Source organism: Lynx rufus, unplaced genomic scaffold (assembly GCF_022079265.1).
Source record: "Lynx rufus isolate CCGP_SWC_20201006 ecotype Redwood Valley unplaced genomic scaffold, mLynRuf1.p SCAF_8, whole genome shotgun sequence".
NCBI lineage: Eukaryota > Metazoa > Chordata > Mammalia > Carnivora > Felidae > Lynx > Lynx rufus.
Genome location: NW_025814896.1, coordinates 116,758,569 through 117,912,001, shown reverse-complemented (window position 1 = coordinate 117,912,001; position 1,153,433 = coordinate 116,758,569). Strand labels below are relative to the sequence as shown.

Genomic DNA, 1,153,433 nt, shown 5'->3' with positions numbered 1-1,153,433 from the left:
TGACATTGGCCTTGGCAAGGAGTTTTTGGATTTGACACCAAAAGCAAAGTCAACAAAAGCAAAAACATCAATCTAGAAAGCATCTACATGCAGAGGAAACCATCAACAAAAGGCAACCTATGGAATAGGAGAAAATATTTGCAAACCACATATACAGTAAAGGGTTAATATCCAAAACATATAAGGAACCTCCACAACTCAAGAGCAAAACCCCCAAATGACCCAATATAAAAATGAGCAAAGAACCCAAATAGACATTCTTCCTAAGACCTACAAATGGCCAACAGGTACAGGAAAAGGTAGTCAACATCACTAATCATCAAAGACATGCAAATCAAAACCACAGTGAGCTATCACCTCCTACCTGTTAAAATGGCTCTGACCAAAAAAGACAAGAGCTAATGAATGCTGGTTAGAACGTGGAGAAGAGAGACCCCTTGCACACGTTGGTAGGAGTGTAAACTGGTTCAGTCACTATGAAAGACAATACGGAGATTCCTCAAGAAATTAAAAATAGAACCACTGTATGACCCAGTAATCCCATTTCTGGGTAGATTTCCAAAGGAAACAAAACCATCATCTCAAAGAGAGATCTACACCTCCCATGTTCAGTGCAGTATTATTTCCGTACCTTGGCTACTGTGAATAACTTAAGTGTTTATTGACAGATTAATGGATCAAGAAAATGGGATACACGCATATATGCACACATAATTGAATATTATTCAGCCCTAAAAAAGGAAGGAAATCCTGTCATTTACAACAATATGGATGGATCTAGATGGCATTATGCTAAGTGAAATCAAAGAAAATCATGGTATTACTTACATGTAGAATCTAAAAGTTTTTTAAAGGTCAAACTCACAAAGTATAAAAGTGATTGCCTGGAGGTGGAGGAAACAGAAGTTGGTAAAAGGGTAAAAATTTTCAGCTAGAAGATGAATAAGGTCTGGGGATTTAATGCATAACATAGTGACTATAGTTGATAACACTGTACTGTGAAACTGAAATTTGCGAAGAGACTAGAACTTAGGTGTTCTTAATAATAAAATATGTGAGGTGATGCATGTGTTAATTAACTCCATGGGGGGAATCCTTTCACAACGTATACATAAAGCAAACCGTCCCATTGTGCACTCTAAACACAATTTTGTCAGTTACATCCCAATAAATCTGAAAAAAAAATGCTGTAACTATAAACCAACCGACTGTTCCCACAGATAGGTTCTCATTTAGTTTTCTATAGATCAAGTAGTTTATGTGTGTTTTGTGTCTGCAAAATCTCAAAGAGGAGAAATGCAAAATAACTCACCAGGGAGCCTAACATAGGATTTCCCTTGTTTATTTCCTGGAACAATCCAGAATCTTACTGACATAAGCTAAATGTAGTTTTTTGTTCTTTTTGCCCTTTGTCAACTGAGGATATATTTCTAAGTCCTTTTAGCCAGCAGGGACTTAAAAACTCCATGGTGGATCAGAGATTGTCTCAGTTTCAACCCTGACAATGAATTTGAGTCTTTGTGTAATTCACATGCAAGGGGGTAGAGATGGAGAGAAGAGTGAAGATCAGAGCACAAAAGTCCAGGTGATACCAAACTTACAGGGCATTGAGTTACCTGTAGAGGGACGCGGTAAGCCCAGGTTTACACTGTGAGTATGAACACTCTCCCAAAGAGAAGAGGGAGCCAGCAAGACAAGCAAGGTTAAGCAGGATAGCCCAGATCAAGAAGAGAAGGGTAGCTTATTGGCTGTGTAATCCGGAACAATCCTATATAATCCTTTAACCTTCTTGAGCCTCATTTTCTCAGCTGTAAAATAGAGATTTAAAAAACCCAGTTTTATACCCTAACTCTTGACATGTACTACTATGGAGATGTTTTAACCTTTTCCAGAGTTTCGTGTAAGTGGAGTCATAGAGTAGGCGTTCTTTGAGGTCTGGTTTCTTTAACTTTTTTTTTTTTTTGATCCATCTGTGTTGTGATTCTTTTTCATGGTGTTCTTTTCATTGCTAAGGAGAGTTTCATTATATGGATAGAACAGGATTTATTCCATTCACCTATTGTTGAGCATTTCAGTAGTTTCCACTTTGAGACCATTGTAAACAAAACTGCTATCAACACTGTGTAGAAGTCTTTGTGTATAGGTTTCCTTTTTATTGGGTAAATACCTAGGAATGAGATTGCTAGGTCATATAATAAGGGTACATTTAACTTTAGGAGAAACTACCAAGCTTCTTTCCAAACTGATGGTACCATTTTGTATGCCTATCAGCCACGTATGAATGAGGGTTCCATTTTTTCCACACCCTCACCAACACTTGTTATTGTTAGTCTTCTTAATCTGAAGAGCACAGGTTTCAAAGTCAGACCTCAAATTCTAGTCCTGCCACTTGCTAACCCCATAACTTTGGATAAATCATCTGATCTTATGGAGTCTAGTTTCCCCATTTAAAAAACGAGAATATTCCTACAATGGAGTTTTATGTGGAAGGCAGAGATGTGTTCAATTATTTAGCATGCCTAATTACACCCAGTCCATATTTATTCATTCTCGATTCTTTTTTTTTTTTTTAAACGTTTTTTATTTATTTTTGGGACAGAGCGAGACAGAGCATGAACGGGGGAGGGGCAGAGAGAGAGGGAGACACAGAATCGGAAACAGGCTCCAGGCTCTGGGCCATCAGCCCAGAGCCCGACGCGGGGCTCGAACCCACGGACCGTGAGATCGTGACCTGGCTGAAGTCGGACGCTTAACCGACTGCGCCACCCAGGCGCCACTTATTCATTCTCGATTCTGCAGACCAATATGTCTGAAGTTCTAATTTAAGGGCCCTATTAAGATGTCTTTTTATATAAATTACTTGAGATTAGGTGCAGCCTGATGCCCATGGACTCACCACAGTGGTGCCCAAGATCAGGAAGAAACATTAGTTCTGCCTGGGTACCTACTCCCAGGTAGAGAAGGGAGGAGCCTACCCTCCACTACCCTCCTAGTGTCTACAAGCACCTAGAGCTTTCTCTCCAGCACTGGATAATGGGGAAGTTATGGGACTTAGAGTCATTAGCCAATTTTTGAAAACTTCTGAGTCTTTTCTTATGTAAAAGGATACTCTCTCCATAGGATGATTGTTGAAGATCAATATGCCATGTAATGAGAGTTTTACTTCCATGGAGAGGTTAAAAAAAGATAGCATGTATATTCAGATAAGGACCTTCTAAAAACTAATCAAATGGCAAATACCAGTCCCTGTTCTCAACTTCCCTAGCCACATTAGAGGTGATGAGCTTCTGTGGCAATAGGGAGTTGAGAAAGTTCACTACAGAAGGGGCCAACATCCCAGTATCCCTATGTAGTGCAGAAGAGAGGGAAGCAGGACATCAGAGGCCAAGTCAGAAAGGCAGACAAAACATTGAGCCCTGGCAATCCCAATTCAGTAGATCTGAGGTAAGCTCCAAGAATCTCCATGTACCCAGGCTTCCCAAGCTGACTGATACACAGGTGTAGGAACTATAGACCAGCAGGTTCTCAAAGTGTGGCCATCTGACCAACAACATCAGCATCACATGTAAACTAAATAGAAATGCCAGTTCTTGGAGAGCGTTATGCTAAGTGAATTAAGTCATACAGAGAAAGACAGATACCATATGTTTTCACTCTTATGTGGGTCCTGAGAAACTTAACAGAAGACCATGGGGGAGGGGAAGGAAAAAAAAAAAAAGGTTAGAAAGGGAGGGAGCCAAAACATAGGAGACTCTTAAAAACTGAGAACTGAGGGTTGATGGGGGGTAGGAGGGACAGAAGGGTGGGTGATGAGTATTGAGGAGGGCACCTGTTGGGATGAGCACTGGGTGTTGTATGGAAACCAATTTGACAATAAGTTTCATATTAAAGAAAAAAACAGAAATGCCAGTTCTCAGGCTCCATCTCAGACCTATTCAATCAGAAATCCTGGAGGTGGGACCTAGCAATTGGTGTTTCTAAAAGCTGTTCAGTGAATTCCGATGAATGTCCACGTTGGAGAACCACCATAGCAGGCCAGTGACCATTAAGGACCTTCCCAATACCGGAGGGCTGACACCAGTGGGAGAAACAGGAAGGGAACAGATTCCAGAGAGAAAATCAGAGAGCACTGCCAGGTCCAAGCCAGATGGCCATGGTCACACATGGGATGAAGACTGATCCAAAAGGGACAGTAGCGTCTGGCTGCCCCTACTCCACTCTTTCCCTCTGGTTCCTGCTCATTTGGGTGAATAAGGCGGGCAGCTTCTATCCTGGTGGTCAGAAACAGGTTGAGCTCCCTGGGCTTTGTTGATGTTTTATTTTGAATTTCAGTATAGTTTAGCACATTGGTTGGAACTGGCTGCCAAACCCAGTATACAAGACACCAAACACAAGTCTGAAATGTATTAGGGGGCTCCGGGGTGGCTCAGTCAGTTGACCATTTCAGCTCAGGTCATGAGCTCATGGTCGTGGGATCGAGCCCCAAGTTGAGCTCTATGCTAGACATGGAGCCTGCTTAAGATTCTCTCTCCCTCTCCTTCTCCCTTTCCCTCTGCCCCTCTTCCCTGCTCATGCACACTCTCTCTAAAAAAATAAATAAATAAAATGTATTAGACTGTGCTAACCAAGCTTTAAAAAGGCATAGGAAAAAAAAAAAAAAAGGACCAGAAGAAAACATGCCAAGTTAGAGAGGAAAAGGTGGGAAAATTTTAAAATCACAATGCTGTTTTGTCTGGACTCGTAATCCTAACCTCTCCTTCCAGCACACTTATGAGGAAGGAGTTGGGTGAGGGTCCCAGTGTGGGAAGTAGGAAGTGTTGCAGGTATGGCCACTGGCCCAACTAAAGGAGGACAGGACAGAGTTTTCCAAACTGTGTCCCAGGAGATATAACAGGTGTATCGAGGCCAAAAAATAAATAAATAAAAGGAAGGGGCGGTGGTCAAAAATGTCTGGAAAAATTGCTTTCAACAGCTCTCACCTGGAAATTCACATTGCATATTTGTATGCAATTAGCTCACATTGCACATTTGTTAAAGGTGCTGAGAACTCACGTAATAAGGGAACCTGTTTAACTTCATTTGATACGGTATTTCCCATCTTTATTGGGCACAGACCCTTCCTTCTTGGAAGCATCACACGGAAGAGTGTCCTGCAGAATGTCAGCTTGGAAAACAGAGCGCTAGGAGAATTGTCTGATGGGACTTCCTTGCTGTTCACCTCCTGGTTCTTCCACTGCAGTCCACCAGCCCACTTGCCTTTCCCCTATGGATCCAGACCAACCTAAACACTTAATTAAACCTAGTTCCATCTTGAACAGGAAGTCTAAAAACAGCCTCTGCTTTATGCAACCCTAGTAAGTGTCAGGCTCTATTCTTGGTCTCTTGCCTAGGCACATTTATTTTTCATCCAGACTCTGTTGCCAGACATTTGTCCTTGACATTCTTCCTCCAGAGTTCTGGACCGGGGCTCTTAAAACCCAGACACTAGCCTGACCTGCCTTCTGCCCCGGGCTCTTCCAGACTGGAGCCCGGCCTGCTGGGTGGCACGCCCTTGCCTATTGGTCCCCACATCAGCTATCTCTGGGCGTGACCTCGGGTGTCCTGGTTCCCAGTACCCATGCCCTTTCCTCTAGAAGCATTCCTGCTCCTCCCCTGGGTGTTCCATGTTCTGTTCCCACTCAGATGCCAACTCAGCAATCAGAGCACTTGCTTAGTAATTTTCAGATGTTTTTCACAAGAGTGGGGTGTTTTGGTAATAGGGAATGATCTGCTATTAATAGATCTGCCAGGGCTCAGACTGCGTGTCCCATCTGAACTCTCTGCTGGATGGTGACAGTGTATCCAAGTCAGGTAACCATGGCATGTGCAGGTGACCAAAAGAGCACCAGAATTGGGAGTAATTTGCATTTAGGACCTACATCTGGGACCTTAAACAAGTCCTTGACCTCTTTGAGCCTCTGCTTTCCCATCTATAAAATGAGAATAATACCTGTCCTGCCTACCTTAAAAGGAGGCATGAGGAGGATTGAGATGAAATAAAGTACCACAGGCTCTTTGAAAATGTACATTGCCTTAACAATGCAACGCATTTATCATCAGTATTTTATGACTTAGCGTCTTTCTTCCCACATCAGAGACTCGGGACAGGGGCGGGGTAAGGGTTTGTTTTTTTTTTTTTTCCCTCTTCTTCTTTTTAAAGATATAAATAGCTTTCAAAGGTGGACTCTACAAACTTAAATTATAAAGGGATAGGGACATTGCTGACCACTTCCCCCAGCCACCCCACTGAATTAAGAGTTTAAGTGAAGGGACCCACTCAGCCCGTTGCTTTGGCACAGAAGCACAGCCATAAACCCAATGGGGTGGCCGCTGGACCCAGGGAGATCTGAAGCACCTCTATGGCTGAATTAGCACCGTGCCCAGGGTAGGATGAATCTTCACTTCTCCACAGAGCAGGATCTCCCCACCAGAGTAAAAGCCACGGGCCTATTGATGTAACGGAAATCGAAGAGGGATGTGGGACCCGTTGGAGGAGACACGGTAACAGTGGGTGACAACAACTGCTCTGGAATCAGAGGACATGGAGTCCCAGCCTTGCCCCTTACTAGGAGGCCTCAGACATAAAACTATTTCTCTAGCCCTTATACTTCTAACTGGAGAGAATGGTGCCTGCTCCATGGGTTGACAGGGCAGCAGGTAAAAGCCACCAGTGCACAGTGGGAAGGCAAGCTAGAGGTGGGGTCATGGCGCTGACGGGGCAGCAGTGGTAGTAAAATGGTGGTGGAGACAGAGGGGATGGTAGTTGTGAATCCAGCTCAACTGGATTCTGGAAGGGAATAATGGGGTCTGTCCAAAGTCACCAGAAGCCATGTCCAAGCTGGAAAGAGAACCATGTACCTCCAAGGATCCAGACCACAGCAAAGATGCCTAACAAAATGGCCCCTGGTGCCCATGAGATCTCAGTGACCACCCTTCTAGAGTCCAGGAAGGCTTTGGTCACCAGGGGCACTCAGTGGAGGCTCAGACCTCTCGGCTATGGTTAGGACCCAGGGTGCCAGCAGGGGGAGGAGCAGAAATGCCTGCTTTCTCTTTCTGGGTGGTCCTGGGTCACTGGACCACGGAGCTCAGTGGGCTGCAGACAAGGCTGGCAACTCGATCCTTTTTGAGTCTCAACCTATAATCTTCCACTTTCTGGTGAAGCAGGCTTTAGCCATTGTAACAACCATCCAGTGAGGCCCATGTGGGAGCCATTACTTCTGACCTCAGGAATGCTAGGTCAGATCAGGAGAGGATGACTGGCCAGCTCTTAGGATAAATGAAGAGCTCTGCTGCTCCAAGTGTGGCCCTAGGACCAGCACCATCTGGGGGCTGGTTAGAAATGCAGACTCCCAGGCCCATCCCACCCCATACCTACTGAGTCAGAGTCCGCATTTGAACAACATATTTGGGGGTATCAGCAGGGCTGGAGGCTTCCTTCTGGAGGCTCCACAGGAAAAAATCCCTTTCCTTGCTTTTTCCAATCTTAAAGGCCACCTAAATTCCTTGGCTCTAGACTCCTTGCTCTACCTTCAAAGACAGCAGCAGAACAGTCAAGAAAATTTAAGAGTGCTAATACAGGGAGGTTCATCTGGACTTACAGTCTTTCAGTCTCTGGTGTTGTCTTTCCCAGTATTAAATATTCATTCCTGTTCATTCAGTAGATATTCTGTAGGCACCTACCTCGTGCCAGGCATTGTGGACTCAGGAGACAATCTGGCACAGTCTAGGTCCTAAAGAGCTTTGGAACAATGTATGTTCCAAAGAAATGGAAGCCAAGGCCATGGTCATAGCCAGTCTTCTGGGGCAGATGCTTCCCTGGCTGCATTCAGAGAGATGCCCAGCGCTCCCTTCCCTCGTAGATACCTCTTCCCTTGCTGTTGATGGCGGAGTCCAATGTAGGTGCTGGAAACAGTACCTTGCATACTATAGGGATATACTGTACACACACAGAACTGAATTGCTCAGCTGTGGCTAACTGCCTTGCCTTCCTCTCCTCCCTTCTTTCTCTACAATCATCTTACCCTGAAGAGGTCTCCTTTATTCTTTCCTACCCTTTTCCCCCCTAGGTCTTCCAAAAATCTCCATGTGCATTTTCCCAGTCTATGTAGCAAAAAGAACTGGGGATTCAACAGCTCTCAACAGTTTGTTTTAAGCTGGAATGACAAACATACATCATACACCCCTGACGCACAGCACTTAGAAACGTCTATAGCTTTGTAATGCGATTCTTTCTTTTGAAGACTCTTTGGCTCAAATGCATAGTTGGGGCAAGGCAATCACCCGCCCACAGGCGCCAGGACGCTGGGACGCCTCCAGCAGCCCCGCTCCCAAAAGATTAAATGCAGCTGTAATGCTCTGACGTGCCAGGCAGCCCAGCAGCTGGAGGAGGTTTTGAAGGTCCAAGGGACCTCCCCTTTCCTGCTATTAGCAGCAAACACAGCTCAAACTCCAGGGGGGACAGAAGGAGCAAGAATCAAGCAGGGCTATTTGAAGCAGTATAATCCAAACTCACATCCAGGCTAGGAGGCAGGGATTTGAGAAATGCATTCCTACAGAAGAGAATAAACCATTGGGTTGTTCCAACGTGGTGGCGCACAACAGATGGCCTGTCCGAGAGCCTGAGCCCCACACCCCACCCTGGTTCTCCCCAGCCTGCAACCAGAGCGAGGCTCCTTGTCCACGATCAGTGGGTCAGTGTTGTGGACGAGGCTGCGACTCCAACCTCCCCTGTGATCATGATGGATATTATGTGACACCCTCCCGAGAGCACTGAACCTGATCTCTAGGATGGAATGTCTGGCATAGATTCCGTCTTACTAAAAGGAAAAGAAAGAAAACTGCCTCTGGCTTTCCAAGTAAAAAATAGAGAGACAAACTCCCTCTCCCCAAGTCCTTTGTTTACAACAAAGCGGACGTAGATGAGCTCGTGTGTGTTTACTTAAGGCACTTGGGTTTTCAAAATACAGAGGAGCTTGAGGACTCTGGGTGCGCGCCAGCTGGGAGTGGGGAGCAGGGAGGAGAAAGGGAGGGAGTTGGCGTTGCTTCAGAAGCTCCATGAAAAGGTAGATTCTCCACCTCCTTCATCCTCATGACTGCAACGATATTTACGAGGAAGGCATCGCGGGTCCCATTTTCGAGACAGGAAACCCGAGCTCAGCAAGATGAGAAGCAGCTCCCTTGGGAAACCCACATTCATACAGTGGAACCAGGATTCAGAGCCTGCTTGGCCGGACTCCGGATGCTTCCCTCTACAACCCGCTGTGTGCAGAAAGCCAACAAATACTCCAGAAACCTCCCCGAGGGAGGGCAAAGATGGAAACAGACAGGTGGAAGGTAGACTTGTAATTAAAGCTTGGAAAATCCATGACGTCCTCAGGAAACTGATAACTCACACCACATTTCCAGGCGGTCCCGCCTCCTGAAAGCCCTGACACCTCTCGCTGTCTGGGGCCGCTCCTGGCAGGTGCGCACCTCTCCTCCACCGGCCACGGAGCGGTCCTTCCAGCTACATCTGCTGCGACAGAAACCCACACATCCTCCAGCCTCCTTCAAGCCACCCAGCCACCACCCTGGTTCTTACGTGGCTTTCGTTTCTAGGCCTGGAGCCCCTGTCTACCTGGCTGTCCTAGATGTGAAGCCTTGCCCTCGCCCAGCTCCAAACCTGATGGACTGCCAGGTGGCCACCCACCTACCTTTGCTTCTCACCAACACAGAGATTCCCCTTTGTGTGTCCCACACTTGGACCCTGGTGAACCTTCGTCATTTATTTGCCAAATGTAGTTGCTAAGGTGGACCCAGCAAGTTTTCGGCCACCTCCCTCAGAATCCAGCTCCACAAGTGGGTCGCTCTCCTCCCCTTGGTGCCCACCTCCGCCACAAGGTTTCGGTATGCCGCCCAGTCCAGCTCACCAGAGCCAGAACCATTCGCAGGCAGAGCAGACACCGTTAGTGGGACGGCCGTGAGGACTAAGGCATGACTTAGCACGGATGTGTAAAACGTGTAGCACGGAGCTTTCGCCGCCCGACGGTAAACACAGTTATGGGATTTAATCACAGCACTGGAGCAATTAATGGTTTTTCACCAATAACTTTTAATGAAATGACTTATTGATTTTAGCATGACACATCTAACTGGGACACCCCAGTCCCTGAACACGTGTCATATTGACGTCCTACTCCTCATCACTGTAATAACCAAGCCCTGAATGGCAGAGACGCAAAACTAAAGCCCAAAAGCCCAGTCAAGCAGACCGTGCCAAGGGAGGTGATGCCCCACTTGGCCACCGTGGGGAGCAGGGGAAAGAGGGGTAATGAGAAGTAATAAGAGGTGCCATTCTGTGAAATATGGAGAACTCAAGCTGCTCACTGACGGGGTTTGCTCAGGCAAGGCAGCGGCCAAGGACACTACCGGGTAACAGGGCAGGAAACAGGAACACTGACAGCCGGGCAGCCCAGAACCTCTGGTCTACGTTCAAGAGCACAAGTGCGAGCTTGTGCATCCGCTCTGGCCCGGCCTGCACATTAGGTGTTGGCATGCCTAACCAGGCCTGGCCGTCCCAACTGGCTGGTCTCCCCTCCTCCCCGGTGGGGCCCCACCAGTTCCTTTACCTGGTGCCCCTTGATGGCCATGGCCCCTTCTTTGGGATAGGCCTTCTCCTCCCAGGAATCAGCATGAAGCAGAGGAACACCTCCAGGGCCTCTTCAAAGCCGACACCGCAGACAAGCCAGGACATGCCTCACCAGCCTCCCCCACGACTCTCCCCACAACCCACAGAGACCGCCAGCGCTTGCTTACTGGCCTTTTCAACTCTCACCTGAGCCGCCTTTCACAGAATCACCTGGAGAGCTTGTTAACTCACAGATGGCTGGGATCCAGTTTAATTTAATTAGTGAGCCTGGAAAGAGTGTGAGAATTTGCCTTTCTAGAGAGTTCCCAAGGGATGCTGATGCTGTTGGCCCCAGGACCACCTGTGGAGAACAAGTGTGCCAGAGAATGCCGGAGAATGCCCGAGTGGTCAGAATCAGTGCAAGGCACGGCCAGCTTTCAACCATCCTACAAAACCTGCCTGTCCTGACCCCAAGATGCAACTAGACAGGAAAACACATAAACAGCCCTGCACTCCCGTCCAATACAAGACAGTGTTCACCCCAAGCAGAGATCTGGCTGCCATATTGTCTTTGAGGTCCTGTTTTGGGGCAATCAACAATCAGATGAGATCTTTATGGCACTCTAAGAACACAGCATGCGAGCCGTGCCCCAAGACCAACTTCCCCAAGACCAACTTCTGTCTCTTTATTTTTATTTTTTTGTCTTTGGATTGATTTCATTTATGTTATTTTAAATCCCACTGTAGCTAACATGCAGTGTTCTATTAGTTTCAGGTGTAAAATATAGTGATTCAACAGTTCCACACATCCCAGTGCTCATCACAACAAGTACACTCCTTAATCCCCATCACCCACTTCACCCATCCCCCTACCCACGTCCCTTCTGGGAGGTTTGTTCTCTAAGAGTCTGTTTCTTGGTTTCTCTCTCTCTCTCTCTCTCTCTCTCTCTCTCTCTCACTCTCTTTCGTTTGCTTGTTTTTATTTGTTTCTTTCTTTCTTAAATTCTACATATAAGTGGAATTATTCTCACCAGCTCACTTCACTTAGCATTACACCCTTTGCTCCATCCATGTCATTGAAAATGGCAGGATCTCATATATGAAAAACCCTCAGCTAACATTATCCTCGATGAGGAAAAACTTCGAGCTTTTCCCCTAAGTTCAGGAACAAGACAGGAACGTCCACTCTTACCACGTTTTTTCAACATAGTACTGGAAGTCCTAGCCACAGCAATCAGACAAAAGGAAAAAAAAAATGCATCCAAATTTGTAAGGAAGAAGTAAAACTTTCACTGTGTACAGACAACATGACACTATATACAGAAAATCTGAAAGACTCCACCAGAAAACTACTAGAACTGATCAATGAATTCAGTAAAGTCACAGGATACAAAATCAATGTGCAGAAATCTGTTGCACTTCTATACCCTAATAATGAAGTAACAGGAAGAGAAATTAAGAAAACAGTCCCATTTGGGGGCGCCTGGGTGGCTCAGTCAGTTAAGCAGCCAACTTCAGCTCAGGTCGTGATCTTGCGGTTTGTGAGTTCGGGTCCCGCATGGGGCTCGTGCTGACAGCTCGGAGCCTGGAGCCTGCTTTGGATTGTTGTCTCCCTCTCTCGGCCCCTGCCCTGGTCATCTGCGCGCTCTCTCTCTCTCTCTCTCTCTCTCTCTCTCTGTCTCAAAAATAAATAAACATTAAAAAAATTTTAATAAAAAATTATTAAAATTATTAAAAAATGTTTTTAAAAAGAAAACAATCCCATTTGCAATGGCACCAAAAATAATACATAGGCATAAACCTAACCAAGGAAGTGAAAGGCCTGTACTCTGAAAACTATAAAACATGGTTGCAAGACAGACTTCTTACTGAAGTCCTGACAGCCATGGTTTCCAGGTTCTTAGCCTCCCTTGTATTTACAAGGCTGCAAGTGACAGGGGCAAGGCAGCCTGAGGGGGCAGCCCCAACCCCAGGGAGGCATTCTCCGGAGCTCCTCTTTGGGCCCCCTCCAGAGCTGCTCCTTCTGGCTGAAGTGCCCGTCAGTATTTCCTTCATTTACAAACCATGGAGTTTCGTGCACCGGAGATAGTGTGATTCTGCAGCCTTCGCACATCTGGGGAAGAGAACACGGGGCTTCAAGTGAAGGAAAACAAGTCCCTAACTGGGCATGTGACCTCAAACAGTGTCTCAGCATCACTGAATCTGTTGCTTCTTCTGTTAAGGGGAAAAACAAAGCTGTCCTAATTCATAAGGTTATCACAAATGCCATGATGATGTGTTGTGACATTATTTATTTTATGACATTGTTCATTAGCATTTGCTGTTACTTTTTCTGGGACGGGATTATTCACCCACAAGTAGCCCTCGCCTTACTCTAGGACACTTTCCTGAGCCCCTCTTTCCTCCTTTATTTTTTTCCACTGGCAGCTATATTCATTAAACACTTGTTGAGCCCCTTTACCTTGCCAAACACTGCACCAAATACCATAGTCCAAAAATGAAGCAGACAAGATACTCAGCCTTAAAGAGCTCTCAGCCTAGTGGGAGTGATAGCAAGTGTCCAATAATCCCACTCGAGCAGAACACGTTGATACAGGAGTATACAGAGGGCACTCGGAAGCAGACGTGAGGCCTGTGGCAGTCTGTTCCTACTCAATTATTTAGCCTTCCTTCTTCCTTAGTAACAGAACTCCCAATTTCTAGTTTGATATAGGGCTACACAGAATAAAGATTGTGTATATTTTCCACCCTCCCAGGAAGTTAGTTGTGACCATGTGACTAAGTTCTAGCTAATGGAATATAATTGGAAATGGTATAAAGATACTTCTAGAGGGGCGCCTGGGTGGCGCAGTCGGTTAAGCGTACGACTTCAGCCAGGTCACGATCTCGCGGTCCGTGAGTTCGAGCCCCGCGTCGGGCTCTGGGCTGATGGCTCAGAGCCTGGAGCCTGCTTCCGGTTCTGTGTCTCCCTCTCTCTCTGCCCCTCCCCCGTTCATGCTCTGTCTCTCTCTGTCCCAAAAATAAATAAACGTTGAAAAAAAAAAATTTAAAGATACTTCTAGAAAACCTCCTTAAACAGCAATTGGCATGGAGAGCTGGGTGGCTCAGTCGGTTAAGTGTCTGACTTCAGCTCAGGTCATGAGCTCACGGTTTGTGGGTTTGAGCCCCGTATTGGGCTCTGTGCTGACTGGAGCCTGGAACCTGCTTCTCCCTCTCTCTCTGCCCGTCCCCTGCTCACACTCTGTCTCTCCCTAAAAGAAATAAACATTAAAATTTTTTTAAAAAAGCAACAAGTGGCATGTGCCTTTTATCCTTACCCTTGCCTCAATCTTGTGGCCTGGAATGCAGATGGGATGGCTGGAGCCCCAGCTGCATCTTAAACCATGAGGATAGGATGTCCCTGGGATGACAGAGCAGTGAACTGTAAGGGGTCTGCATCTCTGACAGCTTTGTATACCAGTCCTGGGCTGCCTATCTCCAGAATTTATTCACATGAGAGAAAATAAACTTCTATCTCTTTTTAAGCCACTATTATTTTGGGATTTCTGACACATACAACTGAACCTAATTGCAACAAATGTGAAGCCAGACCATGAGTGGCCTGAGGACTTTGGACTTCATTATGTGGGCAGTAAGGAGCTATAAACAGTTTACTTTGGAGTAACTTGATGTGAGGAAGTAGAGGAAGAAGCAATAGAAATGACCCAAGATGTAAGGAGACTGTCAAAACTTATTTCTATCAGTAGAAATGAGGAGTTCTGATTTGAAGAAAAGGCAGATGAGCATGGTTTTAGACATGTGGACTCTGAGTTGTCTGCAATGATGGGAAGGCCCAAAAGGGAGCTGGAGATATAGAAGTGAATCTTGAGAGTGAGGTAAGGCCTGAAGCTATAGTTTTGGAATCACTCGTGTTAAAGTAATAGCTGACATGCTACAGCATGGATGAACTTTGAGGACAATAGGTTCAGAAACCTCTCCGGAACTTTTCTGGTGGAATCTGAAACTGATCCCCGTGTACAGAGGGCAGGGAGAGACCAAAGAAAGAGGCCACTCCATGTTGCTAGGTGGCAATTCTAGAAACAGCAAAGAGAACTTAAATACAAGGCTTGTCTTGGGCAGCAGCAAAATGAACAGATCCCTGGACCCACTCTCCAAATTTTAAAAGTTTATAAATAGGCTCTAACTGGGCTCAGTCACATATACCGTGCAGGTGTTTTCAACACCACATCACCATGTCAAGGCTGTGTCCTTGGAGCAGGCTCTGGGTGTGAGAAAGTCAAGTGGAATCCACATTCTAAGGACAGAGAAGGTATAAGGAGCCTCCAGGTGCCTGGGTCCAGCTCATGGGTCATTTTCTTGATAATGTTCCCCAACAAAGACATTATGCTAAGTGAGATAAGCCGGTAACAAAAGGATAAAAACTACCTGATTCCACATATGTGAGGGACCTAGAGGAGTCAAATTTATAGAAACTCAAATTAAAATAGTGGTTGCAGGGCTGGAGAAGGGGAGAATGTGGAGTTAGTATTTAATGGGGAGACAGTTTCCATTTTATAAGATGAGAAGTTCTGTAGATGGATGGTGGAGACAGTTGCACAACAACATGAGTGTTCTCAATACCACTGCCCTGTACACACACAAATGGTTAGGATGGAAAAAACCACATATGTGCATAAATGCAGGAAGGAAGGAAGGAAGGAAGGAAGGAAGGAAGGAAGGAAGGAAGGAAAGGGAGGAAAGGGAGGAAAGAAGGGAGGGAGGGAGGGAGGAAGGAAGGAAGGAATGAAGGAAGGAAGGAAGAAAAAAATATCTAATAACTTCTAAAGTAATAGCTAAGGAGCACCTGGGTGGCTCAGTCAGTTAAGCGTCTGACTCTTGATTTTGGCTCAGGTCACAATCTCACGGTTCATGAGATTGAGCCCCACATTGGGCTCTGCGCTGACAGCACAGAGCCTGCTTGGGATTCTCTCTCCCTCTCTCTCTGTCACTCCCCTGCTCTTTCTCTCTCTCTCTCTCTCAAAATAAATAAACATTAAAAAAAAAAGCAATAGCTGAAACCCCAAAAGTAGGTAAGGTTTCCTGAGAAAAAAGGAAAAAGTGAGCCAAAAGGGCTCACCTTTGAGGAACAGAAGAAAGAAGTTGGTCTAAAGAAAGAGAGACCGTTGGCTTGAGTGGTGGGAAGAGAAGGAAAGACTTTATGTCACAAAAGGGAAAGAGGGAGAGAATAGGCAACATGATCGGGACTTCTGGAGAGTAGCAGTGCCAGAGAGAGAGACTGTTCAACAGTGTCTAGCTGGATTATTATTATTTTTTAATGTTTATTTATTTTTGAGAGAAAGAGACAGAGCATGAAGGGGCAGAGAGAGAGGGAGACACAGAATCCAAAGCAGGCTCCAGGCTCCGAGATGTTAACACAGAGCTCGACGTGGGGCTCGAACTCACGGATCGCCAGATCATGACCTAGGCCAAAGCCAGACGCATAACCCGCTGAGCCACCCAGGCGCCCGACAGCTGGATTATTTTGATAACAAAGGAGTCTCTGCATTAGCACTGAGTTCAAGACCAAGTGCAGGTGATGACCATCTAAATTGGATTTTTCAAAGCCGCTCAAAGCAAACGTCACATACAGCAAGCGCAGGCCTGCACGGAGAACAACCCTAGCGCCTATTCCATCATAACCGTTTTCAAAGTAAAAGGTGCAGTGGAGAATCCATCAAATCAGAAGTGGTTTCTAGGCTCTTGTGGAAACTCAGAAATAGAGAGTAAAAAGTGCCTACAGCATGCTGGGGTGGGGGAGCGGGGGGGATGCCAAGGAAAAGGGAGACAAATGGTCCCAGAGAGAAGAGAATTCTAGAAAAGAATCTTCACTCTGTCAAAACTGCTCCCCTCTACTTTGAGTCAGTCTGGGAGGTAACCTTTAACGTTTGATTCATCTGTGGTCACTTCAAGAACTAACTGAGGCACATGAAGAAAAACAAAACAAAACAAAACCAAAACCCGTAGCTTACTGTCTGGGAATGGAATTCCTCATGGTGGGGGAGGAAAGTACATTTTCCACAGGAAAGTACATTTATAAACCCTCAGGTGGCGGGTATGACTGGAGGCATAGGTTGGCAGGAGACAAGCTAACAATAGAGAAAGTTAAAAACGCAGTGCCTCAGTGCTGGGGGAGACAACAGAGCCAGAGGACCAGTAGGACTGCAGAATCACCAAAGAACTTCTAAGAATCGAGGGCTCTCCTAGTCCATTGTTTGCTACTCTGTAAGGAAAATGCACTCCTTCTGTCTCCTCAAACTTTACTAAAGTAGGGAGGTTTGAATAAAAAGTGAGGACCAGTGGATGGATTCCACGTTGGCACATCAGGGTGGCGATAAAGGGAGAGCCCCAAAGCCGGAGCAGAGAACAAGGACTCACTGGACAGAGGAGGTTGGAACCAGAGGTGACCGTGAGGATGAGAGCAGGAAGCCCCAGGCAACATCTGGGGTGAATCACCATAGAGGACCGGCTCCGGGAACAGCCATGCCGGGGCTTGGGTTGGTTGTAATGGCCAATCAATCTCTTTGGCAATAAACCACCTGTATCCTTGTTCTGTCTGGTCCTGTCTCCTTCAAGCCTACGTAACAAGTTGCAAGGATGCGGGAGTGGCTCACAGGTGTCACGGAAGACTGAGAGATGATTAAAGAAAAGGAGAACTCAGGACAGGTCATCAGATTTGCAAAACTGCAAGGCACAGGTGACATGGGAAAGAGGATGTTCAGCAGGAGCAGGGCCAGGGTCATGCAGCCTGTGCACTGCACAAGGACAGCCCGTCTGCAGGGTACCACTCCCTCCCCAGGCACCACAGAGTGGATGTTCACCACAATCCTCCAGCCAAAGGGAGAAAAGTGTCTTGAGGAATGGGTCCCTCTTCTTACCTGGCACAAAGGTGGCTGATGGGCTAGCAGCAGCTTTGGTGGGGACAGAGGCAGATGGCAAGAAGGTTATGAATGAGTCGCTGGTGAAGAAATGAAAGCCATGTGGGGCGCCTGTGTGGCTCAATCAGTTATGCGTCTGACTCTTAATTTCGGCTCAGGTCATGATCTCAAGGTTGTGGGATCGAGTCCCATATCAGGCTCTGTGCTGACAGCATGGAGCCTGCTTGGGATTCTCTCTCTCTCTCTCTCTCTCTCTCTCTCTCTCTCTCCCTCTGTGTCCCTCTCCCACTCTCTCTCTCTCTCTCTCTCTCTCTCAAAATAAATAAACATTAAAAAAAAAGAAGAAATGAAAGCCATGTATTCGGAGCTCCTATACAGGAATGCATATTATTTATCTATTGCTGCAAAACAAATCACTCCAAAATTTGGCAGCTTAAAACAACAAACATTTCTTATCTCATTGTTCTGTGAATCAGGAAACCAGGAGCAACTTAGCTGAGTGATTCTGGCTCAGCCTCATTCATAACGCTGCAGTAAAGCTCTCAGCTGGGGCTGAAGGACCCACTTCTAAGCTTACTCATGGGGAAGTTGGCAGCCTTCAGTTCCTCACAGCTGCTGGGCTGAGGGTCTCAGGTCTTTGCCACACCACGTGGGCTTTTCCACAGAGTTGCTCATAGCCTGGCGGTTTGCTTCCCCCAATGTAAATGATCCAAGAGTGGTGGGGGGGCGGGGAGGGCGGGAGAGAGTAGAGATGGAGAGGGGAGAGAATGAGAGGGAAGGGGAGGGACAGGAAGGGAAGGGAAAACAAGAGGAGAAAAGTGGGTGTTCAATACAGAAGCCAAATGTTTTATAACCTAATCTCAGAAGTGACATCCATCCCTTTTGCTGAATCTGATTCTTTCAATAGGTCAATAAGGCCAGTCCTCAGGGCGCCTGGGTGGCTCAGGCGGTTAAGCGTCCAACTCTTGATTTCGGCTCAGGTCATGATCTCACAGTTCATGGGATCGAGCCCCATGCTGGGCTCTGCGCTGACAGCACAAAGCCTGCTTGGGATTCTGTCTCTCCCACTCTCTCTGCCAATCTCTCTCTCTCTCTCTCTCTCTCTCTGTCAAAATAAATTAAAAAATAAGTAAGCTTTAAAAATAAATAAATTAGTCCTTATTCAAAGTGAGGGGATTACATAAGAGTATTAATACTGGGAGATGGGGATCATTGGAGGCCATCTTAGAGGCTATCAGGATATAAAGGCTCAACCACTATTTCACAAAAAAAAGGTAAAACCTTTCTCTCACCCTGGGGGGTAAAATCAAAAAAAGACATACAGAATTTGAGAAAAGTTCCAAGCTCACTTAATGCAGGGACTAGATTGTGCTCCGGTTAGTGACACAGTGGCCGAACTGAGCGGGGTGGCAAAAATAATGGCCAGTGGTGGCCACTCAGCAGGGGTCTGGTCGTTTGCCTCATAGGCCTTTAACTTTGGTGCTCACGCAAGTTGTCTGCATCTACCTTGTGTGGGTGTGAAGAAAGTTCATGGATGCCAACAAAGGTTTCTAATCCAGAGAAACAGCCCATGCAAAAATCTAAAAAGGCATTCAGAGAAAACAAAGCACCTCCCGGGTCAGCTTTGTTTCTGCTGTGTGGGCAGATCTGTTCTGAGGAAGTGTGGAAGGAAGAAAATACTCCCCAGATCAGCCAGTAACAGGCAGCACCTGTGTCCCACACCGCCCCTCCCTGGGGCTGTCCAGGCCCCCCAGGTGGCTGGGCTTGAGAAGTTTTATGTGAAGAGTTTCTCATCTCAGCCTGCCTCACACCCACCATGAGACTCTCTTTGCTTTCTTTTCAACTTCTGGAGCACAGAGAAGCACAGGAATGAAAGAGGGAGATTCTCAACTCAGAACATACGATTAGCCAACTCTTCTGGATTCTTTCGGAGGCTCCTGACATTTCTGAACCACTCTGGAATTGCTTTAATTCATAAATGTATATCAAGGGTCTGTTAGGATGGGTCGGCTCCGGGCCACGGGTTGCCTGAGATGAAGTGAGCCAAGGAGGGACGGAACTAGAAGGTAGGCCAAGCTGGTAGGCGTGACGGCAGGAAGTTGTCACGCGTGAGATTATAGCTGGGGGTCAGCTCATCGGTGAAGGAGATGCACGGTTACCGTGAACCCGAACATCAAAGTCAAGGGCAGAGACTGACATGAGATCAAAGGGAGGACGTACATAAACACAAGGTAGAATCTGTGTAATAGAGTCAAGGCTAATGCTCAGCAGTTCCAAGTGAACAGGGAAAACATCGATAGCTCCGGCCAGAGAGTAGAGGCCAAGAACCAGAAGCCATTCCTACAAACGGGAGCCAAGTCTGACTTGTTTAGCATCCTATCCCCAATAACTGGCACAGAGACAAATTCAGGTGCTCAGGCCAAGCAGGAGAACACAGTGGTATCCACATAGATACCCATAAATCAAGGCATAGGGTCCAACCAAGATGGGCATCGGGAAACTAGTGGGAATACTACAGATCCAGAGGCTGGGGAAGGCAGCTCAGGATCCAGAACATGAGCCCAACCAAGTTGTGAATGCTGATTGCAAGGCGTTCTCAGGATTAATTATGGATTTAAGTAACTCCAGGATTAATCATTTGAAGCAGACTTTCTGCTTCTGCTAGACTGAGGACTAGAACCATGTCTGTCTTGCTTATTGGGTCTCCCCTGGTCTAGCACAAGGCCTTGTATGAAATAAGTGCTCTGTAAATGTGTGTTGAGAAAACAACTTTTCCCCCAAAAAGGTGGGACCCTGAAGGGAATCCTGGGGTGCAGGTCTCGGACCCAAAAAGCATGGGTCAGTACAAAAGTAGACACTTTTTTTTCCAAGTGAAAGGGAATCAGGGCAAGCCAACTGAGCCCAGATTTCAGAGTTAAAGCAAGGAATAAGATGCCAACCTTCCAGTCCGTGGTCTTCACCCTGTCTCTCCCAGGTCTCCTTTAAATGACAACAGCCATTCATCTTTCCCAGGGCCTAATCTCCAGATTGTGGGTATGTGTAGACAGAAACCAAGCTAGCAACTTCCACATGAGACTGAAATGTTTCCTGTACCTAGAGCTAGGGGTGGCCCTGAGCAAGTCACTTACCCTGTCTCAATTATAACCTCAAATTATTTTCTCATCTGTACTGGGCAGAAGCTTTTCAGTTTGATGTAGTCCCCCTTTCGATTTTTGCTTTTGTTGCCTTTGCTTTTGGTGTCAAACACAAAAAGTCATCTCCAAGACCGATGTCAAGGAACTTACCCCCGATGTTTTCTTCCTGGGGTGTTACAGTCTTACATTCAAGTTTGAACCCATTTTGAGTTGATTTGTGTGTAGAGTATAAGATACAGATACAGTTTTATTCTTTTGCATGTGGCTGTCCAGTTTTCTCAACACCATGTATTGAAGAAACTATCCTTTCCGCATTCTGTCTTCTTGGCTCCTTTGTTGAAAATTAACTGACCATCTATTCATGGACTTATTTCTGAGCTCTGTTCTGTTCCACTGGTCTACATGCCTGTTTGGTTGTTTTTTTTTTTAATTTTTTAAATGTTTATTTTTGAAAGAGAGCAAGAGAGTGGGGGAGGGGTAGTGAGAGAGGGAGACATAGAGTCTGAAGCAGGCTCCAGGCTCTGAGCTGTCAGCACAGAGCCCAACATGGGGCTCGAACTCACGAACCGCGAGGTCATGACCTGAGCCGAAGTCTGACACTCAACTGACTGAGCCACCTAGGCGCCCCATACATGCCTGTTTTTATGTGAGCGCTATACTGTTTCAATTACTATGGGTTTGAAATGTAGTTTGAAATCAGGAAGTGTGATGCCTCCAACTTTACTCTTCTTCCTCAAGATTGCTTTGGGTACTTGGGAGCTTTCATGGTTTCATACATATTTTAGGATTCCTTTTTCTATTCCTGTGAAAAATGTCATTGGAATTTTGATTAAAATTGCATTGAGGGGTGGCTGCATGGCTCAGTCAGGTAAGCGTCCAACTTCGACTCAGGTCATGATCTCACAGTTTGTGAGATCCAGCCCCCCTCAAGCTCTGCACGGACAGCGTGGAGCCTGCTTGGGATTACCTCTCTCCCTCTCTCTCTACCCCTTCCCTGCTCCTTCTCTAAATAAACAAACAAACAAGCAAACTTAACAAAAAGATTGCATTGAATCTATAGATTGCTTCGAGTCCTATGGACATTTTAACAATATTAATTCTTCCTGTCCATGAACATAGAATAACGTCAACAAAATGAAAAGACAACCTATAATATAGGAGAAACTATTTTCAAACCACATAGCTGATGAAGGGTTCCTATCCTAAGTATACTAGGAACTCACAACTCAATAGCAAAAAAAAACCAACCCAACTTAAAAATGGGGGAAAGATCTGAACACACGACTTCCCAAAGATGATATATAAATGGCCAACAGGTGCATGAAAATGTGCTCGACATCATTAATCATCAAAGAAATGCAAATCAAAACCACAGGGAGATAAACATCTCACACCCGTCAGAATGGCTAGTATCAAAAACAGATAACGAATGCTGGTTTGGATATAGAGAAAAGGGAACCCTTATCCACTGTTGTTGGGAATCTCAACTGGTGCAGCCACTATGGAAAACAGTGTGGAAGTTCTTCAAGAAGTTACAAATAGAACCACCGTACGATGCCCGCTTCTGGGCATATACCTGGAGGAAATGAAAGTATTATCTCGAAGGGCCATCTGCATCCCGTGTTCACTGCAGCATTATTCACAATAGCCAAGTTATGGAAACAACCTAAGTGTCTGTCAGTGGATAAATGGATCAAGAAAGATGTGGTTTAGATGTACAGTGGAATATTATTCAGCCTTAAAAGAGAAGGAAATTATGTCATTTGCAACAACCTGGACAGACTGAGAGGGAATTACGCTACGTGAGACAAAGCAGACAGAGAAAGACAAATACTGCATGGTATCATTTAACGTGTGAGACCTAAGGAGAGAAAAAAAAATTTTTTTTAAGGCTGAACTCATGGAACGGGAGAATAGAGAAGTAGCTGGCGGGATTGGGGTGGGAGAAATAAGGAGAGGCTGGTGAAAGGGTAAAAATATCCAGCTAGATGATGGATAAGGTCTGAGGATCTAATGTATGACATGGTGACTGTAGTTGATAACACCATACCGTACGACCGGAATTTGCTGAGAGAGTAAAACTTAAAAGTTCGCTAAAAAATAATAATAAATAAATATCCACATATCAAGTCATCACATCGTAACTTTAAATATCTTACAATTCTCATATTGCCAGCAAAGCTGAAAAACAAAACCAAAAAAACCTGCCTCCTCGTCTGCAGAAGGAAGGGGCATTAGACCAGAAAGAAGATTCTGTGGTTCCCTTTCTTCTCCGATACCCTGTGATTCAATTATCCTGGTCTGTTTTGAAGAAGGGTACAAGGGGCGCCTGGGTGGCTCAGTCGGTTGAGCGTCCGACTTCCGCTCAGGTCATGATCTCGAGGTTCGTGAGTTCGAGCCCCGCGTCGGGCTCTGTGCTGACAGCTCAGAGCCTGGAGCCTGCTTCGGATTCTGTGTCCCCCTCTCTCTCTCTCTGCCCCACCCCTGCTTGTGCTCGGTCTCTCTCTGTCTTTCAAAAATGAATAAACATAAAAAAAAAAAAAACTGAAGAAGGGTACAAACAGGGACCGACCCACCAGGAAAATATGTGCTGGCTCCCCAGCCTCTCTCATGAGAAGTGGGTGGGCCCGGAAGAAAGGTCGCGGACACACCCTCTCCATTCTGTTTCCATGGAGTTTGGTTCTCTGGGAACGCGGTGTCTGTGGGGAAGGGAAGGGAAGCATATTTCCTGTAGGCAGTTACTTATGCTTCCTTAGCCCCCCGGGGAAGAGGCAGCGTGACAAAGCCGAAGGCTCACTGGGTTTGAAAATGAGAGGAACTGGATGTTGGTGACAAGCCGGGCATGTGAGCTTGGCAATTCACCCCACTCCCTTTGCCCATCTGTAAGGCACAGAAAACCTACCCTGCCCGCCTCAGAGACAGCTAGGGGGAAAATAAGCCACTGCAAACAGTAAACACTCAACAGGTGTGCAGTATTGTTGGGACAATCCAGTCAGAATGTCTGGCAGGACGTGAGAAAACGTGGAGGCAAATGGGCCATGGTCTGGAGACATAAAGGACTTCTGAAATACCTTTACATTCTAGAAAATTAAAATGAAAACTGGACTTTGTGAGTCTGCCTGCTAAGAGACAACATGACAAGGCTGTTGAACCGGTAAAACCGGAGGATCATTGTTCCACCTTTGCCATTTATTTGGCACATCACTTCACCTCCCTGGAGTCTCAGTTTTCTCATCTATAACACGGGTACAGGGGCCACCTGGGTGGCTTCGTCAGTTGAGCGTCCGACTTCAGCTCAGGTCGTGATCTCACAGTTTGTGGATTCAAGCCCCACGTTGGGCTCTGTGCTGTCAGAGCAGAGCCTGCTTTTTCTTTAGCTCCTCTGTCCCCCTCTGCCGCTCACACTCTGTCTCTCAAAAATAGAAAAATAAACATTTCGTTTTTACAAATGGGCATAAGATTCTTGCCCTTCCTTCTTCCCAAAGTTGTCATTGGATCAAATAAGGTCATGCTCCTGAGAACGCGGCCCGCCGTGAAGGCACACACACTCTGCTTCTGCGAGTGCTGGGTTCTCAGTAGGGGCTCCTTGCTGAGCCGGTGAGATACATCCAGCCTCCAGCATCAGAGTAGATGAAATAGCTTCCTGAGATGGTCTGTGGGCAACTACAAGGCTTCATTTGCCACCAAAACTTTCCTCCCGAGCCTGGAATCTTTCCCATGAGTATCTCTCTTGTGGGGTGCATTCAGTTAAGAGATAACTCAGAGCATAGGGGTGTCCAGGCAAGGGGTAAATAAGGGCTAGAACCCCACCTCAACTCCACCCAACAGGTCCTGTGCCTGCCTGGAGTATTCTCGAATCCTCTTGCACAGCCTGCCACATGGACCAGCATAGACCTCACCTGGAGGTTGGGAAAACAAGCGATCAGGGTTTAAATGAACAGTTGTGCCCCAGAATGGGAGGTCACTCTTCCCCTGCTTCCCGTTAGTAAATAGGACTCTGGGAAGATGCAATGCCAACCAGTGAATTTTGCATGTGTGTCTGTGTAAACCTTAGTCCTCGAGGGTGTAAACCATAGCCCAGGAAAGGGTAGTATGATGGAACCCATGCAGGAAGCCCAGCATTAGCCCTGGGAGCTGAGAGGCACGGGCAAATGATGGATGGGAGACCAGAGCAGCAAGGCGCCCCCGTGGGTTCTAGGGGGAAGAAGCAATGAAGAGTAGCTTAACCAACACCAACTTGCCTGACCTCATGCTCTTGCTGAAGGTCAACCCTTCCAGCTTAGGCTATGGGGGAATAACTACAGTGTGGGATACTACACGAGGGGTCACTGGGCTCCACCTCTGACCTCTGAGCCCTCAGCCTTCCCCCAAGTGCTCATTAGAGCACTTCCTGTCCCCTAATTTTGGCAACACGGTCAGACCCTGAGCACTGCTGGCTAGCTTCAGTCAATGGGAATAAGCAGGTACAGCCACTCCAAGGTCAAAGTGTCCACGTGGACCCTGGTGACTTCCATGCCCCTCCTTTCTCTCCACATGAGACACCTCATTGTCTGAGGCTTGTGAATTCTCCAGAGAGTTCTGGGAACTGGATGCTGGCAATAAACAGAGACGGTGAACGTGCCATCAGGGGAGGGAAGGAGGTTTTCCTTCAGGGATGGCAGCACAATAGCCTGGGGTGTAGCTTCCTATAAACCTTGGCAGTACAGCCTCACAGCCAAGGGCACGCTCACCTCGCAGCAAGAGGGCGGGTCTGCAGCCGGGCTGCTTCTCCAGCTTTCTAGACAAGCCGACGGACACAGAAAAGGGCTTATTTTTGGTGGAATGAAGGCTCTAACCTCACCCTGTCCCGTAGTGTCCATCCCCTCACCTTTGAGTCTGAGAAACTGACCCATGGAGAGAAGGCTGAGGAAGGAGACATGTATAGAGAAACTGCACACCCTCCCTGAACCCCTGGTTTTGAGGAATGGGGAATAAAGGGCTATTGATTATAAGAGGCCTTGTTGGTCTGGATGATGTCTTGGAAGTGAACCCTTTACAGCCTTGTCAAAGTTTCCTTCAATTTTTTTTTTATTTTTAAAAAAAATTTTTTTTTCAACGTTTATTTATTTTTGGGACAGAGAGAGACAGAGCATGAACGGGGGAGGGGCAGAGAGAGAGGGAGACACAGAATCGGAAACAGGCTCCAGGCTCTGAGCCATCAGCCCAGAACCCGACACGGGGCTCGAACTCACGGACCGCGAGATCGTGACCTGGCTGAAGTCGGACACTTAACCGACTGCGCCACCCAGGCGCCCCAAAGTTTCCTTCAATTTTAAAGCAAAATTGATCTGAAGACCAGAGTCAGCTCTTTTCAAGAACAGATATTATATTAACAGAACAGTACAGATGATTCTTCCAGTCCTACTTACAACCTGTTCAGATTTCTCATACAACTAGCTGTGCTTCTTGATAGGCTTGGACAGGCCGTTAGGGAAAAGAAACACTCAGCCGTGTTGTCCCAGTCATCTCATCGAGTGATTCTCTAGCTTTTTAATCGGGGCTCCCCTTTGGGCTCTCCCAACAGATCACCATGGTGCAGGCCACTCCTAACATTTGTAGGGTGCAGCACAAGAGTGCAAATGAAGGCCCATACACAGAGGTCTAATATTTAAGAGTTGCAGATCAAGCTAACAAATAAAATACATTATACCATCCTATCTTGACAACTACATATTCACCATGACTTAGAAGTCCAGGTTCAAATGCAGAACTCTTTTTTTCTTTTAATGTTTATTTGTTTGTTTGTTTGTTTGTTTTTGAGAGAGAGAGAGAGAACACCATATGCAATCAGGGGAGGGGCAGAGAGAGAGGGAGACAGAGAATCTCAAGCAGGTTCCGCACTGTCAGTACAGAGCCCGACACAGGGCTCAGTCTCATGACTGTGAGATCATGACCTGAGGCGAAATCAAGAGTCAGAAGCTTAACCAACTGAGCCACCCAAGCACTCCTCAAATGTAGAACTCTTGTCCTCCTTAGAATTCTGCTATACAGGGGCACCTGGGTGGCTCAGTTGGTTAAGCGTCCCACTTCAGTGCAGGTCATGATCCTGCAGATTGTAAGTTTTAGTTCCATATTGGGCTCTGTGCTGACAGTTCAGGTCTGGAACCTGCTTCAGATTCTGTGTCTCCTTCTCTCTCTGCCCCTCGCCCACTCACACACACACTCTCTCTCTCTCAGAAATAAATAAACACTTAAAGAATTAAAAAAAAAATTCTGCTGTACAGACAGAGCCTGCCCACAAATGCCCAGCCCTGGACTCATGGATTCCACTTCCTATCCCCACTCTCCTTGCCCATGTCCCAAACCACATGTCCAAACTCCATCCATGCACCACTAACAGCCACCCAATTTGCCACTCTTTGAGCCTAGGGGTGCACAGACTGGCCATACTGGCTTTGATCTCTGCCTTTGGTAGGACAGATGTGGAAAAGAGGCCTGAAGAAGATTGGAAGAGGCCTGAAGAAGACTGGAAGAGGTCATTTGGGCAGGAAATTCTAGGTTCCCTAAAGATTACCTAGGTAGCCAGAGAATGTTCTAGAATTCTCTAGGTATATAGAGAATGATCTCAAAGAGGGGCATAGACTCTAGGCAGTCACATCTTCCTGGCCCTGTGAACTCCTTACTCAAAAGAGGGGCATGGCTGGAGGAGGGTTGTAATGGGGGCTGGGGGGCAGTCCTCTACATTCCAGAGCCAAGAATAGGACAGGGCATCTAAGGATATCATTGCATCATTAAAATGCCCATACCACCAAAAGCAATCTACAGATTCAATCGATCCCTATCAAAATTCCAATGGCATTTTTCGCAGAAATAGAAAGATTGTTTCTAAAATTTGTATGGAACCACAAAAACAAACAAACAAATAAACAAAACAAAAAAAAACACCAAAGAGCCAAAGCAATCTTGAGAAAGAAGAACAAAGCTGGAGGCCTCATGATCCCTGATTTAAAACTATATTATAAAGCTATAGTATTTAAAACAGTATAGTATTGGCATAAAAACAGACACATAGAGAAATGGAAAAGAATAGAGAGCCCAGAAGTAAACCCACACATATATGGCCAACTATTTTATGACAAAGGAGCCAAGAATAGACATTGGGAAAGGACAGTCTCTTCAATAAATGGTGTTGGGAGACCTGGACAGCAACATGCAAAAGAATGAGAATGGGCCACTTTCTTACACCATACACAAAACCTAACTCAAAATGGATTAGACTTGAACACAAACCTGAAACAACAAAACTCCTAGAAGAAAACATAGGCAGGAAGCTCCTTGACATCAGTCTTGGTGATGAATTTTTAGATTTGACACCAAAAGCAAAAATCAACAAGTGGGACTACATCAAACCAAAAGCTTCTGCGCAGCAAAAGGAACCATCAAGAAAATGAAAAGGCAACCTGATGAATGGGAGGAAACATTTGTAAATTATATATCAGATAAGGGGGTAATGTTCAAAACATATAAAGAACTCATACAAATCAATGGCAAAAAAAAATCCAATTAAAAAAATGGGCAGAGGATCTGAATATATCTTTTTCAAAGACATAAAGATGGCCAACAGGGATATGAAAACATCACTAATCATCAGAAAAATGCAAATCAAAACTGCAATGAGATATCACCTCACACTTGTTAGAATGGCTATCATCAAAAAGATAAGAGATAACAAGTATTGACTGGCAAGAATGTGCAGAAAAGAGAATCCTTGTGCACTGTTGGTAGGAATGTAAATTGGTACAGCCACTACTGGAAACAGTGTGGAAGTTCCTCAAAAATATAAATATAGAACTACCATATGATCCAGCAATCCCACTTCTTGGTATTTATCTGAAGAAAGTAAAAACATTAGCTCAAAAAGATACATGCATCCCTATGTTTATTGCAGCATTGTTTACAATAGTTAAGCTATGGAAACAACTTAAGTGTCTATCAACAGACGAATGGATAAAGAAGATGTTATGTATACACATACACATAAATACATGCACACACACACACATATACAGAGTGGAATAGTAGTCAGCAATAATAAAGAAGGCAATCTTGCCATTTGTGACAACATGGACGGACCTGGAAGGTATTATGCTAAGTGAAATAAGTCAGACACAGAAAGTCAAATACCCTATGATCTCACCTATAAGTGGAATCTAAAAAAAGACAACAATAACAAAAACAAGCTCAAAGACACAGAGAACAGATTGATGGCTGCCAGAGGCAGGGGTATGAGGTGGGTGAAATGGGTGAAGGGAGTCAGAAGGTGCAAACTTCCAATCATAAAATAAATAAGTCATGGGGATATAATGTACAGCATGGTGACCATAGGGAAATTAACACTGTGTTGCATATCTGAAAGTTGCTATGAGAATAAATCTTAAAAGTTCTCATCACAAGGGAAAAAAATTCTGTAATTATATATGGTGACAGATGCTAACTAGAGTGATTATGATGATCATTTAGGAATATATGCAAATATCTAATCATTATGTTATACACCTGAAACTAATATAATGTATGTTGATTATACCTCAATTTAAAAAGAAGGGGGTGCCTGGGTGGCTCAGTCGGTTAAGCATCCTATTGATTTGAGCTCAAGGCATGATCTCACAGTTCGTGGGTTCAAGCTCCCCATTGGGCTCTGAGCTGACAGCACAGAGCCTGCTTGGAATTCTCTCTCCCTCTCTCTCTGCCCCTCCCCTGCTCACACTTGCATTTTCTCTCTCAAAAATAAACAAATAAACTTAAAAAAAATTAAAAGGAGGGCATTATTGTTACTATCCGGGCATTCAGAGTGCTCACCCAGGTCACTCCTCTTATGAATTTGGGCAAGCCACTAACCGTCTGGGGTCTAATCTCTTCATCTGTAAAGATGTGGAGGCTGAGTCAAGAACTTTTAAGTTCCTTTACAGAACTAAAATCCTATGCTTCCACTCTAAAGTGAATTCCAATAACACGGATGGAGTACCTACAACGGGAACTCACTGCGGTGAGTGCTTCTGCACCCGTGATCCTGTTGAATCTGTGATTCCATCACTCCACACCCCTTTCTAGCAGACAAGTGCTGTGCCCAGGAGGGAGGTCCCAAAGATGGCCAGGGAGGAACACCAAACATGATGCAATGCTAAGTGGAAGGGTATCCAAGAGGCCACACCCAAGATCCAAGCAGACACAAGTCCACCTGCCGCAGAAGTCCTGAGGGGCAAGGCAGAGAGGCAGACACTTCGTTAACAGACCCAGGGGACAGGGATAGCTCCAGCCTAGTCTACAGGTGGGAAGGAGCTGCTTGGGGGTGCAGGTCAGACACTATTCCAAGCTCACAAAAACCAGCTGAAAACTCCTGGGTCATATTTGCTCCTGAAGGGAAAGATCTGGGCCAGGCAAAGAGCAGTAGTGAGGAAAGGGAAGCTAAAATTTTGAAGGAAGCATAAAGGCCGATCCCATAATCCTTGTGTGAAGACCGAGGCAGGCCTGCAGTTGTTTGGGAACGAGGCTTCTCATCCCTTTTTCTGTTTCCCTCGGCTTCTCTCGCCCTTCATAGCCCCCGTCGTGTGAAAGTGCCTCTTCTGTAAGGCCTACTTCTGTAAGGCCAACTTAAGGGTCTATCAACAGACGAAGGCCCCTGTTCTTGAGGTTGAGTTGACCCCTATACTGCTTCTCCTCGGTTAGCTGGCCCTTCTCAGTCACAACTCACGACTTGACCTTGAGCAAGTGTCTTACTTGTCAAAGCCTCAGTTTTCTCAACTGTAAAATGAGCCTCCTGAGGACTAAGGGAGATAAGGCCCAGGATAAGCGGTCAGTAATATCATTTCCCTCTTGAAAGGGAGAGAAAGAAAATGAGAGTAGCCGGTTTGGAGCCAGATCAGCCCTGCTGTCTTTCCTAAAGGACAAATGTGCCACTCCTTCCCTTAGGACGTGGGTCTTGGGCATGTCACATCAGGTACAGGACACCTTGTAGTCACAGAGCAATCAGCCGGCCAAGCCCACGGCACCTCCCGGGACCTCATCAAATATTGACACAGTGTATAATGTCTTCTGAACACAATACGCTGCTTCTCAAACAGAAGCCTGACCTTCTCTGACCCCAGAGGAGGGTGAGGACTTTTTACATCCCTCGAGTGGCTGCAGATTAGTAAATTGTTAGGGGCAAACATCACGTGAGCCGTCCCTTTCATGGCAGGATGAAAGCTCCACTGCCTGCTTTTAGGTTTTTCCTGCTAACCCAGCTCCCCAGGAAGGGAAGAGGAGACGAAAAGTAATGTTGGAAGCACCTCTTCTGTGCCGAGCACCGGACAAAGGGCCAGGCATGCGTGATCCAATTCAATCCCCGCAGGAACCCCATAAAGTGGGCCATGCTGGCTACAGTTTATAGATGAAGGCACTGGGATGCAAGGGGGTTAAGTAAGCAGCTGAAGCAAGCATTTGTCCAGGGGGGGAGTTGAGGTTTAGGATACGAGACTCAGGATAAGGGAACCGAGGAAGGGGAGAAATCCCCACAGCCCCACTGGGTTCGTGGGACCACTGCCTGAGGTCAGGCCCACTTAGAAAGCCAGCCACGGCACTGAGCAAAGTCAAAACTCTAAGTTCTAGTGGCCCCTGTGAAGCAATCCCTGACCAGATCCTCTCTCCTGACCCTCAGAACCAAACCCTGTGTTCACCTCCTTTGTAAGTAACACTACATCTATTTCTTAAGAATCCCCATTCATAATAGATATCTGCTGAGCTGCCCTGTGATGGGGCCCTGAGCTAGGCTGGGGCAGGATAAGACAGAAGGGTGGCACCTCCATTTCTCAGCACAGGTGAAAATCAGTATTGCCCTTGATTTATTTATAATCTACTTACAATTCGCAGGAATCATCATCATAATCGACATTTATTTAAAAAACGCATTACAGTTCAGAAATTAACTCCACAATAGTGCGCCATCAAAGGAATACCAAACAACTCGTGTGACCTTCATGACAACCCTGTAAGTTCAGTAGGGATAACTCTGAGGAAGCTTGGTCACAAAGTAGGTAAGTGACTATGCCAGAGTCACATAGCTAGTTAGTGGCTGAGTCAGGATTGGAACCTGGGTCTGTCTGACAAATTATATGAACCACCATTTTAGAGATGAAAAAATAAAACACTGAGGCACAGAGAAATTAAGAGGAATGGCTTGCCTAAGGTCACACAGCTACCTGGGATTTGAACCCAAACAGTCTGATTCAAGAGTCCGAGTGCTTAGCCCCTATTCTCTTCCTCTGTAAGAACTTAATTTTTATACCACGTCTCCTCACTGGGGAAGCAGAAGCCTCAGTTCTGTCATGTTATAACTCCTCTTACCTTTCTCTGAGGTGTCTGTAAGTTCTGGGGGGCTTGAGGCATGCCGCGGACACCTCAACCTCAGGTCTTTCTGGGGTTCACTGACACATCTAGGCCTCAGTCGACATGCCCATGCGGGTTGCCCAGACGGTTTTCTGCTCCTGACCTCCTTCAGGGTGTTCTGTGCTTAGGGCAGGGGACTCATTCCCCTATTCTGTGCCACGCTGGGCATAGGAAGTTCTGTGAGGATATTCAAGGCCTCACTGGCCAAGGTTCACCACTAGGCCATCCCTGAGAAGGCCTTGCCACCTGCCCAGGGTTCCCTTTCTCTGTACCCACTCTCAACTCCCCTTTCTCGCCCCCCAGCTCCATGCTCTTAAACTTACACAGGTGTTTCCCCCCAAACTTTCTGTGTCCAGAGTCCCCTCTGGTCTCCTAAAGATAAATATCATGGTGCCCCCAAAACAAGAAGATGCTTCTGTTTCTTCCTTTGCCCTGCCACATCCTTCCCTGAGGTGACAGGTTCAGAAAGGCCTGGCTGCTTATGGAGGGATGGGTGTTAGAGCAGGAGAGGGAAACCATTGGAGACAGGAAAAGCAAAAACAAAAAACTTTGATTGATACACAAAAAACATATATACATATTGAGGGAGATCTGCGAGAGTGATCTTAGTAAGGCTTCACAGAGTAAATGTTTTGGAGAGCAGTCTTACAGCAAGCAAGCATCCATCACTGGAGAGGAGAAGAAAGAGAAATATTTCTCCCTGGCAAGTCAAGGGATACCAGCCCTCACAGAGCCAGAGAAACTGAGGGGTTTTGTCCTACATGCTCAAATTGGAGCAGACAAGACACCTAACATTAGCCATTCCTGAGCACCTACTATGTGCCGAGATGTGCAGCAGGCCGAGGACTGGTGACAGGCCAACAGGGCCAGCATTCCAGGTGGAGGCCACGGCCATGTCCTCAAAGCCACCAGCCCCAGAGTGAGGGGTGGCCGTGAGGTCACACATGGAGAGCTCCAGGCAGCGTGCCTGCTTACGGTGAGCGCTCAACGAACAGCAGCTGCCATAATGATTATCCCCATTTTGAGTCTTCCCTACTCAGGAGACACATCACTGTTTGGAGTCACATGGGCACCTCCACTGTAGGCATAGACCAGGCAGAGGAAGCCCAGGCCTCTACATCATGCTCAGTGACCCCAGGGACCTGTGTCTCCCTGTGTCTGTGGCCCCAGGGCCCCAGACATTAACATTGGCTCAAGCACTCCAGGCCCTGGAGCCTAGAGAGAAACCTGCTTTCCAGCACATTCCTTCTGGGTGGAATGCCTTTATATGGCCAAGTCCCCATGGGCAGAGATTTAATTAACTCTTTACATACCTTTACAAAACCCCACAAGGGCAAACAATTCCTCCACTATCCTCAGAAAGTGCTGATGCCAAGAGAATGTTTTTGTTTGATTATTATCCTGTCTTCTCTTGATGAGATCCTGTGGTGCCAGTTAACCAAGGGTGAGGATCTGTCTAAGCCTCTTGGGGACAGGGCTGAATAATTCGGGGGGAGTTACGGAGAGTTTGTTTCATTGGGTTTGTAGTTGGCGAGAATGTTGCGTGCCTGCTGTGTACAAAGCAAGGAGTGAGGTATACAAGGTTAGAAAAGATGAAGTTCCTGATTTCAGGGGAGTTCCTAGTACAAGAAAGTAAACACTGGTGAATAAAAAGGAACAAGTTACCCCGTAAACATCATGAGCTTTAAAAGAAAAAAAAAGGAACAAGGAGTCTGAAAGGAGGGTGACCCCCCTTGACCATCAGGCACTCATAAAAAGCCCAAGTTTGGAAGCAGAGGGCTGACTAGAAAGGGACAAGCCAGGTGCAGCTATCTGATCCTCTCCCACCCCCACTCAAAGTGACTGGATAAGGTCAGGGTGTGAGGGAGGATCCTGCTTATCTGTGACACATCTACCAAGCCTCGGTCGCTGCCTGACCAGCCTATGTAACCTGGCCACCTTATCAGGAGCCCTGTCTGGCATTGCAAGGGCAGGACAGCACAGCAAGAAGGGTGACAAGGTGGCTCCAGGTCCTTCTCAGGAAAATGACAAAGCTCAGGTTATCACTAGACTGTAGCAACAGCCTTCTAGAAGGCCTCTCTGGTGCCAGGCACCGCCTACTCCGATCCACGCTAGGTAGGACTTCCATTCTGAACTCTGAAAGCCAGTTTGACTCATGTCGTTGTCAGTGTGTCGCCTGCCCTCAACCGTCAGTGGCTGCTTCCTGGAACCAAGCTGTTATTTGAACTCCTCAGCCCCGCATCTGGTACCTTTTACCATTGGACTGCAGCTTACCCTTCCGGCCCCGCCCCCTCTTCACGCCAGTCCCCCACCTACAACACCCTCCCGTCCCCTTTCTCAGGGCTGTCTGAAATGCCCTCACCCTCACAGGGCATCCCTGGCCCACCACAACCTCCTCCCCACCCCCAAACAACCCAATATGTTATACCTGCCCGGTGTCACCTGCCCCATTCCACCTGGTATAGGGCCTCTCTTACTCCATCCACTTGGAAGTTCCCTGAGGTCAGTCTCTAATGTGTCCTTCTCTTTCTCCTCACATATTAAAGGTGCCCACTGTGCTTTTATGCCCTCCGAGTCTCTCGTTGTCTGTGTTCCCCTCCACGATCCACACCTGCTCCCTCTCACAAGGCAGGGGGTCAGGGCCACGGGAGGACCCACTGGAAGACCCTGGGAGATTCTTTATTGGTGGTGTTGCTGTTGGTCCATTTCAACATTAGCACAGAATTAAAAAAATTTTTTTAAGTTTATTTTTGAGAGAGAGAAAGTGGGAGGGGGCAGAGAGAGAGAGAGAGAGAGAGAGAGAATCCCAAGCAGGCTCTGCTCTGTCAGCACAGAGCCTGATAAGGGGCTCAAACTCCTGAACTGTGAGGTCATGACCTGAGTTGAACTCAGAGGCTTAACCAACTGAGCCTCCCCAGTGTCCCCACGGGCATAGAATTAAATTGCTATGGAGTCCTAATGGGCCCCACCCCTTCTCCTGACCTTGAAAAGCTTGTTTTATCCTTTGGCGTAAAGTGAATTGAGGAGGGAACCTGCGAGGGCATTCCTCCAATACTGACTTCTTGCTCAGATCTTCCACGGGAAACAGGCCCACTCCTGAATCAAGGAAGCTTTGTCTAAACCCTGGCTTTTCTTTTGAGGCACCTCGTCTGCTTCTCATCCTACCACACTGACTTCTCTCTGGGCACCTGCTCCTCCAGCCCCCAAGTCCCTTTGGTCCTCAGCCCTCTTCCCTCCCCGATGGTCTCTCCCTCACAAGATGGACCCACTACTTCAGCGTCAACCACCTCTTCAAAGTTGTTGACCCCAAAACCTCCAAAACTCAAGTTCCTATCTCCCAACAGCCCCCTGGGCATTGGTGTTTGTACATGCAAATAGCATCTGAGACTCGGCATGCTATAGCCCCCAAATATCCCAGTCCAGAGCAAACCCTTTCTCCTCTTCCTGTACTTCCCTGTTTCTGCCAATAAAACTGCCCAGTGTGAGCGGGGCCTTCCAGACCCCTCAAGGGCCTGCCCTCGAGTGCCCAGAGCGCTCTCAGAAGTGAGCGCTCTCAGAATCCATCCCCGAGCTACCCTTTCACCCTGCTGTGCATGTTTCCCCTCTGGCCTGGCTGCTCCCACCCATCCCTGCCTTCAGGCCGACCTCCTCCACTACCAGGCACAGATGGACTCCTTCCCTGGTTGTCAGTCTCCTTGCGGTGTCCCAGCCTCAGGCTCCCTTACCAAGTATGTCTGCAGGCCAAAGATGGAGTAACAGATGTCCCTTCAGCCAGGCCCCGTGTCCTCACACGTTCCCTACTCATGGCAGCCCTGGCCAGGCTCGGGCACTTCTCAGACAGACACCATTGGTATTCCAGGCTGGAAAGCCCAGTATCAGGCTTAACCTCTCCCTGTCCTTCAGTGCCCAGATCCACGCTGTCTTCTTGTATAATGACTCGAGAATCTCCCTCTTCAGTTCTGTCACCCTTGTTCATCATCACCCTCAAACACCCATTCCACAATTACTCCCTCCCTCTGCAGGCTCCCCAGCTTGAGCTGTGGTCCCACTTTCGTTCCAGTGCTGAGCACTTGGCTGTAAGTCTGTGTCTCCTTCCACACGGTAAGGCTTTAGCTAGCTTTTATTGAGCACCTACTAGATACTGAATACTAATCTCTGCTTTGTTCATGAATTATCTCATTTATTCCTTACAAACTTCTGGGGTAATTTCTGTGATTATACCCCTTAGACAAATGAGGAAACTAAGGCACAGAATGGTTGCAATACTTGCCAGGGTTACACAGTGATTAAATGGTAGAGCAGGAATTCAAGCCCAGAAAGTTTGATGCCAGATCTCACACTCATATCCATTACCCTCAACAGCCTCTCAGGATGACAAGACTTGGTCTTTATCCTGATGGAAGCATGGAGATATTAACAATGGGTGGGCAGGAAGAGGAGAGAAAGAAGGGTGTCATATACCCCTCAGAGGTTTGGAGTAATCCTCTGCAAGCACTCTATAATATAGATTTGAAGAGGAAAACCGAAGACTATCGGGTTAAGTCAGAAGCAAAGGGCAAAACAATGCTGAGAAAGAGCCCTGGACTTCAGAGGGAAGCCTGGGTTTGAATTCTACATCGGTACTGATTAAGACAACCCAATCCTTTCTCGGGGACTCAGTTTTCCCATCTGTACATTGACAGAACTGGAGTCCCTTCCAGCTCTGAAGTTCTACAGTTTTATGAGAATTTTGTGATGTGTGAAGATGGTTGCCCAAATTAATCCATGGCATTGGATCAACCAAACCCCGGCTCCAGCCTCACACCCTTTATGGAGTCTGCCTGATACAGCCTCTAACTCCCGTGTCCTTGTTTGCATCACACACTGGTCACTTGGCATACACTACTTCATAATATTGTGGGGCTTTTGTGTCCTCAACTAAACCCACGGCCTCTGGAGCCCAATACAGTCTTGTCTCATACGTCTCTGGGTTTCTCTCTCAGCATCTAGCTTCGTACATGTGCACAACAGATCTTTACTAAAGACGTTGACTTTTGAACAACCTACATGGTGTGCAAGGCTAAGGTTACCTTGCCTATATTTTTAGATCTGTCGTTTACACCATACATCAGTTAACCAGGGCATACCCCCGTGACAGAGTTCCAACCTGCACGAGCTTTGTACCCTTGTTGCAGACCCCTTCCCTGGATTCAAGGCTGAGCAACTTCTTGGCTGAGTGATTCTTAATCCCTCTAAGTGTCCTTCATCTGTAAAATCAGACTCGTAACGCCCACTCTTAATATGGTTGTGAGAATCCAATAAGACAATACGTGTAAATGCATTTTGTATTTTATGAAATGCCATCTAAATATAAAGCAATGTAAACTCTGCAAGGCACTGAACCACGTTCAAGTTCTGCCTCCAAAGCTGTATGACTTTGGACTAGCCATTTAATCTCTAGTCTCGTCCATCCTCATATGCATGATATCCCGGTAAAACTTCTGTGGTCCAACTTGACCAGCTCTTTCCCACCCCTTCCCACCCTGAGGCTCCAAGGATCAATTTCCTTCTCAGCCTTCAAAGCCTGGCTTAAAAATCCTTATACCTACCCAAGTCAGAATTGATTCTTTCTTTTTCAGGAGCATCAATTGATATTTTTTTGAAAGTTTATTTCTTTTGAGAGAGAGAGCGAGAAAAAGCACAAGTCGGGGAGGCACAGGGAGGGAGAGAGAGAGAGAGAAAGAGAGAGAGAGAGAGAGAGAGAGAGAGAGAGAATCCCAAGCAGGCTCCACACTGTCCTTGCAGAGCCTGACACGGGGCTCAAACCCACAAACCATGAGATCACAACCTAAGCCAAAGTTGGATGCTTAACCAACTGAGCCACCCCGGTGCCCCTGGGCCATCAATTTACATGATTCACACATTTCCTGCAACTGTCTTCATCCTGATTACATATCTATCTTCTCCTCCAGACCAAGAGTCAACTAACTTTTTCTATAAAGGTCCAGATAGTAACTATTTTGGGCTTTGTGGGTCATATGGTCCCTGTTGCAATTACTTGCTTCCACTGTTGTAGCATGACAGCAGTCACGGACAATATGCGAATGAATGCAATGGCTGTGTTCTAATTACACTTCATTTACAAAAACAGACACTAGGCCAGAATTGACTCACAGGCCATAGTTTGCCCATCCCTACTGTCAGCTTCCTACAGTACTGACGAGATCCTAGTCATCTCTGACCCTTCACTTGTGGCCTTGAGGCCAAGCTCAGGGTCCCCAAGAGGTCCCAAATAATTAATAAACTAATAAATAGGAGTTATAATAATAGTGTCCTTTTATTGAAGTCTTATCAGATGCAAAATACTCAGAACTCTTATAAGGTAGGTATTTCTCATTCTATTTCACAGATGAGAAAAAAATGAGTGATTAAGTAATTGGTCTACATGGCAGGAGAGCTACTATGGAGCATATAAGAGAGCAGAAATTCACACCCAGGTCTGTGCAAAGCAAAACCGCCATGCTGCACTACATGCACTTGAAAACATTAATTGGATTGAATTTGAGTGGTGTGGTTGAACTAGATGCTTCTAGCTCTCCCAGCAAAGTCAGCAAAAGATCTTTAAGTCCCAGTGTGACTTCCCGTGCAGTCACAAGCTACCCACCTGGTCGTGGGGAAGCACATTGTGCTCATCTGTCTTTGGCTCACTTGTCCAGAGCCAGCCCTCACATCTGCTCTGGCACACACAGCTTGGCAGCAGGCATCCTGAGACCTCTCTGAGCATGAGCTAAGCCTGCCGGGGCGTGGGGTGGGGGTGCTGGTCCCTTCTGTGCATTCTCTCTCAGGAGCCCAGAGAGTCGGAACCACGATGAGTGACCTCCAGGCTGCTGGCTTGGGGCCACCATTCCAGACTTTTGAAGAGCCAAAAGGAATCTGTAGGAGGAGGAAGACCAGTAGGGTCAAGGGTCAGACCTGAGTTCAGTTACCCAGCTTTTCTTTCTCCAGCCCTGTCTCAGATCACGGTTGGATCCCAGGCCTTAAAAGGACAAAAACAGAAACCGAGGAAGCGGGTTGAGGGAACAGGACTGAGGGTAAGGACCATCCCTGATAGATCTCCCTAGGAGTGGGGAGGAGTCCAGGCTGAAAGTGGGTACTAGGAAGTGAGGCTTGGAAGTATACAGCAGCAGACTTTCATCGCTGCCCGTCTAAAAGCCACCAAGGCATTTTGACTCAAGCAACTGAGATAGTGATTTTGGAAAAGTCCCCTGAAGCAGTGGACAGGAAGACCAGAGGCCAGGATACCAGTTGGGAGGCTGTTCTCAGAGGGGAGTTATCTGGAAGCCCTGAAGCAAGGTGCCAGCTGTGGGAATGGAGACAACGTTCCGAAGATCTCTGCCTGTTCTTCCACTTCCTCTATTCTTTCATTCATTCAACAAGCATCAGTTGAGCCCTACTGTGTAAAGACTCTGTGCTAAACACAAATGCACCTGTTCCACGCTCTCTTCCCCATCTTTCCCTTTCCTTTCCTCCTTTCTCCATGCCTGTCATTCTTGTACCAGCTCCTTGCCTCCCCTTTGTGATACTTTTCCAAAGATATCTCAGGAGCTAAGGCCCTTCCCCCGTCTTCTCCCCATGAGGCAGGGGGCTGGAGACAAGTGTCCTCCACAGTCACTGAAGCCCAAGGGCCTGTTACCTATATGGGACTTGTACCGGGGACCCTCAGAGCTCAAACTGAGCGGCAATGGGGCTGGCACACCAGACAAATGTACTCAACTCTCCCCATCTGGTTTAAACATACACGCCATACAACCTTACCCTGTAATCAACTAGAAAAAGACAAAAATAAATACACCATCTCCTCCAAGGTAATATCAGTGACCTTACCCCCTACAGTGGGACACTAAACTGAACTTGTATATTGGTCAGGGTCCAAACAAACTGAATATTTACAAGGGGGGTTAATACAGGGAGCTGGTTACATGAATGACAGAGGAGCCCAGGATCTCCCAGGGGATGATGAAGCATCCCCCAGCAGCTGGAAGCAACTATCATCCCTGAGGGCCAGAGGGACAAACAGAAGGAGAGGCAGTTACCTGAGCCCAGGGTCAGGGAATAGTGACAGGCCTATCTGGCAGAAACCAGAGACCCAAAACTCCCAGCAAGAAATACCATGAGGCTAAGAGAGACAGAGAAGCATACCCTCACTTGCCTTCCTCTCACCCTCCAGTTTCCCACCAACATGTACAGTGGTCAAACCCAGCCGGAAGCCACTGACATGAAACCTCCGTGGTCAGCCTCCCTGTGGTTCAGAGCAGAGCAAGAGACAGGCAAGGAATAGATCTGGGAGCAAATGGGCTGGTTTGGCTTTTCATTTTCTCCTACCATGTTCCGGAGCCAGGCCTCCAGAAGCCCACCTTGCTTTGCCTTTGATCCACAAGATTGGGGACTGGGAATCAAAGAGAAGCCACCTCATGGCTTCTTCATCCTAGTGGCCAGATGCTACCCTGGGCTTCATTCCTCCACCCCCTTGGATGGTGCTTCTGGATCCTCATTCATTTGTTTCCATCATATAGCCCTTCTTCCCCCCTTCCTTCTTTCCTTCCTTCCGACATTACTCACTCATTTGATCATATATGGATAACCGGCTTTATGTCAGGCCCTGTGCTGGGCACTGGGGACATGTTGGATGATGAGAAATACTCCCTGCCATCCAGGAGCCTAGCCCAGCGTCTAGTGACAATTCCACATAAACAGACATTTTTAGTGCAGGTCCATACCTTACCCACAAAAGTAGAGGGAGGAATGGTCAGTTCTGCCTGGGGGTTGACCAGAGAAGGCTCACAGAGGAGCCCATGTTTAAGCTGAATCCTGAACATCTCACAGCTAAGTAAGCCCGCATACGGCTCTCCAGGCAGATGGAACAGCCTAGGCAAAGATATGGAGGCAAGAAAGAGAATTCTAATCGGGTGGGGCACAGGGTATGACAGTGAGGTGATGGGGTGACAACAAATAGAGCTGGTGGCTGGAGGGCCATGAGGGAATATTTCTCTTGGGAGCTATTGAAGGCTTTTAAGTAATAGAGGAAGCTCATCAGAACTGAGCTCTACATCAATCTGGCTGTCTTGTGAAGGGAGGGGGTGAGGCCTGAGGTTGGAGGGTGGGGCAAAAGCCGGTGCCCATGAGAGAGTCCATGCAAAAACAATTTTTTTTTTTTTGGAGGAATTCACAAGAACATTTTTATAGTCAAGGTTTTGATTATTCGGAAAAAAAAAAGAACGAAGGAAGGAAGGAAAGAAGAGGGAGGCAAGGAGGAAAAGACAGGAGAGGGGAGGAGAGAGGAAGAGAAGAGAAAAGAGAAAACCTGCCCCAAGAAAGTCGAGCTGTTTTTCAGTAAATCAGTTGTCAGAGGCTCAGGTTGCTAAGCTACAGGGAAACTGGAACAGCCCGCGCTAAAAGGAGCTTTGGGAGAGGTGGGTGTGATCAGGCAGGTCGCTCCTCTCCTCCCGCCTTGCAGGGCTGCTGCGGGGAGAGGCGGGGAGGGGCGCTGCTCCACCTCCAGGAAGGCCCCGGGGGTCACAGCGCTGCAGCGCAGCGGCGGCGAGGGGAGGCTTCAGGGCCCCGGCCGCGTCTGACGCGGAGCTGGGTGTGCACCTGTCGTTACTCACCGCGGCTGCGCGCAGGGCGCCTGTGCCCGCGCTCCCAGGCCGAGAAGCGCCGCGCTGCTTCACCAGGCAGAACCCCGAGCTCCAATCCCTCTTTCACCTGTCCTAAAGCCGTGACGTGGGGGCTTTCTGGATCTCTGTTCTTTCAGGTTTGCCCTGTGTAACCAAAGTGGCTTTTTTTTTTTTTTAACTCCATCATCCAATGACTTGACTACCACCACCTGTAGCTTCTTAAATTCCGGGACAGGGCAGGGGTGGAGCGCACACGGCTGCATTGCAGCAAGAAGGCCAGTAGTGCGGGCTCAGTTTCCTTTCCAAGGCCTTGAATTAAGTTTTGTCCCTAGAATTCAAACTTGAAGCCACACGCGTTATTTGGGTCTGGGGTCGAGTGTGGCCAAGAGCTCCAGATACACATTCCTTCCACTCTGCTTCCCTGTAACCAAGCACTGCACATACCAGCTCTGGGTTTGCTTTATAATAACAGCTGCTCGGAGGCAGAGTACTCTTGAAAGTCGGTCACAGCCGACCTCCCTCTTCTACTCTGGCATGCACATGTCCCTAGAGTGAGGAGGAGGCCGGGTTGCCGGCCGGATGCTCCTGGAGGTAAACGTGTAGGGAGCAGAAGCCAGTGTAAGTTGCATCCCAGGATCAGTCTCTGAGAAGTGAGTATAGGCAAGTGATGGGGTGCCTGGAACTAGAGAAACCAGAGGAGCAAAAGACAGGAGACTGCGAGTTCTGCAAGGATGGGAATTAGTGAGGGGTGATGGAGTCAAGACCTGATTGAGGACAGAAAGCCTAACAGGAGAGGTAAACTGAGTCACAAGAGCTGCAGCGGAAAACAGCAGAGAGGAAATCAAGGCTGGAGATAAGAGTCACCACTGGGGGAAATGACCAAGGTGGGGAGCACCTGGAAGAAGAAACTGATCACTGACAACATTACCCCTGAACTCCTGCTTGAGCCTGTGGGGGGCACCGAGGTGGTACGAAGAGGGGCCAGCTCTTCCCCGGTCCTCACAGATCTCTGTACCCCCCAATCCCAGGGGTTTATCTGTACCCTTCTTACTGAACTCTTGTACTTACTCCTATGGGGCCTTCTGCAACTTAGCGTCTATGTGCATCAGTTTCCTCATCTGTGAAATGGGTACCAAGGTGACCTCTATCTCACAGAGTTGCGGGAAGGATTAAAGAAGTTAATATATGGATCATGCTTACAACAGTGTCTGGTACATAGTAATTACTCAATGTGTGAACTACTATGATTTTCATCATCATCTGAATTTTCTTTTCAGCATGAGATGAATAGGGCACTAAAAATGTCAGAGGCAGGGGGCGCCTGGGTGGCTCAGTCGGTTAAGTGTCCAACTTTGGTTCAGGTCATGATCTCACAGTTCGTGGGTTCGGGCCTCATGTCAGCCTCTGCACTGGCAGTGCGGAGCCTGCTTGGGATTCTCTGTCTCTCTCTCTCTCTCTCTCTCCTCTCTCTGCCCTTCCCCCGCTGGTGCTGTCTCTCTCAAAATTAATAAATAAACTTAAAAAATAAATAAAAATAAATAAATAATAATGTCAGAGGCAGGGGCGCCTGGGTGGCTCAGTCAGTTAAGTGTCTAACTTTGGCTCAGGCCATGATCTCACAGTTCGTGAGTTTGAGCCCCACGTCGGGGCTCTGAGCTGACAGCTCAGAGCCTGGAGCCTGCTTTGGATTCTGTCTCCCCCTCTCTCGCTATGCCTCCCCGACTCATGCTCTGTCTCTCTCTCTCTTTCAAAAATAAATAAATATTAAAAATGTTTTTAAAAAGTCAGAGGTAGGAGCTCTCAGCCCATTCAATAACTAGGGAAGATGAGGCAGAGAAAGTCAAATACTTGCTAAGGCTGCACAGCAAATGAGTGTTGGAGCCAACGTGCAAAGTCAGGTGTGCTGGCTCCACAGCTCGAGTTCTTTCCACTGTGTCCGTTCTTGTCCCTTCGTTACTCGCGTCCTTGTTAATGACATATGGTGGGACCTGGAACACATTACTTCCCCTCTCTGGACCTCAGCTTCCCCGTGTAAATGGATCACGGCACTATCTCTGAGGGATGTGGTGAGGGGGCTAAAGCTATCACGGCAAACACGCCAACACAGAGCATTTTCTGTGTCTTGTCCTACACAATCAAAAAGCATACCATGGTTCTAAATCTTCTTCCCACCACATGTGGATCTTTCGTTGCTTTTTCTCGGTCCTTGTCTTCACCCCCTGCCCAGGGAAATCTGGGCCTCAATTCTGAATTCTCAATTCTGAACCTCAATTTCTGAAATACCTTTCTGCCCTTTGTTCATTCTTTGTGCTCATATTTTCTTTCTCTGGAAGTTTCCAAGTACTTCTGAGATTCTAATAATTGTTAGTGCCTAAACCTGTTCATGTACCCAGGCCCTTAACTAGAAAATTAAGATATGGCCTCATGCCAAGGACCAACCCCAGGCAAAGTTCAGGATTGAGTAGAGCTGGTCTTTGACTTCGTTTTCATCTGCCCAGCTGGCTGAAACCTTCCTCCTTCCAGCCCTCTGATATGGGGTCCCTGGGTTTTCTCTCCTTCGAACCTAACCTAATCTCTAGACAGAATCTGAAATTCCTTCCCACTCAGGTGAAAGTAACAGATAACCACTAATACCTCCCAAAGAGCATTTATATTTTAACAAGGGTCAGAACCCTCTGTCCAAACGCTGAAATTCTCCCTGCAGAATTTTATTTCTCTCCAAAGGGAAGATGTTTCATTCCAAGTATAGGGCTTTTTCCATACCATGCAGGTCACTAGAACACACATAGGCACCTGCCCGGCCCTGGCGATGTCTCTAGAATGTTTCCTTGCTTTGAGGGCAGTATTATAGTCATACTAGTCACATCTATGACATCTCTTATCTCTGTACCTTAAAGAGCTCTGGGAAGGTTAATTAATGCAAGACACAGTCTAAAAAAGCAGACCTGAAGGCGGCAACCTCCAACTACAACTATAGTTTCTTTTATAGTCACAAGACTCCATTAAGAAAGAAATTCAAAGTTTCTAGGGGCACCAGGGTGGCTCAGTCAGTTAAGGGTCCAACTTGGGCTCAGGTCATGAACTCACAGTTCGTGGGTTCAAGCCCCGCATTGGTCTCTCTGCTGTCAGCACAGAACCTGCTTTAGATCTCCTGTCCCTCCATCTCTGCCCCTCCCCCCCTCATGCTCTCTCTCAAGAAAAAATAAACACTGAAAAAAAAAAAAGGAAAGAAATTCAAGGTTCTAAAACCCATGTCAGCCCTCGTTCTAGCAACAAGATAACGTGCCTCCAGTGTTTCGGACTATGGTTTTAGTTACATTTTCAGCTGATTTTTTTTTTAATGTTGATTCATTTTTGAGAGACAGAGAGAGATAGAGCATAAGTGGGGAAGGGGCAGAGAGAGGGAGACACAGAATCTTAAACAAGCTCCAGGCTCTGAGCTGTCAACGCAGAGCCCGACACGGGGCTCGAACTCACAAACTGTGAGATCCTGACCTGAGCCGAAGTCGGATGCTCAACCAACTGAGCCACCCAGGCGCCCCTCAGCTGATTTCCAAAACAATATTTTATCATTACTCCTCTTGTGTTAGGGCACGTACATCAATATATGGGTTCCAGCTCTCAATCCCAAGTGCGCAACCTCAGGCAAGGCTTATGAGCTTTCTGCCTCTATTTCCTTCTCTATAAAATGAGATAATAGTGCCTATCTCTGGAGATTGTTGTGACCTTGAGTCAGACAACATCAACAAAGTACCTACCTCCGTGCCTGGTACTTAGAGTCACTCAGTAAAAATCAGTTCCCCTCTCCCTCCCTCCCCATGTTCCCCCCCCCCCACCTTGCCACATAGGCTGCAGAAAAATAAACGGAAAGATACATTCAGAACCACATGTTCTAAAAGGAGGTACAGTTTGGTTATTAAAAAACCTCAGACACACATTCCTTTTGTTTAAAGACTTCAAATGTTCACCTTCACCCTTTCCTGCCCTTTGCTAAGAAAGAGAAGAAAGAGTAAAGCAGGAACAGAAGATAAAGTTGGGGAAAGCTGTATGTGGTGGTCATTGTGTTAGACACACCAAAATAAACAGATTGCCTTGAACAAAGCGATCATTGACTGCCTACAAAGTGGAGCTATTAACCTGAGCTAAGCTGTAATGCATAAGGAAGAAGCAGCCAAGTAAGTGTTCCCTCCTTGGCGAGCACCGTGACAATTTAACTGTCAGTTTGTGTAGCTGGCATTCATCTCAAGATCACAATAACATAGAAATCTTGTTCAGTTTGTTTTGGCCTTCTTTAACCTGCTCTGGGTGCCCCACCGTCCTAGATCCAGGCAGGTGGGGCAGGCCAATAACTATAAATTACTAACACCCTTCCGATTCAGGGTCAGAATCAGGAGGGCAAGAGCAGTCACTTAATCCAAAGACAGAATGTGAAGTTACTTTCAGGAGGTGAAGCAGGATGTGAGGAGACCAGGCCAGAAAATAGAATCACAAACGGTGGGTCGGCGATGGTACGCTGGCTGGATAGGGCAGTCGGGATCATCTGATCCACAAGGGCCAGGCTGGGCCAGGCATACAGCAGGCTGAGTACCAACCCTCGAAAGGCAAAGGAGACGATGGAAGAGGAGAAGGGACCAGGAAATAGCAGAGGCTGAAAACAAGTAGAACAACGAGAGGTTAAGGTCGGAACCCAATATCTACAACCCCACTGCCAAACCCAAGTGTGAGCCACAGAGCCCAAGACCCAGGCCCAGGGCTGGTGCAATTCCACCAGACTGGGAACTCTGCAAGAATGGGGGTCCTGCCTGCCTGGCTCACGGCCTTGAGCTCAGAGCCTTTGGCAGGCCGACGGTAAGGGCTACATAAATAGTACTTGTCCTTGCCGTTGCCAAAATTGGCAGAAGCTCATGAATGAACAAGGGGACAGAGGTTGGAGATGGAGTCAAGTGAGACCACAGCATCTAACAACGGGCCTCTCTCCAGGAGTGCCTCTGTTCCCCGGGTGCCAGTGCTCAATGCCTGTAGCCTGACTTGCCTCAGACCTTCCCTCTGTGTTTCCCTGCGCCTCCCACATCCTGGCTCAGTTTCCTGCAGTTACCATAATGAATTTCAAGGTATTTGGTGGCTTCGAACAGTTGAAGTTTATTCGTCCACGGTTCTGGAAGCCAGAAGTCCGAAATCAGTGTCCCTGGGCTGAAATCACGGTGTAGGCTACAGAGGCTCTAGGGGACAATCCTTCCTTGCCTCTTCCAGCTTCTGTGCCCCTGACATTCCTTGCTTTGTGGCTGCGTCACTCCAATCTTTGCCTCTGGCTTCACATGGCCGATCTCTCTTTCTGTGTGTGTGTGTGTGAAATCTCCCTCTGCTTCTCTCTCACAGGAACACTGCGGGGGCACTTGGGGCCCACCTGGAGAATCCAGGGTCATCTCCCCATCTCTAGAGCCTTAATTTAAGCACACCTGCAAAGACCCTTCTTTTTCTTAGAAGGTAACCTTACGCTCTAGGGATTATTCTGCCTCCACGGAGCCTAACACACCAGTGGCTGGGCAAAGATCCCAGCTTGCCTTTCTTTGGAGTGAGGTGGCAGGGACAGGAGTGTGATGAGGAGGGGAGGAGAGCTGCCACCAGGGCAGAGGCAAGACAAAGCAGGGCAGAGCAGGGGTGTGGGAGAGGCTGGTGGGGATCACATGGCCACGGGCAGGCTGACATCAGCGAAGCCATGGGGCAGAGTGGAGCTCCGCACCAGCATCTGGGCAGGGGCATGTTAATGGCCTCCAGGAAAAGGCATGAGTCACTTGGACACCCGGCCAGGAGAAGGAGGAGGCCAAGGCCGCTTGACCGAGGGCCCTTGCCCAACCTCCCTCTACTGAGTCCAGCTGGGCCACACTGACTAGGACACAGTCCCTGTCCTTGATGAGCTTATCCTAGTGCAGGAGGCAGGCATATCTTCATTTTCACAGGGTGTTCCCTCTTTCTTCTTCTGTGCATATCTCTTAAAGGACACTTCTTGGACTCAGAGCCCCCTCAAATAATCCAGGGTGGTCTCATCTCTAGATCCTTGACTTGATTACATTTGCAGGGACTCCTTTTCAAAGTGAAGTCAGTCGTATTCACAGGTTCTGGATGTGGCCTACCTTTTGGAGGTCATCTTTCCACCCACTATACCTCCCCTGTCAAAGTTTTCCTGCCCTCTGCTTCCTTCCTTCAGGTTCCAGGAAGATGTTAAATATTTTGAGCTACAATGTTAATGACTTCATTTGTTACTTCTCTGATGTAGCAGATGATGCCTAGAGATTTAACCCCTTTGTCAAGAGAATGACTTTCTGGGAGCTAGAATATCAGGCTCCGCTTGGGCCACTGGAAAAAATGGCTCTGGGAGGAGGCTCTTGTGCACTGCCTTCCCAGAAGATCACAGCTCACTGGATTTGCTGCCCCTCTGCCCGAATCACAGGAAATCATGGGACAATGGGAAGCACTGTTTAACCATCCCGGCTCTTCCTGGGTTTCTTTTTTGATTTTTTTGTTTTTCTAAGACTTTATACAGCATAGGTTTACTGATTAATTTGATGTAATAAAAATGGGGTCAAATAAAAATTACAACAAAGTAAATAATATTAATGATGTGATGTCTATTTTTTCAGATGAACAAACTATGTTTTTTTAAATATAATTTATTGTCAAATTGGTTTCCGTACAACAACCAGTGCTCATCCCAACAAGTGCCCTCCTCCCTACCCACCACCCACTTTCCCGTCTCCCCCACCCCCCCATCTACTCTTAGTTTTGTTCTCAGTCCTTAAGGGTCTCTTATGGTTTGCCCCCCTCCCTCTCTGTAACTTTTTTCGGCGCTTCCCCTCCCCCATGGTCTTCTGTTAAGTTTCTCAAGATCCACATGAGTGAAAACATATGGTATCTGTCTTTCTCTGCCTGGCTTATTTCACTTAGCATAATACCCTCCAGTTCCATCCATGTTGCTGCAAATGGCCAGATTTCATTCTTTCTCATTGCCAAGTAGTAGTCCATCGTGTATATAAACCACATCTTCTCCATCCATTCTTCAGTTGCTGGACATTTTAGGCCTGGGTTTCTATACAACTTTTCCTTCTTTCTGTTCCTAACCCTTCCCTTCCAGCCCAGTTAATAGTAGCCCTACACTGTGCTGAGTAATTTACAATATCTTATTTAATCCTTAAGACATTCCTGTCAGTATTTCTATCAGTATCGCACTTTGTGGAAGAAGACACTGAGGCTTCCAGGTTCAAGGGCAGAGCAAAGACTTAAACCCAGACTATCTCTTGTCCCAAATCCCATGCTCTTAGCTACTCTCCTGAGGAAACCCCTACAGACCTTATAATGGTGTCGCTCTTGGAACTGAGCTGTCAGAAGCATGATGGGAGTGGTCAAGGGAGCCATGGTGGAGGGCACTGGCCCTGCTTCCAGAAAGTCAGGGTGACAGAGTGTGATAGTTGATCCTTGAGGTCAAGAGTGTATGTGTGTGTTTTTTATTAATGCCACTATGACTGAGAGACCCCCTTCTTTTTAGGAGTGAACAGTCTCAGAGCATCTGGGTGGCTCAGTCAGTTAAGTGTCCAATTTCAGCTCAGGTCACGATCTTGCAGTCCATGGGTTTGAGCCCCAAGTCGAGCTCTGTGCTGACAGCTCAGAGCCTGGAGCCTGCTTCAGATTCTGTCTCCCTCTCTCCTACCCCTCCCCGACTCACACTCTGTCTCTCTCTGTCTCTGAAAAATGAATAAATGTTTAAAAAGAAAAAGGAGTGAACAGTCTCAAATCAGCAACACTGAGAGGGATGAATGTGAAGCAGAATCCCTCCCAGTGTTTTCCTGTGAGCATGGGTAAAGGCAAGAATGAGGCAAAAATGACCATTGAGAAAACCAGCCTGAGTTTATGGTTAAGGTAGGATGCCTGTGATGCCCATAAAGGTATTAAGTAACATCATTGTCACAGCCCAACCAGGAAGAACATTTGCCCCAGTGATGATCTGTCAGACTTAACTGCCTTACTTCTCAGGAGGGAAGGAAACTGACATGTATTTGATTTTCAGACTATTTCCCTTACATTATTGTACTTACTCCCGAAATGATCCCCTGAGGAAGATATTACCGCCCTCGTTTTATAGAGAGGACGATGGGGCTCAGAGAGTGTTTGTGGTTTGCCCAAGGTCAGTCAACGAGTCAATGGCAAAGCCACGATTTGAGCTCGTGTATTCTCACTGTAATTTCAGGGTTTTTTTTTTTATATTTCAGCTCCACAGTGATTATAAAACCCCGGCAATGTTCGATGGCCTGATTAGATGTACAGAAGGAGCCACTTGTCTTATAGCAAGGTGAAATCTGGAGACACGCCAAGTCACGACTGGTTTCCACAACTGCCCTGTGCCTCCTTATCACCCTGCTGGACTTTGTCCACCTCTGCCTAGAAGACTCCTTCTTGAACTTTAAGATCCATCTGAAATGTCTCACCTCTTTGAAGCTTTCTAGATCCACCACTCTCTGGCCCCAAGTAGAATAGCATTCTTTTTTTTTTTTTTAATTTTCATTTATTTATTTTGAGAAAGGGAGAGAGAAAGAATCCCAAGCAGGCTGGACACTGTCGGCCCGGAGCCTGATGCGGGGTCAATCATATGAACTGTGATATCATGACCTGAGCCCAAACCAAGAGTAGGACGCTTAACCAGCTGAGCCACCCAGATGCCCCAGTGTTCTTTTTATACACATTCCCTCAGATCCATATAGATAGGTATGCTTTACTAATAGAGCACTTTGAATATGCCTGCCTCCTGCACAGGATGTGAGCTCATTAAGGACAGGGACTGTGTCCTAGTCAGTGTGGCCCAGCTGGACTCAGTAGAGGGAGGTTGGGCAAGGGCCCTCGGTCTGAGGCTCCCAATGCAGTCCACCATGGCTCTGAACCCACCAGTGCAATCAGGCAAGCCTTGGCCTCCTCCTTCTCCTGGCCGGGTGTCCAAGTGACTCATGCCTTTTCCTGGAGGCCATTAACATGCCCCTGCCCAGATGCTGGTGCGGAGCTCCACTCTGCCCCATGGCTTCGCTGATGTCAGCCTGCCCGTGGCCATGTGATCCCCACCAGCCTCTCCCACACCCCTGCTCTGCCCTGCTTTGTCTTGCCTCTGCCCTGGTGGCAGCTCTCCTCCCCTCCTCATCACACTCCTGTCCCTGCCACCTCACTCCAAAGAAAGGCAAGCTGGGATCTTCGCCCAGCCACTGGTGTGTTAGGCTCCGTGGAGGCAGAATAATCCCTAGAGCGTAAGGTTACCTTCTAAGAAAAAGAAGGGTCTTTGCAGGTGTGCTTAAATTAAGGCTCTAGAGATGGGGAGATGACCCTGGATTCTCCAGGTGGGCCCCAAGTGCCCCCGCAGTGTTCCTGTGAGAGAGAAGCAGAGGGAGATTTCACACACACACACACAGAAAGAGAGATCGGCCATGTGAAGCCAGAGGCAAAGATTGGAGTGATGCAGCCACAAAGCAAGGAATGTCAGGGGCACAGAAGCTGGAAGAGGCAAGGAAGGATTGTCCCCTAGAGCCTCTGTAGCCTACACCATGCTTTCAGCCCAGGACACTGATTTCGGACTTCTGGCTTCCAGAACCGTGGACGAATAAACTTCAACTGTTCGAAGCCACCAACTTCATGGTAATTTGTTACAGCAGCCCAGGAGACTAATATAAGCTCCAAAGAGGTTAATCTTGCTCTCCTAGTTTCTTCAAACTCCTCCCCCACTCTCAGTTTAACAACTCTCTTATCTGCCTCACACCTTCCTGTTTCTTATGGCCCCTTTCTCTCAGAACCTAGAACAATAACTGCCATTTACTGAGCATCTACCATGTGCAAGGCACTGAGGCAGCAGCTTCACATGGGCTCATCACTAATCCAGGCAGGAATGCCATGAGATGGGTCGTGAGGCCCAAAGAAGTGAGGTAACTTATCCAGGACAACACAGCTGGAAAATTCTGGAGCTGAAGTCTAAACCCAGCTAACTTCCAAGCCTTTAGCCGTAGGCCTGGTGCCTCACTGCCCAAGTGGAGGCCTTCTCTAGTTGACTGTTAGTTGCCCAGAAACCTATTGACACGTCATACAAATAAATGTTTCTTATGTGCCAGGCGTTGGGCTCAGCATTTTGCATACATTATTATATTTTTATTGTCAAAGGAACTTCATGAGGTGAGAACTATTATTATCCCTTTTCATAGACCAGGAAACTAGTGCTAGTGGTAGAACCAGCACCTGGGTCTGTGGGGGAGGGGGTGGGGTCCCGGACCAGTGTCATTTCCTCTGATCTGCTCTGCCTCCCATTTGCCCAAGTACACTGGGCTGTAATTTGACTTGGACTTGGGTCAGACTTCTGAAAGGCTCCTGTGTTATCCGAAGCCTGGAGGACTTCCATCAAGTGTATGTGTGGAGCTAGCTTGTTAGTTTCCAGAGAGTTCAAAACACCCACCAGGCCGCAAAAATATTCCACTGCCCAGACATTCACAAACACCCTGCCCACATTTTCAAAGTCTCTCTACCTAGTCCTATCTGCACCCTCCTCCTCATTAGAAAAGTTAAGAGTTATACTGCAAATTAATATACTAAAAAATTCTACAAAATATAAATCATTATAACATTGGTCATTATTAACGATGGTAATATAAAGATTGGGATAGAAGAAAGCTGTTAAAATATGTATCCCAAGTAAAGCCTTAAAAAAAGAAAGCATCTTAACGGAGGCGAGTGTAGGGAATAAATCCAGGGAAAAGAGAAATAAGAGGAAAGCGAGATTGTCCATATTTATAAACCCTGAATAAACTCTGATTTATTTAAAGTCAGTGGTAATTTGCATAATTTCATGTGAAATGTTGAAAAACTTAATTGAAACAGCAAGCTGCACAGCATGGCCAAGAGACAACAAAGTGTCTTTGGAAGTGAGTTAGGATTTCCTGGATCATCTTGGTTTTTTGGGGGGCTTAGGAAGGAAGAACAGTCTGACAAAAGGAGAAAAGAACTCTCCCTAGTTGTCAACAGAAGGAGAATAATGAAAAGAGAAGAGAACCATCGGCTGAGAACCTGGGTTTCAGGCTTTGCTCTTGACTCCTTTGCTGTGTGACCTTGAAGAAGACACTTCCCTTCTCTGGGCTTTGGCTTTTCCCATCTACAGATGACTTCTGTGATGCCTTCAAATTCCATAAGGATATTTTTAACTACTATAGAGTCATGACCATGGTGGTTGTTTTTTTTTGTTTGTTTTTTTTGTTTTTTTTTTTTTTTGAGAGAGAGAGAGGGAAGAGCATGAGCAGGGGAGGGGCAGAGAGAGAGAGGGAGAGAGAGAATCCCAGGCGGGCTCCACACTGTCAGCTCAGAGCCCAACCTTGGGCTCAAACCCACGAACCATGAGATCATGACCTGAACTAAAACCAAGAGTCAGACACCTAACCGCCTGAGCCATCCAGACACCCCACAACCATGTTTTATATTTTGTTTTGACTTTCTTCTCACAGTCTCATAAACAACTAAGAGAATGAGTCCAGGAGATATGGTTGCTGCTGAACACACCCATTTCTCCGGGAGGCAGAATCACGCAGGTATTTGGCTAAAAATCTTCAGAAAAGAGTTCTGTCTCACAACCAAATCCTAAACTCAGTGGAACTACCTTCACGGTGCTGGTTGGAGCAGATTTACTAACAAGGAGGTCCATGGACGCCTCTGTCTGAGTCTCTTTGTTTCAACACTCCCAGGAAGCCAGCCCTGTCCTTAAGCCTGCAAAGTAAACATTATCCTCTGCAAAGACTGGAGTTAGCAGTCACTAAAGTCAACGGTACTCCTTGAAAGGGAGTGTTCACCATTCATCACTCCACCAGTCCCTGCTTTCAAAGTGTAAACATACACTCGGGTCCCCTAGCAGATCACTGTGGCCTTTTATCCCAAATCACCAAAACCCGTGGGCAAGATTCAGAATTGTATTTCACGGCTGGTCCAGACCATAGTTTGGGGGCAGGAACAGACACAGGGAACAAAGAGGCAAGATTCTGGGGGTGGAGGGCAGGAAGAAAAGGGTGTCTCTGCTGTGCTTTCCACAGAGCTTTAGGTGATATTAACATGCTCAGAAAATTTTACCTGTAAGTCCAGAATTTAGACTCATCAGTAAGCATTTCTTGCCTTAAACATTTATTGTAGGTACCATATCATTTTGTTCTTGTTAATTAAGATGCTGCTTCATTATTGTGTTAAATCTGCATCTTGTATGTATGTCCTGGGTCCACACCGGACTGGCAAATTCTTCAAAGGTAGAGGAAGTTCCACCTGTTTGGTTTCCAAGCCCAGCAAAACGCCCAGCACAGAACTGAGCCAAGACAGGCAGATCGCCTTCGCCAGGAAGTCAACAACAGCTCCTCACTGTGCCCCCAAGGCCCCTTTCCCACCAGTCCAACCCCATCCATTTCTGTGACCGACAAGGCAATACCTCCTCTCCCAGGTCTGGGAAGAGTAAGAAGGGCACTGAGGAAAGTGCTATTAGGTTCCTACATTGCTCAGACCAGTCTATACCCCATCTTGGACGTTCTGAATAATGATAACATTTATTGAGTACTTACTATGTGCAGGCATTGCTAAGTGCTTTATCTTGCAACACAACTCTCATGACAATACTATGGGATAACCACTTTTATCATCATTTTGCAGATGAAAAAGCGGAGACCCTAAATACACAGCTATGAAATGGTAGACCTGAGACTCAGATCGGGGCTGGCTGATTTGAATCCTGTGTTTTAAGATCTAGGATATTCTGCTTCCTGAATTAGTTTGTGAGTTTCTTAAGAGCAGAGATCCTGTCTTTTTCTTTTCTGTACTCTCACAGAGAGTAGAGGAATCCTGGGCAATAGTAGACTTTTGGCATCTACCTGTTAACTGACTGATGGTTGAGAGATCCACACCCAGCGCAGTCAAACACCAGAGATAAGAGTGACAGGAGGACACGGAATGATCTTACAAGGATTGTTTTGGGAACTGCTTAGAGTCAGGCCAATTTTGGGGGAAGAAGTATAGACATAGAGACACCACCCCACCCCAGGAAATCTCAGAAACTTCCAGAAAGCCTGGGAAAGGAAGGTGGTCCTCTCTGAGGAAGACTCTCGAAAGAATAATGAGTCATCCAGATACAGGAGGGCACAATGGGTGGCTATGAGATCAAACCTAATTCAATGTCCCCATCACTGGTGGTCACTAAGGAGCCACAGTTGTTCTTTGCAAGAAACTGCTCATCTACTGTCCTGTCTAAATTCCAGTTTAGAAAAATGCACAATGTTCAATTGTTCCTACATTTTGGGTGGCCTACAGAATTTTCCTTCCTTTTCCTGTACTAAAGATGTGCAAGATTGCAGCCCCATTTTCCTAACAGTGGATGTTTCTATATTTTATTTGTAAATCAGTTATTTGGAACTGAAAACACATTTGCCATAGGGAAGCATGCTATTTAAAGAGGTTAGAATCTCAGGTAGGTCCTGAAGATCTTTTTTTTTTCTTTTACCCATTATTAATAGCACGAGTCTGATAGTACACGTCACCTACAAATGATCACGTGTCATAGGAAAATGAATTCCCAATTCTAACTCAGCATGCTAGGACAGGACTCCCTCTCACCCTTGAAACAGGGATTCCTGAGAATGAGAAGTTTGGTGGAAATGTGGTATCTGATGGTTTTCTAAGTGGGTTTGGAGAGGAAATCAAGATTTGAGGGCATAAAGTCATGCCATAGTGTCATCAAGGAGGACACATCTGTTGAAACAGAGTTTACCAACATCCCTGATATCTGTTGGCTCAGGATAGTACATATGAGAAATAGAAGTCACACTCTTGATCTCCTTTAGAGTGTCTTAAACTTCAAAAGGATTTCTACCACACTCAACCTATTAAGTCCCTGAAGTAAAAAAATCAATCATCCCCTAGTTCCAGCTCCAACCCAATAACCCAACATATTATTCCATTATTTCATGTTAAAGGACAAGGCGTTGAAGAAGGAATGACTCCAAAAAGTCCTCATTTATGTAAAAAAAGTAATAATAATAACAGCTATCATATTTTAGTATTCACTTTATGCCAAAGGCCTTATAATTTACTATGTTTTAATTTATCAAATTCTCACAACAACCCTGTGTGTAGATTTAATATTGGCCTCACAGGGAATATGAGGAAACTGAGGGTTAGCATGATCAAGTAACTTGCCTTAGATCACATGGCTAGTTCGTGGAAGAAGAATCAGGATTCAGACCCTAGATTTCAGGCTATTCACTGCTATGCTGTACTTGTTTTTCCAGAAAAAAAAAAAATCCAAAGAAAGATACCACAAAGCAAAACTTGCTGTAAGTATGTTAAAAATACATATTTATATTTAAATGATAATCTTAAAAAGTGATATAAACATATGCTGGATCACTAAGCAACCCAGTTATAACTGAGTCCTGTCACACAATTTAATGACTCCCTTTTCTTTTTGTTTATGATGGATTTCAAGTCAAGGGGAGGCCAAATACTATTCTGGCACACTGAATGAATGGGGGGGGGGTTGCAGTAGATTCAACAAAGACAAATCATGGGAAAACTGTTTCTCCATGCAGTCAAGCAGCATATAGCACAGACACATCACACTCTCAAGGACCTCCCCTTAGCTACCATCCTCACAGTGGAAGCAGAGACATTACACAAATTCCATTTTTCTGTATCCAGCGTTACACTCTATGCTGACTCATCATTTTGAGAACCAGCTACTTGGCTGTTAAAGTGTTTTAGTCCTCACTGAGAATTCTTAACAAATAAAGTTTGTCTCCAAGTCTTCTCTTAGCTATTCTTCTTTTTTGATAATACAATGAGTAGTCATAAATATCCTTTAGAATTTTCTCATTTACCTAGTTAAAAGAAGAAGTTCTAAGAAACAGGAAGGCAGAAACCTGCTAGTTCAATCCTCCCATACAAGGAGAACATCCAGCCTGTTTACAAAAAGGAAAGAATCACAAAGTTGAAGTTTATTACAACGTCAGAAAAAGTGGGAGAGCAGGAAGCAGAGAAAAAGCAGTACAAATAGAAAGCACAAAATATGAGATTATAGCAATAAATCCAAGTAATCAATTATCAGTAATCACAGTAAATGTAAATGGATAAAACTGTCCTATTAAAAATACAGAAAATATTAGATTGAAAAATATTATAAATCCTGATATACTTTTCATAAGAGACTTGCTGAGTTCTAAGGATGCAGAAGGACAGAAAATAGAAGTAATGTAAAAAGACAGAGCTGGCAAATATTAACCAAAAAAAGCCAATGTGGCTATTAGTAATATCAGACAAATGAGCTTAAGGCAAAAAAGGATTAGAGATAAAGCGAGTCACTAAATTTTGGTAAAAGTCTTTTTTTTTTTTTTTTTAATTTTTTTTTTCAACGTTTGTTTATTTTTGGGACAGAGAGAGACAGAGCATGAACGGGGGAGGGGCAGAGAGAAAGGGAGACACAGAATGGGAAACAGGCTCCAGGCTCTGAGCCATCAGCCCAGAGCCCGACGCGGGGCTCGAACTCACGGAGCGCGAGATCGTGACCTGGCTGAAGTCAGACGCTTAACCGACTGCGCCACCCAGGCGCCCCGGTAAAAGTCTTAATTCATCAGGGATATGTAACAACTCTAAATATATATATTTAAAATTCACATAGAAGGAAGGGTGCCTGGCTGGCTCAGTCAGTGGAGCAGGTGACTCTTAATCTCAGGGTTGTGAGTTCAAGCCCCACGTTGGATGTAGAGATTACTTTAAAATAAAATAAAATAAAATAAAATAAAATAAAATAAAATAAAAATAAAAACAAATAAAGAAAATTCACATAGGAGGAGTCACTTGAAATGGTCTTAAAGGTTGAGTAGGAGTTCACTAGATAGACAAGGGGACAAAGCCAGGGAGAGGGGCACGCGAGACAGAGGAAACATCCCACACCAAAATCCAGAGATGTGGGAAAACGTAGCACGTACAGAGGTCTAAAGCATTGGATAATTACATTAGGAAAGAAAAACTAAAACATTTGAAGTGGCAATGATTGCACATCCACAAAGCCTTAGTTTCTGTGACACTTTTAGGTACTAGAAAGAAAAACCAGACCAAGTTCCTCTTCAGCATAAAATGAAAGCCACTAGAAAAAGAATACTACATCCATAAGGGGGGATGGGAGGAGTAAAAAGAGCTGATGGTTTCATTTTCCCGGGGCAAATCCTCCATTGCAGATTTGCAAAGCCCCAGAGTAATTCACTCCGGTGATGTCATTTTAGCCTTGGTTGGTTGCACATCCTAAACAATCATGTGACCAACACCCTTTGGCTCTCACCGAGAGTCCTAAACAAGACAGGCAGCATTGCTCAGCCTGTGTGCTAGCAAGCTGCTTGAGTTCCTCACTTTCATAATTACAATCTGACTTGTTACATGTAACACAAAGGCGGTAAGAAAGGAGAAAGACAAACAAGCGTGGAAACTATTTCATATTAATGCCATGACCTAACACATCCATTTGATTTCAGTTGGCAAAGGAAGCAGAAGATCCAGTTGGACAAAAAAAAGATCAAGAAAAGTTGCACAATGGGGTTCTGAGTTGGGAACATCCTTTATACATTGTCAGTTTCTACAATGACAGGTACTTCGCTCAGTCGTGAACAAAAGTACTTCAGTGAGTGGCCAAAAGTCTTAGGAAGTAATGTCACTTCAGAAGAAACTGCTTTTAAAATTTTCAGACAAGTTAGACAATTTATGTCCTTTGAATCTGGATCCCATTTTTGTTGATATTTTTAACTAGGGAATCACCAAATAACTAGGCAGTGGGAATTGACACCCACCTGCCCATTTTTTATTTTGATGGTGAAACCTGGAAACTGAGGAGGAGTGGCTGGAGGGATGGGGGAGAGATTGTCTCCTTTTCTGGTGTTTTCAGAAATGTCCTTTTCTGCAAGTGAAACCTGGATTTGGCTTTAATCACAACAGAGATTATTTTCCACATCAGGGAGAGTGGAAAACAGGTCTCAAACCCTGTGCCCTATTTTGCCTCTAGCTATCTATATTTGTCCCTTGCCCCGAAAGAGCTCGTATCCCCTCTTCTCTTGTCTGCTCCTCCTTTCTTTGTTCATTCCTCCATTCTTTTCTAGCCCACAGAATGGCAGAACTTACGCAACCCAGTACTTTTTGTAGAAGCTGCTTTGTTCCAGTAATTGAGCAGGTATGTATCTGCTGCCTGCCACATGCCAGCACTGTTATAGGTGCTAGGAAGACAGCAGTGAACAAAGCAGATAACAAAGAGAACAGAAATCCTCTGCCACTGAGCTGCATTGGAGGGCTGTCAGGGAAGGGGCTCAGAGGAATTGTGCCGTGGGCTGAGATCTGAGCAATGGAAGGAGTGAGCCCAGGAGAAAATACCTGGAAAGGTGTTCTCCAGCCACAGGGAACAGCCCAATGCAAAGGCTATGAGCAGAGCATTAGCTCTGCGCATTCCAGGAAAAGGAAGGAATTTGCTGAGCCATTCCTAGGGTCTAGTCACCCACACATGAAGGCCACTTGTAGCTGCTAGGTCGCTGGGCTGGAACCATGTCAAGGAATGCCCCTGCCAAAGGTAAGGTCAGATTATAAAAAGCCTCTAATTCCGTTCCAAGCTGGAGGGGTGGGGAGGGAGGGTCTGTGATTCCAGAAAATCAGTGTGGCAGCCATGGCATAGAGTAGTAAGAGACTAGAACCTGAAGAGAGGAGAGGAGAGGCCTGCACAGCAGTGCAGACTCCAAAGGTGGTGGCAGAGAGCAAGAGAAAGATGGGGTCTCCCTAAGAAAGAGGGAATGGGGTGGGGAGGGTATGGGACAAGTGTCTTCAGGAGGCGGTGATCAGTGTGGATGAGGATGTGTGGGGGTTTGGAAGTATGAGATGGGAGAAATGAAAACATTTTGTCCACAGAGTTCCAGAGTTTGAGGAGAAGGAGGACAGAGAACCCTTGCAAGAGGTCTGACAAGGGAGAACATAGAACTGGACAGGAAGTGGAGCGGGAGCTTCAGGTTCACGGAGGGGTGGAGGAGACGGGTGGACCGGTGCTCACATGCACACAGGCACAGGCCCTAGCCCAGCCTCACACACACACACACACACACACACACACACACACACACACACGGCAACGGCAGGTGCCTTTTCAAAGTGTGCCAGGTTGAGGGAAATGAGCTAACCGTGTCTTTCTTAGCCTTAGAGGATGGCCAAGCCTCTGTTTTTATAGACTGCGTTCGAATACCTTCTTAACATTTGTTCTCTTTCAGTAAACATAAAATCCACATACTCTCTTTTGAAATAATTTGGAATTTCAAAACCAATACAGTAACTAAAAACAAAGCAAGGTGATTTCTCAGGTCTCTTCAGGTCTCTTATGCATCCTCTTCCCATGTGGTCTGTACCCTCTGACCTGTGGGACTTTCCTGGAGAACACTTGCTGAGTTGCTACAGCCTGGCAATGTGGCCTAGTCTGCATCCCAGCCTCAGGCTGCATTCATTAACTCAAAAGGGAAAGGAAACAAGGTAACAACTTAGTGGACTGCAGACACTTGTCCTTACAAATACGTAGAGGGATTTAGTCCAGTAAAGGAGAAGGGTGCTGGGATGAAGACAAAAGCTTGCCTTGCTTCAGAGAGCAAAGCTAGACTCAGTGACTAAGTCTCAGTGACTCAGTTTCAGATTTAAGAAAAATAGTTCTCAGTGACTCAGTTTCAGATTTAAAAAAAGCAGTTCTCATTAGAGATCAGGACTTTCTGACAGTGGAAGTAGTAAACATTCAGCACAGCAGGTGAGCTGTGTTGTAAAGCAGGAGCCTGCCCTGGGTCGAAGGTCCCTTCTAACACATTTGTCCTATGAGCTGATTTCTATCTAACTACCATGAGCAAGGCACTGAGTGATGGCGTTCACAAAGACTTCCGTTCTTTCTCATCAGGAAAAGCCACTTAAAAAGAACTATCAATGTCATTAGCCATTAGAGAAATATAAATCAAAGTCACATTGAGATACCACTTTCCACCAACTAGGATGGCCAAAATCCTAAAAAAGACAGACAGTAAAAAATGTTAGCAAGGACATGGAGAACTTGGAACCTTCATGCATGGCCAGTGGGAACGTAAAATGGTGCAGCCTCTTTGGAAAACAGTCTGGCAATTCCTCAAAAGTTAAACATAGAGTCACCATATGACCCAGCAATTCCACTCCTAGGTACACACCAAAGAGAAATGAAAATTTATGTCCACACAAAAAACTTGTATGCAAATGTTCGTAGCAGTCTGACCCATCATAGCCAAAAAGTGGAAACAATTCAAATGTCCATCAACTGATGAATGGACAAATAAAATATGGTCTATCCATACAATGGAATATTATTCAACAACAAAAAGGAATGAAATCCTGACTGACAGCTGCTATAACATGGGTGGACCTTGAAAACATTATAAGTGAAAGAAGCTAGTCACAAAGATCATATATGGTAAGATGCCAATTATACGAAATGGCTATAATAGGCAAATCTATAAAGACAAAAGTAGATTAGTGATTGTCTGGGGTCAAGGAGTGAAGGGAAAAGAGGGGGGAAATAAGGAGTGTCTACAAGTGGCAATGGAGTTTTCTTTTGGGATAATGAAAATGTCCTAAAGTTGATTGCGATGATGGTTGCACAACTCTGTGAACGTACAGAAATAATTGATGTGTATACTTGAAATGGATAAAGTGTACAGTATGTGAATTATATCTCAATAAGACTGGTAACTAAAAAGAAGAAAGGAAGGAGGGAGGGAGGGAGGGAGGGAGGAAGGAAGGAAGGAAGGAAGGAAGGAAGGAAGGAAGGAATCTGATACAAAGCTCAGAATGCAAATTGATTGGTAGATCCCAGACCTGTTTAGATTCAGGCTGGCAATGCGTTGTGGAGGGAGGGGGAGGGGAGTTGAGTGGAGAGAGAAAAGAAAAGGAGAGAATGAAAAGGAAAGGGGAAAGGAAGAGAAGAGAAGTTAAAAAAGAAGGAGAAAAGATAAGGAAAAAGAAAAAAAAAGAACTACTCTCCCCAAAATGGGAAGTAAAGTTTGAGCACAACTGTTATTTGTAATTTGCTTGTTATAGCAGGATCTCTACCATATAAATTCATCTGCTTCTGAATTCTGACGCTGGAAGTATTTTTTAAGATGATTTCTCCCAACCCTCCAGACAGCACCATCCTGATACCCAGACAACAGAGCCCCCTCACTTGTACCGCATGTCTACCCCACACACACCAGATTGATTAGAAGGAATAGGGGAATAGGGGTGCCTCTGACCCTTGAGATCCAGCACGCCACACTGGCCCAGGGAGCTCCCTGACCCTAAACATTTGTTCTTGAGATAACACCATCCAGGACTCCCAGAAACACTGCTGGACCTCTCTTGCCCTCTGTCTTCAAAACAAAAGAAGGTTCATGGGCTGTGTTGCTCGTGATCTTAGAAATAAAAATTGCTTTGGAAAGATTTGAGCAGTGGAAGCTCCTAGGTAAGAAAAGACAAATTAATTAAGTTGTCAAATCCTTTCTCTCAAAGAGTATGAATGCAATAGACTCTTGCATAACGAAGTATCATTACCCAGCAATGCTGAGCATCCCTATTCTTGCTTCCCTTTATCTCACAGTCCTGGTGGTACTTTGAGAATTACATCGTACTCGCAACAGTTGTACACAGGGACTGAGGACATTTTGCAACAGCAAACAGTTCGTATTACTCCTCAAATATAAATATGTAAATGTAGCTGTAGCACGCATGAAACAGAATGCTGATTCTTTATATTGACAACTGGGTATTAAACACTAGGATGGCAATAATTTAACATGTATATAAATGTATTTAGTAAGATTTAACAACTCTTCAGAGTTAAATTGAAAAGTTCAACTCTAGGGGCACCTGGGTGGCGCAGTCGGTTAAGCGTCCAACTTCAGCCAGGTCACGATCTTGCGGTCCGTGAGTTCGAGCCCCGCATCAGGCTCTGGGCTGATGGCTCAGAGCCTGGAGCCTGTTTCCGATTCTGTGTCTCCCTCTCTCTCTGCCCCTCCCCCGTTCATGTTCTGTCTCTCTCTGTCTCAAAAATAAATAAACGTTGAAAAATAAATAAAATAAAATAAAATAAAATAAAATAAAATAAAATAAAATAAAATAAAAGTTCAACTCTAGGGGCACCTGGGTGGCGCAGTCGGTTAAGCGTCCGACTTCAGCCAGGTCACGATCTTGCGGTCCGTGAGTTCGAGCCCCGCGTCAGGCTCTGGGCTGATGGCTCAGAGCCTGGAGCCTGTTTCCGATTCTGTGTCTCCCTCTCTCTCGGACCCTCCCCCGTTCATGCTCTGTCTCTCTCTGTCTCAAAAATAAATAAACGTTAAAAAAAAATTTTTTTTAAGTTCAACTCTATTTAAACAATTTTTACTTAAAATGTGGTTGTTTTCATGTATTTTTATTTTGCCTTTTAATTTTAATAGATAATATGAATATTTTAAAATAATAACTTTTGAAAATATACAAAGGAATTACAACTTCAAAATTTCCATTCACTTTAATTTACACTTTGGTAAAAGTATACTCGAATTTTTAAACATTTTGAGAACAATTGCACTTTGTTTTTCATCTGTTATGACTGTCAATGGAACACAAATGACATGAAAATCTTTATGTAACAGCACAATTAATGGTTTTGCTGAAATGAAGAAAATAAAACAGATGTAGAATAAGTGAATGATTTGTGAATTATTTATGTCTTTTGTTACTCATACAAAATGTCGCTAGCTCATCCAAACATGTGCAAAATAACTGAATGTACTCATCTTTGGTATATTGCCAATTTTCATCATACAAAGACCAAAGCTTTGTTTTTTTGTTTTTTGTTTGTTTGTTTGTTTGTTTGTTTGTTTTAAAGACCAGAGCTTTGTAAACATTTCGGATTTCATCATTGATTTATCAAGACAGAAAGCTACGACACCTTTTACTTAACATCATTTAGCTTTCTTTACAACTTTTAAATGTATGGACATAGGGTATGTGGACCTCTGTCTGTGCCCTGACCTGGCCTGCTTCTTGAGTGGTCCAAGTTACCCAGGCAAATATAAAGGATGCATTGGGGACTTCAAAGGAACGCTTGAATCTATGCCTTTCTCTCCGAAAATAAAAATAAAAATTTCAGGAATTCCATTGGGTGGTCATAATTCTTTGAGCACACTTAAAATTCACCAGAGAGGGAAAATGAAACATGCCCCCACAACCTTGGAGATGAGGAAGGTTTATGACTCTTCCTTTGGGGTGAAGGAGTGGCGAGAAGGGAGGAAGAGGGAGAGGAAAAGCAGGAACTCACTCACGCTTCCCAGTGCTGGTGGCAGGGGCCATTAGGAGCCTCCCACCCCACTTCACAGTGGAGGTGAGGCGGGGGCGGGGGGGGGGTGCGGAATCAGGACTAAGAGATAGCCTCCTGCTCAGGACTTGATTCTCAGGGAGATACCCCTCTTTGGTGCTGATCTGGGGACTCCTCACCCTAGTGGGGGTACTACAGCCCCAAGGACACACAGGCCAGAAAGATCAAGACAGGAGTGGGATCAGAAGCTCTTTCTAGAACATGCTCAGCCTTGGGCCTGGGCCTTGCCAGCTCCTAAGACTTTTGTGCTAGGAAGAAAACCGAATCCCCTTCAGGCAAATGAAACATGAAAAGAGCCCTTTCCTCCTTGCAGAAGCAGCCCTGAGCCAGGGAGTTGAATTTGGCAAGGGGAGCCAGGCCTGGATTTTAGCCCTCCGCAGCTCCCTTGTCTGGGCACCAAACACAGGCACAACTTGTCCCACCACACATGTGGCTCTGGCCTGGGCAGTGGCGGCCACATAGAGCAGGGAAGGTGACCTGACTTCTGGTGGCAGCACACTGGAGCAGTAATTCCAAAATTCCATTCCATGCATCCCTTGGTTCCATTGAGCTGTGTCTGACCCCCACTCCCCAAAACACACATCAGCCACAGCAGCTCATTGTCGCCTGATATCTAGTGTAGGTTGTGTTCTTGGCTTTGGCTTTGTTTTTGTTTGAAAGAAGGGATTGTACAACTTAAAAAAATTTTTTTTCTTTACTCCAGATCTAGACCAGCCACATCATGGTCTCTGGAGGCAATGTGAGAGGAGGGACAGTGAGAGAGTGCAATGGTGCGTTTCAGGGACATCAACAGCCACTGGTTTTGGGCCCCTATAGCAATAGACGGGCTCCTCTCTTTGACCCCACCAGGCACTGTCCTTTGCAGTGCCTGCAACTCAGAATTTTTTTTGGACCTTGGATGGGGAGTCTCTCTGTAAATCCAAATTACCACTTTGTTAAACCTTTCACATGCCAAAGTAGGCAAATTTTATACATATATATATATATATATTTTTTAACGTTTATTTATTTTTGAGAGAGAGAGAAAGAGACAGTGTGTGAGCAGGGGAGGGGTAAAGAGACAGGGAGACACAGAACCCAAGGCAGTCTCTAGGCTCTGAGCTGTCAGCACAGAGTGCAACGTGGGACTCGAACCCACGAACCATGAGATCATGACCTGAGCTGAAGTGGGACGATCAACCAACTGAGCCACCCAGGCACCCCAACAATATGTATTTTTTAAACTTCCACATTTGAAAACCCTTCTAGGTATAATCCACAGTAATATACAGCCAACACAGCAATCATGACAGTCCCTCATTTTCCTGACTAAATTTAGAAACAAACATTTTCGGAGTATGAAATTAAATAACAAAGGTCATAGGACAATGAATAATATGCCATGTGTGGTTAATTACACTTGGTTCTAAAAAAAGTCATCGTAGCCTGTACATAAAAATTGCATGTGTAGTTATTTCAGCTTGAAATGTCATAGGGTTACTTGGTTTCAAAGAGAAAATGGAAAAGCACAAAGATATTTACATAATACTGATAAAAAATACTTCTTAAGAGAATGTAATATTTAATTCTTTATTGCTTCCCTTTGTCCTGTGGCTGACTTATAAATATGCAATGCCCAATTCTTTGTGTCATTGAAATTAAGGGTTCATAGTATTTTCAGTCTTTTCAGAGAAAAGAACCAAATAATTTAGATACAGAAAAGATATGATTGTTTCCCAGCAGTTACCAAATCTGATGAACCATTGTAATCATTAAGTAGATAGAATTACATTTAATCTTTTTCCACGAGGAGATAACCTGTACTTTTAACTTCCAACAATGCTGTTTTGATGTTCCCTTAATACCTCAGGTTTCAAAAGTGAAACATGTCTGAGATCCTTGAATGAAAATCACTTGTCTGCCCAATTTTTATCTTTGCCATAATTAAAGCAGGAGACTTAATTGTGAATGAACTCATTCTAATACTCGAATAAGATAAAATAAGCAAGCCACATTGTTAGTAGCAACGATAGAAGTGATAGCTCTGGGCAGTCTAGCAAATGCTAATGTGACTTGGGGTGTTCACCTAAAAAAAGACACACACTGAGGTCAAGATCACCGTTTCTTTTTTGGGTGATTTTGCCCCACCGTTGCCTAAGAGATCAGAGAAGGATTTTCCCTCTCTATTTGTGTTTCCTATCGCCCTAGGATTTACACTTTTGCTCCTTCTGATTGGTTTAGCAAACATTATTGAATACTTATGAAGTGCTACACACTGAATTCCTAAGCATTAGGAATTCAAAGATGAAAAAAAAAAAAAAAATACAGTCCCTGTGGTCAAGGAGCCCAGTTTAGAGGATTCAGTGGGGATACTGGGGATACTCAGTGGGAATACTTTGAGATCAGAGGAGGGATTCAGTTTCTCCATCCGGATAACTTCTCTAGGGTCCATTCAAACTCTAAAATGTACATGATTCTACTTGATGACTCCGGGTTTCATATTATTTCAGATAAGGTGTTTAATAGCTATACTGATACAGCCACAGTACTTCTAGAATGCTGACGCCAGGATCAGCCCTAGTGTTTTCCAGGTTCCTCTTAAAGTTTTCCTGGTGTTATTACCCTACCTAAAGCCCCACAGTTACCTTTTGTTCCTGGCAGGAGGGGTGTTGATACGAGCATGTTTTGCAGGTGCAATGCACCTTCAATTCACCCTCATTTGGTGGAGAATAGTTTTGTCATCTTATTCAAGTTACTTACTTGCCACAGATTGAAATTCTAAACGAATTTACTTGTCTTCATTCCTTTCGGAATAAATACAAGTCTGACACACTCCCCTCTCCTATTTTAGAAGAGAGAGGCCTTAAAATGGTTCTATCTTGTGATTTATCGGGCGGCTTCTTGCCAGTGAATGAGACTGATCCCAGCCACAGTCTCTTGGTTTTGCATCATCCAAACTTGTGGGGTTTGCTGATTCAGGAATCATTCTGTTCTTTATAGCTCTTCTGTTGGCTGCTTCTAAATAAGGAGAACCATTCTCCAGCTTGAGTTATAAAACTCATGTTTGTTTTGGTTTGGTTCGGCTTTTTAAATTTTATTTGAAGAGGTGTCAAGAAGATCCAAAGCAACAGAAGATGAATTGTAGATCATTGGATGTCAACTGGGGGTAAGGAGGGGTAAGAGTTTTTTCAAACTACATAGCTTGAAAATCTGCTTCCACTCATCCTATCCATTGCAGCATTTGAGAATCACGGCAGTAGAGGGACAACAGATTAGAACCCGGAACCCAGGTTCCATTTACGTTTCTGCCACCAACTCCCCAAATGCTCTGTGATCCTGGTTTACCCTCTGGTCAATTACACTTATATGTTCATCTGCATATTTTGAATTTGATAAATCACCTACCTACCTCTTCTTACTCAGATTTCATGCTCTAAATGCAGAATTTATTTATAGATTCCAGAGGGGAGGTGGGTAGGGAAATGGGCAAAAGGGTGAAAGGAAGTAGGAGGTACAGGCTTCCAGTTATGGAATGAATAAGTCACAGGGATAAAAAGTACAGCATAGAGAATTAAAAAAAAAAAAGTGATTTAAGTTCCCAAGAATAAAATATACAATGAAAAAGCTATCATGGAAAAAAATATATTTAGACTGTCCCTATACTTAACCCCAAACAGAAAAGTTGGTTAATTAAATCTTGTCCCCCCCTCCCCATCAAGGAAACAGATATTCTATCGTGGTTTTTTTTTTTAATGTTTATCTTACGTTTGAGAGAGAGGGAGAAAGTGTGTGCATGAGCAGGGGAGGGGCAGAGAGAGAGAGGGTGAGAGAGAATCCCAAGCAGGCTCATTGCCACCAGTGCAGAGCTTGACATAGAGTTCGATCTCATGACCCAAGCTGAAATCAAGAGTTGGACGGTTAACCGACTGAGCCACCCAGGCACGCAGTATAGATATTCAATTGTAGCTAGAGGATTGTGTTTCAACATGATGTCCATTCATTCACTGGGGTGCAATTGAGGTATGTTATCCAAGCTGGGGGGGGGGCAGATCCCTTTACCCAGATAAATAGTAGAGAACTGACAGAACCCAGCAGAACCAATCAGTTACAGATCCACAAAAGGGTGAGTGTGTAGCTTTGAGACCTTTATAAGATGTCTCAGAGATCCCTTGGATTTGGTATTTTCCACCAATTAATTACCTGAGCTCATCACATTCCTGGCCAAGGGCACTTTCTCCCTAGTTTTCTCTAGAAAACCTCATCTTGCTCTTACCCACCCCCGCCTTTAGTTCTGGTAACCCTAGTTCTCCCAAGTGTTCTAGGAGGCAACAGTTCTTGTCTGGCCCCTCCAGTCCACGTTCCCTTTCTGGGCTCACTTGTCTCCTCAATGAGCAAAGTCTAATGTGTTCATTATCTGGTCCTTTACAGGAAAAGTTTGTCACCCCAGGAACCAGAATGTGGCACTTGTGGCTCCTCTGCTAAAGCCTTGCAGTTCTTGAGGATGTGTCCAGCTGGAATACACTCCTGGCCTCTCATCTTTCTGTCACTCAATATCTCCTCGGAACATGAGTTATAGCACTGGTGAATTTGAGAGAAAGAACCGAGCTTAGGTCAGCCCTTGTCTTCTCAGAGCCAGCCTGTCACGGGCAGTATAAACTCTGGTCCATTCTCTGCCATGCGGTAGGGAGCCAACATAAGTCACTCTGCACTCAAACTTTATCTGAGGGGTAGACTCACACTAATCCAAGTTCACAGAGACTGCTGTATAGCCAGAATTAAAGTGTATTCCACTTTGGGGGTGCCTGGCAGGCTCAGTCGGTAGAGCGTAGGACCCTTGATCTCAAGGTTGTGAGTTCAAGACCCACATTGGGCCTGGAGCTTACTTTAAAAAATAATAATAATGAATAAAGTGTATTCCATTTTAATGATAAATGCAACCAGCTATCAGATGGACCCTCATATCAGCAGATCCCTGTGGACAGGGAGCAAACTCATTTAAATTTTGTACTTAGAGCATGAACTCTGAATAAGGAGAGGTAGGTAGATGATTTATCATTTGCCACAGACACCTGAGAGCTCAAGTCCTTGGGCCAAGGCTCCTTTTCCCCTATCCCCTGAACAGAATTTGGGAAGGTACTCTCAACTTCTGGCTTCTTAGGCTTAGATTTTCCATGATTGGCTGATAGCATCTCTGCTCACCATCTCTATTCATCCAGGCTTTCTCCAAACAGGTGATTAGCTTTATACTTTTTAAATTAACAGTTACATTCTGGTGCTTGCCATCCTTGAGATTATTCCCATGTCACCTTGGCTGTAGTTATAGGTGTTTCCAAAGTCTCCAGTTACACACTGGTTACCTATCATTTACTCCTTCAGCTAATTTATAATCTGTGAGTGTGTGTGTGTGTGTGTGTGTGTGTGTGTGTGTGTGTGTGTATTACTGATTTAAATTTAAAAAAAAATTTAATGTTTATTTTTGAGAAAGAGACAGACAGAGCATGCATGGGGGAGGGGCAGAGAGAGAGGGAGACACAGAATCCGAAGCAGGCTCAAGGCTCTGAGGTGTCAGCACAGAGCCCAACGCAGGGCTCAAACCCACAAATAGAGAGATCATGACCTGAGCCGAAACCAAATGCTTAACCAACTGAGCCACCCAGGCGCCCCATATGTTTTACTGATTTAACTTTTAGAAGGCACCCTCATTTCCTATTTATATGGGAAGATACTTTACTATTCCCCAATTGATTGCCAACAAGGTATCTTTGAGCTCTTGGGAAAGAAAGCCTTTTAGTATAACTTTTTATTATACTTTGAAACTTAACCTCCTGAATTCAAGCACCGAAGCAGTTTTTTCTGATTTCATATTGTAATAACCACTGAGACTGAGCTAATGATGACAAATATCTAGCGAAGACTCTCAGGGTAACTCATCTGTTTTTTTTAAATCTGTTAAATAGTCTTATACAATAAAGTCAACACATCTTTAAGATCTCTAGTTTATTTCTAAAGGAAGTAGATAAAAATATTTCACTCTTAAGCAAAGAAATAGCCAAGTGGACACCCCTGACAATCAGAATCAGCCTCAGATCAGACATGGCTCTCCCCACTGTCTTCCTTTTTTTCCTCCCAAAACATCTCTCCTGTGTTAGGCATAGTTTTGAGCACTGTGGATATAAAAGTGAAAATATGATCTAATAGAAGATTCTTGACCCAATGGGGCTTACATCTAGTTGAGGGAGACAGACTATAAAAAAACAAATAAACAAGAAAAATATCAACAACCGATAAGTGCTGTACAGAGAATAGGACCAAGTAATGTAATAGTGACTGCTTTAGAGGGGTTAGCAGTGAAGGCCTCTCTGAAGGGCCATGTTAAAGCTGAGACCTGAGAGACAGAGGAGCCAATCATAGCAAGAAGTGGGTAAAGAACATCACAGGTAAGGGACAAAGGGGGTGGAACAAGTTTGGTGAGTGTGGGAAGAGAAAGGTAGTAGAGCTGGAGTGTGGCCAGCAAGGAGGCGGGTGGCAATAAGTCTTATCCAGAGCATAGGATGTGGAAAGTATGCAGGAGCAAATACCTTGATGATTTCCTGATGGAGAGGGACCATGGAAACTATAACTGCTTTACACTGCCTCATGTTTTTGCTCTATTTTAAAAACATATCATAAAGAAAAGTGGGTGTATAATATGGGTTGGTTCAGTCTCCACAGTATTGTCTCTGGCCAAGCTCATTTGTGTGTCTTTTCCAGATTTCCCAGGTGATACGTGTTCCAAATCTGAAAAATGACATTTGAGCAGAGCGAAAGGACAAGGATGTAGAAAATTCATCACCATGCCCTTCAGTATCTCAGAGGTCATGCATGCTTAAAAGCCAAGGATAGAAGAGTATATGAATGATTTCTGAGTAATTGCAAGATGAAAGCCATATGAATGACTTTTTGTGAATTGTTTTGTTAAACTTGATAAACTTACCCTTCTGAAGAGTTGGATGTGTCAATATTCTCAGTCTCAAAATGAATCTTCCAGCTGAGTGATGTGTGCGTGTTAAGGAAAGGATAAATAAGGCTTCAAAAGGTATGTTGGCCCTGAGGTTTACAGATTCATAAACTATTATTCTCAGTTCATTCAGGAGAGAATTGATTCACATTAATTAGAGTTATAATAGGTCGATTAAAAAAGTACAACCAAAGAAAGAGAGAGGGAGAGAGAGAGAGAGAAGCAAACCATGAGATGATAGAGAACAAACAGAAGGTTGATGGGAGGGAGGTGGGTGGGGGATGGGCTAGATGGGTGATGAGTATTAAGGAGGGCACTTGTGATGAGCACTGGATATTATATGTAAGTGATGAACTCTACTCCTGAAACTAGTATTACACTGTATGTTAACTAACTGGAATTTAAATAAAAATTTGAAAGTAAAATTAAAAAATAAATTACAACACCATTTATTTATTAACTGTGAGAGTTAGAAATCCATGTCTGTTGGTCAACACATACTCTTCCTGGTAGGAAAATCTGTTAAGAAATCAAATTAAAGTCAGAAAGGTTAAATGTCAAATATGGAAAATGAACGAATCAAGTTGGATGTTTTGAAAGGCTATTTTCATTAAGCAATGGCAGCCTGATACAGTCTTTTTTCACTATAAGGACATATAGTCCCAGCTGGGCAAATGATCTACTATTCAGCTAGATGGGGAAGGCCAGGACTGGAGAAACACTGGAAAAGGCTGACTCCCAGCCTCTCATTTTTCTAAGCCTGGGCCACTATTTCAAAGGATGCTCAAAAGGCCACCTACAGTAAATTTGCGTTGGGAGTTTATTAGAAATGTATTTTTCCAGGCCCCATTCCACACTTCTGAATCAAAATCTCTGGTCTTGGGTTGGGAATATTCATTTTAACTAGCTTTCCAGGGAACTGTAAGCACACTGATTTTTTGTTTTTTTTTTATTTTTTTTTATTTTTTCAACATTTATTTATTTTTGGGACAGAGAGAGACAGAGCATGAACAGGGGAGGGGCAGAGAGAGAGGGAGACACAGAATCGGAAACAGGCTCCAGGCTCTGAGCCATCAGCCCAGAGCCCGACGTGGGGCTCGAACTCACGGACCGCGAGATCGTGACCTGGCTGAAGTCGGACGCTTAACCGACTGCGCCACCCAGGCGCCCCTGATTTTTTGTTTTTGTTTTTGTTTTTGTTTTTTAGCACACTGATGTTTTGGAAACACTGCTAGCTGCAAAGCTATATAACCTTAGGCAAGTTAGTTACTTAACTTCACCAAGCCTCAGTTTATTTGTCTGTAAAATAGAGGTGATAACAGGTCTTATCTTCTAGGACTATTGCCCAGATCAAGTGAGTCAAGACAGGCAAAGCTCTTAGAACAGTGTCTGGCACCTAGTAAGCCCTCAATACATGCTTGCTGTTATTATTACCACCATCAGTTACCATCTTCACTGTCATTATTCAGCCTACTACATTCCTGTTTGATCACAGACTTAAGTTTTTTAATCAAGCAAAGCCAAGTTTACTGGCTATGGTTTTAAGGACGAGTGTGCTCTTGACAGAGTCTTAGTAGTATCTCCCAGATTGTTTTTCATAGATGAGATTTCAGGGTTTCTGCTTCTTAAGGATGGAAAAGATAGTATCCTAAGCCATTTCAAATCATGCAGCAGGATGGATTCTTTTGGGGGAAGGTTTCTTATGGCATCCACAGTGTTTGACTTAAAGCCTGTATTTGATCTCAGAGTTTGGCATATCCTAGCCCTGTCTTAAAAGTTCAATTCCATCTTCCTTTGGGGCTAACATTTCTGTCGACTGGTAACAGCAACATCCCAACTTGTTTCAAGTCATCTCCCTAAATGGGGTCACTTGTTATGAATTACTGTCATATTTACACTGTCCTTTAACAAATCAACAAAATGTAGAAAGAGATTCCTCCTGAGTCATATGGGCTGAGTGACAGCGATTGCAATCAGGCGAGGTAGAATCTTGGAGACACCACGCTGGCACCTTGGAAGCCCAGTACCACGTACTACTTTTGCAACTTGTCATAGTTTGTAAATGAAACCTAGCATGGCACCATTCCTATCAACTCTCTCTTCATCTGAATACTTCAGAGCCGGTTATAAACATTAATTAAGCTGCAAAACATCCCTGTGACACGGATAATTACTAGTCGTTCCTGCATTTGAGATGGGCACATTAAAGGAAGAGGTTAAACGAAGTCAATTCTTCAGGTTAAGCTGATTCAGCAGCAAAACCATTCAGGGAGCTTCTCACCATTACAATCTCAATAGCTCTACAACTGATTTCCTCAAACTTAAGCCTAACATTTAACACTGAGCTGTACACAGGGCGCGTGGGTGGCTCAGTTGGTTAAGCGTCCTACTTCTGCTCAGGTCATGATCTCACGGTTCCGTTCGTGGGTTGGTGGGTTCATGGGTTCGAGCCCTGTGTTGGGTTCTGTGCTGACAGCTCAGAGCCTGGAGCCTGCTTTGGATTGTGTCTCTCTCTTTCTCTGCCCCTCCCTAGCTCTCTCTCTCTCTCTCTCTCTCTCTCTCAAAAATAAATAAACATTAAAAAAATTGTTTTAAAAAACTGAGTTGTAGGCAGATGAATACATCTTTTCCAAAACAAAAATTAAAAGTCTAACCTGGTGAAGAGCAAAGGAAGGCACACCCTGGTTTAGCTACTCTGACTTCCTTTATGTGCAATCTGCTTACAGCGCTGGACCTCTCCCCCTTCTAATCAGGATGGGTTCTTGTTCCTCCCTTTCATTTCCACTCCGCAGTAAACTGAGCCTACACTCTGCTGTTGGTCTGCAGCGGAAGAAACAGCCAGTTGCTGATGACAAATAAGGCCTAAACAGCCTGCTAGGAGAGCCACGCCTACCACACCCTGGAGGCTCCACTTGACTCCACCCCATTTCACTCGCGTGCTGGGTCTGCTAAACATTGTCCAGCTCCCGGGTCACAGGCTGGCAAGACCCTGAGCTATTTTTAGCTGGGTCCAGGGCTCAAGGCACTAAATCTGGATAGGTAGCTGAGATTCAGCTCTAGCTTTTTAAAAATAACTTCTATTTTTCCTCTCCTTACAATGTATCATGACTTCACTTTAGACTTTTTGGAAAATATAGCCGACAAAAAGGTGAGAACATTTAGAACACATAGCAAAAAGAAGAAAATTAAAATGTCCTGTAATACTCTTTATTGAAGTGTAATATATACATAAAGAGTAAGGCATACTGATCTTTCATATGCATACTGATACATTTTTCTCTCTTTTTTAAAGTTTATTTATTTTGAGAGAGAGAAAGCACGCAAGCAGGGAAAGGGCAGAGAGAGAGGGAGAGAGAGGATCCCAAGCAGGCTCCAAGCTGCCAAAGCAGAGCCCAACTCAGAGCTCCAACTCACCAACTGAGAGATCATGACCTGAGCAGAAAACAAGAATCGGTTGCTTAACCGCTTAACCGACTGAGCCACCCAGGTGCCCTGGTACGTTTTTACGTAAGTTCATACTTGTTTCACCACCACCTCGGCATCATAAAGGACACTCCAGCACTCCAGAAAATTCTTAACTTGCCACTTACCAGTCAGTGTCCCTGAACCCCATAGGTAAACTATATTGACTTGTATTACTTTTGATTAGCTTTACCTGTTTTTGAATTCCATATAAATGGAATCATACAGTAAATACTTTTTGTCTTCCTTTTTTCATTCATTATAATATCTTTGAGGTGCATCTGTATTACTACATATAGCAGTGGATTGACTTTTTGTTTGTTTTTACTGTATAAAATTCCACCATGTTAGTATACTATAATTTATCAGTTCCCTTGTTGAAAGTTATTTAGCTTGTTTCCAAATTTTTATTATTAAAAATAAAACTGCCGTGGACACTTTGTCCATATATTTTAGAAATCACACATACTCACTTCTGTTGGGTATAATCCAGGAATGGAATTACTAAGTCATTGGATAGCCAGATCTGGCTTTTGTAGATGTGCCAGTTTTCTAAACTGATTGTACCATTTTATGGTCCCATCAGCAACGTGTGAGAGTTCCAATATATACCCTCACCAGCACTTGATAGTCTTAGTTTTTTTTAATTTTAGCCATTCTGAAGAGTGTGACTTGATACCTTATTATGGTTTTCATTTGCATTTCTCCAATGACTGATGAAGTTGAGCACTTTCTCAGAAAGTTATGTGACATCCTCTTTTGTGAAATGCTTGTTCAAATCTTTTGCCCATTTTTAAATTGGGTTGTTTGCCTTTTTCTTCTTTTCCTCCTCCTCCTCCTCCTCCTCCTCCTCTTCTTCTTCTTCTTCTTTTATTCAGAGAGAGAGAGTGCAAGTGGCAAAGAGAGGCAGCGGGAGAGAGAATCTTAAGCAGTCTCCATGTTCAGTACAGAGTCCAACACAGGACTTGATCCGACAACCCTGGGATCATGACCTGAGCTGAAATCAAGAGTCAGATGCTCAACTGACTGAGCCACCAAGGTGCCCCTTGTTTGCCTTTTTCTTATTGGTTTATAGAATTCAAGTTCTTTGTTGGATTTATGTATACTATATATGTTCATATGTATATATAATTTATCATTTCTCTTTATATATTTTCTCTATATATGTATATTCTCTCTCTCTATATATATATATACACACATATATATGTATACATATATACACATATACACATAAGATATATATATATCTTCTCTCAGTCTATGACTTGCCCTTTCACAGAAATTTTTAATTTTAATGATGTCCTACTTAATCAATCTTTCATTTTATGGTTAATGTTTTCTGTATCCTGTTTAAGAAGTCTTTGACTGCCCCAAGGTCTTGAAGAAAGTCCCCTATGCTTTCTTCAGAAGCTTTGTTGTTTTAGCATTTAGGTCTCTGATCCATCTCCAGTTAACTCTTTGTGTATAGTGTGAAGTAGAAGTCAAAGCTCATTTTTTTCCAATTAAAATATCCAATTGCTCCAGAATCATTTATTGAAAAGACCATTCTCCCCCCACCATATACATGTAAGTCTGTTCCTGGGCTCTGTACTCTCTTCTACTAGTTTGTCTATTCTCACACCAATACCACATTATCTTAATGACTGTAATTTTATATTGCATCTTTCAATCTGATAGTAAAACCCACCAAATTTGTTCTTTCTCTTCAAGATTTTCTTATCTATTTTAAATTCTTTTCATTTCCATATACATTTTAGGGACAGCTTGTCAACTTTGACCACCACCTCCCCACTCCCAAGAAAAAAGTAGTTGAGATTTTCATTAGGAATCCATTAGATCTATAGGTTAATTTGGAAAAGACTGATATTTTAATACTGAGTTTTCCAATTCATGAGCATTCTATAAAACTCTATTTAGACCTTTTAAAATTATTGTTCACTTTTCAAAATTTTACCAATAGATTATGTATATCTAAGTATGTCATTAAATATTCTTTTACAGTGTGATTTATAATGCTTTGTAGTGTTCCACTCTATGGAAGCACCATAAAACTAACTCCTAATCATTAGGCATTTAAGTTATTTCTAATTTTTCACTGTATGAGAAGCCTTGTGATAATTATCATTGTAGATACATAGCAGAGCAAATGGGCTGCTATTTAGAAGGACTTTTGAGGGGCGCTTGGGTGGCTCAGTTGGTTAAGTATCCGACTCTTGGTTTCGGCGCAGGTCACGATCTCATGGTTCATGTGTTGGAGCCCCGCATCTGGCTCTGTGCTGACAGTGTGAAGCCTCCTTGGGATTCTGTCTCTCCTTCTCTCTCTCTCTACCCCTCCCCTGCTCATGCTCTCCCTCTCTCTCTTTCTCTCTCAAAATAGACAAATCAACATTTAAAAAAAAAAAAAGAAGGACTTTTGAGGAGAGGAGTGAAAGGTTCTCTCTCTTTCTCTGTCTGTCTTTTGCTTTTCTTCGTACCAGTCACCCATCACATTCAGAGTATAATACATAGATGACAGAAGGTGTTAAACAAACAGTGCTCATGCTCTGAGCAGTTTAACATTACATATACATGTCTCATGGCCCAAACAAATCCCATCCTATACAGGAGTATCTGGGATTTAAAAAAAAAAAAAAAAAAAACAGAAAACATTCTATTCACCCCAACTACAGGAGAAAATTTGGTTTCAGCTACTAAAAAATGACAATTTTGTGGCATTAATTAAGTCAGATTCTGGGACCCTCCAAATCCTCATCCATCAAAAGATTCATGACATCAAAAGAATCATGACAGTAAAGGTCCTCCAAGCCCTAACATTCTACTGTTTTACTTAATGGATGCCATTGATAGCGACAAAATAGATGAAGTTAAACAAACAAAATACAGCAGAACATAAAATATATAGTTATTTTTTAAGGTTATTTATTTACTTTTGAGAGAGAGAGAGAGAATGGGGAAGGACAAAGAAAGAGAGGGAGACACAGAATCCGAAGCAGGCTCCAGGCTCTGAGCTGTCAGCACAGAGCCCAGCGTGGGGCTTGAACTCACAAACCGGAAGATCATGACCTGAAACTGGGAGATCATGACCTGAGCCAAAGTCAGATGTCTAACCGACTGAGCCACCCAGGCGCCCCATAAAATATATATTTAATACCTATGCTAAATATAAACAATAGGATCTTCCTGTCCAAAATATATTGATAGTAATTGATACAAATATATAGATTCAAATATGTATGACCAGTATCTAATTATATGCCATAAGCAATCTAGGGGAATGAGTCAAACGTTTGCACATTTTATAATAAATGTAGTAAATCGCCATCTGCAAAAGTGGCGAGGCTCATTAAAAATGCAAATTAAAATGACATTAATGTATCACTACCCACCTATTCAACTAGCAAAACCAAATGGACACGATAAAAGCCCAGCAAGGCTGTTGTGGAGAAATATGGTATTTAGTGACTGCATAATGTTCTGCTGCACAAAAATAAAACCATAATCTCACCAGTTGCCTGTTTAAGTTGTTAATGCACAAGTCTTCCTGAAGAACATTCTGTAAATATGTATACAAGCTATGGAATTGTTCCTTTCGTTAACAGATAATTCCACTTTGGGAAATATATTACAAGGAAGTAACAGAAATGAAGATAAAAGGTTTACAGAAATATTAATAACAGCATTTTTTATTAACAAAGGTTTGGACATAGCCCAAATGTTGCAGTCAAAAAAGAGCTCAGTAAAGAGGGGGAACAAAGTCTTTCAAAGAAGATTTGCTTATATCTTTGTTCAACAAACATCTGAGTGACTATTAGGAGGAGATAGAAGAATTTTTAAGAAGAGAATTACATCTAGTGTCATCCTTCATGGAACTCAAGCTCAGGAAGATAGATGTAATAATTACAGGCAATGTGTCTTAAGGGCTTACAATGTAGGAGGTACTATTTAAGTGCTTTAGCTGTATTAACTCTTACCATTCACAACAACCTGTGAGGTGGGTATTGTTATTATCCTTGAAGCACAATGATGAAATAACTTGCTCGACTATTCCAGTATAGAGAAATATCATTGTCTTTTAAATTAATCCCTACTCATTAGGCTCAGCTGGTAAGTAACAGGGCTGGGGTTGAAATGGAGAGTGGGTAGCTGCAGAGAAAGAACTCTGAACCCCTGCACAAAAGACCATAGCCCTTTTGTACAGAAATAACGGAGAGATAAGTGGCAGTAGGTGCAAAGTACCACAAGAGCACTAAGAATGAAGCTGTGCACTTGGCGGGGGTGGAGGATGGAGGGCAGACCAAAGGTGGTGGGGGGGAGATCAGGGAGGTCAGAATATGGGAAAGTGGGCAGAGGCAGGTGGACTGTGCAAGGGGCTGCTCACTGTTTAGATTTTACCCTGCAAGAGATATGCAGGGTCTGAAGGATGAGAGAGTGGGAGTGGGAGGGTGAGACCAGGGAGGTTTCTGCAGCCGCCCAAGGGAAAGGAAAGGCAGATTTGCACAGAGGCAGTATCAGTGAGGATGAAGAAGAGGGACCAAGTGATGACCGGCCGGGCCCTGCCACTACACAGAAATGTGTTTATGGAATAAGTGGGCTGGGGAGAGGGAAGGGAGCAAAGAGCATGGAATGGCATATAAGATACTGATCTCTTCTGAAAGTGTGTAGGCATACATACTGAACTCCAAGGGTGCAACCAGGGGGAGAGGATGAACCCAGATTGAGGGCTCGCCATGTCCTGAACTAGGTTCTTCATGGGTGTGACCTCATTCAGTGCTTCCAACCCTGCCAGCAGGCATCATTATTCCCATTTTACCAGCAGGTACACTGAGGCCCCCAGAACTTCGATGAGCTGCCTTAGATGTGGCTTGTCTGTGGTGGAGCTGAGGTGTGAGCCTTGGTCTGTATGATCCCAAGTTCCTGCTCTTGCTACAGTATCACGGAACCTTCCTCGTTCTAGTAGAAAAGAGTATACCACATTCTTTTCCATGAAGTTTAGATCTGGACAACCCGAGGGAGAAATTCAAACCTGGAACACTAGCCTGGGAAAGATTAGCTAGGAATCATCTTTGATTCCTTCAAAGGAATCTCCTTAATCTCCCTTGTAAATCTTGCCCCACCAACTTCTGCCAAGTCCATCTCCAAAACAACTCTAGATGCTTCCTCCTCTTCATACCTGGTGCCATCACTGCAGGGTAGCCTGGGTCAGCCCAATCCTGCCCAGCCCGGTCTGATAGCAGGCTAATTTACTTGAATGGCACTGTATCCTGCTCTTTCTCTGACCAAACATTTTGAGAGGAAACTCTTCAAGACTTCTGAATGAAATTGCTTCCTAAGTGCTCCTCCTGCTTCCACTCTTATTCCCCCACCTTCTGACTAATTAGGTCATGCCTCTGTTCTCAACCCTCCAGTGGCTCCCATCACATTTGGAATATGATCCTGGGTCCTCAATGTGGCTCGCTCTATCTGGCCCTTCTCTGCTTCTGTCCCCTCTTCTCAACCTCTCCACCAACTTGCTGTTCCCCATGTATGCCCATCATGTTTCCACCACAGGGCCCTTAGGTGGTGCTTCCATCGGCTAGAAATAGTCACCCCTCTGCAACCCACCATGAGATATGTACACGGTTCTCTCTCTCATTTTATTCAGATTGCTGCAGAGAAATCCTCCCTGACTGCCCTCTCTAAAGTAACATTCTTCTTTATCCCTCTTACCCTGCTTTATTTTTAATCATGACCCTTAGCCACGCACACCCCCACCCCCCGCCCCAACACACACACACTCCATCTCCTAAGGAACCAACTATCTTGGTTTGCCTAGGGGATTCCTGGGCCGAGGGACTTTCGGTGCTGAAATCCAGAAAGTCCCAGGCAAACTAGGATTGACTGATCACTCTATACTACCCCTACCAGAATCTAAGCTTGATAAGGAAAGGACTTTTTGTTCTCTGCTCTACAGCCAGCACATAACACAGTGCCTGGCACACAGTAGGTGCTCAATAGATATTTATTGAACAGGTGAATACATAAATAGTTTCCTTTTTCAAACAGCTTCAGGTTTAAAGTCTCCAGCCCAGCATTCCAGCTCCTTCTTGATGGCCCATTTTAATTACCCCATGCTGTTTCCGACTGCCACCTTGCTGCAACCCTTGCCACCAGTCTCCCCACACTTTTGCAAACTTCACCAGAAATGAGCCCTCCACTGGCTCTTCTACCTGAGTCAGTCTCTTGGGTTATGTTTTATTTTTTGACTCCATACCAATGAAAAGTGGATGAGGGATGCATGGGACCCTATCAGAATTCCCCAGGGCATTGTTTCAAAATATGTACCCCTCCACTCCCAATCCTGAGGATTAAATTGGACTTCCTTGGTCGGAGGAGAGGAATCACACAGTGGTGTTTTGAAAAAGCTGCCCAGATGATCCTGACACCAAGAACACACCCACTTTATTGGAAGGGGGCTGAACCAAACCCCATAATGCTTCCCGTCTGTTAACGTCCCTCAATTGCATCACCTCTGTAAAGGCCTTCCCTGACCTCATTGCCCTCTCCCTCTTTGGAATTCTAAAAGGCTTGGGATCTGGACCACACTCCTGAGCCCTAGCCTGCAGGCCTGGCAGAAGAATATGGACATGTCAGTGTTGCTCATGGGAGCCCTCTCAGGTGTGTGAGGCAGGCGTTCCAACCTTCCCCTGGCTCTGGCTGTGAATGACCCCTCCTTCCTTTTCGTCCCTGAAGACTCCCACCCACAGTGAAATCACCCACCTTCTGCTCACTCCTAGCCTGCTGCGAGCTAATGGGCCCTGCCATCACAGCGGATCTAGGTCACTGACCCAGCCCATCCCTTCATTCACGTCTTCCTACTTCTCCCACAACAGTGTCCCAGAGCTGGTCGGTAACTAGCTCTGACCTTTACATCTCGCCAGCTGGGTATTCCAAGCCTCTGAATCTTCATCCCCACATCTGTCACAGAAAATACTTACTTCACAGGATTTTCAGGGGGCTCAAATATAATGCCAGTAAAAATTCCCAGCACTAGGTACACTTAGACACTGCATCCAAAAGCCTTCTTTCTGACAAAGGAGCCATGCCTGTCTCCTGGGCATTGGGACCCTGGCTCTCCCAGCCAGTATGGGTTCTGTCTTAACAGAAGCATCACTATTAGAAGTATCCTAATGTTACCAGAATTTAGGATTTAGGCTTACTCAGTCACATTCTCTGGACTGGAATATAAGGGGTCAGAGCAACCCTTTTTCTTTTTAGCAACTAGAAAGTCATTCTTTGAGCTGGTGGCGCTGTTTAAAACACATTGGGGCAGAAAACAGAAAACTGCTGTACTTATTCTTGACCAGGCTGCCCTGGAAGATGAGAGAATGAAAACTAAAATGAGAATTGGTGTGGAGGTACAGGGTTCTAGGTGATTCATGCACAGGAAAGCAGGGATGAAAAGAGTAGGTCCCTGCACATTGCAACTGCTTCCAACTGAAAATAAGAGCGAGAGAGAAAGGAGGGAGGGAAAGAAAGAAAGGAAGGGAGGCAGGGAGAGATAGGTAGCTCACCAGGCTAAGAACTGTAAGTTCCAGATTCAAGTTTTAGTTTTGTTATTAAGACAATGCAATCTAACCTTCCCAGATCTCAACTTCCTCAACCACAAAGTGAGCGAGATCAAAAGTAATAGTATCTTTTTTTTAAAAGTTCCCAGCACGTATGTTCACTCCCTTTTTCCCTTCTGCCCTTTCATTCCCTATCCTTTTGTTTGGAGCCAACTCCTTCCTGGCAACCAAACCCCCAGACTCCATGAACAGTCCTCAGTGTCCCCCCTGCTTATGGGATCAGAGGTGTCCCAGCCTCCTTCACTCTCCATACTGCCAGTCCCACATTTAGGGCCCAGGTCTGCCTGTGAATTACAACTCAAACTGTCTTCATGCCTATTGCACAGGGGAGTGGAAAACACAGATAGATGTTTTCTGCCATGCCAAATTAGAATCCTCAATGGCTCTTCCCCATAAACTTTGTTATAATTGGTGGTTAGAGTCCGTATTACCATGGATACTTTCCTACGGTTACATTAAGGATTAAATTGATTTTGCAGACTGATCTGGGAATTTAACCACCATTTGTACCACAGTCTCTGTGGGAAAATATATTCTGTGTTCCAAACAATTGACCTTTTGGAGTTGATCCAGTTTCTACGTTGGGGACGGCCTGTACAATATTGTGTTACATTTTGGGTTTCGTTTTTGTGTCCTAGAATCAAAGACTTGTTAGAGCTGGAAGAAAGTTTTGCAGATCATTTATTAATGAACTAATTTTGTAGGTAATAAAGCCACGGTTCAGCGAGAGAGAGATTTGTCCCAGGTTATTCAGCTACTTTGGTCTCCACCTCCAAGCCAACGTCCAAATCATTTGGTGGTCATTCCCCCCACTTGTCAGTAAACCATTTCAAAGTTGGGAAGATCACGTCTTCAGCACAAAATCAAATATACTAAATGTTTCATAAATACTTAATTCGTTCATTATTCACTTTGCTTTCGGGGTCCATTCACTGTAAGATTTCCTTAAATAACAAGTACCATTATGACATTTTAATTAAGTATTTACAGTATTTGTAATAGACCGGATTTGGTTTCAATCAAGATTTGAATAAGAATTCATAAATATTCTATTTAACCAGTGTTTCCTGCATAAAAGGACCTATCAGTGCTGCATCAATAAATATTTTTCACAGCTCAGAGACACATTTGGGTTTAGTTTTAGGAGACACATGCCATTAATTTTAACAGTCTTAGGAGAGAGCTACTCATTTTGTAACTACAGTAGAAAGCTTAATAATGCTTTGTTTTATTTACCAAAACCAACTGACACAGACTTGTGAAATCATTCAGAAGTAAACCTTCTCCAACTGAAAAGGTGACTCATACATAATTTGGATTTGCTGTATGAGGAGAGCAGCCATCATTAGAAATAAAACATTTAAATTGTTTTATTTGGAAACAAATTTTCACATGTTGTATACTCTCCTTCACCGACAGACACATTTAGTTATTTCCTCATATATTGTTTCAATGAGCAGGACGGGAGAGCACCTAAAGAGAAACAATTTCATATATGCAGATGACATGGTTTTATTGTAACAAACTAGGAGTGACCTAAATAGACAGCTGGCCCTGTAATCTAATTACGAGAAAAATAAGGACCACAGGATCAACCCTTAAAAAATTAAATCATCATCCTTTGTGGTATCTGCCCATCCAACTGTCACTGCCTTATAGTTAACAGTTCTATATAGCCTTTATTATTATTAATACTAATACTAATAATAATAATAGTAATAAATTACTAGGCATTTATTTTTAATTATTTTACCACGAAGATTCTACCAGAAATTTCTCCTAAAAGACAATGCTCCACTGAGAGTTTGTATGTGTGTGTTAGGTGGTCAGAATTGGGAGGTGGGGCAGTTACTGGCCAAGGGCAGGGGAAGAGGCATTTGGTTATATCTGGCTTTATAATTTGGGGGGCTAAAATTCCTGAGGACATGCCTTATGACTTAGCTGGTAACTTTGGCACTTGGTTATTCTCTCATATGTGTATTGAAATGAAACCAAAACTAAATCTCAAAAAACAGTCTTGGCTCTGACCTGGTGTACCACTTCAGCCTGGCCGTGGATTGCAAGGGGCAGCTTCTGTGTCCTTGTGTGGTTTCTCAATATCCTTGAATTGAGCTGACCACAAAAGCCTATAGCATTTGATATACAGATGGCTGCCCTCAAGCTGTATCTAGTAAAATTTAGAACTTGCTGCCACTGTAGACTTATTAAAGACTTGATTAAGAGGAATTACATTTATGGAAGGACAGACCAATGAATGCCGATTCATTCATGTAGAAGCTATTTTGGATTAGTCAGGGCACAAAGAGTTGTACATCACTACCATAGCCTCCACATTTTGCCACCTAAACCTACTTAATTTCACATCTTATTGGCTATTGGCCAATATTGAATAGTATATAGAACATCTTTTTTTAAAAGATGCTGTGTTTACTAAAAGGAGTAATGAGGCTTCTGTTCACTATGTTCCAAAGTGCCTTGTTTGAGAACAAGCCACAGGGACATCTCAGCATAGTGATGGTTGGGGTCCTCTGAGCACTGGTCTGTCTTTATCTAATGGGCACTGATGGACACCAGGCATTTTCTGTTTGGAAGAAACAGATAATACATGTATCATGATGTTATTAATACCCCAAACTATGATTCCCCACGTCCCTTGATATCAGGAAGTCCAAGTCCCCTCCACAGACATTTCTGGAATTACCCAAGGATATTGGCACGTGTAACCCAAACGTCTCCCTAAGCCCAGTGGTGTACTGGTAAAGGTTTAACAACCAGCAATATGGCAGGGGGAAAAAAACCCCTACAGATTCATAGCATTTGCTAATTTCCTTGCTGTAAATATTTCTGTGATGGCCAGTGTGATGTCACTGAACATGGAGTTGGAAAAGAGATGCATAGTAGCTTATCATTGTATGGTGTTTCCATCATATAGATACAGTAGATGTAAACAACCTCTAGAATATACATAATAGTAAAATGCAGCGAAATAAACAGGACATGATGAGTTTTGAGTAATAGTTACCTTTGTTTCTAGTATAATTTATTCATTTGTAAGTCTATATAATTTAATTTTTAAATCATGGCTCTGTTTAACAACTGGCTTGCAGAATTCCTGAAAGTTTAACAACTGACTCTCATGAGCCAGTATAAGATGGCTACAGCACACCATTATCTAAAGCCCCCACTGGGTTAGGAATCCCAGCTAATAGTTTGCCCTTTGGTCTGTGAGATTAACAATCCTGGTCTAACAAGAAGCAGGACCTCACCATGGTCCCTTTCCCGAGTCTTGCCACATGTTCAGAAAGACTGAGAGGCAATTCCCTATAGGCAGCCAGGACCACTATCGGCCAGTCCTCTGCTCTGAAGTTTTCTGGTCTCCAGGTGTGGGTTCTCTACAGGGCTGCTATCCCCCCACAGTGCCTGGCCCAACGAACGTCTGTTACACCCTTGGCAGCGTCCTCGTGTCTTGCTTCTGAGCTGCTGACTTCCCTAACTGATGACCCCTACTCCACCAACAGGACAGACCTCGAGTCTCCTCAGTGCCCATATCTGCCAAGTGGGGCTTCTCTCTATTTGGTCCTCACCTACCTCTGAACTTCATGGTGGTTCCAACTGCCTCTGCTGTTACTGCCTGTAGGATTGTCTCCAGCAGCCTCCAGGTCTCCCCCTCCTACCTCTTCTTCTGTCCTCAATCTCTTATACACATTTTAAAGTTCAAATAAACTTTGCAAGCAGAGTTTCATGTAAATATGAAACTCATTTAACAAAGTAGGATATAATGGAAGTGAAGCATGATCCCAATTTCATAAAATAGGATATAGTCAGGTATATGATAGGAAAGATGTTATCTATAGCTGGTGAAATCATAGATGATTTTTATATTTTATCTTTGTTTTCAAAATTTCCTTCAATAAATACATTTTATTCCGGGGACAAAAGAGGGGACTACTTTAATGGCAAATCTAACCTGTACTGATATGAAGCATAATGTCATCTTATTTATCTTATGTGATGTGAATATTCATATGATTTTCTTTTAAAAAAATACAATGTTTCAGATTATAGTGAGCTGCCTGTGAGTGAGCTTCTGGGGTGCTAAATAATATGTAGTATATGTACCAGTTAAACTTCAAAATCTGAGGAATTCTGAATCTGAATTCTTATGTAATTTTTTTGGAAGGAGATTCCACAGAAAAGTTGACTGGGCCCCTAGTGATATATAGCTCTTTCATTTTTATAATGGCCTTTTCTTTCCCAGGATTCCAAAGCACTAGAAAACCTAGAGAAGGGGATATCTGCAGGCAGTACTCAGGATCACTTTCCAATCCCTTCTGCCTCCCACAACTCTGTTGAGACTGGCCTCTCGCTGCCCCACTTGTGGTGATTTCTCTATAGAAGCTTACTTTCTCCCTGTGCAATACAGTTTCCTTTGGGTGTCCCTTGTCTATTAAACATGTCTGCATGTATTTAAACCCTAATTGTGGACAGGGTTCAAAGCTTCATGGGATTCACGGGTCCCATGAAAGTTGGAAGATAAGCAGTCACTTACTTAATTGTTCCCAAGCATTCTGTTATTCTCAAAGAGTTTCATGGGAGAGATGTGGGGAAGTGGCATCCAAAACCACAGCTGTTGTATTTGAGTCCTAGTTCCAGCTCAGCTAGAACACCTACTCCACTTGCAACTGATCTTTTCCCTGGTTGCTAAAAAGCTGAGAATCACATTTGTGGCCTATCCCTAGCAAACCAATAGTATCTTGCACCATGCATTTTGCATACAAAACTGCTGGCTTTATCTTATCTTTCCCACTTTTTTTTTTTTGGTCCTATTTTTCTCTTTACTTACTTTTAATTTATCCTACTGCATGTATTTTCATAAGCTACCTTAAATCCCTTCTTTTGGAATAAAACAGGGTATAAATAAATGTTCTTTAACAGAACAAGAGTGTGATGAAGAGCCATTTCTTCACCCTAAAAGCCCCAACATGAACTGGCAATGAGCCTGTGAAAACTATTCAGGATCACCATTATTGCTGGTCACCTGTTCTATGCCCACTGTCGATATACAAGCTAAATCCTGAAATGGAGAAAAAGCTAGGGGGGGAAAAAGGCACTAGGAAATCCCAGCTCTGTCAGTCATCTGGGCCATTATAAAGCACTCAATTGGACAATCGAGTTTCTACTCGATTGGTTTCTACTTTCCAAGTTTGTGAGATAGCACATGCATATTTAAGTCTCAGCTTAACATGTACTGTGATAACATTTCACAATTGCTAAGAATGCAGACACTGGCACTAGATTCCTGGGTTTGAATCCCAGATATGCTAGTTACTTGTGTGATTTGGGCCAACATAATTAATCATTCTGTACCTCAGTTAATGCCATCTGCAAAGTAGAGGTTATAATAGTTCTTACCTCATAGGGCTGGTTTAAGGATTAAATAAGATAATGTAGAAATCTTACAACAGTGCCAGAGTACATCCAGAAATCTCAATGTTGGCTAGTATTAGTGATAGGTCAGTGGAAGAAGCACTGCCTTGACCTCAGGACAGCACCTTGCCTGGGTTTCTGGACTAACACCTGAGGAATGAGTAGAGACCTTTGGTCTGACCACTTTCTTAGAACAGGCCAAAAACTCTGGCTTGCCAGAGTATCTTTTTCGTGGCTACTCTCCCTGAAATTATGTGGAAAGAACAGCTGGGCAACCAATCTTTCTGAACTTCCGTCTTTCTCTGTCTCTTCTACGTGCCAGACACTGGGTGGGTCTACCCTGTAGAAGCTTACAGTCGAGTGTAGGAGACAAATGCATGAACAATCACAAGGCAGGATGATTAATATAACGGAGGTCTGGACAAAAAAAAGCACTGGGATAAAATAGTATGCACAGAGTGAATAAAGATGTAAGATGTGTGGATGTACTACACAGAAGGCAGAGAGCGGTACCCACGTTGAGATATTATTGCTGACCTTTCCAGAGCCCACTTTAACGTATTTCATCCAGGGACACTTGGGCAACTAGCCTTGTGGAATGATGGGGTAGAAAATCCCTCGTCTGCAATGTCAAACTTTTCCATCAAAGTAACTCAACCCCTTCCAGCTTCCCAAACGCGCAAACCTGGTTTTCAAACGTGGATAATGTAGTCCACGTTTCCCGATTAATGGAAACATGAGGAATTGCTTGCAAAACTAGGAAAGGAAGACAAGAAAAGAAAAAAGAGGCGGGAAGGGCACAACAACGCGGTGTGCACAGGGCCCCTGCCAGGGCAGCTGAACAGCGGGAAGGTCAGCCACTGCCCACGCTCGTTCTGCCTAATGGGAGCTTCCCCAGCGCGGCGAGCCCCGCGAGCCTCGGGGCGCCTGCGCCGCCGTGGCGATTCGGCGCAGTGGAAGTGGCGAGTGAGGGCGACGCACCTGCGCGAAAGCAGCAGCGGCGGCAGCGGCGGGAGAACGGAGTCCAGTGCGATTGCGCAAAAGCCACAGCTGTGGTGGGGGCCGCGGAGGCGTGCGCCGTGCGCCTGCGCGGAGGGTTGCGTGGCGCGGTGGCGGGGAAGGGTGGTGTGCTGTAAGTGGAGCTGCGGGTGGGGCCGTCGGCGGCGCTGGTGAGCTTTGCGGAGTTGGGCGGTGCCGAGGAGGAGGAGGTGGCGGCTGGGTCTGACGCGGCCCGGTTCTTGGGGGCTCCACTTGTTTATTTATTTATTTATCGTGTGGGCCTCCGAGTGTACGCGCGCTCCACTACTTGGTGGGGAGGGGGTGGGGGGAGGGCCCGGGGAAAAGAGGGAGTTGGAACCGGGGTCGAAACGCCGCGTGACTTGTAGGTGAGGGAGCGCCGAGCCGTCGCCGCAGCCTCCGCCGCCGTGAAGCCCTTGTTCCCGCTGCTGGGAAGGAGCGTCTGGTGCCGACAAGATGGCGGACGGGGAGCTGAACGTGGACAGTCTCATCACCCGACTGCTGGAGGGTGAGTGCGGGGCCCGGCCTGCCGCAAGGAGGGGGCGCCCCCTTCAGCCCTCATTCCCCCTCGCCGCCGAACCCGAGGGGACCCCCGTTTCCGCCCCGCGGCGGCTGCGGAGGCGGGGGGCGAAGAGGCTGGTTGGCCCGGGGGGAGCGGCCTCCAGGAACACGGTCGGCCGGAGGCAATTCGAGAGGGGCTGTCCCCGCGGGCTGCCCGGCGGGCAATGTCCCCGCGAACCCTCGGGGACCGTCATGGCATCGCGCTGGCCGGGGGCTACGAGGAGCCCAAGGGTGCTGGGTGACCCTTCCCAAGGAGGGTGCGAGGATGCGAGTTTCTGTGCATTGTATGTCCGTGGAACGTGTATTTCTTCTCTGTTCTCTTTGTGCATTGCCCTTGGCTGCCTCCGATTCTTGTTCCGGGAGTGAATTTTATAAAAATCTTCTCATTGAGACAGTTGTTGGACCTCTTCTGCATTTTTGCATGATGCTGTAGGACGAACTCTGTTTAAGGAGGGGGTAACATTAGCGGGAGTTGAGTACCTCCTATTTATTATTTAGGTTAAAAAAATAGTAAAACAGAAGTCTTTGACTCGAGCTGAAGATGCACTCAAGAATATGTAGACACGTTTGCTGACGGGATCGGCTTTCGGGTTTGAGAATTTAACAGGCTTGAGCAGGATTTAATTTCTGCACAAACTTAGAAAGGTCTACTTTATTGTAAAAGCCTCTCGTGTGTGAAAGGTATTTACAAGTCTTCGCTGCTTTTGAAGTTTCCTGGTCCTTCTGTTTTTACTGAACAATTTTATGTTGGGGTGGGGGATAGAGGGAATGGGAAGAGATGGAGAGACCAGGGTATTATTCACACTTAATCGCAGTCTTGTGCCAGTGAATCCCTTTACCCTAAAATTTGCCTCACCACTAATTGCTTTGTGAGTGTGTAGAAAAGATACTAAGCCTTCAAAAAAATTTAGCCTTTTCTGTTGGAAATCGTTAGAGTGCATATGCACTAACTTACTTGCTTTCAGGTTACCTGAAGGTAACTTGACAACAGCGAAGCGCAGTATATTCTTATATTTGGAAAATCATCAAAGAAAATTGTATTCCTGGGGGTGAGGGGCCGGCTAGTTCCTTTTTTCAGTCTGTGTGTTGGTTTCTCGTCAGTTCTGTATGTGCCCGTTGTGTAACAAACTACAGTTTATTTGCTCCAGATGTGAAAGCCTTCCAGCAGTCTTAAGACTGGATAGGAAAGTTTTACCAGGAACTCTTACTTACCTTTTCTTTTACTATCGAGTTATTCTTGGGAGGCCCCCTGGTGCCTGTAGTCCGTGTTCACTGCTTAAGTCTTGGTGGACTTTTAACAGATGTGGACATCTTGCTGGGTCTACGAGATACTTGCTTTGGAAAAAATTTTGTTTTGTGATTGTGCATTGTTCTAAGAGGGAAGTATAGCTACTTAAACATTTTAATGTCTTGATAACTTTTGGGGGAATCTGGGCCCCGCTTTCTTACACATTTTAAACTTGAGTTTGTACATTTAAGTATTTTAAAAATCTGATGTTTGTATTTCAACTTCTTCACTTCTATTTTTCATGTACTTACATACTTGTATACTTTGTAGGCATAAAACAGTAGATTTTGTGTTTTAAAACGTTTGATCTGGGACCTTTTAAATCAGATGCACTTTTTTAGGATACTTAAGAAACTTCACTAGTGGATTGTTCGAGTTTATTGGAAAAAAGATTTGGAGGGAAAAATAGGCTGAGGGATTCCATTAGTTTTGTGAATTCAGATTTAATATTTGGTGCTGGCTTTGAACAACCTCCCCCTCCCCCCGCCTGTGTGTGTGTGTGTGTGTGTGTGTCTGTGTGTGTGCGCGTGCGTGTGTGTGTGTGTGTGTGTGTGTGAGAGAGAGAGAGAGAGAGAAATAGTCTAGACATTTTCCCCTTTTAATATTGATCTCCTTTATGCCAATCACCAGGAATCCAAAGATAAAACACAATCTCTTCACCCAGGGAGCTTCCAGGCTAAAGTGATTTCTGGGCTTTTGCGACCTCTGTCTATATTCTGTCTACATTCAACACACTACCATCAGTAAAAGAGTTTCATTACTTGCTTCTCAATCCTGGGAAGTATATTTAGTTTGACAGTCCCTCCTTGGAATTCTTAAATTCTGCAGGCTCCTTCTCTTTTCCTCTTCCAAAATCTATACCTGTTCAAAGACATCCAGCACAGACGTATTTTTTTTTCTTGTCTGCCTTTGTTTTCAGTGATGTTACTTGCTCATTAAAGTTCATTTAGATTCAAGTGATGGTGTTTTGTAAAGCTGCCTAGCAAAATAGCTGCAGTAGGTGTTTTTGGTTTTTTTTAGTATTAAAAGAACATGTAAGTGGGACGCCCGGGTGGCTCAGTCACTTGGGCGTCCAACTTTGGATCAGGTCATGATCTTGCGGTTGGTGAGTTCGAGCCCCACGTCAGGCTCTGTGCTGACAGCTTGGAGCCTGGAGTCTGTTTAAGATTCTGTGTCTACCTCTCTCTCTGCCCCTCCCCCACTTGTACTCTGTCTCTCTCTCTCAAAAATAAATAAACATTTAAAAAAATTAAAAAAAATAAATGAATATATAAGATAAAACTTAGAATGTCTCCACATGGGAAAAATCAGCAGAACTTCATCTTATTTTAAAACGTTGATTGTTGGGGCGCCCGGGTGGCTTGGTCGGTTGGGCGTCCGACTTCGGCTCAGGTCATGATCTCACGGTCCGTGAGTTCGAGCCCCGCGTCGGGCTCTGTGCTGACCGCTCAGAGCCTGGAGCCTGTTTCAGATTCTGTGTCTCCCTCTCTCTCTGTCCCTTCCCTGTTCATGCTCTGTCTCTCTCTGTCTCAAAAATAAATAAACGTTAAAAAAAAAAATTAAAAAAAAAATAAAACGTTGATTGTAATTCCAAGGCATGCTCTTGATTTCTTTTTTATTATATCAAATTGCCAGTGGGCTGTAACACGTTTGGTAACCATATTTTATAAGTTGCTTTTGTGTTTTTTTTTTCTTTTTTGAGTGGGCATATCATTGATGTAATATTTTCAAAGTGCCTTCAGAACAATTTAAAATTTTCTGTTATTTAATGCAAACCATATACTAATTTCTTATTTGAATAGTGCATATTCCTCCAGTATATTGGGTTAAGTTTTACTTAGAACTAAAAGCCAAGGACGCCTGTGATTCTATCCCCTGTAGTGAGCCCTGTTATCACATTCTCGTGGCTTATAATAATGCTCTTGACTGATTGTTTAAATCTAGTTCCTGTGGGTGTCCTGGAAAACCCAGTGAAAGCTTTTTACTTTGATCATTAGTTCCAAAAGGAGTTAGGGTGGCCGTAGGAATATAGCATAATCACCTTGCAAACGTTGTTCAAATTATAAATGTTGAGTTTATTTTGGGAGGAGGTGAAATAGAATGAGTAGATGGATCTGTTTGGAAAGAGGATAGGGTGAAAAACTGCTTCCCACTAGCTGTTCCCAACCAGACTTTATCCAAGTGTCTAAAAACTGGGCTGTACCGGATGATAATTAACACATGCCTATTATGTAGATCCTATATTTTGTTATGTTTATCATATATATCTGTGTGTATGTATATATCTCTGAATTTGTGGAACTTCTGTGATCATTTCCGTTCTTGTGGGTTATGTATTCTAAAGATTTAGTCAGGCTGAGACAGACTAAGCAAATAGGAAGCTTTGTTTGTGTCCTTTTGAAAGTTAAAAAAATGAACGGACTTGAAAAATTAAATAGATTAATAAAAGCACATTAAAATCTTCTTTAAATAAAAGTTTTATTGAGATATAATTCACATACTGTGTATTTCACTTACTTCAAGTGTATAATTAGATGATTTTTAGTATATTTACAGAGTTGCCCACGCATCACCACAATTTTAGAACATTTTCACCAACACAGCCCTGTTCCCATTAGCCAACACACTCCCTTTTTCCTTTCAGCCCTCCCCCAGCATTAGGCAACGACTAATCTGTGTATCTCTATGGATTTTGCCTGTGCTGGACATTTCATGTAAATGGAAACGTAATATATGGCCTCTTGTGATTGGCTTCTTCTAATGTTTAAAAATTCATCTATATTGTGTCATGTCTTAGTATTTCATTCCTTTTATAGGTGAATAATATTCCATTGTATGAGTAGACCACATTTTATTATTCATTACTTGTTGGGCATTAGAGTTGTTTCCCCTTTTTGGCTGTTGAGAATAATACTGCTATAAACATTGGTGTACAAGTTTTTGTGTGGGCATGGTTTTACTTCTCTTGAGTCTACAGCTAGGAATGGAATTGTTGGGTCATATGGTAAGTCTATATATGTTTGACCTTTTGAGGAACTGCCAGACTGTTTAAAGCCTTTTTTTCTCTGATTTAAATTGTTTAGTTGTGATCCAGAAGTCTAAAGGTTAGGCAGTTTGAAGGAAGTGCTAGTCTGCTTGTTCCTGGCAACCCCAACTTCTGTAGGAAAGTGTTGTTTATATATAGATCCAAGGCCAGGTTTGTTAGAAATGAGCAGGTTGAGGAGTAGGAAAGATCATTTGAGGGATACTTTTGCTCTTCCCTTGCTGCTTCCTAGATGAGAAGCCAGAGGATGCATAAAGGTGGTACATTTTTTTTTTCAACGTTTTTTTTTTTTATTTATTTTTGGGACAGAGAGAGACAGAGCATGAACGGGGGAGGGGCAGAGAGAGAGGGAGACACAGAATCGGAAACAGGCTCCAGGCTCTGAGCCATCAGCCCAGAGCCCGACGCGGGGCTCGAACTCACGGACCGCGAGATCGTGACCTGGCTGAAGTCGGACGCTTAGCCAACTGCGCCACCCAGGCGCCCCAAAGGTGGTACATTTTTTAACTGATTCAGAGATTAGGTTTGTTTTCCCGTTAATTCGTTGTTCCAACAAGTGAGGGAAACATTGAAAGTTTAAAGTAGTGCAGAAGTGGTTTTATTTTGTTATTTAAATGCAAAGCTGAAGCTTTTCTGGTAAATATCTAAATCCAAGATTAAAATTCATTGGGATTTAGAAATCTATTTACATTTGAGTCTAGAGACAGGATTATATTTTAAGATTTAGGGTTAACAGGAAGATAACAAATTATATCTAGCAGGCTTTTTTCTCTATTGCTTTCCATATTTACCATTTTAACAGTATTCATTCCAATGGCACGTATTCTCAGTTCTAACGGAGGTAAAATAATATAAGTATATAAGAATGTCAAAATATTTAGAAATAATAATTGAAATCTCATTAAGTATTTCTGAAACAAAAGTTATTCTGGAAGAGTTGGGATATGGGGATGCAAAGAGAAGAAATGGTTTGTAAATGAGGTAGGTTTAGGAGTGATGTGGTGGAGGATGGGAATTCCCAGTTGAGTTTTCTAGGATTTAATTTTATTGGATGCAAATTTATACCCTCAAGCAGCAATCCCTGCCCTTCTAGCAGCTGTATATAGCCATTCCAAGGCTTATTTTTCCTGGAAAGATAGAGGGTCAGTGAATATAGGAAGGAGAAAGTGATCAGGGACACATCTCTTTCTTGTACACCCTCTATGTCTCCCCAAGATTGAATTGGATTACCTTCGAAGTCTTGGTTACTGGTAGGTGAAATGCAGTTTTTTACACTCTATTCTCTGAAATACACCATACGACATCTGTTAGATAAAATTGAAAATGCCTTAATGGAAATAGTCTTCATTACATAGTTAGAGGTAAAGGACTAAAAATGCAGAAACTCATTCTGAAGTTTAGCAAGTATAAAAAACCACTAGCCAGTCTTTTCCTAGTGTTGGAGGAATTCAGTCCCTGGTCTAGGTGGGTTCTTGTAATACAGTAGAAAAAGTAGTAGAAGGACAGTGGCAGTTGTCCTTTATCCTGCTTCTGCTCTACTCATGTAGCAGAGTGATTTATGAGGGTGTATATACATAACTTTCCTGAAAATTCCTGGCCTCTCTCTCCCTTCCCAAATTTACCTGCAAGAACAAGTAAGAGTTACTTATGTAATAGTGGAAACATGGCCTTTGGGTCCTGATAATGTGCCCACACTGTGTAATTTGGAGGTGACACAGTTTATTTCACCATAAAAGAATTTTATCCCCAGAATCTTCATCAGAATATCGCTAAGTTCCAGTCTAGTCAATTACAGATTCAGAGAAGCATTTTCTTGCTTTGAGTATTTGTTTAATAACACCATTTTAACTTTTCCTCTAATTTTACCTCCTGTATTTTTAAGATTTAGAGAAACCAAAAGTTACTTTTCATAATAAAAGGAGTTTAATAAGGACATCTATTATGTAGCTTTCTTTAATATTATAATTCATGGTTATAATGACTTCTGTAAATTGGGAAGGAATCTTCATAGGTGTTTGTTCGTAGGTTATCTCTGTTGTTTGAATATTTGTCAAATAATTGAACCAAAGTAGTGAGAGAAAATGACCAGCCTTCTGAGGAGATCTAAGTTTACACAGTGATAGAAAGGAATGTGTTTTTTGAACTTAACTGCAGTAGTTATGCTAATCAGATGTTTACTCAGTTGTGTATTTACTCAAGATATATCTGTAAGTATTGTTACAGTGGGAGGCCATGTTTATGCTGGTTTAGGATACAGGTTCTGCATGTATTTTAATTTCAGCTCTGCCTCTGTTCTGCATATTGGGGATGATAGTGTCTATTTCATAATGTATCTGTAAAGACTAAACAGATAAAACCCTTTGATACATAACAAAAGCTCAGAAAATGTTAGCTGTTGTTACTCTTTCTGTTTGGTATAAACCTGAACTGAGAAATAGGCAATAGAAGACTTTTTATGCTGCTGAGCTCTGAACCCTTCCTGTAGTAATTATTGAGAAGGCCATTCCTTATGAGGATCTAACATGTATTGTGTCCTCCACATTGTGTTATTGCATGCAACCACTCTTTTCATATATGTGTATATATGTGTAAAACATTTTGTTCCTATTTCCATCATCCGGAGTTTGTAATCTGGTTTGAAATAGTGTTGGTGCTGAAGGGCAGAGACAATTTTAGGCAGAATAAGATGGTGAAAAGTAAGTTAAAGAAATTTGTTGTATGCCTTCTTTTGGCTGGGGACTAGAGCAGTGGATTTCAAACTTTTTGACTCTTGGGACCACTTTATATACTCCTAAAAAGAACAGAGGACAAGAGCTTTTATTTATGTGATTTATTAGTACTGTGTTAGAGATTAAAACAGAATTTTAAAATATCTTTTTTAATTCATTTAAAATAATGGTCCATTGCATGCCAGCATAAATAATGTTTTCTAAAACAAGAAATATAGTGATAAGTAAACCTCTTTAATGTCTGGTTTTGTAGAAGTTAACCATGTAACATATAGCTAGAAAGTGAAGGAGTATTTTATTAGTCTTTTTAGATAATTGTGGATATTCTTTAATGTTGTGTTTATTCTTTAATGATATTCTTTAATGTTGTACTAATCAACAAGTGGTAATTTCTTAAAGGTTAGTTGTAATGTGGAATCAGAAATATCTGAGTTTTTTTGTTCCTTTACATTAAAATCCATTGATCCGTCTTACACTTAAAAAAAAATTTATTTTAGCACTTACTCATTTTTGAGAGACAGAGACAGAGTGCAAGCAGGGGAGAACAGAGAGAGAGAGAGAGAGAGAATCTGTAGCAGTCTCCCGGCTCTGAGCTGTCAGCACAGAGCCCGATGGGGGGCTTGAACTCACGAGCTGTGAGGTCATGACCTGAGCCGAAGTCGGACGCTTAACTGACTGAGCCACCCAGGCGCCCCTGTCTTACACTTAAATGGTTCTTATACGTTCTTTATAACATGCATTGGTCATATGGAAAATATCAGTTACATCGAGTTATGCAGATGTTCTAATGTTCATACATCTTACACAATATCAAAAAATAATATTTGTTGATATAACAAGGTATCAGAAGAGTCTTTAAGTATGGAAGAAGCTGTCAGATTCGTGGTGCTGGATACAAAGTTTCCAAAATTTTAATTTTCACTTGAAAGGTTGATTTTTATCATTAGCAACAAATGCTGTCAGTTGTTTTCTTTGAAACGACACAGCCTCACTTTGTTCATTTTCAAGAGTATCTGTTAAATCTAAGTGTAGATAGCTATAGTTTGTCAGCTACACTTTCCAGTAAAAAAGATGTTCTGTGAAAAATGTGGCTAGATCGCTTGGAGCTAAAACTGTCACACGAGTGCTTTTCTTGAACACAGCCATTGTGCTTTGGTATGTAGCAGAAATGCCTAATGGATACTTTTCATTTCATTATACAGAATATTAAAAAGATGTATATTCAATGGTGGAGATGTAATAAAATTGATAATTTTTACTACTTGAGGGCATTCTTAAGTGAAACTGGACTTCTTTGTGTTTCACTATAAATGCATGGCAGTGAATACCACCAGTACATTTTGGCACCACTGATTTTGTTTTGTGCTAAGGTGCTAGCAGTTTTGCCCACCATTGGCTTCTGTGTCATGCAGATGTCAACATAGTGAAAAAGGGGATCCCGCTTGGAGAACCATAGAGCTAGGGCACTCTTCCTCTGTTCTGAAACATCTGGCTCTCAGCTATATCTGCTATTCTTTATTCTTTGCTTATCATTTGTTTACTGGTATATCTGGAATCACTTTTTAATTTATGACTCTTCACAGGCCCCTTTGAGAATTCATGAAAGCCATAGGCCTTTTCAGAAAAATATGTATGTTCATATATATACACAGTATTACAGTTTGAGGTATTATACAGAGCTTCTGAAGGCCACATTAATCATTCCTATCAGGCAGACTTAAGATAAATTGAAATTGTGACAGCTGCCTAATTCTTTCACTTGAAACCAAAATTCCACATTTTAACCACTTGTAAAAATTTTACCGTTTTTACTTTTTGTGGCTTAAAGGGAGACTTACATGCTAAATAGGGAGAAATAGCCACTTCATCCTACAGAAAAAACCAGGAAATTTAGCAAGTGTGGATTGAAGTTAACTTTGCTATTGATTAATGTGTAACCATGAGTGAATTTTGGGGGGGTGTAGAGTGAATTAAGATACTAAAGGTTATGGAAGATTCCTAAGATTTCATGGGGCAGATATGATAGATAGTAATGGGGTTGGTTCTTTTTTCTTGACATCCTTTCTGTTTTAGAGAAGGCAGTTATTGTGAGAACTTGCCGGAGAAAATAGCAGATGGTTATTGAAAGATAAAATTTAATATACACACAATACACATAAAACACATATATTACACACCATTTGTATTTTTTTTAAGTGTATTTATTTTGAGAGAGAGCACAAGCAGAGGAGGGGCAGAGAGAGAGGGAGAGAGAGAATCCCAAGCAGGCTCCGCACTGTCAGTGCAGAGCCCAACATGGGGCTTGAACCCACGAACCATGAGATCATGATCCGCGCCAAAGTCAAGAGTTGGCTGCTTCATTGACTGAGGCACCCTGGCGCCCAACACCATTTGTGATTTAAAAGACAAACCTGCATTGAAAAGGTTTTTTACATGAATATGAAATTTGAAATATAATGATTAAGTGCAATTTGTGTATCTTCTTTTGGCATCAGATAACATTTTGTTTAATTGAGGTTCAGAGTTAGTGTTCTGTGTCATCAAAATTGATTGCAAGTGTTCATCTGTTAATGCTGATCTGTAATGAGATCTGTATTTCATCTTGGAAGGTATCTTTTAACATGGATAGGTACCAGTCCACGAGAATGTGATTTTAGTTAATGATTTTAGTTATCATTTGGAAGGTATTTATAGACTTCTTCTAGTCCTCTCCTAATATTTGCCTTTTATTATGTTATCACAGCACACAAATCAATTCCAATCAAGGGCAAAGTGGAAGCTCTTCACCTACACAGTTAAGTGGATTTTGGTATAGTGTGCACTAGCACTGACGTCTGAAGAGTTCTGTTGGAACTGTGATTTGAGCTTAGAAAATATATTTAATGCAAATCTGTGAGGAAATGAAGATCTTGTTTTAACTTTGACAGCACTGGGAGTGTGTAAAGCAGCTTTGACATTTGCTTGTGAATTCAAGCATCATTAGTTGTCATAATGACTTACCACAGTATACGTTTCACAAATAAATGTTTTTTTGCCTTACAGTTTTAGATTCAATCATTAAGAAACATTATCAGGTTTGCAACAAAATCTAGTTTATCAAACTACCCATAATAGTGATAGTGATTGTTGTCATTCAGAAAAATTGCAGTATTGGCCCTGAGCTCAAAAAAATCACAATAAAACTATCACTACTAGGCCATTGAACTGCTGTGTAGTAGAGCAATTTGAGATATTCAGCTTTTATTTCTGACAAATGCTCACGGAACTAACAATAGTTCACGAGTGCTAATGATGTGCACTATTGATTACCGCTGAGCCAACAATACATGGTAAAGTATCTTTCTACTGAGTAATTGCACCATACACTATAAACACCTTAAATGTTCACAAGTTTGTAAAATTGTCCAACTAGGGTTTTTTTGTGCTCCATGTATATTTTTACCACCATTTTTTTTGTTTTTCTCAGCTTCTTGAAAATATTTTTGATAGCTAATTCAAGGCTCACTCTTCAGTCACTCAATTTAGTATTGGCTCCTTAAATAAGGCAACAGTTAGGTATTGGTAGTATCTGTGAAGTCACGAAGAGCCAAGGAAAACCACTTGAAATCATTTGTTTTTGTTTTATTTTTTAAAACATTTATTCATTTTTGAGAGAGATAGCATTAAAGGGGGAGGGGCTGAGCGAGAGGGACATAGAATCTGAAGCAGGCTCCAGGCTGTGAGCTGTCTGCACAGAGCCCTGATACAGGGCTCAAACTCACAGGCCACTAGATAATGACCTGAGCTGAAGTCGGAAGCTTAACTGACAGAGCCATCCAGATGCCCTCATTTTTTATTGCTTTTTTTTTTATTGTTGTTGTTTTAATGTTTATTTATTTATTTTGAGAGAGCGAGAGCACTCGTGCACGAGTGCAAGCTGGGAGGGGCAGAGAGAGAGAGGGAGAGAGAGAATCTCAGGCGGGCTCCACACTGTCAGTTCACCGAGCCCAGTGTGGGGCTCTCACTCGCAAACTGAGTGAGATCATGACCTGAGCAAAAGCTGGATACTTAAACAGCTGAGCCACCTAGGTGTTCCTCATTTGTTTTTTTAACTGATGATTGGTTAATACTGCTCCCGTTGTCTTCGATGCTTCAAGAACTGTTTTTACAGAAAGGGTAATAGTCTTAAACAAGAATATTGTTTCAGGACCTATTTGGCTTTTCCAATCAAACATGATTTCAGGAACTCACCATTAGTACATGGCTTTCCTTGCTTGCTAACACAGTAGCCAGTTGGAAATTTAATTTTGGTTGCAGTCTCATTTTTATTTGTGTGAAGAAATTCTGCTGTGATGAGATTCCATTTAAAATGTTTAAATTGTCTTTGCTTTTGAGTGAAATAGGAATGTTGTGATGATAGTGCTTAGCCTGGTAATGTGAACATATATTGTATTTTTTTAAGCATAGCTATAATGTTATAAATACAATCCTTAGCTGTCTAGTTCAGTAACAGAATAATCCACAACCCACTGTGCTTTAAAAGTGCAACATTTGCATTCCATTTTTCCTGCGTGATGAGTATGCACTGTAATAAAAGTAAAAAAATGTTTTTAAATGTTGCAGAACAGCAACAAGCAGGAACTCAAGACACTGTTGAGTTATAACTGTATTTCTGTAATTCGTAGTACCATGAGAAGCAGTGTGAAATGATAGAGTGCCCTGTGTCTCTGTCACAATGAATCTGCTCTGCCATTGTATGGTGAAAGTGCCCATAGATGATACTTAATGGGGGTTGGGGGTGGGAGAAGAAAAGAAAAACATAACAAGTAAGAGTAGTTGTGTTTCCGTAAAACATTTTATTTATGGATGCTGAAAATTTATATAATTTTTATGTGTCTCTTCTTCCCCCCCCCCATCATTTTTTAAAAAGTAAAAACTCACAAAACCAGGCATTGGGCCAAATTTGATTCATGTTTTCCCCCTTTTCTGATGTGGACATGCTTGCACAGAAAGATTCTCTTATCAGGAGTAGAAGACCTTTACCAGTCAGGACTGGTAAAAAAATATGGGGTTAGGGCCCATAGTGTTTAGTCCTTGCAAGGTATTCCTCTAGTTTCTGTATGTAATCATCCAATTTTCTCCTCTGTGACCAGTAATCATATTTTGTGTCCTTTTCTGTATGTACTTGAGCAATGAACACAGGAAATTTTTGAGGGTTTTGATCCTTGAGGAAAAGGAAGCAGCAGTGAGCTCACCAATCACTCTGGCTTTTTTCCTGGAGGTATAGGGGAATAGATCCCAAACAAAAAGTGGCAGTCTTCCTGGACTCAAGAGGAGAGATGGAAGTCTGAGGTCATTAAAGCGTTGAAACTTAAATCCAAAAGAGGAGAGAACCACATAGATTCTAACCCCAAAATCTGCAGTCATGTCACCCTTAAGTCATTGACTTCTAAAGTATACATATACAAGAGAAGATTCTAAGAAACTCAGAAGAAAACAGTATCTGGAAAGCTAAAGATCTGAGCAGAGATTCCAGTATCACCCTAGTGCCAGAGAGGCAAAAGTTGAAGTTCAGACTGCCAAATTAGGGGGACTGTATTATAGTCTAAATTTTCCATTGATACTCCATCATGACCACTCCCTAAGAGTGAGGGCAAAACTGAAGTAGACCAGCCCTCAAGAAAATGTAAGTCATTATTACTCTTACAACTGAAAGGAAACAATGCTGTCTGGAAGATGTCGTCTAGAGCTCATACAATTTCCATCCATAATCAGATATTTCATTCAGTGAAATGACCACAGGACATGCTAATAGACTTAACTGACCAGAAATCAGAGGAAAAAAGGGAACAAATCCCCAGATTATTCAGATATTAGAGTTATCACTGAGAGACTTTAAAATAACTGATTTAATGTGCGCAGGATAAATAAGAAATGATGGGAAATTTTATCAGAGTCCTGGAAACTTTACAACTAAATAAGTACATTCACTAACAATGAGAATTTGAGAGTTGGGCTTACTAGCACAGTAGAAACAGCGGCGTAGTAAAAGCTAGGAAAAAAGTGTCGTGTAGAAATTACGCAGTGCTGAGAAAAAAACGGGAAATAAAGAAAGCAGGAGACAGTGGAAAGGTTTAACATACATAATGGGAGTCCCAGAAAGAGAGGAGATACAGGATAGAGGAAATACTGACCAAGACTTCTCCAAAGGGAGAAAGATACCAAAAGATTAAAGAAGCTCCATGGATTCCAGGAAGGAAAAATACAAATAAAACTATATTGAAACCCATCGTAGACTTAACTGCTAAAAATGAAGAAAAAGAAAATCTTTATGTTTTAATCTTTTTAATGTTTGTTTATTTTTGAGAGAGAGATAGCACGCGAGTTGGGGAGGGACAGAGGGGGGGGGGCATGGAATTGAGCTGTCAGCGCAGAGCCCGATATAGGGCTCAAACTCATGAACCATGAGATGATGACCTGAGTTGAAGTTGGCCTCTTAACTGACTTAGCCAACCAGGCACCCCAAAAGAGAAAATCTTAAAAGCTACCAGAGGAAACAAGTCATTACATGACCTTCAAGAGAACATTGATGGTTGATATATCACCTGAAACTACAGATGCCAGAAAACAATAGACTGTCCTTTTAAGGTGCTGAAAGAAAAGGAAGAATGCTAATCTAGAATTCTAAATTCAGTGAGCATATCCTTCAGAAGAGAAGGCAACGGATGCCTTCATGATCTTGCGGTTCCTGAGTTCGAGCCACATGTCGGGCTCAGTGCTGACAGCTTGGAGCCTGGAGCGTGCCTGAGGCTCCAGGCTCCAATTTAGACTATAATACAGTCCCCCTAACTTGTCTCTGTCTGTCTGTCTCTCTCTCTCTCTCTCTCTCTGCCCCTCCCCCACTCACGCTCTTGTCCGTGTCTCTCTCTCTCTCTCTCTCTCTCTCAAAAATATACATTAAAAAACATTTAAGTGAAACAAAATAAAAACACAAACAAGCTGAGAAAATTTACTGATACAGACTGGTACTGGAATTTTCTAGTAAAGTTCGTATTGAAAGAAAATGATTCCAGATAAAAGCACAGAACTGCAGAAGTAAATGAACAACAATAAGGATAAATGTGTGTAATTATAAATTAATGCTTTTTAAAACAATTATGGGGGGGCGCCTGGGTGGCGCAGTCGGTTAAACGTCCGACTTCAGCCAGGTCACGATCTCGCGGTCCGGGAGTTCGAGCCCCGCATCAGGCTCTGGGCTGATGGCTCAGAGCCTGGAGCCTGTTTCCGATTCTGTGTCTCCCTCTCTCTCTGCCCCTCCCCCGTTCATGCTCTGTCTCTCTCTGTCCCAAAAATAAATAAACGTTGAAAAAAAAAAATTAAAAAAAAAAAACAATTATGGTTTGTAGGGTTTGTGGAAGCAGTATATGACAACTGTAGAACAAAAGGCTAAAAAGTGCATTTGTTATTTCTAGAGTAACTACCAAAAGAAAAAGAATATATAACTAAAAAGATAACAGAGGAGAAAATGGAGTAATAAAAGATAATTGTTCCAAAGAAACGCAAGAAAAGAGAAATAAAGGAATGAGGAACATGTGATACAAACAAAGCAAATGACAGGATTTGTCCATAATTATAGTAAATGTGAAAGGAGTAAACACTCAAGACAAAGTTCAGAAGACCTAACTATACTGTATACAGGGAACATATTTTAAATTTAAGGGCAAAGATAGAGGAGTAAGCACCAGAATGGGAGAACTGCATCATATGCACATTAACCAGAAGAAACCTGGTTGGCTGTATACATCAGAAATAGTATATAAGGCAGGAAGTATCACTAGAGGTAAAGAAGGGCATTGCATAATGTTAAAAGGATGAATGCCACAGGAAGAGACAATAATCTTAAAATTTTTAGGTATCTAATATTATAGGTCTAAAACACAAAAAGGAAAACTTGATAGAACCAAAAGGTTAAAATAGACAAAACCACACTATATAGATTAACGTACCTTTCTCAGTAACTAATAGAACAAAGAAAAAATCAAGGATCTAGAAGATTTAAACAACACAGTAAATTTGACCTAAGTGACACACACAACACTTTACTCAACAACTACAGGATATACACACTTTTCAAATATGTATGGAACATTTACTAAAGTATGCAATGTGCAGTACCAAAAAGCAATTCTCAGTAAATTTAAAAGAAATGAGATCTCAGGTTCTCTGATTTCAGTAATGATAAACTAGAAATCAATAGCATGTAAATAGAAAATTCTCAAATACTTAGAAATAAGCAGTGTACTTTTACATATTTTACTGCTACTGAAGAAATAGCAGTGAAAATTATAAAATGTGTTGACCTGAATAATAATAAAAATACATGTCAAACTTGTGCAATTGCAGCAAGAAGCAATGCTTACAGGGATATGTATAGCTTTAAAAATACATATAATAATATATATTGGTGGGGAGGGGGGAAGGCTGAACATTAAATTTTTATTTCAGGACAGTAGAAGAATAAGGAAAGATATAATAAAGATGAGAGCCGAAATCAAATAGAAATCAAATGTATGATTTTTTAAAATGAAAATGTTGAAGCTTCTTCTCTGGGAAGACTCCAAATAACAGACGACACCAGTGCTGTGGGAGGGCCCAGGGGCCCTGGAATGGGAGGCCATGGCGGCTTCCACAGAGGTTTCAGCAGCAGCATCTGGGGCCAGGGCCATAGCCGGGGTCAGGACAGGAGCTGTGGAGCTCACGGAGGCAAAGCCAAGGACAAGGCTGCCACTAGGCTGGGCCGCCTGGTGGTCAGCGACATGAAGATCAAGTCTAGAGGACACCTGTCTCCTCCCTGCCCATAAAAAGAATCTGAGATCATTGACTTCTTCCTGGGTCATCCTTCAAGAATGAGGTTTTGAAGATTATACCTGTGCAAGAAGCAGATTCATGCTGGCCAGTGGACCAGGTTCAAAGCATTTGTTGCCATCAGAGATTACAGTGGGCACATCGGTCTGGGTGTTAAGTGCTCCAAGGAGGTAGCCACTGCCATCCATGGAGCCATCATTCTGGCCAAGTTTCTCGTTGTCCCCAGGCAGTGAGTCTACTGGGGAAACAAGATTGGCAAGCCCATACTGTCCCATGCAAGGTGACTGGCTGTTGTGGCTTTGTGCTGGTGCTCCTCATCCCTGCTTCCAGAGGCACTGGCATTGTCTCAGCCCGTGCCCAAGAAGCTACTGGTGATGGCTGGTATTGATGATTGCTACACCTTGGCCAGGGGCTGCACTGCCACCCTGGGCAACTTCGCCAAGGCCACTTCTGATGCCATTTCCAAGATTTAACAGTTATCTCATCCCTGACCTTTGGAAAGAGACTGTGTTCACCAAATCTCCTATCAAGAATTCACTGACCATTTCGTAAAGACCCACACCACAGTTTCCATGCAGAGGGCTCAGGCTCCAGCTACGGCCACAATATAGTTTTATACAAGAAAAATAAAGTGAATTAAAATTGTTTAAAAAAGAAATTGTTGGTAAGATTAATAAAATTGATAATCCCCAGAAAGACTGATAATGTAAGAAATAGAAAACAAATCATCAAAAAAGATACAGGAGATGTGACTAGTAATGGAGACTAACAAGATGGAACAAACAAAAGCAATAATGTAATCCTGGCTGGGATTCTGTACTAGAGGAGAAGAATGTGCTATAAAGGACATAATTGAGACAATTATTAAAATTGTAGTATATTCTTCACATTAAAGATTTATATCTGTTAAATTCCCTGGATCTGATAATTTATACTGTGCTATCTTTTTTTTTTTAAGTTTATTTATTTTGAGGGTGGGGAAGGGCAGAGAGAAAGAGAGAGAGAGAGAATCCCAAGCAGGCTCCATGCTGTCAACACAGAACCCGATGCGGAGCTCTGTCTCACAACTACGAAATCGTGACCTGAGCTGAAATGAAGAGTTGAACACTTAACCAACTAAGCCACCCAGAATACAGTCTGTTCTTAAATGGGTCAGAGAAAAGTTATGTATATGTATTTTAAAGGAAGTTAAGATTTTATAAATAACTTAGTGCTAATAACTTTTATAATTTAGATGAAAAACTAATCTTGACAATACTGATAAAAAGGAATAGAAAATCTGAATAGTTTTATGTATGTTAAAGAAAATGAATTTGTAGTTGGAATACTTCTCAAAAAAAATTCCAAGCCCATTTGGTTTTGCTGGTGACTTAAATATTTAAAAAAGAAGAAATTAGGCCAATTTTGTTGAAAGCAGAAAAAGAGAGAACACTTCCCAACTTGTTCTTTGAAGCCAGCACAACCCTAATACTTAAATCTGACAACTATCAAAGAAAGGCAATTACCGACCAGTATCGCTCATGAATATAGCCACAGAAATCATGAGCAAATTATTAACAAATTGAATAAGAAAGATAAATGTCATAATGTGGTGGGGTTTATTCTAGGAATCCAAGGAACACTCAATCGATATAAATCATATTAACAGAATAAGGTGGAGGGGGATTATTATCTCAATGGATGAGATACAGTATTTGATTAATTTTAACATCCTTCATGATAAAAATTCTTAGCAAACTGAGTATGTACAAAACTATAGCTATCATAATGGTGAGAAATATTGAATGCTTTTTTTTCTCTTAGTTCAGGAACAGGACAAGGAAAACCTTTAGCACACTTTTCTTCAGCATTGTCTTGGAGGTCCTAGTCAATTCAATGAAGAAGAAAAATAAAAGATACAACGATTGGGAAAGAAGTAGTAAAAGTCTTCACAGATGATATGGTTGTATACTTGGTAAATCCGAAGGGATCTTCAAACTGTTAGACTAGGAATCAAAGTCACTATTCATAAATCAATTACGCTTAACATCAAATAATTAGAAAATGAAATAAAACACATTTACAAAGCAGCACCCCTTCAATTCAGTTTAATGAAAATGTGCAGGACTGCCCCTTAAACACTACAAAACATTGGTGAGAGAAACACATGACAACTGAAAGAGATACCATGTTTATGGAAGACTCAAAATTACTAAGGTAAATTCTCCCTGGATATATTAATTCCCAGTTAAAACTCCCACAAGCTGAGGGTGAGGAGAAATAGACAAGCCAATTTTAAAACATATTTGAAAATGCAAAAAGACCTAGGTTAGCAAAGGCAATCTTAACAAAGTTGGAATGCTTATATTATGAGATAACTTTATAAAAAAAACAACGGTAGGGGCGTCTGGGTGACTCAGTCCGTTAAACATCCAAATCTTGATATGGGTTCAGGTCAACTCAGGTGATCTCATGGTGGTGAAGTTGAGCCCCCACCACCACCATCACCATGCTGAGCGTGGAGCCTGCTTGGGATTCTCTCTCTCTTCACCCTCTCCCAGTTGTTCACACGCACACATATGGTGCGTGCACGCTCTCTCTCAAAATAAAGTTTCTTTTAAAAAGCTACAGTAATTAAGACAATGTAGTACTGCTGTAAAAATAAACAGATTAATGGACTATATGGAGTGTCCATAAATGGATCCACTCATGTATGGTCAACCTGATTTTTCTACACATCTCCCCCTGCAGTTCTGTGGAGAAAGGATGGTCTTTACAATAAATAGTGCTAAATCAATGGATTATTGAATGAGATAGGCTAAAATAGTAAAGCGTCTAGAAGGAAACATAAGGAAATATGTTTAGAGGAGATAAACATTGCTGAACACAGTAACATGGATAGATTTCACAGAAGAATGAGCAAAAGAGTATGTATACTGTATATTTCTATTTATCCAGAATTCAATAACGAGTCAGATTAATCATACTGAAAGAAATAAAAATAGTAACCTCCGGCATTATTATTGAATGGTTAAGGGTATAAGGGAGCCTTCAGGGTTGCTGGAAGTATTCTGTATCTTGATGTGAATGTGATTACTTAGGTGTATACATAGTTAAAATTTGGGGCACCTGGGTGGCTCAGTCGGTTAAGCCTCACACTTTGGCTCAGGTCATGATCTCACAGCTGGTGAGTTCAAGCCCTGCATCTGGTCTCTGTGCTGACACCTCAGAGCCTAGAGTCTGCTTTGGATTCTGTGACTCCCTCTCTCTGCCCCTCCCCCCCACCTCAATAAGAAATAAACATTAAAATTTTTAAATTTATTGAGTAAATGCCCATAATGTTAGTGTACTTTATATGTATGATACCTCAAAATATTTTCTAAACAGCAACAGCATGGTAGATATTTCCTATAATGGCATATTTACCTGGTTTACAATTATTGGCTGCTAAATTTTTTTCTGGGAAACTTTTGACTAAGAATTTTTTTGTGGTAGTAGAGGGGGGAGTGTGTTGAGTTAGAAGACTGGTTCTAAATTCTTCTCTGCTGCTTTTTACTCATTCTAGTTTTATAAACCTGGGCTCCCTGATTTTCAAGTTTTTAAATTTTTCTGTTGTATAGTGTGGATAATAGCTTCCCTTTCTAATTCTTGGGACATCAAAAGGATTAAATGAGATGATTGATGTGAAATTGCTTTGCACCTAATGAGTTATAAATTGTGCAGATTTTTAGTATCTTCATAATCTAGCTAGGTGCTTGTATCTAAGCTCATATACCCAAATTCTGGAACCCCTCATGGATATTGTGGCAGTGAACTAGTTCCTCTTTGTTAACAGGTTGCCTTGTTTTACTCCCTGTTTTCAGATGACTGAGAAGTTTGAAATGCTCTTGGATATTTGGGTGTACATACTGGCGGGAGTACATGAGGGAGCAGGACTTTTGAATTGACAAGACAGCTGGAATTGCCCTGAGCCATCTGTCATTTTTTTCCAAATATTTGGATAATTTATTCCTAAGATTTGGTCATTTGTCAAATGCTTAACCTTTAGAAGAACGTTTAGTTTCTCTAACTGCATTTCATCAACTTTTAGAAGTGATTTGATTACGCAATGCTCCATTGTTTTATATGCCAGTAAGAGGCAAAAAGCAACTGCCAATTAAAATTGTAAGAAATTATTGATTGCAAAGTATTTCTGAACTTAAAAATTAATTGGGGAAAACCATGCACCTTAAAAATCAACGAAATTTCATGTGTGTTTTTGTTTTGGTAAATTTTTAGTTTTATGGATTAGCATGACTTATAAATTGAAGCGTTTTTAGCTTTGTAAAAATATTAGTCAAAGTACACCGTAGTGTAACCTAAATTACTTGGGAGGTCAAAATTAAACAGATAATTTACAGAGAAAATAAAACAAATATGAGATAAAATATTCACCACTGTAATTTAGACGCTTTAAATTGACATGTCAGAGTGACACACACGAGTTTTAATGATTGTCATCAAGTTACAACCAAGTGTTGGTAACTTAAAGTGTTTTATTACTACAGAATCATAACAAAAAATTGTAGAACTTTTCTAAGAGCCAACTTTTGTTTGTGTTGTCCATTGCTGTTATCTTTAAATAATTATTTTTAGGTGAGTATTTGTCATCTGAAAGCAACAAGAGATCTTTAATCCTTCAAGAAAAATAACTTTTTCCCTTCAAGAAAGTAGACAGGTACTTGATGCACTGATGGTAAAACTGTATTTTGCAAATATCATTTCCCATACAGTTAAGACTTAATGCCAAGATTAAGAATTTTACAGAGAATTGCATCTAAGCTAGTATTGTAGATACTTACTGGAAAGTACAAGTAAGATGCCCTTTTTGGTCTTAGAAAAATCCACATATCCATGGGAAGTAGGTAATTGATGATTATGAGCTAGTACTAATGTAGAAGCTATGATAAAGTTCCTATAATAAAAGCAGTTCTGATGATGTTTTGAATTTCAGGGGTGATCTTATTAACAGTCATATTTACTAAAGCACATTTCAACAGAGTCTGTCTTTTCTGTTACTTAGATATTACTATATTAATGTTATGTATACATGGATTGACTTTTGCATGTGGGGGCCTTTTTTTTTTTTTAACCTCTGAACCTGACAAAAGAAACATAGTCTTTAACAAGAAATGTGTGGACTTAATTGTAAATGGGAAATAGTAGGGATATGTAGAGATACAGTCTGCTTTCTTTTTTTAAATACCTTCTCAGCCTTTGCTCTGTTGATGGGAATGCAAACTGGTGCAGCCACTCTGGAAAACAGTGTGGAGATTCCTCAAAAAATTAAAAATAGAACTTCCCTACAACCCAGCAATAACACTACTAGCAATTTATCCGAAGGCCAGAGGAGTGCTGATTCATAAGGGCACTTGTACCCCAATTTTTATAGCAGCTCTTTCAACAGTAGACAAATCATGGAAAGAGCCCAAATGTACATCAACTGATGAATGGATAAAGAAGATGTGGTTTGTATATACAGAATGAATACTTGGCAAAAAAAAAAAAAAAAAAAAAAGGAATGAAATCCTGCCATTTGCAACAACATGGATGGAATTGGAGGGTATTCTGCTAAGTGAAATAAGTCAGTCAGAGAAAGACACATACGATGTTTTCACTCAGGTGGAATTTGAGAAACTTAATAGAAGACCATAAGGGGAAGGGAGGGGGAAAATTAGTTTTAAGCAGAGAGGGAGGCAAACCCATAAGAGACTCTTAAATACAGAGAACAAACTGAGGGTTGATAGGGGAGGGGGCAGGAGAGAGGAGAAAATGGGTGACAGGCATTGAGGAGGGCACTTGTTGGGATGAGCACTGGGTGCTGTATGTAAGTGATGAATCACAGGAATCTACCCCCCGAAACCAAGAGTATACTATATACGCTGTATGTTAGCTAACTTGACAATAAATAATATTTTTTAAAAAATAAAAAATAAATGTTTTTTCAGTTAAGATTAAATGGGAGCAAGCAGTATATTTAGAGAGAAAGAGCCAATGGAGAAGGTAATGAGAGGAAATGATTTCAAGTTCAGTTCGATAGGGCAAATAAGAACTCCTCATGTACCATTCCTCCCTACTCTGTTCCAGAAGTTACTTATTAGTTGATAGATTTTATTGTTCATTCATAGGAAAAATGCTTTCCTCCATCTAAATAGCTTTTAGAGTTTTTCATATAGTGCCCTTGTGTGACATAATAACGCATTAAAATTTAATAGCTATCTGGAACCTTTTAAATTTTGTTTTGATTAGACGTTGGAGGGTGGGGATTGTTAAAATTCTTAAGACTGTACATAATTTTCCAAGGACGTGTGTGAAACTAAATCACCTACTGACAGCCATTTTTTGTTTCATTTCCCTTTCTTCATAGCCACTGGTTCTTAATGATGCTATTTTGGCCTTTTCCTAAATGCAAGACTTTACTGAGAGAGTAGGCTATCCTCAAAGGTGCTGTTCCTAAAATTGTTCAGGTCTCTTGGGCTGCAAGGTTGGCCACTGGAAAGCACAAGGGACTGCATTTCTGTGGCAGCAGCCTTGAGGAGCATCATTAGAAACCAGCAACATTAAGATAGAAAGGCAAAGATCACTGGAATAACCTTACTGTTAGCCATAGAACACTACAGGATATCTGGTAGTTTGCTGTCTGTGTGACTTTCTGGACCTTCAAAATATGGGCATGACTTTTTTTTTTTTAAGGATTATTTATTTTATAGATACATTTTTAAAAACTGACCATTTTATTCATTGTCTAACAGTACGAGGATGTCGTCCAGGAAAGATTGTGCAGATGACTGAAGCAGAAGTTCGAGGCTTATGTATTAAGTCTCGGGAGATCTTTCTCAGCCAGCCTATTCTTTTGGAATTGGAAGCACCGCTGAAAATTTGTGGTATGTAATCGGGTAAAGTTGGAAACAGTCTATTTTGAATACCAGTTTTCCTCCCCTAATTAAATTGAAGGTGATCTAGAGAAAACATTTAAAAATTTTTGTATAAGAGAGATTGATAGGTTTGATAACATAAAATATAAAAATTAAAACTTTCATAAAATAGTAAGTTACAGACAATATTTTTAATATACATCAGATAACAAGATTGCTATTCACAGGTTTTAGTTCTTAGAAACAAGACAGACAATACAATAGAAAGATCTTTTTTTTAAGGCAGATTTTAGAAGAAATTCAAAGGGTCAATAAATGTAAGATCCTCAGCCTCACTAGTAATCAGTGAAATACAATTTAAAAACAAATCCTAAACTCTAGACATGTCGGAAAAAAAGTCAAAAACTGATAATCCAGTGTTGTCAAGGATGTAGAGAAATGGGCATTTTGGTGTACCAGTTACAAACTAAAGTTTGGGTGGCAATATGGCAATATCCATGGTGTTATAGTGGCTTCTGGCCAAAAACAAAAATTTACAACCTTAGGTTGAGTGATCACATTGTTTTAGCCAGAAAAATTGTTGTACAAAAAGCGTTTTTTATAGTTCACGTAACAGTGGGAAGTGGTATAATTATCATTGGCTTTTGGTTTGATAACTGGTAGTGGCTGTTTGTGTCTATGACATAGCTTTACATGGACTTCGATGATGGACTTAATCATCATCTTTTGCTCAGTCAAGGACTATTTTTATATGTAAAAATTTTCACTGTCCTGCATGTTTCTTAGTGATCCACATTCATACCTTGTAATCTGCAGATGCTTAGTGTGTTCTTAACTTTTTTTTCCTCTTTCTTGTGTTTATTAAGTCGTGTGCTTGGTGCTTCTTGGTACAGTATCTAGCAAATAAAAGATATTAGCTAAGTAAATGTTTGTTGAATAAATTAATTTGCTTAGAATATCACCTTTCAGTAAGAGGTAATATGATATTTTGTGGAGTAGAGCCTGGCTGGCTCAGTTGGTAGAGCATGCAACTCTTAATCTCAGAGTTGTGAGTTCGAGTCCCAAGTTGGGTGTAGAGAGGACTTAAAATCTGAAAAAGAAGAATTTTGTGGAAATGATCAGTCTCTTCTATGAATTTAAATGAAGCAAATGTAGTTACTTGTAACATTTTAAAATGATTCCAATTCTCTGCAAGATACTCTTTAAAATGCTTTGATACAGAAATAATTGGAGGGTAATAGAAATTAATTATACTAAATATTTCTAAATTTTGGCTGTCTCACTCTTGGGTATAACAAAGTAATGTTAAACTACCAGATAATAAGAGTAACTGTAGTAGTTATCTGTTATATAACAGATTACTCCAAAACTTTATGGCTTAAAACAGTATGAATTTATCACCGCACTGTTTCTATGAGTCAGGAATCCAGGCACAGCTTAGCTGGATCCTCTGGTTTTGGGTCTCTCACAAGGTTGCGATCTAGGTGTGATCTGGGACTACATTCATCTCAAGGCTCAATGATGAAAGGATTCAGTTCCTTAAGGGCCGATGGACTGAGAGCTCGGTTCCTAATAAGTGTTTGGCCAGAGGCCTCCTTCAGTTCTTTGCCATGTGTGCTTCTCCATAAGGCAGCTGGCTTCAGCATCAAGAATGAGAGATGGAAAGAGAGTACAAGCAGATTGGAACTCGTGATCTTTTGTAACCTAATTTCAGAAGTGACAGCCCATCCCACTTTTTCTGTCTCCTGTTTGTTAGAAGCGAGTCACCAGCTCCAGCCCACATTCAAGGGGAGAGGATTACACACGGGTGTAAACATTGGGAATCATTTGAAGCTGCTTCCCACAGTAACCAAATGCTCTAAAATTGTCTTTTTCTATTTTCAGGAGATATTCATGGACAGTATACAGATTTACTGCGATTATTTGAATATGGAGGTTTCCCACCAGAAGCCAACTATCTTTTCTTAGGAGATTATGTGGATAGAGGAAAGCAGTCTTTGGAAACCATTTGTTTGCTATTGGCTTATAAAATAAAATATCCAGAGAACTTCTTTCTCTTAAGAGGAAACCATGAGTGTGCTAGCATCAATCGCATTTATGGATTCTATGATGAATGTAAGTAAAAATAAAAATTTATCTTTTATTAATGGGAAAATTCCCTAATACTCCCTAATATAATTTTCCAGTTCAAAAGATTTCTTTTGATTCATTTTTTTTTTTAATATAATTTATCAGGCATAGGACCAAGAATAATCTTTCATGGAAGAAAAACCTGAAACCAGGAAACATGTTACCAATTAAACTAGTTCTTTGGGATCTCTTAAGATCATGGTATTTCAGGTTGACTGCACCTTACTCAGCTGAAAGGGCCTCTTGTAATTAATCAGTTCATTTGGCAAAATATCCACGTGAAACAGAGGTCACTATAGATAATAGCCTCTGTTTTTCTATATCTATTAAGATTTTAGCTCTCAGCATTCTTGCGATAAGATGGAAATTTTCATTGGCCCTGTGTCACAAGAAATATTCACAAGTAGTAGGGCGCCTGGGTGGCTCAGTTGGTTAAGCTGCCAACTCAGTGTCTGCTCAGATCATGATCTCACCTTTCGGGAATTTGAGCCCCACATCCATGCTGTTAGTGCAGAACCCACTTGGGATTCTGTCCCTCCCCAGCACACGTGCAGTGCTCTCTTTCTCCCTCTCTCTCTTCCTCAAAATAAATAAACTTTGAGATAAAGAAGGAAAAATATTGAGAAGTTCTATGAAATTTTTTCAAAGTTTAAGTTTATTATTAGAATTTTAATTTGTGCCTATAAAATGAAAGATGAGGATAGCAACTACTCAGGTATATTTTACTGTACTCTTTTTCTTCGGTAAGAAATCACTGATTTCCTGTTTTGTAGTAATGTTTCCAAGTGTAATTACTAAATTACTACATTTGAATTGGTCTTTTGCTTTTGTTAGAGTATGGGAAAGAACACGTTTGGTTAATTACAATTTAGAACCAAATACAACGATTTTCAAATTGAATTTATTGTTTTTTGGTGGTGAATTCTCCATTGGAATCTATTTTTGGTTTTTTCCTTCCTTAAATATGGTAGACTCCTATTCAAACTCCTATCTTCTTGGTTTGTATAATTTGACAGAGGAAGTGTGTATACCAGGCACTACTCTACACACTAGGAATGCGGCAGCGCACAAGACAGATCATCTCTAGTCTCGTGGAGCTGCGTTCTACTAGGAATGATTCTACATCTGATTTTACGTGGCATTTTTACTTCTAAGGTGTAATGTATGGTTTCAACTGTTCAAATCAGACCAGTAGACAGGAAGCAGATTGTAGTACGTCTAACTATAACCACTTTTCTAAAGCTATATGAGGAATAGAGGTGTGTTTTTAAAGAATAAAATATGGGCTTGAGTATCCTCAAGGTTTATAGAAATGACATCAGTTGAGCTAATGTACATGAGAGCAGCTTGTAAAAACTGCTTTGAGTTATACTTTTAAACAGAGAGGCAGGTTATGGCATAAAAGCATAGGAAATTAGTGCTGTGTCTTTCATCGCTCCCCAGCGTTAGTTCTTGCAACTTCTTGCCAAATTCAGGAAGATCAAGTAACTCTAAAAAGGTGAACATACACTTGAGATTTCTCTTGTCGTAGCTCTTTATGCTAGACTATAGGAAAATTATAGCCTTCGTGTCTCTGTTTATACTTTATGTAGTGCCAAGTTGTAATTCACTCAAAAGTGAATACCATTGAAGCATTTGGAAATTGTCCTTTCTTGGCAGTAAATTTATGCTGTGTTACTCAATGCATTAGAGTTAAAATGGACAATCTCCAGAGGTACCCCTTTCACTTTTGCTTACTTATTTGGCTAGGTATTCAACTAATGTACACATTGAATGGAACAGATAAACTAGTAGTCTGTTAGACTATTTCAAAGTGACTATATTATAGTGATCTTAAAAGACAAAAGGATTTGATATATGTGTTCCGTAAAATACCTAGCACAATCTTTCAAGTTTTTTTAACTTTATGGAAGGTGTTGAATGTTCATTAAATTTATTACCTTTTTAAAAATACACAAGAAGCACTCATTACAGAAAAAACAAAGTGCGGTATAAAGAATAAAGTTGAAATTATAATCCTGTGGCTATGAGATAACAAATGAAAACAGTTTTAGATTTATTTCTTCTATTTGCTTGTTCTTTTTATAGGCAAACGAAGGTTTAATATTAAATTGTGGAAGACCTTCACCGATTGTTTTAACTGTCTGCCTATAGCTGCCATTGTGGATGAGAAGATCTTCTGTTGTCATGGAGGTAGACTAGTAAATTTGCTTTATGGGTTTTTCTCACTGTCATTCCATTGTTTGGAAAAGACCTACAGTAACTAGGATGAACACTGTGGAAAAATATAGCTGTGCTTGTGTAAAAGGTCAAATTATTAAAACTGTTCTGAACATGGCTAAAATCTCTTTTAATAACTAGAAATTTATGAAGGTTTATACAAAATGAATGTTTAGTTGAGTACTTATCTTTAAAGAATTTCACATGTGAGGAGGATAACCAGAGTTTTATTTGAAATAACGTATTCCCTTTGCTTCATTTTTGATAGAAAGATACCACTACTGTCAGTCAAAATGAGAGGATCATGATTACTTTCCTGCCAATATTAAATACCTTTCATTAGAATCCAAATGAAATTGGGTTTATTAGTCCCACATATCAGGAGTTCTAGGCTGTATGTAATATGTCCATTTTCATCCTAAAGATAATTTTTGATAGAATAATTTATTCTGTATAACTTTTAAAATAAGCAGGAATAGGTGCCATGAAAATATATAGATTGTATATTATCTGGCTGTCTTAAGAAATTAAAAACCTATTGATAAAATACATGTTTCCAAAAAGTTAAGATAAAATAAAGTATATTTCAAAACAGATACTGACTAATGAAAAGGACTTAATTATGTCAAAGCACTTGTAGAAGCAATAGTTTTTATGCAGTCTGGAAAGGGAGAGAATTGTTGGACACATGTTTATGGAAGCCTGAGTTAGAAGGATGGAGTAGACTTTGAAAAGGTGTAAAGAATTTGAGATGGTCTTTTTTATTTGTCTAGTTAAAGGAATGTGTGAGCACTAGCCTAACTAGAATGTCAAGCACATAGGGAATAATGAGTATCAGATTATAGAGATTTGAATACTGAGCAAAGTAGTTTGTTGAATGGTTTAATAACCATATTGGGTTTTTGTACATGGAAATAATATAGTAAAAATACTGTAAGAAAATTAGTGTTTTATATAGTTATATAAATATTATTTATAATTATTATTTATTAATATGCAGGAAGAATTAAAGTGAAAAATGCTGAAAAGATAGATGTACTTGTCTAGGCCTGAGGTAAAAAGCGATTTATTCTTGGAGCGCCTGGGTGGCTCAGTCAGTTAAGCATCCCGATTCTTGATTTCGGCTCAGGTAATGATCTCATGGTCTGTGAGTTTGAGCCCTGCATCAGGCTCCATGACGACAGTGTGAAGCTTGCTTGGAATTCTCTCTCTCTGTCCCTCCCCAACATGTGGGAACACATGGGCTCCCTCTCTCTCTCTCAAAATAAATAAACATTAAAAAAGGATTTATTCTCTGATAGAACATGTTACTATATTAATTGAAGTATTTTATAGTAGATCCTAAACATTTAGGAAATTGTAGTTCTTGCACATTAGTATACTTAAAAGTAGAAATTAAGAAGTTATGTGTTGGTACTTGGATTATCCATAAAAGAAAAATAATAGTTTATGTACTAAAGATTGTGAAGTGTTTTCATGTGCTTTTTCTTATCCTTGTGATCAACAATTACACTTTACGAAGATAATGAGCATGTTGCAGAGAGATGTAGGAAGGTCTTACAGGACAGTGAGGCACTTAAACTTGGAAGTAAACATCTTTAAGATTAGGTGGTGAGAAGTGACAAAAGTGGTCAGAAGGATTGGAATTGGGTATATTCCTGGAGAAAGGCAGAGAATGGTTGGAAAGAAAGAATGGTAAGATTTCTAAATCTGTATATTGAAGATAACATTAAAAGGAACACATTACATATTTTTAATTTCAGATAGTGAATCTACTTTGATTAAATGTTGCTTTATTTAAGTGAAAATTGTTTAGATGTCATTACTCTGACCATCTTTTATTTATAGGACTGTCACCAGACCTGCAGTCTATGGAGCAGATTCGGAGAATTATGAGACCCACTGATGTCCCTGATACAGGTTGAGTATATAGAGAAGTTTAATTAGTTGTTTTATGTAAAATGTTGACATATTTGAACTTAACTATATATTTAGTTGAAGATTGGTTTATGTAATAAATAATAGAGCTTTTTCAATAGTAAGCTAACTACAGGTTACTTGCAGTAATATATTTTATTTCCCACTACTTACTTCCAAAGGTGCAATACTTTTAAGTTTCATATTTAACTGTAGTATGGTTCTTTCAAACTTATTTATCACAGAAGATCTTGTTAACTGATTCCCTTTATCTTCCTGTCATTCTAAATTCCTTCATTCATATCAACATTGATTATGTCCTTCAAGGACTTGTTAAAAATTAGTCAAACAGAGGTGTCTAGCTGGCTCAGTTGTTAGGGCATGCGACTCTTGATGTTAGAGTCATGAGTTCAAGTCCAATGTTGGGAGTGGAGCCTAGTTAAAAATAAATAAATAAATTGGCCGGGGGGGGGGGGGATGGGGGGAGGGGGGCATGCCTGAGTAGCTCATTCGTTGAGTGTCTGACTTCTGCTGAGGTCCTGATCTCACGGTTCCTGAGTTCAAGCTCCACATCATGCACCCTGCTGTCAGCGCAGAGCCCATTTCAGATCCTCTGTCCCCCTCTCTCTCTGCTCCTCCCCCAGTCTTGTTCCCTCTCTCAAGAATGAATAAACATTTATTTTTGTTAAAAAAAAAAAAAAGTTTTTTTAGGATTTTTAAAAAATTAATCAAAAGTTTTAAAAAATTTTTTAATATTTATTTTTTGAAAGAAACAACACAAGCTGGGGAGGGGCAGAGAGAGAGGGAGACACAGAATCCAGTGCAGGCTCCAGATTCAGGGCTGTCAGCACAGAGCTTGACGTGGAGCTCGAACTCACAAACTGTGAGATCATGATCTGAGCCGAAGTCAGAAGCTTAAACTGACTGAGCCACCCAGGTGCTCCAAAAGTTTTTTAATTAAAATAGTTTTTCTTGGGGTGCCTAGCTGGCTCAGTCCATGGAGTATGTGACGCTTGGTCTTGGGTTGTGAGTTTGAACCCCACTTTGGGCGTAGAGATTGCTTAAATAAAATCTTTAAAAAATAATAATTTTTCTTAGCTAAGGATACAGTTGCCTTTTAAAAATTACCATTTAGTTTTCTGGTATTTTTTTGCATCTTCTATATTTCACATTTGTAGAGCTTAGAAAGCTGTAGAGATACATGGTGAGTTTGTGAAAAATTTGTGAAAGAATAATGAAAGTTAACTGTTCAGATGTTCAGAATAACTCTTAGGTAAGTGAAGCAAGTCAAAACAAAAGCAAATTAAGTTCCACTTGAGGATAAATTGCTCTGTTGATTAACAAATGAGCCTCATGTAATTTTATAAATAAATTCTGGACACAGTGGCCTAACTTTTCTGTTGGCTTTTAGTGGTAATTATTCATAGTTGAGTGCCAGTGTATGTACTAAGATGTGTACTAATCATGGCATTTATATTCTTAAAATGCTATGATGGGGCACCTGGGTGCCTCACTCGGTTAAGTGTCCGACTTCAGCTCGAGTCATGATCTTGCAGTTTGTGACTCTGAGCTCCATGTTGGGCTCTGTGCTGACAGCTCAGAGCCTGGAACCTGCTTCAGATTCTGTGTCTCCCCCTGTCTTTGCCACTCCCCCCACTCACACTCTGTCTCTCTCCCTCCCTCTCTCTCAAAAATAAACATTAAAAAAATTTTTTTAACAAAAAAATAAAATGCTGTGATAATCTGTGAATTGAATGCAGTAAAATTCTCCTTTTCTGTTCACTGTTTGCTTAAAACATCAATACCTTTTTTGGTGGCATTTTCTGACACAGTGTTCATGGTTTTTCCACATCACAACCCATTCTCCAACACTTACGTGTCTAACATTTAATTACACTAATTCCTGAAGTTAGCCATGACTCCACAGGTTAAGGGCTTCATTTCACAAGACTGCCCCCACACTACTGCCCAGCCACAATTCTGGGATTCCCACAACCACTTCCTCAGATGCTTTACTTGTATTTATCAGCTTATCATAAAGGGATACAGCTCAGGAACTAGGAGATACCGGTTGGGGAACAACTTCCACACCCTTTGTCATCAGTGTGTTCAACAACTGTAAGCTTCCCAAGTCCAGTTGTTCAAGAGTTTTTATAGAGCTCAATTTCCAGCCCACCTCTCCAGAGAGAGGGGACAGCTGAAAGTTCCAGTCGTCTAATCATATGTTTAGTCTTGCTGTTGACTTGCCTCATTGTGAAGTGCTTTAGGGGATCTGGATCACTTCATTAGCATACACTCAGGTGTGATGGAAAGGGGCTCCTTATGAATAATAAAAGATACTCCTGTCCGGTCGTCTGGGTGGCTCTGTTGGTTAAGCATCCGACTGGCTCAGGTCACGATCTCATGGTTTGTGAGTTCAAGTCCTGCTTCAGGCTGTGCGCTGACAACTCAGAGCCTGCTTCACATTCTGTCTCCCTCTCTCTGCCTCTTCTCCACGCGTGCATGCCTGTGGTCTCTCTCTCTCTCAAAAATAACTAAACATTAAAAAATAAAAAGATACCTCTGTCACTCAGGAAATTCCAAAGGTTTTAGGAGCTGTATGCTGGGAATAGGAACAAAAACTAAATGTATTTTTATGATATCACACTGTCTTACCATTAAAAGCATTAACATAAGCAAAACTGTCCTTTCTCAGTTTCTACCAGACTTTTTTTTTTTTTAATGAATTTATGTTGTTGGATTCGTTGTCCCATCATTTGTGTAATCAGACCCACCCTTTATATGTTGTATTCATCAGTTCTCAACAACTTGAATATTTTCGAAATGAGGATTGCCTAGAGTGCCACAGGGGTCTAGAAAATCTTGATATATTAAGTATGTCATGTAAATAAAAAAAGATGTTTTAGCTTACTGATGAGAGGATTGTTTATTGGTAATTTTTTTCTTCTCAAATTTTTATTTAAATTCCAGTTACAGTACAGTATTGGTTTCAGAATTAGAATTCAGTGATTCATCACTTACATACAGCATCCAGTGCTCATCACAGCAAGTGCCCTCCTTAATACCCATCACCCATCTAGTCCATCACCTATCCACTTGTCTCTGAATTCCACATATGAGTGGAATCATATGGTATTTGTCTTTCTCTGACTTACTTCACCTTAGCATGTATACTCTAACTCAATCCATGTCATTGCAAATGGCAAGGTTCTGGTTTTTTCTGTGGTTGAGTAATATTCGTGTATGTGTATGTGTATACACACCACATCTTTATCCATTCATCAATTGATGGATATTTGGGCTCTTTCCATACTTTGGCTATTATTGATAATGCTGCTTTAAACACTGGGATGCATGTATCCTTTTGAATCTGTATTTTTGTGTCCTTTGGGTAAATCGTAGTGCAACTGCTGGATCTTAGGGTAGTTCTATTTCTGACTTTCTGAGGAACCTTCATACTGTTTTCCAGAGTGGCTCCACCAGTTTGCATTCCCACCAGCAGTGCAAAAGAGATCCTCTTTCTCCACATCTTCGCCAACACCTGTTGTTTCCAGTATTGTTAATGTTAGCCATTCTGACAGGCGTGAGGTGGTATCTCATTGTGGTTTTAATTTGTATTTCCCTCACGATAAGTGATGTTGAACATCTTTTCATGTGTCCGCCATCTGTATGTCTTTGGAAAAATGTCGATTCATGTCTTCTGCCCATTTCTTAACTGGATTGTTGTTTTGGTGTTTGATAAGTTCTTTATAGGTTTTGGATACTGGCCCTTTATCTGATACGTCATTTTCATGTATCTTCTCCCATTCTGAAGGTTGCCTTTTACTTTCGTTGATTGTTTATTTGCTGTGCTTTTTATGTTGATGAAGTCCAGTGGTTCATTTTTGCTTTTGTTCCCTTTGCCTCTGGTGACGTGTTTAGTAAGAAGTTGCTGCAGCTGAGGTCAGAGAGGTTGCTTGCCTGTGTTCTCTAGGATTTTGGTGGTTTCCTGTCTCACATTTAGGTCTTTCATCCATTTTGAATTTATTTTTGTGTATGGTAAAAGAAAGTGGTCCAGTTTCATTCTTCTGCATACTGTTTTCCAGTTTTCCGAACACTGTTGAAGAGACTGTCTTTTTCCATATTGGTAATTTTGTAAAGGGGAGTTGTTTATTCATCAAGTAGGGTTGGACAAGATGGTTACTAAGTACATTTCCTACTCTTAAGATCCAAAGAGTCTATAAAAAGGTAGGCATTTTTTGGTTTTTATCCTGCTCTACTTGTTCATTGTACTTGAATCTTAACCATTTCCTACTTCTAGATAATTCTTACACCTTTCAGGAGATCTCTACTGTTCTAATCTCTTCCTTTTATTTTGACTATTCCTTCTCAGTACTTTTTGCTCATTCCCCTTTCTCCTTTCTCTGCCTGCGTATTAAATGTTTGCTTCCTCAGAGTTCATTTACTGGTCTTCTCACTTGACATTCCCAAGGTGGTTTGAGTCCCTCCTAAGATTTATACTACTATGAGTGTGATGAAGATACTCAAATATTTTTAGCTCTGACTTATTTTCTTATGCCTGACACTGAAGCCAAGGATCCGTTCTCATTTTGTTCATCCATATTTGATTTAAATCCTCCAGGCTTTTATAGAAAATGTTTTCTTCCCTCAAATTGATCATTAGATCAGGTACAATTCCAGTGAAATCTCAGTTGGGTTCATAGAATTATACTAACTGATTCAGAAATATATATGTGAAAGTAACCAAGTTAATCCTGGAGAAAAGCATTAAGTGGGGATACTACCCCTACCAAATATAAAGATTTTTTTGAAAGCTTTAGTGTGTTATTGGCTTAGGGATAAATAAAATGGATTAATTTAATAGATTGGCCCCCAGAAATAGTGTAAGTAGCCTCTCTATTCAGGAAATGCTGCTGGGTCAATTGCTTGTTCATATGGAGTAACTATAGAAGGAACGGCCTTTTCCATATATTGTGTGCTGAGAGTGTGCCATGCACATATTTCTTGTATGTGGGAAGAGTTGGGAAGTGCTACTTTCAGCCAGGCAAAATTATATGGGTGGGATAGCAAAGAGTGGCTAAATTCAATAGGCTGGGGTACTAGGAAGCAAGTGATTGTTACTCTTTATTAGAGGGTAAGAGGGCATGAGAAGAAACGTGATACAGATATACTTTATAAACTTTGTTTTATTTTTTTCATTGTTGTGTTTTTATTCTTTAAAGGTTTGCTCTGTGATTTGCTGTGGTCTGACCCAGATAAGGATGTGCAAGGCTGGGGAGAAAATGATCGTGGTGTTTCCTTCACTTTTGGAGCTGATGTAGTCAGTAAATTTCTGAATCGTCATGATTTAGATTTGATTTGTCGAGCTCATCAGGTATGAAATCTAAAACTTTTGAACATTTTAATATTTATTTACACAGGTCTGCTTTTTTTGTTTTTGAGGAAACGAAGATCTAAAACTAATTATATAAGGAAAGTAGTGTAGGAGAGATGAAGCCTATATACCTTGATCTCACAATTAACAATCTAATGATTTGTTAACCCTTTCTCACCCTCTAGGAGGGTGTTTCAAACTGATTTATATTTTGCAGTATACTACAATGCTGGCAGAATTTTTGGCACTTGTCTGAAGCTTTCTAGAAATACTTGATCCCATTTTAATATGTTTATATGTATTTTAGATAACAATCAAATGACCATAGTATTAAAGGATACTTTTGAGACACTTGGAAAAATTCAGTTATAGACTGGGTGTTAGATATCAAGGAGTCATTGTTCATTGTTTAAATCTTAGGATAATAACGTTACTATGTAAGAAGGATGTCCATTTTTTAGAAATACATACCCAAGTATATAGAAGCAAGATGACATGTCTAGGATTGGCTTGAAAATACATCAGCATTGGGGTGCCTGGCTGGCTCGGTCAAAGGAGCGTGCACCTCTATCTTGGTTGTGAGTTCAAGCCCCACGTTGGGTGTAGAGATTACTAAAAAAAAAGTAAAATACATCAGAGAAAAAAGGGAGAGTAAATGAAACAAATGTAGCAGAATCTTGGTAATTATTGAATAAGGATGGTGAGAATGAGAGTTTATTGAACTCTATCTCCTTTTGTGTGTCTTTGAGCTTTCATTATAAAAATACATACTTATTTTTAAAATATAAAGTTTATTTAGGTTTACTTTTTTTTTTTTTTTTAATGTCCACCACCACTACTATATTCTGTACTCTTCAAGGAGGGGATTGTGATTTGTTGACTTTTAAATACCCATTGCTTTGTTGTTGTTGTTTTAATGTTTATTTTGAGAGTGCGTGCGCACGCATGCAGGGGAGGCACAGGTGGGGTGGGGGGAGAGAGAGAGAGAGAGAAAGAGAGAGAAAGAAAGAATATCCCAAGCACAGAGCCTGACACAGGGCTCAAACTCACGAACCATGAGATCATGACCTGAGCCAAAGTCTAGAGTGAGACCCTTAATTGACTAAGCCACCCAGGAGCCCCAAATATCCATTGCCTTATAAACTTACATACTGCAGTGTGCACTTAGTGTTTGAATAAATGAATTAATTAGCAAAAGCTTATTTTAATGATTTGATATGTCAAGTCCTCATGCTCTTTAAAATATGACTGGTAAATACATTCAGTGAAAGACATTTTTATAAATCTTTTCTGTTTACTTTTGAAAGTACTAAAAGTATTTGAAATTTCTAAGTGTAATACTTTTAAAGATTCCTTTTTTCTTTGTCTGTTAAAAGAAAGTTTGTTAAGTAGATGCAGTGCCACAGTACTTCCCTTTTTGGGAGGGCTTTGCTCCCTATGACACTTGACTACTTTTCTATGTGATCTGTGGATAAACAAAGATGATTGGTTTCTCATTTTCTGCATATGTTGTATATGACAGGTCTTCTTCCTACCAGAATTTCCTAACTCAGTTGAAATGAAGTCAAGTCCCCAAATCCTTTGCTTTTGCAAAGATTTGGTAAATACTGTGTTTATGATTTAGCTAATTAATAGAAGTTTTCTACTAGATAACAGTGCAGAGTTGCTAAGTTTCCTAATAAGATACCCACTAATAATCAATTTTTTTAGCAATATATTTCCCTTCATAGATCTTTTCAAAAATAGATGATGGGGGCACCTGGGTGGCTCAGTCAGTTAAGCACCCAACGTCAGCTCAGGTCATGATCTCACGGTTCATGAGTCTGAGCCTCATATCAGGCTCTGTGCTTGGTGGTGGAGAGCCTACATGGGATATTCTCTCTCTCTCTCTCTCTCTCTCTCTCTCTCTCTCTCTCTCTCTCTCTCAATAAATGAATAAAACTTTTAAATGATTTTTTAAAGAAGTCAGATTCTTGAACTACCTTGGTTTGGACAGTCTTTTTCCAGACACTTCCAAAATCCTGTTCTGCTTATTTTCAAACCTATCTCTAAAATTAAGAGACTTCTGATGGGAAACACCACAAACTACACATATGTCCTTTTACAATAAACCTGTTTATTTAGTAAATGTATGAATGAACAAGTGAATAAGACTAGGAACTAAAAGGATACACTGAGTTCCAAACACTGTGGCCGAGCTGGAATAGATAAGGTGACCAAGATCTTAACAGAAAAGGTTAATATCTAAATTCTACCATGAGGTAATTACAATAGGAACATGTACCTGATACTATATAGTAGGAATTCTTTTAAAATGTAAATTGTTTTGGAGGTACTTCTTATGAGCAAGTATTGTAGGATAATTTTGCTTAATCAAAGGTTGCCTAAAAGACTTCAAAAATTATTCTTGCCTACTGTAAATAAATATAAAATATTTATGTGTTATTGACTTGACTTCTCATAATTGTAGAGCTGAGAAATATAAATTGTTTAAATCGTTCAAATTGACAACAGATTCTAGAAATCATGTTAAATCATTAAAGATTAAGGATTCTGTAGTTGTGATATAATGTCATCAACAAAGAAGTACTAGGTTTGTAAGGTTCCTGTAGACACTATACCTATCAGCATACGGAGAGCCTTAGAAATGGTATGATTTTTAAACATTTTATTTATCATAAGTGTACTATTTCATTTAAGCTAAATCCTTGCCATTATAGAAAAGGCATACTAAATATTTTAATATTCTAAGACAAGTTTAGAAATAAAAATCAAGCTTCCAAAACAAAACAGTGTTTATTTTTAGGTCTTTGTCACATTAATCTCAGTAATATAGACAGTTGAGAATCAGCTATAAATAAATGTGGTTTTTCTTTTGACCTTTCCTTTCACAGGTGGTGGAAGATGGATATGAATTTTTTGCTAAACGACAATTGGTAACCCTATTTTCAGCCCCAAATTACTGTGGCGAGTTTGATAATGCTGGTGGAATGATGAGTGTGGATGAAACTTTGATGTGTTCATTTCAGGTATAGTATAAATACATATAAATCAGTTTTATTCAGAAGTGATTATCACTCATAGACTTGTTAGAGATTTCTGTTTTCATTCACAAATGCTCTGGACTTTTTGGTGTATATCAAGTATTAGAGTTTTAGAGACCCTAAGTTATGTCAGTCATTCTTGATGCAAATGTTTAAGTTGTTAAATTCCTGTATGACTTCTTGAATAGGGGCTTAACCTACTAAAAGAATGTGAATTCAATTAATAACTTAGATTTTGTTTCCTTTTGCTAGAAATAGACCAACTCTGGCTTCATAGTGTGCTACTTATAAATCATTCTTGTTCACAGGCTAAAACAACTTCAGTGCTTTATTTTTGCAAAGGGTATTTTATGTGCCTCTCCTGCATATACTATATGTCTCTTTCTTTAAATGTGGACGGGCTTTTCTATCCCTCTTTCCCTTTATTTTATTACTATTTCTGTCAGCTAGTCCACCTGAATATAAACACGTGACTTCTCATTTATAATTTAAGGATAGGAACTAGACCTTATCTTTCAGCATTTGCCGTAGTGGAATTGGATTTCTTCAGTGAGACACTGTGATGCTCTGAATAGTTCTAAGAAATGCTTCTTAAATCATTTCTACACACTTGTATGTAAATACTGAAATTTCTATCTATAATGTAGGTTAAAGCTCTGTTTACATCCACCAGAATAAATACAATTAAAAAATCAGATAATAACAAGAATTAATGAGGATGCAGAAAAGTTGGAAACTTCATATAGCGATGGTGGGAATGGAAAATGATGCAGCTGCTTTTGGAAACAGTGTGGTGGGGCGCCTGGGTGGCTCAGTCGGTTAAGCGTCCGACTTCAGCCAGGTCACGATCTCGCGGTCCGTGAGTTCGAGCCCCACGTCAGGCTCTGGGCTGATGGCTCAGAGCCTGGAGCCTGTTTCCGATTCTGTGTCTCCCTCTCTCTCTGCCCCTCCCCCGTTCATGCTCTGTCTCTCTCTGTCTCAAAAAAAATAAATAAACGTTGGAAAAGAAAAAAAGAAACAGTGTGGCATCTCCCTAAAAAGTGAAACATAGAGTTTCTTTATGGCCCAGCAATTCCACTCATAGGTATACCGAAAAGAACTGAAGGCAGGTACTCAAATACAGGTATATGCATATTCATAGGAGCATTCTTTATAATTGCCAAAAAATGGAAACAACCCAGATGTCCATCAAGTAAAGAACGAAAACAAAATGTGGACTATCCATAAAATGGCATATTGTTTGATAATTAAAAGTAATGAAGTACTGATACATGCTACAGCATAAATGAACCTCAAAAACATGATTTCAGTGAAAGGAGCCAGTCACAGAAGACCACATATTGTATGATTTCATTTATGTGAAATAGCCAGAAAAGACAGGTCAGAGAAGAATTAGTTTTTCCTCAGAATTGAAGGGAGTTAGAGTAGTGGAGAATGATTGCTTATGGGAGCAAGATTTCTTTTTGGACTGACAAAAACTCTAAAATTAGATTACAGCAATGGTTGTACAACTGTAAATACTTTTAAATCATCGACATGTACATTGTAACTGATATGATACATAAAATATGTAAATAATTTTAAGATCTACACATAAAAATTAAAGGGTTTGTGACTATCCTGTAAATAGTGGCAGAATTATTATTATTTTATTGTTTCAAGTTTTTATTTAAATTCTAGTTAGTTAACATATAATGTATTCTTAGTTTCAGGAGTAGAATTTAGTGATCCATCACTTACATATAACACCCAGTGCTTGTACAAGTGTCCTCCTTAATACCCATCACCCATTTATTTTTTTGCTCCTAATATTTTATAATGTAATAAAATATTAGCATTTAATACTAATAACCAAATGTCAATAGCTTTAAAATATGAAAACCACAAGCAGTTAGAAGATATAATGGAAAATACAATTCTGTTTACAACTGATACTAGATGAGCAAATATACTATGGAATAAACATTGTGACTGATCCATCACCCGTTTAACTCATCCCCCTGCCCACCTCCTGTCCGGCAACCCTCAGTTTGTTCTCTATAGCTAAGAGTCTGTTTTATGGTTTGCCTCCCTTTTTTTTTTCTTTCCCCTGTGTTCATCTGTTTTGTTTCTTAAATTCTACACAAGTGAAATCACGTGGTATTTGTCTTCCTCTGACGTATTTCGCTTAGCATAATACACTATAGCTCCATCCACATCATTGCAAATGGCAGGATTTCATTCTTTGGATTGGCTGAGTCATATTCCATTGTATGTTCCATTCATCAGTCAGTGGACATTTGGGCTCTTTGCATAAATTGGCTATTATTGATAGCACTGCTATAAACATTAGGGTGCACGTGTACTCCATTTGTTCCTTTGGGTAAATACCTAGTAGTGCAATTGCTGGATCATAGGGTAGTTCTATTTTTACCTTTGTGAGGAACCTTCGTACTGTTTTCCAGAGTGACTGCACCAGTTTGCATTCCCATCCACAGTGTAAGAGGGATCCCCTTTCTCCACATCTTCGCCAACACCTGTTGTTTCCTGTGTTGTTAAATTTAGCCATTCTGACAGGTGTGAGGTGGTATCTCATCATAGTTTTGATTTGTATTTCCCCAGTGAGTGACATTGAGTATATTTTCTTGTGTCTGTTAGTCAACCTTGGTCTTTTGACTCATAAACTAAATGTTCTTTCCTCACCACAGAGATACATTAATTTAAAAAAATTTTTTTACTTAAATCTAAGGATTGGGTAGTTGATAGGATTTGTGTGTTTAAGGTTTTGAATTACCAGTGGCTTGACAGATGATAAGAATATTCAAATATTTAGTCATCTGCACACTTTAAATGTGAGAGCTGTCCATGGAACTTTCTTGTTTTCCATACTTTCATTGAACCTTTAAAATTTATGTCATTTTTTGAAAAGCCCGCTATTATAACAATAATTTTCTTAAACTTATTGCACTTTAAAGAGTAACACTGTTAATAAATTATTTATTTTAAGATATTGAAACCATCTGAAAAGAAAGCTAAGTACCAGTATGGTGGACTGAATTCAGGACGTCCTGTCACTCCACCTCGAACAGCTAATCCACCGAAGAAAAGGTGAAGAAAGGAACTCTCTAAAGAAACCATCAGATTTGTTAAGGACATACTTCATAATATATAAGTGTGCACTGTAAAACCATCCAGCCATTTGACACCCTTTATGATGTCACACCTTTAACTTAAGGAGACGGGTAAAGGATCTTAAATTTTTTTCTAATAGAAAGATGTGCTACACTGTATTGTAATAAGTATACTCTGTTATAATATTCAGCAAAGTTAAATTCAAATTCAAAATTACCCATTAAAGTTACATCTTCACGTATCACAGTTTTTAAAGTTGAAAAGCATCCCAGTTAAACTAGATGTGATAGTTAAACCAGATGAAAGCATGATGATCCATCAGTGTAATGTGGTTTTAGTGTTGCTTGGTCGTTTAATTATTTTGGGCTTGTTTTGTTTGTTTTGTTTTGTTTTTGCTAGAATAATGGCAAATATTAATTTTTTTTTCCCTGAACATTTTTACAAGTGAAATGTGGGAAGAGCTTTAAAGACATTCACCAACTATTATTTTCCCTGCTTATTTACTTATGTACCTGTTTAATCTTACTAAGAAAACTTATGCCTCATTACAGTAAAAAGGAATTTTAAAGATTGATATTTTTCAAAAAAAATAGACCAACTATCCAATCCAGTGATTGAATCAAACAGTTTGACTGGGCAAACTTCACAGCTGATAGTGAATATTTTGCTTTATACAGAAATTGCCACTGATTTGGATTTGTGCACTCTAATTTTTAACTTATTGATGCTCTATTGTGCAGTAGCATTTCATTTAACTTTAAGATAAGGCTCATATAGTATTACCCAACTAGTTGGTAATGTGATTATGTGGTACCTTGGTTTTAGGTTTTAATTCGCACGAAACACCTTTTGGCATGCTTAACTTTCTGGTAACACCCTCACCTGCATTGGTTTTGTTTTTTTTTTTTTGGGTTTTTTGTTGTTGCTGTTGTTGTTGTTGTTGTTGTTGTTGTTGTTGCTATTTGTTTTTAGATCCACAGAACATGAGAATCCTTTTTTGACAAGCCTTGGAAAGCTGACACTATCTCTTTTTTCCTCCCTCTGTACGAAGGATGTATTTAAATGAATGCTGGTCAGTGGGACATTTTGTCAACGATGGTTATTGGGTGCTTAACTGTCTAATATTGCCATGTGAATGTTGTATACGATTGTAAGGCTTATGTCACTAAAGATTTTTATTCTGATTTTTCATGATCAAAATTCATCCAATATTGTATAGACATGCTTTGTAGTGAGCTATAGTAGCAATAATTTCTGTACATGATCAAGGGTTTATTGCAGCATTTCTTTTCCTGTTCTCTTTTTTTAAAGGGTTAGTATTAACAAGGAGTAGAAAAGTCAACATAAGGATTTTAGAAGGAGAACTTACAGGACACAGATTTGAGATACTTTGGATGCGACCCTTTTGGATGTGATTCTAAAAGCTTTTATTGAGTATTGTCAAATTTGTAAGCTTCATAGGGATGGACATCATATTTATAATGCCCTTCTTCTATATGTGCTACCATTGATGTGAAATTCTTGACCTTAATATTGTCTTTGAAAATGTTAAATTGAGAATTCTGTTAACTTACATTTTATGAATTGGCATATTGTATTTCTGCAAGAGATTTGATTTTCAGCACAGTGCAAAGTTCTTTCAAATGCATATGTCTTTTTTTCTAATTCCATTTTGTTTTAAAGCACATTTTAAATGTAGTTTTCTCATTTAGTAAAAGTTGTCTAATTGATATGAAGCCTGACTGGTCATTTTATTCCTTTTTTTTTTTTTTTTTTCCCTTTACAATGAGACATTTAAACACACATTCTATTCAAACAGATTTCAATATCTTTCGCATATACTGAGTTGATTTCTTTTCTGAAAGTGTTCTTGTATTGCATGTGTTCTATTAGGTTAGATCATATAGGCTTTTATGTAATGTGATTTAAATATCCTAATTGAAATGTAAGGTGAGCAGTTTCTAATAGAATTTTAAAGTAATCATAGTGAAGGAAGTCTAGAAAAATAAACCTTTGGCAGGAGACAAGGCAGTCTTTTATTAATCTCTATTAGTCAAAACACATAAATTTGAATTTGACTTACTATGTTTTTAAAATAATAATTCATCCTGGTCAGTATTGAATATGAAAAAATAGTAAATTAAGGAAAGTAATATTGGTCACTGAATGAAAGGATGGAAATTTATCATGTTTTAAAAATTACTCGAGCAGTAGGATGCCTGGCTGGCTCAGTCAGAGGAGCATATGACTCTTGATCTCAGGGTCATGCATTCAAGCCCCACATTGAGTATAGAGATTACTCAAAAAAATAAATTCAGGTTATTTGAGGAGTCTTAAAACCACATTACAAGTTTCTGTCATATAATGTGTTACAAAGATTACTTACTTGGTAACAGTGCCACTTCAAATAAATAAAACTTCATTTCTTAGGAGAAAAATACCCGGATTCTAGTGTCACTGATTTATAGCATTCTTCCTCTCAGATTTTTAATGATTTCCATATTCAAATTTATCTTTAATCCAAATGTCATGACATTTAAAATCAAACATGCTAATGTGATGGATCACATGGATTAGGTTAAATTTTTGCTAGTTCTTGAGTGGAAAGAATCATTTGCAATGTACTACCCCTTGTGTTTGAAGTTTTAACAAATTCATTGTTTTAATTTTGTTTGTGGACAAATTTTAATCATGATCATCCAGACTGGTTTGTACAAAGTGTTGAGTCAAAATGCCAGCAAGAAGAATTTTAAAGCTTAAAAGGTGGTTGGTAATTGGAAGTGTTAACAGTGTTCAGAGGATATATATGTCATTCAAAAAGAAAACTCATATGGGGGAAAGCCAGGAACATCTTGAGATGTGTCCCTAAGGAATATAAAAAGTGCATTATATTGAGCCAAGGAACTGAAGTAACATCTTAATTTATAAGTGCAGTTCTATTCCTTTGTCTCCTTGGCAACCATAACTCTTGAACCAAAAGAACCAATTATTTTCTGTCACATCTTTACGCTGAAAATGTGTTCAGAGAAGGAAATGGTCAAGTTTACTCTGCTCCTGGTGCATTAACCTCATTAACCTCATTTCCTTATGAATCCAGCCCTGAATCAGAGCTGTGCCTGAGAAGACCCTACCTGACTAGACCAGGGGCATCCACTTAGAAATACTGTATTTCTTTGCTGGTAGTTTTCAGTGTTTCATAATTTCCTTAAACAGCTAAAAAGCAGTTAAAAATATTTTAAAGTGACAGCATACCTTGCAAAATGAACAGTAGTTAAATAAGACATAAACTGATTCCATGCAAGTATACATGTAGAGTTTTATCTATAGTCTCTTTAAAATTTACTTCAACAAAAGTGAAGTTTAGATATAGTGTAACAATTTTGATTTGTTGAGATTGGATTTTACCTGTATATTTGAATTCCAGAATTTTTTTTTTTAATGTTTATTTTTGAGAGGGGGAGAGAGACAGAGCGTTGAGTCGGGGAGGGACAGAGCCAGAGAGAGACACAGAATCCAAAGCAGGCTCCAGGCTCTGAGCTGTCAGCACAGAGCCCAATGTGGGGCTTGAACCCACGAACCGTGAGATCATGACCTGAGCTGAAACCAGATGCTCAACCGACTGAGCCACCCAGGGGCCCCGAATTCCAGAATTTCTAAATAAATTCCCTAATTAGGAAAATTATAAAAGTCAAAACTTAGTTACTCAGCCACCACCTCCTATATTGGTTGACTTATAAACTTCTTTAATTTCTCACTGTGATTTACTTTCCTGTTCAGGTTGCAAGTTTTATTAAACCGTATTTTTATAAAAGTGGCCATAAGCCTTTGCTTTTCTCCTCTTAGGGCCTTTGCCAGCTAATGCGGTTATAAAATCTTGTTACCCATGTTTTGAATGTCAGTAGGGTGGAAGATAACAAGTGGAATGGGGGAGGAGAATAAGCTAACTGCCTGAGGCTTACAGATTCAGCATTTCTTTGATACGACATGCAAAAAGTTGGGAGCCTTGGTCTATTTCTGGAGACAGGCCTGGGATCACCAAGTAAGAGGGTGTGCTCAGTTTGCAGCTGCCTAATTTGAGCAATGCAGCAGATTTACAGGCCAAAATTCTTCCTCAGAAAGCAGTGACACCACAACTCAACATGTGAAACTATCATAGATTATTCATATATAAACACTGATTATTGACAGAGTCACAAAGACAAAATACAGTACACCAGGAAAGGAGTAGTCCAGAGGAATCCTGTATGTGTTTACTTTCAACTAACTTCAAAGTAAGTCTTAAGCCTTCTAGTATATTTATCGGAAAAAAGAGCTCGGAAACAAAAGCAAAGTGTTGCGACTTTTTATATCCGGCTACCTCACCTATATCATTTTCAAGCTGGTGTTGGCACAGTTTCTGAAAATGCTGCCACTTCCCGACAGGTTATTGACAGACACACCTGTTCTGTCTACTGTTGTGGGGTAACTGTGAGCTTTGTTGCTTTAGCTCTCTCAAGTGTGGTAAGGATTCCTAAGAAGGCAGGGGTGAGGGGTAGAATCACTTTAGAAATCATTTTCTGGTAGATCTTGTAAAACTACTGAAATGTATGAAATTGAAAATTAATAACCTACTTTCTTACCTTAGAAAAACGTGAGAAGCCCAAGACCCAACTCTCAACATGGAACTGTTATGTAGTGTACAACTAAAGTGAGAAGTTTTAAAAACAGGTCCCTACCTTCCAGGATAATGGCCTCAGGTTTTGTAGCTCATGCCTGGGTGGAGACTGGTAACTCCACTGAAGAGAATTTGTACAGTAACACCTGTTTTGAGTGTGGTACCTTAATCTTTAATCAACTGAGTTCCCTAAACTCCGTATGCTCACTGACATATTGAAACGAATTGTGGTCTATTCTATTTTTTGAAGAAAATCAGTTCTTCTGTAATTGTACAGATCCATTTAGTACAGTGGGCATTCCTTGAAGACTGTTGTATTTGGCCCTTAGAAGCCTTTGGGTTTCAATCAGTTTAATTGTATGTGACTAGAATGTAAGCTCATACAGGCAGAAATTTTTGTCTCTTTTTTTTTTCTGTGGATGTGTCTCCAGCTTCTAGAGTGGAGCCTGGCACGTAGTAAGCACTCAAATGTTTTTTTTAATGAATGCAAGTGAGTTTCAAAACTTACTGTTTAAACACCTTGACCTTTTGGAGAAATTAGCAAAAAAAAAAAAAAAGTTCCAGTTTTCATTTATCCTCCTCGAACTGCTTTTTGTCTTTCACAAGAATGCTGGAGTAATTTCAGGAGAAAATTGATCTGGGTCTGTGGGACCAAAATAGTTTATGGTCAAAACTAATCTTCATTTGGTAATATATTGGTAAGTGCTAGAAGTTGTGTCTAGTTACTTGAAGAAACGCAGCTAGCACCTGACAGGCACGTAGAGAAAGTTGCGTCTTGTTCGGAATCAAACTTTCCAAGATCTTTATGGTTATTTTCTTGCCCCTCCCCCTTTCTATCCTCTAGGTTCTCTGTGTAATTGACCTTCAAGTCACCTTTGTTGTGAGCCACTTCAAACATTTTTAGAAAAGTGGTGTAGTGTAACATTTTGTCTTGCAAAAGTCACCTAGTATTTGTGAATACTTAAAACTAGGAATCAAAACTTGAAAGTGGTGAGCTGTTGCCTCAATTTAACAAATAAGGATTATGTCATAGGCAGAAGCAAGTATGGGGAAAGATCAAGAAAGTTATTTTCAGGGGCGCCTGGGTGGCTCAGTGGGTTAAGCATCCAACTTCAGCTTCAGGTCATGATTTCATGGTTCGTGGGTTCGAGCCCCACATCCAGCTGTATGCTGATGGCTTGGAGCCTGGAGCCTGCTTTGGATTCTGTCTCCCTCTCTCTCCTCCCCTTCCCCCGCTCACGCTCTGTCTCACTCTCAAAAATAAACATTAAAAAAATTTTTTTTAGGTTATTTTCAGTAAGGAACAAAATACAGTGAAGAAAACTAATACAGTGCTTATACCTTGTTAGATTGATTATTGTTCTATCCTCATACTTCTCAGTTTTTATTGCCTCCATATAAAAGAGCAGTCAGCCACGCTGAATTCTGGGTCTTAGTGCAACATTCCAGGAAGAGAATTTGGCTCAACTTGGGTCAAGTGCCCTTAGGACTCCCAGCAGGTGAAGAAGAGAGATGATAATGTATGAATATAGCTGCTATCCCTGCACCCAAGTGGTTTGGGAGGTTGAGTAGAAAATTTACCAGAAAAGGGATGCTAAAAAGAAAATCCCAAGGTATTCTCTATGACATACTTTAAAAGATGATAATCTAGTCACAAAAAGTCCGAAAATACAAACTTGGCAAGATGTAGACTAATGGGACTCTTACTTAAAATTGGTACAACTAGGGGCACTTTGCTGGCTCAGTCGGAGGAACATTCAACTTTTGACCACAGGGTCATGAGTTTGAGCTCCACTTTGGGCATATAGATAATTAATTTGGTACAAGTACTTGGGAAATAAATTTAGCATTCATAATTTTGTAAAATGCATATCCTAAAATCCATCATTTTCACTTTAAAGCCTTTATAAGAGAAGTACATATAAAAAAGTGTGCACCATGGGGCATATACAAGCAGAAGTAGTATTTGAATATTTGAAACATGGGCACTGACCAATCCAACACCAACTAATCAGAACCTATGCCCACTATAACTAACACGGTTTTACAGAGAGAGGCACAGCAGCTGATAACCAACCAAGTCTGTGTACAAGAAGACTCATGGCATTCATAGTGAAAAATGACCAGTGAGAGGAGCATGGTGATACGTTACAGTATATTCATAGAACAGAATTCCATACAACAATGAAAATGCTGTACAGTGTCCTGCATTTGCATGTTAAAATCTTAAACTATAAATAATACAAAGTACTAAGTTTACAAACAATCTGTATTTAAGGATACAGTGAATCTTAAGGGAATGGGAAAGACAAAAGTCACCTCTTCAGGAAAGTATGCTCTTCCACCGAAGAGCATACAGGATCTCAACAGTATTGTTTATGTTCTATTTCTTGGATGGTGGGTTCATGCTTTTTTGGTTAGTAGTGGCTTCTTGAAGTTTTTGCTTTATTATGCTCTGCCTGCATATATGTTACGATATATTCTTTTGTACATATCAAATATTCCATTTTTTAAACCATGTATGCAACCCCATTTATGTAAAATTGTATCTATATGTACACATAATAAAAAATTTTGTATAAAAAAATAGCTGGTTAATAAGATTGCAAAAATTAGAACTTCAGAAAGTGCTGCAGGGGGCACCTGGGTGGCTCAGTCGGTTAAGTGTCCTACTTCGGCTCAGGTCATGATTTCAGGGTTCGTGAGCGAGCCCCGAGTTGGACTCCGTGCTGACAGTTCAGAGCCTGGAGCCTGCTTCACTTCGGATTCTCTCTCTCTCTCTCTCTGCCCCTCCCCTGCTTGCTTGCTCTCTCTCTCTCTCCAAAGTAAACATTTTTTTTAAACCTTTAAAAAAGAAAATGCTGCAGGAATTCAAGAATGGCAGAGTCCTGCACTTATTAAGTACTCAGATGATGGACTGATGCCTTGAGCTGGGTCTTAAAGGATGGATATCATGTAGAAAATTTAAATGAAGTTTAAAAAAGAGCACATTATATGCCAGCTCAAAGAAGAAAGTTTTTGTTTTTTTAAAAAGGGTCTTTATTTATTTTTACTTTTTAAAAATATTTATGTATTTATTTTGAGAGAGTGTGTGTGAGGGACAGAGAGAGACAGAATCCAAATTGGGCTCCAGGCTCTAAGCTGTCAGCACAGAGCCTGACGTGGGGCTTGAACTCCCGAACCACGAGATCATGACCTGAGCCAAAGTCGACACTTAACCGACTGAGCCACGCAGGTGCCCCTCAAAAAAGGAAGTTTAAGACATACTCAGAAAAAAAGTATGTCACTAAGAATGGAGTAAAGAATCACTAGATAATAGTGGGGAGATACAAGGTAGAATGCGGACAAACTAGAGGCGATGCACGCGGTACAGGGAATGGTCAGGCTGTGGGCAATCAGTAATATTTTAGTGAGGAGATAGCAAAGCCATGCATTAGGATGGATGAAAAGAGGAAAAGGACTGTCGGCAATAATGCAAAGGCTCTTTAGATAAATGTGTATTCAGTTCTTATCAGCCAGTTGCCAGGTCAAATGAAGGAGGCAAGAAGGTAACACACCTCCTGTGTGCCAGTCCACTGCTGAACAACTTACCACAATATCAAATTTGTCCCATACGCTTACAAAGCAGAGGGTATCATCCCACCTTTACACTTACCTGAGGCATACAGAGTTAAATAATTTGCCCACGTTCATATAGCCAGTAAAGTGAAAGAGCTTCAATTCAAACCAGGCCTGTGACTCTAAAGTACATTTTCTTTCCTCTGTGTCGTGGGCCCAACATAGTTAAAAACCCAAGAATGAGAAGGCTCATGAAGACCTTGCTGGTCATAACCCTTAACTTGAAGCCAAAACTTAAGTGGTAAGCTTCTTCCCCAATAGCTTGCTTTGTTAACATCTATGTATATTTGCTGACTTTTGTGTACAAATTTTACTTAAGTGAAGACAAATTCCTGTGTGGAGACTTGGGGATCCTAAGGAGTACCCTCTCCTAACTGTACTTTGCCTTTGCGTTATATATGCATCTCTGGTGCCACAACTCGTTTTAGTTATTCGTGTCTGTTATCTGTCTAGAAAGTTCTAGAAGGATAGCGCTGCTATTCATTATTGTGCTACTTTCCTTGCTTCACATTTGTAACAGTGATTTCCATATAGTGGACATACGTGGGCTTTGTAAACATTATGCAAGGCTGGAAACTAGTTATCACAGTAAACTCTGCTATTTTGGGGAAAAAAAGAACAACCAGGGAAACCAGAGGAATGAGGTTTAAAGCAGTCATTTTCCTAGGAGAGGAAATATTACAGGTTTTCACAACTAGTTGATGCTTCTTGGTCCATTCCCCCATTTAAAGGCCAAGGGGGAAAGGTGAAGGCATTTGTAAGGAAAAATGAGTTCCCAGACTGCACCGTCTTCCTACCTGAAGGTGATTTTGCCCTCATCTTGCTGTGGTGATAGCCCAAGAAAGAAGGAAACTAGCTTACTCATTCTTCAGGGTTGCTGAGTAATTAATTGCTGGGAAGTTCCACAAACAGGCAAGGCCACATTCTTTTTAGGTGTAATAATTGTGGTTGCTGAAAAATCTGGAAGCAACCCAAATATCAGAGTGCCAGGTCAAATGAAGGAGGAAAGAAGGGAACCGTCAGGAAAGAAGGGTCCATCCACCCTGGAGTATTATGCATTCAATAAAAATTTAGAAAGATTGTAGCAACATGAAAAAAAAAAAGGCCATGAGATGTTAACGGGGGAAGAAAGCAGGTTATACACTAGGTAGAAGGGAAGTGAAGAGGAAAGGATATCAGGGAAAACATTTTAAAGCTATGATGAATCCTTTTATTTACTCAATTCAACATTTACTAATCACCTACTACATCTCAGGCACATGGCCAAGGGCTAGGAGGAGGCCAAAATCAAAAGGTTCCTGTAGAACTTACAGCTTAAAACAGTAGATTAAACGGAAGAGTGCAATATGACCCCTTGTCACAAAGAGCCACACGGTATTCACACCTTTCTTTTTTAGTTTAAGGGGTGTCCCTCTGTTTAGTTATTTTAGCCTAGCAGTCACTGTATGGGCATAATAATTCCTGCTGCAAAGTTCACCTCTGATTCTTTCTCTTCCTACTATTGACATCTCTCTTTGTCGAGTACCTGCTGGTGTTTGTGTGCAGGCATCGCGCTTGGTGCTGTGAAGTGGAAGTGAGTTAAGGAAGGCCTGTAGTCCCAGCCCCCCAGGGCTTCTCCATCTAACTGGAGACGAGGTACAGGGCTCGGATACAAGCCAGACTTCAATGAGCGTCCAAGGGAAAGGGGATCAATTCGGAGGCCAGAAGAGATCTGGGAGGGTGGTGGCTTCTGCCAGGGTCCGGCCCCGAGGGTTAGCAAGGCCCGGTAGAAGGCTGGCAGGGCTGCGGGCAGGTGCAGCGGGAGCTCGAGCTGGAACGCTCCAGCTAGAGTCGGGGGCGCGGCGCGCGCAACCTGGCCCCGCCCCCGGCGGCGGCTCTGTGCGCTGATTGGCCCGCGCCGGCCGCGCTCGCGGTTGGCGGGAGGTCTCTGAGCGGGTAGTGCCGCTGCGGAGCGAGTGGCGAGCAACCGCCTGAGGCCTCGAGGCGTGCCGTGGGAGGCTGTCCGGCGCCCCGGCCCCAGGTTTTGGCAGGTATCTTCCGCTCGCGCTCCGGCTTCGGGCCTCGCCGGCCACCCTCCAGTTTCGGCTGCGCCCGGTCTTTCCATCCCTCTCGCCCCCGGCCCCGCCGCCCACCGGGTGTGAGGATGGGACGGCGTCCCGGCCCCCTTCCCCCACACGCTTCGGCCCGCGAGTCTCCTCAGGTGTCCTCGCCGCGACGGGAGCACACCCTCCCAGCGCCTCGGGTCTGGGCTCGGGCGGGGGGCGTACGAGGTCGGAGTCCGCGAGGCTGCCCCTTCCTCGGTCGCTCTGTGGGGACCGCGGAGCGGCGTCGCGCTCCCCGGGTCGCCGGCGGGCCCTTCCCTGGCGCGCTCGCGGGGAGGAGAGGCCCCGGGGGACGCCGCCCGCCGCCGGTCCTGATCCTCTGGGGAGGAGCCCGCCCCGGTCCGCTTGGGTCCCCGTCAGCGCGTCCTCTTCCAGGAGCCGTGGGGTCACAGCCGCTGTCCGTCCGTGCCCTGGCCCCGAGCCACCTCCCACAGTTTCCAGCCGCAGGTTTCTTACCCGTCGGCACGGCTCGGGGCCAGCGGGCTTCGATTTTTTTTTTTTTTTTTTTTTAAAGAACCTTTTGAAGGAATTGAACACTTCGACACGGATAAACCCCATGCTATGTGAAAATCGAGGTCCCGCTTGTTTAACAAATTTTGTTCTCGAACACAAGCATGTTTAAAAATACCTCTGGTCTCTGTTACCAGTACCATCTTAACATTTCAGTTATATCGCCGGAGGTGAAATGTGGCTCTCCGGGCACCGTCTGACTCTTCTTCCCTCGAAAGACACGCCTCCCTGCAAAAAAGACACAGTAACGCTGCTGCCACGTAGTGAGTTTGGGCCACGGATTCAGCACTACGCTCGGCAGATCCGTATACTTCCTTCGCTCATGAACCGTCCTAAATATGTACTATGAACAACGTCTAAGAATAGAATACGTAATTTTTACTGAATGCTTCTGTGTACCAGGATCTAAGAGCACCTAGGTGTGTCTCGTGTCTTAACATCCGGAATGAGGAAATGGGTGCTCCCAGGAGTGGTGCTCCCAGGAGTGGTGGTCCCAGGAGTGCGGTCACAACTCACTCCTACGGTTCTGTCCAGCCCAGCTTCTATTTATTCCGACCACCTCATCATCAAAGTGTCTGGTTTTCTCCACCTAATTGCCTGGATTTCTAATCAGGCTTGAACTTCTTATTGAAACAGCTCTGCCGTGCAATTTTACAAGTGCTGTAGCACCTAGCACTTGGCTGAGGCCAAAAGTATTCAATAGCCATTTAGATGTTGGGGCGCCTGGGTGGCTCAGTCGGTTGAGCGTCCGACTTCGCTCAGGTCACGATCTCACGGTCCGTGAGTTCGAGCCCCGCATCAGGCTCTGTGCCGACAGCTCAGAGCCTGGAGCCTGCTTCAGATTCTGTGTCTCCCTCTCTCTCTGGCCCTCCCCCCCTTCATGCTCTGTCTCTCTCTGTCTCAAAAATAAATAAATGTTAAAAAAAATTAGATGTTAAATTAGAAAAAAAAAACCCATATTTAAAAATCAAAATTGTGGAGTTGTGATAATAGCCCCAGCAAAGCTTCCAGCAGTTTTGCCAAGAATATTTTTTCTTAAATTTGCTGTGTTGTTTTTTTTAACAGTTTACAGTGTGTGGTTATGATGGAGAAAAAATGCTGTGGTCATTTCCATAAGGATTCTGTTTTTTAAGAGTTATTTTATTTTAGCAAAACAGTGGTAAGCCCATCTTTCTTCCCTAAAGCAATGGCTAATATTTGACCACTAAGTCACAATTTATTTTGCGTATTGACAATGCAAATGCTTGACTTAAATTTTTATAAAGTGTAAGCTTATAAGCTGGGTTTGTTTTCCTGGCAGGGTGACAGTAAGTAATATCGGGCTGCATACCATGATGTTTTACACATGATTTCATTTAATTTTGAAACCACTTCTTTGGTGGTTAAAGGATATGGGCCTTTGGTGTCAGACATTCCTGGATTCAAATCCTAGGTTTATCACTCGTGAATTATGTGACCATGGGCAAATTTCTTCTTCCCCAAGCCTCAAATTTCTCATCTAGAAAATAAGGATAAAATAATAACCCATTTTATAGAAATGTTCTGAGGATTAAATGAGATAATGCATGTGAAACTTTTCACACAGTGCCTGGCACATATTAAGTGTTCAGTGTAAGGCTGCAATTATAAGGAAGTTAAGGTTTCCCTGCCTGCCCTGAATCGCCACCAGATGTTGCTATTAGATTTTTCATATAAGGCAGCTGAGTCTCCCATTACTGATTCTGTCGTATGATTCTGTGCGCCACACCCTAACACTCTTTATATTACCCACAGAGAAAACAAATTATTTTAGATACCTATAAATTAGCTGTGGTATATTTACCAAAGGGGGGAAAAAAACCCCAGACATCCTATTCAAGTGTGAATTCTGGTACAATTTTTTTTCAGATTGGTGGAGTCCACATAAAAACCCACTACAGGGTTTTGCCATTTGAGTGTAGTTTCTTCTGGTTCCTTCCTTCTTCCCTGTCTCTTACCCTTTCTCATATTTTTAGTTGCCTTGCATTCTTTTCCTCTTGCGTCCATGAGAACTCTATTTTCAGTATATCTAAATGAAGAGCATAATTTAAAACTACCTCAAGGTGGAATACGAGTAAGAATGTAGCATTGATCGCTTCTCTCCTTAGTGTCTCCATAACTTTTCTGCCAGTGTTTGCTGATTAACTTCAATGAATCTCTGTTTGGGGAATTTCACAGTTCTTTCTCTATTTCCTCAAATTTCATATGAAGTATCCCAACGCATATATAGAATTTAACGGAATAGTGTAAAGCTATACTATGAACATATTTATCTATTTGATTGACAAAATTTGCCTTCTGGTTTCGTGATATGTCCGTGGTTATCTTAGTATAACAACACTTTTAAAGTTACCTAACATTGAGTAAAACTTACCTTCTGGGAGATATGCCATAGTTATTCTATATTCTGGCACATTCCACCCCCAAGCCTAGCTCCCAGTTTGGGAAGCCTGACTTTAATTTTTTCCATCTAGATTGTAAGGCTGCTCTTACTTCGGGGGGAAAAAAAAAAAAAAGATGCAGATGAGACCTCCAGCTGTCTTCCAGACGAGGTGGGTAGGAAAGAGCAGAAAGTTCTGAAGTCTCAAGGTTCAATTTATCACCCATTCCTTTTTCTATGGAGTTTGTAGCACCCATCCCCAACTCCATAATTGCCTTAAATTTGGTTGGACCTTAGATATAAGAAGAAAGATGAGCGGATGGGAGGGAAGTGAAACAGAGGGAGGAGAGCAATTATAGAATCAATTGAATATAATTTCCTCTGCTTAGTTTTTCATAATCTAGCCCTCTGCTATCTAATATGATAGCTGCTAGCTACATGTGGCTGTTGGGCACCTGAAATGTGGATGGTGCAACTGAAAATTTTTTATTTTAATTTAAAATTAAGTACTGAAGGAGTGTAAAATATTTGTCCCTTACACACTAGTTTACTGTATTGGTAGGACTACTTTTCACTCTCACTATTGGACATTTAGCATCTGAATTGAGACCTACTATAAGTGTAAAATACACACCAGATTTCAAAGACTCAGTATGAAAAATAAAGTATGTAAAATATCTCATTAATTTTTATGTTGATTATACACTAAAATGATATTTTGGGTATACCAGATTACATAAAACATATTACGAAGATTCATTTGCTTGTTAGTACTTCTTTAATGTGGCTTTAAAAATATAAAATTACAAATGTGGCTCACATTACAGTGGACATTGCTGATCTAGCCCTACTATATCCAATCTTATTTTCCATTCCTTCCTTCAGCAGGGAAGTTTCTGAGGGTCAGGAAGGAGAATCTGTACCTAACTCCTTGAACACCAAGGGAGGCATGGCTGCCTGGGTCACTGTGAGTTATGGATTGCCATGCTTGGGTCACTGTGAGTTATGGGTTCAGAAGTTCTCATTAGGATCTCAGAGTAGTTTCCTGCTTTGCCTATGCATATGTCCATTTCCTACCACCGTATAAAAAAGGTATTACAAAAGTAATACAAACTGTTGTAATAATTATGTGAACTAATTACCACCAAACATGGTAGTGATTATGCATATTGTTAAATATTGATGAATTAACTTTGTTTCTAATTTTATTACAACACTGTACATTCATATACACTTAAAATCAATCACTCAAATTAACAGTTTGTGGTTATGATAGAGAAAAATGCTGTAGTCATTTCAATAAGGATACTGTTTTTTAAGAGTTATTTTATTTTAGCGAAACAGTGATAAGCCCATCTTTCTTCCCTAAAGCAATGGCTCATTTAACCACTAAGTCATACACTCACAAATTTAAAAATTAGAGTGATCAATTTATGAGAATCCCTCACGTATACCCTACATTTCTTTGCTAGAATTGTTTTTAACTTTTTAATAAATACCAGTAAATGCTTGTTGAATAAGTGATTTTTGTAGCATATCAAAGAATTACCAGTAAGAAAATATTTTGTGTGGGGAGGTGGATTACTTTCAATGTAAGATTTGATATGATAATAATTTATTTCTGGAAATAGCTTGCCTTGTTCTATAAAAAGTTTGAAGTGTCATATAACAACTATATGATAAAAGTATGTCAGTAGAAGCAGAATTTAAAACTTTAGGAAAAAAGAATACCACAAATAGATTATAAGTGCAGCATAGTTTCTCTAATTAACTTTCAAATTTGGTTTTGGGTTCCCTAGTAGTCAAAGCAAAATGGTGTACAGGATCTTACTGAGAAGAGAAGGTGTTATCAGTTACCCAAAGGAAACATAGCATTTCTTAGCAATGAATGATAAAAGCAATTTCTTATGTGAGTTACTATCACAAATAGTATTTTAGTAGCAAGTTCAATAACATTTTATATGACTGCATCTGGTAATGTCATCTGATTAGTTGTTTTTATATAGAAATGAACAAGAGTGTGGTAAATTATTATGTTTTATTTTTACAGGAATCTTGGGAAACCAAAATGAGACATAATCAGCTGTGTTGTGAGACACCGCCTACTGTCACTGTTCATGTAAAATCAGGGTCAAATAGATCACATCAGCCTAAAAAACCCATTAATCTGAAGCGTCCTATTTTTAAAGATAGTTGGCCAGCATCTGAAAAAAATGCACATAATAGCAACAAGTCTAAACGCCCCAAAGGACCCTGTCTAGTTATACAGCGACAGGAAATGACTGCTTTCTTTAAATTATTTGGTACGTTTAAAATGTTGTAATAGCAGTAATTGTAAGGTACTTAAAAATGAGAGAATCTAAAGATCTACTTTATTATTTTCATAATAATCAAAGAAGATGTTGTTATTTTCTATGTCAGATTTTCTGTCTCCAATCAATTTGTTTTTGTTTTACTTAGGGTTTGTCTCTTTTTTTTTTTTTTTTAATGTTGGATTTTTGTTGTTTTGGATTGCTTTTGGATTTGAAGTTCAGATTCATCTTGCTTCTAGACTACTTAAATCCAAGTGTCAAATGTGAATTCTGAGCAATTCACATTCATAGCATGAGTTTTGTGTGACCTAAGTAAAATACTACATAAAGTCTCAGGTGAGCCAACCAGCCCAGTTTGACTGGGCCTGAGGTGTTTCCCAGGATTTTCAGTGCTGAAACTGAGCAAACTGGGAAGGTTGGCCAACCTCGAGAAGTTTCAGTATTATATGTAGGGATTTTTTTTTTCTTTGAGAGAGAGAAAGAGAGAGAAAGAGCACATGTGCACATGGGGAAGTGGCAGAGGGAGAGGGAGAGAGAGAATCTTAAGCAGGCTCCGTGCTCCTTGCTTAGTGGAGCTTGATTCCATGACTCTGAGATCATGACCTGAGGCAAAATCAAGAGTTGGATGCTTAACTGACTGAGCTACCCAGGCGCCCCAGGAATTATTTTTTAATATTTTATTTTTATTTAAGTAATCTCTACACCAAGTGTGGGGCTCCAGCTCATGACCCCCAGATCAAGAGTCCCATGCTCTTCCTACTGAGCCAGCCAGGGAGAGAGAGAATCCCAAGCAGGTTCTGCACTGTCAGCACAGGGCTCAAACTCAGGAACCATGAGATCATGACCTGAGCCAAAATTGAGTTGGACACTTAACCAACTGAGCCACCCAGGGATCCCAGGGGAATATTTTTAAAAATTATGCTTTATCATCATGCTCATGAAATGAGTTTAAATTTATCTGTTCAGATCATGAGACAATGCTACTTTGCTGACAAATTTCTTAAAACAAGAAACTTTTTTATATTCTAGTAGCCAAGGAAGGGACAAATTTTTTTTTTAAGGTAAGGTAGTAAGGTAGACAGATTAGACTAAAGGGTAGGATAGATGGATTCTGGTAAATATCTGTAGGAGTGAATCAAGTCATGTAGGTACCACAGTCTCTTAGATCCAGGTAACACGCAGAAGTCAGTTGGGGACAAGAGTGTTCGCCCTGCTCAGAAGACAAAAATCTTAAAAAAAAATATATATGAAAAAAGAAGGAGGAGGAGGAGAAGGAGGAGAAGAAGGAGGAGGAGAAGGAGGAGAAGAAGGAGGAGGAGAAGGAGAAGAAGGAGGCGGAGGAGGAGGAAAGGAAGGAAGGGAGGAGGAGAAGGAGGAGAAAAGGAAGGAAGAGAAAGAGAGGCAGGCAGGTGCCTGGGTGGCTAAGTTGGTAAGAGTCCAACTTCAGCTCAGGTCAAGATCTCATGGTTTGTGAGTTTGAGCCCCGTATCAGGTTCTGCACTGACAGTGTAGAGCCTGCTTAGGATTCTCTCTCTCTCCCTCTCTCTGCTCCTCTCCCACTCGCACTTTCTCTCTCACACAAAATAAATAAACCTTAAGAAAGAAAGAAAGAAAGAAAGAAAGAAAGAAAGAAAGAAAGAAAGAAAGAAAGAAAGAAAGAAAAAAGCAAGAAAAAAAAGAAAGAAAAAAAGAAATAAAAAAAGAAAGGGCAAGCTGGTTAAGATTTAAAGTAAAATCAGAAGATGAGCTAAAAAGAAAAAATGTAAGTAGTGTAAGTATAATACTCTTAATATAAGTTCCCCCTTCTCTTTATTAAGACTAGTGCAAAACTATTACCAACAAACTTTTCTACTATTCATAGCTGATCCTGAGAAATAGAAAATACCTGGTTCTACCATAAGTAATTTAAGAAATAGCTGGATGCCTGGATGGCTCAGTAGAGCATGAGACTCTTGATCTTGGGGTTGTGTGTTAGAACCCCATGTTGGGTGTAGAGTTTACTTTTTAAAAAATGGAATTAACAAGGCAGAAATTAATTCTAAGAAAATGTGTACTTATTCTTGGAATTTTCCATGTATTTGACCATATTGATATTTCTAGGATGTAAAAATTAGTGTAAAGAAGTATGTTTTGTTTGTTATTTAACTTAAAATGAAGGGGGGAATAGAAAAAGCAGATTTTCTCAGATTGTATTCAGACAACTACTCATATATTTGGGGATTATATATTTTGACCTTTTAAAATTGAAGTAAGTACTTTTGACCTACTTTTTGCATATTTTAAAAGTATTTTTGTTAATCTTTTGTCATAATACTCAGTTTTTCCAGAATTAAGTATTAATTGTAAATAGCTAATAAACTATGAATCTTTATATAGACATTTTCATTATTATTTGTATAATAGATAGTTGGACAGAGATAAATAGGTGAAAAGAAGAATTCAAAACTGAAAATACCCTGAGACCTAACAGGGGAAAGTAGTAGGAAGAGTAAAAACAGTTTGAAAATCAGTAATATTCATTTAGTCATTATTTCTTAAAGACTGAGTTATCTTTTATCAGACTCCATTTCTACCAGTAAAGATTGATTTTTGAAAGTAATAAAGAGCTAATCTACAGTTACCCAAGACATCTTTCTCAAAGAGCTATTGGGATAGTCAGGAAACCAAACACTTCTACCATACCCTCTCTGGCCCGAGCAAATCAGATGGGAAAGCCAAGAGTAAAAGCCGTAACTTTTTGTACAGTGCTTGCAATGGTAAATGCACCAAAGAAGTGAAAATTACATTTTAGACAGTACTTGTCCAGGCATTTTTGTTTGATTTCTAAGCATCATTTATAATCCCCTATCTTGAAATTAATTCTTCAAAAGGAAACATTCTGTTTTTAAAAGACAAGTCATAGCTATCTTTTGTTCTAGATGACGATTTAATTCAAGATTTCTTGTGGATGGACTGCTGCTGTAAAATTGCAGACAAGGTAAATTTGGTAAAGATGTAATTATTATGTTACTAAACCGTCAGAACTTTAACAAAACCTTATAAGAATTTTCTATCCTATTAATTATTGTTAGGAAAAGGACTAGCCTGCATTGCTCCTTCTAAGGGTAATCCTTATGCATTAATTTTTGAAATTAGCATACATCATAGACTCATTTTATACTTGAGGAATTGCAGAATATTATTAATTATATTTAAGTGACCTTAAGTCTGTTATCTGATTGAAAACAAGAATCAGTATAGACTTAACATGTTTTGATCAGAATTATCACCTTTTATCAGGCTATGGAGTAATTCTGAATTACTGAATATTCTGAGATTAATTTCACTAAGGCGGTCTGTTATACAGTTAATATTTTATAGGTAAAACAAATCCCAATAATTTTATAGATAAAATTAGGTCCTTGTGTTTTTTATTTCAGAATCTTTGTTTCTAAAAGATCGTCATGATGCTGACTTACATACTAGGGACCATATTTCTGTACTTTTTAGATTTAGCAGAACAGTTATGATCTCAGCTTTATAAATGGTATCTTAGACCAGGTAGTCATATCAGAAAATTCAGCATGACTTCATTTCACACTTAAATTTAATGTCCCATTTAATGTGGGAAAGGTATGAATGGAAGCCTGGCTTATGATTAAATATACATTAAGTTAATATTGATGTGAACTTTTTTATTTCAAGCTTAAGATAACACAGATAAAATCGAAGTTTGGTCTTTTTAATCTCTAATTTTGGAAACTTAATTTTAGAAAATTTCAAACATGTATACCTTGAGGTAGAGAAAATAGAATTAAAAAACCTCTATGTGCCTATCATGGAGCTACAGTAATCATCAGCTCATGGCTCTGCTTGTTTCTTCTAATCCTTCTTCCCAAAACTAGACTATTTTATCCATGAATATTTCAAGATGTATTTCTAAAAGATGAGATCTTTTTAAACATAACAATTTTTCTAACACTTCTAAAAATTAATATTAATGCCTTCATATAAAATAGCTGTGTAATAATGTGCATGTGGAGTTGTAAGTTTCCTACTTTACAGTTTTAAATGCATTACAGTAATTAAAGTTGCTGGACAGCAGGGGGCAGTGCTTTTAAAGTAACTAACCATGCATACCGTATTTAAGAGTTCTCTACTGAAAAGTTATCTTGAAATCTTGGAGTCACCTTTGTAGTGAATCCTGTGAAGGTAGGATAAAAAGGCATTTTAGGAGAGAGAATCTAATACATCAGTACTTTAATTGTTTTTAGTTTTAACATATAGAACCTGGACAGTGCCCTAATACCAGGAAAGATATGTCTTTCTAATAACACATTTAAAACACTTTTTTTCTGAAGAAAATAGAGCCATTAGAATAAATTATTCTAATTTCTGATTTGAAGTTATTTTTAAAAGTGAGTACGTGAAATTGCTAAGAGAGTAGACCCTAGGTGTTCTTAACAAAAAGGGAAAAAAGATAATTATGTGAGGTGAAGGATATGTTGATTAACCTGTTTTTGCTATTCACTTCACAATGTATATAACAAATCATCACATCGTAAACTTTAAATATATACATCTGTGTCAATTATACCTCAATTTAAAAATCCCCCCCACAATGAATGAATGAATGAATGAATGAATGAATGAATGAAAAATGAGTATAGGTGTCTGCAATTAACTGGAAGGAGTCAGGAAAAAATTTTTGTATAGATACATATGTCAAGCCAATGTGGCAACACACTAACAATTGATGAATCTAGGTGAAGGATGTATGGTTATTTGTTTTATTATTATTTCAACTTCTCTATGTATTTGAAATTTAAGATAGAAAAAAATTAGGGTTTTGATTCAAAAAATATTGGCAATAATAAAATTTAGGAGTTCTTCCTAATCTTAATCATGATAAATGGTTCAGAACTATTTCTTACCATTCACATGGATTACAGGAAGCCAGCAAATAAGGACCCAAATAAATAGGTAATTCTGTAATAAAGATAGATAATGCTTTATTGTTTTTAGCTTATTATTCATCTTAAAGATAACTATCTTAAAGCAGTTTTACGTATGAACGTAAAACATTAATATTAACTTTTACTTTTTTCCCTATAGTATCTTTTGGCTATGACCTTTGTTTATTTCAAGAGAGCTAAATTTACCATAAATGAGCATACCAGGATAAATTTCTTTATTGCTCTGTAAGTATGCTTTCTACTAAGTGATTTTTGTGGTCCTTATTTATAATACATATGATAACTTATTTAACAGTCTGTTTTGGGACTCTTGGCTGGCTCATTAGGTAGAACTTGCGACTCTTGATCTCTGTGTTGTAAGTTCTGGCCTCACATTGGGTATGAGCTTACTTAAAAAAATAAGTAAATGAAGTTAACATTGCAACCCATAAAAAAATAAAACAGAGGCTTTTAAAAACCTGATGTATATCCTTGAATAGGCTTTATATATAGAAGTTATATATTTTTTTACTAATAGAATATTTTTATGTTCTTTTTACTGATCTTATCCTGCCATATGCGTAAGATTTATTTTTCAGTATTCCACTTGGGTTTGTATTGTATCTTTTACATATTTCAGAGTGCTCCATATAAATTATCCCAAATTCTCCTCTTTTGGACTCAGATATGTTTTAAAATCCAGAATATTTGGTTTGAAATTTCCAGTAAATTTATAGCAAAAATCATCGTCATTGGGGCACCTGTGTGGTTCAGTCAGTTAAGCGTCTGACTCTTGTTTTCGGTTCAGATCATGATCTTGCAGATGATCTTATGGTTTGTGGGATCGAGCACCCTGTTGGGATCCACCACACAGTGTGGAGCCTGCTTGGGATTCTCTCTTCCTCTCTCTCTCTGCCCCTACCCCACTCATGCACATGCGCATGCTCTCCCTCTCAAAATAAACTTAAAGTCATCATCATTTTCCTTTTACATGAAACAACTTGTGGAAAATGCTACAAACATATTAATTATAGATTTTTGTCTGTAACCTAAAAGTTATTCATATCTGGGGTGCCTGGGTGCCTCTGTGTTGACAGCTTGGAGCCTGAAGCCTGCTTCGGATTCTTTGTCTCCCTCTCTCTCTGCCCCTCCCCCACTCGTGCTCTGTCTGCCTCTCTCTCTCTTTCAAAAGTAAACATCAAAAAACATTTTAAAAAAAGAAGTTATTCATATCTGACACCTTTCTTTAGTAACCACTGACTCTTTTACTTAACACACTGAACTTTGACCAAGGAATATAGCTGTTTTTTCCAATTCTTCTATTGACTTTATATTGGATTGTTCATACTAGCTTTGATACTAACCATTTCTGTTAAATGGTTTTAATAACATGGCTTTCCAGCCTATAGGTCAGAATTATACTAGAAGCAATGTTTAAGAAAATGTATCTCAATCTCGAAACTTTTTATACCCAGTACCTGGATATAATACTGCAGTTGGGAATGTATGAATATAATTTTAAGTACTTAACTAGGGAACTACATATAAAAAATACTTAAGTTGAATACCTCAACAACTGTTTGCACTGATGAGTGAGTTTTTACTCAAAGTCTATTTAATTCAGACTCAAAGTGTGATTCAAGAAATAGGACTAGAAGAAACTGATCTCTCCTTGTATTTAGAAGACATATTTCCCCATGCATAAGGGATAATGAACCTTATAAAATTTAGTGATGATTGATAAACTGTGGGAATATAATAGTACTAACTAATACTGAGTGTTATGTGCAGGACACCACAAAAATTGTTTTTTTATAAGCTTGAATCTTCTCTGTGAGATACATTATTAAATTCTCTTCATTCTACATATGGGGAAATTGAGACTTAGGAAGGGAAGTACTTCCAAGTCTCACAAAAGTTAGTAAGTGGCAGGGCTGGGGTGCACAGTCAGGTGTGACTTGCCTGTGGCCAAATTTAGTGATTAACCACTAAGCTACATTGCTGTTAACATGTCTCCTTAGTATTATATTATACCTCTATGTTGATACAATATCTATTTTGTAGTTTTTTCTACCTGCAAATTAAAAACAAACCAAAAGAAGCTTTCTTTTTAATTCTTACAAATGCCTGAAATTGGATTTGTTTGACATTTTGGTAATGTTATTACCAGTAAAGTAAAGCAGCACGAGTTTACCGTGTAGTAGTCTGTATAACATGGATTATAATTTCCATTTTATATCTAATCATACTTTTTTATATATCCTGACTCAATAATTCTCAGTAAATATTTTCTTAGCGACAGTTCTTTTTTTTTTTTTTTAAGTTTATTTATTTATTTTGAGAGGTAGAGGGAGAATCCCAAGCAGGCTCCACACTTACAGCATGAAGTGCAGCACAGGACCTGACGCAGGGCTCGGTCTCACAGTTCCTGAGATCTTGACCTGAGCTGAAATCAAGAGTCAGATGTGTAACTGACTGAGTCACCCAAATGTCCCAGTTAGCCACAGTTCTAACTCAAGTTCTTTTCCTTCCTATATGTTCTTACAACACTCAGGACTTTTATTGTCATTATTCCATATTCTCTTGTACAGTTATTTGTTTCATACTTAGTTACTTCTTCTACTTGACTATAGGCTGCTTAAAGGGAAGGAACATGTATCTAAATTGTTTTTTTTTTGCATCCTTTAACGTGTGGTTGTTCTTAATTCTTTATTTGGATAAGCATAATTAGCTATTATACAAAAGAAATGAACTCTGCTCCAAGAAAATCTATTTCAAATTAGAAGACAACTTACATGCATACAATACAAATATTTTTATAACATTGAGCCTGAAAAATTGTTAATCTAGAGTAGAATTACAATGTAGTTCTGATAGCATAGTACCACAGTATGTTATAGATTTTGTTTTATTTGGTTAACAAGCGTGAAAGGAGCCAACCTCTGGCTTCTGTCTACCCTTTACTAAGAACTATCAAGGATACTAAAGTAAGAAATTATGTAATTTCACAGAGGACATGATTGGATTCATATAACTGAATGGGTTTCATAATAAGATGCTTTTATATTATGGTAATTTAAAAATATGTACAGTTATTTTAAGGGAAGGTAAAGTAATAGGTAGGTGCTATTTTTATATTAATGTAACTAAATTGAATATGCATGTAGTTTTTTAAAAGGACATAAGTAGGTATACAATTAAAAGTAAGTATTCGTGTCTCAAGACGTTGGCATCCTTCCTCAAGAACAATGACCATTTCATGTGTATCTGTCTAGAAATAATTTTCTATACATGAACCAGTGTATATATTATATGAATAGAAGTATACTATACATTTCTGTGCCTTTTGAATTTTTCTAATGTGACATATCTATAAAAGGAGTATATGGAATGTGTATATGTTTATGTTAAAGAAAAAGCAGAACAAATACTCATATACCCATGACTCAACTTTAGAATAGAACATTGCCAGAATCTTAGAGGCTCACAGTGCACAATTTCCCAGTTAGAGCCCCCTCCCTTCCACAGATAGTAATTTTCTTGATTTTATTTATTCTGTATATAACCCTCTAAATAATATATCGTTTGGTTTTTCCTGTTTTTAAGCTATATGTAAAAGAATAATGTGCACTGTTGTTCTGTAACTTCCTTCTGTTTCTTTATAATATGATTTGAGATTCACTTATATTGATATGTGTAGCTCTAGTTCATTCATTTTCACTGCAGAATAATAATATTCTATATTATTGCTTATATATTTGAATTTTTTACTATCTTGTTGTCTTTACGTCCCACTTTTTCTGTGAGATCTTTTTAATTTTTATTTTTTGATACCTTTTATTCCTCTGCTTTTTAGGAAATTATGCAGTCTATATCCTTTCAGCAGTTATCCTAGTTACCTATTTTTTTAACTTACTAGATTACTGGTTTCTTATAAAAGGATATAACTCAGGAACAGCCAGATGGAAGATTTGCATAGGGCAAGGTATGAGGAAAAGGCATGGAGCTTCCATAACCCTTCAGCACCCCTTGATCTCTGCATGTTCACCAACCAGGAAGCTCTATCCCAGTTATTTTTAATCAAGAGCTGTAAACATTTTAACTCCAGTCACCCCTTTCTCAACTTATATTCTCTTGTTTTGCAATTCTGTGGTTCTACATGAAGCCCTCCAAAAACTTTGAGACATTATTATTGTTGTTTTTACACTGAACATTTGTTTAAGGACTTACTCACATATTTATATCTTTGCTTACTATTCCTTCTTGCATCTCAAACCTTCCACTTGGGATCATTTGCCTTCCTGTCTTATTGCTTTTAGGATTTATTTCTTTCGTGTTGGACTATTAATTTCAGTATCTTCAGACCTCAGGGTCTGTTTATGTTTATGGTACACTGTTCCCTTACATGTTTTACACTTTTTTTATTGGAAGTTGCTTGTTTTTCTTAGAAAATCATCTATGGTGCTTTCATTGTTTCCAGTGGGAAATCTCTGTCATTACCTCTGTTTCTGTGTTATCTAACGTCTCGTTTTTTGTCTGGACTGCCTTTATGATTTTCTCTTTATCACCTGTTCTGAATAATTTGATTATGTTGTATGTTGATGTAATTTTCTTCATATTTTGTGCTTTGGAGTTCATCCAGCTTCTTTGTATGTTTATAGTTTTCATAAAATTTCAAAAACTTTCAGCGATTATTTCTTCAAATATTTTTTCTGTCCACCCAACTCTTGTTAGGGACTCCAGTTTCGCCTTCATTAGACCACTTGAAGTTGTCTCACAGCTCATTGATGGCTCTATTATTTTTGTTTCTTTTTTTCTATATGTTTCAGTTTAGATAGTTTATATTGCTGTCTTCAGTGCACAAATCTTTTCTTCTGTAGTATTTAGTATATTAATCCTACTCCATGTATTTTTCATTGTACAGATAGTTTTCATCTCTAGAAGTACACTTTGTGTCTCCTGTTCTTTTTGAACATCTGGAGTAAATATAACAGTTTTAATGTCCTTGTCTGTTTAATGTCTGTTACTTCTAACGTGTCAATTTTGGTTGATGATTCTTTTTATTATGAGTCATGTGTACCTGTTTCTGTGCATGCCTGATCCCCTCTCATGTATTTAGGAGGATTCTGATTTCCATATGTATATAAGGAAACTACTTGGGTGTGGGGAAAGATTAGAGGGAACAGTGCCTAACATTCACCCAGAGGTGGGAATTTTGCCTGTTCCCACCAGCCAGACTGAAAAAACTCATAATTAACAGAATATTGAGTAGAGTACTCAAGAATGTCTTGCTTCAGTAGTGGGGAATAATTACCCCAGACTGAACATTGCTCTAGATCCACCTAACAAATCATTAAAGCAAGGCCTGAAAGGATCAGACTGTTTCTAAGTAACTTAACTGCATCCTGGAACAAAGTTCAAATTTTATAGGAATACAAAAATATCCAGAACTTGGGTCGCCTGGGTGGGTGGTTCAGTTGGTTAAGCTCTGACTCTTATTTCAGCTCAGGTCATGATCTCATGGTTGTGGAATCAAGCCCCATGTTGGGCTCCATGCTAAGTGTTGAGCCTGATTGGGATTCTCTCTCTCCCTCTCTCTCTGCCCCTTCTGTCTCTCAAAATAAATAAACATTAAAAAACAAACAAAATATCCAGAACTCAACAAGGTAAAATTCACTGTATTTCTATTTTTGGTCTACATTTTTTAATTATGAGTGAGGTTGAACATCTTTATGTGTTTGTAAGTAATTTATATATATTTTTGTGAACTGCCTGTTCTTGTCCTTTTCCCATTTCTTTTTTGAGTTGTTGGTCTTTTTTGTTAGGTATCTGGCTAATACAGTTGAAGAAGATGAAGAAGAATCCAAATATGAAATTTTTCCATGGGCTTTAGGGAAAAACTGGAGAAAATTGTTCCCTAATTTCTTAAAATTAAGGGACCAACTCTGGGATAGAATTGACTATAGGGCTATTGTAAGCAGGCGATGCTGTGAGGAGGTAAGGTTTTTAAAAAACTTTATATATGTAATCTGTTTTCTCTTTATGTAATTTCCCTTGTCTTGTTTTTAAATGTGCCTCTAATACATTTTTTGTATATGTAAGGGTAGGCTATTAACCTTGATGGTTACCATGAATACATCTTGTATATTACAATGTTGATATTTTAATTTTTTACCACAATAATTAAAAATTGTCATTTCTGTTTTTCAGAGCAGCCTACTTCTGTAGTAAGTATTTTTGTTTTAGTGTGTTTCTTTAGTCTAAAAGATGACCAGTATATTGGGAAAGGACAGTGTGCAGATTGCAAAATATGTTAATAACATTTGGAGGTGAAAATTTCCATCAAATAAAGTATGTGAAATTTCAAGTTCCCAAGATTAAAATGCAAACTACATGGTGTAAAATTTAAATAAATTTAAATATGTTAAAAATCATACCTCTTTTCACATAGAATAATACATAAAGTAAGTTTCCTTGATGCCAGATTCTATTAAGTCAAACAGAAAAACACTAAAAATTAGAAAATGGGTTATTTTACCTAATGTTCTAGGTTTTCAATAAAGAAAAAAGTTAATGTTTCAAACTAAAGAAATATTCTAAAATAGAAAATTAATGGTGGGCAGTGATCATTGTAGGCCAGTACTAGTAAAGTTTGGTAAATGTGAATTAGTTAATGCTGTAATGAAATGAAGTTATATCCAGTTAAATGATGATAGGCAAAAGAACCAATTAATGGATTAGTGTCAAACTTCAGGCAAGACTTTGGAGGTGTGTCACAGAACTCTGCCTGGAATTAACCTTGTTAATTATATTTATTAATGAGATGAAAGTATTAGCAAGTATGGATAATTGTGTATTAAATTAAGAGGATTGTTGAATGTTGGGGGAAATTAAAGGATTCAGAAATAACTTAGAAGATTGAAATAGCAAGGCCAAGTTTTTTCAAGGTTAAATTCAGTGGGGGTGCCTGGGTGGCTCAGTTGGTTAAGCATCCAACTTCAGCTCAGGTGATGATCTCACAGTTTGTGAACTCGAGCCCTACTCTGGGCTCCATACTCTCTCTCCCTCTTTCTCTGCATTTCATGGGATTCTCTCTCTCTCTCCTCTCTCTCTGCCCCTTGCTCACTCGCTCACTCTTTCTCAAAAAAAAAAAGATGAAATTCAACAGAAAAATATGGAAAATTGAGTGTATATCTCCCCTCCCCCAAATTAATAGATCCTCATTAAAGGATTTAAACAATTCATTCCAATTAGAGGACATTGAAAGAGTCATGTATTGCTATGTTTTATCTCTATGTCCCCAGGTCAGGAGTGGATAATTGGTGCCCCTGTGCCATCCTTGGACATGATAGTAGATCTTACTTGAACACTCTGATTTTTTTCAAAGTAAACACTTTAAGCCCCATGGTACACTCAGCTAAGAGCATGGAATGGGCACCAGAGGCAAGAGGCTGGGATAGGCAATGCTCACCTCATGGCAGATTGCCCACCCACTCCTAAGATAGAACAACTAGCATTATAACTGCAACAACTTAATTTACACAATTGGAGATGGAATTACTTCAGTTGCTGGCATAAGACTATTAAAGAGCCAGAGTATGATGTACCTTAATGGTGTATGTGTAAAAGACTAAAAAGTTTTAGATAACTGTAAACTCAGTTGTGTAATGGGATTTACAGAAAAGTTTAGTATCTCAAGGCTTCGACATTGACAATAGATCTCTCCCCTAATTCTAGATGTGCATATTAAATTTCCTATTCATATTTCATTATCTAGTAAATACCTCATACTTAACATGCTGACAATCCAGTTTCTGATTCCCCTACACAGACCTCCAAAACTTCTCCTTCTATATATAGTCTTCCACATCTTAATAAATGGTAACTTCATCATTCTAGTTGTTCAGACCAAAAAACTGTTGCCCTACACTTTTGTCACATCCATACCTTAAAAAAATGTCCAGCATTCTACCATTTCTCATGACCTCTACCACTAAATCCTACTGTGATTGTCTCCTCATGTCTCAGTCATTGCCATAATCTTCCAAGTAGTCTCTCTTATAATCTTTCTCTCCTGTAGTATATTTTCATACACCAGCCAGAGTAAATCTTTTAGAAAGTAAGTCAAATCATTGGTCCTCTACTCAAAAGCCTCCAGAGGCTTCCCATCTTACATAGAGTAAAAGGCAAAACCCTTATCATGGCTCTACCTGGTCTGCCAACTCTCTTCTCATCTCTTCATCTCTCTTCCCTCCAACTACACTGGCCTCCTTGCTCGTCTTCAAAAACACCAAGGACATTCCCACCTCAGGATTTTTTTTTTTTTTTTTGGCCTGGAATGTTTTTCCCCCAGATATCCGTGTGCTTCACTTCCTCACTTCATTTAGGATTCTACTTAAATAGCACCTCAGAGAAACCTTTCCTTAGCACTGCATCAAGTAGTATCTCCCTGAATGGAATAAAATTGAAGAGTCCAGAAATAAACCTTCATATTTATGTTCAATTGAATTTTGACAAAAGTACCAAGAAAATTCAATGGGGAAAGAATAGTCTTTTCAACAAATGATGCTGGGACAAGTGGATATCTACATGCAAATGAATGCATTTGGACCCCAACTTTCATATCAGATATAAAAACTAATTCAAAATGGATCAAAGACTGAAATGTAAGAGCTAAAAACTACAAAATTCTTAAAAGGAAACACAGGTGTAAATCTTCATTACCTTGGATTAGGATTCTCAGAGATCATACGAGCACAAGCTTGAACTCAAAAGCACAAGCAACAAAAGAAAATAGAGATTATCATTGACATTGAAAACTTTTGTCCTTCAAAAGACACCATGAAGAAAGTGAGAAGCCCACAAAGTGGATGAAAATTTTGGCCAATTTTCTGTCCAATAAGGGAGTTGTGTCTAGAATATATAAAGAGTTCTTACAACTCAACAATAAAAAGACAACTTTTAAAAGGGCAAGGATCTGAAAAGGCTTTTCCAAAGAAGATCTACAAATGGGCAAAAACCACATGGAAAGATGCTCGACATCATTAGCCATCAGAGAAATGAAAAATCAAAACCACGAGTAGATATTACTTCACACCCACGAGAATAGCTATTGTGAAAAAGACAAATATAACAAGTGTTGATAAAGATATGGAGAAAATGGAACCCTCATACACTTTGGTTGGGAATGTAAAATAGTGTAGTTGTTTTGGAAAACTGTAGCAGTTCCTCAAAGGACTAAACAGGGTTACCATACAACCCAGCAGTTCCAGTTCTAGTTGTATATACAAAAGAAAGGAAAGGTATGTCCACACAATAACTTGTACATGAGTATTCATAGCAGCATTATTTGTAATAGTCAAAAAATGAAAACGCAAATGTCCTTCAGTGAATGGATGGATAAACCATATAGTATATTTATACAGTGATATATTACTTGGCAGTTAAGAGGAATCAAGTACTGATACAGGCTGCAACATGGATGAACCCTGAAAACATTATGCTAAGCGAAAGAAGCCAGTCACAAAGGACCACATATTGTATGATTCCATTAAGTGAACTGTCCAAAATAGACAAATCCAAAGAGATAGAAAGTAGCTTAGTCGTTGCCAGAGGCCAAGGGGAAGGAGAAATTGGGTGTGATTACTTTTTTTATGGAGTGATGAAAATGTTCTAAAATTGACTATAATAATGGTTGTGCAACTCTGAACATACTGAAAGCCATTCTACACTTTAAGTGGGTAAATTGTATGGTATTTTGAGATATAGCTCAATAAAGCTGCTGAAATAACAAGTACTACTTCCCACTGTCCCTCTGTATTTCTTTTCGTAGTTTCCTCCATAGCACTTAACCATCATATAACATACTCTGTTTTAATTATCTTACAAATACGATTTCCCCCTACTAGAATATAAATTCCAAGAGGGTATGGTCTTTATTTTCTTATTGTACCTCCAGTGCCTAGAACAGTGCATGTCACATAGTAGGTACTCAGTAAATAGTACTGGCTGACAGAGTGAATGGGATTTAAAGCTTCTGATTCTTTTTCATACCTTCTTATCCATGTAGTAGAAAAACAATAAACTATAAAACTTGCTGACTTAGCACTGCCTCTTACAACAGGGGCACATAGATAAGCTTTTTTATGGCTGTTCCGACCAGGTACATTTGAATCATTGTAGTACATAGGAAAAGAAATTACGTAGACTTTATCCTGTTCTCTTAACTATTCATTCAATAGCTACCTAATGAGTAAGACACTTAAGTTCAGTATTATGGGGGTTTGTTGTAAAAAAGTGTTACATCATCTTTGCCCTGAAGTTTGATGCATTAAAGTGCAAAACATGGCGTTAGAAATTTAGCTAAGTATTCTATACATTTGTTATTGAGAGCCTGGTATTGACATACTGCCAACTCATTTCTTGAGTCTCACCCTAAAGTATACCCAAGTTATGATAGTACTTATAAACTGGCTTACAATGATAATACTTTACATTTGCATTGTGCTTCATAAATTCATAAATATTTTCATATGTAGATTATCTTCTTATCCTCACAAAAATGCCTGTGAGAGTTGCAGCATTCTTATTTTACATCTGATGAAATTGAGGACCAAGGAGTTTGAGGTTTACTCAAGATCATACATCAATTAAATGGTAAACTCAGGATGTGATTTCATATCTAATGACTTCTCAGTGCTCTGTTTTCTCTGACATCTAGCTTCTACTGCTCATACTGGTTAATTTGAAAGGCACACATATATCTATTATGTTATTTTATCTCAGGAACTAAATAGTATATTCTGTCCATTTTTCTGATGAAGAAACTGGAGCTTAGAAAGGTTGTAACTTGTCCATGGTCATTTATTTAATAAGTGGTAGGGCCAGCTAGTACTTAAACTTGGCACTCTTTATGTATATATACCACTGTCAACTTAATTCTCTCCTTCCAGGTTATATGAATTTTGTAATTTGTCTCTTTTTTTAACCTTAGTTGCTGCAAAGAAGCTAAGAGCCAAGTTTTCTCCCTACCTACCTCAATTCTATTACTCATTACTACTGGCAAATCTATTTTCTTCTTTTTTTTTTTTAATTTTTTTTAACGTTTATTTATTTTTGAGACAGAGAGACAGAGCATGAGCGGGGGAGGGGCAGAGAGAGAGGGAGACACAGAATCGGAAGCAGGCTTCAGGCTCTGAGCCATCAGCCCAGAGCCCGACGCAGGGCTCAAACTCACGGACCACGAGATTGTGACCTGAGCTGAAGTCGGACGCCTAACCGACTGAGCCACCCAGGCGCCCCTCTATTTTCTTCCTGTAGCCAAATTTTTCCCTTTTGGGTGCTAGTTTAATGAAAAATTTATTTGCTGTTTTTGTCAGCTGCCAATAATCCTTTTTTGGAAAGAGAAGAGGTATGATTTAATTGAAAAATATATGTAGGCCTTTCCAGAAAAGAGTAAAGACTATTTCCCTACTCATTCTGATATTATTATCTTCTTAGTTACAGTTAGTTTACTTTTTTGGATAGCAGCTCCTCTGAGGTGGAATTTATTTAGGTTGATGATAGCTTGATTTCTAGATTGGCTCACAAATTATGGAATATGCCAGTCTGATGAGAGTTAGACTCCAATTCCAGTCCCTTTATGCATCATGGAGGGTAGCAATTTTATCTAAAGGAATCTTTTCTCTGAGCTTGTTATGTACTCTGGCCTAGATGGCACAGTATCATCATAGCTGATTTGTCTATCAGCTACTACTTGATTCAAGATTAGAATTTAGAAATCAGAGATGTGATATAAACAGAGTTTTAAACAAAATAATCCAATGACCATATGCAGCAGAGACCCAATATAGGGAGGGTACTGAAAACTGCTAAACTTGGTATAGGTCAGAAAGGAAGGTATCAACCTAGTGCTGAATATAATGATGCCAAAGAAAAATCAATGTTATGAAATTATAATTGTCATAACTTGCTGACCATTTGGATATAGATTATATGGGAAAGTCCACTTTCAGGGTTTCAAATCTGTAGAACAGAAGGAGTAATGGGTTCCATAATGAAAATAGGGAATGCTAAAGAAACAAACTGGTTTATTGAGAAAATAAGGAATTTTATATCACACATATGAATTTAAGGTGATACTTGGATAATTAAGTGCATGGTCAACAGGTATGAATAAAGTATGAGTCAACACATATAAGTGATGTTGAAAGCTTGGTAGAGTAGATAAGAGATCCATGGTGAAAGTGATGTTAGTACTTTTTGGGTACTTGTCAGGCACTGTTCTAAGTACTGCATATGTGTTAACTCTCATAACTGTTCTTACAGCTAGCTAGATAATCCCAGAAGAGGAAATTGAGGCACAGAGAGAATAAATGATTTCTCTAAGGTCACACAGTTAGTCAAGCAGCATACCAGTATTCAAACCTAGGCAGTCTGATTCCAGAGTTGGTGTTTGTTTGTTTATTTTGAGAAAGAGCAGAGGAGAGGCAGAAAAAGAGGAGGGGAGAGAGAGAGAGAGAGAGAGAGAGAGAGAGAGAGAATCCCATGTAGGCTCTGTGCTGTCAGCATGGAGCCCAAGGCGGGGCTTGATCCCACGAACCATGAGATCATGACCTGCGCTGAAATCGAGAGCCAGACACTTGACCAATTGAGCCACCCAGGCACACGCAGAGTTGGGTTTTTTTTTTTTTTAACACCTATACTATACTATCTCTTGAGATCATAACCAGTAAAATATATAGAGAAAAACAGAGGTCCAGGTATTAAATTTTGTAACACCCACCAAAGGAACAACAACAACAAAATCACTAAAAATGACAGAAGAGTAAGATAAAGTAAAAACTAGGATAACATTCCCAGTAGATCAAGTGCTACCAATGCTTTAAAGAAGTTACTTTCATAAATCATAGAATTTGAGGCCTGTAAGTGACCTGTTTGCTCATATACAAAAGTCACCCTGTAGCCCAGAAAATTACGTAATTTGCCTAAGGTCATAGAACTAAATCCTGCTTTCCTGACCCTGTTACAATTTTCTTTTTAATTAACTGTTATCACAATAATATTCTAATTATATTTGTGTGTATAAAATATGTGCAAACATATTTAAAAGCACACAAATGGGGCACCTGGGTGCTCAGTCAGTTAAGCAACTGACTTCGGCTCAGGTCACGATCCCATGGTTGGTGAGTTTGAGCCCCGTGTCGAGCTCCGTGTGGACAGCTCAGAGCCTGGAGCCTGCTTCAGATTCTATGTCTCCCTCTCTCTCTCTCTGCCTCTCTCTCTCTCTCTCTCAAAAATAAAATAGATATTAAAAAATGTGGGGCACCTGGGTGGCTCGGTCAGTTGAATGACCGATTTCGGCTCAGGTCATGATCTCATGGTTTGTGAGTTCAAGCCCCATGTCAGGCTCTGTGCTGACGGCTCAGAGCCTGGAGCCTGCTTCTGATTCTGTGTCTCCCTCTCTCTCTGCCCCTCCGCCACTCATGCTCTGTCTCTCTCTGTCTCAGAAATAAATAAACATTAAAAAACATTTTTAAAAAATGTATTTAGAAAAGCACACAAATATGTGTGCATGCATTTTTCTAGCTGGTTTAGCATGTGGAGAGACTGATGCCTAGCTTGTTGTAGAAAGAATGGTTTACCAAACTTACTGTGTGCCCTTTGCTTCCTATGTTTCTCTGCTCTTCTCACTAGAGTTTGTGACAGAATTCTTATAAAAATCATGCTGTTGAAAGTTTATAATGTCAGTGGCCTCTAATTCCTATTTTCATCTATCAATAAAAAATATATGACTAAATAATATTGTGTGGAGGGCCTTTGATAGGTGTATGAGAGACTCTTCCTGCCCAGAGTTCTTCCGTAGATTGGTTACATTCATAAAAAGATAGATAGATAGATAGACAGATAGATATCTGAGTACTAGACACGTTAAAAGTCCTAATATCAGATTAACAATGAAACAATACAATCTAAAAGCTGGAGTATTTAAAATGTGGGACTTATGCTCAGCATTGAAGGAAAAGCGATACTAAGACAAATAAAGGGAGAGGACATTCCAGAAATAGGAAATAAAGATGTACAAGTGTTAAGGAAGAAATACTAAATATGGAAGGAATAAGAAATTCTGATATTCTACTTCCTCACTTTAGGTAGCTCTGAACCTAATTTTACATTGTTATGGAAACGTTTATAGTTAGAATCAACATCTTTATTTACTTCTACTTTAAAAAACTTTTTTAATGGTTATTTTCGAGAGAGAGAGAGAGAGAGACAAAGCAGGGTAGGGGCATAAAAAGAGGGAGACACAGAATCCAAAGCAGCCTCCAGGCTCTGTGCTGACAGCTCAGAGGTAGGGCTTGACCCCATGAACCATGAGGTCATGATCTATGCTGAAGTCAGATGCTTAAGCGACTAAGCCACCCAGGCAGCCCTATTTACCTCTATTTTTTAAAAGCTAATGTAATGAAAATGAAAACATGACAGTCCAAAACCTTTGAGATGCAGCAAAAACAGTGATAAGAGGGAGGTATGTAGAAATACAGGTCTACATCAAGAAGCAAGAAAAGTCTCAAATACACAACCTAACCTACACCTAAAGGAACTAGAAAAGGAACTGCAAATAAAGCCTAAAGCCATCAGGAGGAGGTAAATAATAAACATTAGAGCAGAAATAAATGATATAGAAACAAAAACCCAGAACAGATCAATAAAATTAGGAGCTGGCTAACTTCCTAGCCAGACTTATCAAAAAGAAAAAAGAAAGGACCCAAATAGATAAAATCATGAATGAAAGAGGAGAGATCACCACCAACACCACAGAAATACAATTATGAAAGAATATTATGAAAAATTATATGCCAATAAATTGGGCAATTTGGAAGAAATGGATAAATTCCTAGAAACATATAAACTACCAAAACTTCAACAGGAAGAAATTTGAGCAGACCTATAACCAGCAAAGAAATTGAGTCAGTAAGCAAAAATCTTCTAATAAAAGTCCAGGACCAGATGGCTTCCCAGGGGAATTCTACCAAACATTTAAGAAGAGTTAATACCTATTCTTCTCAAACTATTGAAAGAAAGAAAGAAAGAAAGAAAGAAAGAAAGAAAGAAAGAAAAGGAATACTTCTATAAGGCCAGCATTACTTTGATTCCAAAACCAGACAAAACCAGACAAAGACCCCACCAAAAAGGAGAATTACAGGCCAATATCCCTGATGAACATAATGCAAAAGTTCTCAAGATTCTAGCAAGTTGAATCCAACAGTATATTAAAAGAATTATTCACTGTGATCAAGTGGGATTTATTCTTGGGCTGCAAGGGTGGTTCAATATTCATAAAGCAGTCAATGTGATACACCACATTTATAGAAGAAAAGATAAAAACCATTTGATCTTCTCAATAGATGCAGAAAAGCATTTGATAAAGTATAGCATCCATTCTTGATGAAAACCCTCAACAAATTAGGGATAGAAGGATCATACCTCAACATCATAAAGGCCAAATATGAAAGACCCACAGCTAATATCCTCAATGGGGAAAACGAGAGCTTTTCCTATACGGTCAGGGACAAGATGGGATGTCCACTCTCACCATTGTCATTTAACATAGTACTAGAAGTCTTAGCCTAAGCAATCAGACAACAAAAAGAAATAAAAGGCATCCAAATTGGCAGAAGTCAAACTTTCACTATTTGCAAACAACATGATACTCTATATAGAAAACCTGAAAGACTCCACCAAAAAAAATTGTTAGAGCTGATACACAAATTCAGCAAAATTGCAAGATACAAAAATCAATGTACAGAAATCTGTTGCATTTCTATACGCTAATAATGAAGCAGCAGAAAGAGAAATCAAAGAGTCAATCCCATTTACAATTGCACCAAAAACCATAAGATACCTAGGAATAAACCTAACCATAGAGGTAAAATATCTGTACTTTGAAAACTATACAACACTGATGAAAGAAATTGAAGATAACACAATGAAATGGAAAAACATTCCATGCTCATGGATTGGAAGAACAAATATTGTTAAAATGTCTATACTACCCAAAGCAGTCTACACATTTAATGCAATTCCTATCAAAATACTGCCAACAGGAGCACCTGGGTGGCTCAATAGGTTAAGTATTTGACTTAAGCTCAGGTCATGATTTTGCAGTTCATGAGTTTGAGCCCCACATTACACTCTCTGCTGTTAGCATAGAGCCTGCTTCAGATCCTGTGTCCTGCTCTCTCTGCCTCTCCCTGGCTCATTTTATCTCTCTCCCCCTATCTCTCTCTCTCTCTCTCTCTCTCAAAAAAAAAAAAATACTATGAGTATGTTTCACAGAGCTAGAACAAACGATCCTAAAATTTGTATGGAACCACAAAAGACCATGAATAGCCAAAGCAATCTTGAAAAGCAAAACTGGAAGCATCATGATTCCCAACTTCAAGTTATGTTACAAAGCTTTAGTCATTAAGACAATATGGTACTGGCACAAAAATAGATACAGATCAGTGGAACAGAATAGAAAACTCAGAAATGGACCCACAACTATATAGTCAACTGATCTTAGACAAAGTAGAAAAGAATATCCATTGAAAAAAGTCTCTTCAACAAATGGTGTTGGAAAAACTGGATGGTGACATGCAGAAGAATGAAACTGGACCACTTTCTTTCACCATACATAAAAATACGAAATGGATGTGAGACAGGAAACTATCAAAATCCTAGAAGAGAACACAGGCAGCGACCTCTGACATCAGTTGTAGCCACTTCTTACTAGACATGTCTCTGGAGGCTAGGGAAACAAAAGCAAAAATGAACTGTGTGGACTTCATAAGATAAAGATCTTCTACAAAGCAAAGGAAACAATCATCAAAACTAAAAGGCAACCTATGAAATGGGAGAAGATATTTGCAAATGACGTAGCAGATAAAGGGTTGGCATCCAAAATCTATACTTATCAAACCCAATGCCCCAAAAACAAATAATCCAGTTAAGAAATGGGCAGAAGACATGAATAGACATTTTTCCAAAGAAGACATCCAGATGGCTAATAGACACATGAAAAGATGTTCAACGTCACTCATAAGGGAAATAAAGTGCGCATGTGCGCACACACACACACAATGAGATACCATCTCACACCTGTCAGAATGGCTAAAATCAACAACACAGGAAACAACAGATGTTGGCGAGGATGCAGAGAAAAAGGAACCCTATTACACTGTTTGTAGGAATGCAAATTGGGGCAGCCACTCTGGAAAACAGTATGGAGGTGCTTTAAAAAGCTAGAAATAGAACTACCCTAAGATCTAGCAGTTGCACTACGAGGTATTTACCCAGAGGATACAAAAATATTGATTTGAAGGGGCACATGCACCCCAATGTTAATAGCAACATTATCAACAATAGCCAAATTATGGAAAGAGCCCAAATCAGTCCATCAAGTGATGAATAGATAAAGATATACAGTGGAATATTACTCAGCTATTAAAAAGAATGAAATCTTACCATTTGCAATAATATGGATGGAGCTACAGTGTATTATGCTAAGTGAAATAAGTCAGTCAGGAAAAGACAAATACCATATTATTTCACTTATATGTGGAATATAAGAAACAAAACAAATGTAACATAGGGGATGGAAAAAAAAAGAGAGGAAGGCAAACCGTAAGAGACTCTTTATAGAGAACAAATTGAGGGTTGATGTAGGGGAAGTAGGTAGGGGATGGGCTAAATGGGTGATGGATATTAAGGAGGGCACTTGTGATGAGCACTGGGTGTTATATGTAAGTGATGAATCACTAAATTCTACTCCTGATACCAATATTACACTGTATGTTAACCAACTAGAATTTAAATAAAAACTTGAGTGGGGGGGAACCTGGGTGGCTCAGTCAGTTAAGCTTCTGACTTTGGCTCAGGTCATGATCTCATGGTTCATGGGTTCGAGCCCCACATTGGGCTCTGTGCTGATGATGCAGAGCCTCCTTGGGATTCTCTCTCTTTCCCTCTCTCTCTGCCCCTCCCCTTCTCTCACTCTCTCTCTCTCTCTCAAAATAAACTTAAAAAATTTTTGAACTTGGTAAACATTTTTAAAAATAAAAGATATGTAACTGTTACATGTTTGTTGAAAACTTCTTTGAAGGATTTAAGTAGATTATAAAATAATTCACTAAAGAAATTAGCCTAGCTAGCATTCTTTAGCAATTATTTTGGAGGAGGCCACCGGTACCCTGTTTAATAAGCAGACTGGTTTTAATCAGGGGGGGTTTTAAGGTTTTCTTTTCATTTCTAAGTTTATTTATTTTGAGAGAGAGAGAGAGTGCGCAAGTGGGGCAGAGGCAGAGAGAGAGGGAAAAAGAATTCCAAGTGCAAAATTATCAGTGCAGAGCCTGACATGGAGCTCAGTCTCACAAACTACAAGATCATGACCCAAGCCAAGGTCAAGAGTTGGACACTTAACCAACTGACCCACTAAAACAAAACCTAAGGTTTTCATTTTTAACAGCAGAAGCCTTTCTTTCTTTCCAAGCAAAATTTTCAAGAGTCCCCACAATTCCCTTCATATGTTGGGAAAGTACCTATATATGACTATCATTTGCCAGCTTCTTACTATGTGATAAGGATTTTACACATATCTAACCCGCCGAAAGGTCCTGTGAGGCAGATAGTATCCTCATTTTAAATATATAGAAACTGAGCCTCAGAAAGTTTAAGTAACTTGCTCAGTATCATACAGCTAGCAATTGGCAGAGTCAGGATAAGGAAATAGGTCTATCCAGACTCCAAAGGCAGGATTTTATTTAACCTTAGAGAACAATGCCCAACATGTAGTGAAGAATTATAAGAGTTTTATAATTAATTGTTCATCTAATCCTTGCAACAATCCTCTAATGTAGACAATATTATTCTCTCCATATTATGGATAAGGAAACTGAGGAACAGAGAGGTTATGTAAATTACCTGTGTTATTTACCATTTCCCTTGCCACAATTGCAAACATGTTAAGATTAGCCTAACGTATAGTTAGAAACCTCAACAATGTTATTTTTGACCCAGTATATTCCAGTTAAAAATTATGTGTCATTTTGGACTAACTGTATTATCTATCCCAAACTTAGAATACTCAGAATTGAAAAACCTGGAAGGTTGCTTCAGTCTTATTTCATATTTGAAATAAGTACTTTGTCAGTTATTGTCTTTAGGATCTAAGCAGTGAATCACTTTATAGGTAGTGCTGTCTTATCTGGAGATGCCTTTTTTTTTTTTTTCTTAACATCAGTAACTTAGATTTTTAGATCTAGTTATAGAGCTAGCTTTGAGTTTTAATTTTTGTATTTAATTTTACCAAATTTTCAAATCTTATTAAAATTCTAAAAGGAAGCTTTCCACCGTAGGTTATGGCTATTGCCCCAACCCATTATATATGGCAGCGGGAACGCTCTGTGCATCACAGTGGAGCTGTTAGAAACTACAACAGAGATGAAGTTCAACTGCCCCGAGGACCTAGTGCCACCCCAGTAGATTGTTCACTCTGTGGTAAAAAAGGAAGATATGTTAGACTGGGATTGTCTTCATCATCTTCATCCAGTGATACAGTAGAGGTGATGGAGAAACATTCTCAGGAGTCACACAAGTCAATGGACATAGTAGTCAATCCTTCTCAAGCTTATAGCTATTCTCAAGGTATGATTTAGTAATATGTCAGAATTAGATTTATGCAAGTTATTAACAAACCTCGTTTATTGACCTGTAGTCAGTTCTTACAGGCAGGGGTACATAGTAATTTATATATCACAACATTATGAGTGAATTAGTATTGAAAGTTTTCTCCTTTTCAGTTACTATTTGTCTTGTGTCAGTATCTGTTTTTGTGGTAGTGTACCTAAGCTAAAAGATTTTTAATGTGACTTATGTTACACTGAAACCTAACACACCATGGGTCTCAAGTATTTTAAAGTATTAAGTATTTGAAGAGCCTGAAGCATTTTCTATGAAATGTTTTATTGAAAAGAAGTTTCAAGAAGAAAATAAATTTACTTGAAATCTCACCAGATTTATCAGTGATTAACTACTGGTTTTCTTTTATATACTTTTTAAAATTGAGATATAATTGACACAAAATATTGTATTAACTTTAGGTGTACAATATAATGATTTGATATATTGCAAAATGATTACCACATTAGGTTAACATTCATCACCACATATAGTTTTTTTTGTGTGTGTGATGGGAACTTTTAAGATATACTCTCTTAGCAACTTTCAAATACACAACACATATTGTGAACTATAGTCACCCTGTTCATTGCATTCCAGGATTTATTTATCTTGTAACTGGAAGTTTGTATCTTTTGACCACCTTCACCAATTTTGCCCACCCTGCATCCCTGCTTCTGGCAAACACCAATCTGTTCTCTGTATCTAGTTCATTTTTTGGTTTAGTTTTGTTTTTAGATTCCACATGTGAGATCACATGTTATTTTCTTTTTCTGAAGTATTTCACTTAGCATAATGCCCTCAAAGTCATCCATGTTGTCACAGATGGTAGGATTTCCTTACTTTTTATGGCTGAATGATATTCCATTGCATATATGTGCATGGGAGTGTGTGTATCCTTGTGATTTTTTTTACATACAGCACAAATGCTTTATTAATCACAAATCTCATTGTGGTTTTGATTTGCATTTCCCTGACAATTGGTGATGCTGAACACCTTCTTACGTACCTGTTGGCTATTTGTATGACTTCTTTGGAAAAATGTCTATTCATTTTCTCTGTCCATTTTATTTGGATACTTTTCTATTGAGTTGTAAGAGTTCTTTATATTTTTTTGGATTTGAACCCTTTATCAGAACAGAATGGTTTGCAGATATTTTGCAGATATTTTCTCCCATTCCATAAGGTTGCCTTTTCATTTTCTTGGCTTTCTTTGCTGCGCAGAAACTTTTTAATTTGATGTAATCCCACTGTTTATTTTTGCTTTGTTACCTTTGCTTTTGGTGTCAAATCCAAAAACCATTGGCAAGATGAGTATCCTTCCATTTTGTTCCAGTTTTATCGTTTCAGGTCTTACATTCAAGTCTTTAACCTATTTTGAGTTGATTTTTGTGCATGGCATAAAATAGTGGTCTTCATTTCTTTTGCATGTGACTGTCCAGTTTTTCCAACACCATTTATTGGAGAGACTGTTTCCACTTCTTGGCACGTCTTGTCATAAATTAATTGACCATATGTGTGGGTTTATTTCTGGGCTCTCTATGCCATTCCATTTCTCTCTTTGTCAGTTTTATGTGAAAATCATAGTTTTGATTACTATAGTGTAATATTATACACTTTTCTACTATTTAAAAAAAATTAGAAACATACTATATCTAGGCCTGCTTTTTTTCACTTACTATAAAGCATTTCCCCATGTCATTAGTCTTTGAAAACCTGACTTTTAATCATGACATGGTATAAGTATCATAATTTATTTGACATTTCATTTTTGTTGGTATTTAAATGGCTTTGCACAATGATATATTAATTAGAAAATAATCATATGAACTGGAAATACTTTTAGTCGACCACACCGTAATTTTCATTCAAATTATGTTTACAGAGTATTTCTGACATTTGAAACCGAGCCAGAATAATATTCTACCAGCAGTGATCCTTTTTACTTCTTATAAAGCCTTTTTCTAGATTTTCATCCAAGATAGGACTGACAGATTTCTTATAGTTCTGCCTAAATTCTATAATGAACCTCCATTATTTCAGAATATCACGTATTTATTTTTGCTATATCCTTATGAGATTAATAGTGGCTACTGAAGTTTTAGTAAAAGAGAAACCAAACTCTTAAGACTCTTCAGGGTAGGGATCACACCTCAATCATTGTTTCATTCTCTGGCCATAGTAAATCACTAAACAAATTTGACAGTATAGTCTCTTCCCTTGCAACACCTCCAAGCATAATTTTCACTTGTTCACTTGTATCTTAAGGTAAGTTGGATCTACCATAGGCTAAAGTATAAAATAAAAATTGCCTTTTAACATCTTTCCCTTCTATACCAGCAACTTTTACCTACACTTTTTGGTTCTTATAATAGGTAAGATTTACTAGATGTTTAAAATGTTCCAGGCAATATGTTAAACATTGTACACTGATAATTGCAATGTTCACAGCCAACCCTATGATAAATACTATTATCTCTACTTTGCAGATAAGGAAACTGAGACTTAGAGAGGTTAAATCATTTGCCCAAAGTGGAGCGACATTTGAACCCAGGTCTGACTCTAGACTACAGCCTGAATTTGTAACTATTATGCTCTGCTGCCCCCTTTGATGAAATCTTACCTTTGATGATGAAAATAAGCTGCCACAGAAGTCTTTTAGCAAACTAAGGACTAAGGAAGTGGTGAAAGCGTTAAGAACCAGCCCTAATGAAAGGTTGTATGGAGTGAATTGGGAGAGAATTCCAACCACAATTTGAACAAATATTTATAGAAAGCAGAACACAAGCAGTTATGGTTTACTCAAGCTAATCCCTGTAGATATCAAAGAATAGTAACACTCTCTGGGGCGCCTGGGTGGCTCAGTTGGTTGGGCGTCCAACTTCAGCTCAGGTCATGATCTCGCAGTTTGTGGGTCCATGCCACATGTTAGGCTCTGTGCTGATAGCTGAGAGCCCGGAGCCTGCTTCGGATTCTGTGTCTCCCTCTCTGTGCCCCTCCCCTGCTCGCAGTCTGTCTCTCTCAAAAATAAATAAACATTAAACAAAAAAAAAAAGTAGAAACCACAGTGCACCCAGGGAGGAAGGGGCTCTGCCAGTTGGCTTGCTTTGAAGCAAAAGCACAACTTTGACAGATGGTGGGTGAAAACTGGAGCACTTGACTTAAGGGAGTTGTAAGTGGAACTGTGCTTTCATTCTGTCCCTGGAGGAAAGTCCTGAAGCCCTGGTTTAGGATATATACAGATCCTATACAGGAAAGAACAAGTATTTACTCATTACTGTTTTATTCAGAATATTAAAGTTAAATGTAAAAGTTTTTGTTTCAGGATGGCATTTTCAATGTAAATTTTCGATGTAAAGAAAAATTATTAATCATACACTTGACCAGGAAACATATACATTCATTTTCCCTCAATAGGCTTAACTGGGAGTGAGCTCAGTAGGGGTGTGGGGGCATTCAAGGGTAACACAATGTTATCAGGAGCAGTGGTCAGTGTCTTACTGCCTCAGCAGCTGATTTTTAGTGATGAAAAAACAAACTCAGAAAAGTCACAATTGTAAGGTAAAACAACAAAAGCAGCAAGATGGGACCCAATTCTATCTGAATATGGCCTATTTTAATACTAAATGACACTGTTTACCTTAGGCATTTTTAAGCCTTGTGACACCTAAGTTAATCCCTCTGAAACATGAATACGCAGAGGACTCCTCAGATTTTAGAGTGAAGCCAGAGGAAAAAAGCAATATATCAAACCTTATTCCTGGATCACAGAGGCACGCATGGAACAGTACAACTGTTATATAATCTAAAATCGAGTAATTTTTCCTCAAAAAACAAATCCTTATTTAGTTGAGTCACTACAACTGTTCTAGTCATACTGGTTTAAAATCCTAATACCTAATAAAGGCATAATCAGTGTTTGTAAATTAATGATGTAATAGGGCAATGCTAATTATATAACATTTAAGAGTACAAAAGACTCTAGGGTGAGAGACTTTTTAGAGGCTGTTGAAGGCTTTTTAGAGGAAGTAATATGTGAACTGAACACCGACTAAGTCCTGTTTTGCCCAGCAAAGTAAGGGGAAGGGCTTCTGAATAGCAGATAAAAGTTTGAAAGCATATACTCTCACTGTCTCTATAGCCAATGAATAGCTTATCTAGTTATTCCTTCACAATGTTTTTTAAATCTACCCCTTTTCCTTACCTCATGGTTATATACTACAACCAATCACATAATGTATACCACGTGGTACTGTGAAATTGCTGATTCAATTGTTTTTTCCTTCCTTCAAATACTCATAGACACTACTAACAGACTAACTTAAAACAGAAAAATCTCCTTTTACATGACCAGAGAACCCTCAGGAGTTCCCTACTGCCTCTGAAGTAGAGTTCAAACTCCCAAGTCCCCCACAGTCCAAGAGCTGTATGCCTAAATTTCCCCCAGAACAACCAAGTCAACAGATAAAAACAATACATGATCAAATGTAGGTTTACAGCCATCAGCACATTTTTATTGACCATTAGTGGGTGGAAAAGGTGGGATCTCTGGAAGGTACTAGGAAGACAACGGAATCAGTCACAAATCTGTAGGAGTTTACAGTATGAGAGATGACAGCCAGACACGAATTTAAGAAAGGTTAACTTTAAAAGAACACATCTGTAGGCGGTGCGTGTGGCTGGGTCAGTCAGTGGAACATGCGACTCTTGATCTCGGAGTTGTGAGTTCAAGCCCCACAATGGGTAAAGAGCTTACTTTAAATATAAAAAAAATAAAAAAGAACACATCTGTCCCATAAGCAAGATTGTTAACATGCTTAATGTTCAATGGAGACATGGAGAAAGGGCTTAAGCTGGACTTTAACCATATAAATAAATGCTTATTTGCTTATGTAGTTTGGTTTTCAATTCATCTTAATATTTATTAGAATGGACACCGTTAAAGACATCTTGTTCAATTCAACGTCAATAGTTGAATTGAGTGCAGTGTACTGAACAGAAACTAATTATTCTACGTGAAATAGGAGTAGAGGCACAACTTTTCTTTGCTGTTAAGCCAGCCCCTTCTCCATGTAGTACAATTAGAACTTGCATTTAAAATAATACATGAAGAATTTCACTACTGGTTAAACACAGGACAGAAGAAAAAGGCATGTTCCATGACAGAACTTAAAATTGTACTTCAGGGGTGCCTGGGTGGTTCAGTCAGTTAAGTGACTTCGGCTCAGGTCATGATCTCATGGTTTGTGAGTTCGAGCCCCACGTTGGGCTCTGTGCTGCCAGCTCAGAGCCTGGGACCTGCTTCAGATTCTATGTCTCCCTCTCTCTCTGCCCCTCCCCTGCTCACACTGTGTCTCTCTCTGTCTCTCAATAATAAATAAACTTCCAAAAAAAAAAAATACTTCAGAGCTTCTATGTATCTGAAGTGTTATGAAAACTATAAAGCCATTATTACTGTATGAGTGTTTAGATAGTTACCATAAAGAAATATGACATCAGAAGACTAATCTGCTTATATGATTCAGTCTGTTCCCCAAATACAACGAGTGATTTTTTTCCAAAACACAGATCTAAGCATGTTACCCCTCACTTCACTAAATCCTTCAATGAGACCCTATTTTTCTTAGGATAGACAAGCTTAAGAGGTCTAGAAGATCCTGCATGACCTGACCCCTACTTATTTTTCGGGTCTCTTTCACTCAACCCCAGCATCACTGGCCTTTTTTGTTCTCATTTTCCCTGCTATAGTTAACTTGTACTTACCATTCAGGTCTCAGCTCACTTGTCACTTGCATAGGTAATTACTTGGCCAGAGCAAAACCTCTATTATAGTACTCTGTACTTCTTTGGAGCATATAACAATTTTCTATTTGTGTGACTATTTAATGCCTAGTTAAACTTTATGGTCTAAAAAAGCAGAGATGTTAAAATTTTCCAAAAAATGAAAAATATGTAAAATGTTATTTAGAATATTTATTATTTTAAATAGCCTAAGGGATAAATCCAGGAATAGCAGCATTTATCCTCCCAGGTACTACCCTTTAAAAACTATAAAACATTGGGGCACCTGGGTAGCTCAATTGGTTAAGCGTCCGACTTCGGCTCAGGTCATGATCTCACAGTTTGTGAGTTTGAGCCCGCATCAGGCTCTGTGCTGACAGCTCAGAGCCTGGAGTCCGCTGGAGCCTGGATTCTGTGTCTCCTTCTCTCTCTGCCCCTCCCCAACTCGTGCTCTGTCTCTCAAAAAATAAACAAACATAAAAACTATAAAAACCCGTATCTAAACAATAACCTAGCCACTCTACGTTTTTGTTTATCTGTAGAATATAGATAACCTTAAAGATAAGCTACCTCTATTAAATGAAAAAACATTATATAAAGTTTAAAACAATGTAGGGTACCTGGTAAATGCTAAATAACTGATGCCTATGAATAATAAACCCCTAATTAATTCTGATGTTCTTTCAAACAAGTTAAAATGATTCTGATAAAAGAGTCAATTGTTACATCTTCTATTACAGTTTTTAAGATGGTTATATGATTCTTATCAGTTTTCCTATTATTTACTATAACCCAGATTTCGCTACTTTTTAAGATACAGACAAGCCATTAAAATATGTACTTAAGGGGCGCCTGGGTGGCGCAGTCGGTTAAGCGTCCGACTTCAGCCAGGTCACGATCTCGCGGTCTGGGAGTTCGAGCCCCGCGTCAGGCTCTGGGCTGATGGCTCAGAGCCTGGAGCCTGTTTCCGATTCTGTGTCTCCCTCTCTCTCTGCTCCTCCCCCGTTCATGCTCTGTCTCTCTCTGTCCCAAAAATAAATAAACGTTGAAAAAAAAAATTAAAAAAAAAAATATGTACTTAAAATACACAAATACATTAAAATTTATCTTAAAATGCGTATTTTATTTTGGTAGCCAACGACCATCAATCAGACAAAGAAAAGAAAACTAATTTTATGAAGAAAGACAAATCTATGGAGTGGTTTACAGGAAGTGAAGAATGAAATGGCTCAACTAAACCAACCTGGAATCATTAACTACAAAATGTCAAACTACAAGACAAGTGTCAAAATGGGACATTTAAATTGTTTTGAAATGTTACACATCTTCCTTCAGCTTTTGTTATTTTTTGAAATTATATATAAAAGTTATACAAATCATATAGCAAAAAATTTCAATCTATGAAAGTAGTGTTTTGCAATATAAAGTTCTATTTTGATACCTTTCCTTCTTCACATCAGTTGCTACCCTCTGAGGTACTCAGTTAAGTTGTGGTTTAAACTTCCTCAGCTTGACAAGAAATGCTAATTTAAGGAGAGAGAAAAAAAGTAAGGTCATTACAATAATTAGAAGAAAACACCATTTAATATGACCTGAAAACATCACTCACCTGTATGACCAGTTTGCCAGTGTATAGGTCTAGCAATATAGGGAAATGATCCATATGGAAAATCCGAATGTGATTCTTCTGTTGTAGAACAAAATATATATTATAAGCTACATAAAATATGTTATAATTTGCTCACAAAACTGTTAAAATACAAATTACTGTTTCTTTAAGTTTTTTCTCTCAGACATTTTTTTCAGCATTTGTTTTGGAGCTACTCTGCCAGTTATCTTACAAAACAATTTGAAAAGGATTAAATGATAAACTTGTATATGGTTTTATAACCAAATGGGTAAGCTTATATATCATAAATCAATGGATATTTGAAAACTTGTTCAAGACCTAAATAATGTGTACATACAACAAGGACTTAAATTTAGTTCTTTGACAAATTCTAGCAGTGTCCAGAAGTTGCTTTTTGGAATATTAGCCATTTGCATATTAGGTCCTATTCTTTGCCTTCAGTAATAATCACTGATCTAAATTAAAAACATCCTTTAGTATATTTAAAGTATTTCATAAGCCAACCTCCTTGATACAAGTAAAATACAAATATTATAAGAAGTTCAATTCTTCAAAGGTATCAGAGTTTTACATAAAAGGCAAAAAAACATTACTCTGTCCCTTAAGAGATTTTAATTTAACAAAGAAATAGTACATTTCATCTTCTCTAGGGGAAAAAAAACCCAAATCCCTGAGAAACAGCTCTGATTATTGGTCAATACACTCAGGAGCCTATTCTCGATTTATTATTGCAAACACATATGAAATAAAATTGAAGCTTACCATGGTCATCCTCTTGAAACACCTCATCTTCAATACTAACTTTCTTTTGAGAATGTAATTGTAAATCTGTATTGATTTTAGGTTCTACTTTTTGAGGTAAAGTTCCATTTTTCTGTTTTGCAAGGCAAACCAACCAATCTCTGACAATAACTTCACTTATCTTTTCACATGTGAGAGCAAGTTCACAGATGCGAATTCCATCTAAAAGTTCAATAACCTGTGTGATGCTTTTAGAAAAGTGGAAAAAATGTACTTTAAATTTCTACAAAAATAGTAACTTTATACTTAAGTTCACTATATCTCTTGACCCAAATTCAAAGGCTATAGTTAAATGAAGGGGGAAAAACAAATACACAAATTAGAGCACACAACAAGCACTTTCATAGAAAGTAAAAAAATACAGAGACCATAATTTAACATTATTGTTCACAATACACTTTTAAAAATTTTCTTCTAAATTGTCAGAAGAAATACACATCTTATATTACCATTTAGGTAAAGGATGATTTAAACAGCAATATAAATTAATTGGGACATATGTCATTTCATAAGTTTTATGAGATGACCTATATACCTAATTCTAATTCAGTTACAAAATGAACACTTTAACCAAATACTTAAGACAAAATAAAAGTGTATTTAAAATCACATTACAGGGGCACCTGGGTGGCTCAGTCGGTTAAGTGTCCGACTTCAGCTCAGGTCATGATCTCGTGGTTCTCAAGTTTGACCCCCATGTTGGGCTCTGTGCTGACAGCATGGAGTCTGCAGCCTGCTTCAGATTCTGTGTATCCCTCTCTCTGCCCTCCCCTACTCAGGCTCTGTCTCTCTCTCTCTCTCTAACATGAAAAAAAATTTTTTAAAATCACATTACAAAGAAGAATAGCCACACTACTCACTTTGCTAGATATACAGCACATATACCACCCTGTTTAAGATTTGGGTATAAAACAGGCAAAGCAACTTGAGGATTCAACATATCCAAAGCAACCTGTTGAGAGGAAAGCAAATCAGACTGAGTTTTTTTTAAACAAAGCACAAGTTTTCTTTCCTTACTGTGGTATAATGATACACTTTAGAAAACGATTACCCAGTTACAGTTTTCATTTTTTAAAATATAATACTATTAACTATCATTTTGCTGCTCCCCCCCCAAAAAGCATATTTACTGTTACACAATTTGTCATAGTACTTGACTATATGAAAATCATAATGGCATGTCTTACGCTTGGCAATACTGATAATACAGGAATCTTTATTTAGCTGTATTTCATACACACATATGTATACAAATACATACTTTATAAAGTTTCACTCAATACTTTAATTCAGCTTTTGGCAATAGGAATTCACATGATCTCAAATATGTATTTTTATGCTCAACAGGAAAGTTATGAATATTAATTTCAGAGATTCTAAAATGTAAGAATCATGTCCCTTGTTTGTTTATTCTTTTTTTTTTTTTTTTTTTTTTAAATTTTTTTTTCAACGTTTATTTATTTTGGGGACAGAGAGAGACAGAGCATGAACGGGGGAGGGGCAGAGAGAGAGGGAGACACAGAATCGGAAACAGGCTCCAGGCTCTGAGCCATCAGCCCAGAGCCCGACGCGGGGCTCGAACTCACGGACCGCGAGATCGTGACCTGGCTGAAGTCGGACGCTTAGCCGACTGCGCCACCCAGGCGCCCCTGTTTATTCTTTATTCAACTGCAGACTATAAGGCTATAACTCACAAAAGCTGTTAAATGAATTCAATGAATAAACAAAATTTTTAAAAATCACTTAAAATAAAATAGGGTCAAAATAGAAAATACAGTGGCTTTCATTGATGGATAACTCTGAAAGCTAAGGGTAGTTGGTACAACAACATTTATTAAATTAGAAATTATTCCATTATTTGTCTTTTTTAAATGGCATTAATGGTTCATCATTCATTCACCAAATATTTACTGAGAACCTTCCATGTGCCAAGCATTTTGCTAAGTAGTAATTAGAAACTCTGTTTCAAGAGAACATATATCCTAATAAAGGGATAGACATTAAACAAAAATCCAATAGATATGTAAATCAGAGGAGGATAAGTGACAAGAAGAACTATAGAATTATAAAGCAAAGTAAGAAGGATACAGAGTAACAAGGAAAGGAAATGCCATTTTATATATAGGTTGGTCAGTAAAGAGACCTGAAGAAAATCATTAAGCTTACCCTGTGGAAATTTAGGGGGTAAGTATGCTCCAGATGGAAAGAACAGCAAATACAAATGTTCTGAGGCTGTAGGATACTTGGTGAATCTGAGAAGGCCACTGTCACTGCAGTGGAGACAAAAGGGGGAAATGGTAAGAGATGAATTCACTCACAATTCAGTGGCATGAAGTACATTCAGACTTATTAAATCCATACATAGAGAAGATTGAGAGAGGGCAAGGAAGGATGAGGACTTGCAACAAGCAAACAGCATTGTATGCCATGAGCGGTATACATTTTGAAAAGGTAGAGCCAGTTGCAATTAGGATTGGTTGTGGGATGTGAGACAAAGAGGAATCAGGATGAATCCAGTGTTTTCAGCCTAAGCCACAGAAAGAATAGAGATGTCCTTTTCCAATGAGGAAAATGATGAAGACTATGGGAGGAGCAGGCCTGGCAGAAATAATCAAGAATTCAGGTTTGGACATGAGTTTAAAATGCCTATTAGATTCCAAGGAAAGATCCCAGTGACTGAATCAAAGGGTCAAGACGATGAACATTAATGGGTTTCTTTGGGTGTAGTTTGTCTATGTTATTGACGGGACCAAAAATCAGACAACCAAGAAAACTGCCAAACCTGTTGAATACTTTCTTCTCAGTGAACATTTCCATCTAGTCACTCAAACCAGAAACTTGTTGGAGTCATCATTTTCTTTACCGTGAACTCTCTTTCGAGGATCTGTGGAGTTTGACACTTCTGTTTGGATTAAAATTATCCAGCCCCACAAATATACCTCTGAAGTATTGTTCCAAGTCATCCTACTGCTAATGCCTTAGACCAGGACCTCATTGTATCTTGTTGAAACATTACAATAGCTTTCTACATAGACTCACAGCTTCCGTCATTGCACCACAATTACTCTAAAATAGAAGAGCACACTTATCTTGATGAGTACTAATACATGGAACTGCTGAACCACTATATTGTACACCTGAAACAGATCACTGTATGTTAACTACACTGGAATAAAAAAAAAAAAAAAAAAGAATTACTCTAAAATGGGAATTTGGACATTCTGCTTCTCCATTAGGAACTCATCAGTAGTGGGGCGCCTGGGTGGCTCAGTTGATTAAGTGTCTGATTTGATTTCGGTTCAGGTCATGATCTCGTGGCTCGTGAGTTTGAGACCCACATCAGGCTCTGTGCTGACACCTCAGAGCCTGCTTGAGATTCTCTCTCCTTTTCCCTCTCTTTCTGGCGCTCCCCCCACCCTCTCCAAAATAAATAAACTTAAAAATAAATTTAAAATAAAATTTTAAAATTTAAATTTTAAAATTTAAAATTACCTATAAGATAATGTCCATATGCCCTAGCTTGAAATATACATAAGTGTTCTTCATTATCTAGCCCCTGATGACTACATTTGCAATTTCATCTCATGACACCTAATTTCTACAGTCGTGGTATTCCACACTTGTGAGTCTTTCCAGTAATTGTATGTCTATCTTCTAGAATGAAAGCTCCTTTAAATGCATACTTCATTTCTGTCTTAGCATAGTACATTGCAGTACAAAACAGATCTTTAATAAATGCTTATTGTATCAAGAAACAGTGGTTCAATAATTCAGAGAATGATGATAATCCCCCAGTTAGATGAGTAAGGTATATTCCAGTGAAGAAGGTGACCTTTGATCTAAACTCTGAAGGAAAAGTAGAATTTAAACAGGTGAGGAAAAGGAGAGAAATAAGATGAAAATCATAGCTAATATTTCTTTAATGCTTACTATACATGAGGCACTGTTCTATGCACTTTATATGAAGTATCTTATCTAATCCTCAACAACTCTATGAAATAGGAAATATTGTTATCATTCCTGTTAATATGTGAAGGGACTGAGGTACAGAAAGATTGAAGTAACTTACCCAACGTCATCTTGGCTATTATGGGAGCCCAAGAGTGAACCAGGCTGAGTGGACTCTGAAACTTATTTCCCTCTTCCCCGTTCCCTTTCTCTCCTCAGAGATAATCATTGTCCTGAAGTTGGTAATGTTCCCAAATAATTTTCTACTTTTACAACGTATGTATATTGCTACAAACGATACATGGTACCGTTTTACGTAGTTTTAAATTTTACATATACACACATTTTTTATAATGCTTTTTTCACTAAACATCATGTCTTTGAGATTTACTGATGTAGATATAATACACTATTTCATTATGTTAAATAATACTATTTTCAGTATCCCATTGTGTGCATTCCCCTTCTGGTGGTTAGGCTTTTTAAAATTTGTCAAAAATATTTTATTAGCCATTTTTTCTCCTTTTGTTCTCTTTGTGGTTTTCCACCTTTTTTGTTCAGTTTAGCATCATTTCAGATGGCAGGAGTATGACTCCTCCTATATTTCTCATACTGATAAACATCTGGCACTATGCTCAAGAGTCCGCTGAATAAATCTAGTAAGGAATATTCTTTTAGATCAAGGATGGTTCGGCAGGTTTCTAAAAAGCTTCAATGATATCATTAGAATCCTTGTGTGTCATGATCATCAAACAAACTTCTGATGACCAATTAACCTCTCAGGTATCTATGACATTCTTATGGATAGCCTAGGTAGAGAAAAAAAAATTGGGGGGGGGGAACCCTTACTGAGCTGTAATATGCAAAACAAACAAGGATAAAGAAAAAAAACTGTATGGGGCACCTGGGTGGCTCAGTCGATTAAGTGTCTGACTACGACTCAGGTCATGATCTCATAGTTCAGAGTTCAAGCCCCGCGTTGGGCTCTGTGCTGATAGCTCAGGACCTAGAGCCTGCTGCAGATTCTATGTCTCCTTCTCTCTCTGCCCCTCCCCCATTTGCACTCTGTCTCTCTCAAAAACATTAAGGGGAAGAAAAAAAAAACGGAATTGTGGTCCTTGTGTCCAGGATCTGTGTCACCAAAACTATAGACTTTAAGAACGCTAGAGATAGGAACCAGTCTTGATAAAAATCTCATTTTTCAACCAGTTTCCCTCATAAATGTCCTAAAGTAATCCAACTTTCCAAAAGCCAATTAAGAAAAGCAAAGAAGACTCCTTACCTAGACCTCAGTCTGTTAGTGTCAAGCTATGAAATGATAATGGAATCATCAAGGATAAGGTAACTTATTCGAATTCTGAGGGGCACCTGGGTGGCTCAGCTAGTTGAGCATCTGACTTTGGCTCAGGTCATGATCTCATAGTTCATGAGTTTGAGCCCCATGTCGGGCTCTTTGCTGACAGTTCAGAGCCTGGAGCCTGCTTTGGATTCTGTGTCCCTCTCTCTCTCTGCTCCCCCCAGAGCTTTCTCTCTCACAAAAATAAACATTAAAAAAATTTTTTTTTAATAAATAAAGAATTCTGAAACTCTGAGGCCACCTAATACCTCCACGTCCCACATCTCCACCATCACTGGTCACAGCCTAAAATATCATCCTGTCATCAACTATCCTTCTCCCCTAACTGAACCTCCCAGTGCTCCTCCTCCTTACAAATCCATCCACTCCACTTTCTGGAGCTGTGTTCATAACAAATGCCTCTGTCCTCAACATCTTTAATGAGTGCTCATCTACATCCTGACCTTAACTGTCCAAAGATTCCTCTTGGCTATTCTCTCACAAATGGAGGCTATTTATTCCCCCAAATCTTACAACGTGAAGTCAGGCACTAGGATCAATATGCTTCCAATGCTGCTTCCAAATTATTATTCCTTTATCCTGGAAATGCTGAAGTTAGTCACTCCTCTTCGTATTTGGTTTGGTTATTACTCCACATTTATTAACAACTTTGACATCTGATTCAGTATGTCTTTCTACTCTAAATCCTATCATGATATTAAAGGAAAATATTCCTCCTACAGATAGAAATGGTGCAAATAATGAAGGAAGAGCCTTCCGTATAAAGTATGATGCCTGTTTTCTTTGTAGTCAGTATTAGATAATATCATAGCACCCACTTTAGAAAACTTACCGCATCAAATGTTAAAGATTTTAGATCTTCAGTTGCTCCTGAAATATCCTTATGAATAAAATTCACATTGTCTGGCCACTCTTCTACATGACTTATTTTCCATGAATCACACCAGTTTTTATAATTCTTCTTAGCCAATTCAAGGTGGTCTTTTCGTATTTCAAAACTGAGGACTTGTCCTTGTGATCCCACTTAATTAAAAAAACAACTTATGATATTTCATTGTATTTATTAGGTCATAAAAGATTATAAAAAATTATTTTGCAAAGGTAGTATATGGATGTGAAAAAATAATACAAATAGTGCATGGTGTAATAAAAATAATACAAAACTCTATCGCATCGCAGAGCCTTAATCAATCTTCTTCTGAGGCCACCATGTTACTTTGGTTACCTACTTTACCATGTAAAGTGTCTCTCCCTGTTTTTAACACACATTAAAACATACATGTATTATATATACTGTCCCATGCTTACCTTCTTACTTACCAGTGATATTTCAGTGATTAATGATCTACTACATTCTTTTTAAGAGCTACTATGTTCCATCGTATGGCTATTCCATAGTTTATTTAACCAATCACCTACTGATGAACATTTAGCTTGTTTCTAGTCTTACGCTATAACAAACAATACTGCAATGAAAATTATTTTCCCTAAATCTTTGTATTCATGAAATGACAGTCCTAAAAATGAAATTGCTAGCTCAAGAGGTATGTGAATTTTTTATTTTGAAAATCATTACAAAATTATCCTCCAGAAAAATGATACCAATTTACACTCTACCAACAATGTAGTAGAGTGCTTATTTCTCCATACTTTCTTCAAGAAAGAGTTTTCAAACTTTTTATCTGTGTCAATCTAAAAACTGAATATAGGGGTGTCTGGATGGCTCAGTGCATTAAGTGTCTGACTTTGGCTCAGGTCATGATCTCGCAATCTGTAAGGTCAAGTCCTGCACGGGGCTCTGTTCTGACAGGTCAGAGCCTGGAGGCTGCTTTGGATTCTGGTCTCCCTCTCTCTCTGCCCCTTCCCTGCTCATGCTCTGTCTCTTTCTCTCAAAATAAACATTAACAAAATTTTAAAAAAGGAAAACAAGAAAATATAAGTAAGTAAAAACTGAATAACTTATCACTGAAGTTATAATTTACATTTCTTTAGTTATGGATGAAGTTAGGCCTTTTATTTTTGTTTTAGTACAAGCTTTTTTTTTTTTAACGTTTATTTTTTAGAGAGTGAGAGTTAAAGAGCAAGCAGGGGAGGGGCAAAGAGAGAGCAAGACAGAATCCCAAGCAGGCACCACGCTGTCAGCACAGAGCCCAACACAGGGCTCGAACTCACAAACTTTGAGATCAAGCCCTGAACCAAAACTAAGAGTTGGATGCTTAACCCACTGAGCCACCCAGGTACCCTAGCCATTCATACATTTAAAAGAGATTTGTATTTTTGTGTGTGTCTGAAAAACTTTTAAACTGTTTACCATGGTAATAGTGGAGTTTCTGCAAAAGACTAATATATATTTTAATTTACAGCAAAAATTTTCCACCCACCTCTGTTTGAGGTGATTTGAATATCATTTGGAAGCTGTCCCACATCAGTCTGTAGTTTATTAATGGAAAGTTTAAATTTATTTATTTATTTATTTGTAATGTTTATTTATTTTTGAGAGAGAGACAGAGTATGAGTGGGGGAGGTGCAGCGAGAGAGGGAGACACAGAATCCGAGGCAGGCTCCAGGTCTGAGCGTCAGCACAGAGACAATGTGGGGCTCAAACTCACAAGCTGTGAGATCATGAGCTGAGCTGAAGTCGGACGCTTAACCAACTGAGCCACCCAGGCGCCATGAAAACTTTAAATTTAAAAAAGAAAAATTTTTTAATGTTTACTTATTTTTGAAAGAATGTGAGAGACAGAGAGAGAGAGAGAGAGAGAGCACGTGCACGCGCGAGCGAGTGGGGGAGGGGCAGAGAGAGAGAGAGGCAGACACAGAATCCTAAGCAGGCTCCAGGCTCTGAGCTGTCAGCACAGAGCCTGATACGGGGCTTGAACCCACAAACTGTGAGATCATGACCTGAGCTGAAGCTGTATGTTCAACAGACTGAGCCACCCGGGGGACCTCTCTAATGAAAAGTTTAAATTCAAGGATGTCTTTTGAAATGTAACTCCAGCTGCAATGCATCATGTTCTCAAAAGATAAAAATGAGTGATAACAATAGCATAAGCTAAACAATTAGAAAAGAAAATTATGGAGAAAAAAATCCATCCCAAAAGTAAATAGCAATAATTTGATCACTCATAGTTTGGGATTATTCATGCCATGACACTCCTCTGATACTATACATGTTAGAAATATGGGCACTCCTCTCACAAATTTTTTATAAATTCACTCTATCAAATGCCTTTAGGAATCAGTCACTGTGAAGAAATTACTGCCTTTAACTATGTACAGAAAAGAATCAAACAAAAGATTTGAGGAGGCCAGAATGAATTTCCTGACCTTGTATAAACTGGATTATGTTTGTATGTGATGGCATTAGGTCAAAGAACAAAAGGTTTAATTCAGTGTATTTCTATCTGTACTCTTTATAAAATCTACCCATATACACCTTCAACAGCTGTAACAAAGTTTATTATTTAAAAAAGAATGCAGGAGGATTATGAGCAAGAGGAGACATGAGGAGGTTTCTGTGATGCAGCAACATTCCTTGTCTCGATCTGGGTGATGAGTACTTGATATGGTTACTACATTAAAAATTCTTTGAAGTCTACACACTTATGATCAGTGCACTATGGCTACGTTACATCCCAATAAAAAGTTTAGGGGGCGCCTGGGTGGCGCAGTCAGTTAAGCGTCCGACTTCAGCCAGGTCATGATCTCGCGGTCTGGGAGTTCGAGCCCCGCGTCAGGCTCTGGGCTGATGGCTCAGAGCCTGGAGCCTGTTTCCGATTCTGTGTCTCCCTCTCTCTGCCCCTCCCCTGTTCATGCTCTGTCTCTCTCTGTCCCAAAAATAAATAAACGTTGAAAAAAAAAAAAGAAAAAAAAAAGTTTAGTTTAAAAAAAAAAAAAAGGAAGAAGCCCTAAAATACATGGAGGGAGCAAGAGAAAACACAGAAAATGGAGAGAGGGTTACAAAGAGAATGACTAGAATGAACGTACAATATGGAAAGAAAAATAGTTGCCTGCATTTAGTTTCAAGGAGAATGCTCTTGATCACAAAGTTATGTGAATATTTTCTAAAACATCTTCATTTTACTTTCTGTTATTAGGAAAGATCGAACATTTTCTTTGCCCATCTAAACCCTGCTCATTTATCTCAATCTCTTACCTGCTTTGGATAAAAATAAGCTCATTCCACCAGAGCCTGAGCCAGCTTCCAAAACAGTATCACCTGGGTGGATATCCATCATCGACAGTATCATATTCATATCCTATGATTGAAACACAGTATAGGTGACTCAGTGATCAATAAATATGTACTAAGTACACACTCTTACCAAACACTGTGTTGGACTCAGAGAAGAAAGGTGTGAAAAAAAAGGATTAAACTCTGGTCCAGTCTACCAAGAGCTTATATTTTACTTGATGAAATAAGAGATTCAAGAAGTGGTTAGTAAATAAAGCAGCACTTTAGCATAATACCAAAATTACAGACATTAAGTAACAATAGGAGTTCAAAAAACAGAGAAATCAGCAGAAGGCCCTCACTTAAAAGGCGTAGAGAATTTAAGGAAACAATCATGAAGTAGAACCGGTATGACCATGATTAAAAACTGAAATAAACCACTAGCAATGGACGATTATGATAAAACTGTAACAAGGAACCTTAGGAAGTTCATTTATTTATAAAGAATATCTTTTATGTTTAGTGTTCAGTGTCAAATGTTTTAATACAAAATTTTTTTCTCTAAAGAGAAAAAGCATTACCCCTAGTAACATGGCTTATTTTTTTTTTTAATTTTTTTTTCAACGTTTATTTATTTTTGGGACAGAGAGAGACAGAGCATGAACGGGGGAGGGGCAGAGAGAGAGGGAGACACAGAATCGGAAACAGGCTCCAGGCTCTGAGCCATCAGCCCAGAGCCCGACGCGGGGCTCGAACTCCCGGACCGCGAGATCGTGACCTGGCTGAAGTCGGACGCCTAACCGACTGCGCCACCCAGGCGCCCCTAACATGGCTTATTAAATGATGATTAAAATATCTCCATATGGTACTAAAAGAGTTGAACATTCTCGAGTCCTGAATTTGCAAACTTAATGGTTATGGGAAACAAATGTATGTACTTATTAGTGCCTCGTTAGTCCACATTACTCTGTATAGTAAGTCAATATTCTTTTCACTTTGCAGATGACAGAACTGACACTCCGAAATTAAAATTAAAGGTGACGGTTTCCTCCTAAAATTAGCAATCATAAGATATGCAAAGTTCATATGCATTGTTTTATTTTATTATTTTTTTTTAAGTCTGAGAACAATTTAAATGTTCTGAGATGTGCTTTTTTTTTTTTTTTTAATGTTTATTTTTGAGAGAGAGAGAGCATGAGCAGGGAAGGGGCAAAGAGAGGGAGACACAGAATCCAAAGCTGGCTCCAGGCTCTGAGCTATGAGCACAGAGCCCCACGCGGGGCTCAAACCCACTACCCCTAAGATCACGACCTGAGCCAAAGTCGGAGGCTTCAACCGACTGGGCCACCCAGGCGCCCCTGAGATGTGCTTTAAGTACATGAATCAGGACTGCAGTTCCGCATCCGTTTTGTTCTTTCTGGACCCAGTACACACTTAATTCCCACCGCATTACCTTCGGATATGTTATGGCAGGCCCTCTTTTCATCAGTAATACATAGTCTTCCAACGCCGGCCTCCTCAGCATGAAGTGCTTCCCAGAGGAACTCCTCAGTATCTGGCCGGGAAACTTCCCCACGATCTCGCTGAACGGGACTGTCCCCCAGCTACTATTTAAGTGTCCGGCGTTACTCAACCTAAATAATTTTTTAAATTGTGTTTCTCTCTTCCCCGTCTCGGCTAAGATCAGCTCCCCAGCGCGAAAGGGCCCCTCTCTGGAAGTCGACCGGGAAGAGGAGCCATGAAGCTCTTCTACCTCGGTCCCGGACTGGGCCAGGGAGGGCGGCAAGGGACCCCCAGCTCCCCAGTGGGCGGGACCGGGTTGGCCCTGGTCTCCGCTCGAGTCCTCGCGCTCTTGAGGGGGTGACTCCTCTCGTGGCGTCGGCAGTCTGAGGCTTTCCAGCGACGAAAGACGTCTGGTCCCAGTGCCTCGGACGCGCGGAGGGAGAGACGGGGGCGACTCTGTGCCGGGGGCTTTCCTCCGTGCCGCTTCGCGCCGTCCCTCTCCATCCCGTGCGTCTCTAGGGGAGGATTCGCAACACAGTGACCGGGCTGTCTCCAAAGGCTCTGGCCCAAGGCCGCGCAGGAAGGAGAAGGTCGTGAGCCCAGGCCACCCCCGAAGGAGCCGCAGCCGTACGAGGCCCAGACCTCGCCGCGCGGCTGGCAGCATGCTCTCCGGCGCAGGCGCCGTCGCACACAGTGACGTGAGGCCGTTCGAGGCCCTCTCGCGGCCACACGCGCTGACGCAGCCGCCGCTGAGTATCCGCAGCTTCTTCGCAGGAAGAGCTCTGCGACTGCGCGTGCGTGCAGAGGGGCCGAGGAGGCCGAACTGGGGGTGTCGGGGCCCCCGGGTGTCGCTGAGTTAACTGTCTCTGGAGCGAGTCGCACTCCCGCGCGGGGGCCCATTTTCCTCCTCGGAATGTGGGCCGAGTAAACAGTTGACCGCTGACCCATTCCGCCAGCCTCACCCCGGGGACAGGAGGCTTAAGAGAGACAAAAGCTGTCAAAGCGCTGTGTAAACTGAAGTCCTGCACCAGCGTAGGCTCACTAGCCTTCAGGAACACTAACGTCACCTGGTCACCCCCAAGATGTCGGAGGAAAAAGCCCAGAGATGCGTTTGGCTGGCGGCGTTTGGACGGGCCATCCGCTGACCCGCGTTCTTTCCCTGACCGCGAAGTCCTTCCCCACCCCCTCACCCCCAACCCTAGCAAGTCCCTTGGACCGGGCTCTGACCCTCTGCATGCCTGCCCCAGGCCCAGGGAGTCCCGAAGGGCCGATTAAAGTGATAGTTGTCACTGTGTGCTTATTTAGCAGAATTGTTTTTGATAATTAAAATATAACAGTTAATTATGTTACCACCCCTAAAACTAAATAGAATCATCTTTAAGGGTGGAAAAGGTCATTGCTAAAATAGGGTTGTAGGGTACAGGGGTATTACAGGCTGAATTTAATCCCTTCAGGATTCATATAGCGCGGTCCTAATCCCCAGTACCTCAGAATGTGACTGTATTTGGAGATAAGGTTAAAGAAACAATTAAGTTAAAATGAAGTCACTAGTGTGGGACCTAATTCACTATGAGTGGTGTCCTTACAAGAAAAGGAGATTAGAACACAGGAACTCAGGGAAGACCAGCTAGACAGGCAGCAGAGGTCCATCTACAAGCCCAGGAGAGTCCTCAGAAGAAACCAAACCTACCCACAATTTGACCTATGTGTTCCAGAACTGTGAGAAAATAAATTTCTGTTGTATAAGCAAAAAAAAAAAAAAAAAAAAAAAAAATGCATCGACTGGATTTTTGGATTCTTTTTTATTGGATCTCTTTAAAAATCATTTATTCAGGTTTTGGCACCCTACCCCAAAAGAATGAAATAAAAATAAATTTATTTAATCCTAAAACCAAAACAAAACCAGGAAAAGGTTATCTTTGGAGTCCAAGGTCTAATTTGACATTAAATGTCACTAACTTGTTTATTAATTCAGTTGGTAAAAGTTTACTGAGGGTTTGACAATACCAAGCATGTTGGATATTTTACTGATTTAACTTTACAACAACACTGTGTTAGAAATAAGTATTCCTCCTTTATGCATAAGAAAACTGACCCAGGGAGGTTAAATTATTTGGGCAAGGTCCCAAAGCTGACAAGCGGCATGACAGGGTTTCTGACCTAGGTCAGTCTGCTCTAGCAGTCCACGCTCTTTGTACTGTAACACCCCTTCCCAAAAACTGGTCAACAGTACATTTGAATTTAGAATTCAAGTCAAAATATGCTCAAAAGGCTATGAATTCAGTTTCAGTTTGATAAAAGAAGTCTTTTTGTTGCTTTTGAAGACAAATTAAAACTTTCTAAACTGTGCTTTCTAAAACATCAGCCACCACAAACTCCATTATCAGGTTTCTCTCTTTCAGTCCTAAAAATGAATAAAGAAACTGCTCTGACCCTCCACCCAACTGTTCATCTCACTTCTGTTTTTGATTGTTTGTTTTGATTTGGTTTTAAGGAAGTTTTCTTGTTTTGTTTGTTTGTTGAGAGAGAGAGAGAGAGAGAGAGAGAGAGTAGGGGGGTGGGGAGGGAGAAGGGCAGAGGGAGAGAGAGAATCCCAAGCAGGCCCCACACTCAGTGCAGAGCCCCACTTACCGCTCTCCATCCCATGACCCTGGGATCATGACCTGAGCCAAAATCAAGAGTTGGACGCTCAAGTGACTGAGCCGCCCAGGCACCCACCTATGTTTTTTAAGAAAGTTTCTATGATTTTAAGAAATCTTTTTATTATTACTCCCAAATGAGGGCCTGGGTTGGAAGTGTCTGAATCCTAAGCCCTACTAATGGTTTTAAAATTTATCATTCCTGCTTTATTATCTCTTAAAGATGATTAAATTGTATTTGGCTGTTATTTCAGAAGGAGTAGGGCTTGGAAAGAAGAAGATATAATGACAGAATATGGGAAATAAGTTTACATATCTTTGATTTCTAACATAAACTGTAAAGAGCAAATAGCACCCCTTTTTATTATTTGAATAAGACACGATGTTATAAATCTTTGTCCTACACACATCTAATGAAATACATTAACATATGTTGAAAAATACAATTAATCCTTATTAATTGATGATCTTTCAGAGCATTTAAGCTCTCAAAAAGTCACTATGCGTGCCTTTCTATTTTTGACTGTCCTTTTCCCTTTCCTTCAGTCTTCCCTAGGAAACTGTCAGCCTGTACTCTGAAACTATTCTCTGATAATATGAGGCATCATCAACTCATATTTATAAGGCCAGTGTCATTTAGTCAAGCAATTACTTTAAAGTCCAAAGAGCTTTCAAGAAGTACTGTGGCTGATGGCTAACATCTTAAAATCTCAAGTCGAATTAGACCATCAGTTCTAATTCCACCAATGTTCTCCTCTACCTCTTTGAGTGTGCTTCTTTCCTCTCTTTTGTATGATTTTCCCTCATCCTTCAGGTATCAACCTCACCAGAATGGTGGCTTATAATAACTCCAAAACACTGGGAGAAGTGACTCTCCTATGTGTTCCTGGTATATATCCTGTCTTTAGACCAAACCCTGCATGGTGCATGTCAGATTAAATAAAATCACTGTTTATTTACCATTTCTGAAGTTATAGGATAAGATTGTGGAGAGGGTTGTGTCTAACTCATCATTATAATTCCATTGCCTGGCATAGTGCCTGGAACCCAATGTGCCCTCAATAAATATTTGTTGAATAAATGATTGAAGAAAGTAGGAAATGAGAAAAACAGCAGCCCTGATACCTAGGTGCCTATACTAAATAATTCAGCATGTAAATATGGTCCAAATATATTTAATAGTTGTATGTTTTATTCTGTATCTTTACATGTACTTAGCTTTTACTAGAACTGCTGAAGTTCATGATTTTTTTTAAACTGATTTTTAGCAAAACATAAAGTATCTAAATCTGAGAATATAACTGCTTTTCTCTTGCTTTTTCATGTGTTTCCCCCTGTTGCTGCTGAACTTGAATCTGGATTCTGTAAAACTCCTCTAGGATATACTGTTGTGTATTAGAAATTGAAGGAGTCAATTGAAGGAGGTCAAAAGATACAAACGTCTAGATATAAAATAAATAAATCCTGAGGATGTAATGTACAACATGGTGACAATAGTTAATATTACGTTGCATATTTGTAAGTTGCTAAGAGAGTACATCTTAAAAGTTCTTACACTGTCTCGATATTGTAGCTTTATTGTAAATTTTGAAATCAGGTAGTAGGAGTACGCCAATTTGTTTTTCTTTTAGATAATTGCTTCACTTTGCATTTCCATATAAGGATTAATTTACCAATTTCTACAAAAAGTCCAGCTAAGGAGCACCTGGGCAGCTCAGTCGGTTAAGTGTCCAACTCTCGGGTTCAGCTCAGGTCATGATCTAGTGGTTGTGAGTTCAAGCCCTGTGTCAGGCTCTGTGCTGGCGGTGTGGAGCCTGCTAGGATTCCCTCTCTCTCTCTCTCTCTCTCTCTCTCTCTCTCACACACACACACACACACACACACACCCTCTCTCTCTCTGCTCCTTCTGCATGCACACTCTCTCAAAATAAATAAATAAACATTAAAATATTCCTGATAAGATTTTTGTAGGGATTATTGAATTTACAGAGCGAATTGAGTACAATTACTATCTGGACAATATTGAGTTTATCAGTTCATGAATATGCAACGTCCTTCCCTTTATTTAGGTCTCCTTTAAGTTTTCTCAGCAATGTTTTATACTTTTTAGAATACAAGTCTTGAACTTTTGTTCATTTTTCCCCCAGGTATTTTTTCTGTTGCTATTGCAAATAGAGTCATTCTCAATTTAATATTGATTGTCTATTGATAGAATGTAGACATACAATTGATTTTTATATGGATCTTGTACCTTGAGACCTTGCTACATTGATTTATTAGTTTTAGAATTTTTTGAGGATTCTTCAAAATTTTCTATAAGTCATCTGTGAATAAAAATACTTTTATTCTTTCCTCTCCAATTTGGATGGTATTATTAGTAGTAGTAGTAACTTTATTGCAATAGGTGGAACCTTCAGTAAATATTGAATAGAATTGGTCAGAATGGACAGAATTAACTTGTTTTCAATCTTAGGAGGAAAGCATCAATCTTTCATCATTAAGTATGAAGTGAGCTGTAGGTTTTTTGTAGATTCCCTTTATCAGATTGAGGATATTCCCTTCTGTCCCTACTTTGTTAAAAGTTTTTTTTTTTTAATTATCAATCGGTGTGGGATCCTGTTAAAATCTTTTTTTTATCAAAAAATGTTTTTCTTTATCTTTCAAGATTATCATGCATTTTTAATCCTTTATTCTGTTAACATGGTATATTACAGTTATTGATTTTTGAATGTTAAGCCAACCTTACATTCCTGGGATAAATCCCATTTGATCATGGTCTTTAATCTTTTTTATATATTGCTGACTAGATTTGCAAATATTCTGTTAAGGATTAGAGACTGATAGGATCTATCACTTTGTAGGATAAAAAGAATTAGTTAAAAGTTGAATTGTTAGTAAGTTCAATGAAGGCCTGGAATTGGGGCAGAGAGAGGATTAGAAGAGCTTAAATTACAGGCAGAGCAAAAGAGCAGGACCTATAACAAGAATGATAAGGGCAGGAAACCGGAAGCAGGTCAGGGTTTAGTGATGTTTGAGATCATCCACAGTGAATGATGATATTGGGGAGGGTGACAGGGACCAGATTACAGATTGTCTTGTAATCCACATATATTAAACAGCATAGAGTTTCTTCTGTAGGTGCCAGCAAGCTTGTGGAGGGTTTCAAGTGGAGAAGTGGAATGGCCAGGTTAATAATCTACAAAAATCGTACCACTGAGACCAGCGTGGAGAAAGGGAGTCTAATACAAGCAGTGGTGGCAGTTCCAGTGGGAGATATAAGGCTCAGATAAGAACAGAAGTGGTAGAATTGGATGGAGATGAGGAAATTGAATGGAGAATTATTTAAGAGATAAAATAGAATCTGATGATTGATCAGATATGTATATGTGTTTGGGTAGAAGTGAGATGTGGGATTGGGTAACAGGTGGCTTTCTGACTTTCTCCAGTGGCTAACTGGATAGTTGATGGTATCATCAGCTGAGGCAAAGGATATAACAGAATGAGCACAATTAGGTTCAGCTGCATATGACATAACCCAAAATACTGTAGTTTAAACAGCAGGGTAGTTTAATTTTCTCTTGTGTAAAAGAAGTCCAGGCAAGGTGGCCCAGAGCGTATATCATGCTTCAGGGTTTCTAGATCCTTCTATCTTGCTGCTCTGCTATTCTTAGCATGTCGTTTTCTCCTCAAACTCCATCATGGATGCTCTAACTTTTGGCCATCATATTTGAGTTCCAGGAATTAAGAAGGGAAAAAAGCAATGAATAATAGCAACCCCTGTCACTTTAAGGACATTTTGTGCTGGCCTATCGTCACATGGTCTCACAGTTTGCAAAGAAAGCTGGGAAATGTACTCTTTATTCTGGAAAGTCACATGCCCAGGTAAAGAAGTGCCCCAAGGCACCCTGATGTTAGAGAGTGGGAGATAAGGAAGATCCAGGAGAGAAGACAGAGAAGGGGAGCCAGAGAAGCAAGAGGAAGCCAGGAGGGTGTGATGCCACGGAAGACAAGCGTGCTGATAAGTCATATGAGATTCAGACTCACAATGGACACATATTTAGCAATGTAGAGGTTACTGTGCCCTTACTGAGAATTTTGGCATAGTGATGGGTTGGAATGAAAATCCCGTTAGAGGAGAGAAATCAGAGGAGAGAGATTAAGAAAATTAGATTACTTTTTTTTTTTTTTTTAAGGAAAGAAAAGATTGGGACGGTGCCTTTGGGGGAAGTGAGGTAAAGGGAATTTTATTTTTTAGGAAGAAAGAAATAACAGCATGTTTATATGTTGATGAGAAGGATTAAGTTGAGAAGTAAGATTAATGCTGGTAGAGAGAGGAAAGACGTTTTGGAATAATGAGATCTATAACTTATGTGGAGGGGTAGCCTCTGCTAGGAGCATGGACAATTCATCCATAGTGCCAGGAGTGACAGAGCACAGGTCAGTTAGAGTTTGTGGTACTGGAAGCTTGTGGAAGTTCTCTCGTGATTGCTTCTATTTTCTCAAAAAATAGAAGCAAAGTCATCCACTGAGAGCAAGGAGGATGGAGTTTTGAGATGGTAGGAGAAGATAAGAATTAGTGTCTAGGAGAGTGGAAGTGTGAATGGACTCGGGAACAATTGATAACCTGGCAGCATTGACTTCCCATGTGAAGCTTGTGACCATGAATTTAAAGTGCATAAGAGTCATAATAGGTGGCTGTGACTTTTCTCTAGTTACTTTCAGCTGCTTTGGGGGGAAGAGTTAGGTTTTACCAGGTGTGCAGTTTTACCACGGAAGGACTATGATGTGGGAAAGAGGCAAGGGATTTGAGGGTTGTAATCGTAGACTTTAAGATAAATTAAGGGGACAACTGGGTGGCTCAGTTGGTTAAGCATCTGACTTCTGCTCAGGTCATGATCTTATGGTTCATGGGTTTGAGCCCCATGTCAGGCTCTGTTCTGACAGCTCGGAGCCTAGAGCCTGCTTTTGGAGCTTGGAGCCTGTTTCAGATTCTGTGTCTCCTCTCTCTGCCCCTACCCTGCTCGCACTCTGTCTCTCTCTCTCTCTCTCAAAAATAAACATTTAAAAACTTTTTAAAAATTTGGGGCGCCTGGGTGGCGCAGTCGGTTAAGCGTCCGACTTCAGCCAGGTCATGATCTCGCGGTCCGTGAGTTCGAGCCCCGCGTCAGGCTCTGGGCTGATGGCTCGGAGCCTGGAGCCTGTTTCCGATTCTGTGTCTCCCTCTCTCTCTGCCCCTCCCCCGTTCATGCTCTGTCTCTCTCTGTCCCAAAAATAAATAAACGTTAAAAAAAATTAAAAAAAAATTAAAAATATATAAAAATATAAATTAAGAGGAAGGAGCAGCCATTAAGGAGCTGGAGGGAGCAAGCCTTCCGGAAAGATAGGAGTTAATGGTTAGAGAGTGGTGTGGGAAAATTGAGATTAGGAAGGGGTTGCAGCTATTGTAATGATAAGGTCTGAGACGTGACCATGAGAGTAAGTAAGGTAGAGGCCAAGATCATTGAAAAGGAGGAGGTCAATGAATGATATTTTGGGTATTGAAGGGTCATCGACCTGAGTTTTATATAGTCTCATTGGGTCAAATTGTTTATACTCAAAGATGGCTTAGTTAGAAATCCAACTCCTCCTTTACTGCTCAGCTCTATACCTCAGTTTTGTTACCTGAAAAATGGAGATATTCATAGTTTCTACTTCCTAGGGTTGTTGTGAGGACTGAATGGATTAATGCACACAAAATACTTAGCATAGTACCTGACATATGGTGAGTGCACAACAAGCTTTTATTTTTACTTGTATATTTGTGACTAACTAATCTATAACTCTAGCTCAGACTTTTCTTCATACAGATTCATATATGCTCCTTTACAACAAAGTCCTTGAAAACGTTTCTGAAAATCCCTTTTCTGCACTTTCTCACCTCCTTTTTTCTTTCTCACCCTCTACACTAAGTCTCCCACCCCAAATGCTTTTGTTTTGTTTTGTTTTTTTTTTTCAACGTTTATTTATTTTTGGGACAGAGAGAGACAGAGCATTAACGGGGGAGGGGCAGAGAGAGAGGGAGACACAGAATCGGAAACAGGCTCCAGGCTCTGAGCCATCAGCCCAGAGCCTGACGCGGGGCTCGAACTCCCGGACCGCGAGATCGTGACCTGGCTGAAGTCGGACGCTTAACCGACTGCGCCACCCAGGCGCCCCGCTTTTGTTTTGTTTTTGAGAGAGAGAGAGAGGGAGGGAGGGCGCAAGTGAGAGAGGGGCAGAGAGACGGGGAGAGAGAGAATTCCACAAGGGGCTGAGAGGGAGAGAGAGAGAAGCGGGGCTCACCCAAGTGGGACTTGTGCTCACCAGATGCAGGGCTCAAACTCACTTAAAGTGGGGCTCTAACTCACGAACCGTGAGATCATGACCCTAGCCCCCAAGTCTGATGCTTAACCGACTGAGCTACCCAGGCGCCCCTATTGGATTTTTTTTTTTTTTAAAGATTTTATTTTAAAGTAGTTTTCACACCCAACGTGGGGCTTGCACTCATAACCCTGAGATCAAGAGTTGCATGCTCTACCTTCTGGGCCAGGCACCCCTCAACTGTTTTTGAAAAGTCACCAACACCCTTGATCTTGCCAAATCCTGGTTCGTTTTCAGTCTTCATCTTACAATCTTTGACATGTTTTTGATCAGTTTTGCTTCCTAAATCCTTATAAAGATTTGGTTTCCAGGGCATTTCACACTTCCAGGGCATTTCATTCTCTTGGGCTTTCATCCTACCTGTTACCCATTCTTCATCTTCTTTGCTGGATCTTCCTCCTCTTCCTGACCTCTGAAGGTTGGCACATTTTGGGGCTAAGTTTTCTTTTCTATCTGCACTTATACCCAAAATGCTCTGACTAGTCCCACAGTTTCAAAAAGCATTTGTATGCTAATGCATCCAAACTTCTATCTCTGTGATCTTCTCTTATAGCCAGCTCCTCCTGAACAACTCTATTTGGAGGTACAATAGGCATATCATACTTAACTGTCCAAAACAGAACTCTTGATTTCCACTCCAACCAAACCCGTTTCCCCAATCCAGCTGATGGAATCACCATTTAGTAGTTTGTTCAGGCCTTAGAATCATCTTTCACCTGTCTTTTTCTTACCCTTTGCAATCATTTAGCAAACCTGGTTGGCTCTAATTTCAGATTACATGTGGAATTTGGTCATTCTCCCCACCTTTACTGCTTTCATCTGAGTCCAGCCCACCAGTGTCCTTCTGTATTGTGTGTCTGCTTTCATTCTTGCCCCTCTAACATCTCCATCCAGAGGCCAGGAGGCCTTTTAAGAAATGTAGATCTGTTTGTTATTCCAAATAATCTAAAACGCAAATGTTACCTTGGCACTCCCTGTTTGTAAAGCTTCAGAGTCTCCCTATATCCCTGAAGGTGGTGTTTTTTGTCTTTACCGCTAGGCAATAAGCTGTGTGGGCTGAATAATATCTGGCATTTCTTGAATTAGAATGCATTGATTTGTTGAAACATTCTGGAGTCATTACAAATTGTCTATTTGATGTAGTAACATGGGATTAATCCTGACGAAATAAGCAGCTCCTACCATTACTTTTACACTATGATGTCTGAATAAATTACGTGTGTTATGTGTGCACATGATTATAGCGTGGAAGTGGATAAGAAAAAATGAAAACAAGTGTCACAATCATGGAGTTATGTGATTATTTCTTCTAAACATTGAGTTCAATCATGTTATAATTTAAAAAAAACAACAAACCCAAACCTTTTTCTTTCTTTCTTTTTTTTTTGAAAAGAAATGTCCCGCTCTCCAGTCTGCGGTCACGTCCCTCCACAGTCCCCTCCCCCGCAGTATAAGTTAGCCTTGGGCCCTCTGGGCCACCGTCCACAGGCTGGGTCCGCCCAACGCTTGCTCAAGACGCGAGGAGCCGCTCCCTCGGCTGTCTACGCTCCCTCCTCCCGACTTCCTCCCTCCAGGCCCCGCCCCGCGCCGGTGCGCATGCGCACAGACGAACACGTGGCTGCCGCGGAGCCAGGGCAGCAATGGCGGCGGGCGGCCGTGGTGTTGCAGACCCCCTGTCCCCGGCAGGGGTTCCTTGCGCCTTCTCCCCGCTGAACCAGGCCTACTTCGCTTTGGCGTCTGCCGACGGTCAGTTGCGAGTGTGGGAGACAGCCAACAATAGGCTGCACCAAGAGTACGTGCCTTCCGCGCACCTCAGCGGTACCTGCACCTGCCTGGCCTGGGCGCCAGCGCGGCTGCAGGCCAAGGTAAAGCAGGCGGGACGGCGGGGGGCGGGCGTCCGCCCGGGCTCGGCCTCAGTGCACCCTCGGCCCCACGGCGCGTGGCCCGGCAGCTCGCGCGGCCCTGCGAGGCCCGGGGCGAGGAGGCACAGAGCGTGGCGGCGGCGGCGCGGACTCCATCCACTTCTCCAGTCCCGTGTGCGGCCTGTCCGCAGGGTAGCGAAAGAGGGCGCGGCTGGATCCGATGGGCCGTTGACTGGAGTCCCACCGACTGACTCCATGCGGTCTGTGCCCCGCGCCCCGCTGTCGTCGGGGCCGCCATGTTCGCATAGGCCCCCGGTCCCCCAGGGCGGCTTGCTTCTGCCAAGCCTCTCGCATCAACATGTGCTCTTCAGTGTCTTGGCTTTTGACAGAGTCCCTCCTTGGGACTGTACTGTTCTTTTCCGATTCCTCTAGTTCATCGGCTTTGCCTTAGGCGATTGGAATGAGTGAGTCTGTTTCCTTGCTTCCGGACACCCCCCCTTCCCCCCCCCCCCCGCCCCAACCCTTGGGTGCAGCTCACCACGTGTTCTCTTCCACGTCCAGTGTGTGGGACTCTCACTCTTGAAACTCTTGACTTTCCCAGGTTTGTTTCCATTCTCAGTATTTTGAAACTATATGCTTTTTTATTTTTTAACATCTCAATTTCCCCTTTATACACCCTTTTTAAACCAAGTCTGAAGTCTGCTATAGGATGTGGAGGTAAAGTGAAGTGGCCGGTTTAATTTAATGAATGTCAATCCAGGTGAAGTTTTTTTAGATGGGACACTGCCGAGTTAGGGAAGGCTTTTCACTGTTAGGGCCCCATCTCAGGTAAGATGCCACTCACTGTTTAGTCACTAGACTACGTCTGCTCTAACTCACATGCACGTGGGTACTACAGGTATAGAGTAGTCAAACGGAATCATTCTAACGTGATTTGGAAGCCTCAGGTATCGTGTTTAGCTGACACTATGGGTAAAACTTCAAAAGCTAGTATTTAAGACAGAGTTTTAACTCCATCTGACTACCGTGGGGAGCTTTCTGCTAAATTTTTAGGTTGAAAGTAGGGGTACATCTAACTATGCTTTGGATGAGTATATTTAGGTATTTTTCAGATCTTAAGATAGCTTTTTATAGTTTCTAGATGAAGTGACTTTAGTTGATTATTAAAAGAAACCTTTTTGGGGCTCTTAAGGTGAACTCAGACTCTTAAAAAAATCATAGGCGTCATTGTTAAAGTTAGAGCAATCTGCATAATTTTCCTTTTCAAAATTATTTTCTATGTTTCTATCTTAACAGTCCTATAAACAGATGACAATATTGATGCTGAGGGAAAATCTGGAACAATGATTGGATGCATGGATCCAAGCTCTACTGCTTACATTTAATCTAGGTTTGGCTTCATAGTAATTCAGTAGTTTTTATACCTCTGATTCATCATTGGTAAAACAGGGGTGATAATACCCACCTCATAGAATGGTTGTGAAGGTGAACATGTTTAATAACACATAAGTATTTAGAATAATGTAAGTGCTACAACCACTGGTCATTATTGATATCTCATGTTTGTATGGTTAGTCCTGGCAGGGAAAGATTAACTTTTTGTCTTGTGAAGAAGAAACTGATGCTCTTGAAAATTAAGCAACTTGCAAAAAACCAAAAACAGAAGTAGAACTCAGGTATTTAGGGCTTAGTTCTCCATTATCTACAACAAATAGTTAATATTAGGTTGGCAGAAGTTTGTTGCCTGCCCCCATCCCTCTTTGCCTCGCCCCCCTTTGATTTTCTGTTGACTTAAGTCACATTCTGTGCCTCAGGAATAAAACTTTGGCCTAGTTACAAATTTCCTGTTGAAAGTCATAGTTTTAGGTTATGTATACCAGTCTGATATAGAAAAATATCTGAATTTGGTTTCATACCCAGGACTCAACTCAAATTTGGCCTTTGTCATGTTGAGCAAGTCACTAGTTTGGAAGGCTTAATTGAAAAATGAGAGTTTGGCTACTGAAAAGTTTTTGTAGGCTTCAGTATCCTTTTATCTGTATGCTCTTGTTTTAGCCACATAACTTTGTGAAATGTTTTGAAATAAGATTTTTAAGAACAGAATCAGAACTAAGAAAATTCAAGTGACTTCACTGAAGCTTTAATAACCAAAGAAGAGATTGTGGCCACTAGAGTTGAGGTACTCTGACTCCTTGTCCACTTTTCTCACGCGGTAACCCTAGATCTTGAGTCACAGAATTGAGAACTTGGAGGAGTGTAGAGACATCCAGTCTTTGTCATATTGGAGATGTATCCTTCTAGAACATCAATTTTACTTGAAGATGAGAGGGGAGAAGCAGTTTTCTTGAATGCGCACACATACTTTGGGGTAAAATAAAGTCACATAATTTTTTAAAGCTAGAAAATGATTAGTGATTTATAGCAGCTGCTTCAGTCTCTGCTCCCAGGCCCCTGGGTTATGATCTTTGTCACTTAAGTTTTAAGATGTTCTCATCTTAAACCCTTCCATTTCCCATCTTTGAGGATTAGAGTATGAGGCTTGAAATGGATGTTATCCTGAAGCCAGTGTTCCCAGCATGTTAACGTTTTTGGCACTCAAACCTGAAGTGGAGATTATGCCACACACCTTTCAGAGTCTTCAGAGAATTATATGACTGCTGTAGTAAGTGCTCAGTAAATGTTAATTGTTATTGAATGCTTCAGTTAGCATTCTCTATGGGCTCATTTTACTATTTACTGCTAACATTCCTCTGTAAATCATTTTGTAATGGTATCTTGTATCTGGTTCAGTGATTGGCAATTTGCCACCCAAAGACAAAGTTTGGTGGCATTACTACTGAGTGGAGAAAAATGAGTTGGTGCTGGGTTGCTTGGGTAACAAGAATTAAAGCAGTACTTCGTAAATGTTTAGAAAAATCGGATTGCTGTTTCTTGTTCTTGGTCACAGAATGATTCTAATACTTCACATGCCACAGTAGTGTTTGGAAGGTTTTTGTACATGTTAATATAGCTGAGCATTTCATTTGGTTGATGGGGCCTGGGGGAAGAGGACCTCTAATGAGGATAAGCAAAGTGCAAGAAGACAGACTGATGGACTATCGACAGATGGCTGTTTTTACAGCTCCTCAGGTGTATGTGTGTAAACTGAGGCGGAGATGTTATGCCAAAGCCACGGAGGAAGTGGCTGAGCCACCTAGTAACTGACCCTGGTATTTCATTGCCCCCTTAAATCTCTCAAACTTATCTACTTTTCCTTCCCTAGCTGATGTACAGCTCTGAAGAAACAGACCTTGTCGACTGTTAGCTACCACAGGAAATGTGTTTATGCTCCTTTGCTGTCACTGCAGTTAAAATGGTCTCACGCAGCTTAGTACTTGTTGAACGAAACACATGGATTTCAGCCGTGAGACAGGGCAAGCACAGTAGCATTAAGAATGTTTTTAGCAAGAATCTGAGCTGAGTATTCCCATTCTCATCCCTTGGAGATGTAGTACAGTCTGGTTGTGTTCCTGCATGATGCTCTATCTTAGGGTCTTTCCAGTATTTGAACTTGAAAACAAGGTAAAGTTTGCAGATTAGATCCTGTTGACAGGAATAGAAGTTCCTGTGTATTAGAATTTAAGTGTTTTTGATATAAAGACTGTATGTAATTATATGTAAAATGCACACATTTTGTTCACTGTTATCTATGAAACCTAAACATTTGCCAGAGAAATGATGATAAGATAGGCCAAGAAAAGGCGTAGGAGACTAATTGCAGAATGAAACTTGAAACTTCGGCATAATTTTTGGTGTCTGGAGGTCAGAATTTTTCAAAAGTAGTTTTGATCCATTAGTGGATTGTGAGACAGATTAGTGGGTTGTGATAGTGTTAAATGAAATAGACCATCAGAGTGTGTTTTGCTTGGGAAAGGATATGGTTTTTATGGAACTTGTTTCGCTTATATGTATGTATTTTTATGAGTGTGTGTACTGGCTGTCCATGTAAACTCTTCTTACTCTGGGATCTCAGTCTAAAAAGTCATTGCTTAATTGGTCAAATTCAGACTTCTCATCAATGGATGTGCTTTTTTCCTCTGTTTTTCACATCTGCCCTGTCTTGATTTTGTAAATCCTGCGCATATGTTGGTGACACTCTCACCCAGCCTTTTGATTGCCTTTTGGATCAAATGCTGATAAACTTTTTTTTTTTTTTTAATTTTTTTTTTTCAACGTTTTTATTTATTTTTGGGACAGAGAGAGACAGAGCATGAACGGGGGAGGGGCAGAGAGAGAGGGAGACACAGAATCGGAAACAGGCTCCAGGCTCCGAGCCATCAGCCCAGAGCCTGACGCGGGGCTCGAACTCACGGACCGCGAGATCGTGACCTGGCTGAAGTCGGAAGCTTAACCGACTGCGCCACCCAGGCTCCCCGATAAACTTTTTCAGATTGGTGCTGCTCTTTATTGTTTAGCTCAGTCAGACTTTCAACATTGAAAAAGACTCTGTAAGAAATCACATTTTTTTGGGCTTCACTCCTGGTACCCCCAGGAACTCCCAATTTTCCAATCACAAATATGAATTAAAGTAGCCTACTCTTTTCATTACTTTATATAATTATATGTAAATAATGAGTGTGCACATGACATTGTGTTAGGCACTTTAGAGGAAGTAAAACTGAGTATGACTGAGACATCAGGGAAGAAATGGACAATTCAGATGTACGGTGTCTGTAATGCAGAGCACAGTATGATGTGTGCCTTAAGGGAAAGAAGAGATTTTTGTGGAGAGATGAGAGTTGAGGTGGACCTTGAAGCATGGATAGATTTTTAACCAGGTAAAAATTGAGGTGAGCAGGAAAAGACCCCTCCAGGTTCAGGGAAAAGCAGAAGCAAAATGGGAAAGTGTTAGTGATTGGTGTAATGTAAAGATGGAATTAGAAATAAGGTTGGAAAAGGTGGGTTGGAGGCAAATTGCAGATGCTTTTGAATACAAGTTGTTTATATTGATTTACTGTTCTCTGGGGAATCATTGAAGTTTTTGATCACAGGAGCAACAGGTTCAGAAAGAAAATGCTGACAAAGGTCTATCATAATCTATAAATATTAGCTTTAAATTCTTGGTTTCAGAAATATTTGGTAATGGGGTAGTATTTAAAATAGTAGATTTCACTAAAATGCACATTGCTTACATAAGCTTATCTGGTTGACTTGTTCAGACATGCTCATCCTGCTAACTTGGAAGTGATTTTTAAAAAGATCGTCCAACTCAGAGAAAATATGCATGAGTCAGTAGTTCTTTGAGATGTGTTACTTGTGTTATTATTTAGGTTTAGACCAGTAATCCTCAAAATTGGGCATAGGCTCTGTGGATGCTCCTCCACTTGTCTCTGCTTGCTTCTCCCCAAAATACAGATTTTGTTGATGGGGAAATTAGGGCTTTGAATATGTTAATGTTTAATTTCTAAAATTTCTTTGTGCTTTTTAGTGCAAATTCGTATTTCCAAAAACACATATACATATTTGGACCAGCATATGTTTCACACATTAGAAACCTCAGTGTGGATAATTTTGATTTGATTTGGGAAAACCAAGAGTTGGAGAAATAAGTTCTAGAATCTTTCAGAGAAGAGTTTTCTGATGAAGTGTAGTAGGAGGTTGGTATACTTTCCCCCACTGCCCTTGCCTGAAATAGGTATTTGTGTTTATAACCTTGTGCAGAAACCACATCTGCCTTGTGGGATCATTCAGACTTGGCTTTAGACATTTGTTTAACTGAAGGTGGGACATCGGACATTGCTTGTGCTAAGGTTTCAATGTTTTAAGCAAATTAAATTACTGATAAGACCATCAGACTTTTAATAGTTTGGCTTTTAATTGTAACTTCTCTTTGGGGTTTATTAACGTAGATACATTTCCTCAGGACTTGCAAAATGTGTATTTTTTTCTATATATAAAAATTTATTTTTTGTTAAATCTTTTTACTTTTTGTGACCTAAGTGTTCAAATGAATAAAATTCTTCAAATGTAACAGCCCCATAAGAAAACTCAAAAAAATGGAAAATGCTGTATAAATCTCCTCCTTGATATTTTTTATGTATTTGTAACATCATAGTTTATGTTGGTGGCTTTTGGGGCAAATTTTCTGTTGTTTTTGCTCTAGAGCAAAGATCTTGCACTATTGAGAATATGTTCTTTTTCCAGGGTTAGTGGTTTATATTAAAACAATGTTTTATATTAAAAGAATGGCTTTCTCAGCACTTTATGCTAAAGTACAGGCTGGCAAGCTTTAATTTAAAAAAACATATGGAAGAGAAGTTCTGAAATGGTAAATTTTCAGCATTATAAATATACTTTGATGTGACGTGATCATTGTTTTTGGCATATGGGAGCCGTTAGTATTATTTTTGAAGTAAATCAAAGAAGTCTTGTGGCATTAGACATTAGATTGAAACTTGTGCCTCTTAAGTCATTAGGATCACCAAGACTGCATGGCACTTTTCTGACTAACCCTAATTCTCACACACTAGGGCAACTTCTAGTGTGAGCTATTAGTTACAATGATTTTTTTTTTTTGACTGAAACCGAAATAAATGTGTGTTTATAAAAACACTAGAGTCCCCTCCTGGGAATGAAGGTAGAACTCAAAGGAAAGATGAGAGGAAAAGGGAAAGTGTTGGTTGCTTGGGTCTATAATCTCTGCTTGGGAGTGGAGGCTTCCCTTGGACCTATCAGGAGTGGTTCATTTCTGAGAAGTGGAAGCAGCAGTGAGGCTGCATGGATCTTTTAAGAGAATACCAAGAGCATACCATGTTGTCTTTGCTCCCTCCCTTCCAGAGAGGTAGGAGGCAGGGACTGAGACTTACAAGCTCTTCTTTTCATTGGAGTAGTTTTTTTTTTTTTTTTTTTCCTAAATAGAAAGAAAGCATTTGAGAGTGAATTCCCCCACCCCTGTCTTTAAAGTGTCTTTTGGTAGCAGTCATTTCATTTGTTGTCTAGTGGGCATTTGCATTTATGCATTAATGATGTCTTGTATTGAAATACATAATTGTTTTTTCTTTTTTTCTCCCCCCCTCCCCCCCAGGAAAGTCCCCAGAGGAAAAAAAGGAAATCAGAAGCTATAGGACCGAGTAACCAGATTGACTTGTTGGCTCTTGGTACAGCAGTTGGTAGTATTTTATTATACAGTACAGTAAAAGGAGAATTACACAGTAAATTGATAGTAAGTATAGATATTTGTATGTGCACAGACATATATTGTATATAAAAGGTGGTGGGGAAACTATTAGAGATTTATTAAAAACAACAGTTCAGGATAATGCTATAGGATCTGTACTATAGGCACATATTTCTGCTCCCACATTTAAAATTGTGTATAGTGATATTTGCTAGTAGCTGTGACAGGTAACGTAATCTTCATTATATGTCAGAATACGAAGAACTTTTGATGAGGTTTAAAATAGAGGTAATAAGTTCAAGGTATCACAAACAGTGACTGCAGGAAAGAGCTCACCACTTCCAGGGCCAGAGAACAAAGGAGGCAGTGGGATTATTGCTGCAACTCAGACCTTTAAGGAACAGGTATTGCTTTCTATGCTGCTGTCTCTTGAGGAGGAGTGGCCCCATGGACTTGAGGTCCAGACCTCTGAAGACAGAGCTCTAGCTGACTGCTAGTGTCTCTGAAAGGAGGGGAGGAGACTATTCCAGGGGTTGGAAAAATTGCATATTGGGTTCAGCTGCTGCCAGAAGCGTTGCCCTGTTGGGGTAAAGATAGTCTGGGCTGATATACACTAGAAGACAGGAAGGAACAGGTCCCTTGTTCTTCCTCCAGCCTTGTCTCCCTCTAGCACCCCTTATTGGTGGAGCCTACTGGCCATGCAGCTGGCAAAGCAAGAATGTGGTTTGGAGTCCTAGCCCCAGTATCACAGAGCAAATATATACTATAGGACAGTGATTTAACTTAGAATGATTTGTTTCAGACATTATCTACTACATTATGTTTTTGGTGTTTGCTGAACTTTTTCTTTAGGAATGCTTTCTGTATATGTGAATCAAGCAGTGTTTTTTCTTTTTTTAATCTAAGTTTTTTTTTCTAAAGTTTAATTATTTTGAGAGAGTATGAGAGTGTGTGTGCATGTGGGGGAGGGGCAGAGACCGAGGGAGAGAGAATCCCAAGCAGGCTCCCTGCTGTTAGTCCAGAACCTGACTTGAGCTTCAGATGCTTAACGGACTTAGCCACCCAGACACCCCTGTTTTCTCTTTTATTTTATTTTATTTTAGTTTTTTTTTTTTTTTAAGAGAGAGAGAGAGAAAGCGAATGAGAATCTCTTAACCAGGCTCCATGCTCAGCATGGAGCCCAACGAGGGGCTTGAACTCATGACCATGAATGATCATGACCTGAGCTGAAATCAAGAGTTGGACGCTTAACAGACTGAGCCACCCAGGCACCCTCCTGTTTTCTCTTTTTAAAATTTTTTTAAATGTTTATTTATTTTTGAGAGAGAGAGAGAGAGACAACGCGATCAGAGAGAGAGGGAGACACAAAATCTGAGGCAGGCTCCAGGCTTTGAGCTGTCAGCACAGAGCCTGACGTGGGGCTCAAACCCACAAACTGTGAGATCATGACCTGAGCCGAAGTCAGATGCTTAACCAACTGAGCTACTCAGGCGCCCCTCCTGTTTTCTCTTTTAAGTAACATGCTCCATAGATAATTTGGAACTACATTACGTCGAAAAGAGAAAAAAAAATTACTCTTATATCTACCACTGAGAGAGATTTAATAGATTGTGCATTTCTTTATGTACATGTTTAAGAAATACAGTTCTTATTTCGTATCCTGATATTTTCCATTAAATTACAACATGAGCAGGGCTTAGTCGGTTAAGTGTCTGACTTCAGCTCAGGTTAATGGTCTCACAGTTCCTGAGTTCCAGCCCTGCATTGGGCTCTTCACTGACAGCTCAGAGCCTGGAGCCTGCTTTAGATTCTGTGTCTCCCTCTCTCTCTGCCCCTCCCCTGCTTGTCCTCTCTTCTCTCAAAAAAATTAATGAACATTAAAAAATTTTAAATCAATTACAACATTTTCGTATTTTTCAAGAACTAGTTATAAACATTTTCAGTGACTGCCTAAAATCCCACTAAATTGGATAGTCCCTTGGCACTTTAGCTATTACTGTTAAGGTGGCTTCTAATTTTTTGTTGTTACACATTTTTTTATCTGTTTACATGGATTCCATTCCCAAAATTACCTGTAAGTAATGAGTCAGAGTGTTTTAATGTTAAGGCATTTTAGGCATAGTATACAAATACTTTTCTGGAAGCATTCTTCTAATTTTACTTATGTCAGCAATGAAAAGACTGTACCTGTATTCCAGTAGCATTATTTCCACCATTGAATATTCCCATTAAAACAGCAATAACAATGGGCCACCTGGGGCGGCTCAGTTAAGTGTCTCACTTGTGGTTTCAGCTTAGGTTATGATCTCATGGTTTCATGAGTTTAGACCCCACATCTGGGCTCTGCACTGGCAGCATGGAGCCTGCTTGAGATCCTCTCTCACACTCTCTACCCCTCCCCAACTTGTGCTGTCTGTCTCTCTCAAAATAAATAATTAAAACATTAAAAAAAACCCAGCAATAACATTAACAGAAACCTAGCTGATTTGATAGATAAAACGTTTTGTCTGATTTTAAGTCTGCATTTAAAAGTATGTTACTTATTTTCATATTAAAGATTATAAAAACACAACTGTAAAACAAATTATTTAGAGGTATAATTAGTAAGAAGGGAATCTCCCTTATTTCCTCCCTCCTCTCCAAGTCAAGTGTGATCTTCGTGTAGGCTTTTACCCCACTGTAGTTGGGAGCCCATCCTTTGATTTTATCAGTCTTGTGATGAGCAGGTACCTAGCCATCTGTGCAGTGTGATAGTTGCTTTACTCAGTTACTGTGGTTGTGGACATAATGCTGATGGAGCCTAGAACTCCTTTTTAGATCATTTTGGTATTTCATGGGATTATACATAAATCTTTTTTTTAAACTTTATTTTTCAGAGAGAGAGTGTATGCGTGTGTAGTGGAGGGAGGGGCAGAGAGAGAGGGAGACAGAGAATCCCAGGCAGGCTCCATGCTGTCAGTGCAGAGCCTGATGGCAGGGCTCGATCCCGTGAACCGTGAGATCATGACCTGAGCCAAAATCAAGAGTCAGAAGTTAAACTGACCGAGTCACCCAGGAGTCTCTATACATAAATCTTTAATAGGGAATGAGTTTATTAAATAGTAACCAAGGAGGTCAGAGTAAAGAGTGTTGGGATGATATGGTGAAATAGAAAGGGATCAGGCTTTGGACCTAGTCTGTCCTGAGGTTGAATCCTTCTAGTTATGTGGTCATGGATAAGTAGTTTGTCTTCTCATTTCTTAAATGGGTATTCTATAACCTATCTTGCATGCTTTTATTGGGATTTAGATGTAATAGTATATTGTATTGGCCTAGTGGAGTGCCTGGCATATAATTGGTATTGTGTAAATGTTTATTGAATATGTAAGTGAATGAACAAATGTACAGTTGCTAGATTGTTTTTCAAAAGGGCATACTAGCTCCTATCAATGTATGATAGTGGTATTTTTTTCTGCAACCCTACCACTATGGGTATTACAATGCTAATAAGCAAATTGCTAGATGGACAGACTGAAAATGTTACTTTGTTTTGCTTTATATCTCTTGGATTACTACTTTTGAAAATTTTATTTTCTTTAAAAAATTTTTTTTGATGTTTATTTATTTTGAGGGAGAGAGAGAACAAGCGGGGGATAGGCAGAGAGAAGGAGAGACAATCCCAAGCAGGCTCCGTTCATCAGCACAGAGCCCAAAGTGGGGCTTGAACTCATGAAATGTGATATTATGATCTGAGACGAGATCAAGAGTCAGACACTTAACTGAGTGCACCACCCAGGTGTCCCTGAAAATTTTATTTTCTTACTAAATTCTTTCAGTGGAATTTATCTGTGCATGTTTTTTTATTCAGTTCTTTGTGTATGTGTCTATGATATAGGATCCTATGATACAGGATTTAGTTCTTTGAGTGGATAGCTCATATTAGCGAAGGGAAGTATCTGAACTTAACATTTATTTATTTAAAGTTTATTTATTTTGAGAGAGAAGGTTTGTGTGCATGAGCAGGGGAAGGGCAGAAAGAGAAGGAGAGAATCCCAAGCAGGCTCTGTCTGTGCTGTCAGCGTAGAGCCTGTGGAGCCTGACGTGGGGCTCGATCCCACAAACTGAGATCATGACCTGAGCCAAAATCAAGAGTCAGCCACTTAACCGACTAGGCCACCCAGATGCCTTTGAACTTAACATTTAAAACTATTTTTCTTTTGAGGTAGGAAGAATCTATGTAATAGAAGTAGTGATTTTGAGTTTTATCCTTAGCTTACATATGTACGTGATGTTGATTCATGTATTCGTTTAATTGATGTGAATTCGAGTAGAGTGAAAGTCACAATTGCTTACAGTGTAGATGATTTCGCAGCTTATTCTGCCGAATAAGTTTGTCCCAGAATGTGTGTGAGGTGGGTGGGAGAGTTGAACTTGCTCTTCCCCAGTTGATGTCTCCATTCCTGTGTGCCTCTAAGTGAATGAGCATCTTGCTATGCTGAGTATGTTAAAGTCTTGTTTATATCGTATTTTCCTTAACACAAGGAGATATTTTGTGTTTACTTGAAGAAACAGTGATTTCTTTATTGAGATGGTTTTGATAGTTTTTAAAAAAGGGATTTTCAAGGATAGTTTTGATTAGATGTGGTTTTTACCTGAAGTACTGACTTTAAACTCCAAGATTTGACTTTACTAGTTCACTCAAGTGTCACAAACTTTCTGCCACTGTACATGAAGTATTTTATCTTGCCTTAGTGCTGGCATTCTTGTGAAAAGCAAGTGGCATTTAGGACTAGCATTCTTTGACTTATGATGTGGAAGTGTGTAAAAACATAGAAGGGAAGCAGAGAAGGGAAAATTAACATTTGATGCATTTATAGCTGATTTATCTCATTTTTGATGTTGGAAATGGATAGATGCAGGGTAGGGTGTTTTTGGTTAGGTTAACGCCTGTCTTTTTTGTTAACTCTTTGTAATGATTCCAGGGTGTAATTATGTTCTATAAGACGAGTTTCTTCTTTTAATTTTTTTTTTTTGACCTTTAGAGTGGTGGACATGACAACAAGGTCAATTGCATACAGTGGCATCAAGACAATGGCTGTTTATATAGTTGTTCAGATGATAAACACATTGTGGAATGGAATACACAGACATGCAAAGTAAAGTGGTGAGTAACATTGATGGTTCTATGGTATTGGGTAACTTGGTTACTGTTGGAAATTCATTAGAGTTTGATAAATCAAGACTATTCTTGGCTGTAGGTAAAGTCTGATATTGGACACAGGGAATGTAGATACTAATGAGGGTATAGACTTTTCAAGGAACTTTAAATCAAATCAGGCATGCAAGATTTTAGTACATAAACATTAAATGAATGATGCAAGAGTCAAATAACTGCACAAGAGAAAACATAAGGTAGCAAGTAATTACTGGTCAAATGAGGTGGATAGTGTTGGCAAGGCCTGGTGGAAGAGAAGGGATTTCAGTTGGGCGTTCTGGGAGAGGTATTATTTGGATAGAAGAGGATGGGGGAAGGAATGTGGGGAAATGGCAAGACCAAAGTCTGGGGAAAAAGGAAGTGAAAGATTGGAAGATTTATGTACTAGGGAATAATGACTGGTAGAGGATGTGGGCCAAAGTATATTAAGAATCTGGCATTAACTGTCATAGATAAAAAATCTCAACCAACTCTTCAGTTTCAAGCACGTAATCCTGTGATAGGCTTTATAGTAAGTGTTCAGTAAGTGTTGAATTAGTTCAACTTGTGTAGATAAGGACCCTAAGAAGGATAATGGTGCCTGTGGTCTTATCACTAATAAATGGCAGGGAAGGAGTTCATATCCTGCTGTCTTGAATTCTGGTACAGTGCTTTTCTATATTAAAACTACTTAGAGGTTTGGATTCTATGTCGTAAGCAGGAGAGAGCCACTGAAGGTCATGTCTTGGGAATAAAGTCACCAAGATAACGCTTTAGGAAAAGGTGATCTGCCAGCACTGTGTAGAGTATATGGAAAGGAGCAGGTTCAAAGGCAGAGAAGCCAGATTCTAGGTGGTTGTGGTAGTTTAAATGTAGGATGGTAAGAGTGGAAAGTGAGAATGAAGAAGATAGCAACAAGTACATTTGGGGAGCCTGAAAAGGGGAATTAAATGACAAAAGAAGTTAAATGTAACCATTTTCAGTTTTGTGAACTTACTAGGCAAGTGGTGTGGCACAGTTCATAGAAATTATAGCCAGAAGAGGGAAATGGATGTTGAGTTTTAAACAAGTTGAATTTGAAATAATACATGAAAGTCAAGAGCCAGCAGATGGGGTGGTGAATAGAGGCTTAGAATTTGAATGAGGGTTTGGGGTGGGAGGTGCAGATGAATAGGTCATCTCCCTAGAGGTTCAGTAAGTTTTTGTCTCCATTTATCTGTTGCATCAGTTTCCACACCGATGACTGTCAGAAACACCTGTGGAGATTCCCACCCACTGGGTCTGGGGTGGGGGCCACACAACTGTATTTTTAAAATGCTGCATGGGTGAAAGTTCACAATGTTAGGTGCTTCACATAGGGACTAATGTTTAAGGCTCTGTTCAGTGCATTCTACACAGTATTGTATTTAACCATAGCACTGTGAGTGGGCTCTGTTCCTGTTTTACAGTTGAGAAATGGTTGGGTCAGAGCCTGAGCTCTCATGCACACTACTATCTCATAGTGTTGTGTTCCCAGCTCCATTCTTGGCATTCCTATGCTGCTGTCAGTGGATTGTGTACCATTTTAGGTACTATATATTGACTTCTATGGAAGATGAGGATTTAGTTCTCACCCTCTCCATTCTCCCAACATCACAGTTTTTTTTGTTTTTTTTTTTTTTTAAGTTTATTTTTGAGAGAGCATGAACCAGGGAGGGGCAGAGAGAGAGGGAGACACAGAATCCCAAGCAGGCTCCAGGCTCTGAACTGTCAGCACAGAGCCCGACGTGGGGCTTGAACTCACGAACTGTTAGATCATGACCTAAGCCTAAGTTGGACGCTCAACTGACTGAGCTACCCAGGCGCCCCATCACAATTTTTTGATGAAGGGCTATTTGTTTGCATTATGACTGCTTAAATATTATTACAGATAAGCCTTGTACTCTACTAGGTTTATATTTTTTGGCACAAAACTCTGCTTTTCTTGGGGTTTATAATTTCCTTGTTGTTCATTTGCTTAGTTTTCTATATACTTGTCGTTAGCTCGTTTTCACCCTCACAGTTGCATGTTATTTTGGAGCACATCAGTTATTCAGTTAATTATATTATATTTCTTGGAGGACTTCTCAGTCACCTTTCAAGGTCTGCTAAACAGTGAGGATCCTGGGATTTTCTTACATTATCATCCTGAAAATTCTCTTGTCAAATGGAACCTCTATTTCCTAGATCCCATTTTTCTCTTTGTTGGGTTACTCTCTTTTTTGTGAAACACATGAATTGGTGGCTTCATAAGAAAAGTGTGTTGATGGTAAATTTACTGAGATTTTGCTTGTCCACCAGCGCCTTTATTGTACCCTCACAGTTAATTCTAGTTTGAAGATATGGAATTTTAGGTTGGAAGTAATTCTCCTTCAGGATTTTGAAGCATTGGTTCGTTGGTTATTTTTTCTTCATTTTTGAAGAAAATTGCTCTTCATTTTTCTTTCTTTTTTTTAGTGTTAATTTATTTTGAGAGAGTGAGTGTGAGCAGGGGAGGGGCAGAGAGAGAGACAGAAACCTCAAGCAGCCTCCCTGCCCTCAGTGCAAAGCCCTGGGCTGGAGAGGGGAGTGGGGCTCTGTCATGAACCGTGAGATCATCATGACCTGAGCCAAAATCAAGAGTTGATGCTTAACCAACTGAGCTACTCAGGCACTCCTTCATTTTTCTTGTAGCATGTATTTGATAATTTCATCTTCTCTGTTTTTTTGATCTTTCTCTAGTACAGTCTGTTGTAACTTAGATATTGCATCTCCTGGACTGATCCTTTAGGTTTCTTTGTTCTCTCTTAGTTTCCCTTTTGCCTTTTTCTTCTGTTACCAGGGAGATTGCCTCAGTTTTACCTTCCAAATTTTCTGTTGAAATTTTACATTTCTCTAACCATATTTTTAATTTCTGGGAGATTTGTTTTTTGTTCTCTTAATGTTTCTTTTTGTTGCATCATGTTTCTTTCATGGATATAATATTTTCTAACTCTCTGAAGATAATAATTACGGGATTTTAAAGTATTTTTCTTTTGTTCCTAACATCATTTCCCTCTTGAGGATGTGTTGATTTTTGTTTGATTTTAGCCTCTGTCTTTTATGTTAGTTAAAGGCATTCTTGAAATGACGGGGGATCCTTGGCTGCCTGTTGCTATTTGAAAATGAAACATGAAGAAACTGATTGGAAGGCTTGTGTAGGTGGCAGCTCAATTGCTGGGCTTCATTTGTGGAGTGAGGGGGAAGCCTTTGAATGTCAGTATATGTGGGTTATTACCTTGGCACCGGTCACATTTCCTAGAGAGGAATCTTCTGATTAGTGCTTTTCAAGCTCTGATGTGCACGTGAGTTACATACGCAGATAGAACTGATTTAGGAGGTCTAGGTCGGGTTTGGGAGTCCATTCTTAGTTCCCAGGTGATGCTGGTGTAGGAGGTTACACTTTGAGTTGCAGAGCTCTTAATGGAGGCTGGGGAGGGAGCTCAGCAGTGGTGTTAGCTCTTTGCTAGCATTTTCAGTGCCGGGTGAGGAGATAGATTCAGGGACACTTGTCCGGGTGGTGATCATGTCTTTTTTTTATATGTATATTAAGTGAATAGGGGTTGAATAATGAATATAAAATGTTGAAGCTGTGGGAATTGTTGAGAAATTATCAAAAATGTTAGCAACTGAAAAAAGGGTGAAGGAAAAAGTGTCCTGTATTATTGCTGCATTTCCTTGATTACTAGTGAGGGTGAGTGTTTTCATGTTTATTGACAATTTGTATTTCTTCTATGAATTGCCTCTTTATATCTTTTGTGTATTTTTGAGTTTTTTTTTTAATCTGATCTAGTTCTTGAATATAAAGAGCTGTTTATGTATTCTGAGTATTAATCTTTTTCCTGTAGTATATATTTTTGATATTTTCTAGCTTTTTGGTTTTAAATTTATGACTTATTTTGTGGTACAGAAGTTTTACTTATTTAAATCAGGTTATTTTTACCATTATGATTTCTGGTTTGTAATTGCTTTGGAAGGCCTTTCCTAAAACAGGATTATAAAAACACTCTCCTGTGCACTTTTTAATACTTATTTTTAATCTGTTAGCTTTAGTCAAGTTTTTTGTGTGTGTAGTAGAAGAGAGGAATCTACTTTTGTTTTTCCAAATGAGTAGTTTGACATACTCCAATGTGATTGGCAGAGCAGTGTGTTTTCTTTTACTTTATAATTCATGTCTTTGGTAAGAGGATTGCTACTATTATTTCTTGATTTTATAAGTGAATAACCAAGCTCCTTGTTTATAAAAATATTAATGTGTGCAACAAAGTACAAAGACTCATGCCAATCATATTTCAGGTATTAGAAGGGGATCATCTATACTTGACTTATTTTACTCTGTCAGATGGGAGTGCACCTATGTTGATTTGAGGTAGAAATAACCTTTTTGGACTGTAGCTTGAGAAGTAATTTGTGCTGCTAAGTAAATTAAAGGCCAGGCTTCCACATAGTGTGGGAACCATGGTGGGGATAGGATGGACTTGTGGAGGTCCAGCCAGCCAGGTAGTTTCCTGGGCATTAACAAAATCCACCTCATACACAGGATACACAGCTACCCATTTTTGTATTCTTAAATCTCTTACTCATCCATTTTCTGGTACCTCTTGAAAATCTTTGGGTAGGCTTTACCTTAGTGTTAGATTCAAGGTTAGTCACCTTACACAGGCTTTTAGGGAATAATTGCATGGAACCTTAAGTGATATTTTTAATACCTTATTTGTTTTTTGTTACTTTTTTGCTCTGAATAAAGTTTTCTCCCCATTCATGGAGATGTTTCTGTTTCTCTTCACTTTACAGCAAATGGAAAGGTGACAACAGCAGCGTCAGTTCCCTGTGTATTAGCCCAGATGGAAAGATGTTGCTTTCAGCTGGTCGAACAATCAAACTATGGGTTTTGGAGACCAAAGAAATCTACAGAGTGAGTGAATCAAATTAGTTGTAAGCCTAACATTTGTCTAGAGTAAGTATGGAGAAGGGCAGAAAGTCTGAGCCATAGAATGTCATTTTAAGAGTACAGATTTGTTATTTTCAGGCATATCAAATAGTAGAATCAGAAGATGAAAGTTAGCTTCCAAATCCGGTGTGTAGATATTTAATAGGTTAGATGTGTCCGTTTCACATGCATTTGAGAAATGAATAGAACAAATAAGTAGAATTTGAATTAAAAATCTTTTACTCTGCTGTATAATGATATAGTAGGTTTGATTTCTTCCTTGCATCTTGTGTTTACTACATTTGCAGTATTTGACTATGGGGACATGTAGTATTATATTTTTGAGTGTGCTACGGGGTGTATATTTGGTGCTGTGATGATGCCTTAAAATTGTGGTTTCGACTCACTGAGAGTAAAATGAAGACCTACAATTCCTTGGCTGTGTCTGAGCACCCAGGCGCCCCTTAAACATGGATAGAATTAAGCGGGTCTTTAATGCAGGATGGAAAAAATAAAGATTGTGGGTAGGGCCATGGGAGTTGTTAGGGCATGGTGATTTTCAGATGGAGTTTTAATTATTTTTTTTATTAAAATTTTTTTTAATGTTTATTTTTGAGAGAGAGAGAGAGAGTATGAGCAGGGCAGGGGCAGAGAGAGAGAGACAGGGAGACACAGAATCTGAAGCAAGTTCCAGGCTCTGAGCTGTCAGCACAGAGCCTGACGTGGGGCTCGAACCCATGAACCACAAGATCGTGACCTGAGCTGAAGTCAGAGCCTTAACTGACTGAGCCACCCAGGCACCCCTCAGGTGGAGTTTTTGAAAGTACATGGAATGTAGCACAAATAATCTCAGTTGCTTAGAATTAAATTTAGCTGTTATCTTTAGTCTGGACTTCTGATTTCATATATGGATCATCTGTATTGTTTATGGTCCATAAGGACTCTTCACTTTTGTCACTGTTCTGTGTCCTCTCCTAAACGAGACTGAACTCTCTCTAGCACTTCACAGGACATGCAACGCCTGTTTCCTCACTCGTCTTCACTACTGTCAGACCTCCTAGTGAGAGCCAGCCATTTGATGGGGTCACAGGCCTTTATTTCCTGTCAGGAGCAGTGCATGACCGGCTACTTAACGTCTGGTATGTAGTCTTGGGCCTGGGAGGTAGTGTTGCCTTGAAGGAATCTGTCACAGCTTGTATGGGTAATATAAATGATGAATGTGAGACTTGCTTTATTGTATTTAACGTTATATTTACCTTGACTTGTAATGAAGAATTGAGCCTGCCTAAAAAACCGACTTTATGAGAAAAATTTAAGAGCATTGTATCATAGTACCACATCCTTGCTTGCTTAGAGGTAGAGGGGTCTGAATATTTTTGTGACCGGGCACGTTATAAATAACATTCTTAAAAAATTTTAGGATAATGTCTAATTTTCTTGAAAAAGGACCATTGGGTTAGTGCAGTAATGTCTATTTACTGATGTTTTACTGAGGACATTTAATTTCTTGGATATGTCTGAGAATGCCCAGTAGTGCCCCCCTTTTTTCTTCTTCCCTTTTTTGCAGTAATTGCTGTTACTATTTTTCCTTGGAACTACTTTTTTTTTTTTTTTTTTTTTTGAGATTTTATTTTATTTTTATTTTAGAGCACAAGTGAGGGAAAGAGAATCTTAAGCAGGCTCCATGCTCAATGCAGAGCCTGACTTGGGGTTTGATTTCATAACCCTGGGATCATGACCTGAGCTGAAATTAAGAGTCGCATGCTTAATTGACTGAGCCACCCAGGCGCCCCTTTAAAATTTTATTTTTAAGTAGTCTCTACAACCAATGTGGGGCTTGAACTTAACCCTAAGACCAAGAGTTTCATGCTCTACCGATTGAGCCAGCCAAGCACCCCTGGAACTACTTTTAAAAGTAAAAATTAATTTGGTATTAAACGGCCATCATAAAGTTTTTAAATTTAAGAAAATAAGGGTTTTCTTGGATTTTATGAGAACTGATGGTGAAGCTAACTTTTTTTAAACACCTGCTGTTCAGATAGAATAAGTGGAGATTTAAACAAGTAGTTTCTCATCCTAGTAATCAGTTAGTTGAGCATGTTCTTGATCATATAAAGTTACTATGAATTTATACCAAATAACTCAGAAGTGGGAATCATCAAATACATAAACCTTGTAGTTGGGTGGGGAAAGGTTCATAAGATCTAATGTGGACTTCTGTTCACCTTCAAACCATCAACTGAGCCATAGTCCTAATTATCCTTTCATAATCACATTGTGTTGGTTTTCTGTCCTGTGTCTGTTTTTTGAGGCATGCCTTCTGGGATAATTTAGTTTTATAATGTTTAACACTTACGTAAGAAATTAGTAATGCCAGAAAGTTAAAATCTGCCACCAAATCCTCCTGACACTATTTAGATGTTCCAGTCTTAAAAATGCTTCACCTGTTTGGCTTCCTAGACCTAGGGGTCTCCAGCTACAAAATTTCTCCTTTTAAAAAAATATTTTTTTAATGTTTATTTTTGAGAGAGACAGAGTGTACGCGGGGGAGGGGCAGAGAGAGAGAGAGAGAGAGAGAGAGAGAGAGAGAGAGACAGAGACAGACACAGAATCTGAAGTAGGCTCCAGGCTCCGAGCTCTCAGCACAGAGCCCAGTGCAGGGCTTGAACCCACAAGACGTGAGATCATGACCTGAGCCAAAGTTGGATGCTCAATTGACTGAGCCACCCAGATGCCCCTACAAAATTTCTTCTGTAAAAGAGAAATTGATTTCTGTTGTCTTAACATCCCCCAAATAGTATGTGTATGCCTGTGGGCTTCCTACTAACAGAGGAATAAACTTGAAAAATTAAAAACCCATATTAAAAGGCTGCCTCCAAAGACCATTTATGGAAAACTTTGTGTTTTGTAGGTAGAGGAAGCCTAAGGTTCCCTGATGATTACCTTTGAAAGACACATTTCTGTTAGGAAATAACATTTGAAGGCTTCTTGCTGCTGAGTGAAAATTAAGCAAAAAAACACTTTCATATTACTGTAAGGACAGTACTATCCTGTTGTTGAGCTAAGATACCAGTTTCTTTTGTATAAAGTAGTCTTATGGCAGTGATTTTGAACAATGTATAGTATAAATGGCTTCAAGTTAGAATGAGTATTGTTTTATGAAGAATTCATAAATGGGAATACTTAGAAGTGATCCAATAAAATTCTTAGTTTTCTTCTATACACAAAAATATTGAAAGATTGCTTACTGGTGAATATATATATTTTTTTAATGTTTATTTTTGAAGGAGAGAGCATGCGCGTGAGTGAGTGGGGGAGGGGCAGAGAGAGAGAGAGAGGGAGACCCAGAATCTGAAGCAGCATAGAGCCCGACATGGGGCTCGAACTCAAAAGAGCTCACAAGCCGTGAGATTATGACCTGAGCCAAAGTCAGTTGGACACTTAACCAACTGAGCCACCTAGGTGCCCTTGTTTACTGGTGAATGTATAAAGTCTCACTAGTTGATAAAAACAAACTGATTGTGAATTGTGTTTGCAAATCATGTTTTTTTACTGTTAGTCTTTTTCTTTTTTTAATTTGTGCCTTAAATTTTTAAAATACCTTTATTGGGGTATAATTGATGTATAATAAACTGCACATGTTCTTCCTTTTATTTTAATGTTTATTTATTTTTGAAGGAGAGAGAGAGACAGAATGTGAGTGGGGGAGGGGCAAAGGGAGAGGGAGACACAGAATCTGAAACAGGCTCCAGGCTCTGAGCCGTCAGCACAGAGCCTGACGCGGGGCTCAAACTCACGGACCACGAGATCATGACCTGAGCTGAAGTCGGATGCTTAACCAACTGAGCCACCCAGGCGCCCCAGGATGTAAATTTTAAAAAATAAAAAATAAAATTAAGGAAAAAAAAACGTTAAAAATAAATAAATAAATAAATAAATAAATAAATAAAACCTGTTGTGTAAAACATTAAAACAAAGTTATTACAGACATTTGTGTATAAATCTTTGTATGGACATATGATTCATTTCTTTTGTGTAAATACCTTGAGTGCATGGTTAGATCATATGATATATATTTAACTTTTTAAGAAATTGCCAAGTTTGGGCCCCTGGCTGGCTTAGTCAGTAGAGCATGTGACTCTTGATGTCAGGGTCATGAGTTCAAGCCCATGTTGGGGCTACTGAAAAAAATTGTCAAGTTTTTTCTTTTTTTTTTTTTTTTTTTTTTAAATTTTTTTTTTTCAACGTTTATTTATTTTTGGGACAGAGAGAGACAGAGCATGAACGGGGGAGGGGCAGAGAGAGGGAGACACAGAATCGGAAACAGGCTCCAGGCTCTGAGCCATCAGCCCAGAGCCTGACGCGGGGCTCGAACTCCCGGACCGCGAGATCGTGACCTGGCTGAAGTCGGACGCCCAACCGACTGCGCCACCCAGGCGCCCCAAGTTTTTTCAAAGTGATAGTACCATTTTTACATTTTACATTCTGACCAGCTATGTATAAGAGTGCAAATTCTTTCATATCCTCACCAATGCTTGATATAATCATTTAACCTTAGCCATTTTAGTAGGTATGTAATGGTACCTCCCTGTGGTTTTAGTTTGCATTTCCCTAATGCCACTCACGTTGAGAATCTTGTCCTGTTTGCTATCTGGATATGTTTCTTGATGAAGTATCTGTTCATATGTTTGGCCTATTTTTTAGTGGGTTTGTTTTCTTACTGAGTTTTGAGAATTCTATATATATTATCAATATAAACCCATTATCAAGTATATGCTTTGCAGATATTTTCTCCTAGTTTGTGCATTGTCTTTTCGAAGAGAAGTTTTTAATTTTGATGTAGTCCGGATCATGTTTCGGGATCTTTGCTTAATTAATCCAAGGTCACAAAGGTTTTCTTCTGAAAGATTTAGTTTTAAGGCTTGCATTTTGAGCTAATATGTGTATATGGTACAAGGAATGATTGACAGTTTTTTAAAAATTTTTATTTAAATTCCAGTTAACATACAGTGTAATATTAAAAAAAAATTTTTTTAATGTTTATTCATTTTTGAGAAACAGAGTTAGAGTGGGGGAGGGACAGAGAAAAGAGGGAGACACAACCTGAAGCAGGCTCCAGGCTCCAAGCTGTCAGCACAGAGCATGACGCGGGGCTCAACTCACAAACTGCAAGATCGTGACCTGAGCTGAAGGCGCCCCGACATACAGTGTGATATTAATTTCAGGTGTACAGTATAGTGATTTAGCACTACCATAAATACCCAGTGCTCATCACAAGTGTACACCTTAATCTCCATCACCTATTTAGCCCATCCCCCACACCCCCAACCACTAGTTGTGTATAGTTAAGGGTCTGTTTCTTGGTTTGCCTTTTTCTCCTCTTTGTTTGGTTTCTTAAATTCCACATATGCGTGAAATCATACAGCATTTGTCTTTCGCTGACTTACTTCACTAAGCATAATACCTTCTAGTTTCACCCATGTCACTGCAAATGGCAAGATTTCATTTTTTATGCCAGTGTGTGTGTGTGTGTGTGTGTGTGTGAGAGAGAGAGAGAGAGAGGTGTATATCACATCTTTATCCATTCATCAATGGGCTGTTTCCATAATTTGGCTATTGTAGATATTTGGTATTGTAGAAATATCAGGTGCACGTATCCCTTTGAGTTAGTATTTTTTTTTTTTTTGAATAAATACCTAGTAGTGCTGCTCTTGCTGGGTTATAGGACAGTTGTGTTTTTTACATTTATTTATTTATTTAGAGCGAGCGAGTGAGAGGCGGAGAGAGAATTCCCAGCATGCTCTGTGCTGCCAGTGAAGAGCTTGATGTGTGGGGCTTGATGCCACGGACTGCAAGATCATACCTAAGCCAAAATCAAGAGTCAGATGCCCAGTGACTGAGCCACTCAGGCACCCCTACTTTTAACTTTTTTTTTTTTTTGCAAATGTCTATTTAGGGGAAAGTGGGGGGATCTGAAGCGGGTTCTGCACTAACAGCAGTGAGCCCGATTTGGGGCTTGCACTCAACGAACTGGGAGATCGTGACCTGAGCCCAAGCTCAACTGACTGAACCATCCAGGCACCCCCTATTTTTAACTTTTTGAGGGAACTTCATAAGTTTTGCAGAATGGCTACACCAGTTTGCATTCCTAAATGGATGGAAATTTATGTTCTTGTGTTAGGAATATCCATTGGTCTCAGTACCATTGGTTGAAAAGACTGTTTCCAGTGAACTGTTTTTGCATATATACATGGATATACATATACAGTTGGTTCTTACTTGCAGTTGTTATGTTGTATAAAGTCCTCATGAGCGCAGAGTTAGTGATACTGAACTGTGATTCCTCCGGGAAATATAAGGTTAGGTTTCTGCAAGTTTTGTTGGTTACGTTTTTGTCATTTAATCAATATATAGTCTCATTTTATGTGTGTTTCTGTTTGAAAATACATCATGTATATAGTTAATTAACCCCTGTCAGAACAGAGTTTACCTAACAAATATTTTTTCCCTTAAGGCATATTACAGCTTCTTTTGCTCTTAGATACATGAGACAGCACTTGAGCACTATACTTAGGGCACTGTTTATTTTTTTATTTTTTTTGAGAGGGCACAAGTGAGCGAGGGGCAGAGAGAGGGAGGGAGAGAGAAGAGGGGCTCACTCAAATTGGGGCTTGAGCTCACCTGAAGTGTGGTGTGGGGCTCGTGTTAACCTGATGGAGGGCTTGAACTTACAAACTGTGAGATCATGACCTGAGCCAAAGTCTGGTGCTTAACCTACTGAGCCATCCAGGCGCCTCCTTAAGGGACATTTTAAAAGTGAAATCACCAACAAAAACATGAAAACAAAATGAAAATACTTTTTAGCATTCTAAATAATACTAATGATACTAAATAATACTAATAACACTTCTGTAGTATGAGAGCTGAAGGAAGAAGTCAGAGCATAGCCTTGTTGAACATTGTGGGCAACTCTTACTATTTTTCACTGCTTTGAGCATTTTTATTGCTCTGTTCAAGACTATGGAAGTTCCACAAATTCTGATTCGGAGGCTAACAAATTTTAGCAAGTAAGCAAATTCTCAAAGAAGGAATCCACAAATAATGAGGGTCATTTGGGTTAAATATACGCATGGGTCTATTTCTGGACTCTATTTTCTTTACATTGCTATTGTGTGAATTCTCAGATTAATCTATAGAATCAGTGTAAACCCAGTCAAAATCTCAGCAAACTCTCTTGTAGAAATTGACCATCTGATTTTAAAATTCAAAGAGAAATGCAAAGGATGTAGAATAGCCAAAACAATGTTGAAAAAGCAGAAAAAAGTTGGAGGACTCACATTGCCTGATTTTTGGACTTGTCAAGCTACAATAATCAAAACAGTATGGTATTGGCATCAAGATAAACAGATTAGTGGAAAAGAATAGAGAATGTTACTTGTTGTTTAAATCTGCATAAGGGCATTAGTGCTTTCTCTTTTCCCTGCAACCATGTTAAGTGGCAGTGACACAAATGGGTCTAAGTTTGATCTGTAGTCTCTTTATTTAGCTTTCAAAAGATGCAAAAACTATTGGGAATCTAATGCTGTTACTCCCATTAGGTGCTCATCTTTTTTTGTTGTTAAATTTCTTACTACCTAATCATGGGTTTTGTTATCTAGGCAGGTCCGGTCAGAAAACAAAGAAAAGAATGCAGTGATGTCTTTTACAGTTACAGATGAACCTGTCTATATTGACTTGACGTTGTCAGAAAATAAAGAAGAGGTAAATGGCTCAATTTTTGAGAATTTGTTTTTGGATTTCACAAATTATATTTTTAAAGTTAGTGTTTTGATGATTTAATGATTTGGGAAAGTAGGGGACATGAGGGAAGAAAGAACAAAATGTAACAAAAATCTTCTTGGACTGTCCAGAGTAACCATTAAATAAATGACTGTGGTGTGCACTTCCGAGCAGGGGGACCGTGTCCATGGTGTTTTCAGGGATCTTTTTTTTTTTCCAAAATTTTTTAACATTTATTTATTTTTGAGAGACAGAGCATGAGTGGGGGAGGGGCAGAGAGAGAGGGAGACACAGAATCTGAAGCAGGCTCCAGGCTCTGAGCTATCAGCATAGAGCCCGATGCGGGGCTTGAACCCACAGACTGCGAGATCATGACCTGAGCTGAAGTTGGATGCTTAACCACCTGAGCCACCCAGCCACCCCCCGTGTTCAAGGATCTGACTGCTCTGACATGCGGGGCCTGCCAGTTTCTTTTGTCAGTGACTTTGCACTTGGTAGTGACTTTGCTCCTATAACTTCCAGGCTGCATTCTTCTTGTTATCTTCTTGGCTTAAACTTTTATTTCTATGCTTGGCAACAACTCCAGTTGTTTAGATGACAGTAATGAATTTTAAATGCAAGAGTTGTGCCACCTTGGTGTTCTGACTTTTTCTCTGGTTATTTAAAGGGGTGGGGAGGACAGTTGAAGTTTTATAAGTATATTATGAAGGCCATTCTCCATTAGAGTAATCAGTTTAATTTTTCTTTTAGCCTGTCAAGTTAGCTGTTGTTTGCAAAGATGGTCAAGTTCATCTTTTTGAACACATATTAAATGGGTAAGTACGAAATTTCTCAAGTCAAATTTGTTTTCTTTCCCTGACTTGTTACTCTTTTTTATTCCTACCTCAGTATTCTTTGCCTTACATTACTTTTCAGTTAGGTTGTTTTGAAAGAATTATTAATTATCCATATGACTATATACATTTCCAGTGAGGATTCAAGTTTTTGGATTGTGGACCGTTTCTTCATATTTGTGGGTAGTAAAGTAGTTTTATGATATATGCTTAGTAAATGTTGGCAGTTCTAATGATACATTTTGTTGGTTTACCTTAAAGTTTATACTTATTTTGAGAGAGAGAGAGAGAGTATGCATGCATGCATGAGAGGTAGTGGGGCAGAGAGAGGGGGAGAGAGAGAATCCCAAGCAGGCTCCGGTCAGCTTAGAGCCTGACATGGGGCTTGATTTCATGAACCGTGAGATCATGACCTGAGCCGAAATCAAGAGTTGGATGCTTAGGGTGCCTGTGTGGCTTAGTCGGTTAAGCATCCGACTTCACCTCAGGTCATGATCTCCCGGTTTGTGAGTTCAAGCCCCATGTCGGGCTCTGTGCTGACAGCTCAGAGCCTGGAGCCTGCTTTGGAATCTGTGTCTCCCCCTCTCTCTGCCCCTTCCCTGCTCATGCTCTGTGTCTCTCTGTCTCCCAATAATAAAAAAATGTTTAAAAAAATTTAAAAGAGTTGGATGCTTAGCCAACTTAGCCACCTAGGTGCCCCTCTAGTGATACATTAAAAATTTTTTTTTACCGTTGATTTATTTTTGAGAGACAGAGACAGAATGAGCAGGGGAGGGGCAGAGAGAGAGGGAGACACAGAATCTGGGGCAGACTCCAGGCTCTGAGCTGTCAGCACAGAGCCCGATGCGGGGCTTGAACCCACAAACGATGAGATCATGACCTGAGCTGAAGTTGCATGCTTAATAGACTGAACCACCCAGGCATCCCTCTAGTGATACATTTTAACTGAAAGTGGTTCAGTTGGAAAAGTTTGCTTGTGAACTTGGTAAAGCCTTGATTTCTAACTTTGATAATAGTTTCCCTTGCCATATATATGTGGATCAATGAAGCATGGCAATGCTATTGTTTTGGTGGACAGAGGGGGGTGTTGCTGTTAGCATGTGTAGTAGTCATAGATCTAGGATCAGTAAATTATGACCTGTGGGTCAAATCCAGTATGACCATACGTGGCCCCCCAAAACTAAAATATTTACTATCTGCTCTTTATAGAAAGCTTGGCAACCTTTGCCATTCTCTGTAAACGTGGTCTGAGACTCAATCATGTGAACTTTAAGATGGTTTCAACTTTTTGTCAGTTGGTATTCTTCCTTTTACAATCCTAATGTAGGAATTTATTTAAGTATAAAATCGTTATGAAGGCATAAAACATTGAAAAACATTTAGGATGTGTAGACAATAGGTTATAAAGCCTAATTCTCCCTGCATTGAGTTCTACTCCCTAGAGGTAACTCTTAACATTTTGGTGTGTAACACTTGAGGCCTTTATTGATATAGTCATACACGTATGTGGAACATATAACTAAGGGCCCAGAGATGGTGGGCTGCTGTGAGGAATTGAGCACCTCTCCATGGGCAATAGTAAGCTGTTGCTTTTATGCAGAAGACTGATAAGGTTTGACCTCATCAGGTATTAAGTGTTAAGACATTATTAAGCCTTTGAGTCATTCTGTTGGATGTGTTGAGAATAGACTACAGAGGGGTAGAAGACCAGAAATCCTGGATGGAGATGGTTGTGGAGTCAGGATAACTAGGAGGCATGAGCTAGAAGGATGGTGTGGTGCACCTGTTGGGAGTAAGATGTCTGTGGTGTGAGGAGTGAGAGGCTGAGACACAGTGAAGGGCGGGGCTGTTGGAGGCGGGAGGGTATGGAGCTGGGAGGACAGTGTATCAGAAGCATCATCAGCCTGCACGGTGGATGCAGAGACCAGACTGCTAAGAAAGGAATTCCTCAGGAGTAGTGTTAGAATGACAGCCACTAGAATCTTCAAGAAATCTGGGGGAGTGGCCCAGAAATCATTGGATGACAGCAGGAGAGGGAGGTAGCTGGTATCTGGTAACAACACTTACCCAGGTTTTAGAAGGGAAAGAGACAGACTATTCATCTTGAAATGTTTGTGAAGAACACGGAACACTCTTAAAATCATCTCATGCCTAGGCTTCTGACATAAAGGCTATGGAGAGAAAACAGCTACAGCTTGGGAGATCTGCCCTGATGTGCCACCGTAGAGCAAGAAGCTGATGAAAGCCCTTGGATAAGCAGTAGACAATGGAATTTTTTATATTAGACGATGGAATTTTGTTGTTTATATTTTGCTGATAATTTTGCTCTTGGAACTGCATTGCGGAGGTCATGGTGAGGCTTTTGCGGGTTGGAAACAATTGGAAATGGGACTGATTGGAACAGGGCATGTACAGAGAGTCCTCTGGGACTGAAGCACAAGGCAGCGAGAGAGTACCTGGGATCTTGTCGCCCTTTATGGGGCTTGACAATGGGATGGAAGGGCACTTGGTGTCCAGGCAGATTTGGTGGTGAGGTCTTGCTAGATGAGGTCTTGACAGCAACACTAGTGGTGTGGGGATCCTGGTCACTCTGGTGATAGTGTGGGGGCCGCAGGAGGTTACATTTCTTGACTTGATGCCAGCTTCAAAGCATTCATATGAGACGTTTCAAATTTTCTAATCTATTTTTTTTTTCATTTCTAGATACTGCAAAAAGCCTTTGACTTCAAATTGCACAATTCAGATAGTGACACCTGGGAAAGGCAAGAAATCAACACCAAAACCCATTCCTATTCTAGCAGCTGGGTTTTGCTCAGACAAAATGTCATTGTTGCTTGTATATGGCAATTGGTTTCAGCCCACCATTGAGCGAGTGGTACGTAGATACTACTCTGGAGTAAAGCAAAATAGCATCAACGTGGACATGAAAAAAAAAAGATGACCGTGGAGTGATTCATTGGTCTGCTTATTTGAATACTTAAAAAGAAGTCGTGTATTTTCCTGTAACTGAAGGATCTTTCACTGGGTAGTTTATTTTAGTTTGTGAGAGCTATGTATATAATTTTACTTCACCTAGCATATCAAATATTTTTTTTTCAATATATGAAATTTATTGTCAAATTGGTTTCCATACAACACCCAGTGCTCATCCCAAAAGGTGCCCTCCTCAATACCCATCACCCACCCTTCCCTCCCTCCCACCCCCCATCACCCCCTCAGTTTAGCATATCAAATATTTTAATCCTTAGTATGAAAAATTATTTCAGATATTTTATTCGCCTTTTTTTTTGGTATTCTGTCTTTGAAATCTGGTATATATTTTCACTTACGCACATACCTCAGTTTGGAATAGCCACATTTCAAGTGCTCAATAGCCCCCACATTTACTAACATTTTGGTCAGCACAGGGTATGAATGAATTTTACCCAAGTACCCAAAAGATACATCTTAATAAAAGAGCCTTTAGTAACAGTACTCATTGAGTTTTCTAAGTGGAAATGTAATGGGTGGTGCAATTACTTAACTTTTTTGAAAGTTTCTTTGGAGACTTTTGGTGAGTTATGGGCGTGTCCAATAGGTGATTTCTTTAGCTTTCATTTATACTGCTTTTATTCAGTAAGGCCTTCTGGGAGATGATGAGTGAAATATTATGTGCCCAAGCAAACTCTTGTGGAGTTTATTTTACTTTTTAAGAATTGAACACATGGATATGGTTTAATGAAAAAGGGAGAAAGGTATTAAGCTATAAACGTAACTCTCCGTGCTGTACCTGGACCCCCTAACCGTCCTCTGAAGATGCTGCCATTGTTTCCTGCTTGTTTTGTGTCCTACCAGATGCTGATTAATTATATGGGCACAGAACAGAGAATTACATAAAACCTTACAGGCTTATGGGTAACATGTACTTTGCTGCATCTGATTGTCCCCCTTGTAATGGCACATCAGGATTTAGAGATCCACCTTACAGCAATTTGTTCAGCAGTGCTGTCTTTGACTTGCTTGTGGAAAGTATAGTGGGGGGACCCTAAATAGCCCAGATTATTTTTTTACAAGGGTGACAAACAGGAATCTTTAAAAATCTGTTATAGTTTAAAAACCTCTTCATCTTTTAAAACTATACATGTGAAAAATTTGAGCAGTTCATAACCGAAAAAAGTACACATTATGCTTAATATCTTCAGAGTTGACCCACTTTTCTCTGCTGCCATCAGTCCGAGTAGTGGTCAGTCTGAGTGGCTGAGTTTTGTGGGGAAGCTTTCTATACTTTTTTGTATTTTTATGAAAATGCACAAGTACACATTGGCTTTTCATGTTATTCTTATTCCCAATTGCTTTGTTTGACATTTCCGCCCCCTTTCTTCCCCTCTCCTTAAAATTATATTCCCAGGCTTTAAGTTCCAAAGAACCTCACATGTGTTTAGTAAGAGACATTTCAAACTGCTGGGCCCCCAAAGTAGAGACGGCTATAACAAAGGTGAGTGCATTTCGTATTAGAAGTTGAGAAAAAAGAGATTTGGGTGAATTGAATTGTTATATAATATTATGTTTAGACTCTTTAATACCCTCCTTATGATCTTAACAAATTGGTGAGATTAAGTTTTAGGTAACAAGATTATACAACTTCTTTCCTGTGCTTTTGATTTGTTGAATGAATGAGTGAATAGACAACTAAAAGTTAAAGACTTGGGAGTTAGTCCTTTACCTCGTGTATGATCATTAAATAAATACAACATTTGTCAATAACTTATTTTGCTGATTTCAGCATTTAAAGGAGGAATCCTGTATTTAAGGATATAAAGCCCTAAATGATGGGTTTGGAATTAAATACCATATTTAAGCTTATCATCATGATTTTTTATTTTGAATATAACATGGCATCTACATGTAGATACATGTTTGGCAGTTTAATGAGGAATAAAAAAAAGCCAAGACCTGCTATGATGACATCCATATATGGTTTCGCTTCTGGCTGAGTTTCAGAGATGACACCTTTCTCTTGGCTGTCTGAGCATTTCTGGCAAAGCTGGATTACTGGAGGTGGTAGTAAAATGTACAACTTCACTCTCTAATGTTTCTAAGTAATCTTTAAATGTTGTTTTTCCTGGTTTTTACTCATGTGCTATTGAAAACCTTAAAACTATAAACTTTCAAATTATAATTTGGAAACTTATTTACTAACATTCAGTTAAAATTTGTGTGTAGTTCTTATCCTATTAAGTTAATTATGTTAAGATTTTCCAGTAGAAAAACCAATTAAAAGCTGTTAGTTTTCTTTGGGGCTAAATCTTACAAGGACTAAGGCATAATTCCCTTTGTCACATGCCGGCTATTCCTGTTTAACAGGTGAGAACACCAGTGATGAATTCTGAAGCAAAAGTTTTGGTGCCTGGGGTACCTGGTCATCATGCAGCTATCAAACCTCCTCCTTCACAAACTGAGGAGGTAGAGAGCAAGAGGAAATTAGGGGAAAATGAGGTAATAAAATCACTGACCATTTTTGAGTTTGAAATGTAAGATTACTCATGAGACTAACAAATTATTGGGTAGAGCCAAACTTGAAACTTTAGGAACTTAACTAAGATTGCTGCTGGTTCCCTCTCTCATCCCGAGCAGCACAGGTTCAGAAATTCCAAATTGTAACCCGAGGCTTCTACTTGGCCACTGTTAATGGAGAAGACAGACTCTTACTAACTAAAGAGGGTGCTGTTTTGACCATTGTTAGCAGTCAGCTGGGTCACATAATTGAATACAGTACCTTAAGCCAGGACTTGCTGTGATGATTTCCATTGGGTTTCGCATGTTGCTGAGTTCCAGTGATGCCTTTTCTCTTGGCTGTCTGAGCAGTTCTGGCTAGTTTAGTGAGTGTTGGCCTTTAAAAGTGGTCATCACTATAACCTCTTCAAGTGCTTACAAACTTCATTTTTTCTCAGCTCCCTGGACCTTCCTGTGGTTACTGTACTTGTCTCTGTAGACCTTTTTCTTATGTGTCACCCTAAATGATGTGAAATTTTAATTGTTTTATCATTAGAGAAAGATTATGTTTCTTTACCTGATTTTAAATGTCTTCCTTTGTAGGGTGTGTGGGGGGATGGGGCTGAGTAGTTGTTCATTAAAATTATTCCTTAGTAACATGGTATATGTATTTAAAAATAACATGCCAACTTTCTTTAACTTGGCCTAGATCCAATTATTTAATTTCCTTCTGCCTTTTTTGATTTTTATGTTAACCTAAATAGGAGGCTTTGCCAGAGCCTATTTGCCATAGTAGTCACAGAGTATTTGTATTTTGATTTAGTTACTAAGAGGCAGGCAGAACATGGTTGTTAGACTTGTTTTAATAAGAGATAAGTTCTCTACAATTGAGTTTTTGTGTAGCAAATTGCATCCTGTTTATTTACACTTAAATTTTAGATTCTTTTATCAAGGGAACTTGATTTAGTAGAGCATAGCATCTTCTAGAAAATCATCATTTGGAACTACTAAAACGAAAAATAGGAAAAGACATTTTAAAAATTGTTTTGGGAACATAGTTGTCTTTATTTTTCATTTTCTTTTGATAATTTTCCTTTTTTACAGATCTGAGGCTGATAACCAGGGGTAGTTCTAGAAGGGAAAGTTCTTTTGATAATAGGTCTTTTCTTGTGCTTTAGTAATAAGATACCAGATCTGTGTATTTTTTGAATCTTCTTTAGAGAGATGTTTTTAGGAATTACATTTTCAAATCATGACTTCTCATGCACTTCCAGATCACTAGGATCTGGAACCTTGGATTGCAGATAATACATTGGTCTCCATCATTGGCTTTATGGTAGTAAGATCTTGTTGGAATGAGAAAGAGCTTGTTTGTGTTTTTCATTGTGAACCAGTCAGTGCTTTTGTTTTTTGAGACATAGGAAGGAACAAAGTAATTCGACCAAACTACTTTAGGCCTTGTCTAGATTAACATTAATAGATCATTTCTGTTCTGCAGATTAGCATTGAAGAGCGCCTGGGAGCACTGGATATAGATACAAAGAAAGAGAAGGATGACCTTCCACAGACAAATAGCTTTCCAGTTCTTCTCACACAAGGATTAGAAAGTAATGATTTCGAAATGTTAAATGTAAGTATTATAGCAGTTTTTAAAATGAATTAGGACAGTTAATTTTTCTTAGAAAGTGATTGACATAGCACATTCAGACTGAAGAGTCATGTGATAAAGCTGTTTTGAATTTAATATTTTGTGAGTTTAGTCAAATACGTATCACTTGGTGGCACTATACAGACAGTCACCAACCTACAAAGGCATTGTATTAAATTATTTTGAACCTGGAATGCATTTTCTCATAGAAATATTGTTCTGAATTGTTATTAGGTTTTAGGCTTTAGTTCACAAAAGCCTTTATAAACATAGTATAGCTGAATTATAATACTCAGCATTCTAGATCACAATTTATATTTTTTTCTGTAGGAAAATGCGTTCCTGAGTTTTTACTCTGGATTCCAGAAACTTATTTCCCCCTGGCCGTGAGAGGGGGCGGTGAGGTGGAACCTTGGCAATGGGTAGGAGGTTTGGGGGAAAAATTGAAGAGGGTTGGGGGTTATCTTGTGAAGTATTTAGAGGTAAAATACTAGAAATTTATATAAGGGAAGCATTTATTATTTGTGTGTTTGTAAGTTGGTGACTGCTTGTATGAAGTGACTTAATTAGGTCCTCTTAAATTCCAGAATGTAACAGTGATCTGTACAGAAAATTGAAGTGTAAAAATTGGATTTAAGCACTGCCTAATTAGATTAAAGCAGTTTACATTTTCTTAAGTGCAGTTATTCTTAGTGACTCAGCAATATTATGGTGCCACTTAGTATTGATATGCCTTTTAATATGTAACCTGTGAATAGCATCTTTCTGATTTATATTTTGATCTAAATGGGAATATCTTATATTTGTGTTTAAGGTGACTTTTGCATAAAGGGGAAACTACATCCTAAAACTTAAAATTGCTTGTAAAATAGTTTGTAAGTGTATGTAATTTGGAAGGTGGATTTTAGTTTAATATGGCATAGAAATCTAGGTGAAAAATAAGCTGTAGAAAACAGCTGACAGTTTTTAAAATACACTGTTAACTTACCTGTCATTATTGCCTCCTTAATTGTGCTTTGAAACCTTCCTCAGTAGTATAACTAAATCAGTTCCCAATTTTTTTTTTAAAGAAACATTTCAAAACATTTAAAAAATTATTACAGTGGACCACCATGGACTAATCACTCAGTTTCAGAAGTGATCAAATCTAGCCAGTCTGTCTATGATGGTTTCATTTATCTGCCCACATGTCTCCCCACATTATAGTGAAGATATTTTTTAGAGACATCATTTTATGCATAACTAAATCCCTGTTCCACTGACAATAGCAAGTCCTTTTAAAAATAATCACAATCCATTGTGCCTGGGTGGCTCAGTTGGTTAAGCGTCTGACTTCAGCTCAGGTCATGATCTCGCGGTTTGTGAGTTCAAGTCCTGCGTCGGGCTCTGTGCTGGCAGCTTTCTCAGAGCCTGGAGCCTGCTCTGGATTCTGTCTCCCTTTCTCTCTGCCCCTCCTCTGCTCATACTGTTCTGTCTCTCTCAAAAATAAATAAACGCTAAAAAAAAAAAAAACCCACTGTCTATTATCACACCTAATAAATAGTAATTACTTAAAACCATCAAATATTCATCAGAGACCATCAAATATCCCTGATTCTCTCATAAACTTCTTTAGTTTTTATTTTTGCTTCCTTTAAAACAGGATCCCTGTGAAGTCCACACAGTATTGGGTATGCCTCTTCTGTCTCTTGCAGTTAATTTTTTTTTTTAGAGGAGCTGAGTAATTAGCTGCATAGAGACCTCATAGTCTGTATTTTGTCTCCTGCAAAACTCCATTTTATTGGGTCATTTAATCCAATAAATGTTGTCATTAAATTTTGTTTTTAACGTTTATTTTTGAGAGAATGGGACAGAGCACGGATGGGGGAGGGGGGCAGAGAGCGGGAGGGGGGTCGGGGTGGGTGCACACAGAATCTAAAGCAGACTCCAGGCTCTGAGATGTCAGCATAGAGCCCGACCTGGGGCTCGAACTCATGGACCCCGAGATCATGACCTGAGCTGAAGTCGGATGCTTAACCGACTGAGCCACCCAGGCGCCCCAATAAATGGTATCATTTAACATGTTCCTCTGTCATATTTTCTATACACTGGTAGTTGTATCTCAAAGCTTGTAGAGATTCAGGTTAGAATCTTTTGGTACTTCAAAGTTGACAGTGTGTCCTCTTATTAGGTGTCACAGTTTTTGGGACAAATGAAATGATGTTTGTGGAAGCACTTCTTAAATTATAAAGCATTGTACACATAAGACTTTCTCATTGTTGTATTACTTAAGTAGAAGTAATTGGAAACTAGAATCCTGAAAAATTGGGTGCTGGAAAAGACCTGTAAATTTTATAGTGAGGGCTTAAAATAACCCTTAAAAAAAAAAGTATAGAGATTTTCCCATACTGTATTGCCTGGGAGATGCATTCATATATTCTGTACTTCACTCTAAAATAAAAAGCGAGACAAGTTAAACAAAACTTTTTTCTCCTAAAAATAGTCTTCCCCATTCCCCAAAGTGACCTTATGAGGACACATGAAATATAGTAGGAGGACTTAAAGAATGAAAGAAGGGAGGTAGCAATGGCAGGGATACATCATGTGAGTAAAACTGAGGTTAAGAATCCCCACCTTAGAGGGGTATCTGAGTAGCTCAGTCGGTTAAACACCAGCTTCGGCTCAGGTCATGATCTCACAGTTCGTGAGTGCAAGCCCTGTGTCAGGGCTCTGTGCTGACAGCTCAGAGCCTGGAGCCTGCTTTGAATCCTGTGTCTCCGTGCCATAGAAAACTTGACGTTAAACTTGTGGCTTTAGGAAGGTGAAATTTGACTCAAGAGGCTATAGCTTATGAAAAGAGAAGAGAAGCCAAGTTATTGGCACCAGAAAAGATAGAGATTTTAAGATTTTTAAAAATTTACTTAATTTTTGAAAGTGCCATTTATAGTAGTACCAAAAAGTTAAATGTATAAAAGATGACTCTCCCTCTACATTGAAAATTACAAAAATTGAGAGAAATTAACAAAGATTCAAATATATAGATATCTAAACCATGTTGGTAGGTTGAAAGATTTAATATTGTTAAAATGAGGAATTTCCCCCACATTTGTGTTTTTAGTGCATTCCCAATTAAATTTCAACATCTCCAAGTAAAATTGGAGGACTTACCCTACTTGATTTCAAGATAAAGTTACAGTAATCAAGATAGTTTGGTATTGGTGAAAAATAAGTATAAATTAAGAAACCACAATAGTCCAGAAAAAGACTACACACAATTGATTTTCAGTAAACATACTAACTTGAGTTAATTGAGAAAGTAAACTGTTCCCAACAATTGGTCCTGAATCAACCAGATATCCATATGGGAAGAAACGCATCTCAACTCTTACTTCATGAAAGTCGACCCAAAATACATAAATGTAAAACCAAAACCTGCAAAACTTCTAGAAAAAAACAGGATAAAATCTACACAAACGTTTGTGGATGAAGTCTTAGATGGCTTCCCAGCAAGCCATCTACAGGAAAAAATGGTCATTTGGACTTCATGAAAGTTGAAATCTTTTGCTCTTGAAATGACACTGTTAAGAGAGTGTGGGAAGGCAAGCTGCAGGCTGGGAAAAAATGTTTGCAACTCCTTCATCAGACAAAGGATTCATATCCAGAATACACAAACATCTGGATAATGAGACTCAGGTCAAAAAACCATTGGTAAAGGTGTGAACAGATCCTTCACAAAAAAATTCAAATGGCCAATCAGTGCATGTAAACGTGTTCTGTGTCATTAGTCATCACAGATGAGCAAACTGAAGTGACAGTGACGTGATGCTGCACACCCATTATGGACCCATAAAAGACAGTTCCTCTGTTGGGGAGGATGTGGTGCAGCTGAAATGTCCTGTCATGGTGGTGGGGATATAAAATGGTACAGCTACTTTGGAAAACAATTTGGTGACTTCTTAAAAGTTAAGGATTTATTTACCTTAAGACCCAGTCATTCTACTGCTAGGTATTTACCTGGAGAATCAAAAATATGTTCATATAAAGACTTGTACATGAATGGTCATAGCAACTTTATATTTTAATAGCCAGAAACTAGAAAGAACCTATCTTTTGATTGGCTTAAAATCTTACCAGAAAGTTGATAATTGTAAAAGTTTTGTTGCTAAGTGTGATTTTAGTGTGTTTTGCTCACTCTTAATGTGGTTATAACTCTAATTTTATGTAATGATGGTTTGGGAGCTTCTCTAAAGTGGTATATATCTGTATTTAAATGTATAGAGGTGTTCTGTATTATATAAAAATTTGTTCATAAAGTTTAAAATTTGTAGAGAAGAAATCTGTTTATCAAATGCCCTGATTCCTGAAGATTATACTTGCCTGATAGCCATGGACATTAACATAACATTTTTTAGTCAGTCCCTCCAGCAGCCGTCATTCACTAAAATTCAGTTTGTAGTTTGTTTGGTTTTTAAAATCATTTTTACTGATAGTTTCTCCTGTAGTGTCCTTACCTTCTGAATATGCTTATCTTTATTTTTATTTTCTCACAGAAAGTACTTCAGACTAGGAATTTAAACCTAATTAAGAGGACTGTATTAAGGATGCCCCTGCATGCTGTTATTCCATTGTTGCAAGAGGTAACTGAATATTCTTTTCATTTTAAGGTCCTTACACTGTGAATTAAAGAGAATCTGTATAGAGAAATGGATTTGCAGTATATAAGCAAGCAGAGTGTTTATAGAGTAGATGATAGATCTACTTAAATAAGATGGACCTAATCCATATTTTTTCTGTGTATTTTTTTATTGAGATATAATTCACATATCATAAGATTCACCCCTTTGACGTGTACAATTCAGTGTTTTTTTTAACATATTCACAGATTGTGTAATTCTTACCAAAAAAAAAAAAAAAAAAAAAATCCTGTACCAGTTAGCCACTCCTCATTCTCCCTTACCCTCAATTTCTGGCAACCACAAATTATTTTCTCGCCCTGGATTTGCCACTTCTGAACATTCATATAAATCCTAGCCAGATTTTTTATCAGGTACTCTTATTGTGGGAAGTATTCCTAGATTATGTTTGTTGAACATTGAAGAATTAGGAAATTTAGGAATTGTTTAGGAATAGTGATTTCCTAATAGTCTTTTCTATATTTTCTTTGTTCTTCTGGATGTTATGTGTTGTGGGAATTGGTGCAGATTTGCTGCCTCTGACGTACTGTTGCTAATACTGTTTTTCTCCCCCTCAGCTTACAAAAAGATTGCAGGGACATCCTAATAGGTAAGATACTTAGGTGACTTAAATTGCTTTGATTTTATAAACATTTTAAAGGTGACTGTTAAAAACAGCAATTTCTGACAGCATGAAATTACATAGTGGGTAGCCCCAAATTCTAAGTAGGAAGACTCTTTAAGGGTCAGACATTGCTCTTCCTACTTACTTGAAGGATTCTTATTCCTAAGATTTTAGTATAGTTTTCTCCTTTCTTTTAGGAAACTCGTGTTTGGTGTTTTGTTTTATTATCAGGTCATTTAATGAATTAGTCTTAAGATTTCATCCTAATCATATATAAAACTGCCATTTGTAGAATTCTCCCAACCTAAGATATTATAAGGAAGTATTTTATATGACTGAATTTTGTGGGTCTTGTTAATAATCTGATGATTAAGTATATAAATAGGAAGTTGGTATGTCAAAGATCCTAAGCTTTAAGTGTAGTATTTTCAGTGCTATAGTATATAATATAGTTTTTCTTTTAGTTTTCTTCTCCCTCATAGACTCCAGTAGTGTTTGGAGCTCACAAAGAAAAGCCAAATAATTCATCGATTAGGCTGAGCTTATACATTTTTTTTGGTCTGTATTTGTCTGTTAATGTGGCATGGGAATCTTTTGCTATTTGTACCTGATAGTGAGTAGATGTTCGGGGTAAAATGCAAATTCAGTTAAGCCCAGTTTACTGAGCCCATAATTACTGTCTGTTAATTATGAAGTAAAGTATGGGCTTTATTCTTGAATTGTTTTAGAGGGAAGGGAGTTTTGTCCTCTTCCAGTCCATGTAACTCCCCCCTCACAATCCCTCCAGAGATGGGTATATTTCAGATCTCTGATAGAGTCTGAAGGGATGAGAAGTCAGTGGTTTATTTCGTAGTGTTGTTTTCACAGGACACAATTTATGGATCTTCACTTGGCCTAAATTCTTCTAATATTACAACTCAGTTGTATTTAATTTTGAATTTGTGAATATTTGTTTACTTGGGTTTAATTTCTTTTTTTCAGTGCTGTTTTAATGGTTCAGTGGCTAAAATGTGTGTTAACAGTCCATGCATCCTACCTATCCACAGTAAGTCGTCAGCTGTAGTTGGCTTTGATAAAGATTATAAACTGAGGGGTTAATAGAACCATCCTCTCTCCAACTGCTCTTCAGCCATCAGCTGCTGCTTTTAAAGATTTTATTTTTCCCCAGGTGTGTGGTGTAGTAATGTCCATTGTTGCCTTTTGTAAATTGGCCTCTTTTTTTTTTGCCCTGGGTTTTAAAAGTAATATATATTCTGTAGAGAACTTTGAAAAAATACAGAAAGGAGAAAAGTAACATACTGACTTATTATATTAGCCTTTAGATGTAGTTTTCTATGTATGTAACCTGTTTCACAAAATTATTTTTTACATTGTATGTATCTCTCCCCTGTCTTACCTTGTCCCAGGACAATAACAAATAGCTTGTGGTAAAAATGAAATTAAATATTTAATACACGTCATTTTGTAGGACTGCTGTAAGCTCTTGATTATCTATGCAAATGGGAAGCATGGAACATAAAATCTTAAAGCAACACCAGAAAAAAACAATTTTATGTCATAATATGAATTGTGTTCTTTGCCACATCATCAAATCAGTTATGTTTTAAGCTAGAAATAAAATTATCCAATTTACTTTTTTCTTTAATTTTATTATTTAGTGCCATGTAATAGGTTTTCTTAAGAAAATTCTTAATTTTACTCTTCCTTTAAACAATTTTTTTCAATGTTTGTTTATTTTTGTGTGTGAGAGAGCACGAATGAGTAGGGGAGGGGCAGAGAGAGTGAGAGAGAATCTGAAGCAGTCTCCAGGCTCCTAGCTGTCAGTGCAGAGCCCAGCGCAAGGCTCGAACTCATGAACTGTGACATCATGACCTGAGCCAAAGTTGGACACTTAGCTGAGCCACCCAGGCGCCCCTGTTCTTACTTTCTTAACACAGTTTCATCCAACTTTGCCTGGTCCCTTGTCCCTTGTCCCTTGTTCTGTCTCAGGCTCCTTTCCCCCTTCATTAGTTTGAAATCGGAGAAACAATTGGATAATCAGCAGTGTGTTGTTCTTTGTGTCTGGGGAGAATTCGCCAGGATGTTAGAATGTGGGGAGGTACGCTGTTGGGTTTCCCAGGTTGCAGAATCTTGGGAGGGCAGTTGAGGGCAGTGGTGAGTGGAGTGGCTGATTGGCATCTGATGGGCAGGCACAGAGTCCCACAAGCTTCAAGACTTGGGACTGTGGCTGGTAAACCGGGCAGCACTTATTTTGTGACCTCATTTACTTGTTTAGAAGTGAAAAGAGCCCTAGGAGGCCTTGTAGTGAAATTCATTCCCGAATCAACTCCTAAGGTTGAACTGCTGGAGTAGTAGTTGTGTAATGTTCACAGTCATGGCAAAACAGACCAGAGAAGCGTGGTATAGAGAGGACTCGACTGCCAAGAGTTCTCTCACCTCAGAAAACAGTGGTTTTCCTTCTACATTTCCTTCCTTTCCTCCTTCCTTATCAGGTATCTTTACCTTCTTTAAGCCGAGGGACTGTGCTAGGCATGGGGCTTAAGTAATGGACAAGACACTCAGATACCCATATTCCTGGAACTTACCTTCTGAATAGGGACAAATAAGAGATGATGGTAATTGGAATGTGATCATGTTAAACTTTGTTTTATTCTTTTTGTGTCTGTTTGCTATTTAACATGGAAATACTCTTATTTATGCTAAATTGTCAGTGATAGGAGGACAAGTAAAGGCTAATTAACGGGCAGAGCAGGGTCCATTTTTTTGTTCCTATGGAGGGACAATTTAATCCGTGCTTTAATTCCTTAAGCATGGTTCATAGGATTCATTAATAGGGAGTATGTTTGAAATACGATAAGGTCAGCTTCGTACTGTGTTGCTCTGTTGTGCTGGTCTCTGGTCTCTGGAAACTGGGAAGAGCTTCCTTCAACTTACTCTGAGGATTTATGGTAGAAGTAGATAATGTGATACTGTCAGAGTAAGTTTCAGAGGAAAGTCCTCTTTATCCCGGAGATATATGGTGGGGATGTATATATTTTTTAATGTTTGTTTATTTTTGAGAGAGACAGAGTGCAAGCAGGGGAGGGGCAGAGAGAGAGGGAGACACAGAATCTGAAGCGGCGTCTAGGCTCTGAGCTATCAGCACAGAGCCCGATGCGAGGCTCGAACTCCTGAACCATGAGATCATGACCTGAGCTGAAGTCTGATGCCCAATCTACTGAGCCACCCAGGCACCCCAGGGATATATCTATTTTTTATTCAGTGTCTCATTTGTATTGACCTTCTCTAAAACCTCATGATCAGCACAAAGAACAGCACCCTCCCCTGCTTTTTCTTGAACTACCTTGCAGTTTCTTCTCACCCTGTATCATTACTTAACAAAATCCATTGTTTTTTTTGCCATTAGGACATTGAAGGCCTACAAAAATCTGAGATGTTGTTAGGCTGTGTCCCAAGCAGACACTGCCACTGGATGTGCAAGCAGATACTTGGGGGGCAGTGGCTGAATACTTGGGTGTGTCTGAGCATGATTTGTATGTTTGTTATTTATACTTTGTCATGATGGTATGACATCATCTTTTTTCCCTCCCTAGTTGCCTGATCTGGTACCCCAGCTGGGGACACTATACCAGTTAATGGAAAGCAGAGTAAAAACTTTTCAGAAACTCTCCCACCTTCATGGAAAGCTTATTCTTCTGATTACTCAAGTGAGTAAATCAAATTGTTTTGTGCTAAACTTTGGATGTGATAGGAATACAGGGAGGAATTGAAAGCCATGTGTTTCAGCAAGAAATTGATAAATGTTAATAACTCGGAAATGTTATGTATTCGATCGTAAGTAAACCTAATTGTGCCTGTTTTCCGGAGGGGTTCTCACTATCCTATTTCAGTTGTTAATATGCTTAGGACAGTTGTGCTATGAACAACAGGTTCCAGGCATAGAAAGAAATTCTGATCACCTTACAGGGTGATCAACTTTTACAGAGTAATTCTTTATCGTATTTGGCAAATTTGCTCTTTGCTCTGTATTTGACCTGTATTGTATTAAGGCCATCCACTGTAGTGGTTGAGGGCAAGTTTACTGTGAGGAAGGTGGAGTGTGGTGGGGGTTGCGATACTTGAAATAACCGTGTACTCTGTTTCATGATAAAACCGTATTGTCCTTCAGGTCACAGCTTCAGAGAAATCAAAGGGAATGACTTGTCCTGAGCAAAAGGCAAAATTGGTATATGAGGAAGGTAAGGTTTGGGGGCAGTGTAGAATTTAGAATTAGAACATTCATCTTTTAACTTTGAATTCTGTTATCTTATTTTAAAGAACATGAATGTGAATAAGATCATGCTTGGCACACCTTCTGTGGCAAAATACGATCAAATAAGAAAAGAGAAGGCACAAATACAATAGAGTAACAAAAAAGGGCATTAGGTATGGAAGAGATGAACAGATGTAGGAGAACACTGTGAACAAACTTTAGGCCAGCACATTATGACCCTAGATGACAATAGGTAATTTCTTAGGAAACATTAATGACCAAAGTTGACTAAATAAAAAGAACTAGAAACCTTGAATAAGCTGATGGCCCTAAAATTGGTTTAATCAAAACATTTGCTCAAAGATGCCAGGCATAGAGTTTTTATAGGTGAATTTTGATCAGTCTTTTAAGGAATAAGTCATTTTTGTTACAATTTTGGCATTTTATGAGTCAAAACCAGATAAGGATATTAAGAAAACAACATTTTAGACCATCTTCAAATATCCTGAGTAGCAGATTATAGAAGTGCTTAACTAAAATACCAAGTAGAATTTATTTGAAGATTGTAAGACAATTTAGCATCAAGGATTTATTAATGTAGTTACTACATTAACTGATTAATAGAACACTATATACGAATAGATCTAGAAAAAGAATTCCATAAAATTCAGTCTTTATGTCATTATTGATAATCTAAGCAATCTACAGATTTAAAGGAATTCTCTTAATCTGTATCAAGGCAGAGTTTGGAAGCATTCCCATAAAGTCAGGAACTAGACAATAATGTACTTTTTATTGCTTCTGGATATCCTGCCTAGTACTGTATGAAAGAAGTGAATTCTAGAACATTGGACTTAGCAGTTGTTAACCATCACAACTTAGGAAATGCAGCAGAATCTACAGTTATACCATCATGAATGAGATAAGGAAGTAAGTTTACTGGATATCAAGATCAGCAAAAAGGAATCGGAATCAGTAGCATTATTATGTTCCAGTAACATATTGTGTGTCTACTAACATGTGTCCCAGTCAGGAAATTTATTAGGAAAAAGATCTCATTCATAGCAGCAATCAAAACTATGAAGTCCCTAGAAATATATGTAAAAAATGAAACAAACCTTTATATAGAGAAAATTATAGAACATAACTGAAGGACATAAAAGCATACCTGAATTAATTAGACTTCATGTACATTTTTCCAAATTTTATTGAGATACAATTTACCCATGACATTATATTTTTTTAGGCGTGCAACATAATGATTTGATACATGTATGTATTGCGAAATGGCCACCATAATATGTTTAATTAACATCCATCACCATACATAGTTGCATTTTTCCCCCCAACAATGAGAACTTTTTTTATTCTCTTAGCAGCTTTCAAATAAACCGTACAGTATCGTTAACTGTGATCACCATGCTGTACATTATATCCGCAGGACTTCTTTATCTTATAACTGGAAGCTTGTATCTTTTAATTTTCACTCATTTCTCCCTACCCTCCATTCCCCATGTCTGGCAACCACCAGTCTCTTCTCTGTAAGTTTTGTGTTGTTTAGATTGCACACGTAAGTGAGATCATACAGTATTTATCTTTCTCTGTCAGACTTACTGCACTTAGCTTAGTACCCTCAAGGTCTATCCATGTTGTCATAAATGGGATGATTTCCTTTTTTAAAAAGCTGAATGATATTTAATAGCTGAGTTCAGTGGCTGAATGTATACCACATTTTTTTTAAACATCCATCCATTCCATCAGTGGACTCTTAGGTTGTGTCCGTGTCTTGGCTGTTGTAAATAATGCTGCAGTGAACATGGGGGTGCAGGTATCTCTTTGAGATCCTGACTTTGTTTCCTTCGACATCTACCCAGCAGCATAATTGATGGGTCATCCGGTAGTTTTATTGTTAATTTCTTGGAGAGCCTCCATACTGTTTTCAGTAATGCCAGTACCAATTTACATTTCTACCAATAGTGCATGAGGGTTTCCTTTTCTCCACATCCTTGGCTTACGTTTTTAAGGATGGATTTTGTTAAGGTTTTGGTACTTTGTCCTCCTCAGTGAGATCTTGGTGGAATAAAACAATAAATGTACTTTTATGCAAAGAAGAGTATTAACTTAATGTTACTTCTTAGGTGGATGATAGCTGAATATATTTCTAAAAGTACATTCAGGAATCTGATTCTATTTAGTTTTTAGGGCTCTGCCCTCTGCTTGTCGATTACAAACTTAAGGCTGGGTTTTCTCCTTGTAGAGTCTTCTGAAGAGGAGTCAGATGATGAAATAGAGAAGGATTCTGATGTGAGTGATTTGTTTCCTGTTACATAATCTGCTTTTATATCCTTGTGTTCTGTAAGAATGAGGACTTAATGAATGCTTTCCTTTTTTAATATATTTCTACCAGGATAATTGGGATGAAGATGAGGAAGATAAAGAAAGTGAAAAAGATGAGGATGTTGATGAAGAGGAGGAAGAGGAAGAGGAAGATGCTGAAGAAAAAGACGAGGAAAATGGTGAGGACAGAGATGTGGCAAGTGAGAAGGAACTAAATGGAGATTCTGACTTAGATCCTGAAAATGAAAGTGAAGAAGAATGAAGATGGAAAAGAAGCCAATGGAACTATGTAATCTCTGGCTCACCTTGCCCAGTGCTGCCGAGTTCTCCTGGGAGGGTTGTCTCTGGGACGGATGCCAAGGACCGTTGCACATTTCCAAGTTCCTCATGGTGGTTCCCATGCCATCTTGCTGTCCTGAGCACCCCAGACTTAGCTGTGTAAATAAGAGTGTTTCATTCAAATGTTAATAAACTTTACACAGTAAATAGACACATTTTCTGCAATGTACTGACATGAGTGTCCAATATATGGTATATTTTTATAATATAATATCCTAGTATGGTTGGTTATACCAAGAATTGACAGGAGTGAAGATGAAGACCTTTCCCTTGTAGGGTTTCAAGAACTGGACTTTGTGAAGGAGTCAGCTCTTATCTCAGGTCGGTATCTCTCGTCAAATCCAGATATGAAGCAGCACTAGTGAAAACAATTTTTAATTTGGTACATTTTCATAAAATATGAAGGGATGACTAAAGATTCGTAGTAAAAACGGTTGCGATTTTAAAAATTAAATATCAATTTCCCTAGCTTGTCTGTGAATGGTGGTGATCTGATTTGAGTCAGGCTGAATATTTGGAGTGCTTCCCCTAAACAGCCATTTATTTTTTAATCTGTCATGTGGAATATTTTTTTAAAACACACAAAAAATTATGGTAATTAAAAAAACTAAAGAATTAGCCATATTAAGGATTTTTCTTGACTGCAAGTTGCCTGTAAAGAATCATCAGTGTATAGATTTAGAAGTATCCATTACTTGCAACTTTTTAAAAAATTCAGTTATAGCTGCTTTTGAGGAGGTTTTCACTTTTATTTAAATTACTAATGGATCAAAGAACAATTGTTTATTTTTTTCTCTTTGGTTTTAGATATTAATGATAACCTTGTTGGAATTTTTTTCCAAAGAAAATATTTTTATAATTCAGTAATTTAATGTTTTCCTTCCTTTTCATTACCCACTCTTGGCAGTGTTAGGGTATCTGTTTACCTTTAAAATAATAAATCTGACTCAAGATTTTTTTATGTATGTATAAATAAGTATTTTGGTGTGCAACAAAAGCCTTTTCAAATTATCAGTACTTTTTTTTTTTCTTTTTTTTTTTTTAATTTTAAAGAATGAGCCAGTATTTGTTTAGTGCTCTCTAGGGAACATGCAGATGGGAGCTCAACTCTAAGGGAGGGCTGGGGAGATGGGTTTATTTTTACCACCTGTGAATATGTAAAACACAAAACCATGATCTCTGAGGGACTTTTTAACACCAGTGGCAGGACAAGAGATTTCTGTGCTCAACTAATGGAGCCGGAGCCATATAGGCGTCTTGGGAAACAAGTTTGAGCCAGCTACTGGTGTAATGTACAGTTATATTTGTCTATAAATGGAACTGTTTATGGCAATTTAATACCATTCTCTTTGTAAAGTGAATAAATATTCATCTTTACCCAGTCTTGTCTTGTGGTGTATGTAGAGGAACACAGCCACCTATTTGGGCTTGTGTGAAGGTTTCAAGAAAGTGATCCTACTCCGCTAGCGTTAATAGGTACACTCTCAGGGTTTGTTGGAAAACCTGGAATTTGTAACGAAGTGAAAGAACCAGGAACTTTGAATTGGGATGCAGCCCCGCTGGCTGAGTCGTGCTCCCACAGCTCGAGGCTGCAGTGGTGGTCATGGTTTCCCTGCACCTGACTCTCCCGAGAGAAGTAAAGGACCGCGTGTGTAGTGATTGCTTACTAATTGTTGGGGTTAGACAAATCCGGGGCTTAATTAGGCTTGTTTCAAAGACGTTTCTAGTTTCAGGGTGTTTTTCACCATTGTCGTTTCACTCCTAATCCAGGGCAACCGCGCTTTGTGTGTGTGGTGTTGTCTTTTCTGAGAATAATTTTTCCTCCCAACCTTTTATTTTGAAAAGTTAACCCTACATTCATGATCAAGGATTAACACATTGTATTTGGTTGTGGTTACTGCTCTGTTAATCCAGAATATCCCCCTTTGTGTGTGTGTGTCATGATTTTGATATTTAAATGATTCCCATAAACAAGTGTGTTGGAGAAATGTTTTACCATCTGGATTCGTCTGATTGTTTCCTTGTGGTTAGATTCTGGTTTAAATGTTTTTGGCAAGAATACTAAATAGGTAGGGGTATCAGATTAATTTGTAAAGAAGTCTTTGGGTGTAGATGAATATACAGAGTATATGTTTTGATGTAAGTAGGTATCAAACTTAGGTTTGGGACTTTTGAAGTTTTAGTGCAGCGGAGCTCTTGGGGCGCAGAAGTGGAATCGTGGTAGTGAGAACACTGGGTATATTGATATAAGGCTGTTCCCCATGGAAATTAACTCTCAGCATTGTACATTCGTTCATTCAACAAATACTGATTGATTGTACCTACTCTGTGCCAGGGATTATGTAGTTGCTTGGCATACATCACTGAATTCTGTCCTGAGAAGCTGCGTTCTACCAGAGAGATAGGCAAACACAATGTATAAGAGCAAGTAAATTCTATGTAGTACGTTAGATGGTGACTTAATGGGGGGGAGTTGGGGGTGGGAGAGTGTAGGCTGCAGAATTAAATACATGATCAGTGTAGGGTTTGTTGAGAAGGTGAGGTTTGAACATAGACTAGGAGGGGTGAGGGAGTTAGCAAGTGGGTATCTGGGGAAGAGTGTTGTAGGTGAGGAAACTGCCTGAGCAAAAGCCCTGTGGCCAGCACCTGCCTGTGATTGTGTTGCAGCAAGATGGTCAATGAGACAAACAGGGAGAGTACATCAAGAGGTTAGCAGAGGTAACGAGCAGTCAGGTTTCATAGGGCCTTGCAGGCCATTGTTGGCACTGGTTGTGCTCTCACTGATAAAGTTGCAGTGTTTGGGCAGAGGAGTGCTATCTGGCTTATGTGTTGAGAATTTTGTATCATTCTGGTGCTATGTTGAGAAATCGAAAAATTGTATTCTAATAGGCAGAGACCAGGAGGATGCTTTGGCAGTAATCCAAGTGAGAGATGATGGTGACTTAGACCATTGTGGTAGTCTGGGTTTGGTTGGCTTCTGGGATTGTTTTAAAATCAGAGCTAATTGGATTTCTTGTGAGGTATGAGAGAGGATGAGTCATGGAAGACTCCCCAGTGTTTTTTTGCTGGAGCACCTGGATGATGCTATGGGCAGAGCAAGTTTAGAAAAGTAAATCAGGAATTGAGTTTTGGACACGTTGAGTTCTAGATGTGTAATTAGGAAGGCACATACCTACCCAGTTGACTTGGCGAAAGTGAGATGGAGGTGGAGGTTTGGTATTGACATGTATGTGACAGTTAAGCCACAAGACTGCGTGAGCTTCCCATAGAGCGCTTGTACATAGGAAGAGCACCCAGGCCTGGGGCTTCAGCATCCGAGTACGAGAAGAGAAACTTCAAGGAACGCATCCAAGAAAGCGTGACCATGGAGTAGGAGGGGCTGATGTTTATTTACTCTTCATTCTCTTGAAATCTGAATTCATGACAACCTTCAGCTGTGATTCTTTCAACTGTAGGTGATATTACTGGTGTGTCCTCCCAGGCCACGGTGTTTTTTATGATGCCCTTCATGACCATTTGTTGATCCCTTCTTTGAAGGCAACTCAGGTGTACAATTTTTTTTAATGAAGGAAATACATTTTGTTTTTAAGTTTGTTGATTTATTTTGAGAGAGCATGAATGGGGCTGGGTGGAGAGAAAATCCCAAGCAGGCTCCACACTGCCAGGACAGAGCCCCACAGTAGGCAGGGAGGGGCTCAAACTCACAAACTGTGAGATCATCATCTGAGCCAAAATTGAGTTGGACGCTTAACCAACTGAGCCACCCAGGTGCCCCTAAGATTTTATTTATTTATTAAAAAAAATTTTTTTTTACATTTATTCATTTTTGAGAGACTGAGCACAAGCCGGGGAGGGGCAGAGACAGAGGGAGACACAGAATCCAAAGCAGTCTCCAGGCTCTGAACCGTTAACACAGAGCCCAACGCGGGGCTTGAACCCATGAACCCTGAGATCATGACCTGAGCTGAAGTCGAACGCTTAACTGACTGAGCCACTCAGGCGCCCCCTCGGCCCCACCGCCCCCCCCCCCCGCAAACTTGTTTTTTAATATAATGTGTTCTTTACCTTTACGGCACCTCAGCACTGTCCTTTGTGCTAACCCATTTTGTGTCCACAATTTGTATACTGGATCAGAAAATGTAGAATGAGAGTCTGTAGCCGTGTAGACAGATTAGCAGGCACGGTCTGGCACAAGTGCGGGATAGATGGTATTCTGTCTCTTCTGTACAATGCTGGCTGACTGGCTGTGAGAAAACCAGATTGAGCATACTTCGCAAGTACTTTGTGGATAGTTTTTGATAGGAAGGTAGTTCTGAGAAGAACAAGGCAATTATAAATGCACGTGAGGAATGTCAAATGAAAAACCCCGAAGTTGAAAATCACCACTTTAAAAGTTGCCTGGCATATTCTTTGTAGGTAATGATCACTCAAAGGGGGAGGAAATAACTATACTTAACTGGCCGCTGAAGTGAAGGGATTTCCTGATGGAAGTAAGTAGGTATGAAAGCATTTTGTTAGACCCTTGGCCCCACCGTAGCGTGTTTTGTTCCAGTTAGAAAGAGGCGAAGGGGCATGGTGGTGCCTGGCCTTCTGCAATCCCTGAAGACTGAGGCCATGTGGCAGCTAGCTGCCTTAGCTGGCCCTGTGTGGTCACGATGTTGCAAAACTGGGCCAAAGCTTCCAGGTTCAGAAACTAATTGCCTTTGTCCTTAGAAGTGATGCAATTTCGTGAAGTGAAAGAGTTAACAAGGCTTCTAGGAAAGATTGGTATTTAAATGGTGTATTTACAGTGAGAAGCATATCTCTCAAGTGGAGTAGCGTGTTCAAGTTTGGTGAAGACCTGTCTTTCTGCACAGGAAAGCCACAGAGTAAACTGGCTTTATAATGGGAAGATTGTCTTTGAACCAGAGTGTGAAATTGGAATAAGCAATGAATTGGATGGTTTTACTAGCTGGTGTAACGGGCAGTGTGTAGTCTACATTGTGAAGGGGTTGGAATTCTAGGCTTTCCTCACCTTGCTCTGGGCCCTTCACTTCATACTGATCCTGCTTTTAATGGGACAGTTACTGTGGTTGGAACGCAGGTGTTCTGGGCCTCCTCAGGCACCCACCCACTTAGGACGGCTGGTTAGGGTACATTCTAATAATTTAGTGGACAGCTTCCTCCTGACCATGGGCACCATCACCATGCAGTTACACCTAAGAAATAAACTTGCCATTTTCAGCCAAACTTTGACCTTGTTAAGTATTTTCAACCTAGCAAAGTCTGCCTCCCCTTCTTTATTGTGGTAAAATATATGTGGACGATTTTAACCGATTTGTTTTTCCTTTTCCCTTTTGTTCGTTTTTTGAGAGAAAGAGCGAGCGCACGAGTAGGGGAGCGGGGCAGAGGGAGAGAGAATCCCAAGCAGGCTCTGCACTGTCAGTGCACAGTGAGATCATGAGATCAGGAACCATGAGATCATGACCTGAGCTGAGATTAAGAGTCACTTAACAGACTGAGTCACCCAGGCACCCCTCCCACCCCCTTTTCTTTAATGTATTTTTAAACCCTATTGTTTTAAAAACAATGGCATCCATTGAGTAAATTTTGGAAAATACCAAAATGCATAAGGAAGGAAAATAAAATTATATTAACAGATAACCGTTTATACTGTTTGGAGTATCTCCTTTAAATCTTTTTCTCTTTAAAAAAAATAAAAATAAAAAAAATAAATCTTTTTCTCTTTGCATGAGTGCGCACACATTTTTCTTAAGAAATTGGAATCCTAACATTTGTTCATTTTATTCTTTGTCACATTAATATTATTAATTACCCTTTGAAATGATGCTATCTGTGGTTTTTAGTATTCCATCATGTTCTACTTTAAATTTGTTGTAAGTAACGCTACAGTGAACATTTTGCCCACGTTTTGTATTTCTTTTTAAATGTATCCTTATGAGGTATTCTTAGGAATAGCGTTAGTTAATAAAATACATGAATATTCTCTTCAGACATGAAATTTGCTAAATCCTTTTCCAGAAAGGTTGTATTGATTTTTTTTTTTTTTTTAAGACTCTTTCTTTCTTTAGACTTGCAAGTTCAGGTCCTTGTCTTTGCTTAAAGGGATTGTCTTATTTATCTGTAAAGACTTTTTATTTATTAAAGATATTCATCCCTTGCCAAACATGCCACAGATATTTTCCCCTGACTTGCCTTTTCATTTTTTGTATGATACTATTTTCCTTTATGGTTTTCTTATTTTTAAGCTTAAAAAACCTTTCCCCTAGGAAGATACTCCTTGTATTTTGTTTTAGTCCTCTTCATCTTCCCTGCCCCCCCACATTTACCTTTCTAGTAACTGGTTGTGATTTATCAATCCACGTGAAATAAAGTTGGTTGCAACCACTATTTTTCCAAGTAGAAAAAATAATTGCTATAAAACATCAATACGTTGCATGTAGATGAGAGTGATTGTTTTAGAGGGGCATATATATGTTAGGTTGCAATCTAAAACATGTTTCTGTGGGTAAGACACTTGAAAGCTGCTGCTGTAATCCATTTTGAATTCTTTTCCGTGTATCTGTGAGACGGGGGAGGCTCTAATTTAGTTTTCCCTCCACACACACCAGTTTTCTCCACACTGTTGAATACTGTTAGCACTGGACTGAATTTGTGTCCTCCCCAAATTCGTATGTTGATCCCCTAATCCCCGATGTGATGGTATTTGGAGATGCAACGTTTGGGAGGTGATCAAGTCAGGAGAGTGCAGTTCTCATGGTGGGGTTCTTGCCTTTATATAGAAAACCCGAGAGAGCTTACTTCCTGTCTCTGCTCTCTCCATGTGAGCGTCCAACGAGAGGATGGCCATCCACCAACCAACCAGGAAGCAGGTTCTCACCAGGCACCAGATCTGCCGGCACCTTGATCTTGGGCTTCCCAGGCTTCAGAACTGTGAGAGAGAAATGTTTGCTGTCTAAGGCTCCCAGTCTGTGGTATTTGTCCAGCGGCCTGAGCAGACTAAGACTCTTTTTCTGGCCTGTAGACGTATGCTCATATGGCAGGTCTGGTTCATTGCCAACCATTTTATTTACTGTTCTCTCCTTTGTATCACTGCTACATTGGTGTGAACCAGTGTTGCTTTGCAATTAATTCATTTTTGTTGTTGGTATCTCTATACCTATAAATATTCCCTAAATATTTTTTCATTCTTCCGTATTGTTAAGTAAATATTCTTTGGTTGTAAGAAAAAAACTTGACTGGAGGCAGCTTGAGCAAAACAAACGTATTACAACTTCAGAGAATCTCAGTGCACAGGCAGAACCAGCTGGCCCTCAGGAAGGGATTACAGACGGGAGGGGGAAGAACCGGCAAGGGCTCCGAGCAGTCCCTTATCTTCTGCCCTCTGTCGCCTCTGTCCCCAAGTTTATGATGTTATAATCCAGGCACTGCTGACTCTCAGGAGAGCTGGATATTCTCTGCGTCTCCAGATCCACTGTCCCGCTTTCTCCATCTGCTCCATGGCTAGGAGGCTGGGTTTTATAAACTGCATCAGCCCAGCTTCTGGGCTGGCAGCTGGTTGGGATCAGCCAATGGGCGGGACTGGCAGGGGTGGGAGGACAGGAGGGTCTTGTTTATTGGCCTGGGGTAGCTCTCCGACTAGCCAGCTGGCCTTGGGGTGGCAGGGACTTAGCTCTGGCTAGAGTCCAGGAACAATTCCCCCTTTGCTCTTCTGTGGCTGCAGTTTGAAGTTCACTTTGCTTTCTTGCCTATCTTTCTCAATGCCTTACCCTCTCCGGCCAATTTCCGCTAACTCTGCCCACACCTTTGCAAGTAGCCCCTTTATGAAATTCTTCAAACACCATCAAAGTGTGTTACCTGTTTTCCCCTGGGAGCTTGAGCCAGTCCAAATTGCCGGTTCCTGGGAGAGCGTGGCTTCGTTTTGGTTCAGGTATCACCACATCAATCACCCAGGCCTGGGCATGTCACATCACGGTAGTGAAGGGGGCAGTCAGGTTCATTGTGAACTGAGCTGTTGTATACCTCACAGAGAGCTAAAGCATTAACAAATTAAAAAATGTTTAAGTTGTGGTAAAATATACATAATATAAAATTTACCATTTTAACCAGTTCAGTGGCATTAGTAAGTACATTCATGTTGTGCGCCCATCACCACCACCCATCTCCAGAACCTTTTCATCCTCTCAAATTGACACTCTTTACCCTCTGAACCCTAACTCCTCTCCCCTTCACCATAGCCCCTGGCAACCACTGTTGTCCCTTTTGCCTCTGAATCTGATCACTCCAGGTACTTCATTGAAAAAATAAATCTTAGACAAGTAATACAGAAATACATTCTTGTCAGAAAGGATGAAAACATTATGTATAAGGCTGAACTAAATCTGCCCCCCACCTCGGATCCCCTTCCTCACCACCCAGGACGGTCACACACAGAGGTGAGCATGGTTATTTTAGAGGCTGGGTTCTTCTGAAGCTTTTCCTATGCCTTTCTTTGCCTACATACATGTGCTCTTAGAAAATAAGTCATTTCTCCGTTTCTCACGTAAATGGTATACTGTATGTAGCATTCCGCAACTAGAACTCACTTTTTATTACCTGGCGCATGTTGGAAGACTTTCCAAGTTTGTAAGACAGAACTTCCTCATTCCTTAAAACTGCCTCAGGACCAGTTGGCCTGGCTTGGGGTAGAGCAATAGAGTAAAATAATTGATTCCATCATGGAATGTTATAACATTAAAATTTAGTTTTCCCGTTGGATAGGAATATCATATGATGATGATTTTTTTTTTAATTGGGAAATGGTGGCTCTTGCTACTACCTCTGCAGGTTGGGGTAATCGCATTGGAAGAAATGATCTAATTGTAGTTTAGGAGTGTGTGTGGCTGAACATTCCAGTTTGGGCAAAGTAAATAATTCGCTTGTTCTGGCACATCATATTCCTCAGGCTCTTACCTCATGACGGAATGATTTTGTGTGTTTGTTTAGGACTCCAGTAGGATAGGGGAGGCACTGGGGTTCTGCATAGGTGGGAATCTTTTCATCGAGAAGGGTTTTTTCTGCCTTTCTTGTTTCACAGCTGGGTGCTCAGTGCTTTGCACACAGTTGATTGCATTTGACACACAGCGTTGGAATGTCCCTGGGATTGTGACTTATGGCACTTACAATTTAGGGGTGGGGATGAGTGGGGAGATACAGTTGAACAAGTACTTAGAAAACAAGGTAGAATGAAGTAAATGTCATTTATTTTTACAAGACAGGTGCCGTGGAAGCCATGAGAAAGGGAGACCAATCTACTCCCAACCAGAGATCAGAATGTCGAAGAACAAAAGTGAGGAGCAAAATAGATGCTTAAGAGGTGCGTTCTAGAAACATAACATGAACACCTTAGAACTGAGATCCTTGATCAGTGAAGTGTGGGAGACTGTCTAGCTTCAAGAAACCAAAATGAGTTTTGATGAATGGGGAGAGCCTATGGCAACATTTTCTCAGGTAGTCCCAGATGGTCCTCTCACCCTCACTGGACATTCAGTGTCTAGTTTAGAGTGCACACGTGTGTTGCTTTCTGCCCTTGCTTGAGTTTTCTCAGGGCGTTGAATTTTCTCCCATCCTCCCCAGGTTGCCCTGGTTACTTTCTCAGGCTGGAAGGACAGCATCCATATAAAACAACCACTAGGTGCCATCCTTGCTTTGTGCAAATTTCTGCTTTCGGGAGTCTTGAGGAAAAGCTGCTAGTTCTGACCTCTCTGTGGGGCTGTGCCTTCTGCACACCCTACTTTCTGGGGTTGCCCCAGAGAAACCATGAGGCGCTCCCAGTTCTGTTTTCTGGTATCCAGGTCCTAAAACAGAGCCTGGGTGTCTCAAGCCCAGCAACACGCATTGTGAGAAGGACCTAGAAGTGAACTCCTATTTAGAGGAGGTTGAGTCTTCAGGTGGTTGGCCCATTTGGACAGAGTGGGCCGCTGGCCTGTCTGCACCCTTCCCGGACCCACTGCCAGCACCAGTCCCCTTCCCCACTGGAAGCCAAGCACCTACCTGACAAAATGCCCAGCCGACAGGAGAAGCAGCCGTCTGTGAGTCGCCCAGGACAGGAAGCTTGATTGGATGCTCCCTTTTCTGCATTTCCTTCAAAAGTGAAGTCATAATAATAAAGCCAAAATCAGAGAAAGGTCACACATACCATACATCAGTTGCATCAGTTTCCCCTGTAAAGCCTGGTCTGTGGAGACCATGATTCTATGCTATGGCAATAATGGGAGGGACGTAGAATTTTTTTCCACTTTTCCCAACTTATAAAAATTTCAAATATACAGAAAAGTTAGAAGAATAGTGTAATTATCTGTATGCATACCACTTACATTAATCCACTGCTAATATTTCATTTTGCTTCATCTATATTTGTGTGCATGTTTATTTTTGCTGATCTTTTAGAAAGTGCACTGGAGATGTCACCAAACTTTACTTCTAAATACTTCATTGTGAAGTTCCTGAAAATTGTGACCTCCAACATAATCACAGTGCCAATATTATGCTAAAAAGATCAAATAGTAATTCCCGTTTGTCCAGTTCATATTCAATTTTTTCCAACTGTCCCCCAAATGTATTTTATTTTTTATAGCTGTCATTTTTCAAGCCAGGATCTAGTCAAGGTTCACTCACTGGATCTGCTTAAGTCTTCTTTTGCTACTTTTGCTCTAAAACAGTATCTCCCATTTTCCTTCCTTAGTTTTTTTCTATGACATTAACACATTGAAGAGACCATGACAGTTGTCTTAGAGAATGAGCCACATGCTGGATTTGGTTGTTTCCCTGTCAAGGATACAACTTATTCTATCCTCTGTGTTTTCTATAATCTGGATGTTACAACTCAGTACTATCCAATAGAATATTTTCTGTGATGATGGAAATGTTCTCTGAGATGTCCAATATGGTAGTCAACAGCTACATGTGGTCACTGAGCACTTAGAATGTAGACAGCATGGCTGCATAACTGAATTTTAAATTTTATTTAATTTTCATTCATTAATATACATTGAAATAGCTGCATGTGGCTAGTGGCTATGGTACGGAGCAGCACGGATCTTAAGGCTTAATTAGATTTAGGTTTAATGGTTTCGATAAGACTTCAAAGATGACACTGTATACTTCATATTGTAACACCTCAGGAGGTGAGATAATGATACATTGTCCCACTATTAGTGATGCTAGTTTAAAAACAAGCTTTATTGAGGTATAATTTACAATCAGTAGCATACATTTTAAGTATATAGGTAAATGGGTTTCAACAAATCTTTTGTTTCTTAACGTTTATTTTGAGAGAGAGAGTGCAAGTGGGGGAGGAGCAGAGAGAGAGGAAGACACAGAATCTGAAACAGGCTCCAGGTTCTGAGCTGTCAGCACAGAGCCCGACACAGGGCTCAAACTGAATTTTATGAGATCGAAGTGTGAGATCATGATCTGAGCTGAAGTCAGATGCTCAACCAACTGAGCCACCCATGTGCCCCTCTGGTTTTAGCATTTAAAGCTAAGTTTTCCCTTTGCTACAACCCACAAATTTTGACAGGCTGTATTTTCATTTTCATTCAGCACAAAACATTCTCTAATTTCTCTTTTCTCTTGTGAGTTCTCCTGCGACTCATGGATTATTTAGAAGTGTGATTTTTCATTTCCAAATATTTGGGGATTTCCTGAGGATCTCTCTATTATTACTTTCTAATTTAATTCTGTTATGGTAAGAGAATAGCCTCTGTATGACTTAATTCTTTACACTTACTGAGGCTTGTTTTATGGCCCAGTGCATAATCTACCTCAGTGAATGTTTCTCTTGCACTCGAAAAGAATGGGTGTTTGCTATTGTTCAGTAGAAGGTTCTATAAATATCAATTAAGTCAAGTTGTTGGATGGTGTTGTTCAGGTTTTCTACTTTTTGTGTCTACTTATCCTACCCATTATTGAAAGAGGTCTACTGAAGTATTCAACTGTAAATATGAGTTTGTCTGTTTTTCCTTGCGTTCTGCCAGTTTTTGGTTCTGTATATTAAGCTTCATTATTGGGCACGTCCACATTTAGGATTGTTGTGTCTTCTTGATGAATTGGCCTCTTTGTCATTGTGGAATGTCCCTCTTTATACCTGGTGGAAGCTCTTGTTCTAATGTCTGCATTGTCTGATATTAACGCAGCATTGCCACTTCCCTTATGTGTATTGTTTGCACAATATATTAAATCTCTTTCCATCCTTTTACTTTTTGCCTGTGTTTAAAATTTTATTTCATTTATTTATTTTAATTTTTTTAATGTTTATTTATTTTTGAGAGAGAGACAGAGTGCGAGTGGGGGAGGGGCAGAGAGAGAGGGAGACACAGAATCCGAAGCAAGCTCCAGGCTCAGCATCATTGGATGCTTAACCGACTGAGCCACCCAGGTGCCCCTGTGTTTTAAAATTTAAAGTGATGTCTTGTAAGCAGCATATAGTTGGGATTTGTTTTTTCCCAGTCTGACTCTTTCTTCCTTGAATGTTTAGACCATGTTCATTTACTGTAGTTATCAGAATGATTGGGATTAAATGTACCATCTTGCTATTAGTTTTCTATTTGTCTCTTCTGGTCTTTGTTCCCTCTGTCTTCTTTTGTTTAAATAAACACTTGGAGGCTTCTTTTTTTTTTTAACATTTATTTATTTTTGAGAGAGAGAGAGAAAGGGAGAGAGAGAACAAGCACACAAGCGGGGGAGGGGCAGAGAGAGAGAGGGAGACACAGAATCTAAGGTAGGTTCCAGGCTCAGAGCTGTCAGTGCAGAGCCTGATGTGGGGCTTGAACCCATGAACCACGAGATCATGACCTGAGCCAAAGTCCAATGCTTAACCGACTAAGCCACCCAGGGCACCCCTTCCCCTTCTTTTCGTGACTTTTGGATAAATAGTTTTAAAAATTCCACTTTAGTGGCACCTGGGTGGCTCAGTTGGTTAAACAAGTCTCTTGATTTAGGCTCAGGTCATGTCTCATGGTGGGTTGTGAGATCGAGACCCACTTTGGGCTCAGTGCTGGGCATGGAGGCTGCTTAAGATTCTCTCTGTCCTCTTCTGTCTCTCCTTCTGCCACTCCTCTGCTCACACCCTCTCTCTCAAAATAATTCCACTTTGTCTTCACCATTGTCTTATTCGCTCTACTTCTTTGTTTTATTACTTTACTGATGGCTCTAGGTTTCCACATGCATCACAATATGCATGACCCTATGGGTCCCTAGTGAATGCCCTGAGTTATCAACAAGGACTCTCCATTCTGGTTAGTCGGAATGCTGGTTAAATGCTGTGTGAGTTCTGGGAACTCCTCCGCTCACTGTTTCTTGGTAGCTCTTTGTCTGACCTCCTGGAATTTCACTTTACACACGAGCATCTTGGTATTTGTAAAGACTCAAGGGCACACCTAGGCAGAGTTGTTTGGAGCCATTTTTCCACCCACCTCCTTCTCCACCAGAACTCTGTCTTGTGACTTCCAGCTGCATCAGCTCCTCTGAACCCCCCTCTCTGTCTCCTCAACACAGCCGGATTGGGGGTCCCCTTCCCTGCTCTGTGGTCTGGAATGTGCCTCCAAGCAGATTCCTTCAGGCCTCACTACATCCGTTTCCTTTCCCTCAGGAATCGCTAGTGCTGCCTGTTGTCCAGTGTCTGAAAATAATGGTTTCATATATTTTGTCTGTTTTTCTAATTGTCTATCGTGGGAGGGTAAATCCGGTCTATGTTATTCCATCATGTCAGAAGGAGACGTCTCATTTAACTTTTGATTATTGATCTTTTTTATGTGGCTACATAGTCTTTATTACAGTAATTTAAAAATGCATATAAATAATCTACGTTCATAGTGGAAAACCTTGAAATACCAATTGAAGTAAAAATCATCCATAATCCCTCCATCATGAAGTAAGCAGAAATAATGTTTTAGCATATATCCTTCCAGACTTTTCTATGAGCATATGTATCTATAAATATAAAAATAAGACCATACTATCCCCACCAGGACGATGGTTTATAACAGCTGCCTACTCCCCAAGAACGCAGGAGAAATGGTGCCCATTTTTCCTCTGTGTTATGACAGCTCATGAGTTTCTCAGGAGAGCGTACTGCATTTCAGAGACATTTGCAAGACTCTGGACTTGAGAACTTTCATGTGTACAAGAAAATCATATTTGTTTTTTGTTTCTTAAAGTCTGCAAGTTTGCAAATGTAAAACCTTTATAAGAGAAAGATTTTTATTTAATGAGAGAGAGAGAAAGAGAAGCAGTGGGTTTGACATTGTATTCTTAGGCCCCCCCAAGGAGCTTGTCCTCAAGTGTATTGTTTGAGGGGGCAAAGACAGAGAATATTTTTTTTATGGATTGTCAGAGTTCAAGAAATTTGTTCAAGTCTGGACTGTTTATTGGTTTGGATCTTTTAAAGTTAAGAAAGAAAAAAACCCAAATAGGCCACTCTGCTTAAAAATTGTACACATTAAAGCTCTGTAACTCTTGTCTTATCTTAGGGCCTTCATGGGCCCTATCAGAGGGGGCCAGGCCTGGTGTGCCTTTTCCTATGAAGAAATTGAGTATGGCAAAAGCTTTGGAGCAGAGTGCTGAGGGTCCAGACCCCAGCACTTCCTCTGTGAGCTTTGGCAAGCCCTTACCTTCCCTGAGTACCAGCGTCCTCATCCACAAAATCAAAGTACGTAACGTCTCCGAAAGGTGGCTGTAAAGATGCATTAAAATAAGGTTTCTAGTGTATCCAGTGGCCAGCAGCACACGAAGGTTCAGTAAAAAGCCTCAGAGATGTTACAAAACTAGCTGAAGACCACAGAGCCAGCAGAACATCAAGTACAAAACCACTGCTCCCAACCGGAAGTGTGTTCATTCCCCCGTCTTCATCTATTTTCCAGTTAAGGCCTCTCTTTTTAAACAGCTTAAATTGGGGCGCCTGGGTGGCGCAGTCGGTTAAGCGTCCGACTTCAGCCAGGTCACGATCTCGCGGTCCGGGAGTTCGAGCCCCGCGTCAGGCTCTGGGCTGATGGCTCAGAGCCTGGAGCCTGTTTCCGATTCTGTGTCTCCCTCTCTCTCTGCCCCTCCCCCGTTCATGCTCTGTCTCTCTCTGTCCCAAAAATAAATAAACGTTGAAAAAAAAAATTTTTAAGCAGCTTAAATTGTTGCTTTCCCCCCATAACACTGCAAATTCTCCATGTGACCACCTTGGCTTCTATATTCAGAGACGTGCTGTGCTGTCGTAGATGTTCTCTTTTTGGCTCTGTTTGTCCTCTCTCACGCTGTCTCCCCCACGCCCCACCCCACCGGGTCTGCCCTCTTTCTCAGTGTGTCTCTTTGGAGGAGATGAGGCCATCTTCATTCTTTATACATTTGCCCTCCTCCTCCAACCTACACACATCCCAAGGATGTGTTTCTGGGGAAGCACTCCCCTGTCACTCACAGGATCCTTAGAGAGTCATTGCTTCTGCCGTGGTCATGGTATTTCAGAGGGTCCCCCAAGCAGGCTCACCCTGCCTCTGGCAAGGGGAGGCTATCTCTCTGCCGTCGTGTGGGCTCTGATAACACCAGCAAGAGAGAAATGCAGGCTATTTGCCCTTTGGTGTCGCCGGGAGGATGTGCCATTTCTGTTTGCAGCAACAATGACAAATGTCCATCTGTGTTTTATGGTGAAGCGTCAGGCTACTTTGTGCACGGAGAGGTTTTAGGAAGATTCTGGCTGGGCTTTAGGAGTTCTGCAAGGTTTGCATTGCACTGCGTGCTACCTCTAGGGGCTGAGACTTGCCATGCCACCTTCAGTTCTGGTTTTCGCCCCATTGAAAGGTGAGTATGTTGGGTCTGGACTTGCCTGGCAGGATGTGGGGCACAGTAGTGGGTGCTACAGATGACTCAGAGGCCGGGGGTCTTGGGCTAGGGTGGCCACCTTTCCCACCTGCAGAAGTTGGAGGCCACAGCCTTTCTGTGTCCAGTGAGGCAGGACATGCTCACACTGGTGGGGCAAATGAGGATTCTAGAAGACTAGAGTCCTAAAGGCACTTGGGTTATTAATGCTAGTGGGTTCTTTTTGTAACCATGTTGGTATACAAAAACCAGGGGTGCCTGGACAGTTGAGTGTCCGACTTCAGCTCAAGTCATGATCTCATGGTTCATGAGTTTGAGCCCCGCATCGGGCTCTGTGCTGACAGTTCAGAGCCTGGAGCCTGCTTCGGATTCTGTGTCTCCCTCCCTCTCTGTCCCTCCCATGTTGGCACGTGCTCTCTCAAGAATAAACATTAACAAAATTTAAAAAACATTTTTCAAAAACAAACCAATGGAAAACATAAAAAACAAAAGTTTTGGAACCAGATAGACCCCTTTTGAATTCAGACTCTTGAGCTTCCTGACTATGAGGTCTTTGACACATGGTTTTCCTTATCTCTCTTGCAGAATTAGAGACAAGCCATTATGTAAGAACCAATGTAACTTCTCTGACACATAGTAGGTGATTAGTGAATGTTAATTTACTTTCTTTTTCTCTTCCCTAAATTTGGATTAGCTTTGACATGATTCGTATAACGGTGCTAGGACGTAATCAGGGGAAATATTTTTATTCCTGTTTTAGAGATGAGAAAATGGGGTACAGAGACATTTACTGATCTGCACAAGGCCACCGGGACAAGCTCGGTCCCTGACGTCCTGACAGTACAGGAGAACTGCTAGGAAACTAGATAAGTTGGTTTTTGATCCTGGCCCTACCGCTGCTGTCTGGATGATGCGCTGTGCCTCAGTTTCTTCATCTGCAAAGTGGAGGTAGTTAGAGTATGTACCCCCAAGGATTGTTGTGGGGATAAATGAGCTAGTGTCTATAAAGTGCTTAGACTGGCAACTAAGGGTGGCTCTGATTATTAAATGCCCCATTACCAGGCCTGCCCCCATGGGCTTGTTTTCAGATATTTGGGTATTCCTGGAGGGTGTCCTTTAGAATTCTGGTTTCCTGCATATTAATTAGGGGTAGAGGGAGTTAGCATCCATCTACGTCACACTGCTTCTCTGTGAGAGCGTGTGTACTGTGAGGGCCCCGTGTGCTCACGTGAGTGCCACATTAGGACCTACCGTGAGCTCACAGCTGGCGTCCACTCCATCAGCAGACCTGGGCTGGCGTTAGGCTGTCTGCCTATGCGTCCCTACATGACTGTGGTTCAGGGCGAGTTTGCTCTTTATTTTCAATTGGCAACTGACAAGCACCCAAAATTGATTCATATCCATGGTAACTGTCACCCAGAGGAACAGTGAGAAACAAGTCTTTTCTTTCCATACTCATCAGACAGAGCTGGGTACCCAGAGACCATCAGGCCTGGTTAGTCTCTTTGGAGAGGATGTGGGTGTCTCCTCCTGCTTGTCTCTCTCTCCCCCCGGGGAGTCCTGGCTGACTACTCGAGGCTGCTGGAGAACAGCAGGCCTGGAAACTATAGAACTGGGCCTGGGACTTCTCACCTTTGAAAACGCCCTTGAAGCCTGGCGCCTCAGGTAATGGGTGGGTGGTTTGGGGAAGTGTTTGTCGGTTGTAGTCTGGAGGGGGCCGAAATTACTCAGAAAAGCTTGCATTTGTGGTAGTTGATAATTTTTAGAGAGAAGATTGGTGGTGGTAGTTGTCAGGGAGATCCTCAATCGACTGTGTGATGGTAGGAAGACATGTTCTGTCTCTCTTTTATATCTTCTCTGGGGTATTTTTTTCTCTGAAGGGCTTTTCCTTCTCTTCTGCTTCTGATGACTTTTCAGGAGGGAAGTAACGGTGTCCTGGTACCAGCTGGTGAGGGAGATACACACCTTGACTCATCTGAACAACTTTCTTGAGATCTGATTTGTTCTTGATGGTCCCAAGAGGTAAAATATGATTTATAAAAATTTGAATTACAAATTTGTTATTCACTTGGGCTCAAGTTCTGGGCTAGTTGCCCTGCAAACTTTAAGAGAGATTGGAACATTGATTTGTAACATGTGTTCCTCAAAACTCTGGTCCTAAGACATATTTCATGAACAAACAGGTCTTCTATGTCACACAGATACAGAAATTGCTTCATATGGGTCTATGGTCATACGTATTTGGAAACCACTTCATCCTCTACCCCTTATTAAAGCATTACAATACATAGAACCTATTAAGGGTCCTGAGACATCATCTAGTGAAGAAACTAGTTCAACATTAGTTGAGTTTATGTTTCCCAAACTACTTTTACTGGAATTTTTTTTTTGTATTCATATTTATTCCACAAAATACAACTGGAGGATAGCTGGGCTGACATTCCCTATATAGTCCAGATTCATTCTACGTTCCAGAATGCAGCTGGAATGAAACAGAATTCACTTGGAATGCAGGGGACTGCATCTCCATTTTCCCCACGTTCCAGAGCTGTGGAGTGATAAATGTTCTTAGTGGGGGGCTGGGGAATGGAAGGCTGAATGGGGGGAGGCTGGATCCCTAGTAAGCATCCTGGAAGGATGCTGTCTGGCTGCCATCTCCTCACACATCCCTAAGGATAGAGAGTTCACTGCTTCCTGGGGAAGCCATTTGTTAGCATGCCAGAAAGCACAGCGTCCTGCACGTATGTTAAGTGGTGCCCTGACCTGTGGAGTTGTGCAGCCGAGCCCAGTTGCACTGTGGCTTATTATCCCTTCAGTGGCTCAATGGAGCCCTCACATTCCCCTCTGAGTCCATCTTTTCTATGTCTTCACACTTCCTTATGTGATGTTATGGCCTTGTAGTCACATTCTCGTTCCTCTGGATGGGCTTTGGTTTGCTGATATCCTTCCCGCAGTGCAGTAAGTAGAAGCAGATCTGAATGCAGACTGAACATTTCCTTTCAGTCCCTAGAGCAGCTCCTGCTACCAGTCCCTGGTGGAGAAGGGGTCAAGCTCTCACTGCTTGCCTTTCTCCTAGGGCAGCAACTTTTATGTGTAGGTTCTTTGATTGGACTGTCCATGCCACACAGGTCCACACCAAAGATGTGATTTGTATTCACATGGGCTAAATTAGGTGTCACCCCTAGTGAGGAGGATTTGTCAAGACTTTCCATTTTAGTCGTTTTGTTCTCAGCACAAGGGTCTTTGGATAGAAAGTTCCAGTACACAAATTGCCTTGTGATTTAGGAAACTGTCACCTTTAAGTAATAGAAAACCCTCCTCAAAATGTCTTAAATAATAAAGAAACTTTGCAAACACACTAGTTGGCATTTGATAGTAAGTTTTGCAGCTTGCTTGACCCAGTGTCTCAAAGTGCCTCAAACATACCTCTTCACTTTGTCCCTTTATTGTTTCCAATTGTGTGATCTGTGTGTGAAGGTTTTTAAGCCTTTGGAACATTCTCTTTCACTCTACGTGCCTGCCCTGCTCCAGGGAGAATGGCCTATTACCTTTACCCATATTTTCACTCTTTCCTTATTCTTTCTTCATTCCTGATGTCTCCAATTTCCTTCTTTTGTTTCCATTTTGTTTGAAGAACTTCCCTTAGCCATTCTTTTAGGGTAGTTCTGATGGTGACAGATTCTCTTCATTTCTTTTGTGTAAGGATGTCTTGATTTCAGTTTCATTCCTGAAGGATATTTTTGCTGGGTATAGAATTCTGAGCTAACAGGTTTTTTTTTTTTTCTTTCAAGATTTTTTTTTTCTCTTTGTCTACTTTTCTGAACTTTGGTTGTGATATTTCCTGGAGTAGATTTCTTTATTTAGAGTTTTCTCAATTCTTGAATCTGTAGATTAAAGTCTTTTACTATATTTGGGGAACTTTCAGGCATTATTTCTTTGAATACTTTTTAGCTTCACACTCTTTAGCCCCCATACTCACTCTAGTAGTACAAAGGTTAGAGCTTTGGTTATAGTCCCACGAGTCCCTGATGCTCTGTTCCTTTCTTGTCAGTCTGTTTTCTCTGTTATTCATATTGGGTAACTTCCATGTTCTCCCTTCAAGTTTATTGATTCTGCCCTATGGCATAGTCATATTCACATTGCGTTTTTTTTAATCTCAGTTGTATTTTTCAGTTCTAAAATTTCCAATTGGTTCTTCTTTATATCTTCTATTTCCTCGCTGAGACTTTCTACTTTTTTATGTGTTTCGAGTATATTCATCAAAACATTTTATGATGGCTGCTTTAAAATCCTCATTTTCTGTATCATTTTGGTGTTGTATCACTGATTATCTTTTATTATTTAAGTTGATATTATCTTTATTCCTGGTATGAAGAGTAATTTTCAGTTGTATCTTGAGTATTTGAGTGTTATGTGGTAAGACTAGAGATCATATTCAGGCTCCTTTTCTGTAGATAGTCATGCTGTCTAGGTGTAGCCCATAGATCTGGATAGGGATGGATGTTCAGTTTCCCACTGGGCCCCACTGGCACCATCCCAGCAAGAGCAGGGCACTGCCTCCCACTGTCATGCCTTGCCTCACTGCCAAAGGGTGGGGGTGGAAGTTCCATTCCCACTGCACCCTGCTGTGTGGCACCTTAAAAAGAAAAACAAACATACAGAAATGTACACATATCCTAAGAATGTGATCATAAGCTTGATGAATTTTCACAAACCAGAAATGTGGGGGCATTTTAAGAATTTTCTTATTTCTTTGCATGTTCTTATAAAAATCTATCAAACTCTTTTTCTCTAGTAGCTCCCAGAATTATTTGCTCACTTATTGATTCTTTCTCTCCTTCTACCCTTTATCTCTCTCTCTTTTTAAAAAAATTTTAAATGTTTTTTAATTTATTTTGAGAGAGACAGAGACAGAATGAGAAAGAGAATCTCAAGCTGGCTTCACACAGTGTGGAGCCTGATGTGGGGCTTGATCCCATTAACCACAAGATCATGACCTAAGCTGAAATGAAAAGTTGGATGCTTAACTGGCTGAGCCACCCAGGTGCCCCATTTCTCTTTCTTTAGATTCGTTCTTTCATTTATTTATTCATTTATTCCCATATTAATTTTCCTTCCTCCCATCCCTTCTCCCTCCCATCCATCCATCCATCCATCCATCCATCCATCCATCCATTATTGAAGGAACAAGTATCTTCCCTCATCTTCTTTCCTGTGACTGTGGAGCAGCAAGCTTCTCTCCCCTAACATTCTGTGTTCTCTCTTTCTGTGGGGGGAAAGGCTGGAGGGGACATGCCCCATGTGGGGTAAGGGGCTGGCTTATCTTGGGAGAAGTTCCTGAGGGGCTGGGCCAGAAGCAGCATAATCAGAAAGCCTCAGTCCATGCCCTGTTACTATCACTGATTTCCTTTGAGACCCTCTGGGCCTCAGTTTCCCTCATCTGTAATATGAAGGGTTTGACTTGGTCCTCTATTTGACCCTGTGGCTCAGGTTGCCTATATTATTTTGGAGTTTCTCAGGAACTTCCCAGGAATGAGACAGGCCACAGGGGGATGCCAGTTGAGTGGGGCCTATTCTGTGCCTTTGAGAGTGTCTGAGCACCTGCACCCAGCCTGTACTGCAGTCAGTACCTCCCCGGCTCTCATAGGCTGGGCTCTGAGGTCTGGGCTGGAGTAAGAAGGAACATGAGTGATATTTTGGGAGGATGAGTCAGTCCAAGTGTCAGTCTAGAAACGGGCCAGCTTGGCTCCACTGTTCTACTTCTCCGTGTGGGGGTGTGTGGCATGTGGAAGGAAGGGAGAACTCCAGCCTTTCTCCTCAGCCTGGGGTGGGACACAGGATACAGGGCATCTGGCCTCCAGGATGACCTAGAGGTCATCCAGTGCCTGATCCCCTTGTTTCATAATGAAAGAAGCCCAGGGAAGACAGGGGCTTGCCAGAAGTCACACAGTAAAGTTGATGACAGGCTCAGGACTGGGACCAATCCCATTGCCTCCTTGTCTTGAACCCTTGGTCTGGTCATGTGCTAATCATCAGTAAATTGGACTTGCTTTATCCTGAGAGGTGGGAACACAAGGCCTAGCCTGGGCCTTCAGCCCCACAGGGTCTCCACCAGGAGGGACTTGCCCCACCTGCTGCCTGTGAGGTAACCTCTCCTTATGGCTAGGACAGTGCTGTTTTTTTTTTTTTTTAATTTTAAATGTTTATTTATTTCTGAGAGAGAGAGAGAGAGAGAGAGAGAGAGAAAGACAGACAGACAGACAGACAGACATGGAGTGCAAGCAGGGGAGGGGCAGAGAGAGAGGGAGACACAGGATCCAAAGCAGGCTCCAGGCTGTGTGCTGTCACCTAAGCAGAGGTTGATGCTCAACCAACCAAGCCACCCAGATGCCCCATTGCTGGTTTTTAATGGGGCAGTACTGGTCAAGGGGTGGCTCCAGACCCCCTTCCCCTCTTTCATATAATGTATGGTGCTCAGACTCTGGTCTATAGCCTGGAGGTAACATTCCCAATGTCTGCTCCTGGGAAAAGCAGTGAATGTTGCAGGGAAAGGGAGCTCCATGTCACTAACTGTCCCGTCTTCCACATCACCAGGGTTCATGTCACTTCCATCACATGACTGAGGGTCTACTGGGCACTCTGGCTGGGGCTAGCGTCTAGGGAGCTTACGGCCTAGGGTGCGTGTGGAGTTGGGTGGGGGCAGGGGCAGGTGGACGATCCAAGCTCAGTGTGCTGAGTGGAGTCGTGACAGGTCCATGCAGGGGCTGGAGAAGCAGGGGAGATCCTGGGGGTGTCAAGGAGGGCTCCTCGAAGGGAAATGGGACTCGGCCAGAGGCAACATGTATATGTGTAGGGGTAGGAGAGAGGCTTTTTCTCAGTTGTGTATTTAGATGCTTATTTGCATATTTTAATCAGACCTCCAGATATTTTGCAATGGGAAGTGTGTTCAGGGTATCTGGTCTTTTACATTGCTGGGAATAGAAGCAATTTAATTTATTAAGGGCCAGGAGGACCCTCAGTGACATTTTCATTGAGGAAATAGGGTCAAAATGTAATCGTCCATTCACCAAATCATGTGTTGAAAGTTTTAGGATATCAGTTTTTGAGATCTTGAGCTGCTTGCTGGGTAGACAAGGGCTGTCCTCTGTGGCTGTGGAGGGGACTACTTATCTGCTCTGTACAAGAGCCCTTTTCCCAGCTTGTGATTGTGCACAGTCCGTCAGTCCATTTAATTCATTCATTTCAAGTATTTATTCAGTGCCTTCTAGGGTGGGCTGAGCCTCATGCCCTGTGTCGAGTGTAGGGAGACAATCACTCATGGTCCTTGTGTTCGGGAAACTCACAGAACGGTGGGGGACACCCCTATGGAGTCATAAGCTCACCAGAGATTCAGTGAGATGACAGGAAACATAGGGAGCGGCCGGAGACAGCCTCCTGCTCAAATTGGGTGGTTGGAGGGGTTCACACAGGGGTGGGCAGGATGCTGAGAAACGGGGGAAGCTCTGGGGCTGACTGGTCATTCTGGGCACCTGGACCACCCCTGGGCTTGAAAGGATTAGTTATAGGACTGCAGAAACGTAGCCGGCTGCCTGTCAGGAGCCGTGACCTTCCAGTGAGGGGCACAGCCAGCCCAGCACGACTGCGTAGGGCCGAAGCAGGGGGAATAGAACCCTGGCGCCCCCTCCCGTCTCCCACTGGCCAAACCCAAGGGAGCCAGAAGGCAGGGAGCCTGGAGTGAAGGGAGAGACAGGACCCTAGGGGAGTGGGAGATATCCTGCACACAGACTTGCTGCAGGAGGGGAAGCTTCTCCCAGGAAGGGTGCTGGAACTCTTTAGCAGTTTCCTGGTCCTTATGTAAAAAGTCCTGCACACCGGGAAGCTGAGAAGAGTGACAATTTATCGGCTCATCGTGCTGGAGCCCAGAAGTCCAAAATCAAGCTGTTGGCAGGGCCAGGTCCCCCCTGAAGGTGCTGGGGAAGGATGTTCCAGGCTTGCTTCCGGCTTTTGGTAGTTGGTTGGTTGTGGCAGCCTAACTCCAAACTTCCCATGGCATTCTCCCTGTGTGTGTGTGTGTGTGTGTGTGCATGCGTGCATGCCTGCGAGCATGTGTGTATATATACATGTGTGTGCATGTGTGTATGTGCTCCTGCATGCATGTGTGTATATATACGCGTGTGCATGCATGTGTGTATGCGTGTGTATATGTGTGTATGCACATGTGTATGTGTGTGAGTGTGTGCATACATGTGTGTATGTGTGTGTGCACATGTGTGGGCGCCTGTGTGGGCATGTGTGTGCTATGCAGGGGGAGCTATTAAACAGAACCAAGAGTCCTGAGAGCCACGTGTTTGGGGATCTTTCAGGTGGCTTAGATGACGTGGAGATCTGGGGTCTCCTCCCTCACCCCCTTCACCTGTGCCCCATAGGTTCCCACCCCTGGAACTCCTCTGCCTGTGCCCTGGAGACTCTTCTATCAGGAGTCCATCCAGGCTTTGTGGGGCTTGGTGCTTAAACAATTTGGGAGCTTCATTAAGAAAGAAGGCAAAATTAGATCTGAAAGTATTTATTAAGGATGATAAAATAAATCACAACAAAGTACTGGGGCAGGGGATTCAAGTCCCTTTCTTCTGGGATCTCTTCAGACGAGTGACCAGAAAGCTTCCACAGGGCAGCCTGCCACCATGCCTCCACTCGCCCATCGGGGCAACTCTCCTGGCTCCTAGGGCCCCAGGCTGGGAGTCCAGCAGCTTCAGTAGCTCCCACCCCTGCTGGCGCCTGGCCAGCTCCTTACCCTTTGGCTTCAGGTTGACACCACATCTCATGGCCCCCAGGCTCACTCTCATCACGTGGTCATAGTAACCGTGAGCGTGTGACTCACCGAGTGCCTGTTCCTTGCCAACCAGTGCGAGTGCTTTCCGAGGGTCAAACACACCAGGAGGGCAGAGCTGTGCTCCTCCCTGCTTGGCACATGGGGAAACTGGGGCTCTGAGAGCTTGTTTCTTGTCCAAGGTGACGCGGTGGCTGGGGTCAGATCCAGTCTGCCTTCAGGGCTCTGTTTCTCAAGGGCTGAGCCAACTGTACCTCCCTTATTATGGGTAATGTAGGCATGCAGTGGGGGTCTCTCTCCATCACTCGGCTCCCAAGGGCAAACTGTAGTCTCCCCTATTTCCAACATCTGGCAGAGAGCGGGGCGAAGCAGTCCTCAGGAGATACTTATGCTCAACTGTCCAGCGGGGTCAGGTTGGAGAGCAAGAGGCACAGGAAGAGACATGGTGGAAGGAAGACAGGATGGGGGCCAGGTTGGAGGAGCTTGTCGGAGGCGGTGCTAGGTGTGACCTTTTCCCAAGGACACTGGGAGCCACGAGGGGTGTCCAGCTGGGGTGTCCAATAGGGTGACCATTGGATCTGTATTTTGGAAGGTCTGACTCTCACGCTGTGATGTGAGGATGGGTTTGCGGGGAGGCGCCCACCTGCCCTCTCCCAGCAGAGCTCAGGGACGTGGAGGCCAGGCTTGTCCCGTCCCCACCCTGTCTGGCATCGCCACTGATGATTCACTCTCACTTACACGTTATGAAACATGGGCCAGGGCTTGCCTTGCTGGGCTTCAGTTTTCCCATCTGTAAACTCGGGTTTCTTCACGCCTACCTCGCAGGGGGAATCCACTGCAAAGCACCCAGGAGCCTCTTCCTGCTGCTGGCTGCCACTGGTCCTGGTTGGGAGGAAAAACCTCCTTCCTGGGGCCTCTGCTAAAGGGAGCTCAGGAGCTCAGCTCACCATGCCAGCTTGCCCCCTGAGGGGCCGTGGATGGGAGCAGCCTCCCCGTGGAGCCCAGTGGGCCTGTGGGGTTCTGGCACGGGGCTGGTGCCTGCCATGGGGGATCTCCTCAGTGCTTATGGGCTGGCCCTCCTGGGCCCCTCGTGAAGCGTGGTTAATGAAAGCTGCTCCTTCCAGGGCCTCAGGAGAGGCCCCCACGGGCCTGCCCTCAGTGGTGTCTCAGAGAAGAGGAAAGAACCCAGGAAAGTGCTAGAAAGGCCAGGAGAGGTTTCAATCAGTAAACCCCGGACACGTTTGATTCAGTCAGCAGGGCCTCTGGATGTGTGAACAGCCTCCCGCCAGCTCTCCTGCCCTGTGTTACGTACGCCTGCCTGTTTTCTCCGTAAAGACCCTCGGGAATCTGCCTAGAAAACATCTTGGGTGAGTGGTTCTTTGCAGGGCTGCGTGAAGTCAATGAAGCCTCTGGCTCCCTCTGCCCCCACCCTGTGCCCCTTGGATGGTGAGGGTTAGAAGTGGGTAGGGTGAGGGGAGGGAGCAATTTTCATTCAAGGTAGGGCAATGTGAGCCTGGTGTTTCCGTCCAAGGGCAAGGGCCCAGTGAGGAAGCATGCATGGGCTACTCAAGTTCACATTTTCCGAAAGCTGGGGCGGTGAGATCTGGCTTGAAGAGGAGGCCACAGGCTTCCTGGTATGCGTGTGTTTCTGGGGAAGGGCGCTAACTGAGGTGGGGGGCCTATGATGGGCTGGACATAATCATAGTCTGTTACATGCCCATTGTGGCTACCCTATCAAGTCAGTATTGTTACCCCCATTTTATAGATGAGGAGACAGGAGGTGAGGAAGGTTACGGACTGGCCAGAGGTCACACAGCTGGAAGAAGCAGGATCAGGATTCACAGCCAGTTCTGCCTCTTGCCAAGGCCTGGATGCTCACACGACCTGCCCTTCTGCGCCTAGAAATAGCTTGAGAGCTGAACCGGATTGGGCCCACAGGCCACTACAGCAAAACCAGGGGTTCCTTGCCAGCGGTGTCCCAGCCCCAAGCCTGCCATGCATTCCCCTGCTGTGGTCACTACCCAGCGGGGCCCGGCTCTCTCTCTCCGGCAGCCCCCACAGGACAGGTTGGCCACTTGGGAGTGCCCAGTGCCCGGCTGGGCCCCAGGGGAAATGAGGCCAAGGGGAAATGTCTCCTGGCTCCTTCTCTCCCTCTTGCAGGAGCTGCGGGCTCCTTCAGAGCAGCGGTTGCTATGCAGCCTTGTTTATTCAAGGAGAGCGTGGTAGAGGCCGGCAGCGCACCAGCAGCAGGGCCAGGGGCCTGTCCTCTAGCCCAGGGCTGGCCAGGCGTGGGGCCGCCTCATCCTTGCACCCCTGGACTCCTGGGCCACATCGTCCGTGGAGAGACCACAGAGCCTGGGCTTCTTCAGTGACAGGGGTTGGCCTCTGCGTGGAAAGGTGAGGAGGGGATGTGCAGGGGAAGGGGGTGGGGGATGGGTCAGCCCACCGGGAGTCCTTGGAGGGGTGTTGAGGACCCGACCTGGAGCCAGGACAAAGGGCACCGATGGATAGAGGCTGTGGGACTGTGGGGGCAGTCCCTTCCTCTCTCTGGAGCCTGCTGCTCTCTGAGCCTGTGAGCCAAGAAACAGGCTGCCCTTTCCTGCTGGCCATGGCCGCTGGCAGAGCTCCCCGTTTGGGGGTAAGCCCCACTCCCTGGGGCTGCCGAGAGCGAAGGTGCCAGAGGGGTAAGGAAGGCTCTGTGTTAGGGGCCACCTCTCCAGGACAAAGGCCCACATTGGCTGGGGACCTTGAGGAGCACAAGAAGGGACTGTATGGCCAGTGCTCTGTGGGTGCAGTGCTAAGGGGGTCACAGAGCACAGGGGCACCCAGTCCCACCAGCAGGGATGTGTAGGGCTGTAACCAAACCGGTCCTTTTTGTTTTTTAAAGTTTATTTATTCCGAGAGAGAGAGAGACTGTGTGTGTGAGTACACAAGCAGGGGAAGGGCAGAGAAAGAGGGAGAGAGAGAGAATCCCAAGCAGGCTCTGTACTGCAGAGCCCAAAGCGGGGCTTGATCTCATGAACCCTGAGATCATGACCTGAGCCAAAGTGAAGAGTCAGAGGCTTGGGGTGCCTGGGGGGCTCACTTGGTTGAGATCTGACTCTTGATTTCAGCTCAGGTCATGATCCCAGGACTGTGGGATCAAGCCCTCCTTGGGCTCCACACTGAGCGTGGAGCCTGCTTGGGAATCTCTCTCTTCCTCTGCCCCTCTCCCCTGCTTGTGCTGCCTCTCTCTTTAAAATGAAAAATAAGGGGCGCTTGGGTGGCGCAGTCGGTTAAGCGTCCGACTTCAGCCAGGTCGCGATCTCGCGGTCCGGGAGTTCGAGCCCCGCGTCAGGCTCTGGGCTGATGGCTCAGAGCCTGGAGCCTGTTTCCGATTCTGTGTCTCCCTCTCTCTCTGCCCCTCCCCCGTTCATGCTCTGTCTCTCTCTGTCCCAAAAATAAATAAACGTTGAAAAAAAAAATTAAAAAAAAAAATAAATAAAATGAAAAAAAAAGTAAAAAAGGACCTACCTCAGGGTCGCCTGTTGTCCTCAGGGCCACCTCACAGGCACCTGACTCTGCTCACCTGCATGGATGCTTGGAAATTTATTGCTTGTTGCATACTCAACCTCTTGTCAACAGAAAGATGTATAAAACTCATGAATTGTTTAAGGTAGAATTATAGGGGAGGCAGCGTGGCTCAGTCAGTTGAGGGTCTGACTCTTGATTACGACTCAGGTCATGATCTCATGGTCGTAGGATTGAGCCCCGTGTTGGGCTCCGTGCTGAGTGTGGATCCTGCTTAGGATTCTCTCTGTCACTCTCTGCTCCTGCCCCACTCGTGCTCTCTCTCTCTCTCTCTCTCTCTCTCTCTCTCAAAAAAAAAAAAAAAAAAAAAAAGAAAAGAAAATGTTTTTTAAGTACAATTTGTGAATGTGTAGCCACTACTGCCCAGGTCAGGAAATAGATGCCCACTTAGGCAGCCTCCCGAAGCCTCCCCCACAGGCCCCTTCCTTATGGAAGCCACCTCCCTTCCCCTTCTGCTAGGGTTAACTGTATTCTCATTTCCCCTGGCTTTTCCATAAAGTTTCACCATCTTTGTGTGCATGTCTAGGGTGTTTAATTTGGTCTTCTTTTGAACTTCATAGAAACAGAATGGCACCCTATGGAATCTTCTGTGCCTGGCTGGCTTCTTTCAGTAAACATGACACCGTGGGGCCACCCAGGGCGTTGAGGGGAGTAGTAGTTTGTTCATTTTCATTGCCGTGGAATATTCCACGGCATGAATACCCATAACTCTTTTCTCCAGTTTCCTGTTGGGCATTGGGATTGTTTCCACATTTTGGCCATTGCCAAATCAGAGCTGCTGTGGACGTTCTCATACTTCTTTCTTGGTTCACACATGTGAGGTTTTCTCCAGGGCAGGTGCCGAGGAGCAGACTTGCGGGGTATAGATAGGGCTTGCACATCTTTAGTACCTAAGCCAGGCTGCTTCTCTCCGTGCCCGTGCTCGTGTCCCCCTCGCCAGCTGTGCGTTGGAGCTCCGGCCACTCTTGGTCTCACCAACACTTGGTGTCGTCCATCCAGAGGCTTAGTTGTTGGCGATCTTGGCCGACTGACACTGACTAGCACTTCTCTGGTCAGGATTTGGGACTTGCCTTGCCGCTTTCTTACTCCCCACTTTCCTCTCTCTGGGGGAGACCCCTTTCCCCTGGTCTCCTTGCTCAGCATCGTGCTGTTTCCCAGCCTCCTCCGTTGTTCTCTCTGCTCTCCAGGCCCATCTGTCCCTAGACTAGACCGGGCTCCAGGGCAGCGATCTGGAAGTCTGATATTTCCACCGTGTCTGTGCTTCAAAACCTCTGGTTTTGGGCCCAACTTGCATCCCTTCTTGGGCCTTGGCTTTCCTTTCAATAAAAAGGACAGAAGAACAGGGCCCTCCACAGAATCCATCTCAGTTTGCCAGGCAAAACCTGGCACACGTTCTGGAGAGGCACCTGTAAGATTCGAGCTTTTGGTCAAGCAGAGTCCGCTTTCTCCCGGGGCCGTTGGAAAAGGACAGAGCTGGTGGTCTGAAGCCGGCTGAGCTTCTTACGGGGAGACCTTTGTCAAGAGCCACTTCCTGGAATGTGACAGACATTTAGACACTGGGCACGGCCAACACAAGCTTGCCGAGATGCTGAGTGGAAGAGGTGTTTATTTCTTCTCAGCCCTTTCTGGTCCTCTCGTACCTGTAAGTGCTCACAGACTGTGGTTTGATGACTGGAGCTCCAACTACTGGGCGGGGGTCCCTGAGCCGGGAAACCTTGCAGAGAGCCTTCCTGGGGCAGTGGACCAGGCCACTTTGCATAAGACTTCAGCACTAGGATCAAGCTCTTGGACGACTCACACCTTGATGGGTGAGGTTTCAGGGTGGGAGGGAAGAAGGTTCCGAGTCTCAGCCAGTGGCTGTGTAACTTCAGGCACGATTGACACGGTGGCACCCGGCCCCACCAGGAAACGTAGTCCTCCTCAGGAACCCCTTGTCCTGGCTCTGACCAGGCACCGCAGTCCGAGGCACCGCACCAACCATTTTGGGGAGGCCTCGGTGGGAGGGTGGAGGAGGAAGCTGAGGACCTTGTCAGCTGTGGCCAGTGTGATGTCTGCAGGGATATGACCCCTGGGTAGGCTTAGGCTCTTGCCGGCCCTGGGTGTGTCATACAGCCAGACCCCACATTAACCCCTTATTTGCCAGCCAGGAGACTAGATTACCTTCGAGGTCACTTACAGCTCACAGTTTAGTGACAGGAGAAGCAGATGAAGGCACCCCTTGTCCACACAAGGTGAAGCTTCATTGAATTACTAGCATGTGTTCTGATCTCTAATTATATTAGCATCAAGATGATACACAAAAGTGGGGCAGGCTCAGAAGGTTTTGAATTTTGTAAATTTATGGATATATTACACACCCTTTCCACTAGGGCCACCACTTGCACATACAGTGCCTTTGTGTGAGTTAGAAAAAGACATCTCTTTATCAAGACACTTTACTTCTATTTGTCAGAGAAGGGCAATAAATGTGCAAATTTGTGGTGACTGCAGTGTGAATGGGGTCCCCTTAATTGTGATGCCTTGTGAAGTGCCCAACCTGAACAACCACACAGGGCAGCCCTGCTTGTCCCCTACTGTCATTGTCTTCCAAACACAGCTTAAATCAAACTTTTTCTCACCCATAGGCTTTCCCATGTCTTCTAGACCAATGATTCATATCAGAATTCCTGGGAGGTGGGGGCTGTTTTGAATGTCACAGCACTAGATATAAATGCAGCTCTCCCCTTCCACCCTCTGTTTCCCCTCACCCCCAACACACACAGTAAACTATTGGAAGGCAACCTTCCTTAGCTGCATTGGCAATAAAAATGGCTGAGAAGTTCTCTTGACCATGAAATCTACACTGTCCCGGAAAGTCATTAAGACACGGGCACTAAGTAGCTGCCTCCTTAACAGACTCTGTTCTGGTGAGAAGGGATCTCTTGGAGCATTTCCCAGCAAGGTGATAGATACTTGAGCTGCTTTTCTAAGTGTCCTGCCCCAGCCTGTCTGCTGCCTCCTGCTTACCCCAGAAAACTTATGCGATGAAGGACATCCACCAGGTGGCACCTCCATTTTGCCACCCAGCCTCAGCCAGGCCACCGTAGCTTCGTGCCCCAGAAACTTTCAAACAGGGCATTTTCCCCTCTTCTTGCGCATCTTAACACGCACACTAAAATAGTTATTAAACAATAGTATCAGTGGCCACTGTTTGTTGAATACTTGCTTAGGGGCCGGACAGCATGAAATGCTTTTCATATTTTATTGAATACTCTCAGTAACCTTGTGAGACAGGTGTTACTTTTTTCCTTTTGCAGTGAAACGGAAGCTCAGAGGGGTTAGTAATGTGTTGTATGTGAAGTCTTGTAACTAGCAGGGGAAGGAATCTAACACAGGGCTGTTGACTCCTGAGTGCGCGCTGTGAAATACCATGTTCTTCTGTCTCCAGGAGCAGAGATTGTCAGCCCTGAGGCCTTCACTTACCTCGATGCAACTACTTAACCTTTCTGAGCCTCCGTCTTCTTATGTACAAAACGAGGACAATAATATCTGCCTTGTTGCTCTATTTCAAAAGTTAAATGGCGTGATATTTGCCAGCACCTAGCTCAGCGCCTGGTGCATAACAACATGGAACTGAGAAATGTTAGTCTCCTTCCCTTGTTTCTTCTCAATGAGACTGTCTGTGAAGATGTGCTTTCATGTTGATTTCTCCATTCTTGCATGCTGCAAACGGTTATGGAGCTCTTATTATGTGCCAGGCGCTGTGTTTGGCACTTTGTCTGCATTTCTTTACATTCCTGTGGGCCTGCTAGCTGATGCATCTGCTACTGTCTTGAGACAGAGGGTTACAGGAGTACTGACCCCCCTGATCCCATTATGGCAGGGAGGTGGCATCTGTAATCAGTGGGTTTAGTTTCAAAGCTGGTGAAGGGGCCCGGGGAAGGGGGCACTTATGGCGGACTGGGGGGGGACACGTCATCTGTGAGCTGCCTTCCTGCTGGCCCACGTGCCAGTCACGTCTGGAGGCAGGAGCCTGAGTGGGAGCACTTGGGCACTCCTGGTGTGTCTGGTGGGTGTAGGGATCAGTCTCCTGGTTTTGGTGGAGATGGCTCCTGGGGCTACGAACCTCAGGAGTCAGATACTGTCATTTCTCTCCTCAAAAAGTCTTTTTTTAAAAAAAATGTTTATTTTATTTTTTGAGACAGAGACACAGCATGAGCAGGGAAGGGGCAGAGAGAGAGGGAGACACAGAATGTGAAGCAGGCTCCAGGCTCTGAGCGGTCAGCACAGAGCACGACATGGGGCTCAAACTCACGAACTATGAGATCGTGACCTGAGCCAAAGTCGGACGCTTAACCGACTGAGCCACCCAGGCGCCCCTCTCCTAAAAGTCTTTAGAGTTCCCTTTACTGGCAGAGCATGCCCCGACTCTGACAGAATGCTGCAGGTCCCCACATATCGGCCCTCATCTGCCTTCCCAGCCCCGGGCCCTCCTGCCAAATCCCACACTCATAGTCCGTTCCTCCATGTTTTGGCTCAGACTGTCTTCTCAGCCTGGGAGGCCTTTTCCCTCCGCGTCTGAACCCTGCCTCCTTCCAGGCCCGACAAGGATGCTGCTTTCCTGTGGAGGGTGTCCAGGCGCCTAGTCAGACAGCACTGCTGGTCTCCCATGTGCCCATCTCTGCCCGGGACCCACCCCTGGCGTCGTGGTGGGTGCGAATTCACAGCACAGCATCCCAGGTGAGAACGGCGGGAGGGCCTGGCCGGGCTAGTTGGAGCCACTGCCTCTACAGACACGTGTGTCTCTTCCACCTGAGGGGCACACACGTCACCTGGGTCTGTCTTGTAAGGACAGAGGGCTGACCCATCATAAATATATTAAAACATTTTTTTTATATTTATTTCTTTTTTTGAGAGAGACAGAATGTGAGTTGGGGGGTGGGTAGAGAGAGAGAGGGAGACAGAATCTGAAGCACGCTCCAGGCTCTGAGCTGTCAGCACAGAGTGCGACACGGGGCTCGAACTTACGAACGGTGAGATCATGACCTGAGCCGAAGTTGAACGCTTAACCTACTGAGCCACCCAGGCACCCCCGTCATAACTTTAAAGAGAGCTTATGGGCAGGGGAAGGGAAAGGAAGAGGTCACACCTGATGCTACTGACCATCTACCAGCAATGGTGCTGAATTACTTTTGCACATGACTTCCCTTAATCCTGACAGAACCTTTCGGTAGGACGGTTTTTCAGATGAAGAAATCAAAGCTCAGAGGAATTAAGGAACTTTCCCAAGTTAATATGAGAGGGGCAAGGGTCAGTTACCAAGTTAACCCAGCTGTGTCTTGCCTCAAGGCCAAAGATCTAGGTGTCCCAACGTGGGCTTTCAGGAGCATACTGGGTAGGGGTGTGGGCTGGGAGGGGTGCCTGTCTGAGGCCTCTCTGCAGAGAGAGAATGTTTCGGTGGGGGACAATTTGGGGTTCCAAACCTAGGTTTGTTCACTCTGCCGTCTTTCCCTTACTCCCTTTCTCTACCCACCATGACATTTGACACCACTGTTCCCACCCAGCATGTCTGAGGAGGTGAGAACTCTGACTTATCAGAACCCGTGTCTCTCAGAGGTCTCTAAAAGGAGGAATGGGTAGTGTCACAGCCACACGAAGGAAGCTGCACGTGCAGTAGCCCCTGGAAGAGGGGGCAGGAGGGGCTGCATCTAGGATCGGGGGCTCATCCCCTCCCGGGCCTCTCTGCTCTGACCCCTCCTCAGAGCCTCTGCCTTGCCCTCCTGTCTAAGTAAGCGCTCTTACTTAGCCAGGCTCTGCCTGGCTCCCTTGGGAGCAAAGTGGACGTGGAACGGGGCACGGGCTCCCTGCAGGCTGTGCAAAGCACAGGGGTGATTGGGATTTTGTCCCTGGGGCTGACATTCTTTACTGGGCCAGTCTTTGCTTTGTTTCCTTTCCACTTGAAACCTGAGTCCCTTCTGCCACCTTTCTTCAGTCCTGTGGTGCCAGTCACCATGGAACCTCTGTAGCCATAGCTTTAGTGGAAAGAGCAGACAACGGTCAGTTACCTTGGGCCACTCCATTCCATGAGGTGGAAAACTGAGATTGAGGGTGGAGGAGTCAGCCATCTTGGGCAATCCAGAGCCTCAGGGAGTGAGGACAGAATCCTGGTCCCCAGAACCCATTGGCTATTAGCCCTTTAGGTCAGGGGTTGGCTGTTCCAATAAGGAATAGTCACTCCTTGGTGCCCAGAACAGAACAGTGCAAGGTGCAAATGTGGGCTCAGTAAATTGTATCTTGGTCAGGGGCTAAGTACGGTCCAGGCTAAACCCCAAAGCTTTGTCTACATTTGAGCTGGAATTTCAGATCTTGGTTTTTACAGTTTGCAAATGGATTTTTAAGTTCCCACCAGGTCATGGGTCTACATGATTTTCCCAGAGAGGGGCCACCCATTGTTCTCACATAAGACATAAGACATGGTTGTTTGTCCATATGCAGCTGTGGCCACCTCCCCTTGAGCAGGAGATCCTGCATGTAGACCCAGAGAGCCTAAGGGGTCATATGTGTAGATACAGGCAGGGGCAGGCCTACGAGGGGGTCTGCCTGCTGGGGTGCCCTGGCAAGCTATGACGTGGATGCAGGTTTCCTTTCTGTACTGCGGGTGTCCCTCCGGGCACAGAGTAATGTCGGCTGTCTTGGCCAATGGCCGTTCTGCCCGCTGAGGAGCTTGTGGCGAGTGGGGAGGGGACTGTCTGGTTCAGAAGGCCCTTTGCGGTAGAGCTGGCCACTGAAACTTTTCTCATCTGTAGTCTCAGGCAGCTCCAAATCTTTTCTTTAGCTTCTTAGTGAGTGATCCCTTTGGGGAAACTGAGGCAGCAATAACCACTTTGACAGCATAAGGTGAGAAACAGGGCTGAGATCCCCTTAGACAGTGAATCTGGGGGCACCAGGGTGGCTCAGTAGGTTGAGCTTCTGACTCTTGATTTCGTCTCAGGCCATGATCTCATGGTTTGTGAGTTCAAGCCCTGCATTGGGCTCTGCACTGACAGTGAGGAACCTGCTTGGGATTTTCTCTCTCTCTCTCTCTCTCTCTCTCTTTCTCTCTCTCTCTCTCTGCCCTTCACCTGTTCGCATGTGGTCCCCTCTCCCTCTCTCAAAATCAATAAACTTAAAAAAAAAAAAAAAAGAAAGTGAATCTGAACTACAGCCCAGTGGTTCTCAATCCTGTTTGAACATCAAAATCAGTCAGGAGTTAAGAAAAAGAAACCAAACAGATCTCTGTGGGCTGCTCCCTAGAAGACTAATTCAGCAGGAGCTGGAGGTGGGGCCTTGGAATCTGTCATTTTATCAGTTCCCAGGCGATTCTGATTTGCAGCCAAGGTCGAGAACAAGGGCTGCAGCTAAATACCACTTTTCTGCTTGTAATTCATGAAGAAAGCCTCTGCTCTGGTTAGATATGGCAGCAGGAGTCTGTGGGGCCTGCGGCTCTCACTGTCCCCAAAGCCTGGGCTCTAGCTTATTTGCTTTAATTCAGTTGTGGATGGTCTGTCCCCGTCTGGAACATTCCTGCCGGGCTTTGCTGGAAGCAGCCGCCTTGCCAATCTCTTGAGTGTGCCTCTTTGCCGGCTGACTGGGGCAAGGGGCAGGGTGTTGAGACCAATGTCCACCACATTGCTTGGGAGAAATGCTGCACCTCACGTACATTCTCAGCTGTGTGTCACTACCTTGTGGCCAGATGCTTATCTTAGTAGTCAGCAGAAGTAGGTCAGGGAGTTGCGAGGAAAATGCTCCTCAGAGCTTGAGGACGTAAGCAATGAGACCAGGCAGAGGCTGGGCTGGAACCTCTGTTTGGGCCAGAAGCGTTGCTAGGAGCTGCCGTGCCCTCTGGGGCCTGAGTGGGGACGGTGGCAGGCTGGCTTCCAGACGGGAGGCTGGTTTTCTCACTTCCTGAGTTGGGATTTGCTGCTCAGCAAAAGGAAGCTGGCCCTGCATCTTGCCCTGTTCCCAGATGATATCTCGAGGGAGTTACTCCAGAGTGCAGATTGGGACATGTGGCCTTTACCCCAGATTTTATCACTGATCAGCCCTGGCCATCCACCTCACTGCCTGTTAGGGTAGAAATGGGTCGGTCACCTTTCGCTCAGCAAAGACTATAAACTTGTGTAAAGTGGCAGAGTCTCTGGTGAGACCCTTGTCCCATGGACAGAGAATGAAGTTAGGTCAAGACAAGAGCTGACAACACCCCAGAGTTTGAGGGAGACCAGGAAGAGGCCTGAAGTAGTCAAGCAGTTGGCCACAGGACAATGAAATGACTCTCTGACAGAAGTTTGGCTTAGTCAGTGAGGTGAGATTGAGGGCCAAGAACTTCATGCAGATGGAGATTGGCACATCCTGAGAGAAAACTAGAGAGCTGGTTCTGGGAGACCCCGCCAGACGTCTGAGGAACGGGCAGAGTCATAAATCTCGACATTTGTCGTGAGGGCAGCTGGTGGAGAAAATGAGTTTTGAAGAAAGTTTTCTTCAAAAAAAAAGAAAGAGAGCATCAGACTCTGCCTTGATAAATTCTACCTTCCCCAGAGACCCTAAGGTGTCCCTGTCAAAGCCACAAGTGAATCCAGGTTAGTGGGTTTTGGTGACACTCTTCATAGCCAACTTTGGTCACAGTCTTGTGGCCTTGGCAGTTGGAATGTTGCAAGCGTCTAAGAGAGTCAGAATGTCAGAAAAGAGGTGTCCTTTCGTTCAGCAGCAGATTTCTTCAGTATAAGAATATTTCAATTCCTGATGGGCTTCCTGCAAAGTGGTTTAAAAAGTGTGCTATTTGGGGGTACCTGGGTGGCTCAGTCGGTTACGTGTCTGATTCTTGACTTCAGCTCAGGTCATGATCTTACAGTTTGTGAGATCGAGCCCCAGATCAGGCTCTGCACTGACACCATGGAGCGTACTTGGAATTCTCTCTCTCTCTCTCTCTCTCTCTCTCTCTCTCTCTTCAAAATAAATAAATAACCATTTACAAAAATGTTTGTAAAAATGTTTGTTATTTGTTCTCACTTCACTCAGCCGCTCCCTACCATAGGTCTCTCAATGTTACAAGCTGTGGACCTCTGGATCCCCAAGGACTGCGTTCACGGCCCAGGAAGTAGCGGCTGCCTCTGGACAACCTCCCAGGCACCTTCACTGATAGGGGCATGGGCACCCGTGATGCTGTTCCCCCAGGTACGGGGCTGCACTCTGCCTGGGAGATGTAGCCAGGCCGGTGGCCATGCCTTCCTGCCCTCGCCCAAGGCTCTCTGCTGGCTGTGCTGGCTCTCCATACTCAGCTTCTTGTCTGAGGCCTCCCTAGCCTGGGGAAAGGCTCGGAGTATTCTAGAAACTTGTCTGGGCTTTGCCTCCACTCTGTGCTGGTGGGCTGGCTGAGGAGCTGACCTGTTTTGTGGAGGGAGCACATGGATGGTCAGAGGACATGTGGCTGGGCCTCAGGGTGTCTCTGTCTCCTCAGCTGACAGGGCAGGATAATGGGAACAGTGTGCCCAGCTCAGCCTCAAGAGATGGGGTTCCAGACCTACTGAATGAGCCTCAGTTTCCTTTGGAGGGTGAAGGGATCTATAGGTCCTGCCATGGGTGGAAGGGGTGCTGGTGAGGTGGAGAGCTGCTTTTCCCTCGGGAGGGGGGGTTGGAACAGGGGCCCTGCGATGACTTGAGAGGAGTGTAGAGGACCCCAGAATGTCAGAGTAGTTCAGGAAATAGGTCATGACCTAGGGGCAGAGCACCCTGGGACTTTGCTATATTAATGAGAAAACAAATGCGTAATTTAGTGCCACTTTCAGATCCTGTCGGACATTAGATTCTCGTGGGGAAGTGGGAAGTACTGAAAACTTAAGAAAAACCTAGAAATCTAGAAGTAGAATGAAGATGTGACTATGTGAGCCCATAGTCCTTTCCAACTCCTTTGTTTTACCAACCTGGGGACTGAGACTCAGGCTAACTTATTTCCTCAAGGTCACACAGCAGACAGAAACAGGAAGGGAACAGACGCCCGACTCCCGGTCCTGTGACCTTCTACCCTGGGGGTGGGTATGCTGGGTTGTGGTGGGTTAGGGCCCCCTGGATGGTCCTGAGATGTGCCTAGGAGGAGTCATGGAGGCATAGGACTAATGATTCAGCTTGCGGACATTTAAGCTCCTCCTGAGTGCAGGTCCTCGAAAGATGAACAGGACATGATCCCTGTGCCTGAGTGCGGCAGGGCTGGGAGGAGAGAGGCAAAGAGAGGGGAAGGTAAGATGGGGCATGCCTGGGCTACTGTGGGGGCACAGAGGGGAGGCAAGGCTTCTCAAAGTACTGGGTGCTCAGTTGAGGCTCCCCCTCCTCGCTTCCTGCGTCTCTGCTCAGGGCCCCTCTCCTTGGGCTCCCAATCCCACACTGTCACTGCTTGTTACTCATTGTCTCCCCCACCTGCCTTCGGGCCTTGCCCAGGACTGTATCACCAGGGACTGGGGGACAGAGTCCCTGACAGACAGCGTTTGATGAATATCCGCAGTAGGGATCAATCAAATCAATTTGCTGAGTTGGGGAGGTTTAGGAGAAGATGCAGGGTCAGTGCAGGATGAGGTGCTGGAGGACTCCCAGGAGAGGGTTGTTGAGCAGGTAATTGGATGCTCTGCCCTGCCACTGTGGGGAGAGGTCAGGGCCAAAGCCACAGGTCAGGGGCTTACCACATGAGGGTGACAATTAAAGGCGTGGCGGTGAGGAGTGGCTCATGAAAGCAGCTAGTGTGAGATGTGCAGTGGACAGAGGCAGGGCAGGGGTGTGGAGGAGGGGAGCCCTGAAGAAGGCTAAGAAGGTATGGAGTGGTTGGGTGGGGCTGGGGAGCTGGAGCAAAGCTGGATGGAGAAGACAGGTGAGTGTGAGAAGTGGGGATCCAGGGCTGGGAAGAGTGGGGTGGTGGGCTTTGGTGGGGATCGTGGTACCGCGGCCGGCTGGGGGTGGGGTGGCGGCCCCCCCTTTGTGGACCAGGCTCTGGTTTGGGGGAAGGGCCACAGAGACCCCCAGGGGCAGAGTGCTCCGACAGTCTGTTCCCCAGTCCTGGACTCGGTGCACGCTAAGGTGACGCTCTTCCCATGCTTCTGCCCCCAGCCAAGGTTCTGGCCCCGGTGGCTGTGTACCGTGGGAGTGTCCCTCGGACCAGTGCCGGGCCCCGCGCACTTCCGGGTGGAAGCAGTGACTCCAGGCTTCGGACTTATGGAGAAGGTGAGGTTGGGGGACTTGGCCTGCTGACTCGGTCACACCAGATGGCCTTCCAGTGCCCTGAGTGGCCTCTCTGGGGACTTGGGGCAGAGAACTGGAGTTCCACCAGCAGCTGCCTGTTGAGGACCAGTGACCAGAGAGCAGGGCGTGGGCCTCATCCTGGAGAGAGGACAGGAGTTTGTTTGGATGTCTGGCTGTGTCCTCCAGCTACTGGCAGAGGCTGTCTTTACTGTGGTCCCTGCTGCAGATGCCCCTTGGCTTTAGGTGGATCCTTTAATTCTGTGCTTCCGAGGATGAGGTGCACAGAGGGGGGTCCACAGGAACAAGGAAGTGGGGATCTCAGCATGTCCCTCACTCTCCTCAGGACCCGAGGAGAACCCATGAGCCCCGGAAAGACCGGGTCCGCTGTCCCCTGGGTGGGCATTCAGCATGCAGGGCGGTGGTGGGGAGGTGGACACCTCTAGAGGGACAGAAGCTGGAGCGGTGATTTTCAGGACACTCATTCAGATTCCTGGCCACTTTCTGCTCTAACTTCCAGCTGCAGACCCCCCTTCTCTGCAGAGCTCCAGTCCCAGGGTTCTAGATGGAAAGCTAGCTTGTTCCGGTTACCTGCCCTCTTTCAGGCTAGTCCCCTCGCACGCCTGTGGCTGGCACCGACTTCAGCTTTTGCTGGGTCTGGTGCTGTCCAGTATCTGTGGCTTCTTCTGTGGGTCTCGTGGCTTATGTCAAGGCACTCCAAAAAATTGTTCTGTGTGGGGCAGAGATTCCAAAAGCTGGTCTCTGTTTGTTCTCCCTGTCCCTTCCACGGTCTAAGCTCCTTCAGGGCCCAGTTCAGACATCACTGCTTCGTGAAGGTTTTCCAGATCCCTCTCCTCCTCCTCTACATGCACAAAGCATTTTATTGATACCACCCTTATGGCACATATCACATTTTACCTTGTAATGAACCCATTTAGGGACAAATCTTATTTCTGTAATAGATTGCAAGTCTTTCAGTGATAAAGCTGTGCCTCACACATCTCTGTGCCTCCACTGCCTGGACAGTGCTTGGCAAATACTAGATGCTCGCTGAGTGTTTGTTGGGTGAGTCGTTGGATAACCTGGAGTCTGCACGGAAGCACGACCTGTCCTGAGTCACCTCAACTTCTCTTTTCAATCTGCATTTGGTATCGTCAGGTATATTGAGTGTATTGGTTGGGATCCTGGAGATTGCCGGATGGTGGTCCCTGGGCAGAAGGCCAACCCTAAGTATTTGTGGCCTCACATCTGTGCTGTGAAAGGGCTGTGTAGCGAGTCCCCTTTTCTTGTCTCGAGTAGCTCATGACCCAGGTCTTCACAGGTACTGTTGGATGAATGAACTGACCCAAGGAGTGACAGTAACATTGAATGATCGGGAGCACGGGACAGGTCCTGACTGTTCCAAGGAAGCAGCACCAAAGGTTTTGCTGGTGCCTGGTGCCGCCTTGGGCTCTGTGTGCCAAGTCTCTCCTGCTTCTATCTCCCCCAGCCTCCCTCCAGCCAGCTCCGAGGGTCCTGCAAGAGGAGCCGTTGCAGCCCTTGAGTGGACAAGTGGACCCCGGCAGCCTCAAGCTGGATGCCCCTCCAAAGGGATGGCAGGCCAGGAATGGTCACCCCAGGAACATTGCTGCCTTATCTCTGGGGCCCAACCACCCGGCACCCTTTTTGGAGTCTGAGGCCAACAGTGTGGCCCGGGACACCACCCAGATCAAGGACAAGCTCAAGAAAAGGAGGCTCTCAGAGGGCTTGGCATCATCTTCCCAAGGTGAGCCCCGGGCCCTGCCCACCTGCCACCCACCCACCCTGAGGTGAGGGACACCAGGCTACCTGGCCGTGAGGATCAGTAGGTATCTAGCTGGCAGCCGGGTTCTCTCCAAGCTGCTCAGGGTGAACCCACCAAGAGCCCTGTCAGCCATCTACCGGGGAATGCCTGGGCCCTGCAGCGGTCTCCCAACTAACTTCCCCATTCTCTCCCTTGCCTCCTTCTAGTCTTCTCTCCAGAGGCATCCTTTTAATTAATTAATTAACTAATTTCCAAGTCATACAGCTTCTGGAATTGCCAGACCAGTGACTCTCTCCCTGAGAGGTCTGAAGTCTTTTTTCTAGACGTGTCATGTCTTTTCACAAAGGTCTAGTAAAAGAACAGGAGCTGTGCAATGTGCAGATAGGAAGTGATCTTGATTGATCAGGTCCCTCGGCAAGTGTGGCGGGACAGGGATCTCTGGTACCCTGAGTGGGGCTGGGGCTGGCCTCACCACTCTGAGTTGGGGCTGCATTGGCCTCTCTGCACCACTGCCCAGGTGGGGCCCAAGGTGGGCATGCTGGTGGTGACGTCCCCACCTGGGTTGTGACCCCTCCTCACCTCCCTCGCCGCACCAAACTGATGATAGGGCAGGGCGGAGCCGGGCTGGGCAGGGTTGCGGAGAAGATATTTTGACTTGGTTGTTTTGATGCAACCACTTTGGAACAAGGAGCTGGAACAAGATGGCCCTCGAAAGTTCAGTGCTAAGTATTTTCACCACCGCCAGAAAATTTGCAAAGACCATCCTGAGCTCCTTACTGTAGGGATGGCAGGGGGTGGGGCAAAGCGCAGTGAAGATGTCTGCCGGACGCATGAGGTACTGATAACAGAGCTGCAAGTGTGGTGGTCTGCTTTTAGACTAGGTCAGGGTGCCCCCTGTGTCAGAACAGCTACGCTTCCACATCATTAGCTGAAAAGGAAGGGGAAACAGAAGTAAGTTATGGGCCAGGTACTTTCTTGGCATTTTATGTAAGTTACGTCACTGAATGTTTGGACAACCCCGTGATGTGACTACTTTCATCTTACAGAAGGGCAAATGGGGAGTCAGAGATGTACCCAAGGTCACACAGCTTCTAGCCAGGACGGGACCCCACTCTCCTCACCCCTAGTCTAGTACTGGTAGATTTCCCTTCCTGCCTAGCCTGCCTCTGAATTTTGTTTTATTTTAAAAAAATGTTTATTTATGTATTTTGAGAGAGAGAGGGAGAGAGAGAGAGGGAGGGAGAACACATGCAAGCTGGGGAGGGGCAGAGAGAGAGAGAGAGAGGGGGGAGAGAGAATCCCAAGCAGGCTCCTCACTGTCAGCACAGAGCCCAAAGTTGGGCTTGAACTCACAAACCGTGAGATCATGACCTGAGCTGAAATCAAGAGTTGGACACTTAACTGACTGAACCACCCAGGCACCCCTGCCTCTGAATTTTAAATAGGTGACTTAGGCCCTTTCTACCAAATTTCATAGGAGGGGGAGCAGGCCCTCCACACCGTCGGCTTGCTCGGCCTGGTGGCGGGGCGGGCCGGGGTGGATCTCCTTCTGTCCCCGGCCTGGCCTTCCATCCCTGTTGCCAGTATCTGAACTGCCCCCCAGCCCGTGCTCCCAGGACTAACTTATTCCTCATCCTTATCCCGCAGTCTCTCTGGATCCTTTGGGAGGCCCCAGAGGAGTTCCTCTGAGGAGCTTCATCCCCCGGGCCACCTCTCAGAGGCTGCTGAGGGTGCCCAAGCCGATGCCCCCCATCCAGAGCATCCCCACCACCCCTGAGGCTGGCGGAGCCAAGGAGAATGGCCTGGATCTGCCTGGGAGCAGCCAGGGTCCCCAGGAGCTGAGACCCGGAGCCCAGGAGGTGAGGTGATCCAACTGCTCTGAGTTTTACCTCTCGGTCCTTCTGCCTTTCTTTCCATTCTTTACTACCCCTGGTCCCTGAGCCTCTAGCTTCTCAGACAGTGTCTGAGGGGCTACCCTCAAGGATGGGGCTCTGGGTCCTCATTTCATCTTTCCGGCAGCATCCCAAACCTTCATGGCCGGCCTGTGAGCTTTGGCTGGCTGCCCCAGAGCTGTGTGACCACCAGTCCTACGGTTGGTGGTCCCTAGGCCTTCTCTGGTCTATATGTTCCAGAATTCCTCATGCTTCTGACCCTCCCTGTTATAGGCTGAGGGGCAAGAAGGCTGGGCTAAAACTCAGGAGACTTGGTCTATATGTTCTAGAATTCCTCATGCTTCTGACCCTCCCCATTATAGGCTGAGGGGCAAGAAGGCTGGGCTAAAATTCAGGAGACTTGGGCTCTGGTTTCCACTCTGCCCCTCACGGGCTGTGTGACCTTGGGCCAGTCACCCTTCTCTCTGGGTCTGTTTTGCATATCTATAAAAAGGAGGTACTGGACCAGATGTTCTTGAAGACTGCTTTCAGCATTGATGTTCTAGGATTTCCTCAAATGACAAGAAGAGAAAAATAAATAACAAAAAGGAAGTAGGGATGAGGGGGACCCCTGGCCAGTCTCCTGTCTTGGAGTGGTAAGGAAGCGCTGAGCTTTCTGGGGAATTCTAGGGGTGTGTGGCTGCAGAGAGAAACCAGAGGACACTTCCCAGCACTGCCTGCCACCCCACGTGGCTCCTGACAAAAGGGACCGCCCTGTATGAGGGGCCTGGGATGTGAGCATCCAGACCCTTCCCCCAACCTCCATTCTCAGGTGCAGATCTCCAGGCACTACCTGCACTGCAAGGATGAGAAGATGCACAAGTCACTGGGGGGTCTTGTGATCCCACCCATCCCAAAGGCCGGGGTGCCCGCTGGGACCCCCTCCGGTGCACCTGGCTCCCTTCCCCGCCTCCTGCCTCCAGGCCAGGATGTCCTCACGGGCCTGAGGGTCCCCCGCACACGGTAAGCTGCCCTAAGTCACAACTGCCTTGTAGTCCTCTCTCCGATCCCTCCAAGATCCGCTGAACCTCCACGCCAGCGCAGGTCTGGGGCACCCGGGGTGTGAAGGGCCTGGCTCTCCCATGAGCCACAGACCTGAGGAGGCCAAGGCGAGCTGGGTGGTCTGGGCTTAGGAGACAATGTCTCAGCCTCCGTCTTCCACCAGTTTCTTATCTGTGGCTGCTGCGATGATGAATAAAATACAAGCTGTATTCATGGTAGCATATATTTTCTTCATTAACGGATGCTAAAATTACAAGCTTTATCATGTGTGTGTGTATGGAAGCAGGAGGGAGAGGTCCACAAGATTTTAGATCTTACAAGGGGTCTTCAGACTCGAAAATGTTTGGGAACTGATGGGGTAGAGGGTTGCTGTGTTGTTAATGAGTCCACATTTATGGCTCATACGTGGGACAGACGGATCTCTTCAGATGGCCTAGAACATCTCCATGGGCAGGTCAGACTAATGTCAGAGCAAGTATGTGTGTGTGTGTGTGTGTGTGTGTGTGTGTGTGTGCATGCGCGTGCGCATGTGCACATGCGTGAGAGAGACAGAGACAGTGGCAGAGACAGAGAGACAAGAGTGAGAGGGAGAAAGGCCTCATTTCCTGCATAGCTTTGGGGCATGATGTACTGAATTTTCCCATTTGTCTCATGCCTCCTCACCTCTCCATCTCCCATGCTGCCTTCCTTCTGTCTGTATACATGTCTGCCTCCTTCTCAACCCTGGAGGAGTGTGGGCCTGCTCCTGGATTGGAGCTCCATCGACCTCTACTTCCTCACATTAGGCCCCTCCTCCTTTCTGCTCAAACACCTACTCCTTCCTTCCCTCAAAGCCGTTCCTGGTGGCTGGAAGGACTTTCTAGCCCCAGACCAGTGACCTTTACTCCCATCTCATTGCTCTTGACTTCACATCACGTGGGGCGTTGATGTCCTTGGAGTCTTCTCCTTCCTTGCCTTCCCGACTTTGAAACCCGCTTCTTGACCTTCTGTGACAAGACCTTCCAGACAGTCTCCCCTGTGCTCTCCTTTGTCCGTCTCTTAAACATGGCCATTCCTGAAGCTTGTTCCCAGCCCTTTGTACCCATCTCCTCGTTCTCCCCTGGGGGAGTCCTGTCTGTGCCGGCAGCTTCCAGGGATGGGTGTCTTCCTCATGCCCTGCTCGGCCTTGAGGTCTCCCTCGAATCGAGCTCTGGATTTCCATCCTCCTGTTGGGCAACTCCAGTCTTGTCATGTCAGAGAGAGGGAGGCTGTGCCTCCGTCCCAACCACACAGATGGGGCACCTCATGTTTCCCCAAACTGCCTCCCTCCCATGACCTCCCGATGTCCACTGAGGTGCAGGCCTTCTCTTGCTTCTGCCTTTCTTCTCAGTTTTCACTCACTGGCTCCCTCTTGAGCTCCCTGACAGCTCTTAGCCTGGCTCCTGGGCCCCCTGGGCTCTGCATCCTAATCTATTCTCATCCACCGCCCTCTGTACCTTTCTTCCACACGATCCACATTTTTTGACTTCCGGTGCCAGCAGCCTAAAGTCGACTCTCCTTGGTCTGACATTCAAGCAGGCCCCCTGTGCTGCTCTGCAGGAACCTTCCCACCCCCAGACCCTCCGGAGCCCCGGGCGGCGCCTCCCCAACCCTAACACCAGACTTTCACTCTGCTTTCAGAGCCTACTGTCCTTTAATCCCCGGTTCCATGCCTCTCCTTGTGCTAGTCTTCCCTGCCCTCCTCCAGGAGGCGATGGGGGAAGGGCGTCCTCTGCTCTGTCCACACAGCAACCAGCCCACGGACTGCCTGACCACATCCCCTCCACTGATTTGTTCAACTTTTATTTAAACCTCATACCTATTCTTTAACTGGGAGCACTACAGGGCAGAGGCCATATCCAGAAACCTCTGCAGCTTCCATGGTGCCCAGCTTGGTCCCTGGCATGGATTATACACACACACGATAAATATCTGCTCATTTGCTGTCCAGTTATAGCATGGATTTTTCTCCATTAACTCTGTGAGGTTAGCAAATAGGTGGGAAGGAGCCTCCATTACCATTTCTTTCATTCATTTGCTTTTTCATCCATCCATCCATGCATTTGTTTACTTAGCTAAGAGCTAGTAAGCACCTACTATGTGCCATGTGCTGTGGAAACAAAGCCAAACAAGACAGTCTCTGTGCTCTAGGAGCTCACGAGAGAGATTTACTAGTAACCTACTGAATCGAGGTCTAGTGAGGTAAGAACTAAGGTAGAAGGCTGCCCTTGTTTCTGGGGAGCCCAGTGGAAATTGATCTCAATTAGGCTAGGAAGCCTTCTTGGAGGAGGTGAGGCCTGAGCTGAGCTTTGAGGGCTGAAGGAGAGTTTGGGAGATGAAGAGGGAGTGATGGAGATGTTCACGGAACTGTCAGGGGTGTGCACAGCAGCACCGGTGTTTGTATGACACGAGCGGGTGAGGTTAGCAGGGTGGCGGGGCCCTGTGTGCGCAAGTGAGGACGGTGAGCTTTAGCCTGGAGAATGAGGTGCTGCTGTGCCTCTTTCGGTGTGGAAGTGCCATGAGATCTGAGTTAGAAAGGCCACTTTGACGACCACAGAGGGCGGTGCACACTGAGGCAGAGGCTGCTACGGGCAGTGCGGGGAGAAGCCGTGGGCGCCTGGCAGGGCAGAGGCAGTGGTCTGCGGTGTCTGGACCCAGCCTGGCCTGATGTGGTCTCCCGGTCAGCCTGCCCTTGACTTTGCAGATGGAGTTACGTCTCCTGCAGCTTTGAACTCCTAGCCAAGGGCCTCTTTACAGAGCCGCCCACAGCCCCTCCACTGTGTGCCCCGTCCCGCCCACTGCCCCATCCCGGGGCTACTGGACCCCTCACAGCAGGGGCTCCTTCTTGCCATCTCTCATAGTGTTTTTTCTTCCCCGTTCTTTTAAGATTGGTTCAGGAGAGTGGGCCTCGGGAGAAGACCCCTAAATCTCTGGGTATGTACCCCCCCCCGCGCACTCCCACTTGCTATCTATTCAACTCCCTGCCTCCTGGACCGGGTGTGGGGGCAGAACTGGGGTTCGAGTAGGCCTGAGCACCCTCGGACCCGAACCCCTCATTTCACGGATGGAGAAGCTGAAGTCACCGGTGGTGCCGCTTTGGGGACCAGTGGCCCTGTGCTATGCCCGGCATGTGGACCCACGCCAGCTCATGGGCCAGCTGAGAGGGAAGGTGCAGACCCTGTGTGACAGAGGAGTGCATGCTCCGAGACTCTGCAAGCTGGGTTTTGTCCTCAGTCTCGGCACGGAGGTCTCAGTCCCGGCTTATCTGCAAGCGGGTCTACATGGCTCCAAAGACGGAGCTTCTGACACGAGGGGCTGCCTCTGCACGGTTTTGAGCAAGTGGAGGAGAATACTCCTCACCAGACCGACTGAGAAATTAAACCACATCCCGTGAACCCCTTAGTCAGCTGGCCCCAGAAGGTTTCAGCATCAGGGGAATACGGCCAACTGGGTGGCCAGTGAGAGGCCAAGGCGCAGAGAGGCTTCAGAAGAGGGAGCAGGAAGCTCTCTAGCCTCACTCTGTGACCTCACTCTGTGACCTCACTCTGTGGAGAGGAGGGAGGATGAGCCCTGGGCAGGTTGGGGGAGGGGACCCCCAAGCCCGGGGATGAGAGCTGGAGGCCACTGCTGTGCTGACCGGCAGGAGGGGGCAGACTCCTGGTCCAGCTTTCTGGCAGGCCACTCTGTATAGCTTAGCAGATGGGTCCACTGGCTAGGGGGAGGCTGTTGCCCAAGAAACCCCAGGGTCAGGACTCGAGCTGAGCCCGAGAGGCGGTCCTGGCATAGAAACTTCTGTGGTGGCTCTTTCCCCTTCTGCTCTCTGGCTGGGCTGAAGTGGGGTGACCTTGGGCAGTCTGGTGTGACAGCCACTGGCACCCACAGTGTCCCTCAACAACTACCCCTGAGGGTGCTGTCAGGGGGTTGGGCCAGGAGACCCCAGTTTGTAACCACTCCTTTGTCTGCATCGCAAGCTTGCTGCTTGAGAACCAGGTCCCCGGGGGCTTGGTGGCAGGGTCCAGGCTGCTCAGACAAGGCTTTTTAGGGCCTCTCTTGGAGGTGGAGGTGAGGAGAGGGGATGCCAAGTAGTAAAGTCCTTAAAGGGCCCTCTGACCCTCCAGTTGTCAGCTGGGGATAACATTGCCCAATATGTGTAACACGTCTACCACGTAGAAGGAGCTCGCATGGTATTGTCTGAAGCTGAGGGCTTCCCAAATTTTGTGGCATTCCTGCAGTCCTTGCCCTGGTTAGCTGGTACCTGGACATCTGTGTCCTCTGCCCTGCCCTTTACTTTTGGGCAAATGGAGGCTTCATCCCTCCTCCGTCTTGGCCCTTGATCCTTCTCCTGGGACGCAGGCAGAGGGATCCTTGGTAGGAGGCATGGGCTGGGCAGAGGTCCAGGGTAACCTGGGAGCCCTCCTGGAGGCCCCAGATTCAAGACACCCCTTCCAGCCTCAGGTGGCCCCAGATAGTGGTCCCCTTATTTGCAGGTTCACCCAAGGACAGTGAGCTCCAACCTTTGTGAACAGGAGAACCCAGTTAACATTTCTTTCATTAAAAGAAAACTAATCCACCCCTGTCTTGCCTCCATCACAAGACAACATACTTTTGAAATTCATTGATTAGGAAAATCTAGATTAACAAAGAGATACTAGTGATTTGATGTCATTTGGAAATCAGTTTGTATTGTATCAATCACAAGAGCATCTGAAGGTTGCTGGGTCTCAGCTTTTCTGTCTGTAAAATGAGAGGACTGGACTAGTATTGTTGGTTCTCTGGTCTCTTCATGTTTTGTGATGAGGGCGCTCATTTTATTTTCTGTCTTCCTGAGCTGCACACCTCCCAGGTAAGACAGACGTGCATTCTCAGGAAATATCTTAAACTTCTTAGACAACAGACCTGCCCCCTGTTTTCTGCCCACACTTCCTCCCTCCCTTCCCTGTCTTATAATAAGGTATACAGTAACTATTGGATGGATGGATGGATGGGTGGATGGGTGGATGGATGAATGAAAGGAGGAGAACATTCTATGCCTGCCAGTGCTGTTCTGTAGAGTAAATTTAACCACAAGGAAGTACTGGGCAAAACAATGGAGAGAGGCAGTCTTAGGCAGTAAAATGTTACACCAACCACAGTGTCATAGGGCCCCAGGACAGCCCAAAGGGATGAATACTGCCTCAAGGTGCTGGGTGTCCTCAGCTGCACTCTTGTTCTTGACTCCTCAGAGCCAAAACCTTCGGCTCCACCTGCCAGAGACAGGTCTGATGCCCCCGAGAAGGCTGCCCTGCCTTCATCTCAGTCTGCTTCTACGCTGACAACCTTCTCCTTTGGCCATGCCAAAGAAGCCCGCCTCTTGCTCAAAGAAGAGGACCAGAGGGAGAGCAGTACCAAGGTATCTGGAAAGTGAGGGGAGGAGAAAGTTGGGGTCAGAGTGGACCACTGGATGAACACAAGCATGCTTCTGAAGTACATAAAAGTGGGGCCAGCTTGAGGAGGGCAAGGAAGAGCACTGAGGCAGCTACCCTGGTACTTAAGGCTGGAACCTATAGATGGTTTGGGGATCAGGACCGAAGAAAGGGAGAGAAACAGGAGAGAGGAAGAGAAGGGTGGGGGGGGGGTGACTAAGTGAAAGGCAGAGTACAGTGGGGATCTGAGGGGTGAGATGGGGGAGGAAGGGAGGGCAGAAGGAGGTCACACATGGTTCGGAAGGAAGCAGGATGTGGAGAGTACAGAGGGGCTTAGGTGAACCAAGTTGAGTAATTTGAACCAACACCCAATATAGCAACTGAGAGGCCGCTGACTCAGAGGCAGATCAGCCAAAGGCTGTGCTTGACAGGCTGACAAATACCTTGCACTTCTAAGGTGACCTTGGTCCAGATGATTCTCTTCCCTGGTCTGGATGAATTTACTAAAACTTGAAGAGTCACTGTTATGGGAGATCCGTGCTCAGTCTTTGAAACAGAGATATAAAATACAAAAGGACTGCTGTGTGCATGAGCTATGTTAGGATCCCGTGATGATGATGATGATAAGGTCCAGGTGCCACAGCTCTCCCACACCAGCCAGGGCGCCAGGAATGAAATGAAGGCAAAATGATTCAGGGCCATGAGATGACCTCACCACCGACCCACCCTTGGCCACTCACACCCATGGTCAGACCTTGGGTCTCATGATAACTTCATCCCCATGGGCACCTCGCTTTCCAGTGTCCCCATCTCCTGTTGTTCTGGCTTCGTCCATCCACAACCCAGCCCCAGCATTGCTCCCTGCTCTTGCGTCAACAACATCCTCCTTGAAATGGGACCACTCCCATCAGCATCTTAGCTCTCTGTTATTTCTGTATTCTTCGGAAAACCAGACTACTCCCTTGCCTGCACCCATTCTTTCCTGAGTCCACTGCAGTTGGGTTTGGGCCCCACTGACACTGCTCATGCCCAGGCCACCAGTGACCTCCACCTCCCACGTGCAGCACAGTCCAGTCCTCCTCTAACCTGACCCACCAGTGGCTTTAATGGCTTGTCCTTCTTGAAGTCTTCACCTTGGAGGGGAAGCAAGGGGGTGGTTTCCTTCTTGATTCTCTGCCTCCATTAGATTTCATTCCTTCCTGGTTCTTCTTGGCTGACTCCTTCTCATCCTCCTGCCCTCTATACACTGGAGGCCCCAGAGCCCTGACCTCTGGCCTCTGGTCTATTTATATTGACCCCCTGTGACCTGATCTAGGCCAGGCATTAAGTGGCATCTATATGCTGAGGACTCCCAAATTTCTCTGTCTGGCCCAGACTTTCCCTTGACCTCCAGTAGCAGTTAAATTATATTACTAAGTGTGTGTTCACTGATACTCTGCATTTCCATTTAGATATCTAATTATATTTCAAACTTACCTTATCCAAAACTCAACTGTTGAATCTTTACCACCCCCCTCCCAAAATCTCCTCTTCTCCCAGGGTCCCCTCTCAGTGAATGGCAGCCTTCCAGCTACAATGGCTGAAAATCTTGGGCCCATCCTTGCCTCTGCTCTTTCTGTCACCCCACACCTCATATATGAGCCAAAGTGGTGGGCCCTACTTTTGGGACATGTCCAGAATCAGGCCACTTTGTCATCTTCATTCTTGCTGTGGTAGTGCAAACCCCACCACATGTAAACTCTTGGTTCTATTTTGCAACTTCTTGTGAGTCTTAAGTTGTTCCTAAATATAAAGTTAAAAAAAAAATAGTAACACTTAGGGGAACCCCCTCACCCCTCAGTGGAAGTCAGATCATGTCACTTTTTGTGCTCAGAACCTCAGCGGTTTGCTGTGTCCTTCAGAGGACAAGCTCAACTCCCCACCAAGGACCACGGCGACTGGTGCACGCCTGCCACCTTCCACCCTGTGTCCTACCATCCTTTGATTGGTATGGTCCAGCCAGTACCCTCACCCCAACCACACCCAGCACGCTCCAGCCTCGGGGCCTTTGCACTCTATTCCCTCTACTTAGCATACTTCTCCCCTAGAAATCTGCATGGCCCCTGTTCCCTTATCTCATTCCTGTCTCTGCTTAAATTTCACCTCCTCAGGGAGTCCCTCTGGGTCTTCCTACTTAAAATGGAAGCCCTATCACCCTCTGTCCCTTATTCTCCTCCCGGTACATATTGCCTGATGTTCGAGATTGGTCTGTTTGCTGTCTCCCCACTCCATGGCAGCCCTTAGGGAGCAAGGTCTTGGTGGTTGTGTTCATTCCTGGTACAGTGATGGCACACAGAAGCCACTCACACTCCCAATGATTGAATAAATGAAGGTACAGAAAACACAGTTGGGTCCTCAGGGTAATGGAGTTTGCCTTGACCTTGTGCCAGATCCAGGTCACCATCTCCAAGTCTGCCCAGGAGAAGATGCGGCTGAGGCAGATGAAGGAGTTGGAGTTCCAGAGGGCACAGGAGCCGGAGAGGGAGAGGGAGCTTGCTTCCCAAAGCCTGGGCTCCCGGAGAGCCCTGGTGAAGGAAGGTACTGGGTGCCTAGGGCAGGATTCCCTCAGGCTGGGGAGAACTCTTGGCCAACCCCTGGGCAAGAGAGGGACTACCCACAGCTCCCCATGTCCCCCAACCTCACACCAGACAGGGGGCCATGGATGGGCCCGTGTCCAGAGGAGGACACTGGGGCCGAGGACAGGTGGGACCAGCTCCATCCTAGGACTTTCTTTGCCTCCACAGGCCTCCTTCCCCTCCGGGGCAGTGGAACCTTGTCTGTGTCCACTGGGCTGAGCATCCCACGCAGAAACATGGGTGTCACCCTCAGGAAGCGGGCCAACCGGGCCTCACTACCCAGCATCCCTGTCAGCAAGCAGGAGCCCAGCTTTGCCCGCCATGCTTCAGGTAGGGGCCAGACCGACTGGCTGGGGGGCACACGTCCCGCTCACTGTGTTGCCTCGGGATGCTCTGGGGGCACGACAAACGTGACCGGGACTGCTCTGCTTTTCCTCATTACCCATGTTAGAGTAGAGGGTGGCCTGAGGTGCAATCACCTTGCCAGAGAGAGAGGAATAGTGTGGGAGCCAGCCTGGAGACCCAGGGAATTGCAGCTGAATTACTGGGAGAAGGGCAGATGTGTCCAGCCCACATGACTTGTCCTGGAGGGCTCACCAGTGCACCAGGACCACAGATCCTGTGGAAAGCACCCATGAGAGTAGCTGGAAACCTCAGGAAGAGGAAGAGAGCGGTCTGTAAAGACCTTGGGTTCCTACACTTTGCCTCATAAAGTGTCAGTGTTAGATAGGGCTGGTTAAAGCCTGCAATCTCAGGATCCAAAGGTTCTGTGGGATGCTCAGGAAGGTGCCAAGGGACAAAGGAGGCTCTGACCCCATTCTACCCGAGCAATACCTATTTTGCCTCACTTTTTTGTTTATTGCATAACCACTTGAGAGTTCAAGTTTGAAAGATTTTCTACTAAAGAACATTGGAAAACAACCAACCTGGTTCACAGTTTCTTTAAGTGGGGGGTGTGGTAGGACCATGGTGGTAGAATAGAACACCTTTTTGGTGCCAGAAATAATATTGACTCACCCTTCTTTTCCATTCTCTTTCTATCCCTCTGATTCTGTCAAGCAGAAAGTCTAAATTCGGTGCTGGTCTTTAGTATGCCTCGCAGACTTGGAATCTCCTTTTTAAACAAATAGATCTTCCTTCCAGCTGGAGGCATCAGAAACTGGCTATAATTTGATAGCTGGAGTTTATATCATCCTTTTACTTTTCTTGCAAATATCCTATTCTATGACAAAATAATATTTGTTTACCAATTACAGCAGTGACATAAATCTCCCTTTAGAATAAACTTATGTAAGATTCAAAAAGTGGGTCAGCTTGAAGAAACATGCCATATGAATAAAATTTAGGTAATTAAGAGATATGACAAATAATCGTGAAAGTGGTAATTGAATGGTTGACACTCAGGAGATATTGATCTAGATAATCCACTCCATTCATTTTACAGACAACAGGACTGAGACCCAGAGACCCAAAGTCCCCTAAGTTGACTTTAGGTGATGGTGGCCCATAGGGACTAAGATTTTGGCTAATGACTCTTATCCAACACCAAAGCTGAGAGGAGAATCCAGTCTCTGAAAAGTCTCTGAAAAGAAGTAGCAAGGAAGTGAGGTGTGGCAGTGACAGCTCTGGGTTCAGAGCAGACCCTCTTGTCATGGCTCCGTGGGGGGACTGTGGGGGAAGGGGCCCAACCTCTGAGGCCTCAGTGCTGTGATTCAGGCATTGGACCAGATAGATGACTAAACTGCCTTCCTGTTCCACTAGGATTGTGTGATTCTGGCCCCGTCCCCAAGGAAGGAGAGCCTAGAAAACATGACCCGATTTTTAAACAACATCCCTGCTTTTCGGCAGTCCCTGCCAGTGTGGCCACATCTTGACCACGCGGGCCCCAGTTAGCTGCGTTGTCTCGTCTCCCTGCTTCCTCCTTTGGACCACTTCCCTGCCTGTGGGCAAGTTCGCAGAGGATGGAGAGTGGGGGGGAGGAGGACAGACTGATAACACAGGTTCCTGGGTGGGGATGAGGTTAGAACACGACCAGTGTGAGTAGGGGCTCCCTCCTTGACAGATGTATGAGCCTCACCCAACCACAGATAGGGTAGGATTGGGGGTGAGTCACTGGCATGGTGTGCTTTGTCACATGACATCAACAGCATATCACAGGCCAGCTTGTTCAGAACCATCAGGTTGGCAGGGCCGGGACGGAAAAGGCCGACAAAAGGTAGAGTGCTGGGTGGTGTCCGTGGCCCCCCGGCGGTGAAGCACAGGCCCTGCCCTCTCGGCCCCCACCAGTCCCTTCTCTGAGCACATCTCGTGCGAGGGGGGCTTGGGATGCAGCCAGGCCTGGGTCCTCCTGCTGAAATGCTCCCTGTTCCTTCCCTTTTCTGTGAGTGCAGCCAACTCACTCCCTGCGGTGCTTGCCTTGGGGTCTCCCGAATGGGAAGAAGAGGAGGAGGAGATGGCTCTCAGAGCCTCTAAGGAGCTGAGGCCTTTCTCGAACCCTGAGCTGGGGCTGATGGATGCCCTCCAGTGCCTCGAGAGCAGCGACTGGTGAGGAGACGCCTTCTCCCCCTACTGCAAGGGGAGGGGTGGTGGCAGGGGCGCCCCTGGTCTGCAGGGCTCCTCCCTACCTGCCTGTGACGAGGTCTGGAACTCGCTTCTCAGGCAGATGAAGGAGAAGGGCCTGGTGAGCATTCAGCGCCTGGCGGCCTGTCATTCAGATGTCCTTGCTGGGAGGCTGCACGACGTGTCCTTGGCTGTGACGGGGGAGGTGAGGCCACCTAGACAGCTGGGCACTGTCCCCACCCTGCAGCCACTCCCCCTTCCCCGGTGCCCCTGTTCAGTGAGGGTCACATGGCAGCCACGGAGGGGCCGTGGCTCCCTCCCTGCTTATTTCTTAGCCCTCAGCCATGGAGGCGGGAGGTACCCGCCCATTTCTCAGAATGGAAAACTGGGGACTGGGGTTTCCTTTGTTCTCATCGCTGGGTATTGTAATAATCGGAATCCTGTATGCCCATTTGCCACAGCCCTGTGTTGTTCTCTGTACTCAGATGCCTGAGCAGGGTTGGAGTGTTCTGGGCTAAATCTCCATCTTCAGGGAAGTTGTAACATTTCCCAAGGACTTTCTCCCCTGGTACTGGTCCTGGGCCTAGGCTGGGCCTGGAGGAACAGTGGGGCTCCTTCTTGGGAATAGACTATTCCAGTGGTGAGGGCGGGGCAGCTTGTGAAGACCAAATTGAGCATTATTTGTAAAGGTACTTTGCTGACTAAGTGTTGCCCAAATTTCAGATGTTCAAATTTCAAATTACAGGTGGAATTAATAATTATGGTGGTAACAATAACAGTGTTTTTTAAGAAAATAGGGCTGTCTTGTCCAGAGCTGCTGCAAGGTTTTCGTTTCCAGCCTGGCAAGGCCTAGGCCTGCAATGAGGGTGGAGGTGGTGGGAGAGGGTGGTGCCGTGCCCTGTTCTTCGTATGTTCTGGAGCCCTTGGCAGAGTCCAGCGGTCCTGGAGGGTCCCTCTCCCATCTTTCTCCTAGGTCACCAACCTCCGCTCCAAAGTGTCACGCCTGGCCATCAGCACCCTGGGAGACCTCTTCCGGGCCTTGAAGAAGAACATGGACCAGGAGGCCGAGGAGATCACCCGCTGCCTGCTCCAGAAGATGGGGAATACCAGCGAGTTCATCCAGAGAGCGGCCAACCGGTCCCTGGGGGCCATGGTGGAGCATGTGACCCCTGCCCGCTCCCTGGGGGCCCTCACCTCAGCGGGCATCTAGTACGTGCTGGCTCGTTGTGGGAGGGGTGGGTTGGGAAGGTAAGGCGAGGGGAGAGGCCTGGGGATGGGAGGGGAGCAGGCAGATGGGGCAGGTGCCTCACACATTTAGCTGGGGGAGGAAGACCCTGCTTCCTGGGGGGCTTCTCTCCCGCCCTTCCTGGGCCAGGCTGGGGATAATAAGGTCAGCTCAGGGCAGCCTTGGGCCTCAGCTGGAAGGGGAGAGCTGCTGTGTTCTGGGGAGATCATAGTGTCCGTGGTAATATCCTGGAGACAGGGCTGAGAGGCAGCCTGCAGCCTGTACCTCTCCCAGGAGAGGGGCGTTCTTTCTGATGAAATCCGGGCTATGAGGAGAGCAAGGCACAAAATGTTACTTCGGCTCACACCTCTTGGCATTTTCCTGGGCGGAGGAAGGTGCTTTCTACCATCGGAGGCTTTCTGCAGTCAGATTTGCTTTCACTTGTGGAACCAAAACTAAAGCAAAACCAAAACCATTTCCCAAAGCCTTTCTCTCAACCCCAGAGCCGGTCGCGACGCTCCTGCAGGAGACTTCTCAGATAGACCCCAGGCTGTGTTGTAGCAGCCATTGCCTTTGGTAATGGCACCAAAGCCCAGTACAGAGAGTAAGGGGTTCCAGAGCCGTGTCGCCTGCGTTCACATCCCAGATTGTTACTTAACTTCTCTGTGCCTTGGTTTCCTCATCTGTAAAATGGGGATAATAATGGTATATTCCTCATAAAACAGTGAGGAGTAGATGAATTGATTCATGAAGGAGCACTTAGAACAGTGCCTGCCTTTACTAGAACATTTATTGAGTGCCCACTGGGGCTGTTATTAACTTGGGAGAAATTAATTGTACTTTTTTCTGGATTCTTCCCTTAGCCACAGCTTCCTCACAGGCAAAATGATGGTAACAGTGGCTTATGGAGTTGAACCGATAATAGATGGAAGGTGTTCAGCAGGGTGCCTGGCTCAGTGCATGCACTAACTACAAATTGAACCACCCTATCATTGTCGCAGGAACCAGGGTCAGGTGTCCTCGGGGCTGCACACTTGAATTCCCAGGGATCTGGCTAAAATGCAGATTCTGATTCAGATGCTAACGGAGCTGGTCCTTGGGCCATAATGAGTAGGGAGAACCCAGAAGACCCCTTTGTGTTACACTGGGATGGGACCCTGGGGGAAATAGGGGTCAGTGCTGCCTAATGAACTGTGGACACACAGGCCCCGTTGGAAAAGGTGGGAAAGAAACAAGTGGCACCCTGATGGGCTTCTCTTGTAAGATTTCAGGTTCCTCCTGTTGTGGTTACCAAGTCACCCATTGATCCCCTGTCCCTCCCTCCTGTCTCAATTCATTTCAACAAACATGCAGTAAGCTCCCACCATGTGTGGGCATGTGCCGGGCACCAGCAGGGCACAGGATTCCACTGAGAGGAAGCTTCGTGCCAGCTCCCGGGGAGCTCCTAGCCTGGTGGGAGAGCCACAGGGGTGTACCTGTACTTCCCAGGGGACAAGGGGGTATTCTGCCTAGGGGGCTGGAGAGGGCAGAGATGGAGACGTTGATTGGGTAGGATCTTTCTAGGTGAAGAAAAGATGGGGAAGGCAAACATGGGCTCAGGAAGGCACAGGGGTGGTGAGCCTTCAAAAGACACACCGGTCCAGCTCTCCCCTCCCCTCTGCTAGCCTCCAGCACCTTTGGCAGGGACTGTGGAACAGCATCAGGTGGCTTCAGGTGCTCCTTCTTCCTTCTGTTGTTGCCATTGTCATCCTGGGTTCTATTGTCAGGATGTGGCTGCTCTTTCCTTGAAGATTCCCTGTAGCCCGTAGGAGACAGATTTCAGAGCCCATCACAGCATGAAGCATGGGTGCACAGGTGTAGGTCCATGTGTGGCACTCTAGGGACCCCACACCCCATTCCTGTGTGAGCCCTTGACTGTGATTTTATTTCCTTTCAGCCACCGAAACCCCTTAGTCCGGAAATGCACTGCCGAGCACCTCTCAGCCGTCCTGGAGCAGATAGGCGCCGAGAAGCTTCTCTCAGGCACCAGGGACAGCACAGATATGCTGGTGCGCAACTTGGTGAGGCTGGCCCAGGACTCCAACCAGGACACCAGGTGATGCAGGGCCGGGGGCCTGGGGGCTGCTTACCTGGCCAGCCCAGGGCAGATAAGACAACCAGCCAGCCCTGAAGGCCCTAGCCCCCCATAGCTCAGCTTCCCTGGGGTCGGATAGACTGAAGCTGTTTGCTTTCCTCAGGGCTGCTGTCTGTCTCTGTGCACAGGCATAGCCAGGCCTGTAGGAGGGTCCACACTCCCTGCCTCTGGTTCTCCCTCTCTCCTGCTGCCCTCCCTCCCCATCCTGACCCACCCCAGTTTCATTCTCGAAGACCACTGTTCATTCCTTCCAAGGATAGTGAACAGATCATTTTTCATTATTAGGAATAGGGCAGTGAATAAGAAAAATTAGGCCTCTGCTGTCCTGGATCTCACCCCTAGTCTGGATAGGCAGAAAATAAAGAAATTATTATGATTCTTCTAGATATGGATAAAGGATACAGAGGAAAAACGCCAAGATGTAACGGAGAATGGGGTGGCAGCTACTTTGATTACAAGTCTGGGGAGATCTTTCTGAAGGGTGACATTTGAGATGAGAACGGATGGGCCAGCAGGAGCTAGCTCTTTGGGGGTCTGGGGTGTGAGTGTCCCAGGCAAAGGAAATGGTACAGAGGCCCCGTGTTGGAGGAAGAAGAAGGCTGGGCTGCAGGGTGCCTGGTGGGGGGGGGGGGCAGTGGGCGGGAGATGAGGCGGACAGGACAGGGCCAGGCCTGGCAGCGCCCCACGCGCCACAGCCAGGAGCTGGGATTTGGGCTGGTGTGTGACCGGAAGCCACCGGGGGATTTTTAGTAGGAGTGTGAGGAGATAATTCGACGGTGTTAAACAGGAGAGTGACAGAACCTGATTCACTGTCTTGGAGAGCTAGGGTTAGGGTCCAGTTAATCACACTCCTTGGTTCCTGGGTCTGGTCACCAGATCTGGAGACCACACCAGCTCGGGGACTGCTCCACAGCCGCGTTCTGTGGTGTGCACCAGCCAGTGCCTTCACACCAACAGTCCACGGGTGGGCCCTCCCCCCTGCAACAGTGCCCCGCATCACATGCGCACATGGCTCCCTGATGGAGCAGAGAGCTGCTGGGAATGTGCCCTGGGGGCAGGACTGTGGTCAGGGGCATGTGTCCCCTGGCGCAGCCCGAGCACTACAGGGCGCCCGGGAGCACGCTGTGCCCCTCCGCCCCCCACCCGTGGCGCCAGTGCCCACGTCCTCGCGACCTTGCATTATCTGGATTTCTAATTTTCACTGATCTGATGGGTAAAAATAACAGCTCATTATTGTGTCAGAGTGCTCCTGCCCCACCCCGATTACTAGGGTTTATGTTTCTTTATAGGCTCACTGCCCTTTTGATTTTTAAAAATAGTCTTTCTGGCGGCTCATTGGAGGATTGCTAGGAGAGAGGGAGCAGGATGGACGAGGGGCACTGGACAGAGGGCTGCTCCCCAGTCCCTGACAGGGGTGCTGGAGGCTAGCAGAGGGTGGGGAGAGCTGGATTGGGGTGTCTTTTGAAGGCAGGGCCAACAGGATGTGGGTGGTGAGGCTTTCAAAGAGAAATCAAAGATGATGCTTGGGTTTTTCAGCTGAACAGCTGGGTAAGTGTTAGTGCCAGTCACTGAAATGAGGATTATTGGTGGGGAGCCAGAAGGTTTTGTAGATTTGTTTTTGGTTGTTGGTGGGGGGATGGAAATCAAGATCTAATATCTCTCCAGCTCGAATGTCCCTCTCCTTTCTGACCTCTCTTCCATTGCAGGAATCGACCACACTCCATTTTCCTTCTTGGCTCCTATGCCTCCGGTGTCTGTGGCCCTGCACTCCCTGGTTCCGCTCTCCCTCTTCATTCTTGTCCCCCACTTACAACTCTCCCCGACCACTGTCACCACTTCCGTGGCTCCAGCCCGAGCAACTCTGATGCTTCCTAGGGTCTCCCTTCCCTGAGCATCAGTGCTTTACCTCTACCTCCAGAGGGCCTGTCACCAGATGTCCCACTGTTATCCTTGGGGCAGAATGTCCCTCAATGAACCCATTGCCTTCTCCCCAAGCCTTTCTCTGGCTGTGTTCCCTCTATTGTTTTTTTTTTAAAAATATAATTTATTGCCAAATTGGCTAACATACAGTATATACAGTGTGCTCCTGGTTTTGGGGGTAAATTCCCGTGATTCATTACTTACATACGACACCCAGTGCTCATCCCAACAAGTGCCCTCCTCAATGCCCACCACCCATTTTCCCCTCTTCCCCACCCTCCCCCCATCAACCCTTAGTTGGTTCTCTGTATTTAAGAATCTCTTATGGTTTGCCTCCCTCCCTCTCTGTTTGTAACTATTCTATTGTTAAAAGTCACTATTATTTACTGAGTCACTGAAGATGCAAAATGGAGACCTTCCTACTTTATTGATTCTAAAACACACAGTTTCCCCCGCATTTTAGTATCTTACAATCAGAGGCGTCTCACCGTTGCTGTTGGCCAGGCAGCAATTTTGATTTGGGTTTTACTATCTGCACATTCGCAAACTTGGGTCGTTATTGCTCATAGCATAAACCCTTGAATTACAGTTTGCATTGTAGGAAGTAAACTATGAGGCTTTCTCTGCTTGTTAGCCTTTTATATTTATTTTAAGAAGTCACCGTGGATGCTCTGTGGGGACTTGTTGAGTTTAATTGCTCTCTAAAATGTCTTGGAAATATTACACTCTTATTCGGCATTGAAATGAAAAGTTATAGTGTATGAGAAAAGGTATGGAAATAGAGAGATGGGACATAAATTAGATATTAATGCAAACAGTCATCATGGAAGGAATAACCAAATTCCACATTTTCTTACAAGGCCACCACAAACCAAGTAGTTTACCCAACCTAAGGAGGGAAGGGCACTACCTAAAAGTAACGTTAACTCCGTTTCTGAGATAATACAGAGAAGGGTTGCCTTCCTACATGGGGCAGTGTCATAGAAGGCAGTGGAAATTGCCAGTGTTTTCTGTTTCTGTTTTTCCTTTAGTGGAAAATAAGTCAATGGTGCATTTTATGATCAGTGGAGTCTTAGGTTGAGTGAAATACGAGAACGGAAGATGCTTTGAGCTCCACCTCCAATCAGCTCCCACACCCTGAAGTTTCAACTTTCTCGGCACGTCCTGAATCTGACCACCCCTCCTTACTCCCACTCTACCGCCTTATTTCAGGACTTCATCATCTCTCGCCCGGACTATTATGGTGGCCTCTTAGCAGGTCCCCTGCCCCCCTCCCCCCTGCCTTGTCCTCAGAGACGCATCCTCCACACTGCTGCCAGAGACATATCGACTTCAGTGCAATTCTGATCATTCTTCAGCTTCCCACTGCACGCAGGTTAAAGCCCAACTCCTTCATGTTTTGAGAAATTGGGTCGTACCTTCTCTGTATTCTATCCCGCATCTAGGTCTTGCCTGCTGTTTTCCAACCACAAGCCTGCTGACACGTCAGACCGTATAATGGATCCTAGAATGACGCCCCTCCACCACCCTCTTACCCCCTAATCCGTCTCACTCTTGAACTCCTATTCATCTTTTGTGTCCCAATCTAAGGGTCACCTCTTCTATGAAGTCTTCCTTGATTCCCCGCCCCCTCCACCCAGCACTGTTCACCAGGTAGAGCTGACCACTTCCTCCCATACTGCCCCACTGCACCCTTCCTCAGATTTCTAGATGCCCCATACTAGAAAAAGTTAAGTACGTTTCAGTATAGTCATCCAAAGGAATATTATGAATGCACTAAAAAGGATGACATGGGAAGATGATTAATGATAAAGTGAAAAAAGCCAGAGGCAAGTTGTATATACATTCTGATAGCAAAGAAAATGTATACGCGTCAAAAAGACTACATGGAAATATGTAAAAATTTAATAGTAGTTTTCTCTTGGTAATGGGGCTTTGGGTGATATTTATTCTTTTATGAATCTAGTTTTTAACTGCTCAATTAGCGATTCCTGTCTTCATGAGAAAAAGTATTAAAAACTCTGTTACTACAATTAGAAAACTTATGTAAATCTGTAAAGCAGATTTGTGATGCATTTCTATGGCTATTTTTTCATCCCTTTCTTTCTCCTGTGGCAGGTTTTATGGCCGGAAGATGGTGAATATCTTGATGTCGAACACGAAGTTTGATGCATTTCTGAAGCAGAGCCTCCCGTCCCATGACCTGCGGAAGGTCATGGCTGCCATTAAGCAGCGGGTGAGTCGGGGGCATGAGCAGGTCAGGGTGGAGATCAGAGCTGGGCCGGTCAGGGGAGTGTGCACTCCAGAGGCTTCCATTTCACTCACAACCCCTGCTTGGTGGGATAAATGTGATTTCCTTGCTCTGTGCTCGGACCTGGTTGTGCTCCTCTCTGCCTGTGTCCCTTGAGTTGCTGGGCGTCCACACTGTCTCCTGTTAAGTGAGGATCTTGACCCCTGCCCTGACTACCAGGGCTCCGGAAGGCTCAGCTGTTCCCTCCGAAGCTCTGCCAGGTGGAAGGGGTTATTCCTTTCCTTATGGTGTAGCCTGGAGTGGCCGACAGTTCCCCAGAGGGCCACCCCTTTGGTTCATGTTCTGTGTGCATTTTTCAAGGGAATAGAAGACAGTGATGGACTTCCATCTGCCAAGGGCCGGAAGGTGTCAAGGAGTCTGGTGCTGTGTGAGAACGGGCTGCCCGGCGAGGATGGGTATGGCTGCGCCTGTCTCCCTGCAGCTTTCATCGAAGGCTGACGACACAGACGTCCTGCTTGCCCTGGGCCAGGGGTGGCTCTGGGAGTCTGTGTGGATCCTAGTTGGGTCTGCAGCACTCATGGGTGAATTTATAGGAGGTGTTCCCCCACCCAAATCTCAGGGAGACCACATCATGGGGCCAGAAGCACTTGCCAGTAGAAGTTGGCCACTGCAGTCTTGCCGAGTGGGGTGCAGTTCCGCTCGTACAGGCGGGGCATGTTGCTGGCCAGGCCCTCTGTGGGCACTCAGCGTTTCTCCACCTGCTTAGAGCAGCACACCCTTTTGCCATCAGGGTGCCCAGCCTGGGACAAATTTAGAGGCAGAGCTGGGAGGAAGGTAGATGAGAGGGTATGGGCGGAGAGGCTGGAGTGTGGGTAGGTGCTGGGAGGAGCTGAAACCAAGCAGAAACCTCCTGATCACTGATGTGCCTGAAACTCAAACTTCTTCTGTGGTGCCGGGGAGGGATCATGTCTGAACTCCTTAGCAGGCGCCCAGGAAAGTCTCTGTCACCTCTTTAAGATTAGCTTCCTGCTCTCTCCTACACACAGTCTCTCAGCCAGCCCAGAGCAGCTCATGTTCCCTGCCCATCCCCCTTCCCCACCATCCTATCTCCTTCTGAGCCTTTCTTTGCTTATGCTGATCCACCTGCATCTAGAACATGCCTGTTTATTCTGCAAGACTCCACAAGATTCGGATCACTGTCACCGTCTCCCCGAGGCTCTCTCTGTGCCCTCTGTTCTTCAGTACTCTGTCAGCCGGTTGACGCACCTGTCTCCCATTGGTCTGTGAGCTCCTTAAGGCAAAGGGCGTGTCTTTCACGTCCCTCTTCTCGGTGGCCAGTACAGCTCCTGGCACTCAGTGGGCAAACAGTGTGGAGTGTAGGACTGAATGACAGAATGGATGGTGTTGGGCTCTTTCAGAGGGGACTTGGGTGCAGGGCATGAGCTCAGAGAGCCGGGTTCTGAGCTGGGGTGGGGGATAGGAGTCCTGTTTGGAACTGCTCTCATACTGGCTGCACTGGATCAGGGGATACTATAGCTATGTGCCCCCACAATGATACAACAGGGAGTCTTAACATTTCCTTGGTCACTGGAGAAGGGCAGGGCCTAGGCAACCAGGGCTCAGGACACAGTCAGCTGGCAAGACCTTTCCTCACTCCTACATTAAATGTGCAGTCATTCTTTCGTGGACTCCCACTTCTCGCTCTGATACCCACCCCCCATTCTTCACATGTTTTCTGAAAAGAGAAAAAAAGGCAGGAAGAGAGAGCCCTGTCCCCTGATGAAAGGATGGGGCTCTAGGCAACCCGATTGTTGTCCCCTGAGGAAAAGGCATTTCCAGAGTTCTGGGGCCGGTGTCCTCAAGCAGCGGGTGGAAAGCTGGGGGTGGACTAAGCTGCAGGTGACACTCCTGTCTCAGTTCCACCTGTCTGGAAGGGGCATGGGACAAGAGGTGCATCCATCTTCTGGGGCTTGCCCAGGTCAGAAGTTCCTTCTGCGTAGGCTCAGTTCCAATGGCCCTCGGCTGGCAGGGCTACGGCCCTCCATGCACAGTGGCCCGGAGGTGGTGGAATGGCTTCGGGAGCTGACGCGACTGCTGGAGGCCAGAGAATACCAGTCTCGGATGGAGGGCGTGGGGCGGCTCCTGGAGCGCTGCAAGGCTGAGCCAGAGCTCATCACCGCCAACCTGGTCCAGGTGAGCGCTGCCCCTTCCCTGCTGTCTCACCTGGCTGTCCCCTGTGGGTGCAAATTCAATTTGGAAAACTCAGGACAGGGTTTGACATTGTGCCAGACTCCTTAGGGTAAAGGGAGCCCGAAAAGTACCTGCTATCCAGTTGCCTTGGTAACACTGTGGGACTGCCTGGAAGTAGCCAAGGGGGCAAGGGCATCACCGCTTGCCAGGCCCCTTGGGACCACCCAGAGATGTCCTGGCATCTCTCATCCCTCTAGCAGGTTTATAGCGGGGTGGCGGGGGGGGGGGGGGTGGGGGGGGCGGGGGAGGAAGCTAGAGGTAGAGGATGCCACGGCTGAAGGCTGCTCCTGGTCTAGCCAGGCACATGATGTTTGGGGGCAGAGTATGTGTTGGCCAGGGGACTGGCCGTGATGGCTGGACAGGTGGGTTAGGAGCAAGCACAGGCCTTTCACAGGCTGGAAACAGGGGCAGATGTTTGCTTCTTCCAGGACTGAGGCTGCTGATGGTCAAGCTATGTAGCAGAGTACTTAGGGCACAGGCTTGAAGTCAGCAGCCTCGCTGTGTGATCTGGGGAAAGTCAGTGAACCTTTTTCTGCCTCAGTTTTGTTTTGTTTTTAATAGTAAACTGAGGATGGGAACGCATGCCTCATCGGTTTGGATCGTTCCGTGAGAGTGCAGGGTACCTAACGGGATGCTCTAGATGCTTTGACGCAATGAGTGCTCAATATACAGTTGTTCTTCCCCTCTTCCCCTCTTTCCCTTTTGAGGAAGTAAGCTCCTCGTCACTGAGAATGTTCTGGTGTAGTTTGGATGACCAGGAAGGCAGGAGGAATCCCTGCCAAGGGTGGTTGGTTGGGTTGTGGGCCTCCTGCCCAGCCTGGCTTCCCATGGGCTCTTGGTTTCTGTTTCCTCAATAGGTCTTTGATGCTTTCACCCCAAGGCTTCAGGACTCCAACAAGAAAGTGAACCAGTGGGCCCTGGAGTCCCTTGCCAAGATGATCCCCCTCCTCAAAGCAAGCTTACACCCTATGCTGCTCTCCATCATCATCGCTGTTGCAGACAACCTCAACTCTAAGAACTCGGGGATTTATACCGCTGCCACGGCTGCGCTGGATGCCATGATTGAGAACCTGGGTAAGCCTCCTGCCACAGCCCTGCTTGGCTCCATTATGCAGTGGGCTCGCTCCCTGAGCCCTCCCCGGGGTGGGCTCACCCTTCCTGCTGGGAATCAGCAGAGTGCTAACAGACACTGGGGCTTTCAGGCCAAATGTTTCCCTGGAGGCTATAGAGGACGGGGGTGGACAGCCCAGGACATGGTTGGCAGGCTTTTCCATGTCACAGCCACCTGAGGGTCCTCGATGGTAGGAGTGGAAGAGATGTGGAGATGATCTAGTCTTGCCTCCTCATAGTACATGTGACAGAAATGACTCAGCCAGGGTCACACAGTACTGAAGTGATTGAGCCAACAGGGCATGAAAGGAAAAATAGGTCAGGGTTACCAGGAAGAAGCTGGAAACAGTGTAGAGATGGTAACAGTGGGTGTGGCTTGTACGAGGACCAGGCCGGATGGTGGTGAGAGAGCAGAGCAAGTCTGCTGGGGAGGACAAAGTAGATGGGTGAGTGGACCCAGGTAGGTCACCTTGATTGTCTGATACAGGAGTCAGGCTGGGATCCCACTGGCTTTTGAGCATGGGATGGACAAGCATTGCCTTTGAGAAAGACTGTTCGGGGCCAGGGCTCAGGGAAGGAGGAATTTAGGATGAGGGGTGGAGGGTGAAGGGGGAGTGGAGGTGGGGGGTGGGATGAAAAGGAAAAGGGGGGGGGCAATGGGAGAGACATCAGGGAAGGCAAGAGCTCCTTAAGTCCTATGTGCTTTGCACTAACACATCTTGGTTCTCCAACATCGGGTGGAATTTGGGGCACATCCGCTTCTGTTCTCCATGCCTTTTGTAGATGATTAGAAGGTGATATTTGGTGTATCTAAGACGCAGACTGAAGTGCAGATGTGTGTGTGATGTAGCACATGAGTACAGTCATGTCCAGACCAGAGGAACCAAGGGTTTTCAAACCACTCTTGACTCTATGTGACCAAGCTTATGCTCGGAGAACCACCTTTTTGGCCTTGTTGCTGTATGTCCCGATGAGCACAGAGCAATGTCCTGCCTTGAGAACCCGCAGAGCATCCCCGTGGTGAGGCTGGAAACACCGAAAGGCACCCCTCCCCTCCTGGTGCCCACACCCTATGGGAGCCCAGCTCCCTGGGGCTGGCCAGCAGCTGTGTCCTTGGCTGGAGCTTCCAGAAGCAGTTTCAGTTACAAATCAAAGGCCTGGTCAGGCCCTTCTCTGCCTCTTCAGTTCATAAATACTGTCAATTTCCTCTCTTCATCTCAAAGGGAATTTATGATTTGCTGAGTTTGTTGCTGTAGAACAAACAATATAAATCCAGCTTTAAATTACGGCTAGTTCACAGCGCTGCTCTGGGTAAGTGAGATTGCTGTTGCCAATAACCACGGCTCTTGGTAAATCACTGCGGGCCCTGGATTTATTGGGAAAACCTGCACCAAGCAAAATAGGCTTTAGCTATTTGAAGAGGCTAAGCACCCTTGTCTGCGGAGAGGAGCTTTAACACTTTCCTCTCCAGGTGTTATTGTCTCCACTCTCTGTCCTTGGGCCATCCTCCTGGAGCACGCTAGAGCTTTGGAACTCTGGGCTGCAGGATGTGGTGTCTCACATTGTCACAAGGCTCAGGCCTTCTCTACCTGAGGCCCTCCTCTACCCACTTGGGTGGGACACCCTGGAAAGGGGCTGGGAGACGGCTGCTTTTGTGATCTGACCACACCCTGAGGCAGGCTGCAGCTTCCAGGAAAGATGCCTATAGTTGTCCTTTCCTCCTGGGACAGGGTCTCCTTGGAAATGGCTGATGATAACCGCCCCCCCCCCTCCCGCCCCTGCCCCGTCCCATCAGTGAAAGGATCTGATGGGAGGAGAACAGAGGCAGGCATGAAGGGCACTATTTTCCTCTCTAATCCTTAGGTCAGTGTTAGGCTGGAATGGAATGTCGTTGGCCTCAGGGAGTTGGATGGAGTCCAGTAAATCCCTGGCAAAAAGCTTCTGTGGGGCCCAAAGGGGGAAGCACAGGGTCTTGGCTCCTGGTCAGTTTGAGCAGGTGCAGCAGCGGCTCTCGGGGCCATGTGGCTTTGCTGTGAGCCATACTCACAGCCCAATGAGGAGTCTTGGTTTTGGAGGTGTTTTTAACTAGCTGATTTCTATATCCAGAAAGGGCAGAAGTGGATGGGTTTAGATTGCCAGTAAGAATTCACCCCTGCCAGGGAGTACCTAGGGTAGAATCAAGCTCTCTCTGGGAATGGTTCTCATCTGTCTAGAATGGGCTGAGTCTGGCCTGCAGAGGGAAAAATGGATGCAAATAATTAAACTTCCCACTGTCCCAGGGGATTGGGTGGTAGACATAGAGACTGGGGCAGGAGTGGCAGAAAAGAAGGGGTGTAAATCTTCTCTTCCCATGTCACCCAGGTGGAGCCTGGTGGCTCCGATAGACTCTTAGCATCTCAGGGTCCCTTCTGGAAGTAGCTTGGAGCCCTTTGAGCAGAGGGAGCTTTTTTCCCAAGACTGGTGTCACCCCCCACAAGGGATTCTTGGCTCCAGGCTGGAGAGGAACAGCCAAATGCTGTGGAGTACTTAAATGTGTAGAATCACAAAGAAATGACTCAGCAGGTTGTGGTTTGTTTCCCCGATCAACAGGGGGCCAGGAGAACAAGAACACAGTCGGGTAGTCTGCCTTCTGGCACAAAGTCCAGATGACACAGCCAAACTGGGAGGTTGGCCTTCTTAGGCAACCTTTTAAGGTCCCTCTTGATTCTGGAATTCAGTGATAAGTTGACTCAACAGTCACCACATCTCTTCCGGTTCCTTGGTTTTCCCATGGGTGTATGGGGCAGGTGGTGTGGTGGTCCACAGAGCAGGTGGGGATTTCTGCCCATGTCCCCTTTTTTTGGGGGGGGGTGAGGAAGGAGACATGTGGGCACCTTGCTTTCTGACCTCTGCCCTTTGTTACTGCTGGAAGGAGCTTGGGGTGGCATCCTTTCCACTCTGTGCCAGGACCTTCTGATTTCAGGGGAGTTATTCTGGGGATCAGGGCAGTTCCTGAGCTGGCTGGCTGGTTCTGTCTTTGGGCCCTGTGACTGGGCTAGCTACAGAAGAAACTTCACTAATTAAAACATCAGGCTGCTGACAGCCACCCCCCTCCCAGTCAGACTGAGCATCAAAAGGAGTTCTGTTGATTAGCGTGGCCCCAGGCCAGTGCTGGAGAGTGCAGATAAGCTGGGAATGGGCAGCTTCAGATCTACTTTTTTGATTTTGCTCTGACTCCGAATTCTTTACCTTATATAATCATATGACCAACATGGTATTGTTAAAGGAATTTAGAAACTCATCCATGGTGCCCCTCTAATATACCAACTGCTTAAAAATCTGTTCTATTTCCTGTCTGCCTGTGTACAGATTTCCCTTGTTAGAGATTGTAAGGTAAACACGATTTAGACTTTGCTTCTTTAACTATCCAGTATTCCATGCTATCATGCAGTGTTCCTACTTAAAAATAAGAAGTTTACTTTCCATCACGTAGAAGTCATACTTATTAATTATTGAGAAAATGGAAAATATAAAGCATTTGAAAGGAAAAAACCCTTCACCTTTAGTCTCAATTTCTCAGAAGAGACAGTTATTTAAAAAAAAAAAAAGTTTAAATTTTATTTTGGGGGTGGAGGGCAGAGAGAGAGGGAGAGAGAATCCCAAGCAGGCTCCACACTGTCAGCACAAGGCCTGACACGGGGCCTGACGCAGGGCTCAAGCTCATGGTTTGTGACATCCTAACCTGAGCTGAAATCAAGAGTCGGATGCTTAATTGACTGAACCATCCTAGGCACCCCTGGAAGAGACCATTATTAACATTTGGCTTTTTTCATTTTAGATTTTTTTCCTGTGCAGAGTCACGTGCATGACTCTTGTGCAGAGTCACGATCGTATTACACATTTAAATTTGCATCCAGCTTAAAAAAAAAAAAAAAGAAGCAGAGCGTGAGCATTTGCATATGATTACACACTGGAGTCACTTTTAACAGGTCTGTCACATGCTGGACCACATCTTGTGTTTTTCTGTTTAAATGGACCATTCCCACTTTTGCTGCAATGAACGCACCTAGCTTGGGTGGCTGTGTCGCATGTCATGATTCATGGAGTCCTGTGCTTATTGTTGGGAGTCCAGTTTGACTCCAGTTTCTTTGCTGTCACTGTCTATGCTCCCATACTTTTTGTGCTTAAAAAAAAGTTCTCTGGCTCCCCAGTAGCCTGAGGAGGATGTGGCCTGGTGCGCTTAGGGCTTAGCTGCATGGGACAGGTGCGTGGCCCCGGAGACCTCCGCCCCCTTGCAGGGAGGGAAGGCGAGGCCCAGGGAGGACGGGGACGTGGCCTGCCAGCCTGTAGCTGTTTTCCCTACGCTGCATGGCTCTGTTTGCTCTTCGTCCAGGCAGTGCCAAGGCCAGCTGTGGCAGCTGTGGCTCCCTTGTGGTGCAGAACAGGAGCCTGTGAAGAGCTCCGGCTAATGGAACATGGATTTTTTTTTTTTAAGGGTTTGGAAGTTAGATTCCAGCCTCTTAATGGTCTCTCCACCATTCAGATTGCTGGGCTTTTGGAACATTCTCAGGTAATAAGAGTAACACTAGCAGTAATAGCTGATACTTACATAGTAATCATTTGCCCAGGGCAATATCCTAAGTATCATAACATGACAGCGGCTCTAAGAGGAAGACGTTATCCTCCTTTTATAGATGAATAAACTGAAGTGTAGGAGCTTTTGTCAGTGTTAATATAGAGAAACGTGGAAGAGCCAGGATTCGGTCCAGGCAACCTGAACCCAGAGCTCACACCCTTCACCGTATATTTTCCTGCCTCTCAATAAACCTGGGTGGTGAGCCATCACTACAAAAGCAGACAGAGGAAGAGAGGCCATCTACTCGGGGTGTGGTGCTCTGGGGTTTATAAACCAGTTTGGGCATGCTTAATGTCTCTGCTTGAACACTTTCTGTGGTCCTAGAGCATTTATTGAGCACCTGTTGTGTGCCAGGCACATGGGAGCATTATCTGTCACAGATGTCTGTCGGATGTGCATTTTCTAGTATCCCCCGAGTTCTTTACCTGTCTCTGGCTCTGGGAGGCCATGTCAGCCACCAGGAGCGGGGAGGTCTGGCTGTGTCCAGAAAATGTCCTGAACTGAGTTTTGTTGGGGGAGAGCAAGGAGCCAGAAGTCCTTGTCCTTGGAGGTGAGCTCATGGTTAAAGGTGGGGGTGGGACAAATAGAAGCACCTGGAAAAAACAATGCAGACGACATTGATATAAAAACCTATGCTTACACGACTACAGATTGACCAAGTGGCCCTGAGACTGCTTCTCGCTAACTGCAATGTTCTAGAGGTTGGCATCTCTTTTATTTCCCAGAACAAATGATTTTAAAGACTCTTGCCTTATGGATGGAGCTTTTGCAAGCAGCAGGGATATGCGTGATGTTCATGTGTACATCTCCTCCTCTGTACCCCTTCCAGCTCTCAGGAGGGGAGCTAGGAAATGGGAATGAGCTCTTAGCTAGAATTGTCGCCTGACGGGAAAAGCGAAGCTGTGCACATCCAGGGGGATGCTGAGGTATTTAAGGAACTCAGGGAAGGTGGAGCTTGTCTGGAAAGACTTCCTGCGGTGGGTCTCTAATTTCTGTCCCCTGCTAAGAGAAATCTGGCACCTTGAGTGGGTCAGCCCCTAGGATCCCAGGACCTACTTTCTGGGAGCACCTGTGGTGACACCCACACAGACCTCTGTGACAGGTGTAGGCAGGCCCTGCAGCCACACCCCCGAAGAGCGTGTTTTGTTGTTTGCACTCCCTCCCATGGGGTTATCCTGGGACTGCCGTGGTTGTGCACTGTTGGGAGCTGGGCATATGGGAGCGATGTTAGCACGCCTTTCTCAGTTGAAGGGCTACTTTCCTCACCCTGTGCGTCTTTGTGAGGAGTGCAGGACTTCAAGTTTTAATAGTGTGAGAAACCAGGAGACGTCAGCCAGAATGGGGAAGAATGAGCAGTGTCTACATTCAGCACCTGTGGGATCTTTAGAAATACGTTCAAAGAATGCCAGAGGGCTTCTTTATCCCAAAGCAGCCCCCCTGCAGCTGCCTATGCTTTCACCAGCAGTGGTTCATTCTAATAAACACTCTTTCAACAGCCAGACGGGGAAGTACCCAGTCCTCAGTCTCCACCATGAGTGTGGCTGGGTAGCAGCGAGAGCTGGTTCCGGGGGCTGGGTGTGGGGTGCTGGGATGATTCAAAAAAAAAGAAAAAAAAGGTTAAAAAAATCCCTCTTTCCCCTAAACCTCCTGAAAAGTGGGTTGGGGCATGTGGAGGATAAACTCTGCTGTCTGTACAAGGATGCCATCTGGGCCTGGTCTCACACAGGGACGTTATAGATAAACTATTGAGAGCTAATACATGCCCCGCCCCCTGCCGGTCCTCGCACATTCCCTCCTCTGACCCAACCAGAGTAAGCCAGATGCTTCTGCTGCTGATGGGGTGACCAACATCCTGGTTTGCCCGGGACTGGGGCAACCCTCTTTTGCCCCCAAACTCAATTTTAAGGAAGCACAGATAATAGGAACCGTATCTGTGGGAGTCCATGAAGCCTCTTTGGGAGCCAGTGTAACTAACTATGCCAGGTCGTTCACTCTTCCCTGGACACTCCGTTGCGACTTGGACATTTAACTCAGTTCCCCAACGGGCCTCTTTCCCTAGGTAGGTGTTGCAGGGACCTGGAACTGAACAGCACTGAACCAGCCACAGCTTCATGGCCACTGACCCTCTCCTTCTCTTTCAGACAAGCTTTGCCTCCTACAAGCGTTTGCTGGGCAGGTGCGCTTCCTGAGTGGCCGTGCAGTGCTTGATGTCACAGAACGTCTGTCCGGTGAGCGTCCCCAAAGCTCCTCACCCTAGCCTTCCAGTCCATCTCTGTTCTTCTCTCCCGGCATGTAGAACCACCCACTATCTTAGACCCCCAAATAATCAAATAATCCTCGCAGATCTTTAAAAAAACTTGATAATCTGCTTTTTATAAATAATTCCCACCTTATCCAAAGGTAATCTTCATTTTTGACCACAATGGGGCAGGTTTGTACATAAACAAAATAGCTTTTAAGAAACTATTATGGGGGCACCTGGGTGGCTCGGTTGGTTAAGCATCTGACTTCGGCTCAGGTCATGATCTCACAGCTTGTGGGTTCAAGCCCTGCATCGGGGTCTGTGCTGACAGCTCGGAGCCTGGAGCCTGCTTCAGATTCTGTCTCCCTCTCCCTCTGCCCCTCCCCCACTCTCACTGTGTCTCTCTTAAAAATAAACGTTAAAAAATTAAAAAAGAAAAGAAAATATTATGCATTTCTTCTTTGCAAACAGGACATCCACTAAGCCATAGGGTACCTTTGTGTGAATCAGAAAAAAACAAAAAACAAAAAAACCACCTCTTCTGGGTAGATCTTGCCTCCCAGCTACATGGCTTGGTCAGCGGCAACACTGTTGTGAGAATTAGCGTTGTCTCTTTTTGGGCACGCACAGGCTGGAAAGCAGAGCACAGGCTGGATTTCAACCCTCCTTGATGCCTGCGCCAGGTGCTCGGGGGCTGCACTACGTGGGATTTGGGGCCTTGGCGGGTGTCTGCTCTGCTGTGTTCAAGCTTTGGCCGAGGAGAGCTTTGCTCCCAGGCGGTGTCTTCTTTGAGTCTGCCGTCTCCAGTGATTCCGTTCCAGTTCTGAAACCTCCGGTGACGCGGGAGGAGTCAGCACGGGGAGGACCTAGGCCTTTGTGGTTGTACCGACCTGTTTGCCATGTGCCGATTCTGCTCTTGGGCAGGTTATTTAACTTGGTTTTATAATCTTCTGTGCTTACCAAAAGCCTCCCCTACCTTCTTGGGAAGGAGGCGGAAGGGCTCTGTTCTCCAGACCTCTGAGCGCCCAACCTCTACAATGCAAACAGGCTGTGCTACCCCCGTGCTTGAGTCGTTGTGTGGGTTGTCTTCAGGACAGTGTCGAGGCTCCCTGGAGTGGCCTTCCAGGCTCTCCCCTCCCCCTCCCCCAGTTACACGCACTGGATCATCGAATCCTCCTGACAACCTCGTAAAGAGGCTGTGGGTGCCATGATTATCCCTTTTGTAGAAGTAAGGAAAGTGGAGCTCGGAAAGGTTAAGTGCCCAAGGTCCCTTGGTGAGCAATCTGGGCTTTGTCCCCAGGAGCCTGACCACAGAGCCTCCGTGCTGTGCTGTCTCTCCCTGAGTGCCCTCCCTGAGTGGCACCAGCATGCCACCGGCCTTGCTGGGGCTGATCTCCCATCCTCTGCCCTGTCCTGCCCACATGCGGCTCCCGTCCTGCAGAGAGAGCCCTTCTCCACCCTTCTTCCTCCACCTGGGTGGTTCTGGCCTGGTTCTGACATCAACTTCTGTGTCCCCTTCCTCCCTACCCCCCTGCTTGAGTTTCGTGAGCCTCTCAGGAGCATGTCCCCCCCCCCCCACCCCGTGCCAGCCTCAGTCTGCACTGGGGGTGCTCAGCACACATTGCCTGGCTGAGGATGTTATTCAACTCCTCCACAGCCCTGTCCTGCTCTTGGCCTTGCCTCTGTGCCCTGGTTCAGCCCTTTTAGTGTCCCTGGAGTGGACCCTTGGCTTCCACCCAGGTGATAGGCCTTCTCCAAGCAAAGTAGGGCCGGGGGCTAAATGCAGCCATGGTGTCATGTTGCTGGTGCCCAGGAGCCCCCTAACTGAGACCACCTGGGTGCCAGACAAGGAACCCTTTTCTGTTGCTCAACATCAACATTCTCTGGGTGAAACCCTTACCTGTCCTTGTATGAGTGATATATGGGCCCCAGAGGTGGATGGCTACCTCACTTTAGATCCTCCATTTAACTGTAAATATTTTCCATCTGTCTCCAAGAGACCTCAAAAGCAAGAGTTTCTACGTAGCTCTCCCATTAAGTCAGGCCCAGCCAGGAACAGAGAAGAAAATTTCAATTGGCACAAGGTGTGGACTAATAATAGCACAGCTTAACAGGAGTAAATCTTTTGCTAATTACTTCAGCTGCCTTTTAAGCTCAAAATTTAGTGGGGTTTTCTTCCCCGTGATGACTCCCAGAAGGGCCATCGCTGCTTCTGCCCGCTTGAGAGGCCCACCATCATCAGCCAGGTGACCTCCACCTTCTGTGCCCGGGGAACGTGGGCTTGACTGCAGAAGTGAGCTTCCTGGGCCCAGCTGTGAAGGCCTCGCTGCTGGGAGGGAGAGAGGTCAGGTGTGAGTGCAGCCTGCCGGGGGCCGCGGCCGAGTGACGCGGGGCAGGTTAGGGGCAGGTGAGCCCCTCACCCTTGGGTGGGCACAGGGGAGCCCTACCTGCACCTGGTTCTGGGGATAGCTGTCTCCTCGGTTTGCAGGTGAGATCCCGTGGAGGTCTAAAAAAGACTCTGAGTTATACTTGTTCAGTATAACTTGCCTCCCCCCACCTTAGGGCTGCCCCCGTGGCTTTCCTGTTAACTGTGGCCTCCTTCTCAGTCTGTCTCTGGCTTCGAGGGCTGTCTCCAGCTCCCACCTCTCTGCCCCACTTTATGAGGCTGCTCACCCCCAACGTGGCTGGCTTGACTCACTGGGTGCCGTCCTGCCTTGCCTGGGAACGAGGACTGCCTTTCTTTCTGAGGGCTCTGTGACCTTGGGGAGCCCCTGAGAGGTCCCACAGTGTGGGGTGCAGGAGTCCTGGGGGTGTGGCCTGAAAGCCAACGTACAAGCTCCATGGGAAATGGCATGGCTCAAGTGCCAGGCCGAGCTGAGGGGGCCAGCTCATCCTCTCTGGTCCCCTGTTGTCCGAGGCTTGCTCCGGAGTCAGAGCGGCCCCGTGGGAAATATCCTGGGGGGTCGGATGATGTTAAGCTGGTGAAGGAAGGACAAACTGAGGTTTCACTAAAAATGAAACAAAACACACCAGCCTCTGAACTGAAGAACTCCAGGAGGATGGGGACAGTGGGGGGTGAAGAGCATGAGCCGTGGAGTTGAGGCGGGCTTGGCCTTTGCCCTCCGCCCTTGTTAGCCACGTGGCCTTGGGCAGTTTCCTTGACCCCTGAGTGTTGGCTTCCTCCTCTGCAGGATGGGCTGGTGTCCTGCCTCTTGAGGTGCTGTGAGAACAATGGAGTCATTGTTAGCATGTTAGCATTGCATGTTAGCACCGATGCACTCAGGGTAATGGTGGCCGTGGCTGACGGCTGGAGCAGTGGCTCTGAAGTGACTTGGGGTAGCTCTTGAGGTGGTCTCGACCCCGGCATTTACTCTGACAGAGGGCTTGCTGGCAGGGGTAGCCTGCTTCTTGGATTTCTGGGGATTAAAAAGGGTAGAGAGGCTGGGATAACCCGATTTCAGGGGTTCGTCACTGAATCATGGGTCTGTGCAGAGCTTGATGGTTGAAAAGCACGTTCAGGCCTCCCGGATTACTGCTGGTCTTATTGTGAGGTTTAGTGTCCAGACACTGGGGAGGCCACACTGGGCTTATCTCCTGCTGCCTGTTTCATTTTTCAGAATGCTTCATTTGAGAGAGCGTTGGTTTTCCTCCCTGGTACAAGTTTTTGTTCGTGTGAAGTCACATAGGTGGGAATGTGGATTAAAGTAACACTAGTCCTAGCTACTCTTTGTCACCTGCCTACCTACCTGGGCACCTCACGTACGTGTATTATCTAAGCTCTAACAGTCCTAAGAGTTTGGTTCAGGATGATTATCCTTAGATTAGGGAACAGCCTCAGAACGGTTAGGTGGCTTTCTCAAGTCATACAGCTAGTAAATAGCAGAGGCAGTTTTGCAGTCCGGCCCTGTCTGCCTCTTTCCTCTCCCCTGGGCTGCAGGGACCAGTGACGACCGTCATGGGCTCTGAGCACTTTTGTTTTTACATACTCATTCCTCCATTAAAAAAAAAAAGTTAAAAATTTTATATTACAACTGATTGGTATAAACATGACTATAAATCAGGCTGGATATCTTCATATTTTTTTTTCTCTGGATTTTAAAGAAGTCAGAACATTTCCAGGGCCCCTCCACGTGTCCCGAGCCCTAGGTCGTGTGTCTGATGGACTAGTTGGTCCTTCTGGGCTGCCTGCCCTTTGGGGGATAGAACTGGTGTCCCAAGAGAGGGCAGGGAAACAGAGAGAGAGAGAGAGAGCAAGCCTGCCTTGAGTAACTCTCCCTCTTTTCTGCCCAACAGTGCTGGTGGCCTCTGTTTACCCCCAGAAGCCCCAGGCCGTGGAGCGTCAGGTCCTTCCGGTCCTCTGGTATTTCCTGAACAACATGACGGGGAACGGTGTCCTGCCTGGCCATGGCGGGAACGTCCGCGTGGCGGTGTGCCGGCTGTCCAGGGGCCTCCAGGAACAGATGGGCTCCCGGCTGCGGCACCTGGCTGCTGGCCAGCCGAAGCAAGTCCTCAAAATGCTCCAGGAACTCTTAGACACGGAATCCCGGTGAGGCAGCGCCAGCCAACGTCACCGACAGAGGGGTGGCATCTGACAGCAAGACAACTGGCAGCTCGTGCCCCTTTCGCCTGGGTTACAGACGGATCTGAAATGGGCAGTCATTATTTTTTATCTTACTTGATTTTTATGATGGAACAGTCTCCCGGCCGACTTTCTCTTAGAGTTCCAGATGCACATAGTATATTTTGAAGTAGGAATAAAGGAATTATTTATTTTTCTAAGGCTTTATTATCGTGTGCTTTTTTAACCTCAGGGAATTTTTCAATAACTAGGCCTGTGACAAAGAAAACAAGACAACAGCAAAATCAGCTGCAGATGACATCAAAACGAAGAGATGGGGAGAAAAAGGGTAGCACAGACCCCTGTGCTGCAGACCCTTTTGGCCACGGCCCCCTATCTGTGACAGACTGGACAAGCCCTCCTGAACCCAGAGACCCTGAGTTGGCCATTTAAACCCAGTCCGTTTGTTATAAGCCTGATTTGAGGTGAGTAGGGCAAACATCTCCAGGGTCATCCTGATCCTGTGGGAGGCTTCCTTTTCTTTTTTTTTTCTTTTTTTAAGTTTATTTATTTTGAGAGGGGGAGAGAGAGAGAGAGAGAGAGAGAGAGAGAGAGAGAGAAAGGGTATAAGTGGGGGAGGGGCAGAGAGAGAGGGAAAGAGAGAATCCCAAGCAGGCCCTGCATTGTCAGCACAGAGCCTGATGTGGGGCTCGAACCCATGAACCGTGAGACCATGACCTGAGCCGATATCATCAAGAGTGGGACACTTAACCGACTGAGCCACCCAGGTGCCCCTGTGTGGGAATCTTCTAATAGATCTGTCCAGCTTCTCAAAAGGCAGGGGGAGTTTGACATTTGCATTACTAAAAGCCTTCTCAGCAAGATGGCATTCTGACTAGTTCTGCAGAGGGTCAGATGATGTTTCACACTCAAAATACCATAAATGAAAGCACTTGGCCAAGCATAAAGCTACATGATGTGCAGATGTCGTGTGGGAGCTCTGAAATTACATGGGTTCCTCCACCGGGGGCTGGATCGGGAAGCTGGAGGGGTGTGTTGGGTACAGGATGCGCCAGAACACAAGCTGAGAGAAAGTGTTGCCCACTGAGGGAGCAGCCAGGGAAATGGGGTCCTGCAGGGAGAGAGGGACGTCTGGGGCTGGGGCCCTAGATGCAGTGAGAGCGGCTTTGCCTTGCCTGGGGCCACTGGCAGGTTGGCAATACCGTGACCAGGAGGAATTAGAGCTCAGGTCATTACCTCAAACACACGTATAAGGTGTGAGCTGAAGGGGCAGCGTCCCGTCCCAGCCAAGGAACCCAGCCAGACCCACAGCAACACTCTGGGCAGATCCAGATGGCTGAGGCCCTGAGGCCCCAGCCTCCCGCCTGCAAGTTTTCTGGCAGGCCCCAGAGGTGGACCCCGTCCAGTGTCACCCACCTCAAGGCATAATATCGGTTCTACGTCACGGTTCCAAGCCTCTCCCGAGGGGAATGGCCCAGAGCTGGCTGGGCAGCCCTGAATCAACTCACTTATATATTTCCGTGTTCATGGGTATCCCTGAGAAAGCCCCTTTTTCATCTTGCCTGTGTGGCCAGATACAGCAAGGCCGGCTCCTACCCCCCCAATGCTCTAGGGTGAGGTTGGGTATGGTACAATCATCCCGGGACTCGCTTTTAGTATGTGGCTTAAGTGTGACTTTAAGTAATTCTAGCCCCAGCAGGAGCTGCTTCTCGCTAATTGTGACCCCAGCAGGGGCTTCCCAGCAGCCACTTCCCTGGCTGATTCTGACTGAAGCAGGTTAAAGGCTTGCTGGACAGGGAGTCATGAAAGATGCCCAAGAGGCTGATTTTTAAACATTTTAAAGTTTTACACAATTTAATTAATTGTGTTTGCTTGGAGTCTGAGCAGACTCTTTGGGTTTGGTCGGGAGACTGACATTTTCTGCTTGCCAAGATCCTAGAACCTGTCGGAGCCCAAGGATGTAGAGTCTGGCAGGGACTTTGAAGGCGGAAATTAAGCTCAAAGGCATCGTCCTCTCTTCCCGCTTCGAGGTCCTGTTTTCCAAGGACGTCTTCAAAATGGAAGCCTCCCATTCCCTGTGCTCTGTATCCACCCTCCTGGGTGGAGAGTTTAAAATAACCGAGAACCGCTGAAAAGCAACAAATAACTGCAAGGTTCTACTTTCCTCCACTCAATTTTAACTTTAGATTGAGTCTCTGGGCAGCTGGGCTCTGTGGGCAATGCCCCTTGACCCAACCCCACTGAGGACGGCCTGGGTGGTTCTCTCAGGGCCTTAGGAAATTTCAGCCTCCAAAGGTTTCCCACATCATTACTCCTTAAAATTTTTTAAATTTCATTAAAAAAATATTTTTTTTAATGTCTATTTATCTTTGAGAGAGAGAGAGGGGCAGTGGGGGGGGGGGCAGAGAGAGAGGGAGACACAGAATCTGAAGCAGGCTCCAGGCTCTGAGCTGTCAGCACAGAGCCTGACTTGGGGCTTGAACTCACCAGCCACAGGATCATGACCTGAGCTGAAGTTGGATGCTCAACCAAATGAGCCACCCAGGCACCCCTCCCACATCATTACTTTTAAAACAGGGAAGACAGCATATTAGCCTCGGTCTGTCGGGAGTGCGTGCGGGAAGGAGGCCCTAATGGATGGTCAGTGGTGGGAAATGAAGATTGAGAGCCACCCCATTCTTTGCTTGGCTGTGTGTGCAGCCAGAAGCCCTACCTCCTGAAGATGTGCTTGGGGTGGGAATATAGCTTCTAGTTATGCAAGGGCCCCTGTCTCCCTCCAGTGTAAGAATTAAGGACTAGACTTGACTTGTATCTGCTTAGGACTTTCTGGGATTTTAGGAAAAGCTGCCTACAGGCCCTGCTTCTCATCTTGTTTTCTCTTCCCTGATTGATGTCGGGATCCCACCACTAGGGATTTCGATTCACTTGGTATGGGGTGGGGCCCAGGGCACAGTCTTTTCTTTCTTTTTCTCCCCCTCGGCTTTTTTAGGATTTAATGGACATATAACATTGTGTGAGTTTAAGGTGTACAATGTGTTGATTCGATACATTTATACATTGCAAAGTGATTACCACCATAGCCTTACCTAACACTTCCATCCCATGGCATAACTACTGTTTCTTTTTTGTGTTGAGATGTATTCTCTTAGCAGCATTCAAGTATATGATACAGAATAAGTAGCTATAATCACCATGCTGTTCATTAGGTCCGGAGAATTTGTTAATCTTACAACTAGAAGTTTGTATGCTTTGATGACCGCCCCCCCGCCGGCCGCAACCACGTCCTCCTGTGGAGCAGCTGGGCTGGAGAAGCAGTGCCTAAGTGCCTGCTCCCAGCCTGGCTCAGTCCCTCCAGCGAGGACAGCATTGCTCACCAGGTGGGTGTTTCTGAGTCTGGGACCAGTAGGGGTTCCAGTTTGGTCCTTACCATTACTGGGGCTTATTCAGGGATGTGTTATGTCTCCTCCGTGTCTCGTCACCTGGTGTTTCAGTGAAGAAGGCTGTAACATTTGAAGGTTTTGTGTTGTTTTAATCACGGCTTTATAATTACCTCTCCGTGGGTTGACAGCTGTTATTAGCGTCACCTTGGGCTCTCCTTGAGAATCTTGACATCCAGAAAGTGATCCACACCTCTGAGGCTGGTGTCAGAAGCCATTAACTAAACAATAGCTTTAAAAAGTCTCCAGGTTTTGTAAACACAGCCAATCCTGTCCCCCTTCCAAAGGAGGGAAAACAAAAAAAGCTAGATAAATAATTTTCATGGAGGCAATTTGTTTCCCAGGGTCTGTATTTCCTTTCTGTCTCATCCATTGGTTTTTACTACTTTGGGGCACTGGCAATAAAATACAAGTGCTGTCTGTTAAAGTGCCTTCTGTTCCCTTCGGGGGGTTTCACCTGGAAGCCCACTAACGGGGGCGGGGTGGGGGTTCACAGCAACAGGGAATGAAGATTTAAAAAAAATTTTTTTTTGAAAATGACTTCTCTTTTTTTTTCTTAATGCCGGGGCAGTGGTGGGGAGGGACAGGTTGCTGTTGAGGTACGTAGAGGGGACTATTATTTTCTAAAATTCTCTTGGAAATTTTGTTTTGAATTTCTATCCAAGCTAGTTTAAGAGGTATGGCTAAAATTACAGCTGGCCTTTGGCTGGATATGAAAAATAATTTCCTCTTTGTAAATGCTGGAGAAAACTGAGAATTTCTGCCAAAGAAGGTTGTGGCATCTTTTAGAATATTCTAAATACTGCTGGCAGTAGGTATTAGAACCAAGGCTGAGCAGGGGCTGAGGAATGTGTCACTAGCTGGCAGAGTGTCTTAGGAACAAATATTTGATAACCCTCAGCCTTTTTTTTTTTTTTTTTTCATTTGTAAAAGGTGTTGAAAAAAAAGACTGGCTTTGTTCATCTCACAGGATTTTTGAAAAATCTAGTAAAACAATGTAGATAATTGTGTTTTGAAAATGTAGAGTGTTACGGACAAAGAAAAGGTATAATTATTATCAACTGTAGCTTCAGCCCAGTAAAACCTGCCGTTCAGGAGGCACGGAAGCCATTCCCACCATCTGACTGACAGCTCACCCACCACTCAGCATGGGAATAAATGGGAGATTCTGAAGCTCAACTTTTTTTTTTTTTCCATTTGGAATATTTGATATTTGTAGCCATGTTTGCCAGCAAAATGTTTTAAAGACTTTTCACTTTGAGAGACACGGAACGCTACAGAGAAGAACGTCCGTTCTAGCTGCATTTAACTTGGCCGGTTTTAACTTTCTCCGAGAATCAAAGCGCAGATCTGGAAGGGGCGGGCGTGTACTTTCTTTTCTTAATCAGAATCTCCCGGTGTGGGGGTGGCAGAGGTGAACATTACCAGCACCCGGGGTGGAGGGACTGTCAGCTCAGTTCTTCCAGATGGCTCAGAAAGATGGTTTAGAAGTCTTGTCGATGGCAGGGTAAGGAGGCTGGCAATGTCATGGTGGCTTTGCAGATGAAGAAACGGATCCCTAGAAGCCCGGTCCCAGGGCTGTGGGATAGAGGCATTGAGTCTCAGGCTCCTGTGTCCCAATTCCAACCATCAGGAGTAGGACCAACTCTGGCTCCCCAGGGTGACTGTCGCATTCACCACACCCCTCCTTTCTCCTCTGGTCACCTTGTTTCTTTGATTCATCCCATCTCAGGTCTCAGACCCACCAGGTTTGCCTTGGGCATTACCTGACTCTCCCTGGTGCTGCCATTCCAGCCAAAACAGATTGGTGGCTTGTGTGCAAAACTTCAAGGGTATCTGGGATTCAGCATTCAGAACCCTGGCTCCTAGATGGCTCGAATTCTGTGGTCACAGGGCCCACAGATTATCCGGGAAGTTACTTTCTGAAGCCCACGAGAGTCATCCAGCCAGCAGTGTCCAGGGTCCCCCATAAAATTGAATTAGATGGCTGAGCGAATTAACCGTTTGCTCCACTGCGTGTGCAATGCATCTTTAATTACATTTCATAAAAATGTCGGGATGGATTGATGGAACTTTCTTTAAACTTCAGGTAGGCACTGGGAGTAAACCACAGTGCAGTATAACTTGTTCTGTTAATATAGGCCCAGAACACATTTACTTTATGGCAGTTCAACAGAGGCTTTGATGTGGGGCTACTTAAAAATATATTACCTTTGCAAGGCTTTCCTTTGGAAGATACAGTGGGTCTTGGCAGCCTATAAGCTGTCAACCAAATGATCAATTGACAAACATGTTCACACTTATAAGTCACTGCACCAGCTCTCCTGATACATGCAAAACGCTGGTTTATTGTAGAAGAAATCGTGCATTTCTCAAAATCCTTTCATTCGTGGTGTAGGGTTGCTGAGACAAGTCTTGTCAAACAGAAGCTTTTCACAATGCAAGAGAAGTCTCTTTGGTCTGTCTGCCCTGCATTTTCTATCCACATGGATTATTTCAGGTTCTGAACTGGGTGTATGATGTGAGGAAAGAGATAGATGCTGCTTAAACAACTGCACAGATCGAGGCTGTGGAGAGAAAGTTCTATTTCCTCTTGAAGATTGTATTTATACTTGCAAGAAGCTATCACTGTTCTGCCAGAGTATATATCTCCTTTTTTTTTTTTTCTCAATGAATCCTTTTGATGGAACCGGAAAATTGTGTTTCTCCCCTGGGGCAGAACCATATGCTATGTTACTAACGTGTTAGATACAGAGCTGAAGCATCTCCCTCTCTGCAGCTCTGGGGTCTCCATGAGTGTTGAGGATGGCTGGACACCCCTGGAAAAGACTTGGTCCAAATAAGAACACGGGTATAATATGTGCCTCTTAAACTGTTATCTTCTTTGGTGGCAGCCTCTCTTGTCTTTATATCCAAAATTTCTTCTTTGTTTCTAACTTTGGGAAGAAAAAGTGCAGACTCATGAGTCCTTAATGGTTGGGTCTATTGGCTTAATTAAAAAATATATTTTTTTATTACGTTTCTTTATTTTTGAGAGGTAGAGACAGACAGAGCGCGAGTGGGAGAGGGCAGAGAGAGAAGGAGACACAGAATCCGAAGCAGGCTCCAGGCTCTGAGCTGTCAGCACAGAGCCCGACGTGGGGCTCGAACTCACAAACTGTGAGATCATGACCTAAGCCAAAGCTGGATGCTCAACCGACTGAGCCACCCAGGTGGCCCTATTGGCTTAATTATTTTAAAGAGACAAAACAAAACAGACCCTGCTCTCCCTTCTCCTTTGAGGACAAGAAGTGGATTGGGCTCAGCAAGGACGAGGTTCTTGGGTGGAGGTGAGAGTGACCCATCTGAGAAGTTGTGGGGATTGGGCTTGTCCCTCATGGCCCCCAGCAGTGTGCTTTCTAAGGCAGAACCGTAGATGTCGGTTTGAGGAAAGGCCCGGTCTCGAGGAGGGTTGAAACTGAGCTGAAGCCACATAAGTTGCCTGTTGTGGTAGATTTAATTTCTTTTGTACAATGTCTAATTCACCTATAATTTGGGCTAAGTCTGGTGGTTGGGATGGTAGCCAAAAAACCACCTCTGTGACCCATCTGCTCCTGTGCCGGCTCGGCACTGCTTCACCTTTGACCTTTATTGCCTCCCAGCCGCTTGGCATTGACAACCCCTCCCCTTACCACAGGGAAAGCTGACTTGGGATTCTTGAAGCCTTTGGGTCCTGGGCCAACACAATGGTCTATGCCAACTAATTGTCTATGCTACCTGGGCCTGGAGGCCTCTCACTACATCACGTATGGGGATATGTGACAGGAGCCTGGCATTGTCCTGGTACAAGCAGGTGCTCGGTAAATGTGGAGGGATGAAGAGGAGTCCTGAACTGCCCCAGGGCTGACAGCAGGAATCCTAGAAGCCCAGTACTCCTCCATTGCTGCCTCCACATAGGAAGGGTGAGTGTCAGCTGCTGCTTGGGGGAGGGGGCAGGCTCTCTCAGAGAGCCTCCTGCCAGGCACACTCATGGAGGTTCATTCCAGACCTTTCTACCAGCCACCCACACCTAGCTTTCATTGCTGCAGCTGGGTGCACTTGGCCCCCACCTACAGACTCAAACGAACCCAAACCTCTAAGAGGCGGCCCTTTAAGAGAGAGCTTGGCCTCACTTCCTCCTCCTGTGCATGTGACTCCCACTTCCTGTCCTGGTTCCAGGAACTAGACTTTTTATCGTCTCTGTGATTACACTCCTACATTGTATCACAATTTCATCGATGGGGTCCCTGTCCAGTCTCCCTTCGTTTCGGTTTCTGCTGTGTTTCTTCAGCCCCCTGGAAGCCTGCCCCTCAACCCCAGCCCAGGGCAGGGTGCGCTTTCTGACAGTCCCTCCCTGAAGCTGTTTACCAGTGAGCTGCATCTCCCGCCCAGCTTGCTTCCCCTGCGCTCAGGCCGGTGCCCAGCCTACCCAGGGCCCACAGCCTCGGTCCCCCTGCGCCTGGCCTGCCCAGGTAAGGAGAGTGGCCAACTCTGTAGCAGGGAAGTTTCTTAAACCTGGCTGCTCTCACACACTTACGCTCCCTCCCATTTCCTGTGGCCCACGCGGTTCCCCAGGTCCACCCACCCACTCACCCTGCACGTAGCCCTGCCCACAACCAGCCCTGCCCCTGCCGGAGCTCTGCTCTGACAGCACAGATACCCAGCAGCCGTAAGCATCCAGCTGGGTGTGCACAGGCATTTCCCAATAGAGGGGTGGGTTGTGGCCCCTCTTGGTGGTTTAATCAACTAATCCTTGGGTGCCTTTGAAGAGATTATCCTCATCACCCCTATTTTAATAACTGGACAAGTCAAGATGAATTCGTTTACTTGGAGTCACGGCCTGTCCCTGGGGGAGGTAGCTGTAGCCCCAGGGCCCAGTTTAACACGTTCTTGAGTCATGATCTATTTCAACAAGAAAGGACTTGAAGTCTATAATTTTCCCAAACTTAAAAAATCGGCTTTGCAGCGGATCTGGAGGATTGCCCCTTAGCTGTACCCCGTGGGCGAGAATTCTTGTCTTTAGACAACCCACTGAGCCTGCACTGAATCACCCAATTATGGCAAATTCTTTTCTAAATAGAAAGCCCTCTACAGCCACCGATGGAAAAATTCCAGATCTGTAGCAGATATCTAGCGCACGGGCAGAGGCAGGGTTTTGGCACGACCAGTCGTTCTTCGTTTCCATCTCAGATCCAGCAGAAGTTGTGCAGATGATTTGCAGATGAATAATGTTGGCCAAGAAGCCCCTGGGGGAGACTGGCATGCGTGCGCGAGCGTGCGTGTGTGTACCCTCTGGAACCCCAGCCCCTTTGGGGCACAGAGAACAGGCTGTGTGTTTGCAAGGCTTGGTTGTACCCACCCAGCTTGAGAGGCATGTGGATGCGTAGGGCAGAGCATGTGAGACACTCCTCTGAGACACAATCTGAGGCCCTCAGCTCAAGTGGGCTGGGAGCTTTGTGTTGAGGGCTTTGGGTCTGTGCTTGGGAGGGAGGAGAGAAGGGTGTGTGTCTTAATTCCACCTTGGTCTTCCTATCTCTGAAGCAATCGGTTTCCAAACAAAGCCCTCAGTGGTGACTCGAATGCTGTGCCACTGTTTAATCTTTAAAAAAACAAACAAACACCCACACTTTCCAACCCTTTGTACAACTAGACGTGCTTTGGGCAGATGGAGTAATGAAATAGTCATGGGCAATGAAATGTAACGAAAAGCAAAGAGATTCTGGTGCCAGGCACACCTCTTTGATTTTTGCTGTATTCTCTTCCTAGCTGTGTGACCTCAGGCAAGACACTGTTGGGGTGGGGCTGGAGGGGCGCTTTGGTTTTCTTTATCTGCAAATAGGGAGGATGCTATCTGCTTCCTTCTTTGTTGTGAGGATTAATTGATTCCATGAAACTAACCCAGGTAAGACCCCCGGCCCATCCAGCATGCGATAAATACATTTCCCCCCCTGAGTTAAGGCAGTACTTGAAGGATTGAAGAGTGTCTTTGTGGGGGTCTAAAGTTATAGTTAACTTCTGAGCCCCAAGGCAAACCAGAATCTGGGACTGAAAGTGGCGAATGTTTAGAATTTAGCAGACTCTCTGGGCAGTGTATTTTCCAGATCTTTCTAGGACACCTCAATAGGAGTTTGGTTGGTCCACCATCTATGGGGCAGTCTGCTGCTTGGCTGTCACCCATATTCTGGGATGACTGGCATCAGTGTGACCCTGTTGGTTGGCTTGTCAGGCTACTTCCTTCTCTTGAGGCTTGTCCTGGGCGCGGCTGGCTCTGGCCTCCCGCTGCAGCCCGTGGCCCAACACGCAGAGCTCTGGGGGAGATGCATCCAAGCCAGAACCCTTTAGTTCCGGGGCACAGGGGCTGCTCCATGGCTCAGTGTCCTTTTTGGGGCTCTCCTCACTGCTGCTGCTGGGAAAAAGGACAAATGTAGATCAAGAACTCCTCTGTTGTTCCTTCTGCAACCTGCCCCCCCGCCCCCGCCTCAATCCCTATTCTGCCTCTCTCTGTTCTTCTGTCTCTCTCCCACAGGCCTGTGGCCCCTTGTTGTCAGACCTCTGCCCTCCTGCATCAGGTTTGCCTGGCTGGTGCTGTCCTGTGTGCACCTGCTGTGGTAGGGCACCGTGGGAACCCAGCCCCTGGTGTCTGTGCTGACAGGTTGAGTCCTGTTCTTCTGATGCCCAGGATCCTGCTGCTCTGAACAAAGCAGCTCCCTCGGGAACTCTGGGAGCTGGGCCTTTATTTTGTTTTTGTTCTTAAAGCACTTCTTGTTTAATAAAGGGTTAGGCTTAACTCGTTGAATTGAAAACAACGCCAACAATAACAGCAAAAAAAAAAAAAAAAAAAAACTAAAAAAAAAAAAAAAAAAACAACCAAAAAACTCACCACACCCTGCTTCACTCAGCTGCCACCCTTTTCCTGAATGGAGTAAAATGGAAAGTGCTTGGCCCAGGCCTGGCATCTGGCTAGAATAGAGCTTTCCAGCCACTGAATGACACAGTGACAGGGGGTCTGGGTGGAGAGGGACAGCCAGTGTGCACTGGGAGTTCAGAATGGAGAATGATCACCACATGGAGCAAGCTTGGGCTGGAAAGGAGATTGGCTCAGGGGCACCTGGGAGGCTCAGTCGGTTAAGCGTCTGACTTCAGCTCAGGTCATGATCTCATGGTTCGTGAGTTTAAGCCTCGCGTCCGGCTCTGTGCTGACAGCTCAGAGCCTGGAGTCTGCTTTGGATTCTGTGCCTCCCTCTCTCTCTGCCTCTCTCCTGCTCACAGTCTGTCTGTCTCTCTCTCTCAAAAATAAATAAACATTAAACAATTTTTTTTTTAAAGAAAGGGGACTGGCTCGGAAAGTTGCACTGGCTGTGTGCTGGCGGGCTAACCTCGTAGTTACTGCTTGGAGGTTGGAGTCTGGCTGTTTGGGTTCAATTCCTGCACTTACTAGCAGTGTGCCCTGTAGCATATTAATCTCTCTGATTCCCAGTTCTCTTCTTTGTAAAATGGAGATAATAACAGTACCCATCTCATAGGGCACTCAAAGGTATCAGTATTGGATAAAGTGTGATATAGTCGTAGCATATTAACAGCACATGATAAGTGCTCAATAAATGGCCAGCTGTCATTCTGGTGCTGCCACTTTGTAGCATGAACGAGAAGTCTTACCTGGAAGGGATACTAGGGACCACCCTGTCATATGCCAGGTAGGCACCTGAGGGCCAAAGTCCCTCAATCAGTCACCTCAGGTTCAGGACTGGACCCAGCTCCTCACATGCACAGACCAGAAGGTCTTTCTCTCTGCCCGTGACAGCAGGTTCTTGACTCTTCCGGGAGCTTCATTACACAGCATGTTTAGCTCTATGTGTTTAGGCTTACATGAGATGTCAAACCAGTGGAGGGCAAGTCTGAGTTTGGATCCTAATGGGATCAAGGTGGCAGGAATGTGGGGTGGGGTGGAGTGGGCACTAAGATTGGCACCAATGTGATTTTTCGGCAGTGAGAGTCTCACTGTGTTCTGCAGAGCCAACCACATCCAGGTTGGCCTCTGGCCCCATGACCCGTCCCTGCCTGACCAAGTGTGATTTTGTGTGCAGGACCAGCTCCCATCTTACTGACTTCTCCCGGTGCCTCTTCTGGAGCAGGGGAAGCCAGATGTAGGATGCACTTCATCCATGACCCTTTGCTGCTCCCCGATGGGGTAGCTGGCAGGAATGGGAGGGGCTTTCCCGGAGATAGGCTGTGGCGGGTAGTGTCGGTGGAGGTGACAAATGACTTTGTCCTAGAACTGCGTCTTCCCCAACCCCAACCAGGTTCCACATCTGTGTGAGGCTCAGGCTAGGAGGCAGATTTTCCTGGTTGCCACAACATAGCTGTGGTTCTACCTGGTCCCAGGACAGCTGGGGAGGCAGGCTGCCCAGCCACTGCCCTGCTGGTCAGTTGGTAGGTAGCCTGATCCAGGAAATAGGGTCGGGGGGGTTTAAGTTGCAGAGAGCCCCTGCCGGGGGTGGTCCAGTCCAAGCAGAGATGAAAAGCACTGCATTTAGGGGAGAAAGCCTGGACCCTTCTTGAACGCTCACAATGCCCCAGCAGGCTAAGACCTGGAGATGGCACCCCCACCAGGGGATTCGAAACATAAATAACAGTTGAAGCTCAGTAACGGAGCTTCCTGGGTAAGCCTCCAAGGACTGTTCCCATCCCCCTGGGTCCCAAGATTGGGAGGATAAACATCATCATTTTTTCTGTAAGAGGGGCTTGTGCCCAGCCTGGATGACGAGAAGCAGGTCAATGCCGGATGCAGGCCAGTTTATCCTGCACGCCTGCCTCTGCTGCAAGATGTGTGGGGTGTGGTTCCTCCCTGCCAGTCCCTGCTGGCGGAAGCAGCCCGTCCTGAGTCTTTCGGGCTCTCTGGGGCTGGCTTGTTGGCTAGTTGCGCGATCTTGGGAAATTATGCCTAGTTCCTCGGTATGGTTTCCCATACGCAGGAGGGCAGGAACAAAGGCAGCTGCAGAGGGTGAAACCACTCAGTGCTTTTATAGCTGGAGTACTTCTCCTCCCAGATGCCAGCTTGACAGGGACGGAGGTGTGGAGGGACTGGGGAATGAGCATTTTCCCATCACATCCACCACGTGCTCATAGGCTCACAGTTTGGAGGGGCTGAGAGGTGTGGTCTTAGCAGGAGGCAGGGGAAGGAGTGTGAGCCATTATCGTGACCTTCCACGCGACCTTGGGAAGGCGCCTGTTCACGGATCCTCCTTTCTTTCAAGCTGCAAGCACTTCTCTCCACCCCCACCACCCCATCTCCCCAAGTATTGAGATTCAGGACATAAAACAACCTTTTAGCCTGCCCTATTCCGAGGAGAAGCCTGAGAGAAGGGCATTATTTTCTTCTTGAACAATTTTATGTTACTTTAGTATTGCTCCTGCTGTTTTAAAATGTTAGTGTTTTTAATTAATGCCATTTTATTGTCCCTGTTCTCTCAAGCTCTTCTCCTGAAGGGCACAGTTTTAGAAATGTAATATCTGAATAAGTGGCTAGAGTGAGGAGTGATGCATTAACATTTATAGAGGTTCTTAGATGAAAAGCACCGTGCTGTAGGAAGCTCATTTTAGATTTAAGAAAAGAGCAGTATTACATTAAGATTCTTGCAAAAATAATCAATATTTCATTTCTTTCAAGTGGCTGGGGAAGTTTATATAACTATAATAATGCACAACTTTCCCTAGATAACATCTTTATTTAAAATTGACTGCCGAGGACTTTGTAAAAAATTACCATTCATGCCTCAACAGATTGTGAAGTCTGTAACGCGCATCACTCTCGCAGAAATACACTGCTGATTGACACAGTGGTGGGCGTTTTGAAGATAGAAAGGACCGTGCTGGTTGAGCTTCGTCCGATCTGATATCAAGACACATTGATAAGAGTTCTTCTCTAATAGGTCTCAGATAGACAGATTTCTTCCCATGCCACATTCTGGAAAAGATGCATGTCCCCATGCACTCCGTCCACTTGGGCATATGTGCCTTTCCTTCTGTGTGCAGGTAGTGGTGCAGTGTGACTCATGGCCCGTCGCAGCCTCGTGCCCAGGCCTGCCCACATGGCCGGGCCAATGACATGCAAGCCAGCTGCCCTCACCAGAAAAGCACACATGAACTCAGTCTGCTGAGGGTAGAGATGGCAGTCCTTCCACCCGGTTCTGGTACTCAGCGCCCATGAAGAGTCTTGCTCTTGCCCCACACACCTCTGAAAGGGGAGGTAGAGGTGAGGCTAGAACAGAGGAGAAGTGGAGGCAGGCTTTTGGGGGCGTGGGGAAGCCAAACATTTCTGTTGCACACATCCAGGACGAGCCATCTCAAGGCACGTCCCCTGGGTGTCTCTGAGACAGTTTTGAGGGGGGGAATCTCTGAGGTCAAAACTATTTTCCTAATAATATCAAGATGTTATTTGCCTTTTCCACTCATTCTTCCGTGAATGTAGAGTGGAGTTTTCCAGTCTACATGACGTGTCATATCACACCAGATGGACTGCAGAAGCAGATTTGAGAATTCCACCATTTTTCCGTGAGGCCAGACATGAAGGGATTTGCAAAAATATAAGACAATGCCACCCTTTTTGCTCAAAAACATTTTTTTTTTGTAGAAAATATACCTACTTTTTATGTTAACATATAATGCGGTCATTTAAAAATGGATTCATAAACATTTTAAACATTTCTCAATTTTAATTTATAATACAGTAAAAAGTGATAGATATGACCCACCTACATGAAGGTTCTTTTGGGGTCTCTCTAATTCTTGAGAGTTTAAAGGGGTCCCAGGACAAGGAAGTTTGAGGGCCTCCCACATAGATATTGGTCTACTTTAGTAAACTAGAAACTACAGTAATGAGGACGCTGGTTCCAGACAGGGTGACAGTGTTTCAATGGAGGGTGTAGGGGCATAGGAAGTCATTTCATCTACGTTTCCCTAAGTGCAAAATAAAGGGGGTGTGTGTGCTTGGACTAATGTGATTATTAAAATTTTTTTTTTGTTAAATGTTTTTTAATGTTTATTATTTATTTTTGAGACAGAGACAGAGCATGAGCAGAGGAGGGTGAGAGAGAGAGAGAGAGAGAGAGAGAGAGAGAGAGAGAGAATGTCTGAGGCAGACGCCAGGCTCTGAACTGGATGCGGGGCCCAAACCCATGAACCGTGAGATCATGACCTGAACGGAAGTCGGACGCTTAACCGACTGAGCCACCCAGCCACCCCTAAATTGTATTTTTCACACAGCAGAACTTCTTTCAATTAAAATCTTTCTTGGGAACTTGAAATGAGTGACAGATGAAGGCACAGCTGCTCGAGGAAGGGGTGGGTGGCAGGAGGCTGGATATCCCCCAGCCCCTTTTTCCAACTGCCTCTTCCCTTGGAGCACAGTTGGAAAACTACTGACCCAGATGATCCCAAGGACCCAAGGCTCTACTCTGATTACCGCAGGGCCGGGGCCCACGACCTTCCTTACCTGCTCCTGCTGAGTGGGGATTCACAAGCGTTGCTGGTGGCACCGGGGACAGGCAGCGGGAGGCGGAGACCTGGCCGGCGGTCAGAAGCTGTCCTCCTGACGAAAGGCTGAGGGTTGAGGGCACACAGGGCCATGCCCCGCTGTGAGCCCGCCCTCGGCCGTGGCCCTGAGCTGCTCCTCCAGCATCCTGCGGGGGTCCCACGAGGGCCCCCGGCTTCAGGTGGCAGCGATGGTGGGGTGAGCGGGTGGGCGGTCGAAGGTGGGAGCGCAGCTTCAAACAGAGAGGAGGTGGCTGGACAGAATATGGAACACGTGTTCCCAGACACTTTGGCTGTGGCTGCCCGATTGTTCTCAGAACCTCTTGTTTCCTGTCCCTCAGTAGGGGACACTGGGGGGGATGGGGAGGCGCCAGAGGAAAGGGAACTTGCTTCTGTGTGCTGGGTGGGGGGGCTGGAGGCCTTGTGACATGTGGGTGGGCTCGTGGGGGGAGGGCTGGGCGGCTTGTGCTGCCGTGTTGCTGGGGAAGCTCCTTTCTTCGTTGTTGGGGGGCTTAGCACCTTGGGGCTCACCGGAGGGCTGACAGGTGGGCTGGAGGAGCCGTGCACAGAAGGAGCACTTGGCCGGGCAGGTCTGTGCGAGGAGGGCTGCCTCCTGACTGCTCGGGGTGTCCAGTATCCCCTTGAGGGAGAGGCCTTCCTGACCAGCAGGGCGCTTCTCTCCTGGCTCGGTCTTGGGGCCTCAAGAGAATGTGGCCCCCGTGTTGGCCTGGCCAGGCTGGGTCCCAAGGTCCTGTTGTGCCCAGATGTGTGGCTGGAGTGGTGCCAGGGGATGGCCTTCTGGGGATGCTTTGACAGGCTGGCAGCCTTGTCTGCAGGTGCCTGACTCCGAGCCCCGCTGCCCTCCACCTCTGGGTTTCTGCTGGTTGCTGGCAGGTGGTTAAGGTCCCAGGTGAGCTTTTTGGTGCTGCAGCCGCTCTTGCTGCCCCCTGGCCCTGTGCTGTGGGGCCTGGTGGGGGCAGTCGTGCTCCTGCTGGGTAGCAGGTCAGTGGGGCTCATGGAGGCTCTTAGCTTTGGGGAAGCCCACGTTCTCCGGGCAGGGTCAGCTCCTCCCGGCCCTGGCACATGGGTCTCCTTGGAGGAGCTCCCTGCTGGCTTGCTGCTTTCTGGGGGCTCCAGAGAGGTGAAGGATTTGTCCATCAGGACTTCCAGAGGTGGTGGAGGGAGATGCTCTGGGTCCTCCTCTGTTTCACAGTTGAAATTGAGATCCTCACTCTTGGATGCTTCTGCTGTGAGCACAGGGGGAAAAATAGGAGGTGGGGGCCTCCAGTCTGGCCCCACCTGGAGGGGGTCTCTGCTTGCTGCTGGAGAAATTTGTGGCTTTGGATACAAAGGGGCAAGCCCCCTGTAAATGGGAAATCTGGGAGGCATGATGGGGACCCCCCATTTCCTGAGGCAGGGGTTTGGCCCAGAGTCCTTGGAATCCCCCAGTGTTCTCAGACTCTTAGTGGGACTGAAAGTTTCAATGAGTTTCTTGACCGATGTTCTGGTGGGGCAGCCCCTGACATTCCAGTCCATGGCTCCTGGAGCCTCACTGGCCCTCTCACCCGACGCAATGGCCGCCGGAAGCCCCTCAGCTCTCCGCCACCAGGGCTGTTCACTCTCAGGGCGGGGACCGCATTTCTGCAAGATGCTTTTGTCCTGACTTGGCAAAATGCTGAAGTTCTTGGTGAGAGAGGCCTTCAGCTTGCTGATGGTGTTGCTCGGGGTGACCCTGCAGTTGTCGGGCCTCAGAGCCGCTGCTCTGGGCTGCGGGACCTGCCCCGCGCTCTGCCCCTGCTGTCGTGCGCCCAGGGCGTAAAATGCCTCCAGCCTCTGGCTGAGGTCTCTCTGGACCCTCCGCAGCTCCTGGAGGGTGGGGTCCTCGGCCTGGCTCTTCAGACAGCCCTCTGACTGGGACCTCCTCTGCCTCACAGGGGCCCTCCTGCTGCCACTGGCTGTGCTGGGTCTTGGTGGGACCGCCGTCCTCCTGTCCTCCTCCTCAGGCCAGTCCTGGGGCCCCGAGGGCACAGGGACAAACTTGATCCTTTCGCTGATTGCTTCCTTCATCTTCAGAATCATTTCCTGGGCTTGGGGGCTCCTAAGCCTCCTGGGGTGTGGCTGAAACAGGCTTTCCGGGCTACCAGGTGAAGACCGTGGCCTTGGTTGGGAAGAATTTTCCCGCCATGCACAGGGACTCATGCTGCTCGCTTGGTCTTCCTCCTCCTCTGGGCTACTGTCCTCACCTTCACTGAGGGAAGACGTGCCCATCAACCTGGGGCCTTTAGAAAAACGTGCTTCCCTGGAGATCCCAATCCCAAGGGAGTCACGCCAAGTGCTTTTGGCCATCCCCAGGGGGCTGGAGGTAGTGTTTCTTGGGCCCGTGCTGGAGGGGCATGGGCCACCGGCCCCACCCTGTGCCTCTGGCTGAACCTTCGCCGTAGGAGGTCTCGAGAGCGGGCAGTCCTGGGGTCGGTCTGAACCCATCTGGAAAGGACTTTGCTGCCAGGTGTGTCCCGAGAGCCTGGCTTCCGCTGTGGCTGGAAACGCTGGTTTCCATTCCGCGGGCTCCGGCACTGAGTCCCAGCTGGCTTGCTTGCCCAGCTTGTCGGCCAGCTGCACAGACTCATTGTCAGCACCGATGCCACTGTCCTCGGAGCACAAGGGCAGACCCTGCATCCCAGGGTCGCTGTGGCCACTCACCAAGCTCTCCAGTTGCCCCAGAGCCCGCAGGAGACATTCATCCACACCCCTCTTTGTGCTCAGCTTCTTTCCCACGTGGCTCGCGGTGGCATGGAGGTAACTGCTGGAGCTCTCCAGGAAGCTGCCGGTGAGTGAGGCCACCATGCCCCTGAGCACCAGCAGCTTGCTGACTGTGTGCTGCAGAAGCTGTGGTAGGAGGTCCGGCTGCTCCTGGGGCTCTCCTTTCCTCAATGGCCACGCCAGATCCTCCCTAACTTCTTGGAGGAGCACTTCTCCATCCTTGGAGATCTCCCCCAAGAGCCGGTTGACCTCATCAAAGCACAGCAGCAGGAAGCTGACCATGGGCTGGAGCAGCTCTTGGGTCTGGGTGGCCTGATGGGTGATGCACAGAATTGCTTCATATTTGGAGAGGCTGGAGTGGAGGTAGGTATAGGCATGCTGGTGCGCTTTCACCAGGGGCTCGGGGAAGTCCACTTTGCCCTGAGGCTCGTGAGCAGGAATGCTGTTTTGGCAGCAATGGCCCTGTTGGCCACACGTGTGGCATCTCAGCATCCTTTCCTGGGTGTTACTTTCTTCACTGGCTTCCCCAGAGGAGGCTGCCCCTGGTGACCCGCGGGAGCTCTGTGTCTTGGACGGAATGTCCTTAGCCGTGCGGCTTTGTGATTTGCCCAGGTGGGATTGGGAGGTTTTGGCTTTGGGGGGCAGTCCTTCCATATCTTTCCCTTTGCCTGCAGTGGGGTCTCTTGGGAGCTGACAAAGACCTTCAGCCGAGCTTTGGGTCTGGGAACTTGGCTGCTCCTGTGCCAGCCTCTGTCCCTGGGACAAGCCTCCCCCAGAGTCATAGCAGGTGGAAGTGGGAAGCAGCGAAGGGGTAGAGCATCTTTCACTGCCCCCCTGACGTCCCGGCAAAATTGCTTTGGGCTTTTTAAAAAACTGGATGCCACTCTTAGCGACGCTATTAACAAGGTCATTGTGGGAAGGTGTGCACCCCATGATTTCAGCTTGTAGTCATCTCCCCGCCCCCCCAACACTCTTCACAGTTTGCAGAGAATCAAATTTGAAATAGGAGGAACAAAAGCGAGCCTTACTAATCTGTCCAGGCAATTTCCAGGCCAGAATCCTCTGAAGTCCATGGTGCCGGGTCCTTGGAATCAGTTTTCTTTAGTCCCTTGGCCCCACCATGAAGAGGTGGTGGTGCCTGTTGTCTTGTTGCTCTAATCTTGAACCCTCTGCTGTTAGTGAGCAACAGGGCAATTCTGAAGGACCCCAGTCTCAGGGATTATGGGCCTGCTTCAGCCCCGGTCCTGACAGATGTGCATGGCAAGTGGAACTTTAAGCCTATTAGGTTAATCATGCCCTAGCCAGTCAGCACTCCCAGTGTGTTCTAATATAGAACTTCTCAGCATTTGCTATCTTGGGAAGCGGATTATTTTTGCACGTGCTTATGCTTTTAATTCTGTTCAGACGCCTGCCATATGAAACCTAGAGAAATGAGCCATAATTGCAAAAAGCTCTGGAAGAGACACATTTGTGGAAGAGAAGGGAGGGCTCGCCAGCTACAGATCCTGGCAGTAGAAGTGACCTTCACAGTTTAATAAGGGCAAGGCAGCGGAGTGTGCTCCATCCAGCCTGCTATTATCAAGGAGACCCCAAAACACACAATAGACAGTAATTGAGGCAATACATTGTTGTTCGTGTGGCTTATAAAAATACCACGGCTCTAGTGCTAGAGAACTTCTCTAAATAAGACAGTGAATAAAGAAGGCAAGGTGGCTTTCCTTTACACTGGAAAAGTGAGTCTGATAGCAGGGAAGAAGGCTTCCCCGATTTGGAGGGGAAAGCAGAGAAACGCGCTGCCATATAGAGCTCAAGGCTGGTCCCCATGGAGCAGAGGGGCTCCAGGAGGTAATGCTGTCAAAGAAAGAGGCTTTTAATTAAATCTTTCTCATAGGAAAATGAGCCAGCCCTGGGCAGTGGGGAGCGATTTGGTCATTAGGAGTAGAACATAAGGGAAAAGTATCTTTTCCTTTTTAAGCACAGCTTCTAGGCAGTCTTAATATGGAGCTCTTGTCCATAGTGAAGGGTAGCAGCCGCCCATCTTAAAACTCCTCTTGAACTTTTCAAAACCGTCAGTAGTCTAGAGCAAGTAGAGAGGCTTGAGGCTTGGGTTTAAATCCTGCTCCTTTCAGCTGGGGAAGCTTCCAAACTTAATTAACTTCCTTGAGACAGAGCTCATCTTTGGAATGGGGATAATGGTACCTACTTTGTGGAGGTGTTGTAGGCATTAAGTCAGTTAATACTTTATAAGTGCTTGGTGCAGCGCCTGGCCAGTGGTAAATTAGAAAGACAGAGAGAAAGAAAGAGGTAAAGAAAGAAAGAAAGAAAGAAAGAGAAGGAAGGAAGAGAAGGAGGGAAGGAAAGAAAGAAAAAGAAAGAAAGAAAGAGAAGAAAGAACAAAAGAAAGAAAGAAAGAAAAAAGAAGAAGAAAGAACAAAAAGAAAGAAAGAAAGAAAGAAAGAAAGAAAGAAAGAAAGAAAGAAAAGAACAAGGATTCCTTACTCCTTTTCCCCTGGCATCTTACCCGCTTATGAAAATAGAAGTCATAAGAAAATTCATTAATTTGTCCAGGACCAAGTCCCAATCCTTTCCTGAATCATCTGGAAATAACTGCCTACTGGTAGGCTTCCGGCCCCCACATCTGGGTTTTTGGCCATTCTGTGTGTGCAGAATGGCCCTTTGCTCAGCACACTGCCACCTCAGGATTTTCCCAAGGCCTCATTGTGTCGTTTCTCTGTTCTTAAATACACAATTCCCACCATCTGCAATAGGAAGAGGGCCTTTTATTTAACCATTTCTCATTTCTGGACATTTTGCTGGTGGCCAATTTTGTATTTTCCTAATAGAGAAAAAAAAGATGGCATTGAGCATCTCCTACAGTTGCTGAGATTGGAGTTGATATTCTGGCTTTACAGTTTTCATTTTTTCTTATAGAGCCCCATACAGCCAGTGAAAACACTACCGTGGGTGTCAGGATGCTTTCGGAACCAGAAGGCACGTGTAAACACCTCCTGTGCCGTGAGCAGGCTGGAAACGGACTACCGGGGCTGCTGGCGGAGCCTGAGCCTGTCACGGCCCTGGGCCCCAGGGTGCGTAATTAATAAAGTTATCTGATCTGTTTGTTTGCTGCAGAACTCAAGGGAAACACAAAGCTGTGACTCAGTGCCTGGGGGCGAGCTGTGTTAGGCATCAAGAAGTTGTTTCATTTGTCACAGCACTGGGCTGGCTCAGTAAACAAGTATGCCATGTGGGAAAATTCTTCTTTCTTCCATTTAACAGAGTGGAAAGCTCATCTGAAGGGTTCTTCGTGTACATTCTTCATTCTTCTCCTCTCGGGATTTGGGGCCCTGGTCAAATCATCTTTATGAAAACCTTTGATCTAAGTGGCTAAAATTATTTCCAAACCAATGACCAAAATAAAAGTATTTGCCTGCAGGGTCAGCTGTCAGATAGCTCTGTACCTTGTAGAATGGTTTTCTTGACTATTCCAAATAATTGAAGAAGTTCTTTATTCATTGCCACTCATTTTTCATTAAGATTAATTTTGTTTTTCTTTCTTTTCGATTGCGTTTGCTTTAAATGAAAAAAAATTACTTTGAATACTGTTGAGTAATTTGAGTAGAAATGTAAGATGACCCACCTACTCTGGAAAATTGTTTCACAGTTAAACATATACCCACTTTATGACCCATAAATTCCACTCCTAAGACTTTACCCAGGAGTATTGGATGCATAGGTCCTCAAAAGGGACCAGTACAAGAATATTCCTATTAGCTTTACTCATAATAACCTCAAGTTGGAAATAATCCAAAAATCTGTCAATAGAGAAATAAATAAATCGGGCATAATTGTACAATGGAGTCCTTCCCAGCCATAAAAGGAACAACCTATTGAAACATGTAACAATATAACTTTAAAAATTATTATGCTGAGTGAAAGAAGCCAGACATAAAGGAGTATATGCAGCATGGTTCTGTTTATATAAAGTTCCATAACATGCAAAGCAATGTAATCAATCCCTGGCAGAACAACTATACTTTTCAGCGACATCTCTTTACCATGGAAGGGGAGCCCCAATTTTTGGTGGCCAAGGAGTCTCTTCGGCCACACCTATGTTTCCAAATGAGGAAACAGAGGCTGAAAAAGTTTAGATAATTTGTTCAATCCCTATAATTAGCATATAGCTGATGTGGGATTTGGACCCTGGTCTCTCTGGTTCCAAAGCCGGTGTTATTCCTACTACATGTTTTTGGATGAGATATCTGCATTTCAAGCTCCACTTGGGATTGGTGGTTCATCTCATGTTGGACTTTTCAGTCATATGCTCAGATTCTGGCCCCCAGGAGGAGGCTTGCAGGAGTCGACAACAGGTAACTTCAGATTTGCTATGTGGCCCAAAGAAGTCCTCCAGGCTGCCCTTCCAAACCTTCTCTGTCTCTGACTGTTCCTTTGGATTGATGACTTGGCTGGATGGTCACTGATTTTAATTTTGTCCCTGGGTGGGGACTTTCAGATAACCCCTACCTCTAAATTCTAGATCCCGCAGGAAATCCCATGTTCTACCACCTCTGAACTCTGCCCAGACTCCGGGTCTCTGTCCCTCAGCTGGTTCACCTCCTAGGATGCTAGCTAGCCAGAGTGCTGGCTGGGGGCAGGGAATTAAATATATAAAATAACTTCATATTAACTTCTGATTAAAGTTGCTACCAGAGGAAGACAGTGTTGGACTTCTATTCTTAGAGACATTTTAAAGTAAGAGGTGTTGATTTCAGCCAAAATGTTCTCATTTCATAAGCATGCTTGTATTTCATAAGCATTGTAATTTTTATTTTTGCTTATTACCTTCCCCTCTTTTCTTCTACCTGTATATATACTTTGCACAGCTGCTAATCGTATTGTACATGCCATTATATTATCTTCGTTCACTAAAAACACATTATAAACATTTTCCGCGTTACTCTGTTTCAAAGCACTTAACGGGAAAAACTGTGTTGTATATAATCAAGTCAATAACCTCTTACTTTAAGAGAAAGATAAATAGCAGAGTCCCTAGGTATAAATCACAGCACAATTTTGAATTTGCTAACTCTTCTTCCTCCATGCAGGTGTTTCTCAGAGAGAATACCATCACAGAGATGCATATAGACATAACCACACACCTGCCCTGTGGTGTAGGTAGATGGAGAAGAGGGTGATCAAATGTACAGGGTGTGTCTGAGAAGCCCATGCCTAGCAAAGACAAACATCTTGGAAGTGATGAGATGGGGACTTACACCTCAGGTCTGGCTGACTCTCAGGCTGTAGTTCTTTGCATAGTTAGGTTATTTCTATTTGAGAGAGAGATGGAGAGAGAGAGAGAGAGAGAGAGAGAGAGAGAGCGAGCGCAGGTGAGAGGGGTAGAGGGAGAGAGAGAGATGGAGAAGGAGAGAGAAAGAATCCCAAGCAGGCTCCACGCTCAGCATGAAGCCCGACGTGGGGATTGATCCCACAATACTGGGATCATGACTTGAGCTGAAATTAAGAGTCAGATGCTCAACCAACTGAGCCACCCAGGAGCCCCTGAAATATCCTTATCCTTGTAGGTAAATCTTTGATCACATTTGTGATTATTTCCTAAGGATAGATTCTGGATGTGGAATTGCTTAGCCAAAGAATGTAAACATTAAAATAATTTAATTGACTTAATTTTTCTAGAATAGTTTTAAGTTTCCAGAAGAATTGAGGTGAGAGTTCCCATATACTCCCCATTTACACAGTTTCTCCTATAACAACATCTTACATTAGTGTAGTATATTTATTACGATTATTGAATCAATCATAATTATTAGCTCAGGCCCACACTTTATTCAGAGTTCCTTAGTTTTTACTTAATGTCACTTATCTGTCTTAGGATTCCATCCAGAACACATTACATTTAGTCATCATGACTTCTTAGGCTCCTCTTGACTATGACAGTTTCTCAGGCTTGCCTTGTTTTTGATGACCTTGACAGTTTTGAGGAGTACCGGTCAAATTGTTGGATGTCAATTGGGATTTGTCTGACGTTTTTCTCATGATTAGATTGGTGTTATGGATTTTTGAGAGGAAGATCATAGAGGTAATGTGCCATTTTTATTACATCATATCAAGAGTACATACTATCAACATGATTTACAACTGGCGATATTGACCTTGATCACCTGGCTGATACGGTGTACGTAAGACTGCTCCACCGTGAAGGTGTTTCCCTATCCCATTTCTCTACTATACTCTTTGGAAGTATGATCGGCAGCCACGCATAGGGAGTGGGGAGTTATGCTCCCCCTGAATATAAACATTTTGAAGACTTTTGGTACAAATTGTGAAATTACTCTCTAGGAAGAAAGACTATATACCAGTCTACATTCCAAGCAGGAGTGTGAATATGTATCTATATTATTGTAAACTTGCCAGCATTGGATATTGTCCTTTTAAAAAACCCTGCTGATTTTAAAGAGTAAAAGTGGCATCTCCTTTCAATTTGCATTCATGAATTTATTGGAGAGTTTGTGTATTTTAAAAACTATATGCTCTGTTGGCCACTTGCATATGTTCTGTCAAGGGTTACTTGTACATTCTTTGCTCATTTGTAGAAACTGGGGTGTATATCTTTGCTTTGTTAATTTTCAGAATATTAGTATTTTAATTGGTCATCTATGTTGCCATGTTGCCAGTATTTTTTTTAAGTTTTCCTTTTGCCTTTTAGTTTTATGATATTTTTTGGAGTACGAAAGTTTTCATTTCACATAACCAACTCTTTGGTCTTTTTATAATTTTTATCTTTGTTGTCATGTTTAGAAAGGTTAAATTTATACCTTGTGAAACACCTGGACAAATTTGTAATTGGGAATTTGTCAGTATTATTATTCTTTTAGGAAGTTATTATTTTTAAGTGTCGGTTTCCTGTGAAATGGGGGGATAGGACTTAGCTAGATCGAGCTTTGGCTCTGAAACAGTTAACACATTTCAAGCACACCTTTGAGATGGACACATTTCAAGATGGATAATGCAAATTAGGGACTCTCAAGAATTTCTGGGACTGGTTTTAATGTTTTAAAGAATTCTTAAAATGGAAGTGAACTGGCTGACAGGATACTAAGTTCTTTGGGGCCACAAAATGGCAAACTAATGGGGTGACTTGAAAATGTGTAAGTGACCACTATGAACTTTAAAGTGAAAGATGAGCTTTAAAGTATATGAAGATAAGAAATGTGATTATTAAGTAAAGAGGCAAGTTAATCACCGTCCTCCAGTAATTTACATATCCAAATGAGCCCTCAGAAATGGGGAGCTGGGGGCTTGGGAGTGATGGGGTAGTGGGGGTGGCCATAAACATGTATTTCAACAAGTAGCTATTCCACTCCCCCCCCCCCCAAATTTTCAGAACAGTCTGGTTGAGAATTTTCTTCTGAGCCAACTTCAGTCATGAAATAAAATTAATCTAATTACGGTTAGTTGTGCCTCCCAAAGTAAAATAGAACATGGAAATAAAGCAGAATGTGGTGTGGCAGACTGGGATGTGGAATGTTGATGGAGGTGCTTTTGTCTCTCCTTTTACTCATCAGATGTCTTCAGTGCATCTCTAGCCCCTTTCCTCACGGCCACGTTGGGGAAGCCCTTTTGTGAAGCACCAGAGAGCAAGTCAATGAATCACCAGCTTCAGAGTTCAAAGCCTCCACTCAGGTATTAGATGGAAAAGATCTGCAAGGAGATTGGAGGAGACACACGCCTGCCCCCCAATTCTTTCCATAGTTAAAAAATACCTCCTGAGTTAGGAAGAGAGAAGCCACAGGGTTCTGTGTGAGTGTGGCACTTCTGTGCCCACCTCTGATCTCAAGGCCTCATGGGGGTGGTTCCTGAGAGAAGAGGTTCTCAAGCCCCTTTCCTGGGCCATAGCCTGAGGCTGGGAGATAACAAGCCAGAAAGCTCTGGGGAGGAGAGCCTCATAGGCTCTTGAAGTGCCAGAAGAGAAGGCTGGTGTGGCATGTCTCCGTACAAAAGGATGGGAGACTTGCCCACCCCAGGCTCCCACAGTCAGACTGGCAGAAACAGATCACCTACAATGTCCTGAAGGCTTCCATGTGGAACAAATCTACCAGAGAAAGAAAGCTAGGGGGTCAGCTAGCCCAGGATGAGGCTGAGACCCAGGTGGATGGAGCTGCCTGCCCTTTCAACAGAGAGAACTAGTGGGAACCCCCTTGTGCCCCATAGATCGCTCAGGTCACCTCTCAAGGGAGCACATGTCATCTACTGGATAGGACAGAGGAAGACCAAGAAGGGGGCTCCTCGGATAAGCTCTTGAGAGCTGAGATCAGTTCCAGGGAAGAGAAGCAGAGGGGTGAAAAGAGAGAGAGTTTTAAACTGAATTGTGACTGAATTATAAACTTGAATTGACTAAGAAATGACTGAATTTGAATGAGTTTATCTGAGAGTGACTAGATGAAATTTTCTCTGCTTTGAGGCAGAATGGAGGCTTAAGGCAGAAATTACACTCAATTATAGAAGAATAGAGAAAATTACATTTTTGCACACTTGAGTCAGTGACTGTGAAATCTGTACTGGTTCCAATAATTATAGGCAGCCAGGTGTCAGCAAAATCTCAAGAATAGACCACGGAAGCTATAGGCTGCTTTTCCAAGTTATTACTTCATCTGTTGCTGCGGCCCAAAAGGTCAGTACAATGTCTTATCATCAGAAATCATGACAAAATCCATTCAAAGCTCTGTTCAGTATGTTCTCTTTATATCAGAGACAGAACCAACACTTGTTGGTGGAAAAAACAAAAAACAAAAAACAAAACACAACTTTTTTTTGGAGTCTAGGTTATAACCCTATGACCAAAAGGGGGAAGATAGGAAATTGCAGGTAATGCTGGATGCCTTCTGTTTTCCTCCTCCAGATCCACTCTACACACTTCTTCTTTTTTTTTTTTTTTAATGTTTATTTATTTGAGAGAGAGAGAGAGAGAGAGAGCAAGCTGGGGAGAGGCAGAGAGAGGAGGGGACAGAGGATCCGAAGCAGGCTCTGTGCTGACAGCAGAGAGCCAATGAGAGGCTCGAACTTGTGAGCCATGAGGTCATGACCTGAGCCAAAGTCGGACGCTTAACCTACAGAGTCTCCCAGGTGCCCCACTCTACACACTTCTGCACCCTTACCAGTACTCTGGGAGACGGATCCCTAGTGCTCCAGCCCTAGAGATGCACTGGCCAAGACTTGGAGGAGGGAGAAGTAAGTCCAGGCAATGACTCCTCAGCTTCCCTTTGCGAGAGTCTCCTCAGCTTCTAGGCTTCTTCCTTGCCATGACACGAAGGACCAGGCCCTATTTCGGGCCATTTTTCTTCTGGACGCCATTTTTCTTCTTCCACTATTGCTTCCAGCAGCCTAAGAGGTAGCTTAAAAGTCCTAACTATGGTTTCTGGCCCTTTAAATCTGGTATCCATAGCACCACAGGCAATGTCATTATTATGTATTTGCTGTCTGTTGAAAAGCAGGCTGTTGCACTCAAAGGAGGACTCCACCACAGGGAGTCAAGTCTAAGCCGGCCACCACCACCCTGGCTTTCTGTAATTGGAATCTGCTTATGGGCCCAAGGGAGCCCATTATGAAAACACCTATTTTCATAGACTCCCAACCAATACTCTAAACAATTTGTGCTCTTGCTGAGGAAGACCCATGAGATATTGAAAAAATTTTTTTCTGGGTGACATTGAAAGAATAGTGTCATGTTCGGGTAAGTTTCACTATAAAATGAATCTCACGCCCACCAACGCCTCCGATGAAACTTCATTTCCGCAAAGGCAAAGGTGATCATCCTAAACAAAGTATACTGTTATTTTAAACAAGTTAACATGGGTTGCAGTAGTTGGACATGTGCTGTGAGGCAATTTAGACATATTTTACAGAACTGTATCCTTTCCTGTATAATAACACCAGAAGTCAAAAGTCTGTTCAGTGCTAAAAACCTGAATGGAGTATTAAAAATGCTTCACAATCCACTCCTTTTTTGCTTTTTTTACGATTGATGAGCCAATATTGATACATTACTCTTAATTGAAGTCTGTAATTTACATGATGGTTTACTCTTTGTGTTGTATATTCTATGGGTTTTGACAGATGCGTAAAGTCATATATCCCCCATTACAGCATGGTACAGAATGGTTTCACCGCCCTTAAACATCCTTTGTGCTCTACCTATTAATCCTTCCCTTCTTCCCTCCCCAGCCCCTGGCAACCACTGATCTTTTTACTGTAGCCTTTTCAGACTGGCTTCTTTCAGATCTTTTTACTGTAGCCTTTTCAGACTGGCTTCTTTCAGACTGGACAATATATATTTAAGGGTCCTTGAAGTCTTTTCATGACTTGATAACTCATTTCTTTTTACCACTTTCAATATTCCATCGTATAGATGTACCACAATTTGTTTGTCCATTCCCTTACTGAAGGACGTGTTGGTTATTTCCAATTTTTGGTAATTATGAATAACTTTGCTGTAAACATTTATGTGCAAGGTTTTGGACACAAATTTTCCAACTGGGTAAATATCTAGGGGTGAGATTGCTGCATCATAAGGTAAGACTATACAGTACTTAGCTTTGTAAGAAACTGCCCAACTGTCTTTCAAAGTGGCTGTACCAATTTTCATTCCCACCAGCAATGAATGAGAGTTCCTTTTGCTCCACATTCTTGCCAGAATTTCGTATTGTCAGTGTTTAGGATTTTAGCCATTCTGGTAGAATTGTAGTGGTATCTCATTGTTGTTTTAATTTTCATTTCCCTGATAACATATGATATTGAGCATCTTTTCATATGCTTCCTTGCCATCTTCTTTGGTGAGGTCTGTTCAGATCATTAGCCTAAGTTGTGCTGTTTTCTTACTATTGAATTTTAGGAATTGTATATTTGGGATACAAGTTATTCATCAGATACGTAGGTTTGCAAAGATTTTCTCCGAGTCTATGGCTGTGTTTTCATTCTTTTAACTTCTTCTGCAGAGCAGAAGTTTTAAGTTCTAATGAAGTCCAACTTGTATTTGGTGTTGTATCTAAAAAGTCATTACCAAATGCAAGGTTACCTAGATTTTCTCCTAGGTTGTTTTCTAAGTTTTATAATTTTGCATTTGGCATTTATATCTGTGACCCATTTTGAGTTAGTTTTTGTGATACATGTAAGTTCTGTGTCTAGATTCATTTTTCTGTATGTGAATGTCCAGTTGTTCCAGCACCATTTATGGAAAACACTATTCTTTTTCCATTGAATTCTCTTTGCTCCTTTGTGAAAGAGTGGTTGTATTTGTGTGGGTATATTTTGCTCTGTATTCTATCCTGCTGATATAATTGTCTTTTCTTTTGCCAATACCACACTGTCCTTCAATACCGTAGTTTTATCCTAAGTCTTTAAGTCTGGTCAGCCATTTGACTTTGTTCTTCTTCAACATCGTGTTGGTCATTCTGGGCCTTTTACTTTTCCATATAGACTTTAGAATCAGTTTCTCAATATCCACAAAATAATACACTGGGATTTTGGTTGGAATTGAATCGGATGCATGAATCAAGTTGGGAAGAACTGACTTAATTATCTTGAGCCTTCTTTTCCATGAACATGGAATAGCTTTCTATTTATTTAGACGTTCTTTGATTTCTTTCATGCAAGTTTTCTAGTTTTCCTCATATAGATCTTGTACATATATTGTTAGATTTATACCTAAGCATCTCTCTCTCTCTTTCTCTTTTTTATACTGTTTATAGAGTTGCTTCTAATTTCAAATTCCCATTGTTCATTGCTGGTATACAGGAAAACAATCGACTTTTGTATATTGGTCCACATTAAACTTTTTTTAAAATGTTTATTTATTTTGAGAGAGAGGGAGAGAGAGAGAGAGAGAGAGAGAGAGAGAGAGAGAGAGCGCACAAGCAGGGATGGGGCAGAGAGAGAGGGAGACACAGAATCTGAAGCAGGTTCCAGGCTCTGAGCTGTCAGCACAGAGCCTGACGCAGGGCTTGAACCCAAGAGCCATGAGATCATGACCTCAGCCGAAGTCAGATGCTCAATCGACTGAGCCACCCAGGTGCCCCAATTGGTCCACATTTTAAATGTCTTCTTTGCCTTTTATTTCTTTGCTTGCTTCTGTCTTTTGAAAGAGAGGAAGGAACTCAGGATCTGGAGAAAGATATTAAATTAAGTATTTTAATTCAATTTTATTTTTAAAGTTTATTCTTTATTTTGAGAGAGCAAGAGTGGGGGAGGGACAGAGAGAGGGGGAGAGAGAGAGAATCCCAAGCAGGCTCCACACTGTCAGCTCAGAGCACGATGTAGGGCTCGAACTCACAAACCTCGAGATCATGACCTGAGCCGAAATCAAGAGTTAGATGCTCAATTGACTGAGCCACCTGGGTGCCCCAATGTTTTCACATAAGTGACTAGTATACAAAACAGCATATAATAGGATTTTAAAATGTGTCCTTTTTTAGTGAAAGGGAGAAATTAGAGAGCTAGCTCCCCATGGAAGAGGTGAGATATAGGAAGGGTCTGGAAGGGTAGTTGGATTTGGATAGGAAGAGGTAGATTGCAGGCAAAGTCTAAGCAGAAGAATGGCATGTATAGGATGGGGAGGTGGGAGTGAAGGGGTAGGTTTTATCACATTGGGCAGAGGTGGGAGATGACTTTGAAGAATGTTGGTGTGAGTAATCAGAACTTGATAAAGTGCTCAGAGGGAGTCTCTAAACAGATCCTTTGGGTCTGGTTCTTTTAGGACCATTGGTTTTTGGTTTCACATATACCTCAAGGCAGATATTCTGAACCATTTAATTCTTTGAATCAGAATTACAGGCGTATGCCAGGAAGTGTTTCTAAAGAGAAGCACTGCCCTTCTGGGGAAAAACTACCAAATGGGGTTGCAGGTTTTTCATTTGCCCCAAGAGTAGAATTTCACATACGTACATCAGGAAAAAAGCAACCTACTTGAGAGGTCAAAAATAGTGATACAGATGCCAAGGGAGGTTTCTTTGAGTTTCCCAGGCCCCTTGCTGGCTGGCTGCGTTGAACTCAGTCTCTTTGAAGAACTCTGTCATTACTGGGGGGCAGGAGAACTCTGTGGCGTCTCTTAGGAGGGAGGAAAGCAATGAGGGAATTGTATGAATTCCAAAGCTTTAATCTCTTCTTACCACAAAGAGAAGAGCACACAGGGCATTAAATGCCCTATTTTTTTTTTTTTTTTTCTTAGTCTGAGTTAACTTACCTCATGAGACCTCTCTAGTGTTATACGTAATTGCTTATTCAGGTCACCAATAATGACACTGCAGGGATTCAAGGAAGTTTTCATGGTGAAAGGACACATCCATATTTAGAACTCCAGTCACTACCTCCTCCACAGACATTACCTTCCTTCATAAAACCTCTCTGAATCCAACTCTTTCCACTCCCACTCCCACCTCCACCCTGATCACCTGAATTCAAGCCACCTGCCTGACAGCCACATACTAGATCTCCTTAACTATAGAGTCCCTCTCATAATGACCTGGGGTCAAAACCTTGGATCCATTCTTTTCCTTCACAAAGTCTTGTTCATTCTTTCTATGAAGCATAAGAACATCCCATGCATTGCTCTTGTCTTGGGTCCACTGCTACTCATGTTTATCTCTCTGCCTGGTGTTTTTCTCTTGTCTCTCACCATTTTAAGCACATACCCAGATATCCAGCTAAATTTGAACTTCAGATAAACAATAATTAAAAAAAATAATTTGGTACATACTTCTACTAAAAAATTATTTGTTATCTGAAATTCAAATTTAATTGGGCAGCCTATATTTTATGTGTCAACCCTACCACTATGGAACTTTTCTTAATGATCCAATTCTTCCTTATCTGATTTTTTAGTTCCTAAAATACCTAATGCAGCCTTTCGTTATATGCTATCTTATAATTATCGATTACATATACAGTATTAACACTTATTGAGCAATTATTCAGCATCAGGCACTGTGCTTAGTTCTTTTCATACAATAGCTCATTGAATTCATACAAGAAATATGTGATAAAGTAGGTCCTACTATGATACCAATTTTATAAATGAGGAGGCTGAGTTTTTGAGAAGTTATTTTGTGTGTTCAAGGTCCCAAAGCTAATTAAACTTGAACTTTAGTTTTTCTGTAGGGTGACCAACTTGTTCTGGTATCCCTGGCACTGTTCTGGTTTTAAAATTGAAAGTACTCACACCCTAGAAACCCTTTCAGTTCCAGGCAAACCTTATATGTCTGGCTTCAAAGTCTGGGATTCTATCTTGCTTCCAATTTTTTTGAGATTTAATGTTTCTCCTCTCAGTTATGTTAGAAAGTCACCAAGGACAGGGTGATATCTAATAGTATTTACTGACACCAAGAATTATTTAGTAAGTGCTTGACAAATGAGGACCAGAAGCTCCCCTCCAAGGCCACACCTCTTTTCTTGAGCCTCTTTGGATAGCAGACGCTCAGGACTGTGTGGGTGTGCGTAAGGGCAGCTAATCTTAGATGCAGCTGAGACCTGAGTGTGGCCACTGGCCTTTGCAATAGAGACACAAAATGGACCATGATGTCACTGACCATTGCTTACAAAGATGCTAGGCTATTGTTACTAGCAACAGTGCCCCTAAGTTAGTGAAAATGCAGCTCCTTGGTAGGTGTGTGGTGCCTCACTTGACAAGCTGAACCTTGAGAGACTCCCTGCTTTGAAGACTGAGTTAGGGCTTGGATGAGGCTGGAGAAACAGAAACCATGGTGCCAAGAAAAGGAGCGCAATAGGGTGGGTAGCAAGACCATCAGCACCTTGATGGACGGACAGCACCCAAGGAAGCTGAGTGGCTGTTTCTTCACTGGGAATATGCTTTTGTGCAATGCACATATATCCAAAAGATTATTATGTTATTACATTATTATATAACAACCAAATGGTTAAAATGATGATATGTAGGTGTTATTGTTATGCTGCAAAGTGGTTAATGGGGTGTGATGGGAAAGGCAGAAACAATAGATTTCCATCCCCCAGGGACATCTGTATAACTTGTCTCCACTTCATTTTGAATGCAGGTCATTACTGTGCATACTTACACCAAGTTAAATTAAGCTGTCTGTGGAGAAATCATTTATAAAAATAATTTGCTATTTAAAAGAACTAGTTAAATTGAATTGATAAAGGCTAACACTTTCAAGGCAACTTTGTTTTTAGTTGCTGAGTTTCACTTCAAAATGCTTGAATTTTTAGTATGCTTTTGTTTTAGGCTTTTTATTAAGAGAGTGTAACAGATATGGGGCATAAGGGTCAGGCAGGAGTTTCTATTTTGGACAGTGCTGACAGATTCCATGGTGGCTTTTCCTCATCCTCATAAATGTCTCTTAGCCTCTTACTGTGACATTCAAGGCCATTCCTGATCTATTCTCAACCTCCCTTTCCAGCTCATCTTCTACCAATTCATGCTACGGACTCTGCACCACTTAGGCCCTTTGCTGTCCTCCAAACACACGTTTAGCTTTTCTGCCTCCAAGCCTTTCTCTTGCAAAGCATTGTGGTTAAGAGTTTAATCTCTTGAACTAGACTGCCTGGGTTCACATCCAGGTTCTGCTATTTACTGAGTGATCCTGAGCAAGTTGCCTAACTACCTTATGCCTATTTCTCCAACTGGAAGGTGAAACTAAAATGATATTTCTTCTTCAGAAGTAAAATAATTCATGAAAGTGCTTCGAACAATGCACAGCACATACTAAGCCCTCAGTAAATGCTGGCCCCTCATTCATGTAACTGGAGCTCGTTATCCTCCCCACTTAACTCAGAATACATCTTTTCCTCAAAGCCTTTCCTGATCACCCCATCCTGCAATGTGTGCTCCCTCTTGGGAAATCCCTAGACACTGCTTCTTTGGCACGTGTTGGCGTTCTTTTCTCGTGTTCATGTCTCATGACCACATGTGATTGTTTCCCTCCAGCTAGCCCACTTTGAGTTAGGCTTTGTACTCATGACAACAGTGGGAGGCAGGTATTTTTTATCTCATTTTACAAAGGAACAAACTAAGGCCCAGAGAAGTTAAGTGATTTTCTAGGGTTACTGAGCTGGGGAGAGAAGGTTCTGGGGGCTCCAGCTCAGTTTGCACATGATGACAGCTTCAACACTCTTCCTCCTATCCTAGAAAACAAGGAGCAAATCTTATACTGTGGTAGACTCCATACTTTCCTTTAGGAAGGAGGTATTCAGTTTATTCCTGATTTGATGGGTTAATATGCAATTTGGTTGCCTTGCTAAGTGTCATTCAGGGCTTATGGTTGTGATTATTTTGATGATGATGAAGATATTGCATGGGATATTTTGATGGGCCTTAAAAGGATGGACTGTAACTTACTCTTCTTGGGTTGAACCCTATGTGAATCTAAAAACACAATTCACATTTATTTTTGTCTTAACTGTTCCCTGCTGTTGCAAATATGATTAGATGAGGAATGTCAAAACCCATCTTATTATCAATGCTGTTTTTGTCACAAAGGAGACTTTCTCCCAGCTAATTGGTCTGTCAATGGTTCTCTTTGTTAGGTGAGTCATTTGATCCATTGTTGACAAGGTGCAAACTGCTCTCTACCCCCCACAGGGTGGGGGAGGGGGAGGATGCTCCAGTGGGTCTGACAGTCTTTCAACCCCTAATCAAGATGCTATTAAGCAGCTGATAGTTTACAGTGAACAGAGATGAAACTGTATTGGTTTTGTAAGCAGCTGCTGGAAAGACAACTTGATAGAGCTTTAGTGATGTATGAATGCTTCCCATTTTAGAGTGTGTGCATGCATGTGATACAAAGACAACTTCTGTGATTTCTCAACTCCTTGGATATGATAGTTATCTTTTCTGTGACTGAAATCTTAAAGAACCAGGCCCATTTTATCAACAAATATTTATTGAATTTGTATTGTGTGCCAAGTACTAGGTTCTAGGTACTCAGGATGCAGCACTGACAAAAATAGACTAAAATTTCTTCCCTCTGGAGCTTTTTCTTTTAAAGCTTTTTATTAGGGAAAAAATTTCAAATGTATGCAAAAGAAGAAATAATAATACTCATCATTCAGCTTTAATAATGATCAATATTTTGTCATTCTCTTTTCATCTATCCCTTCCACCATACACTTATATTTTTACTTGAATAAATTTGACATGTAACCTTGTATTGGTTTAAGGTGCATAGCATGTTATTTTGATACATTTGTATATTATAATATGATTGCCAGTGTAGTGATATTTATCATATTACATAATCACAGCATGATATCATTGTATACATTCATTACGTGTGCATTAGGTCTCTAAGACTTATTTACCATTCATTATAAGTTTGTGTCTTTAAACACCATCACTCTTATCCACCCCATCCACCAGCCCCTGGTAAGCACCATTTTACTAACTTTTACAGGTTTAAGTTTTTTTGATTCCACATAAAAGTGATATCTTTATACTTATCTTTCTCTGTTTGACTTTGTGTAGTTGCTCAAAGCCCATCTATGTTGTGGCATATCCTGTCAGATATACTTCTTCCTCATGGCTGTATAATATTCCACTGTGTATATGTATCACATCTTTTTTATCCATTCACCCACTGATGGCTATTTGGGTTGTTTCCATATCTTGGTGATTGTGAATAATGCTATGATAAACATGGGAGTGCAGATACGTCGCTGAACTCCTGTTTTCATTTCCTTTGGGTTTAAATCCAGAAGTGGAATTGCTGGATTGTATGGTAAACCTATTTTAAATTTTTTGAGGAACCTCCATATTGATTTCCATCGTGCTTGGACCAATTTGCTTTCCCATCACACACTTATGGACCACTTTAAAGCAAATCTGAGACATTAAACATTTTATCATAAATACTTTAGTATGAATTTCTAGCAGATAAGAACTTTTTTTAATGTATATTTTTGAGAGAGAGAGAGCGCACATGAGCATGTGAGTGGGGGAGGAGCAGAGAGATATAGGGACGGAGGATCTGAAGCAGACTCTGTGCTGGCAGCAGAGAGCCCAATGTAGGGTTCGAACTCACAAACCAGGAGATCATGATCTGAGCCAAAGTCAAACACTTTGCACCCCAGATAAGGACTTTTTAACAAAAACGTAATCACATGTTATTCTCATTCCTAAAAAAGTTAACAAAAACTTCTTGATACAATTTAATGTCCAGTTCATGTTAAATTTCCCTCAACAGCCTCAAGAATTATTTTACATTTCTTTGTTTGATCCAGATCTAAATGCTCTGCACGTTATAGTTTGTAGATAGAGCTCTTATGTCTCTTTCGATCTACACTAGTTTCCCTTAGCTACTTTTTGATTGTAGGAATTGGGTTATTTTCCCTGTAGAAGTTTCCACATTTTGGACTTGGCCTATTACATGCTCATGATGTAATTTATGATATTCCTTCATGCTTCATGTTTTCTATAAAATGATATTTATATCTAGAGACTTGGTTAAAGTATGTTTCAATGAGGGGCGGGGCGTTGGAACTAACATCCTAGTGGAAACCATCTCGATGCTGCTGTTATGTGCCAGAGATGTTTCTGGAACTGCCTTGGTGGCCATAGCTTTGAGCAGCCAGTGTGAAAGACTTGTTCCTTAGAGAGGCAGTTTTAACCCTGATGCCATGAAACATTCCCTGTGTTCCTTCTTTCTTATGTTGGCCTGTAAAGAACACTTTTAAAAAATAGTTTATTTATTTATTTTTGAGAGAGAGAGAGAGAGAGAAAGAGAGAGTGAGCAGGGGAGGGGAAGAGAGAGAGGGAGACAGAATCCCAAGCAGGCTCCATGCTGTCAATGGAGAGCCCAACATGGGGCTCAAACTCATGAACTATGAGGTCATGACCTGAGCTGAAACCAAGGTTCAGATACTTAACCACTGAGCTACCCAGGCACCCTACCATAAAGAAGACTTTAAAAGTTGTTGTATCACGTGGTGTTGGGGAGTGGCCCAACTGGAGGACATGGGAAGCAGTTCCCACATAGGAATGAGTTGGGTTTGAAAACTTCATTTGTTTGTGTCTTTTTGGGAATTAGACTAACAAAAGAGAGAATAAACTTATAGAAGAGCACGAATCTAAATTAGGCCAGTTGAGTTAGAATATTTGAGGAAGTTTCTGGTTTATTTTGTGAAAGGTATTCAGGAGATTCAAGTGTGCAACCAGGAATGAGAACCAAGGATTCAGATAATAAGGCTTGTGAGGTCTTCAGTTTGTAGTCTGCTTCAGCAGGCAGGTCCCCACTTGAAGCTTTGAGAGAGAAAAGGAGATTCTTCAGAAGAAAGCAAGCCCAGGTGACAGCAGTAGGAAGTTCCTGGGGTCTCTGGTGACTATCGATTTGAAAGGAATTCAGTGGTATTGATGAATTTCTCCATCAATAAATGATGTTATGAACTTTTCTTAAAAATGGGGAATGGGGCTTTGGTTTGGAAAATCCAGAACTATGAAGGAAAAGATGACTCCAGTGAACAAACAAAAGAATCAAGCTGTCATTTACCGACATGGGAAGGGTGTGGGGTAGGGTTCTATTCTGAACATATTACATTTGAGATGCTTATTATACACTATAGATTAGATGTTGAGCAGGCAGTGGATATATGTCTGAAGTTCAGGGCTAGAGATAGAAATTTTGGAATCCTGAAAATAGACATAGCATTTAAAGCCTTGGATGGGATGAGATCATCTAGTAAATGAGAGAATGGCTTCCTGGAAGCCATGTGAAGGTTACAAACAGTTTCTCTGAGGCATATCTAGGAGGGTGATTGCTGAGTCATAAAGCACGCTGATAATTTTTTTCACTAGACACTGCCAGCTTGCTCAATGGAATGTATTTACCAGTTTAAATTCCCACCAGCAGTGCATGAGGATTCCCATTTCCCCATATCTTTGCCAATATTTGGGATTTTTCTAATTTTTGCTAAGCTGATGGGTGAGGCACTGGTGTGTTGGTGCTGGCTCATGAGAGCAGACGGAACACACTTCTTCCAAAATCCTTGTTCAATGACCTCCTGCTGGTAGTTTGAAATTGGCAGGGGTGAGAGTATTTGCACATGGAAATTAGCAAACACTAAAATTAGGACTGCCCCTGACCTAACCCCCCAGAGCTGGTTTTTAAATATACCAGCATCCCAGTGGCTATAGGTAGCACCATACTTTTTGTTGTGTTCCTATTCTCTCCTGTCTAGAGGGTTTGAGCATCTCTTCTATGCTTGCATGCCATTCTGTCTTTTCCTTCGGCCTATTTCTATCCTTTTCTCATTTTTATATTGGATTTTCTGACTTCTTTTTGTTGACTTGCAAGCGTTCCTTACATATTTTAAATATTAATCCCTAAATACTTTTGAACACATCATATATCTTCTCCCAGTTTGTCAGCTGCTGTTAACTTTTTCTATAGTAGTCTTCATTGGAGAAAAGCCTTCATTGTGATGTATGGCAAATCTCCCAGCCTTTTGTTTTAAGGTTTGTACTTTTGTAGTCTTGTTTTATGAAGTAAGTCCCTACCCCCATGTTCATAAAGACATTCTCCTACATCTTCCTTCTACCTTTCGAATGTAGGTCTTTAATTCATCTAGAGTTCTCCTTTGTTTTTGTTTTTTGTCTTTTTTTTTTTAATTTTTAAGTTTATTTATTATGTGAGAGACAGCACAAGTTGGGGAGGGGCAGAGAGAGAGGGAGACACAGAATGCAAAGCAGGCTCCAGGATCTGAGCTGGCAGCACAGAGCCTGATGCGGGGCTCGAACTCACAAACCATGAGATCATGATCTGAGCCAAAGTCGGACGCTTAATCGACTGAACCACCCAGGTGCCCCATGGGGTTCATCTTTGTATATGGTAGACATGGAGTATCCAGCTTTATTTCTTCATAAACTAAGCCAGTTTCCCCAACAATATCATCTAAATGACATATATTTTTCTCATTGATTTGTGGTACCACCTTTATATATGTTGAGATCTCATGGTCTGCTTCTGAGCTCCCTATTCTGTTTTACTGTTCTATTTCTGTTCTAGGACCACACTATTTTTTTTTTTTTTATCACTATGTGGTAATAATAATATCTGGCAGGGCAAGCTTCCTCTCTTTGCTGTTGCTTTTCCAAACTGACTTAACTATGAAAATTTTTATTTTTCCTCATATGTTTATTGAAGTTCCTTAAACTTTGAGTTGGTATAACATTGCATTTAGAAATTAGATGGATTTTTACAATGTCAAGGCATCCTATCCATGGCATGTCTTCATTATTCAATCTTCTTTAAAACATTTTTTTAATGTTTTTATTTATTTTTGAGACAGAGACAGAGAGCATGAGCAGGGGAGGGGCAGAGAGAGGGGGAGACACAGAATCTGAAGCGGGCTCCAGGCTCTTGAGTGGTCAGCACAGAGCCCGACGCAGGGCTCTAACTCACAGAGTGTAAGATCATGACCTGAGCTGAAGTTGGACGCTCAACTGACTGAGCCACCCAGGCACCCCTCAATCTTCTTTTATGTCCTTAAATAGAATTTTAAAACTTTCTCCATAAAGTTCTTACAAGTTGTTAGGTTAATTCCTGGATATTATGCTTAAGAGTTTTATTGCTATTGTAAATCTTATTGTCTATTATATTTCCTGGTTGCTTACTGCTGATATAGAGGAAACTATTTTTAGCAATTGATCTTGTACTTGACAACCTTATTGAACTCACTTATTACTTCTAATAGTTGATTCTGTTAGCTTTTGTCTGATGATGATCCTATCATCTGCAGATATAGATTTTAGGGGCTCTGCCCAGTGCTCTGATATTTTGCATTTCACGACTTCTGCTAGTTGGGCTTCAATTTGGCACCCCTACGTCCTGATGGCCCCTACATCCAGATTCTGAAAACTGAGCCTTGTCTTCTTCACAGTGAATGATATGATATCCTGCCCAAGACCTCAGTCCACATAAGAGCAGTGGCTCAGTCTTCTTTTGCCTATGTCCTCAACCCTTTTACCATGGTTTGGGTCCTGTTAGCTGCTGAGAGACCTTTTTGGTGCTGACTTCTGGTTGTCTGCTTGAATTTCTGAATGGTCCCTGCTATTTGACACAACATTTCTGTGTCTTGAATGCCCCAAAGGACACCCTGCATAGGTAATACAAAATAGTGGATCAACACAAGACTTCAGATCAGACTTAGTTTGAATCTTTTCCTGCCCCAGGGTACATCAAGCAACTTCCACAACCTGATGGAGTCTCTTCATTTGTGAAGTGAAGGCAAGTAAAATCCCATAGGTAAAGGGCCACACAGTGGTCAGTCAGTAATGCCCCTTCTTCATACTGATCACCAGTGCTGATAGCTTCCTGTGACTGTGGTTTATGTTTCATTGTCCAGGAACCTCGCTGTGCCTTCAGATACAATTGCATCTTAGTAGGTACAGTTGTACCACATGCCCATGTGCCTTCCCACCCCAGCAGATGGTTTAAGTTCCAAGTCCTGGTCCAACTCTTGTTAACTGGGCAATACGTGGTCATACTTGTGTGACCCATGGGGTTTTCTAGGGAGCATGATTCCGATGAGTGCTTACATTCTTGATGATGGCTTATGGAATAAATTCAGTATTTTGGACAAAGGCAACCAGGTGAGTAGGAGACTCTCTCCCTAATTGCTTGGTATCCTGGGAAATTGCCTGTGTACTATTTTGTGTTTGGGTGTAGCAGAAAAGGCCAGTAGCCTGGCTGGTTCTAACAGAGACTTTTATTATAGTTAAAAACAACTCAGCTAGCCACACCCTGTCACCTACTAATAGTGGTATCTAGAGGGATAATTTAAATCAGCAATAAAAGTGAACTGTATACCTATGGAAACAGCTACACCAATAGCACCTTCTGTTACACACAGATCTTTATGAGTTTTTGTGGCTCACTGACAACAGGACTAATTTATAGTTGCTTAAAGCCAACCAAAGTTGCCTTCCTTCTTCTAATCAGTGAAAGAGGTGGGCAGGATCAGACAAGAAGAGGGTATGATGGCAGCAGGGAGAAGGAGGTGCAACTCCCAAAGGGAGGAGGCAACTGTGTCACATGATCATCCCCGAGAGTCCATAAAGGTGCTGAACCTGCCGAGAAAGAGAAACTGGCAGCTGACCAGGGACCGTGGGATGGTCATGGCATTTAAATATTGCATAAGTTCTATGGGTTTTAGCTGACAGTGTGCTCCACCCAATTCAACAATGTAATATTGACTGCTACAAAACTATTTTGATATCTTGAGCTATGCTAATAGAAGCATGGGACCTAGAAAGAGGTGAGAGTTTCTATCTTCTCTGCACTCAACAGGACACCACGTTCATTTGTGAGCTCTAAACAAGCTGGGGTATGTCATAAAGACTCCTTTAACATGCTGGTGAGTGGGATCTTGACCCTGTCGTACAAGGAGTAGCCTAAGGGACAGAGAATGCTTGTCCTAGATATCCTGAATCGGAGGCAGACGTGATCTAGAAGTCCCCAGAGTAGAAACCCAATAAGGAGGAGATGCAGGGAGGTGATTTAGCTCAAGGTAGGAAGAGCTTGTCAACAAGGCTGGTCTATGATAAAATGGCTGCTTTTAAAGAAAGAGTTCCGGGGCGCCTGGGTGGCGCAGTCGGTTAAGCGTCCGACTTCAGCCAGGTCACGATCTCGCGGTCCGGGAGTTCGAGCCCCGCGTCGGGCTCTGGGCTGATGGCTCAGAGCCTGGAGCCTGCTTCCGATTCTGTGTCTCCCTCTCTCTCTGCCCCTCCCCCGTTCATGCTCTGTCTCTTTCTGTCCCAAAAATAAATAAACGTTGAAAAAAAAGAATTAAAAAAAAAAAAAAAAAGAAAGAGTTCCTGGTTACTGGAGGTATTCAACTATGGCCATTTGGTGTAAGGATGTTGCAAGGGAGACCCAGGCAAGGTAAGGGGGCTTTTTCTAATCTCCAGAATCCGTGACTCCAACAGGAAAAGATGCTCTGATGTGCCCCCAGCACTTACCTCTGCTCTTGCAAGAGACCCAGATAGACATTCAGTCATTCAGTATCTGCTCTTGCCAGGCACTGTGCTTGGCGAACACGGAGGTACAGTGTAGTAATCTGTATATCACAGCCAGAATGAAAAGGCCTCAGAGAGAGTTGTTATGTTGTAACATCAGTGATTCAGTGTTATAAACCTCAGTCATGGGGAAACAATGGACTCATTAAGTTCCTTCATTAAGGAGACTCATTAAGTGCCAAGCAACACCTTTCCTTCTACTGGGTGATGGAGAACCAGGATGTCAGCACTTATGTCTGTTAGTTGTTACAGTTTCACCACCTCTGGCTCTTGGGGAATGGAGATGGGACCGAGGGAGAAGAAGGTGAGAAATGAGCAAAGCAGCAGGAGAAATAAAGTTCTGGGACGACTACTCACGTCTCCCCTTCTGCCTCCACAGACACCTTTGGGTGTATTCGGTCTGGGTATAGTATCGGCTAGGCTTTTTACAGCAAAACCTGCAAACAGGTAATTGACTGGTGGACCTATTCTGGGCCATGCACAGGGTTAGACACAGGGGAGCCCCAAACAGATAAGAAGCCATGCCTGCCCCTGTGAACTCGGTGGGGGCGCTCCTAGCCCCAGGGCGGGGGTGGGAAAAGGTAGCTAAGGGCTTTAATGGAGGAGTACAGCGCGCCAAGGGCTGCCGCCCCTACCCACTGCCCTGGGCCCTGCGGGGTTCCCCCGAGAACCTTCCTGCGACTGCGATGGAAATACCACGGCGCTACCACCTCCACGCAAGCCTAACCCAGGAAGCTCCCAGGCGGTCCCAACCTGGAGGCTCCACCTTCCGTGGGCTGGGGGCCCGCGGGGGCGCAGGCAAGAGGCGCGCGCTCCTCGCCTCCACCCCACCCCCCAGCCCCGGCGCGTGCGCGGGGCTGGGGCCGAGGCCTGCGCGCGGCCCGGGCGCCTGCACTGCGCGCGCGCCGACCCCGCGTGGGGCCCGGCTCGGCGCGCGCGGAGGCGGCAGGCGGGAGGGGCTGGACCAGGTCTGGGAGCGGCGCAGCGGGAGGCTCCGCGGCCGGCCACTGGAGACGGGCGCCGGGCGGAGGAGCGCGCTTCTCGGCCTTGCCTCCGCGTCTCCGCGTTCGCAGCCGGCCGTCCCGAGAGGACCGGAGGAGCAGGTGGGGCGGGAGCGCGCGGGGGCTGCGGGCCGGCTGGGCGGGGGCGCGGGTGCCCGAGGGGCTGTTGACGGCTCGGGGAGGGCCGCGTCCGCGTCCGGTGGCGCCGGGGTCGCGGGCTCCCGCAGGCCTCCCCGGGGCTGTCGCCGGGGGCGGGGGCGGGGGCGGCGCGGCCCACCTCCGGAGAGGTGGGTTTCTCTTCTCCGCTGCTCGCGGGCTGTGTAACTTTGGGATGAGGAGCGGCGCGGTGCCTGGGTTGCGGTCCCCCTGTCCGCTTCCGCAGCCGCGGCCGCCCGGGCGCCCTGGGAGTGTCACCCGCACGCAGATGTGCTGCGTGCGGTGCGCCGCCTTTGGTGTTTTTCCTGCAGCGGGCCTCTTCACATCTCCCGTGCCTCCCCTTGCTTCATAAATTGTTAAAGAAACCTTTTGCCGGTGGGAATGCAAAGCTAAACCAAATGGCTTTGCTTCCAGTCTTTGGCTATCCTGAGATTCCTTAATTCGAAATAATAGGAAATTGGGAAGGGAAGTTGGGGTGGGGGGTTGGGGGCACTTGCTCTGAGCCCTGCCCTAAACAGAGAGGTGGTTTAGACCTCATCCTTGTAGATTAGATTGATGGGTTTATAATGTCAGCTTTCTTTTAGATGTCAGGTTGTTCATTCATCCCGAGACTAAAGAGGCAGTTTGGATTTAAACTCTCAGACAGTGTTTTGATATATATCAGAGGATGATATTCTCAAGGGATAGTAACTTGCTCTATGTTCCCAGCTAGACTGTGGTTCACATTGTAGCAATTTCATAGTATAAATCGGTGCCTGTGAAATATTTCAATATAGAAACACCCTCCTCCTTAGAAACATCCTGCAAATACTTCATTTTCAGATTGACGTTTGTCATTTATGAACCTTCTGCACAATTTGAAGTAAGTCGTCTAAATGGCAGAAGATGAGGCGATGTGGGACACGGAGCGACTATGGACCGAAAGCAGAGAATTGAAAATGGCAGAAATCTAGCCTTCTACATCTTTATTATGCAAAAGCATCCTGGTTCTATCTTATTTTGCTAACAATATGCGTTTTTAAAAAATGCTTTCATTTGGTAATGGACCACCTGGGCTGTAAGATTAGATCTTGAAATATGAGTATTTTTACTTGTTTGATAGAAGATTTAACAAATGGTTTATTATTTGTGGTACTTACTTCAGACATTTCAGATTCACCAGATACAGTTTTCACTAGCAGGGTCTTTTTAAAAAAGTGATATTTATATGGTGTCTTTTTATTGTTCTTAACTCCAGTTTTGAAACATGTACTAGTGGCCTTTTGTTAATCAACTCTTTCTCCCTGTTTAAACCTACAAATATCTGGTTACTTTCAGGCTTACTGTTCCCTGGTTCCTTATGTATAATTAACCGTGCTGCTATTGGCTTGCTTAGTTTTGTTAGCCTTTGTTTATTGTTGATTCTTATTATTTTCGCATCTGGAATTTAAGCAGCACTGTTTTCCTTCAGTGGTGTTCTATAGAACTTTCTGCAATGAGGGAAGTGTTTCTGCACTAAGCATGGTGTCTGCTACCCACATGTGGCTTTTGAGTACGTCTGTGGGGCTAGAGCAATGGAGGAACTGAAATTTTAGTTTAATGTAAATAGCCACGTGTGGCTAGTAGCGACCTGGTTGGACACTGCAACTTTAAATTTTTAGTCTTTCAGGAAGCTTCCACTGATCCTCTTGAACACAGCATTTATTACAACTGTACAGTAATTTCAACTTTCTTATAGGAATATACTAGACTCTAACCTATGTGGGGACAAGGGCATACCTATTTTCTTTCTCTTTGTATGCCCAGCCTAGGACTTAGAAACACTCAGCAAATGCTTGTTGAGTGACTAATGAACTTCTGGAGGGCAGGTGTCTTTTATATTCTTTCTAGGGCTGAGAGGCAACTAAGTATCGAATACTGTAAATACCTGTTTAGTGATTGAATAGATTTATATATGTAACAAATAAATGGATAGCTGGAGATACTGCATTAAATTTTTTTGGTTATTATCTTTTATTGAAGCATAATTAACATACAGTGTTATATTAGTTTCAGATGTACAATATAATGACTCATCAATCTATATATTACTCAGTGCTCATCATGATAAGAATACTCTTAATATTCTTTATCATTTTCACTCACCACCTATCCACCTCCCAGCAGCCACTGGTTTGTTCTCTGTATTTAAGAGTCTGTTTTTTCTTTGTTCCTTTGTTTTGTTTCGTAAATTCCACATGAGTGAAATCATATGGTATTTGTCTTTCTCTGTCTGACGTATTTCACTTAGCATTATAACCTCTGGGCCCATCCATATTGTTGCAAATGACAAGTTCGCATTCTTTTTTGTGGGTGAGTAATATTCTACCCCCAGTCTTCTTTATTCATTCATCTATGGGTGGATGCTTGGGTTGCTTCCATACCTTCACTATTGTATATAGTGCTGCAGTAAATGTAGGGTGCATACATCTTTTGAATTAGTGTTTTTGTTTTCTTTGAGTAAAAACCTAGTAGTGGAATCACTGGATCACTTAGTAATTCTATTTTTAATTTTTAATTAATTTTTAAAATGTTTATTTTTGAGAGAGAGCGCTCAAGTAGGGGAAGGGCGGGGGGGGGGGGGAAGGATCTGAAGCAGGCTCTGTGCTGACAGCAGCGAACCTGATGTGGGGTTCGAACTCACGAACTGTGACATCGTGACCTGAGCCGAAGTCAGACCCTGAACTGACTGAGCCACCCAGGCACCCCTCTATTTTTTACTTTTTTTTTTAATTAAAACATTTTTTTAAATGTTTATTTTTGAGAGAGACAGAGACAGAGTGCAAGCAGGGGAGAGCAGAGAGAGAAGGAGACAGAATCCGAAGCAGGCTCCAAGCTCTGAGCTGTCAGCACAGAGCCCAATGCGGGGCTTAAACTCATGAACCATGAGATTATGACCTGAGCCGAAGCCGGATGCTTAGCCACCCAGGCACCCCATTTTTAATTTTTAAAGGAACCTTGGAGATATGATTTAAATGCTTATTTTGGTTATGGTAATTTTTTGGGACTCTAATGGAAATAAAGGCTCCTGGCAAAATATAGTATTTAAATGAATGAAAGGGCCTCGTGATTCTAACTCATGTGGACACAGCTTAGATCTCCTGTTAGTTGAGTAGCTCAAAGATGCTGCCCTTGAACCATATTCCAGATAAAGCTGAGGGAGTCTCTTGACCATAATGAGGTTCCTTAGTGAGGTCTACTAGCCTTGAACCGCTTTGAAAAAGTTAGTGGCCATCTCTTCTCACCACCATTCTGTGTTAGGGAATAGACCAGGAATCCTTGAAAAATCACAAGATATTTGAGCCATGTTACCAGTTGCATTTTCTCAGAGCTGTTTTGGGGTGATGGTGTAGGATGGGATTCCTATATAAATCAGAGTTTGGGAAATTTGATTATAGTTTGACCAAGTTTGAGCGAGATCCCAGGTGTCTTAGATCTTCAGACCCAAAAATTGCTTTTCAGAAGGATTCTAAAACTTTGCCATGTTTTTAGAGGTGTGCAGTTTTCTTAAGTGGGACTAGAGATAGACTGTTGAGTTTTCGTGAAGGAAAGGAAATGGGACTAAGGAAAAATGCAATGAAGACACAAAATACAAAGAATGTTCAGTACATTGGTTAGGTAATATTGTAGCTTCTCTGGGCTTGAAGTATCTAGTATATGAAATGACAGTGTTTATTCCACCTTGTTGAGTGAATCATCTTTCCACACTGCATCTAAATGAAATATGTGTAAGACACTAATCTAGCTCCTGTGATAGTTGTGCAAGATAGAGTTCTGTGAGGATCTCAGCAGTCTACAAGGAAATGAAAGTTACTCTGAGGATCACTTTCAAAAAAAATTTTTTGGATGGGAAGCTCTACCCTATAAAAGGGAGGTTTTTATTTTTTTATTTTATTTTATTTTATTTTATTTTATTTTATTTTATTTTATTTTATTTTATTTTAATATGAAATTTATTGTCAAATTGGTTTCCATACAACACCCGGTGCTCATCCCAGCAGGTGCCCTCCTCAATGCCCATCACCCACCCTCCCCTCCCTCCCATCCCCCATCAACCCTCAGTTTATTCTCAGTTTTTAAGAGTCTCTTATGGTTTGGCTCCCTCCCTCTGACTTTTTTTTCCCCTTCCCCTCCCCCATGGTCTTCTGTAAGTTTCTTGGGATCCACATAAGAGTGAAAACATATGGTATCTGTCTTTCTCTGTATGACTTATTTCACTTAGCATAACACTCTCCAGTTCATCCACGTTGCTACAAAAGGCCGTATTCCATTCTTTTTCATTGCCAAGTGGTATTCCATTATATATATAAACCACAATTTCTTTATCCATTCATCAGTTGATGGACATTTAGGCTCTTTCCATAATTTGGCTGTTGTTGAAAGTGCTGCTATAAACATTGGGGTGCAAGTGCCCCTATGCATCATCACTCTTATATCCCTTGGGTAAATGCCTAGTAGTGCTACTGCTGGGTCATAGGGTAGGTCTATTTTTAATTTTTTGAGGAACCTCCACACTGTTTTCCAGAGCGGCTGCACCAGTTTGCATTCCCACCAGCAGTGCAAGAGGGTGCCCGTTTCTCCACATCCTCGCCAGCATCTATAGTCTCCTGATTTGTTCATTTTAGCCACTCTGACTGGCGTGAGGTGATAGCTCCGTGTGGTTTTGATTTGTATTTCTAAAAGGGAGGTTTTTAAAGGTGGCTTCCTCTTAACCAACTCAGAAGGATAGCCACTTAATCACTTGGCTGAAGAATTAGGAGTATAAAAACATGAGTGAGTTCTAAAGTGTGGTTGTAGTCAGATGAATCTTCCTAAAACATGGTTTGAATCAGAACTCTCTCCTTTTAAGAAATCAGGAGTTTCCCAGTGCTTATGGAATTAAGTGGTTTGGTCTTTGATCAGGTGTATGAAATACTCCCAAGTAGAGTCCTAAAAAAACATTACAGCCTTACCTCAAACAATGTACCTAGATGTGCCCTTGTTCCAGCCTACTTCCTTTAACATGCTCTTCTTTTAAATTTCTGCTGACTGATCTTTCAAGACCCATCTTGGGAGATGCTTTCTTCATGCACTGTTTCTGATTGTCAGGGTGCCCAATGTAGATGTTCCTTGTACTTATGTCACAGAACATACCCCATTCGATTTCATCATCTATAGTTACTAGTGCTATTTTATTCACCCTAGTAGATGGTAAGCTAGCTAATAAGCCTGGACTATCTTACTCACTTTCGTATTTTCCAAAACATCCAGAATAGTGTGGTGCCTTGTATGTGGTGGTTCCTTAATAGTTATTAAGCCTTGTTTATGTCCCTTGATTTCAAAGGAAGCTTCATACTCTGCATAGAATATTTTGCTCAGATTTACTGCCAAAAGTAGCAGCCAACAAGTAGAAATCCTGTTACTTTCATCACTGAGAAGCTATAGCATTGAAGGAGGACTGTCTTTGGGGATGTGTGTTACTTTTTGGAATTGAAGTGTTTGAGGAAGATCACTTTGCTGTGTGGCACCAATTCCTTGTTATTTCCCCATTATTGTGGTAGGGTTACTATCATAATCATTCAATGTATTGGGTGGCAACTAACTTTAGCATCTAAGAAAACTTGAATACCTTTAACATAGTAACAGTGTATTAGGTTATTTAATAAAGAATATCCATGTCCACATAAGCATGTACCTTATGACAAAAAAAAAAAAAGTCACCTTGCTCGTTACTAGTTCCTGACAGTCTTCAGAAAACATGAATCATTGGAAAGGAACCAGTTAGCTCAGAGAGGTGACTATTTCTTTGGATCAGGGTGGTAATGGTGGAGTGAAGATGGTTAAGTTAGATATAGGATTGGTTAAGTATAGAACACACACTGAGTAATTTCTAGCATGGTGTTACTGCTAGGGTAAGCTGCCAGTTAATTATCTTTATTCTTTCTACTGAAATGGCCTAGAATCATTTTTATTTAGTTTTGTAATATGGTCTTTGCTTATATTTAACACTGATGAAGAGATTTATAATATTTCAGACTTTACAGACTTGATGCAAAAGAAACTGGATGCTTTTTACCTTTATATATGGTTCAGTTGTACCAACATTTGCTCTGCTGTGCCATTTCTTTCTGAGCTAGGGTGCAGCAGCCCACTGCAGGGCAAACATCCTAAGCTCTCATGTTTTCTGGGAAAAAGAGGCAATATCAGTGATGTGGTTTAAAAGGCATGGCCTTCCATTTTCTGCATGGATGGACTAAATGGATGTTGTATGTTGGGGAGAAGTAAACAATGCTGGGAGCTCTTAGACCCATATTTGTACAAGTGATGTGATTGATTTCCAGTGAAGCTTTCTAGGATGTCAGAAAAGAACGAGAACACTCTAAACTAGATTATTTTCATGTGATGAGCACATGGCATGAACTGTTAGAAGATAGATAATGTAACCTGTGTCAGATCCTATGATAGAGGTACATCTACAAGGGATATTATATCCCTTTATTACTCTAAGTAAAGAGAATATCACCCACTTGGGTTAACTCAGCATTTAAAAACCTTTTCACCTAGGGGTGCCTGGGTGGCTCAGTCAGTTGAGTGTTTGACTTAAAATTTTTTTTTTTAATGTTTATTTATTTTTGAGAGAGAGAGAGACAGAGCACGAGCAGGAGAGGGGCAGAAAGAGAGGGAGACCCAGAATCCAAAGCAGGCTTCAGCTCTGAGGTGGTCAACACAGAGCCTGATGTGGGACTCGAACCCACCCACGGACCACAGGATCATGACCTGAGCTGAAGCTGGACACTTAACCGACTGAGCCACCCAGGTGCCCCAAGGTTATGACTCCTGATTTCAACTCAGGTCGTAATCCCAGGGTCATGGGATTGAGCCCTTCATTGGGCTCTGTGCCAAGTATGGAGCCTGCTTGGGATTCTCTCTCTCTCCCTTTCTCTCTCCCTCCCTCTGCCCCTCCCCCACTTGCTCATGCGCACACTCATTCTCTCTAACATAAAAAAAATTAAAAAGCAAAAACAATATTTATAAAAAAGGTTTTCATGTGTTTTGGGGAAATACTTAGCTTTTTATTTCTCCTGAGCTTTGTCTAAAAAGATTGCATGTCTGTAAGAGTGTGAAACAACATATATTCTTTAATAGCAGTTTGCTAAAAGGAAGTTTTTCCCCCTTCCTCTCTCAAAAAGATTCTTGAAGGTTGAAGTTAAAAAATGTCAGTAGATTGGGGGTCCTGGCTGGCTCAGTCAGAGGAGAATGCAACTCTTGATCTCCGGGTTGTAAGTTCAAGTCCCATGTTGGGTATAGAGATTACTAAAATCTTTAAAAAAAGGTCAGTAGGTTATATATTAAAAGAAAATAGGCTTTTTGTGATTCAAGGCAATCATTCTAAGTTGCATACAAATACAATAGATAGGCTTTTTTCTCTCTCTCATTAAAGGTGGCTTTCTAGAAGATGACCATAGAGGACCTTCCAGATTTTCCAGTAGAAGGAAATTCTTTGATTGGAAGATACCCATTTTTATTTCCAGGTTCTGATACACCAGTTGTCTTTTCCATTTCTGCAGCACCAATGCCTTCGGACTGTGGTATGTTAAGTAGCCGTATGTATTTTCCGTAGACTGGAGACTTGACTTCTATCTTATGCCCTTTTTGCATTCATAATTCTTCCTAAAGCCATTTGCTATGGTTTTCATAAAATTGCTAGTTTTCCTTTTTCAAAAATACAATTGCCTTTTTCTGCCTCTTAAGCTAAATGCTTTATTTCTGCTGTCTGCATTTTTATTATGTAAAAATGTTCATTTTAAGCACCATGATGGATTTAGAGGATCTTATTTTTAGAATGCAGTGGTGCTTAGACATCTAGCATTCTTTTGCTATTGATGTATTTATTTTGGTTAAATATACTGACTTGCTTAAAAAGCCATGTATTAAGACAAAACAAAATACTGTGAGCTAGCCATCTCTAAGGGCCCTGTTGTCTCTGAAATGCTAGGATCTAATTTACCAAATAATCACTGCTGAAATGATCCAAATTTGGGTGACCGTGTAATAAGTTATGTGTTTCAGTACATAAGCAAGCCGAGTTTGGACTGTCCCAGGTGTCTTCCATTGTAATTATAAGGTATACACAAAGACAGTAAAACTTAAAAAAAAAAAAAAAAAGCCATATGCCTAGGCAGGGAGAGTGAGACCTTTCCCTGGAATGTGGAACGGGTTGGCTCATATTTAAATCAGCTCACTTAAATATCCTTTGTAAAATGTAAATTTATAACTATTCTAGTTTTTACTTATTTAGGCTTATTTCCCTAGACCTGTATTTTATCAGATACCGATAAAGGAATAAAAGAAAACAAGGAGATAAATTTGATAGATTTGTTACATTTCTAATTTAGTTAGGATTTTTCAAGTAAAGTATTGGGTCATCATTTCAAATCGTCTTTCGAGGTAAAGATCATGCAGGTTTTATTTTTAATTTTTTTTTGTTTAGAAATACAATTTTTAAGTATTAGTAGGTATAAAATTATTAGATTGGGAATTTATCTAACTTAGTAATATCGATTTTAATAACTGCTCATGTCCAAGTTCAGATTTTGCCTTGTAATCACCAAAAATATTGCGTAAAACCTGAGCCTATATCCTGGGAGGTATGTGCAGCTTTTACAAAACATGGACTGGGCTTATCTTCAGGTATAACAAAATCAGTTATGCAGGAAAAACCTTAACTAAAGCACTTTGTACCTTGCTTATGGCGCTTACTTCGTTCTATCCCAAGTCATAATTGTGTGATCTCTTTACTCAGACCATAGCTCTTTGGGATGGGGTAGCAATCAAGCTTTGTTTTGGTTTGTCTTAGGGCTAATATAGCCATTTGTTGCTCAGTCAGTGTTTGTTGAATAAATACACTGAATGTAAGGTGATAATGGATATTGACCCTTATGTATAACTGAAATTAAATATTGCTTATATGCTTAGAATTATACATTTCTTAGAATCTGAATGGACCTGTAGGTCAGCTTTTCCCTACTCACTTCTTAGGATAGAAATTCTATTTTCAAGATCTCTAATAAATAACCACTCAGTCACTTGGATATCTTCAAGAGTGGGAAACTAATGAGATAGTCCATTTCATGGTTAAGACGTTTTAGGTGTGATAAAATTGTTTTTGTATTTACACTCAAAATATGTCTCCTGGAAACTTTGGCCAACTGATACTGGTTTTTGCTATGTGGAACACACTTCTTTATATGATAGCCTTCAAATATTTAGATATAATTTGAATATTTTTACCTAGCTTGTACTTCCGTAGGCTACACGTTTCTCGTTCCTTCATCATTCCCTCAGTGGCAGGATTTCTAGACCCTTTTCATTCTAATTGTTTCCTTCTTAGTACACTGTTGTCAGTGTCCCTTTAAAAGTGGCACCCTGAATTGTATTTATTAAGTGTTTATTGAGGGCCTGTTATGTGCTAGGTACTGTCCTAGATGCTGAGGATAACACAGTGACCAAGACAGACATTCTAGTGGGAAAAGATAGTAAATTAATAAACAAAATATAAATATCCCAGTCAATTTTGTGGAGGAAAAAAACAGGGTGCTGTGAGAGGATTAGTGGAGCATCTATTATAGATGGGGTAGTCATCTGGAGTCAGAGGAAGCTGGTCACAAGAAGATCTTGGAGAGAAGTGTTACAGGCCAAAGAATAGGAAGTTAAAGGCACAGAGTTGGGGGAAAAGCCTTTGGTATATCCTAAGAATTAATGGAAGGCCATCGTGGCTGAGAAGCAAAGTGATTGAGGGGCAGAATGACAGGAGAGGAAGTTGGAGAGGAAGGCAAATCTTGCAGGATTATTTAGGCCTTGGCAAGGGATTTGTATTTTATGCTAAGTGTAATGAAAGCGAGCCATTGAATGTGAGGCTGAGAATGAGATTAAAACAAGAAACAAAGAAAGACCAACCTGCACAAACCATAGCTTAGATGTATAGTTCAGTGTTGATTCTCAAGGTGGTTACTTTGTGAGACAATATAAAGACTTTTGATTGCTTTGAATACCTTCAGAACCAGTTTACGCAGAGCACATATCACGTGTGTCATAAACTGCACAATGCACTGTTATTACTTTTGTTTAAACAGTGAATTGCCTCTTAAATGGACTTAAGTAATAATAACAAATCTTATTTGCCCATGTAGTTACCATTTTTTCCAGTGTTCTTTATTGTGCAGATCTAGATTTCCAGTCAATACCATTTTCCTTCTGCCTGAAGGGCTTCCTTTAACATTTCATGTAGTACAGGTCTGCTGGTGAGGAATGCTTGCAGCTTTTATATGTCTAAGGACATACTTATATTACCTTCTCTTTTGAAAAATGTTTGCTGAGTATACAGTTCTAGGTTGATAGTTTTTTTTCTTTTGGTGCTTAAAGATGTTGATCCATTGTCATTTTACTTGCATTGTTTCTGATAGGAAATCTGCTTTCATTTTTGTTTCTCTGAATGTAATGCGTCTTCCCCGCCCCCCCCCCCAGTTGCTTTTAAGATGTTCTCCTTATCATTGATTTTTGAGTAATTTTTCCATTATGTGTCTTGGTGTAATTTTTTTTTTTTTTTAATGTTCTTGTGCTTGGGGTCTGTTGAGCTTCTTAGACCCGTTGGTTTCACTTTTCATCAAGTTTAGATAATCTTTTCTTCAAATATTTTTCCTGCCTCTGAACCCTTTCAGACACTCCAGTTACATGAATATTAGACTACTTGAAGTTGTCCCACAGCTCACTGATGTTTTTTTCATGTTTTAAAAATTCTGTTTCATTTTAGTTTCTGTTGCTATGTCTTCAAGTTCATTAATCTTTTCTTCTGCAGTGTCTGATCAGCTGATGATCTTACCCAGTGTAGTTTTCATCTCAGATGTTGCTTTCATCCCTAAAGTTTGATTTATGTCTTTTTCATATCATCCTTGTCTCTACTTAACTTTTTGAATATTTGGAATACAGTTATAATGACTGGTTTAATATTCTTTTCTGTTAATTATAATTTTTTTAATGTTTATTTTAGAGAGAGAGAGAGCATGTGAGAGTGGGGGAGGGGCAGAGAGAGAGAGGAAGACAGAGTACCTGAAGTGGGCTCTGTGTTGACAGCAGATGACCTGATGCAGAGCTCGAACTCACTAACCATGAGATTGTGACCTGAACTGAAGTTGGATGCTTAACTGACTGAGCCACCCAGGTGCCCCACTGTTAATTATAATTTTTGTGCCAACTCTAGGTCTGTTTTTTTTAATTTATTTATTTTTTACTTTTTTTATTAAAAAAAGTTTTTTTTAATGTTTATTTATTTTGAAGGAGAGAGAGAGCATGAGTCGGTGAGGGGCAGAGAAAGAGAGGGAGGCACAGAATCTGAAGCAGGCTCTAGGCTCTGAGATGTCAGCACAGTGCCAGACACGGGGCTCAAACTCACGAGCTGTGAGATCATGACCTGAGCTGAAGTCAGGTGCTTAACTGACTGAGCCACCCAGGTGCCCCTAAAATTTTTTTTTTAAGGTTTATTTATTTTTGAGAGAGAGAAACAGTGCAAGCAGGGGAGGGGCAGAGAGAGAGGGAGACACAGAATCCAAAGCAGACTCCAGGCTGTGAGCTGTCAGCACAGAGCCTGATGCAGGACTTGAACTCATGAACTGTGAGATCATGACCTGAACCAAAGTTGGACACTTAACTGACTGAGCCACCCAGGGGCCCCCTCTAGGTCTTTTTCAGTTGGTTATCCCTGATTATGGGTCCTGTTTTCTCCTTTCTTTGCATGCCTAGCAATCTTTGATTGAATGACAGTCATTGTGAATTTACCTGTTCAGTGCTGTGTTTTTTCTATTCCTATAAATATTCTTGAAGTTTGTTCTGGGATGCAGTTAAGTTACTTGGAAATAGTTTGGCCATTTCAGGTCTGGTTTTTTGATTTGTTAGGTACTTCTGGAGCAGTGCTAATCTCAGGCTAATTATTTCTCACTATTCAGTACTCTACCCAGTGCCCTGTGAATTTTTTCCCTAGTCTTTTTGGTAGAAATAGGCACTATTTTAGGCCTTTTATAAGCAATGGGCTCTGATCCTTTTAATCCTTTTAGATGGTTCTTTCTCTTACTTTGGGTTTTACTTGTAAATGTATGTTAAGTACTCAAGAGGACCCTCCACAAGTCTTTGAGGTTCTCTCTCCTCTGATACTCTTCCTGTGAGCTCTAGCTTCCTTGATTTCCTTGGGTTCTCAGCGCTGTCTCCTCAACATAGGGAGTCTTCTGGGCTTCTCTTGGTTTCCCTCTCTGCACTGTAGTGCAGAAACCTGGGACAATCGTAAGACTCACCTTATTTATATCTGTCTCTTAGGAGTCACTGTCTTTCATTGCCTTGATGTCCAGTGCCCTTGAAAACTGCATTTTATCTATTTCCTTTGTTTTTTTTGTTGTTTCAGATGGAAGGGTAAATCTGGTCCCCATTACTCCATGTTGACATGAAGTGGGTAAACGGGACACCCCTCCACCTTTCTTTTGATTAAAGCTTTTTTTTTTTTTTTTTCCCCTGTATGGGCTCAAACTTTGGATTTAGTTAGATTTGTTACTATGCAGTATAGCATAGAGGTTAAGATCACAAAACGGTCTGGCTTTAATCCTGACTCAATCACTTACCAGTTGTGTGTTTTTAGGCAAATTACTTATTTTTAACTGCCCCTTCTTTGTTCTATTTCCCCTTTGATAAAATGAGAACAATAATAGTGCCTACCTCATATGGTCATTATGAGGATTAAATTAGGTAATATTTATAAAGTGCATAGAACAGTCCCTGGCACCTATTAAGTACTATTTAAATGATACCTGCTGTTTGCCATCACCTCAGTGTATAATTACTGAAGCATTGTTATATGCTTTATTATTTATTGGGCTACTGCTCCCTCTTGCTACTCAGGTCATTATTCTTTTTAGTTCAGATGTTCTTGTTTATTTATCTTACATTTACTTTCTAGATTTTTGCTACTCAAAGTGTGGTCTTTAGTCTTGTAGCATTGGCATCACTGGGAGCCTGTTAGGCAATCCCAGGCCCCACTTGAGATTTACTGGATCAGAATCTACATAGTAACAAGATCCCTAGGTGATTCCTATCTATACTGATGTTTGAGAAGCTCTGCCAACAGATGAACAGTAGAGTCATTTTGTATCTCCTCTTACAATAAGTCTTGGTGAGATGATGATTAGAATTGAAATTATTTTAAATAATTGTTTTTGGTAAAATTGACAGTTTTAAATATTTTATTTTTTAGTTCAGCAATGTAATATGTCTTTTCCATTTAAATCCCTCTCCTCTTCCAATTTTCTGTAAATAAGCTTCACACATTCATTGGTATGTTTGTTACCTTAATTGATATTATGTGTAGGATTCTTTTCCCGTTGCTTTTCATTTTTTAAAAATAGGAATATAAAATGGGAATATAAAAATGCACAAAATATAATAATAGCAAACATGTAAGTCATACATATCTACCATCAGAAAGAATAGATATTATATTTTGTCATTTTTCCTTTAGCTCTTGTTTTTTAGTTACAAGAAAATCTTGAAGTTGAAACTCCTTGTTTTCCTTTGGTCCTATTCCCCTTACTCTCCAGAGGTAACCACTATCTTAAATTTAGTGTGATGATTCCAAACCATATTATTATGTACTTATACATATGAGCATCCGTAAACAATGTGTAGTACTGTTTTGTGTATTTGTAATTTTATGTAAATGATAGATACTGCATATTATGTAGCTTATTGATCAGTATGTTTTTTTTGAGACCTGTGCTTATCAGTTAATGACTTAGGTATCTTAATTCATTTATTTAGTTGTAAAAAAGCAAAAGAATAGGCCACTCCAATCCATTCCTTTATGGAGAGATGTTTCAGCCCAAATGTTTTGCCATTATAATAAATGCTACAGTAAGAATTCTTGAATCTGTCTCCTGCAGACACATGCAGAAGAGTCTCTTTAGGTATATATTTAGAAATCTCTCTACTAGAAATGCCCAATGCCTAGGAAAGGGGTTCATCCATAAATATTTATTGAATAGATAAATCAATTAGACACCCCCCTCCCCAATCTAGTCAAGTGCTGTTTATAAGAAACATGCCAAAATCTATGTTTAAGAAACCATGCAAGGTGCTTCTCCATGTTGGATACCAGTTCTTTTCTGTGTCTTCCCTTCTGAACCTAGAGGACCATTCTGTTGTCTGAGATTTTGGATAGTATCTTATTCTAGTTTTAGTCTTTCTGATTCTCTTCTAATGGACTGTGGCTCCCCTTTTATACACATCCTTGGTTGTGTGCTTTTATACTCACCTTTTAGTTATCCTGATTCTAAAAGTATGAATTATGTGTACATGAGTGTAATTTTGGAAAATATTTAAAAACATAAAGAACATAAATACGAATCCTGCTACTCATGTATGCTGTTAGAAGCTGACTTCAATAGTGAATTCTTTTCGAGAGACAGTATAGTAGAGGAAGGAAGATAGACTTTGGATATAGAACTGGTTTTCCATTCCAGATTTGCCACTCACTAGCTGTGTGACTTTGAGTATGATTTAGTCTGAGCTTTGGTTTCTTTATCTGCAAAATGAGAACAATAATCCCTCCTAGGTAAGGTGTTTGTGAGGACTTGTGTAGTGTTTGGTAAATTGTAAGCACTCAGCAAATGTTGGTTCGCTAATGCTTTCCTTCTTTAGATGCTTCTGGTTTTTTAGATTCCCTGCCCATTTTTTTTTTTTTTTTAAGATTCTTCAAGATCGTAGAATCTGATTTTCTTCCATTCTCTTTTATTCTCTAGCCATAGGATGACCAAAGTTGTCTGTGAATCTTAGAAAAGTTTTAAGAGATATTTAGGTCATGTTCAATTTTGCTAATATTCCACGTTTTTACTAATACACATTCCAAAATAAGCCAGTCACTCTGTCCTAAGGTTTCATTTCTGCGTTGCCAGAGACTGTTGCCTAATTGGTTGGCATGGCAGTTCTCCTTGTGCTTTTCCAGTGCGTAAAAAGTAATGCAATGCCTGTTTCTTATGGAAAATTGGGCAAATCAGAGAGGTAAAAAGAATATTTAAAATTATAGACTAGTTGATATTTTGGTATTTTCCCCCTTTTATGAGTGGTTGATGTGAATCTACTGTTCATGATATATTTATGTTGTAAGAGCTGAAAATATTGATAAAATTTGACAAAGTTTCTGTGCCTTAGAAGTAGTTCTTGGAAAATTCAGCGTTTGAGATGGGTTGCACTCGCATTTTTGTTTCATCTGTAAAAAAAATGTGGTATGCACTGAAATCTCGTTCTCACAGCTGTTCAGGAATGCTTCATACTTTTTTGGTTTTCTTGACTTTGGTTTTGAAAATTGCTTAAGGTAAACTTTTGCTAGGATCTAAAAATATTTGTATCATTTGAGCACTGGTCTTATTGTTTATTATTTTCAATATATTTATTTGTAACTTTTAATAAGTTTAATTTATACCTTTTTTTTTTTTTTAAATTTCAAACAGAGTTTTCTTTCTTTGATCCTAATGATACATCATGCCAGGAAATTCTCTTTGATCCTAAAACTTCTGTATCAGAATTATTTGCCATTTTAAGACAGTGGGTTCCTCAAGTCCAGCAGAACATTGACATTATTGGAAATGAGGTAAGGAATTCCTACATTTTACATTTGGCATCATTGGGATTGTTAATTGTATAGGTGCTCCCCTTTGAACCCTGCCATCTGAACGGAAAGGTGGTGATACATGGGAAACCTTTGAAACATTCTGATGTTTGTTCTTGTATCTCCAGGCTTTGCTCAGAGCAGTTGTACATTTTTTCCATTGTTCCCTCATGCTCCTCATTTGCTGACACCTGGAGCTCTGACATTATAGACTCTTGATGGCAGCAGGCATTTTCCATATTTCCTTTCTTTGTACAAATTAATTTTGTTAACTTTAAAAAATACACTCTATGAGGAGATTTGATTACCGACATGTGTTATCTATACTTTTGGGTGGTTTGGTAAAGATCTAGGCTTGAGTATAGTTTTTAAAAACATTTGATTTTTTGAAGGAGGGAAGCAAGAGTTACTGGGTTCCTTGACCTGCACATTGTCATGTTGTAAGGAGAGAAAGGTTATATATATATATTTTCAAACGCCATTAAGCCCGTTAGGAAGAAAATTTTGCTGATCCTTTGAGAGGTTAAGTAAAGTACGTATCTGGAATGCCAGGTTACCCTGGAATCGTCTTTAGGAATTTCCTTCAGTCTGCTGACAAGTTCAGTTTTCATCATTGTTATTGGATGTAGATTTAAAGTTTATCCTTGAGAGAAGCCCGTTCTCGATACTCATTTTTTTTTTTTTTTTTAATTTTTTTTTTCAACTTTTATTTATTTTTGGGACAGAGAGAGACAGAGCATGAACGGGGGAGGGGCAGAGAGAGAGAGGGAGACACAGAATTGGAAACAGGCTCCAGGCTCCGAGCCATCAGCCCAGAGCCCGACGCGGGGCTCGAACTCGCGGACCGCGAGATCGTGACCTGGCTGAAGTCGGACGCTTAACCGACTGCGCCACCCAGGCGCCCCTCGATACTCATTTTATTGAGAACGAATTCCGATAAGATGGTCTAACCTGGTTCTCAGCATGGGTTTGAAATCCGTTTTCAGTGGCCATGTTATCATGATATCATCCTTGGTTTCCTCAGATTCTTAAGAGAGGTTGCAATGTGAATGACAGAGATGGATTGACAGATATGACACTTTTACATTATACTTGCAAATCTGGAGCTCATGGTATTGGTAAGTGTGTGGCAAACTACTAGTGGCTTAAGACATCTGTATTTGTGTTTGTATAAGCTGTGTTTATGCCATCCACAGTCCCTGGGAGGGTACCCACCTGATGATAACAATATCCCCTGAATAGGCAAGCATTCAGTGGGGTCTTCCCCAAAACCTTGTCCCCTTCCCTCCCTTTTCTCAGGGGGGCTTTATAGTCTCCTGGTACATCCCAGCCTGGTACATCCGAGCAGGCTTCATTGCTGCATGCTCGCTAGGTGAGAGTAACCGGTAACACCCTAGAACCTTCCTGAGAGTTTACAGCAAGGTTAGACAACCCAAGTTGTTTTCCAAGTATCCAGTACCTACAGACCCCAGCCTTTAGGCCTGTCCGAGGGGTATTTCTATATACATAACATGTATGCACATTTTTCCCAGATTGGTGTTCTGTGCTTTTACCATTGTATAAAACCTGCCTCTATTACTTAACTATATATTGTGAGGCTCTGTCCCTGTTTCAATAGTCTGATATAGACTTCTTAAGCTGTTGATTAAGGACTTTTTTTTTCTACAATCCATCATGGACTGATTCTTTTTGTAAAATAAAGTAAAAATGAAATTATGATAGAAAAATGAAATGAAGATATAAAATACAAGCCCACTTGTGTTTCATAATGCATGAAATTTTGATTAATATATTCTGAAGAAATGATTGTACAGGGAAAAAGAAAAGGGTTATCAAAAGGACAGAGAAATTACAGTTTGGGACTGCTAGTGGTCCACAGAGCACACTGAGTAGGACTAATCTAGTGCATTGCCTTTTTTTTTTTTTTTTAAAGTAGACTTCACACCCAGCACAGAGCCCAATGTGGGGGTTGAACTTACGACCCTGAGATCATGGCCTGAGTGGAGATCAAGAGTCAGACACCTAACCGACTGTGCCACCCAGGCACCCCTAGTACATTGTTTTTAATGACTTTGTATAAATATTCCATTATGTGGATGACTTATGATTTATTTAACCAGTTTCTTATTATTGTGCTTTTAGAACTTTATTTTAGAATAAAATTTATTATTTATTTGTAAAGTAGTTTCAGAAATTTATTCGTGATAAAAAGTGCTGTGATGAACATCTTTATGGCTAAGTGTTTATCCATATCTCTGAGTATGATTATTTTCTTAGAATAAATTCCTTGTAAGTGAAATTTTTGAGGTGTATGTATATATTTCGTATGCTATTTACTTTGGCTTTTAAAATGAGGTAGTAGATAGCCATCTATTGGAACTGCAGTTTGTACTGAAGAAGAATAATTTAGAAAACTTTCTTTAGGTGATGTTGATACAGCTGTAAAATTTGCAACTCAACTTATTGATCTGGGAGCAGATGTTAGTTTACGGAGTCGTTGGACAAATATGAATGCTTTGCATTATGCTGCTTATTTTGATGTCCCTGAGCTTATAAAAGTGATTTTGAAGACATCTAAACCAAAAGGCAAGTACTATAAGATCACCATTAGATGTTATTAGTTGAACACTTTATTAGTGGCATAAAAATTAAAATTCAAAGAGATTTTGACTTCTAATCCATCTTGTTCCATATGACCTCCTATTCCACGTTTTTTCAGGAATAGTTTAGTATTTCTTTATTGAAGGTTAATGACTGTCATTTCACAAAAGGCTTGGTACAAAGAGATACAAATTAAAAGTACAAAATAGTGTTCTCATATCTGCAAATTCCCCAGTTTAACATGGATTTTATAAAGTGTAATTGAATCTATGTGCTATATAATTCTTTTCTCTCGAGTAGCCAGAAATAGAGCAATAAAGCTTTCAGAGCTAAGCATTGAAATCATAAAGAGTATTTTAGATGGCATTCGGTTCTGAAATTCTGTGATTCCACTAAAGGACACAATTTCAAGGGTTTTTTTCCCCCCTCACTCCTATCTTGATGGTGATACCCTAAAATTGAACATCAGAGTGTCTAAATTACAGTCCTGGTATTTTGACTTTTTCTCTGGTCCTCTCAAGTGGGTTGGTTTTCTTTTGAGAAAAAAAATGAAAGCATGTGCAGTAGTAATACTTAAAGTTGAAGGTGGGCAGGATACAGTGTTCTCCCCATTTGTAGAAGACTTGTTCTATAGGTTCAACAGTTAAATTTCCCAGAAAGTTTGTTTCTAACCTGCTTTGTATAATTGTCCATTTTATCTTTAACTTTTACCTTTTAATTTTTGATTGATGTTGGGAAGAAGGGCCTCTTTTGGTAGTACAGTGTCTTGAATAACTCAGGAAGGTCTGTCCTGAGCATGTCTTGGTTGTTTGCCATTGTTGGTAGGGCATGTGGGCTGGTACGGTTTAGGTTAAGGAAGGATTAGTGGAACCAAGTATTTAAAACCCTTGTTACAAAAAACATTCAAAATGGGATTTCCAAATCTGGAAGATTTCTTGTGTCTAAATATAGCATCTTGATGATTTATTGAAAGGTTATTAAAATGTCCTTAGAATTGCAAGATTCTTTTTTCCTACTATGAAGTCCAAATTCATTTGTTTGATGAAGTATTTTGAATTAATATGATTTGCACACATTTGCATGTTTAATTAGTCTTTAACTTATTCCTGATTGAAAATTCTGCATAATTTTACCTACTACTTTCCATGTAAAAGGCCAGATAGGAATCTGGATCACTGGAACTACTTGATTCTGCAGTTATGGCAGGTGTCTAGCCATAGAGAATACGTAAAAATGTATGTGGCCATGTTCCAGTAAAACTTTATTTATAAAAACAGATGACGAGTTGTGCTTGGCCCCTGGGCCATTGTTTACTGGCTCCTGACGTAAACCCTTCTACCTCATTGTAGTTGTCATGGCACGTATGCAAGAGGTTAATGAGAGATTGTGTTCAGATACTTTTACAAATGTGAATTATTACCATTAACTTCTTTTAAATATAGTTTAGTTTGTGATAGTTGGAAAGTCTATGATAGTACCAGTTCTTGTTGTAACGATATTTTATTGTACTGAGAAAATAATTGGTTGACCAGATTGTAACATGGAGATTGTATTTGTGAATGGTGATTACATATGTGATCACATAGGTGACAAATATGTGAAACAGTGCTTCTAGCAGGTTGGTTTAAGTCTCATTAAGTGGCTTATTAATGTTCTTCCCCCACCAAAACAAGCAAACAGACAAACTCAGCCTGTCTCCTTTTATATTGTAATAGCTAAATCTAAGTTTTTAGTTAATGTACGTGTGGTATGTCATTGCAGATGTAGATGCCACTTGCAGTGACTTTAATTTTGGAACAGCTCTGCATATTGCTGCATATAACTTGTGTGCAAGTACCGTGAGATGCTTATTGGAACATGGAGCAAATCCTGCATTTAGGGTAAGAGACTAAATTAAAAGTGAAAAATATTAAAAGAGTTAAAATGTCTACTGTTATCTCCCAGTAAAGAGTTGTATCTGGATGTTGTTACAGAATCTGTATGAGGAAAGAATTTAGATTTTTGTGCTGCGTATAAAGAGTAATGGTGATCAACTTTATCTCAAATAATTATAAGGCATAGCAGTGAATTTCAGTCCCCTTGTATTGATAAGCTCTACAGAATTTCCTTTCATCGGTGAAGTAAAATTACCTTAAAGTGTTACCATCTTTGAGTTTCAGTATCTTTCATTTAGTTTTTCGATGTATTTATGAAAAGTTAGCTATCAAAAATGCATATGTTAAAGTTATATTTCTATGTTAAATTATATTTCAAATTTTTTTGGAAAAACATTCCAGAAAATTTTTAAAAATGCACATTTAGGAGTGGAGTAAATGTTTAAAAATTAAAGGGAAAATTAATTTTTTCATGGTAATTGTGTTACTAATTTACAAAGTTAACACACAGGATTCAATTTCATAATTTTCAAATCTTTGGTTATTTTATTGTCTTCACAGAGCAGCTCTCAGTGTTCTTTTTCTTAGTATTAACAGCAGTGACTTGCTTTGGTGGGGATTCTTAATGGGGTCTGCGCCTTCCCTTGAAGGGACAGGAGTGGGCAGTGTTTGAAAAAGTCTCTTCCCTCCCCTCTTTTCCTCTCCCTCTCTCCCTTTTCCTCTCGCCCTCCCCGCTTTCTTGTTTCCCTTCTCCCTACTTTCTGCCACACTTTGTTTAATCCCATCTTTGATTAATTAACCCTTCTCCCCTCTTCCCCCCCCCCCCACTCTCCCTTCCTCCTTCCCTGTTGTTTATTGGGCACTGGGAGAATACAACAATAAATAAAAGTTTTTGTCTCCAAAGAGAATATAGTCCAGAGGGGAGGATGGACAAGTAATTTTACTGTAGTGTGTTGCATTCAGTGGGTTATGATGTGGGAGTGAGCACAGAGTGCCATGGGGTCACGTACCAGAGGTATCTCTCTAAGCCTTGGGAAGGCTTTCTGGCAAAGGTGACATTGAGCACTTAAACATCATTAAGAACTAACGGTTAGAGGAGGGAGGTGCGAAGAGCGGTTTAGGCAGAGAGGAGAGTAGCGTGCACGAAGGCTAGGAGATGATTGTGCAGTTTGGTTGGAATGTGAGGGGGATGTGTGTGTGCTTTTCCTAGTACAACTGTTGACAAGACCTCATTAGTGGAGAGAATATTTTGAATTTAGTAAGAGGCAGTGAGGCATGCCTTGAGGTAGATTACCAATTCAAGCCAGAAGTAATAATAGATTATTGTATTTTGAAGATTAATACTTAAAAAAACAGCCAACATGTGGGTCAGCAGTAGTCCCTGGCTCATACTGTGATAACCACAATTTTAGAAGAAAATGGATTTCTATAATTAATCATGAGCAAGCTTTCTTATGTTAGCATGACATCATCACTGTTATTTTATTATTATTTAGTATTTTTTAACAAGTTTTAGTTGCCACATTTTCTAGGACTTAATGTTAAGTGTGTGACTTACTCTAGAGAGGTGAGGACTTATAAATCTAAAGTAAAATAGTCATTGTAAATATAGTTTGCAGCTTATCAGTACGAGGTTTTAAAATATCCCCCCCCTTTTGTATCAAGAGTACATATTTGTGTTATACACACCTTTATTATATTTTGTATATTTTCTTTGAAATCTGGGATTAAAATAGACCCATCACTGTCTCAGCAATTTGATAACAAGTCTTCCTACCATATGTTTACTTAGGACCAAACTGACTTGAATTTTAAAACAAAAAATGTGAGGCACTTGCAAACTAAGTGTGTTCTAAAAGCCTCATATTTTCACCCATACGGAGCATTTGAAGATAATCAGTAGAGAAGACAAGGAAAAGAAGTTTCTCAGCAAAAGAATCTTGATTCATCTTATTAGAAGAAGATTACAGTCTGGAAGCATGTTTATCGAATCCAAGTGTTTTGGTTAGGGAACACAGAAGAGAGATACATGTTTGAGGGAAGGATAGCCCTGAGTAGGAGAAATTCTCGACTGAGTCTAGCAGGTCCCAGACATGGATTCAAATGTCACCTCTGCCAGGAATCATGTAAATGACTTTGAGTGAGTCATTAATCTTTTCTCGCTGAATTTTCCTAATGGGCAAAGTGGAAACAGTAGTAATACTCTGTGTGTTTAGTTGGTTATTGTCTGTCCTACTACAGTATAAACTCTCCATGGGCATGGATATTTTATCTGTTTTATTCGTAAGCTTTTTCTTGATGTGAGAATCAAATGAGACAATTTATATGATAGGATTTGGTTATATAAACACCATGCAAATGTTAGTGGGCTCGTAACTGACCATTTTATCTTGTTGCAGGATAAATCCAAGGATGCAGTCTCTCCTTTATAGTGAGACCAGAGCTGTTTTCTTGATTATAGCCCAAATTTAGAAGTGTTGAAACTATAGTTTCTATTCCTTAAATCTGAGTCACTCCATGAGTGGGCAGGATGGGTCAGGTCACAGAGCCGAGGCGGCGGCTGTGGAATAGTGGGCAGAATCTCGGATCTGGGGTTGGGAAGCCAGTCGGTGCTGTGACTTCTGTCTCCAAACCTGCACAGCCAGGCATGCTCTCCACTCATGACCTCTGCATTTGCCCTTCCCCGAGCCTGGGCCGCCTTTCCCAACCGGCTACCCTGCATGGTACTCCCACACCTGACTCCTTGGGCCTCGGCGTCAGTGCGTCTTAGCGGTGCATCCTTCCCTGACCACTGTGCATGCATAGACACCGCTCTCCGGGTCTCCACCTCCTTTCCCTGAATTGTTTTTCTCTCTCTGCCACTTTTTACCATTTAAGATAATATATCCTTGACTTGTTTGATTGTTTGTAGTCTGTCTCTCCCACCAGAAGGTGTGCTTCTTGAGGGCAGGGTTTTTTCTCCTCACTGTGGCGTCAGTAGCATTTAGAATGGTGTCTGGCATGTAGTAGATGTTCAGTAAATTGTCTGAATAAATATATGAGGAATGAGTTTAACTTAAATTTTTAAAAACTTTTTTTTTTTTTTTTAATAATTGTGTATGACCGTGTAGAGCTTTGGAGTAGATATGAATTGAAATTGTTCTCTTCTACTTGTAGAACGACAAAGGACAGATCCCTGCTGATGTTGTTCCAGACCCGGTTGAAATGCCATTAGAAATGGCCGATGCCGCAGCAACTGCTAAAGAAATCAAGCAGATGCTGTTAGATGCGGTGCCCCTGTCATGCGACATTTCAAAGCCCATGCTTCCAAGCTATGATCGTGTTACTAGCAAGGCGATGCTTGCATCACTCGGTCTGAAGTTGGGAGATCGTGTTGTTATTGCAGGACAGAAGGTATAGTAAGTAACTGTGGTCTCTAAAGCTGTGTCTCAGGTCATAGTGTTTGTGGCTTGGGTGCCAAAGGTATATACAGTGTGGCCAGAGTTGGGAGTTTTTTTTTTTTAAAAGTGCATTGTGTAAGTAGAAGCATATTTAACGGAAGCTGTGAAGCTTAGATGCACGCTTACTATGAAGTATGATCTAAGAATATAAACGACTTGGACTTAGTGATGAAGATGTCTTTGCTGGAATGGGAGGGCTGGAGTACGGAAGAACTGTTGCGTGAATTCAGGGGCGTGAGCTGAGACACTGCTGAGCCCAGAGCTATCTCCTTGCAGCCCCCTGCAGTCTTCAGTGGGTTTTCCCACTATGACTACCTGGCACAAATGGAACAAAGGAGACCCTTGCTGTTCATGGGTGTTTGGCCTTGAGATCCCATAAATAGAGAAATCTTGGATATTATTTTAACCTGATAATAAAAGTGTATGTGGAAAAGAGGACCTCTCCTCCTGGCCTACTGAAGATGCTCTAGATGCCTCTTTTTCTCCAAAGCCTCTGTTTCCTTTCAGCACTTACTTGTTGCCATTCTCTCTTTTCTAATACCTCATAAGGAAGGGCTGTTTCTTTTTCTTTTTCTTTTTTTCTTTAGCTTTGGGGTTAATGGGGAGCGTGGTATGAAGAATGGAACAGAGCATCCCTGCTTGCCTATCTAATTGCCCAACACAGTTATGTCTAAATATTTGGGTGGGCTTATGGGGAGGGTGATGCGGGTTCCTCAGAAAACACCAAAATCGGGAAGTTGGATTTCCTGAGCAAATTGTTTCAAAAAGGAAGGTAAACTACAAACAAATGATTATGTTGAGAAGGACATTTATCAACTTCCAAGAGAATGTATCCACGGGACATTGGTTAGCTTTTATTATTGTTATTATTTTTAACTTGGGATTAATATTCAGCCTCCTTAGTCTTCCTGTCTTATGCTTGAGAATGGGTGTTTAGAAGAGTTATTCTGTTGTTTTATTTTACCTTTAATTTTGGATAATTTAAAGCTATACAAAAGTAGAAGCATATAATGAGTGTGCATGTACCAGTCAGCTGGTTTAACTTGATCACTTCACGGCCATCCTGCTGCCTTTATTCTTTCTCTCAGTTTGCTGCTTTGCTGCTTGTCTTTTTATCCTCTTAGGGATGTCTTTCAAGGAGCAGAAGTTTTTTTGTTTTTTTAAACGTTCATTTATTTTGAGAGAGAGAGAGAGAGAGAGAGAGAGAGAGTGAGGGGGTTGGAGCAGAGAGAGAGGGAGAATCCCAAGCAGGCTCGGAGCTGACAGGCTCTGATGTGGGGCTTCGTTCCATGAACTGAACCACGAGATCATGACCTGAGCTGGAATCAAGAGTTGGACACTCAGCCAACTGAGCCACCCAGGTGCCCCTCAAAGAGCAGAAGTTTTAAATTTTGATGAAGTCCATTTTATCAGCGTTTCCTTATATGGATTGTGTGTTTAGCATAGCTAAGAAACTTTCCACTATGTCATAGTACAGTAGAGGATAGAGCACATATGCTTTCTCCTAGAAGTTTATAGTTTTAGGTTTTACATTTAGTTTGTATTTAATTTTGAGTTAATTTTTGTGCAGAGGGCTAGGTATAGAGTTGCTTTCTCTCTTTTTTTGCATTTGATGATCTGTTCCAGCACCATATTTTGACAAGACTGTTCTTTCTCTCTCAAATTGCCCTTGCCCCTTTGTCAATTGACCTTATGTGTATGGGTCTTTCTGGATTTTATTCTGTTCCATCGATGCAATGATTATCCTTTCTTCAGTACTACCCTGTCTTAAGTGCTGTAGCTTTATAGTAAGTCTTGCAATCATTTGTTGTTAGGCCTTCAGTTTTGTTTTGTTTTTAGTTTCTTTGTCTTTCCATGTACGTTGTAGAATCAGCTTATGGATTTAAAATCATACAGAAAGTCCTGCTGGGATTTTGAATAGAGTTGTGTTGACATAGATCAGTTGAGGAGAACGAATGTCTTAAAGATACTGCGTCTTTCAAACACAAGCACAGTATATCTCTATTTAATAGGTTTATTTCATCAGTTTTGTAGTTTTAAGCATTTAGATACTGCATATACCTTGTTAGGTTTATACCTAAATTTTTCATGATCTTTGGTGCTATTGTAAATGGTGGTGTTTTGGAAATTTCTTATAGACATACAGTTGATTTTTGTATATGGACCATATATCCTGTAACCTTGCTCAATTTATGAATTCTCTTGACCTTGTTTGTGGATTCTTTGGGATATCCCGTGGAAACAATCATGTTATCTGTGAATAGAGACAGCTTTCTTTCTTTCCAATCTGTATGCCTTTCATTTGTTTTTCTTGCCTAGTTTCATTGCCAAGGACCTCCAGTATAACGATGAGTAGAAGTAGTAAGAACTGATCAATTGTTCTGCTCCCCATCTGGAGGAGGAAGCACTCAGCATTAAGCACTCAGCATTAAGTACCATAATTGTTAGCTGTAGATTTTGTGAGTATCTTTTACTAAGTTGTGGAAGTTCTCATCTAATCCTGGTTTGCTGAAAGTTTTTAAAAAAATTATTATTATCATGAAAGGATGTTGAAATTTGCCAAAGGCTTTTTCTGCATTTGTTGAGAGAATAAGTTTCTTCTATTTAGAAGTTTGTGGGTATGATGAATTATATTTATTAATTCTCAAATGTTGAACTAACCTTGCTTTCTTATGATAAACCTTACTTGGTCATGACACTGGATTTGATTTTCCATATATTGCTGGATTCTATATATTGCTGGATTTGATTTGCTCTTATTTTGTTGAGGATCCTTGTGTCTGCTTTTGGTATCAAGGGTAATGCTGGGAATGAGTTGAGAATTAGTCCTTCCACTTTTATATTCTATCTAGGTTTGTGTAGAATTGATTATTTTTTCCTTAAATTCTTGGGTAGAATTCACCAGTGAGTCCATCAGGTTCTGCAGGGTTTTTTTGTTTTGTTTTGTTTTTGTGGAAGGTTTTAAACTGTAAATTCAGTTCAGGTGTGAGCTTTGACAGTTTGCATCTTTTAAGGAATTGGAACATTTTATCTTATCTCATTCATTAAATTTACAGGTATAGGGTTGTTCATAGTATTTTCTTACTATTTTTTTTTCAACGTTTTTTTTTTTTTTTTTGGGACAGAGAGAGACAGAGCATGAACGGGGAGGGGCAGAGAGAAGGGGAGCACAGAATCGGAAACAGGCTCCAGGCTCCGAGCCATCAGCCCAGAGCCTGACGCGGGGCTCGAACTCACGGACCGCGAGATCGCGACCTGGCTGAAGTTGGACGCTCAACCAACTGCGCTACCCAGGCGCCCCTCACTATTATTTTTTAATGTTTATTTATTTTTGAGAGAGAGAGAGAGTGTGCACACCAGTGGGGGAGGGACAGAGGGAGAGGAGAACAGAGGATCCAAAGCAGACTCTGTGCTGACAGCAGAGAGTCTGATGTGGCATTCCAGCCCATGAACCCCGGGAGATCATGACCTGAGCTGAAGTCGGCTGCTTGACTGAGCCACCCAGGTGCCCCCTTTCTTACTATTCTTTAAATGACCGAGGGGGTGTAACAGTGTCCTGCTTTCATTCATGATGTTTGCAGTTTGTGTCCTCTCTTATTTTTCTCTTGGTCTCTAGCTAGAAGTTTATTAATCTTATTTATCCTTACAGATAACCGGCTTTTGGTTTCATTGATATTCTTTATTATTTTTCTGTTCTTAATTTCTTATCTTTATTGTTTCTTTCCTTTGGCTTGCTTTGTGTCTTCACTTTCTAGTTTTTTAAAATGGAAGTTTAGATCATTGATTTGAGGCCTTTTCTAACACCAGTGTTTAATGCTATGGATTTCCCTCTAAGCACTGCTTTTGTTGCATCCCACAAATTTTCATGTATCGTGTTATCATTTTCACTCAGTTCAAAGTGTTTTTAAATTCCCTTGCGATTTTCTCTTTCACCGTGGGCTATTTGGGAGTATATTGTTTAATTTCCAAATATTTGGAGATTTTCCAAGATCGGTTGTTGGGTGCATACAGATTTAGGATTCTTGTGTCTTTTTGGTGACTTGACTGTTATAATTATATAATATTTCCTTTTGTCCCTGGTAATATTACTGTTCTGAAGTCTGCTTTGAGAATAGTTTTTAAAAACTTCTATAAAGTTTGCAAGAGTAGCACATTTAGAGTTACTAGTAATCCTCAAAATGTATTCTGATTTATGTTTTCTTTAGGTTGGAACATTAAGATTTTGTGGAACAACTGAATTTGCAAGTGGGCAGTGGGCTGGCATTGAGTTGGATGAACCAGAAGGAAAAAACAATGGAAGTGTTGGGAAAATCCAGTACTTTAAATGTGCCCCCAAATATGGTAAGGGAGATACGGTCTAACTTAATGAGAATTAGTTTAAGATAATCAGATTTACTCTTTTATGGTTTTTAAATAAAACTTTCCTATGTAGTAAATGAAGGGGCTGCCCTGTTCTTGCTATGAGCAGTACATTGATTGGGAGATGATGTCTCACCAGGAGTACACCCGGCTCTCTGCACCTCCGTCAGTCCTGCCCAGGGTGCTCTCAAGGCTGAGGAAGGGACTTCGTTATCAAGGAAGTGCAGAGCTCTGGAGGTGGAAAAGCTTGAAAACTTCAAATAGCAAACGAGGCCAACTTTATAACTGTACTGCTGAGACGGGATGATTCTTTCTCTTTCTGACAGATGTTTGTTTAAATTCATATTCTCTCTCTCTCTCTGTCACACACACACACACACACACACACACACACACACACGCACCCCTTGACATATTGAATTGAATTTGTCACTTACTATTTTGTGAATATTTTTCCTTGCCATGAAATATTCTTCTAGAACATTAATTTCCTTGGTTGTTCAGTATTTCATATCAGCTCCACAAGGAGGCACTATGATTTAATGCTGAAGTCCTTGCTTAGAGTCTGACTGCTTGGGTATGAATCAGTTTCCCTACCTACCAGCTGTGTGACCTTAATTCTCTTTTTGTGCCTCAGTTTGTCTTCAGTAAATGGGGCTAACAATACCTCAAGAGTTTGTATGATAAATATATAAAGCACCTTGAATAGTGCTTGATTCCCTCTTAGTACTCAACAAATGGTAGCTATTTGCTAACTGTTATGCATTTATCAAAGTTACTAGTTTCCTTTTGTCATACACTTAAAATGGAGTATCATTGTTTGGTGGATTATTAATTTTTTTTCTTTATAAAAATGTTTTTTGTATAAAATTTGAAAAATATAAAAAAGGTTAAAAGAAGAAGATAAAATCACCGATATATTTCCATTTAATCCTTTTCATGAAATTTGGATTATATAGTTATATGTATTTTACATTTTTATTTGACATGCTATTATAATTAAAAAAAAATTTTTTTTAATCTTTATTTTTGAGAGAGGGACAGAGTGTGAGCGGGGGAGGAGCTGAGAGGAGGGAGATACAGAATCAGAAGAAGGCTCCAGGGCCTGAGCTGTCAGCACAGAGCCCAATGCAGGGCCCAAACTCATGAACCATGAGATCATGACTTGAGCTGATGTCGGACGCTTAACCGACTGAGCCACCCAGGCGCCCCAAAATGCTATTGTAATTTACCCAAATCATTAAATATTGTTAGAAAATGTGATTTTTTAATGGCTCCATTTTCTTTAATTTTTCCAATATGATGGCTGAAAGTTTCTATGTTTGAATTCATATTTCTTCGATTGTGGTGAAAATGTTTTATTGTGATACATACACACACACACACACAGTGTCATCCTGGCAATTGCCCAGAAATACTTGTTCGTATTACTTGCTTACTAAATGATTGAGATTGAGATATTAGTGGGTTTTTAAAAACTTTAGAAACACAAATACATACTTAAGATATTAAATTCTCACAGTTATTACAGATGTTTTGCCCAGTTTTTCATTTGCCTTTGAACTTCATTTGCAGTGTTTTGGCACAAAGTTTTATGTAGTTAAGACTTTTTCTTTATAACTTCTTACATTGCTTTTATGCTTAGATACTTCTTCCTAATCCAAGGATTAATTTAAAATTATATATTTTATTCTTTTGAATGTTTTAATTTTTTACGCTGAGTTATTTAACCCATTTGGAATGTATTTGGTTAGTTGGGTGGAGTTAAGAATTTAATTTTAATTTTCCTCTGTTGGCTAATTTTGGTAACTGTCAAACAGACTGAAGGCAAGAGCAAAACTGCTAGCAACCTACAGGGAAGATGTCAGTCAGGTTCATGGGAAATGCTTAGATTGTAACAGAATGCATGTTGCCCCCAGATCTCATCATCCCAAGGAGAGGCATGTTTGATGAGGACAAAGCTGGATACCCCAAGGACCTGCTTCTGTCCCTTTTACATGCTTAAAGGGGAGTTTTGGGCAGGGCAATGATCATGTGTTGGATTTAAAAATAGGGTTACCCTAAGCAGAAGCCGAAGAACCCTAAGCAGAAGCCGAAGAATTTGTCTCTTCTCAGCAACAGTTATTATTATTTTTTCTCCCCTCTCTCTCTTATCAGTTTTCCTCTGGCTTGTGCTTCCTTCATTATAAATTAAGTTCTTATAAATGCTATCATCGGTTTCAGGATTTTTTGTTCAACTGATCTGTTCATTCTAGCATATATTAGATTTTTTATTTTTATTTTATTTATTAAAAAAACTTTAAAAAATATTTATTTTTGAGAGAGAGAGAGAGAGAGAGAGAGCGAGCACAAGCAGGGAAGGGGCAGAGACAGATGGAGACACAGAATCTGAAGCAGGCTCCAGGCTCTGAGCTGTCAGCACAGAGCATGATGCGGGGCTTAAACTCACGAGCCATGAGATCATGACCTGAGCTGAAGTCGGATGCTTAACTGATTGAGCTACCCAGGTGCCCCTAGATTTTTTAAATTGTAGAAATTTTATAATAATTTTTGAGACCTTTTTTTAGAGCAATTTAGGTTCAAAACAAAATTGAGACGAAGGTGCTGAATTTTCCTGTGTATCCCCTGTTCCCATGCATGTGTGGCCACCCCCCATTACCAAAATCCCTTCATCAGAGGGTACGTTTCTTAAAATAGATGAACCTGCACCGACTTTTTATCATCACTCAAAGCCCATAGTTTCCACTGGGGTTCACTTCTTGTGTGGTACATTCTGTGGGTTTGGACAAATGTTTAGTGACATGTCTCTATCATTACAGTATCATACAGAGTGTTTTCACCTTCCTAAAAATCCTCTGTGCTCCGCCTGTTCATCCCTTCCCCCCCTCAATGCCTGGTAACCACTGATCTTTTTACTGTCTTCTTAGTTTTGTCTTTTCCAGAATGTCGTATCATTGGGATTATACAATATGAACGTGGCGTCTTCAGAGTGGCTTCTTTCACTGAGTAACTTGCATTTAAGTTTCCTCCATGTCTTTTTATGGCTTCCTAGTTTATGCCTTTTTAGCACTGAATAATATTCCATTGTCTGGATATATTGCAACTTATTTACCCACTCATCTACTAAAGGATATCTTGTTTGCTTCTAAGTTTTGGCAATTATGAAAATTTTATAATAAATTTTAATACTTAGCAAAACTGGGGTGCCTGGGTGGCTCAGTTGGTTAAGCACTGACTCTTGTTTTCAGTTCAGGTCAGATCTCATGGTTTGTGAGGTTGAGTCCCACATTGGGCTCTGCACTGATAGCGTGGAGCCTGCTTGGGATTCTCTGTCTCCCTGTCTCTCAGCTTCTCTCTCTCTCTCTCTCTCTCTCTCTCTCTCTCTCTCTCTCTCTCAAAAATAAATAAATAAACATTAAAAAAATACTTGGTAATACCATTTTTATGTATTTTAATAATTTTAATAATTACCAAAGTGAATACATGTACCTAGTTCAGTAAGTCAAATTGTATCATAAAGTTTATTAAAAACATTAGTTAAATCCTTCCCTGGCTTGCTCTTCCCTGACCCTGAGTCCTGCTCTTTAGAGGCAGGAACTATTTCAACTTCTTCAGTTGTATCTTCTGATATTAGTATTTATATTTATAAATAAGATATTTATATGAATCTCTCCTGATTTTTCCAATTTTATTTATTTATTTAATTCCTTCCTTCCTTCCTTCCTTCCTTCCTTCCTTCCTTCCTTCCTTCCTTCCGATTTTATTTTTATATAATCTCCATGTGTAATGTGAGGCTTGAACTCACAACCCCAAGAACAAGAGTTGCATGCTCTACTGACTAGGCCAGACAGGTGCCCTTGATTTTTCCAATTTTAGACATTTATTGACTTTATACTCTGAGGAAAGAGTCAGTCTTTTTCTTTATTATTCTAAGTCAGTTTTTTTCTCAGTTTACTTACTTGTTTTGGTAGAGCACATCCTCCAGTAGCTTTTTGACAAAAGTTGTGTGGGAGATACATTTTTGAAACCTTCCATCCTAAAAATGTGTTTATTCCTGCTCTCACACTTTATATGATTGTTAGACGGGATAAGAAATGTCAGGTTGGAACTCATATTCTGTCAGTATGTAGAAAATTATACTCTATTGTCTGATGGAGTTTGGCAGACTTTTTCTGTAAAAGGCCCAAGTAAATATTTTAGGCTTTGAGGGCCACCCAGTGTCTTGTTTGCAGTATTCAGCTGCCCTGTTGTAGTGAAGAAGCAGCTGTGGACAGTGTGTGAACACATGGGCGTGGGTGTGTTCAAACAGAACTTTACAAAAATAGGTGGCAGGTGGGATGTGGCTCCCGGGCCATTGGCTCATCAGCTATTATCTTGAGCTTCCAGTGTTGCTGTGGGGAAGTTTCAAAATCTTTCTTCTGTTTTTGACTCCCCCCCCCCCCCCCCACCTTTGGAAGCTTCTTTGGAAGCTTTTGGTATTTTTTCTCCTTTTTATCATTTCTTTTTTCTTTAGAGTTTGTATCATTTTTATTCCTTGCTAATATTTCAGTGGAGTTTTGGCAGGAGTTGTGGTAAAACAAAACAGGCCATGTTGATCTAGAAACCTATTATCTTCTGTTTAAAAATAATTCTTCCTAAAAAAAAATAATTCTTCCTACGTGTTCACTGTAGTTAAGTTTTACAGTTATATGTTGAGATTTGGGAAAAAATCCCACCAGTATTTTGATTAGCGTGAGTTACTGAATAGATACATCAGCCCATATTCTCTGTGCATTGTGGGCTTTGGTTGCAGCCAGTCATGGCTTTAAATTTATTTTGGTTCTCCCAAATGATTTATTCAATTGGGAAAACTGGAAGAATGAGAACTATATAGGTGAGGTTTTATATGCTATAAAAATCTATTAAAGCAATGAAATTAAATATTTTTTTAAAAGTATTATGTGAAATAATATGTGGAAATTTTCTACTAAGACCTTGGAAGAAAAACCATATAACTTTCCTCAGATTGAGAAAAAACCATCCATTAAGCAACATTATTATGGTATTAATGACAAATTTAAAAGATAACTCATAGTCTGAGTGCTCTCATAAGTATGTTTCGGTTTTTAGTTTTTTACAGTCTTTTTTATATCCACACATAACATTTTTTTCAGATAAAACCATAGCATAATCAAACATGTAACTTCATGTTTATTTACTTGATTTAATTTTCATACTTTTCTGTATTTCTTTACAATTTGTATTATTTCACTTCTTGATGGTGATGTAATAGTTCATTGCCAAATAATCGTTTTCTCCTACTTATGAATAGAATTGTAATGATGACACATTCAGATACAGTCTTTTCCTCACATTTGGATTCTTTTTTGTGATTAATTTCCAAAAGTGTAATTGGATCATAGCAGTAAACTAGAAATTGTTTTGGCTTCACAAATCTATCGATATTTTTCCTTATACGAATGTAACTTTTGTAACCTTTGTGATCATCTTTAAGTATAAATATTTCTTTATAATTAATGCCACAAAGAGGATTAGGTCAGAATTTTTGTCTTCCATTAATATTGTACAAATTTACATTTCTGGAGTATAAAATAATTTCTGTCTTCCAACCCTTGGCAATTGGATATAGTTATCACACTGTAGTGTGTGTGTGTGTGTGTGTGTGTGTGTGTGTGTATTTGGCAAGGAAAAGAGCTTAGAGAAAAGGATAGAAACTCAAGGAAAATATGCTAGGTGGGAGACAGAAGAGAGAACATTGTGGAGAAGTCAGAAGAGAGTAAAATCAGGAGAAAGTAATACAGAATCCCAAGGAGGAAAGCATTTCATGATTAGCGGAAAAGGCATATAGTTAGCACTTTTTGGTTATTAACAAAACACTCACTTTTGGTAGTCTTGAGCATTTCTACAGACCCATTTTAAAAAAAGTTATTTTTAATGTACATATTACATTTTGGTCACAGTATGTCTTTATTAGATTGTAAACACCCGATGGAAGAGTGTGATATACATATTATGACTTTTTTTTATCATTTAAAATGTCTTAGCCAGATAATCTTTGTATTTGTAGTCTATACACTATCTCTAATGTCTATGCATACTTATTTATACTGGATATTTCACTGCCTGGATAAACTCCTCTTTTTTAAATTTAATTTTATACTCTGAGCCGCTGCAGATCCGCAGGCCCTCCCTCTGTCCCCACATGCCGCCCCTCCCAAGCACGCACTGTGCTGTTTATGATTGTCAGGAGCTGAGGGCTAGGCCTTTTGGGAAGATTATATTTTGTACTGGAGAGTATTTTTTATATCCCTACTATGTGTAAGGCACTGAAATTAGGTACAGTGGGGAAATGCAGAAATGAATAATGTTTGAATTTCATCTTCCAAAGGTGTACAGTCTGGTAGAGAAATAGAACGAGGGCATAAAAAGCTGTCATGTGGGGAAAATATGTCCTAAAGGAGACACAAAGTGACACAGATGAATAGTTTGTATGCTCTGAAGTGCACTATTATTTGCCAGTAGCCTAGTCAGAAATCGTTATGATGGAATGATGGACAAGTATTACCTTCACTCATTTCTCTTTTCCCTGAATTTCACATAATACCTGATAATGCATCTTTTATGTGATTTTTAAATTACTGTGTATGTTGTTCATCTTGACAACTAGATTGTAAGCTCTCTGAGGGTAAGTGTTGTGTCTTTCTTTTTCCTGTCTCTCCCTACAGGATTCCCGATAGGCACTATAAAAGAACTTAAACATTTATATTATCAAATGGTTGTACTTGCCCCTTTATTGGAAATGCTTTTAATTGTTTAGCACTAACTCAAGCTCTCTGTTCCTCCCTTAGGTATATTTGCACCTCTTTCAAAGATCAGTAAAGCAAAAGATCGAAGGAAGAATATAGTACACACCTCTGCAAAAGCTGTGCCTCTTATCAGGTCCCAGAAAATTGATGTAGCTCATGTAACGTCCAAAGTAAATACTGGTAGGTCAAGCCAGAAAGTTAAATCTTTTATTCAGCATATTTCTTTCTTTTGTGGAATGCCTTATGTTTAGCTTGCTTCACCCTTTTGTGTTAGATAACTGTGGAACCTGAATTTAATAAAACCCACATCTCACGTGGTTTTAAACATCAGTCATGGTTTATGATTTCGATTCCTGACAAGAATACTATACATTTGTTCCTTTCTTTCCTACCACCCGCAAACCTTCATCACTGGCTAATGTAACCTCCAAGCTAGATTTTATACCTCCAGTAGATCCTTATAAACACAACTAGCTTTATGTTTCTCACCTATTCAAGAATTTTAGTGCCTTCTCTTTTAATCAGAGAATATTCTGACTCTGAGTCCTTCCTGTATTCGATGGGATCTCTGGCTGCCTCCATAGGTGAACTGTGGTTTCATGTCTCACTGTCTTGTGCATATGTTGTCTTCCTTCTTCCCTCCATACTTTGTCTCGTGCTGTTTCTCTGGGTGAAGTAATTTGACTCATGCCTTTTGAGGTCCTGGATGTGCTTTACCTCTTTATTCAGATGCTGTTTCTCCAAGAAAACTTCGCTGATGACCCAGATCACTTTGGTGTCTCCATTCTCTCTAATTCTGTGTACACTTGTATCCATACCACACAATTCTTTGTTATCTTGGGTCTTTTCCTCCAGTTGCTTTATTTGTGCAGATCTTTTATTCTTTCAGCAAAATTTTAAACTTTAAATGGGCTATGAGAGTGTTTTGTACTTTCGTATTCACTGTAGTAGTACATAGCACAAAATAGACCCTTGGTAAGTACTTGCTAACTTATCAGTGGCTGAAGCAGAAAGGCTTTCTACTGTGATTAAGGGATTTTGCCCAAGAATTTGGTTGGCCTTTCTACTCTCTTCCATTGAGCTATTTAAATATCTCTGTGTCAGTAGTGGACTTCATAACTAGTAAAAACATAAATCTTGATATCTAGTAAAGGAAAGCTTCCTACCTTATTCTTGAACAGTGTGTTGCCTATTTGGATCCTTGTAAGTCATACTTCCATATAAATTTTAGAGTAAGCTATTAAGTTTCTTTTAAAAAATATCTGCTGAAGTTTTATTGGTTTTGCATTTTAAACCATAAGTCAGTTTGGGAAGAACTGACATCTTTACAATATTCAGTCTTTTAATTATAAGCTTGGGATATTGCTTTATTTAATTGGGTCCTTTAAAAATATCTCAGGAAGGTTTTATAATTTTCTCTATAGCTATCTTGTACCAGTTTTGTTAGGTCTGTTCCTGGGTACTTCATACTTTTTGATGCACTTGTAAATGGTATCCTTTAAACCTGAAACCCAGAAGTTCACAGCCATTATGGGAAGAAAGCCCAAAGAGAAGCCCTGGGGGTCCCCTACTAGACAGAAAATGGAGGAAATCCCTTTTTTAAAAAAGATAGATTTTTTAAAATATTCCTTTGGTTCTTTCCCTCCCCAGTCCCTAGGCAGTCCTTCACGGTGCAGTAGCAGCCGTGGGTGGCCGGGTACCAGAAACCCCAAGGGAGGAAGACCCTTCTCTCTCACCAGAGAAACTGTGGTTCCAGGAATAGGGATGGAATCTCTCCAATAGTTTGTCTTCTTTTTACTCACTGCTTGTCCCCAGAGGCAGAGTCAGTCCCCAGAGACTGTATGACAGAGCAAGGGAACTAAAGCCTAGGCACCCTGCCCTGATACCAGGAAGGGGTGCCTCCAGGAGCAGGAAAGTGTCAGGGAGACTGTGGAGAGGAGGGAGCTCAAGAAAGTGGTCTCAAAATGTTGGGTGTGAACTCCTGGGCTTACTCTCAACTTGTACACGTGTGGATCTGACCACGGGCTTTGGTCTCCAGGGTAGACCACTGCCCAGGTCCCAGACACTACTGGATGGCACAACCTATGAGAAGGATCCCAAAAGGCCTTGGAAACTGAACTGGCATTGGAAGCACAGCGTCCAGAAGGTGGGAGGGATGTCCAGCCTGAACCTAACTGGGTTGAGTCCTTGCTAAAACAAAATGGTAAACATTCTGCATAGGATTTAAACAAGATCCAGAGTCCCACAACATAATATATTTAAAATGTACAGGATGCAATCTAAAATTGCTCAAAATATGAAAAACCAGGAAAATCTCAACATCTGTCAAGGAAAAAGATAATCAAAGGTTGCCAACCCTGACATGACACAGACATGACACAGATAAAGGCTTTAAATAATATATTATAACCATCCTCTATGAATTAAGGTTAATTCTTGAAACAAGTGGAAAGAAAGTTCAGAGGAATGAGGATGTAAAAAAGAACCAAGCGATGTGTGAGCATGGGCACATGAGCACACACTAATGAGTGTGGTTAAAACTGGGGTGCCCCAGGATTCATGGATTGTATCAATGTTGGTATCCTGGTTGGTATCCTGGCTACATTTGGGGAAATTGGGCAAAGTATGCAAGAGATCTCCCTGTATTACTCATACAACTACATGCGAATCTCCAGAAATCTCAATTCAAAAATTCAGATAACAGGGGCACCTGCGTGGCTCAGTTGGTTAAGTGTCCGACTTTGGCTTAGGTCATGATCTCATGGTTCATGAGTTCAAGCCCTGTGTTGGGCTCTGTACTGACAGAGCAGAGCCTGGAGCCTGCTTCAGATTCTGTGTCTCCCTCTCTCTGCCCCTCCCCGGCGTGCTTGCTCAAGAAATAAACATTAAAACTAATTCAAATAAGAAAGGACCAAATGGATATTTTAAAACTGAAAAATAAGAAATGAACTCTCTGTGGGGTGCTTGCACGAAGTCTCTGTTACCCACCCCTCTGTTCAGTTCCTGCTGTTGTCCTTCTGGTCCTCATTCTACCTGTTGTAGTAACTCCTCTCTGGTCTGTGCTTCCTGTCTCTGCCCATCCAGTTTCCTTCTAAATTTTGCTGCCAGGGTGACAGCGTTCCCCCATCTGTTCATGCCAGCCCTCTTTCACGCAAAGTCCATCAGAGGCTCATTCCTTCCACAGGAGGACTGATTCCTTATCTGGCACCATCGTCCCTTGAGATTTCACTCTGACCTATCTATCCGGTCTTACTTCTTCCATATCCCAAAGTGTTCTTTATCCCAGCCAAGCTACTCATCCTCCCTGACCCTGTCTTTTAAGATTTTTTTCTTTTTGTCCATCTAGAATGCCTACCTTCAATTCTTTCTGACCATACCTCCACTGTGCTCTGGAAGAAGTCTTACCTGTCCTTCAAGACCTATCTCAGAATGTCATCTTCTCGAGACATTAATTTATCTTTGTAGCCATGATTATTGTCTCCCTTTTCTATGTTAGCGCTTATCAATAAATGCCCTCATATTTTAGTTATTTAGTTATCCCTGCTCCCTATCTATCTACCATACTGGATTGAAAAGATTCTTTCAGGCTGAGACCAGGTCTTGCTCATGTTTGTGATGCTCAGAGTATAGTTCCTCACTCCAGTGCTTCCTAAGTGAGAAGAACTGAAATGGATGCTTAATGGAATTTAGAACTGGGTGCGGTCTATTAGGTTTCCTATTTAAACAGTTTGGTTCTGGAGAATGGAAACAGAAGTCTGAATAAGGCGAAGTATTATTCATGAGCTTTTTCTTTTTTAAAGTGAGTTTGTTTGTGAGACTTGGGTGTGGTGATAGTTCAGAGCACCCAGGGCAGAGAGTGGGGAGTTTCTTACTGTCTGACATTCACTTTGATGAATAGTGGCTATCATGATTTGCAAAAATTTTTACCCAGAGTTCACTTTCTAAATAGAAAATCTGTTGTAATGGGCTTGCGCGCATATGAGTGAAGTCTGTAAGTTGTTTGCAAGTCCTAGTGGGTGGGTGGCGGTGGTGCTTCAGCTGTGAGGTTCACTCTACCTGCTGGCATTGTGCAGACACACTACTGAGTGTGCAAAGTGTCAAACAACTAGGCACCTGTGCTTTAAATGTTTTACTGTATTTAGAATTCCTTAGTGGATTGTTAAATAGGTTTAAAAGAGACTTTAGTGGTATTTGAGGAAATTGGGGTTTTCAGATGGAGAGGCTAAGAATGCATTTTTTCCCCTCTTTATGTATTGAAATATTGGTCCCTGCTGTCTGCGAATTGATTATCCAACATGTTTTCGGAAGTGGTTAAGATTTAGATAATGAGGGATGTCTGTACACAAAAAAGCAAATACATTTTCATGTTTAATGTTAAAGTTCTTGCTGAAAGTGTTTGTTTCTATGTGGTAGGATTAATGACCTCCAAAAAAGATAGTGCTTCTGAATCAACACTTTCATTGCCTCCTGGTGAAGAATTAAAACCTGTAACAGACAAAGATGGTAAGATAATTTTATAACTTCCATTCTAAAAATTTAATTTACTGATGGAACTTTAAAATAATACAGTGATAAAGCTTATAAAGGGCTCAGTTTTAAAGTTTTTAAGGAAAAAATCATTATAGTAGAAAATCATCCTTGAAAATACCTTCAGCAGCTCGTCATAAAGTATATACGTGGTTTTGGCATAAAATCCTATACTGTGCATCCACGTACACTTAAATTAGAGAGCAATCTGATTAGATTAAGAGGGAGACTGAAAGAAAATTCCCCAGTGTAGATGGCTTCATAAGAATGTTTCAAAGTTGCCTTCAGCAGTCAAATCATTGGGTGAATAGAGCATGGGTAGAAAATTCAAGAGTATTCCTGCTTGCCTTCATTAACTCAAAACATTTAAAAATTTTTTTTTCTTTCAACGTTTATTTATTTTTGGGACAGAGAGAGACAGAGCATGAACGGGGGAGGGGCAGAGAGAGAGGGAGACACAGAATCGGAAACAGGCTCCAGCCTCTGAGCCATCAGCCCAGAGCCCGACGCGGGGCTCGAACTCCTGGACCGCGAGATCGTGACCTGGCTGAAGTCGGACGCCTAACCGACTGCGCCACCCAGGCGCCCCTCAAAACATTTTAATACTATCTTTTTGTAACCTTAAATTAATAGCATTTTAAAATATAAATAGAATGGATTCTACTAAGCCATCTAAAGTGGGAGGTGAGAGAGAGTGGTGGGTAGAATAGGTAAGTAGTCACCTTCAGTTAATGATGTGACAGTACTCTTCTGTGTAAGAGTGTCCTCGTCCGGCGTGAATCGTTAAAATACAGTTGCTTGGGTTATAAAGTCTTGTCTATATGAACTACCGTATGTTTGGATGAAACCAGGCGTTTAATTCAACACTGGATAATCCACAGAGGAAGCTAAATGGAGGGTTTCAGAGGGATTTACCTGGAAAAGCATCTTAGTGGCTCATTTCTTATTTTCACCCTTCTCTGTGTTCTTTTCCTTTACCTGTTTTAGTTACCCTGCTTGGATCCGCCAGCAGCTCCTCCTCTACATCGTCTTTGGAACACAAACCAAGCTACCCCAAGAAGCTGAATGCACGTAGCAATGGCAAGAAGACAGTGAGCAAAAGCCCATCTGTCTCCTCTAGAGCCAGTGCTGGTATCTATGGCTTTTTCAACCAGGCTTTCTTGGTGTTTTTTATCTTGGTTTGTTTGTAAGTAGATTTGCTCTTTTTAAATGTGTAGAAGGAAACTTTTACTTCAGTCAGATTGAACTACTTGTCCTCTTCTGTCTTTCCCGTGGCCCCCACCCCTCTTCCCTTCGTGGGCATCCTCTGTCTCCCTGCCTTTCTCCCGGTGCCCCTGCCACTTCCCTTATCTGGACTGACTTCTTCCCTTTCTGATGCATCTAATGCCTTTGGCTCTTTAAGGGCTATTTTACAACTTTATGATAGCTCCTCAAATATGTGGAAACCGTATGGTTATTATCTTTCTTACTTCTTTTCTAATCTAGACCTAACAATAACTAATGTGGATTGTATACTTATTATTTCAGGTTCTAGTCTAAGCATTTTACACACCTTATTTCACTTAATTCTCAGAACAAACCTGTGGGTAGGTACTATTATTATCATCCTCATTTTATGAATGAGGAAACCGAGACTTAGGGAGGTAAGTCTTCGGTGCCTGATGGCGGTTTCTAAGTGGGACGCCCGGGCTTCATCCTGAGGTCCGTCTGATGCTTTCTCTGCTGCTGTTACGGTTTGCCTCCATCCCAGCTCTTCCTCATGCTCCCGGGTCTCCAGACCCCTGGTGGTCAGCCTGTAGAGAGCTGGACTGCCGCCTGGCAGCACAAGTACAGTGTAGGGCTGCTCCTGCAGTTTGCTGACCACACGGTGTCATTGGCTCAGACGGAGCCTTATGCTGGTGCTCTTCATTCTGCTGCTCCATATAGGGCTGTACATGTATTTTCATGCAATTTAATGAGGTTTTATCCCTCTGAATTTGGTTTCATACATCTGGAATATTAGCTTTTTCACCTACTTTTGTGTCATCTGCGTATATAAAGTTCGAGTCCTTGTTTAAAACTATGTACGAGAGGGTCAGAGGCTCTCCTGACAGGTTGACTGTTGTGTTGGGGCTTTTTTTTTTTTAAATGTTTATTTATTTTTGAGAGAGAGAAAGAAAGAGACAGAGCAGGAGCAGGGGAGGAGCAGAGAGAGAGGGAGAAACAGAATCTGAAGCAGGCTCTACGCTCTGAGCTGTCAGCACAGAGCCTGACGTAGGGCTCGAACTCACGAACTGTGAGATCGTGACCTGAGCTGAAGTCAACCACTGAGCCACCCAAGTACCCCTGATGGGGCTTTTTAACTCGCCCTGAGTCCTGCCCAACCTCGTGCGGCCCATAGTTCTCCAGCTGCGAGTGAGCGTATAGAAAACACTTCATAGCTGACTTCTTGCCCAAATCAGCATATATGGAATATGTTGCAGTTCACTTATTTACCTACATAGCAACCTCGTCCAGAAAGGAAATGAAGCCATTTTGGCATAAATTGTTTTCAGTGAACCTCATAATAGTTCCCAGATTCTCTTTCGAATGCTTGTTAACAGTTATACTGAACCAATATTTTATTATAGAAAATGTTGATGACGGGATTTTTTTCTCTTTAAAATACTGATTGTACGTGGTGGGGAGGGGCCCTCAGCAGTAGCACTGGCATAACACACCTACAAGCTGAAACTGTAAAAGCAGAGAACCTAGAAGTTTTGCCTGAAATTGTTCACCTGGAACCTGTATTCTCTGAGTAGATGCTCTTACCCTTTTAAGCCGTTTCTGCCCAGCCCTCTGAGGAACAGAGGTGAGAGGACCGGGCATGCAGCAGTCCCGCTGCCCTCGTTTTAGTCGCATTCATAGAAGGCCTTCTTCACTTGGGATTTGGGTTTTTGAATTACCCTTTTTGCCTGTTACAAGAAGTAGCTCTAGTGTGCCTACTTATTTAATGTTTTTCCCCTCTTTATAAATTTGAGTGGTATGTAGGCTTAGATAATAGTAGATGAAAAGAGTTGTCAATTGGAATGAGAAAGAGGAACTTGTAGGAAGGGAGGCAGAGAGAATAGGAGATCCATGAGAGAAACCCGTGTTGGGGACCCCAGGAACATCTCCCCAGGACACTTTCTTAGAGTGAGTAGATATTTCACTTTCCTGTAGGCTTGCATTTGAGGGGTGCGGATGTACGGGGAAGTTAGGGTACAGGGGAGCAGAAGGAGCAGACCAGGGGAATGGCAGAGGTAGGGGAGGAAGTCTGTGTTTTTAGCGTCATTGTATCCCATTGTTGAATGTGCTGTCCTTGGGCCATGAAATAGCCTGGGGACCCACCCGGGAACTTGGGCCCACTGCAGGGCCCGGCCTTTAATCCTGGTATGCCCTCGACTACCTGGGTACACCATGTCTTAGTTAATTTCTGAGTTTGTATCTTATCTATAATTATAATTCTACGAAGAGCACTTTGTAAACTGTGAAGTGCTGTAGAAATATTAGTTATTATGAGGGCCTAAGACTTTTTAGTATAGCGCTTTTTCCAGACCTTCCTTCTCTCTGGGTTTATGTTCCTCGTTTGTTGCCATGTCTTTAGTCTCTCTCCCTTTGGCAGTGTGATTAACCCTCTGTCCCCTGCCTTCCCAGATTATAGCTATTCAGGTCTGTTTATGGACTGATGGGAGAAGCCTCAAGGGCCCACTTTTTCTCTGTTATATCAGAACAGCTTTCTAGACAGTCTTTCTCTAGGACTTCCGATGTTTCACAGTGGGCATTTCAGGGATTAGGTTTGAATCAAGGGGAGGGGGAGTGGTTTCGTTTCTAATAAGGAGATCAGTTGGAGGTAATTGGAAACTTACAGCAATTTTCACTTTGAAATCACCTTCCTGTATGTATATTATACACTGAGTTCCAATGAATTAGTTTCTAATTGTAGCATCTTAGTAGAATAGGGATTGGTACACTACAGTGCGTGGGCCAAATCCAACCCACCACCTATTTTTGTAAAGTCGTATTGGAACACGCCATGCCCGTTTTGTGTCTGCGTGCGTTTGTGCTGCAGTAGCAGAGCTGAGTCGTCGTGACAGAGACGGTATCGCCCGCACAGACTAAAATCCTCCCTCTCTGGCCCTTTACAGAAAAAGCATCCTGGCCTCTGCTCTAGTAGAGCGTGCCCCGGGCGATCTGGATAGGATGGATACTGTACCAGGAACCATGTGTATTAAATTCCCATGGCAATAATTTTTTTCAGGAAACCCTTCAAAAATTTTTTGAATATATTGACCTCACATGTGAGAGCCATGCTTGTAGATGATGTATATAACGAAAGGTGTCACGGGGCACCTGGGTGACTCAGTCAGTTGAGCCTCTGACTTTGGCTCAGGTCATGATCTCATGTCTCGTGAGTTCGAACTCCACGTTGGGCTGTGTGCTGAGATCCTGGAGCCTGCTTTGGATTCTGTGTTTCCCTCTCTTTCTGCCCCTCCACTGCTCATTCTCTCTCTCTCTCTCTCTCTCTGTCTCTGTCTCTCTCTCTCTCTCTCTCTCTCTCAAAAATAAATAAACATTAAAAAAATTAAATAATGAAAGGCATCATATGTTGAAATCTTCAACTAGTTAGACTGGTTAGAATACATAGTGGTTTTTTGGCTAATATGCTTTTTGAGTTTGTTTGTTTTTTTTCCTCCCCTTTTTCGCCTGCTCTTTTTCTGCCCTTTCCCCTTCCTCCACCAACCAATTAAACAGGTTTGAATTCCTCAGCAGCATCTGTAGCAAATAACAGCCGCTCTTCTGGAGAGCTCCACCTGGGAGATCGCGTGCTGGTGGTAGGCCAGAGAATTGGCGTCATTAAATTCTTCGGGACAACGAACTTTGCTCCAGGTAACTTGTCTGTGCGTTCTTTGCTCAGTTTGCGTGCTTTAGAATACAAAAGTTTTAAAATTTTACATGGGTAAAACTTAACTGTAGAGAATTCTTGATTAACAGTTGTCGTGGATGTTAGCTCTGGCACCGAAAAAGCAATACAGTGATAAAACCACGGACTGTTTGTACTCAGGTTGACTCTTGTCCATAAATTTTCCTCGCCAGCTGTGTTTTAAATTGTCTGGTGTTAAAATTAGTTGTTATTCTCCCAACTTGACTTTCACTGATTGCCAAGCGTGCTAAATAACAGAGAGAAAATATTAGGATTAGATATTTGCTAAGGATAATCTTAAAATGAGTTCACGGCATAGAGCATTTATCAGAGTGGCTTGGAGAGAAAAGCCAGCAGCAGGGTTTAAGGGAAAATGAAAAAGCTTTTGTGCACCCTGGGACCTTAAAAACACACGTTTGTGTATTTATATATTCATTCCAACCTAGACTTAATATTGTGTTTCCAAAAGTAAAGATTAGCTTTCTTTTGCATTTTCAGTGATTAAAAAAATTTTTTTTAATGTTTATTTATTTTTGAGACAGAGGAGACAGAGCATGAACGGGGGAGGGTCAGAGAGAGAGGGAGACACAGAATCCAAAGGAGGCTGCAAGTTCTGAGCTGTCAGCACAGAGCCTGATGCGGGGCTCAAACTCACGACCGTGACATCATGACCTGAGCCGAAGTCGGACGCACATTTTCAGTGATTTTAATTTCAAATGTAGAAGCCAGTTGAGTGAAACCATGTTTGTATGTTTTAAATGGCAATATGCTATTTTGACACATGGTGGCATTGCAGCATTTGAGGAAAAGGTTACCGAGACCACTGATTTTAAGTTTGTAGCATTCTGTCAAGAACTGTGAAGGATCTGAGATTTTACCCCACCTGTGTAGTTGCCACAGCTTCATAGATGCTGATGGAAGACTTTAGGCTCCTGATTCAGACACAGCCCTTTCATACTCACAGCAGCAGCAGAAACCAGTGTGTCAGCATTTTCCTACACTTGCTCCCTGAGCCCCCGTTCCCAGGGGGTGACACCTGCACACGCAGTGGTTTATGCTAACAGGAGAAGGGCCCTGAGCATAAGGGATCAGAACCTCTGTATTAGACAGCAAGCATGCCTGTGTTTTGTGTGGGCCGGCCGCCCACACACTGTCTCTGTCCTCCAAGGTTGCCCTCTGTGCAGACATCCATGGAAAGACAGGAAGTGCCTCTGTTCATAAAACATGCAGAAACATGAGCGAGCCATGGAGAATTGTCTCCCCGCACAGACTTTTTCATTATACCACTTATAATTGCAACCCAGCTAATTGATTTGAGATGGGCTATGTGTTGTATAATTCATGTCTCTCATAGGTCTCCAGGTAGTAATTGAGATTAGTTAGGATGGTCTTAATATAGTTCTCAAATAAAAACCTAAGAATCCCAAAGGTAGGGTATTTTTTTTTTTCACAATCTCCATGTCTTTGGAGTTCCCTTTCTCTCTCTTAAACAAGGTTAGAATGGTTTGATTCACTGGCTACAAGTCATTGTTTTCCATTGACTTTTCATTTTTCAATTCCTGATTTTAAGCATTTAGAAGTGTGGGAAGTCATAAGAAAACATAGAAGTTGGAAACTTTTCTGTTGAAGTCATTCTGTCTTTTTAGAAAGTAGTAGCATGTGTTTCTTGTGGCATCAAAATTTCAATCAGTCGGTGTTAGGGAACGGTGCTACTATCGAGGCTTTTTACCGAGTGTAAGATCTAGGCCTGAGGGAGGTCATTTGGCCTCTTTAGCCTTTTCTATTGGAAAGAAAATGACCATTTGAGTGGGAAGCGATACATACCATTACCAGACTGTGTGTACTCACAATTGCTGGCACTTGTCATAATGTCTTTCTGTGGTATGTTACCCATTTTCAAGAGTCATATGGTAAACATGTCCCCGTGATGTGGTATGTTAAAGTGGGAACACTGTAACGGTGGCACTCAGAGAAATAAAAATGGCAACCAGACAACCCTGGTTAATGACATTCAGAAGTATGATGCTCTATTCCCAGAGCATGAGTTTGACTAAGCAGTAGGTTTGTATGCATTACTCGCACGCTGTTTAAGTATGGAAGACAGTGGTCGTGCATTAGTCTTTTCAACACAAAAGTATCTAGAAATGGGCTCAAGTGTCATCTTTTTGAACATGAGAGGAAAAGACTGAAGAACTTCTAGGTTGTCATTTTTAAGGGTATATTGGCTCTTTGAATTCGTAATCTGAAAGAAACAATATTTTTGTATTCTAATTTGCAGTAAATTTCTCAATGTCTGTGTTTTTATTTTTTATTTGATGATTGTAAGAGGCCAAAGGCAATTACTACTGTATTCTCCTTTTAAATAAAAACAAATGGGCCATTAGACACTTAAAATTTTTTTTAAATGTTTATTTCTTTTTGAGAGAGAGAGAAAGAGGGAGAGAATGAGCGGGGGTGGGGCAGAGAGAGAGGGAGACAGAATCTGAAGCAGGTGCCAGGCTCTGAGCTGTCAGCACAGACATGTTTGAACCCATGAACCATGACATCATGACCTGAGTGGAAGTTGGACGCTTAACCAGCTGAGCCACCCAAGTGCCCCTAGACCATTAGACACTTTTAAGTGGTCTTGGGGTACCCTCAACTTGAGAATCCTTATTCTAGGAGTATATATGTCTATACTTAGACTAGGAGTATATGTCCATTTACATAATTCTTACCACACTAAAAGCAACCTCACTGCTTTAACTTTAGGCTCTCTAGAAAAGGAAGTCCTATAATTTTCCTCAGAGCTGTCCCTTTTATATACTTAAAAGCCTTTTAGAGAATTCTTCCTGCTAGGTAATCTAAATCTTTTCGCTAAGGTTGAATATGATTTTTCTTTTTACCCTGGCTGGGGAAAAAAAGAAAAGAAGAGTCACCATGAAGTCTTGTTGTATTTTCCGTATTACTTTTGACCTTCTTTAATTATTTAAGAACTGTTTGTGGTGTTGTAATGTTGGGAGGATAAAATGAAAATATTATATGTTCATTTTATGATTTATACAGCTCAGTATTTTTTTGTGCTGTACTTCTCTCAAACACACCATATTCCTGAGTCAAGGACGGTTTCTTTTTCATTATAGCTTTTAGATACATTTTGGCCATACACTACTTGCATAATAGCTAATTTGTGCCAAATCTGTGTATTTTCTCTCTCTCCTTTAACATACATAATTCGGCTTGTGAAATGTTTTTCCTGTTTATTTTTTTAAATTTTCAAATTTTATCATTTGAAAACTCAACGATCATGATGCTCTTCCATCATTTTGGTCATATATGAAAATGTCAACCCATCCAGGCTTTGGGTTTTTATAATAGCATAACAATTTTGGACACAGTGCAAATGCTTTTAAAATTCAATATTCTTGTTTTAGGATATTGGTACGGTATAGAGCTTGAGAAACCCCATGGCAAGAATGATGGCTCAGTTGGAGGTGTGCAGTATTTTAGTTGTTCTCCGAGATACGGAATATTTGCTCCCCCATCCAGAGTACAAAGGTGAGAAGGATGGCATTTATGCTTATTCACAAGGCCTTTTTGTAATTTGCAATGGTTTATAGTGAGAGTTCCTCGTTTTGTATTAAAGACATGCACTGCACTGACTACAGCTCGTGTCTTCTTTCAAGGGGTTAACCAACCACCTTCTTCAGAGAGAAGGCTCATGGAAAGCTAAATTTGCTTTGCTGAGGATTTGCAATTTTAAAACCCTCCTTTATTCCTCATTTGCAAACCCTATGAGTATGTGTAGGCTATTAGAAGTGGCGTTTGCTGCTAAGAACAGTGAGAGCAGCAAGCTTAATCTGTCATGCAAACAAAAGTAAAAATGCTCTCTGATTGCTTCAGTCACATCCTAACTACATTAAATTTCCTGCCAGCAGGCACCCCATTCATTCTCCTACAAACCTAATGGAACCAAAATGGCTTTTTCCTCTGATTTCTTTAGTTTTCAAAAATAGATAGGCAGTAGATCTTTGGGGGAAGTGAAGCTTTAAGGATTTATATATAATATACCTCCTCAGTGTTTCTCCTTAAGATGGTACACTTTTGTAGCTGCTCACTCTGGCTTTAAAAAATTAAGTTGAGCAGAAACAAGTTCTTGTGAAATTCCAGGTACCATTATGGGAAATGACTTATGTGCTGAAAGAAGTTGGCTTGGCGTGCTTCTCAGTAGATGGGAAATGGGATACTAATCTTTAAATAGGAAATAACATCTATGGTGTGATCACGTTCATGAGAATGGATCGGCCATCGCATCCCGAGAGTCCCATCTAGTTCCCTTCTAGCTAGACTGTGTGACTGCCTCCTGGCACATCTTATCGCTTTTATGTCTGTTTTCCCCTTCACTTTGTTTCTCTTAATAGCTACATGCAATTTTTATATTAATTTCCTTCTTTGATGTATCTGATACAATTTTTTTCTTATTATTTATGACAGAGTATTGAACATATATAATGCTTTGCAGTTTATGAAGTAACTTCAATTAAATGTTGTTTCATTTGATCCTAATAAGTATTTGGTCAAGCAATCTGGAAAATAACAGTAACTGTGACAAAAATTTATTGAGCATTTAGTAAATGGTGTGCTCTGTACAGTGTATTTTAGACGCATATTTCAAATCCAGTGAGTTGTAAGGTATTATGATTATTTTATTTTGCCAATGAAGAGAAGTTTCAGGGAGAAAGTGACTTAGCTAAAGTCATATAGTGTAGGGAAGCAAAAAGTTTCCTCTATCCTCTTAGGGTCAGTAGCTGAGTGGGGGGTGGGATAGGGTGTCTGTGAACTAGATTGACAGCAGATAGATTAACAGGAGAAAAGGCATACAAATTTATTACATTTAAATTTGCCAGCACCTGGGCACCACAGAAAGAAGCGAATACCCAAAGGAGTGGTGAGATTGGAGAGCTTATAGACCATCTTACTGGGAGAAAGGCCTCTGAAGGGAGGGCAGCTGGTTTTCTGGAAAGATAACGGGCCCTTAGGAAAATGGGTGGGAGGTGAGATAGTTGGTGACAGCGTCTCTCTGGGTGTGGCGTTAACTTCCCGTCTCCTCCTCTGGGATGCCAGTCTGTCTTCCCTGCTTGATGTAACTTGGGGAGGGCAGAGTCCTTCTCTTTGGAGCATCTGTTTTAGGCTGATAAGGGGAGTTCAGAGAAAGCCTCTTCCCGCATTCGTCGATTCTCAAATGTCTTTAGTTCAAAATAATCCTTATGGCAGAGCAGCATGTTTGGTAGTGGCTCATTTTGGTCTCTCCTACACTAGTTAATGACGGAGCTGGACTCAGCCTGGGTTTGTTGTTTTGTTGTTGTTTTTCCTAAGCCCTTGCTTTTAGGTAGTTTGCTGTTTTTTGGTATGTGCCTTATACATAAAGAAAAAGAGATACTAGCCAGTGAACAGTACTTCTATCATCGGGTCAGCACGGTTTAGAGCTCCGCATGTATCGTTCACTCCTTTGCAGCTCCCTGTGGGTCAGGTACTGTAATGCCCCTGTCTCACAGGTGGGGAGATGAAGGCACAGGGAACTAGTAGGCAAGTGTGCACAGCTTTCAAGTGGGAATTTGAACCCAGGTAGTTTAATATCAGAATGTGTGTTCTTAACCAGTACCTTGTGACGAGTAAGAGAGAGTTGGTGCCTTTCTTCAGAACTGATGTCTTATTTATGATTCATTTAGGGTAAGATCCATGCTAAGTCCCCAGTCTTCTGGGTTCTCTTATTACTTTGGACAAGTCTCCATTAACACATTGCTACAGTCTCTTACAAGTTTTGTCTCCTAGTCCTGAGGACCGGGGTTCTTCATTTATATTTGATTGCCCAGAGGACATGGTTGGGCATATTTTGGGCACAGTAGATACTGACCAAATCTAGGGCAGTGTTTTTCTTATGCTATGACAGTTTTTTCCCCCTTTTATATTGTGAAGCCACTGTCTCTCTCATGTTCGTGTTCTTTTTCTTGCTTTGTTTATAGAACACACGGTTTTTACCTTTTTTTCTTCCTTGCCTTCTATTTGGTCGTCTTTAAGGTGATTCTTTTAAAAGCAGCCCCCTCTTCTTAAAAGATACAGGGCTCTCTCTCTAAATGAACTGCTGTCTCGATCCAGCTGTCTTCCTGTCATCTTCTGATTGTCTCATTCATCATCATCGAATACTATTAAGTGTCTTTTAGCACTTTGTGCTGTGCTAGGCATTCTATAAGCAAATAAAACAGACATGGTCCCTGATTTTGAGGAATTTCTAATTTAAACCAGCTTTGGAGCTCTTTAAAGACACCACTGATCTCCAAGAGGAAAGAATTTTAAACTAGGGACTGCTTGAGGACAGTCTTAATGAAGTGGTGACCAATCACAATTTCACTCTTCCCAGATTGTAGCTGGCTCTTTCCCCCTGCTTTGCGTTAAAAAGAATGTGCCTCCTGTCTGAGAATCTCTGCACATGTTATTTCCTGTGCTTCAATAGCTTTCTACTATCACCCAGCTTTCATTTAGTTAATACCTTTTCTTCCATTAACATATAAATCAACCTATTTCTTTGCAGAAATTCTAAGAAAACTTACTGACTAGATCTGATCTGCTCTCTCTGCCTGCCTCCCTGTTTTTGTCCAAGTGGTCTTCCTCATCACAGTATTTTCTTATTCTTAGTTCTCACCATTATAGGTACTTATTATTAATGAACTGATCGCTTTTAGAATTAAGTTCTTCTCAACTATCCATCACCACCTGATTATCCGTCCTCTTCATCAAGTCATAGTCTTTGCGTTCAGCAATCTCTCACTGATTGCTGTAGTGTGTATGTCAAGTAAAAATGATGCATGTGAATTGCAAGGTGGAATTGCAAATATTGTGAGAGTTGCAGGATTTCTTGATGGTGACCAAGTGTCCTGGAAGAAGTGATTGACAGAAAGAAGGCTTTGTGGGTTAGGTCAGTAAACAACTGAAAGAAAACGAGACTATTAGGATTGGCTTTTAAAAAAATAATGATTTGAAAAAAAAAAAAAAAAAAATAATGATTTGAATATCAAAAAATACAGTCCTGTCAGGAAAGTTACCTTTGTGGTTGTGCTTGGGGTCAAATAGAAAGTAAAAGACGTTGAGTTGTGTTTGGTTGTGCAATTTTATCAGAAAATCACATACGTACACAGACTGAGTCAGTATTTGATTTTCAATTTAAAAATGTGATGTTTTTACAATTCTAATTGAACATTTGTTAAATTTAATGTAAGACAAATTTATTTCCATATTATTTAGTTTCATCTTTGAAGATAAAGTTCCAGAGAAATAAAGTCAGGTCTCTGTTGTAAGTGAATTCACCTTAAGTCATCTTTTTCTTCATTAACCATCCTTAAACAACAAGGGGCTCTTGTATTTTATTACTGCCTGTATCTGATGCTAGCTTGAAGTTCCTTTCTGATAGATACCCAATGCATGTTTGTTGAATAGTGAACTAAGAAATAACTGTTGTTGTGAAAACCTCACTTGAGCGCCAGTCTTAAATCTGAAGACCTGCTGTTTCTTCTAATGAGGCTTACGGTACTTGTTTTATTCACAGGGTAACAGACTCCCTGGACACCCTTTCGGAAATTTCCTCGAATAAACAGAATCATTCTTATCCTGGTAAGTTTACACAATTTTATGTTCTAATCGTTGTTCCTTTGCTTTTATTTATTGAAAATTTTTTATTGTGAAGTATTTGTGTATACAAAAGGGCATATAAATGTATTCATACAGTTACTGTAATGATAAAGCAAACATCTTTTACCCGTCTGCTAGGTGAAGATGACCTGTACTGGGGGGGGGGGCCTCTGAGTGTCCCCAGCCTCCTCTGCCTCCCTTTTCATATACTTTGTCCTCAGGTTATGAGTCTTGAACTTTATGTTCATTATTCCCTTGACTTACTTTATATCTTTATCACCCATATATAGATGTATTAATAAATAATATATATTAGGAAATACATATGTATTTGATTGTCATTGGCTATTTTGTTAGTGTTCCACTGAAACATAGTAGTTATTCTATATTTGATGGATATTTGTGTTATGTCCGTTTTTGGCTTGTTTTTTTTTTACCGTTACAAACTAGACCATTGTACACATTTGCAAACGTTTCCCTAGGATGCCCAGGTATGGTCTGTCCATATCTTCACCCTCCCTGGGCAGTGCCGGACTGTTGGCAGAGCACATGCTCATGAGCAGGGATGACATCCCCTGCTGCTCTTTACTTCCCCAACACTAGTCCTTCTTGATTTAGAACTCTTCACCCATCTGATGGATTTAAGCTGCATCTCGTGGTTTTAACTTGCATTTTCCAGATTACAGATGAGGTCGAGCCTCATGTTTACGAGCCATTTGCATTTCCTCTTTTGTGACGTAACTGTTCAAGTCTCTTGCTCCTTTTTCTTTTGGTTGGTTTATCTTATTCATTTGTAGGTTTCTTTCTATACCTCGGACACTAATATTTTGCTAGTTTTGTGTGTCGCGAATACCTTGCTTGCCTGTCTGGTGTCTTTTGATAAACAGAAATATTTAAATTTTAAGTAGTCAAAATAGGAAGCCATTATGTTTTCATGTTTTATCTTAAGAAATCTTTTTCTGAGGGCATTTGGATGGCTCAGTCAGTTAAGCAACTGACTTCGGCTCAGATCATGATCACGGTGAGTTCAAGCCCCACATTGGGCTCCGTGCCGACAGCTCAGAGCCTGGAGCCTGCTTCAGATTCTGTGTCTCCGTCTCTCTCTGCCCCTCCCCTGCTCATGCTCTGTCTCTCTCTGTCTCCAGAAATAAATAAACGTTAAAAATTAAAAAACAAAAAAAGAAAACCTTTTCCTGGAACAGACCTCACACAGATATTTTCCTGTACTGCTTTCTAAAAGTTTTGTATTTTTGCCTTTCATATTTGTCAGTTCACCTGGAATTTTGTGTATGGTAAGGGCCTAATTTCATTTTTTTCGATAGGATAGCCATCTGTGAAAGAGTGATTTGTATAATACCAGTCCTTAAAAATTTGTTGAGATTAATTTTATGGCTTATGGATTTTCACCATTATAATAGGTGTGGAGTAGTACCTCATTGTTTCCATCTGAAGTTCCCTGATGGTCTGTGATGTATTAGTTTGCTAGGACTAGCATAACAAAGTACCACAGACAGTGTGGCTTCAACAAATCCGTTTTTCTCAAAATTCTGGGGGCAAAATCAAGCTGTTCACAGAGTTGGTTTCTTCTAAGGCTCACGCCGTGCCTCGTGGATGGTGGTTTCCTCCCATGTCTTAGCATAGTCTTCCTCCATATGTGTCTGTGTCTTAATCTCTTTTTATAAGGACACCAGTCATGGATTAGGGCTGACCTGTATGCCCTGATTTTAACTTAATTGACATTTTAAAGGCCTGGTCTCCAAACACAGTCACATTCTGAGGTCCTGGGGATTAGGATTTCAACATATGAATTTGGAGGCAGGGGCACAATTCAGCTGACGACACAGTTCAGCTGATAACACAGTTGAGGATACTTGCATATATTTGCCATCTGTATATTTTCTTTTTTTTTATTAATTTTATTTTTTAAAAATTTACATCCAAATTATTTAGCATATAGTGCAACAATGATTTCAGGAGTAGATTCCTTAATGCCCCTTACCCATTTATCCCATCCGCCCTCCCACAAACCCTCCAGTAACCCTCTGTTCTCCATATTTAAGAATCTCTTATGTTTTCTCCCCCTCCCTGGTTTTATATTATTTTTGTTTCCCTTCCCTTATGTTCATCTGTTTTGTCTCTTAAAGTCCTCATATGAGTGAAGTCATGTGATTTTTGTCTTTCTCTGACTGACTAATTTCACTTAGCGTAATACCCTCCAGTTCCATCCACGTAGTTGCAAATGGCAAGATTTCATTCTTTTTGATTGCCGAGTCATACTCCATTGTGTATATATATACCGCATCTTCTTTATCTGTTCATCCATCGGTGGACATTTGGGCTCTTTCCATACTTTGGCTTTTGTTGATAGTGCTGCTGTAAACATGGGGGTGCATGTGTCCCTTCGAAACACCACACCTGTATCCCTTGGATAAATGCCTAGTAGTGAAATTGCTGGGTCATAGGGTAGTTCTAGTTTTAGTTTTTTGAGGAACCTCCATACTGTTTTCCAGAGTGGCTACACCAGCTTGAATTCCCACAATCTGTATATTTTCTTTGGTGAATTGTTCATTCTGGTCTTCTGCTCATTTATAAATTGTGTTCATTGTTTTCTTACTGTTGAGTTTTAAGAGTTCTTTGTATATTTTGAATGCTAGACCTTTATTAGAATGTGTTTTGCATATCTTTTCTCTAGTCTGTGGCTTGTCTTTTCATTGTCTTAACAGTCTACACCAGGGTAGAAGTTTTTAGTTTTAGTAAAGTCCAACTTAACATTTTTTTTCATGGATTATGCTTTTGGTGTTGTATGTGAAATGTCATTGTTAAACTCAAGTTCATCCTGATTTTCTCCTGTGTTATCTTTTTAGGAGTTTTATAGTTTTTTGTTTCCCATGTAGATCTATGATACATGGAGTTAGTTTTTGTGAAAGGTGTGAAGTCTGTCTGGATTCTTTTTTTTTTTTTTTTTTTTTTGTATATTTTAGGACTGTTCGTTAAAAAGTCTATCCTTTCTCCATTGAATTGCCTCTGCTCTTTTGTCAAAGATCAGTTGACTGTGTGAGTCTATTTCTGGGCTCTCTCTTCTGTTCCACTGATCTGTTATCTTTCACTAATACCACGTTGTCTTAATTAATGTAGCTTTATAGTAATTCATCAAGTTTAGTAGTGTCAGTCTTCATGGTCTTCTCCCACAACATTATGCTGGTTATACTGTGCCTTTTGCTGGTTGTACTGTGCCTTTTGCCTCTCCATATAAACTTTCCAATTAGTTGATATCCACAAAACAATTTGTTGGGATTTTGATTGGGATTGCATTAATTATATAGATCACACTGAGAAGAACTATCATCTTAACAATATTGAGTCTTCCTATCCATGAACATTGAATCCATTTATTTAGATCTTATTTGTTTTTTCATTAGAGTTTTATAATATTCCTCTTATAGATTTTGTAAGTGTTTTATTAGATTTATACCTAAATATTTCATTTTTTTGGTGTTAATGTAAATTGTATTGCTTTTTAAATAATTCTTTTTACATTATATCAGCTTTCTTTTGGTCAAATAATTGCTTTTCTATTAGTTGTCTTATAACTTTTCTACATCCTATGCTTTTGGAATACTTTCTAAATAGAATATGGTTGGATTTCACTTGTTAAAAAATACGGTTTGACAATGTTTTCCTTTTAATCTGAGAGTTTCACCTAATTACATTTATTGTAAATACTCATATATTTGGATTTATTTATGCTGTTTTCAATTTTTTCAATTTTTATACTTGTTTTTCTTTCTTGACTTTATTCTAGTTACATTTCTTCCTTTTTTTTCATTCCATTCTGTACTTGAATGAAAGTTGTGAACATACTTGTTAGTAATTACTATAGGTGCTTTGACATACATACCTAGCAAAGTCTACAGTTAAGCATTATATGTACTCTTTCCCAAATGACACAGAATTCTTAGAAACTGAGTTATTCATCTATTTGATTTCCTCCCCAAATTTTGCATTATTATAATAGCTTTTTTAAAGTTTATTTATTTATTTTGAGAGAGAAAGAGAGCAAATGGGGGAGCGACAGAGTGTGGAGATGAGAATCCACGCTCAGTGTGGAGCCCTATGTGGGGTTCCATCTCCAAACTATGAGATCATGGCCTGAGCCAAAATCAAGAGCCAGATGCTTAACCAACTGAGCTACCCAGGGACCCCTATTTATAATGGGTTTTTTGGTATAATTAATAACCAATATTTAATTTGCTCATGTATTTACCAGTGTCATTAATCTTCAGAACTTTAACTTGGGATATTCCACTCCTACCACGTGTATATTTTTTGAAATTTCTTTTAGAAAGTGTCTGTCTCTCATGTTTTTGTCTTTTCTAATAATAGTTTTATTGGGTAAAAGTAAAAATTGGTGAAAATTTGAGTTTGAGAGATGTTTTCTCGTTGCACATTGACAGTATAATTTTACTATTTTCTATCTTCTGTCACTTTTTTTGTGAAGTCTGTGAGTCTATGTAATCTATACTGTTGTAGGTAATTTGTCTTTCTTTTTGATTGCTGTTAAAGATCTTCTCTGTTTCCTTTGTGTTGTACGGTTTCACTATGACGTGTCTAGAGGGAGATTTCTTTTCATCCTGTTTGCTATCATGGGTCTTCCTGGATCTGGGAATTACTATCTTTGATAAATTCTGTAGAACTCTTGTCTGCATACTTAAAAAATATTTCTTCCTTCTATCTCTTTATTATCTCCTTTGGAAGCTCTGATGAGTAGTGTGGTAGACTTTCCCATGCCTCTTTCATATTTTTCACATTTTAGTCTCTCTGGACTGCATTCTAGACAACTTCAGCTCTGTCTTCATGTTTCCTGATTCTTTCTTCAACCATGTTTATTATGCTGTTTAATCCACCCACAAAGTTTTTAGTTACAAAATTTGCATTTCTTGTTTCCTTTTCACAGCTGTTTTGTTGTCACTTATTTTTGCTTGTTATTTCCCCATGTTTTTTCTTTTATCTCTTTAAACATTTGAAATATTGTTATCTTTTATGTTAAGTAGTTTCATATCTGAAGTCTTCATGTGTCTGATTCTGCCATCTGGTTCTGTGAATCTAGCTTATGGTACTTTCTTTACTTGTGAGTTTTGTGATTTATTATTGTGAGATGCTTATTTTACTCAGAATTTAATGTACAGGAATTCTTTGAGGCCTGGGTTCATGCCTCCAGAGAAGATTGTGTGTTCTTCTGCCAGTTACTCCTGGAGGCACTGACAACCCGGGACTACTTTAATTTACAGTCCTTGCAGTTTTTCTTTTTATTACACAGATAAAATTTGGCTTATCACAGATTTTGAAGGGAGGAAATTTTGCTGCCTTCTGAGCATTAAGGTTGACACAAGTGTTTGTTTTATCTTTGTCAGAATGGTATTTCATTTTGTTTCTCGTTTAACCTTACACTGAGGGTGAGCTGGTTGGGATCCACGTTTTAACAGAGAGTCTAGCATTAGAATCCCCATCTTCTTAGGCCCTGGGCTTTATGCCCTTTCCCATCTCTGGTGCAGCCAGTAAGGCAGAAGCCAAAATTCTCTAGAAGTTAGTGGCAATCCTGTGGCACAAGGTGATAGATTGCTTTGGTGCTTGGTTACTTCTCATGTGCTCTCTGTTTGGTTGTTGGTCTCTCTGAAATTTGCCTTTGTATCAGCTCAATAATATATATATTTTTAAGTACAGTTGTTTAAAATTATACTCGCTTCAGTTGAGAGATTCATTCAGCACATCTGCTTGCCATAGCTTTCCAGAACTGGAAATCTTACTTTTTTTAAAAAACATCTTTTTAAAAATGTACATTTCATGAAATCTTTTTTTTTTTTAATAATTCTGTCATTGGGGATGCCAAGAATCGTAAACTCTGAAATTTGTTCAGTATTTTATAAATGGAATATATTTAGTGATAGTGTTTAAACCATTTTATCCTTTATGTGATTTATCAAGATGATAAATATTTGAGTAAAAAGATTCAGCTCTATCATTATACAGTTTTATTTGGTTTTCAAGAAATTTTATAATAGAAACCTCCAAATGTAATGTCATGATCTTAACTTATTGATACAAATATGCATAGTTTGATGAGAAAGGTAAGATAAAAATTCATCAAAAAATCTAAACCACTGTTATATTCTGTATGTACTTATTTTCTTTGCTTTCTGTTCCCAAAGAAACATTGGGTAGACTAGAACACCTGCAGAAGGAATGATAAAAGGTAACTTTTAATGAGGACTGCAAATTTGTGATTTATCTTTCCTCTTTGACCTTAACTTTGACATTTAGGTTTTAGGAGAAGTTTCAGTACGACTTCTGCTTCTTCCCAGAAAGAGATTAACAGAAGAAATGCTTTTGCCAAGTGAGTATTAAGAAGATTTAGAAAAACACTTTTCAAGATGAACATGACAGGATTCTGTGAAGAAAGAAAATAGATTTTGTATCTTTTACATTGCTCGGTAGAATTTTAGCACTTAGGAGAAAAGGTGTGAGTGTATTGAGGAGAGTCCTCCCTCCCACCCTCACAAGCTCAATTAAAAATGTCACTAGTGACTGAGAGTGGTATACTGCATTTATTTTCAGAGGGGTTTAGTACTGTTAATAAGACTTAGAGGAATTTATATTTTGTGTTATCATAGGGTGGATTGATTTTAAACTGTTACTTAGAGACTTGAGTTAATATTTTTGGCAACACAGGAAAGAAATGTCAGGTCTTTCTGCATAAAGTGATCTTACTGCTATTTTAAAAAATACTCCTACTTCCTCTAGTAGAGTATACTGCTCAAAATGGTTTTTTTTGTTGTTGTTTCTTTATAGAATCTTTTTTTCCTTTTTCATTTCTATTTATTTCCTTCAGACCCACTTTACTCTCCTGAATATTTTTCTGACACTTTTGGGAACTTTTTTTCTTTTAGAGGAATATAAGCCTCTTCTAGATTGAATGGGTTAAGGAGTTCTTTTTTTTTTTTTTTTTTTTTTTTTTACTTCTTCCAATTAATCTAAAGACTAATGGCCGGGGCTGTGTATGTATTGGGGTGGGGTCAGGGTGGGGTGGGGAAAGGAAAATGGTCTGAGTGAGTAGGGAAGTGCGCAATCTTGCTTGGGTGTGGTGCTCTGGAAGCCACTAGAAATGGTGCCCAGGCACTGGAATGTGGCAGTGAACTGAGCACCAAGCAGGCAGTTTATGTAATAATCTGGTGAGAAGTTACAGGGGGTGTCACAAGGATTGCAGATGTCACTTGCCAACCTTGATTGTCCCACGACACTGCTAGGTATTGTTTAGCAGAGGTGGCCAGGGTTTCTGTTTTTTTTCTTTCCATAAAACCTTCACCAATTTCGAGAATGTTGAAATTGGTCTCCTCACTTGAGTAGCTGAGAGAGTTTAGGGCCGTGACTCTCTGTTCCAGTTTCTTGAAGACATCCAAGCCTTCTTAGGCAGAATGGAAGAAATACGAGGAAGAGGCCGCCTGGATATAAAGGACTCTTGGGGGGGCGAGGACAGGGGGAGTGTCAGAGGCCATGTGCAGTGCTGGGGGTTGGAGAGCACAATGTCCAGGGAAGCGAGGGAAGGAGGAGAAATCTGAACCACGGGCTTACGCAGCAGGTATGGTTACACACCAGATAATGTCTGACATGAGGGGAGAACATTCGTACCTCTCTTTGTTTTCTATAAAAATAAAAAGAAATGAAGCTTTACTGACACTTTGTACAGATTGAGACTAGCGCCTGTTTAAAAAAAAAAGAGAAAGAAATACACTTTTATTAAGGGTATAAAATCAATTTTTAAAATAATTTATTTTTGCTTATAGAGTACATGACTAAAATATCTGGTGGTTGCTCTTCTAAGGAACAAAAGAAAAACTTTGGGTGTTACTAGGAGCCCCGTCTCTGATCTTGGGGTAGGGGAAGATTAGAGCGGCGGATGACCTTCTGTGGGCACAGAGTTGGTCGGGTGTTGTGTGTTATTAGGCTGGAAGCACGATGTATTCTGAAGACTGTGGGTTGAAAAATGAGTTTATTGAGATTCCCCATGCACTACCATTTTCTTGTTCATTCATATGGAAATAAATGATACTTCAGAAGAAACCTGGAAAATGTAGAGGTGACGAACATTCCTGGGGAGGAAACATGAAGGATTTGGGCAAAGGACATGCCTGCCCCACATGAGAGAGGAAGTGAGGAAAGGGAACAGGATCTGTTTTTCTGTGTCGTTTATTGAGTGACAGTGATGAATGCATTTCATTTAGAGGACAGAGTGATGGAGAGAGGGTCGAAGCAATTCTTCTGTCTTCAGAATTCTCTACCCCAAGAATGGGGGTAGAGGGAAAGGCAGCTTGGGATTTGAACCGGCACCACAGTGACCTGGTAGTCATGACGTGTCCAGCCTGCATCTGTCTCTCTTCTGTCACTCATTCCTGTCCTTGCCAGCTTCTTTCAGCCCCTCTCTGTGTTACCACAGCACGTCCTGTCTGTGGAATCCAGCCTTTTGACATGGTTTATGCGGTCAGCTCACACGTGAATATCTTTAGGCAGAACTCCCATAATCCAGTTTGCTGCGTGTTCCATTATTTCCATATCATCTGTTTGCATTTTCTGCCTGCCCCTTGAAGCTGCTCAGTTCTCAAACCCAGAATGAAGTCCACGTTCACTGGCACAGCATCTAAAGTCCTGCCAGCAGGCACAGCTCCTGTCTGTTTCTCCTGACTTCGTTCTCATAGTGACTTCCTCGTAAGTGAGGCCTACGTGTCTCTTCCTCACTCAAGTATGTTCCCTGGCCCTTAAGGGAGGATAGAGTTCTTTCTCTTTTCTGCTCCTTCTGCACCATACACAGTCTTTATTGCAGTATTTATAACTATTTACTGACTATTCACAAATCCTAGAACCCAAGCCTGGGCCTGTCATTTCATACGTGGTCAATTAATGTTTTTGAATGAGTAAACAGAGCTCTGAAATGTACTGTAATTCTAAGTTTTGCACTTCCCGGAGCTTTTAGAACTTTGACATAAGTTGAATTAAATCATTCTTCTTAGAATGTTTAGTCTTTATCCAAACCATGAATTTTGGTTTAGATCTTGAATTCATGTATTCCTTCTTTCTTTTAAAACCTTTTTGATTATGAAAGTTGACTGTACATTTGAAAAATTATAAAAAGCTAAGTGCAGATAAAGATCATCTAGAATTTTATCACCTAGATGAGATTATTACTCCCATTTGGTGTATACTTTCCCAATTTTTTTTTCTAAAGCATGTATCTGAATTTTAAACAAAGATGGACAAATCATACTCTACATACCCTTTGAAAGCTTTTTCCCTTAATAAATCCCCCATTCTTTAACAGATTTCCTTAGTGTGGCTTTTGTAAGGTCTTAAAGACTGTCCTGTGATATGGAAACATTTTTATGGCATACAAATTAATTTAAAAAATCAAAATTTAACTAATAGTAGATGCCAAACTTTATATACATGTATTTGTTTCCTCCCCTTCCCACCCGTGTTTGTGTGTGTTCAGGTAAATATCCATTTTTATTTTCTTGTAGTTCTCTATTTTCTAACTTACTATTTAGCTCTTTAATTTATTTGGAATTTATTTTAATATACAGTGAGTAGTAGGAATCCTATTCTTTTTCCCCAAGATGACTTTTACAACACCCCTAGCTGAATGTTCATTCCTGTCCCACTGATGTGAAGTTTTCCTTTTTAATCACATAAGAAAAAAAATTATGTGTGTTTTTCTAAGGTTTCTTTTCTGTGTCATATAAAAAGTACATTCTTCTGCCAGAGCCACATTGTTTATATTATTGTAACTTTAGAATTTAACATGACAGCTCTATAAATCTTTGCTGTGTTAGTTTTCAATTTTGTCTTAATTATCAGCACCCATTCGTGGTTGTAAGAGCCTGGCCTTGGTGCCTGGACCAACTTGCACGTGAGCCCCACCTCTCCTCTTCACCATCATTAATTAAGCAAATAGCTTGATTTTTTTGAGCCTCAGATTTCTCCTCCATTCGAAGGGAGATCGTCTCAAGGTCAGTGGTTGGGTGGGGTTGGATGAGATCACGAATGGGAAGTGTCTGGCATGCAGTGGGCGCTCAGGAAGTGATAGCGTCATTTTTGTGTGGACTGTGGAGTGACTGTGTGTGGTTGCAGACAGTGTCCCTCTGGGGGTGAATTTGGGTAGAATCAACACATACGTGTTGCTCTCCAGGAACAAAGCTCTTTCGTTTATCTTTTGTATGTTCTTCAGTAAAGGTTTATACTTTTTCTAACAGGCACTATGTATTCTTTGTTAATTTTATCATTGTTATTTGTGCAGTTGGCATGATAAAGAATACTTTTTCCATTGTGTTTTCTAATTAGGATTCTATCACGTAGTGGCAAGTGTGGCTCGGGACAAGTCTTTGGACTTGAGTTTTCTTACTCGTAAAATCTGAGTGCCGTCCCTTTCTTACAGGGTGGTTAATGGGAGGAAATGAGACGTTGTGTGTGATAGTATATTAGAAACTATAGACCGTGAAATACAGCGGAGAATAGGTAGGACCTGGCCTCTGTTCACAGTCAGGCACTGTGCAGTTTTGGTAGCGGGTTCCGCGTGGTCTCTGCTGTGGGGGGCAGGAGAAGGGTTTGCTTTGAAGGAGAGGTGGTAGCAGACTGAGCATGCAAGGCCCCGCTGGTGCTGGTTTCAGGAAAACCGTTTGGAGAGGCCTCAGGTCACAGGGAACAAGACCTTAGTGGCATTTGCACTGTGAGTGAGTTTCAGGTCAGTTATTTCCCGGTGACAGAGAGGAAGCTCTGGGGCGGTACTAGCTCGAGGCCTGGCTGAGTTCCCTGTGTGGGTGCGCAGTAGTTTTGTTATCAGGGCAGCTCAGGGGCGGGTGCTGCGAGGCAGCACATTTTAAATCATGTTTTATAGAGAAAAGGAGAGGAGTCCTCCTCCCGGAAGCTAAGACCCTCCTTACTGTTAGTGGCAGGGAGGGTGGTAAACCCTTTGGTGTGACCGGAGGTCATTCATAGAAGATATATATACATTTATTTTATAAAGTTATAGAATAGCAGTTTTTAAACATTGTTTTCAGGTAAATAGATGTTTAAAAAGTGAGTAAAAGGTCATTTTAATTTACTACAGTGCTAATGTTAGGTTCTTTTTTTTTTTTTTTGGCTTTGATAATTGATAGCAGTTAAATAGGTTATAAGTGTATTTTTTCTAGTTGCTATTTTATAGAAAGTATATATGTGTGTGTATGTATATTTAGAAATTGCTAGTGAAATCTTTTTTTATTAAATATTTTTTAATGTTTATTTTTGAGAGAGAGAGCGAGCGAGGCAGGGGCAGAGAGAGAGGGAGACAGAATCCGAAGCAGGCTCCAGGCTCTGAGCTGTCAGCACAGAGCAGAGCCTGATGTGGGGCTCAAACTCGCAAACTGTGAGATCATGACCTGAGCCTAAGTCGGATGTTAACTGAGCCACCCAGGAGCCCCGACTAGTGAAATCTTCAATTCAGTTTAGGGTAGTATTAAAATAGCCAAGAGAAAACCATTTTAACTGTTGAACAAAAGTATATCCTCATATTGCTACTTAGAATAAAAGCAGCTTGTGAATGGATTGGGACCCTGGGGCGGGAAGGAACGTGACAGCGTGCGGCCGAGTGCGCGCACCGCTTGCGCTTGCGTTCTGACGCTCTCCCCTGCTCTCCCCTTTGCAGATGGAAACCCGCGCTGCGCCGCAGCTGGAGCGGGGCCCCCACCACGGGCGGCGTGGAAGGGAGCGTGAAGCTGCACGAGGGCTCCCAGGTCCTCCTCACGAGCTCCAATGAGATGGGGACCGTTAGGTACGTGGGCCCCACGGACTTTGCATCAGGGATCTGGCTGGGACTGGAGCTTCGAAGCGCCAAGGGGAAGAATGACGGAGCGGTGGGAGACAAGCGCTATTTCACCTGTAAGCCGAACCACGGAGTCTTAGTTAGGCCGAGCAGAGTAACCTATCGGGGAATAAACGGGTCAAAACTTGTGGATGAGAGCTGTTGAAGTATTAAATACTAAATACTAATACTGCTGAAGTATTAAATGAGCTCACGTACGTACGTACATAGGATAAAGAGTCCACAGCAAATGGTTCAGTTATCTAGCCATTGTTCTAGATTTGGAAGTAGAGCTATCTTCCTAGGAACCATTCTAACAATTCGGAGAGACCCCTTTAAAAAGCTGTCTGAGCCGTGGGCATCACGATTCATTTAAAACAAGTTCAAAATAAGCATTTTTAGAAGCTTTTGAAACTTTAGACCCAAGAACATTCTGAGACTTCGGGAAAAAATGGGTGCCGTTAGGTAACCGACTGACGGTGTTTACTCTTTGGCTTTTGCACATAATCCCGGATTTTCCATATGCCATAGTTGTGAGGGTTTTCACAGGCTTTGGTTAACATTTGACATTCACCTGGCCTTTCTCTGTCAAGTGTTTTTGGAGATTTTCTTTCCGTACTAAGAAGGACAATGAGAGAATAGTAGCTCTGTGATTAGTGTAGTTTTCCTATTTTTTGTTGAACTGATTTGCCCTTCCAGGAAGGCCACATCCAGAGATCTGCTAATGCCCTGGAGGTGGTGGGCCTCTCAGCCTTTGCCAGATACAGAGTTCTTCTTTCCTCACCCAGGGTCTCTAACCGGCTGAAGAACAGGGGGTCTCCTTTCCTACCTTTCCTCTATACAAAGCGTGTAATCACAGATTTTTCTTATGTATTGGCAACTGCCTCATGTGGATGAACTACAAAAAACCCATCATTAGATCTATGAATTCAAGTCGCAATTGGAATTTTTTGCACATACTTGTCTAATTCCTTATTGGACATGTCTATAATAAAACACACACACGAAGCACTTTTAAAACGTAATGCACTTTCATCTTTGTGGAGAATTTGCCATTATTCTTTCCCGGGATATGAAAAACATTTAGAAAAAATTATATTTAAGAGAAGAGAGTAAATTAAGATGTGTTATGAAGCATATAATAGTTATTCATTTAAATGTTTATGATTTCTCGATGTTTTTTGGTTCTGTTCATAAAACTGGTGTTGTGTTTGCTATCACTGCTGTTTTTATATTTTCAGTCATTGCAGAATTCAGCCTATTACAGCCCTGTATCAGGTTTTTGTATTTCTTTTTGAGCACATGTTAACAAACTAGCCTTCAAAATAGAGTGATATAATGGAAAACGTTTGTGTCGTGGATATGTATTGACGTTTATGTCCTATGTGTATAAAGATTTATCTTTTATTGTAGATATTTAGACTTTAAACTACACAGAAATATTGGAACAGTTTATAAGATTAAAAGTATTCTTTAGAATGGAGCTCGCTTTGTGCTTAGAAATAATACGTTGAACTATTTTGCAATATACTATTTAAAAGCTAAATTCTGTTGCTTTGCTGCCTTTTTAAAAGTGTGGTATTTCAAATATTGCCAGAGCTATTTTCCTGATATACATTTGCAAAGTATGGCTGCTTTATAATCAAGGAATATTTTTATTGATTAAAGAAAATGCCTGTATTGCAATTCAGAAGTAAACTTATTTTATTATACAGCTTATTTCTTTAAAACTCTATTTATACCTTAATATGAAAATCATGACTACTCTGAACTTGGGTGTCCATAATTCTTCCTGTTAAATATGAAACACCCTAAGTTAGAAACAGTAATGCCAACACTAAGGTCAGGGAAACGGTTGTTCTCATATTTAGATTAGGATTATTAAATCCATATAATGTGTATGTTTACATATACTATACATACAGATTAGGTGTTTTCATTTGTGTTTTGCTGATTAACTGTCATTCACAGTTCACTTCTTGAGCATTAATAAAAAGGGAAGCTGTTTCGTTTTTGGAATGTTATCTTGTCATTTACCCGACCCGCACAGCCCCTTCTCTTGGTGATTCAGAGCACACGGGTTCATTCTTCACTTGTTTTCGTACCACTGTGACTTGGATTTGTCCCATCCTTCTAGTGTCTTCAAAAGTATCATGCTTTTGGGGCACCTGGGTGGCTCAGGCACTTGAGCGTCTGACTTCGGTTCAGGTCATGATCTCATGGCTTGTGGGTTCGAGCCTGCGTCGGGCCCTGTGCAGACAGCTCAGAGCCTGGAGCCTGCTTCGGATTCTGTGTCTCCCTCTCTCTCCGCCCCTCTCCCACTCACACTCTGTCTCTGTCTCTCTCTCTCAAAATAAACACAATAAAAAAAATTTTTTTTTTAAAGTACCATGCTTTCTACTAAGCAAGTAAAGTTGTGTTTTTATCCACCCTCCTGCTGTATCGTTTTGAAGGACAGAGAGCCATTTAAAAGAAGAAAGGGGTTTCTACAGTTTTCTAAAATTGCTTAACTTTCTTTTGTACCAGTGGGATTTCATTTGTTTATTTAGGGTAGGATAGAATATTTTGAACTTAGATTTAAAAAACATATAAATAATTACCTACATTCTTCTAAAAAACTTTATTTTTCATTTTAGGGTCATTTGGTGGGAATAGTTTTTAAGTGCTTAAAAGTGTTCGGATGCAGACGTTTGCGGACTCTGAACTTGGAGACGTGGCAGTCTTGTTCTGAGTGCCTTGTGCCCTCCTCTCCAAAACTGCATATGCCCCTCTCGTGTTTTATTTTTCTCCTCAGCATTTGCCATCCTTGGTCACGCTCAACTTTCTGCTTAGCATTATTTCTCTCTTCCCTGACTAGATGGAGGGGTGGATTTTGACTGGTTCATTGCTCTATCCCTGACACCTGGAGTAATGCTTGGCGCCTAGTGGATGCTCAGTGAATGCTTGTTGAATGAACAGAGGCAATGAAGGCCATCGATGGTTCAAAGTGGAGATGTTATCTAGCTGACTTCAGACAGGTGGCCTCGAGAGACCCGGCCGTGGAACAGGTAATTGTGCTGGGGAAGGAAGGAAAGAGGACAAGAAAGGTTAGAGTCACGGTAGTCCAACTTTCCCCCACAACAGTGACCTGCAGAAGATAGGAAGATGGCAGGTGCTGGGTAGGAGAAGGGGAGGGCACAGCAACAGGGTCCCCTGAGGCACCAGCCTGTGTGTTTTCCCAGGGGCGGGGAGGGGCTTTGAATTTCTAGTTTGATAGGATGGCAAGTCAGAGGATGGAGTAGCATGTATGGTGTGATGCCGAGTGTGCCCGACGTTGGTCCGTGGTGCCAAACGTTTTTACTCCAGGGTTTCGTTTCGGACCATTTAGAATACGTGATAGTATCATTTAAGCCGCACTGACCTATGGCTAGAGACCCAATGTATTAAGAATCCTTCTTAATTGAGAAATAGATCTAATAATTGTAACTACTCACTTGACAATTTTTATCTAAATGATTGACTCAGAGACATAATAGGTATCACCACATTGCAAGCCAGGGGGAGAATTTTTTTATTTTTCTTCATGCCCTTTCTTTTTTCACTATACTTATAATACAAATACAGTAGTTAATACAAAACTCACATCATCACATATATTTTTAGTAATTATCTAATAATCTCCCTTGCTACATGGGCCCTTACTTCCAGTGTCACACATAAAGCCGCTTGAACATTGGACGGACTTTCCTAATGACGCTTGTGTGTAGGCTGAACGAGTTAAATCGGACACGTTAAGATTTCGTGATAAGCAGAACACGATGCTTTCGCATAGGCAAAAAGAATTTCCTCTACCAAAATTTTTGCTAATGCTCCTTTTCGCAGGAGGGGAAAAGAATTGGGGTTGATGGGCACATGTTACCCATGAGACTGTATTTTCATTGTGCTCGGTAGAAATGAAGCTGATTTTCTGCCTACAGCCTCTCCCTCGAGGAGAACACCAAGAGGTGTGGGAACCTTTTCTCCTCTTGTTCCTTTGGAATGTCTCAAGTGGGTGGAATCTTCATGCTGAAGCAGCAGCAAGCTTCAACATTTTCATCACATACTCTACGGTTCAGACAGGGGCAGTGGGGTGCTCGTGGTGGTGCTGAGGGGGGCAGGAAGTTCTGAATTAGTAAAAAATTAGGCGCTAGCTTAAAATAAAATGTTCCTAAAGACCACTAGTGTCATTTAAAAAGTGCTCACGAATCTGGCTTAAATTCAGCTCTAAAATCCTAAATGAACAGACCGGTGTGCTGCTTCTGTAGATATTGAGGGTATTGACCCACAAGCACAGCCCTGGAGGAGTTTGGTCTCAGGGTTGGCTATTTTGTCAGAGTCGTTTGAATTGGATAGGTGACGTTAAATGGTCTCAGAAATCTACTTGGACTGCACTGGATTTGAATTTTACTCATTTCTGGAGTGTAGGGGGTGTCAGTACCCAGATGCTGTGTCCTCATTGGCCTGAGCCAATCTCCTAGAGCTTAAGTTCTTTGAGCTCCAGCCCAACAGAACTGAGGCTGGCTTTCCTCGAACTAGACTTACCTTCTTCAGGACTGAACTAATTACTCTTCACATAACAAACCAGACTGGCAGAGAAATGAATCATGTTAAAATGATACACAAAGCTTCAAGCATTCTTTTTATTCTTGTTTAATATGACTTCTGAGATTCAGCTTAAATCTCAGTACGCAGGGCTACTGACATTGGCTGCCCCTGACAGTTCTCGTTATGAAGGAGAGATGTTACTCTCCAATATCTTTGGAAAAAAATATCCTAAGATGGATTTTAAAATGAATCCTAATAGCCACAAAAAGTCCCATATCGATGGCAGGGAAAGTGAATTTTGCATTACAGATAACAGAGGAAAGTGAAAAACGCCAGCCCCCTTTACTGACCCTGCTAGTGAAAGTGAATTTCTAATAAGAATTCCAATAGATTATCAGTTCGAAGGATTGTGATTTTCTCAAATCCTCCTGCCCCTTTCTTGAAGGGAATGGAGTTTAGGGAATAAAGAAATCGCCTGGAGTTTCGGGAGGCCTCACTTCACACTGCCCGGTGTGTGACCAAGGAGAGTCCAGTGTGATACTGTGCACTAGGCTCCTGTCTTGCATGAAACTTGACCAGCTGCTTATTGGTGCATATGCGTGCAAAAAGAATCTGCCTTTAACATTATTCTATTTCTTCTGAGAGCTGTGAGATACTGTACAAATATTATTTGAAATAATGCAAAAGTGTTAATTTTTTTTTCTCTCAAGGAGTAGAGGTACTAAGATGTAGAAAATTTGCCTGCAGTCTTCACAATTTCATCTTTTGGTGGGACATTTGAACTGGCTCTCTTTGGAGATTCCCTATTTCTAGACGCACTATGAAGACATATTATCTGCAAAAAGTTTCAAAGACTTGCTATCCAGTAACAGTAGGTGTGTCTATAAACCTGAGAAGAGGGATTCTGTCCAATCCTCTGTAATTGGGAGAGCGGACTCCCGTTATCCTCGTTTAGGACGCCTGACTCCGCAGACACCTCCTGGTCCCAAACTTGTGGCTTATTCTGGGCTTTGTTCTGTGGCTCTGGGAGTGGAGAGCAGGAGGTGCAAATTGGCAGTGGACAGGAAGTGCATCAGACCTATCGTGAAATATCGGGTGTGGCAAAAGAGAACCTTCCAAAGATAAGTTTTATGATTTTACTTTGCCAATAAGTCTGCAGTTGTAACAGACATTAAGGGAAGTGAGTGGTATGGTGCCGAAGGCGTGAAGGTTGTTAAATGGACGTGATTCTCCTAGTCCTGCTGCTTTCTTTCAGGAAACCACCCGATTAACTTTCTTCGCTAATTTTATGGTTTGCTAAAGAGATCTTTGAATAGAAAGAATAAACAGAACTGAGACTATAAACTTCTTTCTGGTCCGCTTCTGTATAAAGACTAAACGTAATTTGGCTTACTGGGATGACACACTGAATTAATTGGCCTTGGCTCCCAATGCATTAGGGGTCAAGGTGTCAAGGTTAATGAAAGGCACACACGTGTGCCCACGCACCACTCCTTTCCTGTGGGTTTGGGGCCGGGTGTTGGGATTTGCCTCACACAGAGGTGAAGTCTCATATTGTTAAGTGAGAAAGTGAGGGTTCACCTAACTTGCTTGAGTCACAGGGGTTGGTAACTGCACCCGGGGCTCTTAGCTGCTGCCCAGTCTGCCTGCCATCTCTCAAGGAGGTGCTGAGAGCCAAACCAGCCAAAATATTATAATCATCTGAAGTTTTGTCAATCTGCTATTCACCTATATTGGCAGATATTAAAATGTAAACATTCTAGACTCTAGCAACATGCACTAGTTGCTGAAGCTTAGTGGGAGTTCGTTCAATACGACTGTCTTTCAACTAATACCAGCTGACGTGCCTCTGAGCGAGCACTGGAGTGATGGCAGGACAAATAATTGTAATTGCTTTCAAGGAGGCAGTAGCCTTGGTAGATAGATGGAGTAAGGGAGATAGCTAGAGCGTGGGCAACAGAGGCAGCTGAGAAGTGGACTTTGGGCCAGCACTACAGACTCTGGTGTTCGCGGTCGTTCCGAGGTTAGCCCAGTAGCGCATCTTTACCTGAAGGGTAACACTTGTTTTACGTTTACTGAACACTGAAGAGCGGGGAAGTCCTTGCTTCGGTTGTGTGGTCATAGTTCGTGTTCCTTCCTGCCCCCCACCCCCATTGTAGGTAATGGTCTGTACTTACACTGAACTTTTCCAATGTTTCAAAATTAAGTTAGAGCTAAAAATAGCTTTGTGCTTGGGTAGCGCATTAAAAGTGAAATACACCTACTCAGGATACCAAAGGAAAACAGAATCTTAATAGAAGCCTTACTGTTTGTTCTCAATAATTCTCTTTTATTTTAGGGCATCCTATGGAGGATTACGGGAATGCTGGGTTTTGTTTTGCATGTTCGCACAACATGGGCAACCATCTGCTGCGATGAACTTAGCAAAGTCAAATAGTATGTTCTTTGGGGACCCATTTAAAGAGTCATTAGCTAAAGACAGATTGACAACACACTTCATACAGTTTTATGAGTCTTGTCATGGGGAGTCTGTTATCAAGGGTAGTCTGAATTTATATGCATCTTGTTTTTAGGTCCACAAAGCTCATGTGAATGTTAATCTTGCTGTTATTGGAGAGAATCTATTAAAGTAGTCTGATCACTTCGAATTTCTTAGTAAAGTCAAGTAAAGTTAATCTGCAGTTACAATCTCTTATAGCTCTAGAGCTTGCCAAGTATTATATGAAGCAGCCAGAAAATTTTTAAAAAATTGCTCAAACTGATGAAGTATCTTCCTTTTTGTGGTGCTTGTTTTTAACATTTAAGCCAAGTTTTAAGTGTGATAGAGTCTTCTTATTCTTTTGAGCTGAAAAGGACTGGGTTCTAGCAGGTTCTTGCTACTGTTACTAAACAAGTGGCAGATGAAACCAAACCTGGTACAAACAGGAGAACCAGGAGGCCCAGAGGGGTGGGTACAAGGGCAGGGACATAGAGGCACGTTGTGACTTTGGAAATTCTCCCCACACCCAGCCCAGATCACTTGGGAATTGAGGAGGCATCCGAGCCAGTGCTTGTGCTTGTATACACTTCGTAATCTCCATGAGGGGCAGTGAGGAAGGGAAACCATTCTCCCCATTGCACACGGAGGTGCTGAGGTCCAGGCAGATCCGATACCCCAAGGGGAGCCGGGACTCACACCCTAACTGGTGGGAGAGAATCCAGTCTCCTGACTACTACGTAGATCATACTCTTTAAGAAAAATTAAGTTTATTCCCGCTCTTTTGATTTGCTATGATTTTGAGGTGCCACATATTAAACTGGTCATTCTCTTACAGATTGCCAGTTTCCCAGTGGTACGGTTGTGAACTTGTGGTGAGCTTCCTTACAGATACGGAATATAAATAAGTTATTCTAGCTTATGGTTTAACTAACATGGCTTCTCTAAACTGTCATTGTGTCTGTTCGTGCTCTAGGTCGGACTCTTCATTCATAGTGAATAAACAAGAGCATCTCTGGCATCTGTATGAATGGCCGTGGCCTTATGGCCTTATGGCCGAGTGGACAGTAATTGGGATTAATTTTGTGGTGATACCTAGGGCTTACAGTGAGTTAAATGAAACATCTTGAGGTCATATCTCAGTGTGGAGGTGTTTATTTACTTATCCACGTATACAGGCTTTTAAGACTTGACTATCATTTACATGAAAATTGATACCAATGAAGACAATTAGAATCAGCAAATCAAACTCAGTGGTAGTAAGGCACAACCTGAAAATGTAATGGATTTATAGTTTTTAAGAAGAGACAGGGATACAGTTTCCGCCCCCCTCCCCTCCCCCCCACCATTAATGACAATAAAGAGTTGGCTGTTTAGCCATGTAGCATGCTCCCTGTTTAACTGGTTACTGGTGTTACAGATCTAAAATGAAATCGTTCTTCTCAGTTCTTGTCAGCTCCCCTGTCATTATCCTTTAGGAGACTGCGTCTCAAAGTATCACTCTTGGGCCCCTTTAGGTGGTTTATGAGTTAGATTAATGTTTACATGATTGGACTGTTTACTTTTGTACCTGGCATGAGCCAGAACTGTACTGATTATTTTTGGCAGTTAAGATAAAGAAAAAGTGGTGTTGAGGGTATCAGATGTGCAGAACCACTGACTAGGGCAAGGCATCTGCCATAGAAAGAATGGACACTTGTCCAGTGTTGGCCTAGAACAGAATGGCTTTCCCACATCCAAAGTGATACTTGTGATGTAGGCGAAAGTGGGGCGGTGGGGGAAAAGGTGGATATGTACATATAGTCCTTTTGCTCGGGAATGCTCAGAGCCTAGCAAGGAATGGAAAATGCTCTCCTCCCGAAGCAATGCTTTGGCACAGCTACCACCAGGAAAGAAGCTGAGCAAAGGGCCGGAGGAGCAGCAGAAAGAACGAACGACGTGAAAATTCACTGGTAAAGCCTTGTTGCGTAGGTGTGTGTGTGTCAAATTCAACTGGTCCCCAGTTCGTTTTCGTGGAAATAAACGTAATGTGTGAAAAACAAGTTCAGAGCCCCCACGACAACATGCCAGTGTCAGTCTCTGCACGCCACTGCCCTGTAGCCCCTCTCCTCTCTGCCCCCCAGAAGAAGAATTCTGTGTTTCGGTCTGCATTTGGTAGCTAGACGAACGATGCTATGTATGTTTGAGCAGATGTGTGTCCCCTCGTCCACTGAGATCACATGATGCAGGGGGATGAACGTAGGTGAACACTGGAAGGAAGGACACTGCACCCCTCCTCAGGACCACTGACGGCCTGTTACTCCAGTGACCCGCCTGTCACTTGCAGGTGGACACGTCAGCGTGGTAACTTTCATGATGGAAACTGTTGGAAGGTTTTGGCCGGGGATGTATTGATACCTAGGCCCGTGAAGGGATGGGTTTCTATGCTTCAATGTATCACTGCTGCTTAAGATTTTTGCTTTTAAATGATCAGAGTTTATTTTAATTAGTGGAAAGTTTTAAATTAAGTAAGTGATAATGCAAATCTTGAGTTTTCAATCCAGTAGGAATCCTCACACTCAGTTTTCCCCTTTTTAGTAGGAGGGTTTTCTTAAGGCATGAGGTATATTAGCAGGATGTTTGAATCTCTGGATCTGTACGTACGGTGTTTTGTATCATATTCAAAGTACGCTGAATATCTGCTTTTCATTCACACGAGTGTATTCACATTTTCTTTATGGTACCGTAACTATTCATGTTTTTACAATCATCGTTGAATCAGCGCAATTGAAAGCATCCGGACATCGTCTAAAGGGACATTTCAGTTGTCTCTGATTTTTCCTTGCCCGGTAAAGAATGAAGGTCTTTCCCCGTGCCAGCCCATTACAAGCACCTCCTTTATTTCTGTTCCCTCCCCCCTCTTCAAGTGGTCCCGGTCCACATCAGCAAGGTAAGGAGCCACCCATGACTCCGACTATGAGACACATAAGCAGCGAATTCTGACTGCACTGAGGCAGAGCACACACAGTTTGAGAGAAGCAGGAGGCAGCATACATCAAACGCCCCCAAGTCGGGGCCTTGTGTTTCTCGCTTGTCTTTATGATATTTTTCTTCTTTTGAAAGAATGAGATGAACCCATGCTCGAAACCTTTTCCTAAAGCATTTTGAAAATACAGCTGTTTCTGTGGCACTTCAAAACAAGTTGGCACAAAATGAAAAGCGACGTTTGGTCTCTGTGGGGGAGCCATTTCCTGTCCCTCCTCCACAGGCTCAGGGTTCCCAAGGAAGATAAATGAGTGCCAGTGGGCTCAGGGCCCAGGCTGGTTTTTCAGAATGGTGTCCTCGTAATGACTGGTTCCAGGGGCAGTGGTGGCCTCTAAAGGTAAGCCCTGTTGCTGGTAGCCATAGTTGACATTTCCACACGGGAAGTGACGTAGCCTGAACAGAGGCACTTCCTTCATGTTGGCAGTCAGCGAGGATGGTTCTAGGAGCAGAGAGGCACCCGGAAGTCTGCCAGTTGCAACGTTCGGTGGGACGGTACAGCTTCCCTCACGTCCCAGGTTTCCTCTCTCATGGTGCTCCTTCTTTGCCGGAGGATTGTTCTTTTTGGTGGGTTTCTCTGTAAACCATGAGCCATAAGTTGGGTTCCATAGGCTGGTGGGTTTGTTTCTGGATCCCTGGACTTTGTGTAGCTCTGATGGCGGGTTGGACTGAGAGAACGCCATATTAACGTGTCCCCCTTCCACGGCGGGCCCTCTGGTGACGCGAACAGAGAGCTCCGTGGCCGTGGGTTTCTTGGAGGCTTTGCCGGAGGAAGTGGAAGGCAGAGGGGGCGGGGCAGCTGGATCCTGCCCTTCCTCCCGTTTAGCTTGTGGAGGGGAGACTAGGAGAGGAGGAATACCCTCCGGGTCTTGGGGCCTCATGGGCACCTTTTCTTCCTCCTCCACGAGTGGGCCATACTCTATGGGCAAAGCGGTGTTGATCACGTCTGGGTCCTACAGGTGGGAGAAACAAACCGATTAAGATGCTGAATCGCAGAATTGTTGGATCTGGAAGATCCCTTAGCGATGGTCTCGTCCAAACTTACTTTACAGATGAAGAAACCATTCAGCGTTTATTGGGAATATATTAATTCATAGGCACCGGGGAATAGGAAGTGAACGGGAATCATCCTCATCCTTGAAGAGCTCGCAGAGGAAACCCTAGTATAGAAGTGTCAGGTGCTGGGAAGCAGCCAACTGCCCGGGGCAGGGGAGGCGACCAGGACAGGCTATGCAGGCTATGCCCACCACCTTGGGCAAATCTTGCAGATTCACGGGTTAAAAAATATATAAATCAGTTTAAAAAATTACTCCAGCGTATTCCCAATAAAATCCTTCAACTACAAAAGTCTGTGTGTTTGACTTCGTGTGTGTGTGCGCACATGTGTATGCACATGCGTGTATGCACGCAGGACAAGAGGGAGGGGAAGGGAGGAGAGGAGACACAAATGCTGTGCTGGCTTACAAGATTTATCTCTTCTCGGCTGGGGCACCTGGATAGCTCAGTCGGTTAAGCACCCCACTTCGGTTTGGGTCATGGTCTTGTGGTTTGTGAGTTCGGGCCCCATGTTGGGCTCTGTGCTGACAGCTCAGAGCCTGGAGCCTGCTTCGGATTCTGTATCTCCCTCTCTCTCTGCCCTTCCCCCTCTCATGTTCTTTCTCTCTCTCTCAAAAATAAACATTAAAGGGGCGCCTGGGTGGCGCAGTCGGTTAAGCGTCCGACTTCAGCCAGGTCACGATCTCGCGGTCCGTGAGTTCAAGCCCCGCGTCGGGCTCTGGGCTGATGGCTCAGAGCCTGGAGCCTGTTTCCGATTCTGTGTCTCCCTCTCTCTGCCCCTCCCCCGTTCATGCTCTGTCTCTCTCTGTCCCAAAAATAAATAAACGTGGAAAAAAAAAACAAACATTAAAAAAAAAAAGATTTCTCTCTTCTCGGGGCACCTGGGTGGCTCACTCGGTTAAGCGTCCGACTTCGGCTCAAGTCATGATTTTGCTGTCCATGAGTTTGGGCCCCATATCGGGCTCTGTGCTGACAGCTCAGAGCCTGGAGCTTGCTTTGGATTCTGTGTCTTCCTCTCTGCCCCTCCCCCACTCACTATCTCTCTTCCTTAAAAATAAAAACATTAAAAAAAAAGGATCTCTTTTCTTCCTAGCTACCTTCCATTTTCATATTTGGCTGGGCTACACTTGATGATAACTTTTCCCCTGTTACATCTTCGTGTGTGCAGATTACACAGTGGTTCTTTATCTGGCCTGGATACGCTCAGCCTCTTTGTGAAACCCACGAAATGCGGCAGTGCTGTGAGGAAAACCACTTACAAACCCGACTTTGTGCTAGATCATTTTTATAGCAGTGGATTGTAATATAGAAAGGCAGAAGCAGTTGCCAGAGATTGGAAGAAAATTTGTGGAAGGAAGCTTAAACTTGGGGGAATTTAATTCTTTAATATTTTATGCAAATTGGGAAAGCCATTGCTTCAGTTTTGCAGAAGAGCACATTGGTCCAGGATTTGTCAACAAGGAGTGTGAGAATAAAAATAACTACATCCTGGTTCTCTTATTCTTTAGTTCTTTCCCTGTTAATTATTAATCTCTATGGGGGGAGTCATTCAAAATATACTTGTACAGAATTACCTGCTTTTAAGAGGGATGTTATATACTTTGGAGAAAAATTACTCCGAAGTGTGTGTGTGTGTGTGTGTGTGTAGACACACACACACACACACACACACACACATTTAAGTGGGTATATTCCATTAGTATAACAATAACCTAAAATGCCATTCACAGAACACCAAGTTTTCTGAAAGAACCCCAAATAACTTGATATCTAGATAAATGCCAGTGCCCTCACTTTTTTTTTTATGTTTTTATGTTATTTTTGAGAGAGAGAGACAGAGTGAGAGTGGGGGAGGGGCACAGAGAGACAGAGACAGAATCCGAAGCAGATTCCAGGCTCCAGGCTCTGAGTTGTCAACGCAGAGCCCGATGTGGGGCTTGGACTCACGAGCCGTGAGATCATGACCTGAGCTGAAGTCTGTCGCCCAACCGACTGAGCCACCCAGTTGCCCCAGTGCCTTCACTTTTGAACGGAAGATGCTGGAAGGGTGAGACTCTGGTGCTGGGAACGAAGGATGTGGCTTGAACATGTATGTGTCTCCTGTCACAACTAAGGTGATTTAGAGAGGTCGTGGCTCATTGTCTGACTTCTGAAATACTCTCGAGAGTCTGATATCCTGGCAGAATGAGAGCCGAGAGAGGGAAAGATGTGTGGAGAGGTGACACTGCCACAGGGAGGGAGCATCCCTGAAGGGTCAGCTGGTGGTACAGGTGGAGGGACTCCTGGGGGGGGGACAGGGGGGCACCATGCAGCTGGTGATGCAGGTGGAGGGGCTCCACCTCCACTGACACTTGGGGAAGGGGGTGAGACTGGGTGCAGATGTCCAGGCAGGGGGGGGAATGAATTCTTAGCTTCTCCTCTCCTGAGGTAGGAGGCATAGTCTGCTAGAATGGGGTAGAAAAGGGAGAATTTAGAGTCCTTTTTGAAGGAAATAAGGACGCACAGTACTGCTAGGAAGCTGTGTGGCTTGGAGAAACCTCTCCAAGCCTCAACTCATCTGGAAAGTGGGGATATTTTGTGTACCTGACTGAGGATACAATGGAATACATGGAAAACGATTTGCGTATTACAGATGCTGTACTAACGCCTTTGATGATGTTAAAATTTCTCCGAATCACCTTGTTCCTCCCTTGAATCCCTCTGATATAGGTCATTGGGCATAGGATTTAACAATTATATACTGGCAGTGGTTTCACATTAGCATTTCTCTAGCCACACCATAAACTGTTTGAGAGCAGGTGTTTCCCATACGTCTCTGATGCTCCAGTTTTGTCTACAAAACCATTAGTTACCCAGTAGGGTTTTAGTCAACACTTGTGAGTCCTGATTCCCTAATATTATTGAGTGTCTGAAACTGCATCATGTGTTGGTGAAGGAAGAGGCGGTAACTAGCATTTTTTTTCCAAACCGGGCAAACTGAGGCACTCGTCATTTTACTGCAGAGATAAACAACCATTCTAGTGATTGCAACTCCCTATTTCCTGGCTGGTTTAACTTTCATTTCACATTTTGGGATTTGCCATCTTTTCCATATAAATGCTGGTCAAAGGGAAAAGAGTTTATACCTGGGTGCAGTATTCAATCCTCTCCAAAATTATGGCAAAGTTGGGCCTATCTTCAGGCTGATGTTGCCAGCACTGGGTCATTATCCGGTATCTAAAAGAAGAGTAAGCACACTCATTAAAACCGGGAGAAACAAGGGTGAAAAATAGTTTCCCCAGCACTTTCCCAGGGGGACCAGAGGTGGCACTGTCTTGGAGAGTGAAAACTCATCTATGTCCCATGTGGCTGGCATATGCCGCCCTCTGCCGCTGGGCCAAGGAATCGCGCCCAGGTGTAAGGCTATTAGAACACCAAAGCTCATTAACAGACGTCCTGGAGTTTACATGAAATATGGCTCCTCTCATTCCATTTCTGAACTAAAGTCACCTCTGGGGAAGAATATTCTAATTATATTTCCCATCTGCCTTGCTTGTGGGAAGGAGGTGAGGGATGCCCGACAAGACAGCAGAAAATGCAGGGATTGGAAATCTTTAAAGGTGACTTGAAACAGATGGCATAGGGCAGCCGGGGTGGAGTCTGGGACACAGATTCCTAAGAGGTGTGGGGGAGCCTGGTGGGTCCACAGCCTCCAGTCAGACAGTAGATAACTTTCAAGTCATGACATTACTGCTTCCGAGGGGCTGGAGGACTAACCCTCCTCACGCAAGTCACAGACACACTCCTATCCTGGGGCATGTTAAATGAGGTCAGCCATCTGCCCCTTCATCTTAAAAAAGCATATGTGGCTGCAATAATTTTTGAAAAGGAAAATCATCCTTAGCAACTTGTAGAAATGTTCCCAAAAGAGTCATACACGGGCCCAGGACAGTTCTTAGGTGGGTCCATCCGTCCTCCGCTGGTGACGAACTCCAGAACTTCCTGGTTGCTTTTGCTAGGGTATGGCATGTATCCAAGAGAAAATATTTCCCACAGCAGCACTCCAAAGGACCTGTGTACAGAACAGAAGATACGATATGGGCACACACACGCACACACACATGCACGCAGATATATAGACATACACACAGGGACACACAAAGACATACACATACAGATATAAAATTTGACTCTTTTGTTACACATTTTCCCAAATTGGGAATTCTTAATATGGAGAACAACAACAAAAAGAATGAGAAAGTAGCCACATGCGATGCTCCATAAAAAAGGTAACCATTGTTAGCATGTTCTTTTTTTGTTCCAGTCAAGTTCCTGTACTTAGAATTTTTTTTTTTTTACATCACTGCAGTTATATTTAATAAGCAATTTTGAACCTTGGCTGTTTTTGCAGTTTCCATTACAGGATAAACATTTTCTATGCCAATAGAAACATTTGAAATGGTCCCAAAACATTCCCTGGAGTAGTTGTGCCATAATTTGCCTAATCATTTCCATATTGTTTTTAATTTTTTATAATATTTCAAAGACTGTGATGAACATCTTTGTGCATTTTTTAAAAGAACAATTTCCTTAGGAAAAATTCTTCAAATTTGGGATTAGGATAATCTAGTAAAATCTAGGATAATTCTAGTAGAATGACTAGATCAAAAGAATATGAACACCAAAAAATTCTTGGCACATACTGTCCACTTCCACTCTTCCAAATGTGTCATTCCGAATCACCAAGCAGCACTATGCAATAATGCATCATTCTCCCCAACATTGAGTATTCTTATCAAAAATGAGAATTATTGCTGATTTTAAGGTAGAAAATGGTAGAATCTTTTAGATTATATTGACTTGATAATGAACATGGTTGTTTTCTCAAGTATATTCGCTCCCCCCCACCATGAATTGTTTGTATTTTTTTGCCCATTTATGTCTACATATTGTTTTGGTATTTATTAATTTTCTTTTTTATTTGTAGACCTACTTTATCAGAGATACTAACCTTTATCCAAAATTGAAATAATTCTATCAGTTGCTTTCTAATTCCACTTTTTAGCATCCCAAAGATTTTTATTTTTAGGTAGTCAAATCTATTTTTTAAAATTTTGTGATTTCCTCCATCTGTTTTATAGAGCGTACAATCCTCCCTTCACCAAAGACTAGATGAGTATTTGCTGTTTTCTTCTAAGTTGTATTTGTTCTTCCTCTCCAGCTGGATTTGAGAACTTAGTTTGATGTGTGGTGTGAGGTAAGGGTCTACATTGAATCATTTGCAAACAACAAATCCTCTAATACTATTCATAGAATAATTTCCCCCTGACTATTGACTTGTGAGTAAAAACACATCTATTTCTGAGCTCTCTATTCACTTAATCTATTTGACTGCTCCTTGCGTGATGCCATTCTGTGTTACATTTTGTGTATTTATGTTGCAATATCTGGTAGGGCAGTTTTTTCCTTAAGAAATGTAGTTGAATTCTCATTTGTTAACCTGTTTTAAATGACCTTTATTTTTTTGTTTTATTAAATTTTTTTTAATATTTTTGAGACAGAGAGAGACAGAGCATGAGTGGGGGAGGGGCAGAGAGCGAGGGAGACACAGAATCTGAAGCAGGCTCCAGACTCTTAGCCGTCAGCATAGAGCCCAATGTGGGGCTTGAACTCATGGAACGTGAGATCATGACCTGAGCTGAAGTCGGACGCTCAACTGACTGAGCCACCCAGGCGTCCCTAGTTTTATTTTTTAAATGTTTACATTCATTTTGAGAGAGAGAAAGCGCATGAGCGCAAGTCAGGGAAAGAAAGAGAGAGAGAATCCCAAGCAGGATCTGAGCTGTCAGCGCAGAGCCTGAGGTGGGCTCAAACTCATGAACTGTAAGATCATGACCTGAGCCAAAACCAAGAGTTGGACGCTTAACAGGTGCCCCCGTTTTAAATAAACTTTAAAATGATGCTATCATGTTCCAGAAGCATCATCTTTCATATTTTGACTAAAATTTTTATTTTAGCCTTTAATTTCTTACTTAGCTTTTTGGCAAAAAGAAAAAAAAAGGGTCTATCCTTGTTTTTGCATCTGGGTGTAGTTTTCAGATGTTAATAAATATTCTATCAAAAATTGTAGAGAACTATAGCTTCTCCATCTCCTAAGGAAAAAAAAAAGTACATCATCTCGGTGAAATTTCAAAGATTCTTGTGAGGAGCATTGGGCAAAGATATTGTCCATATCTTTCAGGTGAGAATTCTAAAGCAGAGGTTATTATACAGTTAATCTGAGACAGACTGGAATACGTTATTAGATCTCTCGATTCTGCTAACTACAAATTGCCTGGTGTATATATTCTTCTCAGTTTGTCTTCCCCCAAGGCAAAACAAAATAGGCAAAATCATGCAAAAAAAAACCTGGTAGTAAGGCATAATGAATTCCAGCTATCTTTTTTCTGCCTGTCTAGGTAGCTAGAGAAATAGATTGTAGTATCCTTTGAGAGAAGCAGCATATTAGACAGCAAATAGATATTTATTTTCTTGGTTTGGAGTTCAAAGGAGCAAGAGGCAGTGTTGGTCATAGAACTTTGATAATTTTAGGTAAGGAGAGTTGTCATATTTAGCAAATAGCCATACAGGAACCATATTTCTTCCAGACAAACAAGAGATGCTTTTAAAATATAAGTATATCCCAAATACTGCCTGGGATATACTTATACTAAAAAATTACTCACTGTTCATCTGAAATCCAATTTTAACTGGTCATCTTTTATTTTATGTGCCAAATGGTTCTATGTTTTGTGTGCCAAATGGTTCTTTAATCACCTATAAGCCTGTCCTAAGTAGGAGCAATAGGGCCCACGGCTTTGCCCCAAAACATTCAAAGCCAAATAAAAACAAGTATTTAAAAAACAAAACAAAACAAGATACTCTTCCTTCTCTTGGTATTAAACTTGCTCTGCCTGAAATTAAAGAAACAGCTTAAGTAACTGCTGATTAAATTGTTTTAAGAATTTGAATCAGTGAAGATAATCTGGTGACAAGGTTTTAAAATCGTGAATCGTGCTGTGCTCATCAGTCTTTTAAAGTTACATTTTATTTTCCTTTATTCATAGCTTGGAGCACAGTTTTTAGAAAAATGGGAACCAAAAGTGCGTCTGGCTTTTGGAATGGGTAAGTTAAGGGGATGAAAGGCAGAGCGTAGGGAATACAGTCAGTGGGATTGTAACAGCGCTGTGTGGTGACAGGTGGTAGCCACATTTGTGATGAGCACAGCATAATGTATACACTCGTCCAATCACTATGTTGTACATTATGTGTCACCTGTACTTCAACAACAACAAAAAGGTTACTGTACTGTATTTAGGTATCCAGCCAGCTGATCCCACTGTCTCCTGCAGTTCTCCTGGGAGCTCGAGACTCACAGACCAGAAGTCCACTCAGCATCTCCACTGGCCTGTCTTACAGGCATCTCAGACTGGACTTGTCCAAAAGCTCTTTCCCCACCCAACCCATCTCCTCTGTTCTCTCTGGTGGCGGCCATCCCAGGAAGTGCCCTCGACCTCACTCTTGCCACACCTCCCACTCTACAGCTGACTTTCAGCAATCCTGTCCACCCTCAAGGCACAGCTCGAATCCCACCACGGCTACTGGCTGCCCTGCCACCACTAAGCCTGCCTCTCTGTTCTCTTATCGAGAAATGGGCAGGGTTTCTCATCTTCACCTGCCCCACTCCAGTATCACTTCATTGGCAGCCAGAGTGATTTTTTTTTTTTTTTTTTTTTTTTTTTTTTTTTTTTACAGATCCTGTCAAGCTCTGGCTTCCAACCTTTCAGGGGCATCCCATTGTGCGCTGAATAGAACCCACGTCCCCTAACCTGGTTCCTAGGGCACTCTGCGTCCGGCCCCTGCCTGCCCTTCTTTCTCAACTGTCACTGGCCCTCAGGCTCACCAGCTCCAGCCATGAAGACTTGTTTTCATTCCTCAAACAAGCTCATCTTGCTTCTGCCACTGGCCTTTTACATTTGACTTTCCCCGCAGCCTGGAAAGCCTTCCTCTCAGATCTTTCCATCTTTCTGCCATTCAGGCATTGGGCTGTCACCTCCTCCATGGAGCTGTCCCCACCATCTGGACTAAACAGCCTCCCTCCTCAGGCCCCTCCACCCCACACTCTTTATCCTCTGCTTTTTTGTCTCCATGGCACTCATCAATATCCTAGGTTATGCAATTTATCTGTGTCTTTAAGCATTTTAATTAGGAAATAATGTAAGCTTTAAAAAGGAAAGGTAATATAATAGATAATTTTGTACCTAGGTGTTAAACTTTTGTCTTATTTGTGTCCAGTCTCCTTTTCTTTTTTTGAAGAAAAAAAATACAGTTAAGTCCCAACCTCCCTCCTCTCCTCCTCCCCTCCCTCCCCTTCCCTCACTGAAGTTGGAATGTAACATTCCCATCTATGTTTGCAGAGTTTCTGCAATGTGTGAAAGCATAATAACAAATCTGTATTACAGACTTGGCTTTTGTATTGTAAAATTATGCATAATGATATCCCACCCCTTTCTGGAACTTGTCTTTCTTTCAATAAAGGTTGCATACAGATTTATCCATGTTGATACATGCAGGTTTAGTGTGTTCTTTCATATTGCTAAATAGTTTTCTGTGATATCGGTAAACCACCATTTATTTTCCATCCCCCGTTTGAGGGATACTTAAGTTGTTTTTGCCTTTTCTCTATTATAAGCAGTGTTGCAAATGAACATCCTTGCCCAAATCCATATTTGTCAACATCTAAAGTAGACACTTGGAAATAGAATTGCTGGGTCACAGGATAGACATGTGTTCAGAACGGTTACCTAATTACTGAACTTACTATCTGCACTTGGCTAGGGTAGTTGGTGATGCTCTAACTTTGGTGCACATGGAATCACCCAGAGGGCTCCTTAAAACACAGATTGCTGGGCCCCACCCCTAGAGCTCCTGTTTCATTAGGCCCGAGGTGAGGGCTAAGCACCTGCATTTCTTTTTTTTTTTAATTTTTTTTTCAACGTTTTTATTTATTTTTGGGACAGAGAGAGACAGAGCATGAACGGGGGAGGGGCAGAGAGAGAGGGAGACACAGAATCGGAAACAGGCTCCAGGCTCCGAGCCATCAGCCCAGAGCCCGACGCGGGGCTCAAACTCACGGACCGCGAGATCGTGACCTGGCTGAAGTCGGACGCTTAACCGACTGCGCCACCCAGGCGCCCCAGCACCTGCATTTCTAACAAGTCTCAGGTGATGCTAGGGCTGCTGATCCCAGGACCACTGTGATCCACTGGGTTTGGGTAAGTCACATCCCAGTGACTTAAAACAACAAAGGCTCCTGCTCACATCATCAAAACATGGGTCAGGAAGGGGATTCTGATCATTGTGACTCCCCTGTCTTGTGATGTGTTTCGCAATTTGGAGGACGTTTGTCCATTGTCCTCTTGGTTTCCTGTGTTGCTGTTGAGAAACTCGAAACCATTTGGATTCCCTATTTTAATCTCTTATAATTTTTTACTATTATTATTTGTCTCCTTGAAAGCTTGCAAAATCTTGAACACCACTGGTCTGAAATTTCACGATGACGTGCTTTTGCGTGGCTCTTTTTACTCACCACGCTTGGCACTTGGTGGACACTTTCATTCTGGAAATGTATGCCTTTCTGTTCTGGAAAATCCTCTTGAATTGTTTCTTTGATATGTTTATTCCCTTCGCTTCTTCTGTTCATTCTTTCTGGGACTCCCATTTGTCAGAAATTGGATCTAATGGGTTTAATCTTCTTAATTTTCTTTTCTTTTCTTTCCTACATATCCCATTGGTTCATAGTTGTTTTATTTTCTAGAAGATTTATTCAACTCTGACTTCAACCTGTTACTTTTACATTATCATTATTATCATATTAAAATATAAACTGTTTTCTTTTTTAAAAAAAATTTTTTTTTTCAACGTTTATTTATTTTTGGGACAGAGAGAGAGACAGAGCATGAACGGGGGAGGGGCAGAGAGAGAGGGAGACACAGAATCGGAAACAGGCTCCAGGCTCTGAGCCATCAGCCCAGAGCCTGACGCGGGGCTCGAACTCACGGACTGCGAGATCGTGACCTGGCTGAAGTCGGACGCTTAACCGACTGCGCCACCCAGGCGCCCCTGTTTTCTTAACAATAGTTTTAGATTGTAAATGAAGGATGAAGGTAATAGTGTTCTCACATACTTCACATTCAATTTCCCCTACTTTTAGCATCTTACATTAGTATGGTATATTTGTTACAATTAATGAGCCAATATTAAGGCATCATTATTAACTAGAACCTATAGTTTATTCAGATTTCCTTAGCCTTTGCTGCATTTACTTTTTCTGTTCCAGGTCACCATTAGAATATCACATTTTATGTATTTGTCATATTTCCTTAGGCTACTCTTGACTTTGGCAACTTCTCACGCTTTCCTTGTTTTTGATGACTTTGACAGTTTTGAGGAGTATTGGTCAGGGCTTTAGCAGAATGTCCATTTGGGATTTGTCTGCTTTCTTATGATTAGACTAGAGTTGTTGGGTGTGGGGAGAAAGACCACAGAGGTTAAATGCCGTTTTCGTCACATCATATCAAGGGCACATGCTACCAACATGATCTATCACTATAGATGCTGACCTTGACCACCTGACCTAACATGGCTGTGTGCTGCTCACATGAGCTTCAGGAGACTAATGCTCCACCTCCTTGAGGGCTCTCTCATATTTCTATTTCTAAGAACTTTTTTTCTCTAAAACCCTTGTTTTAAACAATCTTTTGTCCTTAGATTACGGTTGCAACAATTCATCTTTCTGAGGATATTATAGTTTTTAGAAGTTTTCCTAAGCTTTCTGCATTTTTCTGCCTCCAAATTCCTCTTTATACATTTGTTTCCTTCAGATTAGGATCTTCTCTCAAGCATTTGTTGATTCTTGGCTGGCTGTTCATATTTTATTACGGGGACATTACAAAGCCGATGAGAAGTTCTATGTAGATCTTATCCAGTGGGGGAGCAGCTGGCTTGCATGTTTCACTGGGTATCGGTCCCTGTCACCGCTGTCACAAACTGCCACAAACTTGGTGGCTTAAAACAACAGAAGTTTATTTTCTCACAGCTCTGAGGGCCAGATGTCCAAAATCAGTGCCATATCCTGGACTGAAATCATGGTGTCTGCAGAGCCACGCCCCCTCTGGAGGCTCCAGGGGAGAATCTGTTCCTTGCCTCTTCTGGCTTCTGGAGGCTGTCGGAATTCTTTGACTTGTGGTCACATATCTTCCACCTCTATCTGTGCTCACATTGCCTCCTCCTCTCTGTGTGTGGCATCTCCCTCTGCTTGCCTCTTATGAGGACCCTTGTGATGGCATTTAGGGTCCACCCACATAATCCAGGATGACTGTCCCACCTCAAGATCCTCAATCAATCACGTCTGCAAAGGCTCTTTTTTCCTTACATGGGTATCAATTACAGGTTTCTGGGATGAGGGCCATTGGATCACCATTGTTTAGACTATTGCCACTTGGAGCACCTGGAATTTCTCTCTTCATTGGTCAGCTCCTCCAATGAGGAACCCTTTGGTCAACTCCTACCTTCTGCCATGTTCCTGTCACTGAGGGGAAGAGGGGTGCATACATTTATCTTATTTTATTTTTAAATTTTTTAACGTTTATTTATTTTTGAGAGAGAGAGAGACAGAGCATGAATGGGGGCAGGGGGCAGAGAGAGAGGGACACACAGAATCTGAAGCAGGCTTCAGGCTCTGAGCTGTCAGCACAGAGCCCAACATGGGGCTCGAACTCATGAACTGCAAGATCATGACCTGAGCCGAAGTTGGACACTTAACGAACTGAGCCACCCAGGCGCCCCCCTATTTTTTTTAATTTTAGAGGTAGAGAGAGCACAAGTCAGGGAGTGGGGGGGAGAGAGAGAGAGAGAGAGAGAGAGAATCTTAAGCAGGCTCCATGCTTAGTGCAGAGTCCAACGTGGGATTAAGCTGAGCCACCCAGGCACCCCAAGGGGACATACATTTTTAAGTAAGTAGACTTAATAAACTTAAGTAGGTAGACTTAAGTATATATATGTATATATACATACATACCTATAAACAGGGATATATATATTCCTGTTTATAGTAGAGAATTCATCCTCAGTGATGTCCAATGTCCCTAAGACCAGAAAAACTTTAATTCAATCTCTTTACAGAAGGAACCCCCGGTCTTGTGTTATGGTAGGGGAGAGATAGGCGGTGAGGGAATGGGCCACGACTCTGGTTACTTTTTAAATATATCTGTCACTGATTTTCTTACCTGCTGCACCTCTACTTCCAGGGGTGCCTGACACCTTTACTTTCTGGGCCTTTCTTGGGCTCTTGGGCAGAGCGAACCAGGTTGCTTCTGGACCTAGTTATCAACTTTCTGGTGTCCTAAGTAAGGTACCACTTGTCCATAAACTTCCCAGTTTCCAAAATATTGTCATTGTTGTCATTTTTATCCTTGGGGATTTTTATACAACTAAAAAGACTCCCTTTAATGGTGTGTGTGTGTGTGTGTGTGTGTGTGTGTATTTTGGCAGGGAGCACAGATTTAATCCTCCATTTAAAATTATGTGTTGCTCTTATAAACCTTGTGTAAAAAAGTACAGAGATTTCCTAAAGAATTAAAAAAAGAGCTACCTTAATATCCAGCTATCCCAGTTCAGTCGGTTAAGTGTCTGACTCTTGATTTTGGCTCAGGTCATGATCTCACTGTTTGTGAGATCAAGCCCCATGTCAGGCTGTGCACTGACAGTGTAGAGTCTGCTTGGAATTCTCTCTCTCCCTCTCTCTGTACCTCCCTCTCCCCTTCCCCCCCCCCCCCAAAATAAATAAATAAAGTTTAAGAGAAAGAAGAAACAAAAAGAAAGATCCAGCTGTCCCACTTCTGGGTATATAGCCAATGGAAATAAAATCAGTGTATCAAAGAGATATCTGCACTCTTAAGTTCACTGCAGCATTATTCATAATAGCCAAGATGTGCAAACAACCTAAATATCCATTGACAGATGAATGGTAAGGAAAATGTGGCATGTTTATATACAATGGAATATTATTCAGCCTTAACAAAGAAAATCCTGCCATTTGTGACATCATAGATAAACCTGTAGAACCTGATGTTAAGTCAAATGAGCCTGACACAGAAAGACACATACCGCATGATCTCACTTAAAAGTGGGACCATAGATGCAGAGGGTAGATGGTTGCCAGAGGTAGGAGGAAGGAGGAAATGGGAGATGTTGGTCAGGAGCACAAAGTTTCAGTTATGCAGGATGAAAAAGTTCTGGAGATCTAATGTACAGTGTTTTTCAAACGTATTTTTAACTGCAAAAGGGGTCTCAACACCACTGTAACCTGCAGCACTTTTGTGCTGATAATTATTTTCTTTTATCCTTCTGTTAATGGGGAGGATTTCACTGATCAATTTTTCTGATGTTAACTCAATGTCACGTTCCTGAAAGAAACCCAACTTCATAGGTATGTGGAAAAAACAAATCACATGTGCCTCTCACTGTGTAGTCCCCAGCCAGTGGCATCAGCATTACCTGGAAACTTGGTAGGAATGCAAATTCTCAGTGATCCATAAGATTTCAGGGTAGGGAGAGTAATCTGTGCTCTACCAGCCTTTCTGACGATTCTGATACATGCCAACATTTGACAGCCCCTGTTGTAGAGGTGTGTTGACTCGTCTCCTCTCCCCCTTCCCCGTGAGAGCTTGGGATCCTGTGGCCCAAGAGTGCTACCAGTAAGGCCCACAGTGAGACCCACAGGAGGGCAACAGAAAGACTCACCACGTGTCTGTTTTAGAAGTAAATATTCCTTCCATGAAGGCTTCTGGAGGCATCCATTTGACCGGCAGCATCGCACAGCCTCCCTTTCGGTAGTAGCTCGCTCTGTGGGGGAGAAGAGGAAACCCAGACTTGGTTCTGGAGGTGTCCCTGAGTGGCCAGGCAACAACAAGCTGTAGCCATCACAGCATTGAAACTAACGAGGCCTTCCTGCGGTTCAGGAGGCGAGCAGGGGAACACAGATCGTTTAAAATTAAGTTAAGAACTTTGGTGTCATTTAATAGGAGGCAGCTCGCTGGAGGCATGAAAGCGAAGATCTATGCAATGACTAAAATATCCAGTAGCAGATGGTTAGATTTCCCCGATGGGTTTTGTGGATTATAACTCACAATGAATCACAGTACTCCAGCCTTGTAAGTACAGCCTGCTTCCTGATGGTCTGCAGTAATCGGAGACCCAGCCTGGGGGAGCTGAGAGCAGGGCCTGTGTCGTGTTCACTTTGGATCCTCCCTGACGCTCATGCAGCATTTAGTTTCAATATGGGTGCTCAACAGAGGGTCTAGGCAGCTGGAGGGAAGCTGCCTCCCACAGCACCCTCGGCAGGAGAGCACAGGGCTGGGGGTGGAGCTGGCTTCAAAGGCGTGAGTTAGTTGATTGGTTTTTATCATGAGCTGCGTTAATGACCGTCACTGACAAAGACTGATCAATTACCTCATACCTTTGGAGGCAGCTCCCCTCTAGCTGCTTAGATTAATTACTTCAATAAACATGTCCAGTGGTCTCCCCTTACGCATGGGGGACATACTCTAAGACCCCCAGTGGATGCCTGAAACCACAGATAGTACCTAACCTTATATATACCACGTTTTTTCTTATATATATGTACCTATGATAAAGTTCAATTTATAAATCAGGCACAGTGAGAGATGAACAACAATAACTAATAACAAAATGGAATAATTACAACAGCATGCCATAATAAAAGTTAGGTGAATGGGGGGGTCTCTCTGTCTCTCTCAAAACATCTTACTGTACTGTACTCACCCTACTTCTTGTGATGATGTGAGATGATAAAAGGCCTACGTGGTGCGATGAAGTGAGGTGAGTGACACAGGCATTGTGACGTAAAGTTAGGCTATTAGTAACCTTCTGGTGGTGTGTCGGGAGGAGGGTCATCTGCCTCCAGACCACACAGGGGACCGCAAGTAACTGAAACTGGGGAAAGAGAAACCGCAGATAAGGGGGGATTCCTGTACTATTTACTCTGCCATGTGCTGAAGACAGAAGTCATAGTCCGTCTCGTCCAAGGGTACGGTTTAGTGGAAGAAACAGACACATAGACAACTGCGGTGTAGACAATGCATATGAGGATGTAAGTGTGCATGTAGCTCAGTGCCACAGGGGCAGGGGCAAGGCACAGGAAGTTTCCTAGCGGGGCTGATGGGAACAGCGGGGCTGTGGGCAAGTTGGGGTGGTGAAGCCTGGCGCCAGGGAGCTGTCAGAGCTGGTGGGGATGGAGAGGAGGCGCCCATCACCGATGGGCTCGCTAAGTCATGCTGCGACACTGGTATCTGAAACCATGGGCTTTCTGGGCATTCTGAGAAAGGAGGCGAAGGGATGCTGAGACTCTGAGAGCTGGGAGAAGAGAGAGTGAAGCACCCAGTCCTCCCTGCACTTCTCTCCTGCAGGAAAGGGGTGGCATCAGCATTCCCACCCGTGTTGATGATTATCAGTTCTACGGGGGCCTGCGGGGGCGGGGTGGGGAGGCCCTTACTCTCCCAAGAGTGAAAACTCTAAGTGACCATCTCTCCTCACTCTTCCCCTGGGTCAGGGAGGGCGTCATTAGTGACCATGCGAAGGAGTGACTTTCTCAGCTCACCGAGCAAGTCCCGGTTGTAAATAATCAGACAGAAGTGAACCTGGGGGTTGGGAAGAGAAGAGTAAGGTAAAGTATAATTGAAGATTTTTGTTTAATTACAAAAATTATTTTATTTTTTTTTAATGTACCCTTGAGAATATGGCAGGGATAAAGAAATGAAGCTAAATTAGGCACCCTCCCGTGGCTCCTAGAGCGGGTGGAGAAGACCAGTGAGCTTGCCCGTTATGTTGTCAGTTCTGGGGTGCTCCTGCCTGGGGTGATGGAAGCCAAGTCCATTTGGAATTCCCTGCTAGTAAGGAAAGGGGTTAAGTAAAAGTTTATTGAGAACGTTTTCCATATCAAGTATGCAGGTTATTCTGTGTCTGAGAACATCCTGGGATTAATGAGAGTTGGAACCAGAAAGAATGTGGTGTCAGTGACTGCAGTCAGAGATCCTAGAATTAGACCGCCAGGCATGGGCCCTAATTAAGATTTCGTATGTCCTGGACAGGGACTCAAGGAAATGTTAGGTGGCCAGTTGACAGGGTACCAGCGCAAGCACAAGCAGCGACGTCCCATCCTCTTGAGGGGATGGGGCTTGGATGGGTGACAGCAATCCTTGCTCACCTGTAGATGTCTCGGGCCATTCCAAAGTCTCCGATCTTGGCCACTCGGCCAGGGCCTGGACACGTCAAGAGGCAGTTCCTGGCAGCAATGTCCCTGGGAAGAAAAATGAAGGAGAAAATGCACTTCCGAATTTATTTCTGGGAAGATAAACGTGATATCCATCACAAGGACTTCCACCTGCAATCTGAGTTCAAATAGTTCCCTCTCTGCCCTGTATTTCCTTTGCTACTTCTACCTCAGTATGAAAGAAATAGCTGTACCAATTCCACCCTCAGAACTACCAGGGAAATGGAAACGGAACAGGGGAGATGATTGAAAATGTCTAATGGGAGAATAATAATGAAAGTAACGATAATAGGAACTAGAATTTATTGGCCTCTTGCTCTGTACCAAGCATTGTTCTAAGTGCTTCATGGGTAATTATCACAACAACCCAATAAGATACAGTGTGCTATTATTGTTCTCATTTGGGTAAAAAATGTAAGCTAAAAGAAAATAATAGAGGGACGTAAGAAATGCCATTTGGCCTTAGGCTATTGTTTTGTACAGATTGCTGTTGGAGTCTGCCAGTTGTCTCAAGGATTGTGCTGGGACAGCAGGACTTCCATGACACCAAATTCAAGCAGGTCAAGGTATTCCTAAGTAATTCTAGTTTTCTTTTCTTTCTTTCTTTTTTTTTTTTTTAAGAAGCTACTATTGTTCTCACATCCATGATTGTCACTAAAGCCTTTGCTAAGCTGTGTGCATCACAGCTCTGTGGCTGAAGAATCTTTTCTTTCAAGTTATAAAGTTATCATGTCTTCTTTGCTGTTGTATACCAGATGGCCTGCTTTCCTGTGGCATGCCTATAAGGCATGATCAAAGCTTTCCAAGGCTCATCAGCATCTACTTGCTGACTGCTTACCCATTCTTGACGTGAGCATGGGAATGAAGGATGCATCCAGAAGAAGTCTGGGATGGGCCTCTCATAATATTAAAGTCCCGGACAGAAAAAAAAAAAAAGAGTACTTCTCAGGCAGTACAGGTAGTGCTTCCATAATTTCAACTGGTTTCCCAAAGGTCCTGATCTTTGGTTGAGAAATAAGGACGTGGAAAATAAACAGGACCAGGACTGGGGGTCATCAGGACACTTAAGATACCAGAACAATGGGTTGGAGTGGGAGATGGATGTTGTTAATGCCACTGACCTGATGCCGAAGGTTTAAGTTGAATTTCGAGGAGCAATAGTGCATCAAATGCCCTAATAAAACTATAAAAGCATAACATATATGACATCAAAAAGAAGAAAAATAGTAGGATATATAGCCATTGCTTCTCAAGAAAAATAGACTGAAGTAGAACAGGAACAATATTTATATCTCCAGGAAGGTCTTTACGCTGATGTGCGTGAAATGGTTGCTTAAAAAAGTGATTTTGAATTTCACGGCAAGAAAGTGAATGTGATATCATAGAACATGCCATGAATTGGTAGAGTGACCCATAATTCTTGAAATGGCAATAAACCATGTCCACAGGAAACAGGTCTAGTAGAAGAATGGGAGCGTGAGAATCTGGGGGAAGGAGTTCCTCTCTGAATGCAGAAGGTGTGCATGCATGGGAGCCTGTGAACCTTGAGGCAGATGTCGGTGGAGGAGAGAGGATAAGAGGTCACACTGCTGTAGGAGTGTGCCACAGAGCCCATAGCCAGCGAGGAAGTACAAAAGACGCCTTCCTAATGCCAGTTACCCCAGAAGAAAAACTTTGATCGAGATGGACAATTTCTATTAGAAGTTGCCTTTTGCTTATAAAGCAGACCATCTGATACATTCCTGATTTGATCTTTGACAATTCCATTTCTCAAAAACGGTAAGAGCAGCAACAAACTATTACCCTGGGATCTAATTCTGACCTTTGGTAACTATTTACAGATGTGGAAGTGGTAGGACTCTTGGGAGAATGTGGTCCTGTTATCTTACTATCTATAATGACAGAGTGCTGGATATAGTCGAAATATATCACAGCTTGAGGAAAGCAGATTTCAAAACGTCAGGGGAAAGAAGGATGTGATCTCTAAGCCAGAGAATCTGGATACTGGGTGAATGACACGGGGTGGAGATGAAAAAGCAGAAATGATCTCAGTGAGAAGGGAAGGCAGGTATCCGCAGTCACCAAGGTGACTGCAGAGCTTACTGTCCGATGAGTCCAGACTTAGAGAACACAGACAACAGGTGGAAAGATGGCTCTAGCTAGGGATGAATTCTAAAAAGAGTATGACCTTGTCTTGTCTGAATAGCAATAAAGTCCAGAACTGAGATTTATGGAAAGTTCTGGGCACAATGAAAAGGGCAAGACTGCCCTGCACTTTGAAGCAAAGGGTGTAGCTTTGGAGGGAACACGAAGGATTGGTCCCAGCCCCTTTTTCACTCCTGTTATTTCTATCAAGCACAAATCCTGCAAGTTGGACAGAGTTAGAATTAAGATGAAGATCTGAAGACAAAAATGATGGAGGGACAGTAAAAGGATAAGCTGGTATGAGCATTTATTGCCTTGTTTTAGGAATGACTTTGGGAGCCTGGGCGAGCACATTTCTTGATCTTTAATGTCTCCATTTTTATTAGGGCAAAAAGCAGGGCTTGCTATCTGCCTACTTGCTTTTCCATTTCTGAACTCATACAGCTTCTCGCATTTCCTGCTTTGTACTTTACGTATTAACTATTACACACAGGTGTTATACTCTTTGAAGACATGGGTTAAAAAGTGATTGATAGTTCACCAGGTGGATATTTACCAGTCGAGAAGTGTATCATTGGGAGGAGCTTTGCAAAGAGCCTAACAATCTATTTGACTTTTCAGATTTCACAATCAAGGTGTCAGCTGGGAAAGTCATCAACATCGCCTGGAAAGAAATATGTAGACTCTATCATGTCTATAGCACTACATGTGGATTTGATGTCCCAGTCAAACACGATTTAAACGTAAGGGTCATAGACAGTAGATGAAATGAACTATGGAGGCAAAGAAAAGAAACATTATGCTTCATTTCAGAATAAGTATTTTAGAAAAAGTTTAGGTATCCAACAGACATTAATTGTGCCCCACGATATACCAGGGCTATGAAGATGAATAAAACAGGGTCCTTGCCCTTGAGCTACCGATAGTCAAATATGTGAAACTATGAACTCCTTTAACTTCCCTTAAAGAGGTAGGTTTTCTAGATGGGGGACACACTAATGTGATAGAGGGCTGCGAGATACAGACAGGAGTCCTCGCAGGAGGTCAAGGACTGCTCAGCTAGGTCTCCAGTGCTGGTGTGGATATTTTATGATACCTATTTTACATATGGGGCAGATGAAGCCCTGAGAGAGTAAGTAGTTGTCTTAAAGACAAGTGAGGCTGGGGCACCTGGGTGGCTCAGTTGGTTGAGTGCCCGACTCTTGATTTCTGCTGGGGTCACGATCCCATGGTTCATGGGTTCGAGCCCTGCATAGGGCTGTGTGTTGACAGCACGGAGCCTGCTTGGGATTCTCTCCCTCTCTCTGCCCCCTCACACACTCTCTTTCTCTCAAAATCAATAAATAAACTTTAAAAAAATGTTTAAAAAAAAAAAGACGATTCTGAGTCATCTGAACAAGTCTGGAGAGACACCCACCACTCTACTCTGAAGTGGGGGATCTGGGCCCTTGAGACACGTAGGGAAGCATACGGAAAGAAGGCAGAGGGAAGACCAAGGTCACTTTGACTCACCGGTGGATGAAATGATTTTCCTCCAAATACTGACAGCCACAGGCGATGTCCCGAGCCACGTGCAGAAGGTCCAGCATGGCCAGGGAGGAGGGCTGGTTCTGTGGGGAGACAGAAGCGATCCACTGCCAAGAGATTCGTGGGGAGAGAAGATCTGAAATAGGGGCTTCAGGTGCTGGCAAGGAGCAAAGACGGACACGCTGCCCAGCTGGGTCTCAGCCTGGCCGCACATCAGAAATCACCTGGCGGCTTTAAACAAACACAGATGCTGGGGCCTCACCCCAGAACAATGAATCAGCCTCCCTGGGTGGGTGTAGCGTTTTCAGCCTTCACAGCACCCCCTCCACCCAGGTCAGTGCAGTGCACCACCAGGGCTGAGCGCCCTCAGCTGCAGCAGCCCAGCATGGGGCGGGTTCCCCTGTTCATGTAGTCTGCAAACTCTTCCACCTCAATCTTCACCCACCTTCGCGTCCCCCCAGCTTATAAACAAACCTGTGAGGAAATCAAGGGAGCTGATGTTTTTAAAATTCTCTATTGAAATGTTTAAAAGTATTAAAAAAAATTAATCTTCTCCCCGAAGATCTGGACCTAAAGTGGATTGAAAAGGACAAGCTTGCAGGAAATGCTGGGCAGTTGAAGGGCGATCTCAAGCTCTTTGGTATGGAGTCTTTTGTGCACAAAGAGACGTCATCCCACCCCCGGGGGTGAGCTTGTCTCCGCTTCCCGGACAGCCTTGCTGAGCACCCAGAAGTCTTTTCTGAAGGTCGAATTCCCATCATGGTGTCTCTTTTAATTCCTAAATCCACGAAGTCTGCAGCAGCATGTTGTCATGCAGTGTCACATTCACTTTGCTATTCTGTTTATTCGACCATGTCCCCAAGTAAACTTTGAGGGCCCCAAGACAGGGATTTCAGCGTCCACTTCTACGGTACGCAGCACGATGCTCGGGACACCGCAGTGGCTCGAGGAATATTGGGGGGGTAGGTTGGCCGATCACAGCGGTCTATGATTTACCCAGATGCTGGCTGGGATTTTCTTTGCCACAGATCAGGGCCTCCACAGGACTCCTTGGAGCAATAGTATGGGTCTAGGGGAGGCAGGGAGGGGTCGTGCTTCTCTAGGGCATGCTTCAATTCTGGGGGAGACAGCAGGGAGGGGAATACCCTCTGCCCATGGCACATCAGGCAATGCCTTACGTGCAATACAGCAAGTCCACGCACTTGACGCCCTTTGACGCAACATCCTGTGTGGTGGTAGGCAAGAGAGGGTATCTCCGTATTAAAGAGGAGAAGGCTGAGAGCTCAGAGAGGCTAAGTGACTTACTCCAGGTCACACAGCCAATAGGAAGGAGCCAAAACTGCCCTGAGCTGGGCTTTGAGGATCTGGGTTGGGGGAGACAGGATTCCAGGAGCATGTGTCAGGGAAGGGATGGAGTGTGCATGGACACAGTGCAGAGTACCCAACTGAACCAGAATACAGCACACAAATGCAGTGAGCAACTTATTTCAGTTGAGCTGAACTGGGCTTCATCCCTGCTTGTGCCCTACTGGCTGTGTGACCTGGGACTAATTGCTTTGTCTGTCTCAAAGCCAGTGTTCCTGTCTGAGAAAGAGGCATGACACTATCACCTTCACTAGATGGTAATAAGAACCCACAGCAAGAGGCACAGAGTGAATCCCTCATAAAGGCATCTGCAATTATGGTGGGGTTACTACACAGAGGGGACTGGGGGTCTCGGGAAATGGTCCTTGTGTTTGGCTTCTCTTAGGGGCCTTGTTAGGACCAGAACTACTGGGCACTGTGAGAGAGACAGTCCCCATTTTCTGGGGGAAAAAAGTAATATATTTCCAAGGGAACTATTAATCCATTTTGCTGCAGTATTAGAAATATCTTCTTTCTCTTCAGGAAAATGTTCTGTTCCTATAAAAGAGGACCGGTCATAGCTTCCCCCAAGTCTCTTTGTGTCTTAGCCCCCATCACTCAGGATGCCAGGACCATTGATGTCTTAAATGCCTGGCAGGCTGCAGGGACTAAATCTTCCCAGGCTTTAACCCATGGGCCAGGTTTATCTGAACTCCCTGTCTTGGCTGCTCAGAGCAAATTAACTGCTCCACTAATCAGTCTGCACAGAAGCAGATAGTTGGCAACCTACGTGTGTGTGTGTGTGTGTGTGTGTGTGTGTGTGTGTGTGTGTGTCGGGGGGAATTGGGGGGAGGTGTAGATGTTGTGTCAAAACTGATAATGAAACTAGCAATGCAGAGCGTAGCTGGGATGTCCAATGGCATTTGTATCTATCCTGGACAAAGAAGGAGTTGGAATCAGGCTTTTGTTTTTGTTGTTGTTGTTTTCACGGATTCACTGATGTGGCCAACTCTTCACTGGCACCTGCTTGCCCCTTCAAGCATTTTGGAGCCAGCAGCGGTATGGCAACACCAGAGCCAAAGATTTACACCTGGACACTAGCCCAAAGCAGAGGTTCTCACCTGTGTTCTGTGACCTCCGGGAGCCAAGGGGAGGCTGTGTTCTGTGAGGTTCTCACCTGTGTTCTGTGACCTCCGGGAGCCTCCTCCCGTGTACTGAGCATATTCTCTAGAGCCATTACCAGAGGCATCGCCATGTTCCGGACAGGCACAGACACTATTGTGGTTACTGGACTGCCACCTTTAATTGAGAGATTACTGAATCCTTAATGGCTTCTCTTGTTATTGATTAAATCAATGGATACCAAAGGACAGCTATTAGCCCATATCTGGCATATATTAAACTCTCAATAAATATTTGTTGAATAAAGATTGGTCCTGTAAAATTATTTTGACATTAAACAGGGTCTTTCCTTCTTGAGAAGGTGGAGTCCTGGGACCAAATGAGGTTTTCATCTGTACCCATGCATTCTGTTTCCATGACAGACATGGTTGTTTCCAGGGTATCCTTTCTGTCCTACTGTGTCTGTACATCTGTTCCATCACTTCATGTCCATCTGAAGCTGGAGTCCCTCGGGCCATCTCTGAGGTGCTTCAATCCTAAGAGTCTATGGAACTGCTGAACCCCAGGGATGGCAGGAAGACAGGACCAAGACCTTGTCTGATTCTGGATGCCCGGCCAAGCGCCTCAAATGGCAGGTCATCGGGTAAGCCCCGATAGTCTCGGGGGTTGAAACAAATGAATCAGGTGTAACTCAGGCCTTTGAATCCAGCAAGTGTGGCAACTCAACCCACCATCTTTCGGGGTGTGTATTTCTCCAGCTGTGATGCTCATTAGCCAATCCTTCCCTTCTTCGTCATGTACAGGGCTTACTGATATTTGGCCCCCTCTGTCCACTACAACGCATGTTCCTTTCTCACAGTCAACCTGATCCTTACTCTGCTCAGTTGGATTTTGTGGCTCTGAGAATCCGTAACAATGCCCAGCAAATCTCCCCAACCCCTAGGAAGCTGCTGCCAGGAACACATGAGCATGGGCTCACCCTGGAGGGCTCTAGCCCAACATTTAAATCACCTCTTGTGGGCAGGCATCTCAGGAGGGACCAGCTCGCCTGGGATGGGTGGGTGTGTATGAAGGTGAGGAGCAGGATGATTGGGGTGCTTCAAAGGCTTGGGGGCATGGCTGCCAAGGAGAGCCACATGAAGGAAGAGTGGGGTCAAGAGTTAAAAGAGTGGATTTGGTGAGTGGGACCCTGACCCTCAGAAGCAGCTCTCCCAACTAGAGTCGACCCTCTTCTGGCTTTGGGCATCCCTTGGCAGTGCCTGCAGTTAGAGGTCACAACTTGGCACCAGGTTCCTTCCTCTGAGCTTCCTTGGGGGTAGGAAGCATTGGGAGGTGCCCATGAACTACACCTTTGCTCTTTGGTACGATATTCAAATCATCATTACCATCAAAAGAGAGACAGATGCCTTTGCCTGCAAGAGACACAGAAGCTCCCCATCCCTGACGTCCTTGGGCTTGCCAAGTGATGGGGTCCCAGATCCCTTTTACAAGGACATCTGTCCTTTGCATGCACAATACCTCCTTCTCCTCAAGCCTCAGGAATGTCCAGTAGGAAAATCAGAACTAAGCCTCTTTCCAGAGCATGATGTTTTGTGGCCCTATTGACCTCTGCCAAAAGCACTGCTGAGAATCTCAGAGCACAGGACTTGAAGGCTCTGCCTTCCTGAGTGGTGGTGGAAAGCCTTTGAGGCTGATGTCCAGACCCTGGCACAGACGTCTGCATAGCTGGGGGTATTGGCTGTCAACGACCTGAGCTCATTTTGGCTCCATGGCTTCCCAAAGAGGAGCACTGAGATAAATGGCATAATAGGCTGGAGAGAGCACTGAATGGGGAGCCAGTCACAAGTCCTGAGTTCTAGTCTCAACTCTTCCACTTCCTGTGTGGCCTCAGCAAGTCACATAGCTTCTGTGAGCCAGTTTTCTCATCTGTAAAATTAAGCTGAGATCTACACCATCTACTTCATAGGGTTTTTTTTTTTTTTTAGAAACGTGGCAACTATGAGGAAGATGAAGACAGTGCTGATGAGGATTATTATGAGATGGGGGTTGGTCTCCCCCCCCCCCTTTCTCCCACTAGGTCTGCTGCGCACATTCATCTTTTCAGGGAGTTAGACCCGATTCTTCTTAGATGCCGAGACAGGTCACCCAGAGGCTTACAGGAACGGTATGGGGAGGCTGCCAGGGCAAAGGTTTTCTAGATGCAGCCTGACTGTCGGTGGGGGTTAGAGCAGGTGTGAACTTGCAAGGTTTCCGCCTCCAGTTTGAGTACCTGAGAACACAGTGTTCAGTTCTGGGCTTTTCGTAGCAAGGTGGCTGTCGTCTTTTTCTGCTTTCCTGGGGGTGGGGAGGATACAAGTCTTCCCTGTGGTCTTCATGGTCCAGCGGCAACTTGAGGAAGCTGGGTCCTAACTCAGGGGTCTGGTCTGCTCCAGTTCCTGGTGCTCAGGGCCTCCTGAAGGCCCTGGCAGGGACAGGAGTGGGCAGCTGGACTCTGAGTGTGCCCAGTGTGCTACACCTTCTAATTTAGAACCCACCTCTGAGATGTTCTAGTCCAGCCCTTGGATTTCACCCTGCAGATACTGAGGTTAGGGGGTTCACAGTCCGAAGCCACATCGCTGTCTAATGGCCAAGCGGGGCTAGGATATGGCATTCCTGGGGTCCATCTAGGTTTCTTCACCTACAAGCTCCAGCCACTTAATCATGACACACATGCAGAACCTTCATAAATATTTCACAATATACTTTATAAGTATTTTATTTTGACAGTAAAACTACAAGGTCAGGATGTCCCCACTTAAGCGATGAGGATAGTGGGATTCAGAATGAGTAGATGTAGAATGATCTGCCCCAAATCAGTTGAGTTAACGACATGGCTGGCATGAAAGTCCCCCTCTGTGCTTGTCCCTGGTTTGGTTTTCCAGAGTCAACAGGTCACAAAATGGATTCAGGCTAGAGGACCCATTGCACAAGCCTTGCGCAAGCTCCCCAGGGGTGGCCTCGGCCATCGTCCACATTTTGTCCAATCTCTCCTGGCCATTCCCCCAGATCCAAGCCCAGAGGCCAACTCCCTTGGTCCCACTGAGTATGTTGCTTCTCAGGCTGTCCACTCCTGCTGTTTCCACCCTCTGCTCCATTCCCTGGTACAACCACTAAAAGACCAGTTCTCACTCACCGGGCGAGGACGGGTCTCCCGGAGGAAGGACTTGAGGTCTCCTCCCGCCATGAGCTCCAGCAGGATAAATCGGGGCAGGGCTTGCAGACTCACCCCAATACAGCGCACGATGTTCTGGTGGTTGAATTTGCTGCAGAGCAGAGGGGGGGGGGGTAACCAAATTTAACGGAGCTGAGTCTGGGAAAATCTTAAGTGGGAAAAGCAGGATACAAAGTCATGTTTTCAGCAGCTGCATTATGTGAGTGCATTCTGTAAATGTGGGTAGCATGAGCCGAGCTGGGGAGAATGTCACCCTTGAGCAGGTGGAAGAACCAGGGAGCGGGCGGGGCGGGAGTTCAGTCCGCATGGGAGTGTTGGGTTGGAGGCTGGAGAGGTGCTCAGGAAGGAAGTAGGGTGGGTGGGGGAACAAGGGAGCAGCCAGTGTCTTGGACATTGGTGCATGGGCTGCTCGCTAGGATTCACGTGTGAGTTCTTCGAGAAAGCCCTAGGCAGAGAAGCTGAAGAAGCTGCTTCCTCCAGGGACTGAGCGAGCCCTGCCACGTGACCGCATGTGAAGGAGAGTGAGGAGGAAGGCCACGTGCATCCCCCTTGGGTGCTCATGGGGAGGTGCTAAGTCTGGCCAAGAGGTCCCAAGATTTGGGTTTTCTTTCTTTCTTTTTTAAATTTATTTATGAAAAAAATTTTTTAAATGTTTTATTTATTTTTGAGAGAAAGAGAGAGAGAGAGAGTGCAAGCAGGGGAGGGACACAGAGAAAGGGAAACACAGAATCTGAAGTTGGCTTCAGGCTCTGAGCTGTCAGCACAGAGACCGACGTCGGGCTCAGATCCACGAACCGCGAGATCATGACCTGAGCCGAAATCAGAAGCTTAACCGACTGAGCCACCCAGGTGCCCCTGGGTTTTCTTGTTAATGTGGTCCTGTTAGGACACATGGGGCCGTGGGGCTGGTGAACCCCGCGTGGGAACTGCACGCAGAGCTGAAGCACACACCCGCTGTACACTGAAATATAGCAGTGATGGGTTTTCAGCAACAGTGAGATGGAATGATTTGGGTCCCCTTCCATATAATCTTATACTCTCCAAGCTATATTCAATAATCATGGATTGCATGTGTAATCACAAAGTATGCTAGTTTTTAAGCAAGGTGCTGAGCCTGCTCGTGGCGTCCTCCTGTGGCTTCAGGCACACCACGGGCGCATCGCATACTGCCCTGGCCTTGTTCCCCTACCACTTTCGCCCAGGGGGGGCCCCAGGTCACCCCAATGTGTCAGGATGTTTGAGGCTCTCCAGTGTAACAGGAGGCCATGAGCGCGGCCAGATCTCAAGGTCAAACACCTGCATCCTTGTTAAAGGCCATCTTCTGTCAGAACGCATGCCCTCTGGAGCGCTGGGCACTTAGATTCCCAGTGAGGGGCCCCAGAGCCACATGTTGAAGGGTGCAAGCCCGGTGTGCAACAGGGTGTGGTGGCCTCCCTCATGTTAGGGACGCACTTCCTTTACATGAGATCTAAGAGCTGGGATTGGTGAAGGGCCTTGTGGAAGGCTTACTTGCAGGGAAAATGTATCTTCCGCTGTCAAAAACTAGCATGCTCTATTAAGAAAAAGGGGGAAAAACCCAACAGATGACACAGGGGTGCTAGGTGAAGGCAGAGGGATATCTATTGAATTATTAGGCCACAGAGGTTTTTTTTTCCTCAGACAACCACCTGGGGCTATTCGCTCTGGTAAGATGTGCCAAGAATTTTAGGGAGTCCCCTGGTGGGGAGGAAGGGGATGCTGGAGGACAGTGCTGTTTCCCTTGGAGACAGTTAGACAGGAACGTCTAACAGGGATGGGGGCGTCTCTCTGTGGCTTTACCTGATAATCAAGGCTTCCATGAGGAAATCCAGTTCATCCTGTTCAGAACACACCTCAGGCAGCGTCTGGACACAGAAGGGGAGGGTGGAAAGGGGGAGAAGGCTGTGAGCAGCAGGGGTGAGAGGCTGTCAGGCGAGAGCTGAGGCCCACAGAGACTGCTGGTCAAGGTCAGGCCCGTGATGGAGCCTGCCTCTTACCTTTACAGCTACTTGCAGGGGGCTTGGGTCACTGGGCACTCCAGACACCTGACCTTCATACACCTCCCCAAACGCACCATGGCCCAGACCCCTGTGCAAAGGAAAAGGCAAGATGAGGCAGGGGGGTGGGTCATGAGAAAGAGGCACACAAGGGGCAGGGGTCACGTACACGCTTAAGAGTAACACCCTCGACCTGGCTTTGCCGTACTATCCCAGGCCTCCTACTGCTTTATCTGAAAAGTGGCAAGAAAGGTTCCAATAGGATTCAGAACACTGGTTGAATATCCATTCACTCAATGAAGACTGAGTTTTTGATATTTGCCAGTGTCATAAAAGTGACTAAGACATGCCCTGCCTGGGGAGAGGCTCCTGATCCCTGGGGAGGGACAGGTCACGGGCAGACACTCCCGTAAAGTGAGCTCAGTGAATGATGGAGGAAGGCATGGAGTGCTCTGGAAGCTCAGAGGAGGGGCACGGTGCTCCCCTAGAGGAGGGAGAGACCCAGAAGGCTCGGGAAGGAGCGCTTCAGTGGATTCTGAGGAACGCCCTGATTCCCTCCTGTCTTGTCTTCTTCTCATTGTACAAATGCCATGAATGTATAGGATGTTAAGCAATTAAATACCTCCTCAAATGGCCCTAAACATTAACCCTTCTCCCTCTGGGAGGGCTGGAAATGCCCCGAGGGGTTGCTTTGCTGGCCTCTTGTGCCTAGAAAGATCCGTGGTGCAGGGATGACATCCAGCCCCCTAGAACTCCCCCACCCCACCACCCCAGAGGACAGTGGTGGGGCACTCACCGGATGAGGGTGATGTTCTTCCGAGGCACCTCCTTCAGGTCACTGATGGAGGAGGTCTTGCCGGCAAAGCAGTAGTTGGGGTTGTAGTCAGTCATGATGGTCGAGGTGCAAAGCTTGCTTAGCTTGTACTCAGGGCTCTGAAGCTCCATCTGCATGGCTCGCAGCTCCTGGTGCTTCCGGCGGTACACTACAGACAGACGAAGGTCAGCTGCAACGTGGCCTGGACCAGGCAGCCTGGCCCTTGAAGCCTAGCTCAGGCCACCTCCTCCAGGAAGCCTTCCTGGATCTCCATCTCCTCCTCTGGGACCTAAACATTTCCATCGCACTTAGTAACACTAACAAAATGATTATGGATATGAAAGCGTCCCTTAACTGACAGGTCACTTAAAGTTAGTGTAAAGTTTGAAATCATATAAAGGGGAAAGGTTTTAATGTGTCACGCAGGGGCAGAAACCCATTCGTTGGAGGTCCTCTAAGAAGCAGACCCAAGGTGGGATTAAACATGCAAGGATTTCATCAGGGGAAATGGTTGAGAGGAAGAGGGGAGGGAAGGCTGAGAGAGCCATCAGGCACTGACCCCAAGTGTGGGAGCTTGAGGGAAGGGTGAGTAAAGACCTGGACAGCTACACAGTCTAAAGAGGTTTCAGCAAGACTGCTGAAAGGTCTGGAGCCAAAGTCAGCCATCAGAGGGGTCCTGTGTCTCCCAGGAATGGGCCTGCCTTAGAATCTCTGCTAAGCCCTGTCGTTGGGTGGGAAAAACATGGCAGTGGAGTTGAGAGTGCATCTGGGTCTCTTGATCACTTATGCTTCCCGTAGTTGGAAACTGCCCAGCCACGGGGAGAACTGCCACAGAGTGAGGAGGTTTCTCACTGGTGCCTGAGGACCTGCATTCTAATTCCACCTTTATCACTTACAAGCTGAACAACAGTGTGAGGTCATGTGACCTCTCTGGACCTCAGCCCCCTTCTCTGTCAGCAGAGACAGTAACTCCTGCCTGTCCCCTACGCTCCCCACCCCCCAGCCCCTCGGGAGGTCATAATGAAGTGAATTCACCAACAAAAAATGGTTTTGAAAAATTTTAAAGAGCTCTACCAGTGCACGTGATCATTACCCCTGCTATTGCTATATGTGAGAACATCCTGTAGGGCAAAGTTCACTGGAGGTGGAACGAAACTGAGATGCCCAGGGTGGATTCTGTTTCTAAAGCTCGGCCCCATCAGTTACGGGCCAGGGCAAGTGGGTCAGCGGCTGTGTGCTCAGTCCCCTCCTCTATGAAATGCACCAACCGTGATCGTAGGCTTAAGTGAGGATTGGGTGAACTAAAATGTGTAAATCGCCTGGCACGTAGGACGTGTACAACAAGTGTTAGCTCTCCTTATCCTGTCCCTTTGAAGGATGGCATCATTTGGGAATAACACACGTTGCCATCTCCCTGACCACCCCCAACCCCCACCGCCCACTGTGAAGGGTCTAAAAGTGTTGCCTGTGCGGATCTTCCCCCTCTGCCTTCCTTTGTGTACCTATCCACCTGCCCTGGGCATTGCCAGAGTAAGAACCTGGCTGGACCGTGCTGAGCCCTCTGAGACCTGCCTTTCAGCTCACCTTGGCTCACAGGCGTAACAGAAACACTTAGCAACTTTGCATTGTCTGCTTGAGATGGGGAATGGTGGGGCTGGTGGTGGTCCCTGGGGAGTGAGCCAAGCCACGTGTCCACTGAAGCCCATGTCTGATGACAGCTGAAAATGAACTCTGGGGTTGGGGGTGAGCTTTGGCTACTGTGTCCCCTCTGCAGAGTGCCTCCCCACCTCTCCTAGAGCAGCCAGGAGGCCTTACAGGGGGTTGAGGTGTGGCATCAGCAGTTCCTCTGGGGAGCCAGGGGGCTGGGAGAGGGGGCTTCGGTTTTTGGCCTGGCCTGGGCTGCTCTAATCACCACCCACCCAGAGTGATACCTTGGCATCCATGGCAAAGCCTGAAATGCTGTCCTGTTCTGCCAGATCTGCCTTCCTGCCACCTCCCACCCCCTTGGAAGCCCCGGGACTCTGGCACACTCACCAATCATGATGCCGGAGAAAGCCAAGACCAGGGCTGCCACAAGGGCTGAGGTCACGACAGAGAGGACCAGCGAGAGCGGCAGGTGGGGCTCAGGTGTGGGGGACACTGCAAGACAGGATCCCATGGGGCACCAGTGACAATGCTGATTGTCCTATGAGCTAGCTCCAAGAGAGAAATGCCCTCCCCAGCCAGGACAAGTGCCACCTGCTCCTCCTCCACCTTGGGGGCCTTTGTTTGCAGAGAGTGGGGGCAGGAAGTGGGGTCAATCTGGTTTACAACTTTCAACAGTAGCTTTTGGTTGGAGGGAACATGTGACAGGGATAAATATCAAATTCTGGACATCGATCCTAAGCATCAACTGCACAAGGACAGGATGAGGGTGGGAAGGTGAGCCAATAGTGGCTGTAGAGGACATTCAGAGGACTTAGGGGACCACAGACTCGGTATGACCCAGGAACTGAGGGTGACCGTCAGTAACACTTGGAGGCTCAATCACTGCCTGTAGTTCCGCAAGCACTGGGCCCTGAGTGCAGAAGCGGGGTCCGGGTGCACACTGGCACAGACCACTCTGGGACATCCTGCCTGGTCCTGGGCACTACATCTCAAAAGGACATTGGTATCGGAACGCCTGCAGACACGGGACACAGGATGGGGAGGAGACAAAACTGTTCTGTGTGAACTGAGGGAAACAAATGGGTTGTTTCACCTGGAGGTTTGCAGGAGGAGGACAGAGCCCTGTCTTCAAACGCCTGCAGCACCTGAAAGGCTTTGCGAGTAGTAAACCTCAGGGTGGAAATTGAAAGGAACAGGGTCTGACTTTGGAACTCTGGAAGGGACAGCGTGCCCTGGGGGTGTCGATGGCCCAGGCACTGGGGGTGTTCCAGTGGAGACAAGATGGCCCCTTGGTGAGTACGTGAGGGCCCACACCCTGGGATAGGGGTGTCACTAGATGTGTTGGGGCTCCTTCATCAGCCACGACCTGCCTTTCACACACAGGTCCCTTTGCCCAGTCCTTAGAGCACCCGTGTTGGGGCAGGCAGATGGGGGTCAGAAAGCCAACAAGTCTACATCTGAGGTGTTCCAGAATCATGGAGACCAGCAGTAGCCGCCATGGGCTCACAGTCTGGGCCCTTCTCTGTCACCTCCTTCAACTCCCTCTTACCAATGCAGGAGACGCCATCCTCAGCCAGCACTGTCCCATGGTCACAGAAGCAGATGACCTTGTGGCTCTCGGGGTCCATGTGGCACTCATCTACCTCACAGTGGCTGCAGTTTAGGTAATGCTTAATATTCACTTCCCCATGGCCCTCCATCACTGGTGACAAGAAGGGAGGATCAGCCTCAGGTGGAGGCAGCAAAGACCACACTGCACCCCGTTCCCGGCCTCGGTGTTTTATCTCCAGCTGGTCAGTGCTGGTTCTCTGGTCCCTGTCCCTATGTCCCACTGATGCCAATGAAGCACCACTGTGTATAGGAAAGTCCCTGATGCATCTGATGGAGCTCAGAGGACACGTGGCTGCGTTTTTGTAGGCAGATGGGAAGGTCCAAGTGCATGACCCTCAGGTTGGCTGGCACAGGTAAGGGGACTATCACTGCTGCATTTTCTAGGTCCCACCTGCCTGGAAGCCAGTCTTCCACCTCCAAGTGCATATCGGGCCACACATCCTGACTTCCAGAAAAACTTGCTGAGATGAGTGTTAGGAAGACTTGCCTGTAAGGGACCCACAATCATGCCTTTGTACGTTGGCCTCATGCCAGTAGCCCTGAGGTTTTATCTGGTGGAAGAACTGGCCCGAGGAGGTCGGTTCTGCCTCCTGGCAGAGGGGATACCTTTTAAAGCTGGGGTGTACAGGATGCCCAGTGGACTGATGAAGGAAACCCCGTCCTCCCCGTCCATCTCGGGGTCATTGTTTGAGGCCGCGTTGCCGCCTGTGCCAAATCAGAGAAGAGTTTAACGCAGAGAGGCTCGGGCCCAAGTCTCAACACATCTGCACATCAGCGGGGCATGCATGGGCCTCGGGGTGGTGAGGGGCCTAGGGGCGGGGCGGTGGGGAGGGAAGGGAGGCCCGGGGCACAGGGGCTGTGCTTGGGGTTTGGCTCAGGTAGATGCTGCGTGTGAGGACCACTTTCCCTCCAGGTCCAGGCCAGCTCCCACCAGGGCGTCCCCACCCCTGCACGGGGCTGCTAGGAAGCAGTTCATGTGAACAGGAGTCAGAAGAGGTCTAGTGTCCCCAGGCTGGATTAGACCCTTGGCACCTCTTCCAGGACTGGCCAGGGCAGTGGCACTGAGGGGTTGCTCTCCAGTCCCATCGTGTAAGGGGTGGACATGGGGGGATGGGCCCCTGTGCCGTTAGGCTCCTGTCCCTCCTTTCAGCTGGGCTGGGTCATCTTTGGGCTCCCCCCTCAGGCTCCTCCCACCCACCCAGAGTTTGGGAAAGAAGAGCATCTGGTTAACACGAGCATCTTACACACAGCGTGAAGCAAAACAGACAGAACATCACAGCATATGCATGCATTGTGTCCTAATCTGTGGGGAGGGTGGAGCTGCTATCTCCCAGCCTCTCGGCTTCAGAAGGCTATTCTGCTCTGCTCTGAAGCTCGGAGGAGAGCTGGGGCCATTGGCCGGCTGCTGGCTGAAGGGTTTGGGCTGGTGCTGCCCATCAGCATGGAGAGGGGTTCTGGAAGCTGGTGGGCTGGGGCAGGGAAGGGAAGACTCAGGCCAGGCCATCCAAAGGGAGGCACGGGGCTGGGGAGTCTGGCCTCCAAGGTTCTCGTGCCAGCACGACCTGGGGGTGGCTCAGAGAACAGCCCGGGGAAATCAAAGCCCCTTTAGCATTGGCTTTGGGGGAGGGGGGGCCTCAAGAACACATAAGATCTTGAAGCTGTTGCTACTGAAGCCTCGAGGCAGGATGCTGGCTCGGAAGGCAACACCCTGCCTCTGGCTGGTCCTGTGGGGCTGAGAGGTAGGCGTGCACAGTGACATCACAGTCCACAGGTGAGGTGGGCCGAGGGAGGGGCAGGTGAGGGCGAGGGAGAGGACAGGGAGTACCTAGGACTAAGAGGGGAGGGAGTGACACCTTGAACACGAATCATCTTTACCTATATATCCTCCGCCTCCTCCACCTGAGGAGCACCCCCCTCCACCCCCTCCGAAACCCCCTCTTGTCTCCCACCCCCACTTCTTCATGGCCTGGGGGCAGGAATGTCCTCCGGTTGCACCCTCCAGCAAAGATTTTCCAGACCAGAGCAAGGAAGTGTTATCATTCCAGCCACCTCCACCACCTGCAGGAGACACGGAGAAAACCCCAAGTGAGGATGCTGGCCAGGTGAGGTCAGCCGCTGGATCTGGCAGAGGAAGCAGGATGCAGTATGCTCTGAGGATGCCTGCTCCCGCCCCAGGGCCTGTGGGGCCTGGGGGCTTCAGAATCCACAGCTGGAAAAACAGGAGCCATGCCCTTTGCCCTAGTGAGACCTGCTTTGGCCACAGACATACATATCCAGATGGGACCACGCCTCACACCCCTGCTTCCCATCAGGCCTTTGGATTAAAAGTTGGGGAGTGTGCTTTGTTAGGGATGGGGGAGGGGGGGACAGGTAGCATGACAACTAAACCCACTCCTCTGCCTTTTTTCCATGCCCCCAACCCCTGAAGTGCTGGGACTTTGTTTCATTAGTGCTTCCCATCCAACAAGAACCGGGACCCACCGGTCCTTGGGCAGCCAACTGTCAGAGCCCCGCTGGGGTCACCGCAGTGAAGTTCTTTTGCAGGAACCCTGGATTAGGCCAGACAAACCAATGGGCTTTATTGCTTCCTGGACAAGAACTTCTCTATTCTGAGCCTCAGTTTCCTCACCTGTGACTTGGGGATAATAAGACTTGCCTCATTGGGTTGATGTTTGGACCAAAGAAGACAACGAGTGTGCAAAATGCTTCAGAAACCACGACGTGTAGGGATCGTTGGGCATGAGGTGAACACGTGTGTGCACAGGGCCTCACGCTCTGAAGCTTAGGAAAGGTGATGGGCTTGTGGGGGGTTGTGGGGGGGGAGGAGTTGGGGGAAGGGATGGGCAGTACCCTTGGGAAGACAGCTACCATTGGAGCGGGCTTCCTAAGGCCTGGGGGCTACTTTGAACTCTTGCAAAGGAAATGCTATTTACAGAACTGAGGTTGAATGCAATTTTATCTTAAGGCCACAGGCTGATTACAATCAATCTCTTCTGCTGGCCCCTGAGATTCCGGGACCCCCATTCTCTCCCCTTATGTTGTTTTGTATGATATTTCAACAGGCACTCTACTCCAAAAGACCCCAAAGTCCTTTCTGTTCCAGCAGATGGTGGTAGCAAGGACCTGGAGAAACAGCAGTGCTTGAGTCTGCAGAACCATGAGGGTTAACTGGCCGGGAAGGGCGGTCTGGAAGAATGAGTGGCAGAGGTTCATCTGGACCCTGAGGGGGCAGCAGAGGGATGTCTACATGGGGGAGCTGCAGCTGGGGATCACCACTGTGCTAGAGAGAGGGAGCTTCGTTTTAGGAGAGGAGGCCAAGGTCAGGAACAAGCTCAATCTAGAATGGACAATCAGAGCTGAATTGAGGCCCCCAGGCAAATCAGCTTTGAAAGCTACAGGGTGCTGGCTTCCTTTCCTCCAGCTGAAGGGCAGAATGTGGGCCTTTCAGGGCCATTGACATCTCGTGGCTAAGGGAAGGCCCTCCAGCTCCATTAGGGACCTGAAGCGGGGGCCATGAGACCTGGCACCATGTCTGCCAGCCCTCCCCTGTGCCCACCCTCCCTCCCTCCCCTGCACCTGCCACTGTAACCTTGCGCCCTGCAGCGTTCCCCGCTGAGATGGTTTCTAATCCCTCACTCCATCTTACAGCTTTTAAGCAAATGTGTGGAAAAGAAAACAATCGGCATAAAGAGAAAAAAACCCAAATGAACCACAGCAGTGTTTTAAACAATGGACTGAGTATGAAACAGTTTGGCTATTTGGAGAAAAAAAAAAATCTACCAACTCTATGAGCTCATTGATTCTTCTGTAAAATGGGAATAATAGTACAACGGGAAAGCCCTGCGGGTGGTGCTGAGAAGCACACGTACAACAGATGTGGAAGTGCTGGGAGAGTTCTTAACTGCCGCTGTGAACATCGCTGGATGGTCTTCACCAAGCACCCAAGCCCTACTCCCACTCTCCCTTCTCTTCTAGCCATCTCTCACTTGTAGGGAAAGTTTGAGGACTTGTTTTCATTAATCTCAAATCTTATATGCCTTCTGAGATCCTTGGTCTGATTGTGGAGAAAAGAAAATACAAAAATGAACTGCATTTTCTCTTCAGACACGGCGTCAATGTCTGTCTCCTATTTCTGTGTGGCTGGCTCTCACTAACGAGCACGGATTGGCAAACCGTGGCAATTCCCGAAAGAGATTTTCCAGCGGGATGTGTGATCTAGTAGCCCAGGGCCTGGAGGCACCGACCGGAGGGCCTCCAGGTGGGGGGGGGCGCCCTGACTCTGCCCATACTTCTTCCATCCACTCATATCCAGTTGGATCTGATGAAGTTCAGGGAGGCTGGGCTGCCCATCCTAATGCTGCTGCCTGTCTCCTTTTCCCAGTGGCCCGCAATCCAAACCCCAGGTCAGTGAAGATGACTCCAGGTCCCTGAGCCGTGGGATGCCCTTCCTCCCTGGATATTGGTACCAATATCCAGAGCTCCCAGCTTCTCGAGTGCCAGCAACCAAGGTGCAGGTGCAATGGCGACCAGCCGAGCCCAAGCTCTTGCGGTCCTGGGGGCACGTCCTGGGAAAGGGAGGGCTTGCGGTGCCTTACCTGCGGCTCCGGAATTGCCATTCAGCCCCAGAACCGAGGAGTTATTTTCCAGTCTCTCTGGGTGGAATGTGTCTGTCTTGGCCCCGTAGGCCCTGCCGCCACCGCCAGCTGCAATGATCAGGGGCACTGGAACGCCATCCTTCATCTGCCCGGGGAGATGTTCACAGACTGAGAAACAGAGCTGGGCTTCCACTATGGGGATCTCTGAGCCACTTCAGTGTTTAAAGTGTCTGAGCGCTTGCTGGGCCGTGGGTGACATCTCGGTGGTCTGAGGGGTCTGACCTCATGCTACCGCCACCCATTAGCTCTCACCCACCCCCCTTCCCACCCTCCCCCAGCTCCTGAATCAGTCAGGGTTCAATCAGAGAAGCCAAAGCGCCGGGAGATATAAATATACCAACACCAGGAGGGGGGGATGGGGCTTTTCCTGAAGCTTCTCACACTAGCCTCAGAGGGCTGGGTGCTGGTGCTCAGAAGCGGGTCTCTCTGCTCCCACTTTCCTCCCTGCTCTCCAGGGTTTCTGGCTTTGACCTCCACAACTTCAAGATTAAGCCCTCGGCATCACTGTCCTGGCGGAAGGACCGAGCAAGAAGCCTTGGCCTGGGTTTCATCATGTCAGAAACCCCACCTTAGGACAGAGGAGGGCACCAGGGGACCCTCTGGAACTCTGGGGTAGGGCCTGCCTGGTGACATCAGCGAGAGAAGAACCTGCTGGTTCTTGGACAGACAGGGACGCTTATGTCCCTCTGGGCCTCGGTTTGCTCATCTTTAAATGGGGCTGAGGACACCTGAGGTGTTTCATCCCCAGGGCCATCGTGGGAACCCACTGTGGTGGGTCCACGATTCTCGGACATCACCACCCATGGGAAGCTGGCACAGCCGACCTTACCTTAAATACGTAGGTGGCTCCGCCCCCTCCTCCGCCCCCTCCTGCCCACTCATGCACACTCCTGTTCACGCGGATTTCTTCTTCTATCACGTTGTTCTCTCCAATGCAGACTTTCTGGATTAACCGGTTTGTCTGTGGGAACAAAAAGCACCTCAGGTTTGTGTCCAAGGTTCTCTACTTCCCAGCAGACAGACCTTCTATGCTTAATGACAGGCTCTGAAGACCTCTCAAATAGCTTACAGTTGAGTTGAAGAGAGAAAAAAAAAATCTATACACAAGTAACTGTCACTAGGGAGTAGAGAGAAGGATGACAGGATAGCTTAGCTGGAAAATGCATGGGAAGTTGGGGGAGGGAGAGTGATTTTGTTGCTGACGTGATCAAGGAGGCCTGCCTGTAGGAGGTGGTGTTTAGTTGGGCCTTCAAGCATAGGGAGATTTAAAACAGAATGGGGAAAGGGCATTCCAGGGGAAGAGAGCAGCATGAGCCCAGAGAGAAGGAGGTGAGGGGGGGTGCGGATTTGAGGAAACGCACAAAGAGTCTCTTTGGCTCAGAAAAGTCCACCTTAGGATCCTCTGGACTCTGAAGGGGGAATGGCCAAGACCCTCGGTGGGGAGATAGCGCAGAGGAAGTGTAAATGTGAGTGGGTAAGGAAATACACCTGGACAGTCAGACAATGGCCAGAAGCCTTGAATCCAGCCAGACTTCATTCTCTAGGCAGCGGCGAGCCCTTGAAATGAATTTTTGAGAAGTTGCCATTTTGAAGTATCATGGGAAGAGAACACAACGGTGTGAGGCCAGGCTCAGATTTTACTCCCAGTCCATCTGCAGGAAAATCATGTCTCCATTTTGGACATCTCTTTCCTCCCATCTAATGTCCCGCTTCTTGCCTCCAGAAATCCTCTGGCACAGCTCTAAATGGAGCTCTCTGTATTCATCCTGGAGAACAGGGTGTGACCCCAGGAATCAGCAGACACCCCTGGGGGACCGTGGAGGAGGTGCTCCACCTCTCTGACCTCCAGGTGTGGGATGGGAATACAGACACTGCAGGCCTCTTTACTGAGGATGGTACAGACCGGTGTCTGGGATAGTATGTCACAAGTTAGGGACCGAATAAATGGCTGTTGCTATTTTATATAGATGTACTCTGGGCCTGCACGTGGTCCTGGTGTGGGCCCAGGCATCTGGGAGTCCCTGGGGATGTGCAGGAAATCCCTGTGGCCCAGGATCCTGGAATCCCTGAATAAAGAGGGTAGTGCTTCAGGAACAGCCAGCCGGCTCGTCAGGCACAGCAGCTAAGAAGAACACTCCAAACATCCACCCAACTTCGGGGGAAAATGGCTTTCCTTTCACTTATTAGAAACAAGGCCAATAAAACATCACATTTCCATTGAATGCTGCTGTGTAACCAGCCAGTGGACGTGGCAATTCATCTTGAGCCACTCCTTATGCTAAAGCACTCAGGGGTGCCGGCAATGAGTACTAGAGAAATTTCCAGATAAATAGCCAAGATGCAATTTGTTTTATGGCATTTTGGATTTAATGATGGAAATAATTTGATATTTTTTAAAGTGGATTTAGTGTGGGTGGAAGCTTCTGAATTGCTGTTGTCGAGAGCTGACATTTCTCCTGTGTGTGTGCAGTGCTGTCCAGGTGGGGGATGGTGGGGGGAGGGCTGCTAACTGCCGCCTGGGGTGGACATGAAATGTCAGGGCATGCTGTGAGGGCTGAGCCCGGGGGGCAGCGGACCCAAAGGTGGGCTGTCTGCTGGGCAGAGCAGAGCACAAAATACGGGGTCCAATCCGGCTTCTTGACTGGCTCTGTTGGAGATTTGCTGAGCCACGTTGGGTGGAGCATCTCACCTCCCTGGCCCTGCTTCCTCCAGTGTAAATTGAGGGGCTGCCCAGTATGAACCAGTGGTGCTAAGAAGGTCCATGCCCTCAGACCCTACTTTCTTCCTCCTCTCTGCCCAGCAGCAGTGAGGCCTCAATTCCTTGGGAATGCCTTCTTCCTGTGAACAGAATCTGCAGAGGGCTGGAGATTGCAGGAGTGGGAAGGAGGGAACCATTGGGCTAGTGGATGGCCTTTCGTCTAACCAGAGCTGAGACTCTCGCCCAACCCCCGTTGCCCCTGGGCATCTTCTTTAAATTGCATGGGCTGCGAAGAAGGGTGGATTCTCAGCCTGCCTCTTGCTGGACCCAGCAGCAGCATTTGGCCGACTTGCTCAAATCTCCATGATAGACTTTTTCACCTGACTTCCAGGAGACCACACCCTCTGGAATCTCCTCTGACCTCCATGGCTTGTTCCCCTCAGCCTCCTCTGCTCTTCTTTTCTTTAAGCTCTTAATGTTGGGGGGTCCCCGGGGCTCAGTCTTTGGTCTTCCTCTTAATCAGTACTGCCCCTTAGTCAATCTCATCCTGGCTCAATTTTATGCTGACTTCTCCCAAATTTCTATCTCTACTCTAGACCTCACTCCTCAAGTCCAGTGGCCCATCTCCATTGGCTACTGGAAGTCTCCACCTGGCTGTCCACCAGACCTCTCCTAACCTTGCCCCCAATCTCCTTCCACAGCATTCCCGGCTCAGGTGACAGCAGCTCCCTCCTTCCTGTGGCTCAGGTGCAATTCCTGGAGTCGTCCTTGATCCTTTTTCTGTCTCAGTTCTTCATCTAGTTGGGCAGGAAATCCCTTTTGATTTTGCATTCCAAATATGCCCAGAATTCAGCTACTGTTGACATCTTTGTCCAAGCCATCATCCTTTCTTGCCCAGACTAATGTAGTAAGCACTGAATTTATCATGCTGACTCTTCCCTTGGGCCCAAGTGGACTATTCAGTCTATGGCCAGAGTGAGTCTTACAACAGGCAAATCACAGCAGCTCCTTATCCCACCTTATTCCCACCCATAGGCTCAAAACCCTCCTGTGGCTTAAAAATGTCCTTATGGTGGCCTGATCACTTCATCTCTCACCTACTCTCCCTCTTGCTCCCCCAACTCACCCTGGTTATTTTGGGAGCACACCAGGCACCCTCCCACCTCAAGGACCTGGCTTCTGCTTGGCTGGTGTCCCCAGATATTTTCCTGGTTCCATCCTTTTCAGGACTCTGCTCAGCTGTCATTTGTCCAATAGGCTTCCTTTGACCACCCTATGTATAATTGCAACCTGTCCCATACACCTGACTCTTTTTACCCTACTTCTGTTCACCGAAACACTCTCACTTCTGGGTGTTCTGACTGACTGATGTTTACTAGCCATTGTTCATCCCTCCTCCCCCAACGGAAATGTTAGCTCCTTCAGGGCAAAGATCTTTCTTTGTTCATGGATATATATTAAGTTGCTAGAGCAGTGCCTAGCACAGAGAAGGTATTTGATAGATATTTGCTGAATACATGTGAATGAACTGGGGACTGTCTGGGTGTGGGCTGATGCCTCACAATATTTGCCTTGCGAGTGATGGTAGTTGTGACATTTAAAATTTAGACCCGTGGTTTTGCTGACTTGGGGACACCTGGCAAATGTCTGGACACATTTCTGATTGTCAGCACGGAGGGGATGCTACTGGCATCAGGTGGGTAGAGGCCAGAGATACTGCTCAAGAGCCTACAGTGCCTATCACAACAAAGACCCATTTGCTCCAAAATGTCAATAGTGCTGATGTTGAGAGACCCATCCCACCAGATCTGGTGGTCATGCCACCAGATGAGGCTTGGGAGGAACTGGAGAAGCAGGAGCTGAGGGGGTTTCCAGAGGCCAGAGCCCATCCCAGGCTCAAGTGTAGCCACGCACAAAGAAGAACGACTCCACACAGGTGTATTATCACACCAGGAAAGCTGCCAAACCCTGCAGTTTAATTCTTAGAGTGCACTCCATTCTTGAGAGGATCCTCTCTAGGCACCATGTTTCTGCCTGGAGAGGACTGGAGATTGAGTTAGTGCTGTGAATGAAGGTCTTTCTTTCTCTGCCAGTGACTCCTGCGATGTGGAGCCAAAGGGAAGCCCCAGAACTAACCCCACCCCTTGTTCCTACGATGCCTGGCCCCACCAGCAGAGGGGGCTGCTCTCCGTCCCTGGCTGAGAATGGACTTCTTCAGAGCTCTCCTTGTGGTTTCACAAAGTTTGAGAGCAAGTAGGTTGATTAATACAATGATAAAGTGCAGCAACCCTGAGGAGCAAGTAGATTACAATTGAATTAAAAAAAAAAAAGGACTTGGTCCTGTGAAAAGACATAACTGATTACAATCCAATCAAGTAAAAGTCCCTTGCAGAAGTCAATGCAATCTTTCTGCTTAGATGAAAGAATTACATTAGCACTCAATACATTCCTGTGGAAATTACAGCAGCCTGTAATTTAATGACTTAATATATTGTATCAGGTTGGAAAGTCCTGATTATAGTTGCTAAATAAAAGTTGGAATCCAAACATTTCTCATGCACAAGATTGCACCTGCTAAGCCTCCTCCTGTTGCTTTGTTTTAACCCTGAAAGGTGGGGGTGGGGACGGGTGTTGTGCTTTACTCCTCGCTCCCAACCTGCGGCCCAGCTTTTAGGAGTCTTGAATTTGTTTTGTGGAATTGTACTCCTTTCTGTGTAGTCCCTGTTCCCACATCTGTCCCCCAAGGCTACTCTTGAATAAGTTCTTACAGAAGGGACCCTGGGTCCTGGGCACTAGAACTCTGTTCCCTGCCTTGGCCCCACCCTGGGCAGAAGCCGTGCTTCAGGTGAGCACCTAAGGTCAGTACCTAACGGTGCTGAGTTCCCGCCAGGAGAGCCGGCACCACCAGGCTCCTGTCTCCGCCAACACAGACAAGAGGCAAACACCTGGCGTGCTGGACTCTGCATGGTTGCTCCTTTGTTAGGCTTCAGGGTCTCCTTCTTCTGGCAATTTTAGAACACTGTTGGCTTTCTTAAGTTCTGCTACTGGAGAGCTCCCTGTTTGACAGGTGGATACCACAATGGGGTCAGAAACCAGAGTGACAGGCTGTTTCTGGGACTACAGAGGATGGCAGTCTGGCTTGTTAGATGACAGGCTCTAAGTGGGGAAAAGGAAAAGGGCATAGAAACCGAGTCCCAGGCAAGCGCAGGGCACAGCACAAACAAGAGCCAGAGCCTCTACTCTGTGCTGTATTACGAGTGGCTTTGGAAAAGTCCCTTCACCTCTGTGGTCTCCATTTTCTCATCTGTAAATTGGGGAGAGTGGACTGCATGGTGTTCTAGCTCTGATTCTACGCTTTAACATTTCTTTTTTAGTTTTAATCACCCAGATAATAAACATTACATGAATACATTCTTTTTGTGATATCAGACATCACTAGTAAAGCAACCCCAACTCTAGTCTCCTCCTCAGAAGCAACCACTGTCTGGGGTGCCTGGGTGGCTCAGTTGGTTAAGCTACTGACTTCGGCTCTAGGTCATGATCTCGCAGTTTGTGAGTTCGAGCCCTGCATCGGGCTCTGTGCTGACAGCTCAGAGCCTGGAGCCTACTTCAGATTCTATGTCTCCCCTTTCTCTATGCCTCCCCTGCTCACACTCTGCATCTCTCTGTCTCTCAATAATAAATAAACATTTAAAAAATTTTTAAAAAAGGAAGCAACCACTGTTATCTGTATCTTTTGGAAATTTCCCTATGCATTTATGTACAATTATGTGGCTATGAATCTGTTATTTAGAGCTGAGCAGAAAATGTTTAAACTGGTATTTTCTTGGGGCGCCTGGGTGGCTCAGTTAAGCATCCGACTCTTGGTTATGGCTCAGGTCATGATCTCATGGTTTATGAGTTCGAGCCCCATGTTGGGCTCCATGATGACAGTGCTGAGCTTGCTTGGGATTCTCTCTCTCTCCCCCTCTCTCTGCCCCTCCACTGCTTGCTCTCTCTCTCTCTCTCAAAATACATAAATAAACTTAAAAAAATTTAAACTGGTATTTTCCAGTTTTATAATAATGGGCTAAAGACGTTGGTGTCCTAGCAAGAAAGTTTAGGAAAAGGGCTTCAACTTGTAGTCTGCTGAGAACAACCATTTGCCCATTCAAGTTGGATCCAGCTTTTTAGTTTTAAGGGTTCCTCTTGAAATCCATGCCTCAGCCTTAGTTCCTGTGGGGAGGTGAAACCCCAACAGCCATACCGCCTACTTTCTTATGCACCCCAATGGGCCAGGAAATGGAGGGACATTTGCAGGCAGAACAAGGGCTGAGTCCTGCCATCTTTGAATATGAGCCCCCAGAAGGAAAGAGTCCAGATGCCCTGTGAGGGCCTGCCCAGGTCCTGTTGAGTGTGAAGGAGAGGTCCCCACTCTGGGCACTTACGCTGGGACAGGCGTCTTCCCCCTGCTGTCCGACCAGGATATACAGCGTGTCGCCCTTCTCCAGGTTGAAGATGCCCAGCACAGACACGCCGTGGGACCGCATCATGGTGTTCTTCCCGCCTTTCCCGCCAGCAGCTCCGTAGCCCGAGATGCTGCAACAGAGCAGAGCACATGAAGACTGACTCCTTTCCTTCGAACCCAGCAGGTTCCAGTGGGCTCAGTGCACCCCATCGTGGTCCTGATGGTTCTCTCCCACATCATCAGGCCATGAGGTCAGCAAGGAGGGATCCTCTCCCCATGGTCAGAAGAGGACAGTCAAGTTTAGAGAGGGATAGGGAATTGCCTCATTCACAGAGGTAGGAAGGTAAAGAACTAATAAGGGGTACAAAAGAGAAAGAAAGGGAGGAGAGAGGGAAGACAGGTAGAGTCTGTTCTAGTGTGGGGTGTTGGGGGGATGATTTCCTGAATGTCTGGGATTTCCCATTATGGTTTCTCTCCCTGTCCAAGATCAAAGGACTCATGTGACCTTAGGCAATTGACTTAACTATCCTATTCCACATCTGTAAAATAGGGCTAGTAAGAGGACCTACCTTTTAGCCCATGTGTGTGTGAGGAGTAAAGGAATTAAGACAAGCAGCCATAGAATTGTGGCTGATACATAATAAGCATTTATTATAATAGTAGTTATTACATATTATTATATTATACGATATATATGATTATAACTTATATATTATTATTATTATTAACGGTGAAGGTAGTAGTAATTGACTTCATACACAGTTTTAAAGTTTTCTCACCGGGTCTAGACACAAGTAAGTTCCACATGGAATGAGTGAGGTGAGCAGTGTTTCTGAGAGCAGACTGTTTATTCCCATCCTACTAGCAACTCTTTCTAGAGCAATGTGTGGGCAGAAAACAAACAACCAATCATGAGACATAAAAACAGAGTTGGGGGGAGATGTGGCGGGATTATTTCCGCAGCCTCTTAGGTTGTTGAGATGAAGTCAAACAAGGATGGGAGAAAAAGAACTCAGTTGGTGACCCTTACCAGGAAAGCAGCGTGTCTGGAAGACAGCTACACACTAGCTACAAATGCCTCCCCAGAGATCATCTGCCAGGGAAAGGGACGGGGGAGGTTTTCACGTCCCTGTGCATTCAGATCCGAGGTCCTTTATGAAAAGCGTTCAGGAAGAGATGCAAGGCAGTTTTGTACGTGTGCACACACAGTGGCTTTCGCCACCTGCAATTCTAGGAAATGTTCCATGTTCCAAGCGTGTGAAGGGTCTCCTGGGGGCTCTCCTAAGGCAGAGCTAAGCCCCGTTCTGCAGAGAGAAGCCTGGAGGGCTGGCTGATTGCTAATGTGGCAGGTGAAGGACTGAGGTCTCCGTGGAATGCCACTGTGGGTCGCCAGGCACTGAGAGTAGTTCACTGAAAACTGATGTGGCTTAGGGCTGTGTGCATAAGGGGAGATGGGAGATGGGCTCCAGGCCCTCCTGGGGCTTAACAAAGAAACTAGAGAGACAGGCCTAGTTATGAGAAGAGAAGTCCCACCATAAAGGCGGCTATATCAGGGAGGCCAAGTGGAGGGACCAGAAGACTCTGAGTTCTATGAACGGAGTGGACTATTTCCTAGCTGTGTATCCTCTTAGAGTCCTAGCCTCTTCTGTAGTCAAAGAACTATGTCTGTCTTTCTCATATGTTTTCACTCTTATGTGGATCCTGAGAAACTTAACAGAAGACCATGGGGGAGGGGAAGGGGTAAAAAAAAGTTACAGAGAAGGAAGGAGGCAAACCATAAGAGACTCTTAAAAACTGAGAATAAACTGAGGATTGATGGGGGTGAGAGGGAGGGGAAAGTGGGTGATGGGCATTGAGGAGGGCACCTGTTTGGATGAGCACTGGGTGTTGTATGAAAACCAATCTGACAATAAATCTCATATTAAAAAAAAAAGAAGAACCATATCTTCTTTTCTGAACTCACAGGATAGAGGGGAGGTTAACATCAAAAAGAGATAATGGGTAAAAGCATTGAGAAAGTGGCAGATCTCTGCACAAAGTCAGGGCAATCAGGTGTTCTGAGCCTGAAAAGGGAGACAGGACTGTGACAGGCGTTGTAGTAGTGGCGTGCTCTGGTGGCACTGGGGGTGGCCGAGATGACGGACGGGTGGGACTCTCAGACAAGCAGAAACAGGTGGAGGGTGGGAGTCAGGTGGAAGCGAAGTGAATAGAAGTGAAGAGGCAGGAAAACCTATGGAATGTGTGGCTGTAGCAGGGTGGCTGGGGTGGGGAAGGAAGAGGACGTAGGTCTGCAGAGGGAGGTAGGGTTAATTCCTGAACATCCCACAAGGTGGCAGGCATGAATGCACATGACTCCCCCTGCCCCCCCCCCCCAGCCCATAGCCATAAATAGTAGCTGTTAGTAATTCATTTGACAGACGAGGACACCGAGGTTCAGAGGGATTAAGTAACTCATCTGAGGCTACACAGCCGGTCAGTGGCAGACCCTTGTCCAAACCCCCACATTTCCCCTCGAAGAGGCCATTTCCTCTCTGACATGCTGCTGCAAGGCTTCTGTGGATACACAGGGAGGGTGGCCTGAGAAGCTACTGGCCCATCCTTGCTCCTGACTCATTAGAAATAAAGACGGTGGCAAGGACAATTAAAAGGCTGAGGGGAAAGGAAGGCTTATTGGTGAGAGGAAAGCAGCAGAAAATTCTTTAGCCCAGAGAAGGGAAGCCTGGGGCAGGGGTGGGTGGCAGTGGGGTTCCAGAGACGGTCTGTGTAGAATGTAGGGATAGCATGTGGTTAGGCCCCTCTCCTCAGTCCTGCCAGCTACTCCGTGTTTCGGGGCTTTGCCAGGTTGCAGGAGAAAATCCTGTCAACCTGAAGGTGTGGTTTGCTTGGAAAACTGCTGCTGGAGACAGAGACCTCGTCCTGCCCACTTGTGCTGTGGCTGAGAGGTAAGCGGTACCCTGTGCATCCCATCCTGCCTTGTTTGCATATCCATTTGCATAAATCTGCATGCATTATGAATCATTCTGAACTCTTGCACATGTATAAATTTAGCCAAATTATTATATTTTAGAAGTCGTTTGTTCCTGACTCACTTTCCCTCCCTAGCCCTTCTTCCCTATTTCTCCTGCCCCCCCTCCCCATTATGGACTCTAGCCCCTTCTAGGCCTTGACCTAGCTCTTGGCAATTAGGTGGGATGCAAAGGGGCCTGAGGCCTGAGTCCTGAGGCACATGCTGGGCATTCTGCGGGCTGTGTGACTCAGGGCAAGCTGGTTAACCTCCCAGAGCCTCAGCTCCCCACCAAGGAATAAAATGAAGACAAGGACCCCTGCCCTCATGAGGAGAAGTGGTGGGTTTGAAGAGACCACACACTGATGCCAAGTGCAAGGTAGGACTCGGGGCTGGGGTCAGTTCTCCAGAGTAGACAGTAGAGCCTGGCAACTGGCACTGGCCATCAGCAGCCAGATTTCCTGTTGCTGGCCTCGGCCTCACAACTCCACCCTGGATTAGGGACTGCATTGAAGCCAGGGGAGCAGGCGACAGCCTGCCTGGACTAATTGTAGGAGAAGGGGCACCTCCCTCGCCAACCCTCTGAGTCCTGAAGTCCCACCGTGGAGCTGCCCTCCTTTGGAAGCTTCGAGTTGCTGCTACGTACAATGCTTATCTCCTCTGGAGTGGGCTGTGCCACAGCAAGAATGCAGACAGACCTGGATCCAAATCCAAGCTGTTACTCGATGCCAGGAGTGGGTGAGGTGCCCCTTCCTGGGTGCTGACCCTGCACTTGGCCGACCCTTACATTTTGTGTCTGAGGCACCTTGCCTACCTCTCCTGGCCCTGCCAGCATTACTCACTGGCTGTATGACTTTTGGGCAGGCTACTGACATTTTTTGAGCTCCGCTTTTCTTATCCACAAAAGAGAGGTACCTACCTTGCAATGTTGTTGTTTGAATTAAATGACATAATGCCCATAAGGGACCCAATTCAGTGCCTGGAGGGTAGTCAGCGAGCACCAAATAGCAGCTGCTGTTCTGATGCATCCCTGTGGGTGAGCCTGTCTACTCCTCTTCTGGGGGTGACTTCTGGGAGGTGGAAGCAAGTGAATGAATGAGGCCCTGATTTCTAGAGAATAGGCCAATAGGTGGAGGAGGCTGTGGCCACAGGGGTCTGGGATCAAGGCTATCCAGTTTCACCCAGGGAACCAGTGGGGGCACAGGCAGCCTTGATGATTCTAAAGACCTCCGAGTCATATGAATCATGTCACACAAACTCATGCCAGAATAATAACCTCAGCCTGACTCTCCAAAGCTTGCCCCCCACTCTGATTCCTTGTAAACAATTTATTTTTGATGGTTGACAAACGACAACAAATTAATACACCTGCCACTCAAGTGGGGAAAATGACTTGCAGTGATTCCAATTTACTGGAAATTACAAGATACTGTTCTTGACGAGCTGATGCTGTAATTTTTTTGTTTTTCCTCATCTAAATCCATGCCCCCTGGTCAGAATGGATGTTTATTGGGTTTGCATTTTGTATTATTGACTGTGAACCATTGTTACCTGATGTAATTGAGTTGTGAATCTTTTTAAAATACAGAATTAGCAGCAAATCAAAGTGGCTGCCTGCCGGATCCCGAAACGAAAGCATGGCTAGTGTGCAGTATGATGGCCTGTCAGCCGCCACGCATCCGTGGGGACACTGGAGGTTGACCGACGGAGGGAGTGAGTGAACCTGCTTGGAGATACATGGAGCACCTCATTCCTCTCCTGAACCCCACTCTCTGCTCTGCCTCTACTTCCTAGCGGGACCTTGGGTGAGTCCCTCTCTTCTTTGAGCCTTGAAATCAGGGTAGTAAGATCTGCCTTGCCCATCCCAGCCCACAGGTTTATCGTGAGGGCACAGGAGGCATGGGAGTGTGTACGAGGCTTGGTCAGTGGAAAATTTCTGCTTACACGCATAGTTGCATTATCTAGATGGGTCATTTGAGCCATCAGGAGACACCCCTGGGGGTAAGGGGTGAGTTGTGGAGGCACGTGCTTCTTGCAGCCCCAGTTTTGTTCTGGATCGCACCAGTGAGCAAGGCTGATGGTGCAACCTTCCTGACCAGTGCAGCCCTAAGCACCTGGGAATATCAGAGCTAGAGGGGAGCTCAGTAACCTCTCTCTAAAACCCTGCCCGCCACCCCCCACCCCCCGCTACAGATAGAGACACTGCAGAGAAGGGAAAGCACACTTTCAAGGTCACATGGTATCAGTGGCAGAATTTGGACCCAAACACCATTCTGCCTGCAGCCCATCAATCGTTGTGCAATCTCCCTGCCTCTGACTTTCCCTGCTCTGTGCTCTCCATGGCGATGGCTATCTGCACAATTACTCTGGCAATTGATCATGCCTGTGACTCTCTCCTACAGTTGTCTAGGACTGTATTGGCACTGTGGACTGTTAATTTCACTTTTGTGCCCTGCAGTCTTTGCAAAGATGGTGAGGCTCCAGTGTCTCAGTCCTCTCTGCAAGTCATGCAGCGCCTATTCAGTGGCCGGCACGCAGTAGGAGCCCCGTGGCTCAGTGGCTGGCACACAGTAGGAGCCCCGTGGCTGCTTGTGGATTGGGTTGAATGATAGTGTCATCCAGCTGCACACTCTGGTCCCTGGAGCCAGGTGAGGAAATGCGTGTCAGTGATGGAGACCACGAGGAACAGCTGTGGCCCAGGTCAGCTGGCAGGATTTGCTGGCTCCAGCTGGGGTCCGGGACCTCTTGTACATTATGTCTGAGGAACAAGTGAACCATGAGGGAACTGCCATCGGGAGCTGTGGGCCGTGCTTGACAAATGTTTCTATAAATGATCTGTGTGTGGGGGGTGGTGGGGCAGGGGGAAGGCTGAGGGCTGGGGAGGAGGGTGAACTCTAGAGAAGCAGGGAGGAAGGCAGAGGGGAGAAAAGGAGGGACAGACAGGAGAGGAAGGCAGGAAGAGTGAGAGGTGGCTGCCGACATCTACTGATGTGTGGGGTACGTCCCACAAAGAGTCACACAAAGTCCCTAGCAGTCTGTCTCCACTCCACGGTGAGGCTGAGGTTCTCCCCACCCCAGCATCCATGAGCTTTTTGTGCCCCACATGGGCCGCCACCCCCACGGGCACACTCTAGACATCGTCACTCAGAGCTGTGACCCAGAAATCTCCCTTCATCAGGTGACACTCTCCCTATTACCCTAATCCTTGCCTGTCCTTCTCAGCCAAGCTCCTGGAGGTGGTAGCTGTCACTCGCTGTCCTGCCTCCTCAGCCCCCAGGCATGGCAGTCATCCTGGGTCCCGCCTCCTCGCCGAGTCCAGCAGTCATGCGGAGTCCGCCTCCCAAATACTTGGTGGCCCCGCGGGGCCCCTCCATGTGCGCCTCTCTGCCCCAGCCTAGCTCTTCAGGACTCAACCCAGCTGCCTTCCATCTGCTATCACCGCCTCCAGGCTCGCTTCTCTCTCAAGCTGGCGCCAGAGGGAGCCAACGGCATTTGGGACGCGAGGCTCCAGCCTAGGGGCTCCTTCCTCCCCTCTTCTTTGTGGACAAGTCTACCACCTTCGAGACTGCCCTCAAGCTGTCTCCCCGTGGAAGCCATTCTTGAACTCAGGCCCTTCCCTGGCCTCTGATAGCAGCGCCTGATGAAGCCTCCATGCAGTACTTTCTACATCACACCGAAATGCTTTTTTCTGTGTCCGACACCCCCATTGGCTGGGGTTCCTCTTAGGCAGGGAGTGGATCATGTGCACCTTTATATACTTCGTGTCAGGTACAGCGTCCTAATATGTGCTGAATGCGGTCCACTGAGACTTGCGAATTATGAGGGGGGAACAGGTCTGGACACAAGGACATATGTCCTTGGGGGGGAGTGAGACCATCTCTGTTTTGACAGAGGAAATGGCAAATCCAGAGGAAGAGGAAGCCCAAGGCAGGAAAGCAGCGGGGTGGGGGAGATGAGGATTTAGGGGTTGTCCCCGAAAGCCCCTCCCCACCAAGCCTGCTCTTTTCTTCTCCCCAGCCTCTTCTTCCTCTCCCTTTTCGTGGTGGTGGGCAAAGGAGTAGAGGGTGGGAGACGGGCCCAGGATAACTGACCGGTTAAGAGTAGGGGACACGTTTACCTGTGTGCATCCCTGAGGAAGCCCCAGGCAATGATGGCCCCACCTTGGCATAACAGTAGGTGCATTTAGCTCTCTTTCCTTCACCTCTCTGATCAGTAGTAAAGAAGCAGCTGGAACGATAATAGTGGCGGGTCTCAGGCAGCAGCCAGATAGCACTCGCTGAGCGCTCACACTCTTCCAGGAATAGGGGAAGATCATAAGAAATGCTCTCACACTTTCTCACCTTTTTCTCATCTCTCTTGATGTGTTTTTCTCACTAGAGGAACTGTACTTACTAAACAAGAATTAGTTAACATGGAGAAAATGTCCTCCAGAAAGAGGGTACCTGAATTTTCTACATAGATATTCTGATGTGGGGACATTTTGATGTGGGCTAAAAAGCAAATCATTAAATGGTCTGTTCCTTTGATACTCAGTTATATGATCAATATACATTACTGTCCAAGCCCTGAGCCTCATCCAGGGTCAAGGTGAGAAATATCTATTACAGCCTTTAAAGGATTAAAAACCCCCCAAGGATTCAACAACAACAACAACAACAACAACAACAAAACCCCGAAGTTTTCCGGGTTTTGATTTTTCCCTTTTTGATGTGGTGCTATCTCAGGCCAGTCTTAAAAAGTCCTACAGATCAGAATGTCCCCTTTGCCAATTTGGACACTTTGACGTGTCCGGCTTGAACAGCAAGATGGCTCCTTGTACACGTTTCCAGTGAGTGTTCCCCAGGCAACGCTGGGGGCTGTGGGCTAGTCTCAATATTCCAGAGAGAAATGGGAAGAGTTGCCGGATTTGGGTTGGGATTATATCCAGTGCACTGTGGCAATACTGTGGAAATTCATGCAGATCAGAAACCTGGCTAGACTTAGATGTGGTTGTGATTTATTAAAAAAAAAAAAAAAAAAAGAAAAAGAAAAAGGGAAAAAATAAGTGTAGTTTGTCTTCCAGGCAAAATCTTTCAAAACATGGGGCCCATCTGAAGAAGTCAGAAAAAAGTCTTTGGAAACAGAGAAGTTAGGAAGTACTCTCTGTGGGACCAATCTGTTACCGGAAATACTTTCATGCCACTGCCTGCTGCCTGACATTATCACTGCTCCAGCCGGTTTCTCTGCCGACAGGCCAGGGAGCACCTAGCATGAGCAGGCATCGTGTGAGGCACTTGTACATAATCTGTGCAACCAGGTGGGCAAGTGTTAGCAAACTCCAGCCCCTGCCTTTTACAGATAGGGAAACGGAGTCTCAAGAGGTTAAATAACTTGCCCACATTTGGAGGTGGGTCTGATTCACACTGTCTCAGGGGGAAATGCAGCCCAAGAGTAACACCTTACTTACATGGCGCCTCCTATTTGTGGATCTTTGTGGGAGGGGCAGTAAGGGACTTGCAGCCAGTCTGGTTTGGGAGCTGCCCTGGACAGTGATGGGACAGTGGGTCTCAGTGGGGGTTTACCGTTGAGGTCTCTGCCTTACAGCCCCTGTGCTTTCCTCTTCACATTGCTTTTTATACAGGGAGAGCTGCACCGAGGGCTGGGCTGGCCAACACCCCTTCAGGCAGGGTGGGGGGAGGGAGGAGGGCTCCCCTCCCAGGCTTTCATTTCCAGAGGCTTCCTGGAGGTGGGTGGTGCATGACTGCCATGGCTGCTTCCCTTTCTTGTTTTCTCTGTCCCCCTGCATGCCTCTCAGAGTCCCTATGTGACTTTTAGTGGAAAGAACACACCGACTTTGAGCCCGAGGGCCTTGGGTTTAAATTCCAGTTCCGTCACTGATTATGTGGCCTGAGATCTGTTGCAAAGTGGCTGACTCCAGTTTCCTTTTATGGAAACAAGGGAATATCACTAATAATAATGACATCTGCTGCACCGCTAAAAGGAGGAATACCTGGTAGGTCCTCAGCAAGCATTCATCTCTGTCTCTCTGGGACAGGGGGTGACCCATGAAACCTCAGCCGGGCAGGAAGGAGAGGCCTGGCTTGCTCAGCGTGGCCAGTCCAGGGATGGTTGAGTGTCTTTGATCATTTACTGGGGATGTGTAGGACCTAGAACAGCTAATCTGATTGCAGCCAAACCTTGTTATTGCATTCCTGCCCAGAATGTCATTTAAAAAGCACTTAGGGCTCTCCCTGAAATGCATTTACACTGAGATCCCAGGGGTGGGGCCGGACAGAAAACAGGGCGACTTGAGAAGCCTCTTTTCTTCCCAGGGGGCTGAGGATGTGCTTGGGGGTGGGGGTGGGGCTGGGGAAGTGGAAAGAGACCTCACTTCCCACTGTGTTTGGCCTCTGGGGCATTTGCACCAACAATGTCATTATCATGATGCTTCCTATTTAAGCCTGCCGTTTGCTGTGGAAGGAGCCTCAGTAAATCTGTGCCTCAGAAGGCTGGGGTTGGAGGTGATATCCAGACTGTGTGTCTGTGGGGATGCTCCTGACATTCTGAGCCTCGGTTTCCTCATTTGTAAAATGAAGACTGCAGCACTGGCCTTGTCCACAGAGCTGAGTGAGGACTACACTCAAGGGTTTAACCTAACTCAGTCATTCCCAGGGGCCGTATCAGCATTACCTGGGAACGTGTTAGAAACTCATATTCTCAATGGATGAATGAATGAACACAACGAGTACGATGAATACCGTTTATGTCTCCCTTCCCAACCTGGATCCAATAAGTGTCAACATCTTGTCATATTTGCTTCATTAATATAAAAATGTTTAGCACAAAATTTTTCTTAAAATTTGTATTTTTGGACCCCACTTTAGACCTACAAAATCAGACCTTCTCCACGTGGGGCTAGTAACCTGCATCAGCCAGTCATTCAGCCATTTCGATGGTTGAGAACTACTGGTCTGAGCCTTTACCGGCCATCAGCTTCACCTATTAGCCAAGTGGCCCACTGGAGTCAGGTCTCCCTCCAGCCTGGCCTCGCTCTAGTGGAATACCATGCAGTTGGGGTGGGTGTGGGACAAGAGTTTGAGGACCGCTGTTTTACTTGCAAACCGTGAAGACCCAGGAAAGGAGGTTTAAGGATAAGAGCATCATCTTTCATGTACATGGTATGTTTGTTTCCCAGACATTTTACATGCACTGCCTCATGTGAATGGCATCCAGTAATATTCAAAGAATCCACTATAATTTCAATTATTAGTAATAAAGATAAGGAATGTTCTGAAGCTAGCTCATGCATGTATATCATCTCCACAAATAGTCTGTGGGCTCCTTGAAGACAGAGAAAACATCTTTGTTGCCATATCCCATTATCCCCCATCTCCCCATCTCTAGTCCTTATATCCCTCTATGGGCCAGAGTCTGTGGCCTCTGAGCCTTGTGTGCTCAGGCACCCCACAAGCATGCAACCACAGGCAGGACCCCCATCATTTTCAGGAGGGTAGATCTGCCCCTTGGCTTCCCCCACCCCCTCTGCCATACATACCTGTAGGTGTCGGTGACTGGCACCTTCCAGGTCTGGATGCCCTTCAGGGGCCCCTCGCTTCCCACTACCACGCTCAGGTTGGAATTCCGGTAGGCGTTGTTACACTGGGCCTGTGTGGGGCCATGGGGCCCACTGGCCCCGCACGTGGTGAACAGCCAGTGAACTGCAGCACAAGAGGAAAGGGAGTCACTCACTTGGCCTGGCCCTCCCTCCTCCTTGGGCTTCCCTGGGCTGCCTCTGAGCTGTCCGCTCCATTGCCCCAAACCCATGTTCCAAGATGGCACCAAGGTCAAGGCAAGAAACACCGATCAGCCATTCAAACTGGAAACTTCTCTTGAGGATCTACTATGTGCCAGGCCCTGGGTCAGATATGAGGGGAGAGACACAGACAGAGCTGACTGATCTGGGCTTAAGAAGCTTACAGTCTAGGGGCGTCTGGGTGGCTCAGTTGATTAAGTGTCCAACTCTTGATCTCGGCTCAGGTCATGGTCTCACGGTTCGTGGGATGGAGCCCCACAACGGACTCTGTGCTGGGATTCTCTCTCTCCCTTTCTCTCTGCTCTTCCCCCACTTGCCTTCTCTCTCTCTCAAAACAAATAAACTTGAAAAAAAAGAAGCTTATAGCCTACTAAGGGACACTAAAAGGGATGCAACTATCTACAACACACGACAGTAAGAACAAAAAAGCCCTCTGAGAGTTCGGCTAACTGCACTGTGGGAGTTCTGAGGAGGGAGAGAAGACTCTTTTGAGGTGAGTCAGGCATGGGCAGTGGCTGGGCCCTTCCCAATTTCTCACCAAGTTGGGCACAGCGCTGGGCAAATCACAGGTGCTCAATCTATGCTATTGTAACTTCATCTAACCTGCTCCCAAAGGTTGGACACATGCATGTAGAATCCCCTTAGCTTGGAGAAGCTCAAAAGAATAAACTGGAGGTAGAATCAGCTCCATAGCCCTCTGTTCCCCATTGGCCAAGCACCCAGGACAGTGGCTTTGTCCATCTGTCAGGCCCCCAGTGAGGCTCAGCCTCCTTATTTATAACCAAGTTAGGTTTGTAAACACAGTGAAAGCGGCTTCCAGGCTCTCTATGTAAAAAAATGGGAAACAGATCACATTTCTCTCCAGTGCATGCTCTCCTTTTCAGAGCCCCTCACCACCACTTCCGGGTGCTGTGTCTCCAGAGTACCCAGTGCCCTTAGGTGGCCTTCTAGGGGTGGCTCAGGATCACTTAGCACACCCCACCCCTCCTTTGAAACTTTCTATCTTTGAGCCAGGCTGGATCCTGAGGAATTGTAAGATTTCATGTTGGCTAGAATTCTAACATTTGTACAACCTATAAAAACTTCTTAAAAATGTGTTCTTGGTAAATTACTTTTACTTAAAATATAAAAATGTCATTATAAGACTGAAGAAATTATTTCCCTCTAAAGTGATTAAGTCAAATTCTACCTATAGAGAATTATTGAAAAATTAATTTGGTATACATACTTTGCTCACTAAAATGTTAAAATGAAAATTTTTTTGAAGATTTTTCAACTGATTTAATGATACAGAAATGAAAGCTTAGTTTGGGTTGCTAATTACAAGCAATCAGATTGAGATTGCACTGGGGAGTTTTGGTAATCTGAAAACTGGGCCAGTGTGGTGGGCTTTTGTGACACTGCCCTGGCCCCAAGGTTAGGAAATGGAAGTTCTAGTTGAGGTTCCAATGCATACAGCTACTCAACACTGGGTATTCAACACTTTCTCCACTTTACTTTTTTCAAATGAAGGTGTTGATATCTATTTGGTTTTTGAAGGCCGATTTGGTTTCAAGGGCAAGAACGTGATGAATCCATTCATGTTTGTTTGAATGGTTAATTGTTAATTTTCTTATCTTTTTATAATCTAAAGGAGTAAACTGTTAATTCAAAGAGCTACCTCTTTACTGAGGGCATTTAACAGAGCTCTCCTGGTCAATTGCCCTTTTACTCTCTCCAGCACCCAAATCCTAAGTGTGGGCTGTGTCCAAGGGGTGAAATGGATAAGGACATGGGTTTTGGGGCTCCCTTATAAATTATTGGTTGTGGGACCTTGACAGAGCTCCTTAGTCTGTAAAAGGGGCTGGATGGGCATGAGGATTAAAGGGAGCAAGGGATATTAAAGGTCTTTGTAAAGTGCCAAACTCTAAAAATATGAATTGTGTTAATGACTCCTGCCTATGCCTAAGGCAGGTGCTGTTCCTGACAATGGGAAATGTGGCCAGGGGAGTTTCCGTGAATATGGATGAATCCTCCACCAGCAGCACCTAGGGATTTAAACCCAGTGAGCTAAGGATGAGAATGTGAACAGGGAGAAAAAAGACAATCCTGGAAGGGGAATCACAAAATCCACTTGTCCTGTGATCTCCAGCTCCTTGAAGCCTGTTCTCAAATCCAGTCTGTGTCTGAGGCAAGCAGCCTAGATTTGGGGGCAGCCTTCTCAATCTGGAGCAGAAGCATGACAGTTCATGCAGTTAATTCAGTCCTGGAAATGAAGTGTGTGTGTGTGTGTGTGTTTTCTTTCTTCTGTTTTTTTCCCCCAGTTTATTTATTTATTTTGAGAGAGAGACAGAGCACACAGGCAGGGGAGGGGCAGAAAGAGAGGGAGAGAGAATTCCAAGTAGGCTCTGTGCTGTCAGAATGAAGCCTGCCTCTGGGCTTGATCTCACCAATCTTGAGATCATGACCTGAGCCTAAATCAAGAGTCAGACACTTAAATGACTGAGGCACCCAGGCACCCCACTTTCTTCTGTTCTTAAGGGTGTGCTGAGGAAGAGAGCTAAAGGTATGGGCTTGGCACCATACCTGAGCATTTCCCCTTCAATGGGACCCACTTCTAACTTCCATCCGGGTTAACTCTGTTCTAAATGTTCTGAGACATTCCCAGAGATGCTGGGCTTCTACTTCCTGACCAGATGGGGCATTTGGTGAGGTAGGGAGAGAAGCAAGGGCTTTGGGTCCAGATGGGCTAACTTTTCCTATCCTGGATTTTGCCCTTCACCAGCTATGATACCCAGGGTAAATCATATACCTCTCTGAGCCTCAGTTTCTTCATCTGAACACATGGAGATTAGACTTAGTGTGAATATTAAGTGATAGCCTAAGCAAAATGCTTAGAATAACATCTGGCATTGGAGATACATAATGAACACAGTTTAAAATTGTATAAATTCCTATTCAGTTTCTGACTGTGAGAAGCAGAGACACCCAATCTCAAGATTTATGTTCCCATTCCATAAAGGAGGGCCATTAGGGCTGCTTCTCAATAAAGGGATCAGTATTTTCCCAACTCAGTGGACATATGTTAGTCTCAGGTGGTTTCTGTACACAAAATTTTGTTTTTATTTTCATCAATTTCTGATGGAGAGGTCCAGAGAGAAAATTCTTTCCAGAGTAGATTCCATGGGAACAGGATTTGCCATCCCAGGTCAGACCCATGATTTATCCGGCTAGAATTTGCTTGCTTTCAGCGGCCTTCCAGGCATGATGGCCTTCCCTGCTCCCTCTGATGGCCTTGACCCTCATAAATCTGCCCAGAGTTGCTTGGAATCAATTTATGTTTCCCACCAGCTATATCTCTTAGGGGTATGGGGTTTCTAACTTCATTGTCCATTGTCCAAGGGCTTTCCTGCTTATTATGTGTGTGGGCTTGTCTTGCTCAAGCCTCACTTGTTGGTTCCCTTTGCTCATTCTTTCTGGAATCTGACATCATAGAATATCACAGCAAGATGGGACCTTGGAGATCACTGAATTCAGTGGTTTCCAAACCACCTGAGGACCTTTAAAAGTATGAATTTCAGGGGGCGCCTGGGTGGCGCAGTCGGTTAAGCGTCCGACTTCAGCCAGGTCACGATCTCGCGGTCCGTGAGTTCGAGCCCCGCGTCGGGCTCTGTGCTGATGGCTCAGAGCCTGGAGCCTGTTTCCGATTCTGTGTCTCCCTCTCTCTCTGCCCCTCCCCCGTTCATGCTCTGTCTCTCTCTGTCCCAAAAATAAATAAACGTTGAAAAAAAAAAAGTATGAATTTCAGAACTCTGGGTATTCAGATTAGTAGATACTAGGTTGGGCAATGGTTGGGGGAGGACAATACTTGCATTTTGTAAAAACTTTCCCAGGAGAATCAATGAGATTTGTGAACTCAGTCCTATCTACTTCATTGTTCAAATGGAGAAAGAACATCCTTCTCCAGACTTTTCTGAGTAAGTCAGCCTTAGAGAAGGAACTGAAAAATTGGGGGTTCTTTCTCTGTCCAAAGATGCTTTGGTGGTGATAAGGCCTTCCCAGCTTTTTGCACTGAAGACTTCTAGCCTTTTCAGATGGTTCCTACAGGAGTCCCTCCCTGATCCTGTGTCCTTATTAAGACTTTAATGTTAGAATCTATTTTTAAAGATAAGTTCACCAGAACTGTAAGTTCCTGTGGCTTTGTATAAAGGGACAGGGACAATCGCTACTCTGCTCTATTTCTAGTGTCCCTCTAAAGTGCCTAACATGGTGTTGGCTCCCTTCCTCTGAACACTGGGTTAACGTTGGCTGGGAGCAGACTATATTAATTTCCAGATCCTTGCTTGAGGGGTGGGTTCATGGATTTAAAAGAAAATTATTATTGCTCTGAGCCTGGTGATATTAACTGCTGTGGGCCTAGGAGGGCCCCAGAGGAGGTATCTGGAACAAGGGACTCTTGGAGCAGGAAGGGTCTGGTAGGTACTTTAGGCAAGGTAGGCATGATATCAGTTCTAAGCTAAGGCAGATAGTTAGAACCATGAGACAGTAGACAAATGCTAGGGTGATTTTCAGAAGTGTCTCTGGGGGTGGAAAGTATTGGATACAACCTTATAGATCAAAGCAGGTAGGTCCAGAATCTGAGAGGCAAGAGATTTAGTGACAGTGGTTCCAGGGGGGAGAAGTCAAAGTAAGCTTTGGTTCCCAGGTAGAAGCTGTTTATTTCCTGATTTGTTTATGCTTCCTTTTCTCTCTCTCTCTCTCTCTCTCTCCCTCTGTGTGTGTGTGTGTGTGTGTGTGTGTGTGTGTGTCCAGTGGGGAAAGGCTGAACCTCGGATACCTGAGAAGTAAATTCTTCCCATGAAGGTGACAAAAACCTCTCAAAATAGAATGTGTATATAATATGAGTTAGGTATTGTGCCTTTAAATATGTATTAAATTTAAAAATCAGGAAATTCAAGCTGAGTGACTAGCCTGTGGTACACAGAGTGAATAATCAGTCAAGCCAGGCATTAAGCACAGATCTGAGTTCAAGTTCAAGACTTGAAAAAGTTGCTAGACTCACCAGGAAATCCTCATGGGACCTGTCTGAGAATCTATTTTTCTTTTTCTTTTAAATCCATAATGCTTGGGCTCAGTTAAAGCCAGGACAGACCATATCAAGCTGGCTTAAGGCCCAGAGAGTAGGCAGGCCACCATGAGGGGACAGGTGAGAGTCTGGTCAGGATATCATGGTGCGTGGGCCCTCAGCCCCAGAACATCCTACCCTGGCCCTATAGTATCATAGCCTAGCACAGTGTAGGTTTTAGCGGGTCATAGGCACAAACCAGGGAAAGTTGGTCCTTAGCATCAGGACTCTGGTTCCCAGAGAGGCCATAGGGAGCCAGGAGGTGTCGAAATAAAATCCAGAAACTGGAATGTTTACAAGGTCAGGAAGCAGAGATATAACAGAGAGGGACTGGGTCAGAAGCAATAAGGCAAAACCTTGGTTTTTGGTGAGAAGATCAAGGTCACAGTTAGACCAGCAGTGATATGGACTTGATGCTGAGCTGCTAACCTGGGAGCACAAGGGTCCTTGTATTCCCTAGATGAGAGTCTACATTGGACCCTGAGGTTCTGTGGAGGATTAAGTGGACCCCAAGGAGGAACCTGGATTGGGGGTAGAGGAAGGAGGAAGACTGGCTCTTTTCCCTTCACTTGGAAAAAAAAAAAAAACCAAACTATTGTATTAAATCTCATTTAGGAAAGAAAAAAAAATGAACTGCTTTATCTTGTTCTTACTTATACCACACATTGGAAACCTAGCTTAATACTCGTTCACAACTAAATTGTATAAAGGACCCACAAACACCAAAATACTGATTGGTTATAGACAGCAGAGTAAAGAAAAATCCATTAAGCACTGGGTTTCATTTTAAGTATATTGCAGCACCCTCCAAGAAGAAACAAATCAATTAGTAATATACCTCACCATGTTAAAAAATGGGCTAGACAGTGATTGTACTAGTTTTATTACTGTTGCTAAGCCATCTCATCTGCTCAATTGAATGCAAAGAAATAAAGCGTGATACCAAGGAAAATAAGTTTTCAACTATTACTATTAATCACAATAATAAGGAATTTGCCTCATGTTTAAGGCCTATGCAGCTGTACCACACAGTAGCGCTCAATGGCATAGGTGAATCTTTTGTACCATTTTGATTCTGAACCATGGAGTTGAATTTTATTTACAACTGTTGACTGAGCTGAACTTCACGGGAGCTGTGGCATATTGAACCTCTTTGATGGCCATTGTAGATGCCATTAAATAAAATCAGGACTAAAATCCAAGTAAATATAATTACTCACCATCCATAAATGCCTATGATATCATTCTTTATTATAAATTGAAAAAAGTAACCCCTTTTGGGTACATGATGATAATTAATAAATTGTTCTCCTTATTGGGGCAAAGTAAAAATAATACACATATTGTAGCCATCGTGAGGTTAAAACATTTCTATCTGTCTCAACTCTTCAAACAATGGAGCAGTGTCTACTTCTAGATATATGACCAGTGTCTGATTATTGTTTTGTTTTTGTTTTTTGTTTGTTTGTTTTTGTTTTGTTTTGGATGTTAGCAGTTGGTGAAACTTAATGCTTAGGTCCATTTATTTATTGGGAGTTGTAAAATAATGATATTCAAATGATATATATATTTTTCTTATTTATTAGTTGGAATATATAAAGAGATGCTTCCTCTCATCTACTATTTGGTTACCAAGTGGTACAGTTTATATAGAAAAAGCAAGATAAATGCTCAATTCTTCCTCCTTACAGTTTTCAAGATGATGGATTAATTTTCTATCATCCTCCAAAGTGACCAATTAGTTGTTTATATATCATTATTAATCCATGAATCTAAGCATGTTTTTGGCTGTAATTAATCACAATTATTATCCTTTAGAAGCTCATACCATTACATTTGTGCCCAGTGGTAGCCTCCTTAGTTATTTTGCTTCCTTGCTATCTTGTACGATGGAATGTTCCTTCCCCAGACCTGGACTCAGCCATTTTCTCAAAAGCTTTGATTTCTTTTAGTGGAAAAATGTTCTGTAAGTATATAATCTAGGTGCTATAGACACTTATTGCTACAGAACTGGTGATTGTTTCTAGGTGTCTCTAGAGGCCAGAACTAAGAAACACGTACGTATATCAGTATACACATACATACATATGAAGTAGACACATATGTATATGACAAAATACGCCTTGAGCCCACAATGATACTTCCAGTTCAAATTCAGGACTACAGGGTTTTAAATTTAATCCCTTCTGTATTGCATACACATTTCTTTTTTCCACACGGAGAATCTTGGTTCTCAAGAACACAGGTGATAACAGGGGTAGAATATTCTATAATTACTCAGTTCCTTTATCCTCCATTATACACGCAATAGTATCAGAGTTACAACACTACTATTTTACCATCATCAATATAAAAGTAAAGATCAGTTAAATTTTTGTGCAGGGTATATGTGCTCTCCATTCTCCTATGGTTTCCTGAAGCTGTACTCTATCTACACTGTTTGGGGGTATCACCATTACATATGACACTCTTTCCTCTTAACCTCCAGCTAGTCTTTCTGTAAGTACTGTAGGTTTAATGTGCGTATCAGTTGTGTTGATATATCTCTAGTAAGTTTGGTTGTCAGAAGCTTGTTTTCAAGTAGATTCACTAGAAAGGGTCATAGAAATAATATTCTTTGAGCTCTTGGATATTGATAATATTTTTTCCCTTGAAAAAACACATTACTCTGTTTTTTCTGGCATAAATAGTACTGTCAAAAACTCTGATGATAATTTAAATTTCATTCTCTGATAAATCATTTGCTATTTTTGCTTAGGTGTCTTCAATCCTTCTTTTTTCTTTTTCTTTAATTTCCAACAATTTTACTAGAATACCCTTTGGCATTGCTCATTCTGGGTCAGTTTTCTCAGCAACACAGTGTAGTCTTTTAATAAGTAGTTTCAGTAAAAAATTTTCCTTGAATGATAACTTTAAGCATTTACTTTTCTCCCTTTCTCTGATTTTCTAATTCAGGCACTCCTGAATGTTGATCTGTATGTTGGATCTTCTCTGCCTATCGTGATGTATGTCATCTTCTTGATTTAAAAGTTTTTTTCTCTTTTCACCTTCTCTTTCTTCTAAGGCATTTAACTGTGTGTTTATTTGCTCTTGCATGTCTTCCAATTTAGTCTTCACTTCTGAAGTTATTTTTTCCTTTTATCTCAAATTCTTTTCTGAGTTCCACCACTTGGTTTTTCATCTCTTGTGGTACTGATTTGTGTTATTTTTCATGTCTTCTATTATTGTTTTAATGCCTGTTAGCTCATTTGGAAATAGAAGATTACAATTTTGATATTTTCTGCGGTGTGTCTTTCTGGTATGCTTTCATTTTTCCGTGGAGGTGTTGTTTTGTTCTCTATGCTCTTTCAAGATTCTCATTGTAATGTCCATTGACGGGTGAATGGACAAAGAAGATGTGGTGTATATATATACATATATATACATGTGTATATGTATATATATATATATATACACACACACACACACAATGGAGTATTACTCAGCAATCAGAAAGAATGAAATCTTTTCATTTGCAACTATGTGAATGGAACTAGAGGGTATTATGCTAAATGACATTAGTCAGAAAAAGACAAATATCATATGACTTCACTCCTATGAGGAAGTTAAGATACAAAACAGATGAACATAAGGGAAGGGAAGCAAAAATAATATAAAAATAAGGAGGAAGACAAAACATAAGAGACTCTTAAATACAGAGAACAAACTGAGGGTTGCTGGAGGTGCTGGGGGTGGGAGGATGGGCTAAATGGATAAAGGGGCATTAAGAAAGACACTTGTTGGGATGGGCACTGGGTGTTATAAATAGGGGATAAATCATTGGAATCTACTCCTGAAATCATTATTCCACTATGTGCTAACTAACTTGGCTGTGAATTGAAAAAAAAAAAAAGAATATATTATTAAAACGTTACAATTTAGAAGTGCCTGGCTGGCTCAGTCAGTAGAACATATGACTCATGACCTTGGGGTCATGAGTTTGAGCTCCAAATTAGGGGTAGAGTTTACTTTACTACTACTACTACTACTACTACTACTACTAATCATAATAATATACATCACAATTTGAACATCTTTTCAATTATACTTAAAGAAGAGATATTCAATGGGGTTGGGGGAGAGGGGAAAATGGGTGATGGGCATTGAGGAGGGCAATTGTTGGGATGAGCACTGGGTGTTGTATGTAAGCGATGAACCACGGGGATCTATCCCTGAAACCAAGAGCACACTGTATACACTGTATGTTAGCTAACTTGACAATATTAAAAAAATAAAAGTAAAATTCTCATTGTAACATGGATGAGATTTGGTCTTGATAACCTATGCATTTTTACATGAAATTAATTTTCTAGGATTTTAAGGGTTCAGGAGTTTTTCTAACTTCACCGAGCTCCCTCTACTCTTTTTTTCATGTTGTGTTGAAAAATATGGTGTTTTGGGGGCGCCTGGGTGGCGCAGTCGGTTAGGCGTCCGACTTCAGCCAGGTCACGATCTCGTGGTCCGTGAGTTTGAGCCCCGCGTTGGACTCTGGGCTGACGGCTCAGAGCCTGGAGCCTGTTTCCGATTCTGTGTCTCCCTCTCTCTCTGCCCCTCCCCCGTTCATGCTCTGTCTCTCTCTGTCCCAAAAATAAATAAACATTGAAAAAAAATAAAAAAAAAAAGAAAAATATGGTGTTTTGCTTTCAAAAGTTTCTGGCTCTGTCTCATTCTTTCATATTTATCTAGACATCATTTTATTCATTTATTTTGTTTCTATTATTCCTATCCTATTCAATATTGATTTGACATCTAGAAATTTCTTCTCAGTGTGGGCCCTTTCCTGGAAAGGAAGCTTGGTGGCTGGGGTGGTCTAGCTCCTTTGAACATTACCATGGCCACCTTGCACTCACACACTCCTGGACTGGACAAAGCCTCTCCCAGGTTCAGCAATGGTTCTCAGATTGGCTGTCAGTCATTTCCAGCAAATATCTGTCAGCCATTTTCTCCTGTTCTCAGGTTTATAAGACCAGCCTGTTGTTTTCCTCTCCTTTCTTTTGTTCAGATGCTGATATTTTTCAGGTTTTATGGTTGTTGTACTTTGTCCTCACCCATTTGTATTTCAGGCATTTTTTAATCAAACATTTTTGTTGTAAATGTCTATGGGTTTTCAGTTTTAATATATGGTCGTTCTGCTTTTAGATTCAGAGAGTTAGACAACGAAGCTGTTACCTCCATCACTGCTATTGTCCCAGAATCCTTGAAAACAATTATGATGTAGGGATCACTTGAGGTCACTTGCTATGATTAGCCCTTTTATATTATCTATCTGGTCAGGTCTCTCACCTGCATTTCTACTCCTGGGCTGCAGGATTTTCAGATTGCATACCAGGGATGTCTCCAATGACCATGGCCTAGAACTTGCTGTTATATCATGTTTTTCATTTTTTTGGGAGACAGCCCACTAAGTATAACTTAGCTTTTTCTTGATAGTGCCACCCACACCTAACCAGTTGTTTAGGGCTATTTGTCCCTTCATTAAATGGTGCCAGAGAGAAATATTTTACACTAATTTACTTTCTTCTCTCTCTCTGTCATGTATGTTTTTCTAGTGCTTCAGCACATCCTCCTGTTAATTTCAAGTTTACACCCGATGTTGGGTGAGGGCACGAGAGTGGTCCTGTATCTTTGTGTGTCAGGCTGAGGTCCAGCTACCTGTGACAAGCTTTGATTTCACAGTTTTGGAATGTGCTGATATTTGGTACTTACATTCGATAGATGGTGGAAGGTCCTGGAAGTCTAACCTGAGGTAAAAAGATGTCACTATGACTTTGAGTGAACAGGGCTAGAAATCGTTAGTCCTCCAATGTCAATTTATTTAATTATAACACATTAATGTGGCACCTCAATATTCTCCAGCAGGTTTAGCTCCTGAAAACCATGTTAGGTCAGTAGATAGGGAAGGGGGAAGAATCGCTTTTATCCTATCAGATAGGCAACCATGTAGAAAAGTTAAATCTCAGGCTAAGTGAAGAGAGGCAGGTCACATTGACTCTTTCTACAACACAGTCAGTTTTCAGTTGGTGAATTCTTCATGTTCTAGTTTGCTTCTCAGACTGAGTTTGTTTGCATGTTTGCATGGCATCGGCACAAACATGAACCTTTTCACACACACATTCACACCCACAGTCCCATACACTCACACACACCACACACATGACACATACAACACACACTTACACACTCATACTGCACACACCATCACACACACCTAATACAACTTCTCACACTCACACCTCACATTCACACATGGTTACACTCACACACTCTTGCACACACACATTCACACACCCCATGTTCATCTATGCAAAGCTTTCTGGTTATTTCTTTCTTGTTCTTTTTTGATGATGAGAAATTGGGACCTGGTGACAATAATTATAACACCAGCCTGCCTTTTGTGCTAGATACGCTCACACGTGGTCTGTTTTTACTTTTACACCGTCATCTCGTTTGCCCCTCACACAGTTCCACTAGACAAAGAGGATGCCTAAAAATGCTGAGGTCTCCCACAGAACAAAGACCAGAGGCCCACTTCCCTCTCTGCTGGGAGGCAGACATCCCTTCATGGAAGGGAACCTCTGAGCAAGCCATCAACAGGGCAGCAAGTCAGGGCTGTTGAGATAAAAGCTGCTTTCAGGACTGAATTACCCTAAACAGCTCTGACACACGGCAATCTGAGGGAGTTTTTAATGGTTCCTGTGATGGCTCCTGTGTTGTGTTCTCAGCCACCCCCTGCTCCCTGAGGGAAAGTGAGTAACACATGAGAGAAGAGAAAGGTCACAGGAAAAACACTATCTTGAAAGCATAGCTGTAAAAATTAAGTTAAGGGAGTCCTCGGGGCTAATTTGGTTATTCCCAAGTTGGTATCAGGCTGGAGTTGTGTTAATAAAGTATTTGATAGGGAGAGGGGTGTTGTGGACTCACCCATCTGGGGGTTACACTATACACTTAATGGATTTGGTTTTGAGTTTCAAGTGGGAAGTGGTGGTGATTCAAACACCAGCCTTGTCACATGCAGCCCTGAAGAGTTATTGATTTCTGTCCTTATCTGCTCTTGTCCATGGACCAAGGGGGGAGAAGACCTTCATCTGGTGCTTGGCCATAAGGGTTATGTGAGTAGGGCTCGCTGCCTCCTGAGAGACAGCAATGGTGCGGGAGGCCAGAATCCCTCCTTCATAGCTTTATTCTTAGTAGTTCTTGCTTATTGTCTGGTTCTAAGTCATGACGGGCGAAATCCTTACGAGGTCCTTGTGACTGGAACACCTCTGACAGATGGACAGATGGAGTACAGGCAGCCCAAGTGGCCAAGTGATTTGGAACTAGAAAAGAACAAATGGGTCCTGACTCTGGGTCTGGGTCTTGGACCCTCTAAGAGGAATTGGAAAACAATGACACCTGAGAGGGTGGGAAATACAGATGTCAAGGGCAGAAGGGAAAGTAGTGGTGAAAGAAATAGGAGCAAATGGCGGACCAAAAAGGGAAGGCAATGTATCTGAGATGAGGGGACTAGAGAAAAGGAGAGAAGAGATACTTCTGTCTTATTCCTGCCTATGATGCTACCAAGTAGCTAGAGATGGGCACCATGATCATCAAGCATGAGGAAAAGGCCAAGAAGATCACAGAGATGTGTGTGTCGACATGGTCAGGTACCAAATTAATGACACTAGTCATGTATAGGGCCAGTGGACTAATGCAGCAGTCATCTATAAAGAACTTTTTGTTATGGGACTGGACCCTTCCTAGGGCTCCCAGCTATTGTTTTGACCCCTCAAGCTGAATGAACCTCCTAGAATCAAGATATCCCACCTGCTTGTAGTAGAAACACCAATGACCAGAGACTCCTGTTGTTATCCCTCAAATAGCAGTGCTGGTTTAGATAGGGAGTAGGTTTCCCAAGGCCCTTTAGACATTGTTCATGGCTTTTGGCTTGCCATCCCCCTGGTGAGGAGCCAGGCATCCGGGTCATTCCCACCCCACCTGGCTTCTTCATTCCAGGCATGTTCCCCTTTTTCTACCCATCTTCTGCTGTGTCTCTGAACACTTCATAGTCAAGGCCGCTAGAGTTTATGAGAGTTATAGCTATGTCTTGAGGGCCTTGGAAGTTTCCCCAGGCCACGCCAGGCAAAGAGTAAAACATAGGACCTTAATGGTGGTGACAAGTAGTATTATCTGGTTCTGCTCTGACATACACTTGAAGGAACCTGAAGTTTTCTCTGTTAACACCCCCATTGTTATAGCACATATGCACATACCACACATGCTATGCCACTGTCATTTCTGTCCCCTTAACTTGCTTTGATTTCTTCACAAAACATCACTATCTGAAACTATTTCACCTGTACACTTGTTTGTTGTCTGTCACCCTTACCAGCATGTACACTCTATGTAAGCTTAAGTGAGGCTTAGTTGATTTTGTTCACTGCTTTGCCTCCAGGACCTACAACATTGCCAGTCACATAGGAGGAGGTTCACAAACCTTCGTTGAGCGAAGAACAAAACAATATAGAAAGAAGAGAGCAGACCAGATATCAGCCCCTGAACCCACTCAAGTGGTCAGAGGAGGAGATCATGCATGCTGAGGGTGCTGGGTGTGGTCTGGAGGGAGCACCACTGGCACTTGGTGTTCCTGTATTAGAATTAGAGCAATATAGGATGGAAGGATCCAGGGGGGTCCTGGTCATACAAATGGATGTTTGTTGAAAGGCATTTTGTCTCTTACCCATAACTGCACAACAGAAAGAGGTAGGGTCCTAAGGGGCCACAACCATCTTCACATAGTCATCCACATACACAACCAGCCCACACTCATATGCGTACAACCACACCCACATTACTGAAATGTAGGGAGCCCTGCAGTCTTTATGTGAATGCTTGAGTCCTACTCCTTAGCAGTATGGACACTCCATTGACCTGATGGTTTATGGAACCTATCAATTGATAGGCTGAATGGACTAGTTAGTAGATCAAAGTCATAAGGCCAGTTGAGGAAAGGAAATAGTCCTCTTTATCAGGGAGCTATTCTGAGGCCTGGGGCATTTTTCTGATTCTGTTAGGTTGCTAGACAAGTCTAAGCCATGCCTTAATTTCCTCACTTGTTAACATTAATCCTATGCATCAGCAAAAAAAAAAAAAAAAAAAAAAAAAAAAAGTTACAGAAAGGGAGGGAGGCAAACCATAAGAGACTCTTAAATATTGAGAACAAACTGAGGGTTGATGAGGGGTGAGGGAGAGGGGAAAGCGGGTGATGGGCATTGAGGAGGGCACCCGTTGGGATGAACACTGGGTATTGTATGGAAACCAATTTGACAATAAATTATACTTAATATAAAAAAAGCATTAATCCTGGAATAGGATTAATCTGCCATTCACTTAAGAAATAATAATTAAACGAGTAAAATGTGCTCATATTATTATGAAGATACTATCAATATTCACTAAAAACTAAATCAGACCGCTCAGATCCAGGCTCCTGGGATTTGTTTAAAAACAAATTAAGGGGGCGCCTGGGTGGCGCAGTCGGTTAAGCGTCCGACTTCAGCCAGGTCACGATCTCGCGGTCCGTGAGTTCGAGCCCCGCGTCAGGCTCTGGGCTGATGGCTCAGAGCCTGGAGCCTGTTTCAGATTCTGTGTCTCCCTCTCTCTCTGCCCCTCCCCCGTTCATGCTCTGTCTCTCTCTGTCCCAAAAATAAATAAACATTGAAAAAAAAAAAAACAACAAATTAAGACTGAGATCTTGACAAGTTTTAAAAGACTTGGGGCGCCTGGGTGGCTCAGTCAGTTAAGCGGGGCCAACTTTGGCTCAGGTCACGATCTTGCTGTCCGTGAGTTCGAGCCCCGCGTCGGGCTCTGTGCTGACTGCTCAGAGCCTGGAGCCTGTTTCAGATTCTGTGTCTCCCTCTCTCTCTGACCCTCCCCCGTTCATGCTCTGTCTCTCTCTGTCTCAAAAATAAATAAACGTTAAAAAAAAATAAAAGACTAAAAACCCTCTTTCAATTTATATGGACGAGTGGGTCTTTTTGGAGCAATCCGCTATGGCTCCACATAAGTCACTCATTTTCCCCAAACAGAGTTTGAATGCTTCATTTGCAAATTGACAATGACCTGTGTTGGGGGAATTGCTTGACAAGAGGACCCAAAATGCAAAATCCTACCCCCTCTCCCTTTTTAGCTTAAGAGCTGGGATTTGCTTGAAACTTTTGCAAAAAAAATTCGAGGAAAAATATACCCAGAACACACACTTAATGTATAAACAAATGTGCACAGCTCATAGTTTGGGAAGGAGAAGGGCTATAAATACCCTGAAAATTTATAAACGGCAACATATGGAGGGATGAGTAAACTGGCCCAATCTTTTCCATTATGTTTTAATAATAATGTTAATAACAATAGCACAGCATTTTATATTAGTATATTCTTTTGTACCCTTCAAAGGCTGTTAGAAGTGATCTCATTTGCTCACTACAATAGCCTACTCTGAGAAAGCACCATAGCAGTTCATTCACCCCTGCTTTGCACATGAAGGAAAACCTGGGGCCTGGAACCTTTGATTCTCAAATTGCAGAGCTTTTGAGACCTTGGTCTCCAGGAATCTTTGTCAACCCACTTATCATCTTGCTGTGGACTGGCACTCAGTAGGCGTTTTGTGAATATTTAAGTGTCTGATAGGTGTGAGATCACTTCCAGGAATTTTGCCCATCAGACTCCACAATGAGCCCTCAAAGCTTGCTGGTGATTGAGTGATCTCTGGCACACAAAAGCCCACTGCAGGTAGGCTCTAAGGTAGTTCCCAGTGATCTCTGCCTCCTGGTAGTCATGCCTTGCTTAATCCCCTCCCTTTGAGTGTGGATGAAACCTGTGCATTGCTTCTAAGCAATAAAATATGATAAAAGCGATGGGATGTCATTTTCATGATTACATAAGATTGTAACTTCCATCTTGCTTGCAGCTTCTCTCTCCCTTTCTCTTTCTCCCTCTCCCTCCTCCTCTCCTCTTCCTAGGCTTCTCCAAGAACTGCCGACAATTATGTGAACTTGGAAGAGCACCTTCCCTGATGGAGCTTTCAGATGAGACTCAGCCTTGGCTAACACCTTGATTGCAACCTTATGAGACACTATGGAGCAGAGGACCCGGTTGACCTGAGCTTGGTTCCCTGACCTACAGACACCGATATAACAAATGTGTGTTGTTTTAAGCTACTGCATTTATGATAATGTGTTATAATGCAATAAATCACTAGGCACCCCAAAACCCCACACCAGCACTTTCATGGGCTTCCTCATCTTTTGTGCAAGTACCCAGCATGGAGGGCACTGGCTAGACTCTGTTCTTCCTGGTGCCTTCTCTCTCTTTCCTCCTCGAGGCAGTGATGGCTGAGGTGATTCCACCTCTTGTTCCTTTTCCTCTTGTCAGTGGAGGAGCAAGTGGGGAGGACTCCCTTATGTGATCTAGAGTTAGTATTTCAGCCTGTCCCCTCAGGTTCCTCTGTCCAGCTCTGGGCCCAGATGAATTAAAATAAATCTCTCTGTCCAGGACTACTGCAGCTTTGCTGCAATAAGCAGAAAGCTGAATAAGCTCCAAGGGGATGTAGGGTTGTTTTGCAGGCTGACCCAGCAAGTCTGGGAGTCGGGTGATAATTAAAAGTGATCTTCCCTCAAAACAAGAGCTTAATGTATTTGTACCGATGGAGGGATCTTTTGTGTCTGCCGGTCTTGGAGCTAAATGATCTTAATCAAGGTGTGCTGAGACCAGAGTTCCTGGATCATTTGTTGCCTCCCACTTATGCAAACTTTCACTGAAACAAATGGGAAACAAGGAATATGTTTTCTCAAGCCATCCAGGAGAGAGAAAGGCAGTGAATCCTCTCTTGGGCTAGCAGGAGTCATGGCCTGGTATTTTACAGCATTTTGTCTGTAGCCTTGCCATACTCCCAAACACCAAGTAGCATTAGACTGGGCATTTGTGAGGGGTTTTTGAGCCTGTCAGAGCCGGATGATGCTGTGCTAGTTCTCTAGGGGGGCCCAGGATTGGGAAGTTATGAAGTAACAATATAGATTCTTTCCTTTCTCAAAGGACACTAGATTTCTTTTCAAAAATGATGATCAGTTTAGTATAATTTGCAGTGCACCAATCTTGGATGAAGACCTCCTCACCATCCAGCACAGAGGGAAGCCAGAACCATGGAGCTGGCCGGGGGTGGGGTGGGAGGATGGGGAGCAGGGAACCTGTCCTAATTCCAGATGCCATCAGAATTGGAAATTGGATATGGAACCGGAATTTCTCTTGTGCCAAGAGAGTGGTGGTTTCACATCAGGCTTATGTGGACCTAGCTCTGGGTGGCACATTTTTCAAGAGTGGTGCTTTGGCTCACTCCCAGCTGCAGGCCCCACAGCACCCAGCACAGGGCTTGGCACACAGGAGGCATACAGCGCATGCTTGTTAAGCTTGTTGAACTGAACTTAGCCCTACCTGATTTTTTTTTCCCTTCTAGGATTGGGATTTGGGGAATTATAAAAGCACACTGACTAGAAAGCAATGATGTTTTCTGTGTTGAATGCTGAGTTGAATCTCCTGAGGGGAAAGAGAAAACCGGTCGATCTGGATATAGCAAGAGCTTTTCCCTTGCTGTGGTCAGCAGCTAGGTGGTTTTTGGGATTGCTCCCAGTGGGTATAGGGTTAGAGCGGGAAGACTTTGTGGAGTGAGCCAGCTTAGGTTTGGATCCTGGCTCTGTACGTGATGGGTGGGACAAGTCACACAACCTTTCCTTACATCTGAAATGAGAAAACAGCGATGGCTCATACAGCTCACTTTGTGTCCCGTTCCCCTTTCAGCCTGTGATATGCGTTCACTTCACTGAACTTATGAAATGTAAGCACTAATAACGTAAGCGTCTTTTTTTTTTTTTTTTTTTTTTTTGACGCGGGGAAACAAAAGCACGGAAAGGAGAAGGGAGTAGCTTAAAGTAAGTGGCATAGCTGGGACTTGAACACAGGTAGTCCGTGCTCTTGAAAAGCATGCCAGACTCAAAATGGGTGATGAGGCGTGGGAGGTGCAGCTTCTGGTCATGGAATGAATGAGTCATGGGGATGGGATGTGCAGCATAGGGAATATAGTCAGTGGTACTGTAACCCTGTTGTATGCTGCCAGATGGCAGATACACTTGTGGGGAGCACAGCATAACATATGGATGTGCTGAATCAAGGTGTCCGACGCCTGAAACTTGCGTAACACTGGGTGTCGGCTAGAGTTCAACAAAAAACAAACAAATAAACAAACAAAGCCCTATGGCATACTGCTTCCTGAGAGTGATGTCTATCCTCGGGGAGCCTGGGGGCCTGTAAAGACCAAATGAAAGATGCTGAGTGTGCTGAGTAACTGTGCACAGATCAAAGGAGGCAGCCCGGAAGCTGTTGCTGGTGGGCGGTCCGTAGGGGAGCAAGCCTCCTCCTCAGCCTTCTGCTCCACCCCATACTGCCACCAGGTCCCCGCGCAAGCAACTTTCTCTCCCTTGGCAACCACGCAGGCCACCTCTTGGGGATGCTGACTAGGTCTCCAAAGTACAAAACCTCTTGTACCGGAAGAGACTCTTTAACGTCAGTAATGGGGATTGTGAATCATGAATTAGTTCCACCCCACGTCTCTTCCTGGAGCACAGCTGTGTTAGCTTCCAGGGAAAGCAGACGCGCTCAGATGAAGAGTGACATTGTAACCGGGAGGGCTCTGAACCTGGCGCAGTGACTGGGGTCCCGCAGGCCTCGTTAAGGCTGGCGCTTCCTGTGTCATCACTAGTTCCCTCGCTATAAATAGGTGATAATCTAAATTTAGTAAAATAAGAAGGAACATACAGCACTTGGTTGAAAAGCAGGCCGGCTGAACAGGAACATGGCCAACCACCCAAACGGGTCCCAAGGACTGTACTGATGGCCCCATGCCTGCCTGAGTCTTAAGGAATTGCTACCCTTAGTTGAATGGGTGCTAAGTGCCTTCATGTGCTCTGACTGGGGAGCGGGGTGGTGGTTTACACAGAGGGAGGCCAATTAGCTGCAATTATCAGCTTTCTTACATGTCTGTGGGTACACTGTGTACCCAGTGTGCTGTTTTGAGTATCCGTGGAAGATGCAGATGTGCTCTGTCTAAGCAAAAGCACTAGAAACCCGAGTTTTTCAGAGAAGAGATTCCTCCAGAAGACTAGTCAACAGTAGGATTCTTAGAGGATTTATTACAACTTGCCCTTCAATATATTACCTGGTTTAGAAAAATTAATTTTTTTTATATGATTAAAAAATGAAAGACCATGTTCTTTAGCCTCTTACACAAGTTGTGTAACTTAAGGCAAGTTACTCACCCTCTGTGGGCCAATTGCCTCATCTGTAAAAGGCGGATTATGTTATAGTACCAACTAATGAGACACTGCATACAAAAGAGCCCAGTACAGTTCCTAACACCCAGCACCACCCTGTGACTGATGGTTTCTAGGTGTGTAAAGAGGTGATGACAAAATGCAAGGCCTTTGCTGTCTAAGAGAGAAAAACTTGGAAGTATGTCACGTGACTCTGAGCCAGCCTCTCATCTTCTCCAGACCTAGGCTCCTCATCTGTTTAAAAGAGGCTGCCTGTTGGGGCTCCTGGGTAGCTCAGTTGATCTCACGGGCTGTGGGTTTGAGCCCCGGTTCGTGGGTTCAAGCCCTGCGTCGGGCTCTGTGCTGACAGCTCAGAGTCTGGAGCCTGCTGCCAAGTCTGTGTCTCCCTCTCTCTCTGCCCTTCCCCCACTCGCACTCTGTCTCTCTCTCTCTCTCAAAAATAAATAAAACACTTAAAAAAAAAAAAGGCTGCCTTTTTAAAAGAGGGTTGTTAAACTTTGTTTCAGATCAGGCTTTTCTTGAGAGTTTTGTTAAACATGCAGAGTGTCAGCTCTCCTTTCCTAGACATTCAGATTCCACAAGCCCCTGGGGACCAGGAAGCTTCATTTTTAATGAGCAGCACTTCTGGGTCCTCCCTCCCCTAGCAAGGTGATCAGAAGCAGATGGTGTCGAGACACACTTGGAGAAATACTGAGAACTCCCTGTCGCACCCAGGAAGTCCCAGATTCTGTCACTGTGCATTTCTGGGGAAAGCTGTTAATGATGCAATGAACCCAAGAGTCCAGACTGAGTCCCCCCAGGGTGGGTGGGGCTCCCGGCACTTCTACCCTTACTTGTTTCCTGTCCTCCCTGCCTTGGGGCCCCCTGCCTCCAAAACTGGCACATGGTAAAAAGCTAAGGCGAAAGTACGGACCCCAGCTTCCTTGCTACCCCCAAGCTGGCAGGTGCTGACAAGTGACAGGATGATAGGATTTGTTTGGAATTGGATTAGGATACACTTGTTTGTTCAGGAACTAGATGAATCCTGACTATTTCCATGGGCCACTGAAGTAAGCCTGGCAGTGTCTGCGGCACCTGAGCACAGACGGCTCTGGTGGACATGAGAAGACAGGTTGTGAGCGAGGAGGCCGGGCCCTGGGAAGCCGCCTTGCCACAATGGCGTCATCCCCAGAAGGGCATGCTTGGATCATAATGGCTCTAGCTACAAATTCTATTAACTCTAATAGTTGTTCTGTGGTGAATGGATAATGCATTTAGCAGAAATAGACTCAATCAATTTATATGAAACACATAAAACTTTCTCATTGAAATTGGCATCTGTTCTTGAATCATAGAAGCGTGTGTAGAAATGGACAGTCTGTTACCCTTTCTTCTGGGCACATTAGCAGTGCTGTGGGTTAATTGGAGAGATGGGCCAAGAAAGCTCTGGCTGCTTTACCCCACATCCCTTCTGCCTTTAGAACCACGGGGCTGGTGATGGGGAGGGACCTGAAAACTATCTACTTCAAACTTTGAGGGTTTTTTTTAATGTTTAATTTTTTTTGAGAGAGAGAGAGACAGACACAGAGACAGAGTGCAAGCAGGGGAGGGGCAGAGAGAGAGGGAGATACAGGCTCCAGGCTCTGAGCTATTAAGCACAGAACCAGATGTGGGGCTTGAACTCATGAACCGTGAGATCATGACCTGAGCCAAAGCTGGACACTTAACCAACCACCCAGGTGCCCCAAACCTTGAGTTTTGAAAGAAGCAGTTTTTGGGATGCCTGGGTGGCTCAGTTGGTTAAGTGTCCTACATCAGCACAGGTCATGATCTCATAGTTCGTGAGTTTGAGCCCTACACCTGTGCTGACAGCAGAGAGCCCGCTTTGGATCCCCTCTTCCTCTCCCCTCTCTCTGCCTCTCCCCCACTAGAGCTCTCTCTCTCTCTCTCTCTCTCTCAAAAAAATAAACGCTAAAAAAAAAAAAGGAAAAAAAGAAAAATAAGAAGCATTTTCTTGCCTTTGCCTGTGTTGACGTTAGCCCCTCTTCTCTGAGCTCTGCTACTTGTGGGTTTGCTGACAGGCCCCAGCTGTTACATGAGGAGAGAAAAGGCTGTGCAGAGGTGGGACACATCCCTGGACCTCAGTTTGCTAGTGCAAACCTGCCAAGGCTGTGCACAGAGGTTCTGACTCCTGGTCCAGTGCTCTTTCTATGATCCTACAAAGTTCTAAATGTCCGCCCCCACCCCCCACCCTGACCCTACCCTTTGGCAAGAGATGTCTACTGAGAAAACAGTAAACCAACGATCACTAGACAACTCACAGGCAAGACTGTGATTTGATGCTAGGGCTCCATGAGTTACAGATACTTGTGGGCTGGGCCCAAGGTTTGTGCAGTTCTTATTACGTAAACTGAGCTAATTCCCTCTTGCCCTCCCTATACAACATGTGAGCTCCCAGGAGAATGAGAGAGGAAGCTGAGGAAGCTGAGGCAGGATCACTGGGCCTTGGGGGTCCTGCCTGTCCTTGTCTGGGCTTTGGGGGTGGGTGGCAGAGCCTGCTTGCACACTCATTACTGCTGAGAGAGAGACAGAGAGAGAGAGAGGGGGCGAGAGAGAGAGAGAGAAACTCTGCAGTCCCGTGATTGCATTATCCCAACCATTTGGTTAGTGTAATTGTATGTGCAAAGCTGACAAATGTAATTTCCCCAGACTTAATACTCGCCCCATTTTCTCTCTGAGTTTCTTCATCTGATTAGCTAAGGTGACTCAGGCTTCCGAGAAAGCTTCGAGAAGCACCTGGACAGGCTTTTCCTGCCTAGGTGCTCCAGTGGCTCAGCTCTGCCCCATGGGCTTGGGGGTAAGGCCACCCCCAAACCCTGAGGTCAGGCCCTCGACATGGGGCTGAATTAGGGGAAATATGGAGTGTTTAGGGCAACCTGGATGTTTTGTGAGTACCTGTTTTCAAAAGGCCTGATGTGACCTTTGTGTTTCTAGGAGGTGCTCTAACACCTGCCAGGAGGAGAGCTGAAATGCCACCAGCCGCCCTTGTTCCAGCCCAGAGGAAACTGACAGCGCTGAACTTTGGGAAGACAATCTTGTTATTTTGTCTCCTCCATCCTTTGTTGGAAGGCTGGGGGCTGATTTGTTTCCTGGACGTGGGGGCAGGGACTTTCACCTGGGGTGCTCTCCTGCTCTCTTCCATTTTTAGTGTTTATCTCTGGACGGGGACACCTAAAGTGGCTTAGCTGGCTGAAAGAATGGAGACTTCGGGGTCACATCTTGGCTCCACTCCTTGTCAGCTGTGGGGCTCATTCCTCCAGATGATCTTCTCATCCCACAGTGGTAATGACAGCAGCTACCCGTGGCCAGGGTGAGGACAGGAGGGATTGGTGTGTGAAACAGCCCAGCCCAGGGTCAGGCACGCTCCTAGATTGCTCCTCCCCTTCCTTCCCCTCCCTACCGCATCTCTCCCTCCTTCTCCAGAGGCCCTCCCAGGCAGAAGTTCTAAGCTAGGTTAAGCTTCACCTCGCAGGCCATGAGCTGCTGGTTTACAGGCCCACCCCTCCCTTCCCACCTGTGCTCTCCTCGTCTAGACTGGGAGTTCTTTGGGTGCTCGACCTGGATCTTGTTCTGTTCACCATCTCTGAGCACATAACTGGCCACAGAGGAAGTGTGCAAGGGCTGTGGTTGGGTCTAGATTAAATCTGGGTGAAGGAGGGCCTCGGCATGGAGCTAGGGTGCCCGTTCTCCCTGACCATGAGGCTGAGCCCTGGCCAAGTGGCCCCTCAGGGGGTGTGGTGGACATTGTCCTGTGGGTAGTAGGGAAGGGACACCCTGCTCATCCTCCTCCTGATGACTCAGAGACACCCCCACCGCACACTGCTAGGGGTGGGTGACAGGGTGGGACTGCGGCATCTGTCAGGGGGGTTAGGGGCTGGGAGCCTGCCTCAGCTTCTCCCTCCCTTCTTGCTCCCCAGGGCGAGAGCGGGTTCCTGGGAAAGCACTGCCTCTGTGCCCAGTTCTCTAAAGCCTGTCCAAGGAGCCCACTCAGGCTGCTTGGGGACGTGTTTGCCTCAGTGTCCTCTTCCCCTACAGTTGGGGTCATTCTGGAAGGGGGTCTGGAGACAGAACGCTGACCCACAGCCACCTGCCTGTCCTTCCTGCTCTGAGGCGGGGCTGGGCAGCAGAGGAAGCTCCAGTCTCTCAGGCAGCCACTCGCTTCTGATTTTAGTCAGAGGTTGTGGGGTAGCGTTGTGGCTTTCCAGCCACCACATGATTTCATTAGTCTGAGTGGCCACTGTGCAGACCCTCATCAATGAGCCTTTTAGGGACAGTGGGAATTATATGGCAATAAACTGGGGAGTCAGGCGGGGTGGATGGCTGCTCCTAAGTGCCGGCTGCAGGGGAGCTGGCTGCCAATATCTGAGATCCGAGAACTGAGCTCAAGCCTCAAGTGCCCCTGGGTCAATCAATATGTGTTTCCGGAGCCCCTGCCATGTAATCAGTGCTGGTGGTTGGACAGGGCGGGGGCTTGCCTCGATGTTTGCTGAACGTGTCCTGAATTTATGGTCGGGAGGCAGTGACTGACCGGGGCTGGGGAGTCCCTGGAGGTCAGTCCTTGGGGTGGGACAGTGAGGCGAGGCATCAAACAATGAACAGAAGGCCGCCTCCCTCACGCTAGCCCGTTTCATGAATGACCATGAGACAGAGTCGGGAAATAGAGAGAGGTGGCAGGCTCCCTTTCATGTGGAAAAATGAAAAGGTGTTTTGAGGTTTTAGTTAAAGGTGAAGGGAGGAAAGGGGAGAGATGAAGGGAAAAGCCCAGGTCTGGCCCCTGGGTTAGATCAGGCAGGAATTGGGGACAGAGAGAGCTCCACCTGGGGTGGCTTTTCAGGGCAGAGGAAGGAAGGGATTTCTTCCTTCAAAGACAGAACAAGGCTGATATTTATGTAATAAGTTGAGCGTCAGTGAAGTTAGTGTGAAGGTATAAACTTCTGCTTTTTTTTTTTTTGTACTTTGCACTAAATGAGGATTTCACGTTATAAGCAGAAATTAAACATTTATCATTTATCTATTGCTATTTTAATAAAGCGACCTTCTATAGGAAAAAGAGTGTGGTGGACAGTGCCGAGCCCCTGCTTACCAAGGTTACTCGCACTACTCCCATACCCAGGCACGTGCACCACCCCTACCCTGGGGGAACCCTTTGATCTGCTGGTGTCGGGCCGGGGGCTTCACCGCTTCTGTGGGGCGAGGCTCATAGGTCTAATAACTGCCAAGGAACATCATGCCGGGTTCAGAGACTGATTCTAAGAAATTTCCTCCTCGTACAAAGAGTAGCTGAGAAGTCACACCATGGTTTAGGGCCAGAGGCTGAAGAGGCCTGGGTTCAAAGCAGTAAGAGTCTTCATGAGAAGTCTTTCAGCCCAGAAAATGCTGAATAAAACAGCTTTGGTGGGGTGGGGAAGCCACGCTTTGGGGAAATGTGTTGAACCTGAAGGTTTTGGGCCTTTACCGGTGGTGGGCTAGCCTGTCTTTGTGCAACAAATAACGGCTTTGGGCCCAACCCTCTTTATGAGGAGAAGAAATCTGATGTAGGGTTTGCTTTGTTCAGTAAATGGGGAGAGGTTTCAAGGGACTGAGTGGAGGAAAGGATACCAGCTTGGTTCTCCTGGTTCCTGGGTATTCCCCAGTAGCTCCTTTGCACAACTTCCAGATGCTTCATTCGGCCAGGTGATAAGAGACCCAAAAAACATCCTTTTGGAGCCCATAGCCAGGATGTAGGTTCTGTTCCTTTTAAAGGTTGACCATCTTATTCTTTAGACACCACTCCCCACTACAATCACCGCACGTATCTCTCTTCTGCCTTTTGCAACAAAAAATTTACTTTACTTACATTTGTAAGTTGAACCCTTACCTGTAGGGTCAAAGATGGGGGTCTCTCTTGGTGTATTTTCCCAGGGTTTCGGCTCCTTGTTTGGGTTTCTCTCAAACAGATTTCTTGATTTGGGTGCTGTATCCTGTGGCACCTTGTCCTCCCCACTGACTAGAATAGAGAAGACCCCATGGGCTGAGTTAAGTGAGGCTCTGTTTAAGAGAGACAGATGAGTATGCCCCGGGGAAGGTGGGAGAGGCAGGTGGGCTTAGGTTAAGGAGGGATAGTGAGGCCCGGGGCAGTCTGGGTCGGGGACAAGTGCAAGGGACAGGGTGAACTCACTGGTGAGGTAGCAGTCCAGGCTGATGGAGATATTGTCAAAAGCCACGGTGGCTCTGGATCCTTGCCCCCACCACGCAACAATCTGCAGCCAGAACCTGTATGTGTGTCAAGAGGAGTGTGTGTAAGGAACAACCTGGGTTGGTCATTTCTCAGGATTCAGCATCTGGTGAATGTGTGCCAATACTTGGCTCATTACCATAGTTGTTATCAGCCTTACCTAATCGCAGAGCAGTTGTGAGACTGGAGCAGTCCACAGCTCCCCCTACTTCTCCAGCACAGAGTACTTCCCTTTCGGAGGGATTGTTCCATATGTTAACCAGTTTAGAGTCTAGGACTTGGGTCCAGGACTCCCTGAAACTCTGAGGAGAACTCTTTCACTTTTTGGGTGTGGACGTTTGGACAGAAATGAGTGGGCTTGACATTCAGCAGGTACTCCTTGGTAGAGCTGAAGTCATTCTTTTTAAAAAAAAATTTTTTTAACGGTTTTTATTTATTTTTGAGACAGGGAGAGACAGAGCATGAATGGGAGGGTCAGAGAGAGGGAGACACAGAATCTGATACAGGCTCCAGGCTCTGAGCTGTCAGCACAGAGCCCGACACGGAGCTCGAACTCACGGACCGCGAGATCATGACCTGAGCCAAAGTCGGCCGCTTAACAGACTGAGCCACCCAGGTGCCCCTGAAGTCATTCTTAAAATACTAAAATGCTTCTGTACCAACTGATAAAGAGCCATTGTCCCCCAAGTGTCCCATGCTTGTTGCCTCTGGCAGCCTGGCTCCTTCCCTGGTATTCTAATTTTTCACATTATCCAGCAACCAAAAGTTTAACCCAGTCCGGGTCTCAAGGATCTGGTGTCTCATCCAGCATTGGTCTCCACTGGGGTTGGTCTGTGTAGTGCCTGACCTGTTGTTAAATATCAAATAATTTGACTAAGACCTGGGGGTTTGTAACCAACACAGAGTGGGCTGTAAGTATTAAGAGGAAACCCATCGAGGTTTCCTCACAGAGAAGGTAGCATTTAAGTTGGTTTTGAAAGAAGGCGAGGACTTGGAAATGTGGATGGGGATGGTGAGGGAGGGCATCTGCAGTGGAGGAAGTGGAGTGAGGGATGTGTCAGAGCAGGGCAGAGCCCCCATGGCTCACGTGTGAGTGGTGTGGAAGGACACAAAGACAGTGAGAGGCACGTGTGTATCACACACCCACATCAGGCTTCTCCACAAGCCTTGGCAAGATCACAGTTGTCTCAGATTTCCCCGGGGGACATGGTCTGCAGGTGAGCTTCCAGCTCAAGCCTGTGTAGCATGGGACACAGCCAGGCCTGGGATTCTCAAGTGGCCAACAGGGGCCTTAACACTGTCATCTTGTTCTGTTTACAGCAGTTGCCAGGGTTAGAGAGACGCTGCTTGCAGGCAGCAAGAGAACAGGTGCATAGAGCCATGTGGGGATGGTGACTGGAAGGATTCACATTCCCAGGTGGAAGAGCAGTGGGTAAGGGCCCCACAGCCCACATTTCTGATTCTCCTCTCTGGGTCACCATCTCCGAATCTGTCATCCACAGGCTGAGGAGCCAGGCCAGGTGCTGAGCACCATGGGGGTAGCTTCCAGGAGGCCGTGGGTGCCTGAGCAAGTAAATTACATGTGTGCACCCACTGAGTGTGGGGGAGAGGGACAAAAATCCCTGTTTTGCCCTAACTGGGCCCTTCCAGGGAGGCTGCATGCCCCCCCCCCACTCTCCCACCCCTCTCTCTGCCGTCCTTCATCATTACTGAGAGATTAGGACTGCAAGCTTCTCAACCAGCCACTGGGCCTCTTAGCATGGAAGGCATGATGCACGCTGGAGCTGGAATGGTTTCTAAATAGAAGAGTCTCTAAAGTGCGCTGCAAGGCAACGGCAGTGGCAGCTGCTGTTTAAAAGAGTTTGATTGACACAGGGAATTGCACATATTTTGAGTCAGGAACACTCCTAACAATCAGGGAAGACTCAATCAGATGTCGGATCAGATGTAAACATGCAATGCTGCCTCTGTCCACTCGAAAGGCCACACTGCCAACCCTTGCTCCCCAAATGCTCCAGACTCCTGAGGCTGCAGGAAGGGACAGGGGGGACAAAGGTGGCTCATGCTGGGGTGTGGGGAGGGCAGGGGTGAAGCAGAGGAAGTTTGTGAATGGGGTCAGGGGAAGGTAGGTGTTGGGGCAGAGAGGGGGCAGCAAAACCAATCTGGGAGTTTCTTTTCTGTGGGAGGCACTAGCCAAGAGGCCAGATGGCCATCGGGACCACCCAGATCCAGGATTTTCTGTTTGGATGGTACCTGGTTGTGTGTCTTTAGCTGAACTTCATGTGAAGAAGAGATTGCTCCTGGCTCTGCTCCCCGCTCCCTGCTGAAGATGGGTGAGGCCTTCTCAAGGCTCTCAGTCTTTCTGGTGCAACCAGTCTTTCCTGTTTTGGTCTCCTGTACAGATACCAAGTCACTCTCCAGGGTCAGCTGTGGCCTCAGGTCTTGAGTTCTAGCATATACCAGATGGACTACTTTGGGAATGAGGGAAAGTTCTAGCATGTACCAGGTGGACTGCTCTGAGACTGACAGGAAGTTCTAGCATGTACCAATTGGACTGCTCTAGAATTGGGGGAAAGTTCTAGCATGTACCAGGTGGACTACTCTGGGTCTAAGGGAAGGCAAGGTCCATGCCACGTTACTGCCAGGATTATGGGGCCAAGTGGTTCCAACAAACATATAGGTATTCCACTGCCCTTATCCCAAAGCCTTAGCTCTGTATGGAGAAAGAAAGCTGAGCCCCCATGGCGGGTAGAGCTTAGCTCTCCCTCTTCATGGGCAGCCCAGTCAAGGAGAAGGGAAGAGCCAGCTCTTTGGGGATCCTCAAACTCCCTCACTGATCTGTGCTGTTTAAAAACATGGCAGCTGAGGTCTTTATAGCCTTAGCATGGATTTCTCTCCCTGCCACTCAATAGTTCACACCTGCTCAGTTCTTTCAATTTCTCCAAAGTGACATTTTTGATTGCATGGGTTATTGTTGTTTTTTTCTTTTTTTCCTCAGCTGGTGGGGTTTGGAGCTTGTTGATACAACAGACTTGGCTAGAGATCTTGGTTGGAGCCTGTCTTTGCCTAGAGAACGCACCCCTTGACTCTGTCACGCTCAGCTTTACAGAGAGGCCTGTTGAAAATTGGCCTCAGGGGATCCTGGGAGGCGGCTACTGGGGCAGTGGGCAAGGTTTAGAGGGGACGGCCTTGAAATTCGGTATCTCCCAGACTCACTGGGCAGATCTTTGCATAGAAAATGCTAAAGCTGCTCGTGCACAGCTCAGAAAACACGCAGTCTCGTTCAGACAACAGACTGCTAATGGACAGTGAATATAGTGCCTTATTTGCCACTCTGCCAGCCTTAGGGATTGACAAACCTAATTAAGTTCACTTAATGATTTTAAGTAGCTGACAAAAAGGTGTGTGTCTGAATGTGGACTGAGGGAATAGCAATGCTTTAGAGAGAGAGCAAGAAAGAATGGCTGGCTTGGGTAAAAAGCATTTATTTAACGGATGGGCACCGCGTCTCAGATTCCTCTGGACCATTTAGTGGGCTCAGAAGAGGGGGAGCGTTCTGCATCCCCTTTTGCAGCTGGGACTTGTCTGGGCTCTGGCTGCTTAGGAGAGAGAGGGCAGATACTGCTGAGGAAAAATGCTTTCTCCGATTTCTCACTGCGCACTTGATTTGTTCGGCAAAAGTCTTCTAAAATGGACTGTCACAAAGCTTGGGTCGCGGTATGCATTTCTATTAGAATAATGTATGTGATGAAAAAGCCCTGCCGCATCCATCCTATTATCTGCATAATTGACTTCAGTTACCAGTTGAAAAGGAGGGGCCAATGGCCAGCTTTGGGATCCTGGGACCAGCCTGTCTGGGATCAACATGGCTAGGGCTGGACACGTGTTGCCTGCCTGACTCTAGAAGCCTTTGGCTCTCACACAGTAAAGTGGGCCTGGACGTTAAAGGCCAGACTCAGTAGTTGGGAGCACCCTCTCTTCCTGCTCAGCCCCGACTCTCAGAAGTAATTTACCATCTTCTGATTTGGTTTCTCCCTGGGCATAATGACACCAAGAGCAGTGAGGAAAAGTCCATACAGAGTGATTCCAAGGTTGCCAAGGGCCATAGAGATCTTTCACAATGAATTGGCTTCTGTGAGGGAGCCCTTTGCAGTAGAATAGGGGAGAAAATGAGTTTTCAGCCAGGCTGAGCAAGCACGGAGAATCACTCACACTCTTCAACAATCTCAGTCCCAGGCTTCCAGGCACTGGCTGTCTGTGACTAATGGTTCTGGTTCCCACATTTGCCCTGGCTCGCCACCAATCTGAAAGGTCGCCTGCCACATGGGTGTTCCACCAGACTTCAGGGCGGGGAGAAGCCCTTCTCTGGCAAGTTCCCATATTGCTCTTTCATTTTCTCATTGTGGGTCATGTATATTAAGCTCTTCCTGGGCCGTAGGAGCAACTGGGCGCCTGGAGGGCTGTCCAGAGCTAGAAGGAATCTGCAGTCATTCTTTTCAAGAGACTGAGAAGTCCATTCCACCTTTCAGAGACATTTCTAACACTGACCTCTTCCTCTTCTCTTTGCTGCTGTGTCAGCTTATGGTTTGAGAGCTGAGGTAGTGCCAGAGATGGAGGTGCCCTCCATGGTGGGAAGACAGAGGAAAAGGGTGGTTGCTGGTTTCCTTCCATCCTGACAAATATCTTTATGAGCCTGAATTACCAGCTTTCTCTGCTTGGTGAGGGCTGAGTTTCAAAAGGTAGAGTGGAGTGAATTCTGGGCTACATAGTTGGTAGGACTCTGGGCAAGTCACTGAAATTTGTTAGGCACGATCTTTTTTTTTTATTTTATTTATATTTTTAAAAGTTTATTTACTTATTTTGAGAGAGAGAGAGAGAGAGAGAGAATATCAATCCTAAGCAGGCTCTGAGCTGTCAGTGCAGAGCCTGATATGAGGCTCGATCCCACAAACTATGAGGTCATGACCTGAGCCAACATCGAGTCACATTTAACCAACTAAACCACCCAGGCACCCTGGCACCATCTCGGATTTTTAAAAAAATACCTATGTAATGTGGGTATTTTCACAGTGGAAGCTTTTCTTTAACATGGGAGATTCTGATTCATTGTTCCTGTTTTATATATATTTTTAGAAATCTGTGCTTCCTCAGGTAGTGTTATAAATTCCATATCTCCCCCTCTGGCTTTGAGCAAAGATTATTTGAGCACCTACTATGAGTTCAGGCATGCTGTCTGCAGCTGGGAATATAGAGATGCACAAGAAAGACATCAACCTTGACCTTGAGGAATTCATATGACTTGTGATTCATATTATTCAGTGACTAGGGTATTTCTAAACACCTTTTAAGTTCTGCCCCTATAGAGCTAGAATGTACAACCTGGGGAAACACTGAACCTGGGTAGTGAGAGAGAAGTTAGGAAAGACTTTGAAGAACTGAATGCCTAGGATAATGGTAGGGTTTTGGACAGAAGAATCACACAGGAGGAGGCATATTGAAGGTGTGGGCAGGATGCCAATCAGGCAGCTAGAAACCCAGGTATGGGACTCAGGTGAGATAAAGATGATGTGTCACCTGCACAGAAGTGAGAGCGGAAGTGGTGAACGCCAGTGAGGTCCTAGAGAAAAGCATGTATAGAACTGGATTCTGCTTTGTTTCAAATATCAGCAGCCCAGTTATCCTCTAAATTCCAAACTTTGTGCTTGGGAAGAGAAGGGCCGAGAACATAGGTTTACATTTTCAGAGGCACTAAGAGTTATGAAAAATATGTGCATCTGTTGACTTGTAAATTGAGCTGTGGCTATTACCAAGAAAATCTTGAGCTGATCCAAACATCCTGCTATTCTAAAGGGGTTCACTTATTGCCATTTTGAGCGACTACTTCTTAAAACCAGGCTCACAGGCAGGATCCGTCTCACTGTTTTGCACTCTTGATTGTAGAAACTTAGCAATCAAAAGCAACAACTTGTCCCAAACGTCACAGTAAATCAGTGTTAGAAATAGGATTTAAAGCTCAGAATTGCTAATCTACTCTTTGCTCCAGTGATCTGGGATATTTCCTGAGAAAGAAACAGGACCAGATCCTTTCAGAGTTATGAATGTTTGATTTGTATATATCTATGCCTGGCTGCACATTGCATTGCTGAGCCACCAGCCACATTTCTTCCACTATTCTCAGAGGGCCAGCCCAAGGCTGTCCTGGGCCAATGGTGCCATGTGGAAGGTGGCAGCCTCTTCTCCCCCAGCCCATCTTCCCCCTTTCTAAGTCCCACTTCCAGGCTCAAAGCATTTCACATTTGGTCCCTCACAGAGCCTTCAATAGTCTCCTTGTTCTGGTTTCCCATCTCTGTGCTCAATGGCTATTACCCACAGTGCAGAGTCCAAAATATGTGGCCTAATATCCTTGCTCACCTTCTCCCAAGGAGATTGCTCAGGATTCTCTGATATGACCTAGTTGGCTACTCTTGAACCCACATAAAACATTCTTGCCTATAAGCCTCCACTCACCCTGATGAACTTCTTTGGAATGTTCTTATTCCTTTCCCACTTCAGGAAGATCTAAATTTTCCACAGGGTCCACCACCTTATAATAATTCGTGTTCTCCATTTCATCCTCCCTGACATGGAGGTCACCATGCCATCTGAACACAGACCATGCTGTCAGCCTCTGCACAATACTTCATGTGTTGCTGTTTCCCTCTCATTGCATATGCTCTGTGTCTCCCCCAATCCCCTAGCATGCAGGCCTTGTGACTGGCAAGAGGCTGGGTCATATACCCCTTTCCATCCTCTGTGCTTGATGGGGGCTTAAAATATGTTTGCTGATGATGTGACAATGACATTTCCCTAGTCACTCAATTCCCTGTCTTGCCCACAAGACATCTGAATCTGACATTTTGTGTCAATGACTTCCAAGTGTGGTCAAATATCAAAATTGCTTTAAGAAAGGAGAAATTCAGTAAAAGAAATTCTGGGGTGATTTCTGCCAAAAAGTAAGGTTTTGCTACATCATAAAATTTTGGGAATGAAACATTCATGCTTTAGAATAGATCCTGGAATTGATTTCAGCCTTGAATTATGAAGGTTCTAGGAGAAGACTAATCAATGGTCAGAGTAGCTAAATAAGGAATTGGTATTCTCAAGTGACACTCTGATAGATGCCCAGAGATAAAGGCTGTATTCCTTGGCTTATTCCATGATACATCATTTCCGCCCCCCGCCCCATCAAATTCATTTTCCCTTCTTCTGGGCACAGCTAGACTACATTTCTCAGCATCCCTTGCAGTTAAGTATGATCTTGTGACTGAGTTCTAGCCAATGGAAAATGAGATGAAGTAATGACTCACAAAAATCTTCTTATATGAGAACCCCTCCCATGCCCTTTCTCCATTGGCTGTCTTAATGCAAAGGATTCCAAAACTGAAGAAAAGGATTGAGCCACAGGGAGAAGGAGGCTGGGCCCCTGAAGGACAAGATGGAAAGTCACTATTCAACTAGCACACTAATTTTGGATTTCACATGAGCAAGAAATAAATTTCTTTTGTACATCCTTGAGGATTGGAAGTTTAATGTTACTTTGAGTAGTGTTACCCAACTAACATATCGTGTAGCACAAACCTATTTGCTTAGGTGTTCTCCATGTATCTGACATGGTTGGGTTGATGACTAACTCACTTCTTTGAGTAGGATTATGGGTAAAGTTAGCCCTTGTCTGGCTGCAGGACTCAGAAGTACCCTTCCTTCACAGCTACAATCATCACTTAGTTCACACTCTATACCACTCGAGGACTAGGGACATGCCTGAGTAAGGCAAAGTGGATTCAAGGAGTGTGGTCTAGTGCTCTGGGATGCTAGCTTCCTCATCTCTCTGGGGAAGGTAAGGAGAGCAAAGTCAAGTTTTCCATGAAGAGCTCTGAGCTTGCTGGGTTTACTCAGTGCTATGCACCCTGCTTCACCTAAATTTACCCTGGAGCCTACCATTTTCTCCTAGTGCAGAAAACTGACTCAGGCTGATGTGAATAAGCATGCTGAGATCCCCAGCCCCTGTAGCTTCAGGAAGGGACACTTGCACTGCCACAGCTGGTTAGGGGCAGAAAACACCTTTTTTTTTCTTTACCCACTATTTTAAGGGCCCTAGAAGTGCTGGTTTTTTTGCCTGTGTACATGGACTCAGGGCAGTCAGACTCACTCAGGACAGGTAGGCACCACCTGAGAAAGCAGACCCTTGAGATCTTCCCCTTCCCTCTGCCCTCACCTCTGACTTTGAAGCCTACGGAGCCACTCCCGAGTGAGTGCCTGATGTGCATCTGTTGGTAGTGAGTGAATGAACAAATGCAGGCTACCCAAGGTGACAGTCAATGCTCTTCTGTTGGCATGGACATATCTGGCAGAGGGAGAACCCCAAACTGGCTACCAGAGAGGAGCCTGTTTGGAAGTGAGGAGCTCCAACAGCTGTGGCTTATTGAGCCTCATGCTGTTCTCTCTGTCTGTACTTCCCTCTTCTCTGGCTCTTACTGTCCTGTGATACAAAGGTCTGTTTTCCTACCAGGCTCCCCCTATAGATGACATTCCTAGAGGGCTGAAATACATTACTTGTCCAGGTAAGTTTGTCACTTGGCACCAAGTAGGGCAGTAAGTGTTGGCTGGATAAATACATAATATCTGGATGATTTTGGAGGTTAGTACCATTTTACACTGGAGCATCCACAGGTGTTCTCTGGTGGACTGAAAGGAGATAGAAGGAGCTCTAAGAAAGAGCCTCTATGTTTAACTACCTGTAGGACCTTGATTTAACCCCTCTGTGCCTCTGTATTCTCACCTGAAAATGGGGATGACCTCTCCCCCAGCCACCCAGAAGTGTGGGACAGAGTGGGCGCCTCGAGTTGTGAGGGGGTAGAGCACTCTGGGAGGCAGGTGCAAGGCTGCTATGGGCAAGGGACAGGGGGCAGAGTGTAGGGTGGTCCAGGAGCTGTTGTGACCATGAAATGTAGCCTGTCCAGCAGAGGAGTAGCAGACACTGGTGTGTTGGGTTTGCAGGGGTGACATCTTCTTCTTTCAGAGGCATCTCTCCTTTCTGGGGAAGGACTGGTGGAGGCAAAGCAGCTATAAATGGAAACTTTCACAGAAGGGAAGGCAGGCATAAGGTGAAAAACCCAGGCAGGGCCTGACCTTTCACTGGCTTCTCCTGGGGACCATGTAGGCATTATATGACCTCGACTTTCTGTGTCAGTCCTTATGGAAGTGAACTGTATTCTCTACTAGAGGGTGGTTTGTTAAATGTATAACTAAATGTATTTTATTTTTATGCTTTTGTTAGACATGGTACATTACTACATTTGCAAATGCAAAATGCCTATTAGGACTTATGCTCTAGCTCTAAAGTGGAAATAGTCAAAGGCATGCTAGAGCAGTGACTTGAAAAACCACATGGGGAAGGGGCCATTGTGTTCCAGAAGAAAAAGAAGAGAATCTCCCTGTGCTGGTGATGCTGCCTGGGCTGGAGATGAGAGAAGGCAGGCAGGTAAGGGCTGGGTGGGAAATGGTCTTTAGCAGGAGCTGGGCTGCAGAATTAAGACGATGGGTTTCAGTGGTAGATGGTGAAAAGGGAAGACAATAAACTAAATCAGAATGAATAAGGGGTGTGGCCTAAAAAATCCCAAACCAAAATGTTTTGTTAATAACAATGGCTATCACTTATCAAGTTTTCTATTACATGCCAAGCACTGTGTCTTCATTTCCTCAGGCATGTACATAGAAGTAGACCAGCCTAAGGGCTAAGAGAAAATTATTTAACCTCTTTAGACCTCATATTCCTCTTATAAAAAGGGGGATTAATTTTGGTATCTATCCCAAGGGATGTTTTAAGGATGGAATGAGATAATGCATGTTAACTACTTGTTACAGTGACTGGCATTAACAAATGCTGGCTCCAGTCATTATCATTTCTAACTCTTCTCATGGCTCTATGAGGAAGCTTTGGTTCAATTTACAGATTGGTTCAGATTTAAAAAAATCTGAATTAAACACAACTTTTTAGGAGTGTGTTTAGACCTGCAAACTGAGGTTCATTGGAAATTTCTGGATTTCCTCTCCCTGGAAGTTAATTGCCTCTCTACTCAGGTAATAAATGATGAAAATGCCCCTCTAATGCCTTTCTCACCACCAAAAGATACTACACAAAGGGGAAGTATTGTTACTGATAGCACCCTATGTAAAGTGGAGATTCTGTGGATGAGAAAAAAGAATGGGATATGAGAAAAATCTTGGCTCTGTGGAATTTGGCCTAAGTACGTAAAGACATAACTCTCAGTTTAACTGATTCCATTTGAAAGATGCATTTGTCAAACACACTACTTGTCTTTTAGGACAAAGGATACAAAAGGAACAGAAATCTAAATATCTCCAGAGGGAACATTTTTTCTTGTTAGACTATGTATATAGGATATGGCTAAAAGCCTTTATAATGATAATGCTGGGGAATAGAGCCTCCACATGAACATTAGGTTATGTACTTTCTATTTGGCTGTATGATGGCAGTGATTTGTGGGACAAGCTTTGATCCATAGTGTTTTGAAATCTATCTTGTAATGAGTCAAACTTAGCACCTGCTTCTGCTCTGCGAGCGTGTCAGAGCTTAAGATGGTGTGGGAACATTGTGCTTAATTTACTAGGATATATTATTATAAAGAGGAAAACTAGGTGTATGTCCTTATAAAAGACTGACAGATTGAGGGAAGAGAACTTGCCTTTCGTCCATTTGAGTAAAGATAGAATTAATTCCAACAGAAAGAATGGCAATTGAATGGGGGAGAGAATAAAGAAAACTAGTTATATGAGGTGGCTGTAAAGTAATGAGATAACTTTTAAGCACACATTGAGCCAATATTTGAATTGGTGCTGCCCTTCAAAATTACCTTGAAAGAACATATCTGTATTCCAGGGGTGTTGCTATTGCTCAAAACATCATGGGCACTACTCATGGAGATTTTTCTCGTTACTCTTTATAATATGGATTAATGGTTAATATCACTTCATAATGATGACAGACTATGGCGTTATTCCTATTCCTTTGCCTGTTTGTAAATGGACAGAAGAAATACCATTCCATGGATCAGTGTCTCCCCATTATAAGCCTTTATATACCGATGGCATATTCTCTGAGCTTTCACAGAAAGACTACTATGTGGTGGCAGCAATGTGAATGTAGCTCTTTGCTCTCAAGTGCTCAGCTCTAGATCTCTCTACTCAAAAGGATTAGGGCACACAATTAGGATCAAAGTCTTTCTTATAAAGTGATTCTGACAGAGCAGTGACCAGAGATAAAGGAAGTCCAGGTACCAGCCAAGTCTCTAAAGAAAATTCCTTGCCATAAGAGTAATAAATGCTGGTTGATTTCATCTGATGGGACACAGGTGTTGCTTTGGTATACAGAACACTTTGCAGCAGTATTTATTGTAATGTGATTTTATCTGTTTTGTTAGATTGAACACAAGAAGAATGTTAGATGGATTCCAGTAAGTGAAATTCTCAGTTAATTAAGCTGGAATTTGGAAATGTATGAAATTTCTCTCAACACATCATTCTGTAAACACATATTTGTTGGACATATGATGTGTGTGTTAGGAATGGTTCTAGATGTTCAAGGAACAGTGATATATAAGACAGATCTGAGCTCTACCTTGTTAATGTGTATATTCAGGTATTAAAAAAATAGATAGTAAAGAGTGACAAATTATAGAGATATTTCAGGAGCCATGAGAATATATTGTAGGTGTACTATAGTCTAGAGGTCTTTAAAAAGTGAAGGAAGAGTGGCAGGGAAAAGGAAGGTAGAGGAAGAACATGTCATGTGAAGAGAATGGAAGGTACAAAAACCTGTAAGAATCTAGCAAAGTAAATCTGAACTGAAAGAAGTATCTAAAAGATGGGAGCTCTTTAGAGCTAACCTGTAAACCCTAATAAAGCTGCTTCAAAAAACTCTGTAATGCATGCAATGTAATGTAATGTTGGAGACCCTAGGATTGGAAGAGATTTGGGCCAACATTGGGAATAAAGTTCCTGCTCCTTTCAAGGTCCTTGATTGAGGAGCTGTCCACGATGTGAGTGCTGAATAGCTGAAGTCAGAACTTGCCTAAGGAAGCAGGTGGTACAGGAGCTAATGACTACCTAAAGGTGGGGGGAGAGGAGAGTTCTTCTTTGTCTTTTATCCATTTTCCTTCTCTTTCCCTTATATATTTCCTTCCTCTACTTCTCCCTCCTCCCATTTTCATTTTCTGGCAATCTGGCAGCTATAGCTCACTCTCTCTAGGAGGAAAAGGAAGAACATGTTTCTTGCTCCTTCCCCTTAGAAGGAGTCTACACAACACTGATGACAGAAAATTCAGAAAAACACTCAGCTCTATCATCTTGGGGTTGCATGACTAGTTATTATTGCTAAATGGTCCATCCCAGCCTCTTCTGAGGCATCAGGTGGGGAGATTATTATTATTATTGTTATTATTATATTGTAGTTATTATTAGTAGTTATCACTGACTGAGCACTTACTGTGGGCCAGGAAGCTTACCAAGAACTTTACTCTCTAAGCCTCAGAGTAAACTTTATTATCTCTGTTTTATACAACATGACTTGACTTGGAAGATCAGTGGTTGTGACTTGTGCTACTTTTTTCCCAATAAGTTATCTGAGGCTACATAACTGAGGGATGAGGGTGGAGGATGTGGGAAATAAAATTCATTGATACTTACTATATATAGATGCTTTTGACAGTCATTTTATTTAGTCTCATAACAACGCCGTGAAGTTGTACTGTGGTGATACTTTACAGATGTGGCCACCAAGGCCCAGAGAGGTTCAGTGATTGGTTGGGGTCACACAACTAGTGAGTGTCGGAGACAGTTTTAAACTTGGGACTATCTGATCCTAAAGCCTATGGTCTTTTATCCACAGTGCTTTTTTAGTTTTATGGGCCAGTCACCTCTACTGGTAAGCGATTTTAGCAACTGAAAACTGCCATGCCTCCTTCTCCTGCAGTTCCATTTACCTCTGGGTCTTGATGCCTTCTATATCATCTTTAGCTCTGGGTGGGGGGAGTAGCTTCCTACATCAGAGCATGTCAGTGGTGTGCAGGCTCCTGGTGAATGGAGTCACTTGTGTGTTCTGTAATTGCACACTTATTAGGTCACAAGGCATCAACAAACCAAGCTGGCCTTTGTCTGAATCCCCACTGGACAGTTTGATCTCAGTACCAATATTGGAAATGTCAGTCTGGTAAACAGCTTTTAACAGGGAGGAGGGAGGCTGAGAACAAAGTCTCCTTCAAACAAAACTCTCACGGATGGGAGTGAACAGAGTCAACATCTTACTTGCTTTAAATCCCCTGGAGTGGTTATGAAAGAGAGAGGACTTGCTGGATTGAAGAGAAAAAAACCCCTTTGATTCATCTGAATTAATTTAGCATCTCCCAGGAGGAAGGGCTCTGCCATCACCTTCCTGTTCTCCATCCCCTGCATACAACTCTCACAATCCCGGAGGACAAAAGACCAGTCTGTGGTAGGGAGTGCCCACACTGCCCCTTCCTCCACTTTAATTAAATCCATTTGTCCTAGGGGTAGCACTGTGCCTCAGGATGTCCAAGGGCTTTGATCTTTAACCCACACACATCTGAAGGAGTGGGAAACTAGTGCTCAGAGTGAGGACAATCACTTCTTCCTATGACAGCACAGCTGAAGTTATGAGCTCTTGGAAATAGCAGACTCTGCGAAGTTTGAGTGAAGAATTTGAGACCCAACTTTATCCTTACAAAGCTGCATGCCAACTGGCATCACCTTCACCTTGCCTTAAGCTCTTTGTCCTCATTTTTCAGAGGCGAATTCATCAGGATGGTAATTTGGATGGGTTTTAAGAGTCTAATGCAGAGGAGCTAGGGTTGCTGGGTTTGATATTTAGCCTGTTAAAGTTGGCTTTCCCCCTCCAGATCCACTTATCTGCCCCCCCTTCTAGAGATAACTCCCACCCTCTGCCCTCTGCCTATTTTGTTCTGGGACAGATTAGCACACCAGCCATCAAGGGTTCAGTATGATTCATCAAGGAGTCATGTGAGCTGCTGTGCTAGGCTGGGCACTGCTTGCGCCAGGCTGGCTGCAGGTGGCAGACTGGTGCCATCCCGGGGAGACAAGTGGCAGTTGATCTCAGTGGTTACTTCTCCATTGCAGAGCCATGCAAAGTCAATGATCTTCTAGTCCAACCCTCTCAGCTTAAAGATGAGGCAACTGAGACTCAGAGAGGTTCAAGGTCACAAAGCCACTAGTGATCGAATTTAAATAGGAGTCAGGGCCTCTGGTAGAATCACTCCTCTGTTTGGTGAAGAATTTACCTTCTCCTTCATCTACTTGCTTCAGGGACCTGACTCCACAAAGTCCTGGACTTGGACTGACCTGAGCACCAGTCCTCACTCTGATGCCAACTTGCTGGTGCCGATAACTCTTTGGTTCTTGATGAGAATCTTGTGAAAGGGCAGGGTGGGGAACGTGATGAGGTCTGTACTACCTATGTCACAGATTTTGTTGTTAATAAGGGATAAATAAAATGTCAAATGGGAAAGTAAGGCAAAGTGCATTAATTAGGAGAAAATATACATATAAAACCTGATTATTATTTGGCAGTAATATGAGTTGTTCAACTCATGAGTATGAATTTTATTTCTACTACAGATACTGGAGGCAGTGAATCAGGCCAGGCTAGTGATACAAGAGATAAGTGCTCATTAGCCTAGAAATCCTACAGAGAAACTCAGTGCTCCCTACAAGTCTGCAGAAAGTGGTGTGTGTGTGTGTGTGTGTGTGTGTGTTCATATTTGTGTGTATGCACATGTATGTGTTCATCTGGATGCATGTCTTGGGTAGTGGGGGTGGGGGGAGGGAAGACATGACCCTGTTCTGCATCTTGGCTGATAGAAGAAAAGAGAGTGACAGAAATGGGTGGAGGCTCACCTGTCAGCCACATCGAGAAGAGGCAGCACTGTCCACTGCCACAGGCTCAAGCCTTCATTAGTGGCAACATGCCAGACCATTCTACTTTGTTCCTTCCCAGTTTTGTTCTCCACCAGGACCAAGGAGACGTTTCCCTGCAAGACTCCACGGATGAGCCAGGACATTCGGAGCTGTAAGGGAGAGCAGAGCCAGAAGAACAGGTGTTAATATTAAAAGGAATCCTTAGGTCCCCTTCCTAGAACTCTCACCTGAAGCCTCAAGCATGTTGCTGGAGACTCAGCCAAGGTATGCCCAGTGAAGAAAGCTGGTGACTGTCTGATCTTATTCATTGTCTCTCCAAATGGCTTTCATTAAGATTCAAGGAGCTGGGCAGGGGCAATTAGGGACAAAATTTTGGAATTTTGTTCAGGTTGATCCTAAGTTTCACAAGATTCTGCATCTGAGGTGATATTAAGAATCAATGGGATATGAAGTGAACTTCTTAAAGCGGTTCTGAAGATTCTTGTCTGTGGCCCCGATTCACTTTGTGACCTTGGAGAAGTGATTTTATGACTCAATTTCTTCAATGCCTTAGTATCATAGATTTTTCTTCCTCATTGAGACTCTTATCTGAAAGATACCATGCCATGTGTTAGCTAACCAGAGACTCTATGACTTGATACTTATGGCCACTGTAGGCAAAGGCAGGACAAAAGTCTACTCATCGAGATACTTTACGATGGTTATCTTTCAGAATTAGGATGTCTACTTTGACAAAAGGAAGCTACAATCATATATTTTCATTGTGTCTTTAGTAAAGTTTCCTATGGCACTGTTCCCTAGATATATGAAAAGGGACTATAGTGAATATTTCTAAAAGAGTTTAAGTGCAGTCATGCCCAGAATCAGTACATGCTATAAACAAGGTCTCTGATATTTTTGTTTGATAGAAACAATCTGTAAACAACATTTAAAACTTAGGACAACTATAGCATATAATTGCCCCAAATATTCCTGTTTAGATCCCGTAATTAAAAAAAAAATGGCTGTTGTGGAATGAAAGGTAAAATATGTCCTTTGGCAACTGTAGTTTTCATCTGCTATGTTCCCCTTTTCTTTGATTCTCATTGTTTGAAGACATTCTCTTCTATAAATCACCATTCCTTTGTCTCCCAGTCCCCAAGATCATGGTTTGCTTATAATTTGATCAAAGAGGTCATATACCATGAACTTCCCACTTTGTTGCACACGGCCTCTTAACTAACAAGGCCACACCTGGCACTGGGGTGCCCAGGGGCTGTTCTACTTCTGAGAGCCTGAGTCAGGCAAGCTTGGTCTATAACCATAACCTCTTCACTTATACCTTTCCCATTTCCCAAATCTGGTATAGCAAATACTTGTCTCCAATGAGTACTCCCAGGATAATTGAACAAATCTGTCAATTGTTTTTTTCTGATCTCACGTGGCTTCCTTGTGCAATCTAGATGCCACGACTAGAAATTTTAATCCTACTAACTAAGCCCTCTCGGTCTTTAGCCCATGCCCCGTGCCCTGCTTGGAATATTGCTTGCTACATCCTTTCTCTCCTTTTGCTCCTTGGCCACAGAATATTTGATGATTTGGACTGCTGTGAAATCAGACTGTTGAACCTCAGTGCTCTGGATGGTTGTTGTTACTTACTCATCCACTGATTTCCACAGTTGACTTCTGAACACACATAGCACAATGGGTGTTTCAAACTCTTCCTCAAACACTGATGCTGTTACCTTTTGGTCCACAACTCCTGATCCATTATTTTGATTCTTACTTTACTGATAAAGATTTACTCTATTAGGTGCAATCTACTTCAGCCTCTCTGCCTCCCTCCCTCCCTTCCCTTCTATCCTCCCTTCCTCTTCCTCCTCCTCCTCCTCCCTCTCCTCCTTCTACTTCTACTTCTGCTTCTACTTCTCAGCATAGGTGTTTATTTATCTACCTTCTCTCTTCTTTTCCTGTCTTAGAGGAAGCTGTATCTTTCATTTTCTTCTATGTTAATCTCCCATATCCCCCCCCCCCCCCCCCCCAGTCCTTGCTCTCTCAATAACCGCTTCTAGCACCTTAAGACTCTTTGTACCTTTTGGATTTTCTGTCTACAGAAAAGATCAGCGTTCACCCATCCCAGAAAAATATCCCTGATCCAGCTAGCTCCGCTGATGTGCAACCTATTTCTTTACCCCCATTCAGATGTTAAGATCTTGGATAACTGGCATGTAACTGCTTTTATTTCCTTGTTGCCCATGCTTTCTTTAAATTCTCTCAACCTAGCTTTTATCTTCATTACTTTAACAAAGTAGCACTCACAATGTCCTTTATAGCTTGCTCTTTCAGCTCTTTCTATGGCCTCCTAAAGTGCCTCTCCCTCTCTACTTTCTCCCTTCTAACTTCTTTTGTATGTCTCTATCACATCTTCCTGTTTACCACTACCATCTGTGACTGATTTTTCAGTGGTTTCTCCTTATCAACTAATATCAAGGCATTCATGTTTCTTTATAATCTAAGAAAATCAGCTTTTTAGGCATTCAATGAATATTTATTGAGTACTTATGCTGATTCACATGTATCCTCCACCCTAGAATGGTCTAAAAGCTTGAGTTAGAGAGATCTGGATTCAAAAACTGTTGTTGTCACTTTGGTTCTTTTGAAGTGCAGTTCTGTATTCCATTAAGATGGAATAGGTTTAGGATTACAGTGACAATTTAATGAGATAACAAATAGTGTAGTAAATGTTAAAAAGGAATTTTGGCTGAAGCACTGAGGCAATAGATACTACACTTCAAAGGGAAGTCTGAGAACACAATGATGTAGGACTTTCAAGAGGGGTGGATGAAAACAGGTTACACAATTCTTAATCTCTCATACATACTTGGATTTTTTAAAAAGTTGGTGGTTGAATACCAGGAGAGAGTTTTTTATAATGTGCTTTTTGTATATCATGAGTTCCACATCACTTTACACTTCTGCAAAGAAGTTTCTCTCTTCATCCCAAGAGAGAAGTTTTAATGATGCCACCTTGAGCATTTACAGTTTGGGGAGCTCAGTAGAATGCTGTCTAACTCCTACCTGGAAAATCTAAAGTATGAACCAGGGGTTGGGTAGCTGCTCTGATGGCAGGACAAAGGCAAGGTGGAACCATTGGATGGCTTGCACTCTCAGAGTTTGGCGGTGGACACATGCATGAGCATTACACATAGACTAGAGTGAGCTGTGTAAAAAGCGGCCCACGTGGGTCATTTTAGATCTTGTCCAAGAGGGCTTCTTGAAGAGGTAAATAGAACTCAGAAGAAAGAAGCTGCAGGCATCTTGAGATGCCCAAGGGCAGAGAAAAGAGTAAGTGACCTCCTGGAATGGAGATACATATGCGCCAGTCAAGGTGAAAGATTCCTAGCAATAGTGGAGGGGGTGAGGAGAAATGTAGATCTCCAAAGAAACCACAAAAGTGCCCCCTGTGAAAACTAATAAGACTTAAATATTTGTCCTATCCAGAGAATACCAACGCCAGATTACCACAACAGTTCTGGTCAAGTAAGAGCTTTTTGCTTTCTTTGCCTCTTTTCCTTTCCCTGCATTAAAGGGTCACAAGTTAGCCAGATGACTGAAGAGGAAAGCTGAGTGAAGGGGAGAGAACCGTGACCACCATTTCCCTAATTTCAGGCTTTTCATCTATAGTAGGGTCAAGTGTGGCAGGGGGAGGGGAGGGAAATAAGCCCTAACTTTAAAGCAAGATTAAAGTTCTGATTAGATGGGCATTGTGATTTCTAAATAAGCCTGTTTTGTGTTTTGAAGTGATTAAAAATGGTCTGTATTACCTTAGAGCAACAGGTAAGTAGATTTCATCCAGTAGTCCACACATGGGGGCCCAGTGAATGTTAGTTCATAGACTCCTCCACATCAGTCTACATGTCAGCTTTGCACCTGACATGGATTTTTCTGCTTCTATCGTTTTGATCTTTCCATTTCCTCTACATGTTCTTTCCTTCTCACCATTTAAAAAAATTAAATGTTTAATTTTCATGGACCTTTTCTTATCATCTGTCTCACAAATGACCTCCCCCTCCTCTGAAATCTTACAATTGAGGCTATTGGGACCATTATGGGACACAGCTCTGGTGGCTTTTCTTCCCTCTGTGGGCAAGTCCCTTCAAGGCAGGGACATCTTATCTTGTATTCATAGTAGTGGTTAAGTGAGGGCACGCGGTAGGAGCTGATCAATATCAGGATAAATAAAGATGTATACATTTCCAGGAAGACCCTTCTGTCTTCACCAGGTCCCCTCTCAGGGACAGAAACCAACTTCCCACCTATGAAGCTCCTTAGCACTTTCTTGCACTTTAGGGGTTGGGTACCAGGAAAGGGAAGAGGATCCACCCATTTTGCAGCTAACCAGCTGTAGTTGAAATGGCCCAATTCCCAGTGTTCTTCAGAAGCTTTCAGTCTGAAGTAGAGTCTGCTAGTGGGCTGAGCATGTTGGTGAGATGTAGCTCTGTCATATTGACACTGGGGACATTGGCTAGCTTACTGCTGAGCTTTCTCCATCTTCCTGCACTACATTTTAGGCCAATAGGCCTGGGAACTGAGAACAGTACTGGCTGCCAAGGCATGGCATCACTAGCTCCTGAGGAGATCTACCAGGATCCCTCTTGGTACCAGTTCTTGAGGTGATTATCCATTCATTCAACCTATATTTACTGCACACCTACTCTGTGCTACATTATTATATATACCTTCCCTGCCCTCATGAAGCTTATCAGCTTGCCAGGAAGTCAGAATTTAAATGAATAGCTGCAATTTTGCTGGGTGTAGCAAAAGGGAAGTAATCAGAGCCACTTGACAGCAAAGACTTAAAACATGAGACAATCAAGTCAAGACACTTGACATAAGACAATCAGGACTTGGGTCAAGATGGCCACTTGATCCAACTGTTCAGAACTACAGACAAATAGTAGAACTAAAAATTTGACTTTCCTTTCAACTTACAATACCATCACCTATGTTTATAGCAGAAAATATATATCTACAGCTACAACTCAAGCCACGACACGCACTGTTTCAGTTTCCATAAAGTTTAGTTTTAGAAACAGGTGCAAAAGGCTTGGAATGAGATTGAAAACTGGCAGCCAGTGAATGGCTAGCAAAGTATGTTTTTCTGCCATTTATTTTTTTCACCCACCAAGTGTTTAGTAAGGTGGTGTATCCAGGTGATGTATTCTTCCTCAGATATAAGCAGTCTAGAACCTTTGGTCTTTCACTTGGCCTACTTTTCACCTGTAGTTATCACTAGTGATTCCAGATTCTGCCTCTAAAATGTCAGTCAATGCTTTGCTACTCAGAGGGTGATTTTCAGGTTGGTATCATTGGTGTTACCTGGGAACTTAGATGCAGAATCTCTTGCCTGATCCCAGACTTACTGCATCAGAATCGGCAGAGAAGCAACCTCTGGAGCCTTGTTCCTGTGCTCCTATGACTCATCCCACTTCCTTTCCAGAATGCACTGAAAGCAATTGCCCTTTGCATCAAACATTCATTCCTGGGTGGCCTATCAAACTCTCCTTGTTTCATTACCTGTTGACGATGGGATAACTTGGGGTTTGTGCTCCGATATCGAAGTGAATGAATTGTGTGACTTTAAGCCAACCACTTACCTCTCTGAGCCTCTATTTTCTTTCTTAAGCCAAATTTTGATAATAACCATCCCTTCCCTGCCCACCTTAAAAGGTGGTCATAAAGACTGAAGTAAAGAATGTGAAATAGAGCCCACATGTTGTGAATGAAATGGTTGAGCCAGTGGTTTTCAACCTGGGCTGCAAATTGGAATCACCTGGGGAGTTTTCACACCTACTCATGTCTGAGTTCCACTCCAGAGACTCTGATTTAATTGGTCTTGGGTAGGTCCTGGGCATCAGAAGTTTTTGAAATCTCCCCAGGTGATTCTAAAGTACATCCTAGGCTGAGACCACTGGAGAGATGGGGCTACTTAGGTGCAGAAGGTAGCCTGGTCTTCTTGGTCAGGGGTCCATTTTCATCTCAGACTTTGAGTAAGAGGCAATTCTTAATAACTAAAAAATAGCCTAAAATGTGCCCACAATCACCAAGGTGTACAAGAAGTGTTTTTCCTGCAAGGGGGAGGACACAGACTCAGCAGAGGGCCTTCACGTGCCTGCCACATCATCCTTTGGCCAGGACTGAGGACATTCCTGAAAGTGAGAGATTCATGGGCTGAGGGTAAGCAGTGATGACCTAAGAATACAAATGGGACCAGAACTATCCTCTTGGTCCTACTTACCAATTTCTTAGTTAGACATGGAGGACTGATGTCAATTCTTTCTGAATATCCCTTATTCATTATTTGTATCTAAATACAGTATTTCTATCTAAATAGAGTAACTATTTGCGGTTCCCAGGGCAGACTGCAGGTTCAAGGCCCTCTCAAAGACTCCCATTTTCCTCCTAAATACAGTCCCAGATAAAAGAAGCCCTTTGATACCATTATATGTAGATATCCATGCCAGGTAGACCTGGCTTGCTATTGGGAGTTAAAGTTCAGGTGCTCAGAGTGGGCAAAAAACTCTTTTGGTATTTGATTTTAATAGGACCAATTTATATCGGGGTAACCTATAGGATAAAGTATTTTGTTAAATGGCTATTTATTGAATGCTAGAGAGCTGTGCTAGGCACTTGTGCATATGCTATCTCATTTTATACTCACAACATTCCTTCCTGTGGATATTATCATACCCATTTTTCATATGTGGAATCTGAGGCTTAGATAGGTTAAGTCACCCATGGTCGCTGGGCCCATATGCTGTGGAGCCAGTTTCCACACTATGGTCTGTGCTGTTTCTACCATATCTATAGCGCTACATACACGTAGCATGTTATGGTAATACTTAAACCTTTTGTGGGTGTGTTGTGAAGGTTTTCTAGATCCTTGTTGCTCAAAGCGTGGTCTGTAAACCAGCAGTATTGGCATAACCTGGGAACTTAATAAAAAATGCAGGGTCTCAAGTCCCACCCTAGGCCTGCTGAATCAGAATTTATATTTTAACAAGATCTTAGCTCAGACATACCTTCAGAATAGAGGAATTAGGGAAGTGGTAGGTTTTAAACCTTTGTCTCTGCCAGACAATTAGTATCGTGTGTGTGTACAGACACATACATATATACATGTATATACATACATGTACATATATATGACAAATGTATTCATGCAAATATGAGAAATCTTATTCAAATCCTAAATAATGTCTGTGAGAAATAACACTTGTTGGAGCCCATGACAATAAAAATGCTGATCCTTCTAGATACATCCAATAGATATAGGTTATAAATGATAGCTTTTGACTAATAACCTATTTTATATGCAGACAGGAAATAGGACAAGTGGAAAGAGACAACGCCAGGAGCATGCCACCAGCAATTATATTTTCTGGCTCCAGCAGGCCCTTTCACAAGGGCCTTTTCCCTCTCCCTGTCGATGGGGTCCAATAGACTTTCCAATTACGTGCTACCAGTGTTTGTCATGTTATTAATTAAAGTTCTGTATGTAAAGCAAGAGGAGTATTGTGGCTAGGCCTAATGCTATTATTTCTCTCATGGCCCTTTCCTCCTCCAGAGGTAATTACTGCAATTTTATGCCTAGAATATGCCCTGTGTTTGCTATGCATACCTCGTGGTAACTTCACGACAATCTCTTGAATCCATTAAAAAAATATCAGCATGGAACTGAGGCTGAAATGGGACAAAAGAGACTCAATGGTATCAAATAATGCCCATTCTGCATTCAGCACTCCCAAATGTAGCAATGCTGTGAGGTGGAAGGTGCTACTTTTCTTCGTCTTTCTGAAGGGCTGTCTGAATTCCCACAGTAGAGACCAAACCAGGATGCACGTTCTAGTGTGTATTTCACTTGAACAGAAGGAAATGCTTTCTAATAGAGAGAGATGCTCAAAGATGAGCTTGATATTCCCCACCCTGGGAGTCATCCAGCAGTGGCTAGGGAACCAGGATTGAAGTTGTTGTCAGGGAAATCCAAGCTTAGAATAAAGGTAAAGGCTCCTTCCCAACCTAAGATGCCACAGGGCTGTGGTATGGGTGTGAACTGGTAATTTTAAGAGTTCTTTGGCTTCTTATTAATAAGAGTTCCACAGTCTCTTATTAACTTTAATTAAGAGTGTTGACTCATTGCAAAACCCAGTGTTTTTGTATGCCATCTCCTACTTCACCTGGAAAAAATAAATACCAACTCTCCAGCTATAAATAGCCTAATGAAAAATCAACCCAACATAGCAAGAAGCAGGCCAGATGCAGATTTTTGATAACAAGCAAATAAAATGTGCTGGCAAATACTTGCAATTATGGAAGCTTAAGAAATGCTGGATTCCTGGCCATGTAGGAGACTTAAAAGATTGATATCCTGTCTGAACATATCACCCCATGTCTCCTTCTTTCCAAGGCATCACATCAAAGCCAGAAACAGCCAGCCAGGGATGTCCCCTTTGTAAAAACACAGCAAGAAAACATGAAGGTTATACATAAAAAATAATAACTGTGGGATCCCTGGCTGGTGAAGTTATGGAATTACAGGTATTTTTTTTCCTTCTTTAATCTCTTCTAATTTTTTTTTACAATGAATATCCATTACTTTTTGATAACTAGAACAAGAATGATAAAGTAAATGTAGCATATGCGGTTATTAAAAGCATGTTGATGAAAAATAACACTGATGTAAGAAAATATAAATACAGAAGACATCAAATACTTATATGGTATGATACAAAATTTGTATAAGCCCTTTTCACTCTGCTCAAATCTACGTCTATGTGTCTGGAAGGAAATGCACCAGCGTGGTAAGAGGGGTTACCTTTGGGGGGTAAGAGTGTGAGCAATTTCAATTCTCTTCATGCCTTCCTATATTTTCCTAATGTTCTGCAATGAACATAGAACACTTTTATAATCAGAAAAAACAATAAACACTATATTAAAAGTGGCAGCAAGGGAGGGTTCTGATGTCGTTTGAAAGTCGGAAAAAAAATGCTTTCTTTTCACCCCCTTCTGGGAGGATCAGTTTCTCTTGCCTGCAATATGTGGGCTTTTTGAGGAAGACCCAGGGAAGGTGGGGGCTTCTGGGGATTGAGTGATGCAGACGGAGCATGAGCTTTGAACTAAAACAGCCGTTCTGTCTTTATTTGTGGTATAATCTGTGCCTCTGTCTTCATCTGTAAAATGGGACCAATTGTACTCTGCTCAGAGAGTTGCTGGGGGACTTTAATAAGATTACAAAGCCCAGTGCCCAGCCTACCAAATACATTTGATCAATGTTAGTTTTCTCCTCCTGTATGGGTAAGGGCAAGCAGGCAATACCATGCTAGAGATAAACAGCTCACAAAAGATAGAAAGGGACAGGATGAAGGATGCTGTATTTAAACTTTTCAGTTCAGTGTTCTAGCATCCAGTTTCCCCAGAGAGTTATCTTTTCTGTCTTATGGGAAGAAAAAGGGTGATATTTTCTTTTGAGTTACATTTTGATGGTATGATTTTGGGCAAACAGCCTCCTCTGTACCTCTGTCTCTCTGTGCGTGATGGGGATGCTGCTGCAAAATAGCTCTGTAATCCTCTGGCTGGGGAACAGGATCAACTGTGCAGTGGAAGTCCTAGAACCTTTACAGACAACCAGTGGAAGGAGAATGGACCCCAGGCATGTGAGTGTTTGTGGGGCCTGGAGCCACTTGGGAAGTATTTATTCTGACAGGTGGGGAGAGTCTGTGCTTGCAACAGGGTGTCCCCCTTGGGCATGGGACTTTGGAATGTGGTATAAGGATCTCCAGTAGGGGCCACAAGGGTCCATGATTAGCAGGTGGATTCTGAATGGGATCCAAATCTCCGCCAAGTGCCCAGGAGGATTTTATTCACACCCATGAGCCTTGACAGCAATTCTTCCTATGCCTCAGTTTCATCATGTAATAGCAGAGGGATTCATTTTGAATGGCTCGTAGGTATTAAATTAATTATGTCTGACTGCAATTACAATTGCTGTTGATTACTTTGGCCCATTAGCATGTGGCCTGGGAGTGTCAACCACATCATGATGAGTGGGGACAGAATGCTAGGTTCCAGTGGCTTCTCAGCTCTAGGTATTGAGGGGAGAATTATTTTGGCTCAGAAATCTCAGTGGGGCTACATTTGTTGGTATCTTGAGAATCCAAGGGGAGTGTCCTTGTTGGCTCCTATCCTGGGACAGGGTCATGTTCATAATTGAGGGGCTGTGTAATTAGTTAATTAATTAGTGATTGATTAAGCAAATTCATTGGGCATGTCCTCCTGATACTAATCCTAGGCACTATGCAAAATAATGCCCCCAACCTGCCCGCATGTTACTATTGACTGAAAGGAGAAACAAGAACACACACAATGTCTGAATTCACGTTGGAGTGACTTCTTCCCACCCGTGCAAAGTAAGAAGAAAGAAGAATTGCTCCCATTACAAAGAGTTTTTACATTTTCATTTGGTCTTTGCAACAACCTCAGGCAGCAAGTACAACAGGTTTATACCCCAGTTTTACCCCAGGTGGGGGGGTGACTCACGTGAGGTCACATGACTTATAAGGGGCAGATCTGGGATTCAAACTCAGGTGACCTGAGTTAAGTTAGTGACTTAACTAGTGTTCGAAGATTTGGCTTTGGAGGTGGACAGAGGTTGGTTTAAATCCTGGGTCCTCCTCTTAGTAGCAGGGTGACCTTGGGCATGTCACTTAAGTTGTCAAGGCTCTAGGGTCTCTCTCTGTCAGTGAATGGGGGTCACGATTCCTCACAAGTCTGTTTTGGTAATGAGATAAAACAAGTGACATTCTTAGCACAGTCTTAGCCACATAATAAGGGATTGATATTTAAAGAATGCTCCCTCAGTTGGCTTATCAACTATGAAGCGTCCCTTCCTCAGACCCAGACTGAGGAAGGTTTCTTTTTCCCAAGAGTGCAAATGGTTAGGGTGTTTGAGGGCTAGAGTTAAGAACTTTGGCTTGCTTTTTAATGTAATTCAGCCAAGTGATCCATGAGTAACCTGGAGACCAGGACCTGTTATACTGAAAGCAAGTATTGTTAACTTTTCTGCTGAAAACACCTCAAAGAGATCCCAGATTCCTGTGGTCTATCTCCAGCATGACTGGCCACATGGTGGGTTTGAAATGAGTACTTGCTGCTTCACTGCCCGACCGCGAGCCCTCTGTGACCTTCCCTCCTTCACTCCTCCTGCCACGTATCTGCGTGCCCATCCAGCCCAGCCAAGTTCCAAGCTACCTCTCTGATCCCATCCCTGCAGCTGTCCACCCTTCGCATCCTGAGGGGGCCACCCCCTGACTACTTCAGGGGAGTGGCTGAGCAAATACCTTTGAAGTTAGGAGACTACAGTTTGAGTCCTGGTTTCTGTGTAGATTAGCCTGTGACTGTGGGGGTGTCTCCAAGCTCTGTGAGGCTCTTCCTCTGTAGAATGGGGAAGATCTCATTCACTTCACAGGGTGGCTGGGGAGGTGGGCAGGCTCTGTGGTCTTTGACATTATAGAGGATTCTTAATACAGGGTATGGGTATAATGTTATTACATGTGTCTGGGCTCATCATTTGAGACTGACAGTGGGTCCAAATCTCTTAGTCATCCAGTGGGTCTGTGGAAAAGCCATTTGGAAAATTCTTCTGGAACCACTTCTAACCTCCACCTCCTTCCCTTCTGATACAAAGTGGTATGTGCTTAGGCCCCAGGTTAAGGCTTTAAGAGCACTGTCTCCATCACAGGGGGTGTGAGGAGCTACCAGATCTAAGGTCCTCCTGGAGTTTCAGACACAGGTGAGAGTTAGGGTGACTTGTGGGGTGGGGATGGGGGACAGGCACAGTTGAGATGGACTTTAGAGGTGACCAAGGCAGGGCAGATACTCTTCAAAACGCACCATTTATGGGCCTAATGGTGACCACGAGGGATGAAGTGAGATCACACAGGGTGAGGAAGCCTTTGAGATTCAAAGAAAGGCAGGCTGGAGCCCCCCTGGAAAGGGTTGGAGCTCTTCCTCTGGGCTTCTTAAACTGGGGGACATATGCCTTCCAGGTCTTTCTAGGGGGACCCAAAGCAACAGGGTAAACAGGGGTATCTTTCTGAAGTCTTGGCCATTCAATAGTAAGTAGTGAGTCCTGTTTTTGAATGCAAAGAAACAGGCACGTTCGAGGATCAGATGCAGAACCGGCATCCATTTTCAGGTGATAAAAAGAGATGTTAAAAGAAAAGGCAGGCGTGTGATGTTCTGCTCTGGGTCATTTGGCCAGACTCCCTTCCAGCCTTTGTGACATCCTCTCTTTTCTCAGGCCATGCCCTATATACTGCAGCTGTCCCTTTCATAGGAGCCCACCCCACCCCCCCACCCCCCAGGGGAAAGTGCAGATGCCTTTGTGTCTTAAGAACATGTGGCCACACTGCCAGCCAGCCGTGCATGATTGTAGGCTCCCTCCTCATTTGTGAAAATGTGACAATATCATCTCTTTGGGTGTCTGCTGCCAGGGTGGGAGTGGGGTGGGGATGGGCTGTGGAGAAAAGGGACTTTCGCTAGACTGGAAGAGGGTGCTCGCCATGCCCTTCCTGGTGGGGAGAGGAGCTGGTGGGGATGGAGGAGGGGGTGAGGGGCCCATCTGCTGCTGGGAGAGAATTAGCTTCCCTGGACCTTAGTCACTAAGCTGGGCAACATCCCCCTTCCCCTCTATTGCCAGGTCACCCAGGGTGGAACAGAGGCCAACTTCTCCAGACTCAGGACCCTCAGATAGGCAGACTCCAGCCTTTGATATTGGAATCACCACAAAAGTCAGGTAATAATAGGAACAGCAGCAGCAGCAGAGGAGCAGAGGCCACATGTGCCATTTATTAAGCATCTCTATGTGTCCGGATCCAGGCAGGGCACTTTCGTGTTTTTTTTTTTTTAATTTTTTTTCAACGTTTATTAATTTTTGGGACAGAGAGAGACAGAGCATGAACGGGGGAGGGGCAGAGAGAGAGGGAGACACAGAATCGGAAACAGGCTCCAGGCTCTGAGCCATCAGCCCAGAGCCCGATGCGGGGCTCGAACCCACGGACCACGAGATCATGACCTGGCTGAAGTCGGACGCTCAACCGACTGCGCCACCCAGGCGCCCCTCAGGCAGGGCACTTTTGATGCCCCTCTGCTAGTTTCTCCTGACAGTCCTGCAGAGGATCCTGAGGCTGAGAAGGGTAAAGTGATTCACATAAGCTCCCCCTGGTACAAAGTGGCAGGACCCTGCCAAGGTCTGAGTGGCCTCCAAGCTCTGCTCTCCCCACCACACTACACTGCCTTGGAGGTGTTCCTTTGTTCTGGCCCTGCGTGACCAGCTGGGTTATGTCGAGACTGTTGGGACATGGGGCAGGCGGGAGTCCGAGGGCACTGTGCTTCCTGTGGGGGCATCTCTATGTCCTTGCGGGCAGAGAGTGGACAGCCCAGCTGGAGGTTACATAGCTAGCATGGAGTCCTGCCTCTGTTCTTTGAAAGTTCCAAAGCAGGAAGAGGACAAGCGCAGGGAACACAGAGTGGAAAGCAATCCCCAGCAAATCCACTTGGCAAGTGCTGAGGCCTGGAGCTGTCCAAAGGTGGGCTGGCCTTCCTCGTGAGCATTCTGTCTCTGCAGTGCTGTCACAGCCTTAGGTGGGATGGGGGTTGGATTCCAGCTCCCAAACACCTGACCCAAGGGGCTCAGGCTTGTAAGAGGGGAGCTAGGGATGAGGTTACCCTGGAACGCCCCCCTAGCTCAGCTCTGGTCCTTATTTACAAAGAAGATGACTATAGCCCCCACAAGGTGTCTATGCAGCATTGCTTGGCCATACAAGGGCAGAGGCTGGTCCCGGGTGGAGCCTGGTAAGGATCAGCTTTCACTGGTCAGCAGTGAAATAGGATGAGTGAATAGAGAGAGGAGAGGGTTTCCTTCTCCCTAGATGGACACATGTTCTACAGAAGGTGGAACAGATCCAGAAAATGACAACCTTATTTAGGATCAAGACCATGAGGCCTCTTGGGACAGTTTTTCCTTCCTCGTTTGCTAAAACAAATGAGACCATGTGGGGCTAAGAATAAGGCACACACAAGGCACACATAACATTTGAATCTCCTAGGTGAGTAACAATGTCCCCTTAGCTGCTCAGGAATTAGGTCCATCGACTGGTCTCTGCCTGGGAAGACACTGACTGAGTAACTAGGGCTGCAAAATGGGGCAGTGTTTCCTTCCTGCCTCCAGAGAAGAGGAGTCTGTGGTGGGGTGGGCAGGGGTTCTGCTTAGGCAGGAGCAATGCCAGTCCTCAGGGGTGCTGTGGAGGCCCACGGCAGCTCCTCCCATGCTGAGAAGTTACCACCTGCCCTCGGCAGGGGCAGGGAAGTGTGACAGAAAGAGCACAAAGCTCAGGCTACAAGGTCTGGGTTTGAGCTTGATTTTTTATTTACTGGCTATGCATCTCTGGGTGCATTTCTTTCCTGCCTTGTTGGGGTGGGCTGTTCCTGTCCCCTGGGCAGCCCTCTGTGTGCCCCCACCCAGATCTGCTCCGTAAGCAGGCTGAAGAGAATACCCTTGTCGAGGGTTCAGTGGGGGCTGCTAAAGGAAGAGCCTTATGGTTCTGTTTTCTCCTCTACCTCAAGCCATCCTGTAATAATTACTATTGCTCATCCTTGCTTTTTGCCTTTCCAAGGAGGATTCTGCTGTTGAGTTTCATAAACTCTTAAAACATGGTAGTCAGAAAAGATCTCGTCTTCACCTTATGTGAAAGTTCTATTTGTCTGCCCCCCACCCCGGGGAGGGAGTGGGGTCAGCCTAAATAAACCTGAACAACACCAGCCATGACTTGCCTACCTTATTTTGCTTTTGAGTCACAGTGAGATGCTAGAGAACCCTCTGCCAGCCAAATCCCTGGAAGGATGGGCCCTGTGTCCAGGAATGATCACCACCATCCTGAAAAGTCTCACGGAGTCAACCAGAGAGCAATTTGCTGACAACTTCTCTGGCCTCCAGCCTTCAGGGCTCTGCCTGCCCTAGGGGGTTCCTTCTCAGTGGGGCTCTGAGAAGGGATTAACAGATGGAAGAGGGCAAGTTCAGATGCCAGGCTGCTCTCTCCTGTCCCTCTGGGCCACATTTCCTGGTTTTAATGACACCAAATGGAGGTCTACTTCCCTGCAGGCCAGGTAGCTCGTGCAGACCTGAGGAGGCCTGCGTGGTGGCCTTCTGTCCTGATCTCAGTAGCCCCCAGGCCCATTGAAGCCAATGCCTTTATCACTACAGGGCTGATGTCAGGGGCAGGAAGGCCCCAGGTGTGTTCCAGGATCCCAGTGTCTGTGTGCATGCACCAGTATGTGGGGGGAGGGCAGAGGTGGCTATAGCTCCGGCAAGGTCAGAAAAACCAGCAGCTAGGAACTCACTTGCCCTTGGGTGCGGCCACCAACCAAGTGGTCACATCCCACTTCCTGGGCCCTTTTCCTTCCTGCAGCTCATAGAAGGAAAACCACTTCCATGTTTTGAAGCGGGAAAGAGAATGAGGGAAGCCCACTTTTCCTCCCCCCAGGCCTTGTTCTGTCCTGAGAACATGGTTTAAAATATTCTAGTCACAGGCAGGCTATTCAAATAAAATAGAATTTCAAACCGCACGGGGCTTGTTGAGACATTCAGGCTTCTGGGATGTGCGAAAGGCAGGAGGCGGGGCAGAGACAGCCCCTGCCACCCTCTGTCCCCTTCATTACCAGCGGCTACAATGCTAGACACATCCGAGTGTGTTTCCCAGCCAAGGCGGACAGAGCAGGTCTGACAGCAAGCGTGCACATGAAAGCCACCACAAGGCTCCCCTCCCCGGTGGCAATTTTAATTATTTGAACTGGAGCTCCGCAAAATAAAAATAAAATCAAATCTGAATATTGTAAGTGGATCTCCAGTTTCCCGCAGAGAATAGCTTGGGGGAGGCAAAAAAAAAAAAAAATATATATATATATATATATATAGAGAGAGAGAGAGAGAGAGAGAGAGCGCGCGCGCGCACTCTCTCTTGTTTGTGGCTGGGCTAGGCAGAGGTCTTTAAATATTCATGCCCCATATGCAACTGTGCGGAGTGACGGAGAAGGAGACAGTGCCTGCATGAGGCCAGCCAGTAAGAGGTGCCAGGCCAGTAGTGGTGACTGCAGGCACCTGGAGGGAGGAGGCTGGAGCAGGCATGCTTCTGGAAAAGCCTGGAAGCTGACTGGCACATCCTGGCTATATCTCCACCACTGGTGGGCATCTGACCTGGTTCCAAATGGGCTCTGAGGGGGACTCTCCCAGTCCCTTCTGTCTCCACCACCTATGTCCCTGACCCTGTCATTGCTCACCACTTCTGACTCATCTTTATAAAAGGCAAGTTACGTCACACTATTTGGTACCATGGGTAGTGGAGGAAAAACTCTCTGCATGGACTCATAATGAATTTCTGTCACAAGTGGCAGGTGCATTTATGGTCAATTACTTTCAAGTGTCAGTGTGCCTCCAAATCGCGGAGGGCGGGGGTTGAAAATGGAGATTCCCAGGCCCCACTCTGGGGTGTCATCCAAGTGGCCTGGGATGGGGCCTAAGAATCCGTCCTGATCACAATTTCCAAGTGACTGGAACTGGAGAGACAGAGACCTACTAGGCAGGTTGTAGCTAGATTTTTCAAGGAAACGCACAGAAGGTGACACCAGTTCCCTTTTGGGAATTCACCAATGACTGTAGGGTATCTTGAAGGAGTATTTTGAGAAATTCTGCAATTACTTCAACTCCCAGGAGGTGGAGGGACTCTAGGGCTCCCAGGACTGGTCTGCGTTTAGAGAAGACACTCAGTGGTGGGCGTCAGCCCTGGAGCTTAGCCAGCCTCTTAGTCCCTGTGGGCTTGACCTTCACCAGAGACTTTCACCCATCTCTACGCTGTACCTGTAGGGCCTAGGTACAGGAAGTGTCCCCTTCCCGTACCTGGGCCCCATAGCCAGGCCCCTTGAGGGCTGGTGGGGTTTGAAGACCCTGAGTTAACCTCACACAGTTCACACAGTGATGCAACATCCTCTGTCACTGACATTTGCCAACCTGGGAGGAAGAAATCAGCTTCATGCCTTCTGCATTTAGGATCTGAATCAAATAAATGGCAAGGCTTACAGACCTGGAAATGCATATTTCTATTTTGGTTATTTATTTTTCTGATGAAAACATTTCCCCCCAACACTGGGGATTCAAGACCCATCAGCAGTAGATGAATGGTCTGAAAATCTGAATGTGAACTAGCTGTGAGCTGAGAACAGAATGGAGTCACTGCCTTCCCTTCATTACTCCTGCTGAGTCGAGTTATGGAAAAGGGCAGGAAATAGCAGAAATAGCCCAGAGCAAATTTGACTGGAGGGAAAATAAAACAGGCCAGTAAAACAAAACACCTGTTTAAACTATCGATCAACCAAAGGTTATCAGGGAAATGATGAAGTATTTGAAAAATATCATTTTTAGCCTTGACGTTTCTTATTCTAAAATTAGGCTCATGTTAAATACAGTGAAGAGTATATTTAAAAATCAAATTCTTTAAAGGATCCCCCTGACCTCTCAGGAAGGGTGACCATCTCTCCTCATTTAGATTTCCTCTTAAGAAGCCTTCCTTTCTAGGTATCTGCTCTGGGTGGCATTGGGGTGTGAGGGGTGCTGAGAGATATCAGTGATGACTGTGTAATCCACAATCTGCATCAGATAGAGTGATTTCTCAAATACAAGTTAATGTAATGAATCTATTTATTTGTGCCCTGACTTCCTCCAAAAAGGACTTAAGGTGGCTCCCAGAGATACATAACATCTAGTAAGGTAACAGAAACTAACTAGAAAAGGGTGAGAAATTGGGTAAATGTTGAGTTAGAAGATCGAACCAGGAGTAAGGCTGATTACAGACTACACATCATGAACCCCTATTTACTTACTAAAAGGGGAGCCTCAGATTTAACGTGACCGTTCTTCTGATTAAAAAAAAAGTCACCGATACTTCTTTTCCATTCTTATGTGTTTTATGCTGGTGAGTTTTTATTTCATAAAAAGCCTGGAGGGCTTGAGTGTGGCTGTGTCCCTTAGCAGCGGAAGCCCGTTTCCCGGATCTCCCTGGGGCTTCGACCAGCCAGCGGAGGGGAAGCAAGTCTGCTCAGTCTCACAATGTCCATAGCTTGAAAGGAAACAAATTGCTCAGGGGGCACATAGCTATTCCTGAAACAAAGCCAGGATGGGATTTCTCCTGTGAGTTTCCAGAAAGAGAGGACTGGCCAAATCTCAACTATGTGTTGGTTTTCTACAAAGTGCAAGATGTCGATGTGGTGCCGTGTGGTGGTGCAAAGAAGCACAGGCATGCAGAGCTCTCTGAGAACTTAGAATCTGGTTTTTGGCTCCCCCATCCTCCTTACCTATGTTTACTCGGTGCCGGGCACTGCTGGCTAATTACTGTCGTGGTTATGATGTGCCAGCAGCCGTGATAAGCCCTGTATATGTATTAACCTATTTAATCTTATCCTCTTTAGAGTAGGCACTCCTATTGTCTCACTTTACAGTGGGGAAACTGAGGCCCTGAGAGATTATTAACGGCCCAAGAAAACTGTGCAGCCAGTCAGTGGTGGAGCCTAGCTGGGACTCAGGCAATTGATTCCAGAGTCCATGAGTTGAATCACTGGATCGTGTTTGGGGTCTAAACGCATTTCTTGTTCTCTAGAGATTATGACCTACCACACTAAAAAGGTAACTGCCATAGGAACCATCTGGGTAAGTGGCTTTGGAGGGGACCTTACTGAGTGCCACTGATGTCTTAGTGAAATTTATGTAGATCAAATTTTTGATGCTCTATAAAATCTGAAACGTATTACAAGAGCTTGATATTGTAGAAAGTCTTTTGTAGATCACTATTACCCTCCCCTGTTACGTTTTGGAAATATTTTCTGGGTTTGCTTAGATCAAGACCCTGCTGCAAAGAGTTCAGTGTGGCTGAGCATGGGTGTTTGAGGTAAGATTCTCTGCAGATGGGACTCCACCATGTTGGTGCATGCTCTCTGCAAATATGACAAAAATGCCATTGTATCCTCCCCCCAGGAGCACAAGCAGCCCAACCATCCAGGCTATTTTGCTGATGTTTGGGTTCATCTGGAAGTGCCCAAGGTGAGGGGTAGGAGGAGAAGTCCAGGAGGTAGGGGAGCACTGAGACTTGCCTCACATGGAGAGTTCTTCATTGGGGCGGGAAACGTAGTGCTGGTCACTGTAGCACTTTCAGAAGTAGGGACATCAGTAGTGCTGAGCAACAGGGCATGGCCTGGGGCAGAGAGAAAAAGAGTCAGAAATGCACCACCCTCATGCACTGAAGGGCCTTGGGGCTCTGCCCATTCTTCTCTAGGCATGGTACACCTTTGAGGACACAGTTTTCTGCTGCCTCCAGTGGATAAGACAGCCTACTTGTCACCATCAATAAAACTTGGCTCACGCAAAGGTCTTCATTCCAAATGCCCTGCAATATCCCAGCACCATACATCTGGGCTACTGCATCCCTGACCTCCCAAGGTCACCAGCTTTAGTGCATAGCCCAGGAGCAGCCTGAAGCACGCTGACCTCTCCCAGCCCCTCCTCTCCCCATTACACTCCTGTTGGCCCTCTGCCTTCCCGAGGTCTGCATGACCTTCACTCTTTTCCACCAGGTCATCCTGTACCCTATGACATGAACAGGAAGTCATATTTCTTATGTTTTCTAAGCATGTATCTGTCTGAAAATCTGGGAGAACATAAACCCCCAACAACCCCACATGGCAGGGAAGAAGCAACTGTAAATCTCCAGGAACTGTACAGGGTTTTGTAGGTGGTCAGTTCTATGGAGATGGGAGCCAGCCTTTCAGGGGTGTCACAGAACCCTGTAAAGAACTTTACTCATTCAGATCTGCTGTTCTTTCTTAGCAAAGTCTAATATTGGATTACTACCAAGTAACAAATTCAAATGGGTCCAGAGCAGAGTAACCAAGACCAGCCAGCAATCCTAGAGGGCATATGGCCCATCCTTGAGGAAGAATCTGTGACTAGGGAGAGAAAGACTCTCCTGTGGTGGGTGGGTAGCAGCTATTGCCTTCAAATATCTGAAGAGCTGCTTTGGTGAGACAGAGAGTAGTTGAGTTCTGTGGGGCTCCAGGAGACAGAAAGTATGATCCATGGGTAGAATTTACAGAGTGGTGGAGCTTCTCTCCAGGAAAGGAACACTGGTCTTTGACAGAAGGACTGCTTTAGGAGGCAGTGAAAGCCCAGTCCCTAGAGCTACTGAGCCAGGGTTGGATGCTTATTTGCTATGGGTGCTGTTGGGGGCTTCCAAACAGCAGAAACATGACGATCATGTCTGACTTTGAGCTCTGTGTCTGTTCTCTGCTCCTCAGTAAGGTGCTGAGGATGACACAGTGTGGGATCAGGAGGAGAAACGGGAGCTCCAGGGGCCTTCTCTCTGCTGAGGGGCCTGCAGAACTCTCCTGGGGCTGTGGTAACTCAGCCTGCTTCCTCACGATCAAAGCCAGCTCTTTCAGGAGCAGTTAGCCAGGATAGGACTGCACGGGCACTGGGATCCCCAGTGGTTGATCAGGACATGGTTCTCTCTCATACCTTAATCATCATCATCATCATTATTAATTCTTAAAGGGATCCATAGGATGTATGATCTTTGCTTGGAAAGAGGGATTTGGTACAAGGGACTATAGCTCCACAAAGAGCAGACAAATGCAGGGGAGGGAAGGAGAGAGAGAGCCCCCGCCTCTAAGCCCAGCTCTATCCTGCAGAGAGGTGGGCCGCAGGACCTGCTCAGGCCTAGTACTGGGTACAGCCCAAGGCTGGGCCCGTGGCCAGGTGGTCTGGCTTCTCCAACAGCCTGAACTTGGGAGCTGTGTTGGCCTCACAGGCCTTCCCTTGTTCCATGACCCAGCTGTGTCTCCAGGTGTGGAGTCAGCTCACCTAGGTGTGGGTGGCCATCTCTTGGATGTGTGGAGGTCCCTGCCCTTCTGGAAGCCAAGCAGAGGCAGGGGGAGGAGAGGCTCTGGCACTTGGAGTGTGGGAGTTGCCAGCTTGAGCTGGGCAAGGATGGTGGGTGGGTATGGCTGAGGAAGCTGGGCTCCAGGGAACAGATCAGATGTGGGGCAAGATTCTCAGGGCACAACCCTGGGCCCAATGACATAAAGCCTCCCTGTGCCTCAGCCTCCCCATAGAGAGCTATAGTTTTCCTTACCTCTCAGTGAGTTATGCGCCAGACACATAGTAGGTCCTTAACAAACACTTGTTGAATGAATGGATTATTACTATTGTTGCCACTATTCTTCTTATCTTTTAGCTAATCCTTCATCCAGATTCTCATCTTAGGGAACAAAAGGGGAGACTACCTTGTCCTGATTTAATCATTCTGAAGCCTGGGAGGTCTGAAGAGGGAACTGTGTGTGAACACCTCAAGGCAAGCTTTGGGCAGTCACCTGCGCTGGGGTGGGGAGGTCACCCTGCAGGGGTGGGGAGCTCCAGCTTCTCTGGGGTGGTGCCCTAAATCTCTTGTCTGGCCAGATGGGCACCAGGCGGAAGGGAAAAGAGCAGCAGTACCTTGGTGGTCCTGGACCCGGGCATCCTTCAGGGTCCTGACCTGCCACTGGGAGGTGTGGGGTGCGAGCGTGCCCTGGGTCCAGCCACAGAAGCCATCTTCGAAGTTGCAGTAAAACCCAGCAGGGAGTTTACCTGCAACAAGAGCACAGGGATATGGTCATTTCCAGGACAGCTAAAAGCAAAATATGCCAATGTCAAGTAAGATGAGTCAGGCATGACCAAAGTATCCTTATCAACAACAGCTCCCTAGCTGGACCCTTGATTCTAATGATATTGATGACAATGAAAAGAAGCCCCAGTCCTTAACTGGTACATGTGAAGGTTTACAATTTTTCTGATCTTCAGAAAATAAAATAGCAGTAAAAAGAAATAATAGTGTGGCAGCATGGGGATAAACCAGTTTTATATGTGAGAGAGGAGAGCTCAGGAATGTTAAACAATCTGACCAAGGTCACACAGCCAGCAGGTAACACAGGATCCCTGGCTCTAGCCCTAAGATCTGCTTCTGAATCTGTGCTCCTTATTCTGATCGAGCATGAATGTTACCCCAGGAGAAGGCACTGGAATAGATTTCTGATGGCAGACACAATGACAAGAATGTGATGGTGGCAGGGGTAGAGTTGGTGGGAGTTGGTTGCGTCCCTCAAGTCACCCCCGTCTGCAGAGACACATATTGCTCAAATTTTCTATTTGTTTCCCTTTCTTTCCCATTCCCCTTCCAGTTAAGGGAAGCCACATGAATAGCTCCAGCCCATGGAATGTGAGCAGAAGTGATGTGTGTCTCTTCTGGATGGAGGCTGTGGAGAGCCCCTGTGCAATTCTTTGGTCTCTCTCTCCCTGCTCAGGTGGCCAAGGGGCATTCCCGTCCCTGAGACCACTGCTGTCAGATGGTGGGGCCTGGGGCCCCGAGAGATCCTGTGGAGCCCTCTGCTTTGGTGCATAGGTACTGTCAATGTTATGTTAGCCCCTGAAATTTAGGAATGGCTTATTACTGCTCTAACCTACCTTATCCCAACCAAGCAATGCCAGCCATGGGGCCTTTTTATATCATCTGTTGACTCAGCATAAAGGGCCCTGTTACCCTTTTCTCTATATCAAGCTGACCTCAGGTCCCATTGAAAAGGCCACAATCAGCTTTATGACCATATATTTCCCAGGTGCCCTCAGAAGGAGGAGGAAAGGAGAAGAGGGTCAGAGAGAGCTCACATTCTGCAGCTTGCTCAGAGAATGGCTGCAGGGAAGGCACCCAGCCCCGAGGAGCTGGTGGGCCATTCCAGGCTATTCCGATAGCACCAATGGCCCCAGGCCAGGCTGGGGAGAAGCAACAGGGCTAAGTCTCTGAGCAGGAGGAAAGGTGCTCTAGCTGGACCCACTGCTCTCTGTGTCCTTCCTCTGTCTCAGCCTTCCCAGCAATGGCAGGCTGACAAAGAGGGCCCTAACGCTTCCTGGCTGTGACAGCACCTTAGTGAATTATTACTCATTTCCCCCTGATTCTCTGTGCATTTCACACAGAGGCAGAATTATAAATTAAAACCGGCTGTCACTGACTTTGAGCATCTCTTCCCATTTATACCCCCCTGAAGAAATCATTTTCCCCCAAGCCCCGCATGTTCCTCTGATTAAAAATCCAAAAGCTAAGGAGATCTTTCTGTTTTATTTTTTATGCCCCCTCAAGGGACCCCACATCCACTTCTTTTGCAAAAACTAACTGGTAGCTGGAAGTGACCTTCCATGAAGCGTCCTTTACAAGTGTGCTTTCAACCAGGAACCATGATGGAAGATTCTAGCAGGCAATGGCTCCTGGTAGAAGGAGGAGCTGGGTTGAAGCCTTTTACAGCTCATCACTCCCTCCTTCCCCTTTTAGAAGGCAGAGACAGAGAAGTCAGCCCAACTATGGATGTCGATACCTCAATGGTCCTGGGATCTGGATCCCTGGTTCTAGCCCTAAACTGTTGCTTTCCGCTGGTGACTCTAGGCAAGGCACTTCTTTTCCTCAAACACTTAGCTCCCTCATCTGTAAAATAGGGTAATAGTAGTGTCTATTTCACAGGGCTGTTTTGAGGGTAAAATAAGGCAGAGTGTGGAATTTTGTAAACAGAGTTGAGCAAATACAGAGTGGTGGTAGCATTACTAGTCATTGTTCACTCCTGGCTCAGGGGACCTTGTCAGAGGATGAACTGACATAGCCAACACTGCCCTGTGGGCAGAGACAGGTCCCTCAGCTGCCTCTCTAGAAATGCCCATGGTAGCTCTGCCTATGCCTTCCACCTGAACAGGAATGAGGAAAGCCATTGGCACTCTCCACCTTCTGGAAGCCCACCCTTGTCCTAGCTTTGCACAGGATCCAGGGTGAGCTGGGATTGGAAGACACTTTCTTTATGGCTGATTGAATAAAGAGGAATTAGACAAAATAGTTGGGTCGGTGGACAATTTATGTGATCCTGAAAACCTTGCAGGGTGGGATGGGGTGCAGGAGGAGAGGGTTACTGCCACTTGCCAGCACAGCAGGTGTGTGCTCAGGGAGAAGCCACTCCCAAGGAAGCTGGTGGGGTGGGGGACATCAGAACCCTTGATGGATTAGGCCAGGTTTGGGACACCGCTGTCAGGGCCAATGGCTGAGCACAACGTTGGCATACGGAGTTGAGTACGATGGTTTCAACTCCTTTGATGATGCCTTTCTCCTCTCATTCACCCCAAGCACCTACTCAGCGCTTGCCATGCTGTAGGAATGACATACTTATTTGCTGAATACAAGGGGAGTGCATTCAGGCATCTAACCCTTCACTATTCAAAATGTGGCTGAAGGACCAGCCACACCAACATCACCGGTGAAACTGTTAGAAGTGTGCAATCTCAGGTCCACCACCCCCATCACCACCTACTGAGTCAAAATCTGCATTTTTAATGTTTTCCAGGTGGTTCCTAGGCACCTTGGTGGCTGAGAAGCACTGCCCTATCTGATCCTCTTACTTCACTGGCTGAATGGCCAAGTCAGGCTATGTGGGGGTCAATCAATCAATCCCGCAACATTTGGCAATTATGACACCTGATTCCATTGTAAGAGAGACAAATTGGTAGGGTCACGAAGATGTGGCCTCAGCAGAAGTTACAGGAAGCTGCCAAGTGTAAACTCCAGGCCAAATGACACTACTTCTTTTCCTTCCTGCATGACAGCTCTGTTAACATTTTTGATAAATACGTGTTATACATTTCCATGAAAATATAGAGTCATGGGAAAAAATGCTAGAAGAAATACATCATCATATTATGGTTATCTCTGAATGTCTGAGAGGGAGGATTACAGGCAGTAGTTATTTTCTCCTGTGTACTTTTCTAGTTTTTCCAAATATTTTACAACCAACATGTTTTATTTTACAATAAAGAAATAAACTTTGAAAAATTGCTTTTGCCTGTCAGGAAGCGAATCCCCACCAAACAGATGAGGTTATTGGTTACGTGAAGGGGAAGTGAGTCAATGACCTATCAGGGGACAAAGTGGAGACACCTGACCCTTTTCTGGGGCATCCCACACCACTGAAGCCGTTGTTTGACACACAGGGAACCCTCAACACACCCTTTTACTGGTTCCAGTGTTCCGGGATATCTCACTTGGATCAGCAATGCTTAACTGGAAAGCAGGAAGGAGGATGGCATGTGTTTGTGGTTTGAAGGATGTGGTGTGAATGGACACATTCATGATTGGATGCAGAAGGGCAAGGCACTGCCACCTCCATGTCAGGTCTCCCACTTATCCTGGCTTGAAATGTTGCTCAAGGTTGAGTGTAATAATCTGAATGAAGCTGTGTGTGGACTTCCTTCTGGAGCAAGTGTGGGGAGTTGAGGCTGGGGTTGATGGCATACAACCTACTCCCCCCACTCCCCCCAAATTCCAACCATGGCAGGGCATAGTTGACTGCATTGGCTAGAGATTCATGACCCTCATGCAGGTTCCTTAGAACTGGACATTCCCAGCAAGGCTTGGGTGACCAGCTTCCCAGAGAAGACATTCTAACAGGTTCCAGACTACCTGGTAAGGATGAGGTCCTAAATGCATCACAAACATCAAGACATCAGTAGGTGTCATGTTCCAAGTCATATTACAGCGAGGAAATAGGCCCAGAGGGTGAAGATAAATGATCTGAGGCCCCCTCTCCCCCACTTAGAAATGTGGTGGCAGAGCCCTGGACCTTCCCTGACTTTTTCCCTTCCTCCTCTTCTTCCTGGGTAGATACGTAGCTAGTGTTGGGCTTGCATAATCAACCACTGGAAACTCAGATAACAAATGAGTCTGGCTTGCAGTGGTTCACGCTGGCTAACAGCTTCATGGACTTTAGCTTCCTCATCTCTAAGAAGGGTATAGTAGCATCTCATAGGATTGTTCTGAGGATGAAATAAATTCATACATGAAAAGTATCTGGCACCCAGTAAATGCTCAATAAGTGTTCGTGTTCTTCTTCTTCTTCTTCTTCTTCTTCTTCTTCTTCTTCTTCTTCATGGGGATGTTTTCTAGAATCAACACTGGTCAATGTGATGGGAAAACTGCAAAAACGCCAGACAAAATGGGACACACCAGAAAGGAAAGAATATTTGCTAAGAGTACTGCCAAGATCAGAGTGGCAAAAAGATCGAAATAACCCTCCTTCTGAATTGAACTTCTTCCTAGCAACTGATTTCTGTAGCAAAGAACTCAGTAGGGGTTTCTCCAGGGTGGAACTGTCATTCTGAGAGCTGGTCAGAGCAGCTTTTCAAGTGTGGCTGGAAAGGTCTCTGGGCCTCAGGAACCTGCCCTCCATTCTGGAGCCAGGCTGTCCTCAAGCTTGGAGTTGGCCTTGGAAATCCATTAACAGCAGCCCTAGAATGGTAAGAGAATGCCCTGAGCCTACAGTAATGGGCTGGATCCCACAGGCTCATCACTCTAATCATGGCTCTGTTCCTGACATGCTGTGTGACCCTGAACAAATCAATTACCTTCTCTGTGCTTTCATTTTCCCAATTGTAAACCAGGGCATGGCTGGCCTGACCTGTGTCCCAGCTGGGAAGTGGGAATCAAAAAACTTAAAAAAGGCAAAAGCAAAATCACACAGCTCAGATGCACTGCTGGAAACACTGCAGAGACCAGTAACTAGAGAGACACACGCAGACCCCTGCCCAGGACAACATGGGTGGGCTGGCTTCATTTTGGTCCACATGTCGAGTGAGAGCTTTGTGAAGAAAGGCCAGGAACAGTGTGGGATAAACAAAGGGCTTACCTGTAAGTCTTTACTGAGTTTTATCTAAACAACCACAATTCCATCATTATTGGAAAACTTCACTGGGAAGTTTTATCTAAAAAGGAAGTTTTTCAAATTGAAAAATGGATTTTCTTTATTGCTTCATTTAAAAGAGAATAAATAAAACCTTTTCTCCCCCAAGGGAAAACCTGTCCTGCAGATGATATGGGGGATACTGTTAACTTTTTAAAGCTATTTTGCAGGCCACAATGTCTTAGGGCCAGTGCATCTGAGGGGAGAGGCATTTGCTCCTGTGTCTGGGCCCCAGAGTACCCCAGGCATGCATGTGCCACATCCTTTCCCTACTGCAACTCTGTGGCTTCGGTCCTTTCCCCTGTGCTGGATTTTCAGCAGTCTAAAGACAGGTGCCTGTTATTCATCCCTGCTGTGGGCTCTAGTACATTTTGTAGCTCACAATATATGTGTTTTATAAGTGTTTGTGCTTTCCCTGGCATAAATGTAAAAACCTCTCGAGTGTATACTCGTAACCAGGCAGCTGCCGAGAACACCGGATTCGGGTGGAATGAGCACTGGGCTGGGAGTCTAACCCTGCCCCCAGCTATCAGTGAAATCTCAGCAGTTGGTTTTGGTCCATGGAAACCAAGTGTCCTGACTCATTTAGTCATTTGAATCAACAAATAGTGACCACCTATGTGGTCTGTGTGCCAGGAGATACTGGTATGGGGAAGAGAAACAGATCCAATCTGCCCATGGTGAGGGAGAGAGATGTGGAAACCACCTCCAGGAAATGGAATAGGTACACACCCACTAGCATGGCAGAAATGAAAAGACAGATTGTAATAAGTGTCGATGAGGATGTAGAGAAATTAGAAACTTTATACATTACTGGTGGAATGTCACATGGTGTAGCTACCTTGAAAAACAGCCTGGAAGTTCTTTTAAATGTTAAATACAAGGGTGCCCAAGTGGTTCAGTCAGCTAAGCATCTGACTCTTGATTTCGGCTCAGGTCATGACCTCATGATTCGTTGAGTTCAAGCCCTGCACTGGGCTCTGGGCTGACAGTGCAGAGCCTGCTTGGGATATTGTCTCTCTCTCTCTCTCCCTCCCCTACTCTCTTTCTCTCTCAAAATAAATAAATAAACTTAAAAAAATGTTAAATACAGAGTTGACCCTGCAATTTACTCCTAGGCATGTACCCAAGAGAAAAGAAAACATCTGTCTATATAAAAATTTGTACAGGAATGTTCAAAGCAGCATAATTCACAACAGCCAGAAAGTAGAAACAACCAAAATACCCATCAACCGATGAATAGATGAACAAAATGTGCTAATAGACATACAATGAAATAGTACTTGGCAGTAAAAAGGAATGAGATCCTTACACGACACAATAAGAACGGGCCTTGAAAACATTATGCCGAGTGAAAGAAGTTAATCACAAAGAATACATATTGTATGATTCCATTTATATGAAACGCCCAGAATAGGCAAATCTATAGAAACAGAAAGTAGATTAGGGGTTGCTTAGGGCTAGCGGCCCCTGGGGGGGAGTAGGGGAGGGGAGATTGGAGGGAAATGAGGAAAGATTGCTAGGGGTTACCTTTGAAGTGATAAAAATGTTCTAAAATTAGATTGTGGTGATGGTTGCACAGCCTTGGGACTATACTAAAAAACAGTTATGTGTCCAATTGAAGTGGGTGAGTTGTGTGGTATATGAATTGTATTTCTAAAAAGCTGTTAATAAAAAAGAAGGGACACGCAGTGGATGGATGGATACACCAACGGAGGGAGTCGAGAGGAAAAGCCAGCTGTATTTGTTGGCGTGGTACTTGTGGGAGGCATTAGAGGAGGCTTCCCAGAAGGACTGACTCTGGAGGTGACTCAAGGAGGAAGGGGCACTCTGGCCAGGGGTACCGCACGAGCAAAGCCATGGAGGTGTGCTGGAGCGGGGAAGGGGTCTGATCCAGCAGGCGCTGAGGCACACTGAAGACCAGGAGGATTGGAGGGCTAGGTGGGTGGTGGAAGATAAGGCCTGAAAAGGGAGGGGAGTCTGGGCACAGGGGGCTCATGTTCCTGAGTTAGGCTTTATCCTGCACACCTTCTCTGTGCCACTAGGATGCTGACAGCATGAGCTACACAATCTTGTTTGGTTCTTAAATTCTGTGCTCCTGTTTCTAGATGCAGATCTTAGCTCTGTCTCTTGGAGACTGTGTAGCTTTTGGAAGTCGTCACTGATGGCACACAGGTAGCACTGGGTGTAAGGGAGGGTGTCTAAGTTCTCGTGCCCGGGGTGATGGGGGCAGGGGGGTGTAGGTGCGGGCTGGGCTGGGGTGGGGGGCAGCCCCATCTACTCACTGCACAGCTGGCCCTCGTCTTCTCCCTGGGCGCAGTCCCGGTGGAAGTCGCAGGCCTGCCCGAGCTGGAGGACTGTCCCATTCCAGCAGGTGAAGGAACTCTGCAAGGCCATCTTGGAGCCCGGGGATGTTCCTGGAGAGCACACAGAGACACATGCCCCTGGTCAGTTCAGGTGGCGCTGTGGGAAGGCTCAGGGACAGCATCACTCTGCCCTGCCCTTCACATCCCAAGGTCTGGCTGACACACCCGATCTGGCTACACGCAGGGCCAACCAACACCAGGAGGCCAAGAGGAAGGCAAAGCCCTAACACCCTGTCCCTAAACCCCCACTTTCTAGTTATGGTGAATAGCAGAGTGGGCCTAGGTAGGTCCACATCCCCCCAGCACTCTGGGGTCCTCCACTGCTGGCTTCAGTGTGCCAGGTGGAGAGCCTGTAGTCTCATCTGCACACATACAGCTATACCCATGAGGTCAGGTTTGGGGCATATCTGGTCCAGTGTATCTCCCACAGTTCTTGACTCCAGATGTACCACTGGAGTGGTTCTAGAAACATACAGCACTTTCTGTTGTTGGACCAGCTGTGTGATGCTGAACCTATCTTTCCTCTGTCTGGCCCTCTGTCTCCCCATCTATAAAAGGATGGATTTTGATGATATTTGTAAGGTCCATTCTGAAATTTTTATATAAATCATAAATCTCATATAAATCATATTATCCAGTGGCAGAAGAGAGAAGGAGCCATTTATAATGAACCTATTAGCAGCTATTTGTTTCTGTGTCAAGAACAATGGGTTATAATAATGAATTAACCTGTGACCCCAGAGAACCAGGCTTAAGTTGGCCTGGACCGGCCTGCCCTGCTAAATGGGGAACTTTGCCTGGAGACCACCTAGCAAGGGCCTGGCTTGTTTTTCTGAGTGTGCCTCCTGCCAGGGAGCTCTTGGTTTGGGGGGATGGGGGCAGCCTTTGGCTTCCGTGGAGATGAGCAGGCAGGGCCCACCTGGGCCGACCCCCCAGTCCAGTGGCCTTGTACTCTGTCCGCTTTTCTAGCTCCTCCCGCATGGCAGTTGGTGCCTCAGTAGTCTCCCCACCCCCATCCCACCCGCCTCAATGCTCAGCTGGGTGGGGGTGAGGGTGACCAGGATTCCCACTTGGCTGGGTTCCACAGCCTCTCTGAGCTTCATATATGGGGAGGGGGGGATGTTTCTCCAACCCTGGTTGTGAGCTTAGACTCCCCTTTGTTAAATTTCATTTCAGTGCAACCTCCCAGCTGATTGTGATGTGGTACTCTCCAGGTTAGCTCATCGTTAATATCTAAAATTCCGGGGTGCCTGGGTGGCTCAGTCGGTTAAGCGTCTGACTTCGGCTCAGGTCATGATCTCACGGTTCGTGAGTTCGAGCCCTGCGTCGGGCTCTGTGCTGACAGCTCAGAGCCTGGAGCCTATTTCAGATTCTGTGTCTCCCTCTCTCTCTGCCCCTCCCCCACTTGCACTCTGTCTCTCTCTGTCTCAAAAATAAATAAACATTAAAAAAAATATCTAAAATTCCATGATTTTCTGGTTCATTTCAGTTGCAACTGAAACTAACATCAAGTCCAGCCTGTTTACATCTAGAATCATCTCTGTACTGACTCAGCACATCTGGCTCTGTGAAGAAGCTAGGCATGTCTTCACAGTACCCATTTCCTAAGTGGGGAAACTGAGTCAGGGAAGCTGAGGGACTTCCCTAAAGCTGGTAAGTGGGGTGTGGACGCAGCCTGTCAGACTGCAAAGCTGCTCTCTCCATCTCACAGGCCAATCCACATAAGGCTTAATTTGTCAGTGGTTGGCACATGGCCACCAACATTCTCAGATGGGCCTCCAGCCTGGCTTGGTGTTCTGTGTAACTGTGGGCATGGAAAACACAGGCCCTGCTTCCTTCAGGGGATCACATCCAAACTTTTTTCCCTGCTCTGCAAGGTCCTCTGTGCTCTGGGCCCCAATTTCCTTTCCTGTCTCACTTCTCACTGTCTCTCTGCACAAACCTGTGCTCAAGCCTCATTTGCTGTTCGTTCCATGCAATGTGGCCCTAGAACATGTGTGTGTGGTCCCATCTTCTTCATTAAGTTGTTCGAGCATCTGTGTGCTGTCCCCCCAGCCCTAGCCAGTGCCTGGCCCCTGCGAGGATTCGTGAAAAGCATGCACATTAGGTTACCCTGCCTGCAGTAAGCTGAAAAATGACACGCCCCCCCCCAAATAGTCATATCCTAATCCCCCCAAACCTGGAATATGTTCCTTTATGTGGCAAAATGGGGATTAAGTTAAGGTTCTCTAGGTGGGGAAATTATCCGGATTATCCAGGTATGATCACAAGGGGTCTTAAAAGAAAGCGGCAAGAAAGTCAAAGAAAGAAGCAAAAGATGTGATCCTGGAAGCGAGTCTGGAGAAGCGTGAAGAATGGGTCACATGCCAGGGCAGGCAGGCGGCTTCCAGAAGCAGGAAAAGGCGAGACAACCTATTCTTCCTGAGAGAATCCAGAAGGAGCTGGCACTGCCACTAAGCTGATGTTAGCCCAGTGAAACTGATGTCAGACTTCTGCCCATAGAGAATAAAAGGGTGTTATCTTAATGTGGTGGTTTGTTACAGCAGCCACAGGAAGCTAATACGCCAGCTAAACCCACTGGCTTTAATACTCCAGCTCCAGTCACTGGCTAAGTCAGCTGAGGCCCAGCATGCATGGCTTTAGATCAACTCCTCTGTTCCATAGCTTGTTTTGTGACCTGTGGTTCTCTGGACTAGACATTCTCTGCCTTTCCTCCCCACACAGGAGAAACGCCCCCACTATCCATGCCTGCGCCACAAGACAGCCTAAGACAATGTGTCCACCAAATCCCTTACTAATTCCAACTGCAGGGGTTGCGCAATGGAAAGTCTCCCCATCCCAGTTCCCAAAACTCAACAGTGGGATCAAACTAAAAAGGGAATGACAGGAGACACAATGCTCATTTTCAAAGGTAAGGTGCCAAATTCATTTTATAGCCTTAATTCTGCGTATGAATTTTCCACTTGTCAGGCTTGTCATCTTGGAAGCTGAGAAACACAGTGCTTCTAGGAGACTGGTGCTGGTCCCCAGAAAGTGCAGTCTCTCTCTCCCCCCGCAGACCTGGAGGAGGGGTGTCCTCCCTGAAGCTTTGACTGGAGGGGATTTTGCTGGGGGTGGCTGTGGACTTTGTCCCAGGAAACAAGAGCACATAGCAAGGCACCTGCCATCATATGTGGCATACCTGCTTCCTGCTAAGGACAGCACCGGGCACTTGACCTGCCTGCGCACTAACCTTACAGCTACTGGGACAGGGCAGCTCTGTTGTTTCCATTTCATAGGGGGTAGTTCCCAGTTAAGTGAAGGTGAGGCGTGGTGGCCGGCAAATGGCCTCCAGCTGGGTGCTACTCCTGAAAGCAGACCGGTGTGTCCACTGTCGCTGGCGGGCCCGGCCTGCTGGTGACATGCCTGTCCACTCTGCCCCTCCTTCGGGGCAAAGACTTTTTAGGATGACAGGAAAAATTCTCCTTCGTCTTCGCTTGTTGATTTCTAGTTTCCCAAACATTTTCTTCTTATGCCCTATATGTGACCATTAAATAATTAGGACCTTATTACCCTCACTCTCAGAACTACCAAAGGAAACATAAGCAAAACTAAAAAAAAAAAAAAAAAAACGTATGGAGCAAATGAAAATTGTGTCATGTTTTATTCCCACCTTATGATTAGGCCTTGCTTTTCGTTGTGTGTTTTCGTGAACACACGCATGTTTCACATGCCAGTTACTTGTCAATCCCTGAATAGGTCTCATACTTTCTTTTACATTCCTTCATTCAAAAAACATATGCCTATTGTTTAAAGTTTGAAACCAGGGTAAAAATAAACAAAAACAATGCCCAGAATTCCACTACCCAGATGCCATCATTTTTAACATCTTGTTTTTGGCCTATGCTTTCAAAGTGCATATAGTTGTGTCATACGTATACATGCCTTAAGATAATGAGGGTTGTATCACAATTTTCTCAGGGTTTAAAAATTCCCCATAAGAAGACTTTTTAATGACTACAGTCCTGTGTGATATGTACCATCATTTATTTAAACGTTATTCAATGACTGGATTGTTAGACTGTTTATAATAACACTTTGAAGAATATCTTTGAGCATAAACCTTTGCCCGCATTTCAGATTATTTTCATAGGATAGATTCCCAGAAGTGGAATTACTGAATCAAAGAGTATAAACATTTTAAAGGCCCTTGATACATATTGCCAAATTGCTTTCTAGAAGTTAATCCAATTTACACTCTCACCAGCTGTGTTCACACACGCACGCCCCTCTTACTATATCCTGGCCAACCCTGAATATTAGCATGGTTTTTATTTTTAACTCAAAGTATTTCCCTGCTGTTTTATTTGTATTTCTTTGATAGTTAGTGAGCTGGATATTATTCCACATGTTACTAGCTTTATTTTACTCTCAGTGGACTTGCTCACTTCCTTTTGCCAATTTGTCTGTTAGGTTCTTTATGTTTTCCTGTTGAAGTGTAGGAGATTTTTTTTTTTAAGTTTATTTATTTTGAGAGACAGAGAGCTTGAGCAAGGGAAGGGCAGAAAGAGAGGGAGAGAGAGAATCCCAAGCAGGTTCCGCACTGTCAGTGCAGAGCCTGATGTGGGGCTCGAACTTACAAACCACAAGATCGTAACCTGAGCAAAATTAAGAGACACTTAACCGACTGAGCCACCAAGGTGCCCCAATGTGTATGAGACTGTTATTTTTTTATTAAAAGTATTTTTTTAACGTTTATTCACTTTTTGATAGAGACAGAGTGTGAGTGGAGGAGGGGCAGAGAGAGAGAGGGAGACACAGAATCCGAAGCAGACTCCAGGCTCCGAACTGACAGCACAGAGCCCGACGTGGGGCTTGAACCCACAGACTGTGAGATCATGACCTGAGCTGAAGTCGGACGCTCAACTGACTGAGCCACCCAGGCACCCCTGTATGAGATTATTAATAAGGATGTGAAACAATTGGTTATATGTTTGACAATTTTCCCCCAGTATTCCGTGTGTATTTTTGCTCTGTTTATAATGCACCTTGAGATGCAGGAGTTGTAAACTTGGACATAATCCAGAATTATCCATATCTTCCTTGGTGATTGATTCTTTGCCTTTTAGGCTTCCAGGCTTTCTTCCACATGGTAGGCAGTGAGTGGGTCACCCTTGGTAGTCTTTGGGTTGTCCTGCCGTTGCTAAGGTTGCCCTGGCATCTGGGAACATCTTCTGCCGACTCGCCATCTTTCAGCAATGGGGATCTAGATATTCCTGGCTTATGTGTGACACTTTCATGGATTGTCCCCTTCCCCCCCTTCCATGAACTGTCCTTTTACTTGGGCTTCTATGGCACACCACTTCTTGCTTGAACATGGAGGACATTCTCTTTTTTTTAAATTTTATTAAGTTTATTCATTTATGTTGAGAGAGAGAGAGAGGGAGAGGGAGAACAGAGAGGGAGAGAGAGACAAAGAATCCCAGTTAGGCTGTGCACCATCAGCACAGAGCTGGATGCAGAGCTTGAACCCACAAACTGTGAGATCATGACCTGAGCTGAGCTAAGAGTCGGATGGATGCTTAACTGACTGAGAAACCCAGGTGCCCCTGATGTGATACCTAGCTGTTTGCATGCCTGTCTTTCTCAGCAAACTGTAAGTGACTTGAAGGGAAGTCTTATCTACATGAGTTCCCAACAGTGCCCTCTACAGAGATCTTCCCATCCCAAAGTTTGGAAGTTGAACTTAAACTATGTATTTTCTGGGGCAGGTATTACTATGTTCATTTTATAGTTGAGAATATGAAGATTCCAAGTGCTTGCATGGCTTGCCAAGAGACTGGACACTTTGTTTTCTATCCTTTGTACTGTGGACACCCCCCTGGGCGATGGGTGTCATCAGGAACAGTGACAGGGAGTACAGAAGGGCAGGAAGCCAATATCCCTCCCCTTCGAACATAAGCCTCCACAAAGGAGGGGTCCAGTAGCTGGAAGGGAGTTCTGCTTCCACCCTCTAAATGCTCCCGAGTTTATCCTCAGGAACTCTCTGCTGTGCAGCCGCAGCCCAGAGAACTGTCTGCTTCAGCCCTGCTTCTATCAACTCCTCCAATCTCCCTCCCCTGGCTGGAGGCTTCCAGGCTCCCTGATAGCTTCCTCCTCTGTACCATGGGGAACTTTATGCCTGTGAGAGATTCAATTAGATGGACGCCTGGTACTCTGATCTCTACTGCCAGCCCAAACTCAAAACTAATGAGGCGCAACAGGAAACAACCGCTCTGTCTTCCCAAGTTCTTTTCTTTATGGGGCCCATAAATTCCAAGGAGGAAAGTACCCTTGGTGAATGGTTTTAATCAAGGGCCCGAGTTTCCTAACAGCATCCCCTCTGTGGCTGTGAAATGGTCGTTCCAACTTGTGGAGTAGGTAGCCTGAGGGCCTGGATGATCACAGCCTGCTCCGGAGCAGTAAGGAAGGAGCTTCCTGATGGCACTTCATGACCGCTTCCGGCCATGGTGTCAGTGATTCCTGGGAGCCACTGAAACACCAATGTCATAATCACAGAAAGATTATGGAGAGCTGAGATCAAGTCACTCTGGGGAGAGTTGGTGCTTAAGGATTTTTGGTTAATAAGGGTCTTCTTTCCTGGGAATGTATTTATTACCTTTGGAAAGGCAGTTCTTTCCAGAATGACATCAAACGCACTGGAGGTAGTAAATTGTCTACCATTCCCTACCCTTCTATAGCATTTTAACAACTTGCCATGTGCTTTCCTAATCCTTCTTTGTTTGAACCTCATAAACAACTGGCAGAACATTTATTATTATCCCCATCTGATTAATCAAAAGAATGAGGATTTGAGAGATTAAACAATGTAGAGAGAAATTCTTTTTAATCAGTAAGGTACAACAAAATGCAACTGGTTACTTGCTAGGTGCTTTGCCTGAGGTCTCACAGCTAGTAAATCACAGGGGAAATGCCCAGAACTGGGTCACACGATCCCAGGTGGAATCACTCTCCAAGGACTCAGATTCCGTTACCTTCTGGAGGAGCTCCCTAACTGCCCATGGGAGTCACTTGGGAAGTTAGAAATACTGTTGATGTTCAGGCCCCATCTGAATCAGTGAAATCAGTCTCTCTGGAGGAGGGTCCCTTGGCCCCGGTGATTTTAGAAGCTTCCCGGGTGATTCTCAAAGGCATAGGGTTGAGAACCACTACCTTGGAGGGCTGGAGGATCTGCCCCTGAGCATCTGCGTGTCTCAGGTGGATCCTTTACCTCCATGGTTCTCCAGCGCCCCCTTGGTACAGTGAGAGTGTAACTTCAAATCCAACCTCCAAGACCCCTTCCATAATTGACATCCTGATTCTGGGGTTCTAGCAATGGTTGTTGGCGGCTCTCTGGCAAAGGTTGATTTGATATAGTTGGTGCCATCTTTATTAATGTTCACCACTTAATGCCTCTCCCCTGAAGCCTGATGCCCTGCTGGGTAGGCATCTTTACTGAGCCACTCACTTGCCCAGCAATCTTCCCTTGGTTGCCTCATGTTGGCTTTTCCTGTCTCAGTCATCTGTCATCTGCACCCTGGAACATCTCTCCTGAAACAGCAAACAGAATGCCATGTTTGCCCATTTATCTCCTCTGTGGATGTAGTAGAAACAAGTTCAGATTTGCACGAGAGACATGTGTGCCCCAGGTCAGGTACATGAGTTGATCTTCTGCACCATGGGGGACTTAGTGAGTTCGCTCCCTGGGAATGACTCCTTTCCCCTAATTGTGCATTCAGAACAGACACCCATACATGCTCACCTCCTTCAGTTACGTCTTGGAGATTTGATGCCATGGACACAACTCTCCTAACTCAAATTTCTTTTTTAAATGAATGTCAAATTTTAGGGCGCTTAATTAATTTTTAATTAAGGTGATTTATGTGGCATTAAAAAAGACACATTTGTATCAGCTTTTGGGCCGTCTCCCACCTGCTTGCTCTTGCCTAACCGATGTCACTCGTTAAAGGGCGAAAAATTGAGTGCTGTGTCAGCGAGAAGGGGGTCTTGTTTTTAAATTAAAGAGAAGGGGAGATGATGTGTGGGGAGGAGGCTGGCTTCCAGAGGGCGGGGAGGTCAGGAGCGGGGCTGGAGCTGGAGCCCAGGGGTGGAACAAAGCTCCCACCTGCTGGTGGAAACTTCATGTTTTCCAGGACAAGGAGAATCTAGTGCTCAAGGGTAAATAAGCCCAGAGACGTGAAAATGGATGGTGACATGATAAGGATGTGGTCAAATAGTGTGCACAGACTAATAGCTGCTGCCACCATGCTGATGTTAATGGGGGTGTTGGAAGGCCTGCGGACTGTGTAAATTAAGCCTGGCAGAGGCCAGTCTTGCTGAGGGCTTTGGGCCTTGTAAATTGTAGTTGGACAACCTCATTAAAGAACTGGCATCTTGGGCTCCTACTCAAAATGCAAACTGGTGAGGAGAGGGCCTGAGTATTGAGGGCCCCAGTGGGCTGGGTAAGAAAGCACCCTGCTGGGAGTCAGGAGAGCTGGTTGGAGGCCTGACTCTGCCACTAGGCCTCAGAGGTCACGAGCATATCACTTCTCTGGGCCTCAGTTTCCTTGTTTGTAGACCCTCTGCAGCCAGCCATTCACATTCACTGTGGGCTTAGGCTACTGCATTGACGGTGTGTCCACAGAGCCTCTGCATCAACATCCCAGAGGAACTTGGTAACCATCTCACTGCAGACCTACAGAGTCAAAATATCTGGGGGTGAGACTTTGGAACCAGCGTTTTCTACAAGCTCCCTGGGTGACAACTGGTACATTAAAGTCTGAGAACCTCTAGGGTTGGAGGAATAAATTGATCTTCAGTTCCTTGTCCCCTGGAGAAATCTGGAGCCTCCCAGCACCACCCATTCTCTCACCATGACAACTTCCTCCTTGGTCCAGGGTTCTTAGGGTTCCCTTCACACCCAGATTCCATTTTTTATTATCGTTCCAGCAGGCCCAAGGCATCACTAGCTAGTGGTGTGAACTCTGACACAGTTTATAGGGCCTCTCCCTTCTGTAAGTTGCGGATGCTATCTAATTTACAGGGGTTTTGTGAGGACCAAATGAAACTATACACATAAAATAGTACGTGGGGCTCTTATGAGCCAATTTCAGAAAATAACCCAGGGTGTTGGGGAGAATTGGCCATGGAGGGTGAGTGGGAAGGGGATAATGATGGGGTTGAATAGGCCAAATCTTGGGGTCAGACAATACTTTTGGGAATCCCTCATATCCCACAGTAGAGCTGAACATCTACAGGGCTAGACCCTTCCAACAAAGCAATGACAGAGACAAACCCAATAGTAACCTGCAACACAAATAATAGCTATGAAAAATAATTGCAATGATGAATTTTCAAGATTATTTATCTCTGGAGTCACCCCGCCACCGGAGTTAGCTTTCTGAGCCCAGTTCCCTTTAGGTCCTAATCCTAAATTTTTGCTGGTTTCCATGGCATTCAAACCAAATTGAGGCTTTGCACTCCTGCCACAGCCCACGTTCTCAGCTCCACTGTGTTCTTTTGTATCTAGCCAAACACCATGACTCACAGTTTCTTGAACATGCAGCCATGGCTACAACCTTTGCATAACCCTATTCTGGGGTCCAGAATCATCTTCTCTACCTGAGCAATTCCTCCTAACTCAGATGTCACTTTCCCCGATTACTTGTTCATCTTCCCTAAAGAAAGACACTTGCCTCCCCCTGGGGCACGCTGGTAATCGCTCCCTACCTTTAACTGTGCACTCACTTCCCCTGTTGGGTGATTATGTCTATGTTGTTAGTTTCTCTCGCTAAATTCTAAATTCTTTGAGGCAGGGGGCCTGTCTTGTTTTTATCTCCCAGAGAGTGCCTGGCACACAGCAAGCACTAATGAATGTATGTTGAAGGAGCACAGAATAGATCACCAAGTGTAAGTAGAAGAATGGAGTGAGGTGGAATTTTCTTGCATTCTGGAAATTGCTAATTCCTTTAGGTTACACTGTAGACATCTCCCCTACCCTCCTCCCTGCCTCATTCAATTTTTGGTTTATTGAACAAATGTGTTCAGAGCTTCTACAAACAGCTGGCACTGGGGTTAGGAATAGTGAACAGTGGGGAACATGGGTGACCTAGTTTGACAGGTGGGCTGCATGAGTCCTCTCTGGGGAGGTGATATTTGAGCTGAAACTGAAGGATCTGAGAGAGTCAGCCATGTAAAAAGGCTGTGGCAGAGCAGGAATGGCAATGCCCAGGGTGGGAGAAGATGCTCATGACTAGAAATAGAGCAAAGGCCGGTGTGGCTTGAACGGTCACAGAGGGTCAGGAGGGCCATGGGGAGGAAGGCAGAGGCCCAACCAGGCAGTACCTTGTGGGCTGAAGGAGTGTGGAGTTTGCTTAGGGAGTTTAGACAAATCTCAAATTGTTTTCCAACAATCTGATTCGTTTTTAAAAAGATCATTCTGAGCAATTTAGAGAGAATGGCTTGGAGAGGCAACAGAACTGGGAAAACCAGTTTGTAGGCTGTGGAAACTGCCCAAGCAAGTGATGAAGGCAGCATGTGTGAGCCTGGTGACAGTCCTGGAGCTGGAAAGAATTGAGTGATGTGAGTTTCATGTTGGAGGTGACCCTGGCAGAGCCGGCCAATGGTCTGGAGGTGAGGGGGAGACAGGGACACCAGGGACAGCACTAGGAATGAACTATGGCTGCCATATGACATGACAGAGCCACTGAGGGTTTGTTTCAAAATCCCAATTCCTCGAAATCAAAGGCATCAAAATTGGCAAAGATGAAGTCAAGCTTTCGCTTTTTGCAGATGACATGATATTATACATGGAAAATCCGATAGACTCCACCAAAAGTCTGCTAGAACTGATACATGAATTCAGCAAAGTTGCAGGATACAAAATCAATGTACAGAAATCAGTTGCATTCTTATACACTAACAATGAAGCAACAGAAAGACAAATAAAGAAACTGATCCCATTCACAATTGCACCAAGAAGCATAAAATACCTAGGAATAAATCTAACCAAAGATGTAAAGGATCTGTATGCTGAAAACTATAGAAAGCTTATGAAGGTAATTGAAGAAGATTTAAAGAAATGGAAAGACATTCCCTGCTCATGAATTGGAAAAATAAATATTGTCAAAATGTCAATACTACCCAAAGCTATCTACACATTCAATGCAATCCCAATCAAAATTGCACCAGCATTCTTCTCAAAACTAGAACAAGCAATCCTAAAATTCATATGGAACCACAAAAGGCCCCGAATAGCCAAAGGAATTTTGAAGAAGAAGACCAAAGCAGGAGGCATCACAATCCCAGACTTCAGCCTCTACTACAAAGCTGTCATCATCAAGACAGCATGGTATTGGCACAAAAACAGACACATGGACCAATGGAATAGAATAGAAACCCCAGAACTAGACCCACAAACATATGGCCAACTCATCTTTGACAAAGCAGGAAAGAACATCCAATGGAAAAAAGACAGCCTCTTTAACAAATGGTGTTGGGAGAACTGGACAGCAACATGCAGAAGGTTGAAACTAGACCACTTTCTCACACCATTTACAAAAATAAACTCAAAATGGATAAAGGACCTAAATGTGAGACAGGAAACCATCAGAACCTTAGAGGAGAAAGCAGGAAAAGACCTCTCTGACCTCAGCCGTAGCAATCTCTTACTCGACACATCCCCAAAGGCAAGGGAATTAAAAGCAAAAGTGAATTACTGGGACCTTATGAAGATAAAAAGCTTCTGCACAGCAAAGGAAACAACCAACAAAACTAAAAGACAACCAACGGAATGGGAAAAGATATTTGCAAATGACATATCGGACAAAGGGCTAGTATCTAAAATCTATAAAGAGCTCACCAAACTCCACACCCGAAAAACAAATAACCCAGTGAAGAAATGGGCAGAAAACATGAATAGACACTTCTCTAAAGAAGACATCCAGATGGCCAACAGGCACATGAAAAGATGTTCAGCGTCGCTCCTTATCAGGGAAATACAAATCAAAACCACACTCAGGTATCACCTCACGCCAGTCAGAGTGGCCAAAATGAACAAATCAGGAGACTATAGATGCTGGAGAGGATGTGGAGAAACGGGAACCCTCTTGCACTGTTGGTGGGAATGCAAATTGGTGCAGCCGCTCTGGAAAGCAGTGTGGAGGTTCCTCAGAAAATTAAAAATAGACCTACCCTATGACCCAGCAATAGCACTGCTAGGAATCTACCCAAGGGATACAGGAGTACTGATGCATAGGGGCACTTGTACCCCAATGTTCATAGCAGCACTCTCAACAATAGCCAAATTATGGAAAGAGCCTAAATGTCCATCAACTGATGAATGGATAAAGAAATTGTGGTTTATATACACAATGGAATACTACGTGGCAATGAGAAAAAATGAAATATGGCCTTTTGTAGCAACATGGATGGAACTGGAGAGTGTGATGCTAAGTGAAATAAGCCATACAGAGAAAGACAGATACCATATGGTTTCACTCTTATGTGGATCCTGAGAAACTTAACAGGAACCCATGGGGGAGGGGAAGGAAAAAAAAAAAAAAGGACGTTAGAGTGGGAGAGAGCCAAAGCATAAGAGACTGTTAAAAACTGAGAACAAACTGAGGGTTGATGGGGGGTGGGAGGGAGGGGCGGGTGGGTGATGGGTATTGAGGAGGGCACCTTTTGGGATGAGCACTGGGTGTTGTATGGAAACCAATTTGTCAATAAACTTCATATAAAAAAAAAAATAAAAAAAAAATAAAAGAGACTGGCAAAAAAAAAAAATAAATAAATAAATAAAAATAAAAACATTACATATGTAAAAAAAAAAAAAAAAAAAAAAAAAAAAACAAAATCCCAATTCCTCAAAGTCAGTCTCTGTATAAACTTAGGGAGAAACACAAAGATTTGTGTAGGCCAGAAGAAAGCAGACTGTGTTTTGTTTTCATGGCTGAGCTCTCTTAAGAAATTAAAAAATTTCTCATCCTTTTGTACCCTCAACAGGCCCTTGATTTTGTTGCCTGGACCTTTCCCCAAGGTTTCTCTATGCGACATTTATCTTCATTGCTTTGCTGAAAAGACCCAGCAATAATTTTATTTTTAATATTATAAATGACCTCTGTGCACATTTACCATTAATCTCCCTGAAAAGCGGTGATATTTAACCATTCTGCACCACAGCACCCCATATAATATGTCGTTTTCTCCTCTTGTTTGTTCAGTAAGCAGTGAACAATTCCAGTAGCGCCTTGGAGAATTAGTACTAATCACAAACAAATTATAGCTACAACCGAGACCACAGGAGGGACTGTGCAGTAGAGAAAGCTGTTTGGAATGGAGAGCAGAGGTGAGTAGGGATCATTCGCACCGTGGGGTGTGGACAGGAGGACTGATCAGGTAGAACAGCCTCCTGAGGCAACAACTCCAGTGAAGGGGGCTGGGTGGATCCAGCCCCTTGAAGATGGGAGGTCACCTTGCTTCCATTCGATCCGTGGAAGCTGTGGTAGAAGGAATGGCTGATTGATGAAGAGACAAGAGAGCCACTGGGTGCTGATGCAGATATCAATCATGTTAATAACAACTACCACCCTCACCATTTATTGAGTGCCTGTCATCTCCTAGGTACTGTCTTAACAGCTATATACATTATTTTATTTAGATCTACAGACACATATGAAGTAGTTATTATCTCCATTTTACCGAGAAGGAAACTGGGACCCAAGGATTTGTAAAAACATTCCCAAGGTCATAGAGGCAGGATTTTATGTCTACCTGACCCCAAAGCCCATGTTCTTTTTTTTTTTAATTTTTTTTTCAACGTTTTTTATTTATTTTTGGGACAGAGAGAGACAGAGCATGAACGGGGGAGGGGCAGAGAGAGAGGAAGACACAGAATCGGAAACAGGCTCCAGGCTCTGAGCCATCAGCCCAGAGCCCGACGCGGGGCTCGAACCCACGGACCGCGAGATCGTGACCTGGCTGAAGTCGGACGCTTAACCAACTGCGCCACCCAGGCGCCCCGCCCATGTTCTTAATCAGTATGTTAGACCCCCCAGGTGGAAAGGCCATGTTAGAAGTCCCTGGAATAAATAAAGAAGGAGGATCACGGGCTGCAAGCAAGTGGGGCACCAGAGAGAGAATGCACGCAACAGGTTGGAGACCGAGGCCAGGCAAGCGAGTTGGCAGTCTCAGAGAACTGTGGAGGGGTACAGAGAGAAGCTAGCTGGGATTCTGGACTAGATTCTAGTTCCTCAAAGGGCTGGCAACACGTTTTTAGGGAAATGATGAACCCAGGTAGGTGCTAAGTCAGGGTCTAGGCATGGGGGAAGAAGATGGGACCTGAATATCCAGATTCATGGCTTGTACTGTGGGCCGGACAAACATTTCTGTCAGGAATGTTTGGGGTCAAATACTTAAGGACAAGTACTTTGTAAACCACTGAGTGCTAGAAAATTGTTAAGACTTTATTTTTATTATTAAAACATTTGACATTTATACAGGATCTCACCAAAACCCTAAGAGGTTCACTACCTCACCTCCACATCTTTACTGAAATGTTAACTTCTCAGTGAGGCTTTCCTGGTGACCTTATTTAAAATCTCTCCCCTGCTCTCACCCTAGACACTTTCTATGTCTCTTCTCTGCTATATTGTTTCTCCTTCTACTTACAATTGGGCAATATACACTTCTCTTATTAGTTCCATTGCTTGCCACTCTCCTACTAGCATTGGAGGAATGGAATCCCTAGTTCCTAGAACCGTGCCTAGCAAATAGTGGGTGCTCAGTAAATGTTTGCTGAAAAGAAGAGGTGAATACATGTTTTTAACAAGTAACTTTGGGCAATGGATTCACATGCAGGATTTATGTTTTATTCACAATTACAATTGGTATTTCAGAGAAAAATTGGTATTTCAGAGAAAAAGGCCATTCACTGAAGAGACACTTCATGTATCCCCAACCCCCATGGCTACATGTGTACAAAGTTGGGATTTGTCCATATAAAAAGCAAATCATGTAGAAGCTCATTGCAGTGGCTGTGGCATTCCCTGTTTCTAAAGACCTCGCTCAAGTGCTGCCAACCTGTCCAGGATGATGGCTGCATACTCGTAAGCACAATGGAGCCCTAACTAGGGAGGTAATGAAGCTGGAGCAGGCGGAGGCTGCTGGGAGCATCAGATACAGAGGAGAGAGGTGATGGTCGATTCACAGTAAGGAGTGAGACTGTCAGAAAGTACTTCCCATTTGAGGCTGCGATCAGCCTGCAAGCTCTCAGTGTTCAGTGGATAGGCTACTTCCAGCCAGAGTCAAGAGGAAGCTCTGTTTCCTCAGAGGAAATGTGAAGAGCTTCTGGGTTATTCAGTTTGTTAAGCAAAGACATCTGGAAGGGGGATAGAGTCTCCTATGAAAAGATCAAGGTCACTTGCTCTGGCTAGGAGTCAAGAATCACTTTGAATTTTTTTCATTTTTAGTTCTTTTCTAAGACTCTCATCTTAGAGACTGACCTTCTCAGAGCCACAAAATTGAGAGAAACCTGGTGAAGAAGGAAAGCTGGGTAACAGGCAGGGAGGAAAGATGAGAAATAATTAAAAGATGAAATAATATGCAGGGAGTACCTACTGTGTATCAGCCTTTTTTGGTGTGTATTATCTTTCACCTGATTCCTTACATGTACACCACTGAAATCTACAAGAAGTGAGTGATTTAAAATGGTCATTATATATACATACATATACATGCATATATACATGTATATATGCATATATACATGTATACATACATATATACATGTATATATGTATGTGTATATATATGCATGTATACATGTATGCATATATACATGTATATATGTATGTGTTTGTGTGCAGATTCTTAGTGAAGTCGGGACTGGACTGAAGACAGAGGGATGCCTTCTTTCTTCCCCTCCTCTGCTCTAAGGGTCTGTCTCTTCCTCCACACCACCTGCACTGTATGCCAACAGTTCTTGAAGCCAGCCATCCCTAGCGTGGCTGTGTCATGGAACTTCCTCTTCTGTAAAATGGAGACAATGTCTTTCTCTTTTGCAGGGTAATTGTAAGGATTAAGCAGAATTTAGGAAAGCAGTCAGAGAGGCTGGACCATAACATTTTCCTCTCCAGTCCTTCCACCTGGGACCCCATCTCACCAATGAGGAGACTGGGCACAAAGCTCTGTTCTGAGCTCTGACTGGCAGCCATTGGCCTGCCTTGTCAGCTGAACACTCTGGGCAGATGAGAGCCGCCTCCTCTGCTGGGCACACACCTGCCTCTTGGTGGACGAATGCAGGCCCTGGCTCTAGACGGGGCTGCCCTGTGCTGGCTTTCCCTTGTGGTTTTCTGTTGAAGTGTTTGGCACAGCAGAGGGGAGAGGGCAGGTGCCAGGGGGACGGGAGGATGCTGGCTCAGATGCCGGGGTTTGGGCATCTCTGCAGTCTGAGCCTGGAATGTGAAGCAGCAGCAGAGCCATTTCTGGACCTCCCTGGAACATTGCCGATGTGCTGGCAGGGCAGCCTTCTTGCCTACTGCAGACTCCGGGCCAAGGACCAGCACCACCCGAACAGTGTTGATGACTGGAACTCATCCAAGTCATTAACAGAGCCAGATCTGCTGGGCTGGGATGTCTTATGCCAAAAGTAGGCTCAGCAAAAAAGACCCTTAGGAAGATGCTTGAGCACTAAACTTCTTTGAGCTAAGCAGCCAGCCTACTTCCTGCAATGGTCATGTCAAACTTCTGAGACCTCCTGTCAGTGGAGGGGAGGAGGAGGGAGAGAATGGGCAAGGGTAGGCCTGGTGAACTAGTTTAGCACATTCAAATATTACGTTGGAGAGCTCAACATGCAACTCTTTGAAGTGTCAGAAAGGAAATGGAGGTGAGAACCCCTCATCAGAACTTCCCATAAACATGTCCATTTTACTGATGGTAACGTTACTCTCTTCAATGAGAATAAACTAACTCAGGTCTTTGCAAATAATAGATGAAAAGCTGATATTATTTCTGCATTGTTCAAAAAAAGGATTTGAGGTGACCTGTAATGACATATAATAAAAGCATACGAATAAATGAATCAGGCTGATCTAAGGGTGATATTTTAGTGCAAAGATGCCATCAAATTTCTACATGATAACCAAAGGTTAGCTAAAGTACATTTCTGTGCTTCCTAGCAGCCAAAGCCAAACGGCAGAGAGGATCAGTTATAAGATTCACACTGTTAATAGGAAAATGAATGTGATTCCTGACATAGAGCTCTAAGAGAAATCATTTTGTGGGTCTTCATAAGTGTTATGGATGACAACATCCTCACCTGCATGTGTATAGAAATACAATAGCATGGGAAAGCCTGGGTGGCTCAGTCAGTTGAGTGTCTGACTTCAGCTCAGGTCATGATCTCATGGTCTGAGTTCAAGCCCCAAGTTGGGCTCTGTGCTGATAGCTCAGAGCCTGGAGCCTGCTTCAGGTTCTGTGTCTCCCTCTCTCTCTGCCTCTCCCCTGCTCGCACTCTGTCTCTCTCTCTCTCTCAAAAATAAATAAACGTTAAAAATTTTTTCGAAATCAATGGCATGTTCATTCTATTTTGTATAGGGCTATGAAGCACCTAAGTGAACTGAGGGTTAGATTGAAAAGTTTGGGGCTCCATCACACCAGCCAAGATTTAAAAATAATATTCGGGGGGCGCCTGGGTGGCGCAGTCGGTTAAGCGTCCGACTTCAGCCAGGTCACGATCTCGCGGTCCGGGAGTTCGAGCCCCGCGTCAGGCTCTGGGCTGAAGGCTCGGAGCCTGGAGCCTGTTTCCGATTCTGTGTCTCCCTCTCTCTCTGCCCCTCCCCCGTTCATGCTCTGTCTCTCTCTGTCCCCAAAATAAATAAACGTTGAAAAAAAAATTTTAAAAAAAATAAATAAATAAATAAAAATAAAAATAATATTCGGTACTAACAAGGATGTAGTGAGTCAGGGACTTTCATAGGCTGCTGATGAGAATGTAAGCCAATAGAATTTCCCTGGACATATTTGGCAATATGTTTCAAGAACTTGAAAAATTTTATTCAGACTCTTAGACCCAAAGTTCCACTTGTAGAAAATGTCCTTGGGGAAAGAGAGTGTTATAAGATAGTTAGACCCAAAGGTATTTATGGCAGATTATAATACCATAAAAGTAAAAACCAAGAAAGAAGTCTAACGATAGGGGAATGCTAATAGAAGCTGGCACACCTGAATCATGCAAAGAGATGTTTTCAAAGAACTTTTACTAAGTGAGAAAATTTTCATGATAAATTCACAAAAAAAATAAAATAAAACAAGACCCACCTATAGCTAAGACTGTTGGAACAGCATGGCAAAACCCGTTTATATCACAGAAAGAAAAAGTGGAAGGAATATGTCAAATTGTTAACCAAAGTTCCCTCTGAGCTTGAAGATTATGAATGCTTGAGTTTTCTTTTTTATGCCTTTCTGAATTTATATGTTCTATAATGGACATACATAACTATGATAACCAGAATAAAGGAAGTAAAATTGTTCTACAAGAAGCATAAGTTTGTCAATCCTCCCTCTCTTCCTAGACCGATGCTTACATTCTAAGGACACCAATTCACCTGAATTTCTATTCATGGAACTCTTCAAAGCACTTTCAGGTCCATTATCTCATTAGTTTCTCACTATCGCTCCAGAAGGCAGGCAGAACAGTGATTCCCTCCATTTTTAGAGGGGACAAATGATCCATATGATTTGAATGGAATCTCTGCTGTATTTTGGGGAATACACACCTCATCCACACCTCCGACCCATGCCTGAGAATCTCTCGCTGGTACAGGGAGGACAGCGGTAGAGACAGGATGATGGGCCCTATCCAGGGCTGGACTGCCAAGCTGTTGACACTTCTCAGGGCCACCTCATCCTCAAGACATCCATGGTGCTCTGGCAAGGCTTCTAAATCACGGTTTAGACCCATACTTCTGACACAGGCACAAATTGCTACTTTGCACTGCAGTGAATCTAGACATCTGATTTCCATTGACAGCTAAATTAACACATCAACTAAACTCCGATATATTTTATGTCTCATCTTGTGCCAGATTTAATATGTTCCAGGCACAATACAGTGCAGAGGAGTTTGGATTTACTGGCTCAGGGGTAAACTGTAAACTATTCACTGTGTCCATTTCACTCACTGAATTAGGAAGCAATTCCTGTGTCCATCTGTCAGAAATCTTAACAGGGAGAAAAGGAATGAATCAGAGGCAGCTGACCTGGACAGGCAGTTCCCAGGAGCTGGTTATTCACATCGCAGCACACTTCCTGGGCCCCAGTAAAATCAGTGGGATAATTTCACTCATAAATTCTTGACCTGGTCAGACTTAGTCTACATCTGCTCTCCTAACCTCACTGGTCTCCCTTGAAGATCAGTGGCTCAGAACAATAAAGACCTTCATATGCACAGCATCCTCCATTTTTTGAAGTTCAACAACATAAATGATTTCATTTGATCGTGACAACAACTCTGTGACATGTTACTGTCACTTTCATTTTATAGATGAGGAAGTTGGTTCAAGGTCAGACAGGTTCTAAGGATAGAGAGGGACTATAGTTGTGGTCTCCTGGTTGCCAGTTGGGACACCTTTTAGAACATTCGAAGGGTAGAGTTTCTGGCTTTGCTTAAGAGGAAGGTCTCTGACTGCTCCTCCCGAGCCTGGGTACCCTCCCTCTGCTAGAACCTGGTTTTCCAAGTAGGCTTCTGTGCTGATGAAGGACACACTGACCATGCAGTGTGACCCCAGCTAGCTGGGGAAGGTGGCTCCTCCCTTTTTTATATTAAAAATAAAACCCTTGGGGTGCCTGGGTGGCTCAGCTGGTTAAGCATCTGACTTCGGCTCAGGTCATAATCTCATGGTTTGCCAGTTCGAGCCCTGCATTGGGCTCTGTGCTGACAGCTCAGAGCCTGGACCCTGCTTTGGATTCTGTGTCTCCCTCTCTCTCTGTCCCTCCCCTGCTCATGATCTTTATCTCTCTCTCAAAAATAAATAAACATTAAAAAAATAAATAAAAAACCCTTAAAATTGTGGTAAAATACACATAATGAAAAATTTACCATTTCAACCATTTTTAAGTGCACAGTTGAGTGACATTAAATACATCCCCAGTGTTGCGCAGCCATTACCACCATCCATCCACCGAACTCTTGTCATCTTGCAAAACTGAAACACGTCAGGTGCTAACTTCCCATTTCCTCCTCCCTGAAATCTCTGGAAACTACTCTTCTACTTTCTGTCCCTAGGATTTGACTACTGTATCTATAAATTTGACTAGGTACCTCATATCAGTGGAATCACAAAATTTGTCCTGTGTGTCTGGCTTTCTTAGCATAATGCCTTCAGGGTTCATCCATGTTGTACAATATTGCAGAATTTCATTCCCTTTTAAGGCCTTCATCCTTACTACTCAAATGATCCATCCTCGTTAGTTTGGTGGTGAGTATCCCCACCTGTCAAATGACCCATTGTATGCATAGACCACATTTTGTTTATCCACTGGTAGACATTTGGGTGGCTTCCACCTTCTGGCTATTATGAATAACACTGCTATGAACACGCACAAATATCTGGGGCCTGCCTCTTTATAAGATTGGCAGAATAAGCTTCTAGTCTTCATTTGCTGAACCAGCCTCATAATTTGGGGGACCTGAGGCTTCTTCCCTTTTCTTTTTCATCAGCTTTCTCAAGGAATGTTTTATGTACAGTAAACGGCATCCATTTAAAGTGTACAAGTCTATGAAGTGTGGCAGTGTTATACCTGTGAAACCATCACCTCAATAAAAAATTCAGAACATCTCCATCACCCCCAGAAATTCCTCACGTTCCCTTGCTGTCTATCCTTTTCTCTATCCTGGGCCCAGGAGGCTGCTGGTCTGCATTTTGTCACTCTAGATTAGTCTGTATTTTAGATAAATGGAAACATATGGTATGGACTCTTCCATTCTTGATCTTGCTCCCCATGGAGCTCAGAGCCCAGACCCTGGAGGGTTGGGTGGGAACAGCAATGGGGAGGTGTCTGTTTGTGGTTAGTGTCTGCATGTGAAGGAACTCATGCCAAACTTCTGACAAGCCACCTAGTTAGCCAGCGGCCACCACCAGCTTTGGGGCGCAAACTTAACTCCACAGATTTCTGTGGCCAGACCATTCTGTTTTTTAACTCACCATATTTTCCTCAAATTTTAGGATTCCAAGATTCTTGTGTCCTTGCCTCAAAGTACTGAGTCCTAAGAAGGACTGGATAGAAGAGAAAGTCACCTGTGTGATAAGGTGCTTCAGACACGTTCCCTCATTTGATTCTCACAGCAATCCTAGAACGCAGGTTTTATCCTCTCCACATTCTGGATGAGAAACACTTTTTGAAGCCCTAGTAACATGCCAAAGGTCACCAGTTGTTTATTTCTAGAGTTGTCTTTCAGTCTATAGAACCAGAGCACCTTCCCTTGGCCCCATCTCCTAATGGGCACAGGGCTCCTTGATGATGAAGACAGTGGGATGACAATGAGTTATCCACCATAGCCGATGCCAACATTCCTCTGGTAGCAATTCCTTAATAGCCCAGGCCAGTCTCAAGCTCTCCCTGATCCGGACCATGAGTCAGATCCACATCTCTGCAGGCACTGACACCACCTAGCACCAACCCTCCCCAGGCTTGATGTCTGCCAGCCCCAAGGTGGCAGCTGGCCACTCCACTCTGCATTCCTTCAAATCAGGCTTTGCTGGGAACACTCTGGTGAACCCAGGGTAGATCCCCCCCGCCCCAGTCAAAACTACTACAGAACACCCCTCACATGTCATATGGGACTACAGAGATAAATGAGACACTGCATGGTCCTTGCCCCTGAGGTTCCCAAGTCAGATATGCCAGTATGCTGGGGGAATGCCAGACTAAACAGAAAGTGTGCCTGCTTGCTTCCCTTCACATCCCGATTATTAATTAATCTAGAGCTACCTGTCAGAGCAGAGTTCTCTTCCTAGCAATGAAAGGTGGGAGCAGTTCCATTAGCACTTGGGGCAAATACTGATCAGAACCACTACAGGTAATCATTTGGTTTGGATGGGGTGGGGAGGAAGTGACAGGGTGGATGCTGTGAGGTCTGCCTGCAGCTGAAACCTTGGGGTCTTTCTCAGAGGACAAAGAGAAGATTTAGGTCCAAATTCTCAGCCCCCAAGCAAAAGAATTTAGGAAGCCTCTCTCTTCTTGCATCTTACTAATTATAAAAGAACTGGAATATGGTCCCATCCACTCCTAAAATGCAGCAGATGCTTGAGCAGTAAGGGGAATGAAAGGGGTGGTAATGGTGGTAGGGCGGGGGGAGGGGCTTTAAACTCCATGGACTTTCAGCCTCCAGCTCTGGGAATAATGAAGGGTCAGTTGCTAACCCTGTATATCTGCAGAGAGTGCCTTCCATGAGCCCCAAATCAACCACCTGGGACTGGGATTTACTCCAAGAAAGTGGTTCTCAGACTTTAGCATGCATCAAAATCATGCTTCTTAAAACCCTCCAAATTTCTCATTCAGTAGGTCTAAGGTAGATCCTGATAACTTATATGTATTTCTAATTATACAAATTCTGGTCTTGGGATGCACCCTGAGAACCTCTGCTGTAAGGACCTGGTCTGCAAAGGATTGCCGTAGGGGTTTGCTGTGTCACCGTGAAGACTTTCCCATGAACTTGATGTGGGCTGGCAACCTGGTCCTTAAGGACAAGGGGAAATTTTGGAGTGAAGGAATCTACTCCTTTCTCTCAGAGGCAAGCACATAGTCTGTGCCAGGAGGAACAGGGGTTGAAAGTATGAGTTACAGGATTCCACCCCCATCCCAGTGAGCCGGAGTCTCCCCATCTCTCCGAGGCTGACTTGGCACATCCACCCAGCCAGATGGTCCCTCAGGGTGGTCCATCTGGGTCTGCTTATAAGAATGAATGAACTGTGTTGGTTCAGTGTTGGCAGCTCTCTGAAGAGGGCATCTTGGTGCAATCACTGTCATAATAAATGCTTTCCCTTCATATGGTGGCTGTGCATCCTCAGGTCGCCCATGGGCCACAGCTCACTGGGGCTTTTACAACTTGGACAATTAGGTCGGTAGGAAGCAAGGTGAGAAGGTGGCTGTGGGTCAATGGCATCATTCTGTGGTTGGAAAGCTGCACCTCAGATGTACCATTCACACAGCCAGTTGAGCCACTGCAGTTAGCCAGTCAGGAGCAGAGTTCCTTGTATACTGGCTCTTCATATGGCAGGAAGATCTAATGGCTCATATACTCAACGTCATGGTTTCTGCAGCACTTTGACACAAATTATGAGATTAAATCTTTGTTATAATTGTGTGAGGTATTTATAAAGCTCTAAGAGGTTTTGTTCTTGCCTGGATCATGTAGAAGGAGCAAGGCAGAGCTGAAGGCAGCCCTACTTCTCCTACTTACAACTCCCTCTGTCAGGACGACTTCTAATTTAATGCCCTTTTCATGTAAACAGTATTAGTTAAGATGCTCCATAGGAAGCAATTCAATTAGGACCCTTCAGTGGGTCCTGAACTGAGCGCTGAAGACTGCCTCAGTTTGACCCTGGGCATACCACATATTTGCTCTGTAAACTTGGGCATGTGGCATGTCCTTGCTGAGAGTCAGTTTCTCAAGTGTATAATGGGGATAATAAGAGTTCCTTCCTCATCAGGTCTTTGTGAAAAGCAGATGAGTCAGTGTCCATAAAGCTCTCAGGGGTGCTTGACCAGGAGCAGAGGTTGAATGCTTGTGACATTACTATCACTCCCCCTGATAAAATGGGTTGCAGGGCCTCCCTCTCTGCCAGCTTGGAGAAGGCAGTGGAATGTGCCTTCTTCTATGAGGATTGCTGGGTCCTAATTACCAGGAAGCAGTGATTTTCCTGGCTTGCAGCACAGCCTATCTCTTTGTTCTTGACCCCCTCTGATTGGTGTCTTGACAACAGGCCTGAGCCTGAGTTTTGGCTTCTGTTTGTGGTCTAATCCAAGGAAAGTAATTTCAAACTTCTTTCTTATGATTGCTGCCTCATAAGTCTAAGATTCATGGAGCAACATTGGTTTAATCATCCATTACAAGTCACAGTGGGGAAATCAGAGTGCATTATGTAGAGACAATTGGCATGGCAGAGCCCACCAGGGCAGGGGCAGGGGCTGAAGAGAGCCATTTATTTAGACACAAAACAACTCCATATCCAGGAGGCAGGATTCTACCACCACACCGAGGCTGTTTTCAACCTTCAAATGCAAAAATAGGTTGCAGTCTGTGCCCTGGCTTGTGGCCTCTCCGTTCCTTATTTCCAGCTCTTGAGGAACATTTTTCAGGTGCCATGAAGGATAGGTAAAGGTTGGCTAGGTGACGGCTCATAGAAAGGAACCATGTGAGCAGGGAGAAGGATGGAGACATGGTTTACACATTCAACACCTGGGGATATGCTATGCCTAGTGAATAGTAGCCTGGGGTATATGGTGAGGTCTGTGGGGAAGGCTCCAAGATGAACAAATAGAACCAGTGCCCACAGGATCTCTGTCATCATGGCTACCAGACAGGGATGTTCAGGAGAGCAATTTGGCCTAGGAAAGGAAGGTATCACTGAGACAGGAATATCACATGCTCAGAGTGGAAGAAGGCAGGCTCCAGAGCCCTGAAGGGTGATTGAGAATCAGTAAGACCATGTCCAGTAGGCACAGATTGTGAATCATTGATCTTAGGTCAAAGGCTTGGGCTGATGGCTTACTCTTTCCAAGTCTTTCTTCTTGATAGGCATAAATAATCCATGTCTTATCTATTCTACACTGTCACTGGGAACAGAACTGTCCTGTTGTACAACTCCAGGGCATTCTGTGTGAAGTCTGTTGGACCTGGTTGAGGTGATGCGACAGAAGCCATAAAGGAAAGCTCTTTGTGAGCTTGCAAATGTAAGGAACTTTATTATTTTATTCAATGTGCTGGGTGAGAGTGGCCCAGAGCCAGTGGGCATTTGTTATGGCCAGAAAGAAGTTAGAAGTTGAGCAGTGATCTCTAGTTCTGGTGCGGGGATGGGCAGAGGTGGAACTCCTAGGAAGAACCCTGCACTGAGCTGAGTGTGTGAGTCCCCAAAAGGATGGCTGCAGCTGGCTTTGGCCTCACTGGGTTTCTGTTGGCTATCAGGAGCCTTCTAGATTTATTCATGGCACTATGTTTCTGAATGGGCATCTCCTGACTGCTTGCCTAGAGTAAATGCAGCAGTGGAGGAGTACCAAGAAATCAACAGTGACCATATATCGAGCTCCTGTTCAGTGCCCGTCATTGTGCAAGTCACTTTGCATACACTATATGTCACTTCATCTGCTCACCAACCCTATGAGTAGGTATTACTATCTTTGAACAGATGAAGAAACCTAGGCCCAGAAAAGTTAAGTGACTTGAGGTCACAAAGCCAAATTTGAACTATGACTTGTCCATACCTGAGTCTAAGCAACTTCTGCTACATTGGCATCTCCCAAACCACTTTCTACAGAAAACACTGATTCTGGGAGCTGTTTTGGTGCTTCCTGAGAAGGTAATTTCATAGCAGTAAGTAAAGGACAGCTACATTTTATTTTCCCATTGAAATTTACAATGCACATTAGCAAATTAAAGGCTCTGAAATGTCCTGCATAGAGAAATTTGGGTACTTTTCATCCCAATGGTGCTGGGAAGAAGTAAGTTACCTCATGACTTTAAAAAAATAATATATAGAATTATTAAAGATAGATGAAAAATACTTTGATTCTTTTGGACTCTTATATTCTTGTAGAGGTTAAGACATATGTGAAATTGGGGAAAGATGTATGGAAATTTATAGGGAGGGTTGACATTCTCACTGAAGGCTTCATAGAGGAAGTAACACTTGGGTTGGACCATGATGAATCAGTAAGGACCACCTGATAAGAAAAGAAGGGAAAGTGCCCCAAGCAAAGGTCAGGACATGAATAACATCTCTGCATTGGATGTGCTGGTCTTGCTGCCTTCACTGTCCCCAGTTTCTGTATCCTGGAGGGCCAACTGTGATCCACACAGCACTGGCTTGAGCCACATCTGACTGAGCCAGGGACAACCAATTCCTAGGTTGGCTATAACCTGTGACTTATGTGGTCCAACTCAAAGAAATAAGCTAGAGAAATTAAATTCTCAACTGGGGAAATCTGACCAAACACATGGAAAGATCTGATGATTTATGGTAACAGTTGTAGCTGAAAAGTCTTGGAGGGGAGTCGGGCTGGAGAGGCCAGGGTGGGTCAGGTGCAATTCAGTTACCTCCATGGGAAGTAGGGGTGGGGTAAGGGATGCAGAAATGTATTCCTCAAGTAGAGGGTTCTAGTTGGAAGAAAAAGAGCCAAAGAGAGGACTGACACTGAATTGGGGCTGATCCATGTGAAGAGAAGATATTGGCTTTAAGAGCCAGGAACATTCCTGTTGGGGTCCCTTTAGCCCTGGGTATTCAGAACCCCCTTAGCCCTGGCTACAATGAAGCCAACTCTATCATCACCCCTGACACTGGCAGTCACCATCACTTCTTCCAGCTCCCCTTGGCATAAGGAGTTGGAAATGGTGACTATCTCAGAGCAGGGAGGTGCACTATTATGGAGACAGCCCCAGGCTAGGGGTTAGTAATCTGGGTTCTGGTTCCAGTTGTGCTGTTTGCCACCCACTTCATTTCTATGCTGTGCCCTCACCTCCCCCACTGCAAACCTGGAGACAATAAGGATTGAAGGGAAGAGCAAAGGAGATACCATATATGAAAACCCTTGGTAAACTGTACAAGAACGTAGATTTATTACTGTTATTAGTGGTGAAAAGTAGGCAAAAAGGAAAGGTAGAGATGCCTTTAAAGGCCATGTGGGGGCTGATGATGCTCAGGGGAGTCACATGAGACAGTCTCCAGCTAAGATGGACTACGTGGTTCTGAAGAAATACCACTGCTTGAGGCCCACTCAAACCTCAATCTCTCACATGTTCCCCAAATGTCACATGCCTGCATGGTGGCAGTATCAAATATGCTAAAGTGAAGGCATGGAGGATGGAATGTCAGATGGGACAACTGAGGCCTGGACAGGTTATGAGACATTGTGATGTCGACTAATTAATCAGCAATTAGCAAATCAGGCACTTCCAGATCCGTCTATAGACAGTTAGTGACCTGAAGGCACTTAGACTGTGATGGGTAAGAGGAAGAAGAGAGGCCAGAGGGTGGTGGCTGGGAGGTGGATAGTGAGGAATAAGAGAGATGTAGGAAGGGGGCAGAGCCCAAGAGCACCCCATTGGGAGGGGTGTCTAGGAAAGGCACAGAGTGAGAAGGAGTTGAGTGTGTGTGGGTGAATGAGCAGGGGCCACTCCTTCACAGTTGGGGCAGGACTCATCCTGGATGCCCCCTCTCATTTCAGATTATCTGACTATGTTCACTCTTGTCTCAGAGATTGTTGCTGCTGAATGGGAATGAGGGTACACCTAACTGAGAGTTCATTTTTTAGATGAGGAACCTGAGCCCCAGTAAGGGAGAGGAGCTAGTCCCGAGTCCCCTGTTGTTAACAGCTGACCTGACTCCTAGGCCGGCATCCTCCAGGTTCTGCCCCAGCTACCCCCTGACTCCCCTGTGCCCCACCTCCTCCATCAGACCCTGGCTGTGCAAGAGCTGCTCCAAGGGAAGATAATGAGCTGGATGCATTGTTCTTCCCTATCAACCATCAATTTTTCACTTTCTGTGTGTTTACATTTGCAATCGCCCCAATTTCCAGGGAAAAGAGAAAAAAAAAACCAACATAATTAAACAGAGGACTCATCTCTGAAGTTTTCCAACCTGAGAACACAGAGCTTTTGTTGCATTGCCAAGTCTGGGTCTGGCACCATGCACAGCAGGCCCCCATCTCTAGAGGGCAGAGGGCAGAGGCTTACAAGGTGCTATCTGAGCTAAAGCCCCCACTTGTCTATACACCAGGGAGAGTTGTTTTGTCCATTACACATTTGTGTTGAGCTGTAAATGACCTGAAGGCAGTGTGGCCTTTCAATAATTTGTGGTGCAGGAGGTCATGTTGAAGTGAGGGGCTGTATTGAAGCTTTTCTTTTAGGTTGAAATTGCTGACCCATGGGCATGGCAATTTCATATGATTCAGCCTAATACATACATATGCTGCTAAATTGTTCATAAATATTCCACAAGGAAAACATCTTACCTTTTTCTTTTTCCTGATTAGGAAAAATGAAATTCAAAAATAGAGAAATGAGTGGATACTGAACTTTCCAACAAAGGGCTGCCATCTTGGCCCCTATTCAGAGGAGAGTCTTAACTCTGAGACAGAGGTGCATCTCTCAGTACAGCTAAAATGTCCCACACCATACTTGCACCTTTGGTATGATCTTCAGGGTAGTTTCATGTGTCAGCTGCAAAGGCTTTCAGAATTTTATTTCTGAGTGTGTATGGGGTCATTAAGACACTGGAAACATGTCCAAAATGGCAAGATGTCCTAGAGAGTCTAACTGTGGTCTGCTCTCTGCACTGGCTCCTAGAGAAATCTGCCCTGTCTTGAGTAGCCAGGTTCTCTCTGTGCTGTGTGACCCCTTCCTGGTTGTGATTTAAGGGCAGTCCTTCCACAGGCTGGCTGATCACCCATGGTTTCTATGGCTTTGCTTGGAAGGCTAATCTGGGCTAATTGGGTGTCTTTCTTCAGAACTAGAAGCTGAGATCATTCTAGTTGCCTGTGGTGGCTCACCTGAAATGTACTTGGGTGGATTTGGGGGCCAAGACAGCCCTTTGAGCCATTCTCCAGCTGAGGTTAAGAATAAGCTCGTTAGCAGAGCAAGGAAAGCATAACAGTACCCAATAAAAGCAGAAACAATCCACAGGGCACGTGCTAACTCTTCATCTTATTCTGTGTGCTTTCTCCTCATTATCCCAATCTTAGACACAGAAAAGCTAAAAACCAGAGGTTTTAATGATTCCTAACACATAGGAGCAGAAATGAGATGCTCTCATCTCTCCTTTGAGAGTAAAATGAAGAATCACTTTCTGGGTTCCTATAGCTTTCTGGTTCCAGTCCTAGACCACGAATACCTTTACAATGTTCCTCTTCTTCTTGGTGGCGACATGAGTAGGTAACTGATACCTGCCTTAGCAAATGACTGATTTCAGAGGCCACTGGCCAACCCATGGGTGTTTTGCCACTTCTCTGTTGAGTAGGGTTTAATCTTGTCTGTTTGTATAGAGCGGTCACAAATATTATTTCACTTGACCCTCCAATACTCATGTAGAAAAGACATGGTGGGCATTATAATTCTCATGTTTTCAGAAGGTAAAACAAAGTCATACATTGCTGGGCCGAAAATCCAGGTTCCTTGATCCCAATCCAGGCTTTTCTATGTGATCTCTCTAGTTCTTGGGTCATCTTCTAGTAAGATAACTCCTGAATTTACAAGCCCAACACTCTCAGCTCATGCTGGCCTGTGCTCCCCGCCACCATCCCTCCCCCCCCACACCCATCATCCTTGAAGGTCTCTGCAATGCACGTCATTACTCCACACTCCCATCCCTCAGCTGAGGCTTGTTGCCCAATGGGCCCTAGCAGTAATTGAATGGCTGCACTCAAAAGGAAAGCCTTTTAGCCACAGGAAGCAGTTCTGCTGATTCAATCTCATCTAATTAAGAGTCACTGAACTGTCAGACACATTGCCTTTTGGATTAGGCATAAAACCAAGACCCTGAACTCTCCAGACTGTTCTTCTTGCTCCATACTCTGTCCATTCCTTTATGTTTGCCCACCACTGGGGGAAGCTTGATTCTGAAGTCTGGGTTACCCTAAGGTAGAATATATGAAGCTCAAGCTAGGAGGGACTTCCAAAATTCTCTGGCTTCCATGTAAGGTTTCCAGAGTCTGAGGCCCAGTAGTATGCTAGAGACAGATGTATGAGTGCCTCTTTCCCCACATCCATGTTCAGTGACCTCATAGTGGTATCTTAAAATCAACCATTATTGGGAGTATGTACCCAGCAGAAATTGGCAAATGCTAAAATCTGAGGTTCTTCTCGCCTATAATTCTGGAGAGCCGGTTGTTAAATATCTATTCACTCACCACTGCCTGGGGCCCCCAGAGGTAGCATGAGAGCCTGCATGGTGAGTATGCATGGCAGCTGAAGGGACTAGACTGCAGGCCCCTCAGTCCTGATGTAACCTGGTCAGTTCTGCTTTTGTCTGTTCCACAGAACAACAATAGCTGACCTTGACTTAGCACTAAACGTGCACCAGTTCTGTGCTAAGGCTTTACAAATATTAACTCACTTAATCTCTTTAAGACCCTAAAAGTAGATAGTATTAGTAACTGCCTTTCTGCAGATGAGGAAATTGAGGCTCAGAGAGGTTAAGTAATTCACCTCAGATTACTCAGCTAGTGAGACTGGCACCAGGATTTATATTTAGGCAGTCTGACTGTTAACCTCACACTCTTAACCTCTACGCTCTATTTCTTCCCCACATCAGCTTTACTTTGGGAAAAAAATTCCCAGGTTAAAAAAAATGTTAGGAAGTCAAGCAACATTTTCACTAAAGTATTAAATGAAGGAATGGGTATTCCCTTCTACCCTTCTGCACTGTGTTGCTTCTGGTTCTGAAATTTAGTGAAAGCTGCTTGCTCAGACTTGGCTCGATCTATAAGTACACTTTGGAAATCTCAAAATTGTTCTACTCATCATGCCTGAGTTTGGGATGGGAGACTAAGCAGACCCCACTAGGGTGGTGGAATCACTCAATCACACTGAAAATGACATCTAAATAAATAAAGAAAGTCAAGCGCACCATCTGGGCCCTGCACACAGCATGGGCTCCAACACAGCTGCTGGGTGCTGTTTATTCCAGGCTGTCTTGGACAGAGAAGGAGAAACTGGAGTTCAGCTCAGGGTAAAGAAATTTCCAGGTGCCTGGGTATGAGCTGAAACCTATTAGTGCCCAGGGTTTTCCCTGCCATTTGTAACCTTCCCTGGACTGCCCCAGGTCTACCTTTCCTCAAAACTCCTAAGCCCACCTCTGGACCTTCAGGCACCCCATGCTACTCATGGTTGCTGAAGCAAGCCCAGGCTTTTTCCCCATTGAATTGAATGAAAAGATCCAGTCAGGCCATGGCTACACCTTTGTTCTGACACATAAGCCCTAGCTGCAGCCTCTGTGTTGTAGGTTCTCTGCATCTAAAATTAGGATAATGAGCTACCATGTGGGTTATGGTGGGGGGTACGAAATGACCCATGTGCAGTGCTTAGCACAGTGTGGCACCTGGCAGGACTAAATATGGGTCAATAGTGACAAATGGGGATGATGTTGATGTTCGTGCTTTACTCTCGTTCTCTCCTTGCCCCTATTCTCACTTCCCCCTGCACCTGTATCTCTCAGTCCAAGCTCTCCCTATGGCAAAGCCCAGCTCGTACTTTTCTTCTTTAAAGACTTCTGTGGCCCTTCCAGGGAGAGGCAGCCTCTCTGCCTTCACACAGTATGTTACAACACTGCTTCTGGCTTCTAGAAAGACCAGTTATGTTAGTCCTGAGATCTCAGCAGTCTTGACAAGTTTTCATGGCAGATATCTTTGCTATTTAGGGTCATACCAAGGCCAGACTCAACTCCCATTCTGTCCTAGGTGAGTGCCATGGCACACCCCTTGGCCTCCCTGGTTTTTGGGCTATTTAAGGTCTCCATGTCAAGTACCAAGTTAGAGTTGGGATTTAACTTGGTATGTTTTTCATGTCAGCATGCCCCTTGCAGAATCTGTAGACTGACTTAGCAGGCTCTTCCTGGGGGCTGGGGTGGGTGGTAGGAGTTCTCTTCTTGTATATAGTTGTCATGGGTGTATTTCAGAAACTACATCTTCAATTTCTGAGATGCTAATGATATCTCATTGGCTTGGCTGTTTCCTGGGCCCTTAAAAATACGAATTTCTAGTTATCAAAGTTCCCTATGTACTGATAACTGTGACAAACATAGAACATGCAATATATTATTTACTCCATTCTCCATCGCGATGAGATAGGCACCCTTCTTATCATCACTATTTTACAGATGAATACGTTGAGGCTAAGAGGAGCAAAAGAACTGATCCAGTTCACACTGCTGACAAACAGCAGAATGAAGACTGGAGCCCAGAACATCAGACTCCAGAGCCAGAGTTTTTAATCAATATTTTGAGTTTGTCAGGATGCCTCTGAAGTTGTGTGTGTGTGTGTGTGTGTGTGTGTGTGTGTGTGTGTGAGAGAGAGAGAGAGAGACAGAGAGAGAGAGAGAGAGAGAGAGAGAGAGAGAGAGAGAGAGAAAGAGAGAGAGAGAGAGAGAGAGAGAGAGAGAGAGAGAGGAAGCAACTTATGTAAGGAAACCTGCAAATGTAGCCAAAAAGAACCATGGTTGTGCTGGGATAAGTGTTGTTCTTTGAAATAAGCGATGCTGTCTTCAGATAATATTTTACCTTATTATTTTGAAATTTAAGTCTTTGAATGATGATTGATAGACTGAACAAGTTCTAAAATTTTTAAACAAATATTCTGGTCCTAGATGAAAGATAAAGATGGAGAAAACATCTTATTCAGATAAATATTTAACTTCACACAGAATGTTGGAGATCCAGCCTGCTTCTGTTTAGGGCTCTCAGTGTTGTTTGTCTCCAAATAAGAACAAAAGTCTCTAGCATATGGCCCCCAGGAAGCAGTCTGGTTGACAGCAAATTCTTCCAAGGGCTCAGGAGGATCCTTCTAGATCTTAAGTTTGCTCAAGTGTTGGGAAAGTCAATTGTTCACCAATTCTACTTGCATATGGATTTACTCTATCCATGGGTTCCCACTTTTTGGTACAGCTTCTCATCTGCATCTCCACAAAATAAACTGTGTGTGGTCTCAGTGAGAGGCAGGCACCAATGTCATCTCTCCCATTTGGAATCATCAACTTATTTCCCCATTTCCACAGCTTTTCCCCTAGTGGTACTTCATTCCATCATAATTAGTTGTCATATATCCTTCTCTTTCACTACCCTACAAGCTCTGGGAGGATCAGCGGTTCCCTACTATGTAGATGATTAATAAATATTTGGAATGAATAAATAAGTGGTTCTAGCATAGGACTTTTTCAACTGAGTGATGAACAATTAAGACTATTGATGTATACCTAGAAGGATGAGCCACACTAGAACTTAAAAGGAGCCATTCAAAGTGTGCACTGTAGTAGCCACATACATACTAACTGGTTCTATTGTCTTCCTTGGATCATTAAATCAGAGTTTACACTGCAGCCAGCTCCCCAGCCCCTAACGAGGGGATTATTTGGGTTGGCCCAGCACTCCTCTGCACCCCAATTCCAGACTTCCATCTTCTTCAAGCACCACTGAATCTGTGCCTTTCAGCTTTCAGATTGTCCTCCATACACAGCAGGGTTCCCGGCAGGATTGGTGTCCAGGTGTTCTCAGTGAGGAGCTTAGTCAATTAGCTCAGAAATCTCGTTCCCTTTTCACTGGATGCTTTCTTGTGGTTGGGCCAAGTCATGGTATTTCATTAGGATAATAAAAGGGAGAAAGTCAAACTCTTAGAATGTGAAAGTCTCTCACATAATAAAAGCTGACTGGTAATTTATGGCTGTTCCATCTGAGGGTGACTTTGGGATCAATACACTCTCTAGTTGGACTTCCAGAGACTCAATTCAGCGTATCATTAGTGACTGCATCTGCCAGCTCACCTCCCAGAAGGCCGCCAGCACCATCCAGCTCATCCTTAGACTGGAAATCTGAGTGGGCGGGCTGAGTGGGTGGTCTCACCAGCTTCTCATCATCTCCCTCCACCTTGGAGACAATTCTGCCTAACACAGAGCTTATGAAGCTGGGCCCTATAGTGGTACCTGCATCTTTGCAGACTTTGTCCAAATGCCTCCTCATCACCTGGGGGGGAAAAGATGTGCATTTCAACTTTCTTCGTACATCCAAGGCAGTGAGTGTCCACAATCTCAAAGCCTGACCCAGATTCACAAGTCAGGAGTCATGGCTACCACTCCACTGACCTCTTTCTGGGCAGAGTCTACATAGCCATGAGTGAACTTCTGGGACCCAGGCTCATTTTCACCTGAGCAGGCTGTTTCCTTCTTTTCTGATTAATGAGCTGCTATGGAGTTGGCACACTGTTCTGAATGTGGCCAGCTGACCCTCCCTGTGTCACAGATCTAGTCTCTGTGTGGCCTACTGGTCTTTGCAGAGCAGGAAGTAGAAAGGGCGCACATTATCCAGAGCTTCCTACACAAGGCTCACCCTTGCACATGTGAATACTCCTCTCTAAAGCCATGCATTAAACATGTTTTTGTTTTTGTCAGTGGCTCCATGTTAAGGTTTTATTCGTTGGGCATCTTTCCTGTGGTAGGTGTCAGGTGCTGTGGAAATATAGAGATGATTCATTGACTCTTATCCTCCAAGAGTAGCAATCTTAGGGCAGATGTGACAGGAGCACAAATAACTAGAAACTGTGGGAAAACATAAGTACCATAATGGTGGTAAAAATAAAAGCCTACAGACATTTAGAGGAGGAGAAGTTATTTCTAGATTGACGAGATGAATTAATTATGCTTAATTTATGTGCTTTATAGTCAAGATGGTTGTATATGAGGTTTGTTTAAAGAGGGGTGGTAGGAAGCCCACTTGTTCTGGATTTTTCTAAGAATAGAGTGTTTCTCTAAATTCCCATTCCCTGTGCACCCCCTGTTGTTGGGGCCTAGAACCAGACAGGCTGCTGGGTGCTTGGTGGAAGATGAAGAGCAGTGAAGAAAAACAGCCATATCTGAGGGAGCCCTCCCCTCCGCCCCGGAGGCCATGCTGTCAGAAGCTGAGTAGCAGCCTCTCCAGATCCTTCTCGCTGGAGAGACTCTCAGGGCCCCTCAGAAAATGGAAGAACCCACGTGTTTATTTCTGAGGCAGTCTCGAATTGATACCTCTTATTGGCAAAACAGGTCCCTGTGCTATTAGGAGTGGTGACAGCTTTCAGACGGGGCATAAACCAATTGTTAAAGACCCCTCAGCATTATTCACCAGGCGGGAGAATTAGTTTTGGTATCCGGGAAAAACAGCCGTTTGGGTAATTACATTCTGTTTCCCTGCATCTCCTCTAACGCATTAGCAGGAGATAATATTCCACACTCTAAGTCCAGAACCATCCCACAGAGCTGCTATTAAACAGCTGTCACCTTCCTCCCCATAACTGGATGCATTTCTCAGCAGGAAGAATGAGTCCCTGTGTGTGTGTGCGTGTCAGCTGCATCAATCCTGGCATGCAGGAAATGTACTGCCAGAGCGAGGGGCAATGCGCCGCATGGGAAAATCCCTGCACTAGTTGTCGGGAGACAGGGTTCTGGGTTTGGCTCAGCCATGGCTGCTTGTGTGACCTTGGGTAAGTCACTTAATTTCTCTGGCGCCTGGGTTCCTAAGCTGTAGCGTCAGGAGGCTGGGATAGGTGGGAACTGCAGTTTGGGGTCACTATGTGGGCTCTTCATCAGCACAGCGTGGACTTTCCATGACTCTGGCTTTGGGCTGAAAACTCAAAACAGATTGACCACATGATCCTTGGATACTGTGGCCTATCCACTGCCACCAACCGTGGAGAGTAAGAGCTGTGGAGGCCCTGGGCCTAGTTCTTTGTTCCTCATTGTCCTAAGGTCTAAGAAGACTGGCTGCCTTTGAAACAAATTATATTTGGCTCATCCTTTCTTTCACTTCATCATTTTTCATGATCCATATCAGACCTCTGACCTCACTGAAGTAATGGGAAGGTAGGGAGGAAAGGATGGAGAAAGGACACAGAAGTTCGGGGTAAGATAGTGGGAAAGGGGCAGAAATGGACAAGAAAGAGAGGAAGGGGGACTGAGGAAGGGAGGAGGAAAGGCCCAGGCAGGGATGGGTGAGGAGGAAGAATTAGAAGAGAATAGGAGAAAAGAGGGACAGACTTGGAGCAGTAGTTACTGGAAGGAGGCCAAACACAGGAGGATGACAGGAGGTTATATATATAAGCCCTGGAAGTTTAAGAAACTCATTTCCTCTCTTCCTCCCTTCCTTCCCTCCCTCCCTTCTTCCTCCTTCCTTCCTTCCTTTCTCCCTCCCCTCCCTTCTTTCTTCCCCTCCCTCTTTCTTCCCCTCCCTTCTTTCCCCTCCCCCTTCCCTCCCACCCTCCTCCCTTCCCACAAACACTAATTAGCAGCCTACAATCTGACACACAATATTCTACATCAATATTCTAGGTGCTAAAGATGCAAACATGAATAAAACATGGTCCTTGCATGTGAGGAGTATACGGTACATTAGAAGCAGACAGAGTGTTTAATGTGTGACAAGGTGTGGAAAGAGGAGCACAGGAGAGGTGTGTACACAGCAAGTAATGTGGATAGATTCTACTCCAGGGAGGGAAGGAGGGTCAGGGAGCCTTCATGGAACTGGACGGGTCTCATGAGATGAGGATTTCTGTGCTGTTCTATTACGCAGCTCCCTCTCTATAGCTTTGTTGAATTATCTTCCTCCACACAGGCCCCGAGTTAGTCGCTCTGTCCTCCGTATTTCCGTAGCTCTGTGCAAATCTGTATTCACCTCACTGGATTGTAATCACTTCCTAACATGTCTGCCTTACTAGACTGAGCTCCTTAAGGCCAGAAAATTTGGTTGAATTGCTTTTATATTTATATTGCCCAAGACTTAGCACATTGCCAGCAAAAAGCAGTTTCAAAAACAAACAAACAAACAAACAACTAACCCCAAACCCAAACCAAAGCCCATTGAATGGAAATGTTAGGCAAATGTAACAACCCTTCTTCTGGTTCCCATTTCCAGGGGTTACCATGACAACTAACTCCCAGTCTAGTATTTCCATCACATCACCACCATTTTGGAGTAAGATGTTTCTCTGAATACTTTTATCAACATCCATGCCTTCCTTTCCCTTTTTTCCCCTGTTCTTCTTCCTTCCCTCCTATTTCTTTTGTACCTGCCTCTTCCTTTCCCCAGGGGTCCTGAGTAGAAGTGGGTTAGCCTCAGCTTTCCTTTCATAGTGGCCATCTAGAACCTTTACCTAAGGGTATGAGGTTTCAAGGATCTCTTTTAGTCAGAGCCTGGGGTATGCATTAACATAGATCAGTGGCTCCTGGGAATATCTCTTTCCTGGGAGCAGGGACCCCACTTTGGCTTCCTTCTTCCTGGGTGGGGACTACGTCCATCACTGCTGGAGTATTTCTTGGAAAGAAGCATATCCTGAAAACTGGAGGCATGGCCTTTTACACAGAATGGTGCCTATCTGAGGTCACACCACTCAGCTTCAAAAATTAGTGTCATGACTTTAAAGCATAGGTGGAAGTCACCTGGCCTTATGTCTCACATCCTCATGAAACTTTCACTTCTACCAGGACATGTCTCACTGGACCACCACCACCTCTAGATTGCATGGTTATCTAGACTGTAGTTGGCTTGGCCTACATATAGGCTACTCAGTTTATTTTTCTGAGGGAATTGTGTCTTTTGATCTTTGCACACAAGCCCAGGGACCTCAGTAATGGACATATTCAAAAAATCAAAATAAATAACTCCTCAATTCATCATTTCCACCTCTGAAAGCAAGATTCTTGGAAAGCTGGTACAATTTAAGTCAACAATTCAGACTCAGTCATCTCTTCAGAAAAGTTATTAAGAAATGTATGGAGGAAACTAGATTGCAATCTGTGAACAGCATCGGGAGAATATAATACCTTGGCTGGAAACTGGAGTAACACTGGAGTGAATTGGCATCCCCTCCCCAAAGAGACCTCTTTCTTCCTCCCATTTTTGGGAGTGAGATTATGAAAGTCTCTGATGGTCTCACTGAAATAAATCTAAGCCCTTAAAAATGTCACCCAACCTCAGTCCCTCATTATTATGAACTATAAATACAGATTCAAAATGGAGAAAATCCAAATATTACTGAGTTAATGCTCTACATTGCATTGGAATCTTTCATGATTAAAGATTAATTAAAGGGAGGTTTTCTACACAGATACAGCTACCCCACCTCCATGGCAGATAACTGGCATTTTCAGACCAGGAAAAGAAATGTCCTGCTTGGATAATGATAATAGCTGGCATGGCTGACAGGCTCTCATTTCGGGTACCTCTCCTTGGTCCCTCTGGAAAGGAAACAGTACGAGGAGCTGTGATGACTTCTCTGAAATGCAGGGCAGTGGTTAAACTGGGGAAAGGCCAGCTAATGGGGCTGGCTTGACATGGGCTTTGTGCCACTGCTTAGAAAAGCTGGAAGCCCCTAGCACACTTGCACTAAGAGGGAATCCAGTTCTGATAGAAATTCTGCCAGTTCTTCCTGAAGGACACACTGTCCTTGAGGAAAGAGCCAGCTATCATGCCTTACATGTGCCCTGTTTTTCACTGTTAAGGGAAACTGAAGCCCAGCTCATGGATCCTTGCCAGGCTCTCCCTTAACAAGATGGACAAAGGAAATCTAGGGTTTGGGGGAGGGGTCAGGGACCTCCCAGAAGCTGGGTGAAGCCCCTGGTGAAGATGGAATGTGGAACAGAGAGCAAGTGTGGGTAATGGAGCAATCCTAACATGTCGTTCCTTCTCATTAATTTATTCATCCATTTATCTTTCATCCATCTAGCACATCCTTACTGACAACTTCTTAAGCTTCAGGTGTCAGGCCATCATGTGAGTTGGTAGGAACCATTTTGGGGAGTGAGGGTGGGATGGAGAAGAAAAGGTAGAACTCTAAGGAGGAAGAAAGAAGAAAATCAACTTTTAAAAAGATTTCCTGTGCCAATTTTTATGCAGCTTGTCTCACTGGGTCTAATCTCATTCTTATCAAGTTGGCATATATATTTTATGATAAGAAATAACCAGGGCTTAGAGGGGTTGAGTTAGGTGACTGCTGTATGTTGTTCCAAGATCTTTTTACTGTAGTGTAGTATCCCTTAGAGAGCTTACCATCTAGACAGACAGGAATACATTCTTGTGTGCTGGATGAACCAAGAGTTGGTAGACTCTATGCAAAACATAGACCAGTACTAAAAATGAAATCACTCTCTATAAGAAGTCATGGGTAGAAAACGTCTTAAGGCTAGTTAGTGCCAAGTAAGTGGTTTAAATGATGATGCCATAAAAAGTGCTCATGGATGCCACTGGAGGATGAAATGAGCATTGTGATGGTCTTTGATAAGTAAATGGGATGGGGACAGATGGAATGACCATTCCTGGCCTGTCAGGAGGACAGGTTGTTGATCTGGTGGGCTGGAGTATGGGATTTAGTCAGAGGACAAAATGGAGAGGGGTATACAGGAAGGTTGAGGCCAGAGAAAGAAAGCTTCAATGACTTTGAACTTTACAAGTGATAGTGAGCTTGGCCAGGAAAAAGATGTCAGAGGTGCTTTCAAAAAAATGCATCTGGCTGTCACAGAACACAGGTGGGGTTTTGCCTTAGGTCATGATCTTTTGCCAGGAGAGAATATAATGTAAACCAAAGAGATTCACATATAGTTTGTGGGGCTCTGAGTCTGACTCAGGACTGCAGTCTATACTTAGAAGGACTGGGTGTTTGCTGGAACATCTTAGAACTTTAAGATATTTTGTCTTCTTTATGTCCCATCAAAATTGTTATGGAAACTCTTTCCATGAAGTCATTAAAAAGGAGCTCCCTCTGATGACTGTTTAGCTGGAGGCACAGTTGGACAACTGGAGTTGGGGGTGTGGTAATACAATATTATCATGATTCTGATAATTATGATTCAAAATATGATAGTCATCTGAAGTTTCTTTTTTCTGAAATTTGTAGACCCACTCCCTCTACTTTCCATTCAGAGTTGCTCTCACTCTCTCCTGGCACTGCCTTGACTTAGGGAAGGAAAATATAGATTTTCAACAGTAAGATCTGAATTTTTTTAGAGTGAAATGGATCTTGGAGTCAAAGAGACTGAGTCTTGAGTATCTGGAACCAAGAATCAATAGGCCTCCAAACATGCCTATTAGTAAAAAACACAGAGTGAGGCAGAATGGAAAAGGGTGTGGAAGAGACCCCTTAGATTGGAAACAAAGAGAAAATTAGAAAGGGTGAACACTCAAGTGGTTCTGTTAGGGCAACCAGGTCTGTGCATTTCCTATACTTGATGGGATTTATCTTGGCAGGGGCATGGGAAGGAGATAAAGACCAGAAGGTTTGAAAGGACTTGCAATCAAGAAGGCACTTGAGCCTTGGGTTAGCTCTAGGCTGCTTCAGTAGAGTCAGGAGAGTGGAGGGGGGCAACTGGGAGGTAGTGGGTAGAAAGGGCTCAGACCCAGAGCAGCATAGGAGAGCATCAAAAGTCTCACTGTCTCCCCGAGAAGGGCCCAGAGGTGGCTGAGAGATTGTGGGTAGACCTGTGGAGGTCTTATGGATGGAGCTGGGGTGATGTAGGTGGACCATATGACCTGCAAACAGGGACTTCTTCAGTGATACTTATGGGGCTGGGCCTATGACTGAAGACAAACAGGAGTGAATCTCTCAGGGAAGGCCAGAATAGATGGCTCTTTCATCACTAGATGGCACAGAAGACTTCCTATTTTTACTTGCTCTCCAGAGCAATGGGAAGGAAAATGGAAAAGGGGAGAATTCAGAACGATCTGATTATCTATCCAAGAGAAATTTAAAAAATTCCATTCAGGGGCGCCTGGGTGGCACAGTCGGTTAAGCGTCCGACTTCAGCCAGGTCATGATCTCATGGTCCGTGAGTTCGAGCCCCGCGTCGGGCTCTGGGCTGAAGGCCCAGAGCCTGGAGCCTGTTTCCGATTCTGTGTCTCCCTCTCTCTCTGCCCCTCCCCCATTCATGCTCTGTCTCTCTCTGTCCCAAAAATAAATAAACGTTGAAAAAAAATTAAAAAAGAAAATTCCATTCAGAGTTTACTTTAACTCTTGACTCTAGATTAAGCTGTTTGCCATCAGTGGAAATGAGGGGTTCTCCTAAGAGCCAAGTCAGGTTTCATTTTTGCATATGGACTGTAAAGTTTACATCCTCTTTATGATGTTTAAAATCCTTTTCAATGGGCTGATTCTCTTATATGAAAACTGTTCTGGCCTTTCTGCCCTACTATAGCTTTCTTAAGCATGCCCTTTTCCTGGTTGAGCATGGGCTGGTTCTCTCTCTGAAAATACAAGCTGAGATACAAGGTTCCAATATGCTTATCATTCACTTAATACTTTATTGGGATGCCATGTATTCTATTTATTTCAATTAAGAACATTAAGAACACTGACTGAACATCTGATCTGTGCCAGGCTCTATGCTAGATGGTGAGGATCTGGGACAGGGCCCCCATGGAGTGGAGAACAGAAATGCATAGGTGTTAAAGTCACTTTCTAATCTTTCCAAGGCTGAGAAATAGCAGGGAGATGTTGAAGGAAAAATAGAATAAGAGGTAAAAAAATCACAACTTGGCCATTTGATAATTATAGAACCTTAATTTCTTTGGGCCTCAGTCTGCTAATCTGTAAAATTAGGGAGAAAAGAAAACAATTTTTCTTTAGGCCTTTTCCAGATGCTAAATTAAATGAAAACTGTGATTTTTAAAAGTGCAGAATTGTATAGTTAACAGAAGTCCCAGAAAGCAATAGAGTTGATAGAATATAGCAAATACAAGTTCATCTGCTGTTCGATTCTATTGTAACATCCTCAAAGCAGTGGCCAAGTCCTAACTCAAGCAAATCACATGGGGGTAAGTATATCACTGATCACTAATTTGGGTCATCTGGCAATGTTCAGGACCTATGTAAGGAGTTTCCAGATGGTGTGTACTGGAGATTCTACTCTTGCAATTATTATTATTAATATTAATAATTATTATTTTGGCAGGGGAGAATCTGGAAGTTAAGCTTATGCTACTGGGTGTGTTTATCTTTGCCTATACTTACAAAATAGAATGCCCACTTGAAATGGTTAAGTGGATAACTGAAACCATCTGAAATATTGATATATTTGCCTTGTTTACAATTTCTTGCTGCTGATGTCAGTTTCCCACTCTGCTTTGCATTCATAGACACTTTCTCACAGTGCTCCCTCTTGACTCATTTATTCATTCACTCATTCAAAACTCTACAAAAATTCATGGAGCCCCTATCGTGCCAGGCTTTAAGCCAAGTGCTAGGGATGCAGATTTGAGGTGGAAATTGCACAACTTAGCAGGGGTGGGGGGGGGAATAATGGAAGCAAAAGTCAAACAGGCCATAGTACTTGGATGATCCACCCAAGTCATATGAAGCCTTCCTGGAATTCTGTGGATTGAGCACTGGGCTACCCCTTATACCACACTTAATGAGGTTGTCTGTGGCTGGAACCAAGGGTTGGGGTAAGGGTATGGTGGGAGGAGTTCTACATCTGACAAAAGAGACCATCACATGGTGACTGTGACTCCTCTTCTATTTTTTATGTCTGAAAAGCAACAACCAATGATGAGAAATAGTGGAGCCTCATATAGTAGCTTCTATATGAAGTTGCACTATATAATAGCATGGAAATGCAAATATGATTTTTAAAACTCCCAAGGAGTTTGGGTTATTTAATAAATCCTCCAGCCTTGGTTCTGGAAGCATAGAGTCCAGTTACTAGGTGGTGGAGAAACGGAAGCCCAGTTTACACACGGGGACAGATTTCAGGTCAGTTGGTAGGAAGATCCCACTTTCCTTAATCAATGCAAGCTCTGAACCTCCTAGTTTCCACAAGAGGTGAAGGTGAACTTTATGGTGGGTGGAGTGGCCAGACCTCATAGTCTTTTCTACCTCTCTCTTTTATTCCCCTCCTTCCTCCCTCTTTTTCTGAGATTTGTTATTTCCTTGGAGAATCCAATGGATCACAACTGTGATGTTTAAACCCTTTAAAACCCTGGTCAAGACCCAGATAAAACTCTTAGAGTACAACCAAAGTAAGCTGGAATGTTCAACATGACTTGCTAAAGACTGGGAAAAACAAGGGGGAAAAAAATCTCCCATGAGATTTGAGCTCCCATGCCATGAGCTTAGACTCTGCTTTGCTGACCCTGAAGAGAAAAAAAATGAGTTTTCCCAAGACTCTCCTTCCTAGCTTCTAGTGTCTTCTCTGTAGTGACTGCAAGCTCAGTTCCCATTACCCAAGAGCTCACTCCAATTTAATTTCTTGACCCCTAGAAGAAAATGCTGGACCCTCTTATCTACCTAAGTCTTGCCTTTGCCATGTGATTGACACTAGGAAGTCCTCACTCTCAATTAAAGACGGTGGTCTTGACCCTGAGGCCTTCTTCAGGATCACCATGCCCAAATGCCCCACAAAACCTCCTCACTGTTCATGTACAACACTGTTCCTGTGTGCAACATGTGTATCCATGTAAAATGAGGTCTTCTAACCAGAAAATGATGGGTACATGAAGGGAAAGGAGGCAAAATTGGGGAATGGAAAAAAGGAGGAGAGGAGAAAATCTATTCTTAGAATACAGAAGAGAAAGAGAGGAAGACTTCATATGTGCACACCCCAGATCTGGCCCCTGAGCAGCCAATCTGGCCATTTCAGTTGTTGTCCATCTGTCTGGAGTAAAAGCAGAACAGGCTTCACTGGTTACTGAGGTGCCCCAGCAATCAGATGGCCAATTCCATGGCCCAGGTTTTTCCCCCTCATGAAAAGAGAGGAAGAAAGTTGAGAAGTGAAAGTGAAGTCACAGGTAAGCAAGAAGACAAAGGCATCCAGAGTTTGGGAGAGACAGAGGGAAGGAAGGCTGAGGGTGAGGAGATGTAGGCTGCCCACAGGATGCCAAAACAAACACCACGACGGGTAATGATCTGTCTGCTTTCCTGTATTGATTATCAGAGTAAACAAACACTGAGGCTCTGAATCGAGTAGTTGCTTTGGCGTTACAAATAGCCATGGGAAAAAAATGGGGAGAAAAGAATGGGGGAAGGGCCATGCCAGGGGAAGAATGGCAGAGAATAGATAGATCTTCTAACATTAGTATGCATGCACACCCAGCGGATATGTGGGAGAGTATGGGAAACGCAACAAGCAAGGGCTTGTGTTTGCACACTGACAAGAAAGATACCAATCCTGAGATGGTAAGAGAAATAGGGAACAACTTTCCTTGTAATTTTCTGCTTTCTATTTTAATCCATATAATGTAATTCTGGGAATTTCTCACCTCAGCCTTACCTACTCATAAGCCCAAGTCCACAGGACAGAGGCTTTGGGCTACTCACAGGCTCTCTTTGATCTCTGGGGAGTGGAGTGCAGGGAGCTTGTCCACACCTAGCGCTCCTGGAGACCAAAGTGAGCCTGTGCAGTGGTCTGTTCTGCTGCTATCCCCAGCTGTGTTCTCCTTCACCTGTGTTCCTGAACCGTAAACCTACAGACAGGCTACCTCCTGACCCTAGACATGAGTTGCCTGTCTCTGTAGCACAGGGAAGCTAATCGGCACCAATGTTTTAATTATATTTACATTTCAAAAGTGATTGAAAGGATCAGCTTATGAAAGCAAAAGAAAGTTGAGGCATTCAACCTCTCTGGGCCTTTTAAGACAACAGAGTTATTATGTCCATGTGAATTTCCAGGAAGAAGCTTCTAATTAAAGCTTATTGCTTCTCAGCTGCCATTGGCCGGCAATGTGGCTCATCCTTCCTGTTCATTAGAGCAGAGGGTTGTAGCCTCACAGAGCCTGTGCCCACCTTCCGGCCCATTCCCCCAGTGAGCTCAGGAGGATCCCAGTGCTGCCATGATGGTCCCATCACTCCCACTGTGTATGACTTGGGAACCAGACAGGATATTGCACCTGTGTTGCTGAAGGAAATGATAAGACCCTGGTCTATCAGTTGCATGAATGATTAATAAGTGGTAATTAGTCAATGTTGTTAAGCATTTTATAGACACAAAATGCTGGCTAAGAGCTAAATAAAGAAGCAAAAGCAGCAAAAGCCAAAAGACTTTACATCCACCCAAATGCTGCTCATGGAATTCCAGAATGTTGGAGCTGAGGGAAGGAGGGATCAGAGAGACCATTTGCCTTGTGACTTCCAGACTGAATTGTGGGGCCTCTGGGCACCTACTAAGCAACTGTTTCCCTGTGTTTCCTCTCCAAACAAATCACAACAAAAAAGGCAAACTAAGGTTCCACACTCGCAGCATAATCTGAAGACAGAGAATGCCAAAACTTCAAAATAACTGAGTAAAAACAGAAAAAACACACGACATCCTTGTGCTCTGCCATTTGGAAGACTTGGCCATTTGGTTCCCATAGTCCCTGCTGTGAGAAGCTCTGTCCAGGGGTCTGGGCAGAGAGGAAGTAAAATGTCTCCTAGCTCTTCAGATGGAGAGTTAGTAGCCCTTTCTGTATCTCCCTTCAAAACAAAGCCAATTCTGCAATCCATTCTGTCTTTGGGGAAATTTAATAAGCTTTAGGTCAATACAAAGGGGACTTTTAAATCTAATATTTGGTTAGTTTGGCCCTGATTTGGTACATAAATTTTAGGAATTGAGTCCTTCTGACTGATTTGGTAGGTTAGGGCCCCCCTGCTGGTCTCTGGTGTCACCTTGGGATTTGGCCTGCCATCACATCCACCAATGGCTTGCAACTGAAAGAGTACCTTTGATTTGGTCCAGCTTTCCAGGCTGCCATACTTCCTTGTTTTAACTCCTGTCCCTCTGTCCCATTAGAGTTGTGCTTCACCAACATCCCCTTTGATGTACCCCCCATGGCAGACAAGGGTGATGTCACCTCCCAGAATCTGGGGGATCACTTCCAGCAGAAAAGGTCTTAAACCTCATGTTTTATCTTAAGATTTGTGTGTAATTTGCATTGAAGCCCAGTATATAGCCATGTTGGTTTAAATATAAAAATATCCCTCTGTTCCAACATTTTGGTAAAGTGTACCATGTTAATTCTGTGGGTTTGCATGTGCCCAGAGCGCCACTATATATCCTCAAAGTACAAGGGTCCAAATGTGAGAAACACCTGCTCCTTTATCCCAACCCACTTGTTAGATCCTGGTCCCTCCCTATTTTCTCACAGCCAAATGCCTTTAGCCACTTCCTATGTGGATGGGGCTTGGGAGATAGGGCAGTGAGCCTGACCTCAGACCTGTGGGACAGGGCACTGAGAGTGGAGCCATCCCATTCTTCCTCCAGGGGATGTCCTTAGACTTCACCAAGCCCTTGAAGTTGAACAATTCACTGTTGGTCCAGTTTATCTTGATGACTCACACCAATTATTTGTACCGTGCTTAATTAAGAATTGTCAAGGCCACTGGATCCACATTACTGTTTGGACTTAGGGAGGGGGAGAACTAACCCTGTTTGATTTCCTGCTAGGTTGCAGGCACTGTGTCATGTAAGGCATACACACTATCATATTTAATCCCCACGTGAATTAAGTCCTCACATGGAGTAGGTGCCAACGTCTTCATTTTACACATTAATTATCTAGCACTGCAGGGTGTAGCGGACACACAACACCCAAACAACTCAGCTAGGATTCAAGTCCACGTTTTCTTATCCAAATCCTATCTTCTTTCCACTGTTCATGATGCAACGTCCCTTGCTTTTCTCTCTGTTGCATCTTATGCCCATTTCCCTCCTTATGGCCTCTATCAAAGAATGAAAGAAACAGAGAGGAGGTGAGGTCAGAATGTACGAATTCTGCTGTCAGCTGTTTCTGGAAGATGGAGAGGATGTGGGAGAGGTGGTGGTTTGAAACCAATGTCTAAACTGACATTTCTCTTATCTCTGGAATTTATTTATTTGGGTTCGCCTCACAGGCACAGATAGAGACCTAGAGGGGGAGCATAGCTTCACCAAGCCCCTCATTCATCACCAGCAGGAGCGTCGATCTCATTAATAACTGGGGCTTAATCCTCCACATTCAAAGAGACTCCCATTACCCAAAACAATAATTTTTTTAATTACCCAGGCAGAATGGCAATCGCATATTGAATACTAAGGATGATTTAAAACTAATAAATACTTTTGGAAATTCCTTGAACATTTTAATGAATTAAAAGTTATGAAATATTTATAAGGAGTAACAACGCCATTTAGTACCATTAATAAAATAAATACATTAGTCAGAGAATGAAATTCATTACTATTTTACTACTAGACATTTATGTCAATGACTGAATATTGCTCCAAATTACTTGTAAAATAGACCAATTATTTTAGTGTGATTAATCTTTTCAATTATTTCTTTTATGTAGTTGTAATTTGAAAGTAATTTTCTTCTGGGAGGACAATGACCTCAGTGCACTGGTTCCTTATTTATTTATATTTAAAAACCTTTTGTCTTGGCCTCCATTTCCGGGTGATTTCCAATGGTCAAATATTTAAAAGAGTTGATCGAGCAATCATTGTTCCTATGTACTTTGTGGGGCATTTTTAATTGGGTTTATTAGTGGTTATGAATAAGCCATTCCAATGTAAGGAAGTTTCTGCCAACAGCAGCTGTACATCCGTAGGGAAAGGAGGGGCAAGCAAAATGCTTTCCTGGTTCCACCAGCTGGGGGCCTGGCTGATTTAGATCCTATTCTCAGAAGTATGATAAGCGTACATCACAGGATGTTCGGGTCTTCCTTGGCCACTAAGGATCCCCACAGGATTAAACAGTCCCACTCTTTTGCAGGGCACATTGGATTCTGGGCACGCAGTCACAAAGGGAAAAAAAAAATGACATTATCAGAGAGAAAAGCATAGATTGTGGGCGGGAAGAAAAGCAACCGCCTTCTAAATCAGAAAACAGATCTGGGCTTTCCAAGTTTCTGCTGGCAGCGGGGGTGAACTTGCCCTTGGCCCAATGGCTCAGACAAGGTGCAGATGTAAAGGGAAAGGTGGGCCTGAGCCTGCAAACATATCCTGGGATACTGGTGATGAATTATCCCATCCTGGTTCCAGAATGAGGACATTCATCTCAGGGGTGAGGAAGGGGGAAGGCAATGGTACATTTATTGTGCCAAGCACCGTGCCAGGGGCTGGATGCATAATATCAGTTTTTCATTTCTCAACAAACCTATAATTATGTAACATTAGTCCCATTTACTGTTGAGAAAACCAAAACTCAAAAGAGTTTTTTTTTAATGTTTATTTCCGAAGGAGAGAGAGAGCATGAGAGACAGAGCATGAGTGGAGGAGGGGCAGAGAGAGAGAGAGAAACAGAGCATGAGTGGGGGAGGGGCAGAGAGCGAGAAAGAGAGAGAGAGAGAGAGAGAGACAGACAGACAGACAGAATCTGAAGCAGGCTCCAGGCTCTGAGTTGTCAGCACAGAGCCCGACGTGGGGTTCGAACTCACAAACTGCGAGATCCTGACCTGAGCCGAAGTTGGACGCTCAACCGACTGAGCCACCCAGGTGCCCCCAAAACTCAAAGATTCTTAAAAACTCTTCTGAGCTCAGAAGGGTTGTAAGTGATAGACCTGGAATGCCACACTCATTCTGTCTGTTTCCAAAGCCTGTAATCCTCGTCCTCCATTGTAACCAGAAAAGCTTTATTCAGTGCTTACTATGAGCGAAGCACTGTTAGTTGCTAATTGGGGTACAGAGATTAAAAAGAAAAAGACACAGTCTTTGATTCTAGGAATTTAGCATCTATTGAGCAAGATACATAAATAACTCTGGAAAGAAGTAGACTGTTCTAAAAAGGAAATATATGGAGACATAATTCTGAGCTGAGACTTCTTGGAGAAGATAGCATTGGAGCTGAAGTTTGAAAGAAGTGTAGGGCTTGAGGAGACAGATATTGGGGATGGGAGGGGGAGGGGACTCTAAAGGGGGCACCGCTGGAACAAAAGGTTGAGGTGCGAGGTGTTTGGGGAAATGTGAGAGAGATCTCAGTGGCTACAGGAAATCACAATTTTAATGCTTATCTTTTAAACAGTACAATCCACAGGTAAGTGATGAGTGGGAAATTTTAGAAATAGGCAGTTCATAAGGAGAATGTTTTGTAAGTGGGCCTTACCCTTCACGTGGAGGGCACAGGGAGAACCAAGGGACATGGCTGTGGTTGCTATCTCTCCTTGGCTTTCACTTCCAAGCATTACAACCACCACTGCACAGTTGACTCAGTCCCTTGAAGTGACTAAGCTGGGTGATAGCCACCTTGGTGTCAGTGTCAGATTGGCAGTTCTGTGGCTCTCAACACCTGCTTGGCATTTGGTTATTGTTAGCATCACATAATTTTGCAGGAGGCATCAGAAGAGCCAATTTGCTTCTGTGACTAGTACTTTCTCCATAAGAAACGGAGCATCAGTGAGGGAGCACCTTTGTTTTTACAGGCTTCAGGCAGGTGAGTTGCAGAGAGGTCAGGTAGCTCAGGGCATCATCATCCATAATGCGTCCCCACAGCCATCTTCTCATTTGACCCTCATGGTTAAGGTCAGTTTTGGGACAACCACTGACATATTTTTATTCCTATTTTAAATAAAAAACACCAACGATGTGCCAATTCTGATAGAGACCTTTAATATTCCTTCTGATCTGAAGAGTTGGCTCGACTCTGGCAAATAAGAGGCGGAAAGGGGACTTTGATCCCCTGATTGCTGGTTCAGTGCTCATTTTGTGGTATTTCTGAGCAATACACATGGCAACCAGTGTAGAGGAAGAGACCTGTACAAATGGAGCATTTATTCAATACCTCTGGTGCGAATTAAATGTAAGTCAGGGATGCCCTTGGGGGAGCAGTTTTGTGCAAAGCAGAATGGGGATTTTAAGGCCCCACACCAAAACTCAGTCGTAAGACAGAAGCAAGTTTCTATCAGTATCACGGAGCATTCAGTCTAGTATGTGCTCAGTAAATGTCGAAGGAACGGGCAAGTCTGTGGACGGAACGACCGATGTTTCTACTACATAGAGAGTTTTCTGCTGGCAGCCCGAGGACAGTGCCACAGTAATCACCATTTTACAAGCACGGACTGAGGATCTTGCTGGGGTGTTGCTTGCTGTTGGAACAGAAAATGCCCCATTTGGGCCAGGCTGCCAGGAGCCCATGAGGTTATCCCTCATTTTACCCAGCTGGATTTTGGAGCTTACTCCAGAGATTGATTGGTTCCACACGGCTGGCCAAGATTAGAATCCATTTGCTCAGCTTCTTTCGTTTCCTCTTGTCCCCTCTTGGCCTAAGGAGAGCATTCTTGCCTGGCCATCATTGTCTTTGGTGGAGTAGGAGGAGAGAGAGGGAACAACATTGGGACATGCCACACATTTTTGTTTTTTACTGGAAACATTCATACCAGCTCCATACTTAGCATCTCAAAGCCAGGACTCAGTGAGACAAGAACTTGCCTTGTGTAAATGGGCCATAGCCCAAAGTATAGCAGCTTTGTCCTTAGTCTTAATTGTTTAAGGAAGGTACAATTAATGTTAACAACTTTTGGCGATCACGTTTTATGTAAGCACAGAATCATAAGATCAAAAACCTGGAATTAATAGGAGAATTGAAAATAAGAATGCCCAGTGGTTCTCAAAATGTATTTTATGAACCCCCATGGAGGTGGTGGGGGAGTGGGTGTCAAGGGCTGTGGAAGTAGGTTCCAACCATCACTTTTCCTAGGGAAGCTTTGCTTGTGTACTTTTATATAATGGATGTATATATAAAACTTTAGTTAAATTAAGGGTTCAGTCTCTAAAAAATCTTTGAAGACCATAGATCCAGTTTAAATGCCATCATTTTAGGTCTAGAGAGGTTAAGATACCTGTGCATCCCCAATTCTTTAGGAACATGTGTTTTAAGGTATCCATGGTGGTGGGACTGCTTTTGACACTGGATTCCTGCCCCTTCCTGGACTACAGAAGTTAGTGAAATAACCCCTCATTGGTCACATGAGGATTATGACATCCTCTCTGCTGGGCACATCAGAGAAATTACTGTGTCTGAAAGTGTCTCAGTAGGGTAAGGAACCAAGAGTGCTTCTTGCTGAGAAATCTGTTAGTGAGCTGAATGTGGTTCTGACCCAGGAAACCTCAGATATGATTCTTGTAGGTTCATGAAAGAGAACAAGAACCATGGGGACTGGTGGTAAAATGTATTTAGGCTCACACAGGTGCCATCTGCAGCTCCTTGATGTTCATGGATGGGGTGTCCACTGTTGGCCAGTGGGCAGTGGTACACCTAAACCACCTCTGACCAACCTAGGCAGGGAAAGGGAAGTTCTAAATTAGATTCTTAGAAAAACTGAGAGCTTGAGAACCATGAGGTGAAGGTAGAAATCACATTGGGGTGGCCAATAATTTAGTGTATCAAAACTCAAGGTAAACCTTTGGGTGGTTTGTTTATTCAATTTCCACTGGTGAGGGAGTCAGAATAGATGCTTTCTGGGGTGATTTCTAGGAAGTAGCAGCAACACACAGCAGCTAAGAGCATGGATACTGGAGTAGATGAGCTCTGTTCCAGTATCAGCTGTGAGACTTGGGGCAAATTACTTAAGTCTCTGTGCCTCGATTTCCTCATCTATACAGTGGAAATGCTGATAATGATAATGCATACCTCATAGTATTATTGTGAGGCAAAAATGAGTTAATATACGCAAAGAATTTAGAATGGAGCCTGGCACATAGAAGGTGTGAGATGGGTGTTTGCAATTATATTCTTTTTTTTTAAATGAAATTTATTCTCAAATTGGTTTCCATACAACACCCAGTGCTCATCCCAACAGGTACTCTCCTCAATGCCCATCACCCATTTTCCCCTCACCCCACCCCCTATCAACCCTCAGTTTGTTCTCAGTATTTAAGAGTCTCTTATAGTTTACCTCCTTCCCTCTCTGTAACTCCCCCCCCCCCACCATTCTCCTTTCCCCTGGTCTTCTGTTGAGATTCTCAGGATCCTCATATGAGTGAAAACATACGGTATCTGTCTTTCTCTGGCTGACTTATTTCACTTAGCATAACACTCTCCAGTTCCATCCACGTTGCTACAAATGGCCAGATTTCATTCTTTCTCATTGCCAAGTAGTATTCCATTGTATATATAAACTACATCTTCTTTATCCATTCATCAGTTGATGGACATTTAGGCTCTTTCCATAATTTGGCTATTGCTGAAAGTGCTGCTATAAACATTGGGGTATATTCTTATGAGCTGCTAAAAGGCACAGTGTTTTTACAAATCATTTTCAGGAAGCTAGTCCTGCCCCTTCCGACGTGTTTTTCTGTAGACTCCTCTGAACACGTGGAGTCCTGATGAGTATCCTGCACAATTCTATTGCTTTGGCTTGTCTGCTGAAGAAAAGTCTTTGTGAATGGGTGAAGGGTTCCTGGAAGCCCAAGCATGGGTGTCTCTGGAGGCTGATATCTCTCCCATCATTGACGAATTTATCAACTATTTTTCTTTTAACATCAGGAAAAAACCTCTTCTAACAAATTTACATTCACTGCTACCTTCTTTTGGAAATAATAGGCTAATAGCCCAAAGCTATAAAAGCAGGAGCAGCATTTATCAATGATTAACTAACAATCAGTCAACAAATATTTACGTAGTGTTTTCTATGTGTTTAGCACTGTGTTACATGCCCCCTGGAGAAATAAAAGAAATATAAGACAAGATCCCAAACCTCAAGTTAGGGTCCCAAAATAACTAACTTGGAAAGAATTATAAAATAGATGCTAAATTTAGATGTAATAGCAAAGCCTTCTGAGAAAGATTTTTGTATCTATGAATGATGTTCTGGAGGGTTCGGGCCCTAAACTGGATCCTAAATGATGAGTCTGCATTCAAAATGGAAGACCTGGGACCAAGGTGGCCATTCCTGGTACAGTGGACAGAAAACCAGTCTGACTAGAGGGCAGGAGGTGTGGAAAACAGAGGGCATAACGTTGGACAGGTCCTGAGCCCAGATTGTAAAGAAGCTTGGAAGTCAGGCAGAGACACTCAGGCTTTCCAGGCAGGACTAAACAGTGGTGAAAGTACTGAGGCTGGAGTCGAGATGGCTCTGATGTCACTCCCAGCTCTATCACCAACCAGCTGGGTGATCCCCAGCCCATCACTTTCCTGGACCCAGGAATGAGTGAGGTGGCCCAGTCTAGCCCCCTCATATTTCTGATGTGTGAGGCAATAAGAAGTTACTGAGATGTCATGAAAGTGCCACAAAGAAAGGGAATTTTGGGCAGATTGGTGTGGCAATATGTTAGGGATGGATAATGGCATCAGCCAGACTAGCTGGCTACTGCCAAAGCCCAGGGATGTGTAACAAAGGCCCAGATAAGGTACGTTGTTGTGGAAATGAAGTCATAAGGGTAAATTCAAGAGACAACAACAGTAGCATCTAGATAGCAACAGATAGGATGTAAGGCAGCCATGAGTCTAAAGCTCAGGGCTTGGCCATTTGGATGTAGGGAGAGGAGGATGAGTCAAAGATAATTCTAAATCTTCTGGTAATAAATAAAACTCTTCCTCTACACAGTCTAGAAAGGTGATAGAATGTGGTGGCCAGAAACACTGGCTTGGTGGTCAGACTGACTTGGGATTGAGTTTGGCTCTATCTTTCCCTAATTGAATGACCTGGGCAAGTTTTGAGACTTCTGTGAGCTTCAGTTTCCCCATTTGTAAAATAAAATAATAGAACCTGCTTTATAGCACTAGTGTAAAGTTCACATGAGATAACACATGTGAAAGGATCAGCACTTCCCTTCGTGCATGGTAAGTGCTCTGTTGATGTTAACTTTTATTGCTTATTAACTGAGCACCTATTAAGTGTTACACACTGTGATAGCTGTCAGGATTAAGAGAGGAAAGAGGTATGGACTCAGCCCATGACATCCACAAATAAGTATAATCTCCTATATGGGGAAAATTGTCCCAACATCCCCTGTAAGTCTTCTCCATACTAACTAAAATGGCACCTCTCCTCATGTAGGCCAAGGAAGAGCTGTAGAGTTCTACAGATGTTTCTTATTTAATATTCTGTCTGTGTCTCATCAGGAGGGGACCAAGTTACTATCAGAAAATAGACCAGGCATCCTGTAGACCTATCTATAACCCTGGCTAACATGCCACCAGCCCTGTTCACTCTCTCGAAGACAATACTACTCTCCTTATTTCCTTCCTTTCATGACCTAAACCAAAGCAATGACATAAGAAAACACAGACATTTGTCTATATCAAATAGGCTTTGAGTGTACCTCAGAAACAACTCCTTCCATTTAAAAACATGAATGTAGTTTTAGGATGCTTCTTATGTCTGCAACTTGTCCATACCAACTGATGTGCACCTGAATTGTTCTACCATGGGAGGGAAAATTATAAGTTCCCAGGAAGCACAGGAATTACTTTGTTTTTCTCTGTTCTGTGCTTTACACATCCATACTTATCCCTTCATACCCCTTGGTGGCCACAGGAGTTCAAGTCAGAGAAGGGGTGCAGAGAACATCTGCCTCTCCATGGAGCATCTGTTCTTATACATGGAATCTCTGAAGGAAGGTAGCTGGGACATGAGAACCTTCCTAGGTCTCTTGGCCAATCTACCTGCTCTAAGGAATTAGAAGCAGACTTCTTTCCTCCCTCCTCTAAGAAAGTGACCTGTCAGAAGACATACTTTTTGGATCAAGAGAGGTCAACTCTCTTGGTTTCATAAGGGTAGAGAAGCAGACAAGAAACAGGTCTTTTAAACCCTGAAACAAACTCACTGCAAATGCAACATAAGATATAGAGGAAGAATTTTTTAGGTTAAATGGAGTCATAGGGGTAAGGGAGGAAAAATTTGTTTGAGATCCTTGACTCAGATGTACAAAGAATTTTTGCAACATTATTTGGGCTGGACCAGATATCTGGAGTTTTTTGCCTCCTGTTCCCTTCTTTTCACATTACTCAAATGAGATTAGGCCAATTCTGGGAACTGATACCTTCTCCCTGTCACATTCCTGTTAACTGGCTCCATTTCAATAGATGGTCTCTTTTGGACAGTACATAGACATTGACATCTGTGAGGATTGATGGTGTCCAGAGCCATTCACAAATCCCCAAGTTTGTGAATGTGGAAACATTTGTACAAGCTCTGGCTTTCTCCCAAACCACATGTTTCTTATACATTGCTTCACATCATAGGTTAACCACCTTTTCAACTTGAACTGAAGTTCAATCTATCACATTATGATGATTTTTCTTTTTCTCACACATAAACCAGTTTTCATTAAAGGAAAAAGAAAACCATTTTGTGGAAGTTCTTACAAGACCAGCAATGAATGAAGACCCCTAACAGCATAAGAAACTGGCTGGTCAGTAGTCTCTTAAGGGAGTTCCCTTCGTACATACACCACCTCTAAGAGGCCTGTGATTTAAAGCTGAGCTTTTCTGCATGCAACAGATTTCTGGGTGTTATGGGCCTTCATGGTTGTTTATGAACAGTCTAAATTGAGAATTTAGGTCTGGGAGTGCCACAGACTTCATTCCTCTCCATACTTTATCCTTGGGCCTCTTAGACCACAGATTCCATGGCACACCTGAGATCTTCCTTCCCAGTGAACCTCTGGTCAGAGACAGGCACAGCAGAATAGCAGTAATGAAAGCAACTTCTTCCTGAAGATTGTATGATTCAATCCCATCTCCTATACATTCTACATGAGGGAAACAATAAAGGATGTTGATAATTATGATGCTAGGTCTTCTAAACAATCAAGGAAAGATCAACCTCATGTTATCTATTGATGATTCATTTCTTCCTGCTTACTAATCAGACTTGAAGCAATATCTAATGAAAGATACATATGAGATATGATTTGAAAATAAAAGTAGAAGGTCAAAAACTCTGTAGAGGGAGGGGAAATAAGTTTATCAAAAACACATACAGCTGTAATTACTGGGATTAAGTACTACATTGAGTTCAGAGTTTCCTGGCAACAAAGGCAAAAGGAAAAAAAAACAACAACAAAGCATTCTTTAGGAGAGAGATGCTTTTTCTTGGTAATAAATCTTGAGTAAATACACAATGTGGGACTTACACAAAAGGAATTCAACGATCGAGTGGACCATACCTTCATGGTATTTACAAAATAAGCAAAAGATTTCATATAAAACCATTTCCCAAGTTTCCCCTAAACAATTGCAGAAATCAAGTCATTAAAAATAATTATTCATGCAATTTGCCTCAGGAAAAAAAGAAGAAAATAATAACCACTATCAAGTTGGTAGGGTGAGGAGTAGGTAGAGATACAGGTGAAATAAAAATGGCAGCATGTTGATAACAATTGAAACTGGGTTGAGGGTATATGGGGGTCATTGTACTATTCTATTTATTTGTACACATTTGAAACTTTCCACAGTAAAAAACAAAACAAAACAAAACAATGTAGCTGAAAGCATTTGGCAGCCAGGGAAGTTAAGCTGATATGTTCTCTAACAAAGACTATTCTGTTTGACGAAGTTTCAAGGTAAGCAGATATAATGTCATACTCAGTCTTTGAAAATCCATCAGCTGGGGAATGGAGTACTTGGTAATATTCAGAACCAGCTCCAAGGCACCATAGACTTCACTGTATAAACAAGCACATTCCCAGCTAATCATGGTGGCAGGCTATCAACACACTTAAGACAGCACACTACCAAGATGTGGAGGGGAAAGCCAGATTCACATACCTTCACTGCAGTTCTTCAGGGCAAAGAAGTCCACTGCAGACAAGCTTCGGTTTCCACTAGAGATGTATTCCAGGGCCACTCGGAATGGGTTCTCTGGTCGCCCAATTCTTCCCTGAAGCACTGTCCAACTGGTTGCATTGGAAAACAGAGGGGAAGAACATAGAGAAACAGTGGTGAGAAGCAGGCCTAACCTGCACAGAGCTTGCAACGATTTCAGGGCCCATGCTCTTTGTGGGCACCAACAGATGCGACCCCAGGGGCTCTGAGAACAATGATTCTGACGTCAACACACACATTTGTTTCCTTCTTGTCCCACCAACTCAGAGACCCACTTCTCAAAGCCACTGGGGCCAGTGGCCACCGGTGTTCCTTTTGTCATATTCTTTCAGGCAATTGCAGACCTTTGGGCTATATTAGCAGGTTAGTCTTACAGGAAAAGAATATATGTTCTTAAGAAAACCTGTCAGCAGAGTGAAGGTTTATTGGTGTATTCATAATTATTTCTGGGAAGAATGTTTTTCAGATTTTTTTCTGATTTTAAAGTCTCAGAACCCTTGAGTTCGCTATATGGTTGCTTAAGGGAAGCTAGCAAGGGCTATTTATTTACTGCAGGAAAATTAAAGTGCACCGAAGCATGTACTTTGGGGTAAAAGGCACCTAAGATTGGCGTGAACTCTACAAAAAAGGTGCAAACAGAAGAAGATAGAAGTAGGTCGAATGGGGAGCTCTGCAGCCATCTCTGTTCAAGGACACAGACACCACTGGAGAACAGAGAATAAGCTGAATGAACATTTTTTACACCTCACTCATGCTATTAACCTCTTGGAATAGCCTCCTGTCACTGATTGGAACATCAAATTTACTTCCCACCATTGATTCCGTTTTTTAAAAATATGTATAGTTATGTTGACAATTTTGCATAGTGGGTGAATTACCTGGACTATTTCATATTTTTTTTCCATTTAAAAAATAGTTTTATTGAAGTATATTTGACATACAGTAAATTACACATTCTTTTAAATTCCTTTAAAAACAGTTTTATTGAAGTATATTTAATATACAAATTGCATGCCCTAAAATGTATAGTTTAGTGAATTAAAGTGTATGAATTAATGAGTTTTGACATATGTATATACCCATGAACTCCTCACAATGTTTCATATTGTCCTACCATTATGTAAGACCATAGGTAGGTTGGAAAGTACAAGTGCAAAGGAATTTAGAGAAAGATTAGCTTTTTGCTAAAAAAATTTTTTTAAAGCACTCCTTCTCCCGCAAGTCAAAGCAATGCTCACAGTAAAAAACATGAAAGGGGCTCCTGGGTGGCTCAGTTGTTTAAGTACCTGACTCTTGATTTTGGCTCAGGTCATGATCTCACAGTTTGTAAAGTCAAGCCCTGCATCAGGCTTTGCGTTGGCAGTGAGGAGCTTGCTGGGGATTCTCTCTCTCCCCTCTCTCTCTCTCTCCCTCTCTTTCTGCCTCTCCCTTGCTCTCTCTCTCTCTCTCTGTCTCAAAATAAAAAGAAATTTAAAAAAATCCACCCATTCAGGAAAGGTAACAAAGGAAAGTAAAAGTCACCCAGAACCTCATTATCCAGAGATAACTGTTGTCAACACTTCTGTAACCTTTTAGCTACGCTTTTATATAAACAAGACTATCTTGCTGTATGTAAATGAAGAATCACTGAATTCAACCCTTGACACCAATATTGCACTGTATGTTAACTAACCAGAATTTAAGTAAAAATTTAAAAAGAAAAAGAATAAGGGGTGCCTGGGTGGCTCAGTCGATTGAGCATCCAACTTCAGCTCAGGTCATGATCTCACGGTTTGTGGGTTCGAGCCCTGCACTGGGCTCTGTGCTGACAGCTCAGAGCCTGGAGCCTGCTTCAGATTCTGTGTCTCCTTCTCCCTCTGACCCTCCCGTGCTCACATTCTGTCTCTGTCTCTCTCTCAAAAATAAATCAACATTTAAAAAATTTTTAAAAAATAAAAGGAAAAGAATAAACAAGACCATCCTACATGTGCTCTCTGTGACTGGACTTTGCCATTCAATGGTATGTCAGGAGACAATAAATATAGACTGCATGATTAGTTCAATGATTGCATATTTAATGATTTGTGCATTGCTTCTGAGTTTTCCTTTTCATTATCATGCTGAGGTTAACCCCGTATGCTTCTGTAAAACTGCCTTAAGACAAATTCTTAGAACCCGAGTCAAAGTGTGTGTACATTGAAAACTCTGAGCATATTGTCAGTCCTCCAACAGTGAGTCAGAAAGCCCGTTTCTCCAACTGCTTGTTAACACTGGATCCTGTCAAATCTTTTCTGTCTTTGCTACCTTTTGGTGATGAAGTCATTGCCTAAGGCAATCAGTGGTCTTTCAGTGGGGTGCTCTTGGATGGCAGTTTTGAGTCTCCAGTCCTGCCATATTGCTGGGCATACAGCAGGAATGTGCTGAGTGAAGAAGGTAGCTTTGTTCTCAAACTATGCTCTTCTGTAGTTAATTCAGATCACTGGAGCCAATGCCTCAGCCATTTAATACAAGTGTATTAAGTTTCCCCACAATAGATGCTGTAGAAGGGATTATTGCTGTTGTAAAGTTTGTTCCCTGTTACTGTACCCAGCAGGATTTCTATCCAAAATAAAACCAGTGCAATTGAATAAGGTAAAGGAGGCCTTTCGGTTTAAATGTGGAGCTGTCAAAGAAAGAAATATCTGAAAAGAAAATGTAAACATGGGGTTCTTAAGAAAAAAACAAACGAGACAAAGAGAGCAGAATTTTTCTTGTTCTTCTGAAAAAGAAAGAACCTTATTTTTTGATGAAAGATGGTGGAGAAATGCATGACTATTCACATTCTGCCAAAATCATAGCTCTCTGCTGCAAGGAATGATGGATTTTAATCCAGGTACACTGTGGCCCTTGACAATGATTTCCATTTCTATATTGGCACTAGCCCTCTGGATAAATGTGTCAAGAGTTTTAGGAATTAGTTTCTGAGTTACTGATGCAATAACTTTTGTCTGAAATTCTCTGGCCTCCCATAGTTTACTGCTGCAGCTTTAATAACTTTCAGGGCAGTTGCCAAACATGTATTTTATAACCAGGGAAGTTGGGATAAGAAAAGGGCAAGCTTGTACCTAGGGTCAGCTTTGTTTAAGAGACAGTGGAAACCCCAGGAAAAGCAAATGCAAGCTCTCTTTTCTGTCTGCCTCCGTTTTCTCTGCTTATATCCCAGCAGTCATGAAACTCCCTTATTGGGGTTCTGTTTTCCTCTTTGGCTGTGGTAACTCTACTTGGGCTTGCAGGAGGGAAGGTTATGTTCTGACCTAGATCCTCCTAGAGACAAATGTGCAGCTGTGTCCATGTGTTGGGGATTTGTGGCTATCTTAGTACTGGTGCTTCAATCAATCAACTTGACAGTGTGGGGAGTCCATCTGGATTCTGGGAAGCCAGAAAGACTGTATGGTCAGCCTGTCACCATCCATTATCTTCCAGTTGTCTCTCCAGAGCTCTCCACTTCCAGTTTTGGCTCTGCCCCTCATGTTTCTGATGACTTTGAACAAGGCACTTTACTCTGAATGCCTGAAATTTTGCACGTTTTCTGATCAATGTATTCTCAACCAGAGAAAGTATCTCCAATTTTGTGTAAATTTGCTGAGAAAAAAAACCTGACCACACATTTTTGTCGAGTGGCTATATTATACTGAATAAATTAGAATCCATCAAAAAAAAAAAAAAGGAAGCAGAGTTGGTTTGTGAATATCAAGGTCCATTTCTGACCCAGAGACTGGAAACCCCAGGAAAAACAGAGGCCATTCAGTGGGAGCTGAATCCTGGATTCTGGTTTTGGATTTGCATGGGCTGGGGCAAGTTCCTGTACCTCCTTGGGTTTTAGTTTTTTTGTTAGCAGAATGCAAGGATTGGATCAAAAGTTCTCCAAGGTCCATTATTGATCTAATGCTTATACTTCTCTAGCAATTTGCAGGAGTCCTAGTGACAAAACACTTTATGAAAACCCTGAAGGCTGCAATACACAAATAATATTCTACAGAAGGTGGAAGAAGTGATTAGGCAAAGAATTACAGATTTATATCTGCAAAGAGACTAAGTTCCATCTCCTCAGAGAAATGGAAAGACTTGCCCAAGGTCACATTTTTGGTTACTGCAGACCTAAGATTAAAATCAAGTATATTATTGCTCCCAGACTGCAAGAACAGGAGTCAGTGTAAACTATGGATCAGCCTATATATTCATTTGCCATTTCATATCACTGGTGTCCCAAAAGTAGGAAAGGAGGTGTCTCATTTGCATTATTAGAAGAATCACCAGTCTGGATTTTAAGGGTAAACAGGCCAGCCAGACAACAAAATACATTGTCAGAAAATGCACACACAAAACAAAAAACCCTAAGAAGCTCTCGCATGGAAACAAGAATCTCCAAAGCTCCCACCACTCCTTACTAGAAGAGTCTGTACTTGTTTAACGGAAACTGTCAGCACATCTGATGTGAGGCAGCTGCTGACAAGATTGAAGGGTTGGCAGCCATGACTCAAGAGGATGAAGACACACAGAGTTATTTTAAGTCCAGAATGAAGGGGCACTTTTTGATAGCCTGTGAGGACTACGGATGGCGGTTGACAAGACAGAGGAATGTGTATTAGTTTGCTACTGTATGATATTCTAATAGGTATGATGTTGACATAGGGCTGGCTCACAAAAGCAAGCCCTCAAACTACATGTTATTTACTGGAATGCCTTTCTGAGATGGTTTTAGCTGTTGCAGTATCGCAAGGCCTAGAGTCAGCTCTCAGCTCCACCATCAGCTTAGCTAAGGGACCTTAGGCAAGTAATTTAACTTCTCTGATATTCAGTTTCCTTATTTTTAAGATGGAAATCATGCCTACCTCACCAGATTGTTGTGAGGATTTGTCAGAAGGATGTATGTGAAGGAACATCCTTTGGGGGCTCTCAATAGTGGGAGCTTTTATTATAGAAGACCACAGCTTTCTTCATGGAATGGTACTGGTCCATGAAACTATTAGCATCTCAACTCATTTATGAGATTCAAGGGGTAAAGGAATGTAGATAAAAGAATGGGAGAAAAGCATTTGCAATTTATCAATAGCAGACATCTTATTTGTTTAAACCAGAAAGAATTCTTCATTTTTAAATGGATTCTTCATGTGTTAAGCACAGCCCAAAGAAATCACGTTGAAATACCCAGACGACAAAATACAGTAGTGACTCTGATGGGAGGTCAACACTGTATTTAGAGCTCTCCAAAGGGCTCTCATCTCACTTTAGAGTAAAAGCCTCTCATTTACCTTTGTATATTCCTGTAGCATGTGGAAAGATGCCTTGTGTTTAGAACTTGTTAGAATTTGTTGAATTGAGTTCCATTTCTCAGGTATTTATCAGTGCACTATTGTACACTAAATAAAGTATTAAATGCTCTGGGGAGCCTAAGGTTTAGGATTTAGCTTTGCACTCAAGGAACTTACAGACTAGTGAGAAAGAGTAAAAGTAAACACCAAAATATATAGTGAATGGCAGTATAGAAAAGCTAAGTGAGTGGCATAGGCATTATGTACTATTAAAGCTTAGAGGGCAAAGTGATGTCTCAGGTTGTGTGATCAAGGTGAGACTTGAGGGTGGGTTGTGCAGAGGGGGCAGGAAATGCAGAGATATTTGCGTGAACATATGAGCAAAGGCAATATAGACTGTGTATTCTGAGAACAGGAGGTCCAGGCTGGTTGAAGTCAATGTTTTTCATTTGTCATTACAGGAGGGAGGTCCCTTGTGTCTTACACACCCCTTCTTAAAGCTAGGGTCATTCATCATTCACTCATCATTGTGTATCCATACTCAGTATTTGTTGAATGAGAGAACAAATGCATGAACACATTTCTGTTAAATCAGACAAGGTTCTGACATTCTTGGATAAAATTTATATTGTAGTGGAGCTGAGGTTATCTAAAAGTTCACATCATTTCATTATCATTAGCTATTATCCATTCAGGTAATAATGATACCTTTCCTATTAGGAAAAACCTAAGGACTGGGAAAGTTTGGAGGTTGAGGGATGTTTACAGGTTGGTTCATCACATAGCTCTTGACTCTCCATTTGCCTACAAGTCTGTTCTTTAATAGAGCAGGGCCACGGGAAGCAACCATCAAACTACCTCTTGTCCAAGTACCTAGAACCCAAGGAAGGAATCAGAGAATTGTAGTAATTGAGACATGAAGTGATCTGAGTGTTCAACCAGGAGAGGTCCCATCTGATGCGTGAATGTCCTCTACAGGGCAGGTCAACCTTGAACCCAGTCAATATGGATATTAACAAGAGTAACAATAAGAGTTAACATTATGGAAGGCGTACGGTATACACTACTTCCAGCTGAGTTTTAAACACAGGTTAATGTGACTCCACAGTTTTTAGGAATACCATCTTAAACTGCTCTTTTAAGCTTCTTAAGGTTAAAAACTGTCTTCTTGAGGCTTTCTTCCAACTTCTAGCCCTGGTGAACATGGCTGCAGGCCAGAACATAAAGGATGTAGTCATCCACGTATTCTGTAGTGGTCACAAGGGCAAAGTCATTTAGACTGTGACGAGGCCCTTTGCCAAGACAGCCAAACTCATGGGTTAAGCGGAGGATGATGAAAACCACATATATTAGCCAACAAATGTGTCCCTTTCTGGTAGAGCTCAGTCACACGACTATTATTGTTAGTGAGCATAACATGGTCAAGGCTCCGGCCCTGCTGTTGACAGTCCTTTGCATGTCTCTTTGCTAAGACTCTTTCTTGACAAGTGTCCAGACATGGGTGTGAAGGTGTGAAGATTTGTTAGAAACAAGAAACTAAGCCTATGGGAGTTCATCTGGATCAATACAGAAACAAACAAACAAATAAACAAAAAAAGCCAATTGCCCTTCTCCCCTTAATCTTATCCTAAAGGAAAAAACACACATAACTTTAAACTTTTTCTTAAAATATACCTTATAGTAATTCTGCGGCAAATATAAACCATTCAGCACTATTTTTATCGCTTCCATTAAATCAGCCTGCATTTAAAGCATTTTATGGGAGATAGCGGGGGAAAAATGCCAGATCAATGTAAATTTTAGTGTGGAGTCCTTTGTTGCTTGTTAATTTTCTGTAATAATAATAATAACATGTATGTGTATGAGGTTTTTTTTTATCCAGGTACCCTTGGATACTCTTCCTTGTTCCCTTGCCCTTTACAATTTCCCAAAAGTTAGACAGATGTGCTCTGGAAAGGATTAGATCAGAACTGAGATTATGAGGTTTCAGGTTGATTCTGGATATGGCTCCCACTGGTCCATGTTGGCAAAAAGCTCCCTGGAGGCTGAGCGGCATCTGGTTCTCCTGGAACAAAGGGTGTGCTCGCTGTGGCCATAGATGGATTCAGCCGAGACTTTAGCATTGGTAGCTAGAAAGCAGTTTTGGTTTACATCAGACATGATGTATAGGTGGCAGGGATCTGGAAGTTTGCACCTGGCTTTAGTAGGGTCCAAGAAAATGTTCCCAAACTATGTTTCTTCAAATTTTTCTTTCATGCTTTTGAGCAAAGAAAAAGTGAATGGGCACGTTAGCTCTCTTTAACTTCTTCTGATTTTCCTCCTTTCTGTCCTCCCTCCTTTCCTTCCTTTCATCCATCCCTCCCTTCCCTTCTTCCCCTTTTACTTCCTTCAAGGGAACATATTAAGACCACAAACTCTGAGCCAGATTTCTGGTTTTATAGTCCAAAGTCTGTCTCTTTTTGGCTGTGACCTTCAGTCAGCCACCTAACCTAACCTGTCTCTGCCTGAGTTCTGTCATTAAGAAGTGGGGATAATAATAGAATCTTACAAGGGTGTTGTGAAGACTGTGTGAGGTAAGACATGTAGGGCACTTAGCTAACACTCAATAAGCCTTAGGTGATACTGCTCTTATTATGTTAGTGTTTCTTTTCTCTCCTAAATCTAGTGTGGCAGATGACCTTTCAAGGAGCAACATTAGAAGAAGGTGGAATAGGAAACTGGCCATATGGTAGGATTTTGGGAATCTGGGGCAACTTCCCACCCCAGAATACCAAGATTCATAAGGCCCCTTTCATTTCCTCCTGTGGAGATGAAGAGAAAAAATATACAAATGCAGGTATCCCAGGGAACATTGTGCCAAGCACTTTATTGGTCTGTGTGCATGTTTATTTATTTTCTGCCTCTTTCCAGAAGGGATTTAAGGCAGAACATAAATAAAGCTATTTTACTTTATCTTGTTTAATATTCACAATAAACGCATGAGACAGATATTATCACCCCCATTTTATAAGCAAGAAAATTGAGGCTCAGAGAGGCTTACACAACTTGCCCATGTAGTAAATGATAAGAGGTGATATGAACCTGACACTCTTTATCTCAAAACTGCTGCACTTTCTACAACATTGCACATAGGTTTATGTTTATGCTAAATGCAAATGATTAGTTTTTTAGAAGAGCTTTTTGGTGGGTTGAGAGTGGTTAGTATTTGAAGAACAGCAGTGTGCAGAAAAGGAGGTATTCAAGAAATATTTTGGCTTTTTTCCCATTGTTGCCCCAGGCTACCCTATTCCTTCCCTCCTCAGGTTCCACATTATCCTAATCCAGGTTGGGATATGCAGCCTTGTGGGAGGCAGGATTCCCCCAGCCCCTAGTTGAGATGTTTTTCTTCATTCTATATTTCAGGCCAGGAAGAGGAGAGTGAATTTATCTCTACTGACCTAGCTCCTATATCCTTGCAAGTGGGGTGAACATAGGTAGACTGATCATAGCCACAGTTGTAAGGAAAATAACAGTTGAAGAAGTGCTCTTAACTGGCCTCATGTGACCAGTCAGCTTGCTGAGTTAGCATAATCTCTGCATTGCACATTCATTGGAACCCTTTGTGCCTCCTGGACGTTACTCTCCAGGGCATCTACACCTTCCGCTCCCATCACCTGAGTTAGACACCTACTGAGAATCACTTATACTTGTTCCCAAGTCTGTTTATGCAGTTGTGCTCATTCAGTTGATGCAACATGAGCAAGAAAAATTTGAATTACTTTGTAAAGACTAGTAGTGATAAACCACTACAAATAATTGCTGTTTAATTCAGTATATATGGGGCAACAGAAAAGATCAGGGGGGAAAAAAGCTTAAAACTCTAGAAGTTCTCAGACTACTTCCCAAGTGCTTTAAAGAAATTGAAACTGAAAATCATGAATGTGGTTTACGTAGAAAGAAACAGCAGAACTCCAGTCAACAGGCCTATAGTGGAAGCAAAGGCTCTGGCCCTACGTCAAGAGACTGGTGGATTAGCATGCATTTAGAAGCAGCAAGCAAAGGTAAAATGTTTAAGGATGTTAGCTGATTCCCAAGCAACTGACAGTCCCAAGCTTGTCATCTAAGAGGGTTTCTTCTTTGCTCCAGGTTGTATAAAGAAATACCCAGAGGATTCACCAGTGCTTTTTTTCTTCTTTTTAAAGGAGGTAACACTGAGTAGCAGGCAAAAAAAAAAAAAAAAAAAAAAAAAATCAAGTGAGAGAAAACCTCAAAATGAGGAGGGAGCCTGAGAATCCTGAAGCTCTTCTCTCAGTTCCTCTGTGTTTTGGCTTAGGTCCCACACAAGCCACTACCTCCTCCAGCATCTGCTAAACATTCCTAACCAGAGAGGGACTCGGCTGGATTCTGGGCAAGGAATGGGAAAGGAGAGAGGGTTCAGTTGGTGCCATATTCCAGGAATCATTTAAAATTATGCAATGGGAAAAGATATTTGCAAATGACATATCAGACAAAGGGCTGGTATCCAAAATCTATAAAGAACTCACCAAACTCCACACCCAAAAAACAAATAATCCAGTGAAGAAATGGGCAGAAGACATGAATAGACACTTCTCTAAAGAAGACATCCAGATGGCCAACAGGCACATGAAAAGATGCTCAATGTCACTCCTCATCAGAGAAATACAAATCAAAATCACACTGAGATATCACCTCATGCCAGTCAGAGTGGCCAAAATGAACAAATCAGGAGACCATAGATGCTGGAGAGGATGTGGAGAAACGGGAACCCTCTTGCACTGCTGATGGGAATGCAAACTGGTGCAACCTCTCTGGAAAACAGTGTGGAGGTTCCTCAAAAAATTAAAAATAGATCTACCCTATGACTCAGGAATAGCAATGGTAGGAATTTGCCCAAGGGATACAGGAGTGCTGATGCATAGGGGCACTTGTACCCCAATGTTTATAGCAGCACTTTCAACAATAGCCAAATTATGGAAAGAGCCTAAATGTCCATCAACTGATGAATGGATAAAGACATTGTGGTTTATATATACAATGGAATACTACTTGGCAATGAGAAAGAATGAAATATGGACTTTTGTAGCAACATGGATGGAACTGGAGAGTGTTATGCTAAGTGAAATAAGTCAGCCAGAGAAAGACAGATACCGTATGTTTTCACTCATATGGGGATCCTGAGAAACCCAACAGAAGACCAGGGGGGAGGAAAATGGGGATGGGGGAAGTTACAGAGAGGGAAGGAGGCAAACCATAAGAGACTCTACAAAACTGAGGATAAACTGAGGGTTGATGGGAGGTGGGGTGAGGGGAAAATGGGTGATGGGCACTGAGGAGGGCACCTGTTGGGATGAGCACTGGGTGTTGTATGGAAACAAATTTGACAATAAATTTCATATTAAAAAATAAATAAAAAAATAAAATTACAGAAGTGAGCACAAGAGGGGATCTCAGCAGTGTTCCATACTCTACAGGCTTGTCAGATAATCTCTCTGGTGGGGTGGGCTGTGGATGTTCTCAGATTAGAGCCCGAGGTAATCATTTTGCCTTTCAAACTCCTTTTGTAAGGAGATGTGGGCACATCATCCACCAGCAGACAGTAAGAATCTGGAATTTGGTTTCCTAACTCTGTTTCTTCCAGTAACTTTTCAGCACCATCTGTTCTTTTCAAACACAACGTTTTTTTTTTCAAGCTAACTCAATGCGGGCATTCCTTTTGTTTTTGTTTTTAAAATACATCCTCCTCAGGGTAAAGGATAACGACAACACTGACACCTGAAATGTGGCCATTTCTGTAGGATCCTTCCTTCAGAGCAGTCTGCCTTTAACTCGAGCTCTGAGTCCTGAGTGGGGCTGGGGTTGGGCTTTTATCCTGTGCCCCTACCTCGACACCCCTGATTTCCCAGGCCTGAAAGCAGTCCTCCTTGCCCATGCTCACATGATAGCCAGTCGCCCATCTTGCTCCCTTGAGAGCCAGCCTTAATGCCATTTAATGTGTTAATGTATTGATTGGTTCAATATTAATGCAAGCCTCTGCGCCAAGCAAAATGCTGACGCCCAAGCTCAGAGACTCCATTTCAGTCATGAGTCTCTGGCCAAGTAAAGCCACTCTGTGCTCAAACTCCATATGGTAGGGTAGACCTGGCCATAAACTGCAGCCCTGTAAGCAAATTCTGAGGCTGGGATAGTAGTCAGCTGGAAAAGGCTGGACCAGCCTGGACAAGCCCACAGACTTGTCCCACCAGAGGTGATCCCCTGTTCCACATGCTGCACCTGCCCCATCCCTGGCCATCCAGGAATGCAGAAGTAATTTCCAGAGGCACTGATAGACCATGTTCTGAGTTCCTTGGCCCAGGGGGGCTCATTGGCCCTGCTACAGTGGTTATACTGTATCGTGGCAAGTATCATGGATGATGATGTATGACTGGCACGAATCTTGGAAATCACCACGTGTCTTCCTTTTGTGTGGCAGAGAAAGACTGAGGCCTGAACTATGCACCTCCATTCCATGGCCAGGGGAGAGTTCCATTCTATACCTTGTGTCCTGAATCATCTCTTTAAAAGCGAAACATGACTGTGCTCTCCAATGCCTTCAGGAGCTGCCTCTGGTTCCCAGAGCATGCCAGGGTTCTTTCCTGCCCCTATGCATGTGCTCAAGGTGCCCCTTATACCCAGAATCCCCCTTCTGCTTTTTCTCTGCTGGGCTTTCACTGATCAAGACTCAACTTGGTATCCCTTAGTCATCTGACTCCCAGATTGAATGGGGTGATTGGTATAGGGTTTAGAGGAGTAAGAGTGACACGTGCCTAACTACCCAGGAGGTTTTTAGAAGAGTTTCTTGGAGGATGTGACATCTGTTATTACTGGCTGGTCTACTGTGGTTCAAGAAGGGATGACAGAAAGGGTGGTGTTATGTATTTAATTGTGTCCCATCCCAAAAGAGATATGTTAAAGTTCTAACCCCCGGTGCCTCAGAATGTGACCTTATTTGGAAACAAGTTCTTTATAAAGGTGATCAAATTAAAATGAGATTATTAGGGTGGGTCCTAATCCAATATGATTGTGTCCTTATAATAAGGGGAAAATTGGATATAGAGACAGAAACATACAGGGAGAACATCATTGAAGAGGAAGGCAGAGAATGGGGTGATGCATCTATAAGGGAAGGAATTTCAAAGATTGCCAACAAGCCACCAGAATCTGGGAGAGGCATGGAACAGATTCTTCCTCACAGCTCTCAGAAGGAACCAGTCCAGCTAATGTCCTGAGCTTAGACATGCAGCCTCCAGAACCATGAGATAAGAAAGTTCTGTTGTTTAAGCCCTCCCAGCTTGTGGTACTTTGTTATGGTCACTATAGAAAATGAATATAGGTGGATAGTTCCAAGCCATCCCAACTAAGTGGAGAAAAAAACTTTAAAATATTTTTACTAACTCCTTGTGAATGGTTACCTGGTGTTGACCAGCCCATGGACAGGAAGCTCACGGGCTACTGAAAAAACAACTCATTTCTCACAAAGAAGCCCCATTTTCCTTGTGGCAGGAAAGAATGCAGGACGATTTCCTACACATTTACCTCTGCCTTCCAGGTGAATAATATCACCTTTGCCTTCAGGGAGGCCCACTACAGAGTATTAGGAAGGGTTTGCTAATAACCTAGGAATCATGGGCCCATTAGCTTCGCCTGGGTAATGCTCATACCTTTAAGCCATGCTTGAGGAAACTAAAGGAATTTGGACTTCAAGATTTTACCATGTCAGCCACGTGGGAGCTTTCTAGAACCTAACAGCCAGAACCACTTGAGAGGCCATGAGATTGTGCCAAGGGTATGTTCACCTGGGAGTTAATTTCTGGGCTGAAACTGCCAACACCAATTTTCACATGACATCAGAGGGTCAGCTCAAATAGTGACCTGGAATTTTTAAGGCATGCTGAGACTGTACTAGAAGCAGAGGCACATGGGGGAGTCAGAAAGTTTTGGGCTGGGGTTGAGGTGGGCAGGAATCCCCAGGAGTGGGGCCAACCTTTTCTCCCCTCTCCTGATTCATCTCAGACTTTGAATATTCACGGTTAGAAAGCTCTGAGCACTCAGGATCTTTTGGCACTGTCCCTGGCCCTATACTGGAAGCTGCAATTTTCTGGAATGAGCAGGCTCCCGGTTTGGGGCCGGTTCAGCCCTTCAGTGATATGTTTAATCAATAAGGGCTTGGGGAACAGTCACCTACAAGACAGGAATAGCCCATCTTCTTTTACCTGCCTCCCAAGAGATATATGCAAAGCGTCTTAGAAAGAGCTGTCTGAATATCCACTGTATTATAAATGTCACCATAGCCACTGGTAAGCCTGCAATGCAGTTTTGTTAAAACCAAACCAAGCAGAAACCTCCAAAGAGTCAATAAAAACTGACTCCTGGAGATGAGGTTGTAAAACTCATCTCTTTGCTCAGGCCTTGTAATCATAGATCATGGAAGCTGGAGTCTATCCAATTGTTTGGCATGTTTCTCATGGAGCCAAGAGGGACGGCAGAAGCCCTCTTTTTCTCCCCAGTCTATGGCATCCTCAAAAGACAGAGGACTGCAAGAATGGACTGTGACAAAGGCTGGGAATACAGAGTCCAGCATGTGAACTCCTGGCTCGTGTAAGCTCTGTGGGTTGGCTCCGCCAACAGCTCCTAACAGGCTCAGAGACATCATTCAAAACAGCTCTGAGCTTCTGATTCAAGGGTCTGATGGCCTCTGCACCAAGCAGGTGGTGGACACTCACTTCTGGCTCTTCATGCTCATAGAGTAGGGGTTGTGTGGCTGGTGCTGCTATGGGTGGATCCTGAAAGACGTAAAAGGAATTGGTGGTCTGCTAGCATCTCTGGCTTTGGAAACCTGCCAGTGATGTCATCCAAGCAATGATGGTAATAATTGTTATATTGCTGTTAGATTACTGTAAGTATCATAATGCCAACCACTCTTTGGACACAAATGCTACACCAGACCCTGTGAAGGAATTTGTCATAGCTATTTCATTTGAACCTTTCAAAAGCTGTGAGGGGAAGGTGTTGTTGCCACTCTGTACAGATGAGGAAACTAAGATTCCAGCAGGTGAATTATCTTATTCTCGACTTAGTAAGTAACAGAGCTGAGATTCAAACCCAGCCCTGTCAAACTCCAAGCCTATGGCTGTCTCTGTGTGCCTCAGCTTCTCACAGAGGTAGGACACAACCTGGGCTGCTTTAGGAGATTGAGGAAGATAGCCTCAGACACTCTGAGATCCTACAACTTCAGAGCTGAGAGGTATCCCAGAGAAGGCTGAGATAACAGTAGTTTCTTGAGGGCCTACTGTGGCAGAGCACAGTCCTTACCATGTGTACCAGGAGATTTAATAATGAGTTGGACTCAGCGTGAAAATGGACTCTCCCTCCCAAATATTCATGTCCATAAAGCTAGTTCTCCTTGGACTAGACATGGGCCATCCAGTTCAGCACACTAACTCCCATCTGAGGGGCTTTGTATTCCTGCGCACACCTTCTCATCTGATTCTTAATAGTCACCCTGGGTGACAAGCACACAGGCCTTCTTATCTTCTTTGTCACACAGCCAGGTAGTGTGGAATGGAGACTTACGAGGCTTGCTCAGAAGACTAGTTAGTAAGTGCTAGAGCTTTGTCTTGTGATTCCAAGGCTGGTGCTCTCCTATCCATCCCCTGAAAGATTACTGGAAGCAGGAAGGGACTCAGACTGTGGAGACTGGCTGCCATATTGTCTGCTTGTCATTGGTACATGTGGAGACTGATTTATGATGTTCTCCTGTTACTAGAGTCATCCCTTGGCAGGAGATGAGGGGTATGTGTGGGGGGTGGGGGTGAAGGCTGTAACAAATATAAGTTGGGAGTTTCCTCCTTTCCTGGCATTTTCACATGAATGAAAATAAACATCAGTTCTTGTAGGACGGGGATAATACATGACTCTTCCCATTTTACAGATGAGGAAACGGACTCATGGAAAGCAGAAGTAAATGGAACTCAGTTCTTTAGGTAGGCAAAGCACAGACATTAGGAACCTAGGGCCAGCATCTGGTGCCTAATCCTTATAGTGTCTTACTGAACTGAATTAAGGTAACTGGGGCCTTTTAGTCCTCATCTATGACTTGGCCCTGTATTTGTTTATGGGCATGTGACTGGGGGTGGGTCAGGGGCTGGAGCCCATGTTGAAGATGTCACTGAATATTTTACTACCAAGTAACTTAAAAGTATCATCTACATCACTCATCATCAGGGAAATACAAATCAAAACCATAATGAGATATCACCTCACACCGGTCAGAATGGCTAAAATTAACAACTCAGGACACAACGGATGTTAGTGAGGATTTGGAGAAAGGGGAACCCTTTGGCATTGTCAGTGGGAATACAAGCTGGTACAGCCAGCCACTCTGGAAAACAGTATGGAGTTTCCATAAAAATTAAAAATAGAACTATCCTACAACCCAGCAGGTGCACTACTAGGTATTTATGCAAAGGATACAAAAATGCTGATTTGAAAGGGCACATGAACACGATGTTTATAGCAGCGCTATCAACAATAGCCCAAGTATGGAAAGAGCCCAAATATCCATCAACTGATGAATGGATAAAGAAGACACACACACACACACACACACACACACACACACACACACACACACACTGGAATACTACATGGTGATGAAAAGTATGAAATCTTGCCATTTGCAACAACATAGGTAGAACTAGAGGATGTTACGCTAAGCGAAATTAGTCAGTCAGAGAAAGACAGATATCATATGATTTCACTCATATGTGGAATTTGAGAAACTCAACAGATTAACATGACAGAAGGGAAAGAAAAATAAGATACAAACAGAGAGGGAGGCAAACCATAAGAGACTCTTAAATACAGAGAACAAACTGAGGGTTGCTGGAGTGGTGCGGGGTGGGGGATGGGTTAAATGGGTAATGGGCATTGAGGAGGACACATTTTGGGATAAGCACTGGGTATCATATATAAGGGATGAATCACTGGGTTCTACTCCTGAAGCCAAGACTACACCGTATGTTCACTAATTTGAAATTAAATTAGAAAGAAAGAAAGAAAGAAAGAAAGAAAGAAAGAAAGAAAGAAAGAATCATCTAACTTAAAAGACTTTATTACTTATTTTCCTCTATTTTAAAAATCTTTTGAGCATGTACATATACTCCTATCTGATATTAAATATAAGTAAAATCTAATAGGTTATTTTTAAATGAGTAACACATATAAATAGATATGTTTATAGTACCTCCATGGAACCATTTTGTATGCCTGTGGAGTGACTGCCCTCCATGTGGAGATGCACTAGCTTAGTCTACTGTCATGTTAGAAGATCAACCCTCTTGAGTAAGGAAGGCTTTTCTTGCTTTGGTCCCATCTGCTAATCATCTAACAGAACATGCCTCCCAGGACAGGCAACCCCTAGGTAACCTGGGAAAGGTTGCAGACATAGGGCCTGGGGGCACCTCTTCATCAACATTGGGCTGGGGGTGGGGGGTCTCATTCCCTCTTGGCTGCCTCTACCCAAACACAGGACTTAGAACATCAGTGTATGAGGCCAAGCCTTTTTGGTGAATTCCCCCTTTCTCAGTCTGAGCTCTGGCTCCCACCCAGCCCACTGTCTCCCAACAGAAGCAGATGTTTTTAGCCCATAAGTAAACCTTCTTTCAGCAGCTGGTGACTCTGCATACAGAAATGTGCATTTCTCCCATACAAATTGCCACTACCAGATAGAAAACACTAAATGACACCTCAGAGGTGGCTCCTTTAGCTATATCCACCCCAGCATTCCGTCTTAGTATCCTGCACTACACCCTGTCCTCTTGGGTCTTTGGAGCCGGGTAAGAGCTTGCCACATCCTATAGGGTATGGCTCAAAGCAGTGGATTGTTCTGAACATGAGTGCAGAACCATGACATTTCCTGCAGCAAATTTTAACTGGTGTGGTTTCCAGAACAAGCAGACTGTTGCTGCTCCAGTGTCCTCGTTCTGTCCTTAATGGTGGTGGTGTGTGTGTGGGGGGTTCCTTTTCAATACTGCACAACCCCTCAGATAGCACCTTCTCAAAGCTCTCTGGGGTTCTGCTGAAGGATCTCTCCCTCCTTGATCCTTCCAGTGACTTCTTGAATCATATTGCTTTAAGCTATTTTCCATGGAAGGGTTCCCACTCTGCATTTGCATGTTCTCAGGATTGTATAGCTTTTACAACTAGCATGGTGAACATGCATACCCCAATGCATTAATTTTTTGCTTCCTACTGGGGACCGGGAGGGCAGGAGTAAATGAGGGTGTGGTTCCTAAACTCAGCTCCTTGTGAGGGGAGATGTGTTTCCTAAGAACCCCAGGCTTCTTGGTGGGACAGCTTGTTAGACCTGGCGTCTTCACCCATGAGCCATGGCTAATGTCTCACATGCAGGCCTCCAAAAGGAGGTGACACAAGTTGAGTATTCAGATTGGCCAAATCCTGGGGGCCACTATGTGGAAATAATTGAAGTCTTTTAACAGAGGTGTCTAAGAGAGCGATTAAAAGCGAATTGCAATTATCGAGCCCAGAGGTAAAATTTCAGAACTGGCCCATAAATTCTGGTCTGACATGAAATTTAAAACTCCCCAATGGTCTCCAATGCCATATTAAAAGGGTTTTAATACTAAGAAGTAGAAATAATGAATGATAATCAGGGTATTGTTTCTGGGAGCAGGGGCAGCTCTCAGGGACTGGCTGGCAGGAAATCACAGGTTTGCGTTGTGTTGTGTTTTACATCCCTCACTTCACAAGAGATCAGTGATGGGAGGGAGGCTGGGCTTGGTGGAGGGGTGTTGAGTGAAAACGTGGCAGAGCCATTCCCCAGTGAGCTCCAGCTTAAGCTCCACTGAAAGCCAGAGGTGCAAATGGCCCTTGCCTGCTGTGTAGCTGCTCCAGGCCAGACCATGCAGACAGCAGTTGCCAGGTGAGCGGCAGGCCAGGGAGCTGACCCGGAGAGGTGGCGCACCACTGGGGAAGAGCACTGGATTGAGTGTCCCAGGATCCCGGCTCAAGATCTGGTTCCTTCCCTGGCTGGGGATCTTTGGCAAGTCACCCCACCTCTCTGTTCATTGTTCCTCTATTTTATTGACTCCTTCACAGGATTCCTGGAAGGCTAGATGGTAGAATGAATAGGAAAGTGTTTTAAAAAATATGTGTTTTAACAGATTTCTATTGTTTTGGTTTCTAATGTTCACCTTGCTGGGGTCATTCTCCTCAGGACTTATTTTAAGTTTGTTCCTTTGAAATTTGTCAACAAAAATACAGCTAGATGGCTCCTGAAGTTCCTTTCAGCTCCTGGATCCTAGCATGATGGCAGTACCTTGCAGTTTGGCCAATGTGGGGAACTCCAGGGTCATAGCCCCCTGGGATTTGGGCTCTGAGCCTGCAGCCTCTTGGAGCACTGTCTTCTCAGGCAGCTGCGGCACATCATGGCTTTATGTTAACTTGTGATCAACTGGAATCCACCCCCACCTCTCGTTACCCCTAATCCTTTTCCCAAAAATGATTTCCTAGCCAGATTTGCCAGATCCTATAGTTTGTGGCTCAAAGCAGTGGATTGTTTTGAACCCCAAGCGCAGAACCATGACATTTCCTGCAGCAAATTTTAACTGGCTTGGTATCCAGACTTTAGAATTTGTCACCTGTGGGATTAGCTCTCTACCAAGTATGGCGTCATCAGCAGACCAGGCCTCCTCTGAAATGAGATAATGAACACATAGCTTCTAGTGCTGTGGCTGGCATGTAGTAGGTCTGAGCAAATCTCTCTGCCATCATCTTGGTCATGCATCAAAACACACAAGAACCAAAGGTCAAGGCAGAATCCTTTACTGTTTTTATTGGAGACACCTTCCAGATGGATAAGCCTCATTCACTATGCCTCTTTGGAGACAAGTGTTCGATTGCTGCAGACCTACCTATCAGAATATCAGTGGGAACCCTGCCTAATGCATTGCTTAAATTAAGAGATTCTGTGTCTGTCAATCTCCTCATCCTACTAATCACACAACTCTTTTGAAGAAGGTGTTTTCCAGGACCCGTTTTGGGTGCGCCCATGTTGGCTCTTGGATACGTTGCAGACCACTTCTTCAGCAACTTGTTTAGAATTTGACTAGGGTTAATATTTTTAAATTAAAAAAAATGTTTGATTGACTCCTGAAGTAAACATAATCCTAAAAATACAGCATTGAGATCTTTGCATTTAAATCTAAAAATAAAATTAAAAAAAATTTAAAAATAAAATTGGCTATAAAAGGAAGTCTACTCAGACTAGCCTAGTTTCATCTTATATAGAAAGCATATAACAATTTACTCCAATAGGACATTTTATACTTCATGCTGGATTGGTATAAAAAACAGACTTTAAATAGCAATCAACATGGCCATCCAACATGTGAAGAAATTATTACATAAATCTGTCGCAAGTGTTCTGGTGGCAGGACAAAGGAAGAATAAGACAAGAATCTTACCCTCAAGGAATTTTTAGTTGTGAAGACTAAAGAGGTTGTACAGAATAAGGAACAAATAAGCCCACGGCACATGTAAGCTAGTTCACTGGATTCACCAAAGCTCCTTATGGAGCCTTATGGAGTATATACTAGGCTATATACTAGGCACACAGTAGGTCCTGGACATGGATGATGGGGCATAGTTCCTGACCGAAGGGAAGTTATATTCAATAATTCATGTGTTGAGACTGCTTAAGGGCTGAGAAAATTCAAAGTAATTGGAGACAGAGGAATTTGAGGGAAGTGGAGGCCAGGAAAGACATTGCAGGTAGGTGTCATGACATGATCAAAGACAGCACCAAAGTCCCTGCATCCAGCTCCTGTGAGCAGGGATGAAAATTCCCTGTTGGGGGATGGAAGCACAAACTTAGGTTTCCGTCACTTGATTGCTCCAGACTCTTAAAGTTCAAATCCCCTCGATAGAGACAATGGTAAAAATGTCGAGAGAGAAGCAAAATTTCAATTTAACAAGAAATAGGTAATGTTCCAGGTCAGAGAACCCGTTTTGAAGTAAGACTTCCTTTTTTTGACAGTGTCCCTTTAAATGATGTGACTCTGGGGACTTTTCCTCGCTCAGCATCTGCCACCCTACATGATAATTAGCCAGCGACGCATTTTCTTTGTTGTTCATTAAAGATTAATGAGAGGCAGAGCTTAAAGGCCTGGTTAGATGGAGAAACCCTGAAGGGTTCATTTGAACCTTTCATATCTGTTCCTTTTGGAAACTCTGATGAACAGGTTTTCAATACAACAGCAGCCGTCTGCCTTCTAACCTACAATATGTCTTTGGTGGAAACTCAGACGTTTCTGGCAGGCTGTCTCCCACCATCAGCTTAAAAGCACATGCACAAAAAGAGGCAGAACAGATGTTTGCTGCTCTGCAGCGGGTTGAGCACGTTTCATGCCGGGGTGATGGGCATTCTCAGCAAAGTGTGTCTCCTCACTTTGTGCTGAGTTCCTAAGTTACCATCAAGTAGAAACGCCAGGTGGCAAGGTGCCACCGTGCAAACACAGCAAGGTCCGGCCAATTTGGAGGCAACTCCTCCTTTACTTATTTATTTTGTTCTAACTATTAGATTTCTGCTTACTTCTCCCCTTGCAGACAACGACGTTGGGAAAGGCTGATAGGTGATAAAGAGAAAGTTTATTTAACTAAAAGGATAAAAGGAAAACTAATAGTTTAAATACTTCCGGCTAAAAGTAGGTAGCTGAAAATAATGAAGACAGGAATGATAAAGAAGACCCTGGAATAATGAATGTCCTTGAATTTAGGAGACCTGGCCCTTTAAGATTAGCTCACACCAATGGATTTAGGCTGATTTAGATCTTGCTACTCAGAAAGATGCCTGTTTGGGTCCACTTTCTGCTCTCTTTCATCTTTCATTTTCTCAATCTGTATTTGGTGCTACTTAGCATCTTGTACAATGCTGTGTACCCAGAGGACTTCAAAAACCATTAATAGATGATGTTGATGATGCCAATAATCAGAGCTTGGAGCTGTGATTGTATTATAAGCAAAGCATTTGAATAATTGCGGAGCCAACGAGGCCCAGAGTGACATTTCTCTACCCCTATCACTGATGAGCATGACCTTGGGACAAGTCAACCCTTTCTGTTCCCCAGTATGCAATTCAGGGAAGGGTGGGGCATCCTCTACAGAAAAATCCAAAGGAATGAAGGCATCAGGCCACCAACTCAGCCATTCCGTCTTCTCCCATCTTCCCTAGGAACTCTGATCCCCAACCCCCTTACCCACACCACTCCATTCCCCATTCCCGCCACCCAGAACACTTTTGTACCAAGACTCCTTAGGATTTGAGGTAGAATGAGAATCTGAGGCTATGAGATGAATTATTCCCAGTCTGTCCTCAGGTTTGCCTTGGGTAAACCTCAGGGGCCTCAGCTTGGGAGATGACTGGGGTCTCTGAAGTCAAGCCCACTGATCATTGATTGTACCTCTACTCGTTTGCAGAACATGGGTGGAATTGAGAGGGGTGCCCAATTCATGGACCTTCTCTGTGATAAAGTTAAAACAGAATTTTCAGGAAAGAACTGGCCTGAGTAAAGATTGAGAGGCAGAACTTGTTGTTCCCCCATGCCACGGTACACTGATTTTGTCCATTTGTCAGTGGTCCCTATTAGGAGCACATCTTATTTTGTGCATTGAGTCCACAAGCATCACCACATGCTCCATGCTGTATCTAACTGTTTAGAATTTATAACTTTTTGATCTGAGCAAGTTCTTTATCTTCTTAGCAGAGCATATTTGTCATGAGATGCAACCATAAATGAATCTGTGAATCGGCTTTGTCTCCTATGGGTGAAATGTGCAATGTCCCAGCTGAGGGGTTCAGGAGATCTGGGTTGCTAATTGCACCTTTGTTGCTTCTCACAGCCAACATTTATTGAGTTCTTATTAGGTGCTGGACATTGTGGTAAGAATTTCATATTCATTATTTCACTCAACCTGATTCACCACAACCTTATGAGGTAGGACTATCATGATGGGACAAGAGAAATTGAGAAAAGTTAGGTGACTTATTCAAGATCACACAGCTGGTAACAGATGTGGAGTTGGAACTGAGGTTGCAGGTCTGCCTTAGTTCAAAACCACTGTTCTTAACCACTATCTGTACTGCCTCCCAAACCATGCAGAATGCGGCAAGTCCCTTTGGGTCTCTGGCACTTGGTTTCTTCTTTATTTGCAAAATCAGGGGGTCTAGGACTTTCTATGTCTCTTTAGTCCTAAATATTATGGATCAAGTCTCCACACATCCTCTTTGACCCTGCAGCCTTTTCTACCCACATTCCATTCAGAGCTGCCCAAGGTTGTGCCCTCTTCCTACTGGGTCACTGACGTTCTCTCCCCATGTGCCATATCATGGTGGCCCAGCCATGAGATCACCTGGCAAACTGTATCTTCTTCTGCCTCACCTTCTGCATGAGTGTGGATCTGAGACAGGAAGGGAACCAAATAAAGGCCAAATCTTATGAGCGTGGTCTGGAAAGCCAAAAAGCCAAAGAGACCCTTACAACCGGAGGCAGATAAAGATATACGATCAGGGTCAGAGGGGAAAGAGTAAGCAGACTACAGGGTGGGGTCTGGGAAGATTCCTGGAGGCAAAAACATTCAGGAAATATCTTTTTATAGAACCTGCCAGGAGCTCAGGATGGGAGTGGTTCACGAAGGGCAGCAGGCCAGCTGTAGTTCAGGGTGTGTGCTAGTGGGAGAGGTACATGCAACACATCTTAGCCAGGTTCTTCAGGAGATAAGTCTCCATCACCAGTCACCTTGAACTAGATTTTGGACTCTTAACCTGGACTGGGGTTCCCTGGAAGGATAAGCATGCATATCCCTCCAGGACTCATAAAATATTCTTGTTTTTTTATTTTAAAAGAGGCTCATACAATACTCTGATCTGACAATTACTACCTAATCCATTATATGCACTAATGACCTTGGGCAAGCCATTTTATCTCTTTTGAACTGGTTCTTCATTTTTTTTTTTAAGGTGGGGTGTGATGAGAGATGACATAATTTTTAATGCTACCAATTTTAGGCTAAGAAGACAGGTGGGGAGAACTTTTTGAGATTGCTGCCACAGTCGACCACCTCAAGGTCACTAGGTTGGATCATGACATGCCATTAGACAACTGGATCAAGAAAAAAAGCAGGACTTGCTGATTTTTTCTCTGGAATGAAGTTGCTCAGGGAGAAGGAAACATGCAAACATCCATGTGGAGGGGCTGAATTATTTCTGTGGCTTCCACATTTCAACCCACACTCTCTGAAGGAAAAGAAAACCGGGACTTGTTTTGTCATTGTTTGCATTCTGGAGACAATGGAGATGCCATCTCATCAGCGAACAATAATGTAAGTGAAGGAGAGGCACAGACAGGTGGATCTGATAACAGGCAACTCAAGGAAGAACGCCCATATTTATTCCTGTGTCCTCTAAAATGTCCCTTGTCCTTTCTCTCACCTGTCCCTAATATATTCTTCACTATTAGCCTCTAGTAAGGGAAGAGCACAGATCACTTTTTAATTTGTTTGTCCAGCCCAAATGGGGGTATTCTCTAAGATTGTCTTTGACCTTTCTATTTCTCTCTTTGCTCTCTGCACAGAGCTTGTCCTTTCTCACAGGTTCAGGGCTGCTTTCTGTGGGGATGACTTTCATACCTTCAGCTCCAGCTCCAATCTGATGGCTCACCTGTGCCGCGAGCACTGCCTCTCCTGCTGCTTTGAACCATTTCTCCCTGGATGCCCTCCACCACATGGAGCTCCCTTCAATCAACCATCCAGTCCTTCCATCCATTAATCTACATGTGTCCAGAGGGTAGGAAACAACGCATAAACCCAGGACTTCAGAGAAGAGAAGAAGCCTTTAGACCTCTAGTCTTGTAATTACTACCATTGGCAGGGGCAATGGCTCCCCATCAAGCCTCATTCTCTTCTTTGATGGCCTAATATTTTTGCTGACTTTTGCTTTTCTTTGCTAAGACTGTTACCTGGGCCCTTGATTTCTAGGGGGCTTCCCACCTACCTGCTCTGTTGGTGACCCCTAACCTATGCTGCTCCTTGAGCTTTGGATTCTCCTGCTGCCCACTTCTCTACTGCATTGCTCATTCCTGGCTTCCCTGGTTGCCCATTCTCTGTGTGCCCTGTTGGCAGCTCATCTGTTTTCTGCTTGGACCCTGACCTGGGTCAAGTTCTTCCAGTCCCACCTTCATGCCTGAGTCTTTATCTCAGTAATATACATCATTAAACATATGTTCAGCCTTCATAGTTTGTAGCTCAGGTATGCTCACAGGAGTGTAGCATGGTAAGAACCCTTTCTTATCTTCATATGTAAATCAAGAGTTGAATCAGATAATCTCTAGGATTTCTTACAGCTCTGAAATAATATGATTTAAAAGCACTGAGAGACCATTCAGCTAAACTCTTTCATTTGAGAGGTGAGAAACTGAGAGTCAGAGAGATAAAGTAATGTGACAGTCTGGGGACCATGCTGGGATTAGAATTTAGGTCTTTGAGTCCCGACTCTTGCTAAAGCTCTCAGCTTTGCCATTGTTGCCTCCCTGTCTCCCTGCAAGTAGGCCCTAGTTCAATCCCCTGGCCATCTGCTAGATTGTTGTTTACTTGAAAATAAGAAGGACAATAAAGGACCCTTGCTCCCAGGTCACTTCTTGCATTAGCAGCTTCAAGATGACAGTGGGAATGTGCAACCCACTTACGAGAACAAACTGTTTTTAAGGACTCGAGCACATTGATTGTTTGTGTGTGAGTGGCACCACTAATTACAAATAAGTCCTGTCTATTTATTAAAGCAGGCCCCTTTCAGACATTTCCCGCATGCAAATGATCTTTCCCCACAATTAGGGTAAATTAGTAAGGTTTTACTGAACTAATGAGACAATGTTTGTGAGGCTTGTCTTTATGTTTTCCAGGCTGTTTTGAGACAAGAGTCTATAATTGGGATTCTTAAACTGCCACATTCAAGACAGGCTGCGTGAGAAGGGAGGTTATCAAAATCCCCGGTCACTTCAGGAAATGCCACAACGAGGTATGGCTCCATGTCCAGGGGCATGCATATGCATGCACGTGTACATAGGATGTGTGCACATTTACACATGCACATACATGCAGATCCCCCCCCCCCACATGTATACATACACAGAAAACAAAATCACATGTTTCTCTTCACAGTTAAGCTTCCTCTTCCCTTACCAACAAAAGACCATCCAGAATGCTTCAGTGCCGACATTCTGGGTCTGAAATCTTGTCTGATTCAAGAGGGATAATACAAATAAAACAAAAATAATAGCAGGTACCTCTAATTGCAAACTAGACTTTTGCTCTGTGTTAGCAATTACCTTCATGGCCTTCCAATGGAACTATTACTATCCTTGTTCAGTAGGTGAATACATGATGCCTGGTGACCCAAGATACACAGTTAGTATGCTGAGCTGACATTGAAACCCACTATCTTTCCCCTATGCTCCCAAAGCATGTTTTTAAATCTCTAGTCTCATCTCTGCCAAAGCTCTATTTTCTCTCCTCAAGAACTTTTTTTTTTTTTTTTTTTTTTTTTTTGCATAAAATGCAGTCTAAACTCAGGCTGTTAACCTTCTTCCAGCCTCCACCTTGATCCCTTTGAACCTCCAGGTTTCTGCCTTGCCGCCCTATAGGAGTCAGTGAGCAAGGAGTTACCTTAGAATGGTAGAGCACTGCTTTAATCCATTAGGTTTGGGAACCTAAGCAAGCTCCCGAGCCATAACCACTATGTTAAGAACCCAGGCCTGAAAGCTGCAGGTCAGAAGTGGGGGTGGGGTGGGGTGGGATAGGTAAAGGAGCAACTCTATGGGTCTTCACAATGTCTGCCAGGTGCCTTAATGCTCATGAGCAAATCCAACAAGAATGTAGGGGCTTTGGGGCTGGGGATTGGAGTTAGGGAATGAAACTCCAATGCACAGGAGAGCCCTCTTTTAGCTAATTCTTCAAGTACCTGATCTGTGGTATGAAATAGGACAAAGTTCCCTTTAGCTTCTAGAAATATCAAATATGGCACCCAAGGCCAGGCTTCAGAGGCTTAGTTTTGAGTCTTCCAGAAGCAATTTTCCAAGGGATTAGCATGATTCACAGAAAATATTTCTGCAAAAATTATTAAGGAAAGTAAGGGATTTTCAGAGACCAGCAGACCTTGGGGATAGTGCCAGGAAGCATAAAAAATTGTGATGGCTCCATTGGAAAGAATATGCACAATGCCAGATACAGTCTCAGGCACTAGACCATACTCCTTTTGGTTCTTTTGTCTCAATTCCCAGGATGCAATATGATGTACTACTACAGTCAGAGCAGTCCACCCACCAGTAGCTATGTGACCTTTTGCCAATCACTTAATGTCTCTAAAGGTCAGCTTTTCTCTCTGTAAAATGAAATTAGACTATAAGCTCCATTTTGCATCTCTAGTACCTGGTTCAATATCTGCTCTATAGTATGCAGTCAATAAATATTTGCTCGTAAGACAAGAATTACTCCTGTCTTATTACTCCTGTTTGGTACATTTTATGAATTCTAGCAAATCAATCAATGATAGCAACCTTTCGTTGCTTTGTTGATCAACTTTTGAAACACTTTCTCCTTCCTTCCCTAAAATTCCTAAACCCATTTTTGGAATATCTCAAGAGGCAAACTTGTACTGCAAAGTGATTGTTCTGAAGATGCTATGAACCTAAAATTTCATTCACAAGAGGGAGCCTTAGGATTGAAAGGAGATCTAGAGACCCTCTTTCCTAATCCCTCAGTTCACTGGCTAGAGACTGATGGAGAGGGAAGTGACTTGTTCAAGATCATATGGCTAGACAGAGTATGTTCATCCCAAGGCAAGGCTGTTACTGCTGATTAAACAGCCTCTAGCATACATCCTGTGTTCACCAACTAGATAATTTCTAACCTGAATAAAAAACCCAGATATGACACCAGAAAGACTCTTCCCTAAGGCTGTCCCTCTCTGTGCTTTAAGTGCAGAAGGACCAGAACTACTGTGCTCTATTCTTGCAACTGCTAAGTATGATGGTCTCATGTGCTTGACTATATTTGAATGGCATGCTTCAGGCCAAGAGTGAAGTTACCCTAGTGGCTGGGCTTGTGAACTATATGCTTCAGGACATGTTTATTTTATGTATTTTTCACAAGTATGGTTGGAATTCTATTTGCGAAATCAACAGAAGAGACCTCAAAGCTTCATAACCCAGGGGTATGGCCCCCCTCTAAGCTCATGCTTCCTGGCTTCCTTTTCTTACCCTATACTTATAACCCACAAGAAGCGGTTTGCTTTTAATGGCTGGATTCGATTAGTCTTTTAATTAAAGTAAAACCACAGAGAGCTAGATTTCCTAGTTCTTGACCTTTGAGAGAGCTGAATCAACTCTACAATTGAAAAATATTCACCCAGACCAGAAAGCAGTCAGTCTCTTGTGTGCTTGGGCTGGTCTCATCCCTGATGTTTTCCAATCCCCGCACCTCAGTACTCAATGGGGATTCCCGAGACCAGAAAACCCAGTCCTTGGTTCCAAGTTTTTATGTTCTACTCTTAAAGTATTTTTGCAACCAAGTGTTTCAGAGAAAAAACATAACTAGTAACAGCTATTTTTAAATCTGGTTTTTCAAATCACATTACTAGGAGGTGAGTTTCTTTGCTTTGGGTAGGATAGGAAAATAGAGAGTAGAGGGTAAGGGAAGGTATGTCCACTATTAATGAATTAACAAGTTAATTTGTTGATCACTCATTCATGTATACATTCATTCATCATTAAAAGATTACTTAAGTGTATGTGACATGCAAAGCGGTGGGCTACTAAAGGCGAGGGGGCAGGATAGAAACACAAAAAATACATGATCCCTACGCTTAATAACCCTATGTTCTAGGGAGGAAGAGGGGCTATCTCTTCATATGTTTATAACGTAAGAAGTTCAGTTATAGGGTTATATCAGTTATATCAGAAGATTTCCTGACCCTAGGGCATGCGTTGGAATGTGATTTGCAGAGATGGGAGGTGAGGTTCTTCCAGGTGGAGGAACAATCATAAGTAAAAGTTGCAGAGCGAGAAGGTATGAAGGTTGATTATAAATGAGGAGTGAACCTGCTTGACTGGAGTGGAGAATGTAGAGGATTATTAATATGATGCAAAGCAAAACACCTTATCTGATCTATGAAGGAGTTTAGTTTCTGTTTGAGAGTCAGTGGGGAGCTTATGAAAGTTTATCATCACCAGGGAAGTTATAGAAGTCAAGTAGTCCACAGGAAAAAAGTTTTGGCACTGGCAGTAGGGAAGATATTTAGGGGTCAGGGGTGAGGCCTGGGAGGAGGGGAGACATCACACTAACATACTTGACACTGCATTTCTAAAGGACAGTGATTACCCCTCTGTAATACAGGGATCGAAGGTAGTCAGCAGACCAAAGTGAATGGACATGAATAAAAGAAACTTTTACTGATGCTCGAAGGTTTTAGATGCTGCTTAGAATTGGTGAGGAAAACACCTGAGCGCCCAGAAGCCTCAATGTCACCCCGAAGGAGCTGCTCCCAGGTTCATTACCATATTTATTCAGTGGTTATTCTCATTTGAGGAATGCATTCCCGCAGAGGGCTGATTTTTCCTTCCAGTCTTCCTTCCACTCCTGGCCTGTGAAACCAACAGCATCCTAACACAGCGGGTTCAAAGGAGGGAAAAATCCTTTCCTGCTTAACATTCTGCAAAAGACACGGGCAAATCTCCGAAGTCAATCATCATGAATGAAGCCATTTAAGAGTGAGGCCCGTGACTCCTCTGTGCGGATGAATAACCAGGCGGAGTGAATCGCCAGCAGAGGAGACTGCGGGCGACTTTCTTTCTGCTTTGTCACCCTTTATGACCCGCCTTACGGTCCCAGCGCCCTTCACGGGAATGTCTTGCTTTGCAAAAAGAAACAGATAATAACCGTAGAAAGGAGAAATGCTAGCCCCGCAGCCTGTTATTTAAAAAGTCTGAAGAAATGGAATCCTGGCCAGACCGTTCTTTTTACACTGACAAATCTCCCCCTCTGCTGACGCAGAAAGAGCAGAAGCCACGAAGGCTGCATGCCCTCCCCCATCACGGAACTGGCCCCGGAGAGCAACGGCCCAGGGTGCTTCTGGTGGCTCAGGGCCCCTCCTCTTTCCACACGCTTAGTCCCTGTCGAGCCAAGCTGGCTCTGGGCAAACTGCACTGTTGTTAATCCGCCCTGCTATCCAAACAGGACGTTGGCTCCCATCCATTCCTTCGTCAATGGGTATCCTCTGCGGAAACTGTGAGGTGCAGTCCCCCTCCATCCAGAGGTCGGCTGAGCAACGAAAGGAGAAGCTGTCCAGACTGCGTGCTGGCAGGAGGCCACCTTTTGTGACTCTGTTTGGCTCCAAGGGACGGTGCTTGAACGTGCTGATTAAGTAGTGCTGAGAGCTGCCTTGATGACTGATGGGGCTAGAAAAGGGAGTCTTGTGTGCTCATTTAGCTCTACCACTGACTCACCAGCACAGTGTAGGCTCATTCATTCCACGTTTGTTGAGCACCTATCATGCTTCAGGAAGCATGCTGGTAGCTGAGAACATTAAGATGCATGAGACCCCTGTGGGAGAGGAGGTACTTGGAAGGCCATGTGATCCCACTTGACCTGTTTCCTTTAAAAGCAAAAGGGTGAGTGTTACTTCTAAGGTCCCTTCCCACTCTAACAGTCTGTGAGTGGGTGACTGTGCTGTCTAACCCTACCAGAGACCAAAGAACCAGAGACCGGAGAACCAAAGGATGGGAGATGTGGGTCCTGACTCCCAGTGCTCAGCCTGACTCTCTCCTATGTCTCAGAAAGCCAGAGCACTGAGTCAGACAGGAGAATCCTAAGTGTCAGGCAGTGGTCAGGCATCTCAAGTAACTCTTGTCCAGATCACAGCCACAGTGGGAGTAGGCAAGAGCCCTAATATTTGAACCTTCCTGCAAAGCCCCATTCTGCAAATCAAAGTCTACAGAATATGCCCCTGTAATGTCCTGAGGAAGAGCCTTTTTTGCTAGAAATCCTTTCTTAACTTCCACAAATGTTTAGGATTAGTTTTTAAGTAAACTCCATTCTGGAATTTCCCCAGAAAACCTCATTATGATAAGGCCTATATATTGAGGCTCCTTGGGCTTTGTCCATGAGGAGAGGCTGAGGAATGTAAGTCAAGAGAGTAAAATCAGGATGGGCTACTAGGAGCCTGGAGGTAAGGTGGGAGAAACTCAGAGCCTCTAGGCCAGGATCATAGAAGGAAAAGGCTGACTAATGATAGGCAAGTCCTTTCAGAAGAAGCTAAAGGCCTCCAGCAAAACCAGGTGAGATTCAGGAGAGTTAGTGGCATCTCTCGACTTTCTCACTAATGGAAAGCCCAGTCCTCCTGGGCACAGGGGCAGCCTTGTGACTGACTGCAGGCTGCAAATTGGTGGGATGTACTTACTCAGAGAAAACCTCATCCCTAATCCTATAGGAGGCCTCTTGAGTCCCAGGCTTCTTATCACAAATGATGAGTACCACCAGACATTAGTAAGTTTGGGTGTTTCCCAAGGTGTCAGTTGAATGTGACACTCATTCTCCCTTTTCCAGGTTCCTTAATACTTGCTTTCTGAGGAAATGCTTGATGAAAACAACATGATGCTCAAGAAGTTTTTATGTCATTTCCCCCCCCTCTTTTTGGGACTTTTTAGATATCCTTCACACCAAGCTTATCACATGGAAATAAGATATGCCCATGACATCTCCTGCCAGCTGCTGTTTCTGCACAATAGCCCCCATCTAAAGGACGTGAGCATTTGGCATGGCCTGGGGTTCGTTCCTCCAGGGCCCAAGTCATACTTCTCCTACAGATATTAGAAATCTTTCATCTTAGAAGCTTTTTCAGAAACTGCTTCAAAAGTGGTATTTGGGTCTGTGACAACTCCAAACCTCCATCAGAACCACATTTGGTGCTTTGTTTTTTTCTGTTCAGTCTAAGGGATCTTATCTGTAAATGTCACCAACAATGCCAGCGGGATGGGCATGGGTGAGGACTGCTCCCCATAGTTTTAGAAGGAGAAATAGAGGATACGTTAATTCCAGAAAAAAATGAGAAAGAATTTTTTTTCTGTCTTAGCAGAGAGAAAGGAAAGTGGCAATCACAGAACACCTTCATGTACCCCAGCATTCATCGAACTAGATTCTTTCATGTGTCATTTAATTCTGGAAGGAGGAGGAGGGGGGCAGGGGAGAGGGAAGAAGGAGGAGGGGGGAAGGGGAAGTAGGGGAAACTAGAGGGGAGGGGGAGGCAGAAACTGAAACTGACTTGAAAGAGACTGAGACTTGCCTGTGAACCCATGGCCAGAAATCAAACTAGGATTTGTATCAGGATCAACCCCCCCCCACCCAGACCCCAAGTCCTTGCTCTCTCACCACATAGCATTGACCTAGCTAACAATCTGTGTTCTTTTGTGACTATGTGGGAGCAATTAGTATCAAAGGAGGAGATAGTGGGAATGCGTGGCTGGGCTGTGCCACACCCGGGTGGCTGTCTTCCCCAGGCTGCCCCAGCTCAATCTCCAAGCAAAGATGTGACTAGCGATTGGTAACAGAATACGCCTTTCGAAGTACCTCTTCAATTCTCTCTGCTCCTTCATGATTAAGCTGGTGTTTACTGGCAAATAATCTAAGCAATAAAACTGCCATAAACCACAGCAGATCAAGCTAATAGAAAATGTACATTGTAGATGAGAAAGGCACAGGCAAGAAGAATGATACTCCATTTCTCTTACTCAAGAGGTAACATTTAGGAAGGAGTGAGTGATTTCGCTGGACATTGGGGGACCCATTAGGAGGTTTTGGCTGAATTTACTTCATATACATGTGGGGATATACACATTCTCACATGCGTGCACTAAGATGACAGTGAGCAAAGAGAACAAAGAGGAGGAAGGCACATTCTCCTTGTAAAATAGTAAAACATTACAGATAAGCCTAGTATTCTCTTTGACCAGCAGGCCCCCTTTCTCCCCTTCCTATTTGCATCCCTAGAGATAACCACTGTGTTCAGTTTGGAAGAGATCTTTTCAGGCCTCTTTTTGTGTGTCTCTCTCACACACAAATACGTATCCACAGAAGTTTTCACAAGGAGAATAAATTCATGTGTTACTTGGGTAATGAAAAATTAATTCTGAAAAAGGAAGAGGAAGAAAGAGAAAGTGGAACTTAGAAAGTAAAGCTCGCTTTTGGAATGAAGCCACTGGTTCAACTTTTTGTGCAATCCAGGTAGTTGTCAAAAATAGACTGAGGTAGAAGCATACGGTGAATGGTGCAGCTGGATGAATTTCTCAATAATACAGCGTTGTAGGTGACCGACCTAACAATAGTCAAAGTGGCAAACTGTGCAAAAATCGAATAGCTCGGAACACTACTACTGCAATGTGTCAGTGAAATAAACTCAAAGGGAAGACCTTTTGCAAATTCCAGAGAGCTTAGTATTATATACTTCTGAGCACTGTGGCTACAATAATACCCAGCGATCTAATTTAATCAATTTAGGGCTAAGGTTGTTACATATCATGATTGTCATTAAGGCAGAGGAATGAATTAGCAAAATCAGAGAGGCGGCTGTGAAGGTACACCAATAAGCCTGAAAGCAAAATGCAAAGGAGCAGGGGTAGCCATATGCTGATACACGTTCTTAGGCTTCCGTGCCTAAGAGTTCAATTATTGATTCATTCACTTATAATTTTTTTTCCATTCATTTTACCAACACCTGTATCCTAAGCATGACACTGAGTGCTACAGACTCAAGGGCAGCATGGTGAGAGTCTCAGGGCAGGAGACTTGGTTTGGTCTCTTGGCTCTGACATTTGCTAAAGGTGAGATCTCAGACAAGTCACTGAACCTCTTAAGCCTCAGTTTCCCCACTGGTGGAGTGGTGATAATAACCAACTCGCTGTTGAGGGGACTAGAAATAATAACTACACACAGAGTAGTGCATGCATCGTTCCCATGTATTCTGATTCTAGATTCCTCACGAATTTCCCAATGCCCTGGGTTTCGGAGCACCTCAGTTCAGAGCTTCATTTGGAAAACAGCCCAGCCAGGGCAGTGCTGGTGTGTTCTCTCAGCGTTCCAGATGGAATGTGGCTGGGCTGAGATGCACACTGAGGTCAAGGAGGCTACACTGCAAAGGGAAAGTGTTTTTCTATGATTAGGGGGTAAAAATAAGAGTTCTTGGAAATATAATCACTTCCACAAAAGACAGATTTGGAGATGCCAGACACAAGAGAATCATTATAAGCTGTGAGCCAGAAAGGACAACAGTAAGCTGGCTGAAAGCAAAGGAAAATTGATTTAGGGCGATTCAATCAAATGATTTCTGATACAAGACACAAAGGGACTTAGGAGGTTGGAAAATCAAACCAAATGATAAATATGGGAAGATAACATGCTTTCAGATTGTATTCCACAAAAGTCATTGATATGCATTTAAGACTATGTCTATAAGAGAAAACAACAATGTGTGAAAAGCAGAACATTCAGGCTAATAGATTAAGTAGGAGATGGGAGTCAATTCTCTTGACTCCTGCAACCAACTGACTCTGAATTTTAGCCCAAACTAAATCATGAATAAAAATCACTGAAGTGATTTATTTCTTCCATCCATTATGATCTATTCTAGGTATAAGGACTGACAAATCAATTTGGTGAAACCTTTCTTCTTGCTCACGATTCTGTGCAAACTGCCTGCTTGTCCCTTGACTCAGCTGACTGACAGGTGTGTGTACCATGCCAATTGCAAACAAGAACATCAACAGGGACTTAGGAGATGTTCAAGGAGGTGTGTGCCCCTGGTGATGGCTTCCGGTAGAAGCTGAGGTTCCCACAATCAGTCATTCTTATGAGGGAGACTGAATCAATCTGTGAATTATGAAATAGCCCACTTAAGAGTTCCACCAGGCAAATAGGGATTGAAGGTCTACTAGGTACTAGGTGCTTTGGGGACCCAGATATAAATCAGATGTGCTTATATCTCTAGGAGTTCCCAGGCCAGTAGAGGAGAGCGTGCTCCATTCCATTCCACTCCACTCCACTCCACTCCACTCCACTCCACTCCACTCCACTCCATTCCATTCCATTCCATTCCATTCCATTCCATTCCATTCCATTCCATTCCATTCTTATTCTCATTCCCATTCATTAAGTGGAAGAGGCAGCATTTTAGCTGGTCCTTGAAGGATGGGGCTTGAAGGAAGGCATCCCAGCACAAAAGGAACTTTGAGGTGACCCTCTTGACCCCTGAGGCCTAGGTTAAAATTAGGTGTCTCTCTGACACACTTACCTTCTGGGATTGTCAGGGAACAAATAATCTTAGGTTGTACGATAACTAGGTCATATATTTGATGATTAAACTTGGTCAGTCTGCCTACTATCCCTGACTCACACCATGGCACTAGCTATGGTACAAAATGGCTGTGTTCCTATGGTCCTATTTTCTACCCTTGAGAACATGATACTAAGCAATGGATCACCCAATGGTGAATTAGATGTAGTTGCTTTTTACCGGCTGATCTGACCATTGTGCAGCGATTGATTTGTAAGCGATTCATCCAGACATGCCCTGCTTTGGAGGGGGAACAGAGTGGAGTGCAGGTGAATAAGCACGAGATAGTAAGTTCAGAGATCTCAGTTCTAGCCCCAGATCTCCTACTGACTAGCCATTAGCTGTTGATCATTTCCCTGCTCTGGGTTTCCTTATTTCTATCAAGAGGAAATATGTAGTAAGATCCCTCCCAGCTGCACCATCTATGATTTCACATAATCAACAAAAATTTCCTCTTTATCAGACCCATAGAGAAAATCTCTAATTATTTCCCAAGTGACCAGACAATGTTTAATGACTGTAAGAGGCTGCTATGACAATACTGGATACACAGTAGGGACTTCAGGAGGTCCCCTGTGAGTACTCTTTGATTGGCTAAGTGGTTGTTTCTCAGGCTCCTCTGGTCTGCAGCAGTGCTTCTGAAACTTTAATGTGCATGTGAGTGACAGGAGGATTTTGTTAAAATGCAGATTCTGATTCAGTAGGTCTACAGTGGGGCTGGAGGGTCTGTATTTCTGATAAGCTCCCAGGTAGTGCTGACGCTGACCACATTTTTAGCAGCAAGGCTCTACAGGGTTTTGAGGAGGAGACATGAGACTGGTATCAGGAGGCTTCTATATCTGAAAGAATACCAAATTTCAACTAGCTTGTATTTCCCCAAGTGCTTACCCCCAGGCCTTGCTCAAAGCAAGTGCCTAGTAAGTGCTTATTCACTGATGGATTTTACTCTTGTTAAAAGTTAGAAGAAAAGGTACCTTCCTACCTAAGGCAATAATAGCCCAAATGCCTTCCTCTACCTGGAGTATCACATGCCACCCTGCTGGTAATTCCTCTAAGGCTTTCTACATCTGTTAGACCAAGTTTAATGGAATATCTACAACAGGATGTTTTAAACCTCAGAGCTTCTTTGACCCTAACCCCCCAGCAGTTGGAACCAGTCAATGTGTTTTCATAAAGTGTAGAGAAGCAGCAGACATGTGGATGCACGCTTTTGTCTGAAGGCATATGAACTATGTTTTCCATCACTTCAGCATTTGAACCTGTACAGTAATCCCTCGTGTGTTATCCTTGGTTAGAAAGGGAACGCATAAAGTCTTTTCTTTTTGAAAACTCCTAATCTTAATTTTATATATCTCCATGACATACTCCAAGTAAAAAGAGGATGGAGGAACATGATGGATCGATGGGAATGGGATTGGGGCTTCAGTGGGATACCAGGGATAGCTTCTTCCTTTTCAGAATGTCGAGAAAGCAGAATCAGTCCCAAGGCCCACTTCCATCCATTCCTGCTTTGTCTCCTAGGAATATCCAATTCATATTGATTTCTCTCTGATGAATGATTTGCATGGCTAAAATGGAAACACGTTCATCAATTTAAGCCCTTGCTTGCCGTAATGTGTTTCTTCCTGAATATGGTGCACATTCCTCGGAAACAATGCCAGTTGCATCATAAATATTTCGGCTGCCAATGTTTGGGACTTGTTTCTTTGACCTGGCTCTAAATCAGTCAATAATTAATAACAATAGTTCGGTCTTTAGAGTTTGAGGAGTGCTGACAATCCACGTGATTAAAATTCATAAGATAGGCATTTATCAAACTAACCCTTCATTCCCCACGAAGGAAAGGCATTGATCAGTCCCCAACATGTCTAATATCCATTTACAATGGAGACACACCTTCCACTTCTAATGGACATTGCTGGGCTTATGGTTGACTGACACAGTAATTGTATCTTTTCCCATTAGATCAGTGGGGAATCCATTTGCAAGGGAACAAATTTGGATCATAGATCATTAGAATTGGGAAGGAATAATAGAAATCATCCAGCCCAAAGCTGCCATTTCACAGATAAGAACACTAGGACCTAGAGAACTGAACTTATTTGCCCAAGGTTGCACAACTATTTTAAGCACCCAGATCTCCTTGGCTGTTAGGCCAGTAGAGTTCAAGAAAGCACATGCCTTGTATCAAGCAATGTCCTCGGAAGCCCCCAATTTAGTGAGCCATTCCTCTTTCTACCAATAGATTTTTATGGCTTTGACCCAAAACAGAATGAAAATTAACTAATCGATTAAAGGAAATGAATAGAGTCTGTACCACTTGATATCCATTTGTTTTACAAAGTATGCATTGAGTCTACTATGTGTCAGGCACTCAAATGATAAAATCCTGAGGAATCACTGAACTCTCTTACCTGAAACTTCAAAGCTCATTTCTCAACAGAAACACTCAGAGGACTGTGAAGCCCCACCAAAACCATTCAGCTAAATCTACCTCAAGAGTAATACCTTTATGTACCTGTCAGAGGTGATCCTGTCAGGTGCTATAAACAAGATGGTAACTGAGAACAACATAACATAAACAAGTTTTTGAGCCTCCAAGTGCCATGTCAGGTGCTTTCAGACCCATGTTCTCACCTAGTTCTGGCAGTAACACAATGAAGGATTGCTCCCCTCCTATATATATATATATATATATATATATATATATATATATATATATAAAGCCATAAGAATACAGAGGTTTGGAAAGGTTTTATGAAGTCAATCCAAGGTCAAGAGGTAAGAAAAGCTGAGCTAAGATTTGAAAACAGGTTAAGTCGACCCCAAAGGCAATTAAGCTTTGCCCTCTATTTGTCACTTTTGTTGAGGAATGTGTCAGGAGCAGTCAGCTACACAGACCTTCACCTTAAGCCTTAAAGTAGTGCTAAAGACCGAATGTTTGTGTCCCTCCCAGATTCTTATGTTGAAGCCTAAATTCCCAATGTGGTGGTATTTGGAGGCAGGGACTTTGGGACATGATTAGGTCATAAGAGCGGAGCCATTGTGATGGGATTGGTCACCTTATAAGGAGTTGAAGAGACCAGAGTTTCCTCTCTCACCTATGTGAGGATATAGCAAGAAAGTGGCTGTCTACATACCAGGAAGTGGGTCCTCACCAGACACCACACCTGTGGGTCCCTAGATCTTAGATGTCTCAGTCTCTAGAACTATGAGAAGATATCTGCTGTTGAAGAATACCAACTCATCTGTGGTATTCTTGTTAGAACAGCTCAAACTTACTGAAACAAGTAGCAAAGGCGGGATCCATTTGACCATTAAGATTCTTTCCTCCTACTTATTAACCACTTAATTTCCGACCTTTGTTTTAGGCACTTTTTTTTTCTGTATAATGTATGCTGGCCTGAATAATGCTAAGATTTGACTCTGAGTATAACTTTGGTCCCCCCAAAATGATAGAAAGAGACTAGTAAGGCACAGCAAGTACAGCCAGAGGACATTCCTAGTAATGCCAAAAAAAAAAAAAAAAAAAAAAAGCAGAATCCATATATTATAAAACCATCAGTAAGACTTGAAGTCCTTAGAAATATGACAGTCATATAAAATTTTTTACTGATAAATGTCAACAAGTTTTGCCACATCTTCCTGCCTCAGTGAGGTGTGGTGAACTGACAGAAAGGAGGCAGGAATCCCCTGCTTTCTTCTCACTTCCCAGTACCCACTGCCTATTCCCCAGGGGACTGGTTCCATAATCTCATCATCTTTTAGCTGATATCTTCGCATCAAATTATCACCTCCAAACTCATCTCCTACATCATTTTCATTAGCCCCTTTAAATTAATCTGATTCAACTGAAGCTATTAACGGAGATGTAGCAAGTATCAAGAGTTCATCTTCTACTGGGATCATGAGGTCTTTCAGAAGAGCCCCTTCCAACAGAGGCCAATTTTGTTGCTATCATACTGACGTCCACTCATCAGCTGATAACTCTCTATTAGCCCATCGAGTTCAGCTTTTAATGGCCAAACCAGATCTGTGACTGCAATTCAATTTCCACTCTGCACTTGTGGTTCCTTGATACGTTGGAATTCTTTAAACCTGCTTGATTAGCCACCTGAGGTAAATGGCTTAGTAATTTTTAAGTTTTATGAAACATCTGTGCACTTGGACCATAGACCAGCCAGAGGAGAAAATAGCTCTGGAATCCCCCTCAAACCATTCAGGAAGCACAGACCCCAAGATGTATGTGACAGAATTCAGGGAAAGCGGGAGAGGTAGTTAGGACCAAATCCGTAGCCAATCCCAGAATTTGATGAAACTGGTGTCCCTCTAAGGGACTTGAGTAGTGTGATGCTTTCTAGGCTGGCCTTTCCATGGTTGCTTATTATAAAGTAGAATCCACTCAATCCATTGGAGCTCTTCCTCTGCTCCCAGAGCCTCAGTGGCTATGTACGCTACACTTCTTGTCCTCATTAAGTTTCTCCTTCCTTTCTCCTTGTTTTTTCTCTCTCCTTTCTTCCTTCTCTCTCTTACCCACCCTGAGGGCATCTATTTTTTAAAACTCCATGTAGGCCCATGCTTCTACAGAGAATCTGTGGGTTTGAACACGTGTACTGCGAGAAAGAAGAAAAGAGCAGCCCCTGACATTCAGAAGCTGGCTTGGCACTCACAGCTCGGCCATGTTATTCTCTTATCAGACATGAACACAGAATACTGAGCTCAGACAAGGTTACTCCGAGATCGTGATAAAAAGAGACAAAGCAAGGCCACTTCTTAGCACAGACAAAAATAAGATCACTATGCTGCATACGAAATACCAAACACCCCCTCTCTTGACCAATATGAGTTACTCCTGCTTCCTTACTGACTACGATTACAGCTTTATCCTCATTCCAGGCTTCTTTCCCAACAGAGAAGATTTACTGAGATTCCCAATTATTGCATTGCGCCCACTTTTTGACGGCATCCAGGTTAGAGCAAACCCCTGCTTCTCTAGACCCCCTCTCAAATCATCCAACCAAAGCTCAAATTCTGTAATAAGTTCTAAGACTCTCTTACCAAGACATCCCATGGTTCTCCATGGTGTTCATTCTTCGGCAACTGGTAACGGACCCGACTAATTTAACTGCAGGTATGTTCTTGGTGGCCTGTGCCTGAAGGGCATTGCCATGTGGCAAAAATAACTCACACTGAAACAGTAACTTACATTTTAAAAAGCTTTCACACCCATTATTATATTCGATCTTCATGACCATTAGGAAGGCACGTAGGTATTATTATTATACCCATTTTCCAGATTAAGAAATTGAGGCTCAGTATTGTTAAATGGGGAATGTAAGCTCAAACATCTATTAAGTATTGTAACCAGGTTTTTTTTTTTTTTGAAGTGTAGTTGACACACAATATTACATTACTTTCAGGTGTATAGCATAGAGCTTCAACATTTATATACAGTATGAAGTGATCACCATGATAAATCTAGCTACCATCTGTCACCATACAAAGTTGTTATCCATTAACTATGTCCTATGCCATACATTGTATCATTTGTATTATTGTGTACACTGCCTTTTTATTTTATAACTGCAAGTTTGTACCTTTTAATCTCCCCCACCTCTGGCAATGACCAGGCTATTCTCTAAATCTGCGAGACTGTTTCTGTTTTGTTTTTTTCATTTTTTTGTTTGTTTTTTGAGTCCCACATATAAGTGGAATCATACAGTGTTTGTCTTTCCCTGCATGACTTATTTCACTCAACACAGCACTCCCGAGGTCTATCATGCTGTCACGAATGGCACAATCGCACTGCTTTTCCTGGCTGAGTGATGTGAACCTGGGTTTGAGCCAACTGCTCTTGCCCCCCATTCAGCGTCTTTTCCCCTTGGCCGGTTGTAGAAGAAAAATGTCCGCCAACTGTTTGTTATTTAGTGCAGTTGGAGACTGCAGGTGAGAGAGGGGCAAGGCTGGAATGTTTTTTGGAAGCATCCATTTTGATCAAGGATTTTGGAGGAAACTAGTTTAATATTTTTAAAAAGAATGAGGTTTAAACATTTTATAGCTAAACAAAGCTCAAGAAAAATGTAAAGATAAAAAGAAAGCAAAGACAGTCATTATTTGTTGCAAGTGGCTTAAGGCTATTCTCTGAGATTTCCATGCCTACCCTGCTGGGGTCCACATTTAGGGATACTTAGGTGGAGCTGAGGATCAATGGAGTAGGGTACAATGTCCTCTGGGGCTCCCACTGATTCTGGGAGAGGGAGGGGAGCTGTGGATTTGTCTGACATGACACTTATTCTCTAGGATTCTGGGGATCACCCAACTTTCTGGAGCTTGGCTTTCTCGAGACCAGCCCTCCCTGTGGGATGGAAGCCATAGTGTGGCCCCACTCTGGCCCAGATACTACTGCTGAGAGGCATGGGAGAAAGAAAAGTTCCCTGACACAACTGGCCTTGACTCTACCCTATGTCAGATCCCAACAATGACCTCAGGGGCATATGCTGGTCAAAGAGGTACATAGACCTTCAGGGAATTTGAAATCTGGACCATATGCCTAAGCAAGCTCCTTTTAGCACATCTACTCACACATACAAGCTTTGGAAAGGCACCATCTCCTGTCACATCTGGAATTCATTTAGACCCCAGGGGCTCTTGTACTGAAACAACATGCAGCCACTTTAAATAGAACAAAAGAAAATTGTCAAGGACTACCTGAGCTGACAAATTATTTGTATTATAATGTTATTTAAAAATGTACAACATAAAAGTGGCTATAAGCTCCTTATGCTTACAGCTCTTGTATGACTATTAAAACCAAACAAAATAATCTCATAATTATTTACAAAGCAAATACAAACAAATGTACAAAACCATGCAATTCAAATGTGCACATCAGTTCAATGTGATGGCAGGTGCTATTTGCTGAAACAATAGCACTGCTCACAGGACAACTAGGGCACAGACTACTCCTATCCACCCTCTGTTATGAGTTGTATCCTCCAAAAAGATATACTGAAGTCCAAATCCCTGGTACCTGTGAATGTGACCTTATATAGGGTCTCTGCAGATTCAGTCAAGTTAAGATGAGGTCATTAGGGTGGGCCCTAATCCAATGTGACTAGTGTCCTTTTAAGAAGAAAAAGGGGAAGAAAAAAGAGAAGGTCATGTGACTGGAGATTGAAAGGTTGCAGCTGCAAGCCAAGAAAGGCCAAGGATCAACAACCACTATCAAAAGCTAGGAAGGGGTACCTGGGTGGCGCAGTCGGTTAAGCGTCCGACTTCAGCCAGGTCACGATCTCGCGGTCCGTGAGTTCGAGCCCCGCGTCGGGCTCTGGGCTGATGGCTCAGAGCCTGGAGCCTGTTTCTGATTCTGTGTCTCCCTCTCTCTCTGCCCCTCCCCCATTCATGCTCTGTCTCTCTCTGTCCCAAAAATAAATAAAACGTTGGAAAAAAAAATTTAAAAAGCTAGGAAGCCGCGAGGAAGGATTCTACCCAGAGTCTCAGAGGGAGCAAGGCCAGATGCACCTTGATTTCTGACTTCTTGCCACCATACCATGAGGGAATAAACCATCCAGTTTGTGGTACTTCCTTACAGCAGCATTAGAAACAAATACAGATTTTTTTAGCTTGATGTGCACATGCTACATGGATTGTATGATGAATCAATTCTCCCAAGAGGTTTTGCTGTGCCAACTATAGCAAACCCTTCTCTTATCAGGGTCTCCCATGGTAGATTGGCCATCAAAGGCATGAACCCTTACCAAGGCTGCCTTGATTCCTTTTTCATGTGTCATGACAATTAAAGCACCACTCTTTGGTGCCAAAGAGATGAAAAACATAAGCCCAAAGGTAGAGGCAAAAATGTCTTTCTTTTAGATTATCATCAAAATGAAAACAGATCATTTAAATTATCAGAGGGAACTCACAGACCCTTGTATACCATGGACTCTGATTGAGGAGCAGGAACATCTAAATCTCATTCATTTCTCATTCTCTCTTGTCTCCCCTGGTTCTCTAATTCTTGTTTGGCTCTCATCCCTGGCTGGTAACTCTTGGATCAAGAGCCTCTGGCTTTAATAGTCACGTTAGACTTCTGCTCCTTGCCATACTTGACTCCAACTTGGCTTTGCAGTCAGGGTCCGGGCAAGCAGCCTCCGGCATCAACCACCTGACCCCTACAAGAGGTAGGGCTTGGCGTGCCTTGCTCCAGAGCTTGCCATGTCAACCTCACAGCCAACAAGTGGGTTCCATACCTGCAGAGTTCTCTGTGAAAAACACTGTTCCCCTTGTACACAGATGCCCTGGGGGCCTGACTGGCAGATTGGTGGGCACCTGGGGGCCAGGGAAGCTCCTTATTAGTGTTCATCTGGGCTTCCTGAGTCTGGGGCAGCTGGGGATGTAATGGGGCACTTGCATGGCCCAGAGACGTGGCTATTTTCCAGTTGATCTGGAAAACATCAGTGTTTGAATAACCAACACAGTTGAAGTGGTATATGCTGCCTGAATATCCATCCTGCTTTAACAACTATAGAAGAGCCGATTATGTGCTGTCACGAAGTGTTTTGGAAGGGACTGGACATTTCTTGAGACCTTGATTTGGTGTTAAGAATGTACTGACATTATGGAGTAACCGCGACTTTTCAAACCCTGGCAGCAATGGGACTATCCACCATTCTGCGACAGCCCAGCAAGACCCCTCTGATGCGTCCATCTGGCCCATTGTGAGACGAGTAAAAAGTTACGGTCATAGGAAAGAAAACAACTTTCAGTTTTCTGTCTCGTAGAGGCACAAATCATTTCTAAACAAGCTAAATTAGCACTAATTGAGAAGCAGATGTCCAACTCCTTGTGTGGAACTCACGGGTTTCATCATTCAAATCTTTGCAGGAAGCAGGCTTATAGGTACACCAAAATGTACCTAAGATCGCTAATGACAAACCCAAATCATGCCTACCCTCCACTCTCCTCTAGCAGGTGTATTTCCCCCTCCATTGTAATCCTTGATAATGACATTTGACCAGTAAAAGAGCATCTGTCGGGAGAATGCACTGAATCAAAAAACCTTATAGTACTAGTAACTTTGGGGTGTTAATTACACAAATTGCCCATCAACTCCATTGTTACTCTTTCCTCTCATAAATTAAAAAAAAATGTTGAGACTTCTAAGCATGAAATGCAGTTAAGCCAGAAGTTTTTCCTATAAATATGGATGGGAATCCTGGCTCTTTCATAAGAGTCACAGCCAAGAGCTCTGGACAGTTGGTTCCAAGGCAGTGTGGTGTTGTGGGAAGTCTGCTGTTTGGGAGTCAGGAGACTGAGTTTTATCCCAGGTTTGCTACAATAACCTGGGTGAACTTGAGTATTTGCCCTTCCCCATTTTGAGCTTTAGCTTCTTCATTGGTAAAAAAGGGGGTATATTACTCGTTTTCTAGGCCTGGTTGCTATAAGGATGCATAAAATAATGAAAGCACACCTAGACTCCCAAGCATGTGGAAATGTGTATGTGGGTGTGTGTTTCTGTGGGTGTGTGTACATGCACACACCTAAACAACTTTATGCACCACAATGAAACAAACACCTGAGTTTGGGTCCTGGTCTATTTTCTATGTGAACTTGGACAAGTCCCTTAAGTTTCTGGGCTTCAATTTTCTCATCTATAAAAAGGCAATGTTGGAAAAATGATTTCCAATGTCCTTTCCAGGTCAAAGACCTCTGATTCTGAGAATCTGAAAGAGACAAAGCTAAGACTCTGTCACTGGGTAAGATTAGGTGTCACATGGTGGCTGCAATGTGACAAGGGTGCACTTCTTGAGTGTCCTTCTCAAAGAGAATATGGGCACAGACCTGGAGTGACACCCCAGCATATAAGGGTGTCTTTTCCCTTCCCTATGACATCTTTATCTTCTTTTTCTCCCTTTGCTCTTCCCTTCTTGCTCCCGTATTCTCACCTCTTGGATTTCAGGCCCGCCAGTTGATCAACGATTTCCAAAGTGGTTGGGAAGGCGCATTGCTAAGTCTGCAAGCTGAACCGACTAGTGGCTCGCTCAGCCATTCACAGGTCATGGGTATGAACTGAGAGTGGGTGTGAACCAAAATCAGGGCCCTTTTAATAGTGATGAAATTAATGATGGTAATTCAGGAAGGAATTGGAGGAGGATAGTTAGCCCTGTCCTTCCAGGAAGTCCTTATGCCCTGGGTACTCTGAGATGCTTGAGACCACTGATAATCAAGCTAATAATAACTCCTAGTTCAGCTAGAATGTTTCTTCTGAAGGCATCTGCACCTTCCCAGCTATAGTTTCATTCCCCTACCCATTGCTGCTACAAGACTGCTCTTAATACCCTCAGTTTGCACATGGAGAACCTGAGGCACAGAAAGGAGAAAGTCACATCATGGATTGGCGTTGGTTCTATTTCCTCAATGGTTATGTCAAATAAACTACAGCAAAGAACAATATGATTACTATTGAAATATTTTTTTATACTGTTCAAATTATTTCTGAATTAAAGGGCAGGGGGAAAATGGTATACCATGGAATAGGGAGACAGGAGCTCCCAGTTACCCAAGCACCTTCTCTTTTTTCTGTCCTGTTTCTTGGTCTTGGCAGTCAGGTGGTTGTGGGCAGGAACATGAGGACTATGAGAAATGACATTGGTTGAAGCAAGACACAGGGAAAACAAGTAGATGAGTCTGGACAAGTCAACTGTCATTCTGAAATAAATGACCTCCTCAGAAAGGTGGGGTTCTCACATCATCTTGAGATGTTGGGGGCTGGATCAACCAATTTGAATGCTCTTTTGTAAATGAACAGATGAAAATTGAACAGACTGGATGCCCAGGGGACAACAGAGGGCTAGGCAGGAGCATCTAAGTTATGACTTTCAGGGACTCAGGCACTTTTGCCTTCATGGGACCCTTCTTCCAGAAGAAGAAAATTAAAAATTTATTTTACAGTTGTATTGGTATACAGATAAATATATTAACATTATATATTAAAACACTTTATTCAACCTAAAATCTCATTTTCTCCCCTTCTGACTTTAAATTTTTTTTTAACGTTTTTATTTATTTTTGAGACAGGGAGAGACAGAGCATGAACAGGGGAGGGTCAGAGAGAGGGAGACACAGAATCTGAAACAGGCTCCAGGCTCTGAGCTGTCAGCACAGAGCCCGACGCGGGGCTCGAACTCACGGACCGCGAGATCATGACCTGAGCCGAAGTCGGCCGCTTAACCGACTGAGCCACCCAGGCGCCCCCCCTTCTGACTTTAAAAAGAAATTGAAATGTTTTCAGCGGGACCCTAAAAGCATTGTGGCCTTAGGCACTGTGCCTGCTGTGCCTTGGGACAGTTTGGCCCTAGGGACATTTGCTGCCTCCTAGAGCTGTTGGCTGCAGTCACCGATCCCTCAGGTCTGCCCAAGCTTGTCCAGGCTAGGCTTACCCAAATTTACAGGATCAGCCTCAGAGCACTGGTATGAGCTTCCAGGAGGGGCAGATGCACTTTTGCCTTTACAAATGAAGAAACGGACGCTCAAAGAGGCCAAAGTCAAGTTATCAAAGATGGAGGAGTCAGGATTCGAATTTAGCTCTGCCTGGCTCTAAAATCCATGATTTGACTTCTACTTCCTGCTACTGAACACTACTCCCCTATTCCAGAGGCCTTCCAGAACTTGCATCAGACATAATATGAAGCTTAGAAAATATGGGGATTAGTAATTAGGCAAGGGTGGGTTGGTGATGGTGGATCATAGGGAGAAAAGTCTAAAAATAAATTCTACATAATGCAATGAACAAGGTACCACAGAGAAGCTCAGAGGGAAAAAGAAATCATCCCCAGAGGATTAATGTTCTAGTAAACTATAAGCTGCTTATATTTTCACCCTATTACCGTAACTTTCAAGTATCTGTCTTAAACGATAAAAAGGCAATTACTTAGGGCCAGATGCATCACGGCCTAGGCGACGTTGTCCCTGAGCCATAAGGGGGTTCCCTTGTGCAGTTTCCCAGAGGCAGTGTGGTGGCTGGAGAGGAGTTGCTGGATTAGCAGTAAGTGGGGACACTTCGCCGCTTCTGGAGGGAACTTGATCAATTCTCAGAGCATCAAGCTTCCGGAGGACCAAGAGGCCTAGGTCTGGGAGAATCTGAAGTTTATGTTTAGGCATGACCATTTCTTGGTGTCTCATGAACAAGTCACTTCACCCCTCTCGTCCATGACAATCCCACCCCTACCACACATGTAAGTTTCTGTGAGGCTTAAATGAAATAAGGGATGTAAGTGGGGTTTGGAAACTACCAAGTGCTGCTGCTTGAGACTTTACCCTGCCCCCAAAGAGTTTCCTGTTCTCAGACATTATTATATCCATTTGTCCCTGAATACGCTAAACCAGGGGTGGTCACAGCTTCCTCAACGCTGCCTCTTTGCTCTTCCAGCCGCTGGCCCCCAACACCACCACCATCGCCTGGCTGGGCTGCCATACAATGGCAGTAGATTACACTAATTTGTTTTATTTTATTTGACATACTTAGAATTAGGGCTTTTTGAAAGCACCATGCAAATGTATGTAAATGACTACATTTCATGCAAAATAACATGCAAATAGTGTCCCTGTGTTGGCTTAGAAAAATCTGGTGGCCAAAGGCTGTTTACATCGTCACAAACATCAGGAAGAATGTTTTAAACTTCAGTTACCCTTCCAGATGCTTAAAAAATATACATGTTAGGGAACCTAGAGTTTAGTGTGTGGCTTTTCAGCTGTCTGGTTATTATGCTTTTTTAGTCCATCAGGAGATCTCATAGCAGTTAAGCAAAGTCTTTTGTTGATTAATTATTCAACAATGATGGTACCAGGAACTACATTACTAGAAGAAGAGTAAGGTACCAGCTCTCCCTTACGACCTCCCTGGCAATGTGGATTCCAGAGCTGCCTGTTAAAACACACCTGGGACATCAGTTTCCTGGCATACATTCACGGGTGGTGCCCAATGCCATCCTAAATAAAGTCCAAATACCTGGTCAGGGCTCTCAAGAGTCTTTACAATCTAGCCCCCAGTGACCTTCCCACCAGAATCTGTGTCCATTTCTCTTTTCGTGAGACCTCTACTTTTCCCAGGTGTGCTCAGTGTGTCATATTTTTATTCTTCCAAACGTGTTTAACCCCTCCCCCTGCTCTGTGCCTCTGATGTTGCTTATCTCCCAAATACCAAAGAGCATCATATCACTGTTGCTGTTTAGTAGACAAACAGAAATATTTTGTTAACTTAGGCTTCTAAAGCTAGGGAAAGTTAAAGCAGGTGGATCTTTAGTGATCAATCACATAATCCAACACCCTTGTTCTACAAATGAGTAAACCAAGGCCAAGAGATGAGAAGGAACTTGATCAAGTTGATAGAATTAGGACAAGAACCCAAGTGTCACCTCCAGGACTATTTTATTTTAGTTTAGTTTAGTTTAATGCTTATTTATTTATTTATTATTTTTTTTTCAATGTTTTTTATTTATTTTTGGGACAGAGAGAAACAGAGCATGAACGGGTGAGGGGCAGAGAGAGAGGGAGACATAGAATCGGAAACAGGCTCCAGGCTCCGAGCCATCAGCCCAGAGCCTGACGCGGGGCTCGAACTCACAGACCGCAAGATCGTGACCTGGCTGAAGTCGGACGCTTAACCGACTGCGCCACCCAGGCGCCCCTAATGCTTATTTATTTTTGAGAGAGAGACAGAGCATGAGAAGGGGAGGGGCAGAGAGAGGAGACACAGAATCTGAGGCAGGCTCCAGGCTCTGAGCTGTCAGCACAGAGCCTAATATAGGGCTCAAACTCATGGATCGTGAGATCATGACCGGAGCCGAAGTCTGATGCTTAACCGACTGAGCCACCCAGATGCCCCTCCAGGACTCTATAATAAATGGATCGTCATGGCTCACAGCCATGAGTGCAAGAAAATAATAAGTTGATCAGCTTTCTAGGGGTCATCTAAACAAATCAGGCTATATTAATTGAACACCTATCCTGTATGGAAAGTAGTGAGGGAACAGTAAAGTTCTGGGACAGGACCCTCCCCTCTTGAGGATTACAATTTAGATGCTATATGGATGCACAACCAGCCTTTGTATTGATGATGATGATGATAATAATAATAATAATAATAATAGTAATAATAATAATAATAATGATAAGAGCAACTCACACATACCATCCATGAACTCTGGGTCGGGTGCTGTGCAACCCTCTTCCACTTCTCCAGAGTGTGGACAAGAGCTTCTCAACCTTGCCTGCACAGCAACACCCCATGGGGAAATGTGAAGCCTATCAGTGCTCAGGCTCTACCCCCACCAATCAAATGGGATCTTGAGGGTGAGGACCAGACATCAGTACTTTCAATGGAGGAGTGAGGCTGCAGGGAGGTGAGGGGAGACCATTACCTCACTCTGCCCACAGACCCTCTCTGTGCTCTCTCTGACTCTGCCACCAAGATGCCCCTATTTGATTCATTCCTCATGGCGATGGCATGGCCGCAACACTGACTGGCCATCTGGCTACCTCCTGCCTCTTGCCCTCGGCTAAGGGAACAAGCAGGGCACAGACATTGCTTAACCCGACGCTCTAGGGGCAAGCCTTATTACTTACCCAGGGGTCATTTGCTGTTGTTCATTAGCACGGCCCATCATGATTTCTTGAAGAAACCTCTCTGGTAGGTACACCAGCACCTGAGCTGGGAGCATTCAGATTAAGGCACCACAGCATCTGGGTAGGACGGGGGCAGAGAGTGCACACAGAACAGGTCTGCTGGCATGCGGTGCTTTTGTCAGACTGTGCCACTATTTTGAGTAGCACAGCAAGCAGTGGCTTGGGGGTGGGTAATCCCATGTGCTCATTATAATGCAGCCCAAGATGACTGACCCGAATGAACAAAATATAACAGAATTGGTCCTGGTTTGTTGGGCACACACAAAAGAAAAGGAAATGGAGTCAGACACTGTCCTTCTCTCCACAGTCTGCTTCTATTAGCTGATGACACGATTCAATGGTGCCTTTGGTAAAAAGAGGGTGGCTGGGGGAGAAGCGCAGGGATTTTACCTTGGACACAGATGGACACTTTGTGTCTCAGGTTCAATAGCAAAGGTAAGCTTCCTCCAGGTAAGCTCCTGGTTTTGCTTCCCAGCTGGAAACCCACCCACACATCTTGTCTTTAGGGTGGAGGGCCTCACCACTCTCAACTTTTCCTGACCTCCTTGCTACTTGAATTGGTGTGAACTTTTCAGTGCGAGAGTACTGGCTAATGGAAGGTAGGGAGAAACTGAGTTGCTTTTCATGCAGTTTCACAATTGCAGTGAAGTAAAAGGTGAGCAAAAAGTGATGAAGGGTCGAAAAAATTTTAAAATATTTATTTATTTTGAGGCAGAGAGAGAGAGAGAGAGAGAGAGAGAGAGAGAGAGAGAATATGTGTGTGTGTGGGGGGGGTTGTGGCAGAGATAGAGGGAGAGAGAGAATCCCAAGCAGGCTCTGAACTATCAGCACAGAGCTCAATTGAGGCTTGAACCTACAAACGATGAGATTGTTACCTGAGCCAAAATTGAGAGGGATGCTTAACAGACTGAACCACCCAGGCACCCTCCTCCCCTGAAAAATTTTTTTTTAATGACAAAGGAGGGGTAACATTTTTGGTTTCTTGCATTATTGTTTTCTTTATAAATTTAAGGCCAGATGCAGCAATTTATGGTTTATTATTCTTTCCTGTGGCGCTTGCTAAAAATTTCAAAGTTATACCATACTGACTTTCTTTCCCTTTGTATTTCATTGCTAGCGGACACAGTTTGAATCAAATCTCTGACAAAGAGAGAAGGTTCAGAGCCTGCTTGTTTGCTGAAACTGCTGGAAACCTTTTTGATTTTCTAGGAAGCCACAGAGGATGCAGGGGCTTCTGTAGTCCACAGACTTAATATATGAAGTAATTTAGGAGGGAGGCTGGTTTGGTTTTGCTGGTAATGTGAGTTCATTTGCAATTCTCTTCTCTTCTTAGCAGGCTTGGAAACGAGTGTTGAAATTCAGAAGAGGGTGTGTGTGCCTCATGGGCGTGTTAAGCCAGAGGGTGTGTGCTCCCTATCTATACTCTGGGGAAGGGAAGGCTGGCCATGTGTCATTTTTTACAGCTGTATTTGCACAGGTGGGAAATAACAGTGTCATCTAGAAACAGCAGACACAATGATATACGTGTTTGGGGGCAGCCATAGAGCACAGTGAATCATGCAGCATGCAAGGCAGCCCCACTATAAGTCAATCCACGCTGCCCACCAAAAGCTCCTCAGGTAAGTGAAGAGGCTGCCTTCGGATTACTTTGGAAGATGAAAAATAACCCCGTATATATTCAGGCCAATAAAGCAGATATGCAGGTGAATAAAAACAAATCCTGAAATCAGAGTCTCAAGGCTGGAAGAAACCATAAAGTGTCTAGACCAGCCACCCATCCAAGCACCCCTGCTTGAAGCCTCTTAACATCTTTGCATATTTCCCTCCAGTTTCCTGTTTGAACCCCTTCCGCGATGGGGATCTCACTGCCTCCAAGTGATTAACTCATTCAACTTCTCAGTGTCCAATTAAAAAACAACACAAACCAAAATCTCTATGTTGTTAAAACCACAGCATCTACTGCAGCATTGCTAGCTCTACCCACTACTGCACAAATGGTGGAAATGATCCCTCTTCACATGACAATCTTCCAATAGTTGCAGACAGCTGTCATGCTGTCGTGCTATATAATTTCTTTGTTCGTTCACTAACTGAACATACACTAAGCACCTACCATGTGTCAGAAACCAGGGTCTAGGGATATGAGGTAGATAAGACATAGAACCTGCTCTCACAATCTAATCGGGGATCAGCTACCTACTCAAAGAATCTGAATTTACTGTGGTGAGTCAAGGTCTAAACAGTGTTCTCTGGGGACCTACAGGAAAACAGTTATTTGCCTAGTGGGTGGGTAGGTGAGTGGAGGCACAGATGGCCTTCCAAGGTGGTAGCTTTGGTGATGGATTCTGAGGTCTGCATGCTTCCTATCTGCTCTCTAGGCTTCTTGGTTAATTCCTCATTAGATTTTTTTGTTTTTTTTTTCTGCCTAGCCCCTCTGTTGGGGTCTCCATTAATGCAAGTCCTGGAAGTTACTGCTGTTAGGTACTTTTCTGCTCACAGTCCAGATCCAACTCTCTTCACCTGGGTGTGCAACCCAGAGGCACTTCATCTGGAGCAGGGAAATCCTTGAGAGAGGACAAGGTCCCCAGGGGTCTGGCTGCAGGACCTGAGGGCTCATGGATGTCAGTCCCCCCTCCACCCTAGTCACTTCCCTATAGGAACTGTCTGTGCAGATGAGGCTCTTGTGCCAAAACCCTCAGCTGTTTTGCAGAGGCATAGATTGCCAAAGGAAATCCTGAGGCTCCTTTTGCAAGCATTTTGTCTGCAATGTGACCTATTTAGGAGAAAGGGGCCATGTTAAATTGTGAAATCCCCTTCCTTGCGTGGAGTTGGAGGAAAGGTCCTTAATTATCACCCTCTGGACTCCCCAGGTATCTTTGAATTGGGAACACTCCTCTTGAAGATGGGCTAATGGAACAGCTGCCTGTTAGTACTGATTGCACCTGGACATTGGGCATTGGAGAAATAGGAAGAGAAAGTGCCAGAGGTGGAAGTGAATAATGCCAAACAAAACCCAAACGGCAAAGGGCAAGATGCTTCTTCCACATCCTGACCACTCTCCTGCTACCCCACTGACAATAGAGCTACTATGACCCAGGGACATCAGCATCACCACCTGTCTCTTCTGGGGCCATGGGCTGAAGAGCAAAACCTATGGGGTGCTGGGTTCAGAGACCTAGGTTCAAAATCACTCAGATATTTACTGCATGCCCTTCAAAATGCCACTCAAACCCCCTGAGATTCAAGAACCTCATCTACGAAATGGCTTTGGTAATGAATCTAGTATGGCAGGGTTACTAGAACACTCGTGGTACCAGGTGGGCTACAGCTCTGAGGAGGACCATACAAGTGCCAGCTGTGGTGATCCCAGGGCACTGGCTGAGCCCTGCTGGCTTCGTGGAAGTGACTCCAACAAGGCCTCTGTCCTCACAGGATTTTGGGTTTGCAGGGCAGACGGGGCAAAGCAAAAAACATGTCAATATAGAGGATATGTGGGAGGAGAGTAGACAGATGAGCCTCTGGAAACCAGCACTTGGAGGACAAAGAAGGCAATGAAAAGGTAATTCTTTTTTTTCTTCATTAAGCACTGTTTTTTAAATAATTTTTTTTTAACTTTTAGATTTTTTTTACAAGGGGTACCTCTTTAAGCCTATATATATATATATATATATTTTAAACCTTTTTTTAAAGGAAACTCTACCCCCAACGTGGGGCTCAAACTCATGACCCCAGGGTCAACAGTTGCATGCTCTACCAACTGAACCAGCCAGGTGCCCCTTTAGGCCTATTTTAAGTAGGTAAAATAAGAAGAAATTACAAGTGGAAAAGTATGTTATAGTTCTGTTAAATCTACTACTCCACGGAGGTAGGAGAAAAAGGCATGATGGGAGAGGAACATTTTTTTTGTATCTGCAGGGCTGCAGCCTATAAATAATGAGAAGGGGAATCTGTTAACTTGAAGAAAGAAAGCTTATAAGTGCTTCTCAGGTGACCTTCCTCGAATTATTGCTCCTTTTGTTAAAATACAGATTCCTAGGCCCCATCCCAAATAAATCAGAACCTCCGGGATGGGGCCCAGGACTCTGCCCTGCAGCAAGCTACCCAGGTGATTTTTATGAACACTAAAGTTAAAAAAAACAAAAAACACCAAACTCTGATTTGGGTAAATACACATGCACAAAGAGCACCTGTTTATCAAATATCCACACCAAATCTTATGGGATTTATATATAAATCTTAACCTTATAGTTTCAGTTTTATACTACGGTTCTGTAACACACTTGCTTGCTATAAAGAGTAAGTGGTGTATTTTAAAATCTCAAAGTTTGTTTCTGAATGTTGTATTTCAAGCGGCCTATCTTTATGTGCTTGAGAATGCTTTCAGGCTTTAGAAAAATATACGCTGGAATGGGACCAAGTTCACGTTTGCTCAACTGCAAATGGATTTCGAGCACGCCCCCTGCAGTCTGTCTCTCCCAATCACAGTTCACCTCAGAAAGCACAGACCCAGTGATGTTTCTGGGGCACGCCTTTGTGTGTGATAAGGTTACTCGTTTGGTAAAAAACATCGATGGCTCCCCACTGTCTGTAGGATGAAGATAAAACTGAGCATGCTCCAATGCCTTTCACACCATGTCGCCCACCTGCCCGCTCCTCTTCCCCCCACGTGCTCCTGCCTACACCCAAGCTCGAGCCGATGTAGAGTACTCTTCAGTCTCATCTTGTACTTTATGTCTCCCAAACCGAGCCTTTCAGCAGGAATGACTTCCTCACCTCAAGCCATCAGGATGGTACTAGCCTAGACCCTCAGTGCTGCTTCTCTACGAAGCCCTTTCTGGTTTTCCACTCATCACTGTTTCTTCCAAATCCCACAGCATTCCCTGCCCCCCCATGCCCTGTGCCATGCCTGTGGTCTTAATACATGGTACTGGCATTGTGTTTATTTGCGCCTTTATCTACTATCCTTGAAGTTATTGGAGAGCAGGGCTCTTAACTCAGTCAGCTGTGTATTGCCCATAGGAATGAACATAATGACTGACCTCCAGAAGGCATACACAACAGGGCTGTCCAATAGAACTGTCTGCTGTAATGGAAATGTTCTGTCTCTGTGTCATCCAATAGGGTAACCACTAGCCACAATAGTGACTATGCAACACTTTAAAATGTGGCTGGTGTGACTGAAGGACTGAATTCTTTCTTAACTTTATTTCAACCAGTCAGAATTTAAGTATAAGTAGCAGATATGGCTAGTAAATAACCTATGGGACAGCGCAGATAGAAACTGTATTTAATGAAGGAAGTTGCACTGCACTTATAAAACTTCCGCACTCTTGGGGCGCCTAGGTGGCTGAGGCAGTTGAGTGTCTGACTTCAGCTCAGGCCATGATCTCATGGTTTGTGGGTTCGAGCCCCGTGTCAGGCTCTGTGCTGACAGCATGGAGCCTGGAGCCTGCTTCAGATTCTGTGTCTCCTTCTCTCTCTGCCCCTCCCCCACTCATGCATTGTCTCACTCTGTCTCTCAAGAATAAATAAATGTAAAAAAAAAGAAAAGAAAAGAAAACTTTTGCACTCTCTGTCCTCCCTTTAGGGCCCACCTAAGCTGGTCCTCCCTACTTCGGCATCCTTAGCTTCTGCCACTTTGCCCCTTATTCGCTCCACTCTAGCCATGCCTGGCTCACTTCCTTTACTCAAACAGGCCTTGCTTGTACTGGCTTCTGGGCTCTTGCTCTTGCTGTGTACTTTGCCTGGAGTGCTTTTCTCCCAGATCTCACTCCGCTGGGTTTTTGTCATTCAGGTCTCATGGCTCAGATATCATCTTCTTAGAGAGGTCTTCCCTAACTTGCCATCGGAAGTAGACCTCTCTGTCACTCTACCTTCTTATATTTTCTTTTTTCTTAAATTTTTTTTCAACGTTTTTTATTTATTTTTGGGACAGAGAGAGACAGAGCATGAACGGGGGAGGGGCAGAGAGAGAGGGAGACACAGAATCGGAAACAGGCTCCAGGCTCCGAGCCATCAGCCCAGAGCCTGACGCGGGGCTCGAACTCACGGACCGCGAGATCGTGACCTGGCTGAAGTCCGACGCTTAACCGACTGTGCCACCCAGGCGCCCCAACCTTCTTATATTTTCTTTACGACACTTTCACTACCAAAAATCATTTAATTTACTTTATTCCTTCTTTGTTACTTCTAATAAAAGGGGGAACTTCTTGAGTAAGAAAGCGCTCAAAAAACAATGTGTAATAAAATCAGTGGTGAAAGCCTGATGAGAGAGAAAATATTTCCATAGATTCAAGCTATCTCCTAGCAAGACACTAATTAATTATAAAGGAGAAAATGGTACCTTTGTTACAGAGGAGAAAGAAAACCATCTAGACACCATACCCTCATCAGGCGTTAACTTCTCCAAGTGTATCCCATCGCCAGTGACAAGACATCTTGACGTCATGTATCTCCATGATATGATGCGCTGAGGATACATCACTATTGTAGCATCCTCCCCAATACTGTAGAACCTCACTCAGTCTAATTGTGAGACAGTGTTAGACAATCCCAAGTTGAGGGACATTCTACAGGTTACCTGACCAGGTCTATGCAAAAGTGTCAAGGTGACAAAGACTGAAGGATTGCCATAGATTGGTGAAAACTAAGGAGATGTGATAACTAAACATGATACAGGAATTTGGATTGGCTCCTGGATCAGAAAAAAGGAATGGGAAAACTGGAAAAACATCCTGATAGTATGTGTAGGATTGCTATTATAAGTATATCAATGTTAATTTCCTGGTTTCGGTATTTATACCAGAAATGGTTGTATAAGATGTTGGCAAAAGGGGAGGTTAGGTGAAGGGTATGTAGGAACTCTCTTACCATGTTCACAACTTTTATCTAAGTCTAAAATTATCTCAAAAGAACTTTTTCTAAAAAAATATAAGCTGATCAAGAGCAGAGGCTTATCTGTCTTGTTCTAGAAAAGTAGTACCTATTACATAATAATTATTTGTGAATGGGAGGAAGGATGAGAAGGAAGAAAGAAGGATAGGTTAGGAGAAAGCAGGAACTGAAGGCAAAGAGGAGGGAAGGGAGGGAGAAGCAATGGAAGAAGTGTGGGAAGAAAGGAATGTGTGGCTTTGGGAAGACTTGAGGTGTCTCTTGAAGAACATGCAAAATATATAACAGACTGTTAAGGTCCTCAAGGAAAAGGCTCACTCATAGCATCTGCTACATGCCATGGACACCCAAAGGCTTGGGGATATCCCTCAGGCAGGGGCTTTGTGTCCCCAGAACCTAGCACCATGCCACATTCTACGTGTTCAATACACATTTATTGAATTTGATTTAATTAGAATAGTTAATGACTTGCATTCAATGCAGTGATTGCATTAACACAAGCAATGCCCTCCCAAGAGAATTCTCTAGCTTTTGGTGGGCAGGTTAATAATGCTGGCTGCTAAATGGAACTGGCACAGTCTAAGGCCTGGGTTCTAGGAGCTACAGTAAGTGAGTCTCTATAGACTACTGGAAATTGGAAATGAATTAATTCAGTGAAACACAGCCCATACTGGGATGACCTACAGAACTGAGTCTATTTTCAACTGCAGGATATATAAAGTTACATGTTTCACTGCCTTCCAAATCTAAGAACATAAGAAGGGCTCAAAATTTGGGTTGTCTTTCTAGCAGAAGGAATGAAATTTCATCGATGAGTATTATTTTAATTTTATATATCAAAAATTAATTGTGTGCCTTAGCATCTAGTTATATATTTCCTTAGTTGTTCACAATAAAAACACCTTGGGATTAAGTTAATATTTCTGCCTCATGGATGAGGAAAATGAAGCTCAGAGAGGTGAATGACCAATTCTAATTTATATAGCACTGAAGTCATGGAACCAGAAACTCAGGCCGAATTCTCTTTCATCTAAAGCTCTTGAAAAGGGTCTTAGACATCATCTAAACTCGACACTGATTTGCCCCATCTTTCACACCGCTAATAATAGGCATTAGGTGAGACAGAATAGACTTTAAGAGAAAGAGGCCATTGGCTACTGTCTCTTTCACAAAGCGCTAAAGCAGGAGGTCAGTGGAAATCATGTGCAGAAAGCCCAGGGGAACTGTCAGCAGACAGGAGTCCCTTCTTGCCGCTCATGTTATTTTAGCTGTGGGATCTCAGTCAAGGCATTTGCTCTGAGCTTTAGCTGTGCCACTGGTCAGATGAAGAAGATACGGAAGCCCACTCCTACGCCAGGAGAGTGGCAATGTGGGGCTTTGCATCTGTTCCCTGTTGGAGACTTTTGCTATCCCATATTCCAGGGACAGATACAGAGGTGGTTTAACTGACTGAAATTTTGTGCAATGCTAAATGCATCAGTCTCACAATGCTGTTTCCTCTCCTTCATTGCTTCTATTTCACTGCCTTTCTCTCTCTCTCTCTCTCTCTCTCTCTCTCTCTCTCTCTCTCTCTGTGTGTGTGTGTGTGTGTGTGTGTGTTTCTCTCTCTCTTTCTCTGAGTTTTCGAATAAAAACTGTATGTCGACTGCACAATCAAAATGATGTAATTGGCTGCAGAAAGGCACATGCACAGTGTCTCCAAGGGGGAACGTTAGTCCAGATGCAAGAAAGAAAAGGTTAGAAAGCACTTGGCTGACCAAGAGAAGCAACAGAAACAGGAATTGAAAAGCCTCTATTTATAACTGTGGAAACTGAAATTCTGAGTTCTGTTCTTGAACAGGATGAAACAGCCTGTCCATCCTTGCATGGCTCTTGGGAATGAAAACAGACTCAACCAGGCTCTTGTCTTAAATGGACGCCCTCCTCTGTGGTTTTCCTGAGGGCTTGGCATTCCTAGCGTTCTGCTGGAGCAAGGAATACAGGGAAAAGTTTGAGGTCTGAGAGTTCTGGATTAGGATCGGTAATGGATAACAAGTACTGGTAAGGATGTGGAGATACTGGAACCCCTCATTGCTGGTAGGAATACAAATTGGTATAGTTGCTGTGGAAAATAGTTTGGCAGTTTCTCAAAAAGTTACACACAGAATCACGATAGGATCCAGCAATCCCACTCCTGGGTATGTAGTCGAGAGGACCCAAAGCAGGAACTCCAACAGATACTATTTGCCAATGCTCATAGCAACATTTTCACAATACCCAAAAAGTGGAAAGAACCCAAGTGCTCTTCAACTGATGAACGGATAAACAAAGTGTGGTCTATACATATACTAGAATATTCAACCTTAAAAAGCAAGGAAATCCTGACACGTGCTACAATATAAATGAACTCTGAAGATATTATACTACGTGACATCCACCAGACTCAAGAGGACAAACGCTGTTATGATTTCACTTGTATGGGGCACTGAGAGTAGTCAGATTCATTAAGGCAGAAAGTGGGATGGTAGTTGCCAGGGGCTGGGAGGAGCGGGGAATGGGGAGTTCGTGTTTAATGGGCACAGTGTGTCAGTTTGGGAAGATAAAAATCGTTCTGGAGATGAATGGCAGTGATGGTTGCACAAAAATGTGAATGGGGATAAACTTCATAGCAAAAATGGTTAAAATGGTAAATTTTATGTTTATCTTTCCACAATTTAAAAAAAAATGGGAATAATGCCACCTAAGTGGCAAGGTTATTTTGAAGATTAAAGTGGATATATGTGAAATTGGTAGAGCAGTGCCTGTCACATAGTAGTTGTATAACATATATTCGTCTCCTTCTCCATCCAGCATATACAGTTTTATGGAGCCACTCCTCACCTTCCCTTAAGTGGCCACACAGATGGAGATGGTATAGAATAACATTTCTACATATAGATGATCATGCTACAAGAAAGAATACATTAATTATAGGTCAGTCTGGAGACCCTGCTTCCTTCCATTTTATGTCTTAAGGATAATCTACTCCTTGAAGCAAACTGAATGCAGAAAAGAGCATCTGAGGAACTATTGTAAATTTCTCTGGAGTTTAAAATAGGAGTGGAGGAATACCTTTCTAAGTCTCAAAAGTGAAGGAGAAAGCATCCTTACCTGCCTTGTTCACTGAGCCAACAGGCATTTCAGCACTAGCTTGATTCGGGTATGGGAACCAGATCCTCACTCACCTTGCTGAGTGGAATTTCTGGGTGGGAAGTAACAATTCCTGCACAGCTATGCTCAGATGGCCATCAGAAACAGGATGAGGAGGTAAGTTGGAGGTCAGTCCCTGTCTGGGGAGGGGTTCTGCAGCTGGCAGGAAATGGACTTCTAAGGGGTGATGTCAAAGAGTGCCTCTTCCAAATACAACTTTTATGCATTGGTGGCCTCCATGCTGGAGAACGGGTTGCAGCTGCAGGTCAAGGAGAACTTTTCCATAGGAGCACATGCCAGGCCCTGAGCCCTGTAGTACACCTGGCCAGCTTGGGCTGGGGCTCTCTCCCTCTTTTTCAGTTCAGCTGGTGCCTTTGGACACCATGACTCAGGGAGCTTATGTTCAAATCATTTCTTCAAACCTGTCACATCTAAGTATAGAGGGGAGTAAAAGTAAAACAAGAAGTGGCTTCTCAAGGGTCTACTATGTGCTAGAGACTGTACTAGGTGCTTTATATACATTATTCCACTTGATCTCAGTAGTGGTCTTCTGATGTTGGTATTATTATTCCGATCTCATGAATGAGGAAACTAAAGTTCAGATAAGTTAGATGCCTTGTCCAAGGTAAAAAAAATTCTTTACTTCCATACACTTTAGCTCCTGCCCTTTGCTAACTCTTCATCATCTTGAAGGTACTGTTGTAGGAAATTTAGGGAAGTTTCAGATGCAGTGCTTACAAATAGCCTTTGTGTGAGACTTAGAGGTGTGCTTAGCTTATAGAAAAAAAGTTCAAAGAATGACAAATGGAGATATGCAATCTAGTTTTTAAACCAATAACCATGTTGACCATGTGGCTCCCACAGTATTTTTACGTGTGTGTGTGTGTGTGTGTGTGTGTGTGTGTGTGTGTGTGTGTATGCTTTCCTGGTTGATTTTGAAAGAAATTAATCAAGTTATAGATGATTATTCTAGGCTGTGTGTCCCAAATTGCATAACTGGATCTGAAATATTGTTAAATGCAAATACATATATACACATACACACATTTATATTTAATATTTAATATATGTGTGTGCATATAAGATTAAATATATATGTGCATGTGTATATATGTATTTACATTTAACAATTATTTCAGGTCCAGTTATGCAGCTTGGGACACACAGCCTAGAATGATTGTCTATAACTTGATTAATTTCTTTCAAAATCAACCAGGAAAGCATCTGCTCAATCACACCCAGATACTTAGCCTCAGACATGCTATGTGGTTATGTTATGTATAACTTTTCAGCATTCTGCCAAGGGTTTTATAGTAATTTATCATCTGCCCTTCCAAACACTCTGGGCTAAAAAGATGCCACTAATCATTACAGCTTGAATTTGTTTTAGGCTGTCTTTCTTTTGAGGGATTCTATAGCCTTTAAAGATACTACATCAGTCTTACAATTACCTTCAAGACAATATGGAAGCTTGAAATTTTTTAATGACCTAGACAATGCACTGGAAACTTCCTATTGTTCCTGTGGATTGAATTAGGAGACCTCGACGGTGCCTACCACGTACAGACTTGGGTGATAGTGAACTCATTTCACAGACAGTGACTTAACAACTGAACCATACCTGAGGCATCCATTAAGATCTAGGTCTCCTGGTGCTGGAGAGAATTTCAATAATAATAAATGTTGCCAGCATTATTGAGTGCTTATGTGTTTGGAGTTGTGCTGAAGAGAAGGCATTGTTGCTGTTCAGAAGTCTGCTCCTTTGGCATTCCCGTCTCTCATGTGCACATCTACCCAAGAATAGTCATCCCCTGTCATGCAGGGCCATGGTTCTCCATTTTAAGGGGCATAAGAATTATTGGGGAAATGCTTTGAAATATAGGTTACTAGAACCCACCTAAAGGTTCATCTCCAGTAGGTCTGAATTTATAGTTTTAACCATCAAGCCTTCTGATGCCTTCTAAAGTAGGCATTGCAAAAGTCTACTTTGATAATCACTGACTTAGGACTTTCGATGCCATTATTATTCTTTACTGAAATTTTCTTCTCCCTTCACTTCTCAAACATTTACCAAAAATTTAACATAATGAAGAATCTCATTTAATTGTGCTGTTACAGTTGGGAAATCACTTTCAAGTCCTAGTTGAAGCTCATACAGCCATCTAAACTCCATCAGGCAATTATGGGGCAGACAGAGTAGATGCTAGTGGGTGTTTCTCTCCTGCTGCTTTTCCTCTGTCAGCAGGACCCTGATGCATTCATGTATTGGGTGGGATATTTCATGAAACCTGGGAACATGGGTCTCCTATCCCATCCTCAAGGGAAAATTTTTGATTGGCCCAAACTCATTACTTTTGGCAATTGATTGGCAAAGAATGAGCATGTTCTAGCTAATGAGATAGAAAAAGAAGTATACTGAGAAGAATTTCCCTTCCTAAATTAAAAAACAAACAACCTCCTGAGGTGGATGCCTGCCCCTCCTCTCTTTCAGGAACTCATAAATGAAGCCATCTTGTAACTTTGAAGCATAAGGATGAAAGCCAAAATGCTAAATATGGTGAAGCAGAAGATAAAAAGAAAAAAAAAACCCTCAGCAACTACATATATCTGAACTTGTTTGTATGTAAGAAAAATAAACCTGGTTTTTAAGTTACTATAAATTAGATTTTCTCTATAACTTTCAGCTAAAATCATTCCTGATACAGAGGTATTATAATTATTAAAATCCTTGGATTTCTTTTTTGTTATTTTAGAAAACAGCTTTGGAGAGGTTAAGTAACTTCAAACTCAAAATTTCTCAGCAAGGGGCACCTGGGTGGCTCAGTCGGTTGGGCGTCCAACTTCGGCCCAGGTCACAATCTCGCGGTTTGTGAGTTCGAGCCCCGCATCAGGCTCTGTGCTAACAGCTCAGAGCTTGGAGCCTACTTCCGATTCTGTGTCTCCCCCTCTCTCTACCTCTCCCCTGCTCATGCTCTGTGTCTCTCTGTCTCTCAATAATAAATAAACGTTAAAAATTTTTTTTAATTTAAAAAGTAAAAAAAATAAAAAATAAAATGTTGACATTTAAAAAAAAATCTCTCAGCAAATAAACAGTGTGTCTTATGGACCTCAGTCCATAGACTCTAAATCATGAACCATCTTCTCTGGAGACTCACTCCTCAATGAAGTGGTTCCATTACTACCTTGTAATAGATGGGAAGGCACCCAGTGAGCTGGAGGTCTAGGTTCTTTGTTCCATTTCAAGCAGAGGTATTCTTATTAATTTATTTTATAAATTGGACTTTATTTCAAGACATAATTTATTCTGCTGATCAAAAAAAATAGTTTAAAATAAAATGGCATTATGCCATACTACTTTCCTCTTAGAGGAAATTGCAGATACAATAATTACCATACTTGATTTTTGCTTTCAGCACGTTTGTCGCCTAGTTAAAGAGATAAGACATATATATATATATGTCTTATCCATGCTGAGGATACACCACACCATGTTGAGGAGCAATGCAAGAGTTAAACCAAAGCCATTTAAAGCAAAGGCTACTTTTTGCTACAATATGTCCCTGAGAACAGTGTTATAAAGCAAATCATTATAAAATGATTCCTATTTCTCCCATAGGAATTATGTCATAAAAAGGGTTATATTCCTAACCAAAGACATAGGATCCAATTAATTATAAATATAACCAATAACAAGGCACAAGAGCAAAATGTAACATCATCTGAAATAATAAAATGATGATCCAAGTCCTATAAAATGGGAATAAATATATTGAACATATTATAGCACATTTGGGCTTATGTATAATCAAAGTAGTCATATAACATATAAACATAAAAATCTACACCATAAATCTGATCTAAAACTAACACAGTAACAGCAATAAACCAAAAACATGTAACGAGTGATAATTTTGCTTGCTTCTTTGAGACTTCAAACGGAGTTTTACAGGATAATTTAGGTGCTCACTTCTTTGATAAGTGTGAAATATCCAAGGAAATTAGTATTTATGCACTCCCTTGTTTTGGATTGACTCCTGAAGTAAGCAGAAGTATTCCAAATATTGTATTCACTTGAAATACCATGCAAAATCATGACTGTTGCTCAGAGATCCACAATGGCAGGTGTGGTATTTTTCATACAAAAAAAAAAATGTTTTAAAGGGAAGTCTGCTGTTGCTTTGCTTTATTCAAAGCTCTCCATGGAGACTTCCACTTCTGCCCATGAGGATTAACTGCTACAGGGACTGGCCTCCTGTCATAAACAACTAGCCAGGTAAAAATCTATATAAATAAACATAAAGTGGTAGATTTTAGACATTTAAGAAAAGATAGCAAAGACTGATCCATGAGGGAAGGGAAATAAGTGAGATGGGCCTTATAATTTTCCCAGATTGTTGTGTGGAAGCAGCTTCTAGGCCGCAATTCAGAGATAGTAGACCCAAGCAGAGCATGGTGACTTTGACAAGCTGAAGAGGCAGAGATGGGAGTTTGGGGAGGACAAATTAGCTACAATTTTCAGATAAGATACCAGAGAACAATCTGGAAAAACTGGAGGGAGGAGGTGTGTGGTGAGAAAAGCATGAGAATCCTGGAAATCTGTAGGGGTCCCCTTGAATCTTTGGCAGAGTGCTAACTCAGGCATACATGAGAAGAAACCACCATATTACAAGGAAAGAAGCACCAGGAAGCAAAACCCAACAATTCCTGGAGTCAAAGCTATGAATAGTCTGTGTCCTAACCAGCCAGAGTGGAAAAATTTAGTAATACCATTCGGTAGAGTCCTCAGAAGAATCATACTTTAGTAGTAATAGGGTTAAATTAGTCTCAAAATAAGAACTACTCTGAACCTGACTTGGCAAAACTTAAAAGCAATCCTTGAAAGGATCAAACTGTTACCTAACTGCACACCAGAACACAATTCAAAACTCTTTAAGAGAACATAGCAAATATCCAGCCCCAACAATGTAAATTACAATGTCCGGCATCCAACCAAAAATTACCAGCCAAAGAAGAAAAAGATATAACCCATAATCAGGAGAAAAATCAGTCAATGGCAACAGATCAGAAGTAAAAGAAATAACAGAATTAGTAGACAATGACCTTAAAACAGCTGTCATAAATCTTACAAATATGCTCAAGGATGTAAAAGCAGGGTGAAAGTATCCAAAATGAAGCTCAGAGAGAAAAAGACTGGGAAAAAATGAACAGAGTGTAAGTGAACTATGAGATAGTTATCAAAGAGTTTAATCTAACATAAGTATAACTGGAACCCCAGAAAAGGGAATAACTATTTGAAGAAATAATAGCAGAAAGATTTACAAACTTGTTGAAAACTATAAATTCACAGATCTGAAATGCTCGGTGAACTCCAACCTGAACAAATATAAAGACAATCACACTAAGATCTATAATAATCAGGAGCACCTGGGTGGCTCAGTCAGTTAAGTGTCCAACTTTGGCTCAGGTTATCATCTCACAGTTTGTGAGTGTGAGCCCTACATCAGGCTCTGTGCTGACAGGTCAGAGCCTGGAGCCTGCTTCAGATTCTGTGTCTCCCTCTCTCTCTCTGCCCCTCCCCTGCTCACACTCTGTCTCTCTCTTTGTCAAAAATAAATAAACATTAAAAAATAGATCTATTAAAATCAAATTTCTTAAAACCAGTGATTAAAAAATCTTTAAAGCACCCAGAGAAGAAGGATGCATTACGTACAGGGGAGCAAACATAATAATGGTAGCCAACTAATTGTTAGAAGTCATGCAGGTCAGAGACAATAGAGCAACATCTTTAAAGTGCTGAAGGAAAAAAATGTTACCTAAGAATTCTATATTCAGCGAACAAATCTTTTAAAAGTGAAGGCAAGAGACATTCACTATAAGACATGTTAAAGGAAGTTATTCAGGCAGAGGGAAAATAATACCAGATGGAAATTTGGATCTACACAAAGGAATGAAGAATTCCAGAAATGGTAAATATGTAGGTAAATATAAGAAACATTTTTCCCATTTTCAATCCCTGTAAAAGACTAGACTGTTTAAAGCAAAAATAATAACAATGTATTGTGGGTTTTTTAGCATATGTAGAATTAAAAATAAAAAGCTTCTGCACAGCAAAGGAAACAATCAGCAGAACTAAAAGGCAACCGATGGAATGGGAGAAGATACTTGCAAATGACATATCAGATAAGGGGTTAGTATCCAAAATCTATAAAGAACTTATCAAACTCAACACCCAAAAACAAATAATCCAGTGAAGAAATGGGCAAAAGACATGAATAGACACTTCTCCAAAGAAGACATCCAGATGGCCAATAGACACATGAAAACATGATCAACATCACTCGCCATCAGGGAAATACAAATCAAAACCACAATGGGGTACCACCTCACACCTGTCACAAGGGCTAACATTAACAACTCAGGCGACAACAGATGTTGGCGAGGATGCAGAGAAAGAGGATCTCTTTTGCACTTCTGGTGGGAATGCAAACTGGTGCAGCCACTCTGGAAAACAGTATGGAGGGTCCTCAAAACATTAAAAATAGAACTACCCTATGACCCAGCAATTGCACTACTAGGTATTTATCCAAGGGATACAGGTATGCTGTTTCGAAGAGGCACATGCACCCTGATGTTTGTAACAGCGCTATCAACAATAGCCAAAGTATGAAAAGAGCCCAAATGTCCATCGATGGATGAATGGATATAGAAGATGTGGTATACACACACACACACACACACACACACACACACACACACACACACACAATGGAGTATTATTCGGCAGTCAAAAAGAATGAAATCTTGCCATCTGCAACTACATGGATGGAACTAGAGGGTATTAGGCTAAGCGAAATTAGTCAGAGAAAGATAAATATCACATGACTTCACTCATGAGGACTTTAAGATACAAAAAAGATGAATATAAGGGAAGGGAAGCAAAAATAATATAAAAACAGGGAGGGGGATAAAACATAAGAGACTCTTAAATATGGAGAACAAACAGAGGGTTACTGGAAGAGTTGTGGAAGGGGGATGGGTAAATGGGTAAGGAGCATTAAGGAATCTACTCCTGAAATCATTGTTGCACTATATGCTAACTAACTTGGATGTAAATTAAAAAGATAAATTAAATTAAAAAAATAAATTTAAAAAAGTATAACAATAATAGCACAAAAGTTGGAAGATGAGGATTGGATTTATACTAATATAACAATCTTATACTGCACATAAAGTAATACTATTTGAGGGTAGATTTTGACTTTAAGATGAATAATAAAAACCCTAGAACACCCACTAAGACATAAAACAAGGAGGTTTAGCTAAGAAACCATAAGTGAAGCTAAATTGAATTAAAAAAAATATTCTAGTAATTTGAAGCCCTTTATGGTCCCACAGTTTCTTTCTTCCTTATTTTTTAGAAAGTCATGAAAACATTAGTATAGACCTTAGAAAAGAATTTCTAAACCTCTCTGACAGCGTTGATATCTTAGTTCTCAGTATCTGTTATCACTCTATGTCATGGAAACCACACACACATACCCCAAACTGTATTTGGAGTCTGACTGTCAAATATTCCTCACAATAAATGTATAATAATGTTCAAATACATGTGTTGCAAATTTATTTTAAAGTGTTATTAAATTCATAGGACTTGCTGTCATTATATGTCTTTTAATTAATTAATGTTTATGACTAAAGAATTAACTTCTACTTCATGTGAGTTATTAAAAGGGCTCCTCAATTTTATAAAGGCTGGGAACCATGGAACCACTATGATGGACTGAAGGGCTTGGTCTTGAGAGTTTGAGGCTCTTCCTTATAGGTAACAGGCATCACTGATGGTTTCTGAATGGTGTGCCATATGACAGCAGTGCTCTCAGATATTTTACACTTAGTGGAAGTGAGGCAGAAAAAAGTTGAATAGTTTTATTCTGAAGCTCAGTGCCTAAGACTAAATTGAATAATCACAAGTCAATCACTCAATTATAATTTGGCTGGCCTACAGTTCTCTGTTTGGATCAGTGAAGTGACCAGACCTGATATTATACATTTGATAACTTGAGTTTATGCTTGATTAGATAAGCCAGTCATTTGTTAATAGGTTAATATGATATACTCGTTGGTCATTTGTAATTTTGTGTGATGTGTGCTCAATATTCCTTGTTTTGGGGAATTGCTACATTCTCACTTAATTTGATTCTGGTAGGGTTGTTAATAATTTTCCCACACTTCCCCTTCTGAGCTAGCAATACCCATTCCTCTTATATACAGTAATTAATTCAGAATGGACACATGGCCCAAAAAGGGCCAATAATTTTCTCATCTGGGGAATAATATCGATGCTATGTGAAGAAAGGGATGACTTTTTCTCTGGGAATATGAGCACCAAGAACCATGTTTTACCAGAGCTGCCAGGGGCCATCTTGCCAGGGAGTCTTACTGCTAACAGAAAAAATAAGAGGCAAGCAAAGCTGAAGAATGGAAACAGAGTCCTGCTAATAGTAATTCATCTATTGTAAAATTAATTAGAAAATATATATTGAGTACTTGCTGTGTTCATCATCGTTCCTGGCCTTAGGGATATGGCAGTGAAAAAGCCCGGTAAATGCTTACATTCTAAAGAACTCTTGAGCCCCTTAATATGGTGGAATCTGAAGCCCGGTCCCATTAGACTTTCCAGTTATATGAGCCAATTAATCTTCCTTTTTCACTTAAATTAGTTTACCTTCAATTTTTGCCATTTGAAGGAATTGTAATACGTTATTAATTCTGATTTAAAAAGCTGAGAGGATCATTTAAAAAGAAGAGCCTGGTTGGAGACCAGAATTTGGAATTCCCTCAGTCTTTCTGGTCTAACAGCCTGTCAGCTGGACCACTGCTTCTCAAAGTGTGGCTTAGAGATCCTGCGGTTCCTGAGTCTCTTTCAGGAGGTCCACAAGGGTAAAACTATTTCATAATAATATTTAGATATATTTGCCTTTTCTACTCTCATTCTCTCATGAGTATATAGTAGAATTTTCCAGAAGCTACATCACTTTTATTAAGCTAGACATTAACGAGATCTGTAAAAATTACAACAATGCCACTCTTCTCACTAAATTAGCTTTAGTTTTGGTAAAAAAGTTGCTTTTCACTAAAATTAGTTATTTATGTTAAGATGTAATAGGTTTATTATTATTTGCAAACTAATTAACAGATAAACATTTAAAACATTTCTCAGTTTTAATATATAATGTGATAAAATCAATAGATTTAACCCACATGAACAAAACTCTGTGGGATCTTCAATAATTTTCAAGAGTGTGAAGTGATCTTGAGGCAAAAAGTTTGAGACCTGCTGATCTAGACCAGTGCTGAGTAGTTAACAGATCAATTGATACATTTTGTAATGAAACTGAGGAGTCATAGATATACAGATTAGAAGAATGCCAGCTTACTGGAGATGTAAATGCAATATAAGTTCTTGAACATACATTTCTCTTTTCCATCCTTCTAGATGAGAGTTTCCTGCTTCAAACTGAATTGCCACAAAACAAAGTGCAGTGATTACCTTACCATTAATGACACAGACTGATGTATCTTGGAAGAGGCCAGCCCTAATAAGCCTGAAAGTGTAGAGATGGTGGTAAGAAGCTTTCCTAAGGAAGCTACTCTTACTGCCAATCTGAATGAGGGAGCAGGCATCCTGTCAACAAGGTCAGGAAGAGATGGGTGTTTGATCCACTCACATCTGTAGATATGTTGGAGAAATGTAAAAAATTACAGAAATTAGTGACCATGAGCCATTATCTTGTGCCAAATCAACTTCTCAATACCCAGAGCCTTTGATGTGGACTGGGCCTGATGTCAACAGGAACATCAAATGAGGAAGTGGCAGGTGATTTTCAGTTATTACAGCTTTTATTCACTTAAGTATTTTCATACAGTTCCTCTTGCTTTAATTTTTGACTTGTATTTTAAGGTGTTCTCTCCCCAAAAGCTAAAATCACTATGTCTATGCAGGCCCAACATACTTTCACAAGCCTCTCCAACTCTGTGGCAGTCAAATCACTCCTATTTTTTCCCAATTTTGTCTTCCTTGCAGCTCTTTTAATGGCATCCTCCTCTTTGTCATTAAGGTTCCAAACTTAGAGTATTTGATGTCTTCTTTCTTGATGATCCTAACCATCCCCTTTCCTCCAGCTCTAGATTTCCAATATATTGATAATTCCTGCCAATTCTAACCAGTCTTTCATTAAGTCTCCACAGCTTTGTCATTTATTTCTTGATTAGATCAATGGGATCTGCCTGCCAAAATAAAACAAAACTTCTCAAAAGAATAACAACATTGTCAAGAGTTTCTGGAATTCAAGAAAGTATTGCCAGGATTAACAGGAAACAGGGTCAAACGGCCCAAATCCAAGATAAAAAACAACAGAGAAAAATAGAACTTGAAGTCTGGTACTAGAGTAACCAAATATATACTGTAAAATAATTATCTTAAGCATAAGCTGAAGAAAATCAATGAAATATGAAGAATTTTCATGAACACAAATCTGGAACACTCACAGAAAATGAATCTGTGAAATAAGAATCAAATGGAAATTCCAGAAGGGAAAAATGTGGTAACTAAAATCAATAAATTAGCAGATGGATTTATAGTACATTGGACACAACAGAAGATAGAATTAGTAAACTAGAAGAGATATCAGTAAAAATATCCAGATTGAATCATGGGGAGAAAAAAAAGAGATGAAAAATACAGAAAAGAGAGACATATGAAACACACTGAAAAGGTCTAAAACAAATGTAAGTTGAAGTCTCAGAGAGGAGAGAGGGGAAAGGAGAGGGGCAATATTTGAAAAACTACGGGCTCAGAATAAATGTAAAGGAAAACACACTTACTTACATCATAATAAAGCTGCTGGAAGTCAAAGACAAAAATAAAATCTTTAAAATAGCCAGGTGGAGGGGTGCCTAGGTGGCTCAGTCAGTTAAGAATCTGACTCTTGGTTTTGGATCATGTCATGATATCACCGTTCATGAGTTCAAGCCCCACGTCAGGCTCTGTGCTGGCAGCACAGAAACTGCTTGGGATTGATTCTCTATCTCCCTCTCTTTCTGCTCCTCCCCTGCTCTCACTGTCTCTCTCTCGAAAATAAATAAATAAATAAATAAAATATTTGCTGGTCGACAGCAGAAGTTATAAAATAAAATAAAATAGCCAGAAGGAAAAAACATATTTCCTCCAAAGGAGCATAATAAAGCTAAAAACTGACTTTTCAACAGAAGCAATGAAGGCCAGAGGAGAACAGAGTGATATACATAAAATACAGAGGAAAGTGACTGCCAGCCAAGAATTATTTACCCAGTAAAAGTAATCTTCAAAAATGAAGGTGAAATAAACACAGTTTCAGACAAAACAGCTGAGAAGTTTTTCTCTCCCCAGCAGATCTACACTAAAAGAAATAGTGATGAGAGCACTTGAGGCAAGAGGAAAACAGTCCCAGATAGAAACACAGTAATGCAGGGGCACCTGGATGGTTTAGCCAGTTAAGCATCTGACTCTTGATTTTGGCTCAGGTAATGATCTCAAGGTTTGTGAGGTTGAGCACCACACTGGGCTCCATGCTGACAGTGCAGAGCCTGCTTGGGATTCTCTCCCTCCCCCTCTCTCTGCCTCTCCCCGCCACTCTCAAAATAAATAAACATTAAAAAAAAAACCCACAGTAATGCAAGGGATGAAAGGGCATTGGAAAAGGAAAATATGTGGAAATATCTAAATGAATTTTGAGTATTTAACACAGATGTCTTGAGACATTTGAAATATGTGAGGCAATAACATGTATGACAGCAAAAGGATAAAAGATAGAGAGTAAATGGGATTTAGGTAATCTAAGGTCCTCACTTTGTTCAGGAATGATAAGCATACTAATTTAAGATATACCCTAATGATCTCTAGGGTAACAACTAACAGCATATGAAAGAATATATAACTAACAAATTAATAGAATGCATAATTAAATACTTTCTCACAAAGATTATTCCAGGCCAAGATGGCTTTAGCAGGGAATTCTTCCAAATACTTAAAGATGGAGTAAAACCAATTTCACACAAACTCTTAGCAGAAAATAGAAAAATAAGAGAGACTTCCCGTCTTGTTTTATAAGGTTAGAATAACTTTGATTAAAAAAAAAAAAAGCTCAGAAGGCTTATGAGGAAAACTCACAGGCCAATCTCTCTCATGAACATAGATAAAAAAGTTCTAAAAGGTGTAAAGAAAATATTGGCATATCAATATCAGTTACATATAAAATGGATAATCCATTACAACAAGTTGGGCTTATTCCAGTATAAGGTTGGTTTGATTCTCAAAATTTAATCAGTGTAATTCAGTGCATTAATTAAAAAAATGCATAAATATTATATAAACAACTTGATAGATATGGAAAGAGCACTTGATACAATTCATCATCCATTCATGATTAAAACTCTCCAAACACTAGGTACAGGAGTTGTGTTAAACTATTTCCCAAAGATGGCCACAATGTTTCTGTTCCCACATGCTCTTTTAAACTTACAGAACTCTGTTGAATAGAATGTAGTAGAAATGATGCTGTGAGAATTTTGAAACTAGATCATAAAAGGTAATGCAACTTCCACTCTATCTTCTTTCAGGATACTCACAATCGGAGATATTCAATAAACTATGTATGAGAAAGCTCAAATTGGCTTGGATGAAGAGACTATAGGGAGGGGCCCAACTAGAGGGGTTTTAGGCCAACCATTAGCACTAAACAAAGGATGTATGAATGAATAAGCTTTCAAATGATTCCATGCCTTCAAATTCAAGTCTTCTAGGTGAGGCCATGGATATTGTGAAACAGGGACAGAGCTTCTCTATTATTCTCTGTCTAAATTACTGACCCACAGAATCTTTGGGGATAATAAATGGTTATTTTTTGCCACTGAATATTAGTATGCAATCATAGGAACTAGAACAGAAGAAAACATCCTTAATTTGACAAATGACAGTGTTGAAAATCTTACAGCTAACATCACACGCAATGATGAGATATTCAGAGCTTCTCTGAGTTAAGGAATGAAACCACTTCTAAAATACATTTTAGTGGCTCTCTTAGCCAATACAATAAGGCAAGAAAAAGAAATAAAAAGCATACTATTTAGAAAAGGAAAAATAAACCTCAGCTTTGGCAGACACTAGGAAAGAAAATCCAAAATAATCTATAAACTTTTAGAATCAATAAGTAACTTTAGCATGGTCTTTGGATATGGAGTAAATACACAACAAAAATTGTATTTGAAAATACCAGCCACAAAAGAAAAATGAATTTTTAAAAACAACTTTTATAAAAACACTTAAAATTCACATAGGACTAAATCTAAAGAAAGATTGTCAAGGACATAAAATATTACTGGAAGAAATTAAGGAAAACCTAAATAAATGGAAAGCTCTGTTATGCTAATGAACCAGAAGACTCAACATTGTAAGAATGCCAGTTCTCCTCAAGTTAATCTATTGATGCGATGCGATCCCAATCAAAATCTCAGCAGGCTTTTTTTTATGTGAGATGATTCTAGAATGTACATGGAAAATAAAGGGTTAAGCATGCACAAGACAATCTTGAAGAACAAGATGCAAACACAGACACACAGAAACCAGCTGAATAGAGTCCAGAAATAAACCCACACTTATAATTGCTTATAAGTTGCCATCGTAATACAGTGTAGAAAGGATAATCTTTTCAACAAACAGTGTTGGGGTATCTATATGAAAAAGTGAGTATGCATCTGTACTTCATGACATAAAAATCCACTTCAAATGAATTATAGTCTAGGGGTGCCTGGGTGGCTCAGTTGGTTAAGCGTCTGACTTCGGTTCAGGTCATCATCTCATGGTTCGTAAGTTTGGGCCCTGCATTGGGCTCTGTGCTGACGGCTTAGATCCTAGAGCCTGCTTTGGATTCTGTGTCTCCCCCTCTCTCTCTGCCCACCCCCACTCATACTCTATCTCATTCTCTCTCTCTTAAAAATAAATATAACTTTATAAAATTTAAAAAATGAAAGAATTATAGTCCTAAATATGAAAAGTGAAACAATATAGTTTCTAGAAGATAATGCAGCAGAATATGTTTATGATGTTGTGATAGGTAAAGATTTCTTAAAAAGGAAACAAATCACACTAATAAAAGAATTGGCAAATGGGACCTCATAAAAATTAAAAACTTCTTATTAGAAAATTCTATTAAGTAAATGGAAAGGCAAGCCACAGACTGGAGAAAATATCTGAAATATTCACAATGCATAATATGATAAAGCACTTTTGTTCAGAGTATTTATAGAACTCCTAAAATCAAGTAAGAAATATATAGATAATACAATAACAATAACAAAAGAGCAAAAGATTTGCATAGTGCAATAAACATATGAAAAGATGTTCAACATCATTATTCATCAGAGAAATGCAAATTAAAATCAGTGAAATACTCCTTCGTAACCACCAGAATGGCTAGAGACAAACATGACAGAAGAACAACAACAAAAAACTAAAAACCCCCACTGACTCTGTAAAGTTGCTGAAAACACAGAGCAGCTGGAAGTCTGATATATTGCTATAAATTGGTACAACCACTTTGGCAAACTGTTTGGCAATATCTTCTAAAAATGAATGGAGACACACTTTTGACACCCCCAGGGGTAAATATATGAAGGAAATGTATACATATGTACACTAAAAGATATGTACAGAAACAACCTAATTCACTATATAAATTGTAGTATATTTATACAATGGAATATTATACAATAATGAAAATTAAATGGAAATATCTCAGACACAAAATAGTTAATATTCATATACTTATTCACATAAAATTGTATACATTTTAAAAGCAGGAAACTTAATCTATAGGGAAAGAAGTCCAAATAATGATCTTTAAGGAAGTGGGCATAGAGAGCCTTCTCATATGTTAGTAACATTACATATCTTGGTTTGCGTGGTAGTTGTATGAATGATTTCATTTTGTATAATTTCATCCACCGATGTGTAGTTTTTAGTGTATGTATATTTCATAAAAAGACTTTAAAAAATAAAAAGAAGAAAACATAGGAGTGATGCCTGAGTCATGCTGATGGCAACAGCCATGACTTCCTGATCCTAGGTAGACATGTATCCTTGCCCAAACCCCAAAGAGTGGGCTCCATGTAAATATCACATATGGAGTTCTGGTTACCATAGTGTAGATAACTCAACAGCGACAATACCTCCATTGTCTCTGGGAACAAACTGTGAATTCAGGGCTATGCCAAAGTGGCACTGCAGCATAGAAACTTAACTCCTGAATTCATTTCTTATTCTGTTGGATTTAGGGAAGTTTAGTTCGGGTTGGGTTTGTGGAGGAATAAAAGTGGGGATGGGGAGAAAGATGGGTGTGGGGAGGGGTGATCCATCAGATCAAGTTGAAACGCAAAGACAGAACAGCACAAAAGCCTGAACTAATGATCTGCTCAAAATGCTTTCTCAGTTGGGGCCCGTCCACCACTCCTGCCACTTGTCAGGGCTCAGGCTTGGCATTACTTTGAAGGGAGACCTTAGGGGACCCTTGAAGTTCTGGCAGAAGCAGCCGCAGTGGCTCCTGTGTCTAATCTGAAGTCCCCTCCCATCTCCTCCTACTCAGCCTCTGATTCCTTCAGCTTGCTTCCTGAAGTAGAAGTTCCCAACCTCAACCAAAGAGTGGGGGCGGGGAATGGAGAAGAAATGAGGAAAGCACTGGTGAGGTCAGAGGCCCAGCAACCAGTCTGGGAGAAATCCTCTCCTTGCTGAACTAGAGGCATGTCTCTGGGACAACATAGGCCTCAAGGAGCCTGAAGGAGATAGTTTACTGAATATCTATTACTGTACTCCACATGATCTCAGGTAACATTATTTCCATTTGATTGATGAGGAAATGAGCTCAGAAAGATGAAGCCCCCTGCCCAAGGCCATAGTGTGTAGCTGGCAGAATCCCCCTCTCCAATCTTCTCCCAGAGCTCTTTCCTGCTCTGCTGGGGTCCTCCATTCTCCAGGTTCCTGCACCGGTGAACACTCTGGGCCTTCCTGGGTTAGCTGCAGGAGGCTACGTCTTTAGGCCCTTGTAGCTAGCCAGCAGGAGAGAGAGGCAGCTTTTTCTATCCGTAGTGAGTGGCTGACTCCCTGCTGACACTCTGGGTATATCCCTGAACCCCCTGGGCCAGTCTCTCTTTGGCCCCGGCCTCTCAGTCAAAGGTTTGGAAAATCTGGCTGGAAATTTAAGACAGCAGAGAGCACAGCTGGCTCCCACTGAGTAAAGAGCAGCGAGTCCCTGATAAAAGCTCATTCATCTCTAGGAGCTTCATGCTTGAAAGGCTCTAAGCGCCTGAAGAGAAATTGTGCAAACTGACATCACAATAAACAGAGAAAGCATGTCTATAACATCCCAGACAGGCGGCAAACGCCACTGGTGACATCAAGGCCCACAACTGCTGTGAAAAGAAAGTGTCAGTTGTGCCATGTAGACTGCCTCAGACAGATAGGGTGGGGACAGTGGGGCACAGACTCCAGCCAGGGAGCTGTGTGACCCACTGGCACTTGCTATGAGAGACAAGGTCACAAGAATCCCTAGGAACAATTTAGTAATCTATGATGCTGGGACCAATAAGATTTGTTACTCACTTTCCAGGTGATGAACTGAAGCTTGGAGTCATGTCTTTAGTTGCCAACTCTTCATTTATTCATTCATTTGTTCATTCACCAGACATACAACTAGCACACAATAGGTTCTGAGCTTTGAAGATAAAAGAAAAAAGACCTGGTTTCTGGCTTTGACAATCCCACTATATAGTGGGAGTGACAGACATAAAATAACTACAGTCTCCTTGTTTTTAACTCTGGCATTTTTTTTTTTTGTCATTTATGAAGACAGTTGTAGGAAAGATACACTGTAGAAAAAAATTGAAAATATTGAGAAGGAAATAAAAGCCACACACAATCCTGCTATCCAGAGACAATCACTGTCCACATTTAGGTATATAGATGTAGTTCATATACTCAGTGACTCAGCAGCAGTGGAAGAGGCAGAAAGTGGGTGGAGCTCAGAGCGTGACCCAGGTGGTGCGGAGGTCTTTCTAGATGGAGAAGGAAGGCAGTGCTTCCCTGGGAGAGAGTGAGGAAAGGGCAGGAAAGCATGGTGGGTGTGCTGGGACTGGTGGTCCCAGTGGGGAGGGCATGGGAGAAAAGATTGAAAACATGGGTCAGGTCAATTGCAAAGGAGCCTCTGGATCCCACAAACAACTTGGATCTCATCCTGTAGCCTTTCTCACTGTGGTGTCACTCTGCAGAAATTAGGTGTGAGATGGGTTTCTGGTAATTTGTTACTAATGACCCTTCAGATATTGATTGAGTTGGCTTTTTATAGTTAATACAATAAAGCAGATTCAAAGTGGTCATCAAGCACCTCATCTCATTCCCACACTGGCCACAAAAGTGGATGGGAAAGGGGTAGAGCAGAGCGAGAGTGGTGCCTCTCCCAGGAGTGAGTGTCAACATGTCCCTCCCACCCTGTGATAATTATTAGCATTGTCATCCCTTCCTGCCTTGAGAGGGCAGAGTCCATACCTGTCTTTTTTATATTTTTTAAGTTTATTTATTTATTTTTTAGAGACAGAGAAGGAGAGAGAGAGAGAGAGAGAGAGAGAGAGAGAGAGAGAGAGAGAGAGAATCCCAAGCAGGCTCCACGCCATCAGCACAGAGCCTCACAAGGGGCTCAATTCCATGAATTGACCTGATCATGACCTGAGCCACAACCAAAAGTTGGGCTTAACCTACTGAGCTACCCAGGCACCCTGAGTCCATACCTGTCTTAATGTTTGCTACATCCCAGCTCTAGCATGTTTCATTCATTCATTCATTCATTCATTCATTCATTCATTATTGAATGCCTACTATGTGTTGGACCATTGACACACTTCACTATGATGAACAAATGTTCCTGCCTCATGGAGTACACAGTGAAATCAGAGTGGGACTTTAAACAAGTAAGCGTGCTGATCAATGTTTCATTATAAATGGTAAAAATACTGTGAAAGAACAGTACAGGGGTTCTGCATGGGGAAGGCTAATTAAGCTGGGAGCAATGAAATTGCCAAGGTAATTACATTTCAGTTGGTCCCTAAAGGGGCTGGAACAGAACAGGCACTAAAAGATTATGTATTGAATGGAAGAATAGTCAAAATCTGCATATGCTGATGGATGTGTGTCACGCATGAGAGCGATGCCTGTCGACATCAAAGCTTGGCTGCCATGGCCGATGGCGAGGAAGATCTTGTAGTGTAGGAGTGGTGCAGTCATATCTGTGGTTTAAAAAGATGACAGCTGCCTCTTTAGGACCTTCTCTATAGTTTCTGGGAACAGACCTAGTGATTCCTAAGAATTCTTCCACTTCTGTTCTGGAATCCTTGACCAATCAGTTAACAACCACCAGGCCCTTAGGCAACCTTGGCAAAAGGGTGAGGGTGACCTTGACCTCTCTCCCACTCAAACTCTTTCTCCCTTCAATTGCTATTCTTCTTTTCATTGTCCTTGAGCAACTCAGACCTCACACTGATTCTACTTCTCCTTATCAAAACTGCTTTCATAAAGTGAATGATGTAAATGCCTGATAAGGCTCATTATGCAGTATTCCTTCCTGTTACCAGTGATAGACTCTTGAGCCAAATAAATGAATGTGAATAGTGAAATTCCAGCCAAAGCCAGGGCCACAAGTGGCTGTCATCAGGCCCATGCTTACAGTTCCTCCAGGGCCCTGCACTCTGCCTTGAGGGGCTTGACCAAATGATGGGGTTATGGGGTTTCCATTTTCCACTCAGTGGGCACAGGATGCGGGAGGGTCTAGGTTGGGGGTTGACTGGACTGGAAAGGCTATGGGTGCCACAGGAGGAGGTGGTCGAGGAAGGAGGGTTGAGCTGAGCAGTGCAGACTAGGTAAGGTTTGGGTGAGCGGAGAGGAGCAGGGAGATGGGGTGAAGACCTGAGCTGGAATGAGCCAGGGGACCTGGACATTACTACATGGCTGTCATTCACCTGCCTAAGTGCCACCTTATCCCATTAGCCGGAGGCAGCAGCCTGCCACAGAGAAAGCTGCTCTGTTACTTACCAGCCATGTGGTCTGGGGCACATTTCTAACATTTCTACGATTCCACATCATAAGATAAATCGCAATACTTACCTCTCTAATTGTGGTGAGGGTTTAGGAAGATAGAAACCAGGAAATTGCCTAGGGGAGTGCCTGTCACACAATGTGTATTCAATTGATGTTGATTTTCTTTCCTTGCCAGCTAAGTGAGTCAGTAAGTTCCCACCCTCAGGATCAGGCTGTTTCACTGGAGGCATCATATGATTCTTAATAACCAGAGTGCTTCCCAGGTTTTGAAGGTCACTGACTAAAAGGGTGATCTTTCAAAGGTCCCAGCTTTTCCTGCTCTGGGACACAGCCGTTCTGAGGGTGATAGACGCTCACTAGCTTACCGGTTTTAGGGGCGCAGTGATGGCAGACGAGGGGAGTGTGGAGGGCTCTGTGTGGTAAGGGGCAACAAGAGATATGGGGACTTCAGATGTGGCTGGATGACTTAGGGCAAATTGCTTACCCAGCTCGTGTGAGGTGGGTGATCAGCGTGTGAGCTGAATTTGAATGAGATTTAGTTGCTTGGGTTCTGGTGGGAGGTGCTGTGCTGGAACACATAGGCAAGGCAAGTGAAGGTCTTTTGCCGGAAGATAAAACATTGATTTTAAACAGAAAAGAAAAAAAATTATTTTCTCGAGTCTGAGTTCAATATTGATAAGCTGTGGAAAGTGCTTGATGTGTTTCTCCATCCATAAGAAATGAAGAGACTGTGTCACTTTTAGTTTCTCAGAGATCCCCAGGCTCCTTACTATTGGCTCCAGACCGAGTAGATAGAAATATGAATATTAACAAAATCACAAATATGAATAAAACACACACACGAACATAAATATGTTCATACCTATAAAACATAAACACATATATGAATATGGTACCTGCCTTCTTCCTCTAATTTCTGAGGAAAGGCAGTTCTCACGCCATATTCCTTATTTAGAGTCAAACTTGTACTGCACACATGACTAGAACAATCCTTAGTTCGCATGAAGTGTGTTGTAGCCTGAAGACAGCTCTCACATCCCTTGTCTGCCGCGTGTCAAACAAGCTCCTCCCAGAAAAGGTAGGGCAGGTGCTGTCATCCAGGTGTGCGTGTGGAAATAGCCATGGACAGGTAGGTACTTGCCTCCCCGGTGGCCACTGAATTCTTTCACTGCCCTCTTACTCTGTGCTGACCTTTAGTCTGTGTTCTCAAGGCTCCCACAGACCAATTAGGAATGAGTCATTTGCATATGCAAATCAATTACAGCGCCAGGTTTTTTAGGGACAAGGTTCCACCCTGAGCTCCCTAGGCTCACGCACTGCTGAGATTGTCAGATGTGAGCCCTCAAGCACAGCCTCAGTCTTTCTCAGTGCACAGCTCTGTTACCAAGACCAAGACTTAGGAGAGAACTAACAAGCAGGCCCAGGGGACGCTTGAACACATGGGTCTGAAACTCACTCTTTACCCGCTTGGTGATTTTGGAATTAATTAAATATCCTATTTTACCAAAGCTTTAGGGTGTTTTTGCTCTAGAAAGCTCCTTTTCTCTTAACTAAATTGAGGCCCATAAATGAGAAATACAGTGTATGAAATCTCAGGATGTCACGCCATAAATCTCAAGCATGCGGCTTTGCAAATCTCCTTTAGGATAAATTGTAGCAATAAAGTGTTTGCATTCTCTCCATCTATTGTTTGGTGCTGGGGAATTGAGCCCTCTTCAGTTATTGGCACTTTGATTGCAGACCATGGGGTATGTAAGACAGGGGGGATGTGAGGCGGCTCGGCTGTGGGCCCTGGGGGTTGCCAGTTCTCTTTCTGCCACCACCCAGGGGCATTGGTGTTTCTGTTGGCAATGACCTTGGGAGACATTAAGAAGGTGTACGGAAAGTCTTCTCAGGGGCAGAAGGCATAGGTTTGGTTTAGACCAGGAGAAGAGGCATGGGATTCTTGCAGCCTAGCACAGAAAATCTTTGACTTAAAACACACTAGACACGTAACTAAAATTTGGGGTTTTTTTCCTAAGCCTTTCTCATTCTCTTCAACCTGACTATTACTCGGTGCTTTATTCCTTCAGTTAAATATTAAATAGCACTTTAAAAAGAATGAATGAACTCTATACATTTCAACACAGGAAAATCCCCAAAAACAGTGTCGAGTAAAGAAACACAAGTTCCAAAAGATATATGCAGTGTGATCGAAACAAGAATATAGGTTAGGTATGGACACATTCATATATAGGAAAAATAGAAAGTTTCATGTGGAATAACACTCAGAAACTTCAGGAGAATAATAGAGGGGTGGGTAGGGCAAAGGGGAAATCCTGAGAAACTTAACAGAAGACCGTGGGGGATGGAAGGAAAAAAAAAGGGAGAGAGACAAACCATAAGAGACTCTTAAAAACTGAGAATAAACTGAGGGTTGATGGGGGGTGGGAGGGAGGGGAGAGTGCGTGATGGGCATCGAGGAGGGCACCTGTTGGGATGAGCACTGGGTGTTGTATGGAAACCAATTTCACAAGAAATTTCATGTTAAAAAAAAAACGGGGGAGACAACCTTTATTTAAAAAAGGGGGGGAGGGAACCAAAGCAAATATGGCAAAATGTTAGTATTTATCAATTTTAAGTGGTGGGTACATGGGTGTTTGTTATACTTGGCATATTATTTTCTGTATGTCTGCAATATCTCACAAATATAAAGTAACATTATTTTTAAAAGAATAAAAATTATACAAGGAGGTGTAAAATGGTATTTTTTCCCCTTCACTTTCAATTTCCTGAGGTTGAGCATCTTTACACAAATTTCTTGACCATTCTACCTTCTCTTTTGTGATTTGCCTGTTCATACTCTTATTTTTCTCTTGTCCGTGCTTTTTATTCTTGAGCTAGAAAAACTCATATAACAACTCCTTAAATAGACATAACTTAACCCCTTTCTTGTAAGTATTTTCAGAGTTTGCTGAGTTGTATGGAACTGTTTATCTCTAACAGGTCCCAGGTTGTCTATTCATATTTCTTGTCTCTGCTTTTTACTGTTCCCTTGCCCCAGGGACATGTTGACGTTTTTTGCTGTTGTCAGTCAACCTACCCACTTTCTTTACTTATCAGCCAAGAAGAAAGACTGGTCAGACACAGACAGAACTGGGGCTGGCTGGGTCAGGCAAGAGCCCTACAGGAACACACAGGTGGGGGGAAAAGTGGGCAGTGTGGAAGCCCCACAGAAAGCCATTAGTCATCTGGGATATTGGAGATGTCCTAAGCTAATCGCTTCTCAAACTTAAATGTGTGTATGAATCTCCTAATGACCATGTTACAATGCAGATTCTGACTTGGCTGGTCTGAGGGAGGCCTGAGATTCTGCATTTCTAATGAACCCCCAGGTGCTGCTGCTGGACAATGACCACACTTTGAGCAGCAAGGTCCTGAAGAAGGAAAAAGATTCAGGGTGGTCCTTTGGGCGACCCCACATGGCACTTGGGTGTACCCCTCCAACGCGAGCTTGTGCTCCTATGTCTGAGGTTCAGCTCCATATTTAGTGAAGGGGGAGCCTTAGAGATTATTCCAGAACAGCTGGTGAGGAAACAGTGACTCATCCATGACCACACAGCTGGTTAGTGATAGATCTAGACTGGAACTTGGGTTCCTGATCTGTAGTTCAGTGTTTTAACTTTTACTATTTCATCATTTTCCTCTTAGAAAAAAACTCAACAGTAAGAATTCTCTGAATTGCCAATATAGTAGGTTTAAAGCAACTCCCCTGTAGATTAACCCAGATTTAAAATAAAAGAGCACTGGGGAAGGGAAAAAATTGTTTGTTTCAGTCTTTATCATAGGATTCCTACAAACTGCAAGCTCCCACAATAGACTTCACATATAACGTGATTTTACCATAAATCAATTTATATGTACTATTTTATCAGCACACATTGCACAAATAAAGACCCACTTTGATTATTCTGTCCCTGCCAGACCCTAGGTCCTTGTCTTTCTTTAGCTTTCTAGAATCTCTGACTTTTGCAAAGCTACTTCTTTCGGCTTCAATTTCTTCACCTCAAAAGGTGTTGGACCCACTGCCTCTAAGGTCTTTTCAGTTTTAATAGTTTTTGAGCCTAAAGCTTTCTTCTTTGTATACCTTAAATATGGTTTTCTAGGACTCTTCTCTAGATGTCATTTTTCTCTTTACATGGTTCACAGCTTTCCTGCCCAGAAAAGTGATAAGTGAAAGGAAGGACTATTGATATAGTAGTTACTTTATATTCAGGAAAGAGGGTCAAGGTACTATTTAAAACCCAGCAACAGAATGACTTGTAGATTGATTTTCAAAGGCTCTTAAGCCTCAGTTCTTCCCACAAAGAAATAAATTAATTGCCCCACCGCCTACCTGCCTTAGAAGAAAATATATGGTCAGGCCAATGCACCGTTAGGAAACCTAATCAAGCCAATTGTGGCTTTCCCTTCCTGCCTGTGACCACAGATCTCAAATGGACGAAGTGTAAATATTTAGAAAAAAACCCCTGGGTAAATTCTGACCAGCCACTGCCTCCTTCCCTTGAGACAGTCCTCGTTGGAGACCAGTATTGGGAAGGAAAACCCCAGCAGTGTTAGGACATAAATGCTTTCTCTGGGCTTGTAAAGGTACTGCTTAGGGGTAGGAGATATACCACTGGATATGAATGGGGAAAGTTGCTGTATGATCAGAGCCCTGGTTTCACAAAAGGGAAGGGTTGGTCTGCAAGATTTTCTAGTCTCTTAACTCTAACAGTATATAGTTCAAAAATTTTATATCTGAAGGTGGACTTGGAGTGCAAGCATAAATCCTATTTATTTAAGATCAAGAAGAACTAAGGGAGAAAGATCAAATCAGAGATGATTAGCAAGGAAGAGCAGAGGTCAAAACTATACTACAAGAATGAAAACTGAGGACACTTGGGAAAGTTTTACCTAATGTTTTAAACCTGCGCCAAGCTATTGATGGGACATGAGGTCATGCACTAGGGCTTTCTTTGGCATGAAATCCATGGCGTGGATCTCCTGGGTCCTTTGCATATAAATGAGTATTGTTGGTGCAATGGAACAACTATAGAGTCATATTGTTTCAGCAGATGAGAGAGCAGAACAGTGCTGTTAAAGGGAAAGTAAGGCAAAACACCCAAAACAAAACCAAAGTGAAAAATGAAAAACTCTGAGACCCCGTCTTTGGAGAAGAAAATTCCTTATTCTTCCATGATGTCATTTACTCAAATCTATGGCAAGAAGTACCCCATGAATGTTTCCCTTTGTGTGTGGAAGGACAATGAATGGGGTGGGTGGCAGGTGGATAGACCAATGGAAGCTTGCCTTAGTTTATAGGCATTGGACCTGCCCAGTTCTATTTTACTTGGCTAGGACTAGATGGTTGTTGGGTTAAGAAGGGTGAATGAGTAACATGTGCCCTACAGTAGGAAACCCAAGGGCAGGAACTTGAAAGAGACTGAAGTGGAAATTTGCACCTGGAAAGAGAACTGGAATAGGAATTACAAGAGTAAGTTCAGGGGCCAACAAGCTGTGCAACCTGGATAACTGTCTGCCTCTTCTAGAGTCTTAGTTTCCTTAGCTATAAAATGGGTTCCACCCAATGGTTTTAAAACATGTCTGCACACCAACATCCCCTGAGGAGCTTTCAAAAAGGACCGATATCTAGGCACCAGCTCACACCAATTGATTTAGAATCTCTGGGGCTGGAGCACAGTCATCAGGCTCTTTTGAAAGCTTCCCAGCCAATTCTAATGCATGTCCAGGTACACCAGTAGCATCAGTTTCACCTGGGAACTTTCCAAAAATGCAGAATTTCAGGCCCCAGCCCAGAGACATACTGAAGGGGAATCCGCATTTTAATAAGATTCTCAGATGATTCACACACACTTCCAGGCTTGAGATTCCCCAAGACAGACGACCTCCAAATAACATTTTATTTTCAATTGTGAAATATTTTTAACATATAGAAACACTTAGAGAAGAATGTAACACCATGTACCCAAGCAGCTTTACCAAATCATTAGTTGTTACCATTTTGCTTTAGATTTTAACGTAGTAACATGTATTTTAAGTTGAAGTCCCTCTATGTATTTCTCCTGAATCCTATTTTTTTCCCCCTCTCCATAGATGTAGTTACTATCCTGACTTAAGTATTTCTCTATTTCATGAATCTTTTTACATTATTATCACAGGGGTAAATAATCAGATAGGCAGATAGATAGTAGATATGGCTTTGCCTACTCAGTAAGTTTTCTGTTGTCAATCCATCTTTGTTTTCCTGGGACAAATCATAATGGGACATGACATATCTGTATCTATACCTACATGCTTTTTAAATACACTGCAGGATTTAGTTGCTTGATACATTATTTAGGATTTATGGTATTAAATGAGGTTGGTTTAGTGTTCCTTTACTGTCAGTTTTGTTATCAAGAGTATGCTGGCCATATTAAATGAGAAATATTCAGTAAAAGATAGGATTATTTTTTTTCTTGGAAAAATAAAAAAGCTTACCTAATAAAACCATCTGGATCTTGTGCAGAATGTTGGAGGGGTTGATTATTGTTCTTTTTCATTAATGCATATCAGTTTTTTTAGAGTTTCTATTTCTTCTTGAGTCAATATTGCTAATTTATCTGTTTCAAGACAATTATGCATCTCATCTAAGTTTTCAAATTTATTGACATAAAATTGTTGATTGAATTCATTCATTAAAACATTTTTTACTGTTTCTGAAGTTATTGCCTGATTTTCTTTCTTTTCTTAAAGGAAAGCTTTAAGCATCAGTGTCACTTGGGAACTTAAATATTTAAGTTTTGTATTTCCAAAGAGCCAGCTTCGTTAACTACTCTGTTACTTCTTTCTTATCTGTTCTTTGAGTTAGGTTTTATATTTGTAGCCTGTTGAGTTGTATCTTATAGTTTTTTTTCCCAAAGTGTTCATAAGGTTATAAACTTGACCTCAAAGTTCACTGTAGCTGCTTTCAAATTTTGATTAGTATGTTTAATGTTTCTTGATTCTAAATATCTAGTCACTTCTTCTGTGATTATCTCTTTAATCCATGAGTTATTTAGGAGGACATTTTTATGTTTCTAAGTATATGTTAGTATTCTTTTAAATTATATTTTATTATCATTACCTTTAATTTAATTGCACTATGGTCAGAGAACATGATTTATATGGCATCAGTCTTAATATATATTCCTCTGGATATAGAATGTGGTATCTTTTCATAATCGGGTTCTTAATGAGATGTTGTATGTTAATTCTGTTGTTCAAATCTATATCCTTACTATTTTTCTGTTTGATTTCCAAATTTCTGAGAGAGTGGCTTTGTCAGTTCATCTTTGTTTTTGGTCATCTCTCATTTACTTTATACCTCGCAAGGCCATATCATTAACTACATGAAAGCTTGCCAGAGTCTTCCTTTACTATTTTGTTATGTCCCTTACCAATATTACGAACTGTTGCTGTTAAGTTCTATTTTAACTGATATTAATTTCTTTTGGTAATATAGCAAATCTTTTTTCCATCTCCTTCTTTTCAACCTCTCTGTGTGGTTTTGTTTTAGGAATGCTTCTTGAAAGGAGTAGGTAGCTGCTGCTTCTCTTTTTTTTTTTTTTAATTTTTTTTTCAACGTTTATTTATTTTTGGGACAGAGAGAGACAGAGCATGAACGGGGGAGGGGCAGAGAGAGAGGGAGACACAGAATCGGAAACAGGCTCCAGGCTCCGAGCCATCAGCCCAGAGCCTGACGCGGGGCTCGAACTCCTGGACCGCGAGATCGTGACCTGGCTGAAGTCGGACGCTCAACCGACTGCGCCACCCAGGCGCCCCAGCTGCTTCTCTTTTTAATTCAATATGAAAATCTGTCTTTCAAATAGGTGAATTTAGTCAATTTCCCTTTTTTGTGTGATTACTGATACATCTGTCACATTTCTACCAACTGACATCACTATCTTTTTGATATTTTTTACATTCTCTTTCTTTTATTTTTTCCCCTTGCCTGATGCTAGATCATTACTATACTATCCTATATTACTATATACTACATTAACATTTTTTAAAGTTTATTTATTTATTTTGAGAGAGATAGGGAGAGAAACAACAAGAGGGAGCATGCAGGAGCTGGGTAGGGACACACACACACACACACACACACACACACACACACACACAGAGAGAGAGAGAGAGAGAGAGAGAGAGAGAGAGAGAGAGAGAGAGAATCCCAAGCAAACTCCACATTCCACACTGAGCCCCATGTGAGGCTTGATCTCACCACTGTGAGATCATGACCTGAGCCCAAATCAAGAGTTGGATGCTTAACTGACTGAGTCGCCCAGGTGCTCCTATATACTACATTAACTTTATATGTTACATACTATATTGACTGTATATACTATGTTAACTTTTCCTCAGCTGATTTATATCTGAAGCTATAGATTATCTTTCTCTTCTTTGAAACAATCTTAAACTTTTACATACATACTTAACTATAATTTGCTTAGAAGAAAAACTAAATTGAATTTTTTTCCATGTTTCCAACCCTCTTCCAAAACAACATAGAACTTAGCATGCCTTCTAAGTACCCATTGAACATCACTTCCCATTTTGTTTTGCTTCCTTGAGAGTTTAAGTTTCACCTCTTAAAATATTCTGAATTATTTCCCGTAACTAATGGTTAATTGTAACATTATAAAATTTACCAACATGGTTTAATCAGTTTTATGCTATCTATTGTTTCTTGTGTCTCATACTTTCCCTCTAGATTTACTTTCCTTTTTGGTGAAGTATATCCTTTAATGTTCTTTTCATGAAAGTCTATGGATTATAAACCCTCTTAGTCCTTATAATTCTGAAGGTGTCTTCATCCTGACCTTATTTCTTAATGATACTTTAGATAGCTTTAAAATTCTGGGTTGACAAATTCTTGTCCTCAGCACTTCAAAGATACTATGTCTACTGTTTCCTGATATCTTTTGTTGCTAATGAGAAGTTTGATGTTGTGCTGATTATATGTAGTCCATTTAAAAAATATGCTACCAGCTTTTTAATTTTTCTCTTTATTATCCTTCATCCCCTCTACTTTCTTCCAACATCCTGCTAGACTATGTAAGACGCTCTCTATTTCCTGGTCTCTAAACTGCTTTTTCAAACATGTTGCAAATCTGTCTTCACTCTGCTGTGCGCTGGGTGGATCCTTGAGTGTAACCACCTAATGCTTTAATTCTCCATGTGAACAAGACTATACCAGAGTTCATCCCGTCTATTGAGTTGTTAAATTTGATTTGAAATTTTATTTTTACTTTATTTTTAATGGCTATCTTTTTCATTCCCAATATTTATAAATCACTTTCTTTCTATGTTCCCGTTTCATTTAATGTCAGCCAACCTTTGTTTTATAACTTTTGTTTCCTGACTTTTTAAATAGAAGCTTTTCTTCATGTATATATTTAAGTAGACCCTAAATGCACTCATTTTAAAGCCCACTCAGACTGGTGCAAAAACTTTTAATTTGAGGAGCATTGCTACCCTGATCATTGATTGTAGGCTTTTTTCTTGGCATATTTTTACATTTTAGGATTTTGTACTTGAAGCCTAGGCTCAGTCTGAGTGATCTGTGTTTGTTTACATGCCCCCCCCCGCCAACCAGGCTTTCCCCCTCCCTTTCTAGCATTTGTGTTGCCCCTGCTTGCTCTTCCCTCAAGATCAGAATCAGATACAGTCACTGGGCAGTTTGGTTCAGTTTAGGTCACAAGACATTGTCCATAGGACAGCAGATTGCTAAAAACAATGGCCTCAGTGGCCCTTTTTAGTCTCCTTTCAGGATCAGAGGAGCTTATCCTGTGTCAACCCTGGCTGCAGGCACTGAGCACTGAGTTCTCATCTTGGATGGTTACCCTGAGAACTACTCACCTCTGAGGGGCCCAGTTCCTAGCTGTACGGACTGCTTCCTTCCCCAGAGCTCTTTGGGCCCAGTGTTATCTACTATTGTCCATTTCTGTTTTGGGTTTGAGAGATGGTGCCTGCATTTTTGAGCTTAGTTATATCACTGCATACCTATCACTGTGATATATTTAGAAGAAGGGAATGCACAATACACCCTCTTTCTCAAAGTCTAGATTTGCAGAGAATGGCCCAGGTGCTGTGTCAGCAGGTTAATGGGGAATCCTGTTTTCTCAGACAGTTGGAGTTAGTATATATTATGTTATCACCTACCCTTTAGAATATAAGTACCAGAAGGAGAACGTCTGAGGTTCTCTATCATTCCTTGCATTTCCAGGACCCAGGAGATTGTAGAGCATGAAATAAGCGCTTCACAAATGTTACAGAAAAAAACAAAATAAGCTTCTCTGGACATTTTTCTGAACCTTTCTGATAATGTTCTTAGACTTAAATTCAAACATCTACCCCCTGGCCCATAACTTCAGTGTTGCACATAAAGTCAGCACATTTTTAAGATCAATGACGTCTTGAAGTCAGCCATTAACTGCAAAAGTCAGAGCTGCATAAGAGAGATATGGACATGCCCTGTTTTATCACAAAGGAGCAACATGCAAAATATTCCCTGATAAATATCCTACCAGTAAATTAAAAACAATAAGCAAATACCTTCAAATTGCTTTCACAGTGTGTTTTGTATGTCTTTCTCTTTGAATATTATTTATGAAGGATAACTTACTGATATTGTTGTTACCCCAAATTGTATACCAAAGAAAATTAAAAGCACTACACAGGAGGAAATAATGAATAGTAGCATTTAATTAAAACCAAAGTGAGTACAATCAATGCCTGTCTAATACAATAATGAGCTTAATTTAATTTTCATTTAATGGAAAAAAAATGAAGCTTAAATCAACTGCCTATGGAATTATATGACAGCAATTTTAAAAATGCAGGTTTTTCTAAAGCAGAGTCCTAAGAGAATAACAATGAATAAAAACAATGCCAACTAACAGGTCCATGTCTATTTTCCACTAGAGTTAGAAGGGATAGTTATTAGTAGGACTATGTATTTTGAGCTTCTGAATGGTAGAATTAGTTAAAAAGCAATACTAACTTTCTGAACTTTGGAGTCATCAAAAAAGTAGACAAAAATTGAATTTCTAAGGATTGCCAGTTTGGGATCATGGCCCAAAAGGGACTGAAATAAACAGATGGCCATGTCGGGGAGTGTGAACGGAAGCCTCCCACCAGATCTCTGTGGTATGTAGGGCAGCAAGTAAGCCAGAGGTGGGAGAGCAGTATGGGAGGGAACTGTCACACCCCCTACAGCTGTCTGTGGCTATGACAGAATCTGCAGCTGTGGGAACAGGACTCAGGTTAGATAATGATGTGGGGCTGTTTTTCCAAGTACCAGCTTGGACTTTGAGGAAAGGCAGTTGCCCTCTATTAAGACTGTGCTATTTATGAACTCCAGCTTCTGCTAAAGAAAGTACTCTGCTTAAGATGGTTAATCCATGAAAATGTGAAATGGGAGGCAAGGTGGCATAGTGTTCAGAGCCCCAGATTCAAGGTCGTTAAGTCTCATCCCTGTGACTTAACATTCTGTGACCTTGGGCAATCAAATTTCTTTGAAGCCCAGTTTCCTAATCTGTAAAATGGGGTTAGTGGTAGATGATTTGGGGGACAGAGAGACATTTATTCAATGCCTGATGTGCACCCGTCACTTTACTAAGGTATTAGATGTTATTTTGTTTAATTTCCTGCCCACTTACTGATCTAATTGTCATTTTACTGAGATAGAATCAGGGTCATAGCATGTGTCTGTCTCCATCCCTGCAGGCTGCATGCTATATTGTGCTTGTTTCTGGAGCTCAGCCCATAGTCAAAGGCAAGAAGGGCCTATTGTAACTGAAGTTATTTTGGTCTTCTCCACTCAGCTCATTTTCTTGCATTGTTTTTTTTTTTTCCTGTTGGATGCTTCCACAACAGTTACACACACATGCACACATATGCAGACACACACCAACAGCCCTCCACATTCTGTTTGTCCTACTTAGACTCAACTTTATAGCAGCAAGGATCACCTCATATGCAGTTCTAGGTAATCCCAGGACAGTTCTCTGGACAAAGCAGGTGTTATTAATAAATGCAAATGTAACGGTTCAACTACTTGCATTCTTGTAGTTTTGCAGGCTGATTTTCAGGCCCCTGACAACTTCTTGTTCTTTACTTCTTGAGAATCTGTCACCATACTTTACCAGGTGCCTGGTTCCTATTATGTAAATTGTGTTTCATCCTGCTGTCGTATTCAACAGAATGCTGGGGTCACTCCCTAAGCCCCCAAATTGATACTCAAACACGGTGACTCACCAGCTCTCCTAAACATCTAATTAATCACAGCAGCACTGGAGCAGAGCGGCACTACTTCAGGGTATGTCAAGCAGTTCCCTCAACACGACTGATCACATCAGAGCTGTAGGTTGGCTTGGGCCAAATACCGGTGAGAATCCAAATAGCCTTCATGGTCAAATTTCACAAATTACACTGAGGTTGGATGAAAAACCAAAGAATGGAAAAATTACGTCTAACTGTATTTTCTTTTATTCATGATTTATGCATTATCTGCATTTCCCATTTGGTAATGAGGAGAACTTCAAATTGCTCAGGCTCATGGAGCCCCATAACCATGGAGTGTGTTCAAAGGGAGATGAGGACAATGGAAATGGGAGTACCAGTTGGGCTTAGTCGGAAGGTGAAGTTACAACCTGGTTCTCTTCCATCTAGGAAGGCTCTTGTCTTTGTCCAGGCTCATCATTTATTTTCCAGGGAGCAAAGGAGAGGGGTATCACGTTATTAGCCAATTGAACGCAAATGATCACTGGGATCACTGGGGTAGGAAATGGAACCACAGTCTCTGAGAAGAAAACCAAAGGACAAAAAACTGTCAAAGAGGAACTCATAAGTGGTCATCTTCAGGATTTAAGAAAATGTCCGCTTAAAGAAGATTTAGAGATGAAGTATTAATTAGAGCAGAACTATGCAAATGAATATGCAAAGGAGGTTAAAAAAGAGCATAATTATTTATTTATGTTCATATCTCATATTAGTCTGTGAATTTCTTAAAGTAAGGTCTGTATCTTACTTAGTTTTTTTCCTTTTCTATCCCCAAGGCTTGGCATGATGGCTAGTACTTAATAGATACCCAATAAATGATTAATTGAGCTAAATATTCTACATGTATAACCACCTCCAAAGATGTTATATTAATACAATGCTTGATCCAGCACAAAATAACAAAGCATGACAAATATGCCTTTTGGGGCATGATGGACTCACATGGCGTGTATCACAGTGGGCTTGAGAAGGATGGGTTAACTGAAGCAGGTGGAACCAGACCCCAGAAGTTTATTCCAGGGGAGCTGTCTCAGGTGCTCAGCCTGGGATTTTACCAGGGTCTGGTATCTGAAGGACATGCAGATAGAGAACTGGTTATGCAGGTATTCTGAAAAGATCATGGCCCCACAAAAGAGAGAAACATGTCAGAAAGAAGAGAATTCTACTGAAATACAGTTTTCAAAATCAATAAAAAAGTTATGATATAGTAATATGTGTGCTTCTTTATTAATGCATTTAATAACAGTATCTCATGACAGATCTAATAACATCTGGAAATTTGAAGTAGTGATGAGCTTAAACAGTATGGGGTGCCTGGGTGGCTCAGTCGGTTAAGCATCCAACTTCAGCTCAGGTCATGATCTTAGAGTTCAAGAGTTTGAGCCCCATGTCGGGCTCTGTGCTGACAGCTCAGAGCCTGGAGCTTGCTTCATATTCTGTGTCTCCCTCTCTCTCTACCCCTCCCCTGCTCATAATTTGTCTCTGTCTCTCTCCCTTTAAAAAATGTATTTGTTTAAAAAAAAGAGTATTTCATGATGTCTGCATCAACTGTGATGATATTTGTGTTTGTGACAAACTCACAAGTACTATTATTATTGCTACAGTAGATTTATTACCTACATTCACAATTGAGAAAATGCTATTTTCCATTACAGGTAGTAAAAACAAAGATGCAATTTTTTCCATCCAAGTTCATAGGCCATTTGATTCTATCCACAGACCCCTAAGGATTCACAGACACAGGATTAAGACCTCTGGTATAAGTATTTGAGAAATACCATCTTATTTTATTCTTTTAACAATATTTTTAATATTCCCATTTTATGGATGGAGAAATTAATGCTCAGAGAATTGAAGAAATATAACCAATACCTTACACAGCTAGTCAGATGTGTAGTGCTGATTCAAAGCCCCATTGGAGCCGAGCTTTCCTGAATAATGAGCTAGTTTTCCTCCAATGCCCAGAATAGAGCCAGGCTCATAGTATGTGCTCATTAAGTATTTGCCGAATGAATGAATGAATGAATGAACTTCACAGGACTGAATGAAAGCCAAACCTATCTACATCAAAAGTCCATGCTCTTTCAATTCCCCATCCACTCTATGCTATTATAAAAATGGCACATTTCTCCTTATTTACCCAGGAGGCAGGAACAAATAAGATCAGTTCCCTCATCTGCTAGACCTGACAGTTGAGCTTGGATTCTAACATTCATGTTGAATACACATACCATGAGCAACATTATTCTATCAAAATTGGAAAACAATTCGACAAATTGAAGAGAGGAGCATCTCAGCAAGGAACATGAGTCCCTCTGGTTTCTCTTGGAAGCAGAAGAGTTTGTTTATGGAACAGATTGTTACTTTCACTCAACATGTGCCCTTCTTTAACTGACAAATTAGTGCCAGCAGGAGAGCAGAGAGGCAGGGGCTACTGGGTGTGTGGATGCGGAGGGACTCAGGCACTGGGAGAAATCCAATGTGGAAAAAAAAAAAAAAAAACACAGAAGGCCACCTTCTCATCCAAACAAACCAAATTTTTCTCAGGGGCTTTTCCTAGATGTCTAATGTTCTTAACTAACCACACTTAATTTAATTACCTTAAAGGTGAATTGGATGCTGGAAATTCATTTACATAACAGCAATTCTAATGCTTATAAATTGCACAAGCAATTAAACCCTTAAGAACAAATGTATAGGCTGTAAATGAAATATCTATCTAATAGGATTAATCAAAAACTAATCATGAAAAATATCACCCCTGGCCTGACTGGAAGAATATTCCACAGTTACCATTTCAAATTATAGTGTTGCAGGGTCTGTTTTAATACTCAGTCATATTAATTGGCAACACTATGCTTAATGTGTTTCCATAACCCCTTCCTTCTGATTCAGAAATCCATTTTTCTTTGGGCTGTGTCTTCTTGCCCCTACTCATCGTCAACACTGTTACTCATTATTCCAAGTGTGTATTGACTGTGTTTTCCATGGGCATGGGGGTCACCACTGATGATGCTTCGAGAAACAAAACACAGTCCTTGCCCTTGAGGATAGAAGAGACAACAGTGTAAAGCAGAGTTGCTTTGAAGGAGTGGGAGAGAGGCATTAGGAACAGGAAGAGAGAATGAGGGCCATAGGGCAAGATTTTGCTATGGCCTGACCTGGACTATTCAGCTCCGGGTTTTCTCAGTTCCTGGCTCAGCGTGTGGCACATAGTAGGTTCTTAGCAGAAGTTTTATGACTTTGTGTCGGTCCAGTGGTTCTGCCTAATAAGAACAAAACCAAGAAAATGGATGGGGACCTGCCTTCTGTTCATAGCGGTTCTTAAAGATGATTTTTGAGGCCAGATTTAACATCAAGAATGTGCTTGGCCAAGCTGGGGAGGTAGCCCAAGGCTGTCTGGCTATGCAGATGCCTGTTGCAGATGAGACGTAGGTAAGTGTTCTGATTTTAAAAATCAACTTTGTAGTGGTAATACTGGCATTGATCCTTGGCCAAATTTTAAAAACAGATTTCTAACCAGATGGTTTCAAAGCATTTAGAAAAGAACACAGGGATCACTGAAAAGACACAGTGCGTAAACTCAGAACAAGGCATGTAAACCAATCTTGTTTTCTCTTCTGATAGGCTTGGCACATGGCAGGTTGGGAAATGCTGCAGTAGAGAACACGCATCTCATTTCCGCTTTTGGTGTAGTCTCTCCCGCTAACCGTTTGAGTAGTAAGATAGATGTGGATTAGTTGGTAACAGTATTAAGTGGATTTATAGCTACTTGAGCGTCAACAGCAAAGGAATGTGGATTAATGTCTCTCTGTCCCCAGCTATGTCCTGCTGAAGGTTTTTATCCAACAATGGGATTAAGACGGGAAGGCGTGCCAATCAGATTTTCAGATGGCTCCCTTTCTGGATAGCTCACTCCTGAGATTCTGGTGGCTCCAGCTGTCTTGAGGACTCCTGTGGTCCAGGCCCTGGTGTCCCCTCATTCCAAAACTCTGTCCCAGCCAAGGTCAAAGGCATATTATATTGGAGAGTGAGTGTTTTCTCTTGTTGTCCCATAACCTAATAAGCTGCCTTGGAAGGGTAGTGTGAGTCCTAGTCGGGACATTTTTTAGGAGGCCCTATATCACTAACACATTGACTAAGATGTTCTCTGAAGCTTTCTTGTTTGCTTCTTTATGTTTCATTATCTGAGTGAGTAGTGTATGTACAAAGAATATTACTTTTCAAAACAGAACTGACTCCACTCTTTACTCTTTTGGCAAGTCTCAGTTTCCTCATCTGTACAACGGGAATAATAATTCCTCCTTCACAAAATCATGGAAGGATTATATGACATGGCCTACCTGAAGCACAAAGTACAGAGTAGGCCCTTGGTAAATGTTAGTTCCCTTCCATCTTTCCAGAACCTACTGGAATATTAAGGAAGCTGAACAAGGCTCCCTGAGAGGTGCCCTGCAGAGCCCTTGGGACTTGGTTAGTGATGCAGACCTCAGAGTCCCTCCTTGAGAGGCCATTACCGCCAGGAAAAAATGGCCCCATGGTGAAGTAGTGGGTTCTTTCTAACCTTGAGGGTTTTTGACTCTGGCAGAACAGAGGGGAGGCAGTGGGATGAGTACAGAGAGATATACAGGGTCTTCCACTAACTCATCATGGAATTTTAGGCAGGTTTCTCAGTGTCCTCATATGAGTAATAAGAAGTAGAATCTCAACGTGATGGATTTGGGGAGGGTTAGCTGAGATAGGTACGTGAGATTGTCTGGATCAAAGCATGGCACTGGGAGATGCTGAATAAATGGCAAGTTTTAAAAATTACTTCCAGTAATAATAACATAAAGAACAGGCTAAACCTTTAGGTCTTCAGACCTGGTATTAGTCCATTCAGGGTCTCTGTTAATGTGAGAAAGAGTACAGCTAAAAAATCTTGGTCAGCCACTACGGAAGAAATACACGATGAGAGGTGAAGGCTCGTACTGCAGACAGCTTGCAAAACAGAGGGTGTTTAGAAGGCCCACAAATTTTGGAGCTCTGAGATCTGAAAAACCAGCAACCTTTCCCACATTCACTGTGAGCTGTGACTTTGGAGTGTGAACATGAGCCCTAAAGGGGGTGGTGGGGCAATGGGGGGCTGAGAATGGTTGCAGCATAGGCTCGCCCCTTCCAGGCCTTTCTGTAGTTACTGGCCCACCCTAGAACACCAAAAGGAGGGCTGTACTAGCTGTTCCTTCAAGTCCTTCCCAGGCCTAAAATCTTGGGATTTTAGGTCTGCCTGGTCTCGTGACATGGCACTACAATGACCCCTTTTGGGGCCTCGATAATTTTGTCTCAAGGCTGGAATCTCAGGACTGACTCACTACCTAGTATATTCCAAGCTATTTTGAGAAGCTCAAAGCTCTTTAGTGTGTGTGTGTGTGTGTGTGTGTGTGTGTGTGTGTTCTTTGCTGTTAGACCTTAGTTGGAGCTATTTTTTCTTTCATGTATTTATTTATTCTGTAAATACATTTTGCTCACCTAGTATATGGCAGACTCCATGCTTTACAACATATTCTCCTAAGTTGCCAGCACATTCTCTACTAAAAACATTCTTCTCACACATTTCTATTTTGCATATTTGATTTAATGTACACCAGATAAGTTCATATTGCTGAGATGGATGTGGGGAGTGTGCTGGGTATCTCATGCCGACCCCCAGACCTGCCCTCTGCCCTTCTCCTCCCTGCTTCATGCTGTAGGGTGGGGAGCTGCATGGAATGCATCCCCAGCTCCCTTGCCTTTTGGCTTCTGACTGGGTTTGGCCAATAGGGAGCCTCACAGGAGACTGGAGGGAGGGAGCAGGGAGTGTGGCATTGGGGAATTTATTTCTCTACTCCCCTTGCTCTGGCACTGTTAGGCTGTCCCTCAGCAAAGCTCACTGACTTCTCTTTACAACTCTCTCTGGCTGCTAGTAACAATGCCTCCACTTCCCTTCAGAACTGGGGTAGCCATGGCCTATGGTCACTGGCCCTGGGCTACTGCTCTATTCCTGATAGTTTCCTTACACTGCCCACACCTTTGTAAAGAATCTCCTTTCCTAAACTCACCTCAAATTATTCAGTGTGAATCTGTCATCTCTTTCTTCCTACGCCCCTGAATGATAAAAATCGTCTATTCCAAACTCTTCATTTCGACAGAAAGGGAAACTTAGGAAGTGACTTGCCCAAGGCCACTCAACTACAGAAAGCCAGGGCTCAAACTGAAGAATCCCATGTTGGATATAGAAAATGAACCCAGATTTTCCTGTCTTCTCATGTTTAGTCTTCTTTTCTGAGTCCCTGGAAAATGCTGTCCAGGGTATCACAGTGTAATTAATCAAGATGGCACAGGCAATGAGTGGGATTATGATTTAGCAAGTCTACTAGAGATGCTGATAAATTACATAATAAAACACACATCCCAGTTTCAGGTAAGAGAATCCAAACCTAGTTGAGGAAAAGAGCACAACCTCACATACGCCTCTTAAAAGAGGGAAGCTTTATAGAATTCCTGCTCTGAGATCCCCTCTCCTGCCCACACTCTTGCCAACACTCCCTCACCACCAACTGATGCCAGTTCCTTGCTCAGGAACCTATAATGCTCCACATATAAATCAAATGAAGTAACTTACCTGAAATATTTTAAGAAGCATTAACATGCTTCACAAAATGCAAAGCATTATAGGTACTAAACCTACAAAAACCTGATTTAAGGAGAGTATATGCATAAACAGCTCTTTTGCTCATTATGTATTACATCAGATCCAAACTCTCTAGGTAAAATTTTAAGCCCTCTAAAAACTTACTGCCTTTCCTCTCCAGCTCCCTCACTTTCTCATAAAGGCAGTGTGGGGTAGAACTCATACAGCCCATTTCCATTCAATCCTGGTTCGGGGTCATTGCGCACAACTGTACCCTGTACCAGGATGTCACATCTGAGGCATTCATATCACAGATACTGTATGTCTTCATGTTTTTTATGACAATATTCCAGAATATGGGAGTAGAGTGTCTTGCTCTGTTAAACTTGTATATTATGATGATTTTATAGCAGATGAAAGTCAAATTTCTTGAGGAAGGGATGCCTTTTCCTAATATGACCCTCTCCTTGCTTCACAAAAAGCAACGATGAATTATGAAGGCTCTGCACTTAACCTGGTTTCCTAATCTACTCAACTGGCATCCCTTAGAATAGAGATGGCAAATATTTGCCATGGATATCACAATACTCTATGCCCATAGCAGACCCCTGTTACCCATCATGGCTTCCTTTCTTCCCAAACCTGGATGTAACCCACACCATATCCTAGACAAACACCAATGACCAATAGGTTTGCCCTGTAGGCTGACACATATTTGCCATCACTCTGTTACAACCCCTTCCAGAGGGTTGTAAGGATCTCAAGATGATGAATCTATAGTGCCTGGAATGCAGTGATGATTGTCCTTATATGAGGACGCAAAACTGCCACCAGAGCTCTGGGAATGTTCTCCACATCTTGGCACATCATTGTCTCTATCGGAAATACCTGGCTTCCACTGCTCCATTAGCCTGTGCTTTGTTCCTCACACATTGATCAAATATGAACAAAGCCTTGGTCTGTGTCAGACATTGTGCTTATGACCCAGAGTGACCATGGCCCCCTGCTTTACTCACATCTTCACTAATCCCAGCTCACTCAGGTCCCTTCTCCCCTCTATAAGCTCCACACACACCCATGCTCTGTTGCTTTCTACTAATCAGCACTTGGTGATGATTTGTATGTTTTTGTAAAACTAATTATAACTCTTTTCATGCGTTAATGTGTCTAAGGCCCTGGATTCACATCAAGTAGGTAAATCCCCTGAAGAAGAATCTTATCTTCCATTTAGTTAGGTTCAATACTCAGCTCCCATGAGAACTCCACAAACCATATTGCTTTGGTCATGTAAGGGGCCTTGACAAAAAAAGCACCATCATTTGTTATAACTAGTCCCTGGTCACCTTTTTCATCTGAGGCTAAGAAAATGAATATAGTCATAAAGTGATTATTACTCTCCTGGTCTGGAAAGTAAATTTAAATTTTTTTCCTCTCTTCTCAAGTCCAAAAAACACAAAACTAATTGAGGGCTCCTGATATCTTTATAATGCCATCACTTATGATAAGTAATAATAGGATAAGTCAAAATACAATTTCTTATGCTATTACTATTAACTTCTTTAGGATTCCTTTCTCTCCCCCCCTTCTCATTTAGCCAAATGCATTTCAGTAAGTGCATATGGGAGCTGAGAGGATGATAAAGAATTATAGGTTTCAGTATTTATTCCATGCTCTCCTAACATTACAGCTATATTCCTTCCGGATGAGATGGCATTTTGACTGTGGGTAATATGATTAATGTCCAAATACGGTTTGAAAAGTGGGATGGGAGGCACAGTGACCGGGTTGTTGGGGGGAGAAGGAGATACCCTCCATTAAGTGTAAAGCTTTTTAGGCAAGGAAATACTCATTGATATAAAATATGCAAAAAACAGTTCCGAAATGAGACCCTTTGAGGAATTCCAAGCATATAGGAGTGGGATGTGTGTCTGGAGGGCTGCTAGATGGAAGGGGCATTAGTGAAGCTGTCTGCCTGCTGATTTCTTTATCCGTAAAATGGGAGCACCGACTCACCATCAGTGACAATTTTGTTGTCACAAGGATGGAAATCAGGGCTGCATCTGTGAAGGCTGGGGCCTGCACTAGAGCACCCTGCTAAAAGGAGGAAGGGCCCCCAGTCCAGCTTGGTTCCACTTCCCAAACCATGGCCTTTTGCTCATTTGTCTGCCAGGAGCTGTTTTTTTTTTTTTTTTTTCCTTCTAATTTGCAAGAAGGAGTTGTTTGTGCTGGCAGCCACTCTGATTAAGTATGTAATGACATTATTATTCAGCCAAGGGCTTCCACTGTTTCCTCATGAATGTCTGCCCCTCCCACCAGTGGAGGGAATGTGGAGTTGGGTCATCACTGTAACTGAACACAGTCAGAAAGAGTGGCATGAAGAGGTCAAGGACACAGATTCACAAGATCACAGCATTTTAAAGCTGGAAGACCATCTATTCCAAACACTCCCATTCTGCAGAAAAGGAGTCTTAAGACTCAGAGGAACTCCCCTCACCTTCAAAAAAGGGCTTATTACTATGCTCATATGTTGGCTGGTAGCAGCTGGAATGAGAACACTGATAGGCATGTACATTTAGAAGCAGGAGTCCCTCGTTCCCAAGACAGATCCTTGTCACCCTGGTTTTCTGGCACTTGAGAACCCAACATCCGATTACGGCACCAGATCTCCTTCCTGGGGTTTCTCGACATCAGGTTGGGGGTTGACTAGTTTTACAGGCCTTTGGAGTTTGGATGCTTTCCTCACCACACATCTCCCTGTCTCTGTCTCTCCCCCTAGAATGACTCTTTGTCTATCCTATTCACAATTATTGCTCAAGCTATAAATTCCAAATCCAGCTTTCTTCTTCCAGCCCTCCTTCCTTCATGGGTGGCCTCAGCCATCTCATAGTGGACCCTCTTCAGTGGAAGTTGGTTCCCCCACCCTGGCCCATTTCTTCCTCACAGACTGATTGACTGACAGGGTCTTCTGGGCTCCTCAGGTCCCATGGCAGCATGGAACTCTTTCAACAAGATCTTTTTCTTCTTATCCTTGCTAGCCAAGGAAACCCTTCCTTTCACACCGCCAATCCAGTGATTGATTTTCTTATTCATCTAACACTTGTCTCCACCTTATCACTCCCTGACCATTCCTGGGGGCATTTCAACATTCTACAAATCCTTGGACCTCACAGTTCCTGGAATTCACACTTTATTGGTGTCCACTCCCGGTCAGCACTGCTCTCCCCGACCCTGCCTTCCAACACAGCTGCTCCTTGATCATGATTTCAGACTCAAAACTCCTCTGTGGCCTAGCGTCTCTTTTCTTCCAGAACCATCTCCTCACCTTCATCATGAACTCGAGTCTCTCTGACTTGACATCATCCTAGCTCCCTTGGATTTTGATTTCCTTACCATGCAGCCTGGACTTCATGGACATGGGTTTTCTCCACACGCTTGTCCTCCTGAAGAAGCAGGTCTCTCTGGCCTGCTGCTAACATATCTTACCTGTCCCCACTGCACAAATAAGCCATTTGTTCTCTTGCTTCAGGCCACCAAGAGCCCCAGGGCTGGCCCACTTGTCTTACACATACAGGGGCTCTGATCCCAGCTGAATTCAGTGCTTCACCACTCTTCATTGTGTGCCCACCTGCATTCCCCATGACACCATCTCCAAACTCTCTAACTCCTCTGTGGTGTACTCTTAGCCTGTCACTGTTAGCACTTGACCTGGCTTCCCACCTCCCTCAGGAGACAGCAGCCCTTCAGCTCCCTCTTCACCTATTTCTTCCCGATACCTCCTCCATCTTCTTATCCTGCCCTCTTGTTTCAAAGGGAGGAGGAGTCCTCAACTCATTGCCCCCAGCCATTCTAGATCCTTCCAGAACACTACTTCCTTCTCTTTCAATCCCTCTGTCGCTTGCTAAGTCTTTCTTCTCTCTCTACGGATTCCTTCCAGTTTCTGCCATCATTCTCCTCCCTTTACTATCAAACTTCAGTGTCTTATTCTTCATTCACTTGGTATTCAACCCCTTGCAGCCTCCCATGCTCACAATACTCTGAAGATGCTTGCTCTACCAGGGGTCACCCCTTATCTCCCACCTGTCAAAACCAGTCTTTGGCCAACCACTGTCATCCTCTGAAAGGTCTTTCTCAGAGCTCTCTGACCCTTCCTTTCCATGTTTCTAATTGGCCTACTGCTCCTGCAGGTTCTGACCACACTTCCCTTGGCTTCCCTTCCATGACACCCCTGGAATGCATTCTCAGCACAATTCTATGCCCTCTTCTTCCTCCATGCTTGGGAAAGCACATGACCTTCCAATGACCCCTCTCTGCAGGACACTCCTCCATTACATCTCCTGCCTCAAGCTATCTCTGGAATTCTTGCTAGCCCTTTAAAGAATTTTATTGTTGTTGTTATGGTAAAATGTATATAGCATAAAGTTTAGCATCCTAACTAATTTTTAGTGTACAGTTCACTGGTATCAAGTACATTCACCTTGGTCTACAACCATCACCACCATCCGTCTCCAGAACATTTTTCATCTTGCAAAACTGAAGCTCTATACCCATTAAAAACTCCCCATGTCCTCATACTCCAGCCCCTGGCAACCCACCATTCCACTTTCTGTCTCTGAATTTGACCTCTCATACAAGTGAGTTCATACAGTATTTGTACTTCTGTGACTGGCTTGTTTCATTTAGCAAAATGTCTTCAAAGTTTATCTAGGTTGTAGCATACGTTAGAACTGCCTTGCTTTTGAAGGCTGAATAATGTTCCATGGCATGTATGTGTCACATTTTGTTTAGCCATTCATCTGTTGGTGGGCACTTGTAACATAATGAATTTTTAATGAGCTTCTCTCTGTGCCAGGCCCTGTGGTAGGCGCTGGTATATAGTGGAGATCAAACAGACATCATTTCTGTCCCTGTGGAGCTTACAGTTCATGTGGCACCCTCATTATTTGGTATGAGTCGCATCTCCTCAATGGGGGGGGGGTCCCTTCAGAGTATAGACCATTATCTGTCTCCAAACCTCTCAACAGAGCCTTTTGCAAGAATTGGTGCCCAGTAAAAAATTGTTGAGTAAGTGAATGAATGAACACAATAAGAACTTGTGACTAAAATCAGTTTTATCAATACATACCTTGAAATCCTTCTCTTGAAGTTTTGTCCCCAGAGAGTGTTTGCAGTAGAAGCTACTTCCAAACACAGCATGGATCACTCAAGTTTTTATTACTGAGAGATTCTTGTTACTCCATAAATCTTGTGCTCCCCAATGTAAATTGCCATTGAACAAGCAGAACGACGACATGGGCATTCTTTTTACCAAGGGCCTAGTATTAAGACAGATTAACTTGGAGGGAACAGCACCAGCCTGGGTATCTGCCCCATCCCTCATTCTTATTGTGATTAATGAGATGGGGCACATATTTTTTTTCTGTTCTGCCTGAAAACATATTGAGTTTATGCCTCGTCCCACATTGTTAAATATTGTCTTAGAATTACATTATCTCTTACACAGATGGATGGGCTTGGTGCTGTGTGTACGGCTGACAGTTTTCCTGAAGTGGAACCAGGATTGGTAGGGAATCATTCAGCTGTGATTATAGTTGGAAAGCATGCAGAGACCTCTAATAAAACTAGAATATACAGGTATGCAGTGATTCCAAAAGCAAAGGATTAATGCAAAGATGCCACAGACCAAGAATCACAACAGTAAAAGTAGACCAAGAATCATGACAGTCTTTGTGGTGGTTGACTAACAATGATGCCATCTTGAAGAAGTAGAACCTTCAAGGGATCATGTCTTCATATTTGTAACTTGGGTGCCTTAGCACTGAATAATGACTCAATATATAGTTTTGAAATGAATGATTTATATTTCTGGACTATTTTCTTTTTTAAAAAACATTTATTTATTTTTGACAGAGAGAATGGAAGAGTTGCAGAAAGAGAGGGGGTGGACAGAGGATCTGAAGTGGACTCTGTGCGGACAGCAGAGAGCCTGATGAAGGACTCAAACTCACAAACCATGAAATCATGACCTGAGCTGAAGCCAGATGCTTAACTCATGGAGCCACCCAGGCAACCTAGTTTTTAGACTATTTTCATATTTACCATTTTATTCTTTAACCATCTGAGATAGCTAGGTAGTTAATTATTATTCCTAATTTACAGGTGAAGAAACGAAAACACAAAGTGGCATGAGTCCTCAGATTACCTACCAGGGAGCCGGGATTAGTAATATAGCCTATTGGGAAAAAAAAAAAAAAAGTAATCTGGCCTATTGAATTTACATCCAGGGACTGATCTTCCACTTAATTCATTCATCTTTTCAACAAACATTTGTTGAGCAACTAATATGTTCTAGGTTCTTCTGTACTTGATTGTGCATGAAGATTGGAGAGATAGAGAAGACATGATCTCTTTCTTTAGGGATATCACAGTTTATAGAGAATACCATCATGAAAATAAATCATTACAATCAAACTACCAACAGCAAGAACAGAAGCATGGGTACCATACTGTGGCACAGGGAGGTCGGGGTGACCAACTGCTTGGTGAGGCTGGAAAAGGCTTTGGAGAAGAGAGAGTATATAAATTAGAGGACTTTCCTAGATAGACACAGTGGTTTGGGAATCTCAGCCCAGGGGTAGGTTCAAAGGCACAGAGAGATGAAGAAGCCTACATCTTCAGGGAATTCCAGTCAGTGTGGTTGGAATGCAGATGTAGGGGTGAGGGGTATCAGAGAACAAGGACTGGATAAGTAGTAGTGGCTAGATTCATTTAGTATTCTATTGACAAAATTTATGTAGTACCTACCAAGTGTTAAGAAAGGCATTCGGTGCCATTGATCCAGTGGATTTAATGAGAGAAAGAAGCTCCTTGCCTTCCAGGAGCTTTCTTTCTAGTGAGAGGGTTAGACAATAAACAAGGAACCAAATACATTAATTACAGATTGAAAGTAGTGCTAAAAGGAACTAAACAAAGTGCTGTGATAGAGAAAATAGCTGGCAGCAAGCATTTCTGACGTGGTCATGTTTCAGTTGAGACCAAAAAAATGAGCAGGAATGATGGTATAGAGCCAAGGAAAGGGTGTCCCATGCTAGGGGAGCAGTAAATATAAAAGACCAGTAGTTGGGAGAGGCAAATAAATAGGGATTTAGGGGAGAATGGTATGAGAGAGGGTCAGATATGTGGGCAAAGCCAGATGATACAGGGATTTTGGCCAAGATTTCATTCTAAGACCAATGGGAAGCCATTCTAATGTTTTATAGTGAAATGACATAGTTTGATTTGTACTTTTAAAGCCTATTCCAAATAAAATAAAATAAAATAAAGCCTACTCCAGCTGCTATGTAGGGGGTGAATTAGAAGGGAGCAAATGTGAAAGCAACAATACTGCTGTGATTCAGGTGAGAGATAGTGATGGCTTGGACCAGCATGGTGGGAGAAAGGGGTAAGTGTGTGTGTGTGTGTGTGTATACACACACCCACTAGAGGCAGAAGTGATGGAGCTTAATCTCTAAGTGGGTGAGGGGTGAGGGGTGAAGTAGACGATGAGGAAGAATTGCAGCCGTGGATAATGCTCAGATGATGGGCCACTTCCTGAGATAGGGTGGGGGAGGCAGCCAGAGGTGAACTAACATGGAGAAAATGGAAGGACTTCAAGGCTTGGCAGCAAGACTGGGTTTGATCCCATAGGAGATGGGGAAGCCAGGGAATGACGCTGAGCAGAATAACATGGTTGGGCTGGTACTTTAGGAGGTCATTTTGACTGCTGGAGGCAAGGAGCCTGGAAGCATAGAGATGAGTCAAGGCAACTGACTGTAATGGTCAAGGCAAGAGGTGATAGTACCTGAAGCAGGGCAGCGACCTCAGGCTGCTTATGGTCTGCTGACACCCTAGGTATCCATCTCTCTTAGGATTATGAAGAAAAATGTGGTTCCTATCTGGGAGGGGTTAGTAATTGCATCAGGGTAAGGGAAGCCAACTGGGCTGAGAATCTAAAACCTTTGGGGCCTCTTGATGGGGCATAACTTGGGAGCTGCTGGGATGCTCTGCAGTTCTCAGGGCAGGAAGGCTGATGAATTCCCTACTTGGTGGGATACACTGATGGCAGCTTTCTAATCATTTGGAGTGCCCACACCTCATCACACAGTCCTCAGTACAGCCTCACAGGACTATCAGGAAGGGGAAGGGTGTCCAGGGAGTTGCTGGTACCACAGAGCCAGGCAGGTAGCTTCTCCTCTCTGTTTATATACATGCCAGTTCTTAGTAGAACCTTGGAGCATCAACATTTCTAGAACAAATGTGCTGTCTAGAGATGACTATTCAGGGGCAGTGAAGTAAAAGCTCAAATAGACTGACAACCACTTGGCAGAGGCTTCAAATACCAGCTGGAAGTTGTATAAATGTGCTAAAGGTCTCCTTCCTGCCAGAGCTTCCAGTTCCTCTTTGGTTCTGATCAGCTTGGGAGATCTGTATTTGCTTGGGGACTTCTGACAGGACTGGAATGCCATTCTGAATGGAAGAACTTGAAAGGACATTGGAATGGGGTCCTCTGTTGCCGACTCCCTGTTTGTGTTGGCTGAGGTCTTCAGGGAGTTACTTCATAAGGACAAATGGGTACAGGGCAAGCCAGGGATGACAGTAGCCATGCCAGGGCATTCATGTGATGGCAGAGAAATCATCATTCTAAGAGGTCAATTCCAACACTGTTCAGCTCTTTCTGTAACATAAGGCAGCCAAGGGGTACTATAGTATCCCTAAAGAGAACAAAATGAGAGGTCAAAAAGATTTCAAACCTATAAGAGAGCAGATTAATTGGGGAAAAGTGTAATATTTGTTTGGTTCAGCAGCCAGCAGCAGCCCCACTGGGACTGTTTACTGACATCCACCATGAAGTGAATAGGTATGGAAGAAAACAGCCCTTGTGTAGTGTAAGTGGTTGCAGACATTGTAATAAAACCCACATGGAATCACACAGCAATCCCTTGGACTAATGAATTCTGGTTTGCTGAAATTTTGTGGTTAGCCTTCCCAGAATCATCCCCTAGAATTATCTCTCCTCACCTGATGATCTTTGGGGTCAGTATCTCCAAGGTGACAGTGGCCTTGGAGGATGACATCCTAGGGGAAGGATGTCTGACTAGGTGGGTACAAAGGCTCTTAGTAAGTCTCCACCAGAGACCATGTTCTGGGGCAAGAAGACTCAGTTTCTTTTCTTCAGGCACAGAGTTCTCAAAATGGAAATCAAGCTTTTTCAGACTGTACACTTTTTCAGACTGTACACTTCTTGATTTTCTTTATGTTATTCTATTAAACAAGATACAACAAATAGCCATTGCTTCTACTGCTAGGTAAAACCAAAAAGCATAGAACATGACCTCTACTTAGAGTAACAGGAGATGATTCGAGAACAAGACACTCATTATTAAGGGAAAATAAGAATGGTCTCAGGTCCAGACAAGGAGGGTTCATCAGGGGCTAATGTCATCAGACTTTGTAGAAAACATATGACTTGACTTGGCTTTAGAGGTTGAGCAAGATTTGGAGGGGGCAGAGAAGAACAAGAGTGTTTCAGGTGGCACATGAGGGCAATGGCCCAACTTCTAGCTGAGGAAGTTGCATAAACCAAGAGTCAGATGTAGTGGCAAGGATACAGAGAAATTGGAACCCTTGTGCCCTGCTGATGGGAATGTAAAATGGTGCAACCACTGTGGAAACAGTACGGAGGTTCGTCAAAAATTAAAAATTGAATTGCCATATGACCTAGCAATTCCAGACCACTGCAATAAAGCAAATATTGCAATAAAGCAAGTCAAAGAAACTTTTGGTTTCCTACTGTAATAAAAGTTAAGTTTATACTCTACTGTGTCTAGTAAGTACACAATACATTATATCTAAAAAATGTATGTACCTTAATTAAAAAACACTTTATTGCTAAAAAATGCTAGCCATCATCTGAGCTTTCATCAAGTCCTAATCACTGATCTCAGATCACCATAACAACTATAACAATTATGGAAAAGTTTGAATATTGTGAAAATTACCACTGTGTGACCCGGAGACACAAAGTGAGCAAATGGTATTGGGAAAATGGTGCCAATAGATTTTCTTGATGCAGAGTTGCCACAAACCTTGTATTTTCAAATAAATGCAATGTCTGTGAAGTGAAATGAAACAAGGAATGCATGTATCCAAAAAAATTGAAAGCAAGTCTCAAAGAGATATTTGCAGACCCAAGGTCATAGTGGCATTATTCACAATAGCCAAAATGTAGAAGCAACTTAAATGTCCATCAACAGAAGAATGGATAAACAAAATGTAGTATGTATCTATAAAATACAATATTAGGCTTTAGAAAGGAAGGAAATTCTGACACATGATACAATATGGATATCCCTGAGGAGTTAATGGATATGGAGTTTCAGTTTTGGGTGATGAAAACCTTCTGGAGATGGATAGTAGTGTTGGTTGTACCATAATGTAAATGTGCTTCATGCAACTGAATTGTACATTTAAAAATAGTTAATGGGGTACCTGGGTGGCCCAGTGGGTTAAGTGTCCGACTTCAGCTCAGGTCATGATCTCAGGGTTCATGAATTTGAGCCCTGTATCGGGCTCTGCATGGACAGCGTGGAGACTGCTTGGGATTCTCTCTCCCTCTCCCTCTGCTCCTCCCACACTCTCTCTCTCTCTCTCTCACTCTCTCTCTCTCAAAATAAATAAATAAACTTTAAAAAGTAGTTAAGATGGTAAATTATACAAGTATTTCACTGCTATTAAAGTTTTCCAAAAGTAAAAATTATATATTATATAATATTATATATATTAATTATTGCAATATATATATATTATTATTATTGCAATCATTGCAATATATATAATATATTGCAATAATAAATATATAATATTATATTAAAATTATATAAGTAAAAGACAGAAGGGCTTTCAGACACAAAACAGGGTTCAATTTTCACTAACATTTCTGTGACCTCAGTGCCCTGCACAGCACCTGGGACTTGGGAGGGTTTCATGTTTGAGAGATGAAGGAATGATCTGAACCCAAACACTTCAAGAGAAGAAAGAACTTGTTCGAATAGGAGCAGGAAAGGTGGGCCTTTATTTATTTTTGACAGAGAGAGAGAGAGACAGAGTGTGAGCAGGGGAGGAGCAGAGAGAGGAGACACAGAATCTGAAGCAGGCTCCAGGCTCTGAGCTGTCAACATAGAGCCATATGCAGGGCTTGAACTCACAGTCTGCGAGATCATGACCTGAGCCGAAGTGGGATGCTTAATTGACAGAGGCACCCAGGCGCCCCTCTCAAAAACTGTTTCTACCATCACATGTCAGATGAGCCAGGAATGCAGAAGGAGCACAGGTCCTTCTCTAATTGTCCCCCCCCCCTTTAGCCTCAATTAATATCTGTGTGTGGACATTGGGATGCACTGCCTTTAGACCTTTGCTATACAGAGTGGTTGGAGCAGCACCAGCATCACCTGGGACCTTTCTACAAATGCAGATTTTAAACCCAATCCTGACCTATTGAAAAAGCATCTGCATTTTAACTGGATCCCCCTGTGATTCATGTGCACAAAAAACCCTGAGAAGCTTTGCTTCAGACCCTCTAATTCCTGTTTCCTAAGCGTTCCCAGTCATAAGAGTCATCTGGGGTGTGTTATCAAAGAGATTCCCAGGCTCCTCCCTTGGTGATTCTGATTCACTAGGTATATTTACTTTAATGGGAAGGAAAAAAGGTAAGACATGGGATGTGAGTAGTATGTGCAGGTATCCCCTCCCCATCTGAACAGTCAGGGAAGAAGGATTCTCAAGCCATGCTATGAAAAGACACTTGTTCCCTTCCCCTGACCCATCTCTGTCTCTGTCCCTATCTCTCCCTCTCTCTCTCTCTCTCACACACACACACACACACACACACACGCGCGCGCGCACACACACACACACACACACTGACCACAGTGCTGATGTTCTTGTGCAGGAGGTTTCCTTGTAATGAAAACTTCTACAGAAAAAGGACATTGACTTTTGTGAATGTTGATAAGCAACTTAGAGCAAATTTTGGGTATTCAACATTTAAATAATTCTGGCTTTGACCTTTCCCAGCACTACTGATTTAAACTTCATGTCTTACTGAAACATCGTCAATACATTCCTGGTTTCCTCTGATATATTAAAAGAGGCTTATTTAAAAAAAAATGTATCCAAGATAGAAAAGCTTAAGGAGAACAGGGATTCTTTTAACCATGGAGAAGGCTGTTTTAAGAGTGAATTAGATTAGCAAAAGTTTTCTGTACTTGCTTGTACAATCCTTTTCAGTACCTCCTACTCTTATGCTTTTTGTTGAATATAAATTTGGAAATCTGGAAGAGCAAAGCCTTTCTACCTTCCAGGCAAGTATCTCATCCAGGTCCTCATGAATCTTTGGAAACCATTATTCATGAATGAATTCTTATCCCCCACTGATTCAAAGAAGAGTAACTTACACTACATTATGCAAAAATCAAGGACACATAATTGGAGTCTAGTTCCAATATGTTTTTAATAGAATGCTTTTTGCTGCTGAAAGAACTTTCTAGGTAAGCATTATGATGCAGGCTTTCTGGGACATTAGTGAGGCAGAAAGAAAGAAGGTAGAGTTGAAGAGAGACATTTTAAAAAGGAGAGGAAGAGAGAGGGAGAACTAGAGAGGGATCTTTATGTGCAAGGCAATTGAAAGGTAGTTTTTATGTTTAGCAATTGTTCTCTGTTTGCATTTAAAATGCGGACACTGTCACTTTGCAATCAGAAGAAAGACCAACCAAGCAGTGGCTTCAACCACCACTCCCTGCTCCAGGATTGCCTATGGGGTCACGGCTGTAATGGAAGCTCTTACATTGGGTCTAGACCAAGGTGGCCAGTAGAAGTGGCCATAGTTCCTCAACATTCCTGGGGCTCCTCTTGAAGGGAAGGGGGTGAAATGGTAGCTGGAATGAGCAGAGAGAAAGAAGCTGACCCACCTTTGTCTTATCCCACTCAGGCAGTAACAAAAAATCTGGGGACCTTTTAATTAATTCCTTAATCTGATCCAGCAAGGCTGAAATGTACCTAGTTATTGACACTCTTAAAGCCCCTTAAGAGACCCTGGTGACAGGAGGCTGCTATTCTAAAGAAGCATTAAAATATTAGTTGAGGGAATCAATGAATAAATCAATATTTGTTTAACATCTTCAATATGCTTAACACCATACTGGTGCAAAGGTATGCAAAATTAAGAATAAAACATGGCCCCAGTTGGAAGGAGGCCGTATCTATAGTGCGTATGAATAGGCTTTAGCACTCAGAAAGTAGTGAGAACTCAGAACTCACAAAGACCTAAGTTCAAATCCCACTTCTAGTTGCTTAATTTCCCCGAGCCTTAGTTGTTTTCCTCCCTGCAAGCTAAAGTTAATAACACTTACTTCATAAGTTATTACAAGTACTTAATATGTACAATATTTTTAAAGCTTCTAGCTTATGGCAAAACTTCAATAATTAGTAGCTAAAGAAAAGTCTCTGGGGAAACCACAAACACCTGAAACAATTTGTAAACAAAAATAGCACTGGATATTGGTAGACTGAGGAAACAAAGAATTGAGTATAGCAACTTACAGGCATTATCTGATCAGATGGGACCCTGGAGTATTATTCTGTAGTCTAGACAGTTTTACAGAGTTGAGAAGAGAAGAGAACAGAGTGGTTGAGGTCTCCCGGGAAGCCTTCATGAGGGAGATAACTCATGAACCAGGGGTTCCATCTTGACTAATGGTATCTGAGACACGAAAGTCACACCAAAGTACAAGACATGAATAAGTGGCCTTGATTCCTCCAGCTGCCACCTCTCACATCTCGTTAAGCTCCTCAACCTGTCTACACATGTATACCCACCTCACTGCCTCCCTTCCCCTACCTTTATTCTCAGGTCTTTTGTCTTCCCACTCCATTCCCTCTCTAGGTACTTTTTTTTTATAGTCAACTGTATTGAGGTATAATTTATGTGCAATAAATGGCATCCATTTAAAGTGTATCATATAGGGGCACCTAGGTGGTTTAGCCAGCTGAGCATCTGACTCTGGATATTGGCTTGTGGGATCGAGCCCCATGTAAGGCTCCACACTGAGCACAGAGCCTGCTTGGGATTCTCTCTCTATGCCCCTCCCCATACTCTCTCTCAAAATAAATAAATAAACATTGAAAAAAATAAAGTGTACAGTCTAAAGCATTTTAACAGTTGTTACACCAGGGAACCATAACCACATTCAAAACCAACTGTCCCACCACACCCTAAAGGTTCTCTGCCCTTTTGCAGTCAGTCCTGTGACACTTCCTACAAAACCACTGTCCTGCCTCTGTCACTGTAGATTATTAGATTGGATGCACTTTCTAAAATCATACATGAATCGAAGCACATACTATGTGGTCTCTGTGGTTGGCTTCTTTCTCTTGGCATAATGATTTTGAGAGTTGCCCATGTTGTTGTCAGTATTAGTAGGTCATTCCTTTCTGTTGCTGGATAGTGTTCGATTGTATACACAAACCACAGTTTGTTTATCCCCTCACCTGTTAGTAGACAACTGGGTCATTTACAGTTTGGGAATATTGTGAATAAAGCTGCTATAAATTTTATCTTTAAATTTTTTTGAAATTATTTATTTTGAGACAGATAGTGTGAGTGGGGAAGGGGAAGAGAGAGAGAGAGAGAGAGAGAGAGAGAGAGAGGATCTCAAGCAGGCTCCACACTGTCAGCGCAGAGCCCAACACGGGGCTTGAACCCACGAACAATGAGATCATGATCTGAGCTGAAACCAAGAGTCAGACGCTTAACTGAGCCACCCAGGTGCCCCAAGCTGCTATAAATTTTAATGTACAAGTCTTTGTGTGGACCTACATTTTCATTCTCTTGGATAAATATCCAGGGGTGAAATAGCTGAGTTGTATGGTAGGTGTGTAATCTAATTTTTAGAGAAACTTCTAAACTATTTTCCAAAGTGGTTATACCATCTTACATTTTCATTAGCAGTATATGACAGTTCTAGTTCCGTCTCATCCTTACTAACCCTTGGTATGGTCAGTCTTTCTAATTTTAGCCATTATAATTTTCCTGATGACTAGTGATATTGAGCATCTTTTTACATAATTAATGGACATTTTATATCTTCTGCATAGTGTCTATTAAAATATTTTGCCCACTTCTTAATTGGGTGGGTACAAGCCCTTTGAGACCTATATGTATAATCTCAAATATTTTTTCCAATTTTGTGACTTGGTTTCATATTTTTAAATCGAATCCTTTGAAGAGCAAGTTTTTAATTTTGATAAATTCCAATCCAACTGATCAATGTTTTGTTTTGTAAGTTTATGCTTTTTGTGTGCTATCTAAAAAATCTTTGCTTACTCAAGTTTGCAGGGGTTTTCTCTTGTGTTTTCTTCTAGAAATTTTTATAGTTTTAGATTTTACATTTAGGTCTATGATTCATTGCCAGTTAATTCCTTAGGCATTTAACATGCTCCCATTGCCTCCAAAGTCCTGTCAACATACCAAAACTCCTCTATTTTTTTCTCTAGCCCAGGTATTTTCTCTGATCTCCAGACCCCTATGTCTACCTGCATATTCACTTAGATGTTTATGTTACTAAATACTCAACATCTCCAAACCACATTTTCTACTTTCCTCTCCATACATGGGCCTCCTTCATTTTTGCCTGTTTTAGTGATGCCTCCATCCACCCAATTGGTCAAGGCAATCCATCACTAAACCTGCCTATTGCACCTTGCACATAGATATGTACAAACCCGCTCCATTCTCTCTATCTACACTCTCTAATCAGGACTATCCTCTTGTCCCTTGGGCTGCTGCAAAGGTCTGGGATCTTCATACCCATGCCTGCCCTACCTCCAATTCATTCACAGTCCTATTCTTAAAACTCTACATCAACTTTCCTTGAGTTTTAAGACAAAGGTTGTATTCCTGAATGTGCCTCTTCTGCCTGTCTTTCTCCCCATCCTTCTCTTCAGCCAGGCCTCTCTTCACCTTCAGATCCACGTGCATGAATCTGCCTTGATTTCCTCAGAAATGTCTCACATCTTTCTTTTCCAGGCATTCATATGCCATTCCTACTCCCAGAAAGAGTCTTGCCACTTTGTCATACTACCACTCTTCTTTCAGACTTCAGTTCAAATGCCACTTGCTCAGGAAGGCTTGTATCATCCGTCAGCCTGGGTCAGGTCCTTCTCTTATAAAAGCTCACAGAAGCTGTACTCCTTTGCCATGTATCACTATGGTAATTGCATGACTGTACATGTCATTAGTAATGTAGCATTCATTTCCCCCTCTAGAATGTAAGCTTCATGAAGACAGCAGTGGTTTCTGCTTTTTCCCAGCTCAATTCCCACCATATAGCACACTTCCCTGAAATAGTAGAGGAATACTTAATTGACGCATTTACTAAAGGAAGGAAGGAAGGAAGGAAGGAAGGAAGGAAGGAAGGAGGGAAGGAAGGAAGGAAGGAACAAAGACAAAGAGAAGGGCAACCATGGGTGGAAAGAGGGGAAGGGGTGGGCCATGGGGGCATAATCTCAGCAAGACAGAGGGGTCAGAATGGAATCATGTGGTTGTAGGAAACACATTTGTTGATTTTCTTTTTGAATCAGGAATCAATAAATAATTTTCATTCCCCAATCATGTAAGCAGACAACCAATTATAGTAAGACTGGTGGGACCTACATTGCTCTTATCAAAATCAACCTATAAGCTGCTTTAGAACCAGATGGTAAAACAGTTTCAGCACAAAAGATGCATATGTAACTCTGAAGTCTCTGATCACAGCAGCTTTATGTTTAAGGCAATTAAATGCAGCCATCAAAAGGCATATGCAAGAGGGGAAAGTTCAATTAGAGGAAGATATTTTCATAAACCAACTGGAAAAGAGAGAGATGTTTTTCACTTTTCCTCTAAAGCTTTTGAGAATCCTATTCACATTGACGTATAAGGCCAGTTCAAGCCTGACTGAGCAGGGTGGAGGAGAGAGCAGGGTCCAGGGATTTGAGTAGGGGCTCCAGCAGTGAGAGGGCTGGAGTCTGGGTCCCAGCTCAGCAGCCAGAATGCATGCAGACTATGTTAGTTCCATCTTGCCTCAGTTTACCCAATAATACATTATGTATGTGTCCATCTGCTTAGTGGTTTGTTATTCAATTTCACCTATAAATAGAAGGACTAAGGGCTCTAAAGGGGGATTGGATGGAGTGCAGGTCTGACATGCCTCTTCTTCCTTCTCTCCACTCCTGTCCTCAGGCTATGCAGGGAACTTCTCTCCTATTCTCACTGAAAGCCTGCAAAGGTTCTGATTTAATTTTCCCCAAACCAATACCATAGCTGAGGCTTTGCATAGCATCCTCCTCCCAGGGCTAAGGGTAGCTGAAATAAGGGACCTGCTTCTCTGCCCTGAATGATATATGTCCCTGGGTAGGCAGTGGAGATGCCATTTCAGGTGAAACATAGAGAAGACAGTCTCTTCTCACTGGTGTCTGCCCATGTCTATTTGACATGCCACCTGATGGGGCCACCTGTGATCTACCCGGGGGAGGCCTGGGGAGAGCCCCTCTCACATCTCTTTTGGAGAGGTTACATCATGTAGTGTGGTGGTCATGGGCTCTGGAGCGAGACCCTGTGAGTTCAGATTCCATCTCTAATCATTTCTAGCTGTAGGACTGTTGACAAGTTCAGTGTCTTCATCCATAAAATGGGGATGAAAATGATATGTCACCTCATGGAACTACTGTGAAGATAAATGAATAAATACAGGTTAGGGCACTTAGAACAATACCTACTGTATATTAAGTGCTATACAAGCGGTAGCTATTGTTATTTCAAGGCAATATACTGGTTGGCAGTAGTAGTCTTTATGCGTTGTTTTCTATCTCTGGTCAGGGATCCTAATGCTTTAGGCCTTCCCAGCAGAAAGGTGTAAGATATCCTTATCTACTTCAACTTTGAAAGCAGCATGATAATATTTTTGAGTTCTACTTGTTCAGTCAACAAACATTTATTGAATGCCGATTCTGTGTTAGACACTGTTTTGGACTTTGAGGACACCAAAATGAAAGTACTGAGTATGCTTGTCTAAGTTCAGACTCTAGTGGGAAAAATGGGCAGAAATGCACAAAGCTGGTGAGTTTCCATGGGATTGGAGCTGTTACTTACAAAGCACCTTGGAGGCTGAAAGAGAAGAGATGCCCAGGGACAGAAGTGTCTGGGAAGAGCTCCTTGAGAAAGTGCTACCCTTACGATCTTCATAGCTGTACTTCTCAGGATTTCAGAATCTTAATTATGGCATTAAACAATTGATGTTTTATTTCTCTTGTGTATCGAATGCACCATCATATCTCTGAACATAACGAAACAGATTCAACCACCTTTTACTGAGGCACTGTGCTAAGGCCTTTCACACGCATTATATCATTTGGCCAATTCTCTACGAGGACGTCCAGATTTCTTCAGAAACAGGATGCCAGATGGAATAATTTTTTGATGGATGGAGTCCATTACCAGTTTAGGCTATAAGCCCAGGTGATTGAAAAAGCATAAATCAGGCAATTGTCCTGGTGTTGCCACTCTCTCCAATTTTTAAACCTTCTGCTACTAATGGAGATATTACCTGACCCTCTTGATGATAAAAGAATTAGCTCATTGAATCACCACATGATCATCTGGATTGCAGCTTTTCCTATTCACTGGCTTTCAGAACATTGTTTTAAGTTTTATACTAGAGAGGGTTGGCTGGTGTCTTTTTTTTTTTTTTTTTTTTTTTTTGGTGCATGCTTTGTTTTACTGCCAAAGACTTCTGGCCATGTGATTTGTACTTAAACCTACATGTCATGTGCATGCCTGATGTACGATGAGAGAGAAAGAGGATCTCTCTTCTCCATTGTCTACTACGCTTGGCTGTGTTTTGCTCTGAGATCACCAAGTCAAACTCAGTTTGTCAATCAAGTTCCCAAATCTGAGCTCTTAAAATATCTCACCTAGTTCAAGCCCTCCCTAGAGGGATGGAAGGCTGGGATGGGTTTCAGAGTTCCTCAGTTCCATTCAGTGGAGTCTGGCTGCAGAGAATGAGTCAGAATAGTCATGAAGCTATCTCCCTGGCACTAACCCCAGACCCGTTTTAAATAACGCATCTAAATGTTAATGCACACTTAAGACAACAGTGTAGCTCATACTCTTCCCAAATTGATTCATTTTGCAGTGAGCCTGATGCAATTTACTCAGTATAAAAATGTCTCTGGCAATTAGGAGAACAAAGGGGCAAAGCTGGCGGACCACAAGGATGACAAACAAAGCTAGACGATGTGAAAGCTGGGGACAAAATTAAATTTCTTTTTGAATCAGATATTTTTGGGAATGTCAATAGCAAACAAGAAAGGCCTCCTTTGCCTGCAAGAGAAACTTGAGGATTCTCCATTGGGAAGAAAAGACACAAATTGTCTAGAAAATGGTTTTGATGAAATGCTCCAGCAGCCTTCCTAGTTGCTAACTTTAGGGTGCCTGGGGTTCAAACAGCAGGATGCAGCAGGATTCAGGGGAAGAGTGAGCCAAGCTTATGCTACACTGGTGGGTAGAGGTTTCCAGATCATTGAAGAACTGCCCCCCCCACCCCGACCACTTCACTGGTTAAGGTCATATGGGAAGAATGTGGCTCCAGAAAATATGCTGTAGAAGAAACTAAAATTGTTTAGCCTGGTGGGGGCAGGGGGTGGTAGGGGAGTTAAGAAGAGACATGAGGACTATCCTCAAAGAAATGAAAACTGCCTTGTTAGGAGAAAGTAGGCTTGTTCTATGTGATTCCAGAGGACAAATATAGATCAACCAGATAATCGTGAAATAGGAGAGGGAACTTACATACACTATCTGCTCAAATTATCCTAGATGCCTCATATGCATAATCATAGTACTACTTCACAGGAAAATTGTGGTGTTAAATTCAATTATATACCTCAGTGCTAAGAAGATGATAAACACTCAATGCATATTAGCTATCACTGTTAAAAGCTCCTATAAGACAGGTATTACTATTCCCATTTTATGGATGAGATACAGGAGACCTGAAGAAATTGAACAGCTTTTCAGAGATATTCAACAACTTTTCAAGATGACAAAGGCAGTGGGCTACTAGCAAGTTCTTCCTGGCAGCAAAAGCTGGCTCACAGGGGGCAGTCTGCTTTTCGAGGTGAGCATCCTATTGGTTGGAACCAGGAAAGCTGAAGTCAGATGAGCTTTGGAAGAGGCTCTTGCGTTGGTTTGGAGTGAAGGTAAAGGGACTGGATTCAATGGCTTTTAAGATTATTTTCTGCTTGATGAGTCTATGTCTAAACTATTTTTTTAGTTCTGCTGGCTAGAGTATGCCTTTAACCCAAATTAGCATAAATAGTCATGTGGGAATGTGAAATTGGAGAGGCAGCCACAGGAAAAGACCAAGGACTCAAGGACCATGGACAGTGCAATACAGAAGTTTTTATTTCTATCTGGACTCCCATTTTGCCAATCATCAAATTTCTTGGCTCAATCACATATACAATGAACCTGATGCCACCAGGACCCCAAACCCAAGAGGCCAGCCTTAAGTCAGACAGGAAAGCAGAGAGTTAATCAAGAAAGATGGTAGACATGTGAGGATTTTTATAAATGAAAATCATCTGTGTCTATTGAGAAGACTCAATGAGCCCCAAGAGGCTCCTTAGGGAAAGTGACCAGGAGAAAAAAGTCCAGACAGAGGAGTCACTCTGAGGCCTGTAGGTAAACATCCAATAGAAAAATGATAGAATTTCATGCAGTCATTGAGGGATTTTAGTCCTGGAAAAAAACAAACAAACAATGGAGGGAATATTTAAGGAATAGTTGGAGAGAACACAATAGGAATTCATCCTAGCTTGTCTGAAAAGATAAAAAAAAAAAAAACTCAACAGGAGTCGGTGTGCTTAACTGGGAATGTAAATATAGGTAAACTAAGAAGAGGAAGACGTTGGAGGGGGGAATACCAAGGAGAAGATTCTTGTGGAAGATAAGAAAACACACAGGAAGCATATAGGAAATTGTCTGGAAAATTGAGGGGGTTAAGATGATCCCAGAGTGGGCTATCAGGAAGTACGGGAAACATCTCATTTTTCAAGGCTGATGTATGCCAGCATTTGCTTAGTGGTGTGGGCTGAGGAACAGTCATTATACCCGGGGTTGAGTAGAAGGAAGTGAGATATTATGGAGGATGGAAATGGGATTTTGGTCAAGAGCTTTCCAGATGCATCTTTTTCTTAAAACCGTATCTCAAATTCTCAGAGTTCCTGGTCCAATTAATTTGATGGTTTGTTCATTTAAAAAGCATTTCTTGAATATATTCTGTGGGTCAGGCTCTGTGCAAGGCAGAGGAGACGCAATGATAAATAATGCCTATCCCTATTCTTAGGATGCCTAATTGGTGAGAAATGCCTGTAAAAGAACAAATGTGCCTCAGGGCTGAGAACAGTAACAGAGATGTGAAACAAGCCACAGAAGTGGGTGTAAAGGATGGTATAATCAACACTGCTTGGACTGGGTCTGGAGTCCCAGGAAAGGCTTGAGAGCTAAGAGATTCTTTTTTGAAGGAGGGGAAAGATTGCACTTGGTGGTCCAAGAGGTGGGGGAAGGAAGAGGGGTTGAAACTGCTGGCTTCAGTTAGGGAAACCGTGAACAGCTTATTATAAATGAAGCATGGGTCCAAAGGAATGGGGTAAGCTCAAGACGGGGAGGGCCAGATTGGGGTCATGTGCCATGCTGAAAAGGAGCTCAGACTTGATCCTGAGATCCACAGGGGTTTACTGAAGGATCTGAAGCAGGAGATTAGCAACGTGCAATGTTCACCTGCTAGTTCTCTTATCAAGTTCTTGACTTGCTCTATTTTGGGACTTCCTAATGTCCAGGAGGAGTCACTGAGGTTATTGTTCTCAAAGACTTCAAGGAACATTCCACAGTATAATATGACAGAGAAGAACAAAATCTGAGTCTAGAAGTAGGGCCACGAGGGAAGCAACATGGCTCACGGCCCTCTCTTGATTCCCACTGTGTGCCAGTCATTTGTTCTAAGTTGCCCTGAGAGGTGCGGGGAGGCCCCCGACGCTCAGGTAACCTGAAGTCGTTGGGTGAATATCTCACAGGCAGTTCCTATGCCCTGGGCTCAGCCTGCTCCCTCTTGAAAAGCTGTGGCCTTCACTGCGTGCCCTCCCCTTTCTCACAACCACAAGATGTACCCATTGACGGAGGGAAAGCGATCAGCATTTTGACAACAGTGGGAAGACTCCTTCTTGGAGCTTAGTGATGTAAGATCACCTCAGGAATAGACATTGTACCAAATCTGCATGTAGATTTTGCAAAGCCTTTTAAATGCAAAGTCCCATGGTTGATACGGCTCTTAACTAAGGCTCTGAACCATAAGAAAATGCATTTCTGTTATAAAAACAAGGAGTTTATCTAGACACATGAGTGTGGTACTATAAACAAAACAAAGGGGAAAAAAGAAAACTCAGAAGCAGGCCAGGTAATGAAACATAGGGAGGTTTGCTTTGAGGCCTGGAGTGAATGCAAAGTGGAGCTGGGCTATTATGCAGCTCATGGTGTTTCTTTACTCAGCCGCCATCAACACCAGTGGCCTGGACTCTGCATTACAACTAAAAGAGCAGATAATTTCATCACCTGGTTCTGCCTCCTTCACCACAGACAGAGACCTGGCCTCCCCAGGCAAGGGGGCCTGGATTGGCCTAGATCTTCAGGAAACAGGGAAGCTGGGACCATGTTGGACTTTCTATATATAACCTTCTGCAGGGCAGACTTTCTAGTTCCTATTCTTAAGGCTGGCCACTTTCCAAAGTGTTCTTCCTTGGGCCAAAAGACTTAGAACTTTGCCCTCTATTTTTGGATGGGAAGGATTATATACATACCACAGAAAATATGTAGCTAGGTATTTATGAAGACTATGCAGTGATGATATGTTACATATGTATCATCATACACAAATAATAATATATTCTTAATTACTGGTTGGTGATAGGGAGGCCGGGAACATGGTAGGAGTGTAGACTGTGGAGCTAGACTGGCTTCAGATGTAGTCTGCTCCTTACTAGCTGTGTGACCCTGGGCAAGTTACTTAACCTCACTGAGCTTCAGCTTCTTCACTGTAAAACGTAGGTAATAAAATTGCCTCCCTCATTGAATGGCAGTGAGCATAATATTAAGTGACATGACACGTGGAAGGCACTTAGAACAATGCTTGGCACCACTGAGTAAATTCCAAGCAACTATCCCTCTCTTCTTGCTATGGTCTGAACGTGCCTCCCCCAACTCGGACCCAAATTCTTATGCTGAAACCTAACCCAAAATGTTGGCAGTAGGAGGTAAGGCCACTGGAGGTGATTAGGTCATGAGGGTGAAGGTCTCATGGATGGGATTAGCAGTCTTATAAAGGGGGTTTCAGAGAGCTCCCTGGTCCCTCTCACCATGTGAGGACACAGTGAGAAAGTGCCAACTGTGAATCAGGAAGAGGACCCTCACTAAAGCATGACCTTGCTGGCATCCCGTCTTATATTTCCAGCCTCCAGAGCTGTCAGGAATAGATTTTTATCATTTATGTTATTTTGTTATAGCAGCCAGAATGGACTACAACACTCTTCTTCCTTTCCATTATTATAATTATACAAATTAAGGGGAGCAGAAGAAGTGGGGTGAGCTCCTGCTCATCCTGGCCAGCAGCTTCACTCTTTCCCCATCTTTTGCATGCTGGCACTTGAGGGCCAGCAGTGAAAGGAAGGATGCTGGATCCTTGTCGACTAGTGGGGGAGAGGGCCTTGTAGCTGGATCATCACAAGGCCACAGGCTGATGCCATCCATGGAATCTGAATCAGAGGAGACACTGAACTGGACACTGCAGAATGAGTAAGGGTCTCTGTGGTGGAGATGGGAGTGGAGGGCAATCCATAAGGAATAATCACCTTAGCTACTCTTGCTGCAAAGGAAGAGGAGGGGAGGGGTGACAGAAAAGTCCTAGAGTCTGAGCCAACTGTAGCCAAAAAGTGTAAATGGCTTGCGCCCTGAGTCCACTTGTGCTGGGGCAGAAATCAGCTGTGTGCGTGGATGGATTGTCTATAGGAATCTGGAGTCCTCACTAGGGAGGAAGAAACTAATAGAGGGAGAGAAAGTCAGAAAAGAGCCTGGATTTGGGGTGACATCTTTTGAGTATTTGTAGAAGGACATTTGCTACAGAAAGAGGTGGGGGAGGGGGTCCAGGAATGAGACTTCTCTTTGGAGACTGCCTTGGTGAGGAGAGGATGGGTACTGTTACTATGCAAGCCAGAGGCACATTCGTACGAAGTGTGAGAACTCTGAGAGACTGGATGGGGGAAGACTGGCTAAGTGATCATGTAGCCCCAGCATCACCTACTTCTCAAGCTGCTGGGCCTTGGGACATGGTCCCTCCATGCGTGCATGCCTTTGGCTCATTTCCCCCCTGACTGCTGCCCCTCCTCCCTTCAGAGCCAGCTCAAGCTGTCTTCTCTGGGCCAGCTTGCCTACCAGCCAGCAGCACACTCATGCATACACTCCTCCACACCGCTCTGCACACGTCCTATGCATAAACTCATTATAGCGCTTTCCCCACAGCACCACAGCCATCCCTTGTCACCTAGCACTAAACCTCACTGTGAGCCCCTTGAAGGCAGGATGAGCCATCAGAGTTCAACCAAGACTCATAAACGTTTGTTGACAGAATGCCTGATGGAATGAATGAGTGAATTGCTTGACGTTAATGGTTTATTGCCTAAATTCCTCCACCTATTTTCTTTTAATTTTTTTAAACATTTTAATTAATTTTTGAGAGACAGAGTGCCAGCAGGGGAGGGGCAGAGAGAGAGGGAGACACAGAATCTGAAGCAGGCTCCAGGCTCTGAGCTGTCAGCACAGAGCCCAATGTGGGGCTCGAACCCATGAACCATGTGATCATGACCTGAGCCAAAGTTAGACACCCAACCAACTAAGCCATCCAGGTGCCCCTAAATTCCTCCACCTATTTTTAATATCTCCCTCCCCACTGGGAAAAGGTGAGGGTCCACAAACACTTCTTAGATGAAACCTGATTGTTGTTATGCATTTTGTCTTCTTTTTGCATACAATGTACATTTATCATTATGGGATTTTCCAAGATGCCATTCTGACAAGCCAAGGGGTTAGAGGTATTCACATTCTCTCAACTTCCTAGTGTTTAATCCATCAAATATCCAGGGCAGAGTGGAAAAAGGAAAGCAACCAGCTCAAAAGAGCCCCCCTACAAGCCCTAGGCTGTCAAATCTCAAAGGTCAAAACTGGCAGAAGCCGATGGTCTTTTCATTTATTTTTCTTGACGCCCATCAATGAAAGCAATCATGAGCAAAAGTTGTACCTGCCAGGAAAGGAATTGTCCTTTGTACTTAGTGGCAACCTTCACAGTTGAGGTGCACTCTGACAGCTGCTTCCTGAACCCCAGAGAGGATTATACATGTATCCCTGGGCGGGGGCAAAAGGTGGGAACAAAATACTTTTCATCTTCTTATTGATTGGAGACTCTTCTATGATCTCGGATTGGGCTTTAAGTCTTAGATTCAGAGCTCAGGTTTAAGAAGAGTTGCATCGTAGATTACCATAAACTGACCTGGTGTCCATGCATCTAACAAAGAACACTTACTATGGGCCAGATGCTGTGCCAGGCAAGCATCCTGTGCAAGGAGTAAGAAGATACACAGCCTGAGGTCTCGACCTTCAGGGCTTCTGGCTCAGAATTAGATGACCAAATATCAGCTGAGTCTTCTTGAGAAGAGCTTTACTTGACTGGATAAGAACAGGTGCCAGTTTCCTCAGAGTCAGACATGATACAATGCCTCCTTGTGGAAACCACAAGAGCCAGAAAAAAAAAAAAAAGCACCCAAAAGATATGTGTTTCTCTATGTGCTTCCCCATAACAAAGGGAAAATCATTGAACCTCTCTGAGATTCAGTTTACTTATCTGTAAAATGAGGATAATAACATATATGACACACTGGGCGCCTGGATGGCTCAGTCGGTTAAGCGTCTGACACGCTTAAGCACAGGTCACGATCTTGCTCAGAGCCTGGAGCCTGCTTCGGATTCTGTGTCTCCCTCTCTCTCTGCCCCTCCCCTTCTCATGCTCTGTCTCTGTCTCTCTCAAAAATAAACATTAAAAATTTTTTTAAATAATATATGACACAGATCAAAATGAAGATGAAATGAGTTGCTGGGCTGATGGTAGTTGGTGCACCTTGGAACCTGAACATGCACTGTACAGAGTTGCTATGAATGCTAACAGGATAGTATCTATCCCCTGAGAACAAAAAGGAGTGCCATGCTCCAGTGTTAACCTGGGACCTACATGAAAGTCAACACATGACATTCTGAAGACTAGAGATGGATGGTGGGTAGGTGGATGGATGTGGCTGTGGATGTTTGGATGGATGTTTGGATGGATGGATGGATGGATGGATGGATGGATGGATGGAGAATCTCTCTGACTCTGAAAAGTCCGGCTTTCTCTAGTCCACCCTGTATTCTTCCTAGTCCCCTATGGCCTTAAAAGCCACAGTAATTCTGGAGAGAGAATGATAGATGTGTCTTGAGTAGATGCACTGGTGGAGACCAGTCCCTTAAATAGCCTTGGATTTACCCAGTTGTTCCAGATGGGGACCACACAGGCAGGATCAGGCCACAGGGGGAAACCTTGTCAACTAGCATGTGTACCTGTGAGGGGGAAATAGGACTCTACACCCTGCACACAAGTGTATCTCATTTCTCCTAGCTTTCTTCCAACCTTCTGTCTTTAGTATTTAGCAAATGATTGTAGACAGTTACCAGCTTATGTAATCAACTAATTTAAGGTGAGGTATTTGCCATGATTTCTAATTTTTGATGCACACCAGAATCCATGTGTCCTTTTCTAGATATAGTCATGCTCATGCCCCTTCCCAAGATGAATAAAATCAGAATCACTCTGCATGGGACTAAGCTATACAAATTTTATAAAATGGGTGGTTCTGATTTGTACCGCCAAAGCTTGAGACCTATCATATTAATGGCTTCAAATCCAAGTGTTCTAGAGAGGACTAGCATTTCAGTAGTTGCTTCAACAATACTATTCACAGGGATAAGAAATACAGCGAATCCAAGCACAGCCAATGGGACTGGTCCTTTGGGGCCCAACTTAGGGAACACAAGCAGTCACTCTGAGGATAGGGGGTGTGAAACTGTGGCTGTCCTCATACCCAATCCCACACAGCCCTGAGCTTCCTGAGGAAGGCCAGCCCTGCTCCTCTGCCCCTTCGAGGGGCCGCCAGGAGCAGAAACAAAGCACTATTAGCACCTGTTCTGCATGTCATCTAATTTAATCCTCACAACAACCTCATGAGGCATGCCAATTATTACCATTTTACAGATAGGAAAGTTGAGGCTCATAGACATCAGAGACTTGCCTAAACTCACACTGTGTGTGGGAGCTACTTCCAAGCACACTAAAGACCCAAGTCTCATGCTCGGAGAACCACAACCTGTGTGACTATTCCCGTGACCAGGTGTCCTAGAAATATGCACCTGACAAGCCTGGGTGTGGGTGTTAAGGCTTTTAAAAATTGTCTTTAAAGCCTCTGAATGGCTCTCTCTTTTTAGTGTAAATCACCCAGACATTAAAGCCCTTATTGTATATTTATTAGTGTGTTATTCAGACCAAGGGGAAAAAGAGAAAAGCCGACACTCTGAATGACTTTGAAAGGGAGAAAATGCTGGGTCTGAAATTAAATCATTGTGACACTGCCACTTGAGGGCATCAATTTCAATAAATGATCACCTTTTTTATTCTCGATCCCGTTTATCACGCAGGCAGGATGTGAGGAGGACTTTGGCTGGAGGGTGCTGAATGCCACAGGCCCCTGATCTCCCTGTGTTGGCCAGACCTGCCACACCACCCTGGGCCAACTGAAGTTAAATCCGGCACAGTTTGGCAGTCAGGCATCCTTTCAGAAGCACATGCCTAGTGGCATCTTTCCATGTTGCCCTGCCCGAAGCCTATCCCTCGCTCAGCCTGCTGAGACCATTCGGTCTATTTACAGGAGAATTCAGGGCTCTGTACATTTGCAGCAGAAGGTCTCTGCGTCAAGAGGGGGTAACTGTCCTGTAAGCCAGACTGGGGACAAAGAGCAGGACTCCGGGGTGGGGAAAATTGTTTCCTGCTACCCCAGTCCTCAGTGACCACCTGAGGTGAGGCAGCTGGCCTTGCAGGATGAGGAAGGGGACAAAATGCAGCTGGAATGTCTCCTTGGGAAGGGAAGAAACGGGGGCTGGGAAGAGCCGAAGATTAGCAGGGGAGCCAGGACTGACGCAGCACTGCCACACCCACAAGTCAATATTGCTTTGAATTAAATGACTTTGGCAGCTCTCCCATTAGGATTGTTCTGGTTTTAAAGCTGGTATTTTTGGCCAGAACTGACTGGTCTAAATAAATATGGCAGCTGTGTCGGTACCCAGCACGGACATAGGGTTTTCTTCACCAGGGGTGGGTGGCTGCGGGTCTTAAGCCGAAGGCAGTGAGCTTGAGGATTTCCTGATACAGCTGTTCATCCAGGAGATAGAAGAGAGTACAAGAAAGCAGGGCTCCGGAGGACCAAGAGCTCATACTTCGTCCTTCATCACGTCACGTCACCCCTCAGGGCCTTGGCATCCCCAGTGGACAAGAGAGAAGGAACTCAGGTCTCCTCTGAGGGTAGGGGTTAAGATCCTGCAGAAAGGTGAAGCTTTGTGCTGAGGGGAGCCTTATTTCTCAGCCACCTTCTGTGATGAACCTTGTTTGTGCTACAGAATGGCCCTGACAGCTTATCGTGGCTCAAGCCTGAGTATCCCCAGATCCTTTAGGTTTAAAGCATCTTTTCAAGTATTAGTAATTCAAATGACTGGCAACTTCTATCCCCTCAGGGCCCAATTCTTCCCTCTACACACTGTGTAGCTCTGGTCACACACAATAAAGTCCCCGGATACCCAAGGCTGCAGGAGAAAGGCGTGTGCTCGGGTGTCCGGGAAGGAACTGAGGAGGCACTCCTACAACCCCAAACACCCCCACCCCCTGAGCCTGGGGTCCTGAGTCCAGGAGGGCACCGATGTCACACTGGCAACTTCTGCTCCTTAATATCTCTGGGCCCCCATTTAAAGCCATCTGCACAAGCACGTGCTGAATCCTCCTTACTGGACTGTATGTTCCCTGAAGGTTGTGCCTGTGTCCTCTTTGGCTGTGTATTCCCAACACCTAGTGCCTGGGAGGCACAGGATCCATGGTTGTTAGAGGGACGGATACCCTGGAAAGCGTCTAGCATGTGTTAAGTACCTAATATGGTTGGCACAGCGTGAACCATTTTCCTTATGCCATTTCACAGCTCACCATTCTAAATAGGGATTATCATAATCATTCAGTTCACGGGGACTTTGTAACCTCTGACTTCTAGTTAAGATGTCCTATGCCTGCTGGATTCTGTGGCCAGCAGGGCTGGGCTGTTTGACAGAGCATTTCTCCGCTTCCGTGCTCCTGTGGCCATTCTGGCAGGGCAGATGAGCAGATGAGCGGGCCAGGCGCTCATCACTTTGCATCCCCTGGGAGACCCAGGCCAAAGCCAGGCCTCCTTGGCAGAGGCGGGCGCTCATGCTCTGTGATACACTAGACCTCATGTATGTGGCTGCTTTCCAGGAGGCAAGGAAGGGAGCAGCTGCTGGGGCTCCCCGACTGCCTGTCCTTGCCTCCGGTGTCTCCAGGCAGGCTGCTGCTCCCCCAGTGTTGCACTTCATACTCACGACTTGGTGTCTGGGGGACTCAGTGGCCTCAGGCTTGTCCTTCCCCAGCCCACTCCTATGAGTCAAGCTCTCCCCAGCTGACTGTGTTATGACACTCTCCTCCCTTGTTACTACAAATGGAGAATGTTGTTTTGCAAATAGCAGTCCCCAAACCACCCATGTTCTGTCCTGAGAGGAAGCCAGCCCCATTTGTAATTATCGCTGTCATCACCACCAGGATCTCACTGTGTCCCCCTCACCACTCGGAGCACCATGTTGTCGGGTCGTCTCCGACATAAAAGGGAGTGAACTTCAGTGAGGCAAAGTGCCAAGGACCTCAAAACCAAAGGATCCTTGAGATTGCCACCAACGCCACAATCAGAGAGCGGATGAGTCTTAGTCCTTTGTGCTCCCCAATTCTGAGCAGAACAGAGCAGATTAGGGTATTAAATAATGGTCTCTTACATGTGCATCCTGCTTAGTGTGAAAAGCCCTTTACGTCCTTTATTCCTTTAACTCCACAGCACCACATGAGTAGGGCTGGCATCATCATCCTCACTTCACAGATGGGGAAACTGAGGTTTAGTAGGGGTGGAATTCACCCTGAAGTCATAGAGCTCATTCATGGAAAATCCTTTCATAGACCATCAAAGGCTAGTCTTTTGTATCTAGCACCTGTATGGTCCTAACAAATAGAAAGTACCCAATGAGTAATGGTTCTCCAAACTGAGGAATAGTGAACTAGGACTTAAACTGAGGGCTTTGATTCATAGAATACTGATTTTTTTGCTGCAGCAACATGGCCTAATTGAGCTCTTCCAGCAACGGGCAAATATAGTCTGAAGTCAGTCTGCTTAGGTTCAGACCTCCTGCACCCTGTCTAGCCAGTGACCTTGGGAAGGTTGTTTGATCTTACTGAATTTCCCCATCTGTGAAATGGAAGATAGTAACAGTGACGGCTTCATTGTGTTGGTGAGTATTAAATAAGAAAATACACGTAAAGTGCACAGTGTTGACTGGGAAGTCACATCTGGGAAGTGTTAAAAAGTGTTGATAGCAGTTATTATTACTCAAGGGTAGAGACTGCACCTTACAGATCTATGTAACTGAGGAATCAGTACAGTGGTTGGCACACAGACTTGAGTGTAGGGCTGAAGATACCTGTCTACCAACACTGGCATTCATCACATGACATGGAGTGAGTCCCTTCCCCATTCTGGGCCTCAGTCCCCACTCCTGAGAATTGACAAGGTTGAATCTTGAGGTAAATCTCAGGGTTCCTCCCAGCTCTAAAATTCTCTAGCTATTTCAGTAGTTCTCAAAGGGGACAATTTTGCCCCCCAGGGACATATGGCAATGTCTGGAGACATTTTTGTTGCCATGACCAGGAGAGATGCTACTGGCATCCAGTGGGTAGAGGCCTGGGAAGCTGGGGAGCCATGCACGGGACAGTGACCACAGAAGGAATTGTCTGGTCCCAGATGTCAATAGTGCTGAGGCTGAGCAACCCAGATCCAACTCTACACAAATACCTAGAGCTCTGTGAAGTGTTGAACAAGTGCCTGTGCCCTGCAGTTTGCCAAGATGCCTGGGGCAGCACAGCTCCTCCATGCATCAGGACAGTCTGTGGACTGCCCCTTCAGCTGCCACCTTCTATCCATCCTCACCACATCGATTTTGTTAGGGGTGGGAAGGCTGTCTCAGGCATCTTTAGTTGCAATTTGGAACCACTCCTGCTCATCCCCAAACTCCAAGATGGCTCTGTCAGGACTAAGGGAGAATACCTCTACACAGAGATGCCTGGAACTCAGCCTAAGGCAAAGGCCCTGTAGATATGTAGGGCAGCCCCAAGCAAAGGCATCAAGTCAGGGGGCTTGCCAGAGCACACTTGCTTCCTTTCTCCTGCTTCAACTCCCACTTTCCAGGGGGCAGGCCAATTCCTACAGTGGGAGAGTCGCTCTGGGAAAAAATGCAATGGCTAGCATGATGGGCCTTGAGACTGGGGAGAATCACAGCCTGCCCACACTGTGCTGTCTTCCTTTCCCTATTCTCATTGTCTATGAAGGGAAGGTGGCCATCATATGCCCCCTGTGCTCATCTGTCTCAAATCTAGAGGATCTAGTGGATCTCTTTTGTAAGGTTCTTTCACCTTCCATTTCCTTTTCCCTGACCCTGCCCTTTCCCTCTGAGTTCCTGCTGAGAGGCTATGGGTTTCCTGGAAAGTGCACTAATGAGAGAAGGGGAGATCTGGAGTCCACTTTGGGCCATATCACTTCCTATTTCCTCTCTCTGCCTCAGTTTTCTCATTTGTTAAGTGGGAACTCACCAGGTAGTTGCATGCATAGGAAGATAAAGAGGGGAAACGTCTTCGCAAGACCCCATGGCTAGTCATTGGGAGGAGCTGTGGTCTTCCAAACCATGCTATCCAGGGGACTAGGCTCTGCTACTCAGAAAGCACTGAAATCCCTCTGGCACTCTTCCTTCACATGCATGCACATTCTCAGCCTGCACTTCAGGGAGACTCTGAACTCCACTTCACCCTGTGACATCAATGAGTCCCAGCCTCCAACCACACACTTTAACAGATTGATGGTCTGAATTCTCAGCAGCCTTGAGCAGTGCTGTCTGGTCTCTTCCAGGATTGGTGGGGCAAGAATGCTGAGTGCAGAAGTCAAGTTCATGAGACTGGGCAGACGCCTACAGGATGGCATGGCAGCAGAGGCCAGCACCCACCCTGCCCATGGATGGGAGGCCTTACCATCTGGGATTCTCCCAAGAAAGGGAGGCCATGCTGGAAGGAAGTTCGGTCCCAAGGACAGCTCATCTAAAACAGTAGGCAGCCCGGACACCCAACATTCCTAACTTCTGGAGAACATAGGAAGAGGCACTTGGTACTGGTACTTGGTACTTGGTACCAGAGGTACTTGGTACTTGGCTGGATGGACCGTCCCATCCAGCCCAACGAGGCATTTCAGAGGCCTGAAGAAGGATATAGGGTTTAGGTATGGGGACAACATCCTTCTTGAAGCTAAGATTTTATTCCTCCTGGGACTGTAGGAGCTTGTAGTTTTTTGAAGCACAGCTAAATACAGATGAGTCAGCAGTAGGAGAGTAGGGTGGAGATTTTCAAGAAATTATTAAGGAGGCCAAAAAACCTTTTGGAAAAGCAGTAGACAGGCTATCCCCTCCTGACCCAGCACACCATGGAGGTAAACAATGGGTAATATCACTGTTCGGATGGGACTCCTCTGAAAGATATTTTCTTAGAAAGAAGCTAACTCTAAGCTTAGATAGAAATCTGAACTCTATCTTCTGTAAACATGCCACAAAGAAAGATCTTTCACCATTGATTATAAACTAATCAGATCTGGGGCCCCTCAAAAGTGGGGTTTTATGATGGCATTTATTCTTATGGAATAAGAAAAAAAAGGTATGCACAGAGATACCCTGGTTCAAATTTGCTTTCCAATGTTACTACTTCTAGAGGCCCAGTGGATCACTGAGTAAGCAAATGAATATCTTCTGGAAGCTTGAGGAGCTCACGGACATGGGTATCTGGTGTGATTTCAGTATTGTGTAAGCCTCAGAGGTTCTGGAATGAAGCTTGTTCCAATCTCTATTGAATTGATACCACTGTGGTATCCCTGACCAGTTCTGCTCTGGGGTCCCACACTCCTGCACGACCTGCTTAGGTGGCTACAATGATTTGCTCTTTCCCTACCTGCTCAAGTCCTGATGGTAAAATCCCATTTCCAGCATATTAAATTACTTTCATTTTGGCCTTTTAACACTCCCCTTGGCTGTTTTCTTCTTGGCTCCATCTGTACTTTGGGAAATAAATACCTTTAACACCCACTCGTTAAATGCCCACTTTGCCAGCTGGTCTTCTGGCCTCTGGAAGGACCACCAGCCTGGGCAGCCAAAGGGCCCTACAGAACAGTGCCCGAGACACTGCCTTGGGAATATTAGCAATAATGGCTCAATCTGGACCCTACCCATTGAAAGATGACTGTGAGTTTTAAGTAGATGTCACAGACTCTGGAAATTTGCAGCCAAAAGCCAAATGGCCTTTTATATCATCAGTTTTGGACATGCGGAGGGACTTACCCATGCTTTCCCGGAGTGGGTACCAGAAGGATCTCTCTTCCAGCCTCGTTGTGGGGCAGTAGCTGGGCGACATACCTCCCAGAAGGCTGCAGATGCCTGTGCACTGAGACAGCCAGGCTGCAGTGCTCGCTGCTGCTCCTCATCCATGGGCTCAGGATGGTGTGCTTGGAGTTTGCTGAGGTGTTGAGGAGCAGGAAGGAGCCTGGCAAGAGACAGACAAGGTGACTCTGCAGGTGTGTACAGATAGCACCAGCAGCATCTTCGTGGCAGGATAGAGAGACCAATGGCACTAAAGTCAGCAATGGTGTAGGCCTTTCTCACCTTCTTCACATACACACAACCCTCTTTCCCTTTTCTTAGATCATCTTTGTGAAAAGAAAGCCTGAAGCAAGAGAATGGTAATTCTGGACTTACTAAGGCTCTCACCTTAGTTCCCTGTCTCACTAGTTCTATGTACTGGAGTCCCAGGTTCTTCATCTGTAAAATGGCAATGAAAACACCTATATCAAAGGGTGGTTGCAAAGATTGTATGAGATAAGCATGGGGAGTACTTTACCCAGTTTTGGGTGGAGAGGAAGGCCCCTATTAAATCATCAATTACTTGATTTCAACTGTCTTCTAAGTTAAAGTAGAGATGATAGCTTACAGATTATTTGTCAGCAAATAGGCACAATTAACAAAGTCTCACAGGCAACTGGAGAAAAATAGGGGGTATTACCTAATCCCCATAGAATAACCAGCATGAGAAACCCAACCCAGATGCTAAGATGTTCTGATGGATTTACAGCCTGGTCTACAGGGACAGCCTAAATAGTCGCTGCCTCCAAAATGTGCCAAGAATGGAGCCAGGACACTAGTGCCATTTTGTAAACATCCATGTAGGGTGTTTCCAAACCCTACAAACCAAAGCACACTCTGGGGGCATCTCAGGCCACCCTACAGGTCACAGTTTAAATAAAAGCTGAGTTCTCCATATCACATTCAAGCCAACTTAGCACTCTATTTATGGCCAATTCAGAGTTTCTCAGGAATGTATGGATTGGCTCTACAATCTCAAATAACTCTGACCAGTTCAAGGTTTTCCTTGACAGGTGGGTGGCTTGGAGAGGCAGCATTTGGGCCACTTATTATGTAGTAGTCAAGTTCACAGCTCATGCTCCTTTGGTTACTAGCTGAGTGATCTTGTGCAAAGCATTAACTTTCTCAGGTTTCAGTTTTCTCGTTTATAAAACCGAGTGAGAAGGGTTGGCTGAACTCAATAATCTCTTAAGATCCATTTCAGCTCTTGAGTCTATGCGTCATGTGGATTTGTAACTGGTCTCCATAAAGAAAGCCCTACAAATCCTCTCTGGTGCCGTGCCTGTGGCAAAATATGCCTCTGGGGCAAGCCAACCCTAATTCCAGTAGTATAGGCCAAGTGATCTACAAGAAACCTGTATTCATGGGGATTACTGTCAGCATAAAAGCACAGCACCATTTTATTGTTCCAGGCATTCCTTCTGATGCATTAATTTCACTTGTCACACTTCTGCACGGAAGTTTTGGACCATTTGATGCTGCTTCTTTTGCAGTGGAAGACTATTCCAAGATTCCCGACTCCTCCAGTGGGAACCAGCTAATGAGTGCTCAGCCCTCTTAAACCACTCCTGAGCACTTCAAGCTGGTCTCCTTCTATAGACAACCCAATTTACCAGGTAGGTAAATGAACTAGCAGTCAGCAGTAGAGAATGATACAGATGAAAGAAGGGATCCCTACCAGAAGCATTCTTTAAGGAGAAGGTATTGTGTTAGGAACTGGAGATTTGCAATATTCTGGAAGTAGATAAATGTGACTTCCAGTTATAATCAGGATGAGGTCAGTGCAAGACTGTTTCTGAGCTGGACTGGGCACCAGGGGTCAGCATGGCAAACTGCACCCTTTGTAATTGTTGGGAAGTTTCAGCATGGCAGATGGGCCAGTGGAAAGTGCTCTACAACCCTCAGTAAATAATCTATACTATTACTCTGTTTTACAATGGGAGAGGTATTCTTGTCATGGGTACAGAGGTAGAAGAAAGGGAATAGAATCAAATATCAGAACTAGACAGGACTTAAAGATCACATAATATGATGCCCTAACTTTCCTAAAGAAGCAGACTAGAGGTCAAAATGGAGAAATGACTTGTCCAACATCTTAATTTGAAACTCCAAATCAAACTCCAGGGGTTTGGATTCCTAACCAGTGCTCTTTACCTTATATGTTTCTCATTATCCCACTGTATCCCTTATCTTAAAACATGATCAGGGTGCATTGTGGCCAAGCTGTACAGCTCAGGAACTCAGAGGGGGAGGAAGAGAAGAAGGCAGGCAGTGGGGTACTGAACCAAATCCATTTGTTCACTGGCTCCCTGTTCACTCTTTCTTGCCCTCAAATTTCATTTACTGGATTCCACTGTTGATCAAACATCCAGGCACTGGCTTTGCCCTGGGGACACAGACATAAACCAGACGCAGTGCTGGCTTTTAAGGAACTCCAGGTCCAGTAGGGGTGATGAGATCACTGTAATAACTACAATCAAAAGCAGAGGTTATAAAGTCATAAGACATCTACAGGTAAGGCACTTTGGGAGGCTCCAGGAAGGAGACATTAGATTCAGTTGGGAAGATTCATAAAGAAGATGACCTTTGAGCTAGGTCTTAAAGGGAGAGAAAAACAAAGATATTGGCAGAACTGGCCATGCGGGGCTTGAGGGAAGAGGAGTAAAGGCATAAACGTAGAAAATGTGTAGAGGCACTTGGCTGCAGAGGGGTACTACCTGAAGACAAGGCTGGGGCATAAGGAAGACTAGGGCACCGAGTGTGGGGCAAGACCATACAGGACATTTAATTCCTGGCTGGAGGTATTCACTTCTATGTTTGGAAAGGTTTTTGAGAAGGAAAGTGACATCATCAGAGTGGTGCTTCAGGAAGGTTAATCTGGTACGGTAGGGGAATGGTGGGGATCAATACTGACCTGACCTCATCCTATAGTACTAATTACACTAAGCAGGGATGTGACTAAATGCAAATGTGACATGTTTAGATTGTTACTATTGTAAGCAAAGGTGCCATGTTGGGGATAGACTCTGGAATTGACTGGGGTATCCAATACCAGATTGATGTGTGTCTATCCAGAGTAGATGAGAGTCCTGGAAGCATGTCTTGGGGCACAGTCTTGCTCTAGATACTTCGGGGCATGGTCTGGGTTTAGGATGAAGGCAGCATGTCACACATATGGAAGCAACAACTGTGCCCTGGTCTGAGATCGTACTCGGATGTTTTCAGGTTGGTGGAAAGTCATACTGAAAACAGGTGTTTGAGCTATTGAGGGAAAGAATGTGGGCAAGATGAAGGAGATGTTCTCCTCTTCTCAGAAAGATTACATGCACGTGCACGCATACCCCACCCCGGGAAATTCAAGTTCCCAGCAGGAGAAAATCATACTGCAGGTGCTGGACTTGGGGCTCTCCTGCACCAGTGTTCTTCCCTCCTGGGTGTGGAAACACATGTAAATTCTGTCCTTGTAATTCAGTAGCTCAATAACGGGACTCTTTCAAAGTTGACTGGAAGATGGATTATTTTTCCAGTTCTAATATGTGAGATGATGTTTATATGAATTTTATTTTGTGCAACTGGACTATCAATAAGAGCCTGAGCTTAAAGTATTTTCACTGTCAATGAAACTCTAGTTGAGAGCTATCTCTTCATCAGCAGCTTTTCCGTCTCAAGAAAGAAAAAAAAAAAAAGGAAAAAATACATTTCATAAGCTCCTTGGGATATTGTCAGTATAAATCTTTTAGAGTCAGTGAGCATTTCTATCTCCCCTCCCTCTTTTCTGTTTCTTGTTTATTTTCCTCAGAATAGCTTGGGGCTACTCAAAGGCTCCCGGGGTCCCTCGTAATTAAGATGGATGGCTGGGCAGCTCACAGACCCTCCCCCAGGGTGGGCCATGGGGGAGCAGAGAAGCCGATCAAAGAGCCCTGCTTAGTGCCAGGATCATGCTTCCCTTATTAGTGGATCATGTTGATATGCTCAATCATGAAATATGAAATGGTCATTATTTTTACCTCTGGTCACCAATATAGGGATGTGTGGCTCTTATCTCAGTCAGCAGGGTACCAAATTATGGGCCAGAAAACAAAGGGCATGAACCCTGAAGTCAGACAGACTCTTTCATGTCCAGGCCCTGTGTCTAATTCTAAACTTCAGACAAATTATCTAAAATTGTTAAACCTCAGTTTGCTCACATTTAATATGGGTGTAGCCTACCTCATGTGGCTGTTGTGGAGATGAAGTTAAATAACATGCATGAAGTGGCCAGTATGGTGCGGAGCCCTTAGCAGATATGTGAACAATGTTGATTTTTATGCTCAGAAGGGCGTCTTAACGTGGAGCTCCTTTTATCTATTACTAAACTTGCGATCAGAAGGATTGAATCAGAAGGACCAGCTCTGCCACGACCAAGCCTCCTTTGTTTGTAAAATGAAAGGGTTGGATGGAGTCTCTCTAAGGACCCTTACAGCTCTAAACTGTCAGTAACTCTATCTGCCTGCCTAGAATACTATCAATCTAAAGGAACCATGTCAAGTCTCCAAGCCCCCAAGTCCTAAAGGCTTGTCCTAATTCACCTCTGTGGCGGTTCTATACCAACAGTTTTAATCGGTTGGCCAAATCGGCCAAGCTGTGAAGTGTGATTCCCTGCCCTGCTTCCTCTCTTCCAATTTACACAAACACATTTCTGGGAAGGGCTCCTAAATCGGCATCATTTATTTCTGTAGATGCTTCTGCTATAAGGCTGGTATCATCTCTAAATACCTGGTATTTAACACAATGCTTGCCATACAGCAGGTACTCAACGGCTTTTAAAAATCAAAGTAATACATGCATGTGGCTGGAAGTCAAAGAGTTCTGAATTGCTCATAATAATATTTATTTATTTATTTATTTATTTATTTATTTATTTATTTAGAACAGTTTTTAATGTTTTATTTTACATTTGAGAGAGAGAGAGAGAGCGAGCATGAGCAGGGGAGGGCAGAGAGACGGAGACAGAATCTGAAGTAGGCTCCAGGCTCTGAGCTGTCAGCACAGGAGCCTGATGTGGGGCTCGAACTCATGAACTGTGAGACCATGACCTAAGCCTAATTGACCGAGCCACCCAGGCATCCCCATAATAATAATTTTTTAAAGCTACCAAGTCTCCAAATCCCAGAGACATCTTTAAAGATTTCTAATTTCTTTTGGTGGCTGCCTTTACAATTCTAACTATGGTGATCGTCGTGTTATTTATTGGTTGTAGGCTCCTTACATGATGGGACAGTTAGAAAAATGGCACTCTTCCCCTTCTAATTCTTGACTGTTTTTAAAAACCTTTTTACTTTTTTATTGCTTACCTTGTTAACTTTCCAATTTATTACTTGTTCCATGAGTTTTAGACACTACCACCTGGCTCTCCTCACTAAAAGTTGAGGCTATTTATTGGTCTTTCTGTCCTTCTCTGCAATTTCCTCACCCACATCCACCTCTCAGGTCAGCTGGGCTTTTCTTTCACATCGTCAACATTGCATACGAGTGATTAAGTCTTGTGTTTGTTTACAGATTGATGCTAAACCTTGCCAACCAGTAGACAGAGATTTTATACTGATGACTATATTTTCCCAGGGCAGTGAAGAAGGGTTATGTTTGTGATCTTCTCTATAGGTCGAAATAACACAACCTACTTCATGAAGAATATTTCTAGCATCAGATCAAATGAATAGTCTTTTTCTTACACTGTCACTTGTCAAAATTGTGGCATGTTTTAATTCGCCTTCTATTTGAATCCAGAATTTCTTGTGCAGTTTGTTTTTCCAGAAATTTCTAGTTGCTCTTCTCTTTTATTTTGTTTCTGCCTTCTTTCTTTCTTTTTTCTATTTATTTTCTATTGGCCTTTTATACTGTATCACTAACGCCTTTATATATTCCTTGAAAAAAATCTCTCCCTTCTTCTCAAAGACACTGATTTCCTATTTTAATTTGTGCCAGTCGCTTTTCTGGGCTTCTGCACAGCCAATATTCTGGAATTTATTTTCACTGGGATCTTCCATTAGTTCTACCATCCTTAGGAAACTTCCTTTGGGTGAAACTTCTTTGTGAATCTTTGAATATCTGAAATATTTTTATTTTGTCTTTACACTTGCTCAATAGCTTTCCTGGCTATAGTTTCTAGATTAGAAATTTTGCTTCAGAAATGTGAAGGCCTCATTTCAGTGTTGTCTGACATCTGTGTGACTGAGGAGAAGTCTGAGGCTAGTTTTATTGTTAATTTCTTTATCGTCAATATGCTTTTTCTTTTCTAGGAGGCTTTTAGGATCTTTAACACTGAGTTGCTAAAATTTCAGGACAATGTATCTAGATATGGATCTTTATAAAAATTCCTTCTGGCATTTGATGGTTCTTTCAATCAGAAAACACACACCTCTTGCATCTCCAGTAAATTTGTTTTATTATTTCTCTCATACCTTCATTCTCCCCTCTTCTCAGCCTTGAATCTTTCTAAAGAGCTTTCTCTCTCCAATTAATCTCTGGTACCTAATGTGTCTTTGTTTTCTCTGGGATCAGTTTTTTTTGTTGTTGTTGATATTTCTTTTTCATTCTGCTGGGCTATTCATATGCTGAGTGATCCTGAATCAGCACCTTTTGTTTAAACAACAGGATTGACCAGCGATACTGATAGGAACTTCAGTGTACATAGATGGTTCTTACTCTGTCAGGATTGGCCTGATGGCGTCAGGGCCTGGCCACTTTGCTGATGCCTGCTTCCCAGCGTCAGCATGATGGACACACCACTCTGGGTATGAACACTCCTGCCAGCAGTTTTAGTTCTTCCAGTCCACCTGAACTTTTTCTTTTAATTAAAAAAAATGTTTATTTATTTTTGAGAGAGAGATAGAGAGCATGTGAGAAGTGTGGAAGGGGGAGCAGAGAGAGGGACAGAGGATTGGAACCTGGCTCTGGGATGACAGCAATGAGCCTGACATGGGGTTGGAACTCACACACTTTGAGATCATGACCTGAGCTGAACTGGATGCTTAATTGACTGAACCACTCGGGCGCCCCAGTCCACCTGAACTTTCAGAGATGCGTTCCTTCTTTTCCCTCTAGTTAAGTATCCTGCTACCTTTTAGTCTGGAAAACTGGGGTTGAGAAGGAGCAGAGACATGTGGAACCATTCTCCCTCTCTTTACTCTGCTCCATCCTTCCGGGGGATCCCTTGTCAGTACTCACTGTGGTGCCTCCCAGCAGATGGGCTCCCTCCTCTGCTCTAGCCCCTTATTGCATCTTTTCAGCTATGGCTGCTTCAGTTCCTCCATCAAGAGCTTTGTGCTCTTGAAATTGCTCATGATTTCTTCTCCTGTTCTGTTTGCTAGTTAGAATTTATTCCTCTGTTGAACTCTTTATTATCACTTGAGTGGTATTGCAGGAGAGGAGACAAGTGCGTGCTTAACCTGCCATCCTGAACCAGAAGCTTCTTAATCATGTTCTTTGAGTGAGAATACTGGTAAACAAATGCATGGATGGACAGATTTCCATCTCAGTAAATCACACAGGATTCTACCATCATTGGCTAATTGTCCATATTGCAATTAAACTATTAAGTCATTACTATAAGCTATTATTCATTCAATGGGTCATGATGCTGTTCATATTAGGTGAGACCTAAGGAGCAGCAAAAGTTTAATGGGCTGGAATATGGACAGAAGAAGTACAATGTGACACACACAGGCCTCATAAGACGTATGCTATTAGATGCAGTGCCAGGGAATAATGGGGTGCTGTCCCCACAGTACGTTCCATTGAACACCAGCCCCACAGGGTGTTGACAGGGCTCAGGAGAAAGCTCTGGGATCAAGTAAGTTGGAGGACTATTGGGTCAAACAAAAGTAAATGGGCTCTTTCACTGTAAGGTTTCTTAGAAACTTAGTACACCATAGAGTCATGACTCTTTAAGAGTAGACTATAAACTTAAGATTACCCAAATTCCTTTGGAATCAGAACTCTTTTGCTGTTGTGTATGATGTACCATGGAATATGCTTTGGAAACCTGCCTCTAATGTATTTCTGCTCTAGAGATCACTTGCACAGAGTTGAGAAAGGAAAAAAAAAATCATGAAAAAAAAAGGTAGCGTAGAAGGTGAATACTATATTTGTATCTACAGCATCCCTTAAATCTTAAATCTTCTATGTTAGTCTGATGTTAAACTGTCCTCTCAACAAGAACTGAGCTCCTTATGGCAGCATTCTGCTTCTGGAGAGGCTCCTCTAAGTTACCACGTGGGTTTTCTCCCTGATGAGACTTAAAAGCACTACATCCATATCTGGCTTTCAGAATGTCAGAACTAGAGACAAACATGGTGGTCACAAAGCTTAACCCCTAGCTGTACTGGGGAGAAAGCCAAGAAGCAAAGAAGCTAAGGATTGCCCAAGATCACACTGCAAATTTGTTGTGGATCTGGAATTCAAAATAAGGTTTTCAGACTTCTTGTCCAGTGGAACCCTGGTCCCCATCTGTCTATGATAGAAACCTGTGATGATGTTTCTGGCAAGACACCTGTTGCTCCTGACATCACTTTCCTCTCTCTGCACCCTCATAGGTCTGAACACTAGGCTCAGAAGATGGTCTCAAGCCCATCCATCTGACTATCTGCAAAGGTCACAGGCTAAGGCTAGGCCAGTGAGACGACAGGTGAGTTCTTTGGAAATCACTTGTGGGGGGCGCCTGGGTGGCGCAGTCGGTTAAGCGTCCGACTTCAGCCAGGTCACGATCTCGCGGTCCGTGAGTTCGAGCCCCGAGTCAGGCTCTGGGCTGATGGCTCGGAGCCTGGAGCCTGTTTCCGATTCTGTGTCTCCCTCTCTCTCTGCCCCTCCCCCGTTCATGCTCTGTCTCTCTCTGTCCCAAAAATAAAAATAAACGTGGAAATCACTTGTGGGAGCTTACGGTGGTCCCCTATGGCTGGGCAGCATGTGAAGTTCTCCTCTGTGTATGTGGTCTTACAAAGTGGCCAAAACACATGAACACCACATTAAGAGTTCTCTTATTGTTTATTTTTCAAATTCGAATTCTGCTACCCTATCCTCAACTCTGGTTTTAGGTTTTAGTGCAGAATTTTGAAATTTAAAGGAAGGGATAGGTAGGATTATGTTCACTGGCATGCTTTGCCTAATAGTGGGTTAATTTACAAATTTAGAACTTCAGAGACCTAGAGCTCTTGGGGGTCATCATTTGATGCAACCTTTCACTTTGCGGGGCAGGACACTCGATCCAGTGGGATGAAGGGATAGGCATGAGCTCCCGAGCGGGCAGCTGAGCTGTGGTAGGACCCAGCACCTCCAGTCCCAGCCCTGTGTACTTTTACCATCTCACTCCACTGTGATGTCAAATATTTGGAATTAGCTCTTCCGCCCTCCACCACCAGGACTTAACTGTATTGCTTTACTGCCCCTTCGCTGCGAAGCACTTTGAAGAGAAATGATACCAGTTTTTGAGATCAAATGATTAGAAAAACCAAGTGTGCTCATTAAGGGAGGGAAGGGAGGTAGGGAGAGTTGATTTTCCTTGACAGTATTATTAATCTTAACACTATGAGTTCAGTTGTAGCCCAGAGTAGTAGCACATTTGCATGTTTGGTGGAGTTCTGTAAACTGCATCTAATATCCAAGTTAACTGAAGCAAAAATATATTTACACGTGTGTGTGTAGTAAGTATGTGTATATTTGTGTGTGCATGCATATAAATAGCTATATAAATGTGTATATCGTTGTGTATGTGTGTATGTTTATACAGATGCCTTATTAGATCTCTGACCCTCTTAAAAAAGAATAAATCGATAAATCTTTCTGAGGACACACTTTTTTTTTTTTTTTTAACCAACAGGTTTTATTTAGGAAAAAGGGAAAAAGCCATAACCTCTATATACCACATGCGTGTCCTGGGATGTCAGCAAAAACCAGATAATAAAAGGCAAAGCAAATAAATAGAAGGAACAGAAGCTAAAGTGCTGAGAAACCTTTTTTTTTTCCCTAAGAGCTCATTTTGGTAATCCTCAAGGAAAATAGAAAAGCACTTGATCTGATGAGAGGGAGAAAGGAGAAGCCAAATGAAAACTAAACAATTGATTTAATTCCATGAGAAGCAGGAGGAAGGAGAGAGAAAATTATCTGCTGCAGGCGGGGCAGGAATGGAAGGTGGTTGGGGGACCAGAGTGCCTTTGTTGTAACAAAATCCCCTTTGGAGGGAGAGAAGCATGAAATCAGGTTTTGCCTTACCCGCATAGGTTCTTAGCTCTGGAATCAGATTATTCAATTTTTGCTTTAAGTCCCAGATGTCAGGGTATAAAAATCGTCCATGTTACTTTTTAAATTTTGCTAAGACATGGGGCGCCTGGGTGGCGCAGTCGGTTAAGCGGCCGACTTCAGCCAGGTCACGATCTCGCGGTCCGTGAGTTCGAGCCCCGCGTCAGGCTCTGGGCGGATGGCTCGGAGCCTGGAGCCTGTTTCGATTCTGTGTCTCCCTCTCTCTCTGCCCCTCCCCCGTTCATGCTCTGTCTCTCTCTGTCCCAAAAATAAATAAAAACGTTGAAAAAAAAAAATTAAATTTTGCTAAGACAGAGCAGATTTTGTCTATGCATTTCATTGATTTTCTTTAATTAAAATTTTAAAAAGCAATCTTTTACCCATTTTCTTATAGGAGTCTCACAGGATCTTAGCTTCCTAATAGTAAGTTCTGATGTTCCATGAACTGGCTCTCAGACGCTCCTCTGTTGAAGACGGAGCACAAAACATGAGCCAACATTGACAACTAAGTGATGCAGTCGAAAAGCAAGAGAAGGCCACCATGGCACTGCTTGCCACTCTGGGCATGCTGTATGGAGCACTAAGAGACCAAATCTTCATTTTTTAGAAGAGGGAACCACATGCAGGATGGTGAGGGGCCTGCCTGAGGCAGGCCTGAGGCTATGCTGAGTTCTCTGGGTTTTTTCCAACTGGTCTCCCCACTTCTTGCTTACCTTCCTCCCCTTACATTCCACACACAGCAGCCAGAGTCATATTCTTAAATATAATTTAGTCACTCTCTTGTTTTGAACTCTCCAATAGCTTCCCATTGACCATGAATTAAAACCCAAATTTCTTACTATGATGTACAAGGAAGGTCAGAGGGGAATTGAGCTGTAGCAGATACTATAGGTTGGCTCACTCAACCCCCGACCAACTTCCTTCTCTCTTGACTTTCTTTTTTATTGAGATTTCAAGTTAACAAATGACTTGATTTCACCAGTTTCTTTTTTTTTTTTTATATATAGATAAGAGTGGCTATGTGACACAGTCTGGCCAATGAAATGTAAGCAAAATTGTGCTCATAGAGTTGCCAGGGTTAGCAAATAAAAATACAGGACATCTCTGAGGCACATAGGTGGCCCTGTTGGCTAAGCGACTAACTCTTGATTTCAACTCAGGTCATGATTTCATGATTCGTGAAATCGAGCCCTATGTCAGGCTCTGCACTATCAGCACAACAAACATTAAAAAAAATACAGGACACCTAGTTAAATGTGAATTTCCTTAATGGTGGATAATTTTTTTCAGTACAAATATGTCTCAAATATTGCACGGGGCATGTTTAGACTAAAAACATTATGTGTTGTTTTTCTGAAACTCACATTTAACTGGACATCCTGTTTTATCTGGCAACTGTATGTGCTGGAGAATTTGGGGACAACTTCACCCCTCTGCTTGTTTTTTTTCTTGCCTGGAACATGGACAGAAGGCCTTGAGGTATGGCAGCTGTCTTCCGACTATAAAGTGACAGGCAAGAGCATGTGGAATAGAAAGGTAACGGGACTTGAGTCACTACTGGTGTTGTTGGACACCTGCACCATTACTTGCCTCTAGTCTTCTCATGGGAAAAATAAAACAAAACACCCAAGATCTTTATTTGGCTAAGCCACTGCAGCAAGGGCTTCGGTTGTTTTGTAGCTGACTTTGTGAGCAGGGAGCTTGTCTGTCTTGGGCCAGCTGTTAGTGCCTAACACAGTGACAGGGACAGTGCTTCCTCAATGAATATTTGCTGAGTGGATAAAGAAATGTTACTTAACAAAAGAGCAGATAATTCACTTGTTTTCTTGTATCTTATCTAGAATAGTGTCATTCTTCTTATTTATATTGAGGAGAACACTGTTCCCTTTGAACCGCTTCGTGGCTATGGAAGGATTATTATTTACAACACTAAACAAATCAATTTTTAATATGCCTGGAAGTTTGGACTCTTCAGATCAGTGTGTCTCAAACTGTGGTTTATAACCCATTAGTGAGCCATGAAATCAATTTAGTGGGTCATGACCAACATTAAATAAAGAAAAGGAGAAAGAGAAAGAGGAGGAAATTAGAAGGAGAAAAAAAGTAGAATGGAATTTAAAAATATCCACATTGTGATTCTCCTTTGGGGAATAATGGCTATTGATCTGTATGTACACACACACACACACACACACACACACACACAGGTGCACATGCGTTTCTGTGTACCACGTTATGTACAGTATACTTCTTCCTATGGATCACAGTTAAAAAAATGGAAAGTCTCAAGATGAATATTTTTTTAAATTTCAAATGTCTATATATGGACATTATATTGGCAGGATTCTGGTCCCTAAGCTACATCTCATTAGCTCAGTGACTTTGGGAGGAGAAGTAATCTATTTGGACAGCATTTTATGATATATAAAACTCTCTCATATAACACTCTAATAATAATTTGGTGAAATACAGGCTATCTCCAATTGTAACTGTGCCTAATATGGCAGCCACGAGCTTAACATGTCTACTGGTACTCAAAATGTGGCTCATGCACTGAGGAACTGAATTCTTCATTTTATTTAACTTTAATTCAAATTTAAAAATTGATAGTTGATTCAGTTATTGGGAAAATGTGAACAACTTGGGTATGTCAAACTAATTTTTCAACTATAAATTTTATGAAATACAGATAAAATATTTCAGATGAATATGTAGCTTCCAGGTTGTACTGGGAGCTGCTATAAAATGTATATTGACTTTAAAATATTTAGTTACAGAAAAAAGAATATACAATATTTCATCAATATTTTTATATTGATGACACATTGGATAATGGATATATTGGGTTACAATATTTCATCAATAATTTTCTATTGATTACATGTTGGATAATATTGGGTTAAATAATATATGTTATTAAAATTAAGTTCATCTGATTCTTTTTATTTCTTGTAATGTGCTTTACAGAAAATCCAAAATTACATTTTTGGCTCATATTATATTTCTCTTGGACAGCACTGCTCTGAGGATTAAGTGTCTCATCCTAGGTCATGAAATAAGTAAGTGCTTCAACCACTATTACGTTCCAGGTCATTTGACTCCAAATCTGTGGCCCTTTCCATGAAACTACAACAAGCCACCTCTCCTAGGCTTCACCGTTATCTTTAAAAATAGTGAGTGAAATATAGAATATAGGATGATAATAGGATAGGATAATAGGATAAGGATGGCTAATATTTAATGAGTAGCTAACATGTCCTGGGCACTGGGTTAACATTTTACAAGGTTTACTGCATTTGATTTCATATCAACCTGTTAAGTATGTATATGATGATTATATGAACTTTTTAGATAAGGAAATGGAGGCTCAGAGAGATCAATTAACCTGCCTCTCAGCTCAATGTGGCATAGACTGAGGGGCCCAGAGCCTAGGAGATTCACGCAGATGACTGAACATTTAGGCCTCTTCCCTGGACTACAGCCCTCACAAAAGTAGCTGGGCTCTGTTTGGGTGACATATAAGCAGCTATATCTCCCGGAGTCCTTTAGATTCATTTCCTTTGGGAAATAACGTCTGCTGATCTTGCTGCTGATTCCAACAGCATGCAGTAGAAATCTCCAAGCTCCACAGGCTTTGAATATATGGATAAGGTCAAGAAGGTGACTTTGTATCTGAAAAATTTTCAGCCCGAAAATTGAAATACTGCCTTCATTACTATGGGTGTTTATTTAAAGACCTATTTTCAATGTGAAACTAAATTTCAATAATAGCCCTCAAAGATAGGGACAAGTCATACTTGCCCAGTGAAATTATTTTTTTGTTATAAACATTGTATACGCTTGTTAAATGCAATTTAGAAAAACAAAATATTAAGAGAAAATAATTTATCTAGTGTCTTACTATTCAAACTTTCTATTTTACTTGTTTTTTGTTCCTCCACATGCACATGATTTTTAAAATTTATAATTCTATTAAATATATTTTTTCTTGCTCTTTCACTTAGCATTGTGTCATAAGCATTTTCTAGGATCTTATGTAGGCTTTGAAAATGTATTTATTGATACTTGTATAATGTTCCAATAAAGGAACATCACATTTAAACTATTTTTTTAGTTTAGACAGGTTGTTTCTGACTCTTTGTTGTTATAGATAAAGTTGTTCCACTCCTCTGCATATCACAGTCTTTATGGGAGGTAGTCTGTCAACACGAATCAAAAATCTTAAATTGTACATGTTCTTTGACCCAACAATTGCCTTTACAGGGGTCTGCTTTAAAAAACAGTAATCTATAAAGTCTTCTTTGCAAAGTTGCGTAGCACTATTTATGTGAGCAAATATTTAGAAATGGTAAATGTTGGACATAGGAGATTAGTTCAGGAATGTATGGTATATCTATGTGATAAAGTACTTCATGAAGCCACTAAAAAGATTGTCTTGAGGAACAGGTGAGGATTATTAACTAACACTGACAATAATAACAATAGCTTTCTTTTATTTAGTGGCAGGCACTGTGCTTATACATATTTAGGAACTAATTTAATCCTTAACAACCTATGTGTTTGGTGCTATTATTATCATTTCCTTTGTAGGTAGAGATGAAGAAACAAGCTTAGAGGGTTAGGTGATCTCTCAGGGCCCTTCAGTTGGCCACTGAGTAAGCAATGGAACCATGACACAAACCTGGTGGTCTGTCTCCAGGGCTTACCTCCTTAACCACTGTGCTGTATAAATACCTAGGATGTTCACAGTCTATCTCTAGATGGAAAATGCAATTACAAGACAGCAGGGATAGTGTGACCCCAATATAGTAAAATATAATAAATATGTGAATATGTATATGAGAAAAGAAAATACTTAAGGGTATTCACCAAAAGGTTAAGTGGGTAGAATATTTTTTTACACATGTGTTTTTTAATTTTTCCAAAGCACCTATTACTTTTTTGGTATTTTTTATTTAGGTAAAAATATGTAAATAGAATTCATCATTTTAACCATTAAAATTTTTTTTTAATTAAAAACAATTTTTAATGTTTATTTATTCTTTGAGAGAGAAAGAGAGAGAGCACAAACAGGCAGAGAGAGGGAGACACAGAATCCGAAGCAGGCTCCAGGCTCTGAGCTGTCAGCACAGAGCCCAGTGTGGGGCTTGAACCCAGGAACCGTGTGATCATGACCTAAGCTGAAGTCAGACACTTAACCAACTGAGCCACCCAGGCACCTCTCACCATTTTAACCATTTTTAAGTGTACAATTCAGCCGCATTATGTATACTCACAATGTTGTGCAACTATCATCACCATCCAATTAAGAATTTTCTCATCATCACAAAGAGAAGCTCCTGGTTACCCCTTTACCCCAGTCCCTGGTAACTTCTATTCTTTCTGTCTCTATAAACTTGACTACTCTAAGTACCTCACCTAAGTGGAATCATACATTGTCCTTTTGTGATTGGCTTATTTCATTGAATGGAATTTCTTCAAGGTTCATATATGTTGTAGCATGTGTCAGAATTTCATCCCTTTTTAAGGCTGAATAGGATTCCATTGTGTATATACCACATTTTGTTTATCCATTTATCTGTTGATGGATATTTGGGTTGTTTTTATCTTTTGGCTATTGTGAATAATGTTGCTATGAACATGGGTGTACTAGTATCTGTTGGAGTCCCTGCTTTCAATTCTTTTGGGAATATACCTAAGAGTGGAATTGCTGGGTCATATGGCAATCCTATGTTTAACAGTCTGCGGAATTGCCTAATTGTTTTCTACCATGGCCACACCAGTTTACATTCCCACCAGCATTGTTCAAGGATTTCAATTTCTCTACATCTTCACCAGTATTTATTTTCCTTTAAAAAAAAAAAAAGTAATAGCCATCCTAATTGGTATAAAGCGGTATCTCATTGTGGTTTTGATTTGCATTTCCCTAATGACTGTCGATGTTGAGCATCTCTTCATGTGTTTATTGGCCATTTATATATTTTCTTTGGAGAAATGTCTATTCAAGTCCTTTGTCCAAGTTTTAATTGGGCTATTTGTTTTCATCTGTTCCTTTTTAAATGAGAAAAATAAACCACAGTGACTTTTATGTAGGATTAAAAACATATCTGATTGTGTCTTTTCTTGCCTCTCTACCTTGGGCTGCTTCTAGAGTGAAATTCATGCTACCAAAGCATGGGCAGGCCGGGCTCTCTCTGCAGCCTCCTATCTGGCATCTCTGCCTCCCACTCAGTGGTGCAGGAGTTCCAACCTTCTTGCAGACACTATATACTTTTGCCCATGCTCTACCTTTTGCAGAGATCTCCTTGCTTCCTCTTCTCCACTCTCATTACCCTCCTTCATCCAGCCAAATTCTCATCATCCTTTAAGATTCATCTCAGGATGATTTCTTCAAATAATCCTTCCAAACCCTCCAGACTGGGCTATCATGTTACTCCTGCATTTGCTCTGTGCTCTGGATGCCTCTGCCATTTACCTCCTTATGATGGAGTTATCTGTGTCTGTCTCCCACACAGGACATGCTCCCTCACCGGGAGGAAGGATAGGTCCTTGTCATCCGCATACACCAATTCCTAGCACAGAAAAGGAGCTTGATATTTGCTTAACAGAACTGAACTCTTGATTTCTATTAACTAACTGCTCACCAACAAGTCTTTCTACTGTGTCTATCAGTAATGCATAAAAGTACCTGTTTCATTGCACTCTTGGCTGCACTGGGAATGATAATATTTGTTGTTTCAATTTGCATTTCTTTAATTACTGGTGAGGTTGAGTCATTTCCCCATATGTTCTTCAATTAGTTATTTCTTCTCTTTTGTGAATTGTCTGTTCATTTCTTTTGTTCAGCTATCTATAGCAGGGTTAGTTTTCCTCATTGATTTGTAAGAACTCTTTAAAAAACAAGGCTATTAACCCTTTGTCTACTGTATTTGCTAAAAGAAACTACTCCCATTTGTTGTCATTTAATTTTGTTTTTAGTGTAAAAATATTTGAACAATTTTATGCTATCAAAATCTTACATATAAAGTTTATCAATTTGCCTATTAATATTGATGAACTTGAATGTTCTCTAATGGTTTTCCATAGTATCACCTTCAATAATATTTGATAAAAATAATCACTTTAAAGATATACCAAATGCTTTCTGAGTCATTAGATAGAACTTTTAAGCATAATTATATTCATAGAAATAATTAAGTTTAAAAAAAAAGTAAACCTAAGTGAAATCACTGAATTTATAGTATAAATTGAGATTTCTTTAGATCTCCTTTAGCTATTATTACTAGACATAGAAAAAAGCCCTAAATTTCAACTGAGATCTAAATTGCAAAACAAGAGTCAGGTCTGGAGAAGGAGGCATATGAATAAGCATGCTTATCATCAGCCCTCGGAGGCCACTGTCTGTAGGCTGGCTTTCCTTTGGCCCAAGCCTTGGTCAGCACTGGCTTTTAGATCTGGGTTAGCAGTCAATGTTTAAAAGTCAGTAAATATCAATCACATGAATATCTGCATATTTAGCTGCTCTGGAAAATAAAAAAAGGAAGATCTGGCAACAATGGACCTGGTTTTTGGTGACAATCGCCTGGAGTTGAGTATCTGCTAACCTCTCAGAGGGCTGTGTGTTCTCTTTCCCCACAGTCCCCACCATGCCCTCATGTCCTATCACTGCAGATGAGGGTCAGTGACCATTTGTCATCTTAGCCTTGGCCTGTTTCACTCATTTACTTTGTCTGCAAGGCTGCTGTAGGCATTTGTGTTTTGGTTTGGGACATCAAATCAGGCTTCTGGAATCTACTTGGTAATCTCACCAACCAGAAAACCATGAGCTTTCAGTATAAACCCAGTGCTTCTGAACTGGGATCAGTCTGTGAGTATTGGATTTGCCCACTTCTATAAGTGTAAATTGCTACCTACTTCCCACTCCTACCCACCATCCCTTTCACTTCCTCCTTCCCTTGGTTTGGATCTAATGAACATGATTTACATTGACTTCAATTCAGAAATTCTGTAAAAAGCCCACCTAAAGCATAGTGAAATAACCTGCACTGTGACTGTCTGAAGATGCCGTTGGCATCTTATATCTTATATCCTAATGGCCATATGTGGTGATGGCAAATAAATAGGGGCAGACTCTCAATTTCTTTAGAAAACAAGAATGCTTTGAATTTCAAAAATCAGGAGGGAGAAAAAAAGACCAAAGATCAATCAGTTACCTAGGACTAAAGAAAAAGAAAAGGATAACTGTTATATATTTATAAATACAATTTAGAAAAAAAAATTGGTTGTGGATGGAAAAACTAAATAGCTTTCAGGCTGTTAAAATGTATAAGCTTGTGCAGAAAGAAACTTAAGGGCCAGGCCAAAGGATCCTGACTCAGGAGAGGGGGATTGGAATCCTGGCAGCTACATCCTCACTGAATGATAAAATGGTCAAAACTGGTCCCTAAGGAGACATGGCATCAGAGCTCTGTACCTACAATGGCCCATTTGGTACCTGGGAGCCTACCTGAGACATGCTGCAGCTCTGACATGGCCCCAGCACTTAGAGGTCTGATCACCTGGGCCAAATCCTGGCTCTGCATTACATGCTATGTGATCTTACTACAGAATGAGGTAAATAGCCTCTCTAAGGCATTTGTAAAATAGGACAGTGATAGGATGCTCTTACAGACGTGTGGTGAAGATTCATAGAGGAAAACCATGTAAAAGCACTTAGCAGACACTCTGGTATTCAGCAAGGGCTCAATAACTGTTCACTCTCATTATTACTGTCATCACGATCATTACTATTGCAAACAAGACTGTCCTAAGCACTTGTGTTGCTGTCAAGACAACTTTCAATGATGAAGGAGACAAGAAATGCAGCAGGGACAAAATCTCAAGGTCACGGTCACCATATAAGGACCTGAATGGGGGTGGGCCAGGCCAGGCGGAGGCTGGGGGAGGGGAGTAGAAAGGCAGTGCTGTGATTTTATATGCTCATTCTTCTTAAATACAAAAGTTATTATCAAGAAGTCTTAGGTTCTGCTAGTGAGTTTAGTAGAGCCTATGTGAACTATCCAAGTTTCATTTTAAACCTGGAAGTGACATTCAGCTTAGGGTTTTCTGATCAATATTCTACTGGCACAGGTTTATACTGATGACATTTCCCAAGTTTCTTGAGGCTTGTTACTAAGCCTCAAGGGACCGGAGCTAGCCTTCATTTGAAATTTATAATCTTACACTATTTAGCCTATGTTATAAGTTGTAAATATCTCTCATCCAGACAACTTGTAGTAAATGACACTTTCCATTTTGATTTCTCCCTTCTTTTAATACTAACTGGTGAAATAAGAAATACTTTTACAAATGCTTCAGTTTTATTATCTGGCTCTCTTCTATAATATTTCATACAGCATGTGGTCTATTCCAAGGATAGGAACATGTATCACTCAAATGTATAATAAAATCACATATGCTTTGTTCTCTAAGTATTGTGTAGGTCCTAGACAGGTAGACGTTCACTGAGTGATTGATAGCTGAAAAAAGCAAATGCAACCATTTTTTAATGGAAAAAAAGAAAAGAATGAGGGAACTAAGCATAACCCTGAAATTGAGACATATCCTCTAAATTCTGCCTGTAAGTAGCCTAGAGCAGATCATCAAATAGCCTATTTGGAAACACTAAGACATATTGAAAGTGCTTGGTTTTCAGGAACCAAATGGTCATGAGTAATGTAGGTATTTCCTATCTAGCCAAGGATGCTGACACTATCTTAGGGAACTATTTTTTTTTTTTTTACGTTTTAATTTTATTTTTGAGACAGAGAGAGACAGAGCATGAACAGGGGAGGGGCAGAGAGAGAGGGAGACACAGAATCTGAAACAGGTTCCAGGCTCTGAGTGGTCAGCACAGAGCCCAACGTGGGGCTCGAACTCACGGACCGTGAGATCATGACCTGAGCCGAAGTCGGATGCTTAACCAACCGAGCCACCCAGGCGCCCCTTAGGGAACTATTTTTAAAATAATTCCAATCAGAGTCTCAGGGCTCAGAGCTCACTGGTCTCAGGTCCTGGGGCATTTGGCAGGTTGACAGGCTGGGAATAGGAGTAGAGGCAGGCCAGCAGCATGCTTCACTTTGACCTTTTTTTTTTTTTTTCCAAATATGAAATTTATTGTCAAATTGGTTTCCATACAACACCCAGTGCTCATCTCAACAGGTGCCCTCTTCAATGCCCATCACCCACTTTCCCCTCCCTTCCACCCCCCATCAACCCTCAGTTTATTCTCAGCTTTTAAGAGTCTCTTATGGTTTGGCTCCCTCTCTCTCTAACTTTTTTTTTTCCTTCCCTCCCCCATGGTCTTCTGTTAAGTTTCTCAGGATCCACATAAGAGTGAAAACATATGGTATCTGTCTTTCTCCGTATGTATGACTTATTGCACTTAGCATAACACTCTCCAGTTCCATCCACATTGCTACAAAAGGCCACATTTCATTCTTTTTCATTGCCAAGTAGTATTCCATTGTGTATATAAACCACAATTTCTTTATCCATTTGTCAGTTGATGGACATTTAGGCTCTTTCCATAATTTGGCTATTGTTGAAAGTGCCACTATAAACTTTGGGGTACCCACTTTGGGGTACCCACTTTGACCTTTTAACTAACAGCTGGGCATGAGACAAAACTGATGAAGGACTTCCAAAAGGAAGCATTCTCCTTCATCTGAAACACCCACTGGCGGGTTACAAGTTAGATTTTAAGTATTTACTGTATGTAGCACTATATATTAAGCACTATATATTGAGACAAGGATGTCTCTAAAAGATTATACATATCTTCCTTGCCATCATGGAACATATAGTATAGTGGAAAGAAAAGGAAGAACAAAAGCAAAGTCACAGATAAGTCATAGGTGCCAAAGAATTGTAAAATAACACATGCTGGGATTTTAGGCTGTGAATGAAGCCTGAGCATTTGTGTATGTCATCTCCCATGCCTCTCCTCCAAGGTGACTCGAGAAGTCTGAGCTTATGTGTATGTGCTCTTTTGAAGCCCTCACAAAGGGGTCATCTAGGCCAACAGTCTATACGTGCCTTTACAGAGATAAAAGACCATTTCTTTCCTCCTTCCATGTCTGGCCAATGATGTCTACATTGCATTCCACATTTGAATCCTTTTGTTTCAAAAACTCTCTGGTTGCTGGAAAGAGGGACGCCAACCAAATCTGATCTGAGAAGTTCTTCCTTGTCCGTGGCATCTATAAACACTATATGATCATCCTTAATCACCTCTTCTTCATTTTCAAACAGTTTTGTCTGTTTACGACATGTGTTAGAACATTTCAGATCATTCACAAAATCAGGGAACTTTAGACTGCAAGGACTCTTAGAGTCCTTAGAATTAGAATTAGATTTAGAATTTAGACTGCAAGGACTCTTAGAGTCCTTAGAATTAGAATTAGAATCTCTTAGAATTAGAGATTTCTGATTCTGCACTGACATATTCCTGCTCATCTCAGGGTTAGTCCTTGGCTAAATGCTCTGGCTCTGCTTTCCCCAGGAATCCTTTCTACTCTTAGCTTTGCCTACAGAATGAAGAAGCCCAACCTCTTTAGCCTGGCCCACATCCTCTTTACACCTCCCTCCCTTCAGGCCCTTCAGGTCCCTCCATGACCCAGCCCCCAATCCACAGAGCTCATCATTGCTATTCAAAGCACTGGTCTCTTCCATGCCACCAAGCCTTTGCACAGACCATCTCTTCTGCCTTTCTTCCTCTTCTCCACCTAGAAATCTCCTATTCACCCTTCAAGGCTCATTCCAAGGTTGCTTCCTCTGGTATGTCCATTTCAATTTCCTCTAGCAAAATTAGTCTTGTTTGTCTTTCCTACATCCATAATTTTGTATATTATATTTTCCAAAGATTAGTATTATTATGACTGTGTACCTGTATTTCCAGCTAGTCTATGTTTTCTCCGAGGGTACAAATCACAATTCATTCATTCAGCATTCATTCATTCAGCATTTATTCATACATTCAATCAGTCACTCATTCTCCCAAGCATTTACCCCAGTTCTGACACATAGTAGATACCCATAAGTGACTCCTGAATTAAAATGATAGGGAATTTAGGTTTAGAAATACAAATTCATCTACTAATTGTTATAATAGATCAAATTTGAAGATTTTAAGTGGATAGACTATAATTTTCCATCCATAAACACTACCATATACATGCACAGGTGGGAAAACTTTCTAGTCAACAAGTATCTAGTATCTGATACACTCCGAAGGATTCAGACAGGTCTACCCAGATCTTTTTTATATTTTATTTATTTTTGGTAGACAGAGAGAGACAGAGCACAAGTGCGGGAGGGGCAGAGAGAGAAGGAGACAGAATCTGAAGCAGGCTCCAGGTTCCGAGCTGTCAGCACAGAGCCTGATGTGGGGCTCGAAGTCACAGACCGTGAGAGAGATCATGACCTGAGCCGAAGTTGGATGCTCAACTGACTGAGCCACCCAGGCACCCCAGGTCTACCCAGATCTTAAAGCAAAGAGTTCCTGAACAGTGGGTGGACTTTAGCTTAGCTGCATGACGTGGTATAGATAACCTCAGACTGAACTTCAACAGCCTTTCCAAGAATCTGTGTATTGAAGGGGGACCTATCTGATGGCCTTGGGACCCTTACTCTGTAGGCTTTAGAGACTCAGAATTACACCCAAGGCTGTTTGCTACAGATTCAGAGAGCCAAGGGACCAAAATCTTGACTACTGAATAACTAGGTAGAAGTGATGGAGTACATAAGAGAAGTAGCCCCAAACTCCTGCCAATAGAAGCTCACTGGCTGAACACTTGTCATCACTGACAAGTAAGAGAGATCTCCAGAATTATGACACAACTTTTAATATGTTCAGCTTTCTAATCTTCGCTGTCTCTCCACATTCTTAATATTTGCCATCAACCTTAATGAGGTTCTATATCTTCATTTTGGGGGATATACTTCTGTTAATTTATCACCTTCGGTCCCACGAGAAATGTGCTTCAGCAAGCCACGGATAAATTATTGTAAAGCATATTTATTTAGCACAATCTAATTATTACAGCGTTCAGTAAAGGCAAATGAATAAATCATAAACTAAGAGTAATGAGGGTGGAGCCGCTATGTATATGTTTATGGTGAGTGTATAAGTGTGTATGGGGAGATGCAGGCACGCGCGCGCACGTGTGTGTGTGTGTGTGTGTGTGTGTGTGTGTGTGTGTGTATTAGTCTGAAAAACACATTCTCCTGACCTAGCTTGGGATTAGAATAGGATGTCTGGGTAGACACATTTCTGATCCGTACTGTCCAATATAGTAGTCCCACACCCCATGTGGCTATTGAGACCTGAAATGTGGCTTGTCCAAACTGAAATGTGTTGTAAGTGTAAAATACACACCAGATTTTGAAGACTATGTTTTAAAAATGTAAAGTTTTCAATATTTGGAAAGCAGTTTTGAAGTTTCTTAAAACATTGAACATCGAGTTAACCTACACCTTAAGATTTCGTTCTTAGATACCTACCTAAGAGAAATGCAAACCTATGTCTACACAAATATTTGGATGTGTGTTCACAGAAGTTTTATCCACACATAATAGCCAATAACTAGAAATAAGTCAAAGGTCTATGAACTGGTGGTGAATGGATAAGCAAAATGTTTCATATCCTTATAATGAAATATCACTCAGCAATAGAAAGGAGCAAAGTACCTATGCACGCTACAACATGAGTGAACGTCAAAAACATTACATTCAGTGAAAGAAGCCAAACCCAAAGAACCAGATACAATTACCTTTAAAGCTATGACAACCAGAAATAGATTACTGGCTGCCTGGAGCTGGGCATAAGAACTAAGAGTGACTGCAAATGGGCTGAGTGCTTCTTTTTGGGGTGATGGAGCTATTTTACTTTATTTTTTAAAAGTGAACTCTACCCCTAATGTGGGGGTTGACCTCACAACCCCAAGATCAAAAGTTGCGTGCTCTACTGACTGACCCAGCCAGGTGCCCTGTGATGGAACTGTTTTAAAATTAGATTCTGATGACTGTTGCATAACTCAATAAAGTTACTGGAAATCATTGAATCTTATGATGAAATGAGGAAATGACATTTTGTAATATGTAAATTACACTCAATGCCATTAATATGTAATATTTCCAATATAATTTTTAATGTAATAACTTTTACATTGTTTACATGTTAAAATTATAATATTTTGGATATATTGAGTTAAAAAAGGCATTATGATTTTACCTGTTTATTTTTATTTTGTAATGTGGCTGCTAGAAAACGTCAAATTCTGTATGTTGCTTATATTATATTTCTAATGGACAGCACAACTTTAGAAGGTCCCATGATGTCAACTAAGCAATCCCCATACTTCTGTTCAATTCCAGAGAACAATGCTTCCCTTCTTCCTGGCTCACAACCAGCTCCATGTGAGAACAGAGTGCTTGCATCCGTCAAAGGACTCTAAAATAGAGGCGAATTACCTGGATCACAGCTGTTTAGGCCACTGACTATACGGCAGTACCCTGGTGACTGGAAGAGGGCTGGGGCTGGGCACAGAAAAAGGTGTGACCTTTTGCCAGCTGAGGTACAAGCATAAGGGGAAACCAGGTTCATTGTCAGTAGAGCATCTGCCACATCTGAAAATGGATCATGTTCATTGAACATCTATATGTTCACATACCCTACATATCTCTCAATGCCAGTGTTACCTGCTAAAATAATACAAGAATGCAAGCTACTAAAACTATCTTAAGAGACAAAACTAAATGTTATTTAAAAAAAATAGTACCGGGGCGCCTGGGTGGCTTAGTCCATTAAGTATCTGACTCTTGATCTCAGCTCAGGTTTTGATCTCAGTGTCGTGAGTTCAAGTCCTGAGCTGTGCATGGAGCCTACTTTAAATTAATTAATTAATTAATAAGATAGTATCATACAGCATGGTTAAAGGGTAGATCTTAATAGCCTGGGGTGGGTGTGGGCATGGGAGAAAGCAGAGTTATCACATTCTCTCCTTTTCTGGGCCAGTGGTTCCCAGCTCAGCCTTCCCATTAAAATTACCTAGGGGACTTAAAAAATATGCGGAAGCGAGGGCCCCATTCCTAGATATGTTTTTTTTAACTAGCCTGGGGTTGGGTCTTGGTAATGATATGTTGAAAGGCTTTCAAAGTGACTCTAAGACAGGCAAGCCTGAAAGTCACCAATTCAGGGCCTTGATCAGCAAGCACTTAATAATAGAGTTTTGGATTCATAGAAAGAGGAGGAAGAAGAGATGGACAAGGAGGAACCACAGACACCAACAGGCCCCTCAAACTTCTCAATCCTCCTCCCTGCCAGGCAGGAATTGCCCTCTACTCTCTCTGGTGGCCATGAAGCTTCCGCTGGACAGCCCTCGAGAGGGACGCTGCCTGGAGTTTATGTGACAGCTCCTTCTGTGTGGGCCAAGCTTTAATTGTGAGCGGTGTCTTTCCTAGTCCAAGCTCGAATCTGCTGCTCTCTCATGCCCACTTACAGTCTTATCCTGCCTCCTGGACAAGATTGATGAAGTCTACCCTTTCCCTACACAGTGGTCTTTCCACTATTTGAAAACAATTATCAGGACTGCTAGGCTCTCTCTCGTATACCACACAACCCCCATTCCTTGATCTGTTCCCAGCATGGCCCCCTCTCCAGGCCTGTAACCATTTCTCAGCACGAGTTTGTCAATTTCCCCTTTAAAATGTGGAGACTCCGGATGCTCATCCTCCAGATGGTGTCTGCCCGGGGCTGAGTACAGCAGGGCAATTACATTCCCTGATAAGGCCGTTAAACTCCTGGTGATGCGACCACCACACCACATTGGCTAAACAGCAGAACAATTGAACAGAGAAAAGAGAAGGGAAAAAAAAGAGAAAGCGAGATTCCTAAAATTTTTCAGCCGTAAAATTTTAACATTTGAGTATAGCATGTCACAAAATATTCATCTGAGTGAACACCAACCCAGTTTATGAGAATGGAGGAGGTATAGGCAGAGAAAGGAATTCTCATTGTTTCAACTTATTTCTCTTAACTATTAATCTTCCAACAAGTTCTCCAGCCACTAAAGTTTTGGGACATGGGCAAAGTGACAATATTCAGCAAAAGGCTTAGCAGATCTGAAAGGGCTGGGTCCATCCTGGGTAGGGTGTATTCTATTTGGGAAAATGATTTGGTTCCCAAAGATAAGCCCAGATCAAATGCAAATCACATCCCCTGCCTAGAGAGGCTATTTGAATTCCATGCTGTGAAATGAAAAGCTAGACCTTACATAGCTTTTCTCACAAAAACATAGCCTCTCAAAAAGCAGTGGCCACATTCGACTCCTCTGTGATGTCACAGGGCCCAAAACATGGTAGAAGGTATCTACTTCTTAGCTAGCTTCACTACCCACATCTGTCTCCAAAGACAATTCATTTCAAATTCAATTTATGTATATCAAATACTCACTCCGTGCTAGATACCTAGGTAGGGTGCTTTTACATGTAGTTTATTATATAAACATTTTCAATTTTTTTGCAGTGGGGTAACTTGGATTGCAAAATGGAAGACAGGCATTGAATGCTATTCAGAAAAGAACACTGGACTCCAGTGGGGAGGAGGGTTGATGCTGGAGTTGAGAGAAGACTCAGGAAAGCACCAGAAAAAGTCAGGAATATCTAGTCTTTTCCCCTGATCTTGAGACTATTCATAGCATAGGACCATTTCTCAAACTTAACACATCCCCTTTTCATAATGACATGAAATTAGGAGAATTCTAGAGACAGACATGGCAGAGGCTGAAAGGGAAACAAGGGGAGGTAAGGCAATGGATGATTTTGTCACATGCAGGCCAGTATCTTCTTTCTGATGTGTGTGGGGGGGGGGGCTGCCTTCCCCATCCTCTGTGGTTATACACCTTCCCAGGGGAAATTTCTTCTGAACCATGGGAAAAGACAATTCCAACTTGAACTCTCCAAGGCCAATTTCAAGGGGTGACAGGCATTTCCTCTTATCTATCTTATTTATTTAACTATCAAAATCAAAACAAAGTCAAACCAACAGAGGAACAGATACTGTCAAATGGGTGTTCCAACAAAAATGAGTGGGCAGAGAACACCTTACCCTGTGCCTGGAGCAGAAGGTCTCTACCACCACCTCCCATCCCTAGTCAAGGGGAACAGATTGCTGCTTCCTAGCTCTAGAGAGACAATGTGGCAAAGTGCCCATCTCCTCCAAGATTTCCTGTCACTACTAGGGTCATCTTGAGGGGGCGCCTGACACAGAGTTGGTCACCCAATTCTCCCATCCACTCATCTTCTTTCTTCAATTTCCTCCTAAGGAAATGAAAATAATAAAAAGCCCCCATATTTGCAGAATCCTGGAATGGCAGAGCTGTTCACCAAGCTCCTCATGAGGGAGGAATCAGAGGCGCTAAAAGGGAGGTGGCGCCTCAGCTCCAGTCTGAGCCAGAGATGGGGTGAGCCATTCTGTGACCTCCGGGTTGCTGCTTTTGTCTGTGTGTGTGTGTGTGTGTGTGTGTGTGCGTGCATGCACGCATGCATGCGCCCACACTGCTATAACTTGGTTTTCCCATGGTTTTTCCAAGGTTTGATCTGAGAGGACCCCTGTGCCTCCTTGCTTTATTACAGACAGACCAGGGGAGGGAGTTCTGTCTGCTGAGGGCAGTGATTGAAAACTTTTACTCTGGTTTATTTCCTTTTAAGGCTCTGACTATGGTATTTGCAAGGCATCCTCTGAGTTCTTCCCAAGAAAATACAGGTAAGATGCTGTGCCCATGATGCATGTGGCAATGTGGCTTTAGAAAAAGACATAATGGCATCACGATCAATGGAATGAAACAAACCCCACAGCAAATTTCCCAGGAACTGCACTCAGGAGAGGGAGTGCTATGGTGGACCAGCTAATAGCAGGGAGGGACCATGAAGGGCTCTGAGCTGCTGCCCAGCTTTGACCTTCTTGTCATCTTCAGCTAAACCACAGTGCTTTCCAAACTGGTCTGCCATGGGAATCACCTGGTAGTTTAAAAAAAACACTGGTGTCTGTGTCCGACTCCCAAAATGGTGACAAATTGGTTTGGGAAGAACATGGGCTTTGACAATTTTTTAAAATTTTCCAGGCAATTCTAATGTGCAGGTAAATTCGGGAACCACTGGGATGAGTCATTGGAAAGCATTGTTTCTAAAAGACATCCAGGACTGCAGTTTGATAGATAAGTTCCAAATTCTGACCCAAACAGCTGACTGTAGGGTTCCAGGTGCACCTTGGTGACACGCTTATGGAGATTTAGGGCAGCTGAGACTAGGAAACCAGTTTTACTGTCACAGGTATAAGCAACATTTCTGTAAGACTGCTCTGCCTGAACAATGGACAGGTGATAAACCAGCCCTCAAAGGCATTTTGCTTCCCGTAGGAAGGAGAAGGCTTTGTCTGCCTTCAGGTCTACCATTCATGGATCTTTCCAGAGGCAGAATGGCTAACCTCTCACTGGAGCCCCAGGCTTGTAGGCCACATATACCCAGGGACATTCACCAGAACATTAGGGGTTAATGTTCCAGACTAATGGCTTGAGGCTGTTTTCAGAAAAACAATACCCACAGTTCCCAGTTACTGATCACCTGTGATGTGCCTGTGCCCGGCAGGGAACTGGGGGAGGGACAGCTGCGCAGCACAACTCAGGCTGACAGTGTGAACGGTGCCCTCTGGGGGCATGTGCGGCTGTGGCCCTGCATGACAGGATGACCTAACACATGCTCATTTAATCCTTACTTAAATCCCTGGGGGAGATTAGTATACCTATTTTTGCAGATGACCAAACTGAGGCAAAGGAGGCTCAGGTCTAAGGACAAGAAGAACCTAAATGTTGGAACCAACACTTAAACCTAGGTCTTAACTAACAAGGAGCTTCTTAACAGTGAGCTTGAAGGGCACCAAGGTGCAGGAAGATAGGTAGCTAGTTAGGTAGATGGATATGGATATAGATATATAGATACAGATATCCCAACACCCTGTTTAGCTTCTTAGCAAGCCTAAGGGAAGCTTATAGTCACTCAGGGGAGGGTAAGAAGAGCAAAAGGAAGCAAAGAAAAATAATAAGGTGTTAGAAACTAGGCATCAAGCAAGTGAACTATGGAAAAATAATATTTGGTAGTTACTGAATAAATAACAAGAGAGCCAAAACAAATGAGAGGAGCCTGGGGAATCTACTTCTCAGCGAGATTATTCAGTGGAGAATCCCCAAAGGCAGTGGCCCAGCTCTTGTAATCACCAGCAGCCACCTTTCCCCAGGCTTGGCTTCTCACATGGAAAAGCAGAGCAGCAAGACAAAGGCAGCCAGCTCACCTCGCCCAGGCCCAGCCACTATCTCACAGCGGCAACTCCATAGCACCTTGCAAAACTGGCAGATTGTTATTCTGAACATAAACTCTGTTTTATTCCTAAAAGAGTTTTAATTGCCTTTTGCATTTGAGTTCAATACTTGGTGAGATTGAATTAGAGCAGTTAAAAAAAGAAAAAGAAGAAGAAAGGAAGGAAAAAGAAAGGAAAAGAAAGAGAAAAACCTATGGGCAGGTATGGGGACCGCTATGGCACAAAAGTAAAAGCTTTGTGCATCAGTACCATCTCAGTTTTTACTGAGGGTATACTGGAGCTGCCCTTTATGGCAAGCTGAACCTGGTGTCTCTTGCTTGAGCTAGAAGCTTGCAGGGAGGAAAGGTAGGCTAGGAAAATAGGGGAAGGCTGAAGCCAGAACCACTTTGCCTGGATCACTTTATGATCAATTTATTCTGGCCTGTTGATGATGGCCACTCATCATGGCTGGATTCTAACCAGTCATCAGAGTCTAAGTGATTTATGGCCACATCATGCTTGGTCTGGACATCTTGGGTTTTTACAGAACTCACTAGAGCATCAAGGAAGCACTGCTAGCTAGCCTCATTTTATTTAAAAAATCAGTAGTTAGCAGCAAAATCAACTTGTTATATCCCAATATAAGAAAGAAGATGCTCTGGGTGTCCTGACTTGGGTCTGCACGGAACCTTGATGGTATGTAGGGTCAGGGTATCCCCAAACACTCACATATTGTTAGGAAGTTAGCCCTAGCAAGAAACCAGGGCAAGAATGTAGAAAACCAGTCGTCATATACATTGCTAATAGAAATGTAAATCAGTTGAAGATTTCTTGTGGAAAATTTCGTAAGAACCTTAAAAAAACCTTATCTTCATCAATTCAAAGCTTAAAATCTGTTTAACAGAAATGATATGGAGGTGAGTAAAAAGTTAGTTTCCAAAAGATTCTAAGAAATATTGATCATAATAAACAAAAAAGATAGAAATAGCCTAGGAAGGAGAATGGTTAAGTGAAATAATTCATGCACACAATGAGAACAGGAGATAAGATTAGAGAAGAACAAGTAGTAATAACCTGGAAGATGATCATGATATATTTCTATGTAATAAAAAAGTCACAAAACAGAATTGTGCTATGATATATAAACCATGTATGTAAATATATTCACAAAAAAAACTAGAAAGATATGCACCCAAATGTTAAATGTGACTATCTTGAAGTCATCACATTATGAGTAATTTTTCTGTATTTTTACGCTGATCTTTATTTTCTCAAATTTTCACAATGAACACGTTACTTGAATCAAAACAAATTATAGAAATGATATTTTTTTTGCAGATGTCAGGAACTCTTGGTGGTCCTTTATGTAAATGAGGAAGTCACAATGCAGGAGGGGCCTTTAAGGAAGGCCAGCAGCTCTATGACCAAAGGCAACGGAAACTAGATAGCACCTCTTGGTTGTCTAACTGACTTCTGCATTCTCTCAACAGTCAGGACTCACTAGCTACTCAACACAGCCTTGCTGACAGATGGATTACCTATGGTTTATTGACACAGTGGCATCACAGGACCAGGGCCCAGAAACTCTGCCTTGCTAAGAGCTAACAAGCGGGACCCGCTGATGTTTTCCATCTCAGTATAGTCGCTCATAAATGGATGGGGGTCAAGCCCATGTTCTTCTCTACCTGCCCAGCACCTGTCCTGTGCCTGGCACATAGTAGTCACCTTAGTATCCTTCTTTGATTTGCTCTGTTTCTAGCAGCAGTGACATTTCAAAGACTCTCAGACAAAAAAAGATGTCTTCCGACAGAAGTTTCACAATCACACAACATCATCAACTTACTGCTACACTGGAAATCAAGTTCTGAAAACTTTGCACACTCTTCCTTGCCAAGTACCACTGCACAGACTCCCTGAAACAAGTCACTCGCTGTCCCCTAGGCAAGCCTAGCCAGGTTTCCACTTTCCGAGCGAAGTGGAAAAGATGAAGCAATTATCTGGGGAGTTCAGGTAAAATGTCAGCTTTCTTCTCTCTCCCCTTTCTAGTCTAAATCTCATTCCATTTCCAGGAAAGCATTTTCCTGATTCATTCCGCTACATTTTCTCAATTCCTAGTTTAGTTTCAGAGAGAAAGCTCAGCCTATTAGCGTTAAATACTAGGAGCAGAGATGTGTGCACCTCATGCCATCTCTTGGAGGAATATTTTACCATGAAAAATGGGCTTTAATAACAGAACGTTGAGAAAGATGACACGGAGATGATTTACCCACGTATATATTGTGACATATTAAATTGCAGACGGTTTGGGTGAGATTCAGAGTCTTAAATGAAACATCCAATATCTGCACCAGCACACAGCCAAAGAAATTGCAGAAAAAACAAAAACACAAAAACATCCATATGTCACTGGGAGCAGCGGGGCCAAAGCCAAGTCCCCCTCCCCAACCGCCCCCCCTCCTCCAAAAGGGCTCTGCCGTGAGTTTATGCCTAGCTGCGGAGCACTGAACTGAAAAAGTGGTTAATTAATGAAAAACTTAAAATTCAGCAATGAAATTACCTTTCCCAGTGACTGACAAAGGTGGTATAAATAATTCAGTCTCTCCCACAGTTGATTGAACACAGTGACTTTCCTCTTTTGTCAACAGCATAGAGACATTTTTTTTTCCCGCTGCCACATTTTGTAGCAGCGACAAGTGTTACTGCCTGAGTCTAGCCAGGGGAATGAGAAGGGGCAGAGAAAATCAAATTGAGAACTGGTTTCGGTCAGTAATTCTGAATGTGTAGTGTGCTTTTCAGGCTGGTGACTCAATGTGTAGGGCAGGCCTTTGGAGTGAAGGCTCCCAGTGTTTCCTGGGCACAGCACAGCTCTGTGTACCTGGGTGCTAAATGGTCTTCCTACGTCCCCTGCTCTACTAGCTCACTGAAGAAAGGAAGATGCAGGCTGGGCCCCTGGTCAGCAAGGATGGTAAGGAGGGGTGAGAACTATCTTGAACTGGAAGGAAGTTCTTCCCTTCTGGGTCCTAAAATTGGTGTGTGTTGCCAATGTTATTTTCCAGCAGGCTTGGGTGGGAAAAGGAATTGCTTGGCACTGGTGTGGCCATGGGCAGTGACATGCCGTCCACCTGGCTCTTGTGTGCCGTCTGCAGGAGGGGCGGACAGAGCACTTTCCAGCTACGCTGGGTCTCTCCACTTCTTGCCTGCTGGCGGGGCAGGGGGAGAGTGGGGAAGTTGAGTCTTTCTAGAGAGACTGTAGCCTGGGACCTTGGCAGGCAGTAGCCCTCTTTCCATCCAAGGGTGGAGGCCAGAGGCTGAGCGCTCAGAAGACTTCCAGCCACATGTCCCCTGGCCAGCTCTCCAGACACTGGGTGTTCATTTGCACCTGTGTATAGCTGAAACTACTTGAATTTCACCCAGTGTGCAAGGCTCCTCATCCTAGCTCAATGAATTTCTCATGCTTCCTCTCATTCATCCGTAGAGCCTGAACTTGGAAGTCAAATAGCCCGGCTTTCTAATCATAGCAGTGGCTCAACAGTCATTACGGCCCACTGAGCCCTTACCGCCTGCCATCCCAGGTCCTCACCCTGAGTAAGTCACGTAATCTCACGTCTATCACTTAATAACAACACTACTTGGGGGAACCACTTCGCCTCATTACTGAGTCTCAGTTTCCTGTCTATAAAATGGGATAGATACTAAAGTGTATTTTGTAGAGATTAGGGGTAATGACAGATGGGAAAATACTTAACACAGGATGTCCCTCATGCTCAATAAATGTGACTTCCTTTCCCTTTCGTTTCTCCAAGTAGGTCAAGAGACAGTGTCTCCTTTTACAGAGGAGGACATAGAAGCAACAAGAAACTGACAGCTCCTTAGCCACTGCTTGTTTAATCAAGGAAGCACAGAAGGGCTCCTGGGGCAGCATGGAATCCTTCCTCTGCCCCAGGGTGGAGGACCTAAGGAGTACCCAAGGAGGACATAAAATGATCTTGGCTCTAAAGGAAACTCCTCCTTAATTGGGGAGTAGCCTACCACTGTTGGAACAATTAACAAATCTCCTGAACGACAGCCTCTGGATAAAGAGTTTATCCTTCATCCCTAAAGGAGTCTATTGAGGATTATTTATTTCTCATTAGATTCCCTAGGGCATGCTAAGAGCTGCACAATTAAACTCCTTATATCAAGGAAACAACTAGTAAAACGTAGGACTCTAACTGATTTCTGAAAGAAAGAGAAGATAAATGATGAAGATAGATTTTCAAGCAATTGTGGAGAGCCTAGGCCCGGAAGGTGATGTTCAAAGAAAAGAGTTGATGTGAGCATGTGCAGTTGCCCATGCATGGCACACTGGCTTATTCTTTAGGACCTCTTCGCTGAGGGAGACTGGTGAGTTTGCTCTGCCGGTGCTCAAGGATGTGCACATTTGGGGAGTATTATGTGCCAAGAAGGTAACATCTGAACAGATGTCTGTTTGGGTGTCTGTGTTTGGGTAAGTGCTCTGGGCTGAAAGGGCCTGAAGGGTCACCCAATGCAGACCGCAGGGTCTCCCAGGAGATAGAAATGGTCTCCACCGAGCAGGCTCTGAGGCTGAGTCCCTGCAGAAAGAGCTCTGTCAGAAACTGGTCAACTCCAACTGCAGAGTATGGATCCTCAGAGCCTCTGAGAAGCTTATCTCTTCTCTCTTCTGGACTTTTCACTCAACAGGAAAGCTGGCTGCTTGGGAGTGACTTTGATGAGAACAGAGTTCCCTGGCACAGGGCATTCTTGTGCACGGAGCAGATGGTAAACATTTCATCCAATGAGGGTTCATCAACAAAGCAAAACTTGGATTTACCTGTTTCTGACAGAGGGTGTGTGTGTGTGTGTGTGTGTGTGTGTGTGTGTGTGTAATTATGTTCTCTTGTCAGCCTCTTAAACTAGAAGCAGGAAACATAAAATCTTTTCAAAGGATGATAACAAAATAATAAAATCCTCTGTTTATAATATGGATAATTACAGAGCAGAGACTCAGGGAGAGGGGAAGGGGAAAACAACGGGGAGAGAGACAGAGGAGAGAAAAAAAGAAAAGAAGAACACAGAGGGGTGCCTTGGTGGCTCAGTCAGTTATGCATCCAACTCTTGGTTTTGGCTCAGGTCATGGTCTCATGGTTCATGAGATGGAGCCCTGCATTGGGCTCTGCGCTGACAGTATGGAGACTATTTGGGATTCTCTCTCTCCCTCTCTGTCTCTCTCAAAATAAATAAATAATCATAAAAAAAAAAGAGGAACACAGAGAGTCGACAGGCCCAGTGGGACTGCGACAGGCCCAGTGGGAGTGCGGGAGGCAGCATCACATGGTCTTCCTCCCCCCTCAGGGTGAAAGATGGAAAGGAATACTCTGCCGGGGAACTCAAGGGGTCCTATGTGGTGCCACACAGAGCCACACACTCAGAGGCTCAACCACACACAAAGATAGTTTATAAACCAGAACACCAGCAAACACAGAAAAACTCCAGCTGAAGAATGTGCTGGACCTAACCAGACTGACTGATAAAAAATTAAGAACTAATGTTAGGGAGAAGATCTCATCTTTACTTCTACTGGAGAAAACTCTGAACTTTTCATCCTGCAAAGTGGCTAGAGTTGCATCCCATTTTAAAGAAAAACCGGCCAGTGTTCAGAGTATCATTTTCAAATTGTGGTACTTTGTTTAGAATATCTCAGATGGTGTCACTTAAAGCCATGTGGGTTTGTTAAGCCCTAAGTATAGATGTGGATTTTTCTTGGAAATTATTTTGTGAAGTGGATTTGATGAGAGGTCTTGAGCTCTTAATGGAGAATTCAAGATGTTAGACCATCCAGAGATGGCTCCTTCATGCCACTGGGTCTTTGGCCTTTGCACATGCTCTACATGCCTAGAAGGCACCTCTCGACCTTATCCGCCAGACAAACACACACCCTCCTTGGCACCTAGCCTGGGTGCCTATTATGTTCTCACAGCATCTTCTACTTCTTCTCCATAACATCTGCCAACAATTTAATAAGATCATGGTGAAGGTCTATTAATCCCCTGCAACTGTGAATTCTTCAAAGGCAAAGCCCATGCATATCTTTATCTTCAGCTCCTAGTCCTGTGTAGCTCAACACATGGCAGGTGAATGTCTGAATGAAGGCTTTTCTCAAATATTTCCTGCAAGGAAGCACCCCTGATTCATCCTGCTTTCCCAGGCTGTGGGAGGGGATTCTTTCCCTCTTTCCCATAGTGTCCAGGGCATTCCTTCACCCAGCCCCAGACAATGCAGCACCATGACTGTGCGCCTCTGGGGACAAGCATGCTTCAGCTCTTCCCTTGGAAAAACTAGACCCCCAAAATGACACTGCTCCCCTCAGGCCCTGCCTTCTGGGCTCATCAGCCTGTCTCTCTGTAGGTCCAAAGGGGTTTTTACTAAGGAGACCCAATCTCTTGGTAAGCTTTGGGGAAGATGAGATGACTCCCTGCCTTCCTCTTGTCCTGATGGAGAGTTCCTACAGTTCCCTCCTTGCCCTCCCTCCCCTTCCATGAGAACAGGACTGTGGGCTCTCTGCGTATGGGGCCCTGTCGGACTCCCAGCGTGCCTGAACTGCTTCATAAACACCTGATGGCCGATTACAGCTGATGCAACTGCGTGATATAGTTGAGTTACATATTTGTCCAGTAACCCATTCAACAATGACTTCCTGCATACTTCCTCTGGGCCAGACACTACTGTAGACCAGAGGTCAGCAAACTATGGCCCGAAGGCCATATCCAGCGTAATACTTGCTTTGTATGACCCACAGGTAATAATGTTTTTCACATTTTTAAATGGGGAAAAGAGAAAGAAGAATATTTCATGATGTAAAAGTTAGATCAAGTTCAAACTTCATAAATAAAATTCTCTTGGAACACAGCCATCCCCATTCATATACATGTTGTCTATGGCTGCTTTCACACTACAGTGGCAGAGCTGAGGAGTTGCAACAGAGAACATATGGCCCCCAAAGCCTAAACTATTGATTATCTGCCCTTTACAATAGCAGCCAACTCCTAATCTAGACACTGGGAGGGAGCAAGAAGCATGACAAAGTCTCACAGCTGGACTTAGAGGAAGGAGACAGGCCAGTGACAAATAAAAAGTGAGAGATGCTATGGAGGAAACTTTGGGAGAATGAGGATAAATATGATGGGCATGGGTTAGGCAAGAAAAGACTTTACTGGTCTCGCATTCGAGCAGAGACCAGAAAGATGTGCAGGAGGAGACCTGAATGTAGAGAGGAGAGAATTTCTAGCAGTTGGGAGTACCAAGTGCAAAGACCTCAAGGGAGGAGAGTCCTTGGCCAGAACCTTCCATTTGAAACTGTTCCTGGCAGCACCCTGCTGTGGCAGAGAGAGCAAGCCATGCTGTTTCTGTCCTCGTTCGCAAAGGGAGTGTGGTACACTGGCTGGAACATGGCTGCAGCATCGGGAGACCTGTGACTGGACCTAGCCATGCTCTGAGATTTGCTCTGACCACTCCGTCTCCCTGAGCCTGTCCTCCTTACTCGTGAAGCAGGGCGGGACGTCTCTCCCCATCCACCTCAGCATGTTCACTGAGATCGTGAACCCGAAGTCTCTTTCTAAACTGAACTGTGCACGAGGGGATTATGCCTTATCGCAATGGGCTTCTACCTGCCTGCCTTTGTGGGTGTTCTCTGCCATTGATTATAGGTCCCCGTGGGTTGGGTACCATTTATCTGACATTCTCTGGGACGGCTTTGATTTCATATGGTTGGTCCTGCTGGCACTGTAAACCATTGAACTGTCCCAGAAAGTCTCATATTTCAGCCTCCAAACTACATCTCCTGACTGCTTCTCATTTGAAGTGCCCCTTAGCAGACCCTTGTTAATGACGATTTGGTGAGAAAAACCTGAACCCTGGGCATGTGGGTGGGAAAAGGTAAAAGTTCTCTAGAGTTGCCTTGAGGACGGTGCTTCCTGAGGGGGCCAGTGCTCCTACCATTTCACTGGCAAGGAGAGGGGTTGGCCCTGGATTCCTCTGTTAGCTATGACCGAGGTCCTCGGGAGCTCCGTATGGGCCTGTGTCTTCTGCTCTGGAAAATGGGATGGGCGCAGACCTACACACCCCTCTGCAAAAAAGACACCTTCGGGACAAAAGTGAGCTTGCTGCAGTGCCCTTTCTATGTTAGTAACATCCGTCCTTCGACCACTTCAGAGAATCCGGGTGCGCGTGACCAGTGGAAGTTCAGCTGCAAACACAATTCGGTTTCCTGCTGCAATGCTCCTCCGAGAGCCTCTGAAAATCAAACTCTGTTTCTGGTCACATGACCTTTGCTGGCTGATGAACTCTGACTCATGAAATGGCCACTCTAGGTAAAAATTTTCATAGAACTCAATTAAGTCAAATTGATTGTGGTTGGTTATGAGAGTGAAAATCCATGAGAAGACACCAGTCATGTAAAAATAACTCTTAAGAATAAAATTGCCAAAAGAATAGCTTTTTGCTTCTATCAACAGTGCCTTCTACAGACCCTTATTTCATGGCACGTTGTGAGTGTTTCAACCAGGCTGTCGTCAGTTTTCATTCTCCTTAGTTACCTAAGTGGCAGGTGAGGTGAGAAATCAAATGATAGCCTCCTCACCCCCCACTGTACCACCCCCATGTGACCGGGTCTCCTCCAGGACCGCTGTCGCTCTGTGACATTTTAATTTGCTAGAATGAGACAGAATGTAAGCAGGAAGGCTCAGGTCTGTGCATTTATCTTGCTTGGGGGAAATTAGTGCTGGCTCTAGAGCACACCCACCGTATACACCAATGAAAAAATACAATTCAATTTGTGTTGGCAGCTTTAGGAGAGCAGGGCAACCATTTGTTAAGTGAGGGGTAATTCGACGCCTGTTTTTGCAGAGAAGCGGTGCTGAATCCCCAAGTTGGCAATTTTGCCAGCAGATAAGTGAGTTCCCAGCCTTCTGGAAAGTTTCTGGGCAGAAGATTGCTCTTCTTCAGTGCTGTGGCCCCCGGATGGTGTTTCTGTTGGCCGAGCCTGCCTAATACCAGGCTCGCCAAACACACAACCCAGATGGGTCCAGGGGGCTTTGCATCAGGGATGTGGTTGATGTTCTCCTGAAAGGCATACCCTGACAACCAGAGGGTGTCACAGGGGAAATGCTTTTACTTGAGAACACAGTATGCACCTTTCCAGCCTCCCCACTCAAGTCTGCCTCTAGGCTCCTGCCTGTCTCACTGCTGAGATGGAATAAGGAAAAATTCCAGGCAAGAGCAGGTAGTGGATGGCCTGCAATGTCTCCCTTTTCTATCCAATGGTAGATGCACAAGGGTGTAGGGTCAGGGACTGAGTGACCAATCTGCTGCTCAAAACAGAAGTATATTTAAAAGACTCAGAAGTGGATGAAGCAGAGAAATAGGATGTGCTGGAAAAAAGTAGAGGTTGCTTATATATCCCCCAATAATCACGGTACACTCAGAAATGGCCCAGAGTACAAGTGTGCTTTGCCCCAAACTCACCTGCCCTTTCAAGTCTCAGAACAGGAGAAAAACTCCAAGTGCCTCTTTCCTGCCTCCTCCAGGGCCAGGGCAACAGGCCCCAGTCTGGCTCTTCATTTTCCTCCCTCAGCTTCCTTCTTAACACCCTGTGTCGTACCCTCTGACTACAGGCTAGCCTGGCGGTTCCCCCTCTCGATTCAGTACCAACTTGGTGAGGGAGAGGCAATCATCCTCAGCAAGTGCTTGGCTCTGTCGGTGTTTGCCCAGGAAATGGACCCAGCCCTTGCTCCCTCCTGGTTCAGATTCTTTCTCTGCTTGCCCAGTGTCCTCGGGGAAGCTCGCTGCCGATTGCAGGTGCCCCTTACAGCCCCTACTGGGAGTCCTTAGAAGAACTTCCTAGGTTCCTGTCAGCCCCCTCACACCCCTCAGGAGCCCAAGACCTCATCCATGTTCTTGTATACCGTGCTACTGGAAGTTCGCAACATAAACTGTGATGTGTTTGGGTTCAAATCTGGGGCCCACGTTTTATTCTCCTGGAGCTGTTTTACCCCTCTGAGCCTCAGTTCCCTCATTTGGAAATAAAGATATCCCTCTAAGGTGAACTTAAAGCAGATGACATTTGCAGCAGTGCCCACATGCCCTGTGCTGGTACCCAGCAGTCACTGAATAAGTCACGCTTCCTTTCCTGAGGTGTAAAAAAAGGCAAGAAGGGATTTGGTGAGCAGTCCAGGGTTGAAAGTGTGTCTAATTGCCTTACATAACACAGATAATAATTCACAGGTACAAGGGAGGGTTGGTACGTCCACCAGAGAAGATTTGGGGGCTCAGATGGTGAAGGATTAGGACAGGCCAAGAAAGGAGTCAAGGGCCCAGTCTGTGGGGATGCTGCAGCCTCGTGCATCCCTGCCCATCACAGACTGGTGGTCCTGGCCCTCCTCCCAGCTCTGCAAACACAGGAGTGCTCTTCACAACCTCCCTGTCTCCCAGGTGGCCTAAAACACTCCTCTGAGAGCAAACCATGTGCTTGGGGAATCTCTGCCCCAGTTCTCATGCGAATCAGCAGGTGATGAATCGTTTCCAACAGTGTAAATGAACACTCTAACCTAATTCTCAAAACATCCAAGACCTCTCTTCTTGCAGGACAGGGTCTTCAATTCTGGAAGCCAGGCTGCTTCCTGGATCAGGAGAAAGCTGGGAGAAGGCTCTGGGTAGCATGCCCATGGGCAAGCCAGGATGGCACCCCCTGGCTGCATGGGCTCTTTCCCCGGGGGAGTAAAGACGAGCAAGAGAAGATCTTGATCAGCAACAGCTCAGGGAGGGGTCACAGGGAGTAGTGCCCTGGATTAATACGGTCTCTGTTCAGACACCTGAGTCCAGGCTATTAATAGAATCATAAAACGCTGCAGCTGAGCGGGTCTTTGCGACAGCGCCTGCCAGTGTCCCTCTAACCATGCTCTGCAAAGCGCTGAGCCTGTGAAGGGGCATCGGGGCCCGCGAGGGGTGCGGAGGAGACACAGAAGGCTCGTGTTCCTCCCCACCTCTGACCAGAACCACTCCTCTTCATCTCTTTCCTACAGCTGGGGTGTGTGGCCAATGAAGGGTTCACCTGCAATAAAAGGGTCTCATCTCAGCCAAGCAAAACCTGCCGCAAAAGCCCCAGAGATGGTTTATTCCATGTCCACGTTTTAGAGTCTAAGGAGGTAAAGTCCAGAAAAATGAGGAGACTTGTGCAAGGTCACCCAGCTGGTTAGTACAGTGGCTGGTTAGGTGAACCCTTCCCCTCCACGACCTGGGCCCTCAAGCATTCTTTGAGCTATCTCTGTGCTTTCTTGGCTGGTAATGCCAGGAAGGGTGCCCTCGCTGGCTGAATGTGGCAAGTGGAGGCAGCTAAGCCATGCTGACTGCACCGTTTTGGGGAAGCAGTAGCCATCTGCAGGGAGACGTTGAGGTTGTTCCTTGGCATCTGTGGGTGGCCCTGCTGAATGGGTCCACAGGGCATGAGGCAGCACCAGAGACCCCAGAGCCCAGGGGTCCAGCCTTGCCTCTGTAGCCAATTTGCCATGTGATCCGGGGTGAGTAATTTTATCTTTGTGTCTCCTCATCTACAGATGGATTATTTCCAAGGCCCTTCAAGCTTGAGAATTCTAGGCTCTCTCTGATCTTTATTGATGACCTCAACTTTGCACCAACGTCTGTGTTTTCAATCAACTTGATATAAAAAATAGGTCTCTGTTCTTCCTTTCTGTTCTCACAAGCTTTAGGTGGGTACCTTAAAGATTCCCTTTAAGCATCTTTATTCTTATTTAATCTGACCTTCAAAAAGGTGACATTCTGGCCCATGTGGGAGTGACATGATAGAAAATGTTACCCTAGCTTTGATGATTACGTGTACTGGTATACGCAAAAGAAGCTCCAAGAACCGCCCCCCCCCCCCCCGCCCCTGGTCCCTGCATCCTTGGCAATGACCTCTGTGCTCTTTGCTGATATTTTGCTCTTTTCCTCTATGCCCTACAAACTAACTCAGCATATATGAGCCATCCCAAGGCTTTTCCAAGAGCACCTGCTATGTGCCAGACTTGAAAAACTGTGCATATAGCCAGCTAGTCAGACTAAGAAACAGCTGCTCCGAGGGATGGATGTGCCCCTACAAAGCTTTTTAGGGGTATGGGGACAGTGCGTATGGCAGAATGAAGGTAGTTCCATGTGATTTGGGTACTGGCTACGCAGAGGAAAGGTTAACAGACCCCTCCTCAAAGTCTTCAGTCTTGGCTAGGCTAGGCACATGGATATATTGCCCCCAAAGAGGGTATAATTCTAGGAGTCAACAGTTTCAAGTTCTTCACCCACCAGAACCCAGACTCGTTGTAGTAAAAAGCAATGATTCACTCTGAGGCTTCAGAATGGTATTAAATTACTTGTCCATTATTATGTGATTTATGCTGGGATTGGGCTGGAGGTCCCCGCGTTGCTTTCTCCTCCTCACCCCACCCACCTCTCCGTTCCAACCACTGCCCAAACATCCACAGAATTTATAACACAGAAATTGGCTCTGAGACCTAGAGCTGTGGCATTTTCTTTCTGCCAGAGGTTTTTGCTACTGTGTGGGTTTTATGCATATGTCCAGATGATTCTTATATTAAGCCACAGGAAAAAAAAAAATTCAATTTGTTTTTTATTAAAGTCCAAGCGCTGCCCTGCCAGTCAAACCCATTTATCTCACTGAGCATGGATTGCTCATGTCAACCCGTGATTACCGTGCGCTACCTCGATAACAGCCTGCTGATTATCCCAACATCTGAAAAGCTGCCTTTTGTAAATTACATTGCAACTAATGAAGCCCAGATGCACTCGCTTCGGTGTCCTCTCTCGCTCTCCCTCTCTCTGTCACGCACAGGAGCCAAACCAAGGCCAGCGCTAGCATCTGAACATCATTATAAGCAAAGCCTGGGATTTCAGGCCCAGCCACGCTGGGGGCCTCCTTTGCTGCGGCCACGTGGAGATCAGGTTTACATAATTCCCCTCTGATTCAAGACGCCTTCTCCCAAAGTTTGATTGGGAGTCAGATTAGAGCTCCATTATTACAGTCAATGCAGAAAATCCAGACACCAGGCAACACTTTAATTTGGGATAATAAGGAAGATGAACAACATGTGGTGCCGATCGCGGAGGTGCAAGGGCTGTGATTTTCAAATTATGCTAAACAGATGTGGAGGGGAAAGTTGCCATCCGTACGACAGTTTGGTTCAGCTTGAACAAAGACAGGCCCTGACGTGGTTTGGGGCTATTTATGCCGTCCTGCTACCCTGTGGCGCCAAGTCAAAGAGGCTGAACGGCAGGCCCATGCCACTGGCTCAGCAGTGGTCAGCTCTGCCGTGTTCTGCTCAGTGACAGCATAAATGCCCTTTCAATCTTGGTTTCCTTATGTCTCAGGCAGAGAGAAAGAAGTGTCAAGGCCAGGGCTAAGAGATGAATAGGTATTGGGGAACATATGGTGCCTCTTTTCCCAAGGTCAAGGTCTTCTACATAGCTCGAAGGCCTTACCCTGTGGTTCCATCAAGAACAGCATGGCGCAGAGCCTGTGCACAGCAGCAGCTCAGAGGGAGGGGCTTACCTGGTGGGATTCACCCACAGTCCCAGAGCCAAGAGAACACCTGCGGGGACTACTTTCCTGCGCCCACTTCCCACCAGGCTCTGCTCACCATTTTCTTCTGTCAGAGGACTAGAGGAGGAGAGAGGGACTAGGAAGGTGAGATGTGGCCTGGGGGCATCTCAAGGTCTAGAGGTTGCAGGCCAAGGGGTGGGGGTCATTTGGACCAAGAGCCAGAGCTTTGGAAAATGATGATCATCATAGATGACCAGGGCAGTGAGGGACAGGCAGGGACCCTAGTCCCTGGACTCCCAGATCAGGAAGGAGTCTCTTTTCTTCTGTATTCTTCTTTTTTTCCAAATTCGAACAATTTCTGAGAAGACTGGCATTAGGGTCTGCCAAGTTTTTGCCCCTGGTAGCTTAAATGCCTATCCTGCCTCGTTTCCTTGCCTCTCAGGCAGAGAGAAGGGTGTGAACAGGGTACGGGAAGTGTGGGCCTGAGTGAATATGGGTGTCTCTGCAAAGTGGGCTACAGGATAACAGTCATTGTGCATTTCTACCCCTCCCCCATCTCGAGTACAGACTCCTGTCCAACATTCACTCAACAAGCATTTAGCAGGCCCTGTCTGTTTGGAAGGCACTGGGCCAGTGCGGCAAAGACACAGCAATACCTCCCATGCAGCCCCTGACCTTGTGTTGTTCACACTTTTCAGAGATGACAAGAACCGTATCTGCAGGAAAGGACAGGATGCGTGCCTAAACGTGCTGGAAACAAAACAGCCCACAGGTACAGCAGAGAAGTGTGGCCTTCTTGCTGAGGCAAAGGCTCATGGGGGAGGGAGAGACTGGAGTAGACTCTAGAAACTCCATCCCAAATCCTGGGAGAATGGGAATCTCGCTTTCCTTTTATGTGTTGTTGTTTTCTAAATGCAAAATGGATTTTGTCCTGTATTTTAATAACAAGGCCTGGAGAGGGAGTTTGAGGCAGGAGCCCATGAGACCAGTCTGATAACGACGACCTAATACTGGGCCCTTGAGTTTGGGTGAGTGTCAGATTGTTCGGAAACCCTGTCCTGTATGTTCTCACCTGTCCTGTCTCTGCCAGGCTGTTCAGGGCTACAAGCCTTGCTAATTAAATGGACACTGTGATGCGATTTCTCTCTTGTTCACTTCTGTATTGATGATCTAAAGAATCTCACTGTAATTTTGAGGAACAGGATTCTCAAAGTCTGGCATCAAGATTCCCTTCCAAGGGGTGGTCGAGTTTGTTTCATAGACAGAAATAGAGACAGACAGAGTCCTAGGCATGGATACAGAGAAAGACCTCTACTGAGAGAGGTAGAATTTTTTCCAATGTCATTGTCACATTCGGAGAAGAACAAAAAGTCAGAATTCAAGCCCTGCTCCTTCTTTAATTCAGATAAGCTGTTCTTTCCATTACACTTTTCTTCCTGCTGTCATTTACATAATATTATAATAAAATGAAACATTTGCATCACGCTTTACAATTTGCAAAGCGTTCCAAGTCTTAAAATCACTTGGTGAGCCTTTCGCCAGTCTTAGTCTCCATTGAGAGATGAAGAAATTAAGTCACACAGACATAGGATGATTTGCTTAAGGCCATGCCACTGGCCAGCGGGAAATCCCACAGCGTGCTTCTCTGTTAATTCAAGAAAGTGTGCGCCTTGCAACCAAACATCCTGCTCTCTGCTAGCCCTCCAGTCACACAGCAGAGCCCTGTGTGGAGAGCATGAGTCACACGCTTCATTCTAATTCCAAGCCCTCGTGACCGACCTCCGTTTCTTGATTTTTAACACCGAGATAAAAATGCTCCATCTGTCCTTTTTCCTGTTCCAATTACCACAGGAAATCTGCTTCCTTCTTCCCTAAAACCCCTTTCTTGGGTGTTATTCTCTGACTTCTTCTATGGCCATAAGTGGAAGGACAGACCGCCTTGTGTGGCAGGGATCTCTTTTCCTTGCTGTTTGGCACCCGTCCCTTCTCTTGCAGACACCACGACTCGATGAGCCAGATCAACCCGTCTACAGAAAATGTGGAATGTTAACAGGGCGATAGCGGGCATATGCCTCTGGGGCATTGTACAGCCTCCAGTGGAAATCTCATTATCTGCCTAAATTTGTTTACTAAATAAATGAGACAACCTATTTATTTATCATGTAAATCTAATTAGAGGCCTGATTTATTTACTACGTGTCTATCAAGGTCTCATCACCTTCTCCAGCTCTGCATCCCAGACAGCTCTAGCCGGGGTGTATAACAATAAAAATTAGTTATCATTCTTGGATCTGGGCCTTATAGTAGTAGCAGGGAGCCGGGTGCTAAAGGTAAAACCAAGATGAGATAGGGTGAGAGGGATGGACATTCTAAAGACAGAGCAGCACCCCCACACCTGCCAAACAAAACAAAAAACTCCAAAGAATCACTAAATCTGGGTTGGGTTTCAATGAGAATGTGCCCCTAGGAATCACCTTGGAGTCACATCTAGCAGGATTTAGAGCAAGGGCAAGGATGCAGTAAATCCCTAAGAAACCGCATATGTAGTCACTTCATGATACAGGGAGCTTCCTCCTTTATTATTTGTTGATGTTCCTCTGCCTTTAAAAGCAGGAAGTGTTCTTGGGGCGCCTGGGTGGGTCAGTCGGTTAAGCGTCCGACTTCGGCTCAGTTCATGATCTCGAGGGTTCATGAGTTCGAGCCCAGTGTCAGGCTCTGTGCTGACAGCTCAGAGCCTGGAGCCTGCTTTGGATTCTGTGTCTCCCTCTCTCTTTGCCCCTCCCCCACTCACACTCTGTTGCAAAAATAAATAAACACTAAAAAAAATTTTTTTTAAAAAACCAGTAAATGTTCTTTGGAAAATTTTCTCAAAGTAAAATCTGAGAAAGACCAATGGCTGGTTCATCTGGATCTTAACAGGAATTTCGGGGGGGAAAAAAAGTCAAATACATTTGGGGAAACCTGAATCAAGTTTGATTTGATAATCATGTACTGGCACTCTCAGAGAGGCACATGGTCCACAGGTGTCCTCACACCCCCTGTGACCACAGAAATGCTTCCTTTTCTCATTGGAGAAACTCAGCGATCAAAGATCTACAGAACTCAGTCCTAGAGTCTACTCCTGGATGTAGCCAAAGGATCAGAATTGCTGTTCTGACTTATATCTTGGTATGGTGAATCCATACTATATTTAATGGTCATTGTAAGCAATGCTGCATAAAATGCATTGCTATGATTATTATTCAGATGATGTTGAGTATTGGTCTTTCTTTAAGAATCCATATGAAACATTTCTCTCTGGTCAGTTTCAGACCACACATATTTTTACCAAGCAATTAAGGGTTTGATTTCACTTTAGACACACTACGAATCTTGTAACTGAAAGCATTGCATACTTTCTGCAGACTGTTAGGAAGCCTGAAGCTAAATCTGTGGTTTCCTCAATCAGTAGAATACATTGCATAGTTTTTTGTATCAGGGGCATTCCAAGATCCAGAGTAACCTTCTTATCCACGTTCTCTCTTTCATCTTCATTTCTTAATTCTTTTTAGTGTATTTTATTCGGTTTAATTGTTCCTATTTTTAAACCCTAAGTTCTTTTTGGAATTAGGCAAGATATAAATGCATGATTAAAAAATTTTAAATGCTCATTTTAAGTGCCAATGCACAGGAGAAAGTGAAATCCAGCTGTAATGACAACAGCTAGAGAAAGTTATGGACTAATATTTTTATGTATTTTCTGTCAAGTTTTACAAAATTAGAATCATACACCGTATAAAAGGTTGTATCTTGCTTTTTCCACTGATTGTGTCATAAGCATTTTTCTGTTACTTTAAATAGTCTCTATATTTGACACTTTCTTATTTGAGGGCTTTTGGCATGGTTTTAGGGTTTTTTTATGTTATAAATAATACAGCATTAAAATTTTTCCAGAGAATATTTTGTTTGAGTTTTTAATTATTATTTGAGGATAGATTCCTAAGAGAATTGGTAGTTTGAAGGATATAAACACTTTTAATGCTTTTGATAAATATTGCACAACTGCTGTCCAAAACCACTGGATCAGTCTTCAACCCTGCCAGCAGCACAGGGACTTCACTGGCATGATTACATTATATTATCATTTAGAAACTTTGCTATTTTGTAGTGGAAAACAATTTCTTTTTTAATTTGCATTTCTTAATATCCACCACCATACACTGTTACAAATTTAACTGTCATTTTCGATGACTAGGATCTCAATCATTTTTCATCTCTTTATTGATCTTTTTCGTGTATTTTTCTTTGAATTATTGCTTCATATCAGTTGCCCATTTTTCTTCTGAGGGTATTGATGCTTTTCTTTTTTATTTATATGAGGCTTTTCATGTATATTAAATAGATGAACTGTTTTCTTATGAATTTTTGGAACATATGTTTGTGTTTTCATTGTGTTTACAATTTTTGATTGTAGGATTTTAATGATCTAATCATCTCAATGGATTTGTTCAATTTATTTTAACTCTTCTCTACATTTGAGGATGAAATAACTATCCACATATATTTTCTTTAAAGTTTCCAAAAATGATTTGATCTTTTAAGTTTAGCTAAATTTAGCTAAAATCCAAAATTTATTTTGGTATATTTTGGGGTTTCTGTGCCCATGGAATGTATCAACCCTCTCCAATATCCTTTGGATTAGCTATTCTGCTCTCTAACCTGGGAAATAGGAAACTAACATTCACTTACGATGGCAGGTAACAACTTTTGTGGTATGATTAGAATAGAATTGGGAAGATATAGCCCCCATTGCTACATACCAAAAATATACAGTAACTTAGCATGTAGGGATGGATCCTAAATTTCACCATTATACATGAATCCCTTTACTTTCCACTAGGTTACAACAAACAAACAAAAAGCAAAAGCCAGGAAAGTAAAATCCCTGAGTTGGTTCCCAGAATTAGGGGGTGATTATTTTCTCCAAAGATGGAGAGTTAGGCAATACCCCAGGCCCACTGAAGTGATGGTGATATATTTCTTCTCTAAGTGGAAGGAGGGGCAGGATGTTCCTGGGTTTCAGTCCAGGACACAGACACCAAGTTCCTGGTCTCATGGTACAGCAGACCTGTGATCCCTGGCTACTGTTCGATGTGATACATCTGTTTCGTTTTGTTTTGTTTTGCTTTGTTTTGTTTTATAACTGGCTTTGGCTGTGAGCTTATTTTTAAGCACAACTCAAAGCATTGATTTCATAATGAAGTATAAAGCCCAAGGTGATATGGCCCTGACTTTTCTGAGAGATCACTTCTCCTTCTGCCCCTACCAGAGTCAATCAGTTTAATTTTGTTTTATATTTTTCTGAGATCAACTAGTCAGAGGATCCAAGTTCCCAGCCTCTGAAAACCACTTCCCTTTTCAGTTCCACCACATGCTAATGTGTCAATTCACTGACCTGGGGCAAAAAACACTTAGCATTTCGCTTTTGGTTTTCCTGAAAACACATACCTGTCAGAAGCTTCACACTTCTTTCTTTGACTTTTCTCAATCCCCATCTTCCATACAAATAACTGGAGACTGGGTGATGGACATATTTTTAGTAAATTTCAAAAACAAAGGTGAGAGACTGTGGTTATGTTGTGTTCATTATTCGCCTATGTGCTAAAAATAAAATAAAAAAAATTTAAGTAGCTTATCCCTTCAAAAGCAAGAACATACAGAAATATCGAAATACTCCCTAGACAACGAGGGCAGGGGGACAGAAGGGCAAGGGATGAGGTGGGTCAGCTGATCTAGGAACACTGTAGTAGGTGGGGAGTCAACACTCCCCAGATCCAGCCCTCCTCTCCATCCTCCTGCAGAGATGCATCTCCTGGTTCTGGAAGCCAGACTGAATCTCTCAGAGCTCAGACCAACAAAGCCTCCCTCCTGTCCCCACCCTGGACAAACTTGCTTTAGCTTGCTCCCACCAGGGGATGTAACTAGGGTGACATGTGTCCCAGCTTCCCGATCTGTCCCAGCTCATGCTCATTGTCCTTTTCACTCTCAGCTATGGTCTGAATGTTTGTGTCCCTCCAAAATTCATAAGTTCCATGTCATGGTATTAGGAGGTGGGCCTTTAGGAGTTGCTAACTCATGAGGGTGGAGCCCTTGTGAAGAGGATTAATGCCCTAGTAAAAGAGACCCCCACAGAGCTTCCCAGCACCTTCTAGCTTGTGAGGACACAGGGAGAGAGAAGTCTGGGACAGGAAGACAGCCCTGTTCGTGAGAACCCAATCATGCTGGCACCCTGATCGTGGACTTTTAGAACTGTGAGAAATAAATTTCTGTTTTTCATAAGCTACCCTGTCTGTGGTATTTTGTTATAGTAGCCTGAACGAACGAAGGCACTTTCAAAAAAGTCTCAGTTTGGACCATAAATTATAGTTACCTTGTTTGTGGAGAAAGAGATAAAATAGAAATTCAAACTCTATTATCTCTATATGTTGGGGATTAAGGTGAGTCACAAGTTATTCCTGAAGCTGGCAAGCATTTTCTAAAGATGATGAGATAGTGAGTATTTTAGGCCTTATGGGCCAGATAGTCTCTGTTACAACTAATCAAAAAAGTGGGAAAGTGGCCATAGGCAATACATAAACAAATGAGCTTGGCTATGTTCCAATAAAACTTTATTTATGGACCCAGAAATCTGAATTTCATATAACCTTCATATATCATAAAATAATTGTTTTCTTTTGATTTTTTTCCAACCATTTTCAATGCAAAAGGCATTATTAAGTCTCACGCCAGATGTGGCCTGCAGTTGTAGCCGACCCCTAGGCTATTCTATGACCCGTGTGAACACATGTGGGGACTGGTGAATAGACTGACCCGTCACTCTCTTCTTGGAGGGGCTCTGTTGGATGTGTTCTCCCTCTCCACACTTGGTATGATCATTGTCAACATTTCCATTAATATGGCCTGAACACATGCATTAGGTTTGTGATCTTTAGAGGTGGAAGAAATCTTACCATCTCTGGCGTTTTCAACCATGAGTGGCAATAGGTGAGGTGTATCCTAATTAATTTGCTACTGACAATAAACTACCAGAGCTTGCAGGTGATTTATGCCTATTTATAAATTAGAGCAGATCTGACATTTTCATTACAAGAATGCTGTTCTCCCTCACTTGCATTCTGATCTGCCTTCTTAGGACAGTGAGAGAAGGGGTCTGCTGTGACATGAATGATAGGTGAAGTTCGAGTTCAGGACAAATTGTCCTGGGTGTCCCAGAGCCATGGGATGGGAGGAAGTGGAGCACTTCTGACCTTGTCCAACCTCATCATTTCTCATGTGGGAAAAGGTCTTCACAACAGCCCTGTACAAGGAAGGGCTCAGGAAAGATGGGGCGGGCTTGACCTTGCACATTGAGCAAACTGAGGGGCAGGGAGGAACAACCTGCTCAAGGTCACACGGTGTATAAGCAGTGGAGCTGGAACTCTAACACCGGGTCTTTGGAGTCCTGGAGTTTGTGGGTGTTGCTATAGTATACAGCTTTTATCACAGGTGGCAGAGAAACCTCAAAAACGTACAGCCCACAGTCTTCAGGACATGACAACAATATCTCACAGCACCGGGAAACCCCACCATTATTATACAGAGTGGGGGCTGTCCCATCCATGATACTAGCATGGCAAGTTGCACTATCCCCATTTTATGGAAGGGTACACTACTTTCAGGACATGACCCAGAGCAAAAGAATCCAATCAATATCCAGAGAACTGGCATAAAGAACTTCTATAAAGATAAAGTTGGTGGCCAGGGAGTGGTTATCTCTGTTGCAGATGGAAGCTCTTCGGCAGAATAGAAAGTAAACAGCAGAGTATCCTGTAGAATGCTTGTCAAATTGCCAGTCTGGAAGGACTATGGGGGTCATCGAGTCAAACTCTCTATGTGACAGGGAATGAGGCATTATTGAACACATCAGGGAAGAGTCACCCCTGGAGTGCCATCCAGCCACAGTCAAAGCTAGCTTTTCTGACTTGTCATTGAAAGGACTTCATCAGCAAACACTTGCGTATATCTACAGGGCAATGAGGACACATGTGCTTAATTGTGACTCGCGGCATTCTTAGAAGAATTTAATTATTCTAAACATAATGTTATTGGTAGTTTATTACATTTTAACTCCTTGAAAATCGGTCGCTAATTTGTTTTTGCATTCTTTAGTCAACAGTGGTGTACCCAAATCATGCATGATTCTAGAGTTTGTTTTCAGCTGGTCATTTTTAAAGGTTGAAATTTTTACATCCAAACTCATGTTCATGTTCAGTAACTCCCTTATTAAAACAAAACACCAATGCCCTCTAAACTAAGTTCATTTATCAGGCCTTTTGGAGTTTCTCATTATGATAAGCTAAAGTCTTCCTTTGGTTCTTTCTAGTCACAAGAAAGAATTTCAAAAATTTAAACCTCCTCTTAAATTTGGAATCTCAGAGAATATTTGGCTTACCAGCCACAGCCAGTATAGTAAACAGAGGGAAGCACAGAAAGTAAGACAGAGAAGCATGTAGGAGGGCTGGAGTTAGGCAAGTGGGAATGGCCGCCTCCTCAATTATACCGCAAAGCCGTGAAACATTAATGTCGATGGCTAGAAAGACAGGAGAATATAAAACACCAGAGGAGCACAGGCGAAGGCTGGATTCTGCCAGAATTTAAAAAGATGGAAATAAATAGAGTTCCAAAGCAACTCCTTGGAGAATGTGTTTTGGATTTTTCTTACTAAAGGTCAGAGAGAAGAGGGAGGCAGAGAAGGAGAGGAGCAAAGACAGGAAGAAAGAGGAAGAAACAGAGAAGGAGGTGAGAGGGGGAGAGAGAGGAGGTGGGAGGAGGAGAGCTGGGGGGAGGGGGAGGGAGAGATATAGGGAGGAGGAAGGAGTGATGAGGGAGGGGGAGAGAGAGAGGGAGGGAGGGGGAAGGAGAGGGGGAGGAAGGGAGAGAGGGAAGAGGGGGAGGTGAAGGGAGGAGGGAGGAGAGATGGAGGAAAGGGGAGGGGGAAATGGAGGGAGAGGAGCAGGGAGGGAGAGGGAAATGGAGGGAAGGGGAGAGAGATGGAGGGAGGGGGAGAGAAAGAAATAAAAGGAGATGAAGGAGGGGGCCTGGTAGGAGAAAGAAGAAAAAAATGAATTTTTTTTCAGAAGCATTCAATCTCCAGAACCTTAGTTATGTATATTCCATTGTCCCCCTTCCCCCCACCCCTGCAACCCCCCACCCCTTCCTGTGCCCTCTCACTTTCACTGACATCAGAGCTAAAACAAACCTTTTGGGCTATGGCTAGCATTTTTCAGGACCTGAATTCATTCTGGACTTTATTCTTTCTGTTGTTTTTCTCATGCATCCGTCTTTATCCTTTTTGGCTTAAGATCCATTTTAGCCAATCTTTTTAAGATCTTTGTCTATCTCAGATACAAAGTCAGGCTACCAACATTTAAAGCTAGGGAAACTGTCACTGGAGATCCAGCTCCAAGCAAAGTCAGACTACAAGTCCTGGGGATGGGCCTGGGGGAGTAGAATGAGCTAGGGGGAGAAGAATGAGAGGGGGGGGAAGGAGCCGAAGCCCAGGGAGTCACAACAGTTGATGGCTTCGAGGGTACTGGGAGGGTCCTTTACCTCTATGGTACCAGGGTCCCAACCAGCTGGGCCTCAGCCACAGCACCCTGTCCCCTACTGCTCTGGGCACTTAGTTATGAAGCACCGTGTACCCTGGGACCCAGCTCCCTGTCTCTCCCAGGTCAGGCTGGAGGCCAACACTCCTTAACACTCCACTCCTTAACCTGTCCTGCTTGCAGTTGAAAAGGGTCCCTCCCACTGAGGTGTTGGGGATATCTCCTCAACCTGAAGCTGGGAGGAGAGGGAGGAAGTGTAAGCGTGGTTAATCCCTCTCTACACCTGGAGAGAGGGAGAGCCCAAGGCCCCAGAGGCTCTTTCTCCTCACCTCCTGGCTAGTTTTTAGTGTTGGATGCGCTGACAATTTGAGTAATCTGTGGAGCAGGAGCGATAAGCCTCACCCCTAATCCCCCTGCAGTGGATTGAATAGTGTCTCTCAAAACGACATGTCTTAGTCCTAAACTCAAATACCTGTGATGGTGAACTTACTTATAAATAGAGTCTTTGCAGATGTAATTAAGTTTAGATAAACTCTATATCCAATGACTGGTGTCTTCACAGGAGACAAGAGAGGAGAATTTGAAACACAGGAAGAAAAGACATGTGAAGACAGAGGCAAAGATTGGAGTTGCACTGGCATAAGCCACCAGAAGCTATAAGAGACACAGAAGGATTCTCTCCTAGAGCCTCTGAAGGGAACGTGGCCCTGTTGACACCTTGATTTCAGACTTCTGGCCTACAGACCTATGAGAGAATAAATTTCTGTTGTTTCAAGTCACCCGGTTTGTGGTAATTCATTGCAGCAGCCCTAGGAAGCTAATATATCCCCCTAGGCAAATTCTACCAAGAATGGAATAAATTCTGTTGACAAGATAGAGTTGTGGAGTTATAAATTGGCCCTCACAAGTTGGGATGAATTAGTCTGTGGGTCACATTACCCCTCTGCCTGGTTGATATGTGCCATGGGAGCCGTGGATGAAGCCAAAGGTAACTTCAGTCAACAAAGGGCCATTAGGCATTTGGTGGGAGCAATGGGTGAAGGCATCAGGAGGTCAGGAAAGCCTCAGAAAGGGAAATGGCTAGATAATCTCAAATCTGCAAAGGCTAATAACCTCATTTGTCTATAGATGAGGCAGGGAGTGCCCCCACCCCCATCCCTATGGCTTGACAGGGATCTGAATTCATGCCTTTCACATTCTAGCTCCCCTTCTCCTGGAGAGAGAGATGGGGACAGCTTGAATTTCCTGTTCCAAGGACACAGTCTCTCCAGGGAATGGGAGAGTCCTCCCAGATCACTGCCTAATGCTGCCTTAGAGGCCCCTTCCTCCTCTCCTCCCACTCCAAAGCCAGCTTCCACGATGGTACATGAGGACCTAGGGGAAGTTCCTAAGTTTGGCTGAGCAGAAAATCACACTCACCTTAGAGGGAAGTCCACTTTAGAAGAAAATCAGGCAGCCAAGACACTTTTAATTCAAAGAAAACCAAAGACACAATGAAAGAAAGATGTTGCTGTATGTATGGGGATGGGACAAACCCAGTGGTTAAATGTAGAAACCAAACAAATTCAGAAAGTGTGGCTTAGCTGTCTTCTATTTCCTCTCATTAATTGTGTGGCCATGGCAAACCATTATATTCTCAGGGCAAGCTTCTCTATGGGAGATGTAGTAGTGAGTAAGACCTAACTATTAAATTTTGGGAATTTTGAGAGAAGGTTGTTAAATACAGCCAGCATTAAAATTAAAGTATGCAAAGTTACAATTAAGTCAATGCATCTCACTAGGGGTGATTTTGCATCCCAGGAGACATGTGGCAATGTTTGGAGAGATTTTTTGGTTGTCATACCTGGTGAGTGCTACTGATTTCTTATGGGCAGAGGCCAGGGATTCTTCTGAACATCCTACAGTCACAAAGCAGACCCCCAGAATGAAGAATTATCTGGTCCCAAATGTCAACAGTACCAAGGTTGACAAATCATGAACCAAATAAATAAAATTAAAAATAAGGGCAGCCAATCCATCAAAACTCACCACTTCCTAATTACTTACTGGTATTTATGTTTTTGAGGTTATATATTTATATACATATTATATCTGCATGCTGGAAATACCATATAATGATGTGAACTATGTATTTCTTCCCAACTCCCCACTTGATGAAATCATGTCAGTAGCTTACAACTGGCCGTGGTGGAAAAGATTTACACCATGGGTTAGGCAAACTCTACAAATGAAGTTTCCCCTTGCTTTTGAAGAGCCAGTTATTAAAATTCACTAGCACACCACTGCAGGTATAGATACAATGTGTGTGAATTGGGGTGGGATTTTCTTGTTCTTTTTTTACTTTTCGCAGAAGAACACAGTGAAGTGGAGATCTCTATTTTTTTCTAAGCAGAAACAGGTAGGGGGCCAAAGAAGATTGGAAAAATGAAGTCCTTGATAAAAATGCAAAAGAAAAGAAATGAAGGAATAGGGTGTTTACAAGAAATAATTTTAAATGGAAAGGAAGTTGTGCATCTAAATCTATCTTTTTACACTATCAAAACATCTGGATGAAAAATGAAAAATCAATCCATTACCCAAATGTCTTTTCTTTGTGATGTCAAGTAGATGGATATTAGAATATTTAGATTATGGGAAGCATAATAACTCAATATTAGCAAATATTAAGATGATTCCCCCCCCTTTCTTTTCTTGATGTTCAGGTATTTGAAAACAATTTTACTTTTGCTGAAGTAGAACTTGATTTCAGAGTGAGCCAAGTTGGAAGCCAGGATGCCAGATGGTAGCTACCACATTCAGATTTACTTACTCTTCTTGTGTTGAATTAGAGATTACTCTGTGATGTGGTAACATCTTTAAAGAGTCTCTCTCAATAAGAAAACATGATGGAAGGGTGGGAAAGGAAGAGAAAGAAAAAACATGACCTAGTAAAAGAAGAATTTTATAAATTTTAAAACGGAATACATGAATGCAACAAGTCTGATGAGACAAAGTGGTGGCATAGAGACTGAGGCAGAACAGAAAGGCTCTCTGAAGCTAAGAGAGTTCTGGACCTGAGCGGGGGGCACAGAAGAGCCTTGGGCACTGACAGGAGTAAACTACAGTCTGAGATAAGGCATCTTGTGCTCCAGGAGCTGACAGCTGGATGGACAATGAGCAAACAGGCTAACTATATTTGGGGAACTGGAAGTAAAAGAGAGTGTTCACTTATATCCTGGGACCCAGATAACTGAGCCCAATCCTTGTTCTTCAGGAGGTAGAGGTGGGTGTGGAGAGTTTACTGATTATCGCCAGGCTTCCCAGTTGCTGGTCTATGGCTATTGGCCCAAGTAAGTCTCACCTTGCGGGTCTACGTGAAACATTAGTATCCTAGAAAAAAGACTTGAAGGAGCATTCCAAAAGAGTAAAACAGGGCATTGCTACTAGCTAGGGTTATAAGAACTTCTATTTCTTTCTTTTCACATTTCTGTATTTTCAAAAAAGGGGTTCTTTCTAAAAAGAGCATATGTCCAGAAGTAAATATGTATGAGTGGTCTATATCTTTCCAGGTGACAGAGTAATCCAAAGTGGTTGGCCCAAAACACAGCACTGAATGTCCTCATTGCAGGTTGGGTTTCTTTTCCCAACTGCATCAACACCCTATCTTATTACTGATATTTCAGATATTTAGTAGACTCAGATTGATTCACATCTTTCTGATTTTGACTCCTCAAAGGCAGAACAACTTAAACCAGTGACCCTATGTTTTGCTGCCCTACTCCTCAATTTCAACTCAAGTTTCCTACTATTTTATAACTAGAATGATGCTATATCTGAATATTCACTTTTAGAGTTTCAGTATTTTTTACTTGTTATTCTTGAAGTTTGATTTTAATACACTGTGTTACACTGTCTGGCTTCCCAATATGACAATGCCCATGGTTTTCTTTAGATGAATTCAAAATGACTTGCATTTATTTAACAGATATAAATTTATTTATTTATTTTTTTTAATTTTTTTTTTCAACGTTTATTTATTTTGGGGACAGAGAGAGACAGAGCATGAGCGGCGGGAGGGGCAGAGAGAGAGGGAGACACAGAATCCGAAACAGGCTCCAGGCTCTGAGCCATCAGCCCAGAGCCTGACGCGGGGCTTGAACTCACGGACCGCGAGATCGTGACCTGGCTGAAGTCGGACGCTTAACAGACTGCGCCACCCAGGCGCCCCAACAGATATAAATTTAGTGTCTACTATATTCCAGGCACTGTTCGAGGTTTTGTGGACACAACAGTGAACAAAATAGGCAATGCTTCTGTCTCACATAGCAGTATGTCAGGTACATACATTGCTGGCAAAATTCAACTAAGTTAAGATTATGGATTCCAGGAAAAGCTGGAGGACCAAATCCTTTAATATCAAATCCTTTAATAACATACCTCATTCCATGATGGTAGAAACTGAGATCAAAGGCATTAGTGACTTATCTAGTCAATGAAAGTTTTAAAAATAGAACCTATGTACTTCTAATCTAGTCCTTCTACTATATCCCAAAGATGATAAATATAAATAAAACCTAGACCTCATTTCAACAGTGTCTCATCTATTGATAATTATCAGTGATTTCCTTAGCTACATTTAGCAACTGTTCTCAATCCCCATCTTATTGATCTTTCAGTAACATTTGGCACTGGAATCATCTCCAGGGTCATATGTTGGAGAGAACATAAGCTTTAGGTTTGAATTTCAGCTACATGTGTACAAATAGCCTAATACAGTGTTGGCTCTTACTAGACCCTCAACAAATCTTAGCTCCTCTCTCTTACTTTCAATCACACACTATTGCGATTTTCCTTTTACTCCTGACCTCCTCCAGATGGACCTGTTTCTACCCCACCGTTTTGCTAGATATGTCTTTCTCCGAACCCCACTAGAGGCTCTGTTCAGGGCTCTATGCACTTCTCCCTATATTCTAACTGGTAGCTTCAACTGCCCTCTCTCTGAAAATTACTCAGGTACGCAGCTTAAGTCTCAATTTTGCATTCCCCATGTCTGATATTTTTAGTAGCCTGTAGACATCTTGAATGTTTTGCTGTTACCGTCACTATGTCCAAAACAACTCACTGTCTCTTTCTACAAACCATTTTTCTTTACCTAAAAGTGCTCCAGGCAGAGGATGCAATGTCTGAAGGCTGAAGGCAAGAGGAGAGAGCATGGACATCTGAAGAAATGACACAAATTCAGAATGGCTGGGAAGCGGTGAGGGGAGAGGGGAGCCTGAAAGGGTGATCAGGCCCATATTCTTAAGCCTTGGGTCATGTTAAGGATTTATGACTTGATCGTCAAACCCAGTGGGTAACTTTAACAATAAAGGACTAGCTGTAGATGAAAGAAGCTAAGAAAATAGACTCTAGAAGAGTATTAACATGGTGGCAAGAACCCTGTCCACTTGGGAATTCCTCAGACACACTGGAGCAGGTCTTGACTTCTAATGAGAAGCACCAAAAGCAGGTGGGGAACCTCCCAGGAATACTTCTGGAGTGCATACTGACCACTATGTCTTGAATGAGGTCAGACCTCATAAAGTCATTCGTGAGGTCTTTCAACATTACCCTCTGTGGTCGGGTCTAAAGGCCCCTTGCCTGTTGTTGAATTCCTCCCCAGAGGGAACACTCCAGTAAAGGCTATTGGATCTTGAACTTGTGTAACTCTCGGTCAGTCAGTACCTATATCTCCCAGCCTCCCCCAACTTCCAAGACTGACATGAAAATACCACTCACTCTGAGACCGGAAATGAGACTAAATCAGTGAAACTCTTTAAGGCCACAGTGAAGTTCCTTGGAAATGCAAGATAATTATTATGAGTTTAGGTGAAGGAAACCTGAAGGTAAGGGAAGGTCTTTTGGAAATCCAATCCCTTGACTGGCCATGACTGAGGCAGTGGACAGCAAGCCTGGCCAGCCTCACAAATCACACTCTACTTAAGTAGCTACTGTCAACAGGGTGGTGAGGGAAAGATTTAGTGCTCATTCCCAGAGCCATCATGTCAGTGGTGCTTCAGAGCATGTGAAAGATGATAAATCAAATAAGAATATGAATCGACACCACTAATTTGGTGCCGAGTCATTCCATTTCCCATGCGGTGCTCAGAAATTCCTCAACAAAGCCAGGTGCCTTTCTCTCAAAATTACATAACCAATCAAATAATAATAAATTTATTAATTCCTAACATGAGAGTGACTCATACAGATTTTGCATTAAGAGGGAAAAAATCTGCCAGTCAAGAGGTCTCAACTGGTTCTAATGATCTAATGAGTAATTCTGTCCATTAAGGGAAGATGGGGCTTCCTGATTAACGTGGAACCTTAGCAGTGTTTTCAATAAAAGTTTTAATATATACTGCTGCTCAACTGGAGTCATGTTTAATTAACACCTTGAAAGCCCCAGGAGAGCCCTCTCTTCTGTTCAGCAGATGAGGAGATGCAGATATCCTCTAGGGGGTAAGGGGACCACAGAGCAGGTAGGGGCGCAGGGCTGAGGAGAGCTTCAGGGAGAGGGACTGACCACCAATTGTGTGAGAAGAGTTTTGTGCCAGTGCCAGTGTCCACCAAAGGGTCTGGGCCAAAGTTTTACCACCTATCCTATCTCCTCACTTTGTAGAGGAGAAAACTGAGGTTCAGAGAATACTTTAAAAAGAACACCCACGGGGAGCCTGGGTGGCTCAGTCAGTTAAGCATCCCACTTCGGCTGTCATGATCTCATGGTTCGTGGGTTTGAGCCCCACGTCGGGCTCTATGCTGACAATTCAGAGCCTGGAGCCTGGTCTGGATTCTGTGTTTCTCTCTTTCTCTGCCCCTCCCTGCTCATGCTCTGTCTCTCAAAAATGAATAAACGTTAAAAAAAATTTTTTTTAAAGGACACCCATAAGGCGCCTCAGTTGTTCAGTTGGTTAAGTGTCTGGCTTTTGATTTTGGCTCAGGTCATGATCTCACAGTCACGAGATTGAGCCCCACATCAGACTCCACGCTGAGTGTGGAGCCTGCTTGGGATTCTCTCTCTCCCTTTCTCTCTCTCTCTCTTCCTCTTTCTCTCTCCCTGTCCCCTGCTCATACGTGTGCTCTCTCTCTCTAAAATAAATAAACATTAAAAAAAAAAACACTCGTTTTTTGTTTTTTGTTTTTCTTTTGCACAGGGACTAGTGTACTAGGACCCAGTACAGACTACCAGCAGTGACACTAAGGCACTGCATGAACCTAGAGCAAATTGTTCTCATCCTAATACCTTTTACTATGGACACTGTGAGAGCTCATGGCTTCACCTTATAAAGAAGGGAGCTGCAATGGACCTAAAGAGCAAAGAACATCTGGCTCTGGATTTAAAATTGCATGACACTAAGTGAAAATAGTGAGCTATAAAAACCACACACACACACACACACACACACACACACACACACACACACACACACACTGATTCCAGTCATGTAATATATAATATATATGAGCACTTATATACATTAAAGATGACTGGGAGAAAATGCTCCAAGATATTAATAGTGATTAATAGCCTCTGGTTTAAGGGGTTATGAATTATTTTTATTTTCTTATATATTTGGGTCTTTGATGAACATTCTATACTGGGCATGGATTGCTTTTATAGCAAAAAATATACATATAATTTGTACTATACAAATTAAAACGATGTCTTAAGTTATAAGGTACCTTAAGCCATGTCTTCTATTCCCTATTAGAAAGTATATGGACACCTAAAACTACATGTAAAAGGACACATAGAAAATCAAAGACCAAAAAAAAAAAAAATCCCTACTTTAAAATAATGATGGCCAGGCACTTAAGCTGTATGGTGTGGAACACTGTAAAAAGATATAGCTGTGTCATCAATAGATAAGTTACCTCAGAGGTAGCTTAAGAACAGTGGCTGGCTTTAAAATGACTACAAAGAAAACCTGACAATAAAATTCACTTAAATATCTGAGTCTGCAAAAAAAAAAAGAAAAAAAAAAATATATATATTAATGCTCTGTCCTAGAGGAGTGCTATGTAATTGAAAAGGCTGTGTATAGCAAGAACATCCTTAGTATGAGGAACAATCCCAGATTTGATGAAATATAAATGTGAGCTCTTAAGTACTTCTTAATGTTTCAGAGTCAATGAGGGACTGACTGCCAGGAGTCGGACAGTGACTGTCTTACTCGATAACATGTTTTTAAGCTGAAAAACCCCTTAGCAGGGGATGAGTAATTGTCACTGTTAAGGAAGCTGGAGGCTAGAATTGTGGAGTACCAAGGGGACTTCTAGGTTGAACTGTTGAATGAATCTGCTCTTGGAGTACAAGAGTGCGGCCAGGGTTTTGTCCGCAGGGCCTGCTGGGAAACGCAGTTTCCCATCATGGGCAATAGGTCCAATGTTGTTTGCCTATGGTGAATACAAGACCACTCTCATGAGGCTGGGGGCTAGGTTGTGGTACTCATCTGTGTTGCAGAACTAAGCAGTGTCGTCCGTCACCCCTTCCATCTTCTCAAGGTTGGGTGGGGGTGATGTGAAACTGCTCACCTGTGTCTAGTCACAGGTGACATAAGACCAGGACCCAGAGCTGAGAATAGGGCTCAGAACCACACTGTCCATCCAGAAGAGGGTCAAACCAGGCAGGCACAGGCCTGGCTGGGAACCACTTCTCCTCAAGCCGGGGGCGGGGGCTCTACAGGCCTGCTTTCCTGGGATATCATCCAGGATATGTAGAGGTGAAACCTGTGGTGGAAGATGAGCTCATAAAACCGAACTCCTCAGGCCTGTGTGGGAGAGGAACACCATGAAAGGCAGACAACAAACAGAAGAACTTACATGAGGATTTAGAAATAGTAGAATAACTTTAAGTAGGCTTTCTAACTAAATATCTTTAATTTTTTTAGTGTTTATTTTTGAGAGAGAGAGAGAGAGAGAGAGAGAGAAAGACCGAGCATGAGCAGGGGAGGGGCAAAGAAAGAGGGGGATACAGAATCCCAAGAAGGCTCCAGGCTCTGTGCTGTCAGCACAGAGTTCGATGCAGGGCTTGAACTCACGAACTGTGAGATCAGGACCTGAGCCAAAGTCAGACACTTAACCGACTGAGCCACCCACGCTCCCCCTAACTAAATATCTTCAAGAAACTCAAAGAGACAAAGGAAACAGTAGCATCCATGGAAAAGACTATAAGATATGGAATAAGAAGAGATGGTTCCAAAAAAGAAGACCTGTAGAAATTTTGGAAATTAAGGCTGTACATGCAGAAGAAGAAATTAAATCACCACTTATGTGGGAAACAAAATGCTAGAAGCTGAAGACGTAGCTCTTGGCATTTGAGGAGAAGCAAACAGAAGACAGGAACAAGGGCAGGAAGCTGAGTCTGAAATGTGGGTGACAGACAGTCAGGCCATCCAAACTGAGCCAGTAGAGCTACCCATGACCAGGTGCTGCTGGTGAGTGGTGTTGGCTCCACAGTGGGGTGGCCCTGAGAGCTCAGAGATCCAGAGCTGAACTTGGTGAGAGATGGAATTTGAGGAGATGATTCAAATGGAGGGCTGGGGCACTTTAAGAGCTCAGGTAATAAAGAAACTATAACATAGAAATTAATAGAGCAGAGAGGTATGGTGGTGGGGGGGGGCGGGTAGAAAGGAACCCAGATCATGTATCTGGAAATAGGCAGTTTAGCTTGGAGAACTGGAAAGGGCTAAGTGTCTCTACTGAAGCTTAATGGCAAATTCCTTAACAGGCGAGCCCAGAGGGACACCTGTCTGGGTGGAAAGGAGAGGGCTGCTTGGGTCACTGGCTATTTTTGGCTAAAGGCTTCAGAATTGGGTTTGTAACCTACTTTTATAATTCCTTGGCAATCACTCATTTCGGGAGCTCAAATTCACAGTAAAATAGTTCAAAATAGCCAGAACTGCATTTGCACACAGTTGTTGCCTAAATGCAGAAAAATTTCCTCTGTCCAATGTCCCATCTAAAAGCAGTTTCCAAGTAGCCAATTCAGACTGTGGCAAATGGCTTCTGTGAGCAATACAGAAATATCAGGTGGGGGAACCAGAGAGTGGGAGCCTGGTGTTGCAACAAGCCCCCCCCCCGGTTCTAAGCACTTTATGAATATTAATTTCAAACTCAATCAAGACCTTGGGCACCAGCTGAGGCTCCACCCCTACTTAATAACTTGATCCTGGTGCCTCAGCTTCCCCATGTATTACAGGGGATAATCATGCCTCCTCTGCCAACCTGTTTCTAATGACCCCAAGACCTGGTTTCTAATGACTCATTGATCTCACTGGCAGCGTCAAGAGTACCAGTGAGATTCTCCTCACTGTGGAGAGGACAGGACAGAGTTGTGATGCTCACGCAGTTGGCCCAAGTGCTCCACAGAGTAAAGACAGCTGCGGGAAGATAGCGCCTGAAGGAAACAAAAGGCGGGCAGAAAAGTCGGATGATTGGGTGGCAGAGCACGTCCAGCGGAGTAATGCTGGGTTGGGAGACTCAGAACACGGTTTGGGCAGATTTCAACAAACAGAGTCCAGAACCTCATCCTGGCCTTCGCTGCCTGATGCTCCTTCCCAGACTCAGAGCCTAGGCGTACTGGTCCAACAGCACTGACTGGGAGACAGGAGCTCAGCCTGGCTCAGCATTCTCTGGGATGGAAACTTCTCACAGTCGGATGCTGCTTGACCAGGAAGTTAAGGGCCTGCTGCCCAGTGCATGTCACTATTGCCTGAGGTGCCACTGGGGTAATGAAGCTGGACAATGTTGACATAAACTGAAATTTTCCCCCTGACATTTTGCCAGCAGAATGGGGTTTATCATCTTCTGAAAAAATGGCTTGAGTTTCCCTGATTCTCAGTACAGAGAGCTTGGGCAGGCACTCCCATGGTCCAGTTGCCCAGGAAGTCCCCAGACCTGAGTCCCCTCCTAGTTTGAGATCTAACATGGACAAGCTTGGAAAAGAGATCTTTACCACAAACTCATGGAGGGAAGGCCTGGAGAGGGTCCAGCAGCCACTGGGTCCAGTGAACTTTTAATAAAACTCTATGTCCGAATGGATGTAAAACAGATACAAATGGGCTGCCCTGAGGGACCTGGCATCCCATCACTCAGTCATTCTTAGGCTCAGAGACTATTGATGTATAGAAGCCCTTTATTTTTCAGTTGAGGAAAGGTTAGGTGATGTGCCTAGGACCACAGGGCAAGGTGGTGGCAGAAGTGAATACAGAACCCAGGTGTCCTATTCCCAGTTGTTCCTGTTCTGCTTCATAATGTCACTGCCCCTCAGCTGCCTCCCAGGAAAGGAAGAGTAGTGATAAAGATCAGGATAGAGGCTGAACTTCTGAAAATACACAATGACAATAAGGAAAGTACAGGGAACTTCCTTTCCTGTGTCACGTTTGGAGACAAGGTCCTTCCCTCACACTGGGGCATCACATTCTCTCTAAATTTACCAGAACATTTACTTACCTGATAGGACTACAAAGAAGGAGAAAAACTACTGCTTAGTTTATCAGTCTCAGCTATGATTCCTCTCTGCCTGGAACACTTCCTTTTTATCTACTCTTTCCTGGCTAAGTATCTCTCATCCTTAGGTCTCTGTTCTCACTTCAGGTGCTGATTCCCCAATTTAAATATTTCCCTGTTAAAATTCCTAATTACATCGTTTATTTTCCTTCCTATGCAATTAGTAATTCCATAAGAACAATTTGCATTCTCTGTTTTATATCCATCTCTCCCATCAACAGTAAATGTCATGAGGCTAGGACCACACCCATCATTATCACCTCTGTATATCCAAGGGCACTCACAGGGGCTGGCAAACTACAGCCTGTGGGCCAAATCTGGCCCATTGTCCATTTTTGTGTGACCTGTGAGCTGAGAATGGTGTTTGCATTTTTTAATTATTAAAAAAAAATCAAAAGAATAATATTTCACATGTGAAAATTATACAAAATTCAAGTTTCGCTGTCCATAAATAAAGTTTTATTAGAACATAGTCACGTTCATTCATTTATGTATTGACTGTTTCCACATTATAACGGCTGAGTCGAGTAGTTACAACAGAGAAAAAAAAGCAGAGAAGGGCCATGCTGAAGTTCAGACATGTGTCAGGGATTAAACTCAAACCTTTCAAACTCCCGCAGGGTTTCCACTTACTGAATTTATCCAAACTGGCAACAAGGACTGCAAAAACCATGGCCCAGAATCTAACCTGCCCCCCCCCCCCCTCAGCAGGTTTTCTAGATATCCATGATAGGTAAATATCCCCCAGGATCTGGGATAAAAGGTGCTTTGTTAAAAGCCACTTTGAACACCTCCCCGAGAAAAGACACTTAAAGGGATAAAAGCATTTCTGGTGAAAAGATGCCTGATGTGTTCTGTTTGGGCTGAAGCTGAGGTTGGTTTCCATTCTATTACAAAATGCAACAACCCTAGGAGTTTCATGTTCTGATGCCACATTGTTCTGCTTTCAGCTCTTGCTTTTGTTCCTACTCTCATCTCTGACATCGGAACAAAGACACAGTCCTGTGCAGACAAATGTCCCTGGATTACCGCGCCTTGCTTCAGCTCACTCTTCTCAAACAAGAGCTATGTTAAGGTGGCGACACTGGTATTCAAGTCTCTTCAAAGTTCGTGAATCCTCCCATCAATCATTGCTGTTGGGATATTTGGCATATTTCATTCAACTAATAAATATAGATGATGTTTAATGACAATGGGGGCCAGGGTAGTGGTCGAGGAAGCTATGGGGAAGACAATAATCTAAGCCCAGAGGAAACAATGTCTGAGCTGATGCTTTTGATCTTATAAACTCTCAGGATTGGAAGAGGTCTTAAAAGGTTGTCTAGTCATTATGAATTGAACATTTGTGTCCTCCTAAAATCCCCATGTTGAAGCCTTAGTCCCCAGTGCAATGGTGTCAGGAGGTGGGGCATTTGGGAGGTGATTAGATTGAGGTGGGGTCATGAGGGTGAGACCCCCATGATTGGACCAGTGTCCTTGTAAGAAAAGCAGAGGAGACCAGAGCCTTTCTCTCCCTCTATGTCTCTGTGTCAGAATGTCACTGTAGAGGAGGAAGCTGTCAGCAAGTCAGAAAGAAGACTCACCTGCAGCTGAATCTGCCAACACCTTGATCTTCTAAGCCTCCACACTTGAGAAAGAAATGTTCGTCGCTAAAGCCCCCAAGGCTACAAGATTTTGTCATAGCAGCCCACACTAACACACCAGCCCATCCACACACCTTAATTTTGAGTGTCCTCTCCACCGCTTCTGCTTGAAGGCTCATGTGATGCCATGTCCCCACGCCTCTGACAAGATCATAACGACTTCTGATCATCACTTGAAATTTACTCTCTGTAAGTCCAACCTGATGGTCTTGGGTCCATCCTTTGGATTTCATAGGAAAAGCTTAACTTCCCTTCCATGAAACAGCTCCACAACCATTCAACCCACCTCTCACCCCCACAGCCACTTCCCCATAATCTTAGCAATCCTCTCTTTCCAGACCCAACAGCTGCATTTTATAACCATTCCTCATATGGTTCTGAGTCTCTTTCCTCACTTAAAGCTTTCAACAGAGACAATAAACAGCCAATATTCTGGATGCTCACTTCATTTCCCTTCCGTATCTCCCTCACAGGACTGAAGAAATGAGAGATGCAAGTAAGTAAAAGTTCTATTGGATAAGCCACAATCTGGACCATTAAGAGTCACTTTAAATTTGGACCCAAATATTTCTTGTGGGAATGGCGGAAAGAGTGGATGTTCCTGATCAATCATAGGGAACAGGTGCAGGATTCCAGGAAGGAAATGGGAATCTAGATGAGCCATTCTAGGTCTTGGGCCTTTGTGCTGAACTTCAAAGAACTTAAGTGTATTCGAGAGTGCTCCTAAGTGGAAGATATGGAAACAGTAGCTCCTGCCACATAGAGGGAACTAAAAACTCGGTATCCCTGTGGGCAGCTGGACTGAAGGAGAATGAGTTCATCCCCTGATGCAGATTATCTGATTTAATGGTTGACAAACCTGGATGTTGCCTGGTTTCATAAATAAAGTTTTATCGAAACAAAGCTACACTCATCCATCTGCCTATTTTCTGTGGTTAGTTTTTTTGCTATGATAGCAGAGTTATGTAGTTGTGATACAGACTGTGGCCCATGAAACCTAAAATATTCACTATTTAGCCCTTTCCAAAAAGAGTCTGAAAACCCCTGATCTAGTTTGCTACTTCCTATATTGTATGCCTTGCAACACTAGTCCTGGGTGATACTCCCCTCCAAATATATTGGGGGAAATGCTTCACACGAGATGCCCTCCTTGGAAATTTCATGGTGATCATTAGCCTTTTAAAAGCTCCAAGAAGTCCCATCACACATGTCTATTTATCTTTGTTTAACTCAGCATTCCTCAGACTCACTTGACCCTATCAACATTCCATGGAGCACAAGGAGCACACTTGGTGAAACACCAATCTTGCTGCTTATTACTGATCCTTGAATTGATTTTCTTTCAGTTTTTTTTTCTCAGCCTGTAGACGAGTCATGCTTAGATTTTCCAGTATAGTGTCAGTTACACTGATGAGAACTGAGCGAAGGGTGGTGGTGCTTTCCTTAGGCCAGAGCGGTACAGGTGTGCAGTGCCTTTCTCTCCGAGGAGGTGGCTGTATGAGGAATTGAGGAAAATTTCCAGTGGACCAGAGGACTCCCCCCCTCTTATGTCATCATATTTTCCTTCTTTATTGGGTCATTCCTCTGAGTGAAGAACATAGTACCTTTCTTTTTTTTTTTTTAATTTTTTTTCAACGTTTTTTATTTATTTTTGGGACAGAGAGAGACAGAGCATGAACGGGGGAGGGGCAGAGAGAAAGGGAGACACAGAATCGGAAGCAGGCTCCAGGCTCTGAGCCATCAGCCCAGAGCCCGACGCGGGGCTCAAACCCACGGACCGCGAGATCGTGACCTGGCTGAAGTCGGACGCTTAACGGACTGTGCCACCCAGGCACCCCAGTACCTTTCATATTCAAACAAACAAAACCAAGCCATCTCTGGAACCCCATTCCCATGCAGCTACCACCCATTTCTCTGCTAGCATTTACAACAGAACTCCTCCAAATCACTATCTATACATATCTCCTTCAATTGCCTCTTCATATTCTCTCTTGAACCCACTACGGCTGGGCTTTCTCCCCCAATAATTCCCCTGAAATGGCTTTTGTCAAGTTCACCATGACTTCCATGTGGCTAAACCCAATGGTCAAAATTTCTGTAGCATTCCACACAGGAATGACTCTCCTCCCCAAAATTTCTGTAGCATTCCACACAGAGAATGACTTTCCTCTCCAAACACATCCTTCTCTTGACTTCTGGGATCCCACTCTCCTTTGGCACTCCTCCTACCTCACTGGCCCCTTCCTTCTCAGCTACTCCACAGTCACCCTCATCTTCCTGACCTCTACCTACTGGAGTGTTTTGAGACCTCTTGCTGGAATGATTCTATCTACATTTTCTCTAGGTGATCTCATTCTGTCTCATGGCTTTAAATACCAATGACTCCTACTTTTTTTTTTTTTTACTATCTCACTGAGGTTTTTTTTGTTTTTTGTTTTTAATTTTATTTTTTATTTTTTAAAATTCACATCCAAATTAGTTAGCATATAGTGAAACAATGATTTCAGGAGTAGATGACTCTTACATTTCTATCTCTATCCTCAGACCAGAATATTCTTTCCCCAGAGATTTTCTTGGCTCACTTTCATGTTTTTGCTACAATATCATATTATCAGTACAGTCCTCCCTGACCACCCTCTATAAATATATGTATAAATAACACCCATTACCCCTGCCTGCCAGTTCTCCCTTACCATGCTTACCCCCTTCCCTTCTTAGCACTTATTACCATCTGATATCATCTATATCTGCTTAGTTATTTGTTAGTTGTTTGCTCCTCCACTAGAACCTAAGCTGCATGCAAGCAGAAGCTGTTTTGTTCTCTGCTATAATCCCAGAGCCTAGAGCCCTGGAAGGCACATAGTAGGCGCTTAGTACATGTTTTATGATATGTGAACAGAGGTATGAGTCGTCTGCATTGGGGTTGTAGCATTCAACATGATTTCATAGCTGAGGGAGCTAAGTTTAGGTCTTTATGACTCAAATCACATGCTTGTTAGTGACAGAGCTGATACCGGAAACCTGATCATTTATTGGGTTTCTACCAAGTACCAGCCACAGTGGTGGACAATAGGGACACAGGTTCCATATCTGCTCTAATAGAGTTCCTAGGTGAAGACTGACTTTGAGCAGACAATGGCGACTTGCCCCTTGCCTTCCAAGCTAAGTTCTTTCCATGGCTCCTAGTTACTACCATCGTAATGACACTATGAGACGAAGAAGATTTTTGTCCTTATAGTAACAGCCATTGCTCCTTCTTGTGGCATAAATCTTCGAGGATTCTGCAGCAGGAAATGAATTTACAACTCACATTTAAGGCAACTTTCTTGGCTCTTAAACTATAACAGTGAACAAGTGGTGGGTATCTTGTGTGATGTGTGAAGAGTCCCCATATCTACTGGCTGGTCCCTCAAATTTGCATTTCCAGTTTTTAATGCCCCTACCTTATCTGGGTGAATGGTTAATTTCATTCACCCTTACTGGTGTCTAGCCCAAAGCATTACAAGTCTGCCCTTCCATTCTGAGAAGATTCTATTACACAGTGGCAAGCAGGGAGGGGGCAGGGGCTCTGTGAGATCTTTGCCTCGTCCTGGTGGTCCAGTGCCAGACACAGAGACCGTGACACATTGTGTCAGATGTCTTCCCTCACTCATCTACATGTTCAAAGTGAATAGCATCTTAGAACACAGTATCTCAGATTTGGACGGGATCCCAAATGTGTATTGTTAAACCATTTTGCACCAATGCAGTGTCCCCTGAAACACCTGTGACAGGTGGGTAACCTTCCCTTGAGCCCCTTTATCAACAAAATATATTCACTCTCCTACAACTCTCCCTAGGTTGAATCAAAACCAGCTCCCTAAAGCCTCCACACATTGGTCTTGGTTTTTGTCTTTGAGACTGAGTTCCACATAAATCTCACTTTCCACTTATTTGCCAGGTCTTCAAACAGGTCTGTGAGCATAGAAAAAAGGCATTCAATCCATTCATGTTGGACCTAGACACCAGTATAATTCTCTTGGCTATTAAAGCAAATATAGACCAGTAAATCTTTCTGTTTGCCCACAGACTGCAAGAGGAGGAGAGGGTAGTGCTGCCATTGCCAAGGTGTGGAAGGGGAACCGAGGCGTAAAGATAGCAGACATCTCACGGTGGACAAATGATTCAGGGCTGCTCGTCCTGTGCTCTGACTCGGATCCCCTAATGTACTGCACATTCTGGAGAAAGCTATTATAATAACGACTCCAAGAACATTAGAATTCCTATTATTGAGAAAGATGCACTTTCATTTAGAGAGTTTCATTCTTCTTAGATGAGTTCTACTTTCTGCTTTCCCTTCATTCGAATCCCATGTTTATTATTTCTGCTCCACTGCTGGCCTGATAAAGCTAAAATTCCACTCACACCAGCCAGTAAACTCGACTCCAGGCAGCAGCAGACAGGAGCACTTGGTCTGCTGGAGACAAAGGTTTCTCTCCAGTTTGGTCAGCAAGCCGAATTTAAACTGACAAGATCATAGCTCTACAAAAATAAGATCTATTAATTGTCCTGTGGAAGTAAAAGGTCATTGGGCAAATGTTACCCTGTATCTCATTTTACAGCTAGAGTCTGGGCATCAGCATCAAATCATTTCTCTGTAACTAGATTCTGCCTCTCAACAATAATTTAAAAAATGACTAGATAAAATCACGCTCCAGATCTGCTTGTGAATTTTGTTACTTGAATACATTTCACTTATACCGAAATCAGTTTGGAGTTGCTGACACAGTACTTTCTCCCAGACCCCACTAAAAAATTTATTCGAGGTGTCTGGGACTATTAATTGATTCTTCCAGATCTCTGCTGGAGCCCATTTCTCAGGCTTCAGCTCCTAAGGAAGAAGAAAAGCTTCCTTCATGTGACCTGGGAGAGAGGCAGGTGGGGCAATGTTACCTATCAGTCCAAACACGCTTCACCTGACAGCCTCCAGGGTGGATGACCAGCAGGGGAATGGCCGCAAAGGGCACCACTGTCAGAGTTGCAGGCCTTGAGGGGGTGGACGGTGTGGGACTATGCGTCATGCACAGGAAAAGGAAGCTGCCTGAGAAGAAATTTTCTCCAGTTCTCCTTGGGGTGTTGTGGGGAGACGCCACACTGCGTCACCTCCTTGGGCTGGCGGGAGCACGTTTTCAGATTCCATGAACATTTACTGAGTAGGTACTACGTGCCCACCCACAGATTAACCATTCTTACAAGCAGTACTTTGCTTTGAAGAATAGTACTCCCTCACTATAACTCTAGACAGGTAGATTTTGGGTGTTCTGTTTTTGTTCATTTGTCTGCTGTTAGTGATTTGACTAAATGTTTATGTCAGCCATCTTAAATCTTACCAGGAGGGAGGTGGCATTTGGATAAATAAGTAAATGACAGACAAACAGGTTCTTCCTCTCTAGGGTCAATGCCAGTACCTCTTTGTGGGAGCAGGTGTGGGCGGGGTGACGTGCCCCTGATCACACAGCAGGAAGTGGAGAATTGGGACTGGACCCCAGAGTGGCACTGGAAGCTAGGCGTCCTCCCCCTTCCCACCCCTAGGCTGCCTTCCATGTGAACGAACCGTTTAAGGCCTTGGTGCTTGGAAGATACTTTTATGGTCACAATCTCAGTAGTGTTCTAACAGAGTCTTCGACTTTAAATGTAAAAACTAAGATAAAAATTAAGCCTTTACAAATGTAATTTGCATCTACCCCCTTCATTTTAGCTACAAGATTTTTTGTTTTTGTTTTTGTTTTTGGTTGTTGTTGTTTGTTTTTTCCAGTCTTTACCTGGGTGATCATTAATAAGTCCCTGATAAGTTTCATTTCACTCTGCTATCTTGGCCTCACTCATTCCTGCCAGTCATGTCCACATTTTAGGGTTCCACGTTGGCAACAAATGTAGGAATTCTATTTCTGACATGGACAGTTTCTCTCTGGTTCCTAAAGTTATGATGAAATTGAGCAGCGCTGAGCCAGCTGAGGAGGAATCACCTTTGTCCAGAGGAGAGTTCTCCCTGGTGAACTTATTTCCAGCCACTGCTCTCCTGACCTTGTCTTTCTTTGCTTCTGGCCCAAGCCCTGAAGGCTCACCCTGTTGTGGAGGAGTCCACATGGCAGCTCTCCAGGTGTTTTTTTGTTTTTTTGTTTTTAGTTTATTTATTTATTTTGGGGGGGGGGCAGGGAGGGACAGAGAGAGAGGGAGAGAGAATCCCAAGCAGGCTCCACACTGTCAGCACAGAGCCCAACGTGGGACTCCATCTCACCAACTGTGAGATCATGACCTGAGCCAAGATCACGAGTCAGATGCTTAACCGACTGAGCCACCCAGGTACCTCTCTCCAGATGGTTTAGCTCACGATGAGGTGGTGGCCGATGCTTACTGAGAGGGTGAATCTGGGAACAGGAAGTTTTGCTGTCTTATGATAAAGACTCCCTCTTTGACCTAACTCTGATCAGCCTCCACTAAGCCCTCTGGGCCTTGGCTTTCAGTGTGCATCCTTGTTAGTCCTGCACAGCACAATTTTAGTAAGAATCCCATTAAGTTGGGTAAGCCAGAGGATCCCCACCCCAGACATCTGGCCAATTCCTCATCCCCTACTCTCCTCCAGGGAGTATCTGATTACTCCAGCCTGCCTTCAGCAAGACTCCTGTTATGTCAGTATAACCAGACTTACCCTATTCTCCTTGTAATTTTCTATCCAACAACTGCTGTTTGGAAATAGATCCCTACTATTCCTTTTGATATTCAGAGATTAGCCTAGTTCCATACTGAGGTCTCTTTTCTCCTACTTTAAAAAAATTTTTTTTTTCATGTTTATTTATTCTTGAGAGATGGAGACAGTGTGAGCAGGGGAGGGGCAGAGAGAGAGGGAGACACAGAATCTGAAGCAGGCTCTGGGCTGTCAGCACAGAGCCCGATGCGGGGCTCAAACCCACTAACCATGAGATCACATGACCTGAGACGAAGTCAGACATTGAACTGACTCAGCCACCCAAGCGCCCCTCTTTTCTCCTACTTTTTAAAGTTTATTTATTTATTTTGAAAGAGAGAGAGAGAGAGAGAGAGAGTGAGAGAGAGAAGGAGGGAGGGAGGAAGCAGGGGAGGGGCAGAGAGAGAGAAAGAGAATCCCGAGCAGGGTCTGTACTGTCAGCACAGAGCCCCAGGCAGATACAGGACTTAATCCCATCAATTGTGTGATCATGACCTGAACTGAAATCAAGAGTCAGATGCTTAACTGATGGAGCCACCCAGGTGGCCCTCTTTTCTCCTACTGCAATTGTTCCTGAGTAAAATCTCTTGTTACTCCTGCAGCCGTCCAGCTCTGATTTTGTGACTCCCAAAATACCTTTGGAATTTTATAGTTCCATACAACACGGTCACCCTCAGCACAACTCCAAGCCAGTGTGGGAAGGAAGAAATCAAAACAAATACAACACTTAAGGAGCATAACCTGTTCCCACACAAGGGGTGCTCGGAGTCTATATGTCAAGGTACAGTATCAAACCTGAGCTTCAACAGAATGGAAAAACAGTGAGAGCAAATTAATGAATTCTAGTTCTATTTATATTTCAATTCCCAAGCTAATTGTTCAGTCATAAGCATTCTTCCATGATTGCAGTCACTGGTAACATTCTGTAAATGAACTTAAAAAACTTTATTAACCCAAATTATTTTTTTAAATGTCTGTGCCAAAAGGAAGCCCAGAGCTAAATTTAGTGCTCAACTGCAATCATAAATTCATCCCAGATGCCTGGCATTTCTCATTCTCTTCTCCTTTTAATTACTTTTGGCTCCCCTTCCATTTTTAATTGTCGAGGGTTATTTGAGATTTAACATAATAAACCACTTCTATCCCTTTTGTATTTCTCTTTAGGAAGTAAAATTAGCTAATATTTTCAGATGTTGACACTTCCTTTCAAGGAATAAGCCCTTCCTGTAAAAAACAAAAAAAAAAACAAAAACAAAAACAAAAAAAAACCAAAAAAACAAAAAAGAAAACAAAACAAAAAAAACATTGGAGAAAGAAATGGAAAGAGAAACAGAGAACAGAGTCCACTGGCTCGGGCACTGTTCTTCCCTAATGTGGACATCAGCTGATGACACTTTATCTTTAGCCAGGGCAAGTATCACATAGTTACACAAGCACCTTACAACATCTGTATCTCCTCCACTAAGAAAATAAAACCCTGTTCTCCATGGATAGGAGATTTTGAACACTAGGTAGCAGGCATGAGTTCAGTGTTTTTCCACAACAAACAAACAACATTTTATACTATAAAATGAGTTTGCACTATCCAAGCAGAATGGCTTCAAATACTGCCAAATGAGATTACCAAGACTGATCTATTCCTGTCGTGTGATAACCTGGTTTCTTAGCTTTGTGCAGATTCACTGGGACTGGCCTTTTCTTTATGGCTAGAGACAGATCCGCTTTTGGCAAGTCAGGGAAAAGGTGAGCTCTGTAGAACAGGGACTAATGGGCAATAAGGCAGAAGTCAGGGTTGGCTGCTTAACCATCATCTTGTGTCCAAAGAGCGTTGATCGAGCCCAGACTGTAGGAGACTCACCAGGGATGTCAGGGCTTAAGAAAAATGGGTAAGAGCCAGGAGCAGAGTTACTTTCCCTCAACCCTACCTAAGGTTCCTCCCTAAAACAATGTCCTGCTTTTCTTGGGCCCCTACATCCTCAGGTGCCTGCTGACCAGGGCCACCTGGCTCCCTAAGCCCTTCCCTCACTAGCAAGCCCTGCAGCATGTTCCAGGGGGTGTTGGTATCAGTGGGACCTGATGTCCAATCCCAACTCCACCACTTGCCAGCTGTGTTATTACTTGACCTCTCAGAAGTTCAGTTTGTCCAAAAGGGAGAATAATCCTTGCCCCACAATCAAGTGTTAACCTATTTCAAAATGAAAACAGGATATTGAAAAGATATCTGTACTCTTGTGTTTACTGCATCCTTATTCATAATAACCAAGATATGAAAGCAACATAAGTGTCCTTTGATGGATAAGTGGATAAAGAAGATGTGAAATATATTTATATTTACATTTATATTTATACACACACCCATGTGTGCACACATAGAATGGAATATTACTCAGCAATGAGAAAGGACATCCTGCCACTTGCAACCACATGGATGGATCTTGAGGGCATTATGCTAAGTGAAACAAATCAGACAGAGAAAGAAAAATACTACATGATCTCACTTATATATGGAATCTAAAAAAGACAAACTCAGAAAAAGGAGTAGAGTGATGGTTGCCAGAGGTTGAGGGATGGGAGAAAGAAGAGATGTTGCTCAAAGGGTACAAACTTCCTATTATAAGATGAATAAGTTTTGGGGGTTTACTGTGTAGCATGGTGATTATAGTTAATAATACTGTATCATATATCTAAATGTTGCTAGGAGAGATCTCACATGTTCTCATGGCAAAAGAGAAATAGTAACTATGTGACAAGACTAATAACTATGGTGGTAATCATTTTGTAATTTATAAACCTCTCACATCAACAAGTTACTATTCCCTAGGAAATAATTAAATAGGAAAAATAACTAATGAGGAAAACATTTTTTAAAAAAAGTTTACCCTTTCACATGCCTGGCATGATGGTAGGCCACCAGTCAAGGCTCAGTTATGGTCAATTCCCTTCTTTCTCTATTCTCCAGCCCCTACCCCTTTCCAGACTTATCTAGTTTGTCTGTTTTCTGCAAGGTTCTCCCTCTGCAGATTGACAGCATATTCTATTCACTCCAAATGATTCAGAGACTGACAAATATTCTCTCTTTGACCTAGCTTTTGTCAGGCTCTTCTGAGACCACAGAGCCTCAACCTTGGCTCCCTGTGCTGTCTTTGGCCTACCTAGCCACGTTTTAGCAAGAGTCCTGCTGAGAAGTTTAGCAAGAATCCTCCTACCCTTGATGATTTTACCCCTGCTCTTCATGGTTTTCCATCCACTGACCCTCTCAACCAGATCCTTGGCTATAAATCCTCACATGTCCTTGTATTTAGGGTTGGGCTCCATTTCTCTCCCCTATTGCAATAGTCTTGAATAAAGTCTTTGTTACCAGGTGTCAGAATCATTTCTATTTAACAGCATGTTCCAATGATTGTTGCCATCATCTTTCCTCTCTTTCAGAGATTAAGAGAACATGGATTTGTCTACCTAATTCTTGAGTGAAAAGGCAGCCTATCCACAGTGATGTGATAAATCTTCCTTCCTGGCATCACAGGTAGGCCGGGAAGCCCTACGCTTACATGGTGACTATAGGTAGGTGCTTTGGGGTCAAAGGTGGGGAGGTTACAGAGTCTGCCCCAGCATATTCCTTAATCCCCCTCCTTGGGGTCAACATGGTGAACTGTTGAGGAGGGCATGGGCTAGTCCTTTAGAAACTGCTCTTCATTTCTGACCCATATTCAACCCAATTCAGAGCAATCACACCAGCCCTTATTCAGGGAGCAGTCTCATCTTAGGAAACCAATGTTTCTGATCAAAGGTCAACCTCAAAATCCAATCCAGAAGCAATTATAGTATTTTAAGAACCACAGTTGAGGTTCAAAGTCCAACTTTTTTCCTCTGAAACAACTTGCTTCTGCCCTTTGACAAACAAGGTTAAGTCTCAGGGGGACGATAATATAATTTTGATTTAAAATCTAAAGCTCAATGCTCCTTTCAAGTTGTCATCAGTTTGTCATACTGCTTTGTTAAAAAAGAAATCAAGGTCAGTGGATGTGAGCCCTGTCATCTTTTTCCCCCTCCATGTCAATGTTGCTCTGTCCCTAAACCCATTTGCCCTCATTTTGGGGGAAGAAGGTCCCTCCTCCTCTCTAGAACTAAACCCTCCTCTTTGCTCTTAACCTGTCCACCCCAGCCCCTTGTTCTCCTCTCCCTATCATGTGCCATCCCCAGTGCAGAGCTGTCCAAACTATGAAACAGGTGGTTACTACAGGTGGTGTACAAAAGGATGAGAAAAAAAAAACATTTTAAAAATAGTTATGTACTTATTTGAGTATGTATTTTAAAAGTTATATAACTAGTATGTCATAGCCGTAATTTTGCAGATATTATCACTGTAGATGAGGCTAAATATATTTAATTTTTTAAAAAGCTAGTTGGCTTATAACAATACCAAGTAAATGAGAACAGGAGTATTATGTGGCTTTACAAACAATGGACTGAAGTGAAGACAATCTCTGCACAGCAGAGAGCCCTGGGTTGGGAGCCAGGAGTCCCTGCTCAGCCACTCACTTGCCATGTGGCCTCAGACCAATGCCATAACCTCTCTAGGTCTCCTCTAGGATCATTTGTGATCTCATGGGCCTGGCTCCTTTCCTAATTTACAAATATACTTGGGCTTTCCCAGTGTGGTAAAAAATAACTTCCAAAAGTTGTTCCTTGGGTGTGCTGACCCCTCAAGTTCTAGTTCTCCTGGTGCCCTCCCTCTGTTTTGAGCGTGTGAATTCTGAGGGCTTTTCATTTTCACCCCCTCCCTTGAAAGCCCCCAATATGCCTGCCAGCTTGTCAACCCCACTGACAGAGTCCTCTTCAATATTGTCATGACTTCCCAAACAGCAAGTGGCACTGCTAGTGTGCAGTTTCTAGGACAATACCACTCACATGGCCTTTGTGGATGGCCTGGGAACCTACCCTGATATACGGTGGGCTTTGTCCCAGAAAAATGGATTCTGAGCTCCTAGCATCTCATTTATGAGAAGACTTTTAGAACCTGTTTCCATTCATTCATAGTTGAAGATGCCTCCTGGATGGACAAACAACATGCAGTGAGGGTCCCTGGGCTGCTGCCCTCACTCAGCCCTGCTACTTCCCTTCTGGTGATAGGAAAGATGTTAGAGGAATTCCAGGAAGCAGCCTGTAAGGCATGGGTGTATCATTATGGGCTGTGGCAGGTGCCTATACCCACAGTGAGGGCCTCCGAGGGGCATCAAACTGGGCCACCACCTGCAGCAGGCCCAAGAGGAGTTCTGGGATGAATGAAGACAAGAGCTGGGTTTCCTAATTCATTACTTGGCTTTCCAGCCTTGGACCAAATAGCTCCCTTTCTTCTTGCCTCAATATCTTGCTGTGCGAAATGGCAATAATTAGAATTAAGGGTAGGAAAGACTTTGTACAGTTTTCTAGGGCTACTGTAAAGAAGTACCATAAGCCAGGTGGCTTAACCAATAGAAATGTATTGTCTTGGAGTTCTGGAGTTTAGTAGTCCCAAATCAAAGCATTGGGAGGATTTGCCCTTCTGAGAGTTGTGAGGGAAGGATCCCTTCCAGGCTTCTCTCCTTGGCTTGTAGATGGATGTCTTCATGCTCGCATGGTGTTCTCCCTCTATGTGTGCCTGTGCCCAAATCTCCCCCTTTTACAAGGGCACCAGGGGCCCACCCTCCTCCAGTATGATCTCATCTTAATTAATTACAGCTGCAAGAATCCCATTTCCAAATCAGGTCACATTCTAAGGAACGAGGGATTGAGGACTTCAACATTTGAATTTGGGGAGGGGCACGGTTCAATGCATCAGACTTGAAGAACTGAACAAGGAATCAGGGGGGTGGATCCTAGACCCTGTTCCACCACTGAGCAGCTCTGCAGTGCTGGGGGTGGAGTCATTTCTCCAGGCCTCAGGCTTCTTGCCTCTGCAGTCTGAAGGCAAGGCTAGATCGTCTCAAAGGTCCCTCCAGTTTGAACAGCCAATAGCTTCGTCATCTAATTGAAATGGATCCAAATGTTTGCAAAGCATTTAAAACTTCTTATATGAAAGATACAGTATAAACACTAAGAAATAATAACCCCCAAGCTTCCACAGAAAGAGTGCATACAAATTGAAAGTGGTTTTCAAACATTATTTCATTAATCCTTACAAATCCCCTGTGAAGTAGTATTATTAAAGAGCAAACTGACAATTGTGCTATAATCTGGTCAAGTAAAAGAACAATATCTCAGACAAGATAATAGCAGACTTATCTGCCATGGGGGAGGGCTGAATATGCAAAGGCCACAAAATTTGGAAACAAATAAGAAATTTCATCTCAGGTGGCTTCAAAATAGGGGTTGGAGATGAGGCTTTGGCTGCCATCCTGGGACTTTCCAAAGGAAGGAGGGGAGATTTACGAGCAGACTTTCCAGAACACATGCATCATTCATGGCCTCTAATTTTTCATGCATAAATGTTTGAGCTGATATTTAAGATCTAGGAAATCTTCTGGGAGGGAATTATAATGTTTTCCTGAGGTGAGGAAAAAAAAAAAAAAGCCCTGTCCTAGATAATTTTTGTGTTTTTTTTTTTTTTGCTACCTAGAAGGTGGAAAAAGATATCATTTTTTTTTCTCCCAGAGCAAAAATGTAGGTGACATTGAAATTATGGAAATACAGCCATTTCACAGAAGCCCTCCCCTCCCAGCCAGCCACTGGCCATTGTCCTGATTCTCACCAGCTTTCAGAGACAGCTGATCGCAAGGTACATTCTATCTCAGGACACTAATTTCATACTTTATCTAGAAGGCAAGATGAAGGAGAGAATCCGAGGTGGGAGCCAACCCTAGGCATGGGGACAAAAGTTTCCATCCATGTGTGGATATTCCCAAAGACTCTCCACTATGTTGGGTGATGAAAGGGGCCCACAAGGCATTGCTTGCTTACCCCCAGCTTTAAAGAGCTCCCTCCCTGGCCAGACTTCTGGCCTAAAATTCAACCATCACAGATTTTGGGGGTTGTAAATGATCCCCTTGAAAATCCAGATACTCCTGGGGCTCCTGGGTGGCTCAGTCAGTTAAGCATCCAACTATTGATTTCAGTTCAGATCGTGATCTCATGGTTCACAGGTTCGAGCCCCACGTCGGGCTCTGAGCTGACAGTGTGATGCCTGCTTGGGATTCTCTCTCTTTCTCTCTCTCTATGCTCCTTCTCTGCTCTTGCTCTCTCTCTCTCAAAAATAAATGAACTTTATAATAATAAATAAAATAAAATCTAAATACTCCTGGAGAGGTAAGGGCTAGACTTCTTAACTGATCACCAGCATCTTAGTATGAGAGGGCTTGTCGAACAATCCTCTATGGATTGCAAGATTACTTAGAGGGGGGCCTGGGCGGGGCAGGTCTTCAAACCTGTGAAGGCAACTAGGAAGGAGATGAACAAAAGAAGGGTGTGATGGGGGTAGTGGGAAGACTTTGAAGATGATCTCTGCCAGCCTCACTGCTCTGCCACCTGGGCTACAATACACATTAACCTCACTTAGTGAAGCAGAACACTAATAGTATACAGGTTAACTTTATTTAGTGATGCATCATCATGGCTAAATTCCTTTTGAATTTAATACTGTGATCCAACTGGTAGATATGATCATAGGCAGTCAGAAACACTCTTGCAGGGTTCTACTGAGGCTGATTATATGATCAAAAACAAACAACCTTTAAAGACTAACTTTAAAAGAACTCAGCTTCTCTGCTGACCCAGCCTACCTTCATCTCTCAACATTCCTTCAATACTTATGCCCAACTTCTTGTAGTACCCCAAGTGTTCCAGCCCCTCACACCTCCTCTGCACATGCTGTTCCTTGGTAAGGAATCACTTTCCACCACCTTCCGTGGCTAAGCATTATTCTTCATTGAAGACTGACTCAAGCCCACCGCTTCCAGGAAGCCCTTCTCTGACTTCCAAGCTAGCTGAGAGTCCCTTGCCTGCACTCTGCAACACTCATCCCTCTGGTTGTAATTATTAGCTTGGTTTCCGATTTCCTCATTTGGAGTACAGGCAGAACCAATGACCTCCATCTTGGCATCCCTAGTGTGAGACCCCGTCCCTGGCACTTAGAAAATGCTGAACAATATTTATTATGAATGAGAAACTTTTTTACCTATTAAATTTGCTGATAAAAAAATGATAGGACTCAATTTGGTGAGGGTGAGTTGAAATACTTATCTTCCACTTTGTAGTGGAAATATAAATTGATCCAAGGTCCTTGGAAAGCCATTTGGCAAGATATATTGCGAGTAATCATAACTTTATAGCCTTTGACCCTGCTACTCCACTTCTGGGAATCTATTCTCCAAATAAGATAAACTATGAAAAAGTGATCTCCATGATGATATTCAGGACAGTGTTATGTGAAATAAAAAATACCTGCAGCAAACTTAAATGTCTAATAATAGAAGAATAGTTAAGTTGCAATCTGATGCAACGTTTTGCAGTCATTAAAAATCATGGTTCTGAGAGCCAAACCATAAGAGACTCTTAAAAACTGAGAATAAACTGAGGGTTGATGGGGGGTGGGAGGGAGGAGAAAGTGGGTGATGGGCATTGAGGAGGGCACCCGTTGGGATGAGCACTGGGTGTTGTATGGAAACCAATTTGACAATAAATTTCATATTACAAAAAATCATGGCTTCTGAGGGGTGCCTGAGTGACTCAGTCAGTTAAGCAGCTGACTCTTGATTTCAGCTCAGAGTGTGATCTCACAGCTCATGAGTTCGAGTCCCACGTCAGTCTCTGTGCTGACAGTGTGTAGCCTGCTTTGGATTCTCTCTCTCCCTCTCTCTCTGTCCCTATCCCACTAGTGTGTGCTCTCTCTCTCTCTCAAAATAAATAAACTTAAAAAAATCATGGTTATGAGAAACTATGTCCAATGTGGAAGAAAAAGTATGATAAAACATTAAATGAAAAAGATATAAAATGCATGTAGGATAATTAAGATAATGTAAAATAATAATAGCTAACACATATATCGTGGCTCAGTTTAACACTTTCCTTGTATTAACTCTAAATTCTTACAAAGACCATGTGTGCTGAGTGCTGATGAAAATTCTCCCCTTGATCAAACTCTAGGCAGGTTTTTCTGAGCTCTCATTTGACTAGGCCCAATTTGGGGCTCCTATGTCCTTCTTTATAGAGTCCAATTCTAGCAAGAATCTTGCTAAGCCAGTTTTGCCAAAACTCCTCAATATCTGTTCTGGGTCCTTATCCTTCCCCATCCCCCAGGGAATATCTGATCCCTCTGACCTGCCCTCAGCAAGAATCCTGTTAGGTCAGTTTAGCCAGTATCTTCCTTTACCCACAGTGTTTCCTCCATCCACTGGCTGCCCATTCTGCCCCTTGGCTATAAATTCTCACTCTTCCTTGTTTCTTTCAAAGTTGAGCCCAATCTATCTACTATAGACTCATTGTAATAGGCCCCTTCTTGAATAAAATCTTCCTTACTGTTCTTTAACAAATGTCAGGAATGATTTTTTAACAGTGCCATTAATATCTCCACTTTATAGATGATGGGGGCAGGAGCACAGAGAGGTTAAGTAACTTACTCTAAATCATACAGCGACAGAGTGTACATTTGAACTCAGTCTGTGTCCAGAGGCTGTGCTCTCCACCACTACGATACAAAATTCATCCAGGGTTTGGAAGGAAATAAACAAAATGTTATTGCTCTAAGGTTATGAAAATATAAATATATTTATTTTTTCCTCCTGTGTTTAAGATTATCTCTAATGTGCTTATGCTATCCTTACAGAAGAACAATATTTTTAATAAAATTTTTTAATAAATTAATCATAATATATAAATCTTCAGATGTGTACTTGCAAAACATGTTTACAACAGTGTGCTCAGTTGTTGGATTAAATATTCTGGAGCTGTCTTGAATTAAAATGTTTAAATACTAAATTACCTGATGCACACACAGATACACATAAAGCCAAAATCATATTTCTGCTCATGTATTTTTTTTCCTTTTCAATAAAGTGTATTCGCTGTAATGTGTAACATATGGGACTAGATGTTTATACCCTAGCAAGACTCTTCATAGAAAGAAATCAATTCACTAGTCAGGAAAAAAATCCTTTGTCAAACCATGTGTCCTGTTTCAGTTTGCAAAATATACTCACTGCAGGTCCAGGGGGATATGGGGGTGGTATGTGAAGGAAATAGGGTTCTCCATCTGCTCAAACCCTAGTACTGCTCTAGGAGGAAGTAGGAACCCCAAACCAAGTCTTGGGGGGTACTTCTCAGATGGGGCTGTGTAGGAGAGACCAGGGTAATGCCTGACCCTTAAATTTCTTCTGAGTTCATCTCATTTGGGGTCTCCTATCAAAGCAGAACCAACCCTCGGGAATTCCTTGAGCTCTTGCACAGAAATGTTTCTGTGTTACGAAGGGAGGTTTAACGTCTATAGATGAATGCAAGAAATTCTAAGGGGAGCAAAGGCAGAGAAGAGAAAGGAGATGCCAGGGAAGGGCTTCCCTTCCTCTTTGGTCTCATGCCTGCAGAAGACAAGCGCAATCCTTGGTTTGGACGAACAATTCCTGCAGGGCAGTGTGAGGTTCCAGAACATCAAGGACAATATCACCATTACTTAGCATCTAAGATCCCTTGTTCCTGTGTTCTCCTCAGGCCCTGCTACAAGGCACTATAAATAAAGACATTCATTCACCTGGTATTTACGGAGTGGATGTTCACTGTGGGCAGAACCTAGTGCTGGGTGAGGTGGCGGTGCCTCATCTCCAAGAGATATATACTCACTGGGGTGATGAGATTAACACCTGGGTAAAAGCTACTTCAGAGTTCATACCACGTAGGATTCACAGTGGCCAACATGAGTGGTGTGGGCAGAAGGAGAGCTGGGTCAATGTAGCCTGGGGTGTGTGTAAGGATATAAGGGTGAACATCTGTAGATTCCACATAGGCTCTGTGAGAAGCAATTTCACCAGCATCTTCTATTTACTTTCTTGATTTTACGAATGAGAAAGTTAATCATTAAAAATTACATTGCTAGAAGGGGGCTGGAGCTTGACTTCAATATTAGCTGTTTGACTTCAAAATCCATAGGTAGAAGGAAGAATACCACACATGCACGTGTGTATGTGTGTATGTATATGTGTATGTATGTATTCATAGAAGGTTTTCCAAACAGTTTGAATCAAACAATATTTTATCATTTACAAAGCTCTTCCCCTCCAGGTATTTAATTTGATTCTTTCAATAGCCCAGCAAAGTAGCAACTATAATTACCACAATTTAACAGATTAGAAAACTGATAACCAGAGTATGAGAGATAAGTGAACTGGTGAAAGGCAAAGTAAGTGTGTAAACCCACTTTTCCTGTCAATCTCATGTTTACTATGCTCACTCATTCACCCAGCAAACCCCCTCAGACTGCTACTGGCAGGCCAGTCCAGGCCAGTCCCTGAAGACACAGAAAGGAATCCAATTCTGCCTCCACCTGGTATGGAGGAGGCCTCGAGTTTTGCATGCCACGGGGGAAGGGGAGAAAGGTGTGCACACGGGGCCTTTCTGTTCTACCTGGCAAATGAAGGTAAGGCTGCAGTGGGGCTTCAAGGACCCTTCAACCAGCATCTTAAAACATGAGCTTGTTACAAGACTGATATAGAAGAAGGCACCTCCATCATAGTAAACGACTCCTACAAAAGAAGTAAGAAAAAACACAAGGCTCTGGAGAACTGCTGATGGTAGGTGTTATGGACCAAACATTTATGTCTTCATCAAATTCATGTGCTGAAGTCCAAAGCCCCAGTGTGATGGAGGAAAGGCCCTTGGGAGGCAATTAGGGTTAGATGAGGTCATGAGGATGGGGCTCCATGATGGGATTGGTGTCCTTATAAGAAGAGGAAGAGATCAGCACTGCTCTCTCTCTCTCTCTGCACCATGTGAAGACATAGCAAGAAGGCAACTATCTGCAAGCCAGGAATAGGGCCCTCATCAAACACCTGATCATGCTGGCACTGTGACCTTGGACTTCCCAGCCTCTAGAACTATACAAAATAAGTGACTGTTGGCCACTGTGACTATTTTGTGTTATTTTGCTATAGCAGCCCAAGAAGACTAAGACAGTATGCATTTTCCAGTCTACTTTTCTGCTTTGGATATGGCTGCCTTCTGGCAAAACAGGACTCCACTTCTACAGAGATCATGGTGGAAACCCAAAGGAGTACAAGCGACTTGCCATGAAAAGGAAGCCCCTCTCATCCCTTCCCCAGCTGTCAAACATCCCTGAACCCAGAAGCTCCTCCAAAGCACCCGCAGTCTACCCACTGCAGTTATTAGACCTGCTTCTAGGAGCCTGGCTGTAGTTTCCAAAAGAAAAAGATTTCAGTGTCAGGTAATCGTACCCATCATCCCTAATGATGCTTAATGCCAGGCGCCACTGTGGCTCTGAGGCCTGGCTGATGCAGGGGGGCTCTGCTGGGCAAGACACTTTCTGGAAGGCAAACAGCAGCCTGTTCCAGACCACCACAGCTCTGTTTCATAAAAAGATTTCTCTCTAGCCCAATTATAATGGAAAACTCTCCCCCGTTCCCTGGTGCTCTCCAGCCCCAGCTGCCCTTTGCACAGTACCTAGAGGACAACACATTCATTCTAAAGGCAGGGCTGTTTGCAAGGAAGGACGTTTACCTGCTCTTCATTCCCTCTCCCCCAAAACACTACTCACTGTTGATGCTGAAAATTTCTGCAGTGGATAGCAGGAGCCTATTTCGACTCCCTAACTTAGCAAATGACGATGATTATCGTATCTCCGTTGTGTGAACTGCAGTGGGCCAGGGAATTGTGAAGCATTTGATGCACCCAGCTTCGACCTCATTGCGTGCACACGTGTCTCTGGCTGGTTTACCGCTAAGACCCCCACAGGAGAGACAACAGGCAAGCATGAGTCACAACTTGTTTGTGAAAACAGGAAGATGTCCCAGGACCTTTTGAAGGGGGGCAGGGGGCGGAATGATGAATATTTCAAGTTCTATGAATCAAATATGAATTGAACTGTAATCAGGGTTTAAAGTAGATGGCCGCATAATAAGTGCTAAACAATTCATCTTTCTGTCAGGCAGCAGAAAGTAATTTATTCATTACCATTTAAGCAAGAAAAGATCTTGTGTGCTTAAAGACAGAAAAGTTTAGTGTGTTCTATTTTATAGGGCACCGCAAAGGGCCCGAGTTGAAAGAAAATGCTGAAAAGGGAAAAGCAGTGAAATAATCTTCAGAGCATCAAAATGTTGATTTGGCTTGGGAAATATCATTAATTCTCTTTCAGCATCCAGTGGAGAAATCAACAGGGCTTAGTTTAAGAATTCTTCTGATGAAGAATTAGTAAATTCAGTAAAGCTTGATCTTACTTTATGCATCTCAGGCAGTCTCTAAGTAGCTATGTGTAAAGTTAAAAGGTATGTATTAAGGTACATTCTTTTCCCTTTGACTTCCATTATGATTTCGGAGATATGTTTCCTTGAGACCCCAAAATACAATAAAAGCACCATTTAGGCCTCTTATGATTCACTGCAAGCATTCTACCTTTGTCAACATGCAATCGACGAGCACTAAATTGTCCCACAAAACCATAAGAAAAATTTACACTTTTCTATATAATCTTAGCACATTCAGGATAAATCACATGTATTCTCCATTAAAACGTGTTTTAAAGCTAATTTTCATTTTGCTGCAATTTTTCGTGACTCCATGGGGCTTAAGTGTATCAGCAGCCATAGTTACCAGGAGAATGCTTAAGGATTTCAGCCAAACTTATGAGTTGGAAGAACCATATGGTGGAGTTTTCTTGGACAGAATTCAGTTGTGCCACTTTACAAGTAGTATACTGTATTTACTTGTTATTGCCTAGCAAACACTATGTTGTATTATAAAGAAACTGGTATACAGTTCTGTTTTAAACCCAGGGCATTCTGTTTAAAATGTTTAAGTAAAAAAAAAATTGTCTGGCCACCTTAATAACTAAAACCAAATCTTTGGCAAAGACCACAATGCAAAAGCTGTTTTCTAACATAGTTCATACATAATCCCTAGCAACTCAATGCAAATAACTTCTAAGTTAATGAAGCTTTAAAGGAGAAGCTATTCAAATACAGAAAAATATGTAAAAAAATAACATAATAAAAGAATTACGTGATCCAGATTTAGTATATTCAAGACTCTATGATTTGTCTTTCCTCAGAAACTGGAGTACCACCCCCGCAAACAGAGAATGACCTCATGAGGAGGGAATGAGCCATTCTTTCTAATGTACATAGGACATAAGGAAGTGAAGAAAAGTTGAGCCTAAGATTGCCATGGAAGTGTTTAGAAGGCAAAGTTATTCACTTCTAATAAGCCGCAAGTTGTCATTGAGAGGCCACTGTCTAGTTACATGTGCGTTAAAGCAATGGTGTCAGACCTGATATGGACACCCTGGGAGAATTTCCCCTTTACACATGCTTCTGGGTCCCTAAGACGTCTCACACTTGAAGCCAATCTATAGGACTGCTACCTATTAACTATGATTAAAATAATCTGTCACATCAAATATTTAAACCATTATTATATTTTTCAAAGTAACTCTGTATACAAGTGCTGGAAAGTTCGAGAGCCTAAGGAAAGAATGGAACAAGGGGGAAATTGTTTTCCAACCATGGGTGTGTTTTCAAGCAGATATCTGTGACTGTGAACAGATATACAATGGCTTACAAGAGGAGTTTCATTTGTTTTCATCTTTCTTGGAATGGAATATTGAATTTCCCCACATAGTAGTCAGAGTTTTCTTTTAGGATTTTTAAAGCTAAGCTTTATAGGAGAATCTTAAATTGAATAATCTTAAATTGCTCTCATAATTCTTTCTGTTACAACAAGCACAGATTCCAAGGAACCACAACCCAAGGCACTGCTATCCACTTAGTGAACACTATCTACCTTTCATCAATAACAACATCTAACATTATTGAGTTGCCAGACACTATGCTAAGTCCTTCACATACATGGTCTCAGTTATTCCTGGTAACAACCCTCTCAGGTGAGTACTGTTACTACTCCCATTTGCAGGTGGAAGCTTTAGAGCAGTACACCACGCTGTGGTAGGTCATGGGTCAGGACATGAATGCAGGTCAGCCTGACTCCATGCTTACAGGGTTAACCACCAAGCTAAGTGGAAACAAGCTGATCCTGGAGAAGCTCCTCACATTCCTAGACCTAGAAAATGGTGGCTGGACCCTAGGGGGCAGTTGAGTACCCAACAAACACAGTTCCCATTCTACTCCCCATCATTGCCCGTAATAGCACTTTAATGATAAAGAGTAAAACATTTTTTAGGTAGTTCATGTCAGTTGTCTTCCCAAGGCACCACAAAAATTCACAGTCTAGACAGAAACCCAATTGAATGTTAATGGCTGCGTGTACCATAAAATACCGGCAACCAACGTGGAAGAGGTGAGGTGGATGGACAGTTAGTTGGAGAATAAGAGTTGCAGATTCACAGGAAGGTACCTGAGGTGGACTGTGGATATTTCCCCTCTTCTGGCTTCGTCCAAATAAAATAAGGAGAAATATAAGCCCTTCCTCCTCACAAAGAAGTAGGAAAGTAAAACAATAGCTAAAAGGTGACCTTAGGGATTTTCTGGTATTAATAGAGCCATCATAAATGAAGAGTTTTATTTCATTTTTTGCAGGTGATATTAAGCCTAACTACAGGGTCTCTAATTCTAAGCACCAGAGAGTTATATGGTAGCTTAGGGACTCTGACACCCAAGCTACTATAAATGAGAAGAAAATGTTAAGGCTTTATTGAAAGCAGAGAAGAAAAAAAGAGACAGAATCAAGGTTTGCAAATATTAAGTACCTGAGTGTATTAGGTATTTACAATTTTAATACAATACTTTAAATGCTGTTCTTAAGGGTATCACAGAACATGTTATGCAAACCATCGTGTATTAGTGATCCTCCTAGAAATACTTTGCTATAAAGATATATATGTATATAAGTATGCACATTTATACAGAGTTATCATAGGTTATATTTTGAAATTTGTTACCTATGTCTGTGAGGAGCTTTGGCATTCACACTGTGTGACTTGTAGTCTCATTATCTATTGATACCTATTTTTTTCTTCTTTTGAACTGACTTTACAAGCCCCAGAGTCACACTAGCCATTATTAATCAAGGATCCATTACTGATCTTACCTCCACAGATAGATGTATTTAGGTGTGATTTGTGTAACGCATGGCACTTCAGGTTCTTTGTGAAAAATGAGGATATCGAAATGTACATTTTCAATATATTCAAATAAGAAAACCATTCACAGCTCTATAGATAAAATGACCAGACTGAAACTGCACTAAACACGAACCAAATAAAAATGTACATGAATAACAAGGTCTTACAGTTATATATAGAGCTTCAAGATTTAGAAAGCATTTATGTACCCTCTACATCATAAATGTTACACATTAAGATTCATTGAAGAAAATTTCTCATTAATAGATGTCATTAATAAGTGACAACTTTGGCCCCTGGGCTATAACCTCACAAAGAGGGTGACTCAGGTTAAGTTTCAAACTTGACAAACAAAGGAAACTAGCCTTTATCATCATTCCACGTTGGAGCTATAGCTGTTCCTAATTTTAGAAGAGTTTAGATCAATCAGGGAAATCCTGCTGATGCAAAGGAGCCCCTACCTCAGGCTCTGCTAATATGTGTGAATATGTGAGCATGAAAATAGACTTTCATTCTAGATCCCATCAGGGAACTGGATGTACATCCCTATAGCAACTGGGTGGGGCAGCGGACAGAGAACTAGAAGTTAGAAATCCCAGCTCTGCCAGTTACTGCCTACCTGACTTTAGCAAATTAATTAACCTCTCTGAGCTTCATATTTTTTTAAATCTAAAACTGAAAATACGGTATCTACCCTGAACAATTTAAAGGACTATTATGCATCAAGTGAAAATGGATGCCAAGGTTTCCTGAAAGCTGTAAAACAGATATGTATTGAGGGGCGCCTGGGTGGCGCAGTCGGTTGGGCGTCCGACTTCAGCCAGGTCACGATCTCGCGGTCCGTGAGTTCGAGCCCCGCGTCGGGCTCTGGGCTGATGGCTCAGAGCCTGGAGCCTGTTTCCAATTCTGTGTCTCCCTCTCTCTCTGCCCCTCGCCCGTTCATGCTCTGTCTCTCTCTGTCCCAAAAATAAATAAACGTTGAAAACAGATATGTATTGAACTTCATAGTTAACCTGTCTCAAGAACAAAGATTAGATTGCAATGCAGCCTTCAACATCCTACACCAGCTAGTCCCATCCCATATATCCTGCCTCAGTTTCCTCTCCATTGATCCACATACCCTCTGCTCCAGCAACATGAATCAAATAAATTACTGTTTTCTCCCATACTTTGCATACACTTTATTTAGCATGTTCACATGTGTATTTCATGTTTATCCCATGTGGTAATGTCACTCCTTTAAGGCAGACAGAATAGGAACTGTCCCTAATTAGTAGATAAGGGTGCACATAAGCGAACTGCTCAGGTCCCATACAGCCGTAAGTAGCAGAGCCAGGTGGTGAGTCCAGGTCTCTCTCTTAGTGCTGCCTCCTGTAGAGTTTTTGTATGTCTCTTCCTAGACTAAGTAGTAAACTTGTAGAGGGCTGAGACTGCTCCCTCTCCACCTCTATGCTGTCCAAGGCAGAGCTTTGCACAGAATATGAAGCCAGTTAAGGCTACTGATGCTGAACTGATGTGTGAGAGCTGAGAGGGACCAGGTTCTCCTCTGGGGGTGTGGGGCTGGTCTGAGTGAAGGGGCTATGGCCTGAAGCAATTGTGTCACTTCCCCAAATTCATATGTGGAAGCCCTAAATCTCTTTTGTGACTGTATTTGGAGATACAGCTTTAAGGAGGTAACTAAGGTTAAATGTAAGTAATTTAGGAATAAGGTTGCATTTCAGGGGTAATTAATGTTAAATTTAGGCAACTTAGGAGGTAATTAATTTAAAAAATTAAGGTTAAGTTAAAGTTAAACAAGGTTAAGATACATAGAGTTAAATTAAGGCTAAATAAGTTTAAAAAAAGTAATTAAGGGTGGGGCCCTAACTCAACAGGATTGGTGGCCTTATGAGAGGAAGAGATCCCTCTCTCTGTCCCTGTCTCTGTCTCTGTCTCTCTCTCCCATGTGAGAACACAGTGGAAAGGTAGCCATTGGCAAGCCAGTAAGAGGTCTCTCACCAGAAACCAAACATGCTGGCACCCTGCTCTTGAACTTCCAGCCTTCAGAACTATGATAAAATTAATTTCTGTTGTTTAAGCCCCGAGTCCATGGTCTTTTGTTATGGCAAGCTTGGACTGAAGGTGAAGTCCATAATGACCTAGCTCACATGATTAATGGGCTTCACTTATCACTTCTTCCTCTGGTGGAATATGTTTAATCATAGTCAGAATATGACCATGTCAAAAATGATTTTCAGGGCAGGAAGAGACTCCACTTTGCATATGGACTCAGGAGGTGTGGGGTATCTTTACCCATGTCAAATATTACCTATGTGTCAAAAAGGAAATTAAAATTTCCTTTAAAAATACATTGAACTGAATGAAAATGAAAAACAAGAAACAAAAAACATACCTAAATTTGTGGAACACAGTTAAAGCAGAGCTGAAAGGGAATTTTATAGCATTAAATGTTTACTTAGAAAAGAATGAAATTCTTGAATCAATAATCTATGCTCCTAACTCAAGAAACCAGAAAAAGAGGGGTGCCTAGGTGGCTCATTTGGGTAAGCGTACAACTGTGGCTCAGGTCATGATCTCATGGTTCATGGGTTTGAACCCCACATCTGGCTCTATGCTGATAGCTCAGAGCCTGGAGTCTGCTTTGGATTCTGTGTCTCCCTCCCTCCCTGCCCTTCCCCTGTTCATGTTCTATCTCTGTCTCTCAAAATAAATGTTAAAAAAAAAAAAAAGAAACCAGAAAAACAAAGAAAAAAACAAACCCAAATAACCTGAAAGCAAGCAGAAGGAATGGCTTAATAAATATAAGAACATAAATCAATAAAATTGAAAACAGAAGAACAGAATAATCACTACAACAGAGCTGATTTTTTTTTAAAAGATCAATAAAATTGACAAACATCTAGCAAGAATAACAAAGGGAGAATGGCGGGACACAGATGACCAATGTCAGGACTAAAATAAGGGATTCCAGAGATCCTGCAGTCATCAAGAGGATAACCAGAGAATACTATGAACAAATCTACACATGTCCATTTAACAATGTGGACAAAATGGGCCAATTTTCAAAAACACAAATTCACAATTTACCCATTATGGAACAGATCATTTGAACGCCCTATAACTAATAAGGAAGTTGAATTTGCCATTTAAAAACTCCAAAAAAAGAAAAAAGAAATCTCCAGGTCTAGCTGGTTTCATTGGAGAATTCTACCACATATTTAAAGAAGAATTAATGCCAATTCTACACAATCCCTTCAAGAAAACTAAAAAGGGGTACACTTCCCAATTCATTTTATAAAGCTCAAATTACCTGATACCTAAACAAAACAGAGACAGTGCAACAACAACAACAAAGGGAAACTACAGACCAATATCCCTCCTGCATATAGATACAAAAATCCTTAACAAAATATTGGCAAATAAAACTCAGCAAAATATAGAAATAATTGTGCAGCACAACCAGGTGGGATTTATTCCAGGGATGCAAGGCTGATTCAACACTCAAAAATCAATCAATATAACCCATCACATTGAATGGAGAAAGAAAAAAATCACATAATCATATCAACTGAAGCAGAAAAATCAATAGACAAATTCAACACCCATTCATGATAAAAACTCTCAGAAAAATAAGGAGAGGGAAACTCCAAATTGATACAAGAAGTCTTCAAAAAAACCCTATAGTTAACATCATACGTAATGGTAAAAGAGTCATGCTTTCCTACAAAGACTGAGAATAAGGCGAGATATCCACTCTAACCAATGCTATTCAGAAAGAAATAAACTTGTCCTTATTTTCAGATGACATGATTGTCTATCTAGAAAACCCCAATGAATCAATAAAAAAAAGTATAGCTAATAAATGAATTCAGCAAAGTTGGAGGATATAAGATCAACATATAAAAATCAACTGTATTTCTATGGGGCTCCTGGGTGGATCAGTCAGTTAAGTGTCAGACTTTGGCTCAGGTCATGATATCATGGTTCATGAGCTCAAACCCCACATTGGGCTCTGTGCTGATAGCTCAAAGCCTGGAGACTGCTTCGGATTCTGTCTCTCTCTGCTCCTCCCCACTTCCACTCTGTCTCTCACTCAAGAATAAATAAACATTAAAAATTTTTTTTAAAAAATTGTATTTCTACATACCAGCAATGAACACATGGGCATCAAAAAAAATCTAATACTACTACTTAGGTATAAATCTAATAAAACTTTCATAGAACTTATGTACTGAAAACTACAAAATGCTGACAAAAGAAATCAAAGATCCAAATAAACGGAGAGACATACCAGGTTCATGGTAAAAGTAAAGATGTCACTTTTCCCAAAATGAATCATAGGTTTATAGTAGGAATGAATGATGACCACCCAAAGTGATCAGGTCCTAATCCCTGGAACCTATAAATTAAATATTACCATATATGGAAAAGGGTCTTTGCAGATGTGATTAAGAATCTTGGCATGGAGAGATTATCCTGGATTAGGTAGGTGATTAGACAAATCCAGTCACAAATGTCCTTGTAAGATAGTAGCAGAAGGTAATTATATGCACAGATAAGAGAAGGTGATCTATTAACAGGTATGGAGGATGGAGTGGTGTGACCAAAAAATGCTGGAAGTCACCAGAAGCTGGAAGAGGCAAGGAAAGGATTCTCCTCGTAGAGCCTTCTGAGAGACACTGGGCCTACCTATACCTTGATTTTGGATTTCTGGCCTCCAGAACTCTGAGAGAACACATTTCTGTTATTTTAAGCCACCAAGTTTGTGGTAATTTGTCACAGCAGCCACAGGAAACTGTGGTCCCAATTCTTATCAAAATCCTAGGAAGATTTTTATAGATATAAATAAGACAATTCTAAAAATTATATAGAAAGAAAATAGAGTAGTTAAAACATTTCTGGAAAATAAGAATAAAATGAAAAGATTTAGGGCACCTGGGTGGCTCAGTCGGTTAAGTATCCAACTCTTGATTTTGGCTCAAGTCATGATCTCATGATTCATGAGACTGACCTCCATGTCCCCATGTCCAGCTCTGTGCTGACAGCACAGAACCTGCTTGAGATTCTCTCTCCCTCTCTCTCTGCCCCTCCCCCCCCATAAACAATTAAACTTAAAAAAATGAAAAGAATTGCTCTACCTGATTTCAAGATATTATACAGTTATAGTAATGAAGACTATGTGGTGTCAGTGGAGGGAGAGACACATAGATAAATGGGCCAGAATGAGAACACAGACACAGACCCACAGAAGTATGCCCATATTCTTGAAAAAAGCGCAAAAGCAATTCAACGGAGCAAGGTTAGACTTTGCAAATGGTCCTGGAGCAATTGGATATCTATTAACTCAAAATAGATCATGGACTTAATTAAGTGGAAGATGTAAAACTATGACATTTTTAGAAAAAAACTTAGAAGAAAATTTGGGAGATGTAGGACAAGTCAAAGTGTTCTTAGATTTGACACCAAAAGCACTATTTATAAAAATAAATGAAGAAATTCTATCTCATTACAATTCACAGTTTTCACTCTGCAAAGGACCCTGTTAAAAGGATAAAGAGAGAAAATTTTTGCAAATCTGAGAAAAGACTAGTATCTGGAATATATAAAGAACCTCAAACCTAAGATGGGCAGAAGACACAAAAAGACATTTCACCAAAGAGGATATGTAGAAAGCAAATAAGCACATCACAGATGTTACATATCATTAACTATTAGGGAAATGCAAATTAAAACCACAATGAGACATCACTACCTACCTATCAGAATGGCTAAAATTTTTTAAAGTGACAACACCAAATACTAGAAAGGATGCAGAGAAACTACATCACTTCTACATTGCTGGTGGAAATGTAAAATGACATAGCTACTCTGGAAAACAGTTTTGTAATTTCATATAAAATTAAACACGCAATAATCACAGGATCTAGCTATTGCACTTCTGGAACTTTATCCCAGAGAAATGAAGACATTTCATATGCAAAAACTTGTACTTTAATTTTTAGAGCAGCTTTATTCATCAGAGCCCCAAACAGGAAACCTAGATGTTTTTCAATGGGTGAATAGTTAAATGAATTGTAGTACATCTATACCATGGAATACTATTCAGCAATAAAAAAATAAATAAAAAACAAGCAAACAAACAACAACAACAAAACCCACAAGCTACTGATACATACAATGTATCAGTGTTTGCAAGGATTAAGGAAGGGATGGCAATGGAAGAGGTGTGGCTATAAAAGGCAATAAGAGGCATTCTTGTGGTATTGGAACTGTTCTGTATCTTAATTCTATCAGTGTCAATATCCTGGTTTAATATTATACTTAAGTTTTGCAAGATGTTACCACTAGCAGAAACTGGGTAAAGGGTAAATAGAATCTTCTATATTACTTTTTACAACTGCATGTGAATCTATAATTATCTCAAAATAACAAGTTTAGGGGCGCCTGGGTGGCGCAGTCGGTTAAGCGTCCGACTTCAGCCAGGTCACGATCTCGCGGTCCGTGAGTTCGAGCCCCGCGTCGGGCTCTGGGCTCATGGCTCAGAGCCTGGAGCCTGTTTCCGATTCTGTGTCTCCCTCTCTCTCTGCCCCTCCCCCGTTCATGCTCTGTCTCTCTCTGTCCCAAAAATAAATAAACGTTAAAAAAAAAATTAAAAAAAAATAACAAGTTTAATTAAAAATATATAGTTGCTATTAAAACTTAAGCTGGGAATTAAACCCAACACAGAATTTTGAAATAAACTTGAAAACAAATCAATATGTATGTCAATGAAGTGAGTGAAGAGAACCAGTGTTCAAATCAGAAGTTTATGGAAGTCTATAAAATACATTCTTCTTTATTGACTCCATTCTCCCTAAGGAGGCACCTCAAACTTAGTACTTAAAGAACTCTCTTAAACCATGACTGGCATCTCAGCAATGATGGGAAATGGGAGGCAGGAAACTGGGGCACCAGTACCTGCTAACAGCATGACCACGGGCAAGCTCTGTAAGCCTCGGCTTTCTCACCTGCAACGCAGAGATAATCGTGTCTACCATGCTAGTCTTTTGTGATGTTTCAATGAAATAATACCTGTAAAGTTTCCATGAAATAATACCATGTCCAGAACATGACAATATTTCAGTACATAGCAACTTTTGCCAATATCAATATTCAGCAATTAGTATTCAATCTCAAGAAGTATCTAACACCTAGAAGGATGCTTTGGACATATCTATATTTCTGTATCTATATCTATCTACATCTCATTTCTAAGATGCATGAGCAATGGCTCCATGATAGCCTGTGGTGTCAGGGAACTTGTTGGTAGCAATAATAGAATACCAAAGATGACAGGATGAGGGATATTGGGGCAGTGCATCTTTACTGGGGATAGGGGCTGGGTTCTTATGAGGGTCTCTTCCTTTCCTTGCTGCTTTTGAATCCTCTCCAAGCTCCCCATGTGACTGCTCTTTGCCTCACCCACTCATTGAGCAGCCTGATTTTTGCCCTATCAGTTTCTGCTGATCTCATTATGATCTTTTCAGTGAACTGCAGAAGATCAATGTCATTGAGGTTCAGAAGATCTGGCACCAGCTCTCATTAGCCAGGTGACCTTGGGCAAGTCTCTCTACCTGAGCCTTGTTTTACCCACATATAAAAAGCAGATAATGAACCTGCTTTGCAGAATGGGTACAGGAGTTAAATCAGCCCATGTGAGGTAAGTGCATAGCATCCAGCACTCACTACATGTGGAACACGTACTAGTTCCTGCTCCCCTTAAAGATAGAGATGATGCCAGCTTCTTAAAGTAAATAGGGTTTCTACTGCAATATTGGACACTTAAAGAGTCAGAAAGTAGCTACAATTAGTCTTGCCTACAAAATCACTCTGCTTCTGACTTTATAATAGAAGACCTTATTGCAATGGAAATCTAGCTTTCACAGAGAATTTCAGGACACATTACAAGCCCCACTCTTCAAAAAAATTTTCAAATCCCAAAGAAAGGAGAGAGTCACTCACACTTCTAGGGTACTTGAAGATACCTTTGGCAAGAGATCAGAAACAAAAGCAACTCAATAAGCCGTTCCGAAAGGGTTCTCTTTCCTAGAAGCTCTGCCATGTCTTTTCATGGCTAAGGAGCACCTGGCCAGCAGGGCTCTCTCTGTTCCTTGCTCCTGCCAGGATCAGCCCCAGAAAGGAACCCTCTGCACTTTAAAGGAAATGTATCTCGGAGCCTCATGAATTTCTTTCTTTCATGTATCTCCCTGTCTCATTCCACTGTGGATCTGAGGAAGCTTACAAGATTTCATACTCTAAAATAGAAAGCTATAAATAATTTAATAAATCAAGAGCAGAGAAACACATTTAGAATAGAAAATCAAGACCAGGGCAAAGTTATGTTGCACCGATGCAGGCCATAGGCCTCCACAGTTAACAAAGTTGAGCTGAGAATGTGGTTCTGAGCTTCCTGGCAGCAAAAGCTAAAAGAGAAAAATGTGATACACAAATTCAGTGGTTTAAGGAAAGTACTCAACAGTTTCCAAATGAAGTGAAGCTCTTCCTGACATTTGAATCTAAAAGAGCCATTTCTTGGGGCACCTGGGTGGTTCAGTTGGTTAAGCATCCGACTTTGGCTCAGGTCATGATCTCACAGTTCGTGAGTCTGAGCCCCATGTTGTGCTCTGTGCTGACAGCTCAGAGCCTGGAGCCTGCTTCGGATTCTGTGTCTCCCTCTCTCTCTGTCCCTCTCCCCTGCTTGCATGTTCGCTCTCTCTCTTTCTCTCTCTTTCTCAAAATTAAATAAATAAAACATTAAAATATTTTAAAAAATAAAAAATAAAATAAATAAAAGAGCCATTTCTTGGGTGGGCCTTTCCATAGGGGACATAGAGTGGCAAACAGCATCCTCACAGCATGTCCACAAAGGTACAGTTCTGGGTTCTATGTTGCTTCACCCATGTACTGTCCTAGGGTAAACTGTAGCAGCAGTTCTGGGAAACATAGATCTAATATGCTGGGTTTTGTTGTCCAATTTAGGGATAATATTTAATAAAATTTAACTCTAATTACTTAAGTTTTTAAAAAACATGTTTGGGGGAAGTAAGATAGGGAGATGTGGATACTGGGAAAAGGAAGGCAGCACCCAACCCAGGGAATTAAGACAGGGGGCAGGTCCAGTGCCTTGTGCCTTTTCCTCTCAGATCTTTATGATTCTCTATGGTCAGCTCAGGTACCTGGTGGATTCTCACACTCATTCCTCCATCATATAATTATCAAGCCAGGTATGTGTTGGACAATGAGGAATCATCTTCAAAATGACAGCCATGTCTTTATTGGCTCATCATAAGTGAGGGAAGAAAACTATTGAGCAAGTAACTCCTGGTGTCAATGGAGAAGCACTGGGTGTTGTGGAAGGGATTGACTGGAGGTCAATGTTAATCGGGTGGTCAGAGAAGTCTCCTTGAGAAACATACATATGAGCTGAGAGCTGAAGGATGAGGAGGACATAGCTGGGGAAAGAATCTTATAAACTGGGAGAACATGCACGAAGTCTCTTAAGTCAGAACATTCCAGAAATTGGAGATGTGAGAACATTCCAGAAGCCCAAAACAGTATGGCAAGAGGGAAAGAAAGAATGGCTGGTAGCAAGGCTGATTATAGGAAGTGGTACAGTGTACTAAGGGTCTCAGAGACCTTGCCAAACAAAGATTTTTATTTTATCCTAAAAGAAACAGGCAGCCATTAGCAGGTTTTAAGCAAGAGAATTATAATGACAGTTCACAATTCTGTTCATCATTAGCTGCCGTCTGGAAAAAAAAGGATGAGAGAACAAGAGTGGAGGCAGGGAGACCATAGCCTTCCTAAGATTAGGTTATTTGGGGTGGGGGTGGGGGGAAGGGTGAGAGTCTTGAGAGAACAATAGGTGGGCAAGCACTGGGAAAGAAAAGATGACCACATTAGACTCTGAAAGCCAATGCAGTGGCTTGCAAGTTTAGCACTGTAAGTACATGCATTGTGAATCATGTCTGCTGACGCAATAGCCCCTGGGAAAAGCAGGGGCCCTGAGACAGACACTGATAACAATGCAAAGTCATTCATGCTTTTATTGTTCAATTATGAAGAGTCCACTCATCACGGTAATAATAATAATGATGTGTTTGAATAACATAATTGCTTAATGGCCATTCCTTACCACCACCACTACCACCACCCCCTACCATTAGGATGAACCTAAAATAATCTTGAGTATTTATCATTCTAAAAGAGGCCAAAAAAAAAAAAAGGGTTTCTGTGTTAGCAGCTTTTAAGAATTAAATTATATACAGGATCCAGTTATTTCTGCAGCCTGAAAGGGCAGCTTTCACTGAGGTAGCAAATGTATAGGGATTGTTTTTTCAGGAAAATCTTTTCCATATTAACAGAATCTTCTTCATGGAATTCAAGTTGTCTCGGCTCAGTTTTGCCATTCCTAGTGGGCAGATGATATTTGTGGTTCTCAAATCCAGTCTGTACCTCAGAATGAGTTAGGGAGCTTCCTGAAAATTCACTTATTGGGGCTCTTTCCAAGACTCTGGGTGTGGAACCAGGGTCTCTGGATTCTAAGATGCTCCCTGAGTGATTCCAATGATCACTTGGGGCTATGAACCACTGGTTTGGCTGAGCTCTAAAGTTCCTTCTGTCTCCAAAAGTCTAGGACTCTGCTATTCGGTGTGGTCTACGTGAGAGCTTGTTAGACACACAGAGTGTCAGGCCCCATCCAGACTTGCTGAAACAGAATCTACTTTTTCAACAAGAGTCCCAGGAGATTGAATGCACATTAAAATTGAGAAGCTCTATTCTGGGACTCTACCTTTCACAGGTGGTCCTTATTTCCTAGAGTTCAGGAAAACCTGGCAGCTGGGGAAGCCAACTTTCTAGGAGTTGTACAACTCAGCAGCTGAGCCTAAAATATAGTGTGGTGTCCTTTATCAGCAAGGACACAATGCCTCTCTCACAGCCATAAATAAGCTCAGAGAAAAGAAGCCGAATCAGCAAAGGTAAATCAAGTCTTGGATTGTGCTGGCTCATGCATATATTGGGAGACAAGCAAAAAAAAAAAAACAACAAAACAAAACAAAACAAAAAACAAAAAAAACACCAACAACAAAAAAGCCAAAAACCAAAAAAACAAAACAAAAAAAACCACGAAGCACTAAAATCTTGTGCATATTTCTTCAAAATATATAAATAGTAGATAATCAGAGGTTGACTTCAAATCTGGGTCTGCATAAATTTCTCCTCAGGAATATTGTATATCCTCTTTCCTTTCAACTTTTTTTTCCACTGGGTCCTTCTAATTCTGGATTATGTGTTGCAGTTTACCTCATCTAGACTTGGATCTCACCTTTTCAGCTATTCTTAGAAAAACAAAACCAAACATCATAAGCAACAACAATAACAACAAAAACCTGCTGTAATTTCTTCCATCAATAGTAGATGGATAATTTCCAAATCTTTTTCCACCCTCACCTCTCCACTTGCATTCATACCTAATCTACCTACTGTCTTCAGGAATTTATTCATTAACATCCATTGTCATTCATTTGACTAACATGCATTGAGCACCTACTTAGTATGATGCCCAGGTATCATACTAGGTGAAAGTAAATTAAACCTGTCTCTACTCTTTGAAAGCCCATAGTTTATTAGGGATTTAAACTTCAGGAATAATAATACCTAACAGAAAGTGAAAAGTGAAGATTTAGAGAGAGAAAATAGTTTGAGAGAAAGCCAAAGGAGAGAATCCTTTTAGCTGGGGAAAAATAAAGGTTCCTTGAGCGTCATGGTGGGTTTGAAATATGCACTGAGAAGTGAAAATATAGGTAGGTGTTTAATTTTCCAGGGCCAGCACTGGAAAGAAAGAAAACCAGGAAAGAAAACAGCATATGCACATGCAAAGATCAGGTGGTTACCACATATAGGGTTACCAAACAACTCAATCTAACAAAATTGACTAGAATGACCCCTGTATGAAGAGAAGTAATGGAAAAATATGTTGAGAGATGAGGGGGATTTCAATTTTACTGTAAGAAATTTGAGTTTTATTCTATAAGCAATAGGAGGCACTGAAGGCTTTCTCAATAGAAGAGTGATATAGCCAAGTCTGAGATTTTAGAGGAAAATACTGATAAAAGAGTATCGTACACTGAAAGGTAAGAGGAAGGGCATTATAAAAAGTTTGGTACAGAGCAATGAGGGCCTAAGCTAAGAGCAGGCAGAGAAGAGGGGGTGGGGGCAAGAGATGTAATGGTGATAAAGGAGACTATTTTGGGTGTCCAAATAGACTGAAACTCATTAAAGATTTGCAAGGAAGAGAAATAAGTAAAAGTAATGGTAAAAGTCTAGATCAGGATGTCTGAGAAGATGGTGGTACTAATTAGGGAACCAATACAGTTATTTTGAAGTAAAGGCAGTAAATTCAGTTTGAGCATCTTCAGTCTGTCATGCCAGCAGGAATCGAGGAGGCAATTAGAAATATTTAATTGAAGATGGGAAGAAACTGAAAGCAGCGATCTGGGGATCATCTTTCTAGAGAGCAGAGGGGAGCCTGTGAGATTGAATATGATAGGAGAAAGAGAAGGAAGAGGAAGGCACCAAGGGTGTTTAGTTGGATGTTCTAAAATCAATATGGCAGAGCTGAAGATTCTCTCTTATCTACCTACCTTCCCCCTGACCAGAACATCCTTCACAGCAGCTTTCTCTGACCTTGTCTATCAGAGCTCTTCATTCAGACATGCCTGTTAAGTCTGGTACTTCACATAGGGCGCAAGATACCATTGAGGAATTGGGAAGAATGCTAGCCTGAGAGACATAAATTCTTGCTCCAGTTCTGCACTAATTCCCTTGAGAGTTGGGGTAGCTAATCCTCTCTCTCTAGTCTTGAGTTTATATCTAAAATGCTGAGTAGACCAAAGATCCATACTCTAACTCTGAATCTTTCCACTCAAACATGAAGATTATGAAGACCAGCTCTTTCTCTCTCTGACATCACTCAAATATGCCACATTTCTCCTTTCCAATGCCAAATCACTGACTGTTTGACACCTCTACTACTAAATTTATTTGGCCAGCTGGATGCTTCAACCAATATCATTTTAGGTTTCTAATGACTTATTTCATATTATATCAAAAAAATTGGATTGTAACATATACAGGTCTCCATCATTACTTGGGTCCTACCTGTTTCTTCTTATTTTCTGCCATGAGTAGGTAAATCTACCACCCCATTAAATAGTAAAATTTTAAGCCTTTATACATTTATACAGAACTATTTCAAGAAATAAACATATAGGTAGAGTTATTCTTTAACTCATGTTATATTCATGTGATATTTAATCACTTCCTTTATTAAAAGAAATGCCAATATTTATCACTCATTTGACCTGGTGTTGAATCCTATCATTGTTCAGGGCAACAATATAGATTTCTTTGGGGAAAATCCCTCTTCTCCTTGGTGTCATTCATAACTCTGTTCTCTCTGTCTTATAAACCAGACCCTCTTCTCTAAGCTGGCTCAGAAAAATCCAGGGAGGAGAGAGGTGATGGGGTGCTATAATGATAGAAATCTGGCATTTTCCTGCTATCTTTTATTATTCCTTGCTTAGAGCTGCTTCCAGCTTTCCCTGTGGTTTCAGAAACACAAAGAAAGGATAGTCATGTTGGCATGTCTTTGCATCAGTAAAATAAATCTCAGTAACTATTTCTTTTTCAAATTAAAGGGTTTTTTTTTGTTTTTTTTTTTTCAGTTTTACTTTGTTTTTTACTCTCCAGGGATAGCAGAATCTTCTCTATTCATGTAGGAATCCAGTTGTTAGCTATTGTGTTTGCTGATAATTTAAAGAAGTTTACATCCCTTAGCAACCGGATATGCTCACAGTTTGTCTCTGGCACAAATGGAAGACCTTAAAAATAAAAAACCCAACCTCTACTAAAAACGGTTTTCTAAAAGTATGTCTTCAAAAAGGTAATTTTAAAAACAATGCTTGCATAGATAATTTCTTAAGCAGAAAGTTAAAGCAGTTTCAGAAAATCAGGCTTAATTTTAATGGCCCTCACTTGGCTCATTGCCCTAGGAATACTTGGTAAATAGTTGGTGTGTCTGGATTTCATTGGCTCTGGATGTAAGGACCCCATGCCAAGCCCCAGGTGTCAGATCTCCATGGAGTGGTGCACATCTCACAGCCTCAGTGGCCTTGGAGACATCACAAAGGGACTATCACCCAGAAAGATCCAGGACCAATCCTTGTGAGCAACAAACCACGAAAGGCTCCTTCTTTGCTTTTCCTCTTTTGCTCAATTTTGTAATATTTTTGTTACCACCAGGTGGTGGTAGGTAGGTGCATCCATGGGACAGGTGGAGTTATCAAAGTGTAAAGTCTCACTTTCAGGAAATTACCAAAATAAACTCTGCTTGATGAGAGTCTGGGAATCTTAATTAAATAGGATCAATATTACACAGAACAAAAACTAAAATACAAATATAATTGAAGTGTCTTTCCTTGTGGGAAAAGTCACAAAGTGAGTGTGTGTGTGTGTGTGTGTGTGTGTGTGTGTGTGTGTGTGTATGCGCTAAACTGAGAGCAATGAACTAATTGGGCTTCTTTCACTTAAGACCCAATAGTCAACTTGATGAATGTCTTCTATTTCCAACCACATTTTCCTTCCTTTGGGAAAAGAGAAGTCTCACATTCAAGTTTCCGATTCCAAATACGTTTGTGTATAAATTTCATGAAAAAAGAAAAAAAAAAAACCCTGCTCCATTAAAATAATCATAAGATCTTATAATTTTATAAGGCTAGAGGAGCTACAGAGATCTTCTAATTCAAATCCCATCACTTTACAGATGGGAAAGTGGATTCCAGAGAAGTTGTGTGATTTATCTCGTCACCCTGAGTGTTAGTAGTATGGACAGGAGCTCAGTGATTATGACTTCAATCGGACTTTTGTCTCTTCCACCAAGCTGCTCCTGTTAAGGTCATCAGTCACCTCCACATTGTCAAATCCAGTGGTCAATCCTCAGCCCTCAGATGCTCTTCCTGGAACATCTTCAGCATTTATCCACAAATGATCACTCCAACTCCCACATTTTCTTCACTTGACTTCCAGGATACAGAATCCTCGTGGTTCTCCTTCCTCCTCATTGTCCGCTCTTTAATCTCTTTGCTGATTGCTCTTCATCTCCCCAACTTGCTAATCCTGGTGTTCCCCAGGGCTCAGCCTTTGGACCTCTGCTCGTTTTCAGCTCCACTCATTCCCATGAGAAATCTCATCCAGTCTTCCGGATTTAAATGGCATCTCCCTAGTGAAGACCCCCAAGATGCATCTACAGCCCAGCCCACTCCCCTGGATTCCAGGCCCATTTATCTCTCTGCTTTTTTAAGATTTCCACTTTGACATCCAATAGATGTTTAAATTTTCCATGTCAAAAATTGAATTCATGACCCATCCACACAAACTTGATCTACTCATAGTCATTCATAACCCCAATTTTGCAATTCTATCCTACTAGGTCAAACCATTGCAGTTACTCTTGTTTCCTTTCTTCCTCTCACATTTCATACCCAAATCTTTGGCTCTACCTCCAAAATATACCTCACATCTGACCAATTGCTACCTTCTGTCCTGATAGTATCTGTTTAGTTACCTTTTTTTTCTTGCCAGGATTCATTTCTTGCAAATGTCTTCTACACCTTTATCTGCCCCAGCCCTTTCTGCACTATACTCTCAACACACCAGCTAAAGTGATCCTTTTAAAACTTAAGTTAGAGCATGTCACCCCTTTGCTCCAAACCTTCCAAAGGCCTTCCATTTCTCTAAGAGGAAAAGCCCAAGTCCTTACAAGATCCTGTGTAGCCTGTCCTTCACCCCTCCCTGACCTCATCTCCTATTCTACTTCCCTGGGCTTACTCTGCTCCAGCCACATGGCCTCCTAATTATTCCTAAACATTCCAGGCATTCTCCTACTTCAGAGCCTTTGTGCTTGCTCTTCCCTCTGTCTGGATGCTCTTCTTCAAGAAGTCTACATGGCTCATTATTTTATATCCTTCAGGTAATTGCTAAAATGTCAACACTCACACAAGGCTTTAACTACACTTAAAAAAAATTATACTCCACTCTTCCCACATTCCCAGCCTTATTATTCTTTATAGTATCTATTCTCTTCCAATACACTGTATGTTCTACTTATTTATTTTTTTGTCTCTATGAGAACATAAGTAACAGGAAAGCAGGAATTTATGTCAGTTATGTTCACTGATGGATCTCTAGTGTTTGGAACAGTTCCTCACACATGTGTTATGTGTTGAATAAATAGTTGTGGTATGAATGAATGAATGAACAAATGCCTCCAAGTCCAATCTCCTTCGACTATAATATATGGCTCCTTTTCTAGTTTCACACTCTCCTGGCCTTGGAAAAATCAGTTCCTAATACCACTGCTCATAATAATGTAACTAATGTTGAAGAATTCAATATGGCAACGAACTTCTGCCGTCACTTCTTTATTTGGGCATATAAGGCTTGTTCTCTAAGAGCTGTTTATTTCTTCATTAAGTGCTCTACTTGAAGTTTGGAGGCACTGCCACAGGTAGATCACTAGGCTTATAGTCAGGAGCTCTATACCTCTAATCTGTCTCCTCCTCTCCCTACACACTGTCCCAGGCCAGTGTCCTGTTGGGTCACCTACAGAAGATTCTCTGTTGGTCTCCTTGTTCTCAGCCTTTTCCCTCTAATCTCTCCTCTCCCCTGGAAACCAGAATGATCTATCTAAGTGGTCTGTCATCTTTCAGTTTTTAGTGGCCACCTTTTTTTACTTGCAGTTAGACTCATAGAACAGAGAATCTCCATTTAAAGTTCCATCTCTCACCTTAAGGCAGCCTCTGAAGATGTCTACAGGTCTCAGGGAGCTATAGAAGTCAATTCATATTCCCTGATCAATATGGTGCTCAAACTTGGCCAGGACACTCTGCCTTACATAAACCATTGAAGGTGGTCTTTCACTTGGAAAAGTGTTTTCTCTACCTTGGTCATCCATGCACCTCCTTCGTGATTTTTTTCCACAACTGTGTGCCTCTCCTATTATTGTGGACTTCATGTTCTTCCTAAAATCAACTTGTATTTATAAACTTAAATCTAACTTAAAGAATCTATGTCACTATTATTACTTCCATAAACTAAAAGGTGGTGTCATTTGTTATGAATAGGAGGTAACCTTAAAATTAAATATAAACTCTTCAAATGACAAAGAGTATTGGGTAATCTGTAAATGCACACCACAGTATGGGAGACACGGGCAGAGAGAATAGAGCCCCAGCTCCTTCCCATGGCCTGTTCAGTGCCCTCCAGGAACACAGAACTTCTTAATGTTCTCCCCATGCTTATCTTTCATGCCTCTCTGATTTTGTTAATTCAGTTGTCTTTGCCTGGAATGTCTCTCCCAACTAAAATTTACTTCGATGTTTTATTATTATTAATATTATTATTATTATTACTATTATTGTTGTTTATATTATGAAATTGTTACACATACACAGTTTAAAAAGCCAATTAGCGCTCCAGACTTACAACACAAAGCAGTTGCCCCACCATCCTATTTCTCATCCCCAGAGCAAACACTTTCAATCTCATTCTCTTTTTTGGGTGTGTGTGTGTATATATATATATATATGTATATACATATATACGTATATATATATATATATATATATATATACATATATACGTATATATATATATATATACATACATACACACAACAAAACTTATCACTTATCACTTGAACCATTTTAAGTGTAGCGTTCTGTGGCATTAAATACATTCACATTGTTATGCAACCATCATTACTATCATCCATCTCCAGAAATTTTTCTTCTTTCCAAACTGAAATTTCATATCCATTAACAATAATTCCCATTTCCCCCTCCTCACAGCCCATGGCAGGCACCATTCTATTTCTGTCTGCATGAGTCTGACTACTCTAGATCCCTCATACAAGTGGAATCATGGAGTATTTATCCTTTTGTGACTGGATTATTTCACACAGCATGACTTCAAGGTTTATCCATGTTGTACCATATAACACTTTCTTTTTTTTTTTTTTTCAACGTTTATTTATTTTTGGGACAGAGAGAGACAGAGCATGAACGGGGAAGGGGCAGAGAGAGAGGGAGACACAGAATCGGAAACAGGCTCCAGGCTCTGAGCCATCAGCCCAGAGCCTGACGCGGGGCTCAAACTCACGGACCGCGAGATCGTGACCTGGCTGAAGTCAGACGCTTAACCGACTGCGCCACCCAGGCGCCCCAACCATATAACACTTTCAATTCATCCCAGGACTTCCTTTCACCGTTATGCTAGGAATTCTCTTTGCCTCTCTTCTGGATGGATCTCCTGTTTCCAGGTTCCCATGTTTTCCTATTTCTTATTTTTATTCCTTTATTTTGATGTAGCATATCCTCCAGTATATTGTTAAGAAGAAAGGGTATATACAAAGTAAAATATTTTAGACTTTGCACTTGTAAGAGTATCTTTATTTTAACTTCACATTTAATGATAGTTTGGCTGGGTATGGAATTGTAGGTTGGAAATTATTTTCCTTTGGGATTTTGAAGGCATTTATCAATTAACTTTTGTATCCCTAAATTGCAGATATTGTTCTGATTACCTATTATCTGTATGTGATTTTCATATGTTTTCATCTGAAAGATGTGCAATCTCTCCTTGTTTTCTAGTCTTTTAAAATTTTGCAATTATGAGCTGTTGTGTACACCTTTTATATTGTGGAATTAACTGTATTGGGCACCTTCTGAGGTTATTGTGTGTGTGTGTGTGTGTGTGTGTGTCTGCGTGTGTTTGAAATTTATTCATGTTCCCTGCATTAATCTGGGAACCCTTTCCCTGTCTTTGCTTTGATTTGCTTCTTGGTTTTGGTGTCAGTATCTGTTTTTGTTTTTGTTTTTCCTGTTAGAACTATACAGTTCTATTAAAAGTATTATCAAATGTCTGTTGGTCTTTGTCCTTTCTCATTTAAGATTTGAAGAAACTGAAAGCCAACTGGAACCTCTGAGCACATGGATAAGGGCTGTTGCCTAATAAACTTCATAGGAGGGTGACTGGGCTAGGACCTAACCATTGTGTAAAGGATCCCCCATGTCAAGATCAGTAAATTTTTCTCTTGGGTTTGCCAGGTTCCTCAGAGAGAAACCTTCTGCTTTCCTTCCTGGCTGGGAGGGCATAACCCTGGCTGCCATTCTTCTGAAGCCTGAAGTGGGAAGGAACAAACTAGGGAATGTTTAGGATGGAAACTCTCCCTTAATTCCCCAGTAGGCAGTATGATGCAAACCCATGCTTTCACCTTGCCTGTGTCCTGGACTCTATCCTTAGATTCTATTTGGGGTTCCTCTATTCTTTCCCTCAGTTGGCCCATTTGCATCCTTCAGCCTTTATATATGCCTCTCCCTGGCCCTCTTTCCTCCCTTGCCAGCCTTAAGTTCAGATATAATATCCCTGATATTTTAAATTAACTCATAATATTCATCTTTCACATAATAAATAGAGTCTACGTGTAGATTCCTAATTCTAGGCAGAGGACTTAGGCTTTTGGGAATCAAACTCCACATCCTTGGAACCATAAAGAAGGGAATGAAGAAAGGAAAGTGCCCAATCCAAGCCTTTCCAGTTTCAGATTCCTGATTTTGAGACACTAAGTAACAATAAAGATGAACACCAGTAAATATTTTAGACTACCACAGCCTTTACATGAGTAAGCACATAGTAGATGCTCTTTGGAAACATATGAAGGTAAATTTAACACATGGGTAGGGTGGCAAGTATATGGTTGCTTCTAAATGGAACTAAGATTTGGGGATCTTTAAATGTCTTTGTGCCTCATCAACAATTGGCTTCCCAGTACTTTTTTGATGATGGACTGTCTCTCCTTTAACTGGGCCTTTAGTTTGTGACCTAATCTTATTTGTCATGGTTCCCTCAGACATGCCAATTAGAGCTTTCAGGTCTCTGTGTATTTTGGTATCTGGATATGTCTGACTCACTTAGGGGCTTTCATCCAGTGACAATAACCATACCCCATGAGGTCTTCATGTTAACAGGGTTTAAATGTTTTCTACCCCCTCAGGCTCTTTGGGTGATGATTCAACCAAAGAGAAAATGTGAAGTGAAAGTTTGCACCCCCTCCCCTTCTTACTCTAGTGCATTGCAATAGGGCTACTTTTAATGTGCTTAGTAACAATTAGCTCTTGGAGCTGCAACAGCTGCACAATGCTGATGCTCTCCAGATGCAGCCAACGAATTAAATCATGCGATAATTCAATTGGAAAATTGGGTGTAATTATGGAGAATGCAGAGTCTGCTAGTCGCCTCAGAGTAACTTGGAGCTCTTGAAACAACAGTGGTATGGGTTGTTCATAAAGTGTGTGGCATACACAGAAACTGATATCAGTGTTTGCAGGAATCTCAGTGCCCTCTCTGACAACAGTATTACCTAGCCCTATATTCAGTTGAGAGCTAGCTGAGTACCACCAAAACAAATCTCCTTTGTAAATTCAAAATTTTTTACAGATCACCCTTCATGACATGATGGTGTCTGTACTTTGAGTATCTGCTGGTTGAGAACATGGAAAACAAGCAAAGGCTAAAATCCCCAGGGACTAGCAGTTGTGTGTTAATGAATATAACCCGTTAGGTCAGAGAATCCTAAGAGGATACCTTGAACATTCTGTTTTTATTTTTTTTATTAATTTTTAAAAATTTTAAAAAATGTTTTTATTTATTTTTGAGACAGAGAGAGACAGAGCATGAGCAGGAGAGGGGCAGAGAGAGAGGGAGACACAGAATCTGAAGCAGGCTCCAGGCTCTGAGCTGTCAGCACAGAGCCCGACACAGGCTCGAACTCACAGACCATGAGATCATGACCTGAACTGAAGTCAGACACTTAACTGACTGAGCCACCCAGATGCCCCTTGAACATTCTATTTTAACTAGAAAACACACACACACACACACACACACACACACACACACACACATACACACACCCCTAAGTTTTTTGTGTAGGGCCAAAGCCAAGGACTTGGGTCTTCTGTTTGTGAATTATCTTTATTATACTCACCATACCCTTAATGAATTCTCTATAATTTCCCATTTGGGTTTATGTAAAGGAGAATAATAACCTAAGAAGATTTGTGGAGCATTTTGAATAGAGACTTCTTAATGATATTAATGCTTTTCTTTCTAAACTTTTATAGTCATCTTACTTCCACTGCAGATGCTCTGTGTACTGCTTGCCATTGTGCCCTATACAACTTGAGGTGGCATCATCCATGGGGCTCCTTCGGACTGTGTGGCTACAATCTGCAGAGCCTTCCTCAGGGGCCCTGTCTCATTCAGCAGTAACTTCTTTTTTAGTGGCTTGTCTTTATTGAATCTTTCCAAAGCATTCAACTGAATTTTCATAGAAACAATAGCTCTCTTCTTGCATTGTAATTGAATTTTGTAATTACCATAAATATCATTGAGAATGAATATAACAATGGACTCTTGGGAAGCTAACATCTTAACTGATGGCAGCAGAAGTGTGCAGGTGTACTAGAGAATAGCCTGTTGACCTCGAGTGTTCAGGCTGCTGTGGGCATCGATCAGGATGCTTTACAGAAGGAGCAGTTACTACAGTGAGTTGGTAAAGTGGAGGTTAATTAAGAACTTCTACTGTCCTACAATTTAGTGATGTTCTTAAATGAATTTGTATTTTGTTCTTCACTGTTGCTTCTATATATTTTTGACACTGTTGTCCAGAGGGATGAGATATCTTTATCGTTTTAGTCCATAGTCAGATTTTGGGATTCCTTATCATAGCTCTCCAGACATATTAGTTTTCATTTTGGGAACCCCTGGCTTAGGGTTTCCTGCCCTTAGTGGAGTAAAACATATTGAGGTTGGTTAATAAAGTGGTTAATAAAATTCTTTGTATAGAAGTGATTTAAAATTGAAGGGGAGAATGATGAAGGTGCCCTCTTCCATAATGAATGCTTTCTGAACAGTTTGAAGGCTGCAAGAAACATTGATGCTGAAGAGGAACAAAGCCACCAATTTGCCCAGGGAGACCTTCTCCAATTCTTGTTCCTTTGGCTCTGCCTTTGAATGCATAACATCTTGTCTTTTAATTAGACCCGGCCAGGTAATAGCAACCTCTTTAGACTTGAGGAGCACACTATTGAAGAATGTACCCCTGAAGCAGATGGTCTTTGGTTCAAATCATGGCTCTGCCACTTGCTTATCTAAGTTAGCTTAATTCAAACCAGTCTCTTGTCTGTAAAAGGTCATGTCAATAAGTACTCCACAGATTTATTATGAGAAATAAATGCTTCAAGATATCCCAAAGGACCAGACATGTGTAGGCACTCAGTAAATATTAGGCAGGAGCAAAGTTTTACTGGAAGGTAAAGGAATTGGGAAAAAATCTAAGGTGGGAGGGACAGAAGATGCAAAATAGGGATAGAAAGAATATAAGGAGGATTAGTTAAAATAATATAGAGAATTTTATGGTTACAAATTAAACTTATGTACATTGTATCATTGCCAAATCCTAACAACCCTGTGAGATAGGATGGGCATTAGTATTCATTTTACAGATGAGGAAGCTGAAGCCCCAAAGATTAAGAGTTGGTCAAGATGATGGAACAGAGTTGAATCTAGACCCAATGTCTGCTATTCTTAGCCTAGTACTTTCACATGAGGCCATATGAGCTTCAAATTTCTGTCATTACCACAGCATATCAGGGACTCTGTGATGAATTTCATCCTCCAGATGACCTACTTTTGGTCTACAGAGAACTTCTACGAGCAGGGTAAGTGCTCTAGAAAGCTGTTTTGGGTCTTACAAATCTAGCATGCCTTCCAACAATTGTTTCAAGAGAAATAAGTATGGAGAGAATCTATGAAAACAAAAGGCTGGGCCATTAGGTTGTGTACAGGGGAACACTGAATATGAAAACTGCAACTGGAGATTACCCACTGAAATTAAGAGCCAGAGAAAAGTGATGTTATGAGTCCTGAGTTGTTTTATTAGTGGATAGAGAATTACAGGAAGTGATATGTTTTGAGGACAAAAAATTTAAAGGTCTAATGTAACTCTTCAGGCATATTAAAAGACATTATTTCCATATTCTTCTTGGATAATCAATCATGCCATAGCAAATTAAGAGTTCTTATTTTTAGCCCTATTAGCTACACAATGATAATGAAAATTGATTACAGTCACATTCTACTCCTTAAGATACTGTCAGTAAATGAACTGAAATGCCCCAGAATCAATCCATTTAAAAAATATACCAAAGGTTGAAAAAAAGCTGTCATCAATTACTCTGACATCTGTTAATAAAGAATAGATGATAAACTGAATGTTTCTGTCATTGTTAGCTTACTGTAGGCCAATAAAACAAGTTCTTTTGTTCCACTAACTAGAGACATCTACAAGAAGCTTAATGGATCTAGGCTGCTGAAGACCATATATTGGTTTCCAGAAATATAATTCACAGAAATGTTCAAAAATACTAACAGAAATGGGCAAAAACTAAAGAGAACAAACATGTTTGTCTCTGATTTATCAACCTTCAAAGTCTAAGAGAGTTTTCTGTTTCTAGAGTATAGAAAAGCAATCTCAGGATGCTCCTACAGGTGAAAAAGGGGCAACTTTGGAATGATGTAGAAATGTTGATAGGTGTTCAGTAGGGTGGCATTAATAAACTGGAGATTTGGAGAAACTGGGAAGTGTACATTTTGCGGACCTAATTGAATGGTTTTGGACTTTATGTTTTTAGAAAGATATGAAGGTATCCAATGGAATAGTAAGTGATAATATACCAGCTCCCCATGGTGTTCCTACAAGCTGATATCCTGGGTCCTTGAAAAGATACTGAATGTAGTATCTTAGGGGATCCACACTAACACTAAAATATTACTAACCACAGATTCTGGAAGGCACTCATCCAGTCCTTCCTCTGGTTATTCTGAGCTGTGTCCATGGAGGCCTAGAAGGGCTTGGTAATGATCATATAGGGCAAGAAGATAGTTCTCTGGGTTCTAGGCCCATGTATCATCTTTACCCTGTGTTGTAAAGTCTCAAATACTTTCAGAGATCAGGGTCATTAAAAACCAACCTCACAAACATGCATTGCTTTTGAACAAAGATAAACTCGTCTAGATACTCTTTGTAAAAAAAAAAAAAAAGAAAATATAAAGATTCATTTCTCTTTTATGAGGGATTGAATTTACTTAACTTGGAAAAATGCTGGATTAAATCTCAAGTTTCTCAATATTTCTCAACTGATTGGCATATGATCATACCATAGCTGGAGAGATTGCATCAAAAGAGCTGACTCTCCATTCTGTTAAATGCCTATACCTTTATATCTATCTATCTATATCTATCTTTCTATATCTATCTATCTATCCATATATATGTCCATAGACTTCTTCCTCCAAGAATATATAATTCTGTCTGAGAGTCAAAAGTACACATGTATGTATAAGTTCAAATGCACAGAAGAGGTATGACAGAAATTTTTGAGGTGACGGAAATTTTTTTCATGATTGTAGTAGTGGTTTCATGGCTGTGTGTGTTTATCAAAATCCACAAGACTGCACACTACAAAGAGTGAATTTTACAAATGTAATTTTGTACATTAAACCCTTTAATAAACCTCACTGGTATTGTGAAGACTAAAGATGTCTTTGAAACTGATATACACCTCTTAGAGCACACTACAAATAGAAATTAAAATGGCAGAGCACCAGCCAAAGAAGGCTGGGCAAAGAGGCCTGGGAGGTTGGCAAGACGAACATGAACGATCAGAATGACTCTCTTTCCGACAAATACCCAGGTCAACTACTAGCTTTTATGTAAAAAAAAAAAAAAAAAAAAAAATGTAAGTAGGTATGTTTGAAAGTCACTCCTGAAAGAGACCTTGAAGAACGGATGGAGATTGTTGCCGGGTGGAGAGAAACTCCACCCAGCAGGACAATGAAAGATGACAAGTCAGGTCACGGTGGCTGAAGAGGAGACAATGATTTGTTGTCTAACTCTCCAGCCACGATGGGACTGTAACTAATGAGGTTATTCTGGTTACAAAGGAAGCATTCAGCCCCCTAATGAAAAACTCTTTGGCGACTGGTGTTAGGGAAAGAAAAAACAAACCAGCGGCTTATTATTAGTTCCGCAGCAAGTTAATTAATTTTTGCCAGTCACTTCAGGTCACTTGCCGGCCAGAGCATCTGTCTCTCTCAACTGAACAACTGGAAGGATGGTGGGTGTGTCTTCAGGCCACCCGTATGTCCAGTTTCTGGGAGCACGAGGTGGGGCCAAATACCATGCGGAAAAAATATGAGCTTCTGGTACTCTTCCTGCTCCTTTCCCCCCATGATCCACTCAAGCCAGGCCAAAGAACTGCAATTTCAATGAGATACAAAGCAAACACAAACACTTAAAAGAGGTTATTTCTGCCTCTGTACATCATTCACATGGGCATCAGAGTGCCGTGCCACAGTGAATACAGTGAACACTGCAGCAGCCTGCAGAAGTCCCAGTCCACACTACCGGCCCAGCTCTCCCATTGAAGAGCTCTGGCGCCATGATAAAGTTAACTTCTCCAGGCTTCTTGTCGCTCGCTTGAATTGCCTATCTGCATGGAAGGACACTCATTTGGCATCCCTTCTATCATTAAGAAGTTTGAATTAATAAATATACATTCTTTCTCTGAGAAATGTCAAGCATTTGCCAGATACTACTGAACGCCCTTTGAGAAAGACATCCGTATAAGGCCTGGTACAGCCCCTCGTCAGAGATGGGAGTTGCCAGGGCTAAGAAAGTGCTCAAATAAAACACCTATGTGTTTGTACAGAGGTTGCCTTGGCCTCAAAATATGCTAGTGTTTCTTTTAAAGATGTGTAATATGCAAGCACAATGAATGCCATTTTGTTTACCATACATATTCACGCTGGAGTATTTATTTTCTAGGATAGATTAAGTGATACAAATTTTCTTAATTATGTGTGTTGTATAATATATACTACACATATATAATATTTATTACATACTCACCCCCAGAAAAGACCAAGATAAAGAGGCTCATAAACTACACTGAAGCAGGGACCATAAGTTTAATCCCCTCTATGAGCTGGTTTAAGCTACTGTTCAGCTGCTATGGTTTTGAAACCATATTTCATTCAAAATTATAAAGTTTTCAGCAAAAAAGAAAAAAAAATTGGGGAGGGGCTCATTATCTCTTGCTACCACATACATCTTACTGGGCTTTCAGAACTGTCTTGCCTCCACCTCCTCCTGAATAAGAGACTATGAAGTTAAAGCCCTAGTTTTAATGCCTAGCCAGACACTCAAGAACTGTGGTTTCCTCTTCTCCCACCACCCCCAGCATGCACATTCACCACCAAGCCTGCTGCAGGTAGTTAACAGGAATGACTGGGATCCTCTAAACCCATTCAAACAAAGAATTAGTGGTTGATAGGGAGACTCTGTCCCACTAGGAACAATGCTACTTAATGAAATAAGCAGTGCATTTATAGGTAGCACATCACATCCTGCGACAAATCAGTCAGTCCCAGGTAGGCAAGTATGTGTGACTAACATTACTGAATCCCGGAGCGGGCTCCTCTGCCCTGGGAAAGTGAGCTGAAGAGAGGGGCTGGAGGTCCCCACTGGGAGCTGTTGGCTACTGTAACTTAGCAGTGCATAAGATGTGGACTGTTCACAAAAGCTTGCTGTACACTTTATGTGAGCAGCTCCTTGAGGAAGATGAGATATTCTACCTGTGGTGGGATACAGCAGAAGACCAAAAGTTCAGAGAGATGAGGGGAGTTACCTAGTCTCTCAGGGCTGAGACGAGACCCAAGATGTTACAAAAAGCAAGCAAACAAACTCTGCCAGCCTACCAGGTGAATAAACCCCCAAGTAAAAACCAACCCACCTTTACATTTATAATATCTGTCCTCAGGGACTAGGCAGTCCTGACAATCCACTCTGACTCAACATCATTTGGAAGTAGATGTTCGTTTTTAAAAATTTAATTTATGTATGTATGTATGAATGAATGTATGTATGTATCTATTTTCGGGGGAGTCTTGATCTTCATAAAATATTTAACACGAGCAATTTAATCAGTCTCTTAGAACATTCTTCCTCTTCCTTTCTGCACCCTTTACATTCTTTTCCACCTTCTCATTTTGTTTCATCTCTTCTCTTCTCTTCCGTGATGTCTGTCTTTTCCTTGCCCTAATATAACCCTTTCTTACATATCTTCACTTTCTATATTATTAACTAGAACACATCTTTTGAAAAGATCAACACTCCTATCCAAAGGCATCATAAAATACACATCCCTTTAACATATGTGATTTTGGAAGGAAGCCCGGACCTTAGCAAGCAAGTCCCTGATGTGCTGTAGAAAATGGAGGTATCGAGAGTGAGCCCAGAATGGTCCCTCTGGGGCCTAGGACCCAGCCAGGGCTCCACACCCACAGACCCCCAGACATGTTTGCTGACTGGTTGTGCAATTAAACTCTGGTCTGGGAGATGCTGTACCAGATGAATAAGGAAAGTACGTGGACTGACTATGAACACAGACCAAAGAACACTTTAAAGCCTGAGTCATCCATGCTCAAATTGTTCAGCAGAGTTAGAAACAAACAGCCCAAGAAGAGTGGCCAAGGCAGTCCTCAGCTGCCCCCTCTAGAGGCCACTCTCATCTGGAAGTCACCCGTGGGGGCCAGACTACTCCCTGGATGCTGGCCACCCAGATCTGCCAACCCTCAGACCAATGCTTAATGCTCTCCACTCTGTCCTTTCCAAGGGATGGAGTATGATGAGGAAGGAACAAGGAAACACAGGAGGAAGAGAGGGTGAAAGGGGAAAGAAGGATGTCAGTTGAAGACTAGGGAGAAGATAAAGGAGGGAAATAAATAGGGCCAAGGGAGAGGGGAGAAGGAAGGCAAAAAGGGGTGGGAAGAAGAGTGGGCAGAGGCAGCAGGCAGCAAGTAAGGGAAGGCTGGAACTTTCCTTTTGGTCAAGAGTGTACCCAGCTATACCAAAGTATACTGATTTCTTCTCCTTGGGATCTTCTTCATTTCCATTATTTTCTGTATTTCTTGTTTCCTTCTGAATGTGATTTACACAGCCCTCCCTTACCCTTGTCTTGAAGTACTGTTTTAGCTATAAAGACATAAAGCAATGAGACTACACATTGCCCTAAGGGCAAGTGGTCCTTGCCCTACTTCTCATCTGGTTGACTTTTCCCAGGAAGTGCTTATGTCAGACATATGTCCTGTGCAGTCAAAAGCACTAACTGCCCCTCTGCTCCTCTAGGCTTCTTGCAACATAGGTATGGAAGCAAGGGAAGACACCAACATTTACTGAGTATTAAGTACTGTTCTAGGGATTTTATATATACATTGAATCATTTAAAATCTCATCATAGCTCTATAAAAGTATTATTATTCCTACTTTATAGATGATAAAGTAATTTTGCACTGATGCTGTGATTTGGGGCATATTCCCAGACCCACCACATGGGCTAGCTCATTATATTTTTATTAAATGAATAAATAAATGTTTCCACTTTTACAATTAAGATAAGAATATTTTATGGCAATGTTGTGAGGACACATTGAGTGTGAAATACCTTTGAACTCTAAGAAGAGAAAGAACAATGATTGTTTAGGTTTTATAGGTGCTGTTGTAAGACCTTGCCATATATTAGCCATTTAGTCCTCACAAAAATCCTACAAGGTAGGACTCTCTATTTGCACTTCACAGATGAGAATAAAGGAACTTTTCCAAGGTCATACAGCTAATACATATGGAGCCAAGATCTGAACTCAGGCCTATGTTTACTCCATGGTCCTGGTAACCTGCATATTCCACTTACAAACTACTGAAATGGCCAGTCTGCATGATTTAGAATTTACATTGCAGAAAACTGAAATTTGACAGAGGCCAAAGTAAGAAATGCCTCACCTGCTGAGCTCCACATATTTGGCAAATTTCACACTGTCTTTTTTTTTTTTTTAAGTAATCTCTATGCTCAATGTGGGGCTCAAACTCATGAACTTGAGATCAAGAGTCGCATATTCCACTGATGGAACCAGCCAGGTGCCCCCACAGTGTCTTTTATTGATATCTCTTTCATGCATATGCAACCCTAAAGTCTACTAGGGCCTGCTTCCCTGCCCTTTGAAGTCTAGAGAAGACGAGCTTGAAGTTCTAATTCCCTACCTTGTGGAAGTCTAAAATTCTCATTAAGATTTCCAAAATTCCCAGGTACTCAAGGCCATTTCTGGCTCCAAACTCATAGATTTGTCTCATTTGTGCCAATGTCATGTCTGTTTCATAACAAGTTGGCCCTGAAGAGAAACTTGACCTCTGCCTGGACTTCCACAGAGAAGATCATTTATACAAGGCAATTTATGTGTTTACTACAAAATTTGTGGGAAGGGGAACAGCAATAAATACAGAAAAAGAATTTACATTTGAGGAATGTGAACAGTCTCAAAATGAACATAGGCTTGCCAGCTCCTATAGTTCTTCAACCACTAGTAAGGAACTATCAACGATGGATTTACTGGTCCTCTCATTATTTTCATGCAGAACACATGGACATTTATAACTTCAGATCTGTTATCTACCCCTAAGCACTTCATATGAAAATATTTTTCTAAATAAAGACAGTTTCTTCCCAAGAGGAATTTGTGTGCCAGTTTTCATAATACAGCTTTTAACCCTTGCTGCATGTTTGTGACTTATCACTTTGACAAAAGTTTTAGCTCCTTAGGACAAGTACCATATCTTACACAGCTATGTATTTCCCACTGGGCCTAGTAGACCAGTAGACACTAGGTGCTTGAGGGTTGTTTGATGATTAATAAGAAACCACAGTTTTGTATATTCATACATTGACTCATAGGAAGTTTGACTATTAGATAAATACTCTCCCCACTGAACACATTCTCTGAACAACACTGACTGTCCATAAACCCATGTACAACTACCACTGTATTTCCTTAAAGGGCAATTCATAAATCAGAGCAGACTAAACCATGAGCATAATTTCCCCATTGAAACTCATAATATTCATCTTCCTGAGGAACTGTAAAACATGATTCCAAAATGACCTAGTGATTATGTCTTTGGGATACTGAAAAAAGTTTAAGTAAAAGTGTCTTGATTACGCTGGCAGAGAATTCTTTCATGACGCCACACTCTTATCAATCACTTTAGGTGAGTCAAAGTAAACATAATCAGTCAAAGCTTTAACAGAAGAGGTTGAAAGAAAATTCTTGACCAAAATGATTGCTCTCGCTCCTTTTCTCCTTCCCATCGTCCTCCTTCACTCCCTGCCCCATTCTTTCAGCAACTTTTAACCCAGAAAATTAAATGAGCAATGAAAACATCTGTGCAATCCTGGAGTAACTTCCCTTTATTGAGTTTAACCTCATGAGGGCCACTTCAGGAGGACTGGATTGTATTTGGACAGCTGTGTCAGGTATCTAGGACATACTGGGTATCTTCTCACAGCAGGTTTCAATGAATCAGACAATATCTTCAATTAGTTTTCATTCTCTTTTGTTTAATGTTTAAAGGGAAGCATAGGACAAAATCTAACTTTGGACATAAAGGGCTATGAAAGTTTAGATTTGGGTGCATGTCATGGCAGGAAAATCACAGCAAACAGGTCTGGTCTATAACCTGGTATGTTTCAGGTCAGGTGTTTATAATGCTTCTCTCTAGTGTTTGCCTATATGCCAATTAGAAAAATAATGAAATGTTTGGCTCCACACTGAAAATATCCTGAGAAGAACTTTTGAAAATGTTTTTCTTTTTTTTTTTTATTACACTGAAACAATAAAATGAGAGAGGAAAGAGAGGAGGGTACTATCTTTGGGAATGGTCTTATTTTTTTGGTTCCTTACTTACTTCCTCCTGATTAGCATAGGTTTCCCTATTCTCCCCCAGGTGAAACCTCCAGAAATGTTTCTCCTACAAACACTGATCCTATTGCCAATGTTTCTGATTGCTGGGAGAGAAAGTTCAGTGTTGGCCTCACAGGTAAAGACAATGATGAGAATGGCATTCCTGCCATAGTTCATATCCTTGATTTGTGTAAGTCCAGAGAAACTTTGTGTAGCATGATAAAAAACCAAACTTATGGTCTGCTATTTCTGTTTCTGAGCTCCATTTCTTAGATAGTGACATTACTAAATATCCAGTTGCTTAAACTATATAATTAAGTCAATACTGATTCTCTTTTCTTCAGCCACCAAGACAGGTTTCATATTTACAGCCTAATTTCTACTCCCAATGCAATTGCCCTGGTTTGAGGCACTTGAATAGTCTCTTTCCTGGCCTTGTTTTGGTTACTCTTTCCTCATATTCTTCCTCCATCACTATCAGAATGGTCTTGGCAAAACAAGACCTGGCCAAGTTACCCCTCTGTTTATAAGCCCATTAATGTCCTCCTATGGTCTGCCTTATAAAGTCTGGATTCCTTAATGTGACTTCTAAGGTCTTTCTTCACAAGTTGGTTTAAATTTGTCTTTCCATCCTCATGTCCCACCACAACCCCACTCACTTTGCCCCTGTCCCCACCCATTGGCAGGCACAGCGTAATGGCTTTCAGCTCTTGAACCTCCACTCTGTGCTCTACGTAGAACTCTACAACGTTGCCTCCTTGCAACACCACATAGGGTTGACACGATGACTGTTATAGTTTCATAGATCATTTACAGAGGTTCAGTAATGTGTCCAAGGTTGTCCACTAGTCCTTATCCTCTGGATGGATTGACATTTGCTTCCCCATCCTATATAAAAACTCTACCCTTCCTTTAAGCCCCTGGTCAAATATCAACCCCTCTTTGAAGCTGGCCTCAGAAATCCCTGGCTCTCCCAAACTCTTCTCTCTCACCTAATGTTACTCTCAGCCTCCTTTGGTTTTCCATAGAATGTTGTTTAAGCTTGATTACAGCAATGATCACCACCAGTTTAATGTGCCTGCTACCTACCCTGAACCGTGAACTATATGTCTAGTGTATTTATGACATCATTTATCTTTTATGTCTACCATGGGCCTGGCACATAGTAGGTACTAAGTAGTTAATTATAGAGTTAAGTACTAAGGTCAAAAGTGTTGGAGGGATCCCAGGTATTAGAGGTTGAGAGGGGGCCTATGTAGGCAGGCTCAGGGCATGATGACAAGAATATTTGGGACTCTTGACTAAGGCAATTATATCCACCTCATCATTCAGAATTAGAGTTGAAGTTCATTATGGGACCACATGATATTGTTTGCATCCATAGAGCTTCTCTTAGGACCCAGAATGAGGCTATACCTGGGAATGGAAACAAGGTAGACTTGCTGGCTTTTAAAGGATTTTTTTCATTAAAACACACAGATAAGCTATACTATGAATTTCACTCACGTAAGAGCAGCCTCCTCTTCTTCCTGAGAAGTAATGAAATAATTAAATAGAACTGACCCCTGACCTGAACCTCCCTGCCCCACATCTCCCCACTATGATGCATCGCTGTTTCTCATTCCTTTCTGCTGTCTTGCCACCATGCTGAAGTTCACGCAACACTGCTCATCTCTAGGCCATTTTCAATTAATTTCCTGAGTAAAATTTCATGAGACACTATCAAACCTTTTGCTAAAATAAAGATATATTACATCTAGTCTATTCCCTTAGTCTACTAATCAAAAAAGCAATCAACTTTGTCTGGCATGATTTGTTCTTTTAAAACCCATAATGCTTATTGCTCATAATTCCATTATCCTAGATAGTATTTTTTTCCTCTTAATATTTGTTCCACTATTTTAACAGGAATTGAATTACTAGATGGTCGTTTCTAGGATCCCTTTTACCACAACTGCTTTGAAAGTTTGCTACCTAATTTGATACTATCAACAGAACAGAATTTCCTTATTCTGTCGAGTCACAGAAGAATAAGAAAGGGGCTGCCAGGAGTCACTTGGTCAGTGCCCCTGCTTCTTCTCAAGCCTCCATCACCTTCCTGAACCATTTCAGACCATTATCCATTATTCAAAGTCTCCCATAACAGGAAAGTCTGAGACTTCTTTTGATAACTAACTCAATGATTCACAACATTATGCTCAGGAAGCACTTCCTAATTTCTCATCTGAAAGATGGATGGTATGATGGAGAAAGTACAGATCTGAGTTCAAATCCTAAATGTGCCATTTACTAGTTGTATGACTTTAAGTAATGCACCCTATTTCTTTTTTTTTAATGGAAAGTAAATACTAATTCTTAAATAAACACATTTTAAAATGTTATATTTATTTTCTTTAGTTTTTAGTTACAAAAGAAATATGTGAAAAAAATTCTGATGAAAAAGTATATTCTCCCCTTGGCTCTCCAACAAAACTACCACTCTCCAGAAGCAACTTGGTGATAATGGTGTGATCTACATGCTTCCAGAATATTTTCCATATTTATTTATTTAAAAAAAATATTTTCCATATTTAAATAAACACATACAAACCAAAATGAGGCTATAACATGCATATTGTCTTATAATCTACATTTTTCATTTAACTATATCAGTAGCTTTCCATGTCAGTACATAGATCTATAAATCTACCTAAAATTTTTCACAATAAGTATGTACTGCTTTTGTGATTAAATTTGTTATGGATAAACCCTAGTTAATTTGGCCAGTCCCTGTTAATAGACATTTAAAGTAATTTGCATTTTTTTCTATTCCAAACAATGCCAACAGAAGTCATGTTTAAACATTAATGAAAATCAAGACAGGGAAGGAGTGAGAACTTCAAGACCATGAAAGTTGCCTCCTAAAGGCAGACCGCTTCTCCCTCCTCCTCTCCCCCAGCTTCCCCTACTAGCAGAACTTAATGGGACAGGAACACAGTGAAGGCCCCACCCCTTTGAATGAAGAGAAGGCTCAGAAGAGCATCCAGCATGAAGTTCACTGTGAAATTTTCTAAATCCTCCTTGGACACTGCAAGCTGCAGCCTGAGTGTCAGGAGGAAAGTCCTTCACCTTCTCCAGAGCTCAGCTTGTTTACTTATTAAATAGTAATAACTTTTTTAAAACTTTCATTTAAATTCCCATTAGTTAACATTCAGTGTAATACTAGTTTCAAGTGTACAATATAGTGATTCAACACTTCCATACATCACCCAGTTCTCCTCACAACAAGTGCACCCCTTGATCCCCGTCACCTATTTCACCCATCCACCCACCCACTCCCCTCTGGTGACCATTAGCTTGTTCTCTCTAGTTAAAATCCTGTTTCTTGGTTTGCCTCTCTCTCTCTTTTTCCCCTATGCATGTTTGTTTTGTTTCTGAACTTCCACATATGAGTGAAATCATATGGTATTTGTTTTTCTCTGACTTGTTTGACTTAGAATAATACAAGTTAGCTACATCCATATCATTGCAAATGGCAAGATTTCATTCTTTTTTTATGGCTGAGTATTCCACTATACACACACACACACACACACACACACACACACACACACACACCACATCTTCTTTATCCATTCATCTATCGATGGACAGTTTGGCTATTTCCATAATTTTGCTCTTGTAGATAGTGCTGCTATAAATATAGGAGTGCATGGGCCCCTTTGAATTAGTATTTTTTTTATCATACCTATCATTGCCATTTACTGAATATTTACTCCATGCCAAATGTTGTGGCAAAGAGAGTGCATTACCTTAATTCTCACTAAATCCCTTTGAAGTAGATGCTATGACTCTCATTTTTAATTGGGATGTTAAGTCATTATTGAATTATAAGTTATTTATATATTCTGGATACAAGTCCTTTATAGAGTATGTGATTGCAAATATTTTCTACCAGTCTGTGGCTTGTTCTTTCATTTTCTTAATGATATCTTTTAGCAGAAAAGTTTAGAGTTTTAATGAGATGCAATTTATCAGTTCCTCCTTTATTGATTGTGATTTTAGAATCATAGTATCTAAGAACTATTTTCCCAACAAAAGTCATAAAGATTTTCTATTTTTTTCTAGAAATTGTATAGTTTTAGCTCCTATATGCAGCTCTATAACTCATTTTGAGTCAATTTTTGTGTAAAGTGTGAAGTAGGGTCTAAGTTTAGTTTTTTTGTATATGGACATCCAATTATTCCAGCACTATGTGCTGAAAGACTATTTTTCCCCCATTAAATTATCTAGCTACCTTTGTTAAAAATCAACTGACCATTCATGTAAGGATTTATTTCTGTACTCTCCATTTTGTTCCATTGATATATATGCCTTTCCTTGACCCTATGTTACACCATCTTTGTTAACTTGGCTTTATATTAAAATCTGAAATCAGGTAGCATAAGTCCTCCAAAATTTTCCATTTTTTCCTGCTTAAAAAATTTGTCTTATCTATTCTAGGTCCTTTGCATTTTCATATAGGCTTTAGGCTACCAAAAAAAAAAAAAAAGTCTACTGGGACTTTGATAGGGATTGCATTAACTTTACAGATCAATTTGGTGACAAATGCCATCTCAACACTATTGAGTTTTCAATCCATGAAAATCTAGTGTCTCTATTTTTGTTTATATTATCCTTGATTTATTTCAACACTACTCTGTAATTTTTAGTGTGCAAGACTTCCACTTCCTTTGTTACATTTATCCCTATGCATTTTTTTTCTTTCTGATGCTCTTGTCATTTGAAATGGTTTCTTAATTCCCTTCTGAGAGTTTTATTTTTGTTTTCTGTTATAAATATAATTGATTTATTATATTGATTTTGTATCTTGTAATCTTGCTAAATTCATTTATTTTTTCTATTACTTTTTGTTTTCTTGTGAATTCTTTTGGATGTTCTAAATAAAAGTTTATATTACCTAATAAAGAAAATGACACTTTTTCCTTTTCGATCTGTACATCTATCATTCCTCCTTTCCTTCCTTCTTTCATCTTTCTCTTTTTCTTTTCTTTATTGTACTGGCTAGGTGCAATGCTGAACAGAAGTAATGAAAGCAGACATTTTTACCTTGTTACCAATCTTAGGGGAAAACTTTCAGTCTTTCATCATCTATGTTGTTAGGTATGGATTTTTCATAGATCTGTTTATCAAGTTTAGGAAATTTCCTTCTATTCCTTGTTTGTAGAGAGATATTATCATGAATGAATGTTGGATTTTATCAAATGCTTTTTCTGTGTCTACTAAAATGGTCATATGATTTATGTCCTTTATCCTATTCATATGGTATATGTATTATACTGATTGCTTTGTAGATGTTAAACCAATCTTGCATTCCTGGATACATTCCAGTTGATCACAGTGTCATCTTTTTCATATGTTGCTGTATTTTGTTTGTTAATATTTTATTAAGGACTTCTGTATCTATGTTCTTGAGGGATATTTGTAAACGGCTCTTTTTCCTTGTTATGTCTTACTCTAGCTTTAGTTTCAGGGAAAAGTGAGTGGCCTCATATAATAGTTGGGGTGTACATTCCTTTATTTTCTTAAGGAGTATATGTCTTCATAGTATACCTCATAGTATTATTTGTTCTTTAAATATTTGGTAGAATTATCCAGTGAAGACATTGGGTTTGGGCTTTTCTTTGTGGGAAGATTTTAAATTACAAATTCAAGCTATGTACTTGTTATATGTCTGTTCGAATTTTTCTATTTCTTCTTGAATTAGTTCTGGTAATTTGTATCTTTCTAAGAATTTGTCCATTTTACCTAAGTTGCCTTATTTATTGGAAAAAAAATCTATAATATTTCCTTATAATTATTTAATTTCTTTGGGGTCAATAATGATGTTCCCTTTTTCATTCCTGGTTTTGGTAATTTCTTGTGTCTTCTCTCTTCTTCTCCTCTTGATTCCTCCAGTTAAAGGTTTGTCAATTTTGTTGATCTTTTCTAAGAACCAACTTTTGGTTTCATTGCTTCTCACTAATGTTTTCTGTTTTCTATTTCATTGATTTCTACTCTCATATTTATTTCTTTTCTTTTGCATGCTTTGAGTTTTCATATAATTTTTTAAGTTTATTGAAATGGAAGCTTATGTTATAACTTTGAAACTTTGCTTCTTTCCTATGATAGGCATTTAAAGCTATACATTTCTCTAAGCATTTATTTTTAGTTTTATCCCATAAGTTTTAATATGCTTCACTTTAATTTTCATTTAAACTATTTTCTAATTTTCTTTGTGATTTCTTCTTTTACACCTGAATTATCTGTTTAATTTCTTAACATTTGTGGATTCCCCATATTTCTTTCTGTTGTCAACTTCTAATGTATTCCATTGTGGCCAGAGAACATATTTTATATGGATTTCAATCCGTGTAAACTTACAGTGACCTCATTTATGGCCTAGCATATAGTCTCCTTGGAGAAAGTCCTCTATGCACTTGAAAGGAATATGTATTCTATAGTCCTTGGGTAAAGTGTCCATTATATCTGTTAGACTTAATTGGTTGATAGTATTGTTCAAGTCTTCTACACCCTTTTCTGTTTAATTATTCTACATTATTGGAAGTAGGTTATTAGAATCTCCCACTATAATTATTAAATGATCTGTTTATTCTTTCAGTTGTGACAGTTTTTCTTCATGTGTTTAGAGGCTCTATTGTTAGATGACTATATATTTGTAATTGTTATATATTCCCGGTGAATGGACTCTTTTTTATCATTATAAAATGCCCATCTTTTCCTTGGTAATATTTATTGTCTTAATGTCCATTTGTCTGATATTAATATAGTTATTGGCTTATGTTTACTGTTTGCATAGTATCTCTTTTTCTATCCTTTTACTTTCAACCTGTTTGTGTCTTTGAATAAAAGGTGTACATCTTATAAAAAGATTAAGTTAGATCTTGCTTTTTATTTAGCCTGACAATCTCTGTCTTTTGCCTGGTTGTTTAGACTATTTACATTTAATATAACTAGTGATTTGGTTGGATCTACATATTTGTCTTTTGATATTTGTTTTTTATATGTCTCCTGGTTTTTGTTTCCTCTAGCCTTTCCTGACCACATATTTTGAGGATCATTTTAAAACTTCTGTTATTATTATTTTTTTTTTTGCATTTTAGGAGTTATTTTCTTAGTGGTTGCTATGTTATATGCATCTGAATTTATCACAGTCTTCAGATTAACACTAACATAATTCCAGTAAAATATAGAAATTTTGCTCCATTTTCTACCCTTTGTGCTATTATTATCAAGTGTATTACATCTATATTTATGTAAACCCAAAATATAGCTTTGTAATTGTGCATTTATATATTATGTCTTTCAGAGTTGTTAACAAAAGAAATAAGGAAAAACGTATTTATTGAGCATTTTATATTAATACACATACTTACTATTTCTACTATTGTTCATTTCTTCCTGTGGATTCAAGTTATCCCCTGGTATGATTTCATTTCAGCTGAAGATCTTACTTTAATATTTACTGTAAGGTAGGTTTGCTGGCAACTTTGGGTTCTAATTTTCTCCCCTGAATATTTTTATTGGTTCTTTTGTTGTTGCTATTTTGTTTTATTTTTACTAAGTTAGTTTGTTTCTTTGTTTAATACCTTGGCTGAGCTATATCTGTGAAATCTGTCTTTCCACAGTGTATGACCACTGATGACTCTGTTCAGCTTTGTTGTTGTTGTTGTTGTTATTGTTGTTGTTGCTATTGTTTTAGTGTTCTTGCTTTTAATTTTAAGCCTGGCTTCCTATGCTTCATCCATGTATATCTTAGTGGTCTGCAAATATTTGGACAAAGGACATGCTTAAACACTTTGAACCACTAAAAATTCTGTCCTTTGTCAATAGATCTGTATGTGGGTAAGGCAGTATATTCAATGCTCAGGATACTCATGTCTCTTATGCATGTATGTACATTCTTAGGGTTAAATAGAAGGTTATGGCCAGCTTGGACCTTTTCCCATCCTCATTGGGAATATACATAGTCTCAACCATGAATATACCTGCCCTGGCCTCAGGTTAGCTGTACCACAGATTATCATCTTCACCAACAATATTGCCAGGCATGTATTTTTCCCCCTCCTCCAAATCTAGTGAGCCACCTTCAACTGCAGAAGTTGTTTGTCTCCATGGTGTAGCCTACTTTGTAAGGACCTCTGTGTAGACAGAGTTGGGTAGATAGGAGAAGCACCAGGTCAGAATGCCACAGATTCCCACAGTTCTTACCTGGGTCTTATCTGTAACCACACTCTGAAAGGAAGACAGAAGTTCATCAGTTTCTTAAGCACAAATACTTCTCAGATTATTATATTCATTTGGTCAATTTTTCAGAGAATCCAAATGGTTGTTTTTGTTAATTCTGTCCAGCTTTATAGTTGCTTTGGGGGGAAAGAATTTGCCAGTCTCTTCACTTCACCATGGCTGAAAATCCTGCCTTACCTTACTTCTTTGAATCTAATTTTATTCACCTGAAACATAGATATCCATGTTTCTGAAACTATTTTATAGGGTTATTATGAGAATCATATAAAGCAGTGCATGATACGTGCTTGACATAAAGTAAGCCCTTGATAAACATTAACAGGGTCACTACACACAGTTGAGTGATTTGTGCCCTGCACAAATGTGTTGAGTGAGGGGATGAATGGGGTTGAAATTCAGCTCATGCTCTGCTTGTCCAGCTATGAGTTCCAGCACTGGATTGCATCTATCCAGAGGAGGCATGTTTTCCCAATTCCTTTACGCAGAGAAGGCAAGATTTTTTTAATTCACACAGAAATGTCATACAGTCTAGATGGTCTCAGAACACTGATTCCTGTTACCTTCCTCCCCTCACTTCTAGACCTTCTTAGTGAATGTCAATTCTTTTATCTTGAACTGGCCCAGTAAATATGCTTACACAAAAGCCCTTCATTACTCTCATGTCCTTTGGTTGTTTCTCCTCTGTTTTCATGTTCTTTTTTTCTTTCCCTTTTTCAGAGTAAATGGGCTCAATTATTTTGCGCATGCATTTATGGAAACATGAATTAAAAATAAGTTGTGGACTGCTGCCTGCTGCTAGTGTGGATGTTGGGAAGAGTATTGCTAATTAGATTTCCTGCAGAAACCCAATTTCTAAATCCCTCTAAAAGACTCAGGACAGCTTCAGGATCCTTCTCTCACTCCATTTAAGCATCTAGCTCCCTTCTGCAGGACACTGAATTTCTGTCTTGCCTTTGAACCCAGAGATAAAGAAGCCTATTGATTCAGCTTATGTTTCTAGTAAGTGGGGTTTTATTTATTTTCTCATGGAGCAGAGGGGTTCAAGAATTTGTCTAACTTTCTTGTTTCTCTAGCAATGTTTCTCAAACTTGTCCTTATATGTGCGTCACACAAAAGGCCAACATGTCTGAATATGTCTTTATTGGTAGGCAAAGCCTGCTTCCTGTCCATGTGCCAGCCATTCCTGCTGATCCTGCCTATTTTGCTTCCAGAGTTATGGACAATGGGAAAGATACATTCATCTTTTCAGGAGAAATACAGGTTGAAAACAGAAGAGGAGGGGCGCCTGGGTGGCGCAGCCGGTTAAGCGTCCGACTTCAGCCAGGTCACGATCTCGCAGTCCGTGAGTTCGAGCCCCGCGTCGGGCTCTGGGCTGATGGCTCGGAGCCTGGAGCCTGTCTCTGATTCTGTGTCTCCCTCTCTCTCTGACCCTCCCCCGTTCATGCTCTGTCTCTCTCTGTCCCAAAAATAAATAAACGTTGGAAAAAAAAAAAAAAAAAAAAAAGAAAACAGAAGAGGATCAGAAGACATAGGAATAGAAGAGAGAAGGAAAGCAAGAGACAAAAAATAAGGGAAAGGAATGAAGCATTTCTGTGAGGGCTGGACAAATGTGGGTGATCTCTGGAGGGTTGAGAAGTCAAAAGAATTGAGACTCTTACCTTCTCCAAAATCCCCATTTTGAAAGCATTAATTATTTTGAGTGCTCTATCTTTTAAAAAATATTTTCAATGTTCTTTTTTTATTTGAGAGAGAAAGAGAGAGAGAGGGAGAGAGAGAGAGAGAGAGAAAGTGTGTGTGTGTGTGTGTGTGTGTGTGTGTGTGTGTGTGTGTGTGTGGAGAGAGGGACTGGGGGGGAGATAAGGAGAGGGGGAGGGAGGGAGGGAGGGGGGGAGAGAGGGAGAGAGAGAGAGAGAGAGACAGACAGAGAGAGAGAGAGAGAGAGAGAGAGAGAGAGAGAGAGAGAGAGAATCTAAAGCAGGCTCCATGCTCAGCGCAAAGCCTAACACAGAGCTTGATCCCATGACCCCGGAATCATGACCTGAGCTGAAATCAAGAGTTGGACACTAAGCCAACTGAGCCACCCAGGTGCCCCAAAATATTCTCAGTGTTCATGATCTAACTTATAGTTAGTCTCTAAATAGGGTATAATCTGTGTTAAGAGCTTGAACGTTGGAAGGATAGCAGCGACTGCATTGAGGTTTCTGATACTCAACTCCCTGAGTACACATCACTGTGGAATGGATGCCTTTTGGGCATAAACACATCTTGTTAATAAATGAAGAAATAAGAATTCTTAGGAGAGGGGGAGTATATAATCCAATGAATTATATCTTAATATAATTGTCTAGCCCAAGCAATATTGCAGATGAGAGTATTAAAAAGGAGCCTCTCATGTCATTGTTGCAGAAGTGAATTTAACGTCTATCTACTTTATGAGAAGACCATTCTCATTTTAGGCACTCTCCTTTTTGAACATTCTCATTTTATTTATAAGGAATAAATCATTACTTATTGCCAGCATAGTACTTCAAATGCCCCTTCCATCGCTTCCAGTATATAGATGCTGATCACATCAGAGAGATGCCATTTGCCAAAAGAGAACACAACTGCAGGTCAGGGTGCTCCATAACAAAGGCACTGGGAGATGCCACACTATGCATGCAACCAGTCTCATTAACAAATAAATGCATCAAGCATATTTCCAAATAATAACAGCTTCCATGAAAATCAATTAAGAAAGATGTAATACCCAAGTGTGTTTTGATCAAGCATTGACTAGCAATCAGTACTAAGAATCCTAAAGCAAGAAGTGGAATGAATCAAAATAGAGCATAACGCTTTAGAGGAGAATAATTTGAACTACTGTTGTAGTCACTCACATTAAAGGCTCTTAATTATCTTTTAGTGGGGGAGAATTGGACACTAAAATCTGAACCCCCATGTATTCTATAGAATCTACTACAATTCCATTTGCAAATGTGCATGATTACCATTGCTGGTGAGGGTTCAGTCATTCTCAGCAAATTCTTTTGTCATGTCCCCAAAGTCCTAAGTTTAGAAACACCACTAGAGATGTTATACTTGGATACCTGGTATGAATGAGCTTCTTATGTTTTAGGATCAAGATTCCTAAATCAAGAGTGAGTAGAACTCATTGTTTTAAGCTGCGTGGCTGAGATAACCATGGTCAGACTAGGCTATATGTTACTTTATATGCCATTTTGCTGTTTACAGAGTGGTCTCTCATGCATTATTTCCATCGATTTTTATCACAAGTCAGGAAAGACAGCCACAGAGGTAAAATTACCCCCAGATCTCTCTTCATCTCACACTGAACCAGTCTTTCTCCATCTTGAATGAGTAAAGATTACCTTTCCAGTCTAAGTAGAATTACACTGTAGTTATACCCATTCAAGAGAACTTTATTTTATTCCTCTTTGCAAGGTTCTGGCTTTCCTTCAATACTCCTCAAGTATAAATTCAAAGCCACTCATGACTTTTTTTTTTAATATGAAATTTATTGTCAAATTGGTTTCCATACAACACCCAGTGCTCATTCCAACAGGTGCCCTCCTCAATACCCATCACCCACCCTCCCACCCCCTATCAACCCTCAGTTTGTTCTCAGTTTTTAAGAGTCTCTTATGTTTTGGCTCCCTCCCTAACTTCTTTTTTTTCCCTTCCCCTCCCCCATGGTCTTCTGTTAAGTTTCTCAGGATTCACATAAGAGTGAAAACATATGGGGGCGCCTGGGTGGCGCAGTCGGTTAAGCGTCCGACTTCAGCCAGGTCACGATCTCGCGCTCCGTGAGTTCGAGCCCCGCATCAGGCTCTGGGCTGATGGCTCGGAGCCTGGAGCCTGTTTCCGATTCTGTGTCTCCCTCTCTCTCTGCCCCTCCCCCGTTCATGCTCTGTCTCTCTCTGTCCCAAAAATAAATAAAAACGTTGAAAAAAAAATTAAAAAAAAAAAAGAGTGAAAACATATGGTATCTGTCTTTCTCTGTATGACTTATTTCACTTAGCATAACACTCTCCAGTTCCATCCACATTGCTACAAAAGGCCACATTTCATTCTTTCTCACTGGGCTCATGACTTTTCTTAAGCAGAGCCCATATTTCTTTAAGATGTGTCTTATCTGAACCATTTGATATATAGAAATAAGTGAGGCTAAAAACTCCACTAATAAAAGGTTCTTAATAAGAGGAAATAAGGAAGTCAGAAAGACAGCTTCTCTTAGAGATTATCTAGTCCTACCCACTCAATTTACCAGTTGAAAAATTGAGGCCTGAGGTCACATGTTAGTGAAGGGCAGACCCACCACTCCTGAGTCCCAGCACAGTGTTCCTTCTGTTTCTACAGGGCAGTGCTTGTTGCAATAACCCAATTCTACCTTCTCACACTAATTGCCTCACCATGTAGCCTGGACAGCAAGCTTCCTGCTGTGCCTGCCTCAGGCAGTACTCCTTGCTCTGGCCATCTGCAAAGAAGATAAAGGAGACAGTGGACTTCCCTGGACCCTTATGAAGACACTGCCTTTACAGACACCACAGTGGCTATAACCTGGTTGTGTCAGAGAACTGAGCAAGTCTCCCCAGCATCACTAGCAGGTGGTCAATGCCATGAGCTGAACGTACCTCCACACATTTAATGAGGGTGAGTCCCATATAGGAATAGGCCCTGGGAAACGTTGTGTTTTAGGAAGAGTTTAGTATAATGGAAAGGACATGAGATTCAGTGTTCAAAAGCTGGCATTCACGATCTGGCTCTGCTACATACCAGTGTTGTAGACTTGGGCAATTTACTTCATTTCTCTAAGCTTCTGTCTGTGGGTCAAGGAATACTTAATGAATGTCTATTTTATACTGGACCTTGGACCAGGCTCTTGGGACATCACAATGAATGGGAAAGTCCTAGTTTTCTTTCTTTGATGCTTACCACTTAGCCTCAGTTTACCAATCTATTCATTTAGTCACACTAATAATACCCATCTCACCATGTTATGAGAATCAAATGGGATCGTGGACAAAAAAGCACTTTGCAGACTGTAGCTCTTGCCATTTTCATTTAGGACAGAGCCAAGGGCCAGTCCCTGAGCTGTCAGCAACTCACCACAGGCCTTGCATGTGTGGTTTCACTGTCTCCTCCAGCCACCTCACACAGGAGCTTCACAGAAACTTCCCTGGGAAGCATCTCAGCTTCCTTCCATGGGTGAGGTAGGCAGCCTCACCCCAGGTTCTCCATTTTGGAACATCAGTCCCTCCAGCTCCTGCCCAGGGTGCCTTCAGTCCTTCTTACCCACAGGAGTCATACCCCTAGAACTTCTGCTACTTCTAGCTTCAGTTCCCGCTGCTATAACAAATTACCAGAAACTTAGCGCCTTAAAATAATACAAATTTATTACCCTACAGTTCTGGAGGTCATAAGTCTAACATGGGTTGGTGATCTGATTCCTTTCAGATGAGATTCAAGGGAGGAGGCACTGTCTTGCCTTCTCCAGCTTCTAGAAGCTGCTTGCCTTCCCTCTCTCCTGGCCTCTTCCTCCATCTTCAATGCCAGCAGCTGCTGTGCTACCACTTTACATGGAATTGTGCTCTCCTTGATGTTAGACATCCCCCTGACTTAGACATTAACCTGCAGTGCTCTGCCTTCAGTAGGGGCTTACCAATTGTTGGTTTAAGAAATGAAGAAATACATGATTCAAAAAATAAACAAAATTGAAAAATTGATGCCTATTAGCACATGATGATCTTCACATCTCTGTCTCTCTCTGACCCTTGCTTCCATCATCACATCTGCTCTGACTCTAGCTCTCCTGCTTCCCTTTTCTGTATATTAGGACCCCAGTGATTCCACTGGGCCCATGCGTATAATCGAGAATAATCTCATCTGCGAAGTCACTTTTGCCCTGTAAGCTAACATATTTCCAGGTTCTGGGAATTAGGGCTTCTTTGGGTGGTCATAATTGTATCCGTCATACCAGCCCACAGTCCCATGCTGTGGACACTCTCAGGATCACCAGCCTCAGGGGCTAACCTGACAAATTCGTCTATGCTAATGGGCATAGGAGCTCCTCTTTCTTCCTTCCATGGTGTCACACAAGTGTCTAGAGGAATGCTCCCTTATCAGAACAAGAAATAGCCTTAGTGACAATCTAGTCCAAGACCTTTACCTTACAGATTAGGAACCCAAGGGCCATTACAGATAAAGTGACATCCATTATGGCAGAGTTGGGATGAGAGCCCAGACCCCTTCTCCCTCCAATGCCAGTCCTTCTTTCCTTATGTCACATGCTCTGTGGGCAATGTTGTTAAGCTCAGGTAAAGAAGGGCATAATCATCACCAGACAACCATGATCCATCCCCTCCCAGTGAAGGCTTCTTTTAGAGGCAGAGGCAATACCCTGAGAAAGGCTCGTCCTCATGGAGAGGCAGGAAATACTTCATAGACACTCTGCAAGTATTCTGGCTCATTAAGGCAAGTCCCTCACTGGAGCTCAAGTGCTGCCAGGTTGGCACCAGAATCTCATTAAAATGAAAGAATCACAAGTCACAGCTTGTTGAAGGGTTTGCTCGAGGGTCAGGACTTAAAGCCCAGTGACCTCATTGCTCAGGAGATGAGGGACACATTTCTGCAAGCAGCACCAGAGAACTAACATGGCCTCTCATGGTGAGTTCCAGAGGAGGGGCAGGGATAAGAGGCTACAAATCCCTTCAGCGACCTTACTCTGATGAGAAGTTGGCTCAAATGAAAGGCATGGCCACTAAGAACCCTTCTGAAATGTCTAAAGAGGAAAAAATTCAATTGAAATAGAGCATGCCCCTGCTGCTTACATGCTGTAAATGGTACCTGGGTACATTCTGGAACCTGATGCACATTTGGTTCCCACAGTTACCCTTTCCCACCCTTCAAGGACAAGTCAAGCAGAATGAGGGTGGGGTGGGAATGCTCTTGATTTGTGGGCCAATGTTAATGCACCCTACCCTGACAGGCAGAAAAGCAACTTGCTTGTCCACCCACCTGTGTGTCCCACCATTGCCAATAGCGCCGGCTTTTTTTTGGTTGTTGTTGTGGCAGAAAACAGTTAACATGCTTCTCACCACCCCCCAACAAAAATCTAAAATAATAGCCTCAAATGAGAATTTTTGATCTCTTGTATTAAAAAATATATATAACATATTTTATTTTATTATAAAAGCAATGAATGTTCACTGACTCAACTTTGAAAAATACCAAAGCACACAGAAGAAAATATAAATCACTGATAATTCAGTCATCTAGAAATAACTTCTACCACCAAGTTGGCAGATAAAGACTTTTTCCTTATGTATATACCTTGTTTTCTCTTTTATAAAACAACTTATACCACACATATTGTTTGATCTGTTTTGGCAGCAGAATATTTAGGTATACTGTGTTTTATGTAACAAATTCCCTATTGTTTGAGCATTTAAATGATTTCTTTCACCATCATCAACACCACCACCAAGATAGTTTTTTAGATAAGCCAGTAGGAAATACTTGGTTGCGACCCTGTTCCTTAGGTCTGTCAGGTAGTCTATAGAGAAAGGTATCTTTTGATTCTTAAGGGTTAAGCTTGTATTATTAGTGGCACTCTGCCCAGAAGCGATTTCTTTCCTATCTAAAGCAGGTAGAGTCTGAGAAAAGAGATTAAATGGTTTTTGAAATTTATGAGTTGGCGAGACCACAAGAGCTAGACCTGTCTACGAGGCCTTCTTGGTGGAGGAGTGTCTGGCCAGTGTAGCCTAGAAGCTGGGAGGTGAGTGCTCAGGGAGAAACCTGCTGAGGCAGCTTCTTAAAGAATCTGTCAGAGACATAAGTGACCCTGGGGCTAGGTGACATGCTTTAACAAACCCAGAAGTCTGATCCCATTTATCGGATGGGACAGCAGATGTCCTATCTCCAAAGTGTCTCTGAAGTGTGCCCATGATTATGTTTATTTTTATCTAAAGAAGACAGAAAATGAGCTTTACCAATAGTATTACACAGTGAGGAACAAACACATACGTATAATTGGTAAGTATTTACATGGAAGGGGTACATGCTCAGAAATATTTTACTGATGAAGCATATAATAAATAAAGTTCAGAGACTGTTGCCTTAAAACAGAAACTTCATAGTAGACAGAGTAAGAAGCATAGGAAGAGAGCTCCAGGGGGCAGGAGCCCAGGAACACTTTGCATAGACAGTCCCAGTTGGGATCATCCCGTTTGAAACAAGTGAAAAGAAAAACAAAAACACACACACAAAAACATTGTTCTGTCCTGGAATGTGTGTGTGTGTGTGTGTGTGTGTGTGTGTGTGGTATCTGTCATTGTAATTGTATTTTTCTTCTATTCCAGTTTGCCTATCTCTACTGACCACTCTCCCAGCTTCTACACCCTAAAACCAGAGGTCTTTGCTAAAGGCTGCTTACACAAAGTAAGGTGAGCAATTATTGACTCTCCCATGAGCCAGGTTACCTGAAAGGTGATCACTAAACCCTGTGGGCAGGAAGTACTTGACTTTAAGCAGGCATTAGCACATTTCACCTCTGTGACAGTGAGGGGTGGGGCAAGAGGGGTGCCGCCAGGGTGTGCTCTCAATGACACTCCAGCCCTAGAGCTCCTCTCAATTCTGCCTCACTGACAGCCTGTCTTGCCATCTCCATCCTGTTCTCACCCATGGAACTGGCTCTCCAGAAAGAGCTGTAAACCCACTCACATGCACGTATCGATGATGGAAGAGGCTAATTTATGAGGTCCCACTTAGTCAGCCAGTGAAGCCCAAGAGCAGAAATGGGTGGCTAATGACAAGTTTTACTGGATGAAGGAGGAAATGCTAGGCAGACTTTCATCCCTCCATTTTCCTGTCAACACTGCAAAAGGGTTAAGGTCAGAGCATGAGACTTAGAGCCAGCTCAGTCCACTAGCTGCAGCCTCCAGGGACAGCGGGTGCAGAGAGAAACTGAGAGAAACTACCCATCAAGGTTGTGCCTGCAGCTCAAAATGTGGTCCAGTTTTCAGGTTCCAGCTACTCCCAGGATGGATTCAATCTGAGAAGTGTTCAGACACTCTTTTAAGAACTCTGCAAACCTTGGGGGGAAGGAATTAAAGGAAGGAGAAGAAATGCTGGTATTAATCTGGGCTCCTCTGAAATCACCTAACCTAACTTCCTAAAGGGTCTAAGAGCCCCCAAGTGGAGACAGAGGCACACATGATCCACATGCCAGTACACACACAAGGGGAGAAAAATCAATGTGTAGTAAGTTGAACCATGGTCCCCAAAAGATATGCCCAAGTCCTAATCCCTGGTACTTAGGAAAGTGATCTTATTCAGAAACAAGGTCTTTGAAAATGAAATTAAGTATCTGGAGATGAGATCATGCTGCATTTAAGATGGGCCCCAAATCCAGTGATATATGTCCCTATAAGAGGCAGATCTGAGACATGAGAGGAATGCCATGTGAACACGGAGACAAAGACTGGACTGATGCATCTGCAAGCAAAGGAGAACAGAGATTACCAGCAGCCACCAGAGGGTACGCAACAGGCATGGAATACATTCTCCTGCAGAGCCTTCAGAAGGTATCAACTCTGATAACATCTTGATTTTGGACTATTGGCTTCTGGAACTGGGATAAAATAAATTTATGTTGTTTTAAGCTACCTAGTTTGTGTTTATTTGTTACAGCAGCTATAAGAAACTAATGCACAAGGGTATAACTGGAGCAGAACGACCCCACTCTGGCATTGCAGTCCCCTTGTCATCTGTGGCAGCAGTATTAGCCATTCCAGAATTCTAGGACAATGACAATACTTATTAGCCTTCTGAACTCAAGGCATGTTTTTTTTTTTTAATTCCAATATAGTTAACATACAGTGTTACATTAGTTTCAGGTGTATGGTATTCAACAATTCTATATATCACTGGATACTCCTTAAGACAAGTGCCCTCCTTAATCCCCATCACCTATTTCACCCATTCCTCTGCCCACCTCCCCCCTGGTAACCACCAGTTTATTCTCTATAGTTAAAAGTCTGTTTCTTAGTCTCTCTCTCTCTCTCTCTCTCTCTCTCTCTTTTATTTTCCTCTGCATGTTTGTGTTTTTTCTTAAATTCCACATATATGGGTGAAATCATATGGCTAGAGCCTCATATGGCTAAGCAAAATAAGTCAGAGAAAGACAAAAGCCAAACCCAAACAGAGAATTGAGAATCAGTTTTCTGGAAGAGAGTTGAGTTGATACAGGAAGGATGTCTGCTCCTCTCAGCTGAGTCTAGTCCCATTCTTCTTGGGTATACACATGACTGAGGGGTTATGGAGGGGTTCTGGGGAGAAGCTGCTAATCTGTTTTCTACTTTGAAGCTAGGGCCCATGCTGGAGACTAAGATCTTGTCTTGCTGGAGAAGAAAAATGTGACTACGTTCCAAAACACCAGAAGTAGTAGATGTCAAACATGCTCCTGGCACTTCTTAAAAAGTCATAGAACGCCTCAATCTGATGATTCTTCAAGATCTTATTAATTTATAATATTGTGTTCAATCAAGACCATCACTTTTTATTATCTTGCTGCTCTGAATTGTATCTTCCTTATTATTCTCAGCTACAGCGGCTATAAATTAAAATCATTCAGAATTTATACTCTTACAGTTCATTATCTATGATTGGTATTATCTCACTGCCTTTTTCTGGTCTTTCTATATCCTCTGACAAGAAATATTGCAATAGAGTCTAAATACCATCCAACCAATAAATGTTGAGTTTTAAAAAGTCTCTATTGACTGTACTACCCTAAAGTGCACCCCATTCCTCCTTCTTATCTCCACAACCAGAATCCCTTCTGCCAAGACGGGATCATCAGAGAAAGGGAGATTCTAAAGAGATGGCATTTAGGATTGGGATATAGGTCCTTGCTTTGGTTCTGTGCAAATTGGGCACGCCATTTTCTCTCCTTCACCTTCACCTCTTTCCATGACAGTCAAGAGACATTAAGACACATCAGCTTGCTTCATGAGTAGCAACCTTACTTCAGTGACCAGGGAGTGATATAATTAGTTGAATCAAAAAGCAATGAGTGGCCCATTACTGGAAGTTCTGAACACCTCTCAGTGACATTCCAGATGTGTGCCTACAAAGGCTAGAGGCTAGTCCCTTGTTTCTAAGACTGATCAAGGCTGTGTGACTATACAGATCCTTCCATTAGACCCCAGGAAAAAGAAATACCAGTTTCTGACAGTGCTGAGATTCCCTCAAGTTATGCTTGGATGTGTTTGTTCACTAAGGAACTTGATCAAGCGGACTGATATATCTACACTGGCTTTTGCCATGGCTATTCACATCATTGTCCTTCATGTTAGTAAGAATGTTTTTCAGACAAATGGAAATTGACAATACTCACTAAAACATGAATATTCCAATCCTTACTTGTCTAACTAATTGGAAAAAGTTTGTAGTCAGTGCATGCACTGGCCTTTTATAAAAACATAAAGGCATGGATATATTTCCACACTCAGGAACACTTATTTCTTTCTTCTCTCCTCTTCTTCCTTTCGTTTTTCTCCTATAACTCAGGGTAACATGAAGATGCCAGAGATCACAAGAAAGCAGATAAAGGAGGAGAAACAGGTCACAGAGTGGCAATGCGTAATCTATTGGCACTCTTCTAAAATTCACTTAAAAATTTAAAAAACACCAACTTTCAAATTGATAAAGTCTGACTCCACAAAGTCTGTGGACAATTGCTACTTGTCCCTATCTCCTGATTTCACTCAACTGCACTCACAATTCAATAGCCATCAAACAAAAAACATACAATGACCAAAAGTACATGTACTACCAGGACTGTTGGGGATTAGGCTCTGGAGCCACCACTATGGATACATGAAAGCAGGTCCACGTCAAGAGTATAACAAACCTGGGGCGCCTGGGTGGTGCAGTCGGTTAAGCGTCCAACTTCAGCCAGGTCACAATCTCGCGGTCCGTGAGTTCGAGCCCCGCGTCAGGCTCTGGGCTGATGGCTCGGAGCCTGGAGCCTGTTTCCGATTCTGTGTCTCCCTCTCTCTCTGCCCCTCCCCCGTTCATGCTTTGTCTCTCTCTGTCCCAAAAATAAATAAAAAACGTTGAAAAAAAAAATTTAAAAAAAAAGAGTACAACAAACCTAGTTATGTCTCAGAATCACTTGAGAAGTGTCTAAAAATATTTTTTTAAAAAAACACAAAGGAAAAAAGAAGGAGAGAGTCCCGTGAAAGCTGAGACTCCACTGAAATACTGTATTGCATCCACCAGATAGACGAAAATGACAAAGTCTGACAATATCAGGTACTGGTGAGGATGTAAAGTCCTGGGGAGGAATGCTAACACCTCAAAATGGGGTATAACTTGGTACGAGCACTTTGGAAAATAGCTCGGCACTCTCTATTGAAATGGAAGCTGCAACCCATGACCCAGCCATTCTACTCCTACTCTCTGCTCCAGGGAAATTCTTGGACATGTATATGCACCAAGAGGCATGTACAAAATGCTTACAGTAGTGCTGTTGGTAACAGCCAAACCACAGAAATGACCCAAATGTCTAAGGATGGTGGAAGAAATCAACTGTGGTATTTTCATGCAGTGATTGAAAACCAAATGAACCACAGCTACATGCATCTACATTGACAAGCCACAAAACAACAATATTATTTCATTTGTATAACAGGTTACAAACCTAATCGACATGCTGTTTGGGGCTATATACATAAGTGGTAAGGTCATAAGGAAAAGCAAATGAACGATGGACACAAAATAGGATAGTGGTTCCCTCTGAGGGAAAGGAAAGATTTTGGATCTAGGTGGGTGACAGAAGAGGTTGTAAATGGACTGACAAACGTTCAAATTCTTATGCTTGGTGTTGAGAACACACATGTTGATTTCATTGTAATTGTGAATCCATGCATACATGTTTCACTTTGTTGCACATGCTAGATTTTATGCTAAAATTTAAAAATACACAGATTTCCAGGTTCCATCTCAGATCTGTTGAATCAGTATCCCAGGCTGCGGAAACCAGGCAGTACTTTGTATAAGTTCTCCAGAGGAGTCAGATGCACTGTAGATGCACTATAGGGTTAAGAGCCACTCACCTACACACAATACTCCCCCCTCCCCCTGCCAATACACATCAGCATCCAGGTGAAAGCAGCTTAAAATATAAATCAAGGTCAAGCAATTTCAAAAGAGTCATAAAAACAGAAAAAAAGGTCAGTCTGGGAGAGTATGAAGAAAGGAAAGTTCTCTCACAGTTCAGGGTCTGAGGCTGCTATAGAAGCCTGAGGGCATCAGGCTTATTCCTGTGCCACCTCCGACCTCCCCCAGAAACTTAATTGAGCCCGTTAGATTCACAGAAGCATGAGCCTGAGATAACTGCCTCCCAGACCTGGGCCCAGGGCAGGCTTTCACTAGAGCTTTTGCTGCAAAGACAGAAACACTATGTGGGAGAAAGCGTCCTTGTTTGGCACTCATCACAGGAGACATCTAGACCTGGACCGACACGTACAAGCTATGTGATCTTTAGCAAGTCACTTCCCCTCTCTGAGCCCTCAATTTCTCATCTGCCCTGCCTCTCTCACAAAATTGGAATCCCATGAGACTGTACATGGAAGGGCTTTGCAAAATGAAAGTACTACTCCGAATGGTTCAGTGAGTCCATTACCACATCAGTGGCTACTTTTCCCTACAAGTCAGAAACATAGGCTGTCAGTTCTGAATAAGCAGAGTTTTCTGGGTCCAAGGAACATGGAGCTCTAAGATTTGCCACCTAAGATTTGAGACCTAAAAGCTGGACTAGGGCTTAGTGTCTCCGCATCTATCTCTAAACACTCAACAAATATTTAACAAACACCCACAACTTATTCAGAGTCTAACTTCTCCGGCCCCTGATAATTCAGAAGAGGATGTTCATTAATCGCTCAGGACTACTGGAAACACCTTGCAAAGCTACAACACAGCCTAAATATTCATTACTGGCTTTGAAACTAACATTTAACCCAGTTATACAATACCTTCCAAATTAAAAATGCCAGATTTAGCAAAAAAGAAATGCAGGACACTCAATTACATTTGAATTTTTCTTTTTTGTAAGTTTACTTATTTATTTTGATAGAGAGAGAGAGCGTGCACAGGAGGGACAGAGAGAGGAGAGAGAATCCCACTGACAATACAGAGCCTGATGTGGGGCTTGAACTTATGAACTGTGAGATCATGACTTGAACCAAAATCAAGAGTCAGATGCTTAACCGACTGAACCACTAGGTGCCCCTGAAATTTTTAAATATAATTGGAAGTTGGAATAATTTTAATGTATAAGTATGGCCCAACTATTGCATCAGATGTATTTATGCTAAAAAAAACCATTGTTCATCAGAAAACTCAAATTTAAGTGGGTGTCCTGTATTTTACTTGGCAACTCTATTCCCAAAGGACAAACAGATCAGCACTTTCTCCTACATCAGTGTGAGAGCTATAAAATCCTATTTCCTTTACTTGGTGAGAGAGTGAAGGGTCGCCTTGGTCCTGAAATTGGACTTGCATCCTACGGAAGGCGCACACATTAAAAGCAGGTTTCAAAGGAAACAGGTTAGAGCAGAGCCAGGAAGCCTTAAAACTGCAAACAGAAATAGACATACAAACCCTGTGCTAGCCCATCTGGGACACTTTGTGGTGGCCTCTACCCTTACCTCTGGGCATCTCCTTGGAGTGCTCTGTCTCAGGCCCGTCCAACAGGTCCATCTGGGAGGCCTCCTCAGAGGGGACTCGGCGCCAGGACCAGCTCTGGTTCCGGAGGTCGTGGAGTGGTGGGGAGTACTCCAGCTCACAGGGGAAGTCAAAGCTGCACTCCAGACCTGCAGTGACAGCCAAAGGTCAGTGGAGCAAACTGTCTCCCAAAAGAAACATTCCAGCATCGCCCCTGCTCCGCCCTCCGCTCCAGGAAGGTGGCCTTCATCTCACCCACAACCCTCATCTCTCCGGGGTGGGGAGCTGTCAGTTTCACAGCTGGCTTGGCTCCACATTGTTGTAAAGGGGACTAAGAGAGAAACAAAGGTGTTCCTTGTGTTACTCAGATTAAAGGAGGCATCTTTAGAGAAGGCAGGTGAAAAAAGAGCTAACAGGTGGGACTGGAAGAAGCTCTACATCCTGTGAGGTTACCTGGTGACATGAAAGGGCCTGAGGCCAAGTGGCTGGAGCCTGGCTTTGCAACCAGATAGGTCTGAATCTAAGTCTGCTGCTTAGCAGCTGGGTTGACTCCAGGCAAGAAAATCAGCCTCTGTGGCCTCAAATTTCCTCATCTGTACATTGGTGATGATAAATCTACCTCTAGAGTTTGCTGTAAGAGCCAGGAGGATCATGTGCTTTCTGTATTTGTGAACCTGCCTACAGTAGATGCTCAAGAAAAATCTTCGCCAGGTTCTGCTCTATTTGAGAAGAGAAGGCCAAATGGAGCTCAGGCCTTTACTCACAGCCCTGTCTTCCAGCCTTAGATCTACTCTTCGGCTCCCTCCAGACAAGAGGGCCAAGGCCATGAAAGCTAGTCTGGGCTCATTCTCTCTTGGGGAGAGGGTGGGGAAGGTCACTGGTAAGGAGAGAGAGGGAGAGGGAGAGGGAGAGGGAGAGGGAGAGGGAGAGGGAGAGGGAGAGGGAGAGGGAGAGGGAGAGGGAGAGGGAGAGGGAGAGGGAGAGGGAGAGGGGGAGAGAGAAAGAGAGAGAGAGAGAGAGAAGGGAGGCAGGAAGAGACCATACGGTGGGACATTTTATGACCTTTTACAAGGATTCTTGTGCCCAAACCATTCCATGTTTGCCCTACTTCTAAGATACACTCACCTCCTTCCCCTTCCTAACTCCATATGCATTACCCAAAGTGGCTGAAGTACTTTGTACCCAGTAGGTTCTCAATGCTCATTGATGGGTAAATGGAATGTGTGCCAAAGTGCGAATTATTCACCCACTTTTGACTTCATTGTCTCCCCTCAGCCATGGGGATGTGAAGAAAGGGAGAATATGATATAAAAAACCCAGAACACTGGACTTGGTGTCCAGGCTTGGACAGTCTCTTCTCATGTGTGCCACTGGGTGCCCTCATCTGAAAAACATGGGTTTAGACCAAGTGACTGGGGAAACAAATGCCCAGTGAGACCTGGGCTCCAACTTCAGCTCTGCCACCAATTTTGCCGGTGCCCTTGAACGAGCCACTACACCTCTCTGGGCCTCAAGTTCCTCAAATACAAAAGGAGACTTAGACTAGATGTTTTCTAAAGCTCCTTCTTAATTTGGCTTTTTAAAGATTCCTAAGTCCTTGTTCTCAGAAGTGTTATAGGGAATTTGATAAATCAATCTTCGTAGTGGTGCTAATGGGTGCTAACTCCCAATTATCATTGTGCATCGTAACAGCTGCTTCTGTGGCTACTGCTACCTTGACCTCCAAGATGAATCTGGTGTTAAAAATTTCAGAATGCAGAGGGGAAGGGTGTCAATTCTAGTGCAGGCAGCTGGTTGTCACTGGATTGTCCCTTAGTCACATACACAGGCAGCTAAGCCCTAGGCCAGAGTGGAAGTAAAAGAATTCCTGTTGACTTTAGCCAAACTAAGTTTAGGTGGGGGTTGGTGGGGGGTTGTGGGGGAAGAAAAATCCTTCAATTACACTTCTATTAAGTATCTTTCTGCTTCTCAGCCAGTAGAGATTTATGTACCAGCTGCTCTCCGGGAGCTGCCATCTTTCTGGTCCTAAGGTTAATACTACTTGACCTTTCACAATACAGACAATTCACCTTTATAATGGTGAGCTGAAATGGGCAGGACTACAACCTTGTTTGAGTTGACATGCCACCTGCTGCCTACATATTTATCAGCTTTGAAGACTTTCTACTTGCCTCTGGGGGCTGAGCTGCTGCTGTGTCCATGAATTGGTGTCCATGAATTGTAGGCCGCTTTAATCTTCAAGACTTACTTGCCAGCCACCTAGTTTTGATTACAGAATGCAAGGAGAAAGCTGGTCCAACATTGTGTATTTTGTAGCATAAAAATTATCCTTATAATGAAAAGAGTAGCCACTAATCTTGGCTTTTCTAAAGAGGGTCAAAAAGATCCATCTATATTAACAAATGACTGAGTCAAAAGATGGGAGAGAAAGGTACTGGCCATTCCCGTCCCACATAGACAACTATTGGTGACTTTCCCAAAGCTTTCTCTTCTGTGGCCCAGCCTCTATCTTGATTTTTCTTCTCCAATTAAAGTCGTCCTATTTCTATTTGGAACAGAGGGGTGGCATGCAAGATCAAATACTGCCTGGTGTATATTAGACAGACAACAGAATATACAATCCTAGTATCAAGCATCATCCGTCCTGGGATCTTTTAACTCTGAAGAGTCAGAGAACCGGCTGTGTTTGGACCAAACCCTGCCTGGTGAAACAAGCTAGGCACATGCTCCAATTATCAAATAGGTTCATTTTGAAATTCTTGCTCCAAGGCATCCTCCCTTTAGCTGTCAAAGCTGCACTCTTTGGCTTTAAATAGAAAGGAGGTTAATATTACTGTTCATTTTGGGTGAAACTGAATTGGGCTTTTTAAAATTCCAGTTTAATTTCTCATAAAATATCAAGACAGGCTTCTTTCTCCTGCACTAGCCTCAGTGCCTTTCAAGGAATAACACCTGGGACTCATTTCTAAAAACACCAGGATAAGGAATATTCTCCTTGGGTCTTTTCTAAAGTTGTAGACCTAGGAAGCTTCTTGTGTCTCCTTAACCCTCCTCTGACCCAGTCCTGGTAGGATAGGGACTGTAGAGTATATTTTACAGATAGGACTCAGAGGGATCAAGGGTTTCAGTGAAGTGTTCAGCCTTAAGCAATTCAATGGCAGAGGCAGGTCAACATGCAAGAGAAGGCATGGGAAATAACATTCACTGAGTCCCAGCCATCTGCCAGAGACTGTGTGTGTGGTTTTTTTTATGTCACTGTTTTTCTGATGCCACTATATCTAATCTACAGAAAATCACTGAGAAGTAGATGGTATCTTCTCTCTACAGGTAAGGAAACAGAGGCTCAGAAAGTTTACTCTACGTGCCTAAAGATCAAAGGATCACCCTAAGGCAGAACCAGAATGTGACCTAAGGCTGGATAATGATGAAGATTGAGACATTTTTCATCATGCCTCCACAGTTTCAAAATCACAATCCAGGACCAACAGAGTAAATTAAATAATATATGAGAAACCTGGTAAGTGTTATATCTTGGTTATTATTACACCCAAAGTCTGCAATCTCTTCATATTTGCAAAGGCTTGTCCTTGCCCCTAAGGGAACAGATTTATATTTCCTCTGTGTCAGGCTTATTTTGCAAAGTAACCATGACCTTCAAAACATTCCAGAGATCTCGGGGCACCTGGGTGGTTCAGTCAGTTAGGCGTCGGACTTCAGCTCAGGTCATGATCTCATGGTCCGTGAGCTCAAGCCCAGTACTGGGCTCTGTACTAACAGCTCAGAGCCTGGAGCCTGCTTTGGATTCTGTGTCTCCCTCTCTATCGCTGTCCCTCCTCCCCTCTTTCTCAAAAATAAATAAATAAACATTAAAAAAATTTCAAAACAATCTAGAGATCTCAAACTTACTTTACCTATCAGGACCCAGGAGAATCTAACCATTGAAAAATAGCAATGAGAAAAAGACATACTTTCCAGAACCTGCTGATCATTGCTACCCACTTTCTTGTTGCTTCCATTGTAAAAAAAAAAAAAAAAAAGATAAAGTAATGGAATCTTCTGGAAACAGTTCTGCTGAGAGGGGTGTCAGGTGCTGTGAAGAGAAAGGTCTTGGTAGAGCAGTGAGGATGGTTCCAGGCTTGGTCCTGCATAGAGCAGCTGAGAGACCTCAGCAGGTTCACTCACCTCTCTATGCCTAGTTTTCTACCTTTGAAAAATGAAACAAATGGAGCAAATACCTTCTACAGTGCCCTCCGTCTCTGAAGGCTGGTGATTCTATAAGGCCAACACAACCAAACCTACAGACCCTCAGTCACTTTCACTCTGCCTACCTCTAAATGAGGGCTTGTTGTCATCCCTAGAAGCAGAGTCCCCATGAAACGAGGCTGAAAGTGCATCTCACTCAATGGGGACTCAGTTTACCTCAAGATCGTCAGAGAATTAAGAAGAAAATCTCAGGTTTTACAGTGACTGACTGTTCCTGAGTAAGTGTGAATGTGAATGTGTGTATGTGCGTATGTATGTTCATACATTTTTATCAGCTTGTACCTATGTTCTGAAACCTTCCAGGCTATGAGTCACATTTCAAAAACTGAATTCATTAACAGTTAGCTTTAAGGCACTGTTCTAGTATAAAAGGCAGCCATTCAGAAAAATGTTACAGAAGCTGATCAGAAAACCCTGTGGTAGCCCTGCCCAGAGAGATGCCCAGTTCCCTTTTCAAATGCCCTTGGCTGTAGAGGAGTTGGCAATGACCGCACACTGAGTCTGAGGGGGGAAACCTAGCCTTTAGAAGTGTGTGAGCCTACCCAAACATCCATGCTAAGGCCTGTGCCTAGGAGGCCACCTTGGCTAATCAGTGGAGATGGGGGTCCTCCCAGGCTGAGATGCATGAGGAGATTCTGTGAAAGTTCTAGGCACCATCTACAACACCACATAAAGGTAATAGGGAGACATGGTGTCCTTTGGACACTCAGGTGTCCCCTTGGGTAAGCTTAGAAACTCAAACAGTCCTCCTTTTTGACTGACCCAAGTCTCCAAAAAGCTCCTTTGAATCAAGGCCTTTTCTGCCTCCTTGATTCTGACCCTGGAAACACAGAGATTTCCTACTAGTTTCCTCAGTCACCTTGAGTCAATTTCAAGTGAGGGGACCAGCAGCCTCTAGTTTTTTAAACTTTCTTTCCAAGACTAGCTGGTTTCCAGGATCCTTCAGAGCAGCTGTCCTTGGGCAGGTCCACAGGAACCCACTTGCTGATGTCTTTTAGTATCAGCCCACCATGAGGTTTAGAAACAAATATTGTAGAATGAAAAGCAAAAGCAGTAATAAAAAAGAGAAGAGCACCATATTTATCCATCCTATGACACTTCACCCTTCTTTAATTGTTTTTCTCTTATTAGGAGTGTGTCAGAAATCAAGCTTGGGGTTGGACTAATGCTCTTGGCTCTGGCAGCACTGGGTATGCATTTGTAAAGAAGACCTGAGGGGAGGACCTCTGTGAAGGCCTGTGGGAAGTATTTTCATAACTGACTACATTTACTGAGAGCTTACTGTGTTTGGAAACAGTATGCCAGGCACCTTACATCATTATCTTATTTGATCCTATGAAGTAGGCAGGATTCTTACCCCCATTTAGCAGATAAAGACACTGGGCTTAGAGAAATAAAGTTACATCTGAGTTAGATATGAAGTGATTGAGTAGGCTGTGGGCTTTCACTGACCTGCTTCCTTCCTGGGACCCTGAGGCCTTGATGACAGTATCTCACAAACAGGGAATTATGAATTGAAAAGGAAGCAGCAACAGAGCCACCCTCCTTCAGAGCCACAGACACCAATAAGAGTCAAGACCTACATCAAGGCAGGTCAGGAACTGGACCCATGGAGAAACAGGCAGGGTCCAGCTAGAGGCAGGACAGGAGCTGGAGCATCTGAGCTTCCCTTGATGGAGACAGAACTGGAAGGCCTAGGTGAGGATTGAGTCAGAGTACACATTTCTATGATTCAAGTCTCAACCCCCCATGGGTGTGTTGACTCAGGAAGCTAAGAGTACACCTCAAGTAAGGCCCAGGGCTCAAAGTAACCTATCTAGGTTTCCTAACATGTTCTGGGATATCCGCTGTGTTTCTTGGATAGGGATAGGGGTGGGTTGAGGGAACTGAGGGTGGTATGGGCAAGGTTTCTATGGCCATCAGGGACCCATGAGAGAATTCACCCAACTGGATACTCAGCCATGGAATCTGCATCTGAAAACAGAGAATTATCTGGTTTTGGGGGCACCTGGATGGCTCAGTTGGTTAAGCTTCTGACTCCAGCTCAGGTCATGATCTCACAGTTCATGAGTTTGAGCCCTGCATCGGGCTCTGTGCTGACAGCTCAGAGCCTGGAGCTTGCTTTGGATCCTGTGTCTCCCTCTCTGTCTGTCTCTCTCTCTCTGTCTCTGTCTCTCTCTCAAAAGTAAATAAACATTAACAAAATTACCAGGTTAGCTGCTAGTTTAAAAAATAGCAGCATGATTGTGATATGTCTTGGGATTCCTATTTGACTGCCAGGATGCAGATGGCCTTGAGGCTGGGCTTGGCATTCCTCACTTGTTGAATGGTAGTCTCTGTGGTCCCATCCAGCCCTATAATCTTCTCCTATGAATCTATGATGAATGAATATGTCTTATTCATTAAGTGACCTTAATATCATCAGGTTTGTTTCTCAGGGATAGAGCACAAGACCTGAGATTTGATTCCAATTACACCACCTGCCAGATGGGCAGTATTAGGCACTCTCTCCCTCTCTCAGAGCATCGGTCATCTCGGTGGTCAGACTAACTTCCCAGAACTGCTAGAAGGATCCAATGAAACAATGCATGTGCTTGGAATGGAGAAATTCCTAACGCACATTAGCTGATTCAGAATTTGTACAGTCATGCCCTTTCTGAATAGTTTCTGTTTACCATGAGAAATAATATTTATATGAGCTATTTTAGCTGATAGCAGATGACCATTTCCTTGGTATTACGTTGTCCCATGTAAAGGTTGTCATGTCTACCTTTAGACGATATTTACAGAGTTAAAGGCTATTAGAACTTGAAATGACATTTGAGGTCAACTCCTTCTCCCATTGGACAGGTGATAAAAACCAAGACCCAGGCAAGGGAAAAGACTACCCCAGGATCATGTGGCTGGTCACACAGTGTGGAGGGCATTTCTCCTGCCTGTGGAGGCCTTTTCAAATGCCATCCTCTCTGGGTAGCTCCAGGCTGAACATCAGTTGCTGAATCACCAGCTCTTACTTCCTCAGGCTTAGCTTACTGGCACATTTAAGCTGAGGCTAGACTGCTTCAGGGATGGCATATACAAATGCCGGTGTATCCCTAACAAGCCTGATTTGTGGGTTCAACAAAGAATTGTATGAAGCATGCACATGTAGCAGTTCTCTTGCAGGTGGCCTTTAGAGGTCATATAATAGAGCTTCATGTCTGAGGCTGCGGTTCATTTATATATAGCTCCAGAGACCAGCATTCTCAAAACTCTGGCAGTCCTTAAGGATTGTAGCCAGATCAAAGGAGCTCCCTTGGCTGCCAGCAATTCTGAGGCACAAGGCAGAGTCATCTTCTTTTCTCAAGGTATTCTCCAGAACTTCTCGATCATTGAGCTTCTGGGTGATGAGGGACCTTTGGGACTATCTGACATGAAGAAACTGAAGTCTAGAGATATTACAGATGCAAATGGGTGGGTTGCAAAATTGGTACTAAAATCTGGTTCCAAGCCCTGTGGTATTTATTATTATTCTAAGCTATAACAAAATAATAATAATGATAATAATAATACTTTAAACAATTAGGACAATTCACAAAACTCTAGACTTTTTTTTTTTCTGAGACAAGATAGCAAAAACACATATGGCTAGGTTTCAAATATCTCCCAGTGATTCAAAAAAAAAAAAAAAATCTCCCAGGGATTCGATGGCTCAAATCACTTCCAATAAGGCTTTCTGGCTTCTCTCATCCTAGATGTACTCTTCTGCCAACAAGCTGTTTTTTGATGGTTGCTGGAAGCTCCCTGCTAGAGAGTAGGTCTGTGCATAGGCTAGAAGCTATGATAAGAACAAAGGGAGGAAACGCAGTGGGAGTGAAAGAGAAAGATCACTAGACAATTCTTGGAAATTTCCAAGCTCTGGGCTAATCAGCCTTGTGCTTTGGGGCAATTCATTTAACCACCTGAGTCTTGGTTTCCTCATGTATGAATGTGAGAGATTTATCACAATAATCATGCTGATAAAAATAATAATACCCGCCATGATGATCAAATAAGGTAATGAATGTGGACATGCTTTATAATTACAAAGTACCATATATGCATATCTTATCGCCTTTGTCGCCTGTGCCTCAGATTTACCACCAGGAGCTGAGAAATGAGCTGGACTGACTTGACCTCAGAGGACCCAGGGAGACACTGACCAAAACAGGTATCTTCCTAGCTTGCTCTGTTTTATATCAAAACTGCATGGGGCACTAGGGTGTCTGAGGAATATTGAGGAACTAGCTGCTGCATGGGATCAGACTCTTCAAAGTGAAAGCTTGGCTCAGTCACTTGACTCGCTGCATATCCGGGGGGCAAATTATTTAATCTCTCTGTACCTCAATTCTTTCGTGTGTAAAATGGGGATTAAAGCAAGGACCACCTCAGGGGATTGTGAGGAGGATTAAATGCAATACACATACCAAGCGCCCAGCGTGGCAGTGACTTGCACATTGTTTATTATTAAACTTGGCAGTCCTTGCTGTTGGTCTTCAGGTGTCTCCAGGGGTTAGCCACAGCAGAGGGGAGTTAAATGGGTCCATGTCCAACACTGAAGGCAGAAAGCTTTGACTGTGTCAAACTTTGTGGAAACTCCTTAATCTTTGCTTTTGACACACTGATCTAGCTTCCCTTTTGTAACTGAAGTCACACTAGACCTTGAATGAGAGGAGCTGCATTCTAGCCCCGGCTCTGCAGTGTGACTTCAGGCAAATCATTTAACCTCTCCAGGCCTCAGTGTGCTCATCTGAAAAATTAAGTGGTGGAATAAAATGATCCTCAGGTCTCCTCCATCTCTACCATTTTAAGACCAATTTCCCTTTTTGGGCAGATGGCCAAGACAAGCTTTCTAACTTGGCTCTAACAGCTGGTCAGCAGAATCCCAAGAGTCCTGACTTCCAGCCCAGGCTTGGATGATTAGGGGCTTCTACTCCCTCTTGCTGGGTTATCTCCTAAAGGGGCACTTGGCCCACCAGTTACCTTTGGTATTAATCTACCAGCTGCCAACAACATCTGGCCACTTACTTCATAAGACTAAGTAGCAAACCTAGCCCCTTGCCCGCCCCGCCCACAACCACTATTCATTTGTCATGGGGCCCCAGAACTGAAATCATTCACTTCCTTCCCACCAACTCGCTCCCTGGAATGCATCTGGGAACCAATCACCCAATTCAAGACATCTGTTTAGCTCACTTATAATCAAGCTGCAGCGAAGAAGGGCCAAGTCTCCTTCAATCAATCAATTATATAAACACAGCCTCAAAAGACAGTCTCAAGGAGGGTGTGTGTGTAAGCATACCCAGGATGGTGGGAGATATGTGTAGAAAGCTTAATTCTCATTTCTCTTATTTGTGGCCAGTGCAATGTTACAGATAGAAGAAATGGGACTCTGCTCCTCATCCCAGAACAGAAAATTGAAAATAATTAAGATCCCAGACATTCTGAAATTAACAAGCCCAGCCTCCACATTTTACAGATGGGAAAACCAAGGCTCATGTGACTTGGCCAAAGTGGCAGAGCCTAGGGTCTGGATAAGTAAGAGAACTGAGACCAGAACCCAGATTGGACTTTTCCAGTCCAGTTCTTTCTTTGTGATTTTCAGGATCATCTCTAACCAAATGAAGCAGACCCCACAGAGTATGTTCAAAACCTTAATAGTTTGTACACTGCTCAGCATGACATCCATAAATTAGGATCATCCCTAAAACCAGAAGGTTGGAGAAGAGCTCTGAGCAATATGGCATCCATGATAACCAGAAGAGACTGATGGTCATCAATGGTCTCAACTTCAGAACATGAAAAAATGACCCTCCCCACTTTTCTGGTCTCTAATGGTGAAGATTTGTTAGATGTTGCAGGTTACCATGGGGCTCCCCCCACTCCCCAACCCGATGCCAATCTCAGAACACAGATACAAGGCTGTCCTAGAACAGACCCTGTGCCCTTCAGGGACTCCCACTCCAGGGTGGCGAGATAGACTTCTCACACCTAACTCTCACAGTTGGCAGACATGGTAAGGCCATGGGGACACAGAACAAGAGAGATTTTCTGCCTGGGAAGACCTGAGGTTCATGGAGGAGGCAATTTTGGGGCTGCATCTTGATGAATGAAAAGATTTTAACAAGGGATAGGTTTAAGCTAGGAAGTTTGTAAGAACACATGAAGGAATAATGTTACTCCAGGCAGATGGGGAACTAGTATTGCTTATTCTCGTGTAGTTTTATGAATTCTGAAGCTGGGCTACATAGGATTAAATCCCAGCATGGAGAGTATCATGGTTAAATATAAAGTCCTTTCAGTTTTTAGAGGGAAAAACCAGGGACTTTAAGAGTTTTAAGGAAAAACTTTCTAGCAAAGTAGAGCCAGGCCACCCAAATGCAGGCTATTGGCCTCTCACTGGAATGGCCTCATTCCTCTTCCAAAGGTGAAACACCTGTGCTCCAGCATCTGGAAATCTGTCCTCACAGAACTTACAACAATGCTGTCAATTAGGAATCATTCCCATTTTTCAGATGACAAACAGAATCAGGGAGTGGTCCTTCCACACCAGGATGGTATTGACCCTATACTGATGTAACCCTTGCGACATCATGAACCCGCTGGAGTGGTGGAGACCTAAGGAATTAAAATGATGAGATGGAGAAAGCAACAAATGGGAGTGATGTGTGAGGAAATGCTTTGCAGCCCAAGTACTGAGAAAATATGAACCATCGCCCATGCGTCTACTGCACTGGAAGGGTTAAAGGTGGGCTTTTCCAAACAGATGACCTGGATTTGAATCTCAGCTTTGCCACTAGCTCTGGGCAGACTGCTGACCTCTCTCTGGGCCTAGTGTACTCATCTGTAAGATGAGGCTATTTGACTAGACCACTATGGGCCCTGACAGCTCACAATTTTTAACAAACCAAATTATTCTAGGCATCTACTCAAGTGGACTGGGTAAAGTCCTGTTAATCTGAGGTCTCTTCTGGCATAAATGTTTGCATCTGAGGTTGCTCTTGACAAAACATTTCATTTTAAGAGGATTTCCTCTCATTTTTCTCATTCTTGATCAGTCATTTTCCTGCATATGTTTTGGACACACATCTTTCTGAGCTGGTTGGGAATGCTCTGTATACAATATCTCAGATGTCCCAAAGCTGTCAAAACAAAAATTCCTCAGCTCACTCATGTCTGCTGAATATGCTTTTTTAGATTGAATAGAGAAAAAATAAGCCTGCCTAAAGTAGTTAATGTCATAGCTTTTAATTCTAAACCAAAGAAACTTCTCTCCCCTAGACACATGTCTTTCCTGAAACCAGTTAATATGACTTTAGGAATAAGAGGGCTGTGGGAACATCCTTACCCTTTACAGAGATCCTCAGGGGCTGAAAAGCTGAGTTGGAAACTGAGAGACCCAAATTCCTGGTTTGCCCCTGGATTGTTCAGCAAATGTTGCTATTTCATCTACTGTATATTTATCAGGAGCTAAACTGACTGCAAAACAGTGGATTAATCACTGGAAATGCAAAAGGGAACAAAATGTAGATTCCTTGACCTCTAAGAGCTTACAGTCTCGGAATCATGATGACTCAGGGCCACAAATAACTTAAGATATGTTGCACTGAAAAGTGTGACATCAGAAATACAAAGTACTTCAGGGGCGCCTGGGTGGCGCAGTCGGTTAAGCGTCCGACTTCAGCCAGGTCACGATCTCGCGGTCCGGGAGTTCGAGCCCCGCGTCGGGCTCTGGGCTGATGGCTCAGAGCCTGGAGCCTGTTTCCGATTCTGTGTCTCCCTCTCTCTCTGCCCCTCCCCCGTTCATGCTCTGTCTCTCTCTGTCCCAAAAATAAATAAACGTTGAAAAAAAAAATAAAAAAAAAAAAAAAAAAAAAAAAAAAAAGAAATACAAAGTACTTCATAAGGACATTATACAACTTTCCTTGGTGAGAAAACAGGGACAGAGTGAGGTCTACAACCTTGCAGGCTGTTCTAATTTGGGGTTAATGTAGTCACCAGCTGCTGGGTGGTAATCCTTACTGGATGGTTTCCAAAAAGAAGCTCTCTTTATCTAACAGACATATTAAGTCTTTGCTAAAACTGAAAAGTATTATTTCCCACGCAAACCTTCCTACTGGCTTTGATAGATCATCAGACCCAGGGGTCTGCACACATATACAAAACAATCATACAAGTACTTAAGAAAGACCTTTCAGATGGATATTTGGGACTATCTTGGACCTATGATAAAAGTGAACTAGGGCAAAATCTCTATGAGGGGCAGGGTCACAGAGCTTGGCAAATTGTAGACACTCGCTGGATGAGTAAATATATGATTGGATAGATACATACACATATATACATACATTCATACATACATACCTGGATAACAGATAAAAGTGATTTTTATCACGTTTTTTGTCTTCCAGTGGGTAAATTAGATTCATCAAATTAGATTCATCCATGATTGCTTTATCAGCTGACTTGGTTTACTTGGGCCATAGAAGGGATGAAATATAACCTAGGAAAGTTACCTGATTGATAAGAAGCATCAGGGAAGCCCCAGGTTTTGTGATGATGGTCATCATCCAATGGAGTTTCATGGAGAATTTGGGATGTTCAAGAAATAACCATTCCCTATATAAGTCAGAATCTTCTCAGATTTCAAGAAGGATTATACCAACCCAATGTTATCAAAAAGTTCCATCAATTTTTCCATACAAAAATTCCAAGGAGAAAGAGACATCATTGTAGTCTGGGTACTCAGTGAAAACAATGCGGTGGAAGCAGGGACTGAGCTGGGCCTTACAAGCTGGAACAGGTAGGCTCTAAGGAGACAGGTTCAAGGGAAGGAAAACAACAAAGTAGTTGGGGACACAATGGAAAGAGAAAGTAGGAAACAGGGGAAAGGAAGAATATAAAACATAAGGAGTATTTATCAAGGTGAGAAAAGGCTCTTACAGTCCTTGTTCCACTTTATCTCTAGGTGGCTTCAACACTGCTGATTATTTCTGTACCTAAAATTCCTTACCACCTTAGTTTCTATGAGTATACCATTTCTTATTTCTCCTCCCACATTTCCTATTTCTCCATTTCTGTGTGTCAAGCTTCTCTTCTTCTGCTTACTTCTTTTTTTTTTATTTTTTTAATTATTTATTTTTGAGAGAGAGAGACAGAGAGAGAGAGACAGAGAGAGACAGAGAGAGAGACAGACAGAGTGCAAGCAGGCGAGGGGCAGAGAGAGAGGGAGACCCAGAATCTGAAGTAGGCTCCAGGCTCTGAGCTGTCAGCACAGAGCCCAACATGGGGCTTGGACTCACGAACCACGAGATCATGACCTGAGCTGAAGTTGGACGCATAATCGACTGAGGCACCCAGGTGCCCCTCTGTTTACTTCTTAAATGCAACATCCGGGATCTTCATCCTCCAATTACCAGCCTCAACCACAACCTCTATGCTAATGACTCTCTATCTCACCTCTCCCCAAAGCCAAGACCTAGATTTACAACTCTCTACCTGTTGTCTTCACCTGGATGTCCCTGAAGACATTCAAATATAACTTGCTCAGCATAGCTCTCTCCACCTTCTCCTCTCTTAAGGTCTTGGTCACCATTTCTCCTTGCCAACTGTTTATCCTCCTTCCTGTTTCAGTTAACACAATGTCCAAATACTCAATTACCCAAGCTGGACGCTCCTGGATGGACAACCAAGTCATGCTCAACTTATAGCCAGAATCTGTCCCAGACTCCCATCCTGCCATTCCTTTTCCAACCTATGCTTCACATGTAGGATCATGTCTAAATCCTTAGTACATCTGGAAGTAACTTTCTCCAGGCACACTGCTGCTGCTTCCTCCAAGGTCCTCCATATCCTCTGGTATTGAGCTTGACCTGTTCCTGAACATGCCTTTGCATCAGGAATGCCCTTCTCATTGGTCTCAGGGTCCAAGGCCCAACCGAGCTATCTCCATCTCCAGGACATCTAACTTCTTAAGTCCTCCACAGAACTGGATGTCTCTCCCTACATTTCAGGAACTTTGAGCATGTCTGTTTCTGCACCTGTCATAGTGCAGGCATGCTTGCCTCTTCCTTGAGAGTTCTTGAGGGAAGGGAGTGTGTCCTATATGTCTTTATCACTGCTACGCCTAGAGCAGAACCAAACATACAGTTGGTATTCCAAGCGTGTTTATACCCACTCTCTCATACCCTGTGGCATCAGAGATACAGTAAGGGGGAAATGATTCAGGCAGGTAGGGATACAGAAACAATGCTCAGTGGGGAGGCCACGACTGGACTGCGTATTTGGGAACCACCTACCCAGGTAGGACTGCTAAGACCATGCTAGCAGGAGAAAGAACACATTGACAGGAGACCAGACAGGCCTGAGTGATCCTTTCCACATTAATCTGTCTGTATTTCTCTCTGTGCATCTCTATCTCTGTTCCCTCATCTGTTTCTTTCTTTCCCTTTTGTCAATACCTTTCCCCATGTCTGTGACAATTGCTTTAAATGGCTCTTTTTTAACTTGTTTTTCTTGCCTCTGTGTCAGTTGGTCAATCAGTCTTTTATCTTTTAATCTGCCTTGTTTCTTTTCTGCTTCTCTTTACCCAATCTGCCACTAACATAGAGATAAATTGTTGGTATTTATTGAGCGGATCTATGTATCTTCATTTTAAAGGTAGGGTATATGATCAAGTGGGTTATTTTAGACAAGTCTTTTCTTGAAACACCTAAGCCATCTGCTTGTTATTTAATTTCCATGGATAGGGTTCATTGGCCTCTAGCAGGCCAACAGTCCTCAGGGTGAGAGATATACCCTGCTCTTGGTTTTATATAACCAGCAGTATTGCTGTATCCCTTGGGACTCAGTCTTTTTTGGTGAATGCATTCACAGGGCTTGTATTTACCATGTTACAGATTAAAATACAAGAGCATGGACTAGGAATGAACTTGACTTCCCAGTTCAATGGAGCAGGGTAGAAAGAGAACACAAGAAGTCCTGACCTGTCAGGGCAGAGGAACAGGGAAGAAAGCTTTCAGCCCTGACAGTGGTCCACAAGGGAACTGGGAGCTGCTTTTCACTGACACCAGACACTTGAGGGTGGAATAGCTGATCACATCCAGCCACATTAAATATGTAATTTCAGAAATGTGATCAAACTGACTTCCTGCCTGAACTATGAAGCAAATCCCGTAAAGCGTTTGTGGGCCTTTTTGTTTTCCATTTTCAATTCTGTGGTAGGTTGATTTTTTTTTTTTTTCCGAGAGATATGTTTAATTTACCCAGTCTTTTCAATCAAAGAAATTGATACATTAACAGGACCGCAGTAGTGGCCCCTGTAGTGGCAGTAGGGAAAGTAATTAAAAAGTCTAATTTTTCTTTCTTTCCAATAGCACCAGACCTCAAATTGGATGGGTCCCAATGGGCTTGAAAGCATAAAAAGTTTTAATAGAACTTTTATTTAAAGTCTAACAATGGCTTTGTTGTAGCCTGATGTTGGGCATTAAGGGGAATCTTTCTCTTCCAGGAGTCAATGTTCTAGACATTGGAGGAGTGGAGGGACAAAGAACTGTATGACCTTATTAGGACTGTCATAACAAAGTACAGCAAACTGGGGGGCTCAAAATAACAGTAATTGATTCTTTCACAGTTCTGGAGACCAGGAGTCCAAAATCAAGGCATTGTCAGGGCTATTCTCTCTCTGACAGCTCTAAGGGAAAATCTGTTCCATGCCTTTTTCTCAGGTTTTGGTGGTTGGTGCCAATCCTTGGCATTCCTTGGCTTATAGATACATCACTGTAATCTCTGCCTCCCTCATTACATGGTGTCCATCCTGTGTGTCTGTGTCTGCATCTCTGTTTTCTCAAAAGGACACTGGTTATATTGGATTAAGGCCTACTCTAATGCAGTATGGACCCAAGTTGATGATCTCTGCAAAAACCCTATTTCCAAATACGGCCAAATTCACAGGCACTAGGGGTTAGGACTTCAATATTTCTTTTGGGGGAACACAATTCAACCCTTAAGAGAGACCACAGTCTATGGTAGGGCACACAAGGCTGCCCAAGGTGCCCCTTGTTTGGGAAGAGATGAACTAGCTGGCTTGCCTGGAATAGTCTCAATTTGGGGACATCAAGTCTTGGTTTTATAGCTGCCTAGCTCTTGGGTAACAGACTAGTCATTCAGTCCCAACACCAGGAAGTAAGAGCCTTCTCCGTGGAGGGAAGACTTCATCTGTGAATTCACTTTGTGTTGTAGTAGAAAGAGCACTCAACTTAGAGTCAGACAATCTGGGTTCAAGCTTTTCTAACTGCTGTTCTGCTCCATAATGGGACCATGTTAATAAACTTCTTTGGCCCTCAATTTACATGGGATATAAAATAATTTCATAACAAGCTTAAGTGAGAAAAAGGGTGTGAAAGAGTTCTGCAAAGTATCAACATTTTTGTTCTTCAATAAACAGGAATTCTCTTTCTCCTCCTCATCTGGGGCAGAACCTTTGATTATATTACATTTTACATGTTGATCTGATTCTTCCCACACCCAGCGTGGGCAAACATGAGCTAAAGTGGGCAGGACACCATCTGCTTCTGTGGCTCTAGAACTCAACATGATGATAGCTCCCAGTGCCCTCTGTCTCTTAGCACCTGGAGCTACCAGTTGGAACAGATTTTTATCTGGGTGGATAACAAGAGCCCAGTTCTCTAGCCAAGCCTATAAATAATCTTAAGGCATAAGAGGTGATGATAAAAGGGGAAAAAAAGGCATTTCTTTAGATGCCTCCCCCATTCCAAGCCTTGGGGGAGGAATGCGTAGTTCTCTGCTTGTCAATGATGACACAAGCGGGCTGCAGCCCTTCAAGACAAGAAGCGAGAAAGAGCTGGAATCAGATACCAAATGCCACTGAAGAAAATATATTTTACACGACATAAAAGGCCCAATGTAAATTAGAAGAAATATGGGAAGACTTCAAAAAGGTAGGTCAAACTTTTTCCTCAAGCAGATAATTACAGGCTGGGGGTGAGTAAATCTTGTTAGCCTCTCTCCACCTCGTCTCTTCTCATAAAACACTGGTAAAAAGAAAGCCACATTCAATTCAGGACCGGACAGCCTGCCTGAGAGGGCCGGCCTGCTGCTGTCTGTCATGATGCCTGTGGATAGGTTGTTGCTGGCCCCTCTTGTTGGACCTTTGTGCGCCCCCCCTCCAGAATATCCCCTCCTGCCTCATCCCCAGAATGCAGGCATGGGACTCCACCACTCAAACACCCACAATGACTTGCTGAGACTTGGTTACTTCTCACTGTCTGAAGAACTATCCCTTCAGGCGGCAATTTTCCAGTCAAATTTCTCTGCCCAAGTTTGAGGCCTTAAAATTAATGAAGTTGTTAACATTTCTTAAAATGTCTTTCACGGCAGTTGAAAGGTACAGATTTATCACCAATGAGTCTGTTGGCCTCTCTGGTTCATACAGACATGTGGGCTGGGCCCCCACAAACATCCTTCAGGGGACAGGAGTCTTGGCCTTCAGTTTGCTCTGTAATGGGTTTCGGATGAGTCTTCAACATCTGTGCTCCAGGATCAGCCCCCCAGAGGTGCTTGCTGTAGCAATAAGCCTAGCTGCCTCTGGAATTATTTCTCTGGCCTATAAGCCTTGAGATAGCAGGAATAAGTCTTACTTATTTTTGTACTTGTATCCCCTCTGCCCATCTGGCACTGGACCAGGTACATAGAGGTGATGGTGGAGGCAGGTAGGTTGTGGCTGAATTAAATATAGTAAGGTAAAAGGCTCTGAAATTACCACTGCACTCAGTCAAGGAGCCACCAATCAAGAATCAGTTCTTCCCGCCCTGTAATCAATAGCAATAATGGCACTGCCTTTGGCATCTCCATTCAGCATTTGGGCAATGTCTGGCCAATGGTTTGGGTCCTCTCTTTTGCCTAGAAGAAGGCAATTCATGAGGATACTAGGCCATAAGGAGAGTTCGAAAAGGCTCTTGAGAATGCTCCTGATCTACTCTTTTGCCCCAAGGCAGCATGTCTTTCTACCTCATTTTATAGATAAGGGTGAGGCCTGAAGGAAGTAGGTGTATCAGGGCCAAGCAGTGGTAGGGAGCAGCTTAATAAACTCCAGTGGGTTTCTCCTTTCAACCTGCAACCTCTTTCTGGATGCTCTACAGAGAACAAATGCAATGCCCTCTGTGTCATGCAGGAGGTAGAATGCCTTTTTTGGACATTCTGCATTTTATAAAAGTTGTCATCCTGCAGAGATAGTGAATGACTTTGAGAGCAAATTCAAAATGTTATCCAAAGACTGGTTGTATCACAAATCTGGTTACAAAGCAATAACGATACAAAGGACCAGATTTCAATTATTTATAGACACTTGCCCTTATCACAAAATGACACTCAATGTCTGGCTTAAATAAAATCAAGAAGTAATTCTTATCTGGAATCTTCTGACAACTACTGATCTTCCTCTCCCACTAGGGAGGCTTAGAAGCAGCAGGAAACATCCCAGCAGAGAATAATCCTAGAACTGCCCTAGGGTTTTTGATGCATTTATTTTTTTAAGTTTGAAATGAAAGGTACAGTTAATATGAACCAAGACTAGCTGCGTTTATGCATGAGGGATAGCAGTGAGTAGAAGATCTCTGTTAGGTGCATTTTAAAAAGCTCAGGTCCAATGGCAGAGACCGAGTATCAGGATGAGTAAATATGCCCAGAAGGGAATCTAGAACTCACTGCTATACCAGGTTCATAAATACTTAATTGAAGCAGACCTCATGAGTAAGTTCCATCCCCAGAAGCCTTTTGTATTCATTCATCATGCACAAGCCTTTATGAGTATGTTCTATGTGATATAATAAAGTGGGGAACAAATGCAGCTTAGTGCTTGCTCTAATGGGGTTCACTCTAGAGAAGTTCGAGAGAAGAAAAAATGTCCACCTGAAAATACATCAGCTCTTTTCCAAACCCGCTCTTCCCTCTGCAGAGGCCCAGCTCCTATGAACTATTAGAATGTTAGCTGTTAGCACAGAGGAAGAATGAAGAATCCTATACCATACATATATGGCCTCCTACGACAGGATGTAGCAGGCTGAGTAGGTGGCCCCCCTGGGAGGAAAAGGGAATGTAAGGGAAGAATTCTGGCTTTGCAGTTAGAGTCCACTCTGCACAATCTTATTAAGCTCAGTTTCTACATCTGTGAAAATGGAACGGGACCTGGCCTCCTTACTTCTGAAGTGGGTGCAGAGTCACATGAGTTGAACTAATATCTAGGAGCATGTCTGGGAAACTTTAAGGAGTGTCCCAAATGTCAGGGAGTCACCTGAGGGGCCCCAGAAGACCTGTGACCTTCATAACAACAATTCTTTCTCAAGAGGTCACCACTGCTAGAAACACTCATGAGTTAGAGCCCTATGTCTAGAAACCACAGTCAAAATGCAAATAAGTGTGGCATCTAATGATTGGGCAGGGGTGTCAGGAACACTATACGCCACAAAGGCTGGGAGGTTGGGATACGGCAGCAACAAAGCCATGGGCTTTATCTAGGATAAAGAATGCACCTGTTGGTCTGGAGATGCCAGGCCTGGCTGGAATGTGTGCCAGCGGATACTAAAACTCACAGCTTCCTTAATTATGAGATGGTGATTACACATCGACTATAAAATATATACTTACCGTATCGACTGCGATGAGACAGGAAAGGGAAGGAATCTTTCATTATCCAGGTCAGATTCCATACAAAAGGATCAGGAGGAGGAGAAGGCAGGTTTGTCGGTGACTCCGAGGAGCTGTGACCTGAACATAAAAACAGAGAGAATACTGACCCATGTGCTTAAGGTGTGTTTTCTAGCTGTCACTCATACGGCTTATAGGAGAAGTGTGTAAGAGGCTTTCTTGTCTTCCACTGGAATACCAGGGAAAAAAAACCAAGCCACTAGTAGATTGAATTGACCCCAAGCACCTCAGTGCACATTTTCTACCCAGGCAGCCAAATCTAAGAAGTCTGAATCTTGTGACCAAACATCTCTGGGAGACTAACTTGAAGCCAGGCTACTTAATGGCCTGGTCTAATAGCTCTATTCAAAGTCTATTCTGCCTATAAGAATTTGTACAACTTCGTAGAGAACTTCAATTCATTTCATCTAGATAATGCCTCCACTCTATGTTCAGACTTGTTAGTTCATCTAAAGTTGTTTGCTTGGGTCATTATTGCCTTATCAATGAGAGGGTTGAAATTGCACTGAGAAGTTATGAGATTTTGACAATTATGTTATTTTCAGGGACCAAAAAAAAAAAAAAAAAAAAGAGCTAGGTGATGGGTTTTCCCACAGTCACCAGTCCAGGGAGCCACAAAGGATTAATGTTCTTGTTTGCGTGAGAGAAAGAAGGGTTGAGAGAAAAGGAACAAAAGCAGCATTATTCTTTTGCTTAACTGTACCTCAAGTGGGTTTTGTGTGGTGAAAAGTAATTATAATATACCTACAAATCAAATGAACACATGTTACATGCTCTTATGCAGTTCTTCCCAGAAAACCCCCAAGTCAATCACTATTTGCTAATGTTTTATGGCAGGCAAAGCTTCTTCTGTTAAAGAAGGAACAGCTCTGTTTCAGAGATAGATGTGAGCAAGCCTGAGTGAGGGAAAGAGGGAAGGAGGTGGACTAGGGTTTTTTCTGCATCTTCCATGAGCCAGGCACTTATGCTGGACTCAACCCACATAATCCCACGTGATATTTGCAGTTGACTCTCAGAGATAAGCAGGATCACCCCCATTTTACAGCTGCAACAACTGAGGCTCAGAGGGGCAAATGATGGAATCAGGAGCTGAACCCAGGTTTGCCTGTATCAAAAGGCCATGCTCCACCATGAGTGAGCTGGTTTGCTACTCAAACATAATTCTTAAGCCAGCTGGAGAGACTTGGTGAAGAGAAAGATGAGGAAGAAGAGAAAGAGGAACAGGAAGCAGCACAGAAAGCTTTTTCCAGTCTGTCTGCTTTGTTGTTTCTTCCAAATCACCTCCAGAAGCGGTTCCACTGGGCCGTATTCTCCTGCCTCCAACCTCTTGTTAGTATCAACCCCTCTTCACGCGCTTTAAGGAAATTACCATCCTGGGTGAACACGGCAGTCTTTTGTTTCCAGGCCCCTCCACTGTTTTATCTGCTGGTGCTGTACTTAGGTAAAGCTGACCATGGGAGCATGTGGCCTTGTAGCTAGAAAAAGGATGGGCATTCTACAGTCACCCTCCTGAAAGAAACATCCTTATCTCTGCCTTCCAAAGATTTAAGATGGAGGGCACCTGGGTGGCTTAGTGGGTTAAGTGTCTGACTCTTGGTCTCAGTTCAGGTCTTGATCTCACAGTCATGAGTTCAAGCCCCATGTTAGGGTCCATGTTAGGTCTGGAGAGTGCTTAAAACAAAAAAAGCCAAACAAGCAAAAACCAACACCACCAAAGATTTGAGTTGGAAGTGCTGGCTTCTGAGTACCTAGAAAGGGTTTTTTACTTTACTCCTATGTCTGATCTAAAGAAATCAGAATTGAATTGGTTGGTGCCCAGATACATCTTTCTGGTAACATTTCTACAAATGGCTCGGGGAATGTGTGCTGAAAGGGGTCAGGAGCTCTGCTAATTAGTTTCAAAAGGAAGCCATCTCATGTCACACTCATGTCAGCTCTATTTTATAGATGGACAACGGAGCTAAGAGACATCATGCCCCAAACCACAGGTATACTTGGGGGAAGGACTGAGGATTATTACAGTTTTTTAAAAAAATTAATAATATGAATCGAGCACATATGGACCAGACACTATGCTAAGCACTTTAAATGAGTGATTACATTCACTTCCCACAACAACCTTGTGAATAGTAGTATCATTGGTCCTCATTTTTGTTTTTTAAAATTTTTTTTAACGTTTATTTATTTTTGAGACAGAGAGAGACAGAGCATGAACAGGGGAGGGTCAGAGAGAGGGAGACACAGAATCTGAAACAGGCTCCAGGCTCTGAGCTGTCAGCACAGAGCCCGACGTGGGGCTCGAACTCACAGACTGTGAGATCATGACCTGAGCCGAAGTCGGACGCTTAACCGACTGAGCCACCCAGGCGCCCCTCATTGGTCCTCATTTTACAGCCAGGGAAATTGAGGCTGAAAGAAATTAGACCCCTGGACTGTGGCCACATGGCCAGTAGGCAGAAGACCACAGTCAACAGACCAGGTTAGCCTAATGCTATAGCCCATGCTTCTTCCACCATCCTTATGGACCCCCACAAACCAGTGCAAGGGGTTCTACAGCTCTCTATTGGGCTTCAGGCCCCCAGAGTGCAATGGCTAAGGCCAGGGGTCACCACAGAGCATGCTCCAGAGCAGGGCCACTGTGTGAGGGATCTGAGAAGACTGACAACCAAACCCTTGCAATGACCTCCATGTGAATAAAAATTTGTATCTCTAGGTCTATCAACACAGCTCAAATTTTAAGTAGTTTTGAAGCAGTAGGAAGATCAAGCCTAAGCAATACGTCCCAGCTTCCAAGTGAAGTCATTTTTCTTAACGACATAGTTTGGGAATGGTACTAACTTCTTCCTGGACCAGAAGCACCAAGTGGATGGCACTAGACTTCAGGAAGCACTTACAAATCTGTGTGTGGGCACTGAATAGCAGATGACTTTTATATGGATGAGGGCCAGGTTAAATAATGATGGATAAAACATATCTGAAATCATTCAAAAGACTGGACTCTGAGGGCTGAGTCATGACCCAGTTAGGAGCCATGGGCATCACTGTGGGTCATCCCCCCAAAAAGCATAAAATGTTTTCTATCCAAAAATTCCAATAAATTATTGGGCATCTTCAAAGATGAATACTGGAGAAAAAGCAGAAATATGTATCCTGCCCTTACAGGAACTCCCAGAATTTCTGCCAGGAGGCTGGCTTCATATGGTCCCCAGAGGGAGACAGGTAGTGAGTGATTTGCTGCATGTGGGGGTCAACCGAAAGGATGGGCATCTGAAAAAGTAAAGACCAAAGAAACACAGCCCACCTAAACCAAGTTGCTTGCCAAAATCCGAAGCACTGAGATAGACGTGAATTCTAGTCAAAGTTCACAGACTATGTATCATTTAGAATATACAGAAGAAAGCACTTCTGCATCTAACAAGTGCAGGGAAGAAGTTCTGTTTCCTTCACACCCCCTATTCTTCTAATCCTCACCGTTGGTTGGGAAGTGGGGGGGTTCCAGCATAGAGAAGCACAGATGCCATAGGAAGCAATCCATTGAAGCAAGAGAATGGCTTCATTTTTTGGTATTTCCCTCTCAAAATGTAAGGATCCAGAGTGAAATGGGCCTTACCAGCACATGTGTATGGGGGAAAGGTATGAAATTAAGACCTGCTGGCTCAAGAAGAGTGTATCTTGGACCCTGGGAAGAGGGGTGGGAAGGAAAGGAGAGGGGAAAGCAGGAGCAAGAAGTGTCAGGTGTCCAGGTGAGGCTGGCCAGTGATGGCCGAGACCACCTGCAGAGCAAAAAGCACACAAATGCACTCTGGACTGAGGGCATTATTGGTTGTCCCCCTTTCTCTTGCTTTCAACAATTTCCTCCTCTAGCAAGTCAATCTCATCCATAGCAAACATACAGCATGTTTAAAGAAAAAAGAAAAATACTGTCTTGACCACCACGTTCTTCCTCAGCCATTGTTCTCCTACTCTGTTCTCCTTTACAGCTGCATCTCTTAAAAGATTTGTCTGTGCTCCTGTCTCCACTTTCTCCTTCCCCTTTTCTCCTTAACTTAATAAAATCAAAATTGTCTTCACTATCCCAGGTCAAGGTCACTGGCAACCCAAGTTGCTGATACAATGGACAGTCTTACTCCTTCTCTTACTACGCCTCAGTCTTACTATGTCTTTCAGAAGCACGTGAGCCCACAGACTTCTCCCTACTTCTTGGATTCCTCGCATCCTGGTGACCACATGGTCCTTGGCTGCCACAGTCCTCACCTCCTAATCCAGTGGCGGATCCTCTTTACTGTTCTTTACCAGATCTTCCCCATTTTCCAGGCTGTATAAAACAAAACGAAACGAAACACCCCACACAGCCATCCGTTCTCAACTTTCCAGTGGCAAATGCCTAGGAGATTTCATGGCTGAATATTGAATTTCATCACAGTGGTTTTAAACAGCTGACAGTGATCAATGACCATGAATTTCAAGTGACCCCAAGACACTAGACCCTTCCTGGACCTCACTGAAGACTCCTGACCAATGAACAAGGAATCTATTTTAACCAACCACCAACTTAGCATCACCACCACGGAACCCTATTCCTAAAGCTTTAAAAACTGTGACTTTTCTTCCTTAGAGAACTAGTCAGTGAATTTCTCCTTGCCTGACATGTAAATATGCCCAGCTTTTTTTTTTTTTTTTTTAATCTCTGGTGGTCGGAGGATGGGGTTATCTTTGTTTTAATTTTAGACAGTTGTTGAAAGTTGGGGAGATTGGATATTTCCTCTTCTCCACCTAAACTCACTCCCAAACTGATCTCACCCAGTTTTATACCTTTAAATACCACCTATATACTAATTCCACTAAATTTATATCTCCTGGCTGAACTTCCCTAAACAGCAGAATATATATCCAACTGCCAGTTTGAAATCTTCATTTTATTGCCTGATAAGTATCTCAAACTTAACATGTGAAAACTAGGGGCACCTGAGTGGCTCAGTTGGTTAAGCGTTTGATTCTTGATTTGGGCTTAGGTCATGATGACATGGTTCGTGGGATTGAGCCCTATGTCAGTCTCTGTGCTGACAGCATGGAGCCTGCTTGGGATTCTGTCTCTCTCCTTCTCTCTCTGCCCCTCCCCTGCTCGTGTGTTCTCATTCTCTCTCGTTCTCTCTCTCTCTCTCTCTCTCTCTCTCCCTCTCACATACACACACACACACTCAAAAAAATATAAACTTAAAAAAAAAAAAACACAAAACACTAAACACGTGATGGCCTACCACTTAAACCTAGGTGTTCCTGATTATAGAGAGGGGACAAAAGTCTTCTGGTTGGTTGGGCCCAAACCAGGAGGAATCCTTGACTTCTTTCTCCCCCCCCCCCCCCCCCCGCCCCCAGCAATTCATCAACAAATCTTGCTGGCTTTACCTGAATTTTACCCCTTCCATTTCTCTCCCATTGCCTCTCACCTGGATTACTGCTATACGCCCCGAGCAGGCCTCCTGCTTCTACTACTATTCACTTTCAGGCTATTTTCCACACAGAAGTTTGTCCTTTCAGCCCTGAAATGTTTTTCACATTTCTTGCCATGCCTAGCCCTTGATGGCCCCATGTGATCTAGCCCCTGGCTCTCTCTCAGACTCATTTCCAGCCATTTTTCCCTTGCCTGTGGAGCTCCAGTTCTAAGAGGCCTCCTTGTCATCTCTCAAACTCACCAAGCAAACTCCTACCACAGGGCCTTTGCACTGTTGGTTCCCTCAGCCTGGAAAGCTCCTCTTTCCCATATGCACATGGCCATTCCTTCTCTCCATCCAGGTCTCTGCCTAAATGCCACCTTCTCAGAAAGATCTTCCTGATCATCCTGCCAGAAACGGCACTCCCTGTAAACCACTTGCTATCCCCTTCATGCGCATTTATTATTTCCTACATTTACATTCGCTTGTTTATTGCGTATCTTCTATACTAGTCACTGATACATCCCCATGCCTGCCACATGGTAAGCATTCAGTAAATATTTGTCAAATGAATGAAACTAGAGCCCTCGAGGAAATTAACTCTGGCACTTATTAGCTATAGGACTTCATGCTAATCACATACTCTGAGAAACCTCAATGCTCCGAAAATGATAAGATCAAGAATAATGTATGTTCTACCAACCCTCAGGGTTTTGTAAGGGCCAGATGAGCTAACGTGTGCGTGATCTACTCTTTAAATACCAGTTATGCGACTCTTGAAGTTTTATGCTTCTATCTCTGCTTCAGAATCCAAAATGAAGGGGAGTCTTGGTGCCTTTCATATGTCCAGGGATCTCAAATACAATGCCCAGAAATTAAAAGTGCTCCCCGAGAGCTGTTTCTGTACTATTCACCAGTTAATTATTAACTCTGCAAACTGTCCATAATCTCTAATACTCCAGTTTCAGTCAATTGCCTGTATCTTCATTTCCAGTCTTTATTTTACACTGTCTCACTGTGTGTCCATTTATTCCTAAGCCAATGTACATTATATAATAAATATATCATACTTGCCTCAGTGTAAATAATAAAGAGCTGTTTGTGTGTGATGGTTATTTACATAAATGCCCTGGGTTCACTAGCAAACATGTTTTACAAACCTACGTCAATAAAATGTAAAAATGCTTCTGTTCTGAACACTCCTTGGAACTATTCCTGCCTTGCCTCATACACGTTTTACTTATTTATTTTCCTTCCGACAATAAAACAATCAGTGACAGCCTGCTAGTTTTCCTCCCTTATTTGAAAACATACTTAATAATGCATTCTTTTACAATGATTTTGTGTCACACAAAGCAAAGTTTAATGTGGTCAAATAAATAGTGGTCCTAATGTCAAATGGTGGTGGTGAGCAGGCGTAGCCAGGCCAGGCCCCGGGCAGGCCTCCCTGACTGGGACCGGCAGCCCAAGGGAATGCTTTTCATATTCAGCAGGCTGAGCCCACACCTGCTCAGCCAAAGAAACCTTCCCAGTGAACTTACACTGCTCCTAGAGTCAGCGGTGAGGCTGGAGTTGTAACAGGCAGTTCTAAAAAACAGAGATGCGATTTTCAGAGAAAAGAGAGAGATGTGCAGATGTGTCCTTTGTCCTACACACACAGACCTCCCACACCTTCTCTGGGCCTAGAAAATGAGGGGGTTGAATCAGCTGCTAGCTGAGGTCTTCTCCAGTTCACACAGAGTTGATTCTCCATATTTTGCTTTCACATCTCCTTCCAGCTGGCTCATTCAGAGAGGGGCTATTAGTGTCAGGGGCGGAATGTGAATGGAGCTAAGCGGCCCTCACTCCACCTCGCCTTTCTCCAAGCCCCACTTCCACTCTGCCAGGAAGGTTTGCACTCTTTTTTTGCAGCTCAAGTCCTGAAGCAAAAATTATCTCCCATAATATTCTCTTGTCCTATTGAAAGTCATAGTTTCAACATATGGGTTTTGTTTCTCCCCAACCCCAAAAGGATTCGTGTATAGCTGCTGAGTTCATTCAGCGGTGAACCACGTCTGTCATTCAGGAGAAGCTGGCATTAAGGAATATTGAGGGAATCCAAAGGAAATCATCAGCCCAGTTCCTGCCCTTGAGGAGACGGTTACCTACAGGGTATACCAGACCCACACCAGAAAGGGAATCACAAAGAGGTTTCTGCAAAAATGGTTAAAATGTGTAAAGTTGAAGCCTTCATGCTTCTGCCTACACTTTTTCTTAGCCTTATTTCCCACTCAGAATCCTTTTGCATTCTACAGTCTCTAGTACACATGTCTTCAAACTTTTGTCTAAACTGATCTCTGCCTAGTACATCCTTCCTCAACTACTGCTTTCCTAAATCCTGCCTTTCCTCAAAGGTCCAAACCAAATCCCTCCCTCTCCTAGGTTCCCCATCTTCTCTGAGCTTGAGGCCCATCAAAGTAGTTGAGCTGGGATTCAGAGTGGACCAACACAAAAATCACCTGGGCCCTCCTTCCTCCTTGACCACCAAGACTTACTGCTACTTAGGATGGTGGTGTTGGGGTCACTTACCAAATGTTGTTCAAACTACCTTGGTTGTTCATGACAATAGAAGATAAAGTATGTTAATTTCACTCACAGATTTCAAACTCACAGATTTAGAAGAAATTAGGGGAAGCTTCTCACAGGGGCTGCTGTTTTATCTCATGCAAGACATTCATCCTAGGGTCAAGGTCAGGGACAAATCAGGGACATAGACCCCGGTAGCTCCCAATCAGTTGGGATACCATGTGTAGGTAGGCCACCAGTGACTCATAATTCATGGCCAAAGCAAGATAATGGAGGCATTGTGATATGTGATGCTGCCCCTTCAGAATTTGTGTTCTAAGCTGCTACATTTTGACCTATCTAGAGATGACCTCAGTGTCCCAAGCTCATGACTGGATTGTGAGATCTGTAATGCCTTCTCTTGTCCTGCCATCCCTGTTCCAGGTATACTTAGTCATTGATCCTACCTATCTGTCCAGGGTGGACTCATTGACTTTCAGTAGCAAAGAAAGCCCATTAGCATTTATACTAATCCCTAAGAGCAACAGATAGGGTATCATTATCCAGGTGGCCTGATTCTTCACTCACACACACATGCACACACACCCTGACAGGGCAACATGACTCTCTGATCCAGGTCCATTTCTGTGGGTTTCTTACACTCCACTCTTTATGAAATTTACTGCATTGTGATCTCAAGCCTAATTTCTTTGCCCAAAATACACTGAATAGAATAATAATCAAAAGGAAGACTTTAAACTGACACTAGGACTTTCATCTTGTGATCTCAGAGAGCTTTACCAGAAGGTAAATAATTAATGTACTGCAAGTGACACAAAGACCAGGCAGCCTGGAAAACCAAGTCCATCAATGAAAGACGTTGTGGCATAAGGCAGTGCTTGTAGGGACAACCATCCACCAGTGGGCCCAGTAGTTTCTGGCTAAGTAAAACAAGAAGCTACAAACTATCAACAACTGGGTTTTCTCTTGACCTGATGTGTCAAGATGGGGAGGGACAGTTCCCAGAGTAACCTCTGGAGAGGGCATGGCCCACTTTTGCAAGAAGAGGTGAGCTCTAGCCCAGAAGAGTGGATATTACACAATCACCAAGAGCTTTTGACTCACTGATGCTTTGGGGAGTCATTCATCCCAAAAGTCATTCATCATGACTGCTGTCAGGATTACCTGACAATAGTCCTGTGAGTTAACCCTTTTTGCAGATGAGAAGATTCAGGCCCAGAAAACATATCTGTCCTGTGCAAGGTCACATAGCTAGTATCATGACAGAACCCATGACTGAGGACCCTGATATATGTACTAACCAGCAATGCCACTCTCCAACACAGACCTCCTAGAGATGATGATGCTGACTTCTCTGGAGAACAGCAACATCGAGTTAAACACAGCAGAAAGACTGATCGGATCACAGTTGCCTGCAGCATTCTCCTGAGGATGACAGATTCCCTTCAGGTCAACTAGGAAGGTGACCTAGAAACACATACCTTCAGTCAGGGCAGCCAGCTCTCCAGGGCCTCAAGCTGAACCTGCACTGTTTCCATGGCAACCACCACCAGGTCTGATGCTTGGCCCTTGAGATGGGCCTTGGCTGGTCCAGGGAAAGGATGCTTGGGATGGGAGAAGGAGAGGGGCAGAGCACTTTCTACTTCTACTAACTTCTAGTCCTTTCAATCTCTCTTTATCTACTTGTCACCCTCCTATTTCAGGAAAGAGTCTATCCTCCAGGAAATCACACTTCAAAAACATTTCTCCGAACAAAGACCTTTCACCCATGGCTGGACTCCTTTCCAGAGAATGGAAGAAGAATGCCTGAACAGCCTGGTGTGCTAAACAGAGACCCAGGTTCCTGGGAACAGTGATGTTACTGTGCGACCTTGGGTAAGCTACTTAACCTTTTTGAAGCTTTGTTTCCCTGCATATAAAACAGAACTCATCATGCTTTTCCATCCAACTTTAGGGATGTTCTGAGAATTAATGAGGCAGTATATACAAAGCCCTCGGGCTCTTTTGAAGAAAGATACACTAGAAATCCTTGGGCTGTTACCAAGGGGCATTGTCATGATGATGCATTTTAAAACATTCTTCACCTGCATTACTAAAATAAACTCAGCTTGTATTAAAATAGATAGGCCAATAGCCTAATTTTCTCCTCCCTGTTCTGAGGCTGCTCTTGTTGCTTTTTGGTTCCTTCATCTTACACTGTGAACAGCTATGGTCAGTGTTACCCTCGACCCCTATGCAGAAACCCAGGGTGAGAGTTGGGAAGGGCCCTAAGGACCATTTGTCTACATCTTCCCATAACACATATGGGGAAGCTGAAACAAAGGAAGAGCCAATGCTTTACCCAGGGTCATCTCACTAGTGAAAAATCAAGAATCTGATCTTTGGAGCCTTCATTCTGTGCCTCGTCAAACTGCAGAAGAAGGTAATAAAGAAAGAAGGAGGGGGAAAGAAATAGGGGGACATGTATTTTTGTTCTTTAAACCTTTAAACTTCTGTTCTCTACGGTATTAGGGGATGAAAAAAGAAACTAAGGAAAAAACCAATACTCCGCGTATGTGCCTATTACGCATGCTAGCCCCATACTGGGTGCTTTACAATCACTGTCCCATGTAAATTGTACAATTTTCTGAATGGGGGATTATTATCCCCATTTCTAATGAGGGATATGACACTCACAGAAGTTAAGTAACTTGCCCAAGGTCCTGGAGTGAAAAAGAATGGAATTAAGATTAATTCAATAAATGAATATTTATTGAGCATTTTCTATGTGCCAAACTCTGCCCTTGGCAGATAGGATGCTTTAGTGAGCAGAATTAGACATTACCCTCTTAGAGCTCTCAGGCTGAGGAGCTTAGAGTGTGGTAGCGTGGCAGACAGCAGTCCAACCACCTCACAAATCCTTGTAATGCCTCAACATTGATATGTGTTATGAAGGAAAGACACATGGCCCTTTGAAAAAGTATAAAAGAGAGACTAGATTTCAGCTTTAAGGCAGGGAAGGATTGCCGGAGAAACCGGTGCCTCAGCTGGGGCCCTAAAGTGGATGAGCAGAGTTAACCAGTTAAAGGGAGTGGGACAGGGAGGCAGGGCACACAGGGAAGGGGTCTATTGGAACCCACGTCCGTCTCAGTCCAGAGTACTGGCTCCTTTTTGGCCACCAAGAGGGGTGAGGTGTTACTGAGGACCCCTGCTGTGGGGACCAGTGAGCAATGCCACAGCGCAACTCAGAACCTCTTGGTGACGATGTTGATTGCCCTGGAGAACAGGGACAGTGAGTGGCACACAGAAGAGAGATTGGTCAGATCACAGATACCTGCAGCATTCTCCTAACTGAAGGCAAGGCTTCCTTCAGGTCACCCAGGAAGGTCACCTGGACTGCCACAGACAGGCTATACCCCATTGGTAAGACTACTCTGTCCTATTGGTCATCCTTTTGCCTTTTCTATGACACTCAGCCCATAAGCCAAGCTTCCTGGAGGGAGAAGGCCTGGAATCCAGACACCAGAACCCAGCCCTTCCCTTTGGTGTATGTCTGTGTGCTTAAATTCTGCAGGTCTATTCCCCTGGGGTTTCCTCCTCAGCACGTCCTCCCTCAGACTGCCAGGCCTCTGACAAATTGCACCCTATGCAACCCTCCCCTGGTCAGGCCAAGGCCCCATCTATGGGGAAGGCATCAGGCCTGGTGGTGGTCTCCATGGAAACAGTGCCGGCTGAGCTTCAGGCCGTGGAGAGCGAGCTGCCCTGACTAAAAGTATATACTTCTAGGTGACCTTCCTGGGTGACCTGAAGGAAGCCTTGCCTTCAGTTAGGAGAATGCTGCAGGTATCTGTGATCTGACCAATCTCTCTTCTGTGTGCCACTCACTGTCCCTGTTCTCCAGAGCAACCAACATCGTCGCCAAGAGGTTCTGAGTTGCGCTGTGGCATTGCTCACTGGTCCCCACAGCAGGGGTCCTCAGTAACACCTCACCCCTCTTGGTGGCCAAAAAGGAGCCAGTACTCTGGACTGAGATGGACGTGGGTTCCAATAGACCCCTTCCCTGTGTGCCCTCCCTCCCTGTCCCACTCCCTTTAACTGGTTAACTCTGCTCATTCACTTTAGGGCCCCAGTTCAGGCATCGATTTCTCAGGCAATTCTACCCTGGCCTTAAGGACGAAGTCAGATGAAGACACATCAGGTTGTTATGGGTCTGAAAACTAAATTCCCTTCTGGAAAAGTGAAGGGATGAAACTGCCCCTGGAATACTCTTCCCGCCATCTAGCTCCTGATGATAAATCCATATTTGCTTTCCCCTCACCAAGGCCCAGGCCGACACAACCAAAGCCTTTCTTTCTCACCGCCATATTTTATTTTGCTTTAAATATTAGGTGAAGAGAGAAGTGGGGGGTGGGGGGACGGGCAGAAGGAAGAGAAAGAAAAGGAGAGGGAGGAAGGGAAGGGAAGAGATGGTAAAGAGACTAACAATGAGGAGTGTGCAGAAACAAAGAGAAGGAGAGTGCAGAGGGAGAAGGGAAATCATCTGATATTTTTCACCATTTGGAAGTTACCGAGAGAAAGTTATTCAAAGTACCACTGTAAAAAGGCCATAAAACACCTTGGGGAAAACATGAAAGTCATGCCGCCACCATACAGATGAGCACCCTGGAATTAGCTGCCAGAGAAATGTCTGAAAAGAGGAAATTCAATGGCCCACATGGCTGCCTCTACCCCCTCCCTCCTGGTTTCCACCCCCTCCAAACCGCCTGGCTCTGAAAGCAGAGGCAGTAATTTGGAGCCAGCAAGTGTGAAGGAATGTCGGAGCTGCTATTTGCCTTCATGAAGCACATCTTGAGTGCATCTATTAGAAATATATTTTAAAATACACTTTCAGTTTCACTATAGAAAATCCGAAAAAGTCAGGAACTTCTGAAGAAGAAAATAAGCACGACTCCTACCTCCAGCACCCAGAAATCCAGTGTTGACACTTTTATGGTGCATGGTTCTGTCACTTGGTTTTCACACTTAGAGCATTTGGCTTAAGGTCTGTTGAGAAGGGCAGGAGAGATTTTCTCTCCACCCATGAGATCTCTTCAGGACTAAGAAAAGGCATTCTCCAGAACCACTTGATGGTGGGGGAGGTGGGGGTGGGCAACACCAGGCAGCTAACACCTTGGGGCACAAATGCTAAAACCAAGGAAACTTGAGATGCTCTCGGCCCAATGGCAAAGTGAACACAGATTCGCAGGGAGTAAAGGTTAGTCTTTATCAGGAAGCAGAGGCCTTGGCCTCAGCAGACTTGAAAGCAGCTGGGATATAAATGCAGAGAGACCAGGGGAGGCAGGTACACTGCTGTGTACCTCAGCATCACTGGGCAGAGGGGCGAAGAACTTCTGCTCTGGCAGATGCTTTAAAGAAGTCACAAGAACCAAAGACTATAGAAAATGTGTTATGTCAGGGGCATCATGGGTGGCTCAGTTGGTTGAGTGTCTGACTCCAGCACAGAGCCTGGAGCCTGCTTCAAGTTCTGTGTCTCCCTCTCTCTGTCCCTTCCCACCCCCTGTTCACACTCTGTCTGTCTCTCAAAAATAAATAAACATTAAAAACTTTTTTTAGAAAATGTATTATGTCAGTGCTTGAGCCTAAATAATAGATGTGGTACATTGACTTCATGACTTGGGAGAGATTTAAAAATAGGTGGAATTCTATCCTAACCTCAAAAGGACAGCCAATAAGTATAAACTAGGAGAAGAGTCCTATCGCTCTGTGGCCAGTGATACACTCAACAAATGTATGGCAGCTCTTAAAGCCCCTTCACATGCATTCAAGCCTTTGATCCTCACAATGGTCTTGTAAGATAATAATAAAAAAAAAAAAAATCCCATGGGGCGCCTGGGTGGCGCAGTCGGTTAAGCGTCCGACTTCAGCCAGGTCACGATCTCGCGCTCCGTGAGTTCGAGCCCCGCGTCGGGCTCTGGGCTGATGGCTCAGAGCCTGGAGCCTGTTTCCAATTCTGTGTCTCCCTCTCTCTCTGCCCCTCCCCCGTTCATGCTCTGTCTCTCTCTGTCCCAAAAATAAATAAACGTTGAAAAAAAAAAAAAATCCCAACTTACAGAGGAGGAAAATGAAAATCCAAATGGTTGAGTCAATGCTTCCTAACCTTTTTCACATCATGACACAAAGAGAAAATGATGTTATACGGCCCACTGGGGTACACAGGATACTTGTAGTTGAGGCAAGTGGTCCAAGGGCTTCAGCCACTCCTACTCTGACTCAGCCTCCCTGAGTGCTAAGGAGTTAACAGTTTGGTATCTCTGCACAACTGTTGGCTATCTGCAGTATATCCATGACCATGGCATTGCGGGGGAAGGAAGCTCTGGGCCAAGAGATGTGGCCAGAACTACGTTGTGAGAAGCAACAGAGAATGCCACCACTCTGCACCTTGCCCCAAGGACATCTCAAATGTCCTAACAGAGATGTTAGCCACAGAAGAATCCCGGGGTTCACTCTGCAGGCAGTCAGGAAAACAGCAGGTATGTTCAACACTGTCATCACCACACAAAGCAGGTGATTCAAGTGAATAAGGGTCTTGAAGTTGGATCTGATGGAGCCATAGAAAGTTCCATTCAAGCATTTATAACTGCTAAGATGCTTCCAAAAAAAAAAAAAATGAGAGGTAAACTCAGCTCCTTTCACCACCCTGGGAAATTCAGAAAATAATTTCACGGGATGGTTATTGAATGGCCAAAAAGTAATGATTACAAATGACTGCGTTAACTGCTGTACGTGACCTCATCTGTCATCATTGCAGAGTCTTATCAGGAACCTCATCAGGATTAGTGGCTCATCATGACTGATGGTATTTGCCAACCAAGACGGCTGGGCTCCATCCCTTGTCCCTTCAATCATAGTGGCAGGAGGAGACTTCTAAGGTTTGAGCATAAACTCTGAGAAATTGCTCTCAGCAATGACTCCAGGAGTGACTTCCCAGATAATGGGCTCCTTTTCTGCAACTGAGAGTCTATCTCTTCCAAACCTCCTAGGTCTTGCTGTCACTGGGGAGCTTGAGCAACATCAGGACACGATGGTATATGATAAACTAAACCTTCTAGCCTGCTGACTAAAAGGGTATACTCAGTACAAGTAGTTTGTACTCAGGCAGCATCTACACGATATTAAGCCCCTGGGTGGAAAATGAAAACATTTCCTTACTTCCCTGAATATTTCCAAATGCTAACCAGAGGTTTCCATTCTTGTCAGGATAATGTGTATGCCCTTTATCAATCTAACCCAAGAGAAGCAGTTAGGACTGAGCATTAGAAATATTTGGAGCACGTGAAGAAAACATGAGCTAACTGGATACTACTACTTATATTGCCTATAACTGTGTATAGAGTAGACTGACTTCTAGAGAGGTTCTTGCAATGAGCAGAAAAGGTGTTGTAGGAAGGTGAACTCAATTCCCTGCTAATTGTTCACATTCACCAATAGATTATCAGTGGGTGGGAAGGAGGTACATTACTTCCACCCCCCCACCCCCGCCCTTGCATCCAAGATAAACCCCCCCCCCCCACTCTGTTTTTTGTACAGAATGCATTCCAGAGACTTCTGGAATACCCATATCCATAAATACTGCTGAAGCATATCATTACTTCTGTAAAATGCATTGCCACAACAGGCAGAAAACAACAAATCATTCACCAAGTGACTGAGGACCACACCCAGCCTAATAGCATGAGACTTTAAAATTCGTATCTCAGCAAAACGACCATTGATTACATATCATGGAATTTGGAATCACCTACAAATAGTGAAAACCGTGACTATTAAATCTGTCACTACTGAGAAGTTGCTGCAGTCAGAATATGAAAGTTAGAGGATTACAACCAGATACAAAAGTTACTTTTCCAGGTACAGTAGGGTCCTCTGGGGTAGATACTCAGGTTCCAGATACTGCAACTGGTAGAGGGGAGGAAAGAACTCACACATACTGGAAGATCCATCCGTGGCCTTCCCACTTCCCACGTTTGTAGATCTGTGCAGTCTTCCTGTCCAAGCTAAGTAGCAATTATATCCACAACAATTATATCCACAATAAGCCTGACTCACCCTTGAGATGAAAAGGCTTGAGGAAAGCACGTTTGTAGGTTGCTCATTGGTGGGGAGACCCCAAAGATTAAAAACATTGAGATCCATGGGGCGCCTGGGTGGCTCAGTCGGTTGAGCGTCCGACTTCAGCCCGGGTCACGATCTCGCGGTCTGTGAGTTCGAGCCCCGCGTCAGGCTCTGGGCTGATGGCTCAGAGCCTGGAGCCTGCTTCCGATTCTGTGTCTCCCTCTCTCTCTGCCCCTCCCCCGTTCCTGCTCTGTCTCTCTCTGTCTCAAGAATAAATAAACGTTAAAAAAAAAAATTAAAAAACAAAACAAAACAAAACATTGAGATCCTTACTCTCTGGAGTGGATATAAGTGGAGCAGATATAAGACCAACAGAGAGAAGCTCTAGAATGTGATGCAGTCTGCTGGCAAAAGCAAGAAGGAAACTAGAAGGGAGTTGAAGGCAATCCACTCCCAGAGCAAACAGGAGAGTGTAACGCCAAAAAGAAAAACACACATTTGGCTCATGGGGCCCCTGTCCTGCAAGGGGAGCACTGAGGAAGAGTGACCTAGCCGAGCTCCCCCAAAGTCATGCAGGAATTACAAGCAGGATCAGGGAAGAGAAAACCCAATGTCACTCCAGCAGAATGAAATGGCAGCCAAAGCTTCCTCCTGTTTGAGTTATCCTTGCTATAGCAAGGTATGTGGTAGGAGATGAGGGTTTATAAAAGGGGCTTTAAACTAGATTAGGAAGAGGAGGCCAGATGGGGAATCCCAGACGGTGCCCTATCATCTTGGAGTTTAGATCCTGGCTTAGACATCAGGCTGACCTGAAATCAACTCACAGCTCCAACACCTACTACCACCAGGGTGATCTCAGCCATGCTATTCAACTTCTCTAAGCTCCGCTTTCCTTGTCTGTGATGTGAGGACAGTAATAGAATCAACGTTATGCGCTTGCCTTGAAGATGCCGTGAGAGAAAGCTTCTGAGCCACTTGGCACAATGCCTAGCATATGGTATGTGTTCAGTAAGTATTATTTATATCACCATAAATAATAACGTATTATCATTATAATAAATAGAGGAAATGCTGGACAAAATTTGGGTCCAGCCACGGAGAAGTCTGAGTTCTGAGATTTGGGGTAAGTCTGTACGATCTCTATGAGGGAGAACAAGAGTTTTGTGGGCAGCAGAAAAGATCTGGAATGCAGACACAGCCACAGGGGTGGTTGTTTTCAGGGCTGAGTAGGCAGTGACAAGAGGGGATGAAGCAGCTGCCTCAGGAAAAAGTGGCTGTGGGAGCTTCGGCATGCAGATCCTGGCAGACCATTGGCTAATATCAGAGAGGCCAGCAGTAGAGGCCTGAACTTTGAGTCCTTATTCTTACAAAGGTGGAGGGTGCCAGATACATGGCCAGTCTGAGAGCCAGTAAAGCATAAATTAGATTCCCATGGCAAGAACTCAGGAACAGAAAAACAAGGTAAGCTCCCAGTTAGGAGGGAAACATGGAGAACAAGCAGAGAAACAGGGCCCAGAGATGACACTGGAGCCAGGTGTCAGCCTCCCTCTCACCCTGTCCTGGACTCACTGACTGACCGAGTGATCTCTTTCTATTTAATGCTGTTTGTATTCACTCCCCTCATCCATGTTCGAGCCCAGACAGAAGGTGCTACAGACAATCTCTACCACCTCCTGGAATCTCTGGGCAAATCATGGAGATTTCACATTGTGCCAAAGATAGGAGATTGGCAAATATTTTCAGATTATTTTTAATGGGAAAAAGGAATGGAGTTCAGGGACGTTATTAGACTTGTAAGCTTAACAGTGCTCTCTGGCATGATTCTAAAATGGATAATCAACTAGATGGCTTGGAAACCTTTAGAAATATAGACTGACCACAGGGAGACAAAACTAGTTCAATAGGAATAAGATATGATCAGACTAAGAGTAATATACTTACTATAAAAAAACAAGCAACACAGTCCCCTCCCCTCACCAAAAAGGAAAATAAGTACAAAACAAAGGCCCCTGTAAAATACATAGATCCTGATTTTGCTCCTTCCCTCACTATACCCTCCCCCACACACTCACATGCAGAAATACAAATGGTTAATAAATATCTGACAGAAGTTCAACCCTAACAGTATTCAGAGGGAAGCAAATTAAAATACCAAAATACTGCTTTCCACTTATTGAATTAGAAAATATTCAAAAATAATTTTTAGTAATGTAGATAGCTTAAACTCATTTAAATTAATTTCAAATAAATGTTCTATGTAAGTGATGAATTGCTAAATTCTACTCCTAAAGCCAATATTACACTCTGTGTTAACTAACTAGAATTTAAATAAAAATTGGAAGCAAAAAAAATAAAAGAACATAAAACAAATGTTAAAATGATCATGCTCAACAAAGATGAGGGTCAATGAGACAGATACATCCTTGGTAGGGGTATAAATTATAAATTTAATTGCTATTTGTAACAATAATGTTATAATGGCTAACAATGAAAGCTTACTATGTGTAAAGCCCTATCAACATGCATCATCTTATTTATCACAACAATCCTATGAAAAAGGTATTAATATCCTCATTCTGTATACGAAGAAATGAAGAGGATTAGAGTTTCAAATGCCCCGGAGATTCTGATTCTCACATGTCACCTGATAGAGGGAAGATGCGTAGGGAGAGGATAAGGAGAGATGAAAATGTCCCATAGGTGATTCTGGTCTGGGCATAACTATGTCTCCGCTGAGAATAACAACACTACACTTCACTGTAGGTGTAGACAAGCAATTTTGGTAATATTTAGAATCTTAAGAGTGTGCATACCACTGACTCTGATTTTATTCTAAAAAAAATATTCTGTTACAAAAAAAATATTTGTTGGGGTGTGTAGGTGGCTCAATCCGTTAAGTGTCTGACTCTTGATTTCAGCTCAGGTCACAATCTCATGAACCTCATGATCTCACAGGTTCGGGAGATTGAGCCCTGCAGTGTTCTCTGTGCAGATAGCATACAGCCTGCTTGGGATTCTCTCTCCGCCCCTCCCCACTCGTGCTCACTTTCTTTCTCTTTCAAAATAAATAAACATTAAAAAAAAAGCAGAGAAAAAATGTGAACAACTACATTCTACAGTAACTTTATAACAGTAAATGTTATTTCAATTAGAAACAGATTATCTAGGATTTGGTGGAATGAGTAAAAAAAATAGTTGGGTTGTGTGGGTGGCTCAGTCAGTTAAGTGTCCAACTCTAGGTTTGGGCTCAGATCGTGATCTCATAGTTGGTGGGATCGAGCCCAGTGTTGGGCTCTGCACTGACAGCATGGAGCCTGCTTGGGATTCTCTGTCTCCCTCTCTCTTTCTCTGCCTCTCCTCTGCTCACTATCTCTCTCAAAAATAAATAAAATAAACATCTTTTTAAAAAAGAAAGAAAATAGTAATAGTAGTCATGGTAATAATAATAACTTTGTTGCTTGCTCATTATGTGCCAGGTACTAGTTTAAGCTTCGCTTGAATGCCCATGTATTCCTTATATAAATCTTATTTATTTATTTATATAAGATTATATAATTATTTATTTATTTATTTATAATTATTTATTTATATAAGATTATATAAGATTAAGCTTCACTTGAATGCCCATGTATTCCTTATATAAATCTTTATTTATTTTTTGAGAGAGGGAAAGAGAGGGGGGGCAGAGAGAGAGAGAAAGAGAATCTGAAGCAGGCCCCAGGTTCTGAGCTGTCAGCACAGAGCCTGACGTGGGGATTGAACCCACGAACTATGAGATCATGACCTGAGCAGAAGTCAGATGCTCAACTGACTGAGCCACCCAGGCACCCCTCCTTATAGAAATCTTAAAGGACAGTGATTATAATTATCTTATTTTTCAAGTAAGGAAACTGAGCCACAGAAAAGTTAAGTAACTAGCCAGAAATCACAAACTAACCCATGGTAGCATCAGGGCTAAACCCATACAATCTTACTCCAGAGTATTTACTATATATTTACTATATAAAAACTTATATATTTAATTGATTTCCAGGATACAATATTATGGAGCCATTAGAGGTAATGTTTCCAAAAAGTTTTTCATAACATGAGGAGATATTTACATTATATGCTTGAAAAAATACGTATATAGTATGATTTCAGCTATGTAAAAAATATACAAAGAAAATGCCTGGAAGGAAAACACCAATTAACAGTAATTGTCTTTGAATGGTCCAGTCATGAGTCATTTATTTTCTTCTTTACACTATTCTGAATTTTTCTAATTTACTAAAATAAACATGTGTCTTTTTTTTTTAATTCAGGATGGAAATAAAGGGAAATCATACTCAAGCCAAATTACTTTTATTAAAAATATTTTTTCTTTCTGGCAATGTATTTTAAAATTTGACCAAGTAAATTAAGAAAGGCAACATATTTAACATAAAGTGTCTAGAATTGCTTATTAAGGAAACAATGCTTCCTGTTTTAAGTAAATAAAAGAGGACCAAGATTAAGACTTACACATTCTTAAATTTCTACTCCCTTTACCCCAATATCTAGCACAGTGCTTTATGGAGTGTTAACTTCCAGCAAATAGCTGCAAAATGAATGACCTTATCCTTTTTAACACTTTTTAAAAAATCAGTAAGACATGGAAAAATTCCTTATAAAATTTGTAATGATAATTAATGCAACAGAAAACAGAATCGAAATTTGAAATTATCTAAGCCGCTCAAAAAAATTAAAAACAGAACTACCCTATGACCCAGCAATAGCACTGCTAGGAATTTACCCAAAGGATACAGGAGCGCTGATGCATAAGGGCATGTGTACCTCAAAGTTTATAGCAGCACTTTCAACAAGAGCCAAATTATGGAAAGAGCCTAAATGTCCATCAGCTGACGAATGGATAAAGAAGATGTGGTTTATATATACAATGGAATACTACTTGGCAATGAGAAAGAATGAAATCTGGCCATTTGCAGCAACATGGATGGAACTGGAAGGTATTATGCTAAGTGAAATAAATCAGTTGGAGAAAGACAGATACCATAGGTTATCATTCATAGGTGAATCTTGAGAAACTTAACAGAAGACCCTGGGGGAGGGGAAGGGAAAAAAAGTTACAGAGAGGGAGAGAGGCAAACCATAAGAGACTCTTGGATACTGAGAACAAACTGAGGGTTGATGGGGGGACAGGGGAGAGGGGAAAGTGGGTGATGGGCATTGAGGAGGGCACTTGTTGGGATGAACACTGGGTGTTGTATGGAAACCAGTTAGTTATATAAACCAATTTCCAATGTCATGGAAACGAATTTTAAATATAATTAAAAAATGAAATTATCTAAGCCAAATTCAGATGAAATATAATATTCATTAAACTTTCAAAAGTATCAACTGTTTATGTATCAAAAGCCTTAAAATAACTTAACCATTATTTTGATGATGGGATTCTAAAAACATCTCAGGAAAAACCTGAGAATATGCATGATAGTCCCAATGATATTCCTGGTAACACCTAAAGATTAGAAACAATTAGATCTGTAACAGTGCATGATAAGTTGAATATACTGTGGGCACCCTTAAAATAGAATATTATCTACTAAAAGGATTTGTAGGAATTTATTTATTGATGTAGATTTTTCATAATACCTTAAGTTTAAAAAGGCAGGTAAAACAGTGTGATCCTAATTTGGTTAAAATATGTAAATGGCAAAGAGCTAGAGATAAGTGCATGGAATATATAGATTGGAAGGCTATACCATAAAATGTCAGCAGCAGATATCTTTGCATAGTTTAATTATGGGTAGCTTTGTGTGTTTGTATTTTTTCATTATGCTCCACCAAATTCTTTAAAAAATATCTTCTAACCACTATAGAGTGTGTATTGGGGTGTTAGAGTTGGTGCCAATTTTTCAACATTTCACATAGAAAAGATGGGGGGGGGGGGTTGGGGATTCTGGATGTATGACTGCCCTAATCTCTTACATAGCTAGCAATGCAGTATGGCAGCTAAAAAGACGTTAAGTCCAATCTTAAGTGACATCACTAGCAGCAAAACCTCCAGACTATAGGCAACAGTAGCTCCTTTGGACTCCACAGTGGGCAAAGCACATTGATAATACTGCATTCACTTCTTGCATTATTTTAGGGAAAGAACTGACAAACTAGGGAGTCCAGAGCAAAACAAGCAGGTGGCAGGGACATCTGCCATAAGCAAGGTTTGCCTGGAAAAGAAGAGTCTACTGGGAGAAATCCACTCTACCATCCCTCCCAACTTGGTATCTGTTTTCTTTTACATAATCCTCCCTGTGTATCTACCAGAAGGAAATATCCTAGGCTAATTCCCCAGAATAACGCATTATATCCTCATGGAGGGTGGGAAATGGCTGGAGCTAGAGCTGGAGTTGGGAGTGAGCTCCAGGAGGAACAGAAAGGTCATGACAAGAGTAACTGAGCCAAAGTAAGAAGGAGAAAGACAAGCATGAGAAAGGGAAAGGGTAAACATACAAGCCTGGTGGGCTGAGAGCTTTGAAACACTGCTCCTGGCATGGGAGGAGTTGAGAAGTGGAGAGATGACTGGCAACCGCAAGGAAGCTTCCATAGTAGTTTTTATGGGAGATTTTAATATCCCACTTACATCAATGGATAGACTATCCAAACAGAAAATCAACAAGGAAACAGTGGATTTGAATGACACATTGGACCAGAGGGATCTAACAGATATATTCAGAACATTACATCCTAAAACAGCAGAATACACATTCAAGAGCACATGGAACATTATCCAGAATAGATCACATATTAGGTCACAAAACAAGTCGTAACAAATTCAAAAGTATCAAAGTTATACCATGCACCTTTCCCAGCTACAGCACTATGGAAGTAGAAATCAAGCACAAGAAAAAATGTGGAAAGGACACAAATACATGGAGGTTAAATAACATGCTACTGAACAATGAATGGGTCAACCAATAAATCAAAAATGAAAAAAAAAAAAAACACAAGGAGACAAATGAAAAGGAAAACACAGTGGTCCAAAGTCTTTGGGATGTGGCAAAAACTGTTCTAAAAGGGAAGTTTATAACAATACAGGTCTACCTCAAAAGCAAGAAAAATGTCAAATAAATAACCTAACCTTATACCTAAGGATATAGTAAAAGAAGAAAAAACAAAACCCAAAACCAATATAAGGAAGGAAATAATAAAGATTAGAGCAGAAATAAAGCAAATAGAAACTAAAAACAATAGAACAGGTCAATGAAGCTGGTTCTTTAAAAAGAACCAGGAGCTGGTTCTTTAAAAAGATCAACAAAATGATAAACTTTTAGTTAGGCCCATTCAAAACAAAAGAGAGAGAGAGGAGAAAGGACTCAAACAAAATCAGAAATCAAAGAGGAGAAATAACAACCAACATCACAGAAATACAAAAATTATAAAAAATTATGAAAAATTATATGCCAACAAGTTGGACAACCTAGAAGAAATGGATAAACTCCTAGAAACATATAACCTCCCAAAATCTGATTCAGGAAGAAATAAAAAAAAATTGAAGATGATTACCAGCAATGAAACTGAATCAGTAATCAAAAAACTCCCAAAAAACAAAAGTCCAGGACTAGACAGCTTCACAGGTGATTTCTTACCAAACATTTAAAGAAGAGTTATTATCTATTCTACACTGATACCAAAACCAGATAAAGACACCAGAGAGAGAGAGAGAGAGTGAGAGTGAGAGAATGAGAGAGAGAGAGAGAGAGAGAGAGAGAGAGAGAGAGAGAACTACAGGCCAATATCTCTGATGGACATAGATGTAAAAATCTTCAACAAAATATTAGCAAACCAAATCCAATGATACATCAAAAACATCATTCACAATTATCAAGTGGAATTTATTCCCAGGATGCAAGGTGCCTCAGTATTTGTGAATCAATCACTGTGATACATAACATTAACAAGAGAAAGGATAAAAACCATATGATCATGTCAATAGATGCAGAAAAAGCATTTGATGAAGCACAACATTCATTCATGATAAAAAACCCCAAAAAAGTAGGTTTAGGCAGAACATACCTCAATATAATAAAGACTATATATGAAAAACCCACAGTTAACATAATCAATGGTGAAAAAATGAGAGCTTTCCCCCTAATGTCAAGAAAAAAACAAGGTGTCCAGTCTCACTACTTTTATTCAACATAGTACCGGAAGTCCTAGTCACAGCAATCAGAAAAGAAAAAGAAATAGAAGGCATCCAAATTGGTAAGGAAGAAGTAAAACTCTCCCTATTTGTAGATGACATGATACTATCTATACATGGAAAACCCTGAAGACTCCACCAAAAAAACCCTGAAGACTCCACCAGCACTAATAAATGTAGAGAAATCTGTTGCATTCCTATACACTAATAATGAAGCAATAGAAAGTGAAATTAAGAAAACCATCCTGTTTACAACTGCATCAAAATAATAAAATATCTAAAGTTAACCAAAGAGGTAGAAAACTATCAAACACCTCTGCAGTACTCTGTAGTACTCTGAAAACTATAAAACACTGATGAAAGAAATTAGGGATGATGCAAATAAGTGGAAAGACATTCCATGCTCATGAGTTGGAAGAACAAATATTGTTAACTGTCTGTACAACCCAAAGCAATCTACAAATTTCATGCAATCTCTTTTAAAATGCCAACAGCATTTTTCACAGAACTAGAACAAGCAATCATAAAATTTGTATGGAATGACAAAAGATCCCAAATAGTGAAAGCAATCTTGAAAAATAAAAACAAAACTGAAGATATCACAATTCCAGACTTCAAGTTATACTACAAAGTGGTAGTAATTAAAACAGTATGGTATTTGCATAAAAATAGACACACATATCAATCAAATAAAATTGAAAACCCAGAAATAAATTCACAATTATATACTCAATTAGTCTTTTACAAAGGAAGAATGAAGGTACAATGGGAAAAGACAGTAACTTCAACAAACGTGTCAGGAAAACTGGACAGCTACATGCAAAAAATCGAAATTGGAACATTTTCTTACACTATATACAAAAATAAACTTAAAATGGATTAAGGACCTAAATGTGAGATCTGAAATAAAAAAAAATCCTAGAAGAGAGCATAGGCAGTAATTTCTCTGACATTGGATATAGCAACATTTTTCTAGATATGTCTCCTTAGGTAAGGGAAACAAAAGCAAAAATAAACTATTGGGACTGCAATAAAATAAAAAGCTTCTGTACAGATAAAGAAACAATCAACAAAATTAAAAGACAACCTCTAAATGGGAGAAGAAATTTGCAAATGACATATCCAATAAAGGGTTAGTATCCAAAATATATAAAGAACTTCTACAACTCAATACCAAAAAAACACCAACACCAAAAAAAATAAAACAATATAATTAAAATGGGCAGAAGACATGAACAAATATTTCTCCAAAGACATACAGATGGCCAACAGACACAGGAGAAGATGCTCAACATCACTAATCATCAGAAAAATGCAAATCAAAATCACAATGAGATATCACCTCACACCTGTCAGAGTGGCTAAAATCACAAACACAAGAAACAACACATGTTGGTGAGGATGTGGAGGAAAAGGAACCCTCTTGCACTGTTGGTGGGAATGCAAACTGGTTCAACCACTGTGGAAAACAGTATAGCAGCTTCTCAAAAAATTAAAAATAGAACTACCATAGGATCCAGTAATTCCATTACTGGGTATTTACCCAAAGAATATGAAAATTCTAATTCAAAAGGATATATGCACCCCTATGTTTATTGCATCATTATTTATAATAACCAAATCATGGAAACAGCCCAAGTGTCCACTGATAGGTGAATGGATAAAGAAGATATGGTATATATACAATGGAATTTTATTCAGCCATAAGAAATAATGAAATCTTGTCATTTGCAACAGCATGGATGGATCTAGAGAGTGTTATACTAATTGAAATAAGTCAGTCAGAGAAAGACAAATACCATATGATTTCACTCATATGTGGAATTTAAGAAACAAAACAAATAAACATAGAAAAAAACAGAGACAGACAATAAAAGATTCATAACTATGGAGAACAAACTGATGGTTATCATAGGGGAAGAGGAAGGGCAGATGGGTGAAATAGACAAAGGGGATTAAGAGAACACTCATCATGATAAGTAGCGAGTAATTGCTGAATCACTATATTGTACACCAGAAATTAACATAACACTGTGTTAACTATACTAGAATTAAAAAAAAATTTTTTAATAAAGAAAAAGAACAACCAAATGGAGTTTGTTGAAAAGTAAGTGACACATAAATTTTCCTATTTTTTTCTGCAGAGGAATCATACTCAAATTGCATGTATCATTATTTTTTATTATAAAATAAGGTTTCATGTTTTTTTCTTGAAAGCATAATTTGGCTTACAAGCCCACTGAGTGAATTTTTTAACTTGTGCAGTCATCTACTACTTTGTTGTCACTCTAGAATTACAGGGTGGTGATGACACAACTCATGTATCAATCTCTGCTCATATTTAGAGGAGTTTGCCTAGGTTTTTAAGACCAAGAAAATTTTTTTAAATGTTTATTTATTTTGAGAGAGAGATAGGGAGAGCATACAAGCATGAGTGGGGGAGGGGCAGGGAGAGAGGAAAGAGAATCCTAAGGAGGCTCTGCACTGTCAGCACAGAGCCTGATGTGGAGCTTGATCCCACGAACCACGAGCTCATCCCCTGAGCCAAAACCAAGAGTCAGATGGTTAACCAACTGAGCCACCCAGGTGCCCCAAGACCAAGAAAAATTTGAGGCATATTTTGAGTATATAGATCTTAGGACTTTCCAACATGGGTATCAAATGAAAGACCAACATGATAAACAGGGACTATTGAAAGGAAAATCATTTATCCTCTATTGGTAATGAATTCATTAAAGAGTGGCCTGAACTTAGAGTTAAAACATGGTGAGAATACCATGAGCCATTGATAATTTGAAGCTTTATGCTTAAAGTTTCATGAGACTCAAAATGAAATGTTGCTAAGTTAGAACACAGAGGATACTTGCTGTTGAAAACTAACCTAAATCCAAAAATAGCAAAAAATAATTTCTGTGATGTAATTTCAAGGGTACGCAAGAAAAGGTAGGAAGAACATGGTTACATATTTTGTAAAGTTTGATAAATCTGGATTTACATTTCTCTCCTATACTTATTAGGTATGTGATTGAGGCAGATTAATGCACACATTTGAGTCTCAATTTTCTCATATGTTAAAAAATTTAATATGGATGAAAATTCTGCCTTATGTGATTATTAAAAGATTTTATGAGATGTGTATTATTCCTGCCATGCACATACCAATGCCTGTAATGTGAGTCTTCCCCACCCCATCAGAATCAAAGTATCAGAGGCCAGCTTGGGTTTGGACTCTGCAACCAGTGATTCGCAACATGGCAGTATAAGGAACTCCATCATCATATGTGCCAGGGACTAGGAATGTAGATAAAATATCAAAAACATCTTTCAGTACATGTAATGAAGTTTTAAAAAAATGCATTTGTAATGTGTCTTCTATCATTTTTATTGCATTCAATTCAGCAAGCATTTATTGAATGCCTACACCATCCATATTCATTCTCTAGTTTAGCAGAACTTCAGAGAGCTATTGCATTTTGATGTGAGGTCAGACACTGGTATTTCAAGTCTGTCATTCCGACGTTGAGAAGTCTTCTGTCCTCAACTCTGCAGGGCCAGTTTACCATCAAGCTCCACACTGGTACAAAGGAATTCTGTCAGCTTCATGAATTAAAAAATAATACTTTCCACATAGTAGGAGATCAAATACTTATTCAATAAAAAACAGAAGAAAAAAAGGAAGGGAGGGAAAAAGGGAAAACAGAAAAGGGAGGGAAGAGAGAGGGACAGTCAGTCACACAGAGGACAGTCAGAAATATAGACAAAGGAACAGTCAGACAGAGGGACAGTCAGACTGACTGAAAGACTGTCTTCTTACCTATTTAATGGACTATTAAACATATTAAAAATAAGAGAAAGCATGAGGTTATAAATGGTAATGAAAAATGTCAAGTGTCAAATAAAACAGATAAATCATACCAACATAAGTATATTTAATTTTTTTAAATTCCTATAATCTGCATAGTAAAACCAATCAGTCTTCACACACACAAAAAAATCTGAAAACAGGTCAGATCCATCTGAGCTTTTAAGTGGGCTGCTTGGTTATTAAATCCAACCAGCCCCTATCTTCCCCAATGGCATTCATGTAGCCTTTGGGAAGCTCACAGGAACCAAACTCAACCCCTCTCTTAGAAACAGAGGATTGGCGATTATTCTAAGACAAAGGCCTCTTTGGCCTCCATTTTCTTAGAAAAGTCTCTGAGACAAGCTGAAGGCTTGTCTAGATAGACTGAATCAGACCAAGCTGCACGGTTCCTATGTAACTAGAGAGGGACTCCAATCAGCAAGGCCTGGCAGTTACATGACTAGGGTCAAAGGGGGGTTGGAGGAGAAGCTGGGGTGGTGAGGAGAACCACTCACCCAAAGTGCTGGGACTCAGAAGGTTTCGGTCACCCCTCAGAAAAAAATCTAAATATTTTTGCAACAATACCTGCCTCCCTTACCAATGAGCATATCGGCTTCCTTCACACCAACAACTTCACTGTCACAGGGCTCCCCTGGGACTTGGACATGGTTTCTACCACATGACAGGCCCTGTGTTTCCACTCACCCTCACCTCAGGCAGGAGCTGCATGACTATGGATGAACTGGGCAGGGAGGTTACTTTGCCCAGGGCCTTTTGCTGATGGAGACTAGCTGGCCAGGGCCGGGTTCATTATATAAGGTGCCTTCTTTAACCCTAAGGTGGCACTGCTGACAGATACCCATAGGGCAAACTTTAAATTGCTTTTCTCATAGCAGGTATGGGCTAATGGTGCTAACCCCTCTGTGGGTCACTCCTGTGATCATGGGCTAGAATTTGCAGGCTGCCTGCCCTGGACTGAGATCTGAGCTGGGGCTGACAGAAGACAAAGGAGGCCTTGCCTCTGTTATAGACTGTGGGCAAATCACACCTTGGCTCTAGGTTTCCATCTCTGCATTTGTAAGATAAAGGATCTAGAATAATTGATTTTAAAGGTCCCTCCTGTCTCTGATTTTACCTATAGCTTTTAAATCCGTATCTTACATCCTTCATCCAGCTAGAGATTCAACACTGGATGTTGACCCTTTAGTGCTCTAACCACCAGAAGCCAACAACCACAGCTCAGGGTCAGGGACCCACAGGCAGGACACCGCTGGTGTGCCAGATCTGATCTAGTCTCTCATCCTAGCCAGGTGAGTAAAAATCTCTCAATTAAAATTCCAACCCCAAACTGCTTATCATTTCCCTTTCCTTTGCTCTTTAAGACAGAGCATCCCAGAACAAGAGCCAGCCCTATACACAGCTTCAACAACCACTAGGATGACAACTACAAAGCTCAGCTGATGAACAGGACCCTTCATGTGCTGGCCAGCCTTCAGTTAAGGACTTAAAACACCAAGCATCTCTTGCACTTTGACAACATCTCTCCAATATCAGAATAATGGCCAGGCTCCAGGCAGTAGAAGGAGAGAAAACCCAATATCCTGGGGATATAATCCAATCTCAGCAGCTTTAAGCAGACCAAGGAAAACAAGTTTTATTCTTTCTGGGCTCTTAGTATTAACTTTTTCTGACATTGAGTTTCATGATCTGCCTATTTATGGGTGGGGATAGGGAGTAAAAAACAAAAATAATCAGCTTTTCCATATTGATATTCCACAAGCTAGACGAGATCTCTAAAGCCTCTACAATCTTTTCTCCCTCTCTCCCTCCCCCCCCCCCTCCAAAGCTCACCCAGAAGTTTCCTTTAATTATAAGAGTTTCTTCTGTTTCATTTAGAGATGTGATGTTCAACATGGGACCTGGTTTTCAAAGCAGCCCCTTTCAGGCTAGCTTTTGTTCATCAGAGAAGCCCAGCTCATGACAGGAGTTACGGACACAAGACTGAGCAGACTCACCTCAGTGGTATGAAATTAAAGAATAAATGAAGGAGGCAACAGACTTCAAAAGAAAAGCCAGCCCCTTGGCAAAGGAAGGGGATGAGAACAAGAATACTAGGAACAGCCCAGATCACTTTCCCTTTGTCATTAGAGAGCCCCTGAGGACCGATTCCTGTTTGACTTGGAGCCTGTAGTTTTGACAAAGTCCCCGAACATGACCCCTAAATTGATTTTAAATCCTTCAGAAGAAGAAACTGAAATGATAAAACACACAGCACCCTTTAGAGACCATCTGCCAGAAACCACTCAACAGATGGGGGCTTAAAACTCTGTTAGCCTGCAGCCTGCTGGTCTTTGTTTAAACTTTAAGAGAATGTGCAGGTGTTAAATAGGCCCCCAGGATTGCAGACCTCTTCAGGGCACAGGTTCTAATGAGGACTCCATGAGAATTACTAGACAACTGGATTGGAACAGGCCTGCAAGTCTCCAGCCAAGCCTATTTCATTCTTCATTGAGAAGACATGCAAAATCTTCTCAAATCACAGGTGCTTAGACTATGTTTTCTATAGTTGAAAATTCACAGAGAAAGCTCTCAGAGAACATTGAAAGACAGCATGCAAAGCATAGTCTCACAATCCAAAATACCTAAAACTTGCAACTTTTCCTACTTCCATATTAGTTTCCTACATGACCTTGGAACTAGCAAATTCCAAAGAGGGTTTCTACTCCAAAACCACCACACTGAGGACAGAACTGAAGCCCACAGAGGAGAAGCTACTTCCTCAAAACTTTGTGGGGTGTTGGTGGAAGAAACAGGATCCCACCATCGGGCAGTGTCCTTCCTGATCTGATATCTCTGCTACTCTGGGCCCAGTAGGTTGGTAGAGGGCAGGATGGACTAAGACAGGGAAGTGTACCATTCTACTTATCTGTTACTATGTAACAAATCACTCCAATACTTAGGGCTTAAAACAATGACACCAAGTCTGCAGTGTGGGCAGGGCTTGATGGGGTGGCTCATCCTTGTTCCACTCATGGTTCAGCTGGGCATTTGAAAGCTGCGGCCTGGAATCATCCAAAAGCTCATTCACTCACATGTCTGGTGATTGATGCTGGCTCTTGGCCAGGACCTCATCCAGGACACTGGCTAGAACACCTATAAGTGGCCTTTCCATGTGGCCACTTGGCTTCTTCACAGCATGGTGGCTGGGTTCCAAGGTCAGGGGTGGAGGGCATCGAGAGAGAGAGAGAGAGAGAGAGAAAGAGACAGAGACAGAGACAGAGAGAGCCAGATGGAAGCTATTTCCTTTTCCAATGTAGCCTCAAAAGTCACACAGTATCACTTCTGCTGCATTCTATTAGGTGTGAGTCAGTCAGACAAGCCCACTTTTGAGGAGAAGGGAGAAGTGTCAAAGAATCTGCAGCCATGTTTTGAAACTGCTATACAGCCAAAGAATTCTTTTTCTACCACATGGGGTAGAAAATAGGGGTGGGTTTCCACTATTTTAAAGAATCCCACAGGAAAACTTGCTTTACTCTATGCCTACTCTATATAAGGCACTATAATAAACATTTTCTATGTATTATCTCATTTCGATTTCAGTGCTAACGAAAGAAACACACTCACATTTTACAGATGAAGAAACAGACTCAAAGATTAGGTAACTTGACTATGCTCACTCAACTAGGAAATGGCAGAGAAAGGTCATATCACAGGTCTGGATCTAAAGTCAATTTTCTTCTCACAAGTTTTTCAGCACTGGACAGGAACTGGATCCTGGTGATGCGTGATGGTTAATTTTATGTGTCAACTTGAATGGGCCAAGAGATGCCCAGATATCTGGTTAAACATCATTTCTGGGTTGTCCGTACAGGTGTTTCCAGAAGAAATTAGCACCTGAATTGGTAGACTGGAATAAAGCAAATGGCCTTCCCCAATGTGGGTGGGGATCATCCAATCCACTGAGGGTCTTAGTATAACAAGAAGAGGGAAGAAGATTGAATTTTCTCTCTCCTCCTGACTTCTTGAACTGAGACATCAGTCTTCTCCTGCCCTTGGACTAGTACTTACACCATTGGTGGTGTTCCAGGTTCTCAGGCCTTCAGACTCTAACTGGAATTTACACCACTGGCTTTATTGGATCTCCAGCTTGCAGACTGCAGACTATGGAAATTCTCAGCTTCCATAATGCATGAGCCAATTCCTTATTATGAATCATATATACATATAATTCTATAGGTTTTGTTTTTTCTGGAGAATCCTTACTAGCACATGGTGCAACATCCTAAAAATGCTGAGCCCTAGAGAACTGTGTTGTGATTGAACCCGCTTCATATGCTATAAAATGAACAAAATTCTCTCTCCCAGTTGATGGCAAAGTCTACCTATACAGACGGGAAGGTGGTTGGGGCTCTCACCTTGGATTGAGTACTCTTGTTGAGACTGGGTCTATCTGGGGTGCTAATGGAGGAATCACAAGTTCTTTGCCTGGCTACATCTTTCTCATCCTTCAGGCCCAGGTTCAATGTCATCTCTTCAAACTGTCCTTCCCTGATCACTATCAGAGGAGGTTCCTGTACACTGGTATGTTCCATCACTGCCCATTGTTTGCTTCCTTCACATTGTTCACCTCAATCTGTAATTACATATCTGTTTAGCCACTTGCTTACTCTCTGACTCCCACCCTGGACTGGAAGGTCCCCAAGGGCAGAGACAACTTCTATTTCATTCACCTACACCAAGTGCTTAACATAGTGCCTAGCAGAGAGCTGGTGCTAAATAAACATTTGTTGTGTGAATATGCGAATGAATGGAAGAATGACCTTAGACTGTGAAAACACTGAGATCAGTTCTTGACCCATTGATGCTAGGACCACAGTCCATACCCGCAAGCCCCACCATAGAAAAACCAGGCACAATAGCAGTGATCTTAACAAAGCACTTACTTAGAGTCAGATACTCTGCTAGCACGTTACACACATGAATCTCATTTAATCCTTACAACAACCTATGGCACAGGCATTGAACTATTCCCATTTTATAGATGAAATATGAGGTTCCTAGAAAATGTATGTAATTCTGCTAGAAAGAATCAAGGCTGAAATTCCCACTGTGGTCTGTTTGATTCCACAGCCTTCTCTCTCTGTTATTAGGCAATACTGCCAATTCCGGGCTTCTTTAAAGGTCTAATAAAAAAGCAACTGGAGATTAACTTTGAACCATTGATTTTTCTGAGAAACGAAAATTCCATGGCAGAATATCTAGAATCTAGAATATCTTTTCCTCATGTAAAGCTAGTATTTGGAGCAGGTCCCTGCTTACTGGTGACAGGTACCCAAATTGTAGGAGCCATATTCATGAGCCCCTTGAAGACCCATAGGGGGTGGTATGATGAGGGTTGGCCTTGCTTGAACCCTTTAAAAAGGGGATGACTTGGGGGCGCCTGGGTGGCGCAGTCGGTTAAGCGTCCGACTTCAGCCAGGTCACGATCTCGCGGTCCGTGAGTTCGAGCCCCGCGTCGGGCTCTGGGCTGATGGCTCAGAGCCCGGAGCCTGTTTCTGATTCTGTGTCTCCCTCTCTCTCTGCCCCTCCCCCATTCATGCTCTGTCTCTCTCTGTCCCAAAAATAAATAAACGTTGAAAAAAAAAATTAAAAAAAAATAAATAAAAAGGGGATGACTTGCTGTAAACTATATTAAATTACATCAAACTCTCAACTTTCTGTCTAGGCCTATGGTTTGATGTGGAACTTGGCCCCCAGGCCACCTCCAGCACCTCCCCTCCTCTAGTGTCTTGTGATGCACTTAGGTAACTCAGCGACCTGTTGGTGAGGGAGGCCTGAAGTTTTCTGGGATCCACCACAACCCTGGGACTTTAGACTACTTTAGGAGGAGTTCCTGTAACTGTTCCTAGTTACTAGCTTTGAGATATTGATTGTGCTCTAAGCTCTTTATGTTTGCCACTCAGTCTACTATGTTTAAGCCATATTCCCAGTGTCTTCACACCTGAGAGAGAGAGAAATAGAATCTCGCTTGCATTTGCCAGCCCTTCTATTCATCTTGTAGAAACATAATGGAGTAAGCCATGTAGATGTTGTTATGCTAAAAGAACCACAGTCCCTGAGATGAATATCATGCATTCCTATTCTTCTCACAGAATCTCAGGATTGGAAGGCTGCCAAGTCCATGTCCCGTCTCAAAGCCTTTGGCAATGACAGCTGATTCTTCTTCCTGTCCTCCACCAGTTCCAAGCATGCACGCGCGCGCTTGTGTGCATGTGTGTGTGTGTGTGAGAGAGAGAGAGAGAGAGAAAAAGAGAATGTTGGGGGAAGGGTGTCATTATAATCGATGAGTGGCCAATACTGACTGATAGAAAGGTCTTCCTTAATTAGAACTTCAATTTGACCTTCCTCAAACTGCCTTTGGGAAATTGGGAGTGGGGGTAGGGGGAAAAGTCATTTCTTCTCCTCTAATCAGTACACTATTCATGATAATTTGTTTCAACTGTTATGAAATTTTAAAAACATTGATAGCAGGTGCTCTTAAGAAAGATTGCTTTCACAACCAAACCTAAAAACAAATCTCAGGAACAATTAACTACAGGTAGTAGACATATAAAAAATGGTTGAATGAATGAATGAATGAATGAACAAGTTTCTTCAAACCAATAAAGTAGAGGTTTCCATTACATTCTTTGTAGATGCTATTGGGTCACCATTCAGGTATATCAGTTTTGAAGGGAGAGGAAGAAAATATCTCACAGACCTCAAAGACAGGGCAGATGTTTCTATCCCTCTCCCTGACCCTAGCCTGGGAAAACAGAAGAAGCATTATCTTAAATTTCCCAATCCCTCAGTGTCCAGCATAGGGGCTAGCACAGACTGAATGCTCAGCAAATTTTCAGAGAATTTCCAGAAATGGAAAGAGACCCAGAGACTGTACAACCCAACCATTGTCCTCCCAGGAATACAAAACAGAAACAAACCAATAACATTCAGAGGTTAGGCCCAGATATACTGAACATGACCTCAGGAGCTCCTAGAAAGCTAGTGATTTGACTATCATCATCCCTAAACACCTCTGCATCTGTTATGTTGCCTTTAGGCAACATTCCTTTAATGAAATACTAGAGTCCATCACAACACATATTGTCAACCTTTCCCTTCTAAAGCATCAAGACCCAAAGAAAAGATCAATTAACCTCAACTCACACTAAGGTATAAAGGACTGTTGGCAGGCACTTTCTGGAAACCAGCTACAAGCAAAAGACTGAATCAAGTGAGTCCTAAATCTCTGCTTCTGTGGACTAAGTGTTAAGAATAAACTGAGATTGCTTGTCTACCCTTTGGGGGGAGCGGGCACATGCAGAAGGCCTTCCCTTCTTAAAAGATGCAAGACTCACAACAAGGATCCCCATGGTGCTCTTTGACCCTATACTTATTAGGTGTTGGCCAGCTCTCCAGTGCTTTGCAAAGACCTCTAGTTTCCTATTACTTACAAATTGGGGCAAGCTCCAAGATGTCTGAATGAGGACCCACAGAACAAGGCACATTTTAAGCATCCTTAGTTTACTCTGGAATGATACTTTCTACTCACAGCTGTATGAATCAGCTGCCCACAGATGGCAGGTGCTCCAAGCACATGGTCTAAGGCAATGCTTCTCAAATGTTAATATGTACACAAATCACCTAGGGATCATGTTAGAAATGCAGATTCTGATTCAGTAGATCTGGCTAGACCTGAGATTTTGCATTTCTAATAAGCTCCCAGACAATGTCCATGCTGCTGATCCACAGACCATACTTTGAGCAATGAAGGTCTATTCAATGAGGTAAGTCCTTAAATTTACTGAGTGCAAGAAGCCTCTTGGGAGCATGTTAAACATGCACTATCCCCAGGCCCTCAACCTCAAAGACTTTGATTCAGCAGATCTGAAGTAGGGCCCAGGAATCTGCATATTTAATAGACCCACCCAAGTCTATCTATAGAAGGCAGTTAGTGAACAGTACTTTAAAAGATACTGACACAGAAGACTTTGTGGAGGGTGTGTCCCCTGGTCTGTCCAGAGCAGAAACAACACACCTGCATCCACTCCTCCTGACCACCAAGAACAGGGGCTCTCAAACTTTAGAGGGCATCAAAATTACCTAGAGCGCTTGTCACAGCGCTAATTGCAGGGCCACCCCCCAGAGTCTCTGATTCAATGGGTTTGGAGTGGGGTCTGAGAATTAATACTACTAACAAGTTTCTAGGTGATGCTCATGTGGTCTGCCTGCCACACTTTGAAAACCAGTCTAGGTCAAAGGTAATCTTATCAAAATCACCAGAGCAGCTTTTCAACCCACCCCTACGTTCCCATACTCATTATAATGTATCTTCAGGGTGTAGGAGCTAGTGGTATGTCTTTTAAAAGAACTCCTCGGCTGCTGAGTACCCTTCAGGGAACAAGCTCTCCAAAGGAAGGGCCTTTAATCCTGAATAGATGATAAAGTTAAATACATACCCTTAGGGCCCCAGAAGAACTGGGGGTCTTGCTTGCTAATTGGTTTGGGGTTTCAGATGGGGCTGTGCCTTCTATCCCTGAAGAAGTCCTTAGGCCCAAGCCCAAGGAAAGACCCCGCCACGCTAAGCAGGAGGGAAGCCCCTACATGGGGTGGTGGGACCCCATTCTCTCAGTCCCCAAAGAAAAGGAGGTCATGGCTTCCTCCACTGCCCAAACAACCTCCAACCTGATGAACTCAATAATTTATTACCCCACATGATGGGAGCTTTGGTTTAGCTCAACTGCATGGTTGTCCATACGGAAACCAGGGTGCCACTTTTTAATTCATTGAGTCCTTCCTTAGATTGCAACAAGACAGGAAGAGAAGAAATGAGTCCTCTTGTATCATGAGATGGAAACACATTCTCCCCAGGACCTGTGGTAACTAGTTTTAGGGCCCCCACCCCTAAAACTGCCCGAGACTCTGGGAAGCAGGTTCACGTTGACACGTAAAAGGCAGCTTTAGCCTGAAGAAATGAGGGCTCCTCACCAGGAAAGAACAGCCTTGAGAAGTATTTCAGGGAAGAGATGACAGCCAGAAAACAGCCATCCTAGACAAACAGCACCTCGGCTGAGTATGTGTACACTGAGCTGGGACATGGGAAAAAGTTTCATTGGGGTCTGGCCTGCCCTGTGGTCTCAGTGCAGGTGAAAGTGTTGGGTCTCACACTCAATGAGTGTGAGCATCGCAGCTTCTTTTTTTACTTGTAGGTAATGATTCCACTCCCTTTGCCCTCTTGCCACTCTGAGTTCATGGATTACACCAGACAACAAGTTTCTGAGGCAGCAGCACAGGATCCCACGTATCAGGAACCTACTTGCACCAGGCTCCAATTTGCCAAAGCTTAGGGACAGTTTTGAGGCAGGTACCACCTTCCATGAGGTGATGTGTAGCCAGGTAACGGAGAAGGAGAGGGAGTGCTCAGCATGTTCCCACGTTCTAGGCTCTTTTGGAACAGTTTGTGGTTCAAATAGTCTGTCTTCTTGTTGGACCATGAGTCCTAATCTTGGTGATGAAAATATACATAAACCCTGTAAATACTATTAATAAGAGCTGTAAAATATGATGACAATTATAACTAACATTTTTGAGATTCAGGTGATATGGGTAATGTCCCCATTTTATTTTATTTATTTATTTATTTTTAGTCTTTATTTATTTTGAGAGAGAGAGAGAGACAGAGTGTGAGCAGGGGAGGAACAGAGAGAGAGGGAGACACAGAATCTGAAGCAGGCCCCAGGCTCCAACTGTCAGCACAGAGCCCGAAGTGGGCTCAAACTCATGAAGCATGAAATCATGACCTGAGCCAAAGTCAGACACTTAATCTACCACCTAGGCACCCCTGTTGTCCCCATTTTAAAGAGAAGGACACAGAGACTCCGAAAGCTAAGGGAATTCCACAAAGCTACCCCTAGCTAACCTGGATCTGTGTGTCACCAAAGACCTTACCTGTCCTCTATATCCTGCTGCTTCTCCCCTCACATGCAACCCCAACACTGTAAAATGACCCTGGAAGGTAGGAAGAAGGAAAACACAATCTTGCCATCGGAGCCAGCTATGACATCCTCACTCCCCAGAACAAAACTATTGGTCTTGTTCAAAATTCTTACAAGTTTGAATTTGAAGAGAAAAAAACATCAATGAACCAGGACACATGAACCAGAAGTCGAGGGACGTACTCAAGGCTGGGCAAGAAGAGTGGGCACAGGAACTGGGATCAGGGCATGACTGGAGGGATGCCCACATCCAGCAGCAGCTGCATCAGTACCTGCCGGGGTCTGTGAGTGGAGTCAAGGGGGATATCCCCTGGGCCACACACGTCCAGCTGATACTGAGTCCTGGCTACAGGGAGGGGCCTGTGTGTATTGCAACCCTCACACTCATACTAAGCCCAGGAGAAAGTGCCTGTCTCCTCCTCTAAGCCCATTAAAGCTAATTTCTCCTCTCACAGACACCCCGCTGAGTGTCTGCCAACTCAGGAAAGGACTTTGAAGCTAATATAGCTTTGCCCATGGCAGAGACGCACAAAGCAGAAAAACCAGAGCGAGAATCTCAGAATATGCAATAAAATGGAAACCCCTCCAATGTTCCCAGAACCAAAGCATTAAAATAAAATCATCTGACAATTATTTGACTGGATGAAGAAAGTAAAGTCATTTTTGAAGTGGCCACTAATCTTCAAAAATAACGAGTGTGATTTGATCCGTGGAAGGAAGCAAAGTGCTTGAAGATTTCACTGCCTGAGGCTCTGCACTTTTGCGAGGTATCGACAAAACCTGGAGGGTGAGTTATGGGGGGGTGGGGGTGGTGCACGACCACTGTGAGCATTTGCAGAAGTGGTAGGCGTCAACTAAGTTAAGATCAATGATTTCCTTGATTACCTTGTTTCCCCCTCTTTCAAGCCTGGTCTCCGTCTCAATTTCTATTCCTATCAGCCAGAAAAATAAAGATTGTTTACAGAGCCGAAATAATACCTGCTTGGTTTATCTTATTTTAGAAACAATAAAAGCTAGGGAGTTGCAGGGATTAAGGAGGAAAAAATCAATTGTGTTCTTTCATGTTGGAAACATTAAAAAATAAGTCACCCAGCTACCTGCTCTAAGGCCCAATTTGGCTCTCCATTACCCAGGGCGATTTCCAATTTCATCCTGCAGCTTCCCAAGATTTAAACTCGACTGAACTATAACAGGGTGCCCTTGACGAACTCCAAGAAACTTTTTCTGGTCAATTTTTGACAATTCTAGGCTATGAATCTGATGTTACAAATGTCCAGAGAAGGGCAGATGTTTGCCTTGGGCATTAACACCTAAACACAGCCAGTAGTCTCAATTTGGATGAATTGCTTTAAATGTTTTCAAAGTGTTTCATATCTTGTTACTTCATAGTATCTTTCTAAGGAAGGCACTTCCTTAGAAGTTGGTGGCCCACAACACTATCTGTGGGTTGTTGGTTTCTAGCCCTTTCTCCTCTCAGGGGACCAGCTGCTCACTCCAAAATACCTCAAATCTGCAGTCATAGGCCTTGAGTGCCTCTGTAGGTGAGTGGCCCTGTATGATTTCACCAGGAAGCTCCAGGTGAACACCCAGACACCCTCAGCTCTGTTCTGAGACAAATTCACTGGCTGGTGTTTTGAGAAGGAACCCTGAAGTTTGGGGTAAGGAATTCCCTAGAGACCTATTTTAGCACAGCACCTGTTTCTGAAGACTATCTCAGGGGACTAGGATTCAAAAAGTATATGATGAGAAATGCCTCCTTCACCTTGGAACAGATCCTGCCAAGCAGATGAGGGCTGGGTTTGAGAAGGCAGGCATGGGAGATAGGCGCTCACCATTCCTGGGCGCCCCACCTGTGCCAGGCAATAAGCTAGACACATTACATCCTTTCTCTTGTAATTCTCAATTGATTAATTTTATAGAGCACATATAAATATCCACTTCCCCATTTTGTACATGGGGAAACTGAGGCTCTGAAAGGGTAGTTAACTTGCCCAAGGTCAGAGCTTGTCAGCAGAAGAACACACAGGGCTGGCTGGAAGCCCCAGCTCTTCTTACTGGCTGTCCCCACTGAAAAGGAAACGGTGATGGAGGAGGTTGTAGCCCCTTTTGGTATCTATGCTGCATCGTTGATCCATGAATCAGTCTTCAGACCTGTCAGTGCATCCCCTTCCGCCAGTGCTAAAATGACTCAATAGTAATAATAAGCACAAGTTTTGGAAGTGTATGCAAGGAGGCTGCAGTGAACTGAGATCCATCTCGGTAGTGCTGACATAAGCATCAAGCCAGAACACAAAAATATCTGAACGCTGCACGCAGGATGGATAGGCTGCCAAATATGGCGACAGTGCACCCCCATCCTTAGGCGTCCCAGACTCCTCTGTGCTCAGCGGGCATGCTGAGGCTGCCCCACCTCCAAGCCCCTGCACAGGTGGCTCCCTCAGCCTCCAGTGCTCTTCTTCCCCCTTACTTCTGGTCTTGCTTCATGGCCAACTGCAAGGTCCCCTTAAGAGAGAAGCCTTCCCTGACCTCCCTGTCAAATGCTGTCAAGGCCCCCAGGACTTTTCGTTGATGTCCCTTTTCTATTTCATCATTCCTAAGTGCCTGTACAATACCTGCCTTCCCAGCGAGGCTGCTAGGCTGTAAACTCGAAAGGGGGGCAGGACCCCATCTGTTTACTTACCATGCTATCGCTGGCTTGCAGTATACCCTCATAAACACATGCTGGCCGCTTTACAACTGCCTCAGGACTCTGAACTAAGCCCCTTACAGAAGTACAGTCCATCATTTATTTATTCATTTACTCTTCAAGTAAGTGTCAGACACTGTGCTGGGGATTAAGAGCATAACAGGCAACAAGGCCAAGAGCAAACAACACAAATGTACAACGTGACGGGGAGGTAAAAGCTAGCTACAATGACAAAGTAAAGCAGAATAGGGGACTAGAGAGTGGCAGTGTGGCCAGGGATGGCCGGTGGAGGAGACAGCAGAAGAGGAGAATCCTGTATGTGTGGAAGGAGTAAACACCAGGGGATACTGGGAAGAAGAGAGTTCCAGGCAGAGGACTCCTTGAATGCAAAGACTCTAAGGCAGGTGCCCATGTGGCAGGGTCCAGGCAAGGCCAGGCAGCCGCTGTGTTTGGAGTGAAGTCTGGGAGGGGAGAGTAGCAGGAGGTGAAGTCAGAGGGGTAGCCTGGATCAAGACGATTATAGTAACAACAGCTGGTACCAAGCACTGTTCCAGGTGCCCTCCGAGATCCCATCCTCCCTATCTGACAAGGCTGGGCAAAGAAAGGTCAACTGTCTGCTTGGTAATATAAGTGGCAGAGCTGGGATTTGAACCCAGGCAGTCTGATTCCAGCCCATGCTCTTGCTATATACCACCCCTTTATGCCCTGTACATAAGGTTGTCAGAGAAAATACAGGATGCTTGTTACATTTTAATTTCAGATAAACAGGAAAGTTTATTTTTTTACTTTAACTATATCCCAAATACTGTGTGGGCATTGTGTTTTGGTTGTACATTTGTCAGGGTTTAGTTTGGTTTTGTGTGGTTTTTTTGGTTTATTTTTTGGTGTTTTTGTGTGTGGGGGGGGTTGATTTGTTTTGTTTTGTTTTGTTTTGTTTTGTTTGTTTGTTCTTGGTCAGATAATCACCACTATCTGTAAGACATAATAAACTCTGGTTTTTCCTAAATGTGCTGGAATCCTTTAGAGCAGAAGTCAGCATGCTTGTTCTACAAAGGATCAGATAGCAAACATTTTGGGCTTTGAAGGCCACATTCAGTCCTTGTCCCATATTCTTCTTTGTTTTTGGTTGCTGTTGTTTTCAACAAACCTTTGACATGTAAAAACCAATCCTAGCTTGCAGGGCATGCCAGCCACGGTTTCTGATCCTTAATCTAGAAAGTTCTGAGTAATGGACAGACATGTACTGACTTAGGTCTTGATGCTTGGCATTTGAGAAAACTCTCATACATTCCTAAGTAACAACATTCACACCTTACCCACAATACTCTTATTTAGAGACCATGAAGGAGCTGGTTGACTTGTGGTTTAACATGGGCTAGAAGAATAGCTCCCTGCTGGCCTCAGAGTTGGCATTCACTTTGGCATTATGGTTCACCCATGGTTCCTGACTGACCTGGCACTGAATAAGCCTTTTCTGAGGATCACGTGTGTCCCACTTGTGTCCGAGATGGTGATTTGGCCCCAGGGCTCCCATGCCTCTAAGATGTATCGGAGATGAACAGGAATTACCTTATGTGTTCCATGTCTCCTTGGGCTTCTTTCTGCTCCTGTCCTTCTGTGTGTTTGCATCACAGACCCTGGCACCCACCTTGGCTTCTTCCTCTCCCCTCAGGCTGTACTCCTGCTTTATTCATCACCCATCCTCATGGGTGACCACCTCCTGGCTTCTGCTGCTTCCCATCTTCTTCTCCTAATTAAAGACACTTCAGCCAAAGTGCATTCCCTCTTTCATCAAACCTTCAAGTTTCCCATTTTCTGGACATTTCAGATTTGGCTGGAAGAGTCTTAGAGGCGAGGCTTGTTTCCCTTTTTTTTTCTATGCCCTACGAGGCCTCTTCATGGGCATGGAAACCACTGCCTCTTTATGCACATGGTGTACATTATCCTATTGACTTTGCAATGCACACTCCACTTTGCACATAATGAAGATACTAGAATATCTGCCAAGTGGAACCCTTTCATGTCCCATCTCCTCCTCTGTGTGTCTAAGCTGTCCCCTCGCTGCTCACTGGCCTCCTCTCTTTTCTGAAGTTAACCAATTTGCATGCAAGTCTACAGGACCCTCACACAAGACTTCTTTCTTCATTATTGTGTCTTCCTATTCCTTGAAAATATCCATCATCCTGCATGTAACTTAGGTTTTCTGTCTGCCTTTCCATTTAGAAAATTTAGTGGGTGATTTAGCTAACTATATGGTACCTGGTATACAAGAAAAGGTAATAAAACAGCCAAGAAATAGTATCGACTGAACCCTCTACCAGGTACTTAGGAAGTTCTAGAGAAATAAAATATCGTTGGATATGCACGCATGTGCATATATGTGCACACACATGTGTGTGTGCATGTGTGTGCACATGTGTGGGTAGAAGGAGAGTAACGTTATTTTGATTTAGTCTTCCCAGGACAGATACAGTGCAGGAATCTTCCCTTTGACATTCTCTCTAGGGAGTTTCCAGTGTCTGGCTTTGACCCATCTGACTGTTTTAAATCAGAAACACTCTGGCTTTTGGGCTGGATTCAAAATTATAATAAGAGAGATGTCCATAAGTTCTCTCTCTCTTTTCCATAATCTGGCCCTGTGGGTTGCACGATCTTGTGCTATTTGTAGCTGGAGAAACCCATTAGTGATAGGTACCATGATGAAAAGATCTGAGTATTTATTTAACAACACTGCAGATGAAAGTATTAATAAGTCATCGCTTCCAAAGTCAAAAGCCATTGCCACATTAATTCATTTGTGCACACAAGATGTCCATTGCTTCTAAGAGTGCAAATAATAGCTTTGCCAATATGAAAGCGAAACATAATTACTCAACAATAAACACACTGTACGATGGTAAAAGCTGTTATCAATAGCATGTCTGAAGCCAAAACAAAGGAAGTATTACAGGATTTTTTCTAAACCCCTGCTTATCATTCTCATGGAGGTAAAGTCATTTTTTTTCCCTGCCATAGGAAGGGTGACTAAGATAGAAGTGTTTTACTTAGTCACCATTTTACTCCTATGTTCAGGCTAGGCAGCTTGGCCTTATTTTATCTAGCCAGAAAATGGGAAGATGAATTCTAGAGGAGAATTACTTAAGGTCTTCAGAATAGGTCTGTTCATTGAACATGTATGCATTTTATTTTTTTCCTCCTTGATATTGGAAAACTAGCTTTAGAGTTGCTTTATTCTGGCTGTGAATATTATACCAGCCTTCTAGATAAACAGAAGCCTGCACAGCGATGGCCAATCACCATTAGCACTGAGAATCTTGTCTGATAGCCTTAACCATGGGGATAAAAGCAATGGTAAATACAGTCCATTTGGGGTATATATACATATTGGGAATACACACACATACACACACGCACAGTATAATCTTTTTCCATATAGTCATAAGAATGCCAGCACAATTCAAGATAAATGTATAACAGGCAAAATCTCTCATCACCACTCACCCCCCACCCTGCCACACACACTTTTCCATTTGCTCAGCCTGTCTCTGGAGTCTGAGTGACTAACTGGGTGAGAGAGCCTTGGTTCCAGCACTTGTTATCTAGGTGACCAAGCTCCTCCAGTGAAGAAGCTCACCGAGACCCAGCCTCCTTGGGGATGTCCCAAGTGCTGGACTTCAACAGCAAAATGGACCCACTAGATACCATAAAGTCTTCCCCCTTGATCTTTGTGAACTAGTCTGACCTATAACCTGCTTCAAGTGAGGGCCAGTGGAGTCCTGGGTTACCCTATTTGGCTGCCACTTGCCTCTCTGCAACAGCCATTATAGACACTAATGCTGGGATCACTGCCCATTTTCTTCAGGGTGCACGGAGTGTTTGGAACCCTGTAATCCAACCATGCAGAGAACTTGGCAGAAAACTCCCTAACCTACAGTAAGATCAGGTGAGCTGTCCTCAACACACTTCAGCACACCCTGCCTCCTTCCCCGGACTCTGAAGGAGCCTCTGGCTGTTTTCATACCTACACCCCTCCAGACTCTCATGGTGCCCCCTCTTTCCCTTCTGCTCTAAAGGAAAAAAAAAAATGCCCGTGGCTGTAGGCTTTCTAGACAGTTCTGATGAATTATCTCTGCAGCTCTGATCATGCCTGCCAGGGGACACAGGGCCCACCTGCCCAGAGAGAACACATTCCCTCTCTTAAGAACTTTGCTGTTACACTGCAGAATCTGGCAACTGCTGGGCCTTAGTGACCCCTTATCCACTAACAGAGAATGAACTTAGGGAGCAGACATGGGCTTACGTTGCTGAAAAACGAAGATATTAGGCCCTGTTGATAAATGTGGGAGGTAGCATAGTAGATAGGAAGAGAGAACAGGCTTTAAGTGGGGCATGTTTCTTAACCCTGGAAGCCTCAGACCTCCTGTGCCAAATGGGGGCAATAACAAGGATATCAATGCTTTGTCCAGAGAAGCAGGCACTGCTGAGAATCAGCTCTTCGCTTCTCAGCTGAACCTGGCAGGCAGCATCACTCAGGGGCTGTGCAGTTACACTTTTTCTGGAGAAGTAAATCCTTTGAAAGCAAGAGCCAGCACCGGCAAGCAAAACAAAGGAGACTGGAAATGATTTCTGGTGGAATTTAAGCAAAGAGTACAGAGCAGAACTTTCTCCTTCTGCTGTGTGCTGGAGAATCTCTTGGTGCCCCCATTAAAAAGACCACTGGCTCATCCTTGGGCTCCCCACAACTGCAGGCAGAGGGTCACATTTGGGAAACATTGTCTCCTATAGATGAGAGCCACCCTCCCAGACAAAGTCAGACTTCTGGATGGGGTGAGAAATCTCTCCCACTGGATTCCAGTAATGAGTCCAGAAGTTGAGAAGGACTTTATGCAGGAGACAAGGAGAATACAATGTATATTTAGTATCTGATTTAGACGGTTCATTTAAAAATCAGAAAGCATTCACCTCTACTCAAAAATGGCCCATTCTAGGTTAAATTCTTAATTATTCTGAAAAATGCAAATGAGAAGCTATAAATATAGAGTCGGGGAATAATCACGGTCTGCACAGTGTAAATTCAAGTCAATCGGTAAAGGGGGAAAGGAAATCATTTGCCTTTGACATTAAATCCAGCTGTTCTTTAAAGTCAGTTTTCCCCAGCCGAGGATTTTGCATTTGCTATGACCAAACCATCTCCAAAACCTTCTGGGTTTAGACAATACTTAATCTGAACATCTAATAGTTCATTCTTCTCTAACATCATTGAACACTTCCATTAAACCAAAGTTATTATTACCAACATTATGAGGCCTGTCAGAAGCAAGCCCATTGTTCAAACGAATTGACCTCCACTACAATTGACCTTAACATTGCTCAACTCTTTGACAGTCAATTATCTCCTGATCTCCCTTCAAATGGGCCTCATTGCTGAAATAACTAATCCATTATGGAGGGAAGGTTGTTTTAATAGCTGAGCAGAGGGTTGCTTTTTGCAATTGTCCAGTGAGTATATGTTGTGGAGCAACTTGTAGTCCTCGATCATCTGACAAGGGAAAAGCACGGTGCCAGATCCATGTTTCAGGAGAGAGAGAGAAAAAGATGTGTTAGGACTCAGGTATAACTGAGAGTATGTTAGTCCTTAAAATATAGCAGCTCTTGGAGATGTACCCTACCGTGCCACCATACTATGAAACAGAAGAAGAAATGAGGAGACAGGGGGCCTAAGTGACTCACTGAAGGTTCCCGGTCACACAACAAGGCTGGGGAGAGAGCGGCTGGCCTTTTCCAAGCTCTAAGAGTCTATGGCAGGGCCCAATAATGGGCTCTGGAGTCAGTCGATCTGGGTATGGATCTCGCACCACCATTTTCTATCTGTGTGACACTGGACAAGTTGCAAAGCTTGTCAAACCTTGACTTCTTCATCCGTATAATGGGGTAATGGTGTCTATTACATACGGTTGCTTTGAGACTTAGATGACATATAAGGCACCAGTTCAGGACCAGGTCCATAGCAGGCAGCAAAAGAGTGTTATTATAATTGTTATAAATGTCATCATCCCTCTAGGCACTATTGAGGGTGAGTTTTTCTCCCAGAGATATGACCCCCAAATGATGTGATGCCTCGGCTCGGATGGAGGTCTTGACATTGAGAACCACAAGAATAGGGATTTTCCCAGGTCATGAATGAGGACTAATAAAATAGGACAGTTAATAAAACTGAGTGCTTCATAAATCAGCAAATTAAGTGTTTCCTCATCAAACCAGGCTCAGCCTCCATGTTTATCGGCCATTGGAGACCCGGCTGCCCCTGGAGTTGCTCATAGCACCTCTGCTGTAGGGAAACCAGTTAGTTCTGCCTGATAGGTCAGAGGCTGTGGCAGAAGGGTTAAGGGCATTTTCCTGGTGTCCCTTTAATATCAGTTTTGAGGGCTGTGGTCTACAACTTACTTATGATTTATCTCAGCCCCCCAAGATCCCTGAAACCTTAACCCCAAACCCCAAGACACTAAAAGGTAGTCTTGGCTCCTGTTCCTATATAAAAAGGCTTGGGCCAATATCGGGAGGTTAGTGCAGTGAGAGAAGAGAAAGAAAGGAGGAGAGAAGGGGGTTCCTTCAGGTTTCTATGCCTATTTTCAAGGCTTCTTATAACTCTCCCCAGTAACAACTTATTTATCTTGCCCCCTCAGCCACCTTGGGACATAGAACACACCAATCTACAGAAGACAGACAAGGGGACAGGGACCAGAGACATCCTGTGAACTCCTTGTAGTCAGCCATGAATACACCATAGATTTCTCTCAACCCTAACCCAGCGTGTCCAATAACTTCCCTACTTGAGGTCAATCCCTTGACTTCTGGACACAGTATTTATTGCAAAGGTCCACAAGGTCAGGGAGAGGCACTGGGATGACTCCAGGACTGAGCCAAGGAGAAGGGGGAAGGTAGGCCCAGCCACAGAGATACCCGGTAGTAGTCATTATATGCCTGAACACCAAATGGGCAAATGGGCCAGTGGTGTGCTGAGGCCTGCTCCTATAGAGTCTGAAGAACCTAATTGTGCTTATGTCTTCCCAACCTCTAGTTCAGTGACTTCACATTTGTAGCCTGAAATTGGTCATGATAAGAGTATTTAAACCACAAATTTCAGCAAATGCCACCAATGTGGAAGTTTTTCCTTCAGAAGCACACCATAGGGAAAGCCCCATCTTTTATTCATGCATTCATGAAACATTCTTCAGGCACTCTCTCTAGGCCAGGCACCGTGCAAGGCACCACAGATACATAAAAATAAATAATGGATCTTGTCTGCTTATGTTTTCTGTTCTGTCACTGGCTTGATCTATCCCCTTAGGAACCACAGGGACTCATAAGAGCAAAGACATTCAAGTCCAGCCGTTTTGCTTTTTGTCATCAGCTTCAATCATAATGATGTTGGGAAAGAATTTGAAATTCTGGCTTAGAATGAAGGTTGGAAATCATGTTCAAACCCATGGATACTTCATTTTCATGACATTTGTTTCTGGTTTTCCTTGGGTTGGTTGCATTCATTCTCTGTGGATTTATCACCTGAAAATGACTGAAGTTTTTGAAGTTATAGGGTGGCCGCTTTCCGAAATCTTATGACAGTGCCCTCCTCTCCCTGCTTCAGCACTGCCCAATCCCAGGTCTCATGTGTGCTCACAGGTCGGTCAGAATAACCTCAAAATTGGTCCCTCAGTTCCCATCCCTTATCATGACAATGCTGCCAGAGTGAGCCCTCCCTTTTTTGAAATTAAAGCAAAAATTGCCTAAGTAATGCATGTTAATTTTAAAAACTTAGAAAATACAGATAAGCAAAGAAATCACTAATATCACCACCCAGCAATGATCAGGATTTTCTCTGCATATTTACATAATACACAGTGGAGCGCTGGTAAAGGTTTAACAAGTGGCTCTCTGTTAATAAAAACAGAAAGCCCTGATTTGTAGTATTTGCCAATTTCCATGATGAATACTTCCACTTGGCTGATTTCAAGCTACCAGCACGATATTACTGTACGTGAACTTGTGAAGACATACTAACAATTGGTTCTTTTGAACTTCTATGAGTTGTACACTAGTACACCACCATAAAATAGAGACATAATTTTCAGTGAAATGTAGAAATATTACATCCTTTGTTGTAACCTCTTCATTAAAGCCTTTCCGTACCAATGAACATACATCACAAATATGATTTTAAATAGATGTATGGTATTCTGTTGTGTCAACACATAATTGACTCAACAAAATCCATAAAAACTTTCTAATTTTTGATGGTATAAACAAGGTTATGGGGGACATAACTGAAGATAAATCTGTGTAGAGAAACCAAATACAAATTCAGAAATCTGATCTTCTACATCTCCTCTATCTCCTCTTTAATCATCTAGATGGATCTTCTTGGACCACCCACAAAGCCCAACTCTTTTTCAGTATGTTCAGTGCCCTACAGAATGCTCCAGATCTCCCAGACCTGCAAGCTAGCAGTTTAAGCTTACACAACACAGATTCCATTCTTTTCTCCAGCCACCATGAATTTACTCCATGTTCTTTATACAGGTTATGCCTCATACACGTGGTCATTGTCTCTCATTCTCTGAAACTTCCTTTCTTCCCCATCACCCCCCACTCATTCTTCAAGATGTATCCTGAGCAGTTAGTGCTTTCCCTGGTCTTCTCAGAATTATACAAACACACCTCTATTATGGCACCCAAACAAATGTCTATGATTTAAAGTATCTGTTTACTCAACAGGACCATGACCCCTTAAGATCGAATAGAAACAGAGTTTTCCTCATCTTTGTGTGCACAGCAACTTGTGACAGGCCTGGAGCAGAGGTGGAGCTTAATAAATGAATGGTAAATAAAATGCTTTATATAGTTTTCCACCTCCCCTGCAGCATTTACTTTCTAATAAGGAACATGGAATTGTCTTTGACAGAATTGGAACACATGTCCAGGAAAAAAAAGGAGAACGTTTTAACCATCAGCTTCTGAGTATGGCTCCTAACTTGTCCATGCCCAGCTTCCAGAAGGTTCTTCTAGAAGCCACTGTACACACTGGCCTTCTGAGACTCCTGGCTCCTGGATGAAGGCAATCCAACCCAAAAAAGGCAGAACTGACTTTCCGAAATCCAAGGATTCTTCCAGTAATAATGACATTGCTGTAGCCTACTTTTGATAATGTTCTACTACACTGGTAATGAGAAGCATAGTTAACATTTCTTAGAGGGTACTATGTGCCAGTACTGTGATCAGGAATTTACACTTAATTTTCACTTTTCATTTGCTTCTCACAGTAATCTGATAAGGTATTCACTAGTATTACCCCACTATAAAGACCAGAAAGTAAGATCAAGCTAAAAGAGGCTAAGAAACTTGATCAAGGTCACACAACTTGATAAACCATTCTGCCTCCCAATACTGTGGTGATTTTTACTCAACTTTTTAAGGGCAGAGCAGGGGTAGATGTCAGGAGACAGGGGCTCAGCAAGATAAATGACATGGCCAAATCCACATAGCCAGATAAGGAGACCAACCATCTTGGCCCAGGACTGCTGCAGTTCTGAAATGAAATGTCCAGTGTCCTGGGTAACCCATTAGTTCCAGGCAAACCAGGACCACTGGTCACCCTAGGAGAGAATAGAACCCAGGGCCTCCCAGCACAGTGCTCTTTCCACTACAAACTATACTTTCTTTCTTTATAATGGAAGATGAAGTCATTAGAATGCACATATTCATTTTTCCTGGCCTTCCGTAAAACAGGCATTTCAGAATCTGTTTAGAACATTAATCACTAGGGCTCTCTAAAAGAGACAGACCCCAGCTGCAACTGTTCTTTCTAGTATACTCCAGTGATGAAATGCCCAGCTTCTCCCTTGCCTCCTCCCCCCACACGGCACACCTGGACTCCTGCCACTCATCTGTGTAATGCGGCTAGCGCCATCTGGCCCGGCATCTCGTGTCCTGTCAACAGGGATGTCAAACAGGCAAGATGAAAGGACATAACTCCAAGGAACACTGCTCATCTTCTAGCCCCAGTCTGGGGGAAGTCATGACAATTAGTCATTAGGTAGCTACAAGGAGAGAAAAATGACTCGTTCCTGTCTGGCTGTCGGTTGGTGCCTGGAGCAGTCTTTGCAATGTCTTGTTTCAGCAAGTCTTCTGGGGAGGACCCTAGGACTTTCAAATAAAGGTGGATATAGGCTGGGGTATCTCAAGGAGCTACCAGGGAATTTTCATGGTTTAAAGATGTGGTGACAGCTTTGGCAAGGTCTGTGGTTCTGTCAGCAGTCAGCACGTTCTCTGTGTGAAAGTGGCAGAGAGGAGAATGGAGAGGTTTAGCAAAGGGGACCAGAGCTCCAAAAGGCTTAATCTTCCCATCCAGTATCCAAGCCAGCCTCCAAACTTCAAGTAAATGGAATGGGCCTAATAAATGATAATTGAGCAATTGCTGAAAAAGCTCATGGCTTTTTCAGAAATAAACCTGCTCACGTCCTGTTCAGAAAATCTACTTAATACACTTCGTAGTATAAAGCTAGAAGAAATTGCAGAGGAAGGATAGCCTTGATTACATAAATATCTACAATCTATGTCAGAAGATGTCAAAACAAAAGTAAAAAGGGAAATAATAAACAGAAGGAAAAGACACAACAAAAGTTTCATTACATTGATATACACAGTTCTTGATAATCAAACAAAAATAATAAACATCCAAGTATTAAATTGGGCCAAATTTAACAATACAGAAAAATTTTAAAGTTGCTTAATATCTAAAATTAGTAAGAAGGAGGATAATTTAACCAAATATGGAAATGCAAATTTAAAAAATGAAATTTGCTTATGAAATACACACACACGCACACACACACATTATTTAAGGGACTAGAGAAATAGTCTCTTATCTTCTCCTGGTGGTACTAAATAATGGCGCAAATTTTTGTTTGGCAATTTGATAATATGCATTAAGATCTTTAGAGATGTCTATTTTCTATAAACCATTAAATCCATTTCCACAAATTCTAAAGAAATAATAAAAATGGGTTGAATGTTATTGCATATAACAATATTATTAATTAAAGCATTATGTATAATAATGAAAATTAAAAAGTGCCAAAATAGTTTCAAATACAAAATACATCTACATAGAATCTTGCTGTCATGATTTCAAGGGAATTTAATGATGTAAGAAAAGCTCACAATGTAATACTGAGTATAAAGGCAGAATATTATACTGTATTCATTATAATTCCAATGTCATTAAATTATATGTGTATAAATGTGTACATATATACACACAACTGTAACAATATTTAAAGGTGATGGCATTATCAGTTTAGTTATTTTCTTTAACTTCTCTTTATTTCTCAAATTTCCACATTTTGTTTGCATTACTTTATAATCAGGAAGCAATCTTTCATGTAAAACAGGGCAAAGAGGAATATGGAAGGGGGTTAGAGACTCTTGACTTTCAATCTCACCCCAGTCCTTCCTTTCCCTCCCATCTGTAACATATCATGTCCCTTTGTTTCTAGCCCATCTTTCACCTCTCTCCATGTCTCTGTTCTGATAAAGAGGGCAAAGAAAACTTGCGATTAGAGCCATCACTTCTTTCTTTAGCTACTGAGATGCCAATAGTCAGAACCAGACTCTCTATGGTTGGAGGGAGGAAGACACACCCAACCACAAGCTCCCTGAGGGCAGACTGTGCCCATTAGTTAGCCTGACCTCAGGGTAGATACACTTCACCACACAGCTGTCTCTCACTGCTAGGTACCAAGGGCTATTAAATGTGCACAATGTGTCTCTTCCTTCTAAGGACAGAGTAGACAGACTTACAATGAACTATAATACACAAAAAAGAGGTGCCATGAAATAAACATGAACCAAAATGCCATGGGAGAAAAGGAGGGTATAAACACAAAAGCAAGGAGAAAGAGAATGGGAAAGCAGACAAGAGCAGCAGCATTTCAGAAACTGGGCAGCAAGTGGATGACTAGACTGATAGCCAACTGATTTAACAGAGTTGAGAAAGCTGTGTTCTCAACTGGCAGGGCACAAGGGCCTAGAAGCAGCACTAAGTTCTGAGCTGAATCCCCCCAAAGTGTGAGGAACTGACTCGACTACCTCTAGGAGTGTTGGAGGAAAGAGAAGCTATGCAAAGAAGCTTCATCAAAACCCACAAACCCCTGCCCAGCCCTAGCAAGAATGAGGGTGTGTTAGTTCTCTGGACTGGGGGAAATGGGGACTCCCTGGTGCATGGGACACCAAGCAGAACTCAAGAGCAAGGGGGAAAACAGAGGGCATTTGCATCCTAAGTGCCCATATCTCCAACCTTCTTCCTATTTGGCTCCTACAAACATGGCCACCAGGCTTTTGCCTAAAAGCAGGACACCAGGAGAGTTTTCCCAGGGGGATTTGAACAGCACAAGAGGAAAGACCTATAGATACTGGCATCAAGATTCTCCAACAAAATAGGCCAGCCACACTCCATAGTGAAGCCCACATGTAACAAGCCCCAATGACAAGCTCAGAACTTGCAGACAGCATTTGAGCACTCTGCTCTTAATAAGAGCAGAAACTAGAGTTCATACACATCTGATGAAAATCTGTAACGTGAGGGATGGAAATCAAATCAAACAAAAAGGATGAAAGCAATTAGGAGTTATGCAAGGAAAACATTTTATATTCAGAATATATTTAATATCCTGAGAGATAAAAAGAAGATAGGTTGCATTTATGAAAACAAGAACTGGATAATACGAAAAAAGAACACTAAGAGAGCAAAATGGAACTGGTGAAATTAAAAATATTATAATAGAAATGGAAAAAGTCAACAGAGGATTATACGATAATTATAAGAGATAGAAAACAGGACAGGAAAAATAAGAAAAGTAAATGACAAGTCCAGGGTGCCCAACATGCAAATAATAACAGTTTCAGAAACAGGAAACAAAATACATACACACACACACACACACACACACACACGGGAAAGAAGTTAACCACATTTCTTTTTTTTTTCTTTTTTAATCTTTTTTATCTTTTTCGTTTATTTTCTTTTTTCTTAAATACAGAAAAAAATCATATTTATTTTTAATTTTTATTAAAAATATTTTTCTTTAATTTTTTCTACTATATTCTTTACTTTTGTGTATTTTTTTTCAAATTCTATTTTACCCCCATCATCTCATTTTAGTCAACTTCAGTGTATTCATTTTCTCAAATTCTCAAATGATTTCCTTTTTTTTTCTTTCCCCCCTGCCTTTTTTTCCCTCTAATTCATCAAAACACTTTCAACACCCAGACCAAAACACACCTAGGATCTAGCATCATCTATTTGATGTGTGTGTGTGTGTGTGTGTGTGTGTTTGAATTTTAATTTTAATATTTTTTTAATTTTAATCTTTTAATTTCAATTTTTCTACCTCATTAATTCCTTTTCTCCCTTCAAAATGACAAAAAGGAAGGAATTCACCCCAAAAGAAAGAGCACGAAGAAATGACAGCCAGGGATTCAACCAACACAGATACAAGCAAGATGTCTGAACCAGAATTTAGAATCACGATAATAAGAATACTAGCAGGAGTTGAAAATAGACTAGAATCCCTTTCTGCAGAGATAAAAGAAGTAAAAAAAAAATAGCCAGAATGAAATTAAAAATGCTACAACTTACTTGCAATCACAGATGGATGCAGCAGCGGCAAGGATGGACGAGGCCAAACAGAGAATCAGCGATATAGAGGACAAACTTATAGAGAATAACAAAGCAGAAAAAAAGACGGAGATTAAGGCAAAAGAGCACAATTTAAGAATTAGAGAAAGCAGTGACTCATTAAAAAGGAACAACATCAGAATCATAGGGGTCCCAGAAGAGGAAGAGAGAGAAATAGGGGTAGAAGGGTTATGTGAACAAATCATAGTGGAAAACTTTCCTAACCTGGGGAAAGACACAGACATCAAAATCCAGGAAGCACAGAGGACCCCCATTAGATTCAACAAAGACCAACCATCAACAAGGCATATCATAGTCAAATTCACAAAATACTCAGGCAAGGAGAGAATCATGAAAGCAGCAAGGGAAAAAAAGTCCCTAACCTACAAGGGAAGACAGATCAGGTTTGCAGCAGACCTATCCACAGAAACTTGGCAGGCCAGAAAGGAGTGGCAGGATATATTCAGTGTGCTGAATCAGAAAAACATGCAGCCAAGAATTCTTTACCCAGCAAGGCTGTCATTCAAAATAGAAGGAGAGATTAAAAGTTTCCCAGACAAACAAAAATTAAAGGAGTATGTGATCACTAACCCTGCCTGCCCTGCAAGAAATTTTCAGGGGGACTCTCTGAGGGGAGAAAAGACAAGAATAGACCATATACTGGGACACAAATCAGCCCTAAGTAAGTACAAAAAGATCGAGATCATACTGTGCATATTTTCAGACCACAACGCTATGAAACTCGAAATCAACCACAAGAAAAAAATTGGAAAGGTTACAAATACTTGGAGACTGAAGAATATACTACTAAAGAATGAATGGGCTAACCAAGCAGTTAAAGAGGAAATTAAAAAGCATATGGAAGTCAATGAAAATGATAACACCACAACCCAAAACCTCTGGGACGCTGCAAAGGCAGTCATAAGAGGAAAGTATATAGCAATCCAGGCCTTCCTAAAGAAGGAAGAAAGATCTCAGATACACAACTTAACCCTGCGCCTTAAGGAACTGGAAAAAGAACAGCAAATAAAACCCAAAACCAGCAGAAGACAGGAAATAATAAAGATTAGAGAAGAAATTAATGCTATCAAAACCAAAAAAAAAAAAAAAAAAAAAAAAAAAACAGTAGAACAGATCAATGAAACCAGAAGCTGGTTCTTTGAAAGAATTAACAAAATTGATAAGCCACTAGCCAGTTTGATCAAAAAGAAAAAGGAAAGGACCCAAATAAATAAAATCAAGAATGAAAGAGGAGAGATCACAACCAACACAACAGAAATAAAAACAATAATAATAGAATATTATGAGCAATTATATGCCAATAAAATGGGTAATTGGGAAGAAATGGACAAATTCCTAGAAACATATACACTACCAAAACTGAAACAGGAAGAAATAGAAAATTTGAACAGACCCATAACCAGTAAGGAAATCCAATTAGTCATCAAAAATCTGCCAAAAAAAACAAGAGTCCAGAGCCAGATGGCTTTCCAGGGGAATTCTACCAAACATTTAAGGAAGAGTTAACACCTATTCTCTTGAAACTGTTCTGAAAAACAGAAATGGAAGGAATACTTCCAAACTCTTTCTATGAAGCCAGCATTACCTTGATTCCAAAACCAGACAGAGACCACACTAAAAAGGAGAACTATAGGGGTGCCTGGGTGGCTCAGGTCAGTTAAGCGGCCGACTTTGCCTCAGGTCGTGATCTCATGGTCCGTGAGTTCGAGCCCCGCGTCGGGCTCTGTGCTGACTGCTCAGAGCCTGGAGCCTGTTTCAGATTCTGTGTCTCCCTCTCTCTGACCCTCCCCTGTTCATGCTCTGTCTCTCCCTGTCTCAAAAATAAATAAATGTTTAAAAAAAATTAAAAAAAAAGGAGAACTATAGACCAATTTATTTCCCTGATGAATATGGATACAAAAACCCTCAACAAGATATTAGCCAACTGGATCCAACAATACATTAAAAAAATTATTCATCACAACAAGTGGGACTTATACCTGGGATGCAGGGCTGGTTCAAAATCTGCAAAACAATTAACGTGATTCATCACATCAATAAAAGAAAGGACAAGAACCATATGATCCTCTCAATAGATGCAGAGAAAGCATTTGAGAAAATACAGCATCCTTTCTTGATAAAAACCCTCAAGAGAGTAGAGATAGAAGGAGCATACCTCGAGATCACAAAAGCCATATATGAAGGACCCAATGCTAATATCATCCTCAGTGGGGAAAAACTGAGAGCTTTCCCCACTAAGGTCAGAAACAAAACAGGGATGTCCACTCTCACAACTGTTATTCAACATATTATTGGAAGTCTTAGCCTCTGCAATCAGACAACACAAAGAAATAAAAGGCATTCAAATCAGCCAGGGGGAGGTCAAACTTTCACTCTTCCCAGATGACATGATACTCTATATGGAAAACCCAAAAGATTCCACCAAAAACTGCTAGAATTGATTCACGAATTCAGCAAAGTTGCAGGTTATAAAAAAAATGCACAGAAATCAGTTGCATTCCTATACACCAACAATGAAGCAACAGAAAGAGAAATCAAGGAATTGATTGCATTTATAGTTGCACAAAAAAAACATAAAATACCTAGGAATAAATCTAACCAAAGAGGTGAAAAATCTATACACTGAAAACTATAGAAAGCTTATGAAAGAAATTGAAGAAGACACAAAAAAATGGAAAAAGATTCCATGCTCCTGGATAGGAAGAACAAATATTGTTAAAATGTCGATACTACCCAAAGCAATCTACATATTCAATGCAATCCCTATCAAAGTAACACCAGCATTCTTCATAGAGATAGAACAAACAATCCTAAAATTTGTATGGAACCAGAAAAGACCCTGAATAGCCAAAGCAATCTTGAAAAAGAAAACCAAAGCAGAAGGCATCACAATCCCAGACTTTAAGCTATACTACAAAGCTGTAATCATCAAGACAGTATGGTAATGGCACAAGAACAGACACTCAGATCAATGGAACAGAATAGAGAACCCTGAAATGGATCCACAAACGTATGGGCAACTAATCTTTGACAAAGCAGGAAAGAATATCCAATGGAATAAAGACAGTCTCTTCAGCAAGTGATGCTGGGAAAAATGGACAGCAACATTCAGAAGAATGAACCTGGACCACTTTCTTACACCATACACAAAAATAAACTGAAAATGGATGAAAAACCTCAATGTAAGACACAAAACCATCAAAATCCTCAAGGAGAAAGCAGGCAAAGACCTCTTTGATCTTGCCCACAGCAACTTCTTACTCAACACGTCTCCAGAGGCAAGGGGAACAAAAGCAAAAATGAACTACTGGGACCTCATCAAAATAAAAAGCTTCTGCACAGTGAAGGAAACAATCAGCAAAACTAAAAGGCAACTGACAGAATGGGAGAAGATATTTGCAAATGACATATCAGATAAAGGGTTAGTATCCAACATCTATAAAGAACTTATCAAACTCAACACCCAAAAAACAAATAATCCGGTGAAGAAATGGGCAAAAGACATGAATAGACACTTCTCTAAGGAAGACATTCAGATGGCCAACCGCACATGAAAAAATGCTCCACATCACTCATCATCAGGGAAATACAAATCAAAACCACAATGAGATACCGCCTTACACCTGTCAGAAAGGCTAACATTAACAACTCAGGCAACAACAGATGTTGGCAAGGATGCAGAGAAAGAGGATCTCTTTTGCATTGTTGGTGGGAATGCAAGCTGGTGCAGCCACTCTGGAAAACAGTATGGAAGTTCCTCAAAAAACTGAAAATAGAACTATCCTACAACCCAGCAACTGCACTACTAGGCATTTATCCACGGGATACAGATGTGCTGTTTTGAAGGAATACATGCACCCCCATGTATATAGCAGCACTATCAACAATAGCCAAAGTATGGAAAGAGCCCACATGTCCATCAATGGATAAATGGATAAAGAAGATGTGGTATATATATACAATGGAGTATTCCTCAGCAATCAAAAAGAATGAAATCTTGCCATTTGCAACTACGTGGATGGAACTGGAGGGTATTATGCTAAGTGAAATTAGTCAGTCAGAGAAAGACAAAAATCATATGACTTCACTCATATGGGGACTTTAAGAGATAAAGCAGATGAACATAAGGGAAGGGGAACAAAAATAGTATAAAAACAAGGAGGACAAAAAAGAAGAGACTTATAAATATGGAGAACAAACTGAAGGTTACTGGAGGGGTTGTAGGAGGGGGAATGGGCTAAATGGGTAAGGGGATTAAGGAATCTACTCCTGAAATCATTGTTGCACTATATGCTAACTAATTTGGATGTAAATTTTAAAAAATAAAAAATAAAATAAAAAAAAAGAAGTTAACCACAGAATAATTCAAGGAAATATCCTTCAACAGAAAGACTTGAGTTTCCAGATTAAAGGGATCCATAGAACAAAATTAAAATAAACTCAAAAGGCACAGTGTCATGAATTTTAGAACACAGAGGGAAAAGATGCAATCAAATAAACTTCCAGAGAGGAAAAAAACAAAATAAAACAGATCCCATGCCAAAGATTATGAATCTGAATGGCTTTGAACTTATCAACTACAATGCCAGAAGATAGAAAGAAATGGAGCGATGCTTTCAAAACTCTGAAGAAAAATGACTTCCAACCTAGAATTCTATATTCAGAGAAACTACCAAACACAAAGGTAAAATCATGGTTTTTTTCAGATACACAAGGTTGCAAATGTTTTATCTCCCTGTGCTCACTCTCAGGAAGCTGCCTGCATGTGTCCTCCGCCATATGAGCGAGACACTGGAAAAGAGGTGTCTAACACAGGAGAGGAAAAGGAAAGGCCCAGGATGTCAGAGCATATCCCATCCAGATCAGAGCAGGGCAGATGACTCCAGGAGAGATTCTTCAAAGAAGGTGAAAATGGCAGGAGAGTGGAGGCATCTGCTGTGTGGAGACAACATTTAAACAACTGACAGAGTTTGAGGTTGAAATAGTGATAAATTCCGAGGAAACTAAGCTAATATAAAAGTATATAATGTAATCTAAATGTAAATATAAAACCAAACCCAAACAAAACAAAACAAAACCTCTAGGGAAAATAAAAGATTGCACGTGAAAGGATAAGTAAAGGCTTGGCCATGAATATCATTTGCATTACCCTATACCATAAACACTGAATATTGATTTGAACAAAATTAAAATGTAACACTATGGGATGAGTGGAGGGACAGAAAGGCATGTCTTGGCAGGTACAGTAGCTGCATAGTAGATGACAGAGCCTTCAAGAGCCCATTCATCACCTATTATAGTGGAAAGTCAATAGTGTTTAAAACCCCAAATCAAGAAAAAAAACATTTTATGTCTATTATTTAGAGGCATGGAACTATATGCCCCCTAAATCAGCTAGGTGGGTTGAAGGTGGTCTCTCTGGTGAGAGGAAACGGACAGTAAGAGCCAGAGGACTGCCATGTTGCATGACGAGTCTTATACACCATTTTTTTTCCTAACTATGGGCATGTATAAAATTTGACAAATATCAATTCTACAATTGTTCTTTCCTCTCCCAGGTCATAATAGTGTTTTCTCATCTGTTCTCAATGTTCAAAGAGAGGACTGGCTGAACATGCAACCGGAGGACTTTGGGACTCACGTGACATGTAGCTAGAGTTTCAGCACAGATCTTTGTTGTTTCATGTTTGTCTTCCTTGTGATTGTAAATAAAAAATATCAACTGACATTGACATTGGAACTGTAGCCATTTGTTAATTACAACCATATGTTGGCTACAAATAAAAATTTTGGCAACAATCAACAAATGCATTCCGGGAGAATCAATTTGAATTTGCAAAGAAAAAGAATATTTATTATTTGGTAAATTTTGTGGTTTTTTTAAAATTTTTTTTAACATTTATTTATTTTTTGAGAAGAGAGAGACAGCATGAGCGGGAGGAGGAGAGCGAAACAGGGAGACACAGAATCTGAAACAGGCTCCAGGCTCTGAGCTGTCAGCACAGAGCCCGACGCGGGGCTCGGACTCACAGACCCTGAGATCATGACCTGAGCTGAAGTCGGACACTTAACCAACTGAGCCACCCAGGCGCCCCATGGTAAATTGTGCACTACACATCTTTTATATCAGTAAAATATGCAGTAAGTGTGTGCATACACGCACACACACACACATTTTTCTTTTCAGAGGGCCAGTCGTGAAACATTTACCAGCATACCATTGGACCTACAGCTATTGTTCAGGAATGAGTAAGGAATGAGGAATCCTGACGAGAAAATAATCCCTCAGGGGCCTATGTTCTTGGAAGCAGCTTCTATCCTCTCCTGTTTATTATCTACTACTTGGGGAAACGATGCCTGTGCCCTTCCAGAGGGTCTCAGCTCTGATTTCACCAATTAGCAACTTGGTGAGTTTCCCCAAAGGGCGCCGGTATTGATGACCACAGAGGGAAAAACTCACTACATAATAAGGGATTTCTTTCCAAAGTTAAGATTTATTGATAACGGAAAGACTGTATTCTTCAAAGAAATACAAGTAAAACATTCATCCATTGCATTATTTAAGCACTATGTGCAATTTTGGCTGAATTTTGTTTCATGAATTTCCTAGGAAATTCTATTCTTTTCAAGAAACATCATAAAGAATAGGATTTCAAAGAAAGAATAAATTAATTTCGAGTCTTGAAGGGAACAAAGGGAAGCAAGAGGATCTGTGAAGACTTCTTTAAAGACAAGATCTTAGAACTAGAATGGTACCAGATTTATAAAAATCTTAGGAAAAATGTAATTCAGTAGGAGGTTATCCACCTGAGAGCTGGTCCTATCGAGGAAAAATGTCTAAAAGATACAAATAAAGGGCCTGGAATTTGGCAGAGGCATTGGAGGTGATGCACAGTGGTGGCTCAAGCGACATACCTCTGGTTAATGCCCCCTGAAGTGGCCCAGGTAAGGTTTATGTTATACTATATTTGGTGCTATTCACAAACTGGATGCTTAATTAGTGTTCATAAATTTGTACAAATGACTGTCAGCTCATTTTCTTCCCCTGTTGCTTTGAAACTCCCTGACTGACGCATTTCTGACTGACAGGAATGCTCAGCTCTGAGGCAACTTAATCTCAACTTCTTCCTGATATGTGCAGACACACATACTCTAGAGAGACAAGAATCAACTGTCAGGTTAAGAGTTTTGGGGTTCTCTTGCTCTCTGCCTCCCCATATTAATATTCACCCACTTCATAACCATTCTGGGCACCCAGGGCTTTGGCCTTACATTTACCATCCTGTATTACAGTCTACTAAGTGCTTTTACATACATTCCCAATGTGAGCTTCTCCACAATCCTATAACAGGGGCAGAGCTGGCAGAATGCCCATTTTCCTGAGGATGAAACCAAGATTCCCAAAGGTTAATGCCTTGACTAAGGTCCCAGAGCAGAATCCAACCTAGGACTCACTCAGTTGTTTGGCTTCTAGCCCAGCACTCCTTACATAAAATGCTGACACTTCGACTCTGAGGTGGGCCTAAGAGATAAAAATAGAATGCTGCATGTCTGAGAAATCTCTTCCAATAGAATGCAGAAGACACCATTCTGTGGTCCATTAAAGCATAAAAACCAAGACATCAATTAAACAGTTCTGGCTGTGTATAAATGTCCTCTCTTTGAAAACGGATGACGGTACTCCCAAGAAAAATCAGTAGTGAAATGATATTCACCAAAGAGTTGCTGAAAAAGATGATTTCAAAATTCTGACTTGGGGATGAGTTAATTTAAATTTACATAGTTAATCATTCTATAATTGAAAGAAGGGATTTCTTTCTGGATGTAATTAACCTGGGTGTTCATGTCAAGCAGACAAACAGGTTCTAAGAGGAGAAAAGATGGAAACAAGAAAAGAAAGCCAGTTTGAAGATTCAGAACAAGGCAAAAAAAAAAAAGATTTCTTATTTTAATCATCGGCAGTGTCAAGAAGCACAGGGCCACCTTTGACTGATTAAAAGATAAACCAAAATACAACATGATGCTTGGTAGGAGGTTATAAAAGGGAGCCATAAATTAGATGGGGATTTGGACAAAAGGGCTGTTAAAATCCCTTCTAACCCTCGGGTTTTGATTAACTTTGAGCAAAACCATTCTCTAACTTGGAAGTCAGGGTAATCTTTCATTGAGGCTGACTATTTCTGTTACCAAAGCACTTTGACCTAAAGGAAAATGACATTCTTATTATTTTGCTAACCAAAGGAACTAGAGATAGTCATGCCTCTTGAGAAAAGCATGAATACCTAAATAACTCCTAAATAGCTGAATACCACTTGGAAGGAAGAAAGGGAGGACTGAGATGTTATACCCCAAACCTCTTTCTCACGCTTGGAAACCTGTTTCATACTGTAGGATATGAGGATTCTCCCTCCGCTGCAAAACAGCCAAAGCAGAAGTAAAAAAAAAAAAAAAAGGTGGGGGGGGAAGGAGGGGTGGAGAAGGGCTCTATATACCTTTAGCAGATAGCACAGTGGCTAATAGCTTGGCTGTTCTAGACAGACTTCTTTAGGTTCAAATCCTTGCTTCCCCACTTACTTGCTGGGTGACCTTAACACAGTTACTTAAAGTGTAAAATGGGGATAACAATAGTACCTACTGATAGGCTACTGTAGGATTAAATTAATTCATTAATGTAGAACTGATTAGTACAGCTAAACAGGAATATAGTTACTGCCTCCTGGCTGGAATATAGTAACAACTCAATATTAGAATGAGAAATTGCTTTAGTTCAAAGTTTTAGTGGCTGAGAAAGTGTTGGCCTTGAATGAGAACCATGAAGGTTATGGCAAGAGAATCTTGTAATTGTACAGTGTTGCACACATTCTTAGTCATTTTGAAAAAGCCACATGACTTTTAAAAGATTAGGGGGTTCCTAGGTCTACTAGAGTCATATCTGTAAAGCAGTGGACAGGAATATTTTCTAATTTCCACTTCTGAAGCAGGGGACCTTGTGACTGATGACATCGCAAATCCTTCACTAAATAGATACATGTTGATCTATCTTCTCCTTGCCAGGCATGGTGGCAGCACAAAGCATGGTTACACTCTTACATCCATTTCCAATATATATACATCCAATTCATATATATATGTCTATATACACACACACGCACACACACACACACACACAACCTTAGCTGTAACTAAAACAAACAAAAAAAGCAATGAAATTTGGGGAAAGAGAGCATACTGTCAGCAAGACTTTGTGATAATTAAGCTGGCCTTTTAAGCATGGGCAAGAAGGATGTTCATCAAAACTTAATTGACAAGTCAAAAGCAGCCATGATTCTTAACCCCCTCCTCAGTCCTTTCAATCCCAGCCTCGACTCAGTGCTGAGCAACAAGTAGCGGGGGAGGCACAGAGGGGGGGCAGCCTCTCCCTTTCCCTCCTGTCTGCACTGACCTTCTGAACAGGTCTGTCAGAGACCCATTCCTTGGGGTAGGTCTCCTGTGGTGTGTCAGGGAGCCAATCTGTCACTCTGACCTGTGGCAAGCACAAGTGAAATGCTGGCAGTTGAATGACTAGCTGGCTTTTTTCAAGTCCGATTCAGGTCTGCTTTTTATCAGCATCCAGACACTGAGATGTGGATAAACTCAAAACAGGTCCTAGTTTGTGTCAAGCCCTGGAAGCTGACATTATTTTCACGATTCCCTCAGGGTACCAGCTGTGCCAAGACAGACCCAGGATCACTTGAGACCTGAGAAGTGTCTCAACAGGTGGAACCCCAGAAACCGGTTCTGGACCCTAATCTACTGGTAAATGACTCTGTCACCAAGAGGGTGTCACAGAGCTGGGACCTTAGTCTCCTCATCCAGTGTCTTCTTGAATTGCAATGAGGGCAGGACAAGGGTGCATTGGGCAGGATCTGACACCCCACTGATACACTTGGGGCGCCAGCAAAGCTGAGCCTCACACATGAAAATGACATTTGTTATTTTAAAGCAAGAAATAAAGTATTCATCAAAGGGAGAAATAAAATTTCATACTTTTTATACCTATTTTATAGTTTACTATTATTTTATTTGTAATTCCATGGCAGGAATAGGGAAATGAGCACACCATAAGCTTCTTAGGGACCCAGGGCCTCTTAAAATCATCACTTAGCTCAGAAGTGGGCACCTGTGAGGTCAGTGGCAGCTGGTTTGTGGGGAAGCAAAAGAGGGTGGAAGGGATGTCAAGGAAGTGTGTGTCCACTCAGGCCTTCCGTCTGTGCCCTCTCATGCCACTGTCTGTCCCACTGACTACCACTGGGTTCCTTGGTCCTTCTGCCACCTAGAGATCCCAGAATCAGAAATCCATGCTGCAATTTTCTTCTACCTCGCTTCCTTTCCATTCCCCAAGTAGACATTTTCTCAGTATGATTTATCTCAGAGGGACAGTTATTAGAATAGACTTTAAGGTACGGATGTTGACTGGCTGTTTTCTCTTACATAGCTACAGATGGCCTGGGCTCTTGTTAGAATGCAGATTGTGACTTGGCATGTCGAGGCTGTGGTCAGAGATTCTGCATGCTACCAAACTCCTGGATGATGGTAATGTCTCTGGTTCAGGCCACACTTTGAGTTGCATGGGAGGAGGGATCCTTCCAATCTGACTGCCCCTAACCTGTGAGCTCACCCCAGAGCCATTTAAGCCAGAAGTTCCCAGAACAATGGAGTCTCAGGGGTCACTCCCAAAGGCCTCTCACTTTCTATGCTGTCCCCATACCGCAGCCCAGTCTTCCATCTGGTGAAGACAGTCAAGCTCAGAAGGGCAAGGACTCCGACAGCAGGACACATACAGACAGGGCAGTGTTGCTGAGGAAGCTTACGGATTTGCCAGAATGACTACAGTGTATCTTCAGTAGCTCCAGTTATCCTCCCCAGGGGAGTCCTCAGGAAAGGAGAAAAAGTCTGGGAGAAACCCCCTAAATCATTTGCATTCACAGTACAGGAAATACAAACACATTACAATGCGTCCCACAGTCCTTGGTGTCAGGTGGCAGAGCTAATCACCTCACGGTGAATCAGATCAGGTTGGTGGCAATAATTTAGGCTCCCTTAAGCATCACTCTGGACTCATATGTGAGGATAAAAGACTGAAAATGAAAACACTCTCAAACAAATAAATAACGCCTTATATGTTTGGACCAGGTTCCCCGGAAAGGCCTCAGTACTGTCACTCTCAGTAAATGTGGGCTCAAATGCCAGACTCAGAGAAGACAGTGTCTCCCCACCAGGGTGAGAATGGACCAGATGCTAGCACTATGTGCACTCCTAGATGGCTCATATTCACCAGCTCTGCAGACATAAGGCTGTGTATGTGCATGTGTGTGCATGCACACATGTGTGTGCATGTGTACATATGTTCATGTTTCTGTGTTGGGAGGGCAGCAGGAGCAGGGCAGGGAGGAAGAGGTAAACACACTAATCCTTTCTCTGTAAAATGGCTATCATCTCCTTAACATCCTCTTTTCTATGGCAGTATAATGTACCTCAACCACCTGTTCTTCATTTCCCCTGAAAAGGCAACACTATAACTGTCCTTCAAGAACCTAGCAAACCTGAATGGGAAACAGAGTCCACTCTTACAGGGTAAGGGAAGGGGTCATACTTACAACCTTCACACCCCCTCCAGTGCCTGCATGTTCTGCCACAGTCTTTCCTGTCTGAGAAGACATAAATTTGTCGTGCTTTAACTAGACTCTCAAGAAGGACCAAGTGGAATTGAGGAGGGCACCTTTTGGGATGAGCACTGGGTGTTCTATGGAAGCCAATTTGACAATAAATTTCATATATTAAAAAAAAAAAAAGGACCAAGTGGAGATGAATGGCTCCTCATGTTTTAACAAGTCCAACTGAGAAGCTCTGTGTGTCCCAAGATCCTCCAGCATCCTGCCCATGATCAAGCGCTCTGTAAACCAGCACATACATGCCTAGGCTGACAGGCTAAGAGTCTGCTGTGATGGTGGGGGCAGGCCAGCTTTTCCACCAGCATCGGCCACACTTCTCTGGCTTGACCAAAAACAGGGATAAAGAGCACCTTCAAAGACCTTGAGGGAGCCTTAGAAGAATGGCACCTTTGAGGATTAAATCGGGTCTCCTGATTCCCAATTCAAGCCAAGGTTCTCCCCACACCAGCTCTATGGACTCCTGAGTTTAATCCATACAATTCCATCTGCAGATTCCTTGGTGGGTGTTTAGAGCAGCCACCCAGACATGAAATTCTTCAAGAGAAGCTCTCCAAGGAAGCCAGTTCTTGGTTCTGCAGATAATACATCATGTGCTAAATCACTCAGGAAAGTGCCACCCAGTTGTTAGAATAAAGAAGGTTTAATTGCCAAATATTGGGCTTTAAAAACCAATCAAGTGTAAAAGGTAACTTTAATTAGACAGAAGAATCAGATAAACAGAGTGTAAAGCTTAGTGTTTGAACAGCATGTATCTCACTGTGCCTTTATTCTCCAAGGACACAGAATAAAAACAGAGAATAGGCCTCCGCCATCCACGTTGGGACAATAACAGTAAAGGGGACAAGTGTATTACTTCACTTACACCCAGGAAATAGTCTTTCAGTTATGGATTTTGATCTCAAGAATGCTAAGAACCAAATAACCAGCTTCAATTGTGTATCAAGCATCCCAGCCCTGAAGACAATGGGTATTGACTCCTGATCTCCACATGAACACTCAGAAACACAGACTGAGGATCATCAATCGACTTGGAATCAATACTGTCTACACACTACATCCATCTTGAAAATGAAAAAAAAAAAATTTAAGACATAATCACAGCCATTTCAACACAGGGATCTCAGCAACTTCCAGGGCGTGGTGCCCTCCTGCCTTCCATGGAGTTAACACTCCCAGGTGACAGAATGCTTGCTTTCCTACTCTGCGGGGGTGAAGCTCACTCTCTGAAGGTGTGAAGGTGCTCAATTCACCCCAGTGAGCTACTCCAAGCCCTGGAGACCCTGACCTACTGGAACAACTTTGAACTGCACAGCCTGGGTCTCCCACTCATGTGGGTATTTTTAGAACTTACCATAGACCAAAACTGAACTTTTCAAACATAAAAGGAAGGCAAAGTGCTTAGGGCTGCTTTTCAAAGGGCAAATCTTATTTAAAAAGACTACTGATTGGGCCTAAATGCAACATGACAGGGTCACGTGGGGTCCAGAACATGCAGGAGGAAGGCAGGTGGGGAAAACTAATCCATGGACAGCCAAGGTTGTCCCCCCCTCCAGGGGGCAGCACCCTCTGCTGAAGCTGATGGGCCTCTTTAGCACAGCCCAGGACTGTAGAGGGTAATACCCAGGACTGTAGAGGGTAATAGAGGCCACAAGGAAGAGCTTGTGTTGTTTGAGAAGTGGGAAGTTCTCCAGATACACCCAGCATCCTTCCAGTTGACTGAGCTTTGGCCTTATCATCACACAGAAGCCTAAGTTCCAATGGTTTGCTTGGTATTGGTTTTGTTTTGTTTTGTTTTGTTTCGTTTCGTTTCGTTTCGTTTCGATTTTGGTGCCTGAACAGGGACATGAACCCTGGACCCTCAGATCTAAGTTCCAGTTTTCAAGAACTGTTTCTCACCTACTCAGAAAAATGTTCTTCTTCTCTCTTCACCTCCCCAGCAGGTGCCACTTTTAGCATGAAGTCTGATGGAGGGCTCAAACTCATAATGAGATCATGACCTGAGCCAACATCAAGAGTAAGACTCAACCAATTGAGCCACCCAGCCGCCCATCAGCAAAATGTTCTTTGATGACTTTCTGGGTGCTTCAGTGTAATTTGAAAAGCAGAGTAGATAGTGTGCCATGGCAGCCAAGTATCAGGTTCAGAAAAGGTAAAACTACCGAAGCTCCATTCTCCCTGTTCATCCCTAACAAGTATTTTCGGTGCACCTACCACATGTCTGGCAGCTGGTAGGAATGAAGGGAACAGAGATGATTCAGACACTGCCCCCAGGGAGTTGAAGGTACAGTGAGGGGGAAACTTGCACACAAATATCGAAAACACACCCACCTCCTTCCAAGACAGTGCAAATACAACAGGTGGTTCCTAAGAACACCACCTTTGTTTTCCATCCCACCCTCTGCCTCAGCAGGGCCACTCTCTCAAAGAATTATACTCCAGTACTGAAGCTGTTGCACAAATCCTGTGTTTCAAAGACAAAAGGAAAACACTCTCTGAGTTCCTACCAAGCCTAATGAAAGCTCTAGCCTACCAGCTTCCCCACCCTCCTGTGGGCCTTCCAAGTTAGAAACTAGGCTCTCCACCTCCAGGGGGAGAAAGAACATGCCTGCAGCCATACAGTCAACACGCTAGGCAAACTTTCTAGAAACATCATTTTCAAAGTGACATAAAATCATTAAAATATGCAAACAAATAAATTATCTCGCCTACATAAAAGGGACATTGACTACCTGTTATGATGGGTGATGAGCTATATTGAGTTTTTCTCTCACATCTCCCATCCTGTGACCAAAAGTTTGTAAGCCATAAATTATTAGACCCTGCCAGGTTTCCCACAGGTTCTAACCTCTGTCTCTTTTCCTCTGTCCCCTATTTCACTCTACAAAATAGATCTTCACAGGGTTTTTGAATTTGTGAATTGCCCACAACCACAAGGAGAATTCCTTCTTGACAAGAAGTGGATGGACCCACTGGCAGATCCACTGGCTTAACTGGGCAGAGGCTTCAAAAGCCCAAGAAAAGGGTAAGTGTTGAAAGAAACACATGAAATTAAATGGAGCAGGGTGACAGCTGGACATAATAACTGATGGGCTTTCCATCCTGTATATTTCCTCTTAGCTAGTGACACACCACCCCACTCCCCATTCACTGTGTCAGGAGAGGGATGACAATAGAAGAAAAAAATAAAAAGCAGTTGAACTCCAAGAGCCAATGCTTTTGCTTGGCAGAAGCCTGAGTTTTGCAGCAAACTAAGAGCTGAAGGGCTGGAGGTTTAAACAAGGGATAAGGAAGCTAGCTCACAGATCACGCTCCCCTGCCCAGAAACTGGATCAAGACTCTGGAATTGGGTAGGAGGGAGCTGGAGGCAAAGATGCCGGTGGTAAGATGTGAGTTTCTTCATGGGACTCAATCCAACTCTCTGTCCAATGTCCCCACACTGGTCTGCCTAAAGGCTGGCCTGAGGACCCCTGCAACCCTCACAAGTTCAGAGCCTAGAGGAGCCAAGCATTTTCCTCCCTTCTCTGAATGGCCTTTCCTCTCAGTGCCTCCCTAGCATTTATCCCCCTCCAACCCCAACAGAATCCCCTCTTGGAGTCTGAACAGTTCTGTACCTGTTGCCCTCCCCAGCCTTCAGCAGCCTTCCAGGAAGTGAGGCCAATTACAGTGAATACGTTTAGGAAGCCAACTGAAGGCTGGGACCTAATTTCCCATCAGCCATCAAGCTGTAACAATTTCCTGCAGTTAGAGTTTGATCTGAACCAGTGACCTGCACAAAAGTGAAAGACTCCAAACACCATTATCACTCCCCAGGGCCAGGCTTCAGTGTGCCTTTGCCTCTCACCTACGCTTTCTGAGAGCACAAATGAGCCTTCTTGAGTGTTTACGTCAGTTCTGCTCCCCCAGTCCTCATTCTCAGGACTTTTGGGAAGTACCCTCTGACCACATTCCAAATGGATGTCCTGTTGTGTGAGCAATTCTGCCCAACATTAATATTACTCACAACAGTTTTCTGTAACATCACTCCTACTGCCTTTGATGGTAGAGGTGTTGGGCTCCATTTCCTGGCTGATTCAAAGAAATCTGAGCCAGTACAAGACATTTGTCATTACTCAAAGGCAGTGACTTAAAGACAGCTGCTATATTATAAGCTCCTCATTTTCTCCTACCTTTTTTCTCCAGGATGTGTTTTTCTCTTTTCAGCCTCGTAATCAATAGTTCTTCTCTCCTTTGTGATGGATCATATCAGGCACCACTATGCTAAACTGTCATCTGACATTTAGTTTGGATGCTATTCTCCCAAATGGAAAATACACAATTTTCTCTCTCTTCAATGCCTGGAACATTGAAAGGGCTAAGCAACAATGTCCAATTATGTGTCAAGTCACAGTTTTGCTATATGACTAAGAAAGAGAACACATTCTCAGCTGCTCCCAACTCGCCACGGACCAATAAAAAGCAAACTCAGTAAGTGTCAACCTATCTCATAACAAAAGCCCATTTATTATTAAGAAAGAAGACACACATGAAAATTAGATCAAAGGCCCACTACTGTTCATTCATGATGTACTATCCATGCTGAGCAACTGTAGATTTTTTTAGAACTTAAAAAAACTTAAATACCCCCAATCCAACAGCAAGAGAATTTCAGGAGACGTCTTAGCTGAGTTTTGCTGCCCCAGGAGACAAGCTAGTTTAGCTGTTTTATCAAAGAACTTTGAAATACAAAATGCCTTTAAGGGGTTAGAAAGGAAAGAGGAAGAACACTATCCATTAGATAGCCTGAGAACTATAATCTATCCCTGTCCTTGCCAAGGTCCATGGGGATAAACATCCCTCATATGGTCCCCCTCCAGGGACAGAGAGTCATAAGGGAGCAGGTAGGCTGAGCATCCACCTCGAGTTTTCTAGGATTCTACCACCTGGTGACCTTGTGTAAATGTCCATTTCTTTGGGTTTTGGTTGTGTCATGTGATAGAAGCCGGATATAAGAATCTCCAAGGGCCATTTTAGCTTTGAGATTTTATGATTCTTAGATGGAAGAGAGAATGGCAATACCATAACATTAGATGTGAGAGAAAGCAAGGGAAAGAAAGGGAAAGAAATGAGGGAGCAAGGAGATAGGAAATAGAAAATGTCTTTAGGCAACCACAAGAGAAGTGTTACAGAAAATGGAAGGGTAGACAAAGTGGGGAGGTGAGGATAAAACAAAAATAAGTTCAAGACCACTTTCATGCTAATGAAATGATTAGTTAACTGATAACAATTAGTTCCTATTTATTCAGTACCTACCTTACTGTAGATACATTTTTGTTCAATATCCACAGCTTTCTGAGGTGATATGAATATATCCACTTTACAGAAAAAGAAACCAAGGTTCAGAGAGGTTAAGAAACTGGTCCAAGTTCACACTGCTTATAATTAATTATACCAGGACTGAATCTAAGAACCCAAGCCAGCCTTTCCACTATGTTATACTGCCTCCTAAGCCATTCTCCCAGTAGGTTAGCAAGAGATCTAGTGCTTGCTTCTGCTTTAGTTTGTCAAGTATAATTCAAGTAGAGGATCTCTGAAAAATCCATGAGGGGAGCAACTTCATCCATCAGCAGTTGTGAATGTGAAAGGGAAGAATCAAGGGGGATACGCCCTAAATCACTGACAACAAGTATCACATTTCAGGACGAATCCCACTGGGAGGGACAGGCACTCACTTAGACATCTGGAGAGCAGGGTCTAGACTCCTACCACAAATTTCTCCCGTGGCTCTGCACCGGGCCCTACCTGCACTACCTACCTCCAACGACTGCAGAAAACCTGGGTGCACATGTGCCAGTAGGTATAAGGTGTTGCATTTAAGCAAGGGGCAGCTCTGTCCCAGGCACTTCCTGGTAGTAAGTGAGGGGAACGGAGAGATCAGAGCTGTTTCATTGGGGCACCTCAACATCCTGCAGGCTGCGGTCACCGAGTCATTGCTTCAGGAAAGTCAGGTTCAGCTTTAAGAAAATAGGAGATTTAAAAAAATTCTCTCTCAGCAAAGACAAACTGGTATGTGAATGGTATTGCTAAAGTCTTTTTCATTTTGTGCAAGACTCAAGCCTGGCTTCTGTTAAATAGAAAGCTCCCGAGTACATTTGAAAGATGATTAGATTTACAAAAGTTCCATTTGTCCACAACCTTTCACATAGCCTTGCAATAACAAAGGAGAGTTACACAGGTCTGAGTCCATGTGATTTGGGGAAACGAGTAAAGCAAGAAGCAAGGCATGCAAATTTGTGCAGCCATGAGGCTAAGACCCAGAAAGAAAGCAGATGGGACTGAAAAGGAATCTTGCAGCGGGAAAAAGGCTTTAGTATGAACTGTAGCCGTGAACCACCACTGGCCCCACCCTGGTTCCCCATTGACACAACCCTACAGGTTCTGACTGCTCCTCACCTTCCATTCCCTTGATATTAGGAAGCATAAGAAACGTTCAGAGGAATTTCATCCACCTGGGGGACAATGCTTTACAGTTGATAGATTCTTTTTTTACCCCATCTGAAAGGTTGGAACTAAACATCTTTCTTATTCACTGTTCCTGGATAAAGTGCCTTTTAAAAGGTATTCACCATTGTCATTTCCACCTGTGCTTTCACTCACACACACAATGAAAATAAAGTAATGCTGAGAATGACTGATTCTCCTCTTTTTAATGATGAATTCTACCGATTTTTCGTCCTTTGGAGAAGTTTTTTCATATTCATTTTCTTTGCCTCGCTGAGTTTTTCCCCCCTTCTTCCATCCAATCTTTGATTTCTTTCTCTCCCATTATCTGAAACTTCTACAGAGCCCCAGAAGGACAAGGGCTGCTCCCCCAGCCCTAACCACTACCCATAAACCAACACAAATGCTAGTTTCCAACAATATGAAAATGGAAACACTTTATTCCATCTATTAAAGCATCAGCATGCCCATCAGGGACTCTATCAAAAACAATCCAAAGGCAGGTAAGTTGCACATGAACAAATAACTTTGCCTAAAGAGGAAATGGCATCCATAATGATTGATGCTAAACCAAAATGTGTTAAGGAGATGGTGTTGGAGGGCTACCTGAATAATGTAATAATGTAGAGGTCACCACGTGGTCACTCATTCAGTTAACATCTTAAAGCACTGACTGTGTGCAGGGGCACTGGACTAGGAAATTAGAGCTTGAGGCAAATAACACACAGCCCCTCGAACGGAGGAACTCATAGCTTTAGTAGTGGGAGCCCAAAGTCCAGGTAACAACTAGATGTAAATGAAGTTTCTCTTTCTTCCCTCTGCTTCTTGAGTTTATACAGACAAACGCACCGAGGATTGTCCCACGAGTTTTCCAGAGGGAATGGAAACCCACTCAACAGAAAGAAAAGTCTTAAGTCCAATTTCACATTCCATGTCAGGATCAATCTAACCCAAGCAAATATCACTTTAGGTAGGGCACGCTGGTACCACAGTAACCCACCTGGCAATGGTTCATTCATTTAGGAAACATGTATTAGCACCTACTATGTACTAGACACAGTGCTAGGTGCTGGGTGAAGGATGCAAAAATGAATCAACGAGGGTTTCATTCCTTAAGGCACTTAACAGTTTCCCATAAATGAGCCAGAAAAAAACAGATGGCAATCCAAAGCCCTGTGTTTGTTACTTTTCACTTAAATTGATTCCCTTTGTTCACCAAACACTGATTGTGTTCACACTGTGCACATCGCGTATGTGAAACTAAATCATGCCCAGGTTTCTCCTTAAAGACCTCAAAGAAATATGCACACAAAAGGTACTGAGCATGGAGAACAGCTCAGGGAAGGCTACAGGGGAGTTGGCATGTGAGTCGAGTTTTGAAAGGTGAGTTAGAATTAGCCAGGAAGAGAACTCTAGAGAGAGGGAGCCACAAGTGTAACAACAGAGCTGTAAGAGAGTAGGGTGGGATCCATAAGGGAGACCATTTAAGTGGTTCTCTGAAGGAGAGGCAGGGAAATGATGCTGAAATGGTGGGGGGACTAAATGAACAGCTACACCCCACACCAAGGAAAAATGGGATCCAAGCGCCCAGAGATCCTCTTTAGTGTTCATTAGTAAATACTAATCCCATGAAAGTGAGGTGAGTGAGAATCTATACCTTTACTCAAACTGTTGGTATGTGAAAACACTGGTTACGTGAGACAGGTAAGCATAGTTGTGGAAATAGAAACACATCCTCATTTGCTGCAGACATTAAGGATTTCCATGCAGGCAAGAGAAGGTTTCTGGAAAGCAAGCAGTGATTACAGTTGATGAGAGATCTGCATCGTAGCCTGTGCCTGGTCTGCAGGCTGTGACCTGTGTTTAGGGACAAGAAATAGAGTTGTCTTAGCTCATCCAGCTGTCTGATGGTAGAACAGCTGTTTCTATTAAGGAGCCTAGTGATAACTTGCCAAGTGCCTCAGTGACATGGTTCATGACCTGGCCACATAGCCACAGCACCTGTCACGACAGGTTTTGAGACAAGAAGGGTTTGAATGTCAAGGGAAACAGGCAGTGAGGGGATGTTCCAGGGGACAAATTAGCATAACATTGTGCATAAGAGATGTAAAAGGTCTAGCTGCTGAAACCAGACCGATCCCCAACAACCTGCCTGGGCATTGGGAGCATTGGTTACATTGTTTCCATTTTTATTGCTTGTTGTGATGCAAAGGCAGGATTCCTGCACCTGGGAGAAATCACAGCCTGTACCAGGACTCAGGGCCTCATAAGAAAGGAAAATACACAAGGGCCCTGTCCCTGAATAAGATACAGGAGACGGTTAACAGGCAACGAAGTGAGACTTGAGTCACTGGGAACAGAGCACAGGTCCAGGCACGACGTCAATTAGATTTACTGTGACAAATAATTAAACTGAAAGGACATGAAAAGCTACTGAGCTGGGGGACAGGAATGATCCCAGATTCCAGGGTCACGGAGATTTAGCTTCAGGAGCTAGAGGGCTAAGCAGCAAAAGCCAAGAAGTGCACTGTAGCTGCACCTGATGTAAAGCTAAGAAAAGTAACCACGCTTTCTTCTTCAGACATAGCTTTCTATTTTTGTGTTTCTGTTACCCACCAATGCCACTTTCTGCCCTGCTGGGTTTTTTTTCTGGAGGTAAAGGAGTTAATGGACTCGTTTCTTCCTCCTAATCTCAACTTTTGCCAAGTTTTACAAATAGCTGAGTCTAAAAACAGTCCATTCTGGCACTGTGTGTGTGTGTGTGTGTGTGTGTGTGTGTGTGTGTGTGTTTATGCTGAAACTGGATTTGAGTCTAGGTCATTGTAATACCCCAAAGCAATAAGAACACAATAATTGCTACCATTTACTGAGCACCCACTATGGGCACTGTGATGAACTCTTGAATCTCGAATCCTTATAGTTTCAGAGGATAGGCTTTCATTTCTTTTATAGGGCTAATGCTGAGACTTCCCAGTGCTTCCAAGAACGGAGCTTATGATAGCAACTAATCTAATATATGAAGAATATATCATCACATCTTCCTGTAAAGAGCAATGTCTATAAAAGTAATGCCCACACTTAGACAACTAGGCAGAGCACTCCATCTAAAATGGCTAAGTCAGCCAACCAACTGATCTGACTGATTTTGTCCAGGGAACTGACTAGTTGATTGACTGGCGTGGCAGAATAACACAGTTACTTCGGCATCATGTTGCTACTGTTTTGCAATGTGCCTCTCCTGGTGAAATGAAGTGAAAAGCTAAGAAATTACTATAAATATTTCCTGTTTCACAAATGCCAGCCTAGATTGTTAAAACCTCAAAAACTGCCATAAGCCAAGCTGTATGACTTGGACTGACGAAAGGAAGCAATGGACAGATCCTTATACTAGAATGCATTAGGCAGATTCTTCCCTCTGGTTTTGCCTTCGTCCAGCTAAATCTCAACTCACGCTACTTCTTCAAACCATCTAACAACTTTTTTTTTTTTAAGTTTTTATTCAAATTCCAGTTAGTTACTATACAGTGTAATATTAGTTTCAGGTATACAACAGTGATTCACTTTCGTACAATATCCAGGGCTCATCACAACAAGTGCGCTCCTTAATCCCTTCATCTACAAAGCTTTCATTTCTTAATCTTTTTAATGTTTATTTAATTTAGAGAGAGAGAGACAGAGTGTAAGTGGCAGGGGGGAGGCAGAGAGAGAGAGAGAGAGAGAGAGAGAGAGAACTTGAAGCGGGCTCCAGGCTCTGCACTGTCAGCACAGAGCCCGATATGGGGCTCAAACTCACAAACTGTAAGATCATGACCTGAGCTGAAGTCAAACACTCAACCAACTGAGCCACTCAGGTGCCCCCATCTATAAAGCTTTTAAAATTGATGGAGGGAGGCCCCAGAGATTAAACTGATTAAACTGGTCTGGGATGGATCCTGGACAATAGTACACATTTTTAGTTTCCCAGGTGATAATAACATATAGCCCTTATTTAGAACCCTGGATTTTAGTCATATGACCCCTTTGGGCCTCAGTTTCTTGTTTATTTAACGAGGATGTTGGACCAAGTGATATCTGGGCCTTGTATAGTTTTAAGATTCCCTGTTAATCTTGGTCTCATCCCCTGCTGGCAGGCAGCTCTGAAAAGACCACTTTTTCTTTGCATAATTCAATTCTCAAATGCCGCCAAGACGGCTGACCTACCACAAAGGGTTGGCATGTGGGTTAATGAGATCATATTTGCAAAGTGTTTGGGGCTCTTGGGAAGGAATCTCTAATATATGCAGCTAAAGAATGATTACAGCAACATTAATGTCATTTTTTTTAAGGAAGAGTAAACCACAGTTCACAACCCTGCATCTGCCATAATTAGACTATCTTGCCTGGATGGAGAGTGGCAAAGTGGAAAGTAGATTAAAGCAGGTCTGCTCTTGTTAAGACTGGATGCCAGGTCAAGTCTCCGTGAGATATGTCTATGCAATCACAATTGAAATGGACTGGTCTTTAATCTATGTAGAATCCTCTGGTGCTCCAGCACGTATCAGTAGACTCCTTTGTGGCCCAAGTCTTTGTAGACCTATTTCCATATAATAGGGACAAAAGATGAATCTTTTGGGTCTTTTCCAAGAGAAAATAATCATCAGTGGGACTCAGTTTTTAAGATGTTCCTATCTGTGCTATTTCTGATACACTGAAATTGGAACCTATGAAATAATCTTTCTTTAAGAACTGACACATTAGACCCACCCAAACACAGGCTATAGGAACCTGAATGGATTGCAAAGACCCTAAAGACCAAGAAAAGTGAATGTGTACCTGGCTGCACTGCTTACAACATCCATAACCTGGGTAAGTCTTTTCCTTTCCTCTATCTTATTTTCTTCTATTAGATAACACATGAAAAGTACCTAGCAAAATGTCTAGGATAGCTCAATAAATAAACATTTAGTTTCCAATCTCTACTGCACATGGGGAACCATTTGGTTGATACCATCAGACTTGATATCAGTAATTTACAAGTAACAGTCACTCTGCCAAGATGGCACTGAAGGCCGCTAGTAAGCCAGATCTTTTGTTTTTCATGGCCCATCTGTAATCTCATTCATTCATTCATTTACTTATATTCAACTTGTTTTTATGTTTTTCCCAATGTAGACCCAGAGACAGACTCTGTCATTAATGATCAATCAATAATTGAAATTCTAGGGAATATGAGAATTTCAGAATTCTCTCCAAACAATCAGGGTGATTCAGAGGCACCAAGTGATGTGAAAACCAGTATTTAGTGTTATATGTTTAAGAATCACCAATTACGATCATAACATAAGCTGATGAAATAAAAATTAACTTGGGATCTTGAGAAAAGTTAGCTTCATGTATAGGTTTTAAAATTCCACCTCAAACACCAACAGGTTTTCTCTGGAACTTGGAAAAAATGATTCTACAATTCTTATGTTAAACAGTTTAAAATGATTTTAAACCTTTTTTTTTTTTTTAAAAAAAAAGAGAATCAATGGAGAGATGGGAGATTCTATTATCATACATTAAGGTATTTTATCAAGTTTCAATTTTTAAAAAGTGTGGTGTTGACACAAAAAAATATCAGTGGAACTGAATGGAGATTCCAGGAACAGACTCAGGTCTACAAAAGAATTTAATGCATGATAAATGGAGCATCTCAGTTGAGTTGGAAGGGTAGGATTAGCCAATAAATACTGCTAGAGCCACTGGTTAGCTATCTGGGGAAAAGTTCGTTTAGAGCCTCAATTCGAATCATCTACCTCAATAAAAGGTAGATAGAATAAAGTAAAATAACTATATAAAAAAACACACTAGTTCAAAATAATGAAACTCAGTGGAAATACAAAATAGTATTCCATGCATCTCTAAATAAGAGAGGACTTTCTAAGATTACAAGTACTAAAAAAAATTAAAAGAAAAGGGGAAAAGATCTGACTACATGAAATTTTAAGACTGCATAAAAATTATTTAAAAGTCTTTTAAACTAGGAAAAATGTAAAATGCACATGGGTTGCTGCTCCTGATATCACCCAAATAATTTAGAAAAACACTATTAGTAGGTAAAAAAGGCTGTGGACGTTAACTGAAAATTCACACACATACATACTGCTAACAAACATGAAAAATTGTTCAAACTCACTAGTAAGCAAAAAATTGAATTTTAAAAGAAGATAGCATTTTTTTCTTTACCTATTAGATTGAAATATATTTTTTTAAACTAGCATTCAGTTCTGACAAGTGTTCAGTGAGATAAGCATTCTTATGCACTGCTAGTGGGAGTATAAATTGTTCTAGCAGAGCATTTTTAAAAACTCTCTGAAGGCAAATATAGATAGTCTTTACAATGCGCCTACCTTTTGACCCATTAATTTAACTTACTGAAACCTATCCCAAGAAAATGATCTGATATACACATAAAAGCTTTTTGCACAAGGATCTTCATTGCCCCAATCTTTTCAGGAAAAACCAAACAAATCAGAACAACTAGGAGGCAAACTAACTGCCTGAAATAAATAATGATAAAGTAAATCATGGGTATCCACAAGATACGTTATTTTTATGTCACCTCTAAAAAAGATGTTTATTAACAGTTTATGTAATGTTTATGTAATGGAATATCTTCAAAATATTACATGTAATATATTTTCAACTGTTTAAAACTCACAAAGTAAAGACTTACAGGATATATTTAATTGTTAAAAGTACAATTGACTCCTGAATAACACTGATTTGAACTGTACGGGTCCCATTATATGCATATATTTTCAAAAAATATATTGGAATAATATATTTTCAATAAGTATATTTTTTGGAGATTCATAACCATCTGAAGAAACACAAATGAACTGCATAGCATAGAAATACCAAAAAAGTTAAGTTATAGATGATTGTAAGAATACAGGAAATAATACACATAAAATGCAAAATATGTATTAATGATTGTTTATGTTACCTGTAAAGCTTCTAGTCATCAGTAGGCTAAAGGTAGTTAGTTTTGGGGGAAAACAAAAGTTATATGTGGATTTTCAACAAAGCAGGAGGCAGGCAGTGGTCCTGACCCCCACATTATTCAAGGGTCAACTGAAGTTATTTTTGGTAAGGAGAATTATGGACATTTATTTCATTCTGTATTATTTCAATTATCAAAAGTCAATTTATTGTTTTTATAATTAAAATTTTAATAATTATTTCATATACTAAGATATGATTAAAATAATAATTTCATAAACAGAACAGATGTAAATTCCAATTATTACTTTGCAACACAAGAAAAATTAAATTGGGTCTTCAAGCTCAGTCCACCTTTTTTCTACCCTTCTCATCCTTCCCCATCTCTGTGAAGCCCACACACAGCCTTAAAGGAGGAATAAAAGAATCACTTGTTGCATGTCTGATTCTTCTCTTTTTTCCTGGAAGCCAAATGGGAAGACTTCCTCTAAACAGGAGACCTAAGGTACTATGCAGGAAGAAAAATAGATAAATGATTCACAAAGCCTCTTTCCGCTGGGGAAGAGCTCCTGGAATGACCAGCAATTTTGTGATAAAGCGTCCAGTCTCCACAACTGTCTTCCTAATAAGCCAGAAGTGCATTTACTGTAGCCTGGCGGGTGATGATCAGCAAAACTTACAAAAAAATACAGCACGAATTTTCTCCAAATGTTAGCAATTTCACTCTGGGAGGTAAAATTACTGGAACTGATAAGCCAATATTAAGGAACTAAAAAAGCTCCTTAAATATTCCAAAGACCAATTCGAGCCATCGTACCCACATCTGAACAAACGGGAAGATGGCAATCTGAAAATTATAATAAGAATGAATTGATTTTGTACCTCTTCCCTAGTTTCATTATGATCTCTGACAGCAGAATGGATTCATTTTATGTCATTTTCTCCTAGGCTTCATAGAATATTTTCTTTCAGGCCCTGAGAGATGAGCAGAAAGCACAGATGGCCCCGTCTGCTTAAACCCAGCAGAGACTGCGAACGACTTTGGAGTTGTTTAAAGTTGTTCCTTTTCTCCAAGCAACCTGGCTATTCAGCAGCTGTTCAGTGTAAGGCTCTGAAAGATGCAGGTGGAGATGAAACTACCTTAAAGGAAATTTGGGGCTGGTGAGGGGCGGTGTGGAAACAGACCGCAATGAATGTCAAAGGGGAGGAAAGGGTGATTGAGCTGTCTTTTAAAAAGTTTTTTTTTTTAATGTAAAAGAATAAATATAAAGAATGTAAAACAAATAAAATCCTATTTTTTTTGATTTTAGGAGATATACATGGGGTCATGATGTTTACAACTTACTATCAAATGGTTCAATGACAACAAAAACAAAACTATGTATACAGATATATACACACTTATGAATATATGTACATAATTGAAAAATGTAACAGAAGTGTATGTGGAGATTCAGAATACCATCCTAGCAATTTTTCTTTTAGATTTGAATAAATATAAAAATTTAAAAATTATTTGTTCAGTAACTTCTTTTAATAATCCTGTCTCCATATTTGGGTATACACTCTATATTCTAACCAGTCCAGATAACCCTGTATTTCTTGAGCATATTTTCTACTTTCCAACCTCCTTTCCTTTGTTCATGCTCTTTCCCTCTGCCAAAAGTGATCTTCTTCTGCCACTATTCACTAATCTTTCAGATAATTTTTTTCAAATGCTTATCTTTGAAGCATCCTCTGATCTCTACCCCTACATTCTCAATAATATTTGATTTCCTGCCTTTGAATCTCTCTTAAGACTCAGTTGATTAGAGTAGTCACCTAGGCTATGAGATCCCAGAACACCCTCTCCTTCCCCATCAAATCACTAATTACTCCTTACTACCATTGCTTGTTTAACTGTCTCTCTCCCTTTCTGGACTGTCTTTCCCTCCGGACTGTCCTCACCTGAAGGCAGGGTTCATGTCTATCTCATTCATCAATGTAGTCCAAATTTCTGGGACAGCGCTTGGCAGAGAAGTACTCAACAAATATTCATTGAATGAATGAACAACCTATGTACTGACTAGTTATTTGTCTACTCTTAAATTTTTTTTTTTTGGTTCATCTATTACATGCTACTTGCTTTCCATGATTTCCTCTCATTTTAGTATCTACCCTCCTTTCAGGAACAATGTAGAAAAGGCTATTTGGAATAAATGTGAAAATGAGCATGCCATATAGCATATGTTGCCTCAAAATACCTCTCACAGAAATCCTGCATATCCTTAACCTTATGTATATCCAATCCACTACCTATTGCCACATAACAAACTACCCCAAAACTTACTGTATTACAACAATGACCATTTTTTTCTGTGTCATCACTTTGGTCATGAATTCAGGCAGGCTGATTCTTCTATTCCACAAATTGTTAACAGATGTCACTAAGTGGTTTTCAGCTGGGAGAAGGGCTGGTCTGGAGGACCCAAGACACTTGGCCTCACATGTTCTGTGCCTCAGCAGGGAGAGCCGATAGGCTGGGCTCAACTGGAATTGTTGATCAGAGTACCTACAAGAAGCCTCACCAGTGCTACAGTCAGACTTCTGACATGAGAGCACTAAGATCCCGGAGACAGTGAGAGCTAGCTGGAAGCTGGAGAGATTCTTTTTTTTTTTAAATAAATTACTTAATTTATTTAAACTGAACAACAAAATCCATCCATTTCTCCCACTCTCCACCTTCTGCCACTGCCAATCACCAATCTATTGTCTCTAGTTAGTAGTTACTACATTTATATATTAAATCTTCTTAAGATCAAGGACTCTCTCTTATTCATGTCCATATCCATGCACAAAGTAGGTGCCCAACTTGTTGAATTAAATTTGAACAGAGCAATGGAGGAGTGTTTCACTTTTACCAAAGGACCAGACTTACTTATTCATGCAGTCACTGGCTCAAGAGTTTAGGTCAAGTAAGGTTTCAGCCCTGGCCATCTAGGGGTTGGAGGGAAAGGCAAAAATGAATGGGTAGGACCATCTGCAGAAGACAGTGCTGTGATGAGCTTCGAATCTCTCTGGCGAGTAAGCAAGTCTTACAGGTAGGGAAAGCTGCCTGAGGGTTAACAACCAGGTATCTTAAGAGTGAGCACTGCATGGGTGTTGCCATCAAATACTGATCAGGAATGGTGAGGGTGAGCAGACCGGTTTCCCACACCTGCCAGTATCCTTTACTATAAATCAGTATTCAACCTCAGAAGTCTAAACCCAAAAGGAGAATAATGGCCACCACTTTGGTAATTACAAAATGGCCAAATATTCCCTTTCTGTGTGCATGTATAAAATTATTTTGGGTGCTTTATTATTAAATCAGTACCTTCACCAGCTTCCCTTCATTTTGGGACAGCCAAGTGCTCTCAGCCATAGGTTCACTTACAGGGGCAGGATTATCCACATAAGTACCATTAAAAGGAAATCTAAGGAATTAGAATTCTTTTCTATTGCAGCTGGAAAACGTGGAAAGAGAGTCATTGGTCAGAATTCATACATGACATACAGAGATTCTGCGTTGGATAGAGAATATGCAGGGTTTAGTATTCCCATCACAAATGACAAAATTCTCTGCTCCCAGTATCACAAAGTTACTATCACATGCATTTCAGGAATGGTGAAGCTCTTGAAAAGTATAGGTGAGAACCATGTTCTATAAATTGCCACCACATGTAAAGACTGCCGTGCCTCTATAAATATCCAAAGGAAGGATGATAACAATGCAAACAACTCCACCCATTCCTCAAACCCCATTTAGGTAGAGGGGCTTATCCCCCCACCCCCCAAACACACCTGAGGAGAATGTGCACAGAAAGCTTGGTTCTAGAGACAGAAGGATATTGACCTTTCAACAGAGTTTTCCTGGAAGAAAAGAAAAAGAGGAAGAACATGGAGAGGCCACCTGGTGTAGTGGCTGGAGCACTGTGTTCAGTCAGCAGCCTTGATTCTAGTCCTTTGATACTGCCTTTGAACTCAGTATCCATGAGAACTTGGAGTAAGTCATTGAGCCCTTCTGAGTTTCAGTTTTACCACCTTCAAAATGGGACTATAAAGACTTTCTTCACCTACCTCACAGAGCTACTGTAAGGAAACAGTGAGATGAGGGGATGTTAAAACGTCTGAAATCTGACCATTTTTGATGTGACTTTTCTCACCAGCCACATTACAACAAAACCAACAAAGTTTCCATAGCATCTTCTCTATACTATTTGTTTCTCTTCACTTCTCTTTCAATTAAAGAAGAAACATGTTCAGAAACTTCTTTTCTAATTAAAAACTTTTTTTTTAATTTTTTGGGAGAGGTGGGAGAGAGAGAGAGAGAGAGACTGCAAGTGGGGAAGGGGCAGAAAGAGGGAGAGAGGGAGAGAAGGAAAGAGGGAGAGAGGGAGAGGGAGAGGGAGGGAGGAAGAGGGAGGGAGGGAGAAAGAGGAGAGGGAGGGAGGGAGGGAGGGAGGGAGAGAGAGAGGGAGAGAGAGAGAGTTCAAAGCAGTCTCTATGCTCAGCGTGGAGTCTGACACAGGGCTTAATCCACAACCATGAGATCATGACTTGAGCCAAAATCAGGAGTTGGACACTTAACAGACTGAGTCACCCAGGTGCCCCTAAATTAAAAACATTTAAAAAATCTTCTGAATGATCCACTGAGATCCAGCCAAGGCAGTAAGGAGGATATTTGAGTTGTTCTCAATGGATAGGAATATAGGGAAGAGATGAGTTGGGAAGAATGACCATGCATCACTTTAAGAATCTTAGTATTTTTCTTAAAAGATAGAGAATAGTTGGCCAGACTGAAAAAAAAGGAGGGGGGGAGAGAGAGAGATAAAAATTCATTATAAAAGAAGACCTCAAAATGACAAAGAACATACTATTGTACTATCATCAACAAATTCCATTTGACTGAACAAGAAATGCAAAAGTGGGCCCCAAAAAGGCACGATGCGACAGGTGTGGCTATGGCCAGCCAGCATATAATATATTCATCTATTCAGTCAGCACACCTGTGTTCACCATGTTCTCTGTGCCAGGCATGTGCATCATTAGGGTGCAGAAGAGGATAAGGACCTTGCCTCCAGATAGGGGAAGTGAATATGCAAAGTAACAACTGTATTTTCTGTGGTGGGTTCAATACTCTGAGAATGCTGGCAGCCCAGAATGAGGATGCCCACAGGGCTCAGAAGTGAGGGGTGGAGAGGAACACGGAAGGGACAGATCCCTCAGAGGAAGGGACACCTGAACGGAGTCTAAAAGGGTGAGAGGTAGGGCAGGGCCTTCACGGCTAAGAGACACCAGAATCAACTTCTCAGAGAAGAAAGACTCAGGTTTAGCTATTACCATGTTGTCCGAAGGAAAGGCCTCAATTCAGTCAGCCCTTAGCCTCCATCTGGGCAGACCGATAAACCTTGCGCGTATCTTCACCATTCTCAGCATTTCCTGAGGCTCAGGAAGCAAAGCTGAGCAATTCATTCACTTAATTTATTTGTTATTTATATCTGCCTTCTATAAAAGCAATCCAACATGGTTTCATAAACGGGAGAAGGACTACACAGAGAATAGGTTGCTATAGAACAGGATTCCTATTAGGAGTAGCTAGCCAATGAGGGCAGACTGGTTACAACACCCCTCCCACCCCCCAGCCAAATAACATTGAGATTAGAGCCCTCCAGAGCTTCCAGTGTGAAGTGCTGGCAACTGGAGAGCTTTCAGAAGGACCGGGGGCCCTGAGGACATTCAGATTTCCTTCACATTGGACTTAGCAGCAGATCTGTCTCTTTGAGACCCAAGAGTCCTTTTGGCTCAAATCTACCCCATAACCAAGAAATGCAGGCAGAAGAAAAGAACCACAGCTTCCCTGGGGCTTAGGGTCTCCAGGTCCTGAACAAGGCAATTTGGGGAGCTAACTCACAGCATATATATGGTGTGTGTGTGTATATGTATATATATGCAACTCACAGCTCTGATATATGGGAACAGAGCACAACCTTAAAGTTGGGAATGTCCATGTTGTTGGCTCCCATATATAGCGGCCAACTTCATCTAGGTCAGAAGGGTCCTACTCACAGAGAGGAGCAGAACAGCTCTGAAGGCATGCACAGCCTCTCCTGCCCCAGGAAGGGACAGGTACTAAAGCAGCTCCCCCAAGTCCCCCTAAACCCACAGATGACAAGTGCAACCCTTAACCCAGAGAAGCACACAGAGCCCAGGGAGACTCTCCTCCCAGCTAGCGGATGGTGGAAAAAGAACACCATATATAATAACTAGTGGATGGCATGAGAAATGTCTCCCACCTAGAGAATGAGGGGGGAAAAAAGAAAAAACAAGAAATGTGAGAAACAATAACCCATTTGCTTTCCCAATTTGTATTTCCCCTTCATTGCACCTAATTTGAAAAATACATAGAATTTTTTTAAGCTCAATGACTAGTCATCTATCTCTTGGTCCCAGAGACTGTTTTTGTTTAAAAGAGAGAGAGAGAGAGAGAGCGAGCAAGAGAGCTAGCAAAACTGAAATGTCGCTACCTATACTCAGCAGCAATTCTGCTTTCTCATTTACTTTTAATGACTGTGAATTCAGCTCCAAGACATATAGGATTTGCCTGCATCGTGCATTGTGTATATGCTGCTGCTGGTCAACCTTCAGAGGATCAGGGGATGAGGGGAGCCACCCGGCCACTCTAGTAGAAAGTTCCTTGTTTTTGCCTCCTTTTCTTCCCTTAACTTTTTCATTTTGTGTTTTCTTTCTTCCTGCCTGACTTCTTTCTTTTTTTCCGGGAGGAAAGAAATACATCTCTCCATTTGCTGGGAGTGTACAGACCATTAAGGTTAAAAGAGTCTCTAGAAATCTTCCAGTAACTCATCATCTCATATTGAGAAAATCAAGACCAATAAATCACAGCCTGGAATCACAGGTATATACTGAGTCAGCTCTGGGACCTTGGGTCACTTAACCCCGATGTTAGTATTCTTTCTATTCCAGCATTGCAATACAGGTGCAGGGCAGGTCAGTTTGCGACATGACAGAGTTAACAACTCCCTAACCCATAGATCTAGAATGGCATTAATAATAATAACAATAATAATGATAATGATAGATTTCAAAAGAAAACCTGCTTCTAATTCTGTAAACTATGCTATAAAAGAGAATAGTTATGCTTCAAATGTTGACTTGGTTTAAATGTCAAAACAAAACAAAATAAAATCTCCCAAACCTAATTAAGATCAAATATGTTTTGCTCAGTCACATAAGAAACCCACGCATGTCTCCCAAAATAGTCAGCCACTTAAGCTCAGTCAAGTATGGAGATTAAATGAGAGAAGAAAGCTTAGCAATTGATTTTAGTAGGTGACTCCATGGTCTTGCTTATCATCGGGGGTGGGGAGATGCTCTGTAGCTGATTCATGGACTGATTATCAAGTTGGTAGGTTATTCAGTATCTTTGCTTTCCCCCCTCCCTCTGCTGACACGGTTTTTAGGTCATTGCTCTATTCCCTGTACCTCTACTGGAAAAGGGAAAAGAAAATATAAAACTAATTTATTTGGTTAGCAGTTATGGTTTGTAACAATAACAAAGGAGGAAAAGGTTGAAAACCAAAAGGAAGCTCGAGACATATTTTAGACAACTGTAGCCATCTCCTCTACGCTGACCCCCAAGCACACATGCTGGCTTAAGTCCAGTCCCTCTGTTTCCCCTTGAGGGCACAAATAACCTAAATAGGGCTTTCAAAAAAAATAATAGAATTTAAAAAAATACTGAGGATGCATTCAAAGGAATTCTTTCTTAATTATTTACATGGCTTGAACTGTAATGCAAGTGAGGAACTGCTTTTATTAAATGCCAAATCTTTGTCTAGAACAAACTTAGGGAGATACTCACTCTCAATGGGCTGTGTCCATGCCAGCAAAACAAAGTGGCAATTTGGGCAACTGTCCACATAATTCAGACCAAAGAAATCTATCACTGCCACAACTCTGCTAACATGATGTTCTGAACAACTAAGGCCATCAGGCATCAGGCTTGGGCAGGGAATGGACCAGAAGAGGTGGAGCTCCCACAAGCTATTATCGAAAAGCTGAATGTAGTCAAGAAAAGCAAGCTGTTTGCTCGAATTCAACTTGCTGTTTAATAATAATTAAATGATAAGCAACTGGTTATTAACTTCTTAAATCAGGAATTGGTTATTTGCACGAGTCCACTACCCACTAGCATATTTGGGGTATTCTTCATGGTCAAGATGTGGAAAATTGAAGACAGAGATTTAAATGTCTCTGCTTGGGGCGCCTGGGTGGCGCAGTCGGTTAAGCGTCCGACTTCAGCCAGGTCACGATCTCGCGGTCCGTAAGTTCGAGCCCCGCATCAGGCTCTGGGCTGATGGCTCGGAGCCTGGAGCCTGTTTCCGATTCTGTGTCTCCCTCTCTCTCTGCCCCTCCCCCGTTCATGCTCTGTCTCTTTCTGTCCCAAAAATAAATAAAAAACGTTGAAAAAAAAATTTAAATGTCTCTGCTCTGTTTAGAGAGAAAAATAACAGTGGGCTGTCAGGGTGCTGGTCTTCACCTTCTTAGCCATTAATTCAGATTGCTGTAGGTTTGATTAGATCTATCATCTGGAAATTGTCTTTTTATCCCACTAAGAGAAATAAATTGCACCAGGGTTGATTTATTCATGTAGAATAAACATTGTCTCAGGTTGTCTACATAGTGAAATGTAGATTTAAGACAGGTATGCAGATAGATAATGGCATCCCAAACCTGGAGGTCGAGGGTTGGGAGATGGGGTCCAATCTGTCTGGTGGATCTGTGACTCAGTAAATCACACAGCTCTCCATTTCCCTACACATGCATATAGCTAAGCCTCAGTGTCCCTTCATGGCAGCATTTTTAGGGAACAAATAATTTAGAGAGGAAATTAACCTTCCCCAAGCAACAATGGTAAATAGATAAGTAAGCTAGCAGACATAATATATGTATGCTTGGTATTAGAAGCTGAGGAAGAAACAGCAAGTCAATTGTTTTTCAAGACAATTAGGCAATACTCAGAGGCAAACCAGAAAAACTAAATCTTTTTTTTTCCCATTACTGCATTACAAAATGTAAAAGACTGCCTATCTGTGAAGTTAGCAGTTAGAATATTTTCAGAACAGAAATCTTATCCTTCAAGAGGTAACTACTGTATTTACAGACAAATTTCCAAAGGAATGTTAAAGATACCTGTCTGCTGACCTAGGCTCTACAGACAGGTGAGTATGGGTCACAGGTGGGGTTCAAGGCAGGGCAGCCAGTGCTATGTCCCCTTTGATACCATTTCATTCCATTTGGAACTGATGAGTTCTCTGAGAATTGGGCAGGCCTGGAAGCAGGGTGTGAATTAGTCCCTGAAGCCTTATGTTTGCATAGCATTCTATTGGTCACAAAGAATTTTCATACCCTCACCTCATATGCAGCTTGTTACTGTGACCATGCGAGGTAAGTAAGGCCAGAAAGATTGTCTGCATTCATCAGATAAGGCAACAGAAGTTCAGAGAGCTTACTAGACGAATAATAACTTCCTTACCCAGAGGTAGGGCCCATGGTGCCCACTATACCTCTGCTGCTTTCCACTTTCTAGACACTTACCAGCATTGGGTTTGAGGTGCTGACTGGGGGTGGCGGTACCAGCCCATTGGTCCCACTCCTGACCTTCCAGAATATTCCCACTCTTCCTGCTTCTTAGATCTATCACTTCTAAAATGGGAACAACCTCCCAACCTCACAGAGTGATTGAGGGGAGCAGCTAAGAGAACAGACAAAGAGGCCTCACACATGTCAAGGGCTATAAGACAGGCACCCTATATACATAGGCATAAGCCCCAGGGAGCACTTTTTCTCATTATCACCACCCTTTCCTGCCATTGTTTATGTGTACCAGGCTGCAAGTTTCTCCCACCCATCCGTCCCTGTCTTCACCTCCTGTTTCACAACTCATCTGGACACCCTCTTTACACTGGTAGCTTAGGGAGACAAAGACACCAGCTGAGGAGGACAGAGTGCAATCTACAAGGAGTGTAGTGGATTGGACAAGGCACATACATGTAAATGAGGAGATGAAATGGAGGGGTCCTGTGTGTGTCCCTGCATGCACACATACATGGGTGGCTCAGTTGGTTAAGCATCCGTCTCTTGATATCAGCTCAGGTCATGATCTCATGGTCATGGGCTCCATGCTTAGCATGGAGCCCACTTGAGATTCTCTCTCTCCTCTCTACACCCCTCCCCTGCTCGTGCTGGTGCTCTCTCTCTCTTTCTTTCTCTCTCTCTCAAAATAAACTTTAAAATAAAATAAAATAAATAAAATAAAATAAAATAAAATAAAATAAAATAAAATAAAATAAAATAATAAAAATCCCAATGCACTATTATATTTTTCCATGTTCTTCTAGCTATGGTATCTAATGGAAAGACCTGAGTGCTTTAGGGAGGTTTTAAGGGTGAGGACAAGAGTCAGGGAGAGTTGAATGAAAAGTGCTAAAGCTTTATTTCTATTGTGGTTGCTATCAGGGGAAGGGGTGTGGAATGACAAAGGCCTGAGACTAGCTACCTAATAGCACGTGAGAAAGACTAACAATGTTATATATTGGAAGGAAAAGGACCCATGAGGTAGAAGAAAAAGAAAGGAATAGGTCAGAAAAAGATGAGTTAGAAAGGTAGGGACACCCCAACAAAACGAAGGAGAGCTGTAGACCCTACTGTTACCCAACTGGAACTTAGAGAGAAAGAGCTACAAGTCCATGTGGGCAACTGCAAATCTACCCAGAAATGGCACAGTGGCTGCAAATCTGGGCAGGACTGAGGGCCAGCTGAGGCCAGCCTTCCCATGCCTGTGCACTCACCCAGCAAGATTTTCTACCTGAGCAATGTGGATGCTTCCAAAATTCTGGGACTGAGAGAAAGAAAGAAGTTAGGACTTCAAGCTTTCCAAGGGAATGTTGAGAAACTGGTGACAACACAAGGACGTCAGATGGGGAAATAACTGATTAATGACAGCTCTCCCCACCACACAGGGAGTATCCAGACTTGGACCGACACCCATTTCTACATGGCTAAGCGACAGGACACTAAAAGAAAAAGTCATGGAGGAAGGTCCCAAGTTAAATGGTGGTAAGAAGAACAAACACGGGTGTTGAAAGAAAAGACCATGATTCTGTGTTAGACAGCTGTCAGGGAAAACATAGATACACACATACACTCACATGCACGTTCATTAAAGAGATCTCAGACAACTTAACCACCTAAAGTACTTTCAAAGTTCACTCGGGAGTGATCCTCAGCAAAGATTACAATCTGTGCAGATTGAAATGACAATTAAAACGTTAATTTTTTTAAAATCCACAAACGGCACTTTGGGTCTTTATGGGGAGTTGTCAGGTGCTACAAAGAGCTCATCTCTCCTATCTCTCCCTTGACAACCCAGAAATATCCGTCACTCTTGTCCCTGTGGCTACAACACTGATATAATAAGGAACAAGGGAGGAGATGAATCTCTCCCCAGACTCTCATCCAGGGAAGCCAAGGGAGGCTGAATGAAAAAGAATAGGGGATAACCAGAGCAGTGTGTGTCTAGTGCTATCGATTTTGCATCTGTCTCAAACATTACTCATTGGAATGGCGGCAGCCCTGAGGAGGGGAGCAGGGAGGCTTCCTTCTGCTAGGGAGGGCTCTGTGCTCAAGGGACCGATGTGTGTCAGGAACAGTGGGGCAGAGGGATTCTCAGGGGTTCATTCCTTGGCCTGCTTCCAGACTCCAGTAATTTGCTGAGTTTAAGTGTCAATGGTTTTTAATTAGCACCTGGAAGTTTTTTGAAAGTGCAAAGTGCCAGGTGGGCAGTTCAAATAAATACCAGTTTAATACCACCCAGTAAGCAAGCAGTAGACATGAAAGTGGAAATAGAAATAGTTAATTAGACAATCATTAGGGCTAATAGATGGAAGTAATAAAAATTTGGAGTTGAAAGGAACTAAAGATTCCTAGTGTGGTTTTCCCTAAAGTATAGGATTCATACGACCGTTAGGATGACATAAGATGTTAGATAGTCCAGAAAATGCTACAGATTACCCAAGGACGATTTATTAAATAATATTAAATTACACTGTGAGAAAGTTACTCCTGTTTCAATCCCTCGTTTTAACTCTTCTGAGTACCTCAAAGAAAAAGTCTTAGTTGGCTGCTACTACATCTTTAACATTTCTCAAGCACTCGCCAAGCTCCCTTTTCAACAAAAAGAGAACAAGCTTCAGGTGGAGCATCAATGTTTGGCCAAAGCATCTAGCAGGAGTTTCATCTCATTGTTTGGTTTTCATTTTATGTGTTATTTCACCTATTTTTTAAATGTCTTTTTATTTATTTATTTTGAGAGAGAGAGAAAGAGAGAAAGCATGGGCAGGGGAGGGGCAGAGAGACAAGGAAAGGGAGAATCCAAAGCAGGTTCTGTACTGTCAGTGCAGAGCCTGATGTGGGGCTTGATCCCACAAACCATGAGATCATGACCTGAACTGAAACCAAGAATTGGACACTTAACTGACTGAGCCACCCAGGCGTCCCTATTCTTTCACCTATTTTTTATATCCATTTGTTATAATGATCTAAAGCTTCTTTAAAAATAAATTTATTGTGGGGCGCCTGGGTGGCGCAGTCGGTTGGGCGTCCGACTTCAGCCAGGTCACGATCTCGCGGTCCGGGAGTTCGAGCCCCGCGTCAGGCTCTGGGCTGATGGCTCAGAGCCTGGAGCCTGTTTCCGATTCTGTGTCTCCCTCTCTCTCTGCTCCTCCCCCGTTCATGCTCTGTCTCTCTCTGTCCCCAAAATAAATAAACGTTGAAAAAAAAAATAAATAAATTTATTGAAATAAAAACTTAGCCCAATGGGAAACAATGGTAGAACATGTTACACAGGTAGGACACAGCTCATGAAGATGTCGTGAATGTGACTGGAGTCTGGAGAATAAAGACATTGGGTCTGGAGTAGTAAATGACTTTCCCACAGAGGCACATGTGGTTGGTACCTTCCACTCATGCTACTGGCCCCTATGAAGGAGAGGAGGGAAGTCGGCCTCACGCAAAAAGCATGTGGAGCTCAGAGAAACCCTATGACTTCTCGAAAGCTCTGCGTCCCAAGATTCTCAGAAGGAGTCGGTCCCTCCTTCTCAGGCCAAGAAACGTACAACCAAGAGTCAATTGCCCCCCCCCCCAACCTTGGGGTGCATCACATGGCAGCCACAGAGTTAGTCACATTGCTTTCATTTTCATTTCCTTTTCCATCAATTTCCTAGATCCCTGGGAAATAATAAGCGAGCTCAAGCCAAGAGAGCTCTCAGATGGAAAAACAGACGCCATTACCCTACACTCGCTGGTCCATTCTCCAAACCCCTGGTGTCCTAAATGTTCCACCATAGGAGGTGGTGTCTGCAAAGAATGGTTGTAAGTATGGGATTTGGGGCCTCCAGAGAGCTAATCACCACCTTTCCACATGGTGGCCGTGCGTGACCAGAATGCAGAGTGGAAAGTAAAAGTCCACCCTCATGCTGCCTGCCATGCATCACAACCATACACAATTGCATATTGATGGATGCAGCAAACACAACCTTATATGTCTGCCACAGCCCCAGTGACCTTTCAGATCCCTGAGTTAAAGGGACCATTATTCATCTTTATGTACAGCCTCCTATGACAGTCTGCATGATAAAGCCAGAGACACTTTGATGAAGTAAATAATTTAGCTCCATCCATAATCACCTGCCATTCCCAAATCCTAATGCCTTTCCAGGGATTGCTGGAAACCAATGAAATAATGAGTCCCTTACTGAAGATGCCAGGGCAGCATAAACTTTATGCAGAACCTAAACTGCATCCAAGAGCACATGAGTTTTAAAGAAGGTTGTGGATGAGGGACATTTTCTTCTACAAGGCTCTGCAAATACAAGCCTATCACACATTTCCATTTTCCAAGCAATGGATATTGTTTATTGGCCACCTACCATGTGCCACATGTACCTGGAATTCATATACACTATTTTGTTTAACCCTCCAAACAGGCTTGCAAGATGGCTGTCAGTATGTCCATTATACTGAGAGCCAGAAATCAGTTAGGTGGCTTGCTGAATGCCACCTCAATAGCAAGTAGAAAGCAGCAAGCCATTTTAAAATTTTGCTGGAACCAGGGAGTAAGAACAAGGGAGAGAAATAATGAATGACCACGTGGCAGAATTGGGGTATGAAATATAGTTGGTCTTACTCCATCCATGCTCCTTCTGCTAGACCTTACTACTGATCTCTCAGTGAGTAAACCTGGTTTAAGAGGGGCCGCTGCTGTTTCTTAATGTATTTGCCTGGCATCTTGCTTTCGCACAGCCCTTTTCCTAAATTTGGAGGGGCAGGACATTTGAAAGAGTATGTGAAATCCCAATGACACCCACTTCCCATCTTGAAATGTGGTCAGAGTGTAGGCTTTGTGAGAGTCTCAATATGTCTTCCATTGCTGTGTCTTAAATTCAAATGATTACTTCCCAGAGATAGATAAAGGCAGGAAATTCCTAAAAGCAACTAGTGTTGGCTAACTGTTTTGCAAAGAGAGCAACAAGGTAACCCCGGACAGTTCCATCTCTCTGAGACCAGTCTGAGAATGAGTTTCTCCTTTGCAATTGAATTGAGATGTCGTTATTTAAAAAAGTAATGGTTATGTGGTCACATTGTGAAATGTTGACAAGGAGGTCAGAACTGAGAAGAGACAGCTGTTATTTTCAGTTGTGGGTGACTTGTGTTGGAGACATGGGACAACAAGGGGAAGAGGTCAGGGGCACAATCAGAAAACTCAGGTTCTCTCCTAGGCTTCCACAATGACCAGCCTGGCAAGTTGTTGGACTCCACTATCAACTTTTTGAGCCTCAGATCCTATGCTGATGAAAATGGCAATCACAATGCTTGTCCTAATGCTTTCCTGGCCTTCTATGAAGGATCTGTTAAGAACTGAATTGTGTTTTCCCAGAATTCATAGGTTAAAGTACTAATTCCCAACGTAACTGTGTCTGGACTTAGGGCCTTTAGAGAAGTACTTTAAGGTTAAGTGAGGTCATAAGGGTGAGGCACTACCCTTATAGGACTGATGTCCTTATAAGATGAGAAAGAGACACCACAGAGCTCCCTCTCCATGCACGTGCAGAGGGAAGACCATGTGAGAACACAATGAGAAGGTGGCCATCCACAAACCAGGAAGAAAGGCCTTACCAGAAACCAATGCTGAGACAGCACCTTAATCTTGGACTTGTAGTTTCCAGAAAGTGAGAAAACACATTTCTTTTGTTTAAAACACCAGTCGGTGGTACATGTTACGGCAGCTCAAGCAGACTAATATAGGATCCAAAGAGATGAGCTATGACAAGAAATGTAAAGTGACACACAAATGAAGAACATTCATGTGGTGTTGAGGGTCTGGTGTCTAAGTCCAGGTTGTAAGGGAGCAAAGGGGAGGTGAAGGGGTAGAGAGGGCACATTTTGACTCCTCCTTTGGATGTCAAAGTATGAGACATGGGAATAGCTTGAGGATTTTGTACAGTGGAGAGATATTTGACAGGATGGGGTCAAGATCCTACCCATAAGTACCTGTAAGAGATATGGACATTACCAACCCTTGAGACATGTAAAAATTGTATTTACATTGGGGCACCATGAGGTTGGGCCATTTCTCAAGAGAAGGGGATAGACCAAATTTAATAGTCCTTCTAAATTAAGTGTTCCCTGAATCCAAAGGCTATGCAAGTATGGACCTTTCAAGTCTTCCAGCTTGTAACTCACTGACAGGGCATGACATTTGTTTAATTATTTGCTTCACACAGGAAATATCTTATTCTTCTCTTAACACAACTGATTTCTCACAAGGAGGTAAATCTGAAGCACAAAAGCAGTCAAGACCAAGCAGAGGATGGTAGATTGAGTTGTAAGACCTGTAACCTCTCTGTTTCTCCAATTCCCAGTCTGATCTGGATTTAAGATTCATGGTATTGGTATTGGTATTGGTGATTCTCTTCTCCTCCCTCAAGGCTACATGTCTGCATAAATGAGGTCCCAGAGTAAGGTACTGGGGAAAGACTGGGTTGGAATCTCAGCTTAGCCACTTATAAGGTGTGTGACTCAGCAAGTCATTTAACCCTTTTGAACCCCAGTCCTCTTACTTATTTCATGAGGTGGATTGAGCCAGGATCTGAGAGTACAGTGTGTATGCAAAGCCAGCCTGGATTCCCATACCCACACCTGGGGAAAACATAATCAGTCCTGGCTCTCATTTCCACTGAGCTCGGATACAGACAGCACAGGGAAGCCCCAATCAGTGGATTGATTCAATCGGCACAAGAAATAAAACCTACTTAACTTCCTGGGTACTAGATGATGTCTAAGTCCTGTCCGGTTCAAATGTTTCCAGATTCTGTGATGCCAGTGTGGCAAAGCTCAGACACAGACAGAGTAACAGGTTGGGAAAAAATAAGTTGAGGATGTAAGAAAACAAAAAATGAAGGGTGTGGAGGGGGAGACACAGCTAGATATGAAGGATGACAAAGAGACTCCCCGTTTTTAAATGGCAGTAATTCAGGTCCTCCATACTTCCTTGTGACTGCCAGGTGTTAGCCAGGCTGAGTGCAGGTGCATGAAGGAGGGAGAAGGTGTGAGACCCGGAAGGCTACCCCAGTCCCCATTCACTCTGTTCTCCACAGATCTCACTGCTCTGGGCCCACTGCAGCTACATGGGCAGGGGTGTGCTGGTGAATGTTTAGCAACTGGCTTTCAGGGAAGGACAGGGGATAAGCTCTGATTTGTAGCGTCTGCCAATTTCTGTGGCATAAACATTCCCATCACTGTCAATTTCTAGCTACAAACAAAAAGTCACTGAACAGAGATTGGAAGAGATGCACATAACTGGCTTTCAGGGGCGTGTGTGAGCTGAACTCCAACACCGCGTTGGGTGGTTGGGGTGCGGGGATGAGAGGCCACTAACACCTACTGAGTATCTCTTATGCATTGCTTAGCCTCAGAATTTTACAATGAGAGAGAGAGAGAGAGAGAGAGAGAGAGAGGCAGGGAGGGAGAGAAATGAGATGTTTTTATGGGGTTTCAGATTAAATTCCATTTGCTTTCTACCAAATGTAAGTGTAATGGTATCACCAGAATGATGCTTGGCTCCAGGAAGCAGAAGCCAAGTGAGGCACAAAGAACTGATTGGCTGATCTGTCAGCCAATTCTGGCCGACGGCACCACATGAAGGGGAGGGAGACCATCTGTTGGGAGCCCTCCACCCCCAAGGTCTTTCAGAGCCCACTACCCCTCCCACTACCCCTGGCTGTTTTTTCCCCCATAACATCTCCTGCCTGGGTTTCCTGTATTCGGCACATATGTATGGATCCCTTACCACGTGTTAGGCCCCGAGCCGGGCATGGGGCCACATTCACACACATACATATTAACACACATATACAAGCTAGGAAAGGAGACAGACATAAGTATGACAGTGGAATAGGTGCACAGTAGAGTCTGGTCTTCTCATGTTCCATCATCTACTCAGCAGATATTCATAAAGTGTCAATCCTATTATTTACCCAACAGTCTCTTTGCCCAGCCACGATAAGCCAGGTTCTCTATTAGGTAGAGTGACAGCACACATAAAGGAGAAATCAGCTCTCCTTCAGTGGATGTTCTTCAAGTGGGAGTTGAGCAGGGTCTTGAAAGATGAATAGAATGAGCATCCCTGGCAGAGAGATGACAACAGGAGTTACAAATATGGTTGCATGAAGGGGACGTGGTTCTGCCATGTGCTAAGGAAGCAAAGATACAATCTCTGACCTAGAGGAGCTCACAGTCCTTTGCGAGACTTCCAATTATAATGGGAGATCGCCCTCATAGAGAAAATGCTTTCAAGTTCACACACACACACACAGGCTTCTCACTAATGGGCTCCTGCTGGGTACTGTACAGAGAATAAATATCGGGTCAACCTGGTCCTGATTTGAATCCTTCGAGGGAACCAGGAATTACAGACAACACAATGTAAAGCATGATATTCTTTTAAGAGGCAGAGACAAACTTCATGGGACTTCGGATCAGAAGACCGTGTTTCAGGAGGAAGACGTAATCAGGGAAAAACTTCATAGAGGAGGTGATGAAGGACTAAGGAGCATTCCAGGAAACATGGCTGATTCTGAGCCCAGCACGTGCATGCCTTCCCCCAGCCCGCATTTGCTGGGCTCCTCTAGGAGTGCCACACTTGCCAGATGTCGAAGGAGACAGCATGCTCTTTCGGGTCAGCATGCTCTCTCTTGCATTTAGGTGAAGGTGCCCATCACCCCTTTCAGTCTGGCCAGAGAGCTCCAAAGAGGCACAGCAGAGATGTCACCAGCTAGAATCTCTGGGCACTAAGGATGAGGGTGGAAGAGGAATTAGGGAGTGGACAGAGGGGGAAGGGCAGCAGGCCAAAGGAGTAACCCCTGGAGGGCTCAAGGCTGAATAGATATTCTTGTTATACCAGAGGCAGGGGGGCAATGTCTCCCTTAAGACATTCTACTGAATTCATTACTTAGGTGAAAAAACAAATGTGAAAATAAAGCTCCTAGGGGCGCCTGGCTGGCTCAGTCAGTAGAGCGTGTGGCTCTTGATCTCAGGGTCATGAGTTCAGGCCCCACGTTGGGCATGGAGCCCACAACCACAACAACAAAATAAATAAATAAATAAAATCCCTTCCTTAAAAATAAATACGTACATAAACCTCCTAGAACTGGCAGGGATACGGGCGTACATTTCCTCAAACACCGGGAGAGGTCCCAGCCCCTGCGTAGATAATGCTCCACTGTAGTGAGACCAGCTTGTGACACAGACCAGACCCTGAACCCTGCGGCACAGCCTCACCCTCACAGCACCCACACCTGCCTGCCCCAAGTCTCCCGTCTGAACTGGCTGAGCATGTTCTCCTCGTGGAACCTTTAATCCATAGTGGTGTGGAAAATAGCTGCTGTACTGCCAGTCCCATAAGCAGCTCCCTGGGAAAGCTCCTTCTATAACTCATATCCAGAACTAATAGAACTTTAGTGAATTGAATTCTATTAAGTCCAAGGCTTTCATGGTTGAAAGAAACTTAAGGAGAGAAAGAAAGGATAAGTTAATATTTCTGTAACATCAGAGAGTTGCCTCTCTAAGCCTCTCTCCAGAAGTCTGGGGCCGTGTCTCTGCCACCACGGTGCAAAGGAGGAACACACGTGTCGCTGCGCCCTCCTCAGAGCTACAAAAGAGTCTCGGGGCCATGAGAAGAGAAAAGAAAGATGACAGCTCCCACTTCAGCCAGTGTCAGGCATGACTCCGGGCTCCCTACATATGTTAACTCAACAACAACCCTAGGAGGAAGGCATACGACTATTATCCCATTTTACAGATGAGGCACTGAGGCCCAGTGAGACTAAGTGCCTCGCTCCTGTTTCATTGTACTTGCTGTAAGTGGAGGAGGTAGAATTCCAACCCAGACACCTAGGCTTAGGGGTTAGGAGTCTGACATGCCTGAGATTCGATCCTGGGTCAGCCTTATTAGTGGCAGGAACTTGAGCAAGCTATTCTCTGAGCCAGTTTCCTCCCCTGTGAAATGGGACTAATACTATGCCATACAATTGGCATGAGAATCACATGCAATTAAATGCACATAACAGTGCCTGGCATCTAATAAGCTGTCTATGCAGGGAAACGTTTGTGGCAGTAGGGGGCGCTAGTTGTGTCTCAGAATCACAGAATGTCATGCCCTAGAGACCCTCTAATCCAATCTGGAATGACTAAAAGGATAAATAATTGACGAGGAGGTCCAACCTACTCATACCTCCCGGTGCGTTGCAGGCTATTAGCACAGAACGATTAAAAATCTAGAATGCTTTCTGAGTTGGGCCTAGAACCTCAGATAGTCCTAATGTGACCGTCTCTCAATTTCAGTCACTTAAAAACTGTGGGACTTGGGATATGTTACTTAGGCTTCTTGTCTGTCGATGGGGACAGCAGTAGCCAACTCGCAGAGTTGTGAGGATAAAAGTCAAAGTTTGTACTTAACACAGTATCTGGCATTTCCGTACAAAGACACTACGACCTCCTCTTAGGTACACAGTTTAAAAGAAAACAATGCATAGCGAAAGCTTTCTGGCCTCCCAAACACCTTCAAAAACTCTCTCCCTTCAAAGGCTAGGGCCTTGGGCACCAGTCACATGCATGCAAGTGATCTCCCATTGGATCTCCTTGACTGGTAACCCTGCTTCCAGCCTGCCTCCCAGTCAGTCTTGTTTATCTCACAGGGTTGTGTGTGCATGTGTGTGTCTGTGTGTCTGTGTGTGTTGTTTTATTTTGTTTTCATTTTAATCAGCTGCCGACACTTAAAACCAGAGAGCTTTCATGTACGTTCCAGATTCCCACAGGGCAAGAGTCAGCCTCTGCTTACCTTCTTTCTCTGAAGCCAGCTTGTCCCATTTATCCGACTGGGCTCTTGGCATTCTTTCTGTTTCATTGCATAAATTGCCTGCACCCATTGACATTTAAATTCATGACCTCTTTGGATTAAATTAAAATTGTCTAGGGGTGTCTGGGTGGCTCAGTCAGTTAAGCATCTGACTTCAGCTCAGGTCGTGATCTTGTGGTTCGTGGGTTTGAGCCCCAAATTGGGCTCTGTGCTGACAGCCTGGAGCCTCGAGCCTGCTTCAGATTCTGTGTCTCCCTCTCTCTCTGCCCCTCCCCACTCCTGCTCACTCTCTCCCTCTTAAAAATAAATGCACATTTAAGAATTTTTTTTTTTAAAAAAAAAAAAAGAATTTTTTTTTTAATTTTCTATGTTTCTGCAGATCTTTCTAATGTATTTAAAAAGAAAAGGGAGGAGGCAAGGGCTGTTCATCAAAGTCTTTGAGTGACCCCAGTATTCCGTGGTCCACCATCTGTTTAATTCAAACAGTTCTCTTTCTTGGGACCCAGAAGGCCCTGGAGGCACCTGGACCCTGCACCGGCCCCTCTCATGCTGGTCCCTCTCCGAGAGAGGTTTCCTCTTGGAAGCCTTCTGCTACTAGATTGTGAAGAGATCTCTCCCGTGAGACTCACAGAGGAGCCCACACAAAGTTGCATGGAATCAACTGCTTTAATGAATAATATTAAGTCGGTAGTGCCATCATTAATTCATGAAATAAGGATGTAATTGAAGATTGAGGGAATAGGGGAAAGGAGTGGGTTGGCCTGATGCCTCCCACCTACCTCCTGTCCATGTCCCCTCCAAACTTTTCCTCCCTGATGTAATCCTGAAACACTCTGTCCCCAGACTGAGCCTCTGAAGTACTGATATGCACTCCTTCTCTTGGCTTTGTGTTGAGAAAGCCCGAGCAGTCCACAAATGTTTAGTTGCCAACCTGCTATCAAAGCATCACCAAGAATTTGAAAGGAAGTCAATAGCTTTAACCACACTGCTCAGGAAGAAAGAAAAACACAGTCTGGGAAGTAGGTGGATTAAGGCCATGCAGCCAATAATATTTGTGTCTGGACAGACCCTATCTTTTCGGGGTTGGAGGCAACAGTGAAAAACTGTTACTAATTTCATCAACAAATACATATTGCAAGCCTGCTGTGATTACGGGAGAGTCTTTGAGAATATAAAGAATTCTTAACACATGGCCCCAGCCTTCTAGTGAAGAAAACAAGACAAATCCACATGGAACATTAAGTCACAGATTCATTCATTTAGGCAAGCAGGAATAGCAGGGCTATTTGCAGAAGGGTGGATTCCCTGCCATGTGGCTAGGTGGCCCTGAGCAATTCATTTCCTTTCTCTAAACCTGTATCCCCCTCGCTAGCAGAGGTAAAAATAATCCCTGCCTCTTGGCATTGTTGCATTAATGAGACAGGAATATATCTGAAAGTACTCTGTAAATAATGACCTACTAATCCGATATAGCTCAGGAGGAGGAGTAGTAGCGAATACCTACTGTGGACAAAAGAACATGTTCAGCATGTGGGGAACTTAAGGTTAATCAAGAAAGACTACTCTAAGAGTGACTACTAACCACATCCTAGTAAAAAGGCTTTACAAGAGACTAATCAGCAAAGGAGAGATGCTGAAAGAAGAGATCTGAGCTCTTTGCAAAATGGGAGGCTGCCCCACGTTGGAAGGAAAACGCTGGCTGCAAGGTCAATCCCCCTGGGTTCGTGGCCTGTGCAACACCAGCTGGCTCTGCGACCTTGAGCAACTGGCTGTGCCTCTCTGTGCCTCTGACTTCTCATCTGTAAAATGAGGGGGTTGGATTCAATTATCTATACGGCTCCTCCCAGCTTGACAGGCTGTGATGTATGGTCTATGAGGGGCTGGGCCTTGAAAGCTGAATCAGATTTCAGTAGAGGAGTGGGAGCTCATAAATAAAGGCACAAGGGCAGAGACAGGAATATACAAGAGAGAGGGAGTAATAAAAAGGGCTGACATTTATTGAGTGCCTACTTTGGGCCCTGTTTTAAGTGCTATGTGTATTAACTCATTAAATCCTCACAACAACCCTATAAGGTAGAAAAATTACCATCCCTTGTTCACAGGGGATAAGATGGAGGTACAAGGAGGGAAGCAGTAACTTGCTCAAGGTCACACAGCTTGGTAAGAACGAGGCCTGGGATTTGAGCCAGGCAGTAAGACCCCATAGCCTACATACAACAACACCTAAACACTAGAACAAATTACACAGCATGGAATGGGATAGGTGGACAAAGTGTAAAATGAATACGAAGTGTGACTGCAAGACGGTATCTTTTCTAGGGGTCCTTTCTGCTCCCCTGAGCAACAAGACCCTGGGGACAGGTATTCTGTCACTGGTCTACCTCGCCAAGCACTCTGCCCCCACAGAGGAGACTGCTAGGCCAGAAAAACCAAGCCCTTCATAATGGACAGTCAGACAGCAAATGGTGATTTGAGACCATCTGCCCAAACTCTTCTCCACCAACATTTTGCTGATTTGGACACAGAAGCCTCAGGAATGCAAGTGACTTGCCCAGGGATTCATTCATTCATTCATTCATTCATACTAAGTATATCCTAAGTGTCTTGTATGGTACAAGGCCATGGAGTTGAGGGCTGAGCTAAACACAGATTAAACAAAGGTAATAAAGAGAAACAAGTCCCCTGATGGGGAAATAGAAAAGATGATGGGAACTTGGAGCTGGTTAATTTAACTTAAGGCCAGGGGACTGAAGGATGTCTTGATTTCTACAGGGAGTTAAGTTTAAGCTGAACTCTTAAGGGTAGGTTATTTAATATAGAGAAAGCAAGGAATGAAACCAAAAACGAAGTGCCTATGGCCAGTCCACCTCAGGCTCCGGGCTAGGATGTGAACAAGCTATTTCCTCTCACTATCCGGTGTTTTGCTGCAGAGAACAAAGTGCATCACAGAGACTCTCTTGGCTCACCAAACTCCACTGTGAAAGAGGCAGGGAGTAAGACCTATTGTTTCTCCTATTATCTCCTATTACTGTTTGCTTCCATTTTTCCCAGGGTTCTGAATTTGTAAAGCAGACTGGAGTTTTGATGTGACCTGGATTATACAAACACCTGCGTGGATGTCACTGCTGTTTTCTCTCTCCCAGAGAAATGACTGCAAGTGTGTGTGTTTGAACCCACTTGGTCATTATACCATTTGAGTTTTCTCTTTTCCATGGCCTATTTTTAGATTTCTTCCCCCATTTCCCAAGCTCTATTAGAATAAGGTTTTCATTTTAATCACGCTCTCTGGGCAGGCCGAATTTAGGCATAATGAAAACAAAAAGTGTTATGCAAAATGAGACGGTAGAGGAAGCCCGGCCAGACGCGTGCGCTGCATCTCCAAACACATGCTGGCCCGGAACAGCGCGCAGGTTTTCCAGGCTGGCTGAGCTCGGAAGCCCGACGCTGCGCCTGCTGTTCTCCCCCAGAGCAAGACAGCCCATTAGCACTCCAAGAACATTCTGTTGCATAAGTAATGCAGCTCTGAGCTGCTCTGTCCCCAGTCTCTTCAGGAGCCCTGCAGCAGATAAAGGGTTTGGTAGCGCCTAGCCCAGTGTGGGGTGGCCCTCGCTGCGGTGTCTCAGTGCCACAAGCTTCTGCAAAGGGACATGAGGCAGGTCCGTCCTGGACTGGGTAGGGCCTCAGGATGTTCCCAGTAAACTACAGACTTACCCCCTGGCATCTTGGGTGTATACCCCAGCTGCACGTGAGAATTGCCGGGAGAGCCTGTAAAGCTACTGCTTCCCCAAGAAGACCCCGCAGATCAAGTGAATCAGAATATCTGAGCGTAAAAGGTTTCGTTTCTGTTTTTGTTTCCCTTCACATCTCCATCCTCCGCTCCACCCCCACCACAGGATACTAAAGTCCAGCTAAAGTGGAGAACCTCTGTTCCAGGACAGGAAGAACGGGGATGTGGGAGGGACATCTCGTCGCTTAAAATGTAGTCCTCGGCCCCTCTATCCCATCAGCGCCATCTGGGAGCCTGTTAAAAATGCAGAATTGCAGCCCCCAACCAGAGCCCACAGAATTAGCATCTGCATTTTAACAGGTTCCCAGGAACTCCAGGAAATTCATACTCGCCTATAAACTGAGAAACGTTGCCTCATTCACCTGTATTTTCATCCAAGGCTATGTGTAAAGCCACCAGGACTCACGTCTAGGAGCCCAGATTCAGCAGTCAGGCACCGCAGAGATCAAAACCACCGTGCTGCTTATTTGACGGAGCATATGCTGTACAACCTCTTTGTGTTTCAGTCTCCTCATCTACAAAATGAATTACAGAGCGTACTTCACAACGGTTGTGTGAAAGAAATTAGTTAACACTGCTTGAAACAGTGCCTGGCTCACTGTGAGTATTCTCCGAGTGTGATTAATTATTGCCATGGTGGGGGCGGGTGGTGATTGGGTGAAAATTAAGACTCCCACTCACCCAGGTATTTTCACATCCCCCTATTGTGGAGAAAAATGCACAATATAGAAAAACTCATTGTCACAGCAAACTGGTGTTACCCATTGGATGGCAGCATTTATGTCAGGGCATTAGGAAAGGGTGAAAACATGTAGCTGCAGCCTGAGGTTTGCCTGCCTTTGCTCCCTTTTGCTCAAGTGACTTCATTCCGAGAGCTATCCTCCCCCCAGTCAGCAGGGCACTGAAAGATGTTACCAGAAGTGACAGCTTGCCTTATACCATCCACGCTCCCTGTGATGGTATCCTTAGTGGACCAGAATGCAACGCATCTTCCTTGGGGTTGGGTCGAGTCACAGATGAGAAACAGGCAATTCCAGTGTCCACATTCACCTGGCATGAGGGACACCTGTCCCTATAATTAGGTAGCAGGATATGGTGACTTTTAATACATCCACAAGTTTTCTGATGCTCCTTTCTTTAAGAGATGGAACTTAATTCCTCTCTCTTTGAAAGTAAGCAGGATATTAGTGACTCACTACTAATGAATGCAGTGTGGTACAAGTGACAGTATTTGATTTGTAAGATCAGATTGAAGAAGGCATTGAAGTTTCCTCTTTGCTGTCTCCTAGACTACTTGTTCTGGGCAAAGACAGCTACCATGCCATAAGCCCAGGCAAGCAGCCTTGTGAAGAGGTCCACATAGCGAGGAACTAAGGCCAAGTGCATAGGCCATCATGGAAGGAAGTTCTCCAGCTCCAGTCAAGCCTCCAGGGGACTGCAGTCCTGACCAACAACTTGACTGAAACCTCGGGAAAGACCCTGAGCCTGAGGCATACAACTAAGCTGTTCCTAGAGGTCTGACCCGCCAAAGCTCTGTGGGATAGTAAACGTTCGTGGCACCATGTGGAACCCAGCTCTGTCCTTCCACCCACTGGTGCCAGAGGAAGACGAGGAAGGTTGTGACAGTAAGAGAGGGCACGCTCCTCTACCTCACCTTCCACCTTTTTCCCTCCCTGCCTGGTATTCCTTTCCTTTGTATTCTGTTACCATCCCCACCTCAAGAATCGACCTCTTGGGAAAACTGGAATGAAATAGCACTAATCTCTCTCTTCTTTTTTTTTTTTTTTTAATGTTTATTTATTTCTGAGAAAGAGAGAGAGACAGAGCATGAGCGAGGGAGGGGCTGAGACAGACGGAGACACAGAATCAGAAGCAGGCTCCAGGCTCTGAGCTATCAGCACAGAGCCTGATGCGGGGCTGGAACTCACAAACCGAGATATCATGAACCGAGCTGAAGTCAGACACTCAGCCGACTGAATCACCCAGATGCTCTGAAATAGCACTAATCTTGACAAATTTCTCTTAGGAGATAAAGTGAAGGGAGGCTGACCTGAACTCCTGCACCAAGGGGGCCTCTTGGTGAGAAGTTTTAATCCCTGAGATTCAATCCTCCTTCCCTGACAGGGCCAAGGCCAACCATCACAAATGTGAATGAAAAGGAGGCCAGCCCCCTCCCCAGCCCTGGCCACCCACATTGATGGAGTTCATCTGGAGGGGTACTGGGGTACTCAATTACCCCAGACCACTTGGCTCCTCACATCTTCCCAGCACTAATTGGGAGACCTCTGGAATGCATTTCACAAACTGGATTGTCCTGACCTCTCTCTGTTGTTCCCATTCCTCAAACCTGAGGAAACAGAGAAGGAAACTCAATCTCCTCCTGCCGGCCATGATTAAGTCTCAGCAAAGGGAAATCAATCTTGCCTGAACTGCCCTTCCCCACAGTCGCCCTCCTAAAGATGAGCACAGACAGAGGATTTGGGGACTGAGAGTCCACTCCAAGGTAGCTATCCCACACATTCTCCTTACATTCCTTGTGGCCTGCTCGGAAGTAGAAAGGTCTCAGGCAGCTTTCTCAGTCCCCATTTATTTAGCTTCTAAGCTTCAAATCAGGCCTTCTTCTGCAGGAAGAAATAACAATAATGTCTGGAATTTACATTGTCTTTTTCCCCCCAAGGAGTACACAGGATTTTATGCACATTTTCCCAGTAATCCAGTAAAGTCAGTTTCCAAAATGCCTTTTCATTCAGCCAAGAGAGGAACCAGTGCACAGAAAGGTGAGTGGCTCTTTGTCTCCCCAGGGCCCCAGGGGGAGATCTGGAGTGAGTGGCTCTGTTATCTCCGCAGTGCCCCAGGAAGAGATCTGGAATTCTACCTGCTTGGTCTTGGACCACTACTTAGAATCTGCTGGTGGTTTCTGGGACCAACTGAGACAGCTGAGGTGCCAGAGCAATTAGGCAGGGGGGAAACAAAGGCAGAAACAGCTCTCAGCTGGGAGAGGGCAGAGGAAATATGAAACTGGAAGAGCTAAATCTAAATTCTGACACTTGCGGAGGGCACCATCCTGGCCTCATGAGTAGTCAAAAGTCATTGTCTATTAGCTCATGGGTTGCCTCACTTCAGCTTAGCAGCGGCTATGATTGAGTGGCCGATGCCCATCTTGCTCTCTAGGATGTTGGCAGTTTGCAAAAATCGTCCTGGAGCAAGTCCCTCTACCTCTCTGAGCCTCAAGGAGGTTCCTCACTCGTAAAATGAAAAAATGATTTCCCCATCTCTAGGGTTCCAGAAGTTGACAAATATGAAATCTTTGGAGATGTAGCAATGGATACAGGATTATTAGAATAGGTGTTGGAAGACATAGATTCTAGTCTCAGTGTACTAGTTGGGTGTGTGCTGTGTGATGTTGGATGAATCATTTGACTTGTAAGACCTTTGGTTTCTTTGCCTACAAAATGAGGCAGTTAGTTGCTTATGCTCTCCCTAAGGTCCTTCTCAGTTTTCATCTCCTGTAAATTCAATGATTGTATATGGAAGGAGCTATAGTAGAAAGAGTCTTTTCCAGACACTGACTCCTTTCTTTGTTTCATTTCTTTACCTATCCATCCATTCACTTGTCATATATTTGTTGAGTGCCTATTAAGTGGCCAGATCCTTTGCTAGGCCCTGGAGTCTAACAATGAGAAAGATGGGCAAGGTTCAGTCCACGACTTAATTATAGTCAAGGAAGAGAGGCAGGGAGTTAAATAAATATCACAAAGTGTGTGCGAAGAGCTACAGGAGCGAGAGACCTTTGTACTTCAAGGAATATAAGTTAATAGGGTTGGACCATGAAGTCCAAGGTAGGAAATGGTGGCCATGGAAGCTGGAGAACAGACAGGAGGCAGATCTGCAGGGCCTGATATTCCAGCTGAAGAATGATGTTTTCTATCTAAAAGAATCTTAGAAGAAATCATTGAGTGATTTTAAGCACGGTTGTAATACAACTAGGTTTTTGTCTTGAGAAGATAATTTTGTGTCAAAAGACAAACAAACAAACAAACCCACTATTGTGCAGCAGGGACTAGATAAATGAAGATATAGGAAATGAGCTCAGAGGCCAGTACAGTGACCCAGGCGGGAGATGACTTGAACTTGGACCAGGATGGAGGTGAAGAGACATGGAAGCATCTGAGAAGTGTTTAGAAGCTAGAATCAAAACATCAGAAAAAGCAGTTAGATGTGGAGATGGTGGGGCTTGGAAGACAATGATCATAAGAAAGATGCTCTGGAGGTTGGGGCATTGAGAGTAAGACGCCAGGTGACCCACAGCTTGGTCTTATGACTCACCAAATGCTAAAACTAAACAAACTAAGCTTTCCCCACACAAGTGCTCTCCCTGGGGCCCTTTCAGGCAAGAGGTAACCCCCTGGAACTGGCCTGGCCTGTGCTGACCTACCACCCTCTCTCCAGCAGCTCTGTCATGGCCCTATAGTTCTGTAGGAATGACAAACAGACCATAGTCCTGAAATCGACAGAAAGCCTCTCTCTCAATCTAGGGTACTAGAAATCCAACTGCAAAACCCCAAACATGGGGAAAAAGGAATACAGAGTGGTGAGTGGCTGTGATTTTAATTTTTGCGTGTGAAAAATCAAGATAAAACAGGAAATATCCCTGTACTTTTTGGCACCTTGGCTTGATTTACCATGGGCTGTGATATATATACCATGATAAAATTCTACAATGAGAATCATCAAAACATTCTTAGTTACTACATACATCTTTTTTAGTTGATAAAAAATAAACACCACAATCTTAGGTCTTTACAAGGATCTCTTCTCTCTCTCTCTCTCTCTCTCTCTCTTTCTCTCTCTGTCTCTTTATGTGTCAGGGTCTACCATTCACATACTGAGTCTTACGCAAGCGTCATGCAATATTAAAATGTTTATGCAACCCTTTCTGTGCTTGAAGCAGCAGCAAATGTTCCTGGTGTGCAAGGAATGAGGAGAATAATGTTCTCATGCTCTCTCAAGAGAAAGTCTGACACCAGCCTGTCTTGCCCTCCATGATTAATCAGAGCAATAAATCAGATCTTGTTCTCCCCAGTTATCTGCCACCTCCTTGGGACCACCAAGCATTGACTGAGCACTGAAGGGAGGGTATCACCTGGTTTCTTTGCTGTAAGGAACAGAGAATTGGACTGGCACTCACAAGGCTTTTATCTAAGCTCACGACTGCAATTCTATAGGCACATGTTATGCGGGTATTAGATGTCAAACTTTAAACCCATTTAAGGGAGTTTGTTAATAGTGTGACATTTCAAAAGGTTTGCTCTCAGCTGCTGTACTCTTATAGGAGATTGATTTCCAAATATATGAACTGAAATCCAAGTTTTGGAGACTCACAGTAAAATCAGTCTCAATCCAGTATTTTTCAACCAATGATCATAAGATATTTGATGGCAAAAACATTGCTAGAAGGAAAAGAGAGGCTTAGAAATATCAAGTAATGGTCTCAGAACAGCAGCCACTTCAGAAGCAGCTCTGGATGCATAATTTTGGCCAAGCCCAGGAAAATGAGAATACCAGAGTTGGAAGGGAAGGCCTCCAAGGTCATTTTATATGTTAGGAGTCAAGGTCCAAAGAGGCTAAAGAATTTGTTCAAAATCCCTAATTTGTGTTTCACTGTCTAATGCAAAACCCCACTGACCTTCTAAGAAGAAGAGGCAATCCAAACATTTCTAAAAAGAAACACACTTGCTCCCTGTGGTTTGCTATAATGATGTGATGTTCACTAACGTACAGGTCTTCTCTGCTTACGAGCTTCTATCCAATGATGAGTTATTTGCAGAGTTTACATATTAGAGATGCTTTCTGGGTCGGTTTTTCTTCCCCCCTAGTACTTAGTCTAATCTGTTTAGTGAGCTCTGTTGACTGAGGGCAGGGTCAGGGACTTAACTGGCAGGCTCATATCCCATCTCAGGTGATTTAGTGTCCTCACTAAGAAACTAGTTCCACAGCTTTGGGGCGCCTGGGTGGCTCAGTCGGCTGAGCGTCTGACTTTGGCTCAGGTCATGATCTCGCAGTCTGTGAGTTCAAGCCCCAGGTTGGGCTCTGCACTGACAGCTCAGAGCCTGGAGCCTGCTTCCGATTCTATGTCTCCCTCTCTCTCTGCCCTTCCCTGGCTCATGCTCTGTCTCTGTCTCCGTCAAAAATAAATAAACGTTAAAAAAATAAAAAAATAATATTTTAAAAGAAACTAGTTCCACAGCTTGAAAAAAATTTCCACCACTGGCTTTTCAAAGTGTCCTGGGATGAAGGATAAAAATGGCTGAACTAACCCAGGTCTAATCTTAGAGCTGGCTGGAGATGAGCCTGTAGATTCTGGGATCCCTCCCAAAATCAAGGAGCTAGGTGGGAAGCAGTCCAGGTTGTTGTTTATAAGGGAAGAGAACAAGGACATCCCTTAGTCTCGGTCCTACTGCATGGAGCCTAAGATCATTACCAAGAAAGTTTGTACATTCTTTAGGCTTGTAACAGTTGTTTGAGGACAGTTGATTTAGATAGAATCAGATAACAGGTCTCCACTTATATGCGTGAGGTGGGTCCACTACTAAGATCATTTTTACCTACAAAGGGAAGTATATTATTCATTAAATCAATTTTCAGTGAATAATAAACCTATCCTAATACTACTGAGTTCTGGTGTTAGAAAAATCTCAGGGTACCAGTGCAAGACCAGTGCTTCTCTGAAGCCTGATGCCCCAAACTATGGATGTATGCATCTACATCTCAGCCTGGTATGATCCTGATCTGTGAAGCTCTCTCCTCCTATCGGACTTTGATCTCTCTTCTCAGTAGTTACAAATCTCAGCAAAAACACTGGGCTGATGGGAACACAGGAGCTTTCAGCCTTTTGGTGAAGAGTTGAGATTTCCATTAAGTTGATGCCATAATTTGCTGTCTCTCCCGACGTTTTGCTTTCCAATCTGGGCATCCTTCATCACTCCCTTGGCAAACTCAAGTGGCATGGAGCCGCTGGCTGCTGAGAAGTTTAACATGGACTTGGCTCCAACTTGCTGAAGACAGGGTGTTTGTGTAGCCTATCGCCCCTCTACTCAATGTGGAGTGGATGTTTTAGTGAGGTTCTTGGCTGTAAATAGCTTCAGGAAAACTTATTTTCAATCACTTTTTACAATTCTGTGAACAAATACATGTTTTGACCTTCACAAAGACACCAACAGCAAAGAGTTCTCTCTCCTTTCAACTAAGTTAACCATTACAGAGGAAAACAATTCCCAATCTTCAAAAGGTGGGGTTGTTGGTAATGTCACTTCCCAAGATGTGGGTATAGCCCAGTATGTCCCACTGACAGTCATCACCTCGCCAACCATAGGATGGAAGAAGACCACACCAGGGAAACAGATGTAGGGCTTTCAAAAGAGATGTCAGCTAAGAAGAGTCCCATTGGTACAGGTTTTGTGTCGCAGTCAAGGGCTCTTGTGACCCTGGTTATTCAAAGTGATCCAGTGACCAATAACCTCAACATTGCCTTGGAGCTTATTATAAATGCAGTGTCTCAGGCCTGACCCTGACCTCCTGAATCAAAATTTCATTTTATCAAGATCCCTGGGATTCCTGTATGTATATTAAATCTTGAGAAGCACGCTTTAGATCTTCCTTTCCCTATGCTGTTAGGTATGATTACTCCACTACAGGCTGAACTCCTAGTCCCTAATCAGCTCCTCTCATGTTTTTGCTGTTTGCACTGTGTCCCATGTTGACCCAGTCCCAATACTGTTGACCCAAGTCAGTTTATATTTTTGTTTTCTCATCCTACCCTTACTCTAATTGGCAACTTTCATGGCATCAAGTCACCCAAATGCAATGCCTTCCCAAGGTCCAACAACTAATAGTCAGCCTTAGTTTTTGATAAAAATCATTTAACCTATCTAGGCTATAGTTTCCCCAGATGCTAAATGGCCATATACATATGTGTCACTCTCTATGGGACACACATGCCAGAAGGACAAATGAGGTCATTCATAGTTAATAGTGCTCATTATTGTACAGCAAGTGCAAGGCATTATTTGTGAGCATCTGTCTGGGTTAATGGCCGCTATCTCCTGAATAGGTTAACCATTTTCATTGCATGCTTAATTTGGAGACTGTTAGAAAAATTGGGGTTTCACAGTGTTCTGTAACTTAGTGGGGTCTTATCACTGAAAGATTTCAGTGTACATCACAAGCTTTATGAAAAACCTCTAGCAACAGGAAAGGAATCTTAAGTAAGGGTGAATTTTCACTGCAAGTGAGGTCCCCTATGTGCATTGTCATCTCTATGACAATGAACAAGCAAGGGACAGTACTGTGGGATATCTTAACACCCCAGATATTCAAAAGCCAATTCCATAGGACTCCTCACTAGTGATAGGAAGGGAGAGGGTGGAGGACCCAGAAAGCAGAATATCTGACAAATTCAAGTAGGAATTTCAGAAATCTGGGAGTGGGGACTATTGTAAGTCCCTGGGAGGAGGTCTCACAAGCAGGGGTATGTCCAAAAGGCAGACAGAGCCAAAATGTGTCAGAACCGGGAAACTAAGGTGAAGTAAAGAGTAAGAGGTGGATCTCTCAAAGGGGTAATCCAAAGAACAACAAAAAAGAAACTCAAAATAGGTGGTCTCTGGAGGGATGCAATGTGTAGAATGCACATTAGAGTGAAAGCATGTGCACACTAGTGTCTACACAAATGCCCTGGCTTTCCCAGTCATGCCTCATTGCACTACATATGTGGGTGTTTTGCCCAGAGATCTTCAAGTTTCTGAACTCAGCTTCTTTCAGCCAGCAAGAAAGTTAAAACCCTTGCTTCTTGAGCACATTGGGCCAGCCATCGACCATTGTGTCTGCTTCCTAATATTCACCTGTCTACTCATTTATCCACCCAGACTACACATATTTATGGAGCACCTACTATGCAGCAGGCTCTGAGTAAGGCAGTGCCTACCTTCATGGATCTCAAAGACTAGTGAACATAGATTAAGTAAGCACAGAAATGAATGCAAAATTGTCGCTCCACTATGAGACCATGTAAGGGAAGTTAGGAGGTCAGGAGAAGCTTCTTCCCTCAGGAAGTGGCAGTCAAGGTGAACTCTGAAGAATGTGTACAATTTGACTTGGCAAAGAAGGGTAGGAAAAGTGTATTCAGTAGAGGCTGAAAGAGGGCCAAAGGAAGAGAACAAGAAGGAGGGACAAGAGAAGACCAAGGTGGGTGAGGTGGAAAGTCCAGGAAGCACTTCAGGCAGGGAGGTGGAGTCACACTGCACAGGACAGAGGTCTGTTAGAGGACAGGGCCTCCTGGACAGCCCCAGAGTCTGAACTCTTAAAAGTCTTCATGCCTAGAAGGTCAGTGAGCACAAGGCCCCTATTCTCTCCTCTGTCAGAATCTCTGAAGTGTATCTGATGAAAAGGCAATTTTGCCCTGTACCCCTGAATCCCTATAGGAATGGTATGTCCCTGAATCTGGAAGAAACTGGACAAAACAGGAAATCTAGCTGCCTTCACATTGTTATCAGGTCAGTCTTTGGACAAAGTGGCCTCCCATGCTCTGCAGTCTGAATTTTCACTAGTTGAGTTGAAGAAATGAGTCACTTATTTTCCATATTCTGATCTCTCTAAAAGAGACTAGAGTTAAACAGAATGAAGGATGATTCGGTACACAGAATAATCGTTGCCTTTTACAGAGCACTACGTGCCAGGCACTGTACATGTGCTTAACATGCATTGTTTGATTTAATCTTCACAGCACTGCTACATAGTGAAGGCATTTTAACCAAGGAAACAGACTCAAAGATGTAGAATTTACATAAGGTAACACTGTTAGTAAGTGATGGATTCAGGACTCTGTCCCAGGTCTATTGGATTCTAACCTCACCTATAGACAAGGAGCACACAGCTTCTCCTTTCCTGAAAAATTACAAACACAACTCACAACCTCCAGCTCTAGACAGTTTTGGTGCCATTGTCCTTGGAAGCCTAGTCACATGGTTTCTGGACACCCCTTACAGATTTTCTCATTAGCAATATTAATTATACTCTGCAGCCCAACCCAGATCTCATTTTCTGAAGCCGAGGAACATGGTTTAATCATATAAAGTCAACAGAATACAGTTGGGCATATAAAATGGAGGCAGGTATACAAAAGCACTTTGTAAACTGCAGGGGGCCATACTAATGCCTGATAGATTTTTTAAATTATCCTAAGATATACATCAGGAATGTGAGACTCAAAAATGCCAGTGAAATCAGATAATGTGTCTAACAAGGTCACACATCTGTAGGGTCAAAATCACTCCACTTCTCAGCCAATGCTGTTTGGTGACCATGGGAGAAGAGCACTTCTTTCTGACTGGGAGCTCCAACCACATGGTATGTTTTTTGTCTACACGACACCCACCCAATTAGTAAAAAAGTGAAAAATCCAGCTTAGTCAGGTCTTGTGGGCCCAACACAATGCTAAATAGCCCATCTCATCAATTACCTCAACTGATTTGACAGGTTATTTTCGTAAATGGTTGACAGAGCTGGAGGCAGAAAATTCTAGGGGAAGGATCAACTCCAAACAACTAGGGCAATGCTAACATGCAGAAACTAGACAGAGTGGGAAGGCACAGTAAAAGTTTCCCAAAACTAAGAATGAAGTTGGTTTAGTCATCAACTATAATACTAATATAACAGACATTCTATCAAGTTAAAAATCCAGAGGAAGAACTGAGATTGCAATGAGGAATACTTTGTCCAGAAATTCAACAAATAAAAGAGGAGAGTGTGGGGAGAAGAGATGAGGAAAAAAAAGGGGAGGGGAGATAAAGAGGAATATGATTCTATTTTCTCAAAGTATCAAGTGGTCCCAAGCCGCTTTACTGCACTTAATTCAGAAATCTTTCCACATCACTCACAACAAAACACACAAACATCAGAGTTTCCTGATCTGCCTTCACTGGTAATTGCAGCATTAACTGCAGTAAAAGCAGCATGCACATTCACTTCAGCCAAGTGATTAAGTGGCTATCCTTCTGAGTTGGTTAAGAGGAAGCCACATTTAAAAACCTCCCTTTTAGAAATACAAATCAAAACCACACTGAGATATCACCTCATGCCAGTCAGAGAGGCTAAAATGAACAAATCAGGACACTATAGATGCTGAAGAGGATGTGGAGAAACGGGAACCCTCTTGCACTGGTGGTGGGAATGCAAACTGGTGCAACCTCTCTGGAAAACAGTGTGGAGGTTCCTCAAAAAATTAAAAATAGATCGACCCTATGACCCAGCAATAACATTGCTAGGAATTTAGCCAAGGGATACAAGAGTGCTGATGCATAGGAGCACTTGTACCCCAATGTTTACAGCAGCACTTTCAACAAGAGCCAAATTGTGGAAAGAGCCTAAATGTCCATCAACTGATGAATGGATAAAGAAATTGTGGTTTATATACACAATGGAATACTACGTGGCAATGAGAAAGAATGAAATATGGCCTTTTGTAGCAATGTGGATGGAACTGGAGAGTGTTATGCTAAGTGAAATAAGTCATACAGAGAAAGACAGGTACCATATGTTTTCACTCTTATGTGGATCCTGAGAAACTTAACAGAAACCCATGGGGGAGGGGAAGGGAAAAAAAAAAAAAGAGGTTAGAGTGGAAGAGAGCCAAAGCATAAGAGACTCTTGAAAACTGAAAATAAACTGAGGGTTGAGGGGGGGTGGGAGAGAGGGGAAAGTGGGTGATGGGCATTGAGGAGGGGACCTGTTGGGATGAGCACTGGGTGTTGTATGGAAACCAATTTGACAATAAATTTCATATTAAAAAAAATAAAAATAAAAATAAAGAGTTAAAACGTAAAAAAAAAAAATTGTGGCAGGCAAAATTCCATTTTCTCCACCTTTCAAAAAAGGCAGCACAACTCACTCAGCTCTCTTAGTAAAGACAATCTCCCCATTAGACAAGTTCCCCCAAAGTCTTGTGATCTGAGCCAAATAAAGAGGCAGCCATCACTCAGGCTGGGCTGACGATGGGGTAAATCAAGTAGTGACAAGAAAACAAGCAATTTCGACCCATGTCTTTTTGTAGAACAAATGGTCTGAGTACCCTGATGGCAGCCAACAAATAAGCAATAACAAGAATTGAAGGCAAATTTTGAAGCTCTCGTTTTACTCTAAGTTCATTCAGAGGCTGAGAAAATAGGGGAAAAAATACTAGTAGGAGATTTGCATGAAAATTCAGTGGCTATACTATGGAGTGTTTATTTGCAGTCAAGGCATACTGACATGAGTAAGAAAATGTCTTTCCATATGAAACTTCTCAACCACCAGAATTTCTACCTTCAAAAAATATTACAGTGCATTTATTCCATGCCATTTTTGTGAGCTAAGAATTATGAGTCTTCCTGTTGTACAGAACTAAAAATGAAGGCATAAAGCTTTTTTTTCCCTCTCTTATAACCACAGTAGTGGGCCATGCTGTTGCTTCACCCTAGAACCCCTTACTGCCTCCTACTCATTTTGTGTGCACCAGCCTTCTCTCCCTAACCATGGTAGTATATGTTTATAAGAAAGCCCAACTCTCTTGCCTTGAGTTGAAACAATACCAAGGCAAAACTTAAATTCCAGAATTCCTCTGCAAAATCAGGCTGCAGCATACCATCTGATGAGGGTCAGGGAATGGGTGAAACAGGTGAAGGGGATTAAAAGTAAACTTATCTTGATGAACACTGCGTTATATATGGAACTGTTGAATCACTATATTGCATACCTGAAATTAATATGACTCTCTATGTTAAGGACACTGGAATTTTAAAAAAAAAAAAGTCACTTGCATACTAATTTTCATCTCAGGGTCTGTTTCTGGGTAACCAACCTAAGACAAAAAAAAGTTTTATTACAATTCTATCATTCAGGATAGGCTACATCACACCATGAAAACACAGAATATTCAAAATCAATGGCTTAAAAAATAAAGGACTACTTCTCATTCATGCTATTTGTCCACTGAGAGTTAAAAAGTAGCCACTCTCTGTTCACCTTAGTCACTCAAAAACTCAGACTGACAGAGCCATTATCTTAAACAATGCCAGTTATCATCACAAAATGGAAAAAAGAGACTGAAATTCTCAGCCAGCAATAAGTGTTCAGTTGGAATTAACACATATCACTTCTGTTAAAACTCATTGTCTTCAACCAGTTTTATAGTCCCACCTAACTAAAGCAGGCAGGGAAAAACTTCACTAACAACTACTACAGTAAATCAGAGATTATAATGTTGAGATCTGTTGCTTCTCTATGATACATGATTTAGCGTCAATGCATATCAATCTCTCCCCACAATCTGCTTACAGACATTTTTTTTTTTTACATGAGACTATGCTGTTGGTTAGAGAAATTAAGAACTTAAAACTTGCTATTCTTCCAGCTTTACCACAGGGTTAGTAATATCGTGGTCCTAAATAATCTATGGTCAATGTCTCGTTTTCTCCATATGCAAAATGAGCTCACAGAACTACTTTATGTGGCCTTTCACTTTAGTCAAGATGGAATAACTAGTACAGGGTTTATGTCCTAATGAAAATATTTATACAATCAGAAAAATACATATGAAATCCCTGTTTTTGACATTAGACAGCAAGGGGAAAAAGACCGATTCTTGAGAAAAAGGAAACATGATATGAACCATGCAATTGACTCAGTTTTCCAACTGGAGGCACTTGATGGACTGTAGCACAATAAGATGGATCATAAACATGGTCTTGCTGAACCCAGGAGGCAAATATTGGGGCTCAGAGATACTGAGGTGGCTGAAATTCATGGGATATGGTACCAGACATAAGAGAGTGGTGTAAAGAAGAAGATCCACAAATCTGCACAGATGTCCCCTGAGTCTTTGGTTGAACACTATACTGTATACGTGGAGGGCATGACTTCACAGGGCTAGGAAAATAACATATACTAAAGAAAGATAAATTATCAGAGGATAATTGTTCCTTTTTCTAGTAGAGATTGTATCCCAATCTACTGGAGATACTGGGAGACATTAGAGTTCTCAGCAACCACAGTGGAAAATCCTAATTAATTCAGTAGAGACACCAGAAATTCCATGCCTTAAGAGTAGGCCTAAACTAGCCCTAGGTTAAAGGCTGCCCTAGGTCATCCCTAAGGAAGTTTAAAAATAAGCCTCAGTAGGATTAAACTGACTCACAAGTAAATAAATTGCCTGCCAGATAAAATTCAACTATTAAGGAAGACAACAAAATCTAAGCAGTCAACACTGTAGCATCAATAATGTCCTGCATACAATAAAAAATCACTAGATAGGCAAAAAAAAAAAAAAAGTAATCCATTACCACAAGAAAGTTCATTTAGTAGAAACTAGAAATGCTAGAGAAGAATGAATTAGCAGTTAGTGACTTGAGGAGAGATATTATAAATATGTTCAAAGACTTAAAAGAAAATATGAACTTAATGAAGAAACAAAGAAGGAATCATGGTAGAGTAATGGTAAATAAAAAAGAATCAAATGGCAATTCTAGAATAAAGAAATACAGTATCTGAAATGAAAACTTCACAGCATGGGATTAACAACAGAAAACACTACAGAAGAAAATATCAGTGAACTTGAAAACCAGGAAATAGGAACTCTCCAAACTAAAAAGGAATAGAGAATCAGACAGAAAAGAATGACAAGAAAAAAAGAACAGAGCCTCAGTGCTTTATGGCATTATCTATAAAGCTCCAAACTGAAAATAACCTAAATATTCATCAATAGGAGAATGTATGAACACTTTGTAATTTAATTACACAATACTATTCATCAAAAAAAAAAACCCTGATACACAACATGTATGAATATCACAGATATTATGGTAAATAAAAGAAGACAAACACAAAAGAACACATGCTGTATCATTCAGTTTACATGAAATTCTAGCAAAATGAATCTATGTTGAAAGAAATAACAGTGGTGCTTTCTTTAAGGGGTGGATTACTGACAAGGGGCATAACGGGTCTTTCTGTGATGATGAAAATGTACATCCTGATAGGGATGGAGGTATGCAAGTACATTCAGTTGTCAAAACTTCCAGCTGCACACTAAAGATACATGCATCTCATGGTATACATATATATGTATTTCTCAATAAAAGACTTTAAAAAGTAAAAATAAAATCAACTTCTATGTATAAGTGGTCAATAATATGCTTTTATTTTGTAGGTACATGCTGGTATCACCTTTACCACCCCAAATGACTTCCTGTGTGCCTGAAGATGCCTAAAATTCTAATTCACTTACCTTGAAGCCCTATGCCTGTTCATAAAGCAAAAGGTCCTTAAATGGGGTAACACTGTAAACCATTTATACCTTTATAAATTAGTGTATCAGCTCCTTTTCTAAGAATGTGTTTTTGGGGGATGACTGGGTCAATACCACAGGAGGTAGTTTTATTCTGTTTTAATTTATCCTTAATAAACATATATTACATATGTATTAAGAAAAATAAATGAAGTTTTTTTAAGTACATGGAGGTCTTGGATGAGTGCACAGGGTCAAAGACCCTAGTAAGATGGAAAACTGGCAGAGGGAAAAGTAGCCGAGAATTCCAGAAGACAAGTTTCAGCACCTTCAAGATTCTACATAAGTGTATTCCAATTCAGACCAACAGAGAATTAGGATAATTGAGGCAATTTCCTACACAGAAAGACATGGCAAGTTATCTTTATGGAAATTTCAAAATCAGAATGAATGCATTAAGTAGATCACGGCATGAGCTTCTTATTATGACAAAATAAACATCTTGTTATTCTCACCCCATGCCATACTCTCTCCTGCTTCCCTCTTTTCCTTATATCCCTCCCTCTGTGTCTCTCTGGCATGACCTTTTCCTTATATCTACCAATGGAAAATCCTCCCATTCTTTAAGTGGCTTATGGATCATTCCTGACAAAGCCTTGCTGAGTGTTCCCTCCTCTGAACTTCCATGATGCTCAGTATGTCTTGTGAAATCTAGCATGGGTTGGTATTGTGGCTCTCTATAATAATGATGATGATACCAATAATAACCACCATGTATAGTTGCTTTACAACGTGTTACTCACTGTGCTTTATACACATCAGCTCATTTAATCACTATAGCCACTCTTTAAGGTAGACAGCAAGCACTAACCCAATTTACAGGAGATGAGACCAAGGTTTAGACAAGCTAAATAGCTGGCTCAAGGGTAAAGATGCAGGATTAGACCCAAGTCTGTCTGACTTCAAAGCTTTTGTTCTTAACCACTGTACTACCTCCTTGACATCTGTGTCTCATTTGTCCTAAAACAAAAATTGATCTCTATCTCCATCTCAGTGTACTTACTATATGACAGGCAGAGTGTTCTCTGTTCATTGAAGGAAGGAATCATATTCTGTACATCTTTGTATTGCCTCCTGCATCAACATGGTGTCTGGAAAATAGATATATCTCAACATATGCTTGAAGGGATGAATAGATATACAACCCCCTCACAAGACCCTGCTTCTTTCCCCAATTCCAAAATTTGTATTCTTACAACCTCAAGAAGCTGAAATGAATACATAAATGAATACAAAAAAAATATTAATTCCTACTTCAAACACTGTCTCAATGTCAGCTACTAATCACCTGGTTTTGCTCAGTCTCTTGAATTCCCTTCCAGTTCTAAGTTCTGCAAATCTAGTTCCTATTCCTCTGCACCTCAGAAATACTTCTTTCCTAATTTATTTTCTGTTGAAAGGAGATTACAAAGATTATAAACTACTATAATGAAGTTTATATGAGATCTTAAATTCAGGACAGAAAGAACTCAAGGCATTCACACATTCTATGTCACTAAATTTCAACCATGTTATGTTAGTGCATCTAATAGCTGGACACTTGTATGACACATTGCAGTAGCCAAAGTACTTTCATTGCATTATCTTATCTGACTTTTGCACTTTGGAGTAGGCAAGGAAACTTGGGTGACCTCAGTTTTACAGATGAAGAAACTGAGACTCAAGAAGTGAAGGGATTGGCTACTAAATAAAATCAAGATCTCAATCTAAGTCTTTTGGCTGCAGTTAGTGTTACCTTTCACTCACATCATAGTGTCTCTAGCTCACTGGTCATTCACGACTGCACTCCCTATTCTAACTATCACTCCAAGTGTATAATAGAATCATTTTATTAGTCCTGTGTTGGAGGGCAGGATCAGCCCTCTTTCAGTTGAGCAAGCCATGTTTTGTCAGACTGTTCCTGAATATGATTCCTATAAGTTGTAGTAATAGAAGGTTAAACCTTAAAAGGTCTTAGAAAGCCTAACTCTCACTATGTCAGAATCACATTTTTTTTTAAGCAGGGCCAACTGAGACCTAGAGAAATTAAGTGATTTTTTCCCCCAAGATAACAGTGCACAGAATCAAGGCTTTAACATATCCAGAATACTGTATATAAACTAATCTGAGAGTCCTCCAATGCAGCAACTTCTATTGCATTCACGACAGTTGCTCCTGTGTTTCTGCCCTTACCATCTGAAACCAGTTCTATCCCTTTGCGTGTTAGGTAACCATAATAACCAGTGCCATTATAGTTGAACCTCTCCCTGGCATTGGCCACCCAATTTTGCTCAGTGTTCTTGGGAGCCCTCTATTGGCCTTCTAAGTAATAGCAGGAAGCCTCTGCTGGGGGCTGTGCTTGGTGAGTCCTAGGAGCTAGAGAAACGACCGACCGGCAGAGTCAGTACAGCCCAGCCAGTGCTGCGCATTTCAGTGCCATCTGACACACAAAATGGAGTGAAGAAATCTGTGTTTGCCAAATTGAAACAGGCAAACATAGCAGTGAAGTGAACTTCCATTTTTCCAGCTCCCAAAAATATCCATCAAAAATAATTTCTCCAAAAACAAAACTCTACTCTGAATCAAGTGCTTCTCCAGCCTTTCTTCATGAAAACTTCAGCTTCGTCCTCATCCCAAGTTCATCCATCTCCTCCCCACTCTTACCTCAGCCATGGTGCACACAGAGATAACACGCAGGGTGCACATACCTCCTAAAAACTAACTTCCCCCTCCCTTCCTCCCTGCACCCTTCTCTTTCTCCCTCCATCCTTCTTACTCTCCCTCCTTCTTTACCTCGTTCACTCCTTCCTCCCTCCCTCCTCTGTCTTTACCTCCTTCTCTCCCTCCTTCCTTTCTTTTCTCTTCTTATTCTAACGATTTTTATCAGAAACTAACAGAGTGACTGAATTGGAACCTATCTTAAGGAATTTATAATCTGATAAGGAAAACATGACAGATATATTTACGACTTAAGAAAGAAAAAATATTAAGGACCCTAGGAGAAGTTGTAGCTAGATAGACCTTCGTGGTTACAGTGGGTTACCTCAGGTAACAAGAGATTTATTGGAAGGCTACCTAAGCACAGGAACTCAAGAAGAGCCTCATCATCAAACCTCAGAACAAGCAAGAACTGCTTGGGTGAATCTGGACCCAGGACTGTTTCAGAAACTCACCATCATTCGAGTGCTCCACCGGGGCACACAGCTACATCCTGTGTGTCTGGGTTTTTATGTTGCTGTTGTTGTTGTTATTGTTGTTGTTGTTGTTATTTTAATCACTTAACAATGGACTTTCTCACCACACAGTTACTCAACTCTTTGATGAAGAGCCTCATGCTTCTGGATTAAGGGGTAATAAGGACTCTGGACACACCCAGTGGCAATAAGGCAGAAGGTGATGACCACCATCTTCCAGGCCTCCATCACATGGACCAAACAATGCCTGGGACCGGACCATGTGGGGAGGGAAGAGGTAAGGAGGTATTAAGTAGGCAGGGCTCATTTCCAACAGAGCAGCTTTGCCAGGTGCTATATTTGACTGTGTAATCTCAACAACAAAAACAGTATGCTTTGAGCACCTGGAGCTATGTATACATCTTTTTCACACCTAGTTCCATCCAAACTCTTCTCTTGCAAGTGGGGAGATAACTGCATCTAGGGAACAATGGGCTCAAAGGACATAGATATTTGAGTGGCAGGATGCTGAGGCAAAAGGGAAATTTTAGCAAATGCTCCATTAATAAGGGCAGAGAAAATGGGAAAGGAGAAGGCCTTGGCTTTTCATCTCTTATGAGGCCAGGCTCCTGATTTCTCCTCCCTACTGTGAAGCCATCAAGACACACCTTGACTAAGTGGCAAGGGCAGGGTGAGTAGGTAAGGGTGGTTGAGTGAGAAAGATATTAGGGCTTGAGATTTGAGTAATAGTGATAATATGAGCCTGTGCTGATGGAGAGGAAGGGGGGAAAGGGGCTCATCAGCTAGAAGGGGTCTTAGTGCCCCACACCATGCAGAGTTGGTCTCAACTATAAATTGGAATTATTGGTAGTGAAGTTTTACCTTACTTTGTACCGACTCCCACCTACTAGGTACACACACACACACACACACACACACACACACACACACACACACAGAATTTCCTTCAGTACACACACACCACCCATCCTAAAGGAGGCCCCTCACAAGCTATGGATATAGACCCTTTCAGAAGACTGGGATTCATAGGGCTACTGTCTAAAACCCAAGAGTGTTTTCATTATCAGGTCAGTCACAGCAGCCAAGTCTGGGCACTTATGAATGCATGTCTACTCACTTCCTCTCTCCAGGCCCTCCCTTGTCCTGCTAGCAAAGTGAAAATAAAACAAGTGGATCAGAGCCAACAAAGGCATAGTTGACACTCAATGATTTGAGTCGCTGGAGGGGATCATCAGCGTGAACAATCTGTGCACAAGAGTGAATCATTCACCCTGAGATCCCGGAGCTGAAGCTACTAATCCCTCGGGCCCACATAAACCCTACATTTTTCTTTAGCAGTAATTCCCAAAGGGTATTCATTGGTATCTTAATTCTAAGTGATATTAATAGGAATCCTGAAAGTAAATAAGATTCTATGGTCAAGTGAACTTGAGATTCTTTGGATTACAAAAGGTAAAACAAGTAACTTTGCTGCAAGACCCACCCCGGATCTTTCTGGTAGTTTTTAACCTTGAAGAAGGAAGTCCAGTTTACAAATTCCCCAAACCTCTTAAAGATTTCCCCAGAGGCTTTGGTTGAGGAATGTCTCTCAACATCCATGCTTCAAGGAATATTTGGAGAAATGTGCCTCTCCAAAGTGCTCTTAAAGGGCCTCTGTGCCCTCATTCATGCACAATATACAGCCCTCATTTCCCATTCAAGGTTCATATTAAATCCTTCCTCATGAAGGAAGCTTTCTTCAGTGGTCAAGTCTACATTTTGGCTCATGATTATAAGAAGTTTAATTTAGGACTTGGGAACTTAATGTGCTATGTTTTGCAGGCTCTCCAGAGTCTGGGCCTGACCTCACTCTAAATGGTCCTCTCCTAGGCCAGTCACCCTGGCCTCCATCTGTTTCCTGTCACATTCATTCTTGCACCCATGTACATGCCTGCTTCTCTCCCCCCACAGTCAGTTCATGCTGGTGGCTCTTTCTCATCAGCCACTGGAACTCCAAATCGCCTATGGTTCCATTGTTATGTTTTATTTTCTTCACAATATTTATCACTAAGTAAAATTGCCTTATTCATTTATTTATATGCTCATTTATCATTTGTCTTCCCCTCTAGAATATAAGCTTCACAAGAACAATAACTTTTCTCTCGTATTCATCCATCACCCAGAACGTGGCCCATAGTAGGGATGTAAGTATTTGTTAAATGAATGAATGCTTTTAAAGATTTGTTGCTAATAGCTTTTGTCTCATAACAAGTATCACAATCCCCTTGAAGGCAGAGACCACTGTCAGTGCAGTTCAGCAGAAAGGGTGCCGGGTAAGCAGGAGGAAGCCTGGGGTCATTAAGAATCCTTCCTTAGGGAAGGCTCTTGACCTCTGTGTGCTTCATTTCCTCCTTCAGCACAGCAGCTCAACCGATTCACCATTGCATACCCACCTCCAACTCAGGCACACAAAAGGTAACCGAATGATGAAAAAACATTTGCCACATCCGCGGGATATTCAGTGAGTGCCCAATAAATTCCTATTGAAATAATAAAACAGCAAGCCATTGGGTTCTTTTGTTTATATAAGTGGGGGGGGGATATAATCCTTTGTCAAAAAGAAATAGGAACATAAGTATTAGTAAAGGTTACTGGCACACATGTTGGGTGTTCAAAGATCGACATTGCTCCTTAAACTTTCTCAGTTTCTACAGCCTGTTCAGTATATCCCGGTGAAGGTCTTCCTTTCTCCATCCATAGTCTTCTAAGTGGGTCCAGGACTCACCGCCTCTTCCTGGCATTGAAGGCCATTTAACACTATAAGAGAGGGAGGGAGGCTATGTTCCTCTGGAGGCCATCTAAGGTCAGGCACCCTCCTTACTGGGTAATGGTTAGGACGAACTACTACTTCTGCTGCTGGTGGTAGCAGTAGTCGTAAGAGGAAGAGGAGGAAGAGGAGGAAGAGGAAGAGTGACGGTAATCATTGACACCACTTATTGAGAGTTTATTGCGTGCCAGAAACTACGTGACACTTTTTACATATATCATTTAATCCTCAAGAGATAGGTTCTATTATTACTTCCATTTTATAGATGAAAAAACCAAGCTCAGAACAGTCATGTACTTTGGGATTTATAAACAGAAAGGCTAGCTGCTTGCTGAGCTGTAGAATCTGTAAATAGACGTGAAAGGAATAGGAGAGACAGCTCTGCCGCACTCGCCAACTCCCCTGTGAGGAGACAGGGGAAGAGAGGCTGGGTGGCCCCACCGTCCACAGCACAGGGAGGCATCTCCCTGCAGGCTGCATGTGCTTTAGGAATCACCCGAGAAGCTCTGGTTCCAGGGGCTCCTTCCCCCCTCTGTAGGACCTAAGCATTCCCCTGTCCCTGGACAGGTAACATGTCCCCTTCCTGAGGCAAACACAGTGAGCTACTCACCACACAGTGGAAAAAAATATTGGGGAAGCTGGAGGAAGGAGCGTCTGGTGGGATGTAAATGTTGACCCGGAACCCCTGGATGTGCTCCTATCCCCCTACAGCTAAAACTCTTCCAGCAGCCCAAGTTGTTGAACAAATACTCCAGGAGCCCTGAGGTGCTAGGAAACCAACAGGGGATTTTAATTAAAAGCAACTTGCTGATCAGGTACATACTTAATGTTATAATTACCCAGTGATGACAGCACCATGAAGTACAGGCGAGCAGGAAGTACTGACCAAGCAATTTCGAAAGGTTGGTCTAATGCTCTTCATTTTTCACTAAAGCCTAAATTGAGTTTGTGCTTTCAGGGAATAATGAAAAAGACAGAAAGGTGAACATGACAATTCAGTTCCAAGGACCTGAAACTTAAAAAAAAAAAAAAAAAAGAAGAAGAAGAAGAAGAAAAAAAGAAAGAAAATTTTCCTCGGAAGCCAAATGATGGCATTCATTCGCTCATTTATCAAACTTTATAGGATAGTTGTTCTGTGCTAGCCGCTGTGCTCAGGGGTGGAAACTTGGAGGTGAGAGGGTGGAAGGGGGAGGAGGAGGAGGAGGAGAAAAGGAGGGAGGAGGAAGAGAGCAGAGGGAGGGGAAGGGTGAAGAAAAGTGGAGAAGAGGAAAGTCTTGCCTTTGATGAGCTCATTGTCTAGTGGGGGAGACAGACTCTTGGCTCTAAAACTACAGGCTCAGCTCAGGAGCCAACTGGACATAAATCTCTCCACAAGTGGCAGGGATTTTCAAGTCTCCACGAAGTGTCCTCTTGGCGGCTGGCAAGGCTGGGTATGCAGCTGCCAGGGTTCCTGGGGGATTGGGGGCAGCGGGCCTTGAGTGTGCCCTAGTCCTCCCAGGAAGGGGCAGGAGGAGGGCTTTTCTTCCCAGCCAATTTACCAGTACAGTGGGACTTCAATTCTCAAATCAGCACAGGAGGAAAAACTCGCACAGAGTCAAAACTATGTTTAAAAGTCCCTTCAATTGCCTATAAAGTGCAGCAAACGTGCTTCGCCTAACCACCTGGTTCAGAAAGACTTTTTCAAGTTTGAGAACCACTGAGCTAGACTTAAGGGGAGGAAGGAAAGGAACATCTCCACTGTCTTCAAGGTAATTATCAAATTGCTGGTGGTGAGAGGGGGAGGAGTAGAGAATTCTAAAGTGTTTCTGCTGGGCCACAGAGCTTTCTGCATTGTGTTTTAATACCTTGCCTCTAAAACCTTAATAAACGTTAATGGATTTGTGTGTTGTCTAGAGGGTTCCCTAGGATGGGGAATGCAGGTGTGTAGGAAGGGAGAGACCCAGGCAGGTCTCAGTTCTGAGTTCCCTGGGGCTGGATCCTGCAATCAGGTGCAGGACAAAGTGGGGGCAGCCTCACCCTGAGGGTCTAGGTGAAGGCCTAAAGCAAGGTCATGCCTTGGGGGCAGTGGGCAACAGCCAACTTAGGAGAGTAGGTAGGGAGGCAAGCTGAGCTCACATGACATGCAGAAGTCAGGGCCATGGAGATTCGGCAGCCAGAGAGCCAAACAGTGGACATGCCGCAGAGACCCTGCAGTGGGAAATACTGACTCGGGCAGCATTTGTGGATAGACGTACCACAACATCCTCTCAGTGTTTGCATTCTGAATCCAACCAGGATTTGCCCCTTCTCTCCCCATATTCCCCACCCCCTTGCAGCCTCCTCAGGGTGGCCTCCCAGCATCTACCCCCTGCTGGTGCCTCACCTCACAGCACCTACCTGCTCTTCTCCATCTCTGTAAGCCTCACCCCTCTTTAAGGTCCCACTCAACCCCACCTCCCCCTGAGAATCTGGGCCTCCTCCAGGAGGGAATGGCTCCCTGTAGTTCCTTCCTCCCACAGGCTTACTGCTGGCTGTGCTCACTTGACACCAGCCATTAGGTGGGGGAGAACAAGGACGCGAGCTGACTGGCTGACTCTGAATGTTACCTGTGACTGAGTATGGGCTGTGCCTCAGCTTTCCTGTCTGCAGATGGGGATTAGAAAAGTAACTATCCCATGGAGCTATGTAAGAATTAAAGAAGATGACAGGTGTAAAGGCCCCAGAAGGTGCCCTGCAAGGGGCAAAGTGCTTGACAAACATTTTTCAAAAGATCCTCATGAGAAGGATTTCATAGCTCGCTGTATTCTCGGGGCCCCCGTGGCATATCATAGATTCACAGCGACTTGTGTGCTTTGTTTTATTAGACGCTCATTCATTCAAGAAACATTTACCAAGCGCCTACACCAAGCCATTTATAAAAATGAACAAGATACATTTCCAGCCCTCCACAGGCTCCTGGGAGCAAACCCCTGGCCCAGCGGTGCAGGTACCTGGCCGGGAGCACCTCTCAGCTGGTGGCAGCAGGTCCCCTCACCTGGGTTCCCTGAAGAAGAGGGAGAAGGGCAGGAGGCTGGGGTGGGGAGGTAGTTTTCTCCAACCATCCATTTCTCACTGTGCACTTTTTATTTCGTATTATTTTCTATTTATTTCCTGCAAAATGCACACACAGCAGAGCGTTCAGTTTTAGAGGACATGAATTTAGTGACAATAAGGGAAATCTGAGCAAACTGAAGAGGAAGACCCAGATCAATGTCTAAAATGCAACCAAAAAATAGCCCCAAACTGGAAATTCCCTAAATGCCCATTAACGGTGGAATGGATAAGGATATGGTCACGTATTCACGCATCCTTTGGCTTGGAGAAGAAATCAGCAGCAGCTACAGGCAACAACACAGATAGATCTCACAAACGTGATGTTGAGAAGTCAGAAACAGAGAGGCCATAAGGTCCAACAAGAAGCAAAGCAGTCAGAACAGGACTCTCCAGGGAAGGGCTGCAAGTGGAGGAGGAATGGTTGGGAGGGAGAAGGGGGCTTCGGGGCGCTGAAATGTTGCATTTGCTGATCACCCAACTCACATGTAGGGTCGACGAAGGAGTGTGCACTTGGGGAACTTCTGTATGCTATTAACTTAAGATCTGTGAACTTTCTGCTATGATTAGCATATTTTAATACAATGATTTAAAACAAGGGCAAAGTGGGGCGCCTGGGTGGCTCAGTCGGTTAAGCGGCCGACTTCGGCTCAGGTCATGATTTCGCGGTCTGTGAGTTCGAGCCCTGCGTCGGGCTCTGTGCTGACAGCTCAGAGCCTGGAGCCTGTTTCAGATTCTGTGTCTCCCTCTCTCTGACCCTCCCCCATTCATGCTCTGTCTCTCTCTGTCTCAAAAATAAATAAACGTTTAAAAAAAAAAAAAACAAGCACAAAGAAATCAACTCTGAGGGATGCCCAAGGAGAGCCTGTGGAGACGAAATTCTCAGTGGTGACTGCACAAAATGGCCCTCGTTTCCCTTGTTTGATGCCTCCCAGCAGCACCCTAGCCAAGGACTCCAAGGATGGCTTTGTTTGGGGTAAGGATCATCTGACGGCCTTTGCGGCCAGCTCAAGGGGCCTCCTCTCCTTAGGCCTAGCTGCACAATCTGGTCCCAGACACCCCTCCCACTGTATGTCCCAGGACTTCCCAATGTGTTCTGCAAACTGTCAAGCCTTTCCAGGAGACAGAGAAATCCCTTGCTCATCTCTGCCTGGTACGCTTTCCTCCACCAAGCCAAACTTGGGCCCTGCCTCCTCCAGGAAGCCTGACCTGACTACCCCAGCACTTGACCCAGTTTGGGGAAGCCTGCCTTGGCCAGCTCAGGTGATTGGGATTTCAGGGGAAAGTGTCTGGAATCCTTCATGGCGAGCTGTGTGTGTACTTTCATCTCCTCTCCTCACCCAGGTACTCAATCCTCGTTGAGAGAAGGAGCTGCTTCTTCTCCATCCTTTTCTGTGCCTTGTACAGTGCCAAACACTCAATTAGCGGTGATCAGATATTCATAGACTGGCCCACTGATTATATAGTGCCTTTCCCTCAATTAGAGTGTAAGCTCTAATTAAGACAATTAACCGTCTTTATTGGATTGTAAGGAAATGTTTTAAAATTACAATAGCATGATATTGACCAGAAAAAGCCCTTCCCTGCTCCAAACCCTTTAACGGCTTCCCATTGACCTGAGCATAAAATGCAAAACCTTCCCCAGGATTTACAAGGCCCCTTCCACTGGGCCGCTTCAATCCATTCCCTCCTACACTTGCTTCCTACCACACTGGGCTCACTTCACTATCTCAAAAGGACTAAGTTCTCTCTTGTGCAAACCCTTCCTCTAGAATAGTAAGTATTCTTAATCCCACCCTCCCCTCTGCTTTGACTAAAACCTAATTATTTCTCCTTATTTCATTGAAGTCATTTTCCCAGAAAGGCCTTCCTGAATGCCTAGACCAGTGGTTCTCAATTTGGGGCATGAATCAAAATCTCGTAGAGGGCTTATCAAAATGCAAGCTCTCAGCCTTTCTGATTCTGTAGGTTTGGGGTGGGGCCTGGAAATGCACGTTTAACCAGTTCCCAGGCTGCTCAGTCTGTGGACCACATTTTGAGAACCACAGGTCAAAACCAAGCAACCCTTGTTAGTCTCCAAAGATATACCTTCTTACCCCCTTCCTGGGCACACTTGTCAGTCCTCAGTGTTTATCTTCCTCAGCAGACTAACTCCCCCGAGGGCAGGGGCGTGGCTGAACACATGAAAACAGGTGTCTCACACTTTTTGGCACTTTATTGTTGCCAAAGCACCTTCACACCTATTGTCTCCTTCAATCTTTAAAACAACTCTGGGAGAAAGGCAGAGCACCTGGAGATTGCTCCTATTCCTCAAATGGACCAGCTGAGATTCAGGGTGCTCAGGGCACTTGCAAAAAAGAAAAAGAAAAGAAAAGAAAAAGCCAGACAGGCAGTAAACAGAATGGGAGCTAGAGAACTTTTTCATAATATTGGTCTGCTCTGGCCACATCAGACTGTGGGGGAAGATAAAGAACAGAACAGAAACTGTTATCCATTTTTCTCTTCCACTGCCTTAGGTGTCTCCACAGGAATCAGAACTCCAGCCTGTTAGGCAGCATTGGTCCTATGACCTGTGGCACACAGTTTGATTCCTTGGAAGGCAATATGCTAAGGTAGCAAAGACAGCAATGGATCGATAATTCCATACAACATCTTACCTTTCCACGGGCATCACAGCCTTCCACCGGGGTGACAATCAGACAGGCAGAGGGGTATACAGCCCAGACGCTTGTGCACTTGCTCTGCGATGATGTCTATGTGACTCTCCCTGGCCCCTCCAGACTCCAAAACCAGGCCAGCTGCCTCACCCCCCATCACCCAGATTCCCCAAAAGGGGGCCACCCCAGGGAGGCCTTGGAGTATGACAACTGTTGCTGCTGCATTTTGAAATGCAAGAAGGTCTCACGACATGGGACAGACCTCTCAAATCTGGCTGTAGGAGTTGGATTTGGAGGAAGGCCTGCGCAGCAGAGAAGTCCAACAGTTCTGAAATCTCCCTCCACAAACCTTCCCCTTGCCCTAAGTCACTCAGTTAGACTCCTGACAACACAACCTAATGGGTGTGCTTGACAGCTGTAAGTGAAGAACATGGAGAAAACTGGTAAACTGCAAGTTGCTCTTATGATCATTTAGGAATATAATGACTTCCAAACTTATAGCTCCAATCCCAACTTCTCCACAGCCTGTTTGATCTCTCAGTTTGGATATTCTGCAGGCACCTTAAATCCAACATATCCCAGAGCTGAGCTCTTTGTTTCTCCCCACAAACCAGTGTCCCTGTCATAGTGAATGACACCTTGATCCTTCTTATCACACCAAAAATCCAGGCTTTGTCCTTAATTCTTCACCCTCTCTCTCCTGGATACCCAATCTCTCAGCGAATCTTGTTGGTTCTGATGTCACACGATCTTCCAGTGCCACCCATCTTGCTCCCCACACTTCGACCACACCAGTCCAGCTGCCATCATCTCCCCCTGGCTGTGCCCAGCAGCCTCTCGACCAGCCCCCCAGCTTCCACCTCCACCCTCCTCCAGGCCATCCTCTAGGCGGCCACCTGAGAAGTCTTCTTAACCTGTCAACTGGACCATGAGATCCTCCCACGTAAACCTCCTGAAAGGCTTTCCGGCACACATGGAAATGAAATCCACGCTCATTGCCATGCCCTGGGAGACCCAGCAGCACCAGACACTGCCCTGCTCCCCAACCTCTCTGAAACCTCTCCTTCCTCCTTCATTCACTCCTCCCTTAGGGCTCATCTTTCAGATTTGACAAGCCCCTCCCCACCACCAGCCTTTGCATTTACTGATCTGTCCATAAGGAATGTTATTCTCTAACCCCACAACCCCCTATCCCACGCAGGATGGGTCCTTCTCATCCTTCATTGGTTGGTCCATCATTTCCTCAAAGAGGCTTTCCCTGTCCACACTATCGATATTAACACGCCCTGGGTTCTCTTTTATTTATTTATTCTCTATGGATTAATATCATTTGCTTAGTTAATTGCCCACTGTTGGACATTTAGGTTGTTTCCAACTTCAGATGAACAATCAATCCTGGGGTGCAACATTCTCACAATTAAATCTTCATGCATCCTACAATTATTTTCTTAGAATAAAGCCCTAACATTTGAACTTATTTTAGTCAACATATACTTATATGGCACTTCCTCTATATCAGGCAATATTCCAAATGCTTTAGTCATATCAAGTCAATGAAGGGTGTGCACAACTTTTGTTTGTAGTTTTATAGTTTATAGTTACATTGGTTTATGCGATAATTTTATTGTGCCAAAATGCGTAACCCACAATCCACCCTCTTAACAAATTTTTAAGTGCACAACACAGTCATGTGAACCACAGGCACCATGCTATACAGCATATCTCCACAGCTTACTCATCTTGCAGAAGTGAAACCTCATGCCCGTTAAACAGCAACTTCCCAGTTCCCTCACCCCCAGCCCCTGACATATCCTCTCTTACATCTGGGTTCTTTTCCAGGTCCTTTATCACATTTTGTAATTCTACCTTTTATCTCTGACTCTTTGTTGTCTCTCTTCTCCATTAGGCTGTGAGCTCCTCGAGGACTGGAACAACCTGACTTATTTTTCACTGTAAGCAATGTAATCCATTGTAATCCTGGTGCATGGCACAGGTCTGGCGCCCAGGAAAGCTCACTAAATATTTATTGAATGAACCGATGAAGGAGCAGGCACCACAACCCTTAACATACAAGATTTCATTTAATCTTCCCAGCTCCCCTATAATTGTCATTTCATTTCTAAACTTGAACACATCAAGGCTCATAGCTTAAGAGATTGACAACCAAGTCAGTTTAAATGTTGGATCCCTGAGGCACAGTGTTGCTGCCTAGATGCAAAAGTGACCCATCTCTTCACACAGTGCTACGCTCATTTCTTTGGAACGACACAGGGAGAGTTATCCCCTTCTCCCTTCTACCAAGACATTGCTGCTTCACACCCCTGAGGAAATGGAAATGTAAAGATGAGAACCTTGATTAACTGGCCCATACATAACCTTTAATTAACTGGTCAATATTCAAGGATTACACCCTTGAACTTTAGGAAAAATTAACAGAAGAGCTCCTAAAAATTAATTAGTAGAAATCAACACACTGACAAAAGCCTCCATGCCTCCCTTAAATAAGTGGTTATAGGAATTTATGAGTCCTGGTTCTTTCTTTAGAACCCTCAGGTCAGAGAGGATTGGACAGAGGCCCTGTCCACTTTGTCTTAGAGCAGCCATGGTTTTGCAGTTCCTAGAAGAATCCTGATCAAAATCATGATCAATCCTGTCCAGTATTCCCAATTCTTTAATTATTTAGTTGTTTATTTTCCTGTGATTTGCTATGTGTATAGAATCATCAAACTTTAAAACCAAAAAGTACCCTAAAGATCATGTTTTGTTTCTTTAGCGTGTGACACCATTAATTCAGACAACATTAATTTGAAATTTATGATAATTATACAAACACTGAGTGAGAGGTATTGTAGCTCCTTCCAGTTAAAATATGCATCTTCTCTTTACTGATACTCCATCTCTTCCCAAGAAAGATGTGAGGTGACTGCCTGATTAACATATTGAGGTTCTTGGAGGAAGGGGAAAAATGATGACATGGAATTGTGAGTTAGGACTTTTCCTCTAGTGTTAGAAAAATCTGAGGTTGAATTTTGGCTCTGCCATTTTCTGGTTATATGGCCTTGGGCAAGTGACTTAACCTGGTCCCAGCTCTCTCATCTGTAAACTGGGAAATGACTGTAGCGCATTTATTATAGGGTTGTCCTGAGGAGTGAAGATAAATACTGCATGTGAAGTGCTCAACAAAGTAACTAGAAATTACTGCAGCTATGACTAGTAATGTAAGTCACCATACTGAAAGCACTTACTACATACCAGGGATTTTATGCACAGGACCTCAGTTGCTTCTCACCTCAACCTTTTGAGCCAGGCTTTACATGTGAAGACACAGTCTGAGAGGGAGTTAGCACTTTGCTCGAAGTCACCCATTTAGTAGGTGCAGGAACAGATATTTGAACCCAGATCTATGTAACTCCACCATGAGACTGCCTTTACCAAATAACACCTCCATGGAAAGATTCACACATAAATGGGTAAAGAAGGCCTGGTTGTGTCTTCTGTTTACCTGTAACGTGTACAAGATGGCTGAAAGATTGAGTGCATACAACACGGAGGAAATGGGGTTTCAATTTGCAGAAAAGCATGACCAACAGAGGGACCTGTGTCCCTCCTGGAGGCAAACAAATGTGGACCTACCGTAAGAATGAATGTCTAACAAGTGAAGCTCTTGGGTTAGGGAGAGTGCTGAATCAGAAACAAGATGTGCTTACAGTTTTTTCTGCCTCTAGGTGCCTCTAGGATTCTGTAGTAAATTGGGCCACAATTCTTAGGTTTACTTTTTTAGCCAAGCCATCTTAGTTGACATTGTGTAACTATATGTGCTGGTCAGGGGATTGTGGGGATGGGATTTGGGGGTGGGGGGGGCGGGAAGGACATGGCCTAGTGTTTTAAAAGATCCAGAAGGGGTGGATGGATGCCCATCTCTAGGGAATCAGAACTGGACTCAAATTTATTTACCTTATTTAGAGCATGGAATGTGCAGTACACTTTCATATTTTTCAGGTGACACTAAATGTTTTCGGATATTGAATTGGCAAGTTGATGGAAAGAAGTCACAAGCTCCTATGAAACTATGTGAATAGGAGGGGAAAGCCTGCAGAGGCATTTTTCTCCAGCTTAACAGGATTCAAAACTCTGAATTCTCAGTTAAGATCTGGGGAATTTACCTAGGAGTCTTTCCTAGACTGGACTCTGTAAGCTTCCATTTAAGGTGCTTCTGTGGTCAAAAATGTTGGAACGGGGGGAAAAAAGAGGAAGAAGAAAAATCAAAACCAAACAGAAGATCCCATTGTACTGTGCCAAACCAGCGTGCAAGCATGGCTGGGCTGTGGCTGAGTACGGTTCTGGGCTTTAGAAAGCAAAAATCACACAGAACAAGAATTTAAACAATCAAAGGGACACTGAGGTTGCACTACAATCACTGGGGTTCTTCAGTCCATAGGCAAGAGAACCAAGAAAGTGTGTGATGTCTATAAAATTGTGAGTATAAGAATAAAGAGAATGCTGGAGAAGTTAAAGCTAGAGGTACATTTTGGAAAGTGGAAACATTCTCTCATTAAGTGAACAAAAATCCCATGAAATCTATTACTCCCAAGAGGGAGAACTGGCTGAAAGAATAAATGGTTCAGTTCAACAAATACCACTGAGTTATACTGAGGCATGCTAACATTTTTTTAATTAAACTTTTTATCTTGGAATAGTATAGATTCATATGCAGTTATAAGAAATAATATAGTGAGATCCTGGGGTATACCTTTTACCCAATTTCCCCCAAAAGTGACATCTTGCATAGCTATAGTATAATAAATAGCACCACCAGGATACTCACGATACAATCCAACAATCTTAATCAGATTTCCCCAGTTTTACCTATACCTGTGCTCACCCCCACATGCATGCTTAGTTCTATGCAGTTTTACCCCACGTGTTAGTTCCTACATCCAGCAGCAGTCAAGGACAGAACATTTCTATCACAAGGATCTCTCGTGTTGCCCTTTTATAACCACACCCACCTCCCACCTGCCCCCATTCTCAGCACCCAGGAACCACTAATCTGTTCTCCAGCTCTGTAGTTTTGTCATTTCAATAATGTTATATAAGTGGAATCATATAAGCTTTAACATTTATGGATAACAGCACATAATTAAGGATGAGAAATATCCCTTGAGGTAATAATTGATACCCAAAAGTTGAACTGCCCTTTCGCAAAGTATCTCTGATGCTTTAACAGTGGGTTACATAAACAATGGGTCTGATGCAGCGGAACTTTCTGACATTCTCAGGAAATAGCCACAGTGTCTTCTTTAACAACTTCAGTGGGTTCAGTGGGCAGGATGCAGAGGAGGGGCTGGATTTGTCCCCCTAGAGGGATCATGCAATGGGGACAGGACCCCCCACAGATGATGGGGGAGGGACAAGAAGATGCACTGTCTGAAAGGTCAAGTACAAACCACAGTGGTTCAGCAAGCGGTCAGGTCTGGAATGGGGGCAAGAAAGGCCTTGAAGTTCAAGTTCGCATTTGTTCTCTCTCAAAAGCCAGGCCTATGCACAAGTGACATATGCAGAGAAGGTTGTAAGCAGCTGAAGTTGTTGAGGAAAAAAAACACTTTGAAGAACTTTAAAATACTCTGACTGGGGTGCCTGGGTGGCTCGGTTGGTTGAGCATCCGACTTCAGCTCAGGTCTGATCTCACCCTTCGTGAGTTCAAGCCCCACATCAGGCTCTGTGCTGATAGCTTAGGGCCTGGAGCCTGCTTCAGATTCCGTGTCTCCCTCTCTCTCTGCCCCTCTCCCACTTCCACTCTGTGCCTCTTTCTCTGTCATATTTGTTAATGTTAAATAAACATTAAAAAAATTAAAAAACAAAAAACCACTCTGACTCACCCATGTGTATTAAATAATCAACAGATGGTTCCAAATAAATGGAGGGATCAAGGGAAGCCAGCAGAAAGACCAGTGAAGAGGCCACAGCAAAACTACAGGTGGGAGGAGAGAACCTGAATTAAGATAATGGCAGAGAAGCTAAAAAGAAGTGACCACTTGAGAAAAAACCAGAAGACTCAGGAATGACTGGAAGTGAAGGGGAAGGAGAGGAAAACATCACACATGTTCCCAGCTGGAGTGATTGGGAAACCCAGAGGTGGGGAAAAGCAGGGGTGGAGAAGTTGGTTTGGTCATGATGAGACTGAGTTAGTGGGAGGGCTTCCAGAAGAGATGACCACAGGAAAGTTGAGAGATGCCGTAGAGAGCCTGGAAGAGCTACAGATCAGACAGACTGACTTGACAGGCATGCTTCTGGTTGCAGTCATAGTAGATTTCTGAGGGAAAGAGTGTTAAGAGAGTCTTAGGGCTCCCAAAGGATGGAAGGAAAAAGAAAGTCAGCAAAGAATATAGACATGGACCAAAGGAAGGGGAAGGGGGTTGGAATAATCAGTGTAGCAGGGACCTATGAAAGAGAAGAGGAGAATTTTAAGGAGAAGTTAAGCAATGTTGAGTGCTTCCAAATGATTGAAAAGAACAAAGATAAAAATCTACAAAGAGTCTTTGAAATCTTCCCTTTGGGAGCTGTGGTTTGAGGAGTATCCCAAAGGAAGAAATTCTTAATGATAGAACTTCTAGTAGTATGACGGGTTTCTTTTTAAGAAAGAGTGATTTTAGTGGTATCTCTCCAGTCCCACTGTGTGACAACTGCCTCCTCTCTCTTGCTAGTAACTCCCTTACTCAACCATGAGGATGGCTAATGTCCAGAGGTTCTAACAGCTGGCTAGGGGAAAAAAGGCAATTAGGGAAACAAGGATAAGATCACAAAAGTCATTACTAAGAGTGCCTTGGTAATAATAACAACAAAAGCTGCACTTGAATTTTAACACCTGTTATGTGCCAGAGTGTCAACTAAGCACATACTATTGGCATGCATGAAAATGGACTGCTCAGTCTTCCTGCTGCAGGAGCATGACTGACTGACAGCCCCAGCAGACATCCCTATGGCTCCGTGGAGTCCACAGCAAGGCCACACCTGTCCCTGGGCACTATGGGCACGTTCCTGTGAGTTGTGAGACTCCTCCAACAAGCAGGTCTGGCTCAAGGGCTCCTCTCAAGTCTGGCCAGATCTTTCTTGGAATGCCTTCCTGTCCCTCTGCATTGAGGTCTTAAGACTGTCTCACCTTTTCTGGCTTCTTCCCCATTACCCCTCAAAATGTTTTTCCCAGTGCATCTACTGCACGGATCCTTTCCTGGCATCTGCTTCTCAGAAGACATGAATGAATGAAGCACTCTACCCCATTACCTTTGTCCTTATTTTCCAGATGAGGCACAGAGTGGTTAAGTGCTTGTCCAAGATCACTGCAGTCACACTGGCCATATTCCATGTCCTGAACACACTGAGTTCTCCCTGACTGGGGCCTTTCCCCACACAGTTTCTACTATTGAGAAAGCTTTTCCCTTGAAAGTCCTTCTCCTCTTATGGATCTTGGCAGAGGAGTACTCAACTCCCTGGCCTCCCTAACTAAGTAGGTCCCTTGTCCCTACTCTGGCCTTGGTTTATTTCCTTCACAGCACTCACTTCAATATAAGATTATTTCCTTTACTCTTCTGCTTAGTGTTTTGGTCTGTTTCTGCCCCTCATGTCTTACAACACCAAGAATCATGTCTTTCTCTTTCTACTGTATTGATAAACCCTAGTACAGTGTCTGACATACAGTCACTACACATTTGTAGAATAAATTAATGGGTGAATAAATAAATGTATTGCATGGTATTTTCTAATGCATGTTACTTTGTTTAATGATGGGGGAAGAGAACACAAAGAAAAGAAAAGAGAAAAGTTAAATCCTTTGGATGGGAGAAAAAGATCACTTCTCACAGCCCCAAAATGTCCCCAGGTGCCAAGGTGTTTCTAACAATGGGAGAGTCTGCAGCCTGCAAGCACACATCCCATCTTTGAAGAAAACACAATGTTTTTGCCAGAAAAGATGTACATAGAGCTAGCAGTTCAACATGCAAGTCACATCATGATGACAAACACCTCCCGTCCTCTCTCCTGAAGGACACTGGAGATCAAGCAGGGTTGATATCCATCAAAGGTGTCAGAGATGTCAGCCTAGTCCTCACAACCACACTCTGGCCTGATGCTACTGAGCTCAATGGGTTTGTCCCTGTCAGCCCAAGACAGAGCTCTGCTGCTGACAATTAAATTGATAGAGCTGGTGGCTGGGGTGATCTGTCTCAATGATGTCTTCCCAACATAGCCATGACTTCCTCACCACCCTAAAGTGACCTACTCAGGGCATGTGAACTTCACGGACTGCATTTACCTGCCCCCTCCCCCCCCACTAACTGAGAAGCTGGTCAGAGCTAGTTCAAGATAGTGGGGTTAGTTAGGGTGAAGGGTGGTGAGAAATAGGAGAAGGAAAAAGATCCTTTCCTTAGAGGGAGGGAGACCCTGTCCAGCAAATCTAATGCAATAGTCCTTGGGGCTCTTTTTTTAATTATTATTTATTTATTTATTTTTATTAACTTGTTTTATTTTTTATTTTTTAAAATTTACATCCAAATTAGTTAGCATATAATAAAACAATGATTTCAGGAGTAGATTCCTTAGTGCCCCTTACCCATTTAGCCCATCCCCCCTCCCACAACCCCTCCAGTAACCCTCCGTTTGTTCTCCATATTTATGAGTCTCTTCTGTTTTGTCCCCCTCACTGTTTTTATGTTATTTTTGTTTCCCTTCCCTTATGTTCATCTGTTTTGTCTCTTAAAGTCCTCATATGAGTGAAGTCATATGATTTTTGTCTTTCTCTGACTAATTTCACTTAGCATGATACCCTCCAGTTCCATCCACGTAGTTGCAAATGGCAAGATTTCCTTCTTTTTGATTGCCGAGTAATACTCCATTGTATATATATACCACATCTTCTTTATCCATTCATCCGTCGATGGACATGTGGTCTCTTTCCATACTTTAACTATTGTTGATAGTGCTGCTATAAACATTGGGGTGCATGTGTCTCTTAGGGCTCGTTTGAGACAGAAGTCAGCTGCTCCCCTGGCCCAAGCTCCATCCTCACTGAGCTCACGCTTCTAGATCAGCTCCCAAGTCACCATGGAAGCCATTGGTTCCAGCACCGAATCATATCTACTCCACCTGATACCAGGTAATACCACCATCATTCGAGCTCTACTAAAAAATTCTCCTTCATCTCACATCTTACAGACAGCTTAACTTGTCCCCTGCTTTGTGATATTCTTCATCATCATCATCATCATCATCGCTGTTGTTGTCATCATCAGTCAATAATCTCCTTCATTTTAAACAAATCCTTACAGCTCATAGAACATCTTCAGACATGTGGTCTCATTTAATTCTGACAATTCCCTTTTGCACATAAGAAATATATTATTTAAGACTTTTTGTTAAAACGGTTAGAAAGCCAATTCATACCAGCTCCAGCCAAGAAGGGAAGATCTTGCCAGGACTCACGCCATTTCACAGAACCGGAGAACAGGCGAAGAGCTGGGCATCCACAGCATGCTGCTACCTGGGCCTGGAGAGCCCTGGGGGCCCCTCTCACCTTCTTCTGTCTCCACCTTGCTGCTAATCTGCTTTATTTGTTTCTCATGTGTGGACTGACTTCCTCAGCTGCTCTTGAGTTTTATGTGTAACAATCCACACACGCAGAGACTCACAGATTCACCTTCTTCCCCTCACTCTCTCCACTGACCCAACTCATTCAAGTTCCAAATTCCGGGATAAAGACTGTTGGCCCTCTCTACTCAGATAACCATCCCTAGATCACATGAGCATGCCCATGGGTCCTGAGGGAGAGATCTACAGTGGAAGAAGAGCTGGGATGACAAAAAGTCTGTCTAGTGCAAAGAAACTGGAAGTAGAAAAGGCAAATTTACTTAAATAGATAATGTGTGTAAAATCACCTAACATTCTGCCTGGCACATAGTTAGTGCTCCAAAATAGAATTTATTAATGTTATTATTGCCCAAAGCCACATTGCTAGCAAGAGGGAGGACTCAGAACCTTCTACAGCATCCCCAGATGCCCAAGGGCTTTCTCTCAGGGCCCATCAGTCTTTGGGAGCAGGAACCAGTCTATTCAGCATCGTATCCTCAGCATCTAGCCTGGTACCTGGCAGAGAATGGGTTCTCTAATTTTTTTTCTTTTTTTAAACTAAGCTAATGGTTGTTTCCATTGTTTCTAGAATCACAGCAACATCGATGTCTTCTCTACAGGGCAGAGAAAGAAAGGGCATAAAGGAAAACAAGGGGAAACTGCAGACTGACCCTGACCAGCCCAGAGGCAGCAGAGGGGCTCCTTGGGCCCCGCAGGAAGTAGAATGAGGCCACCTTGCTCTCCAGGGGATGAGTCTTCCTCCTCCTCCATATCATCTCTCATATTCAGCTCAGCTCCAGGAACTGAACTCAATCCCACTGACTCTCTGGTAACTGGAATGAAAGGAAGAGCAGGGAAACCCATTCATGTTCACAGAGCAGCATCTGACAGCGCGATACACAATGCACGAGGGGCCTTGAGCAGTGGGGCTGGCAGTGTCTGATTCCTTCCCAAGGAAGGTGCCAGCTCAGTGGCTGGTAAGTGCAGGGCGTTCGGAGCCCACCTGGAGTTGGCGGGTTTAGCAGACCCTGTCTAAGGACCAAACCTACATGTGAGCGGAAGAATTTTTAATTTCTATGGTAATAAGGAGCTTAAACTCCAGTTCTATTTACAGGCTAAATTTATGAGCCACCTCCCTATGCCCCAGGCTGATCACTATGATATGCAGATTTACCAGGGACTAGCAACAACTGAAGAGAATCTATAGGAGGAGGAATTTGAGTTCGCAAATGAAAAGAACTACATGATTAAAGGGGTTGAGAGAGATTGAAACAAATAAGGGGAAAAGTCCTTAAAAGCCTATTGAAAATGTGCCAACTGAAGCCTATTAAAAGCCTATTGAAAATGTGGAACCTCCATACTGTTTTCCAGAGTGGCTGCACCAACCTGCATTCCCACCAACAATGCAAAAGAGATACTCGACAACATCTGTTGTTGCCTGAGTTGTTAATGTTAGCCATTCTGACAGGTGTAAAGTGGCAACCCATTATGACATATCAGATAAAGGATTAATATCCAAAACCTATAAAGAACTTCTCAAACTCAACACCCAAAAAACAAATAATCCCATGAAGAAATGGGCAAAAGACATGAATAGACACTTCTCCAAGGAAGACATCCAGATGGCCAAACGGCACATGAAAAACCGCTCAACATCACTCATCATCAGGGAAATACAAATCGACTTGAATATTTACACTAATTTTTTTTCTGCTTGTATACCCTTACTGATATCATAAGCCTAACAATAAATTATTCCTTGTGCTTTGTGCTCTGTAGGCCTTCAACTACCCTACAACCCGGCAGTTGCACTACTAGGCATTTATCCACGGGATACAGGTGTGCTGTTTCAAAGGCACACATGCACCCCCATGTTTACAGCAGCACTATTAACAATAGCCAAAGTATGGAAAGAGCCCACATGTCCATTGACGGATGAATGGATAAAGAAGATGTGGTGTGTGTGTGTGTGTGTGTGTGTATATGTGTGTGTGTATATACATATATATGTGTGTACATATATATATGTGTGTACATATATATATGTGTGTACATATATATATGTGTGTACATATATATACACACACACATATACACACACACACACACACACACACACAATGCAGTATTACTTGGCAATCAAAAAGAATGAAATCTTGCCATTTGCAACTACGTGGATGGAACTGGAGGGTATTATGCTAAGTGAAATTAGTCAGAGAAAGACAAAAATCATATGACTTCACTCATATGAGGACTTTAAGAGACAAAATAGATGAACATAAGGGAAGGGAAACAAAAATAATATAAAAACAGGGAGGGGGACAAAACAGAAGAGACTCATAAATATGGAGAACAAACTGAAGGTTACTGGAGGGGTTGTGGGAGGGGGGATGGGCTAAATGGGTAAGAGGCACTAAGGAATCTACTCCTGAAATCACTGGTTTATTATATGCTAATTTGGATGTAAACTTTAAAAAATAAAAAATAAAATTAAAAAAAGAAAGAAAATGTGCCATGTGGAGTACAAGTCAGCTGTCTGAAACTCCAAAACTCTTGCCACAGCCATGTGGGCAAGGCAAGTGCCCCAAAATGCACCAGTGAGGTTCCTCAGGGCTCTCTGCTCCTGTTCGCTCTGATCTGTGATTCTTAGATGGTGGTGTGCTCTGGAATCCTGGGGCACCTGTCAAAAATGTACATTCCTAGGCCCTTCTGCCACTTACAAACAAGCTGGTTTCTACCTTTTAGCTGAAATATATACACTGGCTCAATATTTGAAGGGCAAAATTCATTATGTGCCTTGCACTGCATGGCAGCTTCCTGGGCAGTGGAAGGATTAATATATTTACATAAAGTAAGCCTCCAGCCCACTCCGCATTCTGCAGGACATCACTACATAACAGCAGAATGACAGTTTGAAGGGGAACCTTCTAGAAAATAGTCCCCATTTATCGAGGCCCAGATCTCAAATGAGTGGGTCAAAGAAAGTGAAATAAAGTTATTTTCTTGTGTCCTCACGTCCTTTCAAGGAAATTTAGTTCTTAAAAAAGAGTGAGAGAGGGAGAGAGAGAGAGAGAGAGATTGTCAAAATGTTCTCTAGACTGAAGGTAGTGGGAGGGGAAGTACCATAACCAAAATAGTCATTTGCTTAGTATGTAACTTCTGTATTAAAAATAGTCAAAATGGTATTTCTGGAAGGTGATTGATCAAACTACAAGGTTCTCTAAAGAGATATCCTAAAGAGATATTCAACCATTTTCTTGCCATGTTCACGCTATTCAACTGATTCATGAATTGCAACAAGGCTGTTTTGTCCCTGACAACTTGAGGGCTTACAATTGCCTTACAACTTGGGATGTTTTAAAATTCCCTTTTGGGGAAACCGAAACACGGAAAGACTGAGAAGCGGTCCAGAGTCACAAATCGAGACAGTCAACACATCAGAAAGGATTGACGCAAATAAATGGAGATTCATGTACTCCAAGTCAGGGGCATCTTAGCTCCAGATGCTGTTCTTTAAATTTTTTTTTTTCAACGTTTATTTATTTTTGGGACAGAGAGAGACAGAGCATGAACGGGGGAGGGGCAGAGAGAGAGGGAGACACAGAATCGGAAACAGGCTCCAGGCTCTGAGCCATCAGCCCAGAGCCCGACGCGGGGCTCGAACTCACGGACCGCGAGATCGTGACCTGGCTGAAGTCGGACGCTTAACCGACTGCGCCACCCAGGCGCCCCCAGATGCTGTTCTTTATAACTTCAGGCAAGCTCTTTTACTATGTGGCCTTTAGTTTCCTCATCATCAAATGAATACCTCCATACTTGGCCTTCTTGCCTCCCAGGGTTGTCCTGAGGACCCAAGTGTCCTTGTCCTGCTTGAGTGAGAAGGGTGGTAAAGGGAGATGATATAGCAATGAGTTGGTGAGGAAACAGTGCCTTTGCTTCCCACTGGTTAAGTGAAGACAGAAAGATACAGGCCCTGTAGAATCAGGTGGAGAACAAGGCGGCGGGAGCAGGTGTGAGTGACCTGGGAGGCTCAGAGCCAGGACGGTACACCCCACACTTCAGGTAAGACAGAGTGAGGACCAGTCATTTAAGAGGGAGTGGGGAACAGAAAGTCTACAGCATTGGAGCAGTAAAGTGAAAAGGTATTCCAGAAGCTAGGGAAAGAAAAAGGAAGGGTCAAATTTGAATAGAATAAGCAGGGGAGACCTCACTAAGAAGGTGGCTTTGAGCAAATACTTGAAGTTAGTGAGGAAGTGAACCATGTGGGTACTTGGGGGAAGACACTATAGAGCAGGAGAAATAGTCTATGCCTCATGCTCTAGCTCAGCTTGTCCAAGTTCCCTGCTCTGGCAATTGTACCTCATCCAAAGATGGCCACAACAGTATCTCCCATCCCACATCCTCTCCTTATAATGTGCCTTTGACACTCTTTCCATCATGTCGAATCTGGACAGGTTTGAGGCTCTGGCAGAAGTGATCCTATATAACTTCTGAGGCTGAGCCATAAAAGATAGTAAGGTTTCTGCCTGGTTCTCTTGGGACACTCACTCTTGGAACCCAGCCACCACACCATGAGGAAGCACACGCAGTCACATGGAGGTCCCAGCTGACAGCCATCATCAGTCAGTAGACAGGTGAGTGAACAAATTCATATGATTCCAGCCTCCAGCCACCAAGTTACTCCCAACTGAAGTCCCAGATATCATGGAGTAGAAGCAAGACATCCTTGCTGTGCCCTTGCCAATTCCTGACCCATATAATCCATGGGCATAATAAAATGGTCGTTTGAGGCCTCTAAGTTTGAGTGGTTTGCTATGCTGCAAGAGATAACTGGAAAATCCATAATAAAGGATAGAGCCCCACCTCAGCTAATAATAAACGGTATATTTATTTGCTTGTCCCTTGTGCATATAACTTGTTTAAGCATCTCCAAGGGAGTAGAGGTGGTTATGCTAAGTTAAGATTAATGTCTTTCTTTGTCCCTTGACCTAACAGCTACCTAATAGTCTCAATATTACCCTAACAGAGATGAGCAAAAAAGAACAAATAGCCCAGAAGCAAACCTTAATAAAAGTTAAAGGAAGTATCACAAATCAGTAAAGAAGGGAAGGTTATTTAAAAATTGATACTGGAACACTTGGTTAACTACTTGAAAGAAAATCAATTCAGATCCACACTTAAATAAATTCAGTGTAAATCAAAGGGCTTAATGAAAAAAATCAAATAATAAAAAAATATGGATAAAGGTATATTTTATTTATTGAGGGGAGAAAAACTTTTTAAATTTGAAAGCAAAGAAATTACAAAGGAAAATACCAATGGATTGGATTGCACGCCAAAAAACTGTAAGGAGTATGAAAAAACAATAAATAAATACCTGCAACAAAGAAGCAAATAACAAGGGACAAAAACCAAGCAAACAAAACAAAAGCACAAAGTCTTATTTGACTAATGGACAAAGGGCACAAACACAAAAATTCTAAATGAGAAAATCCAAATGGTAAATATTCAACCCTATGGGTTATCAAATAATTTCAAATTAAAATAATAATGAGGTAATAGTGATCTTCACTTACAATAATAGCAAATAATAATAATAATGGTGCATTATGGGCTTAGTATTCTCATTCACTGCTGGTGGAAGTATACTTTATATAACCTCTGGTGAAGTAAGTTGGCAATATGCATAACGGTAAACAAAACAAAAGAAAAAAAAAACCTTGAAAATAATGTAGGATAAATTTCCACCATTAGGAAAATAGTTAAGCAAATTATGATATATCTGTTTTAGAAAATATTATGTATTTGTTAAAATCACGTTCACAAAGAGTTTTTGAAGATGTGGAAAATGTCATCACAATTTAAATTTTAAAATATGCAAATATACTTATGTTTCTGCAAAGAAAAAAGTCTAAGATGTACCTCAAACTAATAGTGCTGGTTATCTCTAGGGATTACTGGTAAATTTCTTTATCTGCTTTATACATTTTTGTTTTGTTGGAATTTTTTAAGGAAAAAAAAAAAAACAGGGCAAGACTGATCAAGGTTTGGGTCACAATTTCCCTGTAAGGGAAGGTAAGTGCTGTAGGTCTCTGTTGAAGAGTGATTCTCTTGTCCACAGGAACCACAAGGCCATGCAGGATTATAGCGTAGTTCAAATAGCTACCTTTGGAGGAAAGGGGACCAGATGTTAATGTGTGCACATTAACCCTCAGTTTGTGGATGGATATATTTCATGTTTCTTTTTCAGTCCATTGTGGGAATAGAGAAGTCTGGCTGGTCAACATACGTGAACCTTGGTATAGACGTCTCTCCACTGGCTTTAGGAAAAAGTTGGTAGAAGCCAAGTGTTGAGGGATAAGATGGCTGATCCAGAGAAAAGATCCAGTTAAGACCAAGCCTACAACCAACTACCAGCATAGGCATCTTCTGGCCCAGTAGAAATTTGTATCTAGACTAATCCAGGTACCCCTGAGTTATTTCCAGCTAGTACTAAGGCCATAATACATCCATGCAACTATCCTGCACTAACCCCTTAAATCCTACTGGATGGAATGTCCTGGACAGGCTTCACGCGACCAGCTACTACAGAGGTCCTTCTACCCCCATCCACCTACTCCTCCATAAGTAGGAGTCCAAGACTGGCCATTGACTAAGTCTGTAGCAGTGGAAAGTTCAGGCCTATTAGACACAAGCAGTATGAAAAGGGGAAAAACAAATCAGAGTAGGAGCAGCACCCTAGAGCAACAAAACCATTGATTCTGGAACCACCTCTCAACCAATGACTCCAACTATATTCCTGACCACAAGAAACCTACAAGAAATATAGGAAAAGAGGCTTGGGATCATTCTTCAGTGGATGCTACCAATATGGCATGAGTCATGGAATGAAGGAACCCTAATAGTCTTAGATATCAGCAACTTCTTGTTTTACAGAGTCAAAAAGCTGAAGCTCAGAGAGGGAAGATGACTGGTCCAAAGTCACACAGCTGGTTCATACCATATCCTAGACCAATTCTGACAGAAGCATTAGCTTTGAAGAAGCAATCACAAATTGAGAGCAATGACAGTACCTGCTTCATTGGGTTGGAGAAAAACTACCCAATCTGGTAAAGAAGCCTTCTAACCTGTTCTCCTGGCCAAAAAACCACGCAGCCTGTTGCCCTTCAAACCCTATACTGGGTATCATTAAGCCTCAGGCTAATAATGACGTCACAGGCCTGTTAGACACATGGACCCTCAGACCCACACTACAGGAAACCTCACACCCTCCATCTTTCTCTCTTTCTGATTAGTGCTTCAGGCTTTCAGAAAAGAGATTCCAAAATATTTAATGATAGGGAGTTGACTGAACTGGTCTCTGAAACATTCTTAATCCAGAGAACTGAGGGCTTTGCAAGGAATTTAAGGACAAAGCCAGATAGGAGACGCAACTGACTGGTGGAGAATAGTGTGGTATTTAGGACATCCTGTGATCTTCCCAGGTCTCAGTTTTCTCATCTGGTGAGGAAACAAAACAGGGAGACAAACTAGATAGTCACTAGATCTCTTATAGCCATATATTCCTTTAAATTTCTTCTTCCTTAGCTCTGTTATAGATTTGTTTCAAAACAGCTCTCCTCCTAGGGGCACCTGGGCAGCTCAGTTCGTTAAGAATCAGACTTCGGTTCAGGTCATGATCTAGCAGTTTGTTGAGTTCAAGCCCCATGCTCTCTGCTGTCAGCACAGAGCCTGAAGCCTCTCTCTCTGTCCCTCCCCTGCGCTCGCTCTTTCTCTTTCTCTATCAAAAATAAACTTTAAATAAATCATTAAGAAAATAAAATAAAATAAAATAAAATAAAATAAAATAAAATAAAATAAAATAAAATAAAAGCAGATCTCCTCACTTTCAAGTTGGCAGGCACATTTACCCATCAAAAAGTAAGCAGCATCTCTCCTTGGAAGAACCCCAGGGAATTCCCAAAGGCTTCCTTGGAAGTGACTGAGACTGAGTGGGCTCCTTAGCATACCGTGTCCCCATGCATGCTCCCTCCAGGAAGCAGAGGCACTGATGGTGTCTACCCCAGGCTACGGCTCTGGTCACTGACTCCGATGGTTTGTCAAAGTGATAGCTCAGTGCTATGGGCTCCCAATGCAATCAGGCATGAGATCCGAGTATTATTTCTCACAATTAGAGAGGAAAAGTCAAGAATCCAATGGCTTGATTTCATATGCCTCTTCCCCACAACGCTTCCAAAGATCATATCCAGAGCCAGAAGGACATTTGAGGGGGGTAGAGGGAGCAGATAGGGGAAGGGTGTGCACTGGGGTGCAGAGAGCCCCTGAGGCCAGGTCAGCACAGCCCAAGGGAGCAACAGAAGCTGAGGGGGGACCGGAACACTGGAATTTGGGACTGGGAGTCAATAATAATGACTGTACTCATAAATCGGTTCCAGATCAGACAGTGGATAGGAGACCAACTAAAATCAGTGGAGCAAAACAAGATGCTAAAAATCTGCTCCAAGACAGATTCCAGAAGGGGGTCTAGAGCCAAGTTCTAGGGAGAGAATTCAGCAGCAGGAGTTCAGAGGAGAGTTTTAAGGGAAGCAGCCAGGAAGAAGCAGATTCCTGTCAGGAAGAGCAGAGACCTCTTCCCAGGCAAAGCAGTGGCCAGTGGAGCTGGGGTCACCCTTCCCAGCTCCCTGTGATAGGGAAATGCCACCAGAACAATCAGAACCCCTGTTACTTCTCAGGACCCAGACACAGTTGCCTGAGAAACACTTCCACTCTGAAGCTGGGCCTCAACAGCCTGACCCTTTTAATGTACCAGACAAAGCAATGGCCTGTGGCCAATAAAGCAGGTATTTCCCCATGTGTACAGGAAACTAGTTTGTTCTGAAAGCTCTCTCTTTCAGCATGGCCCAAATTTAGCAGTGGAGAAATACAGATTCCATAAAGGGCCATTCTTACAATGACCTCCCCAACTGTGAATAGAAATGACTCTGCTATCAAAGCATCCACTAACTACTGACCAAATCTACTGATGCAAAGAAATGTATGAACAAATCCTCTAGTCCCACTGCACCAGGATTTGTGTTCCCCAAAGCATGTGTCAGTATGACTGCTTCTGTGGCTTTAAAAGATTGTAAGATTATTTCCTTATCTATGGCTTCCTTCACTGGTCCTCACCCCACCCCCACCACTCAGAACCAAGCAACACTTGACATCTGTCTACAGAAACCCAATACAAAAAATTCTCTGTTGGAATGACAAAGGCTGACATACTTGTAAGAAACCTTGGCAATGACAAGTTGAATCCAAAGGGACTAAGTGAAATATCAGATACATCACATCAGACATTTTCCTCCCTCTTGAGATGAACTCAGAAATCAATGAGAAAATTCAGACGTTTAACGTAAGGGACACTGCTAAAGCATTTGAGGGATCATGGACAAAACCTCTCAGCCCACATGCATCCAGAGAAAATGCTGTTTACACTGTCCAAGCTTCAGATATACCGTCTCCACATGACTAGGGTTGTTTCTCAACATGCCAAGAGGACAGAAGGGAGCAGGCAAAAATGTGGTTTTCACATGGGGAAACTGAAATATATATGAGGAAATCATTTTCAGAAACTCCTATAGGAAGCCAAGATGGAGGCCAATGTATGCATTCTGGACTCCCCATTTCAGAGGGGCCTCCATAAAAAACATCAGAGGTGAGTTTACACAGATACACACCCCTGGGATTTAACTACCATGGGCCTTGACAACTAGCTGCCTCCTTCTTCACCCATCAGATGACTCTCCTTAACAGCCCTCACCTACAGTCAACCCTTCTCTCCTTGGCTGCACATCTGAATCACCTAAGGAGTTTTTTTAAAACATATCTGTATCGAGCAGCTCCTCAGACAGTTAAACATGGAATGACGATATGACCCAGCAATTCTACCTCTGGATTTATATCCCCCCAAATTGAAAGCATGACTCAAACAGATACTTGTATACCTCTGTTCATAGAGGTATTATTCACAATAGCCAAAAGGTCAAAACAACCCAAATCTGTTCACCAGCAGATGAACGCATAAGCCAAATGTGGTATATACACAATAGAATATTATTCAGCCTTAAAAAGGTGTGAAATTCTGGCACATGCTACAACGGGAATGAACCTTGAAAACATTATGCTAAGTGAAATAAGCCAGACACAAAAGGACACTTATATGATTCCATTTACAGGAAGCACCCCCATAAGGCAAATTCATAGAAACAGAAAGCAGAAAGATGGTACCAGGGGTTAAGGGATAGGAGGTGGGGAGTTATTGTTTAATGGGTATAGAGTTTCTGTTGGGGGTAATGAACAAGTTCTAGAGATAGTGGTGACAGGCACACAACATTGTGAATGTACTTAAAAACGGGTTAAAATTTTAAATCTTATGTTATGTATATTTTACCACAGTAAGAAATAAATATAAACATTGTTTTAAACAAGCACGGGAAAAAATTTTTTTTAAATCATACCCATGCTAAAAATCTTACCTAAGACCAACTGAATCAGAATCTCTTGGGCACAGCCCACGTGTTTTTTAATATCTGACCATGATGTCTTTTGTTCACCTGTTCTTGCCTCTTCTCCTAGATAAGTGAATAAATATTAAACTGAATGCTTTGCATATTTAAAGCAGTATGGAAGAGCGCCTGAGGATCAGAAGTTAATGACTTGATGAGGTTCCCTCAGCTAAAAAAAGTAGACACAGTGATTTTTAAAAGTCTACAAAGTCTTTCATATTCTTTCCTTCAAGAGGCGGGACCCAAGTCACCCTTTCTGGAGTATGAGCTGGACCTAAGGCCTGGCTTCCAATGCACGGAAAATAGCCCTGCTCCTTCCAGCTTGCTCTGTCCCTCAACTCACTCGTGCTGTGGGAGGCTGGCTGCCATACTCTGAAGAACAGAGACAGAACCTGCCTCTGTTCTTAGACCCTGGGCCCCTGGGCCCGTGAGGACATTCCAGGGGCCGTGCGGAGAGGCCCTCGTCATGAGAAACCAGGCCTCCTGCCAACAGCTGTGTGAGTGATCCACCTTGGAAGCAATCCTTCAGCCCTGGTCCAGCTTTGAGGTGCCCGCAGTTCACTGCAACCTGAGGAAACACCCTGACCCCCAGTTAAGCCATGCCTAGACTCCTGGCCCTTAGAAACCCTGTGAGATAATGTTTTTGTGGTTTTAAGCTGCTGCTAAATTTGGGGGTAATTTGTTTTTTTTTTTTTTAATTTTTTTTAACGTTTTATTTATTTTTGAGACAGGGAGAGACAGAGCATGAACAGGGGAGAGTCAGAGAGAGGGAGACACAGAATCTGAAACAGGCTCCAGGCTCTGAGCTGTCAGCACAGAGCCTGACGCAGGGCTCAAACTCACAGACCGCGAGATCATGACCTGAGCCGAAGTCGGCCACTTAACCAACTGAGCCACCCAGGTGCCCCAATTTGGGGGTAATTTGATATGCAGCAAACCCTGTGTTCAAACACTGGCATTGAATTAGATTCTCAGGACCAGAAGTGACCTTAAAGGTCACCAAATCTAACAAGCCAGCCCCTTCACTCCCAAGTGCCCTCTCCATTCCTGACTTTAGCTTTTCTTCCTGGCCCTCATCTGCCTGACTGACTTCTAGGTCATTCATTCAGCAAGCACTTACTGAGCCCCGCTCTGCCAGGTATGAATGCTAAAGGGCTGAAACACACAAAGACGCTGCACCTGAGTAAAATGCATTGGCTTCTCCCTGCATCCATGGCCCACTGGTACCCAGATTAAAAATCAGCCTCCGAGCTCTATCCTACAGAAGGGAGCTCAGAGCAAATCTCATACCACACACTTATATTTACATATGCCCCTATGGGGTCACACTTGCATATCAGAAATAAGCATGTAACTTTTTAATTTTAATTGTTGCCTATTTATAAGCTTGGAAGTTGACGTGAGCTAACATACACTCTCACCACAGACTCTTCGTGCTTGCTGTTCCCTCTGCCTGGTGATCTTCCCCGCAGGTCTCCCCGTGGCTCCACCTCCCTTATTATTCCTGCTCTAACATCAGCCTGTAGCAGGCACTTCCCTCACCTTCCTATGTCAATGAGCACCTCATCACTGCCCATCCCCTTCCCCAGCTCCATTTCCTCCCTAAGGCTTGTTACCCCCTGATGTGCTATGTATTTCTTGACTCATTATCTGCTCTTCCTTCTACAATATAAAGGGAGTGGGAACTTTTATCCCATTCTGCTCACTGCTGTATTCCTGACACCTGGAATGGCATCTGCCAGAGTAGGCATTAAATAATCATTCATTTGTTCATTTCACTCATTTGGCGAGTTAGCCAGTCAATAGTTTCCTGAACTCCAGAGGCACCAGTCTATCGGTGATTTGATTGGTTCAGAATGTCACAGAATGCAGAGGCAAAATATGGGCAAGCCTCCCGCTTCCCCACTATCACACAGAGGCTCTGCCCTTCTGCGGTCTGGGAACCAGGGCTTCAGGGCAGGAGGGCTTTAGGACTCTCCTTGTGGCTGTCCCTGGCTTCACGGTGGGAGAACACTGCAGACTGTCTAGGAGGCTGCTGTTCCAGGAAGACGGAAGATGCAAGATCAGCTACCATGTAGCTCCCTGTAAAACAGAGGCAAGGAAGCCCCTCTTCCCTCTGCCCAGCACCAGAACACTGGCCTCTTTCTGAGACCCAGAGGAGAGACATGACAACCAGATCAGAAGGTGGGGGGGGTCCACCTGCTTATTGCAGTCTGTAGGGGCCATTATCCCATCCATCCCAACTTGGGAGACAAATTGAGGAGGGTATTGTTTGGTAAGAATGGGTTTTCTGCTATTGTACAGAATAAAAAGCCGTCTCTTTCATTTTGCTGGATTGCAGGATAAATCAAGTGCACAGCTTTTTGTTTACAAAGAAACCACCTGTTTACCATTTGTAAAGGGACTTGATTGCCTCTGAGAAATATTGGTGTGGAGCTGCAGTATTCTACCCACTAAGGAGTACAGGAGGAGGTGTAGAAATAGGAGAGAAAAGACAAAGAAGAAAGTTAAGGGTCTTTAGGGAAACTCAGTCTCCAGGAGACTGAGTGACAACAATGGGAACTATGATAAGCCAAGCCTTGGGGTAAATACATGTTCACTGCATCTGTTGTCCCCACACATTCCTGTAATTATCCATATTTTATAGATTGAGAAACCAAGGCTCCATGGTCATGTGACTTGCCTGAACTCCACCCGCTGGTAAACCATTAACCACAGGTTTAATCCCAAGCTTCAGTTTTATTCTCTGACCATTATTATTCCTAGGCAAATACGCTGCGCTGTCCTGCTGGGGCAGTTTCTAACACAACTTCACCCAACTCAGATCTGGATGTCACTGCAGGCCCAGGTCACAACGGGGGTCTTGGAATTTCCAGTCCAGCCTGGAGAATGACCACCTGCTGCTGCTATGGGATTGGGGAGCAAAGGGAAGTACAGAGTTGCGCTGAGGGACTGGGGTGCATTAGAGCTGGCAAGTGTCTGGCGCAGGGTCACTATGAGGACAGTGGCATCAGGAGATGGCTTTGTTCAGGAATCCAGTGTCAAGAAGGCTAGGCTGGTAGATGGGAGAGAGGCCAGGGCATGGGGCTGCTCAGCAGGCTGGCTGAGCAAAGCAGGCAGAGGGGCTGAGCCATGAGCAGGCAAGAAACAGGACCGATGCTGGGGACATCACTGTGGTGGACCCTAGTGGCTCAGGGAACACAATTCTGCCAGCAGTAAACCCAGAACCATGAGTTCCTTTCAACTCAGTCAATTAGGGCCCTAAGCGCCCCCATGCATGGTCCTAAAGGGCTACAATCCACAGGTAGCCCAAGCCTGCATGTAACAACGAGGACACACTGACCTGACCCAGCAAACAAGAATCCCTCCTACAGTCAATTGTCCTAGATTCTGAGAGCATCGGCCCTGGAAAACTTCCAACCTTTAGACAAGGCAGCTTAAGGAAATACTTTCATTTTCAACCAGTGCTTCTCAAAGTGGTGGCCCTTGCTGAAATAAGGATGCAGCAACACACCGCGTCCCCCTTTGAGAAGGTCTTTCAATGAAAACAATGTCAACTGAACTAACCCGTGAGCTTAGTGACTCTGGTGCAAGATCCCTATCTCATCAATGACCGGTAATGGTGGATGAAGCAGTATGTGCTATTTTAAACCATTCTGCTCCAGCTCCTTGGTCTAATGTCCTCTCTCTCCCAAATCACCACTGCAACTCCATGTGTGTCCCAGAAGACTGACCGAACATAGGAAGTTGAGGCCTCAAGGACTGGTCTGCTGGACAATGGTCTCTATCTTGACTCAAAAGATGGGGTGGCTGTAATGTACCGGCTTATTCTGTCCCTTTACTCTCAAAAGCAACAGAGTCATTGTTCCTTGGAAACAAAGACAGCATGCCCACTTATGAATTAGAAAAGGAAAAAGACTGCCAGGCCAAAATCTTTTAGGGAGAAATTTCTCTTCCCTTCGATAAGAAGCAGCCAGTAAGTTTCCTGTAAATCTGATAACTAACAAGGCTGAAACTTCATGGGCTGAATCTGTCAGAAAGAAGAAAGGCTGCCTGAATTATTTCAAAGGGACAAATTATTACTTCATAGTCATCGGATGCTAATCCCACTCTTTATCACCTGAGATGACGCTTTCTGACTGCCAGTGTCCCATGGCAGATTTACAGCAGATCCAAGAAACACCATCCGACAGATTTCTTTTACATCCATTAAAGGCTGCATCTTGTCAGAAAAAGGATTGGGAAAATGCCATCTTTTCTTCAGACCCATCCTTGGAGAGATGTCTGCCTCATTAATGACAAGGCCACTTTGTCATCTCTCAGAGCAAACCTCCCCCTGGACGCCTTGGGGAAGACCCTGCTCCTCTCCTTTCTGCTTCTTGCCTTTGCTACTTGTCAGGTTCCATCTTGATCGGGTCGGTGGTCACTCGGAATTAGCTGTAAAGTAGGAAGAACCAGCTGGGAAGGCTGCTGTGCCCCATGGCAAAAGGGTGTACCAATCTGATTTGGAAAGGAAGCAGAAGCTTGGGGTTTATCAGAGCCCTTCACTGATCTGCTGAGTAACCTTTGGCAATGGTTCTTAAATATTGGGGGGTCATGGATCCTGACAAAATCTGATGAAAACTATCCACTTTCTTCTCAACAACAACAAAGAGCTCATACATGCTACACACACACACACACACACACACACACACACACACACACACACACCACATATGGACCACAGCCGAAAAGTCATTGACTTAGGGGTTGTCTCTGACCCCAAGACCTACCTATGCTCCTCTTTTCCTCTGTTATAGGTCCTTTGGGATGCATGGTTAGGTGGATTTGGATTTTCAGCAAGGAAAGGATAACCTAAGTGGGTTTATTATAATGGTATATCTCTGGAAGGGAGGAGGTCTGGGTTTTAATTCTTCCAGTCTCTAAGTGCTTGGGTGTAGGAGAGCTGTATTTCCTCTGGTCACCCAATCTTTAAGAAAGAGGGTGATGAATAACTTCTTCAAGGAGTCTTAAGAGTTCCTTAAGACACTACCAGGTGGTTCGAGCCAGGAGCAAGGTGGAAGCTATATGAGTAGAGGTTTGTGGGTATTCTCCCACCTTCCCCTTAAATAAGAGCAGCTTTTCTGGGGGCACCTGGGTGGCTCATTCAGTTAAGCGTCTGACTTCGGGTCATGATCTTACGGTTCATGAGTTCAAGCCCCGAATGGGGCTCTGTGTTGACAGCTCAGAGCCTGGAGCCTGCTTCAGATTCTGTGCCTCCCTCTCTCTCTGCCCCTCCCCCACTCACTCTCTCTCTGTCTCTCTCAAAAACAAATAAACATTTTAAAAAATTAAAAAAAAAAAAAAAGAGCAGCTCTTCTGGCCTTAAAGAGTTTGAGCAGCTGGATCATAGGATCTCTAGGGTCTCTTCCCGGGCTGACTTTCTAGGATTCTCAGTCTGACCAGGACAGAGAGATGAACCAAGGAAGGAAAGCCTCACTGGGTACCTCATATCCCCAGACTTGGCCTCTGCCCCAACTGAATGTAGGCCTATCTTCAACCTTCAGCCTCAGAGGTCAGTGACTCAAGCCAGACGAGAAGCAACATGTATGGAAGAAAGCAAGGAAGAAAGACATTGCTGGGGAAGGGGAAGATGCACACTGCTAAGCTCGCACTTACAACCCCTCCAGTTACAGACAGCCGAACCTTGCAAAGTTCCAGGGGCACCGAGTGAATGCTGAGAGAAACGGCAGGCTGCTCGCGATCCATTCAGTGTGGAACTGTGTTACTGGTATTGTTCTGCTAACTTGCTAAATAGCTATAATTAAAACAGGGCTATTATCATTAATTATGATCTTCCCTCTTCTGATTGGCAGGTTGGTGCTTTTACCAAGTTTCAGAGGAAGCAAGAAAGATAGATGGGGCTGTACTGTTCTGACTCTAGAGCAGAGGGCACAGTGGCATTGCGGGCACAGCAAACCTTTGTGCCCGTGGGGGGGGCTCCCCTGCCAGCTCCTCCAGACACAGCAGCCTGCCGGCTGTCTCCCTGACTCCTCCACACGCTGTCACAAGCTGAGCCCTTGTACTCTTCACAAAGTAATGTGATGAGACTGGGGGAAGCAGGGGAGACTCCACAGGCAAGAACAGGGCGAAAATTCTACTCGACTTTTTAAGGCTCAGCTGAAATGTCACCTCTTCCATGAAACTTTTCCTAACTCCCCACCCTCCCACAGCCCCTTCACCCTCTCTAGGTCACAATGAATCACTTTCTCATCATCATCTTCACCACATGTATGCCTCCCCTTTCCCTTCGATGATGTCTACTGCCATCAAATGGGAGAGACACTCGGTAGAGGCTCCCCAATCTAGGGAGTCTTAGGAGTGGGGCCCACCCCATTGCATGACGCACTCCTTTCCTGAGCCTCCCCTCTTCAGTAGCCTGGTGAAGAACCCCACCACACCACTGCCCCCACCCATCTGCAAACAGGGATACCATTTGAGCTTGTCTAAACAAACATAAACATTTCCAAGTCTGCTATGAAATGCAAAAGGTTGTGAAGGATTATAAGTATGAGGGCCTTGATGTCTCCTCACAGAAAACCCTGGCTTGACCTAGAAGACCTTCCAGAACCACGGTTGTCAGACTTGAAAGTATTAGGAGAATAAAGGCACACAGGAAGAGAGCCAAGTGAAAATTGCATACAGGTCATTTAAAAACAATAAGAAAAAATAATGTATAAGCATAACATGATTTCTTGACATTAACTGTTACACTGGATTAAATTGAAACTTCACTTATTTACAAAACCTAGAAAATACCAAGTAAGTTTCTCTTTACCTGTGGAATAGACATGAGTCATCAAAGGAGCTGTTTACGTTTTCATAATACTAGAGATGCCTGATAAAATACAGGACACCAAATTAAATCTGAATTTCAGATAAAGAGCAAATACATTTGAGACAGTGCATGACTATCCCAAATATTGTATGGAACATGTTTATCTGAAATTCAAGTTTAACTGGGCATCCTAAATTTTTACTTGCTAAATCTAGCAACTCTACCTAACACCCAAACGTTTTTACTTGGTCATAAATGGAAAAACAAGTAAGCAAGCATACCCTTGATATTGACAGAGAATTTTTTCTTTAAAAAAAAAAATGTTTTGGGGGAGCCTGGGTGGCTCAGTCGGTTAAGCGTCCGACTTTGGCTCAGGTCATGATCTCACGGTTCGTGGGTTCAAGCCCCACGTCGGGCTCTATGCTGACAGCTCAGAGCCTGGACCCTGCTTTGGATTCTGTGTTTCCCTCTCTCTCTTCTCCTGCCCTACTCATGCTGTGTGTGTGTGTCTCTCTCTCTCTCAAAAATAAACATTAAAAAAAAATTTTTTTAATGTTCTTGATTTCCCTTTAATTTTTTTTTTCAACGTTTATTTATTTTTGGGACAGAGAGAGACAGAGCATGAACGGGGGAGGGGCAGAGAGAGAGGGAGACACAGAATCAGAAACAGGCTCCAGGCTCCGAGCCATCAGCCCAGAGCCTGATGCGGGGCTCGAACTCACGGACCGCGAGATCGTGACCTGGCTGAAGTCGGACGCTTAACCGACTGCGCCACCCAGGCGCCCCAGATTTCCCTTTTAGGAAGGTCAACAGGATAGGGGCCCCCATCCAAAACTCACTCCGTCTACACACACAACACAAAGCCTGGACTGACTCCAGCCACTGTGGTGTGTTCAGCGATCCCCAGTCCCTTGGTCTTTTCCTTACTCTAGGCCTTTGTTTTCAGTAGCCTCTTGCCTGAGTGTTCTTAACCCGATCTCTGTCTGTGAAATCCTCAAGACCCACCTTACCTAGAAAATATTCCCTTCCCCTCCCAGACTGTCCACGCCTCTGCCCCGTGACATTATTCATCAGTACATGATGATGAAATCCTGATCCCCACGCCCCATAGTGCCGGCATTCCTCCAGACACACAATGACATTCAGTAAAAAATGCTGAAATGAAATGCATTTCTTTCATGAGATAAATACAGAGCTGAGTAACTCAAAATCAATGGGGTAAAAACTAGGCTCAAATCTATTCACTCCTTGAAGAATGAGACAGAAGTTTCATATAGGCCAATTAATTACATTTGAGCCTTTTGCCTAAGACAAATCTATCACATGGGTGCAGCACATATGCACCTGGTCCTGTACCTCTTTGGTCACCTGCATCTTATCTGTTAACCCTCCGTCAGAGACTGGCTATATTAAAAAAAGAAAAGAAAAGAAAAAAAAAAGATGAACTCAAAACTCAGACCAGAGATACCAATCATGTCTGTTTTTTTTCCAGGAGGGAAGAGGAGGAAAAGTGCCTTTAGCTGACAGTAATTTGTCTGTCCTAAGGGCAAATGAATCTCAACCTTATGCCATCAAAAAAAAAAAAAAAAAAAAAAAAGGTACAACCTGAGGAAAAGAGGCCTTCAAATCAGAGAGACCTACATTTAACTTCTAGGTGGTTCACCTTGGGCAGGTCCTATAACCTCTTTTGCTTCAGTCCCATCATTTATAACATAGGAATAATTACACCTAACTCATCAAAGTTGTTATGAAGAGTAGCAGATACAACACATTGAAGCACTTAGCTCAATACTCAGCAGAGTAGACACTTAATAGATGTCGGTTTTCAAATTCTGGTCGTAAGACTTGCCATGGTTTATACAGAAAAGATGAGAAGAGAAAGACTTGAAAGAGGAACACTCCCGCTTGAATTCAGGAACATCTTAATCCACCCCGGCATTTTGACGACTTCTGCACATTTCTCTTAATGCCTCCTTGAGCGAGTGATTATTGTTATTTTGTCTAGTGCTTCTACACTTTTATGGGGCATACAGTTTGCCTGGTACAGATACATTTCAGGTCTCTTGCTGCCTAACGAAGTACCATCAAAATGGAGTGGCTTAAAACAACACCATTTTATTATATCTCATGAATTTTATGGTTCACAACTTTAAGCAGGATTCAGCTAGGCAATTCTGCTCTGTGTGGCATCGACTGGGGTCCTTTGGTGGTATTCAGCTGGTGGATGGGCTGGTCTCAAGGGCCCCCAGTAGCTTCACTCATGCATCTGCACTTTGGCAAGGATGACTGGAAGTCGAGGCTTAGGAGCGACAGATCATTACAGTGCCTTCCTGGCTATGAGATGATGCTCAGACTTCACACCTTGCAGCTGGTTTGCCCCACAATGAGCATCTCAAGAGAATCAGAAGGAAGCTACGCTCAGGAAAAAGCTACTTGGCCATTCCTGACCCACTCTCAGAAGGTCATGCAGAGTCACTCATGCCATATGCTATTGGTCAAAGCAGTCACAAGCTTAACCAGATTCAAGGGGAGGGGACACAGACTCCCCACTTCTCACCAACAGGAGTATCAAGGAATTTGGACCCAATTTTTAAACTGTCACCCTGGGAGTCTTGTTAAAATTCAGTTTCTGGTTCAGCAGGTCTGGGGTTAGACCTGGGATTCTGCATTTTTTAAAAAGTTCTCAAGTGATACTGCTACTACCACTCCATGGATACACTGAGTAAGAAAGGTTTCGACAGCCCATTACATTCCATCTTCCACTGAACCAAAATCCTGTCTGCTCCTGTTTCTGTTGCCTCATTTCCTCGTAGCTTCATTTAATTTAAAACTCAGCCAGCCAATCTTTTCTTGTGCTCACTGGAAAGACTGCTATGTTCAGAGACCTTTATTTCCAAAGAAAGAAATGTCCCTGTGTTTACATTTTACAAGGGAGCTTACCACGACTGAAGGGTGGAATCTTTGGCAAATGAGGATGTCAGGTCAGGTAATCATAAAACCTTTTGGGCACCTTTTTCTCCACCATCTATTTGAGGAGAGACACATCCAAGAAGACACATGTAAGAAGAGGACTCACTGGCTGTTTATCACCTCTGGACACTCAGGCAAGATCGTGACTCAGCTAGCTGCTGACCAGTAAATACTTATGCCGTGGGTTCTGGTCATAGGCGTTAATGACCCAATTACCACGGATGTTTCTGGGTGTGGAGGGCTGGGCATGGAGGCACCAAGCATATAGTTCAATCAAGTATCTTTTCTATGAAAAAGGAGCATGTACTACCTGATGATCAAGGTTAACACAACTTCACTCACTAACATTTACTTGCGTATTTAAGGAATGATACAATTCGATGCAGGATCCAAAGAAATATAAACCTCTAGATAAAATAGGGTGATTTCTGGATTAATTCTCAACGGCTACAAATTACTATCTCCACAGCACCTATTTTCTTTAAAGAGGTGTTTCCCTTTGTTCAACCAAAACAAGTACGGATTTTTTTTTCTCCTGTACAGAACTTCCAAGGGCTGTGCTGCTCCAGCAACTGAACCTAGTTCAGAACTCAGAGACGCATGGATACCACTGGCTTTGAAACATACCATATATTCTCCCGCCACCAAAAAAAACCTCATGAATGCTTCTTTTCAATATACCATCTGGAGTAGTCTAAGTTCAAAGAAGTCAAGTTCAAGATATGTATGTGACTTCCTATCAATTTCTCAAAAACAATTTCCTCTTAATATACCCACAGTCTACATTTTTTGTACCTTCATTCAAGACCATATGGAAAAAATACCAAGTTACGTGCCAATTTCTTTTGTTTTTTTAAGTTCATTTATTTTGACAGAGAAAGAGAAAGAGCATACAAGTAGGGGAGGGGCAGATAAAGAATCCCAAGGAGGCTCCACACTGTAAGTGTGGGGCTCAAACTCATGAACTGCAGGAGCATGACCTGAGTCAAAGTTGAATGCTTAACTGAATGAACCACCCAGGCACCCCACATGCCAATTTCTAAGACTACTTTCCTATTAGAAAAATCTTACTCTAACATCCAGTATGCCATTTCCTCTGACTCTTGGGAAACCCACTGTTGGTACAAAAGAGGAATTTGCATCCTGTTTATTTGTATCAGTTCATCAGGTGAAATCCTAAGAGGATCCCAATGTATAAAATTAATGGAGCTATGGTGGAATCCAAAGTGGGGACATCTCCATCTCTGGACACAGTCTGAAAACCACTGGGTAGAAGTTAATTTAAACAAAAAATGACTTTGAATAGAAAACTAGTGTGGCAGCTTCCTCTTTAAAAGTTGTGTCTTTTATGGGGCACCTTGGTGTCTCAGTCAGTTGAGTGTCTGACTTCAGCTCAGGTCATGATCTCACGGTTTGTGGGTTGGAGCCCCGCATCGGGCTCTGTGCTGACAGCTTACAGCCTGGAGCCTGCTTTGGATTCTGTGTCTCCTTCTCTCTCTGCCCCTCCCCTACTTGTGCTGTCTCTCTCTGTCTCTCAAAAATAAATAAATGTAATAAAATTTTTTTTTAAGTTGTGTCTTTTAGGGTGCCTGGGGGGCTCAGTCAGTTAAGCGTAACTCTTGATTTCAGCTCAGGTCATGATCTCACAGTTCGCGAGTTTGAGTCCGGCATTAAGCTCTGCACTGGCAGCATGGAGCCTGCTTGGGATTCTCATTCTCATTCTCTCTCTCCCTCCCTCCCTCCCTCCCTTCCTCCCTCTCTCTCTCTCTGCCCCTCCTCCATTCCCTCTTTTCTCTCTCTCAAAACAAATAAATAAACATTTAAGAGTTGTGTCTTTTTACTTTGTTAACATTTAAGCACTGGGTGTTATATGTAAGTGATGAATCACTAAATTCTACTCCTGAAATCATCGTTATATTACATGTTAACTAACTTGAACTTAAATAAAATTTAAAAATTTTTAAAAAGAAAAGCACATTTGAATGGAACAAAATGTATCCAGAGCTGTACAATGATTTCTCTGCAGAAGGGAGAGGAGAAGAGAAGGAAGAAGATCTGGATGGATGGATCTATTTCGAGAGAGAGAGAGGGTGAATGAATGAAACTGGGGTTGGGGGTGGTGGATGGTCAGGTAAGGTGGATAGAGACTCTGATGGGGACGGTCTCAAGTATTCTTAGTCCTGGATGACTGACAGAGCAGTCACTCCATTTATGATGCAGCTTGTTACATAAAAAGGACAACCAGCTAACCAGCTATTTCTGGATTGTATTGGAAATAAACTGAAAAAAACAAGACAACAGTGTGCTTTACAAATACATCATAGAGAAATGCTTCCAAAAATGTGTATATCCTAAGGGTTTAAGGCACCTACATGAGTATTTCCAGGCCATTTCCATTTTCAGTTGAACACAGAGCACATACAAGTAGGGGAGAAGCAAGCTCTGTCCTCTGTCTTAACTAGGCATTCATTTTGGCAGTAGACCCCTATGTTCCATGCCAGTGGCACCAGGATTTAACTGCTCTGTGGAACGTTCTTTTCCCCATGGCAATCAGACTGTATGCCACTAGAGTAAAGAGACCACGTCTTATATTTGGTAAACTTTGTTAGTACCTAACCTAACTTTCATCCTGTTTTAGGATGGAAAAAGTGGGAGTTTCCAAGGTCAAACAAGCCTGGGTCTGAATCCCCAAATGCCTTTGATGGAAATCTGGATTTCTGTGCACTGGGATTTCTAAAGGTGAATTTGAAATTCTATCTTTTGTTCTCTCTGCTACAAAGAAGCTACAGACTTAATAGTCCTTTTCTGGTCTCCTGGAACCCTAAAAATAAATATTTGAGCGAGTAGGATTTCCTTCTCAGGCAGAACCTGTCTTTAAGAGGGGAAGCAGCAGTTAGCTCCTTTCTCCTCTTACACAGGACCACCAATAGTTCCATATATTTGAATAATATTAAACAGTTTACAAAATATTTTCACATTTTTCTTTCTTTGTGCTCAGAATCTCTGGGAAGTGGGCAGGGTAGATATCATAAGTCCTGTATTATATATGAGGCTAACCCAAAGTCGTTGGATTAATATACTGTGAACCTGGGTCTAAAAACAAAAGTTCCCAGCAGCTAAATGTCCCCTTGTCTCAATTCCACATAGTCAGAAGCTTGCCTCAGGCCACATGGGCCAGGAGCAGGCTCAAGTCTGGGACGGAGGCCATCAGCTCTTAGCTCAGGGGACATTTCATCAAAATGTAATAAAAGGGAAGTGGAAACTGCAGTGAAAGACACCTAAAGTTACATCCTAGATCTGCCATTCCTGACTGTATAACTTTGGTAAGTTAATTCCTTTGGAACTCAGTTTCTTCATCTATAAAATGGGGATGTTAGCACTTCCTTCAAGGGAGTTTGTGAGGATTAAGAGAACCAACATAAATGAAAGCCCAGGGCTTGGTGAGAAACATAATGGGTGCTCTATAAAAATTTATCAAATTGGAATAAAGGAAGAAAAGGGGCCTTCTTGACCTAAAATGTTTTCTTCTATATAACTGTCACATCACGGTATTTGAAGATCATTACTTTGGGGGTAAAGACTCATCTCTTTCAAAAATGGAAATAATGACCAGTCACGCACATGTTAGTGACACCTTGCAGCAGATATTTTTGAAAGAGGTGGATTTAGGAAAACAAGCATCCCAGGGTAATGGGAGACCTAGAGAGGATGCTGGGTGATGATCACCCTTTTATACTAACGTGGGTAATACAGTACAACTTTGATGAGCATAACATTGCAATTAACACTTATCTACATTGGGAAGTTTCAGATCAAGTATTTCATTCATGCCTCCCAAACACTTGTCAAATCATCATGGTCATAGACCATAGAAACTAGAAATGGCCTTAGAGATCACTCCACCACATCTCATTTAGAAATGACAAGTCTGAGGCCCGTAAAGAAGAACATTTTATGATTCTGGGGAGGACCATAAGAAACTGCTAAATTCTGATGCTGCCTGGGAACAAGCGTTAACATTTGCATCCAACTGCTTAGGGAGACACTGAGTCACCATTGACTCACACAGCCCTGGAACTACCACCCAAGCACTGAGAACTAAGGAACAGGGAAGTCATCACCAGTCACAGTTAGAGAGGTAGAGATGAGGCAAGGCCTGAGTGCGACAGTGGTGGGAAGAACAGGCACAGCCCTCTGGACATTCAGCCTCTCCACACAGTGCCAGAGCTAAGAGCAAGATTCAGCAGAAGCCCATTCTCTGACCACGTGTCTATTATTTGGATAAATGGTGGCTTGACTGAGTTCCGCCACTCTCTCCCTGACCCAGTCAAATGACTTTGTACATGGGGCGCCTGGGTGGCGCAGTCGGTTAAGCGTCCGACTTCAGCCAGGTCACGATCTCGCGGTCCCGGAGTTCGAGCCCCGCGTCGGGCTCTGGGCGGATGGCTCAGAGCCTGGAGCCTGTTTCCGATTCTGTGTCTCCCTCTCTCTCTGCCCCTCCCCCGTTCATGCTCTGTCTCTCTCTGTCCCAAAAATAAATAAACGTTGAAAAAAAAAATTAAAAAAAAAAAAATGACTTTGTACACAACCATGGTCTCAAGCATGAGGTGGACTCCATTACCATCCTGCAAATAGTCTCTCCTTCCCACCTTCCATGGGAGGATATACTTCCCTGTCCCGATGACAGTGGCCTTGGCCTCAGAATTTCTTTTGGCAATTGGGATGTAGATGTGGTAAGGTAACAGTTCCAAGCAGAGTCTCTCTTGTACTAGTTCCCTCCACCATGAGAATACTGACACTCAGGGCAGAGGTGCCCCCTCTTCATCCTGAATCCCAGAACGAGAAGGTGCATGGAGCAGAAGTTACCAACAGCCTAGAGCAGAGCAACAGTAGCCATCTCATGACACCAGTAAGCAGCATGGATGAGAGATGTATAAATGGTATAAAGCAGTAAGAGTCTCAAGTTGTTTATCCAGCATAACCCAAAGAGAATTTTCTACTACATTCTTCATCTGTCGGATTATGATTTCTGGGTAAAGAGACATACCTATTTCCCCTTCTAATAACTGCCTCTGATCACTTACTCTGCACTAGACCCTGTGCTAAATGCCTTTATAATCATTGGCTCACTTGATCTTCACAATGAGCTACAATCAAGATATTACTGTCCTCATTTTACAGATGATAAAACTAAAGCTGAGAAAGTCTGATGGCTGACAGCTGAAGGGACTGATCCATGACTGGTGGTTAACCCAGGACCTGAAACCAAGACCATCCATGCCAGGGCCTGGCTCTCATCAGCACCACCCCAGACTTCTTCTATGGGCATCAATGAAATTGGGAAGCATAGAGGCCAGGACACCCAGAACCTCTTACCTGCTCCAGCACACATACTCTTTCCCAACAGAATATTATCTTTTTTTATTTTAAATAGGTTCTCGGGAGAGGGGGAAAGATGACTTGTGGAACTTCAGAATGATCTAAGTAGCCCCCAAGCCCATTTTTAAAAGTAAGTTTAATTCTGAGCCTTCCCAAGGTTGACACGGTCAATTCCATCATGCCCAGAGCCCAGGAGACCCAGCTTTATAAAGCCGTCCAGCCCATTCTCCATTAGGGCACAGCAGTGCCTTGCCATGGCCATAATGCTTCTCCCCTTGATTTACAGCCCCATCTATTCTGGACCACTCCTGATGGGCTGTTGTCATCCCCTGCTGCCTGACAGTTTTAGGGATTCTTCTCAATATTCTTCTGAATATTTCCACCCCTCCCCTTCCCTAGCCCTGGAATTTCAGCTACTTTCCATTCAGAAAAAGATTGCTCCATTTATTCTCAGCTTCATGGTCCTTTTTACATTTATCTACTGCTCAGCCGCCTTCCTGATCAGGTATTTAAAGATAAGCCAGTCTACTTCTGACGAGTGACCCTGCTCCTTTTTCTCATTGCTGAGTTTCTCCCTGGCAGACGCCATATCATTTTATATATTTGCAGGCTTCCAACTCATTCCATTATTCTTTTCCTCTTATCAAATGAGATAATGGATGTGGAAGGGCCTGAGAAACTAAAAAGAAGTACATAAATATTAGTTCCTTGTGGTGTTGTTGTTTCTAGAACTAACAATATCCCAAGTTCAGTCTGTCGTGGTGAAATGTTAACTCTCATTGCCATGATGGTGCCCCGATTCACTCTCACCTTCCAACAAACCTAACACGAGGGCTGAGGCTGTCGGGTCTGAACTCTCTGGTATACAGTGCTGCCTATGATAAACAGGCTGGTGCCCAGCTTCAAAACTGTGAAGATTCCTGTTTCCATGATATCTGTAGTTATAGGAATTAGCTTGTTTAAATGAATGGAGCTTATGAAATTTCAAGGGCAGTGGCTCAAGAAGTTGCTATATATGGGGAAAGCATGGGGCTGACAGAGCTGGGTTCAATTCCCACTCTGCCATTCATAAATTGAATGACCTTGGCCAAGATAACCTCTCTGAGCCTCCATTTCCTCATTTGCAGTCTCTCCCTGGACTGGCATGAAAACTAAATTCAATAGTTCTATAAAAACCCTTAGCAGAGTGCCTGGCACATGACAGTCATCCAATAAAAGTGTGTGACTAATATTAATAAAGAAATGGAAGACTAGAAGTCATTGCAAATAATTTAAATGCTCATAAGCTTTCAAGTCAAAAGGGATGCCAAGGACCTGAAATCTTTTCTTATACTAGAAAAAGATCAAGAAACCCAAGGACCCAAGGACAACTTGGTTGTCCTGCTCTGCCAGCTCTGAAGGCAGGGAACACACCTGTCTCCATCTTGTTCCCAGTGCCTGGACTCACAGTAGGCACTTAGTGAGAATCTGCTGCTGCTGTGGAGTGTGTTGTTAGACTCAACACAGGCAGTAGAGCAAGGTGGCTACTGGCAGGTGTTAGGAGTCTGTAAGCCCTGAGCAAGAGCCCAGCTCTCCCACTTGGACAGGTGACTTAACCTCCCTAAGCCCTTGTGAAATGGAAAAGGCAATCATACTTCCTTTGTGGGGCTGCTAGGATGGTTATATAAGAAGTGGAGACAAAACACCCCCAAAACAAATAAAGTGTTAGCTCTTAAAATTCACAATAACTTGGGGCACCTGGGGGGCTCAGTCAAGTCTCTGCTCTTAAGCCTCAAGTCATGATCCCAGGGTCATGGGATGGAGCCTCACGTTGGGCTCCGTGTGGAGCCTGCTTGAGATTCATTCTCTCTCTCTCTCTCTCTCTCTCTCTCTCCCTCCCTCCCTCCCTCCCTCTGCCCTTCCTCCACTTGCACGCACATGCATGTTCACTCTCTCTCTCTCAAAACAAAACAAAAACCCTCACAATAACTTATCTAAGATCACTTACCTAATTAGTGGGAGAGCAATGAGAACCCAAATAACATGATTTTTAGCCAGAATATTTTCTTCTACAGTAGAAAAATGAAATTTTAAAACATCACGGTGGTATCATGTTACCTAATATTTCATTCTTGTTCTTCAAGCACTTTTGTTAATGTCATATTATATTCTTTGACTCAGGATTCTCTTCAAATTTTCAAGTATTTTGCTTTTCCATTAGGACGAAGACAATGGAAAATGTCTGAGAACGGTGATGCTTTAAACACACAAACACACACACACACACACACTCACTCACTCACACATACCACTTAAACACAGTCCTCTTAAATTGCAGTTTTTTGGGTCAACATTTCCTATAGAAAAATGTAGTATTTGCTTAACAATGAATGGAAACCATAAAAACCCTAATGATTTTATCAGCAGTAAAACCTCAATATGTCAAGTCAAATGCCCAGGCTCCTTTCTGAAGAATTCATATCAAGGTGTCATCATTATCCATAATGCATTTTTGAATCAGGTCTTAAAACTTAATGTGGCTTTTATGCCTGGAGATAAGGCAGGATTTGGGGTTGACAAGTTACAGTGGCACACAAGAGGGCTTCCGGTTGTTCCTAATTCTCCAGGATGATTTAAAACCATAATTAGCCCTGAAAGTTGTCACTCCTCCTCCTCGCCATTTTGCACTGTGAATGGGTGACAACCTAGGAAGCCAGGGCTACGCCAAAGTGAATAGAGATTCTACTAGAATAGTGAAGAGATTCTACTAGAAAACCTTCTTCATTCTGAAAGACACTGAAAGTGAACAAGGGTTAAAAGACACAGGTTTTCTCTAAAAGGGAATGGACTGTGAGTTGAAAGTTATACAACCAAAAGCCTTGGCAGAGAGACAAAAATGTTCTGAGAATGGACACATCTCCCACAATCCCCGTGCTTGTGGCTGTCAGCCTGGCCGAACCATGGTCCTACGCCTTTACCTCTCTTTCAGAAACCTACGGGGTAACCACTTAAATAATGTGGAAAAGAATTCACAGTCTTCATGAATGAGTATTGCGCGATTAACCACAGTTTCTTATTTTATTCCTTCTAGATAATACTTGCATCTTAACAGTCCTTCCAGTGGCTTCATTCAAGCTCCCTTACCATCAAAATTCAACAGTTCTTTGTAGGCTTCAATCTGGTCAATTGCTGGCCAGATTACTGGCTCCCACGACTCTCTTTTGAGCTGATGGGCATTTGAAAGGATGCCACAGGAGTGAGCCTATGGCTCTCCAGCATGTTCAATTGCCCGGGGCAAAGAACGGGGGCCACCTCAAGTTGTGGTCTCTCTCTTTCCCTGGCCTTCTATACTTTCCCAGGCATTGTGTTTGGTGCCAGAAGATTCAGGCACAGGTCTCTTCAAGCTGATACATGGAACATGTGCTGAATGTCCCCAGAGGGTCCACAACTGTTCTCTGCAAGGGGAGGGTGGGAGAGGGAACGGGGATGCAAGAGGACTGAGAAATGGCTGCCGAAATGGCAAGAAAATGCATGCAGTCACAAGCTCATGGGGAACACAAATGAAGGAGTGGGTCTCTCTTGCAGAGGCAGGGAGGGCGCTATGGAGGCTATGTACCTTGGAGGAGTTAACTCTTGAGTGGAGATGTGAGGTATGAAGAGCATTTCCCAGGATGGAAAGGAACAGAAAGGGCACGTTGGAAAAGGGAACCACTTGACAAAAGCACAGAGCTGTGCAGATAAATCAGGTGTTGCTATGGACCAAATCTACATGTGGGCACCTTACCCACCCACCCCCCAACATGAAAAGAAAGAAGAGATGAAGGGAGGAGAGTGAAGGGAAAGGCCAGCAGAGACCCAGTCCTCAAGTCACTGACTCCCAGCAACACTGCCACAGAGGACCTCTCCCCAGCTCCAGCCCCTCACCCCCCCACCCCCTCCCACCCCACCCCCAGGCCCAGGCACACCCACCTCTGGCTGCCACCAGTAGCAGAGCAAGTGTGTTTTTTTTTCAGTGAACCCATTTTGACTCCCTCTTCCAGATTCTAGGTTTAAAAGCACAAATAGGGGCACCTAGGTGGCTCAGTCAGTTAAGCATCCATCTCTTGATTTCAGCTCAGGTCATGATCTCATGGTTCCTGAGACTGAGTCCCAAGTCGGGCTCTGTGCTAATAGTACAGAGCCTCCTTGGGATTTCCTCTCTCCCTCTCCCTCTCCCTCTGCCCCTACCCCACTTGTTCTCACCCCTCTCTCTCCCCCTGTTACTCTCTCTCTCTCAATAAATAAATAAACATTTTTTTTAAAAGTTGAATAAAAGCACACAGAAAGGCCACATTCCTAACCAAAAATGTAAGAAAAAAAAGGTTTCTTTGAAACTGATCAAATGCAATTAAGGCAGAATATCCAACTCATCTACCTTTGATTAACCTTTATCTGGAGAGAAATGATTGGTGATTAAGAATTAGATGAGGTGACTAATTATATCAGGAATCTGCCTTCGAAATCTCTTTCAGCACCAGAGAAAAAGCTGATAAAAAACAATCATGGCTGTAATGGTGCCTTTTAAGGAGAATAATTAACCTGTAATAACAATTTTGGCCTCAACTTAAGCCCTGTAAAATAATCCTTTTTCATTAACTTCAAGTTCAATTAGCATCAATAATGAACGTTCATTAGAAATAACCGCAGCATCGAGCTCCCTGATGGCTGATTCTGTGCTGCTCAGCCTCTAGCTGAAAGGCCCTCAAGCCCTTTGCTGCCATAGGAGCTACATGTCACCAAAGTGGGAAGCTCTGAGTGTACTCATTGCAGGACAAGGAAGAATTCAGTCTTCTGAAAAATAGAACTTTCATCTGACACTGAAGTTCATAGGGAGGAAGAGGAATAAGAAGAAGAGAAGGAGGAGGAGGGAGGGGGGAAGAAGATGCTGCCATCACCATCCACCATCCACCACTATCCACAACCATCTCTGGTGGCTTATTAATCTAAATGTTTGATATCCACAAGCCTATGTACCAGAATGATAGTGAAGCTTCTCCAGTCTTCAGTTGAGTTGGATTTGCAATTCAGACACTCTCCTGAATTGTCCCACATGAGGAGAAGGTGCCCGATAGGATATGACCCAGAGGGAATCAGGAGGCATATATGGAACTGTCTGCTCTTTCTATAACTCCCCAAATCAAAAATGATGATTTGGCCACTCAGCCAGCATTCCCTCTCCCTTCCTGCTAACAGACGCTCAACTTTGGTCAGATATGGGGTATCAGTGTATGTCAAGGGCACTGCCCCAGACCTGGGAGTTGACTGCAGAATGGGTTCAGCCAATGGTTCTCAGGGTGTGGTCTCCGCACCAACAGAGATGTATTAGACATGCAAATTCTCAGGCCCTACCCTAGACCTGTTGAGTCAGAATTTCTGGGTATAGGACCCCATAGAGTCTGTTTTAATAAGCTCTCTGGGTATAGGACCCCGTAGAGTCTGTTTTAATAAGCTCTGCCATTGGTTCTGATGTATGTTCAGGTTTGAGACCAAGTGAACAGTATTATTTCCTCTAGATAATCTCTTGAGTTAGGCATGGCCATGTTAGGCTGCCCTAGCAAATAGGACACAAGGGAAACCCATTAGGGGCCCTCAGGAGAGTTTTTCTTCTTCTTATGAAGGAACAAAACACAAACACTTGCCCTTTCTGGCTGTGTGTGAAGAAGCTTCTGCAGCCACCAACCCTGAAGGCGGCAGAGTGGAAAGACAGGAAGGGCCTAGGTTCTTGACTTTGTCATGTGCCATGAATTAATCAACACCAACTCTCTACTTCTTATTATGTAAGACTGTTTAGCTCCTTTTAGTTGGATCTTTACTACTTGTAGCCAAAAGCATTTTAACTGACCTTGATGAGCATAAACATGATCACAGTACAAATAATGTCTATGATGCACTTACCATGTGCCAAGTGCTGTGGTGACTATCTCTTGTGCAATCATCTGCATCATCTTCACAGCTGCCCCTCACCTCCTCACTGACCTGAAACCCTCAGTATTAGCAACACTTCTGTGGAAGGCTGTAGTTGACGTGGACTGACTGACCCTAGTGTTCTGAGGGGCCCTGGCCCACTCCATTTTCCCAATCTTTCCCAGATTAATGCATCTTAGAAAGCACCTATAGAGCTACCCTGAGGGTAGGCTGACATCCATTCATTTATGTGTTAGATATCAGAGCAGAATAAAAGGTGAGGAGATTAGAGAGTCTGCATGGAGGACCACCTCAGAATCGTCAGTGGAAACAGATTACCAAGTAGAGACCCTGGACGCATGAGGGCTGTGGACCAAGTAGTGGCTGTGTAGTGTACCAGGGTGGGTGGCCAGGGCCACACATCAAGCTGTCCTTGTCTCTCATCCCCAGGAACTTGTTAGCCTCTAAGCGGAAGTGCTGTCTGCTCCTCTCTCTTCTCCACTTCTTTCCCCTCAGCCCATTGCTCTTCAATATTTAAAACTAAGCACATTTTTTCCTTTAAGGAAATTCCAATTTAGTCACTTCAAAGTAATTTTTTCTAGCACCCACCGTGGTGCCTTGTATATGATAGGTACTTCTCTCAATGTCCATAGTTAAAATGAAAATCAGAAGTTGGGGCACCTGAGTGGCTCAGTGGGTTAAGTGTCCAACTTTCGATTTTGGCTCAGGTCATGATCTCACAGTTCATGAGACTGAGCCCCTAGTCGGGCGCTGTACTGTCAGTAGGGAGCCCAGTTGGGATCCTCTCTCTCCCCCTCTCTCCCTGTCCCTCACCATGCTCATGCTCTCTCTCTCTCTCTCTCTCTCTCTCTCTCTCTAAGCAAATAAATAAACATAAAAAAAAAAAAAGAAAATCAGATAAAGCAGCCAAACTGTAGTATCTACCTGCCCTTGACCAGGCTCCATAGAAGGTCAATGGAAGTGCAAGGACACCCTGAGAAATGAAAGACTTGATGCTGTATGGCTCCCTACTCTGCCTCACCCCTTTAACCTGCACACCCCAAGAGGAAAATGTGAGAAGAGAAGAGAATCCCACAATGCAAGTTGGTGAGAAAATAGAAGAGACGGGGGGAAGGAAAGAGGGACAAAGAACACGAATGACACAGCTGAGGAGTACATGGATATGAGCACCACAGGCTTCTGGAAAATTATAATCAAGTGTCTTTTTTTAAAATAACTTTTCCTTAAAATAGGGATGGGAAGGAAGCACAAGCTTGGAACGAGGAGGAAGTCTTCAGGCTTAGAAACCTAATCCCAGTCAGGGGAACTAAATCTCAGTTCAGTCACTTACTCGTCTTATGATCTGGGCAGGTCACACAAACCCCAAAAGTCTCATTTGTGAAACAGATTAAAATACTCATCTTTTGTGGCTGTAAAGGTTAAATGAGAGAATGTCCCCGCAAAGTGCCTGGCATATAATAAATGTTCAATAAATGTTAGCACCTGCATCTTATTTCTCCAACTGCTCCATCCCCATCATTACCTCATCGAAAGTCAAGTCTGATACCCTGTGCCAGGTAAAGCTTGAGAACATCTAAGTAAATTGCTGGGAAAATTTTCCCTTTGAAGAGGAGGAAGAAGAGGATTAGACTACAGAAAATTCGCCTTCTGAGAGCTGCACCTGCTGTTTGTGCTAACTCAGTTCAAACCACAAATGAAAGGTTGGTGCCAGGAACGGAGTCCCAGCTTCAAGCCCATCCACCAGCTCTGAAAGCCCTACTTCATCTGATCACATTATCTGCCAAGCAGCTCGTCTCTTGTTGAGAATCAGTGCTTTACTTAAGAAAAGCTGCAAATCAAACAACAGAGCTGTCCAGGGAGCTGAGAATTTAGCTCTTTAAACATTTCCTCCTATAAATATAAATGGTTGCTTTCCTCTAGAGAAACCTTCTATCCCTCTGATCTCTGAAGGATTGGAGAGGGTGCCAAGAGGATCACTATATCTTCTGGTGAACATTCCCGATCACCTTAATCTCTTTGCTGACAATCTTCTGATCTGACAGAAATAGAGGTTATCGTGTCCCTCAGTTTATAAAGTATTAGGGGAAGGGGGGTGGATCAGAGGGAAGAACAGAACACCAAAATCACCAGGGAGGCAGATGGGAGGGGGAAAGGGAGAATTACTTTTAATACAGTTGCATAATCCATAATTCAGCAAGCTTTTCATTTCTCTTATCTTCTGAAAAACATGAAATTAAGTTCTAAGCAAAGTGCATAATTTATGAGAAGTCTCTGTGCTGATGATTCCCAAATCCCCATGCCTGGCCCTGACTTCTTATAGGAGTTCTAGTCCCACATTTCCAAATGCCTACAGGATGTTGCTGCCTGGAGTCAGCTATTATCTCAGTTCCCCCATGTGCAAATGGAACTCAACTCTCCTTCCTCAAATCTTTTCTTTCTTAATTCTTTTCTATCAAATATACTCTAATCCTGCTTCCAGAAAGTTCCAGAATAACTTAGATTCCTTCCTTTTCTGTCTCCGACAACAGGGTCTGTGAAGTTTTTCTGGACTCATATTTCTCTCTTTCATCCCACTTTCCAAACCATCCCCCCCCCACTGCACCCCAGATTACCAACTCCAGTCCCTACTTTCTAATCTGAACTGCATACCACTATCAGTTTCATTGTCCTAAAATTCTATTCCAATCAGACCTGTTGACAGCTGCCTGTTTTTTCCCATGAGAAGATTAAATACTCTTGCGTACTCTCCAAGGCCCTCCTATCATTTCCAGAGCCCATTCTTCCCATTCAACTATACTTTCCCAAATCTCGTCTCCAGAGAAGTCCCAGCAGAGCATGAGGTTCATATCAGGAACTCCAGGAAGACTAGTTGATTTAATCATACTGAGCTTGGCACCTCTCACTCCATGCTTCATGCCCCCTATCTGGAATGCTGTCCTTTCATCCTGATTGTCCAATCTCTACTCATCCTCCAGTCAGGACCCATCAAGGCTCAGCTCCATCAGGAAGTCTACTCATCACCATAACTCACTGTTCCTTGCCCCAATACACTTAGACTTTAATCCCCACACCCTCTTGTTTTATTTCAAATAGCTGGTGTAAAGCTCACAGTGTTTTCAATTTTAGAGAGTACAATTCTACATATATAATCTTATTTGATCCTCTTAATCCTGTGAGGTTGGAATCATCTCCTGCATGTCAGTAGAACTCCAAACCATTTAAATGAAGATCCTGAAGCTAATTGGTGCTGGTGTCAAGTCTTAAATCCCCCAATTTTTATAAGTTTATTTATTTATTTTGAGAGAGAGGAAGAGAGAGAGCAGAGGAGGGATAGAGAGACAGAATCCCAAGCAGGCTCTGCATTGACAGCGCAGAGCCCAACACGGGGCTCGAACTCACGAACTGCAAGATGATGTCCTGAGCTGAAACCAAGAGTCAGACACTTAACCAACTGAGCCACACAGGTGCCCTTGAATCCCTAACTTTTGACTCCAAATCCACACTTCTCATCTTCCTTATTTGACTATAAGTTCTTTAAAGTCAGGAATCATATTTTGTAATTATTGTCTTTATAATTTTACAAAGTTCTGAACACACAAGAGATATCTATGATTATTTGTTGAATGGAGAATGGAAGTTAAGAAAAGAATCAATGAGCCATCAAGAAGTGAGCAAGTGCACTTGTAAGACACACACTGTGTTCACTGCAGCATTGGGTTATTAAAGATGGAAAGGGCTTGTCAAGTAGCCATTTTAATATACCATATTTTTATCCCTCATTCATTCTTCATTGATTCACCAGGTATTTACTGAATACCTCCATGTGCCTCATAGTGAGATAGATGAGTCAAAGACTCCCATGTCCCAAGATCCTTCCCCTAACCTAAACCCTACCCAAGTAAGGAAGAGGAAGTACAGTTTTCATGTACATAGGTAAGTAGGTAGATAAGAATTTATCTATTTATTCCCTGTGTCCACACAATTGGTCCCTGCCTAGCTGTAATGAGAACAGAAAATGAGAACAGAGTATCTTGGACGAGTTCACTATATATCCAGAAAAGAACCAAAGTAACCTGCTTCGGTTTTCCTTTTGGGTAGAAATGAAAATAAATTTCTTTAATCTTATCATAGTCTCTAAGGCATATTAGTTAGAGGTAAACAGCTCTTATCATAATCTGCCGGTTTCCAAAGGTATAAGAATCAGAGAAGGTTATCATTTCTTATTATTGCTCTGCGAAATTTTAACTGACCCTCCAACTGTTTATAGAAATAGCATCTTCCCAGTAATGTCTCAGCACCAGCCCTGGAATTAGGTTAGAATCACAGAATGAAAAGAAGAGCAGAGATTAGAACTCACTTGTTTCACGTAACAGAAACTAAGACTCAGAAAGCTTAGGTGATTTGCCCAGGTTCAAGCAGAGCAACTCGGCATATCCTAAAATGAAAACCTAATCCCACAATTCCAAGTCCATAAGTCTCTTCCCTCCTTCCATGCCTCAACTAACATTTTAGTTTTTCAAACTTCATACTTAATTATTGATATAAGGCTTTTCCTGCTATGAAAGTAAAAGTTCTTATAATGAATGTCTTAAGGGTTTAGAAATCATCTTTATGACTTAATTAAAATTCTTTGACATTAAAAGATAAATAAATAAAATATTTGCTGGTTCCATATGGAATTCTTAGGCAATGCACAATGGGATGGCTCTGACTTTCTGATGACTTTAGCTCTGAGCAAATAGGCTGCTTTAGTCCCTAATATTTAAAGATTTCTTTTGGGCCCTTCATTTATTTAATTGTATCTTCTACAAGAGAAACTCTCATTTTGTGTATAGTTATATTTCAGCAAAGATGATATGGAAAGGAAGGCACAAAAAAATAATCAGGGGAAGCCCCTTTATTAATAAAACAACAATAATAATAAAATTGAAGATAATGGATATTTTCAGTTCTCTAACCATGTGCCAGGTGCTATACTAAACTCCTTTTTTAATTATCTCATCTACTCCTCCTAAGAACTCTACAAAACAAGTGCTATAGTACTCTCTACCTTATAGACGAGGATGCCAGGAGCAGAAAAATTAAGTTATTGTCTTACTACCTTAAGAATTTCTAACTAGTGTAGTAAGTTCTGGAGCTGAGCACCAAACCCAGAACAAAATCCACATTCTATTTTCTTAATACACAATATTGTCTCCTTTCAGAAGTAAATGGGCTAACTAATGTTCACAGTTCTCTAAAAAAAAAAAAACAAAATGACAACAAAACAAAACAAAAAACAAAAACAACAAACCTCTTAGAGCCTCCACTCTGAAAAGGATGCTGCTGCTTCTGATGATAATTGAGTATGAGACTGAATACAGAATTACACTCTAGGTTGGAGGATTATACTTCTATCAGGATTTACACAGCTGGAGCAAGATAATTCTCCCTCCTTCTGTTTTAACAATAAAATGTCTTCAGTAAAATAGGGTAAGTCATACAGGTAAACCTGCATATATAAGGTATTTTGTATTTCATCAAAGGAGAGGACATGTGGATTATGGGTCTTTCTCTGAAATGCCACCACACTACCATATGAGAAACCCAAACACAATTTTGTGTGGCAAAATACTTTCTCAATGTTATCAAATGTTCTCATTACCTATCAGGGATCATTTACCATTTCATCCTACTCCGATTTTTCACATTTTCTGTTTCCTGAAATGTAAACATCACTGCTTATGCTGGTTCCTTAAAAGTACTTAGGATTCTCATAGGTTAGAATCTTCACATAAATTACATGTAAGTCTGAACTACATTTCTTCTATAAATATTTAAGCACATAAATAATCTCTAGCCATCCTGCCTGTCATTTTAAACTATTTGACATTTATTGTTTTGAAGAGAAGAAAGGTCAGACGTATCAAATCTGCATTTGTACTTCTTGACATTTTTCTCCAACTAGATTCTTCCAAATTATGGTATTGACATTAATACTAAGAGGAAGGAAGGAAGGAAGGAAGGAAGGAAGGAAGGAAGGAAGGAAGGAAAGGGAAGTATGAGAGAGACAGAGATAGAAAGGGAGGAAGGAAGAAAATAAAAAAGGGAAGAAGAAATGAAATGGAGAAAGAAGGGAGGGAGGGGGAGAGAAGAGGAGGGAGGGAAGGTGTGGGTACAGAGGGGCTGGAGCATGAAAGGAAAAGCAGGATTTGTGGACTGGAAGGGAATGCATGGCTTCCTAATCTATTTAGCATGACCTCTGGTCACACTTCACAGAATGGACTGAGACCATCTGGCCCTACTCCTGGGCTCTCCATCCTTCGTCTCTGCATGGCCCTCTGCACATTTGTCTTCTTGTCTCACAGAAGGGAGTTTTCTTTCTCTCTAGTCACTCCTGCCTGTGGTTTGGCCCATTCCTACCTCGAAGCTGTGATAACATGAGGTTCTCAGTTAAGAGGTGTGCTCACTGTGCTCCAAGAGAGTCACAGTGGTGGAAACGTGGCCTCATTCGACATCCACCCCTTAAAAGGAAAGGTGCCTGTAGGAAAGACGCAAGTAGAGTGAGCCCTCTGAAACCCAGAGTGCCAAGGGTGGCTAGAGATGCTCCTTTCCTTCACAGAATTCCTCATTGTTTCTTATTATACAGTTAAGCGTTAATTTGCACACTTAATATGCCTCCCTCACCAGTCTGTAAACCCCGTGGGGGCAAAGTGCTGGTCTGTTCTGTTCACTGCTGTCAGTGGAGCACCTAACACAGTGACTGACATGCTGAAGCTACTCAGTAATTATCTGCTGAATTAACAATTAAAAGAAAAAAGAAGAAGAAGCAAGAAAGATGAGGAAAAACAAAAGGAGGAGGAGACAAAGGAAATTAGGCAGTGTATATGGGATAACTGACTTCAAATATTTGAAGGGCCCTCATGTGGGAGAATGGCAGAAGGAAAACCACAAGCAGGAGCAAGAAGACACAGAGATAATACATGTACAGTTACACAAGCCGGGACTCGAATGCTAGATCCTTCTCACACTATGTGACCATGGCCAGTTACTTAACCTCTCTTAGCCTCAACTTATCTGGAAAATGGGAGTAATAATAAAGTCAGCCTTACCGTGGTTACAGTGAGGATTAAATAGAGTAACCTGTGTAAAACTGTTCAATGGTAGTTGTTACTAGTATTAAGTTACAGAGGTGTAGAATTCAGCTAGTATTAAATGTTTTCCCAACAGTTCTGTCCAGTAAGCACTGGGAAGTCTCATAAAATAGTGATCCCCATCTCTCAGAAATATTTAAAAGGATAACGTGGCAAAAACTCTATTTCAAGAAGCAGACAGGGCCTGGATGAAGTGCATCTAAGGCTTGTAGAGGTCCACACTGCCTAGACTAGATGACACAATTATCCCCTCCCTTGCTGATACCTGAAACTGCCACTCTCTTCAGTGTTTTTTAATTTTTTTTTAATGTTTATTTATTTTTGAGAGAGAGAAAGAGCATGAGCGGGGAAGGAGCAGAGAGCAGAGAGAGAGAGGGAGACAACAGAATCTGAAACAGGCTCCAGGCTCTGAGCTGTCAGCACAGAACCCGACACGGGGCTCGAACTCACAAACCACAAGATCGTGACCTGAGCCGAAGTTGGATGCTCAACCAACTGAGCCACCCAGGTGCCCCTCTCTTCAGTGTTTTTAAGAAAATTCATCCTCAACACATCTTTTCTTCATTCTGCTAAACTTTCTAACATCATTGACATTTCACTATCTTTGTCTTCTCTTCTTCCTTTCACAGACTGAACAACTACATAAGCACATTTTGCTTCAATTTCTTTAGCACTCCCCCTAAACTTCCTCCTGCCTATGCCTGCTTTCCAGAAGGCTCTGGGCCAAACACAAGGCCCACTCCATCTTTGGAATATCCATCTCCCTTAGCTTCCATGACACCACAATCCAGCGGTCTCTCTTCCTACTTGTAAGTTCTTTCTGGTGATGTCATTGACTCCATTCTATTATCAGATTATGAACTTTCCCAAAGCCAAGGTGTGACCTTCCTTCCTCTTTCTTCTTTCTCAAGAAAATGCATCTGTTCTCAAGAAATAAGCCACCAGGTCCATATAAACAGCTCCCACATCACTATCTTCCACCTGGACATCTCACCCATTCCTGCTTCTGTTCCCTATCTTCATGTGTGTACCAGACAACCTGATCTTGAGATAGAGGCCCACGAACGTGTCGTCATGTCAGGCACTCTCCTCCCAAGCCAGATGTTCTTCCCACCTGTCTTGCCACCAAGTCTGCATGGTCTCAGGCCAAAACCTTTGGCATCTGACTCATTTCGTTTCCCTTATATCTGGGCATCTCCTTGGCCCACCTCTGAGTCCCTTAATTCCCGAGCCAGTGCAACCGCTTCCCAAGGCTCTAGTCTAACTGCCAGCTCTCTGTGCAGTCCAGGACTGAGACCCACAACCAAACACCATTTCCTGAAGAATCTGCAGTCAACGTGCATTCCTCTACTCAAAAACTAAATACTTTCTGATTTCTCCAGCATCAAATGTAAATTCCTGATTCAATAAGCCAGCTCTACCTCTAACTCTAAGTATCTGACTCAGCACCGAGCCTCTCAACTCCCAGAATTCCTTAGACTTCTCTGCTCTGGCTAGTCCTGCTTTGTTACACACACACACACACACACACACACACACACACACACACACACAGTGTCTGTCTGTCTCTGTCTCTCACCAACAATTGTCCCTCCTCTGGGTATTATTTTGTGGGCCCAAATATATAAGGTCCTTTGGTCCTTTGCCTTTCTCTTTTCTCTAATTCTATACTCCCTCCAAGAGTTTCTCAAGTCACCTCCTGGAAGTTTTTTCTAACTCACTTCTATCACAGTCCCAAAAGAAAACTATCATTTTCGGTAGATATCCTTCGACCTGACCCCCTGCCAAAAGGCAATAAGCTTATTCTTTCCAAAATTCCAGAGCTATAATTTCCTGTCTTAGAGGAACTTCACCCCTCCCACTGTGCAGTGAGCAAGTAGAATTCATCAGCCTTTAAGAGAATGGTTTTTGAGAACTGGAGGTACAGAACAAAACTATCTCTAATCAGCCCCGCAGGAGTTGACCTCTCCAAGCCTCCACTGAACCACTATAACCATCTGCACCCTTTCTTCAGCATCAAGTGCTCCTTTCACGGGAGTTATTTATTAGCATGCCTTGTCTGCCTGTTCTCCCCGACTTGTTTGTGAACTCCTGGGAGAAAAAGACTGTGCTCCATTCGACTCGGTAAGTGCTCAGTGCGGGGGGGGGGGGGGGGAGGGGGGGAAGCAAATGAATAAATAAGCACTTATTCAGCCAAAAGTCCAAATGTATAGATACCCATGCAGAAGACTGTCTAATTTCTGTTTGGTGAACACCTCTCACACAGATCTAGATGGTATATCTAGAGATAAGCCAACATGGCTGTGATCTCAAAGCTCATTTTCTAGGCTCCCAGCCATGATAAAGTAACAAGCACTGGACTAAGCTCTTTTGTAATAAACAGCTGTAAAATTGGACTAAATATATGAAAAACTGTTTTCATGGGATAATCAGTAGCACAAGAGAGAGGGAAAATAAATGTGGTGGACCCTAGTATTGTCCTGATTTCCTGCCTGGCAGCATTTGCCACACCCTAAGATGGGAAGGAGGGAATGAAGGAAAAATATCATTGATGGAAACTCTGATTCCAAAAAGGAATGAGGGACTTCTAGTGCAGCAAGATGGAGTAAGATCACTCAATCCTATTTATCCTTCTGCTTACAACCGAGAACTTTGCACAAAAATTAATTAATTAATTAAAATTAAAAAAAACAAACAAAAAAACAAAACAAAAATAAAAACTACAACAACAAAAAAAGTACTAAAGGATTCCAAAAAATAAATAAAACCAGAAATATAGAGGAAGAAGTCAAACCTTGAAAAAGCAACCCATACAGAGGTGAGTTTCCTATTTTTTCCTCTTTTCCCTTGTACCTGTGAACCAAATGTGGGCACCCAAGACAGCTGTGGTCACGGTACCATGGACAGGTAAAATGCCCACAGAAATCTTTTCCTTGCAGTCAAAAGGTGGGGAAAAGGAGCCTTGTGATCCCTAGAGTATAGAGGGAGATCTCTACTTCTTTGTTGTTTCCCGACCCTCTCATTTCATGATATTGAGCTCTCATCACAGACAGCATGGCTAGTGAGGTCAGCAGCCAAAACTCGAATAGAGATCCTGTTAGAAACCACATCTTTCAGGCCAGAGGACTGGAGAAAGGGTGCACTTCAGGCCAGAGTATGGAGAGAATCCCTGATTTGTTTCTCTTTATTATCTATTTTGCCAGAGGGTGGCCCCAGTTACACAAACTGTGCAGAAGTAGTACAGATAGATAAAACTGATTTTAAGAAGAAGCCTAAAGAGGAGAGACAGAAATATGCTAAATCTGTGAAGAAACTGGCCTGGTGTCCCAGCTCACCTCTGGGTAGCACATGTGTGGACAGACACGAAGCAGCATAATAAAGGCTTTAAGAAAAGAAAAAAGGTTTAAACCACACCCAGGTTTCAGACCAAACAACATGAAATTTAATATTTCCAGGATATGATGTAAAATTACTCAATATACAAAAGCAAAACAAAACAAATGACCAGTTCTTCATGGTAAAGATAATCAACAAATGTCAATAACAAGATGATCCAGATGTTGACATTATCAAAGACTTTAAAGAAGCTAACTGTTATAGCTGTGTTCCATGAGGGAAAAGTAAACATTCTGGAAAATACATGGAAAGGTAGGTCTAAGTAGGGAAATAGAAATTATTTTTAAAAATAGAAAATTTAAACTGAAAAATATAATATCTAATATTAAAAATTTAGCAAAATGGAAACAGAAGAAAGAGTAAACTTGAAGATAGATCTCAGAAACTGTGCAATCTGCAAGACAGAAAAAAGTTGAAAAAAAGAAATAGCAGAGTCTCGAAAGAATGTGAGACAATATCAAAAGATGGAAAAGTTGTATATTTTGAGTCCCAGAGGAGGGGAGAAAGGTATTGGTGCAGAAAAAAAATGAGGAAATAGTGGCCGAAAACTCACCAGATTTCATAAAAGACATAAACTTACAGAATACGAATCTCGACAAACTGCAAGCAAGATAAAATCAAATAAAGTCATGCACAGATTCATCATAATCAAACAATCAAACTTCTGAAAACCAAAGACAAAGAAGAAATCTTGAGAAGAGCTACAGATAGGAAGAACAATTTAATGGAAGAATGCTTATCAGAAACTATGAAGGACAGAGGAACAGCATTCTTAAAGTATAAGAAGAAAAGACTTGTCAACACACAATTCAGAAACAAAGGTGAAATAAGGACATTCTCAGATAAAGGAAAACTAAGCAAATTTGTTGCCAGCAGAACCACTCTAAAAGAAATGAAAAAGGAAGTTTTTTAGGTTGAAGGAGAAAAATAAAATAGGGAAATTAAAACTTCAGTAAAAAAGGAAGGGCAAGAAAAATGGTATGTATCTGGGTAAATATAAAGGACTAATTTTTTCCTTTTAAGTTATTTAAGATATGTATAACTGTTAAAAGCTATATATATATAGCTTTAATATATATGTGTGTATATGTACATATATAAACATACACATATATTTATATACATATTGATACAAATATACATATATGTTTATACATTCATGTGTATATATGTACTTACACATGTATTCATACATACATATACATATATACATACATATACATTTATATACATATATACATATATATTTAATACATATATATAATCTAGCAGAGCTTTTAATTATGTACATATAACACATATGACAACTATAACAAAGGGAGGGGTAAAGGGATCTATAGAGTTGCAACATATTTTATATGAAGTACTAAAATTTCAACTCAACAGTATAGAGGTCCCTCAAAAAGTTAAAAATAGAACTACCCTATGACCCAGCAATTACAGTACTAGATATTTACCCAAAGGATACAAAACTAAAAATTGGAAGGGGTACATGTACCCCAAAGTTAATAGCAGCATTATCAATAATAGCCAGACTATGGAAAGAGCCCAAGTGTCCATCGACTGATGAAAGGGTCAAAAAGATGTTGTGTGTGTGTGTATATATACACACACATACATACACATACGTACAATGGAAAATCAGCTATCAAAAAGAATGAAATCTTGCCATTTGCAATACGTGTGCTACAGTACATTATGATAAGCAAAATAAGTCAGTCAGAGAAAGATAAATACCATGTGATTTTACTCATCTGTGGAATTTAAGGAACAAAACAGATGAACATACGAGAAGGAGGAAAAAAAGAGAGAGGGAAGCAAACCATAAGAGACTCTAAACAATGGAGAACACACTAAGGGTTGATGGAGGGAAGTGGGTGGAGGATGGGCCAAATGGGTGATGGATATTAAGGAGGGCACTTGTTGGGATAAGCACTGGGTGTTATATGTAAGTGATGAATCACTAAATTCTACTCCTGAAATCAATCTTACACTATGTTAACTAAAATTCAAGTAAAAATCTGAAAAAAGTAGACTATGAAAGTTTACATATATATATATATATATATATATATATATATAGGTGTGTATATATGGACATATAAATGCAACATACATATGTATATATACATGACGTATATATGTAATCTCTAGAGCAACCACTGAAGTAATAATACAAAGAGATATGGCCAAAAAACAATAGATAAATTAAAATTGAAATACTAAAAAAATATTCAAATACTAAAAACTAATTCAAATACTAAAAAATACTCAAAATTCCTTTCTTGACATCCCCCAACTGATGTCAAGAAAGGAAAAAGAGAAAAACAAAAAACATACAAAAAAAACCCTATAATAGTAGGCCTAAATTCAACCATATCAATTATAACATTAAAAACAAGTAGCCTAACAGACCAAGTAAAAGATAAAACTCAACAGATTAAATTTTTAAAAATCACACAACATCAGAGGCACCTGGCTGACTTAGTTGGTAGAGCATGTGACTCTTGAAATCAGGGTCAAAGTTCAAGCCCATTTTGGGCATGAAGCATACTTAAAAAAAAAAAACAAAAAGACAACACATACACACACACACACACACACACACAATCCAACCATATGTTTTCTGTAAGAAACTCACTGTAAATATAAAGATATAGATTAAAAGTACAATGTTGGCACAGATGTATCACATAAGCACTAATCAAAAGACACATGGAGAGGCTATATTAATATCAATTAAAATAAATGTCCAAATATGAGTATCACCAGGGATAAAAAAGACATACAACAATAAAGGAATCAAATCATCAGAAAAAAGTCAATTCTAAATGTGTAGGCACCTGATAATAGAGCTTGAAAATACATCAAATAAAAAATGATAGAACTGAAAGGAAAAATAGACAAAACAAAACTTGGAGACTTTAGAAGTCCTCTATTGGTAATGCAAATAGCAAATAGACAAAAAATAAGTGAGGACACAAAAGACTTGAACAACTCTATTAACCAAATTGACTAAACTGACATTAATTGAACACTCCACCAAACAATAGTAGAAAACATGTTCTTCTGAAGTATGGAACTTGGAACATTCAGCGAGATAAACCATATTCTGAGGCATAAAACAAACCTTAGCAAATTTTAAATAACGAAAAGCAAACCAGGTATGTTCTCACACTATATCAGAATTAAACTAGAAATCAGTAAGAGAAAGATATCTGGAAAATCCCCAAATATTCAGAAATAAAAGACACATATATAATCATAGGTCAAAAAGAAACACCAAATGGAAAATCTTTAATATTTTAATTGAATATAAAGTAAATTTCATTATAACATCATGAAATTTGTATGATGTTGCTAAACCAGTTATTAGAGAGAATTTTTGCATTGCATGCTTATATTAGAAAAATAAAAAAGGTCTCAAATCCATGATCTAAGTTTTCACCATAAGAAACTAGAAACAGAAAGAACAATTTAACCCAAGGCAAACAAAATGAAGGAAAGATAATAAGAGCAAAAATCAATAAAAATGAAATAAAGATAACAGAAAAAAAAAAACAGTATTACAAGAAATGTTTTTTTGAAAGAAAACCAAAAAAATTGGTAAGGTTCTAGCCAGAATAATCACAAAGAAAAGAGAAACATGATGTAAATTACTAATATTAGGTATGAAAGAGAGGACACCAGTACTGACCCTACAGACATAAAAAATAAGGGGATATTATGAACAATTTAACTTGCATTAATTCAGCAATTTAGATGAAATAAACCAATTACCTGAAGGATACAAACTGCTAAATTCATTCAAAAAGAAACAGATAATCTGAATAACACTACAATTATTATTAAGTAAATATAATTAGTAATCTAAACCATTCCAACAATGACTACACCAGGCCAAGATGTCCTCAATGGAAAATTCTACTAAACAAAAATTCAAGAAAGAAAAAAATTGTAATTCCCCTCCAGGAAAAAATAGTAGAGGAAGCACTTTCCAACTCATGTTTATGAGCCTGGCATTATCCAGACCCTAAAGCCTGTTAAAGACAAGAAAACTACAGATCAACAAACTTCATGAACACAGATGCAGAAATCATCAACGAAATATTAGCAGACCCAGCAATACACAAAAAGGTTAACACATCTTGACCATGTGCAGTTTATCCTAAAAATGTAAAGCTAATTCAACATTTGAAAATCACACACTGTGATTCAGAATATTTACCCCCAAAAAGAAGATCATATGATCTCAATAGATGCTCACTCTCAGGGAGGCCAGACACCAGGTTACAAGGATGGTCCAGCAGCACTACAGACAGGAATACCTGGAGAAGAAATGGGACTTCCCACCACTAGCCAGCACCAGCTTGCCAGCCTTGTGAACAAGGTACCATGTAAGTAGATCCTACAGCCCCAGTCAAGATTTAATTTGACTGCATCTTTGGCTGGTAACTGACTACTATCTCATGAGAGAATCCAAGTAAAAAACACCTAGTCAAGCTATTCCTAACTCATAGGAACTATTAAAAAATGAGTTATTATTTTGAACCACTAATTTTTGAGCTAATTAATATCTTACACAATATTAGAAAACCAACACGCAAAAAAGTATACATTAAAACCGCAAGATACAACCACAAGTTGACAATATCAAGAATTCTGAAGGATGTGGAGTAAGTAGAATTCTCATATATTACTGGTGGGAGTATAAAGTAGTATAACTACTTGTAAAAATAGTTTTTCAATTTCTTATAAAGTTAAACATATATTTACCATATAATCCATTAATTCCAAAATCAATTTAAGAGAACTGACAACTTATGTCCACACAATGGCTTATACACACAATGTTTGTAACAGCTTTATTCATGAGAGCCCCAAACTAGAAACAACCTAAATATCCATCAACAGATGAAAGGATTTAAAACAATTGTGATATATTTATATGATAGAATACTATTCAGTAATAAAAAAAAACTACTAACACATGTAATAACACAAACAAATCACAAAAGTGTTACTCCAAGTGATGAAGCCAAACACAAAAGAGAATATACTTATATGATTCCATTTATACCAACTTCCAGAACAGACAAATGAATCTATTATGTATGAACACAAAAGACAAATGAATCTATTATGATAAAAATCAAACCAGAAATTGCCTAGAATAGGAAGTGCAGGAGGTCATTACAAAAAGTCAAGAAGGCTCTTTTGAGGGTTGACAGAATTGTTTTATGTCCCAATTAGGGTGGCGGTTCACACAGGTGATACATATATCAAAAAAATAAAACTGATTTAAACTAGGTGTTTTTTATTGCATATGAATTATATGTCAATAAAATTAAAAACAATCATCATATAATGTTGGCCATAGATTCACAGTACAGATTTTGGTATCAGGACAGAACTCTTCCAGGCCAAAAATAATCAAGTGTTCCCTCTCTCCTCCTTCCCTACACCACTGATTCTGCCCTCTGATTCTCTTTCTGTCCCTCTTTTGGTCTCTTATCTACATCCATGCTTCTCTGTGTCCAAGAAATAATTCCTACCTTCTGTTTCCCTGGACTACCTCTCCTTATACATTCCTCTCTGTGTCACCAACCCTATCTCTGTCATTCTCAGTCATTCTGTCTCTTCCTTAAATGTGGTGGTTTCTGTCCATCTTCTGTCCCTTCTATACCATTTCCTCTCGTCTTTAATGGATCTGAATACAAGATCAAAGAGTTTTTTATTCCATTATTATTTATTTATTTATTTATTTATTTATTTATTTATTGAGTTTGTTTTCTTTGTTAATTTTAAAACAGACTGTAACAAATATTTGTGTTTTATTAAAATGATGTTTCTTATTTATGCAGCATTTATTAAAAATTATTACATGTAACTTAAATGGTCCTTGATTGTTACTGTTCCCTCACTTGTGAAAAGGCTCCCCTTCCCCACTTCAGAAAGCTTTTGAAGGACCCATTCTGGGAAAGCATGTAATCAAGAGCTGGAGGAAAACACTAACACTTGTTAAATACCATCTGTGTGTCAGGGCCTACTACGTGCCTTATCCTATTTAATTCTCACAACAACCCTAGGACATGGGTATTATTATTATTATTATTACTTACAAATAAAAAAACTATAGTTCAAAGAGAAGAAAATAAATAGCCTTGGGCTAGGAAATGATAAAGCAAGGTTTCAATCCCAGATCTATGACTTACTCTACCCATTATTTAGAATAGTATCTTCTAGCTTTGATTTCCCACAAATCCAATTCCTTGATAGAAAAATGGATAAACAAATGGTGTTATATTCATATAAAGGAGCACAGCAAGGTGATAAAAAGATAAAAAAGAAGGGCGACTGGGTGGCTCAGTCAGTTAAGCATCCCACTTTGACTCAGGTCATGATCTCACGGTTTGAGTTCGAGCCCTGTGTCAGGCTCTGTGCTGACAGCTCAGAGCCTGTAGCCTGCTTTGGATTCTGTGACTCCCTCTCTCTCTGCCCCTGCCCCGCTCACACTCTGTCTCTCTCTCTGTCTCTCAAAAAATAAATGTTAAATATATATATATATATATATATATATATATATATATATACATACACATATATACATGTATGTATATATACATATTTTATATTTATATATATATATGTATATATATATATATAAAGAATGTTAGTACACAAAGACATTGACAAATTGCACAGAAATCATACTGACTAAAAGAAGCCAGACACAAAAAAGTACATGATTCCAACTACATGAAGTTCATCTAAAATAAGCAAAGCTAACTAATGACACAGAAATCAGAAGGATAGTTACCTTGCGTTGGGGGTGGATACACACTGAAAAGGGCAGGAAGGAACTTCCTGAGATGCTGGGAAAGTTCTGAATCTTTATCTGGGTGCGGATTATATGGATGTTGCAGATGAGAATTATAATCAAGCTGTACACAAGATTAATACATTCAATATACTTAACTGCATTTGTCATCGCTCAATTTAAAAAATAATAATTTTCTGATGTTAATATGTAAGTTCTTATGTCCCACAACTGAAGATTCATTTCCAGAAAATTCTGGAAGTGGGCAAAATTACTTCAATGAAAGGACCTCATTTCGAGAAACCATGGGAAGGGGCCACATAACTCCTTTCCAGGGCTGCTGAGCTGTTAAACGAAGGCCAATGCTTGCCTCAAAATCTAGAACCTAGTACTGCTGCTCTTAATGTCAAAGGTTGGTTAAAAGTATGAATCAATGAAATAGAATCTCAGCACTTTTTATGATCTTGTGTTGTTATTTTTCTACTGCCTTATATATTTATTTCTGAATAATCCAGACGAGAATCTTCTACATAGGTTATTTTACATAATGTTCAGAGACTCCAGGAGGTAAGCCAAGACACGTTCTGTATTTTCTCGTTTAGGAAAAAAGACCCAGAGGTTCAACAAGTTTAGGGAAGTTGCACAAGATGTCAAAACTAACAAAAGGTTAATATCATAATGGAACCCAAGTCTTCTAGCTCCTAATCTAGCATTCTCTCTACCACAGAACATTGACTTTAATTACTTGGGCTGAGAATGTGGAAAGGATCTATAAAGGAGACCTGCCCACACCCACCCTCAGAAACCATGTCCCAATGGAAACTCAATAAAATATAAATAAGGGAAAAAGAAAAACATGGTCAATGATTTAAGTTTCCCTCTGATTTCCTCTGGCTAGTTGCATGATTTCCTACAAGCTTGCCTAGATTTTCTTTATTTTTATTTTTGTTTTCAGATCTTCCCTTTAGCCTTTTCCTTACTTCAGGGAATTCTGACTACCTACCTCTCCATGCACCTGTTGTTACATAACCACAAAAGTAAGGTTCAAGAACTAAAGACTCTTAATTAACCAAGTAGTTGGGTGTATATGTCCCAATGGAGCTCTCCTTCTGCCCAGTTCTGGGACTTCCCACATTCTAAAATGTCTATGTTCACCAAGTGAACCTGAGACAATTTTCCTGGGAAAGGACCCAAGCTCATCTGAAGAAACAAAAGTTGTTCTGAGAAATCTGACTCACCAACAAAGTGCTAAGATGTGCCCCATCTCCTCCCCAACTTCCCACCAGGCCAATACTCTCTTTTAAACTGCTCCTTCCTTACACTTTGACCTGTGTGAAAAAGGCCAGGTCATCACTAGGTTAAGAAAAACTGGCCACATCCTAGACTGGAGAACAACACAATGGTTCTAAGAAAGAAGACACCCCTAGGGTTCCTTGGTAACTTTATTCACACCTCTCGTCACATAACCCCTGGACCTATAACCATCCTCACAAACATGTCCTATTCTCCTTCTACTCCCAAGCAGAAATAATGTCCTTGTGCATCTTAGGAAAGCAATGGCTCAGCCATGCCTCATAAAAAACACTACCTGTAAAATGCTGCATGGATACTTGACAGCCTCTTTTAGATTGAGGCACTTTCTGAGGTGGCCTCCTCCCTCAGCCATGTGTCTCCATGGAATCTCAAAGGTTTAACTGCTCTTAATGGGCTCATGTCCACCAACCAGTTGGTACCCTCCAACCTTCTCCTGCATTCCCACTTGACAAGGAAAAGGCAAGCTCCAGCTAATTATAACAAAGAAATTACCAGAGGCTAGTAGCCCAGCACCTCTGTAGGCATGGAGGGGCCTGAACCGCACATACTGCCCTCAGTTAAGAAAGATCCACCATCTGAAAACTACTGCTCTGTAATGTCTCTATATTGTTCTCCATTATTAGATTTCATACGTTCATAAAGTTAAGGCTTGCTTTCTTCGTGTAGGAGAAAAAATAATTGGATTGTGAATACTCTGCTTGAATCTTTGGACTGAATCCAAGGTCAAAAGACCTTGGAGGCCACTAGTTGATAGAAATGAAGTAAATACCACACCTCAATTCTCCTCATTCACATTTCTGGGGAAGCCAATAGAAATTATCACCATGGTCACTCTCCCCATTTCCACTAGATCTCACTTCTTAGCCCAGGAATTAGAAGCTAGCTGCATGGGAACCCACAGTATTACAACTACCACCGCCAGGGTCACCAGATGTGACCACACATCAGGACTGCACAACTCCAGATGGCATCATTCAAATAAACTAAAATGCACAACCAGACACTGCGGTGTTGCTGCTTCTAGAAAAAACCATATGGTTTATAATGATGGAACACTTTATTATGTCAGGCATTGGGCTACAGATTTATACATGTCTTCTAATTTAATCTCCATGGCAGCATTTTGAGATAGGAACTATCCCTATTTTACTAATGATGAAACTGGACTTCAAATATTTTAAGGAACTTTTCAAGTCATGGTTATTGAACACCAAATCTTTGTTACATGACCTTCTGACAAGGATAAGGTAAAGTTTTTCATCTATTTACATGGTTTCATTTACATGGTTACATAATCTGCATTTTGGGATGATTCCTTTAGTAGAAAGAGCCCTAATTTGAAGGCAAAAAGATCTATAGTCCTAGTCAGTACCTAGCACAGCATCTAGCATCTCATAACCTCTCAATGCATAAATGAAAGTTTCTAGGTCTACCATTTTTCACCTTGAAAAAGTGTTAACAAGTAACTGGATTTCAGTTACTGAATTTATAAAATAAAACAAATACTCGCCCTGCCTACTGTAGGATTGAAAAAAATATATTAAATTTGAAAGTTCTTTATAAATTATAAAGTCCCATACAACTGTAACAGGACATTAATAATGATTATAAAGAAAGGGCTAGGCAAATTTCCACAAAATGAGGTTATCAAGTAGTAATCCTAAGAATGGCACGGGGCTTCAAGTTCTGCTGAAACAGAAGTTTCCTCTCTTCCTCTCCCTTCTGGAGGCCAGTCGTCCTTGTCCTTCAGAAGACATACTTCCTTATAAAAGCTTTCATTTTTTTTAATGATAACACTGTCTTCCCACACCATGCACACAAATCCCTCATGGGCTTTCCTTCTTTTTCTTTTGTAAATTTGTGGAAAGATCAAATGGATTTAGATGAACTTCATCTTTCTAATAGCTGTGTATATATATTCTCAGCATTGCAAAGGGGTTTCAAGTAGCCAGTAGGAGTCCACCAAATCTAGACGTGATCTCATCTTCTCAAGACCCACGTACCTTCTGCCCTGCCCAATGGCTTGATGACACACACACTAGAGATGCATCTTAGATGCATAATGTTCTATGGGTGTGGCTCCTCCCTCATGGATAGACACACAACACCCCAGAGAAATACTCTGTGTCAATCTGGGGGCAGAGAAAAACAAACCCGGTACTTTCAAAAGATTTTCTTCTCTAACAGTCTCCTTGTAAGCACATCCCATCCAATTTCAAAGATACACATGCAATTCTTGTCTTGTCCTCCTGGAAACATCCAGACCCAAAGTGTCTCAAGAGTTGAATCCTGAAAGATCCTGATTCCTGCTTTTGTTCCCCATCCCAGCTCTCCTGCCTGTTGTGGCTTCTCAACATTTCCAAATATAAAACTGATTAATAATGAATTCTGTGGCTTATCTGACCCACATCTCACCTTACTCTTTGCTCCTCTGGAATTCCATTCCAAAGTCAGAGGAATATCAAGTTCAGAAAATAAGGTTTCCCTGATATCCACCCTGAAGTTTCCTTCTCCAAGTTGCATCCTATTACTTCTTTGGGTGACACTATATAACTCCTCTCCCTCTTCAGAGATTTGTAGATTGTTACCAGGGCTTTCCCTTCATCGCCACTTCGCTCAGCCATATATATTTAATTCTTTTCATCTTTCACCATAAATTGGTCCCCTCAACTCTTAAATCAGCTGATCTTCTCTGGACTAGTTCCAACTCCCCAAATTCACCTCAAATAACTGATATTCCTTCTGAGAGCTCCAATTTCCTCTCTATCTTCCTTGGCTCTCTTTGCCCTCTCCAGAAATGAAATAGGAAGGCACTGACAGATATGTGAGGTCAAGGGTCAGGTGTATTGCATTGCATACATCTACTTTAAATTTCTCAGGTCTCTCCATAGCACATGTAAAATCCCCAGTTGCCTATCCCCTTTCCTGGAGTGAGAAGGGGGCTGCTTATAGAGAAACAAGCCCTCCTAGCCCACAAGTCAATATCCTCTAGGCCTCTGCCTGGGGGAAGGCAGAAGCAAGACATCAAAACATCCAGAAAACAGGTTACAAAGTGGGGCTCTGAGCAATGTGACTGCCTCCAGGCAGACATCTTTTCTGAGGTTTGGACTGTCCCAGAATGGTAGACCAAAATTCATACAGTCTCAGCAATGGCCTTTCTACGCTCTTCTCCATGAATGAGTGCTGTGGGGAGCTGCTTCAGACTTCGAAATATTGATCCCGTTTATGAATTCAAAGCAAAGCAACCCACAAAGAAAACACATTTGCGTGTCATGCATTCTAAGGCCTCTCAGCTATCCTTTCGTCCTCTCAGACGTCCCAAACCACAAGCAACAGAGTTTTTGCTTCATGCTGACTGGGTGCTTTTCCATTTCTATCACATCCCTAGTCATGGTCCTGTTCAGATTCAGGAAGCTATCTTCAGTCTGAGACAAATGGGTTGCTGCAGGCCACCCACCACTCTCTTCCCTCCTCACAGCCCCATCAGCATACTTGTGCCCCTCTAGACCAGACCAACAGGCATCTGGGCAGAAACAGGGAGACATAAGCTGAGTTGTGCCTATTTTCCCTTTGTATGCCTGAATATCCTATGTCACAGAAGAGTTAAATGCCTTTTCTACAAAACAGAGCCCATAAAAAGGAATAAATCCATTTCCTCAAACATAATAAATAGTAAAATTAATCCAAGTGTGAGAACCTAAGCTTGAATTTTCATACAAGAAAACAAATGGAAACACCATGATATATGTTGCCTCAAACATGAAACATGATAGAACAGGGTGTGTCCACTCCCTCCAAGGGGAGGTCTGCAGTGGAAACCATATCTGAATGAGGCTGGGGAGGCAGTGGGAAGGCAAGAGGCTAGTCCGGCATGGCCAGCTGCCTAACTGAAAACAGCATATGCCTCAGAGCAGGAGAGCCCATCCTGTTCCAAGTGTGATCACCACAAGGCCTGAAATGCTTTTCAATAAGCTGTCTGTCTCTCTGGAGGTCATGGGGAGCTCATCCAGTTACACTTAGTGTCTTATTTGATCCCATCAATAATCATTTGATCCCAATGCTGCTGAAAAATGCTTGGCCAAAATTTCTAGCCTTTTAATGACAGAATCCTGGCTCTTTCTGAAAACAGCATTGCTAGATGTGTCAAATGATGCATAAGGCCTTGGTCCAACTGCCAAATGGACTGTGATGCTAAGGGAGGACTTGGGACGCTCACAGAGACTCCCTGCTGTCAGTAGCAAAGCAGTTCTTGAAGCACACTCCTCTCGACATGAAACTCCCCTACTCAGTGGCTTCAACTCCTTACCAGAGGCTTGATTGGAATATATGCTCCACATGCATTAAGCCTGTGACTCTTCAGAAACACCCACTGATAAGTTCATGCTACCTGCCTGTTTATAGTAGGCAAGTTCAGGGCTGCAGAAAGGACCCCTTTTGTCTGTTATCAACATCTCACAATAGCTGATCTAGACTGTTGGGCCTATGGTCATTTAACGAGAGGTGATAGGAAAGCTCCAGAGATGTTCACAGACATGAAAGTAGAAGACAATCCACATTCCCAGAGAAGTCATTCTTATATCCATTACAAATACATTAGGCGCTAAAAGAGAATGTTGCATGTATAAACCACAGAAGCCATGATGACATTAAAGCACAGCTGTTCTCCACAAAAGTATCTGTGGAGAGACAACAGTATTAGTCTCCTATCTCAGTTCACAGGAGGCTCTATCAAACTCATCAAACCCTGCTTCTTACTACAAATTCTGCCTGTTAATATGAATTCTGACATTGAACACAAAGGGGTCATTTTAGGTGCCAAGGATACCAATGCTAATGCTGAAATATGCATCCAGATTCTGTTTTCCTTGGGAACCACATACAAGTATGTTTTCTGTGCAAGGAGGGAAGAACCTCAGCTTCTAGATCTCCCTGCTGTGTGATAGTACTGGGCATGCGTGGGAGGATATGTGTATGCTGGGACAAGCATGGTAGGTACTTGTAGCTCTACAGTGGGCTCTTTTCAGTGCTTTCCATCCAATTAATACTAGTCATTAGTAACCGGTGGAGCATAAAAATTTCATTTATTTCTGATGATGAGAATGATAGAAAAGATGCTGGGTTTGCTCAATGGAATTAGTGTAGGCTTTTAAAAAGGCATGATTTCTTTTCTGTGTCTTCTCATTCATTTACATTGTATATTTTATTCACTGAGCCTTTCCCCAGTGGTATTACGAGAGAAACATCCATTCAAAACCACCTGGTTTTCCAGTCAAAGAATACTATGGGAAGAGTTAGAAGTAAGTGCCTGCACACACACCCCTAACTCAGTGAATATGAGAAGAAAATGAGAGTAAATGAAACAGAAACCTTATTTCAGGAATCTCTAGCAGAGAGATCTGCAGTGAAACAGGCTTGCCAGAGACTGTCATCCAGAGCTGCTGCTACAGACATTCAAGCTAAGAATTAGAAGGAAGGTTGGGGGGGTGGGGGGCAAGAGAAGAACTATTGTCTCTTCTGGCTTCACAGTGACTCTCCCAATGGGAGAGAATCTCAACAACTCTGCTCCCTCTCCTCACACCTCCCTCCTGTCCCGTATTTCTTAGTTCCTCTGGGGCTCTTCCAACAACATCTGAGAGGGGGGGAAAAAGAGTCTGAGAGTGGATAGCAGACTGGGGTTGGAGAGAGGGAGCAGAATAAATTAATGAAGAAGAGGCAATCCGTACATAAGTCAACATTTGAAGAGAACAGCTAGGGGAGATTCAACCATATAAAGAAGAGTTCTACATTCTCCAAGAAAGTGCACCACATTACCCACATCTACGGTGGCCAGAAAGAGGAACAAGGGAAAGGGAAGATGGCAACAGTCGTGACATCTAGAACTAAGCTTGGAATGTAGAAGTAATAAGGACATTTCAACTGTCCCAGGGGTCCCCTGTTCAAAGTGCATCCAATTTTGGCTGGGACCTGGTGTAAATCGGTAGAAAGAAGAAGCATTCTGCCAAGAGAGAAAACTTTTCTTCCAACTTAGTTACTGGAGAGGAAGGAAAACCCTGGGAAGTGACTCTTTTCAGCAAGAACATAAGACCGTATTTTATGGTCTAACTGTGGGAGGAGGTTTGCAAAAGGAGGAAAGACCTAAGAACCAGAGGCTGGGGTTTTGAAAATAGGGATTAGTTGACAGTGGTTGCAAATTGATGTGCCTAAAAATACAAATCCCGACACGTTCAGGCGGGAGCTGCTCACCGATCCCCAAGATCTGGAAGAGAAGCCGGGGCTGGGAGGCACGGATCGCCGCGGACAGCCTTCCCTCTCTCCCCACTTCCGAAGCCTTCTTCTCTGGCATCAGGCGGATCCTCAACCGCCCTTCGCCGTGGTGAATCCACCAGCTGAACAGCTCGCTGAGGTTGAACTGGAGCAGTCCCGCAATCACCTCCTCTGGGGGCCCGACACAGCCCTCAAGGATCGCCTCCTCTCCCAGCTCCAGTACCAGCTGCTTGGCGCGCCGGAGCTTGCGAACCGAGCCGCCCTTCAGCACCCTGGTCAGCGTCCGTGCCTGGGCAGGGGCTGGCGAGCTGGAGCCTTCCGTCCAGGAGACCCCGGGCGGTTGCCCTACCAGCCTAAGTAGTGGGGCGCAGTCGAGAGCCAAGGAGCCGCGTGCCTCAGGCCGTCTGGCCCTCGGCTCCAAGAAGGACGAAGGCGGCAGCAGCAGGTCCCGAGCATAGACACGGAAGAGCGAGGGCACCACAAAGTCCACCGCCAGGCTCTTCCTCTGCAGACGTGAGTAGCTGAGAGGCTCCCGAGGCTGCAGAGCTGGTCCCACGGCGGGTGAGCCGGCGAGATGGCCGGTGCCAGTCCCGGTCCCGGTTCCGGTTCCGGAGCCCAAGGCTGCCGCTGAAAGCAGCAGTAGCAGCAGCCCTAGGAGCCCTAAGGCTCCCATCCCGCCAGAGAAGAGTTGTTTATACTAGTCTCCCGACTCTCCAGGATCCAGCCTCGCCCTTCACTTCCCCTCAAATGAAAAGGGGCTCCGAATAGTCCTTGTTCCTGAACAGTTCCTTCCACCTGATATCTGGGGGATTAGGCGTCCACTTGATTCTCTAGCTTCCCTCCAACTGCAAGGAGGCAAGCAGGAGTCTCAATAAAATGGGGCTGGAGGCTCAGGGGTGTGTCAAGAGACCCTGAGCACCTCGGGCTCAGCAGCTGGGACCCTGTGCCTCTGGCGCGCCAAGACTCGTGCCGCGCCCCCGTCTGTAGCTTACTGCGCTCCAGAACAAGAGAAACTACTATGGTTGAAGGGAGGTGGCGATGTAGTCCTCTCCTGCCCTCCGAGGCTTGAGCTGTGGTCTGTCCGCGCTCTCCAGCAGCCTCCAATACTCCGCAACTTTCCAGCTGGGAACGATGGTTCGGAGGGTTTTGCTGTTCTAGCCCCTTCGCCAGCGCTTCTTTGAGCTTCTGAGCTCCTCTTCCTCAGTGTAGGGAAAAACCGGGGGCAGGGGTTGCTTTGTCGGGCACCCTCCTGCAACCCTCCGCAGCGGGAAGTCTGCGGATTGCACTGCCCGCTGAACTTCTGGGCTTGAATCAAGCCCCCGCGATGTGAAGTGGAGGCTCAGGGCGCCGCGGCGCAAGTTTGCAGCGTCCTTGCTCTCCTCCCGCGTTTCGTCTGCTCAGAGTTCTCAGGCACCGAAGCGGCCCCGGCGGCAGCAGCCGAGTGAAAGCATTCTGTGCAAAAGAGCCCGAAATCTTGCTGCCCCCTCCTCACCCATTGGCAGCCCCCTTGGCTTCAGTTGGCTGGGCAGAGGGCGGCCGGAAGGAGCTTCAGTGCTGCGCGACCCTCCGGACAGTGGCGACAGGATGTGCCAGCTGCTACCTCCGCTGCCGCCCCCGGAGCCGCTGGATCGCATCTGCCTGGGCGCCCGCCACTTGCAGCTGGCTGAGGCGCGAGCTCGCGCCGGGAGGGGGCGGGACCGGGGCGGGGGCGGAGCTCGAACGGCCAACTCCGCGCTGCTGCCAGGCTCACGCAGGCCCGCCCCGTCCCGCTCGCACCCGCCAACCAATGGCGTGACGAGATAGCCCCTATGCAAATCTGCAGAGGCCTCGGCATTCATTGAGAAAAGCGCAGGGCCCGCCTCGCCCTCCCTCCATCACTCTCCCCTCCTTCCTCCAGATTCCCTGCCCTATTTCTCTGTTATGTGAACAGGAGAGCGTTTTGGATAAATGGGAGGTCTGAAAGAGGCCTTTGCAATCAAGCACTCTCCCTAATTATGCATTTAAAAGATTAAAACGGGTCCGACTTCAGAAAAGCTGGTTCCGGAAATAAAACTGGAGGCGAGGGGTAAAGGAGTGGGAGGAGGGGCAGCACGACATTGCCAAAACGGAGAGTAGCTTGTAATAGGCCCCGAGACAGAATCTTCTGTGACCCTTCCATTATTTAAACGCATTCCTGGGAACCTGACAGTTCCGCCATCGATATGAGAAAAGTTAGCGGCGTGGAGGTAGAGAGTAACGGTGATCGCTTAAGAGTTCTTCAGCTGCAGCAAATACATTTCAGACTTGTCAGTTACCCTGTGTTTTCTCAAAACGGTGCTTGAACATGTGTCACTTCCTTTCGTCTCTGCAAGGTAAATATTTTAAATTTCAGCTTTAGAGATGAGAAAACGGAGTCGAAGAGATGGTAATTGATTTTCCTTTGGTCACATAGTCATGCGTGCGTCCCAGGCCCTCACTCTTGTACTCTTATTCATGCGGCTTTACCTATCTCTCCATGAATAACAGGCCAAGAAGATCTGAAGGGTGACTTAGCTGGAAGGAATAATGACTGAATACTTGCTCATAGCCTTGGGAGCAAGAGTTCAGAACCAAAGAACATTTTTTATTCATCTGTGAAGTAAGGACTGTACCTCTAGTATCTTTTTCCCTTTATCTCTCCAGAGTTTCCAATACAGAACTCAGAGAATAGCTGTATTTATAACAAGTGGTTCACTAGAACCAGAGACAGAACTGTAGTCTTCAGTTCACACAAATCCCTCCATTCCTTCTTCTCAAAGGTTGATTGTCATGCCTTGTGCTGTCAGAGCAAAACATAAGGCAAGATCCTCTCTTGAGGAGCTCATAGCCTGACAGCAGAGAAGCTTCCTCATAGAATCAGAGCATAGAGTGGAGTTGAATCTCCCTCGCTGAGCTGCAGAGTGCTGCAGTAATGTGTACACTAACTCACAGGAGGTGGTAACCAAACAGGGCCTCTGCTCTCACAGGCTGGGTTCCTTAGGGCCTGTGGCATTGCCTTTGGCAACTGAAAGACCTAATGACAAAAGAAAATTGATCCTTGGAATGATTTGCTTCCTGCTCTATGTGTGGTAACTCACTTAATTTAACAAGGTAACTGGCTTCTCCCTGGAACTCAAACTGGGTACACTGACTTTAAAAGTTTAAGGGCAAAGAATGATTTGGCCCAAGGACTAGAATGGATGCTTGTACCTTGGTAGAAGGGAGGGAGGGAGGGAGGGAGGAAGAGAAAGAGAAGAGGAAGGAAAGGGCATGGAAGCTAATATTTGGAAAGGATATGTTGGTTGATACTTTCCTAGTATGTGACCATATATGTTTTCATTTTCATCAGCTTTCACTGGTGTGCACACTGATAGAAGAATAATTTTCTATTTGAAATGTTTAAAAGACTCAAATGTAGGTCCTTTCACTCCCCCACTCCATTCCTTATTCTCTACATAATTCTTGTCCAAAGTCCAATTGACTGGAGTAATTTGTCGAGAACTATGAATCTTCTGCTACAATCAGTGGCCACTAGGGGGCTGCAGAGACTTGAAACTTCAGTAGAGCCGCCAGGGTTTAACCTCCCAGATAACATCAGTTGTCAGTCTGGGACCACTGCCTTTGCACCCAGTGCATGCAGGGCTCACTTAATTCTCATATTTTTATAAATTCTATCAAATTTCCCCTGAAGAAGAAAAAGTGCTTCTCCCTGTACATTAAATCACACCAAATTTCAAAACTGTTATTCCCTTTTTAATTTTTTTAATAAAAATTTTTAATGTTTATTTATTTTTGAGAGACAGAGACAGAGTGTGAGCAGGGCAGAGACAGAGAGAGAGGGAGACACAGAATACGAAGCAGGTTCCAGGCTCTGAACTGTCAGCACAGAGCCCGACGCGGGGCTGGAACCCACAAACTGTGAGATCATGACCTGAGCTGAAGTCGGATGCTTAACTGACTGAGCCACCCAGGTGCCACCCCCCACTTTTTGTTAATTTTAAATTTTTTTTTTCAACGTTTATTTATTTTTGGGACAGAGAGAGACAGAGCATGAACGGGGGAGGGGCAGAGAGAGAGGGAGACACAGAATCGGAAACAGGCTCCAGGCTCTGAGCCATCAGCCCAGAGCCTGACGCGGGGCTCGAACTCACGGACCGCGAGATCGTGACCTGGCTGAAGTCGGACGCTTAACCGACTGCGCCACCCAGGCGCCCCCACTTTTTGTTAATTTTAAAAAGGAGGCAGGAGTGAATATTGATAGTTCATTAGTCACTATATGCATGCACCTGTAGGAATGTGAGTGTGTGTGTGTGCATGCACGCATGTGTCTGTCACATCATACAGTGGGCTTTTGGAGAAAGGTACATATTATTATTTCCATTACAGAGACAAAACAGTTAAGGATCAGAGAGGCAAAATAATTTGCCCAAGGTCAGATAGCAAGTAAATAACAGCAGTGGAATTCCAACCAATGATTCTTTTTCTCCAAAATTTACACATCCCTCTGGAACAAATTAGGCCTTTTCCTCATGCCTACAGCTATAATGTTGACACCTCTACCCTATATCATTGCCACCTGAAGGAAGGGAGATGAGAAAGTGCAGTTAAGAGCAAGTAGGGGAAATACAGACAGGGATAAAAAGCATGAGCAAGAGTGATAGCTAACATGTCTCACACACTTATTTTCGGCCAGCATATTTCAAAATAATTCCCATGCTTTATCTCATTTAAGATTCACAGTAAACTATGAGGGGAAGTAATAGTATCTCTCTTCTACAGATCACGAATGGAAGCTCAGAGAGAGTGACTTCCCAAGAAGACTACACAGGGAACAAGATTTGTTAAAGGAGTTGAACTTTGGTATCAGACAAAGAAGTCCATGGCTTGGAATCCTGGGCAATCTTACAAGAGGGAAAATGGAGTGGGATGGAATAGATTGAGGTGGGCAGAGGTGAACGGAGAAAGAAACTAAAAGCCCAACTGAAAAAGGGAGAAGCAGGGAGTGGGGTTGGTGAGGAGGGGGGCAGATAGGGGATACTGGAAGCTCTGAAGACAGTTAATGAGGTGAGCTGCTGTGAGTCACCTTGCCATTGACTTGAGCATGTAAGGTGGAGAGAGAGAAAAGTGAGTAGTCCATGTAGCAAGAGAGGAAAGGCCCAAGTTGCACAGTGAGAGCACTGAGACCCTCTTCAGTAAACTCCCAATTTCTGAAAACAGAAAAGTAAACACCTCAGGGAGGGGTTTGAATTCTCTATAAGAGAAGCAGTGATAAAAACATATCTCAAATCCAAGCAGTGTGACTTAAGGCAAAACACATCTCACAATTGCAAAACCTGACTGAGACCTACAGGGTTAACTAAGTCAGGCATCTAGTTGGTCGAGGAGGAGGCAGAGGAGGAATAGGAGGGAGCAAAAGGAGGAAAACAGGAAGAGGAGCAGGAGAAATAAGAAGGAGAAGGAGAAAAAAGGCAAAAGCAAAATCAGGAAGTCAAGCTGAAACTAGGCCTTACCAGATACTCTGGGCTAAGATATTTGGGAACCCACAATTGGAAGAGCTTACCCTGGGCCAACAGGAATTGGGACCCAGAAGAAACATTCAAACGAACTCTGGATTTGTGTTCAGGAAACTGGCTTTCAATTAAAGACTTGCTTGAGAGGCTCTATGACCTTAGGAAAACCCTTACTTTCTCTGGGCTCAAGTATCTAATTAGAAGAAGGACCAAGTATCGTCTTTAAGACACACATCTGTTCTGAAATTCTGTGTGAGATTCTCCAAGTGGCCAAAAGGTCTCACCCAAGACTGGGAACCAGAGTTGACAAGTACTAGAAGGAGGCTATGAACTTTCAGGGGAACCAGGGAAAGAGCTTGGACCTAATGCTAGCCAGAGAAAAGTGAAAATAAAACCAAAACTTCTTTTAAAAAATGTCTCTGCCACTAGACAAACCTGAGCTTTGAATCTATAGCCTGCGATTGCTGACCAGTCATACATAAGGTATTTTCTAATGATCATCATGCTAAGAGGAAAGTTATTAATTTAACTATCATTTATTAAGTACCTACTGTGTGCTTGGTTTTACATGAGGTGCTAAGGAGAGAGATTGTGGTAAATAAAACAGTCAGGGCTCCTACCATCATGAAGCCATGATAAGATTAAATTTTAAAAAACCCAAAATACAAAACTGAATTTATGCCTGTGCTACATATAAGCAAAAATCACAAATACAAAAAAAAACTGAAGGAAAACATTGAAAAATAGACTTATGGGGTGGCAGAATTGGGAGTGATTTTGTTTCTTTTTACAGATGACTTTTAACAGTTTTGTATGACAAATAATAATAACATTGGCTTTCATGAAGAAGGTATATCAGTCAGGGTGTCCAGGTTATGTTATAACAACAATCAAGACTCTCAGTAACTTAAAAATAATGAAACCTATCCCTCTCATTTATGTCCGTTTCAGGTAAGCAGAGGGCTCTGATCATCATAATCATTTAGGGATCCAGGCTGATGGAGCCATCACTATTGTGAGCTTGTAGGGTCCTTCACCAACAACTAAAATACTCCAACGTGGAAATGGAACTCACACCTCTGGCTGGAAATATCCATATGGTTCTACCCTATCATGAGAGACTCCACAAGATAGAAAGTCAGAAATATCTAGAAAACAGCCTTATTGGAAAAAGGAAAAGAAGGAAGCCTTATTGGAAGAAGGAAAAAACCTGCAGGTGCTGCATTATTTGATTTAAACCAGGACGGGTCTAGAGGACTGGAGTTACGCAGAAGGCGGGGAAAAGATCACTTAATTCCCTGGGGATCCACAGCCAACTGGGTAGCCCTGCTGCCATTCAGAGAGCACAGTCTCTCAGTCTGTACATATGTCATTGCAGAAACAATGAAAGAGCTCAGCCTGGTATTCTCCATCCCAAGGCATGATATGCAAGGCCACAGAAAAAGCCCTTCTCAACCACCCGAGAGTAACAGCTCTCTCCTGGAAACAATAAACAATCTCACATTTTCTGAAGAGAGGAGTGAGAACAAGAGAGATGAAAGCAAACAGTTCACTACTATGTACTTCAATCCCCGTGGTTGCTGAAGCACAGTACATTAGGGAGAAAGGGTGTGAGCTATTACTGTAACTAACATGTGTTGGTCTGATCACCTGCTGCTATCCTAATATTTTCTCATCTTTAAGCATCCTTTTTGGCCAAGGAACTTGAAAATAAAATTTGAAGGGTAACTTGGTTTATCAATATGGTCTTCTTGAAAAGCCTTTTAAAGAGCTCCAAACCAATGCAGTCAGTTCTTTCTGATTTTTAGCCAATGCAGGTTAGTGCTCTGGCCTGTGACTTTTAGTGGCATCAAGAAGACCTTGGTATCTTAGAGCTTAGTCACATCTATGTGATAGATCAAATGGACCGTAGGCAAGTCAATCTCTGAGCAATGAGTTACATCTAACTGATCACAATAACAATTCCCACTGGATGATCTGATCCATCATTTCACATCTACATTGTCCTGCCTGGGCCTGTATCCCTGCCTTCCTTTCTTATCCAGATCCAGGGCTGACTGAATGCCTTAGACTAAGCTCTACCCAGTTCAGTGATCATGGTTCTACCTAGGAAGAATTAAGATCAGAAGGCTCAGCATCGATTGACATTCATGATAATCCCCCTCTCACTTTGAATCCTATTTCAAATAAATGCTTTTTTCCCCCTTCTTCCTGTGACCAAGCCCCACCTTACCTCTAATTTCTTAAAGGGCTGTACTTAGCCCTGTTCTTGCAGGACCTTCCTTCCAGGCAATACCCTTTCTCTGAAGTCTGCTTTCTGTTGTTTGGCTTCCCCAGTGCCAGTCCTGCGCTGACCAAGCTATGCCCCAGTCCTCTCTCCCTGGGATATGAACCAGGGATGCCCACCTTTCCCCCTGTCCACCTTTTTCTGATTGAGCCCACAGCCCAGATGGAGCATCATTGACTATCATGGTTTGCAAACCATCTGACTCTAGAGAGGTCAATCCCCAGGTTAGATTAAGCCAATCAGCTTCCCTCTCCAAAATCTGAACTAGGAAGCAAAGTCTGTGTGAAACTGACATTTGAGTCATGTTATTAGTGGGGCACCAGAATGCCCTCTTTCTTCAGGACTGATGGTTCCCATCAGATCTGTGGCCTTACAGTAAACACCTTACTTTTTGAGCAAATTTGGAATGGGCTTTGCTCCTGGCAAACCAAACTAAAACAAGGTGGGATGCTTGCCCTTCCCCTCTCACTAGTCCTTCCTGGCACTGACTCCCTGCCCAGGTTCTATGTAGATACTGTTCTCTAAGCCTCCCAGGAGCACTGACCCCCAGCACTGCTCACCCTACTATCCAGGACTGGCCTGGTATATCCCATTAACACTAAGCCTCAGAGTCCTCTGTTTTCACTTCTGTGCTGACTGTGAACTGAGTATCCAGGTGGATTTCACCAGCACTGGAACAACCTAAGATAATATTTTCAAAGCCACAAATGTAAACATGTGATCTGATATGACCTCTATCTACAGCAGGTTTCCACATACAGTAGGCAATTTGGATATTGCAATGTTCATATTCTGCAGATATATCTAGACTCTATAGAAAATAAAGTTACATCATGCTGATCCAAAGCACCCAGGATGCAAGTTTATAACACCAATAACCAATACCTAGGCACCAGTAACCAATACCTAGGCCCCCATAACTTGAAAGCAGCCCTGTAAACAGGGAGAGCTATCTAATTACATGCATAATTGCTTGTTTGTATCTCCTTTCCCTTTCCAAGTTCTTCCAAACCCTGCCTAAAGGCTCCTGGTGACTTGGCAGCCTCAGGATGGCCCAGCTAATCAGTTCCTATTCTGCAAAAGAGACCCTCAAACCTCCCACCTATCCAGGATACTTGGCCATGGGAAGTTAGCCAAGACTGAGGGGCTTGCTTATTACTTTGAACAGCAAGTGTCCACCAGCGGTAACCAGCCTCAAAGACTGTCCCATCTCCTTATATTTGCACCCTTGTGCATTGCCCTCCCACACTATATAGGGCTGACCAGTGTCACCAATGGGATATGCAAAAATGATACTGTAGGACTTCTAAGTTTGCTCATAAGAGACATTGTGGCTTTCTTGGAGGACTTGCTCTGGAGGAAGCCAGATTCCATGTTGTACAGATATTCAAGAGCCATATGGAGAGGTCCATGTGGCAAGGGACAAAAGATTCCTGCCAACAGCCAGCCCTCACATTCCAGGCATGTGAAGAAGTCACCTTAGAAGTGGATCCTGCAGCCTCAGTCAAGCCTTCAGATGTCTGTGGCCTCAGCTGCTATCTTGCCTGTAACCTCATAAGAGACTCAGAGCCAGAACCACTTAGCTAAGTCAAACCTTGACTCACATGAACCTGTGAGATGATAATATTTATTGTTATTTTAGGTTGCTAAGTTTTGGATTAATTTGTTGTGCAAGTTACAATTATACCACCCCTTCCAATTCATTAGGTTCCTCTGTCTCCCCTTTTATCTGCTTCCCCAGCTAAGCCATGCCCTTGCAGGCCAGCCCTTCAGAGCTGGTGCTGCATGTGCCCAAACATCCACCAAGATGGAATACATCCAGTAAGGCACAGTTCTTCTAGCAGCCACAGGCAAGGTACCCCTCAGAAATACTTCACCGTCCTATCAGCACTACAAGAGAAGCTACACATCCCTCCACAGTCCTGGGAATGAATCCTTTCCATTTCTTTCTTTTATAGCATTTTCTTTCTGTTTATAAAAGTGATACACATTAATTATAGGAAATGTGGGAAATTCAGAAGTTTAAATAACCCATAGTCTCACCACCCAAAAATAATGACTCAAAATTCGGGTATATTTCCTCCCAGTATTGTTTTAAATTACAACAATTTGGCTCAAGCAAAGTTACATCCTGCACTACTTTCTTTAACTTAACATTATATTGTAAGCATTTTCCCATATCACATAACATTCTAGGGATTTATGATTTTTAATGACTGCATAGAATTACAATGTGTAGATGTACCATAATTTGTTTAACCAATCTCTATCTTTGAACTTGTGGGGTTTTTCCAAGTCTCTACTGTTATAAATAATACTGTGACAAATATTTATATATATCCATCTCAGCCCATGTCTCTGATTAATTCTATAGCTCATAAATCTGTTTGCATATCAATTCATTTCTTTATATCCTCTAAATTTCTTTGTAAAAAAAAAAAAAGTAACCATTAACACATGCATAGAATTTAAAAGTCACAAAAAGTTATACAGTGAAAGTTCATCTTTTTCCCACCAGGGTTCCCTGGTCTTCCCAGTGTCCTTTCTCCAGAGGAGACAGTTTTTTACCCATTCTGGATATTCATGTAGAATTCATCTACATATATACAATCACATATGTGTAGATAAGTGGTTCTCAAAGTGTGATCCATGGACCCCTAGGGGTCCTCAAGACCCTCTCAGGAAGCCCCTATGATCAAAACTATTCTCATAATAATACCAATGTATTATTCACCTACCTCACTTTTATTCTTTCACAAGTATACAGTGGAGTTTTCCAGAGGCTGCATGACATGTGATTATATCATCACTTTGACAGCTAATGAAATGTGTGCTTGTGTATTCCTGGGTTTTCTAAGATTTTCTGTGACAACTGAGGATGCTTGATTAGGGTACTTGATAATTTTTAAGAGCACAGAGGCCTCTGGAGACCAAAATATTTGATATTTGTTTATGTATATATTACGTATATAATATATAATATATATAGTAGCTTTTCTAAAAATATGACAATATATCTTCAAGATTATTTCATCTTAGCACCTATAAAACAGCCTTAGTGTTTTTAAATGACTGTATTTCATTCTATTTTATGGTTGTTCCATATGTATTCAACCAGTTATTATTGATGGAATTTGGTGTTTTTTTCCCCAAGCCGTTGCTTTCATGATTACTATTATATAACAATAAATATTGCACAGAATAACTCTGTATGCCCCTCATTTTGTACAAATGCAAGTATATCTCTATAGTAAATCCACAGTGGTGGAATTGCTGGCTCGGAGGGAATGCACATTTAAAATATGTACCGCCAAATTGCCTTCCAGAAAGAATATATCAATTTTTATATCTCAAATAGTTGAGAGTGATTGTTCCCTCACAGTGTCACCATCACATTGTGTTATCAAACTTTTGATCACTAAAATCAGATAATTACAAATACAGTATCCCACTGTACTTTTAAACTCTATTTCTCCCATTCTGAGTAGATCAAGTATATTTTCCTATTTTGAAAAGTCTTCTGTATCATCTTTTCTGGAAACTCTCTGCTTATGCAGTTTTCCCATTTGTCTTTTGATTTATTAGTTCTTTCTTATTGATTAGTGGGATGTCTTTATATATTAAGGATATTATCACATTTGTGTCTTTTGGCCCTCTGATTATTTTCTTTTACCATGAAAAATTTTGCAACTATCAAATTAGTAATATTTTTTCATACCTTCTGGGTTATAAGCTCCCCTCACCCAACACACACATGTATTTATTATTTTTTGAGAGACAGAAAGACAGCACACATGCATGCATGGGTGCGTGTGCATGAGTGGGGAAGGGGCAGAGGGAGAAAGAGAGAATCTTAAGCAGGCTCCACACTCAGCACAGAGCTCAACATGGGGCTTGATCTCACAACCATGAGAACATGACCTGAGCTGAAATCAAGTGTCTAACACTTAACCAACTGAGCCACCTAGGAGCCACACACACACGTATTTTAAAAATTTATCCTATATTTTATCGTAGTATTTTTATGAGTTTTTATGGCTTTATCTTTTTAAACTATTTGATTTTTTGGTAAATAATTAAAGTCCAACTTTATTTTTTAAATTTTCTTCCTACATGGGACTCATTGAATTAGCTCAATATTTATTCCATGAAGAAGATGGTGGAGCAGCATGGAGACCCTGAGCTTGTCTCATCCCTGAAATGCAGCTAGATCAGAACCAAACCATTTTGCACATGTAGGAAATTGATCTGAGGATTAACACAACTATCTGCATAACTTGAGCCACAAAACTTGGCAGATATGTGGTGCAGAGAGGTGAAGTGGGGGAGAAAAAGTCATGGAGCATAGGGAGCCATTTTCACAGAAAGAGAACAGAGAAACAGAGAAGGAAGGAGAGTGCAGCTCATCAGGATCAATCAAGAAAGCACTCCCGGGGCGCCTGGGTGGCGCAGTCGGTTAAGCGTCCGACTTCAGCCAGGTCACGATCTCGCGGTCCGTGAGTTTGAGCCCCGCGTCAGGCTCTGGGCTGATGGCTCAGAGCCTGGAGCCTGTTTCCGATTCTGTGTCTCCCTCTCTCTCTGCCCCTCGCCCGTTCATGCTCTGTCTCTCTCTGTCCCAAAAAAATAAATAAACGTTGAAAAAAAAAAAATTAAAAAAAAAAAAAAAAAAAAAAAGAAAGCACTCCCATCAAAAGTAGCTGGAGAGAAAGAGTGAAAACACTCACAGGGGACTGAACAAGAAATCTTTTCCCCAAAACCACAGACAGGGAGAAAGCAGAGGGTTTCAGTACCACAAGGATTCTATAAACAGTGGAGTGCAGAGTCTAAAGTTCCGGAGCTCAGTGCCTGCTGGTGCTCTGGTGAGAAAGTAGGACGAATCCCCAGGAGCAGACAGCAAGGTCTGAAGGGTCCGTGTGTCACACAGGGAGAAGAAGTTCCCCTGCTTAGAATGCATTTGATAGATGCCATATGGCTTTCCCACAAGCAATGGTTCCAGTGGACCGCAGAGAGCAGCCACATTTGCTGGTATTGGGACAAAGATACCAGAGTGCAGTGAAACCTGGTGCTATGTGTTGTGATTTGCCATAATCTCTGAACCTCTGCCACTGCATGGCCACATGAATGTTTTCTGGGACAAGCCAGAACCTGGCCATTACTCAGTGAGACCATCCCCCAGAGAGTAGGAGTGGGTCCTAGCCACCTAGGTCTCTGAAGTATTTTGTAACACAACCCCATGTGAGATAAAACTCTGGAGGGAGGTGCCTCCTGGAAGGCACACAGCTGGGACATGGACAGGGTAGAGGGGTGTAGTGCACAGAGACCTGAGACAAATGGGGACTGCTTGAAGGCAGGTCAGTGAGAGCAAGAAGTTCCTGTACCAGAGACTAGGGAGCTGGGAGAAACCATTTCAACCTCTCTCAGCACGAACATGGCCATGCACACAGGTCCACCCCAGTAAGCTAAACAGCACAACTTAGTGGACAACAGAACTACCTAGTGGACAACACCAAGCCCAACCCGACTGTGCCCTCCAAGCACATTCCCCATAAGACCAGCACAAGTCACTCCACCTGCTTAGTGTATCAGCCATAGAAGGCTTCATAGTTTCAGTTCTAGGGGAAACTGGATGTAACTTCATTCAGGCTTCATTCTGTTTGATGGTTCATTCATCTGTTTGTTTTATTTGCTTTTGTTTTTGCTTAAACTGTTTTCTTTTTATCTTTCTTTTTCCCCCCCTTTCTTGGGTACAGAAAATTTTATTTTATTTTTTACTTTATTTTTTATTTTTTAAAAATTTTTATTCTATTTCATTTTCTTTATTTTATTCTATTTTATTATATAATTTTTCTAATTTTAAAATTTTTTCTTAACTTTTTTTTCTTTCCTTTCCCTTCTTTATCTATTCTATCAAGATTCTTTCAATAAGCAGAACAAAACACACCTAGGATCTAGCTTCTTTTATTTGATTTGATTTTTTTTTTGTTTTATTTTTAATTTTAATTTTTTATTTTATTAATTTTTTTCTTCCTCCAAAATGACAAAACAAGGGAATTCACCCCAAAAGAAAGAATAGGAAGAAATGACAGCCAGGGATTTAATCAACACAGATGTTAAGTAAGATGTCTGAACTAGAATTTAGAACCATGATAATAAGAACACTAGCTAGAGTTGAAAAAAGCATAGAACACACCAGAGAATCCCTTTCTGTGGAGATAAAAGAATTAAAATGTAGTCAGGCCAAAATTTAAAATGCTATAATCAAGATGCAATCTCCAATGGATGCCACGATGGCAAGGATGGATTAAACAGAGCAGTGAATCAGTTATACAGAAGATAAAATTATAGAGAATAATGAAGCAGAAATAAAGAGGGAAACAAAGGCAAAAGATCACGATATACGACTTAGAGAATTCAGTGACTTATTAAAAAGGAAGAACATCCAGAAGTGCCTGAGTGCTCAGTTGGATGAGCATTTGACTTCAGCTTGGATCAGGATCTCAAAAGTTCAAGCCCCACATCAGGCTCGTTGCTGTTAGCCTGTCAGCCCAGAGCCTGCGTTGGATCTTCAGTCCCCCTCTCTCTGCCCCTCCCCTGCTTGTGCTCTCCCTCTCAAAAAATGAATAAACATTTAAAAAATAGTAAATAAATAAATTAATAACATCTGAATCATAGAAGTTCCAGAAGATGAAGAGAGAGAAAAAGGGGCAGAAGGTTTGTAAGCAAATTATAACAGAAAACTTTCCAAACTGGGGAAGGACACAGACATCAAAATCCAAGAAGCATGGAGAACTCCATTAGATTCAACAAAAACTGCCCATCACAAGGCAAAGCACAGTCAAACTCACAAAATACACAGACAGGGAAAGAATTATGAAAACAGCAAGGGAAAAAAAAGTCCTTAATCCATAAGGGAAGACAGATAAATTTCACAGCTGACCTATCCACAGAAACTTGGCAGGACAGAAAGGAGTGTCAGAATATATTCAATGTGCTAAAATGGGAAAACATGACATCAAGAATTCTTTATCCAGCAAGGCTGTCATTCAAAATAAAAGGAGAGATAAAGAGTTTCCCAGACAAACAAAAACTAAAGGAGTTTGTGACCACTAAGCCAGCCATGCAAGAAATTTTAAGGGGGACTCTTTGAGTGGAGAAAAGACAAAACAAAAAAGAAACAAAGACTAAAAAGGACCAGAGAGCATCACCAGAAACACCAACTCCACAGGCAACCTAATGGCACTAAATTCATATTTTTGAGTACCTACTCTAAATGTAAATGGACTAAATGCTTCAATCAAAAGACACAAGGTATCTGAATGGATAAGAAAACAAAACCCATCTATATGCTGATACAAGAGACTCCTTTTAGACCCAAAGACACCTGCAGATTGAAAGTAAGGGGATGGAGAACCATCTATCATGCTAATGGTTGTCATAAGAAAGCTGGAGTAGCCATACTTATATTAGACAACTTCATTTTTTTTAATATATGAAATTTATTGTCAAATTGGTTTCCATACAACACCCAGTGCTCATCCCAAAAGGTGCCCTCCTCAATACCCATCACCCACCCTCCCCTCCCTCCCACCCCCCATCAACCCTCAGTTTGTTCTCAGACAACTTCATTTTTAAAATAAAGCCTGTAATAAGAGAGGAAGAAGGGCATTACATCATAATTAAGGGGTCTATCCACCAAGAAGATCTAACAAATTGTAAATATTTATGCCCCCTATATAGTAGCACCCAAATATATGAATCAATTAAATTCAAATGTAAAGAAACTCATTGATAATAATACCATAACAGTAGGGGACAACAACACATAACTTACAGGAAAGGACAGATTATGTAAGCAGAAAATCAACAAGGAAACAATGACTTTGAATGACCAGATAGACTTAAGAGATATATTCAGAACATGTCATCCTAAAGCAATAGAATATACATTCTTCTTGAGTACACATGGAACATTCTCCAGAATAGATCACGTATATCAGCCGGCAACAAGTACAAAAAGATCGAGATCATACCTCACATATTTTCAGACCACAATGCTATGAAATTCAAAATCAACCACAAGACAAAATTTGCAAAGACCATGAATACTTGGAGATTAAAGAACATACTACTAAAGAATGAACGGGTTAACCAAGAAAGTAAAGAAAAAATTTTAAAGTACATGGAAGCCAATGAAACTGAAATCACAATAGTACAAAACCTCTGGGAATTCAGCAAAGGTAATCATAAAAAGGAAGTATATAGTAATCCTGGCCTTCCTAAAGAAGGAAAAAAGGTCTCAAATACACAACCTACCCTTATACCTAAAAGAGCTGGAAAACAATAGCAAATAAGGCCCCAAAAAAGCAGAAGAAGGTAAATAATAAAGATTAGAGCAGAAATCAATGATATTGAAATCAAAAAAACAGTAGAACAGATCAGTGTAACCAGGAGCTGGTTCCTTGAAAGAATGAACAAAATTGATAAATCCTAGAAATATTGATCAAAAAGAAAAAGGACCCAAATAAATAAAATCACAAGTGAAAGAGGAGAGATCACAACTAACACCACAGAATTACAAACAATAAGAGAATATTATGAGCAATTATATGCCAACAAATTGGGCAATCTGGAAGTACTGGACAAATTCCTAGAAACATATAAACTACCAAAACTGAAAGAGGAAAAGATAGAAAAAATTTTTAAGTTTATTTATTTTGAGAGAGAGAGGGTGAGTGAGTGAGTGAGTGAGTCAGTGAGGGTCAGAGAGAGGGATGGAAAGAGGGAATCCCAAGAGGGTTCCTCAACATCAGCTCAGAGCCCGATGTGGGGCTCGAACCCATAAGCTGTGGGTAGGAACAGAAGGAACAAGAAAGTAGCAACAGAAGGAACATACCTCAAGATCATAAAGGCCATATACCAAGGACCCACAGCTAATATCGTCCTCAATGGAGAAAAGCTGAGAGCTTTCCCCCTAAGGCCAGGAGCACCAGGGGGATGTCCACTCTCACCACTGCTATTCATCATAATGTTGGAAGTCCTAGCTTCAGCAGTCAGATAACAAAAAGAAATAAAAGGCATCCAAATCAGCAAGGAGGAAGTCAAACGTTCACTCTTTGCAGACAACATGTTGCTCTATGTAGAAAACCCAAAAGATTCCATCAGAAAACAGCAAGAACTGGGGCACCTGTGCTAACAGCTCAGAGCCTGGAGCCTGCTTTGGATTCTGTGTCTCCCTCTCTCTTTGCCCCACTCACACACTCTCTCTCAAAATTAAATAAACATTGAAATTTTTAAAAAACACATACCTTAAAAAAAACAGCAAGAACTGATATGTGAATTCATCAAAGTCGCAGAATATAAAATCAATGTACGGAAATCAGTTGCATTTCATACACTAATAGTGAAGCAACAGAAAGAGAAATCAAGGAATCAATCCCATTTATAATTGCACCAAAAACCATGAAATACTTAAGAATAAACCAAACCAAAGTGGTGAAAACTCTATACACTGAAAATCGTAGAAAGCCTATGAAAGAAATTGAAGACACAATGAAATAGAAAAATATTCCATGCTCATGGATTGGAAGAACAAATATTGTTAAAATGTCGATATTACCCATAGCAACCTACATATTCAATATAATCCCTATCAAAATAACACCAGCATTCTTCACAGTGGTAAAACAAACTATTCTAAAATGTGTATGGAACCTAAAAAGACCCCAAATAGCCAAAGTAATGTTGAAAAAGAAAACCAAAGCTAGAGACATCACAATTTCAAGCTGTATTACAAAGCTATAATCATGAAGACAGTATGGTACTGGCACAAAAACAGACACTCAGGTAAATGGAACAGAATAGAGAACCCAGAAATGGACCCATAAACATATGGCCAACTAATCTTTGACAAAGCAGGAAAGAATATCCAATGGAATAAAGACAGTCTTCAGCAAATGGTGTTGGGAAAACTGGACAGCAACATACAAAAGAATGAACCTGGACCACTTTCTTACACCATACACAAAAATAAACTCAAAATGGGTGAAAGACCTAAATGTAAGACAGAAAGCCATCAAAATCCTAGAGGGGAAAACAGGCAACAACTTCTTTGCCCTTGGCCACAGCAACTTCTTACTTGACATGTCTCTGGAGGCAAGGAAAACAAAAGCAAAAATCAACTATTGGGATTTAATCAAGATAAAAAGCTTCTGTGCAGTGAAGGAAACAATCAGCAAAACTAAAAGGCAACCAATGGAATAGGAGAAGAGATTTTCAAATGACATATCAGATAAAGAATTAGTATCCAAAATCTATAAAGAACTTATCAAACTCAACACCCAAAAAACAAATAATCCCATGAAGAAATGGGCAAAAGACATGAATAGACACTTTTCCAAAGAAGACATCCAAATGGCTAACAGACACATGAAAAGATGCTCAACATCACTCATTGTCAGGGAAATACAAACAAAAACCACAATGAGATACCACCTCACACCTGTCAGAATGGCTAAAATTAACAATTCAGACAACAACAGATGTTGACAAGGATGCAGAGAAAAGAGGAACCCTTGTGCACCACTGGTGCGAATGCAAACTGTACAGCCACTCTGGAAAACAGTATGGAGCTTCCTCAAAAAATTAAAAATAGAACTACCCTGCAACCCAGCAATTGCACTACTAGGTATTTATCCAAAGGATACAAGAGTGCTGATTCAAAGGGGCACATGTAACCCAATGTTTATAGCAGCACTATCGACAATAGCCAAAGCATGTAAAGAGCCCAAGTGTCCATTGACGGACGAATAAACAAAGATGTGGTATGTGTGTGTATGTATGTATGTATATAATGTATGTATGTATATACTTGGCGATCAAAAAAATGAAATCTTGTCATTTGCAACAACGTGGATGGAACTAGAGTGTATTATGCTAAGCGAAATAAGTCAGTCATAGAAAGACAAATATCATATGATTTCACTCATATGTGGAATTTAAGAAACAAAACAGATAAACATAGGTGAAGGGAAGCAAAAATAAGATAAGAACAGAGGAGACAAACCATAAGAGATGCTTAAATACTGAGAACAAACTGAGGATTGCTGGCAGAGTATTGAATGGGGGGATGGGCTAAATGGGCGATGGGCATTAAGGAGGGTACTTGTTACGATGAGCACTAGGTGTTACATGCAAGTGATGAATCACTAAATTCTATTCCTGAAATCATTATTAAACTATATGTTAAATAACTTAGATTTAAATTTTTAAAAATATGTATTTATTTCATGGACAATATTTTCTTCCACTGATAAGAAATGCCAACTTTATTATAAAATATTTTTTTGCCTGAATTTGGGTCTCTTTCTTATTCCCCATTCTGTTCATGGATACATTTGCCTACCCCTCCCTTAAAGTCTAATAGGTAGACAGCTGTATCCTTCTTGAAATTATTCTTTCTTTATATAATTTACCTATCCTTGCTCCTTTATTTTGCCATATGAATTTTAGAACTGACTCAACTAGTTTTTAAAATTCCTGTTATTTTATTTATTGAGATCACTTAAAATTTACAGATTAACATAGGGAGATCATGTGTCTTTATAATGTTGAGCCTTTTGATCACTTCTCGGCCTTTTGGCCAAGATCAAGTATATAATGTTGAGTCTTTCTATCAATAACACAGGAGCTCTTTTTTTTTTCCATGTTCTTAATAACATTTAACGATGTCTTCACACAGTTCTTACATATTCCTTGTAATATTTATTCTTATCATTTCTTTTGTTATTGCAAATGGGGACGTTTTTTCTTTCAGATATAATTTCTAACCAGTTATTATGACATATGTTGGGATGCTATTGATTTTTCTATGTTCATTTTGTATCTAGCCTTCTTAGCAGATACACTTATTGCTTATAACAGTTTTTCAGTTGATCTTTGTCGATTTTCCAAGAATACAACTATATCATCTGCAAACAATAATAATTTTGCTTCTTTCTCTCCAATTTTGAGACCATCTTTCCTTCCTTTATCAAATTTTATTGTCAATCTCTTCAAAAAAGAAAATTAAATCATGAAGTTGGTGTAGAGCTATGTATCTATTGTTCTCACTGCATGAAAAGGATTCTAATCTCACCATTAAGCCTGATGCTGGGATTTGCCTTGAAAAATTCACCTTTTATTGAATTGTAATTCTTATATTTCCAAACTCCATGGTCCCATAAAAATTTCAGATCCCCCCAAACAATCTTTGTGGTCCCCATCCTGCACCTGCCAGACAATATGCATGTACATCTCAAGCTGGAGGAATGAGTTTGTAGTTTAGAATCAGGTGGTAATCTCTACCTTGAGAACCATGATTAGAAAATTTTAAACATTTTTTTCTAAAATGGATTACAAAAAGGAGGCACTACACAAGTTTCATTTTAGGGTGTTGAGTGAGAAGTTACTATCAGGGCCTTACTAGTTTTCAAGGAACGTTTAAGGAAAGGAGACTATGCTACAAAACCCTCAAACCCAAACCTATTCATACACTATTGACCTTTCTGAACCCTCCCCCCTGAGTTACCTAAGTCCTTACCTGTTTCTAACATTTTATTTATTTTTTTTTTGAGAGACAGAGTGCAAGTGGGGGAGGGGCAGAGAGAGAGAGAGAGAGACAGAATCCAAAGATGGTTCCAGGCTCTGAGCTGTCAGCACAGAACCAGATGTGGGGCTCGAACTCACGAACAGTGAGATCATGATCTCAGCCGAAGTCAGACACTTAACCAACTGAACCCACCCAGGTGCCCTAATCCTTGCCTGTTTCTGACACAAAGCACACCCCAGCCCTGGCCTCAGAGTCATTTCAGAAACACTCCCTATCCTGACCTCAAGCCAGCTAATGTCACCGTTGTAAAGTTTACAAACCCAAATTTCACATCAGTGTTTCTCAGTGAGCATGAGAATAGCCCAAGATGCTTGATTAAAACTTTAGAATCCTGGGGAATGCCTAGGTGGCTCAGTCAGTTAAGTGTCCAACTCTCGATTTCAGCTAAGGTCATGATCTCACGGTTCCTGAGTTCGAGCCTCACAACAAGCTCTGTGCTGACAGCATGGAGCCTGCTTGGGTTTCTGTCTGCATCTCTCTCTGCCCCTCCCCCTCTTGCTCTCTATCTCCCTCTTGAAATAAATACAAAAAAAAAAAAAAAAAAAACCTTTAGAATCCGGGCTCCACTGAAGACCTGCTAATATTTATGTATACCAAAATCTGAGAAGAAACACTGCCTTACAGTTCCATTGCTATTACAAGAGCTGATGAAATTCCTATGGCCCAAAAGGCCCAGCTCTTTTTCTTCAACTCTTCCAGGTCCAAATTAAATCATCAGGCTGTCCCTAGAATTATCTAAGTATGTTCCAACCACTCTAGAGGGAACAAACGCTATTTCTGAACTATCTCAACCCAGAGTTTCCAAAGGTTCTATGAATTTATGGGAAGATGGAAACCCATGCAAATCATCCCTGGGTAGATTCTAATGGACATTCTGAAAGAAGGAAGTAAGGCATATTGGTTAAACCAGAACCAGATGAGGTAACTTGGAACTTTCTTTAGAAAAATCAAGCCTTTACTGGGATGGGCCATGAGAGTCTATGACAAGATCTTTCCAGCCATAGTGAGCATGTGCCCAAAACTCGCTCTGTAACCCCATATCCATGGAGCAAGCTTGTGTCTAACTTTCCCAGTGTCTCAGAACACATGTTTGCTCCTGAGTTGCCTTAGATATTAAGGCTAGCAAGATCCAAGACGGTATGTGCAGCACCCCCTGGTTGCCACATGGCTGATCCGCTGGCTTCTAATTTTGTGGGAGAGGGTTGATTTCCCTGTACACATCTCTGCCCTCTTCCTGCCTCCTCCTTTTCCCCACAGCCTGCTGATGCTGTACAGGTCTTAGACCAATCCACCTGACTTATGGCCACAGGTAAGTACAAGAATTCCTGGAGATAGCCAGCCATATTTACAAAGTATCTACCCCTCACATGCATGGAGTCAGGGCTGCTTTGGAAAGTAGCCTTAGAACACTAAGGAGACCCACAGGCAGCTCCTGTGGTTAGAGTCAAGGGTGGTGAGAAGTGGCAGAACTTCTGCTTTTAAATTGGTCTTTAAGTGAAAAAAGTAAATTGGTCTTTTAGCAAAAGAGTAAAGCAGCTCAGCCCATTAAGGAACCCTTACTCAGAACGGTCCTCCTGACATGCCTCCTGGGGCTTCGAGGACTCTGCTAATGAACCTCCAACATCACCAGCAGTTACTTCCCCGAAAGTCACACCACATCAAGGCAAGTTTGCAGGGACATGAATGCACACCTGGTCCATCGAAAGAGCCCATCTGGTGAGTTTAGCTTCTAACTCCAGCAGCATGACATAATGAGGGAAGCTCCTTTGAGGGAAGCAAAGCATTTTTCCATCCTCCCTCTCCTCCTTTACAGCAGCAATTTTCAAAGCTTGCTGAATACAAGAGGTGTCCCTTTCTTCCAGGGGATGATGAGCTGTTCTCTAGAATTTCATCAGGACACGGGACCATGGGCTACTTAGTAACAACTTAAATTGAGTTATCGAGGTCATTAAATGTTGGGATTCATAAACTAAAAGTAGCTCACTGTTAGCATTTGCAGAGGAGTTTAATTCAGTATCCACTAAAACGTGAGGATGCCTCACAAAGCCTGGCCACGTTTCCCAACTCTTACTTCCTGTTCATGCAATGTCTTAGAGATAGCCGTATTCCAACAATTTTGAGCAAGTTGATTTTCTGTATCACTGGGTCCTCACTGCTATTGTGACTTGCACTCACAAGGTGAATAATATTCCATATGATTTCTTACTAGCAACAAGATTACCACAACTGTTGTTAGTTGGTGAGGTTTTTAAGAGCTGCTACTTTTGATTTTTTTAAGTATAAAGTGCTGTTCATTTAGCCTCATTATTATCAGTTTAGGGTATTATCAATTATTGGGTTAACCCCATGGTGTGTCATGATATATAGTTGCATTAACAGTATTTCAGGCCTACCGTTTTTTCAATAATTGCAGTTTAATAGTAATCATCTATATCCCTGTGCTTTTATAAGGACACTTACCTTGTAATGTGCTGCCTGTGAATGTGTGCCATTGGAATAACTTGAGCCTTCTACCAAAGAAAGCATAATTAAATCACTGGGCTGTTTTAAGACCATGAGGTGCTGCTTTAGCACATATACACTTGCCTGTGCTTGCTTTCCTCGTTTACGATGTGAAAAGTATGCAATATGTATTTCTTACTAGCAGCACACTTTATCACAATTTGTTGATTTTATTTTTCTTCAACTCTTTTTTATCTTCACCAATCCTATTGATCACCGAAAGAAGGAATGGGTGGGTCATGGAACTTTTGCCTCATGCAAGTGGACTACGGTAAAAAGCATGTACAAGGACTATGAAGGCTGGGAAGCGTTCTGCAGGGGAGGCCCATGACCAGGATTCAGGACCCCCATCACCACTTCATTAAAGCTCAGATATGAGCACACGCTGAGTTTCTATGTTTGCAGAAAGAATCCTGCTGCCGAAAAAATGTTTGAAATCTCTGCACTATGTTTTTTCTATTTATTCAAATACCAGAGTCATTTAAAACAATGCTAGGAAAATCCAGAAAGAAAAAACTACCTTGTTAGTTATGGGAGCTGCTTTATTTTAAGAAAAGGAACATGGAAATGAATAGTCAAAGCAGTGAAAAAACAAAAGTAGAACCAGGTATAGGAGGTTTAATTCCATTCAATTTAACCTAGCAAACCACCTGGCTGGGTGCTGGGAGGGAACGATGCCAAGATGAATGAGATAAGATCCTAGACTTTTTGGTCCAAGAGAACAGTGAGAGAAGTTCAAAACTGGTGATGATGCATAAAAGACTCAAAGGGCACTGAGGGGGCCAGGGGAGAAGAGGAGAGGGGAGTCCAAAGGAGAGGGGAGTCACTTTGTGAGGGACTAGGGAGGACACATCTCCCCATCTCTTGGGTTGGCACAACTTATTCAGTCATCCAGCAGAAATTTACCACTGATAAGACACTGGGCAAGACCAAGGAAAGGATATCAAGAGCCAGAGATTCCCTTGTTCATCTTGATGCCAAAGAAAGTGAGTGAAGACAGGCTTCTCAAACTTGATTGTGCATAAATTACCTGACTGTGAGGGGTTGTTAAAAACAAATCCTGATTCAACAGGTTTGGGGCTGGCCTGATAACCTGAATTTCTAACAAGTTCCCAGATGACACCAATGCTACCAGTCAATACTTTGAGTACCATGGATCTAATAAGCCCATGCCACACTCGGCTATTAGCAATACGTTATAAGGCAACAACTCCTGTGAGAAACACTGCTCCTTGCCTAATCCAGTATTCATTCTCCTTTTATTTAACAATGAGGGCCCCCGTTTTGTTTGGCAGGGTAATATGCTCAGTTAAAAGTGTTCAGTTCCCCAGTATCCACTGTAATGCGAGTGTGGGGTGACATAATTCTAACAAAAGAGGTACAGGCAGAACACCACAGAGAAGACATCCCTTCTTGTTTAAAATAAAACCTCTGATGGAAAAGGTTTTAGTCTTTGTCTTGGCTTTTAGTGTTTTCTCCTTTTTCCTGCCTGAAACATAGACCCAATGCCTTCAGGGGCTGTTACCATGACATTGAAAATCATAGACTGCAGATGTGAAGTGGAAGAAGCAACCTGGGTCCTTCATGCCTCATGGAATGTGCCTACCTGCTGCTACCTGGTGTCTAGGTCTGGGTTTCCCCAGAAGTGGTCCTCAGACAAAAAATCAACTGCAGTGTACTTGGGAAGTAATCCCAGGAAACACCAGTAGGGGGATGGAAAGCGACACAGGGAAGGGAAGGAAGCCATGAATGGTGTGTCATCCAACCAATTTCCACAGTGAGAAACTGGAGGTTAGTCCCACTGGGGAAATCTGAGAGACAGGGTAAAACACATAAAAGAATTAGGACACTAAGGGTTGAGGAGCTGGGGTTTGCATGCATGAAATCCCAACCCAGCTTGGGAGAGGCCAGCTTCTGTAGGGCATGAATTCTCCAACACACTGACCCACCCTGTGCACAAGCCAAGCATGCTCCCACAGCCTAAAAAAACAAAAAACAAAACAAACAAAAAAAAAACCCACACACACAAAAAAACCCAGGACCAAGACTGGGGTATTTGCAAAATCAGTGAGAACATTGTAGACAGGCGTGTGTAGGGTACTAACAGCATCTGCCTGTACCTATAAAACTCAACCCAGACTCTGTTACTAGAGGCAAACACAATTCCAGCTGAAAACCACCTTAGGAACATTCTGATTTTAAAAGAGGTTCTCACCCCTATCTCACAAACATAGAGGACAATATTTAATGCTAAGCTATGTATCTGTAATGGCAGAATCCAAGGCAATATGTTTAGAGGCAGGAAGCTTTCTCTAGCAAACTTTAAAACACACTATATAGGCAACTGCTTACTCTGCCAATGGGACCAGCCAGCAGTCTTCTCCACAATGTGGGGATTTTGATATAACACCCAGAGCTTATAAATATGTTATTCACACAGAATATTTTCCCACTTAGTCTAGATTTTATTTTCTTAGTTCTTGGGCAAATCAAAGAGACTTTCAATGAGTTCAGGAAAAAGCATTCTCCAGGTAGGGGAAGCTCCCATCCTTTTAAATGATTAACATCCTTATGAATGACCTAGAAGATGAAATAAGAAGAAAGTTACTCAGAAGGGCACATGGTACCAAGCTGAGACAAGACAGAAATGTGAAGAAAGATTAAAAGAATGAGTTCATAAAGTTCTTGAATGTATAAACTGGAAGCAAGCATACTGAGATCATCTTTATTCTTGTCTGGGCCCTCTGGCTGACCTTGGAGAAAATGAAGGGCCCCAGTGTTGGACTCCACTCCACTGCCCATGGCCCCACTCTGCACAGTGCCTGGGTTAAGAGTTGGCTGCAGCCAAGGCAACACAGACTGGAGATTAAGTGAGCCTAGAATTTCAAAGGTCAATGATTTCAAAGAAAAAATTGGCAGAAAAAGCAGCCATCACTGAGGGGCACAGAGCGGCAGTAGCTGACCCAAGAAAGAGCTCTACCACCAGGACAGAAAAACAGTAAGCTCAGGATCATGGAGAAGGGGAACCACGTTCTTTTTTAAAGAACTTTGGGAAGTTTTCACATGGCAAATATTTCCAAATCTGGTTTCAACATAGCCAAGGACATGCAAGTGAGTAAATGCTTTATACACATAAGAGTAAACACTCTATCTTCTTTGTGCTGCACAAGTCACAGTGATAGAACTGCCCTCGAATCCCCAGTGCAGGCTCCCTGAAGTGATCTCCAACAGTTCTTTCTTAGGTGCCCTGCTATCTAACCTTTGTGGGTCTCTACTTCCTTATCCATAACATAAGACATAGCCAGGCTTCCCATGCTGTAGGACTGTTGCAAAGTCAAAACAGAAAAGGGGTCACAGATGAGCAGTGGCTTCCGGACTGGGAGAAATATAAAGCAGGTATGGGTTTGTTGTTCTTATGATATCATTGTTGATACATCCCTGTGACTTAGGTTACCACAATGTGGCTCTGAGGATTCAATGAAATGGTATCTATGGAGACTTCGCACCAGTGCTAGCACATAATATGTATCTCTGTATGTGCTGGCTGTGGTCATCATCATCATGATCACCCTCCCTCCATCACCATCACCACCAATAGAACCACCATCACCACCACTACTGTCTCACCACGACCATCAGCACCAGCATCACCCTCCTCACCACCACCATCCCACCACCACAGTCCTCTTTGTAATTGCCATGCATTGCTCATTTTAAATTACAAATGTCCATAAATGGTGAACATTCTCTTCCCTTGGTTCACGGGCTTTAGGCTGTTCGTGTTTTCTTTTTGAGTCAATGTCTGAGCCACCAAGAAACATTAGAAAAGTGAGCAGTAAGGCTTTCTCTGACACCCTGAGAGGTTCTTCTCCTCTAAGAGAAAAGTACTGACTGATGTGAGATGACTCTGAAACCCATGCACCCTCTGTCTTGTTTTTGTTTTTGCCCCATCTTCATTCTTGTCAGCAGCACTCACACAGGTGCTGTCACCATCAGCCTGCAGCTTTGTAGGTGGAAATCTTCAACCAAACAGTCACAGAGCAGATTTTCATTAGCCCTGCAGCTATTCAAAGGTGGTTTACCCACCTGTGGACAAATGAGAAGCATCCCCCCATCTTCCTTCCAAGGATTCATAGTGTCAGAGAATGTGCATGCTGAAAAAGCACTCTACAATCTACATGTCCTGCAGTGTATACACTGGGGAACCGGGACACAGAAAAATAAAGGGCTCCTACAAGAATACCCAGGTAACAAGAGGTGGACACAGGGCCACAACCCATGTCTGCTCTGTTCTCAACCCAGTGTTCTTTCACTACTTGGTGCCCCCTCTTCTTGGAGTCATATGGTACTGTCAGAGCCTTGGCAGGAGGGGTGACAGGAAGGCAGTGCACACAGTTGGGAGAAGCCAGGAGCAGCTGGAAATTAGCTGGCTACAGTCAAGATGAAACAAACATAGAAACAAGCCCCTGGACCAGAGAGATGCAGGCATGAGAAAAGGCAGAAACAGAGTGGGCATGTGCAAGGGGTAGGAAGAACGGATGGAAGCCCAAACCCAGCTGGCAGGGACATCCAGCCAAGCTGCTCAGAGGAAGGTACCTGGGACCCAGACTCCTGGGACTCACTGCATTACGGTTCCACATCTCTAAGAAGTCCAGCCCTGACCTGGAGTGACCAAGGATGGGGGAGGGACTATCATTCTGAAACATAAAGGGCTGCTTTTGATTTCAGATGTTATTTTAGTGATTGCTATTCCAACCTTACCATCCTGAAAGGTCTCGTGTGATGAAAGCTTAGGTCAGGGTAGAAACCACAGGCTGGGAATGAGGGTTCCCCAAATCTTGAGCATAAAAGTCTGGAAAAATGAAGCAGGAATTTCACCCCAAGTCCTGATCCTGACAGCATTCATCAGGGACTGAGTTTCTGCAAGAGCTGATGATTAGGAGAATCAGAATAAAGTAGTCTTTAACGAAAAGACACCTTCATATGTTTCACGTGTGCCTTAAAAAATAAATCTTAGAAGTCAAACCTTTTTATTCTGAGCCAAATATACAGATTGTGTGCAAGAACAGGTTTCCTACCTACTGGCATCCCTTGAGCTCAATAGTTTATCTTTGTGCAATTAAGGAGGGCATTCTAAGCAGAAAATAGTGTGTGTAATGGCACAGAAGCAAAAAACAGCATTTCTTTTCCTGCCCAGAGAACAGCAAGGATAGCAGGAAAATGGGGTGTGTGTCAGGCGGCAGCCACAGAAAAGTTTGGAAAGCAGGGACAGGATAGATCTTGGAGGGCTTTGCACACTACATGAGGTCCCTTGGATTTTATCACAATAGATCCTCATGATGACCCTCACAGACAGTCAATCCTCATTATTGACACATTTGGTATGTGCAAATTCTCCTAGTCACCAAAATTTACTTGTAACCCCAAAATTAATTCTTGCAGTGCTGTTGTGGTCATTCACACACATGTGCAGAGCAGCAAAAAGTGTGCATGATCCTAGCTCAGGTCAGACAAGATGATGCTCTTTCTGTTACAGTTCTCATACTATATAAACAAGGGCCTTTTTAAATTTAATGCCACATTTTACACATTTTGTGCTTTGTGTTGGTGATTTCACTGTTTACAGTAGTCCCCAAGCATAGTGCTAGAGTGCTGCAGAGCAAGAAGGTAGAGGAAATGCGTGTGTTAGATAGGCTTCATTCAGGCACAGGTTACGGTGCTATTGGCCATGAGTTCGGTGTTAACCAATCAACGATATATATAAAATGTCTTTAAACACAAACACACATACAACAGGGTTATATGCTGGCATATTAATTAAACCATTGTGACCAGAGGCTCACAGGAGCCTAATTCTGTATTTCCCCTAGGAGCACTGGTTCAGTGTTTGCTAATGCAGTGTTCTCGGTGACTTTATAGAACAGGACAACCACAAATAAAAAAATCCACTGTACCTAGATGGCTTTTATTTCACTTTTAAACTTCCTTTTCACAGAAGTCCTAAGTCTCACAAAGTCAAGTCTTTCCAAAAGCACCGTTATGTACTAAGTGATGGAGCCAGGATTTGAACCCAAATGGTCTGACACCTGCTCCCTTCATATTTCTACCTGAAATGCTGCAGATGCAAACCTAGCAGAAATGCCAGTGTCCTGGAGGCCTCAGAAGTCTACAGGCAGCCAGGCCATGAAGGTGAAAGATAATTCAGTGCATCTGCAGAGATTCCTAGTTGGCTCTTGACTGGACGGAATGACCAAGTAAAGAGGTAGAATCTTGCCTGGCTCCACTGAGCTGGGCTTCATGAGGACTCGACTTACCAGTGGCCTGTGACAGGATCCACAGTGAGCTGCCGGCAGCCGCCCGAGGGGCCCAGCGACTTAACATTCCACGTGCAGCAGTGCCGGGCAGCCTGGAGTCACATAACAGCAGTCTGGTGTGAATATGCTGAACATTCCCTCCGGCAACCCTGAAGCCTTCCTTCCACTTCCAAGTCCTGCCGTATTTTTGAGGAAGGCTGAACAGATTATAAAGGAAATCCAAAAAGGAGATGATGTTCTGGGGAGCAAACCATGAAGAGGAAGGTGTGGGGTGAGACAGAGCTGCAGTTTCCTACCTAGGCTGTGTTTCTTTTAAGTTCTTAGATGACTGCTCTGTATTCAGCTGGTGTTCATGAAAACATAAACACCACTAGTGAGCAGTGAAGTGTGTGTGTGTGTGTGTGTGTGTGTGTGTGTGTGTGTGTGTGTGTGTGTTGGGCAAACAGCATGTGGTGGTGGGGCGGGGAATAACAGAAAAAAGAAAGAAATTTTTTTCCCATTTGATATATTAAGTAACTGACCATCTCCATGAGATCCCTCTTCAAATCTGCCAAAACTGGAAGAGCAGAAAGTCCCTCCCAGACCATGTTCCTCTGCAGAGAATGGAACAAAGGTGAAAAGTGCCAGACTAGATTGCAGAAGCCTCAGATTACTTGTGGAGTTTGTCTTATGATCCCAATTCTCCTTCCAAGGGCTTCTGCCCCCACACAGTCACTTAGAGCCCTATGGTCTTGCCCTATGTCCACCTTCTAAGAAGTGTGGGAATTAGTGCTGAAACAAACCCCACAGGCCAGTACTACCTAAGAGAGAGCCCTGACGCTAGTAAGAGGATCTTCCAATGTCTACTGAAACACTGCTCCTCCTGGGATGGTGGGAGGCAGTATTGACTACATACCTCCAACAGCCACTCAAGTCTACACATGCTCTTCTCACGCCAGAGTCAGCAAACTATGGCCCTCAGGCCAAATCTGGCCTGCTACTTACTTGTGTAAATAATTTTTTACTGTCACACAGCCATGCTTACTATGTATTGTCTGTGGCTGCCTTCACACTACATGGCAGAGCTGAGTAACTATGACAAAGACTGTATGGCCCACAAAGCCTAGATATCTGCTATCTGTCCCTTTACAGAAAAAGTTTCTGAACCCGTTTCAATAAAACGGATGAGTTTTCTTACATTACACTGAAATGTGCAATCTGTCCTGTTGGTCATAATTCTCCCCTGGAGGGCCCTGGGAGGCTATGCCCTCCTCCATCAGGCAACCTTGCAGTTTTATATGATTGATCATTGCGGTCTGTTCTTGGTCCTCCCTTCACTGAGATGGAAACCCCTGCCTTAGTCACTGCTTGTATTTCAGAGGAGGACCCATGCGCACCCAAGCCTGGTCATGCTCTGCATTCAGAGGAAGCTTTGTATTTCCTATGTCGCTCCCACCCCACCCCCACCTCCACCTCACAAATCTCTGGGTTCTTAAACTTAGGTTCTTAAATATATAGTGCTAGATATAACTTGTATTTATTCAGGCATCAATTCCCTTTACAAAGACCCTGTCTGGTGATGTTTGCTTCACCTATTAATCAATGTACAGCCCCAGCCAAGTGGGTAGGGTAGCAGGCAATTGTAGACAAGTGGGGGGAAAAATGTTTCAACTCAGTTTGGTTGGATATTAAAATCAGTGATTGTTTAGACAAAAAAAAAAAAAAAAAAAGAGCTTATAGACCAATTCCTTTATTTGACAGATGAGTGAGCAGAGGCCAGAGAGCTTATGGAACGTGCTCCAGGTCACAAAACTGAGCAGTGGTGGGAGTTAGACCAGCACTCGGGTGTCCTGACTCCAGGATCATTCTTTCCACTGTTGTTTTTATTTTTCTCCCTCCATATTTCTAATTCCTTTAAAACCACGGTAAAAATGTTTTGAGTATCTCGGTGAACAACAACTGGGAGAGGAGGAGATCTTTACTAGGCCACATTATCCTATATGCAAGGATTCCCCTTCATCCCACATTCCCCCAGCTCTCTGAGACTCTGGAATCAGACCCAGGATATTCAGAAACATCATTAACATTTATATAATTGGTATAATTTAATGAGCACTGACTATGTTCCAGGCACTCTGATAACTGCTTCTATACTCATCATCTTATTTAGTCCTTATGACAACAACAAAATACATATTGTTATCCATACTCTATGACTTTAAAGAGCCAGCTCGAGGCCATTTGGTGCAAATGGATCCCAAAGAGACAATCTAACTCCAGAACTGGAGTCCATGGCTCCCACACTCACCTCCTCCTGCTGTTGAAACCTCACTGCGTGGCCCAGAGCCAGGCCTTCCCACAGAGGCAGCAGGTATGGGTCTATGAGGCATTATTTGCTTGTCCTCTCCCTAATACTTTTCTCTTTCTCTTCTGTTATTTTCATGCTCAATTATTTTTTTGCTCAACCATCAAAGATCTATAATGGACCCATTCACGCTTTTGTTTCCTTTTCCTGCTTGTTTTTCTCTTCTCTCGGTTTTCCTCTCCTTTTAATGGCTTACATCTGTCTAAAGTCCCCAGAGTATTCCCAGCTCAGACAAGGAATGCAGGAATAAGGATTTGCTCCCCTCTGGATCCTGTCCTATTAAAGACGTGATTGATGCTATCAACCCAACCTCCTCCAGCAAGCACCTGGCCTTGACCTATAGAAAGGGATAACCTTGGACCCCGAATTCAGTTTTTCTCATATTGAACCTTTCTACACCACATACTATGAGTGATGCTGGATTACAAAGAAGAAAATATCGTCCCTGCCCTCCTGGAGTTTACTGTCTAAAGGGACAGAGAAACACATGCACAGATCATTACCCAAACAATATGGGATATGAGGCAAATTATGAAGCACAGAGCAGGGGCATTTGACTTAGCCTGGTCGGGGGTCAGAGAAAGTTCAAGACAGAGAGAAACACTTAAACTGAGTAGTTTTGTATCAGTAAAACCCACCCAAACCCAGGAAGGGGAAGAAAGTGTGGGTTCATGCAGAGGGCTTAACATACATGGACCCTCAGTCTGGGGCCCACTGAGGATGGAGGAGTAAGGGCACTTTACTCCCGTAATGGCCTCCACTCAGTGAGCACTTACACCATATCTTGTGCCCCTTAAATGTTATCTCGTTAAATCTGCATACAAATTAGGTAGGCAGCACTAGCCCCATTGCACAGATCACCGGGGCTTAGAGACACCAAGTCCCTTGCCCAGGCTCATGCAAATACAAAGTGGCAGGGGTGGAGGGGGACAAGTGCTTGTTCTCACCTTCAGACCCATGCTCCTAACCTCTACACACAGGTCTGCTCTCCCTGGAGCTGTGTGAGCTTTTCTGTTCCAGCGAAACATACTCATTGTCGTTCACTCAGAGCGTTCATAAGAGGTGAAGGAAGGGACTGAATGTGCTCAAGAGGGTTCCATGAACCCTGAGGGCAAACACTCAGGAAGGGCATGGGCAGCTGCCCTCTCCCAGCAGCATCCCTGCTCCGAGGAGCTCACCAGCACAGCAAGGAAGGCAACTGGTGCCAAGGTCGATGAAATGTGTTTGTGCCCACTCTCAGCCACACTGTGCTATGGCTGCCATCTGTGCAGGTCCCCTTAGAACGGCACCTGGGGCCTGTCTCCCTTCCTATCACTGCTAGCCCCCCGCCTTATCCCTGAGTATCTGGATGCCTGCTGACCAGCAGGTGGCTGTGCAGTCCCTCAGGGTACAGTCCCTCAGGGTCCCTCTCCTCCTGCATGTGTCTCCATTTTCCTCTGTCCGGGAACCAGGCTGCACTGCAGATTGGCTCCGGCACAACCCTGGCCTGGAAATTGCCAGCTATTTTTGGTAATGACATCACCAATGATAGATAAATGTTCTACTCCCTCTTCCAGGCCCCTTGCTGAACTTAGTACTTGAAACAAAAACAAAGCACTAATGAAAACAGCAACAGAGTCCACAGGTTTATGACAATTAAAGGAAGCCCTGCAGCCGGGCTGCAAAGCCCAGGGCCAGAGCAGCTGGAGAAGCTGCAGTGTGGAGCCTGTGTCTGCACCTCCCTCTGGGCCCAGCAGCTGGGCCCGGCCACACTGGCCTGAGGGCCAGGTGCGAGACGGCAACACCAGGCCTCCTTGAAACACAAGCCAGCTGCTGAGGCTTAAAGAGTCTTGCGAGGCCAATAAACAGTGGGTTTGTTTTTGCCTAAAGGCCCCAAGGGTGTTAGTTATAGTCAGAACAATCTTCTTAAATCAGACCCTGTGTTTCCTGGCCACAAATCGTGGGTCTGAGCAGTCTGCAACTCTGCGGCACTTACCTGTGGCAGGTACCCAACGCTCCAGAGAGCAGCGGCTTTCAAGTCACAAGAGCCTGGTGGAGTCCTGCCTCAGTCACTTGCTGGCTGTGGGACCCAGGGCTCTGCCTCAAACTCGCAAGGCCTGTTTCTTCACCTATAAGATGAACAAAGGGTTTATTATACAGAGCACAAAAGCCTTACTCTGAGAATCACCTCACTGAATCTATGCAGAGGACAGACACATAGTAGGAGCTTAATCTCTCCTCCCTTTTGGTGAAGAATTCCTTGTTCCTATATTGGATTTACTTTCAGAGAGCTATCAAAACACATTTCCTGTATTATAATAATTATAAACTCTCTCTTTCCCATCTGTTTGAGAACACCTTAAGAAAGGTTGTATCTTCTCTGTCTTTGTATATCTAACACTTAATACACAGCAAATGTGCCCCCCAAAAATTCTTGTTAAATGAATTCATACATCCATGTGCTTAGTGGAATAAATAATACCTAGAAATTCCCATGTGTATTTACTAAAATCCTTTTCTCCACTGCTCTCTCCTTTTCTTGCATTGTTTCATTCACAGATTCAGCAAACATTTGGTGACCAGTCCTTATGTGTCATCCACATGGTCCTCAAACTCTTCTAACCCTGCAGGAGTAATAGCACAGGTCTAAAAGCCAACATGGGGCATGGGCCGTGTCCTGTAAGGAATATCTATAGTGTTCAAAGTGCTCTGTGAGTTTAGAAGAAGAAGCAATCCCTGGGTGGCAGTAGTAGCTTCATGGAGCATATGGCCTTTGAACAGCATCTCTGGGTTTGTTTCATTCTGGCCCCAGTTCTAAAAGTTTTTTACAGCACTCCCAAGCAAATAGAGGCTAATGGTTTGAATGCAGATAAGATGAAGGGAAAAAGACTCTTAGCCGTTGGCCAAACCTCACTGTAATCAAGAAAAGCTTTCCAGCCAAACTTCATATGAAGAACAGCTCCATGACTTAACCCTGCTAATAGAGTCTGAGGCCAGATGAAGGCCACTTGGGGCCCATGATACTGCCAGTGACTGCCTTATCTTGTTTTGTCACTCGTCAATGCCCAACCGTTAATGTGACTCAGTGTGCTTCTGTATTTGCTTCACTGCATGTGCTGCAGACTCTGCCCACGCTCAGCATCACCAAACAGCTAACAGAGTCTTGGATACAATTTAGTCTCCATCAGTCTGATTAGGTAAAGCAAGGCAAAATCACCTGACAGCTGCTGTCATCATCTATAGATTGGTTTTCCTTGGGGCATGGCCAAGTCTCATATAACCACCCGTGATGGGGAAGCTGGAGGGGTCCCATGGTACAACAACCTCCAAGAACCACCTCCCTCAGCAGGGCTCTGGGCAGACTCTGTTAGAAGGATATTGGACTGCAGGTTTAGGAGGAAGATGGTGGCATAGGAGGACACTGGGCTCACTTCGTCCTGCTGACCACTTAGATTCCACCCCATCTGCCTAAATAACCCAGAAAACTGCCAGAAGACTAGCAGAATGGACTCTCTGGAGCCAAGTGTACACAAGAGGCCCACAGAAGAGGGTAGGAAGGGCGGAGAGGCGGTGCGTGCTACACGGACAGGTGGGAGGGAGCCAGGGCAGTGGAGGAGCAGCCCGCCCGGCAAGGTGGAATCCCCAAGTCTGGCTTGCAAAAGCAGAGGGGCCAGACTGCATGAGTTCTGACAGCCAACGGGACTTAACATCTGGAATATTAAAAGTCAACAGCTCTGCTCTCGGAGAGCAGGGAGGGCTAGATGATGAAGGGAGGGAAAGTTGTTGAGCCCTGAAAGACAGAGCTCAGCTCAGAGGGGGAACAAAGGGGCTGGCAATCCCATCTCCCTCTCCATCCCCCAGCCAAAATCCCAAAGGGAACCAGTTCCCATCACTGAACTTGCTTGTATGGTGCAAACACCCAACACTGTGCTTCTGTGGATCCATCCCTCCGACCGGCCTGCCTCCCTCCTGGTGCTGCAGGGCCCCTCCCGAAGCGGACCACAAAGTGGACCACAAAGCGTACCAAAGCAGACAGCAAAGTGAGCTAAGCCTGCCTCTCCCGCCCCTGTGCACCTTGCAGATGCACCCCAGCTAATATGCCCGATCCCATTGGAGCAGCACAAGCCTGGCCATGTGCAAGTAGCCCAGACAGGGGCCACACCACTCCACAGTGAGTCCTGCCCCTGGGAGAGGGGAAGGTAAGGTACACAACAGTCTGACTGTGGCCCCAGCAGTGGGCTAGGGGCAGACATCAGGTCTGACTGCGGCCCCGCCCACCAACACAAGATACTCTGGACAGCACAGGGGAAGTGCCCTGCAGTTAGGAGCTACTGCAGGGACTACCCAAAATGACGAAATGGAAGAATTCTCCTCAAAAGAAACTCTAGGAAATAGCGACAGCTAAAGAATTGATCAAAAATGATTTAAGCAATACAACAGAACAAGAATTTAGAATAACAGTCATAAAACTAATTGCTGGGCTTGAAAAAAGCATAGAGAACAGTAGAGAATCTATTGCTACGGAGATCAAGGGACTAAGAAACAGTCATGAGGAGCTAAAAAAAAAAATGCTATAAATGAGGTGCAAAATAAAATGGAGGTGGCCATAGCATGGGTTGAAGAGGCGGAGGAGAGAATAGGTAAATTAGAAGATAAAATTATGGAAAAAGAGGAAACTGAGAAAAAGATTAAAATTCCAGGAGTATGAGGGGAGAATTAGAGAACTAAGTGATGCAATCAAACAGAACAATATCCATGTCATAGGAATTCCAGAAGAAGAAGAGAAAGGGGCTGAAGGTATACTTGAACAAATCATAGCTGAGAACTTCCCTGACCTGGGGAAGGAAAAAGGCACTGAAATCCAAGAGGCACAGAGAACTCCCTTCAGACGTAACTTGAATCAATCTTCTGCATGACATATCATAGTGAAACTGGCAAAATACAAGGATAAAGAGAAAATTCTGAAAGCAGCTACAGATAAACACCCTCTAACTTACAAAGGTAGACCCATAAGAGTAGTGGCAGACCTATCTACTGAAACTTGGCAGGCCAGAAAGGAAAGGCAGGAAATCTTCAACGTGATGAACAGAAAAACCATGCAGCCAAGAATCTTCTATCCAACAAGTCTGTCATTCAGAATAGGAGAGATAAAGGTTTTCCCAAACAAAAACTGAAGGAATTCATCACCACTAAACCAGCCCTACAAGAGATCCTAAGGGGGATCCTGTGAGACAAAGTACCAGAGACATCACTACAAGCATGAAACCTACAGACATCACAATGACTCTAAACCCATATCTTTCTCTAATAACACTGAATGTAAAAGGACTAAATGGACCAACCAAAAGACATAGGGTATCAGACTGGATAAAAAAACAAGACCCATCTATTTGCTGTCTACAAGAGACTCATTTTAGACCTGAGGACGCCTTCAGATTAAAAGTGAGGGGATGGAGAACTATCTATTATGCTACTGGAAGTCAAAAGAAAGCTGAAGTAGCCATACTTGTATCAGACAATCTAGACTTCAAATTAAAGGTGGTAACAAGAGATGAAGAAGGGCATTATATAATAATTACAGGGTCTATCCATTAGGAAGAGCTAACAATTATAAATGTCTATGCACCAAATACGGGAGCCCCTAAATATATAAAACAATTAATCACAAACATAAGCAACCTTATTGATAAGAATGTGGTAATTGCAGGGGACTTTAACACTCCACTTACAGAAATGGATAGATTATCTAGACACACGGTCAATAAAGAAACAAGGTCCCTGAATGATACATTGGATCAGATGGACTTGACAGATATATTTAGAACTCTGCATCCCAAAGCAACAGAATATACTTTCTTCTCGAGTGTACATGGAACCTTCTCCAAGATAGATCACATACTGGGTCACAAAACAGTATACAAGAATTGAGATCATACCATGCATACTTTCAGACCACAATGCTATGAAGCTTGAAATCAACCACAGGAAAAAATCTGGAAAACCTCCAAAAGCATGGAGGTTAAAGAACACCCTACTAAAGAATGAATGGGTCAAACAGGCAATTAGAGAAGAAATTTAAAAAATATGGAAACAAATGAAAATGAAAATACAACAATTCAAATGCTTTGGGATGCAGCGAAGGCAGTCCTGAGAGGAAAATACATTGCAATCCAGGCCTATCTCAAGAAACAAGAAAAATCCCAAATACAAAATCTAACAGCACACCTAAAGGAAATAGCAGAACAGCAGACAGGCTAAATGCAGCAGAAGAAGAGAAATAATAAAGATCAGAGCAGAAATAAACAACATAGAATCTAAAAAAACTGTAGAGCAGATCAACGAAACCAAGAGTTGGTTTTTTGAAAAAAGAAACAAAATTGATAAACCTCTAGCCAGGCTTCTCAAAAAGAAAAGGGAGATGACCCAAATAGATAAAATCATGAATGAAAATAGAATTATTACAACCAATCACTCAGAAATACCAGCAATTATCAGGGAATACTATGAAAAATTATATGCCAACAAACTGGACAACCTGGAAGAAATGGACAAATTCCTAAGCACCCACACACTTCCAAAACTCAAACAGGAAGAAATAGAAAACTTGAACAGACCCATAACCAGCGAAGAAATTGAATCAGTTATCAAACATCTCCCAACAAATAAGAGTCCAGGACCAGATGGCTTCCCAGGGGAATTCTACCAGACATTTAAAGCAGAGATAATACCTATCCTTCTCAAGATATTCCAAAAAATAGAAAGGGAAGGAAAACTTCCAGACTCATTCTATGAAGCCAGCATTACTTTGATTCCTAAACCAGACAGAGACCCAGTAAAAAAAGAGAACTACAGGCCAATATCCCTGATGAATATGGATGCAAAAATTCTCAATAAGATACTAGCAAATCGAATTCAACAGCATATAAAAAGAATTATTCACCATGATCAAGTGGGATTCATTCCTGGGATGCAGGGCTGGTTCAAAATTCGCAAATCAATCAATGTGATACATCACATTTATAAAGGAAAAGATAAGAACCATATGATCCTGTCAATCGATGCAGAAAAAACATTTGACAAAATTCAGCATCCTTTCTTAATAAAAACACTCGAGAAAGTCAGGATAGAAGGAACATACTTAAACATCATAAAAACCATTTATGAAAAGCCCACAGCTAACATCATCCTCATTGGGGAAAAACTGAGAGCTTTCCCCCTGAGATCAGGAACACGACAGGGATGTCCATTCTCACCGCTGTTGTTTAACATAGTGTTGGAAGTGCTAGCATCAGCAATCAGACAACACAAGGAAATCAAAGGCATCAAAATTGGCAAAGATGAAGTCAAGCTTTCATTTTTTGCAGATGACATGATATTATACATGGAAAACCTGATAGACTCCACCAAATGTCTGCTGGAACTGATACATGAATTCAGCAAAGTCACAGGATACAAAATCAATGTAAAGAAATCAGTTGCATTCTTATACACAAACAATAAAGCAACAGAAAGACAAATAAAGAAACTGATCCCATTCACAATTGCACCAAGAAGCATAAAATACCTAGGGATAAACCTAACTAAAGATGTAAAAGATCTGTATGCTGAAAACTATAGAAAGCTTATGAAGGAAATTGAAGAAGATATAAAGAAATGGAAAAACATTCTGTGCTCATGGATTGGAAGAATAAATATTGTTAAAATGCTAATACTACCCAAAGCTATCTACACATTCAATGCAATCCCAATCAAAATTGCACCAGCATTCTTCTAGAAGCTACAACAAGCAATCCTAACATTTGTATGGAACCACAAAAGGCCCCGAATAGCCAAAGGAATTTTGAAGAAGAAGACCAAAGCAGGAGGCATCACAATCCCAGACTTTAGCCTCTACTACAAAGCTGTAATCATCAAGACAGCATGGTATTGGCACAAAAACAGACACATAGACCAATGGAATAGAATAGAAACCCCAGAATTAGACCCACACAAGTATGGCCAACTAATCTTTGACAAATCAGGAAAGAACATCCAATGGAAAAAAGACAGTGTCTTTAACAAATGGTGCTGGGAGAGCTGGACAGCAACATGCAGAAGAATGAAACAAGACCACTTTCTTACACCATTCACAAAAATAAACTCAAAATGGATGAAGGACCTGAATGTGAGACAGGAAACCATCAAAACCCTAGAGAAGAAAGCAGGGAAAAATCTCTCTGACCTCAGCCGCAGCAATTTC

General features: G+C 42.9%; 8 protein-coding genes, 3 non-coding genes and 1 pseudogene across 14 annotated transcripts; 9 read left to right on the top strand and 3 right to left on the bottom strand.

Annotated features, from left to right (window-relative positions):
* Window positions 1-88,759: 88,759 nt before the first annotated feature.
* Window positions 88,760-131,575, top strand: PPP1CB (protein phosphatase 1 catalytic subunit beta). Of its 2 annotated transcripts, XM_047067574.1 has the most exons (9): window positions 88,760-88,837; window positions 89,054-89,193; window positions 111,921-112,052; window positions 113,928-114,158; window positions 116,262-116,366; window positions 118,242-118,313; window positions 123,533-123,684; window positions 126,579-126,713; window positions 129,715-131,575. In XM_047067574.1, exons 2-9 carry the CDS (start codon window positions 89,142-89,144, stop codon window positions 129,817-129,819), a joined length of 984 nt encoding a protein of 327 aa, XP_046923530.1. In that variant the 5' UTR covers window positions 88,760-88,837; window positions 89,054-89,141; the 3' UTR covers window positions 129,820-131,575. The 2 variants fall into 2 exon arrangements, with proteins under 2 accessions (XP_046923530.1, XP_046923529.1); XM_047067573.1 differs by lacking the exon at window positions 88,760-88,837 and having other exon boundaries at window positions 89,009-89,193.
* LOC124503214 (40S ribosomal protein S2-like) lies at window positions 104,868-106,161 on the top strand (annotated as a pseudogene).
* A 13,596-nt stretch (window positions 131,576-145,171) lies between the features above and the next one.
* On the top strand, window positions 145,172-177,090 carry SPDYA (speedy/RINGO cell cycle regulator family member A). Its single transcript, XM_047068501.1, has 6 exons — window positions 145,172-145,424; window positions 148,352-148,410; window positions 150,528-150,613; window positions 156,193-156,364; window positions 169,765-170,053; window positions 177,002-177,090. Exons 1-6 carry the CDS (start codon window positions 145,190-145,192, stop codon window positions 177,088-177,090), a joined length of 930 nt encoding a protein of 309 aa, XP_046924457.1. The 5' UTR covers window positions 145,172-145,189.
* A 218-nt stretch (window positions 177,091-177,308) lies between these two features.
* Window positions 177,309-190,228, bottom strand: TRMT61B (tRNA methyltransferase 61B). Its single transcript, XM_047068500.1, is given in 8 exon segments — window positions 177,309-177,390; window positions 177,477-177,554; window positions 178,260-178,486; window positions 179,159-179,250; window positions 184,436-184,626; window positions 187,760-187,862; window positions 189,231-190,093; window positions 190,096-190,228. Coding segments are annotated over 8 exon segments (1,731 nt in total). The 3' UTR covers window positions 177,309-177,346.
* Window positions 190,229-199,942: 9,714 nt separating this feature from the next.
* WDR43 (WD repeat domain 43) lies at window positions 199,943-246,789 on the top strand. The gene is made up of 18 exons (XM_047068677.1): window positions 199,943-200,183; window positions 207,244-207,381; window positions 212,358-212,479; window positions 217,340-217,460; window positions 218,475-218,614; window positions 225,134-225,236; window positions 226,005-226,069; window positions 228,791-228,962; window positions 230,475-230,561; window positions 231,431-231,562; window positions 233,058-233,189; window positions 237,737-237,823; window positions 238,438-238,469; window positions 239,466-239,529; window positions 242,078-242,191; window positions 242,653-242,722; window positions 244,994-245,040; window positions 245,144-246,789. The coding sequence occupies exons 1-18, from the start codon at window positions 199,959-199,961 to the stop codon at window positions 245,333-245,335; spliced, it is 2,043 nt and encodes a 680-aa protein (XP_046924633.1). The 5' UTR covers window positions 199,943-199,958; the 3' UTR covers window positions 245,336-246,789.
* LOC124504475 (small nucleolar RNA SNORD53/SNORD92) lies at window positions 217,844-217,928 on the top strand. Its single transcript, XR_006960448.1, has one exon. It is a non-coding gene; the product is annotated as a small nucleolar RNA SNORD53/SNORD92 (small nucleolar RNA).
* LOC124504473 (small nucleolar RNA SNORD53/SNORD92) lies at window positions 231,020-231,099 on the top strand. Its single transcript, XR_006960446.1, has one exon. It is a non-coding gene; the product is annotated as a small nucleolar RNA SNORD53/SNORD92 (small nucleolar RNA).
* LOC124504474 (small nucleolar RNA SNORD53/SNORD92) lies at window positions 231,856-231,931 on the top strand. The gene has a single exon (XR_006960447.1). It is a non-coding gene; the product is annotated as a small nucleolar RNA SNORD53/SNORD92 (small nucleolar RNA).
* A 36,021-nt stretch (window positions 246,790-282,810) lies between the features above and the next one.
* TOGARAM2 (TOG array regulator of axonemal microtubules 2) lies at window positions 282,811-322,720 on the top strand. 3 transcript variants are annotated; one of them, XM_047069844.1, is made up of 19 exons: window positions 282,811-282,838; window positions 284,756-284,869; window positions 286,374-286,649; window positions 288,315-288,526; window positions 289,371-289,561; window positions 292,506-292,552; window positions 294,841-295,007; window positions 297,450-297,597; window positions 297,804-297,965; window positions 300,026-300,179; window positions 300,294-300,399; window positions 301,168-301,403; window positions 303,356-303,514; window positions 307,592-307,709; window positions 308,085-308,179; window positions 309,725-309,917; window positions 310,832-311,048; window positions 317,841-317,927; window positions 322,235-322,720. In XM_047069844.1, the coding sequence occupies exons 1-19, from the start codon at window positions 282,811-282,813 to the stop codon at window positions 322,489-322,491; spliced, it is 2,967 nt and encodes a 988-aa protein (XP_046925800.1). In that variant the 3' UTR covers window positions 322,492-322,720. The 3 variants fall into 3 exon arrangements, with proteins under 3 accessions (XP_046925800.1, XP_046925801.1, XP_046925802.1); XM_047069845.1 differs by lacking the exon at window positions 297,804-297,965; XM_047069846.1 differs by lacking the exons at window positions 297,450-297,597; window positions 297,804-297,965; window positions 300,026-300,179; window positions 300,294-300,399.
* A 9,477-nt stretch (window positions 322,721-332,197) lies between these two features.
* On the bottom strand, window positions 332,198-341,197 carry PCARE (photoreceptor cilium actin regulator). Its single transcript, XM_047069516.1, has 2 exons — window positions 337,467-341,197; window positions 332,198-332,378 (listed from the first exon to the last, which is right to left on the bottom strand). The coding sequence occupies exons 1-2, from the start codon at window positions 341,195-341,197 to the stop codon at window positions 332,198-332,200; spliced, it is 3,912 nt and encodes a 1,303-aa protein (XP_046925472.1).
* Window positions 341,198-365,311: 24,114 nt separating this feature from the next.
* On the top strand, window positions 365,312-431,260 carry CLIP4 (CAP-Gly domain containing linker protein family member 4). Its single transcript, XM_047069420.1, has 16 exons — window positions 365,312-365,416; window positions 372,909-373,056; window positions 381,010-381,149; window positions 382,192-382,285; window positions 383,592-383,753; window positions 385,530-385,648; window positions 388,799-389,035; window positions 393,288-393,423; window positions 400,290-400,427; window positions 404,661-404,750; window positions 405,762-405,905; window positions 409,527-409,661; window positions 413,109-413,232; window positions 417,275-417,339; window positions 423,676-423,748; window positions 429,086-431,260. The coding sequence occupies exons 2-16, from the start codon at window positions 372,924-372,926 to the stop codon at window positions 429,405-429,407; spliced, it is 2,112 nt and encodes a 703-aa protein (XP_046925376.1). The 5' UTR covers window positions 365,312-365,416; window positions 372,909-372,923; the 3' UTR covers window positions 429,408-431,260.
* Window positions 431,261-439,567: 8,307 nt separating this feature from the next.
* On the bottom strand, window positions 439,568-1,114,288 carry ALK (ALK receptor tyrosine kinase). The gene is made up of 29 exons (XM_047068721.1): window positions 1,113,595-1,114,288; window positions 916,234-916,353; window positions 896,274-896,438; window positions 753,140-753,341; window positions 621,425-621,552; window positions 564,731-564,862; window positions 557,143-557,274; window positions 554,748-554,848; window positions 535,497-535,666; window positions 520,452-520,546; window positions 520,152-520,280; window positions 494,501-494,663; window positions 483,943-484,093; window positions 477,647-477,778; window positions 476,758-476,902; window positions 474,038-474,220; window positions 472,769-472,867; window positions 472,101-472,253; window positions 470,939-471,043; window positions 468,887-469,073; window positions 468,091-468,181; window positions 467,894-467,958; window positions 466,037-466,166; window positions 460,384-460,481; window positions 456,661-456,753; window positions 454,179-454,280; window positions 444,274-444,408; window positions 443,483-443,573; window positions 439,568-440,254 (listed from the first exon to the last, which is right to left on the bottom strand). The coding sequence occupies exons 1-29, from the start codon at window positions 1,114,286-1,114,288 to the stop codon at window positions 439,568-439,570; spliced, it is 4,878 nt and encodes a 1,625-aa protein (XP_046924677.1).
* Window positions 1,114,289-1,153,433: the final 39,145 nt, after the last annotated feature.

What these genes read in the sequence shown, in the direction of transcription:
- PCARE (XM_047069516.1), bottom strand. Translation starts at nt 341,197, where the DNA reads ATGGGGTGCACACCTTCCCACAATGACCTTGTTAATAGCGTCGCTAAG. An exon ending in TCCCCACTCAGCAGGAGCAG is followed by an intron (nt 332,379 to 337,466) that starts GTAAGGAAGGTC and finishes TTTTCCCAGCAG; the next exon opens with CAGCAGTGAGGAGAGCCCCA.
- CLIP4 (XM_047069420.1), top strand. Translation starts at nt 372,924, where the DNA reads ATGACCATAGAGGACCTTCCAGATTTTCCAGTAGAAGGAAATTCTTTG. An exon ending in GACAACGAACTTTGCTCCAG is followed by an intron (nt 409,662 to 413,108) that starts GTAACTTGTCTG and finishes TTCTTGTTTTAG; the next exon opens with GATATTGGTACGGTATAGAG. An exon ending in AGAAGAAATGCTTTTGCCAA is followed by an intron (nt 423,749 to 429,085) that starts GTGAGTATTAAG and finishes TCCCCTTTGCAG; the next exon opens with ATGGAAACCCGCGCTGCGCC.
- PPP1CB (XM_047067574.1), top strand. Translation starts at nt 89,142, where the DNA reads ATGGCGGACGGGGAGCTGAACGTGGACAGTCTCATCACCCGACTGCTG. An exon ending in GATCTTCTGTTGTCATGGAG is followed by an intron (nt 116,367 to 118,241) that starts GTAGACTAGTAA and finishes TTTTATTTATAG; the next exon opens with GACTGTCACCAGACCTGCAG. An exon ending in CACTGATGTCCCTGATACAG is followed by an intron (nt 118,314 to 123,532) that starts GTTGAGTATATA and finishes TATTCTTTAAAG; the next exon opens with GTTTGCTCTGTGATTTGCTG.
- ALK (XM_047068721.1), bottom strand. Translation starts at nt 1,114,288, where the DNA reads ATGGGAGCCTTAGGGCTCCTAGGGCTGCTGCTACTGCTGCTTTCAGCG. An exon ending in GAGCCACCTACGTATTTAAG is followed by an intron (nt 476,903 to 477,646) that starts GTAAGGTCGGCT and finishes CTCCCCGGGCAG; the next exon opens with ATGAAGGATGGCGTTCCAGT. An exon ending in GGGAGACCCGTCCTCGCCCG is followed by an intron (nt 460,482 to 466,036) that starts GTGAGTGAGAAC and finishes GTCTCCCCACAG; the next exon opens with AACCAGCCCTCCTCCCTGGC.
- SPDYA (XM_047068501.1), top strand. Translation starts at nt 145,190, where the DNA reads ATGAGACATAATCAGCTGTGTTGTGAGACACCGCCTACTGTCACTGTT. An exon ending in ATAAATTTCTTTATTGCTCT is followed by an intron (nt 150,614 to 156,192) that starts GTAAGTATGCTT and finishes CTTTTTTGTTAG; the next exon opens with GTATCTGGCTAATACAGTTG. An exon ending in AGCTTATAGCTATTCTCAAG is followed by an intron (nt 170,054 to 177,001) that starts GTATGATTTAGT and finishes TTATTTTGGTAG; the next exon opens with CCAACGACCATCAATCAGAC.
- TOGARAM2 (XM_047069844.1), top strand. Translation starts at nt 282,811, where the DNA reads ATGGGCACCCGTGATGCTGTTCCCCCAG. An exon ending in TGGCTGCCATTAAGCAGCGG is followed by an intron (nt 307,710 to 308,084) that starts GTGAGTCGGGGG and finishes GCATTTTTCAAG; the next exon opens with GGAATAGAAGACAGTGATGG. An exon ending in TGTCACAGAACGTCTGTCCG is followed by an intron (nt 317,928 to 322,234) that starts GTGAGCGTCCCC and finishes TCTGCCCAACAG; the next exon opens with TGCTGGTGGCCTCTGTTTAC.
- WDR43 (XM_047068677.1), top strand. Translation starts at nt 199,959, where the DNA reads ATGGCGGCGGGCGGCCGTGGTGTTGCAGACCCCCTGTCCCCGGCAGGG. An exon ending in GACCGGCTACTTAACGTCTG is followed by an intron (nt 218,615 to 225,133) that starts GTATGTAGTCTT and finishes TTTGTTATCTAG; the next exon opens with GCAGGTCCGGTCAGAAAACA. An exon ending in TTATTCTTCTGATTACTCAA is followed by an intron (nt 242,192 to 242,652) that starts GTGAGTAAATCA and finishes ATTGTCCTTCAG; the next exon opens with GTCACAGCTTCAGAGAAATC.